This window comes from Mustela putorius, unplaced genomic scaffold (genome assembly GCF_011764305.1).
Source record: "Mustela putorius furo isolate JIRA1106 unplaced genomic scaffold, ASM1176430v1.1 tig00003983_pilon_pilon_pilon, whole genome shotgun sequence".
Lineage (NCBI taxonomy): Eukaryota > Metazoa > Chordata > Mammalia > Carnivora > Mustelidae > Mustela > Mustela putorius.
The window spans coordinates 11095001-12248433 of record NW_025422123.1 but is presented as its reverse complement, the minus strand read 5'-3'; the positions used below and the strand labels follow the sequence as shown (position 1 = coordinate 12248433).

At 40.7% G+C, this 1153433-nt stretch overlaps 3 protein-coding genes and 1 pseudogene across 14 annotated transcripts; 3 read left to right on the top strand and 1 right to left on the bottom strand.

The window, feature by feature from the left end:
- Positions 1-77034: 77034 nt before the first annotated feature.
- On the bottom strand, positions 77035-301208 carry RUNX2 (RUNX family transcription factor 2). Of its 7 annotated transcripts, none has more exons than XM_045071040.1 (7): positions 300495-301208; positions 291647-291803; positions 285633-285737; positions 234958-235131; positions 215091-215252; positions 185738-185803; positions 179850-184203 (listed from the first exon to the last, which is right to left on the bottom strand). In XM_045071040.1, exons 1-7 carry the CDS (start codon positions 300858-300860, stop codon positions 183725-183727), a joined length of 1509 nt encoding a protein of 502 aa, XP_044926975.1. In that variant the 5' UTR covers positions 300861-301208; the 3' UTR covers positions 179850-183724. The 7 variants fall into 7 exon arrangements, with proteins under 7 accessions (XP_044926977.1, XP_044926974.1, XP_044926981.1 ...); XM_045071044.1 differs by lacking the exon at positions 179850-184203 and adding an exon at positions 213974-214042 and having other exon boundaries at positions 185761-185803; XM_045071039.1 differs by lacking the exons at positions 179850-184203; positions 185738-185803 and adding an exon at positions 77040-78206.
- On the top strand, positions 172562-172683 carry LOC123389535 (annotated as a pseudogene).
- A 37403-nt stretch (positions 301209-338611) lies between the features above and the next one.
- On the top strand, positions 338612-898895 carry SUPT3H (SPT3 homolog, SAGA and STAGA complex component). Of its 6 annotated transcripts, XM_045071047.1 has the most exons (13): positions 338612-338891; positions 351751-351851; positions 607467-607551; positions 710323-710409; positions 713485-713575; positions 720985-721124; positions 766774-766849; positions 774344-774456; positions 775657-775764; positions 780187-780354; positions 788782-788892; positions 870436-870521; positions 898604-898895. In XM_045071047.1, exons 2-12 carry the CDS (start codon positions 351751-351753, stop codon positions 870475-870477), a joined length of 1122 nt encoding a protein of 373 aa, XP_044926982.1. In that variant the 5' UTR covers positions 338612-338891; the 3' UTR covers positions 870478-870521; positions 898604-898895. The 6 variants fall into 6 exon arrangements, with proteins under 6 accessions (XP_044926982.1, XP_004739834.1, XP_044926984.1 ...); XM_004739777.3 differs by lacking the exon at positions 898604-898895 and having other exon boundaries at positions 870436-870570; XM_045071049.1 differs by lacking the exons at positions 338612-338891; positions 898604-898895 and adding an exon at positions 396737-396819 and having other exon boundaries at positions 351749-351851; positions 870436-870570.
- On the top strand, positions 534451-536882 carry LOC101681091 (aldehyde dehydrogenase, dimeric NADP-preferring-like). Its single transcript, XM_013061747.2, is given in 2 exon segments — positions 534451-535188; positions 535191-536882. Coding segments are annotated over 2 exon segments (1500 nt in total). The 5' UTR covers positions 534451-534716; the 3' UTR covers positions 536219-536882.
- Positions 898896-1153433: the final 254538 nt, after the last annotated feature.

Here is a 1153433-nt window from a genome sequence, read left to right as displayed (position 1 = left end):
TGTCTCCTCCTCTCCAGGAAGGGGAAGACATACCATCTCCCTGGCCAGCTTTAGCAAGGGAAAACTTTTACTTCTCAATGTTCACACTTTTTCTGTATGCTTTGAGTCTCTGATTCTACTTTCTTCTTTCTGGCTCTTTTTTTTCATTGAGATTCTTCCATTCATTTTCCCCTTCACCTCTACCTAGAACATCCCATATCTTACAGAAATAATCTTTAAACTAAGTGTATGTGTGTGTTCCTCAGGGCCCAAAGACTCCTGGGGGCAGGAGGGTGAATAATATGAGAGAATCATTCTCCAGATTGTCAACAACCATAAACACTCTTTAACCGAGCACCTCCAAGCGACTATGTCTGCTCCTCATGTCCCTTTCACAGTTAGGTACCAGAAGAAATAGGGTCTATTTCCTGCCCATTCAAGTCTTGCTTTGGGCAATTACCAGAGTAGAAAGCTCTGGGATGCCAAACAAGAGGACAGTTCAATCATCCACTGTTCTAAAAGGAACTCCGAGACAGCAAAGCAATGAAGACATTAGTGAGATAACTAAAGGGGCAGAACCTTATTTCTTTCAGGAAACCATTGTTGACAGAGCTCTGTGACTTTATCTGTGTGACCATCTACCTATCTATGAATTAGAAATGAATGGTTCCCGTAGGAACTCATCAACAAATGTATTTGAACTGAAATTTAAGTCAGTTTTTCTAACAAAAGCAAGGTTGATCTGACTGAATATTGGAAATCCTCCCCTTTCCCAAAGGGGTTTTGTATAACAGAACATAGGTATTTCAAGCACATACACAATATGCCAAAATTATAACATTTTCAACTATAAAGCCTATGATTAAAACGTTTTATCAGTTGTGATTGATTTTATTTTTGCTTCAACTTATTTATTGCCTTATTCTCATAGGAGGAATATTCTTTAGTCAGGCAGAGCCATATAACCTGCTTTGGCATTGTATGTAGGAGAAGTGATGTGGGCCTTAGCAGCCCAGAAGCTTTAAATTTATCACATGGCTCTCCCAGAGCTCTTTTGTTCTTTAACAGGAATATCATGTCCCAAACTGCAGGTGTTGCTTCAGCCTGGATCCTGGAAAGAAGAAGACACAAGAAACAGAGCCATAAATGACCTACATCCAAGTATCACGTAAGCAAGACATAAAACTCTGTTACTATAAACCACAAGGATTTGGGGCACATTTGCTACAGCAGGATAACTTAATAAGAACTGATCAATTATTGGTATCCACTCAAAAACATCTGAAAGGGTAAGTAACTTTTCAGAATTTATCTTGGGAGTATGAGAGCAAAAGGGTTGCAGACCTTTCACTTTAGATTTATGACCATATCCCATTAAAGAAGCCACCTTTCGGGGCGCCTGGGTGGCTCAGTGGATTAAGCCACTGCCTTCGGCTCAGGTCATGATCTCAGTTTCCTGGGATCAAGCCCCCCATCGGGCTCTCTGCTCAGCAGGGAGCCTGCTTCTCTTCCTCTCTCTCTCTGCCTACTTATGATCTCTCTCTCTGTCTCTGTCAAATAAATAAATAAATAAAATCTTTAAAAAAAAAAAAAAAGAAGCCACCTTTCACACATCCTTCAGTTTTGTCAGTCACATACTAGATGCGATCACTGGGGACAGAGAAAAGAACACATACTTCCGAATATCAAAGAAACGACAGACTAATACTCTAGATATTGTATGGTTTCTATGCTCTGTTCTATAGTGTACTATGTTGTACAGAGATAGACAAATCGGGAGCATGACTGTAGATATTAGCCCAGAGAACAGAAGTGTTGCAGAGAAGGGTTTGATTAAATTTTTTTAGGATAAAGGATACTGGGGAAGAATTACTGGAGACATTAAGTAGGGAAGGACATTTCAGTCAGATACAAATGCATGTGTAAATTCCTCGAGATGTAAAAGGACGTGATATGTTTACAGAAATAGAAACATCTGGTGTTTCTGGAGTTTGCTTTCTAGAAGCAGTGAAGAGAGATACAACATGTGGCTAACAGACCCTAGATCCTCTCCCTCTGGTGTTCATACCCTCATATAATCCTCTCTTTGCGAATAGAAATGTCCTATGACTGACTTCTAACCAATAAAACATAGCAAAAGCCATGGTAGTATTCTATCCCATTATATAAGACTCCCGGAAGACTTGCAGGGAGTCTCTCCTTCCCTTGATGGTCATGAGAGAGCAAGTTGCCATGAAGTAAGTGGACAAGAAACTTGAGGAGGCATCTAGTAGCTGAGGGAGACCTCTGGCCTATAACCACAAGGAAATAATTTCTGCTAAGAATCAGCGTGAACTTAGAAGAGAATTTCTCCCTCAGTGGAGCCTCCGATGGGATGCCAGCCACAGCTGATAGCTTGATGGCAACTTGATTTAGACTGATGCAGAACACCATGCTAAGGCAGGCCCATGCTCCCAACATAGAAACCATGAGATAGTAAATGAGTTGTTTCAAGTTGCTGAGTTCACGTAAGTTCGTTACACAGCGGTGGTAAAAACTAAAATGCGTGCGTGCACACACATACGCATGCACAAAACTAAAACACAGCTAGAAATGCAGAAGGTGTTGTTCTAAGGAATTCAGATTTTATTATGTGGCCAATGAGGAGCCAGGCTGATGGCTCAAAGGAGGGGAGTGACATGGAAGGAAGTTTGGAGTTGATCATTCAGATCACAGAGTGGGAGAAAGACTTCAAGGGACAAGGTGACAAGCCTTTTGTCTCCCGGGAAGCCAGGCACACAAATGATCTTGTGACCTCAGACCAAGAACCACCAAGAAACGCGATTTATTGTACATCTACAGGGTTCTGCATCAGTGACAAAGAATAGAGGAAGAGTCACAAAGAACGGTCCCCATGCTTAAGAAACTTTATGATGGGTTAAGGAATATGATGGCTACCCAGACAAAAGTTTGTTTGTTTTGTTTCATTTTGTCTTCTTAACTAACAATAATCAGTAAGTGGATGGTACTTGAGAGGAGGTCTAGATCAAAGTCTCTTCCCACGGGAGCAGTCAGGGAGGTTTCATGTGAAGAGCGATTCTGAGGTCCATCTTGAGGGAACGAGCAAGGGTGGTATTTAATGGCCTGTAGATAATTTCTCAGTGAGAGAAAACCAGAATGGGGCTTTTGGAAAGAGCTTTAGGGGAAGAGATTAAAGTGAGAGATTGGGAAGACTTTGAACTATCCCCTTCTCGTTTGTCTATAGTGCTGACTACATCTTGGAATGTGATGAAGGGCCACCCAAGAAGGACTCATGGAGGAGGTGAGACATCAGCTCATTCTGAAGGAGGCCAGGCCCTACACCACGGAAATGAGATCACCTTCCTGCGGGAGCAGGGTGTTGCCTGGGGTGTGGCCACGGAGTTGGGGGTAAAGGGACCTAGAGAAGACCTGTATGTTAGAGAGAAGGGTTGAAATACAAATACGATATAAACATAAAGTGAATATATAAGTACTTTTATATAAATAATTTCATTTGTGTAAGTGAAATAGAAGTATAAGGAGATGTGGGGAAGAGAAGGATGAGAAAGCTGGTTGGGGCCAGATTTTTCCTCTCAAAAGCTTTAAGAACCATCAGTATCCTTTTGAGCCCCTATTTTCTTAGCCCATCCATATTCATCTTACCCCCTATCTATTACCTCTTGATCATTTCCTTTTATCTTTGAGATAAAATCAATCCCCCCATCACCTACAAGGCATCCCCTGATCTGGCCCCTACCTCATCTGTCTGGCTTCAGCGCCTATCCCCAAGACGGCCAGCACTCTGGTCTCACTTCTTCAGAGCACCCAGCTGCTTCTGTCCTCAGGTCCTTTGCACAGCCAGGGTTGTTGGATGCAGGAAAGGGAAGGCACATTCGAGGCAGGCTCTCCCTGGACCCTCCTCACGCCGGTCTGGGGTTCTTCTTTGTCATAAGTTCTCAAGGCCCTTTCTTGCCTCACACACTCATCACAGTGTCATCTCCACCCTGGGTGAGGAGCCATGGAGTGCCTGTGGGTCTAGCTGGAATATAGGAGACCTAGGGCGTGTTATTCCCCACCACACTCCCTGGGCTCAGGGTTGTGCCTGGCCCAGAGTTCGCTCACAATAAATGGCGGCCCCGATGAGTGGCGGATCCAGAGGTCCACCTTCGGGAGTTTTTCCCAGCACAGAAGATAAGGACTGGAGCTTGAAAGTGGTAACTTCTACCCCTCATGCTGAGCTCTGAACCCAGAGCACGAGACGAAGCCTCCCTGTGGCTTTTCACTCCTACCCACCTGGGACAGAGGGCCACCAGACCCAAGCACACATCACTAACTGACAGTGAGTAAAATACTTTTACGGCCATGACTCAAAACAAGGAAATGGAAAAGGACTGCTTGGCGTCCCTATGCTCTGTATCTCTATGGTTGCGTGAAACTTTTATTGGCAAGTCCTCACAACAAACTTACAGGTTGTTTTGTTGCTGTTATTGTTGTTTTTAACCATCATTGATAGATAAGGAACCAAGAGATTTTGATATGCCCAGGGTCACAAGACACGTTAAGAGTGGAACTAAAGGTTCAAACTCAAAACCACAGGATCTTCAACCTAGTTATTGAACAGGCATTGCTCGAATGTGAGCTCTTTGGTTTCCTCTGGTGATTTCATTCCAATTGTATGGGGACCGAGAGAAACCCCAGTCTGGCAGAGGACTTAATACTCAGAATATGAGAGAATTTAGGACTTGCTGGGCTTGATGCCAAACCCAGGGCTGAGGACAGATGGTACATTCACAGGAAATGAATGCCTGGAAACAGTGGCCTTTTTGAGAGAGGGGTTGAGGGAGAGGAAAGAATTGGTAGGACTCAGGCTGGGACACTGTGCAGGGACAAGTGTAGGGAAAAGTGGGCTTGGGGCTTTTAGAAACTCAGAAGGGTGATTTAAAAATAGGGCCACTCGACTGACTTTGAATCCTGGCTCTTCCTATCTTGGCAACCCCAGAAAAGTGACTTGCTGTAGTTCATTAGTACTCACCTTATAGATTGTTACACAGGTTTAATGGGGAAATTCATGTAAAGTAAGGGTGGCAAACTATAGTCTGTGGGCCAAATCAGGCCCCCAGCCTGCTTGCATCCATCAAGTTTTATTGAAACACAGCCATCTGTTTACATACTGTCTATGGCTGTTTTCACTACTACAATGGCACAATTAAGTGACTGCCACAGAGGGTATATGGCTTCTAAAGCTGAAAACATTTGCTTTATGAAAAGTGTTTGCGGATCCCTAATATAAACCATTTATTTCATATCCAGGGTACTAATTTGGTACTAAATGTAATGCATGTAATAAAATGCATTTAGTGGACAGACTGGCCCAAGTTATGTGCTCAGTAAATATCAGCTTTTGTTAGGTAATCCTCTCTTGTCAGAGGAAGGCCCAGAGAGGGTAAGTGATTTGCCCAGGACTGCTGAGCAAGATAATGGAAAAGAAACAGGACTCAGGAAAGAGGATTGGGTGCCAAACAGAGCTGTCAGAAAATCTGACCCCAGAGGAATGCACATCCAGGACACGAGAAGTTCCATTCAAGGCAATCTGCATGTCAGATCCATTGTCTTATTGGTTGAGCTAGATATAGAACCAAATCCACTGTAATCAAGAATGAAAGGCTGAGGATCGAACATTCCTCATGTGTGTTGTCTTATCAAGGAAATCCAGGAGGAGAGGTCTAGAGACAAGTTTTTCAGAAAGGATGCCATTGACTCTTGGGTGATGGTTGTAACAAATTACCCAAAAGTAATTAAAGCCAGTTAGTGGGGGCACCTGGGTGGCTCAGTGGGGTAAGCCTCTGCCTTCAGCTTAGGTCATGATCTCAGGGTCCTGGGATCAAGCCCCGCATCGGGCTCTCTGCTCAGAGGGGAGCCTGCTTCCCCCCCTCTCTCTGCCTGCCTCTCTGCCTACTTGTGATCTCTCTCCCTCTGTCAAATAAATAAATGAAATCTTAAAAAAAAAATTAAAACCAGTTAGCAAATCTTCATCTCAGTTAAGATGGGGGACTGTCTTGTCTCTGCAGCCTGCCATTTACATTTCAGGAAAGCAGAATAAAAAGCTTTCCATTTAATTTGTGTTTTGTCTGGAATGTCAATTAGGAAACTAGGCACTGGCAGGTCAATGATTCTTTTGTAAAATAAAATAATCATTTGGGTGTGTCTGAGAGGTGGTAGTTATCGTGTATCAGAAGCTCCAAACATGAAGGAGCAAAGCTGAAGGCAAAAATCACCTTGTTGCTAGGATTTTTTGTTGTTGTTGTTCACTCAGTGGCATCTAACCCAGGGATGGTAAATACTGGTCCTGTAAATATTGATCATATGTGCTTCCACTCCTTGATCTTGGCACAGTTTCCACTAATCCCAGAATTCAGAATTCTCTGCAATGCCATGCTGTACAAAATCTCCCAGGTGGCATGCAAGAGAAAATTAAAATTGCCATCTCAAGATGCATAGGGATGCTTATTAAATTTCTATAGAATGAATGAATAAAGAAATGAATTAAGGAATGGATGAACAAGTGATTCAATAATGGAACTTTCTAAAGGCAACAAACTACTTTGTTCATATCACCGGTCATGTAAAAAACCAAGTACGGATAGCGTGGGAGCAGACTGTGGATTTTTACTGGGGAAAAAACACTCCAGCACATCCTTAGAGCCTTGAACCCATGATGCCCTCTCCATCTCTAAGGAACGGAGTGTGGGATGAAATGATCCTGGAACCGACTTGTTGCAGCGATCCAGAGGCATGGCTCACTGTGGTGAAACTTCAGTCTATTTGGTCATTCAATAAATGTCCATTTCATCAATCAGGACCCCAGAAAGATCTACATACTGATAGGAACAGATAATGTCAAATGGGTGCTTTTATGAGAGCAATAAAGAGACTGTTACAAGGGCTAGTGCAGTGCCTTGGGACAAGAAGAAGGGGAGTCATTACCATCCCTGGTCCTGAGAGGTTCTGGCCAGCCTATATGCTGATGTACCTTGGTGTATCCAAAGGAAAGCCAGGGGGGCAGGGAGCCTGTGTGTGCCAGTTTTCGCCAAAGAAATACAACTGTGGGAAGAAATATGTATGGTAAGAATTGATTCATGTGGTTATGGAGTCGAGAAGTCCCACAGTCTGCCACCTACAAGCTGGAAAATGAGGACAGCTGGGAGGGGTAAGGCTTATGAACTAGGGGCTGTTGGTTCTGCCTAGAGTCAGAAGACCTGAGAACCAGAGGCTCTGATATCTGGGGGCAGAAAGAAATGGCCATCCCAGCTTGAGAAGAGAGAAATCACTGTTCTTTGGCCTTTTTGCTCCATCTGGGCCCCCAACAGATAGGACGACGGCTTCCCACATTATTTAATCCACTCAATCAAATGTTAACCACTTCTAGAAACACTTTCAGAGACACTCCCACAATTAATGTTTCACCAGCTCTCTGGGCATCTCTTGGCCCAGTCAAGTTGGAACGTGAACATCACCAAAGTCCACACAAGTCAGCTCCAGGCTGCCGAGGGTAGGGAAAGGTATGGAGCACGTGTGGAGGGGTAAACAGAGACACACAGCCCATGCTGAGCAGCAGTGTTGGTGAGACCTTGTTCCAGATCCGGAGGACTGAGCAGTGAGCAAGACAGACAAGGTCCTTGCTCCCACTAAGCCGACAGTCAGGGGTGCAAAGAGAAACACTAGACTTATAAGCACGTTAAAATAAAATGTTTTCACATACTTTAGAAAACCCAAAGCTGGTGATATTTTACCAATATTGTTTCTAGTTTTGCTTTTTTTTTTCCAAATGAAAAGACAAATCATCACCAACAGATAGTACAAATACCAAGAGAGAGCACTCTGTCTAACTGGCTGTTTATTCTTTAAAGAGAAAGAAGGCAGAGTTTGTTTTCTATCTTGTCTTTTCATCACATGCTCACTTCTAAAGTCATTCTGTCTTGGATCGTTTGAGAAAACAGATTTTTGGTTTTGGAATGGGTGCCTTGTTTAATCCTGGTTTCTGCAATCTTGGTAAATCAGAGAGAAAGATATGTCCAGCGGGCAACGCAAGAATGTTTTATTTGCGTAAGAAAAAGAAAAAAAATATATTTTTTTTTTTCTGAGTTGCTGGGATAGAGTCTTAACCATACTTTGGTGTTTAACATCCGTTCTTCTCAAGAAACATTTTCACTGTTTCATCTGTTCTGGATTCTTTCCAGAGAAAACAATGACATTTCTTTACCAATAATATTTTAAAGCTTACTACCCTATAGGATCTTCCTTAAAGAATGTAAAAAGAGACAGGCTTTGGCCAGGGGGAGAGCTAAAGGATTTCTTGGGGTGGGAGTGGGGTTTGAGGGAAAGGTTGGCAAGTGGGAAAGGGGAGAGTTTCTTCTTTTTATTCTAGAGTGGGTTTGTTGTTGTTGTTGTTGTTGTTTTACCATGATATGAAGCCTTGATCCCAAAAATCGACAAGCCATGCCCAAAGTTAGGAAAGTGGAGAAGGTCTGGCTGAACCTCAGAAAAACTTGCAAACAAATTCACGATATGATGGGTTCACAATATTAAATTAAAGCTTCAGCAATCACAAATCGTACAACACATTCCAGAACAATGAAAAAAGAGAGAGAAATAAAGACCCCCCCAAACCAGCTGAGCCAGTATTTAAAGCCTTTTTAATTTAACAGAACTCATTTTTTATGGTATCCAGGATATGTTTCTGGCTTTTCAGGCTGTCACATGATCTCTTGTCCAGATGTGCGGGTGTATATTGGGACAGGACCAGCCAAAAAACTGCAGGACTTTCCTTGGGCTCGTAGCTTGTTACTGTAACTCAACCGTGCTCCTCTGGGCTACAGAAGCACCACATTAATATGTGGTACAACAACAATAACACAGGAGGGGATAAAGTTAACCAAAACATTCACATGGATCTGGAAAAGAGGAGAGGCAGGAGGTGGGGCAGGAGAGGAAGGAGAGCCAACTCAGATAGGTTTATTTGTCAGCTCCACACAACACTGAAAATGAAACCTCCAAGTGTGTGGTGGTCTGAAAACTTCCCTTTTTCTCACCTACTGTGAACAGCTTTCACCAGAGGACAAGACTTCCTGGAGCTTTCTTCAGGAAATTAGCAAATGCCTCTGTTTGGAACGTCAGGTCGCAGGAACCCACACAGCAAGGCCAGAAAGTGCCTCAAGAACCACAAGAGGACAGGGCTTCTCCTTCAAAGAAATTTCTGGGAGCCCAGGCCTTCACCACAGAGTGGGTGGGAATGGGGAGTGAGAAGGTAACCGCCCACCTTGTGCGTCTTTGCCGGTGACCTTTGGGGGACTCACCCGTCAAGCCTCTAAGACAGCTTCTGGCAGTCAGTTAACTTCATTAAGACTTGGTTTCCTCATGTATGAAGTGGGGATAGTAATAGAACCTGCCTTGGGGGGTGGCGTTTTCAGGATTCAGTGGAACCACCAGGGCAGCACTTAGTACAGTGCCTATCACACAGTGAGGGCTTCGAGTCAATCTTCCAACTACAAGCGCTGTGTGGGGATGGGGAGCAGGGGAATCAGGTGATATTTAATAAGGTAGCAAGGGCAAGATCCATGGAGAAGGCAATTTCTAAGTTGATTAAATAAAATAAATGCTATTTACAGTCGTATCTTAACTCACAAAAGACATCTATCAACCAGCTGGCTCTTCTCCGGATTTCTGGCCCTACGAGTTGAGAACAAGGGGCTTCATCAGAAGGAACGTGAGCAGCCGGATAGTGAGAGGTGTCTCTGAGAACACCCTGCCCTGTCATTTGAAATCCTGCTTCCCCGTCTGCTGGGCCCACCATAGCGGCTCACGGGGCCTCAGGCTTGCCTGTGACCACTCCAGGAGCTGCTCTGGTTTGCCTGGGGGTTTCCTCTCAGCCAGAAAGCAGAGAGTTAGGACAAGTAGATCCCCACATCCCCTTTTATGCCATTACAATTCTCCACTAAAGGGGCATGAAAGGTAAGAACTGAAAATTTATTAAGGGAAGGCTTTATATTCTTTTTAGCCTAACTCACACCCTCCCAGTGCCACAGAATAGTCTCCACAAGGGAATTCTATGCTGGGGCCTCCCCCAACCTCTACCATTTTCAGGACACTCTCCCCTCTTCCTTTGAGTGTCAATCCTTCCAAAGCCTCTGTGCTCTATTCGGTTTGACTTCAGCGTGAGTGGTGAGAGGGAAGATTTATTTCCACAACTTTCTGTGGAGACCGTTTCACAGAAGACGTATTGTTCCAAGCAAGATTTTCACCAGGGCCGTGGGGGAGGCAAGAAATCTTCTCCCAGAAATAATGTCACCGTTCTTCAAAAGCATTGACTCCAAAAAATAAATGAAGAAAAAAAAAAACCCTCTAATCGTTTCAGTTAGGTAGTGTTCAGATATCTATATTTTATGTATAAATATATGTGGGTGTGTGACATAATACACATACACACGCTAAATCTTATAATCTCAAGGTCAGAAGGGCGCGTGTGGTCGAATTCCTTCCTTCTCCGTAATGCACTCTGAATTATGCCTGCATTAAGTGTAGCATGGGTCAGAGCCAAAGAGAAATACCGCCCATCTGCAGTCTGGCCTGTCTGCGAAATTCTGCAGATGACACCTGACAAAGTCAGAATCTCAACTCACAGCATAAATGATGGTAATTAAATTAATTGCGAAAGACTTTTATTCAGCTTAAGGTGAGTTTAAAGGCCACGGAGTTAGTGAAAAGACGTTTACTGAGTTTTACAATGGTTCTCATCTCTGGCTACACTTTCGAATCACCTGGACTGTGATATTTTTAGTCCATCCCTCCAGAGAATCTATTGATGAAGTATTCCAACATTCACGATGCTGGGTTCATGTTTGCAACAGAAAAGAATATTCTGCTTATAATAAAAACTTGTGGCTAAAAGGCTCATATATGTAATTTCCTCCTCATCATGGCTAAAATAGAAATCGCTCTCCCTGCCACTCCACAATCATAATCTGATATTTTTAATTGGCCTTTGCAAAGGGCCTTTTGATTTTCCTTGTTGCAACTGTGTGGTGTGGTTGAAAGAATCATGGTCTAGGAACCAAGAAACATGGTCTTCCCCTTCTCGGACCCAAACTAGCTATATGATTTTAAGTGAGGTTTTTGGGTTTTGTTCCATTTGGGGTTTTTGTTTTGTTTTGTTTTGTTTTGTTTTTAACCTTTCTAGCCTCAGCTTGCTCTTCAGTAAAAATGGGCAAATTATCCTAGGTGATCCTGAAAAATCCCTTCCCTTAGAGAAAAAGTGTTGAGATCATGAAGGAGTCAGAGAATCCCAGCTCAAGTACTTTCTAAGGAGTTGCCCTTGGGTTTGTCTCCGAATTTCAGAAAAGCCATTGGTAAACATATATCAAGAAAATGAATTGAGGTGACACACAGATAAACATGTTTAAAAAAATTAAATATTAATTTGCTCTCCCTCTGGCTCCCTTCATCAACTTATGGCCCCTTCCTAAGTTGACAGAAAATTCTAGTAAAGCACAAAGTGGTTAAGAAACCCACCCAAACAACAAAGGAATTTCTACCTAGCCCACTCTTCTGTCCAGTAAATCTATTCTTTCCTATTCAGGTAGCCCAAAGGGGGCCGAGTTGGTCATGCTGCCAGCAGAGTGTCAACTTTCTGGAGTAGATGATCCTTTTGGGACACTAATGGTGGGCATTTGGGGCTACATGAGAGACGTACTGGAACCAATCCCTCACAGAAACCTCCACATCCCATAGTCACCCCTAGTCTCTAGTATTAGACAAGCCCCATTTGTCTCAGCTGTTTCTCTCTTCATTTGCATCAGGGGAAGTCCTCTGAGTGGCCATCTTCAGGTAAACCTAATGTTCGGGTCTTTTCATAGGAGGGAAGAGACTATTGAGAGAGGACAGGAGGCAAGCAGACATTTTCTTGCCATCCCTTCCAGCACACCAGGTATCCTAGGAAATTGCCCAGTCCTCCAGGAGATGGGCTTTCTATAACAAATGGAATCATCCTTTTAATTAACCCAACATGTCAAACTCAGTGGTAGATACACCAGCCATAATTCCTTGCCACTGTTAGCCATTATACCCCTACAGTATATGTTTGGTGTATGGATGGTTTTGTGAGCCTGGCAATAGGAAAACATCTAAATCTAACCTATTTCCTGAATGAATGTGTGGGGGTGTGAGGGTGGCTGGGAAAAGAGAAAGATAAGCCGAAGCTGTGTGAAATTTGACAGTTTCAGTTCACAGGGCTTCTCATTAACTAATTTCAGTTTTAGTTCATGCAGGTTTCCCTCCTGTAGAGAGAAACTTTGACTTTCAGGTTGAAAGAAGCTAAACGGAGCTGAAACCAAATTATTTGACGTACTTTCAGATTGAGTTGTGGAGAAGACAGAGGTGGGAAGGTTGCCCCAGCCTCATTCCAATTTCTCCCACAAAAACTGGCTCACCTCCAGAGTTCTGTGATTCCTGGTCATCTTTCCTCCAAGCCAGACTCACGCTGAATTCTGAAGGCAAAGTCTCGTGTATTTAGCTAATTCCCTAAACCCGGGCTCAACCTGGGAGAGCAGAGCAAGTCTGTGAGGGAGGAGGGACAAAGTCTACCCTGAAAGACACATCCACCCCAAAGTGTCACCTTGTTGACCTTTCTGGAATCCGCCCTTGAGGCTGGGAAGAGTGGTCAGCAGAGAATCTGGGTCAGAACTCCACCTCCACAATTTCTCTCTGTATGAATTTGGGTGGGTTAATTACCAAACTCTTGACACAAACATTAATAATTTCAAAACAAATCCTAACACTTGCCTTAGTACCTCAAAATTACATTGTTGCTCCAAGTTTGATTAGTCAGCCAGCATGTTTAGTAGGGACATGTTCATCTATCTCTAGCCCAGTCCCCTAGAAGTGCTAAGCAATTTTTTAAAAATATTTTATTTATTTATTTATCAGATAGAGATTACAAGTAGGCAGAGAGGCAGGCAGGTGGGGTGGGGAGAGAAGCAGGCTCCCTACTGAGCAGAGAGCCCGATGTGGGACTCGATCCCTGGACCCTGGGATCATGACCTGAGCGGCTCATCCGACTGAGCCATCCAGGTGCCCAAAATGCTAAGCAATCTTTGAAGAAGTTAGTGATGATGTACCTAAGAATGTTTTGGCAGAATGGGAACTTAGCAGGCATGAAGATGGGCAGAGTATGAAGTAGGCAGAGCCTTGAGTTTGGAGAGCCCAGGAGGGAACAGGAGGTTTAGGAAGTGGAGCCCAAGGGTACTGAAGCCAACCACATCTATTCCACAATTTGGCCTCAGTCAGAAGACACCCTCCTTGTACAAATATGCTCATCTTTTTCAGAAAGTAGAACACCCCTCCCTGCTTACCTTTAAGTTTGTCAATGTGGTGTATCTCACTGATTGACCTGGAGAGGCTGAACAGTCCTTACATCCCCAGAGCAAAATTTACTTCATTGTGATATAAGATGCTTTTGATGTCTTGTGGAATTCAGTTTGCTAATATTTTGCTGAGGACTTTTGCATCCATGTTCATTGGGGAGAGTGGCCTGAAATTTTCTTTGTGTGTGTGTGTGGCATCCAGGTGGACCTACTTTAGATCATAATCACATTGGAACAAAAAGGAGAGATCAGATCCAGAATAAGAGGAGGAACTCTGATGAATACAGATAGGTTCCAATCAGTTAGAATGTGATTTACTAGATATTTCAAGAAACCAGAAGGTCTATATTACACGGTTAGAAGAGCCTTAGAGAGATCCTATCAAGGATGGTTTTCTCTCTAGGAGAAAAGCAGCTAAAATTTGTCAAGGTCTGACCTGCGCTGCATATTGAGTCAAGTTGATCTTGCGTGATTTAAGTCTCGTGAGCTGATTCCACAAACCACACGTGGTCCACAACTCTTTCTAGGCATGTCTCAAAGTCAACCCAAGGGCTAAACAACCAAAGCTTACACCCTTCCACCATGGGTATGGCCTGCTAGACCATGACTTGGAGAGGCCATGGTTTGGGGAAAAGGAGGTCGTTTTAGTGAAAATCCTTGGGGCGTGGATCAAACACTCTCAGCTTAGCCAAGACTCTCTCTTACCAAGGCAAAGTTTGTAGGACTGCCTTTCCCCAGATTTCACAAACTCCCTGAGGTGATGATTACTGATACCCACCCATACCTATTCTCTCCGTCTTCCACAGTACTTAGATGCGCAATGTTTTGTGAAGCACCTGGCTGCCAGATTAAAAACTACATTTCCCAGCCTTCCTTGCAATTGTGTGACCATGTAACTAGGTCCTGGCCAATGGGATGAAAGTGGTGTGTGTAATTTGCTGGAGGTGTTTTTTTTTGTTGTTTTTTTTTTTTTCGACATAAGAGTATTCATTATTTTTTCATCACACCCAGTGCTCCATGCAACCTGTGCCCTCTATAATACCCACCACCTGGTACCCCTACCTCCCACCCGCCCGCCAATTCAAACCCCTCAGATCTGGAGGTGGTTTTAAAAGCAAAGTTGTGCCCTTTGTCCCTGCTCCTCTCCCCAGCCTTTTCCCCTCCCACTGGCTGGACTGTGGAGAGCTGCAGCAGTAGTGGGGACAATGGGCTCCATGGGATAACCTACAGAGGTCACCCAAAGTGGAGGATTCAGATTAAAGAAGCCTTAATCCCTGATGACACAGAGGGACATTTAGCCCAGAACTGAGTGCCTACGAACTTCCTGAAAGGGACTTGTAAATCAACTTCTACCTTGTTTATGCTGCTGCTCATGGCTAAGCTCAATCATAACTAATATATTCCCCAACCAAGCTGGGTGATTTCTCACTTTGTTTCCTCTTCCCGTTACTCCAATAGTCCCTCCATCAGGAATTCCAACTATTCAAGAAACAGAAATCAGAATAACAATAGTTAATCTTCATGGAGTTCTTCTTATGGGCCAGGCACTCTTATAAGTGATTTATATGAATGTATTTGCCACAACAACCTATGAAGTTGGTGCTACTTTTTATTCTGATCAAGAGTACTTATTATAAGAATATTTGCAATAGCAAAAAATAGGAAATAAACTATGTTGAGAGTGGGCTGATTAAATAATTTGGTGTGTGTGCATGTGTGTGTCTGTGTGCATTAAAGAATTAGAGAGCTTTATCAGTATTGACAAGAAACAATCTCCCAGGTGTGTAGTTAAGTGGAAAAAAGGAGGGTGTTGAAGCGTGTGTTTACAAATCAGTAAACTGAGGCATAGGGTACTTGAAGAATTTTCACAATGTTGCATTTCTTATAAATGGTTTCATTCTTGAATCCAAACCTAATTTCAACTCTGAAAAGTGATAGGGGGAGGTTGGCTTGGCTCTTTAGCCACCAACTGAGGTTGCCAGTGATGGAGGAATCCTCCTACGGAGCAGGAGGTCAGATCAGATGCTTTCCGAGACACGTTCTAGTTCAAAAAGTTCCATAATCGCATGACTAGGAAATGTTGCCAGATCCTTGGGCAACCAGTGAGGTTTCACTTACGTATTACACTTCCCTTCCTGAAAGAAAGGCCGTGAACTGGAATGTGTCAGATATATTTTCAGTACCTTTGTTCCAGGACGATTCTAGATTCAGCAAAAACTCAATCATAAATAAAGGAGCTCGCATTTCCCCAAGTCTCTGGTTAACCAAGCCTCTTTTCTATCCAGTCATGATTCATTCAGTGAAGAACAAGCTAACTTAATCCTTTCCATGTGCAAGTCACTACACTACCTGATCAGAGAGATTAAAATAAAGTAAGATAAAATAAAATAAAATAAAATAAAGCAAACAAAGAACATGACATCCTCTACCCTCCCCCACCTCCACAAACCTGTAAACTCTTAGCATAAGTCATATAGAAGATTCTTAGGCTTGAATTCAGAAGATCTTGGTTTATGTCATGGACTATACCAAAGTCTCTTTTTCCCTTTTGGTATCCATTTCCTTATATTTGAGTTGGGAAGGATAAGACCCGGATCAAAGAGTTGGCACAAAGACTAAGTAACATGAGTAAATCTCAAAGCTATATAAACGTGTTTACATCTAAACTGCCCCTCAGAGCATGCATTTTCTATATCATTTCTTCCTCATTACAGTCCAACAGGATCTGTCACATGGATCACAGCACCCATTTCACAGAGGAGCAAACTGAGACCAGGAACATGAAGTCACTTCTCTTATGACATAGGAGAGTCCGTTCTTAGAGCAGACTCTCCAAGCTGACATCCTGACTGTGCCATCTCCAGACAGTGAAGCCCCAGAGAGGAAATCGAGCAATTTTGAATGTGGACTCCGGAGCCAGGCTTCCTCAGGGTGAACCCCAGATCCACCTTGGCAACCCGTGCCAATCTAGCAGCTGCTTTAACCTCTCTGGGTCTTGGGTTCCTCAGGTGTAAAATGAAGATATAGAAAAAAAAAACAAACCAAAACAAAACCCGGTGCTTGGTTTGAAGAGTTTTGCAAACCCTTCCTTCCTTCCTTCCTTCCTTCCTTCCTTCCTTCCTTCCTTCCTTCCTGTTGTGATGGCCCGAAACATCAAAGGAAGAGGACATCACAAGAGGTGCATTGTTTCCTCAGCTGGGGGACCAGAACCCCAGGCTGTGAGCTCACCCCGTGCAGAGAATTTCCACCTCGGAACAAGGAAGGCTAGGATCTGCTGCGCACCAGAGGCCAAGTGGGAAGAAGGGATCAAATCCTAAGTGTTCAGGCTCGCTTCTCACCATGGAAACATTTCCTGGCGGCACACAGACACCCAGGGCCACACTGGCGTGTACATTTACACTGGGAGAAGCTGATGAATTCACTCAATTCACCAACACTCTTGTTTAATTTGGAGCTTTGAGCTCCCAACTGCCAAGCGACATGGCTGTCTTAGAAAGCGCCTGTGTATTTTAAAGGAACATTGCAGGCATTTTAACCAGAGGTTTCCTCTGTGTGTTTATTTCCAATGGTGCAAGTGCCAAAGGGTGGTAAATTTGCTCCATCTCATCTGTGGTTGTTGGGACGAGATGACTGGCCCACCTGAGGACACTGAATGATGGGCTACAAGGAGTCAATTGGAAATCAGTGGGGTTCCTCTGTTCCCCTTGTTCAGCAAGCAGGTGGGGGTGGGGAGGAAGGTTTAGTTTTATGCAAGGGGGTTTGGGATATCTTCTAAAGTGCAGGGTACTTGGCTCGTGGCATTTTTTGCCACGCCATCTGGTTAATGCCTCCTGCTTGAATATCGCTTTGCGATATTCACTCCCATATACTCTATCAGTCACTAGGCAGCTGGGAAGTTCCTGGTCTTGTCATTGGGTCACGTTCTGGGACGTGGTAGAGTAAGCCTACGCTCAGGTTGTGTGCACAGCCTGACCTTGGTGGGGACCACCACCGTCTTTGATCGATGGCATGTCCTAAGAAAGTGTGTGATCTTGGAAGGATCACCTAAACTCTCAATGCCTTTCTAACATTTCCTTTCTCATGTCTCCTTTCTCATGTTTCTACTTTTAGGGGGTTGTGGGGATTAAATAAGATCACGCATGCCAGGACCTTAGGATGGTGCCTAAGCCCTAGGGAGCACAAATACTAGTGATAATGGTGATGATGAGAGAGGTAATGATATGGTGATGGGGTGGTGGTGAGGACAGGAGGATGCTTCTCTCTCCTTCTTTTTGGTCAAGTAACAATAATAATAGATTTCAGTCCCTTGAGGTCTACTGTAGGCCAGGAAACTGCCCTGATGGGCACAGTTATGCAGCTGGTGTCTAATCTGTGATAAGCCCTATGTGATAGTTGAGAAAATGAGAGCTCAGGCTAGGTACATAACTGCCTTAGGTCATAGTCCTCATCTGAGGCAGAGGATTTAGACCTGTGGATCTCCAGCCCACGCCTTTTTCTCCATCCACATCTGTGCTTTACCTCTTGGGCATTTTACTTCTCTTAAATACTTTCTGGAAAGGGGGGTGTATTCTACCAATAAATGAATGTACACATAGAACTTTACCAGTTGAGTTCTCAATTGTTTTTCCTTCTCTTCTGCATTTTGGTTCACTTTTATCTGTACTTTGAAACTGCCTCTGACCCTCTTCTGTTCCCAAGGTTTCCATTCACAACACCCCTCATTCTGTTTTGTGAAACTTCTGAGGACCCAGGCCATTTCAACACCAGCTGGGAATCCCTGGATGGAGTGGACGATACATGGATTAGAAATGACAAAGTTATAGGACTCGTTTCAGTGCAGGGATTGAGCTCCTGGTGTATGCCAGGAACAGTTCCATGAGTAAGAATGAAGCCCCCGTCCCCAACCGCAGAACCATGTCTGGGGTATGATGTGGATAGCTTCCATACACAAAAGAGAAATAATGATATCTTCCCGATTTCACTAAAGCTGATTCTTTATAGAGAAAGCCATACATTTCAAAATGTTCATGTTTTCAGCCCAGTCTGGAGTCAAAATTTCAGCATCCAGCTCCCAGCTGGAAGAGACAAAAAGTTGGGAGACCCAGTGCCCAGTCATGGTTCTACACTCCCCATCTGTGACCTTGAGCAAAGGTTAACCCCTCTGATCTTTGGGTTATTCCTTTTGGAGAGAGATGTTGTCTAATCCCTCCAGAGCAATACCTTGAGTTTGCCTGAAATATTCAACCATCTAAGAAGTTTTCCATTAGCATTTCATTTCACTGTGCCAAGCCTGGTCATCCAGGTCATGTGGAGCATTGGCCTTCTAGGTCTCTCTGGAATCCAGTGAACTAGTGGCCGACCACCACACAAAGACCATTCAGCCCATCGTGCAGATCAGGATAGAGAATTCTAAGAGGAACACCACCAGCAGCAGTTGCACTGGCTGAGAATGAGTGGTAGCCAAGGTCAGGAGAGGAGACTTGCTGGTCTCAGATAAAATATCTTGTGCCTCCCAGTGCCCCCTTGCTTGTCCACAGTTGCTGAGGATTTAGCTGATGGAAATACATAAGTGAGAACTATTTCAGCTAAATGGTGTTTATGTGCATTTTCTCTTGGCATATAGATCTACATATCCTGAACCTAGTTCCTAGTTTTCACCTTTTGGAGTGGTTCTTCAAAGGAAAACATTGGCCCTCCAAATACCACTGAAGGGTCTGTATGTGGGTCAGACCACTTCCTCACTCAGTCCTGCTCCTACGTAGAGTGGTTTAACTTAGTATTTGAGTATACACACCTTGGAAGCCTGAATTCAGATTCCACCTCTTTACTCACAAGCTATGTGACCTTGGGAAAGTTGCTTTACTTGCCTGTGCCTTGGTTTCCTTATCTCTAAAATGGAGATAATAATAATTGGGGTTGTTTTAAAGATCCAATCAAATAACATATGTAAAGAACTTAAGACAGCAAACACTTAGAAATTAGCCAAAAAATCCACAACAGCTAATTCTTACCAGGTAGAGTCAGGAGGGGAAAAGGGGAGGAGGATGCTCAAGGGATATAGCTGTGCCCAACGTACCTTGAGCCCTGGCCCTATGCAAAAAACATGGTGATTTAGCCTTGTCTCAAGTGCCCACTGAGAGCTAGGCATCTTCCAGATGTCTCAGAGTGGACATGAGTTTCCTGTTTTTACAGAAAAGCCAACTATGGTTCAGAAGCACTAAGATCCTGACATCACACAGGTAGCTAGTGACTTTCTTGATGATGGGGACCACTTAGGTCTTATTTGCCACCATGTCCCCTGCCCCATTATTACCTGGCATGTGTCCCTCCCAGATGTCCCATGTCCGGTGGCAGAAAGTGAGAGGATGTCCAGACAAGTGGGCATAGCAACTGAGGGAAAGGGAAGTTATTAGAAACCCTACTTCCAAATCCTCCTACCCTGTTGGTGGGAATGCAAGCTGGTGCAGCCACTCTGGAAAACAGCATGGAGTTTCCTCAAAGGGTTGAAAATAGAGCTACCCTATGACCTAGCAATCACACTACTGGGTAATTACCCTAAATATACAAAAGTAGTGATCTGAACGGGCACGTGCACCCAAATGTTTATAGCCCCAATGTCCATAATATGGAATGTTCCAAACTATGGAAAGAACCTAGATATCCATCAACAGATGAATGGATAAAGAAGATGTGGTATATATATACAATGGAATACTATGCAACCATCAAAAGAAATGAAATCTTGCCATTTGCAATGACATGGATGGAACTAGAGGGTATTATGCTGAACGAAATTAGTCAATCAAAGAAAGACAATTATCATATGACCTCTCTGATATGAGGAATCTGAGAGGCAGCCTGGGGGGTTGTGGGGGGTAGGGAAGGAAAATATGAAACAAGATGGGATTGGGAGGGAGACAAACCATACGAGACTCTTAATCTCAAAAAACAAACTGAGGGTTGCTGAGGGGTGATGGGGTAGGGAGAGGGTGGTGAGGTTATGGACATTGGGAAGGGTATGTGCTATGGTGAGTGCTGTGAAATGTGTAAGCCTGACGATTCATAGACTTGTATCCCTGGGGCAAATAATATATTATATGTTAAAAAAAATAATTTTTTTAAAAAAAGAGATATAATTGACACAGAAAGAAGGAAAGAAATCCTACTTCCCAGACTACTTCCTTGTCCTTCTGGCATTCTCTGGGATATGAAGCCCCTCAGGCTTTCTAAAGGCCACATGCCAGGTGGTCTGTGGGACCCTGGGGTCCAGACCACTAGGAAGAGAGCATCACCACCTTGCATTTGTCCAAACAGCTTCCCTCTCTGCACGTGGCCTCCTCCCTCACCCCTGAGCAGGAATGAGGCAGAGTGCTCGCCTCTAGTCTTCCGCCCCTGAATCACCTCTCAGCATCACCTCTGCTCCCACTCAGTGACACTCCTGTTGGGACTCTTTCTCTACCTGGGATGTCCACCTTTTCCTGTGTGTCCCAGGGTTGAGACCAGTGCCCCCACCTCCAAACACACACACCAGTTCTTGGCCAAATCCTGTTCTACCCCGGCATTACTCTCCTGTTCCCCAAGTGCCCTTCTGTCCTCAATTTGCCCTACAAACTCCACCCCTGGCCACTTTGAGAGAGGTGGGAGAAGCCTAGAGATGAGGCCTCTGAGGCATCTAAGTGGGAAGTTGCCCAGCCCAAGCCATGGTGGGGACCTTCAATCCAGCCACAAGGGACAGTAGAAGACAATGAGGGACCAGGAAACAAACAGGACAGAGCCAGCCCTTGCAGGGGGCGGGGCAGAAGTGGTCTGGAGAAGGTTTCCCAGTAGAGGTGTCACATAAGCTCAGTCTTGGAGGCAGGTAGGATTTTGACAGGCCCAGCGGGGTGTAGAGGGTGATACCCCACTAGGAAGCCTGGTGCACAATTGATGGGAATGTAAATTGATGCCCCCACTCTAGGGTGTCCTTAAAAGCTTGGAAACAGAACCACCATGTGATCTAACAATTCCACTTCTGAGTACTTGTCTGAAGGAAATGCAAATACTAAGTCAAAAAGGTATGTGCACCCCCAAGTTCAAAGCGGTGGCATTTATAACGGTCAGGCTATCGGAACAACCTAACCATCCTAGTGTCCATCAGCGGAAGTATGGATAAAGAAAATGCGAGATATAGATCTCTATATCTCTATCTATCCAACTATCTAGAGAAATAATGGAATATTATTCAGCCATAAAAAGAAGAAATATTGCCATTTGCACAACATGGATGGACCCCAAGGGCCTTAGGCTAACAGACGTGACAGACACGGAAAGACAAATACCATATGATCTCACTTACGTGTATAATTTAAAAAATAATGAAAAGCGCATAGATAGCCCACGTTGGTGGTTGCCAAAGGCAGCGGGGTTTGGGGGGGCACACAATGGATGAAGGGGGCCCAAAGGTACACATTTCCAGTTCCATGATTCAATCCTGAGGATGGAAGGAACAGCAAGGTGACTGGGCGTCACAATACTGCATATTTGTATATTCGGAAGCAGTTAAGAGAGATCTTTAAAGTTCACACCGCAAGAAAAACAATTTTGGAATTCGGTGTGGTGCTGAAAGTTAACTAGACTTGTGATGGGGATCATTTGACAGTATATAAACACAGACTCATAATGATGTCTGCCAGAAACTAATGGAGTGGTGTATGCCAATTACCCCTCCATTCACAACAAAAGGAGATGCCCCACTGAGAAGACCCAAGCGAACAGTTATATGTGAGCACTGCCCCTGCTGGGAATGGTGAGCCAGAGCCCTGGGGTGTGACAGCTCTCGGGCCACTTGGAGTCTTGGCAAACAAGAGGGTTTTGAAGCTCTATAGACATGAGTTCTAATGCTGCATCTGCCCTTCTCAACTCTGATGCCAGGAAAAAGTCATTCACCTTCCTAAGCTTCCTAAGTTGCCTCATCTGCAAAACAGGACTGTCAAAACCTACCTTGACTCAGCTGGTGAGAGGATTAAGTAGCCAAGTGTTCATACCTCACACTGAGCCTGGCTGTTATTCTGAGCTACTCTGAGCTATTCCCTATTCTGAGTGAAGGTTTCTTCGCCACGCTCGGGGTCAAACACAAACCCCTCAGTCCTTCCCTGCGAACTTTAATACAAACATATCCTTTGTTGTAATTTTATTTTGTATTCAGAAATGATTTTTAAAAATTATTTTCATAAAGCGCACCACAAGATACAAAGCTCAACAAAACCTTGGCTGGGAGGGACACAAACAAGAAAAGGTCCAGACCTGTGCATAGCAGGGTCACATGACATCAGCATAAAACTTAGGCTTGGGGTGTCTGAGTGGCTCAGTGGGCTAAGCTCCGCCTTCAGCTCAGGTCATGATCCTGGCATCCTGGAATTGAGCCCCACATCGGGCTCCCTGCTCAGTGGGGAGCCTTCTTCTCCCTCTCCCTTTGTCTGCTGTTTGTCTACTTGCAGTCTCTCTCATTCTCTGTTAAATAAATGAATAAAATCTTTAAAAACAAAAACAAAAACAAAAAACACTCAAATGTTTCAGGGAGGAAAAAAATGCTGCCATCTTTTGATTCCAGAGTACATGCCACAAATTTCGGAACCCATCTTCCACCCACTTTTCATCTCCCCTCACATGTTAGCCAAGCACACAGAAGATTCTGAGTGGCTTCTCCATCCCTCACACTAAGTTCTAGCCTTCTGGGCTGTAGAAGAAAATCTAGATTCCTTACAGATCAGCACCTGAGATTCCAGCTCACTCTGGTCCTGGCAATGACTAGACCCTGTTTGGGCATTGGTGATGCTGGCCCCGGAGCTCATCTGGCCTCCGATGAACTTTCCCCAGGGAAATCTGAGCTTCCGTCTCTTCAAAGCTGTGTTGACTCTGGGTGTACTTGCCTGTTCACATTTGTGCCTTGAGAGAAGCACATGGGGAAGAGACACCCAGATCAGTCTGGGGAGGAGCATGAAAAACTGTGCTAGTGTGTCCAAGACACAAGCCTAAGTGTGGGCAGATGGGGTAGCCCATGTAGGTCATAGCCTTGAGCCACAGCTTCGTCCTCCCACTACCCACGACCTGAGCCAGCTGGTTCGTAATACCCATGTGTAGACAATAAGGCAGCCAGGTGAGAGTGTGGAAGGCTCAGGGGACTTGTCCCTGCGACCACAAAAAGAACCCAAGCCAGCCCCAGGGTGGGGATAGACTAGCTTCATCTTGGGGAAAGGATCAGTCTTCTCAAGGAGCTCCATCACCATGGGTACGAAACGTATTCTCTGTCCACCCAAATAGTGGCCAAAATGGCAAAGGATTGCTCAGGACTGGAGAAAGCGTTTCAGCAGGAGTCCCGGTCTGAGACCTGAAGACGACACAAGGATTTCCCTGAGTCTGAGGCTCCCCACCCCAAAGCCCCGTCTCCAGGATGTCCCTTTGGTCCTGTGGTTCCTGATATGACCTCCCTACAGAATGTTCTGTGACAGGGCGGGATTCAGCAGAAGAGCCTTCCGTCGAGACTTGACCAGGCCCAGGTTCCACCTATCTTGTCGGTGAACTGACGGCCGGGAGAAGCGTGCGCTCTCAGGACCAGCTGGCAAAGGGTTAGTCCGAGTCTGGGATGGCCTAGGTGAAGAAAGAGCTTCCTCCCCTCCCCAAATCCAGCTCAATTACATGTTTTTATATAGTCTCGGCGATAACTTTTTATAACACAGTGCATTTTGCCCACAAATAGGAGCCGCATAGAAGACAGTGTAGTGACCCCCACCCCCGCCACCACCACCACATGTGGTCCCTACTTAAAAGAGCCTCAGGGCCTCCTCGGACCCCTCACCCAAAAACCTCTCTCCCCCAGGCTTATCATAACCAAGGAATTGCCATCTTTAGAGTTTCAGTCCTTTGGGTTAAGATAGTGTCCCCTGTCAAAATATAAAAATTCCTGAGAAGAATAACACACTGAGTATCAGTCTCCAGCATCTCAGAATCCACTTATCATGCTTTCATCACTGCCCCCTTACCCCGCAGCAGCCCCTCCCCAGTTGCCCTGCACTGTTTTCTCCTCCCCACCATTCAGCTTCTCTTCCGCCAGCGACTGCTTTAAAACAAACAACAAACAAACAAACAAACAAACAAAAAAACCCCACAGTCCTTGTCATTTCCCTGCCTAAAAGCCTTTGTCAGCTGCCCTTCTGCTACAGAATACAACTCAATCTCCTCAGGTTTGGGCGTTTGGGCTCCTGCATGGAGATGGAAGCCCTCACCTTCCTCACCCACACCCTGAGTGTTTCCCAAGTGAACCAGGCTCTTTACCCTACCTTCCCCATGCTGTTCTCATACCCTTCCTCCACTTCTCATGAAGAGCTCCATCTCAGCCTTGGAGACCCACCTGAGATTTTGTCTCCGGTGTGCTGGGTATCCACATGCCACACCACTCCCTCTGTGGACCCTGCTCCATCCAAAGGATTCTTTATGGACACCTCTGCAAAGACACTCATCCCATGGGCCATTGACTGTGTTATAACAATACTACAGACTCTTCTATACTAAGAGATCACAGATATAATAATATTCCTTCCACTCTTTCCCCTGTGGGCTGTTTATGGGCAACGGCTGTGTCTTAGTTGTCTGTAGGCCTCCAGCCCTAGCATGCGGGACACAGCCAGGCTTCAACAAGGATGGGCTCCCTTCTAGCCCGACGGTCAGGAAGAGGGAGTGACAGGGTGGCATGGCGTGCAGGCAGCAGCAAATACTTTGCACAGCAGTGTGAGGACAGCAGGCAATCACTCCCAAGTCTGGATTAAGGAGAAGAATCATGAAAGGCAAGGTTTCAGGGCAGGTATCACACATATTTGTCACATTCTCCAGGCCAGCCCAAGCCTAGTGAAGAGTGCTGGCCACTGCCAGCTTTGCAAACTCATTTGCCAGAGTTTCCATCATTGTATCTTGATCCCCAAATTATTTAGACGTTTGAATTCACAAATGCGTATACGTTACCTTCTGGCCATTAGCTTCTACCTACCTTAAGTGCCTTGTAGCTAGAAAACAGATTCTGTATGTTCCCGACTTTTGAAAATTTGGTAGCCTTTCTTTGTCGCCTAACATATGGCCAGTTTCTATAAACATTTATGCAAAAGAAAACATATTCTTCCCAACGGCGGGGTTCTGGCCTCCCTGTATGTCCACCAAATAGATCTTGTTCAACGAGTCATTCAGATCTTCCACAGCTGAGCTCACTGTGGTCGGCTCGATCTTAAGGGCCAAGTGTTGAACTTCTCCCATTGGGACGGTGGGTCTCAGTCTCTTCTAGCTGGCTCATCCTCTACAGACTTATCTGCTCTCGTTGGCCTCAGAGGGCTGTCAACTCCAACAAGGCAGTGTCTGCAAATGACAAAGCTTCGTGGGCAGGTTACTTATGACTGCTGCAAATGTTTGCAGTTGGGGCACCCGGGAGGGCTTAGTCGGCTAAGTGTCTGCCCTTGGCTGGGGTTTTGTTCCCAGGGTCCTGGGATTGAGTCTGGCATCGGGCTCCTTGCTCAGTGAGAGCCTGCTTCTCCCTCTGCCTGCTGCTCCTCCTAGTTGTGCTCTCTCTCTCTCTTTCTCACTGTGACAAATAAGTAAATCAAATCTTAAAGAAAAGAAAATGTTCACAATGCCTATCATCATCTTGAGAAAAAAAAAACACTTCAAACAGTTCTCTTATGGGCCTTCTCTCACTTCCTCCTCACGATTTCCCACCGCTGAACACCTACTGTGTGCAGGCCCTCCTTCTTTGCTCCCAGCTTTCCCTCAGGTGCCTGTGAGGAAATGGCATTAGTTGCAGAGGGACGTGTCTTGCTCAGACCCCAAAAGCAGAGCCCAGGCTGGCCTGCCTTTAACATTTCTGCTTTTATTATGCTTCCTTTCATGGTCTAAGTTGTTTTCCTAATGATGAAGAATTTATATATGTACTAATATACATAACACTATGTAGAAGGTAGAAAGAATAGCATAACAAAATCTATGTTCCCACCACCCAGCCTTAAATGATATATTCTAGATGCTTTCAAATTTACCTGTGTGCCCACCTAATTCTTTTTCTCCAGCCCCTTCTCTAGGGTAGTCATTCTTCTGAATGTTATGGGTATTTTTTGCCAGCTTGCTCTTTTCTCAATAGTTTCACTAGATAGATAGATAGATAGATAGATAGATAGATATAGATATACAGATGCACACCTATGTATATGTACATACATAGTCATAGATCTATAATGATAGATTACTGAGTTGTGCATAATACTGAACTTTACTTAAATAGGTTCATACACAAATAATCTGTAACTTCTGAGGGTTATCCACATAGATATGGCTAGAGGACTACATTCATTTTCTGTGCTGTATAGTATTCCATCATATGACTAGATTACCATTTATTGATCTCTTCTATTACTGGCAGACATATAGCTTATTCCTACTTATCTCTATAACAATGGTGCTGTTAATGCACTTATCTTTTGGCATCCACGTGCAAGAGTTTCTCTAGAGTGTAAATGCTGGAAAAGTCTCTGACTCAGCTTAGATGACCTAAGAAAATACCACTTGGTATCTTGAACAACAGAAATTCATTTCTCACAGTTCTAGAAACTAAAAGTCCCAAATCAAGGTGGCCACCGTATGGTCAGTTTCTGGCGAGAGTTCTCTTCCAGCTACTCCGTCTTCATGTGGCAGAGAAAGACAGCCAGCTCTCTGAAAAGGCCACTAACGCCATCATAAGAGCCATATGCTCATGACCTCAATCTAAACCCAAAGCCCCATATCTAACCACTATCACTCTGAGGATTAGGGTTTCGACATATGAATGAGGGGGGGGGGCACAGTTCACTCCATAACAGAACACAATTGCCGGGTCATAGGTTCTGAGTATCTTCAACTTTACTACATGTTGCCAAACTCTTGTCTAAGAAAAGTCCATTTAAAATCCACGCTCTGGGCCGGTTTCCTCATTCAGACCACTGGCTTCTTGACTAGGCACACCAGTCACCTCCTTCAATCAAATTCAACATTTTTCCTCTCTGAAAGTTTAAGAATCTTTTTTGTGTTGTGACCTATTCCCCTCCTCTGCTCTCCCTCTCCAACCACCTTGCCTTCTTTGTTTTCTCCCTCTGTCCCTTCTTTTACCTTGCTGCTGATGACATTGGCCAACGCCTCACCTGTGCTCTGGAGATCGGGAGCATTTCCATAGGCAGAGCATGAAAGAACATCTGTCTTTCAAAGTCCCTCAGAAAAATGGCACCCCGATCTCCTTGCTGTTAACCACCATGAATAAGCCAAACAGTTACAGAAATGGTGGGCATGGAACAATATTCTGGAAGTGGTCCAGAAAATCATCATCTCAAACCCCCTTCACATAGGAGGAAATGAAGACCCAGAGGGGAAGGTCGTTGGCCTGAGGTCACCAAGCCAGTGGGGGCAGCTGTGCCATTGCCCCCAGGCCTGTGTTATAAGCAGAAGTTACCATCCAATTGTGCAGGGACAGGGGAGATATCATTCCATCTTTGGGCTTTGGATGCCAACAGCTAGCTTTATCATAAGCTAAAGAAAAACAATTAAAATTTTCTAAAATGATTCACCTATTGAGGCAATTTATTGTAGAGGGCTAAGGTTATGTGCAGTGAAAGCTAATCACTGTCAGTGTGTTATAACAAGGGGTGTGTTTATAGCACATGACCATTAATACCTTTAATCCAGTTTTCCTTTGTTCATTCAGTAAGACTTACTGAGCAGCTGCTGTGTGCCATATTCCAGGCACTGGGATACACCAGAGGAGAAAAAATGCAGGTGAGAATCCCTGCCTTCTTGGAGTTTGATTTCTGGTGGATAATGATAGACAATTTTTTAAAAAAATAAAAAACACAACAAACACATGGAAATAGCAATGTGCACATGTTTCTGTGTGCTTGTTGAAGGGTCCCAAGCAAGATGAGGAACAAAGCCAGGTAAGAGAGAGGCTGGGAACAACAGCCAGCAGGGGGCGCTGTTTTCAATCAGAATGCAAGTGGAATGGGATGGGGAGAGAAGGCGGAGCGGTCATCAGGAAGAGCTCTCTGGACTGCGGAACCAGCACGTGTGGAGACTGTGTGGCTGGGGCAGGTGAACAGGAGTGGGGAGGAGAAGACTACGTCAGAAATGATGGGACCAGAGCACACAGGCCTTTGTGGTCAAACCTCTATGGTTGAATGCTATGGTCATGCTATGGTCAAACCTCTGGGTTTAACCCTAAATAGGATGAGAAACTCTTATGTTTCCAATGGTACTGTAACAAATTGCTGCAAACAAATCAACTTTGTGGCTTAAAACAACAACAATTTCTTATCTTGCGGTTGTAGACGCCAGAAGCCTGACATGGTTCTCACTGGGCAGACATCAAGATGTCAGCGGGGATGGGATCCTTTCTGGAGGCTCCGGGGAGAATCCCTTTCCTTGCTCACCTCTTCTGGTGTCCAGAGGCTGACCTCATCCTCTGACTCAATGTCCCCTTTCTCCATCTTCAGAGTGGGCCAGATTCTTCTCACATGACAGTCATGGAAGCCAGGGTACTTTCCCCATAGCAAGGCCCATACCCTTTCTGATATCTGCAAAGCTCCTTTTGCCCACATGTATCAACACATTCTCAGACTACAGGCATCAGGCTGTGGACATATTGGGGGACCATTAGTCTACCAACCACCGACACCACTGGGGGCTTTGTGTCAAAGAGTGAGCTTCTTTGTAAGCAGCTACTGGATGGGAACAGGCCATGGAAGGCAAAGCTGGAGGCAAGAAGACTTGGGAGTCTGCTCGTACAATGACCCAAGCGGGAGAGAAGGGGACGGGGCTGGGAACAGTGGAGGTTATGAAAGGTGGTCTTGTTATAAGTATATATTTTTTCTTTCTTTCTTTCTTTTTATTACATATAATGAATTATTTGCCCCAAGGGTATAGTCTGTGAATCATCGGGCTTACACATTTCACAGCACTCACCATAGCCCATACTCCACCCCCCAATGTCCATAACCCAACCAACCTCTCCCTACCCTCCCCACCCCCCAGCAACCCTCAGATTGTTTCATGAATTAAGTCTTTTATGGTTTGTCTCCCTCCCGATCCCATCTTGTTTCATTTTTTCCCTCCCTACCCCTCACAGCCCCCCGCCCCTGCCCTGCCTCTCAAAGCCCTCATATCATAGAGATCATATGATAATTGTCTTTCTCTGACTTATTTTGCTCAGCATAATACCCTCTGGCTCCATCACTGCATATGTCAAGTTTTGGGGGGGTTTGATGGCTGTGTAGTATTCCACTGCAGGTACGTCTTTAAAGGTAGAACCAATAGGATTTCCTGACAGACCGGATATGACTGGAAGAAAAAAGTCAAGGTGATTCAAGAGTATTCTTCAGAGTAGGGTGCCTGGGTGGCTCAGTGGGTTAAAGCCTCTGCCTTCGGCTCAGGTCATGATTCCAGGGTCCTGGGATCGAGCCCCGCATCAGGCTCTCTGCTCCGCAGGGAGCCTGCTTCCTCCTCTCTCTCTCTCTGCCTGCCTCTCTGCCTACTTGTGATCTCTGTCTGTCAAATAAATAAATAAAATAAAATAAAATTTCTTTTTAAAAAAAAGAGTATTGTTCAGAGCATCAGAGAATGGAGTCACTTGCGGGAAAGGAAGACTCACCGAATAAGGGATGGGGAGGGATGAAACCAAGTAGTAGCATTTCCACCAACACAAGCAAAGCTGTGCATCTCCTCTAGCCCCCAGCTTCTTGGATCTTCTGTTTCACTTGGGAGGTCAAGACCCACAAAGCAACGCAGCTGATTACTTCCTGACACATCAGACCTGATTCCTACCAACGAGCAGTATCCCCGGAGCTGTCACCCCACGAAACCATATGCATTTATTCCCAGGCTGCTGCCAAACAGTCTTGGAATTCCTTCCTAGAAATTGGATTGATTTACGGACCATACAAGAAAATTGGCCTCGCTGTTTCTCCCCTCATTTATTTTATTCACGAGACCTGATTCGACTTCCAAAAAATGGAAACTGTTCTTCCTAGTATGACAACCATTGAGGACATTCAGATTTCCAGCTATGGCTGTGTCCCTGGAAGAGTCAGCTACAAACTCCAGTGGTGATAAACTTCCTTCCACATGCCAGGACCCCCTCAATGGATAAGAGAGCCACCTTCCTCCTGGGGAGTATCTTGGGGCACCCAGGTGGTTCAGTCGGTTAAGGGTCCGACTCTTGATTTCGACTCAGGTCATGATCTCAGGGTTGTGGGATCGAGCCCTGTGTCGGGCTCCATACTCACTGTGGCATCTGCTTGTCCCTCTCCTTCTCCTCCCCCAACTCATGCTTGCTGTTTCTCTCTCAAATATATCCATAAAATCTTCTTTAAAATGTTGGGGTAAGTCTTCTTAATGTGGGTAAAAAATCGTATCTTCTCCATTAGGTCGTTTTGAAGAGGAAATCCGATTTTTTGTATTAAGCACTTCACACCAATGCCTAAGTAACTTAAGAAATCTTGGCTGAGATTGTTCCTTTCAATCGGTGTGTGTGATCAGATTTACTAGATCAGTGCTCACCTTTTGTTCTTTTCTGGAAGAATCTACTACTCTCAGGCTCCAGCTGATTCTGTTGCTTTCTTTTGATGCCTGTCCGGTTTTCCTAAAATTCCCTCTGAGTCGCGTGGCTGCCCAGTTGGTTGGGGAGACAAGGTATGTGAGCAATGGTTTTCTTCTCCTTCCTTTCCATCCCTTGCCCTCTGTCCTGTGACTGCCAGCCTACGCTGAGACAGGCAATTGCCCTGACATCCTGCAAATTCTTAGCCTCCCCAACATCCTTCATGACTGACAGCTGGACCTCATCTGCATGAAACTGTATAAAGATCACAGGTTGTGGGTGGAAAACTGTTTTTGGTGATACCTGGATGCTAAGGGAGAAAGGTGAAAATTATGTCTCTATATGGAGCTTTGAGTCTCCATCCCTCCCAACTCATCCAGCTCCCAAGTTTTCCATTAACCTGAGAAATAACTACTTGCCAATGCTGGGGGCAGGGATGGGGAAGCTTTCCTTCTCTCACAGGGAATTTCAGGGACGTTTAACAGGGGTTCCTGGAGTCTGTGGCTCATGCTTCAAATCTGATTCACCAGTGGATCAGTCGTTTAGAATTTTAATCTACTGGGGACTATAGTGTGGACCAGAATATCTTCTAGAAACATCCTCCTCACCCCCTCCCCCCGCCAACCGTCTCCTGTCCCAGAAATGACAGAGAATAATTCTCCATTTTCTCGGCTTGACCATGGGTATGGTGGGAAACTTGAAGGTCCTCTCCATCCCCTCCTGCCCCTTCTCCCCTTCCTCTCCTGATCCCACTCCATGCTTAAAGGAGAGTCATGTCCCATGGTTGAGGCCATCATCCATAGTAGAAGAGAAAATGGACTTAAAAGTCCCTTGTTCTGTGCCTGGCACAGAACAGGCGCTTTATCCACGAGCCAGCTTCATTGTTTTTCCCACCCTCCATGTTTGCTAACCAAAGCCATAAAGTTCAGATCTCAACACCAAACTGGCCGTGAAGGTCCCCATCCTTACAGAAGGTTCCCCAACCCATTCACGACATCGCTGTCTCCTAGAGCAGCTGGTCCGATGGACCAGCCATGCCTGTCTTTCTTCCTGAGGCCCTGGGACTTTGCAGAAACTTCCAGCCGCTTGATTTGACAAATGACTTTCTGAGTATAAGGGGGTTTTACATTTAATACATATCATAAGAGACATCAGAGCTATGCTCAGGAGATCAAATAGTTTCTTCAGCTAAGTATGTAAGCATTATCCCTATTAATATCTTTCCAACAAAGGCCCTGGGCTCCCCACCCCCGTTTCTCTGTGATCTCAGTTTATTAATGTTGCCGTCCCCTCCCCCTGGCTAAGCTACCCTCACCGCAGACTCTCATTCCAGCCTGATGTATACTCTCAATAGAACACACCTCCTTGGCAAGCATTAAATGTAAAAAAAAAAAAAAAAAAAAAAAAAAAAATCCATCATCATAAATCGTAAAATCAAACAACTGAACACCATCTCTTGGGAAATAAAATCTGAAGAGTTAAGAAGGGGAAAGAGAGGGCTATGATTATTTTAATCCTATTCCAGATGCTTAAGTGCTCTCCCCAAACAAAACCCAAATTAAACATGAGCCCGTTCAGAGGGATGAAGACTGTGTAAGTGTAGAAGACAATGTTTGGCCAATAATAGATGCTCAGTTAATATTCACTTAAAAATAAATAAGTACAGGGGGGTGCCTGGGTGGCTCAGTCAGTTAAACGTCTTCCTTCAGCTCAGGTCATGATCTCAGGGTCCTGGGACTGAACCCCACATTGGGTTCCCTGCTCAGAGGTATGTCTCTTTCTCCCTCTCCTCCAACATTGCCCCCAGCCCAGCTCATGCTCTGTCTCTCTCTCTCTCTCTCTCTCTCTCTAATAAAATCTTTAAAAATTTTTAATAAATGAGCATGTACACAACAAGTAGACCCCTGGACCGTGTTCAGTCAGGCTTCCAGCCCAAGCAGACAGAATATGCTGTCGTAATTGAAATTCCCACATAAACCCGGGGTGCTGGGATTTTCAAAAGCAACTTCATGCTTATTAGCTGGTCAGATTGATGTATTGTATTGAAGCTTGTACCTAACCTTGAGAGAAAGTAGCTCTCTGAGGTCCTTCAAAAAATGGATTAAGGCAGACACCATGCACAGACACACACAAACTATGAGAGAAAATACTGTTACCCCAACATCTGGGGGACCACTGAAAGATTTTAGAATCTCTCTCAGCACTAGAAAAAATGCTGAGATTGACAGCACTGGCTCTTTATCACAACTGAAGTGAGTAAATCTTTTCTTGACCACTGCCACCCACAAGAAAGTTCCAGAAGGATATTGACCTTGTAGGATGGATAAGAGAAGCTCAAGAGGGCAAATGTACCAGCCAGGAAAGTTCCCCTTTATTTAACAAACCCCACCCTGAAATCAATGGCAAGCCATGTAATGCCCTGGCCTCAGTTAATGCACCTTTAAAATGGGAACAAAGAGGTCCGAACCATCCACTTGCCAGGATTCTTGGGAGAATAAAATTAGATAGCATGAGGAAGCTTTCTAAAGAAATAGGAACTTAGATACACAAACCGGCAGTGATAAGAATAGGACAGATGGCGGGTGAACCAAGGAGGAGCACATTGAGCTAAAGGAGTTCCCTGCCCAAACGGTCCTAGGTACCAGGAGTAAGAACGAGCAGGTTGTGTCACAGGTTATGTCCTTTCATTAGAGAATACCGTCCTAGTACCTGAGTTCAGATCCTTGGCTGTCCTGGGTGTGAATCCCAGAGCTGCCATCTAAGCTCTGAACGACCTTGAGCTAGGTCCTTGGCCTCCTGGCGTGCTGGGTGGACTTCAGTGTCCTCCCTGATAAAGAAGCACTGTAGGAATCTAAGGGAGGTGGCCAACGCCAGAGCCCACAGAGGTGCTGCTCAGACGATAGCTCAGCCTGAGAGGGAGTTCTTCAGAAAGACCATTCCACTCTCCGAGACCCTCAAGTGGGGAAGGGACTTCATTACAGCTTCCTAAGATAGTTTGTCTCCAGTTCTGCCTCATTGCTCCTGGTTCCCTCCCACTACCCTCTCTGTGGCACTTCTAGGAGCCTTAGAGGGCCTCATACTGAGAGGCAAATGGCCCTTTGCCTTGTGCTCTGTCCCCTGCTGTTGGTGGTGGTGCCTGGAGGGAAGGGGGGGGCAGTCTGACTTGTTGCTGGTGGCAGCCCTGGATAGATGGCCCCAGCATCTCCCGGAGGGCCCGAGCAGTGCCCTTGGTAGGGGTGAAGCAGGCAAAAGCTCCTTCCTGGTTGTCCCATCGGCATTTCAGCACCTCCCTTCCCCACCCCTGCCAGCAAGACCCAGATCCCCCTAGGAGTGCCCTATCAGCTTGCCCATCTGACCTTCTGTCGAAGAGACACAGGCAGAACTTAGAGCTCTATCTCATCCAGATTCTAACTTGGGTCCTTGAGCTCCAAAATGTCCTAGCAGACAATAATGGGGGCACTACAGATATTCTCAGTATTTTTAAAAGCTGTTCATAAAGCATGCATGTGCCTCATATGAGACCGAGCAGGATAATTATGTCTCAGTATCTCTGGATGGAATCAATTCATTGGGCTTGCTCCAGTTAGCTGATGCTGTTGAAAGTTCTGAGAGGAGGGGCACCTGGGTGGCTCAGTGGATTAAGCCTCTGCCTTTGGCTTAGGTCTCGTGATCTCAGGGTCCTGGACCGAGCCCCACATCAGGCTCTCTGCGCAGCAGGGAGCCTGCTTCCCCCTCTCTCTCTGCCTGCCTCTCAGCCTACTTGTGATCTCTATGTCTCTGTCGAATAAATAAATAAAATCTTTAAAAAAAAAAAAGTTCCGAGAGGAGTTTGCAGTTTTAAAATGTCAGCAATTATTGCTGAATGACTGCTGTTTGTAAAATAGACAAACTTTTCTTTTCTAAAAAATTTTATTTATTTGAGAGAGAGCACAAGCAGGGGGGGCAGTGGAGGGAGAGGAAGAAGCAGACTCCCCACTGAGTAGGGAGTCCAATGCAGGACTGGATCCCAGGACCCTGGGAGTATGACCTGAGCTGAATGCAGATGCTTAACCAACTGAGCCACTCAGGAGTCCCTAAACATTTGTTTTGTTTTGTTTTTTCCTAAACAAGGAGTCCACAGGGGAAAAATAATGAGAGTTCTCTTTAGTGGCAAAGAGCCCAGAAACGACCAGCCTCCCCATTTTATAGGTGAGGAAACAGTGTCCCAGGAGTTAGGTTTCCCCAAAACCCACGTGGTTTTTCTGGGGCAGACGCAAGACTACAAATTATAACCCCGATGTTTTGCTTCCAGTGCTATTTGTACAGGCCGCTCTGCCACATCCTCTCCACCCAGCTCTGCACATTACCGGGTGACGCCCCATAAGGAAACCATAGTTGTTGGCCAAGTGATGAATGTATGTCAACAGGTCCTTCTAGAATGGTGCTGTCAGTTGGGCAAGATACATGTGGATATTTAATTTTAAATTAATTAACATTAAATAAAATGTATAATCCAGTGTCTCAGTCTCTCTAGCACATCTCAAATGCTAAGTAGTCATAAGTCATATGCTGTTAGTGGCTGCCATATGGACAGCGTAGATACAGACCATTTCCATCCTTGTAGAAAGTTCTGGGCAGTCCCACTCTAGAAGTAGTGGTAAGAGGAAGCAGAGGAAAGAGTCTGGGCCCCGTGACTGGGGAGATCATGGAGGTGCTTTGCATGTCACCCAAACTCTGCCTGGAATTACGTCTACGGGTCACCATCAAAGACCTGAGGACCCCAAGAGAGAAACAGACTAAAGGAACACCTTCTCCCTGGACTGGCCCTATGGCTTCCATGACAAAGGCGGCCTCTCAGGACTCAGCCACACTGAGTGTTTAAAAGTCACTCTGTTGCAGGAGGAAGAGCACAGAAGGGGGGAACGGGTCAGGAGAGGGCAGTTTCAGACCCAGCGTTGCCTTTTACCAGCTGCGTGTGTTCAGCAAGTGGCTCCCCCTCAGTCCACGGCTAGGGAACAGCCCCGTCTCCTGATGCTGGCCGGCCTGCTCTCATCTACATCATCTCGTTCATCTGTCTCCACATGTGGCTTACATTTCTTGGGTGTATATACATTCAGAGAATGTTTCATCCTAACCCAGGGAGCAGGAGGAGCATACGGGTGAAGTCACCTTGACCAACACCAAAATATGTCTTCCCACAGAGAAACCCTTCTGAAGAGATTCAAAGGCAGCTGAAGGCTTTCAGAGAGGTGTTTGCTACGTGAAAGTCCAGTAGAGGGGGATATTGCATAGAGACGGCTTCCTAACAGACTGCCTGAAGCTTGTCATCGTGAGTGCCCAAACTCAGAGGGTAGGAAATGCAGCTTCAATCCTTGCAGGACCCCAGATGTCCTCCCCAAACCCTGGGACCTGATGAGCCACAGCTAGAACCTTTGCACAGACTCGGGAAAGCCCCTTGAGTTCTTCCTGTGCTTTTAGTCCTGATGAATTTTCCCTTCCCATTTCCAAATTGCAAAATTGAAGCTATTTCCTCAGGTGCCTTATTTAGCAGCTGTCCAAAGCTGGAACCTGGCAGGATCGACGAGTGTTTAAAAGCTCAAACTTCACTAATGTCCCAGGTGAGTTTTCCCCTCCTGTGCCCTCCCTGGGCTTCCTCAGAATAGACTTTCCTCACCCAGCACGGCTGCCTGAGACCCTGGCAGTGGGCCTCTTTCGAAACAGAATGCTTCTAAGGGAATAAAAATGCAATCCCCATTCCCTCTGTCCTAACTGCCTCATTGTCCTTCCCTCTTTGATGACTGGATTCAAATCTTCCTCCCCAGATGAGGGCTGATCAGCCCCCACGGTCCACCATCTCTCACCATCTTCTGAGAAAGAGACTCACCCACCCTCAGAGCAGCAGCTGAGAGCGAAGGGTTCAGTGGGATTTCCAACTCCTGTGATTTCTCCATTCAGTTCTTCAGAGGTAAAGATGGGAGTAAAAGATGTCAAGAAGGCCTCTGGCTGTGAGCGCCCAAGGAGGGGGGTGGGGGGGCACGCATCCTTTGCAACTTCACAGTCACATTTCCACAGAAGGACTCTTTTCCCTCTGAAAGTCCCGTTTCAGTCTTAAGGTTCAAGATGGTGCCTGGATCCAGCCTCCTCAGCATCTGTCAGCTCCCAGGAGTTGGGGGAGGGGTGCTGAAGACAGAGACCTCGGGTCACAACACTTTCTGTTTAAAGCAGAGGCACCTGTCCTGCTAAGTGAAGTCAACTCAGCTGCTCTCTCAAAAAAAAAAAAAAAAAAAAAAAAATCAAAAGAGAACCTATGTCATAGTCGGAGGGACATTTCATTCCCCAACTTTGGTATCCATGCTGAGCAGACAAGGGAGCAAGAAACAGGGAAGTCCTCAAGCAAAATAAGGTGTATTTGCTGGGCTGGCTGAGCGAGAATTCTCAAAATATTTTCTGAAGCTCTAAACTGTTTGGGGAGCGTAGCCACAGCATGTACAGGAATAAATGCCTCGTGTTCTTTAGGAGAGCCTGTGTGTATAAGGGAAAGAAATGTCCAGGCTTTGGGGCCAGATGTCAGTTCAGAGCCCAGCCCTTCCACCTTCCCCTTGGATCGCCTTGGACAAGTCACCTAGACCTGCTGAATCTTCATGATTTTCCCATCTGTAAAATACAGTGGGACCTACTTTCATGGGCTTATTATTGCAAGGAATCAATGAGGTAATCGGTATAAAAACACCACGTCTGGCATATAGTTAGTTTATACCGATTATCTCATTGATTCCTTGCAATAATAAGCCTATGAAAGTAGGTCCCACCTACGTTCACCACGTCTGGCATATAGTTAGCACACTCCAGATGTTAGCTCCTAGTCCTCACTTTACAAATAAAATAATACCACAACCACCTTCTGAGTTTAGAGATAGAGATGTATGATAAAATCCTCTCTTCCTATAAGTTATGGGAACTTCTTTAGAATTAACATTCTGATACCTGTGTGACTTAAGTTGGACCCCAATTTTGATACTTACTCCCCTTCTTCCCCATAGCCTTTGTGTGTTTGGAGTTCCACGAGTGAAGCCACATGGTTCATATAAATGGGAGAGTATCAATCAACCGAAAAACAAGTATTTCTCAGATCCAAGGGCAATAACGCACTGTGAACGAGCTGGTGACTGGAAATCAGAAGCAGAGTTTGGATCCATCCTGATTTTAGCGCCATGAAGGTGTTTGCCAGCGTGTGCTTCGGTTCCCATCCCCCTCCTCAGCCGTGCTCTGGGTGGTAACTCAGTGGCAGCCTGACTCCCGTGGGCTCTCACCCCAGCCCTGCTGCTCCTACGAGTGAGAGTCATATTATCATGCAAGAAGAACCCCGTGATCACACAAATAAAAAAATAAAAAAGGAAGGAAGGAAGAGTGCTGTTGCCAAGTTTGAAGACCTCAAGCCTGGTTAGAAATTCACTATGACATGCCCCAAGTGACCAATAACATGTTGCCACCCCTAATTGAAAAGTGGGCTGGTTTATTCAGTCATTTCACCAAACTTTTATGAAGTACCTACCATATGTCAGACCCGGGAAAACTGAGAAAGAACTGGATGCGAACCCAGCCTTTAAAGACCTCACAAAGATGCAGGGGAGACCAATAGTGCATGGTGATAGGTAACACCCCGGACAATCATGGGGCACTGTGGAGCCCATGGGAGGGATAGAAGCCCCAGACTAGTCGTGATGAGCAATGCTGACAAGAACCAGGAGGCCACGGTCCTAAGGTAAGAGAATCAGTGTCGTGTGGGGCCCAGGAGGGCTCCTGGGGATATGAAGGAGGAAGCTGGCTCAAGTAAGAGCATTGGAGGCCAACAAAGGTCAGAGGGATCAGATGCACAGGCTCTGAGGTGGGAGCGGGGGATCCTAATTTCAAAACCTGCACTGTTCTCCCCACATCCACAACTCTCTGGGTAACACCCAGATTCACAAGGCACAGAATCGTAGCTCAGTCAGGACCAAATTCAAAAGAACATTTAGATGCTTATTCTGGAATCAGAAAAGACCTGCAGGTATCATATGATGCTTACCTCCCTGACCCTCAGACATTGAAATGAAGACCACATGTCAGGCTCTAAAGCTCAAGTTCTTTTTTTTTTTTAAGCTCCAGTTCTAATAGCCTCTGACCCCTGTCCTAGAAAATCAGGAAACATGTCTTCATGTGGCCCTTATTGCATTTGAGCCAATAGCCTCTTGCTCATGAAAAGAGCCTAATATTATTAGCTGAATAATAACAACTATTTAAAAAAAAAAAAAGGACCCCATAGAATAATAGGGGGAATGGAATGCCCCCAAACATTGCATTTAACCTCTGTCCCTAAGTCAGCAACTATGAAGGTAAGTGCTGGTTGGGAGTTGGCTGATCTAGTCTCCGTGCAGACCAAAGCCAACTCAGACCTACACTTAGGTAGGATTTGAGAGGCACCAAGAAACCTACCCTTGGTGGCAGAATTCGAGTAAGTTACTTATTTTTGAGTGAAGGTCGTAGGTCGTTTTATTTGTTTTGCCTTTTTTTTTCAAGCAGTGGAAAATTTCTCTCAAGTGAAAGCTTGCAGAGTACCCCACCCCGTACATATCACAACAGCAAATTCTTAAATAGAGTTTACTATGTGCTAGATGTTTTAACTCATACAATGTAGTTACTACTAATATTTCATGGATGACAAAACTGAGGCCCAGAGAGATTTAATGGCCTGCCCACCATCACAGAGTTGGCAGGTGGTAAAGCGGGTTCTAGACCCCACCCTCTTCCTGACCCCCCAGTGTGGCCCTAATGTGGAAGGCCTATCGAAACAGCACGGCCCTGGCTAGAGCCTGGGGAGAGGGCAAGGGGCTCCAGCCTCCATAGAGCAACCCTTGGGCACCTTCTTGAAAGCTTAGAACTCCATGAAACCCAGTTCTAAAGCCCCTGGATGGAAACATTACCTACCAAGGGTCACTTAAACAAACAGTTCCTTCCTGGAAGGAGTAACAGATTAGTGCATTAGTAGGAATCACTTTTCAAAAGCCAAATTCTTTATAAGAATGGGCCATAGGATAGATAAGCAATGACAGGAGAGAGTCCAGCTGCAGGACACAGATGCTGGGGGTTGGGGGGAAGAGGTGGGGGGAAGGAGGGTAGACCCCAGAGTCTGAAGCATAGGATGAGAGGGTGATCGGAGAGAATGGACCTTCCGGACGACAAGCTCCCTGCCTAGCTGGCCAGCTGGAGACCAGGCTAACAGCAGGGTGCCTGGGCCACCCCTTTAGAAGGGCCTCCAGGCAGACAATTTTGTGGGTGCCGAGGAGCTCAACAGCAGGTAATTCCCTGGCAGAAGCATAGCGTGACTCGAGCTGTGGGGAGTGGGTGAGAAGATCAGTCTGATGTGAGAGCACCAGGGCTCCCCAGGAGGCAACACTCAGGGTTTTCAGTTTCTATCTTGATAAAAATTTTGCAACTTTCACAACTGCAGAGCAAACAGAACCATGACTCACATTTCACAATTTGCCTGGCGAGTTTACTGTATTATCATGATTCTGACAATGGCACATTGCGGGGGGTGGGGGGTGATGGGATAGAATGCTTGGCACAGGGGGCCTGGTATGATGGGGATGGTGGGACACACACTGCTTCCATCCTGTTTCTTAGCTCAACACCAGAAGCCAGGGATTTACATAGATTATGGGTCTCTGCGGACTGGGAAGTATATGACACATTTTGACATTCTCCACGTGTCTATGTTCTGCTTGTTTTTTAGTGGTCTCTGAGACACGTATTCTTCTTCTGTAACTTCATAAGATGAATTACTTGGGGTTCATCTTCTTTTTTTTTTTTTTGAAGGCTTTGACATTTGAAAGTTTAAACAGTAGGAGCTTGAGTAGAAACTTTCATGATAATGTAATTTAAGAGCTGATGATACAGACAATTAAATCTTGGCACTTTAAAGGGACAGTTAAAACCTTAGTGAAACTGAAAACCAGAATTTTGCCCTTTGGTTTCTGAGGAATCAAGCCAGAAAATCTTAGTCTCCTGGGGAAGGGAAGACACCAGGTGGCCAGTCTTGTCCCTGATGGATGCCCCCTGGTATTGTAGCAGCAACGTAAGAGGTAATTATTATCTGTTGAATAAGTGAGTGAAGGATAAATACATATCCATGCAGACAAATAGTCCATACAAGTTGAAATACAGGGTCCAGTCTTCCCATATTTAGCAATCATTTCTCTAATTAAGATTTGGATGATATTTATTCCCTTTTTTTTTTTTAAGATTTTTATTTATTGATTTGACAGAGACAGAGAGACGGGGAACACAAGCACGGGGAGTGGGAGAGGGAGAAGCAGGCCTCCGGCTGAGCAGGGAGCCCGATGCAGGGCTCTATCCTGGGACTCTGGGATCATGACCTGACCCGAAGGCAGATGCTTAACGACTGAGCCACCCAGGAGCCCCAATTTGTTCCTTTTTAAATGTATATTCATGAATCCTTGAAATGAGTTGATGCAAGAAAGGAAAACTACTTTAAGCTTTCAGTGGTTGGATCTCCCATTTGCCCGGCACCCTTCACTCAGATCCCTTGACAACTGTTCACATTTTCAATTCTCAGAGCCCCAGTGGGCTGTGAAGACCCAGAGTAAGTGTCATGGCCTGCCGTATCTCATGCCATCACGTTTTTCACTCTCCCTCAGTGCTTTTGTGGAATAGAAACCTAATTTCAAGAGACTTGTTCTCATTAGAAGATGATTCATTTGGAGAGTCTGAAACTTGCATTTGTGGAGTTGCCTACCTACCCAGGCATGGAGACAGACACTTCATCACGGTTATTTCATGTAATCCTCTCAAGTGTAATTTTGCCCATTTTAGGAGATCAGGCATTGTGGTCAGGGAGAATCATCCAAGCCACAGAGACAAGAAGGAACAGAATTGGGATCCCAAATCAGGCTGAGCCCAATGCCCATGATCTTTATTTTGAGGGCTAGCAGCGGAGTTCAGATGGGGACGGACAGAAAGGGACAGCTTAACAGGACTAAAAGCCAGACAGGGAAAGCTAACCAGGAGAGCTTTCAGACTGATGAGTGGGGTGAAAATTGGAGGCATCCTCCTGTTCCACCACAATTTCCACATGTATCAACTTGACCAGTAGGACGCCGGAGGGGCCTTCCAATAGGACACGAGCTCATTCTGGTCCACCTGTGGGCCATTCTCCACATTCAGCCAGAGTGAGCAAATGCAAGTCTGATGAGGTCACTCTCTTGTCACAAGCCCCTCAGCCCTGCCCATGGCACTCGGAATAAAGGCCTCGATCCCCACACGCCAGAGGACCCACCTGACGCACCCTGCATACCTATCTACAGGCTCATCCCACCCTTCTTATTATGCTCTCACTTTCTCCTTCCTGCCACAGGGCCCTTGCATGTGTTGTCCCCTTTCCCTGAGAGCCTGAGCCCACCATGCCCTCCACCAAACCACCTTCTTCCTCTTTTTCCTGTTCAGCTTACCCAACTGAGTCACCCAGATGCTCCCCACTTCCTGTTCCAGCTTAAATATTCTTTCCTCAGAGAAGCCTCTTGTCATGACCAGGTTGGGCCCTCTGCCCTTAACTTTCATTTCACTCATCACTATGAAAATGGGATAATTATTGGCATAATTGTGTGCTGAATGTCATTGCACACACCCCTGCAGAGGAGGAGATTTGGAATAAGCAACACCATGAGGCAGGCACTCATCTGTCTTGCTCACTACTGTCCCCCCAGCATCTGCTTTAGCACCTCACAGATGGAACACGTTCAATACAGGCTTGTTCTACCCAGGAGACAATTAATCACAAAATCAGCAACTTGCTGTTCTAGTTTCAGGCCTAAAGCCTAGGACTCCCCAGTCGTGCTTACTATCTGATGGCCCCAAGTTTTATCAGAACGTCCGCGCGAGGAGCTCGTGGAGTAATGTGCAGCACACTTTACAGGAAACCTTTTACCACTTGGCGGCCCGCTCTCCCTACCACCTTCTAATCAGCTTCAGAGTAGCTACAGAGAACATTTTTTTTTTTTTTTAAGTGCTATGTTCTCACCAGTGTGTTCACGTGGGACAAACGAAGTCCACACAGTGTGATTCTGTTCAACTGAAATCAGTTCCTGTCCTTGCTCCGTTCCCCTCCAGAGGCCCCATCTCCCTTGTAGTCAAAACCTATATTCTAGGCAAGGCCTGTAAGGCCCAGAGGATTGGCTCCTCTCCGACCTCATCCCCAGCTTCAGCTTCCCCAAAGCTCCTAGAAACCACCTGGCACGCAGCCTCCCTGGTCAGTGCACCTGCTGTGCCCTCCCTGTGGACCCCTCCTCCCCAAGCGGCCGTACCTCTCATTCTAATGTCTGCTTCAGATGCCCCTTTCCCTGACCGCTGCCCCGTAACCCCTTGGCCCCTTTCTTGCTACATTTTTCACTATCACTTTACAACATTTAACATACTCCCACTCTTACTTATCTATGTGTTTGTCTACCTCGTCGCGTCAGAATGGAAGCGCCCTGAGCATGGGGTTTCTGCCTACGTTGTTCCTGCCGTGACTCCCCACCCGCACCAGGAGGAGCTCAGCAGATAGCTGTGCCACAGGCAGCTGTTCTTGTGTCATCCTTGCGTTAATCCCGAGGGAGGCACCCACCAGCCAAACCCCTCCCTCGCCACCTGTTTCTGCCCAGGCTATCCCCACGGCCCTCTGGTCGGGTGGTAGAGAAGAGAACCAGGCAACTGAGGCCCCTGGACATTCTGTGTTCACACCCTGTCCCCAAAGCCTGATGTGAAACAGGTGTCCTGGTTCCATTTCCCACTTCTTCAGTTGAGCCCAAAGTGGGTTTCTTTACACATCAGGGGTTTCTCTTCAGTCTTTCCCTTGTCGGGTGTGGTAGCCGAGGCTGCCATGGGCTCAAGATGGAGGCCCAAGGTGAGCAAGGAAGGCCCCTCCATCGGAGCTCTGTTAGAAAGCCACCCTGCAATGGCTGGGTTTGCTTCTTCTATTGAACACTTCTCTGGCTCGTTTATTTTTCTAGTCTCAAATATAGATTCTGTTACCTTTCAAAATATGGGGCATTTAAGAAAACAGTATTTTAAAAGAGTGCTCATGACTAGAACTGAGAGCGATTCTCTCATATCTGGCCGTCAGGGCCTCCGAGGGCGGATGGGATGCAGCTTAGTCCCAAGGGGGAATACCGCGCTTCTTAAAATCAGGCACACAGGACAGGTTCTGGGCCCTGGGATAGCAGGGAACATGGCCATTTTCATTTCAGGTGCCATTTCTCTGAATACTTTCCTCCCATTCCATGGCCACCCAGCACTGTTGTCCCTTGTTACATCTAGTGGCCTTGTCATTATTCACAATGAGGACCCAGAACATGCCCCGTGCCCCACCACCTGCCCAGGATCTGCTTTTTTTGGTCCCCTCCACTCGCATCATGGCTCTCTCATTTCCAAAACTGTCCCTTGGTATTCAGGATGACCAATTTCTCCAGCGCCATCAAACCACTCTGCTTCCCATTCCCCCCTCTTCTTAAATCCCTCTTCACTCACCAGTGACAACTTCTGCCTCCGTCTCTCAAAGAGGTCCCTTCCTCCTGCCACGCTGCCCAAGACTATAAAAAGGAAGGGGAGATAGCAGTACCGAGGTAACTGTCGGGTGCAGCTAACCTGAGCAAAGCACGCTGTCACCAGGTGTTTCCCATCCTGCCACCCGACAAAGACAAGATCGCAAAAGCAAAGACAAATACCGTATGATTTCATGGATGTGTGGTGGTTGCCAAAAGGAAGGGGACAAGGGGGTTGGTGAGACAGGTGAAGGGGGTCAAGAGGTACTCCCAGGGATAAAATAAATAAGTCCTGGGGATGTAATGTACAGTGCGGTGACTGTAGTCACTAATATGGTATTGCATATTTGACAGTTGCTAAGAAGTAAATCTTAAAGTTCATATTGCAAAAGGGGCACCTGGGTGGCTCAGTTGGTTAAGAGTTTCACCCTTGATCTTAACTCAGGTCTTGATCTTAGAGCTATGAGTTCAAACCCCGTGTTGGGCTCCACCCTGGGTGTGGAGTCTATCTGTACTTAAAGAAAAAAAAAAGTTCTCATCACAAGAAAAAATTTCGTAACATTGTAGGAAGAGGGATATCACTAGACTTACTGTGGTGGCCATCTTATAGCACATACAAATGTCAATTATGTTTTGTACTTCAAGCTAAAACAATACTATATGTCAATTCTACTTTAAAAAATACTTTTAAAAACTTGAAGAAAAAAAAAAGCAAAGGTTAAGAATTGTTTGTCCTCTATGCTTACAGGCTAAACTATCAGAGTCAGCACTTGTTTCTAAATAGACAAGATTTGGACATGTCTGCACAATCAGATTAGAAGAATTATCAGCGCTCTGTGTACCCATTAATTCCTTAATGCAGTCCTTCATTTCCGCAACAAATAGTGATGGAGAGATTACTTCTTTGACTGCTGAAGGTTTTACGATCTACTCCTTAAGAATACACTATTACATTGTCAATAGTCTTACAAGGTATTACATCTTATTGAATGGAGTTCAATTTGACAAAATTTAGTTCACTCATTTGAACACCTGTGGTATTTTCCAGCATAGTAAAGAGCACTAGATGAGGGATAAGGACAATCAGAGAGGAATCCTGTCTGTTCTACTTAATGGCTGATTAACCATAGGAAAGTCACCTGACTTCTTTAAGCCTCGGTCTTCTATGTTCATAAAATGGGTGATACTAACTGCCCAACCTACATCATAGGGGTTGCTATATCTTATTAATTTCAGTGTCCTCGCCAATCAACACAAGGCCTGATACATACTAGCCTTCCAAAAACAAAATGGAACAAAAAAGATTGTAGTCAAATTGAGTCAGTGTTAATAAAGGACCTTTTTGTTGAATCAAGCATTATAGACATGAAAGCCTTGTCACTACTTAACAAAGCTCCATGTGTCTTTCAAGCCCTAAGTCAAATGCAGTTTTATCTATGAAGTGGTCTATTCTCCCAACCCCAAGATAGAAAAGAGCCAATGAGTATCATCACCCTGTTGGTGTCTGAAACTCCAGGCCATAGCTGGAAGGTACAGTCCTCCAGAGCAGAGCTCACAAGAGCTGCCATAAGAAGACAGTGCAGGTACCCAAGTCTGGAAACCCAGGCCTCTCCAGGGAAAAGGAATAAACCAAGGACTCAGAGCTAGAAGGCCTCTGAGCTACAAAGATCAGGAATGGAGCAGATGGGATATCTGAGAACAAAGGTGGGAGTTTCTGTGGAGCAAGTAGGCATGGTGTCAAGGGCCAATTGGATAAGGATGGACTGCCATTCTGAGTGTCTGAAATGCTCTCATGCAGCTGAATCATGTTGGACAGAAACCATCCCACCCTTTCTCAAAATCCCAGAGCACTTTGCACCGCTCAGATCACTGCACACACTGCCTCTGTCTTTGTGGTTCCTTGAGGATGTGCATATCTTCCTTCCAAACCAGAATATAAAGTCTTTGAAGGCAAGTCCAGGTCTTAATTTTGTACCCCCTGTCCAGCCCATACACAGTGCCTAGTCCAGTGTCTTACATATGATCAGTATAATAAATATTTGTTTCTCAAATTAATAGAAACATTGGTCTTCAGTATCAAACATGACCAAATAAAACATGACCCCAAATATTGAAGGTTTAAACTAGTTTACTCATCATCTATTTTTATCATCTGGGTTTTGAATGTTTTCTCTTATCCTTCAGAATTCTACAGCATGTCAAGTTTTCTCATCTAACAAAACCACTGCTCATTTGACCATGTGTTCCTACCAATTATTGGACATGGTGGCAAAAAGGCTAGCTGTTGGTCAGAACATTTTGGCTCCCTTTTCAGACTATGGTCTTACTGGTAAGAGGGGGCTGCTAAGATGAAACTACATTTCCAGCTCTCCTTCCACCCAGGTGAGGCCACATGACCAGTTCTCATCGAAGCAATGGGAATGAAATTGGATGGGTCTCACCTCTGAGGCCAGGGCTTCTCCACTCTTACTTTCCCCTTTGCCACCTGGAAGCAGAAGACTTTGAGGTTCCAGGGTGTCATAGAGTCACAGGATGGGAGCCTGAATCCCTGAATGACCACATGGAGGAAAGCTTTCTGCTTTCCCCACTTAGATGAGGGAATATGGAAGTCTGGGTCCCTAAGTCACCACATGGAGGGGAACCTCCTGCTTTCTCTATGTAGTCTAGTACATGGGCAAGAAATAAATTTTAGTCGTGTTAAACCACTGGGTTTGGTATTTAAGTGTTGCAACAGCTAGCGTTACCTTATCTAATACAAGCACCTACTCTGTGCCAGGTGCTTCCCACAAATTATTGCACTGAACACTTGTAATAGCCCCATGTGTTAGACACTATCACTATCCTTCTTTTTATTTTCCAAACCAATAAACTAAGACACAGATGGGTTAAGTTACTTAGACAGGATGTCACAACTAATAAGTGTTGGAGCTGGAATTTGAGATTTGTCTGGCTCCAAATGCTCTGTTTCCACCCCTCTACTACATCACCCTGCCTCCCATCCATCAGTGATCTTGGACTGTCTTTGGCATCATTTTTAAATTAGAGGTTTCTGCCCTGATTCTGACCTATACTTTTTAAAAGCAGTTTAGAAATATGTCTCCCCTTTCCTTCACAGAACTCCTTCCCTCACCTGGAAGAATTATGTATTCCAAGGCCTGGAGTGTTCTACAAAGACCTTAATTTCTTCCTCACCTGTTTTGACATAATTTTTTTATTACTAGAATTGAAGTATTTCTCTAAGGAAATATTTAAGCTTATTACTGCATGGCTTCTGATTTTTCCACCAGTTATAAAGGGTAAGAAGAGAATTCACTATGGGTTTTAGGTGGGGGACAGGAAGGAGAGTGGGGGAAAAGAGAGATCATATGAAATGATCAAATCCCACCTGCTTCTTGCTTGCTCAAGAAACTCTCTCAAAACCTTTGTCCTAATTCTCAAGCACTTTGTTGATGAGATTTATGCCCCCCCACAGTTACAATTGTGTTAGTTCTCTTTCTTATTTACCTTTTGACTAAGGTGTAGAAAAATTCAAATGACTTATTCAGAGTCATATAGTATTAAGAGGTAGAACTAGAAAGCAAATTATATCAACTCAAAAAGGAATAGAAAGAAAGGTCAGTATAAACTCATTGGTAAAAAGGAGCTTATAAAATGACAGGGGATTTTTTTGTTTGTTTTCTTTTTCTCTTTACATATAAAAGAGGGTTATCCAACTCAGAAAGGAAAAGCAAAAATAAGGTAACCCTGGTCATTTTCGGTAACCTTTTTAAAATGTATGTACTTGGGGGCCTTCTTAACATATACTAACTTTTCTTGATGACTCAAGATAAACATCAATTATTGAACTGGATTCTTAACCAATGACGCCTCCAGAGAATATTGAAGAAAACAAGGCTATTGGTCTCTGTATTAAATGTCCTCAAAGTGGAGTGTTTTACTTGTTCTGTACCCTCCACGAGGGCAGAGATTTAGGTCTCTTTTGTTCAATAATGTGTAGGCCAAGCACCTAGACACCTAGACCTATACCTGGCATGTAGCAGCTCAGTAAACATTTGTTTAATGATCGAATAAATGAGTGAGTGTTTTGCTCCCTAATTATTCTATCTCCTCCTTTTATACTGGGTCATTTGTTGTCATCCTTCCCTTTGCCCTTAATTTGCTATTTCTAATCTGTTATGGCTTGAGAAACTTAAAAGAAAAGATATAGCTAGATAAGATAAATTATAATGTAACTCAATAAAACTTTTAGAACTTTCTGCAATGATGGAAACTTCTCTGTGCGCTATTTACCACTAGGAAGCTTAATTAACAGCTAGTTCAGCTAAGGAAGTTAATTTCAAGTTGTATCTCATTGTAATTAAATTAAATTAGACTTAAATAGCTCTGTGTGGCTAATGGCTACTGTACTGGATAGCACCAGTTTTAAACAATGTGCTAAATTAGAGTCAATGAGGACTTGTCTGAAGGCCAGGGGACAGATATTTTGAAAATGTGGCAGCCTTTATTTTTTGTTTTAATTTACTTCTGTCCTGCTCTGAATGAATAATGAAGCCAGCCAAAGGCTCTCAGCAGACCTAGATGTGGCAGTGGAGTCAGACAGTGATTTGGTTCAAAGGGGACATTTCAGCCTTAGTGATCATGTTAAGGGCAAGGATGGCCAACCATGAGATGCAGGAAAGTTCAGTCTGAGGTGTTCCTGGAGCCAGTTAGATCTGGAGAGAAAACCTGGTCTTGTCAGGAAGAAGTACTGCATGGTCTGAACCCTTCCATCTGGGTCACTCAGGACGGGGAGTTGGACAGCAGAAGGTCCTGAGACATTCAGACCAGCTCAACAAACAGTCTTCCTCAGGCGCATAGCACGTTGCTGGCACCAACATGGGCAACGGCAGCACATTGATGTGGGGTTTTGTTGGAGGTAGGTAGGAGTGGGGGTTGCTCTCCAGACTTGTACAGTTTTTTCCAACACAGAGCTTGAAGCAACCAGAATTAGCATAAAAACTCCTTTTTGTCCCTATCCAAGAGAGGCAAGTCTCATTCTAATTTATCAGGGAAGCTTAGGGTCTCTTACCCGACTGGAGCATGTGGATCCTGTAGGGGTGACTTAGTGGCTTTCTGAGTAAGGTCAGAGGCAGCTCTGCTGGAAGAAGTTTACCCCCAGCATCTTTGTTAGCTGGTGTTTGCGAGAGCTAGAATGAACTCAGCAACTTAGACCTCAAAGATCCCACACCAGATACATTTGTGTTCAGAAATGGCATCTGTCTGTCTCTATGCAGGGAGGCCAAGCCTCCCCACTGGATGTGGATATACATATATCTCTTTCCTGGTTAAGGATAACATTGCTTATATGTGGCCTGTAGGCACACACCACTTTCCAACACACCAGCTCTCTCCTTAGTGAAAGGGTCAGTCTAGCCTTGACTCCCCCACTATTCCACCAGCTCCTGTTTCATAATCAAATTAAAGCAATTCTTTTGTTTTTAATCTTTTAATATTTTTAAATTTTTATTTTCTAGAAAGAACACGGACGTGAGTGTGTAAGTAGTGGGGAGGGGGAGAGAGAGAGGGAGAGAGAGAATCTTAAGCAGACTCCAAGCTCAGCACAGAACCCCAAACACAGGGCTTGATCTCATGACCCTGAGATCATGACCTGAGCCAAAACCAAGAGTCAGATGTTTAACTGACTGAGCCACCCTGGTGCCTCTCTTTTGCTTTTAAAATAAAGATATACCTGTATCCGTGCATAAGTACAGATAGGTGTGTGTATGTGATGTAATACAAAACAATAACTGATCATTACAGAAAATGGCATAGAAAGAAAATTTAAAAATGCATATAAACAAAAGCATCCAAAGAATCCCATTCAGGGAGACCTGGCTGGCTCAGTGGGTTAAGCAGCTGCCTTTTGCTCAGGTCATGATCCCATGGTCCTGGGATCGAGTCCCACACTGGGCTCATAGCTCAGTGGGGAGCCTTCTTCTCCCTCTGCCTGCCGCTCCCCCTGCTTGTGCTCTATCTCTCTCTGACAAATAAATAAATAAAATCTCAAAAATAAGAACCCCCATCCAAATACAACCTCAATTAACATGTTGTTTATATTTCTACCTCCTATTTCTGCAGAGATTTCCCCTCTCAACCTAGTTCTAAGCTTTTTATCATCAGTGTCTTGTTCTCTGTTATATCATGAGCACTTCCCTTGTAATCCCACAGACTGAACAGGCTTCACTTGTAATGCCTGCAGAGTGTTCTGTTAAGAGCAGTTACCGTATTCACTTAATCTTTCCCTTTTGAAAGACCTCTGTTTCCCAGCACTGCCCTCTTCTAAATTAGGATAGCAAATAACTCTGCCTGCAAAGGCTTGCCCCCTGCCTCCAGTTTGGGGGCACCCTCCTTACATTAGAAGCATAGAAGAGAGATTTCTGAGTCCAGAGTCATGAAAGAAGGGAGGCATGGTTCAGGAGGGTGAACCAGCAGAGCCAAGTTCAGGGACTGATGATCTTGACCTTATTGGTGTGGCAGTTCCCAAACACAAGACCTGCTGGCACAAGAGTACCTAGACATCTATTTACACAGCAGATTCCTGGGACCCACCTCAGACTTACTGAACCAGGGCATCCTGGGTTAAGCTTGACCATCTGGATTTCTCAGTCTGTAGGTGACCGTTTGACAAGCACTGCTTCCGAGCACAAGACCTCCGGGTGGGAACACGTTGGCAAAACTGACTTTTTAGGTCTTTAGTGTTTATCCATCGCTTTCAAAACTGCGGACAACAGGCCCATTTCTTTTTTTTTTTCTTTTAAGATTTTTATTTATTTATTTGACAGACAGAGATCACAAGTAGGCAGAGAGGCAGGCAGAGAGAAAGGAGGAAGCAGGCTCCCCACCGAGCAGTAAGCCCGATTTGGGGCTCGATCCCAGGACCCTGGGATCATGACCTGAGCCGAAGGCAGAGGCTTAACCCACTGAGCCACCCAGGTGCCCCAACAGGCCTATTTCTAACCCTGCCACTTGGCAGGGGGAGAAGACATCTTAAGACTACAATCGGTTTGTTTCTTCGTTTCTTTTTGAAGGGTTAATTTATTAAAAAAATGTTCTTCATCACCCCACATGAAGATATGGAAGTTGAGATCCCACTGATTAAAAACCCTGCCTTTACCTTACATGATCTTTGAAAGTGAGCCCTTCCCCACGTGGACTGCGATTCTTTTTCTCAGTCTTTGCCTTGCTGAGCCCATTTCCAGTCCTGCCAGAACTCCAGAGTCTTGTTTTCTCTTTACCGGAGGATAGTGAGAGGGGCTCGTCGGTTCTAATTATAAGCCTCAAAGACTTCAGCCAGAATTTTAGCAATAGAAGATTGCACTTCTGCCAAAGGAGAAGTGTTTGGGAACCACTGATGGGGTCCTCCAAGGAGGAAAAGTGAACCTGGCTCAAACCCAGGATGGGCCAGAACACTCAAAACTCTTTCCGGCTCCCTGAGACTGAGCGTGCTCCCATGGTGTTCCTTTTTATGAGGAACAATGAATTCACACAAACCAAAATTGAGAAACGAAGATACAGAAACCAAGTCAAAGGCGGAGACAATTTTGGAGTGCACTGGACTGCAGGCCAAGCTGGGTATGATCCCAGAGGCTGCCATCCAATGAGATTCCAGAGAAACATCTTGCCTCCCACATCTTGGCGCCAGGTCAAAACCTCTTTCTCAAAGGAGGCGCTGAAAAGGCGTCTGAGTATTAATTTGTCTGTTGTGAGAGGTTTTAGTGCTGTCGTAAATCACTCCAGATCACAAACAGGGCTTCCGTGGCGGTGTCCCTAAGCTACTTGAACTTGGTAAGACCTGAAAAGAAGAAACTTCCACCGGAGCTGGGAGGGAGTTCTTTAATCACCTGAGGAGGATGAGAGACAATAGCTCTGTCCCACTGAGTCACCCGACAAAAAGGAAGCTGACGTGTGTGGGGTCCTGGCAGTTGAGAGATTTTTAAGAAAGCGTTTCTCTAAAGCAGGGTGGGTTGAGACACCCTGAGGCCATGGTTCAAGTTTGAAGGGTCCAGGTCGGGAAAAGACAATATTCAGTGGGCTGTAAGAGGCCTCCTTTTACTATTAGAGAGTCAGCTGGATCCAGATGAGAAAGGTCTAAAATTGAGTGTGAGTTGTGATCCAGCCAGGTCAAGGATGTGACTTCAAAGTAGTTTGAACTTGAACTTTGAAGTTGCTTCACCCACATCTCCAACAATACTCAGCCTGTGATGACTTGGTACACTGAACCCAACCCAGGATCCAAACTGTAAGTACCCGCAGATGAAGAGAACAAAAGCAAGGCGAAGCTCTTGTGATATTGTCCATTTTCTAACAGACTATATTATTATGCTGTGCCTCTCTCCAGCATACAGAATCACCGAGGATTCCTAAGGTAGTCCAGGAACCTCTCCCAACGGGCCCTGGCTCTGTTTGTGGGCCCCAAATATAAAACTTTTAGTCAAGTTTGAACAACTCTAAGATAAGCTCTATGCTCCTAGGGTGAAAAGGCCATGGTTTCTTGGCCCTTCTTTTGGAATGAATCACGGAAGGAGGACTGTGTGGTTGTTCTTTGTGCATACAAGCCAATGACTCAATTCTGGCACTGGTGTTCTTGTAAAATGGCCCATGCTGGGCCCCATAAGCAAAAGACTTAGTCAAATGTGCTAATTCAGCTAGCCGACTGTAGCTGACTCATCCTCAAAGTGCCCCTTACAGATTGCATTATTGTTCCCAAATATTCGTTCTCTCCTCCCCATTTCCCCAGAGCTTCAGCCAAGTAATATAAGTAAGTCATAGGCTATAAAGTAACATAAGCAAGAAATAAATGTTTATTGTCTTAAGCCAATAAACTACTGGGGTGGTGTTTGTTGCTGTAGCAAAAGCTGGCTAACACAGCCTGTTCCTTGACAGGTACAGGAATCTAAGCCATTCTTCTTCTATGCAACATAGCTCTTTTAAGCATACTATGTGCTAGGTGTTATTCAAGGATACACATGCAAACCTTACAAATACACAATCTGACCACACCCTACCATCCAGTCTTATCCCCTTTGGCTAGGGAAATAAATCATGTCACTCTTCTACTTTGAACCTTTCCATGGTGTTCCAGCTAACTCAGAATTAAAGCTCAAGTCCTTGGGGAGTCTGGGTGGCTCAGTCAGTTAAGCATCAGACTTTTGGTTTCAACTCAGGTCATGACCTTAGGGTCCTGGCATCCAACGTCTCATCTGACTCCACACTCAGCAGGGAGTTTGCTCGAGAATTCTCTCCCTCTGAACTTCCCCTGCACTCTCTCATTTTCTTTCTTTCTCTCTCTCTCTCTCTCTCAATCTCTCTCTTTCTGTCTCAAATAATTAAATAAATAGAATTTAAAACACACACACACACACACAAACTCAAATCCTTATGATGACCTGGAGGACCCTATGGAGTCCGGCTCTTATCTTCTCTCTGATCTCCATTTCCATTACACACTTTTGCCACCCACTCCTCAGCTGCCCTGGCTTCCTTGCTGTTCCTTGAATAAGCCAAGTATGCTTCTGCCTCAGAGCTTTTGCTCGTGCTGTTCTTTCTTCCTTAACTCCTACCCCCCAAGATACTCCAGGGCTTCACTCTCTCTGTTCCATAAGCCTTTGTCTAAATGCCACCTTCTCATTGAAGCCTGCCTTGACTACCCAGTTTGAACTGCAATCCTCCTGTTACACCCCCCACACCCTCTCCCTACTATAATTCTCTCCATTGCACTTCTCACCAGTCTATGTGGTAAATACACTACACACCAACAGTTCTCAGAACATAGTACACAGACCTCTGAAGGTCTCCAAGCCACATCTAGACGATTTTCCTAATAATACTAAGACATAGTGGCCCTTTTTGCCATGTTGGTGTTCGTGCAGAGAGTGAGTAAACAGTTGGGACCTTCACATGAATCAAGTCAGTGGCACCAAACCTCGTGGCTGGTCACTGGGTCCCTCACAACCACACACAATTAAAATGATTGATAGTTTCACAAAGAAGGTCCCTAAGGAAACTGCATAAATTATTCATTTGATTAAATCTTGACCCCTGAGTGCACGTCTTTTTCATAGTCTGAGAACTGGGCATAAAGCCTCTTGTCACCTACCAAAGTATGAGTTACCTGAAGGAAAAGTAGCTGTGTGATTGCTTGAGTTGCCCGTGAACTAGCTGCTTTTTTTCTAGCATACATTTTTACTTGAAGGAATGACTGGCTGATAAAATGATGGCCATTCAGACCTGGGTCATTGACAGACATTTTCTGGAAAACATCCAACTGGTAGTATTTGCTGTCAAAAATAAAATACAAGCTTTCAAACAAAAGCAAAATTTTTGCAAACTGCCACTTCCCAGCCCTTGAAGAGTTGTCTGATAAGATTGGTGATGCTATTCATGAATGTGATTTGGGGAACAGATAATGAAATGTATTAATATTGGGAAGATCTGCACAATTTGGCGAACCCATTCTTTCCAAGTGATGGATCCATGGTGCATGGGTAGAAACTCAGTTCAAAGGTACATTCACGACACATTCAAAATGGACCAGTGGATTTTAATGAAATGGAGTATTGATATGGTTTCAGATTTGACATAGCAACTGATCTTCAGAAAACTATGACGTATCGAGTTCTGGTGTAGAATCAAAGAAGAATATCCACAATTAAAGGGCTATTAAAATACTCTCCCCTTTTCAACTACATATCCACATGAAGCCAGATTGCCTTCATGAGCTTCAGCCAAAACACCATATCAACATAGGTCAAATGCAGATATGAGAATCCAGCTGTCTTCTACTTTGGTTGGAAAATAAAGAGATCTGCAAACATGTAAAAAAATACTACTCTCCTTTAAATTTTTGTTCATAGGGAAAAACAGTAATTTTCACTAACTCAATGTTATTCATACTAAAATATAATGCATCAATTGTTATTTTTAAATTTCCCTATATATTTTAAATTTCTCAGTTTTATTTCTAGTACTGTCATTACCAGCAGCTATAACCTGCCCAGACAAAAGTTCTCTGAGGTCTTCAATAATTTTTACGGACACATAGGGGTTTCTGAGACCAAACATTTGAGCACTGCTGCTATATATAACTTCTTGTTATTTTTTGTCTTCCTCTTTTAGAATGCAAACTATATAAGAAAGAGGTTGTTTTTTGTCTTGTTCACTGCTAAGTCCCCAGTTTAGAAGTGTCTAGCAGTAGTAGGCACTCGATAAAGATCCAGCGAATGAATGAGTAAATGAATGAATGCCACCAACCATTCCTTCCAATCACCAGGGCCCATCTGCTCACCTTCCCAAGAACATCCCCAAGACACAGCCCATGAGCCCTAGCTAAGGCCCCCATATCCATCCATCTGCTCTAGAGCATTTTCCAGCACCCTACCCTCTCCAACCAGACTGTTCACCAGCTCTGAACTCCCACTGCACTGACCTTCTGAGTCACTCATTCTGGCCCTTTAGGCTACCACTCACCTTGTTTACCTGAATGTTCTTGACTCCTCACCAGACTAGAGGACCCTTAGTCTCTCCTTCAGCTCTAAACACAGGGCCTCGCATAGAGTAAGTGTTTTTTAAATGAATACAGTAGGTGCCTGCTCAGCCGTGAGGGATATGTTTCAAGACCCCAGTGGATGCCTGAAACCACAGACAGTGCCCAGCTCCATCAATATAGATCTTTCCTATACATGTATACCTCTACTAAAGTTTACCTCCTACATTAGACACAGTAAAAGATTAACAATGATAACTAATAACAAAATAGAACAATTATAACAACATATTATAATAAAAATTACATCAGTGTGGCCTCTCTCTCTCTCTCTCAAAATATCTCACAGTATCTCACCTTTCTTCTTGTGATGATGTAAGAGTATAAATGCTCACACCATGAGATGAGTGAGGGGAAGAACACAGACATCCTGAAACATTGACCTTCTGACCATGAGGCAGAGGGAGGTTCGTCTGTCTTTAGACCTCTGGGGACCAACACCCTGGAGGGCAAAGCCATAGAAAAGGGGGACTATTTCACATGCTTTTAAAATAAGTGAATGATATACAAAATAAACCTCTGTTGGCATGAATAGCGTATATACACACATTCAGAAGAATTGTTTCCAGCAACCAATTAAAACCCTTGCCCAAGGACACCTTGAATCCCACACATTTTTTAGCCCATAGATTAGCTTTTTACTCACTCCTGAAGGTTCTCTAATCAAGCCTCAGTGGTCAGTGCACCTGACCTTGCATCTGGGTGTCTGCCTTGTGGCTGTAGGTACAGTAACGGGGCCCAGGAGTGCTTGCCTTGGTGACAACAGTAGTATTTCTGGAGCATCTATTACAGGTCAATCAGCCTGGCCATAGATATATATAAACCTTAGACCTTCCAGCAACCTTGGAGGGAAGACCCATGTGAAACGAGAGGTCATGCCTAATTAATCTGTTGTGTCTCCATTCCCTGGCACGGTACTTAGCACATGATATGTGCTAAGTCAATACTTAGAAAAGAAATGGATACATAAAAGAATCCCGTAACATGTGTGTTCCTACTCCATTTTACAGATGAGCAAACCGAACCTCCTATAAGTCAGGCAGCCCAACCATGATACACACAGTTTTGCCTCCACAAGCCTTTCCTCTCACTTGTAGGGAAAAAAAAAAAAAAAAAAAAAAAAAAAACAGTTTTCAGGTCACAAACTCTTCTGGTCTTGGTTCATCCTACTATTCATTCAACAACAATGAATGCAATAAGTCAGCTTGGTCCCTCCAACCTAGCCATCCTCCAAGGAACATCCAAGTGCATTTTCAAAGTATTTTAAACCTCTTGCATTAAACTTCTTTTCAGCTGGTTGGTCCAGACCCGAGACCAATACCACCGTAGGCAGCTAACGGCCCAGAAAACAGCACCACCAGCCCAAAGGAAGCCATCCTGCTTTCAAAGAGTGTGAGGCCAAGAGCACATGTTTCTGTCCTCCCCAGTTTCTGTTTCAGGGAGTTGTGGGGGGGGGGGGGAAGAAAAGTAAAGAAGAGAGTCGGGAAAAGACAGGCCACCTTACAGGCTCAAATTGCCCCCAACCTCTGCACCCTGTATTATAGTTTTTGCTGGAAAGTAGTAGACTGATGGCGTGGGTAAGTCTATGGTGACTAATGCTTGGTTTCCTGAATGCTTCTAAGAGTTGCACTTAACCAGAGGAAGCAGCTGCAAAAGAGCTAGGAAGGCCCAGCTTTGCTTTCTTCCCCAGTGCCCACACGCTCGAGGCCTGGCCAACCATCCTTGGCTCAGTTATAGCGAGTCATCTCTTATGCAGGCTAACCGTGGAGCAGAGAAGGAGCACCAGGGCCCCAGGCAGAATGGGAGGGCCCCAGGAACAGGCCTTCTCAAGCTTTCTGCAACCCATTGTCCTCAAGGCACAGCACTACTTGGCAATGGGAGAGGAGACCAGAAGGGACAGGCCCTCCCCTGCAGCGTCCATACAGAACAGAGTGCCCCCTCTGCCCCCAAATTCTTTTATTGCTTCAGGGTGTTTTCTACTTTAAAACATTTCCAAAGTAGAAAATGTGATGAACAAAAGGAATAAATCAAAAAAAAGGAAAATTAAAATGACCTGTGATCCCACCCATTCCCCAGAAATGATGTGGATATTTTGACATCCAGTCTTTCTTCTGCACATGTCTTTGGTCTGTGGCACATTGATCTGGACCTCATGATGTTCATACGGTTTTGTAAATGGGTTTTCCACCAATTACAACACGGTAAACATTTCCTTCATTACCGTAAACAAGATAGTGATTAATTTATTATTTTTTTAAATTATTTTTTTTAACAAGACAGTGATTATTTTAAAAGCATAAACAGGATCCCATCATCATCTGGAATTTATTTAAGCATTAATTTTTTTTAACTACATCCTCTCATAGAACTTTTTCACTCTTCTAAACACTGTGCTGAAGATCGTGAATGTAAATTGGGCACTTCAATTATTTCCTTAGCAGGGTGACGAGAAATGGAATTATTGGGTCAAAATGTACACATATTTAAAAATTGTTTAAACTGCCTTATTAAGGCATAATTGACATACGATAAATTGCACATACTTAAAGTGCTCAATTTCATAATTTTTGACATATGTACACACCCCTAAAACCACCGCCACAATCAAGATAATGAATGTATCCATCACCTTGTAACTTTCTCTGTGCCCCTTGTAATCTCTGCCTCCCTCTGCTCTCCCCATTTCTAGCAACCACGGCTCTGCTTTCTGTCACTATAGATTAGTTAGCATTTTCTAGGGTTTTCTATAAATGGAATCATACAAGGCTTAGTCTTTTTCTTCCTGCTCCTTTATGTAGCATAATTATTTTGAGTTTCATTCATGTTACTGCACTTTATAGAGCACTCACTGCTTCTCCCTAGAGAGGAGTATTCCACTGCATGGATAGGAAGGTGCACACATTTTTAACTCTTGGAGAACACTACCAAATTGTCTGTGGGGACTTCTGGAGATTCATTATTATATAATTGTGGTAATTTGGAGTTGACCACCCCTGAAAGGTGAGGATAGAAGTTCCATTTGTTCCAAGTGCACCATTCTGCTTCGATCATGGGTTACCAGGAAGAAATGAAGATTACCAAGAAGAAAGGCAGGAGAAGGGGGCCAGTGAGGACAGCATTAGGGTTTCGGGGGGTCTGGGGGTTCTTGTGTCAGCCCTCCAAGTCCAGAAGGGATCTGTTTCCTAGATGCTGTGCTCCTTCCCAGCAAAGGAGCCTACACCAAGCCAGTTTCACTCACAGGTAGCAACAGGTGTTGATGAGCAAGGTAATTGGGACAATACACGTCCTCAGACCACACAGACAAGTGTGTGTGAGGCTCATCTCCCCTATAGCCATGTGCGAACATTGCATCAATACAGACAAATATAACTGTAAATTAGGGAGAACAACAAAACAAAACAAAAAAACACAGCATTTGCTTTGCTATCAGACTGTAAAACCACTTGAGGATAGAATCTGGGGCTGACTCATCTTTCTACACAGCCTCTTGCTCTGGTAAATTCTTGATACATTTTTCTTGAATGCTGTTGACTACATTTTCTTTGAAATGTAACACATCACCTGCCCAGCACCAGGAAGACAGAAATCAGGTGACTGTAGGGAAAATGGGCTGGGGGCTGGGCCCCTTACAGCCAGGGAAGGATACGTCCTCTTGAGGAAGATGAATGTGAGAGTAGCTGGAGTGGATTCTTACATGTCACACACGAACACGTTTACAGACCAGCAAAATAAGGAGGGATTGTCATGAAAATTATAGTCCTCGTTTCTGCAGCTGGTCACATGGTTATAGCTGCTACTTATCACTACCTTCTTCTTTTTTTTTTTTTTAAGACTTTATGTATTTATTAGAGAGAGAGAGAGTGAGAGCACAAGTAGGGGGAGGCCCAGAAAGAGAGGGAGAAGCAGACTCCCCACCGAGCAAGGAGCCCCATATGGGGCTAAATCCCAAGACCCTGAGATCATAACCTGAGCTGTAATCAAGACACTCAACCGACTGAGCCACTCAGGCACCCCTATAAACTACCTTCTTCCACTGCTCATTCTGCATTTCCTTTGTCTTCAGCAAGCAGCTAGGCTGGTCAGGGCCCTTTACCTGATGGGCTGGTCCATACCTTCATACCTTCATTCCAGACCATTCTGTCTGGGCCATTCGTTGTCCCATCTAGATTGGGCCATTGTAGGTTTCCATTGACTACCACCAGTCCATAGGTTAGGAACAATGAGGGAGATGTGCAAGGGATACAGTGGCCCCACTGAGGAAAGGCACCCATAAAAGAGCAGTGAAAGAGGTAACATAGGTTTTCTGGAGGGGTTGGGCCTTAAAATAAGCCTTGGAAGAATGAATAGGACTCATCCTGATACAGGATGAGGAGGCAGGGATGAAGGAGCAAAGAGAGAGAAGCAGTGGGTGGGGGAAAAGATGTGCAAAAGGGAGAGTGAGCACACTCACCCCCAGAGGACGAGAAGACCACCAATACAACATGGCTGAAGAATGACTCAGATACTCAAGAGCCTCACTAAGGGGCGGAGCTGGAGAGGCAGGTACAAGCCAGGGCACCATGGACTTTGTACGCCATGTTGGGTGGGCCAAGGGGAGCCATTGAAAGTTTGAATGAGTGACTTCGCTAGCCATATATTTTAGGCAAGGCATTGTTTCTGCCATATAGAAGAGCAAATAAGGAGGATGAGACCAAATCAGACAGACTAGTTATGAGGGATCAGCAATGATCAATAAAAGAGATGTGAAAGACCTAAAAAAAAGGAATGTTGCTGGAAAGCAGAATTACAAATGAGTATGATGAATATTTCTAAGGCAGAATTGGGAAGGGCTGGTGTTTGATAGCAATGTGATAGCTAAGGGAGAAGAAGAGTCAACAGGGACTCTCAGATTTTCAAAGGTCACTAGGACAGACCAGGGTCATTCATCCCCTTCTCCATCCTCAGAGATCAACAGAGTTCCTAAGCTATAGCCAGTGCTTAATAATATTGCTGAATGGATGAATGAGTCAAAAATAGGGCCACAAAAAAAAAAAAAAATAGGGCCACAGTCTTGCTTAAATGCCCAGCACTTGTATCTACAAAGGGTACAAAATGAATGGTGTCCTGATATGAGGTAGGTGGAGGTCCTTCAGGAACACCTCCGTTTGAGGATGGGCTCCTGTTGAGGGAGGGTGCTAAATGAACCCTCAGCCACAGCAAGGAAGAGAGAATACCAAATAACCACAGGCAGAGGTGACTTGGATCCTTGTCACATTCAGGCTATCAATAGCTTGTCAGGTCTTGTGAGAGAGGAATCCCAGGAGCTTGACCTAGAAAGAGAAGAAGAGATTTGGAGACTTTGGTTAGCCAAAGAAACTGAACAGGGACAAGGTCAATGTTTACAGAGTCATGAAGTGAATACCAAAACAAAAAGATTCCAGCCCTCTTCTTAGTATAAGAATGTTATCAGAGGTCGACTGAATAGAGACTCTACTTCCTGGAGAAGGGATCACATTGAATTTGGATCCCTGTCTGTTGAGAGGAGGTAAGATCAAAGAACTACAACAGACTTTTAAGGTGTTAAACTGATTATGGCAAAGTTACTAGAAGTTACATGGGCATTTGTGGCACATCCCTTATATAGGATGGGATAATTAACTACTTTCTCCATCCCTCTCCTTTTTTGTCTTGATTGGGAACTCCTCCATGGGCTTTATAGATCTCCAGTGGGAGCCTTCTCAGCTGAGTGCCTTGAACAAGTTTTTAGACTTTCATTTTCATATTTGTCACCATAAAACAGGCAAAGTAGTTCCAAGGTCCAAGGGTCCATGGAAAGAGGATGGGGAAGATGGAGAAGATATTGTAAATAAGACCCCAGTTCTTCATCCCTGCTATATTCATACCCTTTGTCATGTAACTTCGTAACTTTGTATTATCATCCAAAGCTCTGTCTGGGCTTCGTTTTGGCCAAGAAGATAAAGTGGAATTGATGTGTATCAGTTTTGAACCCAGACCTTATGAGGCCTTGTACATTTCTTCCTGCTTTCTTTTGCATCTATCACCACCATGACCTTGGAGGGCTGTTGGGAGACTGAATGAGATACTACACATGTAGTACCCAATAAATGTCAGATTTTATTCTCAGGGACAAAATCCTGTCATTATCTTACAACCAATCAATCTTTCAGAGTTATCCACAGAAAAAGGATGACTCCCTATTGTGAGAATTAAATGAGATAAAGGATGGTGAAGTGTTTTTCATATGGTGAAGAATTCTCTACAGAATAAAATGATGATGGCTGTGTGGGATTGATGAAGGAGAATCAGGCCCCTTATTCTCTGGAGATACTGAGGATTTTCACCCAGAGTTTCACCCATTTTTTCTTTAATTCAAGGCCTGAACTGTGGTTCAGATTGGAGATCTGTGCACCAGATTGCTTAAGAAGGAGACTTGGGACTCCCCTCCAGGACCACCCAGGAGTCTGAGCAGCCACAGGACGCCTGCAGCTTGTTGACTTAAGAATATGAGCCACTGGAATGTACTACACCTGTCTTTACTGGCTACCTAGCCCTGTAGTCCTTCAAGGTGTTTAATTTAATCTGCAGAACTCTATACAGTGGGACCCTCATTCCCTCTGAGCTTATTGCTTGCTTTTATGACTTTGAGCTAAGGAAGCTGTAAAATTACAGAGTGTGGGAAAAAGACTGAGAGCCTAACCTTGGTTTGACCACCTACCAACTATGTGGTCTTGAGCAAATCATTTCACTTCTCTAGGCCTCAGTTTCCTGGCCTATAAAATGGGGCTTATAATTTGTACATATCTCTCAAGTTAATGAGAATCAAGAAAACAATTGTGCATTATGCACAGTTATATAAAATACAGAAAATTGTTCATACCATGTCTACTATATTAGATGAGTTAGGCTATCCTCTGCTCCAAGAACACAACAGAGAATCATTTCTTATTCACATAAAGCCAAATGTGGATTGGGTGGTTCTTGAGGGCAACTCTCCTCCACACAGTGATTCAGGGATCCAGGCTCTCTCTATTTGAGACCCTGACATCTCAACAACTGAGTTGCCCTGGATTATGGACAAAGAGAAGGAGAGTGATTTATCCAGGATCTTGTTAAAATCCATGCCTGGGGGTGGTCATCAATCACTTCTGCCTACATCCCACTGGCAGAACCCAATCATGTGGCCCAACCTAACTGCAAGTGAGAGTGAGAAGTTTAGGGGAGCCCATGGACCAATTGGTGAATACCACTGTCTCTGCTATACTCGCACTAATGGCAAGGGATTCACATGTTTGGGAAACTTCAGGACAAAGTAAAAAGACCTTAGAATCAGACAAGCTAAGGTTCAAATCCAAGCTTTGTTGCATACAAGCTATATGACATTGAGCAGTGCTTAACTTTTCAGAGCCTCAGTTTCTTCATCTTTAAAATGGGAGAGTTATGGGGTGCCTGGGTGGCTCAGTTGGTTGAACATCTGACTCTTGGTTTCACCTCAGGTCCTGACCTCAACGTCATGGGATTGGGCCCCAAGTTGGGCTCTGCGCTCAGTAGAGGAGTTTGCTTGAGATTCCCTCTCTCTCTCTTCCTGTCCCTCTGCCCCTCCTCCCCCTCATTCTAGAGTGAATAAATGAATCTTTACAAAGAAAAAAAATGAGAATGTTAATAGAACCTACCTCACAGTTTTGCTATAACTACTATATGAGGTAATGGATGTAAAGTGGTTTTTATCTGACACATAATAAATGTTTAATAAATGGTGGATGTTTATTTTTATTCTAATCTCTGAATCTTGAAACTGCTCCTTCATTTCTGTGACTATGAATGACAGCTTGAGAAGGAAAGATCTTAACACTGACCAACTCCCATCTTAGAGACACGGTATTGCTAGTAGAACATGACGAAAATGACATTCAGAAGGAAGAAATCATCTGAGGGTTATTCATTTTTCAAATAAGTAGTTTGTACTGTGGTCCAGGTGCCAATTACCAGAGTATCTATGTGCAAATTAGGAAAGAAGCACTTCTTGGTGTATCACAATCCAATGGGGCCCATTGCCTGATGAATGTGGATTTTACTCACTTCTCAAGCCAAGCACTCTTGTGCAGTGACCAACATGCACAACTGTACCCACAAGCCCTGTCCTACTCTTGAGGAGCTTACTGGGAAGCTCTGGGAAGATAAATCCACAGCAAATCAACTCCATTTCCCAGTGGAACATAGAAGAGAGAGCAAATACTTTTGTGGATACTCACTCCAGGGTCTGCTGGTAGAAGACTTATGTTCAAGCAGCATGATCACAGCTCGCTTAGGGAGTTGAATGTCTTCCCAGAAAGTAGAGAGATAATGTCAGGAATTTTAAACAGTGGAAGAGCCAAGACGACAAAGTTGCCCTTTCTTTCTTCTCTTTCTTCCTACAAACTAGCCTGTCTCAGAGTGCACTGCCTTTCAGACTTGGATGGTCTCTTCAGGGTTAAAAAGATTCGGTTGCCTTTGGTCTTCCTGACTGGGGTCAGTCACAGCCCAAGATACAGAAGTTAAATCACTTTAGCTTGGTCTAGTTGAGATGTGCATTACATCCTCCCTGAGGAAGCCTGGGAACCTGTTTTCCAGTCCCTCCTCAACTCTCTTACAGGTTATTTACTTTGGAGAACTCATTTAAACTCCCTATGCCTCAGTTTCCCCTACCATAGAATGAATATGGGATACTAGTCACAATTGTATGGAGGGGGACAAGTAAGAAAATTATTAACAGACGTTATATATAAACACAAATACATAGAGATTATTGTTATGTGTGTAAGTGGTAAAACTCTACAGTAATTAGCAGTCATATTTTCTATGAAATATCTTAAGAAAGTACTTTTACATATTTGTTCTAAGCACTTTCTCCAAGAGAGGACAAAGTAGCCCTTAGAATGTGATACTAAGAATTACCGTAAGCTACAAATAAGAGAAGCTAGAAAAAGGGTAGCACCAGTGATGAAGAAGTTTCATTTTTTTTCTCATATAACAAAATGTACAAGAAGGCTTCTAGTACTAGTACAGTACTAGCCCTACGGCCATACTCTCCAAGACCCAAGCTCTTTCTGTCTATCCTCTCAACCATTCTTAGCTTAGCTGTGCTCAGGGTCAGAATAACCTCCAGCATTACATTTTCATTTCAGGCAGGAAAAAGGATAGGGACAAAAGGAACCTCCATCCCCATTTGGGAGTTCTACTGGATTGGGCAAAGAAGTGTCACATGACAACTTTTTACAGAAAAGGAAGCTGGGAAATGTAGGTTTTTAGCTGGCCACATGGTTTGTTTTGTTTTGTTTTGTTTTTTAAGATTTTATTTATTTATTTGAGAGAAAAAAAGAGAGAGACCTTGAGCAGAGGGAGGGACAGAGGGAAAGAGAAAAGCAGACTCTCTGTCCTGCAGGGAGCCTGATGCAGGACTCCATCCCAGGACCCTGGGATCATGACCTGAACAGAAGGCAGATGCTTAACCTACTCAGCCACTCAGATTCCCCACAACCACATGGCTCTGATAGCTGTGAAGAAGAGAATTATGGGTATTAGGTAGACACCTATGGTGTAGACCAGATGATTTAGGTGACCATTTGATTGAAAGAAGGATTAAAATTTGATAATAAAAATATATGGGGTAATGGCCCATATCAATCAGCTACTTCCACAATGAAGCCTTACCATCGTAAACATCAAGGGACCACCACAGGTCAGCTAAGTGGCTCTGCCAATCTTGACTGGTCACATGTCTGGGGATTGGCTGGTACTTCGTCAATCTAGAGTGGCATTGGATGCGACAACTAGGGTGACTTGACTCTGCACCTCAGTGTAAACCCTTTATAACAGGCTAGCTTATGCCTGTTGTCATGGAGGTGATAGATGCAATAGAGAGCAAGAAGAAACATACAAGGCCTCATGAGGTCTAGGTTCAGAACCCATACATGTCAATTTCACTTTCTCCTGTTGGCCAAAACAAGTTCATGCCTAAGCCCAGCCTTGGAGAACGATACAAAGTTACATGACAAAACCCACGGATACAGCAGGGATGAAGAATTAGGCTCAGATTTATAATCTTCCCCCATCCACTTTCCATGGACCCTCCAACCTGGAAGCTAAAAGAGAGATTATCCAAAAAGGATTCTCCAGGCAGTAGGGTTCATCACATTCTCACTCACTCCCAGGTCTGCTGATTGAAGAGTTATGTCCAAGCAGTGTGATCACTTTATTTCTCACAGCTCGCTTTGGGAGTTGAATGTCTTCCCAGAAAGTAGAGAGATAACGTCGGGATTTTTAAACAGTGCAAGAGCCAAGATGACAAAGAACTGCATCAAGGTTAGCAGGGGGAATACAAATCCTTTAGCTGTAGAAATGGCCCTTCACCTGAACTTGGCTCTTCACCTAAACTTGGAACTAACATACAACTGAACCTGTTTCAAAGCTGCCTTTTCTGCACAGTACTGCTATTGTGCAGTGGGTGGTACGGATTTAGCTAACCCTACAAAATCCATTTCCCTGGACACATCCTGCAAGGTTTCTCTGACTGCTGGTGGTAAAACACCTAAATGGAGCTCATTCGTCAAATAGTGCTGTCATTCAGCCCCATTCCTCCTAGAGGCACAGACTGGAGGGGAGAATTTCTCCTCTGGGGTCTTGCGCTAGTCTGTTCATGGTCTTGTAAGTCCCAGCAAGGAGAGAGGGAAACACGGGGGCAAATAAAAGTGTCCAAAGGAAACAGCCAAATGTACAGAAATGGTGCTTTAAGACCAGCTTCAGGAGAACATGACAAGGACCTTCTTTCTCTACAGAGGAGAACAAGTATGCAGTCAGCATAGGATTTTGCACTAGGGTAAAATGGAATGAGTTGTAAGAGGACTGATTTTCACCTTAGATAAGTGAGAACCCCTCTCTAGGCCTCGGTTTCCCCAAATGAGCTTCTGGAACTGGGTGAAACGGAGGTCTCTTCCAGCCTTTTGAATCTGTGTCTGGGAAAAACCAGAAAGGCAGCAGCTCAAGGAATTTGTACAGGATCGTGCATGGGTCCTCCCCAAGGGGAAGAAGATGGCAGGCGAGCTTGGCATCCAGATGACGGGGAGAAAAGAGCTCCCAGCCCTGGGAAGCAGGTACTTAACAATAAGCCCTGAAGGGGCAGGGGGGGTGTGTCTGCTGCGTCCAAGAGAGAGGGAAGGGACCCAGGGAGGGTATATTTTGGAGAAGAGGGATTCGGAAAACAAGCTTTGCTTTAGAACTCCAGAGGAACTGGGACACGGAACGCTCTGTGATATGTGTGGGCAATGTCCCCTGCAGACAGGCTCCGCTCCCAGGCCAAAAGGGTGACCACGTCTGGCAGGGACAGCCACACGGCATTTTTGAACCTGACGTGCAGTTCCAAGAGGTGAATGGATTATTGTATTTAGTAATTCCATGTGGGAGTTCACAACCCTTAAATTAATTGGATCTAAATATCCACTCATTGATCAAACAGGAGCCAGTCACTCACCGTGGGCCACGGGGGTGTTTGGTTCCCTTCCTGGCTCCACGATGTGGATGACAAACGCCATCAGCTCTCTGCCGCAGGTGGAGCTCCCAGCCGGGGAGGCACAGCGGAGCCTCCGAGCAGTTCTGACCGGAAATGCAACAGGTCAACCTTCTGTTTCCCCACCCTCACTTCTAGACCAAATTTCCTGCCCTGAAACGCTGTCTGTGGCCAGACCCAGTAGCGAGGAGGAGGAGAAGAAAAAGAAAAAGAAGAAGCGGGGGGGGGGGGGCGGGGGGCAGAGCGGGGGGGGTGGGAAGGAGAAGGAGTGAAGAAAAAGAAAAAAAGAAAAAGGACTTTTAAAATTAGTGTAGTAGGATATGGGGCCGGTGGGAGGAGGGATGAGAAGGAGGATCTTGGAAGGGCTCCAGCCATTTTATTCCAACATTTTCATTCCGGTTTGGAGGTCTGGGACACATTGATTCACAACTTTATAGCTCTCATTCAGTGTTGATTTATGGGTTGACCAATCTGGGCCTAATCAGTTGGAGAAGGATTGGTTTTGGGGTCCAATAATGTTATATTTATGAGCCCGTGAAGTGCACCACGGCGGCGGCCCTGCTTGGATTCACTAGCACACAACTTCTAAGATCTCAAAGAGGGGAGTTCACAGACTATTTTCTGCTCCCAGATCAGGCTTAAAGCTCCTCTTTACATTAAAGGCTTCTGGTGTCATTTCGTATTTAAACTCCGAACTGCCTGCCCGTAAATCTTTCACAACCGTGAACAACTCTGACGGTTTTGAATGTTCCCGGTTCTGCCTGCCTGTCACTTTCCGCCTCCCCCACTTTCTTTCGACTCTGGCAATAAGGAGCCGGAGCCCAGAGCCTGGCTGGCTTCCCTGCCGTGGCGGAGAGGCGGCCCGTGGGCCGATGTGCTCAGGGAGAGGCCCGGCCAAGGCCACGCAGAGTTCAGCGGGTTATCGCGCTCTTCCGGCTTGAGTTGCGGTTACTCTGGTTCAGTAACTCTAAAGAAATGAGCGGCCCGAACAGACAGGAACTAGTTGAGAAGCCTGTCTTGGTGAGGAGGAAACAGAGGTAGTCAGTCATATCACAAGCAGCTCCGTGCTTCTCTTCGAGGGAAAAGACCTTTACCTTGTCGCTCATGGGAGTCTGTTCTCTGGCCGCCCCCTCAGTCAGTCCTCCTGGGGCCGCGCAGGAGCGACCCAGGCTGGGTACCAGCAGGAAAGGCCTTGACCCCCTAATTCACCTCTGGGTGTCTCCTGACAATAGGTTCGCCTCCTGGTTCATCCTGGGAAGACAGGAATCAAGCCACAGAAAGACCACTCGGAGAAGTCACAAGCATCTGATGGGGTAAAGGGAGAAAGCTGCAAATTCTCAATTTCACAGTTGGAACCCTATGGAGAGGACCTTGTAGGTGGGCCTCTAAAAGAGGAGTCTTCAGTCTCCTGGGCAGATTGTTTACTGTCATTGGGGGGGAAGGCCAATGTATTGTCCTGACTGGGGATCAGCAAACTGTCTGCAAAGGGTTAGACGGGAAATATTTTTGGCTTTGCAGGGCACATCCGGTCTCTGTCACCTAAGCTGCTGTCCCTGCTGTTGCTGCTTTCACAATGTAAAAATCACCCTTCGCTCCCAGACCGATGAGAACAGATCATGGGCTACAATTAGCTTGACCCCTGTTTACAAAAAAAAAAAAAAAAAAAAAAAAAATTGTTTTTTCATTTAAAATTCTGGATCCATCCTGCATGTGCATACGTGTATGTTAAGCGTGTAACCAGCCTCAGGGGCAAAGCAAAGGCGTTGGAGGAAGTGGACTGTTCTGGGCTGTCCCATCTCACCCCTGGGAAGAGTCACTCAGGAAGCCAGGAAGTGCTGTGGTTAGAAGGACACAGGACTCAGGAGACGGTAGCTGCCAGCCCAGCCCAGCTGCTCATCGCTGGGCAGCCCCGAGCCAAACACCAACAGGTGAAGGGGGTCAGACCAGATGCCGTCCAAGCGCTCCCCAACATGTGGTATTCCCTGCAGCTCGCTCAAACACTTTGGGGAACAAGGTGGGACGAAAGAGGAAGGAACAAGTAAAATCCGTTAGATCTGTTCACTGCAGCTCAAAGCACGGCCGAGTTTGAGGTGACGCCCCCCCGCCCCACCCCATCGGAAAGCCCACTTTGGGGAGCAGCTGCCTGGCACACTCCCTGCCTGGGGAGACCAAGAGGAAGGCCAGGCCTGGGAGCGCCGACCACCTCTGCCATGCTCACCACGGAAACGAGTTATGCGGCCCGCGCGCTGCGCCAAGAATCCGGGCAGCTGAATGAGCCATGCCATTGTGGGCAGACACCGAGGCTCCCAGAAAACAAGCAAAGGCGAGGCCTGGAAGCTACAGCGGAGGCAGGTCGTCATGACCTTCCCTCCTGGGCCAGCACCAGACTGGCTGACGGACAGGTCTTCCTCTCCATCCAGGCGGGGCGGGCAGTGCTCAGGAAGCGAGAGGTGGAGCCCCCACACTGCCGACTGGACCCCGGGGACTGCTCCCCCTCCCACAGCGGAGCTCTCCAGCAACATCTGCTGAGCACCAGCTCTGGGTCTGAAGGGTGCTGGGCGTAGTGGGGATGGGGTGGGGGGCAGGATACAGTGTCTGCTCCAGAAGGGACGGCCGGGCCAGCAGAGCGCCCTCCAGAGAGCACGTGGGTAGTAGAGACAACACTGGGTGCGTTCTGGAGGAAGATGGGAGCCAAGAGCCTTGGGAGATGCTCCTGGTGGCCTCTCAGCAGAGGCTTTGCACATTTGCTTTGTGGAAATGGTTTGAGCCCGCTGGGTACTGGCCAGCCTCATGCGTGGGTACTGGCCAGCCTCACAGTACTCGCTGGGTACTGGTCAGCCAAGGTTAGAGTCAGCCTGCCTGCTGCATGCTAGGGTCCTTGCTTTATAGGAGACTTAAAAATGTCCCTGAGACTTGAGATGCTAATACTGGCCCCTGAGAGGCTTGTGGAAATCCTTGCATTTTCTGGTCCTCCAAGCATATTGTTTGCTTCAGTCAGGTGGCCCAAGGGGGTAAGGAGCGGGGGAAACAAAATACAATTGAAGCTAAGTCACCTGTACATGCAATATAGTTAATGACATTGACCTTAAAGGTACTTCAGAGACACCACGTTGGCACAACCCTTCCGGCCTCTCTCCTCATCCACTCTTCCCTGTACCTAGTCTTGTCCTCCCACATCTCCTCTTCCTCCCAAGCCCAACATGTATGACAGCATTGGGGTTGTGGGGTGGGGGAAGGGAGAGCCCCTTGCTTTCCGGTTTATTATTCCAGTGATGGCATTTTCTCACTTGTCCAGGGACCTATAACTTCCGGAGAGCAACTCAGCTGTCACTCTGGGGGAGACTCACCAGCCAAAGGCCATTCAGCAACCCCGGGTTTTTAACATACTTCTGAAAGGAAGAGGTCCAATCAATGGGATAGGCAGCCCTAGGTGGCGGCAGGGCCGGGACCCCGGAGACAGACAGATCCTGGCTCTGTCAGTTACCAGCTGTGCGACCGTGGGCAAGTCACACAATCTCCTTGTACCACGATTTCCTGATCAATGAAATGAGTATTATAGGATCTTGCTCCCAACCTTGCCCACAGGGTTGCTATGAGACGTGAATAAGATCTGGCTTGTAGATAGAGTACCCAGCACAGAGCTGGTGCATGATAGGAGCCCAATAAGTGTTAGTGCCTATGTCCTTTAGATAAAGGAATACGTCCAAGGGCAAGTCCCAGGGCTGCTTCCTGTCTCCCAGAGTGGCAACGCTCATCGCTAAACTACTACTATCCAAGACCCAACGAAGGTTGCAAAACCCGTCCTATCTTTCGAGGACAGTCTGACAATTGTACCCCCATACTGGGAAGTAGTATCCAATGAGAGAGCCAGGTTGCGTGAGCCCACCTGGGGCTGGGTCCTGAGGGTCATCCATCCCTCTCTGGCTGGCATGGGCTCTGCCCATGTGGGCCTCCAGGGGGCCTGCTTCCCTGTGCTCCCAAGGCCAATGGAGCTGACTGTGCGACAACTGCTTTCTTTCGCTATACCACTGCTCTGACTCACATTGCTGCTAGCACTGTCTTTGGCCTATCTGGTGTCAGTTGTGCTCTGTCCTTTGTCATCGGGGCAAAGGGTCTACAGTCTGCATTTCCCAGACTCCCTCCAACGGGAGCTTCCAGCTAGGTTCTAGGAGAGGGAGGCACTGGCTGAGAGCCAGAAGGTAGGGGGAGGGGAGAAGCAACTCCCTCCCTTCCTCCTGCTGCTCTCTGGTGGAGGTCTCAGGTCCTGGTGACAGCACTAGTGATATTCACAGGGGACAGTGACAGTGGCAGGGCCTAAGGCCTGGCGGTGTCACTCCCAATCTCCTGCTAAGGCAGCTCAGCTCTATTGTCCCAACTTTGGGATCACTGGGGTCCTGCACTCCCTTGGCTGCCCCAGCCCAGGTCTGGTGGTGCTTTCCTGCACTTACTCATCTTGGGCCACCTGAACCTGCCCTCCATGCTCCTCCAGACCCTTCCAACATCCTTGTTTCCAATCCCCAAAAGAGCCCCTCGGTGGGCAAAACTTAGATGGCTTCTGTTTCCTGATCAGACCCAGACTTATGCACCATCTGAGGGACGGTCAAGATTCCTCCCTCCCAGGTGGCTTTGCACAACTCTGTTCTGGCCCACTGTGCTCCGATTTCAACTTTCAGAAGGCAGTCCCGTTTTCATTTCCTCCTTTCTCCAGGTTCTTGAATGGAACCACCCCGAGACCACTGAATTCCTCCTCTCATTCATTCACTTCCCCTTTTTGAACCTCGATGAAGCCACGATGGCAGCGGCAGCATAAAACAAGAAGTAGGAATGTATGCCCTTTGACCCAGAAATCACACCTCCAGGAAATTACCTTAACACACAGGAGAGCAAAAACAGGTCTGCCCCAGATATGGTCAAGACAGTACTGCTCACGACTGTGAAAAATTAGAAACCAAAACACAGGAATGGCTAAGTAAGTGTGGCTTCATAGATAACATGTATTTTTTTAAGGGAAAAATTTTCATCCATTGTCAAGTTAAAAAAATACAAAAAACAAAACCAGGCAGCAGAATAGCAGGACTAGGGTAATCACAGTTAAGTACAAGTACACACATACGTATGCATTTTGTATAGACACAGATGTTTCAAATAGTAGTTGCCAAAATACTGACAGTAGTTATCTCTTGGGGGTGGATTTTGGGGTGGCTTTTGTATTCTTCTTTGTTCCCCTCTGTATGGTCTGAACTATTACAATTGATGTATCCCTTTTACAAAACAAAAATCCCTGTTACAATTGATGTATCCCTTTTTCAAAGGCAGTATGCTGAGGTAACAGAGCAGGCAAAAAGTCCTTTCCTCATGGAGCTGACATTCCAATGACAAAAAATAAAGTAAGCATATAGTGTGTGGGGTGGTGGTTTTTTGCAAGGCAGAAAACAAGCAAACAAACAAAAACAACCACACACACACACACACATACAACAACAACAAGAAGACAACAAGAAAGGAGAATAAAAAATATATCTGGGGTATGGAGGGTTAAGGTTAGGGAGGGGGTTACAACTTTTCAAAGGGGGTTTGAGCAAAGACCTGAAGATATGAGGGAGCAAGCCATGTTACCTATCTGGGAGAAGAGTGGTCCAGACTGAATAAATAGCCAGTGCAAAGGCCCTGAGGTAGAACATGCCCAATGCATGGGAGAAGCAGCAAAGGCTGGTGGGATTAGAATAGAGGACAGTGATAAGGGATGAGATTGGGCAGATAATAGGAGACCAAATTATGTAAAACTTTGGCTCTTACTCTGAGTGAGATGAAAGCCACTGGAGAGTCTGTGCAGAGGAGTGACCTGATTAGAAATGTTTTTAAAAGACCACTCTGCTTTACCCCAAAGATACAGATGTAGTCAAAAGAAGGGGCACCTATACCCCAATGTTCACAGAAGCAATGTCCACCATAGCCAAACTGTGGAAAGAGTGGAGATGTCCATCAACAGATAAATGGATAAAGAAGATGTGGTCCATATATACAATGGATATTACTCAGCCATCAGAAAGGATGAATATCTACTATTTACATTAACAGGGATAGAACTGGAGGGTACTATGCCAAGTGAAATAAATCAGTCAGAGAAGGACAATTAACATAGGGTTTCACTCATAGGTGGAACATAAGAAATGGTGCAGAGGACAATAGGGGAAGGGAGAGAAAACTGAAAGAGAAGAAATCAGAGAGGGAGACAAACCATATGAAACTTTTGACTTTGAGAAACAAACAGAGTTGCAGAAGGGGAGGTGGGTGTGGAATGGGGTAACTGGGTGATGGGGCTTAAGGAGGGCATGTGATCTGATGAGCACTGGGTGTTATCAGCAACTAATGAATCACATTAAACATTAAAAAAGAAGAAGAAGAAAAAAGACCACTTTGGCTTCTCTGAGAGAATAGGGAGGGAGCGACAGGCCAGTTAGGAGGCTATTGTGGTAACCCAGGTGGGAGAGGACAGTGGCTTTGGCCAGGTGGTAGCAGTGAGAAGTGGTTGGATGATTGAACTCTTTAGAAGGTAGAATCCATGTGACTGGACATTGGATTGGGTTTGGGCTTGAGAGAGAGAGGAGCCAAGGCTTATGTCAATACTAGAGTGAGAGGATCATTAAATTACTGCTCTACCCACTGTAGAACCCCGTTTGTTTCAGCATCAGCAGCTCCTCATCTGGTCTCTGCTAGAATGCCCTCAAAAACAGGTCCCTCATTACCTCACAAAGACAAGCTACAGTAATGACTGTTACATCCGTCACTGGCTTAAGCCTTCTATTGCTACCGTAAGTCTTAGACCAATTTTCAGCTTGCCACCTTGAACTGTCATGCCCCCGTCTTATGTTGTACCAACCCTAAGGACACCTAAGCCTCAGGAGAAGAGGTATCAGGACAGTTTGGTGTCATTCAGGGGGAAATTCCAACCTACAATCTATAAGATGAGATTTCTTTTTCTCCGCCCAGCCCCTTCAGACTGTTATTTTGTCTGAACGCAATTCCATTGCCTTGGCTGTTCTTTCTGCAAATCCCGCCCCTCCTATCCCCCTTCAGCCCCATCTGCAAAAACTTTAGATGAGGCCCATTTTCTGAGACCCCATGCACCCAGGACAGGCGCTCAGACTTTCCTCTGCTCTCCCTAGATGGAACGAGTGTTACAGCAGCCGCTCTTTCTGATTTCCCCAACCTCAATTTCATGTGCGCATACGGGGCTCTGAGCAAAGGAGTCAGTCCTGTATCTGCATTTAGTCCCTGAATTTAGTCAGATACATTCCCTGTATCTGAATTTAGGATTTATATGTCAGTGCCTCTTTGTTCTCGAAAGGTTTCGTTTTTTGTTGTTTTTAATCTGGGTTAATGCCAGCTTAGCCGTTTCTTCAGCTAAAGAGCAGAACAAAGGACGGTCACTTTGGGCCATGGATTCTTTTCCTGAAAAAAGAAAAAAAAAAAAAAAAAAAGAAAAAGAAAGGGGAGCTTCTAGTCAGTCAGAGGTGGAGGGGCAGCTCGGATGTGAGTGTGTGACTCCCCCTCTCCAGGGTACCTCCAGCCACAGGACCCAGGAGAGAGGAGGTAATGATACTCACTCGCCATCTAAGGGCATCTGGACGGCACTTTCTGGAATGCAAAGCCCCCAGAACATCCAAGTCTGCTTCTGTTGGGCCATGACGGAGCAGATGCCATCATCCCCATCTGACACAGATTAAGACACTGAGGCAGGATAATCCTCCCAAAGTCAAAGCCAGAAGCCTGACCTCAATGACTGCCATTCTCACCACTCTCTGCTGCTTCTCCCATCTCCTCCTCAAGTTGTTTACTGGAGGGAACTGCTGATCCCTCCCTGTGTGGGACTCCAGGCTGGGAGCCCCTGGAGGGCAGGGCCCTTACTCTATTCATCTTTGTGTCCCCCAGGCACCAACATTGTAGACACCCAATAAATGTTGAATTGGTCTGAACTCCAGTAGAGCTTCTTTAGAAGTGGGTGGCTAGACCTAATATACCCTGGCTTTTATTTTAAAATGTCTGAAGCTTTTATTTATTTCACACACACACACACACACACACACACACAGAAAAGCAGGCTCCGACTGAGCAAGACAGCCTGACACGGGGCTCGATCCCAGTACCCCAGGATCATAACCTGAGCTGAAGGCAGCCCACACCCTGGCTCAGTCAGTTAGGTGTCTACCTTCAGCTCAGGTCATGATCCCAGGGTCCCTGGATCTAGTCCAGCATCCGGCTCCCTACTCAGTGGGGAGTCCACTTCTCCCTCTCCTTTTGCCCCTCCCCCTGCTCTCTCTCTCTTTCACTCTCTCTCTCGATTAAAAAAATTTAAAAATCTTTAAATATAAAAAAAATAAAACAAGAACTCCTCCAGAACAGCAGTGAACGTTTTGGTAAGAGCTTGGGGGCATCTAGGCCACGGGAGGATGCAAAGATAAGCAACCCAAACCAGCAGGAATCCCAAAGTAGAAAAAGCCCTTACTACTCCCTTAGTACTCAAGACGTGTCTTGTACCGGTAGTATCAACACCCTCCTGGAGCTTGTTAGAAATGCAGTGTCAGGCCCCACCCCAGAACCACTAAAGCAGAATGGGCACCTTCACAAGTTCTCCAGGTGGGTCGTGCATGCTGAAGTCAGACATGTGCCGGGTATGCCAAGGACTACAGCGCCCAGGCAGCCACTGGCCTCAGCCCATCACCTGCATGTCCTGCAAATGCCCAGAGACGGACGGCCTTTTACTCTGTGCAGTGTGGCTTCTGACTCTTGGTTTGTTTCCAGGAAAAGAGCAGTGTATCTGCTTCTGACAAATTAATTCTAACTCAAATAAGAGAGTGAGAAGAGCCCTGGCTTCTTATGGGAAGTCAGATCCTGGAGGGTAGAGATTATTCCAGATTTCTGAAATTCCATCTAGGTCTCAGTCAGGGGACATTGGCAGAGCCTGGAGATGTTTTTGGTTGTCACAGTGGGGAAAGGCAGTGTCCCTGGCACCTAAAAACTAGAGACCAAGGGTGCTGGCTTCCTCCATATTGTCCAGGCACTCTGAGACTCAGCTTCTGCTCCAATCCAGAGGAAAGGGGTGGATTTACAAATTTAGGGGAGTTTTAGAAAAAAATCATGAGAACTTTAGAAGCTTATTCTTCACAAGCATGAGAAGTGTTGAAATAAGATCCAAAGGAGTCCAGGAAGGTCGGGACAAGTAGCCAGGAACAGGGGCCCATGCAAAGGGAAAAAAGGGAGCGGAGCGAGGCCAACATCCAGAAAGTACACATAAAAGTTTTGTTTATTACACAGATACTTTCTTATTCATAAGAAAGACTTAAATACCTCCTTCTCCAAATACATCAGATTTTTTCACGTCTCTATTTTCTAAACTTCCTGTAATAGGGTTATAATGAGAAAAAATAAATTTAATTATGCAAAAAAAAATTTTTTTTAAGAAATATGTAAACATCACCAAAGATCAGATAGACCATGAACAAGTCAGAGAGAAAAGCTGGAGCGGGCTTGCCTTCTTGCCACGCTTCTCAGGAGTGACAACAGTGGGATGTGAAAGGGATGGTTCTCCTGAGCATCTCCTCGCCCAAAGTTCCACCAGCTAGCTTCTGAGGGCACTTCTCCTCCCCAGAGCTCAAGGCCTTTTCCAAAACAAGGAGGACATCTGAAGGTCCAGGAGAGCCCGGGGGAGTGGGGGCAGTGGTGACCACCGAGAAAGGACCTGGCCGGACAGTGTGAGAAGCGCGGTCATTTCAGACTGAGCGGCCAGGGAAGGTCCACTCCGGCAGGCCGAGCAGAGAAAAGCTCTCTTCTGCTGGTTTTGCTGGACCCCTGTGGGTGACAGGTGACAGGCGGGGACGCTCCAGCACACGAGGGATCCCTTGAAATTGCCCAACCCGGTGTCAGCTTCTGCGTCAGTTGGCATCCCGGGCCTCGGGCAGGGGCTGTGGCGGAGGCCCCAGGGACGAGGCGAGTTTGGTGAGGGCCCTCGCTATGATGTCCAGGTGGCCGTTCATGGTCCGCAGCTCCACCAGGATGTCCCCGACGCTGGCTTCCAGACTGGTGGGCGCGGCAGGCCGGGCGCAGAGCGGTGGGGAGGCTCCGGGGGCCTCGGCGCCCTCCTCCCTGCCTGCTGCTCCAGGATGCGGGGTGGGTGCGGGCCGCTTCCGCTCATCCCCACAGACGCCGGGAGGGGTGGCCACGCGGCCGCCGGGCAGCCAGTCGCCAAGGCGCGGGGCTCCGTCGGGGGAGGAGACGACGACAGAGTAGAGGCCTGCGCGTCCAGGGGCACCAGGGACGGTGGGCGTGGGGGCAGCAGCGGTGGTGGGGGGCGGCGGCAGCAGCGGGGGCAGGACTGAGGCCCCCGGGGAGAAGGCCTGGGGCTCACAGGAGGAAGAGGGAGAGGGCAGTGCAGCCGTGGAAGGGCCCGGCTCCTCGGAGGACAGGAACAGGGTGGTCGAAGACTGGGAATCCAAGGTACTGGGCTCGGAATCTGTCGAGGAAGAAAGGAGAAAGAGTCACTAGGGCACGCACGGAGTGCCAGCTGTATGCCCAGCTCCAGGCAAGGCCCTCTAGGAACTGAGACAGTGGACATTCATGTCCTACCCCAGAGTAGTAACGAAGAGTGGGTTGTAGGAGCAGTAAATGTCCCAAGAACCAAGTGGGAAGGGTGTGGGGCTGAGCGTAGGAATTCTGAGGTAGGAAGATAATGGAGTTCAACAAAGCATCCAGGTGGGGCAGGCTGTCCCCCCCCCCCCCCCCCCCCCCCCGCCCCGCAGTCTAGGGAGGTGGCCCTCCCGTGAAGACAGTGAGGGCATGGGGACAGAGTTGCAGCCTCGACTGACACTGTCCTGCCAAGGACAGTGGGTGAAGATGGAAAGGAGGGCCCTTCCCCACTGTTCTCAGAAGCAGAAGTGTGTTAAACAGATGGCCTCCTTCCCCGTCCCACCAAAGCCAGGCTCTCAGGGGGCAGTTGAAAGAATCTTGGGCCAGGAGCCAGATGACAGTAGCACTAATCGTCACAGAAAATGCCATGGAACTTTGGGCCAGTCCCATCCTCCCCTCCCCACTTAGGGACTTGATTTCACTTTCCCATCTGTATAAGTTGTACATGTTGGGTCCAGCGACACTCCCCACCCCTCCCCACCCCCCAGACCCTTCCAAGGCTGATCAGCCCACTTTCAAAAATCTTCAATTTGAAGCATTGATCTGGGTTCACAGTGGGCTTCACTCAAGGCCCTGGAGGCTCTTGACAAGCCTACCTTTGCTAGTCTGCCCCTAATCCCTTGAGCCTCCAGGTAAAAAGTGGGCGGCAGCTCTTTGTGACTGGGTCTGGTAAGGAGGTTTACCAAGTTCACATCAAAGGATCCACATCAGTGCAAAAGCCCTTAACTCAGCTGTCTCAGCCACCCTGTTTGCTGCCTTTGGGGAGATAGTCTGTGCTCACCCTGGAAGCAGTTCTGAGTTTTACTGGGACCAAGTCTCTGAGGCCTCGCCCCCAGTTCTAGCTGGAGTGTGTCTCTCTTGGCTTTCTGCGTTGTCTGTTTGAGGGCCCACCTTTACGCCCTGCCCTTCAGGACTTCCAAGCCTTTCAGAGGCAGAACTTGCTCGATTCCCTCAGCTTGTTATCTTGGGAAGGGCCCTATGATGAAAGCCCACGAGTAAACCTATACCCCTGGAAGGTGAACACGTGCACTCTCACGGGCTAGCTGTCCTTTCACCTGTGCCTGGCTGGGGCTCAAAGAAGCCCTGATCACCAGAAGAGAGCTTGTTCCCTCCTGCATCCTGACTCTGGTCCCCCACAGCGTTCTCATAGGGCCCTAGAGGCCTCAGATTTCCAGCGGGCCAGTTTGTGTAGTCGGGAATCCCCTCTGACAGGCCTAGAGGCTCTTGTTCCTCCAGAGAACACAATTTGCAGAGAAACCACCAGAATGCCTAAAAACTTCTCTGGTAGAAATTTCCTGGTCACCTTCTGCTATTGGTTTTCAAGGAACTGCCCCTCCTCTACCAAAACTTCATTTCTTCCGGTTTCCATGAGGATCTTCCCTTGAAAACTGAGAATCTGAGGACATATCTGAGCGCATAATTCCCATGAGCTGAAAATGGTAAGAACTCTACAAACTGATGTTGAGGAAGACATGACTGAGCCCCACACATCCAAATCTCATAGCAGATAAGAAGCCTGTATGTTAAATCAAATACAAGTCTAGTGTATGAAACGCAATGGACACAAGCACACAGAATGTTCTAGCACAGTCTTTCCTAAACTTTAACATTCATGCCATTCCGTGGGACACTCTTAAAGGACAGGCTGTGACTCAGCAGGTCAGGGGTGGGACCAGAGACTCTGCATTTATAGCCAGCTCCCAGATGATGGGCTGCTGCTGGCCTGGGAACCACACCTTGCCTAGCAAAGGTGTAGACCAAATACACAGCTTAGCAATAAAACGTAGGATTCATGACCATAGCAACTTGAGTAACCAGGGGTAGGGGAACCACCTGCAAGCATGATATGATCATGAAGATAGCAACAGTGCTGGTGCTAATGGTAGGAGAGTAAAACAGGTAGCCTCTCCAGCAATGAGTCTCACGGTCCTCAGCCCAGCCTTGAACCTCCAGGGAGCATAAAGACTTTTTTTTTTTTAGATTTTATTTATTTATTTGAGAGAGAGAGAGAGAGAGAGAGCATGAACAGGGAGGAGAGGGAAAAGCAGCCTCCCCACGATGGGCTCGATAGGCAGGCGCTTAACCAGCTGAGCCACCCAGGTACCCCAGCTTGAAGACTTCTTAAAAAGGAAAATACCTCCCTGCTGTTCCAGCTAAAACTTCAAAAACACATCAAGTTGTCAGGACTCAATCCACCCTGACCGCCACATAGAAATTGAAAACAGAAGCATCTTTTTAATAAGTACCTGACCTTCCTGAACTTTTTCCCAGCTGTCAGGGAACTTGGTTGCAGCCCCAGCCCCAGCTCAGCTAAAATCTGCACCAAATGATTTATAGGTCTCTTCCATCCCTGAAGCTGACCGTTTTATCCCTGATTTGGACAGGTGCCTTTGAATCAATGACATCATTTTCATGCAGCTTCATAATTGCTATAAAAATCACATCAGGGTCCTATTGTTACAAACACAACTCTTGATGGAGGTCAGAGGCTCTCAGGTGGAGAAGGTCAAGGTCATCAGACTGCTTGATTCCCTCCTCCCCCCCACCCCACAGGGTCTCTGATCTTTATCCTGCTTTATTAGTCTTCTGAGCTTTAGGACCACCTGATATTTTATGTACTTTTTCGTCTATAAGGACGTAAGTCATGTGAAAACAAAGACACTGCTTTATTTTATTCTCTGCTGTGTCACCAGGGCCTAAACGGTGTCTGGCATCTACTAGATGCTCAATAAATACTTGTTGAATGAATGCCAAGTAATCATCATCAGTCCAGAAACACAAGCCCAGGTGCAATACACTGATCCAGCTGGACGTTGTCTATCATTCAGTGCTTCCTTTATTTTCAGAGTCATGCACTCTTTGAGACATACTTACACTAAAAAAGTATCCCTTGTTTATCTGATATTCAGATGTAACTGAGTGTCCCATATTTTATCTGGCAACCCCATGGGAGGTCAACATTTTCATCTGGTTTCATAGATGAGGGCACTTTAAAAAAAGAAAAGCAAAACAGCTTAGGCGTTTTCATAGAACTTCAGAGTCAGAAGGAATATTTGCTACTATTTGGATTAACTTCCAAATGGAGATGGCGGTCTGTGCGAGACAGGGACTTGCTGTTTCCTGACCTAGCACGGAACAGAACTGAGAACACAGAGGGACAGGGTCTCCTTTCTCCTAGCAACTATTCATTCAGTCTTCCCATCATTCAGCCACAGAACATACCTGTACTGAGGAATGACCACATGCCAGGTGACCTACTGGGCTCTGGAGACATAGCCCCACCAGACACAGTCCCTCCCCTGCTCCATTGGCTCCCAGTTTGCCTCCCAGATATCAAAACCCCTCCAGTGGATCAGATTGGGGCAGCAATCCAAAAAAGCTGCACTGCAAACATCCGCCATCTATTTAGTGAGTGTTGGTTTGCTGAGAAAGCTTGGATCCTCATCCTTCCAAAGGCGTGCTGGAGACTGGCGTGGGAGCCAGGGTCACCCAAACTCGGAGTGGAAACTTTCTGCCACAGCACTCCTTCCTCTCCCCATCGCTACCCCCATCTTCCTCACACACACAACCATTTGGGACAGATGCTACTTCTAGAGGTGGGAAAGGTTCTATTTACCATCCTAGAAATAACTTTGCCAAAGTCAGTTTTGAAAAAATATGTATAAATCATAAGCATTTGGAAAATTTCTGGTTCCTATTTACCATCCTAGAAAAAATGGTGCAAAAGTCAGTTTTGAAAAACGTCAGTTTTGTACAACTAATAAGCACTTGAAAAGTTTTCATTCTCTCTAGAAATGAAAGAATTGCAAATTAAAAGAAGGAATTATGAACTAAAATACATGGATTGAAAAATATAGATTGAAAAATAAATATATTTAAATATATATTATCAAAAATATATATAACTAAGAAGCGTTTGAGAAGCATTCATTCTCTCTAGACATGAAAGAACCACAAATTAAAATAATAATAATGAACTGAAATAATTAGGAATTAGGAATGATAAACTGCAATGTTTAACTGGTAAAGTTTGCAAGGATTGTCAGGAGAGAGGCATTCTAGCACATTGTTTGTAGTAGAGTAGATCAGTACATCCTCTCCGGAAAGCCATTTAAAAACACGTGCTTAGTTTAGTGAGAAAGGAAATTGCCAAATCATGTTTTGTGAAGGAGTTCAACTGCTTATAGAAAAACGTGTAAAATAAGGACTGGGAGGAAGTACACAAAGATGCTAGGCATGTGAGGGGATTATTGTTTTCTGCGTTTGCCGAGATGTTGGCAGTGAGCGCGCATGGGTATGCTTTCCCTCTCACTGGTCACTGACCTTTAGCAGAAAGTGATGGCTTCCTACCCAGGCTACAGGGTCAAGGTCCTCTGACCACTTTCATTTCAATCTTATTGCTGAGTCAGACTGAGTCACTTTTTGGCTGGCAAATAGCCACCTTGAAAGACTGACCCTTTTTTAAATGTTTGACACTCATTTGGCATTCCCTGTCACCACCGGGTAGACCCACCAGCCTGAGGCTACCCTTGCTCTGGGGATGCCCCTGGGGGAGAGATGAAGCCTGAGGCTGCCTGTAAGAACCTGCCATTCATTTGCAAATAAACCCTTTAGATCATTTCCCTAAACCCTGCTCTTCTCTCTGACTTCCCCTCAGGGGAAGTCCTCAGTCAATTAGGAAGGTCCCCAGGCTCTACTGCCTCTCCCTAGTCCTCCTGGCCACCCACCACCACTCACCTAGGAAAATCTCTTGCTGAGTCTCAGCCTCTCTTACTTTGTATGAGATAAGAGCTAAATCTATTCATTAATTCATTCAAGAAATATTTATTGAGTACCTACAGTATGCCCCGCAGAATGCTCTTTCCTGTGCAAAGCTAGACCTAAACTCTGACCTCATTGTGGGGGCAGAAAATAATCAAATGACTGCATAAAATAAATGTGTAATTGCAAGAATGATACCATCGACATGCATGCGATAAGCATCTAAATGGGAGGGTTGACCTAATCAAGGATTAGGAAATGCTGCTTGAGCAGAGTTCTAGAGTCAAATCAGAATAGGGGAGAAAGCTGAATTCTGAGCAAGGGCCTGTGGCAGGAGGGAGTGTTGCAAATACAGGGGACTTCTAGAGAAAGCCAATGTTGACAGGAATGGAAATAGCTAGGGAAAGGAAGCAGGAGACCAGATGATGCTCAAGAAGAGAGTAGGGGTCAGGAAATGTAGTGTATGATATATACTCCCAGTGTTGCCCAACATCCGTTTTTCTCTTCCTGCTTTTTAGGCCCATGACCACTTAAAGAGTACATTTTCCAGCCTGTCTTCTAATTAGCTGTAGCTAGTAGAGAAATTCTGGGCAGAAAGATGCCAGTAAAGGTACTGTGTGCGATTCTTCCTTTCTCTGCCTGGGATTTGGTTGCAATGGCTGCTGCTCAAGCAGCCCTTTTGGACCATGACGTGGAAACCATCTGCTAAGGATGACAGAGCAGAGCACTGAGTCCTTGATAACTTTGGGGAATTGTTATGCCAATCCTAGCTGGTTCCACTGCAAACTTTTTGTGAGAAAATAAAATCTTATCTGTTAAAACCCCTTTAAACTGGGTTTTCTATCCTCACAACCTCACCAAATCCTGACACACAGGGTCTTGTTGAACTTGTTAAGGAGTTTTTCCCTTATCCTAAGAGCAATGGCAAGGTTTGGGAAAGTTTTAAGCATAAGGGTGTGTGTGTGTTTGATATAATTAGTTTTGTATTTTGAAAAGTTCACCCGGCTGTGTTGGGCAGGGAGTAGACAAAGTAGGAGCGGGACCACCAGTTAGGAGTTCTCAGCTGTGGGTGAGAAATTACAAAATGACAGTTGTTATTGCTAAAGTGACAGTTCTAGAGATGCGGAGAGGCAGTTTCTAGAGACAGCCGGAATGTGGAAATGTTAGGATTTAAGATCTTCAGAGATAAAGGAGGCATCGAAGAAATGGATGCCCTACCTGCTGTTGCTTAAGTGTAAGTTTGCAGAAATTCTCACTCCAGGAGAGCTTCCACTTTCTTGTTCTCTGGAGTCCAGATGGCCCTTCCCAGCCCACACCCAGCCCTCCAGCATAGCTCAGTTCTGACACACCTCACCAGAGGCAGCCCTTGGGAACACTTTCCCAGGAGCCTAGAGGGAGGAGAAACAGGGTAGCCCTGGGGAGCCAGAGGAGCAGAAGTCTGTGGGAAGAGGCTGAACCTGTCGGCAGAAGAAACAGCGTCTCTCAGGCCTGCAGCCGGGTGCTTTCCTTTGATGGCTTAGACTTGGCTGGCTTGCTGCTTGCTCCTTTCAGAAAGCCCGACACACAAAAGGGAGGGTGAGTGTCTGATGAACTCAACCCAATAATATTCACTTCTTTTATTTTCCAGGAACGTCATAAGACCCACAGGGCAGTCTTCTGGGTTTAAGACCTGGTGAGTCAAGTCTGCAAATACCTCTGACTCAGTCTGATCCCAAGTTCTCACCAGGCATCTCCCAGGAACATGGCTCAGCAGGGGAGCTGAAGCTGGACAGCCCGGGCAGGCAGGCGAGAGGATGGTCAGCTGCTCTGGGGGTGGTGGGGAGGGCTTGCCACAGTGCAGAGGACACGGTCATTCTCACCACGTTTGCCAGAAAAGCCAGCATTTACGGACTGTTTCCTAGCATCAGGCCACGTGCAAAGCTGGTATCGCTTTCCATGGTTGTAGAAAACCAGGGCAGACTCTGCTCTGAATCCCATTTTTCTGTGCTGGGAAACTAAGGCTCCGGTATGTTCGGAGAGCCTTAGGAGAGCTGAGAAGGAGGGCCGACATTCGCAGAGAGTCTCCTACATCCAAGGCCATTGATTGGCCAGCATGGCTGCATATTAGGGTTACCTGGGGAGCTTTGTAAAAATCACTGATGCTCCCAACCAATTAAATTTGGATCTCTGGGGAGGGCACCCAGGCAGCCTATGTTTTAAAAGCATCCCAGGTGAGGGGCACCTGGGTGGCACAGTTGGCTGAGTGTCCAATGTCCAATTCTTGGTTTCAGCTCCGGTCCTCTTCTCGGGGCCATGAGATCGAGTCCTGTGATGGGCTTCACGCTCAGCACACTTTTTTTTTTTTTTTAATATCAACGAATCCATTATTTTAGGCAAGGTCACCCGCCTTTTTTTTTTTTTTAAAGATTTTCTTTATTTATTTGACAGACAGAGATCACAAGTAGGCAGAGAGGCAGGCTGTGGAGGGGGGTGGGAGGGGGAAGCAGGCTCCCTGCTGAGCAGAGAGCTGCATGTGGGGCTTGCTCCCAGGACCTGAGCTGAAGGCAGAGGCTTAACCCACTGAGCTACTCAGGTACCCCTCAGCACACTCTTTTGTGACTCTTCTCCCTCTGCCTCTCCCCTCTGCACATGCTCTCCTGTTCCCCTCTTTCAAACAAATAAATAAATCTTAAAAAAAAAAAAAAAAGTATCTCAGGTGATTGTAATGCTAATCTGCAGATAGGGTTATTCATCCGTTTTCTCATTTAATCCCAACAATGAAGCTCTGCCCATTTGCCTATCATAGAGAAACTGAAGCTCACAGAATTTGGACAGGTTGGCCAAAGCCCACGGCTAACGAGACCCTCATCTTCACCTGTATCTGGCAGACTCCCACAGGAGTGCTCATTCCTATTGATTCCATTCTCCCTCTTATCTGTGCCTCCTCTCTTTTAGAAGCAAACTTTCAAAATGTACAATTTGTTTTGTAATTTGCATCTTTTTCGTTCAAAGTCAAGCGCTATTTAAGCCAGCGACCCAAAGTAATACTAACAGGTGCCACCTATAGCCACGGAATGAAATGCGCTGGCCCAAGGAGCCCCAAAACCATGGCCTTGCCTTCACCCAGGTTCTATTACAGCCAACACACGAAGTCCTCCCAAGAGATGTCCAGTGGCCCCAGCCAGGATGTGGCACTGACTCTCCAAGCAAGAACCCTGCCTAGTCCCTTATCATCCCCTGCCTCTAAGGATCAGAAGACCCAGGCCCGGGAACATGGTCTCTATTTCCGGCAGTGTTAGTAGCTTCCTGGAGAGTGATATGAGAAAAGTCGTCCCCTTTTACTTCTGTGTGACTTACTCAGCCTCTAATTCCCTTGTGGCTGAGGGCTGAGCTAAAGAGGAGTGCTCATCCTTAGTCAAGTTAATAAAGCAAAGTAGGTTGGAAGGGAGAAAGGCAGCCACAGAGACTGAATCGGGAAGCCAAGAGGTGTTCCTGTTCCAAAAAGTACCTTCAAGGAAGAGGGAACAAAGCAGTGAAAGCAGGTATCTACATGCCCATAATCTCAGCATCGTTATTCTCTCAAAGGTCCATAAATGAATGCACAGGAAAACAAAATGCAGGGTGTGTGTGTACGTACAGACATATATACGTATATGTTGTATATGATTATTATTCAGCCTTAAAAAGGAAGGAAATTTTGACACCTGCTGAATGGATGAACCTCGAAGACATTCCTTACACTAAGTGAAATGAGCCGGCCGCAGAAGCCCATCCACAAAGTCTTGTATGATTCCCCTTGTGCGAGGTCCCTGGGTAGTCAATAATCACAGAGGCAGAGAGGAGAATGGTGGCTGCCAGGGGCCGAGGAGGGAAGTGGGGACTGTCAGTGTTTAACCAGGCAGCCTTTTTTCGATTGGGGAGGATAAGGACACTCTGGAGATGGACGGTGGGAATGACTTAACCGACACCATAAAGGTACTTCATGCCCCAGAATGGTGAAAATGGTAAATGTTAATTATTTTGCCACAATAAAAACGGAGTGGGAACCAGGGAGGGGAGGTAGAGACTGTGACACCTTAATTCACAATTTTACCCAAAGGCTTGAGAGAAGATCCATATATGACATCTCGGACTGTTTGTAAAGGAAGAATGGGGAAGGACTGATAAAATAAAACAAATTGCGACTGGGAATAGTATAGGTAAGACATGGGTTAAACCCCCCACTGAGGGTCCACTGAGGACCAGGATCACTTATTCAGTCTGGGACATAAACAAGACTGCAGCATTTCGAAGGTGTATCCTTTCTCAAGCACCAGTGTGAACAATTCTAAAATGGTTTTGTGGAGACTGGGTGCACATAGGTTGGAAGAAAATCAAGTCCAGAGCCTGACACTTGCACCTACTTTTAGACCCATTCTGCTTCCATAAGCAAAGTGATTCAACCCTCCAAAGCACTTCCCAGCCAAGCCTCTGGCTTCTCAGGGTCATGCATTCTCACTAGTGCCACTGGCCACAGGAGAAAGGTGGGAATTGTTTCAGTTCAAGAGCCCCATGGGGGTGTCTTGGTGGCTCAGTCAGTTAAGTGTCTGACTCTTGGTTTCAACTCCTTGAGTTGAAATGGGATTGAGCCCCATGTTGGGCTCTGCAGTCAGCAGGAGTCTGCTTGAGATTCTCCCCTCTCCCTCTCCCTCTGCCCCTCCTGCTCATCTGCTCATGTTCTCTCTCTCTCTCTCCCCAAAATAAATAAATAAATCTTAAAAAAAAAAAAAAAAAGATCCCGACTTTCCTCAGCCAGGCTCCTAGCTGCCCCACACCTTCCTCATCCACCCTGCTCCAACTATTCCTTGAAGGTACTAGGCACATTCCCACCTCAGGGCCTTTGCACTTACTGTTCCCTCTGCCTGGAATGCTCCTTCTTTGGGTATCTGCATGACCCACTCCCTCATCTCCTTCTGCCTTTGCTCAGTCCCCTTCTCAAGAGGCCTTTTCCAAATACCCTAGTTGGAACTACAACTTGCATTCCCCCTGCCCCACATCAGCCTTCTGTGCCCCCCTGCCCTGTGCAGCATTTGCTCTCATGGATCCCAACTCACGTCCCCAGGCAGTCCCGATGGAGGAAATGATATGTGCAAATGTATGAGGCTTGGAGATTATGGCCTGTCGATTTGAAATAGCTGGAGTGTAGGGTGTGCAGCGATGGGAGACTCTGAGTGACATGGGTAGCACGGACAGATGGCTGAAGAGCTTGTCCACTAAGCTAAGGAATTTGAACTTTAGCAATGGGGAGCCACTGAAGGATTTTCAGTAGGAGAGTGATAGATTTGATTTGCATTTTTATAAAGATTACTCTGGCAGCCAGCCTTGTGGAGGCTGACCTGGAAGGGGTGAGGCTGCAAAAGACATTGCATCTTGAACCTTGAAGGCACTGAAATGATATCACAGCAGAAAGACGCACCAGAGTGAAGCCGAGCCAACTAGTACGAGAAGAATTTTTTTTTTTTTCTAGGAATAGATTGAATTTCAGCAAAAAAGAAACTTTGCTGCCACCCTTTATGGACAATACTGTGAATGTTGGCTCTTGTCCTTGTTCAAGTTGGCCACCCTCGGTCCTTCATGCATCACCATTCAATAAAAGCAAGTGTGGGTTTTATGGGATTGTTTGTTAAGCCCCAAGCCAAGCTTTTCTACTCGCTCAGGCCGGGCTGCTCTGCCAAATTCTAAATTGGCTATTTTTTCACATCCAGTGTGTGAAGGATATCTCTATGTGTCCCTGTGAACATCCCCATTTGGAGGAAGACACAAGTTGACTACACATAATCCCTTTATGTGCTTTTTTGAAGGGACGTTTACACAACCTGTATACTCCTTGCCATGAATATTTTTATAGCACAGAGAAAGGGAGGGACAAAATGAAAAAGTTATTCCCACACCATAACCAACTTAGGCTCGTGAAGAAAAATTCAAAATAGATTACGTTTCTTAGCCATGCCTCCAGGGTTGAACAGTTCCCAAATCAACCCATTTAATCTTTCCTCTTGGAGGGTCACTCACCTTCGAACTTCATTTTGTTTGTTTTGTTTTGTTTTGTTTTTTAACTGTCATTAAAGAATAGAGCCCAGGCCAGACCCGGCTGGAGCCTAGGCTCCCTGCCCACATCCGCCACCCCCTCCAGGAAGAGCTCACCAAAGGGGCCATCTCGCTTGTAAAAGAGCGGCTGCTTGATGAACTTGATGGAAAGAGCCGGGTTGTAAAAGACGGCATTTTGGTTTTAATAAGGCCAGGAAGCCCGGAGCGGAGCCAGCTGGGTAGTCTGAGCGAACCCAAGAATATTAGAACCCGAGGTCACGCAGAGCTGGGACGCCACCAGGAATGTGGGGTGCCGAGACAGTCTGGCGAGAGGCTGCCAAGGTACCCCCCATGTGAGTCCATAGGTTGAGCTGGAGGGGCCGGAAGAGTTGGACCAGAGCAGTGCCGGGCCCACTACCCGGGGTCCCCTGGGTCCTCTTCACACGACAGGGCCCCAGACCCCTGTGCGGGGGACACATGCATATCCACCCGCCAGCTTAGCGGCGACAGCATCTCCTTGACCGGCTTCATGGTGCCCCCTGGACCCACACTGAGTAAGGAAGGAAGCACTGGCTCCCCAGCTGGAGAGGAGGGAGCAGTAATGGTCCCATTTCCCAAGGCAACGAGCAGCCAGGCTCTAGACAAAGGTGTTCCCTAAGCCAATGGCTGAGCAAAGGGCTCAGGATCCCCCAGGACCCTCTATTGTCAATCAGTCCGAAGTGACGATGCCCAGCTCCAGAGATGCCTGGCAAACATCTATTAAGTGGATCTCCCTGTTTCTCCAATTGTTCTCTGCCGCCCAGGGAGCAGACCCTGGATCTTAACAATGGATGCTTCCGGTGTCTATTGCCACCTATCACGACAATCCCCCTGCACCTGCCGTACTTGGAAGCAAGTGATCCTAAGAGATGGCCATATTAGCTTCTCTAATTGCCCCATCTGGGCATTTTTTTTTTTTAAGATTTTATTTATTTTATTTGACAGAGCGAGAAATCAGAAGTAGGCAGAGCAGCAAGCAGAGAAAGGGGGGAAGCAGGCTCCCCGCTGAGCAGAGAGCCCGATGTGGGGCTCGAGCCCGATGTGGGGCTCAATCCCCGGACCCTGAGATCATGACCTGAGCCAAAGGCAGAGGCTTAAACCACTGAGCCACCCAGGTGCCCCCATCTGGGCATTTTTAATACTCTGTCCTTTCTCTTAAGGACTCCTCTGAGATTAGACCTTTCAGCCTTACCACTGTGTCTCTTCTCAGAAAATCTTTTCTAATTTGAGTACCAGCTTTCCCTTTTTTTTTTTTTTTTCTTCATTTCATGCCCTTCCTCCTAATGATAACCCTTTGTGCCAGGCCCAATTATATGCAAAGCTCAAATGAGCAGCCCCAACTCTAAATTTGGCTCTATCCATTGGAAGACGAGATCATGGGCATCCTGCTTTGTCCAGAGGGAATGATGCTGGTCCCCAAAGGGAAACAAAGCTGGGTGGGACAGGGATGGAGCTGTGCAAAAACAAAAGTCTAGAATGAAGGAACAGACCCAAGCAGGCTGCCCCCAGGTCACCAGGGCTCAAGGCTGATCCTGCATTTTTAGCCAGGCCCGTAAGGACTCTGCCCTGCCAGAGACATGCAGAAACAACAGAACTGCTTTGATTTTCCCTTTTTAAAAAACGTCCTCCAGCCTGACCCTACTACCTATGCTCTCACCGCAGGGTCAGCAGAGGGTGAAATGAGAGCATTCTCGGGGAATTTCCTGACTGCTGTGAATTTTTCTCAAGATCTGGCCGTGAGTCAATGTGATGCACTGTGACCCATGGTATGACTTGTCGTGACTACCCCTCCCTTCTGGAACACCATAAGAAGCATTTCCCTGCTGAGTAATGGAGGACCAACATCCATAAGGCTCCCGCCATCCGCAACTTTCCCTCCACGCTGGCTTTCAGTTAGAGCCGATGAGAGAATTATCTCTACATCATGTTTCGTTAGGTTATTAATATTCTCCAGAAAGATCTCGATGGAGGCAGTTCACCTCCTTTCAAAATTAAGCTCTCTTGTACAATTTTTGTCGGTTATGACATTTTGGGGATTTAGAGCTGGAAGTGGGCATGAGAGGGGGAAGGGAGAATTGAGAATTACTGAGATCTACAATGCCCTGACAAGATCTGAGAACCCAGAACTCCCTGTAAGGCCCAACGACACTGGACTAAGGAGGGAGGGAAGGAGAATTATTGGACCAAATTTACTCATGTTTACCTAATTATTGATGTTCAATCTGAAATAGTCAAACAAAGCAGACAAATTCCAGCTTCATGTGTGAATTTGTCTGACTCCCAGCACTGGGTATCACTTGTTCATGGGGACCAGCGAGAACCAGTCTCTGCTAGAAATGGTTTATAATTACCCCCCTGAGAGTCTGGGGGCAAGTGGCCAGTTCAATGACATCCTTCGAAAGATCCCGGAATTAAAGCAGAAGTGTTCGAATGAGACTGGTAACTATCCATGGAACACGGCCTGACACGAGGTTTTGGGGAGCATATATGTAAGCTCCCTAAGGCATTTTGCAAATTGCCAGACATTATGCAAACAGCAAGGAAGTGTCGCTATTACCATCATTGCGTGCATAACACACTACTGTGGAACCAAAGATGAAAACCACTTATAAATGCAGCATAGAGTAGCTATTATCCTTGGGAATCTCGGGGCAAACATCTTTATTCCTTGCCTTCAAATGGAGAGAATGAAGGGCGAGACACCAAGTGAGTTGGGCAGACATTGAGGAAACGGAGACACCTCTTGCCCTAAAGTCAGAGCCGCTCTGGCCCCTTGGCCCCATTCTAGCCCAGGTCCCTGAGTGAGAACAGAGCATCCTCAGTTGTAGGAAGCCTAAGCTGGGAAGGAAAATCCCAACTGTGAGCAAAGCTCGCAGAGCTCTTGCACGTCCTGCCCTTCTGAGGTAAACTAAGATAAATATTTTCTGGGGCACTTTCAACCAAGATGAACAAAGTTCTCACACCCCTCTTCTTCCCCTCCCCCAACCCTCATCCCATCATCTCACAGCATTTCATCTTAAAAAGCAACTCTTCCATTTCCTTCTCCTTCTGGAAAAGAAAACCTCTTTCCAAATTGCTGCCTTTCCACTGACTTGTGAGGGCAAAACAAAAGACTAAAAGGAGGCCACTGGGTAAAAAGGAACCCCATCTTGGCAAACTACAGCTTTTTAATTTTTGTTTGCAAATTTTTATTATACATTACATATTTTCCTATATATATTATTTTGAAGATATTTTTACTGTAACTTTTAAGTATAGACTTTTTTTTTTTTTTAAGTATAGACATATTTTCCAACAGGAAAGGAGGTGACAATAGAGGTCCAGGCCCCAGGGGCAGGCCTGTCAGGAGGAAGGGCTCTCCTCAGATCCTTGGGCAGGCTTCTCTTGCTGGAGGGCTCTGGAGACATTTTCTTTCAAGCTCTCCGTGTTGGAGTCCACCGATCTATAAAATGAGCAACACAACATTCTGCCCTCCTTCAGGTGGGCCATGAGGTTTGATCATTGTAAATTTGTGAACTGTTTTAAGGTCCTCGGGTTAAAGCGGTTAACGAGAAAACACACAAATGATTACAGTGTGGAATTCCGCTGAGTTGTCCTGTTTCCTGTCACTGCTCTCCCCTGTGTGTTACATTACTTGGAACAAGGACCATGAGCTATGAGGTCATCAGAAAGCCTTTAAGTAATTTCTTGGCCTACTTTTCTCTACCTAAAAAAAAAAAAAAAAGTCTTCTACTCTGTTTTGGTGGGGGTGCGGGGGGGTGGGGAGGGGTTCCTTGCAGCCAAAAGCTTTTTCCTCCTAGTGGATAACTATTAGCATAGGAGCCAGTTGGTTGGAAATGCACCAACCATTCCCATCTTGGTGTTTTCTACTGGTCTCTCATCTCTGGCTCTAGTTGTCTTTGCTCCCCACCTCCAGTTTTTAATAACTTGTACGTTTTAATGACTTAAAACAAACTTGACTCTGAGCCCTTGGCTGTGAAATCTGCTTCTGCTTCTCAGACTGGCGGCCAAGATAGGGGACTGGATCCGCCCGAGGTATGGGTGACTGCCGCGGTGATGGCACAGAGCCCTGCGGCCCGAGGAGGTCTTGCCCATTCGGGGCTTGGCAAGAGTGGCGTCACAGGTGCAGTGTGGAGCCACACCCGGGCAGCTGCCAAGGCGGTTGTGAGGCAGGGGCCAAGAACGCCCCTTACCCCGACTGCAGCTGGGTTTCTCAACAGGTGTTGCCTGGCGGCAGGGTGCGCCCACATCTGTCCCATCCTTCCCCAGGAAGGATGCATTTCTGCATGCATCCCAGATCAGGGGCATCCTTGTGGGCTCTCTCCTACTCCCCACCGCCAGGCACAAGGCCACAGAGATTTCTGAGCACAAGGCAGTCCATTGCAACCAAGAGCACTCAGAGTCACGTTTTCCCTGCCCACCCCCCTCAACCTGTGGCTAACTGAACAAGTTCGAGCTGCCCCTCAAATTACAGGCACCTCCCTGGCCACCCCGTGGGAAGAAAGTATCTCCAGAGAAGGCCACAGCGGACCTTTCCCTGACTGACTCTGTGTAGGGTACAAGTGAGCTGCCGCCGCCACCCCCACAAAGCTAGCTCACCCCACATAGTCGGTCAGGCCCCGACTTCTCTGCTCCCCTCAGACTGGAAGAACCACATGAGGGAGAGCAAAAGCAGGCCTGAGCTTGGGACAGGACAGAACCGGGTACCTTCCTCCTGGCCCTGCTTCACCAGCTCCTCCCCAGCGCGACCAAGATTCACTCCTTCCTCTTCTGCCGGGCACCATTTCCACTCCAGTCTACCCTCGCTTCCCTGCTCAGGGATAGGTAGTTATCTTGAGTGTATGTGTGTATGCGCGTTGCCTCCTCAACAAGATGAGAGTAGAAAGTCTGTCTTAAACGGCCAGACAGCAACCCCCAACAGTGTGTTACTCATCTCTGCAGACTTGAAAACCAAATCAGAAAAACATGGCATGTTAAATTCCCTCTGAGTCTGTGCATACAATCCAAAATCTCCTATCCCAATCCGTTGTGCATTGGGAAGAAACTTACTGTGTCCTCCTTACCTATATTTTAGTTTATTTTACTCTGTTTTACTTTTCCCATGGGCTACAAAATGGAGCTCCATGAAAATTCAGTTGCATTAGTTTCCAAGTAATGCCAACCCATTCTGAGCTGAACAAAGTTAAATGATTTCCTCACTGCAGGACTTCTCGGGACCTTAACATGATAACAGTCATGGTAATCATCCTTGAGGGGGATGTAGAATGCAGAATTTTCCATATTTACTCTACCTTAAAGTCCCCTTTATGGAGGAATATTCTGAAGGACTGATAACTCTGGTCAAGGCTGCAGGAAACATTGGCTCCTCTCTTGGATTATGTTCAGTGCCCAGCATAGGATCAGGAAAAGCCTGATACTTAAGACCAATATTGTTGCCTTGCTTCAAACCAGAGAACAGAATTGGCCTCATCTTCCAGAACCCTAGGCTGTCGCAGGTGGAAGAAGCCATTTGGCAAATGAGGGACTTGCTCAAATTTTTGCTCCAGGGTGTGTTTCAACCCAGGAAATAAGGCGATATCCAAAGTTGTTCTTTTCACAATAAGACCCTCAGAAAAAGCCATGACCCTCAGAAAAAGCCACACCCCTCAGTTGCTGACCACCATCAATATCCAGCATCAGGGCAACAAAAGCACTGCAAAGCCTAGAAAAGTAAAGATCTAGCACTGGGTTGTGTTGACTCCTAATTACAACTCTTAACTCTTCTGCTGCCAGCCTTCTGGGACCTGGCCTAACTTCCTTTGAAGCTCTCACTAATCAAATCTCACCTCCTGCCCCCACCCCCACCCCGGGGTGCTTACTTTGGTGATCCAGATGACAAGGAGGTGGGACTTGAGCCCTTGCTCTGGAAGCCTCTGACCTGCCCTATGGCCTAGACATACATCCAAAGACCCAATTTCATTTTCTCAGATCAGGGGGAAGAGAAGAGAGGAATGGTCTTCTAGCTTCCTGGGGATGTTGGGGATCTCAATCTTAGAGAGTGGTGGCCTGGGTGGGTAGGAGGCACTGTCAGGGCCAAGCCAAGGATAGGACCAGGGTGTGTGGAGAAGCCAGGAAGGTTTCCACAGTGCGCCATCAACAATGAAACGTGGAAAATCAGAGCGCACTTGGGGAAGGATCTTTATACCTCCAGCCATTCACAGCAGCATCCCTGGTGCCAGAGTTGATTCCTGTCATTTCCTCATTTCCCCCAGACATTGTCCCTACAGAGAGGGCTGGGGATTATAGGAGAAGCAGGCAGATGACATCCTCTGAGAGGCCATCAAGGCTTCTAAGAACCACAGCAAGCTTCTTCAGGCCAGCTCATGCTTCTTCCTCTTTCTCTCCATGGGCACGAGTACGGGGAGGCAGGGATGAAAGCAGCGTGTTCACCTGTAACAGGAGCATCACGGTTCCCTTCTGGTTCATCTCACAGGGGCTTCTGGGACTCAAGGCAGGGAGGGGGGCACCGAGAGAACCAAGGGTGAGTCTCTCATCCATTTTCCCACAGCTTGCCATTCCTGCAACTCAGCGTCTCTTCCCCAGGCAGATCAACTCCAGACTCCCTCTCTGCCAATACAGGAGACCTAAAAATCCCACCTTATTAGATTCTAATTAAAGAATTACATGGTGAGGGTCTCCTGAGCTGCCTCACCTGGGACAAGCTGTGTAATAGAAAAGACAGGTTCCAGCTCCCTTCGCTGACCACCTATACCCTGCTCTAACTACACCTGAGTGTCTCTTCACCTCTGCAAGGCCTTTCCTGGGAAGCTCTCAAAGATGGTGGCAGAGTAAGGATGACTTCAGCCAGGGTAGCCATATCTCCATCTTCCCGACAGATCCATATGGAGTGAGAGGACAGGACCAGAGGGGAGAAGGCCGGAGAGACTAGGATGGGTTCATTTCTGCCTCCTCCCCACAAGCCCAGACCAACTGCCAGGTCTGTGCTTCCAGTAACGGATCCCCCAAAGCTGCTTCCCAGCATTTTGCCCAACATGAGTCAAATGGAAGCCCAAGATTAGCAGATGACTTTTCCCAGACAGAAGAACCCTCAGAGCGCCAGCATGTTGACGAGGCTCAACGTGCTTCCTCTTGCTGTACCTTGATCCTCCGACTTTAACTCGAAGCTTTCATCAGCCCAATCTCAGACTTTAGGATTCATAGACAAAGCCCCAGCCCTTCGCACACCCTTGCTGTCTGCAGGGACCTGACCATGGTCACTGCTGCTTGTCCTGCTGCTTCGCCAAAGCCCCCGCAAACCCATCAGAGCTCCCAGCTTGAGGTGGCCACGGAAAGACTCCAGGAGCGCCCCCACCGGTCACGTGGGAGAATCAGGGCACACTATCCAAGGATAAGAGGGAAGGGGGCTACAGAAAAGGGGAGGAAAGAAGGGAAGAGGAGAGAAGGGGGAGCAATGGAAAGGAGAAGAGAAGCGAAAGAACATCAGGCCAGGAAACGTTTAGACAAGAGCTTTCTCTTCCCAAACAGAGGGATGTGACCAGGGGAGGAAGGCCACAAAAGGGAACACATACACATAATTATAAATACAGTTATTTTGGGACTCGATGGAGAATGGATGCTGGTGGTCTCCCCCTTCTTCCTGGTGGGTCGGTGTTCATTCCAGGGAGGAAAATGGGGCCATCACAAGCCTGGCCCTGTGGCCCAATGAGGCGGCCAGCGGGGAACCGCAGAGGGCAGCCACAGGGGCGGCGGCCCAGGGCCGCACCTTCGTGCGGTCAGCCCGTCTGTGTGAGCAGCACTTTGATATCTGGCCACGAAAGGGCCAGTTCTCAAAGCCCCCATTCATGGACCCTACACACAGGAGCAGCAAACAGAAAAAAAATGTTTCTCTGTCCGTCTAGAAAGGTGGGTTCCTGTTTATTAATCGAAGACCACATAAAGAATGCATGGTTACAAATGTTCTTTCTGAGGACCTCAGAAGCTGGTGGCTGGATGTCAAAAAAAAAATAAATAAGTAAGAATTCCATCCGGTCATTAGCTGGGACAAAAAGCTGCTGCGTGTGGCCCCCGTGTTAGTTTTAAAAGGAAAATTCTACAAAAGTACAGGGGTGGGAGACCTGTTTTCAGTAGGCCGCCCCTCACTTGAGGCAACCTGGCTTTTCCAGAGGCCCTGTGGCAAACAGGCCTGCTGCTAGGAGCTTTCGGGTGCCAGGGTCAGCAGCAGCTGGCCGCAGGCACTCCCCTCTTCCTGCTGGCACCCCCTTTCTCTTCCTTCTGGGTCTGGAGTAATGACAAACATTGGCAATTAGCTCCCTGGGCAAATTCCTACACCAGGGAGGCTAGCCCAGACCGTGAGGGTCGGGCCTCGGTCCGAGAGCATGGGCCGGACTTCCCGTCTTCAGCAGGGACTGTGGAAGAGGAAGGAAGAAGCAAACGGGAAATAAGTTGGAGGCTCGTACTGTCCTTTGAAGCTCCATTAAAGCAAACTGATGAGCTGTACACGGTGTACACCATAGATCTTCCCAAATTACGGCGGTAATCGTGAACAGGGAGCCATGTTTTTGCAGAGCAAGAGATGAAGAGGAAGCTGGTTCAGGCTTCCAATGCAGGACAGAAAAGTCTGGAGTGTGGTAATAAAGTACAAGTCACTGCTAGGGGTCACACCAACAGCAACAAATCCTTGCTCTTAGCGGAGAAGGGGGAAAGGGGACAGCCAGAGGAATGGGGGGACTCAGGGCCTTTTAGGTTATTTTATTTCTCTGGTAGATCCTAACTGATTTCTAGAGGCCGGGATTGAGCAGGCCTGTCACCCAATCACAAGGTCACCTCAAATATGTGCAGAGTGTGTACCCCACTCAGCTTCCAGACCACCAGCATGTTTTTTTAAATTTCTTTAGACTATAGATATTGCCCATGCTGGAATTGCCCCATGAAATCACCTCAGGACTTCGTCTGCAGTTCTGGGGTGTTCTTCAAGTGCCTGCTGGAGCCCAGCCCCCCAAAACCACTGCCAATCTTATTCTAATGTCACAGGCAAATACGTCGTCCTTCTCATGTCTGCCTACCACAGCTGTGAGCTAAGGGAAGGTCTCCATTTGGCTGAGGTGGCCTCTGTTGTTTTCCATATACCTAGACGCACATCTGGTTGGGATGAACTGGCCCCGCGTGACAGGTAGATCTCCTATCAGTGGACTACAACGCTGGTTCTGACCCTCAGTAGAAAAAGTAAGTCCAGGTCAGGCGCCGGGACAGAGGCCATGCCTGAACACTGGGCAGCCACAGGGCAACCCAATGAACTGAGTCAGAAGACCAAGATTCAGAGACCTTCCTCTTTGAACTCTTTGGCCTCAGGCCCTCCATCCTCTTACCTGGAGAAGGGGACTGGGGCTGAGTTCAGACAAGGAAGCCCCAGAAGCAGGGGAAAAGTCAGGTCTGAGACAGGGATGGAAGCCAAGACTTAGAGGGGGTCTTCTTGAAAGACACCATGCAGAGTGGACAAGGGAAGGGAAGGGGAGAAGGAGGCAACCACAATAAGAACTCATGAGGGTACCCAGGGCCAACAGGCAGGGATGCACCGTCCTTGGTGAGTGTACTGTTGGCTTCTGGTCACAGAAGAAGATCCGCTCTATGTTAAGATCTTGACATGTTTCTACGTCACCTTTTTCTTTGATGCCAGTTCTCAGAGAATACAGTGTGGGTTCCACTCAAAGTCACCCTAGCCTTACTCGGAGAAGTCAGTATGATTTTCCCCACTTTGCAAGTGAGAAAACAGACAATGAGATAAAGAAGTGAATCTGGAGGAATCCAGGCAGGGTTTCTCAGGCCAGGCCTAAAGCCCCACCACCCAGCATGGCCCAAGGCCTTTGCGTGGAGCTATCTGTACTTGCTTCTTAAGCATCTGTCTCCAAAAGCCTCCACATCAGGGGGTGAAGGACGTAACCCACAGACCTTGATGAGCAATCCCCTCCACTAACTTCCAAGGCCCACACAAACCATGGAGGATGAAGTCCTGGACAGCAGCTAAGGCACCATGTGGTCCATTCTCATTCACCTAAGCCAGGCCTGTGCACAGAGCTGGCTCCATCAGACTCCACCCCCAAGCACCCTCTCCAGGAATGACCGCTGACTCTGGGGCCCAGGGAGTAAGACCATGAAAACCAGCCCTGCACCTCATCTGATGAAGACAGGCCCCAACAAAAGGCCAACAAAATCAGTGCTTCCCCCAAGGCCACACCATGCTGCCACGCAACTATTTGGCAGCCTCCTCCTCATTTTTAGTTTTTGGTTTTGCCAATGCCTTCCCCAGCTCTGCTTCTTTCCTCCTGCCTATTGCTGAGATTCCCAATTTCTAAATGGCCCCTACTTCATGTTGGCATACAATCCAGAGGAGACCTCATTTTTCCAAGCCCCTCCTCATAATTATTCAGTAGGAGTCCAAATCATAAAAAGCCCTTCCCCATTCCTTCCATCTGAGATGCCCACTTTTGGGGTACATTCTCCCTTGCTGCAGCAAATTAATCAACCTGACTTTGTTTGACAATACCTGCATTCTTGATGATTGTAACCTGTTGGAAAGAGAAATATGGGGGGAACTAACTGAGGCTGAGCCTTGCTTCTGGAACCATAGGGGTCTCTGCAAACCCAGCCTCTACAGGCATGCTGCCGATGCTCTGCTGAGATATTCACCTTGGAATCAACACCTGATTTTCCAGAGACCAATCTGAGGCCCCAACCATAGAGTACATGACCTACATCCTGTAGCTTTTTTCCCATTTCTCCCAGAGGCCACATTTCAAAATGTAGTCAGGGTTCCATGGAGAGAAACAGAGGGACACTGAAATATATGCCTTTGTTGTTGTTATTGTCTTACTGGTGCTATTCTTAATTTTTACATTGAAAAAAGTCTGCTTTCTGATTTAAAAATAATAGTACAGAACATTGAAACTCTAGAAAAATATAAGCAACTAAAAATAACCTGAAATCCACTAGTCTATTGCTATTCCCATTTTGGTGACCCATCTCTTCATAGCTAGGTACACAAAGAGAGACATACTTTCTGTATAACTGGGATACCACGCATACTATGTTCTGTATGGTGTTTCCTCCCTCTCTTTCATGATCTTTGTTCTCATCTCCCACCTCCCCCTCCTCCACAGTCCCCCTGCCAGGAAACCAATGTTACCTCATGTGCCTCCTTCTACACTGCTCTTTACTCTTTGAGTTCTACAGCTGTGGATCATTAGAATAGCCCTGCTGCCCCAGAGGAAGGCCCAGATTTTGACAATGGCCCCTGGGGACAAAGAAGGAGGTCCGCACATGCAATTAAGGAAGCTCCGATTAGAAGTCAGAAGACCTCTGCCTCATAGATGCTGGATGTGATGTTATCATTTTAAGGACTGTTGGAGTCAGTTGCAGAGCCAAGTTCTACTGAAAAGATACCAGTAGGACCAACAGAACAGCCTCAAAGAGTTCTCCTCTTTCTCCTCCTCCTCCCAAAACTAAGTTGCATAAGGTAAAGGCGGTTCTGTATGGATTTCGACACACCCCCAAAGCCCCTTTAGGCAAGACTTCAGTTGGTCCTCCGGGTGTGGCAGTGATTTGGGCAGGACGGTACCCAACCAGGTTTTGTTGCCAGCCTTCTCAGAGCTGCACTCTCCTCCCAACAAACCCGTCCCTGGTTGGAAGGTCCTCCCCCATCCTGCTGAATAGGATCCCTCTCTGCTCCCACTGAGCAACTTCTTCCTTTCTCTCTTTCTCTCATGTGATTATTCAAGACCTTGGTTTTCCTGCCCTTCCCCTCATCGGATTCACCATATTCTGCACTGAGCTCTTCATGCCTGTTCATACATGACATTAGTTTACCATCTTGCGTGGTATCTTCGAAACCCCACACATGACAAATGACTGCTTCATAAGGGGCTGTATCCTACAGCCCGCGCTAAGAATGGACGTCGTTTTAACCAAACCTATCTTTTGAAAATTTAGGTGTACTCTAAAGATGAATTACATGGTAGTTATTAGATAAAAAAACAATTGGCTGCAGGGTCCCTGGGTGGCTCAATTGGGTAAGCATCTGCCTTCAGCTCAGGTCATGATCCCAGGACCCTGGGATCCCAGGGTGGAGCCCGGAGTCAGGCTCCCCGCACAGCAGGGAGTCTGCTTCTCCCTCTCTCTTTGCCTCTCCCCCAGCTCATGTGCTTCCTCTCTCTCTCTCTCAAATAAACAAATAAGGTCTTTAAAAACCAACTGGTTACATAGGAAAGGAAAATGCTATTTGGGACTACAATAATAAGTGACTTGTACCCAAAATTTCAGAAGCAGATTTACTGTGTTAAAAGGCAGGCAGCACATCTTCGTCCCTGTTTGTGGGTGGGTGTCTGCATCCCTATGCGTGGGCCTCTGGTATCTGGCTGTTGAAATCACGACCAGATCGCCTGCCACGTTCTGCCCCCCTTCCTGTCATTCACCAGAAGCAGCTTCTTGCAGCCACAGCTCTGCTGGGCAAACAGGTGCTACAGAGTTCACCCAAAATATTAAAAAAAAAAAAAAAGAAAAAAGAAAAAAAGAAATCCAAAAACAAAACTTTCCACTCAGAGCAGGCAAGGTTTACTTTTTTAAAGTAAGTGTTACTTAACAGAAGGCCTTGTAAAGCTCATAAAACTCTGGAACATCTGGTAAACGGTGTCAATTTTACACATTCTCCAGCACAGGGTACATGACTCTTGTTTCCACTGGCATAACTCAAGGTTGCTGGTGCGTTTCCGGGCACCCTGCCCACCCTGATTTTCATGGGACAATCCGCAGCCAACAGGTCTGTCTCTACCTTCCACCAGCCCAGCGACAGACAACAGACAACCTCATGGCCCCAGTCCCGGAGGCTACGAAGGTGGTAGGCAGAGTGGAATGGGCCAAGGACATCTCCCCTGCTGTGACCGGCACAGGGCGCACAGCATGCCGGGAGGCTGGGGGAGGGGTGTGGAGCAGGGAGGGCCACGTGACTAGCAGACCCATTTTTCAAGGTGCCTTTAAAATATCACAGGAAGCTGTGGTTTTAATCTTCCTTCATGTATCCTAGATCTTAAATACACCACCTTTTTGCCTGGGTTAGGTGCCAGGATTTGGGGAAGTTTACTCAAAAACATTTAAAAGTGATATTTCCAAAGTCTTCCAGAAAGGAGATCACAGTCCCATATGCAGATGCTATTTTCTATACCCGTTTTTATATCCTGGCAAGTCAGGATCCCAAAGGCTCCACAGTGAGATTCTGACTTTGCTAGCTGAAGGCTTCTTCCTTCCCAGTCAGCCTGCCCTCCCACTGTGTGACTTTCAATAGGGGGTTGGGGGGTGGTGGTGGTCATAATCACAGGAAAACATCAGAGGGATAATCTAAATTTTGAGCCCCCAAGCAAACATCTCAGAAAGCTAACCCTCACCCTTTTGCAAATTCTCGTGTGCCTGCCTGTCTCTTCAGGAAGCCCTGTGTTTTTAGGGCTCAGGAGATGACCCCAGTCTCCAAAACCTGGTAGACCCAGCACAGTGTCAGCCCCCAGGAAGGACCCAGGACCCCTGGCCAAAGGAGGTCTGACTATGAGTTCTTGGGCAAGCCCCTCACTTGAGCCTCAGTGTCTTCATCTGAGAAACCGATTATTGTCACAAAATTGATGGGAGAATCAAACAACTTAATACACAAGAATGTGGTCTGTACAACATGCCACAACTCTGACCTACAGTTATACATACATAATTGCTGACTATTTTGTCTTTTCTTTTGTCTTCACTAAAAACCCAGTTCGGGCTAATGAATTAGTAAAAAGTCTGCTGAAAGTTTTCCAAAAAAGAAATTTTGCTGCTGCTGAAATATATTTATGTTAGAGAAAAGAGCTCTCTGGTATAGCCTCTTCCTTGGATCCCATCTTTGAAATTAGAGCCACAGCAACCCTTCTGTCACCATGAGGATACAAGCACAAGATCGAAAAGCTCATATGTCAAAGATGGTGGGGGGGTAGGCATAGAAGAGCCTGGATCTTTGATGACATCAATGAATCAACACTAGAAAATGCTGGCTTTTGAACTCTTTGTCATGGGGGGTAAAATAAGGCCAATTTATGTGAGCCACTGTTGCATGGGTTTTCTGTTACTTAGAGCTGAATGCATTCTACTGGATTTAGTCCCTCTGTTACCAGTTTTTATAGGACTTTATATATTCCTCTGAATAACTTACAGTTGTAATGACTTAATAAATAGATTATTTAATTATTAGTGTAATTTTCTGTTTCATGTCTCTATCCCCCTAGATTTTAAGTTCTGTGAGGGCAGGAATGACATCTGTCTGGCTCACCATCAAATCACCAGCTCCTAGCTCAGTGCCCAGCAGATAGTAGATGCTCAGTAAATACTTGCTGGTTAAATAAATAGTTCTGGTTCCAAATGGACACTGGTCACTTTGCTTCTTGTTCCCAGGAGCACTGTTGCAGTGATTTCTCAAATTAGTACTTAGGCATGGACCACGTAGAGTGGCCTCCCTACCATTTCACTGCCAACACTAGCTGGAGTCAGATGTTCCATGCCAATCAAGCCACCTCCCTCTTGGAGAACAACACCCAACACCAACCCCTTAGAGGACCCTCAACAAATACTTATTGAACAGAATTTACAGTCTCTAAGAGTTGTTTCCAATAAGATACATGCATTCTGCTTTGTAATGGTAATTTGAATCCTTTCTTCGGAACTCTGAGGCTCAACCTCCACTTTGAGAGCAGAAGATCACCTCAATGAATAATAACCCCTATACAGTTTCCTGATTTTGCTTGCAGAAGAAGGAAGAACATACTCTTAATGAAAAACGTGCTTCCTTTTCTTGCTTCTCCCTGGGATGTGTATTACCACCTCTGGTCTCAGCTGGAACGAACAACCCGAAAGCAGTCCCAGAAAAGAGAAGGAAAAAGAATTAAATCACACCACCCACAAGGGATCAGGAGTTTACCAAATAGTTTCCCGGTGGTTGGCTGTGAACACAATGCGGAGGGTGGTCTTCCCTCCACTGCTTGCCCCTCGTCCCCCCTTTGTGAGTGGGGTGTATATTACCTTTCCCTCCTGTTAAATGCCAACACACAAACTGCTGGAAAGTGTCCATCAGCAATTCCAAGGCAGGCTTTCCCACGTAAGGCAAGAGAATCCTGAGTTTCAGCTTCCTGTCTTCAGCCAATGTACCTTCCAAAGGGAGGGAAACTGGTTCCCCTGAGGCCATAAAGCATCACAGTCAAGAACCAGGATTCCAGACCTGGGAACTCCGCCACTTCCTGGTTATATAATCCTGGCATTTTCTCCAGTCTCCATAAAGCTCACTCTCCGCATTGCTAAGCTTGGGAAATAAGGGAGATAACTCAGGTAGAGTGCAAGCTGGCCACACATGGAGCCTCCAAACACTCTTCAGATGGTTTTATCCAGGCTCAACCAGATGTACACTTACCTAGGAAACCATGCTCTGGGACTTGTTGAATGGGCTTCGAGACTCTGCTTCCCAACTGACGGGTCACTTCCCAACCTATGTGGTCTCTGAGACCACCCGCCACTCTGAGCCTCACTCTCTAAACTAAATGAGCTACTCCAATTTGAGAAATGCCTCCTACCTCACTTAGACTGTAGGACCCAGCAACGGACCCTCTCAACTCTGACCTTAGCTACCCTGAAATCTGCTTCCTGGTTCTCCGCCAGACCACCCCCACCCCTGCTGGTTTCCATGCTCTGAAAATCAGGGCTAATAATTTCTACACTGCAGGATGGCTGAAATTGTAAATGATATTCAGAAAGTGCCAGATACATCCCAGGCACTTAGGCTGTACTTCATATAGTTGTTAGAAATAATGATAATACCTCTATTATTATCATTAGTCAAGATCCAAATTAGCATATGCCTACGTTAACCAAAATAAACAAACACACCAGAAGCAAGAGGGAAAAAAAATGCTTTTCTTTTTGTAAAGCTGAGATGCAGCTTGGCAATCTGCTGGGGTCTGGAAAGGGAGCCGGCCAGCCACCCAACGCGCTAGCTGCTGCTTCCCGGGGAAGATCCTGCTTTACAGCCAAAGCCCCACTGGACGGGACCCAGAGATGCCTGGCACATTACTGGTACCACCACACAAATAAAGAAGAAAGTGTCGTTGCAGATACATACACAGATTTGGATTAAAAAGAAAATCCCCAGGTGGACCCACTAATCTTGGATTTTAGAAGGATTTCTTTCTCTCACTGTCCCTCTGTGTGTGTGTGTGTGTGTGTCTGGCAATATTCTGGACGCCTGAAAATAGAGGTTTATTATGGAAATGCTGACAGACCCTTAAATAGAGCACTGTATTTGCAACACTGTAATTATGCCTCCATTGAAAAGCTCCAAAGAAAACATGATTTCCTTGTGCAAATAAATCATGCATGACTTTAAAGACCCAGATTTAAATCATTCGAACCATAAAGAACCATCGTCTTCCATATAGAAATGGATTATAAATAATAATGACCTAAAAAAATACCACCAGGCCCAAACCAGGGAAACATAGATGGACTTTATGGTATTTGTAATATTGGACCTGTATCTCACGCCCATCCTCCTGTATAAGCAGGCACCAGACTAACCTCATTATGGTGCGGATTTGATCGGCTAGAAATTGCTCCTGGACAGAGAAGAGATGTGTATCATCTCCTATACATACCTAGCATAGGACTCAAATGTCTCTCTGTCTCTCTCTTTCCTTCTCTTCTCTCAGCCCTTCACCCACAGCTCCACTTTTAACATATTTGCTCTGGGGCATCATCCAGCCAGATGGTCTCAGGTTAGGTCCCCCAAACAACGTCTCAAGGTGACGCAGGACCTCAGATATGTCTGATGACCACAGACATGCTCTCACTCCCCATGGAACATGACTCGCATGCTTCTCCATGCTCTCAACACACATCTCCCTGAAGACAGGAGGCCACCAATCCTTTAGAACAGCACCTTGACAAGCATTGTGTATTTGACATAGAACATGTGTCTGCAGTCTCCGCAAAATTTGCTCCAGATTTCTCAGCCGCCGTACCGAGCCCTGGATAAGGGGCCTTCTATGTGCCTCAGCGGCTGCTCCCAGCAGAAATCAGAGAAGCAGAACATGGTATTGGAGGACAGGGTTTTTGGGGTTTTTTTTTCCATCCAGATTGTGGTTTGCTTATTTTCAAACAGTTATTGATAGTTCCAAATGGCAGTTGCTAAATGACAAGTTTTATTTAGATTGTCAAAATGAAACTAGCAGACTTGAGGCTATAACTCTTTTTCATAATAGCAAAAGAAAATCTGCATTGCAACTACAAAGACCTACATGTAGTTACAAATACTTATTTATACCTACCAAAGCTAAAAGTTTTATATGGCATTCATTCGTTCGACAGTACAAACATTTCTTGGCTTTTCACAGATGGTAATTATGTCCTTGCTGAGGGTAAGTTCACTCCAACAAAGACTTTGAACTTACAAATGAGAGATTTGATTAGGTGCCTTCCAATTTTCTTAGCAAGACTATTTTATTACATTATAGTTTCTTGAAAATTGGGTAACAGAGTGTTGTCTAAATCGATGTACAACCCCTATAAACCCAGAACACCTGGGACCCAGGCTTGTTGCATGTTGTATCAAAACGAATTCAACAGAAAATGTAAATATAATAGAAAACAATTTAAAAATTTCCGTATTTTTTTTGTTGTTGTTGTTTAGAAAATACCAATTTGGGCGTGCCAGGGGTGGGGAGACACATATTTAATACAATAAAAATAATCTTAAAACCCTTGTTATGGATGGAAAGGTGCGCCCCCCCAAATTCATATGTTGAAGTCCTACCCACAATGCGACTGCATTTGGAAGCAGGACCCTTAAAGAGGCAATGAAGGTCAATGAGGGAGGGCCCTGATCCAATAAGGCTGTGTCACTGTAAGAAGGGGAATAGTCACCAGGGATGCATGTGCACAGAGGACAGTCTGCATGACAACACAGGGAGAAGACAGCCATCAGCAGGCCAGGGAGACAGGCCTCAGGAGAAACCTAACCTGCCCACACCTTGATCTTGGACTTCCAGCCTCCAGAACTGGGAGAAAATCGATTTTGATTGTTTCAGTCATCATCCAGGCTGTGACATTAGATAGCGGCAGCCCGAGCAAACACAGACAAGCCTCTTTAGATGGTTTTCCCCTTTATTCTCTCTATATACCTTTCAGGGGTTCCCTCAAAACACCTATTTACCGCCCCCCCCCACACACACAGACGCTACCTAATGCCCCCAATCTGCCTGCTTCCTTTTTGCTCCCTGGATGGCTCTGGGCTCTGTTCTTTATTACATGTATCGACTGAGCCCCCAGGCCACTTGAGCCTTTCCTCATCTCCACAGGGATTCCTTCCTCCAAGAACTGGATGAGGGGAAAGGCCAAGAGCGTGATGATAACCTTTGTCCTTGTGACATACTTGAAGATTACAATGTCGAAGCAGCTGGGACAAGAAAGAAAGGGAGGAAGGTGAAAAGAACTGAAATCCAAATGGCAGCACGACCTCCATGATCTCAACAGTTGAGAAGAAAAGACCAATTATTTCTGGTCACGAAAAAAAAAAGGAATCCACGTGTCTAATATGTTTGCCACCTTGCTGAAATTGCTGAAAAGCTTTGACATACTGTCCATCTGGTCAGAAATGAGTGTGAAGGTAAACTGGGTGAAATGGTCTCATCACCAAGCTCTTCTCTAGGTAAAGGCAGAAGCGAAGTAGACCTCATTTGGCCATCTTTAACCAGAGAGAAATGAGAGAGAGAGAGAGAGAGAAAGAGAGAGATTAACCAGAAATGCTCAAAAGAACAGGGACAACTTTTAAAGCACCAACAGCAAACCTGGCTTTTGTTTCCAAATGGGCTTGTTTACAATTGACAGCCAAAATATTTAGATATGTAATGGGAAGAAAAGGTCACCACCAACTCCACTGAGTTCTATGATTAGTCAGCAAAGTGTCTGCAAGTTGGGATGCGGGCATCAAGCTGCCATTATAGCACCATTTATAATGTTGTCACCTTCACTCTTTCCCTGTCATTCATGAATAAACCTCAAAACACCCTTGTTGGGGAGATGTGACCATATCTGTGCTGGAGAGAGGGGATGGGATGGCCTGAAGAAGGCTCCACCTTTCCTAAGTCTGAGAGAGAGGCCTCCGGAGATACAAATCCTTGGCAGACTCTGGTCAGCCAGGGCTCCCCCAGCTCAACGACCACTTTGGACTTCCTGGTTTCCATCCCCTGGGTACAGGAGCTCTCCAGAAGTGGGGAGCACCAGCTTATGGCTACCACTCCCCGGAACTGAAAGACACAGTGTCTTTTTTTCAGGGGTGATAAAAGTTCATTTCTGTATCCAAACTAAGATCTCTTCTCCAAGCATCAGTCTTCAGTATCCTTGCAACATGCATTGGCTTTGTTCAGTGTCAACTTGCCCAAGCTGTAACTAGGATTCTCAGAATTCCCTTCCCTCTGTGGTTCCAGGTGAAGGTTGGCCATAAGAATGGGATTTAGGAGGTGGAAGTGAACCAGCCTCCATTGGGCTGGGAAGGTGGAAGCCTCTGGGAGTTGCACCTGTTGCCACCAGTCCACGAACCCACTTGTTGGAGGAGAGCAGAGCTGGGCCTGTAGCTCTCACGGATCCTGCAGGATCTCCTTCTTCAGTTTTTCTGAGGCTCAGGCCAGCCATGCATGTGGTTCCAAGGAGAAGAGCTTCCACCAGTCATCCATCTTGCTCAGGTTAGAGGTGACAATTTCCTCACCCAGGTTCCAACTTGTCTTCCTGGGCTTCTTGAAGGTGGTTCCAGTGTCACTTCACCTATCCAAGATTTTCCTCCCAGTCACCAGCACTGACCTGCAGTGATTTCAGGCTCACCACCAGACACAGAGGCAACAGCCTCTCATCAACTTCCTCACCAACAATTGTGCAAAGGATAATCCCTACAGAAGATCTCTTATTTCCCATTTTACTCACAGTGGTTTGACTTCCTTGATCAAACCCTCACTGACAGAGACCACCTGACTACATAAGGGATCATAGAGCCTCCAAACAAAATCGAGCCCCAGCCATGAGTCTCATTCCCTGGAAGCCTAAAAGGTATGTAGGATGACACCCACAGTCAGAATGGGCTTCCCAGTGTCCCCCGTTTCTCTCTTGTAGGTCTATTTGGCCTCCTTCCCTGGGAACCAGGACTCAGAGACCTGTACATGTGAATTCTAATCCAAGAGCACATTTCCAGTCCTCTCTTCTGCCTCCTACACACTCCAATGCCCCTGGTAGGGTAAACGAAGAAACAAAAACTGGGCAACACAGTGTGCTCAACGTGTGCTCTTCCGGGTCAAGTGCTTACATAACAAGGAGCTGCCTCTAAGGTACTCCATCCATGTAAATTTCAGTCTCAACTGCAGAGCTAGTTTGGGGAGTGCAGCAGCTTCACCGAACACTCTACATAATTCTCCTAAAAAGACTAAATATGGAGGAAAAAGAAATTGGTCAGTACAACCCTTTCAAGGGGCCACCATTTATCTAAGTTTAGTACAGCCATATTCCCTCAAACACCAGGAAGAGTTTTGGGGGACTATGGATGGATGGATGCTTTACTTGTCATTTGCCTGTTTTCCCTCAGATCCAGTCCCCATCACTTCCTTGCCCTTCTCTGTACTCAAAAGTGATGACCCCAGGAAACTACCAAGGCTCCCTTACCCACTTTTTCCCACTCAGTTTGGCCAGTGAGAAGCACAGGCAGGAAACTGAAGAATGAGTGAGAAAGAGAAGCCAGGTGTTCACCTCCACTCCACCCCACACTAAATGGGGCTGTGTCTTCCCCATTTAGCACAATACCAGTTGGGCATCCTCTAGAACCAGATTCCAACGGGTAACCCAGGTGCTTGCACTCAGGTAACATCCCTGTTCTTCCAGCCCTAGAGGAAGCAATGGCTTTCTGCAATTGCTAATCTTGGGGTTGCCTTGCTTTGCATGGCTGCTCTTTCGACTCTTCTGAAAATCTTTGTAACTAATTTCCGCATTAAATTTCTTCTATTAAATTGATCCATGTTGTTTTTGTTTTATTTTGTATGTTTATTTGTTTGTTAGTTTTACAGATGCTGGCTGATACAGATGCTTTCGACCCTGGGGCTTAGAATTTGTCAAAACTGACTTCCTGATTTCTAAACTTCCGGGCCTAGCATCGTTTTTTTTGTTTTTTTTTTTTTTTAATTACTTCTAAGCAACAATACACCAAGTGGTGCAGAGAAGGAAAATTTAATGGTAACCCTGCACCCAGCCTTTGGAGTGGAGATGGGGGGTAAAAAATTGATTCAAGTCTTCCTACTCATCTAGCAAGAGCAGATCTGTACTAGATGAGATTCTCAAGTGATGGCAGTGGATTTCTCCTCATGGTAATGGATTTTTACACTTAGCCAAATTTCACTTCGTTCATATATTCATTGGCATGGGACATGCTAGGCATTGGAGATATATAATGGACAAAAATGCTACCAACCTCAAGGAGCATTTGGTTTAGTAGACAATTGTGTGATCACATGCAAGCCCATAATAGGATAACCTCTTGCCATGAAAACAAAGGGAAATTAACTTGCCTCAGAGGACTGAGGCTGGGGTATTGGCTTAGCATGTCCTGCTCTAATCAAACCAGCCAGATGAATTCACCATAGACTAAAATCTTGGAAGTCACTTGCGTAGAGGTATTCCAACCAAAGGAAGGACTCTCCAAGCTCATCCTCACAGCCATACCCATCACTGAGGTCATTCAGATAAAGACAGTGGTGACATGCACGCCCAGGAAGGAAACCATGTCCTTCCTCTCAGAGTCTAGAGCCTAGTTTTTTCTGGGGTTGAACATTTTTGTGGTTCATTTCACTACCCTATGTGCTCTGACAGTGTATCAGTCTAATCTACTAAGCTTTCAAGGGTTGTCCAACCCTACCTATTCAAAAGATCTCCTTAGCTTCCCTCTTCCTCCTTCTCCAAGACAGAAGCTGACCCTGCCATCTTACAGTCCCTTCAGACCACACTTCCCCCTCTTCTGTCTTTAATCAGCTGTGTGTATCTTTCCTCAGCATGGGGCAGCTTCTGACAAATTTAAGGCCTTGAGTAAGTGTTTGCTGGTTGAATGCGTGATTACATGGGTGCATGGTTTAGTCTGGAGTGGGCAAGCAACCACCGATGTGTTAACTAGGAGTTGTCTACAAAGCATCTTGCTTTAAATGCAGTAACACATGCACTCTTGATCATCCCTGGAGTTGTATGCCTGAAATAAGACTTATAAGGAATAAGGTTGAATAAGGAATAAGGTCTGTGCCCATCCCCAGGCACAGAACGGAATCGGGATGTGCAAAGGCAGGATGGCTGCTGTGACCAGACCTGCAAAACGAGTTTTGTCCTAAGATTTGGGGTGTTCTAGAAAACCAAAATTTCTAAGGAAATGTTCGAAGCATTCATTTGGCGGAGTCTCCTCCACAACCCCCTACTCCCCAATAAACCTGGCTTGGTGTGGATCCAATGTTTTAAAATCTTCTGCTGGCATTTCCAGTTGCAGACAATGTGGATCACAGCAGGCCACAGGCAGGAGGCTCTGTTCTCCTTTACCAAAGCAACCTGCGCCCCCAAACGTTCTTTGAACAGTGTAAGTTAGAGACCACAGGAAGGTGTCTGTTAGTAGCTGTGAGACTCTCCCTTTTCCCAGACCTCAAAGTTGGTCTCTCGCTCATTAAAGGTAAAAGGTAGATTCCCTTGTGGCCCAGACTTGTACCCAGCCTACTAGAAATAATCAGGAAGCCAGCAGTGACTCAGCTTCTACTTGGGACCCAGAATAACTTTTCTACCAGCCGGTACTGCTTTTGTGAAGTACCTCACCATCTGGGTTCCTGACGCTGCCTGCCTTGACCTCCAAGACATGTTTTCCCTGCCCTGCCATGAATAATGCACTGGCTGGGCCTAAGGCTTGCTCCTGACCTCTGAGAGCATCAAGCTCATCATCACTCTTAGCCCGCAGACCCCTGGTCTCAATTCCTATTCCGTCTCTGCTTGTCCAGTCCTGACAGGAGCCACCCACACCCGAGCCTGAGAGTAGCTCTCCCCCAGGAGACAAATGAAACAAAATACAAACCAGTAAAAACACTGGCTGAAGACTAGATAGGCTTGTAGGGACTTGGGCGCCAAGCAGAAGTAACCCAGAAAGCCTTGTGCCATAAGATTAAATCACAGCACCCAAGGATGAACCAAAGGATGGCCTCCAACTGTCCCCCCACCTTGCTCAGACAGGGTGGCAAAGGTTTGCCCTTTCTCTGCCTCCTAGGCAGGAAGTCTTATATGGTTCTTACATTCCATCCAAAAGACAAAAGAGGGGGAGGATTTCTCTGAACCCTCGCCAGGTCGCATTGAGGTGGGTGTTGGGTCTTTTGAAACTGTCAGAATGAGTATGCTTCTGATTATGGGGTTCCCAAGACTCTGCGCCAGTTTTTGTGTGTGTTTTTTTTTCTTTTTTTCCTTGAGCCCATACATTTTCTTTCTGGACCAGAGCCACGTTGCTCTGGCTATGTTAATCCTCCCGGTAGTCACAGTGCTTCCCAGGGCATCCAGGGAGTTGCTTGTTTTAGGGAAATCCTGTTAGTTTGAACTCTGTTCAAGAATGTGCCCAGTGTGTTCCAGCCCAGGAGCAAAGTGAATTTCGCCTGGAGAGTTAAAAGCACTTGGGTAGTTGGGGGTGGGGGACAGAGTAGATGGTATGGGAATCTGATGGGTCGGTTACCTCACTCAGTTTTGCAACAATTTGAGCTATTATCTTGGCGCTGAACTGGCTACTGGAAGATGACCCAAATGGTGAAAGTGTCAGTTAATACTGATGGAGTGTGGGCAGCTGTGAAGTGGACTTTTCTTCAGCTCTTGTTCTAAGATCTTCCTTTCCCACGAGGTTCTCTGGACCCTCTCTGCATCTGAGAGACCCAGGCATTCCCAATGCATTGTCTTTGCTGATAGGGAACTATGTTGCCCATTTCCAGAATTTTACCTCTTATTTTTCTGACCCATCAAAATGTGCAAATTTTCCTGACCCATCTAGGAGATGATCATTAATCACTGTCAATGCGTTTTCCAGGGAAACCCTTAAAAATAACTGGAGTGAGTCACCTCCTGCACAATGGGGGTTGAAAAACCAACAGTTGCTGGCCCCGTCATTCTAAGAACCCTCCACCTCTGAGTCAAGGCTGCTTAGAGGTTCACTGTGATGTACATTAAACAGCAAATGGAAGAGGCAGTATAAGATAGTGGGAGGCCCATGCGCTGAGAATCAGGGCTTCTATCTCCCTCTTGACTCTGCCATCAGCTAGTTATGTGACCCTAGGAAGTTCCTTTACCTTTCTGGTTCCTCGTGGAGTCCATGAAGGCCCTGGGGAGTAACAACAATTTACTGAATCAATAACATTACCCAACCTGGAGGACTGCCTGTAGGGGGCGTCCTCCAAATATTTGATGAACAGATGTGTTTGCCACCCACCAGCCTGCTGGCCAGTTAAGACCTTAAGATAGCTTATCCTTCTACATTCATCAGATTCTTTCTCAAAATTGGGTTTTAGTCCATGGGGGGGAGGGAGAAAATGAGAGAAAGGAGAGAGGGGCATAAACCAATGAACTCAAACATGCCATCGTGAAAAGAAAAAAAAAAAAAGCAGAAAGGGAAAGGAAAGGTAGTGGGGCTGAGGTTACCTCTTTCACAATTTTGCTCAACTGGTCTTCCCTTTGTCATAACTCAGTTAAATATACCACAGGGCATGTGGCCCAGTAGTTAATCGAGCAGAAAGAGAATGTTCCAAACTTGAATCTAGACTCGACCTCTCAAAAAAGTGATTTAGCCTCTTGATGCCTTGATTTCCTCCTCTATAAAAGGCTAACATTAGTACCCACCTCCGTGGTTTGTTTTGAGGACTTAAAACAATAATGCATGTTGTTTTGAGGATTAAAAGCATGGATTCATGTTAATAGCGCATGTTAAACCTTCTTCACTAAATACTCATGGAGGTAGGCTCCTGTCCGTACTAGGGAGGAATTCAACCCGAACCAGAGAGGGGCAGGCATCTAGAGCAGGAAGTGTCCTTTCAATAGGACAAATTCATTAAGGCATCAAGGCCTCAGAGTCACACCACGTAAAATGCGAAAGCGAGTTCTGTTCAATGATCGACCTTAGAGACATGCCTGGATTCTATTTATAAACCCAAGTAAGCCACAGGTGCCAAATTACCAGTGCTCTGAATACCTCCCCTGCCTAATGCCAGGTTAAGACTTAAGCTAGCATGAGACTCTCCACTGCCTGTGAGACGTGATCCTCACACTGCTTTCTGAAAGCTGCTGGTTCTTGACCATTGAGTTATTTTTTAGCTAAGAATAAAAAGTTAGACCAAAGCTCTTCACAAGTTAAATCACCCCCAAGAGGAGAGGTCAGCTGAGGCCTGGGGATCCCACCCTGCTCAGAGGGAATGGGGATAGAATGGGTGGGGTGTTTTCTTCTCAAACTACAACTTGGGATTTTGTGGGCAATGACAACGATGTGGGCTCAGCCCAAGAGCAACTGGAGCGTAAAGACGTTTGAGTATGAAAGAAAAATTAACTAACAAGGTTTTTTGTTGTTGTTTTTTAATATTGCATACAGTTCTTTTCTAGAGAACTAGTTAAATAAAATTCAAAGGCCTTGTCATGGCTTCAGTGTTCTACACTATCACACCCCTTCTCTGACTTCCTCTTCCTCTTTCCCTGGTTCCTCCCCAGTCCTCAGCAAACCCAATCCCTCTTTAATTGACTCCACCCTGCTTTTAGAAAATTCTCCTCAGATACCCACTTAGCTTGCTCCCTCACTTCATTTAGGTCACAGCCCAAAGGTAACCTTACCCGCAAATCCTCCCTGATCGTGCTATTTGAAAAGGCCACCCCCAGCCATCTTTGCGTCTCACTCCACTCTATTTCTCCTTCATAGCACTTAGCACCACCTATGGGTTAATATAAGGGAGGGAACTTGAAAAATTTGTTATGCTCCATGTGGTATCCACATAGAGTGCCCAACACACAATAGGCACTCAATAACTATTCCTTGAATGAATATACAAATGAATTTGTTGAGTGGGCAGATGAATGAATGGAGGAAGGAATGAGCATACAGTAATGTGGCAGGGCCACTAAGTGACTCTCTTATGGAAAGTGCATAATCATCATCCTACACATTTTTTTTTTTTATGAAAGAGAGCATATAATAGAAGATTTGGCCATAACCATAATCCATTTGTGTTCTTACTTAGTCTTAAAAACTTGAATTCCTCTTTCAACCCATTGTGTGTAGAAAAGGACCTGGATGGGGTTGAAGAGACTGGGATTTGATCTTGATTCAGTCACTTCCAGGGACATGATCTTCAACATGGCCCGTGACCACCTGGAATCGGAATGTGCTCATTTTCGAAGTGAAGCTGAAGCTCGCATCTTCAGAGGGGGGTTGGTGGAGAAAATTAAGTGAGATCTATACACAGAAGTCTTGGAGCTATACAGTGTGATGTAAGTGGGGGCTGTGGGTACTGGTGTTACATTGTAAAACATAGAGAGTGGCCTCCCCTTGAGAATCTGATCGTCCCTGAGCTGGGGGTGGGGAGGAGACTTTAGTCAGGACTATTTATCTCTAGAGGAGTGTTTTTTAAAACAAGGGGTCTTCATTCATTGGTGGGCTGTAAAATCAATTTAATAAGATTAAAACAAAATTTAGTATGCATTGATGAGAAAAGAATTTTTTAAATAGCAAAATATTTTATAAAACTCTTATTTTCATTTTGTAGATGTGTTTGTGATGTCATGATATAAAATAAATTTTTCACTGTGGGTCAAAAATTACTGACTTAAAAGCATGTATTGAAGTTCTGATGTGAGGTGATCAAGGCCTGAACTGAAGTGGGAGCTCTGAGAAAAAGAACCATAGCAACAATAACTATTATTATCTTATATAATTTTTGGCAATATGCCTTTGGGGTAAGGTTTATTGCATTATCCTAAGTCTTCAGACACTGAACAACAGCTCTTAAGACACAGAGCAAATAAATAGAAGAGCTTGTTGCCAAGCAAGTTTGTGTTCTTGGTTTCCCTGCTGACTCCAGATCCCATGGTCCAACCGCTAGGCTACCTGTCTCATCAGTACGGGACTGAGGAACATGGAAAGCTTAGAAAATGAGAAGTTGGTATTGACACTAAGGACCCAGTCCCAAGAGGCTGAGAATGCTGGCACAAATGTCCAAAATGGACACATCAGCAGAGCAGATTGGTTTAGGCAAGGGAGTGGGGGAAAAACTTGAATTTGAAGCGATGGAGGGACACCCAACTGTGTCTAATTTTTAAGTCAGAAGAGAACTTCAAGCCCTTGGTAGAGATGCCTCACACTCGGGTTTGCACATCTCTGGGTCAGAGGCAGGACCTGTCCTTCCCATGGAAAGGAGCACTTCCTGTGCCCAAGCCGGGCTGGCTGGCACCTGTGAGTCTGCATGTGCCACATCATGGCGCCCATGTTCTCCGGACATGGGAGGACTGTGAGGGATCATCAGCCCTTCCTTGTGTATATACTGCCTCCCCAAATTGTAGTCTCCTACACAGAGGTCACAGAACATGCTAACGAGATCTTTCTTGTTCCACAGCCTCAGTCTCTGAAAGCCTCTCAAAGCTCCTTCAGCTGCACCCCCTTCAGGTTCAGAAGCATTCATTGGCCTCTCACTCGCTCCTGTAATCTGCTCGCCCTATGATTCTGCACACCTTCCCCACCCCTCTCAGCTTCAGTGTGAGCCTGGTACTTTCTGAAGGTGTGGGCACTGAGGAGGTTGCACCCTTTTGAAAACACCCCGACCTAGGGCAGCCATAGGTTAGGTATCGAATGCTGAAGATCAATGTCACGCCAAGAGCAAAAATGAAGGTTCGTATCAATTGCCGCAAAGAGAGGGCTGAGAGAAATTTGACACACAGAAGAGGAGAAGGCACAGATTAGAGGGATGTGGTTAAAGCCAAGGAATGTTGGCAGCTACCCGAGGCTGGAAGCAGCAAGAAACAAGTCCTTCTCCCTCCGGATACCTCACAAAGAGTGTGGCTCTGCTGACACCTTGACCTTGGCCCGGCTGAGGCTAACTTCAGACTTCTGGCCTCCGGAGCCATGAAGGACTAAATTCCTGCCATTTAAGCTACTACGTTTGTGATCATTCATGACAGCAGTGATGAGAAACTAACAGTCTAGAATGCCAAGGGATGTGAAAATGCCTACTGTAATAGATGGTACATAATAGACACATTTCTTGCTTGCAGGCTTTTCTCTGCTCCTTCCTTTCTTCACGCGTCTTCTATTTCTCTCACCCTCCTTTTGAAAAAAAAAAAAATCCAGTCTGAAAGGTATAGAAAAAGGAGCACAGGCTTTAGAGTCTTTCCTCAAATTCCACCACCAATTGTTAGCCGGGCGTGGGCTAGTCACATCACCTCCCTCAGTTTTCACAGCTTCAAAATGGGCTCTTGCCACTCACTTTGTCTGGGTTCTTGTGAAAAGCAAAGGAGATAAAACACATCAATCTTCCTATAGTTTGTTTGCATCGGGTACCCATTTATCCTGCAGATCCAAATTTCCTTATTAGGGGAAAGAAGAAAATGAAAGAAAAAAAATAATAATCACACACACACACACACACACACACACACACACAAACTACTTAAATTCTGTGGGGGAATTAAGCCTGATCTTTTTCTCCATAGGCATCTGCCACAGGGAGCATATGAGAAGGAAATAAATCTCCTCTTTCCTCTAGTCTTCAACCTCAGGTGCTTTGGGAAGTGTGTGTTTGCAAGTCCGACTTTTAAAGACATTTTTTTTTTTAAAATAGAACATGGTCCCTAAACACAAGCCCACCTCTTCATCCAGTGCCTCACACAAAAACAGCATTATGAGCCAACATAAAGGAAAAACCTTCTGAATTCCTGCCAGTCTCCAGTTGGATGGGATTTTCGCCAATTATGAAAGCATGTATGGTGTGCACCTTAGAGCCGACTTCAGGACATGGACCCAGGTGATGTGACTCCAGGGTACTGAAGGTCATTGTCCTCTCACACAGCTGTGCACTGGGCTTGTCAGCCCTTTCCTCCCATTGCTCCACTCAACCAACCCCCAGTGAGCTTGAATACATGCCAGAGGCTACTGGCCTCCGGCAACACTGTGTTCCGGATCCTACTTCTATCTTATCCACACTACCTAATTTTCATGCAGAGTTGCAAAGAAGCCGTCTAGAGGCATAAAGATTCTCAAAAATTGGGGAAATGTAGAAAGCACTAAAAATTCATGAGACTCACCAAATACCAAATTAGTGCTCCTTGCCCTCAGCAAATCTCTCAGCAAAGACATGCATATTTATAGAACACTGGTCTTCCTATAGCATCTCCCACTTCAAAAGTGATTCTGTTAAACTGTGGCAGAATTCCCTGCTAGACAACCATGTCTGCATTCAATAGCTTTTTTGGAGGGAGGTTATAAAACAGATAAGCAGCTCTACTGGAGTCATAACATAGCAAAAATCTAGTCAGACCGCTGTGGGGGTGGGGGGGTGAAAACCCTGAAATTTACCCTACCCACGTTAAAAAGGGAGACTCTCAGGGAAGGAAAAAAAAAAAAAAAGAAATAAAAGAAAAGAAAAAGAAAAAAGAGCAGTCTCTGGCTTCCTTAAATATCTCCCTGTATTTAATTTCACTGAAAACCACGCTTCTGGCCCCGCTGTGCCTGCAGCCCTTCTCATTACCTCCAGCAATTTACATTGCATCTTTTTTGAACTCTGGATTCCCGGACAGACTTGAGTGTGGTGCGGCAAATTAGTGAATCATAAAAATTAGAACTGGAAAAGGCCTCTGGGGTCACTGGGTTATCCTCTGCCAATTCGAGATGGTTCTCTGTGGTTTGTTCCTGAGTGCTTTGTTCAAACTGCTTTCAAGTCCACAATACATCCCACAGGGAGGGAGAGAAAGAACAACAACAACAAAAATGTCTCTTGCCCATCCATTTTCCTCGCCAGCCCAGCCCAGCAGAGAGAGAAGCCTGGGGCCACCGGGAAAGAGGGGGTGAATCATGGGATATGAGGGTGGAAGGCACTTCAGAGGACATCTAGGCCAACATCAAATTGCACAAATAAGGAAAATGGGGTTCAGGGAGTTTCATGCGCAAGCCTGCAGGGATTGCAGGAGACCCGCGACCAGGAAAGCAGGGCCTGGCCCATCGAAGGTGCTCAACAAATATTGGTTCCATTTCCTTCTTCAGATCATCTCCAGCCTTATATTAGAGTTTGTTGCAGACACACACTAAACTGTGCCTTGGGGGTGGGTCCTCCGTTTTATTTATTTTTATATCCCTACAGGGCCGAGATCAGGGCTTCATATGCAGAGGATGGCTCAGTTAGTGCTGGTCATATTGAATTAACTTACTACAGAAATGGTCTTTCTTCCTTATACAAATCTCATTAGCTTGTACCTGTGTGAGTCCCTGCCCGCACCTTCCAGTCCTTGGAATGGCAGGTGTGCACCACAGGAAGGTGGGTATAGGGTCAGTGTGAGCAGAGCTCTCTATGGATTGCACCAGAAATGGACAGAACTGCCCTGGGAGGCTGTTGGGCAAAGCTAGAAACCAGGCAGAGACATAAAGGAGGGGACTCAGGCATCTGATTGAGGATTAGAGTGCTGACCTCTGAGGTCCTGCCCCACCTTCAAGCTTTTAGACTCTATGATATGAAAGAGCTTTATTTCCAAATGCACATAAGGTTTCAACTAGTTGAATCCCTTAAAAGTCAAAACTCTCTCAAGACAGATCCCCACAGTCTCTCACCCTTATAAATCAAAGACATCAAAATATGGCTCCAACCGTGGACACGGCGAAAGAGTTGTCCCCAAAGTTTTCTCCCAAACGCACCCCTTGATCTAGCTCAGAGACTTCAAAAGTAATCCCCTAATACACTTTTTAAAACCTCATTTAACATAGTCTACGGTGGAATTAGTTCTCTGAGTTAGTTTGGCAGAGAGATGAAATCACATCAAATCCATATTCATTATAGACATCCCGTATGTCATCTACGAGGATGGATGGCAGCTCTGGTGTGGGAGAAAGGGTGCAGCAACAGAAAGACTCCAGGGTTTATGGAGACCTGTCTGCTGCCTTCCTGTTTCACCTCCTTTTAATTGATTCATCCCCAAATGCTGGGCAGCCAGGGAGATTCATCCATTCCAGCTGAAACCCTTCCATGCTTAATTCCACCCTGCCCACTCTTAGCATGAGCCTGTTATGCCCAGATAGGCCGTCCAAAACATTTTAAAATTTTTATGTGCTGCTTTGAAAATTCACTTATTTAAAACTGGTGATGCTACTATAGAAAAATTATGAAATGTAGATAAGCATCAGAAAAACTCCTAGCTCCTGGAGAGAATTGCTACGCATATCTAGCATATAAGCTTGAAAGCCTTTTTTTTTTCCCCCTCCCTCGCAGTCCTTCAGAGCAATGGGGAAGAGGGTACTCAGAGAATAACTGTGTTACCAAGACTCTACTGGGAGTCCTGGGAGTCAGCTGTACCTTCTAGGTCTTAACCACAATCTTGAACACATAGAAAAACCGAGAGTAAGAGTGTGTGGAAAAAACTTACAGAAATGATAGAGGCTGTTTCAGACAGAACATCCTCCCCTGTGCTGGGAGCAGGGGGTAGGAAGAAGGGACAGGGACAGCCTTCTAACCTAAATTGGTCAGACTTCCAATCACGATAATCACAGCTACCATTTACTGAACATTTACAACGTGCCAGGCATCCTTCATCTCATTAAGTTGAGGTCTTCTTTTTTTTTTTGAGACTTCATTTACTCATTTCACAGAAAGAGCATAAGCAAGGGGAACAGCAGAGGGAGAAGGAGAAATGGGCTCAATCGCCGCACCCTGGGATCATGACCCGTGCCAAAGGTAGACGTTTAAGTGACTGAGCCACTCAGGCACCTCAAGTTGGTATCTTCCAAGAGCCTTCTCAAGGGTGTTACTGAAAAGTCTAACAACTGGCTAGTTTGAGGGTAAAGCCCTGACTTGTATTATCTGCCATTTTTCTATGGTATAAATATTACCAATCCAAGCAATAACTCCGAGTTGGAAAGGGTCTCAGGAGCACAACATCACATAGTGTTTCTACCATTCAGACCTAATTGTCGCAAGTTACCTCAAGAACATGGATATAGTGAAATGCAGGGTCATAATTAGGAGTTGTAAGCTTTGTATATTTCTTACTTATTTTTTTTAAGATTTTATTTATTTATTTGACAGAGATCACAAGTAGGCAGAGAGGCAGGCAGAGAGAGAGAGAGAGGAGGAAGCAGGCTCCCTGCTGAGCAGAGAGCCCAATGCAGGGCTCGATCCCAGAACCCTGGGATCATGACCCAGGCTAAAGGCAGAGGCTTTAACCCACTGAGGCACCCAGGTGCCCCTCTTACTTATGTTTTAAATATGATTTATTCAATGCAAAGTTTGTAAGTTTAATTTTTATTCATGGTTGTGTTTAGCAATTAGCTTACAAAATTCCTGAAAAGTCATCAGTTGGTTCTTGTGAACCAGCATGAGTGAGCTAGCTCCCACACACCATAGGGTTTTCCTCAGCCACCCTTCCTCCAGTGCCATCTAAGCAGAATCTGATTCCTGAGCTTTTGTTTGACCTAGATTTCAGTTTTATTTTTATATCTTCCACCCTCAAGACATTCTTCCACTCCTCCTCTTCTGATCTTGGCTTCCCAGTGACAGGAAAGGCTGGGGTGGGGAAGGGAAGCTAGCGGTTTAAGGCAAGTTCAAAGGCCATGCTGTCAACATCATAGCTACTAGCCACATGTGGCTACTGAGCATTTGAACTCTGGGTAGTCTGAATTGAGATGTTCTAAAATCATAAAATATACACAGGATTTTGAAGACCTAGTTCAAAAAAATATGAAATATCTCATCAACACTTTCATCTTGACAACATGTTGATTATATTTTATGTTGAGTTTAAAAATACATTATAAAATTAATTACACCTGTTCTTTTTCTTTTTCTTTTTTTTTTAAAATTCACCTACTGGAAAATCTTAAAGTACAGATGTGGCTTGCCTTATCTCCCTATTGGACACCAGTGCTCTGGAGAATGACCCAGAATCAAGGATAATCTCAGGCTAACCCCAACTTACTTAGAGCTGATTATGAAGAACAGTATGAACAAGAGCCAGCATGTGCTAGGACAAAGCCAACAGCACATGGCTGTGACTTCACACCATCTGAACTTCTTACTGCATTACTGTCCCTAAGCCCAGCAACATTCAACTAGATCTAAGGAGAAAGCTCTGAGGACAGCTGGACTCAAGTTATATCCCTGAGTAGGTTTTAAACACTTGCTGTGTGTTAGCCCTGAGCAAAGTCCACAACAGACAGAGGCACAGGAGTACAAAAGAAACACACCCTAGGCTACATTGGCCAACTTGCTTTCTGATGTAGGAGAATTTCAGGGGAGAAAGGAAACTCTGTCCAACAACTGTTGCTTAAATAATTAAATAGTCATATGCCCCAAAATGAAACCTTATCCCTACCTTCACACCACAAACAAAAATTAACTCAACATGAGTCACAGACCTAAAACCTAAAATGACCAGACTTTTAAAGAAAACATGAGGAATGTATTTGTAACCTTGGGTTCGGCAGAGATTTCTTAAGTATGACACCAAAAGTACATCCACAAACAAACAAAAATTACAGATTGGACTTCATCAAAATGAAGAACTTCTGCTCTTCTAAAGGCATCATTCAGAAAGAAAGAAAGAAAAAGACAGGCTCCACACTGGGAAAAAATTTGTGAATCATATATCTGAGTAAGAACTTGTATCTATATTACATAAAGCACTCTCAAAACTTAATAGTAACAAAGGAAACGACCCTTGGGTTATGGACATTAGGGAGGGTATGTGCTATGGTGAGTGAAAAATTTGTGAATCATATATCTGAGTAAGAACTTGTATCTATATTACATAAAGCACTCTCAAAACTTAATAGTAACAAAGGAAACGACCCTTGGGTTATGGACATTAGGGAGGGTATGTGCTATGGTGAGTGCTGTGAAGTGTGTAAATCTGGTGATACACAGACTTGTACCTGGGGCTAATAATACATTATATGTTAATAAAATTTTTTTTAAAAAAAGGAAACGACCCAATACAAAAACGGGCAGGTGATTTAAACAGATACTTCACCAAAAAGGATAAATGAATGAAAAGGTGTTCAACATCATTAGTTATTCAGAAAATGTAAATTAAAACCATAATGAGATTCCACTAACTGCTACAAGCCTATTAGAATGTCTAAAATAAAAGGACTGACCATAGCAAGTGTTGTCAAGAATATGGAACAACTAGAACTCTCATGCAATGCTGATGGGAAAGCAAAATGATACAACCACTTTGGAAAACAATTTGGCACTCTCTCAAAAAGTCAAACATACACCTGCTGTATAATCCATCCCAATCATAGGCATTTACCCAAGAAAAATGAAAGTATATATCTGTACAAAGACTTATATAGGACTGTTCCTTGCAGCTTTATTTGTAATAGCCAAAAAATAAAGACAACCTAAGTGATCATCAATTGAATAAGGCAACAGATGTCTATATCCATATGATGGAATACTACTTAGCAATAAAAAGGAATTGACTAAATATATATAACTATATGTATATAAAACTAGATAAAGAGGTAACTGTACACACACACACACACGTCAATATGGTTGAATCTCTGAATAATTCACTAAATTAAAGAAGCCAGACAAGAAATAGAGTATATACTGTATGATTCCATTTATATAAAATTCTAGAAAATGCTAACTAATCTCTAGGGACAGAAGCAGATCGGCGATTGCTTGGGAATGAGGGGAATGGGGAGAGCCATGAGAAAGGAATGATAAAAGGGCACAAGGAAACCTTTTGGGGCAGTGGATATATTCATTAGCTAGATTGTGGTGATGTTTCCATCAATGTATACATACGTCAAAACTTATCAAATCATATATTAAACATGTGGTTTATTGTCAATTATATCTAAAAACAAGAAGTGGAGGTGGGGAAGGGAAAGAGAAGGAGGAGAGGAAGAATAGAAGGAGGAAGGAGGTACAAGGAATGGCACCTGACCTTAGGGAACTAGCAATAGAAATTGTGTAATCAAGATTCACTGTGGCTTTTCCTGTACACCAGTGAATGGACAGTGGCTCCAGAGTTTCTATAGAACAGGGGTTGAAGGAGCATACCAATGGATGAAAATAGTACAGGGTACTTCCTGACACTTATCTTGAAACTGAGTCTGTATAGAAAACTGTTAGGGCTTTTATGTTTGTTGAGTGGTTTGGGGGGGTTGTTTGTTGATTTTTTTGAGTGTTTTGTGGGTGCTTATGAGGATTATGGCGAGTATTTTGTGGGTGCTCTGGGAGGGAGGTTTATGGGGCTCTGTTGCTGTTGTTAACTCTGCTAAGAATCCTACCAAGTAAACAAGAAGGATTCCTTTTAGGATCTGGTCCCATACCACCCAAAACCATGGCCAACCCTCAGCAGGCTTCCCACCTCTGTCTAGCATTCTTCTGCCCTCTCCTATCTTCACTCCTCCTGGTCACCTTGTCTGAGTGCCCCGTGATGATCTCTGTTCTCATCTAGTCTCACTGAGGAATTAGTGCCTGGAAAATGCTTGTCGTTATTTCTCTCAACAAAAGAAATGACCTACAAATGTAGGTCAACAAGACCTACATTTTTAAAGATCGATAGAACAGAAAGACCCCAAAACATTCACGCCTAGAGAGGACAGTTCAGATTCTATTAGGGCTTGTGGAACCTTTCTACCACATGAAACAATTGCCTGCCATCACCTCTCACCTTCTGCAATTACGAGTCAGGGGACCTCTGCTCTCTGGTTATTGGTCTGCTGGTAGAAGGAAGCTGAGCTAATTTCTGACCTCCCCTCAACTTAAATACTCAAGAAAGAGCAGGTGGTGAGAAGGCCCTGGAATGCTGCTGCTTGTTGGAAACCCAGTCGTGCTGTCCACCACAAAGTTGCACCTGAAACGGTGAGTTCCAGGCTGAGAAGTGGGGAACACACCCAATGTCCTATGAAGGACACACTCCAGAGAGACCATGCCTGCCAAAGGATGACTTGGAGTCCCCCTGGAATGGGATCCTTCTTCCCTCTAGGGAATAATGCTGGGGACACATCAGCTCTACAGGGGCTAGAGCTAGAGGATGAGCCAGGACCTCAACTCAGAGCTCCCTGCGTTTTGAGATGGCACATGTTAGCCCCTCAAGAAACCCCTCTGGAGTTTGACTCTCCCAGGGCTGGCTGAGTCCCAAGTCAGAACCCGGTCAGAGACACAGAACAACAACGTTGTTGTCTAGAGTGATTTGACCAGTTCTTTAATTCTTTCAGAAAACTTAACACAGGATCTGGTAATCTCAGCTGGAGGAACACTAAAAGTATTCTTGCCCAACCACCTCCCCAGCACATCAGTCTCTGAGGCAACCTCCCTGAGAGGCGGCTGTCTGGTCTTCACCTGAATGCGCCCAGGGACAGATTTCTTTTCAAACAAGCTCTGATTGTTAGAAAGTCCTTCCTTATATGTGCAGCTGTGAAAAAGAATGAGGAAATTCTCTTTGTACTGATGTGGAAAAATCTCCAAGATACACCATCAAGTGAAAACAAAAAAACAAAACAAAACAAAACAAAAAAACAAACAAGAACTGGTGCTGAACCATGTGTACACTACACTAACTTGGGGATATTTTTAAACAAAAAAAAATAAGAATTGATATTTATGTCTGCTTGTATGTGTACTAAGAAACTCTGAAATAACACACAAGAAACCTGTTAAGATAATGGCTATTTATGGGGGAAAGGGGAGAATGAAGCAGAAGGTAATAAGAGCTAACATGTACATGAAGTCACTACATACCAGGGACTATTCTAAGTACTTTACATAGAGGAACTCATTGAATCCTCACAGCAGCCCTACATTGTTATCCTTATTTTTTCAGACGAAGCAGCTGAGGCTCAGAGAGGGTAAAGAACTTGTCTGAGGTCACACAGCTAGTAAACAGCAGGGCTGGGATACAAACCCAGGCCACCGCACAGTTTCAGATATTGTGTTCTTAAGGACCATGCTATACTATCCCTACCAGAGCACAGGGGTGGAAGGAAGGCTTTTGCCTGTATTCATATTTGTTTTTATACTTCATTGGTTGGTTGGTTGGTTGGTTGGTTGGTTGGTTGGTTGGATGGTTATTTATTTAATTATTTGGTTGTTTCGTTGGTTGGTTGGTTGGTTGGCTGGTTTGTTTCTAAACCATGTGAACACATTATATAATACACAGAGGTTTCTCTGGTTACTGTGAGGAGACAATGTTTGAAGCAGTGGGGAAGAGAAGGCAGTTTGAGATTAAAAAGGAATATAATTTCTTCCTTAAGCTGAGCAAAATCTCTGCTTCCTTAAAGATTTTTGCTTTTTGGTCCCAAGTCTCTAGGCAACTATCTATCAGGTCCTGCTAACTGGACCCTTTCTCAGAAATGGAAAAGGACATTTGCCATTCTTTCTGTTGATCCCTGGATGTCCTGGGATTCCATACCCTTTGCCATACTGGCCAGTCTTCTCCAAATATGTGCCAGGGTATCAGTCCTCTTAAGCATAAGGCCCTGAACAGAACACAGTTCTACAGCTCTGCTCTGGCCCATATGATTATCATCTCCCTTGTTTTGAGAACTGTATTTCTACCACCGCAGCCAATGTTTCCACTTGTCTTTTCAGAATCCTCATTTCTTCACTGTAGTTAACTTAAATGTTCCACATTTATTTCCGCCTATTCTGCTCTTCCTGATTCCTGAGTAGTATAGTTGTTTTCTGAGTCCATGTATGGAATGTTAAATCTCTTCCTATTAAACTTTATTTTGTTAGTTTGTTTGACCTATTGGTCCAGCCTGCCTCAATTGGATCCTGTCTCCATTTCCCAAAATAGTCAAGCTCCCTCCCAGCCTCACACATAAGACAAGTTTCCATCTGGCAGATATGGAAACTGATGCCCAGAGAGGGATCTTCCTCCCTATGATCTCACAAACATTGGTGCCAGGGAGATGACTGAATCAAGAGCTACTGTCCTCTCCTCAGTGCCCATTCCAGGAAGCCCTGGTGTCACAGCCCAGTGCCTTCCAGAACTCCAGCCTACAAGCATTACGTAGGCCCCTGGCTGGGTGCTGTCTCCCCAGCATTCAGCTCTAGCTCCTTCTACCAGAACAGGGAAAGAGTCCGCTCAGGTAGTCCCACAATTGGGTGTTGTCATTGAGAAGAGAAGGCCATCATGTGCACGGCACATGTTCAAAGTTTGGCTGGTGATTATAGCAGCTTAAAACATCATGTTCTAGATTAGCTGCTTGGGGTTTTCTGAAGCTTGTGCCGAAATCAGAGATGCCATGGGGATGACATCTTCTTTATCTGTGAAGTGATGTGATGTGAAGCTATTCAACAAGCAATCCCCAGAGACCACAAACCAAGGAAGCAATCCAGGAATTCCACTCTCACCCGCCCGCCTGCCCGCCTGCCTGCCAGATGTGCAGGTTGAAGTGTGTTTTGACGCTCCACATGTCTTCTCTCCAAGAGACGAGATCAGGCAACTATTTTAAAGATGAGTCAAAAAGTATGTGGTGTTGAGGGTGGGGGATGCCTACCCCTTATGCTGGTAGCATGTCTGATTGGGTGAGGTGGGTGGAAAAAGCGAAAACAGTGAAATTCTCAGGATTCATTAATCTGTGGTCATGAAGAACCCCCAAAAAACACAGCAGAGAAGACAGAAAGCACAATTGGGCATACCCAAGGTCTCTAGTACCCCAGGTCATGGGAGAAGTCAGGAAAGCACAAGCGGCAATGAGTGACACCTCAAGAACTGAAAATTGCCTTTGTGTTGGGGAGGTACCAATAAAACCTGAAGACCAGCCCTCTGTCAAGGACGTGGTGGGTTTGTTTGATGTGTGGGACACATCTCAGTATCTAAGTCTTAGATGTCACCAGGAACTTGGACTTTACTGGAGGGGGTAGAAGTTATAATGAAGCTCACTAATCTAGAGCCCAAGACGGTAGCCTCCAATTCTGAGCAAGGCTTATTGGAGGGGCTTCTGAGCATTACCTCTGAGCCAACCTCTGTTTCCCCATTTTGGTGGTGACTATCGGGAGGGCAGGAGGCAGTGTAGAAGAGATGATCAGTGATCTCCATCCTGCCTGCCTGCCTGAAGTCCTACAAATACAAAGACGATAACATCAGGACATTCTTCTGAATTACTTCAAAGAAAGACAGAGAATAAATAGGAAACTTTGTTATTATGATGAAATTTGTAAAACTGCCTATGATTTCTGAAATTCTAAAACACAATATTTTCTCAACTATGTAACAGTCTTCACCTTGTCAAAACACTCAACAGAAAGTCCCCACGATTCCATCATGGGAAACTAAATCATTCCTGGAAAAGTAGAAAGGCCTCTAATATATGCCCTTCTGACCCCAGACCAGGAGCAGGTTAGTGCGGGAAGTTATCTCAAGTATGTTCAGTTGTGAACTGGGTGCAGCTGGCATCTCTTAACGGATGAAACTGGTTCCAAGAATGAGTCATCCTGATTATACCCTTGGGACATCATTCATAAATATCATCTGTCCCCAAAGACTTCCAAAACACAGGAGTCATGGCAAAACACAGACACACACGCACACACATATACATGTAAGCAAGGTTTCTAACAATCAGGCCATTGTTCACAGCAGAAAAACCAGGCACACCCTTCATCTAAGATAAAAAGAAAATGCAAAAAGCAATCAAATGAAATCCATCTTGCCTAACCTGAAAAACGACAGTTGGACTAAAACATTGTCTATGATCCATTTTTGGCAAGCCACCTTTCCGGGGAACATTTCAGCAAGCAGAACAGCTTCTCAGGCCAGCCCTCACCTAGGTGAGAAGAAAGTGCTCCCTGCCACCTGACCCATGCCCCCTTTTGCCCCAGTCAGTCCCATCCTCTCTCAAGGAGCCCAGCATCTGGTTAATGAAACTGCCTTCTCTCCTATAAAACATATTCTTAGAAAAGTAGATCTCTTTTTGTTCTCCCTTTAAGTAACAGAACTTCAGAAATGTTCACTTCAGCATCTGGGGCACGTGCAAGCCCACAGAGACTGGGTAAGGTAAAGCAAAGGGGAGATGTATAATATTGTCTCCAACTCCCTGAGGAAGAGGCTGTGGTATACCCATTCAGGGTATACCCTCCCTCTGCCCCCCTCCATTGTAGCACAGAACAGAAAGTCTCTAAAGGCCTAGCCCCTCGCCATGGATACTTGGCCCCACTGTGGCCTTGTATGCCCCTAGAAAATTCCCCTAAGGTTGCCCTTCTATAGAAAGACTTGAGAAGAGTCAGCGGGCCACACAATGTGAGGCCAGATGCAGCATATACTCATCCTCACTGAGCCTGCAGCATGGGGTAGAAGTTGAGAGATTTCAGACTCGGTACTCAAACGCTGGGGTCCTTGGTAGGCTCAGGAACCATCTTGTGCATGTCCTAGAGAGATGCACATTAAGTTCTGATCGCACAGTCCCTCTGCACCTCTCTTCTCTCCACTGCATTTCAAGACTTAGGAGCTAACTGGAGCCGGAACTGCTCCTGTGAAAACCCAAGTGTGGCCATGCCCTACACCCTGCCAGAAGATGTCACCCCACATGAATTCTACCTTTGAATCTGCAAGTTCAAAACATTCTTGTGAACACAAAGATAGAGAAAAGAACATGGAGAGAAGCGGCAAGGAGAGGAGATGGAGGAGAAAAGAAAAAAGAGACAGAGACTGAGGTGGAGGAAGAGGGGAAAAGAGAGAAGGAAGGGAGGCCACCAGGGCTGGAAGTAACTTTCTAAAATGAGTCCAGCCAAGCCACTAATTTTTTTTTTTCTTAGCATCTTGTATTTATTCTGAGTCAATTTTGGTAATATGATAGAAAGTTGTCCATTTAAATTTTCAAATTTATGCCATAAAATTATTCAAGATAGACCTTATTTATAATTCTATCCCTTTTTCTTGATTTATTCATGCCTTCAGCTCTATCTTGCTTGAATTTGCCACAGAGTTGTCTTTCCAAAGGACAGGATTTTGACTCCAGCAATTCCCTCTTGAAACTTTGTTTCTATTTCTTGGAAGTCATGTGCATACTATTATCTTTCCCTTCCTTCTGCTTTTTTTTTAAAATTTTTTAATTTTTTATTTTTTCAGCATAACAGTATTAATTATTTTTGCGCCACACCCAGTGCTCCATGCAATCCATGCCTTCTCCAATACCCACCACCTGGTTCCCCCAACCTCTCACCCCTGCCCCTTCAAAACCCTCAGGTTGTTTTTCAGAGTCCATAGTCTCTCATGGTTCACCTCCCCTTCCAATTTCCCTCAACTCCCTTCTCCTCTCCATCTCCCCTTGTCCTCCATGTTATTTGTTATGCTCCACAAATAAGTGAAACCATATGGTAATTGACTCTCTCTGCTTGACTTATTTCACTCAGCATAATCTCTTCCAGTCCCATCCATGTTGCTACAAAAGTTGGGTATTCATCCTTTCTGATGGAGGCATAATAATCCATAGTGTGTATGGACCACATCTTCCTTATCCACTTGTCCTTTGAAGGGCATCTTGGTTCTTTCCACAGTTTGGCGACCATGGCCTTTGCTGCTATAAACATTGGGGTACAGATGGCCCTTCTTTTCACGACATCTGTATCTTTGGGGTAAATACCCAGTAGTGCAATGGCAGGGTCATAGGGAAGCTCTATTTTTAATTTCTTGAGGAATCTCCACACTGTTTTCCAAAGTGGCTGCACCAACTTGCATTCCCACCAACAGTGTAAGAGGGTTCCCCTTTCTCCACATCCCCTCCAACACATGTTGTTTCCTGTCTTGCTAATTTTGGCCATTCTAACTGGTGTAAGGTGGCATCTAAATGTGGTTTTAATTTGAATCTCCCTGAGGGCTAGTGATGATGAACATTTTTTCATGTGTCTGATAGCCATTTGTATGTCTTCATTGGAGAAGTGTCTGTTCATATCTTCTGCCTTCTGCTTTCTTTACATTTAATCTTGCATTTCTCCCAACTTCCTAGGATGAACACTTCCTTCTCTGAGGTAAAGATTTTTTTCTTCTCTAGTTGTAATGTCCACTCTCACCCAGATGATCACAGACCACATTAAGTCTCTCTTGGATCAGTTTCTCTTACAAGCATATAGGGAAACAGCATGCCAGCAGGCTGGGATCAGACACGTCTCTCCTGTGGGGGTCCTCATGATAATTCAAGGCCTAGTCTTTCATTTTTAAAATGAGGGTATTTAGGCCAAAGTGAGAAGTAGTTTGATAAATATCAATAGCAAGTCAGCAGCAGTGTCTGATCTAGACCCTAAGTCCTCTGTCTCCTTGCTATGCTGTCTTAAATGGAAAACCAAGTGGCAAGTGTTTAAGCATGAAGTTTACCTCCATAATATTATATGGTCTTTGACTCTACTTTGGTTTCTTCATCTATCAACTATAAATAAAACCCTGCTTTCGACCATCCCAGATTCCAGGCATAAGAAGAAAAGAGCCACTTATACTTAAGTTGTCTGTGTGTGCAAGATACTGTTGGTGATCATCATTAAAGACCATCCTTGCTCATGATGGGGTCTGACTGAGGTCAAGATGTCTTGGTTTGCCCCATCTGTGATCTCAGCATTTATTACCCCAAATGAATCCGAAGATGAGTTTCTCACTGATAACAGACTTCTAGATCTTCAAATCATGTCAGTGGATACAGCAGGTATCCATAAAATTTAATAGAAGAAAGAAGAAATTTTGCTATGTTTTGATACCTTTGTTGTTGGAAGGGCCAGAGGAAATGGACTCACATTTATTTGGGGCCAACTTCATGTCAAATACTTCCACATGACTTTTTTATAGTATATATCTTTATGGGAAGATTTTTACTTACCAATTTAAATTTCTTTACTTGTTATGGATTTATTCAGATTTTCTATTTCTTCTCCAGTTGGTTTTGATATTGATTCCTTCTAATAATTTATCAATTTCATTGGACTTGTCTAATTTGTTGGCACATTATTCATAGTATCCCCCCCAATTCTTCTAGTTTCTTCAAAGTCATTACTAATTTTGCTGATTTTTGTTTTTTCCCTTCATTCCTTGGTCAGTCTAGCTACAGGTTTGTCAATGTTATTGATCTTTTCAAAGAATCAACTTTGTTACATTGAATTTCTCTATTTTTCTTCTATTTTCTATTTTGATCATTAATATTCATTCTTTATTATTTCTTTCCTTCTGCTTATTTTGAGTTTAGTTTACTCCTCATTTTACAGTCTTTTAAACTCTAAGCTAAGGTTAGTATTTGAGATCTTTCATCTTTTCAAATATAGTACTTAAAGCTATAAATTTCCCTCTAGAAGCACTATAAGTCGGTGGAGTTAGGACCTGTGAAAATCAGCTTCTCCATAAAAGCAACAAGAACACTGGCAGAAATGACAAAATCAATTTTTTGGGAGGTGGAATTTGTTAACAATCTAAGGACTATTAATGACTTTTAGAATAAGCATTCACACATTTGCAAGAAAGGAAGTTAGAACTTCGAGAGGGATTGCACTGAATCTGTAGATCAGTAAGAGGAGTATTATCATCTTAACAATATTAAGCTTTCTGATCCATGAACACAGGCTATCTTTCCACTTATTTGGGATCTTCTTTAATTTCCCTAACAATTTTTTTTTTTTTTTTTTTTTAGTTTTCAATATATAAGTCTTTTATTTCCTTTGTTAAATTTATTCCTTGGTTTTATTAAATTTATTTCCTTGGTTAAATTTATTTCTTGGTTTTGATTTTATTATAAATGGAATTATTTTTCTAATTTCATTTTGGATTGTTTGTGGCTAGTAAATAGAAATACAACTGATTCTTATATATTGATATTGTATCCTGTAAACTTGCTGTATTTGTTTATTAATTTTAAAAAGTTTTTTTGTGGATTCCTTAAGATTTTATAAATACAACAGCATGTCATGTGAAAATAGGGAGAGTTCTATTTTTCTTCCCAACTGGGTGAACTTTTTTTTTTCCCCTTGCCTAATTGTCCTGGCTAGACTTCCTGGTACAATATTGAATAGAAGTGGTGAGAGCAGATAACCTTGTCTTGTTCCTGACTTGAGGGATAAAAATTTCAGTCTTTCACAACTAAGTTTTATTTTAGCTCTAGGTTTGCCTTAGATGCCCTTTATCACTGGTAGGGATATAAAATGGTGAAGCTGCTTTGTAAACTATTTGGTAGTTCTTTAAAAGTTAAACATAGAATTACTATATAACCCAGCAATTCCACTCTTAGGCATAACCCCAAATAATTGAAAACCTGTGTCCACACAAAAACCTGAATATTCATAGCAGCATTATTCATAATAGCCAAATAGTGGAAACATCCCAAATGTCCATGAATTGAGGACTAAACTAAATTGATGATGACATCAACTAAACTGATGAATAAACAAAATGTGGTGTATCCATACAATGCATTATCCAGTCACAAAAAGAAATGAAATACTAACACATGGTACAACATGGATGAATATTTAAGACACACAAAGTGAAAGAAGACAGACATGGAAGGTCACATGTCATATGATTGCATTTGACTGAAATCTGAAAAGCAAGCAGTTCATAGAGACAGAAATTACATCAGTGTTTTCAAGAGAATGGGGAAAGGGGACAATATGGAATAACTGGTAATGGGTATAAGGTTTCTCTCTGGAATGATGAAATGCTCTAAAATTAGTGGTGGGGTTTGCAAAACTATGATATATACTAAAAACCACTGAATTATACACTATAAAAGGGTAAATTTTATGGTATGTGAAGTACATCTCAATAAAGCTGTTTATAAACAAATTTCCTTCTAAGTACTTCAGCTGCATCATATAAATTTTAGTGATGTGGTTTTGTTTTCATTCAGTTAAAAATATTTTCTAGTTTCTCTTGGGATTTCTTATTGACCCATGGGTTATCTAGACATGCATTGTTTAATTTTCAAATATTTGGAGGTTACCCATACTTATTTATGTTGTTAATTTCTAATGTAACCTCATCACGTTCAGAGAAATGGCTTTATATTATTTAAATATTTTTTTCTTAAAATTTATTGGCACTTTGCTTTATGACCTTGCATATGGTCTGTCCTATAGAATGTTCTGTGTATGCTTAAAAAGAAGCATATTCTTCTAATATTGAGCAGAATGTTCTATAGAATGTGCCAAGTTGGCTGTTAGTGTTAATCAAGCCTTCCAATATCCTTGCCAATTTCCTGTCTGGTTATCTACCAGTTCTTAAGAGTGGGGTATTAAAACCTCCAACTATCTTTGTTAAATTTGTTGAACTATCTATTTCTCCCTTCAGTTCTATCAGTTTTTTCTTCATATATTTGGGATGCTGTTTTTAGGTGTGTATAAGTTTTTAACTTTTATATCTCCCTGGTAAACTGACCCAACAACTATCAGTATGAAATATTCCTCCATGTCTCTAATAATTGTTTTTTGTTTTAAAGTCTATTTTGTCTTTGAATATAGCTCTCTTATGGTTACTGTATCTAAGTCATATCTTTTTCCAATTCTCCACCTACATCTAAATCTCCCCTAATTGTTTAAAGACACAAGATGCCAGCAATTTAAAGAACCTCATACATCTCAAAAAATCAGATTAGGAGTCAGCACTATCCTCTGGATAGCTCAGGTGACGTTGTCTATTTTGGTCATGATACAGATACAAATTGCATCTATTACATACAACCCATGTTCCAGGAGCCAAGAAATTTTCTACCATCTTTCAAATTTAATTCTAATAGCACTGCTGGGAAGGAGTGAAGCCTAGACATGACCATTCTGAAGATGTGGAAGCTGAGACTCAGAAAGAAACATCTCAGTTTTTAAGGAGTAGAGGTAGGATTCAAACACAGACATCAGACACTCAAGTCCATATCAGACACAGTGCAATGTCCTCCTTCAATTGGGATATTATCTAGCTAAAATAAACTGGGAAATGTGGAAAGAGCCCTGAGAAAATTCATAAGAATAATGAAAGATTTTGAAATACAAATCGAAAGAGAGAAATTTAATATTTGGGATTTTTGATATAAAAAGAAAATAGAATAACAATATTTAATATAAAAAGTGATATCAGTGTTTGCTAGTAAGCACTAGACTGTTACTTTCACTTAAGGAAAAAAGCAAAACAAAACAATAGGAAGAGCACTTCTATTTCATCAGGAAAACCTTGCTTCTTTCAAGGATTCATGAGACGTTAAAGTTTGTTGTCTCCAAAAATTACACGATCTCATTCTGCAGTAATGAATTGTTTACCAAGCCTCCTTTCAAGTACCAGGGCAGGGGGTGACTTCCCAAGCCTCTTACAGCCCTGTGCGCACCTCCCAAATTAGAATGACAGGCTCTCCATGCAACCCCACCAGTGCTGGGGTTCCATATGCTGTTTGTCTTAGGTGCTTCTACATCTCTCTCCTGTAACTAGTTAAAGCAAGTCTCTTGCATGCTACATGCTCCCAGGCAGGACCAAATCCCTATCTGGAAAAAAGAGGTCACTAGCATGCAAGTTCTAACACAGACATATGTAGAAGGCCCACTTGCTCCAGCGTATCTTTCTGACCATCTGACATGAAAATCCTCCACTTGATTTAATACATTGAGGGAAGGCACAGTCTCCAGAATGGAACAGATAAAACACATGCATCATCTTGGACGCATCTACTTAAATGAATGTGCACATCCCATAGGCCAATCATTCCTGTAAAAGAATGACTCTGAGGCCTACCAACTTACATCAGGGAAAGCTCCATCTATGGACCAAAACGGGGAGAGGTTGAAATTTCTGCCTTGGGGGAGAAGTGAGAACTGAGTGGGGGAGAAGTGGGTCCTGAGAAAGGAAAAAGCCAGCGGGGAGGAGGGCGAGTTCACGTTCAGAGAACACTGGTGCAGGCCAGTGGCATGAAACAGTTGTCCTTTAAAACTGTCCTTCAACCCAGCCTTGACTCAGATCATCCATAATTTATTCCTGGGGGCCAAGAGCCTGGAGTGAGGACCTCACCCTTCTGCAACCTTGCCTGAACCATAAGCATATGTTTTTACGTTCACTGTTATATTAACTTCGTTTTGCTAGAAATTTCATTAAAACCCATTTCCAGTGTTGATATATGCATGCACAAAATCCTCCAGATGAATTGGTTCTGTAGACGGTGACAACACTCCCGCCACACTCCATGGATCAAATTGCTCTTTATCCACTTGACTTGGCCGGAATGTAGAGGCAAACGCTAAGCAAATGACATGAAATCAATAGCTATAAAGTGTTGGTTTTCTGTGTGTGTGTGTGTGTGTGTGTGTGTGTGTGTGTGTGTGTGTTTTCCCGCAGAGGCCCCAAAGGAAACTGACATGCAGATTAGACAAATCACTTTTCATAATCCCAGGGACTGCTGTATGATGTATCCAGCATATTAATCAAAGGCTAAGACTGGGTAAAATGTGAATTAAACTTCTTAATGGAGAGAGACATGAACCCTCTATCCTTAGATCTCTGGCTGTGGACGTCTCTAAGGCAATGAAAAATTCAGCTACCCAGTTTATAATATTCTGAGAGATATATCACCCAAGTGACACAACTTATCATGGTTACGTTTTCTCTTTTCAGAACTCAGCTTCCAATGTGGTTGAAAGCAGCTCAGCGAGCTGTTGGCAGACACTTGGAGAGAAGCCCATGAAACCCAAAGTCCTACAGGTTTGGGATCAGTTAGAGATTCCTTTCCACCAGTGTCTGGAGGCCTGATTGGAGTCTCAACCAGACTCTAGGGCCTAAGTCTTTTTTATTTAGCCCATGGAATTGCCATGAAGTGAAATTGTTTGCTTCCTATGCCAACAAAGCCAAGATGAGCCTAAAAGAAATTACGTTACAAGCAAAATGGGTTTTAATTGAAGATTAAAATTCAAAATAAACCCACACTGTGACCTTTAAAAAAAAAATTCCAACTCACAACATCTAAAATCCCTGCTATGACTGGTGAAGAGATGGATAAAGGATGCGAAAAACAGAAACAGAAAGGAAAAGTCAGTCAAAGTGTTTGTGAAACAGAAAAGTTTTTTTTCTTGGTCCCTGCGAAAATGTTTTGGGTGACATTGCAGTGCCCAGTCAACCCAGAGCAACTGTCTACCTCAGGAGGAGTGGATGCCACAGCAGTTGGGTGTTGGGGACACTTGGGTCCCTGGGGATGGATGAGGCGACCAACACACATGCAATTTTGATAGGACTCAGTGTCTGTGTGTGGACAACCTTCCCCTAAGGGATAAAAAGCCTTTTATGAGCATTATCTGACTTATCTCCCCAACTTTCTGGTAGCTGGAGGGAAGTGAGGGGAAGCCGGCAGAACAGATTGGAACACCAGTCAGAAAGCCACAATGCCAGTTTGAGGCTCGAGAAAGAGCAAGCTGGTGGCAAAGGAAATCAGAGGCATTGAGCTTTCCCAAAGAGTCAGGGCGATAGGATTGCATGCCTCCTCCCCTAACGCACCCACACACACACACACAGTCTGAGCCTCCCTGTGACTCTTCGCTTCACTTCCAAAATAGGGATTACAGTGTATACGTCACCAGATTTTAATGAGGATTCAGGAAGAGGTCATTAAAAAAAAAAAAATCCATAATAAAAGGCAATTCCCTCCCAAACCCATCCCTTTCCTCTCCCCACTGCCGTATCCACTCAGAAAATGGGCCAGCCACAGATGGAGGCAGAAAGTCCAAGGCAGCCAGGTGGGCAGTGGGTGGGGTGAAGCTGATTACACATACTATGTATTCCGGGCTACACTGCCCATGCACGTGAAAGCACCACTCCGAAATGCATTTGGCATCTCCTCAGGCTGTTAGGAGTGCGCTGAATCCCTAGTTAAATCTTCAGCAGCTCCTGCCATGCCCATCTGCTTCTCTTGAACGCTAAAGGTGTTCTCGGTAATTGGGAGGAAGCACGTGCACCCTACCCCCACTTTCCCCGCGCCCAGCTTAGAGACCCAATGAAACTATGGGCGTATGCGCAGTAAATCTTGAAGATCTATCCCCGCTGGAACACAGGGTGCTAGAGTACACCAGGTTACGAGATGCGTAATTAGAGCTCATTCAGCTGACAGATTAATGGGGGTGTAGCAGAGGCCAGATAGTAGTAAATTAGGCAGCTAACCCAGCAATCTCTGGTGTAACATCAGCACTCAGTTTGCCCATCTTTTGCAATGCCTCGGCCACTTCTCATAGCTTCTTGAAAGTGTGTCCGTATGAGGGCCTCTGTTTGTAAGGAACCTCAGCGTAAATACTTCTGTGGAGAGCTCAGCCTGCTAATATTCACCACGCCACTGCCCCAACTACTTCAGATTCACCTGCTTAATGATATGTTATATATTGTCATGGTCTGTTATTAGATGAATAGCCAGATGTATCTTTAAGAGCAAAGGCTTTTTAGTATGACTTAGAAAAACCCTTGCTAGGGATACCCAGGTGGCTCAGTCAGTGGAGCATCTGACTTTTGGTTTCTGCTCAGGTCATGATCTCAGGGTCTTGAGATGGAGCCCTGCAGTGGACCCCGAGCTCAGCGGGCATTTGCTTGGGATTTTCTCTCTCCCTCTCCTTTTCCCCCTCCTCTCTTGTGTTCTCTCTCTCTTTAAAAAATAAATAAATAAATAAATAAATAAATAAAAAGTAATTATATGTTGGGTAATTGAATCTAAATTAAAAAATAAAAATAATAAATAATAAAATAAAGTACTCTTACTAACTGGCTAAGAACAAATAAACAAACAAAACAAAAAAACAAGTAAGCTCACAATATTTGTACATGTGCTGTGATTGTCTGATTCTCTTAAAGTAAAACTTGGCAGGAAGGAAGTAAAATTCCAGAGTGTTCTGATGCATATAACAAACCTGAGTGGTATGGGTATGTGTCTCTCTAGAAAAAAACAGACAGCTCGCCAATATCACACAAATGTGAGACAAATTCATCCCTAAGCACACGTACCTCTCTCTTCTCTCCCATGGTTTCTTTATTCTTAATACCTCTCCTTCCACCTCTTCTTAGAGTTCTGCAATTTGGACAACATTTTTTTCTAACTTCAGACTCGTTTTTATTAATGAGTTTCCTCCTTGTCTATGTCTCCAACTTTCTCTAAACCAGGGGTCCTCAAGTAATTGTGTGTGTGTGTGTGTGTGTGTGTGTACTCCCACTAAGAGAATTTTTTAAACTGCATTTTAAGATGACATCTAAATAGCATCACATGTTTCGATGGTTATAAAGGTCATGTGTATTCTATTTACTCTTTAGCTATTTTTCGTCAAAATCCTTTTTGCAAAAGATTTCAGTCATTCCATTTATGGGAAATGTCTGCCTTAAAACCTAAATGACAATGCTGTTCTTATTGCCAATCTCCTGGGCCAAATCAGGATGACTTTCTCACAGAGAAATTCTAACTTCATTTTTCAATTCCAATAAGTTATATTAATATGTGTCCGTGTGGCAATTCATTCATTTCTGAATTGTCATTGTAGTAGATGAGTAAGCGGGTAGACAGGTAATCGTGGCAGATACATAAGTGCACAGACATTTGCCGTGAGTTTGTCTCGGGATGAAACAGAGCTCTGTCCCCTTCCAGGATTTCTCCCCAAAGCTCTCTTTCCTCTGTTCTCCTGGGACTCTTCTTTGGGCCAAATGCCTTCTCAAAGTATTTCATCACTCAGATATGCAGAGGATATTTAGACCTTGGGGCAATGCTCTACAGAGAGATTGGGGTGGGTGAGAGGATGCCTTTTAGTTTTAAAAGTGTAAGAGGGGCAACTAAAGTGATGATGGTAACGGAAAACCAGAAGTGTGTTCTCAGACTGGTGAGCTCTAGAAAAGAGGGCAGAGGAAGTCAAGAATCTAAACATCAATGCCGTGAAAGTCATATACATCTGCATGGCCCCTCAAAAATCTCCAGGTACCCCCAGAAGGATGCAAACCACAGTGGGAAGGTGGCACACAATCCAGGAAGCCTTCTAGGGCAAGCAGAAACACCTGCTGTACCACTGTCTGCCCTGCTACTCTAGCCGCCACAAGCAAGGGGTGCCCCCTCTTCCCTTCCTCATTTACTCATTCAACAAGCATCTTCTTTGTGTGAGGCATGGTGGGTGCTCTGTATGTCCTCTTGGCACCCTGTCCCAGGGAGCCTCTTAAATAATCACTACCAACGACATACAGAGATTCCTACCAGCCCACGACTGAGATAACTTTGTATCCTAACAAAACCAGGCTGTGTGTCGAGAGCAACGGGTTTCTTGGTTAGAAAAATCTGCCTATGGCATTTCCCGACACCCGAGCCCACTAGATTCCAGATTCAAAATAAAATAAAATAAAGAGAGGTGGCCTGAGGGAAGAAGTTCTGTTCTAAACTCATTGTTAACTTGCTGGGAAGTGTGAGTGATGAAAATGGCCAGAAAATATGATCCTTCCGTGAATTGGGAATCTCACTAATGTTTAATTGGGCCTCCTGTGAGACATTTAAATCTATGGCCAGCTATCAAGAGTGAGAATTCTACTCTAGTGGCCCCCAAAATGATTTCACCTTCACTTTCATTTTAGTGGTAGAGGGAAGCCAGGACATTTGCCAAAATATTTGAACTGTGGGTGCATGCGTCAGCCTGTGTGTGTGTGTATATGTGTGTGTATGGTAGTCACCAGTGGAGAAACTCGGGCTCCATCACCTCTTTCAGCGTGTCGCCTACCAAACACAGGGTGGCCACTCTGGAGGTCTGGTCGCCACGGACCGGGCCCTGGATTTCTCAGTTTCCCCTAACAGCATTTTGTTCAAGAAGTACGGCTTAAAAATGACCCTATTCCAATGTTCGCCAAGTATTTTCAAACCTCCTCAAGGCTGAAACCTAGCTGTTTCCAAATAAACAAAAATAGTTTGCAAAGCACTCCTTAGTTTCTTCACCCCAAACCCATTCAAAATAAACACAAAGGTGAAACGTTGGTGTGTGTGTTTTCGTTTAAAATTCGACCTCCGCCTCACAGGTATGGGGATTGGAGACAAGCGTGGGGGAAATGTGGACCAGGAGGCAGGAGAGAGGAGTTCCAGGCTCAGTTCTGTGGAGGGTCTATGAGGGCCTGTGAGTCCCGGCCCCATCCTTCCTTGCCACATGCTGCTGGCCTCTGACCTTAACCGCCAGCTCCCTTGGTTTCCTCCTCTGCAGGAGCCTCGCCAGGAGTGTCGAGGATGTAAGGAGATGGGCACAGGGAGTGCACGGCCCAGTGCCCAGCACAGAACAGAGCTCAACCATATTGGCAATTACTGTTGGTGGCACAGGGCAAGTCATTCCGTTTTAGGAGGCCCCCTTGCTCTCTTCTTCTGTCAACGTGGGGAAAAAAAAAAGCGCTTCTGATGGCCTTTCCTAAGGGTCAATTTTACTGAAAGGCAAATAGATCAAAGATGAGTTTCTCCCTCCATCCAACTGCAAATGTCTTACAGTGTAGGAGCAGGGTCTTGTTTTTACAGTCTACCCAAACTCCCAAGCCCCCTCGATTGCCCAACACGACCTTATACACGGGAGGCACCAATAAATGTTTATTGAGTGGAATTATCTGGAAGTTTAGCTTTATGATAAGGGAGTAAATGAGGGAGGCCGTTTTTGTGGGGGTGTTAAAGTGAGCCTGGGAGAGTCTGTCTGAGGGAGAGTAGGTGTGTTCGTTAGTGATTTAGAGAGGCAAGGGGACGACTACGCCTGAGCATAAACATTTCTGTAATTACCAAGCCTGCTTTAACCGACCCAGAGACTTTACCAGAATGTAAATCCCCATCTGGTGGTTAGAGATGCTGTTATTAAAAGTTAAAAATAATAAAGGGGTGCATTTTAGCTCTCAAATGAATCAGATTTCGCCAATGATCTTCTGAAGATAAGTTTGTGTGGGGAGAAAATGAAATGCATGTTTTCCATCTTTGCCCTTTCCTGCCTTTATCAAAAATACCACCTAAAAGAAAGGTTTTTCACTTAAGAAGACAATGAACATCAACTCCTGCTTCGCCAGGGGCTCCATCTATCTCTGCTGTAAATAATACCAGGTACAGAGGAAGCCCTTTGAGACAAGCCTGGGTATCCAGGACTCTTAAGAAACTTGAAATTAAAAATAGATCTAAACAGTGGATGTTAATTTTTTTTTAATTTTTAAATAAAAAGGGGGGAAAAAACCACGAAGCGTTTCATCACCTGGCATATGCACTTGTGATGACTCACTTCAAGAAAATACGGAGAGGGCTGGGGGCACCTGACTTTTACCTCTAGGAAATTCCCTTTTCATGGGAATGAAAATCCTGGCTCCCACGCCCTCAGATCCGGGGACCTTGGTGCTGGGAACTGGGTCTGTCTTCCTGCCCTGAAGCTCCAAGCCCAGGGCAAGACCGTGCTTTCTCTCTAACCAGATCATATTTTTCGAGCGGAACGATTTTATGGCGGGGTCTTAAGCAACTTCCTACATTGCCGTTGTTGCTCTTAATTTCTCCTACTTGGAGTGAAACCTCTACAGGGAAGCTATAAAGAAAATAAAACAAAGAATGAAGGAAGAAAATGTTTCTCTTCTTTCCTCCCTAAAACCCCCTCATAAACATCCCACCCCATGTGACAAAATGTATGGCGAGCGGTAAGCCTTGGCAGTATTTTGACACGGTGCGTGGTCCCCTTCTCCTCCCCTATTCCTTTGAGGTTCATCTTGCAGCCCGGGGCTCTGTTCCCCTGCCAACTTGGTGGGAGTGTTTAGTGACTGGAAGGCTGTGGCCTGCTCTCCCCAGAACTTCACACTTCATTTTTCCATATCCCTGGGAGCAGCAGCAAATATCTCACCAGCCTGCTTTGCTGGCTACTGCCATAAATCAGACTTAGGCCTCAAAAAAATAGCCAGGCCTGTCAAGGCATTAAGCTTTTATTTTCTGACTCGATCCAGTGGTAAATGAGAGCTTGTATTTTCCTTTAAAACTGTAAAGGGATTTTTAAGGATTGTCGCTGGATGACTGCCAGCTCCGAAAGATACAATGCAGAGGGTCACTGGTTACGAGAGATTTGGAAAGTCTTAAGTATGAAAAATGGCTTTTCTTAAAGGTTTTTCAATGAAATGAGAAACGGAGCTTACATTTCATAAAGGATTTTTTTTTCTTTTTTCTTTTTTCCTGAAAGACCTGAGCTATTCACGAGAAAAGCATTAGGAAATGAAGAGTTGCTCTCATAGAGAAATAGGAGTTCTATTTGTTATGCGTGCTCCCTGGCCTCCTCTCTCTTTCTCTGTGTACACAGATACGTGGGCCGGCTCATTAGTTAGCTCCTGCCATCATTACTGACGATATGACAGCGAGAACAAACAGACTGGACAGTTTTATGTGCTGTATATTAACTACTTCATCATTTAGGCCTGCAAACCAGGATAGTGAGGCAAGTCCATTGGAAAAAAAAAAAAAATCCTGCTCAGAATTCTGAGTAACTTTGCAAGGTGCAAATCTTGCCCATGAGATCACTTCTTAATGTCTCCCCTGGTTAGGCAATCCCATCTCAAACTCCAGACGCTGAAAGCCTTCTTGCGGTTGGGAGGGCAAAGAAGTGAAAAATGGACAGGTGTGGCCCCCCAGACACCACGTCCAGGAAATCTGGAAAAAGGTGTAAGGAATCGGGCTGAGATCGGGCACTCTGTAGAAAAACAATCTGCTTAGATTTTGTGATGTGTCGTGTTTCATTGAGGTACGCATTTAACTTCGGCAAAGTGTAATGAAATGAGAATAAACATAATCTTTCCTCTGCCCAGCACAGGTCACTGCATACATTCATAGCCCAGGGTCGTCAGGGAGTGTGGAAGGGCAGGAGGGAAATAACCAAGGGAGGAGGGAAGCTCTGTTTAGGAGGATTTCAAAGGAGCACTTAAATCAGGATGACACTGATCAAGAAGGGAACAAGAGGCCTACAGACAATGGGATCTGGTTTTATCATCAGGGAAGTTGGGGATGAGGTGGCTGGGACGGGTGGGAATGCAGCAGCATGGGCCTGCAGCGTGGAAATGACAGGTGTGTACCAAGGAGTGTCCAAATAAAAACAGCGAGGAGGACATACCCTGGGGCTGATTTTGCAAGGATCCTACAGACTGTCTGCCCCGCTTATGTAGTGATTTACGGACATCTCTCCCATCCAACTTCAGGGTCAGCAAGTTGCATTAAATCTTGGGTGTTCCCAAGGAGAGGCACTGTCTTCTTGGGTGTTGCTTTTTTTTTTTTTTCTTTTCTTCTTGAGAGCATGCAGAAAAACCTGGAAGCAGACTTTCTGGCCTTTGAGCAATGGTTCAAGTCTCCCTGCGATCCCTGAACAGGTCCTTCTTCTCAAGCTCTTTCCAGCTGATCTCCCTCCACCACCTGCAAGCCTTTGGGGCACACTGAACCCAGCTGTCTGTGGCTGAAGCTTCTGCAGGTGCATTCGTCCCCTCCAACCCCGATGGACGATCCCTACGAACCTTCTATGGGTTCTTTGGATTTGCCAAGTTTTCTCTTTTCCCTCTGAAAGCTGAGGAAGTTGTATGAAATTCAGATGTCAACACCCATAAATAAAGTTTTATTGGGACCCAGCCGCGTTCATCTGTGTACATACTGTCTATGGCTGCTTTCACGGTATAACAGCATCAGTGAGCAACTGGCATGGAGATCGTGTGACCCACAAATATTCACCATCTGGGCCTCGACAGAGAAGGTTGGCTGATCTCTGCACTCTTTGCCCTCATTGGCCACACACGCACCCACGCGGAGCCTGGCCAGCCCCTCCTCTTCCTTTAGATCATCCTAAGGACTAACGGTTCATTTCTTGTTCACTCCACACTTCTCCTTGCAAAGCACAGTTTGTACATTGAATTCATTTCTAAATACTTTCTCATTCCAACTACAAAATGGCAAAACTATTAGATGTAAAAACTAAAAAGCCATCGAGCAATCATAAAAAAAAAATACTCCAACTGAAATCTGGAATAATATACCCACAAGGTTTACATCATTTATCTCTAAGAATTACAGGTGAGTTTATGAGGTTTTGATTAGCTGCATTTTCTAAATTTTCAAAACAGAGATTTTTCTAGATTTCCTCTATAATGCACATGTTCTAAATGTCCAATGATGTATAAATGTTATTTTTCATGGATATTTTACAAAAATGTGTATTCAGCATCTTCTACACGGAAGGGCCTCCATTAAGCACCACGGAGGATATAAAGAAATACAGGAAATGATCCCTGCCCTCCAGGAAATCTAAAATTGGTAGTTTAAAAGTAAGGACATGCGTAATGACGGTGACAATATGCACATTTTGCCTATTGAGGTTGAGTATTCAAGAGAGCAGCTATTATTCACTATTATTCACTGAAATGTGTTGAAGTGTTGTTAGATAATATACATGTGTCTATGTCCGTGACCCCCTATCTCATGCCCCCCTCTATGGGCACCCACTTACTTAATATAAGACCTTGAATATGTCTATACGCTTTTAAAAAATAGAGTATGTGCGTTTCAGTTTACATTAAAGATATCCTGGTATCATATCCCTCTTTAATTTCCCTTCTTTCAAAGAGTAATTAACATTTCCTAAAGGTTTGGGGCAATCCTCTGTTGGGTTAATTCCCAGATGTGCTGTGGCCTTAGCTGGCGCGTTGAACAGGCTCTGGTTTTCTATCATCTTTTCTAGTTGGTTGTTGCTGGTGCATGATGAATCTTGACTGTGGCAATCTGGCTGGGGAAGGGGAAAGTAAGTGGAAGAACAGAGGACCCTCTTGCAGATCAGTGTGCCACCAAGCACAGAATTCAGGTCTGCACCTAAGGCTGAAAAGCCTGGGGCGGGGTGGGGCGGGGCTGAGGAGCCTTCTCATATCTGTGTGCCTGATCAGTGTGTTTCACGCTCTTCATCACCGAGACCCCCACAGGCCTGCTTCCCATGAGCCTCACATTTCCTGACCCATACCACTGCCACGCTCATGACCCTATCTTGCCACGTAATCCCACCCACCAAGGAAACCTTTCCTTCCTTAAATCTCCCCTGTAGAACCTCGCTGAGGCTCTAAGCCTATGATCTCTACTATAAATCTGTTGGAAACAGCAACAGGGGCAGTCTCCCCTCTCTCTGTGCCTGGGTGCCCTCCAGATTAACCTGGCAGGCTGAAGATAGCCTCCAGCACCCAGCAGATCAAATTGAATGGGGCTCGTTATTTTAGGGCACACCTACTGGTTCAGTCTGGAGGGATCTAGAATGACCTGAGCACCAGAGATTTCCGATCTTGGCTGGTCCCACTTACTATCACCACCGCCACCTGAGCTAAATCATGTCACTGATGCCATGATTCCCTCATTCTCTCAGAGGTTTGTGGGGAGGACCATTTTTTGGTGGGAGTCAAGCGAGCTGTTTGTCCACATGCACAAAATGTTGGGAATAAGCTTTTGAGAGGCATCTCAAAAGACTGTAGATAATTAAACCATCCTTAGCTAATGGTTATGCAGGAATCAGCAATACTACCTCTCACGATGGCCAGGCCCAACTCCTCTTCCGAGATTTGCCTTCTCAAGGACAGCTGTCATCTGGTTCTTTCCATGGCTAGACCAGTGGCTCTCAATTACAATCACCTGGGAGTCTTTAACAAATGCCCATCCCTGAGCCCCACCCCAGAGAAACTGACTCAGAACTTCCCCATCTGCTATGCCAAGAATACCAGGTTGGGTCTCTGAGACCAAGGAGGGCACCTCTGTGTGTGAGGGAGAGGTGAAGCGGTGGGGTGGAAACTTGTCCTCTGCCCCACCCCTTCCAACCACATCTAAGTCAAAACCACAAAACCAAGTAAACAGGCGAGTAAGGGTTGGTGCAGTGATTGGAAGGAAGGCGAGTGGTGGGGTAGGGAGGACGGATGAGGAAGAGAGGGCATGTTTTACTGACAGAGTCTTCCTCCAGTGCAGAACTCCGGGGCCGTGATGGATGGGACGCTTGAGGGCCCGGGAGAGGGATGGGCCCACCAGTGTCCCGACTGGAGAAGGAGCCCCAGCTCGGGCCAGGCCTTCGTCCCCCTCGCTCCCTGCAGCTTGAGCCTGCTCCTTCCTGAGGAGGCCTGGCTCACACTCACTTCATCATCACCGCTGCCCCTGCCCCTGCTTCTTGGGTGTTCTCCTGGCTCTGGCTGCCGTGTGAGGGAATTAATTTCCTAAAAGGCCACAGCCTCAGCAGGCCATTTCAGGACCAGGCGGCAGGGCAGTCCACGTGGCTCAGGACAATGTGTAGCCAACAGTGAACGGTGTGAAGACACATTCTAGGGGCGCTTGGGTGGGACCATTTGCTCACCTGGGGTGTTTCGAAGAAAAGGAGGAAATCGGCTCTCCGAGGCCTCCTCTAACACTCCCACCAAAGTCACAGAGAAACAGAAATAACTTTGCTTCCAACTCTCTTTTCCTCTTAAAATGACCTCTTTTCCCCAGCCCAGGCTCTCTTTGCTTCCTCTCTGTAGTAATAAATACCTTTCACTCAATGCTAGCTCGTACTAAAAGCACTGTGCTTGCTGAGTGCTCCCTTCTGCAGTGTTCTGTTCAGAGAAGAAGAAATCGGGGCCCGGGGACATTAGGTGGCTTGCCCCAAATCCCTTGGCCCATAGTGGGCAGAAGACAATTTGGACACGAGCCTGTCTGAGACCAAAGTCAGTGCCTCTGACCACACCCTCCTCCCCACATACACACACACTGAGAGCTCTATAGGCCAGGGTGGTCAGTAAAGTCAGAGTTGGTGCTCAAAGGCCTGGCCATCATCCACCAAATTCACCAGAACTCAGAGCCACTTGGCCAACTCTGGTGGGAGCAGTTTCTGCTCGAATTGGAAGTCCCCACAGGCTTTGCAATCAAACTAAGCTTCAGTGTCCTCATCTGTAAAACGGGATGATAGTATGTCCTTCCTAGGGTTATGGACGAAAAACCGAGTAACACAGGGAAGAAACCCTTACTATGGGGTCAGGCATAGTGTCAGAGCTCCGTAACATGGCCATTTCATCATTAATAGTATTAGCATCAGAAATATCAGCACCAGCCACTGCCTCACTCCTTCTGCAAATTCTCTCAGTGCCCTGTGCCAGTCACTGAGGTACACGAGTGAGCCAAAGCAAGAGCACTGCTGTCAGTTGATTGGTCCATTCTCTTCCCAGGTACAAGTTCTGCTGTGGAAAGCAAGTAGCCATTGGAAGGCTGCCTGAAGTTATGGCATCATCAGAGAGTGATATCCAAGTGCCTTTAAGATGTGACAGCTTAAAGTGGTCATTGCTCTTCAAGCAGCTTTGAATACTGGAACAGAGCTTAGGATCTCCTGTTGCATGGACGGGAGACGTGGTGAGAGAAGGGATCAAGCCTTACTGGGCTCTTTCTTGGTGTCAGGCACAGTGCTCTCAAGGTCTCCTCATGTATGAAATGCCTCTAACTCATGATGCAGGAAACGCCTTGAGGCAGCACCTAAGATGCTCTTGGACATCATGAAGCCATAGCAGTAAGCAACATTGACTCACCATGCCAGGGAAGAAACAGCCCTGTGGTGCCAGACTCTAGTTCTAGAGACAAATCACTAGGGCTCCCATCTTGTCTGTACCCCCAGCAAGCTGCGTGCTTTCAGCAAGTGATTTAGTATCTCTCAGCCCTGGTGCCTTCAGCTGGAAAAGGCATGTAAATAACAGGAGAACCTGTCTCATCTGATTGTGGAGGTGTTGGTGGCAATACACAGAAGAAGGGAATCAACAAATTATACCCATTACTGCTATCCTTTGGCAGTCTTCTTCATTACATCAAGAAGAAAGAAAGTCTTAGTAGAGTGTACTGGTAAACCTACTAATGGCTAGTCTGCCCTTTAGCAAAAGGAGAGAAACCTCAGGCCCAGAGAATTCCACAGGTAGTAGTACCGAGCTATGATTTAACAACACTGTTTTGTTTTCACTGTGGGGTGCGCATGTGTGATTGGCTTGCAGTTGTGACACATGATACTGGTTTTCCATCTCTGATAGTAACAGAAAGCTTCCCTGTAAAGCAAACACTTCAATAAGAAAGAAACTCAACTGCAGTTCAAATACGAGGAAGTAATAGGACAGGTGGCAGGTGAATACAGCAACCATCTTGATGTGGCCTTCCAATGACCGAAGTTTGGGAAATGATGACACAGTAGCACCCATGTCCTGGCTTCCAGCCTCCAGTCAGAGATGAGGCCCCCGAAGCTGAAGAGCAGGAGACCCAAGTTCTGAACATAGTTCTATCACTCCCCAGCACCTCTGCCTTCTCTCAGGACATACTATCCACACCTGCTCTAGCCACCCATTATTCAGATACTCCCAAGACACCACCATGCTTCAGCCATCCTCCTCCTAATAGGTGGTGCACTCCTGCTGTGGTGGTGACATCTAGGCTGAAGGAGAAACCCCCCTGCCGTGGGCAAGATCAGGCTGTTGCTTTAGTCTTCTTTTTTTTTTTTTTTAAGATTTTATTTATTTATTTGATAGAGATCACAAGTAGGCAAAGAGGCAGAGAGAGAGAGTGAGAGGGAAGCAGGCTCCATGCTGAGCAGAGAGCCTGACTTGGGACTCGATCCCAGGACCCTGGAATCATGACCTGAGCCAAAGGCAGTGGCTTAACCCGCTGAGCCACCCAGTCACCCAAGTCTTCTTAAAATACATCTACAGACTGTCTCTGGGTGTGGTCTGCTTTTGCACAGGGCTCACCTCACTCCCAGGCATCCGTTCCAACTACTTCCTTCCTTAGATGGCAGCTGGGGCACCTTGCTATAGCTCCTCCCATTCCAACCAGGGCTCAAGTCCTACAGGGAGATCTGTTATTAGCTACTTCAGGAAAGTGTTAAAAAAAAAAAAAAGCCCTCACACGTAATATATATGAGAAATATGTTTAGAAAACTTAATTTCTAACTGTTTTTAAAATCAACTATTTTCCTTTCAACCATCTAATTCTTTGTTTCTCCATGGAAGAACAGGCCCTTTTGTGTTTTTGGTAGTAATCGTTGTTGTACTCATAGTAGTAGTAACAGAAGAGTGGCAAGAACAGTAATGGCCATCATTTTGTAAGCTTCTGCATAGAAGTATACCCAGTATCTTATTTAATCCTCACAAAAATCTTAATGATGGAAGTATTACTACTTCACCAGTGAAACAAACTAAAACCCAAAGCCTTTTCTTTCTGACAATAGGACAAACTAGATTTTCATAGAATTCCGAAACAGATGAGCATCTCATGAAGGGGGAGAGGCCAAAGCCACACGAAGGATTCTGCTTCTACTGTGGCTCTGATTTCTGTGTCTCACATCAGAGAAAGGGGGGCTCCAGGCAGACACTGGATAAATGGTGTTCTTTAGCACAGCCATGGTGGTGGGTCTAAGAAGCTGGTGAAATAGGGATCCTGGGGGATATGAGTTGGGAAGAGATGAGAGTCACAGAATTTGAGATGTAGAAGCTTCCTAAAACCATACAGCTTCACTATTCTGCTTCACACCCAAGGGGGGATGGACGTGAAGAGGTTATTTCACTTGCCCAAGGTCCCGATCAGAGCACTACCATGTTTTCCTTTGGGCTTCTGAACCCAATTTGACCTTGGGCCTCATTAAAAATTCTTGCCATGTCTTCTTTCTCTGATGGATAATTTAAAATAGAAATAATAATAAATATAACACCTCGTTGTATATGTGTAGCACCTTTCTTCCAATAAATGGCGTTCTTTCAGCTTGCCCACCCACACTGCACAGAGCGGAAGTGTTTCCACTGTGGACTCTGACACTGGTTATTGACTGGAGCCTAGCCTCTAGCCCACACACGTACCCCTATCAAAGCTATAGCTCAGGGGACAGGGCTCAAGTCCTACAGGGAGATCTGTTATTAGCTACTTCAGGAAAGTGTTAAAAAAAAAAAAAAGCCCTCACACGTAATATATATGAGAAATATGTTTAGAAAACTTAATTTCTAACTGTTTTTAAAATCAACTATTTTCCTTTCAACCATCTAATTCTTTGTTTCTCCATGGAAGAACAGGCCCTTTTGTGTTTTTGGTAGTAATCGTTGTTGTACTCATAGTAGTAGTAACAGAAGAGTGGCAAGAACAGTAATGGCCATCATTTTGTAAGCTTCTGCATAGAAGTATACCCAGTATCTTATTTAATCCTCACAAAAATCTTAATGATGGAAGTATTACTACTTCACCAGTGAAACAAACTAAAACCCAAAGCCTTTTCTTTCTGACAATAGGACAAACTAGATTTTCATAGAATTCCTAAGTGAACTAGATAAAATATGAAAAACATTTTTCTAATGTGTAACAGATTTGGCTAGAAAGTGAAGTAATTACTTGGGCCCCAGAAATGATCAGAAAGCCCAAATCCAGAGCAGCCATTAAGTGTTTGAATCAGCATTTCCCACAAAAGGGACAAAACCCAAAGCCCACGGTGAATAAAAGGTCTAAGTGGGGACCCCATAAATGAAGCCAGGAATAATGAAGGTCAACACTCTCAGTGAGTGAACTAAAAAAAGGCTTATGCCACGAGAACAGTAAGATAAAGATACAAGCCCAGCTTGGCCTTGGCTCTGAGTGGAACAGCAAAAGAAAAAGAAAAAAATACTCACACTCCACTTCTAATTTCAGATCTGGACTTCCATGGGTTTGGAGTCTGAATATACACAACTGTTATGGCTGAAAGAAAACTCTGAAGATTTGGTTTAAATTGGTTCTACTTAATAATAGCATCAGGCACCTGGCAGAAGCAAATTCTAGTCTTCTCTGGCAGAAAATATATTTAAATGGGACCTCAAAATGAATTATTACACAATGAGTTACAAGGAAACTTGAACTTCTTTTTTTTTTTTTTTTGAATCACTAAATGCACAAGAAAATCAGCCACCCCGAGTGAGAGTCAACTGAAACAAGAAACTCTAGAATCAGATCTACAGAGACCACAGATACCAGAACTAATCAAACACAGAATATGAAATTAGTATAATTAATAGGTTTTTAAAAATCAGACAAGGTTGAAAGCATAGCAAAGAAGAAAAGAGATTATCATAACTGGCCAGATCTGAAAAATGACTAACTAGAAACTAGAAATGAAAAACATTGAAATTCGAATTTCAATGATGAGGCTAAAAGGGAAAACTGCTGAACTGGGATATTGAAGAGATTGCACAAACTTGTAGTAGAGAAGGAAATAGCAATGGACAATGTGAAAATATTCAACAAACCCAGAAAATAGGGTTAGAGGATTCTATAGGAAACAATAAAGAAAACAGAAGGTAGCAACATTAAAACTAATAATGGCTAAGCATTCTCCAGAATTAATGAAAGACATCAGTGCATGGATTAAAGAATGCCCAGAGAATCCCAAACAGAATGAGTAAAAAGAAAGCCATTCCTAAACATATCATAGTGAGACTGCAGAACAACAAAAACAAAGAGATCTTAAAAGCAATCAGAGAGAATGAGCAGACTGTCTGGAAAATGACAAGCTGACAGCTGAGTTCTCAAGAACGGCAAGGAAAATCAAATGCATTAATGTCAACCAACTGATATTAAATAGCTAGTAATCTAGAATTCTAAACAAGGAAAGCTATCTTTCAAAAATGGAGGGGGTGACAAATAAGGAATCTCAAACTATCACAGAGAATTTACTACCAGAACACTCTCATTGTAGGGACTTCTAAAGGACATGTATTTTAGGGGGAAAAAAAAAAAACGATTTCAGAAGGTAGGACTGAAAAAATGTAGGAGGATCAGTACACAAATATTTAATTTAAGGTAAACATGATTAAGTAGAAATGGAAATTGATAGTATAAAATGAAATCAAGAGAGTTTTGAAAAACCAAGGATTCTTTGGGTTTTAAAAAATCAATGGAAGGGGTGTCTAGGTGGTACACCTCAAAGGTCGGGCATCCAACTCTTGGCTTCTGCTCAGGTCATGATCTTGGGGTGCTAAGATCAAGCCCTGCATCATGCTCCACACTCAGTGTGGAGTCTGCTTGAGATTCTCACTCTCCCTCTGCCACTCTTTCCAACCCTGCATGCTCTCTTTCTCCTTCCCAAATAAATAAATAAATCTTTCTTAAAAATCAAGAGAATATTAAAATCTGGACCACTATATATAAAATTTGGCAGTGAATAATCATAATTTGAAAGTTCTTTGCTTTTTTATTGTTCAGAAAGAGCTTAAATACATTGATGAACTTTTAATTCTATTATGCTAAATATACATACAAAAATTTCCAGAGTGACCCCTAAAAGAACTGGAATGCAGAGAAAATACTGAAATTGGGGTTGGGGGGACAAAACCAAGCAATTCAAAACAAGGAAGCAAAGAAGAAAAAAAGCAAAGAATATGGAAAAATCTGGATGAATATTACTAGAAAGTGCAAAATAAGGTAGTAAGAAATGAATCCAAATAGTTCAGTTATTACAAATAGTGTAAATGGGTTAAAATCTCCAGTTAAAAGGCAGACTATCAGAGGAGAGCATGACCTGGAGGGAGTAGTTGGTCTGAATTGAAGAGGAGTAGAAATAAGGTTTGAAAGGTAACCCCAGCAGCACTGTGGCACATAGAATTTTGAAACGTTTGCTGAGGCATTTTATTTTGACTTGACAAGCTATGCTAGTGAAAAGTGTGGGGTAGAAGTCTGTTATTTTTCAATATGAATTCTATTATGATTTGAATGAATTTTTGCTTAGCATATGCATGGATTTTATTGAGAAACATTTTAAAGTTAAGAGGAATAAATTTCAAAATAAATAACAATCCTCTAGTTTGAAGATAAATAGAAAACAAAAAAGTTGGTTATCTTCCTTTATACACTCCTGTATTGTTTGAATTTGGAATCATAAGGGCAATTTTTGTGATTAAAAAAACTCAAAAATAGGCAATGGGGTACTGCAGAATTTTGCGTCAGTAGGGATCTCAGAACAGAACATTGTTTGGAAAGGAGACTTCAAGGTGAATTGAAGGATCAGGAGACAAAGACTAGAATCAGAAAAGTAAGTTGGAACAACTAAAATGATTGTCTGAGCCAATGTAATAAGTGTGGGATGGAAGGAAAGGACAAACCCAAAAGGAAAGAAGTGATAGAATTTGTTTACTGTTCTTGTTTCTGCAGGTCCAGAGAAGTAAGAGCAATTGAGTACTTAAAGATGAAGGAAGAGGCAAAAATTACTTAATGAATGGTGATGATAATGCCTATTCTAGTCTGTTCCTGCAGGAGGATTCATTTCCAGCCTGAGCCAGCTTCAGGGAATCTCTGATTGAGAAAGAAAAAGACTCAACTCATTGGACATTCAGAAAGGTTATACAGAATCGAGACCCTTCCTTGATAGCTTCCCTTGAAGGGAGTTGACATAGCAAAAGAGGAAATACCACTATGGCCTTCAGAGCCTCAAAAACACAAGCCAATTTGCTTAGAATGCAAAAAATAAACAAACCCCCTCATTTTCATGTTCTCCCAGGACCCTCCCTAATCCCAGTCCACAACACTAGATGATCTGTAATGACTGTGACATTTTAAATATGATGTTAGAAGGGAGAGGGCATATCAACCATACCATGGGCACTTGCATGGGGCTGGCAGGTGCACCCTCTGTGCCCTAGACCAGGATGCTTCTGCAGCCATGTTTCCAGTGCTTAGCCCCAAAAGGCACGGAACCAATTCCCTGGAAATGGAGGCACTTTCCTCATCAATGTTGGTGTCTCCAGATGGTTTCCAAGTTGGCCATTTCCCAGGCCTTCTAGAACTCCAACTGTGTGACCTGAGCACCTTAGCTCACCTCTCTGAGCCCTAACTTCCTCATTTATAAACTGGTGATGGTAACGACAGACTTCTAAAGGGTTGTTATGAGGGCTGAATGAGATGATGATACAGAAAATTACTTGACAGTAGGGATCTCAGTAGTGTGTGGCCCATGTACGTACTTAATACTTATTTTTTAAAATTAATTTTTTAAACAGAGGATACAGGGAGGGAGGAAGTAGGGAAGGAAGAAGAAAGGACAAACCATAATCATGCAAGACAGGTGCCCTCCTCCAAAGCTGGGACAGCAGAACTGGCATACCAAGCAGGGTACCACTGTGGCATCCCTGGCTAACATGTTAGATCCTGAGACTTGTGCCTTTTTGTACATGGCCCGGAATTCTTTCTGAGTAGCTAACCTTGCCCTTGAGCTTCATCCTCTGCTTCCTGTGAGCATTTCCTGAAGTCTGAGCTCTGAGAAGGGACAGTGGTGTGCACAAAGAAACGTGGCCTTCGTTGGCCTTGCTGGTAATAGGTATAATGGTGCGTCATAGACTGAAGCTTGGGTACCAGCCCTATCTTCCACCACAAAGCTCTTTCACTCCAGTGGTGTTAGCCCACTCCCACCTTGGCTCTCACCCCTGGTAAGTAAAGTCGTTTTAGAGAACATCATACATGGAGTCAAGACATGGAAGTAGTCCTTTATTTTCCCCGAAGATGGTTTGTTCTTTTGATAATCTACAGCTTTATTATACTATATTTTATTTTATTAATGCCAATAGTAGATTGTGTTTTCTCATGATGAAGTTTCTCCTCCCCACCACCTCTGCCACCTCCCACTTTAGACTTTGGCTATAAATAGGAGTTTCTTTGTTCTGTCTCCTCTGGGCAATAATTGGAAACATAAACTGGGAAACACCCTCATGTCTTTCCATGTCTCTTGGTTGTTTCTCCCCAAGCAGACAGTTGCACAAACAAACAGGCTGCTTTGTTTGTGTTTTCTCTGCAGTCACAATTTCTTCCACTAAATGTTTATGCATCCCAGCATCTCAAGAATTTCAGGACCAAGATGGATGGTATGTTAATATTCGTTTGAACATGTGCACTTAATGTGCTTGGTTAATTGGAGTAATTAGTAGTCTTTTCATTCCAAGGCCGTTGCTGAAATTAAAACAGGGCGGTTATTTCTTTTAATGGACTAACTGAAGAATTTTAATTTTGAAAGTGAATCACGACACACAGACATGAAATTCTGCTCTGGGACAGAGGAGGAAGGGACACACATTCTGAGGACCTGGGGGTCTTTAGAAAGTTCCCAGTCCCATTTAAACCCCCCATATTTCCATCTGTTGGTAATCACAATGCCCAAGGTGATACAATTTATCACCCAAACCATGGCACTTTCAAGAATGAAATGGGGTCCCATTACTGATGTCATAGGGACAACAGTTCTAAACAGGGACTGTCCCAGGCAAACCAGGAATATGGTCACTCAACCTCACATGTGTCCAGCTCCTTCCATGGGATATTCACTGTTTGATTATATCAGCTTCTCACCCTCAACCACAAGGCAATGGATCATTCCCACTGAAGAGATCAAGTGACTGAGGCTGAAAAGCTAAGTAACTCACGCCAGGCCTGCCGGGCAGTGAATAAAGCCGTGTTCAACCCCATCCACCACATGGACCCAACATTCTTCTGGCCAGCCAGGAATGACCACAGGGGTAAGTGGTAGCAAGTGAGCATGTGTGGCGGAACAAGAAGCTGGAACGGGAACAGAAGTGTGACAGAGGGAAAAATGGCATGAAGGAGCAGGCAGGATGTCCTGGCAGGAAAGGCTCAGAGGTAATGGCTTGGGCTTCTGAAAGCAGCTGACCTTCTCACGGGGCCTCAAAGAAGCTCTGATTATAAAGGCAACAGCTGTTGTGACCATATTTTCTAGAAGATAATTTTTGACAAATTCCTGGATTGAAAGTGTTAGCCACATGGCAGCGTGGTCTGTGGGCTGTCACGGTCACTCTGCATGTCCCCCTCATCTGCGACGCATCTACCAGGCAGTTCTGATTCTCTCCTTCCTCCCTGCTGCTTCTCCCCACCTCCCACCACTCCTTCTCCCCTCATCGTCCCTGCTCAGCGAAGGCAAACGTACCCTGCTCTGCTTAACCAATTCCCTCTGATACTGGCATTTCTATCTTTACAATTTGGCGGCCCTGTGAAGTTTCCCTTTGTATGCATGTTTCCCTGTTCCTGTGTTCCCAATATTCAGGTATCATCACTCAATAACCATTTGACAGCAGTAATGCTTTTCATATGGAAAGAATTGTTTTTTTATTGATGGCAAATGTTGTGATGAACTTTCATGCCCACTTGGAGCCAGAGGGGCTTTTTATTGGGTGAACCACACTAAGATGTGGTTCCAAGAAATGTCTTTGGAGTGTGGACTGAGATGTACTTTTGGGAACAGGTCTTATGGATGGGGGGAGGGCAGGGAGCCTTTCCCTTTATCAAAATCTCATCAATCAAAACATATAATAGCAACATTATTAATAATCGTACAGTTGCCTCGCACTTGGTATTTTTCCAAGCACTTCCCTGGAACTCTAAAATGAAGGCAAGGCGGCTATTATTATTTCCACGTTACAAGTTAAGCAACATTGTAACAGGACTGACTGGTCCCTTGAGCCAGGAGTCAGTTGATAAACAGCTAAGTGTCCCAGGATACTTTGAGCAGGTGGAAAATCTATCCTGAGCATCATAGATGCTCTCAGAAGATCAGGAGACCTTCCCAGGCTAAATTGTCAAAGTCCTCTATGCTTAGTCCAAATATAAGAGCACAGCCATGATGTCCAGGTAAGGTGCTCCTTGTCTCAATGGCACTTGCAATGCAGTTAAACATCCTGACATATAACCCAGAAGCAGTGGGAAACCATGGGTTATTTAACAACACATGCTGTTAGCTGCTGTTAGTATGATGTGGCAGACAGAATGTGAATGCCATGTATTTTTTTAAAATATTTTATTTGAGAGATCGAGAGAGAGAGAACAAGCCGGTGTTGGGACGGGGGAGGCAGAGGGAGAAGCAGAGTCCCTGCTGAGCAGAGAGCCCAATGCGGGACTCGATCCCAGGACCCTGGGCAGATGCCCAACAGACTGAGCCACCCAGGCGCCCCGTGAATGCCATGTATTGACCATTCCAGGCAAGAGCCAGTCTCCCCTGGACCTAACAAAAGAAGGGCAAACACTGAAACACGAAGGGTCCTGTCCACATTAGCCAATGGACCACAGCCCAAACCTGCACCCCTCAGAAGCCAGCCTTGACACTGGCCTTGATAAAAGAAGAGGATTAGGGGACTTGGAACCCATCTAGGGCTACCAGCATCGCCATTTTATTACTGTGGAAGCTGAAGCTGAAGGGACTGAAGGGACTTGCCCTCGTTAGCCTGGCTAGCCAGGGCAGAGCGGCGCGAAGAACCCAGGCCCTCACAGAGAATGTGGCTCTCCACTCCACCTCCTGCACAGACTCGGGGGATTTTGTAGCTCACCCTGCCTGATTTTTCCTCTTTTCTTCCTCCTTAACCTGTTGGCACTCCCTTATTCCTTGTCTGCAGCTGGTGCTCAGGGACTCACCCGGCTGAGTGAAGAGGAGAACAATTTCCTAGACATTTGGTTTCTCCGTGCCCACTTCACCCTCCTGGCCATTTCCTTCACTCTGAGAAAACAAAGCTCCCTGAGCCGCAGGGCGTGCAAGGAATACCAGAGGTGGTGTGAACCCTAGCAGGCTGCCGTAGTTCACTGCGGAGGCTCGTGCTCAGGGTCCAGCCAGCACAGCTTGAGGGGTATGCTATGAGACGGGTCCTGATAGCTCAGCTTCAAGTCTGTCCTGGTCCCAGACATGCTGGGTTCCCTAGGACTGCATTGGGAGGAAAGGTGTTATTCTGTCTCTAGACCACCACCTTCCATTATTCATGGATGTCCCTCCCCAGCCCCACAGCCTCCTTGCTTGTGTTGCTCCTCAGCTCTTAAGGCAACATTTGGATTCTTGGGAGCTCAGATCTTTTGTCCGTTATGATCTAATGCTCCCTGGCTCATGTTTCAAGGGATGTTTCCCCGCTCACCCTTTTTGTCTTTCTCTACTTCTTCGTCTGCTCTTTCTGCATTGCTTGGCTTATGAAATGTCGTATTTCATTCTAAGTCAAATGCAGCTCCTCTATCAATTCTACTACAGTCCCAGAATATCAAAGAGAGGCTCTAGACTATGATTAGCATCTATAGACTCTAGGATTATAGGAAATTCTGGCCAACGACCCTCTAGCGATTTACCGATGCTACAGGCAATGTTCTTAATGTATATTTCTTAGTTTATATTTCACTTTGCAAACAAAGCAACTCAGAGGGACTTTTCTTTCCCAACTTCCCCAGTATGACTGGAGAAATCAACCATCGGGCACTACCACTGTCACCATTCAATTAATGAGGAATCCAGAGCCACCAGCTGGCACAGTGATGGCAAATAAAGCCCCAGTTTCATAGTTGTTAGAGTCTCAGCTGTTGGACTGGAGGTACAGTTCCACCCACTCCTCTGTCCTTTCAGCACCTGTCACATGTGGGTCTTCCTCAATCCACCTTTTCCAGTCTGGATCCTCCCAGGTTCTCCCAAGGAGGATAGCTTTAGGGTTGTTTCCTTGTATACCCATGGCTGTTGCTCTTCCCGTGGGAGATTTCATGAATTAAGTACCTATCCTGCTCCGGAAACCATGCTAGACACTTTGCATGTATCTTCACACACTCTTGCACATTAGCTCACTTAATCTTCACCGTGACCTTACACAGGAGATAGGAACACTGAGCTCAAAGAGTGTCATGGTTACCCAAGGTCATCGAGGGATCCAAATCCCAATCCCCTCATTTCAACACCTCTCCACGATGCTATCAAGTTTTCTCGGGGAAATGATTTCGGCAAACGGCCTTGACCAAGCACAAGAACTTTTACCATAAGCCAGGTTTTCTCCTCTACCACTGCCTTAGCTCCTTCTTTTTCATCATACTGCGAAAGCTTACAATCAGGCCTCTCCTTTCAGGAACACAGACCTTGTGAACATTTGCAATGACAAGCCAGCACATGCACTCCAATGAACAGAGACAGGCTGGCGTGGAATTATCAGAAACCTGAAACAACAAAGCCTCCAACTCCGGCAAAATAGCCCCAAAGCACCAGCTGCTCCCAGGGCTAGCCGAGAAAAAAGCATTTGTGGTTTCTACTTGCCCTCAGAAAGTATGAGGGGACCAGGATCTCTAGAGATCCCATAGAAAAGGTGCCCAGGCACTTTGCAGAGATGGAAAGAAAATTCGTGGTGGAGACAGCCCACCCCAGCCCGTGAGAGCCCACTGTGGACACAACTCTCGTTTTAGTGATGTCATACTGGTAGCTTGAACTTGGCCATTGTGGAAGTGTTCATACTCAAACTAAAACAGTATCCCCACCCACTGCATCACTTTCTATCTCACCCCCCTTTTTCTTTTATTTACACAAAACTCTTGTCCTACCTGGTCTTAATGTTATCTATTTTATTTCAGGTTTGCTGGTCATCTGTCTTGGTTACTACCTCCAGCATCTAGAACAGTGGATGGTACATATTTTAAATTATATTTAAAAATGAGTGAAAAACTAACTGTTGTTCATATGCTAATCTGACACACATCATACTTGACCAGGTATTGTTGGTTACCTTGTTGGTTTTTTTTAAAGATTTTATTTATTTCAGAGAGGGAGAGCAGGGGTGGTGCGGGGGTGCAGAAGGAGAGAGAGAATCTCAAGCAGACTCCCCACTAAGCACGGAGCCCAACAAAGGGCTTGATCTCATAACCCTGAGACTGTAACCTGAGCCAAAACCAAGAGTCAGACATTCAACCAACTGAACCCCCAGCACCCCTGTTGGTTATCTTTCTATGTAGATCTATCTTCCATCTCACCTAGTTCTGGAAAGTTACTTTTTTAAATTGATTCTCTTTTATTTACCACTTGTCTAAGTGACAGTAAACATAATCATTCTCATTATGAACTAATTTAAAAAGGTAATTTTCCAATTAATAAATATGCACCAGTGTAAACTGTTCTCATGGTAAAATAATTATAGAAGCTGCCAACAACTTTGGAAAGAAAACAAAGGTATTTGTTAGTGGCAAGACCTAATGAAAAATCTGATGGTCCAAACAAGAAAAACTGACAAGCACCCTTCTCCCCACAAGAACCCTGGTAAATTAGTTTTGACTTAATAATTTTGCCTGAGGATAATTTCAGGCGTCATATGCCCAAATTCTCACTGTGGAAAGCATACAATGAGAAAACCTGTGTTGAAATTTTGGCTCTACTGTCTACTGTTTATAGAACCTTCGCCAAGTTGCTTGACCTTTCTGAACCTTTGTTACTTCACCTGTCACGTCATTATCTACCATACTTTGCAAGGCTGCTGCGTTAAATGAGAGTAAGAACAGGAGGGCAGTTTGTAAACTATAAAGTACCATAAAAATATGACCTATTATTTTACCTCTGAAAAAGATTTGGGATAAATCAATGCCTCGAGTACCACTGAAAGTATTAATAAAGCTGACAATGGTGCCAGGTATAAAAAAATGTGGCTCTTCCTCTACGTAGTCTCTCAAGCAGTACTGTGCAGAATTGTCCACAATGATTCAAATACCCTACCCCTCTGCCCTCTAACACAGAAGCCATTAGCCACCTGTGGTTATTGAGCGCTTGAAATATGGCTAGCATGTCTGGGGAACTGCATTTTACATTTATTTAATTTTGTTTCATTTTATTTAAACAGTCAAGTGTGGCTGGGGGCTACCCTATTGGACAGCACAGCTCTAAGGCATTTCTTCAAATCCGTTTTGCAGAACACTCCCTCTTGGCCCTAACTGTGAAGGGATTGGGTTTTGCAAGCATCAAGAAGCCTGGTGATAGAAACCTCATGGTTTCCAGCACAGGAGAAAGTGTGGAATGGAGTGAAGACTGGAGGACAACAACATGCTGATTTTGGAAAAGCAAACAGGCCCTGTCCTTTTGGGGATTCCAGTGCCCCTTTCTATTTGCTGTGTGACCTTAGAAAAGATATTTAACTTCTCTGAGCCTCAGTCTTTTAATTGTAAAGTAGGAACCATAATGCCTACTTCACAGGAGTATGGCAAGGATGAAATGAGAGAGGTTCGTCATCCAAAGTTGACTAACACTGTTGCCAGCCCAGAACAAAACTCTGAACTGTCGGGAGCACAAGCACATGGGGGAGAGGTGGGAAAGTGTGCTGATTCGCATTTCTGGCCTCAGACCATACCATGGCTGGGTTGCCAGGCGTGAGCGGGGCATCACTGGAGCTCTGCTCAGCCTCCAGCAGCCCCGGGCTGGCACGCACCCAGCCTCCCTCCCTTCATTCAGGCCTCCTGAATGCCCTGACCTCACCCAGCATTTTGCTCTGAAGATCTCTGAGGGCTTCAAAGACTCCTCTTTGGACTCAATACAAACGATGTTCCTTCTGGATATGTACACAGGTGGGGGGAAGGCTGGAGGGTGAGGCCCAAACACCTCTTAAAGGAGGGCTACAACTCCCTTTGCTCAGCTCGGGGGGGCAGATTTTCCCCGCACTGACGTTTCCTCTGCTGTCAGTGGGGAAAAAAATAAAAATGCAAAGTCTAGTTCATTGCCACACTGGCCCCCAGGTGAAGGCTTCAGTGTCCCCTGGGACAGTCCCCTCCTGTTAAAACGCAGGTGCTCTTGTCCCACGGCCCCGGTGTTGCAGAAGAAAATGTTAAGCAAACTGCTTAAAAAGCATACTTTCCCAGGATTAGGCAAGATGGTCCCATGTTTCATCAAGTGTCCCAATCTCACTTCTTAGACTGACTTTCTTTTCCAGAAATGGCACCCAATTCCTTTAGATGGTGGGAAGTCAGCCTCCAGAAAGCACGATCTCCAGATGGGAGGTCTTAACAACATGGCTGCCTATTCTTTGAGATTCATGCCCAAGAGTGGGGCCCCCTCCTTGAATCTGGGTGGGCTCCTGAACACTTGGACCAATAGAAGATGGTGAAGGTGACGCTATGTGACCTCTGAGGCTCTGTTGACAGAGGCCAGGCAGCCCCCACCAGGTCAGTGGGGACCCTTGTTCTCTGAGCCCAGCACCCAAGCTAGAAGCCTAACTACCCCAAGGCCAGCACGCTAGAGACCCACACAGATGTCCCCCAGGAGACAATCCCAGTGAAGGCCATCCAGGCATCTGGCCTGGATGACAGAGCAGAGACACCCCGGCCTTTCAAGCCTTCCCAGCAGAGGCCACACACATCTGCAGTGGAGACCTGCTGTGTCCGCTCTGCACAATCCGTGAGCATAATCAAATGTTGCTCCCTTGCACCGCTGGGTTTGGGGGTGATGTTGCTCGGTAATAGAGGATGGGGCTCCAGTTCTGTGTTCCCCAGAGCCCCAAGCCTCCTGACTGCCCAGCTCCAGGAAATTGAACTCCACAGACCGAAATGTCATGACTCTGATCTTTACAATAACTTTTTTAAGTGGAAAAAAATTGATAGAGGAGCAAGGACTTAATAATGTGATTTCAGGAGATGGTTTTATTCAAAGAATTTTGCGTAGAACTTGTGCGTGGTGCGTTAGGTTTTTTGGCGGCTTTGTTGTTTGTCCTGTTATGTTGTAATGTGCTGCTAGCATTTTCTGATCGCCCCTATGTTCTTCAAGGTCATGTGTACTCTACCCAAGAATAAAGGCAAAAGTGGCCATTTTTAGTTGCACTGTGGCTGTGAGGAAAAGTTCTCTATGTCCTTGGAGGGGCTTGAACGTTGATGGGGCAGAAGGGAGAGCTCTGAGCAGACAGGGGGACAGAGGGACTCACAGACATGTTGCTTACACTTAGACGAGTCACTTTAACATTTCCAGGCCTCAGCTGGGTCATGCACAAATGGGATTCAATGATGTCTAGGATTCATTTTCTAACATTTTATAGAGGAAGAAGTTCGTGCTTATTAAGTGTTTACCCTGTGGCAAGAAGCATGCTAGGCCTTCTATTTATTTTATTTAATCATCAAAAAAATTTTTTTCCTGAGAACCAGCGTCCCCATTTTGTACATGAGGAAACCATGTCCATGGAATTGTCAGAAGCTGGGAGGTGGAGGGGTGCAATTCCAGAATCCACAAGTCTCCCCCCCAGGGAATGCTCACACCCCTCTGTGCCCCCACAGTGCTTCCCACACCTTGTGCCCAGAGGCCGAGAGTCTGGTTCTTCAGTCTCTAATCCTCCCCAGTGCAGAGGGAGGGTCCCCACTGCATTCCTTTGTACTGTCATCAGCAGCTTCGAGTGGCAGGAAACAATACCCTCTTTCTCTGCTTTCCTGGAAGGGTGGCTCTTGGACCCTGCTGAGTCTCAGTGGCAACCAGGGCTGCCCTCCCAGCCCGACTGCCCCCAGGTACCCTGGGAAAGTCTGGAGGAATCCTGCCACCCAACTCTCCCATGCAGATCTCAAAACTTGAGCTGGTGTGAGCTTCTATTTTCCCTTTAACAAGAGTCCCTCAATTCCAGTATATTTGACATACACCTGACCCATCCCAGCACTAGAGAAGTGTGGATGAAGAGGGGTCTGCCTGTGTGGAGATGCCTCGTGCCCCCAAATCTCCTCTCAAACTCCTGGTACTGGTGCCTAAAATAACTGCCAAGGGTTGACAAAGGCCCACTGCCATTGGCCCTGTGAGGGACCATCAAGAACCGGGAAATCTAAGAGGGATGATTGCAGAGCAGATAGGATCACAAGCATCAAAGCCAGACGGGTTGTGCGTCAGCTACATGTGGTTGTTTGATGACAACTGAACATCTTTTGCCTCTTCTCCTCTTAAGAGCTGGGGGTCTATTTCCATTCCCCTTGACTCTGGGCTGGCCCCTGTGACTGGCTTTGACCAACAGAACACAATGGAAGCAACCCTGCCCATCCGCCCCTCTAAGGCAGACCCTCAGCGATGCGCGGTTTCCACTTGTGTGCTTCTTCTAAGAGCTCGGGGAAGACTCTGCCTACCCTTGGACTGCCATGCTGTGAGGAAGCCCAAGCTACCCTCCAGAGCCGCTCTGTGGAGCCCCACCTGCTTTCCTGACCCACAGAACCAGGAGCAATAAAATGGCTGTTGTCTAAATCACTAAGTTGTGGCGCAGTTTGTTAGGCAGAGACAGATAACCAAAAGAGTATGACAGTTAGAGCACTGACCTCGTGGTGCACACAACAGAAGCTAGCCCCACCTGCTGCCCTGCACAGCTGGGTCAGGACGAATGGTAAGGAGTCCTCGTAAGGGAGGGGGCTCTGGGGTTTCAGAGACTATGAGAGTTGCACGAGTGAAAGGGCAGGGTGTGGGCAGAGAAAATTCTATAAGATCCTTTTACTCCACAGGCCTCTGGAAAAATGCCCCAAACACTGACAGGACTTCTCAATTATTCTCACTCTAGTCACCTGACTATAGAAAGTAAACCCTAAATCTGGCCCAAAGTAACCTACTACAAGTAGAAGATTTCTCCAAAGTCTTGTTTTAGCTTTATAACTCTTTTGAATTTTGTATTGAATTCCATAATTTATTCATCTGCATTTTTATCTCAAAATATGTCAGAAAGCCTGGGTGGCTCAGTCAGGTAAGCATCTGTCTTTGGCTCAGGTCATGCCAGGTCCTGGGATTGAGCCCCATGTCCAGTTCCCCGCTCAGCAGGGAGTCTGCTTCTCCCTCTCTCTCTGCTCCTCCCCCTGCTCATGCTCTCTTTCTCTCTCTCTCTCTCAAATAAATAAATATGATATTTTTTTTAAATGGTTGAAATTACTTACCAGTTAAATGACTTCACTTCACCCCAAACTCTTCAAGAAAATGAGACCTGGGACTCTGTGCAGCCCCAGAATACACAGGCACCCTGAGGGAATATCAGGCTTACCCACCTGCTGAGGCTGAAGATTTGGGACTTTCCTTTCAAGATCTAGTCACACATCTTCAGTAGGCAGATCTGGCCCCTGCGTTCCCCCTCTTCTATCCCATTCTCTGCTATGAGCTGCCCCTATGGTCACAAGGGACCCAATCCTGGAGAGGATTGGCTTAAGTTTCAGTCTTCATTTGGAGGGAGACTTCAGGGTCTCCAAATGAAGGCTGAAAACTTAAGTCACATGACAATCTAGTTCTTCTATCTCTGACCCACGTTTCAGGTCGGCCTCTCACAGTATTTGGAAAGCCACCCAAAGCAATTCCAGCCTTGCCCAACATCCTCAAATGCTCCCCAAACTGCCTTTTTTTTTCTTAGACAGACAAGTCACACACGCGCGCACACACACACACACACACATACACACACACATCTACACAGCCTGTGTAGATACGTTGACGCTTGGAAGCAAAATAGAGGAAAGCTTTTATTATTGTTTGCCATTTGAAAATGATTATCCTGCAGGATGATGTGGATTGAAGGAGACAGCTTGCAGTTAGCATCCCGGCAAGAGCTCCCTTTCTAGACCTGGGTGAGCCTCCACCACCTCCCAGCTTCCCGAGTGGGGACTGCCTGGTGCCAGACTTGGATGCCTACCAACACAAATTAAAGGAAGAAAATGCCTCCTAGACGGAGGCGGGCCGGGGGAGTGAGAATGCTGAGAATTTTAAAGGGATCATCACCTCAGCAGGAGACCGACACTCAGCCTCAGAGAGAACAGCTCCCCTAACAGATGCTCCAGTTCAGAGAGTCTCCGGTTCTGGGGACCCTGTGCTCCCAGACGCCCCGTCTCTCCTGTTCCCCGCCCCTCCCCACCAGAAACACTCTCCATCCTCCTCGCCTTTCCAGAAACACAGCCGAACCTTATTTAAAATCATGAAGCCCTAAAATGACGCTCTGTGGGAACCGAGCTAACCAACTTGTACTCAAACATGAACCTGGAGGTGGGGACAGGGAGCCACCGCCTAACGGGTACAAGGCTTCCGTCTGGGGTGATGACATGTAGCATTGTACAACACTGAGCGTGTGCAGAGAGACCACGGATAGGGCCCTTTAAAATGGTTAATTTTATGTTATGTGAATTTCACCTCGATTCAAAGAAAAAAAAAAAGCTTTCCCAAAAAAGGGTCAACACTTCCAGAATCCTGTCGACCAAACTACATTTGACACTGGACATCAGTCTCCTCATTTGCTGGTGGGAGGCTGTGCAAAAAGAAGGGGTTCTGTCTTGCGACGATTGTTCCAGCTCCCAGCAGGACAAGGATCTCAGATGGTCTGAGGACAGAGAGAAAGTAAGATCAGCAAGCTGCCCTGTAGGCTAAAATTAAGTGACCTTCCATGATCTGGACTTGGCAAGCGACTGAACTTCTCTTATGTCCCTCCTTTGTGAGCTCAAAATTGTCTTATGAGACTCCTGAGTGGAGCTTATAAAAGGGATTCTAATACTCTGGCCAAATCCAGGGAGCCATACATTTGAATCCTATAACTTCATTTCTTTCTCAGCCACCAGCTGGCAGTCTCCAGCAAGTCCCGACGTCAGGCAATGCCGGGTTTTCCTAATATACGATTTTAATCTTCAACAGCCCTTGCCAATTCAAAATAAAGAGAAGAGAGAATTCTGGGAGCATATGCCCTACAAATTTAAAAAGAAAATGAAAGTGGTCTCATCTTGTACTTCAACAAGTTGATTTGATATTTAGAAAATGATCCTTTGGGCCAAAAAATATTTTTACGTTGTGTGTCTCTATAAATAACTCCCCCCCCCTTTTTAATAGAAAGCACATCGCTGGTATCTAAAACCAAACGTGGTTTTGATTGAACCAGACTTACATTTCTATCTGAAGTTCATTTGCTAACAATAGAACTGGCTTTCCCATTTGCCAACATCAATGTTGACCTGTTTTCACCTAAATTTTATAGATGTCAGAAAAAGAAACTGTTCACTGCTCAGTGGCCTACCCTGGCCTTTTTCAGCCACACTTGCTTGCATTTTTGCAGCTCCTTTAAATTCCCCTTGTCACAAAAACTAACAATAAGGTCAAGTATTTCAGTAAGAAATATTGAATTATTATCCAACTTTGTCAAACAGCCAAGAGCCTGCAAAAGCTAACCACGAACTGGAGAAGAGAGAGGCTTAACCTCAGGCCTCCCAGCCCTGCCTTCATTGCACGGGGAAGGATTTTTGGCACGGGGGGGCACCGGGAGGACTGGGAGGAAGGGGGGAGGGCGGGCGGGTGGAGTGGGAACTCGACAGCTCACAATCACGTCCAAGCTCCCGTCCCTCAGGAGGGTCTCGTTGCGCTTGTTTGCTGCTGCCGTGAGCCAGCTTTGATTTTTCTTGGAGAGGGCTCCAGGCACCCTAGTATCTCAGCCATGCCAACACCACGAGGCTGCTGACCTCTCCTGATCCCCCGGCCATATCCCTGTCCATCAAGGCTAATTTCTATGACAACATAAACTCCACTGTGTAGCCAATAAACCCAAACCCGATGGAAGCTGATGTGGCCAGGACGGAGAATGACAAACTGGAAAGATATCAGGGCTGGAAATAGAACTCATTTTGCCAGCCAGGGGCTTGGGAGGGGTAGAGATGGATTTATGTGCATGTGCGTGTGTTTTATGTGTCCTAATAACCCTAATAAAGATTCCATTAATCAATAAACCACCGCTTGCAGAGACGGAAATAAATGCTGGGCTCCTCAAGTGAGCTTCAGGTAGAACCAGAACTCTTCTACATTTCATTCTAACCTGTGGTGGTGGAGGACAGGAAGAACCCTCTGTTACCTCAAAGCGTCTGTCTGGAGAAGGTATTTGGCCAAGAGAAAGGGGGAGAGCAAGAGTGAGAGAGAGAGAGAAAGAGAGATTAAGAAAAGGAGGATTGGCTTTTAGCTCGACAAGGAAGAGCAGCCTACAAGAAGGCAGCAGTGGCCCCCAGGATGGGATGTGAGGGATCTCGAAAAAGCTTCCCAAGGAAGGTTTCTGCCCTTCGAGCAGAGTATGTGGCTTTGGAAGTGAGGTTCAAGGTTCCCTTGAAATGCAAATACACTGACTGCTCAAAGGTGAGGGTCAGGGCAAGTTCATTTATAAAAGGGGAGGTCCACAGTGCAGGGTTAGTTGGTGTGGCCTTGGGGAGAGAGACAGGGCCAAGGGCCGGCCTCCAAAGGAGATGGCTGGAGGTGTGGGTGGAGAAGACCACAAGATCCTGCTTTAAAGTTTAGCATAGGGTCAGTCACAGTCCTAGCTCTCACTCCTTTCTTTGAGTATGTGACCATCCAGAACATAAACTTAATCCCACCCATTTGTACTTGTCACCCTTCCCTATTGAATGCCAACAGGCCCTATGTACCAAAGTCACCCTCACTCATCCAGACTCCACTGCACATGGTCGTTGGTGGTGAATAAGCAGTTAGATAAAATGTACCTACACTCTGAAAGTTTGATATCTTATGCAGTCACTTCTCATCATTTTGTAAAGCTTTTTTAGTGGTGGACAGGCAAAGGGAGAGAGAGGGAGAGAATCCCAAGCAGACTCCACGTCCAACATGGAGCTCACGTAGGGCTCAATCTCACGACCTTGAGATCATGACCTGAGCAGAAACCAAGAGTCAGACGCTTAACCGAATGAGCCACATTGAGCCCTCTCAACATTTTTATGACTCATACCCCACAAAGGCTCCGACACCGCTCACCCCAAACCACGCCCCACCACCAAATCTAACCTCTTTGAGAATCCCTCTTGCTCATCGTCAGAGTAGAAGTGTGATAGGGCATGCTAAGGAACACCAGAGAGCCCAGGGGCACTATCTCATTCTTTGTCTCTCTGGAGAACTGTCAGCGGGATCTCCATGGTGGGAGGGGGTGGTCTGCCTACTTCCAGGGTGGATGTGGGGCCAAAACCCGCAAGGCTGCAGACCCAAAAAGACCAAGAATTACTCATCCTTCCAGATCAGCTCAAGTGTCATCTTCCTGCTTGGCCAGGAGTCACTACCTCCTTTTGGGGGGGCGGGGGAGAGGGTGGGAAGCCAGGCTTCCATTCACATCTCTACAGTGGCACCGCTCCATTCTACTGTCACTTAAGAGTTTATCTTTCTGTCTCTCTGAGAAGGTGGTGAGCTTCTTGAGGATAGGGATATGTCTCACTCATTTTCATTTCTATCATTTCCAATGGTTATTGCATGAATAAAAACGCAGCCCCTCCCTGAAGATCAGATGACAGTTGCCGATGGTGAGGCAAAGCAACGATGCTCTCTCACCATTCTCTCCAGCAAGGGATGGAGTGAGGCCACCAGTTCTCCCTCCTCTCAGCCCTCCGCCTCCTCCTGCCCTGCACATGGCTTGTGCTGCCATCGCCTAACACAATATGGTTATGTCTACCCTGAATCAGGGGTCAGATGGTGAACCACTCAGTTTTGTCCGCTAACATGATACCGAGACCTGTGTGCGCCATCATTTCCCCATTGGCATGGGATTTCCTTTTGTAGCTTGCAAAGAGGAGAGAGGTCGGTTGTAGGGAACTCAATAAGCAAATAAAAGGTAAAATTGAGATGAAAATTCTCTCTTTCTTCAAGATTAGCTGCCATGCTTTCATTTGTTGAGAGGCCTCGGATACCATGTTAAGGAAGTCAAGAGTGTGGCCCCATCCCTACAGTCAGACCATGAAACAGCAAAGAGAAAGACCCTGACCACAACAAGGCCAGGACCTCCTTCCTTTACTTGTCTACTTGTCCACTAAAGGGATAGGTCATCTTTGTCCAGGAAGGAACGGCATGGATGTTCTTAGCCTTAATGCTCCACTCACCAAGTCAGGCCTGGTGTACAAATTTATTGTTTTTTTGTTTTTGAAATAATATATAACAGGTGTCTTTCAATATGGTTAGCTGGAGCATGGTATGGAATCAGTATGCTGGAAGTTTATTTACATGAGTATACGAAGTTTTTAACAGAATCAGCTTGCCTGAGTTTCTATCAAGTGAAAATCGGTTCATAAAAACTAGAAAAGTAATGAAGCATTGGGGCTTCATGAAGGAATACACTGCCATCATAAAGGAGCAAAGATTCTTCAGAGAATGAGGATGGGAGCTGCTCAAAAGTAGAGGTTCAACACTTGGCTTCCCCTCTTCAATTTCAGGGTGACCTCGCGTAAGTGATCTGACCTCTCTGGGATTCCGTCTCTTCACCCTCTACAAAATGGTCAGTTTTGCCAATTCTGTGAGAAACAATGGACCTCATTCTCTCTTAATGCTAGGCAGACTCTAGCGGCACCTCTTAAAACTGCTCATAATTTCTGTGTTCTAGAAACCACTCCTCATCTACAGGTAAGAGTTACTACATACTCTCTTAACATGCCATCTAGCAGGTAATATATTATTGTCCACTATTAAGGAGGAGGTCAAGAGAGGTTAAGTGGCCTGTTCAAGGTCACATATTTAGTCCGTAGGGGTTAAGGATCTGGAACCCAGATCTTTTTGCCACTCTCTGCTTCCCCCTTTCAAAACATACCTCAATCCCTCCACGCATGGTTGGCCGCGCGGCTGTTACGGCGAGGAAGAGAAAATGGAAGAGCGGCCCCTCTCCCTTTGCCTGTATGAAAATCACCCACTCTTTAAACACCAAGCCTCCCATATATTGTGGTGGAAATGAAAGGCTTGTATGACTAAATATAGATGCCAAGTGCCTTATAAATACGTTGAGTATTTTCGGAAATGAGAAATGGGAAATGAAATTGGCTATAAGCAGAAATCAAAACCATCTAAATTCTCTCTAGAAACCAATTGCTAACTTTTTAATCTCTGTTGTTGGTAATCTGAAGCTCTCACGAATTTGCTTCCATAAAGAGGTCCTGACAAACACCTCTTATTGGGAGGCATTAAATTAAACAAAGATGTCTTCCTATATGCTTTTTTTTTTTAAATAAAGATTTTATTTATTTGACAGAGAGAGAGATCACAAGTAGGCAGAGAGGCAGGCAGAGAGAGAGCAGGGGAAGTAGGCTGCCTGCTGAACAGAGAGCCTGATGCGGGGCTCAATCCCAGGACCCTGAGATCATGACCTGAGCTGAAAGCAGAGGCTTAACCCACTGAGCCACCCAAGCACCCCGTTCTGATATGCTTTTTAGTGGAGGGGAGCCTGCCAGCCTATTGCTCTGCCCATTGTAGGGGTTCAATAAATATTTGCAAAAATGAAGCAGAGTGGCAACAGGGAGAGAGGTCACTTCTGTTCTCTGGGATTTCAATAAAATGGGATATCAATTTCACATCAGGTGGACTTAAGGAAATAGTCTGTAAAATGCTTTAAGAAAGTTGGAGAAGCTTTGCGCAGTGGCAGTATCGTAGCCAATGAGGTTTATCCGAGGCGCGATTATTGCTAAGAAAGTTGGAGAAGCCCCACCTATTCAGCAAAAGAGACTGAAGTAATGTAGGGCTGGGAGCAAGGATGCCCCCTTCCCAGGATCCTCCAGGCTGGACACATGTGTGCAAAGCTTGGCACACACCAGCATCCTATCTCAGGCTGCAGCTGGGTTTCCTCAAGCCTTGGGCCTCCGATCAGCTGTCTCCATTACACAGCATTGCCTCTTAATGATGCCAGTTCAGATATGGGAGCCCTCAGTGCTGCCCCTTTGTCAGGTGGTGAGACAGACGCCAAAGCCACTCCTGGAAAGGTAAGAGTTGATGCTGACAGAAATTTCTTGGCCTGGATCTTTCTCCCATTACGTGAAGCCAATACTGCCGATTTAAGTTCCATAATACCTTTTATCCGTAGCTCAGTTGGTTAAGTGTACACCTCTTGATTTTGGCTCAGGTCATGATCTCTGGGTTGTGAGACTGAGCCCCACACCAGGCTCCATGAGGTGTGTGGAACCTGCTTAAGATTCTCTCTCTCCCCTGTCCTCCCCCACTTACACTCTCCTGTGCTTTCTCTCTCTCTCTTAAAATTTACTCTCTCAAAGAGTGACATTTTTTAAACCGTTTAAATAATGGTTCTTTTAAAAAGACTTTTATTTATTTATTTGGGGGGGGTGGGCAGAGGGAGAGGGAGAAGCAGACTCCCTGCTGAGCAAGGAGCCTGAGGCGGAGCTTCGTCTCTGGACCCCAAGATTATGACCCAAGCCAAAGGCAGATGCTTAACTGACTGAGCCACCTAAAATAATAGTTTCTAAAAAGTTATTCCACTTGGTGCTCCAGCTCTTTGGTGATTCACCCGATCTGAAAATTTTATTTATGCTTTTTAATATAATTGTCTTAATTATGATGAGTAATAATAATGGGTACCGTCTATCTATTATGTGCTAGGCATTTTCTTATCTCGTTAACTCATTTAATTCTCATTATGTGGATGATAACTGAGATGGCATGTCAAGTTTTAGCTTAGGAACGTAGTCTTTGGAATTGGGCAGATGGAGGCTTGAGTTTTCATAGTTGTATAACCCTGGGACAGTCTGATTCTCGGTCTCCTCATCCAAAACAGAGGGATAAAAACAGTACTAACTTCTTCACAGGCTCCTGGGAAGTCTGACACAAGGCACGTGAAATACCAATCGAAGCACCAGGCTTATAGTCAAGTGTACAGTGTAAATTAAATATTGAGTCTTACTGTTATTACTTGATCCTGCCACCAGTACCAAATCCAACTTTTCCCCCAAACGGAAATTAAAAGAATGGCCTTCAGTGCCATCCTAAGGGGGAAGGAGGTAAATTATCTGCTTCCATTCCTTTCTCCCCAGGATGTTCATCTCAGGGAGGCTGGGGCCAAGTGAACCTCGAGGACAGTTAGGGAAGAAGAAATCAGTGAGGAAGGGGGAGCTAGCATGCCCCTTTGTGAATCACAGGGGAGGGCTCAGGAGGGTGGTGTCAAGAGGCCAGGGGAGCAAAGGGACTTTCTAGAACTACAATGTGCCTCTCCACCTGCTCCCCGCAGCCCTTCCTTCTCTCTCCCTCACTCTCCTGCAGGCCTGCAGGCAAGGCCCCAGAGAGAGATGGTCAGAGGGCGCTGTGTGGACCCCTCACTCAGGGCACCCCTGCTTTCTCACGGAAGCCACCTCAGGCCAGCAGCGCAAGGACTGGTCTCTGCCTGCTTTGGTCAGTGGGCCCCTCCACCAGCCCCCACAGCGCCTCTGGCTCTGGCAGCTCCCTGGGAGAGAAGAAAGCAGCATCTTACATGTGTGGCATATTCTAAAACAAAATAATAACCAAGAGGTTTTATAGACTCTGACAGGGGGAAGAAGGGAGTGAAAAAGATGGAACAAAGATGCCATTTTAAAGTTATTGGCTCATGTTCAGGATTTCACTATTTTCTATGGCAAGGAGCAAGTAAAAAATTCCTCCTATTGATGCGTATTTTTCTACAGTCATGAAAGCCAAAGGGCTCGGGGCTTCCGACTTCCCCTCTGGGGGAACCTGCGAGCCAGTCCTCTGGCTTGCTCAGGCGAGGGCCGGCTGGCGGAGGCAGGAGGCCCCGGAGGCCCCCAGCGAGCGGCTCCGATGAGGAACGGGTGCAGGAGGAACACACTGTGTTTTCAGCCTGGGTTCTGTGATCTTTCTGCCAAACAGGGGTTTACAAAGCAAAAACCTCCAGAGACTTCTCATACTTTCTGGCTTATTCTCCTGGTGTTCATCTTAACAGGAATCAGCTGTTTGCCTTCTCACTTATACAGCACGTTGCCGAGGAGAATTTAGCATCTGGTCTGGCTATTATTAAAAACAAGAACATCCTGCTCTGTTGGGAGAACAGCACCACTGGCAATAAAAGGACAGAGATCATTTGCATTCAGGATTCCAGAGATGTATCGCAGTTCAATATCTGCTCTCCCTCCTCCCCCCACCGCTTTTCCAAATTTCCCCGACGCATCCATCATTTGCCTTGAGGTTCCCTCCTCTTTTCCCTGAACCAGAGACCAAGAGTGGGCTTCTTCCTCACCCTGGGAGGCAGGGAGCCCGGGAGCAGTTCAAACACTGATCTGCTCCTGCCGTGTGATAAAACTGAACTACCAGAGGAGGTGTTTTTTTTTTTTTACAACTGCGGAAATGAAAAAGTAAACATGACTTGGACGGCCCTGGTAGTTAGGTTCCAGCTTTTTGTTGTTGTTTGCGCCTTTTTTCTTTTTTTAAGCATCGGGCTGGGAGCTGGGAGCCTGAAGGAACCATATAATATGAAAAAACCTGGGGAGGTTTTATTAGCCAATAAAAAAAACTGAGTTCCTATTAACCACTTAACTCCTTGAGAAAGTTCCACACTCGCCTCCCTCCCGGTCCTCCTCGCTCCCTCTCGTGCCCACAAGACAGGAAAGTGGGCCCCTCCATCTTGCCCGGCACAACCTAGGAGCACAGAGTAGGTTCCAGAAGCCATGGTGGAGGATCACGCTCAGTGATAATCTCTGCCCTTCTCATCTGTGAAAACCACTAATAAGAAGATCTTGATAAGGACTCACACTCCCTACGCTCCCCCCCCCCCCAAAAAAAATCCGCACACAAAAAAGCTCTTGAAGCACACATGGCTGAGGAGAAGAAAGGTCAGGGTGACTTTCAAGACTGAAATATGAAATGAGTGTTAGAGAAGACAGAATGGGGCTGAGGTGTCCCCACTACCCCCGCCCCGAAGATGTCAGGATGCCACAGAAGGCTCCTCTGCTTTGGGAGCGGGGGGAGCAAAAGAATTCAGGGAAACTCAGAAACAGAAACTGAAACTCGCCTGAGCTGTTGCTCTGTCAGAGGGGTGGATGGAATTCTAAAAAAAAAAATAAATAAATGACCTCATTTAGGAAGGAAATGATGTCGAAGGAGATTTAAACATAAAACCGTTGTATTAATTCTCCCACGATGATGCGTGTGGCGGGTTTCGTTGCTAGCTTTCTTGTTTCTTTTCGAGGAATCAATTCGCACGTTTACATCAGTCCATCATGCAGCTGGGAGTTCCCGGTACTCCTCTCCCTCAAAGCCACCGGATCCTGACTGCCTCACTCCACACAGCCTGCTGTATCCCGCTTCCGTTTTCCACATCCCAGCTCACTCTGATACTTCAGCTTCTCCAGGAGAAATGTCTCAGGCCTAAGGAGTACAGGCCACCTGAGACCCCATTACTAATTTTGGGTTCTGGTCTCATTTAATGTTGTGCAGACAAAACTACTTCTTGAGGGGCTTGTGTGGAAGAACCTTTTGCTTGCCCCCCAGATTTCCACCTCAGTTTTTTTTTTTTTCTTTTACCATTTTGCTGTATGGTCTTGGTTTCTTTATAAAAATGAAGGGGACAGGGTGGGTGAGCAATTCTTCCCTTTTCCTTACTGGCTACAGAGTGGCACAGAATGACCTTGGGTGGGGGTGGGGGGGAAGCCATCAAGTTGTGAGCTGTGTTGGCTAAAAACAGAAAGCAGGTTTTCCAGAAAACCTCACTAAGTGGCCAGACATCATTGCCACGAAATAAGAAAACAAAACAAAATAAGTTTTAGCAAAAGTTAAGTGGGCTTCCAGAAACTTGATCCTTCTGCTTTCCAACGAGTGATGCATGTCTCAACAGCAGGGCCAGTCGCGTCACAAAAAAAGCTCTTAAATAAAAGCTTCACAAAAATAACAACCCCTTCTTAAATGTCAGCTTCAGGGTACTCCCGACATTTCAGGGAACATCCGGTGTCCCTTGTTCTGTCTAAATAACCTATACGGAGAAGAATTGCTTCTTCACCACTTATGGAATGAGGTACTCTTTTGTAGGATTTGCAAGAAAAACACCTGAGACAAGTAAACGCTGTATGGAGTATATGTGCGTGTACGTGTGTGCGTGTGCGCGCTTCAGTTTTCCCTGAATGGTTGCTCAGTCATCCCTTTCCATCCCTCTACGTCCTCGCTACCTCCCTTGAGGGACACGCATGCGCACAGCCCTCAGTGTAGTTCCCTTTTCTTCTGTGGTGGACCCTGTTTTTTGTTACATTCATAACTGAATTCATAGCTTCTTAACATCTTCACTTCCAAGGCCTCCCAGCTGAGTACCATCTACTGGGAAGTCACCAAGAGACCGATCAGGGTACCCAGAAATGGAGACAAGGAGGAGAGAGATTCCCTTGCCTTTGCTCAGAGCTCAGAATTCAAATACAGAGCATCTGCTCTCCATGCATTGGTTCCTACCTGGCCTCCCTTAGCATCTTCTGCAGTCCTGAAGGGAGAACCAACGAAGGAAGAACAGAAGTGGGCGGAAAAGGAATTGGAGTAACCCAGTGCCCTGGCGGGCAGTCCAGCTGTCTCACCACCTGCACTTTCCCTATACCAAAACCCAGACAGCTCTGGCAAGAAGACATCCTTCCTGGGGCCCCTGAGGAGTTTGCCTGCCATCCCACAGGCGAGCTGGCCCGGGCTCACTAAAACCGGCAGGCAGTTGAGTTGTCCCCAGAAAAACTTAGAGACGGTAACATGATCATCTTCTCCTAAGCCTCCTACCTTTGTAGATACCCCCAAACCATTGTTTCCTAGAACTGGTCTCTAAAATGATTTCCAAATGATTGGGGCAGGGAAGTGACTAGATTGTCCAGTTTACCTGATACTTGCGGTAGGGTTGTTTGCTTGAATCAGTCAAGCTGTGGCTTTGGCTGTGACGTGATTGTCAGCCACCCATTTCCAGAGGAAGGAGAAACCGGCTTGTGAGGATCTGTACACCCTGCTCTCACTCACTGGTTGTGAACAAGGTCTTCCCCTACCTCCTCCCTTGCCTTTTCAGACTGTTCTCAAATTCCATAAATATAAACATGTGGCTCTTCAACCGCATCTGTAGATAATAACTTCAGGGGGTTTCCTGTTTACATGACAATACCCATTTCCCAGCCAAATAAACTCTGTAGCAGAGAGCTGAGGTGTTTATTGGGCCAGTGTTGGCTGGGATTGAGTTAACAGGAAATGCCCACTCTCAAAGCACAGCCTGATGATAAGGTATACGGGGGCAGGGGGCACAAGGGGTCAGGCACACTGGACAAACGGCTCTCTTTCTCCGCCTTTTGTTTCCAGTGAGAACTGAAGCAGCCATGATGAACATGGCCAAGCCATCAGGGCCTCACAAAGCTCCCCAGCTGAGCCGTCCCCTGGGACGTGAGGAGGAAGAGACATGCAGACAGGAAAGCCAGAAGCCCCACTCATGACACCTCCCAACCTCAGAGTGACAAGCAGGTGAAGGGCTGGAAAAGGCTGATGCACATCCACCTCTGGGGAGGGCCCTCCGTCTTCCCCCTGGCTATCCTGTTATAATGAGCAGTGTATTTTCACACCAGTTCTGTCAAGAAAGCCTGACCAAAGAATTGAGAGAGAGCCTCTAGCCCACTGGTTCTGGATTGGGGACGACTTTTCCTCCCAGGGAACATTCTGGAGACACACGTCATTGTCACAAGTGGTGCAGTGCTATCGGCATCTAGTGGGTAGAAGCCAGAGACAGGCTGCTAAACCTTCTATGATGTGTAGGACCACACACCCTACACACACACCACAAAGAACTTTCCAGCCTGAAATGTCAACAAAGCCAAGGTCTAGCCCGATGCCTCTCCATATGCCCAAAAACTGAGACCCAGAGGAGTGAAGCCATTTGCCCTGAACCATGCTGCTGGACAAAGATGGAGAGAAAGGAAAAGCCACTCTGCCCACCTCCCATGCAATGCCTTTGAAAGCCACACAGATGTCTAATAAAAAAGGAAAAATAAATATACATCTTCAAAGAGCTGCAAACAAGTTCACTGGCCTAGGTCTCACCCGCGTGCTTTCAGGGTGTCTCCTAATCTTAGAAATTAGCGGTCTCCAAGATTTCTCAGAACACAATGCCAAAGGGGTAAGAATGAGCAGATCTCAAAGGAGGCCTCTCTCTCTAGATCACGTGGTCCACTGGCCCGCGCCTGAGCATCTCCACCTCACGGTTTCTGGTCCTTCTTTTAGAACTGTGGTAAGCCAAAGAGGACAGATAGCACAGGCCAGAAAGAGAGCAGCCACTCTACCCAGGCCCTCAACCTTATCAAAGGGGAGGGACTTACCAAAAATACACAATAACCCGTTAAAAACAAACAGATCTCCAAACTATAGTCCTGCTCCCTAGTAGAATTTTTCTGAGGCTACAGCTCTCCAGGCCAAAGTCCATTTTTACTTACCCTTGAGCTTTGACTGATTTTGTTTTTAAGAACCCAAAAGAGATGTGGGAAGCAGCTAGATTATCTCCTATGGCAGGGCTGCCTGAGATCCTCTGACCCTAGCCAGGAAGAAATTCACTTGCTGGCTCCTGCTCAACTGCCCAGAGATTAGAACCCTCGGACTGCGGAGCCCACTGTCTTTTATATGCAGTCTGGTCCCTTCGTCAGCGTAAAGGGGCTTTACCCAAGGATGGGGAGGGCGCTCTCTCCTTCGGACACAGGCTGAGAAGGAAATGAGTTCACTGCTAGATCCTTTGCCCACGCCTCTGTAGTAGAGTAGGACGAACCAAGAAGGCAGCACTCAGCGAAATGTTTTAACCTCTCACCAGTCACAGAGAACCCCGCCCTCCTCTGGCCCTGGCAAGTCCTAGGGCCAAGAAGGGCCCAGGTGTAGGCAACAGTAAGCGTCAGACTAGAGAAGAAACCGCGGCTGAGAAAAGACCCAAAGTACACACGTAACAAAACCAAAAAAGCCATTTTATTGAAAATTAAATTCAAACTTCAAATTAATATTACAATCATGAGAAAAATGCCAAATAATTCCATTTACAGTTGCAACATACAATACAAATAGTCCCTTTGAAGTTGAAAGTAAACTCATCCACAATCATGGCCTGTGGCACAAAGCAGAATTTGTACAATATGTGCAGGGAAAGCAGATCTTGGGCAACAGCAATTGGAAAAATAAAAATGAAAAGCTTGTATTTACACAAAATGCTACAAACATTTTTTTGTTCCACAGAAATCTAAGAATGGTAAAGCATATCCAAAAAAAAAAAAATGGAATTTTATTCAGAATACCTAAGAAATTACTGTAAATTATGGTTTTGGCTGATATATTTCAAAGTACTGCATTAAAAAGCAAACAGTTATTTGTAAACATGAAGTAAACAAACATCTAAAAAATTCTCACACAGAAAATATTTTTTAAATGCATTCTCTTTTGAAGAACAACAAATTCAAGGTTTGCCAGAGTCCTCTTTATTTTATTTATGATTGTTCTTTCGAATGTCATAGAAGTCGTTATTGTCTTCACTCATGCTTTGTGTTTCCATGTATTAACCTAGACTCTGAGTCAGTCCCTTTCCTGGGAATGAAGGGAACTCTTAAGGAGCACACACATCTCCTCCCCTCTGGGTTTGCAATAGATGGTCCCTAACGGTGTGGATTTCTCTGCTCATTTTTAAAAGGCCCCGGGGGCAGGGTGGGGTTAGTGAGACTGTCTGAAGAGCAAACCGTAGTTCATTGGTCGAGTCTCTCAGTTCCAGGCTGGAAGTCATTTCACTCATCTAAAATCAACACTGTGGTATGTTCTGGAACCCTGACACTGGTCACACTTTGTGAGACAACTAAAATAAGACAGAAAGCGGCTGAGCTGGTCACGCCGAAAACTCCAGCAACGTCTGTGCTACAAAGAGAACCGTGCTCTTTGAACCTGAAGGAAATACAGAGTGTTGGCTAGTACGCAGTTCCGTGGTAGGAGGAATAGTCGGGCTTTGCTTTGGTCTTGAAATCACAGATCATATACATGACCCAGTGCAAATTAAGGGTTCGGTTAAAAAAAAAAAAAAAAAAAGAGGAGGAGGAGGGAATATTTAACCCCCAGGCTGAAAAAGGGCAGAATTCAATCCAAGAAATGTGACTTACCCCTTTGGAGTGGTTGGAGTGAGGGTGGAAGGAAGAAGTGCTTGAATTTTTCCCAAGGAAAAAAAAAAAAAACTTTTTAAAGTGTTTCTGGGTTGCTGCCTGCAGCCACTATAATAACATTTCAACACAAAAGCATCCCTAAAGTCACTTAGTATGTGTACTGTAAACTTAAAAAAGCCCTTTTAACATTAAAAAATAATGTACAAATATAGTACCTTTTTTATTAAATAGGGTACAGCTGGCACTGGCGGTAACATTTTTATGTCAATTAATTAAAATTGAAATGTGTAACCAGACACTGGCTTTTTTAAGTGCTGCTGAAACAAACACACATATTTTACACTTAACAAATAAATGGACAGTGGCGTGCTTCAAGCTACCACACACAAACAATAAATAGTATCAGTTACTACTTCCATCTTGGTTAAGTAATAGAAAAGTGGCTTATTTATCTAAGCATACTTGGTATACAACCTTTAGAAGGCAGTGTTTTGTATTGTTTTGTTTTGTTTTGCCCTCGATTTTTGTTAGGAGGAGTTGGGGTGGTCGCAAGGGAGGCCCCCACCCAGTAGCACAGGGCCAGATGCCCCCACAACACACACCGTCCCACCAGGCTTGACGGCCCATGAAGCGGGCCTGGGAATGACTACAGAGAAAGGGTCCCCAGAGGCTGGGGTTCTGCTCAGTGGGGGCACAGAACTGAAACAAAGGGGTCCCCCGGACCTGAGAGGGAGCCAGCAGGGATTTGCCCAGTGGTGTCATGGAGTGATCCTGGCTTGGAATAAGGATTCACGCTGAGAATTTGCCAGGTGGTCACCAGGAGTGGCCAAAGTGCATCCTTCAGGAGGGCTTCTGCTCAAATTCATACACAGTAGTAGACACCAAACTCCACATGGCCTTGCCTTCCTTTGACCCCCAAGGGGTTTGATATGGGTCCCCAAGGCCCTACATTAACTCAGCTCAGCTATCTGCTGGAAGTCTCCAACTCCTTCAGATGACATGGCTCCCATGAGACAATGGCTAAATCTGCTCCTTTAAATGCAGATTCCGTAGAGAGCTGCCAATGGGGCCTTAGGTGAGGCAGATCTGGGTTCTCCTTACTGTTTGGTAAGGCGGGTTAGTTAAGAATCCCTGGTGCAATTTGGCTTTACTGGCTACGTGTATCATGATCAGTCCTTAAGCTACATGGGTGGCTTTAAGCTGTGTCTTTACTATGAAGCCTGGCGATTTAGAGTTTTGCTTTTACTAGGAAACCACAGAACATTTTTCTGCAGTTCAATGATTCACTTGTGCTTGTCTTTTTAATATGACAAGAGTCACCATTATTCAAAAGAAACTGGGAAACCACATCACTCCAGCATTTCATGCTAATAAAGGGCAACATGAGTGATACAGGGCTAAGAGTTGGTTTTTCAATCCCTAATTATTGCTTTAGAAGGCAAAGCTGGGTTAGAGGCAATTCAAGGTCTGAAAGAACGAAGCATAACATTTCCTTCATACATCACAAAAAACAAGCTACATCTAAAATATTTGGAGATGGACGTATTTTTGAAAATCACATTGTGCCTGGATGAACTGAAATTGCTTAGCAATATTTCAGATATGGCTCTAGCCCACTGAAGAAATTTGTTATTTAATAAAGAGCACTTTTAGAGACCGAAGTCAATGTATCAGTACACTAAGAAAAGTTTCAAGGGTCCAAATGTCATTAAATAATTATAAATATATCTTTAAAGTTATATGACCATTCACGTTAGCAAGTTACCTCAGATTTTACACATATTCATAATTTAAAAAAAAAAAAGAAAACAACACACAGCCAAACGCAAACACTATCTATACCATTATGGCTATAATAAGGTATTGCCATTTTGAGTTTTGCATAAAAGGAGAAAGGTGCAGGGATGGGGCAGGGGTGGTGTTGAGGGCTGGGATTTCTTTTTGGTTAAATGGGAAAAGGAAACAAAGTATTAAAAAGTAAAATGAAATCATCTATTCCAATCAGTATTTTTTTGAAGTCACTTTCTTAAAGTATGAAAGAAAAAAAAAAAAAAAGAACAAAAACTGAACCAAACAGTTCAGATGAGAACTCACGGCAAGTCTGAAAGCAAAGTTTGGGACAGTGACTCAGAATGGATGGTACTGTGATGGAATCATCCATTCTCCCTCTTTGCCCTTTGTGCACCTTTGTGCATCTTTGCCCGATGTGCACCTCGACCGGTTTTGGAAGCTGGTCTGCAGAGTGCACGGGTCCAGACATAGCCGTCACCACGAGGGTGTGTGGTATCAAAGCACAGAGAGGAAGTGGCTTTGCTCTTCTTCCTCCTGAACCTGGAGTCCGCCTCTCTGACTTGCCATAGGAACAGATGATTTGTGGTAACAGGCCAAACAACAACACAACAAAAAAATACCTTTTTCCTTGGTTTGTAAAAGTACATCTTAAGTAGAAAACAACCTGGAACCTAGATAGGATGGTGTCTCTCGGGCCTTTTGCTTCTCAGTATCTGTACCCTCTTATGGTTGGAAGATCATGACTGAGTGAGGGAATGAAAAATCTTCTAAAAAATAGGCACTTTGTAGATAGCTCATTGATATACATATATATGCACTCTCTCTATATATGTATATATTGATACGTTTGGGATGCAGCTCCCAGATACCGCTGGGCCACTGCTGAGGAAATTTCAATATGGTCGCCAAACAGATTCATCCATTCTGCCACTAGAATTCAAAACAGTTGGGGAACTGCTGTGGCTTCCATCAGCGTCAACACCATCATTCTGGTTAGGCAAATTTGGATTTAATAGCGTGCTGCCATTCGAGGTGGTGGTGCATGGTGGAAGCATTCTGGAAGGAGACCGATCTCCCCCCGGCACCATGGGGAACTGATAGGATCCTGACGAAGTGCCATAGTAGAGATATGGAGTGCTGCTGGTCTGGAAGGGTCCACTCTGGCTTTGGGAAGAGCCGGGGTAGGGTGGTGGCAGGTAGGTGTGGTAGTGGGTGGTGGCGGACATACCGAGGGACATGCCTGAGGTGACTGGCGGGGTGTAAGTAAAGGTGGCTGGATAGTGCATTCGTGGGTTGGAGAAGCGGCTCTCAGTGAGGGATGAAATGCTTGGGAACTGCCTGGGGTCTGAAAAAGGGCCCAGTTCTGAAGCACCTAAAAATTATAACAGAAGATGGGGGGAAAAAATCTGTAAATATCAATTAAAATAATGAGAGAATTTTTACAAGAAAAAAACAAAAACAAAAAAACCTTTAGCTTCCCAAAAAGGAACAACAAGTCACAAATAGACCTTCAAATGCACTGGTCACTACACAGTTTTGTTTTGTTTTGTTTTTTCACTTGACAGTACTTAAGTCCTTCACCCACCCCCCAGAGAACCCCAAAGGGTTTTTAAAACTCCAATGTGTGCTAGGTCTTATGTGTAAACCAACCCAACACATAGATTCACTCACCAGACTTAAGACTGAATCCTCATTGATTTTTTTTTTCCTCTCTTTTTGTTTCTCGTTGCACCTCAGGTATTTGAAAGGGATGTTTTTACTAAGTAGGACAAGTTTCTTTTTCTCCACCCAATATAAAGAAATCCCAAAGATCAGTTTTGCTATTGGTACTCTTGGCAGGGCCCCTTCGTCAATGAAGGAACTCCAAAAAGAAACCCTAACATGTTCCTATCACTTCTCTTCAGTTCTTAAAATCACCTATAGTCTTTATTTTATTCGTCATCTTAGTAATGAATGCCAAAAAAATCATACCAGATTTCAATGTATTCTGGAACTATCTTATTTTTCTGGAGGCAAAGGGGAAGAGTCTAGCCCTTAGAAATTCTCCTGAGGGTCATAAACTAAATAAGTAGGTTGCATCTCGAGCCTTGATGGGTGACCTAGGGCTTATTTAGGCCAGGTGCCAACAGCCTCTTTTGTGAGAGGCTCCATGCCTGGCAGGCGGACAAGGAAGAGGCTGCCTCCCTCAGCATCCATTCACCAGGCCCCTGTGCCACATCCTATAGAATTAGCTTCAGGCTAACTCCAAGTGGTACCTGGAGGCAAAGCTTGTTTTGCTCTAAAATGTAAAGTCCCTTAACTTCTAAAGCCAACAGTGTGGCTCCTTTGTAGCTATTTCTGGTGCTTAAACTTATAAAACCATAGTCATAAAGCACTTCATGTGGAAATCAGTGTTCTGAAATGCCTAAAAACTTAAGAGTGGTGATCTTTAAAGACTGGGTTATGATTTTCAAAAATTGACAGAATTAGGACAAGGCCTTTTATGATCCCAGCGATCTTAAGATTTTGTCACATCTAAAACCTTCCAAGTCTTTGCGTCTGCCGTGTTTGCTTTTCCTACAGTTTTCATCCGTAAGGGAAAGCACTTAGTGCTCCATCAAGGCCTCCGTCAGGAGGTACATCCTCAGTCCCGTTTTTACTGAACTCTTGTTCTTGGATGCTACAGTGTTTATTAAAGAAATGATCCTAATGGTTTTCCTTAAAGGTGCTGACTAAGAGTTGTGGATCTTTGTTAAAATGCACACTGCCTGGGATCTTTGTAAGGGCCAGGATGTGCATTTGTCATCAAAAGCGACAATTTAAAAAGCCATACATAGTTTAAAAAAAAGTTGTTCTCAAAAATCGGACAGTACCAATCAGCCGGCCCCACCCAGCCCGACCCAGCAATTGTTAATAACAAGTCTCACCTGCCTGGCTCTTCTTACTGAGAGTGGAAGGCCAGAGGCAGAAGTCAGAGGTGGCAGTGTCATCATCTGTAAAATGAGGGGGGATGAACTCTAAGTTCCCTTCCAGCTCTAACCCCTCTATCACCACCGGGAACTCCGGGATAGGAGGAGAAGCAACAGTCTGAGGGGCAGGGGGAGGCAGAGAAGTTCCCACCCATCCTGAGTGCTTTCCCAGAATCTGCAGGCCCCTAAGCAGAGGGTAAAGAGCTAGTGAGCAGCTTCGGATACCAGAAGCAAACACTTTCAAGATGACGCACCAAAACTCACACACTCTGGGCAGTTTACTCTCTGCTCTCTACAAAGTCTTCTATCTTCCACCGGTCTCTACCTCACCCCTCCCGGATGCAAAATTTTAACCGGCTCCAGGGTTCAGATGTGGGCTGAGTGATTCTGACAGAGGGCAAACGGGAGCAGGCGTAGGGTCTCTGGAGCCCCGTGCTGGTGCCCTCTGCGGAAGGAGCCACACGCAGGACGTGAGGGCCCCAGATGTTCCTCGGCCGGCCTTTGCCTTGCAGAGCAGCTAGGTGAACTAGTGCTGGCGCCGCTAATTGTTCTAGGCAGGCCACTTCTGTACAGATTAAGTTCAATGTTCGGCTCTTGTGAGAGAAACCAGAATAATGTGGACAATCGCAAACAGAAAGAAGTCACACTGAAAACACCACCGTTTGCCCCCCACAGAAGCACGAAGCTCACACAGACAGGCTTGTCCATGTTAAAAAAGAAAAGAAAAGAAAAGAAATGCTTCTCGTGGGTATCTGTACTTAAAATATGCTGCAGTCATAATTAACATTCCATGTGGTTTCCCTTATTTTGATGCAGAAGCCTCATTAAAACCCTTGATGTGGGGCCCTGCCAGTAAACTCCAATATGGTTTTGAATTTATTCCTCTACTCCCTCACCTTCTCTATTTTACCTGAGACATTTTGCTGATGTTTTTATTACCCATCACATGCCAGGATCACTGTACCTTTCTGGTTTATAGATGCCAGCTAATGGAAATTGACATTCATTTTTCAATTAATGAGCTCTGGTTGTGGTTTATAGAAAACAATGCAACAAATTTCTGCTAGGCTGACAGAATGTGGACCAATGACTTTGAGTCATTTGAGACTGTAATGTCTTGAGGATTAACTCCTTCTGGGCAAAGACAGCTAATGTGGACTTTAAAGGGATTATACAGTCATTTTTATAACTAACAAAAAAATGGGATTTTCTGGAATTCCCTTAATCATGTTGTGTTACCAAGAAATGTTTCTGAAACATACTGCAGTGTGTTCTGCATGGAGAGACATTAACAACTCGTTACAGTTTCACAGGAGATCCCTTATGTAATAACCTAAGGTGAGGAGACGGAATTCTAAAAAGAAAAACATAAAGCCCTTCCTAATCTTTAGTTTATAATCATTTTTGCAGAAGCAAATAATATAAATAAATTTCCTTTCCCTGAATAAGGTGGCATCCATAATTTTAATCTCTGTTTTTTACGTGAACTCAGGTGTACTTATAGATGATCTTCTACTTCTTCTTCTACTACTTCTACTGAACTATGCTAGTTAGCCTCAATACAACTACAACAAACTTAAAAAAAAAAAAAAAGACCTGGATATTAATATCAAAAATGGTAAAGAAAATGTATTATCTACTTATTGAGGGGTCACAGATAAAAGCCTGGAGAGTTCTAAAAGTGCTAACACCTCAATCTAACTTTATAAATGTGAAAACAAAACTCAGTAACTGCCCCAGGGAGGTGCCTCGTCGCACAGAGCTCCCCCGAGCCAGTTTAAAACTCCTGCCTCCAACTGGCTGATTAAATAAAGCCAGTACTGCCAGGAGTTACTTGAAGCCCAAGATAAACATGGGGCATCTTCCCAACGGGCTGGTTTTACTCGGCTTGGAGACAGGGCATATGGACAGTAATAGGATATGTATGGAATAGAACACTTGGGTGAATTTTTAGGTAAACAAACTAAGACTTGAACAAACTTTTGTACTTACTAAGTTTTAGACTATGTCCTCCAGATTCCCTATAGCACCCATTTACCCTCCTCTGCTGCTTGGGATATCTGATGGAAATGTCCAAATTCCTCACCTACTGCTTGGATAATTAATTCTAAGCTAACCCATTAACAAACAGGCAAGCTGAGATCCAGAGAAGGGGATCTGTGTACACTACAGATCATGCAGCCTGAAAGATGCAGAGTCATGACCTCTTTGCAATCTTATTTACCCGTAAGGAATGTGGTTGTCACAATCACAGGTCCATGCATTTCTTGCCTTGAAAATCTAACTGTACCTGAGTATTTCCACAGGCTCTCTGGAGCCTCTGTGTTACCCCCGGGAGCATTACTATCTTTGGGATATCCTGACAGCTCTTTGAGGCCTTGTTGGAGCTAATCTGCTAAATCGTGGGCAATTAGTTCAGTTGCTTGTGGCATCATGTGAATGAGACCGAGGTCAAGGGTTTGATTCCCGTAGGACCTGCTGGTTTCCTACAGACGTGTTTCATTCCCGCTCTGCTATCTGCACCTCTGGCCACGGTCAGATAGCCTGTGAAGGAATGCAGCTCTCATAGAGAGTTGCAAGAACCTTGCTTGTTAACACAGTAGCAGCAAGACCTAATATACATGAGGAGACTATATTAATAAAATGCGCAGGAAGCTCAAATAGAAATAAAATCAATATTAAAATTTTCTAAAAAGTCTTGCCTCTTCCCCAGCCTTCTCAAGATCTACAGGGAACAAGGAAATTGCCTCTCTTTACCCACTGGGGTTTCCTGGGTCATCAGGGCAAGCAGAAAGCATAGTGGAAGGAGTAAAACCAAAAAGACAAGGGGGAATAAAAGAGAATCCCTCATCTTTGGGTCCCGTGGCCTGCGATCCCCCGCCAGCATCTTTCACACATTGCTTTCTAATGCCAGTGACCTTGGCTCATCCTTGACTCCTCACTCAACAGTGGGCTGCTGAGGGCAGGATTTGTCTAATCCTTGTTTGTCTCCCCCTCAGTGCTTAATCACAATACTACTGGACATTTCTAGGCCTTTACCTAGCACTCTGATATACACCTTCTCACTCACTAGATCCTCAGTAAATCAGGGTTGGTTGAGAATGGGCAAGGCGATCTCTAGAATGAAAGAAAACAGAGGAGTCTGGGAACAGTAACAGACAAGGCACTTGTCATTTGGGACTGTCAGCTGGGAGACACTGGGCACGCCCATCGTCCCCTCCCTGAAGCAGAACTGACGCACCCCAGCAGAGGCGACAGGTCAGGCACAGGAAAGGAAGAGGGGCCCTGAAGCCAGGGGAACCGAACTGGCACAGGCAGCGTCCCTTGCTCTCCTCTGTAACACGAAGGCATCCGTGTACAGAATGAAAAGCCATCATGCTTCCCCGCAATGAGGTGTTAACTTCAAAGCTTCATTGGGGCCTTTTAAATGGCAGGAGTTATTGCTTCGACAAATCTTGAATAAAGCCCAAGAACTTTTTATTGACCCCTTCGTGGCATTCCTCCTCTGGAAATGTATAGTCCTCAACTCGCCACAGAGCTGCTTTCTTGAAGAATCTTCTTCCCCTTCGACAATGTTTTTTGGCTGCCCTGCCCCACCTGCTCTATTCTATAATTCCTTTTTTCCCTCTGGTGTCAAGAGCAGTTCCTTCCCATATCTCTCTTTTGGGCCCTTAAGAGTTGCTACTTTACTGAATTATTAACTGTTTCTTAGCCTATTCTCTCCCAGCTATAAAGCACTGGGTGTAAAGGTCATGATTTCTTTTCCTCTCCTATTGCTTCTATACTCCAGGAGCTTAAGTGTTTTGGTTTTTGCTTTTTAGGGTATGTATATGGATGGATGGTGATAATGAGTGAATAAGTAAATCAGTCTGGGAGTCAGGAACTCTGTAAGATAGTTAATACATTTCTGACAAGTTAAAAAAACAGATATAAAAAGCATTGAAGCAATACTGATATCAGACCAACAGCATCCCAATATGACTCTGAAGAATCCATCCTTATAAAACTCTCTTTAAAGAGTGGTCGAAGCTCTTCCTGAGTGTCATGACATCACTGGACCTCACGTTTTGGACAGTCCATCCCCAGTAGTGAACAGATACTGCTGCCTGTCCGCTGGTGTCGTTCCCAGTACCATCAGAGCCAGAATCCAGGTACCAGTCCCTGCCGAGTGCCATGCGGAGAGGAGATGAGGGAACAAGAGGGCCAGGCCACAAATACGGGACCTGAGGGAGGGGAGCAAGCCCACTCTTCTGCCGCAGGACCCCAGGGCACCTGCTGTCACCGAGGTGGTGGTATTTATGTGGAGTAGGTAGAAAGGTGACAGAGGGTAAAACTCACACTCTGTCTGAATTTCTGGACCAGTAGACAGAGCAAGTACGTGAGAGGCATCAAGAATCAGAGGTGACTTATAGATGAAGAAACAGAAGCCTAGACACAAGGTAAATCTGAGGAGGTTCTTCTGGCTCTGCAGCTCTGACTCGGCCTGCCAGTGGGAAAATGGGGAGGATCGGTCTTGAGGGGTCTTAAATCTGCATTCTGTGGAAATGCACAGGGACAGGGAGAAACCTCCTGCTTACACATCACCTTCTCAGGCCAAACAGGTGGCAGAGCCTGACAACCAGGCAAAGGTCAGCCACCTTTCACAAAGCATGATGGGACACCTCGGCCATGGAGGGGAAGAAATGAGGAGGAGGCTACTGGCATATTTTCAGAGTCATCTGTTCTACTTTTCCAAGATCATGTCCCACTGCTCCTCAGTATGAACTGTCCTCTTCACAGCAGGACATACACTCAGGACCCTCATAGGCGCTTTGCTCATGCTCTCCCCAGACTCATGGCCCCCCACTCTTCTCTCTGCCAGACCAAGTCTGGGCAGGCACCATCTTTAAAGCTCACCCATACATTAAAACTTCCCAGGATACAAAGTCTCATCATCTTTTTTTAATCATATACCTCCTGAACTTTTTTTGCACATAAATTTTGCTCCGTGCATTTTAAGGTATTTATCATTGTTTTTAGAGAAATGTTTTCATTTTCCAGCTGAAGAAGAGTAAATTAAGGATAAGAACCATGTATTCTTATACCTACACAGTATGATGCTAAAATGGGTACTTCCAAAAAATGTGCCTCACAGATGAACGACTAACATAGTCTCAAACAGCAAATAGGACAGAAGAAGAAATGCTATGTAAATACTATCCAAAAATCAATTTTAGACTATATGCAGAAGAGTACTTTGCATTTTCCAAACTGAGGTTTTAAAGGATTTTTCCATCAATTTTCTCAATTTCCCTGAATTTGTCCCCACACTAAAATGACCCAGTATCTATCTCTAAATTAGTTTTACTTGTAATTTCATTAGATAATAATTGGAAAAATATACCCTATGTGGAAGAAGTGTAGTAGATCATACCGATGGAGAAGAAACCAGAAAAAAGGAGAATGTGAAACCAAATTTTTTAAGATAATGAAAGGTCAGACTAGCAAACTCCATAGTTTTGCAAAAGAGAGGAAAAGTGCCTCAACTATCCAGGATAAATATTTATTTTCCGTGTTGTAATGAATTGTACTTTTCCACTGCATGCTCACAAAATCTGGAAGACAAGCTGATCCCAAGGCTAAGAAAGTATGTTATGCTGAAGGAAAGAGAGAGGGAAAAAAACAAAGAAACAACAACCTGGCAGTTTCCAGAAACTTCAACCATTCCCTAAACCCACCCAAATTTTGAGGATATTGTTGGAATAACATATTTCCTCTTTTGAGGGGAGAGGAGGCCAGCGGTAGGAGATGTGGGAGTGTACATGCACACACATAGGGAGGGAGAGTAGGAGAGAAGGAAGGAACCGGAGGGTTGGGGGGGCAGAGAAACGGAGGAAAAATGAGAGAGATCTTCTTGCTGGGCCTTGATTAAGAACTTTTTAAAGGCTAGGAAGGGTGGGTAGTCTTTGAAACCAGATCCGCTGCAGGAAGGAGGCCAGCACCCAGGACACCGTGTCTTTCAGAAGAGGCCACCCACAGTGCCGTGGCGGTCATATGACTGCTCTGTCACATCCTGAAGCCATTTCCAGCCCATGCACACGTCTGTGCTCCCATTTAGAGAGGATGGGATATATTGGGAACACACATATGGAAACACTTTCAGAGAATCAGTTTCCATGAAATTCATAATGAGCCAAGTGGCTTCAGATGTGGTTGCGTTCCTCCGATTAGCCAGAAAAAAAAAGGGTGGGGGGAAGGGGAGGGAAAAGTAGGGGAAAAAAGGACAAATCCACCCTTTCAGACCTTATTTCAGTTTCAGAGAAATTAAAAACCACTAATGACTTATGGCTACCTGGAGCCACAATTAAGAGAGGACACACTAGGAAAAAGAGGGAAAGAGGTTTAAAAGCAGTAGTCTTCCCCTCCTAAAAATAACAGCTTCAGTATCGGTAATCTTATCTCCAATCACGGGGAGGCTTTCCTGTGATAGTATCTGCCTCCAGTGGCAGAATTCATTCTCCAGCGGGCAGGAGGCAGTGCGCATGCGCAAACGGGGCAAGGGGGGGGGCCGAGAAGGATGCGGAGGGAGGCGGAGGCTCCAAGACCCGCTCTTATTTGATAACATATGTAGCCAATTAAGATTATTTTAAAAATTGCAACTAAATGATAAATTGTTACTAAGTAAATCTTTTTTTTAAAAAAGCCTGAATGCAGAGGGGACGGCCTGGTATTTTCCTGTGGCCTGCGCGAGTGGTAACTCAGACTATATTAAAAGCAGAAATTTATGAACTGGTTGAGATGTTCTATATTAGACACCAAAGCCTGGCTGATAGGAGGGCATGAAATACAAGAAAGGAACAAATGGGGGAGGGTTTTTAAAGAGGGACCTATAACTGAGTATTATTAAGTTAAAACATTATTTTTGTATTGAAACAAAAAAAAAATAGGCATAGTATGGAGTAAAATTCACATGAGTTTTAAGATAAAATGAGAAACCTGAAAGTGCTCCCCTTGCAGGAGCTGGGGTTGTTTGGGGTTATGTCAATAGGTTGGGGAGAGCAGGAGCCATGAAGAAACCCTGGAGTTTCCTCTGCCCTTTGGGGTACTTCAGTGGAAACATTTGAGGAGAGCTTCTCTTGAGTTTGGTAGCAAGCCTAAGCCATCATGTAGGAGCGCTCTGACTCCAGGCTGCTTGATGATGGGCTGATAACGGCACTGGCTGTTGCTTCCCAGAGCAGTCTTCACTCCGCTCCAACCATAGGAATCCTATACGTGATTTAATAGTCGTGGTATCCCATGCTGTGGCCGGTTCTCCTGAGAGGAAGGACTGGCTAACCAGACAATTGAGAGTGGATGACTCTGACTGGCAGAGGATCTCTGCTGAAACACTCCTACCTGCGTGATGGCACTGAATCCTCCCCTGGCCCTGTGAGGTAGAACTTGTCACTGACCCTACACTGTGATGACCAACTGAAGTTCAGAGAAGTGAAGTGATTTCCTCAAAGTTGAAGACCATTTATGGGTGGCCAGGACCTGGCCCCAGACCTGTAGAGCTCAGCTACCCCATCTTGTCTTCCAAGCAGGGAATCAGTGTTATTTTCATGGCAATTCTAACTACCTGGCCATACCCACCTGAAGGGCAGTGATGGAAAGAGGCCTGATCAAAGGTCAAAGATAGCCCTAGGGATGGGGATGAGGATAGGGATGAGGATGGGGATGGGACAGAGATAGGGATGGGGATAGAGACAGGGATGATGAGGACGGGGACAGGGATGGGGGTAGAGATGGGCACGCAGTGCGAAATGGGGAGGCTAATACATGCCACCAATTTGCCACGCGTGACTCAGCCCCCAGATTCTCATGTAGTCTTTGCCACTAATGTTCTAAGAAATCTTGTTTTCTATTCGTCAGGTTCTCTCTTTGGATAACGCCCTTGTAAGTGTAACCTGGCAAAAGGACACAGCCAGTAGCAAATGTCTCCATCTCGAAAGGAAATCCCTTCCTACCAGTACCACTTAAACTAGTGGAGCCAGAGAAAAAGAAAACGGAAAAGATTGGGTCCAAACTAGAAAAGATTGGGTCTCAACATGAATCATTATCCCCAAAGTCCCCATTTACCTCGCCTAACACCCAGCTCCAGTCCCAACTGAACTATTCTGTAAAAAAGCACAGCAGATCAGCACCACAGAGGCCACATTCCACCAGCCCATGATGCACACACTGTGCTTTCAGCTTGAGCTTCAATCCTCCACCTCCTAAAATAGGAAGAGCTCTGCTCCTTTCAGTCCAGCACCAATCCAGTCTCAGACTCTGCCTCCAAGTCTGGCACAGAGCACGAGAGGCCCAGGGGAAGGAAGAGTCAGCTCCAGGCAGCAGAGCCACTCAAAAGTGAGGGAGCTCAGCTTTTTCAAATATCATTCCCCTCTAAAGACTTAGCACCCTGGTGTGTTCCGACAGCCCTGAGGCCATCCTGGACCTTAAAGGACCTGACTCAAACCACCCAAGGCCTCAAATTGAACCAGAACTTGAACCAGACCACCACAGTACTATTCAGTCTGTGTCAGCTACAAGGCGTACAGCTATGACAGACCTAACACCATCCATATTAATATTAGGATCAAAGCCACAGGCTCGAGCCTCCAGCTGTAGCCTGCCAGGACCCAGCCTATGTTTGCCATCTTTCCCTTGAGAGTCAGATGTACACGCTGACCTGCTTCCCAGAGCCAGGCCTGGGCTGCTCATGCTGTGGCATGGTTCCTGCCCTGGGAGAAAAATATAAGGGGCTTCCTGGTCAGGACAGAAGGTTGCCTTAGAATCAAGACCTATTTTTGTGTGTGTGTTGAAACTTCTGCCCACACGGCTTATCTAGGTTCCTGAATCCTTGTCTTGTGCAGCTTACTGGGTCCTCAGGATTTTCTTGTTCATTGTTGCCTACGTGTTCTGGGACTTCATGTCATGCTTTTTACTTAAGTATGTATACATTTCTAGATCTCTGTAGACACACGACAAACATCTGCTGCAATGACAGTCTTGTCCCAACTTACCTTTCCGGTCCTGTCTCTCAATGCACTTCATCAACTCACAATCCAGTCAGACTGGACCCTCTTCCATTTATTGTACTCCCTACGCTCCACTGTCACTTCCTGCCCTGGTTTACATGATTACCCCCCCACCCCAATCTCAGTCCCTTGGAATTCTAAGCAGTCTTTAAAGTCTACCTCACAGGGGTGCCTGGGGGGCTCAGTTGGTTAAGCGACTGCCTTTGGCTCAGGTTATGATCCCAGGGTTCTGGGATCAAGCCCCACATCGGGCTTCATGCTCAGTAGGGAGTCTGCTTCTCCCTCTCCCTCTATCTGCTGCTCCCTCTGCTTGTGTTCTGTGTCAAATAAATAAATAAAAATTCTTTGAAAAATAAAAAAATAAAGTCTACCTCACAATCCACTTCTGCTTCCAAGATTATGCTCATGTTCTTGCTTTAGCCCACAAGGACCTCTCCTTCTGCACTCAGTTCTCCATTTCTGTCTCTCCTTGGGTGCACACAGCAGTCCTACCATTACCTTCTCACTGCCTATAAATTCCTTGAGAACAGGCTCTGTCCAACTTATCTTTAAGTCACTGTGGCTCTTCTCAGAGTGACACACAGAAAATGTTTAAGTGTGGGGGTTGGGGGAGGAAGAGACAGTGACCAGTTCTCTGACTGTGGGGTTTGTGTCTGCTTTCTGATTTCTGCCTGCCCATTTTCAGTCAATTGCTTTTCCTGAACTACCATCACTATGCTTACCAGGACCTCAAGGGCTTATGTTAATTCCAGACCCGCAACTCTACTCTGACCACCAGTTTTGGGGTGCAGCTGTTGTTCTAGACCTTACTCCCCGGTTGTCTCCCTTATCCTAAAAATGAAAGCTTTTTCTCACTTTTTTTCAGCCCAAGCAAAGTATCTTGTGCCACATCAACACTTACCCTCAAAATAAATAAAAAAGAAATAATGTCTCAAATTCACACACCGCTTTTGAGTTGTCCCTGCTTTTATGTACATCTGGTTTTACCTTCACAAAATGGTCCTGTGAGATAGGCGTCATGGATACCAACTGATCACGAAGTTCCATCAAAGAAACAATGAATCATTTCACGAAGTCAAATAGCAGCAGAACCAAAATGAAGTTGTTGGGTCTCCTAATTTGTGCTTCTTTTCCCCACTGAGCTTGTCTTATTAACATCTACTACTTTTCATCCTAATAGGAATCCTAATAGGGGAAAGGATGGCATTTCTTTAACAACAGGGAACATTTCAGTTGGATTTTTTAATAAAGTGAGGACAGGCATGCCTCCTTACGTTGGAGGTTTAGATTCAGTAACACCAGAAAACAAACTACGGACTTTTTTTTAACTTAAAAACTGATTCACTTCACAGATCATTTCTTTGCTTTGTTTCTAGAGTTTAGCCTAAAACCATGTCCAAAAGTCTCCACGCTATCCCCAGACAATGCTCCTCATAGGACTTCCGAATCCAAAATTCAGTGTTACAGTAACTCATTCCTCTGACTGTCTCAGAGTTTTTCCACTCAAGCCTTGCACACGGAATTAACTCAAAACTTCTGCAAGAGAAACGTCCCTTTTAGAGTTTGATTTGGCATCAGTTTCAAAGAGCTGTTTGTATATTTTAGAATATGTAGAATTTTCCTTTGATTGAAACCTCTCTTTTAACAATGGACAAGAGATGATTTCTCTTCTGAGTGATTTAAACAAAAACAAACACATCTTAGTTACATAGAGCCTTGTTCTCAAAGTGGTTTTTTTGAGAGAAATCAAACCCTACAGATTGTTAAGCATTTGGCAAAAGCCTTCAAACAGCCAAAGCCAAAGAGTGAACTTTTCCTTATTGTAGGAGATAAACAAATACTAGAGCAAATCGGGGAAGAAAAAAGAAAGAAAGAAAGAAAACTAGGACCTCCTTTCACTTTCTCCTGTGCTCGATAACACTCCCCTCTCAGTCCACACACCCACCCCTTCAGAGGGGTTTCATCCTCAGTGTTTACTTCTGGTGCTATAGTAATAAACTCACCACAAATGGACATTTCCAACATCTGTTTGTGGCTGCTCCCAGATCCCCTGTATTGCTTTAGGACATGAAGCCCTCTGTCTCCCAAGTGTAAACAGACACACCTAATTATGTATTGAGGTGTCTGAGAAGAGCTACTTGTTTTGATGACCAAAAAAAAAGAGAGACAGAGAGAGCGCGCGCGCAAGCCAGCCTGGTCTGCGCGGTGTGCTGTGGGACAAACAGTAGTCCAGTGGGAACTCCTCCTCAAACAGTGGAAGTTCTCGGCCTGACACACACCAAACCCCAGCCCTATTTTTCCCAGCCTTAGCATACAGTGTACTGAGGCTGGTCCAGATGTGGACCAAAACAGCCAATGACTGGTCAAAAGAGACGGTGCTGTCCACATCCAGGGCAAAATCTATTCCGTTTCTTCATAAGGATTTAATTTTAGGATAAAAGAGGAAGAGCAAGGGAGGAGGAGATAATTTGAGGGTAGCGTTTTTCTTTTTCTTCAGATCACAGGGGCCATGTACAGCAATAACAGAAAAAATGTCAGCACCCTACTGGAAATGTAGCAGGAGAAAACAATTCTAGAGTGTTGACTATCAGCCAGGGATGTAGGTTCTGGTCACAGCGCTGTCCCCAGCAAGCAGGACAGCCACCTGGAGTCCCTTCCCCTCTCTGACCCCCTTGTTCCCTGTCAGCAAAATGACAGGATTTAACTAAGTCGTCCCCATGGATTTCCAGCTTCAAAAATCTGATTCCATTACATGTGAGTCAACCTTGAGAATTCCAAAAATTTCTTTAAAAATTCTATTAGAAATACTGTTCCTCCATGAAAGGTGTACCTTCATTAAAAAATAGTACTACAGTTTTTTTTTTTAATGAGGCATATATGCACTGTGCATGAAATACCCAGGTTTTCTCTCCAGATATGAATGCCAATTAGAAAATCTACAATATTTTTCCACAAACTGAAAAAATGTTATTGTTAATAACCATTTGCAACAGAAGCCAAAAGAAAATGGGAACGAAACGTACCTTATACGAAAGCTTTTTACCATTAAATTGAGCAGTAAAGAAGGTTAAAATTAGCTCTAGGCTCAGACTTTCAATGGGAAATAGAATGTGAGCTATTTCTCTTTCCTTCTTGTTCTGGGTTCCTCGAATTAAGTGGTATTGATCAAAACTAGCTGAAGCTACAATAAATAATTTTACACCAACCTTTCCAACTTTTGCAGGATAGGATGTACTGTTATGCCTCACTCCAGTAGCCTTAGTTTCCCTGTTCCACATATAAAAATATGAACTTTGAGGTTCTAAGCTTTCATTAATATGTACAATTTTAATCTCTAGAATAAAATTCAGATTTATGAAAGGAGGAGATAGATTGTTTCCACTATTATTTCTGGCAGGAACTCGGTGACTTTTACTTTATTTGGGGACTCTGACCTTAATAAAGCATGAACATTGGTTATTATTAAGGATTGCTGGTGTTCTGTCCCCCACGTGTCACCTGGAAAGACCAGTGCGGTAACACTCCCTCCAAGGATGCCACCCAGCAGGCTCTGTAGCAAAGTCTGGTTCTGACAGGAGGAGACCCCTATGACCAAAGTGTAGTGAGGAAAGCACATTTGGAACAAAAAGACTCGGGGTTGGGGGTTGACGCTCCTGCTCGTTCACTGTGCGACTTAGGCCAAGTCTCTAAATGTCTCCAAGCCCTAATTTCCTACTGGCAGAATAGAGGCTATAGTGGTACCTACACTCCAATGAGCTGTCATGGAGATTAAATGAGACAGTATCTGTGAGAGTGCTTTCTGTACATTTAATATTCTTCTAGGGGTGCCTGGGTGGCTCAGTCTGTTAAGCGTTCCACTCTTGATCTCAACTCAGGTCATGATCTCAGGCTTATTGGAATAAGCCACATGCTGGGCTCCACACTCAGTGCAGAGTCTGCTTGAGATTCTCTCTCCCTCTCCCTCCATCCTTCCCTCCACTCATGCCCTCATCTCTAAAATACATAAAACTTAAAAAAAAATACTATCTAAATATTATTATTATTAATGTTAAGTTTTTACCATCACCTTTGGATTTAGTTTTGCTTTAATTCTCCCCATTTTCCTCAGCACCTGATTTGTCCTGGAATACATGGTGTTGTTTATCCTGAAGCTTTCATTTCTGCCATCAGAAAAGCCACCATCACATATGACCTGGGTGTCCTGAATCTTTTCAACTTCCTTGCTCTCTGGAGTTCCCAAATTAGAGCAGAAGAAGAAATCAAGCTTCCCCATGAGGAGGCTTCTTCCTTCCTGATACTGCCCTCAGTTTTTCTTCACATGCCCCTTGGCACCTGCCCGAGTCTCCCATCTCCTGGCTGACCCAGCCTCCAGGTCAGCATCCTCTGAGACAGCAGCCTGACCAGTGGCTGGAATCTACCTGTCACCTAGTTGCACCAGGCTGTGGGCCTCCTCATGTCCCACATGATGCTGTGGGGGAATCCACGGTCCTAACTCTCAGGGCTGATTTGTACTGATCTCTTCATTCATCCCATGTCCCTCAACACTTGCCTGTTTATTATTTGTGTTAAAGCTCACCTGCCCCATCTGTGGGTCACTGAAGAGTTTTACCTCAAGGTGGACGGCTCCAATGGGCCTTCTATATACCCTCAGTGGTCCTGCTTATTGGATTTTTATAAACTTTCAGAAATATCTGTTTCAAGCATTTAACTAGAAGTTCTACTATATATATTTTGAGATGTTATTTTTTATTAAAATGCTGTCAGGCAGACCCTTGGGCGGGGTTCACTTTGGTGAAATAGTTGTTCTCTTTCAGGCATCAGGCAACATGGTGAAGGGGAGCATGGTAGATCCCAGGTTTCTAGTCCTAAGGTCCTACTTTTATCTGGTTACTGCTTCTATGGTGATTTTCAATATTATATTGCAGTGTGGCAGCGAAAAAGTAACAGTAGGCAAGCCTTAAGGATGAGCATGATCAAGACCATCCCTCCTCTGAAGAGGAAGGGAATTAACTGCACACATTTGTACCACTGAGATTTGGAACTCCTGGCTCCTAGGAAGAAAATACCCCTCTTCCTAGAAGAGCACACTGTCCTTTGATTTTACTACTTTCACAAGTAACTTCCCCCTGCCCCGCCCCTGTGAGTGGTGTTACCTGTTGCTCCTCAACAATCTAGATTTGTCTCCTCCTTACATTGTTTCTTTAACTTCTATTCCCCATTACTGTTCTATTCTAAAGGACAAAGCCAGGGAGAAAACTAGGTTTGACAGCCCAAGAAACAGCCAACCCATTACCCAGAGTTCTAATCTGTAAAGTTTTTAGAGCCCTGGGAATCATTCTACCTTTCCCATCCTAGGAGAGGATGATACCCTTTGAATTGTATCTCATTTTGAGTCCTTTGGGTTTCTAAAACTCCAAACAAATCCATCAAAAAAATTTTAAGTAGATTAGGTCACTGCTCCCAAGATACTGATTTTACTGTTTTCCTTCTTTTCTTTAAAAATGGTTAATACCGGTTTGTAGCATGCATACTTCTGCACCTTGGGATGCCAGAAAGAAGAGGAGCTTTTGCCCATGGAGAGTAGGACTTTTGTTACTTTTCAAATAGGAAATGTTAAGAACAACTCGTATCTTTACAAAGTCTTCAAGCTAATTTCAAGAGCCACTAACTGAAGGTTGGTGGGGGGAGGTGGTGGAGGAGGTCTCTTTAAGGTACAGGGTATGGAAAGAACCTGAGAAAGCAGTGATAGCTGACTACACACTTAGACTAATCATCTCAGCTGTTCAAACTTCCTCCTTGACCCTTAGTTTCTGCTTACGAAATCTGACTTAGAACAAGTTCTTCCTCCCTTATCAATTTAAGTTCTTTCCAATTTCAGATATGCCCCCATTTCTCAGTCCTCTGGGATGAAGCTGTTCTGGATGGTTCCTCCACTCACAGAGAGGACAAGTAACGGGGCCTCATCTAGCTTCACTTGGCTCAAATGCAAAATAGAGGCATGCAAGCCTGAGGCTAACCCCTTGCTCAGGGGTCTCCTCACCTCAGGGCTGTTGGACGTTCTTCCCCGGGTGAGCATATGCAGAGTCAGCCAGCTCACGCCAGTGTGGCCATGTTCATGTCACCCCAGCTTAAAAGCAGTAAACAGAATTAGAGTATCTAAAGGCTACAAGAGACCTAAAAATGTGCCACCAATAGTTGAAGAGGCTGAGGAGAACACGCAATGTGCGTCAGTCTCCCAAATTAATCTCCTCATTGTGCTTCACTGCCCTGAAATCTGTCTTTGCGCGGTGCCAAGGAAGGGGAGCTCCTGGAAATAATCAGATTAATGTGTCAATGAAAACTACCAAACTGAGCACTTCAGCTCTTACAATGGATTTCCGGCCTGAATTTTCCAGGTTGCTAGTTCCACATTCACCCAATCAATCAAGCGATTCCTGAATTACTGCTGCACTCTGGGATGTGTAAACAATGTCCAAAGGTTAACTAACATTTTAGAAGATGTACTATTATTCTTTTTCAAGTAGACTAACAACTGAGGGAAAGCACTGCTAAGACATTTTGACATCCAACTCCCGTCCCATGCATCTCCATCCCCATGACTTCCAGGCAAGCATGAGCCCCTGTCCTCTCAGACACACTCTCGCTTGCTCCCTCATCCTCTTCCACAATTCACCCTCGAACAGCCAGAGTGACCTTCTGAATTAGAAATCCATTTATGTCAGGACCCTGCTTGAAATCTGTCCATGGCTTCTCACTGTGAGGACCAGCAAACCCAAACTTTGGCTCCTGACAGGCAGAGGCTCCAGGGGACCTGAAGCTCTAGCCACCAGGCATTCTTCTTCCCACCCCAGGGCCCTTGCACCTGCCTTCCCCACTGCCTGCAATGAGCAGCACAGGGCTGACTCCTTCTTGTAAATGTAGAGCTCAGCTTCCTCATAACATTGCTCCATTTTGCTTTCTTCACAGTACATTCCCCTAGATAATACTTTCTCATTTTCACTTGCCGGCCCTTCCCCAGTAATCGCTACCATTTATTACTAGGCATTATTCTAAGAGCCTTACATACTTTATCCTTTCATTCTTATAACCACCTATTGAGGTTGGTGGTATTATTATTATTATTAACCCATTTCACAGATAAAAGAAATTGCTGTGCAGACAAGCTCAGTAATATTCCCAAGATCACACAGCAAGTAAGTAAAAAAGCCTGGATTTAAACCCAGGGAGTCTGGCTCCAAAGCCTAAGTGTTTAATCACCATATCACATGTCAGGGGAAAAAAGCCCCCTGAGTTTTTCTGTCTTACTCATCACTGTATCTCCAATGACTAGAACAGTCTCAATAAATAAGTAAATTTAATGTCCACAGTAATTTGTATTAATGAAGATTTTTATCATGTACTCATAAAATACTATGATTTGCAATGAGCTCCTCCTGGGTGGTTCAGTAGGTGAAGCACCTGCCTTCAGCTCAGGTCATGATCCGGGTCCTGGGACCCAGTCCCACATCGGGCTCCCTGCTCAGCGGGGAGTCTGCTTCTCCCTCTCCCTCTGCCCCTGCTTGTGCTCACTCTCAGTCTCTCTGACGAATAAATAAATAAAATCTCTTTAAAAAATACTATGATAGCAATGTTTCACACTAAAAGGAACTTTGTTATAATTCTAATAATATTTTCCCTAAATATATACTTTCTTTAATATAGGTAATCTGGTCCTCTGACCTCATTTATTCTATTATTAATAAAATTCACCTATTCTTTTGTTTTCATAATCTTTAACTTACAAGATTCTCTAGTAAGATAAATTACACTTCATTATAACCATTCTCAGGGAAAGAGAGTGTAAAATAGTTAAGTTACATAAAACCATGCAAAGTATGTAAAATATCAATAAAGTAAAGTTTTTTGATGTTAATAAAGCTGTGGTTTCAAAACCTGTCTACAGACTCAGACACACATGCACATATACAAGGCTTCACCTTGAACAGAAGTCAGTTATGGTCAAGGGTCAAGGTCTGAATATATAGTTCTTTGGCAGTAATTAACCTGATCCCAGACTGCTCCTCATCAGAATCAATGGAGGCACAAGACAAAGCTTTTCTTAGCATCTATGGTAGTTCTTCCTAAGAATTCAGTTCATAAGTCAAATACTACATTAGCCTTTATTGTTATTATGGGTGGTGGTATTTAGATTTCTGATGTGCTGACTGCTAAATGTTTCTGAGAGAAAACCTAACCATGCAGGTCTTATTTCAGAATCCTAGACATTCAGAATGATGGGCCTTGGGGAATATCTAGCCCAACTAACTTATTTTGTACATAAGGAAACTAAGGCCCATAGAGGTTAAGCAAGCTGCTCAAAAACTCGGAGGCTCATCTAAAAATAGATCTCAGGTTCCTCAATTCCCAGCCAAGTGCTATTTCCACACACTGCCAGGGAGGCTGGGAGTGTTAATCACCATGCTGCATGCCTGGACCTTGGAAGGAACACTTTTCTAATAAACCAACACAATACAATTTTATTGAGCAACTGCTATTTTATCGGGATTATGTTCAGTCCCCTTTGGGGATGCATGTCCCAATTTAAAAGCTTCAATCATTTGCTCAATTAAACGGATCATCTGAGGTTTTAATAACCCTTCAAAGGTCAACACAACTATATTAGTTAATCCAACAATCATCACTTGAACATCAATGATCTAAATGCACCATTTGGGACAGAGATTGCTAAAATGGATTAGAAAACAGGACCCAACTGTATGTTATATACAGGAAACCCACTTTAAATATAAATGTACACAGAGATCACATAAAGCAACAAGAACTCGCATTCACTGCTGGTTGGAATGCAACATGGTACAGCCACTTTGGGAAAACAGTTTGGCAGTTTCTCCCAAAAGTAAATATACTCTTACCATGTGATCCAGCAATTGCACTCTTTGGCATTTACTCAAAGAAACTGAAAAGTTATGTCCACATAAAACGTACACACAGCTGTGCATATGTTATAAGGTACTTACACTATCCATGAAGTGCTACGGTGTTATTGAAGTAGACTTGGGAGTAGTGGTAACTGTGTATTGCAAACTTGGGGTCACCATTAAAAGAGGGTAGAAAGAGAAGTATAACTGAAGAATGGATGGAAAATGGACCCATATGAAACATTCAACAAAAACCATGAAAGGCAGAAAAAGAGTGGAAGACAAAAAAAAAAAAAAAATGGAAGATCAAGAACACGGGCAATAAAAAAAAAAGTAACAAATATGGTAGACATTAATCCAACTAGATCAATAACCACTTTGAATGTCAATGGTCTAAATGTACCAGTTAAAAGACGGAGATCATCAGAGTGGACCAAAAACCAAGACCCAACAAATTCTTCAAAGGTACTGTACCTGTGACACCTGACCACTCTGAGGTCAAAAACAAAACAAAACAAAACAACCCCACAAAACCCTGAACTTTCTCTGTGAACTGTCCAGAGGGCCAAACTCTTTCCTTTTGGGGATCTTTAAGGTCAACTCACAACTATACCCTTAAGCAATACTGAGAATGTATCATTTTCCTCAGGTGTAGTTGGCGAGCTTCTGGGTTTGTTTTTTTCCTTTTTTAATGATGAGTACACCACATCACTATTCTCAGACTTTTTCCTCTTTTCCAAGCCTGTTTTTATTTCCTTGGCGGTTTTTATTTATAAAGGGTTCTTCTTAATTAGGTATGGATTTATGGTGACCACATCAATGGGTTTATTGATTTATCATGAGTCACTGCTCTCCTTGGCCCAGGGTGGAGTGTTTATAACCATCATTATATTTGTTATTATTATTCCATTAACTATAGTATTATTACTAATTACAACAGAAAGCTGGAACGGTGACCATTTTGATTAGCAAGAGAGTGATGAACTCTGGATATAGGAACATCAGTCTTATTCCAGTTTACCATGCTAGACTGCTTTTCTAAGTTTATCACTTAAGGCCAAAATCTCTCTGAAAAAGGTGACGACTTCCTGCTTAAGAAATCCTCTCAGATATTCAGGACACTGGTGCCTGAGCCGTATTTCATTTATGAGACTCATGAATTTGAGATGTGTGAATTTCTGGAGCATCACGTAAAAAAAAAAAAAAATTAGATGGTAGTGTAGTCAAATGGGGTCCTAGATTTGTCTCAAACCAAGTCTCTCAAATTCTCACCCAATTTAATAATATATGCCTTCGTGGTCATTTTTTAAGAAAACAAACAAAAAAGAAGTCTGAAAGGGCTTTGAACTGTTCGAAATAAAATATTGTCTAAAAATGACTTTGAATAATTCAAATTAAAGGGCTGTCATTTGCATTTTATCATATGGATTTTAGTTATATGGAAGTTTTTTATTTGTTTAATTACTTCTTTCAACTATATCTTTTTAAGTTTCCCCTTATAACTATTTCTACATGTTAACAAATCTAAAAACAAACTTAAAATAATCATGCAGTGTCTCCTTCCCTCTTTCTAGCAGCAGTGATCACTTAATATTTCCTGAGAAATCAATGCTCATTGAAGTAACAAAATAATACAAAGACATGAAGAGTTTCAATGGTTCCTATTTTTCCAGAAAAAAGTTCAAGTAGAAGCTTGGCTGATACTTACTATCATGACAAATAATAAACCTGTCAAGAATATTTATATGTATATTCATCCTAAGTATAGTGAACAGGTGAGTACATACATATGTGCATATGAATATGTAATGGAATAGAGTTAACAGTGTTGCTTGACTTCAAAAGAGAAAGTAAAAAATTCTATCATATAAACACACACTAGGACCGTATTTGTGGCTATGAATAAAACATTAAAGTAAATGACAATTGTCATTGGTCTCCTCCAGCCCCACTTCTAGATTTATTAGCAATTCCTAGCAACAGATACAGCATAAGGGATCTGTCCTATTGGACAAACCTTTCTGCATTGGGCAGGTACTTCCATGAGCATCTACACACAGAGCATAAAATAAGGACTCACAGAGAGACCTCAAAGCGTACTTAGCAGGCCATGTCCTTGACCTAAGGGAACTTTCAATCTAGCTGGGAAAAGACAAGATTTTCTCTATGTTCTTGTCCTGTCTTAAGCAACCACACAGGCCAACAAGTGGAATTTTTTTTTTCCAACTGAAAACGTAATTGACATTTTAGTACTCAGAGTAAAAGTATAATCTAGTAGAGTAGAAGTGATTTTTCTTTTTTTTAATTTCCTAAAGAGAAGGTTTTAAGTTGCTTGGGCACTGGGGCAAAGAAGTAACCTTCCACTAACATCCTGAGCATTTTTTGCGCATTCGGGTTTCTACCTGAGCCGGCGTCACGGTGTCACTAGGTCCTATTTGCATGTGTCAGCTCCTAAATAAGACTGAAAGCTTCCTGAAGGTTCAGATGATGTCTTTGATTTTGTTTTTTGTTTGTTGGCTGCCTAAGCATGTTACTATTATGTACAAAGGATTTGCTGAGCTGACTTGAGATGACTGAACTCAACTGAAGAAAGACATCCTAGGTAGGAAGGAATGCCAAGAGGCTACTACTACATTGGATGAAGTGATTAAAATAAAAAAATTCTTGACAGGCAGGAACTATTACTTGAATTAAATAAGATAAAAACCAAACAGGAATAACTGTAAATTATCCTATTGGATCTGAACAAATAACTGTCAAAGTTAAAAAAAAAAAAAAAAGAAAGAAAGAAAGAAAAGAGAGGGAGTAATGCGGCTTGCCGGAAAATGGCAAACATGAGGGGACAGAGTGTAGTATGGTCGCCAAAGCATGAAGGCCAAGTTAGCCTAGGCTAACAGAGGCCAAGAGTAAGGAAATTTGGTTCTGGGTGCCAGGCATGAAGTGGGACACTGACAAAGCCTGATGTGCCCAGAAACCACAGACCTGGACAGTAACAGGAAACCCCTATCATACCGCAAGGGCGGGGAAGAGTGGAAGAACAGGAGAAATCCGGTCTGGAGAAGGTAAGACTTTGTCAAAAATGTTGTCAAAACCAGATCTTTTGCCTTGTTTTAGAGAAGTAGTTTTGCTTCAATTTACAGCTTAGTTAATATAATTTCTATTATTTTCTCAAAAAAGACTTTGACACTTTATTACATGATGGCTATAATTAATGTCAGACTCTAAATTAGAAATCAAAAATTCTATTTGATCATTTGGTTTCAAGCTGGAACTAAAGTATGTTTTGGCATTATTACCAACTGTTAGCAGCAAGTTCTGGAAACAGATGCAGTCTTGCTATGTGTTCTAAATATGAAACACATTGCAGAAAGGCTTGGAGATAAAAATATATGCTGCTTATGCACACTCACACTGTGCTATTTCCTGTCCTTATCAGCAATAAAAAGTTCCTCTTGTTTTGTCCCTTCTTTGTTGTTCCAGGTGAACAAAATCTTCTTTCTTCTTTCCCCTGTCTTCTTCCCTTATGTCTTCTACATGCCTATCTTCCTGTACTTTTCTATCACCTTTGCCACTAATAATTTGTTTCCTTCAAGATTTACTGAGCACATACTATGTGCCCAAAACTGTGCTTTGTTGTAACGTTTCCAAGTATGTACAACACAGTCACCATGCTTGAGCGGCTCACCTCCTGTAGAAGGCGGAAGGCATGTGAGCAAACGATGATACTAAAGGAAGTTATGTATCACGTTATAAGTGTGTCCAAAGCCAGATATGAGAAATGGATGGGTGTAGGCAGAGGAATAAACTCTGAGGAAAGTGGTGGTTGGGGAAGGGATTCCTTTGGGGAAAGAGGTGGCTGAGAAAGATGAACAGGGCCCTGGCCAGCAGCGTGGAGGAGAGAGCTGGAGGCCTGCGTGGAAGTGGGAAACTGGCGCAGCTTACATAAGGAATGCCAGGCATTCTTAGAGGAAAGGACCATCCTTTACCTAGGAGAACAGCGAAGTCGCCAGATAAGTGGGTTGTTATTTTTATCTGGGTCTGTTCTGTACTTGAATTGATTAAGAATCATCACCACAATGTAAATTTAATACGCAGTCAATGGAAAAAGCTAAAGAAAAATCTTCATTAAGAAATGGACCAAAGGTACAGAAAATCATAATCTGGACCATTTGGGGACAACTGCTATGACAGCAGAAGTGTTTCCCCAGGAAGGAATGCAGCAACGCTTTCTGAAAAAGAAGCACCACTGACAAAGTCAATGACAAGAGGAAATGGGGTGGGGGTATTCCCAGGAGGAGGGAGAGCAGCCTTGATGTTTTAAAAAACAGACTTAACATCCTTACAATAGAATACTATCCAGTGGTAAATGAAAGCAAGCTCTCGAGTCATGGGAAGATAGAGAGAGAGGGGCCTTAAATGCACATGGCAAAGTAAGAGAAAGAAGCCAGTCTGAAAAGGCTACAGATTGTATGATTCCAATTATACAATGTTCTGAAAAAGACAGAACTATCAAGGCAGGTAAAAGATCACAGCCAGGGGCTGTGGGGGCTGGTGGGGAGGGATAGTCAGGTGGAGCCCAGGGTGATATTAGGGCAATGAAATTATTCTGAAGGACTCTGTGGTGGTAGATACATGGCGTTATATATTTGACAAAACCCAAAGAAGCACAACACTGAGAGCGAACTCGAACTCAACTCGCTAACATCAACTATGGTCTTTAGTTAAGAATAATGTATCAATATTGGCACATCATTCATAACAAACTCACCACACAAATGCAAGCTGTGAATAACAAGACAAAATGGCGGGAGTTGGGGGGGCAAATTGGGGTTAGGGGATAGATCTCAGCTCTACTTTATGCTCAATTTTTCTGTAAATCTAAAACTGCTCTAGAAAGTTTTAAATAAAACTGCTCTAAAAAATAAAGTATCAATTTAAATACATGTATACATAAAACAGTATGTTTCTACCATTTTGAAGCTCACAATACAACTTACTTTCTGCACTGGTTTTTATCAGGTAAGACAAGCTTTCTTTGCTAGAAGTCCTAAGAACAACAAATCCCTGGGAAGACATCATTCACTCCTTGCACAAAATTCTGAGACACATGGATGGGCAATTCTGAGTAATCTGTTCACCCAGGCCAGCAGAGGCCCAAGGAATTAACTGACATGTCTGAGAACAGCACAAAGAATCTTCAGTGACAATGAAACCAAAACTCAGGGGTTCCCTCAGTCACATTGCCTTTACCCTTTCCTCGAATCCCAGGGAACCCCAGAAGTCACCGTGTCATTAAAGAATTAACTTTAATACTTTAAGTGAAGTGAGGTTCAAGCTTGCAAGCTTTCTCCTATGAAGAGAAAGGGACTGCGGCAAATCTTTCAGTAAAATCCGTAGCCATGTCTTTGCCATCCCTGCATAGGCACGAGCCCCTTCATTTCTACATCTTTTCCTCATGTGTGTGTGGTTGCACATGGACCAAAAACCAGTCCTCACGAAAACAACTGACAAGAACCATGTGTGGAGTCAGAGTCAGGCCATGTACGCAGGCTTCATGGGGAACTTCCGTACCTCCGTCTAACTACAAGTAACAGCAAATACCATATAACCCAGTTCCCTCAGTTCTTTGAGCAGGCCCAACTAACCCGACTGATCGGGACGGAGTGGAAACCACTTCTTAGGTCCTCAGCACCCAGCGCTCAGAACTCTCTGTAAACTGAGGTCCCAGGATGCCCTGAACCTGCCCCTCCCCGCAGCAAGAAGATAAAAACCTCAACTGCCCGCGTCATTAAGAGAGTCTACCTTCAGAGAAAGCAAGATGAATTCCCACTTCTAGAAAGCAAAATAACCCAACCAATCGCTGTCGATAACACAGAGAAGAATACTGAACAACATTCCACTGGTAACACAGGGCTTGCCTTTGTTTAGGGTCTATTAAATTTAATAACTTCCCCCTCTGTGGCTTTAAACAGAGAACTTCTTCAAAATAAGAGTGGCTCCTATTAAACTTAATTACTTGCCCGTGGCTGCCGTGGCTGAGATGTGTCTACCCGACAGGTGGCTCTTAATAAAGAAATGGTTCTGTAGTAAAAAAAAAGTAGATGTTCTAGTGTTTTATTATCGTTGCTTTAACTTTCTGGTTTATTAGTATTAATTGCTGGAGTTTTCCTTTTAACCTCTCTTAAGGCGTCACTCCCTCCTGTGAGTTAAGAGTGGCCCAGTGAAAATAAATGTGCACATATACTTGGCACATTACTGAAGCTGTTGGTTTCAAAATCGGACTCGGGGGACTTGACAGAAACTCGGTTATAAGGGACATTTAAAGATGAAGTGAAGCAAACACTGCCCCATTTGAAATCACACAAAACATCCCCCCCTAATCGGCCCTGAATGATCAAATGGGGTTTTTCCACTGGCAATTTCTCGATTTTGTGGTAGTAATAAAATAATTTTTAGTAACTTTATTTACTAGACTAATGCCAATTCTGCTGACCTTTGGAAATATTATAGTTTAGCGACTAAGAGTCATAAAAACAGAGACATCTTGACTAGTCCTGCGCAGTTGATTAAGTGGAATTTTTTGATATTTAAATATTTTGAAAGAAGAAAATCAAGACCATTTGCTGAAACAAACAAACAAAAATAATATGTAACCTTCAAAAAGAGTACAGTTCCTAACTCTGTCTTGTGTAAGAAAAAAAAAAAATCATGCACACAACCTGCATGGGCCTCTCCCAGAGTAACAGAGGCGGACAACACGTATGATCCTACCCTGCGTCTCTAATTCACGTATCTTAACACTCTAAGAGACCCCTCGAAAGCATCAGAGAGGTCCATGGGCACAACAACCAAGACCACAGAAAAATGCTTGTATGAGTCCCTTCCACTTCACTTATGCCAAAGAGTGGGACAGACTTAGGTCAACCTAAGCTGCTTCACTCGGCTGGGTGGGGCAGGAGAGGAGTTATCAGCAGGGAGTAAACTTACAGAGGGTCTCCTTCCAGAGACCAGCGACAGATAGCTCCTACGCTACGCTAACCCACAAGTCAAAGAAACAGTTGTGTCTCTTTTCATATCGGATAATTACATAAAATACATTTTGAAAGTCTGTAATTATTTACTTACATAGTATTTTGTAATGGCCTGCAGAAAAGTAATTACCATCTTTGTGCCAAGCCTCACAAGTGCTTTGAACATCAAAGATGCCAGGGGTGATAAAATTATGACAATGATAAAGACACACAATGGTTTGGGTTGTTTGTGGGCTTACTGTCCTTGCCTTGCCACACCCTGCTCTTTGACAGAATCAGCGAGAAACAATTTTGGCAACCTCTGTAGAGTGAATATTCTTTTTATTAAATGAGATAATGAATAAATATCCCTCAAGGGTGGAGGATGCTGCTTCAATACTGATTGTAAGGTGATAAGGCCATGCTTGTCATTGTGAGTATGGGAGGGGAAGGGAACCAACCCGGTGGGCCTCCTCCTGCCCTCCAATGTCTCCATACTAGTTTCTGATAAGAAGCGTTTGAGTTTTCTCATTCTGCTGAATAGGAACTAAACTCATTACAATAAGGGAAGCCCTACTGATCAATTACACGACAGTAATTTATTGTTTGGTCATGAACCCATGACTGCTGCTATTGTTTTTGTTACAATATTGAAGGCTATTCAAGGTTAGGGAAATATTTCCTGAATTTTTGTTTTGTGCTCGTGGTGGTAAAGGAGGGACTGCAGGTAACGTACCTGTATCATCTTATTCTCTCTATACCTTGCCTTCATGAGGGCCACGGCAGGGACAACACAATATAGCATCCATCACTGTCATTATCGTAATTCATTAAGGTCTAGCATTTGTAGCTACACATGAAAAATTACTCGGGGCAGGGGTGGGGAGTGGGGGAGATACCCGAAAAGGAAGTTGTAAAATCAGAATCTCTGAAGATCTTCAAGTATATTAAATGATGCTCTTCCTTTGGAATGGTCTTTTAGGATGAAATGGAATTTCCTTAGGAACGGTACTTCCTGAAAGATCTTTCTGGTTGCTCTTATTTCTACGATCCCTTGGAAAAGAACATGATCATGCTATTCTTCCAACATTGTAATGAAATAGTTATTTTCTCCTAGTATGTTATTGACCATTTGTGAATGACTTCCACCTGCTTTTAGCACTGCACACATCATTTTGAGTCTGTACAGTAATGACAGCAAACACTGAGGACTTCCACGGGCTAGGCACTGTGCACATTGCCTTATGAATGCCATCTGAGGAGCCACTCACCTAAATATTTAAATTTTTGTTTGTTTGCTTTACCTCTGCTCTGTGGTGGATCCATTTTACAAAGCAAATAATCCCCTTTAAGAGTTCAGATTTTTATCTGCTTGGCTCATTTAAGCTAGTGCTTGCTTGCATATTATATACAGATAAGCAATTATTACAAAACAACTTGTGCTTCATACTATCAGCAGCACTCTGCGGAGCACATAGCGTGTGTGCAGTGTGTGGCAGTACTTTATATAAAGCATCCCACGGTCCCTCACAGTAACTCTAGGAGATTAATATTATGTCTCTATTTTACAAATAAGAGAGCTAAGTTTCGGAGAAGTAAGGAACTTGCCCACCAGGTACATGAGCTGGGACTCAAAACCTGGGTCTGAACCTTCAGTCCTACCATGCAAGTAAGGACTTCTTTCTCACCCATGAGCCTCTGTGGGTATTTCTGTGCTCCTTCATATAAGGAGATGAGAACTGAGCACGAACTGCTCTGAAAAGCATCTCAAAAAGGGAATACAGGACTGCCTAGAGATGGAGAAGAAGTTTAATATTTTAGCTGCCCATCTTATGGAGAGAAAGCATCCTAGACCTTAGGCTTTAGATCTCGGGGGGAATAAGACAGAAAATATGCAATGTGGCACCTTAAAACCCAGGAGACAAACTCTATTCTTGGGATGTTCCCTGGACCGGCCCCCAGGGAAGCAAAAGCGGCACTCCCTTGGGCCAAGGTGACTTGGTCCCCAAGCCCACCAGGCAGCACTCTGGGGTAAGGGCATAGCCCCATGCCCAAGAGCAAGGTCAGGTAAATCAGGGCTCCTCCAGTTCCCTGACAGTCCCCATCTAGTTCTTTCTTCCTGTTTCCCAACATGCTGACAAGAGGGATTTTCTGTTCTCCTCCCTCTAATGTTTACACAGAACCTCCCACCCTGGCACCATGTTTACTTGGCCAGGAATGACTCAGAGAAATGTTTGGGGTAGGAGGAAAAAACTGGACGAAACTCAGTTTTAAACTAGTTTAGAGCAGAGGCTCATTCGTACCCTTGGCTTCCGATCAATCTATGGCTGGGTAATTCACCTGCTTCTGCTCCTACTGCCTCTCCTGTGAAACGGAAAGAGTTGTGTGGTGCTGGCTTCTGGAAAGGTTTTAAATAAGCCTCAGTCAGTGGACTCAAAGCAATCTCGTGATCCCATATGACACATATAAATGGTGAACAACAGCGACTCCGCATTTACACGGCGTGTTTTCAGTGTTCTTTCCCCTGGTTTTCCCACTCAATCTTCTGAGAATGCACCTGGGTGAGGAACCTCTGTAGAACAGTGTCCCCTGAAGCTGCAATCACTTCCTGAGGTTCTGTCCTCTAGGTACAGCCAGAGGAAAACAGCCAAATCTGCTTCAGCCACAGAGGGTTGGACAGACAGAAGCCCCAGAGGACCCTAAACAGAAGCAAGTTTGCGCCAATCTGTCCTGGCCAAGCGTCGTTTTGGCCCTATGTGAAACAAAACAGACTCGGCAGAAAATACAGGAGCGACCAGAACTCATTGAACACCGTCCAGCCCCGTGCCTCGGATCCCACAGCGGCCCTCATTCTCCCCCTCTGCCTCACTCATCCCTTCCCATGTCTTTAACCGATGTTTGCCTAAAGGAGGCAGTAATTCCGTCAAGGGAAGTGATAACTAAAATTTAATACTCTGCGCAATTCCCCAAGAAATACCATGTGATTCATAAAAATCGTAATAGCCGTCATAATGAAAAGGGGTCAAAGGGGTAACATGGTTTTCCAAAGAATCTTGTGGTTCTCCCTCCACCCCTCTTCTTACCCTACTCACCCCTGCGGGAGTCCATCTGCTGTAGAAAATGTGAAGGCACTAGGACCAGAGAGCCCTTTCCTGCCATTCGCTTGAGAAACAAAGCCTTCCCTCCTCCCAAGTGGAAAGAAATAAAGGAGTCTGAGCTAATCAAAACCTGCAAGCCTCCTGGTGGAGTTTCAGCTTGTCAGTGATGCAACTCAGCGGAGTGAGTAGCGGCTTCGAGCTTTGCAGAAAATGACAGAGGGAGAGAAACAGAGACAGAAACACAAAGAGAAAGAAAGAGAGGCATTAAGCTGGCCAGGAGTCAAACAGGTGCACGGAGCGCGACCGCTGAGCAGAGTGTCTGACACGGAGGATCCAACTGTGTGTGCCTCAGTGGGTCTACTTTCTGTGTGGGGGACCGTGCTCGGGTCTGCGCGTCAGGGCTGTCCTGAGATGCACGGAGAGATTTTTTTTTCTTATTCACAGGACTCATACGGTTGGCCAAGAGCCTCTAACTCTTCTCTAATTGCCAGCGTGAAGGCTGTGTACACTTTCGGGCTCTCTACCATGAATTCTCTCGTGATAGCAAGAGAAGGCCAGAACGTGCGCCTCGTGTACTTCCACCATGAGCCACAGATCTCTGCGGTGCCTCTGGAATAATGGATGTGTGAGCTCTGCGGCTGCCAGGCTGAGAGAGTCTGCGGCTGCTGGATGGTTCGTGCACAGGCAGCGACGTCAGTCTGGGTCAGGCTCCGGGGCCACACATGGCCTCTTAAGACTCTTCCAGGCCTGGCCATACTTCAAATCACTAGCTTCTGCTAAGGATCTTAAGTTTGCTGGGGTCCTGTCTCAGAACAAGCCAGCTTGGACTTCAGGGGGTTAAGAGGCTCTAGAGATGGAAGGCTGAGCCATCGGTCTGTAAGCTGGCTTACAGGCGGATGTTGAGAAGGAAAGGAATGCAAGCAGAGGAAGGCCGGGCGTTAGACCTTCAGGAGAAGGCCCCAGTTGAGACGGTGCCCACCAAAGGGGCCACAAGTCAGCAGGGCTAATGCTGGGTGGCATTCAATGTCATTTTAAGAAAATGATGCCAGCTCTGGTTGGTGTTTAGTCTTTTAACTTAAAATGTTCAAGGACTTGATAACCCCGTTATTCAGAGGACCCGGTTTGCCAGCTGTCATACCGTGGCCCACACGCCTCTCATAGAGAGTTCCTGTGAGCCTCGGCCCGGCCTACAACCCCAGCCCCACCCCTGCACAGGAGTGGGTTTATAGTTAAAGTGTGGTCTTTACCTGAAATGCGCCTGGGCACGTCGGTGATGGCAGGAAGCCCCGTGCCCCGTGTAGAAGACAGCGGGGTGGTGGAGTGGATGGACGGGGACGTCATCTGGCTCAGGTAGGAGGGATAAGACTGGTCATAGGACCACGGCGGGGAAGACTGTGCCTGTCTGGGGTCTGGGAAAAGAAGAAACATCTTTAGTGTACTGGCCACTGTGGACTTCGAACATGCAACCCCAAAGTGAGAAAGGAGAAAGCAAGAGTAAAATGACACTCTATAAGGAAGTGTTTATTTCCTTTGACCCTAGCCTTTCAGGCCCTGTGTGGCACACAACTTTCTAGTTTCAGAGTGACAAAATGGATCATGCACAACGACTATTTCTCTCTCACACATTAAGTATTTCTATTTGGAAAGTCTAATGGACATTTAAAAAAACAACTTGCTTCAGTTACCTTTACAAAGTTGAATTTTACTTTATTTATTTTCTGTATCTTCTCATATTACTTCCATGAACACATACAACTCTCAACTTTTTTTTTTTTTAAGTCAGATTTTCTTTAATAGCCAATTTGGCTAAAGAACAGGTTCAGTGTACTTTTCCCGGCAGCATACCCAGCTGCTATCTTTCAGATGTGTTTTTTGGTTTTAAAGTGCAGAATTCCATGATTTCGCTTTCTCTCCAGGCAGGTCAATGGATGGCACTTTCTAGCAGGGAGGGTTAGGAGGTTGGGGGTCGGGAGGAGAACAGAGGGAGCAGCATGTGAGAAAACCCAGAGGAGGACAGTCAGTTACAGGATTCTCATGCTAGAACTACTCTAGAAAATGACCTTTAAGAAAGGGATATCTCAGATCATGATCTCAGGGTCCTGATCTCAGAGTTGTAAGATCAAGCCCTTTGTCAGGTTCTGTGCTGAGTGTCCAGCCTGCTTAAGATTCTCTCTTTCCCTCTCCCTCAGCTCTTCCCTCCACCTCCCACTTAAACAAACAAATAAACAAACAAACAAAAAAACTGGAAAGCTTCATCACCACCCAGTTTCAATGTTAAGCATATGAGTTTCTGACAGAAAATGACCCAAAAAGAGAAGAGCAAGGACACATCTTTAATCTTACTGGAATCTGTTTTAAAGATGCCACATGTTTGGAATATAGCCTAGTGTTACCTACTGTCACTGTAATAATAAAAATAACAGGCAGCCAACTTGTTAGGTTAACTGCTGAGCATTAACAATATCTTTTGATGTATCTCTATGGGGTTTCCTGGAGGCACAAGTTCAAGGCCAAGTACATTTATCAAAAGAGTTTCAGTCTACAGAGGAAAAAAAGGTAAATTTGTCATATATTTCCAGTGTGTATTTCAAATTAATTTTGTTCTTACTGGAAGACTAATCAAACAGATTCATAAGCAAATTTCTCTTAACTTTTTTTTTTTTTTTTGCTACTTCCAAAATGTTTTGCTAGTTTTAAAAATTCTAATACACCAGGCTGTTCACAAGACAGCATCGTATATTAGAATATTCAAGGACTTTGTGATGTGGAGAATGGGGTCAAGCTCTGAGACTTCTACTTTCTAGCTGTGTGAACTACTCAGCAACTCTGAGCCTTGTTTCCTCAGGTTATATCCGAATCACAGTTTGTAAGAATTACAAGAGAAAACCAGGGGAGCCTGGGTGGCTCAGTGGGTTACAGCCTCTGCCTTCGGCTCAGGTCATGATCTCAGGGTCCTGGGATCGAGCCCCTCATCGGGCTCTCTGCTCATCGGGGAGCCTGCTTCCTCCCTCTCTCTCTGCCTGCCTCTCTGCCTACTTGTGATCTCTGTTTGTCAAATAAATAAATAAAATATATTTTTTTAAAATGTCTTTACAAGAGAAAACCATATGGAGAGAACTAGCACAAGGAGGCACCCAGTAAGTATTGACTCTTATCTTAAAAAACAAAAACAAAACTCCTCCCAGTGACACAAGGATAGTCCCACAGTTAGAACACATCTGAATTGGCACTAATACATTTGGACCAGGCTTAAAACTATTCTCCTAATACCCATCAGCCTCTGAAAATGAAAAGCTTAAGTTTTTAAAACAATATGTTTAATAGTCAATGTAGGCTTATCTCTAAAAATAAAAATGAGTACAACAAGACATGGGTATTTCTGAAATGGTCCCTCTTTTAAAGCCTCTCGGTTTTTCCATACAATCAAAGCCAGTTAGTTTCAGCTATTTCTTGTTTATTTGTTCAATTCAGAAACAATTTATTTAAAGGCTGTCTAAATAGGACATACTGAGTCAAAATAATGAAATACATCTGGATATTTATCTGATGTTTACTGTATCAACAGATACATAGGAAAATTTCATCCAGCTCAATTTTAGGGAACATTTACTGGAGTTTGCAACTTGAAAAAAAGTATGGTACTGTAAATGGTTAACATAAACTTTTCCTTCAGAAATCTAAGGGGAACTAGGTCATTAAAGTAATGAACTTCTGTGCTTTAAAATGTTCAAGGCTGAGATTGTATAGATTGGCAACATTTCAAATCAGAGTGAGTAGTCCTTGTGATATATCTGATACTAACATACTTCCTTGTTTTAACCATTAATGTAATTCATTACATTTCAGACGTAAATACAAATGACCTTCAGATGGAAAAGGATGCATTCCTTACAGCACCCGAAGGCGATCTCATAAAGGCAAGGCCTTCTCTCAAGCCATGTTTTCAATAGACAAAAAGGACAAGAATCCCATAGATAACTGAGCTGCACACACAGGATTCCGATCTGGATTTGAGTTCTAATCTAACCTGACCAGGTTCTTCTGAACTTGCCTTCTGAAGCAAGCAGTTTAACCTGCATGTCCGTTCCTCTACTGTAACTCGCTGTTAGCAGTAGCACAGGACTCCCTGCCTAAAAATGGGTAAAAATACAAAGAAGTGTAAAGAATGAATAGAAGTATTAATGTTTAAAACATATCACTGAGGAATCGGGGAACTTAATGTGGGCAGCCTTTCAGTTCTCCTGGAGCAGGCGGGCAGCCCAGTCCAGGGGGAACAAGTGAGCTTTCTAGCAGAAGGATAGGAGTTGGAACCCTGGCTCTATGATTTATAAGCTGCATGGCTTCAGTGGTGGTAGGGAACTCTCTGAATTTTGGAGGGGAGACAAGCTCCTCTCGGTGCTGAGCAAGCCTCTGAAACTTTAGGGCCTCAACAGCTCATCTGTAAAATGGGAATAACGATGCTTCTTAGGGTTGCTGGGAGCATTCCATGAACACGGCCTTATCTGATGAGTCACCTGGCATTCCTGGTACATATTAAGTACATCATAAATATAAATGACTATTGCTAGCTGTGAAATGAGTACTGTAACAATAGCTACCTTTTTGTTACAAAAGTAAATGAGATAATGTAAGTAAAAGCATTCGGTAACTATCAAGTGCTATATTAAAATTATTACTGCTCTTCTTTAGGAGCTCACGTGGTCAAGGCCCTGCTGTGTGACAAGGATTATGTTTCTTAATGTTGCTGGGCTTCAATCGCTTCACCTGTAAATGGGTATGATACTATCACAGAGCTGTCGTAAGGACTAAATAATACACAGGGAGTGGCAAATCATCGTTATCATTCAAAAAAATTAAAAATCTGACTCTAAACCATCCAGGAGGGCTGGGTTGTCTCATGTTATTCTTGAAGGTTTCTAAGATCAGACCCAACACAAATAGTAAGTGCTTGATAAGCAAACATTCAAGGAACCTCCCAGGGTGGTTTGAGTGAATAATGAAATTTTATAACGAAGTAGTAATTAGTCATCCTCTAACTTCCCCTCAGGTGATAAAAGAAGTTGTATCAGTAAGATTTTAGTTTTTATATCATGTCCCTGACCTCCAGTTCCAGAATATACACCAGAACAGTCTATCAAAGGACAGTTTTGCTTTTACCAGAGGTCTTACCTGAAGATCTCCAAGATTAGTGAAAATCACTTCTTACTATCCTTAACAAGTGAGGTCTCTCTTTTTGTTTTTTTGTCCCAGAGGACAGACTGCTGAGCCAGAACTGCCACATGGGGGTTCACTAGATCTCATAAAAAATAATTTTAAAAAGACACAGTAATCTCTAAAAAAAAAAAAAAAAAAAGTAACAGTCTCCAATAGCCCAAGGCCTTCCAAACTCCACTGTTTCTGTCCTGTGTGATCTTGGACAAATCATATAATCTATCCAATCTTCAAGCTTCCTAGTCTGTAAAATGGGGATAAATAAGAAGACCTTCCTCCTCAGTTTGTTGGGAAGATCAATCGAGATAAAGTAGTAAAGAGTGAGCTCATGAGAAGAACCCAATACATGTTCACCACTGTTAAGACCTCTACCTTTCCTGAACCTTTATTCAGCGTTTGTATTTCCAGCCTGTATCTCTTATCCTAGCAGAGGGCAATTTTTAGAAAGCTTCATGTAAGTTCTGAAGTCCACTGTTTGGAGAATATACCCACGTGGGTCATGTCAATAACCGTTATGATCATTTACCTTTAACCCTCTACCTAATTCACTCATTATTCACTCATTTACCTTTAACTTCTTTCTTAGTCCTGGTTTCTCCCAGACCGAGAAATCCTAAGCAGTTTAGTGTATTTTTTAATACGTACACCTTAACTTTTTTCAAACCCGTAGTGAAAAAGAGCTATATTTAAAATATCTTGACTTCCTAAATGCCCCATCACCAAGAAAACATAATCCTATCTTAAATATACAATTATAGCATATTTGCTTTGTTATGGACAATTATTAATGCTTACAAGTAGAGAAAAGTCACCTTAACCTGATCTCATCAGCAGTTTTGGAACTCAACTTCCTGAAGAAACTTGAGACTTCTGGGATTCGCTCTGAACTTGGGTGAGTCAGAGCAGGTGACAGATAAGGTTTTCAGGTATCACTGTTCAATCCTAAGGTTGCTACTAGGGAAGGGTGTAGGGCCTTGCTCTGAGACAAACCTACTAATTAGCCATTCACACACAACAGACGGTCTGCACCCTGACTTCAGGTCCCATGGGGCTGACAGCACCTTCTCCTTCAGTCCATCCTGCCCAGAGTTAGAGAAAACTGCTTGTCTCTCTGACTCTGCAGGAACAGAGGGAGGTACTGTGTCCTCCACTCCAGCATAAATGAGAATATTCTTAATTTTTGTGTCTCAGAGGATAAAAGCAACTACCTATAAGCAACAACACATAAGCACCCATGAGCTTTCAGAGGATAAGTAAACTTCCTTTCTCAGAAATTTTTCGAAAGAAATGAAAACTGCTGTTGAGCTTTAAATATTTTATGGTGTTTTTAAAACCGTCTTTCACTACTTTCACATGAGAATCCTCAGGAACAGTATCGATATTTTTATGACCATATTATAGAAATTCAAAGGATCAGCATATGTTTTTATACAGATGGTACAATTTAAAAACAAAACGTTCAGGGCTGCTTTTTTTTTTTAATGTGCACATACTCCTTAGTGCCTGAGAAATCTGAAGTCCTAAACAGCACTTGAACATTTAAATAGGCCTCTACCCTATTTTTCCCCCAAACTTCTCTGCTCTTACCTAATATGGGGGTTTTAAAAGGGAACCTGTGATCAAATTTGACCTATAAGATAAACCGGATAGAAAATCAGGTCTTCCCTCTATGAGGGCTGCCGTACTCACGGCCAGGAAGTGACAAAGCAAAATGACTAAATGAGAGAGAGGAGAAAAAGCAGCAGAGGGACCTAGGAGCAAAAGAGGTCCTGGAGCCTAGATGAAACCAGCGAGAAGACGGGCACCAGGTTGAACCGTGCAATCATGCCAAGAACCATCACCAGGCACATAAGGTCAAGCTACTTAGAAGACACCTCAAATCTATAACTGCACCTTCCAGAAAAAACCGTGGTTTCCTTTGTGAGAACAGACCAATTCTAGCTACTAAGAGTTCATATTGAATAAAAAGGAACCAGTCATTCAACATAAAGAACCCTTCAAAACAGACAGAGAGGCAAACTGTAAGAGACTCTTAAAGGTAGAGAACAAACTGAGAGTTGCTAGAGGGATGTGGTGGGGGATGGGCTAGATGGGGAATGGGCATTAAGGAGGGCACCTGTTGTGATCAGCACTGGGTGTTGTATGTCAGTGATGAATCACTGAATTCAACTCCTGAAACCAATACTGTGTGATATGCTAACAACTTGAATTTAAATAAAAACTTGGGGGAAAAAAAAAGAATTCCTCAGTGTTGGTTTTTTTTTTTTTTTTTTTTTTTTTTTATAACAATTGAAAATTTTTATGTAAAACATGGGAGCACTCACATACATAAAATAATATACACATATTATATCACATACCAGTTAATGATAAACATAAGGGAAATAATCAATTATAATACAATACTAGTAAGGGGCTTTAACACCTCACATCAAAGAACAGATCATCCAAACAGAAAATCAAAAAGGAAACAGTGGCCTTGAATGACACACTGGATCAGATGGATTTAACAGATACATTCAGAACATTCCAGCCCTCCTCAGTGTTGGTTTTATCTGAGGCAGAGTCTGTCAGAGACATCACTACCATCAACAGTGTGCGGGGCTGCTCCTCCATATAGCTTATATTTTAAAAAGACACTAGAAGCCCAGAGGTCAGCGTACACTTCACTGTCTCTCTCCCAACTCACTAAGTCAAGGGCAAGGTTCTTCTTAGCCATCTCTTTTCCATCTGTGCGGTACAAATGGTCATTACTGCCACCTTAACAGGGTTTTTGAGGGGCAACAGGAGAGACGTTTTTGCATGGTGTTCCGATGAACCAAAAAATTATCAATTTTTATTGCGATAAACAGCTTCTGTATGCCCATGTGCCAGTGGGATGGTCTAAGGGGCAGGGCACAAAAGACCTTTCCTGCCTTGAAGAAGCTTATACATGCAATTGGGGAAGTTAAAATGGAAAGATGTAAACAATTAATTCAGAAATGTTCAGAGTATGTACTTGTGTCTTTTAAAAAAATGCTCTAAAGATAGAAATGAACCATAAGGCATCAATGTCAGAGCAGATATCCTAAGTTCTCTTCTCTTTCTAGAGGGCTGTTTCTTCTGCTTGGGCTACTTGGAGGTTGTTCCAGAAACTCCCAAAACAAAAAGTATAGAGGACGACATACCCCAGCAATGCTCCCAAATCCTAACTTGGGAAAAGTGGTTCAAGGTGTCTAAGCGCCAGGCAAAAATGGAGACAACCATTTATTTAAAGCTGTGGACATAAGAAGATCAAGCTCTCTTCTTTGAGTCGGATCACAGCTTCTGAAGTTCGATCACCGGTATGGGGGAAAGGAAGGAGTGGCCATTCATCTCCTAAAATGGTACTGAAAGAGTCATGGCTTCTAGAGGATCCATACTTTCAAATGACTAGAAAGCAAATTCCATGTCTGCATAATTGAACTCCAAACATGTGCGGACAAAAAAAAAGAGAGGAAGGAGGCAGAGCGTTAGAAAAAAGCCACCCTAGGAAAATGAACTGGCTTTAAGAAAATATGCAGACGTCTGGCTTCTCTTCAGTTTGAATGAGTTTGAGTCTGGGGGGAGCCAAGGGGGAACAGAGCTGCATGAAAGTCCAGTGAGAGGTAATGTGGAAAATCAATGGTTGCTCTCAGCGGGCCTCCTTTTGTAAACACTTCAGTTAAACGTGTAGGTGTGAAGAAGGGCCTGCTTTCCTAAGAATCACTCATAACAAGGCACACCGCGCACATGGCGTTGAACTTCGTGCAGAGATGGGAGGAAACAAGTTAGCAGGGGCAAAGCCCAAACCAGCGCACAAAAGGCTTCTTCCTGCTTCTGGTGCCAGCGGGTTTCTGTGTAATGTGACCCGACGGGAGCCCATGGTTTCTGCCAAAGCTCCGTGTGCCTGTGGCAGCACCTTCTCTATCTGGGGAGCAGGGTACGGTTAGAAAGCTCCATGTTCCCACCCTTATCCTCCACCCATTTTTTTTACCCTAATCAGCACTCACATCAGCCTGTGTAAACCTCAAATATTTCTTAAGAAAACTGGGGTTCTTAAAAGGAACTGTGTAGAGTCTAATAGTTTATGACTTGTGCCCTGTCAATTGCTACCAGGGTCAAATATAGCCAGTCATCTCAACAGAGAGAGGCAGGTTTACAATTTCCTACCCTAAACTATGTCTGTTGTACTACTATCATTCACAGTACAAATACACTCACGTTCATATGTACATTAATTCCCATTTCAAAACAATTTACACTAAATACTAAATGTTTAATTCTGTCTTCTCTAATAACCTTGTTAGCTAGACTGGATTTTCAGAATGAGCTCTCCCACTCACTTCTGGGTCTCTTGACTAGTAGGACACATGGTTCTTAGAACAAACAAGCTCCTCTTCCAGCATAGGAAGAGCCCTGGACTGGTTGCTCTGGCGCCAACCATGCAGCCGTGCACCACTGATTTACCTTCTCTGAGTCTCACCATTTGCACCTGGAAGAGGAGATGAGAACAGATGGGTTATCGCTAAGATGATTTTCAGTTTTGAACTCTATGATACTAACTACTCAGGAAAGCAAGCACCCTACCCTCAGTCCTTTCTGGAGACGGTAGTTGTCACTGAAATTACTGATGGTGTGTTGAGCAGGTTTGGGCTGGCTGTGAAAGGTCAGTGACAGGTGGCCCTCACAGAGCAGAGAAGACCCTAAGAGCAGGGTTCTTGAATCCCCCTTCTGTCCCTACCTGGGATTTCCCCAAACAGATCAAGATGGCTACCAGATTCATTTGGCAGAAGACCAACCCAACTGATTCACAGAACTGTGACTGAAATCTGAGGAGAAAAGAGCAGCACACTGTTTGGATAAAACTGGATCCTACGTAGGGTACACTGGGGATGATGAGTGAGGTCACAAAGCAAACAATGGGAGAAGAGGGACTTAGTCACTCTTAGGAGACAATAGCAGGGAAGAGAATGAGAAGTGATATGTATAGTCTGAGAGGTCATATGCCACAACAAAAGGTTAAGAAAAAAAAAACCAGAAAGTTGCATTAAGACAAGGTCATGAGAAGTGCCTTCAGAACATCACCAACTTCTGGATGAATGGGACTCTTAACTGTCTCATAAAAATATGAGCTACACACAGAACCAGAACTTGAGATATAACTGGGATGTGGGGCTGGCCAGGGAAAGTGAACTTCAGTTCAAATCATCATCCCAAAGTGGGTATAGTCAGTCAGGTCAACTCAGACTGATGTCAACATCCAGGAGGCAGCTACAGCAGCTAGGGCATCACAGAAGGTCCCCAGGCCTGGTGATTCCTGTTGTCAGATGGGTCATGGTATCCATGGTGCTAAGAATTATCTCCTGGTCATTCATTCATTCACGTAACCAACCATTCATTCATTCATGTATCCAACCATTCATTCATTCATTCATTCATTCATTTGAAAAATATGGACTGAGTGGCCTTCTCTGGTACTGGGCTAGGCACTAGAGATATTAATGGCAAATAAAGACAGACTGAATCCCTGCCCTCACAGGCTTTACAGTCTGGCCGGGGACACTGACATGAATCAACTCATCACATAACTGCGATAAGTACTAGAAAGGAGAGTCCTTGGCACCATGACAACACACAGTGGGCCACCCCAACCATGCCTGGGGGGTCTAATGATGTGACATGATAACTGAGTCAAGAACTCAATGGCAAGCAAGAGTCCAGTAGATCAGTAGGTGAGTGTAAAAGGGCTTTAGGCCAAGAGAACCGTGTGTATCAAGTTCCTGGGACAGAGGCAGTACCGTTTTTGAAGGAGTTGAGAGAGCCAGTGTGGGTGGATTACGGACAAAAGGCTCAAAATCATTGAGAGGAGAACGGGGGAGGAGTCCGAGCAAGCAGAACCTGCTAGGCCACACCAGAAATTCAGGGCTTTATCCTAAGTGCAACAGAAGGTCACTGAGGTGTTTTAAGTATGAGGTGACATAATCAGATATGCATTTTTAAAATCTCTGTCCGACAGCATCATAACAGAAACAGGGCACAAGTCCAGTCTAGAACTTGGCAAACAGAGAAGGGTGTATAGGACAAACAGCAGCTGAAATGGACAGAGGGGAGGAGCCCAGGAGAGCCAGCAAGCAGCCTTGGGCCCGTAGCTGCCTCCACACACCATCCCTGAGGTGCCCGAGGCTGGATCACATCAGCTTGGGCTGAGCAGGCTGACCTGCAGTCAGGGGCCTTGGGCCTGCCGCTGTGATTTGAGCAGGCCCCACCTCCCACTTTCTGGTTCAGGGGTAAAGCCTGGGCACCTGCCCGTTTAACAAGCTCCCCCAGGTGATGCCTAATCCACGCCACAGTTTGAAAACAATGGGCATAATTTTTACTGCTGACAGTCAGAAAGGAAAATTACCCAACGCCATTCTGATTTAATCTTCCCTATCAAGAAGAATGATCTCCAAATAGAAGGAGCAAAACAAACATGCTTCAGAGGACTTTGTGGCCCCAGAGAGGTAAGAAGACAGAGGAGAGAGACTTGTACTTTAAACGAATTCAAGGTTCTGTTCCTGGATGAGTTATACCGCACAATATTGCAAGAACTGTGAAGACCAATAGGCCAAAAGGGCATTTTTTTTTTTCCCTCTTTTGTCCTGTTTTGTCCTTTATTTGACAGAGCGGGGCTCCAAAGTTATATTAAGTGAAGCCTGTTTCCCCGTAACTCCACTCACTACTAACCTCAGCTTTGCTCTCCGGCATTCCTCTACCACGTGAGAGTCCTGAAGTTATTAGAAGCTAATGCCTTTACTAGATGATCACTGGACATTCGCTGACTCCATTCACCTTATTCTGAGAGAAGTACTACTACTGGTAAGATTTAAATGTCAACTAGTTTTTTGGAGCCTTTACTGGTGATGACTTGATTGCAGTCCACGGAAAACACTAAGTCACCTTCAGCAACCCATGGACAATGAGCTTTTCATGCCAGAGCTCCACAGTGACAACCAGAAAGCAGAAGAGGTTCACTAAAAACCTGTCTCCTGGGGTTACCACAGCACTGGATTAGAAGACAGCTCACCTGTCCATTGCACATCCTGACCTCAGCAAGATATACACCTTATCTCTAATGTGATTTAGAGCTACTTAAAAGGCCTATCCGAAAGTGGTTGTTGAGATGACTCATGGTCGGCTTGGAGAAAGACATGCAGTGGCAGGCTCAAGGATTATAGTCCTAGTTATGCCCAGCATGTTCATGAAGGTCTTTAAAGAATTAGAAACAACCTTTCTAAGCTGCAAGATGAGACACAGTTGTGAGGAACAGCCAACACACTGGGTGAAGCATCAGAACTATAAAATAACCCTCAAGGATGGGAAAAGGGAGTACAAGTGACATAATGGAACTGAATAAGAAAGAAAGCACATCCTTGTCTCAGTCAAATTTAAGACAGGATGGCGGAAGCCTGCCCTAAGAGCAGAGCTTTTCCTGGACTGCGAGACACAATGTGACGGGATGACAAAAAGTTAATACAACCTTGGGATGCATGAACAGAGTACCAGAAGACCCTTACTGCCCTGGTCACACATGGCTAAAGGACCGTGTCTTCTCAAGGCAGCATCAGATGGAACCTCCAGCCATCATGTGAGGAATGGTTGAAAGGAGAGGCCAAGAGCTCCCAACTACCTTCAATCTTTCCATAGGACACTCCTACCTCCTGCCTGACCTGAAACTTGGATTTCCCCAGATAACCTTTCCACTTAGCTCCTTCTCCAAGGTCACAAGATGAGCCAACTCCTCTTTAGAAGTTTTTCCATGTTTACCATGACCTACCGACCTCCAGAACCTTCCTCCATATTGGTAACTGGCTCAACATCTTCCTTCTTTCCCTGACTTGTACCAAGTCCTACCAAATCCTGGGACAGACTGTCATTCTCCCTGATGATCCACCACACCACAACCCATTCCTGTTACCAAACCACAAACAATGCAGGAGGGAAGCACATAAGTAGGCATAACTAGGCTGGTTGGCACTTCCAATTACCTCTATCCTCAGGCAGCTCCTTAGCGATGCTCACCCAAAGTCATTTTCCTCTCCCATTGCTCACTTGATGACTCTTCCAAACACTTACTATTCTTCTTAACCCTCTCCCCTCTCCCCTCACCTCCTCCCCACCTAAAACCACCTTGTCAGATTTCACCTTCCTGGGACACTGACTTTAGTTCTGAGAGTTTCCAAAATCTCCTGGTACCTAAGTTTTCTTCTTCCCTAAACAGGCTTCACAATATGGACTCTTCAATGATATTTGTCTTTCAAAGACTGCTATCACTAACATTTTTTAAATAGTCAAAAAGCGAGCCTTTATCCAAATAAACAAAGCCCTAGAAAAAGATCTGAAGGTCTTACATGGGAAAAGGGACATATAATTTTATTCCTGGAGTATTTCTGCACATATTAAAATGAAAAAATAGAATCAAAACACTTTCTCAGCTGATAATATTTGTAAGATACTGTTGTTACTTTAATACTGCACAGTACAATATACACCCATTCTCAGTGTGAAGCCCTGGGTTCCCATCAATGATTAAACATCAAATCCACCATCAGAGTATCCACTACATCAAATTTCACACCTGACATGCCCCTCTCCTGGACTGGCCCTGTAGGACAAATATGCCATTTAAAGCTAGATTCCTATTCTGATGATTTTGCCTACAGTCCATTGCAAAAGGTGAAAAGGGCCAAGAAGGGTCCCCAGGCAACTAGTGAAGAGGAAAGACATGTGTATGTCTGTGTACACACATACATATGTACATGTCTCTGTATGTCTGTATTACATATGCACATACATATATGTGCATAGGTAAAGACTAAAACCAGATATAAAACCAAACAGAGAAAGATAATGCTTTGGAAAAGAATGAAAGAAAGAAATCCAGACTTCCTCTGGGCAGAGACCCAAAGACAGGCCAGAAACAGAGCAGTCTTGGGGAAGGATAAAGCGAGGCATTATGTAGATGGATTCTTCTTATCACAATTAGATATTAACTATGCATCTTCTAGTCCAGATAGGAGGAAATTACAAAGGCAAGTTTTTGGAAATCAAGAAATTAATTTTTCTTGGAACACTGCCCCTCTTCATTTTTCTAAAAGCATAATAAAGCCCAAGCATCTTCAGTTCATAAGGGAATTCCTACTGACAAGTCCAGAACCCTTCATGAAGCTGATCTAAGGACACTGCTCACAGGCTAACAACAGCATGACATACTGACCACCAGCTTTCCATGGGGTCTTCCTGAGCCTTAGTCTTCAAAGCCAGCACAGGCTGAACCCAAATTCTGCTCTTCTTCATAAGGCAGCTGCCAGAGCTGAATGGATGGGCAATTACACATCATTTGTACTATTTTCTCATAAGGACTGTAACCAGTGACCTCCTCTGAAGAGATTTCCAGCTCACAGATGTGCACAGCAGCAGCACATTGACTTAGCTATCCTGCTCAAACTCTCTCACAGGAAGAAGATAGGACAGAACTTTCTGGAAACTTCAGAAATTAAACAACAGCACCACGAAAGTAAAAGAACAGTACTATCAACAGCCTGTCTTTGAATGCGGTGATTTCTGTTCCTCAGACATGAGATGCCTACAGGTGAGTAAGACTCTGGTGATCATAAAGCATGAGACCTCGCTTACCTCGCCCACCCTCTACAGCCCACCACCCTCCCACAGTGACACACCTGTGGTCACTCTTCCTGGTAATAGTCACTGGGCCTCTCTCAAGCCTCACTTTCCCTCACACTCACAGCCACCACCTGCTGCCCCCAGGCCCCATGCCCACACCAGATCCCACCTTGTTTGACATTAATAGGAAAGTATTATGCTAGTCAGTGTTGCAGTGTGAGCACAGTGGACTAAGGCCTAAGACAGCCAAACATACACGGCCCAAGCTCAGCAGGCCCAGGTGGCTGAGAGCCTCCTCACATTTAAAGGCATGTTGTTGGCCAAGGGAATAGGGAATCAGACCAAAGGTGGGTGGACACTACTGTACTTCAGTCACCGTAACTGATGAGAAGATGATTCTTCTACATGATGCCTGGTCATGTTGCTTTTTGAGATATTCCTAAAAGTGTTACCTTGAATACATACTCACATAGCTGTAATTTAATCATTAAAAATCATTTTATTGCACTTTAAAGCATAATTCAGATATTCCTAATGCATCTCTTTTAGGAAAACATCATTCTCTGAGGATTCTAAGTAATACCCAGTGGGGAGCAGAAAAAACAATTAGTCCCTTAAGACACATATCACTTAGAATGTCAGCAATATGGCCGACTTGGTAGGGCTGAGGGAGACCACCAACTAAAAATATGGAGCTCACAGTCGACTATAATGGCTGAAGAAGCTTTCAGTGAGTCATGTCTTGAAGAATCAATTTCTTCCACATGGAAGATATGTCCTTTACAGAATCGTTTTAAAGCTTTAAGAAGAACTTCATGCAAGACTAGTTCACCAGTGGAGAAGAGTGGCATAAATTAAAGTTGCGTAGGTAGAGAAATGGGGGGAATCGGCCACGACAGAAGCATGCTTTGGCCTCCCAAGAGTGCACAGTGGTTAAGGAGCATGGTTAAGATGCCCTGAGACAATGCACATCCAGCTTCTGTTCCTGTATTCACCACCGCCTAGTGGGTACTGGGACCTTGGGCAAGGTATCTAAGGCATCTGGCCTCTCAGAACCTCCGCTTTGCATAATAATGCCGCCTACCTCACCAGAGCTGTGGTAAGGAACATAAAGGACTAACTTCATTACAGCAATGCCAAATACACAATGTGCACTCAGTAAAGGACTGCTTAAAATAATTCAATCAAGTAGGTACTAGGGCAAGGATAATAATGGGTCACACTTCCTGAAGAAGTCAATAACCCATTCATTCATTCATCACCAAATCAAACTCACAAAGTAACAGACACTGTGTAAGACAATGAGGACACAAAGGTAAATAAAACATGGCGCTAAACTTTAAGAGCTCAAAGTCCGATGAAGACACAGATGTGTAAACAGAAAATTGTCACAAAGGGGATGAGTATGGGAGCCTTAGGCTCAGCGTGGGTAGGCTGGAAGAAGGCTAACAGAGATGCTGGCCTCAGATCTGAGTCTTGAAGAAAGAAGGCTCTCTCCTGGGCTATAGCAGCAGCTTCCCGAATGATGTCCCTGTTTCTACCATTGCCCCTTATGATCCATTCTTCACACAGTAAGAAAACTGACTTTTAAAAAGCATATGAATTAGATAACGCCCTTCTCTTGCTTCACATCCTTAAAGAGCACTCTACTGCAATCAGAACAAAACCCAAGCTCCTTACCGGGTCCTTGAATTAATCCATTCCCTGCCTGCCTTTCTGGATCATTTCCCATGTCCACCTACACAGACCTTCCTGCCCTCTGAGCCCACCACGGTCAGCCTTTGCATGACTTTTCCATTGCCTGAAATGCTGTTCCTCCTGGTCTTCCAAGTTCTTCAAAGAACCCCATATTTCAACTTTCTAATCAAAAGTACCTTCTTCCTTCCCTGAGTTGCTCTCTAATATATTACCCTATCCCATTTCTCAATGCATGGTGTTATTATCTGGAATTATCTTGTATGTATGTTTATTTATCCATTTACAGACTATATCTAGCACAAAACTGTAAGCTCCCTGTCAGTAGAAACTGGGTTCTGTCTTGCTCACTTAATGCCTGGCAGACAGTAAGCACTCAAACTTTTTTTGAATGAATGAATAACAGAAGAGCAGAATGCCCACCCAAAGGTTAGACAAATGTTTCAATCCACCAAACCCAAGGGCCTAAGTCTGCTTTTCATTGCTTGTTTCAGGTGTAGCTCCCCCACCCACAAAGTACTGAGTTTAAAATAGTGATTATCTTTAGTAATATCTCCTAACAGAATATGCCTATGCCCCTGCTATCACAACATTCTGATCCAAAGAAGTAGACATTTATGACAAGACTAGGTGTTTCCTAGCACCCAGAGATAGGCATCAGATGTCTGAAAGATTTAAAAAAAAAAAAAAGGTACAGAGGAAGGAAGCAACTTCCTCAGCAAAGCCATAGGAGGCCGTGGGCCTCAGAGAGAACATCAGCCATTCATGACTGTGACAGAATGACACCATGAGACCAGCACAGGAAAGAAGTCAGCCCACTGCACGACTGGGACCCTTAGCCATACGAACTCTGAGAGACACTGTAGAACATGAACATGAAACACTAAATGCCTATCACTTCCTCAGTTTATGACTTCTAACTTCATGTCACCCCTTTTCTGTTGGCAAGTGGGAGAACCAGTAGTGACCATACAACCATAATCGTCATCAACAGTCTTGAGCTAACAGCTTGAACTATCAAAGGGGCCAAGCCAATGAGAGGTGACAAATATCTTTATTGAAAAGATTCCATGAACTAAAATGCAGAGGTGACATCCTTCAAAGAAGTTATAAAATCCATTATAGGTAAGGCTCGTAAGTAGAATTTAAATTTAATCATGCAACTATGCAGATACTATACTGGAGGAAAGCAAATGGTTTAACTATGTATTATACTGACAGGTGATTTCTGCCATTCTTGTTCATCACCAGGGAACAAGGGCACTTTGGAACAGGAAATTAGAAACAGCTACTTCCAACAAGGCATGACATCCCAGCCCTTCTTGTATGGATAGCTTCTCATCTAAACTTTCATTCAGGGGCACCTGGGTGGCTCAGTCAGTGAAGCATCTGCCTTCGGCTCAGGTTCTGATCCCAGGGTCCTGGGATGGAGCCCACGTCAGGCTCCCTGCTCAGTGAGGAGTCCGTTTCTCCTTCTCCCTCTGCTCCTCCCTCCAACTCATATTTTCTCTCTCATACTCTCTCTCTCAAATAAATAAAATCTTTTTAAAAAATAAAATAAACTTTCATCCATTCAACATTGTACAAGATGCTACACTATCCTAGGCACAAACCAAAATAAATCCCTGTAATAAATCCTTCAAAGAATGTGCAATCTAGCAGGATAGAAAAAAACAAACAAACATGCAGAAGCTGTAAAATAAGGCAATCCCAGCTAAAGCTTAGAGGATAAATAGGCAGCCTGGAGACACAGAGGCCAGGACTCCCCTAAAGAAGCTAACAGTGAAGGATAGATGACACCTTCCAGCAGGTTCTAGGAGAGGTAGAACAGCCTAAGGAAGGAGGTACAGACAAGACAACGTGTCCTCTGGGAACAACGACATTATTGTCTGGGGACAGGATGTGGCAGTGCAAGGGCTGGAAAGGACGGCTAAATCTTTAATTAGACTTTAACTCAAGGACAGAGCACTTTGCTTCCCCCCCCGTCCCAACACACATTATCTAAGACCCAGTTCCCTACATGGGGTAGGCTTTAATTCATACTTATTAAATAAATAAGAAAAATAGCTCAGAGAGAAAAAAAAAAAACTGAAATCAGTCCAACTCACTTGGAAGTTGCTGCTGCAATGGATGTTCTTGGTTCTCCTACTCATCTAAGTCATGGTAGAACCGTGAATACCCTTGATTACCAGTAGAACCTTGTATGATGTCACTGACAATACAGGGGCACGGAAACAAAGTGCACATGGTTGGGAGTGGGTAGGTGTGGTGTGCGCATGCATGCATGCTTGTGTGGGACAACGTGCAAATCAGGAAGGCTGGGGAAATTTGTTGGGCCCAATACTTTGTGAATGTTAGAAAAACAAGACAACTGATCTTGAAATCAATTATACTGGTGCTGTCATCCCAAATGCAGAGCTAATAATGGCTTAATTCCAGAAAGCTATCGGTACCTGGAAATACAACTGTTTTATATTTTCATTTTTAAAAATACATCCAGTAAATAAGTATTAGAAAAAAACATACTGAACCAGGAACTTAAAGCAGAACTGCAGACAGGAAGTTTGACCTTCCTGAGTGACCCCACAGGGAGGACAGTGATAGGCAGCCCTGAGCCCCCCGCTCTGTGAAGATGATCACAACACTGACCTGCCCCAGCTCTCTCCATGTGTCTTACCCCTGCTCAGAGCATCACTCTGCATTTACACCTGCTGCTAAAAGGTAGATTTCCCTTCACCATGCTCGCCAGCCTTCTACTTCATAAGATCTAAGCTACCTTCGCTTTCTAAAATGTCCTCTGGTTCTTTTTGTAATGATGCCGTCTTTAAGTCTGGGGTCAAAGCCTTGAGAAAAGCATCTTCCTAAGTGGATCTAGCAACACCTGGTTTTCAAAGGCCATTCTAAGTGTTTGTCATTCACAAAACATAATTGGCAGTTAAGGGTGAGAATATAGGAATCAAACATTTAAAGAACCCAGGGATTGCCAAATCATAGAACATGTATTTCTCTCATATATATTTTATTAGCCACCATGCGTCCCTTACAAATCACATATAAACACTTTTATATATGTATCCAAATGCTTCCATACACACATATGGTCTAAAGATTACTATAAAGACAAAAGGAGAGCTATTTATGGACCATAATCAAAGATCTAAAGCCCACTACTTTAAATGCAGTAGCACCTATAGCTACAAGCTTCAAATTCACAAGTGAGTGTGAATTTCACCCCTGCATTTTTATCAAGGACACATGTCTAGTAAAGGCACTAACCTTTTGATTCCTACATATCAACATTTAGAGACTTATTTAGGCTAATACATGGCTATTCTTCACAGATCTCTAATGTTCTTCCCTGATGCAGGGCTCTGGATCTCTTTAGTGTTTACTTTATTTTTATAATTCTGCATTGTTTTTAACTATATATTCAGGCATACCCTTATATTCAGACTAATATACATATACCCACAGAATCCTACTCTAAGTAAACACCCAAGAAGACATATACCTAACATGATCAGGAGAGAAAGAGAGGGAATTCATTCCATTTATAAACAATTATGTTTATAAACCATTAAGGACACTCAGCATCTAACTACTATCGACCATAACCTAACCATTAGAATAGATCCATGTTAAGAGTTTACTGTACATTTTGAGTTATTTTCCCTCCATTGTAGTCTACCCCTGCCAACAACAGAAACTAGATGACATGACCAGGTGACATCAGCTCTCAATACTTGTGATGGACAAATTAAGGATCTATGATGACTGACATGCTCCTCTGTCACCATGACCTAAAAGCAACTGTGCTTAACACAAGATCTGCTTTTGTATGAGTGGGGCAGAAAAATAGAGAGAGAGAGAGAGAGTTGGGAGTCTCAGTGTACCAAATGCGAATGATTAGTCTGTAATGCAATGCTGGCATTAATTTTTAAGAAAGGTAGTAAGCAGCTCACTAGAATGTAGTATCAAGACAAATGTCACTTTAGGATCCAGAGCTAAATGTGAATCAGCAGCAAACTCTCTGTCTGTCTGATGAGCTGCTCATTGACCTTGCCTTATACCCACCAATTAAGGCTTCCTGTTAGCCCTGAGCAATCTTCAAACACACTTAATGAAACAGTTACACATGTAAGAAATTTAAGCCCAAATCTGAGATGGTAACACTAATTTTCTAATAGCGAGGGTGTGATGCTCTCCCCTGTGCCCCCGGGGGTTGGTCCAGAAACTCATAACAAACATTCTCCCGGAGAGCATAGTTATTACCACCCACCAGTGTGCAGAACGACTGTGCCCCAGGGCACAGCATTATCTGCAACTTCCCCCAAAGTTTATCCCAAAGTTACTGCATACCGGAATTTGTGTTTTATAAATAAATTTTTAAAAAGGGGGGGGCCCGTAAGATCTTCACGTCTTGATTTGTTCATAATAAAGCCATTTCACAGCCCAGGAGTATTGCCGTGAGGACGTATCGTGTGGTAGCCCCTCACCCCCAGCCTGCCGGAGCGTGTGCCGGTGAAACCTGGGAGTCTGTCTTACCTGTAATCTGACTCTGTCCTTGTGGATTAAAAGGACTTGGTGCAGAGTTCAGGGAGGGCCGTGGGTTCTGAGGCGGGACACCTACTCTCATACTGGGATGAGGAATGCGCCCTAAATCACTGAGGCGGTCAGAGAACAAACTAGGTTTAGAGTCATCAAGCTTCTGTCTGTGCCCTGGAAACAGCAAATCATAAAATAAAAGCATATTAATTAGCTGAACAATCGACCATACTAAATAGATATGTGAACATACATACTGGGGGTTTACAAGCCAAGGGATCATCAATACTGATATCTACAATGAAATGTCTCTATAATGCCTTCCGTTTCAAGCGGCTTTATAAGCATCATCTGGTGGCAAGCGTTCCTACTCCTGGTCTACAAATGGAGAGCTGAGGGTCCCAGAGGATGACCTGGATTCTAGCATCAGCAGCGAAGGCAGGACGCTGGAACTCAGGAGAGACTCTCTGCGAGCCTCCCCGACCCTCTTGGTGATGATGGGGAAAGTGGTTGTGGACTGGGGTGTGTTTGCTTGTTTCATGAAGGAACTTCCCCGTAGTTCAGAGAGTCTGTGCATGTCGCACATCCTCTCCCAAAACTGGGGCAGAAACAAAGGCAAACACATTTGTCAAAGGGCAATTTCCAAGATGACCATACGCGACTTTTCTTTTTTTATGTTACAACTATACCTCACCATGACTCTTCTCCAAAAAATTAAAACTCAAACCTAGAACTCCTTTAAGAGGATCAAATGGAAGTAGAGGCAAGGAAACTCAAATTCACAAGAGGAATCTGGATATTTTGTGAGATCCCAAAATGTAAAAGCATATGATAAGCTAGGCTAAATCACAGAATGCTTTTTGACTTCAAATTTAGTACTATGATTCTGTATAAGAAACTGAAAAATAGTCTTTGGGTTCCCATTTGAATGTGAAAAGCCATCATTTAAAAAAAAAAAAAAAAGCTTTGTCTCTCTTCTAGTTTGTTCAAGTCTAAAATCTAAGGAAATTCTAGATATTAAAGAAATACGCAAATTAATATAACTAAGGTTCTAAGGCTTCTTGAAAATCATGAACTCCTTCTCAGCAAGTCTTGGTGCAAGTATAACAGAAAACCTCAGAATCTTGGTGCTACGTAAGTTCAGTGCACATCTGTGGAGTGGCCCAGTAGTGGACGAGCACGATAATGCCTCATACGTGAATGGAAATACACTATAGATTCCTTCTTCCATATTCTGTGCCAGAAGGAGGCCCTAGTATGTTACCCCAGTATACTGTAATTGAAACCGGAGCTGATCCAAAGAAGAGCCATTAAGGGGCGGGTGGGTGGTCCAGTGAGTTAAGCCTCTGACTCCTGACTTTGGCTCAGGTCATTATCTCAGGGTCATGAGATGGAGCCCCACATTGGGTTCTGTGCTGGGCAGGGAGTCTACTTGAGACTCCCTCTTTCCCTCTCCCTCTACCCCCTCCCCCCACCTCTCACTCGTGCTCCTTCTCTCTCTCTCTCTAAAAAAAAAGGAAAAGGGGGGGGGGGAGCCATTAAGAGAATGACTGGAATCAGGGCGCCTGGGTGGCTCAGTGGGTTAAGCCGCTGCCTTCAGCTCGGGTCATGATCTCAGGGTCCTGGGATAGAGTCCCTCATCGGGCTCTCTGCTCAGCAGGGAGCCTGTTTCCTCCTCTCTCTCTCTCTCTCTCTCTGCCTGCCTCTCTGCCTACTTGTGATCTCTCTCTGTCAAATAAAAAAATAAAATCTTAAAAAAAAAAAAGATAATGACTGGAATCAGAATCTGCACTTTGAAGAAAAACCGAGGGAATCAGGATTATTATCCATAAAAGAAAAAAATACCCAAAAGGAGGATTGTTAAGAGCCTTCAAGACTGAGGGCAACAAGACCACCTCATCTTCCTCTTGATAGAGGACAAGAGGAATCTATGAGGAGAGGGTTAAGGTGAACATGAGAATTTCCCAGCTATAAGCTGTCTTCATAAGACAAATTCCTTATTTTATTTGCCCCAAAATGTATTTTCCTATCTCCTTTTTCATTGCCTACCCAGCCCAAAGAAAACAGACAGGAAGCCAAGGCCTGGTAATATGAGTGTAGCTGTCTCTGCAGCCAAACATGTTCCAAATAGGCCCATTAACTGAAATGCACCCACCACCCTATTTCCTGCCAGCGTCAGTTTGGGCATCTGCTGGAATGAGGGATGGAGGCCAGGAGAAAAAGTGATCAGGGAAAGTCATTGTTTTTTATGCTGTTTTCCCTGTTGTTTAGGACTCCTTATCCAGATTATGAATAGATTTTAGAACTCTACAGGGCCTTTAGAGATTACCCCAAACAGCCCCCACACCCCAGTGAGCAAGGCGCCCACAGAGTCACTACAGCCTGTGAAGGTCAAACAACTAGTCTGTGGTCTTCAGCCATTGGCCAGCCCAGACTGGATGGTATACGGTTCCTGTCCAATCTGACCAAGCTTCCCACTCATCACGAGGCACCATCAATGCTGGTGTTCTTGCTTTATCTTCCCTCCCTCTCACGGCTGCCATGGAAATCAGACAATCTCCCCCACCGACACACAGACCCACCTAAGAACTAAGCCCAGTGTGGTACCAAGGCCGGTATTTCAACACAAGCTGAAGCAGCAGTGAGAATTCCATGACAAAGCTAATAGCTCACCCATTACCCTACACAAACTCCCATCAATGCGTCTTGCTCGATCTAACCAGTTTCACAATTAAGGAATTATATAGTACTTCTCACAGTTAGATCCATGGATTCTGTTACACACACACACACACGAAAGTATTGGTGTGGTATTGCTACAACTATAAACGTTAACAAGAGAGCTTATGGAATTGTCCCTGGAAGTTATTTTTTTTAATAGGGCCGTATTTTTGGAATGGCAGATTCCCTGAGGGCTAAAGAGAGGGCTACAAGATCTTGCCTGGTTCCTTTAAACACTGGGACTTTATGTGGGCTACGGGTCACAAGAAAACTTCAGAAAGTCTCGCCTTTGCTCTCTACAGCCTTTTTCCTGGGTTTTCCTGGAGACCATATAAGATATGAGCTCGGTGTGTGGATGGGTGAGTCCACTTCTTATTTCCTCTGAGCCCAGGGCTTCAGGAATGCCACAAGAGGCTGTAGGTGAGGTTAAAGGACCTGAAGCAGCGCTGAGAAGTATGAAAAATGGAAAAGCAGGTGAAATTTTAAAAGTTTCAGTGACCTTATGGAAATTACCTTCAAACGCTAGCTACCGAGTATATCCAGACACCTGGCATAATCCAGGAGATATCATTCTGTGGCTGCATACACCAAACAAAAGTATGCATTTCTCCTTGTAGATGTCTGCCCCCTCAGAACTACCACCAGAACCACAACAAAATTCTTACAGCACAAGGAAGAACAAAAGCCAAACAGGCTCTTCATCTTTCAACCATGACAAACACCGCTACCACTAAACCACATCAGGGCTAGCACGAGAATGACGGGCTGGAAGAAGACGCCCTCCAATCCTCCACACTCAAGGAGTCCCGTAAGAAATCGAAAGCATGGAAGACTAGGGCACACTGAATTAAATCAAAGACAGGGGATTCTGCCGCGGTACAGGGAGAACTGAACATCAGCCAAAGGGCCAAAGAGGGCATCTTCCAAACAGGAGGAAGGTATAAAGAATGGGAAACTTTCTCCCTTGGGCAGTGGTTCTTCCACCCAAGCTGGGTAAGAAAATCCTCCAGCGAGCTTTGTTAAATATAATTTCCCCGAAGGACAATCATTTAAGCAAATGCTTAATTGCTCGCTTGCTTTCTAAAGAAGCCTCACTCTAACTCTTCAGCATTGTTGCAAGTCATTTAGAATCAGAGCACTGAAAAGGACAATAGAAATCATTTATACTGCACTTTGGACCACTGTACTTCTTTTATGAATAAGGACCCTAAATCCCTGAGAGAAGTGACTTGCCCGAAATCACACAGTTGGTGACAGGACTAGAACTCAAGGTTTCCAGTTCCTGGTCCCAGGCTCTTTTCCCTCCAACTGCCAACCAGCTTATTTCAGAGTATAACACTGCAGCACCACGAGAAATCATGGTCAAAAGTGAATTTAAAATGGAAGGAAAAAAAAGTAATTTTCAGAAACAATTTCTTTCAAAAAGGCTGAATATGCCTTTTGTTGCAATAAACTCAGGGGCAGGAGAACTCATGATCCAAAGGTCACAGCATTTGCACATCCTTAGAGCAAAGATGTTGAGGAACAGTTGGGTCCCCAAGCAAGAGTGCTGCTGATTGTCTCCTCCCTCCCCCAACCCCTGCAGCCCTGGTAGTGAAAGGGGCCCATACTCACAAAAGCTAGTTGGGAATACTGCCGTTAGGATTGCTGCTTAAAAGATCACACATCTGAAAGGGGTATGTGAAGACCTGGAAACTGTGCTGTATGAACTATGAAAACAAACTTGCTTCTGGGATGGGACTCATTTTGCCCATTTTTATAAAAGTCGACTGAGAACTGGAAATCTTTGAGGGCCCCCCAGGCAGACAGTCATACTTTATGCCCTGTACTCACAGCTGATCAGCTATCTTCCCCCAAAAGGAAAGATGGACTCCTGAAGGACACCCAAAAGTGCCTCCAAAAGACTGCGCCTTTCAAACACAAGGCCACCTCAACAAGGCACATCACACCAGGCCCACTCTTGTGGGGCGCAAGCGGGTCATTTCATGGATCACTAGGGCATGATGTTGGGCATCTCGCCTTTTTACACTGGTATTCTAAGTCAATTTTAAGTTCTAACTTCTCTTATTGGATATCTACTTTCATTCTGGGTATCATGATAACACCGTAAAAGAAATAAGTCAAGGGGTGCCTGGGTGGCTCAGTCAGTTAAACTGCTGCCTTCAGTTCAGGTGATGATCCCAGGGTGCTGAGATCGAGCCCCACATTGGGCTTCCTGCTCAGTGGGGAGCCTGCTTCTCCCTCTCCTTCTGCCTGCTGCTCCCCTACTTGTGTTCTCTATCTCTCTGTCAAATAAATAAATAAAATTTTAAAGAAAGAAAGAAAGAAAGAATGAAAGAAAAAGAGAGAAGGCAAAAAGGCAGATGTGCAAGGGACCCTCAATCAGGAACCAGGACCACATCTACATCTGGATCTGTTAGTCCAGCCCACGTGTGCCTGTGCGGGGCATCTGTCCATGTGTAAGTCTCCCCAGGCACTGCAAGGAGGAGAGAGACTTCTTTAAGAAAATATCCTTCTAGGGACAAACCATAAAAGACTCTTAATCTCACAAAACAAACTTGAGGGTTGCCGGGGGGAGACGGCAGGAGAAGGGGGTTATGGACATTGGGGAGGGTATGTGCTATGGTGAGTGCTGTGAAATGTGTAAGCCTGATGATTCACAGACTTGTACCCCTGGGGCTAATAATACATTATATGTTAATAAAAAATTAAAAATTAAAAAAAAAAAAGATAATGTCCTTCTCCGCCAGCAGTTCACTGCTTAGTAGGTAAGAAAGACAAACCATTAAGTATAACTTGAGAAGGTTGTGATGAGGGCAATCACTAAAATGCTTATGTTTGGGGATCCATTGAGGAAATACGAGTACAGACTACTTTAAAATATTAAGGAAGTGGTGCTTTTTGTGACTACATAAGAATATACCCTTATTTTTTAGAAAAACTAACCAATATATACAGGGGGTAAGTGTCTTGATGACTGCCATTTGCTTTAAAACCTTTCAGCAGAATATCAGATGAAGCAAATGTGGAAAAATGTTACTAGTTATAAAATAAGGTGATGGGTATATGGGATTTTATTAAATATAATCTCTTAATATATTTGAAATTTTTCATAATTAAAGAAAACTTTTTAAAAAATAAAACCAATAAATGGTTCTGGGAAGAACAGGAGAGTCAATGGTATTGACTAAAAGCAAAGAGGAAGCTCTCACTGATGAAATCATTGTGTCCTAGAAGGTCAAGTAGGATTTTCATAAGCCGAGAAGAAAGGAGGAAAGCTAGCTGGAGGACGAATGACAGAAATATGATAATAAAGATCTTGTGAGAGAAGATAGTGTGGAACATGTAGGTGATAACAATCTCAACAGAAGCCCGCTATTCTTCAAATAGTTTGACGCCTCTAGTTTCTCAACCGCGCTTTAGTTCTCTTCAACTCTGCAATCTGGATGGGAACCTGCCCTTTTAAGACAGATCTCTGTATCCTCTAACAAAACGGTCCTTTGGCAGGCCAAGAGCCTCCTCTGCCAGGCACTCAGGCTCCCCCCGGAAGGACGGGGCAACCGGGGAGGTATTAGCTAATTTTGCTGTCAGCAAGTGTGCGAGAGGAGGAGACCTGATCTTGTTACTCGAGGGCTCAAACCCCAGGAGATGCCCACTTCAGATGTTCTGACCATGATCCTTGGAGTAAAAAAAGCAAGAGAACAACAGAGCTGGGACTCCGCAGCAGGTCTGGAAAACCAACAAAAACAAAGCCGTGGTTCCAATCTCTCTACCCTGAAAGTGACCCATGAAGGAGAGTGTGCAGGGAGGGGCATAGGAACAGGGTGACGAATTTTCAAGTCCTAGTTCTATTCCAAATGAAATTACTTGGAATTCTACTACTAAGGAGGAGCCTTAGTTCTTCTCAGTGAACTCGGATTACATGGTTTCCAGCAAAAGCAACATGACAGGGTCGAGGTTACACAGACTCAAGAGAGGTCTTAGGGGAGCTGGGCGAAGTTGGGATCCAAATACTTTGTAACCATCGAGGCTCCAGATGGAAAACCCTGATTTTCTGCATTCCTATGTACATGTGAAAATGGAAATACTACTAAGAAAAGTGAAACTCCTCTCTGTTTACATTCAGATGACTACCTTTCACTGGTGGTTTGTCAAAGTCTAAAAAGCAAAGGCCTATACTCTTATGACACTTGTAATGTCTCATTAAGCCCTCTGCCCCTCCCTGACACACCCCTGCCCCCAGTACAAACAGTTCCAACCAGCTTCTCCTCAAATTTCCTTATTTGTGTTAATATCACTACTTTCTAATCTCCTTATTTGTTATTTCCTTATTTCTGTTAATATCACTACTTTCTAATCTCTGAGGCTCAAAATCCAGCCCAAGTATACCATTGCTGCCTCCCTTTCCTGGACCCCAGCATCTGGGTAAGGCCATTCCTAGTTTCTGCAAGAGGGGGCCCCCACTTTCCAGTCCCACCAGAACTTGTGGCTAATCCACCAGAGAAGCAAGCTGGAGTAAACAAAAGGACACCCACAAGTTGTATAGTCGACCACGGGAAGAGATTTAATGGAAATCTCTGGGCCTGCTGAAAATTTCCAAAATTTCTAACGTCTTTTCAATCCCTACATCCTAACATTATTCACCTGCTCAAAACCTCTCAACTGTCTAACACTGTCTATTGAATTAAACAGAGTTCCCTGAGCCCAGAAGGGAAAGCAAAGATTTGGAAAGACTCGGAAAATAGGTTCTGAACACATGTCACCACTCTCGTTTCCAGTGGCTACAACTGTACTTCTCCCCACCTAGGCTCTACTCACACTGGACTACCCATGGCTCTTCAAAGAGCCTTTCCCCAAACTGTCTCCCCCAGCTCAGAATAACCTCACCCCATCATCTCCATTTGGCCATCACACTGTTCTAGTCTTTTCTGTCTCTAGGGCCTCCATGATCCCTCTGGTTTCCATGTGAGCAAGCCGAAAACAGCTATGACTGTTTTTTGTCTACTACATGTGGTTATACTTAAGTGTAGTAGGCATTCAGTAAGCATTAACTGACTCTGAATTGATATAAAATATTTATACAAAATTTCAAACCCTATTATCTTGGAGTCTTCTGGACTTGACTAGGGACCCTTTGAGGATGGGTGTCATGTCTCATGTCTAGCACCTAACGTGGGGCCTCGGTACAAAGAAGGCCTGCAACAAATACTTACTGAATTAAAAAATAAGAACACTGGTAAATTTAGAATTACCTCTCCTTTTAGCCAGTAAAAGAAAGGAGAGGAGGAAAAAAAAAAAAAAAAAAAAAGAGAGAGAGCTAGTCATTGGGAAACATTTCCCACAGTAAAATTGATGAGTCTCTAATCTTTGCTGGGAAAGGCTGCTGAGTCATCTTTTTGCTAAGAGTATGCTGTCTGGTTCAGGTCAAAAACTATTTCTGGACTAGAACAGTAAAATGAACTAAGAAATTGCCTTCCTGCTTCAGAAGCCTCTAGCCCCTCTGAGCCACTAGGAGTGAGCAGCCAAGCGACAGGACATGTGTATGGGGGCCCCAGAGCTCACAAAAGACAGCTCGTGAGAGGAGACAGCCCTAGAGCCATGTTAGTGTGTGGCTTCAGACAGAGGACCACAGATCATAAACAAATCTCCTTCCAGGAGATTCTTCTCTGATGGCATTTCAAAAATGAACTAACAGAGCTTCTCTCTAAGGGCCCTTCTTAATATATAAACCAATTTCTGAAGGAAAAAAAAAAAAAAACCTCCTAATCACTTCCACATAGCTTCAAGAGCTCCCTTTCAGCCCTTGAACAGAGTCAGACATGTAAAATTCAAAGTTTAACAAGGAAGAGGAGAGGAAGAACAATTTCACCCAAGAGAGGACTGAAGCCTTCCAGTCTCTCGGGTAAAAACATAATTATGGGAAGAAAAAACATAATCTACTCAAGAGACATAATTACATAGTTAAGCCATAGACTCCATAGAAATATTCTAGGAACTCCAGTTCACAGAAAAAAAAAAATGTTAAAAACTGAATTTGCTTTCTTTTAATAATGAAAGGCGCCAGTTTAGGTCAGTGAGTAAAAAGTTCACTCTCCCAAACTTATTTTTTAAATGCAACTAGATGCATGAGAGAGATCACTGAAGGACAGCCTCTTTCAAAATCTAGGCTCCTAAAGGCTCAAGAATTCAAGATCTTTCAATAAATATACTAATGAAAGAACTGTGAAATATTAACATGCATGTATAGTAACTGTGAGTTCCTTTATAAAACTTTTGGATTTCAGGCTGTGGCAAATCATGACCATCAAAGACTGAAGGGGAGATCAGGCTCTGCCGGTATCAGTCACACATCAGGGGATAGCTTCTAAAAAACATATGCTTAGAGTGTAATCCTTTTTCTTGAAATAATGGACTCAAAAAGCTTGAGACATCTAAAGAAAAAGAAACTCACGGGAGGCAAGAAGGGGAAAAAAAAAAAGGCTTAAAAAACTTTAAAGAAAGACCAGATGAAAGTATAATGGAAACACACAAGGGGAGATGTACTAGTTTTTGCAAGCAGGGGGAAAAAGAGCTCCCAGAGAACCTGGCTGACTTTACCGTAGCCCCGCTTCCAGGTCCTAAAACATCCCTCATCTGCTTGGCCCCTCAACCTCCAGATTCTCTGGCCCAGAACAGTTCCCTTCCTGCTATCCCTGACTTCTTCCCCCCTGTCATTTCCAAGGGATGCTCTTTCCTCTTTATTCTCATTTCAAAGCAAGATTACATGAATGAGACTTTTTCAGAGCTGGGGGAGAATAGGGATTTCTAGACCATGTTCTTCATTCTAGAAAAGTAACCGATATCCAGAAAAAGTCCTGTGACTTGTTTGAAATCGTGGAGGTAGGCAGTGACACTGGAAGCCAGTCCCCTGACAGGCAGCAGCCCTCCTGTTCATACAAGGAAAGGAAAGGAGAGGCGGTAAAGGCTGAGAAAAAGGGGCCCAGAAAGAACAGAATAAGAAAAAGCAGAGAAGGAGCACCTGGGTGACTCAGTCGTTAAGCACCGGCCTTTGGTTCAGGTTCTGAACCCAGCGTCCTGGGATGGAGCCCTGTATCGGGCTCCCTGCTCAGCAGGAAGCCTGCTTCTCCCTCTCCCATTCCCCTTGCTTGTGTTCCCTCTCTCTCAAATAAATAAATAAAAATTTATAAAAGGAGACAGAAAGAAAGAAAAAGCTGAGAAGCTTACTTCTGAGAATTCATTACATTATACCTGATCTTTCCAACTCCGTTTTATCTCCATGCCTCCTGTCCTCCGACTAATCACAACCCAACATCCACAACCATCCTGGGCCATCTGAAACTGCATCTCTCCCTTCAGTTTCTGGGAAATGAACAAAAGATCTCTTTCTCTATGTTTACACTTACCCCCCCCACCCCAAACTCAATAAAACTTGTTTTACTTCTGAAAACATTTCCTTTGCCTTCTTTTACTCTAAGATACTTCACACACCCATCAGTTTTGCACCACTAGCATTTGTAGAGACCCCACTGAGAGATGCAAAGATTTTTTTAATGGTAACGTTTTAAGCAATGGAAATGGTAGTTTCCACAGCTGAACAAAAAGCATCACTGTTTATTTGCCAATAATCGGCTAAACATGGATGGCATTATTCTTCAAAGAGGCCAGTGACAACCAGCCTACAGACCATCACGCAATTCCTGGATCCTGACTGAATGTCCTTAGCATGCGATCATCCCTCTTTCTCTTTCATTATTATGGTACTGGATATACGTTATGTAACCTCATGTGTGTCTGAAGCAGAGAAAGAAAACGGTACATAAAAGTAACTGAAAAGTGTGAAGGGCTCGTCTCTCGACACACACCAAGACGGAAGGAGAACATCGTTTTCCATTTTCCCAGCTCCGGAACAGGAAGAAAATGTTAAAAAGTAATAACCCGGGAAAAATTCAGCCAGTTCCCGCAGCCCCGTCTTGCTGTGCTGAATGGCAGTGAAGATCATAGAGGAAATAAAAAGAAAAAGACAGAAAAAGAAAGGGCTGGGGGGGGCGGGATTTTCTTGCTTCAACTGGACCCAGTCCAGCTGGCAAAAAGAGGTGGTTTTCTTAACGCTTGCAAAACCTGATTACTTTTTTAAAGGAATGAAGAAGAAGGAGATGTAAACACAGCCATTAAACCAGATTTAAGGTACTTAGCTTTAATCTAGTCTAAGACCTCTCTGATTGTCTGCTGTTCTGCAGTTCTCGGCTCACTAGACATTAATATGGGCAAGTCAGGGTCTTCTGAGCAACGACGGCTGTCAGCGGAGCTCTGTGGTTACCCTCTCAGGTCAGGCATGGAAGGAACGGTGGCTTAAGCAATAATGGAAGGATGTCTGTTGTGTGCCGTGTCTGTCAGAAGTCTGTTTTACTACATTAAAGGGCTATTGTGTTTATATCTACACAACGGGACTTAAACAGATTGTTTAAACACGATTAAACAGGAGATGTCTTTGAAACAAGCCCCCTAACAAAATTCAGATGGGTAAGGAACTGAAAAATGCCATTGACTATATATATATATATATATATATATATATATATATTTTTTTTTTTTTTAAAGATTATTTCTAAGTTGCAAGGGAAACATGATATAAACTCCAAAAAGAAACAATTGACGAGTTAAATGCAAAGGACGCCCCTCCTACCCCAGCACCGTTTCCCAACGGCATAGCGTTCACCCACCTGTCCGCCCACCCCTCCTTAAGGCTCCCACACCACTTACTAGAGTCTTGATAGACAGATAATTGCTTTCCTCACCTGAGGGACATGAAAGGAGTCTATTGTGTTAATCCTGGTATTCTTCTCTTCTGTGAACTCTGAATAAGGAACTGAGAACTCTACCTCTTCATTCCAAAACTCCTGGAGTTCACTCACACTCAGGTCTGCTAAAGTGTTCTTACATTCCAGGCTGTCACAGAAGGTGCCAAGTATTTTGAGTAGGATCAAGTTATTGTTATATAAAAGGGAATCGAAAGGACTGCTAAATGGAGTTGAGAGATAGCAAGTTTTAACCTTTTTTCTCAGACACAGATGAGAAAAATGCATTCTTTTGAATCCAAAGGAAGTGGGTTGGTGCCCATTTCCAGGCTTTCTCACAACCCTCCCTCAAGGGAAGAACACTATGGAGACGCTAGCTCCAGAGTCCAGACTTCAGGGGATGAAAATAAAACGTTTTCTGTTTTTCAAAAGCAAGTGTGGTGTTAAGTTTGAAGGAGCTCTGTCTGGCAGCTTCATGCTGAATTATTTAATCAATGACAGTTTGGCGAATGCTCTTCTTTTGTCCGTGTGAGATATATGAAGTGTTGACTTTTCCTCATATACGTGTACACTGGTATCTCCATCATATATCTCCATCCATCTCTATCTAGCTATAACTGTGCAGAGAAGGAGAGGAGCACTGGTAGAAATAAAGGTAGAAGGTAGAAGTAGAAGTAAAGCACTGTAAAAATGCTTTACACTCTGTTTACACCATCACACCACTACGGAACACACCTTTCCTTGCAACCTGGTGTTCTTCCGAATCAGCCTAATGAGATGCCTTTGTTGCCGGTTGGTTATTTTGTTTTGTTTTGTATTCAAAATGGCACATGATCAGGAATCTAGGACACTCACTGGGAAAGAAGTAATGCACTCTGAAAGGGGACATAACCAATAAAAACACAGCATCTCTGATTCTTTCTCATCAGGGTTTTATCCCTTTCACGGACTTTTCACTGAGAATATTCACAGAAAGGATATCATTTCTGCTCCCAGGATAGGCTCTTCCCAAGAGTTAACTGGCCTAAATGGCTCAAAAAAAATCCTACTGACAACCAGGGACACTGAACACTAAAACACTGTCAGAGAGAACTGATGATTGCCCCACAGGGAGTAAGAAAAATACTGCATGTCTACATCAGGAGGCGTGGGTTCTGCCTCTGATGGTTAAGTTGTGAACTTCTCTGGTACAGAATCTTCTCGTCTGTGAAATAACAGACTACCTAACTTCCAGTTCCAAGAACCGATGATGCTATGGGTGTCTCACCTGTCACTATGGGCTACACACACACCTAGACACACACACAATTAGTGAACTTATTTAAAAAGTTCACTAAAAGATCCAGCCAGTATGTGACTAAATAGGAGAATCCTGTATCTAAATCCAGCCCTGACTACACAAGCAGAAAACCTGCAGTCTGTTCCCAGCTTTGCTGCTAATTTGGTTGCGGAGCTGTGGGCAAATAATCTATCATCTCTGTAACTCAACTTCCTCATCTGTCAAATGAGGATCAAAGTATGTGCATCACAGGAATATCACCCCGACAGAATTTAACTGATAGAGGTGAGAACATCCCACACAGGTAAAACCACTACACAAATATGCCATCTATGTATCAATTAAAATTTTCTGTGTGCCCTGAACTGTGCTACACTGGGGGGCTCACGACATACTGGGAGAGGCATCGTGTAAGCAAATCACTGCAGCAACGTGATAAACACCATAATCAAAGTCTAACAGGCAAAGGGGAACCAAAGAATAAATGCTTAACTTCCAAGGGTGGTCAGAAAGGGCTAATAGAAGAGATGGCATTCAAGGATAAGTAGAACTCAATCAAGCAAATGTGGAAGAAAAAGACATTCCAAGCAGAAGGAACAGGAAGTGCAAAGACAAAAAGATTAAAAAAGTGTGGAGTGAAACAGTTTGGCTGGAGCTCAGCCACGACGGCATGGGTGGGAGGTAGGTGGGCAGATCAGATGCCAAAAGGTCTTGTCCACCATACCACACGGTCTGAACTTCACCCCGGAAGTCCCGGGGGACCTCGGTGGTATTTGCAGCACCCTGTGCCATGAGCTGATTTACAGTTTAGGAGGACCACTCTACTTGAATGGGAAAACAGATCGAGAAGGGAGTACCATTAGAGACATGGAGCTGGAGAAGAAATGGCTTTTGTGTTACAGGCCAGGAGATGACACGGAGAGGGGCAACCAAGAGAAAGCGGTGCTAATGGGTACAAGAGAATGCGGGTGAGACGCACGGCACAGACACAGAGGACAGTATAACAGAACGATCGGATGGAGAGAGGAGGAGTCTCAGGTCTCTGGTTCGGCCACCTAGGTATACTGTGGGGCCCTCAAAACTGGTAAAACCCAAGGGGATCCCTATCTGAGGAGAGAAGTTTGGTGGAAGTGGAGGTGGGGAACCCCAGATATTGTGAGTATGATCCACGGGCGCTTCAGTTTGAAGCGCCCGTGGGCCATACTCAGCCCTTTCTAGGCCAAGTCCCCAGTAGGACTGTGGCTCTGTACTTAAACTTGCACACATCAGCAAATAAGCAAAATCTGCTGTGGTCTAAATATGACACTGGAGTTGCCAAAATTAGAGCCAACCTGAAAGATGCAGGAGAGCAGAGGAAAACAGGGATCAAGAGCAAAACTCTCTACCATTAACGGCCTTTCCCAGCATATCTTCTGAGAAAGGCTCCTTCCTGATCCCCAGGGAGCCGCATATGAGAGTGCTTCTTGTCGTGCCATTGGCGCTCCAGAGAGATAGGGAGATAAAATAAAACAAACACAGTCCCTCATCTCCGCCCTCCTCCTTTCTGTGCTCACTCCCATTGTCCATCAGAAAGTAACAAGCCCTGAAAGAATCCATACAGAGATAGAAAAAAAAGAATCCATCTGTTATGGATGGAGATATGGCAAGGGTCCAAGGCAAACAGCGTGAGTGATATCACTTATAAAACAGCAACCTGACTAATAAACGCCCATAAATGGACTTTGGGGGTGGGGGGAAGGAAAGTCTCAGCCACCACATTGGCCTGAAGGTTTTTAGACCTCTTCCTTTTCCCTCCATGAAAGCTGCACTCCAGAAGTTGCTAAAATCTAACACAATTTAGAATTATGATTAAAGAAATACGAACGTCACCTCTACTGGTTTGATTTCTCCACTTAACTTGTATTCATTCAAAATTAGGCCCTTAGCTATTCTTTTCATTTTACATAACAGTTTACAGTATAAATTTTTATTCCTTAATCCTAACCTGAACACAAACTTCAATATACATTTAAGAAGTTAATTCAATTATCTGATCTACTTTATTCTACTGAATTACATGCAACTCAGTATCTACAACATGCAAAAATATTATCCCATTGGTACTAGTACAGGTTCAGCAGAAGTCGTCAACAACTATAGAACTAAATTAAATACAAAATCTAAAAAAAAAAAAAAAAAGGAAAGACAGGATTGTTAGTGTACTAGAGAAGCAGCACTGGAACTTAGCCCCTACTGCGGCAAAGGCTCCAGATTAATAGAGAACAGAGCAGACAACAGTTAAAGCTGAAGGAGAAAGCTGAAGAAAGCTGCCAAATATGAAGACATCAAGAAGGTGGTGAAGCAGGCATCAGAGGGCCCCCTTAAGGGCATCCTGGGGTATACTGAGGACCAGGTTGTCTCCTGCGACTTCAACAGTGACACCCACTCCTCTACCTTCGATGCTGGGGCTGGCATTGCTCTCAATGACCACTTTGTCAAGCTCATTTCCTGGTATGACAATGAATTTGGCTACAGCAACCGGGTGGTGGACCTTATGGTCCACATGGCCTCCAAGGAATAAGAGCCCCCTGAACCACCAGCCCCAGCCAGAGCAAGAGGAAGAAAGAGGCCCTCAGCTGCTGGGGAATCCCTGCCCCAACTTATCCCCTAAAACACTGAAAATCTCCCAACCTCCACTGTTTCCATCCCAGACCCCCTGAAGAAGGGGAGGGGCTTGGGGAGCCCTACCTTGTCATGTACCATCAATAAAGTTTTGACTAACACTTCCATCAGCTGACCTGCAAAGAGGCCAAGGTCAAGGAGGAGGGCTGGGAGGTCTTTTTATGACAAAAATAAAAGAAACTCAGCATTAGTCTCCTGGAAGTCACCATCTGTCCACCTAGAACTTAATATTCAAGAATTTCCGCCAGTAAGTTGAATTACTGATAACTCAAGGTTCAGCTCAAGTACTTTCACTTCAATAAAATCTTCCTTCCAAACCCCTAGACAGAAGTAAAACTGCTTCTGAACTTCCATGTTACTTTGGCTCTGCCACCTTCTTGGGCCCTTTCTCATTTTCTATCACGTCTGTCACATGGTCCTAGTCATTGAGAGGCAAGACTGGGCCTCTCCCTGAGCCATTCATGTGACTAAGTCCAGCTAAATTCCTACGGCCCTTTGAACGCACAATCGGTAGGTGCCCAGTACGAGTTCATGGGATAAATATGAGTGAGTCCAGAATGCAGGTCAGTGGTTGACAGAATCCATACACCAGCAGCCTGTCCACCTAGTAAAAACCAGTTCTCATGATAAAAACACCTAAGGCAACCGAAAAACCTTCTAACCTTTCAGTCACAGCTCTCTTGCCCTCTTGTTCTCCAGTCTGAAATGAACTGCAAGACTTAATACCTAGTAAGTTCTCGCTAGGACTATGGCACTCAAGGAGACACTTGAACTTCCTAGCTTTAGGCACAGTCAGAGTAAGCGCTACAGAGCCTGATCCTTTTCAAAGCTGATTTAAAAAAATGAACAAAATCAACTTCTGCTTAGAGTCCCTCTACAAAAAAGATTAATAAACCAGACCGCAAACCGCCCCCCAAAAAGTGAGATGCGTAATGAATCATCACAATGTACACACCGTATTGTCTTCTTAAGTATTTAAACACACAGAAAAACTTAAATATATATAGAAATGTATATATTATATATGAACATAAAACTATTGTGGGTGTTACTTAATATATTTACCTAGTTTAGCTCTTCCCAAAATGTTCCCTAGCCGCTGGTGTGCACACTGCATTCCCTCACTTTACCTCTCACTCTGACACAGCTCTCTCTGGGCCACACGAGTACCATGACAAGCAGGTACAAAAATTTTCTAGCCACTGAATCTGCAAGGAGGTCCTGGGAAGACAAAATATAATTATCCTAACCTCAAGATGTGTTTCCAGTGTTGACAAATCACATGTTTCACTGAATTAAAAGTCCTTTTTCTCTTAAGAACCAAATCCCTTGGCCCAGCTAATAATTCACTGCGTGTACACCTGAGGTGGCCCGCCTCTTCCCAAGCACCTTGTACCTGTTGACCACGGTGGCATTCATGAAAAAGGCAAGAAAACATCTGACTTTCATAACAACATTGGAAGAAGAAAACTTGCCATTCATTCTTAAACATATGTGACTCCTTTCAAGAACTCCTGACTCAAAATTTCAGAGGGAAGTGGCCCTGTAATAACGTCTCTTCTGAGAATAGTGCCATATGGTTTTAACAGAGGTTTATTTCCTGAACCCAACGAGGGCTGCTGATTCTCAATCCAACGAAAATAATTATGCAGACAATTTCACTCTATTACTTGCAGTGAAACCCATTCTGTGTGGTCCACACATGCCCACTGACACCTTCAAAGAGACATTAAGCCATTTTTATGTACCATACCCTTAATGGGTGGAATGCAAGGTAAATTTCCTTGAAGATTAGCACCTGTCGTCATGTATAAGGCACCCCTACTTTGACTACCACATGTTAATTCTCAGAGTGGGTCAAGAGGAGAGAGATGAACAGACTTCCACGTTGAGTAACAACTAATTACCAGCCAGATATTAGGGAAAACACACACATACACACACACATACGCACACCAAGAACCAGAAATACTGCATCTCCCAAAGTCAACAGCACTGCTGGGAAATTATTTCAGACACAATTGGCAGGTAGGAGGACTGGGGGAGGGGAGGATGGCGGGGGGGAGGGTAACGAGAACCACTCCCTTGCGTAATTTTAACAACATTCAACTGCTAACCTTAAAATAATCAGGAGAATAGGAAAATAAAATCCCTTCAGTGCAAAAGCTGAACACAAATACTGTAAAAATAAAGATTTAAACCAAAGAATACAACCATTAAATAGTGCTTTCAAAGAAGACCACCCTTTAAGTCTAAGAATATTCCCTATGAACAGAGTACGCCAACCCACACCAGGTTGCCCCTAAACCTGAATTTTATTATAGCAGTTGGCTACGAATTGAACTAACTCTCCCTTTTCAGACTTTGAAAGATTGCGGAGTTTGAAAATAAACCCAATGAAAATGACTTTTTAATTTTGCCAGCGCACTTGGCATGTTGCAGAAGGATCCTTGCCCTCCCGTAAGATCTGTGCCTTCCAATGCCTACCCACGTCTCTTAGAATCAGTGAGAGAAGCAACCCCCCAGAAAAGAGCCAAGCCTCTCTAGATGGACATCTAGAGGAATTGCACAAAATCAAAGTAAATCCACAGATATTCTTTAAGAGAGACAGACAGACTTCAGGGAAAGCAGCGTCCAGGCCCCCAAGGTCAGAGCAGGAACCAGATACACAGCAGCTCAGCATTAGCCACAAGGCAGGCCCAAAGGCTGTTCCAGGACTGTTTTCTTTAGACTGCCTGAAAGTCTTGCCAAGAAACAGACGGATGCTGCTGAAACAATCTCTTCCCCAGCCGGGCATCTGGGTTCTATGACAGGCAGTCCTGCTCCCGTGTGTGTGGCCCATAGAACATAGCAAAACCTTGGGAGGGAGTACTTGGCAGAATAGGAGAAAACCCAAGGATGGTCTTTTTGTGTGTGTGTGGGGGGGGGGGGTTGGAGAATCTAATTCCAACATCATGCACATTGGATTAAAACCTTGCCTCTCTTGCTGATACCTTGGACCTGAATTCGGTTTCTCACTTTCCCTCTTTGTTTCTGTGTATGTACTTACTGATTGGCCAGAGAAATGTCTCTGCTCACTTTCGTTCCCAGGAACACTTTTACATCTCATTTTTTGCACCAGCCAACACTAAGGCATTTTTGTTTCTAACAATCCAGGGGAATGTTTGAATAAAAAACAAACTGGAAATCTTGAAATTTCTTAAAAACAGAAACAACTGGAAACTGCTTAGCCATGCATGAGAACTATGTTGCCAAGCAGGTTCTGGTTGAACTTTGTTTGATTAAAAAAATAATTCTACTTCCCATCATTTATCAGATTGATTCTCTTAAAACATTAGCAAGTACCAGAGTTTTACTTCGACAGTGTACTGCTAAAACAGTAAAATGGGAAGAGAGCTCTATTAAATAAAGAAAAACAGCCGCTACTCTGTGCCCTTCAAAGGAAAAAGTCAGCTCAATGAGAAAAGGAGGGTTAACCTGAAAAATTAACTGTCAACAGACCTAGCTTCCAATCTCAACAGAATAATAGGATATCATCTTCTCAACAATTCTATTCAATTTAAATAGCTTTGAAGATGCCTGGGGTGAGGAGTATGGGTATTGCTTGAGTTCTGCAGAGGGGAAAAAAAAAGGGCACAAAACATAAGCTCTGCGTTTTAGGAATTTAAAAACAGAACAATTCCGATTTATATCCTTAAACATCACCTGAACACTTAGCATTTTGAACCAAAGCTATCCATACCCTTTACGGCCAGGAATTCCTCTGGTGTGGAACTGCTTTTTGATGTTACAAACCTGGTGAAGCCCATGAGTGAGAATTACTCCACCACGTTTTTTTAAAAGTTGAGACATTTTTGTTCAAAAGAATCGGAAGACCCGGTCATCTCCTTCCCGACTCTCCACCCTACAGTGTCCCTGCATGTTAACATGGCTCCTGGTTAGATTTTCTATTATCCTTGGCTTCAATGGGCAAAACTAAATAGCCATACCATTTTAATGACCACAATACCATTATTATGGGGTTTTTTGGGTTACAGCTCAATTTGTGGAACCTGAATTCACAAAGTCTATAAAAATAACCCTAGGACAAGGTGGTAGAAGGAGTGAGTTAAAATGAATCTGTTTACTTTTTTATGGAAACATTTTGCCTTCCCCAATGCCACAGTACCTGCCAGAGTCTCATGCTAACAGGGTTGGAAGCGTGTCTTCAAAGAGGTGAATTACAGGGGCGCCTGGGTGGCTCAGTGGGTTAAGCAACTGCCTCCGGCTCAGGTCATGATCCCAAGGTCCTGGGATCGAGTCCCACATCGGGCTCCCTGCTCAGTAAGGAGCCTGCTCCCCCCTCTCCCTCTGCTGCTCTGCCTGCTTGTGTTCTCCTGCTCTCTCTGTCAAATAAATAATAAAAATCTTTAAAAACAAAACCAAACAAAAGGCAGTGAACTATAAAAGGAATCTGGCCTGCAAGTGGGACGTTAAAATGCCCAACCTCCGTGCTACTGAAGGCACGGTTTCTGAGCCTCAAGGTAAACTCACAGTGATCAAGAAGAGTTTGGGGTACCAAAGAAGGACATTCTGATCAAAGGGCAATCTTGGACTCAGAAGGAGGGCCGGGGTCCACAGTGACCTCATCCCCCAAACCCGTGGTCCTCTGTCCGTATCACTCACCTGACACTTATCATACACTTTTCTGTCGCCTCTGGAAGGTATTTCTAAACTCCCCAGCTCTAGTAAAATCTCTGAAGGCAGAGCACATCTTTGTACCCCATTATCTGTCTCTCAAACTACAAGAAAAGCTGGTTTTTAATTGACGGATTTGTCCCAAAGTCTGGGCTTTTTTCTATCAAGTTGGGGTCTGGGCAAGGCTCAAATGCATCTGAGGAAAGAGATGGAAAGAAAAGGAATGAAAATTAATAGTGTCATTTGGCCATATCGCTTTCCTGGATCACTTTACACGGTCTCCACATTCAAAGACAAATACTTCCTACTTGAAAAAAGTCCAGAAGCCCAGAGCCGTTAAGCATCCCATCATCCTAAACAGTAACAATACTTTGTCGATGAGCACCCACAACTTGACTAATTATCGGATGCATGAAAACGCGACCATCCAAACTACACATCGCCACTGTGCTGCGGTTGGATTGACAGAAAGAGTAATACCTACTTCTCCAGTGGCAATGGCTGTACGCAGTAGCTTCAATGTGTTTTTCATTGTGGAAGGGGTCTGATTTCTTTCATACGGATGTCGTTAGGAGGCTGAGGACTGGTGATGGAGTTAAGATGACAGAAAATGAAGCCATGGAAGAGGAGACGGCACAAACGCTTCATGCTACTCTAGTTAGAGATGAAAGGTGGGTGGAGGGATCCCTGGGCTTTCCTACAGCTCGTGTCACTGGGGAGAGATGCTCTCGAATGGAGTATAAAGAGTAAACGTTGCAAGCCCTCAGTTCTTGGAAACTGTGCTCACTCTTCAGACTGGATGTGTTAGAAACCAATCTTGAGGGAATTACCCAGAGCGGTTTTGAGGTTTTCGCATAAAGGAGGAAAACAGGAAAATTGCGAAGGCATCCTGATTAACTTCAAAAGGTGATTTTATCTCTACGTTACAGAACTGAATGAAAAAAGAGGCATTTTAACCACATTTATCCACATGTCCTCTACAGTGTTTGAAGGCTAGCTTAATTTTGTTCCAAACTTCTGTTACGGGTAGAGAATACACAAAATAAATATATAGAGACCAAGCCTAGAGACCCATAGACTTTTTAATGTGCTTTTCTGATATGAATTTGTATTATCAGAAGTATACAACTAGAAGATAAACTATAAATATCACTTTACATGTTAAAATCAAGCTTCCCCCTTGTTTTTCTCTACAAATATTCTTTAAAAGCTACCCATTTGTTCACAAATAAACATCCAATAGGCACTTTGCTAGAAACACTGAGGAAGGAATAGAACCTCCCATTATATATGGGCTGTATTCTCAAGGATCTTACAAGGTGATAACTACCGTAAAACGATGTGTCTCCAGAACTTTCAAGTAGAACAACCAGAGTGCTGCAAGATTTTAGACTGGCAGACACCCCTCCTGATGGAAATCATCATGAAGTAGGTACCACTTGAGCTTCAGAGGTGGCTAAGATTTCCAGAGATGGAAATGGAAGACACAATTTGCAAGCAAAAGCACAGCGTGAAAACATCTATGGGATTCAGCAAGAACGATGAGAACAGTTTGGCTTGAGCCGTGGTTCTCAAGACAGATGACACCAGCGGCGGAGGAGGTTTCAGAAACTCCTGGAGGTGGTTTTGACTGTCCCATGACTGTAGGTACAGAGGGTGAGCAGAGGCTAAGGATGCTAGGTGCCCTGCAATGCCTGGGACAGTCCCACAAAGTTTCTCCACGTCCAGAAAAGTTTCTCCACGTCCCTCATGACTTTTGGCTTGCGAGAATTCTACCACTCAACCACCCATGCTCCTTATGACTTTTGGAAAACCCACTGGACACTCAAGTAGATGAAAAAAATCTGGTTATAATTATTGGAGCCTAGAACCAAAGCTCTATTATTTGTTAAATATAAACAAAGGTTTCTCTCTATGGTTTTAAAATGATGGATCTTAGGCTGCCTGGGTGGCTCAGTCGGTTAAACAACTGCCTTCAGCTCAGGTCATGATCCCAGGGTCCTGGGATGGAATCCCACATCCAGCTCCCTGGTCAGTGGGGAGCCTGCTTCTCTCTCTGCCTCTGCTCCTCTCCCTGCTTGGGCTCTCTCTCTGCTGAATATATAAATAAAATCTTTAAAAAATAATAATAATAAAAATAAAATGTTGAATCTTCTAGGAATAAAACTACCTAGAAATCAAAAAAGCCTACTTTGTTCTGCTAGGAATTTTTGCAAGAGTTTTTCGAGAATTCAGAAAATTTTCACCAACACTAATGTCACTTTTGGTATCAAGCCACTAACACACGTCCGCATCAAGCCCGATTTATCACCATCACATTCAAGATGATTCTGCACTGTCCACGCAGCTGGCTAGTTCATTAAGTTTTCTAGGACATTCTTCTCTGAGTATTTAGACATTAAAATAAATTAACACAACAATATTATTTGTAATTAAGTTCCTTTATTTTCCTTTATGCTACTTCATGGCAATATACTGATCTTTTGGAAGTTATACAGACAAATAGAGAAAACCAATGATTTCACTTCAGGGTCATAAGGGACAATTATTGGGTATTTGTTATTAAAGGTGAGGTTGGCTCCAACACATCTGTGACATTACTAGAATGTGTGTAGAAAAGCAGTTGGAGATGTAAAGATAAGATGGAGCCAAGGGATGGTGGGCTTACAGAAGCCACCTGAAAAGCCCGCAAGGGGCTGGGAGGCACATAGGGATATAGTACCCTGCGATATGAGGTCTGCATGTTAACCTGATCAAAGCTCAGCCTCAGGAAGACGGAACAGCAGCTGTGTAAAGAGAACTTTAAGGAGGAAGGTATTGCTGGCTGGAAGAAGAGTTAGTAATCCCCGCTCGTGGCTAGATCCCTATATACTAAGGTGAGGAAGGGATAGCTTTTATAGAGATTAAAGATCAAAGATCAAAAGTGTTTTGTGCTACTAGTTTTAGGGTTAAGGAAGATGAGGAAATTGAAGATGGTGGGGCTTAAAGATAACGATCTGGGAGCTATTCATTAAACCAGGGCGATTGTCCATGCGATGGTGCCTTGCACAAGCAAGCAAGGACACAGAGAGAGAGGAAATCCAAGTTCAGAACTTATGGTGATGTCCACTTGTAGGAAGCAAGTGGAGGTTTAGAAGATAAAGCAAAAGAGAAAGAGGAGCAGTCAGACAGGCAGAAGGAGATCAGACTATGATACGGCAGAAGCCAGGGACAGAGGGAGAGGAGAGTGTCTACAGGCTTATTGCTGCTGAGGGGTCGAGGGCACCCAAGGGAGATGACGAGCGAACTTCAAGACAGCAGACTCGGTCAGGCTGGGGAGCGGAAGCCAGACTGCGAGGAGTTGGGAGTGAGTGGGTGTGAGGAAGTGGAGATGACACGTCTACACGACTCTTTCAAGAAGTTTGGTGGTTAGGAAGAAGAGAAATAAGATATCAGCTCAAAGGAGTAGTAAAGAAAAAAGAACATCTTAGGACAGCAAGTCTGTCGAAATAAACAACAAAACTTGCCAGGGACTGTTGGCCAATAGTCTATCTCATAAATGAATGGAGCCCCAGGGGTCTCTGTGACAATGTGAAGATTCTGTGATGAGCCACTCAGATGTACAAATTATATTGGTAGGGAAATAAAGCACCCTAAAGCACCTGTTTCATGAAAACAGGCTTTAATGAGGGAAAACAATAAACTGCCCAGTCCTACCAGGCTCCTATTATAAACTACAAGGTTTCACCTGGGGGACTCACCAAGCCCTTCCATTAAGAGGTATCAGAGCCAGACCAGTCCCCCTACCTGGGGCACAGATGACCATGCTACACAACCACCCAGGAGATACTACAGACTGGCAAGGGCTCGGCTCCAGCATCAGTGTCTTTGTCCTTTGCATTTAAATTGGGAGCATCCCAGCATCTATATCACAGGGCTGTCATGCATATTCTAAATGCAAGGTATTAGTATCCATATTCTTGGGATCTCCACATTATAGTTATTGCTGCAATTTCCCAGGTAAGGACCTGAGGCCTAGGGAAATGGCAGGGCTTTCCTATATTGCTACAGACACAGAAAAGAAGGCAAATTTGACAGCTAACAAAACCGTGACCACATCAACTAGGCCAGGCTGATTCTTTATGGACTAAGTAGTCTGTACCAGCTCAGATTAAGTAAGTACTGATGCTCGTTGTACAAGGTTAAGTGTGGTTCTAAAATTAGAGTCCTTTAAGAATAAGAGTCAGGTGCCTGGGTGGCTCAGTGGTTTAAGCCTCTACCTTCGGCTCAGGTCATGGTCTCAGGGTCCTGGGTTCAAGCCCAGCATTGGACTCTTTGCTCAGCAGAGAGCCTGCTTCCCCTTCTCTCCCTGCCTGCTTCTCTGCCTACTTGTGATCGATCTCTCTCTCTCCCTCTCAAAATCTTAAAAAAAAAAAAAAAAAAGAATAAGACTCTTGTGACCAGTAATATTTATCTGTTGCTGAGTATGTCATGTAAAACCTGAAAATATATAATTAACCACGAAAAGCTACTATTTCAGAAGAATGGATTAAACGCTGTCCTGTTTCCACTCCACTACCTTCTTTGGGTCCCTGAACTCTTGCCCTCCTGACCCACCAGGCTGTGGGCAGAGAAGGGCATCTGGGATCTGGTGCCAGGGAGGAGCCCAATGGGCTGGGCAGTGGGCCCACCAGAAGGTGTCACAGACATCTGACCTGTGTGTTTGTCTCAGGGCCGGGGAACACTGCTGAAGAGTGTTTCTGAAAGAGCCCCTGAGAGTGTCATAGGCTCTTGGGGTCTTCAGAGTATCTACGGAATGCCCACAAGCAATGGCTTGGCCAAAGCTTATAAATATGTCACAACACAGGCGATCGTATCGCAAAAGCATACTACTCTCCCCAGAGTCCCTGAGAGAATTAGAAGGAACTACAGTAGAGACAAAAGAAAGAGACACAGAAGTTCTGAAACACTGTGTCCAATGTATAAATGTTTCCCTTACGCAGCACAAGAAGATGGAAAATCCTATACACTCAGGTACCAAAGGGCCCTCCCCTCAGAGCTCTCCTGTGTTTGAAAGCAGTGATGTAGTCGAGTCATGGACCAAGGTCCCACATACTGAAGAGGCTGCCACGGTGCCACTGAGCAATGAAACATACTGTGATTCACACAGAGTGGAGGCTTTGTCCAGACAACTTAAAGAACCACAAACATGAATGGGACACAGTTAGGGGCCTCTAGCTATCTCTGGATATGTCTTCTGACATAACCGGTGATATGAGGATATTCATTAGGCTCAAATGAGAGAAGTTGGTGAGCAGGCTATCTATGTGCTCAATCATATCCAGATTCTGAAGGAGGAAGCCCTGCAGGATGGTAAGTATTGGATCAGGCTCTGACGCTGGTCTTGGCTGTTTTTTTCCAGCTCTGTAGAGAACAAAGTAAAAGAGGCGATGATCTGGTTTGAAGCAGCTGATGCCATTCAAGGGCCAGTGGAGATACAGCCTTCAAATGCTGACACTTCCCAAAATGAAACAAAGGTTCATATTTCATTTTGTATTATTCTCACATCATCATCCTAGACCATGAAAGCGGGGAAAATTCTATTTAGGGCACTTCTCGGATTTAACAATCACTTAGCAGCGCATGTACTCATTCTAAGATTTTACTGTTCACTAGGACCTGACAGGTAGTAAGCTGGAAACTTGAACTTGGTGGGGAAAGACGTAAGCCCTGATAGAGAATCTGGGGACGTTCGTCCAGGAGCCCAGCTATCTTCATTGCTGCAACCATTTTTAAAATTTCGAACACAGTCGACAATGAGTTCAACTCATTGTCTAATTGGTCTTGTCTCACCAATTAATAAAAGTAGAAACATTCCCATTAATGTGCTTATTTCTAGGATAGAGCAGTCTGGATGCAAAAATTTCCCTGTATTGTCTCAAAGCAATATGATCCAGTTAAAAAAAAAAATAACGAATGAACTGAGCTACCACCATTCTTGCCAAAAAGCTAAACTGAAGGGAAAAAAGAACAAAACTCAGAGGAGGAAAAATTAATGTTTTCAAAAAGAGCATTTACAAAAATGTGAGCATCGCTGTATGAATGTCTTTGGTTGACTACCATGACACTTAAGGGCTGAGGGAATCCATCAGTTTTAACTCTACTGACAAGATAAAAGAGAAAAAATAAAACCACTTACCAAATGAAATAAAGATTAATATGGAAAAGGTTTGTTGTTGCTTTTTGTTCCCTCCCCAGCTAGAAAGGGGAGAGATGGAGGTGGAGAGATTTCTCCATCCTTTTGGAAAAATAAGGGAACTAACAATGCCTTCATGTCAGTGCATTTACCACGCCGCCCACCTTACCACCTTACTTCACTGGTTTATGTCTTTGTCAATTCACTCATTTTTTAATATGCCTGAGGATGATATAAATGCTTCCTTGTCCAGACTCCTCCTCTTATTTCTCTATGGAAAGGTTTTATTTCTATTGGAAAGCAACGATGAACCTTTCATTTCCTTGAGAAACTATCAGCATGCTTTTTGCTTCCCGTGCTCCTAAGACCAGAGAGAAAGACAACAAACTGACCCAGGAACTAAGCCATCTGGTGAAGACACCTTCCGTTTCAGAGACCCTGATGGAGATTTGGTGAAAAGATACTGGCCGCAGCGGGGGCCTGTTTCAATTCAGACACGAATGGCTGCCTGTACCAACGCCTGCATCCCTCACCCAGGTCCAGAAGGGGATGACTTCAGCCTCAGGTTCTGGCCAGCCAGTACAAGTCCGGGCTTCAAAAAGCAACGTGTTTCCTTCCTTCCACGAGCACAGAGAGACAATAATATGTTGTGGCTCTGATGAAAAGTACGCTAATTGCTGATGCTTTCCCAACATCTGTGTCAAAATTAACTTGTAGCTGGTGCCTACTTGCTGATGTTTCATTCAAATTATTTGCTCTGCAAGAAATATGTTTGCTCTTGGACACAATCTTGGTTTCAACCTCCAAAACCATTGCGAGAAATTAATCTGAACCACTGAACATCTGCTTTAGGACTCAAACCCAAGTCTACCCTTCTAAAGCCATCAATTACAAAGACACCATTTTGGGGAAAATTCTGTCGTGACTAGCTCACTGCACAGACCACTAAAACCAAAGTCCTAGTCCTGATGAATTTCATAAAGCTATAGTTCAAAATTAGTTAGCACTCATGATTTTATGCTTCAGAGTAGTTTTGAGCCAAATGGAGAGCTCATTTACTCATGCATCTGTCTACTCTCACCAAAATGTCCAGCCCCACAGTTCATGGATCCTAAACCCTTAAATACGCTAACCAATTTCCTTCATATAGTCAGAAATGAAGTTCTTTTCCCCCTTATTTTAAATCATTGTTTCTTTGTAAGCTTGCTCTTATTTATCTTAGTATATATTCTATTTTGATTATTTATTTATATGAGTATCACATGAATGGCTGGGGGAACGGAATTTGATGGTGCTCTGCAGTTGGACAAGCCAAATCTGGTCATGAGTTCTAACCACAGCTGCCTGGGAACATTTTTAAGGCTAGTAATGTGTAGAGACAAATCACTTTTTTTTTTTTAAATTGCAGCAACAGATTAATATGGCTAACACAAAATATTACAAATTCACTTAGCAAACTACGCAATAGACACCAGATGATGTAGAAAATGCTGCAAGATGTAATCTCTCACAAAACAAAAAGAAAAAAAGAAAAGAAAATGAAATGTAAGCCTAGTTTTGTCACAGTTTGGCTTCCTCCCACACACTTCCTGCCATTAAGGGTATTGTAGTCCACGCTTAGAACAGAGCCTGAAAGAGTGCCCAGAAGGTGGCCAAGAACAGCAATGTCACATAGTAGGTACTCAGTAAATACCTGATGACTGACTGACCTAAGACTCATTTCATCAATGTTTCCCTCTCGAGACGCTCCTTCCTTTTGCACTTTTTTTCTCCAGGAAGTTAACACTGACTTTCATGCCACATAATCCCCCAAACAATAAGGTTCAGTTCTGATTCTCACCATACTTGGGTTGGAGAAGACCCTTTCCAGCTGGCTTCCTTGCCTTCATGTTTCTCCCTCCTATTTCTTCTTGTATTTGATTCCTCCTGCTTCCTCCACCAAACTAAAATATCCCAGTTGCATTACAACACTGGAGGTCTTCTATAGACAAAGTAGAATTTTCTCTAATCCATGTAATTCCATGCTATATAGAAATGCAACACCTTCCACTTCCAATTATCCTGCTGGAGAACCCAAAGGGCCACCCCAACATCTGTCCCATCAACTCAAACTCTTCTGAATGGCCCTACAGTCCTATATCCATAGCCCAGTTCCCCCTATCCAACCTGATTTTTCTCTTCTCTTCAACATTCATCTTCTGTTCCAATCTGGCCTTTCCCTACACATCCTATGGTTTTCCTCTTCCTGAGCTTTTAATAAAGGTCTTGAGTTCATCCAGTCATTCATCTTTATTTTCTTCCAGACTCAGCTTCCTCCACGTGATCATATGTTTCTTTGAGAATATCGATTACATGCTAAAAAGGATGAGATTCTTACATTTATTTGCCACTTACAAGTGAAAAACTATTATTATACATACCCTTCTAAAATCACCATTATAGATAGTTTTCATTATACCCATTTTTCTACTGAAGATGCCAAGGTCCTGAGAAACAAAGTGATTTGTCAAGGATGCTCATTCGTGAAAGGTCAGCACTTCAGCCTTCAGTTTTGTATCTCAAAGCCCCAGTGGTCTTCCCACTCTGCCATACCCCCTTCCAGTTACCCACCCTTGTCTCTAATGACTTTTCAGATAACACACTAAAAGTGTGTTCAGTTTCTAAATTCCTTTTCCCTACTTCCTCTATTTTCTCTTTAACTTTCACCAAATGACCTCTTGAACCTATCCTTCTGTTGACATTTCTTTTTGCCAAGATCGCCAATGGCTTCCACCATGCCAAATCCAATGGCAGTTATCACATTTGGCTCCTTAAAAACTCAGTATTTCCTTCTGATTTTTCAATGTCACAACAGTGAAATGTGAACTCTAGGTAGTTTCATCAAGACCTTTAAGGTGCTCAACAAATACTCCGCATTGCCTGTAAGTTCACACTGTTACCATTTTTAATTTCCTACCCAGAATGCACCATTGCATTTGTTTATCTCCACAAAGATGCTCCACCAGAGCATCCCCACTCATCCCAGTCTATGCCTACATGCCTCCCTGCCTTATTAACAGGGAAAAATGCACTTCAGAACCACCTCGGCCAATCTGCTGCAGAGCTTCTGACCTTGAGAGTCGACTGAGCCTCTGATTGTTCCCCTCGGTCACAAACCCTCTTCAGCCCAGTCACCACTGGCCGGGCTTAGTTCTTCTGCCCCGTTCTGTGGGGCAGACTCTTCCACGGAGCTGCTGCTGCTTTCCTCTACTTCACTTAGCCCCCTGGATATCAGAAGTCAGACACTAGAAAAGCTGGTTTCATTTTTGCAAGTTTTGAATAAAAAATAATAATATTCAAATTACATTTCCTGGTAGACTAAACGGCTTAAAATAAAGTATCTGCCAAATAGGATGCTTCTGTTTTTCCAGATATCCTCATGAATCGAGGATGTTTTACGTTTAAGGGTTCCCTAAGAATCTTGAATCTTTATTCTATTATCTTTCATGTCACTAGACCTCCAGAAATTGGAAAAGCCATTGTCTGGCATTGGGTCTTCCTTCCACTGGCCCTTCACCAGACACCCTATCCTCTATGGATCAGGAGAGAATTAGTCTACCCCTTGATTTAGCTATCTCTGAGCCACTGCCTTTTTCTGTTGGGAGAAGTGAAGCCCTATTTTCCCCTCCCCAGTAATCAGTGAGCAGCTACACTGAAGAGACAATCTTTTTTTCCTATATACATTTCTTTGCTCAATTAATTAATTTAACTTGTTTTTTTTTTTTTCTTCACTTGTACTTGATCCCTACTTACTTGGTTTCTGTCTCTCTTTCTTTCTAAGCAAGCTCTATGTCCAATGTGAGGCTTGAACTCACGACTCTGAGATCAAGGGTCACAAGTTCTACCAATTGAGCCAGCCAGGTGCTCCTGCTACTTACTTTTGCAAAACAAAAAACAAACAAACAGAAAGCACATAAAAATCGGTAAGTTTCCAGTTAGAGTAAATTGAAATAATTTTGGCTGAGGTAATAATATTTTCTGTACTTTCTTTAAATTCTCAGCTGGAACCTCTTCTCTTCTTGAATTTGGTTAGAGTCATATAAAACCATTGTTAAACCTGAAATGTTTAATAGAGATGTGTGACCCTGGGTGAGTCCTTAACTTCTCAAGGCTTCTTCCTTGCTTGTAAAAGTCTCTTCTCTGACTACTTCACAGAGTTACTCTGAAGTCCAAAGAATAACATAAACTTTGTAAACTATACCAATACAGAATGTTCTCCAAGGCAGCTCTGAGAATGCTAAGGGAAGGCACACAGCACCATTACAAAGCGGGGAATATGTATATGGAGCCTCAAAGGGGTGTGAAAGAGGGCCACAGAGCTCCTCAAAGCATGATTACGGCCCCTAGCACAGCACACACTTGGCCGTTTCACATGCCAGACATCAGGTGAGCACCTGTCAAATAGAATAAAGTGAAAGGAAAAAAGAGACAAGAAGAATAGCAAGGAGGAGGATTACAATTGATGTAAGCTATATTGTGAGGCAGGCAACTATATCAGGAAGTAAATAACCCCACATGCTAGAGTAATCTTAAAGGAACTAGAATAAGAAATTTCATACCAATTTTTATAAACTAATTTAAAAAGTTTATCTTTCCCTAATAGAAAATTTACCATCTGAGATTTGTCCACTTCCTTCTAATAATTAAAAAAAAAAAAGAGGGAGATGGCTCAGTTGGTTGGGCATCCAACTCTTGATTTCAGCTCAGTTCATGATCTCAGGGTTATGAGATTGAGCCCTGTGTTGGGCTCTGCATTGGGCATAGAGCCTGCTTGAGATTCTCTCTCTCCCTTTTCCTCTGCCCCTCCCCCCCACAAAGAAATGAAATCAGCTTAGAAGATATAGGCAAAATTGGATAAGATAAAAAGGAAGTGTTAATATTTATGCATACACACAAATATACACCCGGGAAAAATACTGAAAGAAAATGCAACAAAATACTAGCTAGGATTATCTTTGGTGTTGAGCTTCAAGTGACTTTTACTTTCTTCTTTATTTATGCTTTCTGAGTTTTCTGAACTTTTTTTTTAAGTTTTTTTTAAAGATTATATTTATTTATTTGACAGTAAGAGATCACAAGTAGGCAGAGAGGCAGGCAGAGAGTGAGAGGGGGAAGCAGGCTCCCCACTGAGCAGAGAGCCCAATGTGGGGCTCAATCCTAGGACCCTGGGATCATGACCTGAGCCAAAGGCAGAGGCTTAACCCACTAAGCCACCCAGGTGCCCCTTTTTTTAAAGATTTTATTTATTTAACAGAGAAGGACACAGTGAGAGAGGGAACACAAGCAGGGGGAGTGGGAGAGGGAGAAGCAGGCTTCCCACTGAGCAGGATGAGGGGCTTGACGCGGGGCTTGATGCCAGGACCCTGGGATCACGAGCTGAGCTGAAGGCAGATGCTTAATGACTGAGCCACCGAGGGTCCCCGAGTTTCCTGAACTTTTTGCAACCCATGTCTTTCTTATGTAGTAATTAAATGAAAACAAATGTTCTTGTGAATGGAAAAACTATGGTATATCTAAACAGAATATTATTCAGTATTAAAAAGAAATGAGCTCTCAAACCATGAAAAGACATAGAGGAAACTTAGATGCACATTACTAAGCAAAAGCAGCCAATCTGGAAAGGCTGCATACTGTATGATTCCAACTCTATGAATACGATATTCTACAAAAGTGAATACGATGGAGACATTAAAAATATCACAGATTTTCAGGGGCTTGGTTGGGGGAGGGGTAAACGGGTAGAGCTGGAATCTTTAGGGCACTGAAACCATCTGTATGTTACATGTCATTATACATTTGTCCAAACCCATATTATGTGTAACAAATAGAGTGAACTCCCATATAAAATAAGGACTTTGGTTGATCGTGATGTGTTAAAGTGGATTCATTGGTTGTAACCAACGTACCACTCTTGTGGGAGCTGCTGATGATTGGTGGGGGGGGGGGGCAGGGAACCCGCACCGTGGGGGGACAAGGGACACAGGAGATGTCCATACCTTCCTTTCGATTATGCTGTATACCTCACTGCTCTAAAAAAATTACATCTTGAAAATGAGTGGTATTCAAAATGTAAGAAGAAAAATTGGGTAGCACTGAATGAACATGTGTTTTCTTACTAGTCCCACCAATGTAACATGTTCACCAACACAGTGTATTTTCTGAATAGTCTAAACTACCAAAAAAGAGAAGTAGTGCTACTTCTCAACAATGACAGTGCTCGGTACACAGTGGCATTAAAGGTTAACAGGAAAAAGCAAATCCCAGACAGTAAGTGAATGTTAATAATTTCAATTTCTCGAAGAAGAAAAGGTGGCCCAGAAAAGAAATGCCAGAGTCAGAGGGGTCCAGGTTGTATTGCAGATTGTCAGATGAGACCCTCTCTCTAAACGGGTTCTTCACTTTGTGCCCTAGACCTTCCCACTGCACCCAGGACAAATAAGGAACTACAAATAATATTTGAGACTTAAGTTAATTTAGATTTGCCTTAACCTCTGATATAAAATTCTTTAAAGTTTCGCCCTACAAATTACTCACATGAATTCAAAGCCCGTGGTATCAAACAGCAGCAAAAGTGGGCACTTGAAGCCAGAAAATGGAGTTGACTTTGCTATGGCAAAGGAACTAGGTTGGCAAACACAACTTCTTGAGGCCTCAGTTTCCTCATTTGTAAAAGAGGAGAAAATGGCTGGAAAGCGTGATGTTAGCTTTTTGTGCTCCTCCCGGCCATGCAAACATACTCTTTAAACTGGTTGAGTTTCGTTACACTCTCCTTAGCTTTGGACACCCTTCCTCGAATCAGAAGGTATCTGGAAGCCCATTCTGTAAGGCAAAGAGGTGCCCCCCTACTCTGGGCAAAGGGAGTAGTGAGAGAGCAAGAGAGCTTGCAGGCGCAGGCAAGGAAGGAGACCTGGTTGGTGACGGACAGATGAAGAAGAGGAGAGAACCAACCGCACCACGATCAGTGGATGGGACAGAACCCTGAGTGAGGGCACAGAGCAGGTGCGGCAGGGACGGGGGACCGAAATCTGTCAGGAGATGTGGTTGTGGCCAGAGACAACTCCCAGTAAAGTAGGACTGACTAGTCGTAAACTTTCAGAAGTTGTTAAAATAAAAGCAGGGACCCTGCTCACGTTCCCTACAGATTAAGCCCTCTGTGTCCTGCTAGGCTCAGCACAATACTGATGACTAAACTTGGCTTTATTCTCGATTTTGTTATGTCTCTTCTGAATTCGCTTCACAAAGTTCACCAGCATCCAACATTCAGAGGCTCCGACACAAAGCAGGCCTCCTAGATCCATGTGCCCAATTAATGAAGAAAGAGGGGACACAGATATCATATTAAAGCTAACTTTTCTTCCTGACATTAAACTCTTTTACCGACCAAAGTCACCCAGCCCAAAAGGACCTGAGTATCAACAGCAGAATTACTTACTTACAGGTACTTTGTAAGTGTGTAGAGGTCTTGGGATTTAATATCCTAATGCATAAATAATCACCTTTTTAAAACAATTATCTTAAATAATTTACAACCATGAGTCTTCCAACTGCCTGACAGTTGCGACCAAAATGAAAAGATAATAGATTGATGTGACCATATTTTCTTGATGTGAAAACTGCCAAAATCCATGCCAAGAATTAGCCAAATAGCACCAGGGCTAGAACAAGGAATACAATTCAGCCGTGGTTCAGTTTCAGGAGCTCTTTGCAGTAGCAGGAAAATAATAAAATGAAATAAAATAATTAAAACAATTAAAAACGGTTTTCTTCCAGTAGACTTTTAGTGCAACTTATTCCAGCTTTGAAGAGAATGAAAGGAGACATTTATGAAAGCCACCTACTCCTTCAAACACTTGGATCTTCCGTTCCCCGTGAAGTTTTTATTTACAGTGAATATTTGACTCATCCTTTTGAGGTCCTAGCACAGGGCCACACAGCAAAAGTGGTAATTACCAGAAGCATCTATCTAGATCATCAGATTTCCTTCCTCTGGTCAGTTTGTGCCACAAATCTCGTGCTGCAAAAGCTACATTTCATCTTTCCGTGTCAGATTTTTTCCAACTTCCTTGCAAATTCTCATTAGACTTCTGTTTTCCTAACAAAAGAGAATGAAGTGGTCACTCTTCTTCCTCAGGATTTCTCCTGAGCTGTAACTGATGATGGAAAGTCAGCCCTTAGCAAAAATGGGTGTTCGGTGCAGTTAAATCCCATCAAGTCCCTTTTCTAGGGACTAACTTCTATTCCTACATCCACCGCTGGGCTAGGATGAGACAAGTTAACTACAATCAAACCACATCCTCAGCACAGCACCTAGACAGCCTGGATGACAGCAAAGAGAAAAGACACCTCTCCTGCTTAGCTCTACCAAGAAAATGCGGCATCAGGTCTCACAATATATAGAATCAATATATAATATATTAAAGGAAGGCAAAAACATGCTCTGTAAATAATAAAATAGACACGTATCCTATGTTTTGGTCCATCATGGTTTCCTAATTATGGAATCTATAAATTCCTACAGCCCCAGCCCCAGCATACTTTCTTGCTCCATCTGATGTGTGCCATCAAATGTGGACTTCTAAAAATACCCAGGGGAGTCCATGTGGGAATCCCCTTAGAAGTGATCAAGGCACAGGGCCTTCCACTAGCATGCTACCTGAATCATATACTCTTGCTCCCTTTAAACTTCAAGACCTTTAGGAAAACCTTTGTCCTTCTGGACTCCCCGGTAGACATTCTCGCAGCCACGTGTCCCACCTATCCATAAACCCTGGTTGTCGACCACTCTCACTTGATCCCTATCACAGTTTCTCTAAAGGAAAGAGAGGCTAGTTTTCAAGTCTTAAGTAAAGTCCTCAAGATTAAAAAAAAAAAAAAAAAAAAGGAGCTCAGGAGACAACAAAACCATCTGAGGGGTTGGGGGGAATCATGAAGAGACATTTCCTGTAGTGAAAGCCTCAGAAGAGAGCTCCATTTTATAATAGGAGTAAACCTCTTGTTTTTCCTTCCCTCTCTCAATCTTTTGACCTCAAGAGCAGAAGAGAGGGAGCCACTGATCCCCTTCAGGCTAACTTTTGCTACAGAAAAGGTAGCTGTCATTTTTAAGAATCCTTTGGAGGGGTCTTAAAAATAAATCTTCTGAGGGTGGGAGAGACCCGAACGTTGACATCACAAAAATAAATAAATGATGTCCCAAAGTGCCAAGGCCACAAAGAAAATAAAAGAGACGAGAAAGAAAGGAGGCCAGTAAGAAGAAGTGGGCTGTGACTTCTGAGCCCACGATGGGCTGCCGGTGGCTCGGCAGCAGCGACGATGCTCTGGAAAGGTCAAGTATGGTGGCTTCAGGGTCTAAGTGTGCTTAATGGACCAACGAGCCCAAGGTATTTTGGAAGGAAAGAAAAACATGTTTTCTGAGTATTTTTCCTTTCCCCTTGCTTAGCACCACACCCGCCTAGTTTTCTTCCCAGTCGGGTCACCTGTTTCAAAGTCTGCTTATATTGAGTCGCTTTGATTATTTCTTTCCTTTAAAGAAAATTGTATCCACTTAGCCGAAAACAAAGAACTCGTCTGAGAATGCTACATACGTGTGCTTTGTTTTCCACAGTCTGGGCAGAGAGCTATCAGGAGCGCTCCGCGCAGCCCATCAGCAGGCGTGCTCGTCTGCTATTATACCAGCTGCACAGACAGGTATTTAAGCAGCAGAAGAGTGGACTCAAGAATAAATCTAAAATAAAAACGACGCTGGGCTCCACTGAGAGAAGTGAACCCCAGAAACAAGGCTCTTTGCTTCCCTGCGCTCCAGCTCCAAAGTGGACAAGGAGGGCACATTTGGTTCTTCCTCGGGTTCACCTCTGCTCCAACAGCTCTCACATGCATGAAAGTTTCTGTTTTCAGAAATAAATCCTGCCTCTTTCCTCTCTCCTTCCTCCTCTGTGCCGATACATTCCTTGAGGGTGACCTGCCGATCGCATCTCTCAGGCTCCAGGAGACGTGAACTTTGACCTGGAAGTGCTTTTAATTTCTCCCAGGAGGAAGGGACCAGAGAGAAAAAAAGCAGTCAACTCCATAAAACCCCACCTTCTGGCATCTATGTCAAACACACCTGAGTTTTTCCAAAAACAAAGCCTCACTCAGTCCCCATGTTCTTGATAATCTATCTTCTCTTCTAATCATCAATAATAATTTTTGATCACGCGGCAGAGCTGTTCCTCTATTTGGTCGTGTTTTTCTCAATTAAAGATTCTAATGGCCATTGAAGCAAGACAAATTGCCCTCCTCATTTGTGTCTACAAACCTCTGCAACTCTTAAGCTTCAAAATTATAATGGGAAACAGAAACCATGCCTTTGACTTTACAAGCAGAACGGTGGCGCTTTGTTACACTTCATAAACACACAGAAAATCACCAACGAGGCAGGGATTTGAATGGAAAGCCATCAGGTCCAAACTTCAGCCTTGGGCAACTCGTCCCCTGTGACAATTCACACAGTCCAGAAGTTCTTCCTTAAATCTAACCTGAATCTCTCCTGCTTCAGTTAAAACTTGTTCTTTCTCTGACCGTGCCAGGAACAGAACAGCTGGTCACCATACACAGCTTCATAACTCCTCATAATTTTGAAGTCTGTTATTAAGTCATTTTTCAGTCTCCTCTTCTTGAAGCTAAATAATCCCACGTCTTTCAACTTATCCTTCTAGGTTCAATTTTACAATCCTTTAATCATCATCAATGCTCTGCACTAAACATTCTGAAGTTTTCCATGTTGCTCTTAGGCTTTGAAACCCAGCTCACCTTTGCAATTGCTTCTCCCTGTTCACAAAGAGAGCCCAAAGACTCTCTTTGAGTGGGTAACCTGCTGCTTTGTTTGGGTTATTTTGGGTACAAACCTGTTCCCGGGGCTCCTTCCAGCAGAAAAAAACACGGTGTTCTTACTGGGCGCTGGCCATGGAGAAGCTGTTCCCCTCGCCCGACTCCCACTCAGTCTCCCTCGCCAGACAGAGCTCTTTCTCAACTTACTCTCCCTAAATGATCCCATTATAAAATGAGTATCTAGCTAATCTGATCTGATCCACTTATGTAAACCAAGTTATTAACCAAAAATGTCTTCAAATGTGTTCTCCATTGCAGATAACATCTCTGAGGGTCTTGTCCTCAAAGCCTTAACTCAAAGAAGAATGTCAGGCAGCTGGACTAGAGTCCCATGAGAGAGGTTTCGGGCCTGTGGGGGTGGACATGGAGAATCCTTCTGCACTCCTCAAATTATGCTACAGAGGCCATGGGTAGAATTATAAAACAAGCCGCTCTGAGGTGTGTGAGGCTGGTCACCTCTTTTTGCATACCTTTTCCCGATTACACAGGCATTCTCCTAGTGCTCTCTCCTATCAAAATCAGACAGTAGATTCTGACACTGACCGTGTTCAGGGCTTGATACATGATATGCCCTATACCATGAAGCCTCTTTCCCGCCCTTCCCAGATTTGGCTCCTTCTCACCCTTCAGGTCTCAGCTCTAATGTGATGTCTTCAAAGAGGCCTTCCCTGCACACTCTAGAATACGTTCCTATCCCTCCCCTGATGCCCCATCATTCTTTATTGCTACATCAGTTCCCTTTACAACCCTTAGCACAATTTACAGTTAGATGCAATTAAACATGAATGTTTGTTTACTCATTTCTCGTCCATCTTCCCCTCAGAAAGCAGGCTCTTCAAAGGCAGGGATCCTAACTGCTATGCTTCGTGAGCCTGGCACGTGGCTAACAGTATCCGCTCAAAAATAATTTTTGAATGAATACATGCCCCCGCTACCAGAGATATTTACATTTTAAAGCATATCTTTAATTATCATTAAAAGGGGGCTCTGTTAGCTATTATAAAGGGGGCAGGAGCTTTTAGTGGTGGGATAGAGTAGTGGGAGGAGGGGTAGGGGTCCTCCTCCTCAGACCCACCCAGTCTTGTTCAGGAGAAGCCAGCCCACCGAATCCAGAGACAGCTGTTGCCTCTTCCAAGACCTTAACTAGAAACTGCTGTCTGTCCCCTTGTCCCGCTCCTGCTCCTTCAAGCAACTGATCTCCTTTCTAGTTATTCTCTGTTCAGCTTCAACAAAGGCATGCCACTTAACAGCATTCCATCATTGTCCCGATGCTGTTTCCTCCCTGCTGTCCCCTCCTGAAAGGACCAGCATTACCACAAGAAAACATTCAGGTGATGAGGATGATCAGAACATGAGCAGTGGCAATCTTTTGAGACGTGATTACGGACATGTTTTATTCTCTTAACTAATTTTTACTTTCTACTCTTTCTACCATGCACTTGCCTCCATTTTCTTCTCATGCAACTTTTTTAAAGATTTTTTCATTTTATTTGAGAGAAAGAGCACCCGCACTTGCCAGCGTGAGTGGGGCGAAGGGCAGAGGGAGAGAATCCCCAGGCAGGCTCTCTGAGGAGAGCAGAACCCCACCCTGGGCTTGATCCCAGGACCCATGAGATCAGAACCTGAGCTGAAACCCAAGAGTCCTGTGTTCAACAGACTGAACCACCCAGGTGCCCTTCATGTAACTTTTTTAAAGTTAACTTTTTGGAGGGCGCCTGGGTGGCTCAATCAGTTAGACATTGGACTTGTGGCTTCAGTTCAGGTCATGATCTCAGGGTTGTGGATCCACAGTCAGTTAGACATTGGACTTGTGGTTTCAGTTCAGGTCATGATCTCAGGGTTGTGGATCCACATCGGGTTCCTTGCTCAGCATGGAGTATGCCTGTCCCTCTCCCACTGTTCCTCCTCCCCGCCTCAAATAAATAAATAAATAAAATCTAAAAATTAACTTTTTGTTCAAGTGCTCACTCTTATCTCACTGGTATTTGAAGAGAGATTCTACTGAGGGTTAACTCGCACACCTTATTTTCGTCTCGCAAAATCCAGTGTTCTCAGTTAAACTTTCATCTGAGTGAATTCAATTCAGTCAACAAACACACATACACATACATACATATATGCCTTTCCTGTGTGAGGCCTTACACCTTGCGATTTCTTTACTACAGAACAACGCAACTACATCAACAGGCTTTCTTTGTAAAGAACGTTATTTCATAACATCAGCCCTGGGGCCAACACCAGGAGCTTCCACAACTTTAATGACAAAGCATCAGGGAGTCTTGGGAGTAACTGAGCAGGACCAGACCTGGGCTCCTCGCCCACCTCCACAAATCATAATCATCCACTGACTTGCAGAGTGACACGAAGCAAAGGAGTCTTCAAATGGCCATGCCTCAGTTTACCCACCTATAAAAGGTACAATACATCCCTCAAAGGGGTGTAAAGAGAATCCAGTGAGGTAATGTCTAAGTGTTTGGAACTCCTTGGCAGAAAGGCGCTACATAATTACTATTTGGTATTTAAGTTGCCCTTCATGTGCGCCAAGTACTTTATGATCATTCCTTAGGAGTTACTCCCAATGACTGTGAAGTTGTCTTCACGCCTATTTCTGCTTTCAGGATGAAGAAACTGAGCTGGACAAAAGTTTGAGCGATTTGCCGAGGGTCACCAACATCGCGCTGTGGTCTCACCAAAGGAATTTCCAGGTCCTCCCCCTCTTTTAACTATAACTGAAGCCACATCTTAAATCCAAACTGCCCGTACGGACCAACTCTCCATTAAGCTATTCTGAAAGAGCCCTCACAGGATGGAAAACGTTGCAACTTGTTTTTGCAGGGTTGCGTGAATGGTGAGAGGTTGAAACAGAAACCAAAGTTCTAGAATTAGTAACCTTGACTTCACAGTCACACACCCCCCCTTTGACACATCCATGTTTCTCTTCACTTCCGGTAAGTACAACAAACTGTTTGGGTACCTTCCTCATCTACTTGAAGAGCCTGTATTTTTCTACTAATAATTTCCAGAGACAAACCTAAAGGAGCACAGAGGCCTGGTTAAATCACCCTGAATACTGCCCAGCCAAAAGGCATAGTAGCATTTTTTACCCAAGTTACAGATCATGAAAATCAGCGTCAAGAAGGTGACGTGCAGGCTGAGAGCTAATGGAAAGACAGAAGGTACCAGCTTGCCTTGGTGTGAGCTGACCTCTTCCCCAGGAGCCACTTCCTGCACAACGCCAGTGAGAGGTGCACAGAGCGAACCCCGGAGTCACCCTATATTGACTGTGCCTAGAGAAGTCCCACCACAGGTTATGGTCCCCGGCTCTCTTAAAACATGCTCCTCCACCCACTCGCCTATTTTCCTCCCTCTGCTTTATTCAACGGTTCAATTACTGTATAAAAGAAGCCTCTTTTGGTTTGGAGATATGTACTCTCACAAAATGACAGGAAATGTGTGGACAACATCATCTAGAAAATGTTGCCTGGTTTTGTAATGAGCGACAGTCAAATGACCTCTGAGGACCAGGTAGAACAGCGGAGCTCTTTAACATAAATTTGGGTCAAGAGTTCCAAAGCAACTTAGGCCCTGCCCAAGCCAAAACGGTGAAGTAAGGGATTTAATTTCCTCTCCCTACATGCCTCTTTCTTCAACTTCTCCCCCTCTGCCAGAACATTCCCTCCCACCTCCTTTCCACCATTGGCTCGGGACTCTTCACAACTCCCCATGGTGAAAGGCACCAGATCCATTTCCCTTCATCCATCTTCCATTAAAATCTAGCTGTACTGTATTTTAGTCCCTTAAATCCTATTCTAACAAGCCTGGTAACAAGGGCGTGAAAGTCTTAGCACCAAGCAAGATGAGTACAGCAGCCCCCACTCGTTCAGTTTCACATTGTATGGTTTCAGTTATCAGCCATCAACTATGGTCCAGAAGCAGATGATCCTCAAAAGGTCAAGACAGCAGCCTAATGCTGCGTCACCATGCCTATGTCATTCCCCTCACCTCACCAGGTGGGCATGTTATCCACTCACATCATCACGCGGAGAAGATGCGTGAGTACAGAAGGGCAAGAGAGCTTGAGAGAGAGAGGATGGGACCACACTCACATAACTTTTATTAGGGCATACTATTATGATGGTTTTATTTATTACTAATCATTGTTAATCTATTGCTGTACCCAATTTATAAATTAAACTTTATCCTAGGTAGATACATATAGGAAAAAAATTTAAAACAAAAAAAGGTACCTATAGTGTTCCGTACCTTTCATGATTCCGGGCAGCCACCAGGGGTCTTGGAATATATCCTCCATGGGTAAGAGGGGGCACCAAGGGAAGACAGACTCTCAGTGGGGTGCCCTGCATATCACAGTAGCCAGTCTGCATAAATGTTGTCATTTTCAAAAACAAACACTGAGTTTACCACTAACAGGTTCTCATGAAGGAACCACGAAGGGCTCTGTATCATGAAAAAGGAAACTGAATCCAGAAGGAAGAACTGAAGTGCAGGAAGGAACGGTGAGCAAACAAACTGATAAACGTACAGCTTAAACACTGAGGACGACTAATCTGGGGAGGATGAAACGAGGATAAAAAATATCAGACAACTGAGGAGAAGAGAGGAAGTGACGGCAGTTTAAAGTATGCCAAAGTTCTTATTATATTATCCGAGAGGCAGACAGAGATCATGATTAATTTTATTAAGACAAACATATGGGTTAAAACAGTGAGGATAACTACCAAAAGAAACAGAGAAATTAAATGGTAAATGGTAAATTTCGAACCAATAGAGGAGGAAAGCCAGCACCTACCTAGAACAAAACTGAATGAGGAAACATTTTGTAAATGGGAAATACTTGCAAGAGGAGGAAATACGGAAATATAAAAACCAAAACTCACACCTTAAAATAGTAGAATCCTATTGTTAAGAGTAGCCAGAGCTGAAAAGCGTCAGAAATCCACACTGCAAGTGCAGACCTGCAGCAAGTTTGCAAGGGTTCAAGTTGGCAGTAACCACCTGTGAGGCTGGTGGAGACCCTGCCTGTCCCCTTGAGTCACTGTTTACTTTCTGGGGCCCACGACTTCATGAACCACTCTCCCTTTACTTCCCAAAACCTGCTCCCAAAACAGGATTCCAGATCACTTCTACTTACTTACTATGAATTTAAGTCCAAGTTACCATCTCTGGACATGAACTTGAACACGAACTTGAGCCTTAGACATGAACTTGAAAAAGTGCTCTAATCTATTAGCAGATAGATTTTAGTCACCAGGACATAATGGCAGAGACATTGGGGGAGAAACAGGGGGCCCTTCCTTTGCTACTAAAGAACAAAACCCCAAGTACAGTCTCCTACTTGAACTGTTGTGTATGACCTTGAATTTAGACCTAACTAGATTTTATGCCCTCTCAATTTCCCAAAGTTACTTGAAAAACATGAGCAATGATTTTCCATACCCGCCTAGATTAAGGCTTTGGAAATTTTACCTCTGGACTATGGGTGGGCTTTCACGGACATAATCCACACATCCTACAAATATGCTAAGTAGGCATGAGTATGAACTGAAACACTCTAAACAGCAACACAGTCTTTTTCCTCTGTTCTCTTTAAGTACACTATTCTCCTCTGGTCCAGTCCTCCTTGAAGAAAATGTTACAGCACAAACAAAACAGAAGTAAGGTAGTTCACTGATCTATCGGGCATTTGCTTCCTTGAGAAAGAAAAAAAGTTTTTTTTTTTTTTATCAATTACTAATTGATTACTCAATATAGCCAAAAATATATTTGTTTCTCTCTCTCTCTCTCTTTCTCTCTCTCTCTCTCTCTCTCACACACACACACACATCCCTAACACTGTTTTAAGAATGAATGATTTCTGACTTGCACCAAAACACTAAGTCCGGACACATTGGATGGAGGATAGGTGTGTTTCTCGGACACCTATCACTTGAAAACCTGCCAGACTATTTAGTAAATCTATCAACTGGAACACATGCATGTGGAAGACGTGATCTTGCTGTGAGAGCCTCAGCTCCTTGTGAACACAAGTCCTGTACAAGGAGGAAGCCCGTGAGAGCTGGGAAGCCGGGGGAAAGTGCAGAAGAGGGACATGAGCACGTTTAATGGCTGTGATAATTTGCCATGAAAGGACGCGAGGGCCAGAGCTCCTTGCTGCAGCCGTGTGCTGCTGAAGTCAATTACTGCCATGCAGTCTGCTCGCGAAGGAATGTGTAAACAGGCCATATATCCTTGCATCAGTTCCACAGAACGTTGCACAACACAAAATGCCTCTCGATGTGTCATTTCCTTCTTGGCCATCTTCCCAGCTCCTGACAGTCAGTCAACAAAAAAAAAGGACTGAAAGAGATTTAAAATTGCTCTTCTCAAGAGCACATTCCACCCACCACCAGACATGACCTCTACCAGCCCTTCTGACTGCCCCCCTGCCCCATCCTTCTTCAAGAAAGGGAAAAAGGGAACACTTTTTTGAGTATTTTTACCTGTTATTATTCCCTACAGCCAAAGATTTTTCAACAATGTTTTATACACTCGTGATGGGACTGATTAATATTAATGACAACCCAACCACACTTACGGTTGCTGACTTGTCAATATCAAAGTATGGCATTTATGTGTAATTTCCATTATTTGGGCACTTCAGAGACAATGAAGAACCAGGGAAATTCTGCAAGGCAAGAAGTAACCAGCTTTTCTACTAACGCTTTGCACTGAGGACTAAAATCCAGGCCTGTGGCATCAGGGGTTTGGTACAGAAACTAGCAAGATTTTCCCAAATTATCTGCACAGGGAGGAAGATGATGAATCCAAGAACTGAAGTCCAGAGGTGTCCGATGGCCTTAAAAAAATTCTTCTGCTAGCCCTCCATCCAACACATTTTACATTCTCCCCGACTTTCCCATGTGGCCAAGCTCTACATAAGCATCCACCATCTATAAATAAGCAGAGGGCATGGGCCAACCACCATTAAAAAAAAAAAAAAAAAATTTAAAAAAAAAGTCTACTCTTTCACCCAACTAGGATGAAGAGTAGCAGAGGTGAGCTGCCACTGACATCAACTGGAATGAGGAAGAGAAAAGGCCAAGCCCTCCACACCCTCACCCTTCCCGGGGCTGGCAAACAGGCCCAGGTAGAACAGAATTAGAGAAAAATGAAATGACGGCAGTCCCAGACCACCCTGATATGTTTCAGCCTGTTACCTTAAGTTCCTAAGGTAAAATTTCTGCAGCTGGAAGTGCCTTAAGAAGGTGGAATAATAGAACAGTGTCTGAAGATTTATAAATGTGTGATGCCCAGGTGAGAAGCCGCACGCAGGAAAAGAAACCGGTTTGGCCTCAGCTGAGCGAGCCCAGGGGGGTTCAGGCAGTCTGAGGAATACAAACATCACCTTGCACTTCCAGACTGCCTCTTCCCTCCCCTAAGGGCCAGTCCCTACTCCCATCAAAATGCGGCCAAACAGGGGCACTCCTCAGTGGCTCAGCTAAGCATCTGACTCTTGATCTTGGCTGAGGTCATGATCTCAGGTCATGATCTCAGGGTCCTGGTTTGAGCCTCGAGATGAGCACTGCACTCAAGGCCGAGTCCACCTGGGACCCTCTCCCTTCCCCTCTGCCCCTCCCACTGCTGATACGTATGTTCCTGCACGCCCTCTCGCGCTCATGCTCTCTCTCTCTCAAATAAGCAAATAAATATTTTTTCTTAAAAATACAGCCAAGCAGGGCAGTGTTGCAGGAAAGGAGTTCAGTCAACACGAAAGAAGAGGCTGAGCTTCTTCCTTCTCCTACAGAGTCAGGACAGGTAGCTAGCTGGTCCACAATGAACAGCAGTGTCCCAGCCATAAGTACACAGATGACAGCTTTGGTCATCTGTGACCAGAGCAGCTGTGATTTACTTCCCTAGGGCACAGCACGCAAAAACTCTTAGACACCCACTCATGTGTGTTAGGTTATCAGGTTCACAGATGTGCTGGCAAGTGAAACCTTCCAAAGCTGGGCGATAGAAACTATAAAACCTCCAGGCTCATCCAACTGAGGAGTCATAAAATACTTCCGCCTCAGACTGGCCATGTTGCCAGGCCAGGCTAATAACCTCCTTCTGTTCAAACAGCAAATGTTCTTCTCTCATTCAAGTATTGATCTGGTGCACCTTGATTTGACCTGCTAATACCAAGCACCCCAAGGTAACACTCACCCTTAATTCACCGGATAATTACCAAATATCTTCAATTCGAAAGGAAGTTACTATAATTAAAACTTGGGAGTCACCTTGCAGAATTTTTTTTTTTTTTTTTGAAGAAAATGGGGTAGGTGGGAAAGTAGTTTAAAGCCTTTGTGATTTTGATGGTTGGGTTCTTAAATGGAACTTGGCAGGAAAGAACGTCTCTGCGATTGTGAATTAATATAACTAGAGGGCCTGGGTTGGAGACTCAGTTCTCTCCTTAAAACTGGTAAGAAGAGGACAGGACTTGAACTACTTCCTCCCTTGATAAAAAGACATCACAGAACCATGCCCAAGCCTGATGCCTAGCCTGGTTTTTCCTGCCCCGCTGTGAGTGCTGCACACATCCTATAAACTTTGGACAGAAAACCTTGCAGAACTTTAAACATCCTCCAGATTAGAAAGTTGAGAGATCTTTCAGAAGAGGATACCTCAAAAATATCATTGTGTCCCATGGCAACAATGACACTTGCCATCTAAACACTTATGGAGGTTGATGTAATTGCTGAGTCGATGAACCAGTGTCACCATCACCCATGTCTTTATGGGTTTTCTCCCCTTCAATTGAGACTGAACTGTATCTTGCTTTAACCAACAGTATATGAAGGAAGTAACTCCATGACAGTTCGGAGTCTTAAAAGCCAGAAGAAGGCTTAAAAGCTCCCACTCTTGCACCTTTGGGAGTCTTGACCTGCCATGGAGGAAGTCAGACTATGCTGGAGAGACTGGATGGAGAGACCATGTGGAGGGGGAAAGGCTCTAGAACCACAGAGAGAGGGAGGAAGGCCCAGTTGTCCCATTGTTCCAGCCAGGCCCAGCCTTGTCGCCATCCCACCAAGGCAGCAGACGTAAGAACCCACCCATCATGGATGTTCCAGCACCAGCCGCCATCTTCCTGCAGTCAATGAAAGACCCCAGGCAAACCTGCAGAAAACCCATCCAGATGAACCCCGGGCAGCCCACCAAATCCTGAAGAATTATAAACTGGTTGCTGTTTGAAGCCATGATGTTTTGGGATGGTATGTTATTCAGCAATAGATAACTGAAAAAATAGCAAGAGAATTAAAAGGATCCTAACTATGTAGGGCAATTTATTTTTTCCATCCTCTGCATGGCCGGTAATACCTTTACCATCAGCCGGCCTCCCTAACTCAGAACCACAACTCCGACTTTGGGAAGTTTTCACCTTCCTGTAGAAATTCTCTCACTCGGACGGCAGTGGGAACCAAGGGCACATACGGAACAAAGAATCCTAATAGAAACTGATGTTTGAAAGAGTCAGGCATCTGAACACATTACCGTAGCTGCCGCTGCTCCACTGACTTCTTCTGCTGGCGAACATACGGCAGTCGTTCTAGCTCACTTGCCAACAGAAGGTCAAAACGCCTTGCCTAAACACGGGACTTACAAATTTGGGATCTTAGGTATGATGTCATGTCTTAAAATGATAAGCTGGCAGAGAAAACAAATGCCATTTTGTAAAGATGTGCACCGTTTTCATGTTTACGCTACTTAAGATGAAGGTTCTAATAAGTCATCGGCTATGTTCCTTTCAAGGGAAGTTTTATAACTGAGATGAATCACAACTGCAGAAGATCAAAGTGAAAAAACATCAATGATGCCATGGGGTACTTTTTAATCTTGTAATGAGTGATGATCATGTGTTCTTATGAAGTTCGTCCAACTGCCAACGCCAGATGTGTATATTAAGGACAGAAATTGTTTGTGATCTGACAGCACCGGTTCAGCTGCCAGAGACAGAGAACACACAAGGATGAAACCTCTCTGATTTTTGAGTGAAAAGCAAGTCTTGGCAGATGTGCTGATAAGCAGAGCCTCAGAGGGGGGCACTAGAGCCATTGTATCCTCTTTCGGACTTCTCTTGGCTGCCAACAAACTGTGTGTATCATTGTCTCTGCAAAGCCGTCCCCAGGCAGCAGGACTACCTGCTCAAGGCACAGTTTATAACACTTATTAGTGTCATTTACTAATGAGCAGAAATTAGTAAAACCGTCTGCAAGAAAAAAAAATAAGTAACACGCAAGGGAGCAGAGTCTAGATGGTATCTATTTCCTGGAAGCATACGAGAAGCAAAACTCTACAGCAAACTCCTCTGATGCTGAAGGGAACTGATGCAGAAACAACTTAGACTTAATGAGCACTTACTACATGACAATCACTGTGGTACATATTTTATGGACGTTACATCATTTAACATATTGGCAGCAACCAATGAAGAAAATACCATCGTTAGTCTCACTCTAACAGATGAGGAAGTTGAGGAAACAAAAGTCAGGTGACTGGTCTACCACCATACAACTAACGGGTCAGTCAGCGGTGGAGCTGGGATTTCAATCCAGACAGTCAGACACCAAAGCCACACCCTTAATCACTATGTGAGACTGAATAAAGACCCAGCCAGTTGACCCAGAACTTGTCCTTGTCCAAATAGCTAATCTACCAAAAGTAGCTTTTTCAATATATATTCTGATCTCTGGAGGAAGCAGTAAAATTCCATTAATGGGAATCAATGGTATAATATCCTCAACTCCATCAAACCATTACAATAATAAACAGATGGATACTATTTCTAGGACAACCACCATTTGAGGAATTATAATTTCACTGGAGGGACGGCTCAGACAATTGCATTGTCTTTTTCTCTCTCCCATCAGGAAAGCCTTTTTCTAAAGCCCTACTCTGTCAAGGGTTAATAACATAAGCCAGTTTGAAATCTAAAGCAAGGGTTAGTAAATTGCAACTTGTATGCCAGACCAGACCCACCATCTGTTCTTGCAAATAAAGATTTATTGAAATACAAACCCTAACCATTCATTTATGTATTGGCCGAGGTCAGTTGAGCTATGTTGTCAGAGTTGAGTCCTTGTGACAGAGAAGATATAGCCCACAAAGCAGAAGTTATTTCCTATTTGGCACTTCACAGAAAAAGTCTGCCAATCCACATTCTGGAGGAATCTCCATTTAACATTATATATGCACCAGTCATTCCAAATCCTATTAGAGTTGAAGAAAATGGAAAATGCTGGGCATTTTTCACACCTGGGATGTGAAAATTTAAAGAACAATACTGGGAAGAGTGTTATGCTCTCCACGCCCAGGATGGCCACGAGCAGAGCAGAAGGCAATAATCCCATATAGAAACTCAAGGTTATAGGATTAAGATGTTGCTGATACCATATCCATCCTTGTGTGCAGGCACTGAGTTTGGTACACCCCCTCATGATGCCATCATGACAACACATTGTCACATATATTTCTGGTCCTTGAAAAATGTCATTACTCAGTGGTCTGCCACTCATGATCTGCATCTGCTCCCCCTCCCACCCTCGGCACCCAGAGCCCAAACTCAGGTCACATATACACCATCTGCCCCTCTATCCTGGACCCTCCTTGCTTTCAGAGCACTTCTCTGCCTTTACAGGACAGCAAGCCTATCAGCCAATTAATTCTGCCAATAACCTCTTGGGAATTAGGAAATGGTATCCTCACCTGAGAGAAGTGACTTTCCCAAAGCTACCCCGTTTCCTCACCTTCTGTCGCCCCTTTCAGAACAGGGCTGCACCCACCCACCTTTCCCTATTTCCTCTCACAACTATCACTCTTGAGTGTATGGACACATACACAAACAGAGGTGCGCACATACACACACACACACAATAATGGTTTTTCCAAGAAGTGAGAAGAGCTGCTGAGATCAGCAGGAAACATCTTTAAAAGATAAGTATTAGAAGTGTTAAAAGACTACTGTCCTGCTTTACACAAGACTGAAATGGATGTCCCTGCCTTTTCAGGAACTCAAGGGCTAATTAGATAACATGTGGCTTCCATCACAAGGCATATTCCCCTGAATATGGCAGTTCAGGAACTTCAGCCAAAGCTCCACACCAGACCAGACAGTCCTGCTCTGTCCTAGTCACCTGCACTGCATAACCACTGGCTCTTATGACCAGAGACTCAGGGTGACCAGAGACACACTGCCTAACAGAACATTCTCAACCTGAATGGAGCCTGCACTGACCCAAAACTGTGAGCCTAGAAGAAGCCATACACATGAAAGAAGGAGAAAAGAAAAACTTCAAAGACTGGCTTTTGAGGCAGGAAACCTCCCTAGTTCAGACAAGCAGTGAGCCTTGGTGAAGAGAGAGCGGCAAGAGGAACTGAAGGCACCCTATGCTCCTGCATGATATGCTACTTGAGGAGGGGGAAAAAATCAGGCCTTTTCTCTCACTTTTAGGGGAAGATAGGTCATTCTCACTGTCCAAGCAGGTGTATCCTTGTGTAACAAATATTTCTGCCAGCTGTACCTCCACCACAAACCAAATTAAACTCTCTAAACCCAATGGCTGGGACTCCCATGTACTCACTCATCAAAGGCAGAGTTCAATGTTTCCATTGGCACATTAGTTTTCATGTCATATATATCAAATAATCTTTAATCCCTAAATGCAGTTAAATGCTGCTGTACCAAGTTTGATCAAATCAGTTTTGGGGGTGGGACTGGGGAGAAAACCTGTCTCTATTTAGATTTGGGAGGAAAATGCATATTGGCCCAAATGGGTTATGTGTTCTTCTTAAATGAATGCCCGATCAACCTTCTGGATGTCCAGACAGACAAACACACCAAGGCGGATTTAGACGTGGTTTGACTCTATCTGTTAAAAGAAACTATCTATAACAATTACCAGAACATGACCAAACAACAGTGTTGTAACAATCAAGCAAGTTATCATTTGCAAATAAATTCTTTGTAATTAAGCAGTGTGCTCTTTATAAAGGGAATTGTGTGGGCGAGCTAAAAAGTTAAAACACATTCTTAGACCATGGGAAACACACACAAATGCTTTTTGACTAAGCTCAAGATTTTTCAGTCTGTTGTTTTTCTCCTCAGATCTCATGGGTCTGCTGTCTAGTGTGTACAGCACATGAGAAGAATGTCTTAGCCCGCACCTACAGTGACTGAGTAATTCTCCACTCATGTCCCCCAAGTTAGGTAAGCCTTAGCAATTCTGTGGCAAGGTTGACCAGTGTAATTTGATCTTCTACTAACTGTGAACTTCTGCTAACTGCCCCTCAGTCCAAACACATGCAGAGAGCATACTTGGCAAAGAAACCGTTTACATGAAAGTAGTCCTAATGCTCAGGGACACATTCCTCATAGGGTCCCCCACACACCCTGTTTACCGTTTCCAACAGCAAGGCGAGTACTTACTTCTGGGTTCCCGGGGTCCATCCACTGTAACTTTAATAGCTCTGTGATAGGTGGCTACTTGGGGAGGATTTGTGAAGACAGTTATGGTCAAGGTGAAACTCTTGCCTGCAGATGTAAAAGGGGAAAATCCACAGTGAATATAAAAAGACAGCACCAGGGATAACAGAACAGCATGGACGTCCAGATTGCACTCGAGCATGTCTGAGGAGGTAATGAAACAAAAGCAAGAGACGGGGCTCTTTATTCTCAATGAGAAAGCCTCCGATGGCCACTTTGGGGAAGGATTAAACTGAGTATCCAGACCATCTTCACTGCAGTGCTCTACAAGAGGGCTCCAACTCCCAAAAAAAAAAAAAAAAAAAAAAAAAAAAAAAAAAAAAAACTGCAGCTCAGTAGCAAGGAGTGGTAATGAAAACAAAAACGCTGGCCCACTTGAGGAAGATTCTCTTCCTTCCAGTCCTCTCCAACAACATCAGGAACACATCCAAACACAGACAATTTTAGAAGTCTTTATTTAGGATTAGGTCATGACCCCATGAGAGAACAATAGTAAATCACTGTTGATTATGTTATTTACTTCACATGGCTTTAGCATTTCATTTATTTAACTGCACTACAATAAGAAGATGAAAGAGGAAGGTTCTTATGGGAATCATTTTAACAGGAGCCGGTGTCTCCTGTCCTGCCTTAATGTGCCTGTGGTATGATGATTTCATCATTACTGGAACAGAGCTTTTCTCCTCCCTGCCCACCCCTGCCCGAACATACAACCTTGCTGTTAAATCCTGAACTAACTCCCTGACAGTGACTTCTTCGCTCCATGTACACAACGTCTCCCAACGTAAGTGAGAATTGCTGCTTTTAGCTGAGGGTGTGCTTCATTGAAACACGATATCTGATGTTTCAAATTAATGAGGAAAGGTGATGAATAGAGGTGGGGGAAAGAAGACAGGGAGAAGCTGGGAGCAGACTCGGATGTCTGCCTTCTCCAGAAGAAGATCCCAGACCCTGCTACCCAGACTCACTGACAGTTGTAATCAGTTAGATTTGCAACGGTTAGTCATGTCAGATAGTCAAAACTGCAAACTGTTACAAGACAGGAAAAGGTGGGCGTGAAACAGTGACTCAATAAAACCTTCGTGGCAATCGCGGGCCAGAGTGTGCTCTTGGCCTGCTCCTGTACCAGACCTTGAAACAGCTCGTATTGTTTTGCTTTGTTTTTTTGGTCAGAGACTGTTTTTTCCCTTTACTGAAAGCTTGAGGGTATTAAATCAAAACGCAAATCTTAAACATTATGTAGCAATGCAGAATTTAAGGCAATCTTCTCAAAGCTTAATGTGGAACAGGTTCTACACGAGGCTTAATGTAGAACAGGTCTTTGGCTGTCAAATCTAGTGAATGGGTTTTCTTTTCAACCCTGACCATAGAAGTTCCTAAAATATGTTTAAGACACACATCATTTGTTACTCAGTATATTTAGCTTTAAGTCTCTTTGGCTATACTTTTCCATGGCCAGTATCAAAAAAAAAAAAAAAAAAGAAAGAAAGAAAAAAAGAAAAAAAAAAGACAAGATGCAAATGGGGGGAGGGGAGCAGACAGGGAGAGATGAATACTGATTAGAAAACTACTAACTGTCAACCACCTCATACATATCTCCTCTAGTCCTCTCCAGTTAGCTTCATCCCCTGCAGTTCACAAATGAGGAAACTAAAGCCCAGAGAGGCTTAGCAAGTCAACCACACAACTAATAAGAGGAAAAAATCAGGGTCTAAACCCAGGTCTTCCAGGCCTTAAAGAGAGTGCTCTTCTTTTAAACTCTGTCAGAGAAAATTTTTAAAAATTAACAGATCATTTATTTCTACACGCGTCCCCATCAGCTCTATAAGACCAAGAAACAGTAGATATAAATCCACTAGCATAATATCTCGCCAGGAGGAGGAAAGCATCTATTTTTAAAGTGTCACTGATAGATCATATTTCATCCATTATAGACTGAATGCTACATGGGTTTAAAGAAATGCAATTGTCTGGTTAGGAACCAGAGGATTTATTATAAACATTAGGGCTAACTGGAAGAAAAAGGCAGCTGGCAATCTGAACTAGTTACAGAAAACTCCCAAGTGTACAGAATGGGAGATCAGAAAGCTGAAGAGATCTGATAGAGATCCAGATAGAGAACTCAAAACAATGTAGAGAGCTCAGGGAGTGAATGGGCTGAACCCCTACATTGAAAGGTAAGTGAGATTAAACCATACAAGACGCCATTCTGGGTCAGATCAGTGGTCTGTGAGCCAGGACTGCACTTCTACAAGGCTGGTTAGCAAGGCAGCTGTCATCCTTGGCACAGATCTTAACAAAGCAAGGATGTATATATCTCACTTGTCCTTAAATAAGTCTAAATGACCTGCTAGTGTTATTCAGACTCGTGAACTTATCGAAACCGGTTCTGAGAATATTTCTACTTGAGGCTTTCATATCTTCGTTCAGATATTAAAAGTCATCAATGCTTCTCCCAAATTCAAACACCTTGTGTAAGAACAAAAGCCAATATAAAATTTACCCTGTAAGCATAAAGCACCTACATGTTCAAAGCAGAACCAGTAAAAATTCCTTTTTAAAAGAGGTGGGTTTGGGGGAGAGGAAACCAGTCCTTGAAGTATCACTACAATCTTCTAAAATCAAATCCTGAAGATCAAAATGTACTTTGACAACTAAAATAAAAATTAAGGAGGTTCTCTCTACCTCTTACTGCCCCTTCAGGAGGAACATGAACATAGTGTTCAAGAAACTTCCAGAAACTACTACCCAACTGAGTAATTGGTTTTTCACCTCACAAATAACAATGCATCTCCTAAGTCAAATGTTTATTTGAGTACTCATGATTTACTTAAATTTTGCTTAAAAATTAAAAAAAAAAAAAACCTTTTTCTAAATTCCATTGTTTACTACTTTGCAGAAGTGATAAAAATGCTGACTTCTACCGAGGGAGCTAGCTAGCTAGCACTAATGACAACTAATTATATCATCCTTGGCTTCAGCTAGGAACTAGTTCCAAAATATGTCCTGGAGTCATATATTCTCCAAGATAAATACAGGCACGGTCACTGAAAGACAATTCTAACCTAACTCGAGAGGCTATCAGGGACAGTCGATAGGATAAAACTATAAGCAAGGATTGTATCTTGGAGTGATACAGTACTGAGCTCTGTACACTGTAGGTGCTTCAAACTGCTTGTAGACCACAAGCAGCATGTTTGATGTAGAAGTGTGCACACATAGCAAGAAAACTTAAGGACCAAATATTTCTGCTGAAATAGCAAACAAATACTTTTGTTTAAAATGCAAAGGAGGAAAAAAAAGGGGGGGGGACAATAAAAAAAAGATAAGCCACTCCTAACTTGATGCAAGTTTCACAGATGCTCTGTGAATTTTAATTCAAAGCATTTTCAAAAGTCATCAGTTAACCCATAATGACAAAGTAAGTAGTGAAATAACTCCTTTATATATCTAAAACTGTTTTTCTATTTCTGAGAATTTATCTCTCTACCACTGAAAAGAAAAAGTGTTAACATTTAAGAAATTTTGTATTATTTTTTCATGCTACTCAAAATAGAAAATTGTAAATAGCTGGGGGGGCGGGGATACAATGGTAGCAACATGATGATCCAGACTTCATCATTTAAGAGAAATGTAGAAATGTAAAAATCAGAGATGAAGCTGGAAGGAGTTTGTTTTGTTTTGTTTTGTTTTTAGAAAGCAGGTCAGGTACACAGGCAGGTTAAAGGGTTTCCTGCCACTGAAAAACTGACCTTTTTTCTTTTTTTTTTCCCCCAAAGAATGGTATCTCTTATCAGTGTTCTCTCTCCTTTCGTCCTCTTCATTTCAGCTTGATATTACTGATTCCTTTCATATAACATTAATGTCATGATATAAAAATCTATTATTAGCGATAAATCAATTTTTCTTTCTCTCTGCACCCACTCCCCCGCCCCCCTCCCGCCCCCAATCTAAGTCTCGAAGACAAGTCTGGACCAATTTCTCCATCCTGCCTCTGGCAGCAGACTGTAGCATTTCAGATCCTCCACCAAGTCCCGGCTGCTTCAAAGGAAAAATCCTACTTTCTTCAGTTAAGATCATAAGAAATATAGGGGGAGGGGGTCAGCTCTGTTTGGACATAATTACACTTCATCAAAAGAAGCTTTCTTCATCTTCCATGCGTGAAAAGTCTGCAAGCAGTTAAGTCTGTCTTTTTTTTTTTTTTAAATATAAAAATTGCTATTTGGGAAACCAGCCAAAACTCAGAAAGCCAATATAGTAAAACAGTGCACACCCTTTGTTTCTCTTTGAAGTTTCTTAAATAAATATGTTGAGGGTTTACAAAGTACACTATCACTTTGCCATAGTTTCTACTCAAATTGATCAGAGAAAAGTTATGCAGCATCTATATAATACAAAAGCAAGGTAAATGGAAACACTAGCTTGACTCTGTAAGGTAGTATCCAGTCTTCTAAATACTGAAATTCATTACTCCAATTAAAAACAAAATTAATGTCACATAAGGAGAAAGATACAGTTCAGAGCATGCAGGTAAATCATCCTGTTCAAATGTTTCTTGATTTCTACTAGAAAAGAGAGAAACTTTCATTGTACTGTGGACCTGCACCAATAACAGAAAAAAAAAAAAAAAAGAATGCACACACTTCACACCTAATCAGTCAACAGTGAGATAGGATGTGTCTTTTTTCCTTTTAATGAAAGTAAACTAAATCTGATGCAGAGATAACCCCTTTAGTTTTGAGTCTACCAGAGGCTCTGAGCCTCATTTTATTTCAAACAACCTTTCAGTGACAGTATCTCATTAGCATGCATCATTTTTTTTAAGTTAAAAAGTACAGCTTCTTGGCCCTGTTCCTAGAAAGTAAACTAAAACTACTCATCGGAAACAGCCTTGCTTGAATTTCCCTTATCAAGTTTTTACAATGGTAATAATATGACATCTGATCCAAACTAAAGAGCAATTATGGGACATGGTTTAAAAATTGATGCTTCTCATTTCCTAATTCGAACCTGGGTAGAAGTCATTCCATAGGTCATTCTAATTTATTTCACCTCCATCCTAAAGTGGTCTATTTTCTCTCTTCTTATCGAGACACTTAAAATGAAAATAGTAGATTCAATAAATGCATAAATGAGCATCATACTTCTTGTGAAGGACCATTACAAGTCTCTCTACAGGAAAGTAAATAAAAGCCAAAATATTGGTTTCCTTGGAGACTTTTTTTAAAAAACATTAATCCCCTTTATGAAACAGCTATGAGAACCTAAAAGAAATTATTTTCTATTTTATGATCTTTTTAAGGACTCCCAATATTTGAAGATAGATGCAGGAGGGGGAGACCCTCAAATAATGTGGAAATTATTTAGAATCTTAATCACTCATCTGTCTAGACCACTCTATATAGTCACTGTAACACAGGGAACACATCATTCCCCAATTCAAATAAGAAGCCTTCTGTAAAAAACTATGACTTTTTAAAATAGATTCTTATTATAAGAGTAAGTTAAATCATACTGAGGTAACCTATGTGCTAAGTGAAGAACGTTATACTGGCTGTCCTTGCAGCAACTTAGAACAAAATTGATATTATCAGGAAATTGATCCAATGCTTTCCTTTTTCTTTCCTCGTTGCCACTCAATTTACTCAGTTATTTGGCTCCTCATAATTCAGAACTTGAACCTCCAACTGTTCTCTCCACCTTATGTGCTCACGCCCAGTGAAATTAGGGACTAGTTCTTCTGAAAACACTGTTTGAATTTTCAGTATCATAAAACAAATGAAAAAAGCCTGAGCACTCAGAAAAACACTCAACTTCATCTGGACATATTTAAATAAAAGCTTAAGCAATTCTGTTCAGCGCAAGAAGGTGCTGATTTGTATACAGACTAGCCTACATTTCAACAGGAGATCCTGATGTGTTTATTCCACTATCAATATTAAAAACCAGAGACCTACCTCTTCCACTTCGGCCCACAAATCTCAAATCGTTGAACCTTGCTACTTGGTTTTTCATAACAGCAGAGGCATTTCGGAGCTCAGCAGAATAATTTTCATCGTTACCCGCCATGACAGTAACCACAGTCCCATCTGGTACCTCTCCGAGGGCTACCACCTACATAAAACAGGAAACACAGCAGCAATAAGGGCACATCAGAAAAGCTTAGACACTGAGAACATATTCCCATTGCAAATGATATGTCTTATCAGGATTTAGTGCTCTAGCCCAGTCATGGCAGATAGGAAGGAAGCATCTGCATATGGGTCAGGATGCCACTTCAAACAGACCCATGTTTCAAGGTCCACCCATTTCAAAGGCAGGCAAGAGTTTCCTTCATTCGTTGTTGGACTCCTCGCAGAATACATGTACATTTTTATTAAATCCCCATGTTAGGCTGTCCATGGGAATTATGCCACAGAAGGAAAGCTGATGCCCCATCTGCAGATTGCATCGTACATATGAAGGCACCGCCTGTCTGCAGCCTGGAGAGCCCCTGAGGTGTGGTCTCATCCAGATCACAGGCTGAAAAAAGAAAGTCTGGTCAGCTGCTCTATGGGAGAAGACATTGAGGTGAAATCTTAGAGTTCCTGATGATATGGAAGCTTCAATAGGCTGTAGTATCCAACACTACATTTCATCTCCTAACTTCGGGCTACATATTCAGCTTTTAATCACACTGCAAATAATTTCTGAAGGTCCACCCTACTGTGGAATATAGACAAAGCTCTCGAGAAACTTAAAGTCTAGGTGCCGAATCAAGGATTAGAATGGGCTGAAAATGGTCATTGACCAATGAGTGGTAGGGATAAAAAAAAAAAAAAAACGTGCCCTTGGACAAATTGATTCTGTCTTGTCCCGTCCGCCATTTTGAAATGACACCACTGCCTCCTGAGTCTTCAACAGCTAACCGGCAGCAGATTAACTCAGTCAAGTAAGGATCCTGAGAATCTCAGGTCCACAAACATTTTCACTGCTCCAAGGCTAGGGGTCACACTTTTAACCGAGGTCAGCTGACCTGCAAATTGGTACCTCTCTTTCACAGGAAGGCTGGTGAGGGAATGTTGGTGTAGAGGCCACATGGTCACAGAGACACACTATTCTTGATCCATTCTTGATTATATCATTTTTCTCAACTAACTTCCAGGGTCTTCTTTTCAGATTTTTTCCATCTCTTCCTCATTCCACTTCCAGATGCCCTTGTGGTGACTAAGCAATAGTTCCACTGAGAGTAGCCCACTGCTCTCTGATAATGACGCCCACGAGCTCTTGCCTCTCTGGCCAATAGCCCTCTGATCTTTCTTCTTCTATGCCTAGGGCTGCTCTCCCCTCTGTCGAGATTTCCACAAGGCAGACCTAAGCATCTGATTCCAGACTCCCAATACAATTTGTACATACTCTCATTAAAGCAAGTTTTTATAGTGTGATAAAACCGACCTGTAACTATGCTTGAGGGCTGAGTTTTCCCCACTCATGACCCCCACCCCAGCCCTCCTCTACCACATACCCTCTGTTCCATGCAAGCAAACCACCAACCACACTAAAAAAAAACTCGTCAAAAAAAAAAAAAATTTTTTTTTTTGCCCTGGCTTTTCTCTTAGGCTGTTTCTCAATGCCATGCCTGCCTTAGCACTTTGTTGTTCAGCTCAAAATCCTATAGCCTTCCTTACAGAACACACTTCCCCAGAACCCCACTGTTCTCAAATGATCCTCATTTCCATGTACATATTTTAGTGATCCATCTACTGCTTTTGACACACTAGTCCAAAGTTCTGAGACTTACTCCCAGGAGACTAGATTATATTAGATTGGCCTTCACTGACTTTGCTCACCACCACATGCCCATAGCCCAAACAGTACCTAGCACATAGTAAGTGTTGATAAATAATTTTGAAATAAGTACAGAAGTGCTCCATAAAGAGCAACGCCTCCCACGGCCAAGAGTCTGCAAGGGTACCAGCTAAAAGTCCAAGGAAGAGAACCTGTTAAAGGCTGAGTCAGCATCCCTCCATAAGCAACATGTTCTTGCACCAAACTAGGTTTCTGACAACTTTTTCGAAGAGGGAATTGCCGACTACCCTTTGGGTGACTCTATTCAACCTGAGAAGTCTCCCAGGTCAAGGGCAAATTCCAGGAGAACATGATTTCCTCCCTGCATACTTCATCTAGTGCTTCAAGGGGCTCCTGAATAGAGGTAATGTCCTACTCCTACTGGAGACAATATGCTTTTCAATTTTTCAAATTCACAAGGCTAAAAATGGGAACATCTGAAAACACTGAAAAAATTCACGTTTGGCTAGTCTGCATCTGAAAGTCTGACCTCTTTTATATTCAGCATATTGTGTTTTAGCACCTGCCATGCAGTTTTTGATGTCAAAGTAAAGATGGAACCAGTAAGCATATTAATGAAGGCAGAGAAGTTTGTACTGCTCAGAAGAAAAGGAATGTACCAAAAATTAAGAGGCCCTTCTTTTTTCCCACCTCTTTTTTACATCTGCTATGATGTCACACAAATAACTTCATCTCCAGGAACCACAGTTTTCCAATATAAATTGGAAATAATTTTTTTAAGTCTGTATAATGTAGAAGATACTCTAGAAGTAGAGTGTAATTACAATGATGTATTTTTTGTAAGATGAGGAGGCTAATTCTGGTTCTAAGTCCGCTGTGTGCTAAACACAGGCTTTAACTTATAAGCATCCTGAACGGGTTCAATTGAACATGTAATTCTTTACTTCATGTCTTGAGATGTTTTTTGGTGTTTCTCAGAGATAAAGGTTGACTGCTGATGGGTTTCGCTTCTGTCTGGCTAAATTTAAAAAACAATGAAGAAATCTGTCCCAATATAAAGATTTTCAAGAGTTCTGGGACATTATTATTTTACTGCATATTTTTAACATAATGGATTTTTTTTAGTTAGAAGAAAAAGGAAAATTGATTCAATATGGGAAAATATGAAAGAAAAGATCCCTAAGAGTGAAACACACAAATCCACTTTTCTTTGCTTAAGCAACAGAATAATCACCATGTTAAATATTGGTATGCTTTACGTATTACACTTAATAACCAAACAAATAGGTAATCACAAATTGTGTGAGTCTTCTAGGAGGCTTAGAACTTGGCCTAAAAACGAAATGCTCACAGAATGTAGTGACAACTTTTCCTGTTATGGCTGAACTCTATTTTAATGGCTAAATATATTGGGGTTTTTTTCTACTATTCACTCTACCAAATCAAATGCCCAATGTTTTTCTGAGGAAAAGAAAAGAGAGAGAGTACTGTATTCGATTTTATATCAATCAAAAGTATAATTATATGTCAGAGTGTTTTAAAGAAAATAGATCTCTGAAGCTAAAAAGTCTCCCTTGGAGATTCTCAACTGTGTTTATCTAAAAGAAAACCAAAAGAATCAAGAAATTTTTACACATTTCATCTGTACCAAACCCAAGCAATGGAAAACAATTTAAGGGGTAGAGAGCACTCAAAAATCGTTCTTTTAACTAGTTAGGAGCAAGCACACTTTAAAAGTTGTTTCCATACTACCCAACACAAAAGTTCCGTTCTGCAAAGAACAGTTTGTGATGAAACCTGAACAATTACATTTCTAAGTGTTTTTAAAATATACAGTTTACTAATTCAAGAAACTTAAGGGAGAAGACGGAAGTAATTTTGTGTCCTAACATTTCAGAACAGAGAAAGAAGTTCCTTTATTTAGCACACCTCAACAGAACTAGCATTTAAATCACATGATACATAGCTTGTACGGAATAAGGTAAAAGGATACTTAACCCTAGAAACTACTGAAATTTTGTATGAGACTCCTTATGACTAAATCTGTGAATTATTCTAAAAGAGCAGCAATACAGAATTAGCTCAGACCCTTAAAACTGTTTTTGTGGTCTTATTGTATGGAAATTAAAATTGCCTTTGACATTTCCGTGGACAGAAGTCTAATTTTAACCAGCCAATTACTCTTGCAGACCAATATCATTTAGCACATTGTACTTGCAGCAAAATTGAAATATAATTCTTTCTCAAGATAAAATCTGATCAAATCTTTATTTGGAATAAAAAGATGTAAGGGAGCAATTGTAAAAAGGGAAAATTGTATTCCTATGGTAGTTATCTAGAGATAACATCAAATAAACAATTAAAAAGTTTCACAAATGCTACAGTTAATTTTTAGCATTTATCCTCGAATTTAGGAAAACTTAACTGAATTGTAGAGAAAAAAATAAATGCAATATAAAATACCATTTTAAATTTTTAAAAATATATATCAAAGAATAAGTTGATGGAAATTATTTCAGTGTAAGCCAGGAATTTACGTGCCCTATATCAAGCTGGCTTAGATCATCTAACAACAGATGTTCTGAAATTTTGAAAAGAGACAAACAACAATGCCAAATGGGAGAATATAATGAAAGATATCTTAACCATATCTTTTTCCAAATAGAAGTTTTTCTTAAAATTTTTTAAATATTTATTTTCCACCTAAAATTGTGTGTTTCAATTACCTTTTAAATATTCAGTTCTAAAATTTTTAACTTTTTTATTGCACTTACAGGCACAACACAAAAATGTATCTGTCCTCACACAACCTGAAATCTACTGTGATTTACATAATTTTGCATAACAATTCACAGTAGATTCAATAAGGTTTTAATAGGTTCAATAATGTTTTTCTTTGTTGGGGTATAATTACACTCAAAAAGACAAAAACATAAAAACCTGATCATTACATACGTTAGGAAAACACAGCTCACTAATGTCAAATATTTATTAGCTGCATACTTGTTTTGGAAGAGGAAAATGGCCAGTGATGTCGAAAAAATTATTTTCGAATAGAAATTGCTCCATCATTTTGAAACCCTACTCATGAGAAATACTGAAAGGTATCATCAAACATGCAGAATTAACTATGAGTAATAGATCATATGTCTAAAAATGTGTTTTCTTTCTTTAACATTGCCAGAAAAACATTTGATACTGGCAAATATACAGTCCAGTGTTCTCTAACTTAAAACAGCACAATAGCCTTGCGCCACTTTTAGTTTTAAAATATACATCTGGACTTAAAATTTCTGCATAGTGTCTCAGCTCGAAGCTATTTAAAGCAACTGAGTTATAAGCCCTGAACACCAGGATTCATGGTGGAAAGGCTGACAGACCTCTGACTCTAAGGGTGCTACTGGATGCCAGGCTGACATGTGCTCTCCCTATTTCTACCAGACCCTTAACAAATGTAATGAATTTGCAAATTGCTTTTTGCTTTCTTTGTCACAAGAATTATCTAAGACAGAAAGGGCATGGGGATCCTCTAATAGTATCCCTTAACTATTTTAAGCTATCAGTAAGATACACCTGAAAGAAATGTTAAAAATATTTATTTCCATTTCCTTGACACCTGGAAGGATGGAACACTACAAACCTGCAGAACTTTGTTAAAAATATAATACCAATAAACAACTTGGCATGTTTTAAAACATACTAGTTGATTTTGTGTTTTTACATGCCGAGTATAAACAAATTATAAGTATTCTTGTATAATCCCAAAACAAGATCAGATGAACAACACTAATACATTGCTTATGTCTTAAATATAATACACTGTCAATATCATCATGAAGCATTATTTTAAATTAACACATCAAAACACTACATATTAAACTCAATATGTTGTTCTTCAATTCTGAGTTTAGGGTCACAGACATAAAATATGGGTTCAATAAATACTGTATTGATTTGAATCCCAGATTTCTCAACAATTAAGTTCTGTGTGTTTGTGTTTTTAAATATATTTACCCACATATTATCTACCCAACAACACTGTAACTTACTTTGTACATGGCTCTAAATATGATAGCCAAATTGTGGTCACCACTTCTAAAACTGAGACTTCTTCATATTATTTCTCTGCTGCATATGTATTTGATTATGTTACAAGGGTGTAGAAAGTCTACTGATCTCAGGCTTTTATCTCAAAAGAAAGGTAAAGAGAGATTGTTTTTACTAACATTCAGATGAAAACAATAAAAAATGTTGTCAAAATCTAGATGTTCCACACCTCTACACATCTTTTTCAGCAGAGACAAAACTTAAATCCTGAGGGGATCTCAGCTATCACCATCTGTCTGAATTTTCTTAAATACAGGTATGGGAGTGGGAGGACACAGTGAATCAAGTCTTAAATTAACTCAATTTCTTTTTTAATTAATATGAATTAAAATACTTAATCTAATATGGCTATGTATAATCTATGGTTTTGTTCACTGGTTAAAAATAAAACTGCTCTGTAATTAACAATAAGGATGGTAAATAGCAAAGAAAACAATTTATTTTCAAAATAATTTTAAAAGGGTGGTAATAAGAAAACCTAAAGATAACCAAAATATCTGAGAACAGCTCAAACACACTGCATTCTATCTTTGCACCAAAAAGTTCATTTCTATCCAAAGTACCAAGACTCAAAATCAATTCAGCACCATAAATGAGGAGAATAGTTCAAGACAGTTATACCTTAAACACGTCTAGCAGAGCAAACAGAATGTAGAACACCAAACATCTAAATGATATCTTTTAAAACGTAGGTACCTACCATTTTATTTTCATATATCCTGACTTGGAATGCCTGACATGGCATTTTATTGACAAAATATCTATTTGTATTTGCTGTTTTAATCCAGGCTTTTTTGTTTGTTTGTTTGTGTTTTGAGGGTTGGGGGGGTACAAATTTCCACTCTTCGCTTAAGGCCAATTAGAACATTCTGGGCCCAGGGACGATGAACGTTGTAAAAGATAGCTCTTGTGTGGAAATTCTAATTTCTAGAATTCACATCCATTCTAAGCTTTTCGTATTTCAAGGAGGAAAACGTTAATCTACAAAATAGGTGGTTTATAAAAGGAGAAATGTGACGGTTAAAACACACACACACACACACTTCTTGAACCAACTGCAAAATGAAACCTGCCCCAGAATGCAACATCCCCTTTCCTGAACAATTCATTCTGATTTTTGTTCTGATACAAGACCCAGCTAGATAACCAGCTCTAATTGACCTGGACTCCTCTTTCTTTCCACCCCACCCACACACGGAATCTGAATTGATGCGTGGGGTGGTGATGGGGCGGGGGGGGGTGTTGTGATGCACAACTGGGAACTGCCAGTGGCCTGTAGGAGCTTGGCCCCGGGGTCCACAGTACAGGAACTGGCAGGATTCCTCCCTCCTCCTCCGACTTCGCCAGGCCTCGCTTAGCCTGCTCTCCACAGATCCCAGAACCCAGAGGACCCAGGCCCACCTTTACCAGTTCAGAGGCCAGACAGGGCCGGAAGCGTCTTCCCGGGAATGCTCTTCTCCCTGTCTGGCTCACCGCCCCCTCCATCCCTGGAGTCTGGTCCCGGGAGTGTGGACTGCCCGGGAACCGGTTTCCCCATCAGCCCAGTGCCTGCCAGGCCCTGGGGGCTCCCGGGCTACCCCTGACGAGGTCCGCCCGGGGAAATCTAGACCGCGCTGTGGAGACGCATCCAGCTACTGCGAGAGGCTCCAGACCCTGGACCCGCAACCTGCCGGGCCGCTGCTGCGGCTCCCGCCGACGACACCCGCCCTCCAACTAACGGGCCCGGCGGGCGAGCGGAGGAGGCCGCGGTGCGCGGGGAGCGCTCCCAGGACTCGGGGGTTGCTCCTCCGCGCCCAGACCTCCGGCCGGAGCCTCCCATGACCTTTCAGAAGCAGGAGGGCCCTTAGGGACTCAAGTCCTTCACAAGTACCAATAAGAGAAATCCTCAAACTTTCACCTCCTTTTTCAAGGCGGGCGAGCCAAAGGCATTTCACAGGTTTCCCCTGTCCCTCCCAGGTGGGGTGAGGCGGGGAGCTGGGTCCCGGCTCCAAGAGGCGGCCCGAGCCCCCGCCCCCTCCACTAGCCACCTCCCGGCACTCGAGGGTCCAGCGCCCCGGGATCCGGGGCTCCCCCGCCTCCGGGCGCGCAGCGACCCTGGCGGCCCCGCCTTCCTCCCGGTAACGGCAACAGGCGCAGGTCTGCGAGCCAAGCCGACGCCCCCGTGCTGTCTCCCGCTCACTCGCTCCCAGAGTCCCTAGGTTTGCCCGAGACCCTCGTGGACACGGGTCATGCGGCCCACGCTCCGCAGCCGGCACCCCGCGCCCCGCCCCGGACGCTAACGCCCGGCGCCGGCACCCCACGAACACTGGCCCCCGAGCCCGAGCCCGGGAGCGGCCGGGGCCGCCGAGGTTCAGGCGGGTTAGAGAAGGGGGCGCCAAGCCGGGCAGAGGGGGGTCCGACTGGAGCGGAGAGAGTAGAAGCGCGCGCGGGACTCGGGGGAGGGGAGGCGCCGGCAGCCCGCGCTGCTGGGCGGGTGGGTATGCCCAGCCGGGCGAACGCGGGAGTCCCGGGGGAGAAGGCCGGGGGCTCCTCACCCCGGGGGAATGTGGGGGGGGGGGGTGGAATAAGCCGGGGTGGTGGCGCCCAGAGTGGGCACCGAGGGGCTTCTAGGGGGAGGGGAGACCTCTCAGAGGAGTGGGTTAGAACGCTGGTCGGGAGGCTTGAGGGGTAATGAAAGGATAAAGGGGTCAGGGACTGAGGCGGTTGGCTGCAGGCACAGGTGGGAGAGGGGATCTTCGCGGGGTCACCGCGTCCCGAGCCCGCCGAGGGATCCGGAGGAAGAGGGTCACTCGGGGAGGGGGGGTGCTCGGGTCAGAGCCACCAAGGTAGGAGGCCCCAGAGCCCGTCGGGGCCCCGGCCCCCGCGGGCATGGAGACGCCGGCGGGCGGGGGAGCGGCCGCAGCTTCTTACCTTGAAGGCCACGGGCAGGGTCTTGTTGCAGCGCCAGTGCGAGGGCAGCACAGAGCACAGGAAGTTGGGGCTGTCGGTGCGGACCAGCTCGGCCGGGTGGTCAGCGATGATCTCCACCATGGTGCGGTTGTCGTGGGGCGGCCGCAACCGGGGCACCGCGGCCGCCGCTGCCGCCGCCGCCGCCGCTGCCGCCGCCGCCGCCTCCTGCTGCTGTTGCTGCTGCTGCTGCTGCTGCTGTTGCTGTTGCTGCTGCTGCTGCTGTTGCGCAGCCACCACCGGGCTCACGTCGCTCATCTTGCCGGGCTGCAGGCTGCTGGAGGGAGGGCTGAAGCGCCGGCTGGTGCTCGGATCTACGGGAATACGCATCACAACAGCCACAAGTTAGCGAAGTGGCCGGGGGAGGGGGAGGAGGGTGGAAATGAGGGGCGAGGAGGAGGAAATTGGGGGGGTGGAGGCGAGACGGGGGGAAAGGGGATGGAGGTGATGGGGCCGAGGAGGTGAGAAATCAAGTTCGGTGAAGCCGACTGCCGGGAGGAGTCTGACGGGGACGGCGGTGACGATGCGGAGCAGTCGGGTTGGCGGGTTGGGAGACCCGAGAGGCACAGATCTTGCCGGAGCCTTTGGAACGCTGGCGGTGGCAGCGGAGAACCGGCGCGGAGATGTGTGTGTCCTGGGGTGGCAGGGGGCTTCAGTTCGCAGCTTGAAGTGGGGTCCCTTGGGGCACCGCGTCCTGGGTGCGCTGGCGCCCCCTCCCAGGTCGAGTCCCGCGATGGCTCCGAGTGGGTTCAGCAGTCCAGCCCCGCGGCCAGCATAGCCGCGCACTGCCCGCCACCGCCGCGCCGCGCGCTCAGCTAGCTACCCAGCTGCAGGCGTCCGCGCAGCCGCCCGCCCTCCCCGCGCTGCTGCTGCCGCCGCCGCCGCCTCCTCCTCCGCGGCGGCCTCCGCTCCCCCCGCGCCAGCCGCACGCTCAGATTCCTCCCGCGGCGGCTGCCAGCCCGGCTCCCCGGCTCCGCTCCTTCCTTTCCTTTCTCCTCTTCTGGCCTTCTCAGGGCCACCTCCTTGCATCCAGTCCCTCCTGCTTTTTGCAAAGCTTCCCTGACCCTCGCGCGTCGAGGTGCCAGGAGGTAAGTCGCGGGCAGCGGATCTCGGGGCAACGGCTCTCGAGCCTGCGAATCGCAGCCGCTGCCGCCGCCCGCCGGCCAAGAGCAGGAGCCCCAGGACGCAGCGCGCAGCTTCCGAAGCCGGAGAGGCGGCCCGGGTCGAGGGGAATCTCGCCTGATCGCGTCCTCTCGCTTCTCCCCCGACCCAGGACAAGGAACCCCCTCTTGGTCGCACGAGGTTGAAGCTGAGACGCCAGAGAGCCGCGCGCTGAACTGACTGTCGTTATTTTTCGTTGTAACTTCAGGAGAGGAGGAAGGAAAATTCTTGAGCGTCTGTGCTGACTTCTCGGCACTCTTCCCCCTTCCCCCACCCCACCCCCCACCTCTGCCGGAGCGGCTCCCAGGGAAAAAATGATTTTGCAGGGTTTGGGTGCTTTTTTGTCTCAAGGAACACAAAAAAATGGGGTGAAGGGGACACTTGCTAAATAGTTTTTAGAACCTCAAGTGGGTGGCTGGACACTTTTTCTATACTCAAACTTGTTCCTAGAGAACAAGGATGAGCTGCTGCTTTTTTTTTTTTTTTTTTTTTTTTTTTTTTTAAGGACTGGTAAACTGTCAGTTGGATGATTAAAATAAATTGCAAAAAACTTGCTGAGGAAAAACTCCAGCAGTTTTCCATGACTTTAAATATTTTATTAAGTGTATTCTGCATCTAAAATTAAGTCTAATATCTTAACTTTCTTCCCCACCACTCCCAGGGGAAAAAATAAAAGTACAAAATAAAATATCCAAAATGCTTCATTGGCTATTTATGTATTTATTTCCCAATGTGGGTTAAGAAAGCAACTTTGGATCCCCAAAAAAGTTGTGGTCGAGAGGATGAAGGAGCGCGGGAAAAAAGCGGCAGTTTTACCTAAAATGTGGTTTTTGGAGGCTGGGATTTCTAATGATTAGGTTTTTGTGGTTTATATAGACACGACTCTGGCTAAGGCGATCATTACGCTGATGAGAGTCAGAAGCACGTGGGTGTCTCCGACCAGCCTCAAACTCGGAACCTTCAAAACAAATAAAACAATGTGCGGCGCCCGCAGAAGCCGGGAAATCCGCTTGAGGCTTTGCACCCCCCAAAAGAGGACACAGGGCCCTTTCCCCTCCTTATTGTGTACTGCTACGTTCCTTGCTTACCGTCAAACTCCTTTAAACCTCTCAAAGCTTGAAAACGTGTTTGCAAAAACAGAGTTGCCAAAGCTTCAAAGATTCATAATACGGTAGCTGACACCATAATAAGTGATTTTATAAAATAAATGAAAAAATTATAACGCTTTGCCCTCGGAGTATTAAGGAATAAAGATAGTTGAGTCATCACTCATTCCCCCGCCCCCTATCTCATTTAAAGCAATTCACGTGCCCATTATTTGGAGTTTTTACTGCTCACTCAGCGCAAATGCCTCTGTCACCCTGGTAGCGACCTGCCACGACCCTCCCTGCGGGTTTTTAAAGCCTCGTTTCCACTCGCTGAGTCGGCGCACGGGGCCTGCGCCTTTGAAGGGGTCTGGAAGGGCTTCGAGGGCTTGGGGGCGCGGAAGAAGGGACCCGGTGCCAGTTACGGACTCTGGAGCCCATTTCCAGTGCACGGTGAACGTGGAGGGCTGTCGTAATGTGACTGTGACACGAGGATTGCCTCTTAAAGAGAGGCGCGGGTGGCAGAGGGGCCTCCAACTGCTGGAGCGGACGTGAGGGGCCAAGGTGCTTAAGTGTGCGCCCTCGTGAGGGTCACGACGGGCACGGGGGACCTTGCTCCGTCCTTCCCCTCTGGGGCTTCGTTTTCACCTTCTCCTCCATTCGCTCCTCCCCGTCTCCCTCGTGCGTCTTACCCTTTCCCAGTTTTCTTTCCACGTTCCCGCCTTTCCCCAAAATCCCCCCACAGACGCGCGCCTCCTCGCCGCGCCCTTCCCGCCTCCCCGACCTCCCCACCGCAGCTTGCCACTCTGGGTGTCCCATTCTGCCTCATCCGCGACGAAACCCCCTCCCCAGCCTGCTCTTCGCCCCGGGCCTACTGGCCTCCGGACCCCGGCGCCCAGAAGTTGTTGGGGAGCCCACTTATCGCAACGAACTGGCTGCGCAGCGAGGAACTGAGCCATCTCCGGCGCGTGCGATTTTTAATTATCTTTTCGGTCACAGGGGAGAGCTCTAACCCCGGGCACGGGCTCGCAGCCTGCGCGCACAGGGTCGAGTCTTCCCCAGCCGCTAGCGGCCGTAAGCCCTCCAAAAAAAAGAGAGAGAGAGACCACACTGCATTCATTACTCTCCTACCTTACACACCCACTCAGATACACTCGGATACACGCTCTCTCGGGAACACACACACACGCACGCACGCACACACACACAACCAGGCTTGCTTGCTTTATTTTGGTTTGGTTTGGTTTGGTTTGGTTTGGTTGCCTTTTCGCGGAGCCGTTTTATTTGGGGTATGTTGTACCACTGTCCAGCAAAGATCTCTCACTTGTTTCTTGTTTGGGTTTTAAACGTGTAGGGGCTACAAAGGAAGGAAAACGTTATAGGAACGGGATCTTTTCTGTGTTCGAAGGGAGACAACGGTTCTGTGACCGTAATAGGTGATATGCTGTCTTCTCTGGGGCTGTCCTCCTTCTCCCAGGAAGTCCACCAAACAAGGAACTCTCAGAAAATTTGAAGACGCTAAGTCAATATTTCAAATATAGGCGACCAGATGGGCTTTTTCAAAGAAGAAATTCTAGGGCACTTTAAATTTAAGTAATCTTGTTGGAGAATTTTTCCTTTCTTTCTCCATCTCTGTTCTGTCCTGTCTTTGTTTTCCTCGGAGGCTAGTGAAGTACGCAGGCCTCAGTGGTTGGGTGCCTTGACTGGGGATTTTAAGGGCGATTTAATCAATGGTGAATTCTTTATTTTAATTAATCACATCCAGTGATTTAGCTTTTATAGCCTTCCTTGGGCATCTTCCCTTCATTTTACATTTCAGTTGAACTAATATAAGCAGCTCTTGGAAGTTCCTGGTCTTGGATCCCTTAAAATATCCTACAGTTATTTATAATGTGGAAATGAAATTTTCCACTGAATACCCTAACATCGGTTCAGGTATCTGGCACAGCAGATTTTCAGTCTCCTTTCAAAAATACCCTCTTGCTGAACATTCACACTTTCAGCTGGAAGGCACTGAGCCTGGAACTGATGATGTCTTGGCTCAGAGCATTTTATTTAAAGGAAGAAAACATTTTTACAGACCCCTAAACCAAACCACTCCTGGTAATAGTAGGCACATAGGAAAACCAGGAGATTTTTCATCTGTGTATTTTCTGCTATAGTTTGCATGATCTCACCCTTGGGTTTAGATTTTCTTCTACCCCCAAAATGTTCAGAAAAAAATCACTCACTCACTAGATTTCCATTCTTGTTCAGAAATATTCATCTTTTTTGCTGTATGTTATAACATATAAAAGAACATACTATTTTTTCTTTCTGAACACGTGGCTACTCCGGAAGATATAGGCATATTTTTCCCCTTCATCTCCTTTAATATTTAATATAACTCTTTAGTAACAAGACCCACCAATTCTGACTTTCCAGACACAGAAAATGAGATATAAAACAGTCAAGTTACTTATCTAGTCAAAGAACTGAATGCCCCAAACCAGGAACATAACCCATACTTCTTTCATTCAGGTTTTATCTTATAAGCCCTATTTGTTATTTTATACATACTTTTTCTTGATGAAAAGTAAAAAAGTCACTGTAAAACCTTAAAATGGTTTTCAATGGACCATCTAATAAAGTGGGACAAACTTTCAGATGTGTATTAGAAAATCACGGACATAGTGTTCATCCATAAATTTTTAACTGCATTCTGTGGGAAAACTTTATAAACAGAACCATCTTTAGGGAGTTTTCCTTTAGACCCTGATTGAGTGAACGCTCCCTGGCCCTTGAAGAAGCACTACTGGGCTAGACCAGGAATGGCCATACTGCAGCCCATGGGTCAAATCTGGCCTGATGCCTAGTTTTGTATAACCCACAGTTATGACCAATTTTTGCATTTTTAAATAGTTGGAAAAAACTAAAGGAAGAATTAACATTGCATGAAAATGATATAAAATTCAAGTTTCAGGGTCCACAGATAAAGTTGTATTGGGACACAGGTATATTCATCTGGTTTTATGTTTGACTGTAGTTGCCCTCACCGAAAACAGCAGAGTTATATAGCTGTGACGAAGATTGTAAGGCCGGCAAAGCCTAAAATGTTTAATATTTGGTTTTTTGCAGAGAAAGTTCACCAATCCTAAAATGAAAGGGATGCAGTACCCTGGTGGGAAGGACAGCAGAAGGGAGCAGACATTAAAGAAGGCATTGATAAAAACAAACAAACAAATAAATAAGTAAAAAAAAGGGCATCAGGGTGGAACATGTGTAAGGTCCAGATTAGTTTCTTTTTTTAAGTGAAAAAAATTCTTTTCTGTATAAAATACTATCAATTAGACTATTTTTCCACTTAATAATTTTGCCTGTACCAACACAGAGAAAAGAATGAGGAGTTGGTGCCTTTCCATGAGCCCCTTAAGAACCATTGTTTCTACCTGTCTCTATACCAGTATCTTCTATTGCCCTTCAGTGTGGGAGCCCATTAACTGAATAGATGAGAAAAGAGTAAAGGAACTTTCATGGAATGTGAACTTGAAAAAAAATCAGTGAAGACTTTAATAGGTTTATTCCATCCATTTTACACAAGAAACATAAACGAGCTTACCAAGAATTTTCTGGTATATAATATTTACCCAAATCCTATATATACTTTTAAAATAGTTAACTTAATAATTTAAGTGATCCCAAAGCTTTTGGACATATTTTTCCATTCCAATTTTTTATAGTTAAATTCTATATGATCTCTCCTAAGCTCCCTAAAATTTTCCCTTTGTCAGTGGACCTCTAATAATTTGAATGACTATACCAACAGATGAAATGTTTGTAGTGGAGATCTTAGCATCAGAAGTCTTTCCTGGTTGTTCTAGTTAGCCCTCCCACAGGTCATTTTCAGGTGTTGTCGCAAAAAAGGCTGACACTCGCCACATGATCTTTCAGAAACACTTTTGTGGAGCATCTGTCTAATTGCTTTTCAGGAACCTGACTAGAGCATATACTTTGTTTGAATAAGATACCAACCTATTGGGGTACCTGGGTGGCTCAGTGGGTTAAAGCCTCTGCCTTCAGCTCAGGTCATGATCCCAGGGATCTGGGATCTGGGATTGAGCCAGGCATCACGATCTCTGCTCAGCGGGGAGTCTGCTTCCTCCTCTCTCTCTGCCTGCCTTTCTGCCTACTTGTGAGCTCACTCTGTTAAAAAAAAAAAAAAAAAAAAAAAAACTTTAAAAAAATATTTTAAAAATACCAACCTACTAAATGGTACCCTATTTACTTGAAGAGACCAACATAATTTCTAAAAAGTGTCTAACTTATTACCCCAGAGTCAAGAAAAATAAAACTAATTTTCCCAAGTCTGCCCTTTGGTATTTTGGAGTTGGCGATTGCCCTGTGGCAGCAGCAGAAGTAATGGAATAGTCTATGTGAAAGTTTACAGCAGTCTGTGATGAAACACCTAAGAACACCCTAAAATTAATGGTTCTGTAGTAATGTAGCCATTCTTTTTTGATATGCATGTGTATTACCTCGAGGCACCAAGGAATATTGCTGTCCAGTTTTATTCCCACTGCCCAGATTCCTAAAATTTCACTTTATGCTTTGGGATGGTCTGAACCATCTGTTCCCTTACCATACCCTGCCATCGGTGTGAGAAATGCACATTGTAACATTCCCAGTCCATCTTAACAAAGTACAAGAATCATTTCTGCAATGTGAGAAATTCAAATTAAAAACTAGAGAGGTACAGGGGCACCTGGGTGGCTCAGTCGGTTAAGCATCTGACTTTTAATTTCAGCTTAGCTCATGATCTCAGGGTCATGCAATCGAGCCCTTCATCGGGCTCTGTGCTGGGTGTGGAGCCTGCTTAAGAGCCTCTTTCTGCCCATCCCCAACCCCACCTTGAACTTTCTCCCTCTTTCTTTCTGTCTCCTTAAAAAACAAAACAAAACCAAAAAACTAGAAAGGTAGGAAAAATAGAAGAAGAAGAAAAAAAAAAAAAAAAAACAAGAGTCCAGCTTGGTTCCATTAGCTGCAGTCCTTAGGTGAGATTGGGTTTAAGTTATTATCCCAAGTTTGTTGCTCCTCAGGATTTCATAGTCAGAAAGTACTTTCTTCTTACCCTCTAGCCATGATCAAGTTCTATGTATAATGATTCTTTTATCTTTTTTGACATCAAATGATTCCCCTGAATTATCTTTTTTGGGGGGAGAGATCTGTTCTTCAATCACATTCCTGTATGTCACGATTTTTCTTAAGGATGATTTTTCTTCCCTTGATGTGCCTTTATCAACTTATTGCCTCTCAGATCCAAATTCATCCTTTTTTACCTGCTCTGTGAAAATGGATCTGGGCCTTTTAACTGTCTCTCTTACCCGCTTCCAATTCTACTTTAGAAGAACCATCTCCAACTTTATTTAAATAAAATATGCTGTGAACTTAATGCACTTAGGGCCTTATTATCTTTCATTTCTGTATGTGTATCTCTGGTGGTAAGTTACTTACATTCTTGTAATAAATCTTGTAATAAATCAAATGGATTCCATTATCTAATCTTTATAGGAATTATATGAGACAATCTCTATTTTTTTGGTGAAATAAATTTTCACCAAAGTAAAAAAAACACACCCCCAGTCCCAATAAAAAAGCTTCTTTGGCCAGTGTTCTTTCCTCTGTTGATACAGTTCTTTTTCTGATACTTCACATCTTTACCCAGAGAATATATTTTTTTTCACACACTAAGTAAAACCTCTACAGTTTTCAATTACCAGGCATGAGAGTTAACCATGACATGTTGATTCCCAGGTGTTCTGAAATAGGGATTTTTCACGTGCCTTAAAATTAAATGCCTCCCTTAACTCTTCTTAGCAATTCTTAATTGGGATTTTGACCTCAACATTTAGTCCAGGTTTATATGTACATGGCTAATCAACAAATATAAAATCCTATTGGGTAACACTATTCTCATTATCATCAAGTAAGAAAGAAACTGATTAAATGTTCCAGGTCTTCATCTGATTTGCTTAGTTTATTTTATTTGTTTATTTATTTATTTATTTATTTGAGAGACAGCACAGAGGGAGAGGGAGAAGCAGACTCCTCGCTGAGCAGAGAGCCTGATGTGGGACTCAACCCCAGGACCCTGAGATCATGATCTGAGCCAAAGGCAGACACTTCACCAATAGAGCCACCCAGGCACTCTGATTTGCTTAGTTTAAAGCTTAGTCTTCTCCAAGATTGCCGGAAATGTGGGTTGCATCTATTTTTTTTTCATTGACTATAGACTTTTTTCCATTTTGAATTTCCTTTGCTGCTATTTATCCTTATTGAATGATATTATTATGGTAGGTTCATAACCGCAGAAATGGAAACTACTAGAGGTGTTACAATTTATTATATATCATCATTCAAGATTTAATCATGGCTTCGTTTATGCTGATAGTATTGGTTCATACAAAAATGAATGTCTCTTCACATGAAAAGATGCTCAACATCCCTCATCATCAGGGGAATACAAATCAAAACCATGATGAAATACTACCCCACACCTGTCAGAATGGCTAAAATCCACAACAGAAGAAACAACTGATGTTCGCAAGGATGCAGAGAAAGAGGAACCTTATTACACTGACTGGGAATGCAAGCTGGTGCAGCCACTCTGGAAAACAGTATGGAGGTTCCTCAGAAAGTTAAAAATAGAGCTACCTTATGACCCAGCAATTGCAAAACTGAGTATTTACCCAAAGATACAAAACTACTGATTTGAAGGGACATGTACACCCCAGTGTTTATAGCAACACTATCAACAAAAGCCAAATTATTGAAAGAGCCCAAATGTCCATCGACTGATGAATGGATAAGGAAGATGTGGTATATACATACAATGGAATATTACTCAGCCATAAAAAAGAACGAAATTTTGCCCTTTGAAACAATGTGGATGGAACTAGAGTATATATGCTAAATAAAGTAAGTCTGAGAAAGACAAATACCGTATGATTTCATTCATATGTGGAATTTAAGAAACAGAACAGGTGAACATAGGGAAAGAGAGAGTAAGAGAGAGGCAAACCATAAAACTCTTAACTATGGAGAATAAACTGAAGATTGCTGGAGGAAAGGTGGGTGGGTGGATGGGCTAAATAGGTCATGGGTATTGTATATGATGAACACTGGGTGTCATATGTAAGTGCTGAATCACTAAATTCTGCTCTTGAAACTAATATTACATTATATGTTCACTGAATGGAATTTAAATTTGTTTATTTAAAATAAATAAATAAATAAATTCCCTTTCCCAACATATCTGTGATAAAACTTGAACTGTGAAAACTAGAGTAATAAGGAGAGAATTACTAGAAGTATGATCCATAGGAACCACAACTCATAGTTAACCTTGAAAATTGAAAGTCTTAAGTGTTTCAATTTTTAACTTTGTTTTGCAAGCATCTACAAACTCAATCACAATTCCTTCTAGGCAGAGATCTGGCAAAAGCATTTAAGTTCAAAGCCAAACATTCTAAAGAATATTTCTTACTGTCGGTGTTGAAAATTATAAAACTAGAAGAAAAGTAGTTGGAAAGTAGTATTGCACTTATCACTGAAGAAAGGGGGAGGCATATATCTAAATAAAGTCTAAACAACTTATGAGTATTTGCCATTAGACATGTATGAAAAGAAAAATTCGTTTTAATTCATTCACTTTATCCTTGAAATTGTTGTATTATTTGAAAAACCTACATGGCCTTGATCGTTTTAATGAAGTGCTCAATTTTCTGAACTTCTCAGTTGGAGAGTTTGCAATTTGGAGCTACTGAAAGAAAAAACTTTCAGAAGGTTTATATTGGATTGGAGATTGGTTTCTTCCCTTTGAACTTCTTTCCAGGAGCAGAGCAACAGGACCATATTTGAACTATATTTCTTCTCAGCACATCTTAGAAGAAAGGGTAGACCTGCAAAATGGAAGTGCACTGGGACATCTTTTAAACTAACACCCTATAAAACTTTGAACAAGGGCTCCAGACCAACATGTCCTACAGCCTTGAAATATCCACCTGAAGATTTATTCCGTAAATCCCTCAAGGTCAAAATATCCAGTATACTCAGGTCATTGTTTCAAACAGAAAAGGAGGCAAAGGACAACATTTACTTTTCCAAGGCCCACAGTCCACAGCACTTATTTTTTCTCTGTCCTAGGCAATAGTATCACTGTACACAGGATTGTGAGTTCCGTAATGGTAGGTACTATGTCTGTCGGGTTCACGATTAAGGTGGAGCCACACTACTGAAGAAATCCAGGAAACACCGTCCCTACTATATACCTTGTGTACATGATGCAAACAGAGCCCCTTGGAGTGGTATGATATGGTAGGCCTAGCTAGCCCCCACAGTTAGCATAAGGTCTAACATATGATATGTGATATATATTTATCACATGGATGATAAAATAATACACACATACACACACACAAACACACATATGTATGTTGCTTGAATGAATTTATATAGTCATTGGTTGCTTGAATGAATGAATACATATATATGTATATATATATATATACATATATATGTATTCATTCAAGCCATATATATATATATATATATGGCTTGAATGAATGACTATTCCCCCTGAAGCAGAAACCCGAGTATTATGATAAATTAATCATCCCCATCATTTTCCTCTCTTAGTCTATCACCTAATTCTATTAATGCTCTTTCCTGAATATCACTGCTACCTATTTTTTTTTCTTCTCCAGCACTGCCTTCATCCCGGGCTCTACCATCTTAAATCTCAACTGCAATAGCTTTCTCCTTCTTCCTCTTCTCCTTCTTCTTCTTCTTTTTCTTCTTCTTCTTCTTCTTCTTCTTCTTCTTCTTCTTCTTCTTCTCCTCCTCCTCCTCCTCCTCCTTCTCCTCCTCCTCCTCCTCTTCCTTCTTCTTCTTCTCCTTCTACTTCTTCTTCTTCTTCTTCTTCTTCAAACAAATTTATTTGAGAGAGAATGCTCAGGAACATGAGAGGGGAGAGGGTGAGAGACAGAAGCAGACTCCCCACGTGTAGGGAGCCCAACATGGGACTTGATACCAAGATTCTGGGATCATGACCCACGCCAACAGCCGTCACGTAACCAACAGACCCACCTAGGTGCCCTCAACTGCAATAGCTTTCTAGCTCGTCTCCTTGCCTCCATTCATGCACATTTCAACCCTAGTCCATCCAAGTTCTTTCTTTAGAATGTGACTTCAATCATGGCATTGCAATGCTTACAGCTCTTCAGTGGTTTGTATCTTCTCTCATACAAGACAAACCCCTTCATGATCTGCCTTCTCAAATTGCCATCCCTGAACCGCAAACACAGGGCTTAATGGTGAAACCAAATTTGAAAAAAAATGTATCTTATGAAAAAACCCAATCCACACATCTCCTAATATCTGTCCTCTTGAACTCAGCCATATTTTCCTCTCTCTTCCTCATGAGTACTATAGCAATTTGCATTTCCCTCCATTATTGCACTCATCACCTGAATTCTCTACTCACATCAACGTCTCCCAAACAGAGTGTAAGTACCTTCAGGGCAGAAATTGGTTTTATTCATTTTTTATCCTTAGCACTTAGCACAATGCCTAGAAGACAGTAAGTTGACTATAACTATTTATTAAAGTGACTTAATGAATACTTACTTAAAATTCCATTTAGACCTGAATTTTATGCCCTTTAAAATAAGAACTTTCCAAGTTATTAAATTCTATGGTTCTGCCTGAAACTGTCAACTATCGACAAGAATGTGGAGCTCTGGGAACTTTTTTGTTTTCTTAAGAATGCGAACTGGGAGAAAAGACTTGGGATAATAGTTTAGCAATATCTCGTAACGTTGACTGCATATGTTTTGTGACTTAACAGTTCTACACCCAAGTATCTACCCTAGCTGTAAAACACATAACAAGAGATAATATTATGTATGTTATAGTGGAATAAAGTAGTGAGAGACTTGTGCTTGGAGGCAAGGGAGAGTAGCTCCAGTCACCGGAACCCACACTGTGTCATGAATGCTCAAGGATCAAAATCTCTGCACTTGTGCTGTAGTGGTGGCCTTCAAACCTTGTGTGATGTGGTCTGCTGTATTATTTAAGAATATTTATTAAGGAGGGCACATGTTGTGATGAGCACTGGGTATTATATGCAGCTAATGAATCACTGAACACTACATCAAAACTTAGTGAGGTATGATACAGTGGCTAACTGACCTAGTTAAAAAAAAGAATATTTATTATGTCCTAGAAAATAAGAGAAACAAATAAGGATGATAAATGATACTAAATATAGAAAAGCTAGTAGCTTATAAGACATGTTAGACGTGTGCTTAACATCCATTGGAAGGAATAGAAGGATGAAGAGCATCAAATATTCATGATGTACTAAATATACATGAGGTACTCAATATTTATCAGATCTTAAATTGGTATCCCATTATTGACAGCATTTCTGACCCATGTGTCCTCTGCCCAGTAAACTCTATGGCTGCTCTTCAATCTAACAGGCAAGCTACAGTTATGGCCAGATGCATCCTAAAACAGATGTGTATTGGTTCTAAGCACCTTCCTTCTGCAGAGCACTTTTGCACAAACCTCAGTGTGGGCTTATATCCACATCAACATTAGGGCAAGTTTGATACATCAGAGAAAGAAGACAAGACCTATGAACTTTGCATAATTCAGAATCTAAGTAGTATACTCCTTCAACTCTGTTTGTACTCTGTTCTAAGTGTATTAATCTATACCATCTCTATTCCCTTGCTTCCTCCTCTGTTTTCAATTAATTCAATAAATTGCATGATTCAAGAATCTCAGTGTGGTCTGTAAGCCTTTGTTTAGTGGCAAATAGCTTGTCTTAGTGTTCTTAGAGGCTACTCTGACATCAAGATAATTTCCCACATAATGCTGAGTTACATGTCGTACATGTAAGTTACGTGTAAGTCATATCCTTACAGAATAAGAAAACTTTCCAAGGACACATGCAGTTTTAAGAATTTCCAAACCCTCAAAGTCATATACACTCCTTGCTAAAAGTGATCTCCGTGGTATTCCATTTCCTATCCTTTCCCTTTTCCCCTTCACAAAAGAAAGGATACCTCCTGGCCACCTCCCCTTCCTATTGTGCTTTGCCCCATGGCATAAAAAAAATCTTGCTGTGGGGCTTGTGGGTGGCTCAGTCGATAAGTGGCTGCCTTTAGCTCAAGTCATGATCTCAAGGTCCTGGGATGGAGCCCGGCATTGGGGTCCCTGCTCAGTGGGAAGCCTACTTCTCTCTCTCTCCCCCACTCCCTCTACTTGTGGTTCCCTCTCTTGCATTCTCTTTCTGTGTCAAATAAATAAAACCTTAAAAAAAAAAATCTGGCTACAACAGAGAACCTCCATTATCAAGATGCCAAACGCATCACTTCACTCAACACCTTAAGAGATAGATTTCCCAAAAAAAGTTTAACTCTCATGTTCAACAACTATTTATAAAAAAATTATAGTGTATTTATATTGTTTTCAGCAAGTATATGCTATGGTGGTAATGTTACAATAACTCAAACTAGAAGAAGTATTTTAACAGAAATTGTGGACCCAGAAAGCTTAACAATTTGCAATTTCATTTAATGTACCTATTTTTGCTTCCAAGAAATAGCTTAGCATGACTAATAGAAGAATTTAAAGCATAAAAATATATTATATTAAGACACTTTCTGTAGAGGAAGTGGAATAGAACTGAAATGAATGGAAATAATGTAAAACTTTTGACTGATGAGGCCTTACTCATGTATTTTATAATGGATGTAGGTGGTCTCAAATCACTATGGTTTTAGCTTCCACTAAATACATCTGAAAGAGTGATATATAGGTTTTATTTTTACAAGCCAATAATTACAATATGCTGAAAATGGCATCTTTGGCAACTATTTAAAGATAGAATAAAAAATGTTAGATATTTTATTAATTAAGTCCAATGAAAGAAAATAGAAACATTTCCAGGTACTGTTTTTTTTAACACAAGGAATTTAATAAACGTATTTTTAGCTATGGAAGAGTTAAGAAATCAACAGGGAATACAAAAGTATCCAGAGGTTAGCAACAAGTGGAATAGCACTCATCCCAGGATCATAGAAACAAAAGAAGTGGTTTTTAGTACCAGAATTCAGAAAGCAGGACCATTTAGGAGCCAGAAGCATGATGGGACCACCCTGCAGATCTAGGAACTGTGGAGGGAAGAGTCATTTAGTGTAATATGGAGCCACAGAGGCCATACAGCAACTGCTGGAGAGAATGTCTGTGGCTGAAGGAGGGAAGAAATTCCATGGCTTCTCTTCTCCATCTGTCCTCTGATCTTCTACTAGTGTCTCCATTGACTGACCCCTACCTGAGAGTCAATTGGTAAGGGAGACTAGAAAAACATTTCCCTGAAATATACAGCAGAAATGGTGGCAAGGGGTGGAGGTGGGGCGGGTAGAAGTGGGGAGGGAAGGAGACAAGTGACTAGCATACATGTGAACCTAAAATTGGGTGAGCAGCAGACAAAAGAATGAAGTTAGATCCCTCCCTTATATTATATACAAAAAATAACTCAAAATGGATCAAAAGCCTAACTGTAAAAGCTAAAATGATAAATTTCTTAGAAGAAAACACAGATATAAATCTTTGTGACCTTTTCGATTCCAGTGGTTTCTTAGGCAGTGTTTGTTGTTTTTTTTTTTTTAATATAACACCGAAAAGACAAACAACCGAAGAAAAAATAATAAATTCGACTTAACCAACACAAAAAACACTTTTGTGCTTCAAACAACACTATCAAGAAAATGGAAAGAGAACTCAAAAATGGGAGCAAGTATTTGCAAATCCTATATCTGTTAAGGGTCTAGAATCCAAAATGTATAAAGAACCCCTATAATTTAAAAAATGAGCAAAGATCTGCAGTTTAAAAAATGGGCAAAGATCTGTATAGGCATTTCTCCAAAAAAGAAATGCAAATGGCCAAAAAGTCCGTGAAAAAGATGCTCAACGTCACTGGTCGTTAGAGAAATGCAAATCAAAATTAAGAGATAACCACTTTCTACCCAATGGGATGGTTGGCTATCATTTTTAAAAATGGACAATAACAAGTGCTGGAGATGATATGGAAAGATTGGAACTTTCATACCTTAGTGATGGGAATGTAAAATGGCATAGTTACCATGGAAAACAATTTGGCAGTTTCTTTAAAAAGTTAAACATAATACCATAGAGCACAGTAATGACACCCAAGGGAAAAGAACACCTATGTTCACATAATGACCTGTATACAGATATCTGTATCATTCTTTATAGGAAATAATGTTGTATAAATCAAGCATGGTCATATTGCGGACTTCTGTGAAAACTTCACAGAGCAGTTGAGAATATATGAAATAAGTAGAGGGATAATTTAATAAAAATTAAACTCTCAGTTATTTAAGATTTACTACACACCAAGAATTTTTCTAAATAGTTCACATGCATAAATGCATCTACTCCAAACAACGCTTTTATGAAGTAGATAATTTAATATCTATGTTTTCAGATGAAGAAATTTTGAGGCATAGTATCTCACCAAATTTTGCACAGCAAGTAGATGGTCAAGCCAGATATAAACCCAGGCTACTGATTTGTAGCCTCTGCCAATTTCTATGGTGAAGACATTCCCATCACAGTTGACTTCAAGCTACCAACATGATGTCACCAAACACTGGACTGAAAGAAGATATGTATGGTTGGCTCTAGCAAGCTGATAGGAGTCAACTCTAGTGCAAAACTGAACGAAGATTTATCTAGTGCTAATTGTATACAAGCAGTACTATGCTAAAACAAAACAAAACAAAAGTTCAAGCTTGTCCTTATGATAGTGACAATATGAGTGGAGAGACAATATTTACAGTCATGAAATATTGAATAACACATATATGTAACTCCATAAGAGGAATGATAGTTCACGTTTAAGTACCAAAGAAGTGTTCCACGTATTTGTTTAGAGGTGGAAAAAATAGCACTGACCTCAATGGACAGGTAAGATTTTATGGAGAAGTAGTAAGTTATTAAATCATTGAAGATGATTAAATCATTGAAGAATTTGCATAGGTAGAGAGGAAACAAGAGCAAGAACATGAACAAAAAATAATTTACATGAGTTAACATTCTTTAAAATCAATTCAGTTCACTAAGTCAGACTACAAAGAAAAACTATAGAACCTTTCTCATCAAAGATTTTTTCAGCAACCTGGATCAGTTTCAACATTGATCTGCTGAGTGGCAGGAGGGTGAACCAGATGGCCTTTTAAAATCTTTTCCCAATTCTCTAGTTCTTATAGTTATAAATCATTAGCCTTTTTGATTCTGTATTTCTATCACTGCCTTTCTAGAAATGCGTTAGTTGAAGACAGCATTGAACTCTAATCTTTCAAAATGTGATGGTCTGGTTCTGGAATGCTTAGAATCTTCCTCTGTCTAAAATAGGAATTTCGTATCCCTTTTTTGCTATCCCTTTCGTGAGTAATCAATCAGCTTGGTCTGTTCTATTGATGTCTAATCTGTCATCGGCAGACATTCTGAGAATTGTAAAGTCTGTTCAATCGCATGGATACTTTCAAGAATCAATGAATAAAGTCAATTGACAACAACATCATCAAAAATCATCAAGGAATAATTAGAAGGAGGGTAGCAGAAAGAAGTTTCCATGCAGGTTTTTCTCTAACTAAGCAGGAGGAGGAGAAAGCCAATGAGGGATACACAGAAGGCAGTAGTGAGAAGCAGGGATTGAGGATAGAGACATCTTCAAGGGGAAGAGAGTTTCAGGAAGGTGAGTACTTTGTGTACTTGCAGTTTCTTGTGCCTGAAACACTGTCCTCCTTCATAACTACAAGGTTCACCCCTTATCCTTTCAGGTGTCACCTTCTTAGTGAGGCCTTCCCAGACTGTGTATATGAAATAGCAATTCTTCCCCCAACTGCTCTTCCCCCAAATGCCCCTTACCCTGCCTTATTCTTCTCCATTTTTCTAACAGTTCATCATTTTGTATATATTGACCTGTTTATTTGCTTCAATCTGTTTTCTCTTCCCCCCAATTCACATGTAAGTATGTCAGTACTGTGAAAGTTTGTTTTGCTTATGGCTAAATCCCCAATACCTAGAACAGTGCCTTATACACCATAGGAATTTGATGAATACTAGTTTGAATACAAAAAAAATGAAGAAGGTGATCAAATGTAGCAGAGATATTCCATTACCTTGAATAGACTATATCTCCAGCACCCACTGGCTACATTAAACATGCCTCTATTGATTATAAGGAAAATCAAAATGATTAAGTAGGAACAAAACAGCTTAAGCCACTGCTTAAGAAGAACAAAAGAAATCCTCAAACCCTTTTTATGTTAATGTCACAGTTAACACAATGAACGTGGGTCCTTGCTACAAGGTTCTTGTGATTATATCCTTGCAAGTGTTTTACAGTCCTAAGAAGAAAAAGGTCCTGGGAGCGTAGGTTACTTTTTCAAACTGCAAAGGTCTGCCAAAACGTTTTTCAGACATTGTGGTAAAGGTATGTTAAAAAATAATCTACATTTGGGGGTGCCTGCATGGCTCAGTGAGTTAAGCCTCTGCCTTCGGCTTAGGTCATGATCCCAGGATCCGGGGACAGAGCCCCATATCGGGCTCTCTGCTCAGCGGGAAGTCTGCTTCCCCCTCTCTCTCTCTGCCTGCCTCTCTGCCTACTTGTGATCTCTCTCTCTGTGTCAAATAAACAAATAAAATCTTAAAAAAAAAAATCTACATTCGTGCCTTTCCCCAAAAAAGGACTATTAAATAGATATTTAAGTATTGATTGTTATATCCAAGACTTTTAATACTTGCTTTAAATAACAGATTGTTATCTTTTGGCATTTTCTAAGAAGACCTATAAAAATTCCCAAAATATTCACTTGGAAACATGTAAAGTATTATTATGTATTTAATAAACTTCAGTGAAATCATCTCAGAGCTCTTTAAAATCTTTTGTATTCTTCTGTTTAAATGTTGGTTTCAAAATAACAGGAAGACATCTCGACGTCAACTGATCTTTCATAATTCAGCCTGTGGCATCTGACTTTTGCAACTCCAAGCTCAGTAGGAGCCAAACTACAAAATTTGCCAGTTGCTAAGGGACCAATTCCTTCTAAATTCCCATTTATATTAGCTTCAGCTAAGGAAGTAGACAAGTTAAAAGAGGATAAGGAATGCTGAAACTGTTTTCAAGAAAGTGAAGCAGTAAAGAAACTTCTAAATGGTTAAAGAAAATTTATGGAGAAGAAGGTGAGCGAACATTCACAGTGAGATACTATTCTGTGTCCTACAAGCATAATTAACTAACAATTAACTAACCACTTGCATGATCTAATCTATGCTTTCTCATAGTCGACAGAACACTGAACAGGACATTTCTTGATGTTCCAGAAGAAACTACTGAACCCAAGACACCAGGACCCAAAGCTGAAGACAAAGAGAAGTTGAGTACGCACAATACCACTGTTCGGATTGACAAGGAGGCAGAGGTTTGTTTGGGATCAAATGGGTATTGCAGAAAGTTGCAGTAGTGGGACCATCCGGACAGCGGCTTATTTAAGAAGGCTGCCACTAGGGTTGGAACTGGGAGTGGAAGGACGGAGACCGTTGGAAGATGTTGAGCTTCCCCATTAGGAGAAGGTACTGCCTTTTAAATGCCTGTTGCTCATTAGCCAGAAAGGCAGGGACCCCCAACAGTCAATCACATAAACAGGTTTTGCCCTCTTTTCATTATCCAACTGTTCAATCACTGATTAGAGTTTTTAAAAGCCCGCATTATCCAATTTAAAACTCATGATCATCCTGTGAGGTGGCCGTTTTTAAAAATCCATACCTTTTTTCAGATTAGAAAACTTGGAAATTGACTCCAAGAAGTCAGTCAGTAAGTCCAAGGTCACACAGTTACTAGGAGATCCAGGACTCAAATCAATTTTTTTCAGTAATGTATGCCCTTAAATATGTATATCATTAATTAATTGTTATTAAGTATCATGAATTATACATATGTGATATATGTATAATTATATAGAAAGTATATATAGTTATTTATATATATAAATTGTCTCTCTTATGGACAAGACATTGTTAAGTGCATTAAGAAACATAGAAATAGGAGCACCTGGGTGGCTCAGTGGGTTAAACCTTTGCCTTCAGCTAAGGTCATGATCTCAAGGTCCTGGGATGGAGCCCCGAATCGGGCTCTCTGCTCAGCAGGGAGCCTGCTTCCCCCTCTCTCTCTGCCTGCCTCTCGGCTTACATGTGATCTTTCTCTGTCAAATAAATAAATAAAATCTTAAAAAAAAACATAGAAATATGTATAAGGTGGTTCTTGCTCTTGAATTCTTAAGGAGGTCATTGCAGAAGATCTTAAGCAGCTTGGATGTGAAGACAACAAAGGTATGATCAGTAGGAGATAATGGAACAAAGAAAGCTAGACTATGTTCATTAGAAATGAAAGGAAGTTTTGTCAGGGTTTTCCCACAGTAGAGGATCCAGAATCTCAGAGAGAGTCAGAGAGATGGCTGAGAATTAATGCATTTCTCAGAGAGAGGGACAGAAGGGATTTTGTTTTTGTTTTTGTTTTTCCCAATATTTTATTATGAAAAACATGAAATAGTTAAAATAATATTTACAATGAACATCCATTACCACCTAGATTCTACATGGTTATTTATTATACTTGCTTTATTACACATATCTGTACATCTATCATCCCTCTATCTCTCCAGCAATTCATCTTTCTAAAAAATTAATTTCTAAGTAAATTGCAGGCATAAGTACCAGTGCAGGAGTTTTAAAACAACGATGTGTTCTATTCCATCTTAGGTTGTTTCTGTTTGCACTGTAAATTTTCATTTCCCCTTACCTTCAGTAAAGCTCACCATACATAAGGAAGCTTTTTGAGAATGGTGTTTTTAAATAATGAAAATGAAGTGGGGGGGAATAGGGGTCACCTGGGTGATCTGTCAGTTAAGCTTCTGACTCTTGATTTTTGCTTAGGCCATGATCTTAGGGCTGTAAGATCAAGGGCCGGATTGGATTCTGCCCTCAGCAGAGTCCGCTTGTCCCTCCCCAACTCCCAAATAAATAAATAAAATTTTAAAAATAATAGAAATCAAGACAAATGACTGAGTTCCAAGTGTAAATAGACTCAGAAATTGAGATAAAAGAATGTATAAGACAGAGTGAAGAATCCAAACTTAGTGGAATCAGGAAGTCAGAACTAGAGGTGACCACAAAACTATAAACTCCCTAAAATTTGGAGAAGTCGTGGGAAGAGCATTGGATTTCACACAAGGTGGGAGTAGGGATTTGAGCCCTTCTTACTTAGATCATTTAAGGACCAGGCAAACACCAGTTGACAAGCAGATTCCCACCTCTTTCTCAGATTTCATTTATGGGAGCTAAAGATGTTCTAACCCTGGAGGCAACACCTATGATGGGAAAGAGGCATGCAAGAGAGGAAAAAAAACCCCAAGACTCAGCCATTGCCAATGGCTCCCTCTTTTCTCCAATCCTCATGCCTCTAAAATTATTCTTCCTTTCCTCCTTCCCTCCCTCTCTTTTTCTTCCTTCCCTCTCTTCCTCTCTCCCTTCCTTCCTTCCTTCCTTCCCCCCCCCTCTCCTTTCCTTCATTCTTTGGAGGGTAAAAGAAAGAGAGAAACAGAAGACAGGAAGAAAAAAGGAAAAATAGAAAGAAAACAAGGGAAAAGGAGAAAAGAGAAAAACAGAAGACAGGAAAAAAAAAAAGGAAAAATAAAAAGAAAACAAGGGAAAAGGAGAAAAGGGATCTGGGCACTTCTCTCTGCCTCCAGTGCTGATCTTGCTAAATAAAGATATAGACAAAGAGTGGGAGAAATAAATGGTGGCGGGGGGTCAGTAGAAAAATGGGATAAAGATTTAAGATGAGTTAGAAAAAATGATTTGTACAAGCCTGGGGATGATGCTAGAATGTGATAAAGTAATTATTGTTAATATTTAAGGATGAATAATAAAGATACCATATTATATCTAGTTGCCAATCTGTTTAAAACCTTGCTCTTAACATATCATCTTTTGAATATTTAAAATGTTTAAAATATTTTAAATGTCTCTTTCGAAAGAAAGAGATACACATATAAACATTTTGGGTAAAATTGAGGGAAAAAAGCAACTAACCTATTTCTCTGTTAATCAAGTCTATAGCTGAAGTCTGGCTTTTCAGACTCTAACAACCATAATGAGAATAGCTAAAGTGTATGGGGCAGGGATTGTGACCAAGCACCAGGCTAAGAGCTTTGCATGGATTGCCTTACCTACTCTTCAGTACAATGCTGTGTGGCAAGTATGGCTCGTAGATAAGGAATCTAGGACCTTGTAAAAGGTGCTAAGTAAGGTTCTCCGAGTGCTCACAGTTAGAAAAGAGTGAGGCTAGGCGATCTGACTCGTCAGCTTGCACCATTAGCTGCTGCAGATGGTTCCTGACAGGATTTTTTGACTTCAGGATGGTATGGATTCGATATGCACTCAGTAGAAACCTTACCTCAAATTTTGCATTTGGGTCTTTCCCCAAGCTAGCAATATGCTGCGTGATACTCTCCCGTGATGCTGGGCAGAGGCAGCAAGCCATAGCTCCCAGTCAGCCACGCCATCACAAGGGTAAATAGTTGATACACTTAATGGTCATTTGTCCCCACACAACCATTCTGTTTTACACTTTCAGTACAGCACTGTATTCAATAAATTACATGAGAGATTCAACAGTTTAGTAGAAGGTAGGCTTCATGTTACGGTTTTGCCAACGGTAAGCTAAAGTAAGGGTTGTTAGCTTGATTAAGGCAGGCTAGGCTAAGCTAGATGTTCTGAAGTTTAGGGTTTTAAATGCATTTTGAACTAAACATATTTTCAACTTACAATGGACTTATTGGGATATAACCCCATCATAAGTAGAAGAAGACCTATACATTATATATTAAGCTCTGTGGGGCACCCATCATTTGAAGGGGCGGGGGGTGGGAGGTTGGGGGAACCAGGTGGTGGGTATTAGAGAGGGCATGGATTGCATGGAGCACTGGGTGTGGTGCAAAAACAATGAATACTGTTACGCTGAAAAGAAATAAAAAAATTTTTTTAAAAAAGTTCTAAGGAGAGAAATAACATCACACGGTCTGGATTTCCAACCCTGATCCCGTTTAAATAACAATCCATTGAACTCTCAAATGTTTTAGGCACAATGTTAGATGCAGGGAATTAGGCTTCACTGTGAGATGCAGGGAATGCTAAGGTGAGATGGGATCCCTGCCTTTGAGGGCTTCAACAGGTCAACACTGAAAGTCTTTTAGAATTTAAAAAATCATTTTATTAAAAATAGAATTTAAAAAATTCTATTTTTTAAAAGGTTTTATTTATTTATTTGAGAGAGAGGGAGATAGAAAAAGCATGATTGGAGGGGAGTGGCAGAGAGACAGGATAAAGCAGGTTCCCCACTGAGCAGGGAGCTGGACGCACTGGTGGTTCAATCACAGGACCCTGAGATCTTGACCAGAGTTGAAGGTCAGACACTTAACTGACTGAGCCACCCAGGTGCCCCGGATTCTCTTCACTTAATGTTATAAGTTTAAAGATAATTAATTGCACTACACCTATATTTAATGTATATGCCCAATTCTTGAATAAAAAAAAATCAGGTTGAACATAACTATATAAGTAATTCTTTTTTTTTTAATTTTTAAAAAAGATTTTATTTATTTATTTGACAGACGGAGATCACAAGTAGGCAGAGAAACAGGCAGAAAGAGAGGAGGAAACAGGCTCCCTGCTGAGCGGAGAGCCCGACATGGGTCTCCATCCGAGGACCCTGGGATCATAACCTGAGCTGAAGGCAGAGGCCCTAACCCACTGAGCCACCCAGGCGCCCCACAAGTAATTCTTTAATTTTGATTCCTTAGAATATTATATGACTAGAAAAATAATCGAATACACATTTCACCAAAAAAGGTATACAAACGGCTAATATGCTATTCTTAAAATGTTAACAAGTGTCACAAGTCTGGCATCATTAGTCATTGGGGAAATGCAAATTAAAACCACTATGAGATACCATTTCGCATCTATTAGAATGGCTATAATCAGACAGACAGTAATGAATGTTGGCAAGGATATGGACAAACCACAAGCCTCAAACACCTGCTGGTAGAAATCTTAAATGGTACGGCCACTTAGGAAAACAGTTTGATCATTTCTTAAAAGTTAAATACAAATTTACTGTATGACCCAGAAATTCTACTCCTAGGTTTACCCTAGGAGAAATGAAAACATACATCTACACACACACACACACACACACACACACACAAATGGTACATAAGTATGTATAAGTATGAGTCATAGTATCATTATTCATAATAGCCCAAAAGTGAAAATGTCCCAAGTGACCATCAGCTGGTGCATGGTTAAACGAAATGTGGTATATTCATTCAGTGGATACTGTTACTTACTCAACAATAAAAAGGAATGAAATACTGCAACATGCTAAAAGATAAATGAACCTCTGAAAACCTTATGCTAAATGAAGAAAGCCAGAAACAAATAGCCACATATCTGATTCTATATGTATGAAATGTCCAAGATAAGCACATCCACAGAGACAGTAAATAAATTAGTGGCCATTTAGGGCTGGGAATGGGAGCAGCATTTAATAGTAAATGTACATAAAAGATTTTACTGGGGTGATAAAAATGTTCTAAAACTAGATTATGATAGTTGTACAACTCTGTACACTTACTAAAACCATTGACTTATGTAATAAAAATAAGTGAATTTTATGACATGTAAATTATAACCTTCTTAAAGCTTTAAAAAAATCCTAGACAATTGTGTGACCAAAAAATCTCAGATATTTTTGTTATTATTATTAATGTGGAATTAATTTCTGTTCTATATAATATTTATTTTAACAAATGTATTCTCTAGTATCTAGTAGGGGAGTTTCTATAATAAAGCTTTATAATTGCCTGTCACTAGTGCATACCTACTCAGATTTAAACCATCTCAATTTTAAAACAATTAATTAAGGAATATTTTCATAGAGCAAAGAATCTTTTGTAATTAATATGGTGATTTGAAAATATCTTGGTTATATAATGCACAACTCATTTGAAATGTTTACTTTTATACACCATAGTATAAGGTAAAGAATCACAGAAATTGTCTTCTTTCTCAGTGAATTTTTGTGACACTTCTTGTTCAAGAAGTTCTTTTTCTTTGTTCAAATGTTTTCTCATATATTCTTAGTTTACTCTCTCCATAAGCCTAAAATTTAGAAAGAAAGGGTATTACCCTCATTTTACAAATAAGTAAACAAGCTTAGTTGGGTTGGATGATGGAACTGAAATAAACTGACACCCAAGGTTTTAGCAGCTAAATCTGAGCATAAAACAGTGTAGTCCTATCACTGAAGACTAGAGTAGCCTCAACTGATAGATATTAGGATTCTAATATTTATAGATTATTTTTCCATAAGAATTTGGAATGGACTGCCAATTTTCAGTAAGACACTTAAAGAGCTAAAAAGTCACCACTTCCATCCTCACACAAGAAAAGAGCTGAATGAATTGAAAATCAACCATTTTAAAAATCCATCAGAGAATCAAGTTTATAGGGCAAACCACTGCCCCGACAGTGGAGAGACAGAGGAATACGGACAATCACAGCTTCCTAGGAGGAGAAGCCATTGTTGGAACCTGTAGGAACACTTCAAAGGGAATTGACTAACTCCTGGAGACTAAGCTTGTGGACCAGCTTGAGAGAGAAAAATTCCTGGGGGCCCAACCATAAGCGGGCCTCCTACATTCCTGAGTTTTATCTCCAGGAACTCCACTAAGTTTTCAGGTTGCAGAGCAGAAGAAGATACCCTGGAACATCTCAGGGGGATGGGAACAATAGTTATTTTGAATATACCCAGAGTTCTCTGTTGTGTCTTTGTCTGCCCTCAAGAAATTATTTTACCAGAGCCTAACTAACCTGGGGCACGGTACATATCCAATTCCAATCTGCTCTAGCCTTCCATGTGGGTGAAGAAAAATATCCCTCTAACCTTCCTATCCAAACTAATAGAGAGTGGAGGGGAGTAGGGAGGAAAAGACGAGAAGTACTTGTGAAGGTCGCAGGCCAGGGACACAGGCTCACCAAAAAAAAAAAAATCAAGACTTAATCCTAGGATTCCCCTGGCCCATAGTTCACTGCCACATCAATCTGGCAGTTGTATAATAACCATACAGCTGAAAGACTTATCAGTCTCAAACCCCACTCAAGAAGAAATCTCAAGCGGAGACAAAAAACAAGGGCATCGGAGGAAATTTTCACTTCTGGAACTATGGCTACAGCGACAGTAAACAGTCTAAACTCCTAGCCAGAAAAACATAAAACCTCACACTGGAAGTCTGTCTTCCTCGGTTATTTTTACCCAGTACATGATGTCCAACTTTCAACAAAAATTACAAGGTATGTTAAAAGGCAAAAAACATAATCCAAAGAAACAAAGCAAGCACCAGAAACAGACTTATTAATATATGGCAGAATTTGGGGAATGATCAGACTGAGAATTTAAATAACTGCACTTATTATGTTAAGGGCTCTCATGGAAAAAGTGGACCACAAGGCAAGAAAGATGGATAATGTAAGCAGAGAAGTGGAAATGCCACGAGAGAATCCAAAAGAAATCTTAGACATAAAAAACACTGTGACAGAAATTAAAAATGCCTTTGATGGGCTCATCAGTAAAAGGACACAGGCAAACTTGAAAACATGTCAATAGAAACCTCTAAAGCCAAAAATAACAAAGAGAAAAGTAAAAAAATTAGGACAGAATAACTAAGAACTGTGGGACAATTAGAAAAGGTGTAACATAAATGTAATGGGAACACCAGCAGGAGGAGAAAGAGAGAGAGAGAGTAGAAGTATTTGAAGTAATGATGCAGAGACTTCTAAAATTAACTGCAGAACTCAAACCACAGATCAGAAAGCTCAGAGATCACCAAATGGAAAAATTACCCCCCAAATCTACACCCTAAGCATATCGTAGAACATCCAAAATCAGAAAATCAAGGCGATAATGGAGCATGCGTCCAAAGTGTAAAGGGGTTTCTGTGTTTTGGCTTTTTTTCCAAACTAATACTACAACTTCTTGGTCTACCTTCTTTCTCTTCTGACTCTCCCAACCTAAAGTCTCTCCTCTCTGGGACTTATTAGAATTGTTCCATGGAGTTGTACACCTAATTATTCCCCCCCTTTAACAAGGAAAATATATTTTAAAATATAAATAAAAAAAATAAGATGTACTATTAGCTTTATGTACCCAAATGGACTGCAAATTTCTTGAAGGCAGGGATAATATATTATATGATTCTGAATTCAAAATTCCCTGGAGTGTCTAGTACTGTTTATACTGTATAATCCAATGAAATGCATGTTGTTTTAACTGATTGGAAGCAAGTGTAAAAAGCCTGACTATACCAGAATTTGCCGGTTAGAACTAGGACCTGGTGAAGAGATAAGCCACCAATCAAATGGATTAAGCAGTTTTAAAGTATCGTTTTAATACTTTAAAAAGTTAAATTAAAAAGAATAAAAATAAATAAATACTTAAAAAAGCAAAACTCATCCCTTTTATATCCTCACAGTATGTGGTGCACAGACCCACAGTGATTTGTTTACAGGTCCATTTTTCCCATCAGACCATAAGCCATGGATCACATCTTTCTTCCTATTTTAATTGTGAGAGGCACTTAATTTATATTTGGTAAATACAAGATGAGAGATAACTGATCAGAAGAAAGAGAGTCTGAAGGATTTCTGCAGTAATAAAGCTATGCATTTGAGAGAAGGGCCAAAATGTTGTGTTTCAGAGTTATCTTTAACCTACTGAGCCACCCAGGTGCCCCATTGTGTCTCAGAGTTATCTTTAAAGGAGTTTTCCCTAGAAGGAGAGATGCACTCTCTTGCCCCACAAACCCAATCTTTTTGGGGAGGATCCCCACCCAAATCCCTTCTACCCAAGGACTTTCATATCTGTTTCCATTGGTTCCTTCTCCCCGCCCCCCCCCCCCCCCGTAGACTGGTGTCCTTTTCTGATGTATAGGGGTTACTCAACAACAAACAACTGGACGTCTTTCCCTTTACCCAACCACCCTTTTCCCTTCTGCCTCTTTCCTTCCTCCCTTCAACAGCTAAGCTTCTCAAACACATGATTGTTCAATACATTTCCATTCACAGCCCTGCCACCACCATCAAGATGTGTTGGACTAAGCTTAAAGAATTTCTCACTGAGGGTCCCTGCGAGGCTCAGCCATTAAGTGGCTGCCTTTGGCTCAGGTCATGATCCCAGGGTCCTGGGATCAAGGCCCACATAGGGCTCCCTCCTCCACAGGAAGCCAGCTTCTCCCTCTCCCGCTCCCCATGCTTGTGTTCCCTCTCTCTCTGTGTCTCTCTCTGTCAAATACATAAAATAAATGAAAATCTTTAAAAAAAAGAATTTCTGACTGAATTAAAAAGTCATTTCTCAGTTTCTCATCCACTCTAAGTTCCCTGTATTTGAAAATCTTTTCATAAAGCAAATGATTCTTTTATGAAATGAATAAGTACATGTTAATTGATCTGTTTCCTATAGTTGTTCAGAAAAAAAGGGCAAGTTTTTAGGTTGAGGGGCTGCCAAGGAGAGCGGTCTAAGCTTCCTCAGAGTTGGAGTTGAAAAGTGGGGTTTGGCTTTTTGACCCTCAATAGGCAACATTATCACTGTTTCAGATCTAACTCACTCTAATTCAGAAGAGACCAGCATAAAAACCAAAATGCTGAGTATTGATTGGCAATGAGGAAAATATAACTAACCGTTGGGTGGAATGAACCTCCCATCAGCCTGATCATCATACTTTTTGGGAAGCTTCATGGAAGCCAAAATATGTAAAGTTTGCCCGTCACAATAGAATTGGGATAAGGGGAGTTACCTACCTAATTTGAATTCCTGAGTGATATTAGGATACTGTATCTTGACCCATCTATCTTTTCTCTACTCAGTAACACAGCATAGGAATGTACTATGCTAATTTGTTCTAATTTTGCTATTTCTATGCTTTGTGATTAACCAACCTCTCTTCTTATTTATACAGTATTTTAAGCAGGTTATAATTAAGGTTTGTTGGCTTGGATCTATATCCCTTCTGTGATTCATCATTTGCTTATTGCACAATTAGCTTTCAGAGGTTAGTCTTATCTGTAAATAATTGGGGGGTATCTCATGTGCACTTATGGATTGTAAATATGCAAGGCACACCTGGATAAATCGACCTGATGACACACTCACCTATTCGGCTGTAAAATAAATCTTTGCGATCCTTCTCGACCATGATTGTTGGCTTTTCCATTGTTTAGGGTTTTCAAAATAGTTCCAAATTATTTGAGCAAAGGCAACATTGTTGGAACAATGGTAGTAGAAAATAGATGTACTATTGGTCTGTAATATAGAAATCAGTCATGAACATGTATCCAATTACAGAGAAACTGCTGAACGAACCATGTCTAGATAACTTAAAGTTTCATTAATATTCATTGACTATTTGGTCACTTATTTTGTAATCTATTAGCATTTGTTGCAAAATTAGTTGTTGTGAGGGCCAAAGATTTAGGAAAAATTTATTGGAGGATAGTTTAAAAAAAAAAGATTTTAGTTATTTATTTGAGAGAGAGAGTATGGGCAAGAGCACAAGCTGGGGGAGAGGCAGAAGAAGAGGGAGAAGCAGACTCCCTGCTGACACAGGGCTTGATCCCAGCACCCTGGGATCATGACCTGAGCTGAAGGCAGATGCTTGCTTAAAAGACTGAGCTACCCAGGTATCACCTTAATAAAGAATAACTTAAAATTAAAAAAATTTAAGGGGTGCCTGGGTGGCTCAGTTGGTTAAGCGTCTGCCTTCAGCTTGGGTCATGATCCCAGGGTTCCGGAATTGAACCCCACATAGGGCTCCCCGCTTAGTAGGGAGTCTGCTTTTCCCTCTGGCCCTTCCCTTGCTTGTAGTCTCTTCTCTCTTTTCCTTGCAAAAAAAAAATAATAATAATAAAAAATAAATAAATAAAATTTTTTTAAAAATTAAGGATTTAAGTCATTAAGTTTCTTCACATGAACTGAGAAATGATTACCATTATTTAGTTAGAATGGGGTGATACTAGTGCAGGAGGATAATTTGAGAACTGCTGTTATACAGCGAGTTAGTGAGTATTTTTGATGCAGTAAACAGCCATTTTACTATTTCTCTATTATAAATATGGAAGTAGAGTACAGAGGCAAAAATGTTTTACAGTATTCACTCTGCAAAACTTGAAACAAAAGTTTATCTTTGTTCAGATTTTTAAATCTTATAAGGCACCCATTTCAGAAGAGAAACCAGCAGAATTTTTTAATCCCTAAGGATATTGTTTTGTATATATTTTACCATAATATACAATATGACCAAAGATAACGAGAATGTGGTCAAATAGTGTAATTTGTGCCTTATCATTTGCTTATTGGGGGAAGTCACAAGTTCTATAGAAGTTGTTCTCAAATGTTAGGGAACCTCAAAATCACTGGGAGGTGATTATGTGGAGGACCTGTTAAAAACGCTTTTTCTAGCAAAAAGTAGATACTGCAACCATGCTTTGAGGACCCTCTGTATAGACAAGGTATACCTTGGTCTATTTTCAATTTAATAGGCCTTTGGCTATTTCTCTATTCCCCAGAGTGGTCCAACAAAACTTTATCACCTCACACCTATCTTACAGCATCATCCCCACTTTTACAGGGAAAATTTGGGTCATTGCATATGAACTGCCTCAGGTTCTTATTTCTTTCTTCCATTCTCTTTTCCATTTTCACCTCTATTTCCCGAACTCTTGATCAAAAACCATCCTGTCTCCTTCAGGATAAAATTCCATCTTTGCTTCTTAGAGATTTTATAATTGGCCCTCTTCTATATCAAGTTTTCAACCTCTCCCTCCTTACCAACTTCTTCTCCAAAGCTTGTAAATAAGCCCAAGTCCTTGATTTTTGAAAATCTATCCTGTGACCCTAAATATTTCTCTAGCCAATCTCTTTTTTCTTCACAGGACACATTCTTGGGAAGAATAACACACTTGAGTTCTCAACTTCCTTTTTATTCTTCTCAAGTCACTACAACCAACTTTCTAATCCTAGCACTCTATTGAGGCTGACTTTGAACTAGCTGAGCACAGTTAACACCAATTCTCATTTTAGTGCCTTTCGTGTCTCTCTTTGAAGCTCTCTGCTCTCCTGGTTTCTGTGACACCCCTGCCTTCTCAGTGTTCTTTGTAGGTTCTTACTCTCCCTTTCCCATTGAATGTGGGTGTCTGGAATCCAATCTTTGACTCACTTCTCTTTGCTCCATGCAAGCTCTCTTGGGTATTTCACTGTCTTCCTCAGCTTCAGTTGTGCCCACAGAGATGCTTATGAAAATGTTCTTTGGCCAAATCTAGGAAAAGGGCTAAATTCCACATCTAAGTGATGTGTCTGGAATGCTGTATGCTGTAGGCTACTAGTTCCCAAGTCTAAAAGATCATTTACTCTCTTGAGTTCCAGACTTTAGTCTAGCTTCTATCTTTGCTATGCATCTGAATAGTCTAGTTTAGTGTTGATGGTTGCCACCAGAAACTTTATATGATCACTTTAAACTCAAAATGTTCAACCTGCCACTTAGTAAGATGAGAAAACTTGGAATCATCTTTGAGTTCCCGCTCTTTGCCTTACTTCCATCCTCATATGTTACTGATCACTAAGTCCTATAAATTCTACTCCTTTACTATTTCACCTACCTGTCATCTTCTGTCTGCTGTCCCCACACAAGCATTTGTGAAAATGCTTTTGGGTGAAATCTAGGAAGAGGGCTAAGTTCTATATCTGAGTGGTTGTTTGTGGAATAAGGACAGTTGGAAACTCTTCCATGAACTTCAGTAATTTAGCATAAATGCACATTTAGAGCAAGAGAGGACTATGAGAACATTAGATCTCCAAAAATATGAAGAGACTATGAGTTGGCTACTGGGCTTGCAAATCAGGAGAAATTGTTGCTCAATCCAGTCAGGGAGATCTCAGCTAATATTTGTGTTACATATTATCACCGTGACTTTGCTCTTATTCATACAACTTTGTTTCTCCTAAATTCATTAGGTCAGAAACTCTGTGTTATTTGTCATTATATAGCCAAGAACTAACAATGGCCATGTACTTATGGGTCCTCAATAAATGTTTGTTAAAAAAATAGTTGTCATACTAAGATGTATTTATTGAATTCAGAAAAAATAAACCACTAATACTTGAGATAGGATCTCCTGTTTAATTTATTTCCATGTCTAATATATAAAAAATATAAACATCATAAAAATTACTCAATAGCTCATTAAAAACTAGAAAACAACAATAACTATAAATTACTGAATATTTTCAAAGTGTCTAGAACTTTTCATTTAAATCCTGATAACAACCTTATAACATAGATATCCTTATTACTCTTTTATAGTGGAGGACACTTATTTTTTGGAAAGCTGAGAAATTTGTCCAGGGCATCATAACTGGTAAGTGGCGTCAAAGCCCACATATTTTGTACTGCACTGACTGAGTTATTGAAGTTGTCTGAAATATATTCTAGAAAGAGAAAATATGGCCCAACCTTCAGCTATAAAAAACTAAAACAACTTGATTCAATCTGCTGGTATATTCCTGGCCACTAAGAATTGTTCTGAGCATTCCTAAATCAAAATAGGTTTTTGCATCCAGCTTTAGAGTGTGAACCAGGAATAGCAGGTTGCATTAGCCATACTATGGTATATTTCACTCATGGCACTGATTAAGTTTTGGCACTGCTTTGATGCATAATAAAATAAAAGAAAAATAAATGTATATGTGTAATAGTAAATGGAGGCAGTTATTCAAATAATTCACTGAGATATATCCATTTTAAATCTGAATATTTCAATGAAAATACTTTGGGGAACTGGATGTTCTGTATATTTGTGTTGACTGAATTTCCCACCTTGCAGTCAGGTACTGATAAGACAACAGCAAAAGAAAGGGTTTTTTGTTTTTGTTTTTGTTTTTGTTTTTTTAAACAGGGAATGTTGAGCTGGCTTTGCAAAAAAAAAAAAAAAAAGTAAGATATTCCTTGAGACATGTTATACCAGTCTAGATGGGTCTCTATTATCTGGGCAGGATTTGAAATTAACTAAAAAATTATTTTTTTCAAGATTTTATTTATTTATTTGACACAAAGAGAGAGACACAGAGAGAGAAGGAATACAAGCAGCAAGAGTAGAAGAGGGAGAAGCAGACTTTTTGTTGAGCAGGGAGCCTGATGCGGGACTCAATTCCAGGACACTGGGATCATGACCGGAGCCCAAAGCAGATGCTTAATGACTGAGCCACCCAGGCGCTCCTAATTAAAAAATTATTAAAGAAGTTAACAGATGGGGGGATGCCCAGGTGGCTTAGTTGTTAAGCATCTGCCTTCAGCTTGGGTCATGATCCCAGGGTCCTGGGATCAAGTCCCACATTGGGTTCTCTGCTCAGTGGGGAGTCTGCTTCTACCTCTCCCACTCCCCTTGCTTGTGTTTCCTCTCTGGCTGTGTCTCCTCTCTCTGTCAAATAAATAAATAAAATCTTAAAAAAAAAAAAGAAGTTTACAGATGAAACTTTTCTTCATTTCCGTAAGAATTTACTTATTCTCTACTTATTGATGGCAAAACAATAGATAATACGAACTTTGTACCTAATTACTTATTTATACCTAAAAGTGAATTCTTCTTTTTTTTTTTTTAAAGATTTTATTTATTTATTTGAGAGAGAATGAGGGAGACAGAGCATGAGCGAGGAGAAGGTCAGAGGGAGAAGCAGACTCCCCGAGGAGCTGGGAGCCCGATGCGGAACTCGATCCTGAAAGTCTGGGATCATGATCTGAGCCGAAGGCAGTCGCTCAACCAACTGAGCCACCCAGGCGCCCCTCAAAGTGAATTCTTGATCTCTTACACCTACTCAACATATCCATCCCCCCCTTTTCCCATTTCAGTTATGGCAAATTCATTTTCCAGTTTCCCAGAACACTTCAGTCATTCTTTATGCCTCCCTTTCTCTAGAACCCCCGATCCAAAATCTGTCAGGAAATATTGATTTTGAAATTACATCCAGAATTTAACCATGTCTTTCGGAGTCTACTGTAATGACCCTAGTGTAAGCTACCATCACCTCTCGCTTGGGATATTGCAAAAAGACCTGTGCTCTATAGACTATTTTGAACCTGGCAGCCAGAGTAATTATTTTAAAACCTAAACCATATCATGTCAATCCTCTACTAATAGCCTTCCAGCCCTAGGCATGTAGGCCTTCTAGCATCTGGCCTAGAAACTGTGACCTCACATTATACCATTTCTTTTGTTCTTTCTTTCTTTTCTTTTTCCTGGACCACTGTTTTTCAGGTAAAAGGCCTCTGGCCATTCCTGCAACTTACTGGGCTTGCTCCCAATTCAGGGGACCTTAGCGTGGATTGTTCTCACTGTCTGGAAATATCTGCAGATATCTCTTTCTTTAGATATTTGCAGCTACCTCCCTCACCTCATCAAGCCATTATTCAAATACCACTTTCTCAGTGAGACCTACCCTACTTGCCTAATTAAAAAATGAACAATTATCCTGTTCCTCCTATGCTTTGTCTCATTTCTTATCCCCTCCCTGGTGTATAAAAATTTCCCCCTGTTCTGTTACACCCATGGCTTTCTAACACATTTTTTATTTAAATATTCATTTATTGTTCAACTACTACTATGTTTGATAATGGCATAGATTTTTGTCTGTTTTGTTCATTGCTATATCTGCAGCTTCTTGAATAATGTCAGGCACAGGGTAGGCCTACAATAATTATTTGTTGAATGAATGAACTAATAAGCACCCATCACTTAAACTCAGCAAATAGATTTTATCTTCAAGGGGAGAAGTGTAGAAGTTATTTCCAGAACAAGAGGATTATATGTTGGATTCCATGGTAATAAAAGCAGCGAAGTTTCCATGTATCTAGAGAGTTGGGGGGCTCTTTGAAGAGCTTGATAAGTATGATTCCTTTCCCATTCCCATTCTAAATCTCAAAATATGATCACTTTCTCAGCAGCAAAGGACTAATTTTAAAAGAATCTGGAGTGTTAAATTTGCAATGAGAGGTTCCTAAAAGGAGGGATCATGATGAGAGTTTTACAAAGCTGCTCGGAATTCTTAACATTTCTTCTCTCATAACAGTATTGCTCTTTTTTTAAAAAAATATTTTATTTTATTTGACAGAAAGAGATCACAAATAGGCAGAGAGGCAGGCAGAGAGAGACAGAGAGAGAGAAGGAAGCAGGTTCCTTGTGGGACTCAATCCCAGGACCCCAAGATCATGACCTGAGCGGAAGGTAAAGGCCCAACCACTGAGCCACCCAGGTACCCACAGAATAGCCCTTTTTAATTTGAAATCTCTAAATGTAATTTGGAAGGTATGGGAAGTCACTTTGATTACACCTTGAAAAATTATGTGATGCATCCTCCTCTCCTGTATTTCAGCAGATATAATTCATGTATGTTTTTCATGTCGGTCTTTTTTTTGAAGTGTGTACTATCAGTGGAATATCCATGTCAGCCTACAGCCAAGAGCCTTGAATATTCCGTATTTTTGGGTAGCACAAATATATTGAATGCTGAAATTATTTTCTATCACTTTAACATCCATTCTTTGGTCATTCCTTTTTTTTTTTTTTTTTTGGCCATTCCTTTTAAAGGAGCATAGAATTTTAGAGCTACAAGGTTTCCATTCATTTGGTTTGATCATCTTATTTTATAGACATGAAAATGGAGGCCGAACAATGCTAAGTAACTTGCCCAGGTACCAGAGGGCTGAGTAGTCCTTTTGGTCAGAACAACTTGTTCTAAAATAAAGCAAGTGGGAATTGAAAAATAGTTCTTAATATCAGCAAATTAATTGAATATAGCAACAATCGCAATCTGTGGTTCTAAACAATATGCAGTTCTGCCCCGTTTATTTCCATGGTGACTTTATAAGCCACTATTTGGAAATCTAAGAGAGAGCAAAGAACAAAATAATTGATAAATAAGAAAGAGCTTCCTTCAGGCATTCTAGTAAGTAAGAGTCATGGATCACAAAAGAGTAAGAATTTGCAGGTCACCTGCAGAGAACTGTCCTTATGACATCCACATGAGAAGAGACCTCTTCATCACGGAGATGTTTCCATATTTGGCATAGCATCTGTTATCTGGAGAATTAGGGTTTCTTTCATTATCTAACCTAATCATTTTTAGGTATTTTTACTTAGATATCTGCACTTTCTTTTTTGCACTATCTATATGAAGGTTATTATGCAGAGGAATGTGAAACTCGATGGTAACAATGCTTCATTTTCCTTTCACAGCTCTGTTTAAGGGATAGAGACATTTTTTTGGTGTGGTGCATTCACTTGGTCTCCTGGTGTTTTCTCCACATGCTTTGGAAATCATGTATTTTTCTGAGAGGTGGTAGTTGTGAATGTCTTAATTACAGCAACAGCTTCATTGTTTTAACTTTGTTTTAATTAAGGTACCCTAGTAGCTTCCATAGTTTAAAATATTTGATATTAATCCAAGGGAAGATATTTTGACCCTTTGTGTACAGCAGTGCTCTCAAACTACAAACAAAATTATGGCTAAATCAAATTTTTAAAATAGATTTTAATAGATTCCAGGAGGTAGGAACACTAGGATAGCTCATGTGACTTCAAAGCTAAGATCTCTGCCAACAGCACAATTCGCAATTTCCTAAGAGTGAATTTTTGAGTTCTGTCTACCAGTGCCTGGTTTAATTCAGTTTCCGTTTTCTATGGCTCACTTTCATTAACTCCTGTTGTGTGTGATTATATGTAGGTTAGACACCAGTAGCCTGAGAGTAAGAAGATCTGGGTTCTACTCTGAAAAGCTAGGTCAAATCTGGCCTCCACGTGATGCAGGTAAAACTCCCATACAAGTACTAGGGCAACATTAACTGAATGTAATTTTAATTGAAACGATCTGCTTGGGGTTATATTTCCTTAGATGTAATATCAATTTTTCTCTTCATTTTCTCCTAATTATTTTTCTTGGTAGCATACTTGAAAGGGCTTTTCAACTACTGTATAAATCAGTTTTCTTTTGTAAGATATACGACAATTCTGTTACTTTCCTTTCCGTATTCTCTAAACTTTGCCTAGCATTGCATTAAGCCCTGACTCACACATTATGATGAGCTTTTACATCTTAAATATATTTATCATTTAGGAACTGTAAGTATTTGGCAAATAGTGAAGTGTTGGGGAAGATTAAAGAGAACTAAGTACAAAATTAACAGTAGACTCAACTATGACCCAGAGAAAATGTTCAAATAAGTTGCTACTTTATTTTTTTATTTTTTATTTTTTTTTAAGTTGCTACTTTAAAAAACGTAAGCAGTTAAGAAGAAAAGATTATGTCAGAACACAAATATTCATAGGCAAGAAAATAACTGAAGCTATAATGCTTTAAAACTTGATCAAGGGGCACTTGATGAAGGGGCACCTGAAGGATGGCTCTGATGGTTAAGCATCTGCCTTTTGCTCAGGTCATGATCCCAGTGTCCAGGGATGAAGCCCTGCATCAGGCTCCCTGCTGGGTGGGAAGCCAGCTTCTCCCTCACCCACTTCCCCTGCCCGTGCTCCTGCTCTTGCTGTCTCTCCCTCTGTCAAATAAATAAATAAAATCTTCAAAAAAAAAAAAAAACCCAAAACAAACAAAGTTGATGAAGGTTAGTAGTTGAATTTCTGTGAAATACTTTATGATATTTGATGTCACAGGACTGGATGTAAGCATGGATGATAACGCAGTTTTCTTTCCTAAACAGCTGAAAATAATGTTAAAAATATACATAGCAAGACTTCGTATACTTAAGTAATTGACTATCGTATTAAAGAAGTCCATCTTTATCACTCAAACTGAGAGCACAAGACAGGCAGTTCAACAGTGGGGGTGCAAGCTTTAAAAATTAATTCTAAGGAAAAATAAATAAAAATAAAATCACCCAACAACAACCATAACAACAAACCAACCAACCCTTGATACAGAAAAAGGTTTCAATCATAAAAAATTGAAATCGTTAAATGCCTGAACTTGGTAAAATGAGTCTGGCGTTGGGAGTGAGGGATATTCACTGGAGACCATCATCTCCCACCGCCTCTCCAATGACTTTGCTGCAAGAGGCAGGGCGGGGACTGGTGGTGTTAGGGAGCCTGCGGAAGAGGTGGTCTCAAGGTCCCAGAAACACCTTGCGGGAGCGGGTCTTTTTGCTCTCTCCGTTTCCCTTCCCCATCCTAAAAGCACAATCCAGTGAAGACCCCGCTTCACCCCAGTTCGTAGGCAGACGCTTACACAGGCCAATCTCTGCCCTGAAGCTGAAAACAAACTTCCAGTGTAGGTCACCCAACCGCTCGAACACCCCAGCTCTCTCAGCCCACGCTTTAAAGAACGGCCCGGCCCTCCAGCACCCTTCGATTCCCGGCTCAACTCCACTCCTCTGCCTGCAGGCCCCGCTTGGAGGCCCGCCGCCCGGACCAGGGTGGCCCCGGGCTACGAAAGCCGCAGCCGGAGCGCTCCACGACGCCCCGCCCCCGGCGAGCGTGGCGGAAGTGGCTTGCTCGGGAAAGGAGACCACGGCCACCTGGCCGAGCGCGCATGCGCCAGCGTCCGCGCAGCTAATGGTGGGGGCGTCTACTGCGCTCCCTCCTCCGTCTCCGCAACCCCCGCCCCACGGAGAGTCGGGCTCACGCCATTTTGTGCCCCCCCCCCACCCCTGCCCCGGCCGAGCCACCTTCTCCCTTTCTACACTCTGAGCCCTCCACCCCGCCCCTTTCCAAGCGTGTCCCGGGCCGCCGCAGCAGAAACCGCACCATCTCTCCCCACATTCTCCACGCGGGACGCGCAGCCGTGCCTACAAGTGTTCTTAAAGCAGAGGTTGTAGGGGGTGCGGGGGGCGGTGCGGGGCGGGCGGGAGAAGTCTGCGTAGCGGGAGGGACGGCGCGTGGCGAGCCCCGCGTCTCTGGGCCCCGGCCCCGCCCTGGCCCTTGTCCAAGGGCGGCCGCGGGGGAGGAATGGGCGTTTGCGCTTTAGGGCTGAAGGGAGGACGGTCGTGTGAGGCACCGTCCGGGTTCGGCACCCGGTCCTCCCGCCGAGCGTGGAGCTAGCCGGCTCTTGACTCCTCCCCGTCGGCGGGTGGGCGTGGGGCGAGGGGAGCTGGCGTGGCTGGGGTGTGTTAGGCACCTTTTGCGCGTCATGTAGCTAGTGTTTTGCTGGGAAAAATCTTTACAGAAGGAAATTGCTTTACGGGCAGGGTGGAAGAAGCGCTGGGAAAAGGGTAGCATCCGGAAACACGAAAAGCGCCACTCTGTTCTCTGGGGGCTGGGCCCACATCTGTGACCCCTGGGGAAATCATTTAGCCTGCAGTTGGCTGGTAGTTGCGCTCTGTAGATGGGGGAAGTAATAGCCTAGCTCAGAATTGCCAGGGTTATATAAGGTCATACAGCACCAGGCACCGATCGATTACATGTTAAGTGTAATTAATTTGAGTCTCCATGTTTTGAGAAGTTCAGAGTGACTGTTTTCCAAATTAAAATTCAAGACCCTTGAAGGTCCGATAAGCGAGAGTAGATTTATAGGAACAGCAGAATGTGATATCTGAAGCTCGGAGACGACATTAACACGTGTTATTAATGTCCACTGGATAAATTAGCATACCTTCGTGAGGCTGATACAAACTTGAAACTGTTTCGTTTGAAAGAAATTATGTATTTATCTGGGAGGAAGGGACCTAGGGTTTTAGTGTATGTCGAGAGTCGGAACTTTGGAAATGGAATGGAGTTAGCCGTGCAGAGATTTCTTGAAGACCGAACTGAGGACGGAACTCCCGGGATTTCTGGTGGATGTTTCAGAGAGACTGGATTTGACTGAATATGAGAACAGTTTTTTGATGGTACTTTGCAAAAGGAGAATGCACTTCATTGCACTTCTTTTTTATCTCTGGGAATATTCAAGCAAAGATCTAAAGCAGCCTAAATCTAGAGCAACAATTCCCAACATTGTAGAACTTTCTGCCGTGTGGAAATATTCTGTAATCTCTGCTGTACTAATATGGTATCCACTAGTCTTAGGTGACTCTTGAACACTTGAAATATGGGTAGTGCACTGAGGAACTTAATTTTAAATTTTATTTTAATTAATTTAAGTATAAATAACCACAAGTGGCTGGTCACTGCCTTATTGGACAGCATAAGCTTAGAATTTAGACTCTGAGATCCCTCCCAGTTCTGGATTTGGTTGAGTTTTAAGACAAGACAACTCTTGGAGCATTTATTGCCTTTGGGAATCATAATTATATTCAAATAAGGCCTTTTGCTCAAATATATGATTCAGTGCATAGTTCTGTTAGTACTTACTTAGGCCTTGACAAATTAAAGCAGATCATTCTTTTGACTCCTTAAGTTGTACAGCTAATGCCAGATTTATCCGGAGAGCCATACTATGCTATCCGGATAGCGATACTATCTTTAATCATATTGTACCGTATTGTGACCGTGGATTTTCACTATTCTTTCATCATTTCAACGTTTTTATTTCTGAAGGGTTTTTTTTTCCATTTGAAACATGGTATTTTTTTGTTTTATAATTTTTGTATAATAAAGTGAGTTGATAGTTTCTAATAGTTTTTGAGAATTGGGCCATTTTATTTTATTTTATTTTTTGAACATTTTATATGAGAGAGAGCTCTAAGGGGCTGGGGGAGAGGAGCAGAGGGAGAGGGGAAGCAGTCTTCCTACTGGGCAGGGAGCCTGATCCTGGGCTTGATTCCAGAACCCTGAGATCATGCCCTGAGTGGAAGGCTACACTTAACTGTCTGAGCTGCCCAGGTGCCCCAGCACTGGGCCATTTTAGAAGTAGTTTTGCGGTTATTGGTATTCAAAACTTTTGAAGAGATAGTCTGGAACTTGGTGATATTTGTAAGATTTTTTTCTTTGAAATATGTAGATTTTTTTCTTTTTTAAGCAGATGTTCATAAAGTTAAGTTTGAGAATAAAACTTAAAAAGCATTTTTTATAGATAGCACCCTTAACTCTGGCCTGGTGTTTGTAAAATGATGTTCTTGATCTCAAGGCTGAAGATAATCGATAATGGGCCAGAAACTTAAAGCTCATGGATTTAGCATATATAGAGAATAGCCTATAACATACGAGTCAAAATGGGTTGCTTCATATAAGTGATTGTATACCCCATCTTCTCTGTGACAGTCATTGTTTAGGGCCTGTTTTTCGTGGCATAAGTATTAATAGAGGCCCTCTCATATAAAAAATATCCCAGTTGGTACTACATAAAAATATCACCCTACTTTTATTCTTGTTGAGATTTGTAATATGTAATTTTAGGAGGATTAACCATGTTGCAGTCTTACAAATGTACTGAAGTATTGAGAGCTTGTGTGCTTAAATAATAGATTATCTGGAATAAGACCAGAAAGTGACCTGTCCATTTAAGCCACTGGGAATTACACATTTTTGCTTCTCTCCTTATATTGAATGTAATTCTTGGGCAGGTTGATTTTTGTTTTTTCTACCTAAAAGATCTTGTGGTATAAGAGGCTTCAGAGAAAGTCAGATCATGCCAATCAAATCAGAAGACTGAGTATTCTTGTTGAAAATAATATCCATTTTATTTTATGGTGAAGTTGAATAGTGAAGTTGGTCAGAAATCTGTTTCTTACGTATTTAGGATGTTCAAGAAGGAGTTTGTTTATAGTTCACTTAAATAGTAAAGAAAAATACTTCAGCCAAATGCACTATTGTATTAATTTATACTGTGGTAGATAAATGTTTTATTGAGAGTCAAACACACTTGGTTTGAGTCCTTACTCTGCTGAGGTTTAAAAGATGTAATCCATGTGATACATTGTGTACAGCAAAGCACTTAAAAAGTAAGTGCTCAATAAATATAAGCTGTTTTAGCCTTAAGTTTATTGATTTTTTAAAAGGTTTTATTTATTTGAGAGAGAAAGAGAGAGAACACAAACAAGGGGAGTGGCAGGCAGAGGGAGAGGGAGAAGCGGACTCCCTACACAGCAGGGGGAGCCCGATTTGGGACTGGATCCCAGGACTCTGGGATCATGACCTGAGCCAAAGGCAGTTGCTTAACCAACTGAGCCACCCAGGCACCCCTTAAGTTTATTGAATAAAGGATCTGGAGGAGATATTGATGTTCTGAGATACATTGTGGATAACTGCCAAGAAGTACTTAAATCTAATTCTGAAAACCTAAGTTTAGTCCTTCCCTACCATATTCTGTCTTTGTGACTTCAGTTAAAGTATTTAACTTCTCTCAACCTCAATTTCTTCTTCTGTAAAATGGAATTAGTATCTCAGCTCGTCCTAGACTTTTCACAGGATTGTTGAAGACTTCAGAAGAGACTGGCATAAATTGCTTTGTGCAATTTTATGGGTGAAACACATTAAATGCTTTACAGACATTTCATTATTTAATTGGTTTTGTCTCAACTTGTCAACCTGCTACCTCTAGTAGAGACTGACTTTAAATCTGCAAAAATTGTTGTATATTTTTATTTGTGAAACTGTGTAAAGTATACCAGGCACTACCCGAGGTTGCTCTTTTTAACAATACTGTAAATCATGGTATTGGTACTTTGCTGATCTGGTTGCAATATATTTTCTCTTCCCAAGATTGATTTATTTGGGGGGGGGGTGGTTAGGGAGGGAGAGAGAATCCTAAGCAGACTCCACAATGCACACAGAGTCTGACTTGATCCCAGGACCCTGAGATTGTGACCTGAGGCGAAACCAGGAGTGGGTGCTTAACCGGCTGAGCCACCCAGGCACCTGTGACATATTTTCTACACAAAACAACTCCGTATTACCACTAAGGGAGACCCAATGTTTTAATGGGCCTTTGATGTATTCCATCTACTATGCAAAATGCTGTATCTCATTTATTTATCCAAACATGTCATTCCCACTTAATAGGTGATACCGAAGAGGCTGTTACTTTCTGGAATGGATCTCTCAGTTTTTTGGCATTATACTACTGCCTCTGATAAGATCTGGTGGATAGTTAGTGGATATTGAAGGTTAAATAAGGTACTGAATATGAAAAAAGCATGCTGTCTGGCATATGGTATGTAGTAGCTGCTGAAAAAATGGTTGTTCATGAAATTCATAGGGCAATAAAATTGAAATAATTTATGTGAGTGTACTTTATAAATGGAAAATACTATACAAATATAAATTATTTTAAAATCTCCGAGTACACTCTTGCTGTTTTAAATGCCATAGAGGTTCTATGACTGAAGATTGTATGTTTCACTTCATTCATATTATTTGCTTCTGGATCTTTAAAGGACTACTCCTAATCATAACATTCCTTCTTTGAGAATATGTATGTTTAATGGTAATTCTTTGTGAAATATTTTTAAGAAACTGTAATTTTGCTTGGATTCTTCTTTCTTCTTCTTCATCATCATGATAATGAACTGAGTGCTTTCTATGTACCAGGCACTGTCCCAGGTGCTTTAAAAATATTGCTTCATGTAATCTACAAGGGGAGTACACTTTTAACCTGCATTTTATTTTATTTTTTAAATATTTTATTTATTTATTTGACAGATCACAAGTAGGCAGAGAGGCAGAGTGAGAGAGGAGGAAGCAGGCTCCCTGCTGAGCAGAGAGCCCGGGGTGGGGCTCGATCCCAGGATCCTGGGATCATGACCTGAGCCTAAGGCAGAGGCTTTAAACCACTGAGCCACCCAGGCGCCCCTTAACCTGCATTTTAAAGATGAGGGAACTAAGGCAGGGAAGTGATGTGACTTGCCCAAGAGCACGTCGTAAGTGTGCCTGTATTTGAACTCCAGAGCCCAGCTATTTACTGCTAAACTGACTCAGCATAGGCAGATATTTTGCAACAAAGTTCACTATGACAAACACATTATGGAGGTCTTGTGAGTTAATTATGATCAACTTTTATTTGTATGTTCCTCGTGGGATAGTAGAGAGAACTCTGTGGACCAGAAGTCGGGACTTCAGTTTTAGTCCCAGCTGTATCACTAAATAGTGAAGTGTCCTTGGGCAGTTCAAGAAACCCCTCTGGACTTCAGTTTCCTCACCTGAAAAATGAGGGATTTGGATGAAATTAGTTTTTCTCAAACTGTAGTTCTGAACCTCAGATGTCTTTGGTTCCCCTCCCACCAGTTTGTATAGTTATAGTTTTGTCTGTTATAATGGTTTATCCGTTTGCCTAAGATTTAATTTTAAGCAAAGAATTTCTGAAGTCAGCAGTCTCTGAAATAACTTAATGACAAGTCCTCGACTGCTTACTATGTGTACAGCTTCTCAGTAATTTCACATTATTTTAGTATGTTAAAGGAGATTGGCATTGTTTACAGATGAAAAAAACTAAGGCACTAAAATGGGACATCCGTGAATTTTTGTAAAAATACGTATGTACATGGACAGAATATTTCAGGTTATCAGCTACCTGGGATCAAAGCCTGATTTTTTTGTTAGACTTACGTTCTTTACCCAGTTTTTATTCCCCCCTTTCTCATTGGTAGGGGGATAATACATGATCTCAGGGTCATGAGATCGAGCCTCCTATTGGGCTCTGCACTCAGTCAGGAGTCCCCTTGGGGTCTTGTGTGTGTGTGTGTGTGTGTGTCCGTCCGTCCACACCTCTCCCTATGTCCCGCCCACTTGCTGTGCTTGTGCATACACATGCTATCTTATTCTCTCTCCAAAATAATTAAACCTTAAGACCTAAAATATTTCAAGTCTCTTCCTTTTTTACAGTTCTCTAGTAGTTTTACATTATATCTAACTGAAATTTAACTTCTATGGCCTAGAAGGCTTTATATCATCTGACGTCTTGCTACCTCTCAGACCTTTTTATTTTCTACTGCTTATCTGCTTTGTTCTCTTCACTTGAACCACATTGGCCTCAGGATCTTGGTACTTTGCTATTCTTTTTGCCTGGAAGTTCTCCAAAGCTCCCTCCTGGGCTTCATTCATATCTTCTATTAAGTGTCACCTCCTGGCTGAAAACAACTTGTTTAATTTGTTTTCATAGCATTTGTCACTACCTGGCATTGTATTTATATGCTCATCTCCTGCATTGTAACATCGTTTTTTTTTTCTCGCTCAGTCATGACCGTATCCAGAGCTCCTTACAACAGTGTTTGGCCTGGAGTAGGTGCTCACTAAATAGTTAGGAATGGATAAAGCCAACGAACAGGTGGGGCATTGGCTTTAACTAAGGAGGTGCCTTGAATGTAAGAAGAGGGAATTAGGAGAAGGTATGGTGATTTTGAAAGAGGGGAGTGGAGGGAGTTAGAAAATAAAGGCTTTTCATTTCTCTGTGAAGGGGGAGGTACAGGTGTAGTCAACTGCCAACAGTTGGGAAGTTTATTTTATTAATAAAACTAAAGTAATGTGTGTGCATTGAAATATTTAAAATTCAACAAAAGAATTCAAAATGAAAACATTAGATGACAGGGAAAGGAGGATTCCTGATGATCATGAGTCTGGAAAGTCTTCTTGGAGATAAATGAGCTTAGGTTGGGCTTCTCTAGGCAGCTAGGATGTGGAGAGGAAGCAAAAGGTATTGCAAGGAGGAAGAACTGTAGGCTAAAGGTTCAGAAGAACCTGAGATGGTCTGGGAGATAACTGGGTATTTGCTTTGACTGCTGTGGGAAAGGAGGCTGCAGAGGTCCTGTGGGACTGATTTTAGATAAGTTTTATCCTCCAGGTGAAGGAGAAATACTGGATGCCTTGAGTAGAGGAGTAACAAATAATTCTAAATAAGAATGAGTACTTTGGAGATGGTATACGGAATTAATTAGAAAGGTGGGAGGGCGCCTGGGTGGCTCAGTCATTAAGCGTCTGCCTTCGGTTCAGTTCCTGATTCCAGGGTCCTGGGATTGAGGCCCACATTGGGCTCCCTGCTCAGTGGAAAGCCTGCTTCTCCTTGTCCCACTACTTGTGCTTGTTTTCCCTCTTTCTCTGTGCCTCTCTCTGTCAAATAAATAGATAAAATCTTTTAAAAAGATTAAAAAAAAAAAAAAGAAAGGTGAGAGATGTGTTTAAAAGGTACTGTAGTAAGTGTATTTGTTAAGGTGAGATTGGAAAGGAAGAGACTGCATTAGAATTGCTTTATTAAAACAAAAGATGCCAGGAGCAGATTGCATGGATGTTGTCAGGAGAAGTGCTGGTCAATCAAAAACGCCATGGACTTTATGAACTTCTGTGACTGAAGAGTAGTGTTGCTCTTAATAGAACTGGGAATGTTGAACAGGGAAGCAGGTTTGGTGGGGGAAAATATACCAGGAAATAGTATATTACAGAGGAGAGTTTTTCTGTCTGTAAATATGAAGCCTTTGATAATTATATTAAAATGGTGATTCTCTATTTATAGTGTAGTTAATAACTTGTCATTTTGATAATTGGTTGTTCCTAATGAAAATTTGTAGCTTCTTACCCATACTAATTAGAATCAAACTAATTTTGGTTAGGAAGTACTTATTCCTGTTCTAGTAGTTTTTAAGAAAAATGATTGCTCAGTGAATGGTAAGGAAAAATATTTGCTATCATTTTGCTTTTTATGGTGCTTCATAATTTTCAATGTACTTTCACTTCTGCACTTTGATTTTATAGTAATCCAGTGACATGGATAGTTCAGATGTGCTGTTCACTTACCTGGTTTTGTTTGTAATGCAGTTAAATATGCTTTATTTTCAGATTGTTACAAGTATTAAATCTCAGGACGGTTTTCCCATAATAATTGAATGGGTCTTAGCTGCTCCTCTTGTCTAAGAGGATCTTGTGTTTTATCTAAACTCATTCCATTGAGTATATCTGATCTGTTCACTTCAGTAGGCTATAAGCTACTAAATGACACAGATACATCTTTCTTATCTTTCTATCCCTTATTACACCACTTAGTAATTTGATCATTCATGCAACGTTTACTGAGTATCAGCAGTGGTAGGCAGCATATTAAGTATTAAAATTACAGAATAAGCAGTGTCCTGTCATTAAGGAGTTAGCTAGGTTGATGACAAGGAAATAATTAACATTGTAGTGTCTAGTGTGAGAAATGCTGTGACTGATGCATTTTATTTTAGGTCCTGAACTCATTTGATATGGGGTAAGTGAATACAAATGATCTTTAGTTATGAAAATACAATTAGCATTTTCCAAAAAATTGCAGTTGGTTTTGAAACAGTTAAAAATTATATGTGAATCATCTGTTCTTTCAGTTTTTCATGGTATGTTGCTTCTCTTTTAGCAGGTAATTGTATGCACTCTTGAGCTTTATACTTTCTGAAGTCCACTTGAAATGGGGCATATATAAATATATTGGAGTTACCATTGTGGTATCCCAAATACTAGGTATAGAAGTTTTGACACTTTGTACACTTAACTTTTTTTTATTTTTTACATTCTCGGTCATTGAATGATCATTTGGTATTATTTTTCACAGCAGGAAAAATTTGTATCATGATGTAATTTGAGGTTTTTTTTAAACAACAGAACCAGAATGAAGTGTATAATAGTGTTGGCTTAACCATAATTGCTTCCTGCCTTTGGAGTTCTATGAAGATGAGAATGTTCTGATTGTAACAGTTTTCTATTAATTTATATTATGCAGGATGTTCAGCTTATGGGTGATTGGAATTAGAACTGTTATGCTCAGAATCAGTATATAGGTCTGCTGACTTAATTTTCTTCAGCAGTGATGTAATAGAAGAAATGATAAAACATTCCACTGTCTTAATGGGTAAACTGATGGATTTCACAATCCAGATATTTATGTTGTTTTGATGGTGCTATAACTAGTAATAAAGTTTTCAACTCTTGGAGGTACTTTAAGCCAAAGATGTTTCATGGTATTTCATCTTTGGTCATTTAGCACCAAAAATATGAGCTATAATTAGAAACCCAGTAGCATGTTCATTACATTTTTGTTTAATTCACATTTTAATGTATAAGTTTACTACAATTAAAAAAAAATTGTTGTGACAGTATGAGAAAAGGTATATCCTTAAATTCCATCATTTTGAAATAAAAGATTTCAATTTTTCTACTCCAGAATAAGAGCTTACAGGTGTGACATAGTATTGGCTCTTGGCTTAACGATCAGGTTTAAATATAAGTATTAATCAGAGATGAACTTACTCTTCGGGTTCACATTTAAACTGTTGCATGTTGAAATAATCTAGGTCTCCATCTGCACATCTGAATTCATTTTGTAAAATATGGCAAACAGCTGCATTTCGATTGAAAGCTAAAACAACTGCAGGACATTAACCCATTGAGAAGATTACAGTAGGTTTTCAGTTCCATGTTAACTGTATTTATTAGAGAAAATTGACTTGAGTGCTTCTGCTTTTAACTGACTTTTTTTTTTAATGTCTAGGAGAAAGGAAATAAAGCATTGGGATGATAGGACTTTGATGTGTAAAGAAGTTATGTCTAAAGAAGTTAATTATCTAAATCAAATGAAATGTGGGTATGGGAAATAATTTTTTAAAGGTTCTAATGAGCTATCAGCTCATCATGTCAGAAAAATGTTATACACCTGTTTGATTTAAAAATTAAATAACTTGACTGTGAAAGGATGATCGCGGTTATAATAAACTACGATTGGGACCTTTTACCTCTTACCAATAAATACCCTTGATGTGAAACATTTGCAGTAGGGGGACAACTGAAGAGAGCTGTGGTTTTAATACAAATTTACTTTCTGAAGTGTCTCCTCTTCAGAGTGTTAAAGTAGGGTGACTGGATTTGCAAAATGAAAAAGGGGCAGATTGCTCCCACAGTGTCATGGGACATTAGGCCACAGGATCGTGCCACACACTGGCATGTCTTCCAGTCTGATATGAGTCACCTTAAATCATAACTGTTTTTGGAAATTGGGGTTAATAAACTTTGAGTTTAACGTTTTCTCTGGGACATCGTATCTTTGCCAGGGTTCTGGTGGGATGAGGGAAACCATTTCTAAGGTCCTTGAGAGAGCCAGGTTCCTTTTTTATCACTGTCCTGATTCTGTAGGACTGTTCCTAGTCATTTCCTGTTTGTCTTCCCCCAATCTTGGATTTGGCAATGTGATTTTTCTTTTTAACCTGAGTTCTAATGGTGATGCTTCTTTTCCTATATTGTCTGTAGAAAAAAGTACTTATTGTAAAAGCCTGTGGGGAAAAAAAATGAGGCTTAAAAACAGTCAGTGGTCTTTCATAGCGTTAGCTTCTTTATGTGTTTTAGAATTTTGGTTTTCAGGCTCAATTTGAGTAAAAGGTTTTGCCTTTTCTGCTCTTTCATTTGCTCTCGCCCTTAGGGACCTCATACTAGACCAGGACTTATGCGGGCAGATAGTTGGCCTTGCCACAGGAGGATATTGGGATATTCCAGATCTAGCCAACCTGCTAGTATGCTGCTCATCTTAGGCCTCTGTCCCGTTGCCTTCTCTCAAACGCTTCATACATGGCCTGTCTCAGGCGGTAGTTTATAGTAGTTTTGTTATTGTTGTTGTTTTTGGTGGCTTTTTTTTTTTTTTTTCATCCCTTCAGTCATCTTCATGGAGCCCAGTCCTTCCATCTCAGAGCTTGGTAAATACCCGGGTTTGGGTTTCCTATATCAGTTTTAGCCTCCATTGCCCGCAGGAGCTGTCAGGTTAGAGGATGTATTAAGAAGATAAATTTCGGGGGCACCTGGGTGGCTCAGTGGGTTAAGCCGCTGCCTTCGGCTCGGCTCATGATCTCAGGGTCCTGGGATCGAGTCCCACATCGGGCTCTCTGCTCAGCCGGGGGCCTGCTTCCCTTCCTCTCTCTGCCTGCCTCTCTGCCTACTTGTTCTCTCTCTCTGTCAAATAAATAAATAAAATCTTAAAAAAAAAAAAAGAAGATAAATTTCGCAGCAAGGTGAAGAATGAATTGAGATGGAAAGAGAAAAGCTATAAATAGTGCTTATAGAGAGGGCCATACAGTAGAACAAGATGGGGAGGATGTAAGAACATAAGTAGAATTTTTTTTATTTGTTTTTGTTTTGTTTTGTTTTGTTTTTGCAAATGATAGGGTGCAGGAGGAGTCAACGACAGATTTTTGAGCTAGGATGACTGCTAGCTGTAGTGATGATGTCAGTACTGAAAAATATTTTACAAGGAAACCAAGTACTTAATATTTATTGAATCGTGTTAAGGCTGTTCAGTGAAAATATTCAAGTTTCTGAGACTTGCAATTCTGAAAAAATAGTAACCTCAATTTGTCATATAAAAGCTTTTAGCTGACCAGTAAAAGAATTCTTTCTCTGTACAATACTAAGTTAACGTTGTACGCTTACTGTGTGCTAAGAGCTGTTCTGAATGCTTTGTACAGATTAGTTCATTGAATGCTCACAACAACCCTAAGAATGTGGGATTATCATTCCCATTTTAAAGATGAAGGAACTGGAGTACAAAGAAGTTAAGTAATTTGCCCAAAGTCCTAGTAAGGTAGCAGAACTGGGATTTGAACCTAGACAGTCTGACTTCTGGTTTACATTAAACTTTACATTAAAGTGAAGAAATTCATTTTCCTGTAGAGCTGGTTCATTGATTTACTTTGTATTTTTAAAAGCTTTTAATTTCAAACTCATGAAATTACAGAGAATAGGATTATATATATATATATATATATATCTCATATCATATATTCAAATCTGCAGATCATTTTTAAGGAAAATTATATTGCAAAATTTATATGGACAGATGAAATAATAGCTAACATTTATTGAGCACTTACTGCGTAATTGAGGTTTTTATCTACTTTCATTATTTTAACATTATTTTCACTAATTCTTGTTTATGGGAATACCACGTGCATTAAATAAAATAGCATATATTAGGATTGGTATCTACTTTTCCCCTTATGCATCAACTTAATTTTATTGGGAAAAAGTCACATTTTAAATTGATGATTTACTTAACCATGAGATTTTAAAATATCACAATGCTTATTTACGATCTACTGATTGACTTTATTATTTATATTTTAGGTTTTGGTTCAAATAGCAATTAGATTATGCAGTGGTTTTCTAATTTTGTATTTTACAGCTGCCCAATTCTTTATATTAACTCTTACTTGGAACCCCAATACATGAAATAGAAAAATCAGGGTTGTTCTCTGATTCTGGATGGAACTGGGAGGGTGTGCTTTGGGACAATTGGAAGCTCCTTTAAGTATTGCCTGTGAACGTTAGGGCTCCCTGGAACACATTTTGAAAATCATGGGGTTCTAGTAAAGTATTTTAATGAATCTTTTTCTTCCATAAAATGTTAATCGCCTAAATGAATACTTTTTTGATATTGTATTTGACTAAGCAGTTTTTTCTTCTTTACTGTTTCATTTTAAAGATTTATTTATTTGTGAGAGAGAGTGAGCACACATGCGAGTGTGATGGGTAGGGGGAGGGGCAGAGAGAGAGAAAGAGAATCTCAAGCCTACTAATGCTGAGAGTAGAGCCCTAGGCGGGACTTGATCCCAGGACCCAGAGATCATGACCTGAATGGAAATCAAAAGTTGGATGCTAAATTGACTACTCCACGTAGGTGCCCCTATTTTACTATTTCATTTTAATAAAGAACATTAAGTATGGACAAGCAGATTTATGAAGAAACTAGAAATTTAAAGTTTTCTATACTTTTTGAAGTAATTTATAATTGCTTCCATTTTTGATGCATTTACTTATAGTTAAATACATTTTGTAAGCTTTATTTCTTTTTTATTTAGATGAATAATACTGCAGCCAGCCCCATGTCTACTGCTACTTCAAGTAGTGGAAGAAGTACAGGGAAGTCTGTAAGCTTTGCAGCAGAGTTACAGAGTATGATGTAAGTATGTCTCTGTATCACACATTACTATTTTAAGTTTATTCAGGTTGATAAAAGACAACAAAAACAATAAAGTTTCTAAAACTTAACTTGGAAATGCATACTTAAGTAACAATGAAGTAGTCTGATAATAGATTAAATAGCCATATACAAAAGGGGCAAAAGTCATTAAAAATAGTAGGTGGTATTGTATTTGAAAAATAAATATTGGTTTATCTTTATAAAAGAATGGACATTCACAGGAATATTTTTGCTCTGGTTTTATCTGTTCAAATCTGTGTTACAGATTGTTTATTCCTATTTTAGTTTTAGATTTAGAGAATTTTGAGATTGATTATATTCTTGGATAGTTCAGATGTTTTCACAGAGGTTCTCAGTTTTTCACAAATATCATAATAATTCCATGAGCCTAATTTAAATTTCTTTTTAGTTTTGATAATATCTGAAATCACTATATTGCTAAATGTTGAGAAAAAATCTAGAACATTTAAAAAACACATTTATTGTTTTTGAGAAATTATACAGTCATTAAGATTTCTTTCCTAAGGCCCTGTTTAGCTTGAGTTCTAGCTTTTTGCATTGAGTGACGTGGCTTAGCTTGATTTGGTAGGAGATAGCGCTCTTATTAGAGATGTCTGCTAGCATATATTTTTCTTTATTATTGGTTCAGGAGACAATTATCTGCATAAGTGGGACAACACATTAGAGCTCTTCTTTTCCTGTGTGTACAACATTCTTTTCAACTTGCCCTGTATGTCATATTTATATTTATATTGACAGTCCTCTTAGTGGATTAACTTTACTATGTGACTGTTCAAATACATATGCTGTTCATATGCTTGGTAAACATACTTTAGACAACAATGAGAACATTTAAGCCATAGGTTCTCAAGCTTTTTGGTCGGAGGATCCTTTTACATTCTTAGTTGTTGAAGACCTAAAGCGTTTGTTTATGTAGGTTGTATCCATGAATACTTATTTCTTAGAGTTTAGGACTCTAAATTTAAATAATATAAAAATATTAATTTATTTGGAAAATAATAAACCCATTACACGTTAACATAAATAACATGTGCCCTATAAAAATAATTATATTCTTAAACCAAAAATTAGTAATATTTTGTTAGATAAGATGAGAATAAATTTAATATATTTAGGAGCTGTATGGGGGAGCCTGTGTTTTAAATTATGGAAAATGTTAAGGGTTTATGCTGGTATACTCTTCCATATGATAAGCCTTTTCATTTTAGTTTTGTTGCTTTACATTAAGAATTTTTTATGTGGCATAATGTTAATTATATTTCAAAATAATAAATGTGCTTTAGAAGGTTTACATTAAAGTGAAGAAATTCATTTTCCTGCAGAGCTGGTTCATTGATTTACTTTGTATTTTTAAAAGCTTTTAATTTCAAACTCATGAAATTACAGAGAATAGGATAATGAACTCCATGCATCCATCATTCAACCTTAACAATAATTGTGTTTTGCTAGTCTCATTTAACCTACTCTCCACTTTTCTTTTATGAAATATTTTAAAGCAAATCACAGACATCATATTTCAAAGTTGGTGGTGTTTATTAAAACAATATATTTGTCGTAGGTAAAAAAAAAAAAACAAGGTCTATAGCATAGGTCAGCAAACTATGGTCATGGTCCCATGGACCGGCTGCCTGTTGTTGAAAATGAGGTTTTATTGGACCCCATCCATACTCATTTATCTGTTACCTGTCGCTACTTTCATGCTACATGACAGAGCTGAGTTTTTGTGACAGAGACCATATGGCCTGTAAAGCTGAAAATATTTATTCTGTGGCCCTTTACAGAAAAGGTTTACCTGATCTATAGAAACAGTTTCTATAAGGGGAAAGCTTTATTTCCTTTTGGTCATTTACACTTAGGGGAGGTTCTTAGTGCATTTGATAGACTGCAGGCCACTTAAGAAAACAGAAAAAAATAAAAGCTAAATTCAGCACTTTCTTATTAAATACTTTTGCAAACATCTTCTCAACTAATATGCTTAAGCTGGATTCAGAATGCAAAAGTTATTGTTGGCTACAGCTTTGGAAGAAATGTACATTTTCCTTCTATTTCAGACCTCTTAGAGAGGCTACTCCTAATAGTTACATTCATCATTTATAGTCTGAAGTTATTTTTTTCCCCTTATGAATTGCTTCATAGAACAGGAAAAAAGGGCCCAAATTGAGGGAATCCTTTTAAATTTACCAATATCAGTATAAGGTTTTCAGGCTTTTGATTATATGAGAAGCAGTATATATTTATTCTTGCTTACTTCTGATGAGAAGTGCAGGATTAAATCTTCGTGTTTATTTTGTGTTGTAGAAATTCCATTCTGTGTATCCCCATTCACAGTTCTGTTAAGCCTGTTTATATTGTATTACCATTTTTTAATCCTCTACTGTTACTGTCTTTCACACCCATTCACCATAAATGGCTTTTTTTCTCCTGGCTCCCTGCCCTCTACATAAGTAACAATGTTGTAGTGTCATTTCCAGGGAATAGTTTCAATGAAAGGTGTCCAGTTGTCAAGCACAGATGAAATTGTCATATTCTGCTATTAAATACAGAGCTGGCGGCTAGCAGGTCTGTACTACTGTTAGAGCCTTGATAGAATGGATCGTATTTTAAGTTTGGCTTCTAAATAGTACAGTGAAGCATTCTTTAGGAGGTGTTTCTGTAGATTTTAAACTAAAGGATTAGCAGACAGTTGCTGGTGCATGGGGGATGATAGCAGCTTTCCCTTACCTAGAGCAAATAACTCAGCACATTTGCTACATGCTTCTTATCACAGCTCTTTGAATAATATGTGCTGGGAGGGTCCAGAGGCTTTTCATTTTTAAGTTACTGAACTCAAGTAATTTACTTAACTCCGTAAATTACAAAGTGAAATCTTTTCAAATCCCTATTGTAGGTACTTTATTTTGTAAGAATTCTTCAAAATGAAAATTTCATCCTTATTTAAAATTCACAGATTGAAAAAAAATTGTTTTAGCTTTTTTAGTATATGATAAAATTTACTCTCTTAACTGTATATATAGTTCTGCAAGTTTTTTGTTTTTAAAGAAATCAACATTTATTGATCCCTTACATGGCAGGACCTAGATGCTTTCCACTTAGTGTAGCAATAGAGGTTTGTGGAGACACATAACTATTAGGTAATAGGATATGAAAAATTAATTTCATGGTAGTACAAAGAGTGATGAACTTCTGAGAATAAGCTTCCTGAGGTCTCTACTTCTGACTTTTTCCCGGAATGCCCTGCAGTATTCTATGAGCACCTCAAACTTAGTATGTCCAAAACTGAACTAATAGTTTTTTCAGTCAGATTTGCTTCTTTTCCTATGAGTTTTTGGGGGCATGTAGCAACAACTATTCATTCATTGCTGCCTTAGGTGAGGGCATAGATGTCTATGTGAAATGGCATCATTTGGCTATAATTTAGCATTTTGAAGTTAGGAGCTGTGAAAGAGTCATGTTCCCAGTTCTAGCCTCATGTTAATCTGACTTTAAAGAGACCTGATATGTAAACATATGTGTAAATATTAGATATATATTCAACTCACATAGCATTCCTTCAAATATTGTTTTCTTGGTGCATTTAAGTTTTTTAGGAAATTGGATAAGAATTCTTAAAAGGTAAATAGTGCTAACAATTCATTCCAAGTTCAGAGGTGCTTTAATACTACTGACAATAGTGAATGCTGGCACTGCCTAACTACTTCATGTACCGTTTCATTTAACCTTCACACAACCTGGTGAGGTAGATCCTACTATTCCCCTTTTAAAAATTAGATGAGGAAATTGAGACACAAAAGTAAGTAACTTACAAAAACTTGCCATTAGAGTAAGTGGCAAAACCTTATATTTAAGCCAGGAAGTCTAACTCCCTCAAGAGTCCGTACTTCTGACATATTATGCTAAACTACATTTCAGCCAATCAAGCTTTGATTTTGATTTAGAAAATTTAGTTTATGAATCAGTGTTTACTAATTTATGTGTGAGTAGTATACTCTAATGAAATAATGTGAAAGCTAAATAATTATTGTTAATTAGTATTGTTAATAATGAGGTCTAATTTTTTATAAGTATTGGATGAAGTTATTTTCATATTATCATAGCATTTATTTTAATTGCCTATGCCTAATCACCAAATATTTTTAAGTAAGGTCATGTCAATAACGAAGAGAAAGTGTAATTTTTTGTTGAAATTGTGTATTTGTTATACTTAATAGGCTCCTTATTGGATGCTCATATTTCTGATATGTCATAATTTTGGATATAAACATAGCTACATTGTTGAATATTTAAATGTTATATTTTATTGCCATTAGTATTTTCTTTTAATTCTTGATAAATTTACACTAAAATATGTGGATAAACTTATCCTTGTACTTTTTGTGGAATGCATCTATTTGGAATATTTTAAGATATACATTGGTTTATAAATACAATAATGTGGAAGATTTTAAAATTATTTAAAATTGGTCACAGTCTTTCCTGAAAGTGAGAAAATCTGTGAAAGCTGATTGAGAACCTAAAAAGTGGTATGTAACTGAAAGTTGGTTTTACCTAGTTTCCTTTCAGAAATGAAATAAGGAAATGTTTAAGTTGCTAGATCCCAACTGAATTAAGTGCTTGACCAAAAAAAAGTGTCGTCTTATAAATAGTACAAAATATAATTTTGAATTTGTACTGAAATATCTCTATCAGTTATCTCATGAAAAGAAAGTAAACAAGGCTTTCAAGTTTAGGATAGTATGTCTGTAATTACCAGGGAGAAAAATATGTTGTTCAGTCTTAGAATGAATCCCTCAAGTCCAGGGGGATGGTCATTTTGGTAATTCTCTAATGAAATTGTATCGGTAAATACTACTGACAGTAGTATCGGGAAAAATAGGTGACAGTTCATAGATCCGTCATTCAAAAGTACTATATGGTTGCAAAGTATTTCACTGGAGAATGGGAATACCCATTCTCAACCAGTTTGTTGGCAGAACCAGGATGTAGCTGGTTCACGGGTACTTCTAGAATTCACTTAACTCTCGTACGTACATTCCATTGTGTTCCTGACTGCTTACCTAGACTGCCTGTGGTGGTACGTAGTATATATATATATGCTTCATGTTCAGTATTAACTTTCTAAAACCTGAAAACCCGGGAATTCTGAAGAACGTTTCTCAGAGAAAGGACTGTAGACCTGCATCTACGTCATAGGGTTTATATGAAGATGAAATGAGATTCTGAGTCAAGGCAGATAGTTGCTATTTCCAGTGCATAGTAGGCACTGTCCTGTTAGTTGTTGCCATCATCTTTTAAAAAAAATGGTTCTCATCAATGTCTGGTTAGGAAGCTTATAAAAATGTTTCAAGTGCAGGGGGAAATGTTTGCAGTTTCATGGGAAGAATTTTTATAATTACAGAGAAAAAATGAATTGTCTGCCTTGTAGCCTGCAGTCTGGTAGAACTTTCAGCATTGATGGAAATTTCTATTTCTGTGTTCTCCAGTATGATAGCCACTAACTATGTGTGCTGACTGAGTACGTTAAGTGAGCTAGGCAACTGAACAACTGAATTTTACATTTATCTTAATTAACTTTAAATAGTCACATATTGCAAGTAGCTACATGTTTGACAACACAGAAGAAATATGGAAAATATAAATTATACATGGAGCGGTGCCTGGATGGCTCAGTGGGTTAAGCCGCTGCCTTCCGCTCAGGTCATGATCTTAGGGTCCTGGGATCGAGTCCCGCATCAGGCTCTCTGCTCAGCAGGGAGCCTGCTTCCCTTCCTCTCTCTCTCTGCCTGCCTCTCCATCTACTTGTGATTTCTTTCTGTCAAATAAATAAATAAAATCTTAAAAAAAATGGTTTAAATTATACATGGACTACTACTTTTCTCAGTTTCTTATATATCTTTTTTTAATTTTTAATTTTTAATTTTTTATAAACATATATTTTTATCCCCAGGGGTACAGGTCTGTGAATTGGCAGGTTTACACACTTCACAACACTCACCATAGCATATACCCTCCCCAATGTCCATAACCCCACCCGGTTTCTTATATTTTTATTGAAATTGGGAAAATACATATACATGTTATATCACTTTTTAAAATTTACTATTTACTTTTAAGTAAATAAATAAGTGCTGTCACCAATTTACTTTCTGCTGCTTCCTTTCTTTTGGCTGTCATTGTTGCACAGTTCTTTAAAGAGTTGGGGATATTAATTTTTGGTTACTTTGGCAGGTTAGAAATGATTGGGAGGATTAATATTATATTTCATGTTCCATTTTTTGGAAAGCACAGATAATACTGAAGTGTGTTTCTTAAAAATGTTCCTTTGTAAATTTACATAATATATTTGTGTTTAGTCTTACTAAAAGTCCCACCACTATAGCTCTGAGCATATTGTATTGTACTTGATTATTCTGCCAGGGTAATTGAATATGTAATAGAATATGTAACAGCATTGTGAGTTTTGGGTCCTCATTTTCATTTAGCTGGTTTTGTAGAATTTCTGGTAGCTAGAGAGTTAGCAATATGTTATGCAGTATTTTGTTAATTTGTTGTTTTTAACATGCTAGGATTTCAAAAACTTGTTATTTTTAAATATGCCAAATTCAAAATTAATCTTTAAAAATGGTAGTGGATGGGGACACCTGGCGGGCTCAGTTGGTAGAGTGTGTGACTCGATCTCAGGGTTGTGGGTTTGAGCCCGTGTTGTGTAAAGACCACTTAAAAAAAAAAAATCTCAAAACTGTAGTGGGTAAAAATGGATTCTTCAAGGGGCACCTGGGTGACGTAGTCATTAAGCATCTGCCTTTGGCTTAGGTTATGATCCCAGGATCCTGGGATCAAACCCTGCATCGGCCTCCCTGCTTGGCGGGAAGCCTGCTTTCTCCCTCTCCCACTTCCTCAGCTTGTGTCCCCTCTCTTGTTGTGTCTCAATCTGTCAAATAAATAAACAGAATCTTAGAAAAAAATGGATTCCTTAATACCGAAATATATCAAAAAGTGGTTAGTAATTTTGGATTGGAGATTAAAATTTAATATTACCATTATATATTGATTGCCTCCTAACAGTGAACGCTATCAATAAAGAATGTAAATGACTCTTTACACAACCTCAAGATCAAGAGACCATGCTTTACAGACTGAGCCCGGAAGGTACCCCAATAGTAGATTTTTAATAGAGGGCAATGAATCTTTTTTTATTTTGACAAATTGTGGGTCCAAGCTTCATGACCATTTTTAAGTTAGCTGAGGACAGTTCTGATTCTCTGTAGGTATGAGACCAATATGCATTTTGTATTACATCCAAAGAAATGAGAATTGATTTATTCTGTGATGTACTTTTAACATGTTAACATATATATTAATATGTGTGTATATGTTTTTGATGTACTAAAATATGTCACAAAAATATATATTTTTGTGAATGTGCTACTTTTGCAGATGTATCTTTTTTGACATCTCTGCATAAATATTTAAAAAAATCTTCAAGTATCATATGCCTTTTAAAAATTAGGTTTTTCTAACTGGCATAACATTTTTTCATGGGACAGAGCACATAGAATTCACAAACTACTGTTCTAAGGAAGAGAAGTGAGAAATAATCCTTCATCTGTTATCTTTGACTGATTGCTTTCTTCCTCTTTTTTTCCATGGATTTCTGTCTTGAAAGAACCATGCTTTTCCATGGCTGGTAGGGTGTTCCTAGCCTTTTGGGGTTTCTCCCTTATTTCTGTTTTATGTAGGTTGGTAATGTATGTTTAATAGGGATAACAGTACAGTAGTAGTATATTTCTGCCAAGTTTAAATTAATCTTTTTGGGCTGAACTGGCAATCAGTTGATGCTTATTTCTACAATAAAAATAACATTCTTTTTGTGTGGAATTACTCCCAGTCAAACTTGGAGTCAAGTACTTTATTTTTTTATTCTGTCTCTTCCAACCTAGAATTTGGGTTTGATGGTATCTTCTGATCCTTTGGAAGGATGTGAACAGAGATAATACTTGTTTTTAATATACAGTAAAACTTTACTTTTCTTAAAATTTATAATATAATATGAATATTTTAAAGGGTAAGTTAATATAAAGGACAATAATGCCACATATGAATGATTTAGATAGCATGATACAGTGGAAAGGATTGTAGATTTGCAACCGGAAGATCTTGGTTCACTTCTGCATTGGTGAATTTTATGTTAAGAACAAAATAACTCCCTCCCCCCCCAAAAAAAACCCCTAAAACCAAGAAAATGTTATGGATAGGGGAACTGTTACATTAACATTTTTTTTCAAAATTAAATGTCTTTCAGTTCATGTTATTTTCTGAAAAAGAAATCAGGAGATGAAAGATCATAAAGAACACTTTAAACTCATTGACTTAAAGCAATATTAATGCTTTGGTATTTATCTTTCTAGTTTCCAATGCATATAAAAAATAAATATCAAAAGCCCATATTATAACTGCTATTGTATAACTTGGGCTTTTACTTGTATAATATGATAAGCCCTTTCCATTTTGATAAATATATGGTATTATCTTTAAGGCTATGATTTTTTATATTCCATTATCTTGTCTTTAAGCAGTCTTGTTAAATATATGTTTCTAATATTTCAGTGTTACAGATAGGATTGTAATGAACTTCCTTTATATATAGATTTATTCCTCTCCTCCTCTCTTTTCTCTCACTTCCCCCTGCTTTCTCTCTCTCTACTGTGTGTGTATGGGTGTGTATGTATATGTATCTTTGAGCACATGACTGGATATTTCATTAGGATTAGTTCTTTTAAGGTTTTTGTTGACCTTTCATCAAGGCTTTAATGAATTGCAGTCTCACCAGTAGTGCATATATGTGTATATACCTTGCCAGTATTGAGTAATGTGACATGTATTATTTATTTATACATAAATTACAAATGTTTTCATTTATTTATATGTAAATAAATATATAATTGAAGTAAATTGACAATGTTATATTAATTTCAGGTGTACAGCTTAATAATTTAACAATTGTACTACCCAGTGCTCATCAAGATAAGTGTAGGTATCATCCATCACCACACAATATTACATTATTACTGGCTATAATTCCTATGCTGTACTCTTTTTTTTTTTAAAAGATTTTATTTATTTTTTATTTATTTGACAGAGAGAAAGATCACAAGTAGGCAGAGAGGCAGGCAGAGAGAGAGAGGGGGAAGCAGGCTCTCTGCTCAGCAGGACCCTGAGATCATGACCCGAGCCGAAGGCAGAGGCTTAACCCACTGAGCCACCCAGGTGCCCCCTATGCTGTACTCTTATCTCCATGACCCTTTTATAACTGGAAATTTGTACCTCTTGATCCCCTCCATCTATTTGCCCATCCCCCAGACCACCTCCCCTCTGGCAACCACCAGTTTGTCCTCTGTATTTAAAAGTCTATTTTTTTGCTTGCTCTTTCGTTTTGTTTTTTAGATTCTATATATAAGTGAAATCATATAGTCTTTGATTTATTTCACTTAGCATAATACCATCTAGGTCCATCCATCTTGTTGCACGTGGCAAGATCACATTCATTCCTGTGACTGAGTACTCTTCTACTGTATGTGTGTGCCATATCTTTATCCATTCATCTGTTGGTGGACACTGGGTTGCTTCCATACCTTAGCTATTGTAAATAATGCTGCAGTAAACATTGGGGTGCATGTATCTTTTCAAGGAAACTGAGACAACTTCTAAATGACGTCCTTAACTCAGAAGAGGCAATAAGATCTTCATACAGATAAGCAGAAAGAAGAAAATAAAAGCAATCTGTAATCTTTTACCAACACAGAGTCTCATACTTTGTGGTGTGTGTTTGTGTGTCTGATATTTTGATTTCCTTAAGGTTTGTTTATAGTGCATGATTTCTTTTCAATATGCAAGTTTTCATTTTTTTTTTCTTCTTAAGATTCTATTTATTTATTTGACAGAGAGAGATCACAAGTGGGCAGAGAGGCAGACAGAGAGAGAGAGAGGAGGAAGCAGGATCCCTGCTGAGCAGAGAGCCCGATGCGGGACTCGATCCCAGGACCCTGGGATCATGACCTGAGCCGAAGGTAGCGGCTTAACCCACTGAGCCACCCAGGCGCCTGCAAGTGTTCATTTTTAATGTGGTTAAAATCAGTCTTATTTATTTATTTATTTATTATTGCTTCTGCCTTTGACTGAAAGCCCCTCCCATCAAGTTTTTTTATATATCGTCTGATATGTACATTTCAAGTTTCTAGTTTCTCAAGTTTAATATTTAATCCATTATTTTATTGTATAGTGTCAAGAAGGGTTCCAAGTTAAAACAGTTTTTAAATTGGTTTGCCAGTGGTCTAGCCACCACAAATTATATAAGCCTTCCTTTCCCTCAGAATGGAAATGCTACCTTTATCAGATAATAAATTATTATATTTGAGTTTTCTGCTTTGTTCCATTGAATTGTCTTTTCCTTTGCCAGTACTGCATTAATTTAGTTATTATAGCTTCTTAATATGTTTTAAAATTTGGTATTGTAGTTCAGGGTCATCAGCATAACTTTTCCTTTTAAAATATTTCTTGTCTCTTTTCCTATTTTTATTCTTCCAGATGAATTTTTAGGAATCATTTTATCATGTTCCAAAACAAATTCTAAGTGCAAATTTTAAGCAGTTTCATTTTTCTTCTTTTTATGCTTTTTGCTGTATACTCAGATTTCAGACATTGGTCTTTGCAGTTCATTTTACTTTTAAAGTTGATTAATGAAAAAATTTTACAGTTAGAAAGTTTATTTGAAACAACACTGGGTAGAAACTGGCTAATGAATGAGTTGGTTACTAGTGCAGGATTAGAGACTCTGAAGAACGTCTCCATTTTCTTTAATATGTGTTTTTCTTGCTTGAATGTAGAATTGTGCTGTGCCTGCAGTATATAAAAATAAGCCAAACTATCCCCTTGGTTTTAAGTTATGCAGTTATTGTCTTATTTTTGAATGATGAGCATGATTAGAAATAAAAGACTAGCTTAATTTTTTATAGGTATGTGAAACTGTATTCGTTTTTTTTACTTTGTTATATTAGTCACCATATTTGATTCCATTCCATGATTCATTGTTTGCTTATAACACCCAGTGCTCCATGCAATCCATGCCCTCCTTAATACCTACCACCTGGCTCACCCATCCCACCACCTCCCTCCTTTCTAAAAGTCTTAGTTTGTTTCCTGGAGTCCACAGACTCTCGTGGTTCTCTCCCCCTCCAATTTCACCCCTTTAGTTCTCCCCTCCTTCTCCAAATGTCCTCCGTGTTATTCCTTATGCTCCACAAGTAAGTGAAACCATATGATAATTGACTCTGCTTGACTTACTTCATTCAGCATAATCTGCTCCAGTCCCATCCATGATGATGAAAAAGTTGGGTATTCATCCTTTCTGATGGCTGTGTAATATTCCATTGTATATATGGACCACATCTTCTTCATCCATTCATCTGTTGAAGGGCATCTTAGCCCATTCCACAGTTTGGCTATTGTGGACATTGCTGCTATGAACATTGGGGTGCAGGTGCCCCTTTCTTTCACTACATCTCTATCTTTGGGGTAAATACCCAGTAGTTCAATAGGGAAGTTCGATTTTTAATTTCTTGAGGTACCCCCACATTGTATTCTAACAGAATTACTTATATATAAGGGTGTCTATGCAATATAAATTATAGAAAATGAGATATTTAATATATTCATCATATAAATATATGAGCTAATTTAAGCCATCAGATGGGTTTTATTTGACCATTTTAATGAACATTTTATAGTTTATTTATGACATTTATTACTGTGTATAAGCAGGATACCAAATATAATTACTCTTTTTTACTCTGAAATTTCATTGTTAGTATCATCTGTTGCGATCCATTTGTACTGTAGTGATGCCCTCGGGTATGACAGAGGTACTTTGCTCCTATGATAAATGGCCCTACTTCATGCTGTTTAATTTTATTTATTTTTATAGAGTTTTATGCCCTGCCACCCCTCAACCCCCCCGGCTGCTAATTTTGCTGCTATCAATGTGCCACACTCTGGTAATGTTTCACTCCCCCCCTTTTTTTGAATACTGCTTCCAGTCTGTGATAGACTAGTAGTCAAATTTAAGCCAATATTTAAAATAAGAGTTCATAAGCTAGGAAGGCCTGAGGCACTACTTCTGAGAAAAATCATATGACCACTGGTGCATAAACTTAGTATCAATTTTGAGAGTTGAGTTTACTTACTTCTTAGTTCTGGTTTTGGCTGTATTTTTAATAGCTGAAATTGTCAGATGGCAGGTCAAAGTTTATTTGTAAGTCCTATGTTTGGGACTAAATCTGTTTTCTCAATGAAACCATTTGAGGAACTTTAGTTACATTGCTGGGTTAGTTCAGTACACACAACTTTTTTTTTTTTTAATCCATAAAAAATGTCTAAAGTAATCATCTATGTCTAATTATTGTTCATATCATTTTGAAGAAGTAGGCAAGGCCACTGGCTGAGGACGGGAGGTAGGGAAACTAGAGGGGAGGGGTGAATGTTTGTAATGGTAAGGGGAGTTAGGGAGTGAAAAATTAAGAGTATGCTTAGTCATGCCTAAGTTGTCCCAGACTCAGCTGAGCTTAGTCAGCAGTTATGGGGGCTCTAACAGTGAGGTTGTATAATTTCTATAGCAGTGCTTAGCTGCTGGGCATAGGACTGGAAAAGAGGCTTGATTGGACTGCTTTAGAGTTGTGAAGGGCAGATGTAGCAGAAGAATATTGTAGTTTAAGATGTTAGAGATTTTGATCCCTGAGTCTTGGCTGGTAGGCAGGATGGAACAGAAAATAGGAAGGAACTGATCAATTTGTAGAAAAATGGGAGAAAAAGAAGGGTTTGGAGATTTCAGTGAGGTTTTAAAATAAGTAGGTTAAAAGTAGTAATTATGAGAACTGAAGGAATAGAAAATGTAACAAAATAGAAGTATCAGCTTGGACATCTCATCCTCTAGGAAGGCTTTCCTTGCCTGTTGGGTTTTGTTAATTGCCTTCTTGTGTGCTGTGGCCTCTCCTACTATACTCTTACCAAACTCCTCATTGTATGGTAGGGATCTTATCCATTTCTGTTCCCCACTGTAAGCTTTATGACTGCAAAGATTGCTTTAATTTGCCTGTATTACAGTGCCCTGGTACCTATGAGGAACCTAGTAGGTGTTAAATAGAATAAACAGGAATAAATAGAATAAACAGAATAAACAGGAAGTCCTGTTCATAGTGGGTAGTTTAGAAGGACAGTGTTCAATGGGAGTTGCTAATGTTAAGAAGAGGTTGGAAGTCTTCAAAATAGACCAGACAGGAAATGGGGGTATGGGTAGTCTATCGTCATACTGTAAATTCATATTAGAAATTCAAATTCGTGCTTTATTTTGGTTTTCCCCTGATTTTTTAAGGGTTTGAACATTTGTATATCATGCACCAGGTATTTATTTTGCTTCCTTACTAATTTTGGAATTGAAGTTTTACCATTCCCATTATTTTCTTAGTACACTAACTTTAGTTTCTTCTTCATCTTTACCTCATGAAACACATTTTTAGGTATAACATTCTGTATTTAGAAAATCTCTTATTTACTTGAAATCTCTACTGTGTCCTTAGAAAATTGTAAGATCAATGTAGTGTTTGGTTTGTAGAAGGAAGTATGGTCTGGTGGAGTCATACAGATATGAGTGAATGCCTTTTAATTTTTTTTTTTCTCTCCTTTTTTTTTTTTTTGTATTGCTGTGAAATTTTTACTATTTATAAAATTTGTATGATAATATCCAATCTCTCAGATTTCTCATGTGAATTAAATCATATATGTAAGTCATTTATATAGGAGATGGACAGGTGTTCAGTGCAAATCTCTCTATAAATGTCTGCTTTTTCAATCAGTTTGACTGTAGGATTACAGATAACATTTAACGTCGGCAAATCTCTGTAGAACCACCTGTCTGCCTTCATTCAGAAACAAATCAATCTGGTAATGTCAGTTACTTAGACTGTAGGGATAATTTGAGAGTTTTTAGAAATTGTTTAAGGCGGTCTTGATTGGTAAAGAAGCTGAAGAGCAGAGAGGGATGAGGTGATTTGGCTTAGGATGTGTAGTTGGTTAGTTTCGGGTTTCAGGGTCATCTACTATTAATGGCTCAGAAAGTGTAAGGCTTCATTCATTTAGATACTCCTGGGATGTCTAAATTTCCTGATTAGAACCTGACTTTTAACTGACAAAAAGAGCTTATCCTTGTTGCTTTCATATGTGTTTTAAGTTTCCTTTAAAAGATCCAGTGGTGGGCACCTGGGTGGCTCAGTAGGTTGAAGGTCTGCCTTTGGCTCAAGTCATGATCTCAGGAGTCCTGGGCTGCTCAGTGGGGAGTCTGCTTCTCCCTCTCCCCTGACCCCTCTCACCACTCCTCTCTCTCTCAAATAAATGAATAAAATCTTTAAAAAAAAAATGCACTGACCTAAATATCACCACATTTCAAAAGCCAGATGTTACTTTTACAAATTATTCTTTGGTTTAAAGCTAGTTTTTTTTCCCCTCTCATCAACTCCCAACATTTAGTTTAAAGCAGTGCCATCCATTGTAGCCAGTATGTGAACTCTGTATCATTGGTTTTTTATGAGGTAAGTAGCTTGAGCCAGATTGTTAACCAGTCCCCTGTGGCCTTCACTGAGTTCATTTTCCTGTGAAAAAAGCTGAGTTAAATAGTGTGCATTGGATGCTATTGGTTTTCATTCTGGTGCAGACTCCTCTCATTGTGGACTTGTAATAAACCATTCTTAGACTATCACCTGTTGGCAGACCACATTTGATCTGAAGGATTATTATATGCCAGTGCATTTAATTTATTCATTCAGCTAATGCCTGTTGAGTGCCTACTGTGTGCTAGACACTGTTCTAGGTTTTGGGAATATATCAGTGAATAAAACAAAACAGTCTGTCATCTCATGGGGCTTGCAGTCTAGTTCTGTTAGAAATAACGTTACTGTTTCTCATTTCTCTGAAGTTCTGTTGTTTTCGTAATGAACTATTTTTGTAGTTCAGTTCTTTGCTCTTTAACCTTTGACTTAATTGTTTATATTTACATGTAGTTAGTGTAAGATGTAAGAACATTTTAAATTTAATCATCTTTATTTTTAAGTTGATTCTCCTCAATCTAGTTATAGAATTTTATCACCCATAAATAATGGTTCTCTCTTAAATCAGAACTTCTGAAATATTAATAGTGAACAGTGAAGATAGTAGAATTTTTTATCCCTGATTTAATGGAAATGCTTTTCATATTCACTAGAAAGTATGATGTTGGCTTTTGGTTTAAAATAGTTTAAATCATTTTGAGGAAGTAGTATTATATATAGTTCAATATTCTTGAATTTAAAAAAGAAAATGAAAGGGAGTTGAATTTTATCAAATGCTAAAAAAGGTAGTAGATAGCAGAGACTCCCTGATTTATCAGTAAACCGCTGATTTAATCACAGTTGTAGCAGACAGTGCTTAAAAGAAAACTCAGCAGGTAAACTAAAAGCCAAAAAACTTAACATTTTTTCTTAATGCTTGTTTTTAGTAGACTCAGTCATGGAAGAATGAGGGATGAGATGTAGAGAATTACTGTGCTTCTATCATTCTGACTAATATAGGTCCTTTTTTTTTTCCCTGAGTGTACTTGTCCCCAGAAGTACTAAATTCAAATTTAGAAACCCCATTTATATTACAGTCAGTAACATTTATAATCAAGATCACACTGATTAGAGACATAATTTTATGGTATCAGTGGAAAGATAATAAATATAAACATCTTTATAAATTCATTAAGTGATAATTTACTAAGTACATATGGTATGCTATGCCCTGTACATACATTTGCCTAAGTAAATACTTATAAATTGTGATAAGGATTGTGAAAGAAAATGTAAAAGGTACTAGGAAATGGGAATGTGAGAACTTAATTTAGGGAAAGCATCTCTTAGGAAATTCATTTAAGCTGAAACCTGAAGGATCATTAGGCTACACAAGGAATTACGGGAAGAGGAAGTATACTACCATCACTAAATACGCATTGTGCACTGACATCTTTCCATATATTACTCCACTTACTAGCCCTGTTAGTTGGATAATATTATTCCCAAATTTAAGATGAAGGAAACTGAGGATTGAAGAAATTCATTAACTTTTTTTCACAGCTACCCTGCTGTTAAATAGTCCTGCTGGGATTTCATCAGGTCTTTCCAACTCCACAGCCAAAGCTTTAACTGCCATGTTATGTTAGGGAGATTTGAGAATATTTTCTTAATTATTAAATAACACAAGTTATATCTTCCTATTTTACTTTTTCTCATTTTTACACCAGAGCCCTGTGTTCTGTTTCTATAATTAGAATTAAGTAGGCCGCTTAGGGTATGTACACATAAATATTAAAGATACATAAATGTGTGCACACTTGCATATATATCTATATATTTATGTTTATATAACTTTAACTTTCTGATTTTAAAAGTAACAAATTTGAGAGATTTTGGAATTTTCAGAAGGACAAAAGAAGGAAATAATCTCATGATTCACAGATAACCACACTGACATTTTTTATGCTTATTTCAGTATTTAGGCATTTATTATTTTTTAAATTGTAATCAGCCTGCGTATACAAAATTATTTACTGATAGGCATACAGTGTCCAAATGAAATATACATCTCTCTGGTTTTGGAATCTAGTAGTTTTTTTTTTTTAGATTTTATTTATTTATTTGACAGAGATCACAGGTAGGCAGAGAGGCAGGCAAAGGTGGGGTGCGGGAAGCAGGCTCCCTGCTGAGCAGAGAGCCCAATGCGGGGCTCGATCCCAGGACCCTGGGATCATGACCTGAGCTGAAGGTAGAGACTTTAACCCACTGAGCCACCCAGGTGCCCCTAGTAAATTTTTTAAAAATAGTTTCATAAAATACTGATTTTGGCCTTCATATAGTAGTGAGAAGGAAGAGGTTTCACACTTTTCATGAAGTCAAATAAAAGGTATTCTGTTATAGTAGTCCTCTTTGGGAGTCAAATTTGGGAAAATAATTCTTTAACTTTGTTGATCTGATGGAGTGACGTTTTTATAAGAGATATTTATTATCTAATTTCTGTTCTGTTTTTCTCATTTCTAAGGACTATAAATAACTTGAAAGAGTAAGACCTAATCTTGACTTGTAGTTTACCATTCAAGAATATTGTACTAATTGTGTAACTATTTTTTTTCTGCCATTACTTTTCATTAACTGATTTTCATCTGTTGCATGAAGTCAGTTTTGTGTGTACAGAAAAATAAGCCATTTGGATTTCAGCCTTCTATTTAAATGACAGTCCCACAGGATTTTGTTTCTTTCATTTGCATTTTTTAGTTTCTACCATGTACCTATGCCTTTGCTTTTGTAGACAGACCCCAAGGATGCCAGAAGAGTTTAAAAATATGTGGGATATAAGCCTTGCCACATTTTATGTTTATTAACCAATTTTAAAAAATATTAAAGGTCAGATTTTGTTTTTATCAAACTTAACATCTTGCCTTAAATGATATATGCCTATTCCTTTTGGGTTCATTATCTGTCACAGTGATTTGTGTTGAGGTATTTCTTTTGTGCACATCTACCTCCAAAAGATTTTAAATACAATTGCAGAACTTTACATTTGTAACTTGAGAAACAAGGAAACACATTTTAAGAAGAAAATCAGAATGCCATTCCATAACAGTCATACATAAATCAGTGAAATAAAATTCATTTTAAAAAGCATGATAATTGGGGCGCCTGGGTGGCTCAGTGGGCTAAGCCGCTGCCTTTGGCTCAGGTCATAATCTCGGGGTCCCGGGATCGAGTCCCACATCAGGCTCTCTGCTCAGCAGGGAGCCTGCTTCTTCCCCTCTCTCTCTCTCTCTGCCTGCCTCTCTGCTTACTTGTGATCTCTGTCAAATAAATAAATAAAATCTTAAAAAAAAAGTATGATAATTGTTCACTGTAGTTTACTTTAACTCTTATTTTAAAGCTGGTGAATATAAATTGAGTTTAGATTTTAGCCAGGTATCATATTATTCACATGTAAGCCCTAAAATGATGTGTGTAAATAATTATTTTGTCTTAGCTTCTTTCTATGGTAGTAAATTTTTATTGAAAATGTCTCCAGTTTTTAAATATATAAAGTGCAACCTTTTTTTCTTTTCCAGCCATAAAAGTTATTTTAAAATAGTTTCCTTTTTCTTCATATAGTATTTCTTTAGTATGTCTTTTTTCTATACCTGTTACCAAATCCCTTTTCTGTCCTTTTATTTTTTGTTTAGATGATTGTTCATTCATCTCTCCATCTAGTCATTCAATAATTCGTTCAAGAAGTGTTTATTTAATTCTTATTATATGCTAGGTATTTAGCTAGGTGATGTGGAGAGGGAGGAAAGAAGGAATGGGAATTCCTTTTTATCTATGCTAGCAACATTATGAAGTATGACTTATGTACCTTTTCTTGTGGGGTTGTCACATGGAAATAGATTTTACCATTTCCATTTTACAAATGAAGACTTGGGTTCAGAGAGATTTAAGGATTTGCATAGAGAACATAGTTTATAACTGACAGAACTATGATTTGACTCCAAGAATATCTGATTTTGCAGTGTTGTTTGCTTTCCTTTATGGGAGACAGGTAAATAAAGTACACTTCTTGTCTTCATGGGTTGTATGGTTTAGTGTTCTCTGTGCTTTGTGAAGATGCTGCTGGGCTGCTCGGGAGAGGGGGTGAGATTCGAGCTATCTTCTCAGTCTGTCTCCCATGCAACAAGAGAATCTCCTTTAAAAATCCATTTCGCTTACTGGGCTTTCTCTAGCATTTCAAGTGAAAATGGATTTTGCAGCTAGAAAGAAAAAAGCTTCAACAAAAGGAAAAAAAGAAAAAAAAAACTTAAGATTCACCGGTTTGAAATTTTTTATACATTTAACCTATGTTTGTAAGGAGAGAGGTGATGTCATATACAGAAAGCAAAATAGGATGCCAGGAGATGAATATGAGGAAATGATGAAGATAAATATGTGAAAGGAGTTATAAATATACTACTCTGGGAATACAGAGGTGGGTAAGGGCATTTTCAATTTGGAGGATGAAAGCTTGTGAAAATAGTGCCATTTGAGTCAGGGCTAAGGTAATATTTGGCACAGTAGAAGGTAAGGGGAGGGTAGCAGTGAGGATAAGTAGGGAACATTGCAGGTAATGGGAACAGTATGTTCAGAGACTTAGAGGCAAAGATGAGGCATATCTGCAAATAGTTTAATGTGTCTGGAGAGAACTGGATTATAGGAAATACAAAACAGTTGATAGATGTCAGAATATGGGAAGCATTAAATGCCTGACTAAGGAGTTACTTTGCCGTAGGTTGTGGGAAACCTTTAAAAGGTGTTTGGAAAAATAAAGGTATGAAATGTGTTGATACTGATTAAGGAGGATTGATTATAAGCAGCACGTAAGATGGACTGGCTGAGGGAAGATCTTCTGTAGCAGTCCAGGTACTGGCAGTGGGAATGAAGGCTAGGAACCAAGTATAAGTGATCATGTGAAGTTGTATTGTTAGGTGTGAATTAGTTATCAGAGGTGATTCCAAGGTTTCTATCCTGGAGGAAAGGGAAACTGGTATGCCAAGTAGGGATTCTGAGTGTTGAGTTTTATCATTTGTATCTTAGGTGATTCCAAAAAGATATGAGGAGGTTATCACAAGTATTTATAGTAGCATAGAAAAGACAAGAAATCAGAATGAAGCCTAAAAGGAGTAGGGATACAAAATTAACCCAGAAGGTAAAAATGCAGAGATGCACTGAATAAAGGTACTCTCTGGTTGCTGAGGTAGGGCAAGAGTGTAACTGTTTAGCTTCTTAGCAACTAGGAAAGCGTTAACACTGTGTATTATATTGTCTTGAAGCAAAGCAGAGTCACAGTCTGTGCATAGCAGTTAGGAGTATAACATTTTTTGGTGCTAAGGCCTGTGAGAATTTTCCTTCATAAAAGCCTGTTGGGCCGCTTAATTTTGTAGTCAGCAGTTATCTCTAGTAAAAATAACATCAAGTATTCAGTTAAATTTTGCAACATCTTTGGCCTCAGGCTTAGGAAGCAGCACTCTGAAGTAAAAGTACGCTTTATTTATTTATTTATTTATTTATTTATAAAGAGACTAACGGAAAGTCTGATCTCAAGATCAGTAGATTTAAGTTGTGCGTTCTGGGGCCAGTTTCATGGAACTCCAGGTTCCTGTTCTCCAATTCCCATTTAATCAGAGCAGCTCTACATTTATTTCTTTTATAGAGTGGGTTTGCATTTTAAAATTCGGTGTTTGAGCAGCGTTTGAACAAAGTTTTAAAAAGTTGGAAACCATTGACTGATAGCAGTGGTCCCCAAAGTGGAGTCTAGGAAACAGTATGAAGACTTTTACTTATACATTTTTGTTCCTTAAAATTTCAACTTTCATAAATAATTTATAAAATGAATAATATGTTAGAAAGATAACAGATATATATATATATATATATATACATATATAATTTATAAACAAATAACAGTTGTGGTTATCACATGTGTATTTTACTGATGGGTTATATTAAAAAGTGAGCTGAGCTAGAGGAATGAGAAGACTAACTTTTGAGATAATATTTAATGAATATTATTTCACAGAATTTAGCCTTCAAAACTCCTTGGTTTGCTGAAGATTTTAAAGTTTTATTCTCTGGTAAGAAACCTGGCTCGTTCCTATTTTATGTTGCCATCTAAAGGCACAAGCATGTTCTTATAGTCAAGTGAATGGAAGTTTAAACTTTGTTTTTGTAGTACTAAATTGTAATAACATATATTGGGTGTGCTTGAGATTTTTCATAGTGTCTTGACAAACTTTATCTCCTTTAAATCTCAAAACTTCCTTGTGAGGCAGGGCAAGCAGGTGCATAGTTTTTCTCTTATTTCATAGATCAGAAAAGCCATGCGGGAGAATAAAAGGGCTCTAGAACAAAGTTCTTCCACTTCTCTGCCTTTTTTGTTACCTTTTGTGCTTCTTATCACTGTGCTGTGAACGCATTCTTAAAACATGGATCTAGGGCTGCAGATGCAAAGACCCAAAGTAGAAGATGGATGTCAAAGATTCAGTGGAAATAAGCATGGTTAGAAGAAAGTCAGGAAGAAGACATTGAATTTTGAATGAAAATGCTAAATATTCAGCAATCAGATGGTAAAAATTTTTCTTCTCGTTAGTAAGTTTCCTGTTGGTAGTCAGTGGCTCCCTGCAGACCTGAGCTGAGAATGATAATTGTTATACAGAGTCTCGGTGGGAAAAAAAATGCCTTCAGGTCTGCTCTGGGTGACCTTAGGCTGACCAGCAAACACTATTGAAAATAATCTTCTACCTGCAATAGTAAATATGGCAGAATCATAGTATTTGAAAAGCCTTAGCATTATATAGTTCAGTACTGGTAAATTGAAACTCAGAAAAGTGTTTTGTCTTTTTGTAACGTGATAACTGCAAATAGATCTTAGTTTCCTGACTTGAAAGCTCAGTCCTTTGAAAGTCCAATATGATAATACTAGAAGGAATTGGGGTGAGGTGGGAAGCTTGGAGAAAACCCAGCAAACCAAGTGTGAAGAAAATCCAGAGGAATAATTTATTAAGACTATGTTCTGTGAGTAGAACTAATCTTTCTTCCCCCCCTTCTTACCATGTAGGCAAGGATTTATTAAACAGGAAACCATTAAAAATCAGTAGTTAAAAGGTTAACAACTTTAAAAATAAAAAATATTGTTCATCAAACTCGATCTTTATTTTTTGACGCTCAAGGAAGGAGGTTTTATTTTTGTTTGATGAGACAGCACATCTCTCTCAGAATGTACTGAGGCCTCAATAAATGCACATTCATATGGTACACCGAGAGAACAAGGAGAAAATAAGACTTGTATTCAACTCTAGGAATTGAAATAGCGATTTGAGGATTGAACATTCTTCATAGCATCAGTCTTTCATTTAGAAAATTTTCTGATTTCCTGGCTATCATACTTTTTCTTTTTAAATTTGTTTCTGTCATAGATCTACCTATTAAATACTAAGATACTGTGAGCAAGTAGATAGTGGTCATGAGGTACATTTTAACATTAGTACAACCCCTTTGTTCACATACATGTTTGCCAGATTTTGATTTCATTATGTGTGGTAGAGACATTCCTAAACTCATAAGAATGAAGCCTGCTTTGAAGAATAGTAGATGGCAACTCTTAAACCAGTCTTCTCACACGTAGTCCCTTATACCAAAGAGATTTAAAAATTCTGTACCTGCCACTTGTTTTATTGTCTCCCTGTCCTAATCCTGAGTTTTGGCCTATCACATTTTTTTTAAATGGCCTCCCTTTCTCCATCCATTAGGTATATTCCTCTGTTTGTCTTTAAGGCCAATTTTCCTTTCATAGTCATGTGTTTTTTTCTCCAAGTCTTTCCAACTAAGAATAAAGTGCTGGTTCATGTACAACATTTTGCAGAAAAAAAGTTGTTATGCTTTTCTCTGTTCCTAATCTTTGATGGATTTAAAATTTGTGATAAGCATATCTCTCTGTAGGCTCTTAATTATTGATGTGCTCATCATAAAGCAATTACAGCTTAATTGATCATGTTACTATTCTAGATGATGTTCAGATCTACAGCTGGGGGCCCTCCACTGGAAGTTTGGAATCTAAGGCAGTGCTCATATGGATATGAGTGGAAAGATGGGAATAGTGCCTGCATGGGCAAGTAAGGGCATGTCCTTAGTATATATGGGTAAGAGGAAAATAGACTAGATAAATGAGGGACTTCTCAACTGTGTAACAACTAAGAGGAAGTTGAAAGTTCTGCAGTCTAAGAAATCCCTACAGTGGAGATAAACTTACTGGAGCTCTGATAATCAAACTCTTAGTATACTGTGAAGTCTAGCAGATTTTTTTTTCTATGTTGTATCTACTTCATACCATCTTTTATTTCTCTAAATTAGGAAATTTGAATGTTTGTTTGGCCTGACAGTTTTTCATATAGACAGTTGTCTTCTGTATTTCCTATTTATTCAGTACAGTCATCATGGAATAGAAAAGAGACAGGACTAGGCATCTGTGATAATACAGTACTTAAGAGTAAAAAATTAGTATAAAAATCTCAAAGAGGGGAATTAGTTAGAAAATGAAAGTCTGAAGTCCTGTCTGCTTGAGGCCTGTGCTGGAGGCCTGTGCTGGCTAAGATTCCAGAATGGGTTATTAAAGGCAGGTTTTGTGAGACACCTAGAAGGTGAGCACCAGAAGCCCTATAGTTTCACTCAGTCTTAACCATGCCTTGCAAACTCTCTGGTCTGTCAGGGCTCTACTAGATTTCTGTCTCAAGAACATAGGACAAATATAGCGTTTTAAAATTTCAGTAAAGCATTTGACAAGTTCGTGGTAAGACATCATTGACAACATGGGTAAACAGACTGGTGCCTAGTTAATACAGTTGTACAGTTTAATGATTTACAAAATATCTCAAATTATCGAAGACCTTGTTTTATAAAAGAGAGTTAGGCACCACAGGGCCCTGTTTCTTGTTCAAAGTGGATGGACTGAGGGGTGAACATGGGAGTTCTCTTAGTTTTTTGAAATGTCGTCTTTTGGAAGTGGTAGTAGATTAGAATTTGTGTCATTTTCCTGAAAGTGTCTCGCAATTATGAATTAGGAGTAAACTACTAGCTGCTCTTCACTCAGCATCAGAGAGAGCTCTGAAACAGAGATGAAGTGGATGATTTCAGGGAGCTGGTAATATGTGGACAAGCTGGACATTCCCTTACTTCAGTGTTGTTTTGAACAGGGCATCTCAAACTTTGTTCTTCCTGGGGATCTTTTGAAAATGCAGATTCTGATTCTCAAAGTCTGGGATTTTTGTGCAAGCTTTCAGGTGCTGCTGGTGCTGCTAGTCTGTGGACCACATTATGAATAGACAGATTTAGACTCTTAGGAGAATTTCAGGATTGGAAGTTGATAATAATAACTGCAGTGATTTTTCCTGATTGGGTTGTAGACACTTTACATGCTTAGTTTTCACAGAAAATTTTCAAGGTGGGGCGTACATATCTTTACAGATGAGGAAATTGAGACACAGGGAGCTTAAATAGCTTGCTCAAGGTTTTAAAATTGATGTAACTGGGATTTATTTTTTAATTTTATTTTTTATACACATTTTAAGTTTTTATTTTAATTCCACTTACTTAACAGCCAGTATTATATTAGTTTTAGGTGTAGGAATATAGTGATTGAACACTTCTATACATCATCTGGCCTCTCACAACAAGAATTAATGGTATAAGTGGGATTTCAGCTTAACACTAAAACCCTTGTGGGTCTATCATATTTATGAGATTCTATGATTTTTGTGAAACTGATTTTCCCCCATAAAAATAGTTTCTAATTGTAAGAATTTGCACCATTCAACTTGAGAGTGGGATTAAAAACAGCAACATCATTATCAGTACCAAACTTGTTGTATGGGATGTTAAACATTAAAACATATTGTCCACTAAATTTTTAAAACTGTTATATATATATGATACATATATAATATATAAAGCATTTGTTATATATATCATATATTTTATATATATAATAATTTATATTATATATATTTATATAAATACAAATATATTTTAGTTGAAAAATACTGGCAAGTATAAAAAAATCCTTTATAATTCTACTGTTATCCAAACATAGTGATTATTACCATTTTGAGTTTCTCTGATAACATGCTCACCCCTATACAACTAAACAAAAAGTTGAGATTGTGTTGTTTATAATTAGAGTCTTTTTTTCTTCCGCTCAACACAGCTTTAATAATGAAAGACTAAACTCTTCCTACGTTACCCTCCCCTGATTTTCTCCTGACCACCATCAACACCACCATCTTCCCCTAGGCTGCAATCTCCTTTTCCTTTTCTTGCTTCTCCCAAGGATGGCTGCCAAATTCTGCTGCTGGTTTCTTTGTAATCTCTCTTCAGTTTAGCTATGTTTTTTCACGTTTGGGCCCAGCTTTTTCTTACTAAATTAGCAACTAGTAAATCACTATGTCATTCTTTTTTTTTTTTAAAGACTTCATTTATTTATTTGACAGACAGAGATCACAAGTAGGCAGAGAGGCAGGCAGAGAGAGAGGAAGGGAGGCGGGCAGGGAGAGAGGCGGATGTGGGGCTCGATCCTAGGACCCCGGGATCATGACCTGAGCTGAAGGCAGAGGCTTTACCACTTAGCCACCCAGGTACCCCCACTATGTCATTCTTAAATTTATTCCTGGTTTCACTGGTTGATTGTTCTGGCTGTACATAAAATCTTTTGTCTTTCTCTTCTCAAATCTTTTCAGTGACTTCTAATGAAATAAGCGTGAACACTTGGGGAGTTGAAGCTAATGCCCATGAAGCATCTTCCTCTATCGGCTTTTATATCTAACCAGATCTTTTTCTGTCTTCTTGTCCATTGCCAGACAGGGTGCGAGTTTGCATACTTTTCTAAAATGTGGTATCTAGGATTTCATACCTGCATATGTACTTACTTCATTTTAATGAATGATTCTTTCTCTACCTTATTGAAATTGTTGGTGTGATCATTAAAACATTACGTACCAAATTAAAAATTATTGGCGAGGTTTGTTGACATTTGTGATGTTTAAACAGCTTTCTCTTCTCTCCAGTTTTTTTTTTTAAAGATATTTTATTTATTTATTTGATAGAGAGAAATCACAAGTAGATGGAGAGGCAGACAGAGAGAGAGAGGGGAAGCAGGCTCCCTGCTGAGCAGAGAGCCCGATGCGGGACTCGACCCCAGGACCCTGAGATCATGACCTGAGCCGAAGGCAGCGGCTTAACCCACTGAGCCACCCAGGTGCCCCCAGTTTTTTTATTCTTTGATGACGTGTCTCATCTACCTGCCATTACCTGTGGCTCCTGGCCAGGGCATCTTTTCTCGGTGGATCCAAACAGATTGAGTAATATAATCTCACAGCTTTATTCATATCCTTTGCCAGAAAAAAGGAGCTAGAACTCTTTTGTGGCTTCTCTAAGAATTTTTGTTTTTAATAATAGTGGAGAAAATGGTTGTAGATGAAATTGGTAGAAATAGTACATGTCAAAGAGTTACTTTCTAGAATTAGGTACATAATTTCTTTGGTAGGCAAAGAAAATATACCTTTATCAGTGGATCTTTGGGACTAGCAAAGATTTAATTAAGAATTTGAGCAATTATAATTAGAAAATAAAATTTAGGAATTAAGGCCACCTTGTTCACTTAGCATGAGTGTGGGTGTATAACCCTTTTTAGGTAGGACAGTGAGACCATGGTAAAAGGAGTGTTATAGATTATTACAGAAACTAGGATTTGACTCCAGATCTGACTGACATAAAGGTCATGACTGAAATCATTATTGTTTTAAAAATTTTACAAATACAGAGGATTATAAATTCCTTTTTAATGTAATGGTAATTTTTAGCTCCTAAATGGTATTTTCATGTCACATGAAGTATATATACTGTGTGGTGTGGACATTGAATAATATTATTGGTTATGATGATTGGCTAAGAATTATTTAATTCCTTGGAATCTTCATTTTCTGATCAAACCTGACCTAAATCTTATCCCTTGGTATACTCTACAGTTTTATTTTTCCTTAATTTCTTTGGTTCTCACTGACCAGTATTACTTAAAGATACATACTTCGGGAGAATTTCGAGTCTCAGAGATTTTCTCTCTTTTTGTATTTTGTTGGTTTAATAACTTTACATTAATGATGTTTCTGAGAATTGATACCTTTATTGATGAAATTGGGGATTAGAAGGTAACTTCAAGAAGGTTGTGTATACCACTGTAAGGTGGTGATTTGAGAGTGAGAAAGCTTGGGTTTGAATCTTTGTTTTTCAACTGTGTGACCTTGGGCACGTTTTATTACCTCATTTTCAGTGTTCTCATCTGTATATAATTATAACTCCGATTCCATAAAAGGGAGTTCTGAGAATTAAAGGAAATAACGTTTATAGAGGGTTTAGCACAGTGCCTGGCACAATAAACAGTCAGCAAAGAAAAGCTAACAAAAACAAAATATAGCTTCAATTAAGATATACTCTAAAAATCTTGGGAAGTATGTTAGGCACATATATTTTCTTTAAAATACATTAAGATGAGCTTAATTAAATATATTTAAAGTTTAAAGTATTAAGTTTTTAGTATAGATTGATTATATACTTGGAATAGCTATTTGAACCTAAAAGAAAGATATTAGTATTTTTGGCTGTATTCATCTTACTTAACTATGCTTCTGACCTTCTTTATTGGTATTACTTGTTGGACACATCCTCGCTGACTAACATGTCTGCTAGAAGGAAGGGAAGTAAAGTAAAAAACTGAAATTTTAGTGTTTGCTTTCTTGTGAATAGCTTTAAAAATGTTTAGTGGAGAAACAATTTGGAAATGTACATATTTTATGTATCTGTCTTGTCTTTGGTTTATTTCTGAATGTAAAAGTTGTCTCTCTGTTGGGCCCCAAACTTGGTTAATTTACTTATAGAGCTTTGTTTAAAAAAAAAAAAAATTCCCTCTCATTTCCCCTTCCTCCTCAAGACCTTTTCCTCAGGTGATTCTGTTAATCAGTCTGATGTCAATGCCACTGGGCTGTAGCAAGTCCTGTGTTGTCCTGTGAGCCCATTAATGGAACATACTTGCTCAATCCTTTTTTTTTTTTAAAAAAAAACATATGGTCAGATAATAAAGATAGATATGGCAAATAAAAGGCTCCTTTAAAAAAATATGTCAACTGTGACATCTCTGAACTCAAATTGCTCATTATAATATGATTTTTTTTAATGTTTATTTGCATATAAGTCCGAGTGGGTTCTTTTTTTAAAGAAAAGTACAAATCAGATAGGCTGATAAACATGTAAATATTCTTATTTTTCATTTTCTTATTCTTATATTACCATATATATGTATTTTATGATATCCTCCTTAGGATATGTCTCATGAAATGGTTGTTCTAGTGTACCTTCAGAGCAGGACCTGGGCCTAGGGTGAGGCAAACAGTGTCTAGGGCACAACGTTTTAAGGAGGTGCTCATTTTTAGGGTTGGGCACAAGTAAGTACCTCCTTAAATGTTGTGCCCTAGACGCCTGCTTGCCTCACTCTAGTCCCAGCCCTGCTCCAGAGAGTAGGCTGCATATAAATTATTTTAATTTTGGTTTAGCATAATCACATGCATGCTTGGATGTTTTATAAAAAATTAATGACAAAATGAAAATAATGTAGCCAAACCCAAATTTATATTACCCAGAAGAAAAGTTAGCTGTTTGAAAAAGATAACATTATCATTTTATTCTTGCATGTTCAGTGATTGTCAGAGCTTCGGAACTTCCAGTTCAGTAGAATCTTGTCTCACCCTGAAATGTGCTTGGTTGTTTTATCTACTGGCAGCTACCTGAAATCTATCATAAGCTTCTTAATTTGATATATAGTACATTCAGCTCTTAAACTTATGGATATCATTGAAGTAGTAGTGACTCAAGTTTTACTACATTTTTATTAATAATTTTCGAATTCTTTGAGAATTTGCCTATGGTTTTTCTTTTCTTTTTTTTTTTTTTTTTTGAGTGCTACATCTGGAAATGCTCAGAAGTTGTTTGCCTTTTTAAGAGAACAGTTTGCAGTGAAAGTATAACTTCTTTAGAGGTGAGGTTCAAGTTAACGAATGATGAACCATAATATGAGGAAGCATAATATTGTGAATTATTATTTGGAAAACATAACTAATGCAGGCATTAGCTGCTGAAGCCATTAATAAAGTACCACTTGTAGAAAGCTGGAGAGATAGGTAACACAGAACTCTCTCTGTAAACTCTCAGAATGTAAACTAGAGAACAACTTAGTTTATTCAATAAGGACTGAATTCTTTAAGTTTGATATGTTTTGTAGGTTCCATGATTAATATGTAATTAGAATATGAAAATGAGTGTTTAGAGTCCGCTAAAATTTGTAGATGTGACATCACTGGGAAGTCAGGCATTTTGTTTCTTAAAGTTCAAATTTATTTAAATGCACCTTTTTTTTTCCAAAATAAATTTTTATTTCTACTTACAGTGGTGCCAAAGTAAGTTTTTCCTACATAGAATTATTTAATATTTAGGTCTGTGGATAGTGTTTAAAAAAAAAAATAAACCCATAACAACCAAGAGTGGAGGAGTATCTAGATTTGTTTTTAGCTTTCTTTTTCATGGTTTCTCAGAAGTGTGTCATATTATAAATACGTTCAAAATGTTTTGCTCTGAGGATATGTAGCATTCCTATAAAGGTTAAATCAATAAAAATGATTTGGACACATTCCTAAGCATGGCTAGAACAGGTAGTTCGTTGTTTTAGGTACCCTTGAGTTCCTGGAGCAGATCATTATGGCGTAGCAAAAGAACTTACTAAAAGTTGCTTTCTATGTGTAGATGCATCAGCTTAAAAAAAGTAAGATTTTCTGGCCTTCTAGAAATGAATATTTTTAAAGTAGCCCCGTGTATATTGGTTTAACGATGTGTTTTAAACTCAAAGTTTTGAAGCCTTTTTTTTTTTCCTCTTCTCCGAATGCTGAAGATACACCATAATTGATAAGGAAGAGGTACGTACAGGAAAAATGTAATGGGCAAGCTTTCCAGCCGGTTTAGAATGAATGGTACTCTTAAGATTAAAGAAAGTGTCACACATTATAATTGCAAAATTAAGAATTAGGTTTTTTTTTTTTGGTTTTGCCGGTTTAGAGGAAAGTTCTGTAGTCATTGGGATCTTATCTGTTCATTTGAGCAGTTCGAAAGACGAGCATGTATTTAAAAGCATTTAACTTAGGCATGTGTTTTAAAAAGCATATATATTTCTCTTGTGATTAGGGTTGGCTTTTTACTATTATACTGTTGCTTGGTAGAGTTTTATTTCATCCATGTGTTTGCTGTCTTCTTGTTCATTTAATATGTTTGAGTATGTAAGTTTATTTAAGTTTATATGTAAGTCTTCAGATCACATTATTTTCACATTATATTCACATTATATTTCAAAAAATATCTGTCAGCTTATAATAGTAATATGATTTTTCTTAAAGTTTGCTTTAAAACGGCTTTGGGGTATTAGAATTTTTTGGATAATGTAAGCACAATGAATTGATCATGTTCTTGGCTGATTAAGGTTTAAATCAAGGTGGCAAATTTGAGTTATGTATATTAATGTAATTTCATTATAGAAAATCTCATCATTTTGTACATGTAGTATATAATAACTTTTTAAATAAATACTTTATGAAAAATATTTTGTTATTTGTTGGAGCACATGATCTTGTTTTGTAGCCAAGAAAATGGTTTGAATATGCCTCAGTGGAATTTTTTTACATATATAAATGTATAAATATAGAGTGGTTTAGTCATTTAGTAATTAAATAATTTGGCAATATAAGCCAGATATTTTACTCTTGTAAAAAAGTTATCTAAGTGTTCCTTGATATATTCTGATTTATCATTATATTTTTAAAAATAAGAATATTTATGAAAATAAAAATAAGCCTAAAAAAATAAAATAAAATAAAAATAAGCCTAATCTGCATATGGATCTGTTTTCTTTCTGGATCCTGTGAATGGTAATTTAAAAAAAATCTATATGTTTTCTCTGGTCTTGCTCGTTCACTAAAACATTCTGCAATATGCTTATGCATATTATAAAGGAAATGTATTGTTAAACTTCTAGTGCTAAATCACGAATAGTGTTCTGACAGTACCAGTTGTCACTATCTAGCTTAGATATGACATTTTTGAATTGAGGTAGATACTAGTGGTAAGATGTTTTGAAAATGTTATAAGAGTGGGATTATGGACATTGGGGAGGGTATGTGCTTTGGTGAGTGCTGTGAAGTGTGTAAACCTGGTGATTCACAGACCTGTACCCCTGGGGATAAAAATATATGTTTATAAAAAATTAAAAAAAAATGTTATAAGATTTCCTCCTAAGATAAAGGTACTCAAAGAGGAAGGGAGGGAAGTGGGGTATGGAGAGAGAGAGAGTGAGTGAGAACATACTGTATGTGTTTAGTTTTAACAACTTGGGGAATGTAAAGAATTCTGTGTGAACATTCAGGTTTTAATAATACAAAAAATAAGAGTTTCTATTATGGAGAGGAGGTTGAATTAATGATCAAAAGTTTGAATTACATTAACTTTTCTCTTTATATTGTTTTACAAAGGTACTATAGTACATTGTTTTTGTAAGTACTATCTGCTTTATGGATTATCTTCTTAAATATTTTCATTTTGTGTTGAATTATTTGAAAGAGCAATAGCAATATTTTCTGCATTTTGTCAGAAGTCGAATAACTTTAAAAGCTTTACCAATTTCATGAGAGGTTAATTAATAAAAATTAATCTCACTAGATTACCTTTTATAACCAATTATGCCTGATATTAGGATGTTACTGTCTTAATGGAAGTTTTCTCAGATATTTTCTTATATTGTCCTGATATTTCAAATTGGGTATCCTTAGTATGAAATGCTTACATACTTTTATAGTTACTCATGTTATGGAAAATATACTGATTGATATAATGTAAGTTATTGAAGATTTTCTGTGCTATATGTAATACAGTATATATATCTAATATTGCAGATTTCTGTAAGGTGGTAAAATTTTATGAAATTGAGAATTCATTTAAGTTATCTTTGAGCTATATTTACAAACAAGTCTTATAATATTATTGATTAAAGGGAACTTGCACCCTGTATCTTTTGGATACATTTTTATGTCTATTTTCTAGGACCATGTTACAGCAATACATTAAAAATAGTGGTTTAAAATATTGATTATAAAACATAGCACTTTATTATCTTTTAGCTTCACAGTGAATTCACTTTGCTTAGATTCATTTAAATAATTTTTAATCATTTGATAGAAATAATACCTTTTCATGTAAAGATTATCTGGGAAATTTGAAGTTTAAATTGAGATGTTCAGTGGAGAAATTAAAAGTAGAATTATAATTATTATGGCTAAAGCAAAATAAGCAAATTAAAAATCACAATACCTAACTTAAATTGTTTCACAAGTTATATAGGCAGTAAGTATATATATAGAAAATATACCTGTTTACCTCCAAGCCAGAATTCTTGTTTGAGAGAATGTCTCTAAATAGGTGTCTGTTAACACAATGGTTACACTCATATTTACCTTTGTGAACTAATAATTTGTTTAACTGATAATCATTGTTTAATTATTTTAAGTTTATAACTGGAAAATAATGTCCTTAGATATTACAGGTGTAGTTTTTCATTATTTTTATCTTGAGTTTCCCAGTAGACTGGGTTGTCTGCTTGATGTCTGTTAATGGTTTTAGAGTCGACATTTCTTTGTTAGTATACATGCAAAAAGGAATTGGTTATCTCTCACAAAAGAACTATAAGCAATACCTCAGTTACATTATTTATAATTGTTTTTCTCTTTGTTTACAATTATTATTGTAAGTTCTGTAGTCACTCATTTGTGTGATTTTGTATGCACATGCAAATGCAGAGACTGTATTAAGATTTTGAGCGGACTAATAGTTGAAAGAGATTTAAGTTATATTTTGTTATATATTTTGTTTTTGTATAAAAATATGTCCACCTTCATATAATGTTCTGTGGAATAGCGCAACATCATTATTCTCATTTTTTCAGAGTTTGTACGTGTATAGGTTTTAAAACCTTACTGATGGCCATTAATTGTGCTTTGGCTAGCATTTGTTCTTTATTATTATTACTACTATTTTTTGCTTATACTGAACCACCAAAATGGATTTAATTGTAAGACATCTGCCTATAAGGAATATGTAAACAATGGCGGGCACACTCAAGGTCCATATAAATTTTAGAGGAACCTATAAATGCATAAATTTTAGAGTTTTAAACTTAGGCTTTTATGTAATTCTAGTTGATGGCATAATGATTTTTAGTGGCTACTATAGATGTAAAAAAATAAAAAGCCAGTTTTAAATGAAAGGTAAAATAAAATTTATTTGATTTTGTGGTAAAAATTGTTTGCCTTGTTTGCCTTGTTGTACCTTGTTAAGAATGTCACTTCTCTAATGTAACTTGTGTGTGATTTCTTAAGGGATGGCAATAGAAATAATGCAGATAATAGAACATTTAAGCTAATTTCCACAATAATCTTAAATACATGTCTGAGAATAATGTTAACGATGCAAATTTTCTGTCATCAATAAAATAATTTTAAAATATCTTAAGTATTATGAAAAGTTGGATTCACTTAATATGTCTATATGGTACAGAATTCCTTGTGGGCAATTAATTTGAAAAATGGAAAGCACTTAAGATGAAATAACATTTTTCCTTTTTTTAATAGACTCAAAATCACATTTGGTATGATTTTTGGTCCTAGAATATATATTTGATGTTACATTTATGAATATTAATGAGAATATAGGGTATTTATAGTAGATGTATTAATAAATGAATTTTTTTCAGTGCAAATATTAAATGCTTATGTAGCAATTAGCTTTTGAAGGACTCTTAGTTCTACACCTAATTTTATTTGGAAATTGTTTTGTATATCCTGGTAAATAATGGGATTTTTATTTTCTAGTCAAAAGAAAGCACATTTATGAAAAAAATGTTTTAGAGTTAACATCCTGTTCAGTAATCACAACAAACACCTGAAATGTTGATACGGTGTTAATTACATTCATCTAATACTGTCCCAAACCTTGAGTCCATGTTCTTAAAAAAATAGTATAAAGGGGGGAAAATGCCTAAGAATTCAATGTAAGATGAAGATATTACATACATTGTAGTAAAAGAACATTTAAGCTCAGTTTTTGTACAAATCTTTTAAAAAAGTTATGTAGGAATGTATAGCTTGTTTTATAGGTTTGCTATTGAATGGACAAAAGCTTGTGGTCAGCTGTGGTGACAATTGTGAGGAAATTCCCTTTGAATAAGGTATAGAATATCCCCGTTACTTTTTTGAATTGTAACACATTAATCAAAACACGTAGTCACTGAACTCCATAATCTTTGAAATGGCAGTATATTGTATTAAGGTGTATATTTTCATGATGTGAGACTTCCTTTTCTAAATATTTGTTTTAAAATAGTAAACATTTTAGATTTCATGAAGAATTACCTAATACTTGAGACAGCTTTGATTATTTTGCTCTTTAGAAAATACTGACTATTGGAGTTTATTGCTATCCTTATTACTGGAGTTCAGGGACAGAGTTTTTTTTTGGGGGGGGGTAGTTTTTTTCAGTGGGATTCATTGGTATAAGAGAAAAAAAATAGTGCATTCAGGTAGCCTATTGGGGTTTTTCTGCCTAAATTATGTTTGGTTTTACTAGCTCCCATTTAATAAGTCTTGAATAGTAAATGACTAGAAAAAATGGTCATACTTTGTCACATTTATAATTTTATTATTTGCAGGAAGGATTTTTTCATATTGAAAGTATTTGTCTATTTGACCAAATGTGTAATGTCTTTAAAGAGACACTGTAGAAGTAGGCTGTCTCAGTGAACCCTTTATGTTAAAGTCTTTTGTTAGGTAATAGCATTTGTGATCTTAATGCTTTTGAGGAGCTTTTGCATGACTTCACTATCAGGATTGTCACATTTTAGTCTCTTGGAACAAGGGCTAGAACAGTATGGGAGGTTGATATTTGTATGCTTTGGACAGGAATTTGGGATGTTACCCTGTTTTGCCATCAGTTTTCAAGTAGGTACGGGTGCATCATTAATCATAGGAAATGCAAAAATAAATAATCCAGTCCCATTGGATTTTTTTATATGAATACTTACCTTTTCCCTTTTTTGTATATACAGTTGAGGTATTTAGGTAACCCCTAACCTTTAGTTTCAACAAAGAAGTACAGTATAAAAATATTACCACAGTTTTCATTTGAGCAGCTCTAGAGAGGAAAAAAAAAAGCCCTCTAGAAGGATATTTGTTGAAAAAAAAGTTGTGATACAGAATGTCTTAACTCAGCCCCAATACAGTACTTGAAGACCACCAGTGTATAAAATTGAAAGCACATGAGTTTTGAAGCACTAGAAAAGGTTTGTAATTGATTAGCGCTGCTTGAAAGTATTGAAGTACAGTGAGTTTTGATTTGTGAATGGTTCTATTCAATAAAGATTAATTCTGTGTGTTTGATAAAATCTTAGTGCCTTCAATGAGTTAGTTTTTTCCTCCCTCTGCAGTTTATTTAACCATCAAATATTTCAGTGTTCTTTTAACAAACTGGAACATTTCTATCTTACTGAATTTAATTTTAGCATGACTGATTTAAACAAGTCAAACTATCAGTGATTAGTTTGAAGGGTGTAATTGAATAGATTAATTTTTTGTTCTTTTAAAATAACTAAAATGTATCATAATGTTATCATGTATATTTTATGCCTTTCTTGTGATTTGGAGACTATCCAGAGGTTCATACAGACTAACAAAAATATTTTTCTGTGATTTCTTTTAAATTTTTGCATTTTAAAATGTTTTTAAAATTTTAAAAGTGAGATCTTTAACAGCTATTCATGTAAAATTGGGATTATTTATTATAATTCAGAATAATTTGTATTATGAGTCTTTTGGGAATTGCATCGACATTTTTAACTTTTAATATATGTTGGAATGGTCTTCTGTGTATGTTCTTGACTTTTTAAATTGTCTCCCTGGCTTTTGGAAGTTAGCTGTTAAAAGCAAGTTGTAACACTTCAACATTATTAGATCTTGAAACTATGAAGTTATTGATATGGACCATAGCTATTATTTTGGAAGTTAATGTTTACACATCATGTTCAGTTACTATGGTCAGTTACAAAGGCTTTATTTAGAAATTTAATCAGCTGATATATTGTCATAATTAACTTCTTAATTGTAAGAAACTCCATGAGTCAGATCTGTCATTTTCAATAAACTTTATCATAAATAATGGGTAGAGTTTGAATAATGCAGATTGAAAATTCTTGTTCAATTCAAGGTAAATGGTGTGCTGAGAGAACAGACACTGAAAGATCTTCCTGTCTCTGTCTCTTTCTCTCTCTCCCTCACACACACACTTTTCACTCATACTGAGGCGAGCCAATTTTGTCCTTCACCTAGGGAAAGCTTAAACTTCAAAAAACTTATTTTACAACATTAGAGCACATACCTTTGATTTTTAATTAGGTTGTTTTGATAATCATTTATGAGAATTTAAGGCCTGAAGTGAGGTTTTAGACTTCAGATAGATTATGGGCTGAGGAAATGTTTGCAGTGTGATGACAACCTATACATAATGTTCACTACACACCTATAATTAGTTTGGTGTAGTGGGTTCATCTTAAATTGTCCTCCAGGTGCTAAAGTACTATTTGGGGGTGGGAGACACTAAATCCCACTTTTTAGAAGAGGAAGAATTAGTTACAATGTCTAAAAATATATGACATGCGATAGATGATCTTTATCTATTTCGCTTACTCTTCTGCCTTGTTTAGAAACTTGGTCCGGTTTTAGAAATTTTGTTGTAGAAATAGTTATTAAGGTTGTCACAGGAAATATAAGACCCTTCATAAGACAGGATAAAGAGCATTTTAACATATTATTTGTGAGAGTGTTAATGTCTTTGCTTCTAATGCTGAAGTAGTCTTTGATACTTGTATGGTTCCCCATCTGGTTAGAAAAATGTATTGCTTTTTAAACAGTAAGATTGTGAAAGAATAAGTTAACTGCTTGAGATGCCTGTTTCAAGTTATTCCTTCATATAACAAGAGTTTTAACCATTTTTTCCCTTATCTCTTACGTAGGAACTGCAAAAGTTACCATGTATAAGCTGTAATTATAGTGGGGGCTGTAATGTAGCCTAATTGTTTGTATGTTTTGCTTCCTTAATGCAGAAATTTTTAGAGTAATGTTTATTACCTATCATTACATTTCAAAAAAACAATCAGTGATTATTTTATGTGTTATAACTGGGGGGGGGGGGACCATGTTCAACTACTGAGGGAGTCACTACAGCAGTTTTATATTTTTTTGGTAAAATACAAACTGCATTTCCTCACCTTTTTAAGAGAAACCTTTTTTCTCCTTCAGGTTTAATTATTTCTCTTTGACCTAAACTAAGACTGATCCTCTGGTAGCCAGTTAAAATGTGTGAAGTAGGAGGAGTAAAGGAAACTCCAATCGTTAGTTGTAAGTTATAAAGCAAAGTTAATACAGGTATACAGAGCAAAAAGATTTATTTTAAAGGATAAAGGAAAATTTTATAAACTTGCCTTGTAGTTGGAACATGTTGGACCTCATAAAGAAAATCTTGTAAGTGTTTAGATATTTTACTATAATACTGTGTCAGCTGATGAATATTGAAGTAGTTTACTTTTGTATATCAACACTAATTTGAAATTGAATATTAAGGGACTATATTATGCCTGTTTTCTTTCAAAGTTCAGCATGATTTAATAGGTATGGCTTTTTAAAATCATGCAGGGTATCCTTACGGAGTTTTATTTTTCATGAGACTAAACGCTATTCATTTTGGTAGGTCCGAGAATATGATTAAAAGAATCCTAGACATTTCAGTGTTTGCTGTGTGTTTATAACAAGTTTTCCATGTGGATAATAGTATATACATGTAAAATTAAAATCACATAGAAAAATGTAATTGTGTGTAGGTTTTCAAAGACTTCTGTGGACTTTTTAATATCCTGGATGTCCTGGATAACTATAAAGATCTTTTAAAAATGTCTATCACATGCTTATAAGTTTATATATGAATATATGCTTCAGTTATATAAAGTTGTTTAGAAACAAGCTTGTGCATCTATCTTATGATGCAGTTTAAAATTACAAATAGATTTCTTTTAGTCAAGCTGGATAAAATGTTAACTGTACTTCAGGTTTATTTCTGCACTAGAGCATAATGGTAGAGCATAATGTCGAGATAATTCTGTGGTCTGTTATTTTGTAAAATTGCTTCCTTTTTGAAGTTTGCTCAAATATTGGGAGCTGCCAGGGTGAATACTTCATAATACTTTGATTAATTTAGTGTCTCATTTTATTGCAGTGAGGGTTAATGAGAATATTAAAACTTTCTTTTACTGTTTCTAACTACCTCATTTCTACAGCTCTAGAAAACATTTTGACTACTGTAAGATACTGTCATTTTTCTATTTCAAGTCATTACTCCGAGAAGCAGATAAATTACAGATTCCAAATGCAAATATGTACAGCATTTTCATTTTCCATTTTTCAGTGCAACAAAATAGCATTATCATCATAATACTTAATATACTACAACATTACCCGGAAAAGTTAGCAATTTATCCAAAAAACATACCTTTTTGTTTAACAGGTTCATCTCTTATAGGATTTTTAAAATATGATAACACTTACCCCAAAAGAAGTTTTGCTGACATGGTGTCACTGTGCTGAAGAGGCTGTTTGATGCCATAGTCCCTCCTTTTTTTTTCAGATAGAACTTGTACACTCTGTTGTAAATTCTGCTTGTAGCCTTAAACTGAAAATACAAACCATACCCAAACCTTGTTTTAGTTTTACAGTATGCCTGGAGTACATAGACTTTATATTTATTTTTTTCTGTCAAGAAATTATGTAGCTGGTAACATGTGAAAAGCAAGGAAACAAAACAAAAAGAAAATGAGCAAATATTTGAAGGACCTACTATTACTGCATAGACTGTGGTTAGAGAGCACTCACTGACTCTGTTGGTCTCGGTGGCTGGTAGTGACCTGCGGAGATTAACCATTTAAAAACCAGAGACTTCTTGCTGTCCTCCTGGAGAAAGTTTGCACCGCACTTGTGGTTCTGTGGTTGTTTGTGAGGCGAATGAAGCATTCACACAATCCAAAAAAGCAAAAGCTTTAAAACTCCTTTTTTTTGCAAGCACTATTACTGGAGAGACAGAATCATGTGGTTTGTGACCTCACAGTACTCAAAGTAAAGTGGGACTGCCTACCACTGTGGCTTTTCCCCCCTTGCTCTTGCTCTCTCTCTTTCACTGTCTCTCTCTCTCTCTCTCTGACAAAAGGCTTGTGGTAAGGCCCTTCCTGGCATCCAGAAGGATATAGCTTTTTAATTTTTGTGACTCATGAGGATTTGGATAGAATACAAATGCTGAAGGAACCAAACTCCTGTAAGGTTACACATTTGTACAGCAGAACTCTGCAGTTAAGGTTTTCCTTTCTGTTCCCCGACCCCCACATTTTTTTTCTTTTTTTTTTTCCTCCTCCCTTTTATTTGGTTCATTATTGTGTCTGTGGAAAAGAACAAAATTGGCTCAAGAGGCTGTGTGAAATTCTGAACAACAGTGATGATTTACAATAATTTACATCTTTGGATTGTATCACATTCTGGGGTCTGCTTCATATTTGCTGGGTGATTGGAGTCCTTCTGTTTTTCTTTTTCTTGTCTCCTTAAACTTGTGAATCTGTAACTCATTGTAAAAAAGTTTACCTTCCTTAAGGTCTGGTTGCAAACTGCTTGCTGGGCTCGACTGTAATTGGCTGTCATGAAAGTGTTAGTCTGGAGATTCCTTTACAAATACTAAATCATGTCTGTCTAGTTAATGTATGATCAATATTAGATGCCGGCTCTTACAATGAAGATTAAATGTAATTAGTAGCTTTTGTATTATGTATATGTTTACCTCATGACCAGTTTGAGGATCTTATAAAAGTGAATGGCAAGAACTGTGACATAATTTATTGGATGAATCTTAGGGTTTTTTTTTATGCTTGTAATTTTTTATTTTTCAAGGGAATGTATTCATTTTATATAGTTCTTTAAATACTTTATTTGGATATTAACTTTAACAGAGCCTTTGATAGCAAATCTTATACATCTATAAAGTAAAATTCTTATGTTGTAACTTATATTGTTCAATGTTATTGACTTTATAAGCTCAGAATGGAGTGGGTTAACAGAAGCTGTATTTTTTGTTTATAATGGAAGCTTTGAAATAAATTACAAAATGCTGTGTGTAGTAAGGAATAATCCACACAGACAGAGTATGTTAGTCGTCTCGATTTGCTAATTCTGATTCAGAAGAAAATTGGAAACATCTTTGTGAAACTATCTCCTTTTTTGCCCCTTTGGACATGTATGTATAGAACTCATTTTCTTATTAGGATGATTATATATCATAGGCAGAGAATTTCATATTTATGAATAGAGCTTCCTGTTTTCATCAGTTGAGAGTGATGGGGTGTTTTTCAACAAAAATTATAAAGCCGAACAGACCAATTTTCTAGACTTTTTTTTTTTTTCCATTTATCCACGCCACTCTGAATTTGCATGTTAGACTCCTTCCTAGTGTGATAGTAACTAGGAGTGGCGTGAAGTAAATGACTGGGAGGGTGGGCGGAGACAGAGAATTACAAAACATTATTTGGGGGGTATAACGAGTTTGGGGTTGGAAAACACTAAGGATGGTGTTATAGCCAAAATATTCCCGCTTCTGATCTTCCTAGCAGAGTTCATTATCTGTTTTTGTTTTTTACTAGATAAAGATAAATGTACAAACACATTCATAACTTTCTTTACAAAAAATTCTTGTGCCCAGAATATACTGGGAAGACAAGAGATGACTTCAGTCCTTTATTGTTCAAATGCCCAGAACTTTTTCATAATAAACTCTTAGTGATAGAAAATGAGAAATACATTTTAGTGTATTTTAAAACAGATTTATTATGCCTCATGGTGTGTATAAACAGGTTTTACATTGGAAAGTAAAAACTTTCATTTAATGTGTAAGCTACTCAGTTATTCTCTTTCATAAATAAGGTGTACCAGTGTGATCTATGAATTAATTTCCAGAGAATGTTAAAGGAGGGATATGTCTATATAATTTGTGGAATTTCCAAACATAGTGCCATATGCACATAAACAATAGCAGAATCAGGTAATTGAAAAAAATTTAGGTAGCTGTTACAGTGTGTGTGGTAAGTAAATGCTTTTCCTCTTTTAGAATGAACTTTTAGTTTTTGCAGAAGGATTCTTTGACATCTTATAACCCCAATTTTTTGCTAAGTATTTGCCCCTTATTTTTTTTTTTAAATTAAGCAAACTTTGGCCCTCCAAATTGACTTCTATGTATTTGAACAGTTTTTAACATCTGTGTGTTTTTTAACTGCTTGTTCTCTTTTTGCAGGTAACTGTCCTGTATGTAATTTTTTGGTCTGGATGATTACTCTTATTGCATAAGAGCTTAATAGATATTGTTGATTATGCCCTTTCTTTTCCCGTGAGGTCCATCAAATTCTGGCAGGAGAAAGAGAAGTCATGTGCTTTAAAGTTGGTATACTTATTATCCACATGCTTTTTTCCCTAAATTTAAAATATATCCTCATTAGAGCAAATGTTACTTTGTGGTAAACATTTTAAAACAACCGTGGTAATTGGTGCACATTTGATAACTGACAGTTTGTTTCATTAGAAATAATACTACATGTGATGAAGAGACTGACTCATAGGTTACTGAAAGTAAAGCTCTTGATTATGGATTTATACTATGCTTAAAATTAGAAATGGAAACCGTAGATCTTCAAAATTCCATCCTTTTTGGGGTTATGTTAGTATTTGCTGTGTTGAAGTAAGTAACAAGTTTAGGTTGGCTGTATAAATTACATACGTTAATGCCATGGAAATGAAATACAGCTTTGAACTTGAAATCTCAGTTTCAGAAAGTAAAGCAATTATCTTGCTTCCCTATTACCTTGTATTTAATAAATTTGTCAACATAAGTTGAACTTTTTATATTACATACCGTAAAAGTGTTTTAAATGTTACATATATCTTCATTGATACTTTTTTTTTTTTTTTTAAAGATTTTATTTATTTATTTGACAGACAGAGATGACAAGTAGGCAGAGAGGCAGGCAGAGAGAGAGAGAAAGGGAAGCAGGCTCCCTGTGGAGCAGAGAGCCCGATGAGGGGCTCGATCCCAGGACGCTGAGATCATGACCTGAGCCGAAGGCAGCGGCTTAACCCACTGAGCCACCCAGGCGCCCCTTCATTGATACTTTTGAATTACTTTTTATTTTCTGAACTAACTATCCTATTTGAATAGAGTAGTTTTATTAATATCAATCTTGTGCTCATTTCTATGTGTGTGTGTGTGTGTGTGTGTCTGTTTTTTTTGGGGGGGGGATTGTTTTAGACCTATTTACTATTCCTCTATTTTTCTTTTAATTGAAAACAATAGAAGCAAATGGTTTGGTGTAGGAATTTTGCAAATTGTAGAAATCCTGATTTGGCTTAAAATGTTCTCACTGATTGTGTGGTTTTAGTAAGGAACTTTCTTAATCTCTTGTTTCAACTTGGTTTGTGATCATTTTTTTCTGACAGTTTTTTTTGGATCTGATGTATAGCTGTTTAACTTTATGTAACATTTATTGGGCCTTATGTTGATAGTTTGAAAAATTTTTGTATTAGTAAGGTATGTATAATTTTACTAATGCTTTAAATTATGATTATGAGAGATTAATTTCACTTCCTCATTTTAATGGAAGTATATGTTCATGTATACAACTTCATGCACGTGTATGGTTTTTGTGTGTTTGTATAGGGTGTTATTTTGTGGTACTTTTTGAGAGTATTTTTTTCTGTTGTTTTTTTTCCTCCCTCCTCAGTTTGTCTTAATTAAATTATGTAAAAACCCAGAGCAATACCATGTCCATAATTGTTTGAACACCTTCATTTGCTTAGTATTAGCAACTATCTGTCTAAAGTGAAATTATGTGGAAATTGGATGCCAAAACAGAAAATATTTAACTTTCTCTCTCCTCCTCATTTCTCTCTTCTTTCCCCTTTCTTTCCTCCCTTTCTCCTCCAGGCCTTTCTTTCTTTCTTTTTCTTTTTTTTCTTTTTTCTTTCTCTTTCTCTGTTTTGATAGTTCTACAAAGTCTCAAAGTAGATTCTTAAGGTTCTAGTAGGGAATACTGACATTAATCTAAACTAATGAAGACCTGGTGGCTTTGAAGCCTCTAGCATTCAAGGCAAATTATTGTTCTATACTGATATAGTACACCTCACTTGTTGGATGGTATTGGCATCTGATTAGAGATTTTCTTTCTTTTAATAGTTTTTAATTCCTTCCTCTGTGTTAATTTACTTGTGACTCATTGTTTCACATGAGTTTAACACTTTAATTATGAGTATTCCTTGTCCCCCCTTTGTTCTTTGAAGTATAGAGTGGTCCATACTACATTTAATATAGTTGTATAAATAATTCATATTTCTTATAATTATTAGAACAATTCATCTTCTAATGCTGTCATTTTTCTAAGAAGAAAAAAAAGGCGAGAACTTGCAGAAAATATGGGAAATATGCTCATATGACAGCTGAGGATGTGGCTAGGCCAAAGCAGGAAACTACTACCCACAATGCAATGTTACATATACTACCACTTAATAAAATTTATATCAAACATGCTACTGACAAAACCAAGGAAAAATAATATCCCAACTGTACTAGTTAATGCACTAAATATATCTAGGGAAAAGTGAAACTAATCTCTTTGGAACCTTTGTACTTGGAGAATATAGTAAGTGAAACCGTGGGACATCATATAATACATTGGAGCCCTGTGGTAACCTGGCCTTTGTGCAGTGAGACTTGGTTGTAGGTGAAACTGTCTTATAATGAGAACCTTTTGGGTATTAACTTTCCTAAAAAGGCACAAAACGACACCTGCTTTCTTTTTCAGTTGAGTTGTTGCCGTATTAAAAAGGGTTAAAAGGACATTATCTGGTAGGAAAAATAAGTTAATTATGAGATATATTTGTCATGATTATTTAAACTTTTTACCTAACCAGGTGTATTTCTTTACATTTTGTTTTAAGTTGTTTTTTATTGCCAGGTTTGAACTGGGACTTAGGTTGGGACGTCATTTGTCCACTGAGGCATATTTCTTTTCTTTTTTTTCTTTTTTTTATTTTTTTAAAGATTTTATTTATTTATTTGACAGAGAGATCACAAGTAGGCAGAGAGGCAGGCAGAGAGAGAGAGAGGAGGAAGCAGGCTCCCTGCTGAGCAGAGAGCCCGATGCGGGACTTGATCCCAGGACCCTGAGATCATGACCTGAGACGAAGGCAGCGGCTTAACCCACTGAGCCACCCAGGCGCCCAAGGCATATTTCTTTTCAAAGTACTTGTTTTTCTTGTTGTTTCTTTTTACTAACCTACCTATAGATTACCTGATCAGTCCAAATGCTTTACCATAGAGAGGTTAGTTTAAAGCAAAAATGTAAACTGCTTTTATAATGTGGTTGATAAAGATATTAGGATATCTTCTTAAAAAATCAGGTTTCAATATACTTAGGGTTTCTGTTTATAAATCTTAATCATCTCTGCTCTTAGCTGTCAGACGTTAGCAATTTGAATGGATTTAGAACCTTAGAAATTTAGATGAATTTGGAGGTTTTATAAGGGAGGTTTTGTAAGATTTAAATACGGGAACATAATAGGGTTTTGAATTGATAATGTATAGAAATTTTATCAGAGAGATAATAGACTATCAAGCTAATGTTACTTATGAAAGATCCCCTCTTAGTATTCCAGTGTATGAAATTGTCTCTGTTTTATACCGGGCTTGGTATTTGTCATTTCATCATTTGAACATTAATAAATTGTTTGTCTGCATCTCTGTTAAGGATGATTTGCTTAATTGTTTGAAGGTATTTCTCCTTTAGAGAGGGCTTATCAATAACAGCTGTAGTACTGTGGCTTTTCTCCATGGACGCATGGTGGTCTTTAGAACAACGTTCTTCAACTTTGACAGGTGAGACAGAGGCTCTCCAGTGCCACTGCTTTTGGATGAATCTAGCTGCGGTTGGAGAAAGTGCATCTTGCCAAAATATATGGGTGAGACCACACACAGTCTTTAAAATAGTTATTGTAGGCTTATTTTTAGGGATACTTGTCTTGACAGTTCTTTTATTTGCATGCCAATTTCATTGCTGTGTATAGATTTTTCATTGGTTTCAGTAAAGGCGATTGTAGATTTAGATCTATCTTTGTTAAGCTTTGTGTGTAATTTACACTGGAAAATACTCTGTGTTCAGCCATAATTAACAGTGTAGAAAATATATTGAAAATGGATCACTTAGAATATTGATTTTTTTTTGTTTTTATAAATTTGACAGTATTCCCATTGGAAATCTCTATTTCTCAGAAAGTTTGGTAATCAAAAATTGCTCTACTTTGAACTTTAAGATTAAATAAATTATGGAAAAAATGTTAAATTATTCATATACCTTAATTACGTTAGTAGTAAGAAAAAATTTGTGGTTCTAGTTGTTCAGAAGTACATAGTTTTATAATATTGATATAATAAGGCATTGTTCAAATGTTTTACACTTTAGTAAAAGCTTGAAAGCATTGAAACAAATTGCCAAAAGTCAGCTTCTAAATGCATAGGCATAATATGTAAGCTATCCAGTTTTATGGAATGATTAAAACTTTATTCATTTTAGTAAACTATATAAAATTGACTATACATTTACAAAAGAGTATGTTTAGTCTTCTGAAACTGGCAACAAAGTGACCAGTTAAAGCACTCTTTTAGACTTTTATAAAATGTTGTTTCTTTTTATAAAATGGCAATTTGGATATTACTCATAATTCTTATTATTAGAGACAATATTAAAAATTCTTGAGTCCTAGCAGGTAATTGGTCATAAGATTTTTGACTTGATGATCACTGAATGTTGGTTAGGTATATTCAAAAATTGTAACCAACTATAAGGTAAGATTACTGTTTCATTCTAGATATTTTCATAGGGAAAATAGCATCTATCAAGATAATTGGAAATTTAATTTCCTCCCCAATATTATCATGATACCCTTTCACTGCTGAATGGTTCTGCCAGGAAAGCACTGGGGAAATTGTTCCTACAGCTTTTCCAGAGAACAAGTTTATAGAACGAAGAGAGAACATAGTATACACAAAAAGATTGTTTAAAGAAAACTTTGGCCCTTTCCTCTCAGCAATTGGTTATGTTTGTGGATCCTGATTGGATGCTGGGTTTTAAAAAAGAGCTTTATAAATCATTTGTAGGATATTTGTGGAAACTTCAGTATGGCCTGGATATTGATGATACTATGGAATATTTATTAAGTGTGATAATGCTATTGCATGTATATAGGAAAATACCCTTATTCTTAATAGAGGTGCATAATGAGTTATTTTCATGAAGTCAAACATGAATAAATACACAAAACAAATGTGGCAAAATGTTAACAATTGGTGAATCTAGGCAAAGGGTATACTGGCATTCATTTTACTATCTTCCACCTTAAATAGTGAGTTCTGAAAGGTGAAACATTTTGTGGAAAAGTTGTATAGGGACTTGATTTCAAGTTGAAATCAAATAGCGGGGGAAATTTTATTTATTTGTATAGTCAGTTTTAAAAAAATGAGTCAGTATGAATAGCCTGGGCTCTACATAGCAATTTTAAGATTTTAGTTTATAGTTTTATATTTTACATTTAAATGCTATTCACAGTAAAACAACTGGTTTTCACAAGTTTATACATGGAAAACATAAATTGGAAAATGGTATTTTGAAAGTACTGACTTATTAACTTGTTTATGCTATTAAATTATACTCTGTCAAGAAGTATTTTAATGAGCAGAAGCCTGTTATCTCTATATGCAAATTACTTATCCGGAGTCTGTGTCATACTAGTTAATACCCTGTCAGGCGTCTGTTAGTTTTTTCTGTAGAGGGCCAGATAGAATATATTTTTGACTTTGTAGGCCATAGGGTTTTTGTCTACTACTGAACTCTGCATTGTAGTGTGAAAGCAGGTAAGTAAATTAGACAGTAAGTGAATGAATGGGCATGGCTGTGCTCTAGTACAGCTTTGTATATAAGCAGGCACTGGCGTGCCAGATTTGCTCACTCCTGCCGCCTATGCTTTGTAGACATGCATCTGTGGCCAGTGAAGAGCCTCTTGCAAAACAGGCAAGAAAAGTTTGAAATAATGATCAGACTTTTTTTTTCATTTATTTATTTTCAGCATAACAGTATCATTATTTTTTCACTACACCCAGTGTTTCATGCAATCCATGCCCTCTATAATACCCACCACACGATCAGACTTTTAATTTACATGTTATGATGGAATTCCTTCTTAAACTGTTTATAAAAATTTGTTTTTGTGTTCTATTTTTAGTTTATTATGTTAAAGATCACAGGTATGGGTCTTAGGAACTGTGTTGAACTGAGCATTGCATTTTCATCTTGGTCATGTAATCATTATGTATTGTAAATAGTTTTATAAGGCACCCTGAGATCTTTTTAGGGATAAGGTTGGAATCCAAATAAGTCTTGATTGTAGACTATTTCCAAATTATCATAAATCTTAATTTTTAATTTATCTAGTTCATTATTAATAAGAAAAATGCGAAGTAATTTTATTAGTGATTGTGATGCACTATTTACCCTGTTTTCCATTTATATTTGAATTTAAATCTGAGTAGAAAAAGGACTTAATTATTTTTGGCATTAATCTCCAGAACATTCATTGCACCCATCATTGGACATAATATCCAAAGTAAATTAGTTTTCTGAAGATTCATGTACGTTAGGTAGACTGAGTATTATTTATTGGCTGCTGCTGCTGATTACGACAATTGAACAGGAAAAGTACCTTTTTAAAAAACGGATAAGGAGCAAACGAATCCGTGTTCTGATCTGAATTTGAGACCTGTAGTATATTAATATTTTAAGTTTTAAATAATGAGCTGTATAGGAATGAGATAGCTTTAAGCAAAAGTTTACAATTCAGTTGTTGGACACCTTATTTTATCCATTAGCATTTTAAGCAATTCCAGTTATTACACACATAGCTAAGGATTAGACAGTTGAAAAATTATTATTACATAGACCTCATATAATTTCATCACAAAGGAGCAACCTTCCACCAATCTTTCTTCCTTAAAAGAAGCTCTGAATCTATGCTATCCTAGTTAATAAACAGGGATTCTGCCTCTTTGCCCTCATTTTTGATAAAGTTTTAACATGAATGCTTTTATACTTTTCCCCTTTCTCCAATACTTAATTATAAAAAAGACACACAAATCATTATAAGTAATAAGAATAGCCTATCTGGCAATGAGCATAAAAATTCAATATTTAGAGACTCAAAAAGCATCATCCAGGGTCATTAATGTGAGTTCATACTGTCCTAGCTACCTTAATATATTTTATTTATTTATTATTATTTTTTTAATGAAGTTTACCTTAATGGATTTTAAAAGGTAATACTGTTTTTACAGCAATTTAATAAACTAATAGGACAGGAGGAACATTTTATTAAGTATACTTTATTTAAAAAGACAGGAGGAACAGGAGGATCATTTTATTAGACAGGAGGAATAGACAGGAGGAACATTTTATTAAGTATACTTTATTTAAAAAGATAAATATTTAAAATTTATATAGGGAAGATTTTCATCTAAAGTTAAGAAAAAATAGTTTGGCATTTAAAATCATAATATGCATTTATTAGGAAAATTAACCTTTGAAGAATAAAACCTGACCTAAAGATTAGTGGTTAAATGAAGAATTACTTATTATATTTTATCTTTTGCACTATTTTAAATATCTAGGACTTTTGTTTGTTTTTAGCTATCTTTTTTTTCCCCAAATTAAGTATCCTAAAGATTGCATATTTCTGAATTATTCAGTATTACTGATACATGTAGCAGCATTTCTTTGTAGTCATTTATTACATGAAATCTTTATCAAGTTTAATACTGAAAAGTGTCAAAAAACTTTTTAAAAAATTAATAGCTTTTTTTAGAGCAGTTTCAATTCCACAGAAAAATTGAGTAGTAAGCACAGAGTTTCCATATACCCCCTTTCCTTCCCCAAGCCCCATTTCCCCCACTATCAACATCTTACATTGGTATTCTGTGTTTGTTACAGTTAATGAACTGATACTGATATATTTTTTTTAAAGATTTTATTTATTTATTTATTTGATAGAGATCACAAGTAGGCAGAGAGGCAGGCAGAGAGAGAGGAAGGGAAGCAGGCCCCCTGCTGAGCAGAGAGCGTGATGTGGGACTAGATACCAGGATCCTGAGATCATGACCTGAGTCGAAGGCAGCAGCTTAACCCACTGAGCCACCCAGGCACCCACATTTTTGTTAATTCAGTAGTTTACATTAGGGGTTATTCTTTATGTTGTGCAGTTCCATAGGTTTTATTAAATGGGTAATTTTGTGTATATTACATTATATATATATATTATAGTATCCAACAGAATAGTTTTTCCTAAAAAATCTCCATAAAATTTTGATTAAATACGCATAACATAAAATTTAGCATCTTATCCATTTTAGATACTGGCCTTTCTACTGTCTCTACAGTGTGTGTGTTCTTTTCAAAGTATTGTATAGTTGGGGGCCGCCTCAGTGGCTCAGTGGATTAAAGCCTTTGCCTTCAGCTCAGGTCATGGTCCCGGGGTCCTGGGATTGAGTCCCACATCGGGCTCTCTGCTTAGTGGGGAGCCTGCTTCCCTTTCTCTCTCTCTGTCTGTCTCCCTGCCTACTTGTGATCTCTGTCTGTCAAATAAATAAATAAAATCTTTAAAAAATATTATATAGTTGGAATCATACAGAATACAGTCTTTTCAGACAGGATTGTTTCACTTAGCAATATGTATTTAAGATGCCATGTCTTTTTTGTGGTTTCATCACTGATTTCTTTTTACTGCTGAGTAATACTTCATTGTATGAATGTACCACAGTTTATCTGTTCAACTATAGAAGGACATCTTGTTTGCTTCTAGTTTCTGTCATTTATGAATAAAGAGTACAGGTTTGTGTGTAGACAAAAGTTTTCAGCTCATTTGGATAAATACTTAGGAATGTGATTGCTAGATTGTTTGGTAAGACCTAACCAAACCAAAGGTTTAACCTTGTAAGAAATTGTCAAATTGTCCAAAGTGGCTGTGTCATTTTGCAGTCCTACTTGTAATGAGTGAGAGCTCCTGTTCCACATTGTTGTCAGCGTTGACTGTTTTGTTTTGAGTTTAGCCATTCTAATAGATGTATAATGGTACCACCTCGTTGTTTAATTTTGCAGTTCCTCAATGACAAATGATATTCAACGTCTTTTCATATGCTTATTTGCATGTATATATCTTCTTTGGGAGGAATCTGTTAAGTATTTTTTCTATTTTTAATTTATTATTTTGTATTCAGTTCTTTAAGAGTTCTTTGTGTATGCCATATTTTGTTTATACAGATACTGGTTGATGGACACTTGAGTTGTTAATTTTTCTGGTCAATCATTCCAGCAGTTGTTCAAGCTTTTGACAAAGATCAGTTGACTGTATTTATGTGATCTTTTTCTGGACTCTCTGTTCTGTTCCATTGACTTAGATGTCTGCTCTTTTGCCAAAACCACACTGACTTGAATAATATAGCTTTATTATGTTACAGTGATAGAATATTGGTTCTCCATAAAGTAACTTGTTGGGATTTTCATAGGGATTGCTTTGAATCTGTAGATCCAGTTACAGAAAACTGACATCTTAGCAATGTTTTCTTCTGGTCACTAAAAACATTTATCTAGATCTAGGTCTAATTTGATCACACTCATCAGTTTTCTAGTTTACCTCCTTGAATCTTCTATGTATTTTTCTTAGATTAATAACTAAATATTTATTTATTATGCCAGTATAGTTTTTACTTTTTTTTTTTAGTTTCAAATTTCAGTTATTGATTGCTGGTATTTAGGAAAGTTATTGGTTTTCATATATTGATCTTGTATTCATTCTAAAGCCTTGCTATTAATTACCTATTATTTCTGGGAGTGTTTTGTTGTTTTTTTATGATTTTCTGCATAGATATTCATGTAATGTGTGAGGAGACAGTTTTATTTCTTTCCAATCTTCATTCCCTTTATTTTCTTTCCTTGGCTTATTGTATCAGCCAGAACTTCCAGTATGATGTTTAATAAGAATGGTGAAAGAGATATTCTTGCCTTTTTACTGATCTTACTAAGAAAGCATCTAGTTTGTCACCATTAGGTATGACATTAGCTATAGGTTTTTTGCCAATGTTCCTTATCGTGAATGGTGTTTAATTTTGTCAGATGCTTTTTCCTTATCTATTGAAAGGAACATATGCTCTTTCTTCATTAGCCTGTTGATGTGATGGATTTTATCACTTGAGTTTCAAATGTTGAATGAGCCTTTCATGCCTAGAAAAAAATCCTGTTTCATCATAGCATATAATTATTTTTTATACATTATTGGATTGGACTTGCTAATATTTTTTTGAGGATTTTTTTCCCCCCTGTTCATGGAAGATAGTTTTTGTATTTTTCCTTACTTGTAATGTTGTTGTCTGCTTTTGGTATAAGGGTGATGCTAGCCTCAGAGAATGAATAAGAAGTGTTCTCTCTGGATGAGACTGTAGAGAGTTGTAGAGAATTGTTTGCCGGTGAAGCTGTTGTGGCCTGTGCTTTCTGTTTTGGAAGGTTATTACTTATTCAATTCTGAATCATATCAATTAAACTTTACTTTTTGTAAAAACTTTTTTTAGTGGTTGCTCTAATATACACTTAAAACTAATCCAACTCCAGTTTGAAATAACAATATGTGGCTTTACACGTAGTGCAAGTACCTTATGAAAGATTATTCCCTCCTTTATAAAGCTTTGTTGTCAGTCACTTCACTTATCTAAAAGCTATAATCATTGAGTATATTGTTGTTATTATTTTGACCGAGTTGTTACTTGTTAGATCAGTAAATAATTAATAATTATTCCTTGCCCGATACTGTTTCTTTATATAGATACGTGTTTCTGACATATCATTTTCGTTTTCTTTGAAGAATTTCTTTTAACATTTTTTCAAGGCAGGTTTACTGGTAATGAATTGCCTCGTGTGTGTGTGTGTGTGTGTGTGAGAGAGAGAGAGAGAGAGAGAGAGAGTGTATTTAGTTTGCCACTTGGGAAAAATAATTTTGCTGGACACAGAATTCTAAGTTTTGTTTTTTTTTTCTTTCAACACTTTAAATATTTCATTCATCTCTTCTTGCTTGCTTAGTTTCTGAAGAGAAGTCCAGTGTGATTCTTATTTTGACCTATAGGTAAGATTTTTGTGTTTGTGTGTGTGTGTGTGTGTTTATTTTTCTGGCTTCTTTCAAGAATTTCTACTTGATTTCCTACAGTGTGAATATGGTATGCCTCAGTGTCAGTATTTCAGTATTTATCCTGCTTGGTGTTCTCTGAACTTTGATGATTTGTGGTTTGGTGTTTGTCCTCCTCATTTTTTGAAAACTCCCAGCCATTTTTACTTCAACTGTTTCTTTACTTTTCCTCTCCTTTTGGTAGTACCATTACATGTATGTTACTTTTTGGGCAATTTTCCCACAGTTCTTGAATATTCTTTTCTGTCTTTTTTATTCTTTTACCTTTTTACCTTTAAAATTTTTAAGTTTATTGACATATCTTCAAGCTTTGTGATTGTTTCCTCTACCATGTTTAATCTACTGGTGAGCCCATTCATTTTATTTTTACAGTGTTTTGATTTTATGGTTTTAGCCTTTCTTTTAAAATTATTTATTTATTTAGTGTTTTCTTCTCTTTGCTTACATTACCCATGTTCTCACATGATGTCCATTTGTTCCATTACAGCCTTTAGCATACTAGTCGTTGTTAATGTAAATTTCATTATGATTTTTAAATTTCCATCATATCTGAGTCTAGGTCTGATTCTTGCTTTAACTCTTCAGATTGGTGTGTTGTCTAATTAGAATGTCTTGTAATTTTCTTGTTGAAAGTCAGATGTGATATATCTGATAAAAGAAATGGGTAGGTAGGCCTTCAGTGTGAAGTTTCTGTGTTTATCTGGCTAGGAGTTAGGCTGTGTTTGCTGTTGCTCTGGCCATAGTGTCAAAGACAAAAGTTTTCTCAAGTGTCCCTGTTTTTCTTTTTCCTATGGTTGTTGGGGTTCCCTCAAGACTCCTTCTTAAGTAGCGTCTGAGAGTTTTGGGTCTTTCAGCTCTACTCTTATTGTGGGAGAAGCTGATTGATGTGGTAGAAGGGGTGGCAGAAGGGAAGTCTATAATCCTGTGCTTAGGTTTTAGTCTTTAGTGAGCTTGTGACTTTCATAAGTGCTTCTCTAATTCTCATCCCCTCTCTCCTCACATCACACTGGGTTAAATCAGAAGGCTAGAGGAATAGGGGTTGAGTATTTTTTCCCCCATATGTAAGGCTAGATGAGGCTGGAGTTGGATATTTCCCTTCTCCCATTCCAAAAACTCTAGTGGATGCTGATGTTGAGTGTTTTCCTTTCTCTAGGGGCGGTTGGTTTTTTGGTGTAATGCAGGTTGGTTAGATTTTGGTAAATAGTTCTCTCCAAGGGCTTTTGTTCAGTAGAACAACGTACCCTGGAACTTTTTCAAAAACAATTACTTTCTTCTTTCCTCTACTGGAGAGGATTTTTCCTTGGTATTCACCATGAGAACATGGTGGGTTTGTGGAAGGTAAAACACAGCAGTCTAGCCAATGCCCCCTCCCCCCCGCCCGGAGGCTGTACTGCTTGGAGTTTCTGTCTTTCTTGCTAATCTTTAGCAATTAATTAATACTTACCCTTTAAGTGTTCCTACCTGGTTCCAGTTATGGGTTCTGCTTCTTGGAAGCTGTAACTCTTTGTATTCATATGTCTGTCTCCTCTGGTGTTTACCACATTGGTTTGCCCTGTGACCTCAATTCTCTGATGGATTTAAGAAGAGTGGTTGATTTTCAGTTTGTTTAGCTTTTTTCTTATCTTGAGGAAGGGAGTGATGCCTTCCAACCTGTTTATATGTCAGCCTGAAAACCAGAAGTCAGAACCTTTTTTTACAACAATTTTATAGAGAGCATTATCTTAAAATGTGAAATTTAAAAGTTTAGTATCATTCATCATTTGTTCATTCTGTCGGCATTTATTAAACACTAAATATGTATTAGGTATTAAGCTCTGTGTTAGTGCTGGGACTACAGAGTTAAAGCATAGTTTGCAAGTGAAACAAATTTATATTGAAGGAACTATTTGGAGCACACAAAGAAGTTTTTGAATGTAATACTGTGTGTTGAATACTGTGACACATAAACATGGTGCTAGGTAGTGGTGGAAAAGTAATTTCAGTCAGACTGCAGGATTCAGTGAAAGTTACTCAGAATGGGTGAAAATTAGCTGAATTTGAAGGACTGTTAGGAGTTGACTCAACACCTGTAGGTAGGAAAGGCAAGAGGAGGGAAATACAAAGTGGAATGTTAAGGACCAAGATCACATGGAACAACATGCAGCATTTTGTGAGTTGCACTCAATTTTAAGATGTTGGGGCAAAAGTTGGGTGCAAAATGGCTAGAGAAGAGTCTGGAAAGGTAGACAGGTAGACAGGTTAATCAGGAAGGACCTTACTTGTTAAACTATTTAAGTTGATTGAACACTATGTTCAAAACTTAGGGGAGCCATTATTAGATTTTCTTGAGGAGGGAAGTGACATGATAAAGGTGTAGATGATCTGGTAGCAGTGTGGAGGATGTATTATTAGGGGAGACCAGGAGGATTTTGTAGTTGAAAGAGAGCCCGAATCAGTCAAAATGATAGAAGGAAAGTGAACTCTAAAAACCATTGATGGAAGTTGATAGTTTATGTAGCATGCAGTTCTGTTCATAAACTAATGGACAGAGTGCACATTTTGTTAAGCATTGTGATAATAGACTTATCTAACTGAATTTAGGTGAATATATTTGTGAAAAGGTTTTTTGTTACTCTATAAATTCAAAATGACAAATTAGATATACTTCTGACTGTCATAACACTAAATCATGAAGCACAGTAAATAATGCATGGAAACAACAAATATTGCAGTTATATTGGAGCTGGTATGAAAAGACCCTGATATTTTGTGTTTTTTAAAAAGATTATTTAGAAATGCAAGTGGTGAGATAAAATGAATTATGTTCCATTAATGCAATTGCTTTTGTTCTTATTTATAGTTAAAAGCTGGTATTTCTTACTTTAAATAATGGAGGTAGCCTTGAATCTTAGTTTGGAAATATCTATGAGCCATGATTAGCCACATTGCTGTTGAGAGTCGAAAAATCGGACCATGGATTTAGTAGTAATAGAACCCACACTGCCTTTGCTCTCAGTGTTTCAGTTGGGTTTCTTAAATGTTTCTAGGAATAAGAATTTCAGCTTGTTGACTTCCTCTGCCATTTGTGTTCTTTGAGCACTCACGTGCATTTTAATGGTAAGTATGTTATAGATTGGTAATGATTTTGTACCATTGGTTGCATTAAAAAAATAAGTAAAAAGAAAACTAGGTGTAGTGGCTTTGTTCATTTGCTTTCTAAGATCTTTTTGACATTCTTACCATTAAAATGATTCTGTTAGTAGACTCAACAACTGAAAACAAACATCTGGGAAGCTTTTCTATTTATGTTTTTCTGCTCTTAGTTTGGATGTTGTTTCTTTTATTTTCTCACTGCTAATTACCTTCCTCCTTGGCCTTTCCTGTTAGGAAATTAAAAAAAAAAAAAACGTTTTGAGGTCTGTTGGTATGGCTTTGAAATAGTTCTTGCTAATAGTCTATTTAGTTTTAGGAAAATGATACTATCCTTTTAAAGCAATGGTATACTCGCAATAGCAAATGTTACCATTAATGCCAAACATAATGATAAAATAGTGGAAAAACTGAATATAAGTTTAGTTTTTTTGGATGTAATTACAATGAAATGTATCTCTTTTTCAGCATAATTACTGACTAATTATTGTGGTAATTTATCTTTCCTTTAAATTATTTAAAATAAATTCCTCACAGTGCTAAACTCTTTTTCAGAATTAGAGCTCTTTAATTTGGATGGGTGGGTAGAGAGAAGTTACTTTTATCTGTAACATTTTCCTGTAGAAAACAGTATTAAATGTCTTTTAATCTATAATGAAAGAAATGTAATGATTAGATGCTCATATTTATTCATTTAAATGGATAAAAGTATATATTATTTTCCATTTACATCTCATCCAATTCATGTGAGTGACTCTAGTTTGTCATTGATCCTGACCTGTGGTGTATGGGCAGTCAGTTGCCTTGTAGCAGATTTATGCAACTTTTCTACAGTAAATAATGAAATCCACATGAATAAAGGGCATTTAAAATACGGAGTTAAAGGAAACTGTCTATACTTGAGGTTCCTTTTTAGTTATATTAACACAAAGTACAGGTGTAACGGAGACACAGTGGTTTGGTTCCAGACCACTGCAGTGAAGTTATTATCACAATAAAGTAGATCAAGTGGTTATTTTGGTTTCCCAGTCCTTATAAAAGTTGTGTTTACATGATACTATTGTCTTTAAGTGTGCGGTAGCATTATGTCTAAAATACATACCATGGGGCACCTATGTAGCTCAGTCAGTTAAGTGTCTGCCTTTGGCTCAGGTCATGATCCCAGGGTCCTGGGATCAAACTCCGCATGAGGCTTCCTGCTTAGTGGGGAGCTTGCTTCTCCCTCTGTCTCTTCCCCCACTCATGTGCTCTCACACTCTCCCTCTCTTGCTCTCTCTCTCAAATAAATAAAATCTTCAAAAAAAAAGTGATAAGGAAATGGAAGCACACAAAGCTTAAATGACTTATCCTCAGTCTTGTGATTACTACTAATGGCAGTAAAAGCACCTACCCTCTCACTGCCCTCTGTGACTTTGTGGTTTCTGGTCTCACCAAAATTTTGACACTGTTGTTTTTAATGCACATCTTTGTTGCACATGGGAATAAGCAAGGGGAGAGAGTCACAGTGGATTTTCCCTGGCTGTTATGGTGGATGAGAAGTTGTGTATCAGTGGTATTTGTGGATGGCCTAGACAATCTGGAGCAATGTTGCTTGTCTAGAATTGCTGTTAGATTGCTAAAAGGTCAGGTGAATGGATAATCTCATTGTAATTCATATTAACTTTTAAGAGAGTAAGTACAAGTTTTGAGAACTCTTTATTACATTTGGTAATACCATTGGTATAAGAGTAGGATGCATTATCTTTGAATTTTGAAGGGCATAATTTAAATTTTTGTTCTCTCACTTAGTAGTTGTGGCTTTGAGTAAACCATATAACCTTGAGAAGCTATCCTGAAACATTAAAAGTGATGATAATATATCTTAAAAGATTATCATAAGACTAAAATGATATAAGTTTAATTCTGTCATGCTTAGCTCAAAGTAGGTAAGACATTCATGTATTATCTCACTAACTCATCAGCTGTTGAGGTTTTGTTTTTATCTCCATTTTGCAAATGCAAAAACAGCTCAGAGAAAGCTTACTTGAATTGACCAACTTCACACAGCTAAGAAGTAGTATATTTAAGTTTTGAACCTGTGTGTATTTGTCCCTCGCTGCTGACCACAATTCTGTATAGTAATGTCTTCGGTGGGGGTGTAGCCTGGAAAACAGTTGTTATATCTCTGTTGGATGTTATCTTCTCAAGGTCAGCCTTCTTGCTTTCTCTGTTTTGCTTGTAGTGTAATAGTTGAATCAGACTTCGTGGGTTTGAAATTTGGCTTCACCATTTATTTGCTGTGTGACTGGTGGCCAAGTACTTTACTTTTTGGCCTTCAGATTCCTCATTTGCAAAATGGAAGTAGCAAGGCATCTATCTGAACAGGACTTTGTAATACAGTACTCTGGGTTGCTGTAGTCTATATAGTAAGAACTTGATTGGTGTTTGCTGCTGTTTTTATGTGATATTAGAAACAGTAAGTAGTATGAAAAGAGTTTGGAATTGCATGGACCTGGCACATGGTCTAGCTCTTTGTACTTTTTAGGTTTGAGTGAGACTTTGTTGAACAGTTTAACTTTTTAGAAGCTTAAGTTTTCTTTCTTATCTTTAAAAAAGAGATCATAAGACCTACCTTCCAGGACTTTTGCTGTTTGAAGGAGAGCATACTTAAAACTGCACAGAAGAGTAAATATGAAATGAATGTTAGCATTCTCTCCCATTCTATTCCTCCTTCCAGCCTTTTACTTGAAGTCTTCACTGCCTTCTTTTATTTGAAGAGATTCATTTGATCCTATGGTAGTACAGTTCAGAACTCACTCCAGTGCTGCAAATGTATAGGCTGGCCTGGGAGACAATCCCAGTCTCACTTCTTCCCAGGTAGTTCTATGTCATATTAGCTCAGTAGTTATCTTCCTTTTGCCCACAAGTGAAAGCAAGAGCCTTTTGACTTCCCCCCAAATTTGCAAGTTTAGATTGAATTTGTCCAAAGGAAGACAACAGTATTTTAATATTCACATAAGAAATTGTAGCGGTTAAAAAAAATTACACTTTAGTTTACTCTGTACTGGTGCTAACAGCTAACTTAGATAAGATTTTTCTTTAAAATCTTTCATTCAGCAAGAATATTTAGTAACTATCTCACCCTTAATGATGAGACTTACCGCATGTGACATACTATAGGTATGACTGATGACTGATTCTTATATTTACCTGTTTCAGGAACTGAGAAGATAGGTAATTATGCTTATGTGTTTTCTAAGAAGTCTGTTAAGTATTAGCTGACTTCTCAATAAATTATTGTTCTGCTGATATCTTTTAAATATAATACCACCCAAGGATCATATAGTATTCATAATTCACTTTTTTAGAAAGATTATTTATTTATTTGACAGAGAGAGATCACAAGTAGGCAGAGAGGCAGGCAGAGAGAGGGGAGGAAGCAGGCTCCCTGCTGAGCAGAGAGCCTGATGTGGAACTCAATCCCAGGACCATGAGATCATGACCTGAGCTGAAGGCAGAGGCTTAACCCACTGAGCCACCCAGGGGCCCCATAATTCACTTTCTTAAAATTTCCATGATAGTTGTGAAAGCAAAATATTATACACCCCTCTCCTCCATTTTATGAGGTCCTTGAGGCTCACTAAGACACCATGATTGATTGATTTTTCAGGTCCCATTGTGTATGTAATTCCCAGATGTAGAACTGGATCAAGATTTTGGTTGATATTTTCATGAGAAACACATTATTTGTTTATACCCTTCCTTGTTCCACAAAGAACTTAAAATAACTTTTAAAAGTAGAAATAGTCCTGCAAGATGTAATAAATTAAGAATGGGTAATAAAAGGAGGCAAATGGAATATAAAGTTAGGAAAACAGGATAGTGTTTAGGAGTCAGGTTTGTATGTAAAATGTACTGTTGTGTTTACTACTCTCAGTAAAGCTTGAATGCAAATTTGGGTTGTCAGTTTCTAAATCCTCCACTCCACCCCAAAATAATTAATATATCTAAGAACCTCTCACATAGGACAAGGAAACTGAGCCCAAAGAAATATGCCTAAAGCACTGCAGCATTGCTTATACCTAAAATGAAAAACAATCCAAATAACAAAGAGGGGAATGGATAGTAGAAACAAATACATAGAATAGTAGCTATTGGGCAGTTAAAATGAACAAAGTCAGTGTTCAAGAATATGAATGGGTACATTGTGAGAACAAAGTTGAGCACGAAACAAACAGTATAGCAGTGACATTACTGATGCAGATTCTTAAAAACAAAACTATGCTATTTACTATACATAACAAAAGTATTCCAGAACACAAATGGGAAGGATACACACCAATTATAGAACAGTGGTTATTTCTGAGAAGGGAAGGACAGAGCATGAGGGAAGTTAGTGGAAAAGGGATTTCAGCTGTATCGCATAATGTATTTGAAAAAAAAAAGTGATGGTGACTTTATATTACATTCTCAGTAATAACATACCAGCTTTAAAAGTAATTTGTAATTAAAACTACATGAAAAGTTTTAACAAAAAGCAAGTAGCAGTATAGCACTAAAATTGAATACGGTTTTCATTTTTATTTTCAGTTCTCTTCTATATAGTAAATGATTCTGGATTTTTATTTAGAATAATAATTAAAAGATTCCCTTTAAAATTTGTTTAAGTAAAACAAGGGTTGATATTTTAAGAAAATATTCAGTATATAGGAGTGTGATAGTATGTTGATATGCAGAATTGTTGGAGGTGGGATATGGAAAAGAGATTAATTAAGAAGCACCAACTTTTAAGATTCACTTTCCTGTAAGCCTAACAGAAGTGTGTCAGTCATTCTTTCTTAATGGTGCTAAGATTTAATATATAAGTCATTCTTTCTTAATGGTGCTTTAGATTTAAATATATAAGATATAAATATCCTATAGTAGTTTTTCCTGTTCATCCTGTGTATTGTCTATATCACATATACGGAGTACAGGCATAGGCTTGTCTCTTACTTTGCTTTGAAATTGATTGATATTGTCACACCAAAGTGCAGTTGAGTGGAAGAGAGGAATGGTAGGCAGAAATAGGATTGATGAACAGATAGACAAAAAGTTGTGCTCTGTCTAATAATTGGTCTTTATCAAGAGGGGTTCTTAAGAGTAGCATAAAGGATCTAGTAGCTTGATGATTGCAAGGAATCTATGGATTTATAAATAGCACTCAGAAAATACTGACTGTAGACCTTAAAATGTTTTGTTAAGCTCACATCCTACTATGTCTCTGGTATCCGCACATATTTTTGTGGCTAATAAAGCACAAGTACATTTTAAAACACTACCGAATGCCTAATGGCTTTGGTCATCTATATTCTTCATTAATGTAGCATGGTTATTATATTTGTATGAGTTATTAATATAATAAAAAGCAATATCCTGACCAAAAGTAGATACCACTTTTATTGAATTGACAAATTATATATGCTTAAGTATCTTCTTAAAAAATATTGTTACTGTCTGCTCTCAGTGATAATTCTTGAAAGAGACATAGATTTCAGCTCTTGTTGGTTGCCAATTAAGTGGTGACTTATGCTTTCAGGTTGAGTTGGAATAGATTTTTTAAAGATTTATTTATTTTAGAGAGCGAGCGAGCGAGCAGGGGGAAGGGCAGAGGGAGAGGAGAGAAAGAATCTCTTAACAGACTCCCTGATCAGTGCGGAGCCCCTCTTGGGGCTTGATCTCACAACCCTGAGATGAAGACCTGAGCCAAAACCAAGCTTTGGACTCTTAACCAACTGAGCCATGCAGGTGCACCTGACTTGGAATAGATTTGACATCATATTGTGAAAGTTGAGATCTGGAAGTGAGATAAACCACATAGGGGAGATGAGCTCAGAAATTACCTGATGGCAGCATCAGTATTCTCTTTAGAAAATTTTATTAGGTAAATTCGAGTAGGGAAAGGGTACACGAGGCCCCATAATATTGTATAATAAAAGCATAACCAGAGTCCTGTTACTTTTTAAAGCAGATTAATTATTAGTTATTCTCAGCCATAAAAAAATGTTGAAGTTTTAGGAAAGTAGTGTACAGCATGTCTAACTGAATAATGTGTTATTTTAGTATAAAAAAGTAATGTTTAACATTTTTTAAAAAGTGTACAAGGTACACAAGTGTGATAACTTGCCACAAGTAATTATTAGAGGAATCGTGTAAAGTTGGGAAGCTGCATTTGCTTTTGGAAATAAGAAAAAATTGATCTAAATTTGTTTGTAGGTAGAAAATTTGCCATTCTAACCATTTTTAAAGGTACAGTTCGGCGGTATTAAGTACTTTCATATTGTTTTCTAAGCATCTGTACCATCCATCTTTAGAACTTCTTCATCTTCTCAAATCAAAACTTAGCATGCATTAAATGACAACTCCTCATTCCTCCCTCTCCCTGGCCCCTGGGAGCTACCATTCTATTTTCTCTCTCTCTTGAGTTTGTTTTAGCTACCAGTACAATTATAAAATATTTGTTCTTTTCACTTAACATAATGTCTTCAGGATTTATCCATTTTGTAGTGTGTTTCTGAATTTTCCCTTCCAGTTTAAGGCTGAATTCCATTGTATGCATGTACTACATTTTGTAGTATGTATATACTACATTTGATTCATTCTTTCTGGGGAGATTAATTAGAAAAAGGCTCCCTCAGGGGCACCTGAGTGGCATAGTGGGTGGAACTTCCAACTCTTGGTTTCAGCTCCGTTTGTGATCTCAGGGTTGTGAGATCAAGCCCTGCATCAGTCCCTGCGCTGAGCGTGGAGTCAGAGATTCTCTCTTTCCTCTCCTCTGCTCCTAACCTCTACGTGCGCTCCTGCACACACATTTGCTCTCACACACACACACGCTCTCTCAAGTAAATTTTCTTTCTTTCTTTCTTTCTTTTTTTTTTAAGATTTTATTTATTTATTTGACAGAGATCACAAGTAGGCAGAGAGACAGGCAGGGAGAGAGGAGGAAGCAGGCTCCCTGCTGAGCAGAGAGTCTGATGCGGGGCTCCATCCCAGGACCCTGGGATCACAGTCTGAGCTGAAGGCAGAGGCTTTAACCCACTGAGCCACCCAGGTGCCCCTCAAATAAATTAATCTTAAAAAAAATAAATAAGGAAAGAAGACTCCCTCTCTGGGCTAAAACACCTTTCCTGTATATTTGGTGAGAAGATGGCATCTTTGGATTGAAAAAGCAAAAACAGCCACTTCCTTTTTCTGGTATACTTGGCCTTGTACCAGGATGCATCACTGGGCAGTTCAGTCTTGACCTGCTTTTTCAGCCAGGTGTTTTTATGCAGTGTATGAATCCCCTAACCATGTTTGATAGTCCTGCTTGTTTATATCCTATAGTGAAAATCATGTGCCTTGTAATCATTGTATCCTGTATTACTTTCACTTTATTTTTTTCATTCTTTCATGGTATTAAGTGTTCTGGGTTTGCAGTATGTGGTGCTAATTGTGCTTAGTGCTGGGGATAGAGAACGGATAAAGAACAGGAGAGCATATTAGGTGATAATTGGATGAACAAAACATTACAAGGATGACCGAGGATGTATACCTAACAATTTGAGGGGATGATAGTTGGGCTGGATATGATACTTAAGATAGTAGTTACAGTTAACTTTTAAAATATATCTTGTATGGGTGATACTCTTTTAAGGCTTTCCATACATTAACTCATTTACATCCCAACAATCTTGTGTAGTAACTATGATTACTGTCACGGCTTATAGATAAAGAGGCTGTGGCACAGAGAGTTAAGGACTTTACAAAGATGATACAGAATTTAGTTCAGCTTGGAATAAGATTGAAATTTAATCAGTTTGGCCCCAAATCTATGCTTTTAACCATTTGGTACATTATATCTCAGGACTCATGGAGTCCCACAGTTGGAATAGTAAAGAAGATTGTGGCACAGGTGCTGGTAGTTGTGGGGACACTAAAGGAAGTAAGTTTGGGAATTCCAAAAAAAATGGAACATCTTATGCAACATTGTAGACTTGTGAGAGATTGGAGCCCCCTGAGGGAACTGCAGGCTTTATACTTAGCACTTGGCTGGCAAATGTGAAAGATCCGTGGGCAATGAGGCTAAGAATGCATTTAGAGAATCAAAGATTTTGTGTACCATGCATATATTATCCCCAAATCCTCCACCTCTTTGAGCATGATAGTTTGTGTATCAGCTTTCTTTATCTGCCTTGAAATCTGAATTAGTCCCCACTCCATCTGTCTTTGTTTACATCTGTTTAAATGAACTGAGTAGTGGTGGGGCATGGAATATAGTAGAAGGTGGAGTTGGGGACAAAGTAGGTACTCTATCACACAGGGTGTTTTAATCATGAAAATGGTAATAAACTGCAGAAACAGAATTCCACAAGAATTTTAATGGTGACAGTTTTTCCATTGTACTTGGGATCTGAAAGTTTTAAATTTCATGAATTATTTGAATATTTTTTTCCAGAAAGATTATTCATATATTTATCTGTTTTTTTTAAAGAAACTAGTTATCAAACATTTATATCATACCTTCTCTATCAAATGATTCTTATATTGCTTAAAGGTCAAAGTAAGCACTTTATGTATTCATTGTCTTATTCATGAATGATTAACAGTTCTCCTAAATATGTCTGCTTTTTGTTCAAGAATGCCACAATGAAGTGTTTTTTAACTGTTTGTTCTGTCATTCTTTATAATCATCTTTATTGAATATAAGTCACAGACTTATCATTGTGCTCTACTCAATATAATTCTTGCTCATAAGTTGTAGTACTTTGAAGAAATCATTTAGTTCTTTGGAAATGACATTTAACATGAAATCAACTTTCAGTTGTTAGAAAAAGTAACAGCTGTGACTTTGTAAGCTACTGTTAGTGGCTTTGGAAGCTTGTTGGTTAGCTAGCTGTCATAATGAGGTCATTTTCCAAAAGACGATGAAGTCATTTGCCATCTTGTTTTAGTCATAGTGGGCTTTTTCTTTGGCCAAATATTTTCAAATTACACATTCAGACTCACTTATTTTCATAGTTGGTAATATTTTCATGGAATAAGATAATGATGGAACTTTTGAAAGGCAACAGTTTATATTTAACATGACCAATATGTGATTTGTATCTTATGTTATAGTTAGGAAAAGACCTCTGTAGATTTGAAATATCATTAATTTATATTTCATAGTAAGGGAGCCAAGTAGTGTGTAGTATTTAGTGTGTAAATCTAGCACATACAGTATGAATTCTGCTGAGTTGTGTCTCCTTAGTCCCTGTAGGTGGATGTTCTAATCAGAGCCATCTGATCTGTACCTGCTTGAATTCTTCTTGTTTCGTCATATATCACTCTTTCTTATGGTGTCTGGCCCATCAGATCCACCTGTGATGGAAAATTGTGGGTAGTAGAAATAAGGAATAATTATCCTAATCAATTTTGTCCATTTTTACTGCTACCTGAATTTTATTTTCCTCTGGCTTGTAGACCATATAAACCTGTTTGTTTCTGTTTTTTTATTTTAGCCTTAGGATTCCATATGTATTAGAAGGGCTGATTTTAATTTAGAATACTTAATGATGATCTGATCTAGTGTCTTTTTCTTTGTAAAGGAAAAATTATTATAGTATAATACAGAAATAGTTATATATTATTTAAAAAGGAACTTCTGATAGTGAAAACTATTCAAGGCATACTAAAAAATTGGATAAGGCATTTGAATATATCTTAAAAATAATTAATTTGAGGGGCTCCTTGGGGGCTCAGTTGGTTTAGCGTCTGCCTTTGGCTCAGATCAAGATCCCACAGTCCTGGGATTGAGCCCCTCATTGGGAAGAGCTCATGCTCTCTCTTGTTATCTGTCTTTCTCTTTCAAAGAAATAAAATCTTAAAAAAAAAAGAATGAATTTGACGTGAGTGGGTTAAAATGGAGAGCCTCAAACTAGATTCAGTTTCGCACTTAAGAATTTAATATAAGAATCACAAAACAAGCATAAGCAGTTATTAAATAATGTCACGTTGGATTAAAGAGTTTAATATAAAGTTGTAAGAAACTCTTATGGGAAACAGAAATGTGTTTTATCTTCAGATGTATTGTAATTAAAATACAGTTTTCTGGCACCCAAAGTACTGATGTTAAAGTAGTAAACAGTTAAGTATCTTGTATAAATTATCTGTTGCCACAGTAACTATGTATCACAGACACCCCCCAGATTTCTGTGGTATAGGACAGTAAATGTTGCTCCCGTGTTTGGGATGGCCACTTAAGCAGCCCTGCTGCTCTAGGGTGGCCTTGGCGCTCAGTGACTCCATTAGTTTTATTACAGCATTCAACAGGCTAGCCCTAGGTACGTTCTCATGATGGTGGCGGAAGTGTAATAAAGAAGAACAACTGCAGTACATTCAGAAGCCTGATACTATTGTGGGTGTATCTTCACTTCCATTTTAATCTATTGGCCAAAGGAATTCACAAGAGCAGCAAAGTTCAAGGGATGGGAAATAGATGTAATCTCTTCAGTGGGAGGAACAGCAAACTCACAAGGGAAAAGGTCCAGATATGGGGAGGAGTAAGTAATTGGGGCCCTCTTTGCAATCTACTTCACATACCCTTAAACATCAAAAACCGAAACAAATGAATAGTTGTTTCAGTGAACAGCTTTCTTCTCTAGATATTGGTTATATTATATATGCTTTTATAGTTTTTGTACTTACTTGAATTTATTTTCAGTTTGAGGAAAGTGGAATTTTTGGTGCTTAACAGCCAATGGACTGTATTAAGGCTCAGGGTAGTTCCATGATAGAGACTGATTTTGTATAACCCTTGGTTTCTCAAAGCTAGTGATCCAACATGTTTTTGTTGTCAGTATAACGGTTAACAGGTTTTGCAGTTCATGTTTCCTGAAACACATATCCATACCGCTCTGATTTCTGCATCTTTTTACCAGCTGTTTTGAATGAAGATGGCACGATATACCCGACTTTACTTATCTGGGTCTGTAGAGGAGTGACTTTGTAGAACGGTACCTTCAGTCACAGTGCTCACTTTTCTCTTTCAAAAAGCCCAGCAGGACACTCTACTTTTGAAGATAGAAAAAAAGTTACATTTTCCTCACAAATTGTTGTTTGTGTCTCATTTTATGAAGATAGTGGGAATATAAATATAAAATATATAAAATATAAACCAGTATTCTTTTCTTTTAATTTTGGTTGACATGAAGTTCAAAACAGATATGTGTTCAATGAATCAATCCAGCCTAGGTTATTTGAAGCAATTTTCTTTTTGAAACTGTCATAACTAACTTCTTAATTATTTAATAACCTTTTTAATTTTTGAATAATTCTGGTTTTTTTATCTGCACCCTTCTTGTAGTTTAAGTCCTTTTTTGAAAGTAGATGAACTATACATTTGTAGAATTGCTTAGAGTGAGAAAAAATTTGTGTACGTCAATTGACTTACGTAAGACTATGTTATCATTATGTTTGGGTGATTGTATTTTAAATCACCCCCAGTTTAACCTTAATTATTCATTTAAAGGTATTCTAAAGATTTTCTCTTGTGCTTTTACATTGGATATGTATTTTTTCTTTACTTTGTTAGCCAGATTTACAAACCATGTGTTTAAATGCCAAACAATGGGGAAAAACATCATTTATCCTTAAAATTTGATTGAATCGTTATATTCTGAATGATTTACAATATCCTCATGCTTCTCTTTTATTTCTTAAAGTACTCACTGCAAGTTCTAAAATAGAAAATATTGGGGTCACTGAGTCTGTCATTGGTCACAGTAGCAGGATTATGTGCATATAATTATAAGAAATAGTCAAAGGAAAAGTCTAATTTTTAAATGGCATGTTAAATAGTTTTATTCTTTGTTTATAAGTTTGGAGATCATGGCATTTCACTATGTAAAGAGAATTATTTTTATATTGTTGCTATTTCAAAACTGGTGCCAAGAAGAATAATCAGCAAAACTCATTTTGCTTCTGTGACAGTGCTTCAAAACTCAGGGACAGTAATTATGTATTGCCTATTTATTAGTTGGCTGGGCTTTCCTGGGCAGCTCTGTTTCTCACTGCAGATGTGTGGGTAGGCTGGGTGGCTCTGTTCCACTTGACTTTTCTCTCTATTTTGTGGGACTACCTAGGGAATGTTCTTTTTTGGTGATGGCAGAGTCTTGAGAAAGCCTCTGCCATTCATTGTTGGCGAAAAAATGTTTCTGTGGCCAATTTGCAGTCAAGAGGCAGAGGAGTACAAATACATACAGTGGGACCATGGCAGTGTCATGGATGAAGACATGGAGCCAGTTTTATAACCTACCACTATCTAAGAGGTCAAAGAGATAGATACTAGACACTTCAGTTACACTGAGTGATTAAATACTAAGTAAATTCTCAAATCATCATCCTCTAATCTCTCATTTTTTTAAATTAATTTTTTAATTGAAAAGTGTCAGTTATTTACAACAAACAACAAATTAATGTTAGAATTGTTTTAAAGCTTGAAATAAAAACACTGCTCTTATAATCATGTGTGCATACATGTTTGCATATGTATTTGTGCATGAAGGTTGTTGGAAAGTTAAAAAAATACTTTGTTTTCACTCTATGTACCTAAAAGGAATAGATCGAAGAAATAAGGTATTTTAGATATCAATTTTAGTTCTTTAATAAGGGCTTGAATTTTAAGTCTTAAAATGCATATTCTCTAGGGCTTTTATAAATTAGAATCTGAGATTTGTGTGGCATGGTCAGCCTTTTCATTAGTACTGGTGTATCAAGTATGTCAGCAGTTTTAGTAAAGAAGGTTTCTCATTATAGCTACTTTCTTAATATTTTTCTCTCATGCTCTCAAGTTGCTGTGTATGCCTGATTATAGTGCCCCTGAATATAAGGCAGATTCCCAGATGCTGAATGAGAAGACTGAAAAAACTTTATACCTACTTGAACATGAGAACTGCTAGGGAGGTAAATATCATAAAACGTCTATGCACAATAGTTAACTAACTTCATTACACTTAAATCATTACATAAAAAATATTAGTAATCTGTTTTGCCCATTTACATTTCATGGATCTTTCGAATTGTTCACATGAACCTGACCTGAGTGTCTTTGTCCATGCTGGAGCTGTTTTGAAGATAACAGTTTTCTAGGGTGTATGAGCTTTATTCATTCTTGATTGTTTGAGGTACATCATAATTTAATAAAGTAATTAGAAAATTACCTATTTATTTTTTATGATATCTACATGATAAGTATTTCGACCCGCTGTGTTTCCCTCTTATCTGTAGTTTTTCTCTCCATGGTTTTGCTTTCCATGTTTTCAGTTCCCCTTGGTCAGCGATGGTCTAGAAGCAGGTGGTCCTCCTTCCAACCTATCAGAAGGTGTTTAGTAGCCTAATGCTATGTCAAAATGCCTACCTTGTTTACCTCACTTCACATCATGTAGGCATTTTGTCATCTCACATCATCACAAGAAGAAGGGTGAATACAGTACAGTAATATACTTGGAGGGCGAGAGAGTACATTCATGACTTTTATTACAGTATATTTTTGTAATTGTTCTTTTTCAAGATTTTACTTATTTATTTGACAGAGCATGCACACAAGCGGGGGATTGGGAAAAGGAGAAGCAGCCTACCTGCTGAGCAGGGAGCCCAACATGGGGCTCAATCCTGGAACCCCAGGATCATGACCTGAGCTGAAGGCAGATGCTTAAGTAACTGAGCCACCCAGGTGCCCCAGTTGTTCTATTTTATTATTGTTGTTCTTAATCTCTTACTATGCCTAATTCATAAATTTATCACAGGTTTATAAACTTTATTATAGGTACGTACATGTAGGAAAAAATACAGTGGTTCAGTACTGTCTGGTTTCGGCATCCACCGGGAGTGTTGGAATGTGTACCCCATAGATAAAGAGGGTAATAAAGTAATTCTTTTTTAACATTAACATTTTTTTCTTACAGTAACCTCTAGCATTTCCAATTGTAAAGTAATTCCCCCAGGAATAACTACTAAGTCTGTATTGTATGTATTATAATCATTTAAAATAAACTGATAATGTTAGGTGTTCTCATGAGCTCTTTTGTATCATATGTATTTAATTGGCTTCAACAAATATTGCATTAATCAGAAGAATGCAGATTCTCTTGAGGAAATGTTCTGGTCTTGAAGTAATTATGTGTATGCCAAGGAAAACTTTAATTATAGCTGATGTCTTCTCAGTCAAACACTTCTTAGGGGAAATTCAATCGAATCTAATTAAAGTGATTTTTTCCTTTCAGTAGACAAATTTATCCTATTTACATTTATTGTTTTGATATGTACCATCTTTTTCCACAGTTGTTTCTTCTTCCTTCTTCTCTTCCTCCTCCCCCCTTTCCTTTTTCCTTCTTCCTTTTTTTTCTTTCTTCTTCCTTCTTTCTGCTTCTTTCTTCCTTTCTTTTTCTTCTTCTTTTTCCCTATGTTACCTAAAGTTTTCCCTTTCTTCTTTCCTTTTTTAAAATATTGCCTGAAGAAATTTTTTTGCAGGGTAAATCTGCTAGTGATGAATTTCCTTATTTTTTGTTTGTCTGAGAAGAGTCTATTTCTTTTTTACTTTGGGGGATAATTTCTTTGGATATAGAATCTGGTTGTGGATTTTATTTTTCTTTAGACACTTTAAATATTACACTTTTTTCTTCTTGTTTGCTCAGTTTCTGAAGGAAAACTATAATTCTTATTCTTGTACCTCTGTGGGTAAGATATTTTTTTCCTCTTGCTTCTTTCATGATTTTACCTTTTTTTGTTTGTTTTTGATTTTTGTTTTCTAGTTTCAGTATGATATGCCTGGTTTTGTGTGTGTGTGTTATTTTTCTTGGTAGTCTCTGAGCTTTCTGGATTTATGGCTGTTGTCTGTCATACATTTTGGAACATTTTGACTATAATCAATTATTTCTCTGTTGTTTCTCCACCTCTGGTGTTCAGATTATGTACATGTTCTCCCATTTGGTATTATTTCACATTTCTTGGGTGTACTGTTTTGTTCTTATTTTCATGCTTCCCCCTGCACCTCACCCCTTTGAATACTAGTTTGGGAAGTTTCTATAGACCAGTGTTCAAGTTCCTGGATTTTTTTTTTTTGGCTCTGTTGAATCTACTGCCAGTTCTCTCACAGGATTCTTCATTACCTTTACAATTATTTCAACTTCCTTTTTTATCCTTTCATTGTTCTTGCAAGTTGTCATTTTTCCATTAGAGTCTTTAACATTAGTTACAGTTATTTTGAATTCCCTGTCTGGTAATTCCAAAATCTGTCATATTCTAGTGTGTTTCTGATGATTACTTTGTTTCTTCTGTATTCCTTTTTGTCTTCTGGCATGCCTTGTAATTTTTTTGCTGACAGCCAGACTTGTCGTATTTGGTAATGGTTACTGAGATAATTAGATGTTTACTGTAAGGATTTGTATCAATCTGGTTGAGAGCTGGCCTTTATTTAATGTTTGCTTTATCAATTGGTACCAGAGAGTTCAAGTTCTTCTGCTGTTCTTGTTTTTGTATTATTTTGAATTTGGGCTTCATTATTACTCCTAAAGTATAAGTCTGTATCTTAGAGCTCTCTCAGCTGTAATCCACTGTTGTGATACTGGTTATTTATTTGAGATCTTCTTTTTAAATGTAAGTATTTATAGTAGTAAATTTCTGAGTATTGCTTTTGCTCCATTCCATAACTCTTGTTACTGAGTTTTCATTTTTATTCATCTCAGAGTATGTTTAAATGTACTATAGTTTATTTTTTTCCTTTATGTTTGCAAGGATTCTTGGTTGCTTCCTAGTTTTAACAGTTAGGAATAAAGCTGTTATAAACATTCCTTTGCAGGGTTTTGAATGAACATAAATCTTCAACTTCTTTGGGCACATACAAAGGTAAACAGTAGCTGGATCTTATGGTAAGAATATATTAGGGGGTGCCTGGGTGGCTCAGTTGGTAAAGCCTCTGCCTTCAGCTCAGGCATGATCTCAGGGTTCTGGGATCGAGCCCTGCGTCAGGCTCTCTGCTCAGCAGGGAGCCTGCTTCCCCCTCTCTCTCTGCCTGCCTCTCTGCCTACTTGTGATCTCTCTCTCTGTGTCAAATAAGTAAATAAAATCTTTAAGAAAAAAAAAAGAATGTATTTAGTTTTGTGAGGGGCCACCAAACTGTCTTCCGAAATCATCTCCCCTGTTTTGCTTTCCTAACAGCAATGAATGTGAGTTTGTAGCTCCATATCCTTGTCAGCATTTGGGGGTGTCAGTGTTCTGGATTTTGGCCATTTTGTCTTTTAGGCGTGTAGCAATATTTCATTGTTCTAATTTGCATTTCTGTGGTGCTGTATGATGTGGAACAGGTTTTCAGATGCTTATTTGCCATTTGTGTATTTTCTTTGGTGAGGTGTCTCTTAAGATCTTTTGCCCACTTTTAAGTTAGATGGTTTACTTTCTTATTATTGTGTTTTAAGAGTTCTTTGTGTATTTTGAATAATGGTCTTTTATCAAATGTGACTTGTAAATAGTTTCTCCCACTCTGTGGCTTGTTTTTTTCATTCTCTTGACATTGTCTTTCCCAGAGCAGAAAATTTTAATTTTAATGAAGTATAGTTTTCAGTTATTTCCTTTATGGATTATGCTTTCAGTGTTTTTCCTAAAAGATCATCACCATACCCAAGGTCATCTGGTGTTTTATTAATTTTTACAGTTCTGCGTTTTACACTTAGGTGTGTGATCCCTTTTGAGTTCATTTTGTGAAGTCTGTGTTTAGATTCATTTATTTTGCTATGTGAATATTCATTTGTTCCAGTGCCATGTGTTCCATTGTATTGCTTTTGCTTTTTTACCAAAGGTCAGTTGGCTATATTTATGTGGGTCTGTTTCTGAATTCTTGTTCTGAACCATTAATCTCTTTATTATTTCACAGTACCACACTGTCTTGATTAATGTAGATTTATACTGGTTGTCTTTATTTTTTCATTTGGATTCCAGTTACCATCTTCTGTTTTTTCATTTCAGCATGAAGGATCCCCTTTAGTATTTTTTTGGAGGGTAGGTCTACTATCAACAAAGGTTTTGTTTTCCTAGAAATATCTTGATTTCTCCTTCAGTTTAGAGGATAGTTTGCCAGATACAGAATTCTTAATTATAGTTTTATCTTTTAGCAGTTTTATCGTTATCCCATTGCCTTTTCTTTCCATGGTTTCTGATGAGAAATCTCTTTGAAGATCTTTATACATCATGATTTGATTCTGTGTTGCTGTTCTCAGGATTCTTTCTTAGTCTTGTAACAGTCCGATTACAGTATGTGTATGTGTATGTGTGGATCTTTTTAGGTTTATCTTTCTAGAAGTTTGTTGAGATTCCTGGATGTGTAATTTATTACATCAAATTTGTTGCCATCCATTATTTCTTGAGATTTTTTTTGTCTCCTTTGTTTCTTTTTTCCTTTTGGCATTCCTATTAATGTTGGTATATGTATCTGAGCCTCTGATTTCTTCATTTTCTTCTGTTATTCATGATGGATAATCTCATGCTGGATAAATTGATCTGTTTTCAAGTATGCTGATTTTGTCTCCTGTTCAGATATCCTTTGAGCCCTTCTGGTGAATTTTTTACTTTATTTCTTAAACTTTCCAACTCCTGAATTTACATTTGTATGTTTTTTATAACTTCTTTCTCTTTACTGATCTTTCCTATTTGTTGAGATATAGTTCTCATAGTTCTATCCTTTTATTCCTTAGACTTTTTTTTAAGGCTTTTGAACATATCTAAACTATCTTATTTAAGGTCTTTGTCACATAAGTCAGTTATCTGACTGAGGGCAGTTTCTGTTCTTTGCTTTTTTTCTTTTGCATGGGTCTTATTTCTTTGAATTCATCACCTTTTTTTTTTTTTAAGGTTTTGAAAAATGTGTATTTTAATATTGTGGCAAGTATGGAAATCAGCCTACTACTTTCTCTCCCTGGAGTTTATTGGTGTTATCTTATTGTTTGCTTTGTGACTTTAATGAGCTAAACAAAAGTCTGTATTTGTCATGTGTGGTCACAGAATTCTCAGTTATAAGCTTAATGCTCAGCTAATGATTGGGCAGAGATTTTCTTAAATGTCCAAAACAAAAAAATCTCTAAAGACTGTATGTGCTGCGATGCCTTCAATACTAAGCAAGATAGGTTACAACTAAGCCTTAACATTTACTTCCCACTTATACAGACACTCAGGTTTGGCTAGAGGTGAGAGCTTTAGGCCATAAGTTTTTCCTGAGCGTGTGCATAGCCCCTCACGTTATGTATGAGTTTTTAGATTACCAGGAATAACGGAGTTTTTCAAAGTCCCTATAGACAATCTCATTCCTCAAGTTTCCTTTCAATCTTTTTGGTTAGTTTATGGTTTGCCCCAGCTGTTACTATCTCACTAGTGGTGTTAAAAACATTTGCTTGTAAAATATGTTTTCTACAAATACCTACTCTTGCTGGGAGAGGCTTTTGTTCTATATGAATTTTGAGTCATGTGGTGTAAACATAAGCCTTTCGAATGAAGGCCTTCTGGAACGCTACTAGATAGGTCAAATAGTTACTAGTCCTAGGATTGAGGTTGGAATGAATTTAAGCTTTATTTTGCTCTTTTCATTACTAGAAACATTTTCTAATGTTATCTCTGAGTTTGGGTGAGGCACATGGTACTAGTCTAAGTTAAAATACTGTAAAGATCCCAATTATTACTGAGATACAGTCATTTTTCTTATATAGATGCTCCCCCATTGCTCATTTAGTTAATCTCCAGAATTATAAAAAAAATTGACCATGACATTGTTTTCTTTCATTGCTTTTATGGAAGGTCAGAATTTTGAAGATACTGTCTATTTTTTCACTGATGTCACTCCAGTTTGTTAATTTTTTTTTTTTAAGGAATTACTTTCAGTAGATATATGGGTTAATTTTCATTTCTAATATATCTTTGTCTTTCTCTGCCATCAACGTAACTGTGACCTCAGATAATGAATTCTTTTTTTTTTTTTTTAAAGATTTTATTTATTTATTTGAGAGAGAGAGACAGTGAGAGAGAGCATGAGCAAGGAGAAGGTCAGAGGGAGAAGCAGACTCCCCATGGAGCTGGGAGCCTGATGTGGGATTTGATCCTGCGATTCCGGGATCATGACCTGAGCCGAAGGCAGTCGTCCAACCAACTGAGCCACCCAGGCATCCCTCAGATAATGAATTCTTAAATATTCTTTCTTTCTCTATATTCTGAGTTTGTGAAATAATATTAATTTTATAAATGAATTTATATTTATATAAAAGTTTATAAATTTATAAATTATATAAAATTTATATTATAAATTTATAAATATAATTTATAAATTATATAAATTTATAAATTATATAAAATTTTATAAATTTTATAAATGAATTTAAATGAATTTTAAACTTGTCCATATTTTTACTATATTTTAACAGTTTTTTCCCCTGCATATTTGAATTATTATCTCCAGTTAGATGGAACTACTTCCTTAGCATTTCTTTCAAGATTGATCTACTAGCAAGGAATTTTCTGTTTGTTGGTTTTTTTAAAAAATATTTTATTTATTTATTTGACAGAGAGAGATCACAAGTAGGCAGAGAGGCAGGCAGAGAGAGAGGAGGAAGCAGGCTCCCTGCTGAGCAGAGAGCCCGATGCAGGGCTCGATCCCAGGACCCTGAGATCATGACCTGAGCCGAAGGCAGCGGCTTAACCCACTGAGCCACCCAGGCGCCCTGAATTTTCTGTTTTTTAACTTCATTTTGAATGCATAGTTTTGTTGGATATAGAATTCTTGATCAACAGTTTTTTTGTTTTGTTTTGTTTTTTGAGCATTTTGAATGTTATCCCACTGCCTTCTGGCCTGTGTTCGTTTCATTGATAAGTTAGCTTTTAATCTTCTTGATGTTCCCATATAATGTGGAAATTCACTTTTCTCTTAGTGATTTTAAGAATTCTTAGTGACTTTAAGAATTCATCTGCCTTTCTTTGTCCTTATTTTTGGGGGGGGTCCTACAGCAGCTTGGCTATGATGTAGCCTACATGTGCGTGTCTTTTTATATATCCTACTTTGCATTCATTAATATTCTTGTCCTAAGAAGTTTTAGCCATTCTTTTGATCATCTGTTCTTCCCTTTTTTTTTCTTCATTCTTATCACTGCACTTTTATACATTTGATTTTGTCCCAAGGATCTATAGGGCTATGTTCACTGTTCTTTTTTCTCTTCTTTAGAGTGAGTATTCCTCATTTCCATTATCTTCAACTTTGGTAATTTGCAGTCTCAAATTAGCTTTTGATTTCCTTTAGTGAATTTTTTCATTAGTCAAGTATTTATATTTTCCCTTTTTGTTTAATTTTTGTCTATTAAGATTCTGTTTTCTTTGAATTATTGATATCATACCTTTCTATAATTCTTTAAATATGGTTTCCTTTGCTTTTTTTTGAACATATTTAAAATTGATGCTTTGAAGTTATTTGCTGCTAAGTCTAATATTGACAATCTGAGAGATAATCTATCAAATTTTTTTTTTTTTTTTTGTATTGAGAAGTCTGTTTCCTTCACAATGTGAGAATGCTTATTATCTTTACCTATCTTTTTTTCTTGTTTATCTGTGACAGCCTAGGGGTGATTCCTTTATCTACATTGATGATTGCTCATTCATTGTTTTGTTAAAGGTCATGATGGGATATTTTAAGGAGGATTGCTGTGGATTTGTTTGTGGGCTGGCTCTTTTAAAGTCTGCCCCCTTTTTACTCCTTTATTCATATCTAGTGTCTCTGCTATGCATTTATGTGGATACTGTAAGTCATGACAGTGTGGGTGACTTGGGTTTCCTCTATTCTCTCCTATGTAGCCCCTGTTTGCCTGTCTTTAACTTTCTGTTATCTTCTGGAAAGCCCCTCTGCCTGTGCTGGTTTTAAACACAGTCATAACCTGAGGTGTGCTGAGCTTTTGGTCATCCCTGTTCTAGTTACACTGGGATCACCACTTTACTTCATAGTGCTCCCCATTAGGTGAACCGACTTCAGCTCAGCAACAGCAGAGAAGCTGGTGGTTTTTGTAACCTCTTTTCCCCTGCTTGAGCTACTATGTTCATAGGGCTTTGGTGGATGGATATTTTCCACTGAAATTCTGTATTTTTCACAAATACATGCTTATCAGTTTGTTGTATCCTTTCCTTTCCACAATGCGGATACCATTTTTGACAGTTTTGTGTAGTTTGTAAGAGGATTTTGTGACCTCCTCACTCTTCTGCTGATGTGAATTTCTGATCTCATTATCTCCTGCTTTGTTATTTTTTAAATGGATCTTCTAACTTTCCCCACAGTTTTTATCTTTGCTGTTCCTGTGTTCTTAACCCACTGAGCCACCCAGGCGCCCCTGCTGTTCCTGTGTTCTTGCGTGCAAGCAGCAGCCATGCTTTAAATGTTCTCAATGTTTTAAATGTTTTAAAACAAGGTGAGCCCATGAAGTTTTGCTTAAAAGCCTTCGGTGTCTTCATATTCTCACAGTAGGAAGTAAAAAATATCACGTGATATTTCTTCTGTTACCCTTTCTACTTTTTCTCCCCGCATGCAGCTGTTCTCATGATAGTTTCTTGATAGTTACTCTAAAATGCCAGGTTTATTCCTATGCCAGACCCCTTGCATTTACTCTGCTTTTTCTAGAGGAATGCTTTTCCTTTAGATTCTCATAGTTCACAGCTGTCACTGGAATGTTACCTTCTTAGTCAAGCTTTCCCTCACCATAAGATCACAAGTTCCCAACCAACATTTTCGTTCTTGTACACCAAATATCACTATGTAATTTTTCTCCGTAGCACTTTATACTATGTTATATGATAAATCAGGTCACTTATTCAATGCCTATCTACTCCACTATAATGAAAGCTTCAGTAATGTAGAGATTTTGTTTATTTTGTTCTCTGTATTTCCGGAGTCAGAACTGTTTAGGCAGTCATTAAGAATTTATTAAATGAATGGGCACAGTGTGTCTGTATTAGAGCTTTTCAGTCCAGGTAGAAATATCTGAAAAGATAATGTATAAGACCTGACTTTTTTGTAGTTTATATACAGACTCAGTGAGAGATAACTATAATGTGGCAAGTACAGTATTTGAAGTGCACGCCTAATGTGTTTTCAAGATGGATTTGGCATAATTTTGCATATAGAAATCTAGAAATGTTTCATTCATAAAGAGACCTTTGATCTAGGCAAAGGGAAGAGGAAAAATCTGGTGAGGGGTTAAGGGAGACAAGGAAAGAACTGTGAAAGTGTCCATGTCCAAGAAATGTTGATTTTATTGTGGGCATTTTTGAGTGTGACATGGAGGGGTATAAGAAGATCTAGATGGCAGAGTAGATTGAGGTCATGGAGTTCAGGATTGTGGGTATCATATTGAAGACCTTAGGCTCAAGACCTTAGGCTTAGGTGAGCCAATATGGGTCTTAAGCAGGTGACTGACTTTTTTATGTTTTTGGAAGGAAACTATCTGGACAGATGGAGGTTGAACTAGACTAAGGATAGCTGCATGGCAATGCATTTTAGAAGACTCCTTTAAGAGTATTTGAGAGATGATGTCGTTTTGATCTTCCACCAAAGGCAGTGTGGATGAAAAAGAGGTAAAACATTGATGAAAAAGAGAGGAAGGTACATGTTATACATGCAAGTGTAAAACTGAGATGAAACCAATAGGATTTGGAGGTTAAAGAGAAGAGAGAGCGAAGGATTTAGTTATTAATTCAACAAAACACACATACCATGTATTTTGGGTTCTAGGTATGTATGAGTGAAGGAAACCTTCATTCCTGCCTTCTTGGACCTTATATCTTAGGAGAGACAAGCCAATTATGATTTGCAAATAATTGTACAATATGTTGGGTTTTAGTAAGTTTTATAAAGAAAAATAGGATAATAGATAAAAATATTTTGTTGAAGGGTTTGCTAGTTGTGATAGGCTGACCATGAGGGCCTCACTGATAAGGAGACATTTGCACAGAGGCCTGGAGGAAGAATGGGAGTGAATGTTGTGGAGTCTTGAGATTTTATAATGACAAAGTAAGAAAATAAGGTGGAAAGAGAGCCAAATGAGATGATGGCTCTATCATGGCAGAACAAAAATCTGCTTGGGAAGATTCAACTGTTAAAGACATTTTCTACCCAAGACCATCAAATGCTAGCCTTTGAGAGAAGAAAAGTTGGGAATGTGCTTGAAGGTCTTAGAACTTCTGCCTTTGAAAATGACATGAGTTATAGTACCATTAACGGACAGGAAAGCCTCAAGAAGATGCATGTTTTTGGAAGTCGAATCTTCTCGGTTATCTCATTCTTGGGGTAAAGTTTATAGAAGGCTTCTCCAGCTTTGTTTGACATTGCTCATCTTTCCTTCCTCCTCCCCCCTTCACATTTTTTGTTAGGATGGTGACCTTATTTCTCTGTGATGTTAAACATCCAGCAGAGCTTCTTTACTGTTTCTGGCAGTTTCCAGTGCAGTGGTTGGCACATCCAAAAGTGTGACTGTGAGTTTTACTCACTCATGCAAAGCAGAAACTCCAACATGATTTGTGTGTGAGTGTGTGTGTGTGTGTGTGTGTGTTTTGAAACTGAGTGAGGATATTAAGATAACTAGAGTCCCGGATGTTACAAAAGACTTTGAACTTTGTACTCCCAATAGAGCCCTGATTGTCACCTATTTTGCCACACTCATACCGTTTTTCATTTCACTAGGGAGAATAGGATTAGTTGACAGAGGGTAATAAATTGGTTATTTTGTTTAATCTGGAGTGTGGAAGAGCAGGAACCTCCCAGAGGTATCATTCTGGAGAATTATATTTTATATTTGCAAAGTCTATTACAGTTCATGAACTAACTGTTAATGTACATGTCTAACTTGATTCCTCATTTAAATCTTATCAAAACCCCATGAGACTCACATTAGATAATAATAAATACATTTTGTAAAATAAACAAAACTGAAGTTCAAAAGAGATTTAGTATTTTGTCCAGTGTGTTTCTGCTATTAAGTAAGAAACCCTGAATCCACACATAGGTCTTATGATTCTCAGGTTTAGGAGAGAACAGTTAGAGTTGTTTCAGATCCAATCTCAAAAGCAAGAATGGAAAGAACAAATAAGTGATAAGTATACTGCTCAGTAAGTTTCCTTTTGGTTACTTTTCAGTGAAAAGTATTACTGCTAGGTTTTATTTTAATAAATTTTTTAAATAAAAAATGGGGCTTCTTTGAGGGCAGGAAAGGATCAGAGAGGTACAAAGATCAATGCTGCATGGATCTCCTTACTACGAATTACACTTTTTAACTCACTGTCTAGTTCAGGGAGCAGATATGTAAGTGTATCTTTATAATACGTGTGGGTCCTGATTTAGTTGAGATATAGTAATACTGTCTATCTGTATAAGATACTTTTTGTGATAGCTTGCAGAGCATGTTCGTGGTTTTCTTCCCTCACACTCCCTTTGGCTTTATCTACTGCTGCTCCTCACTGTATTCTTTGGTCAGGCTATCAAAGTTATTTTGCTCTTTTAAGTATTAACCTCCTCTTTACTTTCAAAATGTTAGTCAGTCACCATCTCTTTGCAGATGCCTTCGCATACCTTCAATTCTGGGGCTTTGTTGTTCTCCTTGTAATTCTGTCCCTCAGTTATAGGTGTGGTTTCTGCTCCACTGTATCCTAACAGTTCTGAAGCCCAAGAAGGTGTCTTTTGTGATGTTTAGTCCCGGGTGGCTAGTTCAGTGCTTGGAAAGTGGTATCATTAGTAAATTCACTGAATGAATTGAATTATTTAACTGTGGCTTTACCATATTCCTGTGAGGTTCTGTCTCTGTCCCTGTTTTATAGATAAGGCAACAGCTCTGGTATGGAGTTACGTATTCCAAGTCTCACAGTGGTATGCATTAGAGCTTGGATACCCAAATGAACTCTGTGCTCTACCTAAGATGGTGGTCTCTACAAGAGTATACAGTCAGCTGGAGGTGACAGGGAGGACTTCCCCACCACACTGTTCTGGGTTAGCCTACCCTTTGAATACTTTAGACGTACCTGGGAGAGTAATGGAAAAAACAGAAATGTTTTGGTATCATTACAAGTTTGCAGCAGTTAGGTTTAATTTTTTTCCATTTGAAATTTAGCCATTTCCAGGCCTCTAATTTAGACTTAATAACATCTTAATAATTTGAGCTTCATAGTAAAATTTTAGTTGTCAAACATAGCAGTACTGTAGTGGGAAAGTTTTCCAGTAAAAGGATCAGTTCAAGAATTCTGAAAGGACTGTTTAGCTCCACTTGTTACTCTTCTTTTATCATTTAGTGAAATGGTAATTTATTTTTCTTTCTTCAACACGTGCTTAATTTTCTTGGGAAAGCTAGCAAAGGAGAAGAAAAAGCTGGTGAACTTTTTCCTATTTTCCTTTACCACAACAGTTGAAAAATGTATATAAGAACACTTTTCATAAAGGCTGGCTCATGCAGTGATGCAGGTAATATGCTCATCTGTTGAGATGGGGAATTATTGCAAGGAACAGAACTAGGACTGTGACACAGCTTGATCAAGTCCTTGACATTAATTCTCCTCTTGACACTTTGATGTAGCTCAGTTAAGGCTTTCATGTGTTTCTTACTGCAAAAGTAGATATTTGAGTGTGGTATTTTATTTGGCTGTCTAGTCACCTTGGTAAAAAATTCCTCTGTTGTTTAGGTGACTTTTAAGTAGGTAATTCTTGTAAGGATTTTCAGGAGTTTTTTTCATTAAGTAGTGAGGATTCTATGAATATCTTTGAATCCCTGCTCCCCAAGAAGTTGGCAGAAGCTACTAAATATTCTTGGAGCACCTGGTTGGTTTAGTTGGTTGTATCCAACTCTTGATTTCAGCCCAGGTCATGATCTGGGGGTTGTGGGATCATGCATCTTGTGGGGCTTCACACTGTGATGCCTGCTTAAGATTCTGTTCCCCTCCCTCCCCACTATGTGCTCGCTTTCCCTTTCTCTCTCTCAAGTAAATAACTAAATATTTTTTAAAAACTATCAAATATCCTAATGCAGTTAATGTTATTTTGTTGTTTCATCGGTCCATTTAAAATGTAGGCATAAATTATAATGATCTGCATTAGGAAAGACCTAACTATTAAAAATAATTGACAAATCATTAAATATTCTTATATGTTTTAAAGTGATATTATTGCCACTCAATCATTAATGCTACTAGAAAGCTGTCACTTAGCTCACTTGGCTTGATTTTTTTCTAAATCTGTTAAAAAAAATTTTAAGGCACATTGATTTCTGATAGGAATAAATTGAGCATGCAGTGACCATAGCTGCTTTGGCCATTATTTTTTAGGTAAACCACAACTAATTCATAAAGTCCTGTGGATCCTTTAATACTTACCAGAAATGGGCAGACTGTCAGTTTGGAAGATTCTGTCTAAAACATATTCCTTCACTTGGTCCTTGAAAAACTCTACCACTGTACCCTGCATAGAATTTGCTTTATTTGCTGTGAAGAAGGAACAGTTGAGTCAACTCGCGGGAGATAAATCTATGCTAGGTGTCACAGGGCTGATTTTTACATCACATGCCATCTCTCTCTTTTAGTTTATTTATAAACTTGCTAACAGGCAAATTTTATTAATGAAACCAGGAGGGCTCATTCAGAGATATTTTAGACTTGTGCTTAGATAGGAGACAAATTAGTTTTGTCATTGAGTAAGCTCAGAGCTTTTAGAGAATGAGTAAATTCTTTATTTCATCTGTATTAAGACATGAGAAAAGTAGCTATTCATTATTAATTCATATTTTAGAGATCAATTTACAATGCTAAACCCTAATATCCAATGTTACTTTTAACTGGATTAACTGATAGAAATGAACATCACTTTTGAACATCAACATTATGCTGACTTTGATGGAGGGGATCAGTGTTCATAACACCCAGTTTGTAACCAAGGTCCAGGCTGGGCATGGGAGTTACTAGTTTTTACATGGCTTGATTAACAGAGAGGAGGCTTCTATGCACTGAAATTTTCCTTCTAAAATGGGCACATTTCCCAGCATAAATATGATACTTCTTTACTAATCAGGATGGAGTCTTATCCTGCAATGGGACTTACATTTCGGGCTTTCCACCACATCATTGCTGTTTTCTACGTGGTCAAAAATAGATACAGAGTAAACCAACCCCAAAAGTCAATTATAGGGTTTATAGTGATGTACTGTGAAAAATTTGGTTGTGTTTTTCATTATACAGAATGTTCTTTCCAAAGACATAAACAGAAAAAGCACATATGTTTGATTTTAAAAATAACTCTGCATAGCTCTTTAAAATGCTGGAGACATTTGGATACTTTGAAATGATCAGCATTATAATTACATGATAAACCCTCTATCTAAAGTCAGGCCTGGTTTGTAATTATTTATTCAGTTGCCTCCCCATCTTAATATATATTTATATTTATATGTGTGTGTGTATAAAATACATATTTAAAATTTTGACATTTTTATTTTAATGAGAGACCAAAGTAGATACTTTGAAAGCATTTCAAATGCATGTTTGATTGATTGGTAAACTTATTTTCTAATCTCTTCCCATGAAGCAAATGCTAATATGCGTTATATCACTTTTGGAGCACATATGTTAATTTACAAGTAATATATTATAAAAAGTGTGGAAAATAAAAACCATTTGTCCATTATGAATTATTTAAGCTGTGCTTACAATATGGTTTGTGAAATCTGATTGCTCGTATACTTTCTAAAGTAGTATAATCTAGCACTTAGAGTGATTTTACAGTAAACTTTACATTCCTAAGGAGAGCTTATCTAAGTCCCACAAAACTTTAAAGTGGATAAAAAATTTTGTTATAATGATGTTATATTGAATGAGAATCTTTAAAGCCTTATAACTCAAAATGCTGTTTTTTTTGATGCTTTCTTTGGTCATTTTCCAGCTTTAAATAAACTGCAGTTAATTTATACTTTTGCTGTTTGAAAATGTACAAATAAATGTTCCTTTTTAAAGCTTTTCTCCTATAGTCAAGGCTTAATTTTCCTTAGCCAGATTTCAGCCTAATGCAAGTCTTGTTTTTTTTTGCCTTACTGAAATGGTTGTTTTCTTAAAAAAATTTTTTACTGTCTGATTGACCTTATAATTACTCATTTACTCATACAGACAACACTAGCACAGTAGTAGTACCTGCATAACACTTTTTAACTTTTCTCATTTCTGAGATGGTAGAAGCAAGAAAATCAGTTTTATTTTCTTCCCAAATACACCTGTAGCAAAAATTTTTGATTTGACCAGTTACAAGCCAGCCATTCTTACTTACCTTCTTTCTATCAGAGCCCTGAATATGCATAGAAATCCTGCATAATATTAGCCCATTGTGGTGACCCTATTCTTCTCAGTAATTGGCTTAGGAAGAGTCTCCTGATTCAGATCTAGTCTGTGAGTTGTGAGAAGTCTGAATGGCCTCTGGGAAGGTTCCCTCACTGATAAATCAAATTACCTAAAGAAGGCTGCCTCTCTTGTGGGTGAAATGCTTGGAAGTGCTGCAACTTTATAATACAAGCTTTTGGACTAGGTTGCCTATGTTAGAATCCCAGTGCTTCCCGTACTAGCTTTGTAACCATGGCAGTTTATTTAATTTCTCTGTGCCTCAGTTTTCCTGATTGTACAAATGGGGCTAATATACACATTTGAGAAAATGTGTAAGTATAAATCAAAGCCACTAGAATGACTAGAATAAAAAAGTCAGATAACAACAAATATTGGTGAAGATTTGGAGGAATCAGAATCCTCATATAATCCTGGGGGGAACATAAAATAGTCCAGCTGCTTTGTGATATAGTAGTATATTCCAAGTAGTATAGTAGTTCCTCAGATGATTAAGTATGACCCAGTAATTCCACTTCTGGGTGGGTGTTGGGTATGTATATCCAAGAGAACTGAAAACGTACCTCTTAACACAGGGATTTGTACACAAATGTTTATATCTGCATTATTCATAATAGCCAAAAGGTGGAAACAACTTGAATGTCCATCAATGCAGAAATAGATAAGCAAAATATAATTTATTGGTATGAGGTATTATTTGGCCACAAAAAGGAATGAAATGAGCTGATACATGCACAATGTGGATGAACCTTTAACACATCAGTAGGTGAAAGAAGCCAGTCATGAAAGACCACATGTACATATATTCTTCCACTCCTATGAAACTCTAGAATAAGGAAATTTATAGGCAGAAGATATATTACAAGGTTGCTTACAGTTGTGGCTGGTAGTTGGGTGGTATATGGGGAGCGACAGCTAAAGCTTACTGTTTCTTTTTCATGCAACAAAAATATTCTAAAATTGACTAATTATGGGCATACGTATCTGGGAATATACTATAAATCATTGAACTGTACACTTTAAATGAGTGAATTATGTGGTATGTGAGTTATATTCCAATAAAGCTGTTAAAAAATGGGGCTAAGAATATCTTTCTTATAGACTATTGTAAAAAATTAATTAATGAGCATAAAGTTCTTAGAACAGTGTTTGGCTTATAGCAAGCACTCAAAAAATGATAAATATGCTAAAAATTAATTAGGGCCTTGAGGGTAGCTAATGAGGAAACAGTATGCAGGAGAAGGAAGGTCCTAGCATGTGAAGGACTCCAACAGACTGCCTTGCTTTGGGACTACCATGTGATTTGGGAGTCTGTTTCTTACAGCTGAAGGCACCTTGCTGATAGGCACCTTTCTTCTGGGGTTTCATTGATTCTTTTTCAGTGCATATAAGGTGTCACCTTCTCCTAACTTTTTTATTCTATCACCTCTGTTCTTTGTATATATTAATGCATATATGTTTATTTTTAGTATGTTATCACTGGATTAAAACTTCTGAAGGGCTTGGGCTCTGTTTTAAATTTGAAGGCCCTTTATCTTGCTGAGCACAGGACTGGGCCTGCTAATCTTAGCTGGTTAATCATTTGTTAATAAGAAGGGAAAGGTTGTGACTTAGGTTTTGTTGGCATAATCTAAAATTTGCTTGCTGTTTAATACTCCTCTCTTCTGGTTCTGGTCTTGTGCATCTCAGTGCTTTATGACTGGAGACTCTCTCTCTAAAACTGTCATCTTGGGCAAATTACAACCTGGGTTCCTATTTCAGTTTTGGTCAGAGTAGAACAATGTTTAAAATGCTAGTAGCTACCCGCTTAGGCCTTCACCTCAGTTGCTAAAAAGTGGGACTCACTGTTTTCGCCTTCCTGATGATAAATGTAGTACATGCTGACTTAGTGAAAAAAAGCAGTTGTCAAACATTTTTTAAAAGTATGAAATACCAGGAAACCCAACATTTCAAAAAAAAAATTCCTATTGTTTGATGTATATTGCTTTAAATATTGACATAAGTATAGATATAAATGTGTGCGTATGTGTATATTTTTTGTTTTCAGTGCGTATACTTAGTTTTGGTTGTGAGTTGGGGATGGCATGGGGTAGATGGATAAATAGATTAAATAAAATTTAAAAATTGTTCACTTTGTTTTCTGGGAGTGCATGTCAAATTCCCAGTAGATCTAGGTGATCAGGTGATCAGCACATTATCTCTGAGCACAGAATATGTTGTGACTTCTAGAGCCCCACTTGTGCTACAAACAGACTAGTTCTTGGTGAATTATCCATTATTTCTTACTCATTTTAAGAGATAGAGATATTTATATTTGTATAAAAACTCTATATATTAAGGCCAGGTCTTTAAATCTTTGTTTTTTGTATTGCAAGATTTTCTTAGTTTACTATTTGAAATGAATTTATGTATTTATCATATATATATATTTTTAAAGATTTTATTTATTTATTTCACAGAGAAAGATCACAAGTAGGCAGAGAAGCAGGAAGAGAGAGAGAGAGGAGGAAGCAGACTCCCTGCAGAGCAGAGAGCCCCATGCGGGACTCGATCTCAGAACCCTGAGATCATGACCTGAGCCGAAGGCAGCGGCTTAACCCACTGAGCCACCCAGCCGCCCTGTATTTATCATATTATTTTCATCCAGAAGTTTTAAAATCTATATAAGTCACATATAACAAACAGTCTCAGTTGTGGTTTTCTAGCTTTGGTGTCATGTTTGGTAGATACTTTTGGTAGAAGTGGTATTAAATCATCCTGTCTTAGCTAGTAAGAAGAGCTCATTGAGATGGCGGGCTCAATGTTGCGTTTTTGGTCTGCTTTAATCTTAATAGACCTTGAACCCAGTTCTCTTAGGAATAATCCATAGGAATTAGGATGTTTTCTTTTTGCCTTTTTTCCTATGCTCTAATTTTCTTTTTCACATCTCTAACCATATCATGTCCGTCTTATTACTTACCACTAAATATGACTGGAATATGTATATATAGGGAGGACTGTAGAAAATATTTTTGAATGAATAAACTTCATGAACTGTAGGAGTCTCCTCTTCTGTTATATCTTTTTTGTGATAGCATCCTTTTCTTTTTTGCACACCTATTTGTATTACACCTTATAACTTTTAGTCCTTTCTAACTTATGTGTTTCTTTAATCCACTGTTTCTGGGTGTGAATTTCTATTGGTGAGAAATATGAGCACTGGAACAGTGCTTTTCATATAGTAGGAAATGAGTAAATATTGAACAAACTTGATAAGCAGATTGAGCAAAAGGACAGTATTGGCGGATACTTTTTTCCTTGAATCTGTACTTTTTCATTATTTTGGTAGAATTTTTATGGCCTTCACATCATGAGAAATGTACATTCAAGTTAATGTATAAAATTTCTTTTTATAATTGTGAAAAATCAGTCTTGACTAGAGCAGCATTAACTACGGAATTAAATCAGCCTTCCTCTCCATATTAACTGTCATCTTGGGCAAATTACTTAACCTTTCTCAGCACAATTTCCTGTTTATAAAATGGAACTAATAATTTTTATTGATGATGATTGAAGGAAATGCCTGTAGTACAATATATGGTAAATAGTTGAGAATCAATAAATGTTTACATGTTTTCAGTCTCTTTTTAATTTGGGACATAGAGCTAGCTTTGAGCATGCTTTTTCATTTTCCAGTTGGCTCGGTTTCCTTCTTTCCACTTCCTGCCCTTTACCCTTTTATAACCTTTTCTTTATTTAACATAATTTATAAAATTGAATATTTGATATAGTGGCCTGATTATGTTTTTTTCTAGATGATCTTTATTATCTCGGGACCCTGTTCTTTTTTTTTAAATATAACTTTTTTAAATTAAGTATTAAAATTTTAATTTCAGCATAGTTAACATACAGTGTTATATTTGGGTTTCAGGTATACAATATAGCGATTCAACACTTCCATACACTACTCAGTGCTTATCAAGATAAGTGTACTCCTGGGGCCCTGTTCTTTTATATGGGAGAATAGTTATGTCTAAACTTTTGAAGACCATATAACCTAGTTGAAGAAACATAAAAGTTTGTCATCAGGACAACTCGTGCAATTAACAGGGCTTTTGTCAATGGTAAAATGGAGCTAGAATTCATTTTAGCAATGAACTGGCTTCATTTTACCAGTATGTGAGGTATGATCTTTTTAGAGAAATAATTAAGTTTTGCAAATACCAGGTAGTGGTATTTTATTGAGGCATATCCTTTGAAAAATTCATCTTTTCTGTCACATCTATCTTTTCAATTTCCCAATTTTAGCTTACTCTTTATTAAAAGAGGTTTGTTTTGTTTTGTTTTAGGACTTCAAAATTCTGTCGCTAGCCTGTTCTCATTGAAACTGACAGCATAAGCCTCTTTATAGTGAACTCTACATGGGGATTACCCACAGCAAATTATTAATCTTACTCAGGCTTTCTGTTGGCATTGAACATTTCTCCAGGAAGCTTTTTTTCAGTCATTTAGTGAATGCACTTAATGAAGAGATTATTTTCAGCATTGATTTTAGAAAAACATAATTTAAATGTTTATTTATTGTTGAAAGATAAACATGAATTCTAAAGATACGCATAATGAATGGAATTACATACATATACATTTCAGATCATTTGTATATAAATTTCATATCATTTGACAATAGATTTGGGTTGCAAATCATTTTCCCTTAACATTCTGAAGCCTTTTTCCTACCATTTTGTAGCAACCATTGTTTCTGTTAACAAGTTCTTTGCCATCTGATCAGTGACCCTTTATATGTGACCATTTCCTCCCCTTTACTCTTGACATTTCTAGCATCATTTATTTATCAGTTGTGTTCTCATATTTTATGGTATCATTGTCTGGGTCTTTTTCCATCTCCTTTGCTGGGGACTTTTATCTTTCAGCTCTTAGCAATTTTCTTGAATTATTTCTTTGATAATTTCTTTTCTTTCTGCCCCTCCCTCTCCTTCTCTCTCCCTTTGTCTCTCTGTCTCTTTCTTCTTCCTTCCCTCCATCCATCTATACTTGTCTATCTCCCCTTCCCCCCTTTTCTCTTGAATTGACGTTATTCAGTTGTTAGTTCCCTTAAACTGGTCTTACAACTTTCTTATTCTTTCTATCCATTTACCATATTTTTATTCTTTCGGTCTTTTTCCTAGGAGATTATCCTTAACTTTCTGTTCCAAACTTTTCATTTTAATTTTTCAAATCGTGATTTTATTTTCCAAGAGCGCTTTTTTTGTTGTTTTCTAAATGTTTCTTTTACTTATTCGTTAAAAAAAAAAAAAAAAAAAAAAGCCCTCTGTGTCTTTTTGTGGATGTAATATCTTCGCAAGAATGTTTGTGATTGGGCACCTGGGTGTCTGAGTCTGTTAAGCGTCTGCCTTCTGCTCAGGTCATGATCCCAGCCAGGGTCCTGGGATTGAGCTCCATATCAATAGGCTCCCTGCTCAGCAGGGTGTCTGCCTCTCCCTCTGCCCCTCCCCACACTCATGTGTGGGCGCCAGTGCTCACTCCTGTGTGCACACCCATGCTCATTTGCTCGCAAAAATAAAATCTTAAAAAAAAAAAAAAAAGATTTGTGATTGTGTGAAGCTTTTTTTTTTTTTAAACTCCCTTTATTTTCTTTGTTTCATTTATTTCCTTTTTATTCCCTTTGTTCTGTTTAACATTTTTTATGTTAGAGTCTTTTCTTACCATCTGGTGATTTTTAGCTGCTTAAAAATTTAAGACCGAGACACCAAATGTATGTGAAGTAGAACTTTATTGTAGGGTGATTAGATATTCGTCTGGCCATTTTTGTGGACCATCCCTCAAGAATACTATCAACTATTGATTTCTATTTTCTTAGACTACAAATTTCTCCAAGGAGGAACCTGTCAGTCCTTTGCCTAGGGTTTCTAAGTCTGATTATGAGGATTTCGGTATCTCATCCGAAGAAGGAGCCTGGGGTGGGGTGAGACTGTGTGTCTCTTCTAATTGAATAATGTAGAATTTGCCTTAGTCTTTCTTTTTTCACTGTCATGTATCAGACACTTCCCCCCACTCTCCTTCCTCAACATGCCTGGTGTTCACAAGCACAGAATTTTGCTGGTATAGTCTTCCCAAAGATGAAAACTTCATTCTTTGAAAGAGTGGTGATCGAAATTGTGGCATCACTTGTATGAGGTTAGAAAAGAGATTTGGGGTTCTAAGTGTCCTGTGGAAACTACAGCACATTTTGGTTTTCAGTCCCACCATGCATTCCTTCAGTTCTCAAACTTCATCTTACTTCTGTAGCTGAAAACCCCTTGATTTTTGCTGATTTACTCACCCTAGGTTTAGGATTCCACTTCATTGTCTCCTTTGTAGCCTCCATTGTGTTATGATTATTCTGGTCTGTTGTCATCTCCTTTCCCTTTTCCGTTTTTTATTACTTTAGTAAAAATGCTAAGGTAAAGAGACTAAAATTTCTACCTCTTTTGTTTTCAGGATAGAGCAGAGGTAAATGTCGTATTTAAATAGAAATGCCACTTCCTCCTTATGATGGAGCATGTAATATTTGTATAGTTTCATTTACATGGTACAGAAACATGAAATATGAAGAGACTTACAAGCAAAATGAGAGAACAATAATGAGTAAAGATGAATATCTCTCAAGGTTGAGTTAGTAAAATCAGAGAATGAGGAAAGAATATTTGAATGTTAGTCAACACACCAGTTACTTAAATAAAATACCCGACACCTGAGAAAGAATAACTACTGTTCAATTCCTTTCTTGTTGCTATGGAATATTAGAAAGGATAGTGTATGAATTCGAAGTGGCAAATACCTGAGTAGAAATGCCAGATCATATGGTAAGTGTATGCTTAGTATTATTAAAACTGCCAAGTTGTTTTCTAGAATGGCTGTCTGCTATTTAAATTCACATCAGCAGTGTCTGAGAGTTCTAGTTCCTATACATCCTTCTTAGTACTTGGCATTGCCTGGTTTTTGTTTTATTTTAATTTTGTCATTCTCATAGGTGTGAAGTGGGATTTACTTTGTGATTTACATTGTGATTTACTTTGCATTTCCCTAATGATTAGCAATGTTGGGCATCTTTTCATTTATTCGCCATCTGTAAAAGTTACATCTCCCCAACGTCTCTCCTCTTTGTTTACTGTATTATTTTTTTCTTACTGTATTAATTTGTTTTCTTATTTTCTTATTTTTTGGGTTAATTATATATTTTGGATACCAGTCCTTCAGAAGTCTTTTGTCTGATATATGATTTGAAGTGCATGTCTCCACAAATATAACTTGTCTTTTTATTCTTTCAACAGCATCTTTTGTAGAGCAAAAGTTTTCAATTTTCATAAAGTCCAACTTATAAATTTTTTCCTTTTATGTATTATTCTTTTGGTATTATGTCTAAGGACTCTTTGCCTATCTGAAGGTCACAAGGATTTTTTTTTTTCTTTTCTAAGGGTTTGATAGTTTTCTTGTTTTACAGTTGTCTATCTTGAATTTTATATAAGTTGCAAAGTATGTATTAAGATACACTTTTTTCTGTATATGTATGTCCAGTTGTTCTAATGCTATTTGTTGACAAGTCTGTCATTTCTCCATTGAATTGTCTTTGCATGTTTGTGGATAGTCAGTTGACTATTCTTCTGTGGTTCTATTTCTGGACCCATTTTTCTGTTCCAGTGATCTTTGAGTCTGGTCTTCATTACTATACTGTCTTAATTACTATGGCTTTATAATAAGTCTGAAAATCTCTTAAAATGAGTTGTTTAACTTTGTTTCTCTTTTACAGAATTGCTTTGGCTATTGTAGTTCTTAACCTTTCTCTGTGCAATTTAGAATTGTCTTGTTTACAAGAAATCCTGCTGAGATTTTAATTCAATTTGCCTTCAATCTATAGATCAATTTGAAGAGAACTAACACTTAACTATTTTGAGTTTTCCAACCCATGAAAATGGTCTTTTTATATTTTTAGTTTTTTTTTTTTTTTTTTTTTTTTTTAGCCATCAGAATTTTGTAGTTCTCAGTGCACTGAGTGGTCATATACTTAGATTTACTCCCATGTATTTAATTTTTTGTGGGGATACTACAGATAGTACTGTTTTAAAAGTTTCAGTTTCCAGCTCTTCAGTGCTACTACATAGAAATCTGATTTATATTTGTATGGTAAGCTGTATCCTGTGACTTTGGTAAACAACGTATTTCTAGGAGCTTTATTATAGATACTTTGGGCTTTTCTTTATAGACAATTGTCTGCATATCAGAACAGCTTTAATTCTTCTTTTTCAATTGTATGCCCTCCTCTCTCTCTCTCCACCCTCCCTCTTAGTCTTATTGCATTGGCTAGGATTTCTTGTACAGTGTTGAAAATGAGTGGTGAGAAGAGACATTTTGCCTTGTTTGAGTATTGTGTGGAAAGCATTTTCTTTTGCCATTAAATATGATGGCAGCTATGTCTTTTGTAGATCTGGTTCATTGCATTGATGATTTCCTTTTTCATTTCTAGGTTGCTGAGAGTTTTTATCATGAAATAGTGTTGAATTTTGCTGTTCTTTTTCTTTACCAGTTGATAAAGACCATGTGGTAATTGTCTCAGTTAGTTAATATGGTGTATTATATCAACTGATATTTAAATATTGAACTAGCCTTGCATTCCTCAGATAAATTGTGCTTGGTTGTTATGTACTATTCTTTTTATGTATTGCTGAGTTCAATTTGCTCATATTTTGTTGAGAATTTTTCATCTATGTTCATGAGGGATATTGATTTGTGATTTTCATTTTTGTACTATTCTTTTCTGGTTTTATTATCAGTGTAATGCTGGCCACATAAACGAATTTAGGCAGTGTTTCTCCTCTTCTTACTTGGGATAAATTGTGTAGATTTGGTGTTATATGTAGGATATAGTTGGTTAGAGTTGCCCAGTGAAACCATCTGAGCCCTGGAATTTCCTTTTTTTTTTTTCCCAGAAAGATTTTAAAGTACATATGTAATTTATTTAATTGCTATGTATTCCAGGGTTTCAATGACCATGTGCACATTCAGTGAATTGCTAGGACTTACAGCACTCATCATATTTTTACTCATAAGTATGATTTATTATAGATCAGCAAGGGAAAATGACTCAAGGAGAGTCTGGAGGCATCCAAACTCAACCTTTAAAGTTCTCCCTTCTGAGAGCACAAGGCATAAGAAACATATTCTTCTAGCAGTAAATTGCAGTGACACATAGGCTGTGTTTCTGCCTAGGGAAGCCTGCTTAAAACTCAAAATCTAGGATTTTTACTGAGAACTGTTCATGTAGCCATACCAGATGTGGTCATGGCCACAGCTTCCCAATTTCCAGACTCTAAGAAGGAAAACAGATATTTACCCTAACTCATGATATTTGTACAGTCTATGCAAGCTGGTACCACAGGGCTCAATGCCTCAAGCAGATAAAACAGGTTTGCTATATAGAGAATATCCCTAAACCAAAAGTTTGATATGCTAGCCAAACACCAGTTCTGCAGTCAGACCCGTCTCATGATAGCAGCATCAGGCCTGCAATGTTAACTCTTTTCTGCACACTATAGGACTATTCTGTTGTGTGTTTCTGTTGAATGAGTTTATTTATTTTAAGGATATGGTCCATTTCTTCTAATTTGTCAGAATTACATTCATAGATAAGATTGTAGTATTCTCTTACTATCCTTTTATTATCTATGAGTTCTATTATGATAGTTCTTCCTGTATTTCTTGTTTAAACTGGCAAGAGCATTATCAATTTCATTGATGTTTCCAAAGAAACAGTTTTTGGTTTCATTGATTTTTCTCTGTTGCTGTTTTGTTCTCAGTTTCATTGATTTCTACTCCTTATAGTATTTTTTATTTTGCTTGCTTTCAGTTTACTTCTCATTTCTTCTGATGGAATCTTTAGATTATTGACTTAAGACCTTCTTTTCAAATATATACATCTAATGCTATACATTTCCCACTTAAAAAAAGTTATTTATTTAACCGAGAGAGAGAGAGAGAGAGAATAAGCAGGGGGAGCAGCAGAGGGAGAGGGAGAAGAAGGCTCCGCAATGAGTAGGCAGCCCAATATGGGACTCGATCCTGGGACCCCGGGATCATGACCTGAGCCCAAGGCAGACACTTAACTGACTGAGCCAACCAGGCACCCTATACATTTCCCACTTAGCACTGCTTTAGGTATATCCCACAAATTTTGGTTTGTTATATTTACATTTTCATTTAGTTAAAAATATTTCTTGGGATTGGGAGGGAGACAAACCATAAGAGACTCTTAATTTCACAAAACAAACTGAGGATTGCTGGGGAGAGGGGGATTGTGGAGAGGGTGGTTGGGTTATAGACATTAGGGAGGGTATGTGATATGGTGGGTGCTGTGAAGTGTGTAAGCCTGGCAACTCACAAACCTATACCCCTGGGACAAATAATACATTATATGTGTTTTTTTTTTTTAAAGATTTTATTAATTTATTTGACAGAGATACAAGTAGGCAGAGAGGCAGGCAGAGAGAGAGAGAGAGGGAAACAGGCTCCCTGCTGAGCAGAGAGCCTGATGTGGGGCTCGATTCCAGGACCCTGGGATCATGACCTGAGCCGAAGACAGAGGCTTTAACCCACTCAACCACCCAGGCGCTCATACATTATATGTTAATAAAAATAATTTTAAAAGTATTTCTTAATTTCCTTAAGGCATCGTTTTTAACTTATGGTAGTTTAGAAATTTGTTTTATTTCTCATTATTTGAGAATATTTTCTAGTTATGTTTCTTTTATTTTCTACTTTAATTTACTTACAGAGAAAATATTTTGTAAGATTTCAATATGTTCTAAAATTTGTTTTATGGCCTTGAATGTGGTTTGTATGTGTGAATTTCCATTTGTTCTTGAAAAAATGTTATTTTGTTTTTGAGTATATATTACAAATGTCTTTTAGGTCAAGTTGTTTTATGGTGTTCAGGTCTTACATATCCCGCTGATTTTCTTAACTTTTTCTTTTATTTTGTCCACATTTATTTCTTTCTCCTGTTCGTTCAGTCAGTATTTGCTTTATGTGTTTTGATGCTCTGTTATTAGTTGCATACACATTTAAGATTGTTATATCTTCATGATGAAGTAATGTTTTTCTTCATTCCTTGTGATTTTCCTTGTTTTGATATTCATTTACTCCTTTCTTCTGATTAGTGTTTGAATGTTATATCTTTTTTTTTTTTGTCTATTTACTTTTAATCTATCACTTGAGTTAAAGTAGGTTGTCTTTCTTTTTGATGCCCTTATCTACTTAAATGGACTATGAAGGAACTTGTATTTTTGTATTCATAATTGAAGTAAAAAGAAATGTTTTGGGATTAACCAGGAATTGAGATTGTCACTGGATTTTTATTTTAAGATGTGGTTGTAATTGGATTATACCACGGGACCACAGTGTCGAGGAAAATAATAAAAAGATCAGAAAACTCCTCTGAGAGCAGTTACCAGGTTGTCTCTTCTGAGGCTTCGTTACAGACTTTGGGTAAAACTTCTTTAGCACATTCTATCTCTGGGGTTCCTAATCACAGTAAGCATTGTCACTGTTCAAGTTCAGGACTGTTTCGTTCGCTGACAATTTGAATTTCAGCAGGAAGGCTAACATCATTAATGGATAATATGTAGATATTTGGGGAGATATGATTGTTTTAGTAGCAAATAAAAGTCATGTGAAACCCACAACTTTTTCTTTTTCTATTAGTGCACTGTAACCTCTTTTATGTTACCATTAAAATAATCACATTAGGTCCAGCTCAGAGCCCATGTCTGCCTTTATATCCCTTTTCTTTAATTTGCACTCACATACATTCCTTACAGTTTTGGGGAACTAATTTTTCTGGGAATATGCACATGATCACAAATATTCACCTGTGTGTTTGTGGAAATGGAACTTTAGATTTCAAATGCAAATCTCAGGGTTGTGCACTAATTGTTTAGGGAAATAATTATGCAATTCTTTGTCTAGAATTTTTATCAAGGCTGTGCATAAGTAAATTATCTGTAATATCTTTCTTTAGATTATTTCATTCTTTCAAATGGCTTTAAATATGCTTGATACACTGAAGACAAATTATACTTTTAGACCACACTTCTTTCCCATTATGCTGTGATATGGGTTGGCTGCCTACTTGATATCTTCATTTCGATGTTTAGTAATTTAAAATAACATCCATGATTCCATCTATTAAACATTCTTCTTTCCTACTTTTTTCATCTCTGTTTGATATCAGACTCCTTAGCATAATTCTTAATTGTTTTCTTTCCCTTATATTCTATACCTACTTTATCAGCAAGTCCTTTCACCCGTATTTTCATGATATGTTTAAATCACGGTAATGTTTTCTAATTTAAGAGGTTTCTATTTATAAATATTTGCTTCTTGTAAGATTCAACAGAAAAGAATGGTTAAGATCACTGACAAAGTAGTCAGACTACATGGGTTAAAATTATAGTTTTGCAGTATTCTGGTTTGTGTGATCTTTGCCATGTGTGTGATCTTTTTGACTTCTGTGTGTCTCAATTTCCCACCTCAAAATAGTGATGCAATACATATCTTAAGCAATTGCAATGGAATTAAAGAATATTTATAATATTCTTAGAAGAGTGCTACTTATTTGTTAGTTAAGAACATACTTACTCCCTTCAGTCTCTTTTCCAAGGAGCAACCATGTTTTACCTTAAAAATATAAACTATATGTTTTTTCATTTCTATACTCGGAAACATTTTAGTGGCTTCCTATTCTACATGTAAAAATTAAACTTCTTATAGTACCCTCATGAGCTGGTCCTGTTTACTTCTCAGATCTACCTCCTGCCTGTCTTCCCTTTGCTCATACCATTTTAGGCACACTGTCCTTTTTACTGTTTTTTAAACATAGCGATCATTATTTCTACCTCAGACTATCTAAAACATTCTCCCCTCTTCTCACAACTCTTCATTCTCATGCCCCTTTATTTTCCTTTATAGCAGTTATCATTATATGGAATGATATTTGGCAATGTTTTTTGTCCTTTGGTTTTTTCCTCGTCTTCTCCACTAGCGTGTAAGCTTCCTGAAAGCAGAGACTTTGTATATGTTTGTATGTAATTCCTAGTGCTTCAAACAGTGCTTGGCATATGCTTGTAGTTTCTTGTTTATTGAATGATGGACTCAATGCGTGAGTGAAATAAAATTATATTGTCTACATTCATTCCCTGGAGAGTGCAACCTTGGATATCTGGAAGTTTTTGCCCATTTGCTGTTTAAAATAATCATAGATGTTTAGAGTTGGGGGGACATTGAGATAATCACATTTCATTACTTTTTTTTTTTTTAAAGATTTTATTTATTTATTTGACAGAGATCACAAGTAGGCAGAGAGGCAGGCAGAGAGAGAGGAGGAAGCAAGCTTCTGGCTGAGCAGAGCGCCCGATGCAGGGTTTGATCCCAGAACCCTGAGATCATGACCTGAGCCGAAGGCAGAGGTTTTAACCCACTGAGCCACCCAGGTGCCCCCACATTTCATTACTTTTTAAAAAATTAAAGACAATGAGTAGAGGCAGAGTTAGGAGAAGTATCCTTATCTTATGACTCTTTATCTTTTTGCTATAACACATTTCCTTTCTAAACTATGTGATGGTAGTGGTGGTCCAGGCTCAGATCTAAATTCAGTGTTGGGAGGAGGAGTCAAGATGGCAGAGAAGTAGCAAGCTGAGACTGCTTCAGCTAGCCGGAGATCAGCTAGATAGCTTATCTAAAGATTGCAAACACCTGAAAATCCATCGGCAGATCAAAGAGAAGAAGAACAGCAATTCTGGAAACAGAAAAACAACCACTTTCTGAAAGGTAGGACCGGCGGAGAAGTGAATCCAAAGCGACGGGAAGATAGACCCCGGGGGGAGGGGCCGGCTCCCGGCAAGCGGCGGAGCAACCGCGCACAAAATCAGGACTTTTAAAAGTCTGTTCCGCTGAGGGACATCGCTCCAGAGGCTAAACCGGGGCGAAGCCCACGCGGGGTCAGCGTGGCCTCAGGTCCTGCAGGGTCACAGAAGGATCGGGGGTGTCTGAGTGTCGCAGAGCTTGCGGGTATTGGAACGGGAAAGCCGGCTACAGAGACAGAGCCGACAGTAAGCTCGCAGCTCCGTGTTACCTTGAACCGGTCGCAGGCTCGGTGAGCTCGGAGCGCAGCCAGAGGTCAGGCAGACGGGAGTAACTGGGCGCTGTTCTCTGAGGGCGCACTGAGGAGTGGGGCCCTGGGCTCTCGGCTCCTCCGGGCCGGAGACCAGGAGGCCGCCATTTGTATTCCCGTCCTCTGGAACTCTATGTACGGAAAGCGCTCAGGGAACAAAAGCTCCTGAAAGCAAACCCGAGCGGATTACTCACCCCGGCCCCTTGTAAGGGCGGTGTAATTCGGCCTGGGGCAAAGACACTTGAGAATCACTACAACAGGCCCCTCCCCCAGAAGATCAACAAGAAATCCAGCCAAGACCAAGTTCACCTACCAAGGAGTGCGGTTTCAATACCAAGGAGAGCAGCAGAATTCCAGAGGAGGAGAAAGCCAAGCACGGAACTCATGGCTTTTTTCCTGTGATTTTTTTTAGTCTTGCAGTTAATTTAATTTTTTCTTTTTCATTTTTTTTTTTTTCTCGCCTTCGGGTAAAATTTTTTTTTAACTGTTAGCTTTTTCTTTTTTAACGATTTTTTACTAGTTTATCTAATATATATATATTTTTTTACATTTTTCTTAGGTGTTTTCTTTTTTTAAAAATATTCTTTTCTTTTCTTTTTTTTTTTTTTCTTTTTTCTTTCTTCCTTTTTGAACCTCTTTTTATCCCCTTTCTCCCCACTCACGATTTTGGATCTCTTCTAATTTGGTTAAAGCATATTTTCCTGGGGTTGTTGCCACCCTTTTAGTATTTTACTTGCCCCTTCATTTACTCTTATCTGGACAAAATGACAAGACGTAAAAATTCAACACAAAAAAAAGAACAAGAGGCAGTACCGAAGGCTAGGGACCTAATCAATACAGACATCGGTAATATGTCAGATCTAGAGTTCAGAATGACAATTCTCAAGGTTCTAGCCGGGCTCAAAAAAGGCATGGAAGATATTAGAGAAACCCTCTCGAGAGATATAAAAGCCCTTCCTGGAGAAATAAAAGAACTAAAATCTAACCAAGGTGAAATCAAAAAAGCTATTAATGAGGTGCAATCAAAAATGGAGGCTCTAACTGCTAGGATAAATGAGGCAGAAGAAAAGAATTAGTGATATAGAAGACCAAATGACAGAGAATAAAGAAGCTGAGCAAAAGAGGGACAAACAGCTACTGGACCACGAGGGGAGAATTCGAGAGATAAGTGACACCATAAGACGAAACAACATTAGAATAATTGGGATTCCAGAAGAAGAAGAAAGTGAGAGGGGAGCAGAAGGTATATACTGGAGAGAATTATTGGGGAGAATTTCCCCAATATGGCAAAGGGAACGAGCATCAAAATTCAGGAGGTTCAGAGAATGCCCCTCAAAATCAATAAGAATAGGCCCACACCCCGTCACCTAATAGTAAAATTTACAAGTCTCAATGACAAAGAGAAAATCCTGAAAGCAGCCCGGGAAAAGAAGTCTGTAACATACAATGGTAAAAATATTAGATTGGCAGCTGACTTATCCACAGAGACCTGGCAGGCCAGAAAGAGCTGGCATGATATTTTCAGAGCACTAAACGAGAAAAACATGCAGCCAAGAATACTATATCCAGCTAGGCTATCATTGAAAATAGAAGGAGAGATTAAAAGCTTCCAGGACAAACAACAACTGAAAGAATTTGCAAATACCAAACCAGCTCTACAGGAAATATTGAAAGGGGTCCTCTAAGCAAAGAGAGAGCCTACAAGTGGTAGATCAGAAAGGAACAGAGACCATATACAGTAACAGTCACCTTACAGGCAATACAATGGCACTAAATTCATATCTCTCAATAGTTACCCTGAATGTGAATGGGCTAAATGCCCCTGTCAAAAGACACAGGGTATCAGAATGGATAAAAAAACAAAACCCATCTATATGTTGCCTCCAAGAAACACATTTTAAGCCCGAAGACACCTCCAGATTTAAAGTGAGGGGGTGGAAAAGAATTTACCATGCTAATGGACATCAGAAGAAAGCAGGAGTGGCAATCCTTATATCAGATCAATTAGATTTTAAGCCAAAGACTATAATAAGAGATGAGGAAGGACACTATATCATACTCAAAGGGTCTGTCCAACAAGAAGATTTAACAATTTTAAATATCTATGCCCCCAATGTGGGAGCAGCCAACTATATAAACCAATTAATAACAAAATCAAAGAAACACATCAACAATAATACAATAATAGTAGGGGACTTTAACACTCCCCTCACTGAAATGGACAGGTCATCCAAGCAAAAGATCAGCAAGGAAATAAAGGCCTTAAATGACACACTGGACCAGATGGACATCACAGATATATTCAGAATATTTCATCCCAAAGCAACAGAATACACATTCTTCTCTAGTGCACATGGAACATTCTCCAGAATAGATCACATCCTCGGTCCTAAATCAGGACTCAACCGGTATCAAAAGATTGGGATCATTCCCTGCATATTTTCAGACCACAATGCTCTAAAGCTAGAACTCAACCACAAAAGGAAGTTTGGAAAGAACCCAAATACATGGAGACTAAACAGTATCCTTCTAAAGAATGAATGGGTCAACCGGGAAATTAAAGAAGAATTGAAAAAAATCATGGAAACAAATGATATGAAAATACAACGGTTCAAAATCTGTGGGACACAACAAAGGCAGTCCTGAGAGGAAAATATATAGCGGTACAAGCCTTTCTCAAGAAACAAGAAAGGTCTCAGGTACACAACCTAACCCTACACCTAAAGGAGCTGGAGAAAGAACAAGAAAACCCTAAGCCCAGCAGGAGAAGAGAAATCATAAAGATCAGAGCAGAAATCAATGAAATAGAAACCAAAAAAACAATAGAACAAATCAACGAAAGTAGGAGCTGGTTCTTTGAAAGAATTAATAAAATTGATAAACCCCTGGCCCGACTTATCAAAAAGAAAAGAGAAAGGACCCAAATAAATAAAATCATGAATGAAAGAGGAGAGATCACAACTAACACCAAAGAAATACAAACTATTATAAGAACATACTATGAGCAACTCTACGGCAATAAATTTGACAATCTGGAAGAAATGGATGCATTCCTAGAAACATATAAACTATCACAACTGAACCAGGAAGAAATAGAAAGCCTGAACAGACCCATAACCAGTAAGGAGATTGAAACAGTCATTAAAAATCTCCAAACAAACAAAAGCCCAGGGCCAGACGGCTTCCCGGGGGAATTCTACCAAACATTTAAAGAAGAACTAATTCCTATTCTCCTGAAACTGTTCCAAAAAATAGAAATGGAAGGAAAACTTCCAAACTCATTTTATGAGGCCAGCATCACCTTGATCCCAAAACCAGACAAGGATCCCACCAAAAAAGAGAGCTATAGACCGATATCCTTGATGAACACAGATGCGAAAATACTCAACAAATACTAGCCAATAGGATTCAACAGTACATTAAAAAGATTATTCACCACGACCAAGTGGGATTTATTCCAGGGCTGCAAGGTTGGTTCAACATCCGCAAATCAGTCAATGTGATACAACACATCAATAAAAGAAAGAACAAGAACCATATGATACTCTCAATAGATGCTGAAAAAGCATTTGACAAAGTACAACATCCCTTCCTGATCAAAACTCTTCAAAGTGTAGGGATAGAGGGCACATACCTCAATATCATCAAAGCCATCTATGAAAAACCCACCGCAAATATCATTCTCAATGGAGAAAAACTGAAAGCTTTTCTGCTAAGGTCAGGAACACGGCAGGGATGTCCATTGTCACCACTGCTATTCAACATCGTACTAGAGGTCCTAGCCTCAGCAATCAGACAACAAAAGGAAATTAAAGGCATCCAAATCGGCAAAGAAGAAGTCAAATTATCACTCTTCGCAGATGATATGATACTATATGTGGAAAACCCAAAAGACTCCACTCCAAAACTGCTAGAACTTATACAGGAATTCAGTAAAGTGTCAGGATATAAAATCAATGCACAGAAATCAGTTGCATTTCTCTACACCAACAGCAAGACAGAAGAAAGAGATATTAAGGAGTCAATCCCATTTACAATTGCATCCAAAACCATAAGATACCTAGGAATAAACCTAACCAAAGAGACACAGAATCTATACTCAGAAAACTATAAAGTACTCATGAAAGAAATTGAGGAAGACACAAAGAAATGGAAAAATGTTCCATGCTCCTGGATTGGAAGAATAAATATTGTGAAAATGTCTATGCTACCTAAAGCAATCTACACATTTAATGCAATTCCTATCAAAGTACCATCCATCTTTTTCAAAGAAATGGAACAAATAATTCTAAAATTTATATGGAACCAGAAAAGACCTCGAATAGCCAAAGGGATATTGAAAAAGAAAGCCAAAGTTGGTGGCATCACAATTCCGGACTTCAAGCTCTATTACAAAGCTGTCATCATCAAGACAGCATGGTACTGGCACAAAAACAGACACATAGATCAATGGAACAGAATAGAGAGCCCAGAAATAGACCCTCAACTCTATGGTCAACTAATCTTCGACAAAGCAGGAAAGAATGTCCAGTGGAAAAAAGACAGCCTCTTCAATAAATGGTGCTGGGAAAATTGGACAGCCACATGCAGAAAAATGAAATTGGACCATTTCCTTACACCACACACAAAAATAGACTCAAAATGGATGAAGGACCTCAATGTACGAAAGGAATCCATCAAAATCCTTGAGGAGAACACGGGCAGCAACCTCTTCGACCTCTGCCGCAGCCACATCTTCCTAGGAACAACGCAAAAGGCAAGGGAAGCAAGGGCAAAAATGAACTACTGGGATTTCATCAAGATCAAAAGCTTTTGCACAGCAAAAGAAACAGTTAACAAAATCAAAAGACAACTGACAGAATGGGAGAAGATATTTGCAAACGACATATCAGATAAAGGACTAGTGTCCAGAATCTATAAAGAACTTAGCAAACTCAACACCCAAAGAACAAATAATCCAATCAAGAAATGGGCAGAAGACATGAACAGACATTTCTGCAAAGAAGACATCCAGATGGCCAACAGACACATGAAAAAGTGCTCCATATCACTCGGCATCAGGGAAATACAAATCAAAACCACAATGAGATATCACCTCACACCAGTCAGAATGGCTAAAATCAACAAGTCAGGAAATGACAGATGCTGGCGAGGATGCGGAGAAAGGGGAACCTTCCTACACTGTTGGTGGGAATGCAAGCTGGTGCAGCAACTCTGGAAAACAGCATGGAGGTTCCTCAAAATGTTGAAAATAGAACTGCCCTATGACCCAGCAATTGCACTATTGGGTATTTACCCTAAAGATACAAATGTAGTGATCCAAAGGGACACATGCACCCGAATGTTTATAGCAGCAATGTCCACAATAGCCAAACTATGGAAAGACCCTAGATGTCCATCAACAGATGAATGGATCAAGAAGATGTGGTATATATACACAATGGAATACTATGCAGCCATCAAAAGAAATGAAATCTTGCCATTTGCAACAACATGGATGGAACTAGAGCGTATCATGCTTAGCGAAATAAGTCAAGCAGAGAAAGACAACTATCATATGATCTCCCTGATATGAGGAAGTGGTGATGCAACATGGGGGCTTAAGTGGGTAGGAGAAGAATCAATGAAACAAGATGGGATTGGGAGGGAGACAAACCATAAGTGACTCTTAATCTCACAAAACAAACTGAGGGTTGCCGGGGGGAGGGGGTTTGGGAGAAGGGGGTGGGATTATGGACATTGGGGAGGGTATGTGATTTGGTGAGTGCTGTGAAGTGTGTAAACCTGGTGATTCACAGACCTGTACCCCTGGGGATAAAAATATATGTTTATAAAAAATAAAAAATTAAAAAAAAAATAAATTCAGTGTTGGGTTTCATAGCAAATAATAGCATCACATTTTTCTATTTTAAATCCACATTACTTTTGGGATGCCTGGGTAGGTTAGTGGGTGAAGTGTTTGCCTTGGGTCCTGGGATTGAGTCCCGCATTGGGCTCCTTGCGTGGTGGGGAGCCTGCTTCTCTCTCTGTCTGCTGCTCCTCCTTCTTGTGCACTCTCTCTCTCTGATAAATAAATAAATAAATTTAAAAAAATCCATATTACTTTTTATATCCTGGTAGAAGTAAATATGTTTTCTTTATTCTTGAGAGTAAATGCATTTCATAATTTGGAGAAAATTAACTGTAGCAAGTTAACTTAGTTGCAAGGCTACACTTTATTTCCTGTTCTGATCTTCGATATGTTTGAGAAAAAAATTTTTTAGATAATATTTTCATGTCAATTTATCACTTTAACACTTTTCCCTTTGGTGATGAAATAGTCTTTTGGAGAAAATTATTTGAAATTTGTCAAATAGAAAAGTTTACATTTTTGCTGAATATTACATCTTGAATATATGTTTTACCCTTAGTTGTCATGCTTTATAACCAAAAGGAGTCACAATGGGAGTACCATGCTTCCAGACCTTCCACATAGGAAGGTGATTTGGAGCCATTGTACTATATGGACTGACCGTTGATGAGCATTGTAAATCTTGTTGTTATCTGTATTCTTCTCCAGAACTTTCCTTATCTTTATTGTGTTTGGAAAGACTAGTATCTTTTTTCCAGCCTTGACCTTACAGTGAAATATTTTATACTATAGCAAAGTTAGTTATAATGGTGTTCTGGTATAAATCACTTTATAGTTTATATTAATATAATATTGGTTTGGAAGTTAATGATGGTTTCCTATGTTTATGTTTATTATGTTTCAGAAGTTCACTTGTATTGATCAAAAAACCTTAATGTAAGAGCTAAAACTATGTAACTCTTAGAAGAAAACTAGGAAAAAATGATTATGACATTGAATTTGGCAGTGATTTCTTGCATATGACACCAAAAGCAGAGAAACAAAAGCAAAATAGATAAATTGGACTTTGTAAAATTTTAAATCTTATGCATGCCAAGGAACACTATCAAAAGAATGTGAATATACCCCACAGAGTAGAAGAAAATATTTGCAAGTCATATATATGATAAGGAGTTAATATCCAAACTATATTGGGAGTTCCTGCAACTCAACAACACAAAAGAAAGTAATCCATTTGAAATATGGACAAAGGACTTGAGTAGACCTTTCTCCTAAGAAGATGTACAAATGGCCAATAAGAGTATGAAAAGATGATTAACATCATTACTCATCAGAGAAATGCAAGTCAAAACCACAATTAGGTATCATTTTGTACCCATTAGGATGGCTGTTACCCAAACAACAACAACACAGCAACCCCCCAGAACAGAAAATAAAAAGCCGTGACCAGTATGTGGAGAAATTTGGAATGTTTGTGCATTGCTGGTAGGAATGTAAAATGGTACAGTTGCTGTGGAAAATGGTGTGGTGGTTCCTCAAAAAATAAAAATAAATTACTATTTCTAAGAAGTTTCTCCTTTCCCCTAATAATATTTGGATTAGTATCTACCACTTTGTTTCTTAGCAGTGCTACTTGAACATTCAAAATTTCATAAGACAATTTATTCTGGTTTTTGATACTTTTGGTGGAATGGAAGACATTTATAGAGAATGTAATACAGCCTGTTCTTCAACAATAATTTAAATTCCAAGATATTACAACTATTCATAATTATTTTTAAAAGGAGTTTTTAGTTTTCAGCTATTTAGTTTAAAATATTGGCTCATTAAAATTCCTTTATTGACTGAGGAAAATCTGTTTCAGATATATGTGTGTGTGTGTATGTGTATGAAATTTTATCTCTTTAACAGCAATATAAAATATTTTATTCATAATTCTATATAAAACCTTTGATGATCTTTGTTACAGGTTTTCTTCCTTGTGTTAATTTTAATTTCTTTTTCTTCTCTTTTTCTAATCTAAGATAATTTCTGTGTTTTTTTTTTTAAATCTGAAAAAAAATTCCAAAGAGAGCTATTTTCCCACTGGGGTAGTTAGGGCAAATTTTGCATGATGTCTGGTTTATTTGGCTGTCTCATTTTATTAAGAAAGGCTTTGTATCATACTGAAGTATTTCTAGGGGTTTTAAGAGCACGGGACTATTTAGTTCTCTACAAATCCATTGTACCCTAGAGGAGCCTCCAATCAGCAGAGATCTCCTTGGAGTACTTGTCATTTAACTGAAGAAAATTATAAATTGGATATAAAGGTATAGTAACTTGATATCTAGCTATAATTTGTTTACACTTTCAAAGTCTTCAAGTATAATAATTTTAAATTGTAATGCTATAGGGATAGTGATTAAATTAGGTAAAGAAAGAAAACATATATTGTATTTCCACCAAAGACTTAAAAAAACTCAGTATTTGTTTAACTTGAAAATAAGTGTTCAGCCTGGTAAAACATTAGAAATTGAAGTCTTCTGCTTTTCTTCAACAACGTTGATGTGGCTTACCAAGGGATTAAATAATTTTAAATAACTGAATAAGTAATCATTATTCACTCACAAATGTATTTTATCCAAGAGTTGAAAATATGTAGGTAATAGTTTAAAAGAAGGTATTTGGGATTTTTAATAGCTTTAAAAGAGAATATGTGTTACAGCATCATAGCTGATTCAGAATTGGGTACATATGTAGTGAATATCTTCTAAGACTCAGTCAACAATTTTTTTTTGAATATTAAGACTTTGAGATTGAATCCACTTATTTTATTTTTTTAGGAACATGTCTGAGTCTGACAATTAAGGGAAGCTATTTGGAATGTAATTTATAGTTTTAGCCATTTAATTCTAAAAGATGTACCGGAAGGTAAACCATTTTCATATAGGGTGGCTATTGGTACAGTGCAGTGGTTCAGATGGAGAGTAAGCCATTTACTGGTCAGGTGTTCCTGGAATAGTGGAGGCCTCAGCGCCTCTGTTTTCTCATATTCAACATGTGGCTGATAATTCTATCAGTGATAAAGGCTGTTTGGAAGGAGTAAATGACATAATGCCTGAAAAGTATTTAGAGTGCCATTTCTGGAGCATGGTACTCAATACGTGTCCAGTATTATTTTTGGTGTGGTATTTTGTTGTTGCAGAAAGCATGGCTCATATTCTGTGTATTACATGCTAAGGAGGCAGTTTTCCCTCTCAGAATGGGAAAACCCAGCTAAATCAGAACACTGCTCTCCTAGTGTAAGCTGACTTATACTTCTCCTGGGAAAAATAATGAGTTTAAAGGCTCTTAGCTGCTGCATTGATACACAGAGTCCCAAGAAGTTCATTAAAAAAAAAAAAAGGCTACTTCAGTGAAAATGATCATTGCAATAATACATAAAAGTAATAAAAAACTGTAGCCAGAATTACTTTTAAAAGCTTATTCCTTTAAAAAATTCACAACTTATATAACAGGAGGCCATGGATTTGATTTTCTGTATGGTTTTTTAAAATGTTAATATTCAGGGGCACCTGGGTGGCTCAGAGGGTTAAGCCTTTGCCTTCAGGTCTCAGGGTTCTAGGATCGAGCCCCGCATCGGGCTCTCTGCTCAGCAGGGAACCTGCTTCCCCTCTCTCTCTGCCTGCCTCTCTGCCTACATGTGATCTCTCTCTCTGTGTCAAATAAATAAAATCTTAAAAAAATAAAAGAAAATGTTTTAAACAAATGTTAGTATTCATCATAGCACGTTTTAGAGGTTTAATTCATTAATGTAAATGTATTTGTGCAGGAATAGTCTCATCACAGTGTTATAATCTTAATAAACCTGATGGTAAATTGATTATAAATAATCTGTTTTTGGGAGATGTATTAGAGTTCTCCAGAGAAATAGTAGGATAGTAGGATATATGGGTGAAGAGATGTATTGTGAGGAATTGACTCCTGATTATGGAGGTTGGCAAGTAAGGCTGGAAGGGGCTGTAGAACCAGGGACAGATGATATTTCAGTTTGACAGCTGTTAGGCACGAAGGGTCTACAATCCAGTCAAAGTCCATCAGGATTACTTGCAGGAAGGTCAGCATTTTGGGGCTTCACCTGATTTTATGAGACCCACCACATTGTAGAGGGCCATGTGCTTTTTTAAGTCTAGCAATTTAAATGTTGTTATCCAACCATACCTTCAGAGAAACATCCAGAATTATGTTTAAATATCGGGCATTTCCTGGCACAGTCAAGGTGACACATAAAATTAACCATCATGGAAGTTGAGCAGAAAATGAAATCAAACTTTTTCCATTTATGCTTTCACTCAAATCCAGCTGTGAGCTGATTTAATTGTAGAGGTTACTCCATATATGCTGTTGCCATCGCACTGTTGTTTGCTTTCAAATTGTCAGAAGTTATTATGTACTTTGAGTGTATAGATATTTTGTTTTGCTTTAGTTTTATTTATTTATTTTTTATTTTTTGGACTACTGTCCTCACTCCTACCAACTGCCACCATCGCATTTGTAAATGTTAGCTCTATTACCCTCAGTGCTTTATAACTTTGCTGTGTTTTCTTTCTTCCCTGGGCAGACAGAATGTTACATTGAAGAATATTTAGTGTTGAGTTGCTCAGTGACATAGCTAGTACCCATGTTTTTGTCCTTTTTAAATTTCCTACCTTTGTCTCCATTGCTCAGAGCATACAGCTGCCAAGTGGCTCTGAGTATCCTATCTCTCTGGAAAACCATTATGTTTGGGAATGCAGTGAGTGTCCAGTTCATCTGTCTCTTACTTCACATGTAAGTCTCACATCTGAAACATAAAATGGAAAATGAAACTGAAGTATAAATAATTTTTTTTGGTGGGGGGAAGCTTGGAACCTAAAACTAGCAGGAAAAACTTATTGACAATGCATGAATTTTATTTTTTAATGAGTACTATCTTGTTTTATTATAATCATTTATGTATGTTTAAGGCTGAGATATAGAATTGAAGTAAAGAAGGTAAACACAGTCATGAAGGGATAAGCACAGAAACATCCTAAGGTTAAGGAATTCATCAGATTAATTAATATATTACAAATACTGAGTTTCTGAGAGGAGAGTTTTTTTTACATCTGATAACTAATATAAATTTTTCATAATTATTTTAATTCTAGAAATTCTTTTATAAAGATATCATTGTTGTCCCCTTTAATTATTGAACTGCCTTCTTGATCTAATTATAGTATGAGCCTATGCAACTGTGGCTTCTGGGAGTAACTATGGATGGAAAAAGTTGAACTGTCCTTGGTTCTCAGATTGCTCTATTTTAATTTTAATCTTATTTTTATTTTTATAAAGATTTTATTTTATTTATTTGACGGAGAGATAGATCACAAGTAGGCAGAGAGGCAGGCAGGGGTGGGGATGTGGGAAGCAGATTCCCTGCTGAGCAGAGACCAACGGGGCGCAATCCCAGAACCCTGAGATCATGACCTGAGCGGAAGGCAGAGGCTTAACCCACTGAACCATGAAGGCACCCCAGATTGCTCTATTTTTAATGGGAATTTTCTTTCATGTTTCCTTTTCAGTTAATTAAATCGGCTTGAAGAGTAGTGTAAGTGGAGAGAGTATTTGCAGTAGTCTTTCATTTCATAAAGTAAAAGTCACTAAAGAACTTAGTGATCTGTATCTGAGTCTGAAAATTTAGTGAGCCTGTTTTACCAATATATTCAGTTATTATGCAGACTTACAATTTAATTTTTTTCCGTGTGTGTGTATGTATATATACATACATATATATATATATATATATATATATGTATGTATATATACATACATATATATATATATATATATTCATAGTGTATAACCAAAGGTGGCAGAAAATTATTTAAAACCATTTAGCTGCATTAAAATAGAAATATTTTTCTGAAATAAAACTTACTGTTCTAGCACATTGAAAGATACTGTTATTTGCTGGCTATGTTTTGTCTGTTGTAAATTGTAGAAATAATATGTAGGATTATTGAGAGGATAAATTTAATTAATACATGGAAGGGGTATAATGCCTATAAATACTCAATAAATCTGATACTTACTCTTACATATCTGAAGATCACCTTGGTATATTGAAGTCTTGTAAAGATGACCATGTTTAGATTAATTATTTTATCCTTAATGAATTTATGTTTTTTTCCCAATTGTCCTAAACAATTTGCTTTATGCTGGTCACCTGTTATGTAAACTAGGGAATGGTTTAATTTTGTATTTTAGTTTTACTGATAAACCACCATGGGCACTGGAAAAGAGGGAGGGCGATGGCTGTATGTCTGTTTGTCTTTTGGGGATGTGTCTGACATGTGGGTATAGTGAACTTTCCATACATATATAAAAATATGGTGAAAATGAAATTTACTGGAATTGCTATCTTTAATTCCAATGTGATTTCTGGTAAAAAGAGGATTTTTATTATGTATTCTTAAAGAAGGACCTGAGACAAAATTTGAAGACATTTTCAGGTTTGAAAAAAATTACACCATTTAACCACCTATTTAGTGATGAGGAAGATAGAAGAAGAAAGAGAGCAGTAAATTCCAACTAGCCAATTTCTCTATATGTGGAATAGAAACATTTCTAAGTCTGAAATTTAATTAGTGGTAAGAAATTTAGTAGAGGTCACAGCTGGGGTCAGTTCTGACAGTATGATGTAATAGCTATCTATATGCTTTGGTGTTAAACCTGAACCTTGAAAATAAAGACATATAAGAAATTACATAAAGTGTAGATTAAATGGGATGGCTATTTTTGCCTGAATGTTATTTGGGCCTTGATAGTAAAGAAAGTAAAAATCCCATTTCACAGTGTAAATTGGTAAAAAGTGTTTAATAATAAACTAGGTAGGAAGTTGTATATGTTCAAAAAGGTGTATAATTATAAGAATTTTTTTGCTATTTTCTCATTTAAAATTTATTGTTAATAACGATAATGTAATAAATTTTGTAGCCTTTATTAATGCTCTAAAAAATCTGGTATAATTTTAAATCAACTGCTGCATCCCTATGTGTCCTTTTATCAAAAGGTGGTAACATATAAGAAACAATTTTTTTGAGATTATTTGGTACTAAGATGATGTATAGTGTCAAGTGCCAGTCCTTTTTTTTTTTTTTTTTAATAATAAACTGTGTGTGGGTGGTGGCAGAACCACACAGAGAGAAACATTCTTTTAGCATGTCATAGTTTGTTCTGCTCAAACCATGAAGTACTGTAGATCCTTTAATAATCCCATTGAGAGAATTTCATGGTACTTACGAGGAATACTTACATATGGGTAATGACATCTTTAAGTAGACTGCACAATGGAGACAGGAAGCTTCAGGAATAGTGGATGGTAAGAATGATGTTGATTATTTTTAGGATGACATGTTTACATTTTACGGGCATACCTCAGAGATACTGGTGGTTTCTTTCCATACCACCACAATAAAACAAATATCACAGTAAAGCGAAGCAAATGAATTTTTTTGGTTTTCCAGTGCATATAAAAGTTATGTTTTGTTTCCATTACACTGTAGCATATTAAAGGTGCAATAGCATTATATCTAAAAAGTACATACCTTAATGAAAAAATACTTTATTGCTAAGAACTGTTCTATTTCTTACTTTATTGCTAAAATCAGTTGAGTTTTTAGTGAGTTATAATCATTGATCACAGATCGCCATAACAAATATAATAATGAAAAAGTTTGAGATATTGTTAGAATTACCAAAATGTGACACAGAGACACAAATTCAGCAAATGCTTTAAGAAAAATGGTACCAATAGACTTGTGTGATGCAATCTTGCAGCAGATCTTCAGTTTGTGGGAAATGTGGTATCTGTGAAGTGTAGTAAAGCTACGTGCAGTAGAATGAGATATGCCCGTATATGGCAGTGCATTATGTTTGGTTTTGGATTCCATAAATGAATTCTAACTGAAAAAAAAAAATACCACCTTTGCTTCTTCATGGAACTGAATTCAGTAAATTTGTTTTTGTCAGCTTATCAGTTATAAAACCTAAATTTAAAATGTTTATATAATATATATTTCAACTCAGATACTTAGGCACATTTTATTATGATTTATGTAATTTAATCTAGCTAAGTGTGTCATGTATAGGATTATAACTTGTAATTTAACATCATTAAATTAATGTTCTAGTCATGTTTTTGAATAAAAATTTTAAACTTGAATTTTGAGCTTTATAGGAAGTTCTTAATTAGAATTCGGATTTTGATTACATTAATATACTTGTGCAATAATTCCAACAAATACATCCTTAAAGATCATTTAAAATATTTGTTAGACTCCACTTATTCAGAATTTGCTGGAATTTGAGATAACCTACAACTTAGCTTTATGTTTTAAGAGGGAAAGAAATTGAAGAGATATATCAAATTAAGAAAAAGTTTGATTATTATAAATTATTTACTGTAAAATGTAGATTAATACAGGACACCTGGGGGGCTGTCAGTTAAATGTCTGTCTTTGGCTCGGGTCATGTTCCCAGGGTTCGGGGATGGAGTCCCAGGTCTGGCTCCTTACTCAGTGGAGAGCCTGCTTCTCCTGCCTGCCATTCCACACACTCTCTCTCTTTTGACAAATATACAAATAAAATCCTTTTAAAAAAATTATAGCTTTATAAGGCCATGATTTATCTAACTAAGAAAAAAGTAAGTATGATAAATAATTGATATTCTAATTCTAAGATTCTGATATTCTGATTAGAATTGTTATATATGAATTCAGGAATCATTAGACTTTTATAATACTGTATTATATCATTTCTGGTGTGTTGTTTCTTTAAAATTGAACTTCTTATTTTGATATATTGCAGATTCATTATCAGTTATAAAAAATAGTACAGAGAGATACTGTTTATACTTTACTCAGTTTCCTTCAGTGTTACATCTTAGAAAATTGTAGTATACAAAGAAGTGTAGTACACAATCATGATCAGGATATTGACATTGATAAAATCTATTGATCTTGTTTAGATTTCTACAGTTTTACTTGTACCCACTTGTATGGGTGTGTTTGTATTTTTATCACAAGTACTACACTTGTGTGTGCATTTATATAACATGTAGTTCCATGCATCTGTTACTATAGTCAAGGCACAGAATGGTTCCACTACCACATAATTGCTTGTATTGCCTTTTTGTAGCCTCCTCCCATGCTTTCCACCTCCATCCTTATCTGGCAACAGCAAATCTCTTTTTTATTTCTATAATTCTTCCATTTTAAGGAAGTTAAGTGGATTTTTATAGTCTACAATCTTTTTGGTTTTGGCTTTTTTATGTAGCATATTCCATGGAAAGTCATTCAAGTTGTTGTGTGTATATTAATAATTAATTGCTGCTCGGATACCTGAGTGGCTCAGTCAGTTAAGCATCTGCCTTTGGCTGCTTAGGTCATGGTCCCAGGGTCCTGGGATTGAGTCCTACATCGGGGGGAGGGGGGGGGCCTTGCTCAGCGGGGAGCCTGCTTCTCCCTCTGCCTGCTGCTCCCCCTGCTTGTGCTCTCTGTCTCTCTCTTTCTCTCTCTCTTTGGCAAATAAATAAGTAAAAGCTTTAAGTGATAATTCATTACTCCTTATAGCAGAATAGTATTGATTGGTGTGGCTGTACCATGGTTGTTTAATATTCACTATCAAAAGACCTCTTTAGTTTTAGTTTTAGTTTTTAGTTTTTGCCTCTTTTGAATAAAGCTTCTGCGACTGTTTGTATACAGGATTTTGTGTGTACTTTAGTTTTTAATTTCTCTGAAATAAATGCCAAACAGCATGATTCCTAGGTCATATGGTAATTGTATGTTAATTTTTAAAGAAGTTTGTAAATATTTTCAGAGTTATCTGTACTGTTTTAAATTGTCACCAGTAATACATGAGAGTCTTATTTTCTCTGTATTCTTGCCAACCTTTGTATTGCCAATGTTTTTATTTTAGACATTCTGATAGGTGTGTAGTGGTAGTCTTATTATGGTGCTTGATAGCTAATGTGTTGAATGTCTTTTCATGTGTTGATTTGCCATATATATATCCTCTTTTGTGAAGTGTTGGTTAATGCCTTTTACTATTTTCTAGTTGGGTTATTGTATTACTCTTTGAGCTTTGAGAGTTCTTTATAGATGTACATACTAGTCCTTTGTCACGTGGTTTACATATATTTTTCTTCCACTTTTTTTTGCTTGTCCTTTCATCCTCTTAGAGTATTTTCAGAGCAAAAAATAATTTTCATGATGTCAAGTTTATCAGTGTTTCCTTTTGTGAATTAAGCTTTTGGTGTCAGTCCTAGCCCAAAATCCTTAAGATTTTCTCCTATATTTTCTGAAAATGTTTGTGTTTTACATTTAGCCATCTGATCCATTTCGAGTTAGTTTTTATGTAAGGTGTGAGGTTTCTGTTGAGGTATATTCTTTTGCTCTTCATGTCCAAATACTCCGTTGCCATTTGTAGAAAGACTATACTTCTGCCATTGTTTTTTTTTTTTTTTTAACCATTGTATTGAATTACATTTGTAACTGTATCAAAAATCAGTAGGCCTTATTTGTTTGTGTTGATATCTTGGTTCTTTATAACATCCGATTGATCTGTGTGTCTTTCCATTTACTAGTATCACACTTTCTTGATTGCTATAGCTGTATATAGTCCTTAATATCATGAAGAGTTAGCTTCCTACCAATTTTATTCTTTTTAAAGATGGTATTATCTGTTGTAGTGCTACACTGTACGTTATGATTCCCTAGGTCTACAAACAACTTACGTTGATTTTGAGATAATTGACATTTTTATTTTGCTGTCTTTCAATTTATGAAGAAAAATTGTCTCTCCATTTATTTAAGTCTTCCTTGGTTTCATTTATTAACATTTTATATTTTCTAGTATACAGCTCTTGTTCATGTTTTAAGTTTATATCTAAGCATTTAAGTTTCTTTGGAGTGATTATAATTTATTTCTATTTCCACATGTTCATTTTTCCCATTTAGAAGTAGCTTGATTTTTTATTTTTATGTGTTGACTTTGTATTCTCCAATTTTAATGAACTAAGTCCTGGGAGGTTGTTTTGGAGATTCCTTGGGATTTTTTAGTAAAAAAAAAATATTATTAACAGAGATACTTATTTTTTCCTTTCCAATTTATATGCATTTTGTTTCTTTTTCTTGCCTTATTGCAGTAGTCAGAACTCCCAGTAGTATGGTGAGTTATGAGAGTGGACCTTTTTGTCTTGTTCCAAATCTTAGGGAAAAATAATTCTTTGTGTACAGACTATAGAAATAATTCTATCTTTGTGTACAATGTTAGCTCTAAGTTTTTTGTAGATACTCTCTATCATGCTGAGGAAGTTTTCCTTTATTCCTAATTCTTAATAATGAAATTATATTGAATTTTGTCAAATTTATTGTACCTTGATTGATATATTTTTCTTCTTTATCCTGTTGATATGATGGATTTATGATGGATTACATTGATTTTTTTTTTTTACATGTTGAACTAGCTTTTCAACCCTATAATAAATCCCACTTCATCATGATATTTGTTTATATACATAGCTGAATTTGATTCACTAATACTGTATTGAGGGTTTTTGTTTGGTTTATCTGTTCATATCTATATTCATGCGAGAAAATGATCTACATTTTTAGGGTATTATTTTTTCTTGTTTTAGTATCAAGATAAAATTAGTCTTATAAGACTCATTCTCTTGAACAGGTTGTGAAAATTGACATTACTTATTTTCATATTTGCTCAAAAATTCTTTATTGAAAATAATTAGGCTTGGAGACTTTTAGAAGGGGAGCAGCTTTTGAATTCATTTTCTTTGTTATAGGACATATCTGTTTCATCTTGATTATGTTTTATTAGTGTTGATTTTTAAGGAATTTTTTTTTTCTGCTAAATTGTCAAATTTGCAAGAATAAAATTGTTTGTAATATTTATTTATTACTCTTTTACTGGCTTTAAGGTTTGTAGTGATGACCTCTTTTTTATTCCAGATGTTTGTGATTTGTCTTTTATTTTGTCAGTATTCCTAGAGGTTTATCAATTTTATGGATTCCCCCCCCAAGAACCAGTTCTTTTTTATTGATTTTTCTCTATTATTTTCAGTTTTATGTCTTTATTTATTATGTCTTTTTTCTTCTTAGGTTTATTTCCTCATTTTTATCTAGTTTTTTGAGGTAAGAAGTTAGACTATTTATTTACATGAGATCACTCTTTTCTAATAATACAAGCATTTACTTTCTTTCTCTGCACTACTTTAGCTACATCATACTTATTTTTGATGTCTTGTTTTTATTTTCTTTCAGTATTATGTATTTGAAACTTTTCTTTGTGACATCGTTGATCTTTCAATTATTTAGAAGTATCCTGTTTTGTTTGCCAGTATTTAGACATTTTCTTTCTTTTTTTTTTTTTAAGGTTTTATTTATTTTTTTGACAGAAAGAAAGACAGCGAGAGGGGGAACACAAGCAGAAAAGTGGGAGACAGAGAAGTAGGCTTCCTGCTGGGCAGGAAGCCTGATGTGGGGCTTGATCCCAGGACCCTGGGATCATGACCTGGGCCAAAGGCAGAGGTTTAACGACTGAGCCACTCAGGTGCCCAGAGACATTTTCTTATTGTCTTTGTGCTTTTGGTTTTTGTTTGTTTCTTTTTCTTTTTTAAGATTTTATTTATTATTTGACAAAGAGAGAGAGACAGCTAGAGAGGGAACAGAAGCAGGGGGACTGGGAGAGGGAGAGAGAAACAGGCTTCCTGCTGAGCAGGGAGCCCCATATTGGGCTCCATCCCAGGATGCTGGGATCATGAACTGAGCTGAAGGCAGATGCTTAATGACTGAACCACCCAGGCGCTCCTGTCTTTGTATTTTTGAATGCTCGTTTGATTCCATTTTGGTTAGGTGACATGATATGTACGTAGTATGACTTCAGTTCTTTTAAATATATTGATATATTGATATTAAATATATTGATATATTGATATTAAATATATTGATATTGAATATATTTAAATATATTGATATTTGTTTTATGGCCTAGGATTTATATAGTTTGTCTTGATGTATGGTGCCATGGGCATTATTGTTGGGGGGAGTATTCTGTATATTTCAGTTGAATCCTGTTGTTTGTGTTCAGATTTTCTATTTCCTTGACAGTTTTCTGACAGATATTTTATTAGTTGCTGGGAATGACTTATTGAGTCCTCAGTTATAATTGTGGATTTGTCTGTTTTTCTTTCCAGCTCTGTTTCTGCCTTACATATTTTGAGACTCTTATTCTTTGGTTGTGAACATTGGTAGTGTTGTTATGGCTGATTACTCTGAGTATTACAATATACATATGTGAGCTATCTTAAAATAATATCAATCTTTTTTCACTTCAAGTGATGTATAAAAGGCTTATTTCTATATAGGTCCCTTTACGTTTCTCTTTTTAAAATATCATTAACTTTAGTACCAGATAGCTTTATAGGTTTTGTTTTAGCTATCAAATATGATTTATAAAACTTGGGGAAGTGATAGTCTGTTGTATATACCCATATTTCTACTTTTTCTGTTTCTTCCTTGTGCTATTTAAAAACTTTTTTTTCTTTTGTTTTTAAATTATTTTATTTGTTTTATTTTTAGAGAGTGGGGAAGGGGGACAGGGGCAGAAAGAGAGGGAGAGATAATCTTAAGCACTCTCCACACGCCAGACATAGAGCTCGATTTCAGAACCCAGAGATCATGCCCTGGGCTGAAATCGAGAGTTGGACTTCTAAGTGACTAAGCCACCCGGGTACCCCTTCATTATATTTATTTATTTATTTATTTTTAAAGATTTTATTTATTTATTTGACAGACAGAGATCATAGTAGGTGTAGAGGCAGGCAGAGAGAGGGGGAAGCAGGCTCCCTGCTGAGCAGAGAGCTGGATTCAGGGCTGAGCCGAAGGCAGAGGCTTTAACCCACTGAGCAACCCAGGCGCCCCCATTATATTTATTTTTGACAAAATTTCTTTAGCCAGTTTTCAAGGACAAATTCATTTATTCACAAGATTAAATTTCTGGAGTAAATGTTAAATGTACTAAAGACAGGGCGCCTGGGTGGCTCAGTGGGTTAAGCCGCTGCCTTCAGCTCAGGTCATGATTTCAGGGTCCTGGGATCGAGTCCCGCATCGGGCTCTCTGCTCAGCAGGGAGCCTGCTTCCCTCGCTCTCTCTCTCTGCCTGCTTCTCCATCTACTTGTGATTTCTCTCTGTCAAATAAATAAATAAAATCTTTTAAAAAAATGTACTAAAGACATTATATATTTTAGGGTATAAGGAACATTAAGACATTTTCTTTACAAAAGGGATATTTTGTGCTTTGTGAGAATAAACAAAATATTTTGGACTATAAAAATATGTTTTAAGAACATATCTGATTAGGCTTTCCATGCTTTGAAATAATAACAGTGAATAGGAGATGTTTGCTATACGTTTTTTTAACCTTAAGGGAATATCAAACTGCTATAATTAACCCTCAGATTTGTATAGTTATCTCTGCTGAGATCTGTATTAGTAATAGTATCTTAATAACAATACAGACATTTCCTACTCAACCTATAACGTCCTACACTGATTCATATTGTAAAGGAAGGAAAGTGGTATTTTCGATGTCAAAAAGTTGTTCTTAGGGCTGTCTGGGTGGCTCAGTGGGTTAAGCCTCTGCCTTTGGCTCAGGTCATGATCTCGGGGTCCTGGGACTGAGTCCCTCATTGGGCTCTCTGCTAGGCAGGGAGCCTGCTTCCTCCTCTCTCTCTCTCTCTCTGTTTGCCTCTCTGCCTACTTGTGATCTCTCTATGTCAAATAAATTAAATTAAAAAAAAAAAAAGTTGTTCTTAGATTAACTGGAGCTCTGTTACTTTGACAATATACCTGTTTAAGTTATTGGCTGTTAACTTTTTAAATAGTTACATATGAATTTTGGTACCTTGAAATAAATTCAGAATATATAAGTTGTTGATACTCAACTTTTATGTGGAAGCATTTGACTTCTGTTCAATTTTATAAACAGCTATTATTGGCTACCACTCATGTTCTTAGGAATGTGTTTTTCTGTATATTTGCAAACGTCTGGAATGGAATAACATTTAACCTTTATTTTGAAATAGTGCTTATGATCCAGATTTAAATGCTTATCCATTTTTAGTGTTTTAATAATAGGGTAAATTAATCATTAGACAGAACTTTTTGTATTTCTTTCAGGTAATGCTGATTTCTTTTCACTAGCTTTTGCTATTGTCATTTCTTTGAATGCTGTCAATCAAATCACTTTCCCATATGGTACAATTTATACCTTCTCTTCATTTTTATATTATTTTTCCTGTTACTCCGATCCTCTGTAACTACATGGATTGGGAATGTGTGTGGTCAGATATTTGATTTTGTTTCATAAGGTGTCGTAGAAAACCCATTTCTTCCTTCTGAGCTGTTATGTACTTGGGTGGTCACTGAATCATTTGATAACTGTAGCTGTGAGCTATACTTGTTTAATTTATACATTGCTTTATTGTTTATAATCTCTTCCTGGAGTTAATTGCTTTCAGTCTATTGACTTTTTTTTTTTTAAGATTTTTTTTAATTTATTTGACAGAGATTACAAGTAGGCAGAGAGGCAGTCAGAGAGAGGTGGAAGCAGGCTCCCTGCTGAGCAGAGAGCCCGACATGGGGCTTGGGGCTCGATCCCAGGGTCCTGGGATCATGACCTGAGCCGAAAGCAGAGGCTTTAACCCACTGAGCCACCCAGGCGCCCCAGTCTATCGACTTTTTTTTTCTTTTTCCTAGTTTTATAATCTGAGAAGGCTTCTGAATGCTATTGTATGGGCATAGTTGTGTACTTAGTTGTCTTGAATTTTAAACTTGAGTAGTAAATTATGTGAATTTAAGTACATTTGAGGATGTTGAAATAAATCCTCTTTAAATAGACTTTGAACCATATAGAACAAACTGATGGTTACCAGAGGGAAGGTGAGTAGGGACATGAAGGACTGTATTTAGTGGGTCTTCTATGGAAATGTTGAATTACTATATTATACACCAGAAACTAATATTAACATTTTATGTTATTATCTGGAATTTAAATAAAAACTTAAAAAATAATTTAGAGAGGGGCGCCTGGGTGGCTCAGTGGTTTGGACTGCTGCCTTCGGCTCGGGTCATGATCTCAGGGGCCTGGGATCGAGCCCCGCATCGGGCTCCCTGCTCCGCAGGAAGCCTGCTTCCCTCTCTCTCTTTCTCTCTGCCTGCCTCTCTGCCTACTTGTGATCTCTGTCTGTCAAATAAATAAATAAAATCTTTAAAAAAAAATAATTTAGAGAATGATAATAAAATTAATATTTGAAAAAATAAACCAACTTAGAACTAAACCAAACAAACAAACAAAAGGAACCAACTTAGAATAAAACCAAACCAATAAAATAGAACTTCTGGTGTTTTCCATAGTATATTGGTTACCGTATGAGCGCTTAAAAGATCTATAGATTATGATGATAGGGATTTTGTACTAAAGACTATTGTCTTAATTCTGAATTTGGAGTAAATTCTATATGATTCTTAAAAATCCTACTGGTCTGGGAGGATTATTTGCTAAAAGGATTGAGGGTACTTTTCTTTTTCTTTTTTAATCTCTTTAATATACCCATATTCAGTATGAGTTCAGAATTATTTTTGTAATAACAAAGGTGATTAAAACTTTTTAATTATTTTATTTTATTTTTTTTTAACTTTTTTTATTTTGAAAATGAAGGCATAAAACCTTTTTAAACCGTGTTATATGTTGTAGATATATTTCTGTGTCAGTACATTTAAGTCTCCTTTGTTGTTCTTTTTTTTTTTTTTAATCTTTAAGAGAGTGTGTCTGCCTGATGTGGGAGGGGCAGAAGGAAAAGGAAGAGAATTCCAAGCAGTCTCCATTCCCAGTGTGGAGCCCCACATAGAGCTCAATCTCATGACTCCAAGATCATGACCTTGAGCTAAAATCAAGTATCATACACTTGACTGCCTGAGCCACCCAAGCACCCCTCCTTTGTTATTCTTATATAAGTATACTTCTTTTATTTATTATAGACAGTCTCTGTTGGTAGGCATTTGGATTGTTTTTAGCTTATAAATATTTAGCCAACTGTTGTACATCTTTGTTCCTAATAAGTTTTTAAATTTATTATCATAGGATGTATGCCTAAAAGTGAAACCACTTTTTCAACAGGGTTGGTCATTTAAAGTTGTGAGTAATATTACTAAATTGTTTTATGAATGTATTAGTTTATATTCTTATTAAAACAATGGCTATGAATATTTGTTTTCCAACAGTTTCACCAACACTTGTATTGGCTGGTTTGTTCATTACCAGGGTAGAATGTTGGTTTATTTAATATTTACATTTATCTTAGTGAATTTGAACATTTTTTCAAAGGTTTTGGCCATTTATATTTATTGTCCTATGAATTACAAACATTTCATTATTTGGAGGCACTGATTTTTTCAAATAAAATTTTTTTGAAATATTTATTCGACAGAGAAAGAGAGTATAAGCAGAGGGAGAAGCAGGCTCCCTGCTGAGCAGAGGGCCTGACACAGGGCTCTATCTCAGGAGGCTGGAATCATGACCTGAGCCAAAGACTGATCTACCCAGGTGCTCCTTTCATCCTAAATTTAAGTAGCTTTTTATATGTTATAGATACTAACCCACTTTTTATATGTTATAGATACTAACCCATTTTCTTATATATGTTGTATTCTTTATAGACCTGAATGCTTATTTTGGGGGTCCCTCTTGTTTGAAAAATGATATCAAAGTGTCCAACCATTGAGTGTGATGAGATTGCTCAAGCTAAATGAAACTTGGGGGAACTGAGTCATGCTGCAACAACAGTCAATTTGTTTCTCTCTTCAGGGCATGTCCTGACTGAGTTGTATGGCAAGCATAATTGTTTTCTCTTTGACTCTTATTTTGCAGAACTGGGGGGAGTGATTTGTATGGCTAGGCTAAGCTGGCATACGTATATATTTTAATTGTCTTCCTCCCCCCCCCTTTTTTTTTTGCTGTGATAAAATCCACATAGCATAAAATTCACCATCTTAATTATTTTTAAGTGTACAGTTTAGTGGTACTAAATGGCATTCATAATGTTGTATAATGATCATCATCTATTTTCATAATTCTTAGTCTTACAAATCTAAAATTCTATACCTGTTAAATTATAATTCCCAATTCCCCTCTCCTTTTAGCAGATGGCAACCACCATTCTTTTTTCTGTGTCTTTGATTTTAACTCCTTTATGTAACTTCACCTAAGTGAGTTATAACACTATTTGTCTTCTTGTGACTGGCTTATTTCACGTAGCACGATGGCTTCAAAGTTCATTCATGTTCTAGCATATGTCAGAATTTCCTTCCTTTTTAAGATTGACTAATATTCAAGTATATGTATATTCCACATTTTGCTTATCTGTTTATCTGTAGATGGATACTTGGGTTGCTTCCCCATTTTAGCTGTTATGAAAAATGCAGCTATGAACATTGATGTACAAATATATCTTTGAGACCCCGCTTTCAATTATTATGGGCATATGCCCACAAATAGAATTGTTGGGTTCATATGATAATTGTTTTAAATTTTTTGATGAGCTCACATATACTGTTTTTTACAACACTGTACCATAGGCAGCTTTAGAATCTGTAGAAGGCAACTTGACCTTCTTAGAAGGACTGCATTCCTTTGACACCTTGATTTTAGCCCAGTGAAACCAATTTCAAACTTCTGTCCTCTGGAGCTATAAGATAATACAGTTTTGTTGTTTTAAGCTGCTTAGTTTGTGGTAATTGTTTTAGTAGCAACAGAAAGCTAATACAGCCGTTAAAGCCAATACCAGCAAATACCTGCCTCTTATATGAAAGCAAACCAATCAAAACCCTTATGTATTTAAATTTCTCTTGTTGGGTCTCTATTATAAACAGCCATTTGCAATTCTTACCAGATAAGGGTAATTTCCCCCTTATTTCCTCTCTAGAACCATTGATATTAGGTCAGGATTATCTGATTGTGGATGGTATTATATAACATAGCTGTATAACTCTGTGTGTGTGTGTGTATCAGGGAGTGAGAAAGTTTTTTTAAACTACAAAATTATTTTTTAAATAGGTGTATTTAGGGTTATTATTTCTTTTTGACTAATTTTTACTAAGTTACAAGTTTTTAGGAAATTAACCAGTTCATCTTTTCAGATTTATCCCAGTGAAGGTATTTATAGTATTTTCTCTCTATACAGTTATGTTGTCCTTTTCATTCCCATATTGTGTCTTTCTTCCTTGATTCATCTTGGATAAACTCTTTTAAAAGAGGTAGCATTTAGTTTCGTTGATACTGGTTTTTGTTTTTTTTTTTTTCAGTGTTTTCTATTTCATTGTTTTCTGGCCTTATAAGTATGGTTTCTTTTCCTTGCTTTTCTTTGGACTTATTCTACCTCTGCAACATTAAACAAACACATTGATTATTTTGTCTTCTAAGTACAGTTTTTTGTTTGTTTGTTTTGTTTTTGTTTTTGTTCTGCTACAGCTTTAGCTGTATCTTGCATGTCTTGGTATTCTGACAGCTGTTCCAGTGTTTGATTTTTTTTTTTTCACACCAGCAAACCAGATACCACAGATTAAAGGCTCAGGCCTATGAGATTTGCAACCAGCACGCACTTCATGTGCCAATGGCAAATCTGGGTTGTTACCTATAGTCTTGACTAACTGCCTGTAGATGGTTCCTACAGTCCCCCATCTTTGGTTCAATTAATTTGCTAGAATAGCTCACAGAATTCTGAGAAGCCATTTACTTAATAGATTACTAGATTGTTATGAAAGTTTATAACACAAGATCAGCTAGGCACATGGGGCACAGTATATGGGAGGGGTGCAATCTTCCAAGTTCTTTGAGTGCACCACTTGCCCTGAATCTCTGTTTCTTTACCAGACTAGAAGCACTCTGAATCTGGTCCTTTGAGTTTTTATGGAGTCTCTGCTTCATAGTTATGATTGATTAAATCATTAGCTTTTAGTGATTGAGCTCAATCTCTAAGCTCTCTTCTTACGGAGAGGAGGTGGGGGAATTAAGGGAGTGGGAGTGAAAGTTCCAACCCTCTAATTCTGTGGTTAGTTCCCCTGGCAAAAGCCCCTAAATAGGTTACCTATGGGCGGTCCAAATGTCATCTCATTAACATAACAAATGACATCTTTATTGCCTTAATCGCGTCAGATATTCCATGATTTTTAGGAATTTTTTGCTGGGAACTGGGCTGAAGATCAAATATGTGTATATCTTATTGTAAATAACTGTCACATTTGGTATATCAGTTTTCAGTGTTCCTCTAGTTCTAAATATTTTCTGATAACTTTTGTGATTTCTTCTTTGAAAAATTTATTTGGCATTGTATTTTTAAATTTCCCAAGATTTGAAAATTTGGGTTGCATTTTTATTTCAAATTTAATCACATTGTAACTGAAGAATGAGGTTGTTATGTTATCCACTTACTCATATTAGTGAACTTGTCAAATCTCCTACCTTTCCTTAATTTTAGTGTCCCCAATCATAAAATAATAATTACTCTCTTTGTTTTTTAAAGTCTTGTGAGGTTATAGGGTACCTGGGTGGCTTAGTTGGTTAAGCGTCTGCCTTGGGCTCAGGTCATGATCCCAGGGTTCTGGGATCAAGCACTGTGATGGCTTCCTGCTCAGTGGGGAGTCTGCTTCTCCCTCCCTGTCTACCCACTCCCCTCTATTCTCATTCCCAATCATGAGGACCTTGTTTGCACAGATATGGATATTCCAGCTCACATGTTCAAACTCTGCCTACCCTTGTATCTCCTCTTGGGTTTCCCTCAGATTTAAGGGTGCTTAAAGTCGCTATACATCAGTCCTGAGGAGGAAGTTCACATTGGTTTGAACCTGGAGTTTGGACATTGGAGGAGGGAGTTCTAAGGTCGTGGGACCTGGAACACAGTTTTTCTAAGGAGAGGAGTTTGCAGGCTTGGATCAAGCAAGTCCCCTTTGCTCCCAAGGACTTCTTCCCCAGCAGGCTGGGCATGGCTAGAAGAGGGCCATAGTGGGACTTTTAAAAACACCTGGCCCAGGCCAAATTCCTGGTTGTGAAGGTTTAAGAGGGCATTGTTAGGTGTGAAGATTTGTTTAGAAATTTGAGATTGCAAATGAGTACTTGTTGGATCTAAATATCTTGTCCCTTACCTTACCTTAGCTACTGATTAGTAACCACTACATTAGTAGCCACTAATGACTGAGCCATCCAGGCACCCTTTCTGGGCCATTTTTTTTATCCTCTTGCCATTCTTGAATTCTTTTTTTTTTTTTTAAAGATTTTATTTATTTATTTGACAGAGATCACAAGTAGGCAGAGAGGCAGGCAGAGAGAGAGAGAGGAGGAAGCAAGCTCCCTGATGAGCAGAGAGCCTGATGCAGGGCTCGATCCCAGGACCCTGAGACCATGACCTGAGCCGAAAGCAGAGGCTTTAACCCACTGAGCCACCCACGCACCCCACCATTCTTGAATTCTTACCTCCTCCTTTTACACACCTATAGTCTAGAGTTTGTCAGTATAATCGTCACAATGCAAATACAATAAAAGAGCTTCTTTTTCTCTTTCTTCCTCCTCTGTTCTTTTGGTTCTCTCTCCTTCCTTCCCTGAATTAACTTTCCCTCTACTCTTGTGGCAGAGCACAAGTCAGTGTTTCTGAAGAAACACTCAGCACCAATTTGAACCATGATCACTACCTGCAAATTTTACTACTACTACTACTACTACTACTACTACTACTACTTCTTTTTGCCTTCCTCAGTCTTTTTTTAAAATTAAATTAAATTAAAATTTTTTCTGTGTTCCAAAATTCATTGTTTATGCACCACATTCTGTGTTCCATGCAATATGTGCCTCCATAATACCCACCACCAGGCTTTCCCCATCCCCACATCCCCCTGATGACAGGGGGGGTCCGTTCACTCATTGTGTTGGACAGCCATTTCATACATTTTCCTTTCCCATTAAACCTTCAGCACCTTCTCCCTTATATTCACTCTCAGTTGCTGACTTTGTTTCCTATTTCATTTAGAGGATGTAACGAGTCAGTCGAAAATTTACAGACGTTCCCTGCATCTATCTGTACCCACTTCTTGACTGTTCCTTTAGTTGAAATATCTTCCTCCCACCTCCTCAAGGACATTACCCCAGAGTTTCTTTGCATTTTATGTTACTGGATTAATAGCACATAGAGTTGCACTAATTTCTCCCATCATAAGCAACAAATAGCAGCAACAACCACATGTTGATCCCACATCACTCTCCATTTACCATTCATTACTCCCCTTTTTAGCAGAACTCCAAGAGTTGTGTGTTCTGTCTCTATTTGTCTTTCCATTATCTCTAATGATTCAGATTTGTGCTTCCATAACTCACCCAAAGCTTTTTCTCAGGGTCACTGGTGACATCTGTATTCCTAAATCTAGTGGTCATTTTTTGGTGCTCATCTTCCTTGATCTATCAGTAGGATTTGACACAATTTCTCACCTTCGTTCTTCTTCTTTTTTTTTTAACACTTTATTAATTATTTTTATCAACATATAATGTATTATTCGCCCAGGGGTATCTTGCCCAACTGTGAATCATCAGACTTGCACATTTCACAGCACTCACCATATCACATACCCTTCCCAGTGTCCATAACCCAGCCACTCTGTCCCTACCCACCCAAACCCCAGCAACCCTCAGTTTGTTTTGTGAGATTAAGAGTCTCTTATGGTTTGTGTCCCTCCCAATCCCATCTTGTTTCATTTTTTCCTTCCCTACCCCCCAAACCCTCCATCCTGCCTCTCAAATTCCTCATATCATAGAGATTTTATAATAATTATCTTTCTCTGATTGACTTATTTCACTCAGCGTAATACCCTCTAGTTCCATCCATGTTGCAAATGTCAAGATTTCATTTCCTTTGATGGCTGTGTAGTATTCCATTGTGTATATGTACCCCATCTTCTTTATCCATTCATCTGTTGATGGACAGCAATCACCCTACTGGGTATTTACCCTAAAGATTCAAATGTAGTGATCCGAAGGGGCACATCCCCTCGAATGTGCTGTTTATAGCAGCTCACTTTCCTTCTTAAAACACTTTATTCACTTGCCTTTCCGAACCTCACGCTTCTGTTTTTTTTCTCTTTTCTCACCTCTTGGACATGAGCTGCTTCTCATCCCCTGGATCACTAAACAATGGGGTATACCATGCCTTACCTTAACTTTCTCTAAAGACCTTATGGCTGCCCAACACTGTAAATATTTAACTTATTTATTCATTCAATCATTGGAATAAATGATTCATAATATTCATAATACTTTTTCAGAGAGTTCGTTTATTTATTTGACAGAGATTACAAGTAGACAGAGAGGCAGGCAGAGAGAGGGAGGGGGAAACAGGCTCCCCACTGAGCAGAGCGCCCGATGTGGAGCTCAATCCCAGGACCCTGAGATCATGACCTGAGCTAAAGGCAGAAGCTTTAATCCACTGAGCCACCCAGGTGCCCTCATAATAATTATATATTAGCAGTTTCCTCTAAACTACTATGTATTCTTCCTAAAGATGGATATTTTAGTCAGTTTTCTTCACCGCTATATTCCCAGCACATGGTAGGTGTTCAAAGAGTATTTGTTAAATGAATGAGTCTTAGCATCTTGCCCAACTGGAAAAACAAGTAGCTAAAAATTAATATTATGGAGAATCACAATTTTTTTCAGGTACACATTGTGACCTTTACTCAAACTCTAGCATCCTGAGTCTAGTCCTATCTCATGATTATTAATAAGAAAATTGGAATAGAGCTGGACTATCAGAATCAGAGGAGCTGAGCTAGACTAGTAGTCTAGTTCCTGGCCTACCATTAACTTAGCTGTGTGACCTTGAACAAGGAGTTTCACTTCCTCATCTATAAAATGCAGGTTGTGGGCTATATTATCTAAGGTCTTTCATAACCTCAGTAATTTAATATAGTGTAATTGTGGGAGTTGATGCCAATGCACTGAAGGAGGACAGAGAGTGCAGCAGATATAAAGATGGTTCTTGAAGTTTAAACTTGTCAAACGGGGAACACGGAGTTCTATTTTACCATATCTGATATGCCTCGGTAACTTAGGCCACTCAGCTTTGGATTTGTGGTCTGGATAGACACAGAGGAGAGGTGTAGAGATCCTGCTTGAATGATTATGATGTAGTTTGGAGAAAACTGATCAAAGAAGGAAGCCTAATAGGCTGAATAGGTGGTTTGGGCAGGTTGTTGAAGGAGCGTTTTAAAAGCCAGAGAGGGGCAGTTGTTTTTTTTATGATATTAAACTGGAATCTGCCCAAGATTTTTATTAGGGATACAAGGAAGGCACTGTATGAGAAAGAATACGAGAAAGATAGGTCCAACATGGATGTTATTAAGGAAGGGGAGATTGGAGTTAAGTAAGCCACATAAGAAGCTGCCATAGTAATTCCAAGAACCAAAAGGATTTGAATCTGTTTTTGCCTGGCAGCAGAGGAAATGGGGAAAGGGGAAGAATACCAGGATCTGGTAACTGATTAGATGTGGAGGAGTCAAGGGATCAGAAAATTAAGATGATTTTGGGTGTAGCAGAGTCACTAGGGTGGTTTCTATCACTATGTTAGGAATGATAGCAGGAGGAAAGGATCTTACATGAACAGATGGACTGCAGGTCAGGATTTAGAAATATTTCAGCATGGAGGTTTTCAAACTTCTTTCATTTTTTAAAATGAAATGTTATGTAAAGTGCCAGTATGTAAAAATACCCCCCCAAAATGAAGCTGATTCAGTTGGAGCAAGGGCAGAGGTGCATAGTAGATGCATAGTAGATGGGTCTGACATCTTGCTTTTATGGTCCATTCTCCAAGGGCTCTGATGAATATAGTCAGAAACCACTGAAGTTGATCATCGATGAGTGCTCTCTTAGATTGAATATTTGGTGATTTGAGAGTCTTTTGTATCCTGTGAATCTTCTGGGTGGCAACGTGTTCCTGTGTCTTCTTGCTTCCGTCGGCAAATATTTATTATTTCAGACTCTTGCCTAGGTTCTGGGGAATGATTCTAAAGAATGGAATACAAAAAAGCTATAGTCCTTCCTCTTTGGAACTTGTAAGTTTATAATAGAAAGCCATCATTTAAAAGATAATAAAAGATTGTCAAATAATTTTAAGTATATATAAAAGTGCTGCCGTAGAGAAGTACCTGTTGAGTTTCTAAGCTCTAGCCTAGTCACAGGGGTTTGGGGAGAGAGAGAGGGTCAAAGAGGACTTCCTTGGGGAAGCTGTAGTTGAGATTACCTAGAGATAAAGACAGAGAGGAGGTTGTATCTGAGGAAGAGAGAGAAGTTCTTTATGGGCAGGGCAGAAGGCTCCACGTGAGGTTAGAGGAGTGCAAGGTGAAACTGGAAATAAAGGTAAGTACCAAATCAATAATGTCATGCTAAAGATTCTAGGCTTTATTTTGAGAACTTTGGCGATCCTCTGAAAAGTTTTTTAGTGAGGGGTAACCTGACCTGATATACATTTCAAACAGACCAACCTGGCAGAGAATTGGTGTCACATTAGGGTGAGATGGAAATGGGAGTGAGGGGATTCACAGAAACTACCTTTGATACCGCAAGATGAGGTTCAGGTGCGATATGGTTAGTATGAATTCTGGGGGCTTTACTAGGGAACTGGAGATGACAACTGATTCCAGCTGTGTTCAGGAGGCCGACTTAAGAGGAATTGGTGATTAAACAAGCTACAGAATATAAAGGAGAGAACCTATATCAGAGATGACACCTCAGATTTTGATCTCAATAGTTGGTAAATGTAACTGCCACTTATTAACTTCATGGCCTGTATTTCCCTTTTTTTTTTTAACTTGTTTTTATTTTACCTTTACTTGTCAGTTTCTGTTCTGCGCCCTTCATGCCTCTGTTCATCACCGTCTATTCCACGACTTAAAATAACTATCTATTTTTGTATTTTAAATGAAACTGAAACCTTCTTCCAAAACCATGGTACAAAATCTCCTTCTTGGAGTCGGCCATCAGTAATCTCACACTTGATTAGCGTTACCTTTATAGTTTTTTGGTATTTTTGTATAATCTGTATCTTAACCATCATGTATTTGATGTTGCTTTGTAATTGTTCTCTAGCTGTTTTTATATGCAGGTACGTGTGCTCGCTTCGGCAGCACATATACTATATGCAGGTACGTGCATGAATAGAATGAACCCAATTTATGTTGTAATACCCTTCTGTGTTTTGAGTGTTTGCACGGGAAAATCAGAGTAAAAAGTTAAAATACCCGTTTGTTGTATTAATTCATTCTTCGGTACATCGGTACATTAAATGGAATTTTATATTTACAAATATTGCATTCTTTTGTTGAGAACCATTGATTGCCTGTTCTAGGTAAATACTCTAAATTTAATAGCAAAGATATTTTAAAATAGGGATTTTGACGGGAAGAGTGACGATAGTATGCGAGATTTTTTGAAGTTACCAATATATTAAGAAAGGCTTGTGGATAAAATTATTTAGGCAGTCTTCCTAAACTGGATTTCATTTGACTACTCATGAAAAAGATCATTGGTAGAAACCAATCCAATTAAGTTTCCATGGGCTTTATAAATGCTTCTGAATTTATTGTTAGGTAAATACTAATCCTTAATTTTTGCTATTATAGATTTTTGCATTTTAAATATATTTCATTGAAAAGTGCATAAGGCCTTTACTAATTTCCTTTCTTCTTTTTTCCTTTCTTTATCATTTTTGCTTAGAGTTATTTTTAATATACTCTAGATCTGAAATTTCTTTTAACTCATTTCCTCATTATATGAAATCTCAAGGAATATCATCAAGTCAGAGATTTCTATAATTTGTCATATTTTAATATTTCATATTTATTTTTAATTTATTATTATTGAGTAGGTCAAAAGTAAAGTGCAGTATTGAAAATTAATAGTATACATTTTGATGTCTGGTCTTGGAAACGTTGACTCTTTATTTTGGAAGATATATCCAAAGTGAAATTAAAAATTCACAATAAAAACTTGAGTTCACATTAATCTTAAAATGACAGAATATTTTCTTTATCCCATTTTAAGGAGTTGCATGAAGGTCAGTTAAAAGTAAGTGAAGTTTCAGAAACTTTGGAAATCACTGATGTACAATGTTGATTAGTTATGCATACTATACAGTTTTTCTAACATGTTAGCATAATTTGAAAATTTAAATGATTTTATGAGCATAACTAGTTGTAAATTGAATAAAACAAAAATAAAACTACAATATTTTAAAAACTAAGCACAAGACAGTTTGGTGAAGTTTAAGAACATGAATGTTTTAGTTGGAACAGATGTCAAAGACATATGATTTTAAAGGAAAATGAGGTCCACAGCTATCTGTTTGGAAATGTCTTTCAATTAGAGTGGCGTCCATGAAGGTTGGATTTGAATGAAGATTTGGCTAGAACTGTTTTATATCCTATTCTGTATTTCCTTTTGAATAAGAAATAGCATGTGTGAAATACATTTACTATAATCCATTCCATACTGCATAATAAAAATGCTGTGAGGAATGATTATGCACGGTATGAAATTATCCGGATTGTATGTTCTGTTCACTTTCAGCTAGCTGTTATTTTAAAGTTTATATAAATGTTATATTATAGGGTATGTTGATATATTCATTTATTTTTCAGAATGGGAATATGGAATAACTTACTTTCATTATAGATAATCACATTCCATTGATGGTATAACTCTTTCTGCATTTAACCAAACATTATTCACTGGAATAGAAATAAAATTACCTGGGTGAACAACACCCCAAGCAATTAGAAGTGAGTTCTTACTTTTTAAGTTGGAAAGTTGCTAAATGAGATTATTTACATTTATCAGTTCTTATATTAAACTCTAGACTGGCCTTTAGTTTTTTATGTTATTTATTGGTTTATTTTTTATGGAGGTGTAAATGACATACAGCATTAGTTTCAGCTGTATAACATAGTGATTTGAGGTCTTTGGTTTTTTAAAATGAGAATAATTAAAATTAAAAGTCTAACAGTTCACAGTAAAAGTAAAATAAGTGACATATTACCTATCTAAACTTAAATATTAAATTTCAATAAGTAAAATACAGTTTAATGTGTGTTTATATTACTTTTTAGGTTACTAATTATCAGAAAATATTTTTGTGCTTCATTTTAATATTAATTGTATTGAAATTCTCATATTGTTCCCATAAGGAAGTAGTATACATGTGACAAGTGTCACTGTGCACGTGTGATTATTTAATTCACATCAAGACTGTTCATACTTTAGGTAACCACTAACTTGATTCATTCCTTTCATTGTAGAAGATAACAAGATACAAACAGAACAGTCATTTGTTACAAGTAAAAAAATTTTACATAAGGCTTAAGATATTTATGTATGCTCATATAATAATCTTTTACATATTTGATCCAGACATTAAGTCTGTGAATGTCACTTTTTTTTTCAGATATAAAAAGTAACATTTCACTATAGTGCTTATAAGGGTAGACAGGAGCATGGACTTTAGAGACAAATTGTTTACCACTTAGTAACTGCATGACTTCAGGTGAGTTACTTAACCCTCTGAGCATTGTTTTCATCATCTATAAAGTTGAAGGTATTTTGAGCAATAGGTAAGTTAAATAAAATAAAGTACTTACTAATAGTAGCTTTCATATAATGAGTGATATTAGCATATAGTACGTGTGAGATTATTATACTAGTTGCCCTTCAGTATGCGATTTTAGAATCTTGGAAGTTTGTTAAGTTAAAAAAACAGTAAAAAAAAAAAACAGTCAATTTTGCCCGAAAAAAAAAGTCTGTTTTGCCAGACACTTTGATTGTGGGTTCATTTTTCATTAATGCATTAATTCATACTAATTTTCATGTAACATTGGCAGTTTGTCATTTAATATTGGTAATTTTTAGAAATTGACAATAAAATATACATAGTGATTACACAGACAATATTTTGTACAATAATACGATTAGAGAACAAATTTCTAGGGGCTCATATGGAGGCTTGTGACATCTGATTAAAACAGCACTCACTATGTTCACACGATGGGGTTTTATTAAATATTTGAATTGAATAGAAAGTATTATATAAATGTACTGCTACATAAATGATAAATGTGTTGTTGCTTATTAATTTTTAAAATTACAAATGTTTTATTTCCTCCCATCATTCTGTGTTCTGGTTTTCTCTTGCCTGTTATGTAGAGAAATTATTCTTATAGTCTGTGATTTGGTTTGCTGGAGTATATAGCGTTTGACTGAGTGCCTTCCCTTGCAGATGTCTATATGAATTGAAACTAGATTATGGTATTTAAGATACAAACTGACTGACTTTCCCTGGAACAGAAAAATTCTTGTTAGTTAAGCCACAGACTCACATAAATAAGGCTCTGGTCTTAAAGAAACATAATGTTTAACTGATCTTTGAAAAATCTTGAGTTCAAAGTCATGCATTGCAAAAAAGGAAAACATTTCTGAATTATGAATGCTTTTTGTACTGCAAACAGATAAAAGATATTCCTTTTAGGGTTAAAGACAGAAAAAATACCCATGGCAAAGCAGAAAATGTGTTATAGGTTTAACAGTGGTTTCAAGTAATGTGAAAAATTGTGCCACTGTGAAACTACTGAAGAATCATCATCTAACTATTGAATTACCTACAAATGTCAATCTTCAGTATTTGGTAGGGTCTGTTGCCTGACCATAATGTAGGAAAAATAGTCTATTGGATTACCAAGTATTTTGATATATACTGTGCTCCAAAACAAGTGACTTTTTTCACTGTAAGAAGCCCAGGAAATGATTTTCATGTGGTGAGGGAATAAATGTGCAAAAAATAATTTTTTTCATTAGATTATTTTAAGTGGTGCTGGACTCTGAAGATTCATGCTTTAATTCGTAATTCCTCAGATGACCAGAGTAGGTCTCAGGTTACGTTATTTGTACGTAACATATGTTTGTAATGGTATTGATGAAATAGTCTACAATTAAGCTGTTTTTGTTTTTTGGATTTTGTTTTCTGGAAAGGAAAATTAGACTTAACTCTGTATTAGAGGTATTTGTGAACTGTGGACACAATTTAATCCAACATAACAGCAGCATTCAAAATAGTTCTTTTTTTTTTAAACAGATATATTTTCCTATTTTTGGGTTAATAAATTTTAAAATATAAAATTGTATGTACTTCTAATTTTAAGGATCCTATATCTCTAGAGATGATAACAGAGTAGAGGTATAATTATTTTTTTTTTCTTAAGAGTTTAAAATGTTATAAAATAACACAAGTATTTGTAAAGGAAGTAACAGTACAGGAAATGAAGTGTTATAATCGGTCTGTTTGTAGCTATTTTCTTAAATTTTTCTATACCCTAAATCACATGATTTAGTCCCATGTTATTCAGAGCTTAAAATAGCAGATATGATTAGAAGTTAATGTGTCTACTACAAAGAATAGGTAACTGTTTAAATAACTGACATTAGTGTTCCAAATGGTGCACTTTCAGGTAGTGTGACTTAACCCACAGGAACTCAAGGACTGTGTATCGAATTAAAAAGTTATAGCTCTTCACATGGTCAAAAAATAGTCATGGTAGCTATAACAATTAGCTTAGAATCAAACTAAGTTTCCTCAGAATTTTAGTTATTTTGTAACTTAACCAAATAGAAATTCTTTTAAGTATCTCAGTGTTATTATAAATGACATATTGATTCATTGTTGTGGTGATTCCCAAATTCTGAAACTTGAATTTGTTTTCAGATGTGAAAATTTCAGCAAATGATCATAATATATTAGAGATGGATATTTTTTCTCTCCATATTTTATAGCTAATTATTTTTTAAAAAGTGCTTGAACCAGAAGCTATTTTAAATTATTAAGAGGAAACATTCTAGTTTTAAATTGCAAGCTTCGTATGTTCCAAAACCTGCTAATGTTTAATTCTTCTTTCCATCTTAGAACTTATGATTCTAGCAAATGAGATAAACATTTATACCTTTATTCTCTTTTTTCTATTGTTGAATACAGAAAGCCCACTCAATTTTGTGAAAGTGATCCTCTTTCAAATCAGAAAATTGCATCACTAAAATATATATTCCTAATTTGAAAAGCTGTTTTAAAAATGCTACTTTGTTTCTAGCTTTCATATTGATTAGACTACCTCTTATTTTAGGAAAATATGATTCAGTATCATTTTTATAATGGGCAGTTCAAAGCAGTGGAACTTTCAAATGATTTCTTGTTCAGACAAGATAAAAGTTGAGAACTTTGAGGAATTTTTATATAATTTCTAGAAATGTAGTAGTGCATTGGTATCAAGTTTGTATTATTTAAAAAGGTGTCAAAGTAGGAAGAAATTAAATCTGAATGCATATATAAGTTCACATTCTGATTAGATGCTAACTGTAGATAAGAAAAATATCTTTGTTTCTTAACTTATGATATGTAATTGGTGTTCTTGAGATTTTGCTTAGAAGTTAGATTCTCTTTCTTGTTTGTAAATTCAGAGGAAAGCAGTTATTTGACAAAAATCAGGTGCCTGTTATAAGACATGGGAAAAGACAACTGTTTACATTACATAAATAGGGCCTTAAAAATACAAAGCATAATAGTTTGATAGTCTTGACTCTCTTATTCTTTTCAGTAAACTAAAAAATACAACATAGCCAGTTAATTTTTCTGCAGGTACCCCAGAACTTTTGTTTCATTTAGTTTACCTACATTTTGTTACACTGGTTATTTTAATCTGAATTCTTCCTTAAATTATTTTTATTATTTATGAAAGCATATGTTATACTTATAAACTTTTCACCCAATCCAATAAGTGTATATTTAGTGAGTCTTTGAAAATGTTTATTAGTTAAGCATGCTTGGTAAAAATGCGTGTTAAGAAGAACCACCATGAAAAGCAGTAGCCGTTGAAAGTTCCTTAATAGTTTTATTCTCTTTTCCATTCATTTAAGTATTTAGGACATAATATGAAATAATAGTTCTTCAACTTTTGATTCATTCAGTTAAAAAAATCTCATTAAAAGCATCTGAAATGATTAAGTTTTCTTCTCTCCTTATCTAATCACTTGTTCAGTGTAGATTCGAGAACTTCATTGATTACAGCAGAAGATTAACAAGTAATCTTTGAGTCTTGCTAGCCCTAATACTTAAAAACCAGTTATAACATATAGCGGTAGTAATTTTAATGCAATCATAAGAAATAGAGTATTGAAGAATTATTCCTAATGATAAAACTTGTTTCTCCATTGTTGAGTTTATTGGTAAAAATTATTTCAACCTCTGTACCAGGATGTTTTTTCTTCTGCTTAGAAGCTGAGAATGTGTTATTTTAGAGAAACTGCATCAGGAAAGGGACACTAAATCCATGTTGTTCCTTTTTACATATTTTAGAAAACAGGGCTTTTTCTCTTTAAGTTTATAGCATCGCAGTAAATCAGTCTTCTCTGTGTTTCCCTGAGTCACTTTTCTATTCTCATCTTTTAGCAGTAGTTTTCACAATATTTTTATGGAACCAAATGCCTAATAATTGTAACACACACGTAACCTTTTGAGAAGTTATGAAAATACAATTCTTGTGCTTAATGATATCCAGAAAGCACAATCTGTAAAAAGATATTCTCTTTAGTCAATTTAAAATTAAACACTCTAATGCAAAAGGATATCTAAGGTGAAAGATGTTTGTGTAATGCTAAACATAACCAAAGAAACTGTGGTTTTAGCAAAGGTACTATTGCTCTATTTTATCAAGTGCCAGAAGTTGCATAATAAAAGTCTTTCAGTTAGTGAAAATATAAGTAAAAAAACATAAAAATACCACCCAGCTGGTAGAGATCTTCCTAATTTTTACCTGATTGTATTTCTGAAGAAATATGGCAGGGCTGTCATAAATTTTCAACATGAACTGCATTTTTGTTGCCAATTTCCATATCCTTTAAAAAGTGCTGAAGCGTGCATTTGCTATTTATGTTTGCAGTAGACTGAGTACACTTTTACTATTTGTGGTTTAGAAATTGGAAACAACCAAACAGTGGTGCTATGGTCTAAAAAAAATAAATTTTAAACAGCTGCGGGACAGTATTTTTAGAATGGTAGGAGCCCTCCTAAAGCAATATAACTACCCTCCACCCCCTTTAAAGATGGATTATGGTCACATATATAAAGTCAGGTTCCCAGTGTCTTTTATCTAAGATGGATTAAATAAGCAAAGTTACAAGTATGCTTTTGTTAGATGTGAGATATGCTTTTAGCCTCCCAAGCCTCCTATAGTAACCTCCCTTTGCTTATCTGCACATGTTACTATATGCCGGCTAGTGGGCATAATCGCTTGGTAGACTCTTTCATGGATCACAACTGTCATTATCCTTATTTTACAATTGAGGAAGTGGAGTCTTAAAGAGAAAAGAAGTAACTAAACCAGGGTCACAAAGTTTCTAAGGAGGAGACCTGAGCTTCAAATGAATACTCTAACCCTACACCCACCAATGAATTCAGGTGTTTTTCAGCATTTGCACAGGTCCCATTAAAAGGGGAAGGAATTCCTCATAGATGCCATTCTAACCTACAGCGTTTTGTGTTAAGGTTACTGAATTATTAATAAACATAATTATCTAGATAGCAACTTACTACTTGTTTAATCTGATGAATTTAAATCTAATGAAACTATGAAATCAAACAAATTTAAAAATTACAGACAAATGCATAATACCTATAGCAATTGAATTAATAATCTTAATTTAATGTGACAGACTTTATACACCTGAAAATAAATCCCCTTCCCCAGTGTGACTGTTATGGTGTAAGAGTTTGTTATGTCTTTCCAGTGGTTTGCAATCTTTTGTCACATCATGGTACAAGTACAAATGATAGTATTCAGTAGGCCATGGGATATAAAAGCACAAGTTGCTCCTGACAGGAGACAACAGGTCACAGAGACCCTGAATTCCCCCAAGCCCAGCTCGCCCCTTCACAGGCTGAGGGGACCGATATCTCTTCACCTGTACCCAGTTGGTGGCTTTTTCAAAGGGACTCAGGTTGGAAAGCTCTCATCATAGCTAATTTTTCCTTGTGATAACTCAGTTTCCCGTGACTTCATTCTAGTTATTAGGAAATCCGTGTATGGCATAGTTTGGCATTATTCGGCCATTTATTTGTGTATTCAGTTAGTATCACTCCTTGTTCCCTCTCCCTGACTTTCCATTATCCTGCCAGTGAATAGGCGCTGGCTGCCGATTCATTATTTTTTATTGACACAAAAATTTAATGCCAGAAATATTACAGAAAACTTGCGAATTCCCAGGAACTAGGTCCACAGTCTTTAATTTAGAGAAACTACTCTGGTATTTACAGGTCTTTTTACAGTAGTTTAAACATTTTAATACTCTATGTCCTTTATGACTTGGTGTCCTGGAAATATACATTTGCTAAATGAGTAGCCACCCTATTTTGGAGTAAAAATTGTTAAACAGCATGAGATTAGATGACTACTACTCAGGATGAGATTATGCTTAAATTTGTTTGATACAAGTCACTGGAGTAAAAAAAAAAATCACAGCAGATGCAATTTAACAAGTTTTCTACTGCAGCTGCTTTCTTTTTGTTGCTTACAACCATAGTATATTTTCTCTAGAACCAAAATATGTGTTCATAATAGCTTTGATGCCAGTTTGGCAAACAGATTTTAATTGTGTATATATGTGTGTATTTAAATAAAGTGTTTTTTGCTATTTTTTAAGCAAATGTATTGATAAAGACATTAGAAGATAAACATTTCACTTTAATAATTTAGTTACAGAGTTATGCATGACAGTTTTACTCTGCATTCTTTTTTTTTTGATGAAAAATAATTATTACCAATACAACAAGTAGTTGAGTAATTTACTTTAAAGTTGTAACTTTGTGATTTCATTTTAAATAAACAATTGGTTTATTAAAATAGGATATACATGTATACATAAAGACAAACAAATGATAGAGGTGTTTTCTTTCCCCCATACTGCTGACAGGACTTCGAAATACCATTCAGAGTGCTGATTTTTTTTTTCCTTGTCAAATAAGGGCTGTAAAACATGATTCTCCTGGAGAGAAGGGGCATGTGTGTAGTGGATACAGTGGAAAATATGGCTAATATCAGAATGTGGTTTACTTATTTAGAAGATGGAAGAATTGTGTTTATTATGTTTGTAATAAAAGCTACCAAATAAAAAAAAAAAAGCTACCAAATGTAAACTTCGACAGAATCTTTTTGGTTGTCAGGTCATGTCAGCGGTCAAATAGCAACACAGGCTGTATAAAGACCTGCTAATAATCACCAGGGATTGATTCTCCGTATGTAATTCATGGGTAAACTGATAAAGGAAGGTGAAAACCCTGATGGATAACCTGATATTTTAAAATTCCTGATGTGGAACTGTTATATGATCTATTCAATGTTTGTTTAAACAAAGATAATGTATATATATATATATATAGATAAAATAATTAGAATTTCTAAAGCTATGTGTTAGCTTAAGGAACTAAAAATAATTTGATGTTTGTCAGGGTCTTTTAGTTTGTCTGAGGGCTCATGTCAAGAATTCTGTGTGATAATCTGTGGGTTGAATTCCACATACAGGTTATGACATCCCGTGACCTACTGATAACAGCCTTTCTATGACAGCTTAATAGAAAGGCACTGTCTTACTCAGTTTTGTTCAATAAGCAAGAGCTCTTACTCTTTGCCAGGCCCTGGAACTATAAAGATGAATTTGATGCAGTGTCTTAATATTTAATTTGATATTAAGCTCTTGTTTTCCATGACATAATCTTGAAATATTAAGATATCTTTGATAAGAATGCTGAAGGTTCTTAGAGAAAAAAATCCATCTTAAACTTTAGAATTGCATTTTAAAACATCTTTATTTAGGACTTCAGGTTTTTCTGGTCATGGCCTATTTACAAACAATATATTTTATATTGAGGGCTAATGTGTATGCTTGTATGTAGTTCATGTGAATCCCAATAATTTACTCAGTTAAAAAGTCTGATTTCTGTTTGTTACAAAATGATGAGGTTTTTATCTCATTTGCAAATATTATAAATTGTAATTTAGACATTAGCTTCTTAATGTCCTTCTTGGTAAATAGTATGCTGTGTGTGTGTGTGTGTGTGTGTGTGTGTGTGTGTATTTAGAAAAAGGCAGGGACAGAAGAGAAGGAAAAGAAAGAATCCAGCAACCATGCTGTCACAGTTCCTTCTGGTCTTCATAAAGTACAAGATACTTCATTTGTACTCTTCAAGAAACAGCCTGTAATTTTGCTTTAGGAATGCTTCATAAAACACTTCTTAAATAAAACTTTCCCATTGTAATACTGTCATCAGTAGCTTGCACTGTTTTTTATACCATATATACCCGAACAATCTCTCTATAGGGAAAATTAAGACTTTTTAAGAAAATTTTAAAAAATTTTAAAGATTTTATTAGAGAGAGCACACAAGGCAGGGTACGGGCTGGGGGTGGGGCAGAGGGAGAGGGAGAAGCAGACTCGCTGCTCAGCAGGGAACCCTATGTGGGGCTCAGTTCCAGGATCATGACCTGAGCCAAAGACAGACGCTTAATTGACTGAGCCAGCCATTCAGGCACCCATAAATTAAGGCATTTACTGGGAAATAAGAATTTTGAATGGTGAAGGATTTCTCCCATTTTTCAACTAAAGACCACTTCATTGCATTTTTTAACCTACTTAATTACTTATTACCCTTTGACCCCTTCACCCTTCCACCTCCTGCCTTGGCAACCAGCAGTCTGTTCTCTAAATCTAGGAGCTTGTTTGTTGTTGTTGTTAGATAGATTTTTTAAAAGATTCTACATGTAAGAGCATGTTTTCTTTGTCTGACATTTAATATAATGCCTTCATGGTCCATCCATATCATTGTAGATGGCAGGATTTCATTTTTTTATTATGACTGAATAAGATTCCATCAAATATATATAGCACATATTCTTTAGCCATTCATTTATTGATGGCCACTTAGGATTTTTCCTTATATAGGCTATTGTAAATAGTACTACACAGTGACAGGGGAGTATACACACACACACACACACACACACACAGACACACACACACACATATTTTTATAAAGTCCTTTCACTTTCTTCAGATAACTATCCAGAAATGAAATAGTTGAATCGTATTTCTATTTTTTATTTCTTGAAGTACATCCATACTGTTTTTCATGGTAGTCATACCAGAATACATTCCTATCAGCAGTGCATAAGGATTTTCTTTTCTCCACATCCTTGCCATCGTTTGCTATTTCTTATCTTTTTGATACTAGCTATTCTGACTGATGCCGTTCACATTTACCTGGTGGTTAATGATGTTGAATGTTTTTAGTGTACCTGTTGACCATCTGTATGTTTTTGAAAAAATGCCTATTCAGATCTGTCCCTTTTTTAATTAGATTACTTTGCTATTGAGAATATAAATACACACACACACACACACACACACACACATATATAAGTTCTTTATATATGTTGGATATTAACCCTCTAACAGATATATGATTTGCAAATATTTTCTCCCTTTTGGAAGGTTACCTTTTCATTTTGTTGAAGGTTTCCTTTGCTGTGTGGAAGTTTTATAGTTTGATATAGTCCTACTTGTTTATTTTTGCTTTTGGCGTTTTTGCTTTTGGTGTCCTATATGGCCTATGTCAAAGAATTTACTGCTTTTGTTTTTATCCAGGAGTTTTATGATTTCAGGTTTTATATTCAGGTCTTTAATCTATTTTGATTTCATGTTTGTGTATGGTGTACCACAGTGGTCCAGTTTCATTCTTTTGCATGTAACTGTCCAGTTTTCCTAACACCATTTATTGAAGAGATTGGAATTTCCTCATTGTATATTCTTGGCTCCTTTTTGTTCATTGACCATGTATGCATGGGTTTCTTTCTGGGCTGTTTTGTTCCACTGATCTCTGTGTCTGTTTTTGTGCTAATATCATACTGTTTTAATTATTTTAGCTTTATAATATAATTGGAAGTCAGGGAGCATGATGCTTCCAGCTTTGTTCTTCTTTTTCAAGATTGCTTTGGCTATTTGGGGTCTTTTTTAGTTCCATACAAATTTCAGGATTGCTTGTTCTCTTTCTGTGAAAAATGGCATTGGAATTTTGGTAGGGATTGTACTGAATCTACAGATTGCTTTAGGTGATATGGACATATTAACAGTATTTTTCAGTCCCTGAGCATGGAATAGCTCTTTATTTATTTGTGTTTTCTTCCATTTCTTTCCTTAATGTCTTGCAGTTTTCATTATATATATATCTTTAATTTCCTTGGTTAAATTTATTTCTAGGTATTTTGCTTTATTCAATTGTAAATGAGATTCTTCTTAATTTCTCTAATAGTTTGTTATTAGTTCATAGAACAGATTTTTGTGTATTGATTTTGTATTCTACAACATTACTGAGTTTGTTTATTCTAATAGTGTTTTGATTGAGTCATTTTAGGGTTTTTATCCTAAATCACATGCAAATGGTGGAAGTTTTACTTCCTCCTTTCCAATTTGGATGCATTTTATTTCTTTAATTCTGCTTGGTCTGGCTAAAACTTCCAATACTATGTTGAATAAAAGTGACAAGAGTGGGCATCCTTGTCTCATTCCTGATCTTCGAGGAAAAGCTTTCAGCTTTTCACAATTGAGTATGATATTATCTGTGGGCTTGTCCTATATGGCTTTTATTATGTTGAGGTGATTCTCTCCATATAGCTTTGTTGAGAGTTTTTATCATAAATCAGTGTTGAATTTTGTGAAATGCTTTTTCTGCATCTTCTGAGATGATTATATGCTTTTTAATCCTTCATTTATTAGTGGGGTATATCACATTGATTTACTGATGTTGAACTATCCTTGCATCCCTGGAGAAAAATTCCATTGATCCAGGTATATAATTCTTTTAATGTACTGTTGAATTCAGTTTGCTCTTGTTTGGTTGGATTTTTTTTTTTTTTTTGCATCTATGTTTATTAGGGTTAGTGACCTGTTATTTTCCTTTCTTGTAGTGTCCTTGTCTGGTTTTGGAATTGGTAATGCTGTTTTGTATAATGATTTTGGAAGATTTTCTCCTATTTTTTTGGAAGACTTGGTGAAAGACTGGTATTAATTCTTTGAATTTTTGGTAGAATTCACCAGTGAAACCATGTGGTCTAGGGCTTTTGTGTGTTTGGAGTTTTTTATTACTGATTAGACCTCCTAACTAATTTTTGGTTTGTTTAGATTTTCCATTTCTTCATGATTTAATCCTGGTAAGATATATGTTTCTATGAATTTATTTATTTCTCTGTATTGTCCAATTTGTTGTCATATCATTGTTCTTAGCTGTCTTTTATGATGTTTTGTATTTCTGATTAGTTGTAACATTTCTTTCATTTTTTATTTTATTTATTTTAGTACTTTTTAAAGGGTGGATCTAGCTAAGGTTTTTCAATTTTGTGTATCTTTTCAAAGAACTGTCTTTTAGTTGCATTGATCTTTTGTATTGTCTTTTTAAACTTTTAATTTCTTTCTGCTCCAAATTTTATTTCCTTCCTCTTACTATGATTTTGTTTGTTCCCTTTTAGATCCTTGAGTTGTAGAGTTGGCTTGTTTATTTGAGACTTTTCTTGTTTGTTGAAATAGGTACTTATTGCTGTGAACTTCCTTCCTAGGCTTGCTTTTGTTGACTTGCATAAATGTGGTATGTTCCATTTCCGTTTTCATATGTCTCAGGATACTTTTAAAATTTCTCTCATAATTTCTTTTCAGACCCACTGATTTTTCAGTAGCATGTTTAATCTCCATACATTTGTGAATTTTTCAGTTTTCTTCATGTAATTGATTTCTGGTTTTATACCACTGTGGCCTGAAATGATGCTTGATAATATTTCAGTCCTCTTAAATTTATTAAACCTTGTTTTGTGTCCTAATGTATGATTTATCCTGAGAATGTTCCATGTGCAATTGAGAGTATGTATTATGTTGCTTTTGGATAGAATGTTCTGCAGAAATCTGTTAAGCCCTTCTGGTCTAATGTGTCATTTAAGGTTGCCGTTCCCTTATTGATTTTCTTTCTGGATGATCTATTCATTAATTATGTGGGGTATTAAAGTTCTCTACTATTATTATATTGGTATCAATTTCTTTCTTGAGGCTTGTTAATATTTGATTTATATATTTAGGTGCATAATTATTTATAATTGGTATATCCTTCTGTGGGGTTGACCCCTTTATCTTTATGTAGTGCCCTTCTTTATTTCTAACTACAATATTTGTTTTTAAAGTCAGTTTTATCTGATAGAAGTATAGCTTGCTTTTGTTTCCATTTGCATGGGACATTTTTTCCCATCCCTTCACTTTCAGTCTGTATGTCTTTATATCTAAAGTAAGTCTCTTGTGAGAAGTGTACAGATGGGTCTTACTATTTTACCCACTCAGCCATATTAGGGACCAATGTAAAATATTTTTATATGGAAATGTATGTATGTTATTTGGAGGGGGGTGTCTCTGAATTGACATAAGAACTTTAAAAGAGCAATACTTGTTTCTAGCTACACACATACCTAAAATGATATTTCATTGTTTTAAATTGATAATTATAGTACCTTAATGAATTATAACATGCAGTGTTTGAAAACACCATCAAAGCAGTTTTTATGGAATCCTATCAGCATTATTTTTGTTCTGGTTTCTATAGTAAGTACTGCCATCAGGTCTAGAATGTTTGAGCTGATCACAACAAAAAGTTTTTATTATAGTTTAAAGAATGAAAGAATGGGATACATGTTCTTAAATACCTACATTACTTGTCTCTGCATATATTTTTGGATACTAAAAGTCTGAGGGTTTTGTTTTTTTTTTAAACCTTAAACCTTAAGGGATTTTGTATTTCTGACTTAATATGTTGTCACTAAGTTTCTGCAGTAGAGATCTAACTTATGTGATGTGATGGGTCATAACAACTTATTAAGTTATATCTTTTATTCTCAGGGATCACCATTTTGCTCTGATTAGAAATTTTAAGTCACAAAACTAATGAATGAGTTTTGCATTTTTGTGTGATAAAAGCTCATAAAATGTGCAAAAATATTTCTTTCCTGAGACCTAAGATTAAGAACACTTATTTGAAGAGTTGTAGTTTAATAAACTAAATGAGAAACTAAAGAAATTACCTAATTTTCACTATTGTTAGATTGACTTATTTGAAATACAGTTAAAAATACCCCTTTAAAAAATAAAATTAATTCTCAAATAAATTTTTTAAAAAAGATTTTATTTATTTATTTATTTGACAGACAGAGATCACAAGTAGGCAGAGAGGCAGGCAGAGAGAGAGGAGGAAGCAGGCTCCCTGCTGAGCAGAGAGTCTGATGTGGGGCTCCATCCCAGAACCCTGAGATCATGACCTGAGCTGAAGGCAGAGGCTTAACCCACTGAGCCACCCAGGCGCCCCAATTCTCAAATAAATTTAAAATTATTCTTTAAATAACTGAAGCTCATAGGATCTCAACTCTGTTTTCTCAAAGTACATAATTCTTATGTTTAGCCAGATTTTTGCTTTTCAATTTTGTTTTGTTATGTGAGAGATATTTTTCATTTTGTTATTTTATTTTCTATTTGTTATAAACCTTGATTGTTTTTCCCCACAAAGTTAGTATCAGAGTGAGAATCTATAATGCCAGAATGAGAGTCTTGACTTCTCCTTTCATCAGAAGACTAATAGAATTTAAATAAACTGAGAGTTCCAATGAAATATCTACAAACATTATTAGAAATATCTTGGGAAGAGCAATTACTAAGAAATATACAGGTATATAGAGACTGGGAGTATGCAGTAAGAGTGAACTTACTTCTGTGTAATAGATTTCCTGTGAATTAATGCCGCTCTTGGACATAATAGTCTCTCTATCAGGTTTCTCAGTAAAATAAGTGAATATGAGGTAAATTTGGTGCCATAAATTAATACAGTAGGTGTATTAATATTTTTTACTGTCATGACCTGAACTATTTCAGGCAGGGACACTGGAAGTTCTGAGATAATATCCTCTTTGTTTCTTCTGGAGTACATGACATACCTATTTAAAAATTGTTCTTACTATGCAATTTGTGATACAGTAAAAATAATACATTCATAAAATTTGAATGTAGATTACATTTTCCTCTTAAGATGCCAAATTTTTTTTTTTTAAGATTTTATTTATTTGACAGACAGAGATCACAAGTAGGCAGAGAGGCAGGCAGAGAGAGGGAAGCAGCCTCACTGCTGAGCAGAGAGCCCGTTATGGGGCTCGATCCTAGGACCTTGGGAGCCTGGGACCGTGACCTGAGCTGAAAGCAGAGGCTTTAACCCACTGAGCCACCCAGGTGCCCCAAGATGCCTAATTTTTAAAAAGATTTTGTTCATTTATTTGACAAAGAAAGAGAGCTTGAGCATGCACATGAGTGAGGTGAGGGGAGGGGTATAGTGTCATGATGGGATTCAAGCAGATTCCCAGCTGAGCCTGGAGCCAGAGCCCCACTCGGTACTTTATCTCTGGACCCTGAGATTATGACCTGAACCAAAATCAAGAGTCAGATGCTTAACCAATTGAGCCATGCAGATGCCCCTTCCTAATTTTTAAATTTAATTCTGTTGTTAGAAAATGTATAGTTTTTAGGGGTACCTGGTTGCTTAGTTGGTTAATCATCTGACTGTTGATTTTGGCACAGGTCACAATCTCAGGCTCCTGGGACTGAGCCCTGAGTCTGGCTCTGCACTCAGTGGGGCATCTGTTTAGGATTCTTTCTTTTCCTCTCCCTCTGGCCCTCCCATTTGCTCACTTTATCTTTCTTTCTAAAATAAATAGACCTTTTAATAAAATAAAATTTATAGTTTTTATTTTTTAATTTAAATTCAATTAGCCTTGGATCATGGATATTGGGGAAGGTATGTGATATGATGAGTGTTGTGAAGTGTAAACCTGGCGACTCTCAGACCTGTACCCCTGGGGCTAATAATACATTATATGTTAATAAAAATAAATAAATTCAATTAGCCAACACATTATTTGTTTTTGATGTAGTGTTCAGTGATTTATTAGTTGTGTAGAATAGTCTTTATTTTTAAGAGCAGTTTTAGGCTTAATCAAAAGTGGAGCTGAAAGTGTAGAGGGTTCTTCTGTACGCCTTCTACCACTACTGCTTCACCTTCCTTTTCAGTTATTTTATTTATTTATTTTTTAAAGATTTTATTTATTTATTTGACTGAGAGAGAGAGAGATCACAAGTAGGTGGAGAGGCAGACAGAGAGAGAGAGAGGAGGAAGCAGTCTCCCCACTGAGCAGAGAGCCTGATGCAGGGCTCCATCCCAGGACCCTGGGATCATGACCTGAGCCGAAGGCAGAGGCTCTAACCCACTGAGCCACCCAGGCATCCCTTCCTTTTCAGTTATAATTGATGAGTTAGTATTGATAAAATATTTATTATTGACATTGTACATTGGGGGTTCACTGTTGGTCTTGTAAATTGTTTGGATTTGGATAAATGTGTAATGACACATATCTACCATTTTGTTATCCTACAGAGTAGTTTCACTGCCCTAACAATCTTCTCTGCCTTCATACCTTCTCTCCCTGTGATCCCCTGGCAATCACTGACCTTTTAACTATTTCCATAGTTTTATCTTTTCCAAAATGTCACGTAGTTGGAATTCTCTAATGTGTGGTCATTTCAGACTGGCTTTGTTTTTTACTTAATAAGATGCATCAAAGTTTCTTCCATGTCTTTTTATGGCTTGATAGCTCATGGGGTTAATAAAACAATAAGTTGAATCATATTCCATTATCTGGTTAGACCAGTTTGTTTAATCACTTATTGAACTTCGTTGCTTTCAAGTTTTGGCAGTTAGTGAATAAAGCTTCTGTAAACATTTGTGTGCAGCTTTTTGTGTATGTATAGCTATTCAGCTCACTGGTTTAAATAGCAAGAAATGTGATTGCTAGATCATATGGTAAGAGTATGTTTAGTTTTGTGAGAAAATGGTCAGTTGTTTTCCAGGGTGGCATCATTTTGCATCTCCACCATCATGATTGAGAATTTTCATTGCTCTATATCTGCACCAGCATTTGGCATTGTCAGGTATACTGTATTTTGGCCATTCTAATGGGTGTATAGTGGTATCCTGTTCTTTTAATTTGTAGTTACTTGATGAAATACAGTGTGGAGCATCTTCTCATATGCTTACTTGCCATCTGAATGTCTTCTTTGGTGAGATTTCTGTTCAGACTGTTTTTGCATAGTTTTTAATTGAGTTTATTTTCTTACTGTTGAGTTTTGGGAGTTCTTTGTATATTTTATTTTATTTAGCAGTCCTTTATCAGGTATGTGTTTCGCAGAGATTTTCATCCAGTCTGTGGCTTGTTTCTTCATTGTCTTAGAACATTCATTTAAAAAAAGAATTTTCCCTCAAAAATAAAACCAAAACAAAAATCCTACCCTTATAGACTATACAAATTTTTCAAATCTCTGTTTCATTTTGACCTAAAGGATCTACTCTTAATTTACTGAGAATGACCCAAGAAAGTCTTCCACTACCTAGTTAAGTAGTGGAGTATTATTTCACAAAGGTCAGCACAAAGAATTGTCCTGTGTAAGGATTTTAAATATGTAAAATCATTCATCAAAGTTTAATGTCAGGTTTGAAAGTACAGGGCTTTTGCTGTGTCTTGCCTTGCATTGAACCCATTGATTTCTGTGAGCTGATTAGAATCGCTCATCATAATTTGCACTTCTAATAGTGTCTTTCAAACTATATTTCATGGAATCTAAATATTTTTTAAGATGTATACTGATTTTTATGCACTGATTTTAATTTCTCTGTCACTTAGTCACAAGAGTTTGGAAATATTTCATACTTTTTTCCCCACCCCTTGGAGATTTGCAATGTATATTAAAGCTTTCAAAACACATTTTTATTATAAAGAAACATATTACTTGTTTATTGCAGTGGTCCCAGAAAACTTTAACGATGGAACCTTTTCTTTTAGAACATCTATTACAAGTTTTACAATGCCATGGTGTAGAATAGTAGTGGAGAAAATGATGCCTTAAATCTGCATGCCCTGGGGAATTCCCTTGGCCAACTGACACAGGGAAGATACGAAGCTAAATGTTTAATTTTCACTATGACTATAAAGGGATTTTTCTGTGATAACTTTTTAAATATGTTTCCAATTCTCTACTTATTAAAAGTGGCCAGTTGTGTTACATAGAGCTTGTGACATCAAGGACCAAGGTTATTACTTAATGGCTTTCCAATCAAAATAAAACCATTTGCTCTTGTGTATAAAAAGAGTCCCAATCTTGAGGGTTTTGATTTGTCTTACAAATAAATTCTTCTGGAAGGAGTATTGTTTTCTTTGGTGGTGAGGACTTCCTCTTTGAGTTTTATAAGATTTGACCAGTGAAAATGTCTTTGGGTGGTCTTTTGGCCTGGGGATTGATATAGAAATCTTGGTTACCTTTTCTGATAAATAGCGACTGTAGTTCTCTTATTCAAATCTCATCCTGTGATTTCCTCTGTGATCTGACCAAACGATTAGGATTGGCATATGAACTTTTCTGAGGCTTGCTTTTTTAAAAGGGAAACATGTTTCCTTGAAATCTTGGATTATGAGAACCGTAACATTTTTCATTAGTTGAACTGAAATGAACCTGAAATATATTCACATAATTTTTTTTTTAATTTTAGAGACTGATATTTCAAAGATTTTGTTTCTCATTGAAGAACCTGAACCCTTAATGCCAAGTTATGATATATGACTTGCATTTCACGTATGAAATCTTTTGTTTTTCTCAGTTTACTAATTTGAGTATGTTAATATTGTGGTACTAAGCAGTATTTTATTGTAGTCATGTTTGCATGTATTTTGCACTAACACTGTAAGCTGCTCTAGTGTGTCTTCTCATTTTATTCTCTTTGGCTTCTAATATCCAACCTTTCATATTGTGTACACATTTTGTATCTTATGGATCTGATAAGATAAATATTCTGGTTAATAAAGACTTATGTATTGAATATCAAACGTTCAAAGAACTGCAGTACAGTATTTTTTGCAGTACAGGACATTTTTTGTTAACCTTTAAACACACTCTGTCATCCACAATATTTTTTTAAGAAAGCATTTTAGAAGGCTTGCTTTTCTTTATTGTTTTGGTTTAGAACGTCAAAGGTGTTTTCTAGGTGTTCACTTCATGGATAAAGCAAGAACTTTGGTGTCAGATATACCTGGCTTTAAATCTTGGTGTTTATTCATTCTGTGATTGTGGACAGATTGCTTTTCTTTTCTGGACTCTTAGTTTCCTCCATTTATCAATTTATCTATAAATTGGGGAAAATACTTAAGCATCATCATTTTATTGACAGTTATTAAATATTTCCATGTATGAAGATATATTCTAAGTACTTTATATTAATCCACTTAATTTTCATAATAATCTTCTGAGGCATAGTGGTATTACATTTCATTAAACAAATGAGGAAATTGACACATTAGGAGGTAAGACATTTTTGAACTACTGAGTTTCATGATTAGCACTTTATAGTATCTCAAAACATGTTAATGCCCTTTCTTCTCTTTCTCTTATAGGGTTTTTGTGTTTGAATTATATATATATATATAATATATATGAAATGGCAAGGAATAAAAGAAGAGTATCTTCCTTTGTCTTAACAACAATTAAAATGTTTATGCTTTTGAAACTTTCAGATTAAGTTTCTACCTAGTGTTCTTTGCATTCCCTTAATATACTTACTCTCTTTCTTTGAATATTTGTTTTGGCTGTGTAGTTTTTCAGTATATATTAATTATTTGCTTCATTATTTTCAAATTATAGGAGATAGTTAAGGATGGTTTATAACTGATTGGCTTTTTAAAATTGTTATTTCTTAAAATTAATGGAGGAAATGGAGCAAACTATTTATTTCAAACTCTTATAACGAAGAATGGGTATTACCGTGTAAGAGTTTTCAGTGATAGAGTAATTATCTGGAGGATTTTATTTTCCATCTCAATGTATTTAACATTCTATTTTATAACTTTGTAATTCCCTATTTCTGAGACTACTGTTACTACAGATTTAAATCTTTCATTTGATAAAGAAAAACTGGGACATGGGCTGCAAACATGGCAGCACTGAAGGATTCTGAAATACCTCCCTCTCACAGACTCAGTAAATATACAGCTATACACAGAGCAATTACCTTTCTGAAAGAAATCCAGAAACTAGCTTCATAACTCTTGTATTTTAGATGAATGAGGAAATACCCATGCTGAAATGGTACTCATCTAAAGGATGACTGTGATCATCCCAAGGGAACAAGGTAGGCGGCAGACACCTCCCTTGCCCTCTCCCTGTAGTCTGCTCTAAGTCACTGGCATCTTTCTGGAAGGATCTTATAGACACACTTGACACTCAAGCTTTTGCCATGATGCCAGAGGGCTGTGTCTCCAGATTACCTGGATCTGATATCCAGTGGGGCATGCATTCAGGCCCTACAGACTGTAGCAACAAAATTTTTTTTTTTTAAGATTTTATTTATTTGAGAGAGAAAGAGAGAGAGAGAGAGCACAAGCTGGTGGGAGGGGCAGAGGGAGAAGCAGACTCCCTGCTGATTGGGGAGCCTGACATAGGGCTGGATCAATCCCAGGACCCTGAATTCATGATTTGGGCTAAAGGCAGCCAGTTAACTGACTGAGGCACTAGGTGTTGGGGGAAAAAACAAACAAACAAAAAACTGGCAATAAAGAATAATCTACCCATCCAAGTTATCCTTCACAATTGAAGGAGAAATGGAGTTTTTCAGACTAGCAAAAGCTGAAGGAGTGCATCATTACTAAACTGACCTTATAAGAAATGTTGAAGAGTGGTCTTCAGTCTGGAATGAAAGAATGCTAATTAGTAACAGGAAAACATATGAAACTATAAAAGTACTAGTAAAGGTAAATATTTAATTTAATTCAGAATATTTTAATGTTGTAATGGTGGTAATAAAGTACTCTATCCCTAGCTTGAAGGTTAAGACAGTATAAAATATAAAATATAACCATAATGACAATATTTTGTTACTGGATACACCAAGTAAATTGTGACATCAAAAATACAAATTATGATGGAGAGAGTATAAAAATGTAGAGATTTTGTATGCATTTGAAATTAAGTAGTTATGAGCTTAAAATAATACTCTTAGAACTGTGTTTTATGTACCTTATGACAACTACAAGCAAAAACCTGAAGTAAGTTTGGAAAAGATAGAGAAATATATTTATGAATACCACAAAAGTCATAAAATTACAAAGAAAAAGGGAAAGTTAGGAAGAAAAAAATTATAAAGCAGAAAACAGGAAAATGACATGAGTAAACCCAGATCAATAAGTACTTTAAATGTAAATGGACTAAAATCTTCAATCAAAAGCCACAGAGTGGCTGAATACATTAAGAAAATAAGACCCAACTGTATGTTACCTATAACAGACACATAAAATGAAAGGATGCAAAAAGATATTGCGTGCAAATGGAAATGAAAAGAAAGCTGTGTAGTTACATTAGTAAAATAGGTACAGAACCAAAGATTATAACAAGAGACAAAGAAGTTTGTTATATAATGATAAAAGGATTAATTTATGGAAAAGGTATAACAGTTTTATATATTTATGCAACTAACATAAGATCACCTAAATATATGAGGCAAATATTTAAAGATCTGATCAGAGAAATAAACAATACAAGTTTAGGGGAATTTAGTATGCCACTTCAACAATTGAACATCCAGATCTGTAAGGAAACTCTGGGTATAAAATATACATTAGACCAGATGGAATTAAACACTTATAGCACATTCCACTCAACAGCTGAATATACATTCTTCTCATTCTCAGTGGAACATTCTCCTGGATCATGTGTTTGGCCACAACATGTTTTTATAAATTTAAAAAGATTGATAGTCTATGAAGTATTTTCTGACCATGATAGTATGAGACTAGTAATCAGCTGCAAGAAGAATACTGGAGAATTAAAAAATATGTGAACACTATCATTCTTGTGATGAATGAGTTGGTCATAAAAGAAATCAAAAGAGAAATAAGAATGTATCTTGAGACAAAGGAAGATGGAAATACAACATACCACAATTTGTGGGATGCTACAAAAGCAGTTTTAGTAGTGGGATAATATTTGGCAATGATATATTTGATGGTGGATTAATATCCAAAATATAAAAAGAACTTAAGAACAAAAAATTCAATTAAAAATAAGCAGAGGAGTTGAATAGACCATCTTTTCACAGAAGACATTTATGGCTAATATGTACGTAAAAAGGTGCTTAGCATCAAAATCACAGTGAAGTATCCCCTTAAACCTGTTAAAATTGTTATCATTGAAAAGACAAGATGTAACAAGTGTTGGCAAGGAGGTAGAGAAGTGGGAACCCTAGAATACTGTTGATGGGAATGTGAATGGTGTAGCCACATTGAAAAACTTTAGAAGTTCCTTAAAAAATTAAAAATAGAGCCACCATATGATCAAGTGTTTTCACTTCTGGACATATATCTAAAGGAAATGAAAACAGGATCTTGAAGAGATTATTTACACTTTCATGTTCATTACCTTATTCACAGTAGCCAAGACACTATAAAGACCTTGGTGTCTGTCAATAGATGAATGGATAAAAATGTGTTACATGTACATTTGTATATATATTATATTTATATACATATATAAAAATACATATATTTTTTGCTGCAATGGATTGTTATACAACCACGAGGAAGATGTTTATCCTGTCGTTTTTGACAGAATGGATTGACCTTGAGGGTATTATGCTACATGAAATTAGTTAGATAAAGATGGATACCATATATCACTTAAATGTGGAATCTAAAATAGCTAACGTAATTGAAACAGACAGAAATGGTGGTTTTCAGGGACTGAGGAGTAGAGGGAAATGGGGAGGTATTTGTAACAGTATGTTTCAGTTTTAAGATAAATAAGTAATATTAGCATATTGATAATAGTTAATATATAACAAATATAATAATAATATTTGGAAGTGCCCCTGAGAGTAGATGATAAGTGTTCTTACCACAATAAAAAAAGTGATAATTGTGTGAAATGGAGGTTTTAGTTAATACAATGGTGGTAACAATTACGCAGTATATAAGTCTATAAAATCACATGTTATACAACTTAAATATACATAGCATTATATGTCAGTTATTTTTCAATAAAGGTGGGGAAAAATCTCTCATATGAAAACAGTTTTTAAAAAGCCCAAAACAACAATCTTCAAGCCTGGGCTGAACTGTGGACTTAAGCAGTCTGTTAAAAAGAACAAGAGAAAATACCTTAGGGTGTTTAATATAACTTAGTCACTACAAATATAGTCTGGGAAGTACTTCAAGATCACATGTTCTACTGTTTTAAAGATATACCTTCGTGAGTATTTGTTTCATACAAAAATTTTTCTATTGGACTCTGGGAGCCAAGAGGCTTTGGTTATGATTTTTATTTTTTCATTTTTGGTTTTATTTTAATTTGAAGTACATTTGACATATAATATTATATTAGTTTTAGGTATACAATGTAGTGATTTAAAAATTATATAAATTATAAAATGCTTACCACAATAAGTATAGTTACCATCTGTCATCATACAAAGCAATTATATTATTATTGACTATATTCCCTATGTTATAATTTCCATCTCCGTGATATTTATTTTGCAACTGGAAATTTGTACCTCAGAATCCCCTTCACCTGTTTTGTCCAACCTTCTCCCCTATGTCAACCACCTGTTTGCTATCTGTATTTTTGAGTCTGCTTTCATTTTTTTTTTTTTATTCCATGTAAAAGTAAAATCATATGTTATTTATCTTTCTTTGACTTATTTCACTGAGCCTAGTACCCTGAGGTCTGTACATGTTGTTGTGAATAGCAACATACCCTTTTTTATTGCTGAATAATATTTCATTGTGTATATGTAACACATCTTTAAAATTTTTTATTGTTGAATTATAGTTGACATAAATTAGTTTCAGGTGTAGAGCATACTGATTTGACTATTCTATACATTATGCAGTGCTTACATCACAGTAAGTTTAGTCACCATCTCTCATCATACAACATTATTAAATGTTATTGACTATATCCCCTAGGGTTTGCTTTTCATCTCAGTGAGTTATTTATTTTATAACTAGAAACTTGTATCTCTTAATCCCCTTTGCATACTTTGCTTGTCCCCACCACCACCCCCGCTTTGGTAACCACCAGATGGTTCTCTGTGTTTAAAAGATTGTTTTCTTTTTATATTCCACATATAAGTGAAAACATGTGGTATTTGTTTTTCTTTTACTTATTTCACTTAGCATAATGCCCTCTAGGTCCATCCATTTTATTGCAGATGGCAAGGTCTTTTTCTTTTCTATACCTGAGTAATATTCATATATATATATATATATATATATATATATATATACATACATATATATATGTATACACACACACACACACACACACACACACATACCATATCGTCATTATCTATTCACTTAATGATGATATTTGGGTTACTTCCTATCTTGGCTGTTGTAAACAATGTTGCAGTAAATCTAGGGGTGCATGTATCTTTTCAAATTAGTATTTTCATTTTTAAGTACCCAATAGTGGAATTGCTGGATCATATGGTATTTCTATGTTTAATTTTTCAAGAAACTTCCATACCATTTTCCACCATGGTAGCACCAGATTACCTTCCCACCAACAGTTCACAAGGGTTCCCTTTGGTCCACATTCTTGACAACACTAGATATTTCGTCTTTTTTATTTTAGGCATTGTGACTGGTATGATGTGTTATTATCTCATTGTGAGTTTGGTTTGCATTTCCCTGATGACTAGTGATATTAAGTGTCTTTTCATTTGTTAGCCATCTGTATGCCTTCTTTGTAAAATGTCCATTCAGGTTTTCTTATTTTTGATCAGATTACTTATTGCTGTTGAGTTACATGAGTTCTTTATATATTTTGGAAATTAACCCTTTATTGAACATATCACTTGGAACTATCTCCCATTCAGTATGTTGCCCTTTCATTTTGTTGATGTTTTTCTTCTAAGTGCAAAGCTTTTTCGTTTGATGCAGTTCCAGTTGTTTATTTTTGCTTTTGCTGTTCTTGCCCTAGCACACAGATCAGAAAAATGTTGCTAAGACTGATATCCAAGAGTTTACTGCACATGTTTTCTTTTAAGAGTTTCATGGTTTCAGGTTTTGCATTTAGGTTTTTAATCTATTCTGAGTTTATTTTTGTGTATGGTTTAAGAAAACTAGTTCAGTCTCATATTTTTGCATGTGACTGTCCAGTTTTCCCAGTACTATGTATGGAAGAGACTGTCTTTTTCCCATTGTATATTCTTTTCTCCTCTGTCATAGATTTATTTGACCATATAAGTATGGGTTTATTTCTGGACTTCATTCTATTCTGTTGATCTGTTTGTCTTTTTATTTTTATTTTTTTGCCACTACCATACTGTTTAAACTACTATAGCTTTGTAGTAGTAGGAATCTAGGAATGTAATACTTCCACTTTTTTCTTTTTTCTCAAGATTGCTTTGGCTTTTTGGAATCCTTTCTGGTTCCATACAAATTTTAGGATAATTCTAGTTTTATAAAAAATACTACTTGTGTTTTTCTAGGGATCATATCGAATCTTTAGCTTGCGTTTCATACTGTAGACATGTTAATGATATTTTTGTCTCCAGAATTTGTGAGGATGGAGTATCTTTACATTTATTTGTGTTGTCTTCAATTTCATTGGTCAGTGTCTTACAGTTTTCAGAGTATATGTGTTTCACCCCCTTGCTTAAATTTATTCCTAGTCATTAATTAATTTATTTTGATGCATTTGTAAATAGGCTTGTTTCTTTAATTTCTTTTTCTGATAGTTGTGGCTCTACCATAACAGATTTATACATATTCATTTTATATCCAGCAATTTTACTGATTTATTAGTTCTAATATTTTCTTGGTAGAGTCTTAGAGTTTTCTATATATAATATTATCTCATCTGTATATAGTGATAATTTTACTTCTTCCTTGCTGCTCTGGATGCATTTTACTTTTCTTCTTGACTGCTTGCTGTGACTAGGACTTCCAAAGCTATGTCAAGAGTGGGCATCCTTTTCTTATTACTGATCATAGAAGAAATAGTTCCAGCTTTTCACTATTGAGTATGATGTCAGCTATGGGTTTAATCATACATGGCCTTTATGATATTGAGATATCTTTCCTTTATACCATTTGTAGATAGTTTTTATAATGAATGGATGTTGAATTTTGTCATATGCTTTTCCTGCATCCGTTGAGATGATTATATGGTTTTATCTTTCATTTTGTTATGTGATACATCACACTGAACCATTGTCATATCCCTTAAACCAGTCTCACTTGTTTGTGGTGAATGATCCTTCTACTGTCATTTTGGTTTGCTAATATTTTGTTGAGGATTTTTGCATCTGTTGATTAGGGATGTTTGTCATTTTATGTTTTGTAGTATTTTCATCATGTTTTGTTGTCAGGATAATTCTAGCCTCATATTGAATTTGGAAGCAGTTGTTCCTCTCCAATTTTTTGGAATAGTTTGAGAGGATGGGTATTAACTTTATTTTTAACATTTTCTAGAATTTTCCTGTGAAGCTCTCAGGTCTTGGAGTTTTGTTTTTTTGGGGAGTGTTTGACTTCTGATTCAGCTTTGTTACTATTAATTGATCTGTTCAGATTTTCTATTCCTCATTCAGTCTTAGAAGAATGTATGTTTATAGGAATTAATCCATTTCCTCTTGATTTTACAGTTTGTTGGCATATACTCTTTCATAGTAATCTGTTATAGTCTCTTTGTATTTTCCTGGTGTCAGTTATAATCTCTTCACTTTCATTTCTGATTATATTTGAGTCCTCTAATCTTTATTATTTCTTTCTTTCTACTAACTTTAGGCTTTGTTCTTCTTTTTCTAGTTCTTTTAAGTATAAGGTTTGGCTGATTACTTGAGAATTTTTGTTTGTTTATTGAGGTGGGCTTATATTGCTATAAACATCTTTCTTACACTTGTTTTGGTGTTTTTCAAACATTTTGAACCATTGTATTTTCATTTTCTTATGTCTCTGGGTATTTTTTGATTTGCTCTTTCACTTTTTTCATTGTTCCATTAGTTTGTTAGTAGCATGTTGAGTGGTCCCCACGTTTGGTGTTTTTTTTCCCCAGAATTTTTCTTGTAACTGATTTCTAGAAATAAGAAAAGATATTTGATATGATTTCCATTTTTAAAAATTTATTAAGACTTGTTTTGTGGTCTAACATGTAATTTGTCCTATAAAATATTTGATAGGCACTTGAAAGGAATGTGTATTCTACTGATTCTGATGGAAAGTTTCAAATATGTATTTTATATATATATGTATAATTTTTCTGGTCTAATGTGTTGTTCAAAGCCACTTTTTTTTTCTTACTGCTTTTCTGTCTGAATGATTTATCTGTTGATGGTAAGTTCACTACTTGTATTACTGTTTATTTCTTTATGTCTGTTAATATTTGCTTTACATATTTAGGTGCTCCTTTATAGGGTGCATAGACAGTTACAGATCTTACATCTTTTTGCTATACTGATCCCTTTATTGTTATTTCCTACATTGTTTCATGTTACAATCTTTTTTTAAAAGTCTATTTTGTCTGATATAAATATTGTTAGCTATTTTTTATTTCCATATTTATGGAATGTGGTTTTTCATCTCTTTTGGTTCTATGTGTCTTTAGGTCTGAGGTGAGTCTTTTTTGGCAGCATATGGATAGCCCTTGTGTTTTTATCCATCCAATCACTCTGTGTCTTTTGATTGGAGTATTTATTTTATTTATAATTAATTACTGATAAGCATGTAGTTAATGTCACTTTGTTAATTATTGTCTTATTGTTTTTGTACCACAAAACAAAGTTATCTGTTTCTTATTCTCTTGCTTTTTTGCCTTGTGATTTGATGACTTTATTTTATGTCATTTTTGGATTCCTTTCTCTTTGTTTTTTGTGTTCATATTCTAGGTTTTTGGTTTTGGGTTATGATGAGGTTCATATATATCATCTGTTGTAGATATCAGTTTATATTAAGTTGTTGTTTGCTTAATTTCAAACATATTTGTAAAGTGCTATATCATTGCTGCCCCTTCACATTTTATACATGTGATATCTTTTATATATTTATATTTTGTGTGCTCCTTGAATAGTTATTTTATTTTATTTTTAAAGAATTTATTTATTTGACAGACAGAGATCACAAGTAGGCAGAGAGGCAGGCAGAGAGAGAGGAGGAAGCAGGCTCCCTGCTGAGCAGAGAGCCTGATGTGGGGCTCGATCCCAGGACCCTGGGATCATGACCTGAGCCGAAGGCAGAGGCTTTAACCCACTGAGCCACCCAGGCGCCCCGAATAATTATTTTAGGTGTAATTTATTTTACTACTTTTGTTTTTTAATCTTTGTATTAGCTTTCTGAGTAATCAATAAGATTTGTTGCTTTTCATATTCTGTGTTTGAGATTGCTAATCCGTTCTTCTCTATCCTCTAATCAACTGTTTATTTCCTCTAGTATATTTTTCATTTATTTATTGTATTCTTTTACACTGACTTTCTTTTTTCTGTCTTTTGTTGATATTTTCACGGGGTTCATGCACTGTTCTCTTAAGTCTGTTGGGTGCCTTTATGACCATTAATTTGAACCCTATCAGGTAGGTTGTTTACTGTATTTCATGTAGCTATTATTCTGAGGTTTTGTCTTGTTCATTCATTTGGAACTTACTCCTCTTTTTATTATGTCTTGCTCTCTGTGTTTGTTACTGTGTATTAGGTTGGTCACCTGTCTTTCTAGGTTTTGAAAGTAGTGGCTTTATGTAGAAGGCATCCTTTGGTTCCCTGTTGCTCAGTCTTTCCTGGACACCAGGACAGGAGCTCTAGGGGTGCTACCTATATGGGCTATGTGCCACTTACTATTTCAGCTGGACTGTTACTGCTGCCTACAGGCTGATGGTCAGGGATGGCCATTAACCCAACAGTCTACAATGACTGGCTGTGACTGCTGTGGACACACTGGTGGGCAGGGGTTGTCCCTCATGTTCTGGTTGTGAGGTGGGGCTGCAGTTGCTATGTACAGACTAGTAGGTGGGACTGACTGCTTTCTCTCCCCCAGACAGGAATCAGTCTGGAGGGTGCTGCTCTGGCTGGGGCTGCCCACTAGGTGTGGTGAAACTGGTGGTCACTTTAGAGGGACACTGGTTCCTACTAAGGATGCTTGTTCAGTGTGGTCATGTTGGGGGGCTGCTTTGGAGAGGCACCTGCTGGGGCAGGAATGTTGGGTGGGGCAGATCTGCAGGGGAGCACTGGTGTGCTAGCAAGGCAGATGGAAGGTTTCAAAACTGGCTCCCCTAGAACTATTGCCAGCTAAGCTAAAGGAATGCAACACAAGTGGTGACAAAATCCTTGTCTCCCTGGCACATATCTTAAAATTACATATAAATCTCCTTTATATATATCCCCAGTGTTTTTAAACCGAAGCTGTTGTGCTGCATCTCTGATCAAAGTGATAAAGTGAACTGGCCCATTAAAACCATAGACTCAGTTTCCTATATCCCTCATCTGTCCTGGAGTTAAACCTTGTTAATTTTCAAAGTTCCTGGAGTGAAGCCCCACTGATTGTCAAAGCCACACCTCACTGGGGCTGAGCTCCCCAGTGCTGATACCTAGGGCAGGGGGGCTTGATCTTCTTCCCTCCTCTGAGCCTGTGATATCCATCTTTCTTGTTGGTAACACAGTAGGGGTTTAATTTCCTACTATGTTTCTGCTCTTCCTACCCTTCTTGATGTGATTTTCTTGCTATGTCTTCAGCTGCGTAAGATTGATTCTTCTACTCTTCATTGTTGTAGAGTTGCAATGCATGTGTCTTTTGCCTTGGTATGTCTGTGGGAGGAGATGAACTCAGGACCTCCTAATCCACTATCTTCCTCTGCTCCCTCTAATTGATTTTTGGTTGTTACTGAGCAGGTGGCTTAACCTACTTGAATTTCAAGTTTGGCTGGAGTAGAGAATAGCATAGTTTTTTTCAGTCCCATGATTATAGCATTTTGTGAAATAGCAGATATCCTTGATTCTAATATATGTGTTTTACCTTTCTGAGGGTAAGATACCTCTTAAGTTGATATTTATTAATATTTTATTTATTGATAGTTATTATTACTATCAATATTATTAATTATAGTCATAATAATTACTATATTTTATTATATATTAATATTATCAATATATTAGTATATTGAAAATTTTACTCTTTCTTGTTTTTCTTGTTTTTTTTTTTAAGGTTTTATTTATTTGAGAGAGTGAGTAGGAGAGAGAGAGCACAAGCAGGGAGAGCAACAGGCAGAAGGAGAGGGAGAAGCAGACTCTTCTGCTGAGCAGGGAGCCCAATGTAGGGCTCGATCCCAGGAATCTGGGATCATGACCCGAGCCAAGGCAGACGCTTAACCTACTAAGTCACACAGGTGACCCTTTCTTGTTTTTCTTTAGTCATTTTTACTAATCTGATTTCTTAAAATCAGTAGTGTCTCAGATAAAAGGAGAAATGGCCATTATCGGATGCCTGGGTGGCTCAGTCCATTAAGCATCTGCCTTCGGCTCCGGTCATGATCCTGAGGTCCTAGGATAGAGTGGCACATGACCAGCTCCGGTCATGATCCTGAGGTCCTAGGATAAAGTCCCACAAGCTATTTTTGGCTTGTCTCTTTTTTCTTTGTTCATTTATTTTGTTTCTTAAATGCCATATATGAGTGAAATCATGGTCTTTGTTTTTCTTAGACTGACTTCTTTCCATCAGCATTATACTCTGTAGTTCCATCCATGTTCTTTTAAATCGTAAGATTTCATTCATTTTTATGGCTGAGTAATATTCTACCATATGTATATGGTAGAATATTATGCATATATTGGAATATATATATATATACACACACACACACATACAAAGTGGAATACACACACACACACACACACACACCCCACATCATCTTTATTCATTTATCTATCAGTGGATACTTGGATTGCTTCCATAAGTTGCCTATTAAAAATAATGTTGAAATACATATAGGGATTCATATATCCCTTTGAATTAGTATTTTTATTACTGTTTGGACAAATAGTAGTGCAGTTGCTGGATCATATGGTTATTCTGTTTTTAGTTTTTGAGGAGCCTCCATACTGTTTTCCACAATGGCTGTAACAGTTGGAGCTCCCTCCAGCAGTACACAAGAGTTCTTTTTCTCCACATCCTTGCCGGTATTGTTTCTTATGTTTTTGATTTTAGGCATTTTGACATTGTGAGGTGACATGGTGGTTTTGATTTGCATTTCCCTGATGGTGAGTGATGTAGAGCATCTTTTCTTGTGTCTGTTGGCCATATGTATGTCTTCTTTGTAGAAAAGTCAGTTCATATCTTCTGCCCACTTTCTAACTGGAATATTTGTTTTTTGGGTATTCAGTTATATCAGTTCTTTATATATTTTGGATATTAACCCTTTATTGGACATGTCATTTGCAGATATCTTCTTTTATTCAGTAGTTTGCCTTTTCATTTCGTTCTTTCCTTCTGTTCAGAAGCTTTTTATTTTGATGTAATCCCAGGAGACATACCTAGAAAAATATTTCTATGGCCAGTGTCAGAGAAATTACCGTCTGTGCCCTCTTCTAGGATTTTTCTGATTTGGGGTCTCACATTTAAATCCTTATTAATCCATTTTGAGTTTATTTTTATAGGTGGTTTGAAAGTGGTTCAGTTCCTTTTTTTTGCACATTGCTGTCCAGTTTTCCCAACACCATTTTTTGAAGAGACTTTTTCCCAGTGCATATCCTTGACTTTGTCAAAGATTAATTGGCAGCATTATTGTGGGTTTATGTCTGGGATCTCTATTCAGTTCATCTACATGACCATTTTTGTGCTAATATTATACTGTTTGATTGCTAGAACTTTGTAGTATATCTTGAAATATGGGATTGATTAATTTGAGTAAACAACCCTGACCTCCTGAGAGTAAATCACACATGATGGTGGTGAATGATTTTTTAATATATTGTTTGATTCTGTTTAAGCTTTTGTTTTCTTTTTCCTTTCTTTCTTTCTTTCCTTTTTTTTTTTTTTTTGAGAATTTCTATGTCTGTGTTCATTAGATAGTTCTTTTTTGTAGTGTCTTCATCTGGTTTTAGTATCAGAGTAATGCTGACCTCATAAAATGAGTTTGGAAGCTTTCCTTTTCTTATATATATTTTTTGGATTGGTTTGAAAAAAAGTACTAACTTTTCCTTCAATGTTTGGTGAAATTCACCTGTTAAGCCATCTGGTCCTGGACTTTCATTTGTTAAGAGTTTAAAATTACTGATTTGATTTTTGTTTGTCTTGGAAACTCTATATCTCTCCTTCTATTCTGAATGACATTCTTGCCGGGGGGAGTATTCTTGGCTGTAGTTCTTTCTCTTTCAGCAATTTGAATATATCATGGCACTCCCTTCTAGCTTGTCAAGTTTCTTCTGAAAAATCAGTTGATAGTGTTACAGGGTTTCTCATGTATGTAACTGTTTTCTTTTCTCTTGGTGCTTTAACATTTTTCTTTCTCACTACTTTTATCATTTTAATTACTATGTGTCATGTAGTGGACCTCCTTGAGTTGATTTTGTTGGAATATTGCTGTGCCTCCTAGATCTGGAGTTTCGTTTTCTTCTCCACATTTGGAAGCTTTCAGCTGATATTCTTCAAATATCAGCTGAAATATCTTTCCCCCTTTTTGCCCTCTTCTCCCTCTGGGACCCCTATAATGCAAATGTTATGCTTGATGGTGTTGCTGAATTCTTAAATTCTATTTTAGTTTTTTATTTTTTTTACTCCTCTTCAGCTTGTTTGCTTTCCATTACTTTGTCCTGCTTGATTGTTTTCCACTACTTTGTCCTCTTGGTTGCTGATCTTGTCTTGTGCTTTTTCTAACCCATTTATTCTATCTTCTGTGTTGTTAGTTACATTTATTGTGTTCTTCATCTTGGACTGGTTCTTTTTATGTTTTCCATGTCTTTTTTAAGGATCTCAATGAGGTCCTCCTCTCTTCTCAAGTCCAGTTAGTATCTTTTTGACCATTACTTCAAGGAGGCTCCAAACACAGTGTGGAGCTCAGTGAGAGGCTTGAATGCTTGACCCTGAGATCAAGCCCTGAGCTGTGATCAAGTGTCAGATGATTAACTGACTGAGCCACCTAGGTGCCCTTTGACCATTACTTTAAATTCTCTATCAGACCTATTACTTACCTCTGTTTAGCTCTCTTGCTAAAGAGAGCTCTGATTTTGTCCTGTTCTTTCATCTGGGACATACCCCTCTCTCTCCTCATTTTTTTTTTTTTAATTCTGTATCTGTTTCTATGTGTTGGAAAAGTTAACTACATCTTCTGCTCTTGAAAGGAGTTGGCTTATAAAGAAGTCCAGTAGTGTTCTGTAATGCAGTGTCGTGTCCCCTGTTCACTAGAAGCTGGCACTTCGTGTGTGTTTCTTATGTATGTTGGGTGTTCCTTAAATATTGTGGCTCAGCCACTTTTGCCTGTAGTCTAATCACTTGTAATGGCTATCTTTGCCTCTTATGGGCAAGCTTCGCCCCCTGTGTCATTAATGTGCCAATATGATGCGGCTTTGAGCTTGAGTTGAGTCAGACCAGGTGTTTGCCAGAGTTGCAGTAGCACCAAAGTTCAGGGTGCTTTCCCTGTGCTGTCACCTGTGAGAAGCTTTTGTTGTTGGGGAGGGCCTGCTATCAGACCAGATGTGTGCCCCCGCCCACTGCTGGGGCTGCAGTGGGCCTGGTTTGTTTGGTTATTTTCTCTTCTCCTCAGGAGTCACTTTGGAGTAGAGCTGCTCCCTGCCAGGGCTGCTTTTGTCCTTCTGGGCCTGTGGCACTGCTTTGAAGGGCTCCCGCCAAGGACTTATTGGAAGGGCACGGTCCATAGGACAGTGGGGTTGGGGAACACAGTTTTAGCAAGGATTTCCCTGATGTGCTATGGAAAAGGACCTGGAGCCAGTCCTTGGAGGAGGACCCGGAGGAAATGTGTCCACAGGAGAATGCAGGCTGGGTGTGGCTGTTAGCAAATTAGGTAGTGATTGCTGGTGCTGTGCAGGTTCCTTCACATATACCTGTGTACAGGCTGGGGGTGGGGGAGGGAAATGGCGCCCACTGGCTCTTTTGTTCTTGGGGAAGTCTCACAGGGATCCCTGTTCCTCTGGCACATGATCTGAGAGTAGTAAATTAATCTCCCTTCCTTATACCCTAGAGGTTTTTCAAACTGTTGCATCTATGCTATATCTTTGTGAAGCTGTTCATGTGCTGTGTCTTGAAGGATGAGGACTCAGTTTCCTCTCATCCTCCCTGCTCTCTCAGAGCAGAGGCTCCTGATTTTTAAACTTTTAGGTGTTAAGCCCCACTGATTGTAAGAACTTGCAAAATGTTGTTCCTCTGGTTTTCAGAGCCAAATGTTTTGGGGATTCTTCTTATCTGTGGTAAGGACGCCTGTTGAGATGGTCTGTTTCCCCTTTTCACTCCTGTGGTGTCCCTTCCTTCCATGGACAGTCCTCTGAGTCTGTTTAGCTCCCACCCCATTCCCATCCTACCTACCGTTTTTAATGTGACCTCACTCTATATTTAGCTGTAGTATAGTTTGCTCTTTCAGTGTTTGAGTTGTCTTCTAGGTTATTTACACGGTTGTGGGTGTTATCTAGCTATATCCTTGGCAGGATGTGAGCTTAGGGTCTTCCTACTCTGCTATCTTTCCTGGAACTTAGGTACCTGAATAGTTAGTTAGGTACCAATAGTAGTTAGGTACCAAACTGCTTTCCAGAATGGCTGTACCTTTGTACAATCCAATCAGCAACGTGCAAGCTATCCAATTCCTTTGCATCCTTGCCCTTGCCTGCATTTGGTGCTATCGTGTTTTTTTGTTTGTTTTTTCTTTTAGGCATTTTGCTAGGTATAAGATGATTTATTTGCATTTCACTAATGATATAGGACATTTTTTCATGTGCTTCTTTCCCATGTATTTTCTCTTTTGTAAAATGGTGGTTCATGTCCTTTTCCATTTGTAATTAGATTGTTTACTGTTCAGTTTTAGAGAGTTCTTTATGGATACTTGTCCTTAAGTGATTCACAAATATTTTTGTCACAGTTCTATAGAGTCTTTTCATTCTCTTAACGGGGTCATTTGCAGAGAAAAGTTCTGAATTTTGAATAAGGTTCAGTTTATCAATTTTTACTTTTATGAATTAGTTATGCTTTTGGTGTGAAATCTGAAAATTCTTTGGCAGCCCTAGTTTCTTCTATACCTATTTTTCTAAATGTTTAATGGTTTTAGTTTGACATTAAGATCCATGACCCATTTTGAGTTAATTTTTGTGTAGGTTTGAGCTTTAGTTTTAAGGTGGTTTACTTGTTAGTTTGTTTTGCCAATAGACCCCCACTTGCTCTAGCATTATTTGTTGGAAAAGCTGCTCCTCCATTGGATTATGTTTACAAATGTCAAAAATTTGTTAGGCATATTTTTGTGTGTATGCTTCTGGGTTTATTTTCTGTTCCATTGATTGATATGTATATTTCTTTGCCAAAATCCTATTGTTTTGATTAATATAGATCTTAAGATTAGTGAAGTTGATTTTTTTTCTGCTTTACTACTTTTTAATATTATTTTGGGCCTTGTTCCTTTCTATATGAATTTGAGAATTAGTTTGTATGTCTACAAATAACATTGGTGGGAGTTTGATAGAAATTGCACCAAACCTATAGATGATTTGGGGATAATTGAAATCCTTTGGTTTCTTCATGTACCTTTTTGGCATATAGAAATATACTTATTGTGTGTTTGTCTTGTATTCTGTGACCTTGCTGAACTGACTGAATAGTTCCAGTTTTTTATTTTTTAAAAATTTTTTTTTTTTTTTTGTAGATTTGTTTGGGATTTTCTTTGTAGAGAATCATCTATATGCAAAGATGGGATACTTTTTATTTCTTCCTTTCCTGTTTGTGTTTTATTGCAGTGGCTAGAACTTTTAGTACCCTGTAAAGTAGGAGTGGTGAGAGTAGACGTCTTCGTGATCTTAGGAGAGTAGACCAGTTCGTGATCTTGCATTGGGAATTTTGTCATGAAATGATGTTGGGTTATGTCAAATGCTTTGTCTACATCAAATTACATGATCATATGATTTCTGTAGTTTATTGATATATTGGGTTACATTTACAAATATTGGACCAGCTTTGTGTACATGGAATTAATTCTAGTGGTTATTGTGTATAATTCTATATATTTCTGGATTTAATCTGCTAATATAGAAGAATTTTACATTTGAATTTATGAGAGATATTAGTTTATAATTATTTCCCCATCCCCTTTTTTTGAACTGTACTTTCGTTTTGTTATACTCTGTTCTCCTTGTACTATTCTATGTTTTGATATCAGGTAAACACTAGTCATAAAATCAGTTGGCAAGTTTTCCCTTCTCTTCAGCTTGCTGGAACAGATTGTATAAAATTGGTGTTCATTCTGTAGTAAATGTTTGGTAGAAATCTCCTGTGAAACCATCTGGGCCTGATGATTTCCTCTATCATTTTCATTCTAGCATTGAGTTCATCTAGGTGAGTTTATTTTGGTTGTTGTATTTTTTAGTTATACAGTTTATGTTTGGTTGTTTTAAAACTTATTTGTTTGTTTTTAAAAGAATTGTAATAGCTGGGACGCCTGGGTGGCTCAGTTGGTTAAGCCGCTGCCTTCGGCTCAGGTCATGATCCCAGCGTCCTGGGATCGAGTCCCACATCGGGCTCCTTGCTCAGCAGGGAGCCTGCTTCTCCCTCTGCCTCTGCCTGCCATTCTGTCTGCCTGTGCTCGCTCTCTTCCCCTCTCTCTGTCTGATAAATAAATAAAATTAAAAAAAATTATAATAGCTTGTGGAAGCATGTGTGATGGATGCTTTAAAATCCTTGTTGGACAGTTCTAACACCTGATTCATCTTAGATTTGACCTTTGGTGGCTGTTATTTCTCATGCATATTCTGATTTCTTCATTCTTGGTATGGCTGTATTTTTTAATTATTATTTTCTGGGTATTATGAGACTCTAGATCCTATTAAAGACTTTTTTAAGTCAGCCAGGCCCCCACATTGAAATGTAACATGAGGCTTGGATGAGTATGTTTGCTTAGAAACCCACTAGGTCCCCTTCCTATCTCCAGTATTACTCCAGAACAATTACAGCAAAAGAAGGACACTCCTACTGCTTTGCTGCAGATGGGAAGGTTGGATATTCACCATCCTGTCTTGGGGATTTGGGTTGTAGTTTCAATTTCCTGCTGAACCTTTTGCTACCAGGGAGCGATAATGGGAAGGGAGTGATATTCAGCTCTGTATCACATCACCTCCTTTGGCCTCATTAAGGAAGACTGGTAGTCTACTTCCCCCTGGGCCCTGCTGACACCAGGGATGTGGGGAATTGGGAGTGTTGATTAGCCCCGGTTGGCACTGCTGTGTAGGTACCTGGAGATTCAGGTTCCTGTTTGGCCCCAGTGATGTTCAAATAAGGGGGACGGTGGAGTGGGGACTAGTTCCCACTTCTATTATCTTGGTCAGTCTCATTGGTTTTGCATGAGTGGTGACTAGCTCTCTTTCAGACTACTTTTTAAAATTTAAATTCAGTTTATTCATTAGTATATTACTAGTTTAAGAGGTAGATTTCAGTGATTCATCAGTTGCATATAACACTCAATGCTTATTCCATCAAGTGCCCTCCAGTTACCTTATTCCCTCACCCACCTCCCCTCCAGCAACCCCCAGTTTGTTTCCTATATTTAAGAGTCTATTATGGTTTGTCTCCTTCTCTGTTTTTATCTTATTTTTCTTTCCCTTCCCCTATGTTCATGTGTTTTATTCCTTAAATTCCACATATGAGTGCAATCATAAGGTATTTGTCTTTCTCTGACTGACTTATTTAGCTTAGCATTACCTTCTAGTTTCATCCAGGCCATTGCAAATGCAAGATTTCATTCTTTTTGATGGGTGAGTAATATTCCATTATGTGTATGTGTATGTATGTGTGTGTGTGTGTGTGTGTGTGTGTGTGTATACACACCACAAGGGGCACATGCACTCCAATATTTATAGTAAGCAATCTCCACAGTAGCTGAAACATGGTAAGAGCCCAGATGTCCATCAACAGATGAATAGACTGCTTAAGATTCTTAATAAATCTTATTACTATTGAGTAGAGGTGGTGGCTCAACTTTTTGCCATACTCTGCAGATGCTACTTTGGTGGGGGAATTGGAGCAGTGAAGGAGAATGAGCAACATAGGGGAATGTAAAATGATCTCTTTTTGCCCACTGACAATAATCCCATCAGAGGAATTCTTTTAGTTCTCTCTGGTGGGAAATGGAAAATCAGCCTGCCAAACTGTCTGATTTGCTAACTGTGGGGGAATTAGATTGTCTTTTTATGTGTGTGCAGGGATAAAGTAGGGTGGAGATTTGGGGGTAGAAATGTAACTTCTTATTTGACCTGTGTGAAGGGGACAATGAAGTTTTTCTACAGATGATTGCCTGGAGTGGGACGATTATTGCCAAAAAATGTCTTCTTCACTCTTTTCCTTGCCTGTGATTAGTAGGGAACAAGGTTTTCTTGGAGCTTTTTTTGGTTTCTGCCTATTGGTGGTTTCACAGAGTCTTCTGCAGTATGCTGGCTGGTGTCTATAGGAGGCAGTAAGGAGGTAGGAGGTCCTGGGTGCTCTCTGTCATGCTGTTCCCCAGGCTGTGAGTTTCATAGGTATCCAGTCTTTGTCCTTCTTTTAGAAACTTCCTGTGTTTCTTTGTCACGTCATAGCTAGGGATTTTTTTTTTCTTCCTTTTTTTAAAAAAAAAAATTATTTATTTATTTTCAGCATAACAGTATTCATTATTTTTTCACCACACCCAGTGCTCCATGCAATCCGTGCCCTCTATAATACCCACCACCTGGTACCCCAACCTCCCACCCCTGCCCTCCACTTCAAACCTCTCAGATTGTTTTTCAGAGTCCATAGTCTCTCATGATTCACCTCCCCTTCCAATTTCCCCCAACTCCCTTCTACTCTCTAACTCCCCATGTCCTCCATGCTATTTGTTATGCTCCACAAATAAGTGAAACCATATGATAATTGACTCTCTCTGCTTGACCTATTTCACTCAGCATAATCTCTTTGAGTCCCGTCCATGTTGCTACAAAAGTTGAATATTCATCCTTTCTGATGGAGGCATAATACTCCATAGTGTATATGGCCCACATCTTCCTTATCCATTCGTCCATTGAAGGGCATCTTGGTTCTTTCCACAGTTTGGCGACCGTGGCCATTGCTGCTATAAACATTGGGGGTACAGATGGCCCTTCTTTTCATGACCTCTGTATCTTTGGGGTAAATACCCAGGAGTGCAATTGCAGGATCATAGGGAAGTTCTATTTTTAATTTCTTGAGGAATCTCCACACTATTCTCCAAAGAGGCTGCACCAACTTGCATTCCCACCAACAGTGTAAGAGGGCTCCCCTTTCTCCACATCCCCTCCAACACATGTTGTTTCCTGTCTTGTTAATTTTGGCCATTCTAACTGGTATAAGGTGATATCTCAATGTGGTTTTAATTTGAATCTCCCTGAGGGCTAGTGATGATGAACATTTTTTCATGTGTCTGATAGCCATTTGTATGTCTTGATTGGAGAAGTGCCTGTTCATATCTTCTGCCCATTTTTTTATATGATTGCCTGTTTTGTGTGTGTTGAGTTTGAGGAGTTCATTATAGATCCTCAATATCAACCTTTTGTCTGTACTGTCATTTGCAAATAACTTCTCCCATTCCGTGGGTTGCCTCTTTGTTTTTTTGACTGTTTCGTTGGCTGTGCAGAAGGTTTTGATTTTGATGAAGTCCCAAAAGTTTACTTTCACTTTTGTTTCCTTTGCCTTTGGAGACATATCTTGAAAGAAGTTGCTGTGGCTGATATCGAAGAGATTACTGCCTATGTTCTCCTCTAGGATTCTGATGGATTCTTGTCTCACGTTGAGGTCTTTTATCCATTTTGAGTTTATCTTTGTGTACGGTGGAAGTGAATGGTCGAGTTTCATTCTTATACATATAGCTGTCCAGTTTTCCCAGCACCATTTATTGGAGACTGTCTTTTTTCCACTGGATATGTTTTCCTATTTTTCGAAGATTAATTGACCAGAGAGTTGAGGTTCCATATCTGGGCTCTCTATTCTGTTCCACTGGTCTATGTGTCTGGTCTGTGTGTCTGTTTTTATGTCTGTTCCACTGGTCTATGATCACAGCTTTGTAATAAATTTTGAAATCAGGTAACGTGATGCCCCCAGTTTTATTTTTGTTTTTCAACATTTCCTTAGCGATTCGGGGTCTCTCCTGATTCCATACAAATTTTTGCTAGAGATTTTTAGTTGTGAGAGAAGAAGACCTAAGAGCTGCGGGGCTTTCCATCTTGCCAAAACCACGTCTCTCAAGGTACTGTTTTTTTTTTTTTTAACATGAAAGCACTTATAAATAAAATTAAATGTTCTTGCTACAATGGAGTATTTTTTAGTGAAAACTTCTTCCATGAAGATTTTCATTGATTTCTACATTGGATTGATTGATTATCAGTCAGCCTTTTTTGTTTCTAGAACCACAGAATTATTTTCTTATAAAACAAGGAGCATCTACGACCCTTTTTATTGGAGTAAAATATATAGAAGATAAAATTTGCCATTTTAACCACTTTTAAGTATACAGTTTGGTGGCATTGATTATGTTTACAGTCTTGTAAACTATCATTTCCAAAACTTTTTATTGTTGTTGTTAATTAATGGACTTTATTTTTTTGAGCTGTTTTACGTTTACAGAAAAATGAGTGGGAAGTACAGAAAGTTCACATGTACCTCTTCCTTTCCTTTCTCCTTTTGTTAGCATTTTATATCACTCTGTTACACTTGTTACATTGATGAGCAGTACACATTTTATGGGTTTTGACAAACAGACAACATGAGTCCACCATTAAAGTGTTATTTGGAATAGTTTCGCAGTCCAAAATATCCCCTGTGCTCTACCTATTCATCCTTCACCCTTCCTCCTTCCCTTTTTCACAGTTCCTAGCAACCACTTATCCTTATACTGTGCCTAACTCAGTATTCTAAAATATCCATATTTTCAAAACTTAGTTCATCAAAACATTTGGAAAATGTAATTGTTTCAGAACACAAGAAAGGTAAAATATAATGTAAAAACCATTTTTGTATATGTTCATTTTAGATAGAGCCTGATATTATAAACTATTCATATGTTGTTCTTTTATTTTGCAAAGGTACTGTTTTGATTTATAGCTCCTAAAAGTGAAAGCCAATTTAAGGAGTTATTTCACACTGTTCTGGAAGTTGATGTTCATGATTTCTCAGTTTTCTGCTTATTTGTCTCCCTTTATATGCCAGGTGATTAATCTTAAAATGCTAATGGTCTATATCTTCTTAGATTTTGAGCATACATTATAGATTAGCAAGAAAAGGGTCCAACTTTTTGAAATAATATACTTGTATGCCCTTATTATGTAGGAGGAACTAAGTACCAGAGATGTAAAAAATTTAATTTCTTATTCTATTTGTTTAGAGAAAAGCAAAATCTAACATACATTAAACTCTTACTTTGTAACTATAATAGGTCCTCATATACTTACTGTGTATTGATAAACCTGCAGATAGAGAAATGGGTAATCTTGCCCAGAGTCACTCACTAGAAAGTTCATGGTGGAACCCAGATTAAAACTCTGAATCTCTATCCAGTACCTGAGCAAGGAAGGACTGTGCCTAGAAGCTCTTCCAGACTTATTCATTCCCTTTTGACACTGAAACCAAGTTGCTGATCTAGAATAAAATCTAATGGACCCAATTTATCCCTTGATACAGGAATTATCCAGTCCCATCCCCATTCTAACCATTGGAGTCATAATATGATAAACGTGTTCTAAATTGTATGGGTATGCAGGGCACAAAGATAAAAGGGTGGAAGGCAGTGCGGGAAGTAAAACAAAGTAGATAGTGACAGTGCAACATGATTAAGGCTGTGATTGAAGTAATTTTGGGTATGCAAGTAGTATATCAGAGATGTTGTCCTCCAAAAAGGAGACGGCTAAGCTGCATTTTACTCAGGACCATCAATGTCTTGAAAATATCTACCTCTAGGACTTCTGAATTACATTTGTAATCTTTTTTTGTTCTGTGCTGACAAAGGTTTTTTCCAGCCTACTACGATTCCAAGCCCAGTTGAGGAAGTATGTTTTACAGTTGTTGGAACCATTAAAAATAATAAAAAATCTGGGGCGCCTGGGTGGCTCAGTGGATTAAGCCGCTGCCTTTGGCTCAGGTCATGATCTCAGTGTCCTGGGATCGAGCCCCGCATCGGGCTCTTTGCTCAGCGGGAGCCTGCTTCTCTCTCTCTCTCTCTGCCTGACTCTCTGCCGACTTGTGATCTCTCTGTCAAATAAATAAATAAAATCTTTAAAAAAAAAAAAATCTATGTGTACCACAGGCGACAGATACCCATGATAGTGATATAATGAAAAATAGCCTCTTTTTTTTTTTTTTTATTTTTTAAATAGTGGTAAGAGCTCAGCTCTGAAATCAGGTAGGACTGATTTGATTGAATCTGGATCCTACAGTTATGTGGTGATGAAAAAAGTAGATAATTTCTATAGAATAGGGTACTTACTATACTGTTTTGTATATTAAATGAGATTATATTTATAAAGATCTTAGCGTAGTGCCTGGGTAAGTACTGAATACTGCATTATCTGCTTTATTAGTTGGTGAGTCTTACCTTAACTGTGTTTATAATTGTGAAAATATAATGTTAATACATCTGACTTTGGTACTCAATTTGTGCTGAAAATAGTTGAAAAATGTTTTATTTAAGTTTATGTAGAGTTACAATAATATTTCCAGTAGTAACCATAAATTTAAACATATGTGAAAAAATGAGAATTAAGAGCAGTTCTATTTTTGTAAATAGGTATTAAACAATGTTTTTCTAAGAAAACCACAAAGAATTTACCCATAGAATTCTTCATTATGTGGCCTCAGGATGTCTTAGTATTTGTTTATGTTTACTGGATATCTGTATGCTTTGTGTATATCTTTCTCCCATCACATCATTGGGCCAAGAAGTTTTTGATAAAGAAATTTTTTGTTTCATTTATAATTTTAGATTGCTTCTATCTTTGTTGAAGGATTGCCAGTATATTTGCTTCACTGCTAAATGTTCTTTTATGTAAAGACTTTTTTCCTTCTTGAAATATGTTGGATCTATTGCTAATCATAAGAAAGTTGTGACCCCCAGCTTCAAGGAGTTTAAAATATGAGATGAAGAAGAATGGTACAAATATATACAGGGTAACTTAAGGATAATATCTTGAGCGTAACAGAAATAAGAAAATAAATAAACCATTTCTGTTGGAATCTCATCTTAACACTTTAAAAAGCAAGTGGAATTTTTGTGAATGCCTTACCCTGGAGGCGTTGATTTCAAAGAGTTGTCTACATTTTTAGCAGCTAGGTATTGGTCTTACATTAGATTGTGATCTTACTTTTATCAATCTTGAAGTGATTCACTGTTCAAGTTGGGGGCATTGGTTTGAAAGGTCCTCTTCAGTTATAAGCTGTAAAAATGCCATGGTGGTTTGGGGTTTTGATTAAAAATAGAGTGTGCTGATTTCTGTGTAGGCGTGCTTACCATATTTGTTTACATTTATTCAATGTTGGTATTGCTTTTATTTCTAGCAAATATTTCTTAAGTGTATTTTTGTCCTGTTTGTGTTATAAAACAGAAAAAGCAAAATTAAAGGTGTAAATACATACACATTTTATAACATGTTAAATAAGGTATTCATTTTAGCAAAGAACATCAGAGAAGTGTTTTTTTCCTTTGCCTCTCTCTGTACATTTCTCCTAATAAATTAGAGCCCTAAGATTAATTACAATTTCTTAGTTTTCGTTATCTTAAAGCTGATGTTTAAAACTAATATAGGTACAGAAAATGAATACTTTTTAGAAATTTAAATGGTTTTTATAGACATAAACTGTTCTGCTGGAGTAGTCAGGATTCATAATCAGTCCATTCACATGTGACCCGGGTGGGCTTATTTGGGTACCTTTGAGATTTGAAGCAAATCTGTAAGAGCCTATTATTGATAATCTTTATTGGCCAGAGACAGAGGCTCTTATAGATTTACTTTGAAACATAAGTTTAAAGATACCAGCAGTTAACTGGTGTAATATTAAACTATTTATATAGCTATGTAGGTACAGAATGTCCTCTTGATCCTATCATCAACTTGTTGAACAGCTGTTACTATCTTGGAGGGCTTCATTGACTTGCCCATGATCCTGGCACTTAGTAAGTCACACCAAGATGTAAGATTCTAGATTCCATATTCTTTTCCAGATTCCTCAAAGAAATGTCTTAACTTTAAAATTAATCTTAATGACTATTGGACTCATGAGATCTTAGAATTATTTCACATGATCGTCTATTGCATTTTGGAGAAAAAAAAATTTAGCAGAAGTTAAGGCAGCATTCTTATGTTACCAGTCAGAGATGACAACTATAGAGATGCTGTGAATTGTTAGGCCGTATGAAAATGAAAGTAATTATAGGATCCAAGTTAAGTGAAAGAAAATCATATTCACATTCTGAATGCAGAACCAACTGAGAACTATAGATCATTATTTTAAAGGAAAACAAAATGAAAACTTACCAAGATACCAGTTTTCCTTGTAGTGATGCTGTTTAAATACACCTTTTATAAGGTAGTGATGATGTAATAAAATCTATAGTAAAGATTATGATAAACTGTACAGATGTATTTTAGATCCCTTAAACACAGTTTCCCTGAACTCATTTTGCCTACAAGGGATTTGTGGACTTAGTCAACAGTCAACGAACATAAACATTTCATTTGGCTGGAAAGGGCAGAAAGGTTTTCCTGTAGAAAAGAGAAGGGAAATGCTCTACATAGGGAGACTGAGGAAATTTTCATATACTACGATCTTGTTCTAATCCAGAAAAATTCAAGGAAACACAAAGTACCACCTAAAGTCCTCCATTGCCCTTAATTCAGCTAGGCTCACATTTGTACCCAGGGTAGGATTACTTTTAAAAATGCTATTTTCCTTCTTCCATCAATCCCAGGAACAATAATTATATCTCTGTAACTAATGGAAGTATTGCTGGTATATCCTTTAAAAAAGTAAATTTCCTACCTAAAAGCCTATCATGAGTTGCTTTTCAAACCGTAGCCTTTCCTAAGTGAAAGTGAAGCAACTGTTAATTTCCCATGCTGAAAGATAGGAGGGAGAAAGCAAGCTGCAGGGTCTGGTTTCCTATTCCCACCTCCTGGGGCTGTGCATTGTGGGTCTATTTTGAGTCGCCAGACTCAAAGTCAGTAATTTCGTTTCACATCTTCTTTGTATACTGGCTTGTAGTTTAACTTTGTAAATTAAAAATAAATTCCATTGCAAGCAGCTTATCCTTTTTAACTGATTTTTGTTACTTTTCATGTACTTTGCAGTTCTTTCTTCTTTCCTATAAAAGTCTTTCCTATTAAAGGGAGAAAGAGATTTTAGATATATTCTTGTTCTGACTAGAAAGTATTTTTTTTTTAAGATTTTTATTTATTTATTTGACAGTCAGAGATCACAAGTAGGCAGAGAGGCAGGCAGAGAGAGAGAGGAAGGGAAGCAGGCTCCGTGGTGAGCAGAGAGCCAGATGCGGGACTCGATCCCAGGACCCTGGGACCATGACCTGAGCCGAAGGCAGAGGCTTTAACCCACTGAGCCACCCAGGCGCCCCCAACTAGAAAGTATTAACACTGCATTTCACAGAATGAGCTTGTTAGAAACAACCTTAGATCACTGAGATCACTGATGAGGGAATCATAGCAGAACAATCTGAAGAACTTGTCCACACATTTCCTTGGATCATTTGTTTGGGTAGTTTTGAATTGGTTTCCATGCATGGCACAGTTTTATAAAGTTTCTGATCAACATTCAGAGTGAAGAACTACTGAAATCCAACATCTTACTGTTTCAAGGAGGGTTTGCCCAGAGATTGCTGATAGAACAGATTCTGGTCTCTTTCCTCAAATCCCATGGTTTTTTCCCCCCACTTTATCTAAAGCACCTTCTAATTTGGATATTTATACTACTAGTGGAAAACCCTCTTTTCTCACTTCTTTCAGACATGTGAGATTGTGGTTATGTGAAATGTTTAAAGACTCTGGCTCCAATATTAAATTATAAGTGATTTCAAGACAGGGACAGAATACAGTAATTTTTTTTTTTAACCTCTGAACCCTGTTTGACATAGTTCTTTTGGTATAAACACTCAAAAAGTGTTTGTTTATTTGTTTTTAAAGATTTTATTTATTTGAGAGAAAGAGAGCATGAATGGGGGGCAGAGGGACAACCTGACCCCATGCTTTGCGTGGAGCCTAAGGTGAGACTTGATCCCAGGATCCTGAGATCATGACCTTATCGGAAGTCAGAGGCTTAACCAACTGAGCCACCCAGGTGCCCCAATAAATGTTTATTTAACAAGTAGCTCTGATTTGGAATAAGGTAGCATTTAGTGCCACCTATATTTGGTTCATGGCCAATATTGTTGGTTCAACAATATTTATTGAATAAGTCAGTCTTCAGGGAGTCTTTTCAGCAGTTTAATTATAAATTCCATTTTCCATATAATTTCACATAATTTAAAATAAATCTTATAATTTGAAATGTTTTTTATTTTTCTAGAAATAATTGTTTTGCTTGCTTTATGTATAATAGTAGCATAGTAGTTATTTCTAGAATTAGATCACATTTGAGTAATAAAAAGAGTAATGGGCTTTAATATGAGACCAAATTACATTACTGTCTTGGCTTTAATTTTCCTCCATCTATAAATGAATGAGTTTAGATTTCAGCTCTAAAATTATGTAAATATATCCTATTCACTCTTAAAGATATATCTTATTGTCTCTCTGGAGAATGCTAATACAATCTCTATATATCTTTCTTATAAAATGTGTAATGTAAATGAAGGTAATACTAATAAGCACTTTGAAGAAATGAAACAGGAATTGGGGGCCTGGAGAGTGGTGGAAAGTGCCTGGTCAAATGCAGTAGGCAGAGAAGGGCTTTCTGATTAGATGACATTTAGAACAGAGTCCCAAAGAACATTAAGCAAGTGAGACATGTGGATAGCATAGCAGCAGAGGGAAGTGTTTAGAACAGTTTCGTCACAGTGACTCAAAACTGAAAATAATCTGAATGTTCATCAGCTGGTAAATGAATAAACAGCTTATGGCACATGTATACAGTGGAATCCTAGCCAGTAGTAAATAGCAACAAATTATTGATAAACATAGCAGCATGAATATATCTCAAAGAATTATGCCACATGAGAAAACTCAGCCATAAAAGAATACACAGAGCAGGAATCCATTATTATGATGGCATTCTGGAAAAGGCAAAACCAGGAATAGAGAACAGATCAGTAGTTGGCAGAGTTGAGGGGCAGGAGTGTCTGTAAAGGGCTCAAAGAGGGGTGCTTGGGTAGGTAGCTCAGTTGGTTAAGCGACTAACCCTTGGTTTCGACTCAGGTCATGATCTCAGAGTTGTGGGACTGAACCCATGTCAGGCTCTGCCCTCAGTGGGGTGTGTGCTTGAGATTCTCATTCCCTTTGCCCCTCCCCTCCTCTTATGTTTTCTCTCTCTCTCTCAAATAAATCAATCTTTTTAAAAAAGATTTTATTTATTTGGCAGAGCACAAGTGGGGGAATGGCAGGCAGTGGGAGAAGCAGGCTCCCCTGCTCAGCTTGATGCAGGACTCCATCCCAGGATCCTGGGATCATGACTTAAGCTGAAGGCAGCCACTTAACTGACTGAGGCACCCAGTTGCCCCAATAAATAAATCTTTAAAGAAAAAAGGGCTCGGAGAAACTCTGAGAGTGATGGAGATGATCTCTATCTTGATCGTGGTTCTATTTACACATCTGTATTCATTTGTCCAAACTCAATACATTCAGGGGCATCTGGGTGGCTCAGTGGGTTAAGCCTCTGCCTTCGGCTCAGGTCATGATCTCTCAGGGTCCTGGGATCTAGCCTCACATCGGGCTCTCTGCTCAGCAGGGAGCCTGCTTCCTCCTCTCTCTTTCTGCCTGCCTTTCTGCCTGCTTGTGATCTCTGTCTGTCAAATAAATAAATATTTTAAAATTAAAACAAAAAAACTCAATACGTTCAAAAAGAGTGAATTTTACTGTATAGGAATTATACCTCACTAAATCTGGCTTAAAACAGTTCTTTGTAAATAATGTAATATGAAGTAAACCTGATGCCCATTGAAATATGCTATTTTTATCTTATGGCTTTCTGTCATCTTTGGGGATAGAAGTGCCTCTGTTGCAGTTTGAGAAACAAGGGGCTAAAATTTTTCAGGTCGTTAATTATGCTGATTATGATTATGATAATAATTATGGTCAATTATGATTATGATTAATAATTTCAGCTGTAAATAAATATTCCCTGGCATAAATTATAGAAACTTTAGAAAGCAATAGTTTCTTTATTTTTTTTTTTTTAAAGATTTTATTTATTTATTTGACAGAGAGAGATCACAAGTAGGCAGAGAGGCAGGCAGAGAGAGAGGAGGAAGCAGACTTCCTGCTGAGCAGAGAGCCTGATGCGGGACTCGATCCCAGGACCCTGAGATCATGACCTGAGCCGAAGGCAGTGGCTTAACCCACTGAGCCACCCAGGCGCCCCAGAAAGCAATAGTTTCTTGAGGAGCACAAGTAAGTACTCTAATTGCACACTGAAATCAAAAGATGTTGTTAATACTGTGATCACAGATACGGTTTCATATGATGTGAGAAGTGAACTTTAACAGCCAGTGTCAGAGTCAAGACCTGAGTCAGACTATTGCCATGTTTCATCAAAAGTTCAGTAAATATTTCTTTCAGTGTTTTCATCATCATCTTCGTTTTCCTTATTCCAGCCAGAAAGCGAAAAAATCAGCCAAAATCACCATTCTCTTCCTTCTTTGGATTTTTAATTGAATGCCCAAATCCCTCAAGTCATAAATGTTGAGTCTGACCAAAAGATGCAGATGGATCAAGACTTTAAAAATATAAAGCAGCTAATTTAGCACATGATCAAAGACAGAAAAGGTCAGGAAAAAAAAAAAATCCACTAGGCCTTCCCTCCACCCCTTTTGTTGGCCACAATACTAACACTGACCCTTAAATAGTTTCTTAACTGACTGTATCCCAGTCACTTCAATGGAGTAAAAGGATTCTAGCAGCTTCACAGGAAAGATAGATCTTTTGTTACCATTTAGTGAGCTCATTGAGAACACTGAAGCGAGAATTAAAGTTCTAAGAGAAATTCCAGGAGAGTGTCAGACTTTGGAATACACTTTTGTTGTCGTCCTTCCTTGATCTTGCCATAGCATTGAGTTCTGATAAAAGGGAAGTAATGGCTTTGGCTAGCTAGGTTTTCTATTGCCTACAGTGCCTACCCATTCAAGGCTTTTAACCGTTTTTGGAGAATCCTGTCCAAGAGTAATCTTAAACTACATGGTTGTCTCCTTTTAGGGATCCTGATGTGAAATTTAAGACTTTTTTTTTTTTTTTTTTTTTAATGATTTGGCTACCCTATTGGGTAAATACCTAAGAGTGGAATTGCTTGGTGCATTTAACTGTATAAAAAAATGGCCAACGTGTTTTCCAAAGTGCTTATACAACTTTATGTCTTCACCAGCACTTAGTAAGTTCTGGTTACTTCACATCTTTGGCAGTGGTTGTTATTTTGCCTTTTAGATTTTAGCTCTTCTAGTAGGATGTAACAGTACATAAGTGTGGTTTTAATTTGTTTTTCCCTGATGGCAAATGAAGATGTGTATCATTTCATGGGCTTTTAGCCTTTTGATAGGTTCTTAGGTGAAGTACCTATTCAAATCCTTTGCTCAGTTTTTAATTGCTTTTTGTTTTATTTTGGTTTTTGCTTTTTTGGTCTTTTTATCATTGAGTTATGAAATTCCTTTATATATTTCAAATATAAGTCTTTAGTAGGTATGCTATAAGTATTTTCCCTCAGTATGTGACTTATTTCTTCTCCTTCTGGCATTCCAATTTTATATGTTAGGCCACATTTTTCAATTGAGGTAAATTGGTATTTAACACTATGTTAGTTTCAGGTATAAGTATTGTAATTATTATGTATTTTACAGATATTCATATACACAACAAAACGATCACCTTGGTAAGTCTAATTACCCTCTGTCCAAGGTGTTCAGCCTTTTTCCACCCCTCAATGCCTTTCCCTTATGATAACCACTGTTCTCCAAATCTGTAAGTTTTGTTTGTTTTTTTAGGTTTCACATATAAGTGAAATCACATGGTATTTGTCTTTCTGTCTCTGATTTATTTCACTTAACATAATGCCCTCAGTGTCCATCCATGCCATCACAAATGGCAAGATTTCCTTTATTTTTGTGGCTGAATAGTACTCTTTATCTGTTCATCCATTGATGGACACTTACGTTGTTTCCACATCTTGGCTAGTGTAAATAATGCTACAGTTCATATAGGGGAGCATGTTTCTTTTCAAATTAGTGTTTTCATTTTCTTTGGGTAAATACCCAGAAGTGGAATAGCTGGATCATATGGTAGATCTATTTTTAATTTTTTTGAAGAACCTCCATACTGTTTTCCATAGTGACTACACCAATTTACATTCCTACCAATGCTATAATAGAGTCCTACCCTTTTTTCTGCATCCTCTCCAACATTTGGTACTTTTTGTCTTTTTGATACTAACCATCCTAACTGATGTGATCTGATATATCATTGTGATTTGATTGCATTTCCCTGGTAATTCATGATGTTGCATATCTTTACATGTACCTGTTGGCCATCTCTATGTCTTCTTTGGAAAAATATCTCTTTATTTTTTAAAAAGATTTATTTATTTAATTTAGACAAGAGAGAAAAAGAGAGCACAAACAGGAGAGGTGGAGGGAGAAGGAGAGAGAATCTCAAGCAGACCCCATGCTGAGTGTGGAGGCTCATGTGGGACTTGATCTCATAACCCTGATCCCAACCTGAGTCAAAACCGAGAGACACTTAACCAACTGTACCACATAGGTGCCCCCCAAAATGCCTCTTTAGATCCTTTACCCATATTTTTACTAGATTGCTTGGTTTTTTGCTCTTGAGTTGTTGGAGTTCTTTATATATTTTGGATATTAACTCCTTATCAAATATATGATTTGCAAGTATTTTCTCAATAGGTTTTTCATTAGGTTTCCTTTTTATTTTTTTGTTGACTTCCTTTGCTCTGCTGAAGCTTTTTAGTTTGATGTCGACCCAGTTGTTTATGCTTGCTTTTGTTGTCTTTGCAACATCAGAGTTGAGATTCAAACCGCATACAGCTAGCCCTAGAGTAGGAACTTCTTGCCCTACATTGCTGTGCTCCCTACAGTCTTCATCTTCTGGTCACCTCTGTAGGAGAGTTGAATCAAGAAGGCAGATTGTCCCTTAAATGCTTCCCCTCTCAGCGGTGGCTCATTCCAGAGTCTCAAGACACTAGGAAAGGCTGTGTCAGAGGCACCATGAGCAAAATAAGCGAGGTCGAGCAGCGGGCCAGAGCCGCCTTCAACTTGGGCAAGACCCGCCCGCTGCAGTTCTGGATCCAGCAGCTGGAGGCGCTGCGGCGCATGATCAAGGAGCACGAGAAGGACATCGTGGGCGCGCTGACTGTAGACCTCCAGAAGAATGAATGGAATGCCTACTACGAGGAGATGGTTTATGTCCTAGAAGAGATCGAGTACATGATCAAGAAGCTCCCCGAGTGGGCTGCAGATGAGCCCGTGGAAAAGAGTCTCCAGACCCAGCAGGACGAGTGTTACATCCACTCCGAGCCCCTGGGCGTGGTCCTCGTCATCGGCACCTGGAACTACCCCTTCACCGTCACCATCCAGCCCATGGTGGGCGCCATTGCTGCAGGGAATGCAGTGGTCACCAAGCCCTCGGAGCTGAGTGAGAACATGGCGAACCTGCTGGCCACCATCGTCCCTCAGTACCTGGCAGGGACCTGTACCCGGTGATCACTGGGGGCATTCCCGAGACCACAGAGGTGCTCAAGGAAAGATTTGACCATATTCTGTACACTGGGAACACCGCCGTGGGGAAGAACATCATGATGGCAGCGGCCAAGCACTTGACCCCCGTCATGCTGGAGCTGGGGGGGAAGAACCCCTGCTATGTAGACAAGGACTGTGACCTGGACATTGCCTGCAGACGCATCGCCTGGGGGAAATTCATGAACAGCGGCCAGACCTGTGTGGGCCCCGACTACATCCTCTGTGACCCCTCCATCCAGAATCAAATTGTGGAGAAGCTGAAAAAGTCCCTGAAAGAGTTCTATGGGGAGGACGCCAAGAAGTCCCGTGACTACGGAAGGATCATCAACTCCCGGCATTTCCAGAGGGTGATGGGCTTGATGGAGGGCCAGAAAGTCGCCTATGGAGGCACGGGGGACACGGCCACCCGATACATAGCCCCCACCATCCTCATAGATGTGGACCCCCAGTCTCCAGTGATGCAGGAGGAGATCTTTGGGCCGGTGATGCCCATCATGTGTGTGCGCAGCCTGGAGGAGGCCATGCAGTTCATCAACCAACGCGAGAAACCCCTGGCACTCTACGTGTTCTCTCTAAACGACAAGGTGGTTAAGAAGGTGATTGCAGAGACATCAAGTGGTGGGGTGACGGCCAATGACGTCATCGTCCACATCTCTGTGCACTCCCTGCCTTACGGGGGTGTGGGGAATAGTGGCATGGGGTCCTACCATGGCAAGAAGAGCTTTGAGACCTTCTCCCACCACCGCTCCTGCCTGGTGAGGCCTCTACTGAATGATGAGTCCCTCAAAGCCAGGTACCCCCCGAGCATGGCCAAGATGGGCATGGCTACACCGCTGCCCCTCTGTCCAGCCCTAGGAGGATTGCTCCTGGAGCCCCCCCCCACTTGCTCCTCTGTGATCAGTGCATGTCCCCATTTCCTTCTGGGCCCCGGGCTTCCCTTCCCTAGGTCCCTGCCCCTTTGCTGGACATAGAGAGACCAATAAAAGTTCACCAGCCAGAAAAAAAAAAAAAAAAGGCAGATTGTCACCCTGTTATACCTTAGCTGAGAATTCATGTATCTCCAGCTCTTATTTTTTGCCCCTCTGCACACATTTATGAATAATTATGAAAATACTGCAAATATTGCCTTTGGTATTACAAATAAATTTTAATGAGTAGATAAATTCAGAAATACGAAAATCATGAATTATGAGGATCAACTCTATTTACTTTTTCAATCTCCCTAGTAGTTAGAGGTAGGTAGGTAATTGCCTTCTAGCTAATGAAAAGTAAGTAGAAGTGTGCTATAGGGCTTTGCTTATCTTGATAAGAGTCACAAAGTGACTGGTGCTACATCACCCTTTTCTTTGATTTGAATGTTGATCTAATTGGGAAAATGTGGCAGTTATCCTCTGACTCCTAGGTAACAAGCATGAGGATGAAAAATAGCACTGTGAAGGCCAAAAGATCATGTTCCTTGGTTGTGGCTGATTAGCAGCTAAACCCATCCTAACGGCTGCCTATCTACAGTCCTTTTAAGTGAGAAAAATTACCCTGCACATATTTAAACCACTGTTAGTTAAGCTTTTTGTTACTTGGAACCAAATGCAGTCTTAATTGATAGCCAATAATTTAGTTTTTTCGTTTTTATATTCAGTAGGGCTTTTTTTTTTTTGAAACATAGGAACTTAACATAGTTACTGGTGGTTGATAATGCTTATCGCTTTATCTATGTGACATTTATGTACTATATTAGATAAAAGTTTATTTTAAATGGCTCTATTCATGGCTAGGTTTAGGTAACACATGCTAAGTAAGGTGCGGTATTTTAGTGCATGTTCTTTGACAATTACCAACAACAAAGCAATAAGGAGTGAAATGAATTGTACTAACTTGAGCTTTGGCTTTGGTGACATTATTACTTTGAATCACTAGTAATGCAACACAGAGCTTATTGTTTTCACTTACGTCCGTAGTTCACCCAGAAGGATTGGAAATACAGGCGCTAGTGCTCAAAAGTTCTGTGTTGATTATTATCTGTAAGATATATAATCACCTCATCTCTCCCACTTCTCTTCCAGCATAATTCTGTAATTTCATAGGTCAGCGAAAAACCTTGAGCATCACTAGTCCTATAGTCTACTTTCAGTTAAGTATCAAAATAAGAGGGGCGCCTGGGTGGCTCAGTGGGTTAAGGCCTCTGCCTTCAGCTTGGGTTGTGATCTCAGGGCCCTGGAATCAAGACCCGTATCGGGCTCTCTGCTCAGCGGTGAGCCTGCTTCCTCCTCTCTCCCTCTCTGCCTGCCTCTCTGCCTACTTGTGATCTGTCTGTCAAATAAATTTTTTAAAAAAGTATCAAAATAAGAGTGGAATTTTCAGTTTACAACCTAAAGATCTTGAATGAAGATAATCTTTTGAAAACTCCCTACCCTTTTACTGCCTAGGTTGTCAGGTTAATCTTACAGTTAAGGGAAATCTCCTCTTCTGCCCACAGTTTCCTCTTATTTGATCATGATAAGCAGATCATTATTCTTGTAATAAAAATAATTCATATATCATTTCCTGCTATGAACAAGTCTCCTGATTCTCAGAGAATGAGCATCCAGGGACTGGGCTTGGGCTTGCTAGATTTATCCTTTGAACTGCCTGGGCAACTCCTCATGTAGATCCTCATGTAGTTTGTGAACACCTTCAGGTTGGGAACCGTATCTTACTGATCTTTATATCCACAGCCTCCAGCACAGGGCTTTATAATAGGTAGTTCTTTTCCCACTTGCTTTGTTGAATTGTCTTTTATTTAGATAAAATGTTTCATTTAAAAAATGGGTCTCATTAAATTATAGGCAAGTCACATAATATAGAGTTATTTTGGTGGATTACGTGATCATTTCTAAGTCTGTAGAACAAAGATCCTGCCTATTTTTGTATTGTTGAGAAAAGTAACGTGTCTATCCCCTTTAAAAGCAAACTGTACCATTCCCTTCGTAGTTTCATGTTTTTAACACATTCTGAAGAGTTACATGCAGTCTGGTCATACTTGAAACTAATAATATAATATTGTGTGTAAACTATACTTGAATTAAAAAAAACAGAAATAAATAAGCAAATAAATAAATAAATAAATCAGATAGAAATAAAACTATCTGACAGACAAAAGAAAAGACATAATCCTTAACCTCCCTGGTCTTACAGTCTTACTGAGTAATAAAGGCATTTGAATTAAATTGTTCAAAAACACTGCTAGAATAAAGTAACATAAAATAAAGTGTTTACTTGTGTGATGCTGGAAAGAAAGAAAAACCCGAGTTTGATAGTGTAGTAAGTCTTCATAAATTGCTTATTGATTGCCAACTGTAATCAAGGTACCAAGACAGGCTTTGTGTGTGTTGAGGGTTAGTAGCTTTTAGGCGGAGAGGGAACCAGCCGCAATTCTAGCCTTCATGGAGCTCAGTGGTACTTCCAAATGCGCTTTAAAAAATTGTGGCTTGGTTCACCTGTATTTCATTGTAGAGAATGGAAAACGTAATAAGAGTTCAGACAATGGAGGAGAGATTTCTCTGGTGTCTGTCCTTTTAGAGACTTTTGTTCTTAAAAAATATTGCCTTGCATAGAGGTCCGGGCTCCTGAAGTAGGAAGAGTCAACCCAGAATTTAAAACATGGCTGTGAACTAGAGTTCCTATTTTCTGTGGCCCAAGAGTGGCTTTTATAGCCAGCTCCAGGTAATGCTTCCTTCTGGTCACTATCATTTGTCAGTTAAACATTACCCTATTTCAGAGACAGGAAAATTTGTGGATTGGTTTAAAGATTTCATAGAAGGAGCTTCTGTCAAGACCTAGAATAGACCTTTTGGGTATCCAGATTTTTCTCTGTATAACAGAGGCGTTATTCTCTTACAAATTATACTTCCTTTGCTTCTATGAGTAGTTTTACTATATTCATTAATTTTTTTTATTGTACTTTTCTTATTCTACTCTTCTCATTTAAACATACAAATTTTATAGATTTTTTTTTTTGTTTCAATTCAGTATTCATTTCAGGCAGTTAGGAAACTCACCATAATTCACTTACATATAAAAAATGTTTTTACCAGCTAAAACAATATTTTTAGTTTCAGATTTTGCTATGCTTGCAGAATCTATGTGTGTTGTGATTCATTTTTATGGAAAATCTTTACATCTCTAGACTGTAGACATAGTACTTATACTTTGGTCATCTAATTTTAGACAAATTTTCAAGAAAAAATTTGGTCATGCATTTAAAATGTTTTCTCTTCTACTCCGAAGCCCTACTGTTTTGCTACTCCTTTGAGTACTTGTCATAGACCTATCTTTTTGTAAAGTTCCTTTTAACATTCCAGAAACTTTTAACTACTCTGTTTGGAGACGAGCCTCATTCTAACAGTTTTTCAAAATAAATGATATAGTGGGGTACCTGGGTGGCTCAGTGGGTTAAAGCCTCTGCCTTCAGCTCAGGTCATGATCCCAGGGTCCTGGGATCGAGCCCCTCATCAGGCTCTCTGCTCAGTAGGGAGGCTGCTTCCTCCTCTCTCTGTGCCTGTGTCTCTGCTTACTTGTGATCTCTGTCTGTCAAATAAATAAATAAAATCTTTTTATAAATAAATAAATAAATAAATAAATAAATGAATAAATGAATGATATAGTGAGTTTGTATCTTGATTGTAAAGAACATAAATGACTTATATCTCGTGTAAATGGCTGTTTAAGAAAAACACATTGTTGATATGTTGATGATCTTGGTTTTAACCATTTGAGAAGTTAAATGGTAGGCTTTATGATAGCCCTTAGATACCTACATTTCAAATGATATTTTCCAGATCTCTTTCATTTCTCTGGTGATTACAACATAAGCTAATCATTTGGACTCAACATTATTTTATAACATAGAATTAATTTTTAAGATGTTGGACAAACCATCTTGGTGGTGGTGATGGTGGAATGTGTGTGGGATGTGTGTTTGTGTGTGTGTATGTGTGTGTTTGTGTTTAAACTATGGCTTCTAATTTCTGCTTTCCAGAAAGAATCTGAGACTAATAATTGTCTTTTGAAAATTGCTGACATAACTGAACTGATTATTTTTATTAGTATTTTACTCTTATATTTCTGAAACAACAGAACATGAAATAATTCAAGTGCAAGACTAATGAACAAAATAAATAATAGCAACTAAGTAAATATGAATTTTACTGTTAATAGCTAAACAAATAAAAGAATTAAAATACTTTAAAAATTATCAAAATCTAGGGCACCTGGGTGGCTCAGTCAGTTGAGTGACTCTTGATTTTGGCTCAGGTTGTGATCTCTGGGTCATGGGATTGGGCCCCACTTGGGCTCCATGCTCAGTGTGAAGTCAGCTTGGAATTCTCTTTCCTTCTGCAACCCCCTGCCCCCATTCATGCACGCATGCACTCTCTCTCGCTCTAAAATAAGTAATATCTTTTTAAAAAATGAAAAAATACAAATTCTAAAATTTATGATAGAGTTGTGTAGAAACTAAAAATTTATAGTCTATTTAAAATGCAGTAGTGTTGACTGTTCAGAAACTAGGTAGATAAATTGTGGGTTATGGTTAAATCTGCATGTTTCTAGCTAGTCTCCCTGACACTCCTTTCTGAAGAAAGTTAGTTGAGGCTAATGATGCCAGCCAATTTAGTAATGGTGACCTCTAGCACAGGGCTTTATGAGAGGTCTGTTCCTTACCAGTTGGATTTGATCCCCTTTGATCATCTTGTTTCTTTGATCTTCTAACTGCTTTCCCAGTGAGAGAGCCCCACTTACTAGTAGGGGCCATCTGCCTCAGGGTACCCAGTAGTGGTAGGGTATGTATTGATGTTTTCTCATTATCTACGTATTTTTGGTGCCAGGACCTGTACAATGTGTTTATATCAGGATAAGACCTTCGTCTCTGCATCTTCATAGCATAAAACGTGTAAGTCAATACAGGGGAAATTAGGAATATTTTTGGAAGCCATTCCTATACCACGACAGCTAGCAATAACCATACAAGGAAGTGACTGTTAACAACTAAATGTGTCACATGCGCCCCAAACAAGATGTATCTCCAGCTCTTCCTTCCCTTAGCAGGGTTCTTCAGAGTTATTTGGGCAGTAACTCCAAAGTTACTCAATAAGAGGGAACTATGATAGAAGAAAATCCATATGGAGGGAAGACAGCTTTCTTAACTGACTAATGAAGATGCTTTATTTTTGTTGATTTTTTAAATAGAACCATATGACCCTGTATCTTAGACCTCTCCAGGGCCAGGGCAAGATCTGATACAAGTGAGGAGACCTGAAGCTTAACTTCATTAACTTCATGGTAAATCCACTTGTGTATCTGTTCAGTGTGTATGTTGTTTAAAATGAACTTGGAAGTTACTACAGGATCGAGAAAATACAATACAAATAGACAAAACAATATGGGTCTATCAATATAGTGTTGTAAAATAGTAGGAGCTGCTTCCCACTATAGATAGATAAATAGAGAGTTAGGTGTAGTTTGCTGGATAAGCTATATGTAAAAGCTGTGAATTGATTTTTAATTTAAATCAAATATTTTGTGTCTAATCTTTCCTTAGCCTTATTATGGGTTCTGTGGGGATTACAAATGTAATTCTTTAGATAGTTTATAAGTATTAGGATAATATATGGAATAAGAGTGATTTACAACATTATGATAATTATATCTAATAACTTTGTGGATGGTGTATAAGAATCTTGCTATCTTCACAACAACTCTGAATTACCCAGAGAGAAGTCACTTTATAACAACAGAAACACAATCAGCAAGTATATCTTATAGCTGGGACCAGGATCCAGGTCACTTACCTCTTTATCTTTTTATCCTTAAGTTTTTAAAAATCGTTTCCTTCTTTTATAAATAATGAACACTTTCTGTTGTTTCACAAACTATATTTAGACTGTATTAGTTTTGTAGGCTGGCAACAAAGTGCCACAAAACCCCAGTAGCTTAAAACAAATGTATTATATTGTCTCACAGTTCTGGAGGCTAGAAGTTCTAAATCAAGGTGTCAGCAGGCTTGGTTCCTTCCGAGGGCTCTGAGGAGGATTCTCTTCCCTTTTCCCCTCATAACTTGTGGTAGTTACTGGCAGCCTTTGGGATTAGTGAGTATAGATGGATCCTATCACATCTGCTTCCATCTTTACGTGGCATTCTCCCTGTATCTTTGTGTCCTAATCTTTTTATTAGGATTCTGGTTACATCGGATTTGGGGTTCACCCTACTGCAATATGGCCTCATCTTAACTAATTACATCTACAGGGACCTTGTTTGCAGATAAGATTACGTTCTGAGTTAGTGGGGTTTAGGACTTCATATCTTTTTTGGGGGGAGACACATAGTTCCATCCATAACATATACTTAGGCAAATTATTATTGTTTGGTAAATCTCATTTTTCTCTTTGAAATTCTGTCAATAGAGAGTTTAAAGGAAAACGGTTCCTAATTTGGCCACAGAAACCACATTATTTTAAGCGAGCCATTTAACCTCTTACAATAAAGAAAAGATAACCACATCTTGTCTAATTTATAGTGTGCCTTCAAGGATTGAGTAAAGTGATACTTTAAAAATGCTACTGCTTTTTTTCTTTTCTGGTGAAACATTAATTTCAGATAATTGCATTTTCATTGAAAATTTACATATTAATGTTCTCTCGTCAGATCAGTAGAGGTCAATATAAGTGGTGGTGTCTGTTAAATTTTATACACATGTATCTCGTTTAACTAGATTATCAGAATCCCACATCCTTTTTCACTAGTAACGTAAAACTTGTGGTATTAAAAAGTCCTAGGATTAATTCTCAGGTTTTTTAACTACAAATATTATAAATTACCCTTCAAGTTAGTTATTCAAAAAATCTTCATGATAAAATCTGAAAGAACAGTTTTTTATTATTATAAGATATATGTATTTTAAGAGAAGGCCTATGTACTTTTCTATGTGACAGGTTTTTTTTTTTCTCATACTTGTCTGTAATTACTGTCATGGAATTTTGGAGCATTAAAAAAATTTGTTTCTTATTGTGCTCATGAAGTTGTTCACATTTTCTCTAGATTGAGAGATGAATAGTGCAAAGCTGGCATTGATTTAAACATTTTTAGAAGGAAAGATCCCAGAAACTTCTGAAATCATATTTAATTATGTAAATAGCAAACAGAACAGGGAAAGAAAAAGGATGAAAGCATTTGAAATTTATGTCAATCAGTCTCTGTGCCTTTAAATGTGGCAGCAAAGGTTATCTGAAGAAATGTTTACATTGAACCTTGTGACCATTCTACAGCTCAGGAAGGATGCAACAGTTTTGTTAGTTAAAAAACACTATACAAATGTTGAGGATCTCTGCATAACATTAGGGGATTGAAATAATTTTGTCATCCTGTGATAAGAACAAGGCCAGGTGGCTCCATTCTGTGGCTTAGGATGTGGGTTCCTTTGGTTTTGCTAGTCTCCAGGCTGAGGGAAACAAGTTATGTATGCAAAATGAGCCTTTTTTTTTTTTTAAGGGGCATGTAGCGTGATAGCATCATTATTGGCCACAGAATGTGTTCTGTTGGGCATTTTGCGACTTTTTTTGTTTGTTTGTTTTTGTTTTTGTTTTTTTTTCCTAGAATGTATGTGGGTTATGCTAAGCAATTACAAATACATTGCTTACTGTAAGATCAAAATGCTGTGTTTGGCGTCAGTTTTACAGTATTTGACGATCAGATGATTATTTGTTATAATGTATATTTCAAAAATAAAAATTGACAATTGCTGGGAAGAATGGCCTATGAATGTATAAAGGAACTTTTTCCTTCCTCAGCAGAATGCCTTACACTAGCATCTAGCACCTTTGCCCTAATCCATGGGGTTCATGTCCTTAACACAGTCACCCTTAAATCTCAGTCTTACCCCTTAGTCTTTTGATTTTTTTCCTTCCTTTGCTTTTATTCATTAAAAAAACAACGTTCTCATTCACTTAAGAAATTCATAACTTACATGAGAATTCATGAACTTACAGTTCAACCTATATATTATAGGAAATTCCAACTTAGTCAAAATTCTTATCACCCCAGTAAGTTTAGTTTCCACTTGTTTCACACTTATTTTAATGTGCCATCCTTCCCAGACCTGTCTTCCTTTTTTCTAAGATGGTCAAGATTACACGCCCAAAACTACAGATCAGAAACTGCCTCCTTCATGGAAGTCATATATTCAGCATCCTTGTACAGGTATTTTGGCACAAGTTATCCTTAATCCTGATGACAGTTTTGTAAACTTTCTTTTTTATTTTTCCATTGTTTTGACATTCCCTCATTGGTCATCCTCCAGTCTTTTTTTAATACTAGCTTCACACATACAGTAAGGGGAGTTTGCGCAATATAGGCTGTCAAGTAGTCACATAGTTAAGATGGGATTTTGCTTGTAGTGAAAAGGTTGTCTTCCCAGTGCTCCTCACTTTGGGTGTCAGTTGTCTGTTTGCAAATGGCAAGGTGGGATGTGCCCAAATGCAGGAGAAAATGAACTTCAAAATCGTTTTTACTGTGAGCTCATTATAATCTTTGTGTAGGCAGAGACCATGTTTACTTTGTTTCTAACCATTCCAGAATCATAACTCCATATAATGGATGTGAGGTAAATAATCTTTGAATGAATGAATGAATCAGATATAAAGCTACCTGTCATTTGTAACCAAGAAGGCAACATACAAGGTATTAACCTTTAGGATTCTTATGCATCTGAAATTAGGAAGGAAGCTGCTTCCTCAGGTTAGACTCCATCTCTCTCAGAATTTTGTAGGCTGTAATTCTTTCTGTTTTCGCTTGTGTCTTTACATGGTTTACATCCCAGAAAGAATAGATTGTCAACAATATTATTATTCTGATGTAAATATAGCTATTCCATTGATGCAAGCATTGATGATTAAGAATTTTAAAAACACTTTAGGACTTTTGCTTTTAGACATGCTATTAAATTACTAAACATATGTGTTTTATGTTTAGTAATTTAACACCTTTTGGAACAAATTATTGTGAAAAACACAGCACTTCTCTCAACTTTAAGACATTTAATGGTAAACTTCAGCTAACGCCTTTACTTAAAAAATAAATTGAGATAAAGTTCCTAAGGCCATATGTGCCCAAAATTATTAGAAGAAAAGGTTTATCTTTTTATTTAAAGATTTTATTTATTTGAGATAGAGAGTGATTACAAGCAAGGGGAGCAGCGGGGGCAGAGGGAGATGCAGACTCCCCACTGAGCAGGTAGCCTGATGCGAGACTCCATCTCAAGCCCCTGGAATCATGACCTGAGCCAAAGGCAGACACTTAACTGACTAAGCCACATAGGTGCCCCAAAAGAAAAGGTTTGTTTAAGTGAAAACATTAGATGTGTGTCTAAAAACTGATCTTGGGACGCCTGGGTGGCTCAGTTTGTTAAGCCGCTGCCTTCAGCTCAGGTCATGATCCCAAGGTCCTGGGATTGAGTCCCACATTGGGCTCCTTGCTCGGCAGGGAGCCTGCTTCTCTCACTGCCTCCGCCTGCCTCTCTGCCTGCTTGTGTGTACTCTCTCTCTCTATCTCTGGCAAATTAAAAAAAAAAAAAAAATCTTTAAAAACTGATCTTGCCATGGCAAAATTATTTGTTTTATAGTGATCACATTTGTGATTATTTGAAACAAGTTTTTTCTTTTAAAATCATGTATAGCTCAATTAAATTTAAGTGAGTTCTTGATAAAGCTAGTAAACATAATCTGTAATCTTTTGTATTTCCTTCTCCATTACTCATGTATTTATACATAATGTCTGCCCTAATTTGATTTCTCTGTATGGTTTGCACTTTGTTTTGTGTTTGGGTAGAGAGGCATATCACATAGAGATTTCCCATATAATATGTTATGACCAGAAAAACTGTCTGTGAGGTTAATTGATTTAAGTTTATTTAAAACTAATTTCTTAGAACTAGAAGAGGGTTGGATAACACATGAGGTATCATTTTCAAACATGTTACAAATGAAGTGATCCTTTTTACAGAACAAGTGCCAGGACATAATTGACAAGTACAAAAGTACATAGAGAAAGTAGGATATCTTGTCACTAGAATATATTACCATGGTGAATTTGTCTCCAGCAACAAAAATTAAAACCTCATATTTAATTTTTCTATAAATAAGGAAACAAAAATTACTTCTCATCCCAGAAAATGGCTTTGTTCAAGAAGTAGGATTTGTTTTGTGAACTGAATTTCATCTTCACTATTAACTGAAGACCATCTCAACTCCCACAGTCATATTTGAACTTCCATTCTCTTGCTTTATTGTAGAGTAGCACTTTGACTAGAATGGACATTTTCCTTTTTGGAGTTTCCTAGAGACAGTCATAGTAAATGGGAGGGATTTTGAAGTCCTAGAGGAATAAACCGTGAAGATTTCAGGATCTTTCTTCTTTGTAGACCCACCTTTTTTTTCCTCCCCACCCCCATGCCTAAAATAGATCAATTTAAGTTTTACTTAATGGGCTTTCATATAAGATTTTAAGGACAAAATTCTAGCTGCTTAAACAAAGAAAAGAACACAGTGTTAAATCACTTCTCTGGATCATCTTTGAAGTCTCTTTTTTCTCCTTCTTCACTGATTCTCAAAAAGTCAGTTTTCCTGAGATGATTCTAAATATGAAGATGTCTAAGTGAATTTTTCTAGAAATTTAAATTATATGACAGATACACTCATCCATATTTTGTCAACAGAGAACAAATAGATGAACTATATAAAGGATTTTTATGTTTATAAGTAATTGTATGAGTACATTTTGTATGCTAGAGGGTGATTCATGGAAATAATGGTTAGACAGGGTGGGGTTGTAGAAAAATCCCCATCTTACATTAGTAAGAAATAAACTAAACCTAATGGGGTGAGTGAACTTTTAAAATCTATTTTAATTATGGAACTATTGACTTGGCAACTCTAACAATATAGTACTTTGTGAATGTTGAGCAGTAACTTTAGACCTGTCTTTAGTGACACAAATATGCACAGTCATTTTCCATTTAATATTTAATAATATAGTTTCTATGTAGGTTTAGTCACCAGTTTTTTTTTTCATTCTCTCATTATCCATTTTACTTTACTATTGAAAGTTATTTAATGAACATGAGAAATATGGCCTAATGTCTGTTGTCTTTACTAATTGACTAATTCCTATTTTTTCATTGATGTTTCTGTTAAGAACTAGTGGCTACTGGGAGAGCAATAGTGAACAAGAGGAAATTTCTGTCTTCATGGAGCTTACATTCTAATGGCAGAGGCAGACAGTAAACAAACAGATACACAATATGTCTGATAGTGTTAAGTCCTAGGATGAAAAGTAAAGTAAGTTTAGGGGATACAATATGATGGAAGCTGACATTTTCAGTATGGTGGCCAAAGAAAGCCAATGTGACAGGTGATGTTTGGGCAGAGATTTGAGTGAAATTATGTCAGTGTCTGGGAGAGAATTTCCCATCTGAGGGAACAGGGAATGTTAAAACCTTTAGTTTGGAAGTATTAGGTGTGTTCAAGGAAGAGTGCAAAAGCTGTTTGGTAAGGGTAGTAGATAAGGGCAGAGAAGTGAGACCTTTCAGGCTATGGTCAAAAGTTAGGTTTTTATTTGAATATATGTATATGTTTTAATTGGGGACTTTGATTACAGGAGGGACACGATTAGATTTGAAAGGCTTACTGTAGCTGCCATATAGAGAAAGGACATTCCATGAGACAAAGGTGTAAGATTTAAGCAGAAAGATCAGCTTGGAGGCTACTGTCATAGCATGCTAGAGACGATGGCAACTTGGATTAGGGCAGTGGCAGTTGGAGAGGTACAAAGTTATCAAATTGTAGAAATATTTTGAAGGTAGTTAGCAAGATTTTCTAATAGATCAGACTTGGAATATAAGAAAAGGAAAGAAGTCAGAGTTGATTCTAAGGCCTTTGGGTTGAAGAATTGGGTGAATGAATATATATAGCCGTATAAATTATGTAAAAGAGAACTGGAAGTTTAAGATGTTCAGAAAATACATTGTGTGCAAACAGTTTGTAATGAGTACATACATGAAAGTGGGAGACCCTGTAACTTATTGGCTCTGAAATGAGCAAGCTCATGTATCACTCCACAACTGAGCTCTGCTATTAATTTAAGCATTTGTTGCTAAAAAATCACCATGCTATGCAAAAATACACAATGAAAACCATAGGGCTTATGGAAAAATGATATTCCAGCATAATACTCAAAAACTTGTTAGTGACATATTTTTTAAAAAGATCATAAATGTTAAGTGGTTAACAAATAAATACTGCAATATATTTGGTACTTTATATTTCAAAATGTATTATTCCCTTGTGGAAGTGGGTATGGAAAGCATTGCAAGATTGTGAGTTTCTGTGGAGTGATGCAAGTAGGCTTACTGAAATCTGAAGGAAAATTTTAACACCAGATGTGAATGGATGTGAGTCACACCTCAAACAGTGAGGTAGCTGGTAGATTTTTGTTTTGAAGTGTGTGCTTTTCATGCATTCCTACTTCAGCTAGGCACAGTTGTTTTTTTGCATTCACCTTGTTTCTTGTGGATGAAATTTCTCGTAAATGAGCAATGTAAAACTTGAGTTATACCATTATTCCCTAATTTTATCAATTGCACTGGAATAAATCTACATTTTCAAAAGATGTTGTATAGCAGAACTAACATCTAGTGACTTTGGGCCCATTATTTACCCTCTCAGGGCCTTGATTTTCTCCTATGTGAAATAGGGATAATAGTATTCACCTTATCGGGATTGGGGGAGGGGTAAGTTAATGGATTCATGCTCATTGGGGAAAGAATATTTATTAAAAATTGAAGACTTTCCTATAACTTCTGTTTAGAAATATCTTTTATCTAGAATAATTAAAAATGTAAAAATATATGTTTTTATGATTTATTTCTCTAGTTTGGTATAGATGTAGATATACAGATTTAGCTTTTTATAGATGATTTAAGTCTATATCTATAATTCAGTTGTTATAAGCAATAATGCCTTGCTTTCCTGTGGAGTACATGGTAGAAAGATAACATGAGATTATTGCTTAATTTTCTCTATAATGATAAATTCCTTTATTAAAACAGCATAATTATGTAACTGCTAGCTAATACACATTGTATCTTTCATCTTCTTTCCTTTTTCCTTTACTCCCTTTGTTTCAGTTGAGGCCTTAATTTTTTATCTTTTGTATTGCCATAGTAAAATTGAATTTCCTCTGTTTTCTGCCTCTTTCTCTGTTCCTGGTACTAAGATATACCTTCTTTCTTCGTGGCCCCAATTCATCCGTCCTCCCTACTGTTGCCAAAATGACAAACTGATCCTCCCCTTTGCTTGCTCAGAACTCTCCTCACTCCCCAGCCATCTCCTCCTACAACATTGCACACTGCAGCCATCCTGAATGATCTGATTCTTGCCCAAGTTGCTAGAGATGCCTGGAGTGTATCTGTCTGTGGCAGTCCTATCCACTCTTTTTTTTTTTTTTTAAGATTTTATTTATTTATTTGACACTCAGAGATCACAAGTAGGCAGAGAGGCAGGCAGAGAGAGAGGAGAAAGCAGGCTCCCCGCTGAGCAGAGAGCATGATGCGGGGTTTGATCCCAGGACCCTGGAATCATGACCTGAGCCGAAGGCAGAGGCTTTAACCCACTGAGCCACTCAGGCACCCCAGTCCTATCCACTCTTTATGTATATTCCTTCCACAACAATTAAACTGGATGATAATTCTTTCCTAATTATGGCCTCATTGACGTCTAAACCTTTTATGCTTGGAGATTTTTCATTTCTTTTTACCCTTTGGAGTCTAGCACATACCAGATGTTCAATAAAATATTAGGGAAATAAACAAAGGAAAGAAAGTCTGAACATTGAGCTATATGTAGATCAGGATTGTTACAGAATTGAACAGCTGGGTTCAGTGTTAATGAGTTGTTTACTTCAGCTTTCATCATTCGTTGTTTCATTTAACTTCACATTCCTTTATTTTCTACAGCCAGGATAAAATTTTTTTTTAAATACCTTGGCCATGTATTGTAATGGTTAAGAACACAGTCTCTGGAGCCAGGCATACTTGGTTCTACTCTTGGCCCTGCTACCTCCCAGTCTTAACTTGCTGTTAGGTTTCAGGGATTTTTTTCCCCTTCCTTCACTCTAGATCATCCTTCCTCCTACCTTTCAAAAGTAGGAATAAAGGTCCTGTAGGTTTTCATTCACAGATTCTATAAAGTCCTTTTTCTGACTATTTTCTCCCCCCCGAATGGAAACATAGTTGATTAATAACTGAGTGTCCCTCCCTGATAAGTTGTTTCAGCAACTGCTGAACACATTCCCTTGCATAAAACGGATGCCCCTTCAGTAGATCACTGTTGAGCCATTGCATCTAACTGTATTCTTTTTGTGGTCATTTTATAGTGGTTCAGACTTCTCAGGTAGTATCCATACCTTCATTTTTTTCTTGGACTTTTTAAAAGATTTTATTTATTTATTTGGCAGAGAGAGAGAGAGAGAGAGAGCTTAAGCAGGAGTAGCAGGAGACAGAGGGAGGCTCCCCACTGAGCAGAGTGCCCAGAATGGGGCTGCATCACAGGACCCTGGGATCATGACCCAAGCTGAAGGCAGATGCCTAACTGACTGAGCCACCTAAGTGCCCCTGAAGTATATTCTGCATAGTATAAAAGTCACTATTTTAAGTGTCCAGTGCCTTTTTTCATTAATTGATAGGCATATATAACCATTACTGTACTTGAGTTTTAAATATTTTCATTTCCCCTAAACTTGTTTTGATTTTGCTTGCAGCCTAACTCCCAGGCCCATTGATCTCCTTCCTATCTCTGTAATTTTTCCTTTTCTTGGTACTTCATGTAATAGAATCACATACATGGAGTATTTTCCATGTGGCTGCTTTCATATAGCATGTATTTGAAGTTCATTCACATCATAGCATGGATCAGTATTTCCTTCATTTTTATTGCTAAACAATATTTCCCTGTATGGACATACCACATTTCCCCCCATTTACTAACTGATGCACATTTGGATTATGTTTATATTTGGCTTTTAAGAACAGTGTGATGTGAACATATACATGCAGTTCCTTGAATGGACATGTGTCTTCTACTCTCCTGGATGGATTCCTTGGAGGGGAATTGCTGGGTTGTATGGTAAGATCATGTTTAAATTCTTAATAAAATGTCAAACTTTTTTTTTTTTAAAGATTTTATTTATTTATTTGACAGAGAGAAATCACAAATAGGAAATGGAAAGGCAGGCAGAGAGAGAGAGGGAAGCAGGCTCCCCGCTGAGCAGAGAGCCCAATGCGGGACTCGATCCCAGGACCCTGAGATCATGACCTGAGCTGAAGGCAGCGGCTTAACCCACTGAGCCACCCAGGCGCCCCATCAAACTGTTTTTCTAAAGTGACTGTATTGTTTTACATTCTTACCAGCATCATATAAGGATTCCATTTTTTCCACATCCTTACCTACACTTGTCATTGTCTGTCTTTTTGTTTATGGCTATGCTAGAGTAGGTATAAAGTGATCTCTCCTTATGGGTTTGTTTTGGATTTCTTTAATGACTAATGTTATAGAACATCATTTCATTATCTTGGTGTCCAGTAGTATATCTTCTTTGGAGAAATATCTACTTAGATCCTGTGTCCATTTTTTAATTGGATTGTTCATCATCTTATTCAGTTTTAAGAATACATCTTTAGGTATGCTGAACTCAAGTCCATCAGATATATTTTTGTAGATATTTCCCATTGTGAATTGTCTTTTCATTTCCCTAATGTTGTCTTTTTTGAAATGCAAAGGTTTTCCATTTTAATCTAGTCTAAGTTATCCATTTTGGCTTTTATTGCTGGTGTCCTGTGAGTTGAATGTTTAATATTTTCACATTTAATGTAAATATGTGGGTTATGGTGGGATTTATCCCTGCTATTTTGTGGTTTTTCTCTGTCTCGTGTCTTTTTTTCTGGGTCCTTGCCTACTTACTGTCTCCTTTTCTGTGAAATATTTTTTAGTTCACCATTTCAGTTTCTCTCTTCATTTTGTAGGCTGTTTTTTAAAAATATTTTTTGTGGTGGTTCCAGGAACTATAATACGCAAACTAAGTGTAAACGGAGTCCCAGAAAAAGTGAGGGTAAAGAAGAAAACAATATTTAAAGTAATTATGGCTGAAAACCAAATTTAATTTAAAATCAAAAAGCAACATTAATCAACATATCTATCTCAACAAACCCCAAGTAGAATAAACTCAGACGTTTATACCTAGACATGTTATATGCACCCCCAAAAGAGAGAAAATTATAAAAGCACCAGAAGAAAAATGACTGATCCCATATAAAGAATCACAATAACACTAACAGATAACTTTATATTTTTTTTAAAAAGTAAAAGTAAGAAGAATGGAATACCATGTCCAAAGTGCTGATGGAAAAAAAAATTGCCAACCAAGAAATCTATATCCAGCAAAACCACTTTTCATAAAGATGTGCCAGACAAACAAAGATTGAGAGGAGATGCTGCTAGCAGCATCTATGAGAAATACTAAAGCACATCTTTCAGATTGAAAGGGAGGGGCTTACATCAAATTTAAAAACTTCCACACAAGAAAAGAAACAATCAACACAATGAAAAGGCAACCTATGGAGTAAGAGAAGATATTTGCAAACCATATATCAGATAAAGGGTTAATATCCAAAATGTATAAAGAACTCATAAAGTCAGTAGCAATGTGATTAAAATGGAAAACTAGTAAATCATTAATTTAGGTTATTATAGTTTTCAACTTCAGAATTTTGATTGTTTTTAATAATATTTCTGTATGTTATGCCATTCAGTAGATCATGCTTGAGTTCTCTGAACATGGTGGGACATGTTTAGTTCTTTGAATGAATTTATAATAGGTGTTTTATAGTCTTTATCTATTAAATCCAACACAAAAAGACATTCAGAAGTTGTTTCAATTTTTCAACTTTTTTCCTGAGTCAGTAGGTTACACTTTTGCATTTCTTTTTATGTTTCATAATTTGTTGAGCACTGGATATTTTAGATAATATTTTATAGCAATTCTAGATTCTGATTTTTTCCCCCTAAGGGTTGCTGTGGTTCTTTTTGTATGGTTAGTAATTATTTAGACTAAACACCAAACTGTGTGGCCCCTGCTGTCTCTGTTGAGTGTTTTTTGTTTTTGCTTTTGTTTTTTCTTTCTTTCTCTCTCTCTCTCTTTCTTTTTTTTTTTTAAGATTTTATTTATTTATTTGACAGACAGAGATCACAAGTAGGTAGAGAAGCGGGCAGAGAGGAAGAGGGTGAAGCAGAGAGCCTGATGCAGGGCTCGATCCCAGGACCCTGGATCATGACCTGAGCTGAAGGCAGAGGCTTTAACCCACTGAGCCACCCAGGCGCCCCTTTGCTTTTGTTTTCTTAACTGTCTTTATTTTTAAGCCTCAGTTCTTAGGTATTTTCCTCTGTTTCTGCTTAACTTCATCTTTAATCATTATTGGTCAGAAATTGTGCTGAAGTAGTTGGAGCCAGTACGGCTTCCTCTCTCTGTACTGATTTGGGAAGCATATTCTGTGTTTAGGCTATTTGAAGTTTTTCCTGGCTCTTATTTTCCACTGGGCTCTGTTGTAGCTCCTCTGTGTGTTAGCTCAGATTCTGTTTTCCAAGAATGTATGAGTGGCTTGCACCCGCTCCAGTCTCTTGCTGCACATATACCAACCTCAGTCAATGCAGGATAGTTGGCGATCTCATCTGGCTCCATGTGGCTGTCTCACCTCCCAGAATTACCTATTAAGTTTCTCACTTGCCTGCCAGGCTGTTGGTTGCCTGAGAAAGACCCAATATTTGAAAAAGATGGAAGCTGTGCCCCCTGTGCCATGTGCCACTAAAATCACCATTTTAACTGACATGACAATACTTCAAATTAAATGACAGCAGCAAAACGTGCAGTTATCACATTATGCCTTGCCCTAGTTGAACTGCATATGTAGAGCTGGGTTTGTCAGAAGCCCCAGGAAAAGTCACCATCAACTGATGCTGTTTTCACTCAGAGTTTAATAGTCTTTATTAGTAACTATTTCTCAGTTTGCTGTAAGCCTCTGGTTGATTTTCTGAGTGCCGAAATGGTTGTTTGTGACACTTGTGTTGAGCTTTATGGTGTTTTGGGGGAGTGGCAGGGGACTTGTTGCCCTCCTATTATGCAGGAGTACATCTGCATTTGTGTTTAAGTATGTGGTGCAGTTTATTTTCTAAACTAACATGGTTCAAATATGACAGATAATCAGAAATTCATGTTTTGGGGCGCCTGGGTGGCTCAGTGGGTTAAGCCGCTGCCTTCGGCTCAGGTCATGATCTCAGAGTCCTGGGATCGAGTCCCGCATCAGGCTCTCTGCTCAGCAGGGAGCCTGCTTCCCTATCTCTCTCTCTCTCTCTCTGGCTGCCTCTTCGTCTACTTGTGATTTCTCTCTGTCCAATTAATAAATAAAAGCTTAAAAAAAAAAAGAAATTCATGTTTTCATGGTTATCTTCTCCCCTTTTCTGAATATTCTGTATTTGAGAAAAAAAAATTCCCACTGTGGAAGAAAAGGACTCCCTCAATTCACATTTCAAAACTTTTTTTTGAGGTTAGGACTGCAGGAGACTAAATATGCAGGTTGCATATCTGAACAAATGGTATAGAGAGTATTAACAAGCAGAAAAGCACTTTGTGTCAAATCATTCATTGTTCAAGTTCATGACTTTGATATTGCTGCCTCAAGCTGAGCCTATGTGAACCAGGCTGAGCAGTTAAGCAGAACTGAGCTGAAAGTAAGCAGGTGAAAATTACAACTGTTCAGTGTATGTATTTGTATTTACTCTCAAGAGATTACTCTTCTATCTCACTCCTTTATTACCTGTGGGATGTGATGCTTGCACTGGTTAAGAGCCCCTCAGAATGTGGAGTCAGATACAGATTCTAACACTTACCACCTTTGTGTCCTTGTATAATTACATAACTAGTGTAAGTCTCAATTTTCCTTGTGTAAAGGAATAAGAGTAATATTGTTTTTATGTTTTCTGTAGGAATTGTATTCTATCATTTCTATCATTGTTAGAGTTCTATTAATGTCTACATCAGCATTTCTCTAATTAGCAGTGTTGAATCATTTTGCAAAGTAGATTTCTGTAAGAAAAGAGTCATGTGTCTGTTGGCCACGTGTATTTTTTCTTTGCAAAAATGTCTATTTGGGTCTTCTGCCCCCCCTCTTTTTTTTGGTGTTGAGTTGAGAACTTCTTTTTATATTTTGGATATTAACCCTTTATCAGATATATCATTCGCTAATATCTTCTCCCATTCAGTAGGTTGCTCTGTTGTTTTGTTGATGGTTTCCTTTGTTTCGTAAAATCTTTCTGTTTTGATGTAGTCCCCTTAGTTTATTTTTGCTTTTGTTTTCCTTGCCATAGGAGATATATTTAGAAAAATGTTTCAATGGCCAATGTCAGAGAAATTACTGTCTGTGCTCTCTTTTAAGATTGTTACAGTTTTAGGTCTCACATTTAGGTCTTTAATCTATTTTGAGTTAATTTTTGTGTGTGGTGTTAGACGGTGATCCAGTTTCATTCTTTTGCTTGTAGCTGACCTGTTTTCCCACACCATTTATTGAAGAGATGATCTTTTCCCCATTGTATATTCTTGCCTTCTTTGTCATAGATTACTTGACCATATAAGCATGTGTTTATTTCTGGGCTCTTTATTCTGTTCTATTGATCTGTGTTTGGTTTTTGTACTAGTACCATACTATTTTGATTACTACAGCTTTATGATATATCTTGAAATCTAGGATTGTGATGCCTCTAGCTTTTACTTTCTTAACAGACACATAAAAAGATGGTTCAACCTCACTAATCAGGGAAATGCAGATCAACACTTCAATGAGAATCACCTTCACCTTATACCTGTCAGATTGGCTTGTATGAAAAAGATGAGAAATTACAAGTGTTGACAAGGATATGAAGAAAGAGGAATCCTTATGAACTGTTGGCAGGAATGTAAATTGGTGCAGCCACCTTAGAACACAGTATGGAGATTTCTCAAAAAATTAAAAATAGAAACACCCTATGATCCAGTAATTCTACCATTGGATATTTACCCAAAGAAAACTTTTGAGAAGATATATTGCAGCCCTATGTTTATTGCAACATTATTTATCATAGCCAAGATAGGAAACAACCCAAGTGCCCATCCGTAGAGATGAATGGATAAGAAGATCTGATACACACACTTACACACACACACACACCCCACATACATACATATATAAAACGGAATATTACTCAGCCATAAAAAGAATGAGATCTTGCCATTTGCAACGTGGATGGACCTAGAGGGCAATATATTATGGGAAGTAAGACTGAGAAAGATGAATACCGTATTTCACTCATATGTGGAATTAAAAAATAAATAAACAAACAAATGGAGAAGCTGTTCCATAAGTACAGAGAACAAACTGACCATTGCCAGAAGACAGGGAAATTGGCAGGGTGGGAGGGTACGCAAAATCGGTAAAGGGGATTGGGACATCAGGTCTCCAATTGTGAAATAAATAAGTCATGGAAATAAAAGGCACAGCATAAGGAATATAGTCAGTAATATTACAGTAGTGTTGTATGGTGACGGTAGCTATACTTGTGGTGAGCATAGCATATTGTATAAACTTATCCAGTCAGTGTACACCTAAAACTAATGTAACATTGTGTGTCAACTATACTCAAATAAAACAAATTTACAAAACTAATCAATGATAATTTAAATCAGTTTGCAGTAATATATAATAATAAAACAAGGCATATAATCATTTGAAAAATAAAATCACTGTATTTACTTTTATGAATTAGGGTGAACTATTTTACATATTATCTGAAGATTTGTTTTTATGAATTTAGGGGTCATTTTCCATCAGGTTGTTCTAAAAATAGCATACTGGAATATTTGGATTTGTTTTTTTTTCCCTCCATGATCAATCACTAATTTAAAAAAATGCATATCTGCTAAGTCTTTTGTAGAATTATTAGTGAAAGTTTCAATTAAAATTTAACACACTGTATTTCAAATAATTTAATATGTAAGCTGATTGGTCTCAGGAAAGTTCCAATAGTCAAAGAAAAATGTAAGAAATGAAGAATGAAGAAATGAAGAAATGTAAGAAAAAAAATGTAAGAAATGAAAAATTTTCTTTGCTATGCTGTCATTCATTTCCTTGACTGAGTTTTGGAATAGGCTATCAGGTATTATGTAAAACATATAAAGTAGGTTAAGTCCCTGACTTTCTTATGCTTTTGTTACAGTGTAATAGATTTAGATGTGGAGACATTTGAAGTCTCCTTTTACAACAAATTTAAGTAGGAAAATGGAATTGAAAAAAGCCTTACTATTTCAATCTGTGTATCAGAGTTAATGAGAGGTTTGCAAATAATCTAAAGAGGCAAAACTTCCACCTCTCCATTTAGACTGCTTCCATAGAATAGAGAGAGCCAATTTTATAGGATATTTGGAATTGCTACTATCTGGGATGGAAAACATAAAGACAACATTGTTCCCACCATCCTAAAATGTCTGGTCACATAATTACAATGAAATAATACTTAACTAAAGCTGTAATTTACTTGTTCTTCTCTATTTCACATTACTTCTTGGGAATAATATTCTTTATGTTTAGCTAGATTACAGTAGTGAAGAATGAAGAGTTAAGAAGAGTATTAGATTTTGTTCTTTGTTCTTTACCCATAATTTTACATTGACATTATCTTCCAGCAATCTGAAGATGTTTTTATATATGATGTAAGATTGGGGGCTAACATTTGTATCCCAGATTGCTATTTAGTTTTTTAGTATCACTAATGGAATAATCCATTCTTTCCTCATTGATGTGAGAACATATGTATTATTCTTATATAAAAATGAAGATGTTGCTGTATTCTGTTTCATTTCATTTGTTCATTCATTGAGCATATTGGTCTTGAATACCTACTTTGTATTAGGCATTATCTTAAAGTCGGAATACCTTAGTAGTTGAAACAGCCATTAAATAAATGTTTTACGTATCATATAAAATTACTAGTATTATAAGTGCCACAGAGGAAAGGTGTTTAATTCTATAAAAACTCAGTACAAAATATTTATCTTTTCCTGAATGTATTTTTTTAAGTATAGCATAAGATAGTGCCTTCTTTATTATTCTGTTACAAAGTTTCTTAGCTAGTTTTACTTTCTTTTGCAGATTAGTTAAAAAATTTATATTAGTTTCTGTTGAAATTGTGTTGAATTTTTGGATTAACTTTCTGACAATCAACATCTTTGTAATAATAAAGCTTTGTATCCAAAAACATATGTTTTTCATTTCTTATATTTTTCCTCTGTTCTTTAAAATAATTTTTATTGTTGTAAAATACATATAATGTAAAACCATCTTAACTATTTTTAACTGTGCATTTTGGTAGTATTAAATACATTCACATTGTTCTCAACTATTTGCCTCATCTATCCACATAGCTCTTCATTTCGTAAGTCTGTACATGTTAACCATAAGTTTTCATTTTCTATTCCCCCACCCCCAGGTCCCAGAATCACTTTTACCTTTTCTGTCATTTTGATTTTGATGACTCTCGGTTCCTCATAATCAGTAGAATCATACAGTATATGTCTTTTTATGACTGTCTAGTTTCATTAGCTTAATGTCTCCAAGCTTCTTCCATGTTGTAGCATATATTGTAGAATTTCCCACCTTGTTTTTGTTTTAAGATTTTTATTTATTTATTTGAGAGAGAGAATGAGAGAGGGAGAGAGAGAGAGCATGAGGGGGAGAGTGTCAGAGGGAGAAGCAAACTTCCCCATGAGCAGGGAGCCTGATGCAGGACTCAATCCTGTGACTCCAGGAACATGACTAAGCTAAAGGCAGTTGCTTAATCAACTGAGCCACCCAGGTGCCCCGATTTCCCACCGTTTTAAAGCTGAATAATAATAATAATAATCTATTGTATATCTACAGGCACACCTCAGAGATATTGCAGGTTTGGTTCCATAATAAAGTGACTCCCATAATAGAATTTTGCAATAAAGTTGAGTCAAATGAATTTTTTGGATTCCCAGTGTATATAAAAGTTATATTCACACTATAATGTCTATTAAGTGTGAATAGCACTATGTCTAAAAATGTAATGTGTAATAACTTAAGTAATTTATTGCTAAAAATTGCTAACCATCATTTGTGCTAATCACAGATCACCATAAATATAATAATAATAAAAAGTTTGAAATATTGTGAGAATTACCAGAATGTGATACAGAGATAGGAAACAGATTCTTTTTTTTTTTTTTAATTTTATTTATTTATCAGAGAGAGAGGGGGGTAGAGAGCGAGCACAGGCAGACAGAATGGCAGGCAGAGGCAGAGGGAGAAGCAGGCTCCCCGCTGAGCAAGGAGCCCGATGTGGGACTCGATCCCAGGACGCTGGGATCATGACCTGAGCCGAAGGCAGCTGCTTAACCAACTGAGCCACCCAGGCGTCCCGATACAGAGATAGGAAGTAAGCAAATGCTGTTGGGAAACTGGTAGACTTTTGATTGACACGGAGTTGCCATAGACCTTAATTTTTAAAAAACTCAGTATCCGTGAAGCACAATGAAGCAAAGCATAATAAAATGAAGTATGCCTGTGTACTACATTTTGTTTATGCTTTCATGTATAGATGGACACTTGAGTTCTTCCAAATTTTAGCTGTGGTGAATAATGCTACTGTGAATATGGGTATACAAATATTTGAGACCTTGCTTTCAATTCTTTTGGGTTTATACTAAAAGTAGAATTTATGGATTAGATAGCAGTTCTATTTTTAATATTTTGGGGAGCACAATACTATTTTCCATAGCATATCTTAAAATTTTTTTTCACCAGCAATGCACATGGGTACCATTCTTTTAAATTCTTTCCAACACTTATTGTTTGTGTGCATGTATGTGTGTATATATGTGTTTTGCTTTCTTTTCTTTTTAAGATTTCATTTTTTTATTTGACAGAGAGGCTGATCACAAGTAGGCAGAGAGGCAGGCAGAGAGAGAGAGGGAGAGAAGCAGGCTCCCTGCTGAGCAGAGAGCCGGATGCGGGGCTCGATCCCAGGACCCTGAGATCATGACCTGAGCCAAAGGCAGAGGCTTAACCTACTGAGTCACCCAGGGGCCCCTGTTTTCATTTTTTAATATTAGCTCTCTTAATGACTGTGAGGTGGTATCATAATTTTGATTTGGATTTCCCTAGTGCTAAATGTATTGAGCATTTTTTCATGTGCTTACTGGGCATTCCATCTTCTTTGGAAAAATGTCCATTCAGGTCCTTCCCTATAACTGAGTCAGTTTGTTTGCTTTTGTTTTTTCAGTTTTAGGAGTTCTCTATACGTTCTGGATGTTAATCCTTTTTCAAGTAAATGCCTTGAAAATATTTTATTTCATTCTGTGAGTGGCTTTAGTAAAAAAAAAATACTGTCCTATTGATATTGTCCTCTGATGCACAAGATTTTTAATTTTCCTGGAGTAATTTTTCTTCATTTTTTGTTACTTGTGCTTTTGCTGGCTATGTCTAAGAAACCATTGCCAAATCCAATGTTGTGAATCTTTTGTCCCAAGTCTTAAGAGTATAATTGTTAATTATATCCTTGATCCATTTTGAGTTAATTTTTTAAAAAGATATTTATTTATTTATTTAACAGAGAGATAGTGAGAGAGGGAACACAAGCAAGGGGAGTGGGAGAGGGAGAAGCAGGCTTCCCGCTGAGCAGGGAGCCTGATGTGGGGCTCCATCCCAGAACCCTGGGATCATGACCTGAGCCAAAGGCAGACACTTAATGACTGAGCCACCCAGATGCTCCTTGAGTTAATTTTTGTATAAGATTTGTTGTTTGGGTCCAACCTCATGCTTTTGCATGTAGGTATCCCATTTTTCCAGCATCAGTTGTTGAAAAGACTTTTCTTTCCATCGAATGGTCTTGGCATCCTTGTCAAATTAACCATATATGTGAGGATTTGTTTCCAGGCTTTCTTTTCTAATCCTTTGGTCTATGTGTTTGTCCTTACGCCAGGTCCATACTGTTCAATTACTGTAGCTTTGTAGTAAGTTTTTGAAATCAGGAGTGTGAGTCCTTCAGTTTTCGTTCTTTTTCAAGTTTGTTTTGACTGTTCACTGTCCCTTTAAATTGCTTATGGTTATTAGAATGGGTTTTCCTATTTCTGCAGAAAACAATATTGGGATTTATAGCAATTGCTTTGAACACATATTGCTTTAGTTAGTACTGACATTTTAACAACATTAAGTCTTCCTATGCTTGAATATGGGATATATTTCCATTTATTTATATTTTTAAAAATTTCTTTCAGCAGTATTTTAGTTTGTGTTTTAATACATGTCTTTCACTTGCTTAATATAATTCTGAAATATTTTATTCTTTCTGATGCTATTGTGAATGGAATTGTTTTGTTTCAGCTTTTTGTTCAAGTGTAGAGGTGTGATTTGTGTGTCTGTGTGTATGTGCACATGCATTGACTTTGTGTCCCGCTATTTTGCCAAATTCATTCATTACTTCTAAGAGGTATTTGTGTGTGTGTGTGTGTGTGTGTGTGTGTGTGTGTTATCTTTAGGATTTTCTACAGATAGATCATATTTGCAAACAGAAATCATCTCCTTGCTTTCCGGTTTGGATGCTTATCATGTCTTTTTCTTGCACAGTAGCTGTGGCTAGAACTTCAGTTTCTGTGTTGAATAGAAGTGTTGAAAGTGGGCATTTTTGTCTTAAACTCAAACTTGGAAGAGAAGTTTTCAAACTTTCAACATTGAGTATGATGCTTGCTCTGTTTCTTCTGTTGGGTAGGTTTTTTTGTTTGTTTGCTTTGTTTTTTTCCAATTTGGTGGGTAGTTTCTTTCTATTTTTATTTTATAGAGTGTTTTTATCATAAAAATGTTGAATTTGGGGTGCCTGGGTGGCTCAGTGGGTTAAAGCCTCTGCCTTCAGCCTGGGTCATGATCCCAGGGTCCCAAGATCAAGCCCCTCATCAGGCTCTCTGCTCAGTGGGGAGTCTGCTTCCCTTCCACTTTCTTTGCCTGCCTCTCTGCCTACTTGTGATCTCTGTCTGTTAAATAAATAAATAAAATCTTAAAAAATTAAAAAAAAATCTTTTTTGAATTTTATCAGATGGGTTTTTCTACATCAATTGAGATGGTCCAGTGGATTTTTTCCTTTCATTCTGTTAATGTAGCATATCACACTGATTTATTTTTGTTTGTTAAATCGTCCTTGCATTCCAAGAATAAATCCCATTGCATCATGATATATAATCCTTCCATATATTGCTGAAATCTGTTTGCTACCATTTTGAGGATTTTTGCATCAGTGTTCATAAGATCTTTAGGTATGTAGTTTCTTTCTTTTGTAGTGTCTTTGACTGGCTTTGGTATCAAGGTAATGCTGACATCATAAAACAAGATAGGATATATTTCTCCTTTTCAAATTTTTGGAGAAGTTTGGGAAATATTGGAAATAATTATTCTTTACATAAAATGGGTAGAATTCACCAGGAAACTCATCAGGTCTAGTGCTTTTCTTTGTTGGGAAATTTTTTGATTATTGATTTAAATATCTTTACTAGTTAGTGGTCTATTCTGATTTTTTTTTCATGATTTCATTTTAGTAAGTTTCTAGGATTTTAAAATTTCATCTAGGTTATCTAATCTTTGGTGTACTATTGTTCATAGTACTGTGTTAGAAAAGAACATAAAAAGACATAAAAAGAATTCTCTTTATGTCTGTAAAATCAGTAGCAGTGTTCCACTTTCATTCTTCATTTTACTAATTTCAGTCTTTTTATAAGTCTGTCTAGCTAATGTTTTTTCAGTTTTCTTGATTTTTTTTTTAAGAATCAACCTTGGTTTCATTGACTTTTCTCTGTTTGCCTTTTCTGTTTCATTTATTTCTGACTTAATTTTTATTATTTTCTTTCCTTCTGCTAGCTTTGCATTTAGTTTGTACTTTTTATAGTTGCTTAAGTTGTAAAAGAAGATTGTTCATTTGAGATATTTCTTGTTTTTAATAATGTCTACATCATAACTATAAATCTTCCTCTTGGTATTGCTTTTGCTGCATCTCCCAAGTTTTGCTATGTTGTATTTTCATTATATTCCTCTCTAATTATTTTCTCATTTCCCTTGTGATTTCTTTTTTGATCCATTGGTTATTTAAGATTATACTGTTACATTTGCATTATTTTGTGAATTTTCCAATTTTTCTTTCATTTTTGATTTTCAACTTTACCCTTTTAAAATCTATTGAGAGATAATTCATGTTTTAACATATAGTCTCTCCTGGAAAATGTCCTTGTGTGCACTTGAGAGGTATGTGTATTCTGTATTTGATTATTTGATTGATAGAGTATTCTGCAAATATCTTTTTGACCTGTTTCCTTTATTATGACAGGTCAAAATATACAATACATCGTTAATTTTTTAGGTAGTGTTCAATGATTCATTAGTTATGTATAACATGGAGTGCTCAGTGCCAGTGCTCAAATTTTTGATAAGAAATTTGTTGATTATTGTCACCCTTCTCTGTTTTGGTTACTATTTGCGTAGAATATCTTTTTCACTTCCAACCTGTTTGTCTCTCTAGATCTCCTGCTGGTCTCTTACAGAAAACAAATAGTTGAGTCATGTGTTTTTATCCATTTTGCCAATTTCTGTCTTTTGATTGGACACTAAAATAAACTTACATGTTAAGTGATTACTGTTAAGTATGGATTTTTGTCATATTGCTGTTTGCTTTCTAAATGTTTTTCAGTTTCTTTAGGCCCTTGTTTTTGTCATTATATCTTCTTTTGTGTTTCGTAGATTTTTTTGTAGTGAAATTTATAAATCTGTTTGTATGTTCTATACCTATTTTCTTCATGGTGTCCCTGGGGAATGTAAAATCCTGAAGTAATAACATTCATAATTGAATTTATACAGCCTTAACTTCAGTAACTTACAAAAACTCTGTCTCTTTACAGCTGCACCATACCCCCTTTAGTTGTTCATGTCTTGAAATTACATTTTTATACATTGTGTGCACAACACCATAAACTAATAATTTTTAAAAATGCATTAGTCTCAAGTTATATGGAAAAGAATATTTTGAGTTAAAATCTAAAGTTACAGTAGTATTGAGTTCACACTAATTGTTTCTTTAACTTAGTCTCTTAAATCATGTAGGTAACAAAAAAGTGTAGCTACAATGATGCTAGTTTCATGATTTTCCCTGTATCAACCATTATTGGGATCTGTATTTCTCCATACGGTTGTGAGTTACTGTCCATTGTCCTTTTAAACTTAAAGGACTCCCTTGGGCATTTATTGCAGGGCAAGCCTTTTGGTCATGAATTGCCTCAACCTTTGTTTATGTGGGAATATATTAATTTCTTTCTCACTTTTACAGATAGTTTAGCAGGATAATGGTTTCCTGGTTAATAATTCTTTTTTCCCTTTTAGCATTTTGAACATATTGGCCCACTCTGTTTTGGCCTCCAGTGTTTTTTCTTTTTTGTTTGTTTTGTTTTTGTTTTTGTTTTTTATGTTCAATTAGCCAGCATACAATACATCGTTAATTTTTTAGGTAGTGTTCAATGATTCATTAGTTATGTATAACATGGAGTGCTCAGTGCCAGTGCTCAAATTTTTGATAAGAAATTTGTTGATAATCTTATTGAAGATCCCTTGTATATCATGATTTCCTTCTTTAATGCTGCTGTTAAGATTCTCTTTTTGTCTCTCAAAGTTTTATTGTAACGGTGTGGGTCTGTGAAGTCATTTTACTTGGAGTTTGTTGAGCTTATTGGATGTCTATATTTGTATCTGTCATCAAATTTGGGAAAATTTCAACCATTATTTCTTCAAATATTCCCTCTGTTCCTTTCTGTCACTGTTCTTCTTGGACTCTCTCAATATGTATGTTATTGACTCTGTGATGTCCCTTCAGTTCTTTAGATTCTGTTCATTTTTCTTCTGACGTCTTTTCTAAAACTTTCCTTAGCCATTCAGTCACTTTAAATTTTCCTCTACATACAGAATTATTTTTGGATTTCCTAGTCCTTAAAAGTTGGCTCTTGAAAGGGGAAAAAGGTGAAAAATGAAGTGTGGAGGAGAAGGAAAGAACCCCAGCTCTTTAAATCCCCTGGAAGTCACTTTAGCCAGAGGGAGAGGTGCTTGCAACAATGGGAAAATAAGCTTTTTTCCCCCTTTTTGGGTAAAATATTTATTCAGTATTGTTTATCCTCAAACAATGAATGTTTCATTATGATGAAAGAAGTTAATGTTTGTAGAACACCTTGCAGATTATGTAGCAGTTCAAACTTTATATATAGAGTTCTGTAGGATAGGTAGGTATTTGGTTTGTTTTTTTAAATGAGAAATCAAGGCTGAAGTAATATTTTTATTCACTTATTAGTGGAATACACCTGAAATTAGTGATTGAAAGACCAGCATTTTTATTTTATCTCTCATGAGGCAAATGATCTTGGCTAAGTCACTCTTTATGACATTGTGAAATTAACATTTTTAAAGTGGAGCACAGGATTCTAGATCGTGAGCTGAGGTTCAATAACACAACAAGAAAAACTGAAATAAAGGCATTTATCACAGGTCTTGGAGGAAGTACCTGGCATACCTCAAGGTCCTACATGGGCAGGTAAAGGCAGAGTGCCTAACAAAGAGAGAACGTCAGGATCTGGAGCCCATGCTTTCATTAGGGTCCAAGAGTAGACTGCTTTGTGTTTCCTGCATTATGGCCAAATAGATCATTTCAAACCAAAAGAATGGGGTTTTGGCTACTTTCATAGGGATCTTCCTAAGGGGTGCAAAAGGATACAGGTGCTGGGAGGCAGGGGAGACTCTTGATCACAAGGGTTGTTTGGGGGAATTTGTATCAGGAATTTATATTTGCTTATGATCTGAAGCTGCTGTGTAGAACATGTGCTTGCATAAAGGGGCTTATGTTAGTTGAAAGTCTCTGTAGGCTACACAACATGGGTGCTGAGGCAGCAGCATCATGAAGTAGCTTAGTTAACTTCTGAAATCATTTATACTTTCTGAGATTTAATGACTTCATCTGAAAAATTAAAAGACAGTATATAAGCTCTCCCTCATAAAAATTATTGATGAAAACCACCAGCAGTCACAAACTGTTTTATAAGACTTAGTAATAAATGAAATATATTATGAAAAAGTGAAATATAAAATCAATAGAAAGACAAAAGAAATACATATTTAAGAAACCATGGAAATAATATCTGTTGATTACTTCATGCAGGATCATAATAAGCATTTTATATTTCAGTGCAATTGAAATTTAGTATATTCATTAAGGAACTGCTTTATCTTAAAATTTTTTGTGTGTGTTAAACTAATTCTTGTGACCAGTGTGTTGGTAATTTTATTACCTATTCATTTTTTCTTATTTTATGTCTTGAATGTCTAGGTTGTTACTAGCTTTCAAGGATGACTTTTTGAAAAAAACAAAAAGACTGCGAAATTTAATAGAACTATTTGTGGGTTTGGCTTACATGTTTGTGGCTTATATGTATGTGTATGTGTATTACTTTAATGGATTCCTTTATCAGAACTGATGTGTAGGATATTAATGTGTGTTTTTATTTTGACCATATTATTAAAAGCCCTCATGTACTTGAGGTGCAGTACATATAAGCTTGAAAATATATTAAGTTATGCTGATTTCTAGATAATAAGATATGTTATTAGAGAAAGAATAGATTCCTATTTTATTGTAGGCTTTGTGCCATAAATCTGACAGAATATTGAGGGGAAAAACTATATAAACTTTTTCTTTCTGTTACTTTAGTTCACTGTATCTGGAAGGATGAGACATTTAACCTTAAATCATAATATATTAAAACATAATACAACTTTAAATATTTACTCAACGACTCTTATTCACAGATGAGGAAACTGAGATCCTTAGAGGGAGAGTAATTTAATCAGGATTATGGAGCTGATAACAATAGATAGCATTGCAGAGACAACTCAGATTCTTTGGACTTTTAGTCCACTGCTCTTTCTTGGTACTTAAACTATTTTTTTTAGCTTTCTTTTTCCTCACGTAATGTATATTCCCACTATTGAGGTTCTTTTGAGTTGAAAGGATAAGGGATTCCTTCAGATGATATGAATTTACAGTAAAAATCAAATAGGAAGTACAGACAAATAGACCACTATCCCAGCAGCTACAGAGTAAGTTCTTTAAACTTGTACCCAAGCATTCATAACCACATTATTTATAATGGCCAAAACATGGAGAAAAATGTATATCAGTTGAGTTTTGTTATAGATAAAATGGTATAATTTGATCTTAGGGAAATGTTGGCAGAGTAGAAGAATCCTAGGATCATTGTATTGTCCAGTGAATAGAACTAAATAATTATCAAGTCATCTCAGATACCCCAGAAATTGACCTGAAGACTGTCAGAACAAACTCCACGACTAAAGATAGAGAAGAGGATATGTTGAAGAAGTTATGACATGCAGAGATGAGGTTTAGGAGTGAAACAGATTGTGGCCACTGTAGTGGAGAGGTTATCTATTGTAGAGGAGAAGAGTGAGAGACAGACTTGTACAAAGGGGAGTACACAGGGAAAACAAACCCCTATAGCAATTGGCTTGGAAAATGAGAGGTCCCAAATTTTGTGAATTCTTGAAATCAGTAGGGCAAAAAGCCTAGAGTTCTAAAAGTCAGCAGGCTTGGCTTGGGGAGATCCTGAAGGACATTGGGGCTGCTCTTGCACAAAAGGCAGGCAAACAGCTCATGGACGTACAGTTGCTTCTCTTAGAATGTGTTTCAGATAGACCACATTAATAGAGAGAACTCTGGGAACAAAGGAATTGGCTGGTGCCATTTCCCTCTTCTGCCCTTCAGCATAAGCACAGGTTGCCTACAGGAACCAGTGCAGTACTGACATTCATAACCTATCTTGCCTACACCAACCCACCCACCACCCCACTAAAATGAAACTACCCCTCTCATTCATGCATGCCTCAGTCCCAGCTTGGTGGGATTCCTCCCCCAAAGGTTACCCACACCCCTTCTCACACCTCATCTCCTGATGTGGGAGTTTTGTGGAGCCTTGGTTCTGGAGGTGGTGGCAACAGGTCTCATTTCACAAACAGAGCACACTTAGTTAAAATGTGCCACGTTCAGGCCAGGGACCAAATACTTCCCACAACAGGCAAGGAGAGCTTCTGCAGAGGACTAGCTTTAAGGATAAATCAGCCAGGATATAATAGTTGAGCACAAGCAGCACACCTTAGAGAGACTTCCAGAAGCCCCAGGCCCTGGGGAATAGGGGACACAACACATCAGAGCACTACAGGACCTCTTCTTCATAAGTCTGCTACTCTCAAGAGTAGGAGACAGCTGAATTTTCTTCTTTCTTTTTTTTTTTTTAAGATTTATTTTCTTTATTTGAGTGAGAGAAAGAACTGAGTGGGAAGAGGAGCAGAGGGAGAGAAAAAGAATTCTCAAGCACACTCCCTTCTGAGCACAGAGCCCAACATGGGGCTCAATCTCAGGACCCTGAGGTCATGACCTAAGCTGAAATCAAGAGTAAAACTCTTAACTGACTGTGCCGACCAGGCATCCCTGAATTTTCTAACACTGAAAAACAGGCACAGAGACTTAGACAAACTGAGAAGACTGAGAAATTTATCCCAAATGGAAGGACAAAAGGACAAAGCCACAGCCAGGGACCTAAGCAAAACAGATAAAAGCAACATACCTAATAGAGAATTTAAAGTAATGGCCTTAAGGATAATCACTGGACTTGAGAAAAGAGTGGAAGACATGATGAGACATGTGACACAGAGATAAAGAATAATATAAGAGAAATATAAAGGGATTGGTAAAATGAAAAACACACTTCATGGAATAAACAGGCTGGAAGAAGCAGAGGAATGAAGTAATGATATAGAAGACAGAGTAATGGGAAGTAATCAGGCTGTACAAATGAGAGAAAAAAGAATCATACAAAACAAGGAAAGATTTAGGGAAGTTCTGACTCCATCATAAGTATTAACATTTGTATTATAGGAGTCCCAGAAAAAGAGAATGATAAGGGGTAGAAAATGTTTTTGAAGAAATAATAGCTGTAAACTTCCATAATCTGGAAGGAAACAGGTATTCAGATCTAGAAGACACAGAGAATGCTCATCAAAGTGAACAAAAACAGATCTACACCAAGATATTTCATCATTAAACTGGCAGAATGTAGTGATAAAAAAAAATTTTAAAGCAACAAAAGAAGAACAGTAACTTATAAGGGAAAACCCATAAGGCTAGAAGGGAATTTCTCAGCTATAACTTGCCAAGCCAGGAGGAAATGGCATGATATCTTTAAAATGCTGAATGGGAAAAATCTGCAGCCAAGGCTCTGCTATGCAGTATGGGTTTCCTTCAGAATAGGAGAGATAAAGAGTTAACCAAACAAAAATGAAGGGAGTTTATGACCACTGAACCAGCCTTGCAAGAAATACTAAAGGGGACTAGTTGATTGGAAAAGAGAGGCCAGAAGTGAAAGTATAAAGGTAGTAAACACAAAGCAGTAAAAATGAATGTTTCTGTAAAAATCAGGGAACTCAAAAAATAAAACAATGTGAAATATGATACCATAAGTCTTAAATGTGGGAATAGAGGAGTAAAGAATTGGTTCCAGCTTGTACAACCATCAACTTAACAGAGAATGCTATATAGAGAAGAGGTTATATACAAACCCAATGGTAACCATATATCAAAAGCCACTAATAGATATGCAGAGAATAAAGAGAAAAAATCCAAATATATTCCTAAAGAAAATTAAGAAACCATGACAGAGAGAAAGACATGAAAGGATCAAAGAATGTCTTTGGAAACAAACATAAAATGTCCAGAATTAGTAAATCCATAGAGACAGAAGTTGATTGGTGTAGCCTGGGGTAGAGTAAAGGCTAGGAGAGGACACAGAAATGGAGAATGGCTCTTAGTAAATAAGAGAGGGGGTCTTTTTTAGGTGATGAAAATGTTTTAAAATTAGATTGTGGTGATGGTTTCACAGCTGTGAATATACTGAAAACCACTTAAGTATACACTTTAATTAGGTGAATTTTATGGTAATGTTATTTATATCTCAATACTGTTAAAAATAATTTTTGGAATAATCTGAAGACTGAGTTGTCTTGTGGTATGACACATTACTCATTATTCTAATCTTAACACTGTCAGTTTTGTGACTTGACTCCCTTCTGCTTGTTTCTCATTTGTTTCCTACATTTCTCTCCATTTCTTCCTCACTTCCCCATTCAATTTTTCCCCAAAAGGGGTGACCAGACAGTTTTATTAATTGCCATCAAGAGTAGGAACCTTTTCTTTCTGTCATATGACACTGATTTGCTGTGATAGGAAGTTTCTTTTTAAATAAATCTATGAAGTAGAAATATATATTAACTTAAAGAAAGTAATAGATGACAGCTTAACCAGAACAAAAAACAACACAACTTGGGAAGATAGTAGTTAAGTGGGTAACATTTGGTCCACACTGGTCTAGGACAGAATAAGCTTTCAATAAGATTTGTTTAGTGTCACACTTCCCCTATTTTAAAGATGAAATTGGTGCTTGAATATCTACACAAGGAAACCACAGATTTGAATTTGAGGGTCACATAAATAGGATTTGCAGACAAGGACTTGATTCCAGATCTTTATTATCCTATACTAAGCCTTGTTTATTATTGAGTACCATTGTCCAAATGGCCACACTAAAACATCATTTTGCCCCACAAAACCTGTTTAAAACATTTGTCTGTAGCAAGTTACTCTGTTGTCTTTTACATAGCAGTTTTCATAACAGTGTAAAGAGAATGAATTTGAAGGGTTCTGCCTACTAGAATACTAGATTACAGTGTTTGAGCAGAGGATTCCCCACATTCCAGTTTTGTGGATATACTTTACATACAGAATTGCATTCATTTAAAGTATACAGTGTAATGTTTTGACTTAAACTTACTGAGAAATAATGACCTTAAGTTTAGTTAACATCTATCATTTCATATAGAGTTGAAAAAAAAAAAGAAATAGAAAAAAATGTTTTTCTCTTACAAAGAAAATTTTTAGGACTTACTGCTTTAACAACTTTCAGACATTCTCTATGTTAATATTAATTATGTTCATCCTATTGCACATTATATCCCTAGTTGTTTTAAATTTATAATTGGAAGGGTATACCTTTTGACTACCTTTATTTGGTTTATCTTTTCCTCATCTCTTGCATTTGGTAACCATAAATTGGATATCTTTTTCTAGGACTTTGTTTTTTTAAATTTCAGATTCAACTTTTAAGTGATATCACTTTGTCTTTCTCTGACTCATTTCACTTAGCATTATGCAGTCAAGGTATATCCATGTTGTGTCAAATGGCAGAATTTCCCTTGTTATGGCTGAATAATATTCCAGTGTATGTATATGTGTGTGTGTATGTATTCTACAGCTTATTTACCCATTCATCCATTTATGGACACTTAGATTGTTCCTATGTCTTGGCTATTGTAAATAAAATTGCTGTCAACCTGGAGGCACAGTTATGTCTTTGACACAGTGTTTTTGTTTCCTTAACTTATATTTCCAGAATTGGAATTGCTGGGTCATATACTAGTTCAGTTTTTAATTTTCTGAGGAACCTCCATAATGTTTTTTTTAGTAGCTATTCCAATTTACAATCCCACCAGCAGTTCACAAAGGTTCATTCTGTCTGCATCCTCTCCAGCATTTGTTATCTCTTCTCTTTTTGATGAGAGCCAACTTAGTGGGCTTGAGGTGATATCCTTTTATGGTTTTGATTTACTATTCCCTAATTATTACTGATATTGAGACATTTTCATGTGTCTGTTTGGACATTCATATCTCTTCTTTATTAAAATATCTATTTAGTTTCTTTGCCCATTTTTTAATTGGATTCTTTTTTTATTTTTTACTACTGAATTGTATAAGTTCTTAATATATTTTGGATGTTAACCCCTTATCTAAATTATGGTTTGGAAATATTATTTTCTGTTATATAGGTTGTCTTTCTATTTGTTGATAATTTCTTCTGCTCTGCAGAAGCCTTTTATTTAGATGTAGTCCCACTCATTTATTTTTTATTTTGTTGCTTGTATCCCTAAAATCAACATCCAAAAAATCTGTCAAGCTTCCTTTTTTATTTTCTTCTAGCAGTTTTATGCTTTCTGATCTTATATTTAAGCCTGTAATTCATTCCAGCTTCATTTTTTTTGAGTGATGTAAGATGAAGGTTTAATTTCATTCTTCCACATGTGAATGTCCAATTTTTCCAGGACAATTTATTGAGGAGACGTTTTCTCCACTGACTATTTTTGGCTCCTTTGTCAAGTATGAATTAACTGTATATGCATATTTTTATTTTTTCAGCTCTTTGTTCTGTTTGTGTATCTGTTTTTATGTCAATATTGTGTGTTTTCATTCTTACAGCTTTCTAATATAGCTTGAAAGCAGGAAGTGTAATGTCTCTTGCTTTGTTTTTCTTTAGATTACTTTGCTTATTTGGTGGCATCTTTTGTGATTCCATAAAAATTTTAGGATTGTTTTTTCTGTTCTCAAAAATGCCATTAGAATCTTGATAGGATTGCATTAAATTTGTAGACATCCTTAGGTAGTACAGACATTTTAACAATAGTAATTCTCTTAATCCATGAACATGGGATACTTTTATGTTTATTATGTCTTTTTAAAATTTCTTTAATCAATGTCTTTTAGTTTGCAGTGTAGAGATCTTTCATTTCCTTTTAAATTTATTGCTACATATTTTATTTTTTTATTCTATTGTAAATAGAATCATTTCCTTTATTTCTTTTTTCCTTTTTTTTTAAAGATTTTATTTATTTATTTGACAGAAATCACAAGTAGGCAGAGAGGCAGGCAGAGAGAGAGAGGAGAAAGCAGGCTTCCTGCTGAGCAGAGAGTCCGATGTGGGGCTCGATCCCAGGACCCTAGGATCACGACCTGAGTCAAAGGCAGAGGCTTAATCCACTGAGCCACCCAGATGCCCCTCATTTCCTTTATTTCTTTATCAAATTGTTGTTATTGTGTAGAAACACTCCTCATTTTTTTTGTGTTAATTTTTTATCTAGAAACTTTATTAAATTTGCTGATTAGATATAGCAGATTTTTGGTGGGTTCTTTAGGATTTTCTATACATAAAATCATGTCACCTAGAAATAGGACTAATTCTGCTGCTTTTCCAGTTCTGATGGTTTTTATTTTTTTTTTTTCCCTGATTATTTTCTCTTTGCAGGATTACATTGAATAGGAGTTGAATGAGAGCAGGTACTTTGGTCTTGTTCTTGATTTTAGAGGAAAAGCTTTCAACTTTTTACCATTAAATATGAAGTTAGTTGTAGACTTATCATTTATATTTTTTATTATGTTGAAGTATATTCTTTCTACATCTTATTTGGTAAGGGCTTTATCATGAAATGTTGAATTTTATCAAATGATTTTTCTATATCTTTGTTGAGAGGATCATATGACTTTTCCCTTTCATTCTTTTAATGTGATGGATCACATTTAATTTACATATGTTGAAATATCCTTGTATCTCAGGGATAAATCCCACTTGATTATAGTGAGTGATCCTTTTAATGTGTTGCTCAATTTAGTTTGCTACTATTTTATTAAGAATCTTTCTGTCTGGGGTACCTGGGTGGCTCAGTTCACTAAGTTTGGCTCATGTCCTGATCTCAGGATCCTCATTGGGTTCCCTGCTCAGCTGGGGGTCTGCTTCTCTGTCTGCCATTCCCCCTGCTTGTGCTTGCTCCCTTGCTCTCTACCTCTCCCTCTCTCTCAAATAAAGTCTTAAAAAAAAAAAAGAATCTTCATATTCATTTGTGATTGGCCTGTAGTTATTTTTTAGTGTCCTTTCTTGTTTTTGGTATCAGCATCATACTGGCCCAATAAAATAAGTTTGGGATGTTATCTCCTCTTTGACTTTTTGTAAGAGTTTTAGAAAATCTCATGTTAATTCTTCTTTAAATGTTTGTAAAATTTACTAGTGAAGCTCTCTGGCTTTATTATGGGCTTTTCTGCATGTGCTTTTCTTCATGGAGAGATTTTTGTTTACTGATTCAGTCTCTTTACTAGTAATACTTTTATTACAGATTTTCTAGTTTTTCCTAATTATCTTAGCACATTATATGTTTCTAAGAATTTTTCCATTTTTTCCTAGATTTATTTTTTGTTTATTTTTGTTTAGTTGTTTATTTTTGTTTAGTTGTGCATAGTAACTTCTTAAAATCATTTGTATTTCTCTGATATCAGTTGTAATTTCTTCTTTTTCATTTATAATTTTGTTAATTTGTTTCCTGATTTGTGGTTTTGTTTTGTTTTGTTTTGTTTTTTGCCTTGATTAGTCTATCTAAAAATGTGTCAATTTTGTTTATCCTTTTAGAGATCCATCTAAAGAAACTCTAAAGGATCCATCTCTAAAATTTTGTTAATCCTTTCAGTTATTTTTCTATTCTGTATTCCATTTATTTTAAGCAGAATATTATTTAAGTTCTGCCTGTAAATATTTTTTGCTCTTTTAAAATATATAATGCAACTTATACATGAATATATAAACATGTTCTATCTTTTAAAAAATCTTTTGCTTACTGAAGAAATCAGTGAAATGATAAATTGGTAAGTTTGTTGCAAATCTATGGTTAAAAGTGGCAAAGAATCTTTCAATAGAAAGCAATTATTAGTTCTAGAGACTGAACTCATGATTTTCTAAGACTCTCATATTTTGTCACAGTTCATGAGATCATGAGATATTTTCATTTATTTATTCCTTAAGAAAGGTTATTTGCTTTTCTTAAACATGGAAGGTCCAGTTGCAGTGATTGTGCGAACTAATATGGCTATAGAGTATCAGACAATGTAGATTTTAGGATAAAAAAGTGTCTAGAGATAAAAAAGGAGTATAATGATAAAAGTATGAGTTTTTCAAGATGCCTGGGGGTGGCTCAGTGGGTTGAGGCCTCTGCCGTCAGCTCGGGTCATGGTCTTGGGGTGCTGGGATCGAGCCCTGCATTGGGCTTTCTGCTAGGCGGGGAACCTGCTTCACCCCCACCCTGCCTACTTGTGATCTTTGTCAAATAAGTAGATAAAATCTTTAAAAAAAAAAAGTATGAGTTTTTTATGAAAAGAGGATAATCCTAAATATGTATGTACCTAACAAGAGGGCTTCAAAATATACACAATAAAACTGAAAAAACAGAAGGAATAAATAAAATTCATATAATGATAAAAAACACAACATGTCAGGATTCTTAAAGCAATACCTCCAGGGAAAGTTGTAGCTCTAAATGCTTATATTAGAAAAGAAAAGAAAATGGTTGAAAATCAATATTCTAAGCTTCCACATTAATATAGAAAAAGAAATGCATATGGAACCAAAGTAATAGAAAAAGTTAATGAAGATGAGTAGAAATCAGTAAACTAGAAAATAGACAATAGAGAAAAATCAATGAAAATAAAAGCCAGTTCTCTATAAACATCAAGATATTGATTAGCAAGACAGGAAACAACATGTGTTGGAGGGGATGTGGAGAAAGGGGAACCCTCTTCCACTGTTGGTGGGAATGCAAGTTGGTGCAGCCTCTTTGGAGAACAGTGTGGAGATTCCTCAAGAAATTAACTACATCTGTATCTTTCGGGTAAATACCCATTAGTGCAATGGCAGGGTCATAGGGAAGTTCTATTTTTAATTTCTTGAGGAATCTCCACACTGTTTTCCAAAGTGGCTGCACCAACTTGGATTCCCACCAACAATGGAAGAGGGTTCCCCTTTCTTCACATCCTCTCCAACACATGAAAACATTATTTAGTATCAAGAATGAAAGAGAAAATATCATTGTAGCTTCCACTGTTATTAAAAGGATAATAAAGGAATCTTGTTAACTTAGATGAAATGGACAAATTCCCTAAAAATGCAAATCACGAAAATTTAGACAAGAATAAATTTAAAAATCTCAGTAGTTTTGTAATCAGATAAATAAATTATTTTTAAGATTTAATTTATTTATTTGACAGAGATCACAAGTAGGCAGAGAGGCAAGCAGAGAGAGGAGGAAGCAGGCTCCCTGCTGAGCAGAGAGCCTGATGCAGGGCTTGATCCTAGGACCCTGGGATCATGACCTGAGCTGAAGGCAGAGGCTTTAACCCACTGAGCCAACTAAGTGCCCCCAGATAAATAAATTCAATTACTAATTAAAAACCTTCATAACAAATAAATTCCAGTCAGCTTTATTAGACCACCATTATCCCGATACCCAAACCAAAATATTACAGGAAAACTTCAAATCACTATCTCATGAACATAAAGTGTGAAAATTTTTAGGTAAATATCAGCAAACCTAACCCAGCAGTATATATAAAGGATAATACATGAAGACTAAGAAGAATTTATTCAGCAATATGTATTTATTTTAGCATTTTAAAAAACCCATCAATATATTTCTTCACATTAACATGATAAAGGTAAAATTCATAATCATCTTAGAGATATGTGATAAAAAGCATGTGATAAAATTAAATATCTATTCATAATAAAATTTCTCAGAATACTATCAATGGAAATATGCCTAAACTGATTAAGATCACTTATGCAAACCTACATATAATATCATAATTAATGGAAAGACAACATTTTCCACCTGAAGATCAAGAACAAGGCTTGGTGTTTACTCTTACCATTTCCCTTTTGCATAGTACTGTAAGTCCTAAACAGTGCAGGAAAGCAAGCTGAATAGATGCAAAACATTCCAGTTGAAAAGAAAGAAGTAAAATTGTCTTTATTCATAAATTACAGAATCTTGTATAGGCAAAATGCCCAAAATGATTATAATACTACCAGACCCAGTAAAAGAATCTGTCAAGGTCATAGGATACAAAGTTAATAAACAAATTAATGTATTTCTGTATCTCAGCAGTGAAAAATTAGTAACTGAAATTTATTATTCACTATTATCAAGACACGGAAGCAACTTAAATATCCATTTATGGGTGTATGGGTGTATGGATATACATACAGTGATATATTTTTTTTTAATTAAGGTTTTTGTTTTTATCTGTTTTAGAGAGGGCATGTGTGAACAGGGGGAGGGGAAGAGAGAGAGGGAGAGAAATCTCAAGGAGACAGCACATAGCCTTGATCAATGCAGGGCTTGAGCTTATGATCCTGAGATCATAACCCAAGCTGAAACTAAGACTTGGATGCTAACCAGCTGAGCCACCCAGGTGCCCCTACAATGATATATTTTTCAGCTTTAAAAATGAAAGAAATCCTGCCATTTGTGGCAACATAAATGAACCTGGAAGACATTATCCTAAGTGAAATAAGCAAGACACAAAGGAAAAATACATGATACCTTTTATATGAGAAATCTAACATAGTCAGACTCCTAGAAGTAGAGAACAGAATGGTGATTGTAAGGGTCTAGGTGGAAGGAAAAACAGGGAAGTATTAGTCAAAGGGTACAGAATTTCAGTTATCCAAAACAAATAATTTTATAGAACTACTATAGAGCATAATGCCCACAGTTAATTCTGTATTATATACTTTAGAGTTTGCTGAGAGGCTCGATCTTATGTTAAATAATTCGATCACAAAAAATAATAAAAGAGGGCCAGAGGAAATGTTTGGAGGTGATGGCTATATTTATGGCACCAGTTGTGATGATGATTTCATGGAGATGGATAAGTACGGGTTTCCAATTTCATCAAATTGTATGCATTAAGTATGTGTAGCTTTTTGTATATCAGTCATACCTCATAAAATCATTTAAAAATGAAATTAAAAGCAAGACCATTTATAATATGATTTAAAAACATACAGTAGGCATAAACTGAAAATATAACAACTTTGTACAGTGAAAATTACAAAATGCTTCTGAGAGAAAATATCAAAATATAAAGAGATATATGCTACTGTAATTTATTGTAATCTCTCTCCAAATTGATTTGTAGTTGAATGCAATCCCAATGAAAATCACAGCAATTGTCTTTTAAAAATAGAAACTGGCATGCCTATTCTGAAAATTTTATGTGGACAGAAAATAGATTTTAAAAAGAATAAAGTTGGAACCTTTACACTATCTGAATTCTAGACTTCTTATAAAAAGTGAAACGCTACGTTATTCAAAACAGTGTGGTAGTGGCAGAAGGATAGACCTACCTCAGTGGAATAGAATAGAGTCTACAAATAGACCCACAGAAATGGCCAACTTATTATCTGCACGGATGCCAGGTAATTCAGTGATGAATGGATACCATTTTGACTATGCTGGATCTACTGAAAATTTATATTGAAGAAAATGACTGGGTAGGCCACAGACTAGTAGAATATGTTTGTAGAACCTATGCCTGAGAAAGGAATTGTAAAAGAATATCTATATAGCTATTAGGCTGCAATTATATAAAGTTAAGCCAACTAATAAAAAATTGGCAAAACCCTGGGCATTTTACAAAGGAAGGCATCTGAAATGACTGATTAGCACACGAAAACTGCTGAATGTCATTAGCCTTGAGGAAGTATATAGGTAACTCTAATGAGATACAGTTACACTCAGTAACAACTGCCTGTTCTTGAGATTCTTATCTCTTTGATTCTCCCTGCATTTGCTGTGGCCTTATTCCTCTTCTCACTCCCTTTTTTTCTGTCTTGCAGTTTCTGATTACTTGGGCTTCTCTTCCTCCATTGCTTGAGTTTATTGTCTTCCTTCTACGTTTCTTTACTTCCACCTGTCCTCCTTCCTCTTGACTTTTTTGGTTTTCTGGGAGAATAAATACAATTACTACTTTATTATAGAGAAGAGCTATTTTGTTGTTCTACCTCATTGTCTGCAGGCTTGTCCATAAATACATCCCTCTAGGTTAGGCATTGTACCCAATTAGTTAGGACCCGAGTTTTGAGACTGTTAGGGTAAAGTAAAATGCCTGTTTCGTTGCTTTATGACCAGTGCCTAGACCAATACTTGTCACAGTCAGGTGTTCAGTAAATACCTGTTGAATGAATGAGCTACTTTGGAGAATGAAGTTGAATGTGCCTGCTTCACTTGTAAGAGTGCACGTGGCGCGTTCAGCATATGATCCTTACAAAATGAGAGTTTCAGGGAATTTTGTGATTTCTTCTTCTTCATAAACATCTAGAATAGCCCAATACTTCAGTGCACTGACCCTGAAATCTTAGCTTAAATCTCAGTAGGCAGTTTTACTATGTCTGTGACCTTGAGCACATTACTTTATTCATCTCTTAGGATTTCATTTTCCTTACCTGTAAATGGAAATAAAATTGCCAAACTCATAGTATTATTGTAGGGATTAAATAATTTACTGATGCCAAGTTCCCTGGAGAGTAGATGTCATCAGTATGATTGGGGGGGGGTGTTCATAGTCGTTACTGTTATGATTAGGATTATTATCATTATTATTACTACTACCATTGTGTTTAGAGGGAAACAGCATTACTCATGTCAGGAACACAATGGAAGTCAGAATCTTCAGAGCCCATAATGTCTTTAACCGTGCAGTTTTTTAGGCAAGGCTTTTTCCCTTTTTTCTCTCACCCTGTTACTTTTTTTACAGAAAGAACTCAATTACAGAGGTATTTAAACACTAGAAATCGCTTTGGAATCTTACAAAAAGACTTTGAAGTCTATAACTTTGCTCCATGTCTGCTTCATCCAAATTTCCCTTTGTTGTAACCTCTGTGTATTTTTCATTCTAAATTCTAGGCCCCTCCCTTAGAGGACAGGCATGCTCAGTGCCCTTAACCCTCACATCTCTGATGCTGTCATTCATATCTTTTTTGGGGAACCTTTAATTATCAATCCCAGAACATCCTATAAATCTTCATTAGGAAATTCCTTCTGAACTTTTGCTGAAAAGTAGTTACTGTGCACTGTGTGTGTAGCAGCTGTTTGCCTAAGTTAAAAAAAGTTGACCGTTTTAATTTGCTTTAAAAATATCCACTGGCACTGGTTCTCATTACAGATGTGTGGTTGTAACATTTCATTTTTAAAATGTGTATCCATCTTTTTTCAGTTCTAAAGGAGTCCAAAGAAACCATCTAAAACCTTAAAAATAACCACTAAACCTACAGTGTTTTTGGTTTTTAAAAATTCTCAAGGGAGGACATTTTTTATCTTGGACTTAAGCTTCATACAGGGTGGCCCATTTAAAAGAGGCCCTGTACACAGCCACATTATTAAATGGGAACTGTTTTAAATGGGCCACCCTGTAAATCAGGGTTTTTTTTTTTTTTCCAATGGATATTTACTTCTTTGCACACTTGTGAGTTTAGTTCAAGTTTTCAGTTACTGTGCTTGATAAGCGGTGATGAAATTTAAATTTGGGCACCCAGATGACATCGAAATGCACAAATCTGAGTTCAGAGACATTAAGAAATTTGTAGGTTCATATTCTGAGAGAGCATGTTTGGAACTCTTTGAAAATTTGGCCAACATTCTATGCGAATCTCAGTTTTCAAAACATTTTTTTAATGGATGAAATACAAATAAACTGAAAATGGAAACTTTAACATAAACAGTTGAATGCAGCTTTGGACTTTATTTTACTGGAAATCTTTAAAAACAGGAAAGATGTCCACTTTTTTTGGAGTAGGTTAGGGTCAATAGTTCTTAGTATTTTTAATTCAAAAATTCCAAACACATGCAGTTTTTTTCAACTACTAAAATATAAATCTGTGCTAAAAATGAGATAGAAATGATATTTTATTTGAGTTATAATATGTCTGATTCAGGTTTTATTCAAGCTCACCCCCAAAACTTGTAGGGCAAAGAGCAAGAATTTAAATGATGACCGGTGTACCATATGTCATCATAAATACCCCTGAAATCACACATCAGAAGGAGGGAAGCAAGAAAATGGATCTTGGCACTATTTGAAAATGGTACTTTGAAATGCAGTAATCTTGTGCATTCATGCTGTCTGAGGAAGATTTGAGGCCCTCAGCATTTCTACCACTTAATTTTCCCAACTCCCCAGAACAGTGTGCATTTCCCATGTCTGTCGTAACATAACCCACAAACCTTCATGGCATTCTGATGCAGTACCCTTCTGTTTTGAGAAATGTAGAGAATTTTCCCCCTAAGGGCCTGAATGATGTTGATAACAAGAATGAAAGATTTGGGTTATGTGTCAGTGATGAGTATTGATGTTGTTGTGTTTGTGACATTTAGGTTCTGAGTAGAGTTCTCTCTTGCCACATCTTAAGGTAATATTGTTAAACCCAAGTATAAGTTTAATTGGTTGATTGTAGAAATCTCAATTTCTACTTTAAATATAAATGGAATCTGTGTCTGTACCTAGTATATGTCTACTAATTTACTACCAAAAGGGTCTTTTAATACATTTCTCCAACTCTAAGTAATTTTTGCCCATAGAAGTTGTTGTTATCTTAGTACATTATAGTTCATTATAATCTTGGGACTATGGTTAATGTCTTGGATTAGAATCTACGACCTTGTTTTAATTCTACACATTATAGAAAATAGTACATTGAAAAAAAAGATTAGAAAAGATTCCAAATAAAGTGTTTGTATAAATTGGAGGCCTGAGAAGAAAAAACAAAATAAGGAGTTATAGCAGCTAAATATGGCCTAGATCAGTCAGCTTCCTCTAGGCAAATGTAAAGATCTTCAAATTAAGGGTAAATTCTCTTTAACATTCTTAGTAGACTCATATTTTCAGAGATATCTTACCATTTGAGGCTTTCTTAATACACATCAATATCCTATATTGTAGAAATTAAAATAAGTGATATATACTCTTAAAATTAAAAAAAAAAAAAGCAATATAACAACTCTGTTGTCGCCTTAATGTTGATGACTCTACTTTTTCTGAGTGGCCTCCATCCAAAACAATGCCCCAATTCTGTTCCACCTCTAAAGAATTGAGGTTGTGATCACATTTAAACCATTAACAGACCATTTAATGGCAATGTTAGAGCATAACCTCTGTCAGAAAGGACTCTTGTGAAAGGTAGATATGCTTTTATTTGCTTTAATAAAATATGGTTTCTTTTATTCTTTAATATGAGGCACCATCTTAAAAAAAATTGACATAAATCCAAAGGAATTTCCCTGGATACTTACGTTACCACCATTTGGAAAGAAGGTAGCTTTAGTGATCTTTTCTTGGTTACTCAGGAACACAGACTTCATGAGCAGAGATGTCAGTCATATTGAATTAGGCCTTATGACCTTATTTTAATGTCTTTACCCCTGATGACCTTATTTTAGCGTCTTTACCCCTCTAAAGACCCGATTTCCAAAGGTCATTTTTTTGAGGTATGATGAGTTAGAACTTCGACTTAATCTTTTTCCATATCCCATGACTTGTCATTTTAAATGCAAATATACAATATTTCGGAAATTGGTAAGCTGTACAGGACAGCTTAAATAACAGCATGATGCTTCATTGCTCATTGTTTGCTACATGTTTCAACAAAATAACATTTTTGTTTTCTTTTCAGCTGGTAGAACGATTTTTTTTTGCATGTGCTAACTAACTAGGGAGTAGCTTCCATGACTGAGTTCTCATTATCCATAGATCAACTCAAGCCCTGGCTCAAGTACTTTTCATTCAAAGTCTTTCTTGATTATTCTAACATATTCTCCCCTCTTCTCTCTGAATACCAGTAGCAGTCATGGGGGGTACATACTACAGTCACTCTCAATACATGTAACATTTGGAACTGGTGTTTGATTATAACAGGGGTTGGCTACCTATGGCCTGAGGGTCAAATCCTGACAGCCAACTGTTTCTATACATCATGTACTAAGAATGGTTTTTACTTTTTTAAATGATTGAAAAAAAAACAAAAGAATATTTTGTGCCATTTAAGAGTTATGTGAATTCCAAATTTTAGTAACCACTAATAAAGTTGCACTATCCATATTCATTCATTTATGAATTGTCAGTGGCTGCATTGGGGCCACATAGCAGTTGCATAATTGAATGGCACACAAGGGTGAAAATATTTACTGTCTGACCTTTTACAGAAAGCTTCCTGATCCTGGATTATACCAGTAGTTCATTTCCAACCTGTTAGGCTACCTCACCTATATAATATTTTTCAAAAGGTAGATAATCAATATAACTTTATGTTTGACTAATAGGGACAGTTTTACTCATTTCATTGTATGCACATCTTTCACTATGCTATACATTATTTTTGGCATTCTCAAGGACTTGGTCATTCTCATGTTTGTGTTCCTCAGCCTTTAATAGAGGCCTTCATTTTGGTTGATGTTAAATGAATATGGTTGGGGTGAATTAAATTTATATCTAAAAAAGTGTGTGTTTTGGATAGACAAGAGTAACCTCTATTACTAATAGCATACTTAGAATATTTAGCTGTTATAAAGAGATACACCCCAGGTCCTCCAACATATTAATAATAAAGCTGAAAATAGAACATATATGACTCTCAATTTTCACTTCTCATCTTCAATATACTATATAGCCCAAAATAAAAAAAAAAATTAGCAGTTTGCAAGTGATTTTTATTTATGTTGATTGGATCTGAGAGTTCAGTATTCTGTGTGACTTAAACTTAGAAAATACATGTGAGGTACTCCTTGTTTAATGTGAAAATATCTCCTGATGTGACTCCTCTTCAGTGATACTCCCAATTGTTTCCTTTTCACAAAAATTAGAAACAACTATTTTCTGGGGGTAAGAGTAACGTTCTTTTTTATCTTCACTGTTTTAATGAACTATGTGGCCATTTAGCCTTAAGGCTTAGCTTTGTTATGAAGACATTAGTATAAAAGTTAGTTACCAAAATAAAAGTAATGATAGTAGATTTAGCACCCTTTCAAAGTCCATTGTTTTGTTTTCTTGCAAACAGATTAAAAAGAGATGTTTTAAATATCAATACTTATAAATGTTTAAAATAAAAATATAAATATTTTTAGAAATAGAAGTAAATATACTTTTCTTATTCCAAAGATGCTACCAAATTGTTCTTAAATTAAGTTTTTTGGAGAAGAAATCTATAAGTACTTTAACCACAAAGGTGTGTGATTTTAAGAAATTGAGGCCTGGTAGTGGGTATTATTGAGGGCATGAATTCCATGGAGCACTGGGTGTGGTGCATAAACAATGAATGCTGGAACACTGAAAAGAAATAAAATGAAAAAAAAAAAAAAGAAAGAAAGAAAATTGAGATAGTCATACTGATTGAACCAAGGTTTTTCTGTTATGTGTTACTGTTAAACCATGTGTGGAAAGTGCTACAAACTTGTTTTCTACTCCCTCACTAATGCCTCATTCCACCCCCACCCTCCTCCATGTCTGGAATAGATTGTTGTAGACTTTGCATTGTAACAGTATAAGAAAGATGACACCTATATGAAGGGTAAAGAGAGTAATTTGGCATCTTCTTTTTTAAAGTCAAAGCTTATATAGAGAGAAAATAGTATTTCCTCACTCTGGCACTCTTTTATTTTCCTCTTTCTGTTTTGAAAATGAACTCTTTCACTTAACTTTCTTCACTTAGGGTTTTTTAAGAACACATTCCTAAGTAAAAACAAGCTCTCTGCATTTAATGAAGAATAGTACCATAGGAACAATTTAATTTAAAATGTTAAATATTACTTGAGTCATCCATCTTTGTGAAAGGTATATTTTAACTATCATCTAAACATAATTTCATAGCTTTTTGAATTTTTGAAGTGAGGGGAATGGGGAGGCTCCTTAAATTTGAGACAGCTCAGATTGTGGATGTAAAACATAGTACTTAACAATATGAAGAGAGTTGAATTGTTTACACTTATTTGAATGTTGTAAACCTCTGGAAAAAAAAAAAAAGCTGTTCATAATTTATCCAAGTGCCCACCAATACTCAACTGTACTCACTCTATAGTTGGATACATGCTTGTATGGTCCGAAAATTTTTCTTTTATTTTTTTAACTTAGTGGAAGTTGAAATAAATTCTATCTGAGGTTCCTTCAGCTTCTATGAAAGACAAGATTATTGTGTAGTCAGGGGGTTGGTTTTTAGAATTGGCAGTTAGATTGGTTGAGAATTGAAATTCCACTTCTGTCACTCTTTGAATATGAGATCTTGGAAAATGGAAATAATAGCAGTACCTACCTCAGAGGGTTGTCTCAACATTTAAATCAGTTCAGTAGTATCTAACAAATAGTCACCCTGTAGTATACATTAAAAATATCATTCTCTGTCATTTTCTCATAACTTATTATACTGATTTAAATCTTAGGTCCTTGGGGCACCTGGGTGGCTCAGTGGGTTAAAGCCTCTGCCTTCGGCTCAGGTCATGATCCCAGGGTCCTGGGATCAAGCCCCACATCGGGCTCTCTGCTCAGCGGGGAGCCTGCTTCCTCCTCTCTCTGCCTGCCTCTCTGCCTACTTGTGATCTCTGTCTGTCCAATGAATCAATAAAATATTTTAAAAAAATAAAAAATAAAATAAATCTTAGGTCCTTTAAGATTCATGGATTTTTTTTTCTTTATTAAATATCTGCTGCTGTTAAAAAAAAAATTCATCTGGTACCTTTTTGAATAATTTTACCTGTCCCCAAAAACATACCAACTATAATAAAATTTAGAGTGTTTTTTTCCCCTAAGTTTTTGTTTCATTCAGTAAAAATCTGTTAGTTCCTACTATGTGCTGTTTCATTTTGTAGAGATGAAAACGATTGGGTCTTTACTATCATTCAGTTACTGCTAATAAATATGCATGTATTTCCAAGGCTATAATTAGTTGTTCTTGGGTAGATTGGGATAGATACTAGAGATGATTTCATAGAAGGGGAAACATTTGATCAAGACCTTAAAAGATATACTGGTATTAAACAGGTAATGGAAGGGGGTAGCAGACTGAGGGAGTACAGCAAAACCCAGGTAGAGGCAAAGGTAGAGAAGCAGTGAGGTATGGGAAATGTGTATGGAATTATAGCAGAAATGGGGGCCCTTTCCCTTTGCATCTTTGACGTTTTGCCTATTCTTCTGTATATTAAAATGTTAAGATTTCTAACAATACATCTTTTGATGCTCTGCCCTGGTATCTACTACATAGCCTAATGCCACCCAGTGTTGTTGGCCAAAGTCTTACAGTTATTGGCTCTTTCTTGCTAATACTATATTGACAAGTCCTATGAATTGATTTTTTTCCCCCATTGAGCAGTCTTAGGGTTTTAATCTGCAGTACCAGTATTTACTGTGAGTGCCCACTGAAATTGTACACCGTGGGAAAGCCTCCTTAGAATCTGAGATCCCGGGGTCCCTGGGTGGCTCAGTGGGCTCTGCCTTCAACTCAGGTCATGATCTCAGCGTCCTGGGATGGAGCCCCTCACTGGGCTCTCTGCTCAGCAGGGAGCCTGCTTCCCGCCCCCCCCCCCCGCCTGCCTCTCTGCCTGTTTGTGATCTGTCACATAAATAAATAAAATCTTAAAAAAAAAAAAGAATCTGAGATCCTAGTGAAATCAGATGGGAGGTGAATCCTATCCAAATACAGCCCTTCTTCATCACCTCTATGTTTTTTCTTAAGTGTTTTTCTTTTTAATGTGATTCTTTTTTTTTCCTGAGATTTTATTTATTTATTTGACAGAGAGATCACAAGTATAACGTGATTCCCCTTTTGACCCTTGCCTGCCTCTCTCCCACCTTTTTTCCTTCCATCTTCCCTCCTTTTCGTTGTTCTTCCCTCCCCTGCTTTCTTTTCTCCACAGTCATGGATTTCGTGCCCACAGGCAACTGGCATTGTGTTAGGTGCTGAGAATACAAATTTTAATAAGACATGCTTTCTCCTCTAAAATCCAGAGGAAGGAGAAATAAGTGAGTCACTAGAAAAGTATGATGTGGCATATGTGATGATAGATAAGTGCTATGGAAGCATCTAGGACGGTGGGTATGTTATTTATTGCCACAATAATACTACATAACAAAAAGTCATAAAACCTCAATAGTAAAACCGTGTATGTGTCTAGGATAGTATATTAGGCAGCTCTACCATCTTGACAGGGTTTGTCAACTGAGTATCAGCTGATTCAGCTGATCTAGGATACCTCAACTGGGAGAAACTGGGTGACACAGCTCTGCTCCCCCTGTCTTTAGTTTCCAGCAGATTAGCCTGGGCGCACTTCTTCGTGGCAATGGCAGGATACAAGAGCAAAATGGAAATGCTTCAGTGTACCTTATCCTCTTCCTGCTAACATGTGCCAACACCTATTGGTCAAAGCATATGACATGATTGCTGTCAGTTATAGTGTGAAGGCACTCAAAATTACTTGGCAGTGGGAGTCGATCCTGTGTGTGTGATAAAGAGTATTAGGGCCATCAGTGTGATATACCACAGGGGCACATCTACATTAAACTGGGGATTAGGGAACAGTTCTTAAACATGTACCCTTGAACTAAATTTTGAAGGAATTCATTAAATGGAAGGAAAAACAAAGGCCATATTTGTTAGAGAGAACCTCACATACAGAGGCCAGAAGATGGGAAACCTGTGTCATCAGCTAATTACAGGAACAGGAACAGAGGATGCATGGCAGGGAATAAGGTTAGAATTAAAGGCAAAAGCCAGATTTCAAAAGGAGTTTGGAAGTTGTAGAATTCTGTCATGGTTTTAAGCCTAGGTGTTAACCACTATTTTATTGATGTTAATTATTATTAGTGTTTTTATTTGCTACCACAACTAGTCCTTGTGAAGATACATAATAATATACAGACAGATAGTTGGTAGGTGCATAGATGGTAGGTACATAATTTATAGACTTACTTAGTGTTTATATTAATATTTTTGGTACACTTAGAAGACTGCGCATGCTATTCATTGCAGTCACTAGAAATACAGACTAAGCTTTTCATAGTATAAAGATTAACATATGAGTTTCAGCGATAGTGTGGATAAACATCTAGAAAAGATTCTTATTTATACATGCCAAAATTTTGAAGTTGTAGAGTATAATCTATAGTAAAACCAAGAGATCATTCATTATAACCTGTGTGTTTATTCTCAGTAGAATTGTTATATGTAATTAAGTCTTAACATCTTTCTCATGTTATCACTTTTTTATCCATGTTCTTGAGAACAGACTTAAAATGCATTTCTTCTGGGCATACTGAATTCCATTTTGATTTGAGGAACATTGTGGAGACTGGAGATAAACTTTTTCTTCATTTTCTCAGAACAAAAGTGACTGATCATTGTCCAGTTTACATATTCTAGAAAGACAATTGTCTTGTACACTTCCTGATTGAAACTGAAGCCCTTTGTGAAAGAGCAAATGGAATGTATTATGTACTACAACTGGAATATATTATGTATTTTTCTGTTGGCAGTCATGAATATTTGCACAATTAATTTCCTAGTTTCTTAATTGGTAATATAACAACTTTGTACTGTTTTTCATATTTTTTAATTTATAGGCTTAGTCAGTCAATAGTATAATATATGAGACTAAAACTATTGTTTGGGGTGACAAATTAAATTCTGGAAATACAAATACGTTAGGAGAGAGAATATTTATAACAGTGGTATTAATTACTCCCAGGTGGTTTTTCTAGAATGCTATTTAAGGAAGCATAATTAAGTTATAACTTTGGTATGAGTTTGCTTCATTTAAAAAATGATGGTGGGGGAAGGGAGATTCTAGTCATTATACCCTGGTGAACTTGACATCAATCTCAACAAAAATTCTGGGATCTGTAATTAGTAGGAACAAACCTCAATTCTCAATTTATATCAGAGTATAATAATTTCCCTTTCTGAAGAGTAGTGCCATGGCAGTAGAATATAAAGTGGCAGCAAAATGTTCTTTTGGATGAGATGGAGAATTTAAGTTCTAACAGAGGCAGCGTGATAGTTGGTTCACCCATTCTGAGCCCATAAGTATTGGTTAGTGGATCTGTTATCTCAAGGGTGTCTCTTAGCTACAGGGCTTTGTATCTGCTACAGGACTTGTTCAACACTTAAGTTAGAGGTTTTTATTTTATTTTTTTTTTAACTTAAAAGTTTTAGAATCTTTCTCTTCAAATGAGATCTTGGGCAGGACCTCAATATAAAATATTCACCAAATAAATGCTGAACTACTCTCATTCAAGTGACGACTGAAAGTGGTAATACTTGGAGAAAGGTCTTTCCAGGGATATGCTGTTCAAGTAGAGACCTAAATGATAAGAAGTGGCGAGTTTTTAACTTGTAAGAAGACTAGAGAGGGTACCTGGTCTCTTCAGGTAGATTAATGGTCGCCCTGAGCTGGGGATCGGAATAGGCATGAAGCATCTTTTTGGGATAATGGAACTATTCCAAAACTCAATTGTGGTAACGATGGCACAACTCTTTAAATTTACTAAAAATCATTGAATTGTGTACTTAAACATGTGAATTTTATGGCATATAAATAATACCTCAGTGAAATTGTTTAAAAAGTTTTTAAGCAAGCGTTCTTCCTATTTTTGAAGACCTATCATGTAAAATGTAAATTTATTATTTCACCTAGGTCTATGTGGCAAAATTAGACCCAATGTGTGGAAATTAACAAGCAGAATTTCACTCACTTTAATGGAATAGCTCTCTCTAAGACGGGGAGGAACAAGCATAGTGATAGTGAGTTACCAGGGTTTTAGGAAGTTTAAATGATATAATTCATCTAAGTACACCAGGCACATGTGAGACACTCAAAAAAAATGTTTGCTGTTCAAGGGAAAATATAGATAAACCAACAAGTATGTACGTATATGTTTATATGTATATAAATTTTGTGTGCATGTATAATTTTGAAAGAAAGCAAATGTGCCAAAATGTTAACAGTTGGTGATTCTAAGTGAAAGCTATATAGTGTCCTTTGTACTGTTAATTTCAGGATTTCTGTTGATTTTGAAATCTTCTGGAGTAAGTTAAGAGGAAAAAAAGACAGGAGGAGGTTCAGACTCACAGGCTTATGAGAGCAGACTTCCTCAGATGCATGTAAAAGCATAGTAGGTCCATCATTCCATGCCTGAAGTAGAGATAACTGTTTGTTTCTTATCCTAAAAGAAAGGCACAGTCTCTCAGCAGGGGGGACAGCTGATCTTACGTAGAGTATTCAGGAAGCAGTGGTGTTCTGGAGCTTGACATCATCTGTAGAAGACAGGTTACTCGGATGGGACTGTTGTGGATTAGTTGGCACTCAAGAGGCAAATGTATTGGAGTAAGTCTCTTCTTCATTTGGCTTTCAGAGTGGGGAGCTGCCATTGTCACATGTTCCCCTGACAAGCTTTAATACTTCTGGTGGCTGATTACCATGGCTACAGAACAATCCTTAATTTGTGGGAACTTTAGAAATTCTTGGCTACTGGGGCACCTGGGTGGCTCAGTGGGTTAAGCCTCTGCCTTCAGCTCGGGTCATGATCCCAGGGTCCTGGGATCGAGCCCCGAATCTGGCTCTCCGCTTAGCGGGAAGCCTGCTTCCTCCTCTCTCTCTGCCTCTCTGCCTACTTGTGATCTCTGCCTGTCAAATAAATATATAAATCTTAAAAAAGAAATTCTTGGCTACTGTAAAATTCAGTGCCTGACATGATAAAGACAAACAGTAAATACCTGGTGAGTAAGTAAACAATTTTTTAAAAAATGATTTATCTGTACCAGCATCATCTCATTGTTTAAAACTGGAAAACTTTTAAGTTCCTAACACTTTAGGCTGCATGCAGCTCATTTGGAATCCCATCACTAAAGTTCTTCAGTTACATTGGAGATTTTTGTTTGTTTTGCTTATGTCAGCGTTTCTTGAAATGATTTTCAGAGGTGTATAACTAAGTGGGCTTAGAAAAATGATTGCGTACACAGTAAGTACGTGGAAAACCAAAAGTTTCTTTCCTGCAGAATTTCTCAGTATTTCATGTAATGTGTTGGAAATCTAGAGAAGAATAAGTCATCAGGCATTTCTGGAATGCCTATAACTACAGAATACTTTTTTTCCTGGCCAACATCAATTTGGGAAGTGCTGATACACGTTTTTCCCTTTTGCCAATTTGCTAAATACCTGTGTAGTGCAAATTCACCTATCTCTAAGTGACTGTCTCACGTCATAGCATGTAATTCTGAAGCTTACCATTTGCTAATGCCATGGGAAAATCTCTCAACTTTCTTGAATCTCTGATTCCCAGTCTATGAAATGTGCTTAAAAATTTGGGTGAAATTCGTGATTATAGTGTGTCTATATCCAATGTTATAGAATGTTAATTTTTGACTTAAATTTCAGCAATAATGAGATAAAGTCCTTGTATTATTAAATATTTTCAGGGCCTCAGGGACCAAAAGAACTTTCTTGATGCTATGATGTATCTCTCTAAAAGCCTTAAAAAATTTAGTTATACAAAGTAATTGCTCCAGGTTCCCTTTTTAAAATTATTTTGTTAATCTAAATCTTTGATAAATGGGCATTTAAGGGTAATTTGTCTAGTTTGTTACAGTTTTTGCACATTTAACATGGTATTGTGGAAAAAGAGTTCTGGACAAAACAAAAGACCTAGCTTTTGCCTGTGAGTGGTTTGTGATGGTTATTTAGCCTCTCTGACCTCTATTTTCCTTCTTTTTAAAACAGGAAAATGGGTTAAATAATCTTTTGGGTCCTGCCCTGACCTAAAATTCAGTGATTGATACACTTCTCATTTACTGTCTTTCCTGTTCCTCAAGTCAGGAGTGCTTATCAACATTGGCTTTATGCATTAGGGTTTGAACTTGGGATATTTCCTTTTCAATAATATAAGATATATCAGTGGAAGGTACAGGCTTCCAGTTCTGGAATGGATAAGCGTGGGAATAAAAGATACAGCATGGGAAATACAGTCAATGGGATTATAATAGGTGTCATGGTGACAAGTGTGGTGAACATTGCATAATGTATATAGAGATATTGAATCACTGTGTTGTACTCCTGAAACTAATGTAACATTGTGTGTCAGGTGTAGTCAGATAAAAGAATTTTTTAAAAACATATAAGATATATAAGAGAAATGACACTATGAATTTTTAGAAGAAATTTATAGGGATATTTTGCTGCTTTTGTGAACTTCTCAGATTTACATTCCATGCTTTGTGCTCTGGTAATTCTATATTAGCTTTCGTAGGTGAGTCTTTGATTTTTACAAAGTTTTCTAACTTATCTTTTCACTCTCCCATTTCTTAAGGCCATTTCTTTCAGTAAAAAACTAAAAATCAATGAAATGTCCATTTTAATGTTTCACACTGCCTCCCTTCCCTTTTCCCTCACTTTCCATTTCCTGATTCGATGTTTTCTTTTTTCCTACATGGTCTTTTTAATGTACAGATCTTTTATTTGGAAACTTGTTATATATAGTGTTTCTTGCATCCTTTCCTCATTGGAATATAAACCCCACTTTTTAAAAATCTATTTTATTCATTTTTGTATTCTAAGCAATTGGAAACAGTGCCTGACACGTAATAGGCACTTGATAAAAATTTGTGGATTGATTAATTCATATAGATTATTTAAATATTTGCTTTTTCTAAGTTTTAACTCTTGTTTTATTCTAAACAAAGATAGTTAACATTCCCATATTTTTTTACATTGGTATTGTAAATTTTACATCATAAAGAATTTTATAATCTTGCTTTTCTTATATCTCCAAATATTTATAGTTATTTCATGCAGTATTATAAAATTCTAATAATAGTCTCAAGTTTCATTTAAATGATATATGAATGTATGCTAGTAAAGGGAGTGGAGAAATAGATGAAAATTCAAGCAAGCAATGAGAAAAACCACTGCTAAAAAAACTATCATCTTGGGTATTCATTTGATGTTTTAATTTACTTCATTAGTTTGGATTTCTCAGAGCTGTTGTTAAGTGAATTCATTTCTTTCTTTGAAAAACAGGTAGATAAAATTATAGAGTTCAGAAAGGTTAGATGTATTAAAAATTGAAGAGTAAGGATAATTTGCATGTGTTTATGATTGTCTGATTGCCTTAAATGACTGCTCGTGGTCAAACATCTGCACTCCCCCCCCCTTTGGACAGTGGGTAAATCAGTCTCAACAAATATTGGGTAAGAATGACATAAACAGTATGATGTCTGTGTTTGCATGTGCTGTCTAGTGCCAGGTTAGCTGACTAGAGTGTATGTTAGGGTTGTAGCCTGCTATTCACTCTAATTCCAGTTAGGAGAAATTCCTGGGTATTATAGTAATACCTACCCTATAAAAGTATAATCAAATAAGTGGTTTGAAGGGAAAAGGGAAACTTTCTTTTGGGGACAGAAAGTCACCCAGGGCCTTCTTACACCAAGCAGTAGTCACACAGTGTCCATTCCAAAGTAACGTTAATTACCTGAGTTAGAAAAACGTCCAAAAACCCAGAAGTAATAAAAAAAAAAAAAAAAAAAAAACCTAGCTCCCAAGACCACAGCAATTACTTAACCACAGCATCCAGAATAATTTAACCACATTAGAGTTTGTAGCCAGTGGTAAGTACTGAAAGCAACTCAGCATCCAAGAAGAAGCACACAGGGCTGTTAAGAAACGTCTCTTTGTCCTTTTCTTTTATATTTGATTCTGGATACTTAATGAGCTGATCTGCTTATGGGTCTCATGTTCTCCGGCACTGGCCAGCAGTCTCTCTGTCACAGATTTTCACCAGAAATTACCTCCTTGATTTCTTTTACACAATCTCTTCCCTACCACCCTGCCCCAGCTTTATTGAGGCATAATTGACAAGTAAAGTTATAAGATCTTTAAAATGCACAGTATGATGACTTGATACACGTATACATTGTGAAACGATCTTTTTAATTAAACAGTCCCTTTAATTTATTCAGTTGTGCCACTCTATTCTTAATCAGGGCTTGAAAATTTGAATATATATATTTTAGACTCAAAAGTGAATCTCATTAAATATACTGAAGAATAATAATACGTCTTAAATACGAAGACTACTTAGCATTTTGGGGTTTGTTTTTGTTGTTATTGTTCTCCAGTTTCTTTAGGAGGCAGTGGAACGTTTCTTGGGAACTATTTCCACATTCAGAACAAGGAATAAGTTGTAGCCTTATTGCCCTTCCTCCAGTTGGCTTTCTTCTTTTAATTTTTTCTGTGCTACCCATTTAAAAAATGTATTTCTTCTTTCTTCATATCATGATTTTTATCTAATTTACTCAATTTAGTAAGATATCATTTTCTTATAAAATAGAACATAATTTTTAATAATTCTTAAAGAAATAAGTTATAATGGGAGGGTTACAGCTACTTTCATACACCAAAATCTAATCTGAAAAGGCACCTTTATAATGAATCTAATCTTTCATTGTCAAGGAAGTGAGGCATCCAGAAAAGTTACTTGCCCAAGGTTACAGTCCTTAGTGGCAGAGTGTCAACTAGAACCAGGCCGTCAGACTCCTGGCCTGATTTTTTCATTGTAACTGACTTCCTCTTCTTTGCAGCTGATGGCCAGGATGCAGTGGGACTTCTGCAATTACTGTAATCTTCTTAGTGTGATAATGGACACTGAACTCTGTTTTTCTGGGCTCACATCTCTGGCCCCTTATTCAGTAGATGCTGTTCATTTTCTTGCATGTAGGCAAGGACTACAGTGAGATTTAGCTGGGGAACTGTGCCTCATCCTCTGTCATGAACTTTGTCCTCAGCTTCATGAATGGAAAATCATGATCTCCAAATGGAGGGATAGATTCCCATGTGCTATTTGTTTCTTTATTTTGGGACCCAAGTACTGAAATAATTAGGGTAATTGAAAGTAAATATACAAGTCTTATTCATTATTCATTCGCTTAAAAAAAAGGAACTTCTGGCTTGTCTTTTTTTGTAAGAAGCGTGTCATGACCTTTTAGTATTAATTAAGCTAATTTATTTGGTAGCGAATAACTTGGAGAACCTCTTAGTCCTAAGCAAATTGCAAGTGCTTGTGGTGCTTATAATACATATTTTGGGGCACCTGGGTGGCTGCCTTTGGCTCAGGTCATGATCCCAGGGTCCTGTGATCAAGCCCAAGGTCAGGCTCTCTGCTCAGCAAGGAGCCTGCTTCTCCCTCCCCCTCTGCCTGCTTCTCCTCCTGCTTGTGATCTCTCTCTCTTTCTCTCCCCTACCCTGTCAAATAAATAAATAAAATCTTTAAAAATATACATATATTTTTTAATCAAGGCTAAAAGCTTTCCCATGCCAATAAATAATACTTTAAAAATACCTTTTGTTTTATTTTTACCTTCTTTGAAATGCTTGTGTGTGTGTTAAGTTCTTCTTCCTTTTGGAATAATATCCCATGGTTTTATTCAGCATACACCCTCCTGTATCTGAGTATAAATGTACATAATAAGGAGTGCAACTTTACATCATAAATAATTTGCTTATTTCGTACTTTCATCATGCACTCAAATGAGGGAATTATAGAGCTAGCTGCCTGAGCTAGTGCTCGCTGAAGCATCTGATCCTGGAATTGAATCAAACCAGTCTTGTTTGGGTGAGAAAGTAGGCTGTGGGTGACTCTGCCACTATCATCATTAGGTAGAGTCCCGCAGGATTGCTTTGGACTTAAACTGCTTGCTGTGACCATGGTTCTTAAAGTTCTGTCCTTCCTAAAATGGAGGCTCGTGTGTTATAGCAGTGAAGTTACTGCAGGAGACCAGGGCAGGGATAGCCTTTTTAGGACAGTTTCCTGAAAGATGTTTAGTGGAGGCTGGTCTAGAGTACTGGTATTATTAGAGGCATCTAGGCAGTATATGAAGGAATGGATTATCAGGCTCTAGTTGTTGGAACCAGACCCAGGACAAGTCAGTCACGGCATCAGGAAATAGTAAGGTAGGTCTTTAATGGAAAAAAAAAAAAATTAAAAGATTTTTATAAGTGTCAGTTACTTGGATTTTGTCCTTAAGTGACTTTAAAATATCATATACATTACAGAGCAAAAAGGAAGTGACTGTGGCTAGGTATGGTGGTTTTCATTTCTGTTTTCCAAAAATCACTAGGACAATATCTAGCTTTCTGTGTGTGGGAAAAAAATTGGCAGAAGTAATGTGAGAAAAACTGTGGAATTAAAGCTGAGATACTAACAACCTTGAAAATTAAAATAGAGTGCTTATCAAATCTCATCCTTAGTTTTAGACACTTGACATGTTTTAGGTAGCTTACATGTTTATGCTAATGATGATTTCAAGTAGAAAAATTTTAACTTTTTATTAGGTAAAATTTGATAATTATTTGTACATTTAATACAAGAAGTATTTTTAAAGTGTTCTTTTTACTAGAGATGTGAATTGAATTTGTTATCTTTGAGTCAGTAATTTCACTTAGGTAGCTTTGTACTTTTTGTCTAGTGAGATACTAAATAATTTAAATAATGGAAGGGAAACTTTGTTCAGCATTTCAAAGAATTAATTACTGAATATATATCAATGAAAACAAGATTTTTGCCTCTGTGGAGCTTACTTTCTAATGTGGGCTTTTTACTTCCTTTCTGTTTTTGTTGGTTTATTGTTTGTCCTTGTACTAGTTACACACTGTCTTAATTCTATATCTTTATAATGAGTCTGGTAGGACATATCCTTCTACTTCAAAAGTGTCTTGACTATTCTTGGCTCTTAGCTCTTTGATAAAAAGTTTAGAACCAATTTATATTTCTTTTTAACTGCATTTCCTGTCTTTGCATTTTGAAAAAATGCTTTATTGAGATATAATTGACATATAATATTGAGTAAGTTTGAGGGACAGAACATGTTGATTTGATATGCAAATAATTGCAAAATGGTTACATAGCTTTAGCTAACACCTTCCTTCATTCCGTCACATAATAACCATTGCTTTTATGCAGTGAGAACATTTAAAAATTACTCTCTTAGCAACTTTGGAGTGTAAAATATAATATTATTAACTATAATCACCATGGTGTATGTTACGTCCTTAGAACTTACTCAGCTTATATAAGTTTGTACCCATTAAGCAACATCTCCCCATTTCCCTCACCCTTGACTCCTATAAACACCACTCTGCTGTCTGTTTTAATGAGTTTATTCTGCCTTTGTGTTGATGATGATATTTGTGAATTGATCTTGTATTTGAAAAAACATACCAATAACTTACTTTATTCAATCAAATAGTTTGTTTTCCAATTATTTTTTTATTTTCTGTGTAGATACCCAGATTATATGTAAATAAGAGTGCTTTCGTTTATTCTTTTTTAAATCTTTATGTAGTTTAAACGTTTTCTTCTCTTAATATTCTGGCTACAGTCTTAAATATTATAAGTTCCCCTCAACCCCCCAATCCAAAAGTAGAGTGTTCCTTTGAAACCTTTCTAAGCCAAAATGGTGTAAAGTAAGACATAATTACCATTAACTTATATGGAAGACTTTTTAAGTTTTCCCAGACCTGAAAAAATAATCTCACTTAGGCTTTTCTAATACCTTTGAATACATCTTACTAGTGAATATACAAAATAAGTCGAGATAAAGAACATATGCTCGTAGACACAGTTCCAATCTATGGCAGCCTGATGCTGAGATGCTGAGTATAGTCTCTGGGAAAGGAACTTCATGGTGTAACTCTCACTGTTTGGGATGTGGCCTGCATTTATAACAGTCTATTGTAAACCAGATGCTGAACATGAATTTTGCTTTGTCATAAACTCAAATTTCTTCTTTGGATTTCTCTAAATTAGCAAAAAAAAAAAAAAGGTACTAATATAGATCTTTTGTATAAGCAAAATGGTGTAATGTAAACCTTTGAGAAGCATGTGATACCTGTATGAAAGTAGGGTAGTAGGAGTCCTGATACTGGTATGAATTTCAAAGAGTATGAATGTGTCTGAGTATATGAGTTTCCTATATAGTTTTTGGTAGATTGTCTTAATCAGATGAAAAAAAATGCCTTTTAGTCCAAGTTTGCTAAAATTTTCATCATGAATAGTTGTTGAGTGATTTTCCTGTATATGTTGAGATGATCAGATAATTTTTTTCTTCTCATATTTTAGTTAATTATTATCATTAGTAGATATGTGTTCCACTCTTGTTTTCCTGGGCATATATTCCTGTTTGCAGAGAAACAGAAACAGTAGGGTTCGTACATGTGTGTTTGTATATATGTGTATTAAAGTGATTTATTAGAATGAATTTGCTGTACACTTATGGCAGCTAGAAGTCCTAAGATCTGTAGTCACCAAGCTGGAGACAAAGGAGTGCCAATGGCATTTCTAGTCCAAGGAGCAGGAGAGCTGATGATGTCAGTTACAATCTGAATCCAGAGGCATGAGATCCAGGAAAACAAGTGGTATAAATTTTAGTGTCAGTAGAAAGCCTAAGAATTCCAAGACTCCAGTCTAGGGTGGTGGCATAGGAGCCTCTTGAACTTACCTCCTTCCATGAACACTCCAAATCTGCAACTATACACACAAAAATTCCCATTGAACAAAATTCAGAAACCAGCTGAGCAACTCCCGTATGCTAAGCAAATGAGATTTTTTTAAAAAAATCTATTTTAAACAGGAAGGAATGGGTGAGACATACTAGCTATAAACCCCGTCTTGGCACTGTGACACATAATTAGGTAGGAATTCAGAACTAGCTTGTCCCTGAGGAGCAAAAGATTTGGATCCAGTATCCAGTGCCCCAAGTTTTAATACTTCCACCTGAAGGATGGGCTCCCATAGCAACTAACTCTGAAAACCAGTGGGGTTTTGTCCACAAGATGATAGCAAAAAAGGAACAGTTCATAACAGGGTTGCCAGGACTCCCAAGGACTCACCTTGGCTCTTCCTCCAGGGCTCAGCTCAGTGGCAGCAGACAGAAAGGCCTTTCTCCCAGCCTTTCCCAGAAAGGTGACTATTTGCATTCTTTTGGGGAGAGGTTTCCATTTTTTTAAGTTTAAATTCAATTAATTAACAGTGTATTACTTTTTGCAGAGGTAGAGTTTAGTGATTAATCAGTTGCATATAACACCCAGTGCTCATTCCATCATGTGCCCTCCTTAATGCCCATCACTCAGTTACCCCATCCCCCACCCACCTCTCCTCCAGCAACCCTCAGTTTGTTTCCTGGATTAAGAGTCTCTTATGGTTTTCTCCCTCTCCGATTTTGCCTCATTTTATTTTTCCTGGGTTTGTTTCTTTTAGGAACCAGAAGCATGCTGTATGTATTGTCCTTTGATGTGCTTGTTGGAAATGTTCTCAGCCTAGCATACTTATTTTCTCCATTATATATTCCATAGAATTAGTGTCACTGGGTTGCTTCATTCTGCTATTATAATTGTGCCCGTTTTTGTGCACAAATGAGCTCAAGGGGTGGAATTTGAGGGAAAGAGTGTCAGTTTGAGTTCTCATCAATCTGAAGTGAAGGCATGTTGACTTGGCATTGAGCAGGTGACAGGCCTTGCATGCTCACTAGGGCAGGAGGGCAGCTGGACAGTGAATTTGGGACCCATAGGCTGATGGCATGTGTGACAGGGGCATGGCTAGTTTGCTTTTAACTTTTGTTTTTCTGGGAACCTCTATCTCTCCTATTCTGAATGAAAGCCTTGCTGGATAGAGTATTCTTAGCTGTAGATTGTTTCCTTTTAGCCCTTGGAATTTATCATGCTCCTCCCTTCTGCCTTGCAAAGTTTTTGCTGAAAAACCTGCTGATAACCTTATGGGGTTTCCCTTGTATGTCACTTCTTTCCTTTCTCTTGCTGCTTTTAAAATTCTTCCTTTATCACTACTTTCGGCCATCTTATTTACCTTGTGTCTTGGTGCAGACCTCTTTGGGTTGGTTTTTTTGCATGTGTGTCCTCTAGATGGCAGTCACAAAAGCTGGATGATTAGATATGTGCTTATGCTCCTTTCATGGAGATACTGGTGAACCACAGTGGGGCAGAGGGAATACTGCAGGCATGTGCTAAATGAGAAGCCTGATCTTCAGGCTGCAGGTTTTGTTCCCCATTTTTATTGAGAAATAATTGACATACATCACTGTACAAGTTTAAGGTTGTATTTACATGTATTGTGAAATAATTACCACAATAGGGACTGCCATCTAAAGGACATGCTGGCTGTGACAGCCATTGGGGCTTGCATTTCTGGGTCCCCCAAAATAAAGTTTTTAACTGACTTTTTCCCCCAAGGGTCAGCACAGAGACAGCAGTTAGAAATGCCCATTTCTCATCTTTCCTGGAAAGAGGCCTTATTTGCATATCTCAAAAACTACTGATTAAGGGTCAGGTTTCTAATTTGGTACATATCTAGGGGCTGGTTGTGAACCTCCCCACATACTGGGGAGCTCTCTGCATTCTCCCTCTGGCCAGATCTAATTCAAGAGTATCAACCTGCAAAGAGCTCTTGCACACATTTGGTGACTTGGATTTTGTGGCTGTTACCTAAGGGAGGCATCTCTTGATCTGGCAGTGGTGGCCAACAAATCTTGAGTTGCCGTTTCCATGGGACCTTAGCAAGCAAGGAAATACTTCTCAACCAGCTATCACCCCAGGGTTCAGCACAGAGGGAACAGAGAGAAACATGCATCTACTAGTCATTTCCTAAGGGAAGCCTCTTTGAATACTTTAAAATATATGGCCTCGGGGTCCAGCTTCCAATCAGCCTAAATCAGTGTGCTGACTGAGATCTTCTTCTATGGGACACTGATAGTTCTTGGCCTACCTAAGTGACTAGGAGTCTCTAAGAACGAAGAAGGTTATATTTAGGGAGACAGTCAAGAACTAGAGCTGAATAATAAGGTTCATTCCCTACAGAAGACTATTCTGTCCAGACTGGGAGAGGTGGCTATTTTATCTAATGCATAGAAATCAAAACAGAGAATGAAGGGAAATGGAGAAAGAGAAAGAAATGTTCTAACCAAAATTATAAGATAAAATCCAAGAATCTGAGATAAGTGATTTACCTGATAAAGAATTCAAAATAATGGTCATAAAGGTGCTCACTGAAATCAAGAGGACAATGCATTAATAAAATGAGAATTTTAACAAAGAGATAGAAAATATTAAAAAATACAAAGCAGAGATCATAGAGTTAAAGAATATAATAACTGAACTGAAAATTTCAGTAGAGGTGTTTAATAGCAGACTAGATGAACCCTAAGAAAGGATCAGTGAACTTGAAGACAGAGCAGTGGAATTCATCTAATCAGAGGGCAAAAAGAAAAAAGAGTAAAAAAGAATAAAGATACTTTAACTGAAGATGCCATCAATCAGGCCAATATTTGTATTATAAGGGTACCAGAGGAGAAGAGAGAGAGAAAGGGGGTAAAAAGCTTATTTGAAGAAATAATGGCTGAAAAATTTTATAACCAAGGGAAAGAAACAGATATTCAGATTCAGGATGCCCACAGAATTCCTAATCAGATGAATCCAGAAACCCAAACTGAGACACATTATAATTAAATTGTCAATGGTTAAAGACAAAGGAAGAATCTTAAAACCCACAGATCAACTTGTTATATATGAAGGAACCCCCACAAGGCTGTTAGCAAATTTTTTTCACAGAAACTTTGCAGACCCAAAGGAAGTGGCATGATATAATCAAAGTGCTGAAAGAAAGCATTTGGCAACCAAGAATAGTTGACCTGGCAACATTGACCTTAGGAACTGCAGGAGAAATAGAGTTTTCCAGAGAAGCAAGAGTTGAAGGAGTTCATGACCATTAGACTAGCTTTGAAAGAAATGTTCAAGAGACTCCTTCAAGTAGAAATGAAAGAATAATAATTAGTAACTGGAAAACATACAAAAGTACAAATTCCACCAGTTAAATTTATAGTACTCAAATGTTTCAGTGGTGGTAAGTAAATCATTCATACATCTAGTACGAAGGCTAAAAGACAAAAGTAGTAGAAATAGTGACTCACCATAATAATTTGTTAATAATACATAAAGTAAAAAGATGTACATTGTGAAATTCATAAACCAAAATGGAGCAGAGGAACAAACAGTATGAAAACCTGAGAAGCAAAGAGCTGATGGTATAAGTCCCAGTCTGAGTTCAAAGACAGTGGAAGACTGATGGTCCAATTTGAAGATAGGCAGAGGGAGTGTTTCTCCCTTACTCTGCCTTTTGTTCTTTTCAGGCCTTCAACAGATTGGATGAAGCCCACCCATGTTGGAGAGGGCAGTTTGCCTCAAGCAACTAATCTCCTTCAGAAATACTTTCACAGACATGTCCAGATAAATGTTTAACCAAATATTTAGGTACTCTTAGCCCAGTCAGGTTAAGATATAAAATTAAGCATTACCCCATGTCACCTTGACACTCATATACATCTCCTTAAACTATTCTTTTTTTTTTTTTTTTAAGATTTTATTTATTTGACAGAGAGAAATCACAAGTAGGCAGAGAGGCAGGCAAAGAGAGAGGAGGAAGCAGGCTCCCAGCGGAGCAGAGAGCCCGACATGGGGCTCGATCCCAGGACCCTGGGATCAAGACCTGAGCTGAAGGCAGAGGCTTTAACCCACTGAGCCACCCAGGCACCCCTCCTTAAACTATTCTTGATCTCCAAATAAAGACAATAACGAGGTCATAATTTTGCCAAACTTGATACAGTTATCCACTGTACAACTGAAAATATGTTAACACATTTCCCAGAAGATGAGATTAATTCTTAAATTTAAACTTAAATTTAAGTTTTTACATTTACTATGATGTAAAATTAATAATATTTAAATATTATGTTATTAATCCAGTACATTTTATGTTATATGATAAGGGAAAAAGGAAAGGAAGGAAACAATAATATTTGCCCAGTAGTCACACACACAAACACACACGTTTTTATAACAAAATGAGGAAATAATGATTGCAGTCCTTGTTTTTATTACTTGTAATGTGACTAGGTGGTATACGTAACTACTCTTTTCTACTACCCATTCTATATTTTTTTTGCCTTCAGCAAACACCTCAGCTGGTTGTGGCTTCTCACTTGGTGGAATGACCCAAACCTTCATTCCTAAAGGATCTGGGTCATTAATAGCCTTTCCTGGTTTGGGCTGTTGTAATTTTCCATTGGTTTTAATAACAGGGCATGGTAATACTAAGAGATCTCCTCAGAGATCTCCTGTATTCCAGACATACTCTTCCTTACCTCCACTGTGGCAAACCAGTCCAGTCCCCACTTGGTAGTCAACATCACTCATCCCAGCTAGCACAGTAACTCCCTCTTTGCTTGTTGACTCAGAAGCATGAAGAATCCAAAGTGACTGAGCTACAGTCTTAAAGTTTCATTTCAATGGAATAATTGTTGTGTCAGTGGAATAAATGTGAAAGGATTCCTCCCTCTGGAAAAGACTTCAAGGCCAGCAAATCATAAGGTCATGGGAACTGGAAGCAAAAATTTTGCTGGTGGGTCTTTCGGATAATAATGTATGCTGCCGCTACTGTTCCACTCCTTGATTTCTGGATTTGTGAATCCTATTTGTGGGAGAAACAGCACATATACTGGATGTTGATTCACAGGATGTGTAAGTGTTCTGGAAAACTTTGTCCCAATTCTACAAGGTAATATTTCCACCTAGTTGGCATTGTAACTGGATTTTCAAAAGCCATTCCCACCATTCTGTCAAACCAGCTACTTCATAATGGTGGGGAACACGTTAAGACTAGTGCTCATGAATTCTTTGAGCATAGACCCAGTACACCACATCCTTTGCTGAAAAGTGTTTTTTGATCACAAACATTGCTGTATGGAGTACCATGACACCAAATAGGCATTTTGTAAGTCCACAGATAGTAGTTTCGGCAGTGGCATTGCATGTGGGGACAGCAAATCCATATCCAGAGTAAATGTCTATTCTAGTAAGAATCATACCCTTTCATTTTCAGGATGGGAGTGGTCTTAATGTAATCAGCTTGTTGCAAGGAGGATAGCTGATCACCCTGGGGAATGGAGCAATTTCAGAAACTCAGTGTTGATCTTTGCTGTTGACAGATGGGCACTCAGCAGGGGCTATAACAATGATGGCATTGATTAGTGGAAGTCCATATCACTGGGTACTGCATATCCTCCATCCCTCCCACCATGACCACTTTGTTCATGAGCCCCATTGAATGATGACAGGGTTCTATTCTTCCCATTGGGAGTTCTTCCCATTGGGAGAATTTCCCTTCGCTGCTATCTTTAAGTGATGTTCCAGAAGGGGACTGAAGTGCTCCAGGCTGTTAACTTTTGGGTGGTGCCTGCATATCATGCAGATGGTATGTAAACCAGGGCCTGAGTCTTCTCTTTTTCTGTTAATTAATCATGAAGAGCTCCCGAGAGGTCATAGGTGCAGAGTAGGAGGGAAAATAAATTCTCCCTCATTCTACCTTTTGTTTTATTCAAGCCCTTTAATTATGATTTTTTTCTGTTTATGTACATGAGTAAAATATATGTGTAATTTTACTTTCTTTCTTGCTTTTTTACTTCTGAAACCCAGGTTATACTAGCCTAAATATATGAATTAGGGAGTATCTATCTTTTTGTATTCTTTTTAAAAGTTGTATCAAATTAGAATAAAATATTCTTTGCATGTTGGGTACAAAATTACAGATGAGGTAAGGTGGTTTGTTTTTGTTTGCTTTGGTTTTGATTTTTTACTACTGATTTAATTTCTTTAAAATTTATAAAACTATTCAGGTTTTTTATTTCTTCTTGAGTTAGCTTTGACCATTTGTATTTTTCTTTTAGAAATTTATCCATTTCACCACAGTATCATCATATTTGGCACAACATTGATCGTGGTATTTTGTTATTACCCACGATGTGTTATGGGTAATTTCCTAAGATATGCTATTCTGAATCCTAATTATCTTTATAGCTGAATCTAGTCTGGTTAATTTTTTTCATCCGTATCAATTATTGTGGTAAAACATATATAACTTAAAATTTACCTCTTTACTTACTTTTAACCCTATAGTTCTCTGACATTAAATACATTCAAAATGTGCTGTCATCATCACTGTTTATTATTTAGAAGTTCTTTCATCCCAGGCAAACTCTCTACACATTAAGCAAAAACTCTCCAATCCCTTTGTGTTCCTCTAGTCTACTTTCTATCTCTACAAATTTTCTTATTCCAGATAAGTCATATAAGTCGCAGCATATAACAGCTGTCACTTTTGTCTATTTTAGTTAGTATACTGTTTTTAAAGTTCATTCATACAGGAATATGTATCAGAACCTCTTTCCTTTTTATTGCTGAATAATACTCCATTGTATGTATATATTTTATTTGTTCATTGGTTAATGGAGATTTTGGTTATTTCTACCTTTTGACAATTCTGAATAATGTAGCTACTATGATCATTGGTGTATACATACCTGTTTGAATCCTTGTTTTCAATTTTAATTTGGAGGTATATACTCAGGAGTGGAATTGCTAGGTCAAAAACTCATTTTGTGTTTACCATTTTCCAGAACCACCCAACTATTTTCCACTGTGGCTGTACCATTTTGCATTTTCTCCAGCAATGTACAGTGTTTCCAGTTTCTCTGTATCCTAGCTAGTATTTTCCATTTTGTTGGTAATAGCCATTCTTCTGGGTTTGAAGTAGCAACTCAATGTGGTTTTGATTTGCATTTCTCTAATGACTGATTATATGAGGATCTTTTCATTTGCTGTTGGCTATTTGTATATTTTCATTGGAGACGTATCTGTTCAAGTCTACTACCCATTTTAAAATTGGGATTGTTTTCTTTATTGTTGTGTTATAAGAGTTTTATAAATATATTCTGGTTATTCATCTATGATTTTCAAATATTTTCCTATTATGTGGGTTGTCTTTTCACCGTCTTGTCCTTTGATGTATAAAAGGTTTGTAATTGTGATGAATTCCAATTTATTTATATTTTCTTTTGTTGTCTGTTATTTTGGTGTCCTAGTTAAGGAACCTTTGCCAAATCCAAGGTCATGAAGATTTCCCAGTTTTATTTTAAGAGTTTTATAGTTTAGCTTTTTAATTTAGGTCTTTGATCTGTTTTCAGTTTATTTTCATATATGGTACAAGGTTAGAATCCAACTTCATTCTTTTGCATGTGGATATCTTGTTTCCCTGCATCAGTTGTTGAAAAGACTATCTCTTACAGCTTGGTTGTTCCCTTATCAAAAATCAGTTGTACATAATGTAAAGTTTTATTTCTGTGCTCTCTATTCTGTTCTATTTGTCTGTCCTCAGACCAGCATTACATTTTTTGTTCTTTCACCTGTAGCCTCAGGCAAGAAAGGCAAAGTGCTTTCACACATACCAGATATCACTGTGCATTTGGTTCCTCAAACTGATTTTCTGCCTTGTTTGTGGTCCCAGCGTTCTTTGCTATATCTTGAATACAACACTTGACAAAATCCAGATTATTGACTACTATGAATAATTAGATGCCTTCAGAATAAATTTTGGTTCCAGGGAAACCGATTTTCTCATCTTATCAGCCTTCTGTTTTATCTCCCACACTACTGGTTAAAGCAAACTGATTAAAGCAAACTAATTTGTTAATATAGTATTGTGCATTTTCAAATGTCATTTACCAGGAAAGGATTCTCTGCACATCTGGTCTACATATGAAACTTGAGAAAAGCACTTTTAAGATCAATAATCCATTCTTGACATTCTGCTTGTATATAATTAGAAATGATAAATTATGGCATTTATATACATTTTTCTAAGAAGCTTTTCATTTTAATTACATTACTGGTTTAATTACATTGCTTGCTTTTATAATTTTCAAAATGGCTATTAGTATGTTACTTTATTAGTACTTTAGATACAGTAACATGGTTTTCTAGTGGCCAATATTATGAGGTAGTTGTTAATATTTTCCATTTAAAAGAGTAAGTGCCCTTAAAAATGACTACAGAGATCAAGAAATAGCATAGCTAACACTGTATTCTCTTTGGAAGTTGTAGCTTGTTTGGGAAAGATGTAATTCTTTGTCCATAGAGAATTGTACATCCACTCCGTTATTTGAGAGAAAAATCTGTACTTTATTAACAGATTATGATAATCAATATCTTTCACTTTTTGCCTTTCTTAGTTTTACAGTCTTTAATATTGGTATGCTTAATTTTTTTTTTTTTTTTGACAGGTTTTCTTTAGGTGATGCTAGGAGGCCTCTTCATGAAACGGCACTTTTGGTAGAAGATGTGGTACACACGCAGTTAATTAATCTGGTAAGAGCATGTATAATCTTATTTGATGTTTCTCCATTCTGCTTATATTGCAATTGCAACCCAACACGTGTTTTTAAAGATTGCATTTATATGCGAAATTTTTTATTTTGTCTGGTGGATTGAGGTGTAATTTACATAAAACAAAATTTTACCACTGTAAGTATGCAATTCAGTGAGTTTCGGCAACTGAATACTGTCCTGTGACTATGAACACAATTGTGATATAGAATATTTTCAACATCCAAAACAGTTCTCTTGTGCCCCTGGGTATTTAGTCCTTTCCCTGCTTCCCTGACCCTCTGGTAACACTGAATTGCTTTCTGTCACGATTAGGACAGTTTTTGTAAAACGCTTTTCAAAACTTTCCTGTATTGCACTTTAGACTTATAAAAGAACTGCACAAATAGTACATAGAATTCTCAGATACCTTTCATCTTTCTCTGTTAACATCTTATGTAACCACAGTACAATTATCAAAAACAGGCAACAATGTTGGTATAATATTTTTAAAGAAAATACTGACCTTATTCAGTTTCCATCAGCTTTCTTTTTAATATTCCTTTCCTGTCTCAGGATCCAGTCTGGGGTAACACATGTAGTTAGCTCCCTTGTCTTTGTAGTCAGCCCTTTCCTAGGATACTTCCTCCATCTTTCCTTGTTTTATGGCCTTGACACCTTTTTAAACATGCCAGAGTGTTGTTTTATAAGACATTCTTCTTTTTTCAGTCTGATGTTTTCTTATGATTAGAACGTGGCTCTACATTTTTGCCAAGAACACTGTGGAAGTGATGGGTCCTTTTCAGTGTGTCACATCAACATGGTCATGTTCTTGATATTTTATTTATGATTTTAACCTTGATAAATTAGTTAAGGTTGAATATATGCTGAATTTTTTTACTATAATGAAATTACAAGTTTTTTCATTTTGTAATAAATATCTTGGGGGAGTATTTTATGGGGGGGAGGTATTTTGTGACTCTGCAAATATTTTCCGTCTCTAAAAATTTTTGCCTATTTATTTTACCATTCATCATTGCATCTTGTCTGAGACCATTATGACTGTTGGTATTTGCCTAATAGTGGTTTTCTATTTTCTTCTTTCCTTTTTATATTTTTTAATTGCAATTATTCTTAAAGGAGTATCTATCCTTTATCACCATTTATTTATTCAGTTTTTAATATGTATTTGTATGTACTAATGTATATTTAAATTTAATCTTAAGATCATTCAGCAGTTATATCATTATTTATTTGTATTGCTTAAGTTGTTATAATGTTGGCCATTAGTTACGTTGTCATGTCCTTTTTCCATTTGTCCATTAGGGTGTTGATCCTATGTCCCATATATATTAAAGATATCAATCCATGTAGTATATGATACAAATATATTCTTTCAGTGTGTATGTTACCTCTTGACTTTGTTTTTATGATTTTTTAAGGCATACAAATATTTTAATTTCAACAAAGCCAAATATATCAACCTTTTATTGTCTTAGAATTTTGAAACATAGTTAGAAAGACTTACTTTATACCAAATTTAAAGAGGAATTCACCCATGTTGCCTTCTGAGACTTGTATAGTTTCCTTAATCCTTTTGCAGTTTACTCTTGTTATCATGTGAGATGTGGATCTAATTTTATCTTTATCCAAATGACAACCCAGTTATACCATCATCATTTATTAAAAAGCCTATGCTTTTCCTAATGATTGGAGATGCCTCCTTTATCATATACTGAATAAGTATATTTGGGATCTATTTATGGTTTTATATTTATTGCCAATGTTTTATTTTTCTATGCATATGATAATACATTTTAAATTATGTAAGTTTTAATGGTATATTTTAAAGATTGTTACAGCTAGACTCCCCAATTTTTCTTTCTGTGTGGTCCTGGTTATTTCTGTATGTTTATTTTTTTATATGAATGTTAGTATTAGATTTTTCTAGCTTCATAAAATACCTTTTTGGTGTCTTTATTGAAATTTTATGAATTTATAAATCAATTTAGAGAAAACTGCATCTTAAGAATGTTGACTCCATCTAAGAAAAGAGAATTGTCTTTACCTTTTTTGAAAACCACTTTTCTGTCTTTCATGGGTGTTTTAACATTTATCTTCTATAGGCTTCACATATTTATTTCATTTATTCCTTTGTATTTGATCTTTTTCATTGCAGTATATGAAGAAGAATTTGCTTAGGACTTATTATTACATATATATGTAATAATCTGTGTATTATTTGGATAATAATTTTGATCTATGCTTTGTAAGATTGACCCTGTCCAAATCTCACTAAAAGTAAAATGGAATGAGACACCTTACTAGAGGAAGATCTTGCTTTTTTCTCCCGTATCAAGGCATGTATTAGAATGAGTTCTTCGGATGAAAAGAGTAATAGAGAAATGTTTTTAAAGTTAGTCCTTTCTTAGCATTGTATATTTGTAGCCATGACAAAATATGTAGGTCTATGTGTTTTCCGCCATCTGATAATTCTCTATACATCTTAACTCGTAAAAAAAAAAAAATTATTTATTTGAGAGAGAGAGAGAGAGAGAGCGTGCGCGAGCACAAGCGGGGGAGGGGGGAGCAGAGGGAGCAGGAGAAGCAGACTGCTCGCTAACCAGGGAGCCCTATGTGGGACTCAGTCCCAGGACCCTGAGATCATAACCTGAGCCAAGGGCAGCCACTTAACCAACTGAGCCAACCAGGTACCTGCATTTTAACTCTTTAAGACTAGTTTTTTGCTTTAATTCTTTTATTCCATGTTTACTGAGATACAATTAACATGTAACATTTGTAAATTTAAAGTGTACGATAACACGATTTTCTGTGAAATGATGACCATGTTAGCGTTAGTTAACACATCCATCACCTCACATATTTAACATTTTTTGGCATGAGTGATGAAAACATTTAATATCTATACTCTTAACAGTTTTCATGTATACAGTACAGTTTCATTAGCTGTAGTCATCATGCTGTGCATTAGGTCCTCAGAACTGATCCATTATATATTTGGAAATTCATACACTCTAAACCACATTGTCCCATTTCTTCCACCCCTAAGCCCCTGGCAGCCCCCAGTCTACTCTCTGTTTCTGTGAGTTTGGTGTGTTTTTAGATTCTACGTATAATGAGATCTTCTCTTTCTCACTTATTTGACTTAGCATAATGCTTTCAAGGTTTATTTTATGTTACTACAAAGGGCAGGGATTGCAAGAGTTTTTTCAGTGGCCAGTAGTCCATTACACATACACAGACACATACACGTGCATGTGTACTACATTTTCTTTATCCATTTATCCATGACCCACATTTGGTTGGTTTCTGTGTCTTGACAATGGTAAATAATGCTGCAGTATATATTGTGGTGCAGATATCTTTTCAAAGATTTTATTTCTTTTGGATATACATCCAGAAGTAGAATTGATGGCTCTTATGGCAGGTTTTTTTGTTTGTTGGTTTGTTTTTTTAAATTTTGTGTTCTTAAGAACTTTCCTACTGTTTTTCATTGTGGCTTTCTCAATTTACTTTTCTACTAACAGTGCACAAGGGGTTGCTTTTCTGCATATCCTTGCCAGCACTTGTAGTTTCCCGTCTTTTTGATAATAGTCCTTCTAGCATGGATAATATCTTCTTGTGGTTTTGATTTGAATTTCTCTGATGATAAGTGATATTGAGCACTTTTCATCTACCTTTTGGCCATTTGTGTATCTTCTTTGGAAAAATGTCTATTCAGATCCTTCCCCAATTTTAAGTTTTCCAACCATCTTTTATGTTCATGTTTTATTTGACAAGCATTAAATCTCAAGGGGGAAAACAGAGAGGAGGATGTGTTCCAATTTGAATGTCCATGTATAGAGAAATAGCTCGTCCAAGACACAGGCTTATTAAGTGCTGGGATTGAAACTAGGATTGAGGCTTCCTGTCCCTCATTCTATGCAGTTTTTTAAAAAAAAATACTCTTTTCTTGCTAATATCCCTGAATATTTTGGATATTAACTTCATATCAGATATATGGTTTGCAAATATATTCTCCCATTTTATAGGATGCTTTTTCATTTTACTGATTGTGATTTTCACTCTGCAGCTTTTTAATTTGTTGTACTCTTCAGTTGTTTGTTTTTTGCTATGCTTTTTAAAATGTCCTATCCAAAATACCATTGCGCAGACCAATATCAGGGAGTTTTTCATTTAAGTTTTCTTCTAAGAGTTTTATGGTTTCAGTTCTTACATTTGAGTATTCCATTTGGAGTAGTGTGAGATAGAGATCCAATTTCATTCTTTCACATGTGGTATCCAGTTTTCCAATACCATTATTAAAGAGACTATTTTCTCCATTGAATATTCTCGGCTCCCTTATGAAATATTAGTTCACTGTGTGTACATAGGTATTTTTCTGGGATCTTAATTCTATATCATCCATCTTTGTGTGCATTTTTATGCTAGTATCATGTTTTTAATTACTATAGTTTTGTAGTATATTTCAAAATCAGACTGTGATGTTTTCTTCTTTTTCTCAAGATTGCTTCAGTTATTCAGAGTCTTTTGCAGTTCCATATAAATTTTAGCATTGTCTTTTCTATCTGTGAAAAATACCATTGAAATTTTAATAAGGATGGCATTGAGTTTATAGATGGCTTTGACTAATACGGACATTTAAGTAATACTAATATTTCAATCTGTGAGCACAAGATATCTTTCCATTTTTTGTGTTGCCTTTAATAAAATTGTACAGTTTTCAGTGTAGTGACATTTCACCTCATTAGTTAAATTTAAATATTTTATTTTTTTATGCTAGTGTAAATGTGATTCTTTTCTTTATTTTTCTTTCAGATAGCTCATTGCTGGTGTATAGAAATGCAACTGACTTTTGTATTTTGACTTTGTATTTTGTAACTTTACTGAATTTATTGGCTTTAATTTTTTTTTTTGGTGGATTCTTTATATTTCCTACATGTGACATCATGTCATCTGAAAAACAGAGTTTTATATCTTCCTTTCAAATTGGAATACTTTTTATTTCTTACTATTTCTTGCCTAATTTTTCTGGGTAGGGCTTCCAATAGTATGTTGAATAAGAGTGGTGAGAAAGGGCATCCTGTCTTGTTCCTGATTTTAAAAGAAAAACTTTTTTTTTTTGAAGATTTTATTTATTTATTTGACAGAGAGAGATCACAGGTAGGTAGAGAGGCTGGCAGAGAGAGAGAAAGAGAGAGAGAAGCAGGCTCCCCGCCGAGCAGAGAGCCCGATGCGGGACTTGATCCCAGGACCCTGAGATCATGACCTGAGCCGAAGGCAGCGGCTTAACCCACTGAGCCACCCAGGCGCCCCTTAAAAGAAAAACTTTTAATCTTTCACTTGATACTAGCTATTGACTTGTCATATATGGCCTTTATTATATTGAGTTATATTCCTTCTTTACATAATATGTTCAGAATTATTATCATAAAAGGGTGTTGAATTTTGTGAAATGTTTTTTCTGTATCTATTATGAGAGTCATAAGCTTCATTCTATTTAAGTAACATATCATCCTTATTGATTTGTGTATATTGAACCAACCTTGGATCCCAGGGAAAAATTCCACTTGATTATAGTGTATGATCGTTTTAATGTACTTTTGAATTTGGTTTGCTAGAATTTTATTGAGAATTTCTGAATCTGTATTCATCAGATACATTATCCTGTGGTTTTCTTGTAGTGTCCTTATCTGACTTTGGCGTCAGTTTAATGCTGTCCTCATGAAATGAGTTTGGAAGTGTTCCTTCTTCTTCAGTTTTTGGAAGAGTTTGGGGATTGTCATCTTTAAATACTTGGTAGAATTTACCAGTGAAACTTCTGATCCTGGGCTTTTCTTTTTTGGAAGATTTTGATTTACTGCTTCAGTTTCTTAGTATTGTTCTGTTCAGGTTTTCCATTTCTTTATGGTTCAGTCTTGGTAAACTCTATATTTCTGTATATTTCTAGAAATTTATCCATTTCATCTAGATTATCCATTTTGTTTTCATGTAATGCTCACAGCATCCTTTTATGAACTGCATTTCTGTGATACCAGTTATAATTCTCCTGTTTATTTTATAATTTTGTTTTACTTGGTCCTCTTTTTCTTTCCTCATTAGTTGAGCTACAGATTTGTCAGTCTGTTTATATTTTCCAAAAAAATTCCTCATTTCTTTTCTTTTTTTTTTCTATCATGTCGCTAGTTTCTATTTCATTTATTTTTGCCTGATCTATATTATTTCCTTCTGCTCTCTTTGGACTTAGTTTGTTCTTTTTTTTTTTTTTTTTTTAATACTTGTGGTATAAAGTTAGGTTGTGTATTTGGGATCTTTCTTTATTTTTAATGTAGGCATTTATTGCTATAAACTTCCCTCTTAAACTGGTTTTGCTGCATCCCAAAATTTTGGTATGTTCTGCTTTTGTTTTTGTTTCAAGCTATTTTCTCTCTTCCCTTTTGATTTCTTCTTTGATCTATTGGTTATTCAGAAGAGTGTGTTTAATTTCTGCATATTTGAGAATTTTCCTGTTTTCCTTCTATTATTGATTTCTGGTTCCTTACTGTTGGGGTCAGAAAAAAAAAACACTTGATTTATGATTTCAGTCTGTAGACAGAAATGTTTCCTCCCTGGTTCTTGTGCCAGCAGGACTCCTTGAGACAACAGCCAGGAAGGACTGGAGCCCAGTTATAGGGCCCTTTCAGAATCTACTGAAAGACCAAGTTTGGTGGGCTTACCTGTGGGGGCTTCTGGACAGTGGCCAATGGGGTTGGAATCAGTGCACAGACCATTTCAAGGTCCACAGCTGGGACTAAGCTGTGTCTCTACTATCTGAGCCACAGTTGGGCATGACTCCTTCTAGATCCTTTGGTGTGTGGGGCTGGTAATGGAATGGTGGCCACACAGGGCTGTAACCTAACCTTCAGGGGTACAGGATTGTTTCTGGGTGTGTAGCCAGTACCATGTTCACTGCATCAGTTGCAAAACAACTCTTGTCAGCCTCAGACTGCACTGGACTTTCACAGTCTCCTACCTGGATCCTAAAGCACACACATGGCCCTTTTGTCTGTGGGTGATGGCCACATTATTGTTGCTGAGGGTGAATGCAAGCATGGGAGCTCTTAATTGGCATCTCCTCTTCTTTAATTCTTTGAATATATTTATAATAACTCCTTGAAAGTCTTTATCTTCTATACTCAATATTTGGATCACACTGGAACCCATTACCATTGACACCTATTTATTCAGTTTTCCTTTTGTTTCTTTGCATCCCTAGTAATTTTTGTTTGAAAAGTGGATATTGTAGATGACATACCCTTATGACACCTCTGAAAGTTTTGGCCGTTTTTCTTTTAGCTGGCCGGTAACTTGCCTGGACATAAAATATAAACTCTGCCATGTTATGAGCCACCTCACATATCTTCTAAGTTCTTAAAACTTCCTGCTACGGCTTTTTTGGCTTCATCTCTTCTGCATCTCATGAGAGCTTGTGCATTTCAACACATTTCTGCTCTTCAAAGGAAAAGAAAACATAATGGGAAAAAGTTGTTTAAATATTGATACTTCCTTAACTTAGAATACAATGCAGCAACTACACACTGTGCTGTATTATGTTTTCTTACTACTTTGACTTTTTGTATTTGAAGTGTGTTGTTTATATTACATATGGCAAAATCCATGTTTTGTTCTTGTTGTTTTTCAGCTCTGTGACAGATGTACAGAATCTTATAAATACCACAGTAGTCAAGATTCAATACTGTTACATCATGCCCCCCTACCAAATTCCCTTGTTTTACCCATTTGTATTCAAACTCCTCTTCCTTCTCCTAAGCTCCCATCTCCTTGAGGTTTCCATTCACCTTTGTTGAAGTAGAATGAGAGAGTGTCTCATAACTTTTTGTATGTACCTAGTAATCAGACCTAAATTTACATGGTTTTTGTGTCCAGGGTAGGAGTTACTAGTGCAAAATAAAACCCATGAAACTCACTGCCAGATTTTTGTATTTCAGGTTCTCATTTCCTTCTCGAATGGCCTCCTACCATTTATTATTCAGAATTCTCAGATAGTTGTTGCATGCCCTGTATCCAGGGTTTTTATTGTATTCATTGGGAGAAGCAGTGGAGAGTGTGCTTACTCCAACTAAACCTACTGGATATTTGAATTAAATCATTTTTTTAAAAAGATTTATTTATTTGACAGACAGAGATCATAAGTAGGCAGAGAGGCCATGTAACTCCTAGAAGAAAAACATAGGTAATAATCTTCTTGACATAGGTCTTCATCATTATTTTTTTAATCTGATACCAAAAGCAAAAGCAAAATTAGTGGGACTATTTCAACTATACAAAATGTCCACACAACAAAGGAGACCATCAACAAACTGAAAAGATGGTCTACTGACTGGGAGAAAATATTTGGAGATCATATAGTTGCTAAGTCATTAATATCCCAAATACATTAAGAATTCACATAGTTCATAGGAAAAAAAATGTGATTAAAAAATAGGCAGAACATTTGGATAGACATTTTTCCACAGAAGACGTGCAGATGGCCAACAGGTACATGAAAAGGTGTTATACATCACTAATCATCAGGAAAATACAGATCAGAACCACAATGAGATACTCGTTCACACCTGTTAGAATGGCTGTTATCAAAAAGATGAGAACACATGTTGGCAAGGATGTGAAAAAGGGAACGCTTGTGCACTGTTAGTGGAATTACAAATTGGTATAGCCACTGTGGAAAACAGTATGGACATTTCTCACAAAAAATTAAAACTAGAACTACTGTATGATCCAGCAGTTCCACTTCTTGGTATTATTATAAGATAACAAATACTAATCCAAAAAGGTGGATGTGCCTGTGTTTGTTGTAGCCCCATTTACAATAGCCGAGATACAACCTAAGTGTCTGTCGATGGATGGCTGGATTAACAAATTGTGATACAGATCCACAGTGTCATATGATTCAGCCACAGAAAAGAATGGGATCTTGCCACTTGCAGTTACATGGGTGGATCTAGAAGGCATTATGTTAGTTAAGTAAGTCAGACAGAGAAAGACCAATTCCGTATGATCTCTCTTACATATGTAATCTACAAACAAAAACATAGAAAGCCAACTCATACATATTGAAAACAGGATAGTGGTTGCTAGTAGTGTGGTGGAGGGTGTACTGCTGTGGAGAAACTGGTATGCTATTTTTTGTTTTTGTTTTTCATCTGAGTAAATTGAGTACGAAAATAATTTTAAAAAGTGAGGGCTGGTAATGCTAATATGCATAAAGAGTGATAGGGGTTTTGACAAATGGTATCCAACCTGGAGTTCATCATGCATTGGTATATACTTGTCTATATAAAAATTCATGTTAAATCTTTTATAGGAATCTACATATTTACAGTATTAAATTGAGGAAAGTAAGCATCAGAATAGACATTATAAACGGTTACCTCTGCATAGATGTAGCATGAAAGCATATTTTATTTTTCTTGGCCTATATTTTTAAAGATGTGAATTTAATTGCCAGCATTTAAAAATTGGACTTGTTTTACATAAAAACAGGATTTGGGGGTTCTCTTGAAACATTAAAATTGAAATGTTAGACAACATAGGCCTGAATTTAGCATGGAAATCTTTGCTCAGTGGCTACTTCTACCTGTGGGAGGTAAACCAGACCAGCTTCCTTGTCTTAACCAGGAAAGTACTGAGTATTGATGGAGTTATGCAGCATATGGTACTCATTTTGGCCATAGTCCTCCCCAGTTTCACTTTTCAAGAAACCGAATTTTGGAAGAAAATTTCGTTACTTTAAAAGAAATTTTACTTCCCCTAAAAGCTATCGGAACAGTTGTTACGTAGGTTGCAGAAATTCAGAAAGATAGTAAAGAAGGTTGTTTCCTGTGGATTTACTTTTTTTTTTTTTTAAACCCATGCAACTTGGCTCTGTTAATGGAAGAGTGATCTGTCAAAGGTAATACAAAAATCATCAAAACAACAGGAAGCTAGGTTCTTGCTACTGCTTGTGTAGAAGTGAGAAGGGCATTCCGCCATCACAGCTTCTGTGGTGCTGTGTCTCCTGTCAGAAAGCACCTTTACCTACTGGGACAGTGAGCTAGGACTTCAGCAACTCAATTGTTCTTCCTTCTGCAGCTGAAAGCTAAAATTTAATAAAACGTAATCTAAAACTTAAAGGGAAAGAAAAACATAGAAGTTCAATACTATTGCCAGTATCCCTTGACTTTTTAAAATATCTGTTCTGAACTCTTACACATGAAAGAGTAGGCACGCAGCTGATACTTATTCAGGCTACCTAGCAATTCTTCAGTTAAACAAATATTCTGAGTCATTACAGGGGACTATAAAAACCCAGAGTCTCAAAAAAAAGCAAAACCCAGAGTCTCCTTAAGTATAGAATCAGTGTCAGTTGTTAGATTGTCTAAGAATTATTTGCATAACATAAGCAAGTTCAGATTATTCATCTGTACTCTCCAAAGGATTCTTTTTCAGGAGGGCTCGGGTGGAGCTGAAGAATTGGTATTATTTTTTTTTAAAGATTTTATTTATTTATTTGACAGAGAAAGAGAGATCACAAGTAGGCAGAGCAGCAGGCAGAGAGAGGGGGGAGCAGGCTCCCTGCTGAGCAGAGAGCCCAATGGGGGGCTCCATCCCAGGACCCTGAGATGATGACCTGAGCCGAAGGCAGAGGCTTAACCCACTGAGACATGCAGGCACCCCAAGAATTTGTATTTTTAATAAAATCCCAAGATCTTTGTAATCTAAGTAGTCCAAGAATCAGACTTGAGAAACCAGTTTATAGGCTGGTGGTTTGTAACCAGAGCTGGGCAACAAAATTGCCAGTATTTTTGAAAAAGTAAAAACATGATCTTGAACTTTCAGACAACTTTCAGGTGAACAGGCGAGGCTACTCCTTGAAACTGTGAAGTATATCTAACTGTAACTTAATGAATTTGTTTTTGCTTTACACCCTAATGCACCTAAATGCTTTCTCTTTCAAAACAGATCTCCTTAAGATGCCATAAAATTGTTTCCATAACCCTAGACATTACTCAAAGCATCACGTTTGTTTACCCAATTTTGGTTGATCTTGATTATTAAAAAGTCAGTAAAACCATTCAGAAACAAGTCTGATGAATAGGGTAGTTGATTATATCATCTATCCCAAGGCAGATAGCAGTAGTTCTCAACTTGGAGTTCACATTAAAGCCATCTTCTTTAAAAAAACAACAACATCAAAACCCCACAAGTACCACACCCTACTCCTTATCTGCCCAATCAAAAATTCTGGGGGAAGAATTATTCTGGGTGTGAGTGCCCCTTAAAAAAAGCATTCCTGCTGACTCTGTTGAGGAGCTGTGGGTATGAGGCACTGTACTTTCGGGTATTTGTGCGTGAGTTGGCCTCTTTGATGGAGTTTCTTAAAGATGTGTCTTTGTAGGCATATGCCTCTTAAGGCTTGAAATGCTTGGTGACAATTAAATGGAAAAATACAGACTTTGTATTTAAAAAAAGTGATTGGAATAGTTTAAATGATTAACACATATGTAAGTACACGCACACAATGCCATTTTCTTCATTTTAGAGACAGAGAAAAAACAGAGGGCGATGATAGATATAAATACAATTTTAATCACAAAGTTTATACTTAGATAATAATATAGCATGAAGAATATAAGCAAAGGAAAATATTCATTTAATTCAATGTGTAATTTCTGTGAACAAAATATCTACCTCAAAATACTGACAGCTTCTTCAAAAAGAAGCTTGTTTCAGTCAGAAATTTCTGAAATCAGTCTTGAATCTATTTTCGGCATTTTACTTTGTGTGAGGTAACAAGTTACACAAGTTGATACCTGGTGTGTATTGCATATTAGCCCTTGTATTAGCAGTTTTTTTAAATGTCGATTTGCATTCTGTCATAGGCCATACAGAATTTTGTGTTGTCCACTATTTCAAGGTATTCTCTCTTGACATACCGATAGCCGCACGGAATATAGTGTCCTAAAGCAGGTCAGCTGTGTTTTTGACAAGTTTATGTGGTATACTTTGATTTTTCTTTTAAATGTGTTTCTTGGGCGCCTGGGTGGCTCAGTGGGTTAAGCCGCTGCCTTCGGCTCAGGTCATGATCTCAGGGTCCTGGGATTGAGTCCCGCGTCGGGCTCTCTGCTCAGCAGGGAGCCTGCTTCCTCCTCCTCTCTCTCTCTCTCTGCCTGCCTCTCTGCCTACTTGTGATCTCTCTCTGTCAAATAAATAAATAAAATCTTTAAAAAAAAATAAAAAATAAATGTGTTTCTTGTTCAGTCAGTCAATGCAGATTTTTGTTTCCAGTGCAGATTTTTGTTGAACATCATCTGCGTATCTAATACTAATAATGGTGGGCAATTTGGGGATTATTTTGGCAGCATCTGCTTATTGTTTCATTTGGGAAATGCTATAGTAAGATAAGCAAATTAGGAAGTTTTCCTTAAATCTCTTCTTTTGTGCCAGTTTCTTCAACCTGTTAGCCTTTACCCTCTCATCCTTTACCCCAAATCCTACCCTTGATTCTTAATCAGTAGTATTTCAGCCAGACCCACCTTCCTTCTGCATGATCTTCCTCTGCGTTGTTCTACTTGTTAGGTTGTATCTGGCTTAGGCCCCACTTGACTCTTTTTCACTGGAGTTCTGTAGGATTACATGATATGTTAAATAATGAAAATACATAGTTTAAAATCTACATAAGGCTTTCAGTGTTATTAAAGAACAAGTGATGATATTAAAATCATAGGATTTTAAAGTTGAATTACACTTCAGAAATTATTTTAAGTTTGTCTAGTTTTGAATCAAAGTAGAATTGTCATTTTTATAGATCACAAATGGTTGAATATTGCCAATTTTACATGGTTCAGTCCAATACAAATTAGAAGTTGCCACTAGAGAGAGAGGGTATTCAAAAGTCTTAATGTCCTTATTTTGTAAAATGACAGTGCTAATAGTTACAGTGGTTATAGAGGGTCATAAAAATTAGGTAAAATGTATTTAAAGGTAGTAGTGAATGAAATTCTTGGGACATAGCATCCTTTCTCCCAAGTTATAGTAATGCTAATGTTAAGTGGTTAATGTTGTGACTAATCCTGATAAGAGGACTATTTGATGGTATGATTTAGATTAGAAATGGATTGGAAAATGAAATGCTCTTTCACATTTACCAAAGAGATGCCAGTCTTTTCATGTGCTAAGCTTCCCTCTCCCTCAACTCCCCAGGTTGAGCTGCATCTCCAGTATGAGGACAGCTAGTGGTTTGTGCCAATGTGAAATGGTGTGATGAGTTGCTATTAAATGATGTTCTCAATAATAATGGTACTCTCCTTAAGATTAAAACTATTACAACTTCTGCTAGCTATATAGCTGCTTTCATTTTTCTTTTCATTCAAGCTTAGTGACCAGAAGAATCTCTTCACTTCATGCATAGAATATAATTATCATTCCACTTCAAAATCATATTGGACTTTCTCAGTATTTCATCTACTAGGCAACTAGTAAGCTGTTCAATCTGTCCTACTGCTTTCACACAGAACCAGTACAGGGTTAGTCAAACAGTCTTTAATATGAAAACTGATAGAGGTGCTTGGGTGACTCAGTGGGTTACATGTCCGATTCTTGGTTTCTGCTCAGGTCATAATCTCATGGGTCATGAAACTGAGCCCATGTCCAGGTCCATGCTCAGCAGGGAGTCTGCTTGAGATTCTCTCCCTCTGCCTCCCCCCCCCAAATAAATAAGTCTTTCTAAAAATATATGAAAACTGGTAAATTTATGTGTGCAAAGAGCGATTGCTTAACTCTCTCACAGTGCACTCAGATGCAGAATCGTCCATCTCCTCACCACCCCTCTACTGGCCTTCTTACTTATAATGCTTTCTAATTTGGCAGTCAATCTCCTTGATAGAAGGAGCTCATGTAAGGCATTGTTTGAGCCTCATTTCCATTTCTGTGAGGCTGTCACTTATGCCACCACAGGAATGGTTTATGAGTATGTTTTTATTTTTATTTTTTCATTTTATTTTACTTATTTTCGCTGTTCCAGAATTCATTGTTTATTCTCCAGAATAAATGCCCTCCATAATACCCACCACCAGGCTCACCCAAACCCCCACCCACTCCCCTCCAAAGCCCTCAGTTTGTTTCTCAGAGTCCACAGTCTCTCATGGTTTGTCTCCTCCTCCGATTTCCTCCAACTCACTTTTCCTCTCCATCTCCCAATGTCCTCTGTGTTACTCCTTATGCTCCACAAAAAGGGGAGTATGTTTTTAAAAAGAGAGAGAGGCACACCAAGAAACTCAACTATAGAGAACAAACTGATGGTTACTAGAAGAGCGGTGAGTGGGAGGGAGGAGTTAAATAGGAGAAGGGGATTAAGGAGAGCACTTTTCATGATGAGCACTGGGTGTTGTATGGAAGTGTAGAATCACTGTATTGTACACCTGAAACTAGTATTACATTCTATGTTAACTAACTGGAATTTAAATAAAAACTTAAAGCAGTAATAAAGTTTGCTGTGCAGAACTTCAGTTGTAAGGGGTTATTAAAATAGGACAAACTAATATAATTTGTGATTGCATAAAATAGAGGAAGTAGAGGTACCACGGGGACCTAATGAATCACGGAATGGAAACAGTCTTCTAGCTAACTAAACATTGAGACTTTGTACTAAGTCAAAGCGCATATATGTAACTCAGCAAACCGGAACACACTCTGTGTTTACATGAATGGGATAAAGGAGTTCACAGATAACATCTGGGAAAAAAACTCTTGGCATATTTTGTCTGTTCCTACTGTGGAGTAAATCAAGTACCACGTATTTATTATAAACAGCTTAAAAACACACCTGCTTTGTGGAAAATACAAGTGCACACATATACATATGGATTAAGATACAGAACACTGTATGTTACTAAAAAACAGTTACTTTTTTTGACTTTTACTTAATAACTTTATTTTCTTACGAATGTGCTGTGGAAATTTGATAAGTTTTGAATAGCACTTGTTTCTAATTGATCTTAATATTTTCTATTTAATTAGTCTTATTTTCTCTCAGATATTACTACCTTATGTATCAAGAAATACTATTTAAAATCCTCTTTTTAAGAAATAGTAAGTTTGGGGTGCCTGGGTGCCTCAGTTGATTAAGCACCTGCCTTCGGCTTAGGTCATGATGCCAGGGTCCTGGGATTGAGCCCCACATCAGGCTCTCTGCTCAGTGGGGAGCCTGCTTCTCCCTCTGCCTGCCTCTCTCTCTCTCTCGCCTTCTCTCTCTCTCTCTCTGACAAATAAATAAAATCTTTTAAAAAAATAGTAAGTTTATATTGTAGTTGACACTTGCTTAATTTCTAATCTGTGACACAAAATGGTCATATTTAGGCAAAATGCCTCTTCAGCTGCATTTTCCCCACCAACTCTTCTAGGTAGTTTGCTACAGCCATAACCTAAAGGGCCAACCAGGAAGGAATTTCCAGGCTTTCCCCCTCTCTTAGCATTTTTTTTTCCTGCTGCGCTACATCCTACTCATAGTCACTCAACTTTACAAGGTAAGATAGTCTCAATATAAAGTGTTTACAGTTCCAGTAAGTTTAAGTAGGGTCTCAGGTTCCTTGTCTTTCTTAGCATAGATGTAAAACACCAACTCCCCACCTTTCCACGTGTGTCAAGGATTTTCCTTTAGGGTTCTTCACTTTCTTCCTGTTGGTCTACTAGAATCCTGTCACTTGACCTAAGCTAAGCTCTATTAACGACTTGTGCCGAGCTTGTATTTCTGACGTATGCTGCAAGTTTGAGTTGTGGCTTAAACTTCTTAAAAATGCTTAATGCACTCTTTCCAGGAATTTCAGGTTTACCAAAGAGACGCAGACTTTCCATAGATTTCTCACTCTCCCCATTGAGTTGCATCATTTAATGAAAATAGGTAGAGATTTGTAACTGGAAATTGTATGGGTGAATTGATAATGCTATCAATAACATTCTTTTGATAATAACCATTTTGAGTGAAGCTTTAAAAACCATCATGATCTGTGATGACTGTATGACTACTTCTGTTTCTCCATTCTCTGAAACTTATCAAACAAAACTTACCAGAACAATGTTTGTTTTATTATCGAATATAATTATCTATCATTCCATTTGAAAATCATACTGGATTTTCTGTGAATTTGTCAGGCAACTAGGAAGCCAATCTGCTGAATTATGTTTTCATTATGTGAATCTACTTTTAGATTTATTCTAATAATTTCTAATTATTTTAATTAACAAATAAACATATGCAGGGGTGCCTGGGTGGCTCAGTTTGTTGGGCATTTGATTCATGGTCTCATCTGGAGTCTTGATCTTAGGGTTGTGAGTTTGGGCCGCATATTGGGCTCCACGCTTGGCATGGAGCTTACTTAAATTAGTTAATTAATTAATTAATTAAAATAAAATATAAACATATGTGAAAGAGGGATTATCCAGTCTCCTATCTGGATTAGCAGGTGTTGGGTTCTGTCTCCCTTTCTCTTTGTTCTTACCTTTAATGCTTTTAATCTGGCAAATGTCTCCCAGGTTCTCATTCATCAAAATTTTTCTTCACTGTATCTGAACCAAGAGATTGTTTTTAAATTCCTATTCTTCAGTACCTTTCTAAGATCTCTAACACGCTTTTATATATACATAGCTCTGTATCTCCTTTCCCCAGTGTTGCTATTACTCCTGATTCATGTGCAGATTATACAGAAAAGAAGACAATAAAAGTTAGTAAATGTTTACTATGTGCCAGTCTGCTAAAGACTTTATATATATTGTTTTATTGTACACATATAGACCATTTTCCAGGTTTAAAAAGATAACTATTATTTCTATATAGCATTTAAATGTATAAAAATTTAACCCAGTTTAACGTTGCTTTGTTTTACATATATATAATATATATGTTAATATTTTATATATGTATTATATATATAGTTAGAAACCTTTATTTCTCAGATCTCAGCATATATTATCCTATACTTGAAGAATATATAATAAGTCTTTTTAAAAATGTGTTTCAGCCTTTAAATATTTACTTCCATCCTATTGTTTTATTAGAAGTGTTATTTTACTGATTGCGATAGGGAGAATTTGCTTATGCTGATGATTTCAAATATTTCTAGTAATTTTCCTGTCTCTTATTGAATGAATTTATGATCACATTGTTAGTTTACCAAGTATGTGTTACCTACCCTTAAATCCTTCTCTAGAATAAATTTTTTGAAGTTCTAATTGATGTATATAATCTGAAATTCAAGTTATTATTTATATTTGAAGCAATGATATAAATTTGATTTCAGATTTTTAAAGGGAATGGAAAGAGAAATAAAATCTCTTTAAAAATTTGTGAATTAGAAAAGGATTTAAAAAAAATCTTAAAACATTTTAAATATTGGTCTCAAAACATTATCAGTAAAATGTTACAGACTTTGTACTTTCAATCCAGCTGAGAATCTGGCAGAGAGTAATAAAAGGCAGTAGATAGTGTAAAAGTCATGCTTGTCACCGGGAGTGTGTTTAATCTTAAAGTTTATTTATCTGTTTTTCTTTTTTGCAATAGAATAGAAGCAGCAGAGTAGTGAGGACAAGACAGTTAGTTAACAAAGGCAGGCACTGATAAGAAGCAGCAAGAGGTTGTCAGAGTGAAGGAGCCAAGAGAAAAATAATTGCTTATGAAAACACAGACACCCCAAATTAAAAGTATCTAGTTGATCCAGCAGTAAAATTTACAAAGTATGTTCCAGAAAGTGTGTATGGTAATATCTGAAACCTGTTAATAAAATTCTCTGGTTGAAGAGACCGTCATATGTACATTAACAAAATATGATGAATGATATTCACAGTGAAGGCTTAAAACAATTAGAAAAGTTGTTAAATTCAGGTTGCTCTTTAGAAGATGAAGAGAGTGTGTGACACATTTAGTAAGATATCTCTCAATAATAAATTTTAATGTTTTTTAATCTGGAAATTTAGTTATACTCTATATACAATATAGCATACTGTATATAAAAGACCAAAAACTTTATGTAAAGTTATCTTGATTGGGCAGATGTCCTTAAGAAAATTAAAATATTTTCTTTTTCAAACTTCCAATATGTGGACTCTGATAGAATGAGCATCTCTAATAACAGTCACTTTACTTAATATTTATAATGAATCTAGAGAGTTAGAATATACTGTCTTCATTTTTTAGGCTTGGAAACTGAAGAACAGAAAGATTAAGCAAGTTGCCTAAGTCACATACCTTATAAGTAGTAGATGTGGAATTTAAGTAATTTCTTCTCTAGAGAGTTTAGGGAATCTTTAGAATGAAAAATGCTGACTTATGGGTATGAATGGATACTTGTCTGGCTGAATTTATTCTGTATCTCTAAGGTCTCTCCTAATTCTGAGTATTCTGGGGTTTTCTGAAGTGAGGAGTAATGTTTTCAAAATAGGATTTGTATTTTACAGATGGTTTGTTAACAAAAAGAGATTATTTGAAAAAGAGAAGCCCCAGGAAAATCTTCTTTTGGTATGGAACATACAAATTCAATATCAAGTCTCTGATAAGGGCTTCATCACACTTTAAGTTTGTAAAGAGAAAACCATCCTTCAACATGAGAAACCATTAACAACCTTAATGGTTGTTAACAACCATTTAGCATCTTAACAACCATTTAGCATCAAGAAACAAAACATTTAGGCACAGTGGATAATTTTATAAAATTAAAGTGGGTATCATTTGATAGCTCTCTGGACAAAGTAATTAAATGTAAACAAAAGAACTTCAAGCATACTTGAAATAAGATATGTAAAGCATGAATTCTTCTAGAAAGTTACATTCTTGCTGCTTACATTTGTAATAGGCTTCAAGAAGGAAAGTTCTAGTGAAGTTTTTGCCATTGAGACTAAGTTGCTTCTTGGTTTCCCCCTGAAGTCTGATTTGTGAAGAAGATCACTAGACTTCAAGTATGATTTATGATAATATGAAAATTAAAATGCCTCATAGTATTCCTAACAAATTCTTGTGGTCCACATGTTATTAAAAAAAGTAATAAATTTATTTAGTGTTTTCTTATATTAATCTTTACTCCCCTCTTAAAAGCTTCAGCTTTAAAATTCTGTGCAATCATGGTGTCTATGGCAGGGTGAAAGAAGTCAAACATTTTTCTTTTCCTAAATAGACATGCATTTAATTTCATTGGTAAGAATAAGATTGTTGTGGGTGCCTTATGTTTACTAGGCACTTGGTATTTTTATTTTTGTTTGTTTTTCCATTTAGAAGCAGAAGTATTAGCTCTTTAAAAAAAAAGTTTTATATTTTCTAACATGATGAGTATAAAATAAAGCCACTGCATTTTCATATAAATGAGAGCTCAGGTGGTGATATAGTTAATGTTTGCAAATGTCTCTCTTGTGGAACTAAAATACTGGAATTTAGAAGCTTTTTTCCCCCCTAACACATCTATCTATATTTGTTCTCTTTTTATGCTAGCCAGGGAATGAATTTGTCACTTAAGCAAGAAAAAAAGTTATTTATCTCTGTCAGTACTAAAGACCGTATGGTTACTCTCTAAAAGAGGAAATTAATAATAATAATAATAAATGATAATTAATAAATCAACCTCTTATTTACACTTGAGTTTCAAAACCAATTGTTTCTGTTTTAGCTAAGTCTTTATGCTTGGATAATAAGCTACTTAGTAACCATTAGTAATGAAAACTATGTATAGATTGCAGAATGGGTTTGAATGATGTTGTCAGAAGTAGAAGTCCTGTTTTTTTTTTTTTTTTTAAAGATTTGATTTATTTATTTGACAGAGAGAGATCACAAACAGGCAGAGAGGCAGGCAGAGAGAGAGGAGGAAGCAGGCTCCCTGCTGAGCAGAGAGCCTGATGTGGGGCTCGATCCCAGGACCCTGAGATCATGACCTGAGCCGAAGGCAGCGGCTTAACACTCTGAGCCACCCAGGTGCCCAGAAGTCCTGTTTTTAAATGTCAGATAAATTACATAAAGTTTGCATTTTATGCCAAGAAACCAAATTTAGACAATTGGTTTATATGAAATCACCTCTGATCAAGCCATGTAGATTTTCAATTGTAGTATCAACAACCTTTCCTAAATTTATATTACAGAAAGGGATGAGAAAGCAGCTTTGGACTAGATTTTCAAGGTCATTGAATTTCAAACTGAGGAGTTTATTTGTTGTTCTGTAGATTGCTGGGGGGGCAAAGACAAAAAATGACAACTGAGGAAGGTGGATAGAATAACCTGGCTATTTTTAAAATGTTATTGAAGGTCTCAAGATGCCATTACTGAAGAGAACTACTAGAGGAAGAATACTGAAGTATTTAGGGCAAGAGATATTACCAGCTTCAAGTTAGATGGTAACAAGTTCTGAACTTTATTTGCTGTCCAAGAGCAGTAGTCCGTGATAGTAAATCCTGGATTAGCAAGAATAAATGATTCAAAATGATGCAATCGTCATACCCACCATGGCTGCTATTAGTGTTTACCTGCTTGCAGAACTGCTGGAAATACTAAGTTGTTATTAGTACATTTTTAGATCTACCAGTTTGACATATTCTCACTTATTAATCGTTGTTCTAAAAGTGACTCTCCTGGTTACTTTTGCAAAACACACAAGAGCTTATTTTAGAAAACAGCAGTATAGTAGAAGGTGTTTGCAGAAAAGATTCCCAGCTTTGAATCTCGGCTTCCTAACTTGCCAGTTATGCAACCTGGAGCATATTTCTTCATCTCTCTGAATCTTGGTTTATTCCTCTGCAGGAATTTACCTGCCTCACATATAAGATAATGTGTATAAATGACCTAGCTCTGATCCACACTATTTGTCAATGAAAATGTGATTTGATTAATAATACCACAAATTTTATGCATTAATCTATATGTTTGGAGTATCACAATGTCAAGGGCAATGACACCAAAGAGCCAGAAAGAAAACTTGGAGAGACATATACTCTATATATTTCTGGGGCACTTTCCTGCCTTTGAACGTCATATCATATATAGTGCTAACTCAGTTTCAGTTCTGTTTCTCATTCCTGATATGCTAAGATATCTTAAAATTCACAGATACTAGTTTAGATAATGTATTATATGTGAACTTCCCTATTCCATCCTTGTCTGTCACCATCTGACTTTATGTGCCTGGTAAGAAACCTACACAGAGTGGTCTAAATTGCCTCTGTTAATTTGCTTCAATCCTCAAGCTTGGAAACCTTTTCCATAAACTTCATACTTTCTCATTTTACAATTAGAATTTGAATAGAAGTTAACTATCAGTGAAACAAGAGTACAACATTAACTAAAAGCACTTATTTCTCTCCAGCAAATCCTTAAATATTTTCCTAAAAGAATTTTGAGTCACAGCACTTCATACCCTAGTGATGACTACTGTATTTAGTTTTGTTCCATTTCTATAAATGAGTAACTTCCAGAATATTATACGAAAAGTTTCCCAACATGCTTGAAAAACATATGGAAAGATGAAATAAGTAAATAATGATGTGGAGTTTGAGAGATGGAACATGAAAATGGCCAAGTGGGTATGTGAGAGAGTTTAGTAGATAGAAGAGTTAAAGCTCCCCAAATGATGCTGTGCTAAAAAGAATATAGATTTATTACATTAGTATTATTGGACTTAAATTGGGTATTTCCTTTGAATGCACTTTGTAAAATATGAGGCACTACTTTAGCTTTTAGTGTTACTGCTAATGTCTTTTTAAAACTAAAACCTGTTTTAAAAGTCTTTACAGAAAGCTTTTTTTATCAGATAGTTAATAGGTGCTATTTTTAGTATTAGTTTTAGCATTCATAGTTTAGAAATAACCTCTAGGTACCAGAATTTGAGGGAAATCAGTCATCCTTCTCAAGGTCATATATTCATTTGTGAATTGACATTTTAAGCATTGTAATTTCTGATGCCTTCATGTTTCATATTTCTGTTCAGGGCAAATCTGAAAATTCAGTAACACTTATTAATCATCCAACACTATTACTGTGAAAATAATTCTTTTCCACCAACTAAAAATATGCAACATAATACTTCCAGATTTATACCTGTATTTAACACCATCCTTCGAAACATCTATTCTTAAAAGTAAAATTAATTTGCTGTGTTTTATGTAGCTGAAGTTACAAAAGACTTGTAACTTCTAATAATCAGCTTAATCTGATTTTAAGCTCTTGATGGTTTTGGAACAGGAATTTTTGTTTGAGAGAAAGATTGGCTTGTTAACTGAATTATGCAATTATAAGTAAATGTGGTCACAGCTGCTTTTGATTTCTTTGTTATACACCTGATTGGAAACAAGTTTTTAAAAATATTTTTCCACTTCTTACACTGACACCTAGTGTTCACTATTCCTGATATCTTACATATTGAAATTTAGTTATTAATAGCTATGGAACTAGAATTTCATTAAACTTTTTTTTTTTAGCAGTGCACCTGTTCACAAACCAATTACTCCTATTTTCAACACCAAGTAAGACACACTTTTTCTAGTTACATAATAACACCATTGTAAATCAATTGTTGAGGCTATTTTGGACACAGCAAAACTCAAAGAAGCATAGAGTTTTGGAGATGGAAGGACCTCAAGGGGGACTGTAAAGCCAAGAGTCTTAAGATCCCAGTGCTGTATTATGTATGCACATAGTTCCTTCAACTCACAAGTCCAAGTGGGTGTTTTGTTTATGTAAGTGTGGTTCCTGGTGATAGAAGTAACACGTCACATATAGTCATGTAAGCATTGAAGATTTGATATTGCTAGTTGGTGGGGAATGAAGCAAGATTGAGTTGTTTCTCATTTTTTGTTACTGAGGTATAATTGACCTAAGACATTGTATTAGTTTCAGTGTATAGCATAGCATTTGGTATTTGTATATATTGCAAAATGATCACCACAATAAGTCTAGTTAATATCCATCACCATACATAATTTCAATTTTTTTTCATGTGATGAAGACTTTCAAGATCTACTCCCTTAACAAATTTCAAATATGCAATACAGTATTATTAACTATAGTTACCACACTGAGAATTTCTTATTTTTTAAAAGAGTGCCCTTATGATATTGTATGTTTCCTATTTCTTGTGAACTCTTAAGTATGATTAAAGTGCTTCAGTTTTTTCTGGTAATAAAGTTTAAAGATCTAGATTAATAATCAGATTACCTACAATTAAGTGAAAATGTATATATAAATTAGAGAAAATTTATTTATAAAGTAAGCAGTTATTAAACCAGAAATCCAGGTGGCCAGTGCACAGAATGAAATTTATTCATTTCATTGTTTCTGTCTTTCATTAAAGTGGGGAAAGATTTTAGTAAGGTGAAAATTTTTAACCTAGGTAGAACATTTGAGGATTTGAGGATTTACAAAGTCGATAACAAAGACTAATTTCCAAGTCATCTCTAATAAAATTGCTGCAAACTTCAGAGTATTTGAATATCGAAATATGTCTTTCAGTGGAGTATGAGTTTTTCACACCTAAAAATTAAACATTTTAGATACAGGAGATAATCATTATTGAATTATATTTAATATTAATGGTGTTAATAGTGTTTTTAGGTAATCTATGAAATTTGAAAGGGGAACTTTATGTCATAAGCTATTGTTTTATAATTTATGTAATATCTTTTCCCAAGTCAAGGAAAAATATTTGGTCATCCTTCCTTTAATACATTCATTATTTATTTATCATCTGCTATTTGATAAGCACTATTCTAGATGCAAAAGATAGATGTCTACTGAAGTCTTCATGCTGCTGTTTTGGTTAACAGAAAAGATAAGACTAAAGAAATGTAAAAAATTAAAGGAGAATTTTGTTTTGGGTTTTTTTTTTTTTTAAGATTTTATTTATTTATCAGAGAGAAAGGGGGAGCGGCAGGCAGAGCAGGCAAGGTAGAAGCAGGCTGCAGGCTGAGCAAAGAGCCCAATGCGAGGCTCTATCCCAGGACCCTGGGATCATGACCTGAGCTAAAGGCAGATGCTTAACCGACTGAGCCACCCAAACATCCCTAGAGAAGAATTTTGATTACCATTTCTTCATTCTTAATTTCTAGTATATTTCTCACATGATTCTTTTCTCGGTTGGATCTCAGTGTATCTCTGAATTAATGTTTTCAAGATTCTTTTGTTCTCTTTAGTTACACTGTAGCACATTTGACATAATAGATCTGAAAAGAATTTATCAAAAATGAGTAATAAAGTAGGTAACAGTTATGGAGCACATAGGTTTTTTTTGGCCTAAATGGGTTAAAACTTTTAATTTGGAATGTCAGCATACATTTATATTCAATAAAAATCAGAGCAGTAGTAAATAATGTACATAAATATTATGGTTCTATGTGTATAGATGCTTCAAAATAATTATCAAATATTTAAGGCTTCTTATTATAAGGCAGAACAGGAAACTTTCGGATTGCATTGTTTTCCCAGGCATTTAATGAAAATGCCTTGATAATGCACCTTCTTTTATTTGTAAGTTCACTAGCTTCCATTTTGTTCAAATTCCTTTTCTTGTTTAGAAGCCCAAATAAAATTAAAGGCATCACACTTACACATAACTGAGTGAAAGTTTTCCTGACTGTTTTACTTTTCTGTTACAGGTGTAAGAATGGGCCGAGACAGGCAGTTACTTTAGAATAGTGTCTGGTTTAATGTTTTATCAGGCCCAAGAGTGAAATATTCTGCAACTACTGTAATTTTGTATTGCTACCCTCAAGGCAGAATCCTGCTAAGAATAGTATTTAGGTGTGTGAATTCTGATAAAATAAAATCCTGTCTCCTAAATTAGACTGTATATACAAGAGGTAGAGTTAGGTCAGATGGGATTGTTAACCACCCAGGAGTTCCATCATCTGGTTCCATCCAGGAACTGTGTTTATTGATACAGGTGTTGAGAATTGTTTTAGGAATTGGGGATATAATGGTACATAAAGTACCTGTCCTTGTGGAGCTTATATTTTGGTAAATAAATGAATAATGCTAGATAAGGAAAGGGAAAGGTATATAATTAGATCACTTCATTTGAGATGATATTTGAGCAAAATATTAAAGAATGAATTACCATGCATTGATCTAGGGGAAGAGCATTCCAGACTGAGTGAACAGGAAGTATAAAGGCCTCCAGACTGGAATGAGCTTCAGAAACAGTGAGAAGTAACAGTGTTTGGAGCGGAATGAGTGAGGGGTCAAATGGTAGGAGGTGAGGTATAAAAGGTACACAAGAGCTGGATTATGTGGGGACTGTATCTCTTCTCTCTGTCACTTTCACTCTGTACGGGTAAGAAGTTTTTCAATGGTTTGATTTACACTGACAGATAAGTCATGTTAAGGAGTTGAATTTTGTTCTAAGTCTGATAAAACTACTAAAATTTTTAATAGGAGCCTGATTTGTGCTCTGATACAAGGTTTATTTTAAATTTAATTTTTTAGCGTTTGACTTAAGACAAAAGCACACAAGTGTCAGAAGTATCTTTATCCAAGCAAAGGAAATGTACCAATTTTTTTTAACCATTCCAACAATTTCTAAGTGTACAGTATCATATTTTTCAACTATGTGCATGTTGTGGAACAGATCCCCAGAACCCCCTGTATGAATTAAAGCTTTTAAAAAATGACTCAGGCTGCTCTTGGTGATGAGGCCGAAGGAGTTTGAGAATGGAAGCATGGAAACTAGTTAAGAGGCTTCTGTCATGGTTTGTGGAAAGCTTGCACTGGTGTGGTGCTGGTGGCCAGATGCTCTAGCATTATTTTGAAGGTGGCACCAAACAGGACTTCTGATAGAGTTGATATTAGATGTGAAGGTATGGAAGAAATCAAGGGTGACCTTTAGAATTTTCATCTGAACAACTAGATGATAGTAGTTATAGAGCAAAAAAATTAGCATTTATTAGTGTTAAAGTTGAGATGTCCATAAATCTAAGTGGGGGAGTCAAGTCAGCAGTTTAATATGTGACTTAAATTCATGAAAGAGATTTGTGCTAAAGATAAAAATTTTGGAGTCATTGCCATATAAATGGGGTTTAAAGTCATAAGATAGTCTGAATTCACTGAGGAGGAGGAAAGGGGAAGACTGGAAAGTGGCCCCTGGAGGTATTCTAACATTCACAGTTTGGAGAAAAGACATAAGCCCTTGCCATGGGTGTTACTAGCAGAGTGTGGTATCCTGGTAGCCGGGTAAAGAGTGTGTTTCACATCCTGTTGGGAAGTGCAAATGAGGACAAGGAGTTGATTATTGAATTTGATAGTATTTGGCAAGAGTAGTTCCAATTCAGTGATAGAGACACAAAAAAAAATCTTTCTAGAATTAATCACAAAGAGAACTGGAGATAAGAAGGTGAAGGCAAAAATGACAGTCAATCTGCTAAAGAATTTTTGCTCTAAAAATCGTGTGTACATATGCCCCAGCTTGCTCAAGAAGTTCTGGTTTATGGCCATGATCCCAGCATGATCCCAGCATTACGTCCATTTCTACAGTCAAAAATGTAGGAGAGGATGTGGCATTACTGAACCTGTAAGTGTTATTCTAATGAATTAACAATATAGTTGTTATGCTGTAGACTTTAAATTCTGACTAAAAGGACAAAGCAACTGTGCCCCACTTAGTCATTTTTGTTGTGTATTTCCCATGCCTAAACATGGTTTACTCATTGTACTGTTTCAAGTGTTTATTTTTAGTGCAACTGTCCTAGGAAGTCTATAGGTTAATAAAGATTATGCTTACTTTTTCTTTAGTAAACTTCTCTAGTGTAACACAACACAGAGACACAGAGGAGTACATAAATCGGAAGCATTAGCAACTTGATGAGTTTCCACGGAGTGAGTGCACTCATTGAACAGCATACAGCTCATTAAGCACTACATGGCCAGCACCCAGGGACCTCCCTCATGACACCTTCTAGATACTAATTCCCTTCCAAGGACAACCACTTTTATTACTTCTTTTCGTTGTTTACTATTTAATTTGAAATAACTGTAGACACAAAACATTGCAGAAGTAACACAGAGCTTCCTAGGAGCCCTTCACCCAGCTGCTTTTGATGGTAACATCTTACCCAAAACCAGGAAATTGATATTAGTATAACACTATCAACTAGATTTCTCCAGTTTTTACATACAGACATGCATGTGTACATGCAGCTCTATGTCATTGTGTCTTATCTGAACATTTGTATAACCATCACCAAGGTCAAGATACGCACTTCCTCTGTCACCCCACAAAAAGACTCTTTCCTGCTACTCCTTGATATCTGAGCAGCTGTTCCCCCAACTCTGTTCTTTCCTTACCCTGGCAGTCGATAATCAGTTATTCACCTCTGCAGTTTTCCAAACAACATCATAAAGTGACTAATATTCTGAGATTGCCTTTTAAAATAAATTCAGCATAAATATTTTGAGATCATTCCAGGTTGTTGCATGCAGGAGTCAACAGTATGGTCTTTTTATAGCTTAGTAGTATCTCCCTTTTCTGGATGTACCTCAGGTTTGTTTTTTTTTTTTAAATGTATTCATCCATTGAAGGACATTTGAAATATTTCTAGTTTTGAGCTAAACCCAATAAAACCACTAACATATGCATTCAAGTTTTTGTGTGGACATAGTTTTCATTTCTCTAGTATAAATGCCATGGACTTGTGATTGCTGGTTATATGGGAAAGTTTTAGATTCAAAGTTAAAATCAAAAGTTAAATTTTTTAAAAGAAACTACCAAGCTGTTCCCAGAGACACTCTTTGACTTTGCATTCCCATTAGCAGTGTATGAAAGATCCGGTTTTTCTGTATACTAACCAGCATTTGATATTGCCAGTGGTTTTTAGTCCTACTTATCAGTGTATAGAAGTATCTCTTTGGGTATTCATCTGCCCTTTCCAAGTAGCTGATGATGTTAAATATATTTTTGTCCCTTATTTACCATAGGTCTATCCTGTCTGATGGGGTGTTCAAGTCTTTTAACCATTTTTTAATTGGAGTGTTTGTTTTCTTACTGCTGTGTTGAGAGAGTTCCTTTTTTGTTCTGGATACAAGTCCTTTGTTGGATTTGTCCTCTGCAAATATTTTATCCCAGTCTGTGTCTGTTTTGTTTTGTTTTGTTTTGTTTTTTTCTTAACAGAATATTCTGACTTCTAACACCATAAATATAGTTTTGCTCACTTTGAACTTTATATAAGTAAAATCTTACAGTGTATATTCTTCTGAGTCTAGCTTCTTTGACTCAACATCATGTTTGGGTGATTCATTTTGTTGTTATGTGTAACAATAGTTTATACTCGTGCAGGGTAGTGTTTCATTGTGTACGTTTGTAACAGTTGATCAGATTTACTTTTATGTACATTTGACTTATTCTGATTTAGAGCTATCATCTAATAATGCTTTCATGAATATTCTTGAACAAGTTATTTTGATTTTTGTTGGGTGACTTAGGGGCAGAATTTCTGTCATGTAGTATGCAAAAGTTCAACTTTAATAAATAATGACAAATAGTTTACCAGAGTGGTTATATCAGTTTATGCTCCTGCCAACAGTGTATGAGACTTTCAGTTACTTCACATCCTTGCCATCATTGGTATTGCCTTTCTTCTTTATTTTAGTTGTTCTGGTGGGTATGTATATTGTAATATATATTTTTTATTGTGGTAAAATATATGTAACACAAAATTTATCCTCTCAACTATTTCTCAATGTACAATTTAGTGTATTAGTATTATTTAACTCCATTAACATTATTTAATATAGTGGCGTTTGCATTTCTAATACTCTTAATGTGAGGTAGGTAGTTTTCTACAAAATGATTTTGAGATCATTAGGTGCCCTCTAATTCTGCTGTTAAACAGGTGACTCCACTATAATTAAAGTGTTTAAAATGCAAATGTAAAATTAGAGTTATGCCTTTTTACAATCCTGTCCATATATTGGAAATAATGGGTCTTCATAGGCAGTTGGAAGTGTTACCATCTGCATTACACTCAGATCTGATCTCTCCTTTGCCAGAATAATGACTGTATTAAAATGGAAACCAGTAGTTCATTTAGGTAATTGATAATTCTTTATAGAGGAGGGACTTGTTACATCAGCTGTGAGCCTAAGTGAAACAAAAATTCTCATGTCATTTTTTTTTTTTATGAAAATGCGGAACATGGTGTGATTTTCTTTCTAAAACCATATCTACTCCAGGATTACAATGAAGGGTGGATTTCAGAGATCCAGACTCACAGTTCTTGACATACCTCTTTAGCCTCCTCAACTAGAGACTTCAGGGGCAGGAGGATAAACTTTGGAGGATTTAGAGGTGGTATTACAATGTGGAAGAGCAATTTACTTTACAGCACATGTTATAGGTAACTTTCCTGGCCTTATATTGAACAAGACCATAAATTTCTACTACCTGTGAGAGAGTCTGTGACTTAGTTTCTTCTTTTGTGAGCTTAGTTAGATAAATGAAGTCGAAAACGTCAATTTCTTCCCTTAGAGGTATTTTCTTTTCTTTTTGCTATTTTTTTTTAAGATTTTATTTATTTATTTGAGAAAGAGAGACAGTGAGAGAGAGAGCATGAGCGAGGAGGTCAGAGGGAAAAGCAGACTCCCCATGGAGCTGGGAGCCCGATGCGGGACTCGATCCCGGGACTATGGGATCACGACCTGAGCCTAAGGCAGTCGTGATCTGGGATCACGACCTGAGCCACCCAGGTGTCCCTCTTTTTTGTTTTTAATGACCTGTATTTCCACTTAAAAAAGTTTATGTCAAATTAGATTCATCTTTTGTAAAATCTTAATTGAAGGATAAAAGAGAGGGAGAAATGCCAGAAGTTGGTAGATCATAGTATCTATATGCCATGTATAAAGTATTCAATTTATGTTTTTACCGTTTTAAGTATACAGTATTGTTGCAAAGAATATTTTTAAAGTAGCAGCTCACTTTATTTTATATCTGAAATTTAATAACAATTCTTGTTCTCTAGAAATAGGACTTATCCAAAATGGCAGGCAACTCAAAAATCATTTGTACTTAATTTAAGAATGCAGTTGTAGCTATCTGTGACAATATGGATGCATCTGATGTTTTCTGCTATTCTTCTGAGAATAAAGTTATGAAAATAATAGTAAGGACTGACCCAGTCCAGGAAAAGCTAAAAAGCTATTTCATTCTGTTCCTCCAGACCATAACTTCATCCGCCCAAGTCTTGTCTGTAAATGCATGAGCTAGAACTTAAAAAATATATAAAAACATAAAAAAACCCATAAAAACATAAATGTTAAAAAGCCTAAAAACCTAAGCATTATGGGACAACAAAGTCACTGTATTGAAAACCTGAAATCAAACCATTTGAATTTTATTTAATATATATTAGCCAATCAAATTTGAACTTGTTGAGCAATTTTTTTCTCAGTCACTTCTCTCATTGACTGATTTTTTTCTCACTCTTTCTTCTGAACTCCCTTAGCACCTATTCTTTGTTTTATTTTTTGCACATGTTCACTGTAATAGTATATGAAAAACTGAGAAAGGAAAGCTCATTTGACTTCAAATTGGTTCCCATTCTGAGATAATTATTACCGTTTTGTTCACCATCCTGTTGTACTTCTCTTTTCCTATATGTACACACATAAATATGTGTAATTTAAAAGAAATAAATTATATGAACAAATTCTGAACAATCTTTTTTTTTTAACTTTCTTAATCTCTTCCTATCAAGTACCTACTATAAATGACTTGGTATATAGCTTTCTATACTTTCTCCATAAATATTTAGAGAGAAGTTACAACTATAGTAGTGGTCTTTTGTCATTATTTCACAAAACTGAGATCATAAATTACTTAAACTGCATCTAGTTTTCTGCTTGCTTTTCATACTTACCATGTTACTCCCTCATTCCCTTTCAAGGTTTTATAATATTCTTAGAGTGTGAGATCATCCCATATTTTGTTCAGCTGTTGCATTGCTGATGGACATTCACTTATAATTTTTGCTACTCCTACATGTTATCTTTGTAATATATCCTTTTGTGTCATCATCCCCACAGTGGAATTGCTGAACAAAAGTACATGTTACCTGGTATTACTAGATATCTCTTCAGAAATACTCTTGGGGCACATGGGTGGCTCAGTGGGTTAAAGCCTCTGCCTTCAGCTCAGGTCATGATTCCAGGGTCCTGGGATCGAGCCCCACTTTGGGCTCTCTGCTCAGCAGGGAGCTGCTTCCTCCTCTCTCTCTCTGCCTGCCTCTCTGCCTATTTATGATCTCTGTCAAAGAAATAAATAAAATCTTAAAAAAAAGAAAGAACACTGTTAACCATTTTTATTTGCACTGGTATTATTTACCCTTAGAAGTTGTGACCACAGTGTAATTTGCATGTCTGATGATTTACAGTGCTGCCGCACTGCAGCATTTGATTTGCATTTTCCTTTCTACAGACACAGCACAAGAACATTCTACTCATCTTCATCACTTTCATTTGTTGCTCTGTGCATAGCCTCTTTGTAGCCCTCATCCATTTTTCTATTAAATTTTTTTAATATTTTTGTTACCTGCTTGAATGATGATTCATTTTCAAATGGCTTTACCACATCTCTGTTTGGAATGGTGTTCCCTATAATTTTCACTAACCAGAATTTATTATATTTAGGTAGTTTGCATATATATATATATATATATATGACTTAGAGGTTTTATTAGCAAAGACTCCTGAATATTATCAAATTCTGTTTTATTATTTATACATATGATTCTTTTCCCCCTCTAATCTTGTGTTTCAGAATGTCAAATTTTCTGAAATTTTCTTGAAATGTTTGAAGTTTTTTATTTTGAAAATTGGAATTTTCTTGCATTCATAGAACTACTTGATCACAGCATGTAATTCTTTCGGCCTATTCCCAGATTCTGTTTGTACTAGTTTATAGTAGTTTTGTAATTTTCCCCCACTTAATATCTTTATCAGGTATTAATTTTTAAGGTTTTTCTGATTTCACAAAATGAACCATTATATCCTTGAGTCTGGAATAGTTTAAAATTGAAAATATTTGTTCTTTTTAAAGTTTAGATCAAAATAAGGTGGAAGATTTTTTTACACTGGGGTCTTTTGAAATCGTTGATCTTTATTAAAGTTCACAGATTCTTCTCAGGTAATTGCTCTGGTTATGATTTTTACTTCTGAGGTTAAATTTCTATTTTATGTTTTGCTAGGAAACTTTTATTTTTCTTTAGGTTTTCAAATTTTTATATTATCACCAATTATATGTTGCTTAAGCACATGTCCATTCTTACTTTGTTTCCTAGTAACAGCTCCTGTGTTTTTGGCACAGTGTTGTCTGGAACAAAAGACTCCAGCTGCTAGCCAGACCTATGGTTCATATTATGGTGGGACAAGTCTTTTAGATTTGGGGGCAAGCTGCTGAACTCAGAAGTGGCGGCTGGACTTGGAGCAGCTACCCTATGTTCAAAACGACTTGTGCACACATCCACACACCAAGACAGGGGAGCAGGATAGAGGTTGTAGATAACATTGTGCTACTATAGCCACACTGGCCTACCTTCTTTGGTACTTCTGTTTTCTTTTTTCCCTTTATAGAAAATAATAAGCTTCCATTTTCTTAAAAATATATTATTTTGGGGTTTCCTTTGATGTGCAATTGAATCTAGTCCTGACTAACACAATAGCCACAAATTTGCATTTAGTACAAGAACATCCCTTGATGCTTACATCTATTCAGTTTCTGAATTTGGATTGTGTTCATATAGAGTTCATATAGGAAGTTCATATAGCAACGGTACCATGCTATTGGAATCTGCTTTTTTCTGAGTTTCTGATAGAGATTTATTAGAAAATTTATCCCTATTGATTTTTTTCCTCCATTCAGATAATGAAGGTTTAAAGAAATAATTGTTTTCCTTCCATATCTGTGGAATAGTCCTTTCTTAAATTGCCTGTTTATTTTCTTTCATTCCTTCATTAATCTCCAAGGGGGTTTATCAGTTTTAGCAGTCTTCTGAAAGAATTAGCACTTAGATGGGTTTGTTATGTCTACACTATTTTTTCTGTTTTCCTTTTGATTAATTTCTTCTTTTATCTTTGTTCCTCTTTTTGGTTCATTATTATTTTTTAATTGTTCTTTGTTCCCTAATTTCTTAAATTTAGGACTAAGTTTACTAGGTTTTTTTTTTTTTAATGAGTAACTAGATTTATGGCCATTAATTTTCTTGTAATTACAGTTTTAACTCTGACCCATAGCTTCCTGTTTTCATTTGCTATCCATGTAATTTTCAGTAAGAGGTTTGACTTCTTCTCTGCTCCATGGAGAGCGTCCCAGTTATTTGAGTACTTTAACAATCCTTTTTTATTTTTAATTTTGTTGCAATATGAACAGAGAATATGTGCTTTATGTTTTATATATTTATGTTTTGTATATTTGTTCAAATTGTGTGGACATATAGCCAAATATGTGGTCATTTTGTATTTGTTTTGGGGGCATAAAAAATTGGAATTGTTTTTTTTTTAACTCAAGGGATTTAAGAACAAATGGAGGGATGTGTGTGTGTGTGTGTGTGTGCAAGCACTTACATATCCATATACATAAAATACACACATGATTGCAATATTCCGTTCACCTGTATCTTTAGTAGATCTGGCCAATTCTGAGAGAGATTATGGAAAACTTAATTTAAAAAGAAACATTTTTTTTATTAAGCCTTGAATCTCTAATATTTTATATTTTATGGTTAACTTCTACCTTATTTGAATATACAGTTTTATATATCTGTTTTATCTTCATAAATTGTGGCTTATAATGTTGTATAACTCTTTTTTTTTTAAAGATTTTATTTATTTATTTGACAGAGAGAGATCACAAGTAGACGGAGAGGCAGGGAGAGAGAGAGAGAGGGAAGCAGGCTCCCTGTCCGGCAGAGAGCCCAATGCGGAACTCGATCCCAGTACCCTGAGATCATGACCCGAGCCGAAGGCAGCTGCCCAACCCACTGAGCCACACAGGCGCCCCTGTTATATAACTCTTATATTTCCTATGCTAACATTGAAATCTTCTATCTTTTTATTTAAATATTTTATTTAAGAGAGAGAGCAAGATAGAGCACAAAAAGGGGGAGGAGCAGAGGGAGAGATGCAGACTCTCCACTGAACAAGAAGCCGGATGCAGGACTTCATCCCAGGTCCCTGGGACTATGACCTGAGCCAAAGGCAGACACTTAATCAACTGCACCACCCAAACACCCTCTGCTATCTTTTTTTTTTTTTAAGGATTTTATTTATTTATTTGACAGAGATCACAAGTAGGCAGAAAGGCAGGCAGAGAGAGAGAAGGGGGGGGAAGCGGGCTCCCTGCTGAGCAGAGAGCCCAATGTGGGACTCAATCCCAGGACCCTGAGGCTCAACCCACTGAGCCACCCAGGTGCCCTGCTATCTTTTTTATTTATGATTTCCTTATATTCCTTATTCATCTCTTAGTTTTCATAATATTTGTTTGTTTTGTTTTAGGGGGAACTTTTTTGGTTTTTTTAATGGAGAGAGCATGTACATGAGCTGAGAGGGAGGGGCAGAGAGAGAGGGAAAGAGAATCTTAGGCAGGCTCCACACTCAGCATGGAACCCACTGCAAGGCTTGATCTCAAGACCCTAAGATCAAGACCTGAGCTGATCTCAGGTCTAACTCTCTCAAATGCTTAACAGATGAGAGTCAGATGCTTAACAGACTGAACTACCCAAGCTCCCCAAGAATACTTGTTTTGAATAACATAATACATTTATTTTTTAAGGCAAAACTGACAGTCTGTTTTTTAGCAAAAGTAGTCACCTATTTCAAAATCTTAACCTATTTTTTCAAAATCTTATGATTATTGATTTTTCATGTTTTCTCTATGTTAACCTTAGTTGTTAATTTTATCAGGTTACCATTTATAGCTTTCTTCTTACTATTTCTTGAGTTTTCCTTTATTTTACATTCCAGTAATAGTTATCTTTCCCTTTTTGTCAGTTGCCATTTCATTGTCCTGCCACCCCTTAAAAACAAAATACCCACAATTGCTCCCATTAAAATAGTTTGTTCCTCTGCCATTCCCCATATTTAAGAATGGTTTTATTTTAGTGTTCTACCTTGTCCCAAGTAACATTTAGAACACTGTTATTTCTCTGTTTCTCTGAGCTCCTACATTTTACTGAGAGAGTTAAGTATTTTTAATTCTACATTATTCCTGGCAGTGTGTTTCTTCCATTTCAAGAATCTATTATAGTTTCTTTATCAATATCTCATTAGCTTGAATCATATTTAATGTATTATAACAAAGCTCTTTTTTATTGATTCTTTTTAATAACATATAATAATTATTTGCCCCAGGGATACAGGTCTGAATCGTCAGGCTTACACATTTTACAGCACTCATCATATCACATACCCTTCCCATTGTCCATAACTCAACCACCCTCTCCATACCTCACCTCTCCCAGCAACCTTCAGTTTGTTTTATGATATTAAGAGTCTCTAATGGTTTGTCTCCCTCCTGATACCATCTTGTTTCATTTTTTCCTTCCCTACCCCCCAAACCCCCCATTTTGCCTCTCAAATTCCTCCTATCAGAGAGATCATAATTGTCTTTCTCTGTTTGACTTATTTCACTCAGCATAATACCCTGTAGTTCCATCCATGTCATTGCAAATGTCAAGATTTCATTTGTTTTGATGGCTTCACAGTATTCTATTGTACATATATACCACATATTCTTTAGGCATTCATCTGTTAATGGACATCTAGGTTCTTTCTTTTATATATAGTTTATTTATTGTTTATAGCAGCAATGTCCACAACAGACAAACTGCTTTGTTAAAGATTAGTTGACCATAGAGGTGAGGGTCTATTTCTGGGCTGTTCTGTTCCATTGATCTATGTGTCTGTTTTTGTGCCAGTACCTTACTGTCTTGATGATTACAGTTTTGTTATAGAGCTTGAAGTCTGGAATTGTGATGCTACCAACTTTCGCTTTCTTTTTCAACATTCTGTATAAATTTTAGGATTATTTGTTCCATTTCTTTGAAAAAAATTGATGGTATTTTGATAAGGATTGCATTAAATATGTAGATTGCTCCAGGTAGTATAGACATTTTCACAATATTTGTTCTTTCCATCCAGGAGCATGGAACATTTTTCCATTTCTTTGTATCTTTCTCAATTTCTTTCATGAGTACTTTATAGTTTTCTGAGTACAGATTCTTTGCATCTTTGGTTAGGTTTATTCCTAGGTATTTTATGGTTTTGGGTGTAGTTGTAAAGGGAATCAACTCCTTAATTTCTCTTTCTTTTGTTTTACTGTTGGTGTATAGCAATGCAACTGATTTGTGTACATTGATTTTATATCCTGACACTTTACTGAATTCCTGTATGAGTTCTAGCAGTTTTGGAGTGGAGTCTTTTGGGTTTTCCACATTAAGTATCATATCATCTGTAAAGAGTGAGAGTTTGACTTCTTCTTTGCCAATTCGGATGCCTTTTATTTCTTTCTATTGTCTGATTGCTGAGGCTAGGACTTCTAGTACTATGTTGAATAGCAGTGGTGATAATGGACATCCCTGCTGTGTTCCTGAACTTAGGGGAAAAATCTATCAGTTTTTCCCCATTCAGAATGATATTTGCTGTAGGTTTTGCATAGATGGCTTTGATGATATTGAGGTATGTACCTTCTATCCCTACACTGTGAAGAGTTTTGATCAAGAAAGGCTGCTGTACTTTGTCAAATGCCTTTTCAGCATCTATTGAGAGTATCATATGATTTTTGTTCTTTCTTTTATTAATGCATTGTATCACATTGATTGATTTGTGGATGTTGAACCAACCTTGCAGCGCTGGAATAAATCCCACTTGGTTGTGGTGAATAATCATTTTACTGTCCTTTTAAATAATTGTTTTAATGTAGGTGGGATTCTTTTAGCTAGTATTTTGATGAGAATTTCCCCATCTGTGCTCATCAAGCATATTGGTCTGTAATTCTCCTTTTTGATGGGGTCTTAGTCTGGTTTTGGGATCAAGGTAATGTTGGCCTCATGAAATGAGTTTGACAGTTTTCCTTCCATTTCTATTGTTTGGAACAATTTCAGGAGAATAAGAATTAATTTTTCTTTAAATGTTTGGTAGAATTCCCCTGGGAAGCTGCCTGGCCCTGGGCTTGTTGGGAGATTTCTGATGACTGCTTCAATCTCCTTACTGGTTATGGTCTGTTCAGGTTTTCTGTTTCTTGCTGGTTCAGTTTTGATAGTTTATAAGTCTCTAGGAATGTATCCATATCTTCCACATGTTCAAATTTGGTAGTGTATAGTTGCTCATAATATGTTTTTATAATTGTTTGTATTTCACAAAGTTCTTTTTTTAATTAATTGTTTCCTTTTTCAGTTTTATTAAGATATAGTAGACATACAGCACTGTGGAAGTTCAAGGTGTACATATTCTGTGAAACGATTACCACAGTAAGTTTAGTTAACCTTCATCATCTCATAAATACAAAAAAAAAAGGAAGAAAAGTATTTGTTAAATCTATTTTTGAATAGACTTTATTATATAGAGCAGTTTTAGGTTCATTGCAAAATTGAGCAGAAAGTACAGCTTCCCATATATCCCTTGCCCTCACACATTTATAAACTTTCCCATTATCAGCATCACCTCTCACAGTGGTACATTTGTTGAAACTACTGAACCTGCATTGACACGTCATTAACACCTAGACCCCAACTTTAGGGTTTATCCCTGGTGTTTGTATATTCTATGGATTTGGAAAAATGTATAATGACATGTGTCTGTCATTTATATACTTCTATCTTGGGTTCATAAATATTTATAAATGTTATGTTTTCTTGTTGAATTGATCCCTGATTATATGATGATCTTTTTATGTCTCATTACATTTTGGTTTAAAGTCTGTTGTCTGCATAAACAAAGCTGCCCTAACTTTCTTTTGATTTTCATTTGTGTAGAGTATCTTTTCCCATCCCTTCACTTTCATTCTGTGTGTGTCCTTACTTCTGAATCAAGTCTCTTATAGACAACAGTATAGTTGGGTCTTGTGTTTTTTGGTTTGGTTTTGTTTTTTGTTTTTTGTTTTGTAAATCTGTTCAGCCCCTCTGTATCTTTTGATAGGAGAATATAGTCCACTTTAAAGTTATTGATTAGTATGAATTCACTGTTGACATTTTGTTCATTGTTTTCTGGCTGTTTTTTAGTTCCTTTGTTCCTTTGTTTTACTCCCTTCCTTTGTGATATGCTTAGATTTCTTTCTTGTTATCTTTTATATATCTACTACAGGTTTTTTCTTTGTGGGTACCATGAGACTTAAATAAAATCTTAGAAAAGTTTATTGTAAGCTGATAACAACTTAACTTCAAATGCATACTAAAGCCCTACATTATTATACTCCCCCACCAACATTTTATATTTCTAATGTCCTAATTTGCATTTATTTACTTTGTATATCCATTAATAGGATATTGTAGTTATAGCTGTCCCTTAGCCTTTATACTAGATTTACAAGTGATTCACCCACCACCATTAAAACATTTGAGAATTAAGAATTTTTTTGAGAATTATGAATTTAACTGTATATTAACTTTGCTGGTAAGATTTATGTTTTTCTCTTTTTTTTTTTTTTCTTGTTACTATTTAGAAGCCTTTTCTTTCACCTTAAGGAAGTCTCTTGAACATTTCTTACAGGGCCATTCTTGTGGTTATGTATTCGTTAGGCTTTCCTTGTCTGGAAAATTGTTCTTCTCTCCTTCAATACTAAAGGACAGTTTTGCCAGGTAGACTGTTCTTGAATGCCAATTTTTTTTTTTTCAGCACTTTGATTATATTGTGCCATCTTCTTCTGGCCTGTAAAGTTTCTGCTGCAAAATCTGCTGACAGTCTTATGGGGGTTCATTTGTACATAAAAAGTTGATTTTCCCTTGTTGCTTTTAAGATTCTCTCTTTAACTTTTGACAGTTTAATTATGTGTTACAGTGTAGGTCTCTTTGGAATCATCTTCTCTGAAATTTGTGCATGTCATGGATTTGGATGTCTTATTTCCCCAGGTTAGAGAATTTTTTAACCATTATTTCTTCAAATAAGCTTCTGCTCCCTTTGCCTTTCTCTTCTACTGAGACCCTTATTGGTCCACTTGATGGTGTCCCATAAGTCCTCTTTTACTCTTTTTCATCCTTTTTCTTTTTACCCATTGTATTGAACAAATTTTACTACCTTGTATTCAAGTTCACGAATCCTTTCTTCCATTTCATTTTGACTGCTGGTAATTCTATTAAAATATTTCAGTTCAGTTATTGTTTTCTTCAACTCTGATTTCTCTCTTGTACTTTTTAGTATTTTCTATCTCTTTGTTGAAAGTCTCAGTTTGTTCATGCATTGTTTTCCTGACCTTGATGAACAGCTTTATGACTGTTAAAGTGAACTCTTTATCAGGTTAATCATTTATCTCTATTTCCTTAAGATCAGTTTCTAGAGTTTTCTTCTTGTGTTCCAAACATTATCTTCTTTTTCTTATTTTCCTTGACTCTTTTGATTTCTGAGCATTAGAAAAAGGAGCCACCTTTCCCAGTCTTGATGGAATAGCCTTAACAAGATATGAATTTTGTCATTCAGCCTGGCGCTACATCTTGGTTGTGTATCATACCTTTTTGGTTCCCTAATCTGCCTTCTTTGTTCTTAGTAGCTCCTAGTAGTTGTGCCATTAACTTGTTTTGATATATTTTATTTTTTCACCCAGTGTGTAGGAGTCCTTCAGCTAGTTTCTAGATTTCCTTCAGAGGGACTTGCTCCATGTGTAGCTATAGATTCTGTGTGTTCATAGAAGAAACTGAATTCAGGAGTGCCCTGTGCTGCTATTTTTCACTAGAACTCCCTGTATATGATCTTTGGTGAGGTATCTGTTAAGGTCTTTGACCCATTTTTTAATCAGATTGTTTGTTTTCTTACTTTTGAGTTTTTGTTATTGTTGTTGTTTGGTTGGGTTTTTTTTGTTTTGTTTTTTGAGTTTTTTTTTTTTAAGGATTTTATTTATTTATTTGACAGAGAGAGAGAGAGAGCACAAGTAGGCAAAGCGGCAGGGCTGGGGGACAGGCTCCCTGCTGTCCCTGTTTGGCTCTATCTAGGACCCTGAGATCATGACCTGAGCCAAAGGCAGAGATTTAACCCACAGAGCCACCCAGGAGCCTCTTACTGTTGAGTTTTAGGAGTTCTTTGTATATTTTGTATAATAGTCCTTTATGTTATGTTTATAGTTATGTTTTTTGCTAGTATTTTCTCCTACTCTGTGACTTGTCTTTAAATTTTAATTGTCTTTCACTGGGCAGAAATTTTTAATTTCAGTGAAGTTTAGCTTATCATTTCTTTAATGTATCATGCCTTTGTTGTTACATCTAAAAAGTTATTGCCAATCCCAGTGTTTTCTAGATTTTCTCCTATGTTATCTTTATAATTTACATTAATGTCTAAGATCCATTGAGTTGGGATGCCTGGGTGGCTCAGTTGGTTAAGCAGCTGCCTTCAGCTCAGGGCATGATCCCAGCATCCTGGGATCGAGTCCCACATCAGCTCCTTGCTCGGCAGGGAGCCTGCTTCTCTCTCTGCCTCTGCCTGCCATTCTGTCTGCCTGTGCTCGCTCGCGCTCTCTCTCTCTCTCTGACAAATAAATAAATAAAATCTTTAAAAAAAAAGAAAGATCCATTTTGAGTTAATTTTTGAAAGGTGTAAGATCTGTGTATAAATTCACTCTCATTTTTGAGAAGACTGTCTTTGTCCCATTTTATTACCTTTGCTATATATTTTGTGACCTTCACTATTATATTTGTCAAATATCAGATGAGTATATTTTGAGTCATTTTTTTTATTTCTCTATTCTCTTTTGTTGATCTATGTATTCTTTTGCCAGTACTACACTATCTTGATTACTGAAGATTTATAGTAGGCCATGAGGTCAGACAATGTCAGTTCTGACATTCTTTCTCAATATTGTATTGATATATTCAGGGTCTTTTTCCATATTAACTTAGGAATTGGTTTGTTTGATATCCACAAAATAACTTTCTGGGATTTTGGTTGGAATTACATTGAGATTATAAGTGAAGTTGGAAGAACTAAAATCTTGATAATAATAATTCTTCCTAATCATGAACATGGAATATTTCTCCATTTGTTTGGTTCTCACATGGTTTTGTTCATCAGAGTTTTGTGGGTTTTCTCATATAGAAATTGTACATACTTTGTTAGCTTTATACTTGAGGGTTTTATTTTGGGGGGTGATAAAGTAAGTGGTATTGTGTTTTTAATTTCATATTTCGCTCATTCATTGTTGGTCTATAGAAAAGCAACTGACTTTATATATTAATCTTGTATCTTAAATCTTTGCTATCATTGGTTTTTAATGTCAGGAGACTTTTTGTTGATTCTTTAGGATTTTCTACATAGGTGATTATTTCATCTGTGAACAATAATTGTTTTATGTCTTCCTTCCTGATATTTATCCCCTTTCTTTTTCCTGTCTTATTGCATTAGCAGGATTTCCAATAGGATCTTGACAAGCAGTGGTAAGAGGTTACATCTGGGCCTTGTTCCTGATTTTGAAGAGAAATCTTTTAGTTTCTCACCATTAAGTGTGCTGTTAGCTGTGTGTATTTTGTAGATATTTTTATCAGGTGGTGGAGTCTACTTTTGTTTCTCATTTACTGACATTTTTGGGGGTCATGAATGAGTGTTAGATTTTGGCAAATCCTTGTTTCATCTATTTTTTCTTTTTCTATCTACTGAAATGATCATATGATTTTTTTTTTCCTTTGTCAATGTGTGGATTACATTATTTGGTGTTTTGGGTTTTGTGGGTTTTTTTTTTTTTTAGTGTAATTTCTTTATTTCAATTTTTTATTTAAGTTCCAGATAGTTAACATACAGTGCAATATGAGTTTCAGGAGTAGAATTCATTACTTACATACAACACCCATTGCTCATCACAGTAAATGCCTTCCTCATACCCATCACCCATCTAACCCGTCCCTCTGCCCCCCTCCTCCAGCAACCCTCATTCTGCTCTCTATAGTTAAGAGACTGTTTAAGGCTTGCCTCTCTCTTCTCCCCACCATGTTCATCCGTTTGTTTTTTAAATTATGAATCAGTCTAACGAATTTTTATATGAAATATGTATCCCTAACTTGACAGATATTTTTCTAACGACCTGGACTGTCACATTCAAATTTAGAATTATCTGACTACATAGAGTTTCATAGTGGATAGTTGTGGCACCCTGCAGTGTAGCCCCTCTCTTTTGAACTCTGGCTCCGTGTTGCAGGTCTCTTATACATATATAGGGTTACCTCAGCCCTCACATTCAGCCATAAGCTTAGAGATGCACATAGTCACAGAACGATCTGACCTTAAGAAGACATACCTTGGGAAGAGCCCTGGCATGTCTTGGAAGTAGTCAGTGTGAATTGAATAGAAAATTGTAAGGTTCTAGGGTGTGGAACACAGGGTGTGTGTATATTTGTCTGCCTGGATTCTACTCTTCATGGAATTCATCTTAACTCAGCTAATGAAAATCCTCATTCTTTTTTTCTTGATTAGTCTCTTGTTGCTCCTCCATTAATCACCCAGATTATTGTCTAAGGATTCCCTCTTGCTTGTTTCTCTTGAGTTTGGAGTTTCCCAGGGATCATTCCTACCTTCTGAAAAGTCCTCTCTTTCTTCTGTTTTGATTTTGTTTTTTTCTCAACCAATCTTCCATCTCATTTTGTTGAATTTTTATGTCTTGGAAATTTCTCAAAGTTTTGGCCCTCTGATGCCATTCTTTTTTTTTTTTCCAGTGTTGTTTTTGATGTATTCTTCCTCCCCCCATATACATTTTTTTTTTAAAGATTTTATTTATTTATTTGACAGAGAGAGATCACAAGTAGGTAGAGAGGCAGGCAGAGAGAGAGAGAGGAGGAAGCAGGCTCCCTGCCAAGCAGAGAGCCCGATGCGGGACTCGATCCCGGGACGCGAGATCATGACCTGAGCCGAAGGCAGCGGCTTAACCCACTGAGCCACCCAGGTGCCCCCCCCCATATACATTTTTAAAATTTCATGAAGTTGTATGCAAAAGGAAAATTTGAAACATGCATATTTTTATTATAATCTGTCTTTTTTTTACATTTCTGTCCTTTGTGGTTTTTGGTATTAGTATATTTGATGACATAAATGATTTTTTTAAGTATCTTCCATACCACCACTGTATTTGGCCCTGCAGAAATCCGGAGTTCATTTATTTATTCTCTGAACATTTCTTACATCATAACCATAAGCAAAATTCTACTCTAGGTATCAGATAGGCTGATTTCTACCTTATGAGAAAGGTTATAGTTTTGTTTTTTTTTTTTAATTTTCAGACAGAGATCACAAGTAGGCAGAGAGGCAGGCAGAGAGAGAGGAGGGAAGCAGGCTCCCTGCTGAGCAGAGAGCCCGATATGGGGCTCGATCCCAGGACCCTGGGATCATGACCCGAGGCGAAGGCAGAGGCTTTAACCCACTGAGCCACCCAGGCGAGAAAGGTTATAGTTTATTAAGGTTATAGATAAATTCTGAAATGAATATACCGCTAATGAAGATGTAATGCTGTATGAGATATTACAGTGGTTCCATAAGAGAAAAATTTGTTTTTCCTCAAAGAATCAAGGAAAGCCCCATGAAGAAAATAATTTTTATCTGGGCAAGGAAGAGATCTCTAATCTCATCGATTATAACTCATTTTGCAGTTACATAATGGAAGGTAAACATAGAAGAACAGTTTGAGAAAAACAGTTTATTTTGAGGGGAATATAGCATACATGAAGAGGAACAAAAGGTCATAAAAATTTAATAATGCTAGACCACATTAATAGAAATTAAGAGTCTTGTAAACTTTTAAGCTTATTTTGCACTTGCTATTCTAGATGATAACCTAATACAAGTACATGTAATAGTTTGGGGCAGAGACAGTATAGCTGGGGGCCCTGCTAGGAAACTGGGCATCTTGACTCTCCCTGGGCTTATCGGTAAGTTGGACAGTTATCGGACATAGAGTAGAAGGGGTAGCATATGTAATGGGGAGCAAACACTTTATTCTGAGCTGATTATGAATAATAAGAAGACATTTATATTACTAGGATGTAGCTTAATCATTTTGATTAAAGGAACTGATAATTTAAAATGTTGGTTTAAGGTTTTATTGTTATTGTTCTTCGTTTAAGTTTTTTAAATGTTAGGCCACGTATGCTAAATATAACCCTATTTTAACTATTACGGAAGTGCAGAAGCATTTTGATACTATAGAGTTTTTGACTTTGCTCACCCACATAAGTTAGGAAGAGTCTGTTTGTATGACAGAAAACATCTGAATCACTGCCCAAGTTATTTTTCCCTTCTTGCAGCATATTCTTTATATCAGACAGAATAACAGTAAGGACATCTCCATCTGGTAACCATTACCTGTAGCTTGTATGTGTCTTCTGGAAGTTAACTTTTAATGTTAAACAAAGGAAGCTGATCAAAACCAGCTGTAAAACCTTTGCATAGTTCATATTTTATACAGTCAGCATTAGGTTACCATTCACATAACTGCATGTCTGAAGTTAAAAAAAAATAAGGTAAATATTTTCCTTTTATTAAAATTAATGTAATCCTGATTTTATAGTTAACACAACTTTAAATGTTTCCCTGTTTGGCAGGAAAATTTAATGCAATTGGCATAACTATGTATGTATTTTACACACCTTGGAGAAATAATGGCTCATTTATTGACTGTATGTGCCACAATTAATATATTTTGGATGCAGTCAAAATAAAAACAGTAGGTTGAAATATAATTTTCTAATTTAAAGTTATGGGGTTAGTAAATGTAGAAACTTGCCAGCTAAACATGTAACAGACCATTAACTATGTTATATGAACTAATTCTATAGAAATTGAAAATTACTCTAGTAATACTCTCTTTGACACATGGCATTTGTTATAATCCTTGGTACATGCAAACATAGTAATTTTAGATCATTATTATTTATGATAAGAAATGACTCAGTTTTAAATCAGGAAGACTTTTTTTTTCTTTCCTTAATTGAATTTAGAAGAAGTATGAAATTTGGAAGAATCAGAACATTCTGGGCAGTGTTTTGCATACTGTTGGTACATTGTATATGTGAAATCATGATAGTTTCTTCTGTCTGGAACTTGCCATTGTTACATAAATAACAATTTTGAAGTCACAAAGAAACATGTGAATTCATAAGAGCACATACTTTTGAACGATCTGTAACAACAATATCGAGGATTTGCTATCATGAGATGGAATTTCATAATGAGAAATTGTACCAGATAATGTAATGATTCAGGCATAACAATCTGGAAGACAGTCAGCATTTCTCTCCCAAAGAAATATTTTGAAATTCGGTGGTTGTTTTGCAAGTGATTAACACTGTTGGTTGGAAATGTTCTAGATTAGAGAAGCCTGATTGTTGCTCACAAATACCATGTAGGCGAAAGAGCCAAGGACAGTTCTGACCCTCCAAGTATAGCAAAACATCAATGTAACCGTGTCTGGTATTAGTGCCCACTGTTATACAGGTGCTTTTCTTAGGCTTAACTACAAGCTTTAGGAAGGTATTCAAAAATATACAAGCACATACAAGGAAATTTGTTGATAACAAATGTTAATAATTTTTCAAATACCATAATTATAGTTTTTATTTCTGCAAACAGTGGCATATTCTGTTTTTAAAAAGATAAGCGATAACTTTATTTGCCAAAAAAGCACTGAATTATATTGTTGTCTGGGAATTGACAAGTTATCATTCCTTGGGAGGGAAATTAAAGTGTGTGTTTTATTTTAATTGTAATATTTGTACTGGAACATATAAGTCAATTTAAGCTATATTAATTTTTAACAGAAAAACAAATGACTTAGAGTGCCAGCACATGCTAAGTATATGTATGTTTATTAAATTACTCGTTGTACAAAGAGAGCTTAATTCGATAAGTTTAATACTTCTTCTACACCCAATATGTATATGTAAATATACATAGTCATGTATACAAAGGTAGCATAAGAAGTGCACAGATTTCAGTTGCTCAGTTCAGGGAGCTTTGACAATTCTGCACTCCCAGGTGACCACCACCCCAAAGAATGATATTTCCATTCCTTTAGAAAATTCCAGTCACAACCTCCCCCACGGCTCCCCAAGTGATTTCTCTCACCATAGATTAGCTTGTCTGTTCTTGGATTTCATATAAATGGAATCATATAGAGTGTACTCTTTTGTGTCCAGTTTCCTTGGGTTTGTTAATCTTTTTATTTTGTGCACTTCTAAACATGTGTGGTACTATCTCCCGGGAATTTTTATTTCTATTTAATTAAACATGAATAATAATCAGCACCTCTTTTTTTTTTTTAAGATTTTATTTATTTTATTTGACAGAGATCACAAGTAGGCAGAGAGGCAGACAGAGAGATAGAGAGAGGAAGAAGCAGGCTCGCCACTGAGCAGAGAGCCCGATATGGGGCTCGATCCCAGCACCCTGGGATCATGACCTGAGCTGGAGGCAGAGGCTTTAACCCACTGAGCCACCCAGGTGCCCCTAATCAGCACCTCTTAATGTGTTTATTATCCAGTTATATATCTCACTTTGTAATGTACCTGTTCAATGTTTTGCCTATTTTTACTGGGTTGTTTGTCCAGTAAATCTTTGTGTACGCCAAGATCATAAAGATTCTCTTATAGGTTTCTTTCTGGTATTTCTATCGTTATGGATTTTGTCCTCAAGTCTGTGATCCACATTGAATTAATTTGTATGTATGAATTGAGATAAATATTGGAGCTTATTTTCTCTATTCAGTTGATATAACATTTGTTACTCATGTTTCAGCCTTGTTTTTGGGTCTGGATAAAGGACCTTGTGACTTTAAATAATTGGGACAGTTCATCTACTTTTCTCTTCTCTTAGCTCCTTTGGACTTATTGCAGTTTGTCCACTAGAGAATTCACAAAACTCTATCTACCATAGCTTTTCAACAAATTGGTATCATCATGCATTCTGGTTTTCTGTTCTCTTCCATAGGTATGCTCACAGATGAATTACTTCTATTTGTCAAAGTGGAGTAACCCTTGTGAATTTGTATCCAACCTCTATCTTACACCCTTCCTCAGTATCTTACCTCATCTATTTTTCCTGGTCTTCCCAAAGCTAAAAGTAAAGACGTGAGCCCCAGTACTTCATAAAACAAGCCGTAAGATGTTAAGTATTTTTTAAAAAAGCTGTTTGGCTGAGTGTTCAGAATGTGATGCCCCTACAATGTTATATGTGTGGAAGTGCAATGTAGGGGCTGAAGTCCAGTGCCTCTCCCATGTAAGATTTCTTAGGGTTCTTTGTTCATCTTAGGACCACATTTTAATGACCTGATCAGTGAAGTCATGAAAACATTAATTTGTAGTTTTTCAGATTAAATAATCCTTTTTATTTAGTAGATACACTTATAAACTTATAAACTGGAAGTCCCATTTACTAATTTGGTTTTTGGATTATAAGTTGACTTTTATTTTCATTATCCTTTTTAATATTTTCCAAGGTTCCCATGGTAGACATATATGCATTGCTTTTATAACCAGGAAAGAAAGAGGAGCCACTAAAGATGCCCCAAAGTAGAATACATTTTCTAAACTCTTGGCAAAGCCTAATTAATTAACATCACAAATTTAGATATCAGGGTGTTTTGGTTAAGGAATTTTCAAGCTCGTATAAATAGAAGATGGGAAAATTGAGTTTCTAGAATGTTTTCAGGTTGGTGTCTTTAGTTAAATTGTTTGGGTTATATAGATCTGTATATTTAATACTGCTTGTGGACTAACCACATATCTTCTGTATAATTAATGAAGACTGTCTGCTAAAATATCAGCCAAAATGTTGTGTATGAGTATAGGTACAAGACAAAAAACAGACTATATGGGGAAAAGTAGCACCTTTTAGGTTTGTGTTTTGGGTAAATAGTAGAGAGCATCAAGAAATTTTAGAAGTGACAGGGAAACAAATGATACCATTGTTTTATGGAATCTAACATGATTTTTTGGAACTTTTTAACTTTCTGATATTTGAATGTGTTGTGACATAGCTGTCATTCCCTGAGTTCTTCTGGTAATATAGAGAGAGAGTCAGTATCCTCAGAGTTTGAAAATGCTTGTCCATGTCTCAGATTAAAACCCAGGAGCTGATTGTGGAGCAGCAGTAAGAACATGGAGAAACAGGAATAATACTGATGACTTCAAGTCAAGAAATTCAGAAGGGTCAAAATTCCAATTCAGTTGTTCTCAAACTATTTGAAGTAAAGGTCCAGTTTTGAGTTTTTGCTTTGTTAGAACTCCACCACTTTTATGAAATACAATTTAAAACATCATAGCATTATCAAAATGTCATAAAAATTTCTAAACACTCTATTATCTTTTCTTATCTTGTTGACTGACAACAGTTTGTGGTCTGGCACACATTTTGAGCACCGCTGATAAGAAAGCATTTTATCAGTTTAATTGGCAGGTATTGCGGGTTTTTTTAGTGCTAAAATAATGGTATTGATGGTATTGGAGGTTTGATGAAGTACTTGTTGTATATTGCTTAATTTCTCTAAAAGCAGAGTTTCTGGAGTCAGACGGCCAGTTAACTTTGGGTGCAAGTCCCATATCCTTTGCAATCCTCAGTCTCCTCCTTTTAAAATGGAGATAATATTAGTTTCTACCTCATAGCATTGTTCTGATGACTGTGAAAATGCACAGAAGTTGCTTGTCATGACATAATAATAGGAGTGTCATATATGTTAAAGCATATTGTCATTCTCACCCAGACTCTTTATCCTAGGAACTCAATGACAAGCCACTGTAGAGAGGTGATTAGCATGGCAGGTCTGGTTGGGGAAGGATTACCTCTCCTTCAGGGCTGGCTGTTAAGGACCAATAAACTCAGATTTAACAAAGGGAATACCTGTGTGTTTCTTTTGGTAAGTCTGGGTATCAGGTATCTGTCAGGTTGAAGGAGGGATTCTCCATGGGTCAAAGTTGGTCTTTAGTAAGCAGTTGATAAAAAGTCAAGATCTACCTTCCCAGGGAAAGGGATCCAATAAAAGCTAAGTTGGAACATGAGGACTCAAATTCGAAGAGACTGACAGGACTCTAGCCCCTGAAGAAAACTGGAGCGCAAGCTGATAACTGGGAGAGATGCCCAGTCGGAAGGTATGGTGTACATGTTGGAGTTCTGGGAAACCTCTGTCTTGGTTGACACGTAAACATTTAAGAACCTCCTGTGCACCTTGGACATCAGACTAAAACTGCAGACTCTTCTTTTACCCTTTCTGGCTGCTGCCTCATTCTTATTGGCTGCACGCCTAGGAAGGACTGAGTTTGCCCCTTAATCATCTTTCATGGATAAAGGCAGCAAAGCAAAGACGGAAAATAATGAAGAGTGATTTGATTGGGTTGGTTCCTCACCTGTGACTTTTGCAGCTTTCTAAAAATGTTTCTGAGAAATGATTTTAAAATATAGATTTGATCTTCTTTACGTTTTCCTAGGAAATCCTTGATTCACCATCTTAAGGAATGAATAAAAATTTGGGTTTCCCAGATGTCTCTTAACCATGGCCTCATTGTTCCTATCTCTCAACAAACTTGAAACTCCTGCCAAACAGGAACTTGCCTGAAATTGAGATACATATATTTCTACTACTGTATCCATTTTTTTTCATGTTACGTTTGCTAAAGGGGAGACAGAGACAAAATACTGAGAAACTTCTTCTTTGGTCTAGGGCTTATTATTCTTTATCATATTTATTTTCATTTAAGGAGAATGAGATATTGATTATGATGGGACTAAATGGCAGAAGACTTACAAGGAATAGGAATTTGGTTTGTGTCTTAGATGTTTGTTGCTTATATATCTGCTTTATTTCCTGTGATTTCATTGGTGGTTTAAAACCCAGTGATTCAAAGAAATGGAACAAATAATGCTAAAATTTATATGGAACCAGAAAAGACCTTGAATAGCCAAAGGGATATTGAAAAAGAAAGCCAACGTTGGTGGCATCACAATTCCGGACTTCAAGCTCTATTACAAAGCTGTCATCAACCAGACAGCATGGTACTGGCACAAAAACAGACACATAGATCAATGGAACAGAATAGAGAGCCCAGAAATAGACCCTCAACTCTATGGTCAACTAATCTTCGACAAAGCAGGAAAGAATGTCCAGTGGAAAAAAGACAGCCTCTTCAATAAATGGTGCTGGGAAAATTGGACAGCCACATGCAGAAGAATGAAATTGGACCATTTCCTTACACCACACACAAAAATAGACTCAAAATGGATGAAGGACCTCAATGTGCGAAAGGAATCCATCAAAATCCTTGAGGAGAACACAGGCAGCAACCTCTTCGACCTCAGCCGCAGCAACATCTTCCTAGGAACAACGCCAAAGGCAAGGGAAGCAAGGGCAAAAATGAACTATTGGGATTTCATCAAGATCAAAAGCTTTTGCACAGCAAAGGAAACAGTTAACAAAATCAAAAGACAACTGACAGAATGGGAGAAGATATTTGCAAACGACATATCAGATAAAGGACTAGTGTCCAGAATCTATAAAGAACTTAGCAAACTCAACACCCAAAGAACAAATAACCCAATCAAGAAATGGGAAGAGGACATGAACAGACATTTCTGCAAAGAAGACATCCAGATGGCCAACAGACACATGAAAAAGTGCTCCATATCACTCGGCATCAGGGAAATACAAATCAAAACCACAATGAGATATCACCTCACACCAGTCAGAATGGCTAAAATCAACAAGTCAGGAAATGACAGATGCTGGCGAGGATGCGGAGAAAGGGGAACCCTCCTACACTGTTGGTGGGAATGCAAGCTGGTGCAGCCACTCTGGAAAACAGCATGGAGATTCCTCAAAATGTTGAAAGTAGAACTGCCCTATGACCCAGCAATTGCACTACTGGGTATTTACCCTAAAGATACAAACGTAGTGATCCAAAGGGGCACGTGCACCCGAATGTTTATAGCAGCAATGTCCACAATAGCCAAACTATGGAAAGAATCTAGATGTCCATCAACAGACGAATGGATCAAGAAGATGTGGTATATATACACAATGGAATACTATGCAGCCATCAAAAGAAATGAAATCTTGCCATTTGTGACAACATGGATGGAACTAGAGCGTATCATGCTTAGCGAAATAAGTCAAGCAGAGAAAGACAACTATCATATGATCTCCCTGATATGAGGAAGTGGTGATGCAACATGGGGGCTTAAGTGGGTAGGAGAAGAATAAATGAAACAAGATGGGATTGGGAGGGAGACAAACCATAAGTGACTCTTAATCTCACAAAACAAACTGAGGGTTGCTGGGGGGAGGGGGTTTGGGAGAAGGGGGTAGGATTATGGACATTGGGGAGGGTATGTGCTTTGGTGAGTGCTGTGAAGTGTGTAAACCTGGTGATTCACAGACCTGTACCCCTGGGGATAAAAATAAATGTTTATAAAAAATAAAAAAATAAATAAAATAAAATAAAACCCAGTGATATGGGCTACTTACTTTATACTCGTAGTGAGAATTGCTTCCAGTTCAGCACTCCAGTTTGTTAAAGGAAATTCCTTCCACTTTCAGATGAAACAATTTCATTTTCCCAGCTGTTTTCCATGGTTACAACCCCTTTAGCAGAAACTTGTATCTCTGAACACTGAATAAGAATAGATTGAATTCTATAGTTTATAGACTGGCTTTGGGGTGATCTGAAAAAATTGGAAATCTACTTTTTTATCTGAAAGCTCTGTAACTTATCATGAATTTCAGTGTGTTTTAACTCCAGTCTGATTAGAGAATGTTCTTTGGATAACATGGGTTTATTGGGTAGCAGTGGCCTTTTCCCCTTACATTTCCAGATTATATGAAAGTAATAATGATATGCTATTGGATTCACAGCCAGTTAAAATGTCCAGAGTTTCTTCTCTGCACTGGGAAACTTTTTTTGTTAGAAATCCTTTTTGGAAACTACCAATAAATCATGATGTATTGACACATGGCATTAATCTAATGGGTTTGCCACATACGGCCACTTTGCTGCTGAAGTGAGCAGAGTCATTTTCCTCTCCCAGCAGTTACAAATGCTCTGACCAATAGCTTCTGGTCGTTTCCTCTCTAGGTTTAGTTATACCAGTGGAATGGTGTTAATGTGTTTTCTTTCATGTCAGAGGAGAAGGTAGCTCAAAATTGCCATTCAATATTTTTCAAAATATAAAACTAATTCAGTGACCTTTAAAAAATAAAACAACTAAGGGTTCTCTGCAAAATATAATTTTGTTAAACATGGATTTTTTTGGTGGTTTCCTCCTACTCTTCTCATATATCTGAGATACTTTCAGTCATGTGCTGAGCAGCTAATCTTTAAAACTCTTAATTGGAACTTTCTAGGAAATATGGAGGCATCTACCAATACCGTTTCCTTCCATTAGTTTACATATACTTCTATGAATCATACTTATATTTTTTTCTCTCTAGAACTTTCTAAACCAAGCCAAATGTGCTGTGCCAATTTATAGGGGCCTATAAATCTGAGTAGTATTAGGACCACATATCCATCCTTTTTTCTCACTCTCTTTCTATAACTATAAAATTAATCCATATGGTGGTATCTGGATTTCAGTACTAGTTCCTCCTGTCTCCTCCCTTTCTAGCACATACTAATAATACCTAAAGTCAACTTTTATCATGTTACTCCTCCCTCAACCCCAACTCAGAATCCTAGAATGCTGTTTAACACCTCTCTGCTTGGGATCTTCTAGTACCTTTTCTTTGAACTGTCATTGTTCCATTCCTATTTGTTACCTTGTTTTACTGCCTTTATAATTTTTTGGTGGCAGGATCCATATTTCTCTTTATCCCCCATCTTCTAATTCAGTGTTTTATATTTACATATTCTACCTTTACTGACCCTCTGCTATGCTCCAGATACTATAAAATGTGTGGAGGAATTACAGATGGAAGTAATAAGATACACTCCTGAGAAGCTAAAGCTGCTTTGAAGCTCTATTTAATAATTTCTGGCTATAATTTTGCCTTGTATCTCATATTATACTGTTGAGGAATTTGTCTAAGTGTTATAATCTTACTGTATTTACCATCATGCTCTGATTTATGCTCTTAAAAATAGAATTTATTGGGGCACCTGGGTGACTCAGTCGGTTAAGCATCTACCTCTTGGTTTTAGCTCTGATTGTGATTTCTGGGTCATAAGATCAAGTCCTGTGTCAGGGCTGCTTGAGATCCTCTGCCTCTCTCTTTTTCTCTCTCCCTCTGCCCTTCCCCCCACTCGCTAGTGTTTTCTCTCTCTCACTATCTCTCTCAAATAAATACATAAATAAAATCTTTGAAGAAATAGAATTTATTGCAGTGCAGAATCCATAGTTCTATTTTAGTGTTGTACAATGTTGTGTGTGTTATTTTACTTTGTATTTTGAGAGTTATTTTGCAAGTATATTCTTCAAGTTTTCACCAAAGTGCTACAACCACTTTGAGTTTATCAGGAGTTGCATTGAATGATTAGCTTAAAAGAGGTATTTGTATCATTTACCCTCTCAGATTCCAATATAAATGGTAGGTAAGATGCAAATTCATATAGAAAATTGCTTAGTTTGTATTTACAAGTGAATCGATTTTGGGTACTGTCCAAATTGTTTAAGATAATTTGGATATGTTAATTTTAACAGTGTATGGATGTCCATACAACAAGTTATTACCCAGCTGAATCCCCTTTAATTTGAATTTGAGTCTTTGCCGAAAAAACACCTTTTGGATAAAAAAAATTACTATACTACAATTGATTTTGGAACCTAACTCTGAATTTAGCAACTCAGAACATTGGTGCCCTTTTCAAAGATATCATGACTAAAATTCTTTTAGGCATGAATACCATTTAACATATTAACCTACTGTTGATTTATATACTCATATAGAATGGATTATTTTAATTGCTGTACACATAACATTGCAGAAGCTCAAAAGAATAAAAATTATGGATCTCTATTGTTATAAATTCTGGTTTTAAAAGTAGAAACACTTATTCATTTCTGAATAAGGTATGTTCAGATGCAGTATACTGAATAATTAATTCTGTATTGTGTAAAGAGCACTAGCCAAATGCTGAAGGGGAAGCAAAGCAAGATGAACAAAACACAGATCCTGCCCTCCTGGTGCTTCCTGTCTCATATCTGTGACATATCATTAATATAAGTGCCATTAAAATAATAAGGTGCTTAGATATTCAACTAAGGGAGAAATCAGATCTACTTAATAGATCAGAAAAGGCTTTAGAAAGCACTTGGACTTTTGGAATGAGTCTCCAAGGATAAATAGGATTTCAGGTGGGAAGATGGACAAGCGCAGAGGACAGTCATTCAAGGCCAAGGAGAACAGATAATTGAATGTGTGCATATGGGTAACTTTATAAACTAGTGAACAGTGAATAATGAGTTTGGGTAGAGCTAAGAATGTTGAGGAACAAAAAGGTAATGAAACTTGAAAGGTAGCTGAAGTAATACTGTAAAGCAGTATTTCTCAATGATAGTTATGCCCTCCTTTTAGTGGGAAAAGGGAGAAAATAAAGGTATATGTATGTGCGAGGTTTCAAAAGCCCCACAGGTACTTCTAATATAACCTTTCTAAGATGGAAAATCACACTGTAGAGTACTTCATTCCAGACACTGTACTAAGTACTTTGCACCCATTATTCTAACCCTTACAAGTTTGTGCATAGCATATTCCCTAGAATGCAGAAGAATTTCAGTAATTATTTATTGAATGAATAAAGGACTTTAAAAAGTGAGTGTGGATGGGGCACCTGAGTGGCGCGGTTAGTTAAGTGTCCAACTCTTGACTGGGCTCCGGTCCTGATCATAGAGCCCTGGGTTGGAACCCTGTATCCAGCTCTGCGCTCAGCATGGGGTCAGCTTGAGATTCTCTCTCTCTCCCTCTCCACCTCCTGCTGTTCTTTCTGTGTCTCTCTCTCATGCTAATTTTAATTTAGATAACTAACTTAGATTACTTTCTAACTGGCATTATTTCACATAGTAACTAAAGTTAAGGACATGTCAGGCTTTTCAGGCTATATTCAAGTGAAATATTTTTAGGAAGGAGCTATCATAATGATACGTAACTTCTATCTAGAACTGCCTATCAGTTTATTTAAACAAATTTTCCTAGATTTTTCATTTTCTTTCTTTTTTTTTATTTGATTCTATTGATTAGCTAAATTCACATTTCTCTTTTCCACCGTGGCTTTCCTAGTAGTTTGGGAGTCGTTCACAAAGCAGGCCTTTAAAAGTATTAACTCTGTCTCTGTTCACAGATTTAATAATTGAACTTTGTATTCTAAGCCTTGCTAGTTCTTTGATATCAGTTATCTGAATATTCTTTTTTTATCTCCAAATATGAAATGCATGATTATTGAAGAAACAAATGAGTTATACTGAGAAGCAAAATAAATACTGCCATGCCTCCCTCCCATCTCATCCCTCTCTCCCTTTAGCCACACCCATCTCTTCCTTCCCTCAGTCCCCACTCCCTCAGATAGAAGTTTAAAGCTTAAAGTTTTGGCATTTATTTTATTATCTCCCACTTTGGAAGGTTAGTTTTGTGGTATCACAAGACCTTTTATGATTCAATTTTTTTTTTAGAAAAAATTCTGATTTTTCTAAATGAACATTCCTAAAAAATTTAGCTTCATTTAATTTACTATAGTTTTAAATATGTGTAGAGAGTACTTGAAAGACTACTATTAACATTGTCTTCAACTTATGCAATATGGTGCAAATACCTGGTCGTTAGGAGGAAATGGTCAAAGGTTGGGTCTGTAGTAAGAAGGATTTTACATGGGAAAAGCTTCTCAAAGGAAATGAACTAAACTTTGTTGTTTCTTCTTATTTTCAATGCTAAGAAGCACTTTCAGGCATTCCCATTTAATAATTTAAATAAAATAGCCTTTTGAGGGCTAAATTCAGTGTCTCCCTAAGATGTCTCTTTTAAATCATTAAAAAGTACTTCTTTGGGTTCTAGAAAGAAGAGAGTTCTTATTTTGCAGCTTTGTAGAATACTTACAAGTGCCTCATTCAGTTCTGTGTTTATAATAGTTTATCTAAAGCTGTTTATCTTTGCCTACTAAGTCCAACATCTGAGCCCTCTCAAGGACACTTTCTATTGACTGTTCTTTTTTTCTTCTTCTTTTTTTACTGTGTGTGGCCACACTTTCTTCTTAATTGTCAGCCAGCGACTGGTCCATTTCTCTTTAAAAGCTATGAGTCAGTATGACTTCATCTTTGCTGAGAGAGGTGTGTATAGTAATACACATTCAAAGGGTGGATGGTTTACAAGTAGCTCCAGACACAGAGGGCTTCATTGTGTGCAGTGGATAAGGAGATAACTGGAATCCTTCCTGGGCTTACTAAGTGTGCCTGGATAAACTTTCCAAATCCCCAGGAATGTGTACATGCTTTTCAAAACCCCTTATGGCTGTCTTGTTCTTCTTGTTCTTCAGGATTCCTTTTTAAATTTTTGGTTGAATTTTGCTTGCCACATTTGCTGCATTAGACAGCTCTGATGGTGGTATTCCTGATTACTTGCCACCGATTACTACTGTTTTTACTGTGCCCTAGGAGCCAAGCTTTTTCACAGAACTCCTAGTCATGTGATGCTTAGGAGACTGCTTCACCTGCCTTGGAAGTGTTAGGAGTGTGGAGAAGGAACGGTGTTGACCCTCACATTAGTGCACCACACACCCCAATGTGTTTACTACAGTTCAGTCATCTTTCTTGGAGAAATGCTTTTCAGCTTGTTATATATGTTTGGCTATTTTCCAGAGTTCAGAACTGTTTGCAATGATATGACCAGTTTTTCTTCTTTTTTTTTTTTTCCTTTTTTTTTTGGCTTTAGGGACCGTGTGTGTCATGATTCTCCCATCATTCCTCAGATCCTATGGGTTATTTCTGATATTAGGAAATACCGATGTCCCTTAACATGACCTTGAAAAAGAGTATTACTAGGCCCCAGTTTCACTTTGTATTATAAAGGCTTAATGAGGAAAACATCTTTAGTAAAATAAATAGCAAGGAAGTTAGTTTGCAATACAAATTCTTATGAAAAATTGCAGCCAGAGATAGATGTGAGAGTGGCAGATTATTCTTCATGGATTTTTTTTATAGTGAAGCTCTCATCAAGAATATCATTATAATCTATAGAGGAATAATTAGGGACACCTGGGTACCTCCATTGGTTATGCATCTATCTTCAGCTCAGGTCATGATCCCAGAGCCCTTGCACAGTGGGGAGCTTGCTTCTCTCTCTTTCTGCTGCTCCCCGCTGCTTGTGTGCACGCACGCACTCACTCTCTCACTCTCTTTCTGTCTCTGACAAATAAAATTTCAAAAAAAGAAAGAGAGAGAGAGAGAGAGCTAGTAGAATTGATTGTTGCATGCCGATTGCAGAAGTTTGCTCAGATGTATTTCCCAGTACTTTCTCAAGAAATGTATGAAGGGATAACAAACTACATCAGAAACTACCCTGTAATCTGTATATATAATGTGTTTTCTCTCAAAGAATGAAATATATGATCTCTGAAATACTAAATAATGCACACCTAAATTTTTGAGATTCTGAGCTATATACATATCTCTGGGTATCCAAGTGTAATATAAGGAAGATTGGTTACTTTGATATCAATAGTGAGAGTAATTGCTTTTCATTTATTTATTCACCTATCCATTCACCAAATATTTATTGAGAACTACTGTATGCCAAACACTGTTCCAGGGCTTGAGATATTTCACTGAAAGAAAAAGGAATAAAAATTCTCACCTTCATGGAGTTTACATTCTAGTGGAACAGTAAGCATTTTGAGTGCTTACTTTGTGCTAGTGTCTTAGGCATTTTACATCTGTTAATTCATTAATCCTCAGCTGGGTTTTTTTGTTTGTTTGTTTTGTTGTTTCAAGAGAAGTCAGGAAGTATGGATCTTTATGTGGGATCTGATGTTTAAATAATTTAAAATTTCAGTAACTCAGTGCAAGTCATATAGAACATTATTCAGAGGCTGGGCTTCCATTTTGCGTACCATGCTTGCATTTTTTTTTTTTTAAATACCATCTGTATTATGGTGGGTCTGAGCCTGTCCACTTAGTCTTGACACTTAGGGGCAGGCACCTTGTATGTGTATAAGAAACTAAACAACTCTACTTATCCCTCCAATTATTGTTTTCCTGCAAATGTTATATTTCTCATGTACGGATACTGCCTTCTACTCAGTTAGTGAAACTAAAACCCCATAGAGTCATCCTTGACTTCTTAATTTCTCCGTCTCTCTCTCTCTTTTCTTTCCCTTCTCTCCCCCCCACTCTGTCTGCCCCTACCTTGCTCACTCAACCAAATACACACATAGATCTTTTTCTTGCCTTCTGCCCTGCTTAGGCTTTCTTCTTCCTGGAATGCTTTTTTCCTCTTTCATACTCTTTCCCCAAACCCTGCTTTCGTGGTCTGAGTTCTCCGTTAAAATACAACCTTCATACAGGGAAGGACTTCATTTTAGTTATCTTTGCATTCCCAGCCTCTAGTGCAGTGCCCAGTGCACTAGAGATCCTCTTGGGAGTTTGAAGTAAGGTATAGCGTATGAGATTCTTTTCTCCTGACAGCAGAACCAAGGTAATGTCTGTTAGTAATAATGGGGCATTTTATAAGAGCTGTATTTATGTGTATGTTTTGTTTTGCTATTGGCTTTAAATTTGGTTAAATAAGAGCATCTGCACATCAAAAATGTTTAATTATACTGACAGTTATCATCTACAGAGAAATGCAGTCTATACAAAATTCTGCCATTTGTATAATTGGTTTTTTTGCAAAGCTGTTGAACGGCATTCATGCCATAATCTGGAAATTACATTCAGCACATTCCTAGAGAAACTTTTCAGTGAAACTTGATACGATTGTGTATCTGTTCAACCATCTTTCTTTCTTTTTTTTTTTTTTTTAAGATTTTATTTATTTATTTGACACACAGAGAGAGATCACAAGTAGGCAGAGAGGTAGGCAGAGAGAGGGGAAAGCAGGCTCCCTGCTGAGCAGAGAGCCCATTGTGTGGCTCAATCCCAGAACCCTGAGATGATGACCTGAGCTGAAGGCAGAGGCTTAACTCACAGAGCCACCCAGGCACCCCTCCACCATCTTTCTTAGCTCTTATCACGTCTGATAAACAAAAGTCTCATGCCCTTTAATATTAAATTTCAGAATTAAATATGACAATAGCAAATTTTAACAGTATTACTAAAATATCCTTTTTCAAACTCATAACACCACCATGGCATAGTTCTCCCACCCCATTAACTATACCATTTCAGAAAATATGTTTTAAATCTTCTATCAGTGACTCATCTCAAAAAAGCTTTTTGTTTACTTCCCTATTATAACTAAAACTGTCATTCCATCAGACAATACTGCCAAATACATAGGTCATTCCCTTTGATTTCTCAAAAGATCTTATTGTTTTATTGTCTTTGTGGTCATCCTACTCCTTCTATAATTTTTGGTCAGTTCAGTAGCTACATACATGATCCTTCCAATAACCTGGTCTTTCACGTTCTTCATTTTCTCTCTTCCAGTGATGCTGTCCTTTAGCTTGCTTCAGCCATTAATTCCCATGGTCACACCCAAGACCTCATTGCTAACAGTAACTGCACCTCTCTAGAACTTCAATTAAAACAGTCAACACCTTCCCTAATCCCTCCCCTAACAGCCAATAACTATAATGATTTTCTTGCATATTGTGTTTAATTCTTGGCCTTTTCCTTCCTAGTCTAATTCACCTGGAAAACTCAGTGATGGTTAAATTCTGAACAGCAGTCATCCTGTACCTGCACAGCTATCAATGGAGAAATATGTACTGTTATGCTGATTGGTCTCACATTAAGTACATGACCAGTAACTTCAAATAAAGTATTTGCTGATGCCGTGTGAGATATTTATAATGTATAATGTTATATGTACTTATATATATCTATATCTATATATGTCATATAGAAAATACAATACATAATATGTATTCCCCCATTTTGTTCAGTCTCCCAGTCTCGTGGATGACATATTCTACCTTTTTCTTTTCCTTTAAATCTCTGACAACTTCTTTCCCATCCTCATTCTCAACTTACAGCGTGCTTCTTACTTCTCTGAGAAAGTTGGGATAAAGAGATTAGGACTCCCACATCTGTTCTTCTTCCTGCATGGATGCCCACATACGTGCCTTCCATCCTGTAACTATGACTTTATCCATTCTCAGTCTAAAGCCAACCTGACCACTTGTCCTTTAGATTCCATCCCTTCTCACTCACCCAAAGACACCAGCATGCCTTTCTTCTGCATCATCACTTAGCCACTCTCCACTAGATCATTCTTATCAACATAAAAATATGTTCTTATTTCTTCTGTCTGAAATCCACCCCCCCCTTTTCTTTTGGACCTTCTTTTTCTAGCTGCTTTTCTTAACAGCAAAATTCTTCAAAAAAGTTGTTGATAGGGGTCATCTCTAGTTCCTACTTCCTTGTTTTCTTTTCCTAACAATCAAATTCTTGCTTCTTAGTCACCTTTCCTTCATAAAAAGAACTGGCTTATCAACAGCCTCAATATATGTACTTATTTGGTCGATCCTCTAATACATAAGATATGCATGGCAGGATTGCTATAGCAGGATCTCTACTGAAACAAACCTGCTTAGTAAAGTTCAAGACCAAATGCTTTTTCCTGAAGAATGAGGCCAAGGCAAGGATGCTCTTTGTATCATGTATTTTGATCATGTAATAGTGGATACCCTAACTATGCCATAAAATGAGATAAAAATCAAAAAGCTTAGCAAATGAAAAAAAAATGTAAAATTCAGGTTTCTAGAATTAATAACCAAATTTAGCAAGGTCAAGGACACAATGTCAGTCCTTAAAAGCCAATTGTATGTTTTTATACTAATTATAAAATTAGAATTTTAAAACCACCCTTTGAAATAGCCTCAAAAACATAAAGTACCCAAGGATAAATTGAACAGATTCTATGTAAGAACTCTACACCCCAAACTACAAAACATTGTTTCGTTAAAAGACTGAAATGTATTAAGAGAGAAAATTTGTAGATTGGAAAAATCAATCTTGTTGGGTTTCCTTGACCTATAGATTTATTGCAACCCCAATTAAAAGCCCAGTAGGCTATTTTAGAGACTTTGGTAAGCTGATTATAAAATTTATATGGAAATGCACTGGATGTAGAATAGCCAAAACACTTCTGAGAAGGAACAAATGAGATGATTTACTTTGTCTCGGGGTTACAGTAATCAAAGCAGTGGTATTGGCACAAGGATAGACCTAGAGAGCAACAGAAGAGAGTAAGAAATGCAGGTATAGAGCCACAAAAATATTCAGTTGCATTTCAGTTAAGTTGACAGAGTGAGTAATTTAAGGTAGAAAGGGTAGTATTTTCACAGATAGCGCTGAAACAACTGGATATCCACATAGAACAATAATGAACTTCAACCCCTCTTTCATGCTTTATGTAAACATTATCATGAAAGCTAAAGGTGTAAAAATTCTTAAAAAACCATCAGAGAAAACCTTTGTAACCTCAGCGTAGATAGAAACAAAATATGTATCAGACAAAGGATTTGTATTTAGAATATATAAGGTACTGATCAATCCATAATTATGTGACAAACAATCCAATGAAAGGTGGACAAAAAGTTTTATAAAAACACATCATTAAAGAACATTTGTGAATGACCAATAAACACATGCAAAGATGCTCAACATCATTAGTCAGTGGGGAATGCAAATTAAAACCATAATGTGATATTTCTATATTTCCATTACAATGGATAAAAATGAAAAGGTTGAAAATGTTTATTGTTGGTGAGGATGAGGAACTGACAGGAATGTAAAATAGCACACTTTGAAAATGAATTTTGCATTTTCTTATAAGCATATTCTTACCATAGGTCTCTGCAGTTTTGTGTATTTATCTAAAAGAAATGAATCAAGAGAAAAGAAAATGCATATGCAATTACTTTTACATGATGGTTTTAAACAGCTTTATTCATCATAGCCCCAAACTGGAAACAATTCAAATATCTGCCAAAAGTTCAATGAATAAACAAATTGTGGAGTAGTCATAAAATACTACTCAAGAACTTTAAAAATGAACTAAGGATACCACAAACAACACAGATGAATGAAAGACTTCAAACTAGAATATATGGTGTACAATTCCATTCATACGTAGCTCTAAAACAGAAATCTAATCCATAGTAACAGAAGACCTATTGTTGGTTGACTAGGGGCTTGGGGGTTATAGAAATGTCCTACACATCTTGAGGCATCTGGGTGGCTTAGCTGGTTAAGCATCAGACTTGTGATTTTGGCTCAGGTCATGAGATACAGCCCCATGCTGGGCTCTGCACTGGGCATAGAGCCTGCTTAAAATTCTCTCTCTCTGTCCCTCTGCCCTTACCCACCCCACCCCACTTACGTGTACGCTTGCTCACTCGCTTTCTCTCTCAAAAAAAGAGAAAGAAAGAAATGTCCTACAGATCTTGATTGTGGGGGTTAGTGCAGGAATGTATACGTTTGTCAACACTCACCAGATTTTATACTTCTGACCCTACAATTGCACTCCTGGGTATTTACCCCAAAGATACAGATGTCGTGAAAAGAAGGGCCATCGGTACCCCAATGTTTATAGCAGCAATGGCCACGGTCGCCAAACTATGGAAAGAACCAAGATGCCCTTCAACGGACGAATGGATAAGGAAGATGTGGTCCATATACACTATGGAGTATTATGCCTCCATCAGAAAGGATGAATACCCAACTTTTGTAGCAACATGGACGGGACTGGAAGAGAGTATGCTGAGTGAAATAAGTCAAGCAGAGAGAGTCAATTATCATATGGTTTCACTTATTTTTGGAGCATAACAAATATCATGGAGGACAAGGGGTGTTAGAGAGGAGAAGGGAGTTGTGGTAAATTGGAAGGGGAAGTGAATAATGAGAGACTATGGACTCTGAAAAACGATCTGAGGGGTTTGAAGTGGCGGGGGGGTGGCAGGTTGGGGTACCAGGTGGTGGGTATTATAGAGGGCACGGATTACATGGAGCACTGGGTGTGGTGAAAAAATAATGAATACTGTTTTTCTGAAAATAAATAAATAAATTTAATTAAAAAAAAGTTAAAAAAAACAGATATTTTTATTATGTATAAATTATATCTTAGTAAAATTGTTTCTTTAAAAATGCATTTGGGTACTTTTTCCTTCTGAGTATTTTGTTATCGATTAATATGTGGTTTGGTTCATTTCTGCCCCAACTAGCCACATACATACTCTTTAATTCAGTGTGATTGCTTGAATGTATAAAACATTAAAATGATTCAGAAGTCAGCAATATATTAAAGAATTTTCTCAGGAAAATCCATTTCTTTTAGGTGTATGTATGTATGTATGTATACATATACACATATTTACAAACATACATCTCTATCTACATGCACAGATATAATAACAGATTTCTTCACAAAGATAGTATATTTGGTATACTTTTTTGCCCCTTGATTTTGGGGGATTTAAAGTCAAGCTTCTGAATTTTTGTTAATCTTATAGGTAAGAAGTGATATCTCTGTGCAGTTTTATTTTGTTTTTCTCTGATCTTGAGCAAGGTTGAAATAATATTCTATATCTCTTTTCATGAGTTATCAGTATATTTTGTGTATTTTTTCAGTAACCTTTTTCCCCTTGATTTTTGATAGTTCTTCATAAATTAGGGATATTAACCCCTTTTTTGTATTGCATGTTTGCCAAGTATTTTTCCCAGTTTTTCATTTCTTTTGGATTTGCTAATAGTGAATTTTGCATGCAGAAGATTCTTATTTCTGTAGAGTCAAATATAGCCATCTTTTCCTTATTTGTAGCTGTATTTTAAAATCACACTTTGGAAACATTTTTCTGTACCTAGGTTGTATGAAAAACACTCATATTTTCTTAAAGTATAGTATAGTTTTATGTTTTTACATTTGTATCTCTGATCCATTTGGAATTTATTCTTTTTTTTTTAATATAATTTTTTATTTTTTATAAACATATATTTTTATTCCCAGGGGTAAGGTCTGTGAATGGCCAGGTTTACACACTTCACAGCACTCACCAAAACACATACCCTCCCCAATGTCCATAATACCACCCCCTTCTCCCAAACCCCCTCCCCCCAGCAACCCTCAGTTTGTTTTGTGAGATTAAGAGTCACTTATGGTTTGTCTCCCTCCCAATCCCATCTTGTTTCATTTATTCTTCTCCTACCCACTTAAGCCCCCATGTTGCATCACCACTTCCTCATATCAGGGAGATCATATGATAGTTGTCTTTCTCTGCTTGACTTATTTTGCTAAGCATGATACGCTCTAGTTCCATCCATGTTGTCGCAAATGGCAAGATTTCATTTCTTTTGATGGCTGCATAGTATTCTATTGTGTATATATACCACATCTTCTTGATCCATTCATCTGTTGATGGACATCTAGGTTCTTTCCATAGTTTGGCTATTGTGGACATTGCTGCTATAAACATTTGGGTGCAAGTGCCCCTTTGGATCACTACGTTTGTATCTTTAGGGTAAATACCCAATAGTGCAATTGCTGGGTCATAGGGCAGTTCTATTTTCAACATTTTGAGGAACCTCCATGCTGTTTTCCAGAGTGGCTGCACCAGCTTGCATTCCCACCAACAGTGTAGGAGGGTTCCCCTTTCTCCGCATCCTCGCCAGCATCTGTCATTTCCTGACTTGTTGATTTTAGCCATTCTGACTGGTGTGAGGTGATATCTCATTGTGGTTTTGATTTGTATTTCCCTGATGCCGAGTGATATGGAGCACTTTTTCATGTGTCTGTTGGCCATCTGGATGTCTTCTTTGCAGAAATGTCTGTTCATGTCCTCTTCCCATTTCTTGATTGGGTTATTTGTTCTTTGGGTGTTGAGTTTGCTAAGTTCTTTATAGATTCTGGACACTAGTCCTTTATCTGATATGTCGTTTGCAAATATCTTCTCCCATTCTGTCAGTTGTCTTTTGATTTTGTTAACTGTTTCCTTTGCTGTGCAAAAGCTTTTGATCTTGATGAAATCCCAATAGTTCATTTTTGCCCTTGCTTCCCTTGCCTTTGGCGTTGTTCCTAGGAAGATGTTGCTGCGGCTGAGGTCGAAGAGGTTGCTGCCTGTGTTCTCCTCAAGGATTTTGATGGATTCCTTTCGCACATTGAGGTCCTTCATCCATTTTGAGTCTATTTTTGTGTGTGGTGTAAGGAAATGGTCCAATTTCATTCTTCTGCATGTGGCTGTCCAATTTTCCCAGCACCATTTATTGAAGAGGCTGTCTTTTTTCCACTGGACATTCTTTCCTGCTTTGTCGAAGATTAGTTGACCATAGAGTTGAGGGTCTATTTCTGGGCTCTCTATTCTGTTCCATTGATCTATGTGTCTGTTTTTGTGCCAGTACCATGCTGTCTTGATGATGACAGCTTTGTAATAGAGCTTGAAGTCCGGAATTGTGATGCCACCAACGTTGGCTTTCTTTTTCAATATCCGTTTAGCTATTCGAGGTCTTTTCTGGTTCCATATAAATTTTAGCATTATTGGTTCCATTTCTTTGAAAAAGATGGATGGTACTTTGATAGGAATTGCATTAAATGTGTAGATTGCTTTAGGTACCATAGACATTTTCACAATATTTATTCTTCCAATCCAGGAGCATGGAACATTTTTCCATTTCTTTGTGTCTTCCTCAATTTCTTTCATGAGTACTTTATAGTTTTCTGAGTATAGATTCTGTGTCTCTTTGGTTAGGTTTATTCCTAGGTATCTTATGGTTTTGGGTGCAATTGTAAATGGGATTGACTCCTTAATTTCCCTTTCTTCTGTTTTGCTGTTGGTGTAGAGAAATACAACTGATTTCTGTGCATTGATTTTATATCCTGACACTTTACTGAATTCCAGTATAAGTTCTAGCAGTTTTGGAGTGGAGTCTTTTGGGTTTTCCACATATAGTATCATATCATCTGCGAAGAGTGATAATTTGACTTCTTCTTTGCCAATTTGGATGCCTTTAATTTCCTTTTGTTGTCTGATTGCTGAGGCTAGGACCTCTAGTACTATGTTGAATAGCAGTGGTGATAATGGACATCCCTGCCGTGTTCCTTACCTTAGCGGAAAAGCTTTCAGTTTTTCTCCATTGAGAATGATATTTGCGGTGGGTTTTTCATAGATGGCTTTGATGATATTGAGGTATGTGCCCTCTATCCCTACACTTTGAAGAGTTTTGATCAGGAAGGGATGCTGTACTTTGTCAAATGCTTTTTCAGCATCTATTGAGAGTATCATATGGTTCTTGTTCTTACTTTTATTGATGTGTTGTATCATATTGACTGATTTGCGGATGTTGAACCAACCGTGCAGCCCTGGAATGAATCCCACTTGGTCGTGTTGAATAATCTTTTTAATGTACTGTTGAATCCTATTGGCTAGTATTTTGTTGAGTATTTTCGCATCTGTGTTCATCAAGGATATTGGTCTATAGCTCTCTTTTTTGGTGGGATCCTTGTCTGGTTTTTGGATCAAGGTGATGCTGGCCTCATAAAATGAGTTTGGAAGTTTTCCTTCCATTTCTATTTTTTGGAACAGTTTTAGGAGAATAGGAATTAGTTCTTCTTTAAATGTTTGGTAGAATTCCCCCGGGAAGCCGTCTGGCCCTGGGCTTTTGTTTGTTTGGAGATTTTTAATGACTGTTTCAATCTCCTTACTGGTTATGGGTCTGTTCAGGCTTTCTATTTCTTCCTGGTTCAGTTTTGGTAGTTTATATGTTTCTAGGAATGCATCCATTTCTTCCAGATTGTCAAATTTGTTGGCGTAGAGTTGCTCATAGTATGTTCTTATAATAGTTTGTATTTCTTTGGTGTTAGTTGTGATCTCTCCTCTTTCATTCATGATTTTATTTATTTGGGTCCTTTCTCTTTTCTTTTTGATAAGTTGGGCCAGGGGTTTATCAATTTTATTAATTCTTTCAAAGAACCAGCTCCTACTTTCGTTGATTTGTTCTACTGTTTTTTTGGTTTCTATTTCATTGATTTCTGCTCTGATCTTTATGTTTTCTCTTCTCCTGCTAGGCTTAGGGTTACTTTCTTGTTCTTTCTCCAGCTCCTTTAGGTGTAGGGTTAGATTGTGTACCTGAGACCTTTCTTGTTTCTTGAGAAAGGCTTGTACCGCTATATATGGCATGATATTTTCAGAGCACTAAATGAGAAAAGCATGCAGCCCAGAATACTATATCCAGCTAGGCTATCATTGAAAATAGAAGGAGAGATTAAAAGCTTTCAGGACAAACAACAACTGAAAGAATTTGCAAACACCAAACCAGCTCTACAGGAAATCTTGAAAGGGGTCCTCTAAGCAAAGAGAGAGCCTACAAGTGGTAGATCAGAAAGGAACAGAGACCATATACAGCAACAGTCACCTTACAGGCAAAACAATGGCACTAAACTCATATCTCTCAATAGTTACCCTGAATGTGAATGGGCTAAATGCCCCTGTCAAAAGACACAGGGTATCAGAATGGATAAAAAAACAAAACCCATCTATATGTTGCCTCCAAGAAACTCATTTTAAGCCCGAAGACACCTCCAGATTTAAAGTGAGGGGGTGGAAAAGAATTTACCATGCTAATGGACATCAGAAGAAAGCAGGAGTGGCAATCCTTATATCAGATCAATTAGATTTTAAGCCAAAGACTATAATAAGAGATGAGGAAGGACACTATATCATACTCAAAGGGTCTGTCCAACAAGAAGATCTAACAATTTTAAATATCTATGCCCCCAACGTGGGAGCAGCCAACTATATAAACCAATTAATAACAAAATCAAAGAAACACATCAACAATAATACAATAATAGTAGGGGACTTTAACACTCCCCTCACTGAAATGGACAGATCATCCAAGCAAAAGATCAGCAAGGAAATAAAGGCCTTAAACCACACACTGGACCAGATGGACATCACAGATATATTCAGAACATTTCATCCCAAAGCAACAGAATACACATTCTTCTCTAGTGCACATGGAACATTCTCCAGAATAGATCACATCCTCGGTCCTAAATCAGGACTCAACCGGTATCAAAAGATTCAGATCATTCCCTGCATATTTTCAGACCACAATGCTCTAAAGCTAGAACTCAACCACAAAAGGAAGTTTGAAAAGAACCAAAATACATGGAGACTAAACAGCATCCTTCTAAAGAATGAATGGGTCAACCAGGAAATTAAAGAAGAATTGAAAAAAATCATGGAAACAAATGATAATGAAAATACAACGGTTCAAAATCTGTGGGACACAACAAAGGCAGTCCTGAGAGGAAAATATATAGCGGTACAAGCCTTTCTCATGGATATTATTTTTTTTTTAATTGAAAGAAGGTTTATTCACAGTTTGCTTTCAATGAGGAAAGCATATAGCTATTCCCATATGTTTGTACCCATAGGTTTCCAAACACTTATTTCTCTTTTTTTCTGTTTTCTTTTAAATCCCAGTTGGGGGGCACCTGGGTGGCTCAGTGGTTTAGGCTGCTGCCTTTGGCTCGGGTCATGATCTCAGGGTGCTGGGATCGAGCCCCGCATCGGGCTCCCTGCTCCGCAGGAAGCCTGCTTCCCTCTCTCTCTCTGCCTGCCACTCTGCCTGCTTGTGATCTCTGTCTGTCAAATAAATAAATAAAAAATAATAAAAATAAATCCCAGTTGGTTAACACACAGTATAATATTAGTTTCAGGTGTATATTACAGTTATTCAACAGTACCATACATGACCTAGTGCTCATCACCACAAGTCTCTTCAGGAAATGGTGTTGGGAAGACTGGACAGCCACATGCAGAAGAATGAAATTGGACCACTTACACCATTCACAAAAATAGATTTAAAAATTGATTAAAGACCTAAGTGTGAGAAAACCATCAAAATCCTTGAGGAGAACACAGGCAGTAACCTCTTTGACATCAGCCATAGCAACTTTTTACTAGATATATCTCCTGAGGCAAAGGAAACAAAAGCAAAAATTAATTATCTGGACATTATCAAAATAAAACCTTCTGTACAGCATAGGAGACAGTCAATAAAACTGAAAGCAATCTACCAAATGGTAGAAGATACTTGCAAGTCACATATATGATAAAGGGTTAGTATCCAAAATCTATAAAGAACTTATAAAATTCAATACCCCCAAAAAAACAATTGAGGTAAAAAAATTGATTCTATTCTTGTATATGAGAGGAAATATAGATTCAATTTTTTTTTTCTAGATGACTGTCTTTTTGTCCCAACTCCATTTATTAAATGGAGGTAATAATTTTCAACTTTATCCCCAGTGGTTTAAGAATGCCATTTAAAAAAAATAACCTGAGTTTTAGAATAAACTTTCTGGCTCTAGAGAAACACATACTGGTGTTTTTAGAGGGATCTTCTTGACTTGACAAATTATGTAAAGTAAACTGGCATCTATATGCTATTGAGTCATTCTGTTTACAAATAAGGGATGTGTTTTTTCATATGTTCAAGTCTATAATGGTTTTCAGCAGTTTTTTTATTTACAAGTTTTCCTCATAGAAGCTTTGCACATTTTTGTGATGTTTATTCCTGAAGTATTTTCTTCTAGTATCATTTTCATTTATTGTGTGTAGAGACAAGATGATGGTATTTTAATCTTATATATTTGTGCTGCCTAATTAAATTTTTGCTTGAGGTCCAATTTTCATTAGCCTCTTTCAGTCAGATCTCACCCTCCCCACTTCTCTGAAACTGCTCTTACTGAGAGGTACAAGAGACCTCCGCGTTGCTGAGGCTGGTCTGATTTTCAGTCTTCACCTTACTTGACTGCTCAGCAGTATTTGACAGTCACACATTCTCTCTTCGATGAAATGTTTTCATTTGGCTTCTGGGGCACTAAACTCTCTTACTGTCCTTTGCCTCACTTTCCTGAGCCTCCTTTGCTGACTGTTGTTCTCAATCTGGAATTAATCAGACATCAGTCTCTGGCACTCTTTGGCTTTGTCTCCACTCCTTCCAGGGATCTTTTCTCGGAGCTGGCTTCAAGTAGCAGATACACACCGATAAGTCCCAAATTTATAGCTCTAACCCAGACCTCTTAACTGATCTCCAGACTTGTATCTCCAATGTACAGTAGCGCTTGTATCTAGGTTCTCTGCTGTTGATGTATCCTGATGTGATGAGTTTAATCACAACAGAGCAGAGTGGTCATTTTAGATACAAGTCAGATAATGTCACTGTTCTCCTCAAAACCCCTCACTGTCGTCTCATCTTACTCAGTGTAAAAGCCAGAATTTTCAGTCCCCTGCCAGGCCCTGCAAGATCTAGTCTCCCACCACATTTCTTCATCTGTGTTTCTGCTTCCTGGCCCTCTTTGCTGTGCCTTGGCTCTGGGCCTTTGAGTTTGCCACTTCCTTTGCTTAGAACAATTTTTTCCCTAGATACCTGCCTGTCTTGCTCCCCTTCTTCCTACAAATCACACTCTCTGAATACTCTATTAATAAAGTACCGATGCTTTTCCTCCCTCCCACTGACAGCTCTTCTGATTACCTATCATATTTCTGTCCTTTCCTTATTTCTGTCCTTCTCCTTAGTAGAATAAAAATGCTAAGGTGATAAAGATGATTTTAGAGTTTTCCTCTCCTTTCTCTTCCACTGTTGTATCCTCAGCTCTTCAGATATTTCCTGGCACAAAGACAGTGACCAATAAATGTGTTTTCACTGCAAAGTATCAAGACTGCTCTCTTTTGTGGCTCATAAACTGATTGAGAAGGCAGCTGCAAACTACTCTTGAGTGATGAGAGCATTATAGACCCAGACTCCAGCTACGTAGACAGACTGATGGTGCTTGAAATGACATAGTGGTCTGGTTTGGTTTAGATACTGGTATTAGGTATGTCTGATAATATTCATTCACTTAATGTAAAATCCTAAAGAAGAAAAACAGCAAGTTCTATTTTTCCAGAATGACTAGTGATTCCACAGTTAAAAAAGAAGAAATTTAAAAAGCTAAATAAAAGTTGTGTTTATATGTATTTAGTCTTTTATATATATATATACTGACACAAATAGAGAAGTTCACTGCCTACATGACTACATCCCATAAACAAGGTAGTTTGGGGTTATGACAGTGTTTTAGAAGAATTTAGAGGTCTTACTGCTTTGATTTTTTTGGGGGGGGGGCTTACAAGGGCAGTGTGTTCCCCTAGAAAAAAACAAAAACTATGAGTTCCTGAATTACTGAGGAGGAAACCGTATCATTTCTTTTAACAGTGATTCTCAAAGTGTGGTCTCCACAGACCACTGATGGGCTCCTAGGAGTCTCTGGGTGGTCTGCCAGCTGGTTTCTTATAAAGTTTATAATATGACAGTGTCTGTAGTCTGTTTTATGGCATGGATTAATAATTTATTTAATGACATTGCTAAAGTATTTTCTCAGATGCCATTCTTCCCACGAGTAATGGTGAGGTTTCTTTTCAGTGGCAACTGGGTAAGACGGAGTTGGTGGTTCCTCATTCTTTTTTCCTCTCATGAAATAATCCACTGTATGAAACTGAGAACCGCTACCTTAGAGATGTCTGTTCACATGACTGTGAAGGCTTTGAGAAGTCCTTCAGTGGCGATTTGAAACACTGAATTTTTTCATTGAAATCCCAGTTTGCATGCTTTAAAATGAGTCTTCATTTGGCCAGAGGGTGATAGCTCAAGTTTCAGTATGAGAAGAAATCACATCCAGGAACCAAAGACCTGGGAACTTAAGACAATATTTTGAGTTGACAGCATGGAGTTACCTGGGCTGCAACCCAACAGGCCTGGAATTATTCCTGACTCCATCACTTGGTAATTCTGAGAGCTTCATCAAGTTCTTTCCCAAATCTGAAGCTAGTATTATTGAAGTAGTTCTCAGACCTGAATAATTCCTATGTAGAAATATAAATTCCTAGAATAGTGCCCAACACATTCATTCACTTAATGGAATATATTTTCAGTGTCTGTAATACTGGGTGCTCTAGATCTATAATAAGGAAAGATGTGATTTCAGACTTGAAGTGAATTCTCCAGATATGTGGTAGAGATAGAAAAGGAAATCTGCCCTTCTGGTGCCAGGTATACCAGATATACCAGATATATGCCAGCACTTACTCAGTAGTACTCTGGGTATTTTGGGATCAGGGTATTATTGGGCACAGTTTCCTAGAGGATATGAGGTCAAGCTGAGTTTTAAAAATCGAGTAGGAGTTAGAAACAAGGGGTGCGTAGGTGGCTCAATTGGTTAAAGGTCAGGCTCTTAATTTCGGCTCAGGACATGATCTCCGGATCGTGAGATCAAGTCTCCTCCCTCAGTATAGAGTCTGTCTGAGATCCTCTGTCTCCCTGTCCCTCTGCCCCTCCCTGTGCTCACTCGCTTTCTCAAAATGAATAAATAAAATCTTTTTAAAAAATTGAGTAAGAGTTAGAATTCAAAAGATTATTGCAGCCTACTAGAACAACAGATTCAGACACATTACAATGGGACTAGTGTGGAGAGCTTTTGGCTGGCAGCAATTGGGGATGGGTGGGAAAAGATAGAGGTTTGATTCAGACAGGGCCTTAAGTAATTAATCAATGAGTATTACCACTGCCATTACCACTGCTGTTAGTATTAGTATTATCATTTTAGATGGCTAGGTGAATTAAGAGGCAACTGTAATAGCTCTACTTGAATAAAATAATTTAGCTCGCTTGGTTGCAAAGACAAATAAAGGGAAACCTATCTTTCTTGACTCACAGACCTGAAACGAAGAAATTGTTTCTAAGTTGCATATTTCTGAGTTTCTCCTTTTTTTAGAAAGGGAGTGAATAGTTCTTGAAAGCCCTTCTATTTGGATTGTTTGCAGCTTCAATGCATTTTGTCAGTTTTCATGAGTCAAAGCTGAATTCCCATGTCCGCTATAGCCTAACAATTACAAATTTGCAGTTAGTGAAAGCTGAAGCGATGTGATTTTATCCAATAGTAGTTATGCACAGCTTAAACTGGGTCATATTTATTTATGAGTTTATGTTTGTTTTCAGCGTTTGAGATCTGTGTATGGTCTCCCACACTGGGATAGGCTCTTTAAATGCAGGGTGGGACTTTCTGCTCTCCATTTTTCTACTCTTTTTTTCTTGTTTTACTTGCAACTCTAAATAGCACGTAATATAGTGTTCTGCACAGAGAACAGAGCAGAGTTGTGAGAAAGGGATTTTTACCTTACATGTACGTCTGATTATTGTTCCGTGTGGGAGTATAGTCTGAGGCAAAGGACTGGGGTAAAGAACTGACAACATCTAAGTCCTTATCTCTGTCTGTGTGTGTGCATTGTTGCCTCTCTCATTTATGGAGAATAAAAGGAAATTCAGTCAGAATTAATTGAGTAAAATTTTTTACATTCTCTTTGTAATCTGCCTTGATTTTGTTTGTTTTTAGCTGTAAGGCTCTCAGAAGAGTGTGTGTTTTACCGGATAGTGCAAATCACCAGGGAGACCAAAAAGAGTCCTTTTACATGGGCTGAATGCCACACTGTTTTATTAAATATTTGGAAAAGAAGGACCATTTTACCTTTTGTTTTTTTTGAACAAAATGTTGAGAAAGAGATAATTCTTTCATAAAAATAATTATATACCAGTCATTTCATAAGCACTAAAGCTAGTTTTCCCTACAAATGCCATATATGGAGTGCCTACCCTGTTCCAGGAGTACTGTAAGTAGCCCTACCATGTTCTGGGTAGTTGTGTACATTCACCCCTCTAAGGAGAAGTTAGACTAAATGGATTTTTGAAGATGACTTTTAAGAAATTTTTTTTAATGAAATTTAATTCAAATTTTGTATTCTATGTCATAATATATCTATGTCTATTTCAACATAAATGCACTATTTTAATTACTGTCTAATTCAGTCAACACTTCCGGAAGATGTGCTGTATGTTTCTTCTTCAGCATATCTTACCTTAAGACACAGGCTTGCATACAGTAGTGTCTGTGTATCCTTTTAGAAGAAGCCATATTCATCTTAATAATCCTAAGATATTCTTACTATCTCCCATTTTACATGAGGAAAGTGGGGCCCAGAAGGACAAAATCACTGCATCCTGAGAATGTACAAACATATTTATAATGTTCTGTTGGCACAAGACAATTTTACCTCATTTGAGGACTTATGATTAGGAAGGAGGAAATTATTTTTTATAAGATGATAGGTGAGAATGAACGTGTTTTCTCTGTATGTTGTGTTCTGCTTAGGAATGTCCATTTCCTAAAGATTTCTCACTTGGCAAGTTTTACATTAACTATTCATTAATTTTGAAGGATTTTAAAGAAATGCATGTGAGTTGAACTTCGAGACTTGTAAAACAATGAAATATTGAAAATCTATTAAAGCCTTATCTGTTATTGATTATATAGGTCTGTGTAAACTAAGGAACTATAAATATCCCAGAAACCTGAGTTTAACTTTACATAAGAATATCACTTTTCTTTAAAATAGTTTTTTAAAATCAACATTTACTAGCATTTTTCATAAATGTTCATTACTTTTGATGAGTATAGAAGGGATTACATAAAATTGTTGAAGATGGTATGCATGTATTTTTTATGGGTTTTTTTAAACTTTTTTTTTAACTTAATTTTTTTTCTTGAGAGAGAGAAAGAGAAGAGGAAGATCAGAAGGAGAGAAAGAGAATCTTAAGCAGGCTCCATGCTGGGCATGACCTGCGCCAAAACAAAGAATTGAACATTCAACTAAGTGAGCCATCCAGGCACCTGTTTATGGTTCTGTAGTATTCTGTGGAGTCATAATCTTTTCTTTTTTCTTTCTTTCTTTCTTTCTTTCTTTTTTTTTTTTTTTTTTTTTAGTATAGTTGACACAGGGTTACATAAGTTCCAGGTGTACAGCCTAGTATCTTAAGTATTGTATAGTAAGTCAATATATCCCATACATTACTTCATTAATAGTACCTTACTTGCCAATATACCAATCTTATCCTTGAATAAACTTGTAGATGAGAGCGCCGAATCCTAACCACTAGACCACCAGGGAAGTTTAAACTTGTAGATGAGTGCCAAGGAGTTCTGTTGAGTCTACCTCCAAAGTATATCTCCATTTCATCCACTGCCTCCCATTACCAAAGCCATCAAGCACTACCCATTTCTCTTTTAGAGAACCGCGGTAGTAAACTCACTGGTCTTCCTGCATCTAGTCTTGCCCTAATTCAGTCCATTCTCCTCACAACAGCAGAAGGTTCTCAGAATGCAGTCAGACCTTACTCTTCTGTATAGGTCTCCATTTATCCAGGGCATTCTGGTTTTAGCCAGTTATCCACGTGCGATTACTGACAATGCACTCTTTCACACTCAGAGTCCTAATCTAGATAAATCGTGGTCCACCAGCTTAAAGCTCTTCAGTGGCTTCCCCTGCACTTAGAGTAAATTCAGACTTACAGTGGTCAACACTGCACTGAATGAACTGATTGCTGCCCTTGCCTCTGTCCTCATTTGTTCATTGTTATTTCTTTAACTCACTATTGTCATCTCTCAGTTTCTCATTCAAGCAAAGTTCTTTGCTATCCTAGAGTCTTTGCATGTTCTTCCTTCTACCTGGTGTGCAGCTCTCTACTACTTTCTCCCCACCAGTGAGTGCACTTTGAATGACTAAAGCCCTATATTCCTTGTGGTCTTAAATCTCAACTAAAATGTCACCGGTTTGAAAGGCATTCCTTGACATCCTGCCTAATGTAGATGCCTTCTCTATTATAGGTTATTTCAGCAACCTGGGATTTTTTTTATATCACTTATTATGTCTTGTAAAACTTTCATTTATTGATGTATTTCTTTGCTGTCATATGGAAGATTATTGCAGGCATGGCTTTCTGGTTTTGTTTTGTTTTTTTCAATACAGTATCCTAACTCGTAGCATTGTGCATAGTACATAGTAGGTACTTAGTAAACATTTGTTGAATACATAAATGAAGACAAATTAAAAGCCAAAACTTGCTTTAGCCTTGCTTCTGTAGAATAAGACAAAAAATAGTGACTGATTCTCTGTCATCTTTGCTAAAATCAATACTAACTCACTCTTGAAAGGGAAGAAATTAATTGCATAACAAGAATTTGAGGCCCAGTTATTTGACCACACATATATAAAGGGAAAGATCTCCTAAGAGAGAGGGAATAATTAAGTGTAACAAGTTTGGGGCTTGTGGTGGGTTTGTAGTCTATATTTCCTTATCACTGTCAACATTTAATTATATCTTAAAGTTATGGTTCTTCTCTGTCATTCAACAAAATTATCAGTAATCAGTATCATCTAGTTCACTATTTGAGAGTAAATGAGAACACAGTAGAAATATAATATTTAGTGTATTGTTAAAAGTATGAATTTCTATTTGAAAAAGTTTTGTTTAGTTTTGGTTTTTTTGAGGAGACTATTGTCTGGTCATAAGGGTAAAAGTCTAGGGAGAAAGTAGGACTTTGCAAGGATATACCTTACAGATAAATGTCAAAAGTTCAAAATGTTATTTTCACAAAGAAATTTAAAAGGTCAGAGCAAAACTTGTGACCAGCTAATATAACTAATCCTATGTTTGTCCAGCTATCCTTTAGCTACAGGTACATAATGGCTGAACATTTCAACTCTTCAGTTTATGTTGTTTTGAGTGCTGTTTTTTTGTTTTGTTTTGCTTCACTTTATACCATAACGTTTTCTTCTGACACAATATAGTTTTCATATTTTCTCCACAATACTTGAGACCAGGGATTAGCAAATGATGGCCCGTGGGCCAAATCTGGTCCATTGCCTATTTTTGTAAATAGAATCTTACTGGAACACAGCCACACTCATCCATTGTTATATTGTGTATGGCTCTTTTCACACTATGATGGTAGAGTTGAATAGAGGTGACAGAAAGTGTATGGCCTGCAATGCTAAAAATATTTACTATTTGGCACATTATATAAAAAGTTTGTTAACCTTTACTGCAGAGCATACGAAGGCAGTGTTCCCCTCTTAGTGCTCTGCTAGAGTTTGACCAACTCCGGAATCCTGCCGCAGGTTAAAAGAACTGAAAACCTTTATTCTTATTTCTATAAGCATTGTACTCAATTTGGAACATCTTGGAAATTTTATTCAAGCATGGCAAAGAGAAATCCTACTTGTCTAATACAACTTTCTTAACTGTGCCTATCAAAATTGTATGTGTATATATGATATTTAATAAACTGATAAAAGTAGACTTCAGAGCAAAAACTAAGTTTAATATTACAGAAACACCCATAAATTAGTCCTAACAAATAGGTTTTCTGTTCCTTCAATTTTGACATTTGCCATTTTATTGCTGATTTTTATTTGAAACCTTTTACACCTTAGCAAAGTAGATTTGAAATGTTTAGACAATGCCCATCCACATATTAAAACACTTTTCTTCCAAGAGGAAGCATAATAATTTATTCTTTTATGGGTGTTGCAACTTAAATGCATCTTTTTCTTCCTGTTTCTTTAGCCAATGTAGTTAAATAGATTTTTTCCTAACCTTTTCCTAACTTTTCATATTTTGTATTTCATATTTATTTCATAACTTTTCAAAAGGAATAAATGGGAAATTATGTTCGGCCAACTTGTTTATTTCTTCCATGCCTTCCTAAGTTTAAATGGGATCCTTTCTCTCTTCACTAAAATAAAGTGAAATAGCCCTTTCAAATCAGTGTTCCTCAGAAACGAATGTTAATTAAAAAATACAGAAACATTTTTCCCTAAAAAAAATCTGATGGTTAAATCTAAGTTAGATCATCCTCTAGAAATAATACTGAGATTTTTAAATAATGATTCTATCATTTAAAAACCAGTGATGATGAATATTTTTTCATTTGTCTGTTAGCCATTTGTATGTCTTCTTTGGAGAAGTATCTGCTCATGTATGTCTTCTGCCCATTTTTTGATGCTATTATCTGTTTTTTCTGTGTTGAGTTTGAGGAGTTCTTTATAGATCTTGGATATCAGCCCTTTGTCTGTAATGTCATTTGCGAATATGTTCTCCCATTCTGTGGGTTGTCTCCTTGCTTTGTTGACTATTTCCTCATCATTAGCCATCAGGGAGATTAAAATAAAAAACCACATTGAGATACCACCTTACACCATTTAGAATGGCCAAAATTAACAAGACAGTAAACAACATGCATTGGAGAGGTTTTGGAGAAAGGGGAACCCTCTTCCACTGTTGGTGGGAATGCAAGTTGGTACAGCCTCTTTGGAAAACAGTGTGGAGATTCCTGAAAAAATTAAAAATAGAGCTACCCTATGACCCAACAATTGCACACTGGATATTTATCCCAAAGATACAGATGTAGTGAAAAGAAGGGCCATCTGTACCCCAATGTTTATAGCAGCAATGGCCACGGTCACTAAACTGTGGAAAGAACCGAGATGCCCTTTAATGGACGAATGGATAAAGATATGGCCCATATATACAATGGAGTATTATGCCTCCATCAGAAAGGATGAATACCCAATTTTTGTAGCAACATGGACGGGACTGGAAGAGATTATGCTGACTGAAATAAGTCAAGCAGAGAGAGTCAAGTATTGTATGGTTTCACTTACTTGTGGAGCATAAGGAATAACACGGAGGACATTGGGAGATGGAGAGAAGTAAGTTGGGGGAAATTGGAGGGGGAGATGAACCATGAGAGACTGCGGACTCTGAGAAACAAACTGAGGTTTTGGAAGGGGGGCGGTGAGAGGTTGGGTGAGCCTGGTGGTGAGTATTAAAGAGGGCACGTATTGCATGGAGCACTGGGTCTGGTGCATAAACAATGAATTTTGGAACACTGAAAAGAAATAAAATAAAATAAAATAAAATAAAATGGAAATAAAAAGAAAATATCGAAATATTAAAAAATAAAAAAATAAAAACCAGTGCCATAAAATAGATACACAGAGTAAAGTATAATTAAATTCATTGCCAACTCAGTCCTTATCAAATAAGTTTTACTTTTTATACCAAGAGAACCCTTTTAAAAAATCATACCTTCTCTTCAAATATTTGTGTGTTACATGCTATATTCGTTTATCTTGTTTATGTTGAGAAATAGTTTTCTGTTAGCTTTATAAAACATTATGGCAAATTGGGAGTAAAGAAGTCCTGGTGCCTCAGATGAAATACAACTAGAGGAGTCTTTCATATTTGTGTAGACTGTGATAGCTGTTTTGTGTATATTTAAAGCCAAAAGTAAACTCAGGCACTTCTCACCGGTGCAGTGTCATTCAGTGTTTTTAAATACAGTGAGGTAGAAATTATTAACTGGTTTGACTGTTTTTATCCTGGTGAAATAGTCATTCCTGACTATTATGGAAAGTGACATAAAAACAAAAACAAAGCAGTTTTACAATATAAATAGCTCCTCTAATCACTGGGCATTTCATTTTCTTTAATGTTTTCTATACCTATATATGAGCTATTGGTGGATATTAAACATTCAGCCCTTTTCATTTTAGTTTTACAACCTGTCATACATGTTTTTTAATGCTAGTAAAACCTGTATATACAAGAAAATATTTGGATTAGGGCGTGAGGGGAGGGGAAGCAGAGAAAGGAGAGGGTGGGGTAGGGCTGGCTTGAAGAATTAATTTGAATATTGGAACAAGCCAGCTAGCTGCTTCTCTGTTAGGCCCAGGAAGACAAGTTTTAGACTATAAGTAAAAACTCGGGTAATTTTGGAAAATGACTTTTGGATATTTTTATCAGGATACTTATCTATGAATTTTTTAAGATGCTGTCGTTTAGTGGTTTGTCCTGGTTGTCTTTGGGAATCTGATGAAATTATAGATAGCCTCCCATCTAAACATTTTATACAGTTTCAGAAAGTTCATAAGCCCCAAGATAAATTTCCTCAGCCACAGAATATTTACCTGATTAAACAGTCCCTTACCTTTTAAATCTAAAGATGCAATCTGAATATATTAACTGTATCATTTTAAAAGGGATAAAGTTAATTGTAACAAATTTGAAAAATACTGAAATAGAAACTAAAATAAAAATCACAGGATTTTACTGTATATATAAAACTACTTAGTGTCTTCATGTATGTATTATTGTCTCTATTAATAAAATTTTACTTTGAAAAAATTGTTATCATTACTGGACTTCCGATTTGCATTCTGCTATTTAAATTTAACATCTTATCATTAGGCTCTTTCCTGCTAGTGAGTATCCGTAAAAACATTTCCTATGGCAGAGTCTCATGGCATTGTGAGGAAGCTGTCTCCTATCAGTAGAAGCCTGTGCCTTTCCAGTGTTTTGCTGTTTTAAATAATATGCCAAATAGCATCCATATTCATAAATTCTTGTATCTGATTATTTTCTAAGATAAATATCTAGAAATAAAATTACAGGATCAGAGGGGATTAACTTTATTAGCATGCAAGTTGAAACTGTCCTCTAGAACATTCTGTCTCTCTAGCAGTGAATTAGCTTGTTTTCTGAATTCTGTCCTCAAAAAGCATTAGCATTTTTAAAAATCTGCTAATTTTAGAGATGCAAAATAATAATTTATAGTTGTTTTAATTTGTATTTATGATCACATTAGCCTCCTGTATTCTAATCTGGATTTTTTATTCACATCATTTGCTCGTTTTTTCTTTAGGGTTTGAATGTTTTCCATGAGCTTTTTATGTATTTAGGATAGTAACATTTTATGAACTCCTTTAGAAACATTTTTCCAGCTTGTATCTTTTCATGATGTCTTTTTTTTTTTTTAATGCCAGAAGTTTTTATTGTAAATGTAATCCAGTTCATTGATTTTTTTCCCCTTTCAGCAGTAGTGCTTTTATGATTAGAAAGTTCTTGAGAACTGATTAATATCCCCATGCATTATCTTAAAATATATTTATTTATTACATTTAAAATTGCACAGTTGTAATTTATTTGGATATACAGAATGAGACAAAGATCTAACTTTGTTATATCTCAGTATACAGGTATACCTATAAATAATTTTAATTGAATGTGCCACTGTGTTCATAACATAAGTACCTTTTTTAGGAGATTTTTTTTTTTTCTGTTTGGCTGGTCTTTATGCATACCTAAACCCATGAAGCCCTTTTAGTTCCCCTTTTTCTCCATGCCTTAATATTCGTATATAAATAAAAGTGTACATACATATAGAAACATCAACATGCATAGGGTTTTTTTCCCCATTGTTACTTATTTTATAAAACTGGGATTATATTATCCATACTTTCCTCCATCTTGTTTTTCTTGCTAAAAGATACGTCATTGAATTCTCTTTAAGTATGTCATTTAAATATGTCATTGAATTCTCCTGAATTCTCTTTAAGTCAATCAGTGAAACTCTGTTATGTTGCTTTCTGGAGTTTCATCTGATTTTGTGGTTTTTTGTTTTTGTTTGTTTTTAGTTTTTGACAATTTTTAGACCTAATGTGTTACTTATTTTTATTTTTTAAAATTTTTATTGAAATTCCAGTTAGTTAACTTACAGTGTAATATTAGTTTCAGGTATACAATATAGTGATTCCATACAATACCCAGTGCTCATCACTACAGGTGCCCTCTTACATCCCCATCACTTATTTCCCCATCCCCCACCCGCCTCCCTTCTGGTGACCATCTGTTTGTTCTCTATATTTAAGAGTTTAGGGGCACCTGGGTGGCTCAGTGGGTTAAGCCTCTGCCTTGGGCTCAGGGGCTCAGGTCATGATCTCAGGGTCCTGGGATTGAGCCCCGCATCGGGCTCTCTGCTCAGCGGAGAGCCTGCTTCCCCCTCTCTCTCTCTGCCTGCCTCTCTGCCTACTTGTGATCTCTGTCTGTCAAATAAATAAAATCTTAACCAAAAAAAAAAAAAAGTGTTTCTTAGTTTGTCTTCTTTTTATTTTCCTTTGCTTGTTTGTTTTGTTTCTTAAATTACACATGAGTGTAAAATCATGGTATTTGTCTTTTCTGATTGAGTTACTTTGCTTAGCATAATACCGTCTAGCTCCATCCATCTCCATGTCATTGTAAATGGCAAGACTTCATTGTTTTTATGGCTGAGTAATATTCCATTTTATGTATATATATATATATATATATATATATATATATCCTCTTCTTTATCCATTCAACAGTTAATGGGCATTTGTGGCTGTGGAATATAATTTATAATTTACCTTTTCTCTATCTATAGCATTCTTTTTTCATCATAATTGATCAATCTTAATATATATTGTCAGATGCATTTCCTCCAATGCCTGCTAACAATAAAAGTTGTAGCTCCTTCCAGTTTTTGTTCAAATACTGAATGTGAAGAAATATCTCATTTTAATTTGCCATCCAACTACTAGAGACTTTGAACGTCTTTATGTTGGGTGACATTTGGATTTGCTCCTCTATGAATTGCATGTTCCTACATTTTTCTAATGGATTTCTTTCTTATAAATTTCTAAAAACATTTAAGTCATTACATGTCTTAAAATTGCATTGCAGAATTTTTTCAAATAAACCATGAAAATGTTTTAAGATATTATATAATCATAAGTGTTTATACTTTTCATTTTTGAACTTCCAGCATTGAATAAGGATGTCTCTCTAATACGTGATTGTATGTATTGTGTCTTAGATCATCTTGTAAGTTTTTTATGTTTTTGTTTCTTAATATTTAATAAATCACCTCAAACCATAGTAGGACTAAAAGCAAAAACCACTTGGGGCTCCTGAGTGACTCAGTTGGTTGAGTGTCCCACCTGTTGATTTCAACTCAGGTCATGATCTCAGGATTGTGAGATCGAGCCCCACTTTGGGATCCACACTTAGCGAAGAGCCTGTTCAGTATTTTCTTTTCTTTCTTTTCACTTTATTATTTCTTGTGGTCCAGTGATTTGGCTCAGCTAGGTGTTTTGGGAGTTTTTTTGTTTGTTTTGTTTTGTTTTGTTTTTTGCTTGTAGTCTTTCACTTGATTGCAGTCAGATACTGTCTAGAGCTATGTCATCTGGAATCTTTACCAGGATTCTTAGGAAGGCTGGACTTCCCTCCCTCCCTATGTAGACTCAGTGCCTCTCCTCTCCATCTAGTCCCTTTATATGGTCTGTCCAGCAGAGTCTTACTTGGTGGCACCATATTCTAAAAATTTCAAAAGTAGGAGGTGCAACAACTTTTATTGTCAAGGCAGAAAAGTCCTGGAACATCACCTGCTCTATAACTGTTGAGTAGAACAAGTCACAGCCCAGTCTAGATTCACGGTGGGAGAGAACTAGCTAAGGGCATGAATACAAGGAACCATTCGCCAGGGTCTTCTTCAGAGACTAGCTCCCTCCCACAAGGCCTACGTTTTCTTTGCAGACATCTAGCCATACATGAGAAGGTCTCCTGCATCCTTGGATTGTAGATATAGGCCTTGGATCTTTTTTCATGATTTGTATCATTTCATGTTTTACATTTTAAGTTTTTTACTTATCTGGAATTTATTTTTACATATGGCAGAAGATGAAATCTTACTTTTTTTCTCTTCAGTTAGCTGTTTGTCAAACCATTGATTGAATAATTCTGTTTTCCCACTGGAATAAACTGCCCATTTCTTCTGTCAAATTTTTACCTATTTCTCATCCTATTCATCTACTATCCCACATAATTTTTCTTCCTTTTTATTCCTCAATCCTTCATTTTCTCTCTTCCCCCACCATCCCTTTCCACTGCAGCCACTCCTGCTCTAACATCCTAATACAGTTATATCCTAATTTTCACTTAATTCATTAATTATTGTTTACACTGTTTTGACTCTGAGATCACCTGAACCCATAGCCGAGTTCTGCAGTATCGTATTTGCACTTTCTTGTAATTTTTATTGTATTTTCCTTGCAGCAATTGTCTTGCCCTTTTGCTTAGTTCTCTATTTATCTGCCAGTAATTCATACCCAGCTCTCAATTAAATGTGAATCTTCTCTGGATATAAATAAAAAAAGATATTTCCTGTAAATCTCATCTTTTTTAAGAACACCTTTCCTAGACCCCTCTGTCTGCTTGTTCAAGTCCGGAGAGAGTGCTCTTTACCATGCTGGGTATCTGCCTTCATGTCTTGGGATTTTATTTCATTCTCTGTAGCATACTTATGTCTTACACTACTTCCTACAAGGAAGTAAGCCAAGGAAAATTCACCCTTTTTCCTTATTCTATTATTTTGCTGAATACCTTGTTCATTAAGCTTTCTTTTTTTTTTAATTTTTTATTTTTTATAAACATATATTTTTATCCCCAGGGGTACAGGTCTGTGAATCACCAGGTTTACACACTTCACAGCACTCACCAAATCACATACCCTCCCCAATGTCCATAATCCCACCCCCTTCTCCCAAACCCCCTCCCCTGAGCAATCCTCAGTTTGTTTTGTGAGATTAAGAGTCACTTATGGTTTGTCTCCCTCCCAATCCCATCTTGTTTCATTGATTCTTCTTCTTCATTAAGCTTTCTGAGGAAGAATTTGTGATTGTGTGTCAACCATGCTCAAAAATAGGTAAGTCAGAAAAAAAAAAGAAAAAGAAAGCATCCATGGAGGTGAATTTTTATATAATTTGCCTGTCTTAAATTTGTTTACTCTACCTTTAGAGACTTCTGGCAATTTGCCTGTATGCAAAAACTTTTAGGTTAGAAATTATTTACCTCGGGGTTTTGAAGCCATTTCTCTATTACTTTCTGATGTTAAAGGTCATTGTAGAGATGACATTCTAATTATTTAACCTTTACATGTGAACTGTTTTCTTCCTTTATTTCTGTAAGTTCCTAGTACTTTCTGTTGGTCTTCAGAATTCCAAAATTTCACAATAATATATCTAGAATGTTTTACATGATATGCACCCCACCCCACCTTGGCTGCCTTTCTGATTTAATCTATAACCACTGTCTTTTCTATAGCCAGATTAACCTCCTTTCTTTTCCTCTATCTTGTCCAAAAATGGTCTCTCCTCGGAGCCTTCATTCTTATTATTACCCCTGTGTGAAGTATTCTCCCAAATATCCATGTGGCTCACCCCCTTCTTGTAGGTTTTTGCTCAGTGTTACTTTAATGAGTACTTCCCTGATTACCCTTATAAAATAACACCCCACACATATCTCTCCAGCACACCTAATCCTGCTTACTCTTTTTTCCCTCCTTAAACTTTTTTTTTTTTTTTACTCTTTTTGGGGTAGCATAGGGATTAGGATAACATATTAAATAGTTTATTATGTGTCTCTGACCCCTCAAATATAAGTTCCATGACAGGGTGGACTTTGACTATTTTTTTAATGTTCTATCCCTGCCATCAAGAGTTGTGCCAGGTTCTCAGTAAATACTTGTGGATGAATGAGTGTGAAGTGACTTGGTATGCACTTTTTCATGCATTGTGTTGAACAATTGATCGATTTAGTCTGGAATCTTATGTTTTTCAGTGCTGGGAAGTTTTCTTGAATTATTTCTTCAAATGTTCCTTTCACTCCGTATTCTGTTCTAGAACTTCCGTTAATTAACCATCCAAATTACATATCCTTTTAATTTCTTGTCTTAATTACTTGTGTTATATACTAGGTTAGATGCTTTAGAGAAGTAAAAATGCAAAGTGAGTTTTCTACCTACAGTTATTTATGTATTTATAGTACTTATTTACATTTATTCACTAACTGCCATTATCACAAAAGTAAATCATTTCGGGGAGTTTTTCCCTTCTAATTAATTCATAGCTATGACTGTAATGATTCATAACTAAATAATTTAAACAGTACAGAGCACAAATACTGATGGGGATTGGACAACACTGGAATTTATAAATATATGACACTTGAATAAAATTAGTTGGTGAAAATTCCCTTTCCCTTCTCTACCCTTCCCTATAAGAAGGCAGAGAGAAGCACTTTTTGTCAGGCTCTGTGCTCACACTTTCCACATGAACTCCAACACACATCCTTTGGGACAGAAAATGATGAGGGCACAACAGGAATGAATATTTCTTGAGAATCTGTGCCAGACACTTTGCACGTATAATTTAACGTGGTCCATACACAACCCCAAGGTGCAAGTATCATTAGATCCATATTAAAAATAGGGACTTGAAGATAAGACACATTAATCATTTGGCACAAGATCATACACCCAGGGTTGGAGCTGACTACATTAGCTGCTAACTTTGAATTTAATTAAAGTGTTCTTTTAAAAAATATTTCATTTGTTTATTTGAGAGAGGGAGAGAGAGCATGAGCAGAGAGAGGGGTAGAGGCAGAAGGAGAAGCAGGCTCCCCACTCAGCATGGAGCCTGACTCGAGGTTCAGGAATCATGGACCCAGGGATCATGATCTGAGGCTCAAGCAGACGCTTAACCAACTGAGCCACTCAGGCGCCCCTTAATTAAAGTCTTATAAACTAATTGCTATGTGTCTAAGAGTAGATCTGTTATGGACCATATGATGAATTTTTTTCAACTCTAAAAACCAAACTATGTTTACACAAGAGTATTTCCAGAAATTTGAATCAGAGACTTTTAAAACCCCATGAAAATTATCTTAAACTGTTAATGCTGTCTAAATTCTGTAAAGTGTTGAATGCTGGTCGGTCAAGTCACTAATTTTACATACTTAAATATTAGTTTATATGAGGAAACTATTAACTATTAGTTTACATGAGAAAAATGGAAAAGTTAGCTGCCATGGAAAAGATACTAGCCATGGGATACAATGGAAACAGGGAGTTATTGTCTGAAAGACTTGTTCTAGTCACATATTTGTCATGTAAATGCTCTGAGCTGCTCTTCCCTTATCTGTGGAAAAAAATTAAAATATTAATATCCGTTAACTCACAGGATTTTTGCAAAAATTAGAAAAACTAACAATTTTTAAAATATGTCAAATACATTAGTCATCTTGTAGTGTATATACTACATGCTAGTTTATGTTCTTGTTCTGTGTATTATTGGTGCTACCGTTCCTTAAATTAAGTCTTAGAATCTAGGATTATAATCTCCATCACCAGATCACATTGTATATTTGGAGGAAGACACTTGTCACCCAGTTCTGTTTTTAAATTGTTTGAACAGAAGATTTTAAAAGGAAATGAAAACCATTCTACTTCTGGTATTTGAGGGGGAGAGTAGCCTTAGTAAGACTGAAGACTCAGGTGAAAATGGACATCTAATGTTCGTCCTTCTAGACTTACTTTTCAACCTTTCACCTTTTCTGTACCCTGGGAGTCTCTTCTCTTTAGATCTCTCTTGCTGTCTGACTTCTGGTTGAGTTTGGCCAGTGAGAGGCACCAGCAGGATTGCTGAGAGTGGGATGAATAAAGCTAAGGCCAAAGATAGCTGTATCCCTGGCAGGGTGGGCTTCGCCAGCTTCTGGGCTCAGGTGGTGGCTGCCTTCCCCTTCCCCCTCTAAGCCTAGGGTTCATAATGGCCTCTGTTGCTCTTAGAGCAAGGAGGATGCCACACTACCCCTTGCGGTTTCCCTAAACCTTCCCCACATCTTCATAAATAGTTTCTGGGTAAACTCCCTCCAAATTCCCAGTTTAACTATGCTGTCTTTTTTATTTCCAAGCCCCTGACCAGTAAACTGACTGGTATATTCAGGTAAATATCAGTGCTCCTGTATGGGTCATCCCCAGAGGTAGCCCAGACACACATATGTTAGCTGAGATTCAGCCAGATAAATTATATAAATTGAGGTTTTCCACAAATCCTGATTAGAGTTGGAGGCACAACTTGATTTGCCTTTTGGCTGGGAATTCATCATGGCTAGTATCTAACTGAGCTAACTCCAGATGAGTCAGATTTTCTTTAGACGTTTCAGATAATCTGTAGCAATGTCTTTGAGTCTCTCTTAAGATTCATAGCCTTTATGTGGTCTGTGGAGACTACATTAATGGAGTTTGCATTCTGGAAGGGAAGCCTTTTTATAAAGAGATCTTTACAAAGTAGGGTGATTAAGTGGTAAGCTGTCTGAAGTCTTACGATGTCCCCAGAAACAATGGAAAGAGGGTGAGTAGGTCTGTGCTGGAGTTCAAGGAGACCTCAGAGAGGCTGTGGCACGTCACTTGCATTTGTTGAAGAACGTGGGACTCTGTCTTTTCTATGTTGTCTGCTTTCTCAGAATGTGACCGTGGCAGTGTTGCAGGATGGTGGTACCATTTTTGCTTGATGTCAAGGAATCTCTTAAGAATATCCTGGTTTGGGTTTAAATAACAAATCTAAAACATTTTCTCTGCTAATCAAATTATCAGTAGACTTTTTTCCCCCTTCCTTATATAGATTACTTTTTTCATCTTCTAACCAAGAATGGGTCATTCCTAAGCAATACATTATGCTTCTATGGTACTTAAAAGTCCAGGTGCCTATACAACATTATTTCATTTGATCTTCACAATGACCTGTGAGTGTAACAAGATCTGTACTATATCACCTTTTGAGCCCTTTTAAATAACCTTTTTAATTCTTGAGTAGAATATGGGACTGACATCCGAGCCCAGGAAACCTGACTTTTCATTTAGTTTTACATATACATCTTCTAATTTGATAAATACTATATACAACATTGATTGGTTTTCCTATCCAAGCAAAGTTTGAATACAAAATTTGAATAGGGCTACTTTCTCTGACAGACTGAGGGGGAAGTATATACAAATTGTCTCTGTTCATCTTATGATAAAAGCAAAGAATGGATTAGAATCAGGTACAGACCAATCTTAATTATGTATTGGTAATTGCATTGCTTTAATCCCATTTTGCAACTGACTTTGGCTTTCAAATGTATCTGGAACTACTGGGTAGGGTACTGGAATAATTAACTCTCTCACCTGCTGATTTGTGTACCATGGGGAACATTGTTGTAAAATAAGTCATTAATACTAAATAATGATCCAACCTCATACTTCATCCACTGCCATGATTAATTGGATTGGTTGCTATTTCTACTGGTTTAACCAAGTAGATTTTTTTTTTTTTTTTTGGAAAACTGACTCCCTCCTACACCTCACTTCTTTGAGCTTTTCTTTTTTATTTATTTCTTCTCTCAGTGATACAAGCATTTAATTATGAAGCTGAAAGTAAACTATTCCTAAGGTTAAAAACTAGAACCAGAAAGTAAAAGCAAAAGCATCTTGGGAGCTCATTTGGTGTCTACCTTTCTTTTGTTCCCATTTGAAGAAACTGAGGACCAGAAAGAGCCACTCTTCTGTTTAAAACTATAGCTTTAAGAATGTATGCACCTTAAGGCATGCATTATATTTCATGTTAGGGTGATTCAACATGAGAAGTTATTACAGAAGCCATTAGCTCTCTAACTGAAGAACTCTATAACCTTTAACCTCAGATAAGAGTTATTTTTTTAAGACTTGTTAAGAGAGGGATTTTAGTGATATATACTCTATATACATAGAAATACATATGTATGTGTGTATGTATACACTTACATGTATGTGCACATATGTATATACATGGTATATATGTATTGTGTGTATATATGTATATGTCCAAACAAATTTTTTATATCCTAAATTTGTTTATGTTAAAATAAGTCGTTAGTGCTAATCAGTAGTCCAATAATAGCCTTTAATCTTTGTGAATACTGGAAATGATAACTGGAAATAATAATCTTTTTTATGATGATCCTGAAATTTAAATTTTCATTTCTGAATAAATGTAGGTAGCAATTTTTCAGGGCTTACTGTATGCTGCATGACAATGCCTCATGTAAACATCAAACCAGAGGCATTTTTAAAATTTCATGAAAGGGAAAACAATCTGTGGTTTTGGAAACGTTTTTGAAGTTAATGATTTTTTAAAGCTTCTCGATTAAACTGTTTGTGAAATCAGTGGTCCACATGGAGAAAACTGCTGAGTTAGACAATAAAAGGAGGTAATCATCTAAATGGTCTGGAACACTCTTCACGATCACAGTACTGACAGGAAGCCACACCTTAACTGAGTTTCATAGCAGACAATTGCCCCCCATGCATTGAACAGGTTCTAAGACCCAGCATCAGAAGCTAGAACTCTAAAATTCTAAAGTTGGCACTTTTTCCTTGTATTTTCTCAACAAAAGGACCAAATTATAAAATTGCTTTTGGGGTAAAACAGGGGTAATAAAATTAGAAATCCATTTCTTTTTCATTCCATGTGATTATTCTTTAGGATTACCGTATTCTTTCCATTTGGTGATTTTTTCCAATCATTACATTGGTCTGTGTGTGGTCTTGTATTTCAGCGCTTTTAATAACCCGATCTAATCATAAAGACTTAGTACAAGACCTTTGTTTATTCCTAAACATTCTGGGGCAAAATGAAATCAGGTTATCATGTGAAAAATTAAGCAGGTTTCAAAGAAAAGCAGTTAACTCAGTCTTTTACCTGTTAGATTTTTGTCCTTTGAAGAAATAACTAATGGCCACAACTCGTTGAGTGGACACCTTTATGGAAGTCTGGGAACAGAAGGAAATATGGAGGGAAGCACAAACATTGAAATAAGCAGAGAAAAAAAGAGTCATTATTAATTGTAGACAATAAAAGTACACATTTTGTAATCTACCAAAATGTTTACACTTTTAAAATGTTAAGAAATGCAAATAAGATGTACAACCTTAGATCTTTACACTATATCATTTTAATTATTGTACTGAATTGTAACTGAAAATTGCTATGTAGATGTTGAGCAAAGTCAAGATCTACCATCTTTCTACAATTTTAATGTATTTTAGTTTACTTTTTAAATTTTTATATTTAATTTAAATTCAAGTTAGTTAGCATATAGTATATTATTAGTTTCAGGGGTAGAATTTGGTGATTCATCAGTTGCATGTTAATACCTAGCTCTCATTCCATCAAGTGCCCTCCTTGATGCCCATCACCCAGTTATCCCATCTCCCCACCCACCTCCCCTCCAGCCTTCCTCAGCTTGTTCCATATAATTTCGAATCTATTATGGTTTACCTCCTTCTCTGTTTATGTGTACTGGTTGAAGCAGTTACATGGTATTCTAGTTTTAATAATTAAATAGTAAATAATTAAATTTTAAATAGTACTAACTATAGTTAGTTAAGTATAATATTTAAACTGTAACCCCATGTGGAGTTGAGTCCCACATGGGGCTCTCTGCTCAACAGGAGCCCGCTTCTGCCTCTCCCTGCCACTCTCCCTGATTGTACTCTGTCCCTCTCTGTCAAATAAGTAAATAAATAAAATATTTAAAAATAAAAAGATAATAAACTATAATCCAGTTTAGTGTGGTAGTTAAGGTATAATCCAGAATAGTGTATTATTTAAACTATAACGTAGTTTATTTTTTAAAAAATTTAATGTGTGTGTGTGTGTGTGTGTTCCAAAATTCATTCCTTATGCAGCATACCCAGTGCTCCATGCAATACTTACCCTCCATAATACCCACCGCCAGGCTCATCCATCCCCCAATGCCCCTCCTCTCCAAAACCCTCAGTTTGTTTCTCAGAGTCCATTGCCTCTCATGGTTTGTCTCCCTCCAGTTTCCCCCAACTCACTTCTCCTCTCCCTCTCCCAGTGTCCTCCGTGTTATGACCTAGTTTATTACTTTAATTTCAACTTTAAAATTTTTCCAACATACACTTTTGTGTACTTGCAAACCTTGATGTGTTTAGACTTAAAAGTTTCTTATGAATAACTTCTATGTAAAATAGTTTAAAAGAAAACTTACAAATGGTTGTTTTACTCCTAATTTCATATTTTAAATAAGAGTAACCAAAGAACTAGTTCCTTGTCAAGTTTGCTGTTCTTGTACAATAAATGCAGCCATTGTTCAATGGACATTTTTAAAACTTCGCAGGCTTATATTGATTGTGACTTGGTAATTCTTTAAAATATGTATATAAATAAAACTGAATTTTTTGAGTCATGAGATACTGATAATTATAACTTCATCATATTTTTTTTAATTTTCCTTAATGGCCTTTGACTTACTATTCTAAAAAGAAAAGTTAAAATGAAACTCTAAGAAGTTAGGCACATCTTTTATCAATTTATATACTTGTTTATATTTCGGATGTCTAAGACAGTGGAAGACTATTCACTAACAAAGAATAAGGAGATCATATGATAGGAAAATACAAAGTCATATATCTTACATTTATAGTATCCTGAATGTTAGCTGTATTTAGTTACAAATCCATTTCCTTTCAAACACTTGCTTAGTCCTCAGTCCTTAAACTATGTCTGCATGAAGCAGCTGGCTTGGATGTTTTGATCCAAACAATTTTTTTTTTAAGATTTTATTTATTCCTTTGACAGAGACAGATCAGAAGTAGGCAGAGAGGAAGGCAGAGAGAGGAGGAAGCAGGCTCCCTGCCAAACAGAGAGCCTGATGCAGGACTCGATCCCAGGACCCTGAGATCACAACCCGAGCCGAAGGCAGAGGCTTTAACCCACTGAGCCACCCAGGCGCCCCAAGATCCAAACCATTTTTATTTTGGCAATCATTTCATTGCCAGCAATGAAAATGTTTTGAAAGGCCAATAAATGTTTTTGTGGGTAGACTTCTATACAATGTAAGGCTTGATTTAATGATCATAACGTCCTGTATTCTGAATAAGAAATTAATAATCTTGGAGAGAAAGATAAATGGCTTGATGTTAAGCATCTATTATTTAGTACCAGTTTTTTGTACCTGAACATCTCTCAGGTTTTCCATATGAGTTAAAAGAGGTAATATATAGAAGACAAGAAGCACAAGATAGTACATTCAGTAAATGTTAACATTTTAAAAAAGAAGTATCAGTTTCTGCTTAAATATGGGTGATAACATGTGCTTATCTTCAACCATTCTGAAACCACACTAAAGGACAGCAAAATAATTTAAAGAGACATAAACCTACAAAGACAAAATGGGTGAAGATTAAATAACAGATGAAATTTGTCAAAAAAAATTGTGGAAGCTTAAAGGTGGATATAAATGCCAGAAGTTTAAAGATTCTAAGAAAAATGAAACCTTGGAACCTGGAAAAATTAGAGAGGGCACGTATTACGTGGAGCACTGGGTGTGGTGTAAAAACAATGAATACTGTTACACTGAAAAGAAATAATAATTTTTAAAAAATCAGGATTGAAAGTACCTCTGAAAAAAGAAATCTTGGGATGGGTGAAAAGCAAGAGGATTTTTTGAAAGTATAAAGATCCCAGTCCCTGTCAAAGTCATATAGGCAGTCAACTATCCTTTATCCACTTGGCAAAAATAACATAGGTTTACACTCTGGAGAGGTTGAATAAAACAAACTCTGGTATTAGAGATAGGCACAAAGACCACAGATGTTCTAAAAAGAACACAGAAAAACAGAAGGAAAAAAAATTCAGAGTGATGCAAGAAAACTTACCAGACATGAAGGACAAAATATATGAGTTATAGTATCCTTGTGAGTACTAAGAAAAGAAATGTAGAGAGACCCTCACCAAGGCACTGCACCATGAAATTTCAGAATTTTAGGTATGAAAAGAAAAACATTAAAAGTTTCTCAGAGGAGGAAAAAAGGTCACAAAGCCTTAAGAATAGAAACAACAACAATAGCTAACTTCTCAACAATAATATTTTAAGCAGAAGACAGTGGAGCAATGCCTTTAAAATTCTGAAGGAAATGGGGGCACCTGGGTGGCTCAGTGGGTTAAAGCCTCTGTCTTTGGCTCAGGTCATGATCCCAGGGTCCTGGGTTCGAGCCCCACTTCGGACTCTCTGCTCAGCCAGGAGCCTGCTTCCTCCTCTCTCTCTCTGCCTGCCTCTCTGCCTACTTGTGATCTGTCAAATAAATAAATAAAAATCTTAAAAAAAAATTCTGAATGAAATGATTTTTAAGCTCAAATTCCATACCCCATTTGTTAACTGAATTTGAGGCTGGCTTAAATGAATTTTCAGAATACTAGATCTTTAAAATTTTATTTCCCATAAACCCCTTCTCAGCAAACTACCAGATGTATTTTTCAACTATAGCCTTACCACAGGGTGAAGAAGAAAGGTATTGAAGTTTGAACTCATTCTAGTTTTCTAGTTTTCATTCTGCCTTTAAAAAAGTAAAATCAATATTCTTTAGAGGAACATAACAGAATCCAGAGTCCTTGTAAGGTATCAATCACAGTATCTCAGCTAAAATTCCAGATTCCTTAAAATATGAAGTTACAGGCAAATATGACTCATACCCCAGAGAAAAGACAAATGAAAACTGACTCCAAAATGACCAGGTGTTGATATTAGCAGATGGGGTTTTTAAGGCAGCTGTTAAATTTATGCTCAAGAAAAGAAAAAAAAATCTACCAAAATAAGGATGTAAACTAAGATAGAGCAAGAAATGGGATCAAGAAATGAAGAATCGAAAAGGAATAGCTGAAGAGTTGGGAGAACTCCAGATGAGATGTCTCTGAAGCAAAATAAAAACAATGAAACTGAATGAAATCCTTATATGTTTCAAATCTCTCAGAGAGTTTGGGATGAAACAGTTTTAGGCTCACAGAAAAAGAAGCAAAGAAACAAATCAAGGAAATTATTAACTATAAGAAAATTCTTTTTATAAATTGTAAAAAAAAAAAATCATTCATAACAGCCAAGCTATAATGATGTTTACACAATCTAAAAATATAAACCCTGGATATTAATTTTTAAATTAAATTTTGTAGATCAAGAGGGGAAGAAGGGGATGGTTAAATAAGAGGCAGCTGAGAATACTGTGTCTTCTTTATCTTCAGTTGTAGAATTGACAGTATTTATAGGTGAAAAATAAAGAAAAGAAGCATATTATAAGCATATCTCAGATATGGAGGTGAATAACAGCAAAACAAGCTAAACAAGTTGAAAGTGGTTGCCTCTTGAAGCAGAACCACTAGAAAGAAGTTTGGTAAGGTAGTCATGTCTGTCATTAAAAACTTAGAGTATAGTTTGACTTTTAATGTTATTTACATTTTAACTTAAATTTTAAAAATGTTTAAGCAAATTGAATATAACACACAGTACAGTACCTGGTGCAAATTAGGTATTCAATAAATGATAACTGTTGTTACTGCTAAGATTATTAATTCCCCTAGTAATCATTAAAACCATTGGTTACCCATTTCAAATGGAAAAAAATATATTTATAAACTGAAAAATCTAGGGAAATAATTGATATATCTGATCTCACAGTTATGTGAATATGTGAGTAGTAGAGCTAGACCTGGAATCCAGATTTCCGAACTCCTGCTGCTTTCAGTCACAACATGGAGACTCAGAGAGAATTGGTGGCTGAGAAGTACAGTTGTAAGCAGAGCTTCCTTTCATCGTCTGACCTAGAATCTGGCCTGGTAAATAGTGAGTGGTCAACCAATGGATAGAAAGACAGACAAATAAATCTTGGGCCAGGGGACAGCCTAGCTTTTCATAACATGGCTTTTACTATTTATTTATTTACTATGTAGCCTCAAAAAGGTAAGATCCAGGGATTTAGTTAAAACCCAAAGGAAAAAGGTACAACAGAAGTGTGGTTAAAATGGAATATTTTCAGGATGTTAATAATTGTGAAACTTGCTATACTTTTAAGACCTTTTGGAACTTTAGAGAAAACTTATCTGCCGAATTTATGTGGGTCCCAGACAGATGCAGAGTTCATTGACTTCATCTAGCCCAATTCATTTATATCAAAGATGAGAAAACTGACAGTTGTCAAGGGGAAATGGGGTGCCAACATTTGACAAACATTTAAAAACTGCCTGTTAGGGAATGGTGGTCCTGGACCTGGAGATTTTATTCAAAGTGTAGTTGGGAAGTGAAAGTATTGAGTAACTGGGTGAGAAAGATAAAGTAGAAACTCATTGACAAGTATAATCAACATATTATAAACTGGGTATATGAGTTTCACACCTAGGTTAGGTAACAAACACTATTGTATGAAGATAATCACAGATTTTTTTTATAAAATTATTTTAAAACATATTTTATTTTATTTTTTTTAAAGATTTTATTTATTTATTTGACAGAGAGAGATCACAAGTAAGCAGAGAGGCAGGCAGAGAGAGAGAGGGGAGGAAGCAGGCTCCCTGCTGAGCAGAGAGCCCGATGCGGGACTCGATCCCAGGACCCTGAGATCATGACCTGAGCCGAAGGCAGCGGCTTAACCCACTGAGCCACCCAGGCGCCCCAGCACTTTATTCTTTAAAATATAGGTTTTAGGGGCGCCTGGGTGGCTCAGTGGGTTAAGCCGCTGCCTTCGGCTCAGGTCATGATCTCAGGGTCCTGGGATCGAGTCCCGCATCTGGCTCTCTGCTCAGCAGGGAGCCTGCTTCCCTCTCACTCTCTGCCTGCCTCTCTGCCTACTTGTGATTTCTCTCTGTCAAATAAATAAATGGAAAATCTTAAAAAAAAAAAAAGAATAAAGTGCTGTATCCCATAAGGAATCAAGAATTTCTCATAATTTGACTATAATTCTGTATTAAGGCTCTCCAGAAAAAACAGAACCAATAAGGGGTGTGTGTGTGTGTGTGTGTGTGTGTGTGGAGGGGGTGTATATGGTTGGATAGATGGATAGTAGGTAGGTAGTAAGGAATTGGATTCCATGATTATGGAGGCTAAGGCGTCCCAAGTTCTGTAGTTAGCAAGCTGGAGACACAGGAGAGGTGAAATATAATTCCAGCCTGAGTTCAGCCTGAAAAACAGGAGATGTTCCATTTTAAGGTAGGCAGAAAGCATTCCATTCCCTTTTATTTGGCACTTATGGGTTACGTTTTTATTTAAGTTAAAGTTAGTTAACATACAGTGTAGTATTACTTTCAGGTGTAAAATATAGTGATTCAGCACTTCCATACAACACCCAGTGCTCATCACAACAAGTGCCCTCCTTAATCCCAACTCCTATTTCATCCATCCCCCCACCCACCTCCCCAGAAAACCATCAGTTTTCTTCTCTATAGTTAAGAGTCTATTTCCTGGTTTGCCTCTCTCTCTCTTTTTTTTCCCTTTGCTTGTTTGCTTTCTTTAGTAAGTTCAGCATATGAGTGAAATCATGTGGTATTTGTCTTTCTCTGACTGACTCATTTTGCTTAGTGTAATACTCTTTAGCTCTATCCATGCCATTGCACATGGCAAAGTTTCATTCTTATTTATGGCTGAGTAATGTTCCATTCTATGTATGTGCATGTATGTGTATAAGATTTTATATATATATTTATACTATCTTTTTATCCATTCATCAGTTGAAGGACACCTGGGCTCTTTCCATAATTTGGCTATTGTTGATAATGCTGCTGTAAACTTCGGGGTGCATGTGTCCCTTTGAATTAGTATTTTGTATCCTTTGGTTAAATACCTAGTAGTGCAGTCGGATCATAGGGTAGTTCTATTTTTAACTTGTTGAAGAACCTCCGTATTGTTATCCAGAGTAACCAAACCAATTTGCATTCCCACCAACAGTGCAGGAAGATTCCCCTTTCTCCACATCCTGGACAACACCTGTTGTTTCTTGTGTTGCTGATTTTAGCTATTCTGATAGTTGTGAGGTGATAATGTTCTATTCAGTTCTTCAACTGATAGGTTGAGGTCCACCCACATTTGGGAGGGCAGTCTACTTACTTTACCTATTCACATATTAATTTCATCCCAGAAATACCCTCATAATCACACCCAGAATAATGTTCAACCAAATGTCTGAGCACTTCATGGCCCAGTCAAGTTGACACATAAAATTAATCATTACATAGGATGCCTGGGTGGCTCGGTGGGTTAGGTGTCTGCCTTCAACTCAAGTCATGATCCTGGGGTCCTGGGATCAAGTCCCACATCAGGATCCTTGCTCAGTAGGGAGCAAGCTGCTCCTGCTGCTCAAGCTGCTCCCCCTGCTTGCTGCTCTCCCTGCTTGTGGTTCTCTCTCTCTCTTTGTCTAACAAGTGAATAAGTAAAATATTTTTTTAAAAAATTAATCATTAAAAATGCACAGAAGTATGAAAATATAATTGGAATTATTAGAGTTTAACTGTAGAATAATATGAGGGGAAAAAATGAAATATAATGAGAATGAAGGTGTAGTGAAAATCTGTGAGTCAGTCAGGCTTTAAAGACCACACTGAAGTTAGATAATCATGACTTGTATAGATCCTGGAAAAAGAATTACGGGCATTATATTTGAGCAAGATCGTTTTAGCACTTAAATCTAGTTGCATCACAATTTGGAGACATTGAAATTTTGAAACCAGTATGCAAATAGCCCCACAAGCCTAGATTAGGGTGAATACTAAGTAGAGAGCAAATTCAAGACCATGAACAGAGTAAAACAAAACAACCAGATCAACAGAGGTTAGTGGAAAGGTAGCAAAGGGAGGAAAATAAAATGAGTTTGAATGTTAGTGTCATTAACAGCAATGAGAAATTAAAGAGATTTGCGGGATCAAAGATGAGGCATTTAAGATGACATGTAAATTTTTTTTTTTAAGATTTTATTTATTTATTTGACAGACAGAAATCACAAGTAGGCAGAGAGAGAGAGGAAGAGAAGCAGGCTTCCCACTGAGCAGAGTGCCCGATGCGGGGCTCGATACCAGGACCCTGGGATCATGACTTGAGCCAAAGGCAGAGGCTTAAACCCACTGAGCCATCCAGGCGCCCCGACATGTAAATTTTTAAGGACTTTATATCTAACTTCCAAATAAAGTGTCATAAAATATTTTAAAATGCAAACATGATGAGTTATGCAAAGGAAACTTTTGTCTTTTAAAGACTTTTATTTATTCATTTGACAAACAAGAGATCACAAGTAGGCAGAGAGGCAGGCAGAGAGAGAGGAAGGGAAGCAGGCTCCCTGCTGAGCAGAGAGCCCTATGCAGGGCTCGATCCCAGGACCCTGGGATCATGACCTGCGCCAAAGGCAGAGGCTTTAACCCACTGAGCCACCCAGGTGCCCCACTTTTGTCTTTTAAACAATTGTTATAAATTATATTATTTTTTGTTTACTTTGAAGAACAGTTATAAATTATATTATTTTTTGTTTACTTTGAAGAACAAATAATATTTATCAGAAAAAACATTCTGTACATGAGTTGGTGTTGTGGTAAAATAATAATGTCTTGTAGCACAATATTTTACTAAGTTGCTAATAAATAACTCAAGGTTACATTACCATACCTTTATCCGTATAGTTAAGAAAATGAAGTTTGCACATTGAGATACCACCTTACACCAGTTAGAATGGCCAAAATTAGCAAGACAGGAAACAACGTGTGTTGGAGAGGGTGTGGAGAAAGGGGAACCCTCTTACACTGTTGGTCGGAATGTAAGTTGGTGCAGCCACTTTGCAGAACAGTGTGGAAATTCCTCAAGAAATTAAAAATTAAGCTTCCCTATGACCCTGCAATTGCACTACTGGGTATTTACCCCAAAGATACAGATGTAGTAAAAAGAAGGGCCATCTGTACCCCAATGTTTATGGCAGCAATGGCCACGGCTGCCAAACTGTGGAAAGAACCAAGATGTCCTTCAGTGGACGAATGGATAAGGAAGATGTGGTCCATATACACTATGGAGTATTATGTCTCCATCAGAAAGGATGAATACCCAACTTTTGTAGCAACATGGACAGGACTGGAAGAGATTATGCTGAGTGAAATAAGTCAAGCAGAGAGAGTCAATTATCATATGGTTTCACTTATTTGTGGAGCATAACAAATAAGATGGAGGACATGGGGAGATGCAGAGGAGAAGGGAGTTGAGGGAAATTGGAAGGGGAGGTGAACCATGAGAGACTATGGACTCTGAAAAACAACCTGAGGGTTTTGAAGGGGCGGGGGGTGGGAGGTTGGGGGAGCCAGGTGGTGGATATTATTGAGGGCACACATTGCATGGAGCACTGGGTGTGGTGCAAAAACAATGAATACTGTTACGCTGAAAAGAATTAAAAAAAAAAATGAAGTTTGTATTCTCATTCTACTAGTGATTTGTCTTAAAATATTTTTGTGCCCCATTATTTCTTGCATATTTTATATCACAATTCAATGTATATTATTTTCATTATAAATAAAAAATTGTGAAGTATACCATTATTTCATGTTATTCTACTTACTACCAGAAATATTGAGTAACAATTACAACAATGAGTAATGAAGTAAGTACAACTTCCATTTAGTTTCAAAGATTGAGAAGTTGAGGGATTGCATAAAATATAGAATCAATTTTTTTTAACGCTGAAGTTATTAGGAATATTTTATGATTTTGGTTTCCTGACACGAGAATTGCTTTCACATGAAAGACACCAAATCTGAGCTCAGCTTTCTGTGGAACTGGACTGACAAGCTGCTAATCTGTTTTTTAAGCTTTTTAAGCTTTATATTGTTAAAGAGGAGTTTCTTTATTTTCGGGTAGACATGGACAAAAATTTCTAGAAGGAAGCCAGTGCAGAATACACACGTTTACAGTGTGATCACTGCAATTAGCTGATAAAATTGCTCGCCTCACTCTATAGAGAAGAGGTCAGAGTTCGGGAGGGCTAATTTTAGAGCATGAGGCACATTGAGGCAGGTAGCCTTGGTGAAGTAACACAGTGATCGCATTCAGTCCTAAGGAATCACTTCTTGAAAGTCCAGGGCATATTAGGAGAATTCCAGCAGTGCCAGTGCTAGTAAGGGCACGAAGTTAGGTGAAGGAAATTAGTGCATCAGATAGATGAAAACTAAAGTTAAATTTTCCTGAAAATTATGACCACATTTAAATGTCTAACTCTCCTATGTCTTTATTTTCCATTTTCTGTTTTTTCCTGGTCAATGTGTTTGTAAACTGACATTTTGAAGAGGATTATAAATACAGATGATTTATGGATATGTAGTATTTGTAAACGATTAGTTGGGAAAACTCTTCTGGGATATATACTTCTGATCCTTTCTTAACATAGTGAAATTACTTCTGTCTGTATAGTACTTTACAGTTGTCAAATCCTCACCATCCCTCATGAAAGAAAATACAAAGTTACTTGACAAGGCTGCCCCCTGGTTCCCTGTATACATCCACACATTTAAATGGATACTGGGCCCATGTTCTTCTCCACATTGATTGTGTGTATTTTATACTGTGATAGAAATGTTTTTATTTGAAAAAAAAAAAAAGTATTTGCCCGACACTATTCCAGTTTTTAGAAAAATATGTTCACATTTTTCCTGCTGAAAACTTTTAGTTTCTGAGTAGATACATCATCTTTTTAAAACCTTTCCCCCAAGATTTCTTTTTAAATGGCTCACAGTTAAATTTAAATTTCTATATTTAGGTAGAATTATGTTTATATACCAACCACCAGTATCCAGGAAATTCAGTGGTAAGGCTGACACATAGGGAGTTTATAGTCTATTTTGTAGTCTGTGTATTTAGACAAGGTTTGAAGCTTACTTAGCAAAATCGCTTAAACATTTGAGCAGAATTTCTTAAGAACAAATGCACTATTTGATTCCTTATAATTGTTAAGATAACAGTATGTCACTTTTTAAAGATTAGTTTTCAGGAATATGTTAGATTTATTCCTTTCAAAGAAGAATGCATTTAGGAACCTTTATATGTAAATATTACCTTTATATGTAAATATTTTTATAATATTGGACAGAGATGGTGTGGTGCAATCACCACGGTTTGATCAAATTTGGAAGAAGTTACAGGCACATATTTGTAGTGTTTTCTCCAGCATCTTTATTTTTTTCATCTGGACGTATTTTATGTTCCTTCCAACTAATCAAAATAAGAAACCGATTTTGCCTTTGCCAAAAAAATAGAACTATCATTTTTCACATTCTTTTATTTTCCAGGTCATTTTCAAGTAAGATTGTGTTTCTAGGACTTCTGAATTCCAGAAAAATCTCAACTTTGTAGATATAAGGGCCCAGATGAACATTGCAGGGGGAATCTAACTTTTCATGCAGTATGTTTTGTGTTGTGCATTCCAGATACAGTTAACTTTTTGTGTGCATGTGATTAGTGTGGAAAGAAATTAATGCAGTCCAGTATTATGATTTATGGACTGAATCCTTTGCCCACTGAAGACTTGCCAAAACTAAAACTATTTTTTTTCCTTTGGATATTAGAAACAGCTACTGTTTTTGTTGATCTTTTAAAGTTCTGAATGGGCCTATTTCAAATCATACCAGCATGGGAGCTCAGATTAATAATATACTTATTCAACTAGTGATACTGAGTGAAACCATTGCTCACATGGATATGAGGATAAAATTTCATAAGATTATTTTCAGGTGCATTAATGCATTTCTGGAAGCTGCACATGATTTTTCCTTTGCATGAAAGAAATCAAGGATTTCTGTTTATTGTATCAGTTACAGGTGGGCTTATTTAATTGCTCTTTTTTTTTTTTTTTAACTTTCAAACATAAGACATTTCACTTTTTAAAGCAGTAATGTGATTGCCAGATTATTCCCAAAGGTTTTTAACGCTTAGTATATTTATCTCTCTTGAGACATCATGACTGTAGTATATTTAATTTAGATTATGGAGGAAAAAAAATTCTAAATTCTCTTTGTTGTTAGTTACAGCAAGCTGCTGAAGTTTCTCAGCTCCGGGGAGCAAGGGTAATCTCTGCCGAAGACCTTCTGTTTTTGATGCGCAAGGATAAGGTAATATACAGCATTTTCATTGTATTAACATGCCATGTTTGGTATTCAGTTATGCTTATTTAAGGAACTGTATCCTTGTTATATGGCTTTCAAATTGGAATGCAACTATTAAACTGATGTTTTATTCTTCATAGTTTGCATAGAATGATTTGCTCTAAGAGAATAGATTCTTGTTCAAACAGCACCAGAGCACTGACCTAGAACTATGCTACCAACTAATTCTCACTTACCATTCTGTATCTCTTTCAACATTTTCATAGCTACATAATATTCACTGAGTATCAATCGTATGCTTTGTTCAGATAAGTGAGATAGAACTGAATGGCATATTTATTTTTCTTCTAATTCTATACAAGATTACAAGCTTTCCCAGGGTTTGTTTCAAGGTTTATTCTGTGATATACCATTTATAGGAAGAGTCTATAGAGATGAGTCTTTCAGAGGCATCAATATAATAATGTCCAGAGTTTTTATGGTAAAGTTTTACCTTTCTTACTCTTTGAACTCTGGTAATTAAAATATTTAGGGTGGTATTTACCTGTCTAATTTTGTCCTATCTCCCATGAGTAGCTAGTTGAAAATAGGAAAATTTTTTGAGCTCTATGCTCATGGTGTCTGCGTTTTCTGTAGTACATTGTACTTTAATAAAATAATTTCCTATAAATCTGAACAAATATATTTTATAATGTTTTACATGTTTTTAGTAGTGTCATCTAAATGTTACATGTACAAAAACTAGCAGAGTTAACTGGTAGCTATTGTCCCCAATGAGCAGGGCTTGGTTTCTGATGGTCCATTTTTCTCTTCTTGATTGTTTTTCCCTGGCCTCTTCATTATAAATATACCCATTCCTCTTCTACCAATTTAGTATGCTTGTGGCTGGTTTTTTTGGTTTTTTGTTTTGTTTTTTTTTTGGGGGGGGGGTTGGGTGTTTTTTCAATCAGAAGACATCTCATCCACCTGTTGGATAGCCTTGTTAACATCCTTTCCAATATCCAATTCCTTTATATTTGTGAAATATTTTAATTCTAATTGATTGAAGGTCAACTTAAACTTAGATATAGTATTTTCCCTTCTTTAGACAGTAAGATTCAGAGACCTACAAACCACACCATGACCAATCTAATATTAAATTGTATAAATTCTTACTTCATTAACTCTTTGTATGAGGAATATAAAGGAAGAGAAGAGAAATGTCTTCACTATTGAGAAGCTATAATTTGGTTTAGGAAACCTGTCTGATTTAGTTGAAGAAGCAGAATTTCAAAGTTGTGTCATTAGTCGAGAGGCTGAAGGATTTGTTGAAGTAGAGGTGTCTGAGACTCATGCAGTTGTATGTAGAATGGACCAAATGCAAAGGAATTCGCCAAGAAGCTGGTTCAGTAACCAATGCAAAATATGATGGGCACTGGAAGTGGATAGGAAGGTGGATTTCAGAGAGATAGTAAGGAGTACAAATATGCAGGATTTGGTGACTTCATTATACTTGGAGGGACCAAGCAGTAATAGGCACAGGGCAGCAGTGGTGCTGTGAGGAAGGAGCTAGCACTGATAGAAAATGAGGAACTGGAGCCAAGGTCCTTCATGAAGGCCCCTAGAGAACAGCGGAGTTAGTATTAGTACTTTACAGAGTATGTCCAGTCTTTCGTGACAGAGTTAAAGAGGCTAGCACAAAAAATAGTCCACATTGACACTTTCTCCTGCCTTTTGGGAAAGTCTGCATTTAAAATCATAGTGAAACTATGGGAATATACACTAACTGACAGGGCCCCTCTACTGTCCAGTAGGACTCTTAACCAGAATCCTTTCATCAGTTGAGAACATAGATGTAATATGAGAGCTGTCAGAGTTCTCCTTTTCTCTTGAAAATAATAATTGTATTTGTATGCCGACATCTTCTAAACAAAATTAAAGTAGTTTATAGAGATGTAATATAAGACAAAATAAAATCTGAAGTATTGAATGCAATCAGAGCAACAAAAAAAAGAAGGGTAGCAGAAGAACTGTTTACAGGTGTGTTGTTTTTCTCTCCTAATTCTAGTTTATATTCATGCAGTATTTATTGACTGTCTAGGCACCTTCACTCTTTCTTTCATTTATTCATCCCAGTGGTACTATATGGTAGGCACTTTACTTAAAATCATAAATAAAGAAACTGAATTCCAATGCTAATGTTCTACCTCTGGCCCGGCTAAGCTCTAGTTGTAAAGCTATTTTTAACCTGTTTACCTGTATATAAAAAGGAGATGATTTTATTTGTCTGTATTTCAGGGTTGATCAAATAAGGTGCTTGTAAAAGAGCTTTGTAAAATGTACTATGTTTCAGCCGTAATTAGGAATATCAAACCTGAAGGTCAGGAACCAAGTTATAATACATCCCAAGTGTAAGCGCACAACAAATTACAGAGTATTATCAGTTACGTTTAAAGTTAAGCAGTATTAAGGTCTTCTAATAAACCTAAGGAAAACTAAAGAAAAAAATAAAATAAATAAATAAAAACAAAGAAAAAAATGTCAAAAAAAAAAAAAAACAAACCCTAAAGAAAACCATCAGGACCCATCTATCATTCATCAGCTTTGAGTCCCATTGAAACATATTTCTCAGATTATAGAATGTTTTTCAGAAATATAAAACATAAACCAACTCCTCTAAAAAAAATTAAAACATTTCCAGAGATTAAAAAATAATAAAAAGGAAAGTTGTTTGGCTTTTTTAAAGCAGTTGTTATAAAATCCTTGTCTAGATGTTTATAAATCACTATAGTTATTTTAGTTTGGAGAGTGTGATATCACAGTCTTCAGGAAGAATTTAAACTTTTTGTAAGAAAAAAAAAAAGCAATCATTGTAATTCTGGAACATTTGGATACTTACAAATGAAAAGTGCCTTCAAAAATGTTTTTTAGCTTTTATATTTAATATGATGACATCTGTTACTCCATAGTTTTATGGTAAGAATTGCTGTATTTTTCCCAGTGATCCTAGAATATAAGTTTATTAAATTTAATTATCATAGTATTCTGCAAACAGTAAAGTGAATGTAATGTATACGATTTCTTATTTCATATTTTCAACAGAAAAAGCTTAGAAGACTGCTAAAGTACATGTTTTTCCGAGACTACAAATCCAAGATTGTCAAGGGTATAGATGAGGATGACCTTCTGGAAGGTAACCCAAAAAACACTGAAAGCAATGTGACATGCGTGATGGATGACACACTGATAAATTGTTAGTGTGGACTTTTCCATCACAGTGAAATATATGTGTTTCTGTTAAATAATGTAGCTTAGAAATTATCCAAGTAGCTATTTAGTTGGCAGCTAAATCTTGTGATTTTCTATTTACATGGCTTCATAGTAATCTGCTATGTCAGTTCTTTTAATCATATGGCCTGTTTTTTATCAGAATGTCATGAAACTGAGAAAATCATGTTGATTCAAAACATAATTGATCTTAGCAAGCAAAGTTTTTCTGTTGTGGGTATAGGAAGCCAGAACTGTTATTATAGATCTCTGAAATTCACATATGGGTTTTTCTTAATTTATTATAGAAAGTATCTGATATGCAGTATGATGTAAAGTCACCTCATTTTGGTGTGTTATTACTGTGCTATTTGAAATCTTACCAACAGCCCAACACGGGGTAAAAAATTTTCCTTATCTGATTTTCCAACTCAATTCCATTTCAGAATATTTAGAAAAAGATATTAATGTTGTAGAATCAAGCAGTGCTAAGCTGAAAACAGAAATGTACTAAACGATACTTACTGAGTCAAAATAAATACACGCTATAAAATAACTCATATATTTGTGTTGAATGTAGTCACTACATAGTGGTTATCCCATTGCTAATAAATACATTGATAAATAAACAAACTCTTTTAGATTGAGAACTTCAGAAAACTGCTCAAAACCCACTGAAGAGTTAATAAATCTTGGAAGTAAATTTAGATTTACATAACTTCAATAAATAAGTAAGTGTAATTACCATGCAAAGAACAAACAAATTCATATCAAATGTTTCATCAGTGTTGCCTATTTAATATTCCTGCAATTCTCAGAGAATTTAATTTCTGATAAGTAGTTCTCCAGTTGAATTTACATGCTTCCTTTTTTGAAGAGCATAAAGAATACAGACTTGAATTCCTGTCTTTCCTAGTTCTCTGCTTTCTCTCTATGTGAACTTGAGTATCATTTTTCTCATAAGTCAAAAATTATACCACTCACCATAGTGGAGTTCTTATGAGAGTTTAACATAATGTATGAAAATCACCTGATACATCCCTGAGATTGAATAAATGATAGCTTTTAATACCAAACTCAGAACATAAGAAGCTCAGAGTGGTGAGACTCTAGTATTCAGTTGTACTAGCAATATCATATGTGTCTGATGCCCTCTCCTCCTTATTTATTTCAGATCTCATCTCTTTAATTTCATTTAAATTTTCTAGTTTTTTGTATCACATAAAGTTTTAAAATAGTTGATATAACTTAATAAGATAAACTACTCCAGTAAAATGTATCTAATACTGAGGTAGGACTTTGAGAATGGCCATATGAGGATAGATTTTTTTTCCCAGTAAAACACATTTTACTGGTGAAAGCTTTAAAAAGTAATGGCATGAAGTCTCTATAAGTTGTCGTTAAGGGAATACAGCAAATGAAGAAGTACATATTTAAGGAAATCCAAATCTCATTAAGAACAGTGAGAGTCTGTTTTATTTGAGCCATGACCTGCTCCCATTACCCCTCCTCTTTCCTCCTGGAACCTCAGCTCAGAATGGTGGAAGCATTACTCTGAGCAAGTGTTTCCAAGAACACTGGACACATGATTCTTTCAGCTACCAGTCTAGGACAAGAGTTTCCCCCCAGGAGGTTGGCATCTCTCATCTCCTCTGGCTCCATGTTGCAGAAGCTTTATTCCATGCAGGCACAGTTAAAAGGACCAGAGTTTCCACCCATTCTCTCTTCATAGGAAAGCTCTAACCCAGACATGAAAGGCTAAGAATACTGGGTCCTGATTGCCCCAACCTAGCTTGAAGTAAAGCTCCACACCAGAAGGGAGAAGCCCAGAAGACAGTGGACTGCCATCCCTGCCTAGCTTTCCACATATAGATCTAGGAATCTTTTTAGTAAAAGCCAGTACAGTGATACAGAGGTTCAGCCCCAAGGGAGAGATAGGCTTTGATAAGAGAGAGCTTGGCAGCTTTCTCTATGAGGACTGACATTTTAGAACAGAGCATGTGGAATTTCATACCTAAGGGTGCTATAAAAATACTATGGAAATCCTGATTGTGAGTAATTAAGGGGAAGCTGGAAGCTACGTTATACTAGGACAACAAATAAAACAGGATGTCAGCTAAAGGTTTGACAGAGGAAACAAATGGAAGAGACAGCTAAGAAGAATCTTTCTGGGGTCAGAGCAAAATGTAAAGGCTGGTAATATCTGGACTCTGCAAAGGGGCCTGACGTCATTCAGACCAATCTGTGGAACATGCCCAAGAGTATTATCAAAAACAATAGAGCAATCAGCCAGAAGTCAGTGGAAGCTAACAGCTGTGTGTGATACCCCATGTGGAATCAAACCAACCAGAAACTTAATGGAGAGATCAGGAAAAATGACAGTCAAAGAGAAACTGACTAACACTACGGTATCCCTGGTGACTGAGGAGACCAATTGCATGCTCACATTTGTGCTCTCTGGGAAACAACTTCAGAGGCCATGTGCTATGAGGTAAAAAGATTTTATTGAACCAGTCTATCCAAATCACTAATCAAATAAACAACCAAACAAGCAAATAATGACAACAGGCCCCAGGAAGAAAAGGGAATTACTATTCAGAGTTACTACAAAATAAAATACCCATTTTCACCAACGATAACCACCAAATACTAGACAGGCAAAAAAAAAAAAAAAAAAAAAATGTGTGAGCCATTAAAAATGAACAAAAAGCAGACAACACAAACTGCCTTTGAGGGGGCCAAGATGTTGGACTTACAACACAAAAACTTCACAGTAGCAGTCAGAATAAAGGAAACCATTTTTTTTTTTTTTTTTAAAGGAAACCATTTTTAAGGAACAAAAGGAAGGTATGATTATAATGTCTCACAAAATAGAAAATATCAATTAAGAGATATTAAGGATTAAGAGAAATTAAGAAATTGTTCTGATGAACACTGTGTATTGTGTGGAAGTGTTGAATCACTATATTGTATACCTGACACTAATATTATACTGAATGTTAACTAAGTTTTAATAAATAATAAAATAAAACTTTAAAAAAGTTTAATAACTTTTACAAACTTAAAGAATAAAATATAGAGACCAATCATAAAAAAGAAACAATTGAGAATTCTGGGGTTGGAATGCACAATGACTAAAATGAAAAATTCAGTAAAGAGTCTCAGTAGTACCTTTGAAGTGAGAAGAAAGAATCTGATCTTGAAGACAGATTGTTAAAGATTATGCCATCTGAAAAACAAAAAAACAGAATGAAGATAAATTAACAGAGAAATCTGAGGCATCATTATATAAGCCAACATATACATAATGGGACTACCAGAAGGAAAGAAAATGATACAAAGGAGCAGAAAAAAATCTTCAAAGAGATAATGATTGAAACTTCTCTACTTTGATCAAAATCATTATATCCAAGCAGGTCAGCCAGCTCCAATTAGGATAATCACATAGAGATCCACATTCACACATATTCTTCTAAAAATGTAAGAAGACTAAGACAAAGAGAAAATCACAAAAGCCACAAGAGAAATGCACCTCTTCACATCCAGTCAAGCTCCAGCAATATTAACAGCTGATTTCTCATTAACAATATAGATTTAAAAAACAATGTATATTTATGTGTGTATATATATATATATATATATATATATATGTCAGAATAGCCATAGAATGACATATTCAAATTGCTTAAAAACAAAAACAAACAAACAAAAAAAAACTGTTAACCAAGAAACATATCCAGCAAAACTATCTTTTAAAAGTGAAGACAAAATGAAATATATTCCCACATAAATAAGAACTGGGTGAATTTCTTGGTAGCAAATCCATATTAAGAAATATGAAAGTGGGGCACCTGAATGGCTCAGTTGTTAAGCATCTGCTTTCATCTCAGGTCATGGTCCCAGAGTCCTGGGACCAAGCCCCACACTGGGCTCCTAGCTCAGCAGGAAGCCTGCTTCTCCTTCTCCCACTCCCCCAATTTGTGTTCCCTCTCTTGCTGTGCCTCTCTCTGTCAATAAATAAAATGAAATCTTACACACACACACACACACACACACACACAAATAGGAAAGTTAGTTCTTATGGCTCAAGTAACTGGCACCAAACAATAATTTCATTCCATACACATACACATACCCACACATACATACAGACACACACACAAAAGTACCTGTAAAGGTAATCATGTAAGTAAAATAGACAATATAATTGCATCTTTTTCCCTTTCTTCTCTTAACTGATTTAAAAAACCATGTATGAAACAATATAATAATTGTAATGTTAAGTCTATAACAGGTAGATATACACATGTAGATACATGTAGTTATATATTACAGTATATTTGACAGTAACAACATAAGTTAGGTGGGTGGAAACAAGGTGTGTTGGAGGAAGAAGTGGCACAAGATGGCTTCTCCAATTACAGAAAGAAATGAAAAGAAACAAATGGTAAATACAATAGTTAATATAACCAATTCTATAAATACCTGATTTTTATCCTTTGAAAACACAAACTACTGAAACTGAATCAAGAAGAAATAGAAAATGTGTGTACACCTATGGCAAGTAAATTCTTTGAATTAATAATATTAAGACTTCCCCAAAGAAAAACCCAGGGCTAAATGACCTCATGATGGATTCTACTACATGTTTAAAGCACAATTAACACCAATCTTTTCCAGCTCATTTTACAAGGCCAGTATTATGCTAATATGAAAACCAGACAAAGACAAAAAGAAAACTAAAGACTAATACATTGCTTCTCTGTATTCCTGATGCTGTACTTTCCATCTCTGTGACTTACTTGTTTTGTAACTGGAAGTTTCTCTTATGCTCCTTTATGTATTTCACCAGTTTCCTCACCCCACCTCCGCTTTGGCAACCATCTGTTCGTTCTCTGAATTTAAGAGTCTGTTTTTTCATTTGTCCTTTTTTTTCTTTGGTTGTTTCTTAAATTCTACATATGAGTGAAATCATGAGATACATGCCTTTCTCTTTCTGAAGTACTTCAGTTAGCATTATATACTCTGGGTCCATACATTTTGTTGCAAATGGCAAGATCTTGTTTTGTGTCTGTGTGTGTGGCTAAGTAATATTCCATTGTGTTTGTGTATGTGTGTGTGTGTGTCCATCTTCTTTATCCATTCATCTATTGACGGACACTTTGGTTGTTTCCATAATTTGGTTATTATAAATAATACTGTAAAAAAACATCTAGATGCATTTATCATTTTGAATTAGTGTTTTTATTTTCTTTGGGTAAATACCCAGTAGTGGAATTACTGGATCATATGATAATTCTACTTTCAATTTTTTGAGAAACCTCCATACCTTCTTCCATACTGGCTGCACCAGTTTCCATTCCTACCAACAATGCACAAGGGATTTTTGTTTTTGTTTCTTTTTTTCTCCACATCTCACAGATCTCACCAACACTTGTTACTTCTCGCCTTTTTTTTAATCTGGCCATTCTCACAGGAGTAAGGTGATATCTCAATGTGGTTTTGCTTTGCATTTTCCTGATTTGTGATGTTGAGCATCATTTCACATGTCTATTGGCCATCTGTATATCTTCTTTAAAAAATATCTATTCGAGTCCTCTGGCTATTTTTGATCAGATTATTTGGGGGGTTTTGTTATTGAATTATGTAAGTTCTTCATATATTTTAGATATTAAGCTCTTAGCAGATATATCATTTACAAATATCTTTTGCCATTCAGGAGGATGCTATAACATCTTCTTTAATATAGATGTGAAAATCCCTAACAGAATATTCAGTAAACCAAATCCAGCAACATCTAAAAAGTGTTAGGGTTAGGGTTAGGGTAAACCCCATGACCAAATGGGGTTTATCCCACGAATGGAAGATTGGTTTAAATTTAGAAAATACTTTGTATAATACATCATAAAGGTCATAAATCACATGATCATCTCAGTAAATGTAGAAAAATTATTTGAAAAAAATTCAAAAGTCTTTAATGAGAAAAATGCTAAAAAAACCGAGATGGGAACTTTCTCAACTTGGTAAAGGTCATTGCTATGAATGGAATGTTTGTATCTTCCCAGAATTGGTATTTTGCAGCCCAGTCACCAACATGATGGTATTTTGAGGTAGAGCCTTTGGAAAGCAATTAAGTCATGAGGGAGGGGCCTTCATGAATGGGATTTGTGCCCTTCTAAGAAGAGACACAGGAGAGTTTGCTTTTGCTTTCTGCCATATGAGGATAGGAGAAGACAGTCCATCTGCAAATCAGGAAGCAGGCTCTCATCAGATACCAAGTGTGCCAGCACCTAATCTTGAATTTTCCAGCCTCTAGAATTGTGAGAAATAAGTATTTGTTTTAAGCCATCCCATCTGTGATATATTTAAATATTTATTATTGTCTGTGCTGTAAATAGACCAGGACAGCCATTTATGGAAAACCCATAGTTCATATCATACTTAATTGTGAAAAATTGGATGCTTTCACCCTAAGATATTTGGATTTTCTTTACCTGGTATCTGCACATGTATTTTATCACTTAAAAAAAATAATTTATTTCTTTCTCCCTAACCCACACTGATATTAATGCATTAAACTATTAATTGCCTTTTATAATATTATACTCCTTCTTGATCTTTTGCAATAATTTTTTAAAGTTATGTTTTGCTTCTAGATAAGTATGGTAGTTTTACCCCTTAAGAGAAAAGGTGTAAGATCTTGTCCTTTTATGCTTCAAATACATTGCCACAATAAAATACATAATATTCTCTCCTTTTAATTTCAGATCTCAGTCTTGATGTTTTTTATCTAAGTGTTTTTATTTATTTTCTGAATTAGGCTTGCTATAGCAGGATTCTTTTTCTTTTCTTTTTTCTTGTTTTTTATTATGTTAAGTTAGTCACCATACAGTACGTCATTAGTTTTTGATGTCGTGTTCCAAGGGTCATTGTTTGCGTATAACACCCAGTGCTCCATGCAATTCATGCCCTCCTTAAGAGCAGAGATGCCCTTCAACAGAAGAATGGGTAAAGAAGATGTGCTCCATATATAAGCATGCTTTTTCTAAATATGCGAGGACTCTTTTTTTTTTTTTAAGGAATTTTAACAGTCCCTTTGCAGTTACTATGTTGATTGACAATTTGGTGTTTTATTGTCTCAACTTTACTCATGACATGAGTAAATGATTTAATTCTGCTTATGCTTTTGTTTCAGATGCAAAGATTCTCCCTTTAAAGACTATTTTGAGAGAACTCCCAATTCTGAATTTCACATGTAGTATTCGATACATGTAGTGATTAGTGTTGATATAAACCTGTTAAGCACATTTTGTTCCTTCCCTTATGTTTATGAAGACAAACTGAGTGGTAGCAATAATGCGAACAAAAGACAGAAGATCGCCCAAGACTTTCTCAACTCTATTGACCAAACAGGAGAACTCCTGGCAATGTTTGAAGATGATGAGATCGATGAAGTTAAGCAAGAAAGAATGGAGGTATGGTACACTCTTCTCCTTCTTATGTAATAGAAAACCTACTGCAGTGCTTATGCTATGTGGTTCTATTATGTTCTTTAATTGTTACCTGAATTGCCCAGAACAGGGTTTGCATGTCTGAAGGCGCCCAGATTCACCCTGTACAGGTGTCCATTTCTGCCTTCAGCCAAGACTTTGGGAGTCTGTTTCTCTCTTTCCTCCTCTAAATACAAGTAGATTTCCCTAAGCTTCCTGCTAGGCCTAACTTTTACTGATACTGTTTTATTCCAAACTTATTTTTTGTTCCAAATCATCCATTTATCTTTGTGGGCAAAGGTAATTTCCCCACTTTCGTGTTGGCACGTGGCATGAAGAGCTATCTTTCAGGCTCTGAATGGACTAACTAGCTGAGGTAGTATCCAGGGCAAGTACGTGCTTTCCAGCCCCGTAACACAAAGTTAGTGCCATGGGTTTGGGTTCCCTGGACATGTTTTCACAATACATGTGAAAATTGTGTGCTTTCTGTTTGCCTAAGCTATCTATTCATAAAATTACTGATTCCTTAAATACTTATTCAGAAATAAAAATGACTGATTTTATTTGAGTGCCTTCCAAAATAAAAAGCATTATTCTTATTGTCCTTATTATAATACTTTTACAGTTAAAAAAAAAAATCTCCATTATCCCCTTCTCTTTAAATGGGGCAAGAGAGGTAATTCCAGAACTCCAAAAAGACCATGCTAATAATCTCTATGCATGCTAAAAATATAATTATTTCATGTTAAATTCTGGAGGAAGTCCAATAGACATGCATGCTTTGTAAACTTTAACAACCTTCTTTAAAGAATTAGTATGGTTAGATCATGAACTGTGATCTAAAGGCAATGGTCTCTTTAGGTATCAATTACCTTAAAAATGTGTGGTTATCTTGGTTTGGGGCAACTGCAAATGGTTTTAGTTGAACTTCGCCGTGGGCCAAAATCATGCTAAGTTGTCCAAAGCAGATGATAAACATATATTTCTGATGTCATTATGGCCTAAACAGGATATGATCGTTTAGTGGCATGGTTTATACAGAGAGCAAATATTATTTATGCTTTTTTAAAAAAACATTTTTATATTAAACTAATGGGCATTAAGAAAGATTCATGAAGGAAGGACTATATGTGAATCATTAATGAAATAGAACAAGTAGCTTTTCAATGTTAATGGTAAAATCTCTGTCAACCAAGCCCGCTGCCTAGAAGGGCATTCCACAATCAGGAAGAAGAGAAGAAATGGAGCATGCTGTAGCACTAAGCTAATAATAACAGGCTACCATAGGCTTGGAAAAATGATGAGTCAGGAAGGTACAAGTTAAAGTCAATAAAGTATCCGGAAAGGCAGGAGAGGAAAAGCATGGGAACTGATGCAGTTTATATACCTCCTCCCTGCAGTTATATATTACACAGTGGTCACCAGGATAATAAAATAGCAATAGTTGGTGAAAATGGTTACAACGCAGTAAGCTTCATCTATGTAATAAAAATCAGATTGGCAGGTCTTTAAGCTTTATATCATAACTAAAATCTTCTCCAAGCAAGAGAACAGAGAACAGTTTTGAGATTCTACTCATCCAAATAACAGAGTTTAACTGAATAAAAAGTGCTGAACTTAGACGTAACTGTAGACAGTAGAAAGTGGGACTGTTAAGAGCATCGGCCTTGCCTGCTTCTAATTTGACAGGTTATAGTTTCAAGCGTAAACCACAACGGCAGCAGTCCATATGAAACCACTTTGGACTTGCAGACTGCAATCTCTGCTTTTCAAGTGCAGGGGGGTAATCAGTCCTGGCATCACTCCGTGATTTCATTTTTCTCTAAGCATCACTTACTGTTGCAGAAATTTTGTTTGCTACCTCCTTCCCAAGAATGTATGAAAATGGTATAGGCCTACCAACAAAGCTTATTATTGTTTTGCTTTCTTCCTTTTTTTCTTAAATGTGATTTAGAAGAGAAAAAAGTTTCATAGACATAAAAACCCACTTGGGATCCTAGCTTTTTCTCAAAACGTTGAGCAAGCATACAAGAAAAAATGAGTTCTTTCCTGTTGTTTTTAGGTGATTTCTGTGTGTTCCTGGCTTTTTTTTTTTTTTTTTTTTGAGCTCATAATTTGCTTCATCATTATTAAAGATTATATGACTTGAGATATAAAAAGTCTAGATTTTTACTTCCATTTCTACTTGCCTATCCTTCATCATGACAGTTAGCTAACTCTTACCCTATTTTAGTTTTCCTCCAGCACCAAATTTTTAACACTTGGGTATATATGTATTGTAGAGATCTATGATCCATTGCCTCTGAAGATACTTACAAATTATCAAATAAAGATTAGAATAATGTTCAAAATTACCTTTGAGGGTTAGGAAAGAGCAGATTTGGTAAACATAATAAAAAGCATTTGAATGCTCACAACTTCTCTTGTGTTCCTCCACTTAACCCCCATGCCAGAATGACACAGGTGTGTTTTACTGTTAATCCTGTTTCTTACATTCTAATTTTTTGAGCATCAAACAATTAAATGTGACTGTGTCAACCAAAGGCCAAGAGGGTGGCACAAAAACTGCAAATAGCTTTGGTTTTTCTGTTTTTTTAAAGATTTTATTTGTTTACTTAAGAGAGAGCATGAGCAGGGGCAGAAGCAGAGGGAGAGGGAGAAGCAGACTCATCACTGAGCACAGAGCTCAAAGTGGGGCTTGATCCCAGGACCCTGAGGTTATGACCTGAGCCAAAGTCAGACACTTACCCTACTGAGCCACCCAGTTGCCCCATCTTTGGGTTTTCTTAACAGAGTGACTATGGTAACTCAGAGCTCTACTGTGAAGGAACCTGAGAAGCTCAAGTTTATCATCAATCAAGTAAAATACCTAGTCTAATAAACTACTAGGTGAGGGGGATGTAAAGAATAAATGTATAAAAAGTTGGGTGAACTCTACCTTCTGACTAATCCTCAACCTGAGGATTAAACTTTCTTGTTTAAAAGTAAACAAGAAAGCAAAATTAGAGCCTACCAGAGAGACAAGCCTTTAAATAAAATAGGGTACTAAAACCTCAAAGGCCTGTTACTGTAATCTAGAAATAAAGCAGAGTAGAATACATAAAGTTTAAGATCTCTTAAAAATGTTTGTAATTGGCTTACAATTGAATAACATTCCAGGTGGCCATCTGAATTTAACTTAAAGTGATTGGCCATAGATTTAAAACACAAAGTTTCTCATAAAAGCTGAATGATTGGAGAAATCAGGTTCACATTCAGTTGTGCGCCGAGCATAATGAGGTTATGATCCCTAGGGAAGTTGAAACTCAGTGTTATTGTTTGTGGAGCTAAGTATACTGGAAAACTCACTGAAGAAGCCAGAGACGTGGATTGCTATAGACGTTCTTCATCTTCTCATTTTGAAGTCTGTTCTTTCTACCATTCCCCTTCTCTATTATTATTATTTTTTAATTATAATAGTAAAATAAAATGCCTCTAAGACTAAGTTTTCAAAAATATCTTAGATAAGATTCATCATAAAAGGGGGCGCCTGGGTGACTCAGTGGGTTAAAGCCTCTGCCTTCGGCTCAGGTCATGGTCCCAGGGTCCTGGGATTGAGTCCCTCATCAGGCTCTCTGCTCAGCAGTGAGCCTGCTTCCCTCTCTCTCTGCCTGCCTCTCTGCCTATTTGTGATCTCTGTCTGTCAAATAAATAAATAAAATCTTTAAAAAAAAAAAAAGATAAAAAAGGCTAACCCTAGTAAGATAAATGTTTACAAATATGAAAAAAAAATACAAACATTGAGTTTAAAAATGAGGCCCAGAGAAAATTTTAAAATTTAAGTGTACATGAGATTAAGATGCAGAGTTTATGTACTGGAAAGATATAGTTTATGTATGTACATACAGATGGTATATATAGAAATGCATATATCTTTACATGCATACTATTATGTATATTCTGTAAGAATAGAAATATAGTGATAGTCAATTTTTTTCATATAAAAGTAAAAGAACAATCAGAGGTATATCCAACAAACTCAGATGCTAATAATAGCAATTACTACTTCAGAAAAAAGAATATTAGAGAGAAAAGGCTTTAAAAGACAACAATGTCAGTAATTTTGTGTTACTAAGTGATGCTGCCTGTGGTGAAGAGAGTAAGTACAAAATGTTAATCATCAAATTCCAGAGAGGTGAAATACACAAACTAAAAGCTTCCAGTAATGGGGGAGATGTCAGAGAAATGCATTTGTTGAGCCTGAGACACACTATTCTCAGTCCTTAGCAGATTGACTTGGGGAAAAAATTTTAATAATAAAAATTTAAGTTTATCTATAGATGTATATAAACATTTTTAAACAAGCAGCGGTTTTAAAATCTTATTCAGCTAACTCTAAGGATTCCACAGTGCTCTTTAGGGAAAGTGAGGAGAAGTTTGTTGAGTCTCTAGCCTCCCTTCTCTGCCCACACTTCCCTCAGTCAGAAGAACTTCTCTGACTTATTGAATCTGCATATCATTGGTAAAGAAGGGGTTTCATTATTTTTTTTCCATCAAAAATCATTATAAAACATCACTGGAGTTTTTCTGTCTCTCAGGGTCAACAGATTTCAAAAACGTACAAATCGATAGAGCCCATTACCTTACCAGAGCAAAAAAAGAAAACCTACAAGTAGTAAGAAAAGTTAAATATAAAAAACCCTAATTGACTGAAAATTTAAAAAGAAGAAACCAACAACTAATAGGAGCAGCTAATGGACCCACAACAGATTAAAAATTACTACCATTGACTCTTTGGGTAATAAGAACACTAAGAATAGTCCATGTAAAAATTAAAAAATTCGGACAAAACTTTACTTAAAACATAGGCAACTTTTTAGCTTTTAAGCCTTTGTTAAATTAGGAAAAATGAAAATAAATGATTCAACTAAAATTAGAAATTTTACATTAAGGGGCTTGTGGGTGGCTCAGTCAGTTACAGGTCCAACTCTTGATTTCAGCTCAGATCATGATCTCAGGGTCATGAGATAGAGCCCCGCGTGGGGCTCCATGCTGACTGTAGAGTCTGCTTAAAATTTTCTCTCTCCCTCTCCCTTGGCCCTTACCCCACCACTCCTGAATGCATTCTCTCTCTCTTTCTTAAAAAAAAAAAAAAAAAAAAATTTCACTTCAGGAGTACATATAATAAAAAGAAAAAAATTTTACATCAAAGAGAAAACAGGAAAAATGAAAATACAAAAATAAACATATAAACTTAGAAAACAAATAATTACAATCTAAGAACCCTTTGCAAAAATAAGAACAAAATGGTGGAATGAATCTAAGTCTCAATAAGTAAAATGAAAAGATAGCTTCTAAAATTAGCAAGGCATGGGGATCTAGCCATAGACTGGAGAAATCAATTCATATATAATTATGTTACTAACATATTTGAAAAGCCTGATGGAATGAGTATCTTCCTAAGAAAACATAAATGATTAGTTTTACTCAACAGATCGTAGAAAACTTGGATAGATCAGTAAACTTGGAAAACATGCTAAATGTTTTTAAAGAATTATGTCCTAAAAAGTCTATGAATCCAAAATGGCTTATGGAAAAGCTCTTTCAAACATTCATAAAACAGTTTATTACCATTGCTTTATAAGCTCTGTCAGAGTAAAGAAAGTAAGGAAAACTCATTAAGTTTTACAAAGTATCATAATATAATCTTATTTATGAAAATGGATGCAGGGGTGCCTTAGTGACTCAGATGTTAAGTCCAGTCGTTAAGTCCAGTCATTAAGTCCCAGGGTCCTGGGATCGAGGCCCATGTTGGGCTCCTTGCTCAGCAGGAAGCCTATTTCTCCCTCTACCACTCTCCCTGCTTGTGTTCCCTTTCTCACTGTCTCTCTTTCTCTGTCAAATAAATAAATAAAATCTTCAAAGAAAGGAAGAAAGGAATGAAGGAAATGGATGCAGGAATCTTATATAATATTAGCAATTTTGATTAGCAGTATCTGTAATAAGAAATGTGCCATGACTGAATAAGATTTTTTTCGTGAATTTAAGCATGCTTAATATTGGAAAATACATTAATGTTATATACCCAATAACTAAGTCAGAGGAAAGCAACCATATAGTTTAGGAGGTATTAGACAGGAGCGCGTGGGTGGCTCAGTCAGTTAAGTGTTTGCCTTTGGCTCAAATCATGATCTCAGAGTCCTGGGATCAAGCCACACATCAGGAGGCTCCCTGCTCAGTGGGGAGCCTTCCTCTGCTTCTCCCTCTCCCTCTGCCCCTCCACCTACTTGTGCACTATTTTTCTGTCTCTATCAAATAAATAAATAAAATCTTAAAATTAAGTTTTAAAAAGACATTGGACAAAATTAACTTCCTATTCTTTTTAGAAATTCTCAATGAACTAGAAATAAAAAAGTACCTCCATATCAATATAAAGACTACCTCACTCCACTGAATAGACATCATTATAGTTTGAAAAATATAAACAGAGTTCCATTAAATTCTAAAATGCCCATACTATCATTTTTACTTGCCAGAGTTCAGAAAACATTAGCCAGTGCAATAAAAGGCATAGCTATTGGTAAGAGACAAAATTTATCATTATGTATAGATAATATAATTTTTATTATTCATCCTTGAGAATCAATACAAAAGCTATTAGAACCAGTTACTGCCTTCATTAAATCATATAGATACTTTAAAAATCAATAGTTTCCCCCATACTTCAATAAGAGTTGATAAAAATGAGAAAGACAATCTCAATCAAAATAACACAAGGATGAAGTTTATTTGGAGTGGAACTTTATATTAACAAGAAATTTAAGAGAATATGAAAGTAATATTTAATAAAATATTGAAATATGAGGAGTGCATAAGTGAAGAAATACTGTGTTCCTAGATACAAGCATGGAATATTATAAATATATACATTGTACCCAAATTAGTTTATTAGCTTAATGTAACCTCAACAAAAATCTGAGCAGAATTTTTTTAAAAACTCTCAAATGATATTAAGGGTTATTTTAAGTGATAAAAAAAAGAGAAGCAAAGAAATTTTCATTAAAGAAGTGTAGGGGCTGGGGCACCTGGGTAGCTCAGTCAGTTAAGCATCTGCCTTTGGCTCAGGTCAAGATCTCAGGGTCCTGGGATCAAGTCCCACACAGGCTCCCTGCTCAGTGGGAAGTCTGCTTTTCCCTTTCTCTCTCTCTCTCTCAAATAAATAAAATGTAAAAGAAAAAAGAAAAAAGAGTAGAGGGCAGGGTTCAGTTTATCCTACCAGATATAACATTTCATAAAACTACTGTCATCAAAATAGTGTGGTCCTGGTGTAAAACCCAATAAGCATACCAACAAATAGAATATATGACGTAAATATAGAGAGCATAATTTAGTGATGATAAAGGTAACTTTAGAAATTAATGGGAGAAAGACGCCAAACAGTTGGATAACATTTGGGGAAAAAAAATAGTTAATTCCTAACCTTATACTTACATGAGAATAAACTCAGGTGGGTTGAAACAATAGGTATGAAAAGTAAAAATAGAAACAAACACTGGTAAATATCCATTTGGGGATGTGGAAGGATTTTCCAGCCTTTTGTTTTCTAAACAAGCTTTTAAAGACCTGCTCCTCAAGATGTTAACAGGTGCACTGTTGGGAATGGGGATGGGGAAGTGGTCTATTTTCAAACTAGTTTGTGAAATCCTAAACTAAGAAATTGAAGAGATTCCTTTTAAGACCTTCCAGAGGTTTCTGTATGCAAATATATATTGTGAATTTTTCAGCAATGGAAATAGAATCTATTAAACTTTTCTGGAAAGAAGGGGGGAGGAGTCAAGATGGCAGAGAAGTAGCAGGCTGAGACTACATCAGCTAGCAGGAGATCAGCTAGATAGCTTATCTAAAGATTGCAAACACCTGCAAATCCATCGGCAGATCAAAGAGAAGAAGAACAGCAATTCTGGAAACAGAAAAACAACCACTTTCTGAAACATAGGACCGGCGGAGAAGTGAATCAAAAGCGACGGGAAGATAGACCCCGGGGGGAGGGGATGGCTCCCGGCAAGCGGCGGAGTAACGGTGCACAAAATCAGGACTTTTAAAAGTCTGTTCCGCTGAGGGACATTGCTCCAGAGGCTAAACCGGGGCGAAGCCCACGCGGGGTCTGCGTGGCCGCAGGTCCCACAGGGTCACAGAAGGATCGGGGGTGTCTGAGTGTCGCAGGGCTTGTGGGTATTGGAACAGGAAAGCCGGCTACAGAGACAGAGCCGACAGTAAGTTCGCAGCTCGGGGTTACCTTGAACCGGTCACAGGCTCGGTGAGCTCGGAGCATGGCCGGAGGTCAGGCAGACGGGAGTAACTGGGCGCTGTTCTCTGAGGGTGCACTGAGGAGTCGGGTCCCAGGCTCTGGCTCCTCCGGGCTGGAGACCAGGAGGCCGCCATTTGTATTCCCTTCCTCCGGAACTCTACGGAAAGCGCTCAGGGAACAAAAGCTCCTGAAAGCAAACCTGATTGGATTACTCAGCCCGGCCCCTGGTAAGGTGGGTGCAATTCCACCTGGGGCAAAGACACTTGAGAATCACTACACCAGGCCCTTCCCCCAGAAGATCAACAAGAAATCCAGCCAAGACCAAGTTCACCTACCAAGGAGTGCAGTTTCAATACCAAGGAGAGCAGCAGAATTCCAGAGGAGGAGAAAGCAAAGCAAGGAACTCATGGCTTTCTCCCTGTGGTTTTTTGTGTTTTTTTTTTCCCCTGTGATTTTTTTAGTCTTGCAGTTAATTTAATTATTTTCTTTTTCATTTTTTTTTCTCTTCTGCTAAAATTTTTTTTAACTTTTACCCTTTTCTTTTTTAACATTTTTTAACTAGTTTATCTAATATATATATATTTTTCCTTTTATATTTTTCTTTATTCGTTTTCTTTTTTTAAATTCTTTTCTTTTATTTTTTTTTCATTATTTTTTTTTTCTTTCTTTTTGAACCTCTTTTTATCACCTTTCGCCCCCCCTCATGATTTGGGATCTCTTCTAATTTGGTTAAAGCATATTTTCCTGGGGTTGTTGCCACCTTTTTAGTATTTTACTTGCTCCTTCATATACTCTTATCTGGACAAAATGACAAGGCGGAAAAATTCACGACAAAAAAAAAGAACAAGAAGCATTACCAAACGCTAGGGACCTAATCCATACAGACATTGGTAATATGTCAGATCTAGAGTTCAGAATGACAATTCTCAAGGTTCTAGGCGGGCTTGAAAAAGGCATGGAAGATATTAGAGAAACCCTCTCGGGAGATATAAAAGCCCTTTCTGGAGAAATAAAAGAACTAAAATCTAACCAAGCTGAAATCAAAAAAGGTATTAATGAGGTGCAATCAAAAATGGAGGCTCTCACTGCTAGGATAAATGAGGCAGAAGAAAGAATTAGTGATATAGAAGACCAAATGGCAGAGAATAAAGAAGCTGAGCTATAGAAGGACAAACAGATACTGGACCACGAGGGGAGAATTCGAGAGAGAAGTGACACCATAAGACGAAACAACATTAGATAATTGGGATTCCAGAAGAAGAAGAAAGAGAGAGGGGAGCAGAAGGTATACTGGAGAGAAATTATTGGGGAGAATTTCCCCAATATGGCAGAGGGAACAAGCATCAAAATTCAGGAGGTTCAGAGAACGCCCCTCAAAATCAATAAGAATAGGCCCACACCCCGTCACCTAATAGTAAAATTTACAAGTCTTAGTGACAAAGAGAAAATCGTGAGAGCAGCCCGGGAAAAGAAGTCTGTAACCTAAAATGGTAAAAATATTAGATCGGCAGCTGATTTATCCACAGAGACCTGGCAGGCCAGAAAGAGCTGGCATGATATTTTCAGAGTACTAAACGAGAAAAACATGCAGCCAAAAATACTATATCCAGCTAGGGTATCATTGAAAATAGAAGGAGAGATTAATAGCTTCCAGGACAAACAAAAACTGAAAGAATTTGCAAACACCAAACCAAATCTACAGGAAATATTGAAAGGGGTCCTCTAAGCAAAGAGAGAGCCTACAAGTGGCAGATCAGTAAGGAACAGAGACCATATACAGTAACAGTCACCTTACAGGCAATACAATGGCACTTAATTGATATCTCTCAGTAGTTACCCTGAATGTTAATGGGCTAAATGTCCCAATCAAAAGACACAGGGTATCAGAATGGATAAAAAAACAAAACCCATCTATATGTTGCCTCCAAGAAACTCATTTTAAGCCCGAAGACACCTCCAGATTTAAAGTGAGGGGGTGGAAAAGAATTTACCATGCTAATGGACATCAGAAGAAAGCAGGAGTGGCAATCCTTATATCAGATCAATTAGATTTTAAGCCAAAGACTATAATAAGAGATGAGGAAGGACACTATATCATACTCAAAGGGTCTGTCCAACAAGAAGATCTAACAATTTTAAATATCTATGCCCCCAACATGGGAGCAGCCAACTATATAAACCAATTAATAACAAAATCAAAGAAACACATCAACAATAATACAATAATAGTAGGGGACTTTAACACTCCCCTCACTGAAATGGACAGATCATCCAAGCAAAAGATCAGCAAGGAAATAAAGGCCTTAAACGACACACTGGACCAGATGGACATCACAGATATATTCAGAACATTTCATCCCAAAGCAACAGAATACACATTCTTCTCTAGTGCACATGGAACATTCTCCAGAATAGATAACATCCTCGGTCCCAAATCAGGACTCAACCAGTATCAAAAGATTGGGATCATTCCCTGCATATTTTCAGACCACAGTGCTCTGAAGCTAGAACTCAACCACAAGAGGAAGTTTGGAAAGAACCCAAATAGTTGGAGACTAAACAGCATCCTTCTAAAGAATGAATGAGTCAACCGGGAAATTAAAGAAGAAAACAATCATGGAAACATATGATAATGAAAATACAATGGTTCAAAATCTGTGGGACACAACAAAGGCAGTCCTGAGAGGAAAATATATAGCGGTACAAGTCTTTCTCAGGAAACAAGAAACGTCTCAGGTACACAACCTAACCCTACACCTAATGGAGCTGGATAAAGAACAAGAAAGAAACCCTAAGCCCAGCAGGAGAAGAGAAATCATAAAGATCAGAGCAGAAATCAATGAAATAGAAACCCAAAAGACAATAGAGCAAATCAACGAAACTAGGAACTAGTTCTTGGAAAGAATTAATAAAATTGGTAAGCCCCTGACCAGACTTATCAAAAAGAAAAGAGGAAGGACCCAAATAAATAAAATCATGAATGAAAGAGAAGAGATCACAACTAACACCAAAGAAATACAAACTATTATAAGAACATACTATGAGCAACTCTACGCCAACAAATTTGACAATCTGGAAGAAGTGGATGCATTCCTAGAAACATATAAACTACCAAAACTGAACCAGGAAGAAGTAGAAAACCTGAACAGACCCATAACCAGTAAGGAGATTGAAACAGTCATTAAAAATCTCCAAACAAACAAAAGCCCAGGGCCAGACGGCTTCTTGGGGGAATTCTACCAAACATTTAAAGAAGAACTAATTCCTATTTTACTGAAACTGTTCCAAAAAATAGAAATGGAAGGAAAACTTCCAAACTCATTTTATGAGGCCAGCATCACCTTGATCCCAAAACCAGACAAGGATCCCATCAAAAAAGAGAGCTATAGACCAATATCCTTGATGAACACAGATACGAAAATTCTCAACAAAATACTAGCCAATAGGATTCAACAGTACATTAAAAGGATTATTCACCACGACCAAGTGGGATTTATTCCAGGGCTGCACAGTTGGTTCAACATCCGCAAATCAGTCAATGTGATACAACACATCAATAAAGAAAGAACAAGAGCCATATGATACTCTCAATAGATGCTGAAAAAGCATTTGACAAATGCTCCCTTCCTGATCAAAACTCTTCAAAGTGTAGGGATAGAGGGCACATACCTCAATATCATCAAAGCCATCTATGAAAAACCCACCGCAAATATCATTCTCAATGGAGAAAAACTGAAAGCTTTTCCGCTAAGGTAAGGAACACGGCAGGGATGTCCATTATCACCACTGCTATTCAACATAGTACTAGAGGTCCTAGCCTCAGCAGTCAGACAACAAAAGGAAATTAAAGGCATCCAAATTGGCAAAGAAGAAGTCAAACTATCACTCTCCGCAGATGATATGATACTATATGTGGAAAACCCAAAAGACTCCACTCCAAAACTGCTAGAACTTGTACAGGAATTCAGTAAAGTGTCAGGATATAAAATCAATGCACAGAAATCAGTTGCATTTCTCTACACCAACAGCAAGACAGAAGAAAGAGATATTAAGGAGTCAATCCCATTTACAATTGCATCCAAAACCATAAAATACCTAGGAATAAACCTAACCAAAGAGGCACAGAATCTATACTCAGAAAACTATAAAGTACTCATGAAAGAAATTGAGGAAGACACAAAGAAATGGAAAAATGTTCCATGCTCCTGGATTGGAAGAATAAATATTGTGAAAATGTCTATGCTACCTAAAGCAATCTACACATTTAATGCAATTCCAAAGTACCATCCATCTTTTTCAAAGAAATGGAACAAATAATTCTAAAATTTATGGAACCAGAAAAGACCTCGAATAGCCAAAGGGATATTGAAAAAGAAAGCCAACGTTGGTGGCATCACAATTCCGGACTTCAAGCTCTATTACAAAGCTGTCATCATCAAGACAGCATGGTACTGGCACAAAAACAGACACATAGATCAATGGAACAGAATAGAGAGCCCAGAAATAGACCCTCAACTCTGTGCTCAACTAATCTTCGACAAAGCAGGAAAGAATGTCCAATGGAAAAAAGACAGCTTCTTCAATAAATGTTGTTGGGAAAATTGGACAGCCACATGCAGAAAAATGAAATTGGACCATTCCTTACACCACACACGATAATAGACTCAAAATGGATGAAGGACCTCAGTGTGAGAAAGGAATCCATCAAAATCCTTGAGGAGAACACAGGCAGCAACCTCTTCAACCTCAGCCGCAGCAACATCTTCCTAGGAACAACGCCATAGGCAAGGGAAGCAAGGGCAAAAATGAACTATTGGGATTTCATCAAGATCAAAAGCTTTTGTACAGCAAAGGAAACAGTTAACAAAATCAAAAGACAACTGACAGAATGGGAGAAGATATTTGCAAACGACATATCAGATAAAGGACTAGTGTCCAAAATCTATAAAGAACTTAGCAAACTCAACACCCAAAGAACAAGTAATCCAATCAAGAAATGGGCAGAGGACATGAACAGAGATTTCTGCAAAGAAGACATCCAGATGCCAACAGACCCATGAAAAAGTGCTCCATATCACTCAGCATCAGGGAAATACAAATCAAAACCACAATGTGATATCACCTCACACCAGTCAGAATGGCTAAAATCAACAAGTCAGGAAATGACAGATGCTGGCGAGGATGCGGAGAAAGGGGAACCCTCCTACACTGTTGGTGGGAATGCAAGCTGGTGCAGCCACTCTGGAAAACAGCATGGAGGTTCCTCAAAATGTTGAAAGTAGAACTGCCCTATGACCCAGCAATTGCACTACTGGGTATTTACCCTAAAGATACAAACGTAGTGGTCCAAAGGGGCACGTGCACCCGAATGTTTATAGCAGCAATGTCCACAATAGCCAAACTATGGAAAGAACCTAGATGTCCATCAACAGATGAATGGGTAAAGAAGATGTGGTATATATACACAATGGAATACTATGTAGCCATAAAAAGAAATGAAATCTTGCCATTTGTGACAACATGGATGGAACTAGAGCGTATCATGCTTAGCGAAATAAGTCAAGCAGAGAAAGACAACTATCATATGATCTCCCTGATATGAGGAAGTGGTGATGCAACATGGGGGCTTAAGTGGGTAGGAGAAGAATCAATGAAACAAGATGGGATTGGGAGGAAGACAAACCATAAGTGACTCTTAATCTTACAAAACAAACTGAGGATTGCTGGGGGGAGGGGCGTTGGGAGAAGGGGGGTTGGGGTTATGGACATTGGGGAGGGTATGTGCTTTGGTGAGTGCTGTAAAGTGTGTAAACCTGGCGATTCACAGACCTTTACCCCTGGGGATAAAAATACATGTTTATAAAAAATAAAAAATTTAAAAAAAAAAGTTTTCTGGAAAGAAATCCCAGTTTGGAGACAAACCACAAAGGAAATGACTGTTAAATTTGATGATAAAAATTATATAACTTGTAGATGTCAGAAAAAGGCAAAATTGAAAAACAAATTAATGTAAAAAAGTGATAAAATGTTAATATCGTTTATTTATGTAGATCTTTTAGTCAATAAGAAAACATTCCAGTAGAAAAATTGGCAAAAGATAATAATATATTAATCATAGGAAGAGAAATAAAAATAACTAGTAAGCATGCAAAATATCTGCTAACTTGTAATGAACCAATGCCATTTTTGCTTATAGAAATGGTCAGGAGTAAGATGGAATTGGGTACACATTAACTGCTGGTGGAAAAGAAGTTTGAGAGAAATCAGAAACTATTTAAAAATATCATTAGAGGCATTTATCTACTTCAACCCAGTAAACCCACAGTTGGTAATTTCTCTTTAAGATATAATCTGAAATTTTGATCATATGCATATTCTTATATACAAGGCTGTTCATCCACTGTTTATAACAGTGGAAATGGGACAAGAGAATACTACTATCCAATGATAAGGAAATGTGTATATTCCCTCACACACATAAGTTAAGACTGGAAGGATATATACCCATAGGCTAACTTAACATTGGCTCTCATCAGGTGATGAGATTATAAGTGAATTGTATGTGTAAATATATGCTGTTTTGACTTTACATATTTATCATCTATGTTGTTTCTTTTAATCTCCAGTTAAGATTCCACAGTTCACCTTTTCATGGTTTTCCCCCATCAGAAGTATTAGTCTATACATGGTGCTGCCAGGATATGCTTTGTGAGCAAATTAAGTAGGTTCATATTATATAATTGAGGAGTAGGAGAATATAACCATACAGCATGGCACAGACTACATTCAGAGCGGTATTAATGATCTAAGAAGTTTAAAACAGTTAACATTTCGCATGATTCTGATGAACAGAAAGCCCATTTCAAATGAATTAAGCAGTTAGGGAAATGGTTCAGGTAAACAACCAGAGGTGGATTTGGCTTCTAGCAACGTTTGTTATTGAGGTTTACAATATGTCCCTGGATTTGTAGCTCCATTTACCTATAATTCACTCTTTCCTGCCCTTTTCTGTTTTTTTGGCCTAATCTTTTGGTTGACTGACCTCACAGGAGCACTAATTCTCCAGTTCATAATAGAGAGAATACCTTTGTCCAAGATTAACTCTGAAAATGCTTATATCACAGGATCTTCTGAAAGCCCTAGCACCCTCAGTAGCTAGTAGGATGACGTGTTCTTACTGGCTTGGCCTAAGTCATGGGCTACCATCCCTAAAGATGCATTCAGCCCCTCACAAAGGCATGGTTCCCTGGAGCTTTAGGAAGACTGTACGAGGGGCGCCTGGGTGGTTCAGTGGGTTAAGCCGCTGCCTTGGGCTCAGGTCATGATCTCAGAGTCCTGGGATCGAGTCCCGCATCAGACTCTCTTCTCAGCAGAGAGCCTACTTCCCTCTCTCTCTCTCTCTGCCTGCCTCTCCATCTACTTGTGATTTCTCTCTGCCAAATAAACAAATAAAATCTTTAAAAAAAAAAAAAAAGGAAGACTGTACAAATGCTGGACAGGCAGCTGCAAAGGTCTGTAAGTGCAGAGTATCATACATTATGACAGCAAGATGGATAGAGTGATGCATGACAGCCTGGAGTTGCCTCAGATCTCTAAGTTTTCCCTAAGAGACAGCATGTATAGTGAGTAGAAATCATTTTCTTTGGGTTCAGCCAACGTATACATCCTTCCTTCCACTCTTGAACTCATTCGGCATTTATTCTTGGAGACTCTTGTGTAAGTCATCGTACTACCTACCTGTGAGGTTATGTCTATAAAAAAAGACAGAATATGGCTTCTGCCTTCACAGTCCTATAGTAATAAGTGGCAGATCAAGAGAAAACAATGTGCCTTGTTAAGGGGAATACAGGCTCAATAAATGGTTGTTATTACCACTCTGTTATTTGGTCTTGAATTTTGAGCCTTCTTGTTGGATTATTGATTGTGTGATGGAACCGTGTATTTTCTGTTTTGCTTGCTCTTTTATTTAAAATTGAGTTTATTCTGAGGTAAAGCACATTACTTTTTCAAGAAATTATTATGGCTAGCCTCAGGGCCATAGAATAGGGTCACTATGGTTTGCCAAGGAGGGCACAAAATAGAACAGAACTAGGGTACATTTTAAAACATGAAATATATGTTTCATGTATGCTAGGGCTAGTATGTTAGGGCTAGACTCTGAAGAGACTCATCAGAAGAACACATTAGTATGTCTGTTTATTCTTTTGAAGGTAATTTTTGATCAAATAATTGAAAAATGCTCTATGAAATCATTCTTCAGGAAATATTAATATAACTACCTCCAAAAAGAAAAAAGAAAAGCCTTTGGTAATTCCAGCTACACAGAGCAGAATTAATGTAATTTAGTACATGTTTTTCTGGCCTAGAAACAGCAGAACAGAGAATATTACATGACTTCAGGAGAACCCAAAGGTAGGAATAATGCATCGCTCTGAAACTATTTCCATTTGCATCTTTATAGACTCTGTCAGATTGTTCTGTAGCCACAGCTAGATCTATCTTCCGATTACATAATGGTAAATATTTGTATATTCATTGCCATAAAAGCTTGTCTAAACCTGAGAAAGGTATCTTCTGGAGAAGAGATTTTCCCATTAATAACATGAAAAGTTACAGAGCTTATAAAAATAGAACATTCCCTAACTTACCCAGGTCCTTATCATTCTGTGGCTTAATATATCATGTTTGACTGATAGTTCTTCAGGGATTCTTCTAGGCTTTCCTTAACCAGGTGTGAACTGTGGGCTCCAACTGAGGGTAGAGACAGACTTCTGCTTTTTTTTTTTTTTTTTTTTAAAGATTTTATCCATTTATTTGACAGAGAAAGAGAGAGCACAAGGAGGGGGAAAGGCTGAGGGAGAAGGAGAAGCAGGCTCCCCGCAGAGCAGAGGAAGCCCCATGTGGGACTCTATCCCAGGACTCTGGGACCATGACCTGAGCCAAAGGCAGTGGCTTAACCAGCTGAGCCACACAGGTGCCCCCAGACTTCTGCTTTGATGAAAGCACTCCACGTATCTGGTGTAAAACTAGAGGTAGTTGGGTTGTGTTGTTGTTTTAATTGTTCTCTAACAGAATGTTTCATCTCTTGGTTTATTTTTTGCTGTAGAAAAAATTTAGAGCAAAATTAGCCAAATGACTACTGTCTTTATGGTAAAAATTTTAGTATCCTTCCCATTTTGTCAGACCTAGTTAGAATTTTTAACTATTAGTCCCTGGGTGAAATTGAAGATTTCTTCTCACTGACCTTTCCCTAGACTACTAGGGAGCTAAACACATGGTGACAGCATTGAAACAATCCTCATAATAATCATGCTTTCCCTGATCCAAACCAAGATTTCTGATTTAATGTCCACAAGTATCTTTTGTTACAGGGCTAGAATATTTTAAATCAGAACTTGGTAGTAAAATATAGGAACAATGATTGCCATTCACTTCCACCTTCCCCACATCAAGGAGTTTCAATTTTAGTAAAACAGAGAACCATTTTTGAGGGTAAAGATACACACCAGCCCTGCAAACTAAACATTTGTGTCTACCAGTGGTAATGCATGTGTGCAGGGCCTCGCTGGGCTGCTGTGTTTAGTCTTACATAAATGGGTATTTGACTAACACATCTGATTATACTGTTCAATTAGGTTTTTATGGAATCAATCAATATTTTCTTTCTCAAATAATTTCAGTTTGTTCTTTTTAAAATGATATCCTTCTCTTTTAAAAGATACATTACAAGGGTTTTCTTAGAGATCAGTCCACCAACTTGTTTATAAAACACCTTGGCAGAGAAGAGTTTTAAAATATCATCAAATTTAAGAACACCACAAGATTTACCACTAATTTACATTTAATGTTTATAGTTCTCAAATTGTGGTTGTTGTAATAACCAAAATATTTTTGCCCTGAATATTTTGTGGATTATATTTCCCTATTCTTTTTCCTTCACCCACATTCCCCACAGTAGGTGGGCAGATTGTTGTTACATAGTCTGGCTTTTATTTATCTGTATTGGTTTAATCTCAACAAGTTAGTCATTCTGAATATGAAAATAAATGTATTCTGTGGCAAGATTTTTGTCTTTTTAATGCTGTAGTTTATTTAGTGGAATTAACAGATCATTGCTTGTTTGGTATAGATGATTTCCCTCTGTTCCTTTTTCGCATCCGTGCTGAGGAGCTGTCTTCAGTTTGGTTCTTACTGGTGCTGCCACTTCATGACATCATGCCTGTCAGACTGTTTAAGGCAATTAGACTTGGTCCCTGATACTGCATTCCTCATTTAGACATAAGAGTTCTGGACAAAACTATAACTATTTAGGGATCACTGTAACCTATGGTGTTTGGATGTGTGCTGAGAACTCTCCTTTTCATAAAGGGCTGGTCCCAAAGGCAAATTGGATCTTTCCAGCCTTCTGCTTTTCTTGACTTTCCATTTTCTCCCCAAGAGTCTTAATTTCTAAGCATGATATGAATTTACATTTTTTAAATTTTGCCTCAGATAGCCTTTTCATCTTCATCTCTCACCATTCCCGATCCTCCTCTTTTCTACTATTCCCTCCGAGCATATGTGTGTGGACACTCATAACACACGTACACAGACACACACACACACACACAGACATGCTGCTTAAGGAACCCCCTTGAACTTGTAGTTCCCCTAAACCAGTTGTTTACTTTTCTTCCCTTTGCTGAGTCTTCTCCATCTGGCAACATCTATGTTCAGGTATTTTAGTATGTGATAGATTATAACTCATTGTTTCCTTAGTTTAACTTACTAAATAAGGTCCTTGAGAGCATGGACTTATTTTACTTTCAGATCTTTGGTACCTAGCACAGTGCTATGTACATTATAAACTTTCAGTAAATATTTGCCCAAGTAAGGTAACTAAAATAGGTGTGATCTTGTAGCCAGTATATGTGAATATTATTAATCTCTCCTTTGGATGATCTGAACACTTTTCTGTTTTATTTAAATAATGCAGTTTCCGGGTATATAAAACCAGTCTTTTTTTCTGACTTATATAGGATTGCAAAAAGGATATTATGTACCTGTATGAACTTCTCCTATCAGTTCTCCAACAAATCTTTTTCAGGTGCTTTTCAGTTGCTAATAGTTTTCATTGCTCAAATAACTTCCTGTTCAAATTATAATAAAAGTGACTTTTCCAGTTTTAGCTATAGAAGTTCTTCTAACCCTACTGCTTCAGTCTTGACCTTTACTGTGTCCCAGATATGTATAAAACTGCCACTGAGCATCATTTACAGCTTCAGTCAGCAGATTTTGTTTCAAAAAGACTAGTACTATCTGTGACTATTCGTCTGTTCTACCTAGCTGGCCAGTTCACATTTGGCAACACAGATTATGTGCCTTTTCTCCTTTATTTGCTATTATAAGATTTTATAATTTAGCATCTTCAAATAATAACATTACTCACTTCTCTGATCCATTAAATACCTCTTCTGGAAAATCTTTATTTAATGACTGACGTATAGTTAGAAAATAGTTGGAATTTGCAGGTGCTTTGGGTAACTGTTGAATTTTTTGTGGCATAAAAATTTTCCTCTCCATTCATTGTGCTTCCTACACTTGGAAAGTGTTGTTTCACTCAGTCCTTCTAATACTAAGGAACGATTTATCATCAAATCACCAGACTCACAAAAGTTACTTTTGAATTTATCTGCCTCATGCACTATATTGATAAACTATGGGATTTTTTATTTAATAATTCATTAATTATTACCACCACTATTCTGGCTTTTATACTTAATTACAAAAGACAGTGTTTAGCCATTCCCCCTTAATATAGCCAGGTAGTAAACTATTTGAAGCATGATGTTTAATTTTTAAAATAAGAAATAAATATTAACAGTTTGGACATTTTATCTTTTTCTTTTAAAGTGTTTATTAAATCTTACTTTTAAAAGTCCTTGAAGAAAAGACATTTGGTTTTTGTAGTTACTCTGTACCTCAAATAGAAGACAGTCATTGATAATGGGTCTCTTGATCTGTTCTCAGATAGGGAAAAGCTGTAAGTACAGAAGTGACCATCTTTGGGAAAACACACTACAGAAAAATCTAAAATCTCTGAAGCTACTGTTTTTATTTTGAAAAAATGCCTTATTATATAAAAACTCCAGGAGAGCTTTTTTTTGTAAGTTTTATAATTAAAAAAAAAATTTTTTTTCAGTGTTCCAAAATTCATTGTTTATGCACCACACCCAGTGCTCCATGCAGTATGTGCCCTCAGGTCTAGTGAATTTTTTTTCAACTAACTTCTTTTTTTATTTTAATTCAGTTAGCCAACATATAGTACATCGTTAGTTTCTGACGTAGAGTTCAATAATTCATCAGTTGTGTTGCTCTTCAGAGCTTTTAAATAATTTGAATTTAGACCCTATTTACCAAAATTCAGTACATACACAACTATCTCCAAAAAATACTACTTTATTCCTTTGCTGTATCCATGGAAATTATCCCAGTGAAAGACTGGAAGGGAAAGAGGGAGGTGGAGAGAGAGGGAAGAAGAAAGAAAGAGATGAGGGAAAAGAGAAAAAAAAAGAAAAACCTGCGATCCTTTTTCCTAGGGAGTAGCTCTGTGTAGAGTTCCTGTTACCCATCTAGGTTTAGTGGCCCTTGTTCCTTGTGGCCCTACAATGAATTCATTACAATGAATAGAATAAAATAAAATAGCCTAATAATAGCAGTTATCACTCTCTGTTAAAACAGAAATGCTTCAAGTGAAATTCAGGAGAATTTTTCTCATTGTCTTAAGCGATTCTTATTGATAACCCACTACGTGGTTTTGAAGTAGAAAAATGCAGTACATTATTTGTATAATTAAATATTGCTTAAACTTTTCCTGTGACTCATAGAAACTCCTAGTGAAGGTTTTTTAATTTATTGTAACCAAAGAGTGATCTTGGTTGCCTGGATATTATTGCTTTGGGATATCAGTCATCTCAAATTCATAAATTCTTACAAAAAATTCTCTTCTTGGAATTCTTTTAAATCATTCCATACATTTGTGTGGGACTTGGGTACTTTCAAATATGATGACTACAGGCCAGCTGGTTATATTGGGGAGTTATTCAAAGAACTCTGGATTCTCTGGGGCAAGAGATAGCTATGAGAAAATTTATAAATCATTTGTAATAATAATTTTAGTAATTTAAATTTTAATAATTTTAATAATATTGAATCTCATCTCCATACCTCCTCCTCCTTCCACTGCCCCCAACCCCAAGGGGAAAAAAAAAAAAAGCTAGGGGGAAAAATCACATTTCATTTCAACTTGAAAATGTATTTTGTTTTAATTGTACCAGGAATTATTCAGTGTTTACTTGGTCGTGGAGAAACTGACTATCTCATATATTAATGGGCACATAAGTTGATAAAACTTTTGGAGAAAAGTGTGGCACTATCTGTCAAACACATGAAAAGAAAAAATAAACCTTTATGTCCTTCGATCCAGAAATTGCATTTCTAGGTACCCTAATAATTGAAATAATTGAACAAAGACTTTAAAAATTCAAACATGTTCACTGCTATTTGTATTAGTAAAATCTTTGTTTAACAATAGAAATATTACATTTGTAATGTTTCCTAGCATAGCTTTTGATATAACCCATAGAGTTTAAAAATATCTATTACTTCTTTTATTTAAATTTATCTTTAAATATTTTAATACTAATATTTATTAATAATATAATATATTATTGTGGTATATTTATATAATTAATACTTAATTTTGCACTTTCAAATCACTTTTTTGGCCCAATTAATATAGAAGAATATTAAAAATATATGTATTCCAAGTGGCTGGATCTTTTGTTTGTTTTGACCCTCTTAAGTGTTTTAGTTGCTTTATTACATAGTTGTCAGATGTATTTAGATATATACTTTATTTAGATATATTTAGATATATTATTTAGATTTATATTTAGATATATTGCTTTAATCTTGGGAATTTACTAGAATTTACTTGGTATTTTGATATGTGATGAGTTTTTATAAGTGATCCATAGACAAGGTAGGGAGATTTTTATGTATCTGTTACATCATCATTATTAATAATATTCACTTCCTGTTTATCATTAGTCTACAATCTCTTTTTGTTCCCAGAACCCTGGTCAGCAAAAATTTGAGATTTACTTAGATATATTGGTAGATTATTTTTAGCACTAAGAATTTATTCACACTTGAAGCTCATACGTACACGTGCCTTTAGCAAAACCCAATCCTGGTTAAATCCAATTCTTTGTTTATTTTATACCTACATTATGCCTCAGTCCTAGCAGCAGAACATGAGTGGAGAAAAACCCAATCAAGTTAACTAGTCTCACTTCCAGTTTATAACTAAGAGCCTCAACTTGGCCTTAGTGCTGCCCAGCAATTTTAGAATATTGCTAGTGTACTCATTCTCCCACTACTTTTAATAACTGTTTAAACTTGTCTCATCGGACCTCTAGCCCCTGACTTCCTTGCTCAGCTGATACCTGGCTTCCAGTTTCACTAAGGAAAGAGGAGCAATGAGAGCAGTATTTCCAAAGTTCCCACCACAACACCAGTACACTTTATTAATTCCTATCTGCATGGAAAAGTGCTGTAATTTCTCTGCCTTCCCACTAAATCACTTGCAGTTACTCTCTCTGCTCACTCTGCTCCCCTTTAGAGTAGGACTTCTCAAAAGAGTTTTCATTTGTTCTCCTTCATTCTCTTTAGAACCCACTTGAATCCCATTTGTATCCCCACCATCCTATAGAAATTGCTCTTGTTAAGGTCGCAATAACCTCCATTGTTGCGGGGTACTTTGGTCAATTGTCCATCTTCCTCCAGATGTCCACTCTCAGTGGCTTTCAACCAGACAGACACATTGCCACTTGCAGATTTTGTCACGTACTCTCCTCTAGCCCTCTCATTTCCCTCAGAACCCTGCTCCAATAGCGTCACCACAGAGACCTGCCCTAGACTTCCAATAGGAAGGTGCTATAGAGTGAATCATGTCCCCTCATAAATACATATGTTGAAGCCCTCTAATGTGATGGTATTTGGAAATAGGGCCTTTGGGAAATAATTAGGTTTGGTGAGGTCAATGGTAAGACTCTCATGATAGGAGTAGTGCACTTTCAAGAAGAGGAATGGACTCTGTCTATCATGTGAGGACACAGGAGGCAGTTAGCTGTCTGCAAGCCAGGAAGAGTTCTCACCAGAATGTAACCATGCCAGCACCTTGACCTCGGACTTAAAGCTTCCAAAACTGTGAGAAGTAAGTTTCTGTTGTTTAAGCCACCATACATTTGTTATGGCAGCCCAAGCAATTAAGACAAAAATAATACCTCTCCTACCCAGTCATTCTCTGTCTACTTATCCTACTACATTTTGTTCATAGCACTTATCTTCACTCTTTTATATACTTGTTTACTGTCTTCCCCCAAGAGAATGTAAGCTCCAGAAGGTCAAGAGCTTTGTTTGTTGTGTCCACTACAATATCTACAGTGCCCACAATAGCATATAATTATAGTAGGTGCTCACATATAAATATATGTTGTATAAACAAGCAATAATAATGAAAATTTTCTAAACATCCATAAATCATAGATGTCCATCATTTGGAACAGCCATATGAAAGCATTTATAGTTTACTGCTTTGACCTTGAAAGGGACACTTAAGTTGTGTTTATTCACTTAAATATCTATTGGTAGCATCCAATGGTCATCAGAAAAGTTCAGCAAATTTATAACACTTGTATTCTTTTTTTTTTAATTCATTTGTCTTCAAGTTCTTTTTTTTTTCTTTTAAGATTTTATTTATTTGATAGCGATCACCAGTAGGCAGAGAGGCAGTCAGAGAGAGAGGAAGGGAAGCAGGCTCCCTGCCAAGCAGAGAGCCTGATGTGGGGCTCAATCCCAGGACCCTGGGATCGTGACCTGAGCCAAAGGCAGAGACTTTAACCCACTGAGCCGCCCAGGTGCCCCTTGTCTTCAAGTTCTATAACACTTTTACTTACTTAGCTCGGATTAACCTGTGAGACTTTGGGTGGGTGATACAAAAGACCTTTATGTTCATGTTGCATCTTAATTCAAAATGCTACGGAGATTCTACTACTGGTGGTCTTTTTTTTTTTTTTAATTGACACAGTGAAGACACCCGCCTGTTCCAAGTAAGGTGAAACAAACTGTACTGTCCTCACGCTGTACAGACTCCTGATTGCACCGCAGTTAGTCCGTCCATGTGTGAGCACTGCCATCTTTCAGGATGTTTTAACCACCTCACACAATTCTTGGGCCTGTGGACTGACTGAAGGTAGAAATGTCAGTCCATGTAAAATGTGTTCAATTTTTTTAAATTAAAAATAAGTATATATTTGTACTTAAATATAAATGATAAATATAAATATAGATTATTTCTTTCACATCCCAGTTGGTCATTGTGGGCACCCTTATTTTTTTTTTTCACTGCTTAATCAAATAGAAACCAAGAGATATAGTAAAAGTAAGTGTTTCACTGCCATGATAAATATCTCTTTTAATTTCCAGCTATTTTTGCTGTATACAGTCCAGTTTTCCTATATTAGGAGGGAGAAGTTCTAGCATTTTTTGTCATTATTGGTGGACCTTTCATTAGTAGAAACTGGCCCTCTTGTTTAGATTAATACCTACACTTGTTAGAGCTTTGCCTATCCTTATTTTCAGTCTTTCTGAGCCAGTTGGTTTGGATGTAACTATTATTAGCAGCATATATAGTGGGATTTTGACTTTTGCCCCAAATCTTAAGATTTTTTTCTTTAATTTCTTTCAATTGCTTATTGACATAAAATATGTTCTTATCTTATTATCCTGTCTTTTATGTTTCTCTCCCTGTTTTCTTTGTCTTTTATTTGTAACTTCAGAGTCTCCTTGCGTTTAAATTTTTTGGTGGTTATTTTTAAATTCTGAGGAAACTTAAACCTATGTGTCTCAACTTATCAGTCTTAAAATTTAATTAGTATTTCTCATTTGATAAATATGCTTTGATTACCCACTTAGTGCCTACTACCACTCGATCCTGGGGATATAGAGTAGTAGTCATAAAATAGCTATATCCTTGACAGAATGTGTAGCATAACATAGAGATAACCATAGTAGTAATGACAGCAGAGTCCTGTATAGGACTTACTACCTGCCGGACACTGTTCTAAACGCTAGTCTATGTATTAGCTAGTATCACAGTGTACTCATGTGGTACAGTCTATTCTTATTAGGACCCTGATGTACAGAGATTATGCCTTGTGTAGGATCACAGTTAAAAACTGTAAGTGCTTGGAAGGAAAACCAGTGTGTGGATTATCTGGAAAAGGAAAGTAGAAGAAAAGTAGTGATTTTTATCTGGAAGAAATTTCTTGGGTTTGATTGTATATAGTTACTAGCCTCCCTAATGTCAAGGCTGAGTAAAGAAATTTTGCTTTATTTTTGCTTTTCTTTGGCATTTCAGGTAATTTCTGAGCAGAATCACAGATTTGAAAAGATAATGGATTTATCATACTTGTTTTTCAAATGTGAATCATTGTTATCTTAAATCCACAAATTTTCAAAATAGTCGGTAAGAGATTACTGTGTCTTCTTTCACAATTTTTGAAAATACATGAAGGTCCAAGGACATTTGGTTATTTATATATTGATGTGAATCACATTGCTTACATCTCAGTCACTAGCTGAAAGGGATTTGGTCTAAACTATTCTGGTCAGTAAGGAGAAAGGCAGTTTTGAACCATAGGGCAATTTAAAGAGTAAAGAACGTTAAGCAGTATGCTATATTGTGTGCTTGTGGGGAAGAAAATTCAAAAGAAGGATGCTAGGAAGTTGAGATTTAAAAAATAATGTGAAAAGGTTTCAAATACCAACTTCATGTTTTCAGAATTTTGAACAGCATTCATCCATATGGGAAGGGGACAGAATTCTCTTAATTATGCCCCCTTCAGATCCCTACATAAACTGAGTATAGATGCATAAGGATTAGAGAGTTTTTTAAAGATTATGTGGAAATTAACCACCATTTAAGACAGTTTTTTGTGAGAAGATACATTTTTAACTTTTAAGATATATTTATGAGTTGGAGGATTCTATAATTTAGTTTTAATTATGAACCTTTACATGTTCATTAATTTTCAGTGACACAGAACTGCTTGTCATATCTAGAAATTCTCTTACCAAGCTTGTTTTCTCTGGAAACAGAAAACTACTAGTTTTAGAAACCAGTATTGAATAGAAATTTGGTACCTCAGCCTGCTTTCTTGCAACGTTATTTAGGAAGACATTTCTACCTGAGTAAAGGACTTGATGATTGTGTTTAAGCCTTTATGTAATGTATGTCCAAGCTACTGGCAATGTCCTAATAGTGAATTCATAATGTAGATATAATTCAGTGTGCTATCGAATAAAAGAAAGCTTGGTTACATATAGGAAAGATATCAGCTTTTTCAGGATGATGAGGGAAAGGTGCCATGGGAGGTATACTTCAACTCTTCTTTCTGTGATTGTACAGACAGTACAAAGATCATGGATTCATGGGCCATCTGGGTGGCTCAGTCAGTTAAGCATCTGCCTTTGGCTCAGGCCATGATCCCAGGGTCCTGGGATTGAGTGCTATGTCGGGCTCCCTGCTCAGGGGGTAGTCTGCTTCTCCCTCTCCCCGCTGCTTGTGCTCACTTTTTCTCTCTCTCAAATAAATAAATAAAATCTTTTTTAAAAAGGATCACAGATTCATGTAGAGACTAGGAAGGATAAATTTATAAAATACTAACTTATAATTTGTTTGATAGGTTGCTTAGGAAAATAGTGAACTCTACAAATAGACAAATTTCTCATGTTGTAAGGCTGTATGTCTTCTAAGCAACCCAAGGATAGACATACAGCTGGATTGCAGGAACTACAACCCAGACACCAGTGAAATCAAATTTTTCTTCTCTCTGTGTGTGTGGCAGGTAACATTATGCCAGGTGCTCCCAAATTAGCTTCATCACCTAGAGAGAGCCAGACCCAGTTCTCTGGATTACCAATTTCAAGTGTCAAGGAAGTGACCTCTGTTTGACCCACCTTGTGCTGGGTGTCCAGGCCTAGACCTGGCAATGTGGCTGAAAAGCAGGGCCCTCCTGCCCCACTCTCATGAGGAGGCTTGGAAGGTTAGACTTACAGCGATGGGGGCAGCAAAAGTAGGCAGACCACGCCCAAGCCACTTCCTGCCCCAGACCATTTATCTGTTCGTCCCCTCATCCATCGTGTATAGCATGCCCACAAACACTGGAGTTGGCTCTTGAGCCCATCAGTATCTCACTTCAAGATTCATTTTTGTAATCTAAATCTAGTTTCTTTTTAAAAGCTACAGGGGATATTACATAGTTATCTGAGACTTAAAGGAAAATGGCTCATATAGAAATCCCACAGAAGTTCACAGAATGACAAAGAGAGAAAGTAAAATATGCTCCAGTCAAGCTTTTTCTCAAAAAACATCCTCACTAAAAGTGTAAAACCTTTCAACAAATCATGTCTTCAAATATGTTATTTTAAATACTGTATTACTTAAGCAAATATTTAAATACTATATTAGTTTCTCTGCATACTTGACTTGAATTTAATTCTACCTGTCTGCCAAATATGTTGAAACTCCAAATCCATTTTCATTTGCCAGGTCAAATGTTTATTTTGTTTTCCTACATAATATGCTCTTTAAAGTGTCACAAGCATACCAAATCTGATTTCTTTTTCATAGGGACATGGTAGGTTTTTTTTTCCCCCCTCTTCAGTTAATGGCCCAGGAGATGCTTCTCTTAAGGAATATGCAAAGGTATGTTCTTATTCCTGCCTACTAAAGGAACCCTCCACCTTTGTTATTGGAAAATAGACATTAACTTTCTTAAAGGAAGTAAGGAAGTTTAAAATGTGTCTCCTGGATTTACCTTCATTTTTGAAGCCTTACTATTAATTTCTTATGATCAAAATACCAAAGACTAGTTTTACTAGTTTTACTTAAGTTTACTTAAGTGACTCTGTGTATAGACTAGTACAATGAACAGGTATTGGGCTTTGATGATTTATAAATAACCATATTCGATTACAAAGTTTCTCTTTTCTTGGGCGCATCTATGTTTATCCAAGTCAGACAATCATTTGAAAATGTGCTCTTCATTTCAGAGAGCATTTACGTGCCTTTGAATATTTCTCTAAGAAAAAAAAACAGATTGCTAAAAACTTTCAGCATATTTCAGACAGGCATATTACTATGCAACTTATACGGAAGCTGAATATCTCTTTTAAGAATAAGTAAGATATATACTGAAAGTTTTTAGCAGAGTTCATCAGTGTGTCTAGTTAAGTTTGTTGTATCAGACCTAATTCTCTCCAGAAAGGAGCATTTGAGGGGGAGGTGTTGGGAAGCCACAGGGATAGTGATCTTCCTGTCCTTTAACTTCCTGGGAGTGCGGTGGGGAGTGGGGGGAGGGGGCAGTACCCGGAATTCTTCTTTCTCTCTCCCTCTGTTACGAAAGTGCAGATTCTTATATAGGCCACAGTATCTGTTCCGTTCAGCATCGCAGCACCTTCTGATTTTCTAAATCCAGTGCCCTTCTGTGTGAGCAATGGGAGTCCTGTGGGAAGTTCATGCAGCGGGTGACAGGGCTGTGTCATTGCTGTGGGCGATATGGTACACACACTCTTCTAGGGTTTTGAAATACCTGGCTGTTTCCCAGAGGTTAGGAACCCGTTGGTTTCTCCCAGTGATTTCTCTTCTAAATCAGAATCACTGCACACCAACTGAGACTGTTTTCCATCATCGACTTGAACAGGTTGTCTGGTCTCTTAAATCTTAGGGCCCACAGTTCTAAAGTATTTCTAAACATTTCAAGACCTCCCTAGGATAGGGAACCACAGAACCACAGATCATCAGAGCTGTATTCAAGAAGAGAGAATTCAGCCACCAAGGAAGCAACCAGCCTAATGGTTCCCTTCCTGTGTTAGAGGCAAAACCATGACCTAAAGTACAGGTCTTCTGAGTCCCAGGTCTGCATCGTCTTCACTGGGCACTCCAGCCCTCACCTGATGATGTAGAATGGCCCTCAGAATTATGTAAGAATATTTTACAGCTTTAGATTAAGATTAGGACTCCACCGTTACTCTTTAGCACTGTAGATTTTGAATATAGAGAGAGGTGAAGTTGTATGAATCCTGTGATGTACCCCCTTCTTTCCTTTTCAGATACATCTTGAAAGGCATCTCATTCGCTTGTTGTTTGTTCTCTTTCTCACCAAAATAAAACTGCATAAATGTAGGACCTCTTGAAAAGTTTGCAGTATTTGCCTTTTTTGCAATTTTAAGTTTTTCATTAAAAAATGAAGAAGTGTTTTTCAGATATTATGGCCTGCCTCTTTATTAAAATTCACCCTGCACTGATTTATATCCAGTGCTGAAGATCTTCTCTATCGCATTCGAGTTCATTGTTCTTAGGATCACTTCAGCCCTTCCCATTCCAGTCTACTTCAATCATCTTTTCTTTCTTTGATGAAGTTTGAGATTGGTAGCTTTTCATTGACTCTATCTAGGATTCCACTAAAAGGTAAGAAGAGAACAGGTCAAGAGCGATGTCCCCACCCTGCCAGCCAGCATTTATGCAAAGTGCATAGACTAAAAATGGCAGGGCGTTTAGCCCCCATTGGAGTGAATCATTTGCCAAGCCCATTTTCATATCACTCACCCTCATTGAGTAGTTGTTGTGCCGCCCCTGACTGAGGAAGAGATTAAATGCAGCTAAATCGATTTCTTCTAGACAGAGCATCTCAGTCACTTTGGAATAGGCTTGTTCCTGGTTATTTGTTTGACTTAGTGTTGTCGTTTCCTTATCTTCTGAGAACACTCCATGAAGTTAAAAAATATATAAAATGCATTTTTTTAAGTTGGTGAGTGATGTGTTGGGAGAGAATCTCTTTAGCCTTAGCTCTTATAACTGGTACAGATCAGGCCTAGAAATAGGTATGCTAAATCACATAAATGTGATGACTCCTACCTCAGTCCTATGCCAACATGATAGAGGCAGCTACTTACCACCCAATAGCCATTCGCTTCTTCTTTTGTAACAAAACTGATTTGTGGCTGGTGATACTGCCCTCCTGACACAATATGGCCTTCCTCTTCCTACCTGGCCACTAGGTCTGATCATACTACGGAGATCTGGCCAGTAGAATATAAGCCTGAATACTCTATCTAACCACCCTGTTAGTTTTCTTAAAACAGGAGTGCATTTTTTTCCTCACCTTCCTACATCTGATGGCTTTGTGCAGATGTACCATCTGGAGCTCTAAAAGCCGTTCTGAATCGTGAAGACAAAGTCACGGCCTATACATTATTAGATGTCATTTATATCTCAATAAAAGGGATAACTGACTTTTTAAATGGGAAAGAAAAAAAAAAAGCCACATCTTAGGAAAATGTCAGATCTAATGCTGGAAGATACTGAGGTCCTCATGACTTCAGCAAGGGGTATGTCAAGTCTGAACTTATCATCTCCAGAATCTTGCTTATTGTCTTGCTGGAGACAATCTCCAGTGTCTTGCTTAAGTAACTATAATTCTGAATCAAATTGCATGCAACCAAAAATATTTTAACTAGGAAAACCTGGGGATGAGCCCAGGTTGATAAAATTGAGAATAAACTTCAAGAAAGTCATTAATGTCCTAGAATAGGCCTGGTCTGGTATAAAAATAGTTTTATTCACAAGTCATAAATGGAAGGCATTTGACAGTTGCATTCCATTTGGCAGCAGTTGGACTCTGTATTGCCTGATGCTAGTAGAAATCCGGGTTCTCTCAGACAGGGCCTAGCTTATGCCAGCAAAATGAACTCATAAGTTGTGAAACAAAATTTCTTCCTGCTTCATGATGAGAGCAGATAATTCTCAGCTGTCCTGTGAACTCATCACTTTTGATGTGTCAAGGAGGGTATAAAATGGTGGCTTGTTCTGGCCCCTCTCCCACAGGCTTCTGTATGGGCTCTCATAGTCCGCTCCAAAGCGGACACTATTTTTTTCCTTCTTGTTAATTCTTAGATTATTGACAAATTAAGTCTGATTTTTTTATATCAAAGGAATATTTGTCATGTGGCTACAATAGTCAAGGAACTATCCTACTTACAGGACAAGTGTTAATGTCTGAATGAGTTTCAGACTAAGTCTTGTATTATTTAAAGGGTTGCGTTTATTCAGACTTCCCTACCCTGAAAGATTGAAGAAATCATTCAGCATTTATTAGATTTACTTTCTCTTACATTCCAGAGGAAAACAGGAAAAAAGACTTGATGTTAGGTTTTGTTGTTGTTGTGGTCAAAATACCCATGCTGATACTTAAGAAATTAAAATGCTGTGCCATAGAAAATAAGTCTCATCTGGGCTGTATGTTTTTCTACCCTCTAAAGAATACTATGCAAAGGAGGGTCTATAAAGTACTGCTTCATTTCACTGTACTTATAGGATACCCAATGTGGTACAGAAGGAGTTTCACTTAAAAGGTGTGTAGAAATCAAATTTTAGTTCATTTCATCATATTGTAAATGTACCAGGAAAGCACCAGTATTAAAGAATTCTAAGAAGTTGACTTTTATGCTATGAAGAATTTTAATTTGTTATTTTAGCAAGATCACATGTTCACCATTCATTTCAGTGTTGCCTACATGGTGTGTTTTTGTATTGTTTTGTTTTGTTTTGTTTTGTTTAATGCCCCTACCTGCAGTCAATCTGGTTACAAAGGCTGTTGCTTCAGTGACCATCAGGGTTATTGGACAGCTGTGACCAGCCAACTAAACTCTGTTCTCCCCACTCTCACCTCACGCTGCCCCCCCTTCTTATTTCTTACTTCTTCAAAGAGGATGACCTTTCCAGACAGATGAGACCATGTTTATGTCACAGTAATGCACTCCCTCCTAAAAGCTACAAACTGACAACACATATGTGCGTGCTTGCGTGTATGCGTGCGCACACACACATGCATGCACACACCATATTATACATCCACTCTCCAGTGCTGAGTATATTTTTTCTCCGGCTTCATTTTCCTAATCAAGGTTGGGTACAGTCATCACAAAAGGTGATAAAGCCTTTATTATGGAATGACAGAATTATTTTTCTCTTTCAGGAAACTATGGCATGTCTGTCTTCCTTCTAATGTTCTCTTTAAACTGCGTGGTATTCTAACCAGAGCACTAGCTTTGGTTAGACAGATTTCGGTGTTCAAATCACAGTTGAAACCTTTTCCTGTACCAGGGTAGCCTTGTTACCCTAGACTAATATTTCCAAGTCTCAGATTCTTCCACAGAACCTGCCTCTTGGAACTGGTGGGAAGGATTTGTGGTAACAAATATAATGTACCTAGCCCAGTACCCAGCACCCCCAAGTAGTAGCTATTTTCTTACACCACATCTTCTCTATAAAAATGTGCAATATGGTGAAATTTCCAGGGTACACATACAAATGGAATTGAGTTTAGATACAACCTTCCTCTCATAACGAGTACAACCAGAATCAGTGAAGGAATTTACAGCATCTATGAAAGATCAAATTATTGGGGCTATCTATTTAACACTGCCTGCTCTCCTCCAGCAAAATGACTGAAAATTCAGTGTGCTTCTTCAGAAGTAACTCTGTAGTTTTGTGACATTTGTTCACTTATATCTTACTAAATATTCATGTTAGAATGCATTTCTAGATCTTGTCAAAACTGCACATAGTTCAAGTTTTAGGGTTTTCAGTTCCATAAAAACTAAACCAGTTTCTTACTAGAGCCACTAAAGAACATTTCAGTTAGAGTGTTCTAGATTACTGCACACTTTATAGGTATGTAAAATGGTAACATATAGTAGTAAAGTATAGTTGTACCCTTTGAGTAATTTCACTTGGGTCAAACTTACTTGGATAGTCCTGTCTATATTCAGAAAGAAAATTCTATATTTAAAGGAGCTTTGTTAAAGGAGTCAGTGATACAGTGAAAAGAGCATAGGTTTGGAGTAGGAATCATAAGTCTTTCTAGCAATATGTCCTGCCTTTATGAAAAGCCACAGAAACTCTAATCCCAGTACTGAACACATGACTCAGCTTGGCTTCTCAGATCAGAAGGTTTAAGGAGAGATTGGGGTGGTAAGGCTGACTGAAGTAGATACAGAATTGTCTATACTAAATTTCGCAGATTTTCTGTAAATTAAAATTATTTCAAAACAAGTTTTTTTAAAAAGCCACAGAGAGTAAGCAAGCTTTAGTTTCTTTGTCTCTAAAATGGAGACGTCGCTAGCAGCAGATCTTCCTACCTCTCACAGTTGTTGAGAGGACCAGAAAGTGAGACAATATACACGAAACTCAGAAATGCTGCTGTTCTGTGCTCTGATTCCTCCTCACTTGACTTCACCCATTTTCCCACCTCTGAGTTTCCCTTGTGCCGGCTGCCAAAGTTGCCCTCTGCTTCTTTCAAGTTTTTGTGGTTGCTTTAAGGTGAAACTGTGCCTCACATCACCAAGTTACTAAAACAATTCTCCTTTCTTCATCTTTCTTCATAATCCATTCCACACCCTCACTGTGGCATGCCTGCTGTAAGCCTTCTTACTTAAGAACTGGGCCTAATGGCCACTGACATTTAATCAAATAACAGTTAGAACACATTTACTTATGAGTAAAGGCTGATTAAAATTTGGGCACTGACATCTGAGGATGGGAATTTCATCATCAAATATCTTAACAGAAACCATTTTGTTAAATAACCATAATTATAGGTTTTACATTTATGATTCCAGGGGATTTTGCTGCTCTGCATTCTTTGAAGCCCACGAGGCTGTCATAGTGTTCGGGCTGCTGGAAACACCGAATCTGAGTGCATCCAGGGCTTCTTGAGGAGATAAATCCCTCCAGTGCTTAATCTTTCAGAGATCTTGAAAACACAGTGATTATAAAGATGGTGTCTGGTTTCGTTTATTTTCTGAGTTCAGTAGGTAGAATTTTTTAAAGATAAGAGTTGGAAATAGACATTCCTTTTCTGAATGTGTAGACATTTCTGCTTTTTTTTCCTGTTAAATATATAGGAATTTTCATGTATTACATTGGAAACAAAAGCAATTTCGATAGCTATGATGATGACTGTTGTATTCACATTATAGCCATATTTGGTCAAGTCTGTTGCTGGTGCTTTTCAGTGATTAAAACTTGGCATACCCTGGAAATCATTTTCTTCCTTTGTTTTATGTTAACTCGTGCTTTCAGCTACATCAGTGTCTGTGGCCTATTTCTGTTGATGAACTTGTTCACTTCTGACTCATGAAAACAACTCAGCCAGTTATGAGAAAAGAAACTTCAGCTGTAAAATGATGAAGCACGTTCTTGGTAGGGAATAAACAATTTAATTTGGTTTGTTTTGTTGCTAATCTTACCTCACATGGTACCCAGTTGTAAAAGCCCATTTTTTTCCTCTATAATACATGCCCTTGAGAATTTTCCAGAGACTGGTGACTTCATTTCTTCACTGGGGCATAATCATTATTCATCTTCTCATCACTTCGTCTTCCTTCTTTATGAATTTTTAAAGTGTGTGTGATTCAGATTTACTGTTAAAGCATGTTTTTTGATAGCCCCATTCATATCAAAGTTGGTCTACAGTAATATTTTCCTTCAGTTGAAAATTCCTAAATGAATCATTTGACCATCGTACTAAGCTATCTTCCTAGTTAGAATACTTAAGTTTACTCTAGGAATAGCCAGTTTTTTAAATGTTGTATATACAACTATAAACATAAATTCTGAACAGGAAAACTTTAAAATGATCGTTCTGATCCATTACTGAGCCAGCTAATTGCGCTGCTGCTGGGCATTTCTGGTAGCAATAGTGCGGCTTGTGGACAGGGAGGAGAGTTCTAATGCAAGGTGAGCACGGGCTCTGTCACATTGACTCAGGAGCGTTCCAAGTAACAGCATGTGTTTTGGTCCTAATTTTAGAAGCACTCTTTTGTATGTGCCCCATAGATAAACCTGTCATTTTTGCAATAGACCGTGGTGTCAGAACCAAGGAGGGATTTAACTGAAATGACACAACATGATTACATTTTTAAAGATGACCCAGACTGACACATGGGGGTTAATTGTTCCCTCAGTATCGTGGACATCTTGTGAATCTCATGTCTAAAATGGCCTCAGTTCTGAAACCAGATACAGAAGCATAATGCTTGTTCCTTGAAGGGCAGACAGCGTAGGAGAGTGAATGGTTTTCAAATTCTGTCTTACGATTTTTGGTGTTTCACTGGGGAATACCTTTCAGAGGAGGAGGAAAATTGGAGGACTCTTAAGTCCACTTCTCTTGCCTCTATCAAAGGATCTCTGTTTTTGGCCATTTCATTTATGAGGGTTCATAGCAAAAATAAAGAACATAAACTTTGGATAAGACAGACTTGGTTTGAGATGGCAGCAACCTTATTTGTTTAGCAGCCTTAGACAAGTCACCTAACATCTGAGCTATAGCTTCTTCATTTTAAAAATAAGAACCACATGTGCCCCTTAAGATTATTAGAAGACTTAAAAGAGATAATGGAAAGGACCACCATGGCACCTGACACATAGTACTGAGTCAACTAGGGGTCGTCCCCTTCCCCTGAGAGCAGTGGTTCTCAGTTGGGTATGATTTTGCCCTCTAGGGGACATCTGGCAATACTTGGGGACATTTTGGTGTTCACAACCCAGGAAGAAATAGGTAGAAGCTGTTAGTATCTAGTCAGTCAAGGTCAGGAATTCAGTGAACATCCTACAATGCACAGGACAGTCCCCACAACAAAGATGTCAGTAGTGCCAAGGCTGAGAAACCTGCCTTCGAGGTTTTAGCTTTTCCACATACAGAATGTAGAATGAATATAAATATAAATATAAATATGTATTTAATTCTGCTAATGTTTATGAAACACCTACTGTGTGTCCAGCTCTTTGGGGATTTAGCAGTGAATAAAATAGACATGGTCACTACCTTCAAGTAGCTTTGCATTCTAGTTCAGAGGAAAGGGACAATAAACAAATAAATATGTTAGTGTGACAGATGATAGCCAGAGCTTTGAAGAAAAAGGAGGCAGCGTAATAGAGAATGACCAGCAAGAAACTGCTGTTTTATATGAAGTTGGTCATACACAGCTTCTCTGATAAGGTGACATGGCTTTAGAGTCTAGCAAATATAGGAGGATGTAATTAAATATTTTAGTTATTTGGGATAAAATTTTAAAAACCTGCCTAGAAAACATGCATATAAAGCCACTCCTGCACAAAATGTAGTCCACATCAGCTTCTCTGATAAGGTGATCTTTGAACAGAGACCTGAAGGAAATGAGTGAGCAAGCCAGACAAGTGATGCGGCAGGAAGATCACTGGGACAGGGCTGTAGCAAATGCAGAGGCTCTGGGATGGGAGTGTGTTTGGCATTCTTGAGAAACCTCAGGATAGACCAGTGTGGCTGGGATACAGAGTAAGGAGGAGAGAGAGTACTAGGAAATGAGACAAGAGAGTTAACAGGGAACAAGACTGTGTAGCGATTTCTAGGCCATCCTGAGAATTTTGACTTTTATCCTATGCATGATGAGACACCATTGGAAGTTTTGATCATAAATGACATGCCCCAGTTTTCATCTTTTAAAGGTTCCCTCTGGCTGTTGTTGTGGTGAATGGACTGGCAGGGGTGGGGGGAGGAAGAGTGGAAGCTGGAAGACCCATTAGGAGGTTGTTGCCGTAATCTAGGAGAGAGGATCATGATGGCTTGAACCAAAGTAGTAGCAGCGAAGGTGGAAGGTGATAAAGAATGGTTTATTCTAGATATATTTTTAAAGGTAGGGCTGAGGGGCCTTAGAGGGAATTAATTGATGAAGTAATATAAGATAAAAATTTTATTTTTACATGCAAAAATAAAATCCTTAAAAAAAAAATTAAATGTATCCCAAGGTAGCAACAAAGGGAGATTCCAAGCAGGAACTCCCTTGTTCTGTTAGAGTTCCATCTATATCCTTGAAGAGGATAATGAGAGCCACGTTGCACTGACAAGCTTCCTCCTCCATAGGATTTTATTTTAAAGGTGCCAGATTTTCCCACTATGTAAGTGAAGCCAGCCTCCATTCAATATGTGTGTTAAACTGCTTGAGAATTTGATCTTTCTAAATGAAAATGGAAAGGTCCACAGCTCTAATTCAAGGTTAAAGAGAAAATGTGGACTACATTTTGTGCAGGAGTGGCTTTATATGCATGTTTTCTAGGCAGGTTTGTAAAATTTTATCCCAAATAACTAAAATATTTAATTATATCCTCCTATATTTGCTAGACTCTAAAGCCATGTCAACTCATCTGGATATTACATAAACCAATGAGAATGCTTAGGAATGTTATTCAGAATACCTAAAGAGCTTACATTTATTAATTCAGTATGTGCACTTTTGAATATGCAGCCAAATAAAAGACACAAAAAAGGGTTACAGCATCCTCAATCAGAAAAATAAAAAAGAGGTCAGTTTTCTTCTATTACTTTAAAGAACTAGTTTGGGTAGAAGCTCACATAGCTTCTTACATTACTTGCCAACCTAGTTATTCCAGAGCATGTTTACAGTTTCAGGGAAACGTTAGTAAAAATTAGTACTAACACTGTATGAGGATTTACAACTAAACATGGAATTGTGTGGTTGCGTGGTACTAGATTACAAGGAAAAAAATTATACTTTTCTTAGAGAGCACACATTTTATTCCAGAATAGGAAATAATTTGTTGTGTGTAATCCTCCCCACTACTAGCTTAATAAATTCATATTTTAAAAATAATAGATATTGAAACAATTTTAAGTATACTATTTAAGTAACAATTGTATTTTCCTTATGTGACCAATTCATGCTTGTTCTTGATAGTTTAGAATATAATAGAAAAAACTCCTGTATTCATATTAATTAATATATCTAGACCCATTATAGACCCCCCAAAATTCAATATTTTGAAACAACTTTATTATGAACCACTATCACAAATACCCTTTTGTGTATTTCTCAATCACTGTTGCTTTGTACTTTCTGGGAATTACTCACTTATTTTTAGCACAAAATTCCCTTTAAACCCCTTCAATGTTCTCCTAGATTCTATAACTACTTCTTTAGGGAACTTCCTATGATTACTGTAATACATTCTTAATACCTTGGACCCACAAAATTGATTATTTTGAAAAATCATGTGGCGAGAACAAATAAGCACCTATGGAAAGCTTTATTTTTTTAGACAGTGATATAGAAAATTTATTTTCTTTTTATTCAGTTGTATGATTCAGAAACAGTGAGGATTGCATTGGCTCCCTAAATAATACAGTAACATTCTCTTTTCCCCCTCTCTCGCCTGCACTCTCTCACTCTGTGAGGATGTATATCCAAACCTGTGCTGTTTCTCTGAGATTTTCTGCCTCTTGATAAAAGCTTTGCTTATTTGTGTGTGTGGACATTTATTTAATGACCTCCTGTAGGTCAAGCAAAGTTAATTCAAAAGGAGTTTCTTTACTTTCGAATTCTCTCTCTCTCCTTTTTTAAAGATTTTATTTATTTATTTGAGAGAGAGAACTTGAGGGGATGGTCTGGGAGAGGGGCAGACTCCCTGCTGAGTGGGGAGCCAGACACGGGCTGCACTCGATCCCAGAACCCCGAGATCACGACCTGAGCTGAAGGCAGCCACTTAAGCAACTGAGCCACCCAGGCGCCCCCAGATTCTTTTTATTTTTAAAAATATTTTTTCTTAATGTAATTCACCTAAGAACAAGTTAAAACATCACTGAAATGTGAAAGTGAAAAACTAAAACCTCCCTGTGATCCTAACCCCAGAGATATGTACTATTAAAATATACCATGCATGCTTCTGGACATTTACACAGACACACACACACACATGTGTGTATGTTTTAATCATAAATCAAGACACAAAGACACCAGTTCTCAACTGCCATTTTCAATCAATAATCTTAGAACTACAACTTTTAAGGGGATATAAGTGTAGGACACATGGAAAAGTACAGGGGTGTAATCTATCTAGAAAAACAAACGTTCCAGAAGAGAAATCAGGGTGCCCTGGGAACTTCAGAGAAAACTTCCTAAAGGAGGTGGTACCTATGCTGAAGGGGAAGGAGTTCAATACAGTGTGGAGGAGAGGGAGATGGCCAGCACAGTCATGGGGGGGGCGGACACAGGGCAGCAACATGGCAGATGTGACAAAGGGTGATCTGAGTAAAGCACAGAAGATATTAGGTTTGGTGAGAACACTGCTTGCCTATAGAGAATGAGCCAGATTATGCCTGCATTTGGAAGCCAAGCATTTGAGCTTGAATTTGATGCAGTGATCAGCTGAGAGCCATTTGTTTAAGTTTATGAGGCAGAGGAATGGAAGTGGGGTGGGGGGTTCCAGGAGGCCCCGATATGGTAAGGTCTTGCTATATGCCATAGCCTTTTCTCTCTATTTTTATTTAAAGTTGTCATACCCAGATGGGTTGGGAGAGTTAAAATATTTGGAAGGAACCAGCCAGGAACTGGTTGCAGGACTCCAGGCCCAAACTGATGAGCCCTGTAGTTGGGTGTAGAAGCAAAGAAAACATACCAGATGGTTGGAGGGAGACTAACTTGACTCTTGGGTAGGAGAATCCACTTAATTACAGACCCATCCCCAAGCAGAATGAGCACACACCTGGGTACCAAGATGACCCTGCAACAATCCAGGTAAACCCTTTAACCTCAGCTTCTTTATCTGCAGGGAGCTGGGGATATGGTTTCTAAGTTTCTTGAGCAGTCTGTGGTGTTTACTGATCTATTTAGTATCATTCTGCAGATGAACCACAACATAGATGAACATGTATACACATTCCGTAATTTGCATGCCTTCACATTGCTGGATGCTGCCGCCAACCACTCCATCAGAGGTTTTCGACTTCAGCAGCCGATTCCTGTTTAACATGAGGTCGTTGGCAGATTACTGTTGGCATTTTGCCTTTTCCATGCAGAAGGGACTTCACATTTCAATCATGGGACTTCTAAGAGTAATCAAAGTAAGATTTTTTTTTTAAAATCCAAGGTGGAAGTGAGACAGACAAACTTTCATTTTGGTTTACAAGTTATGTTCTGTGATTCCGTATTGCTGGAGAAAGATAAATGTCATGTGTCTTGAGAAGCCGCCAAGAGATAATGCCAGCACATAGTTTCTCTAACCTTTACATATGCTTCAGTGAAAGCATGTGGAGAATTTAAATGAAACTGTATGCTGCATAAGTAATCTGGCCTTAGACTGGAAGGGATAGAGGCAAATGGTGACTGTCACTGCTGAAAGTATTTTTCCAAGACACAAGCAGTTTCATGTTAATTGAAATGAAAACATGGTACTGAACATTTAAATTAACAAATCCATACTAGGAGTCTGTTGTGTTCAAGATATCAAACAAACAAACGGATTACACTAGGTAATGCATCTGTTGGGACATTTCCTTCCCTGTTTTCATTTAGGTAGGACCCCCCAAAAAAGGAGTTCATCTGGCATGGAATTCTGCCTTCTGAGTTTGTTTTACAATAACCAGAAAAAGCTGTAACTTGTTGGTAGTGAGATGAATGACTATTAGCATAACTATTCTCTCTTACCTTTTTAGAAAGCTATTCGAATGAAATTTTGATAATATCGTTGGGTGCTTGGAAAATCTTAGGAATAATTCTTCCAAAAATGAGTTTTCCTTGCCCCTAGATGGTAATACTTTGTTATGTTGTAATACTAGTAAGGTTTAATTTTTTAAAAAGCCTCTGGGTGTGCACCATGAGTTTCCAAGAGCAGTACTAATACCTAATGAAACCAAAGAGTGGGTAGAATTACCAGATAAGAAGAAAACAAACTGGTCTTGCAGATACAAAAGCATGACTAGTCCAGAGATGACCTTTCATTCCTGTGGCAATCCATTGTGTAATTTGAGAACATTCAGTATGAACAGAAGCTGTGGTTAATTTGCCCTGATTATTCAGTGATATACCTCGGAGAAGTCATTTAGATCCAAGTTTTATTTATTAGCTTGGCCTCTTTATCAACTATATGTCTTAAAAAAAATTTTTTTTTTACTTCTCTGAAATCTCAGTGTCCTCAACTGTAAAACGGAGCTGTTAAAACAGTTCATTTTAAAGGTTATTGTGGGGCACTGGGTGGCTCAGTCATTAAGCTTCTGCCTTTGGCTCAGGTCATGATCCCGGGGTTCTGGGATTGAGCCCCACATCGGGCTCCCTGCTCCGTGAGTCGCTTCCTCTGCTGTATTCCCTCTCTCACTGTCTCTCTCTCTGTGTCAAATAAATAATATCTTTAAAAAAAAAAAAGGTTATTATGCTGCTCTCTGAAAAGAATCGATAGGCATTGTCAGCCTTGTCATTGTGACCATGCTGTCCTATGAGGCTTATGATTTTCCCCCTTACATCTTTTCCAGAGATTTCCTATAGTACCGGGAATAGAAAAGGACTGTCAGTGAGCACTTCCATGTGGACTGGAATGGGTGATCTGAATCGAGGCGGAAGGGAAAGTGGAATCGGGATAGTACAGGAAATAGGAACCAAGCTTTTTAAAAGACTTTTGTCTTTAAAAAGCTGCCTGCCATCCGTGGAATTTGGACAACTTAATTACAAATATTACAGTTCCTGATTTTAGATCAGACAACAAAGATTTATACTAATTTCTTTTGCCTCCATCCATCTACCCATCTGCTCATTCAGTGGGCCAGCAACATTTACTGGGGCCCCGGTAAATCCAAGCCAAAAATTGGCCTGAGATTAGAGAAGGAAAACATAGTTACTATCTTTAAAGAACACAGAGCCTATGATGGTTAGATATTTCCTGCCTTTCCCAACTTTGAGGTGATATTGTACAGACTAGAGATAATATAATCAGATGCTGAGTGATTTGGATCCTTTTGCAAGGCCACTTTTGTCCCTTTCCTTTGGTCATTTGAAATAATTCATGGGGAAGAGAGAGAAGTAAACAGAAATTAGCATGATGACCATATCTGTATTGTTCTCAGCATCCTTGACTGCCAGTCCGTGTCTCTAATCTCATTTTGAGTGCATTTGACCATGCTGTGATTAGCACACGTGCGCTGTGTCATGTACTAATCAAGGTTGCTGGTGTTCATAGAACTGCTGCCCAACCTCGCTTACGTCAGAGCACACACAGAAAATGAAATTGTGTATGCCACACTGAGGTAAATGAACAAGGCAGCTTATCATGAGGTACCAGCCCAGGGGTTTTGCTGCCCCAATCTTGTGCAGCACTGAAAGGTGGTTGGGGCTACACACCTGTGATGTGTTTGCAGCACACCTGTGCACTGTCAGCTACGTTACATTTGGAGCACCCTGCATTTAATTACCCCCAGGTTTTGCCTTCTTCGCTGACCCAGGGCCTTACTTAATTTTGTTTGGCCATGAACACTTTGAGCACATTAACTATGGTGGCCGTGTGTTACGGTTTAGTAGGGAATGTATAGACTTTAGAGGATTCCAAAGAAAAATATTGGAGTAAAAACATTACTGTAGGTTGAAGACAGCTTCTCATAATGAAAATAAGCTGACTTGGGAACTGAGAGTCCTGGACTTCCATGCTAACTTGGATCACCTTTGGCAAATCACTTCTCTCTGAACCTCAATTTCCTTATCTTTAAAATGAGGTGGTTTGAACAAGATGAACCCTCCGGCTCTGTAGTTTTGATTTATTTCTTGTTTATTTTTTTTAGAGTATGCACATACACATGCAGGGGGAGGGGCAGTGGGAGAGGGAATCTTAAGCTGGCTCCACACTCAGCACAGAGCCCAACGCAGGACTTGATCTCACAACCCTGAGAGCCAGATGACGGAGCCACCTGGGTGCCCGGACATGCCTGGTTCTGTAGATGCCTGTGCATCTTTGCTGTCAAGTCAGCTGCTCTTCCCTGAGCATTTGCTGTTTGGACGCTTAGTCACTGGCTTCCTGCATGTGCCCTAGGGCCAGCTTCATGGGGCTCCACTATTTGGATGCTAGAGGAATTGAAACCTAAGTACAATGCTTGATGAAGAAAAGATGATAGACACTCAGTCGGGCATCTGAAAGGAATGAAGCTAGCTGGGATCACTGAAAGTCCTTCAGTGTCTTTTAAGTGTGGTTCAGGATTCCCATCTAGCTAAATGCCTCACTTGATTAAACCTGGCAACCCTGACAGCCTGAACCTCTTGGGATGAGTTTTCCTAACTTTCATTTCCAGAAATACTACTCAGATACATGAACCATGTAACCATGTATGCAGAAACCAAGTATCAGTTGTCCAACTTGTGGAAGAAGAGTCCCATTATGAATTTTCTTTTTCTGTATTTATCTAAGTCCTTTCTGTTTCGCATGTGTTGGATGGGATGAGGCTGCCTGGCCGGAGAGCAGCAGAGAAGACTTATAGGAATGCATAGATAATCAAGAACTAGCCACATTATGGTGATGTTAGTGATGGTAGTCCGCCCTGATTGCAGACTAAAATGGTAGCATTTGTTCATTCCACGGAGGTTTCATTGTTCATTTGCCATGTGTCAGAAATTCTCTAGGAACTAGAAAAAAAATCTGAGAGATCCCTGATATAGTCAGACAAAGCCACATTAATGATACATTGTTAACCTTGGACCTTTTTTTAATAAACACATCAGTAACTGATTCCTGATGTTCAAAATTCTCTCTTGCTGCTGTCCATTAGCATACACTTACTGAGTTATGTATCAAATACACTTAAAAGGGCAAAACTAAATAATGCATTCACGTATCAAAAAATACTTCTAAGTAGGAGTGCCTGGGTGATGTAGTCATTTAAGCATCTGACTTGTTTTCGGCTCAGGTCTTGATCTTGGGGTTGTGAGGTTGAGCCCCACATGAGGCTCTGTGCTCACTGGGGAGTCTGCTTGGGATTCTCTCTCCCTCTCCTTCTGCCCCTCCCCACTAAAATAAATAAATCCTTTTAAAAAATATTTCAAAGTATATAAAAATTCACCCAATAATATACCCTTTAGGAAACATAATGTTTCAGATATACTGCAGAGAGGATCCTCATGCACATATGTGTGTATTATGTAGTGTATGTATGTATATTATGTAATTACGTAGATGATACATGTTCAAAAAGGATACTCGAACCTAGAGGGTAAATAAGTCTGGGTTTATGTCAGCACACATGCATGTTTGTATCTATGGGGTGAGGAGGAGATTAGGAAGGAAAGAAGGGGGGGACAGAGTAGAAGAAGAGAAGCAAGGGAAAAATAGTCAATGGTCTTAGAAGAAACCACAGGAGTTAGTAAATTTTACCTTAACTCCCACCACCCCATCTATCTTTCCTGTACTGAGCAGCAGCTAGTGTACCATTATTCATTCTATCAACAGATATATCATCGGAATTAAGTTGACTACTACCCAAATCAAACAAAATGAAGAAAGAATAATTTCAGTTTAAAAAAATGTAAAAATATCCAGACGTTAGTTGTACTTATGTAATCCACAACTATGATAAAGAAAACTTACCGAAAGTCCTTCAAAGCAGAAAAAAAATTAAAATCTCAGGGAATTTTTTCCGTTCCTGGCCAGAACCTCATTCCAAGAAGTACCAGCCTGTCTCATTTCAAAATGTTTCCCTTGCCAAGGAAGCGGAAGCGGTCATATTCTTTCCCACCGAACTATGGGTGAATTATAATTATCCTACCTCCTGTGGGACAATGAAGCAGCAAACATCTGCTATACTGAATCAGAAACCCACGAGTGAAACTATACTAAACTGTGAATCATACGTGGACTCAGATGAAAGGTTTTGTGTTGTGTTTACCTTTTTCTTTATTTTCTTTCCATTTAAAATATGGACTTGTTAGCTCTGGCTCCATGTTCTGAGGGAAAGTAGATAGATTCCATTCATTGACTCTGACTTTAACAATGAAAATCCCCAGCTTTAAGTTAGTACCTGGGCAATAATGATAAACGGTTTTCTCTGTTTGATTTGTTATTATCCCCTAAAAGGATGGTACAATTAAGAATATTTGGCACACAGTCTAAGAAGTAAGATCCTTTCGTTTTTTTCACTGTAATGACAATAACAGAGAAGAAAATGGCATTCTAAACTTCTCTTCCAAAAGACTCAAGTTGCAAAACTACTGTTACTTATCATAATTTCAAGTTTCATGATTTTTATGGTAGTACGAAACTGTTTACTTAGTAAAGTCAGGAAAGGAAAATGGAATTTCAATTCTGCATTTTAGTCACAAAGACATAGATAATGGTCTACTTGCTCTGAAATATTGTTTGTGTATCTTTTTATCTATCAGAGAGCAGAAAGACAAACTCGAATTATGGATTCAGCCCAATATGCAGAATTCTGTGAAAGTCGACAATTAAGTTTCTGTAAGTAAATGTTTAATTTTGCTTCATTATATTTAAGAGATCATGTGTTACAGATATACAAAAGTATGGTACAATCTCCGTTCCTTAGAAATGGGTGAATTTAACATATGCATAGCTATAACTGTTAGAAACAGCCCCTACATTGTAGGGAACTCTACAAAAGATTTTACCCAACTCTACTATTTTGTAATGAATAGTCTAAAGAAGTTTTAAAGTAAGACACAGAGAGCCATGTTAATTATTTGCATTACTTTTAGTCCAAATACTTCCATTTTCTTTAACATTCTCATTTTATTTTCCAGTTTCTTCATCCTGTTGACACTAGTATGGCTGATCATTCTTGACCCCTAATGGACTTTAGTAGCACAGTCATGACATTTAGAAACCCCCAATATTAATAAATACCAAGCTTTCCATGTATTTATGCATACTCATATTACCACAAGGAAACGTATCAATAGTCTCTTCCATTTTTGTCTGTAACCCCCTACTGTGACAAGCTTTCAGTGTTAGCCAAATTCATCAGTCTGTAATATTCATCAGCTCTTGTAACACTAATAACCTAATGATAAAATTAGGACTGTCCCATCACTGCACAGAGGCTTACTGAAAGTGCATAAAGGCTCATGGTAAATAGTGGGCTCAATTGTGTAGCGAACATCCTTACCACAACAGTTCAATGGTGACTAAGCCTCTGAGGGGAAAGGTCAAAGAGCAAGTGTGGTGAAAAGTCCAGTGAAAAATCTGACAGAAAAGCACATGACCCTAGTCTGAGGGATGAGAGACACAATGGTATCTTTAAATGGAAAACTGTTCTGTGGTCATAATCACAATGTATTTGATTTGAAAAAAGAAAAGGAGAGCTTCATTTATAGATCATAAAGTGCAAATAAATGACACATTTCAAATAGTGCCCCATGTAAATGTCAGTAAAATATAGGAAAACATGTTTTGGAAGCCTTTTTTCCTAACTAAATATACTTTGCAGTCTGACTAACAATTTGGCATCATACATCTGTGAAGCATTAAGTAAATGACACTTCAGATCATGGCAATTTCAGCAAATGAGAGGTTTTTGTATTGTAATTTTTAGGTTTAAAGATGGCATTCAAGTCTTTTATAAGTATAAATCTCCAGTTTATAAAGTAACATTTAGTGCTATTCAACTATTTTTTAGAATCATATTTTAAATGTAATTCACTTAAAGGAACAGAAGTGCTGTTTTCACACTAAAATGTGTAGTCACTGAAAGGTCCTAATATATCTTGTGTTCGAAAATCACATTTTTAACAACTAATTTTTTGTTTATAACTCAGTAATAAAATGTAATAAATTAAAAATTAATACTTTCCCTTTCTATATAAAATAGTTATAGTTTAAACAGTATATTATGCTTACTTTTTTTTTTAAAGAAGAGAGATTTGGGCATTTAAAAATATTTTTGTCTGACGCCCATACATGCTTCATTATGAAACCCGAGTGGCAGAATCTGTTTTATATGCCAAAATGTTGTGGTTGGGAATGCTTAATCCAAGTAGGTCAGCAAATTCAGAACTAATACCCATAACTGGTCAGAATATTAGGCTCTTTTCATTTCTCCCCTTCTGATAAATTACCAGGGTATAGGAATGACGATCCAGCTGTATATATCTTCTTAAATATTTGATCATAGCATTCACTGATTGGGACTACTGATGCATTTTAAAATTTATGAGTGTGTGAATTTATAGACTGAAGGTAAGTTGTAGAATTGGGATACTGATCAAACTTACCAGACTTTTGTTTTTATATTTATGTAAGTTAGTCATTTCCCATAAAGTTTTTTAAAATCTGATATTCATGTTAATTCACAAAGATTAAATTTAGTTATAAATTGCTAAATCTTTTTCCAAGCCTTTTCCTTCAGCCTTTTGTTTTTATGTGGATTTTTTAAACAAATACATAGATTTTCTTTTTTAGTTAATCTGAGAGTCTTTTTGTATTTTAATTGATGATTTTAATTTATGTCTGTTCAGTTATTTATACATTGGGTTTAAATGTGCTGTCTTTTGGGGGCTTTTTGTTGTTGTTGTTGTTTTTAGCTTTTGGTCTTGGTGTTTTAAATTTACTGTGCCTTTTTTATTTGCTTTTCCTCCTCCTCTTCATTGTTCTGTTGGATTAATTGGATTTTCTTCATTCCATTTTTCCTCAACCAGTTTGTATAGTGTATATTTTAGTTCTATTATTTTAGTTGCTATCCTTAATTTTTTTAATATGTGTCTTTGACTTTAATTTTTTTTTATTTAAATATTTTTATTAATTTTTTATTTTTTATAAACATATATTTTTCTCCCCAGGGGTACAGGTCTGTGAATCACCAGGTTTACACACTTCACAGCACTCACCAAAGCACATACCCTCCCCAATGTCCATAATACCACCCCCTTCTCCCAAACCCCCTCCCCCCAGCAACCCTCAGTTTGTTTTGTGAGATTAAGAGTCACTTATGGTTTGTCTCCCTCCCAATCCCATCTTGTTTCATTTATTCTTCTCCTACCCACTTAAGCCCCCATGTTGCATCACCACTTCCTCATATCAGGGAGATCATATGATAGTTGTCTTTCTCCGCTTGACTTATTTCGCTAAGCATGATACGCTCTAGTTCCATCCATGTTGTCGCAAATGGCAAGATTTCATTTCTTTTGATGGCTGCATAGTATTCCATTGTGTATATATACCACATCTTCTTGATCCATTCATCTGTTGATGGACATCTAGGTTCTTTCCATAGTTTGGCTATTGTGGACATTGCTGCTATAAACATTCGGGTGCACGTGCCCCTTTGGACCACTACGTTTGTATATTTAGGGTAAATACCCAATAGTGCAATTGCTGGGTCATAGGGACTCCACTCCAAAACTGCTAGAACTTATACAGGAATTCAGTAAAGTGTCAGGATATAAAATCAATGCACAGAAATCAGTTGCATTTCTCTACACCAACAGCAAGACAGAAGAAAGAGAAATTAAGGAGTCAATCCCATTTACAATTGCATCCAAAACCATAAGATACCTAGGAATAAACCTAACCAAAGAGGCACAGAATCTATACTCAGAAAACTATAAAGTACTCATGAAAGAAATTGAGGAAGACACAAAGAAATGGAAAAATGTTCCATGCTCCTGGATTGGAAGAATAAATATTGTGAAAATGTCTATGCTACCTAAAGCAATCTACACATTTAATGCAATTCCTATCAAAGTACCATCCATCTTTTTCAAAGAAATGGAACCAATAATGCTAAAATTTATATGGAACCAGAAAAGACCTCGAATAGCTAAAGGGATATTGAAAAAGAAAGCCAACGTTGGTGGCATCACAATTCCGGACTTCAAGCTCTATTACAAAGCTGTCATCATCAAGACAGCATGGTACTGGCACAAAAACAGACACATAGATCAATGGAACAGAATAGAGAGCCCAGAAATAGACCCTCAACTCTATGGTCAACTAATCTTCGACAAAGCAGGAAAGAATGTCCAGTGGAAAAAAGACAGCCTCTTCAATAAATGGTGCTGGGAAAATTGGACAGCCACATGCAGAAGAATGAAATTGGACCATTTCCTTACACCACACACAAAAATAGACTCAAAATGGATGAAGGACCTCAATGTGCAAAAGGAATCTATCAAAATCCTTGAGGAGAACACAGGCAGCAACCTCTTCGACCTCTGCCGCAGCAACATCTTCCTAGGAACAACGCCAAAGGCAAGGGAAGCAAGGGCAAAAATGAACTATTGGGATTTCATCAAGATCAAAAGCTTTTGCACAGCAAAGGAAACAGTTAACAAAATCAAAAGACAACTGACAGAATGGGAGAAGATATTTGCAAATGACATATCAGATAAAGGACTAGTGTCCAGAATCTATAAAGAACTTAGCAATTGTAAATGGGATTGACTCCTTAATTTCTCTTTCTTCTGTCTTGCTGTTGGTGTAGAGAAATGCAACTGATTTCTGTGCATTGATTTTATATCCTGACACTTTACTGAATTCCTGTATAAGTTCTAGCAGTTTTGGAGTGGAGTCCCTATGACCCAGCAATTGCACTATTGGGTATTTACCCTAAATATACAAACGTAGTGGTCCAAAGGGGCACGTGCACCCGAATGTTTATAGCAGCAATGTCCACAATAGCCAAACTATGGAAAGAACCTAGATGTCCATCAACAGATGAATGGATCAAGAAGATGTGGTATATATACACAATGGAATACTATGCAGCCATCAAAAGAAATGAAATCTTGCCATTTGCGACAACATGGATGGAACTAGAGCGTATCATGCTTAGCGAAATAAGTCAAGCGGAGAAAGACAACTATCATATGATCTCCCTGATATGAGGAAGTGGTGATGCAACATGGGGGCTTAAGTGGGTAGGAGAAGAATAAATGAAACAAGATGGGATTGGGAGGGAGACAAACCATAAGTGACTCTTAATCTCACAAAACAAACTGAGGGTTGCTGGGGGGAGGGGGTTTGGGAGAAGGGGGTGGTATTATGGACATTGGGGAGGGTATGTGCTTTGGTGAGTGCTGTGAAGTGTGTAAACCTGGTGATTCACAGACCTGTACCCCTGGGGAGAAAAATATATGTTTATAAAAAATAAAAAATTTTATTAAAAAAAAAAAGAACTTAGCAAACTCAACACCCAAAGACTTTAATTTTTTTTAACTTGGTAATTAGTAAACATGCCTTGTCAGCCTAATTTTGTTTTTTCTAAGGCTCTGTAAGTGCTTAAAGCATTCATTTTTGTCTTAAAAATGCTTTATTTTGCCCTCATACTGAAATAGTAGTTCAGTTGGGTAGGAAATTGTGGGCTAGTAGTTATTTGTTAAAACAGGATATCATTGTTTTTTAGCCTCTGTTGTCTCTGTCCACATGTCCTGTATGTTCCTTGTGGGAAAAACTAAGAGAAGAAGATGTGACCCCCAAGCCCTCTGGTATATGGGGAAATAAACAGGTTGGCAGTCAATGACTGGTCAATAAATACGTACTGAAGGAAAGAAATAAGGAACCTCTACCATAAAAGACTCCAGGGAAAACCATGCCCTCTGAGAAAGAGTGTTTGTGATTAATCCAAATAGCAGTAATTTTGAAGAGATTGAAGTCATAGAAGAATTTCTTCAGAGTAGAATGAGCATTACGGAGGGCCTGAGGGAAGGATCAGGAATAGAAAGACGGGTGAGAGGGATGAAGTAGAAATAGTGAGATAGTATCCAGAGATGTGAGAATTGGATATTGAGAGAAACTTAGATTTTACTAACGGTCAATGATGAGAAAAAAAAATGTGTATGAGAATTAAGTAACCTGAAATTTCCCATATGAAGTTACTATACAAAATTGTTTTAATCCCAGCACAAGCTGAAAAACCAGATAATGTCAGAAGGCTGATAATCTTAGGAACTTCTGACCTTTGTTAAGGATTCTGTTTTAATTGTTGATCTATTTCCCTGATTATCCTTCCTCCTGATAAATTGAGAAGAGCGGTAAAGATGAAGGAACTCATTCATTCTGGTGCCCCTACATCTCTATGGAAACCTACTGTCGTGACTAGGAGCGCCTGTGCCTTATTTGCTGAAACGAGCAATACTGTGGGAAGGTCTGTCTCTGAAGCCAGCTTTCTGCAGGTGACAGGGAATTATCTCAGGGAATGTTCACCTGTTGCTGGAATAGCAGTAACTCACAGTGGTTTTATGGGACCCTCTGTATAACTTTCCTGCTACTGAATAGTTGAGACCCTACCCTTTTATTAAAGAAGTAGCTTTCATTCATCTATTCATTCTTTTTTTTTTCCTGGAAATATTTATTGAGAGGCTGCTGATGCCAGGCAGTATTCTAGGTGCTGAGGATACAGTGGTGGACACCTGGTCCTATCCTGTATTCTCAGTGCTTAACATCTCATGAGGGAGCTACCAGTTCTATTGTTTGGGTGGACAGATCCTACAGAATACTAAGAACTATCCTTTCCCTCTCTTTTCAATAAATCGTTTAGTGCATAGTTACAAAATACCTTGTTTCTGTGTTCTTAACAACCTGTCAAAGGGAGAAGTGAATAAGGTACATTTTATTGATCTTGCCAAATTGCTGCCTATTAACTTTGACTTCAGAAGTATTCCACAGATGTTGAACAAGTGTTTGTGAGCTAATGCAGCTGACTAGTTAGATGGAATGTTGCCTGTCAGAGAGTATGTGGAAGATTGGTTACTTTAGGGAGATAGCTTTAAGAGGATTATCATAATTCTGCCACAGTTGACAGCTTGGACATGCACTTCCATAGCAAGACTTCAAGTCTTCTGTGATTTATTGGGAGAAAAAAAAAAACAAACAAACTCTTCTGTACATGAAATCCATGAAGACCACATCTATAAGGATCAAAATATCATGCTTTGAGTGACCGTGAAGTCTTTTAATAGACCCGTGGGACTGGATTAACCAAAAGAATAATCAGTGGATTTTTTAAAAGATTATTATGTTTTAGATCTGACAAAATCTTTACCATCAACCTCTTCCCTGTGGATTACTAGTTAGATTATTAGTATCTAATAAAGGCCCTCCATGCAGTTAGACTCTGTTTAGCACTGTGGCATTTTGGAAAGATATACCGGAAGATTCCACCTGCGCTTGGTACTGTTAGAGACATAATGCATGGTGTTTCTAACATGGTTCGAGAAATTATAAGCAGACATGAAAGGCTATCTGATGATACAAGAGTTCAGTGAATGCCTAGTGTGGGGAAGTACATGGGACAGGCAGGATTCCTGTGAATGAGGAAGAGAGGTAGGATGGCATTCTCTGGAGGGCAAGGAGCAGGGCTGAACTAAGAGAGAACTAGACTCAAAGCCAGGTAGCATTTCAGGAGGCAGTAATAGGAATACAGGTTGAAATCAGTCTGGAGGGTTCTGAGAGTCTGGCTTAGGAATTTGGACATCTTTGTAGTCAGGAAAACGTAACTGCAGGACTAGGTTCTTCTTATCGTATTCTAAATATGTGATTTTGAACCTATTCTGGCAATAGACACATTGGACAATGTATTGCAAATACAATTTCTGTATGTTCTTTCTCCACCATAGGTTCTTTCTTGCAGGAATTCCTTCCCACCAGAATAAATTAAAGTTATATCAACCAACCCTCTGACTATTGTTAAAACCTAAGCTATGGCCAATGGTAACTTACTCAGATACAGTGAGAAGTGCTGAATATTAAGTCATTTAGTATAGACCGTGTTATGTAGCACAGATACAAAATCAAAGACCCAAATGCATAAGAAATTTCTTGGGGCTTGAATATCTCGACACTAATAAAACTCAAAAACATGGCATTTTATATGCATTATTTTTCAAATGCAATTTTCAAAAGACTTATTTTTCATTTTGTGATGGTAATATGCAGTATTAAAACACTCCAAAAACTAAATTTTCCATATTTGGGTTTTGTTTTGTTTTTGACGGCTAGCCAAAAAGGCCTCCAAATTTCGAGACTGGTTGGACTGCAGCAGTATGGAGATAAAACCCAATGTTGTCGCAATGGAAATTTTAGCATATTTAGCGTATGAAACTGTGGCACAGGTAAGAATGATAATATGTGTTATAGCAGGCCATACATGACCACTTTCTTTCCCTTTTTTTGAAAGATTTTATTTATTTATTTGTCAGAGAGCGAGCAGGGGACAGAGAGCATAAGCAGGGGGAGCAGCAGGCAGAAGGAAAAACAGGCTCCCCACTGAGCAAGGAGCCCAATGCGGGACTCGATCCCAGAACCCTGGCATCATGACCTGAGCTGAAAGCAAACACTTACCTCCTGAGCCACCCAGGCGTCCCTTTCTTCTTACCCCTGTCCATGATCAAAATTCTCCCACCTGCTACTCTACCAGGAATGAGGACAGCCATGAGTTTTATCCAATGACAATCTTAAGTTTTCCGGAATTTAATTCAGTTATGTTTCCTTGTATCCTCAGCCCTGGCGGGTGTTAGCGTGAAAGTGACTGTTGCTTGCAACTCAATCCTAACCAGAAATGGAATCCCCACATACTTTTTCTCAACATTGACTTCTCAGTACCCCTCTGCCTTGCTTAGAGTTTGTTTTTGAACTTTGAAAAATACCTTTCTTGCTATGTACAACCTACTGAGTGCTTACCAAAACCCGAGTCTAGAATCACTGCTCTCTGACAGCGTCTCAAAGCACAGTCCTCTGACCACAAGCGTCAGCTTCTCCTTGCTTCTTGTTGAAAATGTAACCCAGAGCATACCTATCGAATTAGAATCTTGGGGTCTAGAGCACTAAAACCTATATATATATTTTTTAAAGATTTTATTTATTTATTTGACAGACAGAGATCACAGAGATCACAAGTAGGCAGAGAGGCAGGCAGAGGGAGAAAGAGGGAAGCAGGCTCCCTGCTGAGCAGAGAGCCCGATGCGGGGCTTGATCCCAGGACCCTGAGATCATGACCTGAGCCGAAGGCAGCAGCTTAACCCACTGTGCCACCCAGGCGCCCTAAAACCTATATTTTAAAACACTTCACTAGTGGTTATTAATTAAACTTTGAGAATCCCTCCCCTAGAAAGTCAGAATATATTGTTTATATTCATGGGAAGGTCTGCTTACCAACAAAAGCATATGCTCGTGTCCACAAAACAGATTTTCAGATGGGCTGTATCATCAATAACATTTGGAATGTCTTGCTTCTAGTTCTGCCATTTCAGTAACATTGCTAATTGATTATTTCCAGCTCTGTTGACTTTATTTCCATTACTCTGATCTTCTAGTTAGTGGACCTGGCTCTTCTTGTAAGGCAGGATATGGTAACCAAGGCAGGAGACCCCTTCAGCCATGCCATTGCAGCAACGTTCATTCAGTATCACAACTCTGCTGAGGTGAGTAGCAGAAAATCTGTCTTTGATGCCTCCATGGATTTTTCTTGGGTCTGGTGTTTACATTAGTAGTTCTTTGGAAAAGGCGATGTAGGAATGTATAGCCTTCAATCAGGAGTCTTAACATGCTCAACATCCAAACAAATACTTCCTGAGCACCGACTATGTTCCTCACCTTAACAATCCACTTAATACAGTTATTTTTTTTTCACCTATTTCTTACCTTATTTAGCTTCCCTAGCCCTTCAGTAAAAAAGGAATAGTTGGAGAGCATGCCTCATTTCCATGGGAGGTGAAAAACTGATTCAGACAGCTGAACAGTGTTGATAATAGGTCTTTATTTCTTTGTACCTCAAAGACAAGAGAATCATTATTATTCATGCCCTAATAACTCCTGACAATTACTCATCATTTTATTTCCCAGTTATTGATCCATCTCCAAACATGGTTTAAAAAAGCATGGCTCCATTTATTCTCTGTGCCCATACTGGCCCTATCATGTGAGGGTCACATTCTTTCTGATCGCTTTTATGTTATTGGGACCTCCACCAGGGGGTGGGGGGCAATAAAGTCATCTTGCCAACTTGAAGGGATTATGCAATAACTGTGTACCACTTGTAGTATGAGCTTGTCTGTGAGCTGCATGTACCTACAAACTAGAAATGTAGTATCACCTATTGAATGAATTTGCTGATATTTGACTTTTTTTCCTGGCTTAAACACCAATTTCATCTAAGAACCAGCGAGAAGGCAGCAAGGAGGTTAGCTTAACATCTCCATGTGTAATTGTCAGGTGAGCTTTAGATCAAGCTGGGTAAAATGTATAACCTGAAAATGTCCAAGCCCCTTTGAGAAGCTGACCAAAACTATAAATCCTCTCTCATAAACACATTCACAAATTTTGCATACAATTTCAGGATGTTGGGCTACCTGGGTGGCTCAGTGGGTTAAAGCCTCTGCCTTTGGCTCATGTCATAATCCCAGGGTCCTGGGATCAAGCCCCGTATCGGGCTCTCTGCTCAGCGGGGAGCCTGCTTCCCCTTCTCTCTTTGCCTGCCTCTCTGCCTACTTGTGATCTCTCTGTGTCAAATAAATAAATAAAATCTTTAAGAAAAAAATTACAGGATGTTCGGAGACCCTCTGAAATCATTCTCTGGATCTAAACAGTCTGGGATGGACCCCAAATTTAAGTACAGATACTTAGAAAATATATAAAGATATAAACAATATATTTTATTTCCAAAAGTTTGACATCTTTTTGTGCCCCTTGGAGAATCAGATTGGCTTGGAACCCAAGTAGAAATTAAAATGTTTATGCCCATTAAAATCCATTTTTTTTTCCTAGAAAAGATCATACATCATTATCAGTCATCATGCTTTATAAGTCCCTAAAGCTTTACCCAGTTGATTAAACACTTTGTTTTCTTTATGTTACAAACCCAAATTACGATGTCAAAGAACACCCTTTAAAAATATCTTTGGTACATGTTCACCCTATGAATATGTGTATAAGTATGCTTTTCATTAACATCAGACAAATTTGTTGTAACATTTCTAATTGAAGAAATTTACAGTGAACATAACAAGCCTAGTTTTCCTTTAACATTCAAGGAATTGCTTGCATGGCTAGGAAAACTCTTTATTCCCCTCCTTTCTTGGTTCTCCAGGGTGGCCAAGCTGCCCTGGGCAACTGCTCAGCAACCACAGCTGCAGCTCCCAGCTCCCCAGCAGTTAAGAAAAATGGCCTGTGTGTGCTGGGTTTCCCGGGCTCTCTGGGAGGCGGGACAGGAGTGTCGGAAAGCATCCCAACTAAATATGTTAGCAAAGCCGCAAGCGTTTCCCTGGCCTTCCAGACACCCCTCCTCCTATGCGACTGGTGGTCAAAATGAACATTCAGAGGGACTGGAAATCTTCCTGCCCTTTACTACCTGACAAAACATGGAATGGCCACTGTAAAGTAGGATTCTTACTAATTGACATTACAAACCAGCAACCAATGTCAAGGGCCCTTTTTAAGGGCCTTACCAAATTGGGCACAAATGGGGGACTCCAAAGACTGGTGTGATCTATATTCAGGGAGATAGAACATTCTGGAAAACAAGGAAATAACAAGCAAAAAACTGACAATTCAAGATTATTTATATGCTAATTTCCAAATGAGTGGTATAGACCAGAAGTGCAGAGGTAAAAACAAGCCCCAACAACAAAGAACTTGAGTAAGGACACTGGCATTGAAGGAAGCCGGGACTTTGATGAGATGGTAAAAGTGGAGAGAATGCTCTAGGCTTCAGAGGCAGCATAGGCATAGCTGTGCAAAGGAGAAGCAAAACTCTGATTTAAATATTCAATCAAAGGTTTTGTTGAGGAGGAAGAGGCAGTCAGATTAGAAAATTGAGTCTTAGGCTCTTAAGGAGCCTAAGGAAGAGTTGAAGATTTCTTGGCTTCTAAAGGTTGATGAGTTCAAATGTTTTAGAAGATCTAAAGGAAGGGGCTATGTACAATGGATCTGGAATCAGGAGCTCTCAAGACATGGAGCTAATACACAATACATTCTCTTTCAATGACTGTCGTTTTTGAGAGCTAAACTTATGAGAAACCAAGCTAGTTAAGTTTGGGTTCTCAGATTAGCAGGTATAATATTAATTAAAGGTAATTTTTGTTAAAGATTTATATGTTTATTTGAGAGAGAGAAAGAGTGAGAATGTTTGGTGGTAAGGGTGCAGATGAAAAGGGAAAGAGAGAATCCCAAGCAGACTCCACACTAGACATGGAGCCTGACACAGGGCTTGATCCCAGGATTCTGAGATTACTATGTGAGCCAAAACCAGGAGTCAGATGCTTAATCAACTACCATCACCCAGGCGCCCCAACTGGAGTTAATTAAAAAAAGTTTTTTTCTAATATATGGTTTATGCATAGGAAGCATGATCTCTAGGAATTATCTTGTTTTTTTTCTAAAAATAATCCATGCCAAATTAGGGTTATTTCTTATTTTTAATAATGTTCCTAGACAGGACAATCAAAGCAATACTTTTTTCCTTTAAAAAACATTTTATTTTAAAATAATTTTTAGATTTACAGAGCCATTGCAGAGATATTACAGAGCTCCAATATGTTCTTTACCAGCTTTCCTTAAACATGTTCACTTTTAACTTTAAATAAATAATACATTTCCCAAAAGAACAACATACAGATATACTTTTGAAACCAATATGTGCATTTCAGCCAAATATTTTACAAAGTTTAGCACAGTTTTTTTTTTTTAAATACAAATACATCATAGAGAAGTGTAGGCCAGCAGGTAGTATGGTTTAGTATAGTTGGTAGGATAAGGAAAATGTCGATTAATAATACCATGTATGAAAAGATTGACAGACTTTTATTGGCCTGTAAATTTCTTAGGAGCCAATATTGTGATGTTACTAATAAGAAAAAGGTTGTTGTTGTTATTGTTGTTTGTCTTATTTAGTGTTTAGGCACCATCCTAGAGGATGGACTTTGACACAGTAGAGAATGTCTGAAGGAGAGTGATTAGAGGGTGAAGAAACCTGAAAACATGTCTTATAAGAAGTGGTTGAAGGAATTTGAGGCAGCTTGACCTATAAAAGAATCATGAGAGACTATGGACTCTGAAAAACAGTCTTAGGGGCTTGAAGTGGTGGGGGGTGGGAGGTTGGGGTACCAGGTGGTGGGTATTATAGAGGGGCACAGATTGCATGGAGCACTGGGTATGGTGAAAAAATAATGAATACTGTTTTTCTGAAAATAAATTAATTAATTAAAAAAAAAGAAGAAATGTTACTGGAAGCAAATAAACTACATTGCAGTTCTCTCAAAAAAAAAAAAAGAAAGAAAGAAATGGGGCTGAGAAAGATCACAGTCCTCAAATATTTGAAGTACATCCACATGGAGGAGAACAGACTTGTAGTCATAGGCAAAGAAACCAGGTAGAAATGAGGGCTGTTATGAAAGAAGGAAGGAACTAGAAATGGAAGGAGCTGGAGGTATCCACAGTGACCCCCAGGCATTGAGTTGGAGTCACTACGGAAGGCTGGTCACACTGATGCAAATACTTTCTGGACGGCATCCAGTCTGGCAGGGAATGCAGAGGCGCCTTTTGAGACATGTAAATCTGACGTGCTAACAAAACTTGCAAGTAGAAATCTCTGTATCTGACAAAATTGGCAGAAATTTTGGAGTCTGCCTCTGAGAAATCCTGATTTTATCTTAATGACAGCCAGATTAAAAATTAACATATCTAAACCAATAGGGGTAAGATGAGGCATCATTTCTGTGGACTGGATAATGAATTGAGTTTTGATATTTGTAAGCTTCAAGAACTATTGAATTCAAGAGATCTCAAAAATTGAATGTTAGTAGAAGTCCCGGTCCTTTGATTTCTCAAAGGCATGTCTCTTTGGGCAGGGGTCTTGCATGAAGTCCTACCCAGAGTCTCCTGAGAACACACCTCCTCCCACACCGACTGCCCCCTCGTCTGGATCACAGCACTCAGGGAAAACCACATCGGGATCCCTAGGGAATGGGAGTGCTGGGCAAGACTCAACTAAAACCAAGCAAAGGAAAAGAAAAAAGGTCAGTGATAAGTTTTATCTTTTTTTGGTTTTCTTTTTTTTTGTTTTCCCGGTGCAGAATGGATGAAGTTTGGTGTGCTTCAGAGATATGGAAAGTCTGCTCCATTTTTCTCATAATTCAAGTTTTTAGAAACAGCCAGTTTGTGCTTAACCATACTTAATGAGTTCTACTCCAGCTCTTTTAACAGCTTTCTTCTGGATAAAGCAAGATTCCGATTTTTTTCTAACATTTTACTATAAAAATTTTCAAACATACAAAAATAATAAGAGAATTATAGACAACACCATAGATCTTCTATTTAGATTCTACAGTGAACATTGTACTATATTTGCTGTATTATCTACATATTTATGTATTTACATTCATTATATCGGCACATCTAATTATTCTTTTGTCCATCTGTCAATTCATCCTTTTTTTTTTTTTTTACTATATTGCAAAGTAAGCTACAGATATTAGTACACTTCTTGGCTTAATAATTCACTATGTATAATTTTTATGGTTTTTTTAAAGGTAAAGTTTATACAAGGTGAACCATTCAGTTACCATTTGATGAGTATTGACAGGCCTATAAACCTATTGTTTTCTCAGTCTTTGAGACGTAAAACATTATCATCAGTTTAGAAAGTTCCTGCCACCACAGAGAGGCAATCATTGTCCTAATTTTTTTTCATCATAGATTGTTTTTTTCTGTCCTAGAAATCATATAAAGAAGATGCTGTATATACTCTTTTGAGTGAAATTTCTTTTACTCCTAGGATGTTTTTCTGAAATTTGTTTTTCTGTAGAAGTGTAATTTATTCCTCTTTATGGCTGAGTAATGTGCCATTGTATGAATACCTCAAAGTATTTATTCTCATTTTGGTGGACACCTAGGCTGTTTCCAGTTTGTGAGGTATTAGGAGTAAATCTGTTATGAGCATTATTGTACAAGTCTTCAGGGGCAAATGCCTTCATTTTTCTTAGGTAAATAGCTAGGAATGAAATTACTGACCATGCTATCCACAGTCATAGAGTGTATATGTGTTTGTATTTAAAGAAACTCTAATACCTTATTTTTCCCCCCAAAAATGGATGTGTCATTTTATACTTCCACTCATTGTACGTGAGGTTCCAGTTGTTTCACATGTTCGTCAACTCCTGGTGTTATCATTGTTTTTATTTTTAACCATTCTAATGGATATTTAATGGTGACTCATTATACTTTGAGTTTGCATTTCCTTGAAATTCAATGAATTTACTGACATGGCTAGATATAGTTCAACTATTTTTCTGTTTGTTTTCTGCTTAGTCTATTTTTTTTTTTTTTAAATTTTTTATTTATTTGTCAGAGAGAGAGTGAGTGCGAGCACAGGCAGACAGCGTGGAAGGAAGAGTCAGAGGGAGAAGCAGGCTCCCTGCAGAGCAAGGAGCCCGATGTGGGACTCGATCCCAGGACGCTGGGATCATGACCTGAGCCGAAGGCAGCTGCTTAACCAACTGAGCCACCCAGGCGTCCCTGCTTAGTCTATTTTTGATCCTCAGTTTGTCTTTCTTGTCTTAATTTTGGATTGTTTACTATTCAAAAAATTCATTTTAATTCATCTACTCAATTCTTAGTGATACCCCTTTGTATCATTTTTTCAGTGGTTATGCTAAGGATTATAATATATCCTTAAATTTTCAGTGTACTTGAGGTTACTGCACTACTTACATAAAATGTGAGACACTTACATTTATAAGACTGATGTACTTTACTCTTGAGACTTCCTTTATGCTATAGTCATTATACATCTTACATTTTCGTATGTTATAAACCATAATATTATTTGTGTTTTAAGGAATCAAATGTATCTCAATGAAATTAAGAATAAAAATAGACTAACTTTACCATCCCCACTGTTCCTCATTTCTCTCTCTCTCTGGTTCTCTCTCTCTCTCTCTTTCTCTCTTTTTTTATGCTCAGACTGCCTTCTGGTATTACTTTCCTATTTTGCTCTACTATATTTTATTTTAGGATTTGTTATGGTGCATGTTGGCTGGTAATGGTTTCTCTTAGTTTTCATATTTCTGAAAATACCCTTTTCTTTCATTTTTAGAAGATATTTTCACAGGACATAGAATTCTGGGTTGGTAGTTTTAATTTTAGTACTTTAATGATATCATTCTACTGTTTTCTGGCATCCATTGTTTTAATCATATGTCAGTAGTTTGTATTATTGTTTCTGTGTTTGTAATGTGTTATTTTTCTCTAGATGCTTTCAGGATTGTAACTTTATTTTTGGTTTTCAGCAGTTTGACCATGCTATCCACAGACATGAATTTCTTTGTATTTGTCCTACTTAGGGTTCATTGAGCTTCTTGAATATTGGTTTATGACTTTAACTGTTTGGGGGAAATATTCAACAATTACTTCTTCAGATATTTTTTTCTGCTTCTTTCACTGTCTCTCCTCCACTTCAGAGACTCCAAGGCTTATTTGTTATTTACTTTGATATTGTCCCACAGGTACTTATTTAATTTCTCTTTCAATCTTTTCTCTCTGTTCTTTAGGTTGGATAAATTCTATTAATATTTCTTTATGTTCCAGACTCCTCTGTTAGCTTCAGTCTGTTTCATGTCCAGTGATTTTTTCCCTTGTGATATTTTATTTTATACTTTCATAATTTCCACTTGAATTCTTTTTAGTTTTTATTTATCTAGTTTTTTTATTTCTCATTTATTACAGGTTTATTTTCCTTGATCTTCTTGAGCACAGTTATAATAGCTACTTTAAAATCCTTCTTTGTGGCTCAGTCAGTTGAATGTCTGTCTTCAGCTCAGTCATGATCCCAGGGTTCCAGGATGGAGTCCATATCAGGCTCCCCACTCAGCGGGGAGTCTGTTTCTCCCTCCGACCCTCCCCCTTCTCGTGCTCACTGTCTCTTTCTCTCTCAAATAAATAAATGAAAATCCTGAAATAAAATAAAACCCTTCTTTGATCAATTAATATGTGGATTATTTTAGTCTCCATTGAGTATAAGTCACGGTTTCTTTGAGACTTCTTTAGGCTCAGTGGAGACCAAAATAATGCCTCCTCTTTTGGTCAGTTCTTGCGTGTCTAGTAGTTTTGAATTATATCTTGGACATCACAGATAATATATGGTAGAGATTTTTTTGTTCTGTTATATTCCTTTGAAGAATTGTTGGTGTTAATAGTGGTGGCGATGTGGGCATGTGTGTTAAGCATGCAGTTTGCTATTCTACAATCAACTCTAAATTTCAAACCCAAATTCCTCTTCATTGACAGCAGCTTAGAATCTCTCCTCAGTTCATTTAGCTTTAACTGGTTCTTGAATTCAGTACCACAGAAAAATAGATTTGGGTAAAGTTTGTATGGTGAATTTGGAGTTCTCCTTCTTTGATTTTGCCTTTTTTGGGTATTTTCTTCCTCACTTTATACCTACTGTGCATGCCCTGACCTCTGGCCTATACTTCTTAGAGTCTCTAAGGTTGTGTGCCTCCTATCCTGACTGGGGCCTGCCCTTATCCTAAAAGAGTAAAAACAGGAAACTCAAGCCACTGCCTTTCTCTTCTTGTAAATTTGGCATTCCCCTTTCCAGTTTCCGCCTGGTTTTGATCAATCTCTATCACTTTCATGTTCTTGTTTTTTATAATTTGTCTAACGTGATACTTTTTATCTAAAACTCGGTTGCTACAGTAAGAATCATTTGCCATTACAAGTAGTGGAGTCATACCAAGATATAATTTTAAAATGATAGTAAGCACATTTAAGTTTAGCCACATATCTGGTTTCCTCTTCCATTTACAAAACAACAGAGCTCAGTGCTTATTTACTAAGGGGAAATTTGAACTATAAGGAACTTATGCATATTGTAAAGTAGCTTTAGAGAATGTTGGCTATAATGCTTCAGCTCACTTAATAACTAAAACTAGGTTAACAAAGTGTTACCTAAAAGACCTCTTAAGTGGACTGAAGTTGTATGTAAGAAGTAAGAAGAAGTTGTAATTAACCTGATATAATCGTGCATTTGTATATAAAAATTTCAAGAATTCTCAAAGACATATAAAGAAGTATTTTTTCTCCTACATATTTAAACATTTCTCTCCTAATCTTGTTGAAAGCTATTGCATTAATCCGTGACATCAGAATAATGTCCCACTTTAAAGCTATTAATTATTTCTCCATTCATCCACATCTTTCTACATTCAGATTCTTGCTGTGTTTTCATTTTTACTCCTTGGAAACTTCCACTATGGTGGTAACATGGTATGATTCATTCCACATGAAATAAGAAAGCCTCTTAGAAGCTTTCTTGTCCTAGAAGATGAGAAATCTGATGTATAGCCATATTCTGATAGTTTCACTATAATCTTGAGCAAGTCCTTTATCTTCACTTTCTCATCTATAAAATGGGGTGGGACTTGGAAATGTTTAGAATAGTTGATACCTTGCATTCCTTCCAGATTTAGTAATGTACGAATCCTTAAAATTATTGATTCTCTTGTCTTCTCCTTAAGTACTTTTTGTTTTAATTTCCTTAAAGGAAAGAGTTTTCTACTTATATAGAACTAGAGTTTTAACAATTAACATCTCAATTAAACTTTGAAATGAGAAAATTAACTGTTAAAACTAAATTAAATTAAATTAAAATTAAAATTAACTATACTAAATATTGTAATCTTTGGCCAAAGAATGGCCCATCTTCATCCAAAAAGACATCCTCCATAAACATAAAACTCTGGGAAAGCTATGTGTACAACATTGAATAGAAGGAAGACACTTGCCTTGCCAGTCAGATTATATATCAACCTTTTTGGTCAGTGAGTAATAAAATTATTAGTAATAGTAGTCTAACCTTTCATTTGCTCTAATCCGAGATACGTGTTACTCTGTAAGAACGAATGTTTCAAGTTTAACAAAAGATCTAGTCCACCGTTATGTGGAAAGACTAAGTGGCAATAATCGAGATTCCAAGTTCTTCTTAAATTTGGATTTTCCTGGCAAGGGAAAGCTGAGAAAGTACAGGATGATTTAACTTGGCAACAATTTTTTTAAAAAGTCAGGACAGGTACAGACATGTGTAAGAGATCCAGCAGCGACAGAAGTTTCAATATAGCTTCCTTGGACCACATTTGATTTACCAATTCATCTTTCCCATTCTGAGTGTGCCAACACTTTATGATATCCTTTATGTTTAAATTTTCAAAAATGAAACATATTTAACAAAATACTGAGTCCTGATGTCTAAAGAGTGCTGAAATCTCTGCCAAAATAGACTGTTTCCTTGAGCAAAGTACAGGCTGCCTGGTAAAGTTCTCCCTCAGATGTCAGGTCCACTTCCTCTCACCTGCATTCATACTCTGTTCTTGCTTTCTTCCACTTTATGTATGTCTCTTGGTCCAAAAGCTGATGCTTGGTACAGGAAGGTGAAGTATCTTATGGAATCCTCCGTATTCCTGGATTTGAGTACCATGGCTCTACTTATCCTTGCTGGCTGATGCCAAGTAAAATGTCTCATTAGTTTGAACTCTCAGCTGTGGCCCAAGAAAGCTCTATTGAAACTTCTGTATAAAATTCTAGAGTCACTGCTAAGTTAAAATTCTCAACCTGGTATGAATTTTGGATTTGAATGGATTAAAAGTACCTTGGTGAAGGCCTGAATGTTGGCAGAAATATGAAGAGATCAATTGAGGTGGCAACAACACTGGAAATACATCATTTCGGATTTAAGGGTTCCCTTCAAAGAACTCAGTGGGCAAATCAAGAAAGTGTAGGAGTGTGTATGGTAACTGCATGTTATTTACAGTTACTTAATTCTAGCAAATAAACCTGAAGTTAGCATAATAGAAAATCTAATGTTTTCCACAAAATTGGATATTTCCATTTTTATGTTAGCTTCACCTTTTTGTCAAAGAGCACGATTCAGCTATAAATTTCTAGCTTATGCTTCCTTCCACATTCTGAAATCCTATTTGATTACCATGCCAGAGCCTCTGAGAGATTTTGACCTAAATGTTCTATGGTTTTGACAAAAACCAGCTTCATCGGGGAAAGTAAGGAAGAGTAGAATCTTACATTGGCCATGGAGGAAAGAAATAAAAAACAAACCTAAGTTGCAAGGATAAAGGAGATGCCATAGAGGAACTTCCCACCCAACATAATATGCAGGATACTGACCCTCTTGACACCTCTCTTCTGTATTTCCATTGGGAAACTTAACTCTAGATCCAGCTAAATATTTGCATTCATTTCCATAAATGGGTAGACTGCCTCAACCGTTAATGAGTCTCTGTTAGTCCTATTCATCTTTTGGGGTCAAATGAACATAGAGAAGAGCCTGTGCCTTTATCAGGTACCTGGTAATTACATTTCCAACTGACACAAAGTACTTGGAATAAGAACCAAGAAAGCACTCAAAAAAAAAAAAAAAATCCTGTGTACTTTTTTATCAGTGCCAAATGAAGGGTTAAGTTAACAATTTGTGTTATTTGGGGCATTGCAGATCTGTTATTAGGGTATTGTTGGAATGAAATTGAGAAAGATATTCTAAAGTAAATTCCTATTTGACTTCTTTCAATATCTTGGTAAAATAATAAAAATAATCAAGATCTGCTTTGTTTTACATTTCATATCTTATTTCAGGTTCAGCTTGGATAATTAGCCAATGCTCTCATTTAATCGGAATTTTCAAATTTTAGTACTAGTTATAGGAAAAGCATGCACAAGGTAAAGAAAACACATTTGAAAAGTACAGAAGGATATACAGTGAAAAATGTCTCTTCTGATCCATGTCCTTTAAACACACAGTTAGACTCCAAAAGATAAGGTATTACTATTCCTGATTTTTGGTATACCCTTACAAAAAAATGGTCTGTTTGAATAATTATGTAGTGTTCAGTCTTTTTAAAAAATCAGTGGTAACATAGTACCACCCAGTAGGACACCTTGCATTTTTTCACACCATACATCGTAGAGATAGTTACATTGGAGTATATATGGAACTCCCTTGTTCTTTTTGGTACTTACTATAGTTTCTGTTTCATTAAATGGATATACTATAATTTATTTTAGTGTTCTCTCATTGATGAACATTTAGTTCATCAATCCTAAGTGTATATATACAGTGAGTTCTGCAGTGAGTGAGTGTGTGTGTGTGACTCTGATAGATATATAGATATAGACCTATATAAAATTTTATAACTGTGTAATATATCTGTAGGATAAATTCTTAGATGTGAAATTGGGTCCAAATGGTTGTACACTTTCACTTGATAAGATTTTGCCAAATTACTATCCATAAAGGTCATATTAGTTATACTCCTACAAGGAATTATGAAATTGGTAATTGTAGTAATTATCAGAAAAACAAGTAATGATTATGTGACCATGACTGACTTATAGAATACAGTTAGAGTTATACACATACTACTATTTCTTTCTCTTGATTCTGTAATGTTAATGACTGACATCTGCTATCCACTGCAGTAGAAAGCAATTATAATTATTAGCCCTGTTTTACAGTTGAGGAAGCCAAAGTGCAGAGATATTATATAACCTGACAGAACTGGTAACGGATAGGCTTTGGATCAGGTATTTGGGAAACCAGAGCCTGCAAGTGAGCCATGAAACTATCTTCTTCCTATTGAAGTTTTAAATTTTTTTAAATTTAAATTCAATTAGCCAAGGTATAGTACACCATAAGTTTTTGGTACAATGTTGAGCGATTCGTTAGTCCAGTATAACACCCAGTCTCATCATATTTAAATAGTATTACATACATTTCTTAAGCTGGTATCCATACTTTCTTTGCAAATAGTCCTTTTCTTCCATGTGTCTTTTTATACTTTCAAACTTGCCTTTTACACGTGAGGCAGATTAAAATAGAAAGGTTTTGTTTTATTTTATTTTTGCCCTGAGGACACCTAGAAAATTAGAAACCAAGTTAAAATGATTGTCTGTGACAGCTCCAGTATTATAAATAAATATATAGCAATTTCATATTTTTCATTTTAAAATTGATGACCCTCAAGTTATTTCAGAAATATGCCCAACAAGCTCCCAAGAAACATTTACAATAATAAATGTTTAAGTGTTTGTTTTTTTTTTAAAAAAACAGCTTCCTGCAGTTCTGTTAGCAATCCCCCATGAAAATTCTCATCTGCGCACGAGTGGTTCTATTCTCCTGGACCTTGACGTGAGGGCCTAGGTGAAATATTGTGGGCATAAAAATTGCATTTGGTAGGTCTGCTAGGAAGGGGTCACGTCAAAGTCATCTTTGACTTGTTAACACAATCTTTTTTTAAACGTTTTGTATAGCAGCAGGAACGTGCATCCTGAAGGGGGGGGAGCATCCATTTTATAAAAGTTTATTTTCATATTTTACACACTGTAGTTCTGTTATGTGTTTTTGATTTAGTAACAATTTATGTGTTTTTCTGTCGCAGAGCACCGCGGCCTGTGGTGTTGAGGCTCACAGCGATGCCATCCAGCCCTGCCACATCAGAGAGGCCGTTCGACGCTATGGCCACAAGATTGGCCCCCTTTCCCCATTCACAGTACGTAATAACAGAGTTATAAAAAGTTATATTTATAATCTGAAAGAATTTTGATTTTCAAGTGGTCAAATGAAGAAGCAATGGAATTGTTGAAAGCAATTTGTGGTGGCTGTAATTTTGTTGTATAAAAGTGGCATAATTCTCTTGGGAAATAAAAGTTAGTCATTTTTGTCTCTTTTTGGAAGGACGAATTTTTTTTCTACAAAATATTATTTTCTTTCAATTACAAATTATGCTTTTTTTTGCTGGGGCTTATATTTTCTGTTTTTCAAAGCTTAGGTTTATAAAACCTTTTTGTCAAATTATATGTCTCCAAATATTGCTAGAAGCACTTTATATTTTAAAATCGGTTAGATTGGCAATACCACTTCTATCAGATGTCCTGCTCCTAAACCTACTCTGAGTTGGAAGAAGTGATTTCGTCACTGGCTTTGAAGTAGGCTGAAATGCAGATACTCTCACATCTTCAGATGGTTTTAAAGCTTATAATCAGGGTTCATTGTTGTTGTTGTTCTTGTTGTTGTTTTAATGGAGAATTAAAGACTTTATTTTTTAATAGCCTAAGGAAATTGTGTGTGTGTGTGTGTGTGTGTTGTGTTTTAATTAGGTGCTCATCTTGTGGCCCTTTTTAAAAATCCTTTATTCATGTTAATAGAACTTTCTCCAAGTCTTTGTTTATGAGGCATTGGTTTGATTTTCAGAAAGTGAGGTTGGATTTAAGACTGAGTAACAGCAGAATTTATTGTCTGTTTGCTTTCTTTTTATTCACTTCTGCTTTACTATACCAAAGCAGAGTATATACATATAACAATATGTATGTATATATATACATACATGCATACATAAGTGTAACAGAGTGTATGTTTTCTTCTGAGAGAGAAATTTTCTCCTGGATTTTACTGTGACCTGTTGATAGAAATCATGATTTCTTCTTCATTAGATCATCTGTTTTTCCCATTTTTTAGTTAAAGGGAATGCTTTCTTTCCATTCTTTATTGTCATTAGTTAATTGTATGGATTCTCACTGTTACAGCAAGCATTTATCAGAAGCCTTTTATGTAGGTCTTCAGAAGCTTTTTGTAATGATAAGTATTATTTTCACTTTTGTTTAGTATTTAGAATCTGTCTTCTATCTTATGAGAACATGATTTCAGTACTGCTGATGAAAGCACTATATCCTTCTACATGCGTATTTTTAGATGATTACAATTGAAAGGGCAGAATGAAATCAAACATCTCTTGTTTTATTTTTTCTATTTTTCTATTTTTCTATTTTTTCTATTTTCTATATTTCTATTTTTTCTATTATTTTTCATGATAGGTGAGACTACTTTTAGTGATGAGTCAAAAGAAAGATGAAATTTACAAAATAGGAGATGACTGATAGAATTTAAAAACAGCTGTCTTTTGACAAAGGATTAAACATACCAAGTCCACATTTAAGAGCCAACTAATAACTAATAACTAAAAGGTTGAGGCATTGGAGTGGAGAGAGAAGGAAAAGAAGGTAGTTTTGATAATAATGTAGAAGTAGTTAGAGAGTAGCAAGGGGAAGCTGGTGTTTTGAGAAAAAAACCTAAAATGGTAACTAAAATAATGAATTAAAATTATATAACAGAACATGTATCTAATATAAGGAGAAAATCTTCCATTCATAATGTCTTTGGTATTTCCTCAAAAGGAGGTGGTGGTGGCTCCTTCATTCTTCCACCTTTTTTATACTTAACTACACTGGATGGATCACTTAACCATCTTGGTTGATGCCATTGTGTGTGTGTGTCTATGTGTGTCTGTGTGTGTGTGTATGTGTGTATTCATTCCCTCATGTCTAACTGGTATCCTGTTACCCGTGCAAGGTTGCTTTGATAATCTAAAATTGTGGCATATGGTCAGAAAATGTACTTTAAACTTAGTTCAGATACAATTTAAGCTAATTTTTATCTAATAAACATATAACCAATATGATTTTTAAGTTAATGATACAAGTTTTAAATGCTTAATTTAAATAGATCTGGAAAAATAGAACCATTACCAGAACACAGCAAGTGGTTAAAAAAAATCATCAGAGAGGGGCACCTGCATGTTTATCATCCCCTAGAAAGGACCCAGCTTGAGAGGTCTGCTTCATTACCTTGGGCCATACTAATTTGTCCAGGCTGCAGGACTGAATGTGCTTACTCTATTTTATATCATGATTAATATAATCAGGGAAATACAGTTTCATGGTATACATTACAGTACATAAATCTGCCCTTTATTTTTATTGAAGTATCGTTGACACACATAAGCTTAAGGCGTACAGCATAGTGATTCCACCTCCCTATGTATCACGCTCTGCTCACCACAAGTGTAGCTACCATCTGTCACTGTGTGACACTATTATAATATCATTGACTATATTCCTCATGGTGTACCTCTCATAAATCTGCCTTTTAAATTAGTTAAAAATTCACTTTAAAGTGGGAGAGATTTTATTATACCTAGACTGTGTATCTGTATCTGCCATAGCTCCCACATACCTTCAACTTTCTCAAAGGAGTTGCTTCTGATGTTGGGGAATCCTGTTGTCCCATTCCCTGATGCCCACTCCCAGAGATATACTTCATGCTGCACTAGGGACTCTTTGCTACCTGGGCTTTGAGCTGCAGCTTGTAAGAAGAGAGAAGGCATGTTGACTGCCTCTATAGTAAGCCTAGGTTGAGACCTAAATTTTCATACGGCAAGGCTGAGCTCAGTCACCTCCAGCATAACACCTCCTGTGTAAACTAAAATGCTCATGAACAACTCGTTTATGTATATGAAACATAGAAATTGTCTATGCTCCTTGTCATTCCAAATCTGAAGTGCTTGTCTGGTGTAGATATATATGTGATATCTAATTTAGAATATCCAAACTTGATTCGTATGTAGGAATTCCCAGTAATTGGAAATTGATTTAGAGAATTAAAGAAACAATCAATAGGTTACACAGAAATTTAATTCCAATTTCAACAATAGAGCAGTAAAAATCTGCTTTTAGTGAGTCATCCTCCTGTCTTCCACCATATTATGACTGTTGATATAATTTTGTACAAAATCCCAGCTTGATCTATTTCAGAACTGCAGTTCACTGCATAAAGAATTATGAGTTCTTCACCTTGGTTATTAGTTGGAATGATAGAAGAAAAGAATGATTGAAGCCCTCTTAGGTGGAGGTGAGGAAGAAGAGCACAGGTGCTGGCACGGAGAGGAAGGGGGTGGAGAGCTGAAACAGCCTGGCTGTGAGGACGTGCGAGTCGTGGAGACACTTGTAAACCACCATCTCCACTCACCCTGTTAGAGCAGTACTATGTTTAGCTTATTGGTTTTAGTTGGTGATTGCTTTCTTTTTTTAAAAAAAATAATTAATTAATTTTTTTACTAACATATAATGTATTATTTGTTTTGGGGGTAGAGGTCTGTGATTCATCAGTCTTCCACAATTCACAGTGCTGGTGACTGCTTTCTTTTCCCTGTTCTCATTCATTCTCAGTCCTATGCAGAAGGTCAGAGAAAATATCATACCTAAAGGATTGAATTATTTCAATAATTATTTTTCTGACATTAAATTATTAATTAGACTAATTGATGGAACCAAGGCTAAAACTCCCAGCTCCAGAATCTGCTCCCTCAATACATTTTTCCAGCTGTCCCCACCCCAATATACCTGACTTTCTGTGTACACATAGTAAAGAACAGTTTTAAAAACTAATCTTAGTTTTTGCCTATTTTTCCTATAACTCTGAAAATCATGTCAGAAAGTGTGATTTGTAGTCATTACTTTACAGTATGTATGCATCCTCAGATGTCCTAAGTGACTTTGATGCTCGTCATCTTACGTTGTCCTTGCACTCAGAGTAGCTCGTATTTACAGAAGTTATATCGGGTAGTGATTGGCTGCTGTTCCTAGAGCCGTGGTTTAGATCCCACCTCTGCCACCTGCTAGCTAAGTAGCATTAAGGAAGTTTCTTACGCTCTCTATGGTTCAGTTTCATCTGTAAAACATGTAATAATAGAACATATGATAGAATTTAAGGAGTACTGTGAACTTGATGTGCGATAAGCTCTTTTTGCTTGTTTTTGTTTCAAACTTTTATTTAAATTCTAGTTAGTTAACACAGAGTGTAATACTGGTATTAGGAATAGAATTTAGTGATTTATCACTTACATACAACACCCAGTGCTCATCCCAACAAGTGCCCTCCTTAATTCCCATCACCCACGTAACCCATCACCCATTTAACCCAGCCCCCCGCCCTCCAGCAGCCGTGTTTGTTCTCTATCGTTAACAGTCTATTTCCTGGTTTGCCTCTCCTTTTCTTCCCCCTCCCCCCCGCCGCCATGTTCATCTGTTTTGTTTCTTAAATTCTATCTGAATGGAATTACATGATAATTGTCCTATTTGTCTTTCTCTGACTGACTTGGTTCACTTAGGATAATTCACTCTAGTGCTATGCAAGTTGTTGCAAATGGTCAGATTCAGAGGGGTTTTGATGGCTGCATAATACTCCAGTGTGTGTGTGTGTGTGTGCGCGCGCGCGCACGCCTGCACCACATCTTTATCCATTTATCAGTTGATGAATATTTGGGCTTTTTTCATAATTTGGCTGTTACTGGTGATGTAAACATCATGGTGCATGTGTCCATTGGAATCAGTATTTTTGTATTTTGGGTAAAGACCTAGTAGTACAACTGCTGTGTCATAGGGTAGCTCTGTTTTTAACTTTTTGAGGAATCTCCATAATGTTTTCCAGAGTAGCTGCACCGTTTGCATTCCCACCATCAGTGTTAGAAGGTTCCTGTTTCTCTGCATCCTTACCAACATCTGCTGTTTCCTGTGGTGTCAATTTCCTCATTTTTTTTCTCTCATCCTTTGAAAAAACGCTTTCTTTTTCATAAAGGAAGACAGTGGGGGAAAGTTGCTTTCTACCTAGACATGTTTCTCAGAGTTCAGTATCTGGTAATTCCCTTATGGATCCATGCATCCATTGGAAAGCAGTTCTATCTTCATGAAGAAAGATCTTGCTTGATAGAAGCTTTCTTTTTTTTTTTTTTATTATGATCAGTTAGCTAACATATAGTAGTACATCATTAGTTTTTTATTATGATCAGTTAGCTAACATATAGTAGTACCTCATTAGTTTTTGGTGTAGTGTTCAGTGTTTCATTAGTTGAATATAATACCCAGTGCTCCTCACCACACATGCCCTCCTTAATACCCATCACCCATTTACCCCATTCCCCGACCCCTTCCCTCTGTAACCCTCAGTTTCTTTCCTGAAGTCCAGAGTCTCTCATGGTTTGTCTCCCTCTCTGATTTCTTTCCATTCAGTTTTCCCTCCCTTCCCCTGTAGTCTTCCACACTATTCCTATGTTACACATATGAATGAAACCATATGATAATTACCTTTCTCTGCTTAACTTATTTTACTAACTATAATACCTTCCAGTTCCATCTATATTGATGCAAATGGTGAGTATTCATCCTTTTTGATGGCTGAGTAATAGTCCATTGTATATATAAACCACATCTTCTTTATCCATTCATCTGTTGAAGGACATCTTGGCCCTTCTACAGTTTGGCTATTGTGGACAATGCTGCCATGAACACTGGGGTGCACATGCCCCTTCCTTTCACTACATCTGTATCTTTGGGGTAAATACCTAGTAGTACAGTTGGCTGGGTTGTAGGGTAGTTCTATTTTTAACTTCTTGAGGAACTTCCAGAGTGGTTGAACCAGCTTGCATTCCCACCAACAGTGTAAGAGAGTTCCCTTTTCTCCACAGCCTCACCAATACTTGTTTCCTATCTTGTTAATTTTTGCCATTCTGACTGCTGTAATGAGATATTGGTGGTATCTCATTGTGGTTTTGATTTGTATTTCCCTGATGGGAAATAGTGACGTTGAATTAGTGATGTTCCTAGTGATGTTGAACATTTTTTCATGTGTCTATTAGCCATTTGTTTGTCTTCTTTGGAGACGTGTCTGTTCATCCCTCAGTTTTTAAATTTTTTTTCATGGTGCCAATTTCTTCATTTCTTTAGTAATTTTTTTCATTTACTGAAATTAGTGCTGGTATGTTAGAAAATTAAGAAAATATACAATAGTGAAGGGCAAATAAAACTTACTTTAAGAAGGATATCAGCACATCCCAATAAAAGGTATAGCAAAAGATTTAAATGAATTGTCCTATCAGAAATTGATATTTAATTGTTTGAAGAATACTTTCTTTTCTCAGCCTAAAAATTAAAATGCTTTTGGTAATGGTTTTTTTAAAATCTTCTTAGAATTTCCTTGTGCATGTTTAGAAGGAAAAAGCATTTAAAATTTGTGTGAATGAAGTGTTTTTTAGGGAAAATAATACTCCAAAGAGTTACCCAGTATACTGATTGTTTATCATGCAGAAGAAGGTCAGACATGTGTTTTATCCAGATCCTTGCTTTTCACAAGCAGTGAGCGGTGCCCATCGTCTACTTACTCTGAAGCATAATCCAGCTCTCTATGGCAAGTGCTCTAAATGGCTGATATAAAATCAGGTGTATAATTTTGAAAGCCAGAAAAAGGAAACTGTGTTCATTGGGTGAGATGACATAATCCAGCGTGTAATGCCCAAATCTATTTTAGCTCCTCCTGAATAATATTCACCTAGAAAAACATGTTAACCCTCTGAGGTTGCTTGTTATCAGGTGATTTTCTATTGCACTAGAATAGGGAGACAGTAAAGTTGGTTTTTTTTTTAAGCATGGTCATTAACCTATAAAATACCTTCAGCAAATCCTTAGAAGCGAGTCATGCTTTAGTGTCCATTAGCTGCCTTAAATTCTCAGACAGAATCACAGTATTTTAAATCCAGCTGAGATTTGCAAAAGCCAGTGAGCCTCAGCATCAGAGAAACTTCACAGTGTACCCAGAGGCCCCTTGCGAGGGAGCAACAGGGCTGACCCTGGAATCTGGCCTCCCTACTCTCCATTGACTGCTCTTCCACTCTGGCCATTGACTTTGATGCAGGGAGATCTGTTATGGATGCTAAGGATCCTCTCATATCTTTGGTTCTTGAGGACTGTTGAAAGTAGACACAGAGGTATCGAAAATGTGATATTTCCTTTAGGAATGCCTCACATTAAGCTTTTAAAAACAAAAGCAGTATAGCGGATTGCTTTGACTATTTTGATCTAGACTTTCACATTCATCAAAAATTCTTATGTCATAATTACGTTAGATTTGCTGGCATTTTATTTGTTCAACCTGGAAAATGAAATGTCACAAAATATTAGAATAATTTTCTAAAATAAATACCAAAGATAAATCGGGTAAGAATTCTTAAATATTTGTGTTTTTGACTGGAAGCAAAAATCTTCTCAATAAATTTTTTGGAAGTACTAAATCTATCCTTCTAGATTGGAGGCACATACCATTTTATGGTTGTGGGCTACAGATTCTCAGAAATAAATTAACATATGTTGTATTTATCATATAAGAATAATGTTAAAGTCAGTGTTCTCTAGGAAAATTCTGTGAAACTTTTAATGTAGTTGTTTTTAATTTTGAAATAGGGTGGGGGGATTGCAGTGATGAAATTCATTATGTCAAATTTCATGAAATTACAGTTTCTCTAGGTGAGAAACAGTTGAATATCAGGAATTTCATATGGTTCAACTAACACAGTGTTCACTTTAGAATTAGGGAGAGAATGTTTGAAATCTAGAAATAAAGAAGTTGAAAGAGTTTGGCAGAGAAGATCATTAAAATCTGAAATGAGTGTTGGTTGATCAAATAATAATTTAAGTACTATTTTAGAAGAAACTTTTCACTTCCATTATGTTATTTATCCTCACAACACAGCAAGATGAGTATTAATTATCCCCACTTTCTAAGTATGAAAACTGAGATTTAGAGAAAAATTAAGTGGCTAATTTAAAGTTACATAGTAAGTCCCAGAGCTCTATCTGTGGACAGGAATATTTTGTGGTTCCCTGGGACCATGAGCTTCAGTGAAGTCTCACTCATCCTACTCATTAAACTTCCTCTTTGCAGAATGGTCTCTGTTCTTAACTCTTTAAGTAGTCTTGGCCTGGAAACACGAGATCATATTTTCTAAACTGCATGTGTCGAAGGCAAGTGTTCCAAGAAGTGTTAAAACGTGTTCCACTAGAAAAGGGTTTCTTCGTAAGATAGTTCAAAAAATTTGTGTGTTATATCTAGAAGATCCACTCAAAATCTCATTCATTAAGAAAAGTCAAGGTATGGCGTGCCTGGGTGGCTCAGTGGATTAAAGCCTCTGCATTCGGCTTAGGCCATGGTCTCAGGGTCCTGGGCTCGAACCTCACATCGGGCTCTCTGCTCAGCAGGGAGCCTGCTTTCCCCTCTCTCTCTGTCTGCTGCTCCACTTGTGATCTATGTCAAATAAATAAATAAAAATCTTAAAAAAAAAAAAAAAGAAAAGTCAAGCTGTTTCAAAAATGAAGTTGCAGGTGACATTGTAATATATCCATCACAGTGTCTATATTTTCTTTTATTTATTCAGTATTGATTCACAAATATATAGCAGTTTTACTAATGTTCTTTTTTTTTTTTTACTAATGTTCTAAGCAGACCTGCAATAGTCTTGGCCCAAAAGAAAAATAGTTAGAACTTTTTGTTTAAAAGTTGTTTCACTAATAATACCTAACAAATGCTCACATTTTTAAACTGGTAATGTTAAAAATTAAAATATGGATTTCTAATCCAGGGTACTTCCTCATGGATTTCTGGAAAATATTTTTTAAGGTTTCTTAAAATATGATAAGCAAGTCAATGTCATAAAGAAAATCTCAGTCACCTGACATCCCTTCTCTGACAGATATTTACTGAATAAGTTTCAAGGTCCAATTTATTTTGCTTTGCCCATTGAATCCAAATTTGGTGAACTTCATTAATGAAACTGTCTCTGCTATATAAGCATAGCATCATAATTTTGTATTGCCAGATAGAGGCAGCACCGCCCCATTATACTGTAAAAGCTGTTCAGTTAATTTTTCTTAATTATCAGACAGAAAGGGGGGAGAAAGAAAGCAAGATCTTCTCTCATTTGAACCCCTCCATCTACAACAATATCTTAAGTTGGGGCAGCCAGCGAATTTGTTTGTAAGAACTTATCCAGTTCCAATTTGAAAATTCTGCTGTCAGTAACAACTAGGTTGGCTCTAGTAAATAGTTATTATTCAAACACATTTTGCTTTTTTCTGCCTTCACTTCTATGTTAGTAGTAAAGACCTCAAATTTGGGTTGGCATGTAGTATAGATCCTAAAGTGATGTACTCAAACTTCCACAGCTGTATAGAGAATATTTATCTGGTCTACTTTAAATATCAAAAAATAAAGTAACAAAACACAAACTTGAAGACATAACTTGCTAATCAACAAAACATTTATAAGAAGTTTAAATATAAAACATGAGATGACAGAACCTTTATTCTGAATAGCACAGAAATTGTAAATGGATGTTCAAATCAAACATCAGGAGGCCCCTGAAAATCCTTCAAAAATTCCTAGAGTTTTCAGGAACACAGCGTGAAAAGGCGAAAACCTGTATTCCCTAATGGAGGCCATATTCAAAATAGAAATGAAAGGTGAGAGCCCTAACCAGCCCTGTGTATTTTCTCCAACTTTGTGTCCTTCAAAGATTTTTAAATATTGAAGTAGTTCAAGATGTTAACATATTTCTACTTATTGTAAAAGGCAGGCTGTATTTTGAATAATAGAGGAAAAATTCAAACATGACTGCACGGAAAGAGCAGTGATTTACAACAAAGAGAAACTTCTTGAGTAGAATATTCTAAAAGGATGAGATCTTGAGATTTGACTGTGTTACTGTAGTTTTTAAGGTTTTGCAGTCTTCTGAATGGAGAAAGTGTGGGAAAATATTTAGAGTGACTCCCAGAAGGAAATTATTCTTTCTTTAAAAAAAAAAAAAATCATGGATTCTTTTAACTCATATATTCATGAAAGCAGCAAAAGGATTAGTTGGGAGGAAAGAACCTCAGCTGACATATTTCTAAACTTAAAAATTATACTCTAAAAATGGCGAGAATCTTAAGTCTGTGAATAAATATGAAAATTATATATATTGAGTTAGACATACAGCTCCAGTAAATTAAGTTGTTTACATTCACCTAGCAAAAATACTATTTAAATTTTCAGTGAATATTTTATATCTGACTGGATGAATATTAGAAAGGGCACACTGGTTTTATTAAAATATATTGCTTATTGACCATTGCCAGAAACATCTAACATTCATAAGTGTGTTTTGTTTAAGTAAAACATTTGTGTACTGTTTTATTGATAGTGTGACAAAAATCTCCTCCCACAGCCATGATGAGAGCCTGTTGAACTGGAGATGATTTACTTTTTGATGATTTCTTAAATAGTGTTACGTACTTTAGTCTTACAAATATAATCATTGAACTGTCACTTAATTTACTGATGCAGTTGCCGAGTTAATCCCACAACATAATAAGTGGATTGTTTTAAGTGGAAAATTTACACCTTCCCAAAATGAAATGGATACCTAGCTTTTATTGTACCCAACGTGTATTTAAGGCTATATCCAAGGTAGGAAAAATATGCAGGAAAAAAAAATAATTACGCCTTGTTTTCCTGACTGGTGTTTTAATTATGATTTGATTTAAACCAAATCCCCTAGGCTATGTATGCACAGATCAAATATTCCACCCCCACACACTGCCTCTGCATGACCCCAAGCTGTGAGAAGAGAAAATTCACGGCCCATATGTCAGTCAGATGTTAATTCTTGCCCTGGCACCTGGATAGGCTCTCCCACCTGACTGGAGTGCACTTGCAGTTCTGGGCATATACCCAAAATGTGGAGTAGGCTCTCCAGATCTGGAAATATTTTGGCTGATTAGTTGGCAGAGGTCACGAGGGCAGAGTCCAGTGTCGGGCTCTGAATTTGCCCAGGTGCATTCAAGGTGACAGTTGGGCAGCTGTGCCCCTGATGGAAATACCAGGGAGGGAGGATTTTAGTTGACTCTCCGGCTCCAGAAGTTCACAGCCTGGCCTACAGGTTCCTGTCAATTCCAATTCAAACACTTATGCAGATTTTATAGTTTCCAGTAGAGAAGTTAGAAACTACATTTCTGGCTCTGATTTAATTCTTCATTCCTGATCTAACCTAAAACACCTATTCCTATATTTTAGACTAATTAGGTAAGAGCCCAATATGTAAGTTATAGCTGACAAGCACTTCTCATCCAAGCAAGCCTACAGTGTACGAGAGAGAGAGAGAGAGGAGTCTTCTCTTGAAAGTCTTTCTCTTGAAAGGAAAACTAGCCTGGGCTCTACCATGTTTTTGTGTTTTCTCTGAGTCACTGTCTGAAGAAAACAGTAATAGGGGTTGATCCTCATGTGGGTAAACTGCCCTCAGTTTTCAATGGCAAGCAATATCTTTCACACACACAACCAGCTCACAAATGGTTGAAGTTTAAAAAAAAAAAGAATAAGGAGGTAAGGCAAGACTCTGTACCACTACAAGTCCATCTGTCACCCACCATTGCTGGAAAACCAGTTCAGAGCACGTGCCTTGCTGCCAGGGTGACCACACACTTCACATACAAAGGAGAGCACTTGCCCTCTGAGTTTGGACTAAGTTGAACAGTCTGTTTGGCAAAATTTGTATTTGTACAGTTGAACTCCTCACCACTGAAAGTAGAAGGACCAGTATTAACATCCTTACATGTCCTCAGACCCCTACAGATCTGATATCTCTGTTTATTCATTCAATAAACACTTCCCAAGTATTGTGTCAGCAATCTGTTGAAGTGGGGGTACGGAACTCGGAGATAACTAGCTGTCTCAACACAGGTGTTGGATGTGATGAAGGCAAAGGAGATGTGCATGTGACTGGTGTTGCAACCGAAGTTTGGGTAAATGTTTCAAGTATAGAGGAGGAGGGCACTATCTGCCTGAGGAAGTCAGGGAAGCTGTGGGGGGCCATTAACATTTGAACTGAGCTTATGAAGCAGAGCTAAGGGAAATAACTAAGAATTCTAGGGGAAACTGGAAGGGGAGGTGAACCATGAGAGACTATGGACTCTGAAAAACAATCTGAGGGTTTTGAAGGGGGGTGGGTGGGAGGTTGGGGTACCAGGTGGTGGATATTATAGAGGGCACAGATTGCATGGAGCACTGGGGTGGTGCAAAAATAATGAATACTGTTATGCTGAAAATAAACTAAAAAAAAAAAAAGAATTCTGAAAAGATAATTCAGGTAGAAGAAGAGCAGGGGGACTCTTGGGGTGGCTCAGTAGTTAAGCCTCTGTCTTCGACTCAGGTCATGATCTCAGGGGCCTGGGATCGAGTTCTGCATTGGACTCTCTGCTCAGCGGAGAGTCTGCTTCTCCCTCAACCCTGCTCATGCTCTGTCTCTTACTCTCTCTCAAATATATAAGTAAAATCTTTTTAGAAAGAGAGAGAGAAAGAAAGAACAGAACAGGAATAAAATGGGATGTGAGGGGAGGCTAGGTGTATGAAAGCAGTCTGTTAAGGCAGAGGTAAGGAACCGAGTCTGGAGTACCTTGAGGGGAGATGAAGCCTCAAAGGCAGAGTGATGACAGTTTGAGGACTTTGAATTCCAAGCCAGTTTAGCTAGACTTTATGATGTAGGCCAACACTTACCTAACCATGCTCTGCAGAAACCCCAGGTTATCATGCAGGCGTCGTGCAAGGAAGAAAGCATTTTCTCTAAATAATGCAGATGAGTTTTTATCTCTGATAAAAATATACACTGGGTTCTCAGGAAGATTTTGTTTGGAAGATTTCTTTTTAACAACTAATACGATCACCAAGGGGCTGTTTGAAAGTTTGGGAGCAAGGGGTTGATATGCACAAATCCATAAAGTAGAAAAATAACTCACATGATGATGTAGAGGAGGGACTAGGGTTGGGGAATAGAATAGGCACAGAGGCCAACTAGGTGTTATAAGCCAGAATCCAGAAAAATCTCCACTAAGGCAATGACATTAACACTAGAGAAGATAGACTCAAGAGATATTTGGAATCAAGAATAAATAGAACATGACCCTGAATGAAAGAATAAAAGATGACATACTGATAACTTAGGTCAGTGCAAAAAACAGACAAAAATATTCTCAGGAATATTGGTGGGGAGCTCAATGCTTGGATCACCTGAACTTAAAAAAATATATATTTAAAAATTAAAAAACAAAATAATAAAAAAACTCTAGCTTTCTGTTTGAACTTCTGGGAGTGTTTTATATATGAGTATGACCAGGAAGTCCCACATATTATTATGCCTTTTTGATGAACAAATTGACTCTCTAAGCATTCATGAATTTGGTCACGCATTCCTGAAGGATGACTGTAACCAGATTTCAAAAATGTTTTCGTCATGAAAGCCATTCCCGCAGCAGCTTTGCACTAGTGTGAGATGCAAAGCATCATTTTTCTAAACTTTGATGAGCAGTTTCATCTCCATGTGAAACCTGTCTCTACCACCACACACACATACCCCCAAAAGAAATTGTAAGGAAGGAGCACAACACTGACTCAGACACCAGATTTTGGAGGACTGATGGAGGGGGACGCTGTTGGCGTGTTTTCCGCACACTCGCCGAAGGCACGAGAATGCTTCTCCATGGAGACCGGTCGTGTGCAGCCCAGCCTTGCCCATACCACTTCTCCACCTCGGCAAGCACTTCCAGGCTGTAAGCAGCCCAGTCTCAAATTCAGACTTTCAGCCCTTCCTCGCTAAGAGCCCCTCCTTCAGATTTATGAAAGAAAACATTTCTTTCTCTGAAAGGTTTTTGTACACCGCATCTGGAAGTGTTTATTTCAGTGGCATGTAAGCTATCTGTGGATTTAGTTAGCACCAGACCCCCTTTTGTGTACTCCTGCCTTGAAAATGTTATAAATGATCTTATTGAATCTGTGCCAGTGTGCACATGGTTTGGCTGAAGGCTGCATATATCCCTTACCTGCCAGTCACCTTTGATTTATGTTCCTTCTGCTAAGCTTTTACCTTCCAAAAATGGTGCCACTGCACTGTCCTCTAAATCATCCTATTGGTTAAATTACTCCAAGATGAGTTGGTATGTTTTGGGTTGCCTATGGACAGATGAATTTATATCTGTCCGCCCTTACCCACTTTGAGTAAAGCCACTTAGAGGGGAAGATTGGACATGTTATGTCATCGATCTCTCTGTTCCAAATGAATACCACCTGAAACACGATGCCAAGTCAAGACCAAAGTGACAAAGAAGTGTTCTTTGGCATCCACTTCTGCTACGAGACTTTTTTTTGTCTTGCAAATAAGTCTGTGTCTTGAGCAGAGTCTGTGGTGGGGACTTTTCATTTCTCAGAAAAGGGGAAATAGAGTCTCAAACAAAACAAGCAAACCTCATCACAAAGATAGAGGCTTGGTAGGTTTTCCATAGTTGTACTAATTTGTGAGGTTTATGGTGTTTTCTGGAGAAAAGCAGGTGGCTTGGTAGTTATTTCAAATGTGGGCTATTTGTGGTAGTGGTTTTGAGGGGTTTCATATTTCTGAAGAGCTGTTTTAAGAGCATTGGACAAAATGATGCATCGTTTTGAACTCTTTTTCTAGGAGTGCACTGGCCGTGGAACAGGCTATCAGTTATCGCCACCGAGGGTAACCTTAATACTCAGAGTGAATTTGCTAATGAGGAAGTCAATGTTGTGCTCAGAGAGCATGACATGATTGATACAGTTTTTAAAGTAGGTTTTTAAACACTCTAAATATCTCACTTCAGCTTTGCAAAGATCTGCTCTTCTTCTATTCTATACGGTGGTAGAGGAACATTTTTCTGTTTCGTGATTGTGCTTGCAATGGTGTGGAAGCCTTTAAAACAACTTATGATCATACAGATCTCAGTATCATAGTTCACACACTATTATAAGCAAAGGAAAGAACTTCTGGACTGCTTGGCTGGGGTCCCACTAAGCCTGAAGGTATATACCCCAACAGACTTCATTGATACTCCTCAAAATTGATTTGGAACTCCCTGTGTTCCATCAAGGTGGAAGGTGTCTCAGGAATGTGTCAGTCATATTCGAATGGTTGACAGTCATGGTACTGACGTGCTTTTCAGGGAAGCATTAAAGGTAAGACTGCTGTTGTTAGAGAAAGTCAGCATCAGAGATGTGGGCACAGTATTTGCATTAAGTAGGCACTTTTATTAAAAAGAGAAAATAATACACACACACATATAGAATCTTTTAGATAGTTATAACGTGTGTGTGTATTGTATGTGTGTGTACATGCAAACACACCCATATATAGGGTCCCTTTTAAAAAGATTTCTAAGGGTTTTAAATGTGTATCATTTCATCATTACAGCACCCCAGAAGGTGGTACCATTGTTAGCATCCTGAATAAATAATAATTTATTTATTATTAATATATTGATAATATCCTGAATAAATAAAAGATTGTCTTTAATGAACCAAAAATTTCACTGATACTGTTTGCTGTAGAGCATCATTTAACATTCTACCATCTTTGATGGCTTTTCAAAAGTTTTAAGTCCGATGACTTGTCTGAGCTACATTTTAATCACTTCTAAAAATTAACGATTTTTAGTAAATATTTATTAAAAACACTTGAAAGCTCCTAGCACAGTGCTAAAATATAAAGATACTCCAAAAAATGCAAAGAATGCTTTCTTTTAAAATCATTACTATCCTAGTAGAATTCAAAAGTAAAGTAGGCGGCCAGTTTACTAAGACTCCTTGGAAAAGGAGTCTCAACCTGACCTCTCAGTGTGAGATGGAAACCCAAACACTGATTGACCATCTTTGTAGCCCTCAGAGAATCCCTTAATGTCTCTTTTTCCACTTCCACATGTATAAAATGCGTAACTTTATAGTTTCGCAGTATCTTGAGATTTATGAATGATAGACTTCTTTCCTGCCACACATTTCTGCCCTTGTGTGGGCAAACAGGCCCAAGCTGAGGACTGCTTTACTTCCGGTGGTGGTGGCATTACTGACCACATATGGGCAGTGAGGCTTAGATGCCAAAAGAGTATAGGGTGAAAAGATGAAAAGCCACAGAAATTGTCAGTTGCAAAAGTAACTGCCAAAAGCTTTTCCAGGAATGGGAGTTAAGAGAAGTTGGAAGCTTTAGGTTGAAAGGAAAGAATGAAAGATGTAGTACATTGCAGATGGACTTTAATTATAAGTGCCCAACTCATGGGTCAGGGAAGGACCCTTCCCCACAAACATTTCCTACTCCAACTTTTAACGATTCCTAAACTTCTGTTAGTGGACAGTCATTGTCCTTTTATTTTATACACATGAGAAAATGTAATATTTCAAATATCTAGGTAAAAGGATCCATAATTCAACAAAATTGTTTGGTAATGATACCTTAAAGTGCTCAAAGTATGAACTTTGGTCTATTCTCTTAGTCCATTTGAGCAGGATCTTACTTCAGTTATTCAAGGCAAATGAGAATTTATTGTTTCCAAAAATCTCCTAAGAATTTAACTTGACATCTCTAGTCTCAGGTTATTCCACCATCCCATAGTTAAACATTTTTCTTCCAACCCAAATTGAATGCTTTTCTTTATTTCTCCTCAGTGGAAAGAAAAATATTACAATGTCATATGAATGAAGTCTCTGAGGCCTTTCCTAATTTTAGTAACAGTATTTCTTACATACTTCTTGGGAAAATTTTGTCACTGTCTCCACTTGAATCTTGAGATAGCTTCGGAACGCCCATACTTCTTTTGAGGAAAAGTCTAGAGGAAAAATTCCTTTTTTTCTAAGAAAGAAACAGGTAAATGTAGGCCCAAGGAGTTCCTGGAGATGTAGGGCATTGTGGGAGTCCAGATCCCATCTTTTCTTACTTCCTTGACTTTTCTCAGAACTGTGTTTTCATTTTGAATCAAGTCCTGAACTTTGACCCACTTCCTCTAAGATACTTTGTATTTCCTGGTCTGATCCAAACCTAATGAGGGCCTATCATCAGGTAGAGCAGTGAGAACCATGTTTAACCATCTTAGCATCTCCCTCGGCAAAGTACAGTGTTTTTTGTTTGTTTTGGTTTGTTTTGTGTTTTGTTTGTTTGTTTCACTTATTTTAAGGAGTTCAACATAAAAGTGGATGAATGGTTGATCAGATGGACAGGATGATGATCTTTAAGAGAGAACAACTTAACAATGGACAAAGTTTCCACTTTTAATCTCCTTGATCAGTTTTAGGTCCCCTAAACTTGGTGTGCCCTATGTAAATGGACCCTCCACTCCTGTGATTAAACAACTTATAGATCACTGCAGGGCGGCAAAAAGGAATGATGGGCTGGTTAAGTATTACCAACCAGCATTTATCATTGATTCCTCTATAATCTAAGGCTGAATAATGCCCACGCCACCTCATGAGCAGTATCTGTTCTAAAGTGAGTATGTTCAGTGTGGAGTTCTGTACCAAACATACTGTAGAATCTTAGCATATTGGGAAAAGTATGAATTTCCACTCCCAGCATCATACTGAAACCCTAATTGGAGCTAACATGATTGACCTTTGTTTACACTCAGCATTTCAGCACCGAGAACGAAGCTCCACATACTCACTCGGTAGAAGGAACTCTGCTATCAGCTGCAGGCTCCAGAGCTGATCTGTCTCGATCACTCTTGGATCATTTTGCAGAGTGGTATTTAGGAAATTAGACAGTATTTACAAAACACTGAATCCACACAGTTTTACTTTATCACAGAAACAATCGTGTTTTCATAATTCCTCTTGATAGCAAGTTATTATTGCGTATGTTTTTGTTCTTGTTTTTATTTTATCCAGGAGAGCAATATCCAACTCTTGGGCTCTGGAAGTAGCCTTGTTATAGAAAATTATTGTTTGTGACGGTACCCGATGAAGTCAGGTTCCAGTCAGTGTGGCTGTTTTACGAGCTATCAAACTGAAAACGTTCAGTGAGGACCAAAGTTGATAGTTAATAGGTGTTTTGAAATGATAGCAGTTATAAATATGGAACCACACTGTGGCAGAGGTGGCACCGAATCACCACAATCCACTCTGAAACTTTTGTCAGGAAGACTTTTAGGCACCAGAAATAACCACTTGGAAAACAAGATCTGAGGAACCCAGAATAACAAAATTATTTAGATATCGAGACACGTCTATCTGTTAGATGTTTATGTGTTCTCATAAACACAAAAGAGTTTTTCTGACAGAAGTCTCTTTCTTAGTGGTGTGCTCCTGTGCCGTTTCAGACACGTTTTTATGCCTGGCCATCAGTGAGGAAGAGTTTAGATGTCTTGTTTTCAAATTTAGAAGACCTGTTTTCTTCTTAGCTGACAGCTTTCACACACTGCCATGAAATACGTATATCAGGTCCCCACACTTATGGTAGTTGTCCTCATTCTTAATGAGGAGCTCCCCTCTCGCTTCATTAAAGAAGTACCTTCCCAACATAGGGTATTCTGTGCTATATGCCCAAGTAAAGTCACTGGACAGCTACAGTTTGAAGATTGGGCTTTACATGTTTTCTAGCTGTAAGAGAAGTCAAGCAGACATCATAGAGATGCTGATTCTGCTTTCCTTGGGAAAACACAGAAGAATTCTCAGAAGGGTGACAAAGGGAAGTTAGTGCCCAGACATGTGTCCTGATGTACAGTGTCAGCTGGAAGGATGGTGATTCTGCTCCGTAGGGAGATGGAAATAAGGAAAGGGAAAGAAAAAGAGAAGAAAGCTCCTGCCCCATGTATCTTCAGGAAACCAAATTCTCTGAGGCCTCTCTCTTGTTCCTGAGGGCTGGTATGGTTCACTTCTTCTCATTGGCCAAGGAAGTCCATTCCCCTGATAGGCAAGGAAGAACAAAGGTCCTGAGCATTTCATTTATTTTGTTGAGATGAAGTCATTTTCCAAATAATTAATCAGCAGTCATTTTGAATTCCTGGCATGTGGTTAGTGCCAGGTGAGACACTGGAAAGGAGAGAAAGGAAAACTGTGAATGTTCCTGAGCACCCCACCACCTGGCACAGTCACCACTCCTTGTTTCCTTCCCTGGAACCACCAACACGACACCTGAAGACAGAAAGGGAACTCGGAGTTTAATTGTGGGGAGGGCAACAGGAGCTCACCAGAGGTAAATGTCACCGACTGTGCGTGCTTCAGGAATTCAGAGACAGAGGGAAACACAACGGCTGGAGTAATGGAGAATCTCCAGCAGTGAATTCTGTGAGGCAGCAGCACTCTCCTAGACCTCGTAGGAAGGACTCCTGTCCTACACCCCATGTTGTGCAGGGACCCTATTATAACAAACACCACTCAGACCCCACTTCTCCACACTGTGCCTTCACCAAAAGTCAAGGGCTAATGAACTGATAAATAAAATGTGGTCTACACATACAGCGGACGGTTATTCAGCTAAATAAAGGAATGAAGTTCCACCACGCTGCAGTGCGAATGAACCTTGAAGACAACATGCTACGTGAAATGAACCAGTCACAAAAGGACAAATACCGTATGGCTTCACTTATGTGAAATATCGGGAACAGCCAAATTCAGAGAGACAGCAAGTAAGAAGTTTCCAGGGGCAGGGAAGAGGGAGAATTATTGTTTAACAGGTACAGAGCATTTGTTCAAAAAGCTTAAAATTTTTTTGGAAAGATAGTGGCACAATATTGTGAATGTAATTAATGCCTCTGGATTATACATTTAAAAATGGTTAAAATTGCAAAATTTTGTAGACATTTTGTATATAAATTTCATCTATATTCTACACTCCCCCAACCCCCAAGGAAGGCATTTGCTATTGAATGCCATAAAGGGGCACGGGCTGTGCTGCAACCAGAGTCTTAGGTGGATGCTGCCTGAGTAGAAGGAGGGGGAAGGTTTGAGCAAGAGAAGCTTTAAAGTAAAACAAAAGGCAGTGTAACTCATCCAGCCCTTTTTCTCAGGTTCCAAGTGAAGGTTCCAGATACACTCAAAAATTAACCCAGGACCCACAACGGTTGCACATGGGAGCTGAAATAGGAGTATCCACCTGCAGTGACGCATCATGTTGTGTATGTTTAGGTCTAGATGAAAAGTTCACAAATTGGCAACTAGACGGGGATTAGACATTATCATTGTGAATATTTATTTTTTATAAAAATATTTAATGAGAGTACATTAAATTTTCAGTGAAATTAAAATAAAATTTTAGCCTCATTGAAATCATTTATAAAGTATCTCAAGGGCAAAACCATCATCGTAGTACTCACACAGTTGGCCATGGAAAAGGTATACATGCTAGAATTTTGGCAAAAATTCCAAGAGGTACTTTTTGTGCTTTGAGCAATGCATCATCTTTTGAGTTTGTTACTAGAAGTTGTGGTCACAACTCTGCCAATAGTGATGACATCCTTTGGAACAATTTGAAGGTTATTTATGATATTTTCTGGATTGCCCAAAGAAGGAACATCTTGCTGAAATAGATAGCAAGTTTGCCCTTGCAACCACTGTCACACACATGGTGGGAATGCTAGCTAGACACAGTTAAAGTGATTAGATTTAATTTTGAGAAGATACAAGATGAACTAAAAAAAAATAGAACAACAGAAATTTCTGTTGTTTCTGAGCTTGGAAATTTTGAGAAGATACAAGATGAACTAAAAAAAATAGGAACAACAGAAATTTCTGTTGGAAAATGAGATCAATTTTTTTTAATTTTTTATTTTTTATAAACATATATTTTTATCCCCAGGGGTACAGGTCTGTGAATCACCAGGTTTATTTTAAATTGTGCTCCCCACAGTTACTTGATATGAAGTATTGTTCGTTACAATAATGTTAGCAAAAACTTACCAAAAAAACTATAGCTAAGCTTGGCTATTTTGCCAATGAAAGAAGTTAACATTTTCTTTCAGTTTAAGAGAAAATAGTCTTTCTAAATCAAAGGAAGAATCAAACAAGAAATGAGAGCATTTGCCTAATTATGGAGAAGTTTCACAGTCTTCAAACTAATCTCTATAGGGTATATTTTCTGGTCATTCTAAATCAAGGTGTATTATTCTAAGAGAACTATTTCTAAGAATCTCTTATTGCTTTCATTGTTGTTTCTGGAAAAGTCACTTAAATTCCATGGGGTGAGGGAGGAGATATGATTTGTTCAAGAAAGTTTCAATTTTTAGCAATATTTATTAATTTTGAAATGTAACCTATAAGAAGTAAACCTTGTCTCCAGCAGGGTGTGTGGCCGAGAGGGTGGGAGAAGCTACCAGACTGTGAGGGGAAGAGTGGCATGTGGGGATTGGAAGCTGATGCAGAAATGGGAGAAGAGGGTGGGGGCACCTTCAGTGAGGTCTCTGGGTTCAGAGTCTAGAGGCGGATGGAGGAGGGAGGTGCGGACAGGCACTCAGAAGACAGTGAGAAAACCAGCCCAACCCGGGCAAAGGATGGAAGTTCATGAGCGGAGGGAAGTGAAGGCTTTCCAGAAATCCCAGCAGCAATTTTCTTCTTCCTCTAAAACAGACCCTTGGTATGTGTTGCCCAAATGCTTTCTAAAGGGGCTGTGCCAGTTTACTCCCCTCCCCGCCCCAGTAATTTGTGGGAGTTCAGATTTCACTGTATCTTTGCCACTGTTGCTGTAAGTTTTGAAATTCATTAAAAGTATCATAATTTGATAGTTTACCAGCATTTCTAAAAGGTACATTGCAAAAAAAATGAAAACAATCTTTGTTTTTAAAATATTTCTTAGAGATTCACAGTGCTTTTTGCCTTTGGTATGGAGCGGGGAGCCCTGAGCCAAGTGTCCGAGCCCTTGTCTCCTGGTGCCAGTCTCGAGGACACATCCATGAGCCTCTCAGTCTCTCCATCTGAAATGTGAGAGCCCTGATGACATTTCCTGCTCGGCCCCGAGGTGGTCAGGAATATTAAAGGATGTGATAAAAGTGAACATTCATATGTAATAAAAATTCTAGATAAACGTAAAGTTTAAACTAATTGGAGTATATCCTATTAGTGTAGTTTATGGGAAGACTGAGCCTGCGTACCACTGTGCGGGGTTTGTGAGACTAAAGCCAAGGTGCATCACTTCTGACTCCAGTTTTTAAAAGTTGTAATTTGAGGCAGGGGTAAGGACTTCAATAGGCAATTCTTATGTTCATGTAGAAAATCAAATATGTAAGAAGAGCCAGGAAAATTCTCAAAAAGTATAAACAGGGAGAGGGAATATTAAGTAGCCAGGCCAGATAGTAAAACATGTTACAGAGCTATAGTAATTCAAAGTTTGATGTTGCTATGTAATTAGATTAATTGAGCAGCCTAGAAAGACCAGAATTACACCCAAATATAGATAGTGAATGTAATATATGATAAAGATAAAAAAATAATCTCCGAAATATATTGGTGATCAAAACACACAAAAAACACTAAGATACAGAACAACAGAAAGTTATATTATGTTGTCATTTATATTAAGAGGGGTCATCAATACATGTCTATCAATACTATGAGACTATCAGTACATGTGTATCTGAACACATGCGTGCATATGGTTGCATATGCTTGTATGCATGTAGAGTTATCTGGCAGGACCCGTATGAAACTGGTAAAAGTGTTTGTTGATGCATGAGTTCAGCCATGAGAGGGAGCTTTACTGGTTAATACTTTCTCTGCTATCTCTCTGCTATAGTTTGGGGATTTTAAACCCATTTCAGATACCACCTATTTCTATGCTTTTTAAAAAAATATTAGCTCCAAGTAAGCGAGAATCAAGGGAAGTTCCGTTAACCAAATATCTGAGTGATGGCTTTAACTTTTCACTCAGGTATTGTAGTGTCTTGGTATCTAGTACATTGGGAGTTAGAGAAATACACCTTCCTGCAAGTCCTTGCATGTCCTAGGCACAGAGCTGGCTTGTCGTAAAAACTTTCCAGAGCATGAGGTAACTTTCCATTTCTATAAAATGGGTCTAATTCAGGAAGCAGGATCGCATGCTTGGCAGTCCCCTTAAATATTTTCCCCCATAGTACCAGCATGGGTAAATCGAACTTTGGGCAGCAGGCAAATTCCATGAATTCATGTGTAGCATTTCTTCTCTGTTTAGAATTGAGATCCAGTTCCCTAGCTTTAAAAATTATCTCCCTGAAAATCTTGCTACATTTTTGCACTGGTTGAAATGAAGCCTTTTGGACCCATGGGGAGTTGTTAAAATGCCTTCCTTTGGAAAGCCACTGCAGTGGATGTCATCGGAGAGATTTGTGTCTTGCAGCTTTTTCTGATTCTCCTTGTTCTTTGGGTCCCCCACAGTTCCTTTCTCCACCACAGACAGAGCCACATCAAAATGCGCCTTCCAAAAGTAAACTAAGCAAGTATTTGTATTTAACTTAACATTGGAGAAATGTATTAAACATATATTGCCAACAATTTCATCAAATTGGAAATTTTGCAAGTCCATAAAATCAGCATAAAGAAACAGAGACAGCCTTGATGTATTTATCATCAGCTTGGAAAAATCAGCTCTCAAAACAATGCGTGCCATAACAACAAAATGTAAGGCAGGATACAGTGATTTAGCTGCTGGCCTTTGGGCCAACTGTGATCATTAGTAACAGTACATACTCTGTAATAAGTGATGGAATGATGATGGCTTATGGGTTATAAGACAATCACAGTAGGCTGTTTCATGCTCTTGAGGTTGGCAGCAGTATTCTTGATCTGTGGTATCATATCTGTAACAAATAACCCCAGAATATAGTATCTTTTTTTTTTTAATATTTTATTTCTTTATTTGACAGAGATCACAAGTAGGCAGAGAGGCAGGCAGAAAGAGAGGAGGAGGCAGGCTCCCCAGGGAGCAGAGAGCCCGATGTGGGACTCAATCCCAGGACCCTGGGATCATAACTTGAGCCGAAGGCAGAGGCTTTAACCCACTGAGCCACCCAGGTGCCCCTGTCTTTTTTTTTTTTTTTTTTTTGAACAGATTTTTTATTTATTTGACAGAGATCACAAGTAGGCAGGGAGGCAGGCAGAGGAAAAGAGGAAAGCCGGCCCCCCACTGAGCAGAGAGCCTGATGTGGGCCTCGATCCCAGGATCCTGAGACCATGATCCAAGCCAAAGGCAGAGGCTTAACCCACTGAGCCACCCAGGCACCCTCAGAACGTAGTGTCTTAAAACAACCATAATCACGTAGTACCTCACGACTGCAGTGAACCAGGAATTTTCGAGCAACATGGTTGACCAGTTTGGGCTTATGCTTTCCCAAGAGGGTTGCAGTCAGTTACGTGTCAGTCAGGTGTTCGCTGAGGCTGAACGATGCGCTTCTTAGGTGGTTTACTTCCATGGCTGGCAGGTCAGTGTGAGCGGTTGGCTGGGGATCCCTGTTCTCCATGGGGCTACACATGTGTTCTCACAGCACAGCAACTGGCTTATTCCAGAGCAAGCCATCCGAGAGAGTAAGATAGGAACCACAGTGTCTTCTGTACCCTACCCCCAAAGGTCACCTACTGTCAACTTTCACCAGCCCTGATTCAGTGTGGGAAGGAGCTGCACAGGGCATGAGTACTAGGAGGCAAGAATTATCAAGGACCAGCTTGGAAACTGGCTACCACAGCAGCTCAAGCAGGATATAGTCTTTAGGGAAAGATCAGTTTGGGCTTAGTTAGAAAACATAGTGCGAAGTCAAGAGTTTCATCTCTTCTCCATAAGTACGAACGCTGAAGATTAAACTGTATTACATTCAGTAACTAATAATTTTGAAGGAAGAAATTTCTGTTGAGTAAAGGACCACAGCCAAGAACTGCTGAACATAGTTCAGTCTTTTCCTGCCACTAAATCTTAAGCGAACATTTTTCTAACAATAGATTTCTGTAGGATGACTAATGGATTGTAGGGTAATTCAGCCATTGTTTTTAAAAATCCATTTTGGCAAATAAACCCGAGACTCTGCTGAAAGAGCTGAGGTTAACCCCTACTCTTTCAGAAAGTACTGAGGGACCTGAGTGTGTCCTGTTGGTAGAGGGATGGCCTTCCTTGTCGATGTCTAGCCCAACCCCACACTCACTAATCTACCTGGCCTTCACTTTATCCTCTTAGTAGGACCTAAGGCTGACTCAACACAACAGGGATTTGGAATCTTGACTCCAGAAAGTCTGCATTTTTTAAACCTCAGACTCAGCCATTCTCTGATTTTAAAACTAGTAACATTTTAAGTTATACACTCAAAGGTAGATTTAGCATTAAGTGCGATATTGTCCATAATATGCTTTTGCAGAGCAGCATCTGGGTGGTTAAACTCAGACTCTTGATTCTGGCTCAGGTCATGATCTCAGGGTCATGAGATTGCGACACATATCGGGCTCCACACTCAGTGCAGAGTCTGCTTGAGATTTTCTCTCTCCTTCTGCCTCTCGCCTTCCTTATGCACACACATATGCACGAGCTCTCCCTCATAAATTAAGTCAGTAAGTAAGAAAAGAAAAGAAGAGCAAAGAAAATCTTGGGGGGAAGAAAAGAAAAGATGCTTTGGCACCGTGCTTGAGAAAGAGAATCAGGATGCAATGAAACAGTTTTATAGCCATCCTAATTGTGCTGTCACTACCACCGTCGTGCAGTTGACTTTGAGTTTCTGTTCAGCTGTACCACATGCTGATTCTGAGGTTTCCTGTGTTTTCTAACCTTTTTTTTTTTTTCAAAAGTGGACAAGACCACTCTTTCCCACTTTTCTACCCTACAGGAATTTTATACACATAAGTGAAAGAATATATGAAACTTAATTAAAGAAAAGCAGAATAGGAAAGAGTTTCTTTTAATAGACCCCTAGAATAAGATCTAGAAGAGGTTCAGTGTCTTCAGGTAACCAGCTCCTTCACAAACCCTGGATGCCTCATACTTGCAGTCAGAGTTTAAGACTAGATGATCTTAAAGATCCCTTCCATCGCTAGTCATCCCATGGATTTTGTATTTGATCTCATAACAGCCCTGAGTAAGGTTTATCGTCGGGTGAGTTACTTAACCTCTCTGGGATTCAGCTTCCTTAGGTAGAAAATGTGACTAAGCATAGTGCCTTCTCATGAGCTTGTTAAAGATTAAATGAGCTCAAGTACATCTAGTCCTTTGAACAGTGCCTGGAACATGGTAAACAGTGGCAGTGTCAGCAATGCAAACTCAGATGACTCTGCAGACGAGAAGGCTGAGACTCATGAGAGCTGATTGTATTTTCTGAAGTCATAGAGCTGGACTTGAGTTCCTTTCTTCTAGTAAACCACCTTATTGGCACGTACACCTTTCAAACCTTGAAATACACAGTTGATTATCACAGCATCTAAACAGCTAGCCCCCCAACCCACCCAGTCACTTTCTGCCAAGGTTGTTTTACAGAAAAGGAGAGAAAGAAGATGGGGTGTTACTTGTCCCCAGGATTCTGACGGTTGGTGGGACATATGGCAGTGCTTCCTTCAAAACCAAGTTCCACCAGGGCATCACCCCCCAGGAGGGTGGAAGAGAATTCTACTTAGTTCCCAAGCTCTCGTGTAGCTGCCTTAGTTCTGCTGGTAATCACTCATTTTACCCTGCCTTAGTCATATCTCGATGCTTCTCACTTATTCAGAGAACGAGAACAAATTTCATTGTACACAGTTCAGCCTATTAAAGCAGTAGATTATAGTATGAATTTAAAATAGATTCTCTGGAGGCGCCTGGGTGGCTCAGTTGGTTGAGCCTCTTGATTTTGGCTCAGGTCATGCTCTCGGGGTTCTGAGATTGAGCTCTGCACGTGGCTCGGCGCTCAGCAGGGATTCTGCTTCAGATTCTCTCTCTCTCTCCCTCTGCCCCCCCAACCCGCACTCTGTCTCTTTCTCTCTCTCAAATAAATACATCTTTAACAACTAAATAAAATAAAATGAAGTAAAATAGATTTTCTGTTCTCCAGCTCTCCAGTCTTCTCCACTCGTCCTGATTCCGCTTCAGGTGACCGCACGACAAGCAAAATCGCATTGTCGCCCGTGCAGTTACTACACTGGGGTGCTCCATGGCCACAGACAGTGCAAACATCATTGTAGCCATTTTTAAAAGCGAGGTGACCCTGGAAAGTGATCTGATTACTTTTACTGTTCTTATTGTTTGTTTTGTTTTCAAATATAACCAGACATCATTTCTCAGAGGTTGTGTATTTCAAAACAAAATGTCCTTGAATGTCTATACAATTCCAAACAGTGCTGCCTTTACCCAAAATATTTTTAAAATTACTCTCTAGCAATTATCTTTAGAGCTTGCAACACATTCTTTTGAAAAGCCTCAGTGGTGACACACCAATCACATTATTTTACTAACACACTTTATGGTTGTAGATTCAAACTACTACTGACAGAAAAAGAAAAATTATGGCAGAGATTGTCTTGTGGCTCCTCAGTGTCTAGTATAGTGAAGCTAAACTGATGCAGAAAATTAAAGAAACGATAAAGAAAAATGTCTAAGTATTGACTGGTAATAATAGATTATTGCCATTTCTGGATGTCACTGGCACATTTCCACTGTATCAACATCATTAAGAATATTTACCTTCATATACTCTAAGTTTACCTAGTGGAAAAGTTAAATAAAACATTCTTTAAGAACACTTTTTAACAAAATAATTTTCAATAATTATATTCAATTTTTATATTTTATATTATTTTTAAATGTTATGAAAGTATATTATTTTATTGCCCTATAAAACACACAAGCTTATTAACCTGGTTTTCTTGGTCTATTTATGAGAATGTTTTATCAAAATGGATATTTTAAATGTTATAAAGATGTAATACTGTGCTAAATTAGACTATAAATGATTAATTTGGAAAACAAATACATTTTTATTATTTTTCTAGAATGCCTTTATTTGTTTTAATAGGCAACTATTAGGAAGAAAGATGCCTTCTATGTGCACATATGCTGTCTTTAGGCGTGCACGCCAAAATGAATATCAAGTTAACCTTTGTCTAAATTTAAGTGTAAGTTTTGTGTTTATACTTAACCCTTTTGTATATTTACACACAATGTGTATTTGTTCAGAACACTCTGATTTGGTTTTTATCCTGTATGGGTAAATTGATTTGTGACTTAAAAAAAAAAAAAATTGAGTAGAGAGAAAAGTACAGAGTCAGAAAAACTTGGAGCTGAATTCTTCAAAGAGATTTCAGTAAAGGGAAAGAAATTAGATTTTTGGCTGCTAACCCTTGGCTCAAGCGGTTTGATTTAATGAAGCTGCGTGGTGTGGCTTTGAAAAGAGCAGAAATCAAGAGACTCGGGCTTAAAAGTCCTTGGCTCTGCCACTAATCTCTCTGAAGGACCTCAGACAAATCACTTGACCCCCATGAGCTTCTGTTTGCTCATCTGTAAAATGAGAGTTTTGATGACAACCCCTTTGAGCTATAACATCCCTCATTATTCTAACTCTGAATGTACTGATTCGCATCTTCTTTTCCCTGTGTGTTATTTGCATGTAGACTACCTAAATACTGAGAGGTGTTTAACTTCCAGGTTTTATGTTCGCTTGGGCTGCCATCACAAAATGCCATAGACGGGGTGGCCTAAACAACAGACATTTATTTTCTCATAGTTCTGGAGGCTGGGAAATCCCCCATCAAGGTGCTGGCCAACTCAGCTCCTGATGAGAGTACTCTTCCTGGCTTGCAGATGGCCACTGTCTTGCTCTCTCCTCATGTGGTCTTTTCTCATTGGGAGAACATGGAGAGAGAGACAGAGAGAAGTCATTATCTCCCTCTTGTAAAGCTGCCAAGTCCTATCACATTAGGACCCTACCCTTGTGATCTCATTTAAGTTTAATTACTTCCTAAAAACTCTGTCTTCAAATACAGTCACATTGGGCATTGGGGCTTCAACAGTTGAAGTTTGGGAGAACAGAGCAGCTCTCCTAGATATTTTGTTCTAGAAATATCTAGAAATCTCTTCATTCCGGTGGCTGGTACTGACTTTCCTCTTTTTTAGATGAAGAAACCTGAAGTTTCTTGAGCTTCTAAAATCAGAGAAATAAATAATAAATACATTATCAACAAATGTATAAAAGGATTAGAAATGGAAATGGTAGCTTGATGAAACTTTTCCACAATATTTTATTATGGAAACTTTTAACATAAAGCCCACAAACATATATCCTCACTGTATCCTCACTTAATATTTTACTCTTGTTTTCTTTCACATCTATCCATCTTCCGTTCATCTGTCAACTATCTTTTTTTAGGCCTTTCAAAGTAGATTGCAGACATCACTACTTAAGCATTGAGCTAAAGTCCAGTCTTCCTTCTTTTAAGATAAAATTTTTGTACAATGAAATGCACAATTCTTAAGTGTAGCATTCTGATAAAATTCCTTTGGATCACTATTTTAAATCTTACTGTTCTATATACGTAGTAAAGGAAAGAGTATTGAGAAAAGGACACAGTTCCATTAGTAGAAGCTATTTATGACTTAATACTAGTTGTTAAAATCACCATTGTTTCAATCACTAAAAAGGAGAAGGCTGGGGAGTAGGAGGGGGAGATGAAGAGAAATACTGGAATTTTTAAAAAGAAGGAGGAGGAGGGAGGAAGAAAGAAGAGGAGAAGGAGAAAAGAAGAAGGGACGCCTCGGTGGCTCTGCTGGTTGAGCATTTGATTCTTGATTTCGGCTCAGGTCATGATCTGAGTGAGGGTCATGAGATCCAGCCCTGCGTTGGGGCTCCCCACTGCTGAGCATGGAGCCCGCTTGAGTTTCTCTCTCTTCCTCTGCCCCCACCCCTGCGCTCTCTCACTCTCTCTCTCAAAAAAAATAAATAAAAATTTTTAAAAAAGGCAAATTTGAAAAAAACTAAATAAAGAAGGTAAATATAGCAGAAGATCAGGAAAGACTTGTGATAGGCCTCTGGGTACTTTGTATGAACACACATAAATGATTGGCTTTCTACTTTTGCCTTGCAAGTTTGAGGGCGGGCAAATGGAAAAAAAAAGATGTTTCTGCTTTCCGCTGTCATCCCCAGAAATCCTTTCTCACTAACTGGAGAGAATCTCATGTGGCTCCTGACACATGCTTGTTCCCTTGTTAAACATTCCTAGGTGAGTGCAGATGAATGAATTACTATCCTTAGCAGTCAGTGGTCCTTTAATAGGGAGGGACACCTTAAGTGGTGGTTATGAGATAATTATACTAGATCTTCTAATGGATCGTGTGCAGCTCTCTCTAAAGGTGTTAGAAAATTCCAGGCAGGTCAGAAAAGGGCTTTCTCATGCATAGGTGTGCATAACTGGTTTAGATTTATTTGTCTTTGTATACGTAATATATAAAAATATAATTATATAATATAGCTGTGTGTGTGTGTGTGTGTGTCTGTGTGTGTACTGTATTTATATATACAGACATATCAACATTGTCTGAGCCTACTAGGGGTACTGGTCACTGTGCCTCTTTTGCTCGTCCCTGAATTAGTCGTAGATTTCTCGAGTAGTTGTAGTTTAAAGTTGGTCTGCATCCACTGGAGCCTTAGCTGCTCTTAGTGGTTTCTTCTCCACCCTTTGTCCTCCGCTCAGAGTTCACCACTGTCTTCATGAGTCATGCCAGCGTTCAGAGCATCCATGGCTGTTTCCCTCCCAAGCACTGGAAGGCATTGTTTGTGTAGGCTGCAGTTGGTAAAGAGGGCTTTTTTGGTATGGCCGCAGTCCTTGGGGTGTGATATACTATCTGTCTTTCCAGGCAGGCGTTCTGGGAGGGGGAAGAAAGACAAAGCAATGTATTCTCAGCGCTGAGAATTGCTTACTTTACTTACTATGGCAGTGGGTAATAGAACATCAGTGAGATTGACCTCTTTGACTCAGAGCAATCCAAAGTGAGAGAGGGCAGCCAGAATCAGCAGTGGGTCCTCACCTGGGCCAGCAGAGGTTCCCATGAAGTTATCATCACAGAAGCACAGCCTGGAGGAAGATGCATGAGGGTCAGAGATTGCATTGGTGTGCAGCTGGGGTCTCCACTAGAAAGTAGCACTGGGCATCTGTGGCGAGGTGACAAAGAATCCATCTTATCAGGAGGTTGGAGCAAACATCTGGCCACACCAGAAGTGGTTACCATGGTGAAGTCAGGCCTACCGAGCTCCAAAGAAGGGGAGATGGGCACAAATCAGTTTGAGACCAGCCACGGACAGAAATGACACCTGAAAGAATCCCAACAGTGGGGCCCTGGCAGGAATGGTGGGTGGCCCAGCAGCTGAACAGAGTGGAATGACCAAGTGGACACTCCAAGTGCAGGAGCCCAGCACACAAAGCCTGCTCTCACAGATGATTTTCTTGTCACCCTGCAAGACAAAAGTGTTAAGAGACATGGCCTCATGTAGGCAGGGCGGGTGGGTGACATCATCCTTAAAAGGCTGAAGTGGATGGTTCCATGGTTGGAGTTTTTTCTTTAAAAGGTATAATTGTGGGGGCAAGGAAAACTGTTTTGAACTTGGTTTTTAAATTTTACTTTACATTTTCCTGGGGTTTAGTTCTATTTGCTTCCAGCACGGTCCAAATACCTACTTCAAAGCAAACATTCTAACAAGAACTTGTTAAAAGGAAGGGAAACCAGCTCCTGTGGCTTCTTGTACACCAGCTATGGAGGCACTCACAGAACCACGTTTGTGAGTTGAGTGTAAATGAATCCGAAACCTACAAATTAGATTTCCCTTGAAATACACATGGGTTTAAAACCTTAACGGGAAAAGAACTTGGCAAATCAAATCTGACCATATTCAGTAAAACCTCACTAATTTGCACTAATGACCAAGAGACCCATTGAGAATTACTGAATTTTTGTGAATATGTTAGCATGGGAACAAATACCAAAACAGGGGTGAGGGGATGAGGGGGTATGGAGGGAGAATGGGAGTGGGGGGGGAATCAAAGTTCCAGCATCAAACAAACATACTTTCTGGTACAATGAAGAATGTACTTGAACGGTTACTGGAATGAAACTCTATAGCTTAATGAGTGCCTTGCTGTGGTGTGCCTGCCCACTGGGGAGGCCGCCATGTCACACAGCCCAGCTAAGCCAGCAGCTAATGTGCACTTAGGTAAAGAGGCCTTCGCTTTATTGAAAGCTGGGGGTCGGGAGGGGTTGTGGTTTTTGCAGGGGTGTGAACCAGTGAGATTCTACCATGTGTCAGGCACGTTTGTTATGGGCTTACACATGCAGGCTGTGATTGTAAATCAGCATTTTGGGTGCGATTGCTTATTACTGCTTTAGAAAAAAAAAAAAAAAGGGAGAACTTGCTGGAAGAGACAGCAAGGGAAGTTGGGATTCCAACTAACTGATTCTTCCTTAGACGTTAGCCAATCATATTTGTAGTAGAAGGTCTTTCCGTTATTCTGAATTGAAGGTCGACAATTTAGTAGGCCTCTATATGACATGAATTTCATTAATAAGTCGTATCTTCCTGTACAAGCAACTATATGAAACGTGCTTTGAAGATTGGATTATCCATTCCTGAAACCCAAATTTCAGGAATTACAGTGCTTTTTTTTAGTTCATTTCATTGGAGAAATGGGATTTTTTTTCTAGTTGTTACTAATTTAACAACTGCAGTTAAAGTAGTGCTGAGGCTTCCTTTCACTTTTCTCTCCCTTGTATCTAAGACTATCTAGGGTTTGGGTATTCTTTATAATTCAGGAATGGCTCTTAACTAAGTGTGCTGTTCCTCTGACTTAAGAACAGCCCCTAGTAATGATTTGTGTTTATACTGCTTTTGGTCACTCCTTCCTGCTTGTCTTACTGCGAGCCAGTGTTCTACCAGCTGAAGAATAATTTAGAACTTCCACTTAAGCAGCCACTGAAAGCAATGGGGAATAATAAATACGTGTAGCCAGAGCTTTCTCTAGGACATGAGTCGAGTGAATGGTTTCAGGTCTTAACAGTGCAGGCCCTGGACCAGAAAAGGAGTTGTCACCCCGGCTGGTGCAGAAAAGGACTGAGCCTCACTCGACGTCTACAAGAGCCTTCTGCTTTCATCATTTTTAATCTCTACATTCTTCCCAACTCCCCAGTTGAACAATAAAATACAATTCATGCAGACCTTTTTTTGTCATCTCCCCTTCAAGCCAGGGAGTGGGGAGGTTCATTAGTATCCCTGTAGGAACTAGAGCAAAACAGTTAACTCTTCCCAAGCCCCACATTTTGCTCCATGACTCTCAGCTAGATGGTCTACTTTGCTTAAAAAAAAAAAAAAAAAAAAAAATCCAAGGCCAGTGTAAGCTTTCTGAATTCTTTTCTTATTGACCCCAAAATGCCTGAAATCATCTCTCTTGGACCTGTTTCTGAAGACGTCTTCGTGGCTTTGTTGGGCAGGTGCCTGACCCCCCCCCTTCTCCCTCTGATCTCCCCCTCCTTTCTGTATGTGAACAGATTCAGGCCCCCCCCCCATCCTGAGTCCTGTCCTTGATGGTTCAGCTTACTATTACTATTACTGCCCTTTGACAGCAGAATTTCTCAGAATGTTGGAGAACGTACTACTACTTCGCATGGATGAGGTATTGCATGTCTTTACGTTGTCTAACGTTCTGCTTGTTCCTGCCCCTGACAACCTTTCCAGACTCATCCCTCTACCTTGTCCTGCTGCAGCCAGGATGGCCTTTCTCCTGTGCTTCAAATACTCCACTTAGGCTCCTCCCTTGGGGAATTTCTACTTGCTTGCTTTTTTTTTTTTTTTTTGCAAAAATCTGCATGGCTTACTCCCTCATTTCCTAGAGGTCTTCCTGATCCAATGTTAGCTCTATGCACAGGCCTTCTCTGACAGCTTACCTGTACCGCTAACTCCATCCCTCCTCCACAGTCCCTATTGTCTTTTCCCAAGAACACTTGTCACCCCTGCCACACTGTGTATTTATTTGTGTGGTATATTTGTGTAAGATACTGCCTGAGGGCACCAACTTTGCCTCTTGCTCACAGGTGCATTCCCAGCACCTCTGCGAGTGGCTGGTAAGTAAGTAGTGGGCACTTGATCAATAACTAGTGAATGGATGAAAGATATAGATATATATCTGCAAATATATACTAACCCTTTCTCTGGTTAACTTTGTTCTTTTGTTGCTTTGGGGTATTTTTTTTTTAAGATTTTTTTTTTTTAATTTATATGACAGACAGAGATCACAAGTAGGCAGAGAGGCAGGCAGAGAGGGGGGAGGAAGCAGGCTCCCCACCGAGCAGAGAGCCCTACGCGGGGCTCCATCCCAGGACCCTGGGATCATGACCCGAGCCAAAGGCAGAGGCTTTAACCCACTAAGCCACCCAGGTGCCCCTGGGGTATTTTTTTTAATCAGTGAATTTTCAGGGTTTTTTTCCTGTGCAGGTATTTTTAAAAACAGTGCTTAAATGGAGCATTGCTCTTTCTGGCTACACCTTCCTTTTGCTTCATAATAAATAGATATCAAATGATACAAGCAAATCCTTGCTGAGAAGAATCATTTCTTAATCCAGCTTGGAATTAAGGTTTGGACAATAAGAGAAAAAAGCTTCAAATAAATAAGTCGTACATCATCAAGGGCTTTTTGAGAATTTTTTAAAATCAATTTTTTAGGTCAAGTTTTGCTTGACCTAATTCTGATTTAATCCTAATTCTGATTGACTGATTGATTGATTGATTCTGATTTATTGATTCTAATTTATTCTAATTCTGATCCTAATTCTGATTGATTTATTCCCTCTTCCAATACATGTTTATTGAACTTTCAGAAACTAGTATTTTAACAAATATGGAAGAGAAAGGCATTGCCCACAAGACACTTAAAGCCCAGTTGAAAGAGATAATCAAGAACTATATAATCTCATTATACTCTTTAACTACTTTGGTAGTCCTTCACAGGAGGAAGTGGGAGCATGGGAAGGCTACTTCACCTACTCCAGGGTCCTGAGGGCTTCATGGAGAAGGATTGCTTGAGCTGAATTGCGAAGGATAAGAAGTTAGCCAAGCAGGGAAGGAAGAGCTGCGGAGGGAACATGAGCAGAAGTAGAGTTGCAGGGAGGGACAGCATTGCCAACAGTTGGAGATTAGTAAAGCATGAAGTACATGGTGCAGAATTCCCGGAGATGTGGGGGCTAAGGCATGGAGAACACCGTGTTTAGGAGCTTATTCTTTGACAGGCTGTTGACCAAGGGCCTAAAAGCTGGCAAGTGAGTATCAGACGTAGAAGGAATAATCTATCACTTTCAACTTTTTGGTGGTTTTGAAACTTTACCACATAGCTGTTGTTCACACAAAATCTTACATATTAGCTTGATATCAAAATCAAGTCAAAGCAGAACTGCCCAGTTGAGGTTGGGGTAGAAAACTCAGAACTTCCTGCATGGCCTCCCCTGCCCTTCTCCTGGCCCTTTAGTCAGCTCCTGGGACACCGTCACAAAACCTCTTTGGCTTTTCTGAGCAGCCTTTTAAAAAATAAACCTTTCATCTTATGAACTAGACAACTGGCTAAGAAAGCTCGAGTATCCCAATGAATTAATGGCAAAGCCCAGAATAGAACCAGGCCTCTTGATTCCCAATTTAGTGCTTCCCCCCGCCAGAGTGTAACATTCTGTCATTGGAGTAAAAATTGGCTATTTCACACAACAGAAATTCTTCATTCTTATTACAGGTACAATATGAAATGAAGAAATGAAGAAAGAAAATGCCCAAGTTAGAGTAAATTTTCTACATTTAATATATGCTAACTCTTTATGCAGGTCTTATTTTCTTTTAACAGACTCATTAGAATTGGATCCTAGTTCATATAGTTCCCTTTGACTTTTCATGCTGAGAGAGTACCAAGTTTTCCTTCAACTTGAATTTTTAGGAATTAGATACAGGGAGTTTTCTGTTAAGGCCTCTTGTTAATGGACTCCCTCCCCATCAAGTCTTGATAGAGCCTGAGTTTACTGACCTTGTCTAAATAGTATATCATGGCTGACGCCTGTTATAATGGCAAAAGCAGTGGAATAAAAGTCAGGAGACCAGGTTCTACTCCCAGGCCAGCAATTAGCTGGCTGAATAACATTCGGAAAAGTCACTTGGGCTCAACTGTACAATGAGAAGTTTGAACTAAATTACCTCAAAGGCCCATTCCAGCCCCTACAGTCTGTGATTCTAATTACAGCACATGTGGTATCTTATCTTTGAGAGTGTTGATGTTTTAAAGACTGCTGAGAGTTCTCAGTTCTGGTGGTCCTCCCTCAAGATAGTTGGTTACGGGAAGCAGTTGTTTGGGAATCTCTCAAAAAGAGAAGTGGGCATTTGTTCATTTACTCATTGAGGCAAAGGGTGTATGCTAATAAAATGTAGCATATTAATTAGCATATGCTAGTGAAATTTATTTGCACCTAAACTCCCAGTCTGGGAGTTTGAATGGATTGGCTGAAATTCTGGTAGTACATTCCCTGTGACCTTGTCAGTGGACAGTCCAGTCTTGGACAGCCTGCGTCAGGAACAGGAGGATGTTTATGAAGAGCACTGCTGACTTAGCTCAGTGAATATCATGGTATAGAAACTCTTTAAGGACTCTCAGAACTAGAGAAGCCCTTCAGAGTCCTTTTCTGAACTCCCCGTTCTGCACTTGATTCCTCCATCTCCTGTTGGTGCAGAAGCCCTTCCTCACTCTGCTATGTAAAGTCCTTCACATCAAGCCCTATTACTTTAAGAATAAGTGTGATACAACAAACAATGACATTATTATATTGTAAGGACCAGAAATAGGGGGTGAGTTATAAAGCAGAACATTTGTATTTACACAGCAGTGTTTTAATAACCAGTAAAATTTTGGAAGAGAGCTAGAAAAATAGTTAAAAGATAAATGGACTTATGTTTCAATGTTATGATTTTTCACATACACTAAAGTTCATTTTTACCTTTTTTTTTTTTTTTTTTTTTTTTTTGTAAATCCTTGAATTTCGGACAGGACCCTGGGAGAGTTGTTGGCATCCTTTGGTCAACACATTTGTCAGGGTATTTTCTTTTTTCAGTGCCCTTCTATGGTTCTAGTAAGCTATAACCTCATTAGCAACACATTCTGAGGGTTATAGTATGATAGCTTGACTACAAAGGGCTTCTGTATTTCAGTTGCCAGGATATAACACTCTTATGACAGGGGAGAAAAAGAAAACTTGCTGGGAAGGGGAAGCTTAGACATTATTTACTCTAAATATTGGAGCTTTCCATCTGAAAGTTTACAGAGGCTGAAGAATTGTTGAATTTGGAGATTTTGAAATAAAAATCTCCAGCGAATGCTAAAAATGTTTCCAGCCTGCAAACAAGTCCTGTTCCCTCCTGTGAGCATTTGCCTTCCGTAGCTTTGGATGAGCCTATAAGTTATTCTCATCACAAATACCTTTCAATAAGAGACACAGTATCACCCTCTTCTGGAATGAAATAAATAGAACATTCTGGTGCGGGACTAGGCAGCCTGAGAACAGACTGTCAGTTGTGTTGAGTTAGGTGGACTTTTTTTTTTTTTTAACCTCTTTATATCAAGTAGGTTTTTTAGGCTACATCAGGTTAGAGCAGTGCAGACTCTGAAAGGCCCAATCCAAATTAACCCTGGCAGTGTTCCAGAAGTGCTGGGAACTGGCAAATTTAAATCATTTTCAACTCCAAATTCTTTTTTCCTTTTACCTTTGGCTTTATGTCATCATATATGAGTTAAAACTATGGAAAAACATGTTATTACTGATTTTACCTCTTCTGGGGCCCTAGACGTGGTCTACATAGGCAGAACACATTACAATCAATGTCATTGTTCACAAAAGGGTTATATATGGCAAAGAGATCATTAAGTCTTAGCCAACCATAGAAACAAGGCTCTGTTGACACAGTTAAAAAGAATTCTATGCATAAATGCTTTCTCTGGTCCCTATCCATGTACCTGTCACTCGTTAGCATGACAATATGTAGGTTTGTGGTATGTTTTCCAGCTGTGGGTGAATGGGGTAGGCAACAAGGGGGAAGACTGAGCTGTGACTGAGCTCAGTATACAAGATCGAAACGGATGAAATTGCCATATTTTTAAGTCAAAACCAATCGAATATCAGCAGTCTCGTATGATTCAACCTGGTAATTACTTGGATCTGTTATCAATTAGTAGTTACCCTTCAATTCACTTTAGTTCCTGGCATATAAACTAAGTTCACCTAAATTGACAAGCCGTTTTCAAAACGAAGCAACTCAAAAAGGTACTGAAGGTTGTCTGTGCCTCATTTTCTTCATCTATAAAATGCGAATGGGAATGGCACCTGCCTTATAGGGCTGTTGTGCAGGTTAAATGTAAAGGCTTAGGACGGTGCTTGGTGCACAATAAGCACTGAGTAAATTTAGGCATCATTAGCATTGTCATCACTTTTTTTTTTTTAAGATTTTTGTTTATTTATGACAAGAGAGATAACAAGAAAGGAAACACAAGCAGGAGGGAATTAGACAGAAGAAGCAGGCTCCCCACTGAGCAGGGAGGCCAGTATGAGACTCAGTCCCAGGATGTCAGGATCGTGACCGGAGCCGAAGGCCGACTCTTAATGACTGAGCCAGCCAGGCACCCCCAGCATTTTCATCATTATCAACACCTTACTAATCTGTTCAACAGATAATTGTGGGCATGTGACTGTATGGCAGGCTGAGTGCCAGGTGCTAGCACCAAATTTCTGAATAAGCTATATTCTCTACCCTAAGGAGCTTACAAGGAAGTGTATGGAAATTATAATGTAGTATAGTCATTGCTGGTGTGAGTTCAACAGATACCGTGGACACACATAGGTGAAGCCTTACTTTATCTTAACCATAGAAGCAAGGCTTCTTAGAGGAAGTATTATCTAAACTGAAACTAAAGGGGGCATTTGGGTGGCTCAGTTAGTTAGTTGTCTGCTTTCAGCTCAGGTCATGGTCCCAGTGTCCTGGGATCAAGTTCCATATTGGGCTCCCTGCTCAACAGGGAGTCTGCTTCTCCCTCTACCTCTCATTCTGTGTGCTCCCTCTCTCTCTTCCTTTCTCTCTCAAATAAATAAATCTTTAAAAATAAACAGAGACCTAAAGGACTAATGAAATCAGTCAAGGAGAAAGGACCAGAAAAGTCAATCTCATTGGCATGAATGTGAAGTATAGAGGCCCGAGGGAGGGAGAGCATGGTGTGTTCCAGGACCTGCAAGTGGCTAAGTGTGGCGGGAGCAGGGAATGAAACGCAAAGTCATTACTTCCCTCCTACTCTGCACTTGTTACCCCATAATATCCGCAGGTTTCATCTGTTGCCACTAAAGCAGAAATGTACGTGATTTCCACCAATATAATCAAGTGAGTATTGCCAGTTGCCAATTCGGATAACTTGGTAGCTGCTGACCAAGGGGTTCTAACTATAATGGTTCTGTCCTGTGCAGAAGTAGCTACTCTATAAAGGGATTTTTATATGGCAAATGTTCTAGATAGGAAAAAAGGGATTCCCAAAATCTGGACTCTGAAATTAAAAAAGGACTTAAAGGAAATCTGTTCATAATGCCACATAATAGTATCAATAGTAATATGACAGTAGAAGCTGATGACCTGTGTATCAGAATTTATCTCAAAAACAAAGCCAGTTAGTGCTGAGCTAACCATGAACATTAGAAACCAACCTGATTGATGAGGATTGTTTTGCTCCAGAGCCAAGTAAACCAGGAAATACAAAGGAATGCAGCACACATTCCTTCCGGTGAGGCTGACCCCCCCCCCCCAAACAGAGCAGCCCCTTCCTTCACCAAAACCCTGTACAGAGGATATGTTTTTCTTTCTGCTTTTGTCCTTTTACTACAGTGGAACCCGAACATCCTTTACAGGACTTTATGAGTGATAAGGGGGTTATAAGGGATGGCTTACATTTCTATTGTGTCTTCAGAATATCTTGCCCCCCCCCCAAAAAACAGGTTGAAAGGGTAAACCTGTGAAAGAAGCAAAACATAGACAATAATGTGAAACAGAAATGAAAAAGATAATTTATCACTTAATATCCAATTCAGAATCTGCATATTTAATGAAAGGATGTATTTTCTTCTAATTTCTAAAAAGCCTGCTTACTGTTCAACCTAAATGTCTTGGGTTAGTTTATGACAAAGAAAATTGATTGGATTGAAATGTATATCTTTCTCCCATATAATAACATACCTAATTCTATACTCATAAATGCTAAAGTCCCCATGATTTCTTTATTACAGACTTTATTCCCATTTATGAGTTCCATGTTAAACTGTTAAATCAACAGAATCATCACCTTAGCCTTAAATTAGCATAGCACATCATTAGAGAAAGCAGTGCTCTACATTTAATTGCTGTTTTTAAAAGTTATGTCATGTTGTCATGCCCTACCTTTGTGTTCATATGTTACCATGTTTAATTTACAAGGAGTTTGTTTAATTTACAACAAGCTTCTGGGCTGCTTCCTGTGGGTCATGAGCTCCCTGAAAGCCCAACTATTTGGGAATCACTGTGGCTACTGCTCTGCGGAAGTTTGAAATACAGTAAAATTAAAGTGAGATAGGGTAAGAGGACACATGTTAGAGAATTGGGAAGATAGAAAAACAGTGCAGCATGAAACATCAAACCACATTTTAGGGCACTTCTACTGTATTTCCATAAATACGTGCAGGCATTATGTTGCAAATACTTGAAACTGTTTGTTTTCTTTTTTTCTTCTTCTTTTTTTTTTTTTGTTCTGATTTTTTAGCATTGAGGAAACCATGTCTAATAATCTTGAGTCTTCCTAAAGACAAAGAAATTACATTTTCCGTAATAGGTTGCATGTGTGAGTTCTCTCTGGCAGAAGCACTATAATTAGTGTGTGCGTGGTCTCTCCCAGAGGAACTATCTGTCTTAGAGATGCAGGGGTCACATCAGACTGCTGGAGCTGAGTGCAGAATGTTGTGATTTTGTGCAGAGATAAACACCATCTCTTTTCGCTTATTCCTTCCCTCTCCTTCCTGCTTCTTTGGCTCATGCAGAAGCAGCAAAGGACAGCTGAGTACAAAGAGTTTTCTCCCTTCCTCAAGCCAGCAAACCATGGAGAAAGATCTTGGCTTCTTGACGTTAATAACTTTGCTTCAATTCTACTTGGAACTATTTGAGAGGCTTTTCAGAAATGAGAAAGGTACAATAAAAGAGGCCCAAGCTTCCTGTTTTACTTCTAAAGCAGCAGATTCAGCAAAGGCCCCCTCTCCTCGGGATTGACTGTATCCTTCCCTGGAGACCCGAGATCCTACAGTATCATTTCCTTGCACAACTTTCACTGAAACTGTTAAAAGACAGTCAGTAGCTTGAGTAGGCATGGTGGCTTTTTGGGCTTCCTGCTATTTAATAAGAGTAATGGTAGCGTAAATACTGGGCCACCTCTGAGACAGTCAGAAATGTCCCTGCTCAGAGGAGGACAGGGGAAACCCAGCGGCTGCCCTTGAACCAAAAAACTTGTGAACCCATACCTACCAGGTGTGTTCAGATGTGCATCATGCATGAATGCATTACACACACATACTCAGAAAACCATGCACATGCCACCTCTGTTACAGTGGCCTTGGCTGTATCCTAACTTGTGATTCCCTGCAGTAGTCAAGAAACTGGAATTGACCAGGGGGGAAACACACAGTGCATCACAGGTTGGTACCTGTGTCAGCACAGCAGGAGCAGCGGCGAGATAGGAATGGAGGGCTCTGGGACTGAAGGTGACCCTTTCATTAGGCGAGCAAAATAAGAAAAACCGCACCTTCTGATTCTGTTTTGCATTAGTTTGCATTTGTTTCTGGTGGCATGAGAGGTGGGATGTCTGCTACCCCTTATCTGTTGCAGTGCAGGCCAGAAAGCTGAGGGGGATGAGAACCTGCTGCCGCAGTAGAAGCATCTGCCCATCAGAGCCGCCAGCCTGAGAGATGGGCTCAAGCCCCTCCGCGCCTCCTTCTTCAGGGCTGAGACCTTGACAGACGGGGGCAGAGTCTCTAGAAAGTGCAACATGTTTATGTACAGTTCCGTGTGACGGAATTTCTTTCTCTCTGGAAGGAGCCTGACAAGCTTTGAAATCAGAAAACATGGGCTCCTCTTGGAAGCCTGACTGGTGTTTGATAACCAAGGAGTTTAACTTTCCAGCATGGAATGGAAAAGAATGAACTCTGCAATGGTGTCCATTCTCACAGGGACGCCATCAGAACACACATGGTGCTTCCTCCTTTTCGTTTTATTAGATAAGGAAATACTATGTCTTATCTCGGGTTGGGGGGATTGGTTCTTGGAACTTCAGGCATAGAGCTAATCCTGTTTCATGAGATAGACCTCCTCATACTTGAAGACGGCTATCGTGTTTCCAGATTTCATTAGAAAATCTTTAGAAGGTAAAAATTATCTAAATGATAGTTTCTATTTATCTGTTATATGAGTATTTTTATAAAGATTTTATTTATGTATCAGAGAGAGTTCACAAGTGGGAGGGGGAGTGGCAGGCAGAGCGAGAAGGAGAAGCACGCTCCCTGCTGAGCAAGGGGCCCGGTGCAGGATTCAATCCCAGGACCCTGGGATCGATCATGACCCGAGCCCAGATCGAGAGGCAGACATTCCACCATCTGAGCCACCCAGGCTCTCCACCTTTGTACTTTGTTCAACGTGCATCTCCAAGACCCAAACAAAATACAACTATTCATTTGTCTAAAATACAGCAAGCCATTATGGTGATGTCTGTGTGTCGTTCCGTCTCCAGGGCACAGCACAGTTAGGTAGAGAGTAAGCACCTAGCATGCATTTATTACATGCATGCTTTTACTGAGTGCTTGTTTCCGGTGATGATTTTTAGAGCGTCCCAAAGGGATCAGAGATTCCAAGGCCAGGATGATATACAGCTTGAGAACATGGGCTCTAGAGCAACTGCCTCAATTCCCATCACGACTGCACCACTTAGTAGTTATGTGACCGTGTGCAAATTACACAGCCTTCCTAACGGCACCCACCGCATAGATTGTTGTAAGAATCAAAGGTGTCCATGTATGTAAGGTGTTTAGAACAGTGCCCGGCAGAGTCAATACCATCTGTTAGCCTTTATAGTTATAAAGAAACAAAACCTTATTTCTCTTAATCTCCAAAAGAACAAGGCACTCTTTAGGTAAAATACTTTCTACAGCCACTAGGACATCATTTAGAAATGCATCCATTTTAAAGGTTCAGTTTGTAATTGTTTTTTTTTTTTTTTTAGAGATTTTATTTATTTATTTATTTTTTTTAATTTTTTATTTTTTATAAACATATATTTTTATCCCCAGGGGTACAGGTCTGTGAATCACCAGGTTTACACACTTCACAGCACTTGTTTTGAAGCAGGTGGTGGAAGGGAACCTCCTGAAGACAGAGTGTGGAAGCAGATAGTTGCCTAGTTACTGCTTTAGTACATCTTCCTTCCGCCTTTGCTGAACGGTTAGCTCACAAAGACAAGTATGTAAGAGGTAGCGTTCATTATTTGCAAATTCACTGCTAATTTTATGGGGAGAACAAGACTGTGTCCAGTTAGTCTTTTGTTTAAAAAAAAAATAAAAAGAAAAACCACTAAAATGTACAAAACATAGATAATTTACCGTAGCTATTGGACTATGAAAATAGTCTCTTCTCCAAAGTGAAGAATGGACAAATAGAGCATAAATTTTTTAAACATTGCCACTCCCTTCTAATGTCTGTGAATATTCTTTCTTGTGTGTGGGGTTGGAAGGGGAGTAGGAAAAGGAAGCAGAGGCATGGGAGAACAGATCACTCCTTCTGCACTGGGTTTTCCAAAGGACAAAATCCTTCAATGGCCTTATAATCACACAGTTTAAAGAAGATGAAGAAGACATAAAATGGAAGACTTGCTGAAATTTGCCGTTGCCCGTTTTTAGGTCAGTGCCGCAATAAATGTCCACAGGTCCATGATGTAGCTTTTCAGCAAAGTTAATGAAGTTGGGCAAGGTGTAAGCCTGTCACAGCCCTGCACAGTACATAATTAGGGGGAAAACAGAAAAGTGGAATTAGTTGAAAGGTGGGAGAAAGCAAAATGGAAAAGGCGACTAGAATGAGGAGTTTTTTTACTGTCACCAATAATGACTTGATCTTAGGTGTCCCTTTTCCTAATTCTGCCATAAATATTTCTAAGTACCTGATTCAAAGCCTCTTCCATCCTTACTTACTAGAATACAATAAAAATTAAGAGCACAATTCTTTTAGGTTTCCCAAAGCTGGAAAATGGAAACTGTGGTATCATTCCCATGAATGGGTCTTCGAATGTCTGAAGATCCTGGGTTTTCCATTTCCCTTGGCACCCAAATATATAGGAAGCACCTTTGGGGCTCCTCATCTTTAAACGAGGAGTCAATCTTCATCCCTTTGGCAGGTTAAGTTCCTGGGAAAGGCCTAACAAGTAAAAATGATGTGAGTCAATTGTGACGTTTCCCATAAAAACCATGTTAAGGAGTTGATATTCATGACCAAGGGTTTGATGCTCAGCTTTTTATAGAACTAACTCAGTACCAAGATTTCATCAATGAAATCAGTGAATGAAGGTACACTAGTATTTCATAACTTAAGACACGTTTGTGTATTTTTACTGTAAGGCCATAGTTAACCCTATGGAACCATCTTAAATTTTTTTCTCTATCACATTTTAATCTGAAGAAACTAGAAGGTAACCATTTGTCTACATTAGTGTGGAAATTTACAAGGCTTCTTGGGGAACATTTTGACCCATTTTTTTCAAGGAGGCATAGGGTCACTCAATGATGACTCTTTGATAAAGAAATCATGCTTTTTCTCATTGCTAATACCACCATAGCCAACACAGCTTTAGAGAATGAGTATTTTGGTAGATCAGTTTGTGGCTGGATTCCTTTCCTCATAATTACCTTATAAGTCTATCTGTGCTGCCCGTCATAACTTCATTGGTTACCAACCCAGGCATGCTCACTGCTGTGAGTCACATCTGTGTCTTTTCCAAGGCTGTCTGTTTACCATTGAAAAAGAATCTTTTGTATACCCACGTTCTATTCATCCCAGCCAGTTTGGAAAACTCCTTTTATTCCTTCCATGCTGATGTGGCTTTATCCTATGCCTGTACTTAGGTAAATTTTATATACTAATAATTCAAGAAATATACTAAAAAATGTCATGGAAAGGTATTGTTCAAAATTATTGAAACCATTCCAGTGAGGAAAGCTAAAAGCTATTCACTTTCTCTGGTCTCTGCACACAAAAATTCCTCAAGTTCTTAATGCTTCTATCGAGAATTCCATCCCATGAACTTAATTCATTGTCCACATACACCATCTCTCAGTGGTTACAGAGTCATTATTACATCTTGAGCTCCCAGAAAAGAGACTTGGTCTCTGAATGTGATTCCTACACTGGCAAATCTTGAATATAATCTAAATCTGTGCTTCTAGATGAATCGGGAGCTTCTCATGAATATGAATGTGACTATGCAGAAGGTGACTGCAAGCCACAATAAGTGGCCTCACAGCATCCATCTGTGTTTGGTGCACACGCAAATACAGGTACATTTAGAAAGATAGATACATACACATATACATACCATATATAGAAACTATTGCCAAGTAAGCCCAACATCCCCAGACCCTGACTGACAAAGAGCCAAATATCTGAAAAAAAGAGAGAGTTCAGCATTTCAGTCATAAATTTCCAAGACTCATTTCTGTTTGAGAGTGTTTTTGTCTTGCTAACCACAGAGAACAGTTGGAGCAAGTGGATCATTTTATTTCGATTGCTTCTCCGGCACTGGCCCTGAGGGACAGACTTGATGATCTAATAGGCCTTTTCCATCCTTAATATCTGTAATTTTGGCTACTCTGTGGCAGCTTCTTATTGCTTTAAATAAGCCATCTTAATTCAAAAAACATACATCTGGATTTGACCTGCATAATATATGTCAAGAAGTGTGTGTCCCTTGAGAGCCCCCCCAGGGAATCATCAAGAGACTCGGGAACCTGAAGGGAAGTGGGGAAAAAAGAGTATGGAGCCTGTGAGTCCATTTTTTTTTTTATTTGGTTCAAGTTTTTATTTTTCAACCATGAGATCATCCCTTTGGCCTCTTTAAATCTTGTTTAGTTTTGTCTCATTAAAATATAATCTGAACATTAGTACCTTCTTTCAGAATTTTTGGAACTTGCTGATGCGGTTTCTTGGAAGTCATCCTACCATTAACTAGCATTTTTGTTTCTCAGAATCTGGTCATCGTGTCTGACCAATTCTTGGCCTCGGAACCACTTTGCAACTACTCAGACTTGAACGTCTAAAGAGGAAGTGGTGTCTGTGTTTTGCTCCCAATGTCAGCCAGTGGTGGTCCTCAGACCAGGTGTGTTGGGAGCATGATTACAAATACATAGTAACTGGCTTCTTCCCAGCTAAATACATCACCAACACTATGAATTCACTTTTCTAAATGTATAAATTTACAGCCTCGATAGTTGGAGTTCAAGTCATACATCTGGTTCATCTCCTGGAAGTGCTCTCCTGTATTTTTCCTGCTCAGTGATTTTCATCTAACATGTAGGTCTTATAAGCTACACATGTCCTGCACACATTTAGTGACTTCCTGAGATTATTCTTCCAGACAGGAAGAATTGACGACTATGTTTTGTGTCTTATTGCCCGTCTGCCTCTATGCTTTTCCAAGACTCATTTAGCCTCAATACTGAATTACTTTTTTTGACCCTTTTCCAGGCCCTTATCATTATAAGCAGATCAAACCAGGATAGAAATTGGGGTTCATTTGAAGTGTTAGTCACTCCTGCTCTCCTCCATAGAAGGGTCATATATATTGCCACAAGAAAATAGGATTTTGCATACTCATTCATTCCACAGATAATTGTGGACTACATATCATTTTCCAGGAACATCATTAAATTATATTAATCTGATTCCATATAGGGTACCTAAGGCTTCAGCTATAGGTTAGCCTTTAACATCACATTTGAATTGAAATTGTCACAAGGTAACAAGAACCATGTCTCACCTCTCTTTTCCTTCAGAGGAAAGTTAGATAGAAAGGAGTGGAGAGTGTGCCGGGTGTTGGATGTTCTGGCTCCCCGTCCGGCCTCTATCACTGCATTCCGAGAGATGTTGACAAGTCATTTAACCTCCCTGTACCACATTTGTCTCCTCTAAAGTGGGCGTAATAACCCCACACCTGCCTTCGAGAACTATGGTGAGGTTCACATGAGAGAGTGCTTCTAGAGGTCCTTGTCAACCATAAGCTACCATGCAAACATGCGCACAAAATAGATTGTTACTAATGCCAGCCAACAGAAGCAAAATGATGACAGTAAATCAAGAGAACTGTCTCAAGAGCAAGCAGTTTGGACTTCTGTAATATCTCTGTCTCTGCTAGGAAGGGTTCACGTCTAAGCTGGCTGACCAGAAAGCCCTGAGTAGGAAGGCCAGTTGCAGACACCCCCATAGCATATGTACGCAGAACAAAACTGTAATATGTTTCCTAGCACAGGGGAGAAAGGCACTGGGGACTTAAAACTCAGAATAACCCCAAAAAACAAATGAGGGATTGATGCCCAGGCCCCACTTTCAGAAATTAATTACCTGGGAGTGCCTTCTGGGTGTAGGGATCTTTTAGATTCCCAAGTAGTTCTAATGGACAGTCAGCCACTGTTGAGAAAAATCACTGTGCTAGAAAAATCAAAAAAGGGACGTTTGGGTGGCCCAGGTTGGTTAAGCATCTGCCTTTGGCTCAAGCCTTAATCTCAGGGTCCTGGGATCAAGTCTCCTGTGGAGCTCTCTGCTCAGTGGGGAGTCTGCTTCTCTCTCTGCACCCCCCACCCCCACTCATGTTCTCTGTTGCTTATGTGCTCTCTCTCTCTGGAATAAATAAATAAAACCTTTAGAAAAATAAAAAGATCAAAAAAGACCTCCAAAAGTCTAATGATAAAGATAGAACTTATGGACACAAAGAGATAACTGGCAACAGTAGAAGGATGTATGTGGGTCATAAATGTAGAGAAGATTGGTGGCACCCACAGGGCTCGGACAGTGTTACAGTAGCTTGGGCTGACATCCCACCAGGTGAAAAAGAAAAGCAAAAGAAAAGACAGAGGGGGTTACAAAAACCTTCCCATAATTGTTAGAGTTTACATTTGAAAATGAGTTTCCACCCAGTAATCTGAGAGCTGTAGGGTGAGTCAAGTGGCAATAGGTATACATAAACATGAGCATTAAGTGTTATTTTCACAATTCTCATTCCCTGCAGTAAATATTTATGTAACGGCTAATCTGAGTTGTTATAACTAATCATGGCTGGTTCCCTTTAATGTGCAGACACTTTGATTGTCACCAGACTTGTGGTTCATTTACAGAAATGCCTCCCACCCCCCGCCAAAAAAATCTTTCCGCAAGAAAGACAGTGGCATTTTATGCTTGGCGAAATAACTGTATCAGCAATTGGAAAAGTATATAGTACTTAGCACAGTCCCAAAATAAAATGCAGGAAACAGAATATTAGCCTTTCATTGTGGTACTCAGGGTCCAGCTGCCAGAGCATTGTCCTGATTTATGCCCAAGTGTTCAAGCCGATCCTTAATGTCCGTTACCAAGAAAAAGTCACATTTTTGTGTTTTCAAGTTCTGTTTTTAAACACAGAAAAAAAAAACCGAGAAAGTCATATGAACTCTAATGCTAAAAACTCCATTCCTGGTGTGGAAAGTTATTCTTAATCTTCAAAAAATATTTTCAGTTGGGAAAAAGACAAAAATGTTCAGAAACGTCAGGCCTCCTATGTTCTCTCCAAAGACCCTTCTCAGTTTCCCGGCAATATACATGTCTGTCTCTGTCTTACCTCCTTTCCCCGCATTTTCCCTTCTAAAAGCTCTCTTTGTTTCTTTTATCGTCTGCTGCATGTGGTTTAGTGAAGGGCTCTGAAGTTGCCCTGCAAGGCTTTCTGGTGTCTGTACTACTCTTGAACTTCTTGTCACTACCTCTGTGGCTAGCTTGTTGGAGTATTTAGAAATCCAGCTCTTAAAAAGATGAGTGAATCCTCCACTTCTGTCCTTAATGAGACTTACACATGAAGTTGAAGAGAAGTTCATGATTGTCAAGTCTAAAGTTACAGTGCGAAAGGGTAGCAACGTTGGAAAGCCAAGGGATGAAAGGCACCAAGGGTCAGAGATGGTCCCAAAACAGTTCTCAAAGTCTGCTACTGCATGCACTCTTATCAAAGGACAGTTCTCCAGAATTAGATTTCAGGCATTCACAGGGAAGAGCTACTTCAAATTCTTTTACTGATTCCTCATCATTTCCAGCAATGGTATGTGAAAAGGTGGCCTAGATCCACTACATCGGGAGTTCCTGGAGATGCTGTTGCATGCCTCAGGGATCTATCTGTATTCTTCCCTTGAGGTGCCTTGTCCAGTGCCTGGCACATAATGAGTATTCAATAAATGTCTGACAAGTTGAATTGATTTTATAAATATATACACTTCTAACTTTAGTTTAATAAAATCTTCCTAGCCAAAAAAAATTTTTTTTCCCCTAGCCATATAGTTTTTCTATTCAACTGGCTCTTTCTTATGAAAACATAGTATGCTGCCATGTGAAAAACCAACAACTTGGGAACTAAGTGTTGTTTTTCATTTCCTAGCACTGTTCATGTACAGATATTTTTTCTGTCTGTGATATACAAATCCTAACTATCCCCAGAAAAGCATTTAACTATTTTTTGTTTTGTTTTACTGAAGTTTAATTTATATATGATAAAATTCACTCTTTTTGTGTGTAGTTTGATGCGTTTTGACAAATACGAAGAGTTCTATAACCACCATTACAATTTAGATACAATTTAGAGCATTTCTACTACTGAAAAAAAAAAGTCTTCATGCCCCTTTATAGTCTTCTTTCCCCAACCGCAACCCTGTTAACCACTGATCTGTTTTCTGACCTCATCGTTTTGCCTTTAGAATATCATATAACCAGAATCATACACATGTACGCCTTTGAGTCTGATTTCTTCTTTTAGCATAATGCATTTGAGATTCATCTGTGTTGTTAAATGTATCAGTAGTTCATTCTCTATGTATGTTAATGGACATTTCAGGTTATTTCCTGTTTGAGGCAATTATGAGTAAAGTTGAAGATATATAAACATTGACATAGTAGTCTTTGTGAGGCATGTTTTCATTTCTCTTCAGTTTGTTACTTTGAAGAAGTCTAATTACTCAGTTTTTTTCTTTGGGTATAAGTGTGTTAGCTCAGAAACCTTTGTTTATCATAAGGTCGCAAAGGTTTTCTCCTGTTTGTTCTGTAGAAGTATTATAGTTTCTAATGTTTCAGTCTGTGATTCATTTCTGCTTAATATTTGTATAAGGTGTGAGGTAAGGATTGAGGGTGTTTCCTTTTTATCTCTTTCTTTTTGCATATGAGTATTCAGTTGTTCCAGCTTCATCTGTTGAAAAGACTGTCTTTTCCTCCACTGAATTATCTTGGCACCTTTGCTGAAAATAAATGTACCCCATACATGTGAGTCTGTCTTGGTGCTTTGGCATCCATTCTATTGACCTCCATCTCTGACTGTATGCTATCACCATACTGATTTGATTACTTTAGCTTTCTACTCAATTTTGAAATCAGGTAATACATATCCTCCAAATTCATTCTTTTTCATAGTTTTTTGGCTATTCAAGCCCTTTGCATTTTCATCTAGAATCCATCTGTTGCTTTTTACAGAAAAGCTTGGTGGGATTTAGAAAGGAATTGCAGTGAATTTATTGATGAGTTTATGGAGAATATCTTAATATTTTCTTTGGATCCATTAACACAAGTATACCTACCCATTCACTTAGATTTTTTTTTTGAAGATTTTATTTATTTATTTGACAGGCAGAGATCACAAGTAGGTAGAGAGACAGGTCGGGGAGGGGAGCAGGCTCCCCACGGAGCAGAGAGCCCGATGTGGGGCTCGATCCCAGGACCCTGGGGTCGTGACCTGAGCCGAAGGCAGGGGCTTTAACCCACTGAGCCACCCAGGCGCCCTCACTTAGATCTTTTTAAATTTTTCTCATCAACATTTGGTAGTTTTCATTGTATAGGTCTTACATATATTTTGTTAAAATTGTCCCTAAGTATATCATGTTTTTTTCATGTTTCTATAATTTCTTAATTTCAGCTGCTACTTGTTCATTACTAGAATATATAAATAAAATTGATTTTTATGTTGTCCTCATATTCTGAAACCTTGATAAAGTCATTAGTTCTATTAACTATTTTAGATTTCTTTGTTGTTTTCTAGGTGGACAAATGTCTGTGAATCAAGGCAGCTCTATTTCAACATTTCCAGTTTGTTGTATGCCTTTTATTTCTGTTTTCTTGATTTCACTGGTATTAATGGTGAATAGACATGGTGAGAGTTGGTATCTTGCTTTATTTGTGATCATATGGGGCAAGTCTTGAGCCTTTCACAATTAAGATTCATATTAGCTGTGGGTTTTTCATACATGTCTCTTATCAGATTAAGGAACACCATTGTCTTTAGCCTATCTTTATCTGTATATGTGTATGCCTCGTTTTGGAATTAATGCTTTTTCACATATACCATTCTATACACTTAAAGTAATTTCTGCCACCAAGAAGGTCTTCTGTTAGCACACCAAAGTGTATCTGTCCTGAAACTAGACTTTCATGTTTTAATACTTCTAAAATTTCTAGCAATATTGGAAACTTTCTTACCTAATCCACCTTGTCATCCAGGTGGCCACTGTGCCCAGGTTAACAGTTCCCTTCCACATAACAATACATTTCTTTTCAAAAGTCAGTGGACTTGAGTCTTTTTCATTGAGCACTATGTCTTGGTGCCCACCAAAAGCAAGTGACATCACTGAACATTTGACATGATTCATTCTGATGTAAGCTTTCATGCTCGTGACTATCACCACCTTGCTGTACTGTCATGTGATAAATGACCCCTCTGGTCTTACAGGAGACTGGCAAAACAGCCTGGCTGTCACCACACAGCAACCATATTCCCCTTATGTCAAAGCACAGACCATCAAGCTGCCCTTATCCCTGGCATTTAAAAAAAATTTTTTTCTTATCCTTATAGATCATCCAAATGTTGTTAATATGTATTTAATAAATCCATGAATGCATGAAAAACATTTGAATGATTTGTGGCTGGTAATGTCTCTCTCTCCCTCTCTCTGTTCATTCTCTTATACTGAAATAATCCCAAAGCAATTGGGCAGCCCTGACCGGCCTCATGATCTCATGCCCTGGTAGGTTTGTTATTAAACTGGTACTATTTTTAGAGAGAAAGCAGAACTTTTCCATTTATTTCTCAACCCAGGCTACTGTAGATAGGCCTTTATCCATGGCCTAGCATTCTCAGCAGCTACTAAAACCTCCCAGTGTCTCTTGAAAGAGTTGGGGTTGGTGGCAATGGGTAAATGAGCTCTCTGTAAGACCTTGGAACTAAAGAAGTGGCAGGTCACATGTCATGTGTGATGTACTTTGAGATCCTCATCAGAGTTATGTTTGTATGCTGCTGTATTTAAGTTCATATGCTACTGTGTTGCAATTATGTGCCCCACATACACACCATCTCTTCCTCCCAGATGACTTCAAAGTAGGGCTGGCTCAGTGCACTTTCTCCCTTTTGGCACACAGATATTCATAGACTGCAGAGCACTGCTTGCTTTAGGGGACTTTGTAAGGGAAACTCTCACTAAGATCTAACCTTCTCTGAGGAAACTTATTTTAACTGCTTGAACTGAATTTAGAGATGAAAAAAGAAAACTGAAAAATTGATTAGGAGATGATTTGTGGGTTTTTTGCAAATATTTTAGTAAAGAGCTCACACTCCACGCTTGCCAGTGAGTGGTAGAATGGACTTTTGAAGATCAGATAATTTTCCTTTTTTGAATTGAAACTATGGCTCTGTCACTCCCATGGGACTGAGCAGGGCTATGACCATCATTCTTGGAAAGGTTCTTTGATAGCTTTCTGTATACATGTGTGTATGGGCGCGCACACACATACAAATCACTTCCTCCCTCTCCCTACCCCCTGACCCTTATGTAAGATTCCTAGTAGCAAGAGCCCAATAACCGTTTTACTGCTCCTTGGAATGCACTGTGCACCTTTCACACAGTGTACACGCAAGAAAAGGTTGGGAGGAAGATAGGTTGTTTTCGGTATTCCCCTGAGCTCACCAGGGTTTTCCTCTAAGTGTGATTCCATTTATGCCCCACACTCTGCTGTTGGGTTCAGAGGCCATCCACACGTGGGTGTCTGCAGTGCTCTCTCCCTCACTTTATTCAGGCCTCTGAATGTCACCTTGACAGAGAGACAGCAGTCCCACCCCGCCTCTCTCTGTTCCATCACGCAGGCTTATTAGTGTCTGTACCACTTATCGCCACTGTCATCTTGTAGACTGTGTACTTATTTCTTTAGTGACTCTCCCACTCCACTAGAAAGTCAGAGCCAGTGTATCCGTGATGCATTCCCAGCACTTAGTACAGAGCATGACCCATCATAAGCATTCAGTAAATACTGGGGAATGAATGAATAAATAAATGCAGGCCAGAGGGCCATTTTCACATCTGTGAGCCTGCATTCTCCAAGAGCCTTAGAGTTAGCTGGGACATCCCCAGACCCAACAGCACATTGAATATTGTGTGTAGAGAGGATAACTGATGCATGTTGGTATGTAGATACTGTTGTGATTAGTAGAATTCATTTAAAAGCATCATCAAAGGATTTAGATCATTAACATTTTCTCAGTCGGTGGCTACCAGAAATACCACTTCCATGTGAGCATTCTTAAACTTTTCTATTTCCCTGTACACAGATTTTTTCACCATACTATATTTTTTAATATTCCCTTATACATTAAAAAGATGGGAATTACTGATCCTAAGGTTTGCTAGGTCAAAAATAAAGTAACTTGATCTTAATTACTTAGGTTAGCTTTAAAGCAAGGGACTGTGGTGTGATGGTCATTAGCAACAACTTGACTTTTAAAATATCTCAGATTTGTTCCTTTCGAGGCCAGTCCTTAATAGTCCTTTTATTCTTATGTTTTTACACAGCACTTACAATGAAAATGCCAGTCTTGAGAATATTACCCTAAGTTTCCCACCTTCTAGATTTATCATTTAGGAAGAAGCTTTGCTTAAAATACATTTTGGGGCCAGTCTTTGTTTCAGCCAACGGTAACTCCCCTGTACCTGCTATAAAACCCAGAAAGAAGAATTTCCTGAGCAGGTAGAAGCAGAACTAATCTCATTTGACCCCTTTGCCTCAGAAAATGAGTGATTACAGAAGTTTCCCTTTCTACTTCCTAGACTGCTTAGGTTTGCAAGGACTTGAGCAGTGGCCTTGTCTGTTTAGAGCCTGGCTTCTTCCACACCATACAGATCTACAGAGAGGTGGGTTACCAACCTTCTAGTTTCCTAAGACTGCTATAACAAAAGTCCTGCAAATTGGATGGCGTAAAACAGCAGAATGTGTTATCTCACAGTATTAGAGGATAGAAATCCGAAATTAAGGTGTCGGCAGGGCTGGGTCCCTCTGAGGGCTCTGAACTTTTGGTGATGACCAGTGTTCTCTGGTTTGTAGATACGTCACTGCAATCTCTTGCTTCTGTCTTCATGTGGTTTTCTCCCTGTGTGTCTCTTTCTCTTCTTTTTCAAAGAGCTTCAGTCATATTGGATTAGGGCCCATCTTAATGACCTCATCTTAACCTGATTTTATCTGCAAAAGCCCTATTTCCAATTAAGGTCACAGTCACAGATGCCAGGAGTTAGGACTTCAGCTTATCTTTTCAGAGGACACAGTTTAACCAGTAACGCCATCCAATTGCCATTATATCAAGATGGTAATTGTAAATAAAATTAGCTCCAGTGTAAGACCCATAGCAATGATATTGCTGACTTTATTGTGGCAAAACAAATGACCAAAGAAAGAAAGGAAGGAACAAAAGAAATTCAACATGGCACTTTAAGGAGTACAAATATAAAAAATAAAAATTACCATCATTACTTTTCCATTATTAATAAGGATTTTTAACATTTTTTATAAGTATAATTACAACCTAACTTTGGGAAAATAAGGTAATAGAATTCCTTTCTGTACCCAGCACAGAGAGCTCTCAGGTAGCCTAGTGATCTGAGACTCCATATTGGAGATTTTAGTAGCTTGTCACTTAGACTACTCAAGGGACCAACCCTCCCAAGTCTCCTTTACCTTGAATGCCAAGACCCCACTATACCTCTGGATAGACCACCCTTGCCCTGGAACAAGGCCAGTGATTCCCAGTCATCGTGGATGCTATTTCATATAAATATATATTTTTTTCATATAAATATATTTTATGGACAATTACCCCCTTCCCATGATAGTACTTCTACAATCCTTTAAGAAAAGGTACTCTGCATTTTGTTTCCTTAATTAAAAAATGTAATTGAAGGGTGCCTGGGTGGCTCAATTGGTTAGGCAACTGCCTTTGGCTCAGGTCACAGTCCTGGAGTCCCGGGATCGAGTTCCGCATCAGGCTCCCGGCTCCATGGGGAGTCTGCTTCTCCCTCTGACCTTCTCACCTCTCATGCTCTCTCTCAAATAAATAAATAAAATCTTTAAAAAATAATATATATATATATATGTAATTGAAAATAATATGTTTGATAAATATATCAAAATATGTTTGATAAATTCTCAATTTGTGAAATAAATTATTTTGCAAACATAAGTATTCATCCATATTGGTTTTCTTCCATGAGGACTAGCCAAACTTTGAATAGTCTTTACTCATTTACCAAATATTTATTGAGCATATAATTGTAAGGCATGGAAGCACTAATAATGGCTGAAACAGAGTTTAAAAAGTAGAAATTTAATTAGTTAATATAATGAGTTATACCAACATATAAAATAGAAATATGTATTACTAGATAATTATAATCAAAGTGCTTCCAGAGTTGAGAATATGCAATTTAACGAACATATATTTGTTAAAGTTAAAATTCTAAAAGCATATGATTTGACCGTATGTTATTATGACTGGAGGAAACAAACTGAGGGTTACTGGAGGAGAGGTGTGTAGGGGGATGGGGTAGCTGTGTGATGGGAACTAAGAAGAACGCATGATGTGATGAGCACTGGGTGTTATATGCAACTGATGAATTACTGAACTCTACATCTGATACTATTAATGTACTGTATGTTGGCTAATTGAATTCCAATTAAAAAAATACATACTGAATACAGATCCAAACACCTTACCCTCAGACATGGGTTTGCCTTTTATTGAATACTTCTGTGTACATTATCATAGCCAAACCTCAAAAATCGCTCTTCTCTCAAGTTAGACTACAGCATCATGTTTTAAGGTATTACAACCTTACTTGACTTTCTTTCATTAATGTTTGGCTCTTTAATATCTCCATATAATTATATTTACATGAAGAATCGAAAAGAAGGCAGAGTCTCTATATGTTTCATTTCAGCCTGGGTGGCTACGTGGCTTATAGCAGTTAATGCATGAAAATGGCCTAGATTGAATAAATTAGCAAAATCACAAAAGGAAACCACTGGAGGAAATAGTTTTACACATATAATTGCTGAAATCCTCTAGTGACTGTGTCAATCTGTACTAACTAAATAAATTTGTTTATAGACATGTTCTGTATTAGCTCCCACTCTTTCACAGCCCTTTGCCAAACAAAATCCCACTAGAAGTAGGATGTTCACACCCGAGTAGGAGTTTCTTGGATAAATATTTTTACTATATGGAGACCAAAACCACTTCTACAAATTTCAGACTTTGATTGAAATACTATATTTCTTTAGCTTGTCTTCCCCCTCCCATCTTTTCTCCTGGTAGCTACTCACGCATTACATTACCTCCTGTCACCTCCTGTGGCTATGGGAAGCAAGAGGCTGGCTACACGCTTGGGCGGCCAGCAGTCCGGAGAGTGATGGGACCTGCCTGCTTAAATCTCAACCACCCCCACATGGAGTACACAGGCAAAGAGAGGTTCATTTGCAAAATAGCTTTTCTTTCTTTCTCCTAAAGCCTACGTGAAGCGATTCACTGAATTAATTTCAGTGCAGAAATTATACATCCTGAAGCTATACTTTTAGATTGCCTTGCTTGCATTTCATTTGAGTGTTACGTGAATAGCATACATAAAGGTAGACTTCATTCAGCCCTTCCTCAAGAAGTCATGGGAGGAGTTACTGAAATACAACATTCTTTCCTCAGGATGACTCTGATCTCAACTTTTGCCAACCAGTTTGGCACAAGAATGTCACTTGCTTTCTTAATTCTCTAGGCCAGAATTGGTGCTGAATTCTTCACAGGCCTTCAAAAAATCTATTTTTTAAATTTGGCTGTGACTGATAAAACAAAGTATTTTTTTAATATTTTAATAGTAATGACTTCTGCTAAACATGAAACTAAGAACTTTTTTAATTGGAGTGCAGTTGACACACAGTGTTACATTGGTTTGGGGTAATAACAGATTCATTACTCTTTGTTACTGTGCTTGTGAGTGTAGCTCCCACCTATAACCATGCAACACTGTTACAACACCATTGACTATATTCCCTATGCTGTACCTTTTATTCCTGTGACTTTTTTACTGTGTGAAATTTAAACCTTCTCACTGGTTTTGAGAGACAATATCACCAGGAAATGGTAGATTTGAACGATAGCGTGTGATAGGGGTGGTCTGAGCAAGTGGGGCATCCTAGTTACTGTGACCCAAATAGTCTGCCTTTTAGGCTTGATTAGAATAATATGCAATAAAATGAAACTTTCACTACTGTACCAATAATATACCTGACTTGGGGTAGTCCCATACCTTCAGGAGTTTAGTCATTTAATACAATATCTGTATTCAATTTAATCTTTCACATTGGAGGACAAACTTTGGTAATTGGGGATATTTTGGAGGTAAATTTTTGAAATGGCTCAGGCAAACCATAAATATCTGTGGCAGATTCCATTAATAGAACACTGGTAGAGAGAGAGGGGTGTATAATATGTAGGAGGTAAAAGAATATGTCCATAGCACCTCAAGAACACCCAATTAGGGAAAAGCGTGGAGGCATGCCTGTCATTGTCAGAGTACAGCAGTTCGGTTTTGAAATAAATGTCAAGAGAAAGTATCCCCATTTTTAAAAATACTTATTTTAAAGAACAGGTTTAGTTTCACAGCAAAACTGAGCAGAAGGTACAGAGAGTTCCCATTGCTCCACACATGCATAAGCCTCCCCCTTGATCCACATCCCCAACTAGAATGGGGCATTAGTTCCATTCCATGAGCCTTCAGTGACACATCATTGTCACCCAAAGTCCACAGTGTGCATTAGGTTTCACTCTAATGTTCTAGTGGGAAAGCTTCCATTGAACATTCTAGGGGTTTGGACAAATGTCTAGTGACATGTATCTATCACTGCACTATCATACAGAATAGTTTCACTACCCTAAAAATCCTGTCTTCTGCTGATTCATTCTCCCTTCAGCCCTGTCACCTGGCAGCCACCGATCTTTTACTGGCTCCATAGTTTTGCCATCTATTTGGAATCCTGCAGCATGGAACCTTTGCAGATTGTCTTCTTTTCCTCAGTAGTACGGATTTAAGCCTCCTCCATGAATTTTTATGGCTTAATTTCTCATTTCTTTTTGTACTGATTAATAATCCATGGTCTGAAAGTACCACAGTTTATTTATCTATTTATTTATTTATCTATTCACCTACCAAATGACATCTTCATTGCTTCTAAGTTTGGGCAAGTATGAATAAATATCCATGTGTAGGTTTTGTATAGACCTAAGTGTTCGACTCCTAGTGCAGTTGCTGGATCATATGGTAAGAGTACGTTTAGTTCTGTAAGAAACTGCCAAACTGCCTTCCAAAGGGGCTGTACCATTTTGCATTCCCACCAGCAATGAATGAGAGTTTCTGTTGCTCCACATCTTCCCTAGCATGTATCATTTTCTGGGTTTGGAACCATGGCCATTGTAATGGATGTATAGTGATATCTCTTTGCTGTTTTAATTTACATTTCCCTGAGGACATATAATGTGGAGCATCTTTTCAGATGCTTATTTGCCATCCATAGATCCTCTTTGGTGATCTCCCTCTTGAGGTCATTTGCCCCTTTTTTAGTCGGATTGTTTTCTTACTGTTGAATTTTAAGAGTTCTTTGTATGTTTTGGATAATAGTCGTAATATCTTACAAATATTTTCTCCCAGTCTGTAGCTTGTCTTCTCATTCTCTTGACAGTATCTCTTGCAGAGCAGAAATTTTTAATTTCAATGAAATCCAGCTTCCTAAGTTTTCCTTTCATGGTTCATGAACTTTGGTGTTGTATCTAAAAAGTCATCACCAAACCCAAGGTTGTCAAGATTTTCTCCTGTTATCTTATTGGAGTTTGGCATTTTACATTTAGGTCTATGATCCATTTTCAGTTAGTTCTTGTGAATGGTTAAAGATCTATGACTAGATTCATTTTTTGCACATGTATGTCTAGTCATTCCAGCACCAAGTGTTCAAAAGACTCTCTTTGTTCCATTTTATTGCCTTTGCTTCTTTGTCTAGGATCTTCTTTGTCTATATTTATGTGGATTTATTTCTGGGATCTCTGTTCCATTCCATTGATCTATTTGTGTCTTCTTTTGCCAATACCACACTGTCTTGATTACTATAACTTCGTAAGTCTTTGGGTTGTGTAGTGACCATGATCCAAATTTGTTTTCATCCTTCTTTATTATACTGGCTCTTCTGAGTCTCTTACCTCTCCATATAAACTTTAGAATCAGTTTGTTGATATCCACAGAATAACTTCCTGGGATTTTCATTGAAATTGCTTTGAAACTGTATATCAGGTTAGAAAGAACTGACATCTTGACAATATTGAGTCTTCCTATCCATGAACATGGATTATCTCTCCATTTATTTAGTTCTTGTTTGGTTTCTTTCATCAGAGGTTTGTAGTTTTCCTCACATAGATCTTGTACATATTTTATTAGTTTATGCTTAAGCGTTTCATTTTGGGGTGGGGGTGCTATTGTAAATGGCAGTGTGTTTTTAATTTTCAAATTCCACTTGTTCATTGCTGGCGTATAAGAAAATGGTTTATTTCTGTATATTAACCTTGTACCCTACAACTCTGCTATATTCACTTATTAGTTCAAGGAATGCTTTTGTTGATTCTTTTCAGATTTTATTTATAGATGATCATGTCATCTGCAAACAAAAAGTTTGATTTCTTCCTTCCCAATTTATGACCCTTTTATCTCCTTTTCTTGTCTTATTGAATTAGTTAGTACTATCAGTACAATGTTGAAAAACAGTGGTGAGAGGGAACATTCTTGCCGTCTTGCTAATAGGACCTCTGTAGATATTCTTGGCCAAGTTGAAGAAACTCCCCTCTATTTCTAGTTTACTGAGAGTTTTTATTATGAATGGGTTTTGGGTTTTGTCAAATGTTCTTTCTGCACCCATTGATATGATCATGTGACTTTTCTTCTTTAGCCTGTTGATGTGATAGATTACATTAATTGATTTCCAAATATTCAACCAGCCTTGTGTACCTGGACTATATCCTACTTGATCATGGAATATAATTTTTTTATACATTTCCAGATTCAACTTACTAATATTTTGTTGAGGATTTTTGCACCTGTGTTTATGAGAGATATTGGTCTATAGTTTTCTTATAATGTCTCTGTTTCCTTTTGGTATTAGGGCAATGCTGACCTCATAGAATAAATTAAGACCTAACTGCCTCTGCTTGTATCTTCTGAAAGAGACTGTAGAGAAGTGATATAATTTCTTTCATAAATGTTTGTTAAAATTCACCAGTGAACCCACCTGGACATAATGCTTTCTGCTTTAGGTTATTAACTATTAATTCAACTTCGTTAATAGATACAGGTTTCTTCAGATTGTTTGTTCCTTCTTTTTTTTTCCTTCTCCTATATCCTCCACCCTCACCTTTTTTAATTTATTAATTATTAATATATAATATATTTTTTGTCCCGGGGTAAAGGTCTGTGAATCGTCAGGCTTACACACTTCCCAGCACTCACCATATCACATACCCTCCGCAAATGTCCATAACGCAACCCTCCTCTCCATACTCCCCCTCCTCCCAGCAACCCTCAGTTTGTTTTGTGAGATTAAGAGTCTCTTATGGTTTGTCTCCCTCCCGATCCTATCTTGTTTGTTCCTTCTTGTTTGAGTTTTTAGCAGATTGTATCTTTCAAGGAACTGGTCCATTTACATAGGTTATCAGATTTCTGAGTTTAAGTTTTTCATAATATTCCTTTATTGTCCAATTAATGTCCAAAGGATAGTGATGTCTACTCTTTCATTTCTGGTATTAGTAATATGAGTCCTCCTTTTTTTCTTAGCCTGGTTAGAGGTTTATCGATCATATTGATCTTTCTAAAGAACTGGTTTTTTGGGGGGGGGTTCCTATTGATTTCCTGTTTTCAATTTGATTTCTGCTCTAATTTTTTATTATTTCTATTCCTTTGCTTATTTTCAATGTTAATTTGCTCTTCTTTTTTAGTTTCCTAGCATGGAAGCTTAGATGAATGATTTTGCATCTGTCTTCTTTTCTAATATAGACACTCAATGTTATGTATTTACTTCTAATCTGCTTTTATCACATCCCATAATTTTTTTAAGGCATATTCTTTTTTTTTCAGATTTTATTTATTTATTTGTCAGATAGAGTGAGCACAGGCAGACAGAGTGGCAGGCAGAGGCAGAGGGAGAAGAAGGCTCCCTGTTGAGCAAGGAGCCTGATGTGGAACTCAATCCCAGGACACCGGGACCATGACCTGAGCAAAGGCAGCCACTCAACCAACTGAGCCACCCAGGCATCCCACTGAATGCATCATACCAATTTATCAGCAGTACTAAGTAGAGGATAGAGTAGGGAAATGACAGAAAATCCTTTTGACAGAGAAAAGAGGCTCTCTTCCATATGTACATCCCACAATTTTTGATAAGTTGTGTTTTCATTTCTGTTTAGTTCAAAATATGTTTAACTTCTCTGAGATTTCTTCTTTAGTCCATATATTACTTAGAAATATGCTGTTTAATTTACAAGTGTTTTAGAGTTTTCCAACTATCTGGTTTAATTTTGTTGTGGTCTGAGAGCAGACATTGTATAATTCCTATTCTCTTAAGTTTATTGGAGTATGTTTTGTGGCCCCAAATGTGGTCTATTTTGTTGAATGTTCCATGTGAGCATAGAAAGAGTTTGTAATCTGTTGTTGGATGAAGTAATCTGTAGATGCTTGTTATGTCCAGTTGTTTGATGGTGCTATTGAATTCTACCATGTGCTCTGATTTTCTGAGTGCTGAATCCCTGCATTTCTGATGGAGAGGTGTTGAAGTCTCCAACTGTAAAAGTCGATACATCTGTTTCGCCTTTCAGTCCTATCAGTTTCTGCCGCTTGTATTTTGATGCTCTGTTGTTAGGTGTATACCTGTTAAGGATTATTGTAACTTTCTTGCTGTAAAGTTTTCCATGTCTGAAAGCAAAGTAGCTACCCCTCGTTCTTTTGATTACTCTTAGCATGGTATATATATCTCCATCCAGTTACTTCTAATCTACATGTGTTTTTATATTTCAAGTCAGTTTCTTATAGACAATAAATAGTTAGGTCTTGTTTTTTGATCTACCCTGAAAATCTCTGACTTTTGATTGGTACATTTAGGCCATTGGCATTTAAAGTGACCATTGATATAGTTGGACTAATATCTACCATATTACTTACTCTGTTAGTTGCCCTCATTCTTTGTCCCCATTTTGTCCTTCAATCTTTTTCTGCCTTTGTTATATTAATGGAGCATCTTACGTGATTACACCTTCTTTTCTTTCTTCGCATATTCCTTTTTTTAAACTTGTTTTAGTTGTTGGTCTAGAATTCATGATACACATTTAGAGCTAATCAAACTCCACTTTCCAGTGGAGTTTCTTTCTTTCTCAAGCTCAGAGTTTCTTTCTTTAGCTGTATTCTGTCTACTAATAAGCCCATCAAAGGCATTCTTCATTTCTTTTATGTGGGTTTTTATCTCTAGCATTTATTTTTTTATTCTCTTTGCTTACATTCCTGATCTGCTCTTGCATGCTATCTACTTTGTCCACTAAAGCCCTTAGCATATTAATCATAGTTGCTTTAAACTTCATGGTCTCTTCATTCCAGCTTGTCGGTCACAGATGGGTCTGGTTCTGATGCTTGTTCTGTCCCTTCAAACTGTTTCTTTGCTTTTCAGTATATTTTGCCATTTTGTCTTAATAGTCAGGCATGATGCACAGGGTAAAAGGAACTGTAATAAAAAGGCATTTATTAATGTGGTTGTTAGATGTTGAGGGGGTAGGCAGTGGCAGGGAAGCATTCTATACTAGTGTGATTAGGTGTTAGTCTTTCAGCAAGTGTGTGCCTCTGGACTATGAACTTTACAAGTACTCCTTAGTCTTCCCCTTTCCAACCACTCCTCTTTTAGGTGAATAGGATGGCCACAGTGGGTATAAGTTGGGTATTTCCCTTTTCCCAGGTCAGTTAGACTGTGATAAAATCCCAGCAGTTAGGCTGTGGCTAAATTGTTTCCCTCAGGGTAGATCTTGTTGAGAAGAACTGAATGCTCTGGCATATTTCAAAATGTTTTCCCCTCTCTCTGCCCAAAACATGGGAGATTTTTCAGTGATATTCACTGTGAGAACCTGGTAGGGCTCCAGAGGTAAAACTCATAAAAGTGCGGGCCCTCTTCCCTGTCCCCACATGACTGAGTCCACCTAGAGTGTTATCTCCCAGATTTGTCTGCACAGTTCTAGCAATTTGTGCATTACATACAGTTCAGGTTTCTCTACCTGGCACAGGTTCCTGTGGATGTTTGTGATTCAATCTGTATTCTCATTAAGTTCTGAATCCTGTATCCTCCTATCTGTCTTTCTGAATGTAGGAGAAGTGGTTTGCCCTGTGACCCCACTTCTCTTTTGGATCTAAGAAGAGTTATTGATTTTCCAATTTGTTCAGCTTTTAGTTATTGTTAGGACAGAGTGGCAACTTCCAAGCTTCTGATTACATGCCAGACCAGAACTGGAAGTCCTCAGATTATTCCAATTTAATATGAAGAGTTTATATCAGGCCCTAATGCAGAGATTCAGGGGAAAAAAAAAAAAAACTGGTTACATGCTTATTTAACATAAGCATTTCTTACCAGAATTTTGAGAAATGTCAGTGGTAGGTAGTGTGGATCAGATTTAATATTTATTGTGACAAGCCTAGCTTAAGATTGCCATTTGGGAATAAATTAAGTCAAGCTCTCTCTCCTCTGGGTCTTACCCACTTACTACCTGTTCCCCTCTCATCTCCAGTTCAGGTCTCATTTGAATATCTTTTCCTTCAAGAAGTCTCCTTGATCCCCACCACCCACCCCTACCACCTTGTCATATGGTCCTATTACACCCTATTCTCATTCTGTAACTCCCATCACTTCTTTCATTTCTCATTCAGTACATGTCCCCCATTAAACTGTTCAGCATGAAGGGGAGGAACCACATCTGTGATCACTGTTGTATCCATTGCACTTTGCACTCTGTATTGCTGAATAAATAAATAAATGATGGAAGGGCTATATAGAAATATGCCATCTCAGGTGGCTACCATACGTGGTGGATATTATTAACTGTTGTGTCCTGATTATTCTGTCATAATTTTATTACTCATTAGCTTCAAAAAATACTTAAGAACCTTAATTATAATGTACTTACTGTTCTAAATTGGTGTCTTGATTATTGGTAAACTGTTCTTGCCATCCTTGCTCTTACTCCTTGTGTTGTATTTTTTTGATGTGGTAAAGGCCATTGAGGCGGTATTTTCTTTTTATTTTTAGCTTGCATCATTGTTGAAAACTTGGAAAAGGCAATTAAGTAACACTGCCACACAACCAAGATTGTAAAAAAAAGAAATTATTTTCTGCTATCTACTATAAACTCTCTCTTAATTATAATTTTCAGTAACAGAATATTTGGACTTGAAATGTTTAGACACAACAAAACAATTTAGCAGTATTGTTTTAGATGACTTGGATTCTTTTTTCTGGCAAACGAGGCAGTTGGCTTCATCAGTGCAAAAGATTTTACTCCTGGCAGATAACAATAATAAGAAGACCAGAAATGCTCCTGTGGGAGCTGAGAACTAATATCAGAATAACAATTTGCTTTGCAGTATGGCTTATGGTTGAATTCTTAAGGTCACTAATTTCTTTTTTTCTAACAACTGCTGATGATGGTTATCTTGTGAAATAATAAATGTGTGGTTTGAGCCTAATTTTTAGGAGCTGAGCATAGCCCAGCCCCTGCTCTGATGGTCAACACATGTTACCACTTTTCATTGTTATCCAGAGCAAAGCTATTTGCTAGTCAAATGCATTCATTCAATAGGTGATTATTTATTGAGCATCTATTTATTAGGCTCTTCACTGGATTATACCCTAGACATATAAAGATAAATAAAATAGCAAGTTCCCTGCCTTCCTGCCTTCGTCAATCAAGAGAAATGAGAATTAAATGTTATCAGATCTGAGCACCCCCACCATAATGGAGATTTTGATTACTAGCTCCTGCCAATGTGACACTGTTTACACATATTCTTAAGTGTGTTTGCAACTTGGAATAATTTCAGACATCTGTGTTTTGATTGTTTGCAATATAAAGTAGCTGAAGAAGAACTTATTATTAACCAGGCTCACCGAACCTCCCACCCGCCCTGTGGTGGGTATTAAGGAGGGCATATATTGCATGGAGCACTGGGTGTGGTGCATAAACAATGAATTTTGGAACACTGAAAAAAAAATTAAATTTAATTTAAAAAAATTTTTAAAGATTTTATTTATCTATTTGACGGACAGAGATCACAAATAGGCAGAGAGACAGAAAGAGAGAGAGAGAGGCTCCCTGCTGAGCGGAGAGCCCAATTCAGGGCTCGATCCCAGGACCCCAGGATCATGACCTGAGTGGAAGACAGAAGCTTTAACCCACTGAGCCACCCAGGTGCCCCCAAATTAAATTTTTTAAAAAGTTACTATTAATCATAGATATACTTGAGTACACACAATATCATGGAGAGAATAATTTATATGTGGAAATGGCATACTTTTAGTCTCATAAAATTGCTAAAAATGACATTCACGAGAAACCTTTTCTCTGAAATACATTGTTGTATGTATCAGTCACTTAATTATTTTGCTTAACAACATCAAAAATTAACACATCACTCATATACTTTGATTGGGATGACTTAGTTGGAAATTATAATATTTTTAAAGATTTTATTTATTTGACAGACATCACAAGTAGACAGAGAGGAAGGGAAGCAGGCTTACCTGCTTGAGCAGAGACCCTGATGCGGGGCTCGATCCCAGAACCCTGGGATCATGACCTGAACCGAAGGCAGAGGCTTTAACCCACTGAGGCACCCAGGCACCTCTGAAAATGATCATTTTTAATAACTAAATTTTAATCTAGAGATGTTTGTGTTCAGAATGCTGAAATGACTTGGTAATAAGAAGAGTATGACACACACTTAGAGAAAACCATGCATAAAATGACAAGTTCCTCAAGATTTATAGGCTCCCAGTTACTGGGAATAGAATGAGAGTTAATGTTATGTCTTTTTTCCCATTCTGCCAGCCAGACAAGACCTCTTATTTGAAGGGCAGGGCTCCCTCCACTGTTCTTTAAATCAGGGCTCTGCTGTCTGACAAACTGCCCTCCATGATTTTCATAGGATATTTATAACATTGGGAAGTGTACAAAAAAGGAAAATGTTTAATGAAGAGCTTTGCATGTTACAGCACTATACATCATATGGTTCAATTTAGATTCTCTTAAATATCAGAGTTAGAATGAAATTATCAAAAGGGGAAAAGTCACATGGCATTGGTACAAACAAGATGTGCCTATTTGTATTTATGTTTGCTAATGAAATTCAGTCATGGTTACCACTTTGATTTTAAGAGTCTTGGACCACCATTCAGTTTTATTCATTGTAATTAAATCTCTTGCCCACACGCAGACACAAGGGGAGCAAGAAAAGGGGGGCATATTTTATCTCTTAAAAAACTACTACATAGCTTTGATATGGAGTTCCAGAGCTTCAAAGATTTGTAGCATTAAAACAAAACAGCATGTCTCTTGGGGTACAGTCACCTCCTAAGGGAAATGGAGGGTTCGGGAGAGGGCTTGGACTCTGAATCCAGAGACCCCACCACAGACAGGGTTGAATTGGGGCACCTGGGGCCAGTAGAATTGGCGGCAACTTGATACCGTCTCCAGTGTCGCTGCCAGTAAAGAGGTAGAAAAAGGCGAGGTGGAAGCAAACTGGTTTTTACTGGTAAAACTTGGGAGTGGGATGGGGCAGAAAGGAGGGCTAACTTAGCAGTCTTGTGAAATAGCATTCATACAAGAAATTCGGAAAAATACCTACTTTCCTGCCCCAACTCTACTGGCTCTTTTAATAAAGCATACACTCAGGTTAGCCTGTTACTTCTTGTTTGCTCCACTCCCTTTCTACATTTTCCCTCCAGCAGGGCCAAGCTAGTGGCTGTAGGACCCCTGTCCCTTCTGTGCCTCTTTGTCCCTGTGGTGTAGAGAACACACAGGAAACCACCAGGACCATGATAACCAGGGCAACTCCTGGGGCCTACAGATCACCTAAAATGCAGAGTCTCCCCTACGCTTAGTTAATTGGGAGTTAGGAAGAGCTTGGGAAAGGGGCAAATATACACTCCAAATCTTCTGATTGTCCTCTTTACTACTGGATGTTAACTCCAACTGGCCCACTCCAAACAGATCCAGGCGGTCCGCATTATTGCTCAGCCTTAAATCAGACACTGAGCAGAGCCTTAGTAAAATTTCTATGGGAACACATCGTCTGTCACCCCCGAAGGTCCCAAAGATGCATACTTTGGCCATGGAACCTCTCAGTCACGTTTTTCTTACTGATTTTGATATTTCCCCATTTATCAAAATTATTCTTTGGGGCACTTAGGGAAATTAAGTGATTCTCCAGGGAGGAGCTAATCATATAGCAGAAGAGCCAGAAGTAGAGTAAAAAGCTCATAATGACCTGCCTTGTTCTAACTACTCAGCTGTCCTGTTTTAGACATCATTAAGCACCCCCACCACACACACACACTTCAATCCCTTCACTTTTGTTCTGATCCCAAGGGCTCTTAATCCAGAAAAACAATATCTTTCCCTACATCTGTTTTCCCCATCAGGGTCAGAGAAGCTAAACACATAGCTTTGGGCAGAATGAGAACCATCCATAAAGAGCCCTAGACTGAGTCCAGAATCCTGCGCTGACCAGTGATGAGTCTGTCTCTCTTTCTCTCTCTCTCTCTGGGTATTGGTTTTTTTCATCTATTAAATTAGGAATTGGAAGAGATCCCAAAATTCTATTGTTCTTTGATTCTAGATAAAAGCAGAGGGTTTTGTTCTTCAGTTTCCAAACATCCATGTTTGCAGATATGGTAGGATTTCCTTCTATTTTATGACTAAATAACATTCTGTTGTATGTGTATGTATATACATATATTTTTATATAAAGAATTTATATTTTTTAAATATATCTGTATATATAATATATATTCTTTATATATACACATATATGTGTATGTATGTATATATATACCATATATATATATTCTTGAAGCATTCATCCATCAGAGAACATTTAAGTTGTTTCCGTAGCTTAGCTATTGTCAAGAATGCTGCAGTAAACATAGAGGTACAGATATCTCTTTAAGATACTGATTTCAGGGGCACCTGGGTGGCTCAGTGGGTTAAGCTGTTGCCTTCGGCTCAGGTCATGATCTCAGGGTCCTGGGATCGAGTCCCACATCAGGCTCTCTGCTCAGCAGGGGGCCTTCTTCCGTTCCTCTCTTTCTGCCTGCCTTTCTGCCTACTTGTGATCTCTCTCTGTCAAATAAATAAATAAAATCTTAAAAAAAAAAAGATACTGATTTCATTTCCCTTAGGATATGGGAAATGAAATCCTATCCTATCATATCCTATCAAAATTGGGATAGGGAAAAAATGGGATTGCTGAGTCATGACTATCATAATTTTATTTTTAATATTTTGAACAACTGTCACACTGATTTCTATGACTGTAGTGTATTATATACACACCAACAGTGTGTAAGGGTTCCCTTTTCTCCACATCCTCACCAGTGTTAATTATCTCTTATCTTTTTGTTAATAGCCATCCTAAATGGTAAAAGGGGATATTTCATTGTATCTATGATTTTCATTTTCCTGATGATTAGTGACGTTGGGTACCTTTTCATGTACCCCTTAGCTATTTGTATGTTTTCCTTGAACAATGTCTATTCAGGTCCTTTGCCTATTTTTAATTAGATTATTTGCTATTTTGCTGTTAAATTATATGAGTTCTTTTTATATTTTGGGTATGAACTCCTAAAATATATGATTTGCAAATATTTCCTTCCATTCTGTAGGTTGCCTTTACAATTTATTGTTTCCTTTGTTATGCGGAAACTCATCCTTTTAATGTAGTCTGCTTGTTTATTTTAGTTTTTGTTGTCTTTGCTTTTGGTGTCTGATTCAAGAAATTATTTCCAATACCAGTGTCAAGGATCTTACTCCCTGTGTTTACTTCTAGGACCTTTGCAGTTTCAGGTCTTACATTCACGCTTTTAATCCAGGTTGAATTGGTTTTTGTGTCTGATTTTGTATAAGGTCTAAAATACGGGTCTAGTTTTATTCTTTTGCATGTGGCTGTCCATTTATTTGAAAAAATGTCCTTTCCCCTAGTATATCCCTGGCTCCTTTGTCAAAAATTAATTGACCATATACATGTAGGTTTATTTCAGGGTTCTCTGTTCTGTTCCATTTATCTGTATCTGTTTTTATGCCAGTACCATACTGTTCTGATTACTATAGCTTTGAACATAGTTTGAAATCAGAAAATGTGATACATACAGTTTTGTTCTTTTGTCTCAAGATAGCTTTTGTTATTCAGGGTTTTTTGTGTTCCATCCTTGGGTTTGTATTTTCTATTTCTGTAAAAAAAAAAAAAAAAAAAAAAAAAAAGGCGGCAGCATTGGAATTTTGAATAGGATATGATAGGATAGGATTGAATCTGTAGCTTGCTTGGGGTAGTAACAGACATTTTAACAATACTAATTCTCCCAGCCCACAGATTCAGGATATCTTTCCATTTATTTGTGTCTTCCTCAACTTCTTTACCAGTGTTTTATGGTTTTGAGGGTAGAGATCTTTCATCTCCTTGGTTAATTTTTTTCCCAATGACTTTATTGTGTTTGATCCTATTGTAGATGGGATTGCTTTCTCAGTTTCCCTTTGAGATAGTTTATGGTTTGTGTACAGAAACACAACTGATTTTTGCAGTTGATATTATATCCTGTGTTAGTGAATTAATATATAGTTCTACTTTTTTTTTTTTTTTTTTGCTGACATCTTTAGGGCTTCCTATGTATAAGATTATACCATCTGCAGAATATTATGCAGCCATCAAAAAAAACCAAATCTTGCCATTTACAAGGACATGCATGGAGCTAGAGGGTATTATGCTAAGCAAAGTAAGTAAATCAGAGAAAGACAATTATCATATGATCTCACTGATATGAGGAATTTGAGAAACAAGACAGAGGATCATAGGCGAAGGGAGGAAAAAATGAAACAAGATGAAACCAGAGAGGGAGACAAACCATAAGAGACTCTTAATCTCAGAAAACAAACTGAGGGTTGCTGGAGTGGAAGGGGGTGTGAGGGATGGGGCAGCTGGGTGGTGGACATTGGGAGGGTATGTGCTATGGTGAATGCTGTGAATTGTGTAAGACATGAATCACAGACTGTACCCCTGAAGCAAATAATATACTATATGTTAATTTTTTTAAGTTTATGCCATCTGCAAACAGAGATAATTTTACTTTTTCCTCTCTGAATTAAGTGTCATTTTTTTTTCTTGTCTAAATGCTATGGCTAGGACTTCTACTACTTGCACTACTGTCTTGTTCCCAATCTTAGAGGAAAGGCTTTTAACTTTTCACCATAAAGCATGATGTTAGCTTTGGGTTTGTCATAAATGGCCTTTATTATGTTGAAGCATGTTCTTAATACATATAATGTGTTGAGAGTTTTTATTATGAAAGGATGTTGACTTTGGTCAAATGCTTTTTTCTGTACCTACTGAAACGGTCATATGGTTTTTACTGTTTATTCTATTAATTTAGTATGCCATGTTTACTGATTTATGTATGTTTAATCACCTTTGTATCTCAGAGATAAAACTTCACTTGATCATGATGTATAATCCTTCTAGTGTGCTACTGAATTTGATTTGCTAGTAGGTTGCTCAGGATTTTTGCATCTGTGTTTAGCAGGGACATGGCCCGTGTGATACTGTGATTTATGAGAGACTATGGACTCTGAAAAACAATCTGAGGGGTTTGCAGTGGCAGGGGGGTGGAAGGTTGGGGTACCAGGTGGTGGGTATTATAGAGGGCACGGATTGCATGGAGCACTGGGTGTGGTGAAAAAATAATGAATACTATTATGCTGAAAATAAATAAATTTAATTTAAAAAAAAAGAAATATGTATTTGATCTTCATCCCTGTTTTTGGGACAGAGCTCCTAAAGCCTTTGGAATTTCTCATGGGCTGTACAGGTATCTCTTGTTATGTCAGTGAGGTGACCTCTAGAATGCACCTAAGGATGGAGGCTGGTTACCAGTGGAGCCAATCATGTGATTAGGGGTTTGATCTTTCCATCCTACTCCCCAACCTCCTGAGAGGGAGGAGAGCCTGGAGATTAAGTTTGGTTACCAGTGGCCATAGAGTTAATCAATCTTGTTTCTGTAACAAAGTCCATTTAAAAAAAAGTTGGGGTTCAGAGAGCTTCCATGTTGGTGAACAGATGGAGATTCAGGGTGAGTGGCACACTCAGAGAAGGCATGGAAACTCCAAACCCTAACCTCGTACCTTGTCCTATGCATCTGTTTCATCTGACTGTTCCGAATTATATACTTTTGTAATAAACCAGTAATCTTATGAGTAAAATGTTCCTCTAAGTTCTGTGAGCCACTTGGGCAAATTAATCAGACCCTCAAGTCTACAGCTGGTCAGTCAGAAACACAGATGGTAACCTGGACTTGTGATTGGCATCTACCACATGGGGGGCAGGGAAGCAGCAGTTTTGTAGGACTGAGTCCTTAACCTGTGGGGTCTGATGCTCTCTGTAGATAGATTTGTCAGAATTAAGTTGAATTATAGGACACTGAACTGGTGTCCAAGAATTGCTTGTTGGTGTGGAAGAAAAACCACATTGGAATTGGTGACCAAAGTCTTAGACTGTAATTTTCTTTTCTTATAGTGCCCTTGTTTGGCTTTCGTATCAAGATAAGGCTTGCCTGTAAAGTGAGTTTTAAGGTGTTTCCTCCTCTTCAATTTTTGGGTGTTTGAGAAGGATTGGTATTAATTCTTTTTTAAACATTTGGTAGAATTCATCAATGAAGTCTTCTGAAGGTCCTGGGATTTTATTTGTTGGAAGATTTTCTATAACTGATTCAGTCTCTCTGCTTGTTATTGGTCTGTTCAGATTTTATATGCATCTTTTTTGTATTTTTTAATTTTTACTTAAATTCAATTAATTAACATATAATGTACTATTACTTTCAGAGGTAGAGTTAAGTGATTTAGCAGTCTTACATAACACCCAATGTTCATTACGTTATGTGTCGTCATTAATGTCCATCACCTAGTTACCCCATCCCTCTCTACCTACCTTCCCTCCAGCAACCCTCAGTTTGTTTCCTATGTTTAAGAGTCCCTTATGTTTTGTCTCCTCTCTGATTTCATCTTGTTTTATTGTTTTCCTCTCTTCCCCTATGGTCCTCTGTTTTGTTTCTTTAATTCCACAAGTCAGTGAGATCGTATGATAATTGTCTGTCTCTGATTGAATTTTTTGCTTAGCATAATACCCTCTAGTTCCATCCACGTTATTGCAAATGGCAAGAGTCAAGCAGAGAGAGTCAATTATCATATGGTTTCACTTATTTGTGGAGCATAACAAATAACACTGAGGACAGGGGGAGATGGAGAGAAGGGAGTTGAGGGAAATTGGAGGGGGAGATGAACCATGAGAGACTATGGAATCTGAAAAACAATCTGAGGGTTTAGAAGGGGAAGGTGGTGGGAGGTTGGGGGAGCCTGGTGGTGGGTATTATGGAGGGCACGTATTGCATGGAGCACTGGGTGTGGTACATAAACAATGAATTCTGTTACACTGAAAAGAAATTAAATTTTAAAAAATTTTGTCACTTATACCTAAATAAATCTGAAGAACAAATAAATTTAAAAAAAATTTTTTTAAAGATTTTATTTATTTATTTGATAGAGTTTACAAGCAGGCAGAGAGGCAGGCAGAGAGAGAGGAGGAAGCAGGCTCCCTGCTGAGAAGAGAGTCCAATGTGGGGCTCGATACCAGGACCCCAGAATCATGACCTGAGTTGAAGGAGAGGCCTTAACCCACTGAGCCTTCCCAGGTGCCCCAAGATTTCTTATTTTTGATGACTGAATAATATTCCATTGTGTATGTGTGTGAGAGAGAGAGAGAGAGAGAGAGTGTGTGTGTGTGTGTGTGTAATCTTCTTTGTCCATTCATCTGTCAGTGGATGTCTAGCCTTTCCATAGTTTGGCTATTGTGGGCATTGCTGCTTTTCAGTCTTGGTAAGTGTTTTAGCAGTTTTCTAAGTTTTCTTAGCAGTTTTCTAAGAATTTATTCATGTCTTCTGAGTTACTGGATTTGTTTGCATATTTTCATAGTGGCACTGATGATCCTTTGAATGTCTGTGAGATATGTTATAATGTCACTTCTTTTATCTGTAATTTTATTTGAGTCATCTCACTTTTTTTTTTTAGTCTAGCTGAAGGTTTGTCGGTTTTTTCTTCAGAAAACCATCTATTAGTTGTTGATCTTATCTACTGTTTTCCTATTCATTTATTTCTGCTGTTATTTTTATTATTTCCTTCCTTCTGCTAACTTTGGGCTCAGTTTGTTCTTCTCTCTCTAGTTCTAAGAAGTATAAGGTTATATATTTTTTTAAAGATTTATTTATTTGAGGGGCACCTGGGTGGTTCAGTGGGTTAAGCCACTGCCTTCGGCTTGGGTCATGATCCCATGATTCTGGGATCGAGTCCCACGTCGGGCTCTCTGCTCAGCGGGGAGCCTGCTTCCTCCCCTCTCTCTCTGCCTGCCTTTCTGCATACTTGTGGTCTCTCTCTGTCAAATAAATAAATAAATGCTTTAAAAATCGAACAAACAAACAAACAAAAACGGATGCAAAAAATCCTGCAACGCAAGATTAGGAGTCATGTTTAAAAAAAAAAAAAAGATCTCAGACCCTGAGATCCTGACCTGAGCTGAAGGCATAGGCTTAACCTACTGAGCCACCCCGGTGTCCCTATATTTTTTATTTTGAATCTTTCTTTTTTTCTGAGTACAAACATTTACTGCTATGAACTTCTCTATCAGATCTGCATTTGCTACATTCCATAAGTTTTGGTATGTTATGTTTCCTTTTTGGTTTGTCTCAAGATACTTTATTTCCCTTTGATTTCTTCTTTGACCCATTGACTATTCAGAAATGCATTGTTTATTTTCTATTTATTTGTGAGTTTTCCAAATTTCCTTCTGTTACTGATTTCTGGTTTCATACCATTGTGCCCAGAAAAGATACTCGATAAGATTTCAATCTTCTTAAATTTTTTAAGCTTAGTTTATAACATAACATATGATCTGTCCTGGAGAATGTTCTGTGTGCACTTGAGAATATTTTGTATTGTTCTGCTGTTGGATGAACTGTTCTATATATGTCTGTTAAGTCCATCTGTTCTAAAGTGTAGGTCAAGTCCACTCTTTGTTAATGATATTAGGTGTGGATGATCTGCCCATTGTGAAAGTGGGATATTGAAGTCCATTTCCTCCTATTTTTGCATCAGTGTGTTTTTGCCTCCAGATCTGTTAATAATCATTTAATATGTTTAGGTGTTCTGATATTGGGTGCATATACATTTATGATTATTACAGCCTCTTGATTAATTGCCCCCACTACCGAACAACCTTCCTTATCTCTTGTTACAGCCTTTGACCTAAAGTTCATTTTTTTCTGTTATAAGAATAGTTACCACTATCCTTTTTTCTTTCCATTTGCATTTCTTTCATTTTCAGCCCATGAATGTCTTTAAAGCTTAAGTGAGTCTCTTATAGGCACCATATAGTTGGATCTTTTTTTTAAAATCCGTTCAAGCACTCTGTGTCTTTTGATTGAAAAATTTAAACCATTTACATTTAAATTAATTATTGAAAGGTAAGGACTTACTGTTGTCATTTTGTTAAATGTTTTCTGATTGTTTTGTAGTCTTTGGTTCTTCCTCTCTTGCGGTCTTTCTTTGAAAACTGATTATTTTTTTAAGATGGTATGCTTTGATTCTTTTCTCATCATTTGTGTATTTTGTATAGGTTTTTCTTCATGATCATCATGAGGCTTTCATAGTAAATCTTGTAACAGTCTGTTTTAAGTTGAAAACAACCTAACTCCCATTGCCTGAAAAAATTGTACACATTTACTTGTCTCCCAGTTGTATGTTGATGTTACAATTTACATTTCTTCATATTGTAAAACCATTAACAAATTATTGTAGCTATAGTTATATTTAACACTTTTATCTTTTAATTTATATACTAGTGTCTAGTGATTTCCATGCCAGCATTGTAATATTGAGTATATTGAATTTGTCTATATATTCACCTACATCAGTGATTTTAATACTTCCATGTTTCCATGTTACTAATTAGCACTCATTTGTTCATCTTAAGGAACTCTCTTTAGCATTTCTTGTAAAGTAGGTCTAGTGTTGACCAATTCCTTTAGCTTTTATTTGTCTAGAAAAGTCTTAACTCTACCCAGGAACTACTTTCCTGGGTTAAGTATTCTTGATCGGCATTTTATTTTCTTTGACTACTTGAGTATATTATCCCAGTGTATCCTGGTCTGAATAATTTCTTCTGAGAAATCTGCTGATAGCCTTACCAGGGTTCCCTTGTATGTGATGATTCTTTTTTAAACTCTTGCTGCTTTCTGAATTCTCTCTTTATCTTTGATATTCAAGAGTTTGATTATGTTTTCTCAGTAAAGATCTCTTTGGGTTGAATCTGGGGATCTTTAAGTTTCATGTATCTGGCTAGCCATCTCTCCCCAGAGTTTGGAAGTTATCAGCCATTATTTCTTTACATTTTCTGATCCCTTCCCCCTCTCTTCTCTATCTAGGACTCCTATAACATGAATATTGTTTTATTTAATGGGGTTCCATAATTCACACAGGCTTTCTTTATTTTTTTTTTCATTTTTTATTTATTTTTCTGCTCCATATGGATAATATTAAGAGACCTGTCTTCAAGTTCACAAATTCTTTCTTCTGCTTGTTTGAGCCTGTTAATGAAACTCTCTGTTGCATTTTTTTTTTCATTTCATTGACTGTATACTTCACCTCCAAAATGTTTTTATGATTTCTCTTGTTTGAACCGCTCATTTTATTCTTGCATTATTTTCCTAAGTTCATATTGTTCTCTGTGTACTCTCAAATCTCACTGCCCTTCCTTAAAATAATTGTTTTGAAATCTTTTTCAGGTAACTCACAGATCTCCATTTCTTTGGGGTTAATAACTTGAAAACTATCAAGCACCTTTGGTAGTGTTGTGTTTCCTTATTTCACATCTCTGTGCCTTTGCATTAATGTTTGCTCATTTGAGAGAGGAGTCACCTCCTCAAGCCTTTTAGATTGATTTTGGTGGGGAAAGACTCAACAGAAAGTGGCTCTGAGGGTTCTGGCTGAATAGGGTACTGTGTCTCTGGGTCTGGAGAGGGCACACAACATAATCTGTACACCTACATCAACTGAGATCAACATTGACAAAGACTATGGGGTTCTTCTTTGACCAAGACTGCGGAGATCCTATAAGCAGCAACAGTGACTAGGGCTGTTGGGGTTCTAGGTGGAAGAGACTGATGGGGTCTTCCTATTCTCTTTTTTTCCCCCTGTGGCAGGGAGTTCTATCCAAGGGGAATGCCTCTTGGTACCAGGTCTGGTGAACTGGCACCCAGTACAGCAGTGAAACCAGGGGTCCTGGGGCCCAGATGCACTTGTTTTGGTGGTAGTTCAAATGTCTGATGAGCATGCATGGGCAGATCTCCAAGGAACCAGAATCAGAGACTCTGGGGATCACCACAGTGATTTGGACCCCACGATGGGGGCACACAACAGTGGCACAGGTTCTGGGATGACAAGGTACAGCAGTGACTTGGGCCCAGGATGAGGGGTGTAGCAGCAGCATGCCCTGGGGATGGTGGGTCAAAGCTGTGACTCAAGGCACAAGGGGCATGGCACAGAGCTGTAGCATTACAACCCACCCATGGCAAGTCAGTGCCATGGCTTAGGACCCAGAGGGTGTAACAGAGAGCAACAACAGCAGCATCACAACCTAGTAATGGCAGGTCAAAGCCACAGCTTGTGACTCCAGGGATCAGTCACAGAAAGCAGCAGGTCAGCCCCAGTGATGGCTGATCAAAGCCATGACTTAGAACCCTGAAGGCAGGGCATAGAAAGCAATGGCACTTCTAGTTTCACAAATGGCAAGGTGCTGTGGCATTCCAGTCCCAGAGAGTGGGGCACAGCAATAACCACAGCAGTCTCACTACAACAGTAACTCCAGGAAGTCCCTGGTGAGGAGACACAGCAGTGAGGAGACACTCGGTGTTGGTGCAGACTGGGAGTGCTCAGTGGCAAAGTCTACAGATGGCCATGGCAGTGATGCTCCTCTCCTTTTCCCATCAGGTCTAATCCCTCCAAAGGGGTTCCTCTTTGCACTGAGCTTCTCTGGGCTGGGAGATGGAATGAAGCAGGTTAAATGCTTCTTAGACTTTTCTATGAGGCTGTGCTCAGTATTTGAGCCCTGCAGGGCTTCTGCTGCTTCTTAGTTATAGTCTCAAGCTTTCCCAGAGCTGGTTTGTCTGTTTATAGTTGTTTATTTACCGTTTTTGTGGGGAGACAAGCTTTGGGACCTCCTAGCCAGCCATCTTGCCAATATCAGTCCCTACAGTGAAATTTTTGTTATATTTCATTTGTTTGAGAAAGTGGAAAAGAATCAGGAAAGCTCGTAGTGGAGAATAAGTATAAATCCAAACTGATGGAAGGGGTAGTTTTATCTATAGTTAAACCTTTAGTAATCAAGCTAATGGTACAAATAACAGAGGTCGTGTTTTGTAGTGTGTTTACCTTTTGTTTAAATATTAATCTTCTGTTTTTTAATATTGATTTTTATTCCTTAAAATCTACGATTTATCGTGGCCCACAAAAAAGAAGCAACAAACCCATTTAGGATTTAAATTTTTTCTCTAGCTTGTCTATATGCAGATAAGAAAAAAAAAAAACATTTCAAAAGTGAAAACTTATGAGTTAATTTCTACCCATCAGTGCCTATAATGCCATAGGGAGAATATGTGTCAGCTCATCCAGTTAGATCAACATTCTGGTAGTAGGCTGTAATTTGGAACTGAATGAATATATGAATGTGTAAAATTGGGAGCTAATTTGATCCTCAATTTAAGAGAAACAAAAAGCCTATGAACTGCAGTTGGTCTTTGAAAGAAAAAAAAAAGTATCTTTGCTGGTAACTTTAGAGATCCTAGCATGTCTAAGGATTTCAACAAATTCACAGAGGAGCAACTCATAGTTGAGAACAGAGCTTTTTTAAATAAGAAAGTTTAAGTGGTATATATCACATAGAAGCTGGGTTGTTGGGTTGAAGATAACTGCGTTATTGATTAATTTTTAGTAGTGGCGGAGGTGGTCCCAGCTTTTCCCTGCCAAGGCCTGGCTTTTACTAAGTAGGAGTATCTGTAAAGATATAGAAGCAGGGAGTCACTCATAGAATCTGACAGTAGACAGTAAGCAGGATACAAAGTGTTCATGAGAATGTGGCCTCTGGAAGGCCCTCACACCAAGCAGTGTTTAAATTTAGTTTCAGCATTCACAACACAAACAGAGAGAAATTCATAGTTGACACAAAGATGAGCTGTCCTCATCCATCTTCCTTTAAAGTTGCTTACTCGGGAAAGGATGCCAAATTTGGGATGTTCCCATAATCACCCTCCACAGACAACATACATCCTTTGTACATCAAAAGGAAAAAGCTGTGACTCAGGCTGGAGGACCCCAGGGGATTGGTTTGCCGAAATTGCTCTTCACTAATCACATGCTTGTTTGTCCCTTCTCTATTTTAGAATTGGAATTGGAAGCACTTATTCCAGAAATCTGGGGCAGGTCTAAACTCTGGCTTTCTTGTTAAATGTGGCTACCCGAAGTCTCTCTAGTCTTGTAGTCATTTGCAAACAATAGTGACAAATCATCTGTGAAGGTGAATTGATCTTTGAAAAGTAACCTCTTCAATACTCGACAGAACCATTTCACATGCCCACCCTGGAAAAATGAAACTTCGTAATTTCTCAGGTGTGCTTAGCCAAAACTCCATCTTCCCTTGAGCCAAAACTGCTTTTTCAAGCAGGACTCACTTCAACCATTTACCTTTACAAGGAATCCAGCTCAACTCCCAGGTCCATTTATCTCCATGTAAACCATCCCCCGGCTTTCAATATTATGTTAACGGCTGTCACTGTGGTTGTAAAATTTCAAACATCAAGGTCAAGAACCTGAAAGTATGACTTTGGCATAAGCCTTTCTAAGGCAACTGTGGTGAGGGGATGGCGGGGGGGGGGGGGGACGGGGGGGGTGCTGTTTCGAGACCTGAGGCTCCCCTGCCTGTGATTGTGGGAAGACACTATCCATTCCTGCAATTTATTTGCAGCTCTCTGAGGAGCTCATCTAATGCTGTTCTCCAGTGCACACTTGTAGGAGGTAAAGCTGGACTTTTCTAGTCCTTCTTAGAATGTTTGCTTCCATCCAAGCATCCGGTAGCACAAAAAGTCTGACGGTAATGAGCGAGCTCCCAGACAGAGCTCTGAGGGAGGAAACGTGGAAAGTGCCACTGTTTTTCTCATCCTTGAAATGCTGATCTGGAATGAGTTGAAGAGCGACAGGACCAGCCTCTGAAATGTCAGCCTGCGTCCCAAAGCCTGACAACAATAGTACATCCTGAATAAGCTGAATGTTTGGAGGAGAGGTTTTGAAGGGAATTGAATTTTATGACGAACAGGAAGTTATGCAGAAAACCGTTTTTGTTTCGCCTCATGTAGGTAGAGGGCTTTCAGAAAAGCTTGCTTCCACTTTTCTCTCTTTGGGTGTCATTTTAAATGTAATTTAACCATTTTTAGATGTAAACTCTTCGGCCCCTCCACAGCATTATCTTACTCATAAAAACTTACTCTGTATTTCCTATAATGTGGCTGTTGAAGGTAAATATATTGGACTGGAAGTATGCAAACTCTAGCATCAAAGTTATTAGCCTAAAGGGAAAAAAAATCCTTAATAGGAGATTTTGTCATTTTTCTGCTTTTCTGAAAACAGATTGTAGAAAAAAATCCATCTAATTGAGGGTTATGAATTCTCTGGGTATGACTAGTCCTAGTTTAAATAATGAAAAATGTGGTGAAAAGGGTAATTTTCTTCCTAAGTCCTGGATTTTAGTTCTGTTTCATTCTGGGTTTCATTATGAGACTCAAGGCAAGTCACAAGAGGCCCTGTGTCGTCTAGCTCTTCTAGTGCTGAGCTGTAGAGTGTATCTTACGGGAAGAAAAAATCATGCAGTTTTACTTGATTTACTGGAGTACATCATATTATTGCCATTAGTATCCATTTTCCCATTTTCTTTTATGGTAGTATTTTATCCCACTATGACTATTCATACGCATTCTATATTTACATGTGTATGTACATAAAATTATGTAAGATTCAAGCTTTCTGTAACGTCCGCAATGTACAGAACTCCTTAGAGATCACTGTATTTTAGCAAGGAGGAAAGGCCTCTGCTAGTGTCTGTTTCCAAGCTTTTCACGGAGACTATAAATGAGGCCTGGGAAGGCTCTAACGAGTCAGTAATTTATAGACTATTAAGATAATTAATTAGCAGTGATTCTTGAGCATATCCAATCAAGAACACATGTTTATAAAGGACAAACAGATTCAACACAACATGTCTCTGACCTAACCAAACCCAATCAATTAACAAAATGGGATCTCTTAGTTTGCATATCTCCCACTCCCCCCAAAATAGAATCGCTAACCACTTGTTAACCACACTGACTTTCTACCAGACAGAGTGATGGCCCCAGAAATGTTCAGATCCAGCACCCAGTTACAGTGTAGGCAGCAGAGTCTACAAAACAGGAAGAAAGCCCTGCTTGCTTTTTTGCCTCCTTTCCTGGTTTGACTTGATGTGATAATTCATTGCAGATTTCTTTTTCTTTGACAGAGTGCCTACCGCAGGAATGGGATGGCTTTTCTGGCCTGCTGATGGGACTGTGACTGTAACAACAGGAAAGGCAATGTTATATTAAGGTGATTTCTGTTCCCCTCTTTGGACAAAATAAAATACAAGTTTACCTTCTCTGTGTCCTCAGGAGTGGGTTGGTTTGTTGTGACTATCAACTGGCTGACTGCAGCTCTTTTTTCCAGCCCTCTCAATGCTTCGTCTTGTTTACTGGCTGGGCCGTTTAGCTAATTAATGGCAGGATGTTTGGGATAGTGTGTAGGTGGACAAGAATGCAGATCACACAATTTTGAAATTTTAATTTGGAATGGATTTACTGCCCTCAGCTCACAGATCTTAAAAGCAGTGTCTTGTCCCCACCACCGTCTCCTGCCCCACCCCCCGCAGTGTTTAGTCTGTGTTTTATTTGATGCATTTTGTAATCCAGGTTTGGGACAAAGGAAACAAAATTAAAAGGACAGTCACTTCTCCCCTGGCACCGTCTCACCAACTTCACTTTGCAACATCTGCTGATCACATATATCCTACTCGTATTTTAGAGACCAGCAGTCATTTTATAAACTCACACTAATCAGAGACATAATCGATCTGATGAACTGTTTGTTCCCGTCTTCGCATCCCTTGTCCGCACTTGCAGCGTACGTGTTATCTGTCATGCCTTCTTCCCAAACTTCCTGAGGATCTGCCTGTTGTGCGTGTTCTCCCTCCTCTAGGCCCTCTTCCCTGTCTTCACGTCTCTCCATCCCCTGTCCCTCCAGTCCCCAGGCCCATCACACACACACACACACACACACAGAGCCTTTTAGAAACAAAATAATCAGAATCCGTTGATTAAGAGTAGTTGAGTGATTTGCTTTCTCCCTCTGAAGCATTCCCACAGCTACACTGGGATTGTGGACTGGGTAATTTCTTGCTAGTAGCAGCTGAGTTACCCTTCTGTACTTTTCTCCATTAAATGAGGAACTCAAACTTTTGAGAACAAATCAAAATGTAGCAGATATAATTGTACAGTTCCTGCTTCAACTTGAATTACAAAAAAGGAAGTTATTTCTTTAATTTGGTAGGACTTCTGTGCAATTTTATTTTTATCGTGGTTTTTGCACAAACCGAAAGAGCCTTTTGTAAAGCATTAATAAAAACAGAAATAAGAAGCATGAAAGATTTTCCTCCTATGACCAAATGATCGTGAGTCTCCATTAATATGATTGTGCCATACTGTTGACATTTGTTAACTATCATTTACCTGTTCTGTGTTAGTCCTTCTGGAAAAAATCTTCATGTCAAGAACAAAAAAACGCAGATATATAATACCAAAAAATTGCCAAGGGGTTTTGATGTTCCATCTGTGCTTGTTGAAATGTATGATTAAACTTTTCTTTTTATCATCATTCTTATTTTTCTTGGCATCCCTAATCATGGAAAATTATAAGCTTGCAGTAAACAGCCTAACTTTTAAAACGACAGCATTTATTGTATTTGGTTTCGATCTGCCAGGCTTATAGATGTATAAAATTTTCAGGGGCTAATTTTTCACATCAAAATTCCTGCTCTCCCACATTATACATTTTAAAGTATGCACAGGCAAAAAAACACAGGGTTTAGGTTTTTTTCCCCTTCATTTTATTCTACCTGATCTCCTTATAGTCCCAGAGAAGGAAGACTCAACGTACATTTCTCTCAGAAATATGACAGGTCTGTGTTTTTGTTGGTCTGGCGTATGTTTGTCTATCTTGAACAGTCTGACAGGTAATTATTTATAAAATCTGGTTTTACCCAGTAAGTCCATATAATAACCTTTCACTTTTCATCATAAGCCAGTGAGCTGAATTTAGAATAAAACAAGGTCATTTATGTCTGTCCCAAACCAGCCTAGATGTCCCCATAATTGCTCAATATTAATATTTTTAATTCTTTTTTTCTTTTCTACACTTAGTTTCTTTCTCTGACTCTTTCAGCAAACTGAATTTGAAATAAAACTCAGTGAAATAAAGTTTTCTTAAGCAGCGGGTATACAAAAAAATGTATAGAAGGAAAATTTCAGAAAATGTGACTTCAATAAATTGCTCTCTCAAGATTAAAATGTTCGGTAAAATCATAAAATGTTAGAGCAGAAGAGAGTCTTGGAAATCATTGCAAACAACCATTCGTTTTCCCAATGAAAGTATGTAGCCTGGAGAGGGAAGTTAACTTTCCCAAGGTCACTCAGCGGTGGCAGTGACGGCCCAGAGACCACACCCATGGCCCTTAATTCTCAGGCTACCATTTTGCTTCACCATATTGAAACATTGGGATTTTATGGCATGTTTATCCTAGATGATAACCTACATTTATTTTTTTTAAAAGATTTTATTTATTTATTTATTTGACAGACAGAGATTACAAGTAGGCAGAGAGGCAGGTAGAAAGAGAGAGAGGAGGAAGCAGGTTATCCAAGGAGCGGACAGCCCGATGCGGGGCTCCATCCCAGGACCCTGGGATCATGACCTGAGCTGAAGGCAGAGGCTTTAACCCACTGAGCCACCCAGGCGCCCCAACCTACATTTATTTTTAAATTTATTTTTAAATGATACTAGTTTGGGCATATTATAAAGCATAAGTGTTACATTAAAATCTTCAAAGGGACATGGTATAATTAAATAATCTGTATTATATGTCAGTTATCATCAGTTTTTGGGGTTGTTTTGTTGTTGTTTTTTAAAGATTTTATTTGTCAAAGAGAAAGCAAGGGCAGGGGGAGCAGCAGAGGGAGAAGGAGAAGCAGGCTCCCAGCTGAGCAAGAAACCCAATGCGGGACTTAATCCTAGGACCCTGGCATCATGACCTGAGCCAAAGGGAGACGCTTAACTGACTGAGCCACCCAGGAGCCCCTATATATCAGTTTAAAAAAAAAAAAAAAAGGAGGTCTGCAAGCAGGGGAGATGGAACTAATATACTTTGAGCACCAACTCTCTGTCAGGAACCTCACCTCTGGGATTTCACTGATCTTCACAATGATTTCATGAGATAGAGGCTATCAGAAACAAAAACAACCACATCAGGCTCATTTCTAAATCAAATGTGAATACACAAAATAATCTGTATTTTTGTAGCCTTGTGTTTTGGAGATCAAATCTGAAAAAAATAAGTAAAACCCAACAAATCAGTAAAAATAGCCCCTCTTATGGGAAATTGACAGGGCCTCGTAGATTTGAGGGTAAAGGAAATAGAAATATTTCTCCCTTCACCTAAATTGGGAATGTGACGTTCCGAACATGGCATTTGAGGCCATGTCATTAACCTTCCTGCCTTCACATATTGCAATAGTTAAGATTCAGAAATAATGTTCCAATTTTAGAACCAAGAGTTTTTATTTAAAAACCATCAGAAGCACAAATATTTTTTAAACGGTGTATATAATTCCTGTACCTGGGGAAAATTCTTCATTTATCGCTGTTTGTCCTTTGTTTCTATAAAATAATAAACAATCCACATGTAATGTTTTTACCACATAGAAGACAAATACACATAAGTGGCGATTCTTGGTCTGAAAGAAGACAAGTTTGCTTGTCTAGAAATTAGAAGGTTTAATTTTATGAAAAAATGTTATATAGTTCCCAAATCAGGTATTTCTTTCCAGTTCATATAACCCCTTGTGTAAAACTGAATCACTACAGAGAAATATTCCCTCCTCTACCCTCCTGGAATTTAGATAGAACCTTCCCAGGTTGCATTTAAAATTCTACCTTCAACCATGTATACATCTCATAAAATATTTTATGGTTTCCGGTACGCTCTGGCTGAACATTTCATAGTACATAAACATTTCTGCAAATAATAGGAGGGCATCAAGCTGAATGACTGTGTCACGGCAGTGGCTCCCACAGAAAGCTGATTCTCCAGCAATGTATTTTTCTTATTTTTATCTCCTTATTCGAAATCCAAGATGAAACTTTCCATGCTTTTAGAGTAAAGGGGAGAGGGGTGAAGGAAGGCGCGGGACTCTAACAGTGTTCCAGGAGCTGTGTTCATTAAAGCAGAGGCTTTCCACAGAAGGCATCAAGCCAAACTTAAACAACAAAACCATGCCTGCAGGAATTAGATATGAATGTGATGGCCAAATAAGGGCCAGATGCCTTTCAAAACTCAAATATTAAAAAAAAGTCCTATCTCTTAAAGTAAGTCTCCAGTGTTGGGAATGATACTGTAGCACTTCAAAAAAAAAAAAAAAAAAAAAGCCAACACAAGGAATGAGACTTGCATTTGTTTTCTGGAACAAAATATCAGATATTCAAGCCATCATAAGTCATCGGAGCTTTGGCAATTGAAGCATTTTGCAAAACAATCAATTCCTAGAAAGTCACAAAAAACCTACATACAATATTTCATTGTTGGAAACCACTATAACTCTGTATAGAGCATTATATTCATGTTCCTCCTTCTGCTCATCGCCACCTAATATTCACTATTCCATTTTTTTAAAGGAAAAAAATTACTGGCAATTCTTTATTGGGATATTGGGACAATCAAAAAATACTGGGAAAAATCAAGAATCAAGATGATCGCTTAATTAATTTTACTCAAACCAGGTTAACGCTTTGCTTGCTCTCAAAATGAGGCTATGTTGTACCAGCGTTTTAAGAATAAGTTTGACATAATAATTACAGCACTCCATGTGCCATCCAGTGTACCACATACTTTGTCCGAATTGTTCCATTAGATACTCACAACCCCTTCACAGGATGCGCACTGTTACCCCCCACCCCACCCTCCATTGCCCACAGGTAGCAGAGGGGAAGCCAGTGGAGCTGGCATTTGTACCCAACGCATTGACCCCCAAGCCCATATCCTTCGCCACTGTTCCACCGCATGGAGCATGCTCGAGTATAGGTTTCCAATAATGTATTAAAGAGAATTGTTGCTCTGAACCTAGAAGCACTTCTCAGTGCCAGAAAACTGGTTACAAGAAAATTTCATTTTAACTGAATATTCTTTCTCTAAGGCCAAGTACTAGGTATATAATGGGATATCATATCACGTGCCATAGACTATAGTTACGTTGAATGATGCCAAGTCCTCTATAATGTTTTAAATCTAAAGATAAATACATATGATCAATGCACATACTCAGAATCCCTATACAAATTATAAGAAAATCTTCCTCAAAGATCCAAGATTCATGTTTATAAAGCCTCCTTTATGAAGATCAAATTTCTCCAGAAAGCTCTAACTACTTATGCTACTGTTTTATGCTTTCATGTATGCTTGTCCTGTTATAAAATAATCCCCATCTTGTGTACTTTGTGTTTGCAGTGGCAGATACAGAGGTACATATGACAACCCCTGAAACTTTGTAAAAATGCCCTTTTTAGTTGTTTGCTTGTAAATGATGACATAGTCATTCTTTCTCCTGGCCAGGGATTTCTGTGTGTGTGCTTGGGGGGAATGGCAGACAGGGAGAGAGAAGAAAGTGGAAAGAAACTTGCTGAGCATGATATGTAGTCAGCAGCTTCCCTAATTCAACCCCAGGTCTCCTCTGCCTCAGTTCAAGTTACTTGCTGACTTAGGTCCCTTAGGATTCCCAGCTAGGAACGGACCAGCCTACCTGCAGCGTTGTTTTCTGAATGGCATGGATTGACTTCTTCACTTCATTCAGACCACTTCAAGAAGTTAGTTCACCAGCCAGCACATTGGCCACTTCTTGTCACTTAGCCAAGGTGTCCCTAAGCAGTGGGGAGTGTGTGGCTGGTGGGTTGGCTGGCCACACTTCCATAGATCTGACCTGAGAAGAGACAGTGAGCACAGACGGACTTAGGCAGTTTGTTAGTTATGCAGCAACACAGGAAAGATCAGCATGGTGTCAACATCCTGTGTTCCAGGGAGGGGGGCCCAGATGACACCAGACATGAGGGTTGGGGTACTCTACCATGGTCTACCATGCAGCACCAAGCCTAAAGGACAAGCAAGCCGTCCCTTAGCTGACGCTCGTTTCCGAAAAAAGCTGTTTCCCCCGCGGTATGTAGGACATGCTGTTCCCAACATGAAAAATAAATCTGCCTCCCCTCTCCTAGGTTTTCATGGTGGCCTCCTTCCCCAGCTCTTTCCCGTAAAGGTTGCCTCCATGCATGCTACCTTCTGCTTCCTCTGAGCTAATTATGGCCCTCTTGTTCTTTATACTTCCTGTTTGGTGTCGCTAATTGTCTCTCTGTGTGTCTCGTAGCCTGCGCCAGATTAAGAATTTCTTGAGGGCAAAGTCTTGAGCATGTACCCCCTTGAAATCCCCACATGCACATATTAGGTATTCAGTAAACATGTGTTGGTTGGTTGGTGGAAACAAAATTATTCATTTAAACATAAGCACAGAATTTTTTTTTTTTTGTTTGGTTAAATGTGTTTAATCTAGTATTGATGCATGTTTGGCTCAAATCTCATGAACTGTAGATGATCACAGCTTTTTTCTTAAAGACAAATGCAGTGTCTCAGAGAAACCAGAGCCCTCTGGGCATGGGGCTTCTTGGAGCCTGTATGAGTAGGTCACTGTCACTTCAGTCTTATTGGAAGGGGTTAGTGACCTCAGAAAGAGAGGTTGCCTCACTCACAGTTGTACTACTAAACCTAGGAACGTTTTTGTTCCATCTGCATCTGTACAAACCTGGGAAGGAGTTAGAGACATACTTGCTATTTTTACATATAGCAACATCTTTGAAAATGTGCCAGTTCTCCTGCTGGTTTATTTAAAGACAGCGAGCCATTCTACAATCACATTTCCCTAAAGGTAACAGCAGTAATATGTCCACTGAACATAAAGCAAATATGAAGATCTATTTAGCTTGAAAATAATGAGATTTTTGTGAATTGGAAGCAACAGTTTATCACCCAAGAGTAGCTTACAATGAAAAAATCTGGGGTTTTTGTCTCTGTTATTCATTCATTCAGTCAGTCAGTCCTTCAGTCATTCCATCATGTAAAAAAAAGAAAAAAAATAGCACCCTTGAAAGTTGAAAAATCAACATGAAGTCTGTAATTCCCAAGCAGTGAGCCAGGGACCTGTGCGAGAGTGCAATTCTTGAAAGAGAGTGCAATTCTTGAAAGGGGCCTAGGAGGCCACCTACATTAAATTACCTGTAGATTAAATAAACATGTTTTGCCCATGTAGGTGCCACTCTAGGTTTAAATATATACATATGTGCTCATGTGTTTTCTAAAATTCGATTCATTTAAAAGGGATCCTGAAATCCTGGTAGCTTTTTGACATGACATATGATTTTTCATTCAAGAGTTAACAAAAGTACAAGTTATAGAATGTGTGGGTCCGTGAATTTCTTTGTGTTAAAAAGTGATTCTCAAGCTCAAAAAAAAAAAAAAAGCTGTTGCTTTCTGTGCTCTCACGGTAACTTTCGTCGGGCTCTTCCATCCCGTGGTGAATGGATTGGGCCTTCTGAAGATTTTGAGCTGCTGTAACTTAGATTTAAGTGTGTATTTTTCCTGTGACATAAAGTATCACCTGAACTTTTTTTTTAGTATGTCTTATTTTGGGGAAAATTTATGATCTTTTTAACATTAGGAAGTTTCGCTTTTCCTGACATTTTATTGCTTTGCGTATTTGAAACATTTCAATCCCAGACAATAAATACTATGTGATTATTGTTTTCATATGGATAGGCTATTTCCTCCTGGTTTTTCCCAACCCCTTTTCCCAGTTAATAATACTCAGAAATTTATTAATACTTAACTGTGCCATTCAGCTTTTCCAGAATCGTGTATAATGAATGTTAAAAGAGAGACAGGTCTCAAAGAGGGGTAGTAGCGCTTAAAAAGAAATTGAGGCGTGTTTTATTTTAGTTAGATTTCAAATGTTTCCTGTTCAGGTGAAATGAAGATTATATGTATTCCATAAATCATTTTTGTAAATTATCCTAACCAGTGATTGCATTAAATGGTATCTTTTTATATCCTTGTTATGGAAGCGAAACAGATCTCAGCAAAGTAGGCGGATGTGAGCCAAGTAGGGCCATGAGGCCTCAGTGTGGGAAAGCATCCACTTTTAGACCTCTCCTCACGGCTCCCTCCCCTTCTTCAGGTCTTTTGTCAGATACCACTTTCCCATACGCCTTCTCTGCCCACCCTTTCACATACTGAAACCCCAACCTCTGCCCTAGCACCCCATACCCCTGTTCCCTGCCTCCTTTTGTCACCCTAACACCTGCTTACCATTTCATATATTCACGTGGTTTGTTCATTCCCTCCTCCTTCTAGAACAGATTGTCTCTGCTGCCATTGCCTCCAGCACTTAGACCAGGCCCAGTATCTACTACATGCCAGTCAATGCTTTCCTAGATGGACAAATCATCGTTCAGTCTTTAATTCTGCAAAGTCTTGCAACGCCATACCCATGGGATTGCCTTCCAGCCTTGCACTGTTCCTTCTCACTTCTGGCCTGGCCTGTCCTTTTCTCCCCTCCTTCCCCCTGACTTTCCCAAGTCCTCTGAACCTCCTCAGCTGTATTCGTCAGCACAACTTTCTAAAAAAGGTCTTTACATTTTAGGACTTCCAAATCCCAGTGCATTTTCAATGGAACGAGAAGTTTGGCCACCACAAGCAAGAGTTGAGTTATGACATAGTTAGGTTTTCATTTAATATCTTGTAAAACTTTTTGATATATTTATTTCACTACTTATTCAAATTTTCTTTTTCCCAAAACTCCAGGTTAGCAAATGGTTTTGGTGTATTTATTTATGACCTCATAGAGTCACAGAGTTTTTTTAGACAGGACACATAGAATATATTTCTTTTTTAAAAAATTAGTTGAATGTAGTATCATTTACATACAGTAATAACCCCTTTTTAGATATACAGTACAAGTCAATGACTTTTGACAAATAAACACAGTCATATAACTGCCAACACAATCAAGATGCATTAATGCCAAAAAGTTTTCTCATGTTCCTTCGTAATCGTTCCGCACCCACCACTCCTGGCAACCGCTGATCTGACTTCTTTTTTTTTTTTTTTATCTTTTCCATAATAGCAAATAAATTTAAATAGTTCTAAACAAGTTTGGATTTAAGGGTTTTTTGTGTCTAACTTCTCTCACTTAGCATAATGCTTTTGAGATTCACCCATGTCATCGTGTATCAGTAGTTCACTTCCTTTTATTGCTCAGTAATATTCCATTGTGGATGCCCACAGTTTGCTTATCTGTGTAACTGAGTGGACATTATTATTGTTTCCAATTTCTGGCTATTGAGAATAAATCTGCTATGAACATGGATGGATTTCTGGCTATTGAGAATAAATCTGCTATGAACATGGATAGACAGAGCTTTTTGTGGACTTACATGTTCATTTCTATTAGGTAAATACCTAGGTGTGGGATAACTGGGTCATATGGAAAGTAAATATTTAATTTTCTAAGAAAGTGTTTTCCAAAGCATCTGAACCTATGGGCCCGCCCTCCAGAAATGTGAGATTTCTAGTTACTCCATAACTTTGCCAGTATTTGAATATGATTCATTCTGTTGTTTGTTTTGATTTGATTTTAGCCATTCTAATAAGTAATAATATCTCACTGTGCTTTTACTTTGCTTTTCTCTGTTGACTAATGATACTAAGCATTTTTCATGTTCATTTACCATCTGTAGCTTTTCTTTATTGAAGTGTTCAAATCTTTGGTCAACTTAAAAAAATTAGTTGTTTTCTCTTATTAAAATATAAAAGACTTCTTTTTATAGTCTTTATACAGAAATATGTTTTCCACGTATTTTCTCTGAGTCTGGGGCTTGACTTAAGGTATATTTGGAAGAGCTGAATTTTTTTATTTTGAAGGGGTCCAATTTTGGGTTTTTATTCTTTTATGGCTTATACTTTTTGTCTTATCTAATCCTGATTTAAGACCAACAAAGGATTTCTCCTATGTTTTAATCTTCATATTTTAAATTTTGACTTTTACATTTAGGTGTTCGATTCATTTTGAGTTTATTTTTGTATATGATGCAAAGTGAGGGTTGAAGTTCTTTCTTTTTCCTTTTTCTATAAGGATGTCTGATTGTTCCGAAACTATTTGGTGAAAAGATTTGTCCTTTCTTCATTTATTTATCTTGACATATTTATCTAAAACCATATGTACATGAGTCTATTTTGGATTCTCTTTTGTTCCATTGATGTGTATGCTTATCCTTAGGCCGGTACCCAACTGTCTTTATTCCTAAATCATGAAATCAGGCCTTATGAATCCTTCAGCTTTTTCTTTTTCAAACCTTTTTTTTTTCTTTTTAATGCTAGGTTCTTTGCTTTTCAATAGTTCTACAAAACATTTACTGGGATTTTTTTTTTTTTTTTAAGGGGAGAAGGGGCAAAGAGAGAGGAGGAGAGAGAGAATCTTAAGCAGGCCCATGCCCAGCACGTGAGCCCTACACAGGGCTTGATCTCGTGTTTCTGAGATCATGACCCAAGCCAAAATCAAGAGTCAGACGCTCAACCAACTGAGCCATCCAGGTGCCCTCATGTGCTGAGATTTTGATTGGAACTCCTTTGAATCTATAACTCAGTTTGGGGGAAATTGACAGTGGTGTTAAGCCTTCTAATCAGCGCATATGGTATAGCTCTTCATTTACTTAGTTCTTTTGTAGTTTCCCTCATCAGTGTTTTGTAATTTTAAGAATATAGATCTAGTATATATTTTGTTAGATTTATTTGTGGATTTTCATGTTTGATCGTTTAAGATTTTTTTTAAATTTTAATTTCTGGTTCATTGCCAGTATATACCAATAAAATCTGTTTCTATATATGAAAAAGAAAAAGATATATATATATGAACACAGATACAAAAATACTTAACCAAATACCATGAAATCAAGTCCAGTAATCTTGCTGGACTTGATTTCATGGTATTTGGTTAAGTATTTTTGTATCTGTGTTCATGAAAGAGATTGATCTGGAATTTTCCTGTAATGATTAATACATCAAGACCAAGTGGCATTCGTCGTAGTAATGAATTGAAAAGTTCATTAGTAATGAATTAAAATGAATGAATGAAATGAATAAATTGAAAAATCAATCCATGTAATGTACCATTGTAAAAAGAAAAACTGTAAGATATCCAAGGATGTAGAAAAATAATACAAAATTCAAAATCCGCTCACTAAGCTCAGCAAACTAGGAACAGAGAAAGAAGTTTCCCTCAATGTGATAAAGAATATCTAAGAAAATCTTACAGATGTTTTAAGGGTGAAAGACTGAATACCCATAAAATCAGGAAAAAAGAAAGGAAACTGCCCAAGTTTTTCCCAGAGGTTGGCATTATATTAATTGTGAAAAACTGAATGTTTCCCCCATAAAATCAGGAAAAAGGCAAGGATATTTTTACCACTTGTACACAACACTGTACCTAAGATCCTAGTCACTGCAGTAAGACAAGAAGAAATAAAAAGCATACAGATTAGAAAGAAGTAAAACTTTGTTTGTAAATAACATGATTATCTATGTAGAAAGCTCCAAAGAATATACAGTACAAAACAACAACCCATTATAGATAATAAGTGAGATCACCAATATTGTAGGATAAAAAGTATAGGATATAAAATAAGTTAGAGGAAAGACAAATAACCTGGAAAGACATAAACTACCAAAATTTTTCAAAAAGAAAAGGATAATCCCAATAGCTTTACATATAAGATTACTCATAGCTGAAGACTTTCCTACAAAGAAAACTTCAGTTCCCAGTAGCCTCACTGGTGAGTTCCTCTGAACTTAAAAAAAAAAAAAAAAAGAAAGAAAGAAAGAAAGGAAAAGAAAATAATACTAATTCTACAGAAACTTTTCCAGAAAATAAAAAAGTAAAGTAATTCCCTACTCATTTTATGAGGACAGCATCATCTGATCTAACAACCAGAAAAAAAGACATTACAAGAAAAGATAAATAAATAAATGTAAACTTTGGTAGTTATATCTTTCCAGGTTATTTGTCTTTCCACTAACTTAACAAATTTATTGGCAAAAAGTTATTTATGAAATTCCCTTATTCTTTATAAACCTATGGAATCTGTAGTGATGCTTCTATTTTTAACTCCTGATATTGGCAATTTGTTTCTCCTTCCTTTCTCAACCAATCTGAATAGAGTTATTCATTGTACTTATTTTTCAAAACAGCCTTTGGTTTCATTGATTATTCCCTTTTTTTTCCTGTTCTCAATATCAGTCTGCTTTTATCTTGCTTTTATTTTCTTCCCTCTGCTGCTTTGAATTTAATTCACTCTTCTTTTTTTTTTTTCATTTGAGATCTTTCTTTTCTATAAACATTTTGATGCTATGTGCTTCCCCCTAAGCACTGCTTTAGCTGTATCTCAGAAGCTTTGATGTGTTTTGTTTTCATTTTCATCCAACTCAGAATATTTCCTAATTTCCTTTCTGTTTGTGTCTTTGACCTGTGGCTTATTTAGAAATGTGTTCTTTAGTTTTCAAATTTTTGAGAATATTTCAGGTATCTTTCTGTTTTTAAATTTTAGTTTAATTTTATAATGAAGAACATACTTTATATGATTACAGTTCTTTTAGTTTGTGTTTGTTTTATGGCCCAGAATATGTACATATGCACTTGAAAACGTATTGGCTGTTGTTGGGTGTTCTATAAATGTCAATTAGGTCAAGTTGATTGATAGTGTCCACTTTCTCTGGCTTTTTGCTTTTTAAAAAATCAATGACTGAGAAAGGAATGTTGAGGCTTTGTCTATTTCTTTTTTAAGTCTTCTTAGTTTTAGTTCACTATATGCTAAAGTTCTGTTTTTAGTTGCATGTACAGTTTGGAATGACATGTCTTGATTAATTGTTTCCTTTAGCATCAAATAATGTCCACTTTATCCCTAGCAATTTTTCATCTTCCAAACTGTACTAGGTCTGATATTAGTAAATTTACTTCACTGTATTAGTGTTTATATGGAGTATATTCTAACATTCTCTTACTTTTAACTTATCTATTTCTCTATATTTAAAGTGTCTTTCTCATTGACAGTCTATAATTAAGTTGGTCTTTCACCCAGTTTTATAATCTTTACCATTTCACTGAGGTGTTCAGACTGCTTACATTTAATTATTGATATGCTTGCATTTAAATTTACAGTCTTGTCCTCATCATAACTGTTTAACTTACTAATTTGTGTTCCTTGATTTTAACTTATTTTTACCATTTTAACTCTTTAATTTGTTCATTATAATTCTCTTTAATTACCTAAAGAATACACATTTTGCAAACAAACAAAAATCTTAAAGACTCAGGAAAGCATAAAGAATACAAGGAGAATTATCTACAGCCCTTTAACATTGAGATTAAACATTCTTGACATTTTATTATACCCACTCACAAATTACATTCATATAGTACATACTTCTTTGTAGCCTGTTATAATGCTTTCCTATACCAATTATTTTACTTCTGAATATTTCATACTATGGCTGATTTACTATTAATTAATTGTATCTTATTGTTGGATGTATTTATGTTCCCAAAGTTTTACCATTATAAAATGTACATTATTTTCTGTACATATAATTTTTCCTTTGTCTTTGGCTTCTGTCATTTTCATTGTCAGCATTTTTGTTGCCCCCTGTGAAAGTAATTTGAACTTTTTCTCTGGATACTTTTGAGATTTTATTTTATTTTTCTCTAGTACTTTTGAGATTTTGTTTTATTTTTCAGCCCTTGCAGTATGACTAGCTTACGTGTAGTTTTCTTGTAAGTATCTTTTTTGGAGTTTGTATAATTTCTTGAATCTGTGGTTTGATATCTTTCATCAATTTTTTAACATTCCCAGTGACTTTTCTTCAGATATTTCTTCTTGTCTTCTAGGAATTTAATTACATGTATGTCAGACTTTACATGATATACAATATGTCTCCTATGGTCTTTTTGTACTTCCCATGTTATTTTATCTGTGCTTCAATTTGGATGCTTCCTGATCCATTTTATCTCTATTAACCTTCTCTTTTGCTGCATCTGAAATTCTGTTAAACAAACAAAAACTCTTAAATACAAGGAACAAAACTGGTGTTTGCCAGGAGGGAAGTAGATGGGGAAATGAATAAAACAGATAAAGGGCATTAAGGAGTATAGAGTTGTAGTTATAAAATAAATAAGTCATGGAGATGATAAGCCCATGTATTGAATTTTCAACTTTAGTTCTTTATTATTTTTTAGTTATATAATCACCGTTTGATTCTTGAAAAGAAAAGAAAAAGTTCAAATCCCTTTCTCATTATACCCATGTTTGGGTTGTTTGTGGATCTACTTCTGTTGTCTGCATTTTTTTCCTCTTGGTTTTCAGTCATTTAGTTCTGTATCCTCTGCTATGACTAGGATTTTTTTATTGAGTGGCAGACGTTGTATATGAAAAAGTACAGAAGCTCTGGATGATGATTTCTTCCCAAAAGGATTTCATTTCTGATAGATAGAAGGGGGTGTAGTCAAATCAAGGTTGATCTATGTCTGCTTTGCCCCTATTCATGGAAAGTATCTCTAGGGCCTCAGCTAAAGTTTTGTGTTGTTTGCCAAGCCCTTCAACCACGGTAAGCTCTGAAATCAGCTTCTGGCTCCAGTCACCCACAGGATGGATGAAATTTCTGCTTACCTCCTTAGCCTCCCAGCTCCTGCTCTCAACCTACCCACATGCAACTTTGGGGTTAACATGTATTTCAAGGAGAAACTTCATGTAGAATTATAGGTTTACTTCTCTGAGTTTCCTCTTCTCTGAGATCTTGGTCCCTCGGCTATTGGCAGCCTCATGTTCCATCCTCTGGCTCAATGAAACTATGAAAAGCCCTAAACCTTTGCTTCCTCCATGGCTCTTTTTCCTCTCACATTTAAGTGGCAAATGTCCTGAGAGGGGGAAATTTCACATCCTTTTAAATCCTGGTGAGTTTGATCTTTTTCTGATGCCACAAATAGAGTGTGGCCTGTCAAAGGTATCCAGACCCAAATCCCCAGAACCTATGAATGCATTATATTACGTAACAAAAGCGAATTAAAGTTGGAGATAGAATTAAGGTTTCTAATCAACAGATTTTAACATAGAAAATTTATCATATATTATCCAGGTAGGCCCAAACTAATCACATGAGCTTTTAAAAACAGATGAGAGAGGTACCTGGGTGGTGCAGTTGGTTGAGGGTCCAATGCTTGGTTTCGGCTTAGTTCATGATCTCAGGGTGGTAAGATCAAGCCCCAGGTAGGGCTCCACGCTCAGCAGGGAGTCTGCTTGGGATCTCTCTCCCTCTCTCCCTCTGCCCCTACCACTAATACTCTCTCTCTCTCTCTGTCTCTCTTTGAAATAAATCAATCTTTTGAAAAATAAATAAAAATAGAAACAGAAGAGGGAGGCAGAAAAGTGGGTGAGACATGACAAAGACTTGACATGGCTGGCTTTGAAGATGAAGTAAGGCTGCTGTGAGCCAGGACAGGTGGTAGTCTGGGAAACGCCTCTTTGTTTATAGTCAGCAGGAAAACTGGCACCTCAGTCCTACAGCCCAGGAATTGAATACTCCCACCAAACTGAATGAGCAGGAAACTGCTTCTCTCCTACAACCTCCAGAAAAGAGCACAGCCTTCCAACATCTTGATGTCATTCTTTTAAAGATTTATTTATTTTAGAGAGAGAGGAAGAGAGGGTGGGGGATGGGGAGGGGCAGAGAGAGGCTTAAGCAGACCCCACTCTGAGCACGGAGCACAGTGCAGGGCCCAATCCCATGACCCTGAGATCACGACCTGAGCCAAAACCAAGAATCAGTCGCCCAACCGACAGTACCACTCAGGCATCCTAACACCTTGATTTTAATCTGTGAGGCCCATACCAGACTTCTGACCTGGAGAACTGCAACAGAATACATTTGTGTTGTTTAAGCCACTAACTTTGTGGCAGTTTGTAATGGTAGCATATAAGACTCTTACACAATTGTTTTCTAATTTTTTGCTAGCTTTTATAATTGTTCTCAGGTCAAGGATTAGTTTCCCATAGCTTGATGTATCCGTCTGAGTTCAGTCACAGAATGAGAACTAATGTACATTATGGGGTAAAGATTTTATTATAGGAATCAGATATGACATAGTTGTGGAAGGAGCTGGGAAAATATAAGCCTAGGAAGGAAGTTGGAGGATCAGAGAAAAAGTCACCAACCCCTGAATTGGGGAAGCAAAGCACAACCACCTGCCAAAAGTGGCTGCAGAGTGATGTCTTCTGGGAAGGTGTGGAGGAAGCCAGGCTTCTGTATAACTACCACCCCTGTTGGTTCACCACTAAGTGTCTGGTAGGAACTTTGGAGCTACGTTGGTCAACAGTCAAGAAGAGCTGCATCCAGAATGGAGGAAAGGGAGAACATGCTAGAGCTATCAGTACTTCTGCATCTCTAACTGTATCCGACCACAAGAAACTTCAAAGGTTAGAAACTGCTTCACTTCCATATTCCAAATCTTGCATAAGTTTCTTTTTTGTCCAATTCTAACTCAGAACCATAGAGGGAAAGGGATTCTGGAAAAAGGGTTTCTGTTTCACCAAGTTGACGTCGTACTGGTGACCACAGTCTACGCTTTGTCAATTTGGCACCCATACATATCGCTTTTAACCATATTTTTAAAATCCTCCAAATAAAAACAGCAAAATACTTCCACGTAACATGCTGCATGCTAACCTTTGTGGGCTTCCTCCCCAAAACCCAGGAGCTCAATCTAATTATGAGAAAAGCATCAAATGACTCTCAGTTGACAGGCATTCTACAAAAGACCTGACTAGTATTCCTCCAAACTGTCAAGGCCATCAAAAACAAGGAAAGCCTGAGGAATTATCAGAGCCAAGAGGAATCTAAGAAGACGCGACATATACTTATGGTTTCCTAGATGCAATTCTGATAGAGAAAAGGACATTAAGTAAAAACGAAGGAACTTTGAATGAAGTATGGGCATTGGTGAATGGTAATGTATCAAAACTGGTTCATTCATTCATTCTGATAAATATACAATGCCAATGTAAAATAATAATAGGAGAAACTCCCTGTGGAATATGGCATTCTTCAGAGATACTATGGGTTGTGTTCCAGGCCACCACAATAAAGTGAATTATCACAATGAAGCAAGTTGAATGATTTCTTTGGTTTCACAGTGCATATAAAAGTTATGTGTGTACTATTCTTTAGTCTACTAAATGTATAATCATGTTTTGTCTAAAAAGCAATATACATACATTAACTTAAAAATACTTTATTACTAAAAAAAATTCTAATTATCATCTGAGCTTTCAGTGAGTAGCTGTATTTTTGCTGGTGGGGGGTCTAGACTCCATGTTGATGGCCACTGACTGATCAGGGCGGTGCTGGCTGAGGGCTGGGGTGGCTGTGGCAGTTTCTTAAAAGAAGATGACAATAAGGTTTGCCACATTGAGTGACCCTTCCTGTCATGAATGCTTTCTCTGGAGCAGGTGATGTTGTTTGATGGCATTTTACCCACAGTAGAACTTCTTTCAAAATTGGAGTGAGTCCCTCCAAAACCTGTCACTGCTTTATCAACTAAGTTTATGTAATATTCTAAATCCTTTGTGTCATTTCAACAGTGTTCACAGCATCTTCACCAGGTGTAGATTCCATCTCAAGAAACCACCTTCTTTGTTCATCCGTAAGAAACAACTCCTCAGCAAAGTTTTTCATGAGATCACAACAATGCAGTCCCATCTTCAGGCTCCACTTCTGATTCTAGTTCTCTTGCTGTTTCTATCACATCTGCTATTATTTCCTCCACTCAAGTCTTGATCCCTTCAAAGTCCTCCACAAGTACTTCTTCCAAACTCCTGTTAATGTTGATATTCTGACCTCTAACCATGAATCATGAATGTTCTTAATGGCCTCTAGAAGGGTGAATTTTTTGAGAATGGTTTCCATTTACTTTGCCCAGATCCATCAGAGGAATCACTGTCTGTGGCAGCTCTAGCCTTATGAAATGTGTTTCTTAGATAATAAGATTTGAAAGTCTTAATTGCTCCTTGATCAATGGGCTGCAGAATGGATGTTGTGTTAGCAGTCATGAGAACAACATTAATCTTGTACGTCTCCATCAGAACTCCTGGGTGCATTGTTAATGAGCAGTACTATTTTGAAAGGAATGTTTTTCTCTGAGAAGTAAGTTGCAGCAGTGGGCTCAAAATATTCGGTAAACCATGTTGTAAACAGATGTGCTGTCATCCAGGCTTTATTCCATTTAGAGAACACAGGTGAGTAGATTTAGCATTTCTGAAGGGTCCTAGAATTTTCAGAATGGTAGATGATCATTGGCTTCAACTTAAGGTCACCAGCTGTATTAGCCCCTAATAAGAGAGTCAGCCTGTCCTCAGAAGCCTTGAAACCACGCACTGACTCTTCTCTCTGTCTGTTAAAGTACTAGATGGCATCTTCCAACAGAAGACTGTTTTGTTTACACAGAAAATCTGTTGTTTACTGTAGCTGCCATCTTGGATGATCTTAGCTAGATCTTCAGGAGAACATGCTGCAGCTCTTACACCAGCACTGGCTGCTTAACCCTTGCACTTTGATGTTATGGAGATGACTTCTTTCCTTAGATTTCATGAACCTACCTCTGCTAGCTTCAGATTTTTCTTCTGCAGCTTCCCCTCCTCTCTCAGCCTTCACAGAATTGAGGAGAGTTATGGCCTTGCTCTGGATCAAGCTTTGGCTTAAGGGAATGTTGTGACTGGTTTGATCTTCTATCCAGACCACTCAGACTTGCTCCATCTCGGCAGTATGGCTCTTTCATTTTTTTACCAAGCTTGTGTTCGCTGGAGCAGCACTGAATTTCCTTCATGAACTTTTTCTTTGTATTCACAACTTGGCTAACTGGTTGGACAAGAGTTATAGCTTTCTACCAATCTGGGCTTTGAACAGGTCTTCCTCACTAAGTGTATCATTTCTAACTTTTGACTTGAAGTTGACCATGCAACTCCTCCCTTTCACTTGAACACTCTGAGGCCATCATAGAATTTAGTGGCCTAATTTCAGTATCACTGTGTCCCAAGGAACAGGAAGACCCAAGGAAAAGGAGACAGATGGGGGAACAGCTGCTCAGTGGAGTGTTCAACATCAGAACACACGCAACCTTTACAGATTAAGTTTGTCATCTTATATGAATAGGGTTCATGATGTCCCAAAACAATTACAATAGTAACATCAAAGATCAGTGATCACATATCACCATCACCAATATAATAATAATGAAAAAGCTTGAAATATTGCAAGAATTGCCAAAATGTGACATGGAGATATATGATAAGTGAGCATATGCTGTTGGAAAAGTAGCGTGGGTAGACTTCCTCGATAAAAAGTTGCCACAAACCAGCAATTTGTAAAATCTGCAATATCTGCAAATCTCAATAAAACGAAATGCAATCAAATGAGGTAGGCCCATATGTGGGAACTTTGTATTGTCGTTGCTATTTTTCCATAAATGTAAAATTATTCTAAAATAAAACTTTATTTTAAAAAATAGAATATGAAGATTTATTCATTTGGGGGCAATGTTCTTTTCTCTAAATTATAATTCCCTTTGATATCCTGTAACTTAAATACAAAGATCCATGACTAACCACTATTAATACCTCTTATGTTAGCTAACAGGGGAATGGGAAGGTGAGCACGGGGTGGAGATAAAGAAAAAGAGGTCTTTAATACCTAAGCAAATATGCTGTATTTATACAAAAGATTTTTGGTTTTTTTGTTTGGTTTTGTTTTGTTTTGTTTTCTGTTTTTTTGCTTTGAGAGAGACAGAGGGAGGGGCAGAGGGAGAGAGAATCTTTTTTTTTTTTTTTTAAGATTTTATTTATTTATTTATTTGTAAGCGAGAGAGAGCACAAGCAGGGAAAGCAGCAGGCAGAGAGAGAAGCAGGCTCCCCACTGAGCAAGGAGCTCAATGTGGGACTCAATCCCAGGACCCTGGAATCCATGACCTGAGCTGAAGGCAGACACTTAATGAACCCAGCCGCAGATGCATCCCAGAAGACAGAGAATTTTAAGCAGGCTTCCATGAACAGGGCTCCATCTCATGGCCCTGAGATCATGACTTGAGCTGAAATCAAGAGTCAGACGCTCAGCTAACTGAGCCGCCCAGGCATCCTTGTATTATACTAAAGCAAGAAAGAAACACTTCTAATGGTCCAGTAGTCGTACCTGGTATTTATGACTTCCTTCTTCCGCTGGCCAATCTCCATTCCTGTTGCTCTCATCAATAGACACTTAAGCTGGAATGCTTTGCCTGATGGGGTGATCCTTCCTATTTCTGTTTCAGTGCTCTTTTGCTGCGCAATGAACTACCCCAAAACTCAGTGGCTTAAAACAGCAGTGATTATTACTTTTCATGATTTGAGGGACCAAGGGTTCATGTAGGCCTTCACTAGGTGGTCCTACTACTGCACATGGCATTGTCTGGAGGCGACTGAGCTGGACCAGAAGGATCAAAAAGGCTTTGCTGGTAGATTTGGAGATTTTGAGCCTCAGTGATCTCTCCTTTCCCTTGTGACGAGCTTTGGCTTCCTCACAACATGGTAGTTTTCAGGGTAATTGAACTTCAAAGGCAACTGGCATTTAACAGAGATCAAATAGAAACCACCAGACCTCTTAAGGCAAGGCTCAGAAGTCCCACAATACCACCTCTGCTATATTTGGCACCCAAAGCTAGCCACAGGGCCAGTCCAGATGAAAGGGGAAAGGAAATACCCTCTCCCTCTTGCTGAGAGGAGCAGCAAAGAATTTGTGCCCATCAGCAATCCACTAAACCGGTCGTGGAAATTTCCTCTAAGGTAAATTTCCAGAATCGGCACTGCTGCATCGAGGGTATTCATGTTAAAAACTTGACACGTGTCCAAAAGTCCCTCCATTCAGTTTTGCCAGATTGCACTCTCATTGGTGGTGCTCACCAATCAATTTCTCTGTGCCTTCACCAACACTGGGTGTCATTACCCTTTTTAGCCTTTAGCGGTTTAAAGACAGGGAAAGTCTGATTGTTGAAGGGGGTTTTTTCCCCTGCATGTGTGAATACCATTGAGACCAAACATTTTTTATGTGTTTATTGGCCATGTCTACATGTTCTTTTTTTGAATTGCCTGATCTTGCACTTTGCCCATTCTTTTCTTCGGCTATTCTTGGTTTGAGTGTTGACGTTGGTCTGAAATCTGGGTTATTAAAGTTTAACCGACCTCAGACAACCCTACCGGGTTTTTAAATATTATTACTTACTCTTGCCCAAAATAATCTATCTTCATTTCCATTCGTTTATTCTTTATTTCCCTGGATCGTCACCTTTTTCAGTCCTTTTCTTTTCTTAGATTCACAACATTAGAACTGCAAATCCCCTTTTGGTTTTCCGTTGAGGCTATTAACACAAAAGAAGAAAGGGTCTTGTCCAGAGATTCTGAGAGGGTCTTGGGGCGGGGGAGCGGTGTCTCCCCTGTTTGGACCCATAGGACCAGCCTTTCAGCTTCTGGTCAAAATAACACCAACAATGCATTTAGCCCATTTCCCACAAGGTTTGTGTCCTTAGGTCTGGCACTAAGAAATTCAGTCTATCTCTAACTTTTGCCTGGATCCTAAATTCTTCCTGCTTCTAAGTGGCTCTACCTCTTGCTACATGGTATTTGATAAATTCACTTTGGGGCCTTGGATTCCTTAATTAGTTGGGAGCATTGACCTTTTTTTTTTTTTAAGATTTTATTTATTTTGAGAAAAAGAGAGCACAAGCTGTGACAGAGGGAGAAAATCTCAAGCAGTCTCCATGCCCCGCTCAGAGACTGACATGGGGCTCGATCTCACAACCCTGAGATCATGGCCTGAGCCAAAACCGAGAGTTGGATGCTTTACCGAACTGAGCCACCCAAATGCCCCAGGAGCTCTGGACTTCTGCTAGATGACTCTAAGACATGCTTTTTCCATTGAAGTCTGTTATTTAAGAGGGACATTTATAGAGTATGGATTAGGGGAAAGCAGCATAGATGGGAGGCAGACCCTTTAAGAAATAGGCTTTAGCCTAAGAGGTCTATTTTTGAAGGGAATTTAATCAAAGCTTTTTTAAAATAGTTTTTAATTATAGGTTTGAAACTTTGTGTTATTTGTAATACCTTTTTAGAAGCATGAAAATAGCATTGCTCTCTGTACCAACTTTGTGCTTTTCCATTTGGTAAACACTGATTTTATTTCTCTCCGTGCCTGTAGGAGTAAACCAAGCCCACTCAGCACTTCCTGTTTACCTCCTGGTTTCACCTATGGTAGGTGGGACAAACCTGATCCCCAAAATAAGCTCCCTTGGATGACTTCTGCATTTTCTGGCTAGGCGACTGGCCCGTCAATACTTGAACAATGAGTTTGGTTATTGAAGGCTTGTTCTGACATTACCCCTTCAAACTGGGTGTAGAGAGGAAAGTCACTTAATGTAATGGTAGGGATAATATAATCGTGGGATTTATATTTAAGTGGGGGCTTCACACAGTCCCTTTCACTAGGGAAAATCAAAACATTTTCAACTTTAAGCTTGGAACATGTGACGCGAGTGAACACAAAGATAGCAAATAAGCGGATTTCCTCTGGAAAGTCTCTGTGCTCGAAATATCTATTTCTTAAGGAAGAAAATTGAGTTATATGTGTATTGAGTGACTAAAGTGTAAGCTTAGAAATATTTTATGTTTCCATCATAGTTTATTCTGCTTCGCACAAATCATCAGAGCCAACCATAATTTACCATTTACTCGGGCTTTTTCGGTTGTGTTATGCTCATGTCAGACACACCTTCTTACAAGTCCCTCCGGGTCAATAGTTTAGAAATTCTGCCTCTTCCATCCCCTTCTCCTCTCAACACTTATGGAAATCTATGCTAATTGGAGCAGAAGCAGGCTGCCCAACTAATAGGGTTAGACCACTCTTAACACAAGATTAATGAGATAGAAGCTGAAGGAAAAAATAACATTTCTCAAGCAGTAAGGGTGTGGATGCCAAGTAAAAGCCAACACCCCTCCTGGATCAGTCAGACCCCACACTTTGTTTTCCCTTGACTTCAGTGGGAGGAGCTGAAGAGGAACTTGTCCATCCGGCCCTGCCGCCCTCGGGCTCAGCACAGCTGACTCTCCTGCCTTCCTGAGGCCTCCACTCAGCACTCACCATTGTGGAAATCCAGACCACAGACTCAAGATGTGTAAAAGTGCATAAAAGAGGGCATTAGGAGACAGCGAATATTTAAAGTCACAGATACCAACAAGAAGATCGGTTTGTAAAACATTCTACATTCCCTCTGTGTGACTGAACCACAGTTCAGCAGACATCGAAAGGTATCAGGGGCTTAGAGACCGGTATTTGCCAAGAGGAAGAAAAGTCTAAGTAGCTTAACAATTTGCCCAGACTGTAACTGACATGGTGTGTGATGTATCCATATTACTGGGAATGAGGGGCTGGTTTCCTCTTAGATTTCTGCCCAATTGCAGATACTGTTAATTAAAATGTGTTTTTAGGGGCACATGGGTGGCTCAGTCAGGTAAGGTCTGTCTTTGGCTCAGGTCATAATCCCGGGGTCCTGGGATCAAGCCCCACATCATGCTCCCCACTCAGCAGGGAGTCTGCTTTTCCCTCTGTCCCTTCTCCCTGCTCCTTTCTCTCTCTCTCTCTCTTGCTTTTAAGTAAATATATAAATAATGTTTTTAAAAATATATTAAAATAAAATGTGTTTTTATTGGAGCACCAGGATGGCTCAGTCGGTTGGGCATCCAACTCTTGATTCCCTATCAGGTTGTGATGTCAGGATCCTGGGATTGAGTGAGCTCCACAGGCCTCCTGCTTAGCACGGAGCCTGCTTGAGAATTCTCTCTCTCACCCTCTCCCTCTGCCCCTCCCCCTGCTCATGTTCACTCTCTCTTCCTCTCTCTAATAATTTTAGAGAGAGAGTAAATGTAATGAGTAATGAGTAAATCTTAAAAAAAAAAAAAAAAGAAAAGAAAATATGGTTGTATTGTTTTGGTTCGCAAATGGTTAAGGGCTTCTTTTGCCTTAATTCTGTCATCAGGCCATGCCATTAAATAAGAAACACAGACAGAAATTAATTTATAACTGTTCAAAGAATATGTCCAATGATGACAAATCCTTTGATAAAACATACTTTGGGTAAATGCCCAATTCAGCTCTTTCTGTTTAGACTCAATCTGGAACTCGTTCTCCCCTCCAAAAGCGAAAAGAGGCTAGTTCTGCAGCCGGCACAGTGTAGATGGACAGAAGCAGAACTCCAAGCCCTGGGAGCAGAGGGAGACTGGGAGCTACCAGGCTGTGGGGGCAGAGAGCGGCCTATTCCCGGATGGCACCTGACCTCCATCTGCTCCCCTAGTGAGGAGTCTGGACCTCTTTATTTCCCCTTTTGTGGTCTCTGGGAAAACAGAACACTGTTTTCAGTTACAGTGATGGTTAGGGATCTGCAGCAGGCGGGATGCTGGAGTCCAGAGAGGGCAGCCGGGGGAAGCAGGCCGCCTAGATAATGCTGGTCCAGCTGGGCTCGTGGCCACCTGGTTATGTGATGGAAGGTTCTTGCATTCCAGGGGGACGGGAGCAGCACCTCCGAGACTGCTTTCAGACATTAAAATACCCACAAAACAGCCATCCCAGACCCCTAATCTTACTTTATGACCAAACTATAATTACATTACAGCAATTACTTGAATATTACATTTTTATTACTGTTATGTCATTATGTCTACTAGGGAAAAAATATGCCTACTTTAACCAATAAAATTCTTAATGACTCATTTAAGCTGTGTCTACATGAAACCCCTGACTTAAACATTTTGGTCAAAATAATTTTGGGGGCCTCGGGGCAGAAGAGGATTGACCCCATGATTGACCAAAAAGCAAGAAAACATCCATTTGTAGATATACTGCTGGAGATGGAGAAGTCCTAGCCCAGCCCAGTCCGAAAGTTATGATGGTTACACCTAAAAGCTGTATTTATAAAACCATCGATTCCTTATCATCTGTTGATCGGTTTTAACTACTAACAAAAAGTAGAGCTGAGACCTCAGGAGACATCCTCCTCCTTCCTTAAACGCTTGGAGGCACATTTGATATACTTCCAAAATGCTGAGTCGGTTCAGCTGCGGAAGGACTCGTTACAGGGGGACTGGGCCAGTTTTGCAGCCCTTCCTCTCTGGGAGCCAGTGATTTATTTAGAACTCACTCAGGTCACTCCCCAAATAAAGTTACTCATGCGTGGTACTTACTTTTATAATCATTATAATTATATTTTACTCCATTACCTCTTTTTAGGTAGCGTCTCATTTTCTGTATGCCTTATCTTGCTTAACATTTCAGGCTGTCAAACTGAGTATGTTTTCGCAGCAGAGAGACCCTCTGACCCTAACCCCTTCCGGCTGAACCCAAACTGTGTCCTTTCCTAAGCAGTGCAGGCCCAGACAAGCATAGGGTGCTGTCTGTCTCGGAAATAATTGTATACCTTGAGAGCCAGCACTGAAGCCCTTGAATTTGAAGAATTGACCATATGAGCTGATGAAGTCAAAATATCCAGATTTAACTTCTTTTGACTTTTATTCACATATATTTTACCCCCAAATAGCCTACATATTGAACAAACACCCTCCTTCGAGAAAATGAAGTTGAGTACGGGTTTTGCTTCCCCTCAGTAAACCAAACCCAAGGTTTGTTCTTTGCTTCATTTTTCTTAATCCTTTTGGCAAATATATGTCCTATATAATTCAGTGCCTAATTCTAAAGTTATGTGCGTCTGCTGGACATATACACTGTTAAACATTCATGACTGCCTACAAATGTGAAAAGTCTTACCGGGCCTATTTTTAACATTGTTTTGGCAAGGCTGTTGCTGGGCGGGGGGTTGGGGAGGAGATCCTATAGATTCCTAATGAGAAAACTGAATGATTCTTCGAAATGTGGCTGTGATTCCCTCTCTTATGGAGTGGTGATGTCATTGGTGCTGAGAAGCAAGGAATTATAGAATCCCGCATTTGCCGGCAGGGTCTAGAGCTACAGGACCACATACGTCCCTGCGTGGGACCCGTCTCACACACTTGGTTTGTCATCTCTGCGAGCCTGCATCATGGAAGGGTGCATTATTTGCACGTGGGGGTTTGTTGTTGTTGTGTTGCTGTTTTGTTACTGTTGTTGTTTTATGGAACTTGATCTGCCTGCTGGCTCTTTCTCTGTTCATTACCTGCATTTGTGTGATAGAAAATAACCACCTTGTTCCAGCTGTTGGAGCAAGACAGGAGTTCCCTCTAACTCACCTGAATTCCCTGGGTCACTTAATTAGCAAGTGGCAAGAAATTCACAGAAGTCTGGCAGGGCAGGAGAATGTGAGTCTTTGAAGGTGGCCTTTCCTTCTGTCCTCACTCACACCCCCGCCTCTCCCCAGACTTCCTTGCCCTACTCAACATTTGACTCCTACCTCTCCAGACCCAAGGGGGCACTAGACCTAGCGGAACAAGGTGTCAGGAAGTTTGGTTCTGGGCAGCAAGTGGGCTGAATGGGGTACCAGGTCAGGGGGTTCATGGGGGCACGTGCTTCCAGCTCAGGCTTCACTTGCCAAGCCTTGTGTCCTGGTACAGCAGCTGTGTCGGCCAAGAGCGAGGTCCCTTCACTCAGAGGGAACATTATTTCTCATTTCTTTACCTGGAGGAGGCACTTCTTGTACCCGGACAGGATACGTTTTTCTGGTTTGTATCAAGTTTCTGTGAATGCTCGCAGGAGCCCCGGAACTGGACCTGGAGGAATGAGGCCACAACATACAGAGGAGGCAGAGTTCTGCTGCTTACATGTTGGCTGGGTCAGCCATCAGTAGTAATGGTGTCATCATTTCTAGGGACAAAGTGCTACAGAAGAAGTTACTTTGTCCCAGACAGCAAGTCTGAAACCTCTCAAAGTTCCAGGATCACCCGTAGCTTCAGGAGGAGGCTGTTTTCATTGTCATTCAGCCTAAAGCCTGCCGAATCGTCTCTACAGAGAGAACTGGTTCTATTTAGATTCGAGACTAGTTTGTTGGCCTAGCTGTTCTCTCAATCTGCCATAAAACCATGGGATCACTGGGGCCTAGAGAAGAAAGAAGCCTTGAGCCCTATAAGGTCCAGGGGCCACTTTCCAAGATGGGCCCACAAACTTGAGGCACGGTCCCTCACAGGCCTCAGCCCCCTTCTCCCCCTACATCCATTCTTCCCCACTTCTGGTGCACTAGATCTTCATGGGGGGAGAGGATTCTGATTCTTGGGCACAGACCCACTTGTGTTCCACTTCCTTCCACAAGTCCTTTGGAGAAAGCTTTTCTACCATCAATGACCCAGTGATGTCCAGCATTCACAGAGAAGGATTTGATGCCTCAGATCCTCTCCACTGGCCATCCATGATTTCCAGAGGCTTCCAAAGGAACTAGTCCAGTCCTTGACCCAGGCCCAACCAAGCCAGCACATGACACCCATTCTCACCAGTGCTAAAGGACTCTGCATTTTTGCCTTGGCTTCCAGGGATCCCTTCTATTTCACTGAGATGATACAAGAACCATTCTATCAATCCTTACTCCCTCTCCCCAGGACACTCTTGTTTCCACCCTCTTCACCCTCTGATTGAGATCCATCTTCAGCGTGGTGGAAGAAGTACCCTGGAGCCAACCTCCTGATTGTTTCCTCTGCAGAGAGGCTCCTGGTAGGGCCCTCCAGCAGCTCAGACTTGTGCACAGATACCCCAGCCCAGAGCTCTGTTTGGATGGTGATTTGGACTAGTGCCCATCTCCTGTGGAGACAGCCCTACCCTCCTTTCAGCTTTGCTAACACCAGCACCAGGCATCTGTTGATTCCTTTTTTCTGCCCTTCAGCCCCCACCGAAGTCCCAGGTGCCTCCCAGCAAGGGCTGCACTAGAAATGACACATGGCATTTGAACCCACCCTTTGTCTTTGCAAGAAGGATATTAATTTGGCAGGTTAATTTGGTAAATCTATAAATCACGAATGGGGATTCTGACTTCACACTATTAATTTATGATGCTGCATATTAGTTTAACAGATTCCACAGAAAGAATTCATTTGTTACAATAATGTTTTTATAAACCTCAAATAAATATTGGTTTTCCTTTTGGAGACTGCCTCTCACACACTAATATATTATTCTTATATTACAGACTCACCTAAGATCTGAACAAGACACCATTTGATGTGACATTCCATCTTCCCGCCCAAGAGTGTGGCCTGGAGAAGAGCCCCTCAGGGCTGGCCACCATATTGCTCTTCTCGGTGACCAGTTGCATGTGCCCCTGCCATTGACTGAGATATTGAGCTTACCCTTGATCATTAGTTCCAACCAATTAATTTTTGGCTAAGTCATCTCCAAGTTCTGTATCTACTAGCTACTGTCACATAACAAACACTCCCAAACTCAGCTTAACCCAGTAAAGCACTTTGTTGATGAGTCCAGAGGTTGTCTACTCTTGGCTGACTCCCTCATGCATCTCTGGTTTGCTGTGGGTTGGTAAGCAGCTGTGTTCTTCTTGGCTGGGCACTTGGGAGTCAAGTGACTACATCTGATGTAGGATGGCCATGGTTGAGACCTCTTCTCCATGGTCTCGCCCTCCAACCTTAGGCTGATCATAGAAAGTTGGCAGGAATCTCTGAGAGAGAGGAAGCACACCAGATCTCTTGAGTCCTAGGCTCAGAACCGGTACCATGTCACTTCTGCCATTTTCTACTGGCCATAACAAATCACAAGACCTGCCCAGATTCAAAGGGTTGGGGGGCGGGAGGAGTTCTATTTCTTTAACTACAAAGTGACTTTGGTGTGGACAGGGAGTTCTATTTCTTTAACTACAAAGTGACTTTGGTGTGGACAGGGAAGAGTGACATATTATGCATATTTTGTGCAATCAATCGACCAAAGATTTGTAAATAGCTTTTCTTGATTCTAAATGTAGGTCTTTATAATGCTAAATCTCTTTCAGGTTTTTTGTTTGTTTGTTTGTTTTACATAACGCAGAGGCTCTTGCAGGTTCAGTTCCTTGCCTGGAGCTAGTAAGTGGCAGCAGAGGACTAGAATCTAGGTTTTCGGCTGGCAAGTTCAGAGCCATTTCCAATATTCCACTCAGAAGATCCCCTTTGGCCTGGTGGCATGCATTTATACAAGTAGTTTCCTGCACAGTGTGGGAAGAAATGTGTGGACATGTAGTGAGTTGGGGGTGAGGCTCATTGTTCCAAATCAAGCCTGACCCCAAGGTCCTGGTCTCTGTGTCCCCTTAGCACAGTGTTGGAAACCCCAGGCCAAATAATCCCGGAAAGATACTGTACTCTACACACCACTCTTGGACACTTCATTAAAGACTGATTCTAATACTCTTGCTCACTCAAATTCTCTGATTTCTTGCTAAATCTGGGTCTTCCAGCTAAGAGCCATCTTAGCCCTTTTGTCTATTTTCTGCTGTCATGCTTCAACTTCTGGCTGCATATCCCAATCTGGCTGCATATCCCAACCTCAGACCTGCTGCTTGCACCCTGAATCCCTTCTCTCCCTTTTCTGGATGTCTTCTTGACATCTAAGGCTTGTTGACTTCTTTCCCAAGACACTGGCCCTCTTCCAGTTTTTATAGAATAAGCCGGTGACCTCCCACACTCCTCAAGTGTGCTGAAAACCATTTAAAATGCAATCACTGGCCTTGGAGTTTTAATAAGAAACTTGACCCGGAGCTCCTGGTTCTGGAACAACTTGGTGGCAGCTCAGTGCCTGCTGGGGTGTCACCTCCCCCTGGTCCCACAGAAGGATTGTAGCAGGTCGGGATTCTGAGGGTTTGGACACAGACTGTGGCACAGCAGCTCCTGGGCCTGGAGAGGACAGTCTTCCTCAAGCCAGCCTCCCCCCACTTCCTCCCTGGCATGTTCCTGTTCTCTTGACAGCCTATCCTCTTCACTAGGTACTATATGCTCAAGACACAGCAGGGCAGGCCAGGTCTGGGGTGAAGAGAAGAGGTTGCAAGGCACTTAGAGGTCACTCTAGACACTGCCCTTGGCCTCACACACACACTACCTGCCGCCGGCCCGACTGCCCATAAGACCGGAATGGGTGGGGTGTCTATGGGAATTGCTCTGTCTTCTGTTTTTAACAGCTGAGTGAAAGGGTGTCCCCTTATAAAAGGAAAAAAAAAAAAGTCTCTTCAAGGTTTGCTCAAGAATGATGAGACTTGGCAGGTCTGAAAGAAGAATTCTTATCCTCTCACTCACCACTCCCAGATTTCCTGATAGCAAAGCGATGGTGTGGGCAGGACGAGGGGGTGAGACCCCTTTGCTTATTTGCAGCATTCTTGGTGGTGGTAGGGGTGGGGTGGGGTGTTTCTAAAAAACAAACAAAACGTACAAAAAAGCTGACACTTGATAAATAAACCATTTCCAGTAACCAAAGACGAGACGTTCCTGGGAGCTCCCAAGCCCCTTCTGTTTGTTGCTGTTCTCCAATTAGCCGAGAATGCCCACAGATTGTGCTAACGCAGCACTAAGCCCCCGTGCCAAACACCTTCTCAGGTTTTTTTCCCCTCTGCATTCTGCTAATCCCTGGATGAAACATAATCGCTGAGAAATGTTCAAGGTTGGATACAACGGAGAGGAACTCAGCATTGGCTCCCACCCAGTGGAAATAACATGCCACTGGACTCGACAAGGCCGGAATAAGGATGTTGAACAAATACGCTCTCTTCAGCCCTCCTTAGCAACCGCTTGTTGCTTCCCACAGGAGCCCTCGCTCTCCTCGAGTTGTGCCTTCTGCTCCCAGCTTGCAGCACCTGAGAGACATTCTAGAAGCAGTAAACAGGCAGGGAAGTCAATGAGCACCAAAGGCCAATCAGGAAAAGAACGGAAAGAGAATGAAGTCCTTTGCTCCCCTCTAGGGCAAAATGAAAGTAATAAAAACATGTACATGTAATAAATACATAATTCTATTTAATAATTAAACTCCAGCAACCTGCAGGCATGATTCTTGTTTGCTGTCTCTGGACCTAGAGGAAAATGTCTCTCCCTATTGTGGTTTCGAGGTGGGATTTCTGAACGAGAAGTTCCAGGTCTTGACTGATCCCTGTCATCTGTGTTCTGATGATAGTAAGAGAAAGGAAATCAGAGAATGGGACAGAACTTTATGTAGTGAAGAATGAGGGAGAAAAAGTCAACTAAAAGGACTCATGAAATTACACATGCCATTATCTAAAATATACACACATATGCATATGTTTCTCTCTCCTTCAATCCTTACAGCCAATCAAATCCTTCTTTTTTACAGTTGATAATCTGATGTGTAGAGGGGTTTGAGGGCACACAGATTGAACCAAGGAGAGGATTGGAGATCCTTATGTGGTTCTAGACAGAAAACAGGGCTCCGAACAGTTATGGAGGCAAAAACTCAAAGTTAAAACAACTAATCACAGCAAGTCTGTCTACTTTCAGATGGCCAAAAGACAATGAAATAATAAGACGTGGGCAAGGTTCTAGACCTTTCCCCAAGGGTCTTAGAAATGCTCAGCTGAGAGCTTGTATCTCTATCAGTTATGGTGACGAAAATCGAGGCCTTACATTTGTGCTGAAACTGAACCTAGAGAGGTTTCCCCTCTATTACGGGTCCAGCTCTCATGAAATCAGACATGATGACACCAGGAGGCACATTAACGTTTTTACCTGCCCTGCATGGAGAAAGGAAGAGGGTGACCTGTGTTACCACACCTCCCAGGGTGGATCTAAGTGGCCTCCAGGTGACTCGCTCTGGACCTCTCCCCTTTCCTCTGAAACGATGAATTGCTCTCTGGCCACCAGGCCATAAAGCCAACAAGGCCGCTGGGGTCCCAGCCCTGGCTCCCAGGGCTGTGTGCGCAAACATGACACCCTCTCCAGCTTCCGGCAGATCATCCAGGACCCTCTGAAACAGCCTTGCTTCATTCATTCACTGAGCCCTCAACTCGCCAAGCCCAGGGCCACACAGCAGCCCATGGAGGTTGCAACTTCTACAGTGTTTCCTTGGTCAAGAGGAGAGAAGCTCAGCTCAGGGCAGATTTCCAGCCAGCTGTGGGAGTGTCCCACCCCTCCGCCTAACACAGCTCGCCGAACTTTCCTGGACCTGAAGGCACTGTGAACTTGTAAGAACCTCCCGGGCTTTGAGTTCTGGTTCTGGTCCTGGTCCACTGTCTGCTCTGGGGCACGACAATGACCTCTTTGGGCTTCAGTCTCTCATCCACGGAAAATGGAGGTGAGAATTCCTCCCCAGCCAGGATCTGAGGCAGTGCCAAGAGCGCACCCGGCAAGTGGGTCCCCATAGGACAGCACTTTCATTGTCATCATCATTATCTCAAACTCTCTCATGGATTCAGAGGATTTCTTTTTCCTACCATAGTCAGTAATTACCAAAAGCCAAATGCTCCATCCCCTCTCTGTCTTTCGGTTCTTTTTCGTTTTTCCCCCGAAGATTTCCTCCAGAAAAGTATTTCGCCTGTCTCCTGGGTGAGTCTATTCCTGGCCAGATTTTTTTTTCATAACCTTTGGCAGAGGGGAGCACACTTCCGCTGAAACGCCATCAGAGAAGAGAAAGAGGAAGCAATCAGCCAGATAAAAAACGTGGGATCTCTTACAGGTCAAACACCTTGATTTCTCCACCAAAGCAATGGCATTTAAAAGACAGGGGGTGGTGGATGGGAGAGTTTTTAAAGAATAAGAATACGGAATCCAACAACCAAATGCAATGTATAAACATGCCAGGATTTGAACAAACAAATGTAGCAAATCAGGAAGACAAAATCAGAAAGCTTTGAATAGGGACTGGCTATTGCTGATATTAAAGAATTAATTTTAAAATTTTAAGATAGGGCAATGTCATAGAGATACACTTAAATAGTTAGAGATGCACACTAATTATGATGGGTAAAATTATTGTTTTAAATGTTAATTCCAATGTAGCTAACATACAGAGTTATATTCATTTCAGTGTACAATACAGTGATTCAACACTTCCATACAACACCCAAGGCTCATCACAAGTGCACTTTTTAATCCCCATCTCCTAGTTCAACCATCCCCCACCCCTCACCTCCCTCTGGTAACCATCAGTTTGTTCTCTGTAGGTAAAAGTCTGCTTCTTGGTTTCTCTCTCTCCTCTCCTCGCTCCTCCTCCTTCTCCTTCTTCCTTTTGTTTGTTTCTTAAATGCCACACAAGTGAAATGATACAGTAATTGTCTTTCTCTGACCGCCTTATTTCACCTAGCATTATGCTCTCTAGCTCTGTTCATGTCATTGTAAATGGCAAGACTTCCTTCTTTTTATGGATGAACAATATTCCATTGGATACATACACCACATCTTCATCCCTTCATCTATCAGTGGACCCTTGGGTTGCTTCTGTAATTTGGCTATGGTAAATACTGCTGCAATACACATAGGGGTGCATGTATCCCTTTGAATTGGTGTTTTTGTATTTTGGGGGTACCCAGTGGTGTCCTTAGGATAGTTCTATTTTTAATTTTTTGAGGAACCTCCATACTGTTTTCCACAGTGGCTGCACCTGCTTGCGTTCCCACCAGCAGTGCAAAAGGGTTCCTTTTTCTTTACATCCTCACTAACACTTCTTGTTTCTTGTGTTTTTTATTTTAGCCATTCTGATGGGTGTGAGGTGTTATCCCATTATGGTTTGGATTGCATTTCCCTGATGATGAGTGATGCTGAGCATCTTCTCATGTGTCTGTTGGCCATCTGAAAGTCTTCTTTGGAGAAGTGTCTGTTCATGTCTTCTGCCCATTTTTAATCAGATTATTTGTTTTCTGGGTGTTGAGATTGATAAATTCTTTATCATTTATATTTTGGCTACTAACTCTTTATCAGATATATCATTTGCAAATATCTTTTCCCATTCTGTTGGTTGCTTTTTGGTTTTGTTGACCATTTCCTTCAGTGTGCAGGTTTTTATTTTGATGTAATCCCCATAGTTTATTTTTGCTTTTGTTTCCCTTGCCTCAGGAGATGCATCTAGCAAGAAGTTGCTACAGCTGATGTCAGAGATACCACTACCTGTGCTCTCTTCTAGGATTTTTATCATTTCAGTTCTCCCATTTGGGTATTTTAATCCATTTTTAGTTTATTTTGTGTATGGTGCAAGAAAGTGGTCCAGTTTCATTCTTTTGCTTGTAACTGGCCAGTTTTCCCCAATACCATTTATTAAAGAGACTATCTTTTTCCCATTGGATATTTCTCCCTGCATTGTCAAAGGTTAATTGAAAGGTTAATCATGGGTTTATTTCTGGGCTTTCTATTTCATTCCATTGATCTATGTTTATTTTCGTACAGATACGATACTTTCTTGATCACTATGGCTTTGTAATAGAACTTGAAGTCTGAAATTGTGATACCTCCAGCTTCTCTTCTCTTTTTCAAGATTGTTTTGGCTCTTTGGGGTCTTTTGTGGTTCCATATAAATTTTAGGGCTGTTTGTTCTAGTTCAGTGAAAAATGCTGTTAGTAATTTGATAGGGATTGTGTTAAATCTGTAGAGTGCTTTGGGTAGTATAGACATTTTAGAAATATTTGTCCTTTGAATCCATGAACATGAAAAGCCCATTTTTTGTGTCAACTTCAATTTCTTATATCCATGTTTTATAGTTTTTAGAATAAAAGTCTTTCACCTCTTTAGTTAGGTTTATTCTTAGGTATCTCATTATTTGGGGTGCAATTATAAGTGGGATTGATTTCTCTTCCTGCTGCTTCATTATTAGTGTATAGAAATGCAACAAATTTCTGCACATTGATTTTGTGTCCTGTAACTTACTGAATTCTTTATCAGTTCTAGTACCTCTTTTTTTTTTTTTTTTGGTGGTGGAATCTTTAGGGTTTTCTATATGTAATATCATGTCATCCACAAATAGTGAAAGTTTTACTTTACTTTTTCCTTACCAATTTGGATGACTTTTATTTCTTTTTGTTGTCTGATTGCTGTGGCTAGAACTTTAGTATTATATTGAATAAAAGTGGTAAGAGTGGATATTCTTGTCTTCTTCCTGACCTTAGACCCCATTGAGTATCATGTTCATTGTAGGTTTTTCATATACGGCCTTCATTCTGTTGAGATAGATTCCCTCTAAACCTACTCTGTTGAGGTATTTAGGGTAAAATTAAATGATATCCCTTTGTGATGGGCAAAATAATGACCTCCAAAGATGTCTACATCCCTGGAACCTGTGAATACATTACTTGACATGCAAAAAGGACCTTGCAAATGTGGTTACATTAGGATCCTCAGCTGGAGGGATAGCCTGGAATATCTGGGTGAGCCAATCTAATCACATAAGAGATAGAGGAAGAAGGCCAGACCCCAAAGAAGTTGGGGAGCCTCTTGGAGCTGGAAAAGGCAAGGAAATGGATGCTCCCCTAGAGCCTCCAAAAAGGAGTCCAGCCCTGCAGACACCTAAAAAATAACCAATTTCTGTTGTTTTAAGTCACAGGTTTTGGTAATTTTCTATAGCAATAAGAGAAAACTAATACATATGGCATCTGTTTTAAAATTCTTCAGGGAAAGAAAAAAACCCCAGTGGAGAATGGATGAAATATTGGGAAAATACCAGTAACAACTGAAATTAAGAGATGGGCACTTTGAGATTCATCACACTATTCTGTCTACTTTTATGTTTGAGATTTTCCACAATAAAAGGATTTTTTAAAAACAAATGGGGGGAGTGGGGAGCAGACAAGGGGAGAAAGAGAGGGTTTGAAGGACAGGGTGGGAGGGCGGTTTGTGATACGGCATGAGACTGCAGGTCTCAGACCAGAGACCAGCAAAAGTGACACGTCATATGAGTTAGTGAGATGACTTCTACTCACCAATCAGATGCTGAATGATCTTTGTGGGGACTGACCAGAAGTAAAGGACTCTCTCTAGGAAAACAAGACCAAACAAACAAACAAACAAACAAATAAAAATCCACTTAACTGAACATTTCTTGAGTGTCTACTGTGGCACTGATCACTCACTCTAGTCCCATGCTCTAAAGGCTTGGCACTGATGAAAGAAACAGAAACAAAAACCAGAAAGATGGCAGAACTCAAGGCTATTCCCTGAAACTTCAGTGAAATCCCACTCATTTGGTGGCAGAAGTGACTGTGAGGTCTGACTTACCTCGGAAAGCAAGGATAATTTGTGTCCATCCAACATTTGCCTCACCCACACCCCCATGAAAAGTACTTGTGAGCTCCCAGATGAGCCCCAGGGACCCTTCCCACTGCCTTAGGTGGAAAAAAATAGACATCCTCTCAAATGGGCTCAAGGACAGGGGCTTTGGAGTAAGGAGTCAAGGCACTAAGTGGGGCAAGTCTAATAAGGGACAAGAACTGGAACCTAGCTACCTAGAGGAAACACAGCCACTTCTCTGTCACTTCTGCCCACCAGCGTCGTCTCACTTACGCTGTGGGATAACATCTTGAACACTTTGCTTGCCTTGGGCTGATCTTGGCGAGTGGCATCCATTCTTTCAGGGAGTCTGGGGCTATTCATCTGAAAGGAAGGGAAACAGACTATTGGGTTCTAAAAAACAGATTATGGAAACCCAAAAGGCAAAATCCCAAAGAGCTCTAATGCCCTAATCCATGATTGATGGCCTTGATGATTACGAGGGAAAGACATCATCAGATCCCAGCCTGGGAAGTAGATGGGACAAACAGAGGGGATGTCACAAAGCGAGGCTGGCAGGGTCCAGGGTGGCGAGAGAGAAGTAGGCTCACTCTCTAGAGACTGCCAGATCAGCACCCTCAGACTCTTGGGTTACCCACCACTCACAGCTCTAGCCAGAAGCCGGTGAGGGGGGTCTCACAGTGAACCAACAAATATCTCTCTCTGGTAGTAGTCTGCATGGGGCCTGGTGATTGTTCTGGGATCAGTGCTGCCCTGAGACACTGCTCAGACCCATCCTGAATGCATCTATAATAACAACACAACCTCCCCAAACACCAGTGACACGCCAAAGGGGGTAGAGTATGGAGCACCCTCCTCTGCATGGGACTGAATGGCCTAGTATCTTTCCTGAAGCAAGGAGACTGGTGAAACCCTGCCCACTTATACTTACTCAAGAAAAGCCCCTCCAGAGCCAGAGGCACTGGTCACTCAATGGGAGTCACTGCATCTCGAGTCCCCAGTCCAGGGAGAAACGATCTGATCGGCTCAGCTTGGGGAAAGGGTCTCCTCTTGTGTCTCCTGTCTGTGGCCACAAGGCTGGAATCACATGGCTTGCAGCTTCCTCCCTAAAGGTTATGGGACATGTGTTCTGATTCCCACTCAAACCTGTTCTTCAAGTCTTCCCCTTCTGGCTGAGGCCATTTGTGTGACCCCCACACTGCCAAATCTGGTTGTCAGTCCTCTCCTTTTTTACTGAGCTTTTCAGCAGCATTTGGCACAGAAAACCACTCTGTCCCTTTTCATCCTCTTCTTGGGACATCAGTGGCACTGTCCTTGCCTGGTTTCCCCTTCCCTCAGTGACCATTTCTTCCTGTTCTTCTTTGCTGGCTTTTCCTCCTCCGTGGAAGATCACATCTAGTCTGATGACTCTGAACACCATCTCTTCGCCAGGGAATCCTATACTCCTATCCCTAGCCTTGACTCCTCCAAGGAGCCTTACCCTGATAGATCCAGATGCTTATAGGATGTCTTTATTTTGGTATCTAATTCAAGCTCCCCAATAATATCTGTCCACAAGCTTACATGTAGCTGGGGCTGTCTTTCTGCTCCAGAAGAAAGTGTGGCTTATACGTAGAACACGAGAGTGAGTGGAGCACAGAGAAAATCCTTAGTCTAGGCTGGGTGTTTATGGAAGAAGAAGCAGATCTGAGCATCAGGGAGCGATGACAAAGTAACAGAGCTTCTGTTCCATAGCCCTGTCTTGGGCATTGTCCTATTTGGTCAACACAAACACCCTCCTTAGGGGGAACAAGGGTGATCCCTCATATTTCTCATGTTCTCACCCATGAGTGTGCCAGGAGTGGGAACCTGAGTTCCCAAAATCACACAGCCAGTTAATAGGATTTGGGTCTCTCGGGGTCCAGATCTCCAGACTCCTAGTTCAGTGCTCCTTCATGACCACATACTACACACTGTCCTACTCCTGGTCTCAGGAAAGTGGAGCAATAAATCCTCTGAATGGCAACACTTCTCCTTCCATACTTGGGTTGCAAAGCAGTTTGAGGACTCAGGCAGCCTATGAAGGTGCCACTCGGCCCCCTCCCACAGGAGACCCTGGGTACTGACTTTCCTTCCCTTGATCCCACAGCATCTCAATGCATAATTATGCCTCAACTTCCTACCAGACCTTTGAGCCATGAAAGAGATGTTAGAAGTGGTGAATTCATGGCAGAGCTGGGGTACAACCAAGCCCCCTGCAAGCCAAAAAGCACAGTGAATATACTCACACCACAACACTGCTGAATTTTTACAATTTGCAAAGATGGGACAGTTTTTATTTCTTTCTTTTTTTAAAGATTTTATTTATTTTGGACACAGAAGGAGACAGCAAGAGAGAGAACACAAGCAGGGGGCGTGGGAGAGGGAGAAGCAGGCCTCCCGCAGAGCAGGCAGCCCGAAGTGGGGCTCAATCCTCAGGACCCCAGGATTGTGACCTGAGCCGAAGGCGGGTGCTTAATGACTGAGCCACCCAGGTGCCCCCAGTTTTCATTTCTAAATAAAACATTATGACCCGTGGAAAGTCGCTCGACCAATTCCATTCACCTCCTCTCCTCCTCCCCAGAGGTTGTGCCCATCCTGACATTGGCATTCACCATTCCCACTTGTTTCTATACTTACACAGCAGATGTATGTATCTATAAACAGTACACAGGATCGGTTTGTATATTTTTAAACTTGATATAAACAGCATTACACACTAGAAGCCTTTCTGCAACTTCCTATTAGGTTCTTGAGCCTTAACCGTGATGGTAAGCGCAGGGCTTGTTCATCCTTTTAGTTACTCGGATACCTTCATTTCTTTCTTTATCATCATTTCTTTACGTTCATCTTGATGACTGGCTCAGCTCTGTCTGGGGAAGCAACTTTTCCACCGTCCTGTTGGGACACTCCTTCTCCCCAGCGTGTCCCTGTCCCGGCCCAAGCTGCCGGATCTCCGAGACACGTGGCTGAGGGTTTCTCTAGGGACTTCCCAGGAGAGGGATCGCCAGGCCGCGGGACAGGCACGGCTCCAGTTTTACTAGATATTTGCCAATTTGCTCTCCAAAAGTGGTTGTACCAATTTACACCCCCACCCAGTTCAGTAATCTTTCCATTATGCCAAGCTGCTGCCTTATTCTGCTTTCAATTCCTTATAATTTATGAAAGGAAAATATAAAAGAGGTGCTATTACCTTATTAAAAAATCCAGCTTCCTTTCCCTGCAGAAAGGAGAGGAGAAAGAAGGGCAATTGCATATTGGATTAGGGCCTGGCATGCATTCATCAACTTTATAGAAGCGCAGGCTTGGAATTCAGGTCTCCTGAGGGGGGAGAGTGGGGCCACTGGAAACAAGAGACACTTTCACCACGGCCTTCTCCAGGAACGCAGATATAATTTACTCTAAGGTACAAAAACGTTTGCACTTACAGCCTCCCTGGTTCCAATCAGGACATGAAGGGAAAGTGCCAAGACACCAGAGAATAAGCCAGTTCTCATAAACTTTCCAGCCAAACTCTGCAAACTCTGGAAGGAGGAATCAAGACTGGTAATGAACTTGAGCACTCAGGCCAGGTCAGCTCTGAGCTCTTTTGAACAGTGACTGGCAGCCTGCCCCCCAACTCAGGAGGGGAGAGGGGAGAGGCCTCACTGCTCCCTACCAGCGCACCCCTGCTGTGCACCCTGAGGCTCTGAGCCAACCTCACTCATCTGTGCTGTGTCCTCCCCAGGCCCACACTCTCTTGCCCTTGGGCTTGCTTCAGGAGGAATACATTGTCCCCCCCCCCCCTCCAAGGCCTGTGGGATTCCCAGCTTCTAGTCTCCTCTGAATCCTTCCCTTCCCTGGTCAAGACTCCTCTCTCCCTCTCCTCAGCCTCCGTGACACTGTGCTCAGCACCGTTGTGGTACCGGGTACTTAGTCTTGGTCGACCTGCCTCGGTCCAGACAGGTGAGTGAATCTGTTGTCCAAGCCTGTGGTTTCTGGAAGACGGGGCTGAAGTCTTCTTTATCCTAGTGCCCTGTGGGTGCCCACCCCCCTGGTTCACTCTAGAAGGGGCTGAGAACAAGAGAAACAAAGGAGAATTGCTCTGGCCCTTCTTTGTGCCCCTCTGTTCCTTTCCATCATGAGCTGTCCCTCTTATCACTGCATGCTGTGATTATCACAGCCCCCCTAGCAGAGGAGAAAAGCTGAGCCTGTGTTCTTGGCCATCTTCCCTCCAGGCTCCCGGGGAGCAGGGTCCAGTCTCCATCAGACCCTGGGCCGTGGCCTGGAGACTGGACAGTACCAGGTAGGTGTGTACCCAAGTGTAAGGCTCACTCCCCATTGGAACCAGTGCCTCCCGTCTCCTTAGCTGCACATAGCTCTTTAGACTTGGGGTAGAATGCAAAAACGAGAGCCCCTCTGCGGCTCTGAATGAAGCCGGAGACAAGAGAACGCCCCAGGGAAGGAAGAGAGAGACCATTTTAATTGGAAGACTTTTTGTATTTTCCTTTTCTTCTTGTTTTTAAGTCCCAGTCTTGGATCCTAGAAATTACAGGCTCCTTCAGCATTGCCCCTGCGGTTGGAAAAAATGCTCATTTCACTTTTAAAACAAACAATGGAAAGTTCCTTTTAAAGGAAAAATCTTATTAGCCCAAGTCCAAGCAAATCTGCCCAGAGTTTCAGTCCGCTCTTCAGGCTCTGCCCATAGGGCAGAGGCGGCCCCCCAGGAGGCAGCCCCGAGGGAGGCTCCGTCTGCCCTCACTGCCCCAAAGGCTTCCCTTCTCAGGAGAAGCACCCGGCCCTCCCTGTGGGGCCGAGGCGCGCAGAAGACCTCACAGTGAACACACACAGGAGGAAACCGCTCAGACATGAAAGGGAGGAGAATATCCTTTACCCAAATAAACAGCCAGAGGAAGATGCAGAAGGAAGCGAATCCCATCAGACAAAGCCACAAATTAAGATCACAAGAGGCTGGGGTTGGGAGTCAGGCTCTGTCTTTAAAATGTCTTCCAGGAAGCTGTCCCTGGTGCAACCCTGTCATCTCAGCCGTCCCCTACCCCCGCTGGGCCTCCAGCAGCCCTACCGTGGGCACCCGGGCAAGTGCCAAATCATGGGTGACATGGCAGAGTGGGAAGGAGGCTGACGGGGGAAGGGGTGGGGTCGAGATGGGCCATAGTTCAGGGTCCCAGATGTGTAAGGAGGACCATGAGCCCTTCACAGAACCCTGGGAGGCACCCGGCGAGGGAAAAGGGGCCTCTTGCTGGGGCTGCCTCTCTACCCCTGACAGAGCCCTCTCCACCCACAAGCAGGGCTCTAGGCCTTTCACAAAGCATCACCTCAAGCTATACCCCAGGGATTCAAAGGTTGTTCTTCCCTTCCCCCCTCACGTGTGGCTCCACTCAGGAGGAGACCATTTCCTCTGAGACGCCAACTCAGCCTGCGTAGTGACTACAGCACACAGCAATCTGACGCCGCCTGAGGCTCACCTAGTCTCGCTTGAATGTCCCAGGGCTAAGATATGAGGACACATGACCTGCTGGAGAGACACAAACGGGTACGGCCTTCTGGGACAGCCAGCTGGCGCCATGGAAGACAATTCAGTATGCGTTTCCCCAAGTTCTGGCAATCGTTTAGTAAAGGGGTGTTTATGAGGAGGTTCGTGTGGCCTAACTTTGGTGTTGGAGAGTTAAGGAAAATCTTAAATGTTTATCCCTAGGGGCACAGACAAGTAAAATGAGGTGGATGGATCCTCAGACAACGTGTGGATACTCTCTCAAGAAGCCTGGCCGCTCAGTCAGTCAAGCGTCCAACTCTTCATTTTGGCCCAGGTCATGACCTCAGAGTTGTGAGATGGAGCCCCATATCGGCCTCCACACTGGGCGTGGAGTCTGCTTAAGGTTCTCTCTCGCCCTCGGCCCCTCCCCCACTCTCTCTCTCTCTGTCTCCAAAAAAAAAAAAAAGAAGAAGTTGGTAGCTGCAGCCCAAGAGCAATTAGAAGGCCATTAAAGCTTTCTACGTTCACATCAGAAGACAAGAAAACATCATGATTAGGGAGATATCCAGGAAATTTGAGAAATTAGAAAAAGAACATAATAACCCAAAGAAAGTAGAAGGAAGGAAATAATAAAACTTAAGGCAGAAATTTATGAAACAGAAAATAATAGAATCAGCAACGTCAAAAGTTGTTTCTTGGAAAAGACAACCCTCTTACAAGATTAATCCAGAAAGAAAGAGGCTAATGAAAACACACCATTTTAGGAATGAAAAGGAACACATCTACACATAGTGTAGAGATTCCACAGAACACAAGAGGACATTATGAAGTCTAGAATCTCATCATCTCAGTCAGATCTAGGCGCAAACAAGGCTCAGGCAGTGTAGCTCCTGAGGGAAGCTCTTTGAATGTGGTAGCTTTCTAGTTTAAGAACTTCAAGCGAGACAGACGTGTTAGCCCCCAACATCCGGTGTTGGGACATGGCTAGGATAACTGCTGTAGTCATTCCTGTTCAAAAAGGGGAAAATGGAAGACACACAGGAGCCACTGGCCCACAAGATTTCTGAAATCCAGTGGGGAAAATGGTGGAAGTTCGGTGATAAGGACTCAGTCTTATTTCTGCCGAGAAATAATTCTCCATGGCTCTTAAAGCTACCTTCTAGGCTCTTCGTGCTCCCCTCTGTGGCTCTTGCTTTCATCTCCCGAGTCGTCCTTCACATTTTTTTTCTCACTCGGCTTCCTGCCGGTTGAGTTTTAGAGGTCCCAATGTCTGTTTATCCTGTTCTGTCTCTGCGCCTTTTAGTACAGGCTGGAGATTTTGTGTGCATGTGTATAATTATCTTTAACATTTTTTGGTTCTCCTTTGAAATTCATTGGGGTTTTCTCCATGAGACATAGGCCACACATACACGTCTGTTTGAGATAAGCTCTTCTCCACATTGGGCTTCTACTGCAATGCCTACATTAAATGCTAAGCTTCTCAGAAGCCGTACTGTTTACGACTGTGGGACACATCCTTAAAGTCTTTAGTTTATAATTTATAATTTATTTATTTATTTATGAGTGAGTGAGTGAGTGCGCACTGGGAGAGAGAAGCAGAGGGAGAGGGACAAGCAGACTCCCTACTGTGCAGGGAGACAGATGCAGGGCTCAATGTTATGACCGTGAGATCACGACCTGAGCCGAAATCAAGAGTCAGACCTTTAACCAACTAAGCCACCCAAACGCCCCCATCCCTCGGCACTGTAGAGTGCATTTCATCTGGCTGACTGGAACCCTGAGGCACCCACTATGATCTTTCTGAGGTCTTAAACAAAGAATTTTGACAGCCACCATCAGCTTTATTTGGGGACTATTCTTTCCTGGCAGTGCCCTTGATTTGAACTTCAGTTGAAAGATATTTCTTAATTTTATCATCATTTGGCATCTGAAGTGGCTGGGAAATTCTAAATCGGCAAAATCTTGTTTCCCTTTTGTTTGGCAGCAGCTTCTCTACCTTATCTCCCTCCTGGTGCATTTTAGTTCAAGCAGCACGACGTTTAGCACTCTGGCTGAAAACAACCTTAGCTAACTCACTGCCTTCACTGGGGGCACCTCCTATTTCCATTAACTATAGATGACACTATTGCTAGGCTGGCTGCCACGGCATACCAGGGATTCCCCTTCCTTCAGTTTCTAACAACAGGCTCCTTAGTTCCCTTAAACCCATGCCAGCTGCCTCCTCCGCATCCAGACTATTCAAGGCACTCTGGGCTCTCATTGACACTCTTGTCAATGTCCTTCAAGCTTTTGCTCGCTTCTTGGAAACCAACAGTAGAAGTGGGAAACCTACTAAGAAGCTCATAAAATGATATGAGCAAGAGATGACATGGCTTGCACCAGCAAGCAAGCAGTGGAGGTTGTGAGAAAGGCTCAGATCCTGCATATCTTTTGATATTTTGCAGGCAGAGCTAAGACTTGCTGAGTGGTTGGATAAGGAGTCTGAGAGAGGGATCAAGAAGACCATTGGAGTTTTGATCTAAGCAAACTAGAGGCATGGAATTGTCACTCACTGAGATGACCAACTTCCATATGATTCAGAAATTGTGATTATTCATATTTTACAAGTGAGCAACGTGGGAATTTGAATGTGTAATAACTTGAGATTTCCCAGAGAGTAGGTGAGGTAGCGGGTTCTTAACTACTGTACGCTGTTGTTCACTGAGCCAGGAATATTACTGGATAGAATCATTTGTCAACTAACTGCACTAAAAGCAACTGTCAGCTCCTGTATTGCTTCAGACGGCTGGCTTAGTAGTGGGGCAGGTGCCTAGAGAGGGATTCACCCCAACATTAACATGCATGAAGCCGTGGAGTTCACTGCCCTCACCCCTGCTTCCCTGGGACCCTGGCCAGGATCTGGTGCTGGATATGAATCATGCTGGTGTGGAAGCTTCCAACCACGCACTGAACACTCCAGGGTGAAGTCAGAGGTCAGGGGGAAACCTGTCCCCAGAGTGCCATCGGGCTTCCTGCTTTCCAGCTGGAAGATATTAACACCACTTTAGGAATTTACCACCAGAGCCAGCTCTGTCATGCAAACCTGCCTCTGGCATCACCCTGGATGATGCCAAGGGCGGGAACCTGAAACATCTGGGCAGTACCCAAGGAACGGTCGTCTCTGTAGCTGTCCACATCTGGACTGCCAGGGGAGGCAGAGTTCAGCCTTTCCTATAGACTGGATACCTTTAGAGACAACTTGGCTTTTCTCTTCCTTCTCTGACTCCATCTAGACCCTCACCTCCTAAGCTCTGTTCCCGCCCCCACAGAAGAGGGGGAAATTTTTGACTGGCTCTCCCGGGGATGAGGGGGCCCTATTTCCAAACTGGTTCGCATGCATTCTGTCCTGGCTTGAGAACCCCCTTCAAGTTTGGGGGAGAGAGAGTGCTTTCCTCTTTCTCTTTCTTTTTCTTCTTCTTTCCTGCAGCAAAGTGTATAATGGATGCTGTCTACACTGGGTGAAACTTGTGGTTAAGTCCCAAAAGAAACAGTGAATGTGTTTCATCTTGCATTAAAGGGAAAAAAAAAAAATCCTCCAAGGTGAGAAAGAAAAAAAGGTCCAATCGTTTCATTTGGAGCCTAAATGGAGAGAGTTTTCTTGGGGAGAGGTGGAGACAGGGGGCCTCGGAGTCTCCTGCTGATCCAGGAAGGGATCTGGTGTCATCACCTTTTCATCATAAATGGAAAACACAGAGACCCAAAGGGAGTTTCAAAGTGAGGACCACATGTCTATGGGACACCGAGGGGCAAATCCAGCCTCACTTGGAATAGAAAAAAAAAAGTACAAATTAAAACAAGTCCTCACTTTTCATCAGATCAGAAAAGATGTTTTGAAATGATAAATCCAGCATCACTACATAGTAACACATTGTCCTTATGGCGGGTGGGAAGATAAATTGTCGCAAGCACTTGGTGGGCACTTGGGCAGTTTGTATCAAAAGCAGTTAAAACACCACCACTGTTCAATGTTTACAATTCGTAAACTAGGAAAGAGATAGTCCTAGATGGGCACAGGGATTTGGCTGAAAGAATGCTCGTGGCACCTTTGCTTACTTAAAAAAAATGAAAAACAAATACAGGACGTTAGTTAATAAATTCTGCATCCACATGCTGACCTTAAAACTGGTGTGATAGAAGAATATTTACTGATCTAGGAAATCGGAAGTCTTATATTGCCAAATGAGAAGGTGAGTTAGGACAAAGGGGGATACATGAGATGACAGCCTAGCAAAATGACTAAGAACTCAGCCTCCCTATTCATATACCCTGGACAACCTTACTCCATTTCCCCACCAAGGACATGGGGATAAAAGGCCCTTGCTCCTGCTGCATGGCCAGAAGACTGCCCTCCAGAAGGCTTTGGGCCAGTCCTGCGCGTAGTTGTAGCTCTGGTCAGCACTGGGTCGGGGAGGGTGGGTGGGGTCTCATACCCTCTCAGTTCTTATTCTGATTCCCACACCGTCGAGGCCCAGCCCCTTCCACACAGCATTAATTCGGGCAATACAGGAACACGTCCAGCCCGAGTTCCCGTGGGCAGGTGCCTTGCCTGTCACTGCAGAGGGAGAGATGGTGAGCCCCCGCCTGAGCCAGAAGGATCCCACTGTGCCAGGACCACCACATTCCTATGCCCCGGCCGGGCCCTACTGCCCTGACCCTTCCCAGCAGTCCAGGCCCAGCTCCAGCCTCGCCTCCTTTCTTAGGAGGTCTGCCTGGGCTGCCTTGGTTGGAGTCTCTGCCTCCACCATATCCTCTGGAGCTGGCTAAGGGCACCTGCACCCTATTTTGGGACTCTCTTCAATGGCTTCACCGTCACGACAAAAAATAAACTTGGCTCCAGACCAGTGCCCCACAACAAGTGACCTACTCGGTTTCTCCTCTGTAAAATGGGGATCATGACCCTGAGTTGCCAATGGTTGTAGGCATTAGAAAGAAAACCTGCCAAGTCAGTGCCACTCAAGGGCATGATGCATGGTAGCTATCACAATCAAAGCCAAATGCCTCTCTCCCCCATTGCTAGCTGAGGGGGCAGGCTGCAGATGGAGGCCTGAGGGGCTCAACCTGGTCAGGAAAGCACAAGGTCTTTGGTACAGGGACCTCTGGGATGTTCGAGGATTTTCCGCTTCCTTCCTGGTTCTCAGCTGAAAGCAGCTGAGGGGTTTCCCAACTTGTTGCATGATTTAACCATTTTATGCAGGTTTCTGTTCCCCTTTGGAAAGTGTGTTTCACATCCAAAGCCGCATACCCTGAATCTGAGTAAAACTCTCCTGTACTTTCCAGGTTTTGAAAAAAAAAATGCCCTATGACAGAATTTCCCACCTTGCATGAGTCAGTTGAGGAAGTGGCCTTGGCAAAGACCACCTGGATTTCGGGCACCAATAAGGATCTGGCATGGGTCTCCGGAAGGGCTCACCATGGAGACCACAGATGTGCAAACAGCATCCAAGCCACAGTCTGAGGTGGCCAGAGGTGGCTTCCAAGGTCAGGGCCTGAGTGACATAAGGAATACAGGCTTTAGCTAAGAGGATGTGCTGTGAGGGTCCCTGGAAGCCCCATGATCTCCCAGGCTGGGTTTTGCCATGTCTGAAACTACCCCACGTGAGCTTCATTCCACTGGGTTCTCCACCCCCCTCTCCACTGAACATGAACATTCTCTGTGTAGGGGAATCATTCAGCTAAGTGTGCTTCCTTGGACTAAGATGTTACCAAGAAAGACCAACAGCTCAACTGAAAAACGGCCAAAGGGTAGGAGCGGTGAGCTCACAGCAAGAGCACATAAATGGCGCCACACACATGCAGAAATGACAGAAACACTCTTCTAATTAAAGAAACTCACGTGGAAACTCCAGCGGGATGCCACTTCTCACCTGGCGGCATGGAGAGAAAGCAAACATTTGACAGCATCCCTTGAGGTGTGCCTGCTATTAAGTAACCTGGGTTCCCTACTCACCCCTGTCCCTCCTGAGCTGTGCCTCAGGGGCTGGGACTCTGCAAGAGCGCCTCTGCTTTACCAGGGGCTCCCTCTGAGACTCTGCTGTTAGGGGGCGCTAGCAGGGGTCTGCAAGGTCGGAAGCAGCAGAAGGAGCAAGCTCCTGCGTCTTTTGCCTCTTGTGGACGTCCTGCCTGTTCCCTGTTCTTGAGAGGATCTCCCTGGCCCTTGACTGATAGAATGGTTGAAGTTGGTAAAAGCCCCCAGACTGTGGTTCTATCTTATGGAGAACAATTTAACAATGTCTAACTAAACTGTAAATTCCACCACCCTCCGGCCTGGTGCCCAATCCCTCTTTGTTCCAATTTGGCACACCCTCAAGGTCCAGATCATTTACTGCAACACTGTTTGAAAGAGCAGAAAGTGTCCATTTTCTGTAGGGGACTATCTAAAGAAACCAGCTTATCCATTCAATGGAAACTCTGAAAGAGAAAAAAAAAAAGCGAGAAACTTACATTGTCAAATTAAAAAAGGGAAGTGCATTATGATGAAAATAGTGCTTTGCATTTGTGCAACTTACACAGTAAAGTTAGAAAATGTGTGTGTATCTGCTTCCAGCAGCACGTGAAAAGTCTGAGCGGTTACCTACCCAACAGTGCAGCAGCTAGCTACCTGGATGCTTGCAGCTGGGAGGCAATTTTCTGCACAGAGGCCTGACTATGTTTGCTGTAGACCATCCTTCTCCAGGGGACTTTACAGCAATACCCCTAGAAGATAGTGACAGTGGGTCCCTCCAGTGCAGAAAACAAGCTTGTTTACTTGTTTGCTATCCCTTCAGGACAGTTTGGGGAGGTTTATTCTCAGCCCCATAGAAAAGATTGCAAGTTGCTAAGCTCCTGGTTCCTCTGAGGTGAGGCAACCGGCCCCCCACTCTGCATGCTCCTCACCCGCCTGGGCCACCGCACAGGGCCCCCTTCCCCATGGGAGTCGGGGATATGGAGAACCCATGAGAGCAGCAAGCTCGTGCTGCTTGCCAGTGTCTCTGTCACCTGTCTTCTGCCCGTATCCATGACAATGTGGCAGACTTCATTTTTAGCTTGCAGGTGGGATAAAATCTTAGAGCCTTCACAGTTCTTGATGGGGAAGACATACAAAGAGGTGGGCTAGGATGAGACTTCTTATTATGCATTTGTTCATAGTATTATGTTCTCAACCACAGGGTTGTTTTACTTATTCAACCATACATAATATTTCATTTGAAATAAAAATGTTGGGGCACCTGGGTGGCTCAGTGGGTTAAGCCGCTGCCTCCGGCTCAGGTCATGATCTCGGGGTCCTGGGATCGAGCCCCGCATCGGGCTCTCTGCTCAGCAGGGAGCCTGCTTCCCTCTCTCTCTCTGCCTGCCTCTCCATCTACTTGTGATCTCTGTCAAATAAATACATAAAATCTTTAAAAAAAAAATGTTACTCTTGTGTTTGAGTCATAAAACTTGAGTGCTCTGGACATGGCTGGGGCATCGGAGGGCACCAGGTGTGACCCTGGACTCTTACAGAGGAGACCAAGGCCAAGGGACATGAAATGACATGCCCAGCTGGTTCCTGGTCGATCCTGGATGAGCTCAGACATTCTGGCCTCCAGTCTGGTGTTCTTTCCAGGGCCCAGGCTGGGTTTGAGGAGACCAGAAGACATAAGTGAGATAAGGATGTCAGAAACAGAGATGAAGACCATGATTTTGACTTCACAATTTAGCCACGAACCAGCTCTCTCTGACCTTTTGCCACCAGGGTCCCCAAGAGCTCTCAGCATTTTGTTCTTAGTCTGACGTCTATTGCAGAACAATACTCTTCAGGTAAACTGCCTCAAATTATGTTCAGAAGCAAATGAAAGATTTAAAAATGCATGGGGACAAGCTAATCCAACCTAAAAGACTTACCCATCCTATTCTAAGCAACCGTGGAGAGAAGACCGATTTAAGGCTTCCTGGAATTGCCTTGAATTTCTAATAAATCAGTGGCAGCAGGAAATGGAAAAGAGAAATATGGGATACAGGGGTTTGGCTGGTGGGGGTTCTTGCAGGAAGATGTTCAAAGGCCAAAACTGAGGTCTGTGTGTTTGAGAATTACTTCTGGCCCTTCAAAAGCACAGTGGCTATAGAATGTGTCTGATAAAGGTGCATCCAAGAGATGTAAGTATTCTTATCACTCAGCTAAGTTTTTAGAATCAACAGTATCAGTCTTGGTAATAAAGGAGAGCCAGGGAAGGACCATACCTTGTTCCTTTTGCTGTGAGCTTCCTATGGTGTGGGGAAAGGGTACAGGATGGGCCCTGGAAGGTGTCTCTTCAATCAGACCAGCTCCACCTGACTCCATCTACCTGTCCATCCATCCATTCATTCTTCTCTCCATGTTTCCATCCATCCATCCATCCATCCATCCACCCATCATCTATCTCTCCATCCTCTAACCAACCCTTCAAACCAGGGACTTTGAGCCTGGCTGGAGGGGAGACAGGCAGAAACTACTAGAATACAGTAAAAAAAAAAAGTGCCAAAGAGTGCTAACATCTAACACAGATATGTATATGAGGTAAAGGAAAATGTCGTTTGAATCTTGCCCTGTTCATCTCCTTCACTGAATGGTAAGTTCCTTAAGGCAGTGCCCTGAGCTGTATTAATTTCTGTATCCTTGGGGCTCAGGATGGCACACAGTAAGTAAATATTTGTTCAACAAACAAAGGAGTGTACGTGGTAGAGAGGACCCGTCAGAGTGAATTGGATTATGCTGTGATGATCGATAAAACCAAAACCTCGGTGGCCCACCACAAAAAACAAAAGGTCGATTCCTTAATTATGAAACATGTCCTTCAGCTGGCCCAGAGTTCTGTATTGTCATTGCTCTGGCCATCAGCTCCTGGAGCAGCCAGCGTCTGGAACAGTGCCTGTCACAGATGGAGACAGGAAAACTGTGTGCGGCCCACAAGTACCCCATCGTAAGTCTGCAGAGGTGAGTTCTGCGAAAGAAAAGGAAGGTGGCTTCCTCTGTGAGGAAGTGTGGCCCATGTTCCCCTAGTCGAGGAGCTCCTGGAAGACCCACGCCACTTCTGGAGGCCCCTGAGTCAGGAATCCAGAGATGCTCAGAAGTGTCCCCAACCTCTTGAGGGTCATGTCACCACGTCTCCCAGCCCTGTTGCCCCTCAGCCTGCCCCTGGTGCTGGAAATCAGGAGGGACCTGGAGGGATCGGGACGGCAATTCATATGGGCCTACTGTGTGTGAGCTAACTGGAAATAATGCAGTGTATAAAAACTCTTGATTACAGACTATTCCTAAAGAAATTAAATAAAGCCTGAAGAAATACAGTTTGTTCCTTCTGAGGACCGAGAGTAACCCGCCCTGGGCTGCTGGCAGGAAGAATGCCTCAGTGCTTTCTTCATTGGTGCAACAGGGAAGAATGGAGTGGAATTAGCACATCATTTGGTTACATGTAAACCATGTAAATACTTCATGTCTGAAGTATTTAAAAGCTATTTGTTCTCTTAAGTAGCTTAAACACTCTCCCGTCCTTTTTTCCACCCTCTGCTTCTGTGCGCAGGGAGTGAAACAGGTGAGCTCTGGGCTGGCCGCAGGCCCGACTATGGCCACTTCCAACCTCCATCTTTCACACCGGCCCACCGGCTGTGGGTTCTCACCAGCCGTGGTGCTACCCGGCTAACAAGCATCATTGTCTGTAGGCTGGCTTTTGCCCCTTGCCCTGGAACGTTTTTAAATCGTGGCCTCTTTCTGTGACCAGGAGCCAATGTAGGAGTCTGAGGCTCCTGGTCTTGATTTTCGGAAAACTGAAAGTATCATGTCCATTGGGAGGAAACTGCCCGCCGGGAACGAGTGGAAGCCTTTCTGGAGTGAGCAAGCACCATTTGCAGGGGGGAAAGCCGAGGGTGGAGGTGGGGAGGCCCGCTGGGATTACCCGTTTATAGTCTAAGCCCTGGATTCAAGGAACCGTGCTCCTGAAGGTCCCAGGAAAAGCCTTCTTGTGGCAGCACAGGCTTGCCCTGACTCCCCGACGTGTGAACCGCACGAAGTGATTTACACAGACTGGTGCAGGGAAGTCACCGAGATACGCAGGTGTGCTGAGCTTGTCCCTCTGTTGCAGGTCCAAAGCCTCTGCGGAGGACAGGCCGCTCTGACCAATCCACCGTCCGGGCCTCCGTCTTCCCGAAGCTAGAGAAGCCGAAGGCGGTCCCCCGGTGGGAGGGAGGGCCACGAGAGGGTGGGGGGACCCTATACAGAGGAGCTTCTGACTTCCCCAAGTCAGTAGGGCCTGCAGCACCCCCACCCATGGAGGGGACAGGACCTCTCAGGAAAATGGCCACCAAGGCACCTGAGTGATGGGAAGTGGGAAGAGCTACTGTAAGCCACTATCCAAGTTTGCCCAGAACCAAAGGGGTTCCCAGAAAAAAGGGTTTTCAGTGCTTAGCCTGGGAAAACCTTGGGGCAGACTGGGGCAAGCTGGTCACTGAATGTGGGGCAGAGGTTCGGCTGACCCCAGGGTGAAAGCCTCTTGCTCTGAGCCACCACCAAGAGGAGCTGAAGGTGAGCTTCCCCCTGTTTTCTGGCTCTTGTGTTATCCCAGGAGAGGGTCCCCACAAGCGGCCATGGCAGCTCAGGGCCAGACTTAATTTGATTGAAAGCAAACAATGTGGTTTGATGTCTCTTCTATGCCAAGAGCGGTCTGCTTATCTCTTTCTGTCTCTGGGTCAAGATTTTCTCTCCTCTCTGCCCCCTAAACCCGGGTTAGATCACACAGGAGCTCTCACCAAATGAGACCTCCCGGGAGGTCAGTGGCCCCCAGGGTGACCAAGGATAGGCCTGAGCATCTGGCTTCCCTCTTAGCCCCAAGCCTAGAACCTGGATTTTTGTGTTAAGAAGGTTCTGAACTCCCACCTTCCCACCTCGAGGTGGAGGGGGAGCCCCACACAAGCAGGAGTGGGTGTGGTGACTCGACTAGCTCTCAGAAGTTGGATTCCTACCCCCCCCCACCTCCCCTCCCAAGGACTCGGCCTCACAAACCCTCGGACAGGAGGGAATTCCTTGGCAGCCCTTCCTCGCTCAGATAACTGGCCAATCCGCCGAGCGTGCCAGCACTCAGAGCAGAAACGAGCAGAGATCTCTTCCGTGTGTGCTGTTTGTTTTCTGAGGGTTGCTCTGACCGTCAGTCATAGGCTGCCGTGGGGGCACGGGGCTGTAGGAAGCCATCAAGGCACCAGCCAATTCCCCCCACACTCTGAGGAAGCTGCCCCCACAGCTCCCCGTTGCAGAAATCACCAGAACCCCACGGTCTGGCCTGGGCTATTGAGGGAGAGCATGGTGGAGGGTTGCTTCTGCCTAGTCATAGCTCCAGCAGGAGGTGGCTGGAGCCCCAGGAAGACAGATGAGCAGGCTAACAGGCTTGACCCCCTCCCATGGCATGTCTCATGCCCGCCCCAGGACTTCTGGGAAATCTTTGAGATTTACATCCTTTCCGACTTTCTCTGGCCCTGATTCCAGGTTTCTGCTCAGTTATCCTCCTCTCTGTATTTTTGTTCTTTTTTATGATGCCTCCTTAGCGCTGATGCAGAAGTGAGATGACCCTTTTTCCTGACTCCCCAAGGCTCTGCATACAATCAGACATAGAAGTTGGGTGTCGAGAATTCTCTGAAGATTCAGGGCAATAGCAGGAGGCATCCATCTCACTCCATGCTGCTGAGAAAATAAACAGTGGACTTTGAAGTTCTGAAAGGTCCTTGAGCTGTTTCCTCCCACTCAGCTTCAGGTCCCCATTGCTCCAGCCCTCTCTCTGCTAATCCCCCTGCCCTACCCCCACAGCCAACTCCAGGTCCCTTATTATGCGGACTACTGAGATGGTTCTCTATTCCTCCTCTTCCTCCTGCCTCCCCAAGGGCCCCCTCCCCTCTCCAAGTGTCCTTCCTGGATTTTCCTAAAATAAGGTTGTTCCTTTCCTAAGTGAAATGGATAAGGTTGTGATGATAGTATCTTCCTCTTAAAGTACGATCCTAAAGGGATGAGAACTTCTGAGCACAGATGGGCTAAGTAGCTTGGTTAATGTCTCACAGCTGGGAAGAAGTAGGATCTCACTCAGATCTGTCTTCAGATCTTCATCTCCTTCTGGGATGACTCCAGCCTTGGCTGAGAACTTGACCTTCAGGAGAGGTCACAGCCAGAGGAACAGGTGATTCTGAGAGAGGGTCTACATGAGAGGGCGTCTGGAAAGCATGCCTCTGCTTAGTCATAGTTCTAGAAGCAACAGTGCCTGCAGTCTGAAGAAAACAGGCAATCTTGAGATCTCAAGAATTATGGCCGGTAGCTGGGACAAGACCACCAGGCCAGGGTGTGGGATGAGGGGCTGGTACAGAAGGCAGGGCCTTGGCTCCCAAGCAACAGGTCTCAGGGTAGAGGGAGAACAAAAAGGAGGAAGGTCTGGAAGGGTTGGGGAGGCTCTGAAACAGCTACCAATCCTCAGGCACCAGGACCTGTGCTAAAGCATGTATAGATGTCATTTCTAATCCACACAGCAAGTCTGAGAGAAGTTATCCCCCCAGATTTACAGATAAGGTAGATGATTTTGCTCAGTGCCCCAGGCAGCCAGGACTCAAATTAGTCATGGCTACCTCCAAGTTCTATGATTGTTCTTCTTCTCCATATTGCTTGAGCCAAACAAAGATGAGGGGCCCTGGGGTCTGTTCTGGGCCCCTGGTTCCTCAGGCAGGTAAACCCAAGTTAGGTCTTGGTTGCTGACTCCCAGCCTGAGGTAAACATCTTTGGCTGACTAGGGTCCAGGTTCTGCCATGTTAACTCTGGGAAAGTACTCAGCTGCTGGGGTTGTTGGTAAATTGGGTCTTCCGTTCCCACCTTGGGGACCATGCTCTGCTCTGGAGTACTGTCCTTCAGATTTCCATATGACAAGTCCCATCTCATCTGTGGGACCCAGTTCAAGTGACTCTTCTATCTTGGAGAGGCTTCCCTGACCCCCCAATCCAAAGAAGCCCCCTGGGAGCCTCTCCATCACCTTTTCTTCTAGGCTTACCATCCATTTATTCATTTATCATTTGCCGTCTGCCCCTCCCCCAGCATGAGAGAGTGGTCCCTATCTGTCCTGTCCTTCCCAAATCCCCAGGGCCCACATCCATAGGCCACAGTTAAATTCATCTTCTGTCCAACAGATCAGCCACTCGTTGCCTTGAACCGCGTGGCAGGGAAGCTGGGGCAGCCATGAAATATGAAATCGGAAGGACGTTGAGCTTCTCAGACAAGAAGGGCCATAGTCAGAGGGAGATCCTCAGCCATCTTGCTCACCCATTAAGGTCATATGGCTTTGTCTGGGAGATTTTTATGCGGGCGTGAGGTTTAGGGTCTGAAGAAAAAAATGGCTCATTTCATAAAGCTATTGTGGGATTTTCTCTGTAGAAGTAGACAGTCTCTGCACAGCCCTGAAATGTTTTGACAGCTCAGGCAAATCCTCAGGAAAACCTGAGGCCAGAGCCTGCCAAGGAGCCGCTTATCGCTCTCCACACCCCCACCGGTCTTTCTGGGAGCTTCCCGGGTCGGTTCCTCAGCAGGCCCAGCCACCACCCTGCCCACGGGGACCAGCCACACATGGCCCAGTTATGAATCAAGCCTGTCCTCCTGCTCAATGCGGGGAAAATGGGATGATGAATTCATTTCCATCACCACACTGCCCATAAGTCATGGCTTGAAGGGCCTTTTTTTTTCTTTTGGAGTTTCCAATGACAAAGATTTCATTATCCGAAGCAATAATTTTTACCCAGAGCGATGCAAGATTTCACTCTACCTGAATTAGGCCCATATGTGAGAGGGAAGCCCGGAGAACGTCAGTGTCTGGAAGGGGAGAGGAAGGGGGAGGGAGAGCATGAGGCCTCCTTCTGGGGTCTACCCCCATCACCCCTCCCCATCCTTTTGCTTTTTCTCCCCATGTGGGTATTCATTTTCTTTGTTCTCAGTCTCCCTCCTCTTGAGCCAACCCATGTCCTGTGCTCCCTCATGGTCTTCTCCCCACGGGTGCCTAGTGATGGCCGCCAGGCCTGGGCTGAGAGTCTGTCCCTTCCGCCTTCCTCTTCTCCCCTCTCCTGCTGCAAACGCCCCTTTCCCCAACAGTGGAGCCCAAGAGGGCTAAGAGAGTTGCCTCTCTTAACCCTTCTCCTGATGAGATGAATCCTCAATGTTATTTTTCAAATGGAAACAAAGACTTTCCTTCTAAATAGAAAAACCATTTCAAAACCACTGCAAGAGACAGTGGGATTATCTTATTTTAATATTCTGGGTATGCCATCTTTTGCTGGGTCCCACCTGCCTCCCTGCTTGATGTCTATGCTAGGGCCTTATTTCTGCCAACCTGAAGCCTAAAGTCACGGGAAGCAAAAAATAAGAATCTGAAGAGAGAAATGTGGGGACTTTCCACAGCAGCTGAGAAGAAACCAGGACTGTGCCCTCTGCTCTCAGCCCTCCTGGAAAGCAATTTTTCTTCAAGGGTTTCTTTTGGGAGTGGGTCTGGCCCGGAAGACTGGGAGCTCTGCCCAGAAGGGCTTATCCCAGGCTAGGATTGGGGTGCCGCTGCCATGCCTCCAGTATCCACTTCCCCAACACAGGGAGCATCCCTGCTCCACCTTTTTTGTCATCACAACCCTGTAGGCAAATGCTTTCCTACTGAAGACCCTGCCTCCATCGGTCCCGGGGCAGACCCAGGTCCCATCACCCATCGGACAAGTCCACAGGGAAGCCGTTGTGTCAGATTGGAGGGAGTTATGCGGCAGTCTGTATTCAAATGGCAACTGTAATTTATGAAATACTGACCTAGCACGAAAGATAAAACAGTTGCACAGGATGCCGTGAATTTTCTCAAAAAGCAGAGGCAAAGTATGGCTCGTACCGAAGTGTGGGAACTGCCAAACGGCTGTGCCATGGGATCGACCCACAGCCGCGCCCGGATAGAATGAACACGAAGTAAGAGGCCCGGACGGCAACTTCAGGAGTTTGGGGAGGGGCTGCTCCTGGAGGCCAGAGTCGTGGGGTGGTCTTTGAGGAAGACACGGTGCCCCATAAAGGAGAGCAGAGGAAAGGACCCTGCTGGGGGGCCACATGGTGTGGAAGTAGGAGTGACTCTGGGGCGGGGGGGTTAAGAGTGACTAACCAAGGGCTGGCAGTGATGCTCAGGGGGTTATGAGGCCCAAGAGTTGAGCCGAGAAGCCCACCCCAAAGATCCAGACCTCACAACAATCCCCAGCATGCCAGAAAGGATTCTCAGCCGCCATTATCATGCATTGTGACTCCCTCCCCGGGAAGGCAATCACTGCGCACCTGGGGACCGGGAGCAAGAGGAGAGCCTGGAACGGCTGGCGCCTGCCCTGGACAGCCTCTAGTGCAGCCCCGGCCAAGAGCCTGTCCTTGTGGCCCCATCCCCGGCCCCACAAGAGGCCAAACCCAAATTTCCTGCCTTGACAACCTCACCAACCACCTCACGTCCTGCATCTGGAGTCCTGGGCAAGCAATGGAGAGGATGAACGCCGTAGGCATGTGCTAGGGTGCTGGCAGAATTTTAGGCAGTGGAAAAAATATTTTATTTAAAAAATTTTTATCTGAATTTTTAAATTTTATTTTATTTTAATTTAATTTTTGAATTAAAAATAAACGTTCAAAGGTACGATTCCATAACACAAACTGAACCATTTGGAAGTATACAGGTGAATGTCGTGTACTACATTCATGGGGTTGTGCATCTGCGACTTCTATGTCACCCCAAAGTGAAACCCTGTGCCCACTAAGCAGGCCCTCCTTATTCCTCTTGCCCCCAGCAATCACTCATCTACTGTCTATGGATTTATCTATCCTGACATTTCATATCCATGTCATACATGTAGGGCCTGGCCTCCTTCACTCAGCACAACAATTTCCACGGTCAGCCATGTGGTAGCACCTAGCGGTACTTCACTCCTTTTCATGGCTGTATAATACTCCACTGTGTGGACATTTGTTTCTCCATTCCTCTGTCAATGCACGCTTTTCTCCTCCCTTGGCTATTGTAAATCATGCTGCTGTGAAGATGAGTACACGAGTGTTTGTTGAGTCCCTGCTTTCAATTCTTGTACACCTAGGAGTGGAATTCCTGGGCCATGTAACAGAAATATGTTTAACTTTTTGAGGATCCCCAGAACAGTCTTCCACGGGGGCCATGTCCTTGACATTCCTGCCAGTGGAAAGGTTCTGGGAATCCTCAGACAGACAGTAGGTGGTAGAGGATTCGTCTGGGGGCTTTGTGTGATGTGCGGGAGGCTGAGAAGGGAAATCCCACCTGGGGCTCCTGGGGCATCCAAGTTCCCCAACCCTCAGCCCAGAACAGTGTGGTTGCAGACAGCACTCTAAGAGGCTGGGGGTTGCAGGAGTGGGAAGGGAGAGAGGGAGGACTACCAAGGGGGTCATGACAAAGGTTCTGGGATACAGAGTTTGGAGACGTGACAGAGCCACGGTGAAAATCAAGGCCAAGTGGCCAGGACTGGGCTGCCTGCCCCACTCGGGCCCCTCCTCCAGGAAGCTGTTGGGGGAGTCGTTGCCTCTGCAGATCCTATTACTGGAGATTGGACTGCGACATGACAAGAGGAAAAGGTAACACAGGAGGGAACACACTGTAAATCACTTATCGGCAGCCACGCACGTCCCAGCCATACCCAATCCAAGCACAGCAAAGCTACAGCCACCGAGGCTTTCCCCGGGGCCTGGACCAAACTTTCTCCGTGGGCGCCAAGATCCTGACCTGAGAACCGAAACCATGTGAAGAAAACACCTCAGGGCCTGACTCATCCTGTCCTCCCGCCAGAAGCCTCTCCGGGAGTCTCCTCCTGGCCAGGCTCCTCCAGCCCCTGGCCTTGAGAAACCCCTGACCCCGAGAGCCTGCATTGCTGCTTTGTGCAGTGATGCCTCCTGGGCTGGGCTAGCCTCCCCGGCTCTCCCTTGTATTCCAGATGTATCTCTGAGTCACAGAACTGTGCGTAGTCCTGGCTCTCCTCGCTTGGTCCCAGGGAGAAATTAGGAAGCAAAGGAAGAAGTGACCCCCTTTCAGTCCAGGTGGGGCAAATGGAACACCTGGGAACATGTAGGACTCCAAGCTCTGCTGGCATTCCTTCCAGCGTGCAAGGCACACTGTGGCTCCCAGCAAGCAGCACCCAGAAAAAAAAATCACACTAAGAAAGAGAGCAAAGCGATGGGCTGTCTACTTCCTAAAGGAGTCGCTTCAGAATACCTTTAAAGGATTTGTTTTAAGCAGGATATTCTCTCCACACATGTGCAGTTTCTTGTGTATTGTCTGAAAGTGGGGGTTAATGTGTTTGGCTTTGCTTCAGTTGGGTGGACTTTCTCGGACCCTGTTTGAAGCTGTTTCCTGCAGCCCAGCTCGGCTTGGCCACCAAAGCCAGTCCTGGGTGGGGATAGGATGGCGTGTGGGGAGCGGGGCAGGAAGAGGGAACGTGCAGGAGGTGGGAAGTTAAGCTCTGGTTACCAGGAAGGCCAGTGATGAAGGAGCTAAGAAACACTGTGTGCCTTCCAGTGAGCACTACCCATCTCTGGGCCTGCGTTTCTTCCTGTCTACAGTGAGGACATTGAGGACATCAGGTCAGGTGATGTCCGAGTCTCGCCAGCTCCCATGTAATCGGCTGTGGGTCCCTCTGGAGCAGGCCAGTCACAGCCAGAGCTCAGAAGAAGCACAAACATATTCCCCTCGAGTCCCCTGAAGAGCACTGATGGGCCCATGGTACACACACAAATGAGCACACCACTCAGTTCCCCATCTCATCTCTCCTCTTTGTTCCCAGGGCCCATGCAAATGGTTCACAGGGAATCACTTGATCTGTGACCAGAATGTCATGCAGCAACACAGAGATCCAGAGGACTTAAAAGATGGTTTTATAATGAAGTAAGTGGTCAACATATCCCGCTTACCAAATAGATCAGCTTCGGCCAGTTCCCTGCTGCTGAACCAGTGGGGAAGTCAGCTGTCTTCCCTCTTCATGCAGCAAGTTTAGCCCTGGATGCTCCTTCAGTCTGACTGCATGCGACAGTCTCATCTCCCCAGGTCCACAACTCTTAATCAGGGACCTTTCATTATCAGCCCATAGTGCCAGGCACATAGCAAGGGCTTAATAAGGGTGTGCGGATTTGTTTCCAAGAGCCATCCAGTAAGTAAGTAATGCCACTATTTCAGTTACCAATGGCTGCAAAACACAAAACTTAGTGGCTTAAAACAACGACCATGGATTCTTTCTCCTGAATCTCCTGGTTGACTGTTCTCAGACGGGAGTTTGGCTGGGCTCAGTCAGAAGCTGCATTTACCTGGGAGCTTGGTTGGGGCTGGAATGTCCAAGATGGCCTCTTCCCCACAGAGCCTCTCTCCCATGGCCTCTGGACTGGACTTCCTTACAGTGTGGTGGCTGGGCTCCAAGAGAGGCCATGCTGAGAAGACAAGCCTGATGTGCGAACACTTACTAAGACTTGGCTTGCTTCACACTTGTTAATGTCTCAGCGTCCAAAGCAGGCCACTCGGACAACACAAGTCAATTTGGGAGGAACTCATGAAAGCGTGAATTCTGGGAGACACGGTCCACTGGAGACTACCAAGGCAATAATCTACGATAGCTGGTGAATGCCCTTGGTGGGGACAGAGACATGAAGCCATAAGCCACACTTCATTCTCCCAGGATGCTGGAAGTCAGGGATGTCTCAGCAATCAGAGACATTTCCTAGAAGTAAGAAGTTAAGCTACTTGCTCTCAGGCGGGGGGAAAGGTTCCTTGAGTCCCATTATAGTAATGCTCAAATCTAGCAAAAAGCATGTGAGAACTTATTTTCATATTCTGGAGAATAAGTGGGGCCTGTCATTTGCATGTGTGCATTCATTCTTTTTTCATTCATTCATTCATTCATTCACTGAACATGGCACCTAAGCGTTGTCATTAAAGGGCACTCAGGGGATCGAGGTGTATCAAGGACCGTTGCTACCAACAGCAGCATGTGCATATCCTCCACATCCTTGTGGGCCATGGGGACCCCGTTTGCCTCACTGGGGAGTGATAGTGTCAGGCAGCGGTTAGAGAATGGGGTCAGAGCACGGACCCTGCTGACTGATGATTTGGCTTCAGGTCCCAGCCCTGCCACACACCAGCTCTGTGATCCTGGGCAACTAGCCCAATCTTCCTGTGTGATTTTTTTTTCTGGGTGCTGCTTGCTGGGAGCCACAGTGTGCCTTGCACGCTGGAAGGAATGCCAGCAGAGCTTGGAGTCCTACATGTTCCTTCACCTGAATTCTCTTGGGAGTTCAATTCTGGAATCCCTGCAAAGTACTTAGCACAGTGCCTGACATGAAATAAGTACCAGGCAAGTTTTGCTAATATTACTTTTTTTAAAAGATTTTATTTATTTATTTGAGAAAGAGAGAGTTAGCGAGAGACACAGCATGAGTGGGGAGGAGGGGCAGAGAGAGAAGCAGACTCCCTGCTGAGCAGGGAGTCCTATGCTCGGAGCTTGATCCCAGGACCTTGGGATCATGACCTGAGCCAAAGGCAGACTCTTAACTGACTGAGCTACCAGGTGCCCTGCTAATATTACTTATTATGAATCCTTACAGTAAGAACTTCTTTCAAAATACAAAAAAATATATACTCCAATTAAAAAACAAAACAACCTTGCAATATCTGAGAAAGAGAGAACTCACCCACAATCTCACCATCCAAAGAAAAGCCAACAAACCACATGGCATGGGCACTGAAATCTGTATATGCTTCCATTCTTTACAAGAAATTATCTTGTGGCTCAGCCATTAAGCCTCTGCCTTCGGCTCGGGTCATGATCCCAGAGTCCTGAGATCCAGTTCCCCACACTAGCTCAGCGGGAGAGCTTTCCCTCTCCCATTCCTCCTGCTGTGTTCCCTCTCTCGCTGTGCTCTGTCAAATAAATAAATAAAATCTTTTAAAAAAGAAGAAATTATCTCGAGCTACTTATACTGTTCATGGCCTGTCACTTAAAATTTAACAATATGTCCAAATTGTTGGTTATAAATATTATTTGATGATTTGATCTTATTGACTACATGTATTTCATTGTTTGGTCTCTTATAGTGAGACATTTATATGATTTGTGACTTTTTCACAAATAAGAATAAGGCTGTGATGCCGATCTTCATGCATGTCCCTGATTATGTCCTCAGAATCAGTTCCTAAAAGAGGATATTCTGGACCCAGAAACATGCTGCATTTTAGGATGCTTTGATTCAGATACTGTTGGACTGGTCTGGAAAGAATAAGTCCCTCCAGAAGCACAGTGGCAGAGGGACATGTGCATGCCCTCCTGTGTCCTTGTTGGTCATGTGAGAGCCTTTCTCTCACTGGAGAGCAAGGGCTCTCATCACTTAAGCACCATGACCCTCTGAGCAGTGACAGCCTGCTGTGGTATGTCCTCCAGTTGGCAGAAGCCAGGCCAGAGCCACCGTCAGTGTCCTGGGAGCTCCTGTCTGTCATAGTGTGTTCCAGCTTTTCACCCAACTCTCCAGCACCCCTCTGGCTTTAGAATCTACCCTCCAGCACATGATGCCCAAATCCACAGGCCACCCTCGGACGCCCATCTCCTGCTTGACAGTTCTGTGGGGTCCTCAAACTCACCTGAACTACATCTGTTCTTGCCTTTCCCATGACCTGCTGCTGCAGGCTGTCTGAGCAGGTGTATGGTGTCCGGGGCCTTGGTTAGGGGAGCTTAGGCGGGGGAGGTGTGACACAGTCTGGGTCTGACTCCCAGCTCTGCCAGGCGACTGGGGGAAAGTGGCATGCAATGTTCCTCGGCTGCAGAATAGGGATGGTGGTTCTGGTCTCTCCAAGCTAGAAGGATTCAGTGGGTTGACTTCCATCTTGGCACAGAGTAAATGCTTCATAAACGGTAGCAAGAGCGATGCTTATTATCATTTTTATTGTTACTACCCAGTGCTCCAGCTGGAAACCTTCTAGTCACTCACCCTCCTCCCAGAGTCTCTGCTCCTCCACAAACCCAGGAAGTAAACCTCAGAAATGGCCCTTAAAAGCCTTCCCCTCTGCCTGCGTCATGCAGCACATGCCGCCGCCCACCGCGTATGCTCTCTGCTTCCCCCCATCTCCCCGGCAAGGGCACAGCGGACACCTGAGAGCCATTTAAATGAAAAGCACCCTGGCCCCCAACTCTAATGAGCTGTGTGACCCGGCATCACTTTCCCCACTTTCTCTGGACCCTGCTTCCTCATCTGGAAACCGATCTCCAAGGGCCCTCCAGCAGCAGGGAAATGCCTATCCCCGCCCCCCACCCTGGGGAACTCAGGAGGCTGGCTGCATCACACAGGCGGGTCCATTCTGAGCAGCATGGCAGCTGGAAAGGTAACTCCTCTTTTTATCTCCCAAACCATCAAAGCTGCCCTGAGATTTCTAGAAGACTGTCCCTTGGCTGGCTCAGAAATTTATTAGCTCTACCAATATTTTCTTTCATCGTTCTGTAAAGCAAGCTCACACTCTGTGAGCACTGCATATGCAAAGACCTTAAACCACATGTTTATTTTCCTAAGCTATAAAAAGTTTATAGGGGGAGCTGGACTCCTTGTCCAACACCACGCTCAGGATTGCTACTGCATTCCACAGGAAGACAGAGGGCTCTGTGTCAGCCAGGGATGGTGGGCAGGCGGGAAGTAGGTGGAGTAAGGCTGTCCAGCCCCCAGCGGAAAGGGCATAGAGCATAAGACAGGACAAGGGAGTTGCAAGCTCATGAGGTGGAGGGGGCAGTGGGAAGGATGGAGTGTGGTAGCAGCGTGCGGCAAAGCAACCGGGTTAAAATGCCAAAGCTGGAGTTCATCCCAGTGTTTTGGACTTCCTGTCTCTCTCTGTCAAGGCAGCTTTGAGGACACTCAGTGGAAATATGGGCCAACCCTGGCTAAAGCAACCTTCTGACAATCCCTTTATCCTAGAATATGGAGCCAGAGACCCTGGACTCTGAAAGAAACCACCAAGTATAGACATTTTCGCTTAGGTGCTCTCGAGTTCCATGCTGACCTCAATGCCTCTATGTACTGATTTCCACCTAGCCCCCTGCTTCATGACAATCAGATGCCCACAGAGTCATTCAGAACTCCAACACCAGGACATGTTCTGAGATGCGGTATGTTTGTTTAGTAGTTGGTGGAGCCCAGATTTCTGGGATCCCTGATACAGACTGAGCCTTTGCTAGGAGAGTATTTCTACTTGGAATGCAGGTCCAAGTTTTGCCACCGAGCTAGTGCCCAGAGCTTTAAGGGGTCATATGAAGTGCCTCTTGGACCCAAGCATCTACAATGCCTCATGCCAACATCCATAAGGCTCACTAGGTCCTTCGTCCTCCAGGCCCATCTTCTGCTCTGCCCCATCCCGGAACTCCACAGGGGTCACACTACAGAAGTGAGAAAGGAAGCAGAGGTGTGTGAAAGTCCTGAGCTCTTACTCCAACTACACAGATTTGAGCACTGGTTGGAGGCAGGGATGGGGCTAGGTGACCGTCAAGGTCTCTGAACCTGAAATACTGATTCTCAGCAAAAGAAGCAAACTGCCATTTGCTCAGAGCAGGGATTCTCAACCTTCTCCAATGCAATGCCTCCTCTGTATTTCAAATATTTCATAATGCTCCTTTACTATCCTGAAATGAAAGGAAAAGGTACTATGTATGTACACACAAAATTTTTAAAGGTCAGCAACTCAACTCCAACAAAAAGGAAGTGACTGATGATAATTTAGTGGGTATTGCCATAGACAAATCCCCAGGCATGACTCTCCTGAAAACCCCGAGGGAGCACAGCTGCACCTGTGAATGGACCCCTGCGTCAGTTACGCCAGTAACACAGAGGGATGCAGGTGAGTGGTACTAGGATTCCAAAACCACCGGCAGCATTTCTAGTGGGGACAAATTTTAACTAAATCATGAACTTTGTTGAAGTACCATCTTAATTTATGTATTGGTTGCATTCTTGGGAAAATTTAATGTACTATAAAACCATGCAAAAATAATTTTATTAGGTTCTAGTAAAAGCAGGCTTTTCACCTCTAGGAACTACTGTAAAAGCTGGACATTTGACAATTGTGTGGGCTGTGGGACAACTCATTTTATAAGACCATCTCCTACAATCTCCTGAAGAATGACAAGGTGTCGGGCATCCGTTGGCTCACTTACTAAATACCAGCTGTAGTCCTCAACGCATCCCTGTACCACCCTATTCAGAATGGCTGAACTGGAGTCTCCTCTCTTCCCAGGGCTCTAGGAGGCAGGGAGTAGGGGATATGGGGTATCACAGGGTCAAAAACACCAATGAAGGGTTTGCTGGGACATCACGCTGGTTTGCTGACAGAACGGTACATGTGTGGGGCCACTGAGGACTTCCTCTGAGCACGCCCCCGGCGCCCAGCCTCGTCTCTCACATGGTCCTTGGTCTCCACACCAGCCCCAGCAACTCAGGTATCATTAAGTTTAGACCCACTTATCAACCAGGGAAGCTTTCAGAAGAAACTGAACACCCTCACTTTTGGACCAGACACTATCTATGGTGATATTCTCAGTTGTTATTCTTTTACTGCCTACCCCTATCCAACTACAGAGGCTCTTACAATCAGGAATATGAACAGGGAAAAAAAAAATCCAGTGACCCAGGTAAGTTGCTTAACCTTTCTGTGCCTCAGTTTCTACATCAGTAAATGGGAATATTATTATAGGGATAATATTAGCCCCATAATGTTGCTGTAAGAATTAAATAATACTGATGAAAAGGCTTTTCAAACTTGGAAGCACAAATATAGGGCTTATACTCTTACTCTGCACTATTAATAACACTAGGTCACTGAGCCTGTTTGAGAAACATCCAACATGTGTTGATTACAGCCCATCCTTTGACCTCAGTGAGGAAGAGCCTGAGCCTCCCCCTTTCTGGACTGGTGTGCTGAACACTGTGCTCCCCATCTCCCCATCTGTGGGGGGACTGCCAACAGAAGGCCCAAGGCAGTCAGCAAAGCCACTGTGGGGAACTGGCTGTTCTAGATTATGAAAGCTCCCCAGAAGGTGGCATGGTGGCAATGGCAACAAAATAGCAAATGACAATGGCTTTTACACAGCTTTGCAGGGTCCAAAGACTTGGATTCTATTTCCTCTTTCAATTCTCACTACCACCAGGCAGACATAAAATCAGACCTATTTTCCTGGGCAGGAAACTGAGGAATCAATGATCTATTGCCGCCCAGGATGGGACAAAGCCAGGAGAGGACCCATTCCAAGGGAGAATGTCTAGGGCTGAGAGTATGATAGGGAAACAGTGAGAAGCAAGAAGATGTGCCCTGGGACCACATTAATGCAGACTTTGAGAGGTCTGAAGAGAAAAAGAGAGGAGATGGGGCTCTTCCATTTGCTCTACTGTCCTCCAGTGCTCCTACCTGGCCCAATTCCCTGGCCTGACCTGACCACTGCCCCAGGCACGCAGCGGATTCCAGACCCGTTCAGGCTGCTGGCTTCCCTTCCACCACCCGAACCTTCCTCCCGGGACCTGTCAAAAATGTCCTGGGTCCTCCCGCCTCTCCTGGATCCTCGACCACCCCGCGGTCCCCGAGCAAGCCTCCTGGAAGGCCAGGAGTAGGAGGAAAGCCTGCCGGGTGCCTGTCCCCATGCCTCAGGCATGCGCTGTGTGTCTATTTGCCTGTGCGTGCCCCCTGCGTGCCTCGGGCATGCGCTCTGAGTGCCACACTGCGTGCCTTACGCATGCGCCATGCGTGCCTCATGTGCACCAGGTGGGAACAGGTTTGCATGCTCTTCTGGGCATCTGCGGCATCCTCCTCTTTGGCCGTGTGTTGCCTCGGGACCAGGGCCGCGGACTTAGGGTGCTGGGATTCCGGCGTGCGGGTGGAAGCCAGGGGATTGCAGGCCTCTCTGAGGTGCCGATGGGATAACCCAGCTTCAACTCAGCGACCCTACACGAGCTCGCCAAGCTGTTATCAGTCCGCTCAGATTTGTGGACAAAGTGGAAGCATTTGAGACAGCCAGAAAGACTGGAGACCCCCAGGGGCCGACTGAGAAAGAGGAAGAAGGTTTGGTTCACCTAAGCCTGTCTTCTAGATCCATCCCTCCAGACTGGACTGGGGTGCTGGAGGTGAGATGAAAATTGGGGCCCGGGGCCACGAAATCCTTAGGAGAGTGGGTCCACAGACTGAAAAGAACTTGGATGCCCTTTTTTGAAACTCGATGGTATTGAGCCCCTTGTAGGGACCGGATGTTTTATATATGTGGTGGAGTAGGTATATATGTGGTGGGATGGGTATTGCTGTTTTAGTTTTACAGGTAGAGAAATGAAGAGCCAGGGTACTGTGCCCAGAGCCACACAGCTAATAAGTGGCAGAGCTCATATCTGAGCCCAAGTTTACCTCCTGTGAAAATGTCTGTTCTTTGAACCATTCTGTGCATCCTCCCTAATTTAAAGTGACCTGAGCCAGAGAGGGACCAGAGGCCTTCCTCCTTTGCGGTACTCAAGCACCTATCAAATTTGTAAAGGACGTATCTAACACGGGGGAGGACACTGTGAACCCCAGAATTGCTGAAGTCCTATCTTAACAACCAGCCACACATACACAAAATGCATTCAGCATTTCATATTTTGGCCCAAAACATCCTGGAAAGTTTGCTTTCTACTCCATAATACTTCCATGTTTTGCTTTGTATAAAAATGTTTGAAAGGTGTGACCCTTGAGTAAAACTGATTTTCAGGGGCCATCCTTATTTATCTAGGAATCAGTGCTGTTCCCTCAAGCAGGTTTGTTATTGTTGTTGTTTGTTTGTTTTTGATAGGAGCCATCCTAGTGTGTATGAGGATGTGATATAGTTTTATATGTGTTCCTTTAAGATCTTAAATAACAAGCTTTAGTAGTAGATATGAGGACTGTGATAATAATTAGTGATGAGCTTAAGTAATATTTTCTTACGTATGCAACTATAAATGGGAAAATAACTGATTTTGAGGGGGGCTTGGGTGGCTCAATAGGTAAAGAATCTGCCGTTGATTCAGGTCGTGATCCCAGGGTTCTGAGATTCAGCCTCTCAGCAGGGAGCCTGCTTCTCCCTCTCCTTCTGTTCTCCTCCCTCAACCCCCATGCTCACTCTCTCTCTCAAATAAATAAAAAATATTTATATATCTGAGTTCTACTGATGATAAAGCTTTTGTTTAAAGAGGAAGGAGGGGTCATGAAATGGGTGACGGTGGTCAAAAGGTACAAACCTCCAGTTGTAAAATCTGTAAGTCATGGGAATACAATGTATAGCATGGTTACTATAGTTACTAATATACTGTATTGTCTCTTGAAAGTTGCTAAAGTTGCTAAAAGAGCAGATCTTAAAAGTTTTCATTAGAGGGGCACCTGTGTGGCTCAGTTGGTTAAGCATCTGACTCTTGGTTTTGGCTCAGGTCATAATCTCAGGGTCATGGGATCAAGCCCCACATGGGGCTCTACACTCTGCAGGAGTCTGTTGGAGATTCTCTTTCCCTGTCCCTCTCCCTCTGCCCTTCCCCCAACCCCTCCCCCTGCTTGTTCTTGCCCTCTCTTGCTCTTTCTCAAATGACTAAACAAATCTTTAAAATAAATCAAAGTTCTTATCATAAAAAAAAAGATTCTGTAAACTAGCTGTGGTAATGGATACTAGCTAGCTAGACTCACTATGGCAATCACTTCGCCATATGTACAAATAGGAAATTATGTTGTACACCAGAAACTGGTATGTTAAGTGCCAATTATATCTCAATAAAAAACGAATGCTAAATTTCAGCTTGAGGTGGATAAAAATAGAAATGTACTTTTTTCCCTCACCCTAACTAACAGACAGCTTGAAATATCACTCCAGGTTAAGCAAACCTGGTGTTAGAGCGACATGTCTGGTGGAAGAATCCTAGAAACCTGTCAAGCTGAAGTTAAAGGAAAAGGTCTGACAGATTTGCACACCCAGCTTCCAACCATCCCAGTGACCTGGTGGGTGAACTTTCTTCTTTTCACCCCAAGTCCAGTCTTGGACATTAGATGAACTCAAGCCATGATGAGAGTCACTGAACAGGATTTGCAAAACTATCGTGTTCACACACTGGCTTCTGCAATGTCTTACTGCCCGTCCCCACCTCTGTGAGACTTGACCTCCAAATGCTCTGAAGAACGTCACTCTCTGGGTCACATGGTCTTCCCTGGGAACCCCTTGCTGCAGAGGAGGTGAGGGGTCCCTCTGTCTGGAGCGCTGTCAGTACACTCCAGCATGAGAAATAGGCTGAGGCCAGGAAGGGCTTTTCAAAACCCAGAAGTCAACCACCCAGCCCTCCCAGCCACATCTTGAAGCATTTTTATCAAGAAGGATCTGCATGCAAATTTCAGAATCTGTCTGCCGGCTCTCTTTGCAAAGAGTGTTAGAACCGTGGCGTGAAAGGAAATCCAGAGAGACAGGGTAATGGGGGTGGACGACTGCTAATGGGACCCTCAAGTCCCTGGGCTGTCAGTCCTGTCTCCCTTAAGCACATGTTTAGAGTTCAAGTTCAGCAAGGTGGAGGTATATTCTGATTTGTTGATTTCGGGGGGAAAAAAACCCAAAAAGCCAAATACCTTACCTTTTAGAGCCTTTGTTTGAAAAAAGAAATCAATATTTTAACCATTAGTATCTTTGGTGAAAGCAAGAACATATTTTCAAACACTAGGTTGTAGGAATGTTATGAACAATTTTCCTCATATGCTAAAAATTATTTCTTTGTGTTTTCCCTCACACAATGTGTATTTGGAAGGAAAGACCGACACTGCTTGTGAATGGGAGGGTATTTCTTTATGACTTCTGTTACTGTTTTTTTTTTTTCCCAACAATTTTTCCTCCTCAGAATCTTAAGATGGGAAATTAAGCAAGATGGGAAATTATAATAGTAGTACACCTGGAATGTCAATCTTCACAGTCTGGGAGTCAAAATATAACCTCTCCTTCAGTATCGTCTTAGAGGATAATGCTTGAGGCCCCTCATTTCCTTCACCCGCCCCCTCCTTAAGGGTCAAGGAAACTCCAGTAAGTCCTTCTGGCTGTTCTCAGTGGAAACAAGCTATCTAGAGTATTAGAGTCCCTTTGCCTCAGGCTACTGTCTTAGTACAAGAAGCACCATGGCTGCTAATGAGTATGCTGAGCTCCGATCACAGCCACTCTGCTGGGTTTTTTCCAGGAGGCTATTGTACTGTCATATTACTGGATTATAGTCTTTACAGACTTTAGATCCACCCTGGCTAATGTCCACAACTTGAAATCTCTGGGAAGAAAAAAAGAGGTTTTATTCTATTTTCTCCCAGAAGACCTCTGAATTCCTTATGCAGATTTGCGCACATCTTCCCTGTAAGTTTCAAGTCAATCATATGCAGACTTCCAGAGTAATCAATCAGCTTGTTGCGGAGGGTGTACCAGTTATCTTTTGCTATATAATGGGCCACCCCATAACTTAGTGGCTTAAAACAAGAACCATTTATTTGCTTCTGGTTCTGCAGTCTGGAGACTACACCGAGGCTGGATGGCCTTTCAGTTGCTGTTGCTGGAACAGCCCAGAGCTGATGCAGCCTCTCACCCTGGAGGAGAGTCTGACTTACATGGGGTAGCTGATGAGTTTCAGGATAGCAGAAGCTGCAAGCTGTCTTAATGCCTGAGCTCAGAAGTTCCAGAATGTCCTGATGACTTCCACAAAATCCCGATTCAAGTGGCGGGAGAATAGAGTCCACCTTTGGTGCTGTGAAAAATTATTGGTCGACTTTGCAGACAGCCTACCCCAGTTAGAATAAATCTTATCCCTGGAACTTTCCAGAAATGAGAGCTGCACTCCAAGCTGGCAGATTCCATGATGGTGTGAGAGGATGTGTTGAGGATTTGCTCCCAGGGGTTTTTGAGGACAGGACACAGGGCAATTGTGGGACAAGATGAAGGGCAGGGGAGGATACCACTGTTGTTCTGAAAGCAGGATCTCTGGAACCCCATAAGCCAGCTCAAGGATTGGCTTTAGAAAGCCTCAGCAAACCTAGAACTGAAAACAAGAAAAATACTCTCAAAGGCTGTGGAAACCATTTCATGCAGTGTGAATTATTGTCAGCATTATAAGTAGTTAATAGAAACACGATTTGGGTTGGTAGGTAATCCAACCTGATCAAAGGCAGGAGTGGGCCACAGATCCTCCAACCCCTTCCAAATAAGGACTGCAGTGAAATGGGAAACACCAGCAAGCAGATTATGTGGCAAACTGATTTTTGGCAAATCAGTCTGTTATCTGCAGAGCACTTAGAGTTTACAGTGTACTTTCTCATTACTTATTTAATGTGGCTGATTTAACTCTATCTCATAAACTGATAGCTTAAGCTCTAAGTTCATGATAGCTTCGTTTACCCACAGCCACCATTTATCTTAATCAAGACAAGCAGAGGAGGCCTCAACTGGAATTCACACTCCTTGGGATGTGTTTGGAAAGCTTGCAGACAGGGTTGCCAGAAACATGCAACCAAAGGAGCAAGGAACACCTGGAAGAGCACAGCTTCATAGACAAGAAAGTCCCATGGGACCAGCTTGGCTCAGTTTAGGGGAGGAGGGGATCTTTCCTCCCGGGTCAGAGGGAATCCATGGTTCTGAAGAGGGTCTGAGCTCGAAAGCTATGACTCTGATTTCAGCCGCCTCTGAAATGCACAAGGTTTCCTATGTGGTGGGACCTAGAAAGGTAGAAGGCTGAGGGCAAACAGAAGATGCCTTGCTAACAAAATCTAGAGGCAGCACAGCAGTAGGAGCCTTTTATAGCCCCAAACAAGAGGGAGCTCTTTCTCCACAGACCATGGGCTGTGTCTCTGGGGATGACCCCCAGAAACTTGGGGGACCAAGCTCTTCCCTGAACAGGCAGAAGCAAGAACCACCGAGTTGTGGGTTCTTAACTGGTAATGGGCCTCCCTCTGTATGTGGAGCTTGGGGAAACTTGGCTCCCAGGGGGAAATAATTATCCCTGAAGAAGCTATGTAAATGAAATCACAGCGCATTCATTTATGAACTGCTGCTCTGTGTCATGGACCTGAATCTCTGTTCAGTTATTGAGACACCCAAAACAAAATGAGAAAACACTATCCACTCGAGTGTTGGATTACCATGGACTTACCAGGGAACCGAAGGATCCCATTCAGATACATAGACACCCTCTTGAAGATAAGGAAATTCTGGAGGCTAAAGCAGGACACCAGACATCGGGAGTCTCACTGGTATTTCTTGTTCCCTCATGTGCTATCAGGTGACTTGGAAATTCACTTAACCTCTCTGGTTCAAAGTAATTGGGAAAATAGATCTAAAAGAAATTTTTCAGGGGATGACTTCAACATCTTCTACAAGTTCGGTGATGCTCGAACACTGTGAGGCCGGAAGCTAGCATTCGTTAGTGGACGTGAACTTAACGTGAAATCTGCTGAACTTTGAGGTTGAAACCTGATTCTGCTGCTGTCACTTCCAAGTGCCTCTGGGTTCTTTGGATAAAGCACTTACATAGTGCCTATGAAACAAAACAAAACTGTCTCTGTCAGGGTTCTGCGATGTGAGGTGCTTGGTTTTGAGACCTCTAAAATGGTCACCTTGCAAAATGCTCGTGTGCCCCTCTTTTCAAATAGCTTTTTGATGCAGAGCCAAAGACACAGCAGCTTGCAGGATATGCAGATGTGCTGGTCCCCAGGGCACCACTGTCCTCCCTGGTGCATGCTCTGGCGAGCAGCAGAGAGAGAATCAGAATTCCATGGGCAGGCTTTGAACTGAGCCGAACTGTGCACCCAAATCAGCCCAAGCTGCTCTCTCCAACTAAAAGCCTAAACCAAACCCAAATGCTAGTTTTCAAAGTTTGTCGTGAACCAAACCAGAGATTTTTCCCAAAGCCCAGGAAAAAAAGAAAAAAAAAAAGGTCCTAGTTTGAAAAAAATAATTGGGCCTGTATAAATTTTTTAATGAAAATAAAAACCCTGAAATGGAATAAAAATAAAGCATAAAAGTGCTCTTCAAATTGGACAGTTGCTGTACTTGGTTCAGGTGTCTGGTAAATATAAGATCAAAGTCTATGTATGTGGCACTGCAGAATTCAGCCAGAGAAAGCCTGCATCTTACAAGAATAGCTATCTTCCAGCATATGTAACTGAGGCGGTAATCCATTCAGTCCTCCCAGTACCTCTAAGACAGTTTCCACTTTTGTCCCCATGACAGAGCAGAACTCGAGGGCCCAGGAAGGTGAGGAATTAGCCCTGGATTGGCTGCGCTGCTGGAGCTGGGATGTGCCCGCTTCCCTGTACCTCCACTTGTGCCAGAGGCAGACTGGAGCTATCCAGGTGGGACCATCACAGAGCAAGAGGCTCCTTAACAAGAACAGTGGCACAGAGGAAGCTTTTTTATGACCCAGTCATTGATGTGGGGTTTTTTTCCCCCCTTAATTAGGCAGCTCAGGAAATAGGCCTTATAATTTTGTAGCACATATTTAAACAGATTTGGCACATTGCAAGACCCCATGAGCAGGACCACAGGCCCTATTCTCGAGCTCCTAGAAATTCAAAATGTGCCATTCCACCTTTGCTTCACCCTGCTCCTCTGCCAGCTATCTCTGGCTGTCATTGCTCTCCATACCACGTCTCTCCATAAGGAGGCTTAAGGAGATCTCTCCTTTGATTATCCTTGCATTTACCTTGGCTAGTGCTCTTCAGAACTTTCTGGCTCCATCTAGCTGCCTGTGGGCTCTACCTGAGCCCAGGACCCCCTCCCAGAGGACAGCTCAGGTGACGTGCCTCAACCCTACGGCCAGGTGGAGCCTTTGATAGTACCTAGCTTTGAGGAACTCAGAGAACTTCCCCAACTGTGAGCTCCAAGGCCACACCCCTTGGGGGGGCCAATAACTCTTGTACTTTATTCACCATGCAAAAGGAGAGAGGATTCTTTGGTGAGGCTGGTGGATGGGGTGAGCAGAACTGTTCCTGTGCACACATAAGCCCAGCACCTCCAGAAATACCTGGGCGAGGGGGATGAGGTCTTACACTCATACTGTTAGGGACTTGGAACAAAGTGAGATATTAATGTCGGTGGAGCTGTATTTGCACCTTGTATTTGTGGGTATGGAGTAAACTGTTGTAAAAAATAGACCCAATACAAGTTTATTTCTTACCCACATAAATAATTCTGGGCAGCTGTTCAGAAAGGCAGGGTGATTCTCTTCTCCTACTCTCTCATGGCTCTGTCAACCTCTAGAGCCTGTTCATCCAGTTGCTGGAAGGACAAAAATGTGATGGATCATACATGGGAGACTATGACCAGGCCTGGAAGCAGGGTGGCTCACTTCATCTCATATTCCAATGGATAAAACTCAACCATGACACATCTTCCCAGCAAGGGAAACCAGGAAATGGATTTGGTTGTGTGCCTAGGAAGAATGGGAGAAAGGATTTATTTTGCTGTACGTGTGATAGGAATTGCACTTATAGACTGATGAAAACTCCTGCAACTATTTGAAGTTACTTGATAGAGAATCTGAGAGAAAACAAAAGGAGGTCAAGAGAGATTTAAAAAATATTACAGACCACAATGAACTAAATAAATGTGAAGTTGTAGGTTAAAGTAGCTAGCCCTTCTTACAGAATCCATCTAATCCTGAAAAGTTGTCCTAAATCTTTCATACAAAAGTTGTGAGTCATTGCTTTATATGTAATAACTATTACAGATAAATTCCCATCCATAGGGGAAAGACAGACTAAATCTTGGGTATATCCATTCCTCTAGCAACAATTTTCTCAGTGAGTAGGTAATATAACCTGAAAATGTTTAGATTAAATAGAAAAAGCAGGACAGAAAACTATAGATAACAGTATGATGACTGCTGTGTAAGAGTATACTATCACCACCACCAAAAACCTGCACAGAGAAAAGGCCAGAATAAAAACATCAAAATAGCAGTAGTTGGGGTGTCTGAGTAGCTCAGTCAGTTGAATGTCCAGCTCTTGATTTCAGCCCAGGACATGACCTCAGGGTCATGAGACCTAGCCCTGCCTCAGGCTCCATGCTCAGTGGGGAGGCTGCTTGAGATTTTCTCTCTGTCCTCTCCCTCTGCCTCTCCCCCGCTCATGTGCGCACACAATCTCTCTCTCTCCAAAATAAATCAGTCTTTAAAGAATACAGCAATAGTTGTCTTTACATTAGTGTACTCTAGATTTGTTCTTCCTAGATCTAAATTTTCTATAATGTCTAAAAGTTTCCAGGAGAGCTTGCATTGTTGTGTAATGGGGATAAGTAATGGAAGAGAGACCCAAATGCCCTAAGAGCCCCCCTCTGCCCTCCTGTGTCCTAAATAAGACCTTCCTCTTGGTGTGCTTTTACTCCTCTTCATGCTCCAGAGAATCAGTCTGGATTGGTTGTCACTGTGCTGCCTACCCGGTGCATGCTCACCAATTTACATATCACCAGCCCAGTAGGTGTCCCAGGGTCCTCATCTTCCTGTCCGGAAAGAGGGGAGAGGCCCTTGCTCACAGGACCACTATGGCAGGGTTTCCTGGGCCAGTAGGATCCAGAGTTATAGTTCGTTTTTTCATTGTAGGTTTTGTTCATGAACTCCAGCCCTGTTCCTATCAGCCCTTCTTCATCAGCAAAGTCCTTGCCAGGATCAGGTGTTAATTCATGTGTTGTGTGTTAATGTATGTGCTCACACATGCCAGTCTTCATCCTTGTGTTAACAAGGGTCAGAGACTGAATATCTGATCTAGAGCCAGAAAACTTTTCTATTTGCTACTTTAATTGACGGCTAACTTACATTAAGCTCTTGGGGTTTTGGATCATTATCTATGAACAAATAGGAGAAGAGGTTTAAGCTGAGAGATTCAAAGGCAGCAGTAGAAAGGGCCAGTGATATGTGTCTGTGAGGGACTTGAAATGGGGGCAGGGGTCTGAGAGGGGATGTCCAGGGAAGACGGAGCAGAGAGCAGAGGGGAACAGAGAAGGTAGCTGAGGGAGGCAAAGTTTGGCTCGTGCGGGGTCTTAAAGGTCATGGTGAGAAGTTTGGATTTAATTTTAACTACAGTAGGAAGCCACTAAGTTTTATGCAGAGAAATGCATAAAATGCATCATGATCTGAATTCCATTTTGAGAAGAAAGTGGTCCCTGGGACACCTGTCTGGAGGATGGAGGAGTGAAAGGACAGGAGGGACAGTGAGTGGACAGTGAGTGACAGTGACAAGATGAAGATCATCTTGGAGGTGATTAAAGTTGTCCACACAGAAGATGTTGGTGGCCTGGAGGCGGACAGTGGCAGTATATGGATTCTACTTAAACCTCCAGGGCTCCTATTGGACCAGATTTAAGGAACGAGAAAGAAGGAACGTTCAAGGAGGAACCTGAGATATCCTGCTTGAGTAGATGCCACTGCCCCTTGCCAAACTAAGGATATCAAGATAAAAACAGAGTCCCATTTCAGAAGTGTTAAGGGTGAACTAATAAATTAATTAATGCCTTTTATTTTCTGGGAAGTACCACAGTTGGGTCTGTGATTGAATATTAGAAATTTTGGGTCGAATAGTAAATTCAAGACAAACTGATCCCCAATCACTTTTCATGTTGGTGTCATTTTCAGAACACCATGTCCTAAACTGGAAACTAGGTTCCTCCTTAGAATGATGAAGATAGCTACATGGCAGTGGTATTCACATGTTCAGATTGGTTATGGAAAGACTAACAACCCCACAGGGCAGACTGGGGAACAGGGGACAGTGGTCTCTCTTGAGAATCCTGCAAAGCCACCCTGCAGACATGCGACCTAGCATGGCCGTGCATGTAGGAAGGGTGAGGACTGGCCCGGGGGCCACTGCTGGGACCAGTCATTGTCTCCAGCTCCATGCCCGTTTTTGAGCTCAGGAAAACCCCAAATGCCTTTGGTCCCCAAACTCCCTTTCTTCTGCATGGAAGTCCCAACATATTTCAGGGAAATCTGTAACCGATTTGTGAACAATCTGCTTTCCCTGGAGCAACTTTGTCACAAAATATAGTATTTTTGCATTCTTGTTGAAACCACTTATGTGTGCCCCTGCCCCACTCCCCCCTCAACCCCCTACCCAGCACACGCCCACCCCACCAATCAGGGCCTCTTTCCACACATGTAACTGTTGCAGAATGGATGCCAAACCCAGCAACTGGTTATCTCCAAAATAATTTCCATCTTCCATGGGGCCATGTGCTCCAGGGGAGTAGTTAGGAGAAGATATACTGTAAATTAGAACAGCTTATTTTCAGAAGCCACGTTTTAGAAACTCGATAGCAGCTCTGTGTTCTTGATAACCATGCTCCTTGGAGAGCTGCACACACGTCTCTGTTGATGCTGGACTGGGTGCCCCAAGATTAGCTAGTTGGATCAGTCAAGTGGCTCAAGCCCCATTCCTTGTATTTGGGATCATGGAAACCCCAAAGGCTACCCTCCCCACCCCTTCCCTCTGGGTTGGAATTCTGTGTATTGCAGATAAATTTTATCCATCTGTTTCTGATTCATTTACCCCAACTCATCATGATATTTGTTTTGCAAGAGAGATTCAGCAATGAAAAGTTATTTTCAAATTCTTCATAGAGAAAGGCTTATGTCTTCTCATGTACAAATAGAATGTCTGCTCTTGCAAAAAAAAAAAAAAAGAAAGAAAGAAAGAAAGAAAGAAAGAAAAAAGAAAGAAAGAAAATACCAGAGTCCCTAAAATATAGTCAGAAGAGAAGCCAAGATGGTGAGAACAGAGGTTTAGAATCTAGCTACATGTCCAGCCCCCATTTTTGCTAAATTCTAGTTGTCGAGGAGTCTGGAGGGGACCCACTCCCATGGCATTCTGGGCTTCATTCCAGGGCTGAGGGTGGGGGAGGGGAATGGAGAGGGAAGACACTTCCAGAGCCACTGCCCTGGTCACATGCTCCGGGAAGCCAGAGGCAGCAGAGGGGTGTCGTGCCGGCTGAGACAGCAATGCCAGCTGAAGGCAGTCCGTGCCGACCTCATCCCCAATCCCACAGAAACAGAGATGTCACAAGATGGTTGCTGTAACTGTGACAACCTCCCATGTCATTTCAAAAAGGGTGGGAGCCCGCTCCCAGTAGCTGCACAATACCGGTGGGGCATCGGCAGGACCAGCCCTCCCTGCCCACCCAGGCCTTCTCCTTGGCAGTGGGACCTCCAGAGAAAGGCGTGCCTGTCCTAGGGCCAGACGCAGGCACCGGCTCCGGCAGCCTGTCATTTCCACGGTGGTAACGAGGTTTCTGTGACCCTGACTTTCTATGGCCCATCTCCCTCTGGCCGCAGCCACCGCTGGGGGATGAGGGTCCAGCTCCCGTTACCACCAGCATGTCTGGCAAGCCTGGACTGAGGCACAGGGAAACACTGAAGCAGGGGCAGAGGCGGGCGCCATCTGGGACCAATTAGAGGCTGACTTTTATCCTGAGGCCTCTATAAACCATCCATCAGGGAGGCAAAAAGAAAAAAGCACAACCTTCTTTTCCTTTTTATTTATTTATTCTCTGCTTTGTTTATAGTGACAGTGGTCAGTTTCCCTGAAAGGAAATCACTGAAAATTACAGGGTGTTTGGTTGGGCTTTTTAAAAATTAATTTCCTCTATTTTTGTATGAATTTGATTTGCTCTCATTCCCTTCCACTAACTCATGCTCAGTGAAAAAATCTCTTTTGATTTGTTCTTAATGTGGAAAATGTTGGCAGTTCCACATGGCAATTGGAAACAATCCGAGGAGCACAGACCAGGTAGAGCTTTCTGCTGGCTTCCCAGAGTGAGGAGATAGACTCTCAGAGCAGGGGCTGAGCACAGAGCCCCTTACCCGGCCTCTGCCCCAGGGCCAAGAAGCCTCCTCCAGCTCCTCCTCAAGCCGCCCCCCACCCCACACCAGTCTGCACCTTGCCCAGAGGCTTGCTCTGTTTCTCCCCATCACAGCTCCCTTCTCTTTCTAGTCACATTATCCTTTCAAGAGAATATTCCCCGTTAAAGACCCACTTCTCTTGCAAGGTATCTTCCCCCAACTGGAAGTTCACTCTTCGGAAACGACCTCAAGATGCTGCCTCCTGGGTGCAGATGGGTTCTACAGGCTCAGAGTAAGAGGTCTTCAGGATGCCAGGCAGGTCCTTGCATCTTATCCTCACAAAGACCAAGCTCTCAGGCATTGGGCATGGGAGGAGGTAGGGGTTTCTAAGGTCCGGGCCAGGAGCTGGGCAAGAGCTCCTAAGGGAGAGCCAGGAAACCTGGTTCCAGTCCCAGTTCTGCCATTTACTGGCCAGGTGACCTTGGACAGGTTACTTTACCTCCCAAAGCTTCAGTTTCCTCAAGGAACGTGATCACCGTTGTCACTGTACCCTCTATGTGCCGAGGCTGTCCTGTGCCACCTTGGTACTAAGCTCTTTACTCACCTTGCCTTACTTCATCCTCATAACAAACTCAGGGAGTAGGCATTTTTTTTTTTATCCCTCTTTGACAGATGAGGAAACTGAGGCACTGGGAGATTCTATATTTTTTTTTTTTTTTGAGAATTAAAAAACTGGGATTCAAACCCAGACTGCCCAACTCTAAAGACAGGCTCATAACCACCACTGCTTTATTCTGCCCATCTCCCAATAATAAGAGCTGTTAGTTCTGGGACACCTGCACGTTTCTATGTGTTTGATCCCTCACAAAGCCCTTTGAGACAGTCTACCAGGAAGATGGGAGGAGGAGGACTTGAGTGTAGTCAGTGAGCCCAGAGTGGCAAGTGGTGAGGCGTGAATGAAGAATGTTTCACACAGAGTGTTACTTGTAAACCAAGAGTGTTACTTGTACAACCAATAGATGCTTGTAAACCAAGCTACCCTGAGTAGCGCCTAAAGAGGCCAGGGTTCAATCCTAGAGGCCCCAGAGGCCCTTGTGGAAGGCTCTCCTGCAGAGGGTAATTTAAACAAACCCTGCCTTCGACTCCCAGGCCTCAAAGCATGTCTGAGGAGTACCTTCATGCACCTTGCTCATTTGCTCAAGCTGCTTCTTTAGTAGTAGTCAAGTTCCTATGGAGATGAGCCAGGGGGTGAGGAGGGGGCTCCTACGGGCTGAGGGGAGATCCCTAGCTGGTGCTTCCAGGCCCCAGGGGATGCTCAGGGTGGCGGACACTACCCCTTCTCCAGGTGGGCAGCCTGCTTCAGGACTCCAGCCAAACCAATGACCTCATTGCTAGACTGGCTGCTGCCTGTCACAGGGCACCCACCCACCCGCCCGCCCACCGAATCTTAAATTCATGTAGACATCCCCCTCCTCCCACTTCTCAGAGAGAGCATTCCAGTCTGGTAGGAGCACTTTGTCTGTTTTTTCTGCCATTTCATTGTGGTGGCTCAGCCCACACTTGTTCCCAAAACCAAACATGGTCAGTTACGGGGACATGATATAGAAAACTCCAAAAAACTCTGGGACCTGGGACAAGACCCCCTCCTAGGCTGGCACAATGCTGTGTTTTGGAGTCACTGCCCCATTTGTGAGTGCTGGAGTCTGCACTGGCCTCATTGATCACGATAACGTTTGGGTATAGGGAGCCCCGGACACTGTGCTCATCACTGCAGAAGAAGAGGGATGTGCACAGGCCTTAGCCACTAAGAGTGCCAGGCCCACCCCACTCACTGTGTGGCCTCAGGCAAGTTACTGAGCCTCTCTAGGCCTTGGTTCCCCACCTTGTAACATGGGGCTAAGAAGAACTAAATCTTGTTAATACTTTTGAATGGCACAAGTCAGAAGAAATTGGTAATATCCCCCATAACAATAAGTGGTTTTTTACTATTGCAAAATTTCTCAGAACATTTCTTGAAAATGTGAAATCAAAAGTGAAATATCAAAATAAAAGGATGAAAAAAAAGAACTAAGTCTTGTTTAACCAATACTTATGTTGTGCATGCTTTGTGCTAGGCACTGTTGTATGTGCTGTACATAGAGTAACTCATTGAGCCCCAGGTCAGCACTAGAAATTTGGTACTATTGTTAGCCCCATTTATAGCTAAGAATACTAAAGTCCAAGAGGTTCAGCAATTTTCCCAAAGATGTCTAACATGAGGATGATTCACAGATGCTCCATAAGTGGTAGTTCTTGCCATGTGAAGATATTGTCTGGACACAGCAGGACATAGCATGTGGCCTGTGGTAAGGCAGGGGCAGGTCTTGCTCCCAGAGCTGAACAGGAGGCAGGGACAAGTCAAAGTTCTGGGACTGCAAAAGGTCCCAGCAAGAGCAAGGCAGAGCCAGAGCTGGGATGCAGATGGGCAGGCAGTGTGACAGCCCCAGCCCCAGCTCAGAGAGCTGACGGAGGCTAGAGCTAAGTTGGCAGCCAGGGCCCAGAGGAGGAAGGCTGTGGAGGTAGCCACAGGCCAGGCAGAGGGCTGAGTTCAGGGCTCTACCTGCTCTGTGACTCTTTCAACCTGCTGAGTGACACATTGAACAAAGGTTTTCCTGTGTACCATTTTTTCTTGTGTCTCCTCCTCTCCTTAATAGATTCAGTTTCCTGCTTCCTAGAGTCTGTCCTTTAAATCTTTGAGTGAGGCTCTGTGAGTTTTAAATTCTCTTAGTCTTAGTGCATTAATGGAAAAATCTATGGATTTCTTCCTTAAATGATAATTTATAATAGAATTTTAGGTGGGGCTTTTTCCCTTCAACACATTTAGACTATTAATGCATGTTTTTCTGACCTTCATTGTTGTTGATGAGAAGTCTACCATCAGTCCGTTACTCCTTTAAAAGTGATTTATCTTTCCTTTCCAGTTATTTTTGTTATATTGTCTTTGTCTTTGGTGTCCTGGGGAATGGATTTATTTTTAGCTAGCTTACTTGGACATGTATATCTTTAACAAATTCTAGAAATAACTTAGCAATTATCTCCAAATATTTTTCCCCATCCTCTGAGTTGACTTTCTATGCAGCTCCTACATGTGGCATCTAGCTTCCATGACCTTTCATCTCTTTTTCATGTTTTCCAACTCCATGTGTCTCTGGACTCCAATCTGAGTAATTTCTTCAACCTGTTTCCCATGCACCAATTCTTTCTTCAACTGTATCTAATCTGAAGTCTAACCAATCATTGAGGTTCTAGATTTTTGGTTCTTTTTTTTTTTTTTTTTTCCCTAATGACTGTACTTCTGTACTTTTTATTTCTAGAGGTTCCACTTGGATCAACACTGAGGATGACTTTTTCTTACTGTTTTATTTTATTTGATAAAGTCTATTTTATTTGATATGTTGCTAGCAGGTGATATAGATGATGATGGTTTTACAGGATTCAGGCAGGGAGTACATTCTTGAGTTTAAGAAGTTAGTTCATTGACTTTCTTACTTCTAGTGGCATGACCTCTGAGTTTCAAATAAATATTATGCCTTTGCTGGACTCACCATCCATAACAAAAGTCTCTTTACAAGCAATGTCAACTTTCTAGTGGATGTCCCATACTACAAAGTCTGGGGGACCAAAAACTTCATTTCCAAGACTCCCTTTCAGGCAGAGTTTTAGATGACAGTTAAGCTCTATCATTGGGTGCAGAAATGAGATAGATGCCTCCTTCCAGAAGCTTTTGGCTGTTTTCTGCTAGTAAGGAAGATTATAAAGATACAGGGTCCAATTCCATTTACATGGTTTTGGAAAACCATTTGAAGAACTTCACTGGCTGCAACCAGCTTTCCATTGTCTGATAACTAGATTCTTGGGTGTTTACAAGCAATATTGGTGATGATAACAGCTTCCTGATATGGCTTCCTGATTTCTGGTTCCCTTATTGACATGGTTTCTGACCTTCTGATCTACCTTCTCCCATCTTCCTGACTGGCAATTCATTTCTACAGTGTTCTGGGAATCCTTTCTGGTCGTGCAGCTGTGAGCTTGCCCCTCCAACACTTACAAAGATTTCCTAAGCAACAACTTCATGGTATTAAATCCCATTCCACTTAAAAATACAGAGTAGTTTCTGTCTTCCTGCACTGAATCCTGCATACCATACTATAATGTCAAAAGTCTCTTTACAAGCATAGTTAATCTCAAATACCTTCTGGTATATAGCATTGGAAAGAGCCAACCATGTCTGGATTGAGTCCTTCTCTATTTTCTGCCTTCATGGCTCAGGGAAAGTAACTGAACCTCTCTGTGCTTCAGGTTTTTTTCTTCTGTAAAGTTTACAATATCTCATTCATAGGGTTGTTAGAGAATGAAATGAATTAGTGTAAGGATAATTCCTTTTATAGGAAAGGAACTTAACAAGATGTAGAAAGAAATGTTGAAATAGTATTTCTCCAGGGCAAAATTTTAAGATCAGTAAAACTTGAACAATATAAATTTCTGTCCGTCCCAGTGTTATATCTCTTATTATTGTTCTTTTATCTCTTTTTCCTTGGTAGCAGTCTTCAAGTGAGGACTTCTACTTCTTTCTCCAATTTACCTGTTTGGTGTTAAACCCTCTCAAAATGACCAACATTTGCTATAAATTTTATGCTTAACAAAGCATTGTTTTCCAACTACCAACTCTCAAACTACCTTAGGCCTCAGTTCTCCCTAAAACATAATGTAAACAGGCAAAGTGCTGGAGACATAGTTAATCATAGCCAGAATCTGTCAGATCTAATGTGTCAAATCCTCCTAGATGCACCAACATCTCTTTGGGAGAATAAATCACTCCCAAATTTGCATGTGTATAATGTCAAAATAGATGGGAGGCATAGAACTTTCTTTTACAGGTGGCGAATTCTCTTGCTCTTATACCTTTACATGGACTACAGCTGCAGAGCACAATGTTCTGCTCACAGCACTTGGTCACTGGTCAGTCTGCAGGGCCTAGCCCTGGTTCTGCTGATTCCCCACTTCTTGCCCCCATTCTTCTCTCCCTTTTGGCAAGCACTCTAATGTGTTTTATTTGTATATATACTTCTAAGTATCAGTGTGATATTTAAGGGTGCAAATATTTGTATAAATGACATGGCTCTATGAACCTTATTCTATTTCTTATTCCACCCCGTCCCCTGACTAATCACCATATTCTTAAGATATATCACAACACACCATGCTTCTCAGCGACGCAGCACTCCATAGCGAGATTTCCTCTCCTTGTCTACACAAGGATTTCCTCTTCCTTCCAGTCCCACAAACCATGTATGGTGAGCATGCTCCTACCTACTCCCTTATGGGCCTAGAGGATGAATTCACTGGGCTACAGGTGAAAGAGCGGAGAGCTGGGACATGAGGCAGAAACACCTTTCATTGACTGAGTATTCCCAGCTAGCTTTTCAGCATGAGTGCACCCAACTGCACTTCCACCAGTGGGACACTAATTCCCTATTTCCCCAGACCCATGTGACTTTGGCATTATCCAGCTCTTCAATGTTGGCATCCCAGTGAAGTGAAGAGATACATTACTGTTGATTTGATTTGGAATCCTCTGGTTTCTGCTGAGTTTGAGTATATTTCCAGATGGACCAATGGCTTCCTCAGCCATTTGAGTCCCCTTTTTTGTAAGTTGTCCATTCACATCCTTTGCCCCTTTTTTTCCTATCTGGGTTTCCTTTGTAAAGTTTACTGATATATATTAATGTTTGGTAAGATAGATTTCTCCTTTTTGCTTGTGTTTTGTTAACAAAATTATTTGTTGACCTCTGTGTTTCCATAAAAATTTTAAAATAAATATATTGAGTTTCTCAAAATATTCAATGAGTTTTTATAGTAGGATTGTACTGAATTCACAGATTATATAGGAAAGATATTTCAACCTTATAATGTTTTGCAATCCCATCTAAATGTATGGACTGTCTTTTCCAGTTATTTAAATTTTCTTTTCTTTTAAATTTAAATTTTCTCTTAGATGAACTTCCATTTTCTTCCATGGTGTATTCCCTTTTTAAAAAAATTTAAAAAGATTTTATTTTATTTATTTGAGAGAACTAGCGGGAGGAAAGGCAGAGGGAGAACCAGACTCCCTGCTGAGCAGGGAGCCCTACAGGGGACTAGATCCCAAAGCTGAAGGCAGACACTTAACTGACTGAGCCACATAGTTGCCCTCATTTTTTCTTTTTCAGGTTTTATTTATTTAGAGAGAGAGTATGCATGCACATGCACACTTGTGGAAGCAGGAGGAGGGGCAGAGAGAAATCCAAGTAACTCAGTGCTCAGTTTGATCTCATGACCCTGAGATCATGACCTGAGCCAAAATCAAGAGTCAGAAGCTTAAGTGACTGAGCCACCCAGGTGCCTCTTCCATGGTGTATTTTTTAAATTAAATTCTGGATACTTCTGTTTTTTGGTTAATAATTATAATATTTTGTTTTTTCTTATATCCTTAGTTGCCTATTGCCAGCCTAGAAATAATGTTATTAGTTGATATTTTTATAAGTTAAACTTGTCTCTAGCAACCTTACCAGATATCCTTATCAGTTCTATGAGTTTGCTGATTTTTTTTTCTTATTTGCATGTAAGAACAGCTATTTCTTCTCTGCTAATTTTCATGCCTTTTCTTATTGCTGTCTTATTCCATTGTGGATTTGGGGAGGTGGGGGAAGGAAAGCCTACTTATAGTTTTTGCCCGGACCAATTCTTTGCAAAGTAATAGCAGCAATAGTGAGATCCTTGTTTTGTTCCAGTATTAAAGGGGATCCCCAAAGTTTAAACATGATGTTTACTATAGTTTTTGATGTAGCTGACCTTTACTAAGTGGACTAAATACCCATCTCTTTGTTCTTTGTAATGAGGTTGTCTTAGTTCTTTTAATCCGTTCTAACAAATTACCATTGACTAGATAGCTAATGAACAACAGGAATTTACTTCTCATAGTTTTGGAGAGTGGAAGTCCAAGATCAGGATGCCAGTGTGGTCAGGTTCTGGCGAAAGCCTTCTTCAGATTGCAGACTACCAACTTCTCACTTTGTCCTCTAGTGGTGAAAGGGGCAAGGGACAACTCTGGAGCCTTTCCATAAAGGCATTAATTCTAATAAGGATGGAGCCGTGTGGCCTAATCACCTCCCAAAGACCCCTCCCCCTAATGCCATCCCCTTGGGGTTTAGAATTTTAAAATATGAATTTGGGGCTTGAGGAGGTGCACTCAATTCAGCCTATAGCATAGATTTTATTTTATGAACACATGTAAGTGTTGACATTTAGAAAGTGCTTCTTTTGCAACTAGGACGAGGTGATAATGCGATTCCTTTCGTCCTTTATCCATGAATATGAGCAGTTATATTGATGGATTTTCTGGTTTTGAACCATCCTTTCCTTCATGAGTTACTTCATAATAGGGATTATGTGATGTCATTTTTAAAGTTAGATGTTGAATTGGGTTGACTAATATTTAGAATTTTTTAAAAATTTAACTTCTATGCTGACCATATTCTTTGAGAATTGATAGTGGAAGTGGAGTTTCAAGTCACAAAACATGTCATGGTTCATGTTCAGCTTTAAGAAATCAGAGATGAGGATCTGGCAGAGAATTAAGACTAGTAAAGGACATTAGTATTATAGTAAAATAAAGACATTTACTGTATTAACTGGACTTAATGTTCTCTTTGAGAGAGAAACCCTGCCATGGTCTGATTGTTCACGGCCCCCCTCTACTCTGAATTCACATGTTGAAATCTTAATCGCTGATAGTGTTAGGAGGTGGGGCTTTTGGGGGTGATTAGGTCATGAGGGCAGAGCCCTCATAAATGCGATTAGTGCTCTTATAAAGGAAGCCCAAGAGATATGAGGTTAGAACAAAAAGATGACCATCTGTGACCCAGGAAGTGGGGCCTCACCAGACAACAAACCTGCCAGCGCCTTGGTCTTGGACTTCCCAGACTCCAGAACTGTGAGAAATAAATATGTGATGTTTATGAAGTATCCAAACTATGGTATTTTTGTTAGAGCTGACTGAATGGACTAAGACAAAAGTTAAAGAGAGAAAAAGGGAGAAAAATCTTTTAAGTCACCAAATTTTCTTTTTTCCAACTCTGACTCTAAATAATCAGTCTCGTGATTTTCTGTCAGTTGTCATTTCTTTTCATGTAGTGCTTCGTTTGTTTTTTCTTTTTTAAAGATTTTATTTATTTATTTGACAGAGATCACAAGTAGGCAGAGAAGCAGGCAGAGAGAGAGAGAGGAGGAAGCAGGCTCCCCGCTGAGCAGAGAGCTCGATCAGGGGCTTGATCCCAGAACCCTGGGATCATGACCAGATCCGAAGGCAGAGGCTTTTTAACCCACTGAGCCACCCAGGTGCCCCATGCTTCATTCTTTTAATCTTCCTCAAAGATCTGGCAAAATGGCCACAAAGTTCCAACTTTCCCCACGTATTTTAGAAGGCCGTTTTTGCTTGGGCAAAGGGATAAACTTTCCATCCCAACATCTCCAGGTCAGTGGGAGAGGCTAGAGCAAGCAAGGGAGGAGCCTGTCCTTTCTCTCACGAAAGCAACACTTTTCCCTCCAGGAAGGAAGAAAGACCTTCACAAGCCCTTGCTGGCTGCTCTGGGCAGCATACCTTCAGAGTCGGGGATAGAGACACGCAAGGCACTTTAGGCAAGCGTGATAACTTGCACATCCACTCTGTTCTAAAGAAAAGGGAGAAGCATAATTCAAAGTTCTTATTTTCATTGTAATATAAGATCTTTATAGTCTTCTGATGAAAAATAACAGATCTCTGTCTCCTGAATTTCTCTGATCCCTATGTCCCCAGCTTTCTCCGGACTGTGTCCCACTAACCCTAGGGAGACTGCTTCTCAGAAATGCCAGGAAGTACTTAGGAAGCTGGAGGTAGTCACTGCATGAAAATCTGCTTCCGGTGCAGTTCCTCCCAGGGGGACAGTCTGCAGAACCTCCCTCAGTGGAAGGAGCTGCATGTTGTTAATTAGGAACAGGCCCATCAAGCAGTGTCAAGGGGACACTTGCAAAGTGTCAGGAGCTATGCAGGTGTAATTACTTGACCGATCTGATAGGCAGGCCTTATGTGTCGGAAAGCTGGGGAAGGGAGCTGGATTTAAACCTGGCCTTAGGCCTCTTTTAGTGCCTCCTTTAAGCTTAAACAACACGATGGAGTTGTGCAGACATCTCAGAACGCAGAGCACCAGGAAGGAAGTCTGGACGCCCTGAGTCTCATCCCACCTCTGCCTCTGTGGCCATGGGACTTCATCTGTTCGGCAAGCAGGCCAACTCGATGACTTTTAAACGCCCTTCTAGCCATGCGTTTAGGGCCAAGAAAACATCACATGCTTTTTCACACTAAATTCCACCAAATCCCTCACCCCCAGAACCAAGCGGCCTACATGGAAGAGCCTCCAATTAACAGCTTTGTGGGTCCGGGGTGTGGATGAGCCACTTCACAGGGCAAACAAGCCAAAACCATCCCCACAAGCAGAGACCACCAACGTGCTCTCCAAACCTGTGTTCGGAGTGGCTGGCCTTGATGGAAATCTGCAATTAGCTGTTTGAATCCCTAAAATAGCTTTGCTACTGTTGTATGGAGTCACATAGGAAAAGAAAAACCAGGGGCCACCGCAGTAAGGTCAGGGAGGAGTCGGAGACTCAGGGCTCCAAGTGCCAACCTTCTATTTGAGTTGTGTGTGGTTGCAGATACTGTTCTGATTTCCAGAGAGCTGACAGCTGGGATGAACGGCTGCTTAACCTGATTAGATATGCCCCGGCCACAGACTCTGGGGCCACAGACAACTGCTCATTTGAAATGCATGCCACTGGCACCCGACTGAAAGAATAAAGGCCAGCCTCAAACAGACAGCACATTCTTGGATGCAAACCTTATGGTTTCTACACAGGGAAAAAAAAAAAAAAAAAAAAAAAAAAAGGTTTATAACCGCCTGGGGTTCCTTTTCACAGAATAGTCTTTGTTGAAGAGTGTTTAGAACAACTTGTAACTTTAGCACTTTACTTAATTGCAGCTTGTCATCTAGGACCAAGTGGTATGTGAGGAGCCCGGGGCGGGGGTGGAGGGGGGACCCGAGAGCTACCGCGGTCCTGTGTTCAGCCTGCTCTGTGCTCCCTTGGATCCTGCAGCCAGCTCCCCACCTTTCCCTTCAGGATCCCCACGTAGCCAACGAGCCGTGCTGTCTCCTGCTGGTCATCAGGACTGTACAGCCTCGATTTCACCCCCGAAGGATGGCTCCCTGCTTGATCATGCGGCCCTCTGCCCTCCTGCGGTCTGAGCCACACTTCTCCGTAGCACCCGGCCTCAGGAGGCATCTCTAGGAGCCGGAGCAGTGGCTGGCATGGGAGGATGGTAGGAGGGCCCAGAAGGGCTTCTCTGAGTATTATTATGGCTCTTTTTACTTTTTTAAAGATTTTATTTATTTATTTGACAGACAGAGATCACAAGTAGGCAGAGAGGCAGGCAGAGAGAGAGAGAGAGAGAGGGAAGCAGGCTCCCTGCTGAGCAGAGAGCCTGATGTGGGACTCGATCCCAGGACCCTGAGATCATGACCTGAGCCAATGGCAGCGGCTTAACCCACTGAGCCACCCAGGCGCCCTATTATGGCTCATTTAAATGGCAGTACAAAATACTATGGTGTGGTAAAACAAACATTATTGGCCTGGTATTGAGAACAACACCTCTTTAGAGTTCTCTCCTAGATAGACAAGCTTTTGCTCTCTGCCCATCTCTCGGGAAGCACAAATGGCCCACGGTCCATTTGTGAAACGGAGGTAGAGGTCATTGCTTCACAAGCCACACGTCAGAGCCAAGTACAGATCCTGAGGCTTATCAGTTATCCTTCTACGCTTGGAAATTTTTTAAAAAATTAGAACCAACTCAAATACTAACCTGTAAATCATGAATCCCGAATCTTGCTGTTTGCTTCTGTCCAGATGATAGACTTTTGCAAATATCTTTTGATAGGCCTCCCTGCCTCCCCTCTCAGCAGAGCAGTAAAGAACAGGCTGGGGGACTCTAACTTGGATCTGTAGAGTATGGAGACTCTAATTTGGATGTACAGAGTACGGGAGAATCTAACTTAGGTTTGAACCCTGCTCAGACTTAGCCTCCCTTTCCTTATCAGTTAAGTGGGAATAATAGGTGTATCTCCTTCCAGGATTGTTATGGGATTAAATGAGATGCAATGTGTGTGACGCACCTAGCCTAGGACCTGACTCGCATCACAGCCTGAGTGAATCTGAACTATCATTATTAGCAGTACTCCATCCTCCACCCATTTGTCAGTGTTGACTTTGCTTGAATCTCTCTTTGATCACTGTTCTGGTTTAAGTTTCCCCCGGGGAAGCATTATTCTGCCCTGAAAAGTAATTGTTTGAATTGTTTGGGTACTTGTCTCATTCCCTTGAATAAACTCATAGGTTCCTTGATGGCAGGAATTGGGTCTGACTCATCTGTGCGTTCCATGTAGTGCCTCTCACATAGAATGTGCTAATTATGTGTCACCTCCTCGCAAAAGCCCTCCAAGATGCTCCAGAGTCCTCTGACTGAGGTCCAGGCTCTTATCTTGACGTCTGAGGGCCTTCACTTAGAGCCCCAACTGTGTCTTTAATTCCTACCACCTCACACGTCTGCTCATGCTGTTGATGTTACTTAGAACCCACTTCCACCTCCTGAACTCTTATTTACCCCTCAAAGGCCAGCTAAAATCACGCATGCTCAGTGACTCATCCCAGAAGATAACAGTCAGATGGGGTTCTTCCTGCCTCTCATCTCGTAAAAAATTTGACTTTACTTTAGGGGTCAGTGAATTTTTTCTGTAAAGGGTCAGATAGATGGTAAACATCTTTGGCTTTGAGGGCTATATGATCTATGTCACAACTCTGTAAAAGCAGACATAAATAGTACATTAGTAAATGACATTCTGTGTTTCAATAAAACTTTATGAAAACAGGTTGTGGCCTTGGGCTGTGGGCCTAACCTCTGCTTTTGTCTTCTATGGGGTTTACCACAGTCCGCCTTTACATGTAGTTATTTGAGATCAGATCTCTTCTGAACTTCTAGAATAAAAGTGCCTTAAGGACAGGGACAGCCTTTTTCTGTTGCCATCATTTATAGCAGGCACATAGAAATTACTTATTAGGTATTTGGAGAAAGACCAGAAGAATGGAGTGGGTGAGAGGGCTAGGAGTGAGGGTGGGAGACAGATACCCAGACTGGGATGCACAGAGGAACTGTGGATACAGAGGGTCAGAAAGACAGAGAGGTACCGGGGTGGAAGCAAAGACAGACTGAGCTAAAAACAAAAGAGCCCACAGCAGAATCTTCCCAGGACAAAGGTATGGAAAGCTTAAGAACAATATTATGGGCTGAATTGTGGCCACACCCCCCTTCACCCAAATTCCTATGTTGAAGTCTTAACTCCCAGTACTTCAGAATGGGACTGTATTGGGGGCCTTTAGGGAAGTAATTAAGTTAAAATGGGGCTGATAGGGTGGGCCCCAATCTAATCCGACTGGTGTCATTATGCAAAGAGGAGATTTGGACACAAAGAGCAACACCAGGGATGTGTACCCACAGAAAGGCGACCATGTTCAGACACAGAAGGTGGCCATCCTCAAGCCAAGGAGAGAGATCTCAGGAAAAACCAGGTCTGCCAGCACCTTGATCTTGGACTTCCAGCCTCCAGAACTGTGAGGAAATAAATTTCTGTTGTTTCAGCCACCCAGTTGGTCATATTTTGCTATGACAGCCCTAGCAACCTACGCAGAGAAAAGCCAATTAGAAAAGCAGAAGGAAGGCCCCCGTAAACGTTAATGATTTCAAATATTTTGCCTGTTATTCCTCCACAACTATAGCTTGTAGAAGACATTGAGGTTTTATTCTACTGGGAGGTGAGCTTGGGGGGCGAGGGGGAAGTTAAGTATGGATTCAGTTTCCAAGTCCCAGGTATCGAGTTTGTAGCTCCAGGCTTGCATTTCTAATACGGTCAAATCCTGATGATTCTGACAAGCACTGCCCCGACCAGTTGCCCCACACTGTTCCAGAAACATTTCTTGCATATCCACTCAAAGTTAATCACCTAAATACCTCCATTTCTCATGGACTTTTGAAGGGTTTTGTTTGCTTTGTAGAGTTTAAGGAAAGCATTTGATTTTTCTCCTCTTGTAAAAACTCCAGTTGGAAGAAATACTTTTATTTTCCCCTCCAGGTTTATTTTGTTTAGCAAAAGCCATTAGAACTAGCTTGAGTTTTACATTTTTCTTGTCTGCTTGCAAAGTGTTTTGGTTGACATGGTGCTTAAATTTCAATGGTTTGGATTGTTTTGAATGACTCCTGGTGTTTTTGTTCCCGGTTCCTCAAATACTAGTTGTTATCTAGGTGACCAGGTGAATGAGTCTATTAATAGGTATTTTCACTAAGCTTAATTATGCGCACTGAAGTTGAAAACCTGATGCTCCCACAGATACAAGACAGCTTGTGTACTGGGAGACCTAGAGGCTCCAATTTCCTCTGTGAGCGTTGACTCTGAGACCTCACGAGGCCAAGTCTTTGGGGTAAATGCCGCGGCCTCCATCCCTGGAGAGCATGTCCTCTGCTGGGTCATAAGCAAAACTACCTGGAAGGATCTAAGAGAGTTGCACTTCCCTAGTTCCCATCTTCTGGCAAATAGCACAATGGGAAGCTTTCACGTGACTGGTATAATCTTAAGGTGCTCATACAGGCTCCTGGACGTCATTACATTTTCTTAACAATCCTCTGGAGTCAGGGGCTGTTTCTACCATCACTCCCATTATTTACACAGATTGAGAAACAGGATCAAAGAGGCTGTCCGGAGCTGCCTCCCGTCATTTCTTTATTGTGCCTCTGCCTTGCCATTCACGAGTGTGCTGGTCGAGTCACTGGGGACAGGACCTGTGGTCTTTCACTTCTTGATGTTTCCTCTTGATACTTTTTGATACAGGAAACAACATTATGCATTACGACTCTCATCAGTCCTTGTAATTTAACAAGATGTTTACTAAAATTAGCAAATTCCTCCGCTGAGGGGTTTCAGGGATCAGTAACAGAAAGGCAGTATGGGAGAAATGTTTTGACCTCAGACTTTCCCAAAAGCACTCCTAAAACCCCACTACAATGGCGGCTGTTAATCCTGCCCCGGCCCACACCCGTTCCTCTGTCAGACACATGCCCTGCGATGCCCTCACCTCCCCAGTGGAAGAGGAGGGACAGTTCCCCAGGGGGAGGCCCCCCTCCCCACAGAGAGCCACACTCCATGACCAAACTGGGGAAGCCCAGTATGGCGGCGCTGTGGGGTCACGTGGCGTGCCGCAGCTGCAGAGGAGGGCTGTCTCCTGCAGTCCGTGTGCAGGAAATAGCAGTTAGGATGGATGCCTAAAAGGAAGATCGTTTTTGAGGGACAAGAGTCAGGACCGGGACAGGGATGAACTCCGGAACCACCGGGAGATTCAACCCCTTTAGCCGGTTTTGAGCTCTCTAGAGCTCCATCTTGTTGGAGAAACCAGGCATTTATAAACACGCTTCAAATGAAGAGAACAGCCTCTGACTTCTTGCCATGAAAAGAGACTTCTGCGTTAAGCATTCATTCTGAGTTGGCACTGTTCCCTTATCAACTTGGAAAGCTGCCCTGCCCTGACAAGGTCCCACAACCGACAGAGCTCCGGTCCCCTGGCCCGGATCACAGCCCCCACCCCCAGCCGCCTTCACACCTGCAGCGCCCTGATTTAATGAGGGCTGTCAGGGATTATCAAGTCATGAACTCGCTTGCATCCGCCAGACTCTCATGAATGGGGCATTTTGTTCAGCTACCTCTTGCTTCGTGTTTCTTGGAGCCAACACAAAGGGAAAAGGCAGTAAGTGAGCAGCTATTTGGGGCCAGGGTCTAATATTTGAATATCGCATGATGAAATTGTAGGCCTAGCAAGTCCATCATTTTGTAATTTTCTTTTCTCTCCCTCTGCCCTCCCCCCTCCAAAGCTCTCCTTCCTCCGCACCCCCACCCTCAGCCTGGCCTTCTAAGCCGGGTGGTGCCCTTGCCGGTGGGCTTACAACTCTGCAGCTGTTGAGTCACAGCCCTATAACTGAGATGGGAAATCGCTGGGGCCGCAAATCCCCTGCCGGGCGGTCACCGGAAGCCGGGACCTGTGAAGGAGGGGCGGGGAGCCGACATCTGAGCTCCCTGAGCTGCGCAGATTTAGAGGCCAACCCACACTGAATCCTTCTTGATCCAAGTTAATTTTCTGAGGGAAATCCGATGGGAAAAGACTTCAATAATTCAGTGTTTAGAGGTCTAAAAAACTGGTCAGTAAAAGGAGAAAATGGTAGTTTGGACATTTGGTTGCTTTTAGTTGACATTTGGATCACAAGGACTTAGAAATCCTCAGCGTGAAGTTCCCCTTCCAGAAGAAGGCTGAGGGGCATTTGGCCTGCAGACAGCATTCTCTTCATTGCAGCAATGATAATTGCCATTATTAACAAGAATTTTTAAGTTGTTTGTCATTGCCCATTTTCTAGCTGTCACCCCAGAGAAACCCAAGGCCCTTAGCTGCCGCTGGAGGAGAGAACACAGTGGTCATTTTCACTATCTTTCAACAGCCTCCTCACACAGGCGCACCTGAGCAAGCCTGGAGTGGGGCTTCACAGTTCACAGGCTTTGTTCACACGGTTCTGGGCACAAGAAGATCCTATCTTGGTGTAGAATACTTCTCCAGCATTGACATTATTTATTTATCTATACGATGAAGAAGTATTTCCTTCTTAAAATACACCAGTATCCAAGCCCCTGAGAGAAGGCTATAGACTGAAAGACACATGGAAGATAGCAAGCAAAATGTAAGCCTGCCTAGAGGCTCACAGGTAAGGGGTTCCGAGGGAGAGAAGAGAGACGGTGGTCAAGTTGGTGACTGTTAACACAGGGTCAGAGCAAGACGGCTCTCCACATGGTAGCTCTCTGCGGCTCTAAAGAGCTATTCTGGCCTATGTCCACCACAAACCACAGGAACAGTCAACTTTGAGGCCCTTCGAAGGATTAAAACACAAACTGTGAACTTGGGTGCCCTCCTCCAGTGGGCCAGAGACTGCTGGCCACAACGTGCATCACCTCACGTCTGATCCTTGGATAGCCGGTGGGAGCTGTCCCCTTGCTGTCCAGCATGGGCCCTGGCATTTGGCTCTGGTTTTAGGGCCCATGTCTCTGGGGGATGGATGAGTGTGGCTGTGCACAGCTGGGCATTGTGGCTTAGACTTCTTGTGACTGCTGTGGACAGAGCTGAGTTTACTGTGGTGACCTCTAACCAGGATCGGTAGGCAGTTCCGGAAATCTGAGGGTAAAAATAGCTGCAGAGCCGCCAGCCCCTGGCCGGTGCCACCACGGTGGAGAGGAATGGCAAGCTGGAAAGTGCTGAGTTTCATGATCTTTTCTTCCTTCCGGTGGTGGGAGGTTCTCAGAATAAGATCTGGGCTTTGGATTTCCCCCAAAGGGTTTCTCGGTGCTTCCCGGGCCTGCTGAGTCAGTGTAGTCGGACTTGGGTGAGTTTTCAAGGAGGGCAGTTGGGTTTTGAGAGAGAGGGCGTGCGACTGAGCCAGCTCAGGCTCTGCAACCACTGAGAGTGCCCACTGTTTGTTGTCGACCTCCCATGGCTCGGACTTCCTGTCAGGGAGGGTCACAGCCTCCCAACCACCTTCCAAAGCAGACGGCTCAGGCCCAAAGTCTCTCACTCCATTGTTCTTGCCTCGTGCCGGTTCTGCCTCTGAACGTTGCCATTTCTTGACTAACACCTTCCCCACTTTCTTCCTCTTATGTCTCCCCAAGAAATCTGTTGAAATACCAAGTCTGTGGTCCAGGTCCCATCCCTTTGGTACCATCCTTTGTGCTCTCCATTTATCTTGGCTCTGAATCCCACTCTGCCTTATTCTGCACATTTTTCTGGAAAATGCTCATTGCAAAAACACTCTGAGGCCCCCTAAGAAATGGAAAACAATCTGCCCACACATGGCCCACTGGACCAAGAAGCTGGACTGAGAGGAACACACACTTGAATTAAATGTACAACTAAATTCTAGAATGTCTCTAGAAGGGGAGAAATCTTATTATTTGAAAACTCATACAGTGGTTTCAATTAGACTTACCAAAGTTGAGGTGATATCAGCCCTTTGATATCCTGCTTTAATACTTGATGGGATTGACTAATTACTAAATTAATCTTTCCAACTACAGGTATTTCTGAAGGGAGTAGGTTTCCAAAATAGTTGATTGAGTCTTAAACTTTCTTAGACCTTGGCAAACCCAGTTCCTCCCTCTTATCATTGTGCTCATGCTGAACTTTCTTTTTTTTTTTTTTTCCATTTTTAAATTTTATTGTTTGTTGTATAAGCACTTAGATGCTTGTTTCTGGGCTAGCCTAGGAGCTTCTTCTGAAAGGGAAGAGTCATTCAGTTCTGTATCTTCAGCACCCTTAGGAAGTGTTTATTGGATTAGACAGGATTACATGGATTAAAGATTCTTCTGGGAAATCCTGTTTACATTATTAATTTGCTTGACAAGTTCTTTCTTCCTAGATAACAATGAGACACAATCATTGCCAGCTCTTGTCCAATGTAAAATTCGACCTCAAGGCACCTAGATGGCTCAGACAGTTGAGGTCTGACTTCTAATTTTGGCTCAGGTCATGATCTCAAGGTCGTGAGATCAAGCACTATGTTGGGCTCACCCTCAGTGGGGAATCTGCTTGGGATTCTCTCTCCCCTCACACCCTGCCACTTGTGTGTGTGTGCATACTCATTCTCTCTCTCAAATAAATCTTTTAATGAAAATAAAATAAAATTCTGCCTCAGTGGGGTTCCATTATCTTTCTGTGAGTCTATGGCTGGATATCTTCAACCAGAACTTTCTTTCTTTCACAAGTGTTCCCTGGGAGGGGAGCTCCAGCCTGCAGTCTGGCTTCATTGGCTGGAGTGTGATGCTCTAGCTGCCAGAATCAGGTGTTTGGCCTACTGTGTACACTTAAACCCTCAGCCCCTTTCCTGATCACTTGGCCCAAGTCAGCCTCATAAGAAGACAAGGTGAAGTTGGAAAGGCCCATCTGGTACCCACGGCAGGGATGGTGTTTCGTGGGCTTTGGCACCAGACCCAACTGGTACAATCCTGGCTCCAGCACTTTCTAAGTGTGTGACTGTGGTCAATTCACTTACTTTCCCTGAGACTCAGTCTCTTCTGTAAAATGAAGAAAACCAAAGAACGCTGAAAGAATCGGAAATGAGTATACAAAACGTGTATTGAGGTGCCTGGTAGCTGTTGATTGGAGGAAAATCTTTTAAGGATGTGCTTCTCTCACCATGGGTGAGTCACACCGTCTTTACCCAGGTCAGGATTCTGCGTTTCAGAGTCTGAGGCCAAGGAGATACTGAAGAATTCGAGGTCAAGTCTAGTTTGCGGCAAGAAGGTCCTGCCCCAAGGAGAAGTCAGAAAATAATAGTAGTAGCAGTAAATACGAAGTGTGCACTCACTTTGAACCCAGCGCTATGCAGAGCGTTTTACGTGGAACATTGGATTTAGCCCCCACAGCTCTCTTTTTGGCTCAGGTTTATTGAGGTTTAACTGACAAATAACATTGTAAGCTATTTATAATGTACATCACGGTAACTTAGTATATGCGTACATTATGAAAGGGTTCCTCCCGTGTAGTTAATTAGCACACCCATCACCTTATATATGTGTGTGTGTGTGTGTGTGTGTGTATCTGCATATATTTTGTGAGAACATTTAGGTTCTACTCCTTTAGCAAATTTCAAGTCTACAATGCAGCAGCATCAACTATCGTCACCACGTTATTCATTAGCTCCTCAGAGCTTGCTCCTCCTACAGTTGGGAGTTTGTCCCTGTTTACCAACCTCTCTCTGTCTCCCCCAGCCCTTGCCCCTAGTGACCACTTTTTTACTCTCCATTTCTGGGAGTTTGATCTCTTCTTTTGTTACTATTCCACATGTAAGTGATACCATGCAGTATTTGTCTTTGTCTAGCTTATCTACCTAGCACAATGTCTACCACAAGCTCAGTAACAAGTCCAAGTTCATCCAGCTAGCTGAAGCCAGGCCAGCTCCAGAGAAGTGAACTCCTGCAACTTTCAGCCTCATAGCCTCAGCAGGAAGCTTGGCCTTTTGAGGTACCCCCTTCCCTGCGCCCCATAGCTGCGGACCAGCACAAGAAATGGATACACAGGTAAAGGAAAGCACAGGCTGACAGAGGTGGTGAGAGGTGCATGGAGCCACACCTCCAGTGAGGAGACAGAGGCCTAGAGAAGTGAAAGACAATTTTGTCCCTTCATGTGACTGGTTAGGGTAGAGCTGGGGCCAATCGAGCCCTTCCAAGTGGAGATCCACTAAACCAGAGGGAACCATCCACTTCCCTAGATCCTCGGCATCCTTTTCCTGACTCATGCCTAACAAGTCCGCCGGGTGGAGAAAGGAGGAGGAAAACTGACAAAACCAGTGATAGAAAAAACCCAGATTGGAACATTTAGCTTCATTCAGGACCAACGCTAAACCGCACCTCTGCCTGCCAAGCCCTAATCGCCATCCCATGGTGGAGTCCCTTCTTAGTCACTGTCTGCCCCTCCAGAGGGGCTTGTAAGACAATTACAAGAATTCAGCGATAATCTCTCCCTATTTACATCTTTCAGTTTTTATTTCCCGGGTTTCCCAGAATTTGCTCTCATTAAACATCCAAGCCCAAAGCCAGCCGAAAAGGCTTTGCAGCATATGCTGCTGTCTCTCCCTCTGCCTGATTCCATTACTTGGATCAAAGTCCTATTGCAGTCCTAGGGTTTTGTGTCAGCTTCCGAATGATCAAAAGAGACAAAGACGAGGCCCTTGGAAATGAACAGCCACAAGCAACTGTGAGTGAGACAAGCTACTAGCTCCTTGCATTTTCTATAGTCAGAGATGGAAGGCCTAGGCTGAGGAGGGGCTGTTTCCTGGGCTGGGGGACCCACACCCCACAGGGCATAAGCCAGCGATGGTTGTACTGTAAGGTCTAGAGAAAAGGCCAAGCCTGGCACAAGAGTCACGATCCATCCCAGTTGGACAGTTGGCACAACACACAGGACGGAAGTTAGAGCGGGCTTTCTAGATGGGGACCTTATTTAAATTCTCAGCTCCAACACTCTCTAGCCCTCACGATTCAAATGCATGTGTACGTGCGTGTGCACACACACAGACTCCACATAAAAAGGGAAAAGTTGGTCAGATAGGAGCCCTGAGATGATAAGGACTTAAAGACTGCTTCTTTGAAAGGCTGTTCTTACTCTTCTGAGGTTAAAACTTGGTTGGGACTGAGGAGGAGTGGTCAGAGCTAGAGGGTATGGAAGACCGCCTTGGTGTCTTGCCTCAACATCTCTAAGAACCTCTCCCTCTTTTGCTGCTGTCTCACCACATTGGTCCCTTTACACATGTCCCTGAAGAGGTGAGTGCTGGGGGAGAGGATTCTCATACATAAAACATGCTGACCTTGGACTTTTTATAGTTTCAGCCAAATACACCCTCTGCAAAAAGTGATTATAATTAAGGAGGAAATCCCAGACTGGTGTAGTGGTTAGGATGTAGACTGTATAAGTGGCTGGAATGGAGACCCCAATCAGGCTGAAGGATATTTCTCTGTCACATGATAGCCTGGAGGTAAGTGTCCCCAGTCTGCAGGGAAGTTCTGCTTCACTTGGCACCTGAGATCCTTCCATTTTGTTTCTCTGTTGGCCTCTAGAGAGTTGTGTTCTCTAGAGAGCTGGGTCACTACCATATCAGCATCCCTACTCATAGAGAGCAAGGTAGAGGAGAAATGGAGGCAGTCTATTTTCATGTATTTTCTGTAAGTGATGCAGAAATCACAGACTTCGACTCTGCTTACGTTCCACCAATGAGAACTTAATTATGTAGCTGTCCCCACCTGCTAGGGGAGGCTGAGCAATGTGGTTATTAGCAAGGTGAATGTCTGCCACTATAGGAATTAAGGTTTTTGTATGAAAGTGTAAATGTGGGGGGTGCCTGAGTGGCTCAGTTGGTTAAGTATCCCACTCTTGATCTCAGTTCAAATCTTGATATCAGGTTGTAAGTTCAAGCCCATGTTGGGCTCCATGCTGGACATGGAGCCTTCTTTTTAAAAAGATAGATATAGATAGATACAGATAGATACAGATATAGGTATAGGTATATCGGCCATCCATCCAGAGAACTGTACGATGAGAATTCATTCTTCTTATGATGACTCTGAGACACTCCTAGATCCCCATCTATCTACCTATCCATCCATCCATCCATCCATCCATCTTCATTGAGAATACAGTAGAGGGTTGGCAGGAAGACAGACTCAAGATTAAAATATCAAGTAAACTGACCATTTGTTCATTTATTCAACAAACACTTTTCAAGTTCTTATTATGAGCCAAAGTTTGTGCCGGGCACTGAGGTGCACAGATGGGGAAGTCATGTTCCGTGACACTGACTAACCTTGTCTGTGGTTTCTAAACTTGCTAATACACCCTAACTCCCAGAGAAAGGGGCAGGTGAGCTTGTTTTTAACCAGACCTCAAATGATGTTTCTTAGCCATCTCTATTTAATTAAAACATTTCCAAGATTGCAAGCTAGTTAAAAAGGATTACCATTTGCAGCTATTCATTTTCTTAATGACCCACAACAGCAACAAAAGCAGAAATAAATTGCCGATATTAATGTGATTATAACTGTCATTCCTAATTCTGAATTTTCCAATTTTGAGGTCCAACTAAACTAGCATCTCTGTGCTCATTTACTGGCTCTATCATAAGACAATGTTTTAAAACTGAACTTTAGGGACACCTGGGTGGCTCAGTGGGTTAAGCCTCTGTCTTCAGCTCCGGTCATGATCCCAGGGTCCTGGGATCGAGCCCCACATCGGGCTCTCTGCTCAACAGGGAGCCTGCTTCCCCCCTACCCACTCTCTCTGCCTGCCTCTCTGTCTGCCTGTGATCTGTGTCCATCAAATAAATAAATACAATTATTTTTTTAAACTGACCTTTAAAAAGCACCACTTTGGGTGATTTCATTTTCTCTTGACAAAACTACTGAAAAGATTTGAGGACCATCAAGTGGTTTCAAGTTTTCTTGAAGTTCTTCCAATACAGAGGCTCTGTGGTTCCCCTTTTCTTCCCTCCGGGGTTGGAATATTATGTGGGACTACTGAGAGGAGAGACCAAACAGCACAAAACAGTGGAAAGAGGTCTGAAAGATGGGCTCAGCTTGGCTGTGTGTCAAGAGCCCTGTTACAGAGAAATGCTGGGTCTGGGAGTAGATGAATCCAACGGTTTCCCTCCCCGCATCTTTCAGGTGAAAGCCCACTTGGTGGGAGTCAGAAGTCTGACAGGGCTTGGAAAACCCCAGTGCCGGGGAGCCACACCTCCTGCAGCTGCCCAATTTATTGTTGAAGGAAAATTATTTTCCTCTCAAATATGTGCTTGCAACCTCACAGCTGCCTTACACGTGGGCTGCGGCGATGGTCCGGGCCGCCCTGTACTGCTTCCCAGGATGCCCGCCAAGACAGTCTGGCCTCAAGCAGCCAACTAGTGCATTGTCAACAGATCGTCACTCTCCAAAGCACCGAGAACTGGAGGGGGCTTGCTACTTTTCAAAGTCATTAGTGTCTGATCATGGTATTCAACCTTCAAATCCTGGAGGGAAGTAACAGATGACCTCACACAGACTCTGGATGTGCCAAGTGGGCAACGAGATGCTCAGGGTCACACAACAAGTTAGCAGCTAAGTCCAAATTTGAAACCTAAATTCCAACAATCCCATCACCTGTTCTTTCCAGCATGACAGTAATTTCACTTAGCACAAATGTATATGTGGTTTAATGAGCAGTAACAGTGAGAGCTCCCATTGCCCAATTTCTGTTCATCCTCCATATCCTTTTAATCATGCCTATGTGAGGCCCTAGTCCCTGCCAGCAACCTTACAGAGTAGATGGGGCAGGGATGAGCCACATGACTTTGGAGGAGGCAGAGTTGAACATTACGAATGTAAGAGCCTTAACAGCAGCACACATGTGGTTCATGACATAGCTCTGATTTGAACCAGATCTCTTGGCCCCATGCAGCATGCTCCTCCATTCCAGGCTCAGCTTCCCTATTGGCAAGGTGCCACCTCTCATGTCTTCGTTCACTCATTTGCTAACAAAAGAGAGAAAAAAAAATAAATGAAACCGTCGGGATAGGAATAGTGTCTTTAAGACAACTACAGCCATAAGGCTTGTAAACCAGAGCTGAAGGGCATAGCAGGATCGTCCAGCGCGAGGCACATGGACGATTCTCCTGTTCCGGCTTACCCCCAGACAGCACGTGGAGTCTCCCAACCAGTCTTTCTGGAGTGCTCACTGTGTGCTAGGTGCTACTGGGCATTTGGGGAAGTACCGAGCAAGACCTCTACCTTCAAGGAAGGGAAGCAGAACTAAGAAGAAGAGTTAGGGTACTTGCTACTGTGCTCAGCACCTTACAGGTATCATCTCATTTAAATCTGGCCAGTTGCATTCTAAGGCATGTGAAATTGTCCCCCTTTTACAAGATCTGAGGCTCAGGAAGTTTAAGTGACACCTGACGTCATGCAACTAGTAAGTGGCCAAACCGGAATTCGGACCTACATCTTTCTGAATTCATGAGCTTTCCAGGTTTAGCACTGGGGGTGGTATATAGTGGAAGCTCGTAAAGGTGTTGAGTAAATAGAATGGGCAGAGTGAGAATAGACCGGGCAGAGGAGAAAAACACGAACTGGTGGTTCACGGTGTGGTTGCTGGAAATTGTGATCATCACTAAGATGGTGGCTTATACTGTGGGGAAGGATGTGATGGTCCTGGGAGAACATACAGATGACTTATCACAGCCACCAGGAGGAAAGCCAGCTTTCCTGGCTGGTGAGGACACAGCTAGAGAAGGTGTTTCTATTTGCTCCATGCTTGTCCTCTACATGCACTAGACAAGGCAGCTGTGTTCATTTTCTTCATTGTCCCCCAGAAGTGGAGGTGTCTGTCTGCCTTGCCCACCACCCAGCTCCCTGCCCTGCGGAGGTGGAGTCCCCGAGTGGCCAGGAGAGCCACACCCACGAAGCTGCAGCTTGCACCTCGGGCTGCCCCCACCTGACTCTCTTTCCAGAAATTAGCAACCTGAGAAGAGCATCCCAAGTGGCCCCAGTCCCACCTTCGAGGCGGTTCGAGGCTCAGGGCTGGGTGCCGACAGCTGGCTTAGCTGAGACACATCTCCAAACCGCGGGCTTCAGCCGCCATGGTGTGAACTGTCTCAGAGCCTCCTCTTGGGGCAGCCACAGTCTGACACTGTGCTTCCTAAATGGCTGACAGATTCTTCTGTGCACTCTGGAGAGTCACAGGAGGATTATAACCATCTGCCCCCATCCTGTTACCGCCTCCCGCTGCCTCTGCCCCCGGAGAATCCCTTCCCAGTGTGTAAGGATGTCATCATCGCAGCCGCATTAAAAAAAATTGTGACATTTTCAAAACTGGAGCGTGACTGATGTGTGTGTGTGTGTGCGTGTGTGTGTGTGTGTGCATGTGTGTGTGTGACTCTAAGCCAAGAATATACCAAATATATCTCTCCTGCCTCCCAGAGTGGGTTTTCAGGAAGTGGGAGAAAGGGTTGAGGCACGGAGTGCAATCTCCTTAGGCTCCTGCCCACTTCTTGGGCCTGGCCAGGGTGCACTTTTTCTCTTTCTCAAAATCTCCTGTCCATAATCCCCCAGCATGAAGGAATCCATAGTCCAATAGAGGCCATTAGCAAAGGCACATCTGGAGACAAGCCTCGAAGGCCCACCATGGCCTGAAGGCCAGCACAGCTGGGACGAGCCGGCAGGGGTGTACCTACCTCCCCTCTTAGCCCACTGGCCAGAGTCCTCCTTTCTGGCTCTGGTCCTCCCACGCCTCACCTCCACCCCTGTTGTGCTCCTCCCATGCTGGACATGTGTTAGGAGCTTCCGGGTGTCAGAACCCCTCTCTTGCTCTGGAACTCCCTTAGCTCCAGCAGGTGTAGCCAAGCCTCCAGAGATCACTGCAGACACATTTCCCTGTCTCCAGGGAGAGGGGGGCAGACCTTCGTTCCTGCTGGTCTCACTCCAGGCTGACAAGGCCCCCTGGCAAGTCTGATGGGGCTGTGGACAAGAGCTTGGGAGCTGGAGACAAACAGCCGCCTCCAGAGAGGTGGCCACCTCCCCACAGCTGGAGGACGGCCTGCCTCGGACTGAGCACAGCCCCCATCCCCAGAGACAGGTCCCCTCAGGAAAAACCTGCACTCCCAGCCCTGCAGCCTGGGTCGCTTGGGGGAAGTGAGGTGGGGAGGCAGATTCATACTGATTGTGGAGCAGTTTTCTCTCCCAGAGGCCCAGGGAATAGGCCATAAATGTTCTCCCTGGGGTCGTCTCTCTGCCACCCAGGGACACCTGCTGTCATTACCGCAGCGCACCAGTCTGGAAGTCAGGGTCTGCCTCCGCTCCCGGCTGAGGTGTGGAGCCCACTTCTGTCTCCCCTGGCCTCTGCCCAGGAAAGTTGGCAAAAAATCAGGGGTCCTGTTCCTTCGACTCTTTTCTAAGTTTTATGAAAAACTGTGGTTATGATTCAACCTCAAACAATGACCAAAAGAAATCTGAGTGTTGCTTTGTTAAAAAAAATTATAATAAAGTCTGGATTGTGTTATTTTAATTTAAGCTCTCCTTAGTTTAATGGGTTTCTACCATCTATTGTTCATTATTCCCATTAGGAGCACCCTCTGTTATGCTAGAGGTCATGGCCACCATTAAAAATACGCACCCATTTGTTATATATTACAAATTAAAATACTGTCTTTTATATATCCCACATCTCCATCATTGAAGAAGTCATACAAAATCATTTGTTCAAATGTCATATTTAATTAATTGGCTCAACTTTATTAATTTTGTTTACCTTTAACCCAAATGTTGTTTGTCTTACTAAAGGATTCAATAAATTAAAAGAACATAAACATTTATTATATTTTTCATTTTAGCATTGTCAATAAACATTTTTGTTTAATGCTAGTAGGGTTTTTGGTTTTGGGTTTTTTTTGTTTTTTGTTTTTTGTTTTGGAGTAGATCCTATTTTTTGTTCTTTCAAATGGTATATGAATCAGTCAAGGTCTCAGCAGGAGATAGATGGCACACTCAAATTAGGTAATTTGACGAGAGGAAGGTTGGCCAGCGACAGCGCAGCACCCAAGGGCTAGGAACAGTAGGGAGTCCACACTCAGCCTAGCCGAGAAGGAGCAAGTTCTACCAAATCTGGAGAGAGAGCTGTGGGCAGGCAGCCTCGCAGGCCCTAGGTCACAAGGCAGGTGGGCAGTAACTCCCAGCAGGGACTTATAGCCTGGCTATAATCACTTTGAACTCAGAGTCCTTCCTTTCTGGGACATTTTGCTGATCCTCCTAGTCGCTAAAACCACTTGGCAGGCCAAGTACAGGGAGTCCTTTGATGAGCCCACACAAGCCAGCCTCGACAGGACAGAGAGTAGAATGGAGAAGAGGACAGAGGGTCCCCCAGGGGCCAACAGAAGATACGAAGATACATTTCATTTCTTTGTCTCTATAACATCTCTTGCTTCTCTTCCGTAGTTTCCCAGACTTAGTCTTGTACATCGTCCCCCAAATTAACTCTCACAGAATGTTTTTTCTTACAAGAAAAACTGATATTTTTGTTAGGATATCATTTATTAAAGCCTAACCTCTAAAAAAAAAAAAAAGAGTTATTTTTCAAACTGTTCCACTATTACTATTCATTATTTCTGTTAAAACAAATATCCAAACCTTGACACAATTTCCAGCCTGCTTTTGTAGCTGTTACACTGAAGGCTGCCTCGTGAGGTCTCAATATTCTTCCAGGTGTTATTTAAATTCTGATCTCTTCAAATGTATTATTTAATCCCCAAGACTGTTTTATTTGAAGAATGGTGGTAAATACAAAATTTTTGGAAGAAAGATTTAAAGTGATTTTCTTTGTTTACATTTTCTATTGCATCTTTCAAAGACAGCTGAGCACAACGGCTTAGACTACATCAAATTAAAACAGCTGGAGGGTTTTCTAAAATTTTGGTTGAAATCTCCGATATTGTCCATAGCATTATCCTGGTACTCTGTGCAATGAGATTTTCATGTAAACATTTCTCAGTGAAAAATTATTTTTCTTAAGCATTGATGATAAACTAAAATAGATTACATCAAATGTTACTACTTCATTCCACTAGGTAAACAAAAATCTATTAAATTATCTTCAAAGTCTTGAATTTTACATACAGGTAAATTATTAACAATACTTCAATATGAAATAGTTCAAGCTTTGTTATTAATGGTTCACATTTTATAGCCCAGATGTATGTTTTCCAGAAAGCAATTTTCACATTGTAATAGATAAATGCTTTATAACAAAATCTAGACTATAATAATATGCCCATATGGAAATTATTGTTTTTTGAAATTTACTAAATATTTCGTATCTGAAAATACTGTTTTTTTAACTAACCACTTGATATTGTTACAAATCTAATAGTACTCTGATTGTTTTTAATTTCTTTATTGACATTAATAAACAATATTTTCAGAAATTCTGATGATTTCATCTTTTTAAAAAGATTTTATTTATTTGACAGAGAGAGACACAGTGAGAGCTGGAACACAAGCAGGAGGAGTTGGAGAGGGAGAAGCAGGCTTCTTGCTGAGCAAGCACCCTGATACGGGGCTTGATCCCAGAACGCTGGGATCATGACCTGAACTGAAGGCAGACGCTTAACGACTGAGCCACCCAGGTGCCCCATAAATTCCAATGATTTCAAATGCTGCTTTATATGTAAACTTAACTCCTGATAATCTTTTAGTCACTGACGATAGCAAACTTTCTTTATCTAGACCATGCACTTCACCAAAACAGGCTTGCCTTTTAGATAACATATTTAAGTACTTGGCACTTCGAATTTCAATGACAGAGTTTTTAAACGCTGTTGGCATCCCAACGTCCATGTTTTTGTCGAAATTATCAATCTGTAAATTGTTTTCCTTTCCAGAAATAGACATTTTGGGCTTTGTTTTGTACCATTACTTCCCCCGAGTCATAAGACATTTTGTCTGGGTTTGTTGCATATGGTGTTGGAAGATGTTGCATGCTACGGCTGATGATTAATATCATATCTCTTCTTTGTTTTTCTGCAAAGTCAGAAGATTAACATTCATGATATTTTAAAAGGAACATTAAGAAACTGATCTCAACGACGATGTTCTTTTCATTCTGAGTGTTCAGGGCTTTGTTTGTTTTTAAGTGAGCACGTATCAGTGGTGGAAGGAGCATACTGATAAGGCTGATTCAAAGGAATTTGGAATGCGTCAACTATACTGATTAAATAAATAGCGAACTATTTATAGGATTGTTAATTTACATATAGAACCAGTTAATATTCCAGCGAGTGATAACACTGTAACCTTTGGAGTTATCTTTTCTTTTAGACAAATATAGTTAACCCTTGAACAACATGGGTTAGAATGGCACAGATCCACTTAGATGCAGACTTTTTCCAGTAAATCCAGGAGAATACTATAAAAGTATTTTCTTGGGGCACCTGGGTAGTTCAGGGGGTTAAAGCCTCTGCCTTCGCCTCAGGTCATGATCCCAGGGTCCTGGGATCAAGCCCTGCATGGGGCTCTCTGCTCAGCAGGGAGCCTGCGTCTTCCTCTCTCTCTCTCTCTCTCTGCCTGCCTCTCTGCCTACTTGTGATCTCTGTCTGTCAAATAAATAAACAAAATCTTTTTTCAAAAAAAAGAATTTTCTTTATGATTTTCTTGATATTTTCTTCTTGCAGTCCTACTTTATTGTCAGAATACAGTATAAAACACACATAACATTCAAAAATGTATATCCATGTACACTGTTTATATTATGTGAGGATTCCCATCAACAGTAGGCTATGAGTAGTTAAGTTTGGGGGGAGTCACAAGTTATATGCAGATTTTCTATTATATAGCGTGAGGGTAGGGAGGTCAGCACCCTGAACCCCCTTGTTCAAGGGTCAATGGTAATTGTATCTCCTCTGAACAAAATGTATTTACATTATTACTGGACAAAAGTCATTACCCTGTTTTCTACATGTTATGCCTATCTTTATGGATCCATAAAATATCTTAAATTTATAATAATAATCCTTTTCCTGCTGTCTTGCTCTATACTCTTTTTCTGGTATAAACCTTGGCTGCAATTACAACCCACTTTAGGTTTTGTTGCAAACTCAAAGATGGTCTCAAGACCGTGGAAAAAACTCCCTTATAGAATCATAGCCTTTTTAAAAGTAAGAAAGTTTTGTAGTTTTCTATGTTAAAAATAATTTTTTTAAAAATGGCACAAAGCACAAAAAGACATTCTGAAATATAGAATCTCTGTGATCTAATAAAGAAAAATCTTTTACTACCATTTGTTAAGAGCAGACTGAATAATTTGTTCCTTCAGTAGAAAGAAAACAAATTCTGACTTTTGCATTAACATAATATTTGGCAGTAAATGTTAAATAGGTTTCTTTTTTAAAAGTCTTATTAATAAAACCATAAAACCTTAGCCAGCTTTGGGAAAACTTTACATCTGACATTTCACTGCCTTTTTGAGACTCATTATTTGCGAGTGTTATAATTTAAGGCAAATAAAAGTCTTTCCACAAAGCTTCTACTGCTTCCTATCTTCATGGAGATTGTAACACTCACTGTCTTCTTTCAAGATCTGAAACAATCAACCTCTTTACTTTAGGACAAAATTCACTTTTTTTTCCTCCTTAATAAGCAAAACCACCACCCACTAACTTCACCTAAGCAGACACCCTTCTCTGTCACTGTTACTCCTAGCATGGCCTCAGTCACTTACAACTTTTTCCAGTGAAGCCCAGTTGTGAGACCTGAGAGGTTTTTTGTTTTTTGTTTTTTTGTTTTTTGAGGGAATAGGGCCTATTTGTGTGAATTTGTGACCCTCATTACATATAACATTGTGATTGCTAGGGAGGCTTTATAGAGATGAGAGAGATAATTTATGTTTTAGAACTGAGTTTGTTTGATTAAGAGATTCTAGATAAATTCCATACATGCTTTAATGCTGGAAAGTTTGCCTAAGATGTTTAAATCTTGTTGAAATCTTGTGGATGCAGACATGCCTGGACATGTTTGGGAGCTATTGAAGCAGCTGGAGTGGACTGTATTCTCATGAGAGGCCTAGGAGCCTCGGGAGGGAATCCTTCATGCAGAAGTCTGCAACCAGTTTTCTATCTTAACACACCTGCAGTAATGTAGCTCGGTAGGACAGTGATTCCCCAAAAAGGTGAGGCGGATGGGCACCTATACTGAATTAGTTAGGACTGCTCCTGGCTGAAAGTAACATAAATCATAACTAAATGGTACTTAACATAAATTAAGAATGTTTTCCCTTATAAACGAAGAAGTCCAGGAGAGGAAGTTCCTATTATTACTTCAGGGGTTTAAGAATTCCAAGGTCAAAGTCTCTGCAATTTCCTTGGCCTTTCCCTCATGGTCACAATATGACTGCTGCATTTCCAGCCACTACATCCAAATTCCAGCCAGAAAGTAGAAAAGAGGAATTAAGAGCAAGAAAGAAGGGGCCATGCTGCTATCAGAAAAGCAAAATGTTTCCTCCAAGTCCCTGGCAGACTTCTGCGGTGGTTTGTCAGTCCCTGTGACAACATCTGGACGTTTTAGCTGGGCCAATGGCTGGCCTTCTGAAACCAAGATTCTATTCATAAGGAAGAAAGAATGAAGGGTAGTCCGTGTGTATCTGTCAGAAAAACAGAACCCAATTCATGTAGTTTCAGTGGGAAGGGTCTCGGAGGAGGGACTTCAGTCTTGCTAGACCGTAGAAAGCACTAAGGGAGGCAACAGAAGGGAAGGCTGGTGCTAGCTCTGAGATTCACTGCGAGATTTCAGGGCATCGGGAACTCACTATTGCAGGAAACCACCATTGTTTCCAGAGCTGCTAGTCCTAGAACCACTGACAGTCCTGAGGCAGGTTATTCACAGAGGGAAAAATCAGAGGTGACTGCAAAATCCCACATCGGCCAAAAGCAATGTGTCTGCCCACCATGGCTGGAGGAAAGATTCGGCCTGTGGTTCCCTTCTTCCTCCCTGTTCTCACTGGGGAGTCTAAATCAGAGCCTGCTGGCAATGGATTCTGGGAAATGTAGTTCCCAGGCTTTCATCCCCTATATTACAGAAGAGATGTGGGCCTGACTGGGGGCAAGGAGCTACTGTCAGTACGGCACAGGAGGCAACCAGCAGTGTTTACTCCACCCATGGCAGTGTGGAGGCGTCAGAATCTGTGTGTGTGTAGAAGGGTTGGAAATCCCCCCAGGTGCTCCTACTACCTGACCACCTTTGAGAGCCACCTCTTGAAGGCAAGAGAGGTTAAAGATGCTTCTGCTTGATGAGGGACAATGGGTTATCTCTAGATGGGCAGGGATTGTCTCCAAATAACTTGAATGTGTACAACACAGATCACCCTCTCCTTCTGCACAGTCCTTTAGCCAAAGCACTCTGACACAGGTTACCTGGGCCTGGGCTAGAGTTCCAAAGAAGGGAGACTGGGAGAGAATGATGACTGTGTCATGGGATCAAGGCTGGTCACCTTGGGACTGTCGAAGGTGGGTGGTGAGGGTGTTTCACTGGCTCTCTGGTCCATGAGCACTCAGAGACAGGGCTGGGAGTGTGCTGGAAACTGAGGCAATCTGGGAATGACTGGCCAATGTCAGGAGGAGAAGCCTCAGGGAAAGTACCACTGAGTCACCACCAGTCTCCCTCTGGAGCAGCAGTCTTGGAGCCAGAGACCCACGTGGCCACGACACAAGAAGATGTCACAGGGTGTCCAGGGTGATGAGGGACAATGCGTGATGCAGAAGCTGGGAGAGGGGTCTGGGGCAGTGTTGTCCCAGTTCTGAGCTGCAGGAATGCTGTTTTGTTCCTATTCCTGTGGCCTTACTGGCCCCTTCCCTGAAGACAAGGATCAAACTTCAGCATCCAAGAATCCGATAGCATGAACCTTATTACTTAAAGAATGATGAGCTTCTTCTGGCAGAAAACCAGGTCCCATTGACAGGAGGGATGTAAGTGGCACGGCATGAGTTCTGCCTCTTTCCTCCCAACGTGGCGCGAGAGCAGCCGAAGGTCACTGTTGCTTTCTACATTTTGAAAATATGAACATGTTTAGAAGGGATTTGAGAAACACTCAGGGGCTGCAGGGATTTCCGCAGAGGGGCGCTAAGGAGCCAAAAGCATCACGAGCCCCTGTCCTTTCCCCCAGAACAGTGGGATGGTCGTGTTACCCAAACCCCCATCAACCTCAGCAGCTGAGGAGCACTGGGGAGCATGAAAGGGTCTTCCTCGGTAATACGGAGTAAGGAAGACCGGTGGCTTTGGAGCCAAACATTGAAGTGGATGTGAATTTGTCAGAGGAGCCAAAGAGAGGATTTTAGAACAAGGGTGGTGTCACAACTGCCCGGAGTTGACCTCAGTTACGTGGTCATCAGGTCCCCACACAGACGTATGGCTGTAGGACAGCCTCGAAGCCAGAGAGCAGGAAGGAGTGAGGGAGGCAAGAGAGAGAAAGGGAAGGAACAACAAAAAAGCAAAGGAGGTGTCGGCAGTGACACTCGGGAACCTGGGTGGAGCCTGGGATCGGTGCCCCGGCTTCTCTCCCTGGAGCTGGCTATTTAGGGCTAGAGAAGGGTGACCACTGTCCCGTGGACAGGGAAGCCGAGATCCACAGTGAATCCTGAGGCTGGGGATGGGAGGTCACTGGCTTCTGGCCAAGGAGCTCCCGGCAGGCGTATCCTCAGGGTGGGCAGAGCTGCGCACACCACCGAGGACGTTGTCCCAGAGTTTGTGAGGAAGGGATCCCCCTCTGCTAGTGGCTCCCCTTTCCCTTCTGGGGAAACGAGGGATGCAAATGGATCCAGGTCTGCTGGCCCAAACCGGCCTTCCCCAATCTAGATACGGGCTGATACACACCTGAGCTGAAGCAAAAAATAAAAGGAGAGGGGGTCCCTCAACCCCACGTGCCTACGAGTCCATCTGTGGGGTGGGGGTGAGCCCCAGCTGGAGCAAGGAGCCAGAGCTCTGAGTGCAATCCACCGGCCACTGTCTTCATGACCCCTTCAGCTGATGACTTTTGGGTTCCGCTTGAGAAAATCTAGAGTTATCAGGGCTGACCCTCAGCAAACCACAGGGTGACTCTGCAGGCACAGGGCTGGGTTAGAGAGCAGGGTCGAGAATCTGCATAGCCTTAGAAGAGCGGCCTGTCACAGTGGGGTTGCGCAAGGAGTCAGCGGGGCTGGGGTGTGATTGCACTCTTGGCTAGTGGGGAGACAGAGTGAACGGGGAGGACGGACGATGGGACCCGGCTGGATGGACTACCGCAGGCAGAGGGAGGGCGTGGGGACAGCTACCAGAAAACCCCCCCAGGCATGTGAAAATAGATAACGGATCCCCGACAGCTACTGGGGATATGCCACGAATGGCCTCTCTATTTAACAGATCTTGTGAGCAAACGTACAGAGTCTGGTCTAGAGGCTGGGAAAATAACAATGAGCAAAACAGATGGAAGGCCAAGAAGAAACAACCAGGCATCCTATGGCTTCAAAGAAACAGACTCCTTCTGACCCATCTATCAGGGACAAAGTCACAGCCAGTCTGCCACGCTGTGTGCCTGGCCACGTGCGGCTCCTGTGTGCTTCCTGACTGAACTGTCAAACCCCGCCCAGAGGTGGGCACGCTGTCCTCGGTTTGGGGATGAAGAAAGCAAGGCTCAGAGGGAGATGGGAATAATATGCCCAAGGTCACACAGCTGTCATTGGAGGTGCTGGAAAGCCTGTACTTGACCTTAGTTTAACAGCCCTGTCCCCGGTGTCTTGTCTCACTCTGGACAAGGTAACAAGCAAGCTCTCACCACCCGCCCTCCTACGTCCTTTCTAGAACTCACTGTTACCTCTTTACAGTAATTGACCACGCAGTTGGGTCATTTCTCCAAGGGCCAAGCCTCTTTTTAGTCTTTTTTAGGAGTTACAAATTAAATAATAATAATAATAATAATAACAACAGCAACACTGAGACCTTGATGAGTTTATTCTCTATTGGCAAGTCTGATGGCACATCTACGAGTCTGCTAGAGGCTGGTTACAGAACAAACAACCCCACAGATAGAAAATGAAAGCCCAGCTGCTAAGGTACACCAAACAATAGGGCATCCAGATGGAGCTGGGGCAATCAGGGAAGGCTTCCCGGAGGAGGTAGGTTTTCAAGGAACTATTAGAGGATGCAATATACCCAGTTGTCGGAGATATGAGAAGTCTATATTCTGGGAAGATGTGAACCAGTCTCAAAAGGAGGAAGCAGAGGAACAGGAATGGGGGTGAGGGTCGAGCAGGGAAGGAATTGGGTTTGCTTTTCTTCGAGCAGATGGCCTAAAGAAAAGAATGGCCTGAGATGTGCTTGGAGAGACTATGTGATGGGATTTGGACGAGAGTTGTGGGGAGACCAGCAAGGTGCCTTGTCGGTCCAAGACCCTCCCGGGAGGGTTGTTACCATCATCATGCCTATCAGTATTAAATGCTGACTCACTCTTTCTCAGCCCCACAGCCCTAAATGTGGTGGGACCCAGAATGGTTCAGTGGTGCATCCACTAGGAGAGAATGTGTACCTTGCTGGCACAAGCATACGGGAGCGTGGGAAAAATGGCTCTAGATGATGACTGTGGGCACCTGATCTCTGCGGATTCTCAGAAGTTACCCTTCTTCCCAGTGGCATGCTGGCGAATGTCCCTGGCTCTCCAGGGAAGGAAGCCCTAATTTGTAGTGCTTGCCAATTTCTACACTGTAAATATACCCACTATGGCTTGTTTAAAGCCACCGATATGCAACCACTGAGCAGAGCTGGAACAAGACGAGCACAAGAGGCTCTAGTGGGTCAGATGCAGCACGCCGCTGCCTGTGGCCTTCCCATTTGCCTGTCTCACTCCTACCTCTGTTCCAACCCTGGCCTGTTTCCACCACTCCCCCGTCCCACCCCAGACCAGGTCAGAGGCTCTCAGAGCCCCCGCAACTCTGGGACTGTCCTGCAGAGCATCTATCACGAAGCAGGATGATACACTGGTGGTGTTTTGTTACCGTCGGCCTCCCTGCCAGATGATAAGCTTCAGGAAGACAGGATTGTGTCTGTTACAAAGGCAGTGCCACTGTGTAACTACTGAATAAAGGCACAAGTGAATGAAGAAACAGAGGAACCACAAATATCCTTTTTATATTCAACAGGGTCACTTTGACTCCCACCTCTGTCCTGTGTGGCTCTGGGACTGCTGACCCATTGCATGACATTAGTAGACTTTCAGGAGTGCCAAATAGAGATGTGCGCAGAGAGGAATCATGGGAATAGGCATGTGAGAGGCAAAGGGACAGGAGTGGCTGATGAGAACAGATAGGAAAGAGAACACTGATGTTCCTTGGCAGATAAGTTGGGCTTATCCAAACTTGGCTCTGAACCTCTTTACATAGGAACAAAGAGCCCAAGGAATTGTAGGCTGTGTACTGTAGCAAACAGTTTTGGTTGTTTGGGCTTGATAGGAGATCTTAGACTGAAGCAGACTCAGATCTGAAACAGAATCCATGTGAAAAGAAGGTCCATATATCACATCCTCCTATCTGGCTTGAATGCTTTGTGTGAAGATGTGATGTCTGGAGCTATGGCTGCCATCCTGTGACAAGGTGGAGGAAACCTAGTGCAGTCAGCGTCAGAAGGACAGAATGCCATGCTGGGAAAAGCAGCAGTCTCAAGGACATCACTGGGCCACTATGCCCTCGGACTGCCTATCTGGGCTTCTTGTTCTATAAGCTAATTTTCTTTATGAGTAAAGCTTTTTAAAATTCAGATGAACTTATAATGTATAGCCATGACCATGTCATAACCAACACATCCCATTAAGTGGAATCAAATGACTTCATTGCTTAGAATAGCCTTCATCTTGATGCCTGGTTTGCATGAAGGGCCACTCTGGATAGGTAGGGGCTGGAACTGGATGGAGCCTTCACCTCTGCTTGCCTGAATGGAGGCAAGAGAAGAAGCCAGGAGGAGGCTGGGCCAGGGGAACTCTGCCAGCTCACAGGAGACTGAGGGTATCTGTCTTACCCCGTCTCTCTGAAACAGTGAGTCATGTGTAGTACAGACGAGGGGTGGCTGGGGTCGGCTCTGGTTTGTTACAGCAGCAATGGGAACTGATGCATTCTCCCTCCTGGCTTTGCAGGGCCCTGCGTGGCATCTTAGGTCCCAGCTCATTCCTTATCCTCTCCCGCATAGGAAGAAAATGCTATCTGATCTCTGTTCTATTCCTCTTGGTCCTTGGCTTGGAAACCAAGGAACTAATCCCCACTCCTGTGTGAGTGGCAGTGATGGGGATGTCTTCTAGCTGAGGTCCTGGGAAGGACTGAATAGGAGACCCCAGACACTCACAGTATCCTGGGGTGACAGTGCAGGCCAGGCCAAGAGACCTGACTCCTGTCCCTTCCTCTGCCTCTGCTTGCACCTTTCACAAATGATGTCACTTCTGAGGGATCCAGTCCCAGGAAATTGCCAGCAGCCTGAGTGAGGGACCCCTTTGTGCTGACTCAGCCAGGGGCTTATGGGATTTGAACCCAGGGATCCAGGGTGTGTAGAACTGGGACAGGAGACCTCAAACCAACATCTCCACCCGATCCAGTCTGGGCTGTCCTGCCAGCAAGCTCCTCCTTCTGCTAAGTAGTGATTGATTTTGTTTCCTAGAAGTCATCTCGTCAGAGCTCTAACTACCTCCTCTCCTCCTTCTCCAGGGAGACCACCACCTTAAAAGACAGAGCTCTGCATGCCCCCAATGGCCTGCCAGCCCACCTCTGCCAGCAAGCTGCTCACCATCCATCCAAGTCACCCACAAAAACGCTCAACAGGACAAGCTCAAGGGCAACTTTGCCAGAATGTTTGATTCCAACATTCTGAAAATGTGGTTCTCCTCTAGAAAGTGCCCTCCAGGATGATACCCACCCAGCCAGTCACGGCACCCCTTGGATACAGTTGTTTATTCAGTCAGCCTCCTGCCCGATTGTGCCGGCCCGTGGGCAGAGAGTCCTCAGTCCTGGCCAAACAGTTTCCCCGTCTTTCCTTCGTGTACCCATCCTAGAACCCCTTCAGGGAAGGTAACACGGACAGAGCAACATACAGGCTCCTCTCCAAGAGGCTCTCCCTGGAGAAGACTTGTGGCGTGGGGGGGTCAGGGCATGGACTCTGGAGCTGGGCCCTCAGGAACCGCTGGCTGTGTGGCTCTCGGGAGGCAAGCCACCCACTTTCTGTTTCAACACCCTCATCTGTAGAGCAGTTGTAGAGTTGGACTCATCATGGCGCCCATTTCATGCAATGGTTATGAGACTGAAGGAACCAGTGAAGCTCGGCTGCTGGCTATTTTCATTATGACTTGCTTCTCCAGGCATTGGCAAAGCCCTCACCTTAAGAATGCTTCTAGAATCCTGGCCATGGGAGCTTGAGATCATGGTTGTTCTCTTCTTTGCCTGGGATGATGAGAATATCTCATGTTCCTGCTGGGTGGCTGTCATGTCAGGGTGAGTATGTCAGGGTGCCCCTGTCATACTCAGGGGCAGTGCTGGTTATTTAAAACAGAAAAATACACCTTTTCTCATGGATGGGAACAGCATCAGGGACATAGCCAGACAGCGGGCACATGTTCTCAGATCTTGGTCAGAGACGGACTGCTTGGTCCCAGCGTACTAGACCGTAAACTCCCTGTGGGTGTCGCTCATGCTCTCTTAGACCACCCCCCTCCACCCCTGCACACGTCTCCTCCCCCAGGTCCAATACAGCACCTGGCACAGACTTGGTGCCCAACCCACACTTTCTGGATGAGCATGCTGTGAAGCTGCACACAATGAAAGACAAGTCCTTTGGAATCTTTAAGTGGAAAGCCTCCATCTCACTGTCATTCTGTCTGAGAGCCCGAACTTGATCAAACTGGCTTTTACCTATTGGAGCTGTTTGTGGTTTGTTTTTCCAGAGGTGTCAGAGGGCAGGCCCTTTTGGAAATATCATCCTTTGAGTTATCTAGCCCTCAGTGTGTCCCCCACCCCTCAGCCCAACTCTTAGGCTTGGGTCTAGGTTTTCATAATGAAACTTGGAAAGACAGGGACTCTGGGGCCTAGCAGTCCTCCAGAAGAAGGAGGTCCAGGGCAGTGGCCACCGTCAAATCTTGTCGTAAAAAAGCAAAACAGTTGGGGTTGTGTGGGACTTTTGCCCATGGAGGTGCCAAGCCTGCCCTGGTAATTTCCATGCAGCAGACTACGACTGGAGACATGGGTCTCCAGGGCCAGGAGACAAGGGTGACTAAGGGTGGAAAGAAGGTTCACATACAGGTAGGGCACACCTCTGTGGGTTGGATTAAGGCAGTTGAGAAGTCTAATGATAGGTGTTCCAACAGGTACACTTCTGAGGCTGGTTCAATCCGTCCAGACTTCTGGTGCCTGAGATTGACTCATCATTCCAGTGTCTCTGGCAGGTTTCCATAAAGGCTCATTCCTTTGGGGAATTCAAATGCTGGGTTTGCTGTCCCCTGCGGGTGAGGCTCACTGCTCTGTTTTGAGGCTCCCAGCACAGCTCGCAACAAAAACATGGCTTTCATCTCACTGAGATTGTAGCATCTTTCCAAGCAGGACTGTTGAGTTGGGGTTCTGCACCCGAACCTTTTTCTCCACCTCGACTTGTCTGCTTGCCCTTTAGAACTCAACTCTTGGGGCTGCTGTGGAAACTCTAAGAGTCCAAATGCATGGAAATGGAAGAATCACCACAAAGGCCTTACAGATTTTGTTACAAAGTCTGAGCAAACAGGAGCTTCCTCTCCTCCGAAAACTCACCAGTGGCCATTCAGTCCTTCCTCTCCTCACCTCAGCCCTTGTTAACTCTTGAATTTGTTCCTCCTTTGGTTCTTCCTGCCACCCTAGTCCAAGCCATGACCATTCCTTTCCCATAAAAGCCACATGGAGGATGCCCTGCTTCCACACTTCCCCCTATAATCTATTCTCTACAGAGAAGTCAGAGGATATATTTTAAAAATGCAAACCTGACTGTGTTGCTCCCCTTTGAAAGTCCTCCAATGGCTTCTCATTGCTTCAAGAATAAAAATCCAAATCTTCAACCCAGCCAAGAAGGTCCTGCATGGTTTGGCCCTTGCTTCAACCTCTCCTTTGATAAAAATCTCACCATGCTACATTCCACATTACACAAATCCAAGTTTTCAATTATGTAACAGTGGGATGGTTTGAGTAGAGAGCAGGTAGAGCACTTTGTGTGGTCATGCAGGAGCTGCACTGTATAATTCCAGGGCATGGGGTTCATTTTCAAAGGTTAGGATGTTACGGGACACCTGGAATTGTGCAGTGCACAACCTATACAATCACACACGGCAGCCCATTTGCAGCTCCTGGCACTTAAGTGCTCAGTAAATATTGGCTGAAGTAGGTTGATGCAACTTTAACTGAGAGGATAACATGAGCATCCTATTAATCTTAGTAAAGCCCTGGGCCAATCAAAGAATCCCAGAATATTAGAAATGAAATAAAAAGATTCTTCAAATACAAATATTTTGTTGACATTTGATCATAATGGCAATAACATTTATTGATAAGTCTCTTCTCTGAAACAGTCTTAGGTTGAGTACAGGGTTTGTTATACTCAATCCTCACAACAAACTCTTGAAGTTAGTCCCATTATCATTTTCTTATTACCAGTGAGGAAATCATTCCTCAGAGGGGCAAACCACACAGCTCCTAAGTGGGAGCACTCTGAACCAGAGCTGTCTGACTCCAAAGCCCTTCTCACTCCTTAAAGCTCCACACCGATGACCAGGGTCAGTCAACACTGTCGTATTGTCCCCAGAATCTTGCTTGGTACTCTGGAAGCAAACAAGGTTTTCAAAGCCTGGTGCCTGCCAGTCCTTAGTATATCATCTGGAATAATCTCTCCCTGGGGCAGTGGATGAGGCGATAAGCAGCATCTCCATGGCCCCTGACTCACCTACTGCCACAGAGTCCAGGAAGAGGCTCCTCCAGTCACCTGAGACCTTTGTATTGTCCTCGGCTCAGATGCAGTGCAAAGGGTTTCCTCCTCCCAGTAGGGGGCACCGGTGGGTGGATGGGGGACAGAGAGCCTGCTCCTGCGCTAGTGGGTTAAAACTTCTCACATCACAGCTCTTGCTACCATCCATCAGCTGTCTGCGGTGTCCAGACATCATGCAGACTCTTCTGCATATATTACTCCTCTGAAAGACCCGTAGAATTATGCTAAGTTTACAGCTGAGAAAACTGAGCCTCATTGAGGTTAAGTAATCTGTTACAGCTTCCGACCTGAGAGTGGCTAACCACAGGTCCAAACTGCGTCTCTCAGGACCTGAAGCCCATCCTCCTGCTAAGATGACCCAGAGCTCAGACTGTATCCAAGACCAAAGACCGGCTCCCTGGGGAAGCGGACAACGCGACAGCCTTCCAGCCTCCCTTCCAGTCCCATCCCACAGTGAGGCACCAGGGCTGGTTTAGGGAAATTAATCCCTCCCCCAGATCCAATCAACACAGTCTGATTTTTTTCTCGCCACAGTGATTTTTTTCTGGGATAGGAACGAGCCCAGTCAGCCAATCAGTGAGCAGTCTTCTCCTGACCATGGTGATTGGCTCAGGCTAGCCCAATCAGAATGAAGCAGAGAGCTCCTGTAGAACACAGTAGTGGTGGGAGAGAGACAGGAGAGCTCTCTCACTCTTGCTCTCGGAGGCACGGTATGTTGATGTGAAGCCTGAAACTGTTGCTGCTGTTCTGCAGCAGATTACTCTCTGGGACTGCAGGCTGCAAGGAAGCCAGGCCACCAACCCAAACTGGGCAGAGCTGAGAACATCACAAAGAAATGAAGATATAGCTCTGATCAAACCACTCCTGAAGGTTGAAGCAGTCCTAGATTTCCAATTCCATTTCCTAACGTAGTACTTCCTTTTTGAGCTGGATTTTCTATGAATTGCCTTAGAAACTATCTTCACCCAGAATCTCCTATGAAGTTGGCCTGGGTTTGTTTTCTCCAAATCCAACTGCTTCTAATAGAAGATTGTAGCTGGAATAGAGAAGGAGCTGTATGGGGGCCCAAGGTTTAGGGTAGCATAGGGAGCAGGCTGTGAACAGGTGAAGAGTGAGGGGTGAGGGGGGGTGAATAAGTGAATGGTCCTAAGAGTGAGGGGATAGGAGACATAAGGAGAGTAGGGATGTGGAGGCGGGGGAGGAGGAGGATGAAAGAAAAGTAAAGCAATGAAGAAGGGGACGAGAGAGGGCAGGGTTAGGGAGGTGAGGGGGCAGGGGAGGGAAGGGGCTGAGGAACCGAAGCAGGTAAGGAAGGGAGGGAGCGGAGGAATGAGGGAGGCACCCTCCTAAGGGCTGTCCAAGGCCAGCTGGCTGCCGGAAGTGCCCCTCTGGCTGCTGGCCAACCCCTTGCCTGCTCTGGGGCAGGGGTCCCTGGCTGAGAACACTGCTCCTGTTGACGTAAATCTTTGCCTTCCATGTTTTCACTTCCTTGTCGTTTAATTAGAGGAAGCAAGCCCTGGGTTTTCTAGATCCTGGTTCCAGAGAACTACACCGCAGAATTCACCTGCTTCAAGGAGAAGGAAAATTGGAGGATTAAAATGCTCCCACTTCTCTTGCCTCAGCCTCTTGTCCAAAGAGTGCTGGGAAGAGATTTGGTGAGGGTCCAGGGGAGGGACGTGGCCCCACCTTCCCCAAACTCCATCTATAAAAATCTGGAATTCCCAAGAGTGGGGGAATGGTGCAATTGCAAAAGGCTTTTTCCATGACAAAAAAGAAGTTCCAAACCAGGGGTCAGTTGACAGGACTCTGGTCCCCATGTTACAAAAACCATCACTGCTGGAAAGCAAGGCACAGCCAAGGACAGGAAATCTTCAGAGGATTTCCCTGGGAGAATGAACTGAATCAGCCTGTCTCCAGGGCCTCCCTTAGTGCCTTGGCATCTAATCCTTCTAAAAGTTAGGGAGCCAGGGCCCCTCAAAATACCCCCAGACCAGCATGCTGAGCTTCCTCTCTCTAGAAGACCCACATGCCCTTTGTCCCTTCTTCAGGTCATCTTCCTTGCAGAAATGTCCTGAAAGTGTTAGGTCAGGGAGTGGTGGGAAAATTAAAAATGTTCCCAAATTCTAAATGTGTGGCATGAGTTGTTTCTTAACCTCTCACTAAGTGGGTATAATTCTGTCACAAGGCAGTTGTCATAGGACATAAGAAAAATGCACATCACAGCACAAATTCTGACACGTTCTGACACCGAATACACTGTTTGAAGAAAGTGTCCGTGCAACAGATGGGAGGAGAGTTGACCAGAGTGTGTAGTTGGACTTAGTTGCAGACAACAGAATCCACTTTAACTAACTTACATGAAAAGGGATTATTAGAGACTACTGAGGAGTTTGTAAAATTTCTTGGAAGGCCAGGGAACCACGCCAGGAACAATGCAGCTTGGAGAAACTCCCATCCAAGCCACAAGACAATTTCAGCAGCGACTCCACAGCTGTGATCTTGGGGACCAGTCAGGATGGTTGCAGAGTCAACAAATGCCTCCCACAGGGGATCTGACGTCCCCCCATACCTGGTCATCACCTCACATTGCTCACTCATATTCCACACATCACATAGGATCACCACTTGGTATAGCCAAGCCATCATCAGGTCTCCAGGTACCAGTGGTCAGCCCTCAGAAAGGAGGGTTGGGGCATGGGTTTAGCAAGCCATCAAGCAGCTGAGGTGCTGGTTCAGGTGACAGAGTATGGCCAGTAGCCCCAGCATCATCTCCTCCATACTCCTTTATCTGTTCCAAAGGTCTCCCAGAAGCCAACCCACCTACTCACTCAGCCTGGCTTTCACCTCTCCTGTATAGGAATCCTCTCCTCCAGGCAGCCCAGTGACTGGCTTCTACCTTCTGAAATACTATGGGACATAGGAGGAGGACAGTGGGCACTGTGCACACAGGGGTACAATGCCTTGACTTTGAGTCCTCACACTGTTACCTATTTGCTAGCTGTGTGACAAGGACATCATGATTTTCTCCTGGGCTTCAGATTCCATTGTGCCTGCCCTGTTGGGAGACTCCAAAGACAGACTAGGTGGGAGAAGCCGTGGTCAGTGTGTAGGTTGTTCGATATCATCACTCTGAGCTTTCCTGTCCTTCAAGGCTCCGTTTCACACACCTCACCCACCAACCCCCCTGGATCTCAGTTCTTTTGGAATTGCTCCCAGAGCCTGCTCAGCATTCTTGGAAATGTTCTTCAGAGGTTTCTAGTTCTCATCATTGGAGGTTGATCTGATATTTAGAAGCATTTGAAAGCCATTTGAGGCCAATCCCAAGGAATTAGGTGAGTAATCAAACTGGGTAATAGGATTTTTCGGTCAATAACGAGTTGGGGTGGAGTGGTTTATTTAGTTTCCATGTGGCCCACACAAACGGACTCTGAAGGCAATTCAAAAGAGAAGCCACAGGTCCTTGAGCAACAGCAGCTTCCCTGGAAGAGGACGGAGCTTTCCAGTGGAATGTCTTTGGAGTCCTAGTCTGTTTGCTGAAAAAACACAGTCATTATTTTATAATCACATCGTGCATAAACATCAGCTTTTCTCTCCTGGCTCTGAAACTGGCATATATAAACAGTGTTCCCTCAATTTATTTTGAGCAAATGACCATACTCAATAAGCAAAAACCTATAAAAACAGAACATATGTATGTAGAATTTTAGCGTTGTAATTAAATCAAACTTAGAGCGAAGTGAATCTGATACATATTTAATCATTTATATAGTTGTTGCCATGTGGCTTGGTAATAAGGCACGCGTGTTCCTCACCTAATTTTGGCAAGACAACGTCAAACATGTTGGGCATCGGCTGGGATGGAGAGAGAGGGAGGAATGGGTGCGGGTTTGGGGCCCCAATCCTCCCCACTCCAACATCCCTCCCCAATAGGTCTGGGCACAGGAGGCTGCCCGGCCTTCAGCCAAGAGGCACTCTTGATGCCAAGCTGGGGATCTGAAGACAGTGGGCCATGGACGCTGCCAGATCTGTCGTCTGGGGGAAGAAAAATGAGCCCAGGCTTGGGAAGATGCTTCTGGGGCCCCAGGAGGCAGGTGGCCTCTGCCCTGTAGGCTGACAAGTCGAGGTGCTGACATGGCCTGGGGCCTTGGGCCAGTTATGAACCTCCTGCAATCTCAGCGGCCTCCATGAGGCTGTCACAGGGTCTGTGGGGCAGAGGTGTACCACTCCTGGCGCATGGTAGTTACTCAGTGAAACAAGTCTGGGGTCCCCTGTCTCCTCTCTACCCCTGGGAAGCTAGGAAGCCATCCAAGTCCATAAGCAAGGTCAGGGGCACCAGACAGGGTGGCAGGTGCAGGCTATCATTTCTCCGTCAGGCAGTGGTGACTGCCCAGGGCTTTGGGAAAGCGCCATTGGAGCGTCCTCTGTGGAGTTGTTCAAATGTCAGACTCTCCTCCTTCCCCTCCTTCTGCTACCAGAGTAATTCCTCATAACAGGACTAAGGGAAGAGGTGATTTGTCCGGGTAGAGGAAAGAAAGGGTTCCCTCAAGAAATATTATGGAATATGGGTCACTTCTGGAATTCCTGGTGGCAAGGTGATGCCCGCGAGCCAGGGGTCAGACTTGGAGAAGGGACTAGACAATGACTCCAGATTGAGTCCATTGAGTACTGGAGGGAAGGCACCAGAAACAAAATGGGGGTCTTCTATGCTTTCTGGAAGCGAAAGGATTATTCTTTAACCCTCTGATGGTTGGGCTTATTTTCCTCGAGCCGAGGGTGTGCCCGTGGGCTGGGAGCTGACCCAAGGCAGACACTGGGGTGTGCATCTGAAATGAGAAGGCAGAGCCCCTACTTGACCTGCTCCAGGCACTGCTGGAGAAGGTCTGGGGGAAACTGGCCTGCACATCCCCCTAATTGGGCTGGATTTTATTCAAGGTGGGCGGTCTCTGCCTTTGGGTGGGAGGAGGGAAGAAAGAGAAAGGGACTCAAGTTGTGGTCCTTATTGATGCGAAAGAGCCTTTCTCTGGAGACAGAAAGAGGACGAGAAAAACACCAACAAGTCTGAACAGTCCAAAAAGCCAGAGAAAATGAGATTGTCAGATTCCCCGGCCTTCCCCGCCTCCCCTTCTGGAGCACTGTACAGGCCTAAAGACGACCGTGACTCATTCATTAATTTGAAGAGAAAACAGGGGACGAAAACAACAGAATCGTCCAGACATGAACATTCTTCTAATGCCTTCCATTCCCCAAACACACATTTTCAACCAGATTCCTTTGGCTTCCCAGAATATCTTAATTTTATGCTTTCATGAGTCATTAGAGAGGAGAATTCTGAACCCTATGGAAGGGGCAGAGGTCAAGACAGCTGTTGATTCTTTGGGACAGGAGACCCACGCGAGGCAACACCAGTGGGGCCCTGAGCCCCCCCGGCCAGAGCCGGAATGAGGAGCCCTGCCCCAAGCTAGACTTCCCCCTCCTTCTTTATCTTCCCCTCCCTCCCCTTCCTTCCCATACTCCCCTCACATCTTTTCTTGTCGTTTCTGCTCTTCCCTGGTGTCCCTTAAGGGACAGGTCACTTTGGGTCACCGGACACAGCCCCTTCCCTCACCTCACCAAGCTCTGTTCCCCCAAAATCCCACCTGCGTCAAGAATGGCCTCTGCCCAGGCTCCTTTGCAATGCAGAACAGACTTACCTGGCTTGACGCACGGGTTTTTAACCAATTATTTGAAAAAGAAACAGCCAACTTGGAACACCATGTGAAGGAACTTTTCTTACTGCTTCTGTTTTGCCGTTTTTAACCAGCATCTTCTCGGACCGTCCCTCGCCCCTTCTGGACCTCTCCTCCCCCTCCCCTTCCCCAAATGCTTGCTTTGGCTCTGGGGAGAGGTTTTCGATATCTGACACCTCTTGAAAGTGTAGTTTGGCAGAGGAGAATTGAAATCCACTCCAGCAGGCCAGGCCCTGCACTAGGGGCTACAGAAAAACACCTGGGTATCTCCTCACGCCCGACAAAAACCAGGCCTCCTGTCTACAAAAACAACACCCTGGTCTTTCTACCATTCCCTGCCCTGCCCCCTGCTCCATGGCAACGGAAAGGGATTGAAAGGCCTGGTACTCAAAACAGGTGGAAGCAGCAGACAGAAGCAGCCCTGGGCAGACCACGGGCATCTTGCAAAAGGGAGCTTTGCAGCCGGGGCTCTGGGCCTTGTTCCCCACCTCTCTCCCTCCTCGTCCCCTCCTTTACCTCCAACAGGCTCTCTCAGACCCTGCCTTGACAGTCCTCAGAGCCCAACAGATGTTCAATCTGATGTAAGACATTCCTGGCAATGATGGTGCGGGTGCTGGTGGACTGCCTTTAAAGGTGCTTCAGCTGGCCTCACAGGAGACCCCCCTCTGCCCCAGCCACTGGGAGAGCAATTGCAGTTGAACCACCTCCCTGTCCCCGGGAACCAAAATTATTTTCTGAGGCCTAGATGCAGGCTGATGTCCATTGTCCGAAACAGAACAGCAAGCACCTTTTCTAAAGAAAGCTGCTGTGCAATGTGGCGGGGCCTCACAACAGAGAGAGGACAGCCGTGGATGGCAGCCTTGGTGGGGCAGATGGAGTGCTCCCAGTGTGGCTGTTGAGTCACCAGAATGGTTAACACATTATTGTGCTGCGCCAGAGAGGGACACCTCCCCACTCCCAGAGCTGGTCCCCATCACACTCCCGTGTGAGCGCGCGCACACACACACACACACACACGAATGCATGCCCACGTGTGCACCCCCACACTGGCAACAAAGGAATTTTGCATCACACGATCTCTGCTTTCATTGCACACATTATAGACCTCATATTTTAAAGGTGTTTTTTTTCCCCCTCAAGGTATAAACTCCAAGGGAAAAAAAGAAAATGAATTCCAGTTTCTCTTTTAAAACTGTATTCTCAGAGGGGCGCCTGGGTGGTTCAGTGGGTTAATCCTCTGCCTTCGGCTCAGGTCATGATCAGAGGGTCCTGGGATTGAACACTTCATCAGGCTCTCTGCTCAGCGGGGAGCCTGCTTCTCCCCCCCCCCCCCTCTGCTTGACTCTCTGTCTGCTTGTGATCTCTGTCTGTCAAATAAATAAATAAAGTGTTTTTTTTTTTTTTTAAAAAAAACTGTATTCTTAAAGAAGAGTCCTGTGGCCAAGAATCGTTTCCTTCACCAGCCTGGTTATGAGTATAGCGCTGGCCTTTCAGAGGGGCTTGGGCCAGGAGCTAGGGCACCTGGAGTCTGTCTTAGCTTTCCCCACTAGCCAGCAGGGTGGCCTTAGCAAGTCCCTTCTCCCTGGGCCTCAGTTTCCTCCTCTGCTGTAAAGTGAACCAGCCCTGTCAGCATTGGGTGGTTTAGAATCATAAAATGCAAGCTTTGGTCCTTTGGTCATTTCCTGTTGTGCCCTCTTGTCCTCCCTGCCCAGCCTCCTGCCTTGCTGATGAGGCTTGAAGCAGTTTGGGCCAACCTGTGAGCATTCTTCCAGAGAGCTCAATCCTTGCTGTTTTGGGAGGGAGTAGGAGGAGGGTGGCCGCCCATGCCCCTAGGGGACGGCAGTCGCATGAGGCCCACCCTCGCCCAACCAGGCAGAGCCTCCTCAGTGTCCCCTGGGTCACTGGGCAAGCACAGACCCTAGATGGGCACAGTCCCAGTTCCACGCCCTCCATCTGGATAGCTGCATAGCAGGACCATCTAGTCCGTACCTGGGATTTCTTATTTATTTAACTCAAGAATCTCCAAGCACAGGGCTAGGGAAAAAAAAGAAAAGAAAAGAAAAGAAAAGAGCTGTGAGCTCAGTCCCTCTCTGGCGAAGCGCTTAACTTTCTTTGGCTCCAGATGCATGTTCCAAATACAAGGGTTTACATATAGACATATCTGTTTGCAGATAATTTGTCTGAGCCCCTATTATCCTGTAATTGGGTTAAATACTGCTGTGTAGGCAGCAGCATACCGGAGTCGTGGCCGAAGCCTTGCAAGGTATCCAAACTGCATCACCCCCCCACACACACCCATCCCCCATTTCCTTCTGCAGGCTTATTGGAAGAAAAAGGTAGAAACATAAATTAAGGCAAGGAGAACATATTTCTTTCTTGGAATGAGCTATTTAAAGAACAAGCCAGATGGTGCAAATAGACATTTTTCCCCTCACTCTTTACATTTTAAAAAATTGTGTGTGTGAGTGCTAGCAAGCAAAAGGGAGAGAGAGAGAGAGAGAAAGAGAGGGGGCCTGAAATAGTCCATTCTTCTCTTCCCCTGGAGACTGTAGGTGGGTCTGATGTGAGTAGGTGCCCTTTGCCCAAGGGAGCAGTTCTGGGTCTGTGCTCTCCACAAAGGCCACCCACACCATCCTCGCTCAAAGGCTCTTCACCTTTCTATGAGTCTCTAAGTCAGCCGTGACCTTGTGGGGGGCCACCCCATTGCCCTGGACTCCCCCCAGGAAGGAGGGGGCCTCTCTGGGAACCTATGTTCCCAGTGTCTAACCCTGGGCTTTTTGCAGTCTCCACTTAGCATAGGAACACCGGCTTCTTGAGCTACTAGGTTCTCCCCAGACAACGCACTCTTTGATGTTTTCATTGTTCTATGGAAATCCTTCCAAAGCATATTGGGCTTTCCCGCCCTATTTCCTGCATATTGTGTTGAACGTCATTTAATTTGAAGACAGAAACTAAAGGATGACTCTGGTGGCCTGGAACAGGCTGGGAGCTGGAAGTCAGAGCGGGGTTCAGATCCAGACGCATTACTTACTGTGACCTTGACAGTGCCAGGAGTCGGCCGCCTCGCAAAGAGAGATGATTCTGACCTCAGGGGGTGTGGGGAAGATTAAATGAGATAATCCTGTCATCCCCTTCCATCTCCACTGCCTTCAGGCACACGCTCCCTCGCTTGCCTGGGTCAGTGCCAACCACTAAGGAAACCTGGTTTTGCCTCTCTCTTTTCCTCTTCCTGACGTTTTTGGCCAGAACAACCTTTCCAAAATTTACATCACACTATGTCTCTCCCCGGCTTGCTCTAGAACAGTTGTGAACACACAGAGCCTCTGGGCTAGCCCTGCCTCCAACGTCCACCCCTGACCGGCCCTGGGTTCCCTCATTCGTGGAATCCACCTCACACCCCCAAACCCCATCTGTGTGCCCCGTGAACCTCTGGAGCTCTGGGTGCCTTTTCCCTCTTGCTCCCTGGCACCCAGAGCACCCACCAATGAGCAGTCAGCCCCGCATCACGGGGGCTCCACCTTCCTTCCTTTCTTGAAATGATGCCTTCCTATCCGCAAGACAGGATGGCAGCAGTAACTAAAACCCTAGAGCTACATGAGTAAAGCTATTTCTCTCCACCTTATTTTAAATAGTTCTTCTGTTTGTTCTTTTGCTAGTCTCACCTCTCGTTGTTGACTGCGTGTTTCAGTTTATGAACAATTATTGGGCAAGGGTTCACCTGTCCTACAAATTAAATTGCAGAGCCCTGAGCTGTTTTCCTCACCACGCAGGAGTCCTGTGCCCTACCTTTGCCTGTGGCTTCATCCTGAACCACTGGGGAGGCAGGAATCTGGCTTTTGGGTAAGTGATGGGGGACACTATGTGGAGTGTGTGTGAAATACCTTGTGCAAATTTGGGAATGTGGACAGACCACATGCCAGCTGCTCGAAACCAGAGCTTCCGGATCCTTTTAAGGGCTAATTTGATTAAGAATAACTTTAATTCCTGGAACCTGCTTTGAAAGCTCACATCTGTGTAAATGTCGAGTTTCTTAGCATCAGCTTCAAAACCACGGAAGGATAGCTATTTTTCCTGAGTTGGAGGATGACTAGCCCTCTTGGGGGAAGGTTGCTCAGGGAGGCCAACTGGGGCCCCCAGGAGAGTCCCTGCCTTCCAGAAACACCTCTCCTGTGACAGCAGGGCTCCCGCTGCATTTCCCGCAGGCACACACTGTCTGCGAGGCAGGTGGGCCGGCGACATGAGGACCCAGCTAAAGGCAGAGGGTGTGCCCACTGAGGAAAATGCCCGTACATGTGGGACAGCCAGGCATCGGAGAGATCTCAGGGAAATGTGGGCAAATGGAAGCTTCACACTGCAGGAAGCCCAGCATGCAGAGGGCCATGCTGAACGCACCATAAAGGTACAAAGAGCAAAATCCAGAGCTGGGGATTTCTGCAGTGACATTGTCACTCTGATATCTTTGACACAAAACATGCAAGAACAACAGAGAGGGGGGCACCTCCAGGTCTCGGTCTCTCAAGGTCAATCTTTTGATATGAAGGGTAGATTAGTCTTTGTCATGGGGACAGCCCTGGGCACTGTGGGATGTTCCGCAGTGTCCCTGGCCTCAGCCCCCTCGATGCCAGCAGCACCCATCCCACGTGCAACAATCCCCAAAATGTCTCCAGACCTTGCCGAGTGCCCCTGGGAAGCAAAACTACCCCACTGGGGTGCCTGGGTTGCTCAGTCTTTAAGCGTCAGCCTTTGGCTCAGGTCATAATCCCAGGGTCCTGGGATCAAGCCCCACATTAGGCTCCCTGCTTGGCGAGAAGCCTGGTTCTCATTCTCCCACTCCCCCTGCTTGTGTTCCTGTCCTCACTGTCTTCTCTCAGTCAAATAAATAAATAAAATCTTTAAAAACACACACACACACACACAAACACAACTGCCCTATAGATGAGAATTTCCGCTGGAAATTAACAGAGGCTTGGGAAGCAAGCAGGCATAACACACGGACTTTATTTGGCTACTGAATCAGACAAGTAAATTTGTAACCATTTAAAAACAAAAAAGGAACACGGATGAGATAGTTCCAGAGCTGTATATTGGATGTTATTAAGGAGTTGTTCTCATTTTTAGAGGTGTGATGGCATTATGAGTATCTTTTGAAAAATTCCTTATCTTTGGGCCATACGTGTTGTGACATATGAATGAAACATAGGATTCTGGGCTTCGCTTCAAAGTAATCAGGGACAGGGAAGAAACAAAGATGGAACAAGACTGGGCCTGAGTTAAAGGTCACACAGTTCATTATGCCCTTCTGCCTATGCTTGAAATTTTTCACATAAAAAATATGTAAAAGGAAAGAGAAGGAATAGAAGAAGAGAAATAGTAAGATTCTGAAGCTGGAGATATTTTTTTTCCTCCTGGGGGGACTGCTGTCAACTTTTCCCGAGCCCCCTCAAGCATGCCCTTTCATCAGACCCTTCTGGAACCCTGTGTCAGTGTGTTCACCACCCTAGAAGGCAAAGAAAAGTCATATTGGGATGAGTCCTTGCTCCATGAGAGTTTTAATACTCAAGACTGCATGACCCAGCTTGCCCAAGCAGTGCCTTCCATAATGAGTTCTGGGAAGACAAATGATTTTTGTGGGTGGGCATACAGGAATGGAGGAACTAACGAGTAGGCCATGTTCAAGGTAGTCTGCTAGGCTGGAGGCGGGTGGGCTGTGGTGATATTAAGTCATGGTCCTTGCCCTTGTGAAGTTCACTGTCTACAAGGGCAAGAGACGTTCAACAGCTGATGGGAAACTAATTCAGAATGAAGTCAATGCTAACTTGACTCTAAGCGACGCGACAGGGCATGGCCAATTTTGAGGAAAGAAGAGAGCAAAGTCCCCGCGGAAATCTTGGGGACTGATCTCAGAAAAAGCAGCACAAATTCTTATGACATCCAGTTGCTTTTTTCAACTCTCTCCATCGTGAAGTCATAAAAGTCACCATACTCTAACAGATGCACCAGGGGGGACTTGGCTGGCTCCAGAGGGGAAAGTCTGTTTACATTAAAAAGAAAAAAAAAATCAGTTCCACTACTGTAAGAAACCGAAAATCAGAAAAAGCTGTCGATGGCTTAATATGCTCTTTAGCGGCTTCAGAAGATCTGACTCATGCCTTTCCCTAATATGTCTTCCCGTGTCAGACTCCACCACCTCAAAGGAAGCGGAAGATGGTCTTATGGAGACCATGTTCAAGACAGCCGCATGCTAACCGTGCCAACGTGTTAGCTCATCGCCCGGAGCGCAGAGTCCTTTTAGGAAATTGATTTTCCTTGGATACAGTCACTTCCCCTCTCCGCACCTCAGTCTCCTCCACTGTAAGACGAAGCAGTTGGAGGAGATCAAGCATGGCAAATCTGTGGCCCACTTGCTACTCCTTGCCACTCTCTGCCCACAACAGACACTGCTAATTGATCCGAGCACCCAGCCCCTCCTGGTACACTCCGCAGGGGATCCCGGGCACCCACAGTCCATCAGAGGGAGCGGATGCTTGCCTCAAACATACTTATCACCTCTCATCTTCCATTTCCCAGAATTCTGAGTTTAAAAAAAAAAAAAAAAAAAGGCCTGCTCAAGAATACATCAACAGAGAAAGACAAAGGTAAAGAAAGTACTTCGTACCATTGTTATTAGCAACCAAACGTTATGGAGACCCTGCTAATGGCTGAGGGCTGGTGGTGGCTGGGGTAAAGGCAGAAGGCGTGGGCCATGAAACCCTCTCCTCCCATGGTTTAGGTGCTTATGGTTTGGTAGGGAGGGGAAGTTACAGAGGAAGGACCAACTACAGAGCAACACCAAGGGCCAGGTCGGTGATGGCAGACAGCGGGGCTTCAGGAGCTGGAGGTAGGGGTGACATGGAGGAAGGGGGCTGGTCGGAACAGGTTTCCACAGCAAGGGGAGACTTGAGTTGAACCTTGGAGGATGAGTAGAGTAAACAAAACAGCAAGAAGAGAAAAGCACACCCAGCAACCAGGGCCCTGCTCTGGACTCTCTCTCTCTCTGCTCACGGAGTTGATAAGTGAACCCTTTATTCCTCCCCACCATTTTCTTTGCCAAGCACATCCCTATTCCTAAACCAGCTCCCCAGTGATGGAATGTCCACAGGGAGGTTAGACAGCGAGGGTTCTCACAGCATCCACGATGGGAAAGGAAATGAAGCTGGAGAAATCTACATTCAAAGACATCTTTTCTCCTCACCAAAGGGATATCTGGAAGTTTCCTGGTGAGGGAGTGGTTTGATCCATTCCCCAACACAGGTTGTACTTAACACAGAGGATGGAAGTGAAAACATCAGGAATGCCCTGAGCTTAGCTGTGTGAAAGCAGGAGGTAAGATGTCTGGATGCCCGCATGATTGCATTTCTTTTACCTGAATCTTTTGTTTTCAAAGTGGTCACCCCAGACTTTCATTCCAGAAATACATGTGACCACCCAAGGCCAATTCTCCAGGTGACGAAGCCTGCCTTGGCTATGTGAAAAGGGGGATAGACAGTGTAACAGGAAAAGGTACATTTCAACATTTGGAAGGGGAAATACATTTTAATGTGTTACTGACTTCTTAAGAGGCGTAATTAGAGAATTGGCCTCAGCCAAACCATAAAGCAGTGTATTGGAGGTTTCCTGTATCTTTTTCCTAGGTCTGGCCCAGGTCAGTAGGACACTGGGACTCAAGATGTATCATCTCTCCACAGTGGCCAGGTTTTGGGGCAAGCTGGAGCTTACCAGGTTCCTGAATTGTGAGCCCTGGGCGAGCCTGGATTCCTAGCAAACCGGCTGGGGCAGCCGCCAGATGGCCGACTCTCCAGACAGAACTTCTCCCTTTGCACAACACAAATTCCAGAGGAAGGGACAGTCAGGTTGGCCTTGAGGCATGTCCTTGTGTGCAGAGGGAGCAGCTCTTCATCTGGGGTCCAACATGGGGAACGAAGAACAGGTGACTCTGAATCTTAAAAACTGGCCAGAGCTTTTCTGAATCCATGACCCTTCACCCCGAAAGGGCCCCACGTTATTCAGGAAGAGTACATGTTAGCTTCTGCTCTGCCCTCCCTTACTGTGCCTAAAGTCACAGGATGTCTGAGCCACGAAAACCTTGGTAGCTGTTCATTCTGACCCCCCTCTACCCAATAGGACTCATTTCTTCTATTTTGATGTTCTTAATCTGCTCTTGTCTAAGAAACCCACACAACATGTGTGTTGAACTTGAATGTTCTCGTCTGAACTTGAATCTGCTCTCGTCTAAGAAACCCACACAACACGTGTGTAACCTGAATGTTAATTCAAACTACATAACTTGGGAGCCAGCAACTTTTCAAAAGTCCCTCAACAGCTGAGTGGACACATAAGTTGTGGTAGAGTCACACAAGGGAGTACGACACAGCAATGAAGACGGACAAACTACAACCCCACACAACAGGATGAAAACAAGTAAAAGGCATTCAGGACCCCAAAGTCAGGAGAGTGGCTTTCTGTGAGGAGCCGGACTGGGAGGTGGTATGGGGGCTTGCAGGAGTCAGCCATGTTCTGGGGCTTCATTTGGCCGGTGGTTACTGATGTGGTCTGCTTGTGAAAGCTGGTCAAGCTATACAGTTCAAATGCATATTGATATGAACAGTTTAAAAATCTCTGTCTTACATAAAAAGCTGCTTAGTCTATGATTCTGTTTGTATGAAACATCCAGAATGGGTACATCCAAAGAGACGGAAAACGGACTGGAAGTGGCCAGGAGCTGGGGGTGGTGGGGCAGGGCTGGTGAAGTGCAGAGAGTGACCACTTAATGGCAAAGAAGGCTCCTTTCCGGGTGATGAAAATGTTTTAGAACCAGCCGGAGGTGGTGGTTGCCCAACATTGTGGATGTGTTAATTGCCTCGGAATTGTACACTTCAAAATGGTTAATGGTTCATTTTACTCGGTGTGAATTTTACCTCGAAAAGAAAAATTTATCTAGGATGAGCCACTCCTCCTGGTTCTTGCTGTGGCCCCCACTGGCCGCGTTTGAGGGGGCTCTAGTCTGAGCTCCAGAGAGGTGGGGGTTTTGGGGTGAGGCCAGTCAGCGGTTCCAGCGAAGGGAGTCCTTCCGTGGCTCTACCCCACTGCTGCGTCCAAACTTCCTGGGCCTTCAGCTGCATCCAGGACCTGGGCAGAGCAGGATCTGGGGGAGACTCACTCACAGCAGTGGGTGAGCCCGGGCTGGAGGGCCATGGCCGCTCGCACGGTTATCCCTTCCTTAGCAATAATGTTTAGGTTTGGGAAAGTGTTCCAAGATATATATAATTCCTCATGCTGAGTCAGGGCCCCAGCCTTGACTCTGCTGCTGCTCGGGCTACTGGTCTCTCCAGGAATGTTATTACACCAGCGCTGGCCCGGCGCTATGGATGGGTGTCTCTCAATGTCCTCATTATGTACTCTGTATTTTTCAGGTCATGTAATTCAGCTGTAAAAATTTGCCCCTGGCTGCACCTGGCATAAGAGTGGCACGGAGGGGTGTGTTTATTTTTTTTAAGGTGCTGTTAAAAATAAATTTAATAAGAGGAAGAGAGAGAGCAAGAGACTGAGACTGTGTTTAATTTGAACTAGGGAGGAAAAGACACGAACAGAAGGTCTGAGATCCTGATGCTTTGGGTGCATGTGTGTGTGTAGGCGTACGTGTGTGTGGGCTCATGCACGCCTGCAAGTGCGTGTGTGCACGGGCACACGCACTTTTGTGTGCGTGCATGGGTCAGGGGGCACAGGCGGATGTACATTTCTCCTGAGTAACTCAAAGCCAGCTTTGTTTATTACACCAAGATTTTCCAGATCGTTAGGTTGGGATGTGGCTTAGTTTACACTGTGCAATATCCCATTTTAAACACAACACAGGTACAAAAGGGCAAACCAACTGAGCTACTTCAATTAGGAAGACTACGGGCCGCAATTAACTTTGAATGAACATTTTGTCAGCTTTTTCTTCCTTTCCTTCCCTTGGCACGTAATTAATGAATTGCTGAGTGAGCTCAGTCTCTATGGAACTAGCAGATTTGGACTTTGGAATCCAACACAGAGATGGAGAAGAATACAGGGGTCTCCAGGCTGGAAGCCTGCATGGCAGGGGGCCTGTCCGTGTGGGCACTCCAAGAGCAGAAGAGAACCATCTCTCCTTCCCAACAGCCCCCAGCCCTTAGGGAGATAAGATGCACATGGGTGACCTTATCTTCCAAACCAATCCCCAAAACACGTAGCCTGACAGAGTTCTGACCCACATCTGGCTTAGATAAGCTATTTGGGTAATACCGTGTTGAATATTGGGTTTTCTAAGCCATTTTCAATGATTTATGAGAAAACTGGGTTGTCTAGAAGGACTGAGAGCGTCTCAGTAGCTTTAGGAAGGTTTGTGGAGTGACATTGACATACCAAGTCATCCTTTGTCCACTTGGCCACACTGCTAAGGTTTCTGGCTTATTCATGTTCCCTGGACTTCGAATGTCCATATTTCTACTCTAGCATTGTACCACCCTGAAATCATATATCAAGGCTCTGTGGGCAATGATAGAGGGGACAAGGTCATGGATAGAAGGACCTGTTTTTTTTGGTTTTTGTTTTTAAGATTTTATTTATTTATGTGACAGAGAAAAAGAGAGAGGGAACACAAGCAGGGGGAGCAGCCAGCAGAGGGAGAGGGAGAAGTAGACTCCCCGCTGAGCAGGGAGCCCTTAGCGGGGCTCAATCCCAGGATCCTGAGATCATGACCCTAGTGGAAGGGAGATGCTTAACAAAATGAGCCACCCAGATGCTCCAGAAGCGCCTCGCATCTGAGGGGAAGCTGCTGCCTCAGAGAGTTCTCCTTTCCTCTCTCAACGGCGACTAGAAGCTTGGGGTCTGTGGAGGATTTCTTCAATGCAACTCCTGACATCAGCTGTTGTCCACCTAGGGTACCCACGGTGTACCCCGCAGAGCTGGGCAGGGGCAGGGGACGTCTCTTTGAGAGGACACTGGGAGGAGGACCTCTCTGATAAACAGGAGTCCTCCCACCCACACCTTCCAAGTCCTGTCCCTCTAGCCTTCCTGGCGGGCCCTGCAGCCAGTCTGCTCATCACTGCCTGGACCACAGCAGGAGCTCCGCCAGGGTGGCTCAGCGTTGAGACAGGGCGTCCTCATGTAGTCTCTCACCAGAATGCTACCCTGCCAGAGCTGGAGCCGGGACACCTCTCTTTTCTCTGGCAGTCCCCTTTAGCTACTCTCTTTGACAGTTTGTGGACTCCGTTCCTCTCCGAAATCCGCCCAGCCTGACAATCTCCATTTGGCCTTACTCGGGCGCCACCTGGTGTCCAAGAGGGTCACTGCCAGTGGAAGAGGGTCTGGCCTAATGGAAAGAGCGCAGGTTTTCTTTCGCTTTTGCCTTTGTTTTTCCTGATCTTTTTTAGGCCCAGAAAGGCTCAGTGGTGAAAGGAGGGGTCTGTGTCCATTACAGCAACTGGGCGGACACAAGCTAACTCGGGACGGTCCCTGGTCTGAGGGACATGCTGTGCTCTGGGCTGGTTTTCACAGGTCCCAAGGAGCACTCAGAGACACTCAGTCAGTATTTTGTTTTGTTTTCAATAGAGAGAGAGAGAAAGAAAGATTTGGAGATAATGGATAGTTTAGGAGTCTTAGCTACTTACTTGGTGTGATCATGAGTGACTTACTGTCACCTCTCTGAACCTCAGTTTATCTGTAAAAGAGAGAACAACCCCCACCGCAGCAGGTGGTGTGAGATGAGCAGGGAGAGGCGTCCTGCCGCGATCGTGACAACTCAAAGTGTTCAATACCTGTTAGTGCCTTGTTTTCTTAGCAGACTAGGAAGACGTACATAATGATACAGGTAGTAATTAAGGTGTAACGACGCAGGGAGACTGGTATTTGTTTTTCCTGGCATGTGTAAGGATGGGCAAAGCAGTGGAGGGGCAGAGGGACCTCCTGTGTTCTCACTCTCCTCCCAACCCCCCCAGAGTCTTTGCGTGGCTGGGAGGAGGTGCGCAGAGACCCGGGTCACACCATCCTTGAAGAGACTGGTGACAGACTTCCCTCCAAACTTTCTGCCAAACGGGTTCATATGTAATAAGGCAAGTCACTGCTGACTAAACTTCATCTGGAAGGTTCTCCAGATCCCAGTGTGCCCCCAAACCAATCTGTTTATATATCATAATCCCTATCGCCGAGGCATAGCCAGGTACAGTGACAAGTGTTACTTCATGCACTCTTGAACCAATACTTTGAGGTCAGTATTACTGTCCCCATTGCATAGATGAGGAAACTGGGGCTCAGGGAGATCAATCACTTGCCTAAGGTCACGCATCTAGAAAGTGGAGAGGTCCACACAGCCCTCAATCCACTGTATCTTCCTCCTCCTTCTTCAAACTGCCCCTCACAGCCTAGCTGGCCTCTTGGGGCTCGTTGGGAGCAACGGCCCATCCCCGAACCAATCAGCAGGGCTTTTCTCCACCAGCCCCAGTCTTCGGCATAAATCAAGTCTCAGCTCCTGCCCATGGGTCATTGGTTGGGCTCCCAGCTGTCTTCCGCATCGTTCCTGGCGTGTGGCTATATTAAGAATGTGAACCATAACATTAACACTTTTTTTTAAAAAATCCCAAAAAGAAAGGAAGAAAGAAAGAAATGCCCCTAAAGAGTTTAAAGTCGGGTCCAGCCAAGGGTCATAAATCAACGTCGGTAAATTTATAAACAGTTCATAAATGTAAGTGCTTTTTACAGGGCTGTTTGTTATTGTGTCGGCTGAGATGGGGGCGGGGCTGGGGGCAGAGAGGAGCGCGGCATCCATCTGTCTTCTGTCAGGAGCGGCTCAGATGGCTCCTGCAGTAACAGCAACACAAGGAACAAGGACAGAACCAACGTGGCCTTACTATTGACATGCAGGTGGTCTGGCATGCTGGAACCTTGTGGGAGAACCAGCCTGGATGACAAGTGGGCGGATCCCTGAACTTGACCTGAGCCTTGAGGACATTTATAGCAGCAACATCTACAAGGATGGATTTTTCTCCAGGTTCTCTTTGTGGATTTTCTCCGTGTTCTCTTGGGACCTCTTCTGTGCCGGGCTGAGGTCAGTGGCTGAAAGGGAATACTAGAAAGCCAAGAACAGAACTGGGCAAACACAGTGCCCCCTGCCGGCACACCAGCCAGTCCACACGCCCACTGGGCCCCTTCTAGGACCTCAAACCCCAAGGCTGGGTGTAAAGACAGTCTGTGCCTTAACATACTTTCTGCAACAGCAGGATGAAAACTGGCAGGAAGGTCGGGTTTTATAAATGAAAGGAGAGAATGGCTGACCCTGCCCCCACCATCCTGTCCCCGTGTTGAAAAGCAGCAGTGCTTGGACCCTGCACGCTTCCAGAACAGGTCTGGAACAGAGCTTCTCATCTTCTCTCCATCAAGACTAGGAAAAACACAACATCCCCTTCATTCTCTTATTTTTCTCTCCACTTGGATCACCCTTGACTGGTACACATGCCACTTTCCCCATCAGCCCCTAACCAAGAGATCCCATGCAAATGAACTCTTACCACGGGGTCTTTGCTGGGGAGGGGGCGTGGGCAGAGAATGGGGCTGCCTTACTCTTCTCTCCAGAAGCTCCAGTTTCTGGAGCACCAGCAGGGGCCCAGCCCAGATCCCCTGTGGTATGTCAGCCTCGACGCCCTTGATGCTGGCCAGGCAGCCAGTTGGTAAGGGCGGAGTGTAGGTGGGTGCTGACCTCTAGCCTCGGCGGCCCACTTCCCAGTCCCCTGACCTAAGTCACTCATGGTCAGCTCAGAACATTCGTGAAAAATCAGTCAAAACTGGGCCAACTTGTGACCCCACTATCACACTTCACAAACTCAGGACCCGTGAACCTCTCTGGAATGGTACACAATAAAAGTAGGTGCATAGATCTGGTGCCTTTTGGAGGCTTGTCTCATCCCAATTCTGAGGCATGCATTTATAAGTGTAAGTGATTGTAATTCTGACATAAAGCAGCTCTTCTTTTAGAGAGACTTGTAAAAAACACATTTGCATATCTCTTACAAATGTTGTTTCATTATTTTATAACTCTGTCCCCCAATTTCTGGGAGACCCTGGGTACACTCTTCAAGAGGCTGCTGGGTCCAACAGAACCACCTCATACAGACAGAACTGCCCCTGAGAAACCCCTCAGCCAGCTAATCCTTTCCCAGCCAGCACTAAACAGGGATTTCATTTATTTGAAAAGTAGGTATTAAATATGTCAGATATAGGAAGTTAAATGTAATGGGCCCAATTCCACACTCGGTTCCATATGCGTAAATCCCACTGATGGAGAACAGAGTGCAGCTAGAACAGCAAAAAGCAAGGTCCCTGGTCTGCGGGAGGAAATTGCACTCCTGATGGATCTTAGCTGACATTCTAATGGACGCTGGTCAGGACTGTTAAAGCAAGAAGAGGCCCGACGTTTCTGGTGGAGTTGCTCTGAGTGTGGGTTGGGGCTTTTTGTTTGTTTTTGTTTTTGTTTTTTTAAGCTTTGGAAGTTGCCACATTCCCACTTTCTCCTTGCTTTTATTTTCTAACTCCCAGTAAACATTTGCCACTCCTCCTCAGAGTTTTTGTCTCCATTCCACCGGAGTTTTCTGAAAGGGCAACTGGGTGATTGACCCAGGAACAAGCAAAGATTTCAGAGCCTAAATCTGGGAGGGAGAGGGGCAGCCTGAAGACCCCTAGCTGCTGAAACTACATGTGAAGCCTCACTACTTCAAGTGTGGTCCTTGGATTAGTGGCATCAGCATCCCTGGGAACTTGCTAGAAACGTACCCCAGACCTACAGAATCCAAGGCTGCCCTTCACCCGATCCCAGGTGATTCATGGGCACAAAACTGTTTGCAAAGCCCTGGATTAGAGAACAGAAACTTGACGTGACCCCTTCTTTGACACGAATTTATCACCAGGCGTTATCTTAAGGACTGTAAGAAGCCGGCTCAGATGTTGGTGATAAGTCAGTCCCCAGGGCTCCCTCGCCAGCCCAGGGGCTCTCTTCCTGGGCTGTGCATTAGAATCGCCGAGGAAACTTTTCAAAAATGCAGATGTGGGGGGACCATCCAAGACCCTGTGATTCAGCTGGCATCTGGGAAGGGGCTCGAACATTAGTATTGACTTAGAGCTCCCAGCTAGTTCTACTGTATGGTCGGGGCTAGGAGGTCGTGGGATGAGATATTGCCTTGAAGAGTTAGACTTCCCTGGGAACGGGAGAGACACAATTGTCTGACCTTCCCTTCTAGACATTGAGCGCAGGGCTCCATGGACCCCGTTACTGCTCTGTCAGAGCGGGCAATTCCATGGAGGAAAAAGTGAGGTGTCTCGCGGGAGCAGCCACACAGTGTGGTTTGGGGACATGTCCCCGTTCTGTGAGGAGAGCCGAGGGGGGACCCCAGGCAGGAAGGGATGGTCCAGGAGCGAACAGAGAGAGCTGGGAAGTGCCGGACTGGACAGCAGTTCCATCCATCAGGCATATGGGAGCTGGGGGGCCCCTGAGGATCTTCTGGCTTTGCCACAGAAAGCCATACAGCCCGGTTTGTCAAACTCAGTACCCTGGATATTTGGGGCCAGACAATTCTGGGCCAGAGTAATTATAATTTGGGGGCTGTCTTAGGTAATGCAGGATATTTAGCAGCCTCCCTGGCCTCCACCCACTATTGGCCAGCAGCACCACGTCTATTTGCAACAACTTGCAATGTCTGCAGACTTTGCCAGATGCCCCCCAGGGACAAAACTGCCCTGATAGAAAACCAGCAGCACAGAGCAATTAGGGAAGGGGGTGATAGGCCTACAACTGACTCAGAAGCCACACTGAGTTTGTGTAGAATAAAAAAGTAAGTTTCCAACAGCATGGGTGTTAGTCCCAACAAACAGGGGTGTGCGTGTGTGTGCGCGCATATGAGGGTTGTGTGCGAACAGTGGGAGTGACGTCACCTTTCTAAGCGGCTGCAGCGTGGGTGCTGGTACTGGCTTGGTACTGGCTTACCTGGCTCCAGCCATTCCCCTACCCTGGCCCAGCAACTTTCATTTCCATGTGCCTCAGTTTCTCTGTCTTTAAAGCAGGACTGGCAGGGCCTGACTCAATGGATTGCTAGGGAGATTAAGTTCGATGGCTCAGTGGAGAGAGTAGATTTGGGCAGGGGCTGTAAAGCAGTTCCCAGTCTTGAGCCATCACTTGACACTATGGGCTGGGAGAGGGCGATCGAAGGCTGCGATAGGGGCCAGAACAGAGACTTTCAGGTTTTGTTTTGTAAGCTTCTGCCTGTAAGAATTCTGTATAAGGAGATTGTACTTATATATTAACTGTGAATTAAAACAAAGAGATACAAAGAAAGAACGCTCTGGTTTAGCCCACCTCCTCTTTTTAAAGAAGCTTTTTCTTTTGGAATAATTACAGATTCACCCAAAAAAGTTACAAAACAGTCCAGAGTGTTCCCTTACACCCCCCACCCAGCGTGTTTCCCCAAATGTTATCATCTTACATTTCCATGGGACGATGGTCAAGACCAAGAAACACTGGTTCATTCAGATTAACTAAACTCCACACTTCATGGAGATTTCACCAGATATTTTTTTCCCTAAAGTCCTTTATTCTGTTCCAAGATGCCAGCCAAGAGACTGAAGCACATTTACTTAGTCCTCCTGTCTCCGTAGACTCCTCCTGGCTGTGACAGTCCCTCAGTCCTTTGTTCTATGACCTTCACACTTGTGAAGGGTGCTGGCCAGGTATTTTGCAAAATGCCGCTTAATTCGAGTCTGACATTTTCACATGGCTAGACTGGGGCTCTGGGCTTGGAAGGAATCCACAAAGGTCAAATCCTCCATGTGCCATGCTGGGGGCATGTGCTGCCAACACGAGCCATCGCTAGTGGCCAACTTTGATCACCTGGCCAAGGTTTCTCCATGGTCAAGTGCTGCCCCATTCCATGCCCTACTCCCTGGAAGCAAGTTGCCATGTGTAGTCCTGACCCCTGGAGGGGAGAGCCTGAGCTCCTCCTCCCAGAGGACCGAGTACCTACATATAATTTGGAGTCTTTCTGTAGGAATATTTGTCTCTTCTCCTTCTTGGATTTATTTATTCGGTCATTTATTTAGACAAGTATGGACTCATGGATATTTATTTTAGAGTTTGGTTTATAATTCAATACCATGTTATTTATTTTGTTGCTCAAATACTCGGTTCATTTTCCTCAGTGGAGGCACCCTGGACTGGGGAGGTGGGGGAGGGGGCGGGTGGGTGCTGATTGTGGATCCTGGGCATCAACAGGAAGGTGAACCATGAGTTACAGAGCCAGCTTGGGGTCTTGGGTTTGTTTGGTCTGCACAAAGGCCATGGCTCATGGGAAGCAGAAAGAACAGAGGCCATGTGATTGTGTCAAAGGCTGCTTCCCATGCAGAAGGTGGGGGTTGGGGGTGTACTTCTAGGGTGAAGGAGGCAGACAAGGAGACCTAGATGCATGTATCTTGGGGAGAGCAAGACTGTGATGTGGTTGAAAGAATGACGCTGTGGAGACCCAGGACTTTCTCTAAGGTAGTTGAACGAAGACTGTTGGGACTATAGACTTTGTGTAGTATGGGGGAAGGTGGACACGGGCATGCTAAAATCCCCCGTGTGAGGGATAGAGAACAAAATGTGTTGTGAGAAGATATAATCACAAACTCTGACGTAAAGTAGGTGTGTATCAGCCTTGTTCCTGTTAGTAAGCTGGAGCAGGGAGTCCCAAACGTACCCAAGTCCTGACATCAAGCTTGAGCCTTATCCTCTTTCCCAGGAGTCCACAGGGCTATGGGAGGCCCTCTTTTCTCCCTCTGCGGCTTCCTGCTGCCATTAGCCTTTAGCTCTCTCACCCAGGGTCCCGGACGCCTCTTTCTTCTCTTGGCCTCCCACACGACACGAGGCTCAGGCCCTCCTCTGCTCATTCTGACCCTATTAGTCCCAGAATGGGAGCGGGGAAAAGAGGCTAACAGGCCTCAGAGCCTATGAGCTGACCTCCTGGGACAGCCAGATTTTTCACCATCAAGCTGGCCTCTGCCAGCATACCTCCTGGAGGCATAAGCTTCTCTTATGGAGCTCTTCTCTGCCCAGAGTCACATTTCCCAGTTCCCTTCCATTCCCCTGGCCTCCTTCTGAGTGTTTCTCCAGGAAGCTGGGCTCCAGGGGGAGGAAGGGGCAGCTGTCCTTTCACCCATACTCATTAGATATCTTACTGGAAGAATGAAACATTATCTATTGTTTTCACAAATTAGGGGACAGAAAGACCAGCTCTCCAAAATCTTCTTGGGTAGTGGTCCTGGTGCCTAGATAGACCCTACCTACAGAGTTAAAAGAATGTAAGATAAGTATCATTCTTAAGTGAAGCCATTCAGAGTATCCTTTGATGGCAGAAGTCATGGAATTTCAATACTTATCAGAAGGCAAAATGGTTTACAAACCCAACGTGGAAGCTCGGACCTCATCCAACCCTCAGGTTTGGGTAGGTGAGGGGACAGACCTGGTATGGAGGGAATCTTAGCCAAGGTCACATCCAAGTCCTCTTGAGGATCCATTCCAGCCAAATGGAAGCCGTGGGCTTCTCCAGGACTTCTACCCATGTGATCTGGCTGGTCAAGGCAAGGATAAGTCACAATGGAAGAAGAGGTGAGTCAAAGAGAAACAGCCTCCAGGAGGAGGGAGTGCAGACAGCCTGACCACAGCCAGGCCCCCTGGGTCAGCTTCCGACTCCCACACGCTATGGGAGAGCCTTCCTGGAAGCCAGAACCCTCCGGCCAGGAAATTTTTTTTAAATACCAAAATGAACCATATGTGGATCCTGGGACTCAGCCCATCAAAGAGGAAGACGAGGAGGGATGAGAAAGGCCAGGAAGAGGCCATGATGCAAACACACTGTCCATAGATCAGCTCCTGGAAACCACCAAGGTGCTGACATGGAAATAGGAAGATGCTTCTGAGTGTGGGGGTGGGGGGCGGGGGTCGTGGAGAGTTGAGCTTAACTCCGCCAGGTAAGGCTCCCTTTCTTGAGTAGTGCTCCACAGAAGGAACCCAATCTGGTCACCCCCAGCCCAAGGGGCTTCCTCTGCCCAGCAAAAATCTTATTGTGAGAAGGGGCAGGAGGAGTCTTGGGTTTCAGTGAAGGTGGGAAGGGCCGAATGCCGTCTTGGCATCCTGCCAAGAGCAGGCTAGTAGGAAATATCTGTGGCTGATTCTGTTTCCAACAGGAGACTGTCCCAGAACTGCACAGGATACGGGCAACACAGTCTCTGCCCTCAAGGATCTGACCGTCTTTTTGAAGAGAAAGGTCTGGCCTGGGTAGAACATGGTCGCAGGGTCCATCAGTGTGGACTGGAGTCCCAGCTGGGCGATTAATGGGGTGTGCGTTAGCATCTGCATAGGGGTGGTCTTCCTCCCATTACAGATTAAGCAGCAGACCAAGGGATAGGTAAAGGATGTATCAGGAGGATAACTGAGGGTCTTGGAGATTGGAGGGACATGAAAGATGGAAGAAGGACAAAAACAACCCATGAATAACTTTCTCAATGGGCTGCACTGAAACCAATCTGATTGTGATGGGAGAGAGTCCTTCTGCAGACATCGCTCTCTTGGGACACAACAATCTAGTCCCTTCATGCTCAGGCCAGGAGTCCTGGTGTTCACGCTCACCTCGACTTTTCAGGCTATCGTCACCCTGAGGACACTTGGGTCAGCGTCAGGGTGGGAGACCTGCTTGCCAGGGAAGTCTGCAGGCCCTCTGCTGTCATTCCTCAGGAAGTCACCCTGAGGCTCAGTCTGTCAGTAGGCCTGGAGCAGGGGCTGTGCTGTGTCTCTTTCCTTCTGTCATGTTCGGGGGAGGAGAAGCAAGCCCTGTTCAAGGTCTGCAGCTCCTGCCCAGTTTCTCGTGCATTCTCTCCTGACCCCGAGAAGCCTGGCCTGGAAGACCCAAGGTGACTCTAGGACAGGCCCAGACTCAGCCCAGAGATTCCTCCAGTGTCTTGGAAACAGGAACATGCAGGAGTCTTAGAGGCCCCAGGAAGAGCAGGGAGCAACAGGTGTGGGCAGAAATGTCTCCACCAACACTTCCCAGTGGGGTTGATTGGATGTTGCTGCATCAGTCTTGGAACCCACAAAGGCCCTCAAGAGAGACACATGAGACAATCTAAGACTGAGACCTTAGGGGACCATATCCCATGTTTCTGCTCAATTCCATCTTTTTCTCTTTCTGTCTTAATTTTTTGGCTCTGGGCCTGGGGGCTATTTGGGCAGAACTCTCTAACAATGGTAACCGCATCAATGATCATGGTCACTACTTATTAAACACCTGCCTGTAGGAACTGACTCCAGGTCTAAGTGCTTTACAGGCATTATGTCTAATCCACATAAGAACCAGGAAAAGTAGTTGGTATTTCCACTTTACACATGTGAAAAGTTAAGTCAAAAGAGGCTGAATAACTTGTTGAGGCTCACACGGTAAGTCCGTGGCCAAGCCGGGATACGAACCTCAGTTTATCTGACCCTGAATCCTTGATTTTTTTTTTTTTTAACTAAATCACACTGCCAATTCCCTCCAAATCCTATGGTGCAGATATTCCAATTCAGGATCTCCCACATAATGGCACACATGGTAAGTAGCATGTTCGTATGGCCCAAGCAGCAGACAGACGAGGCTGCTTGTCAGGGTAGGGACAGGCCCTGGCACCCTGCCTGCCTCCTACACCTGCGCAGCAGGGAGTGATGGGTGGACCAAGACCTCTGCACTGTGTGACCCAGCCTGAGAACACCTTTTTGGAAATTCCATCCCAAATTATTGATTAGAGCAGTAGTTTCCCATTTTGGCTAGTCATTAGAATCACCTGGGAGCTTTAAAAGAAAAACAGACATGGGGCACCCAGGTGATTCAGTCCATTAAGCATCTGCCTTTGGCTCGGGTCATGATCCCCACATTGGGCTCCCATAGAAAGGATGGGATTTGGATTCTTCGCCTGCTTGTGCTCACCACTCTACCCTATCAAATAAATAAATAAAATCTAAAAAAATAAAAAATGAGACAAACCAACCAACCAACCAGACAATCTCTTCACGGGCCATCCAACCTGTCTGGGCGTGGAGCTTGGTGTAGGTTTCTTTCTTTTCTTTTTTTTTTTTTTTTTAAGATTGTATTTATTTATTTGACAGACAGATCACAAGTAGGCAGAGAGGCAGGCAGAGAGAGAGAGGGGGAAGCAGGCTCCCTACGGAGCAGAGAGCCCAACAACACAGGGCTCAATTCCAGGACCTTGGGATCGTGATCTGAGCCGAAGGCAGAGGCTTTAACCCACTGAACCACCCAGGTGCCCCTTGATGTAGGTTTCTGAGAAAGCATTAGCTGCCCACTTCTCTTGCTGATGGCTCAGCTACAGTGCACTCCACCTCACCACCTGCCCAACCATCCAGGTCCAGCCTTATGCCCCAACTCCCATGCTCTGAGTACCCTACAAATGTGAAGACCTTGCCTGTCTCGCTCACCACTGGACGCTGTGTCTCACATAGGGTCTGGCCTGTAGTAGCTGCGTGATGGATTTTTTTTTTAATGAATAAATGTTAACCATCTTGAAAAGATCTTAGGCAAGGCTATTACATTTTCCTAATTCAATGACAACTTTTTACATAGACAGTGATTCATGTCACATAGACTAGTATTTGTCAAAGTAACTATTCTTTCTTTGCATTTACAACTTGAAACATCCATTGTACCTTAACGCAGAGGTCTCCACACTGATCTGTGTTATAATCGTGTGAGTATCTAAATATACTCCCGGAGACTGTTCCCTGCAGTTAAGAAAAATGAGCTTCTGCTCTCCTCAGGCTCATATTTCATTGAGACCCAAATAGAGTAGAGGGGTTGATGTTAGCCTGCCGACAGTCATTGTGTTGGTCACTCACTTAAGAGGAAAGCAAACAGGGAGGAACCACAGGGGCAGGGAATTGTAAAATATAGCACACAGGAAACAAAAAGGAGAGCGAGAGGCCTACCATCGCTCAGAGCTGGTCAGCTCTGAGTTGCCAATGAGCTAGAAAGTGGAAAGAATCCAAGCTCTGATGGGCTCCCGGTTTTTGATGGGGAGCCATCAAAATGTCTCCAATGCTGAATGACTGACTTGGTTACATTGTGTTGAGGCTCTAAGAAGGAAGAATCTCTGTCAGCTGCAGAGGCTGTGGAAAAGTTAGGATTTAAACTGAGGTGTCTGCTTCTAGCAATGTGGTAAACTAGATGTCCACACCTGCCAGCCTGCTCAAAACAACTAAAAATGCAAGGGAAATATTTTTATCATCTTTAAATATTTCCATGAGTTAGCAAGAAAATTAGGGAATATACCGGCCAAAAAAATAAATGAAAGCAGAACTCAAGTGAGAAGAGAACTCAAGCCGGCATTTGAAAGAATTCCTTCAAGGAATTTTCTGGATCTTGTGAACTTGAGAATGGACATGTTTAGAGCCTTATGAGGGTTTGTGGGCAGCAGACCGAACCCAGGTCTGTCCAAGGTGCACAGTCCCACAGGAGATGTCCCATAAAATTAGAACCTCCAAGGGTCACACCCTCAGTGTAAGGAAGGACTGAAAATAAAGCCAACCCTCCTTCCCAGATTTGGGGAGCCAGTAACATTTGCAAGGAAAATTGCTTACTTTGAATCTTGGCACTGGAGACAAGAGGGGAATATCTCTCCTAAGAATTGTAAGCCTGACATCTTGTGTGTTTATAGCCTAAATTCAGTCTACATGGGTCATCTGAAAAAACCAGACAGGAAGATTAAAGTGATCCCAGACTAGAGGACTTAACAGGGACCCAAAGAAGCAAAAATTCTCTGAAAGAATTCACCTTTCCCAAGGCCTTGAAGAATTTCCAGCAATTTCTAAGAAAAATGAGAAGCTCACAGCTGGAAATCCCCACAGATCTAAGGAAACAAGGCACCAAGAGTAAGAGCCAGCAGAAATGACAGCAGAATCAATGAACGGAAAAGGATCTTTAAAATATGAGTAGAGGATAAGCAGGGTTGTAAAGGAATAAAACAGAACTTCTAGAAAATAAGGAAATAAAACAGAAATTTAAAAACTCAGTGGATACATTTGATAGAAGCCACATACCACGGAAAGAGATACTTTGGGAATTGAAGGCTAGAACTGGAGAAATTATCCAGGATGTAGCCCTGAGAGCTAAAAAGGTAGAAAATATAAAATAGATTAAAAGTCATACAGGATAGAACGAAAGGGTCCAAGAGCTGTCTAATCTGAGTTTCAAAAGCTGAGGGAAGAGGAAATGGAGCAGAAGCAATCTGAAGGTATCACAGAAACTTTTGAGAATAACCCAGAAACTTTTGACTGACGCCAAGCCATGGATTCAGAATTTGAGCTGAGTCATAACCATAGAAAAGATGGAATTTGGATGCTCAGAGATGAGGCATATGAGAAGCACTGAGCTATGCCTGTCCTCCTGGTCAAGGTCAATGGAACACATTCCTTGTTTGTGGATGAAGTAACAAGAACAGCAGGATAGTTCTGCTTTGACATTTGGGAGCAATATCCTTCTGAGAAAGGGAGAGAAGAGATAGTATGTGCCCATTATATGGATTAGAGAATCAAGGCACAGAGAACAGTTCTAAAAGAAATTAAGTGGCAGCACTGGGATTGGAGCTCTTGCTGTTGATCCCGTGGGGTAAGGGAAGGAGGCAGGTGTCTCTGGGTAACTGACACAGATCCTCTGGTTCCCCTGGTGTTTCGCATATCTGCCTTGGCAATGGTTGGAACCTTGGGCATCACTGTCAGCTGTGAGGAGACTTTCAAAAGTAAAAGCAAACCACAGAAGGACATTGTTGTGCAATAGCCTCTCCTGGGCCTCAATGCCTTGCCCTCAAGCAAGGTCCTAATCACCCATGACCATCTATATCTGATAACTTAGACCTGGCTGAGGCTGCGCCATGACATCGGTGGGAGTGACACACAGAAGAGTGGATAGGGACATAACAGCTGTCACTGGGAACTGCAAATGGGTCTGACTCATCATGTTCTACATGGGATGAGGAACAGCAGGCAGAAGCCTTTGTTGCCAAATGGAGGGTGTGTGTGTCCGGTTCCCACCCCCTCTACCTCTGCCTCCTCCTCAGTAATTCCAAGATGAGTACGTTTGGCAAGTGGAAGGCAGTATGGAAAGTGGGTCTGTGATCCTACTCCTCCGAGCTCCGATTCCAGGCCTGTGACTGACACAAGTTAATTAAAATCTCTATGCCTCTGTTTTCTCACCCAAAAGATGGGCTCTGTGCCACCTCGTGGACTGTAAGGAGAAGGTCTCTGTTTGGGTACACTTATCAATAATGGTTATTATTATTATCAAACTTATTTCTGGTATTCCCATATTATGACTGAATTAAACAGCCAAAGGATTCTATTTGCCTGTAATCAGACACGGCTACTTTTGGCTTAACGCTTTGAAAAAGGATTTTGGAAACTGTAGAAATTCACATTAAAGTAGTAAGAATGTCATAAGAAAGAGTAAAAATGCCTAAGGCAGAAAGGAAAGTGGGTTAGAGTTTCATTTTCTTTAGATTTCTATTTGACAGGGATCCTCATCTGGGCCAGGCTAACCTTCTTCTGGGTCTCAAAGATACTTTCCCTCTTTTGCCACATCCTGGATTTTCTTGCTGCCTTGTGCTAAATTTGACTCAGGAGGTTGAGCGCAGGGATGATGGGACCCTGGCACAAAGAGGTGATGCTTGTATGTGTACAAAAGAGAGAATCAACAGTGTGGTTAGCCCAGAGGCTAGACCCACAGCGTGTCCGAATCTAAGAGACGGGACCCCAGTGCCACAGCCATGACTGCTGACAATTCAAAAATGTGTCATAGAGCAAATAACGATGGGAAATTCCAGTCCACACGTTTGAAGAGCAGGCACCGTGGGTGGTCCAAAGGGATCCAGCAAGAACATGACAGTAGGAAAACAAGGGAAGGAAAAATTAGAGCCAATAAAAGGGGAAAAATTCCAAATGGTGAATTCGTTCTATTTGGCTGTAGTATCGCCCCTCCAGGGAACATGGTGGAACTTGAGTCATTGAAGCCTTGGCTGGGAAAAGTCGTGGAGGACATACAAAAGACAAAGCTGGAATTTGGATTAGTCTGGTGGTGGGAGCGGGAGACCCAGTAGGTGATTTCAATCGGCATTTCTCTGATTCACCGGGCATGCCCCCTGCAGTCCAAGCCTGCCGAGGGGTTGTGTGTAAAGGAAGGTGCCTTCCAAGTCACCGCTGCCTTGTTTCCTCAGACTGACTGGGATGTTTGGAAAGTGAGCATGTTCCCTCTCATAATAAATTTCACATTGCTCGCAGAGAGTTTGTTTTATGGAAAAAAAATAGAAGCAGGGGAAGGTTATTCCATCTGAGTTTGCAGGAAATAATCTTTTTAATTAGAAGGCTGCCACACATCTCAGATTTTCCAATAGTGCTTAAGTTCTCTGCCGTCATATGTATGTGCGTTTTTTTTTTTAATAAAATCACACTACTATTAATTATTTGTTTTTCCTAGAAAGTACGGGTTAAGGTGCAATTTCTGTGAATTCATACTTTTTTGTGTTGTCTAGGTGATCGATACTTGGTTAAATAGCGTGTCCTGTGGGGGTTTGGCTCATAAAGTTATTTGATGCCAGGAACCACCCCTGTAAACTTGGTAAATAATCACCGAGATTTTACATTGAGTGACATCCCAGCACAATGATGGGTAAACAGAGTCCTTGATAATTGCACATTAAATCGGTAAGCTTCCTGAAGTATCTGGGTATCTGTAAGGAGCACACCAATGGGTAATTAATCCCAAGCAACTTTTTCAAAACCAGTTTTCTTTTCATTTCAGAAACACACAGGAACCCAAGGTTGGGGTTTGGGAACAAACTTGATTTTACATTAAGAGACCTGGACGTTGGGGCGCCTGGGTGGCTCAGTGGGTTAAAGCCTCTGCCTTCAGCTCGGGTCCTGATCCCAGGGTCCTGGGATCGAGCCCCATGTCGGGCTCTCTGCTCACCAGAGAGCCTGCTTCCCTTCCTCTCTCTCTGCCTGCCTCTCTGCCTGCTTGTGATCTCTGTCTGCCAAATAAATAAATAAATAATCCAAAAAAAAAAAAGAGAGAGAGAGAGACCTGGACGTAAATGGCAGCCTTGTCATGAGTCGTCAAAGAGCCCAAGCAATATCCCACCCACCTGCCCGTGTCAGTTTCTGGGTCTGTGAGATCAGGGACTATCCCCATAGTCCTCTGCACTTTGGCTAACTGTGCAAAGCCTTGCCCTGCCCAGTGACAGCCAGAGCCACGCTGCCCCGTAGTTAGCCTGTCCACGAGTCAGTAATGGATATAGTCGCTGCTACTTTGAGGAGAGATGAAATGAGAATATTCTCCTAAAGTGGTAGACAGGTTATCCAGGGAGTTCTGCCAATGAGGCGGAGCAGAGGGAAAACAAGAATATGGACACCTGGGTTCTGCTTCTGCTTCTGATCTCACCTGTTACTTGATCTTCGACAAGTCATTCAGTGTGGATCTGGACCAAGTATTGTGCAAACAGAAGGGGCGTCATGAATTATTACTAGTAGTGATTCAGTAAGGGTGGGTTTGTCTGTCTTCTTGTTTCTTTGTTTAGCTACTCTCAGGTATCTCATTTCCCCAAGGATTTACAACAGCTTAAAAATGAGGTAGCATCCTGAGGAAAACCCCCCAAATCAGACCCCCTAAACTGGCTCTTCCTTAATATTTGAGTGTTGGTTGTTAAGAAGACAATGAGTTATTGGAGGTCTTCTTCCAATCCTGGTGATGCTAAGCCATTAGCCATATAACCTGGGGCATTTTTTAACATGTGTGCAAATTCTTTACATTCTTCCTGTGAAGAGGCGATGCCCAGTTCTGCTCTGTTTGAACACAGCCAGCTCAATGACCCACTTCTAACTCACTGAAGCACGAAGCGTGGTGGAGGTGATGTTGCATGGCTTCTGAGACTAAGCCTGCTTCTCTCTCAAGACACACACTTTGGAAGCGCTGAGCTACCCTGAGGCCACCTTACTGGAGAGACCACAAAGAGACAGAGAAATAGAGAGCTGCCTGTCATTCCAGTTTTCCAGCCCAGTACCAGACAGGTCAGTGAGGAGCCTTCAAGAGGACCCTGGTCACAGACATCCCATGATGGCCACATTATGGGGGGGCACGGAGCCATAACCGCCCAGCTGAGCCCCTCCCACATTCCTGATGCACAGAAACTGTGAAAGATAATAAATGACCTGTATCATTTTAAGCCACTACGATTTGGGTCAAAATGTTAAGAGCAATAGATTCCTCATCCAGGCACTTTCCATCCCCTCCCCTCCAAGGAACCCCTGAAGACTCAGCGTCAGTCAAGGGGCAGCCCCAAATACATTTTGGGAAGTGGTTCCATTACCAGAACCATGTGCTATGGTTTTTCTGAAAACAGACTCTTGAATCCAAGGAGCTTGAGGCTTCAAACTTGGATGCTGATCCTGGGCAAGTCACTTCAGCTCCTCGCGACCCCAGTGTCACCTCCTATAAATAGAAAAGCCTTCCTTCTATCTGTGGACTTCCCAGAAGTATAAATGATACAAGCTGGAGGTTGGTGAAGGCGTTTTTTTTTTTTTTTTAATATTTTATTTATTTATTTATTTGAGAGAGAGAGAGAGAGAGAATGAGACAGAACGAGCATGAGAGGGGGGAGGTCAGAGGGAGAAACCTACCCCCCAGTGAGCATGGAGTCTGATGTGGGACTCCATCCGGGGACTCCAGGATCATGGCCCAAGCCAAAGGCAGCCGCTCAACCAACTGAGCCATCCAGGCACCCTGGTGAAGCCTTTTGAACTCCTCAGAAGGCCCTATTTAAATTCACTGTTGTCCTGATGCATCTGCCACATAAACAGCCCACATGGTGGGAGGTGACATGGGCCTCCTGTTCCTGCCCCCTCCAGTACTTGGGTGGTCACATGACCAGCCTCTGACATGAGCACCACCTTATGTGGAAAATGGGCTTGGCCAAAATGCTCCCTATCCTTTTCCAGCTGTGGGATGCAGCAAGCAAGACAAAAAAAAGAAAGAAAAGGTAGGCTCACTGCCTACTGATGTTTCCAACTCAGTGAAGAAGCAGACCCCACCACGGCAAATGCTAGAGGACGACCGGCAATTCAGGGCTAAAGGGGGTGATGCAATAAAGACAGGCACAGAATCCAAGGGCCCAGAGAGGGTGGTAGAGAAGTCATTTCTTCAGCTGCTCTTGAAAGACAATGCTATGGACTGAATGCTTGTGTGCACCACAAAGTTGTATGTTGAAGCCTAATCCCCATTGTCATGGTGTTAGGAGGTGAGGTCGCTGGCAGGTGATTATGTCATGGGGATGGAACCATCACAAATGGCATTGGTACTCTGGTAAGAACAGAGGTGATCTCTCTCCCCCGGGGAGGATATAAGAAGATGGTCATCTGCAAACCAGGATGAGGGTGCTTCCCAAGACTGGACCTACAGGCACCCGCTCTTAGACTTCCCAGCCTCCAGAACTAAGAAGTAAGGACCTGTTGGTTAAGCCACTCAGCTGATAGCATCCTCTTAGAGCAGCCTCAGACGACTAAGATAGATAGTGTGACAGTCACAATTCTTCTTTTTTATTATTTAAATTCAATTAGCCAACATAGAGTAGTACATCTTTGGTTTTTGATGTAGTGTCCCATGATTCATTAGTTGCATGTAACACCCAGTGCTCATCACATCACATGCCTTCCTTAATCCCTATCACCTAGTTTCAATTCTTAGTTGCAAACAACAGAACCCATTCTTGTTCATTCAAGGCACGGGGAAGGGAGTTTAGTCAAGAATATTGGAGAGTACACAAATGTCCAGGAGAGCCAGACTCTGAAGCCATTAACCATAAAGGGCCCAACCACACAAAGGAGTTTCCTAGAGAACACCCCATAGCCACTAGGCACATAGGATCCTCTGTACTGGAAGCCAGAAGCTCCACCCCTTCTATAACCTCAGGAATCAAGTCTCTGTGACTCCCTTGTTGTTCCTCCGGTGGGTGTGCTGCCTCCAACCACGTCTTCTGCAAACACTTCACATACAGAACACCCCACGGGAGCTGGAGATGTGAGCTTCCTAGCATCACCCTTCATGACGCAGAATTTCTCATGCGGGACTCACGGCGGACGTAGGGAGAGTGTGCGGAGATGTGCCCCGAGGTGACAACTGCCCCCCACCCCCCCGCCAAAGATGGGAAGAGTGTGAATAAGCAGAAGATGGAGGAGGGAGCAGTCTGAGGGAGGGACCAGGGCAAGAACCAGGACCAGGGCAAGAAAGAATGTGGGGATGGGATGCTTCCCGCTGGTGCGGAAAGGCAGGCTGAGTGGCCCAGGGCATTGCTCAGGGGGAGCCAGGCTGACGAGCCATGAACCCTGCTTCTCCAGATGCCTGTCGCCTGGCTGTCTGCGCCCCTTTCCCCTGGCTTGCTCCAATCCTGCTTGGTCGTTTGGAAGCCGCCGTTCTTCCCTGAGCTGGAGTTTTGCAGTTGGCAAGGAGCACCTGCTTTCTCTCAACAGCCGTCCGTCTTCTTGTCTTCCCCTTTCCAACAGAGTGAATACATTTCTCTTCTGCTGCGTGTGCCAACATACCTCGAATTTGCTGGCAGCGGGGGCTTCTTGTGTGTTGGTTTTGGCACCTTTTGCAGTTTGTCCTATTTCTCTTCCATCTGGAGTAGAAACATGCCAACCAGGATTTCTCCAGATTTTTTTAACCCTGGGCTGTGACCCAAGGCAGTATGTACCCAGATCCCCTGGGTCTCAAACGCCATCACCACCTCATGCCTGCCTCCCCTTCCCCCAACACGCACATACCTCTCACTGGGCAGCATTGGTCCCAGAGGCATAGTCCCAGCTTGTATGACCCTCAAACTTAGTGCTCAGAGACCAGGTTATTACAAAGGGACGTTTGAGCTTCCACTGAAAAATTGGTAATATATATTCTTGGCAGCAATAAGGACAGGCTGTGAAAATTCTTTCAGTCGGACTTTTTCTTTTAAGAAGGGTTCGGGTTTAGCACACAGACAGCGGAAGTCAGGAGAGGGGGACGCTGTGAAATGGGAAAGCCAGGCTGGAGCTGGAGATGTGGGAGTGTGGCAGGTGGAACCCACAGCCATGTGTCCAGAGGACATCAGTGACCAGTTCCTGGTAGGTGCTCCCTGATTCCCTGCTGCGTAGGCGACTGGGTAATTGTAGGAGCAAGCAATACCTAGTACCATTCCACTTCCCTCTCTTAGAGGGATTCTTTAGCAAATGTGAATCCCAAGTCCCACTGAGTCTACGCCATTAAACTTCAAGGACCTAGCCACCCCCTCCACCTGCCACAGCTGGAATTCCTGACCTCAGCACCTGCCACCGGGCTCCCTCAGATCCCCTGGGCTCCAGACCCTGCCTCTCCAGTCCACTCTGCATACCACAGCCATGTTCTAGCTTTCTGAACACAAAGCTGCTAAATGTGGGGTCCCAGATAGACCCTGGGACAGAGAAAGGATATGAGTAGGAAACCTGCGGAAATCCAAAGAGAGTCTTAAATCCAGTGAATAGTAATGTATCAATGTTAATCTCGCAGTGTCGACAAATGTTACCATATGTATGTAAAGATATTAGCACCAAGGGAAGCTGGGTGAAGGGTATACTGCACTCACTCTATGATCTCGACAATTTTTCTCTGAATCTGAAATTATTCTTACAACAAAAAGGGTATGAATATTTTTCAAAGCAGATCTGACCATGTCACTCTCCTGCTCAAAACTAGGGTGACCAGCTATCCTAGTCTGCCCAGGATGGGGGCAGTTTCTGGGATGCAGGATTTCACTGTTGCGAGAAAGACCCCAGGCAAGCCAGGACTGTTGGTTACCCTGAATCCTTCAATGCCTCCTCATGGGGTAAAGATAGAGTCCAAATCCCTTACTGGTTAAACAAGGCCTTCCATGGCCTGCGGCCCACCTGCACCTCTAACGACAGAGTTCCCCGTAACCCTGCACTCCGTTATGCATGCTGGTCACAGGCGCCCAGCTGCCTGCCACCCATGCCTTGGCTCACACTGTCTCCTTGGCCTGTAGGGCTTTCCCATCCCCCTCATCCCAGTGGCCAAGAGACAGTGATCCTTTCAGGTGCAGCTCCTGATAAAACCTTTTTCTCTCTCCAAAGGACTTGAACACTTATGTCCACACACAAAACACACTGAAAAAGCTACTTACGGCAACTTTATTCATAATTGTTAAAACTTGGAAGCAAGCAAGATGTCCTTCAAGAGATGAATGAATAAATTGTGATACATCCAGACAATGGAAAATATTACTCAGGACTTTAAAAATGAGATATCAAGGGATGCCTGGGTGGCTCAGTCAGTTAAGCATCTGCCTTTGGCTCAGGTCATAATCCCAGGGTCCTGGGATGGAGCCCCATGTCCATGGTCGGGCTCCCCGCTCAGTGAGGAGTCTGCTTTTCCCTCTCCCTCTGCCCCTTCTCCTGCTCATGCTCTCTCGCTGGCACTCTCTCTCCCTCATATAAATAAATAAATAAATAAATAAATCTTTGGATATAAATAAATAAATAATCTTTTAAGAATAAAATAAAATAAATGAAATAAAAATGACCTATCAAGCCATGAAAAGATAGGGAGGAAACCTAACTGCATGTTACTAAGTGAAGGAAACCAATCTGGAAAAGGCCACAGACTGTAAGATTCCAACTGTTATGACATTCTGGAAAAGGCAAAACGGTAGAGTCAGTAAAAAGATCAGTGGTTCTGATATTCTTTTGGGCAAAATTATATGTCATAATATTAATTCTCAGCATAACTGGTGAAAGGTCAATTTCCCACAGTAGTTAATTGGCCAGCTACACAACTGCCTTTGAAAGTGTTGTAACTTTAACAGCAGTAGTGTGCTGCAATAAAAGACAATATCTTAACCTTGCAACCTTGATGGTAATGGGATTTGTTAAAAGTTCCAAATTTTTATTTTGTTTTTGTATATTCTTTAGTAACCTAACAACTTATTATGCCTCCTCATTTAAAACCAAGGCAAGGCAGGTAATATGATACTTTTATTCATCTAAGATGGTCCTTTGGTGATTTTATTTCCTACTTAAAATGATCATGCTGGGGGCACCTGGGTGGCTCAGTGGGTTAAGCCTCTGCCTTCAGCTCAAGTCATGATCTCAGGGTCCTGGGATCGAGCCCCGCATCGGGCTCTCTGCTCAGCAGAGAGCCTGCTTCGTCCTCTCTCATTCTCTCTCTCTCTGCCTGCCTGTCTGCCTACTTGTGATCTCTGACAAATAAATAAATAAATAATCTTTAAAAAAAAAAAAGGAGAAGAAAAAGAAGATCAGTGGTTGTCAGGGGTTGCAGGGAGGAGAGGGCTGAACAGATGGAGCACAGAGGGGTTTCAGGGCAGCCATGCTATCATGCATGGCACACTGTAATGGCAGAAATGTGTCATTGCACATTTGTCAAAACCTGTAGAAGGCACAACACTGAAAGTGACCCCACTCATGTGAACTCAGGTCTCTGGGTGCTACTTGATGTGTCAATGCAGCTTCATTCATTGTAACCACCGTGTCCCTCTGGTGCAGGAAGATTGAAGAGGCTGTGCGTGTGTGGGGCTGGGGATCTATGGAAAACCTCTGTACCTTCCTTTCAGTTTTGTTGTGAACTAAACACTGGTCTAGAAGAGTCTATCAAAAAAGAAAGAAAGAAAGAAAGAAAGAAAGAAAGAAAGAAAGAAAAAGAAAGAAAGAAAGACAAGGCTTTCTCCACACATCTGTTCCACTTCCTCCCAGAGAGCTTGCCCTTATATTATCTGCTTCCCCAGCCCCTCCCCTTGTCTGTGGGAGAAAGAAAGAAAGAAAGAAAGAAAGAAAGAAAGAAAGAAAGACAAGGCTTTCTCCACACATCTGTTCCACTTCCTCCCAGAGAGCTTGCCCTTATATTATCTGCTTCCCCAGCCCCTCCCCTTGTCTGTGGAGCCTCTGGTTCCCATGCCCAGCTGCTCCCACTCCACGAGAGGCCCAGACACCGGGGATCACATCTCATTCACTCCTGTGTTCGCAGAGCCCAGTGCACTTTTTGGCTCCTTGTACCTTCATACATTAGTTGGATGACTCAGTACTATTGATGATCTCCTTCCTGGAAGTTTCCGTTCTCCATCTCTGATGCTCTGGTCCCTTCATCCCATACACAGTCAAAAGAGATCTCTTGCTCTGGTGTCCTATGTATTTATTGCCGAATTTCCTTGCCATCACACAGGTGACGATCTCAGGGGGTTATCCCTGTATTGTGTGCTTTCCGTCATGATCCATTCATGACTGTCTGCCCTCTGTCTTGTGTTCAGCTGAAGCCCTGTTGGGCATGGCTTACAACATCCTCCCTTGGTCCCCAGCCTCGGTCCTGACATCCTACTTTACTTCCCATCTCCTCAGCTTCGCTGGCTGAGCTTTCTTGCCACTTGGGACCTCACCTTACTCTTGAACCTGGGCAAGAATTCCTGATACAGTCTTCCTCTGCCTTCCAGGGTCCTGTAGCAAACACCACCACCACCACCACCCTCCCCAGGAGGCTGACAGTTGGTGCAGCCCTGGAAGCAGGCTCCTCCGGGCTGCTCAACCCTGAGAGTGGGCCCCGTGACTTCTCCCACCAAGGACTCCTCAGATCCCAATTTAGCAAAGCAGACCCATTTCCATTCTTCTAACTCATCTCCATCAGACTAGATGCTGTGGCTGCTCTTCTGGCTTTGCTCTGTGATGAGGGAACCATGGAGCAATATGTGAGAGGGACTTCTTTGAGTGGTATTTAGGAGTATCTGGGACACAGTAAGGACTGCTTCCTTTTTCCAAGGCACCCCAGCTCTATGGACAGAGAGTAGAATGAGAAAAAAGGTCCCAGCCTGCCCCAGAAATCCTCCCTCATTATTCATTTGCCTTGTCAGAATGCATCAACATTCAAAGCGCACATAGCCTTGAATCCTTTGACCCAGCAATTCCAGTTCTAGAAATCTACTCCCTAGAAATATTCATGCGTGTGCATGATTTATGTACAAGGATATTCTATGATATGTATATTATTATATTGGGAATAATCTTCAAGTCCATCAATAAAGAAATAGTTCTATAAGTTGAGGTAAATTCATGTAACAGAATACTGAGCAGCCATTAAAACAATGAGGTAGATCTCATGTATTAAGGAAGAGACCTCCAACATATAATCTATGTCAGGCTTTGGCAAACTGAATCCCATAAGCCAAAACAACCTCCTGTCTGTGTTTGTCATGCCTCCAAGCTAAGAATGTTTTTTACATTTTTAAATGGTTGAAATAAAATCAAAAGAAGAGTAATATTTGGGGATGCATGAAAATTAGAGAAAATTCAAATTTCAGTGTTTACAAATAAAATTTGATCGGAACATAGCCACGCCCACTCATTTATGTATCTCTTGTGGCTTCTTTCTTGATAGAATGGTCGCAGAGACCATATGGTTCACAGAACCAAAACTATTATCTGGCCTTTGACAGGCAAAGTTTGCTGACCCTAAGCAAGAGGAGCAGGACTGGAGAAAGAAGAATGGATAAAGAGAGATTATAAGATTTATTACTCATTCTGTATTTAATTTTTTACTGAATATATGTATATATCCATATAAGGCATATTCTTGTTATTTGCAGCAGTTATGTTCTATAAAGTCACCACCATCACTGAATTACAGTGATGTAATTGCTTCTAGCAGAAACACAAAGTTAGGTTCCTTTGAGCCTTTGGTCATATTTTCATCAAGCCATCGATATCTAGACTTGGTTTATATGTGTTTCTGTTTAAAGACACCTCATTTAATATGTATCATTGATTCATAACATTGGCCTCACAGCCAACAGCCCCACAACTCATACCCAGTGAATCTCATCTAACACAAGTACTTTTTCTGCAAGGCACAGCACAGCCTTCTTTGGCTTAGGCACACACACAGCTTTTCAGCACTACACCTGGGGAACATTTTAAACAATAAAATCACCACCAACAACAAAAAAAGCAAAACATGGTGCTAAATAGATCGGGACAAGGATTCTTGTTTATAGTCCGAGAGCTGAAAAAAGCATTGACCTTGAGGGGGAATATGCCCTTTGGGTGATCCCAAATTTTTGCCCCCCTGCCCATGTCCACAAATGGCTGTGAAAGCACCAGCTATATTGATTTGTGGACTACAAATAAAGGTTCATGAGCAGACAAATTCACAAATATGGAATTGGTGAATAATGATGATCAAAGATATATACACAAATATATTATTTTGGTACTTAATAAAAAACATGTTTGATAATGATGTACTGTATAGTGACTAACATAACATTAAAAAAATACATATGTTTGATGTTTGCCCTTGACCACAGAGTTGCCCCCAAGTCTATCTTTCAGGCAGCAAGCAGACAGTCTCTAACCATGCCTGCGATGGGTAGAGATGTTCATTTTTACATAAGTAAGCCAAGCTTTCACCCCCAACTTTCACCCCCAACTCAGCAGAGGCAGCACAAAGCAGAGAATAAGTTTGCTGTTTTATAGCTATTTCCTTTTGTTAAAGAACTGACTTCTTAGGGATCCACGAACAGCTTTTTGGGGACCACAAGGCCATCGTCAATGTTCAGGAACAGTGGCAGCACAGTCAGGCTGCCAGAGGCCTGTGGTAAAGAGTTTGCCTCTCCTCACCTTGACTTCCATGTCGCCATTCATTCATTTACTCACCCCATTCTTGCATAAAGTAGACACATTTCTGCCCTCCTAGCATTCACTCCATGCACCTTTATCCAGGGCAGAGCTGAAAGGCACAGCTTCTCGCTGTGTTTTGTTCTTTCCTCGCTTGGCATCCCAGCTTTCCAGGACCCAGCTGGAGTGTTAAAAACCACTATTTAACCAGCATGTCAGGAATGAGCTCCTCCACAGACATCCCGGTTGGCTACCTCATGAGAGTCCCCTTGTAGTGAAGGGAGCATGAACAGGATCCCGGGTGGGGGGTGTTGTGAGCTCCCCACTCTCCCACACCAGCCTCCCAACCTCCTCCAGAGCAGCCACCCCAGTAGACCCACTGCAGCCAGACACTGCTCCAGCCCCATGGGAAGGAGCAGTAAGGAGCACAGAGGCAAAAGGGAGTCTGCCGGCACTACTGGAAAGTGGGTGCATGATTCAAACATCATTGCTTCCAGGTGGAAGAGCCACTTGAAATGTTTCTCCTACAATGAAAAAATGTAAATTCAGCACAACACACGGTACTAAATGATGCATATTTGCGTATTGTTTAATGGGTTTTCAACCTTTGACTGGTCTTCCCACTAGCCTTAGAGTCCTGTGAGTAGAACTGTGTCCTGCCCCCCACACTGCCACAGAGCTTACAGAAGGGCTGAAAGGGACGGGGATCAGAGCTCGTCAAAGGATGCCAGCCACAACGGAGTTCAAGGCAATAAAACAACAAATTCTCAGCCTGCCCTGAAGATACTGAAGGAATACTCAGACCATCGGGGTTAGAAATGAGAGGTCCAGTCCTCAGAGAGTGCTGGACACCACCCCAACGCTAGAGCTGGCACAAAGCTCTGTTGCCATCTTGTGGTGAGCAGAGGTGGGCCTCAAAGCCTCCCGGACTTCGCCAGGCGTTTCACAACTTACAAGCTCCTAGGGGAGCTCCCACGTGTTTCTGGAAAGGCAGTCCCTCCCTCAGGCTTCAGCTGCCCAACACAGCCTGTGGAGTGAGGGCCCTGGACTGGGTTCCCCTGGAGACCGGCAGTGCAGCTGGAGGAAGCTCCTTTCTGGGCCCGAGACTCCCCTCCGTGAAATCTCAGCTTGTCCTGGAGCACAAGCCCCTGTGGGGCCACTGAGGCAGTCGCTGTTTGCGCAAGGCACTGTGGGAAACCCGGAAAGCTATGCGAGCGGCTCCTCCCCTCAAATCACCACATGAGGGCTGCGGAGACTGCACCCCTCAGGGGCCTGAGGCGGTCAGGGCCCCGCCGCTCTTCCTTTGAGATGTTCCCACAGGCTGTTTCTCTCAGTAAGGAAGGGTCTGTCCTGCGCCTGCCCTCCATGCCCAAAGGTGGAATACAATCTCTCAATTACAGTGGCCTAAGAGAACAGAAGAGGACGGAGAGGCCATGGAGGGAATGTGCGCATCCGTGCATGTCCGTGCTTGTCTGTGTGAGCATGCGTGCACCTCCGTGCATGTCTGTGCACGCATGCGTGCATGTGTGCGTGCATGCCTACGTGTCTACTTACGCTTGTGATCCGCTTTTCAGTGTCTGTCTCCTGTGAGAAGATACGACCTGGAGGAAGAGGGAGAGGCACAGAGAAGCATCCTGATCTGCTGACATATGGGGGTTGAGAAATGCTGGCTTCTGTTCCATGAAAATCAAGGCTGGGCGCGCAGGAAGGATCCAATCCAATTTCCCAGGGGCTGCCCTAAGACTAGGCGCCACAGCCTTTGCTCCTGTGACTTCAGCTCTCCATGAGACTTGAACCACCTATGACAGCGGTGGCAGAGGGTCGTAGTCTGAGCATGGAAGACCACCTGTGTCTTCAGGAACCCCACAACAGACCCCGCTCCTTACTTCCCTGGAATACCCCTCTTCAATCCCTGTCTCCAGTGTCGCTGTATGTGGGGCCCAGCCAGCAGGCTCCATCCCCATCCCTGTCCACACCCACAGGCGCACAGCGAGCCTTAATCCCTGGGACTGGCTCTGACCAGCCATGCCTAGGTTACTAGAAAGAGGAGGACTCCCACTTGCGATCAGATAGCATCAAACTTTTTTTTTTTTTTTTTTTAATTTTTTATTTTTTATAAACATATATTTTTATCCCCAGGGGTACAGGTCTGTGAATCACCAGGTTTACACACTTCACAGCACTCACCAAATCACATACCCTCCCCAATGTCCATAATCCCACCCCCTTCTCCCAAACCCCCTCCCCCCGGCAACCCTCAGTTTGTTGTGAGATTAAGAGTCACTTATGGTTTGTCTCCCTCCCAATCCCATCTTGTTTCATTTATTCTTCTACCCACTTAAGCCTCCATGTTGCATCACCACTTCCTCATATCAGGGAGATCATATGATAGTTGTCTTTCTCTGCTTGACTTATTTCGCTAAGCATGATACGCTCTAGTTCCATCCATGTTGTTGCAAATGGCAAGATTTCATTTCTTTTGATGGCTGCATAGTATTCCATTGTGTATATATACCACATCTTCTTGATCCATTCATCTGTTGATGGACATCTAGGTTCTTTCCATAGTTTGGCTATTGTGGACATTGCTGCTATAAACATTCGGGTGCATATGTCCCTTTGGATCACTACATTTGTATCTTTAGGGTAAATACCCAATAGTGCAATTGCTGGGTCATAGGGCAGTTCTATTTTCAACATTTTGAGGAACCTCCATGCTGTTTTCCAGAGTGGCTGCACCAGCTTGCATTCCCACCAACAGTGTAGGAGGGTTCCCCTTTCTCCGCATCCTCGCCAGCATCTGTCATTTCCTGACTTGTTGATTTTAGCCATTCTGACTGGTGTGAGGTGATATCTCATTGTGGTTTTGATTTGTATTTCCCTGATGCCGAGTGATATGGAGCACTTTTTCATGTGTCTGTTGGCCATCTGGATGTCTTCTTTGCAGAAATGTCTGTTCATGTCTTCTGCCCATTTCTTGATTGGATTATTTGTTCTTTGGGTGTTGAGTTTGCTAAGTTCTTTATAGATTCTGGACACTAGTCCTTTATCTGATATGTCGTTTGCAAATATCTTCTCCCATTCTGTCAGTTGTCTTTTGATTTTGTTAACTGTTTCCTTTGCTGTGCAAAAGCTTTTGATCTTGATGAAATCCCAATAGTTCATTTTTGCCCTTGCTTCCCTTGCCTTGCCTTTGCGTTGTTCCTAGGAAGATGTTGCTGCGGCAGAGGTCGAAGAGGTTGCTGCCCGTGTTCTCCTCAAGGATTTTGATGGATTCCTTTCGTACATTGAGGTCCTTCATCCATTTTGAGTCTATTTTTGTGTGTGGTGTAAGGAAATGGTCCAATTTCATTTTTCTGCATGTGGCTGTCCAATTTTCCCAGCACCATTTATTGAAAAGGCTGTCTTTTTTTTTCCATTGGACATTCTTTCCTGCTTTGTCGAAGATTAGTTGACCATAGATTTGAGGGTCTATTTCTGGGCTCTCTATTCTGTTCCATTGATCTATGTGTCTGTTTTTGTGCCAGTACCATGCTGTCTTGATGATGACAGCTTTGTAATAGAGCCTGAAGTCCGGAATTGTGATGCCACCAACGTTGGCTTTCTTTTTCAATATCCCTTTGGCTATTCGAGGTCTTTTCTGGTTCCATATAAATTTTAGAATTATTTGTTCCATTTCTTTGAAAAAGATGGATGGTACTTTGATAGGAATTGCATTAAATGTGTAGATTGCTTTAGGTAGCATAGACATTTTCACAATATTTATTCTTCCAATCCAGGAGCATGGAACATTTTTCCATTTCTTTGTGTCATCCTCAATTTCTTTCATGAGTACTTTATAGTTTTCTGAGTATAGATTCTGTGTCTCTTTGGTTAGGTTTATTCCTAGGTATCTTATGGTTTTGGATGCAATTGTAAATGGGATTGACTCCTTAATATCTCTTTCTTCTGTCTTGCTGTTGGTGTAGAGAAATGCAACTGATTTCTGTGCATTGATTTTATATCCTGACACTTTACTGAATTCCTGTATAAGTTCTAGCAGTTTTGGAGTGCAGTCTTTTGGGTTTTCCACGTATAGTATCATATCATCTGCGAAGAGTGATAATTTGACTTCTTCTTTGCCGATTTGGATGCCTTTAATTTCCTTTTGTTGTCTGATTGCTGAGGCTAGGACCTCTAGTACGATGTTGAATAACAGTGGTGATAATGGACATCCCTGCCGTGTTCCTGACCTTAGCGGAAAAGCTTTCAGTTTTTCTCCATTGAGAATGATATTTGCGGTGGGTTTTTCATAGATGGCTTTGATGATATTGAGGTATGTGCCCTCTATCCCTACACTTTGAAGAGTTTTGATCAGGAAGGGATGTTGTACTTTGTCAAATGCTTTTTCAGCATCTATTGAGAGTATCATATGGTTCTTGTTCTTACTTTTATTGATGTGTTGTATCACATTGACTGATTTGCGGATGTTGAACCAACCTTGCAGCCCTGGAATAAATCCCACTTGGTCGTGGTGAATAATCTTTTTAATGTACTGTTGAATCCTATTGGCTAGTATTTTGTTGAGTATTTTCGCATCTGTGTTCATCAAGGATATCGGTCTATAGCTCTCTTTTTTGGTGGGATCCTTGTCTGGTTTTGGGATCAAGGTGATGCTGGCCTCATAAAATGAGTTTGGAAGTTTTCCTTCCATTTCTATTTTTTGGAACAGTTTCAGGAGAATAGGAATTAGTTCTTCTTTAAATGTTTGGTAGAATTCCCCCGGGAAGCCGTCTGGCCCTGGGCTTTTGTTTGTTTGGAGATTTTTAATGACTGTTTCAATCTCCTTACTGGTTATGGGTCTGTTCAGGCTTTCTATTTCTTCCTGGTTCAGTTGTGGTAGTTTATATGTTTCTAGGAATGCATCCATTTCTTCCAGATTGTCAAATTTATTGCCGTAGAGTTGCTCATAGTATGTTCTTATAATAGTTTGTATTTCTTTGGTGTTAGTTGTGATCTCTCCTCTTTCATTCATGATTTTATTTATTTGGGTCCTTTCTCTTTTCTTTTTGATAAGTCAAACTTTTGATCGAGGAGGGCCTGTCGCCAGTGTGGTAAGCAGGGCAGTGACTGACAACTCTGGGGAAGTTTGTTTTTTTATGCTTTCCAGAGGGAATGTTGCCAAGACCAGCCAGGACTGGGGTGGATGGGGTAACAGGGAGAGACTACCAGGGGGCTGGGTTGTCACTATTCCACTCTGGGGGAAATCAAGCCCCAATATGGTCCACCGAACAGATCTCTTAGAGCACTGGAATTAATACTTGAAACTTAGGTACACTTTGCAAAGGATGATAAGGCAGTATTATTGTGTCCATTTTACAGGAGAGGAAACTGAGCCATAAGGTTGTTCATCTGTGAAGTTCGTGGTTCCAGTAGGAATAGCACTCATATACATATATTTTATACTTTACATTGTATACTATATATTGATATACTTCTGATACTTATTTCACAATTTTATTTTCCTGTTATTTTTCTTGTACCCAAAAGGCTCTTTGAGACAGAGAGAACAGAGTGATGGTTTCTCAGCCCATAGCAGAGCTCTGCTAAAACAGGGCTCCTGCATTTCTGGCTGGGAACACTGTTGGTTGCTGAACTGCTTTTATTTCTAACCCTCCCTTGCCTTCCTTGCAAAGTCTGCCCCCCACTCTGTAATACCTGTGTCTCAGGGGAACCTGATCCCAACAGGGTGACTTAAATCTCCTTGCTTTTGTTGAGTTCAGAACTCTAGTGTAGACCCATCATCCCAGGATGTCAGCCTCGTGACTGCTATTAATCCATGTGGTGGCTTAAGTTGACCAGTTCAGACCAAAGGGCAAAAACATCCCCTCACTTTCTCCCTGGACATGACCAAAGAAGCAAGTGACAGAGATGCTGGTGGCAGCCACCTTTTAGCCACAAAGAAGTCAGCCTAAGGAAAAGAAAGAAGAGGGCAGAGAGACAGAATTACAGGAAAACAGAGTTATCACCCTGATCATACCCTACCTGAATCCCCTGATTCTCGACTCTTGTTAGTTCATATAGTAAACTTCCTATTGTTGTAGTCAGTTTGCATTAACTTTTCTCTTTCTTATATCCAGAAGCATCCTACTGGGCAGGTCTGGACAGACACACTTTCCCCCACTTTAGCTGTTAGACTTCTCCTTGCCTTCCTCTTGTGCCTGTCAGAGCCAAGTCAGCACACACTGAAAGGGCCCGGGCAGACTAAATGCATCTTCTGGACACCACAAATGTCTTTGTGGTATCTTGAGACTCTAAAAACTGTGCCGGGTGCGGTGGCCTAGCTCGGTCCTGCTTCCCATTAGGATAAACACATCCCTCATTGTAACAACTCATGCACAGCTCCAGAAATAGCCTTCCCACCAGAGAAAATACACTTTATTTGACAGGATTCCACAGCCATATCATTATCGTCTAATCTCTTTTATCCACCCCTCTCCCCCGCCTGGAACTCAAATTGCATCTTTAAAATGTCTAAACAGCAGTTTGGTGATCTTCAGTGATGCCATACTTGATACTGAGCTGGGAAAATCAATGTCCAAGGCCCAACTTCAGAGAAGTCTGGGGGAAGTGTGGGATGGATGATTTATATTCAATTATTTTTCTGTGGAAAAAGATGAACTTTTTAAAACTGACAACAGATTAAATGTCTGTGTCTGAAAGTCCAGTTTTCTGCTTCCAAATCAATGACCTCAACCCCACAGACCTCACCTGAATACCTGTGTGTAACTTTCCTCCCTGCTTACGGGGTGGTGACTCTTACTGCTGGCTTCCATCTCACAGGGCTGCCACAACCGTGTATGGGTGTGGATCCCCCAGGGGCTCCAGGAGAAATCAGGCAAGATGCTAAGAGACCCCGGCAACAAATGACCCCATCTGAAAATGCCAACTGGTGGGGCGCCTGGGTGGTTCAGGCAGTTAAGTGTCTGACTCTTGATTTCGGCTCAGGACATGATCTCAGGGTCGTGGGGCCAAGCCCCATGTCAGGTTCCACTACTCAGTGCGGAGTCTGCTTGAGATTTTCTCGCCTTCTCCCTCTGCCCCTCCTCCCTGTGTGTTCTCTCTCTCTCTCTCAAAATAAATAAATAAATTTTAAAAAGAAAAAACGCCAACTGGTAAGGGACAGCATCAAAACCATTCCCATGGTGACTGCTTAGTGTTGTCAAAGATAGTCTCAGAGTTAACCAGAGGAAGCTTTCCAGAAGAATGTGGAGACATCTGGGCCAGCTGTTTTGGAGACGGGCAAAACTGGGAGCAGGCGAGAGTTTGTCTCCTGAGCCAGGTCCACCTCCTCCGGTCTCTGTGCCCTGCCTGGATGGAGCTATCGCTCCTCCTCCTTCCCCTTTCAGAAAACCTTCTCCAGATCCTTCCTGGAGCCGAGTGATAGGCTCCAGCTCCAAGTGCTGAGGGAAAGGCCAGGGAGGCAGTCAAGGTGTAGGAGTGGGGGGCAGCTTCCTAAAAGGAAGTACAGCCTTCATTCGGCCAAGTCCATTACAAGAGAAGCCTGGAGGACTCGGTGGGAGAGGGCAGCATGGGCCTCTCAGCCCTGAACCCCTACCTCTGACCAGCCACTGTGCTCACGTAATCTCACAGCCTCACAAGAACTGCACATCATGGAGACCGTCAGCCCCAATGTGTAGATGTGGAAACTGAGAGAGGTCAAGGAACGGTCTCAGAATCACACTTCTCTTAAACTGGCCAGTAGGACTTGCCACTTCTTTTTGCCACTAAAGGCCTGGCTTGTTTCCTACCCTGCTTGGCTGCTTATGCGAGGGGGGCTCTGACTTCTTCCTTCACTGCCTCTTAAACTGACCTGGGGAAGCACAGAACCACTCCCTTTGCTGGAGCCCACACTCTGCAGGCTTGGGCAGGAGCTGGTAGTTGCAGGACTAAACATCAGTCTTTTCTCTTCCTGCACAATGCTCCCAATCAGTGCTGGGCAGCATTGGCCATCCCAGAAGATAGGTAATATGGAACTTTCAGGAAGTCCACAAAGTGGTCAGTTCACAGGGCTTGCTTGTTAGAGCCCACCAGATTTTCACATTTCTCCTTCCATGCCTCCTTCAGGGATGGCAACCAACACTTCCTCATACCTTCCGCCAGACCCGCCATGCTTCTCCTTGTCTCTGCAGAGCTCTTCCTGCCCTTTTCTTCCCTGGACCTCCACCCTCCCAAGACAGACACATGCACACATACACACATATGCACACTTATGCACATATACAACAACCACTTTCTCTCAAGATCAAAATATATGCATTTATATAATCATGTTATCTTCTAGATTTCTGGAGTATTGCAAAAAAAAAAAGTTGGGGCACGTGGGGGGCTCAGTTAAGCATCGACTCTTGGTTTCAGCTCAGATCATGGTCTCAGGGTGGTAAGATCAAGCCCCAGGCTCTGCTCAGCAGGGAGTCTGTTTGGGACTCTCTCTCTCTCTCTCTCTCTCTCCCTCTCCCTCTCCCTCTCCCTCTCCCTCTGCCCCACCCCTGCACTTACTCTCTCTCTTTCTCTCTCTCTCAAATAAGTAATCTTTCTTTTTTTAAAGGGTCATTATCCCTACACTTTGGAGGAAAATGCCAATTATCAAGATGAAGCAACAGAGAGCGAGCAGATCTGTTTCTAATGAAGAAGTTTTGGGGAAAGGCAGCTTTTCCCCCCGGGGAAGTATGCGTCGGGGCGGCTTCCATCTGTGCGAGTGGAGGGTGGGGCAATGTCCTGCTTGAGCGTGTGCCCTCATGCAGCTCCGTGTGCCTGAGCGTGTGTGCTGAGATCCAGAAGCATCAGAGCCCCTCGGCCAGTCAGGTTCAGGCAGCAGAAAATCTGCACTTAATTGCAGATGTTGTAAAAATCATCCCACAGAAAAGCAGGCTAGCGTGGCATCCATGTGCCCTTGACTTAGTGCCTGAGTGTGAGACATCTTCCAACAGAAATACTTACAAAGCTGTAACATGTAAGTTAAAATTTCTTCAAGAACATGTCTTCTCTCGTTAGGATGATTTTGTTTTTCCCCCTGAGGGTGTTCCCAGGCTTTTCCGGGAAAAGGAGACGGTGGGGGTGGACATGGGGGATTTGTAGGGTGAGGGAGCCGACCAGGGAGGCCGACTTAGATCTATCTTAAGGATGTCTTTGTTTTTAATTATGCGTGTCTTGAGCAGCAGTGAAATCAGCTTCTCTCCTTTTCTCTACCTCCCAGACGGTGGCCTTTCCTCATTTGAAGATTATTTATTGCTTCTCAACCACCTTTCATGCTGTTAAATGATTCTCCATGCTCCGTGAGGAACATAGCCCAGCGGGGTTTTATTTTATGTCCCTGAATGCCGACCTGTCCTCCCGCCTGGTCCCAGAGAGCGTTTGGGGCTGGATGTCTGCACCATCCTTTCCTCTCCTGGGGCAGCTCCGTGTCTCAGCCTGGCCGGGGACAGGCCCCCAAGTCCACTAGTCACAGGGCTGCCTCTGGGCCTGCCCGGCTATATCTTCAAAAGATGGAAGAAAGCAAACTGCTTCTAGAAGCTTGCTGAGAAGGAGCTCAGTCTGAAATGCTTTTCGTCCAACTCCTCCACCCCCTCCCCCCGGGACATCCAGTATGTGGGCACCTCTCCTGGACTTTAAAACACAGATTTAGCCTAAGTGGATTAATGCCAACCCCCCTGGCTCCCCACCTGGGTCCAAAATAAATTCACACCTCCTCATTTCTGTCCTATTAATCAGTCAGTCTGAGGGAAAACAAGCCAGCCACGCTCAGCCAGTTGGACGAGTCACAGAATACATGTTTTCAGATATTTTAAAATTAATTTTATTTCCTGCTCATATTTTTAATTTCACTTCCGTTACCAGAATACAACTGCGTTGTAGCCCTTGTAAGGAAAACTGCAGATTCTATAGTTAGATTCTCCCCCCTCCCGCCAGACTCCAGACTCTGTCTGCAGACTCTGCATTGCCCTGCCTCCAAGGCTGTGGCCCCGGGGAAGGCAAACCCCAGTCCCTCTCCTCCTTTAGGTTCTGACTTTCAGCTCCTGCCACGTCCCTTGCTGGGCCCTAACTCTCACTTCCTGGCCCAGTTTGAGCAACACCCCAGGGGCCCTGAGACTGGGGAACACTCCCCAGCTCTAGGGGCAGAGGCACCCAGATGTCAGCCTGGTTCCCCTGTACCCCAGGCCTCCTCCTCCTCCTTGTTCTTCCTCTGTCCACACCCTGCCCTCCGATCTGCCTCCTCCTTCCACTCCTGAACCTCTTTAGAAAAACAAAAAGCCTCCCTGCTTAAGTGAAATCATATGATACTTGTCTTTATCGAACTCTTTTCATTTAGTATAATACCCTCCGGGTCCATCCATGTTATGGAAAAAAAAAAAAAAAAGATCTCGCTCTTTTTATGGCTGCGTAATAGTCCACAGTGTATGTGTTCTCACATCTTCTTTATCCATTCATCACAAACAAACAAACAGAAACAGACTCTTACATACATAGAGCAAATTGACGGTTGCCAGAGGGAAGATGTGTGAGGGGATGGATGAAATAGGTGAAAGAGATTAAAAGGTACAAACTGCCAGTTTAAAATAAATAGAGCACAGAGATGGAAAGTACAGCATAGGGAATATAGTCAGTAATATTCTAACAGTGGATGGTAACAGGCGGTAACTACATGATGAACACTGAGTAACATGTATAATTGTCAAATCAGTGTGTTGTACTCCTGAAACTAATCCAACATTTTATCTTGTGATCCAGTTGGGGGCGGGGGAAGCCTAGGGTGCCTCAGTGGCTCAGTCAGTTAAGCTTCTATCTTCCCCTCAGGTCATGATCCCAAGCATCCTGGGATCAAGTCCCACATGGGGCTCCCTGCTCGGGGGAGTCTGCTTCTCCCTCTCCCTCTGCCATTCCCCTCATTTGTGTTTTCTGGCTCTCTCTACCTCTCTGTCAAATAGATAAATTTTAAAAATCTAAAAAAAAAAAAAAAAAAAGCCTAAAGAGTAATCAAAATGCTTAAGAGAAATTTTTAAATGTACATACATAGACCACAACAACAGCAAACAACAGCAAACTCTCACTAGAGCTTACCAAATGCCGGCCACTATCCTAAGCCCCTTGCATGGATTCATTCATTTACGGTTCACAACAACCCTGTGAGGTGGGTACCATCATCACCCCATTATGTGGGGGACTGAAGCACAGAGAGACTGCCTGGTGTCACCCAGCAAGGATGGGGGAGGGCTGGGATTCGAACACAGGCAGCTCCTAACAATTGCATTATTCTACCTTTTTAATATGAAATTGTCTCTAATGGGCGAAGAGTAGAGTAAAATTACTAATGTACTAGTAAAAGTATATGTAAAAGTCAGGGGCGCCTCGTGGCTCAATCAGTTAAGCATCCCAACTCTTGATTTTGGCTCAGGTCCTGGGATCAAACCCAGCATCAGGCTCCAGGCTCAGCACAGAACCTGCTTAAGATTCTCTCTCTGTCCTTCTCCCTTTCCCACCCACACACATGCTCCCTCCTTCTCTCTCTCAAAATAATAATAATAAATAAAAAATAAAGAGGTCAATATTTTACAATCTCAACCATTCAGGCCTCAATTGAGAACTGAAAACATAAGTAAAGGAGGTCTTTGAGGGACTAAAGAATATGTTACAAAATTCAAACCCAAAGTCTCCTGAGGAAAGTTCGTCATGCCTTGCTGTAAGATCACAGGACCAAGTAATTTCTACTTTATTCACAGTTCTAACAGGCTTGGTGGGTGTTTTTCCAGCCACAATGTATTAGGAACAATTAATTGGAAAGAAGGGAATATCAGCCCTATAGGGAGCATCCCACACCAGCATATTACAGCGGACGGTGTAGAGGAGGTTGGCGATGAATTTAAAATTAACATCAGAAAAATAAATAAATAAAATTAACATAGGGAAATGCTTATGTTATAATGACAGCTAAAAACAAGCAAGGCACAAAACTCTATCTATGGTATGACTTACATGTAAAATAAGCAAACAGGACTCAAAACTATGAAAAAAAGAGATAAAGTAGGAAGAGACCAAAACGCGGTTTTTCTCTGATCCCGGGGACATGCTCTTTCTTACTACATTTGTGGGGTTTCTTGCCTTTTTCCAATTTTTCTGTAATGAGAGTGCAGTCCTCCAATAATGACCAACTCCCGATGAACTTTGAGAGAGAGAAACAAGAAAAGAGGAAGGGAGAGAGAAAGAAAAGGAAGGTTGGGGGGCAGGGAGAGAAGGCGCCCCCAGGCAGGTGCAAGCCACAGGACTGGAAATGAGGGAGAGGAAGAGAAACCATGTCATTCACATGCAAGAATTGGAAGCGCCTGCCAGTTTAGGAGCCACTTCCTGGAAGGGCAAACTGCTCTGCAGAAATCCATCTCCTTGACTCTATCACCACCTAATCATTGGCCGCTACAATAATAGTTACTCTGAGCTAAAGCATTTACCCGTCTCCGGGCGAGCACTTTACTTCCAAACTCACTGGGTCTCAAATGGGCCATGGGAGAGAGCATCTTTTGCTCATTCCTACAGAGTATCCAACACGAATGAGAGTCTTTGACTATTTAAAGGTGATTTTCAAGCGTAGAAAATGCCCACATGGACACCTTGTAGTGCTGGATGGCGAGGATCTGAGGAATTACATGTTCGGTGTGCTAGGAGTGCCCCAAGCACCCCAAAGAGGTGTGTTCCCGACTGCGTGGAGGGTGCCCCAAATTGCCCCAACACGGGGTTTGGTGCAGGAGAAGCACTCCACACCAGGTCTACCGCAAGTCAAGAAGGGGCGAGGTGGGGAGGGAAGTCCTGGACCTGCGGGCCCCAAGGGCTGCCACCCAGATCCAGCTACCAGGGGAGCCTCCTGCAATGATGTCAAAGGCCTCTGTGAGCCCGTTAATGGGGTCAGGAAGGCTGCTAATGCCCTTAAGTGAGCTCTGTCCCAAGCATAGTGTTAAGGAAGTGGAATCCGGGAGGGAAAGGTTGTGATGAGGGCAGAAGTGGGCGGGTCACAGAGGAAGGGACATATCACATCTTTTCCTCTGAGACGCAGTTAATTTAAAATCAAGGTGTTTTTATAGCATCCTAACATTGGAGCTCTGAAAGGTACTTTATCCCTCATCTAGTTTCTAGTCCGATTTCCTTATTTTACCCATAAGGAAAGCAGGTGCCAGAGAGGGGAATTAATTGACCTGGGATCACATTGCAAGTTTGTGCCCACGCCTGAACCAGAAATCACTTTCCCAACTTCTTGCTACCCCAGACACAGTCTGATGGCGGGAAACTAAAGCTTCTCTTCAAAGCCGGCACTCAGCCAGGAGCATGCTGTGTTCTCAGGGCAGTTCGTGAACCTTCTGTCAGAAGTAGGTTTCCAGCCCACTCCAGCTGGGAAAGCTTGAGGTAAGGGTCTCTCGCAAACGACCACCCCACAAAACCCCAACCGGAATGAGCCTCAGCCCTGGCCTAGCCCTATGCTGCACCCAACCCAAACACCAGTCTTTTCACTGAACCACAAAAGGAACTGAAGTCTTGCAGAAAAATTCCTAGTGAAGCGTTATGAACCAGAACCAAACGGATATGCTTTCAAAGCAGCCGAGGCAGAACAGAACCTGGCATCTCACAATGTTCTCTGACCTCTAGAAGTTTCAGCTCTTGGCCATTAGTGCGGTGTGGACAAAGAAGAGAGGGAGTATGGGTAGAAAGAAACTCTCTCCTGGTAGAGAGAAAGTAGAAGTTAGCGGTCAATTACCCCTGGATGGGCCCTTCCCTGTTGGAAGCCCCATCAGGGCATTTAAGACTCATGTGTATGGGGTTGGACAGAAACCTGAGCCATGTCCTCCCCGCCTCAACGACAATGACCCCCTTGAGGCCCAGAGACCCCCTGACAAAGGTGAAGATTGAAGAAGGCAGAATGTCGACGTCTTATGTGTTTTGTACAAGTACTTGTGTTATGGAGGTGGTATTGAGTTAGGAAGACTGTAAATGATGAGCACAATGTGAATTCTATGGGGCTTCTTAGCAGAGGGTTGCCTTTTAGGAATCTACCCATGGGCTCCACTCAGAACAAGGCAAGTGCCCACAGACTGACATCTCCACACCTGTATGGACTGGCAGGGAGGGCCCCTGCGGCAACGTATCATGTGAAGCCAGACTTCCATTCATCCTTCATTTTCCAACTCCCATGTCCTGCCCTCCACCAAACCACATGATTTCGGAGTAGAAACAATATCCCTCCTCTAAACTCTCACGTAAGTATTGCTCCACTTCTCCTATGAGATTGAATCATTTCTGCTTCTGATTATGGTTCTCTGTGGTTGTGAGCACCTAGGGCAAGTTCTCCCGTCTTACCTTCCCTTACTGCTTGGCCCCCTCTCGCAGCACCCAGAGGTAGAGCCACACAGTCAGCGTCTCTGAATGAACAGATGAATTTCTAAGGCTGCTGTCCTACGGGAAGGTTCTTAGCCTCCGTGGGTGGGCTGGAGAGGAGCCCTATGCTATCTGAAATCACAAGCACACTTTCTACACGATCTGTGTAGAAAGCCCACATACACCTGCTCTGTGGGGGAGAGAGTGCCCAAGTCTCAGAGGGATCCAGGTCTCAAAATAGATAAGAACCACAGCTCTGGGATTGTTGTAAGGACAAACCAGACAAGGGGGTATCTGTTACAGAGCCCTGGGAATCCATCTGGGGAATGTCTTATGCTGAGCTCCTGGAAAATGGGGGGCCATGCTTCCACTCTCTCTCCACACAGAAGTAATAATGTTAATGGCCACCAAGATTTTTCCAGGATCTATGGGGCAGCAGGCTCTGCTCCAGTGGTTGTTGCCTTACAAATGAAGAACCCAAGGCTCAAAGAGGAAGAAGTCACTGAGATCACAGAACTGGTAAGTACAGGGCTGGTTCTGAACCCAGGCCTTCCTCCTCTGAGGTAGCTCATAGGACAGATGCAAATAGGACTCCAAGTACCGCCCCTGGTGTGGCAGGGATCTTCAATTACAAAATTCCAAAGTCCTTTCTCTATAAAGTGTGTGTGTGTGTGTGTGTGTGTGTGTGTGAACAACGGATGGATAAAAGGATGTATCACCGTATAGAGACAGAAAAAACCATTCACTAACTTCTTCCAGATGTTTTTCACCCAAACTCACAAGGGTGGCACAGACTGAATCAAATTGGTACACCCAGATTTCGAGAACAATAAGTTCAAACAAGAAGAATATGTTCTCTGAGTTGAATCGTGTCCCCTGCCCCCTCAACAAAAAAATGACAGTGAAGTCCAAACCTCCAGTACCTCAGAATACAACCTTATTTGGAAATAAGGTTGCTACAGATGTAACAGTGAGCACGATGTGAGGACGAGGGCAGGAAAACACCAACGATGACAGAGCACCAGAAGCTGGGAGAGAGGCCCGGGATAGGTTTCCCCTCACACCCTTCGGAAGGAAACAACACTGCCAACACCTTGATCAGACTTCTGGCCTCCAGACCTGGGAGACAATAAATTTCTGTGGTTGAAGCCACCCAGTTTGTGGTATTTCATTGGCAGCCCTTGGAAACTAATAATGCCTCTTTCTGCAAAAAGAAGAGAGAAGGTGTGAAAAGATGCATGTACTCTGAACTCTAGTTCTGCCCCATGTGCCAAGTTCTAACCTCTTACTCCTTTATTCCCCCAACAAAATGGAGACAAACAAGTCAGGCAGTAGCCACATGGAGGGAATGAGGGAAAGCTATTCACAATTGATTGAATTCTGCCAGGTAATGTGGCTTGGTTTTCTCCAGACTTTTCTTTAATTGTGCAGGCTTCTGAATTCAAAGCACTGTTCTCCAGAAACATGCCTGTTAATTTACTTGTTCACTTGCAAAGAATAATTAACCAAATCAGAAAGCCAAGGCTCTGAAAAATCTGGTTGGAACTCACCTTTGCCCAGTTTCTGTCTTTACAACCGAGCAAACCTCAGGCTTCAGCTGGGACTGGTGACAGGCTGGACCCTGTGCAAAGTCGCCCCAAGCCACAGGGGGGCTACAGTCTGACCTAGGAGAGAAGATGGCACCAAGATGCATGGTAAGGTCTGAGTCATGTTGACAGACAACCGTGCAGGAGAAGCCATCCAATGGTCAAAGGAAAGATAGGACCACCAGATGAGTTGGGGGAAAGAGAGGAAGTTTGTGGAAATTGATATGAGAATGGATACATTCAAATGCCTAGTAGTTTGAAATTCAGGCTTTGTCCAAGTCAAGGGGAACTCGAAACTCAAGTTTCCAGATCACATCTAAATTTAGAGCTGGAGCTTTCAGTGGGTTTGAAACCAGGCCAAATTGCCTATCTTTCAGGTTCAATTCTCTTGATGTATCTGAAGCCACAAACATGGCATTTCTAAACTGAGGAACCAAAAGTCAAGGGAAGTCAGCTGGGTTGGGTCCCTTAATTATGGCTGGCATCCCGAAGTCCCAAAGGAACATGTCCGTCCCATATTATAAGTGCAGGAGCGGCCTATTGTCTTCATGTGGGTTTTCCACTCTGTTGTTACTACCCCGGGCTGGGGGTTATTGAGCACTTACTGCATGCCTCATGCATTCAGGAGAGCTTCCTGCCAGGCCTGCCTTGGTAACCTGCCCCAGCCTCCCCTCGGGGACTTAGCCCAGGGACTCAGTCATGCACAGCTTCAAAGTAAACGAGCCCACCCTGCAAAGAAGAGTGACGGATAAGTCACACGGATGCAGAGACAGAAGGTACCAAAGGCAACAATTTCCACACATCGTCTTCATTCCTGTCGATTTACCCCCAAAATGCTTAAAACAAGCACTTGAGAGTGAAATCTGGCAATGGAGGACGTGCTCTTTGAAGGCTTCTCTACCTCTGACATTCTAATTCTCAGTCCCGGTGAGACTGAAATGTCATCGAGGAACCCGCAGGCAAGCCAACTAAATTGTGGTGCTGGTGTGGGGAGGGGAGGACCAGGATTACAGCACTGGCTCTGGGGACACCATCAGACATTTCAGAGGGTGGTTGTTCCTGCGGGTGCTTGTGTGTGGTGGCAGAAATCTTCCAACAGGTCCTCCCTGACCCACAGACGTTGATGTCTCTGCCATATGAGATCTGGGCGGGGTCCTCCAGAAAAATCCACCTAGGCTGGCCTGGGTCTCAGCACTGCTTCTCCCATGCCAGCATCCTTATGGGAAGCACAGCAAGCATTCTAGGGAAGTAAAACAGAGAAGCTGGAAGACTGACATAATGGAGCCAAACGGATTAAGGACCGTAACCCATTCCTCCGGGTATGTTGCCAGCTGCTTCCTGGGGGAGCCTCAAGCTAAGGGTGCAGTCAGGGTCATACCTCGATTTTGTCAGGACACTCGGGGCACACAGAACCTGGGGAATCAAGGCATAGTCACTAACTTACAGGAAGGGTGAAAGGGAATGCCGTGTGCCCTTTACATGACAAGGGAACTGGTGTAGTCATCTAGAGGTCCACTCTAGAAAGTAAAACCCCTATTGTCTAAGTGAGCAGAGGATAAAGAAAAGGAAACAGTGCTTCTCTCTAGAACCAGATACCTGTTCCTGGGTACCACAGCTGCCTCAGATTCTGTCAGGACGGAGATCCATATAAAATAAAGTAGCAGACTTACAAAATGGGTCAACCTTGTCAGGGTGCCAACAGGCAAGAGCTCCATTCCAGTCACCACTGTTGCCTTCGATCACAGGCTCTTGGGTCTGACTTCTCCAAGACTGGATGACAGCTTTCTTTACCCCCTTTAGCAAGTGTAACAGCCTCGTTTTCTTTTTCTTTCATTGAAGAATACGCGACATACAATATTGTCTTAGTTTCAGGTGTACAACATAGTCACGTGGTATTTATATGCATTATGAAATGGTCACCACAATGAGTCTAGTTACCATCTGTCACCGTACGAAGTTGCTCCATGCTTGGTCACATTCCCCACTTAAAACATCCCCGTGTCTTAAGTGAGTGCCTCTTAATCCCCTTTACCTATTTGGTCCATCCCTGTACCCTCTCAGTCTCATTTGAAAATGACTCAATTGAAATGGTTAGGAAGTCCAGCGAATATAAGTCAAAATTTCAGTGTTTTGTTAGTTCAAACTTCCATTCCTCCTCTCTGCTTTAGGGTCCCAGCAGAAACTCAGACAACAGGGACAGCACCATCTAGCACCCTCTCACATGTACAGAAAACACAGCTGGTTTAGCATTACATTTTGTCATTTTTCACTGAGGTATGTGTAGTTGAAACAACCCCAAATCTCAGTGGCTTAAAGCAACAAGGGTTACTTCTCACTCACATATTATGCACCTGCAGGTGTGACTCTGATCCATGTGTCTTTATTCTGGGCCCAGAGTGAAGGGGAACCCGCCCCCAATCTGGAACATGCCATTCTTGTGGCAGAAGGAAAGTCACCAGGGCAGAAGGAAAGCTTCCAAGCAGATATGGTATACCCTCCTTCCTAATCACATTCCATTGACCAAAGCAAGTTGCCTGGCCATGCCCAGCAGGAGCAAAAAGTATGTTCTTGGGGACACTGTGAATCCCATGGCAAAAGGCAGGGATATATGGTCCTCTTATAGGCAAGGAGTAGATAAGGGGAAACGAAAAGATCATCTAGTGCGAGTAATTTTTCATCATTTCATTTGAGTCTATTTAGTATGCAATCAATTATGGTTTATCTTATAATAGTCATATTTTAGATTGTGTCTTCCTTCAAGATTTGCAGGTTGTCCCAATGTTCAATTTATATCTAATGGTAGGCTGTTTTCAAAATAGACAATTGCATACATTATATTGTAGTTTCTATTGTCATAAGAAGATACATTTTCTCATCTCGTCCCCAAATTCTTTGACCTCAGTTCTAACCAACATTTAGTTTAGGAAAGAAGAAGGAGTTAAAGCATGTTCTCAACTAGTTGTGGAGTGAGGGGATGAGCAAATGAATGGGCTATGGTGACTATTGATTGTGTCCTTGGGGGGCCTGATGATTTCAGCAGGAAGAAAGGGTGTTCAGTGTTTGAACAAACTTCTTGGTTTGAAGCGGATTAGAAGCTCTGGCACAGAGGCTTTCAAGGCATCCTTTGTGATTCTGGCTTTCTGGTGTTCATGTCCTTGTGTGAGCCCCAGTCCTTGAGCTTGAGACCTGTGACTTGCTTCTAACCAGTGGGATATGAAAAATGTCACAGATTTTGTGAAATTACATGTATGTGATAATAGGATTCTATACAATCATAACATCTACCTTGATGGAATATCTCACTCCCTTGCTGGCTTGGAAGAAGCAAGGTGCCATGTCAGGGGTTGCCTTTGTTGGAAGGCCCATGTGGCAAATAACTCAAGGATAGACTCCAGGAGGAAAGTGACACCTTCAGTCCTAAAGCTGCAAGGACCTGAATTCTGCTAACAAAAGCAATCCTTCCTCAGACGAACCTCTCATGAGACTAAGCCCCAACTGACACCTTCATCGCAAACTTGCGAGACCCGAAGCAGAGGATCCAGCTAAGACATGCCCAGACTCCTGGCCCACAGAAATGGAGATAAGGAGAAGATTTTTCTAAGCTACTGAGTATGTGGTGACTTGTTGTGCAGTAATAGAAAACTTAACGCTTTAGTTCTATGAGATCCTCCCCACAAGTTGTAAGGAAAATGCAATCCACGTTGTACACCAGAAAACTGGGCTTGTGAGGCACATCGACTTGTCTGAGAGAGACCACAGGGATTTTCTGATCCCATACTGGTCAGCCTGCAGGCAGCATTCTAAGCTGTAGTGCAGCTGACTGCACCCTAGAACAGAAGAGTTCGCCTAAACTACCTCTGTCCAAGGCCCGCCCTTTCTCGGGCCCAGAAGATTAAGAGGGAAACTACTAATTAACCATTCCCCAGAGCACAGGCTAATTGCCTAGTAGGGTTCAAAAGTCAGCAGCTAAGGAGTTTTGCTCTACCACAATCTTCTAAATCACCCCAACAGATGAACCACAAATCACTCAGGATGACCCAATCCCTTCACTCAAAGTTCCCTTCTAGAAAATTGTGAGATGGTGTTCATATCAAAAGGGCCTCTGACAAAGTCCACCTGCCACAGAGGGAAGCACCCAGGAGAACAAGAACAAATTTGCTGCACAGCTACTGACTGTGGTGGGGAGAGATGAGTTTCCATGACCCCCTTTCAAGTAGGAGGGCCCCTTTTTAATGTAGAAGTTGTTGATAGGAGTGATGTCTTTAACATCTGTGATAGAGAACATTCCCAAAGATAAAAAAAAAAAAAAACTATTAAAAATTCAGTAGCACTTTTCAATTGATTTTCATTCATTCCCTTCACAACATGACCTACATCCATTGTGTACATAGGAGCACTATCAATATTTTTCTTGTCTAGATTAAAACATGGGCTTGCTTATTTCATGGGCTCATTTGATGAACTCACTGGCACTGCTCTATAGCTTTTGTCAACTTGAAATTCTGTTGAGACAATAAATTTCTACCTTAAGACTGTAGATTGTAGAAACAATAAATTTCTACCTTAAACTTATTTCAGAATTTAAATTTTGGTGCCCTCGTGTTCAAAACCAGGGCGTCATTTTATAATGGGAAGCCCAGCAGAAGTTTTGACAGACCCGAGACTGCTTCGGGCCTCGCAAGTTTGCGATGAAGGTGTCTATTCTATTCAGAATAGAATAGAACAGGTAAGGTACCTCATTGCAGATAAGAGAAAAGCCATAAGTTCATTTCCCAAAACTAGAAAGGAAATTGTTTTCCAACCAGACACAAATGAAGTACTAACAATTAAAAAATAACACCAAATCCGTTATGCGTGTTTGTCAGTTGGGAAGCAGTAGTGGTTAAAATTTCAGATTTGGAGCTAGACCTTAGTTTGAATCTCAGCTCTGCCACTTACTAGCTCTCTGACCTTGGCAGTTTTCTTAGATTTTCTGAGCTCTAGTCTCTCACATTGAGATGTATTTGTTTTCTGTTGCTGCCTAACAAATTACAACAAACAGAGTTCTTAACAAACCCAGACATTGTCTCACAGTTTCTGTAGGTCGGAATCTAGGCAGGCCTTCTCTTTAGGGTTTCCCAAGGTGTCAGCCCAGTCTGCCTTCTCATCTGAAGGCTCTGGGGAACATTCTGCTTCCAAGCTCGTCCAAGTGTTGGCAGAATTCAGCTCCTAGCAGCTGTATGATTGAGGTCTTCATTTTTTTGCTGGCTGTTGGACAGGACTGCTCTTGGCCCCTTGGGGCTGCCCTCGGCTCCTTGCCATGTGGCCCCCTCCATTGGCAGTTCACAACATGGCAGCTCACTTCATCAAGGCCAGCAGGAGAATCTCTCTCTCTCTCCCTGTCTGCTAAAATGAAATCTTATATAACCTAATTATGTGATTAATGATTTCATAATCTTTCCCGTATTATGTAACCTAATCACAGGAGTGACATTCATCATATTCACAGGTCCTGCCCACACTCATGAGGAGGGGATTATATAGGACATGTACACAGGGGCAGAACTCTTAGGAGCGATCTTAGAATTTTGCCACCAAAATTTAATATGGGATTAAATAAGACACTGTCTATGAAGTACTTACTTCAACAGCTGGCATACAGGAAGCATCAATCAGTGGTAGTCACAGTTTCCACCATCAATATGTGTGGTAGGCAGAATAACGGCTCCCTCAAGATGTCCATGGAACCTGTGAACACGTTATGGTGCCTGGCAAAAAGAAGATTGCAGATGGAATCAAAGTTGTTAATCAGCTGACCTTACAACAGGGAGATTATCCTGGATCAGCTCCTTATGTAATTCCAAGTGTCCTTCAAGGTAGAGGAGGAAGGCAGAAGAAGAGTCAGAACCAGAGAGACAGCAGCATGAAAAGACTTGGCTCCATACTGCTGGCCTTTGAAGACAGAAGAAGAGGACCATGAGCCAAGGGAAGTGGACAGCGGGGAATGTGGCCAAGCCAGAGGGGCAAGGAATAGATTTTCCCCCAGAGCCTCCAGAAGGGAACACAGCCCCGCATCACCTTGTTTGTAGCCCAGGGAAACCCATCCCAAACTTCAGACCTTCAGAAATTTAAGATAATAAATGTGTGTTCTTTTAAATTTGTCTTTGTGGCAGTTTGTTACAGCAGCCACAACAGACTAATACAATATGTTATATAACTCACTGGGGCTAAATAAAAAGATTAAAATGACAGCATTCAGAGTATATATTGATTCATTGGCCATTTATAAAAGCTGGTTGAGAAACTGTGGCATGGAGAATCTGAAAATGGAGTCTGAAAGACAGTCTTCCTGAGTCTACCTTCTTGGCCTGAGCATTTATGGTGTGAGGTGTATTGAATACAGAAAAGCAGGACACTTCCAAAGGAGACTGACATGTCCCACAGAGAACAGGGCAGAAACTAGAGCTGAAAAGACAGTGGTTATGTGGAGATTGGGTGGGGTTAGGGGAAATATTTGATGGACTGCCTGTTGGATGAGACCTCAGAAATGTTATATACAGTTCCAAGAGGAGATCTGCTGGGTGGAAGCTACTGGAACTCAACACTCAACTTAGTATGAGTAATTGCTTCCTGGAAGGTGGTGACTATATCAGTTAGGAATAACAGAGACCAAAACAGTGGGTTAAATAAGAGAGAAGTGTCTTTTATGTCTTGGTAAATACACTGAGGAGGGGAACCATCCAGCACTAATCCGACTACTCCATGATGTCCTGGATCCAAGCTCCCTCTCCCTTGAGGTACTGCTTGCTCTAGGTTGGTACTCTCACTCATATGGTCCAAGATAGAGAAACACCATATCCACATCCCAGAGCAGGAAGGGGTAGGGGCACAGCCTATAAGTTCACATCCCAGAGATTACATACATCACTTCTTTTCCCACCTCAATGACAAGAACATGATGATATGCCCTCACTTGGCTGCGAAGGACACTGGGAAACTCATTGATATTCTGGCTGGATTTGCAACCTGTTAAAAAAAAAAAAAATTGGAGGTTCTATTACCAGGGTGGAGGAGGGGAGAACTGATACTGGGCACGGGCAACCAGCACACTCTGCACAGTGATGACTGGGTTCTTTTAAAAAGATAGGTAGGAATTCTCCCTCAGAGATGGACCCTTACCATTTTTTTAAAATATTTTATTTATTTATTTGAAAGACAAAGATCACAAGTAAGCAAAGAAGCAGGCAGAGAGGAGGAAGCAGGCTCCCTGCTGAGCAGAGAGCCTGATGCAGGGCTCGATCCCAGGACCCTGGGAACATGACCTGAGCCGAAGACAGAGGCTTTAACCCACTGAGCCACCCAGATGCCTGGACCCTTACCATTTTGACTCCAATAGTTCCCTGATCCTTTTTGGGAATGAACATCTATCCCACAGGGCTGTCTGAAGGAGCTATTCATCGAGGTGCTGCTCTCCCATAGCCAAGAGCTCCATCTGGGAAAGACTGAGTTTTGATGCTCCTCAAACTGCCTAGTACCTCAGATCACTTCTCAAACCTTTCATGGTCTATCCAAAACTTTCCTTTCTCCTTTGATCACTTTGAGGGAGTTTCTGTTGCTTGCAGCCTATGACCCCTCACAGATACACCCTTCCCTGAGTCTTCCAGCAGAAGTTTGCAACATCTTGGCAGAACCAATAATGTTGTAGGGCAATACATGTTTCAGTATTGCATTAGAGAGTCAGAAAGCAAAACACCCACAGAATTAAATGATTTACACATTTATGCTACCATTGCTAAGACATTTGGGGATAAGCACTGCAGAGTAGGTATAGGACACACTGATCCCATTAAGCAGGAGTTGTCAGATTTCTTCTGCAAAAGCCAGACCAGAAATAGTTTAGGCTTTGAGGGACACAGTCTCTGTCACAACTACTCCATTCTTCCACTGTAGTATTAAAACAGCCACAGGTAATGCATAAAGGAATGGACATGGTTGTGCCCCAATAAAGCTTTATTGACAAAAACAGATGGCAGGCTGTGTTTAACCAATGGCTCCTACTTTGCTGACCATGCTATTGAGGACTTAATTCCTTATCTCTCTTGCTGCCCTGCTCTATCTAGCATGTGACTTTTGTCATCATGCTTGCCCCAATACTGTCATGACGACTACTCCACATCTAGCTTCATCTCCATTTAAAGAACCTTCTGGATTCCACCAATGACTCTCACCTACAATTCTTTGGCTCAGATCATATCACATGACCACCTCTATCAGCCAAAAGAAAAAAAAAATTGGGACACGGTATTTTTTAGAGAGACACTTTGTCACCCTGAATAAGCCAAGGTTCATCATGGAAGGAAGGGAGGGAGGGACAGAAGAAGAACGGAAGAAGGAAGGGAGAGAGGTAGGGAGGAAAGGAGACTGACTGCATGAAGAGCAGGCAACGAGCAGTGTCTACCTCAGGCTGGACCTACAACTTGTTCACCCTGGTGTCCCCACGCCTAGCACATTGCCAGACACATGGTGAGGAGGACTGGGAGAATGATGACCACAATAGAGCCAGTGTGGACTAATTAGTTTCCATTCATTTGTTTACTTAATTCTAAAAACAACCTGGGGACACAAGTACCATTATTCTTCCAGGTTTACAAACTAGAGATTGAAGTTAAGCCAAAGGTTACAACTGGGAAGTGGCACAGCCAGGATTCAAACTTGCATCGATCTGATTTTGAGCCAGCCCTCAACACTGCCAGGCCATGTTCATGGAAAGACTGAGGCTGAACCAGACAACCTTGACATTGAGGGCCCCTCCAACCTGATAGGCTGTGATAGCTACTGTTACTTCTGCAAACTGAAATGGAGCCTTTCTGTGGTTTCCATCTCGTGCCCAGGACAAGGCTCCAATTACCGTCCTTTCCAATTTCTCTTTCCCCACTTACGCTGACCATATTTTCTGAAACAAAAATCAGGACACATTCATCTGGCACTGGCCTGACATGTGGTCTTCCAACATGGCAGGCTGTTGGAAATCAAGACTTTCTTAGAAATTCTGGGATACAGAATGCCAGGGTCTCTTTGAATTGAGAACACAGACCTCATCCAACTGAGATACAAGGACCGGAGTCACAGCCTCTGGCTCTCATGTCCACTCAGGACTTGGAAGATGGAGGGTGGCTGCGGACATCTTGGAAAAGTGTGAAACCTATAGATTTTTCTGCCTCAGAGCAAAGGATTGGCAATCAGAAATCTCCTGGAAAATTCAGGTCTATGAACCACAACTCTAGAGTATGGTACTGACCCTGCTTCACTAAGGCAAAAATTCTCAGAGAATCAGAAGGTAAGGGTATTCACCATAACCACACAGGTTCTCACTGGAGAGGCAGGAAGAAAAAGTTCAGAAAAGTTAGAAAAGAAAAGCCAGAGACAAGTTCAGGCAGAAGCTAAGTGGGATGAACCGGCTGGTTTGGATTCACTCAGTGTGTTGACCCAGGAGTAGAAGTGAGGAGGGCATTATGACCACCCCATTTTCTCTGCCAGAGTCCTACCCCTCCCCCCCAGAAACAAAACTTCTTTTTCCCCAGTGTATCTCTGGGAGCCCCCAAGTTGCCCCCAAGGTAGCCCAGCCTCTTCCTGGAAGCTACTTGGACACACACCCCCATCCTGAGAAGCCTCTTCCCATTATCTCAGCTGCCCTCCTCACCAGAGTAACATCCACCCTTGCACCTACACTGATTTGATAGCTGAGGACACAGGGTCACTTGAAGTTGAGAGATCCCACTTAGCCCATAGGAGGGGCTGGAAAACAAGGCTTAGGCTCTCCTATCACCACTCATGGGATCGCTGGTATCCCCGAGCCTGCTTTCAATACAGACCCAGAGGTAAATGGGAAGACTTTGTAATCAGGGCAGGAGCATGAGGTGCCATTGGGAGGATGGTATGAGGACTAAATGGGTCATTACAGCCCTCCAGGCTCAGGCTGAGCAAAGAGAGCACAGCCCAAGCCTTCTCTCTTCACTGGTCCTCCTCTTACCATGCCCCAACCACACAGATGTGAGCAGACTCCCTAAAGGGCCATGGTGCCTCAGAGCTCATGCCATTCCCATCCTAGAACACTCCCCCCTGGGAAACAGGACCCTTGAGGAAGGGAGTATCACTATTGGGTGACCCAAGGAGCACCATTTCCCATCCGTAAATTAGGATCTTCTTAGAGCTTCCAGAAGGAGTTGATAAGAAGATGTAATCAGAGTGCCTCAAACTACGTCGGGCACACAAAAGCCTAGAAGTGGAAACATGGAAAACTTGAAGGTCTCTAAGTCTCTGGGCCATCACAAAAGGGAAGGGACAGTCCAGGGAGAGAGGAAAGGGACTCCACGGTGAACTGTGTCAATGTCACGAGTTTTCTGGGGCAAGGAAGATAAGGGTTTCTCTCTGGCCTTGATATGGACCACGGCAGTAGAACAAGCCTGAACTCTGAAGCCTGCCTGCCTGGGTTCAAACCCCAGCTCTACCATACTAGCCAGAGATCAAACCTCAGTGTATCCTAGTGGAGCCCCTCTATATGCAGTTTCCTCATCTAGGAAGTGGGCCAAAGGGATACATGGACTGGGGTGTGCAAAGTGCTTAGTGGGACTCTTGACACACTGGGTAAGGCACTGGGTAAGAGCTTCTGTCGTTACACAGACAGACCAGCACTAGCAGCCACTAGTTCTTGAGCACTGGTGATGTGGAAGCACCCAGCCCATACCTACATCATCTTGACCTCACACAGCTCATCGTGCTAAGAAGAGCAAGGCTCAGGGAGGTGAGGCCATCCAGGTAAAAAATGACTGGATTGGAATCAAACTGTTCATTATTTGGCTCAAGAGCAGAAGCCAGGCCACAAGCCTTTAAGGGTCACTTTTGTGGGTCAGGTTACAGGGAACCGAAATCCCTCTGTCCAAGTTCATCTGTTTCCACTGTCTTTTTCTTGTCTCCTCAACTGAAAAAAGATACAGCGCAAATAGAAACAACTCCCGGAGCACGTTGGGAATCAAAACAATCAGTTTTTTAAAAATTGATTGAAACATCAGAGCTGGCTCCGGAAGTCTCCCTCTTGCCCCACCCATCATGCCTCCCTGGGGCTCCCCGTGAGCTATGTGCACACAGCTGGCTGGGGAGAACTCTGGTGTCCTAGACATACCTCTGCCATCAGCGGGAGTCTGGGCCTGCAACCAGGCACCTTTGTGCTGTCCCCTGCCTGCTCTCTGCCCTGCCCACCCCTGCCTGGTGAACCCTGTCACCTTGGGCAGAAGCTGGGGATCATGAGGCCACTGTATCAAATTCCACTTGTCCTTAAACGAGGAACCTCCCTTTATTCATGTCCCCAAGACCTTTTGTAGGATCAGATATCTTATCTTTATCTCCCCTTCTTTCTTTTCTTACCACCCCTGCCCCAGCTAACTGATCAGAGACCCCTGCCAGTCATGAAGTTAGGCTGCTGCAAACAAGCCCCAGGACGTCCCGTATGAGGCAATGTCTAGGGACCCGGACTCCCTGACCTCTTCCCTCTGGCCTTCCCTTGGTAGCCTTTGTGGTAGCCCTCTCTGTTGGAGAGGTCCAAGGTGGGGACATTTTAATCAGATGATGGTGGCCTTCAGTGGGCATTACAACCACGCCCTGCCCCCTTCCTGCTCCCAGCCACCCCTTCTCCTAATTAGAGATCAGACCCTTTTCCCTCTCATTAACAGCTCCCAGAATTGTAACCTGCCTCCAGAAGAAGGCTCTTAGCCTGGATTAATTGTCTATACCAGAGTCGTCAGCACCTCTGAAGGGAACCCAGAACATGGGCATCATGAAATCACAGGCTGTGAGAATCACCCAATGTGGAAATAGACCTTTAGGAGGTTCTGCCCTCCTGTCACCACCCAGACTCCAGATCCAAGAGAGGAGAGTCCAGAAATTCTAATCCCAGCCCCCATAGCAGAACCCCACAAATGTCAAGCCCCACCACTCAGATGCCAAGGCCATACACCTATGAGGGGGTCAGGTGCACAAGTCATCTGAGTGTCTCCTCAGTCATGGCTGAGGACCACTGTGTCAGACCATCTTTGTGGAGGTCTTTGAAGAGCTTGTGTTAGGTGTCAATGGCTAAATCTAACTCCATTCAGCCCACATGTATTAGAGAACTACTCTGTTGCACAAATCTGTGCCAAGGCATGAGGAGACAAACAAGACAGGACCATTGGCCTCAGGGTGCTGGCAAGCTCCCTGTGAATGCCTGGAATAAAACATTAATCCCTTGGCCCTTTCCAAATCCAAGACCCACAGAGCTAGGACACACAACTCTAAGGGGAACCCTTCACACTGTAGACCTTAAGGATGTCTCCAGAAGGTGCTACTGACATGGGATGGGTGCACTGATGCCCCACAGCCAAGCCATCTGGAGCTACTACAAGAACCAAACTAGCAAATGGAAGTGAACTTGGGGCTCCCCTTTGACCATGCATGGACTCCCATAAGCTGATCCCTAATACTATCTAGTCTTATCTCATGTTGCTCATTCCAAAAAACATGAGCTGCTTGATTTTTCTACCTCAACTGTAAGCTCCCTGGCAGCATTTTTTTTTTTAAGATTTATTTATTTATTTGCTAGAGAGAGAACGAGTGAAGTACAAGCAGGGGGAGCAGCAGGCAGAGGAAGAAGCAGACTCCCTGCTGAGCAAAGAGCCCAGTGTGGGGCTCCATCCCAGGACCCAGGGATCATGATCTGAGCTGAAGGCAGACGCTTAACCTACTTAGCCACCCAGGCTTCCCACTGGCCACATTTTTATACCAAAAATAAATCTATAATGTATTGTCCATATCAGGGCAATCCTGAGATTAAAAGGGGGGAGCTGATAAGAATTCAATCAGAATGAGCCAAGACTGCCCTAGAAAATAGGAAGTGTGGTTCCCCAATTTATATTCCTGCTGTCTCCCCCTCAGGAGCTAGCACAGAACTTGGCACATCAGAAATGTTGAAAACATTAAATATTTTCTTGTTTGATTGATTTACTTCTCTTTTATCAGCTGAACCAAGTACAGAAACAACCTTCATTTTTAGCCTGTCCTACTTTATTGCACCTAAACTGCATTCAGTTCTCTGCACTGAGTTAATTTTCCTGGTAGACCCAACAAAACCAGGTTGCAAGTTCCTTCATCAATCACAGAGCTTAACAAAAGGGCATGCCTCTGACTCACCCCCACCCCTGAAGGTGCATTCAAGTATCAAAACCATGGCCCTGTCCTCCAGCTTGGAGATTTCTAGAAGACTGTTAGGGCTTTCTTTGATGTTCCGGTTGAACTGGGTGAGGTGGGAGTAGGATCTCCACTTCCCTTGTGGAACATAGTAGAATAAAAGGAGAGCGCTGGCAGACTCATGAATGAACTGTTAGTTCCATGAACTTTTGGACTTAGAGCATGTCCCTGAATCCAGTCAGTCATCCAAGACAGTGAAGTCAGTAAAATCAGGGCTGATGGCCTCTGCTCTTCTCACTACACTTTCCCTGGATGCCAGGTCCCCAAACTGTTCCTCCCACTACAGACTTCCTGCCCTGGCCACAGATATTTTCTGGTACTTGCCTCCATATCAAAGGTGCTTGTCCTATGTTATGTTCCCTTCACCATGGACCCTCCCTCTCCAAAATGCCAGGAGCCTGCTCTCATATAGATGCCTGCTAATGGGTAAATGAGGCTCCCCCTCTCGGGTTAGCTATTTCTTTTTGACAGGAGCCTTCTTGACCTGAAGGCATACTCCTAGGAGGAACATTTCTATTTCAGGCCAAAAGGGAATTGAGCATCTTGGAGCTCTTAAAATTACATACTATGTAAGTGGACACTTCTCGACTTACCCACAAAAACAGGGAGGACAGAGGCCAGACCCATTGGGAGCTGAAAAGTGGTGCTCTGGGGCAATGGGTTGTGTTCTTCGGTTTTGTCTGTGAGTTGCTCACAGCCCCGTCTCTTGAAAATAGACCCACTGGCATCCTTGTGGCTTGCATCTGTGTGATTGGTCCTGCCACAGAGCCCAGTTGAAATGACAGACACCCATGCAGAGACAGGGCCGGCCCTCATCAGGAACCCAGGCAGTTTCTCCGGGGACCAGCGGATGGAAGAATATGCCGGTTGGCAGGTATCATGTTCCCTGAAAGTCTAAAAGGGAAGGGGGAGAAGAAAAGCAATTGAAATGGCCAAGTATACCCCAAAGCTGGAGGGCTGGACGGCAAGGATGAGGACCCTAGTCTTTTTCATTGGCTCTCTTCACAGTTGTTTTTATTTTGCCAAATGTACTGGAATTAAAAGGTTGATTAGAATTAGAGTCTCAGTTTGAGGCTCAAGCAGGACTCTCTTTAATTAGGGGACGTAGCTCATCAGCTGCTCAGCAAGGAACACATGGTTTCCACTTGCGGGGATGGCAGTGCCCCTCACCCGCTACAAAGACCCAGGGCCTCCACCTCTCCACCCAAAGGGGATGCTTGCAGGGACCAAGCAATAACTGTCCACCGGCAGCCCCCCTAGAGCCCTAACTCCCTGACACAGGAGATCACCCTGCCGCCCCGACCCTGTATTCCGACTTTGGTGTCCTTGCCTCAAATGCCAGGAGCCTTTTGGACATGGCTCCCAAGACAGTGCCCTCTACCGCAGAACTTTAGGGGGAAGAAGCATTTGCTGAGTACCCAGATGCTCCAGGTACACTACTAAGTACCGGGCATCGCCATTCCATTTCCTCTCCATGGCCCAAATGCAATGAGAAAAGTAACTTTCAGGTCACCCAGATGTTCTTGGGCAGAGCACAAACTGGAAATCAACTCTGTAGCTCCAAAGCTCATGCTCATCTTAAGTCCCTTCTTTCCTATTCTGCCTGATGCAAAACTTAGCTGTCAGCCTTTCCAAATCTTTTGAGTCTAGCTCTCTGATAACTAAAAAGCCAATAAACTAGTAAGTGCTCAATATTCCATAGTTGCAAATGGTATTAAATGGTTTAAATGCCTGCCCCTTTCTATCTTTGTCCAAGACTGCTGACTTTCAGTTCTGGATACCCAGATGATGTCTCCCTCCCAGCCCCTCTGTCCCCTCCCTTGTCTCTCTTTCTATCTATTGGTGACAAATCCTCCCCTCCCCCTAAATCCCAACTAGCACAAGGGTGAGGGTGGGATGAGTGATCTCTGGCCCAGAGGGAGACGTATGGAGACCAGCGGGGCCCTTAGTTGTTGCTGTCACTATTCAAACACTTTCCATCTGTAAACAGGAGTCTGACCTGTGGGCTACAGGCCCTCGTGTCCTTGGAGTTACTGCAAGCAGTTTGTGAATCCATATGTGTGTCAGGCACTCCTGGGATAGTGCATAAATGGATAAAAATAGAGAACATTACATACTGTTTCTCAAAAGTATATAGATTAATAAAGTTCAAATTCACTTTCAAGGACAAATTCAAAACACTTCATACTCTCCAAGTATAGCAATTATCATATATATCTCCATGAAATGCTTGAGCTTAAAAGAGGACCTCTCACTGAAAAAGGTTGGGAATCCTAGAATAAAATATTATATAGCCTCCCATCCCCATCTTAGCATCCTGGGGTTATAGATATACAGTTCATTCAACAGGTGTGTGCTGGGTGTCCACTGTATGCCAGAACATTTTCTAGCAGTGGAGTTGTATCCATGAACACAACAGACAAAAACCTTTGCCCTCCTGGAGGATACATCCTGGTAGAAAGAAACAGAGAATAATAAGAAGTGTGTTATATGTTAGGTAAAAAGTGCCATAAAAATAAAATACTGCAGGTTAAGGAAATCTGGAAGATTCTGGTGGTAGGAATGTGATTTTAAATATGGTGGTGAAACAGAATAGAGAATCCAGAAATGAACCCACAACTATATGGTCAACCCATCTTCAACAAAGCAGGAAAGAATATCCAATGGAGAAAAGTCAGTCTCTTCAACAAATATTGCTGGCAAAACTGGAAGCAAAATGTAGAAGAATGAAACTGAACCACTTTCTTAAACCAGACACAAAATAAATTCAAAATGGATGAAAGACCTAAATGTGTGATAAGAAACCATCAAAACACAGGAGAACACAGGCGGAAACATCTTTGACCTCGGCCATAGCAACTTCTTATTAGACCCACCGCTAGAGACAAGGGAAACAAAAGCAAAAATGAACTATTGGGATTTCATCAAGATAAAAATTTCTGCACAGCAAAGGAAATGATCAACAAAACTAAAAGGAACCCTGTGGAATGGGAGAAGATATTTGCAAACAACATATCAGATAAAGGGTTAGTATCCAAAATCTATAAAGAACTTATCAAATTCAATACCCCAAAACCAAATAATCCAATTAGAAATGGGCAGAAGACACAAATAGATGCTTTTCCAAAAAAGATATCCAGATGGCTAATAGACACATGAAAAGATACTCAACATCACTCATCATCAGGGAAATACAAATCAAAACCACAATGATCTACCACCTCACACCTGCTGGAATGTCTCAAATTAACAACACAGGAAACAACAGATATTGGCAAGGATGTAGAGAAACAACAGATATTGGCAAGGATGTAGAGAAAGAGGAACCCTCTTGCACTGTTGGTAGGAATGCAAACTGGTGCAGCCACTCTGGAAAACAGTATGGAGTTTCCTCAAGAAGTTAAAAATAGAGCTACCCTACAAACCAGCATTTGCACTACTAGGTACTTGCCCAAAGGATACAAAAATACAGATTTGAAGGGGTACATGCACCCCAATGTTTATAGCAGCATTACCAACACTAGTCAAACTATAGAGAGAACCCAGATGTCTGCTGACTGAGTGAATGGATAAAGAAGATGTGGTATATATAGACAATGGAATATTACTCAGCCATCAAAAAGAATGACATTTTTGCCATTTGCAACAATGTGGATGGAACTAGAATGTATTATGCTAAGTAAAACAAGTAGGCCAATGAAAGACATACACTGTATGATTTCACTCATATGTGGAATGTAAGAAAACAGATGAACATATGGGAAGAGGGAGAAGGAGAGAGTGAATAAAGCATAAGAGACTCTTAACAATAGAGAACAAACTGAGAGCTAATGGAGGGAGGTGGGCTAGTTGGGGGATGAACATTAAGGAGGGCACTTGTTGGATGAGCACTGGGTGTTGTAAGTGATGAACCACTGAATTCTACTCCAGAAGCTAATATTGTCCTGTATGTTAACTAAGTAAAATTTAAATAAATAAATAAATAGGTCATCAAGATGGACCTCACCGAGGTGTGCTTTGAACACAGGCATGATTTGTTATGGACTTTCTAGCAATGTTCTCAAGCCAAAGACTTCCCTTTGGGTAGGCTTCTCCAGATCTTAAAAAGGCAAGGGAGAGATGTTAGGGGGCCTAAGGGGCCCCAAAAAGATTTCTCAAAGGCCCTGTCTGCTCATAGTGCTTCGTCTGTTTGGAAACATGAAGGGACTGAATGACTTTGATGCTTCCCTTTTCTAAAAGTACGCAACAGGGGCTCCTGGGTGGCTCGGTGGGTTAACCTCTGCCTTCGGCTCGGGTCATGATCTCAGGGTCCTGGGATGGAGCCCCGCATCGGGCTTTCTGCTCAGTGGAGAGCCTGCTTCCTCCTCTCTCTCTCTGCCTGCCTCTCTGTCTACTTGTGATCTATGCCTGTCAAATAAATAAATAAAATATTAAAAAAAAAAAAGTACGCAACAGAGTTCCTAAATGCCCATCTGTGGGAGAGCATAGGCTCCTATTTTGTCCTTCCAGGTGTCTTTAGTCTTAGTGGCCAGACCCTGTAGCATGGAGCTAGCCACACACAAGCAGGTGGTCCACCCCAGGCACACACTTTTTCCAGAACTTCCTGCTGTCTGTGTTACATCGACCTTTGACCTGGCCTGGCACACTTCCAAGTTCATGCTCCCTGATGATAGAAACTAGTGTGGGCCATGCCCTTTTTTGCTCCTGACTAGTCAAGCCCAGACACGCTTCACATTCACCAATATTCCAATTTCAAAAAACAAAAGTGTCTGTATAGGCCCAAGACATTGAGAATCCTGAGTTTTCTGAATCTATCTTTCCACTCTAAGAAAACCAGCTTCTAGATCACCAGGAATTTTCTCTTGCGAAAGTCTCCTGTCACCAAGAAACAAAGTCCTGAGGTGCACCCCTGATGGGTGAAGGAGGTTCTGGCTGCTCACGTGACTCTCATCCCCATGCCACCCTATGGCAGGGTCTAATGAGACTCAAGTCTCAGCAACTTGCCTGATAACCTTTCAGGGATGAATCAAACCTCAGAACTACAGGTGTTCTATCCATGAACAACAAGGACGAGCCACACAGAGCCACATAGACAATTTGCACAAAGCCCTACTCATGGTGCCCTCCCTAGAAATGAGGTGGACTGCCTGGGCCCAGGGCACCACGCAGGGTGGGACCCACGTATGGGGAGCAGTTATACTTCTTCCTTTGGGTCAGGGAGCTAGGCATGGGAAGCAAAAACTGGAGAATATCTTGGTACAGAAAGAAAGGTTCTCTTGGGCCTTGGACAAGAGGAGACAGTGCCCTGAGAAACCAAGGTGGGAGTAGGGGCTGGGGAGAAGAAGCCAAGAGAAGCAGGGAACAGGGAGATCAGTAGCCCACAGAGAGTTCAAGAAATCAGCATTCTTCATTTCCCTAATGGAGTCTTGGGAGGAGCTGGCCTCAATGCTGGGAGGTGCCCAAGCTCCCCACTGCTTACCTGGGTTAGTTAAAGTCAGCTCCTACTCCTTAACATCAAGATAATCTTGGGGCGGGACGCCTGGGTGGCTCAGTTGGTTGGACAACTGCTTTCAGCTCGGGTCATGTTCCCAGAGTCCTGGGATCAAGTCCCGCATCGGGCTCCCAGCTCCGCGGGGAGTCTGCTTCTCCCTCTGACCTTCTCCTCACTCATGCTCTCCTTCACTGCCTCTCTCTTAAATAAATAAATAAATAAATAAATAAATAAATAAATAAATAAAAATCTAAAAAGAAAAAGATAATCTTGGGGCTTCTGGGTGGCTCAGCTGGCTAAGCATCCAACTCTTGATTTTGGCTCAGGTCATGGTCTTAGGGGTCATGGGATCGAGCCCTGCATCCAACTCAGTGCAAGTCTGCTTGAGATTCTCTCTCTCCCTGCCCCTCCCTCCTGATCTCTCTCTCTCAAATAAATAAATAAATAAAAATTTTACAACTAAGAGAATCTTGAGCTGTCCCACTCCCCAGGCCTTGAATGTATGTGCCCTTAGCTGCTGGCCCAGCTCCTGGGCCGACCCAAGCAGCACACTTTGAGCCAAGCAGCTCGGGGGCCACGCAGATGCCAGGGGTCCACATCCCCACTGAGTGGTGGCCTTGCTCCCAGACCTCTGCTCTGGGGCTGCACTGTCTCCTCAGTTTCCTGATTTACTCTTTAGGTCTCTCTGCTTAGCCTAGGTTCTAATCCCCTTTCTAGCTCATTTCAGCCCTGTTCTTGAATTTGCCAAAATTTTTTTCTTTATTATAATAGCTATTGTCTTCTGGATCATAAACTATTGGGAAAATAGTCAGCTCCAGGAGACACATGATGGCGAGCTTCTGGAGTTCGATAAACAATCTGTTTTGTGACCTGGTGGTGGTAGAAAGGGAGATGACTTCATAGCCATTCAGTAAGAAGGGGACCTATGTTTTATTCACTTATATATGTATATTATTTGTTACATATTTTAAAAGATGTTAACACTGAAGACATTGTCCCAGCCCCTAAAGAGGTCACAATCTCTTCAGGGCCTCTCTAGAACCATGCTCCTGCCCAGATGCCGCCCCCACCCTCCTCTTCTTGCCCCCACCTTCTCTTCCCTTCCTCCCACTCCTCCTTATCCTCCCTCACCTCCTCCTCCCCCACACTTTGCTCTTGCCCACCCTCTGGTTTCTCTTCCTCCCCACCTTCCTGCAGACCTACCGGTAACCCGCAGTCCTCCAGGCCTGCCCCTTTCTATCTTTGTCCAAGATTGCTAACTTTCAGTTCTGGATACCCAGATGGTGTCTCCCTCCCCAGCTCCAATGCCCCCTCCCTGTCTCTCTTTCTATCTGTTGGTGGCAGATCCTCCCCTCTCCCCCAAAACCCCAATCCAAACACCAGGGTGACGGCAGGGTGAGTGAGCTTGGGCCCAGAGGGAGATACAAGGAGACCAAGCAGGGCGCTTGGTTGTTGCTGTATTATGGACAGCTAATGCTTGTGGATTTGGAAATGTTTGCATCTCCCCAAGGTCTCCCATCTGGGAACAGGACTAGAACTGACGGAGAGGCAAAAAGATTCAAACAAACAAAAGCTCCATCAGAGTCTTGGATAAGAAGACTCAATGTCCAAGTAAACCATCAACCATTCTTCAGTTATTCTTTTGATTTAACAAAATTCCAATAAAAATACTAACACATATTTTTTAACCAGGTTATATGATTTTAAATTTTGTATGGAAAAGAACAAACAAACAAACAAAAAAATAGCCCAGACAACTCTGAAAAAGAAGAGAAATAAGAAGGTCATATTCTACCAGATATAAACATGTTTAATATTTTTTTAAAGGGTAATATTGGCACAGACATAGATAAACTGATGAAACATAATAGAAAGACCAGAAATGAGTCCAAATAATATAGGATTTTGTTATGATAAAGGTGTTATTTCAAACCATTGGTGAAAAACATTGATTGCTAAATAAGCAGTATTAGAGTATCTTGGTAATAAGCTAGATAAAAATAGGCTTGGACTCAACCAGAAAACTCAAAATTGGGGCACCCAGGGTGGCTCAGTCAGTTAAGCCTCTGAGTCTTGATGTTGGCTCATGTCATGATCTCAGGGTCATGAGATCAAACCCCCCCTTCTATCCCCACACTGGATGTGGAGCCTGCTTAAGATTCTTTCTTTCTCGGGGCACCTGGGTGGCTCAGTGGATTAAGCTGCTGCCTTCAGCTCAGGTCATGATTTCAAGTGTCCTGGGATCGAGCCCTGCATCAGGCTCTTTGCTCAGCGGGGAGCCTGCTTCTCTCTCTCTCTGCCTGACTCTCTGCCTACTTGTGATCTCTCTCTCGGTCAAATAAATAAATAAATAAACTCTTTAAAAAAAATTATTTCTCTCTCCCTCTCCCTTTGCCTCCCTGTCACCTCATTGCGCCTTCCCCGCACACAGTCAGGTGCACGTGTGCACGTGCAATCTCTCTAAAAAAAAAAAAACAACAAAACTCAAAATTTATCAAAGATGTAGACAAGAGGTAAATATAAAGATAAAAGTACTAGAAAAAAACTTGGAAGATTTCCCTAAAGACCTGTGGTAGAGAAGGGATGCCTAACTATTACAGATTATCTATATTATATAATAAAAGGCTGATGTGATCACATGAAAATCAAAAACTTCTGCATGGCAAAACACAAAAACAACAAATATCCTACGCAAAAAAAAAAAAAATCCTTTAGGAGACAAACTAGGAAGAAACATTTGCAACTTATTCTTGGTAAGGAACAGCTGATCTCTATAATAAATAAAAAACTCCTACAAATTAATAAGAAAAAGACCAACAACACAGCACACAAATAGTCAAGGGGTAGGAACAAATAATTTCTAAAAAAGAACTACAACGATCTCTTAAGCACTTGAAAATATATACAACTTCACCCCTGATACTATAACACAAAACTATTCCACTTTTCTTTTATCAAAATGATTAAATTCCAAAAGTGTGAACACACATTCTGCTGGTGAAATTGTTCAAAATATGGTGCTCCTGTACATTCCCAAGAGGAATAAATATTGGCACGACCAGCACCCACAGAGGGCAATTTGACATCTTCTATCAAAATGTAAAATACACCTTATCTTTGACCCAGCAGTTCCACTTCTAAGAACTCATCCTTCAGGTAAACTGGAATATCAGCAAAATGACATGTGAAGGATGTTGCCTTATTATCTATCACTGCAATGAGGGAACTGGTTAAATCATTCATAGCCTCTCCTGGAACACTACATAGCTGTTGAAAAAAGAAGATTCTTTGTGCTCTTTATTATGGTATGGAAATACTTCCAGGATGTATTAAGAAAAGCAAAATGCAGTATAATGTGACATCATTCATGAGAAAAGCAAGGACAAAAATAATATAATTATTGGAGCACCCGGGTGGCTAAGCATCTGCCTTTGGCTTAGGTCATGATCCCAGGATCCTGGAATTGAGCCCGGAGTTGGGAATCCCTGCTCAGCGGGGAGTCTGCTTCTCCCTCTGCCTGCCACTCCCCCTGCTCATTCTCTCTCTCTCTCTGTCTCAAATAAATAAATAAATAAATAAAATCTTTTTTAAAAAATAAAATACAGGGGTGCCCAGGTGGCTCAGTGTGTTAAGCCTCTGCCTTTGGCTCAGGTCATGATCTCCTGGGATCAAGTCCCACATTGGGCTCTCTCCTCAGCAGGAAGACTGCTTCCTCCTCTCTCTCTCTCTCTCTCTGCCTGCCGCTCTGCCTAACTTGTGATCTCTGTCAAATAAATAAATTTTTTAAAGTCTTTTTAAAAATATTAAAATAAAATACAATAAAATTATCTTGCAAATTTACAAAACAAAGTCTGAATGGAAACAATGAACCAGCTACAATGAGTCCCTGTCAGATAGCCTGGGAACTGGGCATAGTGGGGACCAAGGTGGGAGTTCATCTTTTTACTCTAGACCTTTAAACGTTTCCAAGGGTTTGAACCCTATAGACATTATCTATTCAAAAAATAAATTTAAAATGATCCAGAAAGAGAAAAACAGAACCAGCACTTTGGTGGCTTAGTTATAAAGGATGTGGCTAGGAGAGAGGCACACCCCAAAGAGGGGCCCAAAAGTGCATTGAGCAATGATAGCCTGTTCAGAGCGAGGGGCGGCTTTGGGGCAGAGCGCTCCTCGGACATCTCCATCCTGTTCATTTCGTTCTTGCCAAGTCTCCGCGGCCTCACCGCCACTCACGCCCCCATACAGAGCATACCTGCATCCAGGCAGCGGAGTCCCCAGAGACACAACTCCATGATTCTGCCTCTCTGGCCCTGAGGGCCAAGGCACCACCTTGCTGGCAACCGTACCAGCCATTAGGCTAAGGGGTGTGTGCTCTCCTGGAAGCTTTCCCTCTTTCCTTCCTTCGACCTTCTTCTCGCCCTGGCCTCCTGCCTGGTTCTGTAAACCAAGGAAGGGGCAGCCCCTTCTTTTCACTCTTACGGCCCTCTTTATACTTGGCTTAACTACCAACATACCCATCGGCTTCTTTTCTAGCTGCGTGACCTTGGGCAAGTCCCTGCTCCAGTTCGCTCATAAGAAGAGACACTGTTTCCGGGGAAAAGCCTGTGGTATTTAACTGAAGGGGCTCTGTTGACATAAGGGGTTGTATTCATCAAAGTAATGAATGCAAGCCATCCCACAGTAAGCCCCCAGAGCTCAGTGTCTTAGCATACTAGAAGCTTATTTCCCTTTCCAGAAGATTCCCCGGGCAGGTTGGGAAGCCTCGCTCCATCCAGCAGTTGAGGCCTCAAGACCATGTGGTCTCCAGGGTTGCTGCAACAGGGGAAGCGGGGGTGGGGAGGGGGTTGTGGAAGAGGTGCACCAGGTTTAACCACCTCAGCCCCATCATTCTGCACACTGTCCCCGCCACCCTCCAGAACGAGCCCCATGACTCCACCTCGGCCGCACAAGAGGTTGAGAGGAATACACAGGAACACCTCGAATTTTTGCTTTCCCTTGTGCTTTGCCACCTTTTCTGTCCTGAGCCCTAAGCAGCAGTCATGAGAACATGCAATGTCGATAATGAATAAGTCCAAAGTAATCTCCAGTTTGCCCTGTTCACTAACCCTTCTGATGACATGAGCTCCTCGCCTTCAGCCAGGGCAGCCTTGCTGAGGTGTGGATGGAAAGGGCAGTGGCAGAGACTCGTGCCTTAGTGTAGGGCCTGGATGAGCCCCTTAATTTGCCCCGGTTGGGGTAACGCCCCACCGGGGAGGCATTTGGCCCCAAGAACCAGCTCAGCAGGGACAACACCATGGGGACCAGAACGAGAAAAAGCAGCTGTGTCTCTCTGACCTCTGACTTCTGATGACCTCAGCCCCCATCTATGCTAGCTTCCTGGGTGATGGTCCTGTGGATCCAGCTGTTGGAGGTGCCTCGACACTTGCCATTCATGTGGGGCCATGTGTTCCCCAAGGGGCGGTCATACATGTCGTCTCATTTTCTCTTCCCCACAAAATTCCAAGGGACTCACAAAAGGGACAGCCTCCGGCAGCCTTCAGGGAGGACCCAGCCAGGAGAGCCAGAAGAGATTTGGGAGGAGGAGGTCCTTCACTAGGGGATCCCCGCCTTGCTCTGTGAAGGTCACTTGTCCATGTTGAGGCCACCATGGCAGTGAGGTCAAAAAACAGGAAAACAGCAAGTCAGAGAGCTGCGGGGTGGAAAAACAAGGCAAATTCTGCCCTCCCAATTCTAGTCCTCACATCCCCTCCCTCCCAGAATAGCACGGGGGAGGAAGAAAAAATGGGTGGAGAGGGGCATCTTTCTGTCCTCCGCGGAGCTCCCTGCAGCTGCTTGCTGCCCCAGCATGGCCAGCTGTGAGGGACTGCTTCCTCTCCTGTGGGCACATCCTCCCCATGCTTCCGGGGGTGGGCGGCACCTTCTCCTAGCCACGGAGGGGAAATGTGCCCTCCCTCCATGCCCCAGGTGACCCTCTCCAACCTCCTGGGGTGCAGACCATCCTGGGCCTCCTCTAACAGCCAAGTAGTTGCAGACTCATACCACACAAATGTGGGTAAGCATCTTTGACCCCAAGATCCAGAGATTCCTGGGACTTGTCCATCCTCCAGGTCTCTGCTTCTGTGGTTGCTGTCCATTCTCCCCAATCCTGTGTGATCCCATAGCTCCTCTTCCCTTCCCCAAGCTTCCATGAATCCATGCCTGCTATATTTGGCAGATGAAGGGGAGACAGTCTAACCCAGGAACCCACAAAACCCCTCACGGCTCCAGAGGACCATCCAGCCACCACACACACACACGCACACGGAGTCCTGTGGGCTGTCCTCCTCCTTCTCCACTTGGCTGCATCTGTTCTACCTGTCAGAGCCCTGTCTCAGTTGCCACATATTACCTTCTCTCCCTTTAAATATCGTTTACCCACCTTCCTCTTTCCTGCCACGGAAGGGTTCCAAATTCCTGGAAACGTGGAGCCATAGAAGCTGGAAGAAGGGGGCACCTGGGTGGCTCAGTGGATTAAGCGTCTGCCTTCGGCTCAGGTCATGATCCCAGCGTCCTGGGATCGAGGACCGCATTCGGATCTCTGCTCAGTGGGGATACTGCTTCCCCCTCTCTCTCTGCCTGACTCTCTGCCTTCTTGTGACCTCTCTCTCTCTCTGTCAAATAAATCAATAAAATCTTAAAAAAAAAAAAAAAAGAAATTGGAAGAAGCAGAAGAGGATTCTTCTCTAGAGCCTTCCAAGGGAGTAGGGCCCTGCCAACACCTCGAGTTTGGATTTCTAGCCTCCAGAACTATGAGAGAATAAACTTCTCTTGTTTTTAAGTCCTTACTTGGTGGTCCTTGCTATGGTAGCCCTAGGAAATTAATACAACTACTCAAACCAGACCTGGCACATGGGAAATGTTCTATAAATATTAGCAACCAATATTACTATATCTGACTATCGTTGGACATAATTATTATTGAACCTTACCACCAATGGTAATGATTAATGATTAATACCCATCACAAGGCTCACGCATCCCCCACCCCCTCCCCTCTAAAACCTTCAGTTTGATTCCCGGTGATGGGTATGAAGGAGGATACATACTGCATGGAGCATGGGGTGTTATACACAAATAATGAATCATGGAACATGACACCAAAAACTAATGATGTGCTACATGGCGACTAACACAAACAATAAAAAATTATTTAAAAAAAGTAATGATTATATGGGAAAACCCACCCACCTGTTTTGTTAAACCAGATGAATGTCTTCCCAGTTTTCACCCTTAGCAGAGATGCCTTCTAAAGCTCTGATCTGGGCTTCCGTCCCACACCCCCAAGGAATTGAGTGGAATTTTTCTTCCTATCACATGCCAGAACCTTCTAGTCCATTCTCTTGGTGGTCTAGAGGCTCGACTCTTGGTATGGGCATTTTCTGATCACTTCCATTTTCCCCAGTCCTTTGCTCCTGCCAAATGAAGGGACTTACTCTGTCCTGCATCGGCCTTGACTTCCCATCTCCCTTCTATACCCAAATGGTGTACTGGAGTCTGATAGTGCCTTCTGCTATTTCCATGTTCCCCAGTCTTAGCCACCTGTCCCAACCCAACACAGATTTTGCCCTTCTGTGAGCCCTTTCTGACACGGAGAATACGAAGTATCTTGCCTCCCTGTGCCTCTCTTTGGGCACTTATTTATGATGCCAGGCTCCCATGTCCAAATCCATTTCCACATTCTGTGCTGATACCAGCAAATCCTTCCTCAGTGACTCTGCCTACAAAACAGGGCTAATCATACCCTGTGGTTTTGAGAAAGGCATGAGCAGAAACCAATGGGTACCTAGATCCTACTTGTAAAGGGATGTCAACAACTTCCACACAGTTATAACTAATAACATTCTTAAAATTACAACAGTGTTTAACATTATTTCTGAAAGTTTTCTTATATCCACAATCTCATCTGGACATTCCATGACCTTATGAAGAAGGCAAGCAAAGATTATTATCCCTCTTTTACTGATAAGAAAACTAAATCCTAGAAGAATTCCAATTAAGCTAATATCTTATTGCTGATCACATTTTAAGTGTCAAACATTGAACTTGGTATACATTATATTTTCTCAGAAATTCTTTGAAGTGGGTACTGTTTCCCCCTATTTTACAAATGAGAACTTAAGTGGCTTAGAGGAAAGAAAGTAGCTTGACCAAGGTCCCTTGGCTAACTAGCATCAACAGCAGGACTTAACCCATGTCTCTTGCATCCCAAAGCAAGAAACTTTTCATCAACTATGTTTCTACTAGGGGAGTCGAGTGGCACAATTTGTGGGTGATTTAGAGTGACAAGTGTGCAACTCTACTTCTGGGTCAAGTTTTCTGTGACTCCATTTCTCCACTCATGAAATGAGAGAGCTTGTAGAAATGCCCAGAGAACACCAGCTTCCACGGAGATGGGCAACGTCCTAGTTAATTGCCATGCTTGACACTGGGGTTTCTAGACCAAATAAGACAGAGGATGTGAAAGTACTTTATGGAATGGAGAAAGTTCAGTGACTGAAAGCTCTAGTTTCACTAGAGCTTGTTGACCCTGGAACAACACATGGGCTAGGGACACCAACCCCCAACACAGTTGAAAATTCACATATAACTTGTGACTCCCCAAAAATTTAACTACTGAAAGCCTACTGTTGAAACCTTACTGATAACAGAAACAGTTGATTAACACAAATATTGGATGTTATATGTATTATATGTTGTATTCTTACAATAAGCTAGAGAATAAGAAATGTTATTAAGAAACCCGTAAGGAAAAATATATATTTAGAGTATCATACTGTAAAAAATCCACATCTAAGTAGACCCATGCTGTTCAAACACATGTGGTTCAAGGGTCAACTGTAATTCCTCTAGCTAACATAAACAGGAAAAATAGATATCCACTTTTTAAAAGAATCAGAATCCATAACACTAAATCCATTTTGAGTGTGGAATAAAATTCACAAAACCCAGGTTTGAAATGCACCCCTCTGTGTAGGCTCATGGGTAGGTGGCCCTTAGTATTCTCGTTGATGAAATGGGATTTACAGCTGGCTTCTCTAACGGGCATTTTATTTTTTTTAACTGCTGGCAAGCCCCTGATCCTGGGATCATTTCTAATGTGTGGTGGTGCTGTCACTAGCCCAACCCCACACAGTCCTAGAAGAATAATAGAGGCCTGGGTTGTTATACCGTATCAGCCATTTAAAAGCCCTGTGACTTGGAGCAAGTCTCAGTTTTCTCATCTATTAGATGTGAATTTGGTCTCTCCTATTCATCTCACAGAGCACTGGGTGGTTGAAAAGAAATGATCCATGTTTGTAACTTGTCTTTTTCATTTAAAAAACAAGGAGGAGGAAGAGGGGAAGGAGAAAGAGAAGAAGAAGAAGAAGAAGAAGAAGAAGAAGAAGAAGAAGAAGAAGAAGAAGAAGAAGGAGGAGGAGGAGGAGGAGGAGGAGGAGGAGGAGGAGGAGGAGGAGGAGGAGGAGGAGGAGGAAGGGGGGGAGGAGGGGGGGGAGGGGGGGGAGAAGGAGAAGAAGGGAGAAGGAGAAAGAAGAAAAAGAAGAACAAGAAGAAAAAGAAGAAAGTAGGGGAGGGGGAGAAGGGGAAGGAGAAAGAGAAGAAGGAGGAGGAGGAGGAGAAGGAGAAGAAGGTGGAGGAGGAGGTGGTGGAGGAGGAAGATGCGGAGACTAAGAAGGAGAAGAAGGAGGAGGAGAAGAAGAACAAGAAGAAAAAGAAGAAGGGGGGGAGGGGGAGGAGGAGAAGGAGAAGACAACGAAGAAGAAAACGACAAGGGACTCTGTAGTGACATCCCTCTCTCTCTGCTGCCACAAGAGTGTCCAAGGATGAAGTTGCTTCTTACAAAATCTTCAAGATTCCAGGGTCCCTGGGTCCCAGAGAGGGCAGGAACTGGCGTGCAGAGCTGGAGGGAGGAGTGTAAGGCTCACATGTGGCTTTGATTTCCAGTGGTTTGCAGCAGACAAGAGGATCCTTGCAAATCAGTGGCCTCTCCAAAGCCTTACGGGGCAGGATGCTGGGATGAGATGGGATTCAGCATTCTTAAAGTTCTGAAGCCTGACACTTTTTATGTTTTAAATCCTGTCCTTTATTTCCTGTTCCTATTCTTCCTGGCTGTAATCTTACCTATTAACTCAGGAGCAATGTGATTTAAAGGGGACACAAGGTTTCAAATAGGTTCAAGATGCTCAGAGTTTTAAATAAACCACTCAATTCTCTTTTTTTAATAATTTTTTATTTTGCAGTCCAGAAAAAAATCTGGATTTCCACCCCCACCCCTTCAGCACTTTCTCATTGAAGTCAGATTGGTAGAGTTCTTTTTTTTAATCTTTTCAAAGAATAATAGAGTTTAACTTTATTTTTCCAAAACAAATACATAGATTTTTTTTTCTGTTTCCTGTATCTTATGGTCACAGCCATCATTTGATATTGTTTTGCAGACAATAACTATGCCCACCATTTGGAAAGCACTTTCACATTCATTATCTCAAATTATTTTACCACACCATTCCTATTTTATAGGTAAAGAAACTAAAGCTCAGAACCCAGGCCCACACAAACAGTGGAGGTAGATACTAAATTGCTGTTTAGTAACAACACTCATTCCCAAGTATTTTCAAGGCCTGCCCTTGAAATTGCATTTCTAGACTGTGGGTGACAGACAAACAGGAATGGTGTGAAAAGACCAGATAGAGAAGAAAGACAAGAATTGAGTTCCAATGATGCAGGTGAGTCCCCTGGACTGATAGAGGTAACAGGTACAATCCAAGGAAGTCAGCTGAGGCCAGTGGAACAGAGCACTAGGCCCTGCAAGGGCGTATAGAGGAAGACTAGGTGTGCTCCCGGTCCAGGGAACCCATGAGTCTCCTAAGAGTTCACATGTGTGATCCTCAGGGTACGTTGTAGTTGGGGACCATGAAATAATGGGTCTGTATGATGAAATATTCATTGAGCACTTATTATATCAAGCACTGAGCCAACCGTCATGGGACTACAAGTAGCACATGAAACATGAGCACAGTCCTCAAGGGGCTTCCTGTCTCATTAGGGAGACAGAACTAAAACAAGGAATGGCAGAAGAAATAATGTCTGCATTCAGTGTCACAGCATAAACTAGAAGTTGCATAGGCGTGTAGAGCAAAGGAAGACCAGTGGAGACCAGAGGCATTTAGAGATGTGGAAGATAGAAGGAGAAGGGCTAACATTTCTAATCAGAGTTCCAGAAGGAAAGAGAAAAGGCGATGGAGAAGAGGCAATTGTCAAAGAGAAAGTGGCATCTCTTTCTCTAGAAATGGTGGAGGATCAGGTAGAAGCACAAAATATATCAAAAGTATTTAAATACATACATATGCCTGGATATGTGATAGTAAACTACAGGATACCAACAATAAGAGAAGATATTAAAGCAACCTGAGAAAAGAACAATCATCCAAAAAAGCACATAAAAATTAGAAAATATAATTCTCAAGGGCAAATATGGAAATCATCTTCAAAATGCTTGGAGACATTGGGGAGGGTATGTGTTATAGTGAGTGCTAGAATTGTGTAAGACTGATGATTCACAGACCTGCACCCCTGAAACAAATAATACATTATATTTTAATAAAAACATTTTTTTAAATGCTTGGAGCAAATCTTTGTATATCTACATTTGTGTACCTGCAAAAAAAAAAATTATTATTTAGAACTTGGGTGAAATAAAGACAATTTCTAAAATAAAAATAAAAGGCATCCAAATAAGCCAGTAGTAAAAAATAATAATAATAACAACTTCAAAAGAATATAACTGAAGAAGAAAAATGATTCCAGGTGGAAGGTCCAAAATGCAGGAAGGATTGAGGAATAAAGAGATTAGTAAGTATTTATATAAATCTAACCAAACATTTTATATACAGAAATTATGATAATATCTATTTGGGGCTTTAAAAAACTAAAAACTAAACATAAAAGCATATAAGTCTGGAAGGTGTGCACAAAAAGTTAATGTCTTGCAAGTTTCTTGTCTGGGAAGAGGTTTAAAATATTAACTTTGAATTTGTTTAATATGCATCATGAAATTTCAATGAAAGAATAGAAGATATGTATCACATACAAATTAATGAGAAGATGGGGAGAATAAAATAAGAAAATAAACTTAATCAAAAAAGAAGAAGTAAGAAAGGAGAGAAAAGAAGAAGCAAAATGAATAAAAGTACAAAGTAAAATGACAGAAATAAACCCAAATATGTCTGCAACCACAATAAGTGTAAAAAAACTAAATCACTTAAAAAACAGGGATATCAGATATGAATTTTTAAAATATCAACAATAGGCTGCTTATAAAAATACATCTAAAATATGAAGGCATGGAAAGTTTGAAAGTAAAAAAATATAGAAAAAGATACATCAATCAAATACTAACCAGAAGAATCTGGAAGTACAAACAGTATCAGACAAAACAGATATAGGAGCTGAGGAGTCCCAGAAAGCTCCATGGTGGAGCCTTAGTATTGATAATGTTCTGCTTAGTATTCTGATGAACAGAGAGGAGGCCAGTCTGAATGGGAAGAATTCAATAGGTCTGTGTAATGGGAAGACATCTGGACGGGGGGGTGGCACAATAGAAGTCCTCATGCTATGACCATGCATGGTAGCCCTCTCCTCCAAAACAGAACAGCAAATTAATGTACCACAAAACACATGGAGCTGAGTTTATCTACATGAGGTCATCTCCCCTCTGCCTGATGGAGAAATGAAAGCCAGCTTTGTAGATGTCTGGTCCTGGTGCAACAAGTTCCTCCTGATTCATGACAGTGCTGTGTCTAGGGCCTACATGGCCTTGAGTGAGTGTGAGGATTTGTGTATTTGATTTTTCTAAAGGAAGTTCTTTTCCATGGGTATTTGAGGTTCAGATGGATAGTGTAGTGTATTCAGCTGGTGAATTGTGAAATGCAACATCCCCCAAGGCAACCAAGGTTAGGTTGTCAGCAGAAGGCCATGCCCAAGGAGTCTGAGATTGTCAAGACTAAGTCTGGTCTTAGTCATGTCTACACTTGCTTGTGCCTATGCATCTAGCTCTACAACAATGCACTCCAAATTCTCTCCTCCCCCATTCATTCCAACGTTTCAATATAGGAAAACCACAGGTAACCAGAACTTGAGATCATACAATGTCTACACTCTCAGAAAGAAATCATCTGTACTTTCTTTAAAAGCTCAGCTTCCAGAATAAACCCTGGGATCAGCTCACATTCAGCCCAAATTCAACAATTCCTTTTAAGTGATTATTTATGTTCATAATTCTATCTCTGAGTAACTCTTTTTAAACAAAGAATTGATTGTGCTCACTATCAGAGGCCACACCTTCTGCAACGTGAATGAGACAAATGTATGAGCAGAGACTCCCCCTCCCCCAAAACTCCAACCTCCATAAACCCAGTCCCAGGTCTCCCAGAATGGGGACGGGGACCACCCAGCCATCACACCCAGCATCCTCCACATCATTCATGAAGGATGGTTTGCATGGCCCACACCGTATAGATATCCTTTACATTTCTGTCTTCTCTCAAGGAGATATGTTGTGTTTGGGGGAAGGTCCAAGTGCAAAATCTATTGAAACAGACATTTTTTGGTTATTTGAGGAGAACAATGAAAAACTTCTCTATACTGTGGAAAAGATAAACTAAACACAATTCTGCTTCCTTTCTGGGGCCATTGCCCCACAATGCACTGTCTTGAATGTGTGAGGATGACTAACTGACATGAAATCGGGTCACAGCCAGACTTCAGCAAGATGGAATTCAGCAGAGTCCTGCCTTTGGCTCTTCACAGGCAGGGACAGTTGCTCCTCTGTTAGTCAGCCATAGAAACAGATCCAGAACAAAGCTAGAGTGGCTGCAGGTACCACACTGTAGAAGCAACATAGAGCCACCAAAAGAGAAAACTCCTCATGGCCAGTGATTCATAAAATAATAAAGTTTTACCTTTTATAAAAAAGTCAAGAAGTTATAGAGGAGATTTCAAAGGCAGAGTTGGATCAGATTATAAAGAAAATAGACAAAAGATGAATTTCAGAACGAGCCAATGGCTTTATACCTGACTTCTGATTTGCAGCTTTTAGAACTGCCTCCCTTCATAGGGACAAGGGCTAATATCTTCTAGTGGGATTTTCATCCTAAAATTTCAAAATTTCAAACAAAAATGTTGGCTTGTAAATCAGCTATTCAGAAGATTCAATCAAACAAAGCCCTTTCCTTAAACCAGAAAGGTAATCAGGGATTAGGGATTATGCAGCAAAACCACTTTGGGCCCCTGAAGCTATGTTTTCATTACCAAGCTTTAAATAACAATGACAACAAGACTCTTGGGCCAAAAGTCTGATGCTTGAGCCAAAAAGCCAAAAGTCTGATGCTGTTATTTCCTTAAAGAGACCGTCATCAAGCCAGAATGTATGATTTAATGAGTTTAAACTTCAAGGACCAGGAGGTGGATTTAGGTTTGGGTATAGTGCTGGCAGGAGAAAATACAGACTTGTGCCCCCACTACTCCACCTCACCCAAAGACAACCACTCCAATTTCTTATCCTACCATGAAAATGACCAGTCCTGTGTCTCATTCCCTCAGAATCTTGCTCTTACAGGTGACAAGTATGAATGGGCTTGTTTCCATCGGACAACTGGGCATTAAATGTTCTTCTTCCTAGGAAATGTGTGTAAGGGAATCTCTCTTCAAGCACCTCTTCATTCCACTTTATACCTATTTTCCTTCCATAGTACCATACAGAGGGATTAGAAGAGCAAATGTAGAGAGAGAAAGTGGAGACCACACAAATCACAGTGCTGGATGGCTCGCAGTGAGGGTCCATAGTCATGTCTGTGCACTCCATCAACTTCTTCAGAGGACCTGCATCTCCTTCCTCTCCCTTCACATCTGTGTGACTCCATGGTCATGGCTATTGTCAAACTCAGCCAATCACAATTGGCTGGATTCTATGATTGGTCCAAAGGGTGGACCACATGAGCAAAGATCTTTCCTGAGATTTTATGAGCTAGGGCTTAAGAGAGAAGTCCTTTCCTTTTCAGTGATAAATCTGGGAAATGTGAGTTAAGAGCAGCCTGCGGCCAAGACTCCAATGCCTATAGAAATCCCACCTGAGGTAGGAGAAAGTAGAGAAAAGCCACAGAGCAACAGGGAGTGACTCCAAGTCCCAACCTACCCCTGCATTTCCAGAGTGCATGAACAATTAAAGTCCCTTTTTGCTAAGGTTGGTTCCAGTTGAGTTTCTGTTACTTACAGCCTGAAGTCCTGACTAACACAAGAAGTGAACGGTCAATGGTTCATTCACCTTGTGTTAGTGGTTGGGCTGAAATAAGAATCCAAGCCCCTGATTCTACTTCCTCAGGTCACAAGGGGCATCAGCTAGATCTCAGATGAGACACAACCCCACTCTGGGCTATATATGGGGTTGGACTCCATAATCTCAAAGGTTTCTTAAAAATATAAGTGTGATTTTGTTTGGTTTTAAAGCAATGAAGAAGAAGACAGAAAAACAAAGAGTGAGAAACAGAAGACGTGGGGAGAGGCAGGTGGAGAGAGCTGTTGCTTGGAGGGGAAAAAAGCCCAAATGGAATCATCTTTGTTCCCTGCTAGAGGCTAGAAAAAGTAAGAAGATTATTAGGATTTCTGAGACAGACTGACATCAATCAGTTGTACAGAAAAATAAATTTTTTTGGTCAGAAAATGTACCAACCCACACTAAGCTTGTGGAGAATCAGATGACCCAGCTTGGAAAGAGAAAACAGCGGTAACTCAAGTTTGTGTGGCTAGAAACAGCAGGGGTTCTCTAGGCCTTTCTTGCTGGGTGAACAGAATAAACGGGTCACCAGGAAAATGCCAGAAACTCCAGTGGCTTGGGGATTTCCATTCTCACCAGTACGGGTGATGGCAGACATGGAGTGATTCTAGGTCATCTGTGAGGGAAGAAGCTTCCAGATAGGGTTCGTTCTGGAGTGTGGTCTGGGAGTGTCCTGGAACTTTGGTCCTGAGTGTGTTCCTGCAATTCTTCCAACAAACCTGGGAGTTAGTCACTATCTCTTAGTACAATCCTTTGTTGCCTCAGCTAGCCAGAGTAGATTCTGTTGCTTGGAGCTGAGACCCATAATACGTAGTTGTGTATATGGTAGAATGGAGCTTGGTGGAGAAGGGAGTAGCAAGTATGTGCCAGGAACTGTAAATAGTGCAGGCATGACATTATCTATTATTTCCTGTGAAGACCATGGGGTAGATACTGCTGCCTTCATTAAGAGAAACCCAAGTCAAAGAAGTTAGATAGCTCGCCCTGGGTCAACCAGCAATCATCAGAGCCGAGAATCAAATTCAGGTCTGAAACTAAAGCCTATACTCTCTTTTCTTCTCCAGGAATTTCTCATGTATGCTCAATAATTCACTTCTTTAAAAAGCTAATTTTCATTGTGTTTAAAAATAACCTAAGAATTCAATCTGATAGATCTGAGAAATGTCATGGGTTACACCAATTCCACATGGCCTCCCTTAACTATGTCTCTCTGTGTGCCACCTCCCTCAGGGCTGTGGATGAACAAATTGATCTCTCAAGTCACCTAGGTCCTGCATGACCTAATATCCACCTGCCTTTCTTGTTCTGTCCTACATCATTCTCCCCACTCACTTACCTTGCTCCATGCTGTGATTTGACTGTTGTCCCCCAATTCATGTGCTGAAGTCCAAATGCCCAACAAGATGGTGGTATTCAGAGGTGGAGCCTTCAGAGGTGCTTGGGGCATGAGGGTGAGCCCTCAGGAATGGGATTAATGCTCTTACAGAAGAAATTTCACAGAGCTCCCTAGTTTTCCAACATGTGAGGACAGAACAAAAAGTCTGTGACCCCCAAAGGACCCTGACCCAATCATGCTGACACCCTAATCTTGGGCTTCAGCCTCTAGAATTCAGAGAAATAAGTGTTTGTTGTTTATAAGCCACCCAGTCTATGGTGTTTCATCACAGCAGCTTGAATGAGTGGACCAAAGTCCTCCTCACATAGACCTTCTTTCATCTCTTAGAACATCCTAAGCTCTCTCCTCTCTTGGTTCAGCACTGTATCTCCAGAGTTAGTGCCAAAATTGACCCTGAATCAGTAAGTTCTCAATAAATATTTATTGAATAAATGCATACATGATTCTTTAAGGAGTTTCTTGTGTTGAGTCTTATAATACGGCAGGAAAATCTTGGAATAATTCAAGTTCTATTCTGGACCAATTCTCTCTGAGGACGGGGTGGGGGAAGCAAAGACCATCTGGGAAATTTCTAAAGGACCTCAATGGTACCTTTCCAATCTCCAGTGATCTCACACTGTGAGCAAATTTGAAGAGTTTGGAATGGATGGAGAAGGGACCCCAAGACAACTGTCATTGGGGTTCATTAGAATACCACTCAACTCCACCCAACGATTATATACACACACGTGTACATGTGCATATATGTAAGTGTATATGTTGAATAGTTGATTCACAAATCTCATGAATAGAAGACAAACCTTCAGAAAAGGAAGGAGAGATGAACAGGTGAAGAACTTCACTCCTAGAAAGATGAGCAAAAGCTGCAAAGCATTTCCCATGGGGGACTATGATGGAGTCTTGTCCTCAACCAGCCAACATTTATGTCTAGTCCTGGTGATGTAGTTTGTTTCTCAGGGATGGCATCTCTGGATCCAGCCTCATGCCTTTTCACTCCTGTACTCTGAGGTGGTAGTGATGTAAAACAAGCATCACTATAATTGGATAATGTATCGTGGTTCTCTTTTGTTTGTTTCACCTAAAAATCACAGATTCTTTGGAGGTTAGCAAATGATGTATCTGCATTCTTCTCAAGTAATAGAACAAATCAGTCTAAAAATCACAAAATACCTTAGAGACCACTGACTGTGGTCCCTCCTTATTCTAAAGGATGGGGAAACTGTATCCCAGAGAAAGGAAAGAGCTTGCCCTGAGTCACACTGTGGGCAGAAACAAGCCCCGAGCCCCAGTCTCCCAACACCCAAGATCCAACACCAGGCTGGGTCTCTTGTCACAGCACCACATGTCCAGCCACACAGCACTACAGACTTGATTTACATCACAACACGTGGGCTCTTGCTGTCTCCAGCCGGGGCTCCCCACCATGCCGTGGGGCTCTGGATGTGCCCTTTACCTCACACGTTGACTTCAGCAACGCCCTCCGATTGGTTGCTCTGCCATGGAGCCAAGTCTCCCATTGTTAATCATCTTTTAAAAGAGTTTAACATCTGCTGCAGGGAAATTTACTGGCCTCAGGTTACCAGCTATAATTTTGGTCATTTGGGGGAAATAATGATGCTATAGTCGTCACTTTCCAAATGTTGCAGGAACCTGACCCAAATCAAGAAACCTCTCAATAAATCAGCTCAAAAACGGCATCAATTTCTAGCCTCACTATTTAGAAGTTGCAGCTCTGAATCAGTGTCTGGGCTAGAGAAAGCATCCAACTCAAAGTCTCAAGATTTTAATAATAGCTGCCATTGTTCAAAGAGGGATTCATAACTCTCAATGGACTCTGGCCAAAAATCTTGAGCCAGATTCTGTATTTATGTATGTTTGGATGTACTAAGGGCTCTGCAAGTTTTGTGAGTGGTTCTTTCAATGTTGGAGCTACCTAGTTCTCCAAGCCATGGTCCTGCTTGTAGCCATCAACCTGGACCAGGCCTTCCCTGCTGAGAAGCCTTCTTTAGCCCTTGATTTATGTACAGATGGCTGCATCATTGTACATGATGACATAGGTCACCAGTAATTTTTTTCAGAAAAGGGTAACTCTTATGGAGTCCTTGCTCTGTGCCAGAAGCCATTCTCTTAATTCATGTAATCCTCACAACCCCTATGAGACAGGTACTACAATTATCTTCATTTTACAGATGGGGAAACTGAGACACAGAGTGGGTAAATGAATAGCCTAAGATCACACATGTAATCAGAAGAGCTGGGATTTGACTCAGTCTGGCTCCAGACACTGACCTCCCTCTCTTCTTTAAACAGCTTTATTGAAATACAGCTCTCATATCATACAACTAACTCTCTTAAAGCATATAGTCTAGTGGGTTTTAGTGTATTCACAGAGTTCTGCAATTATCGTCACTAATTTCAAAACATTTTAATCACCTCAGAAAGAAGCCCTATTGTGGCACCTGGCTGGCTAAATCGGTAGGGCATCCAATTCTTGATTTTGGTTCAGGTCATCATCTCAGAGTTGTGGAATCAAGCCTCACATCAGGCTCTGCATTGGGGATGGAGACTGCTTAAGACTCTTCCTCCCTCTCTCTCCGTCCCTCTCCCCACCCCACTTGCACTCTCTTGTACTCCCTCTCTGAAACAAAAACAAAAACAAAAACAAAAACAAAACCCTATATTTGTCAGTAGACATTCCCAATTCCCTCCTTCTTCCAGCCCCACTCTTCCAGCAATCACTAATCTATTTTCTGTCTCTATAGATTAACTTGTTTGGGACATTTCATGTAAGTGGAAGCATACAATATATGTGACTGGCTTTTTTTCACTTAGCATAATGTTTTCAAGATCCACCCATGTTGTACCATGTATCCAGGGATGGCATCTCGTGTCTTTTTCACCTTCATGTCTTTTTCACAACCAAATAACATCTCATTGTATAGATATACCACTTTTTATTTATCCATTCATCCATTGACTGGGAATTTGAATTGTTTCTACTTTTTTGGCTACTATGAATAATGTTGCTATGAACATTTGTGTACAGGTTTTTGTACATCTCTACATTTTCTTTTCTCTTGGGTATACCTAGGAGTGGAATTGCTGAGTCACATGCTAACTCTATGTTGAACTCTTTGAAGAACTGCCAGACTATGGCTGCACCATTTTACATTCCCATCAGCAATGTATGGAGAATCCAGTTTCTCTGCATCCTCACCAACACTTACATTTCCCACTGTTCTGGTTACAGCCACCGTAGGGAGTGTGAAGTGATATCTCACTGTGGTTTCAATTTGCATTTCCCTAATGACTAATGAAGCTGAGCATCTTTGCTTGTGCCTTTTGGTCATTGGTGTATTTCCTTTGAGAAATGTCTATTCAAGTGTTTTGCCTATTAAGAAAAATGATTGTCTTGTCATTGTTGAGTTGTAGGGATTCTTTATATCTCCTGGATACAAGTCTCTTAGTAAGTGTATTTCTCCCATTCTGTGGGTCATCTTTTCCCTTTTTTGATGGTATCCTTCAAAGCACAAAGGTTTTCATTTTCATGATTTCCAAGTTATCTATTGTTTGCTTCTATTGCTTGTGCACTTGATGGAGTATCTAAGAAGGACTTTCCCATGTCAATGTCACAAAGATTTGCTCCTACATTTTGTTCTGAGAGCTTTAAAGTTTTAGGTTTTATACTTGGGTTTTGATGTGCTATGAGGTAGAAGTCCACCTTTATTCTTTTGCATTGGATGCCAGTTGTTCCAGCATTATTTGTTGAAAAGATTATTCCCCCTCCCACTGAATAATCTTGGCACCCCTGAGGCCTCTCTTGACTACCACAGTCAATTTCTTGTCCTGAAAACTTTGGGAAGATGAATGCTTCTGTGTATGTGTCATAAAAAGCAGCTGAAACTAACCAAAACAAGGACCCACAATGCCAACCTCTGGTGAACTTAAGTTATCAGATGTGTGAAAGTCTAAAGAGTAATGATGATGAAGTAAGACCGAGGCCAGAATATCTATCTGATCTCCAAAGACTGAAAGGCCATTGGAAAGGAGATGGGCTCTTAATAAAGTTCTGAAAAACAAAAGTCTCCTAAGTAAAAAGGAAAAAAGAAAACTCCATGAAGAGAAAATGCTGCCTAAACTAGCAGACATCTTCTGGTCAACTCTGAGATGTTACTAGTGTTCTCTGCCCAAGACACATCCAAATGAACATATAGAGTCAGATGTAGTCAGCCAACATTAAGATTAGGGTTTCAGATCTGTGATGATTTCTATCAGTCCTTCCTCTAAAATCTTAAGGTTATTCCTTTCATTGTCACAACTGTTAATACAATAATTTCTTGCCATTATTTAGCCCAGAGTCTGCCCCATTGGTGGCTCAAGGTCCCTATCAACTTTCTGCTCCTAGAGTGGAGAGGCCATAATTTTATCGCCCTTCCCTTTCCACAAACATCTCTCCAACCTCAGAAGGAGGTCTAGCGTTACTCAATTACTGATTCATTGCCTCTTCTACAATTGCTGATTCATTGCCTCTTCATTGTCTTCTACAAAGACAGCACCCCACACCTGAAGGATACTCAGGTAACTCAGACAGCCACGACTTTAAAAAATAATTTCTTTAGAGTAGAGGTAATACCACATTGAGTAAGACATCATACTACATGGAACTTACTTAGATGTGATCAAGCCCCAATATTTTGCCTTAACTTCTTCAGGTTTGCTTTCATTTCCTCTACTTTCATCATGAGCCACTTCCTCACTCTCCAAAGAGTTTGTATAAGCCAGGGCAAATAACACTAGTTGCTATATCAACCCCACAAATTAAAACAGTTTAATTCAATAAAAATTCATTACTGTCTCCCACAAAGTCCAACGCACATATTCCAAGCCAGTGGGCAGACTCCCATGTGGTCTTTCAGTGCCCTAGGGTTTTTCCATCTTGTTTGTCTGCCATACTCTTAAGACTCTCAGTCCTCTGCTGGACCCTATCCATCCAACGTGGAGATGATAAGGAAAGGATATGGAATCACTCAGTTTTTGTTAATGGGATAGGCCTGAGTGACATATTTAGCTACATTTTATTGGCCAGAACTCAGTCACATGGACACATCTTACTCAAAAAGGGGACAAAAGCCTCCTGTGGCCAGGAGACAGGAAATGTTTTTTTTTTTTTTTTGTCAAAGAACTTGGCAGTCTTTTCAGAAACTATGAAGATGCAGAATTCAGCTTCCATGATGACAAAATCTTTATGATGCTTCCAAGCTGTCCTGTTGTCATCCTTCCTCCAAGCTCAGAAAGGTCTCCCTGGCTGTTTATTACAAGTATATCTGTATGAAAGGGGCCCATAGGCAGATCTGAAAGCCAAGCAGTCAGATGAGTCTGAACAGGATCCTTCCTTTCATAACAGCAGCATAACAGCTCAAAATGGTCCCACCAGAATTCTGCAAATACCCAATTTTTTTTAATAAATAAATAACACAAAGAAACAAAACAACAACAACAAGATGTTCTGAGAGCCTGAGCTGGTACAGGAGACAGAGTGTGATGTGTCGGTTGAAAGGGCAGGGCCCTGGGAAACTGGAAAAACAGTCATGTCTCTCCAGAGGCTGGAGCAAAGTGAGATGCAAGTCATTGAAGCAGAAACTGGAGATATCAGAACAAAGCATGGATTAATTAATCAATCTAGGCATTGAGAATCAACAGCTACTAACATCACAAGAAAGGAGATAAGCAGAACTTATGTGACTCCTAATGAAAAAGCACACTACTACCTATCACCTAGGGAGAAAAATGAAACCTGAATGTGATCAAGCCTCAAGGTCCAACTATTAATTTATTAAAAATGCACAAGATTGAAGAATATGCTAAACAACACCATGAGGATGCAATTGGCAAGATCTAATCTGTGCAAAGCCCTATAGGTCAAATGACCCTGGCTTTTCAACAAATACGTAGCAGGGAACAAAAAGGGGAAAGGAAGTTTTATATAAAAAGAGACTTAAAAAGATGTATCAAAGATGTGGGCAAAACTAAAGTGCAGTGCTTAGGAATGTATATTTATAAACTACTAAAAATGTCTTGAAATGAAAAATGTCTTCAATGTCTTGAAATGAAAATGAACTTTTGGGACTTCACCAAAATAAAAAGCTTCTGCACAGCAAAGGGACCAGTCAACAAAACAGAAAGGCAACCCACGGAATGGGAAAAGATATTTGCAGATGACCCTACAGACAAAAACTTCTCAAGAACTTCTCAAACTCAGTACCCTAGAAACAAATAATCAAGTCAAAAAATAGGCAGAGGACATGAGCAGTCACTTCTCCAAAGAAGACATACAAATGGCTAACAGATGAAAAAATGTTCATCATCATTAGCCATCAGGGAAATTCAAATAAAAACCACATTGAAATACCAACTTATACCAGTTAGAATAGCAAAAATTGACAAGACAAGAAACAACAAATGTTGGAGAGGTTATGGAGAAAGGGGAACTTATTCCTCTTACACTGTTGGTGGGAATGGAAGTTGGTGCAGCCACTTTGAAAAACAGTGTGGAGTTTCCTCAAAAATTTAAAAATAGAGCTACCCTATGAGCCAGCAATTGCACTACTGGTTATTTACCCCAAAGATACAGATGTAGTGAAAAGAAGGGCCACATGCACCCCGATATTCATAGCAGCAATGTCCACAACAGCCAAACTGTGGAAAGAGCCAAGATGCTCTTCAACAGACAAATGGATAAAAAAGATGAGGTCCATATACACAATGGAATATTACTCAGCCATCAGAAAGGATGAATACCTAACTCTTGCATCAACACAGATGGAAATGGAGGAGATTTTGCTAAATGAAATAAATCAAGCAGAGAAAGTCAATTATCATATGGTTTCATTTATTTGTGAAACATAAGGAATAGTATGGAGGACATTAGGAGAAGTAAGGGAAAAATGAAGGGGGGTGGAATCAGAGGGGGAGATGAACCATGAGAAACTATGGACTCCAGGAAATAAACTGAAGGTTTCAGAGGGGAGGGGGAGTGGGGAGTGGGTTAGCCCAGTGATGGATATTAAGGAAGGCATGTATTGCATAGAGAACTGGATGTTATGTGTAAGCAATGTATAATGGAACTTTACATCAAAAACTAATAATGTACTGTATGGTGACTTACAAAAGAATTTTAGATTAAAGTACTAAATAAAAGAAGTTTAAAAAAATGTCTACCACAAAAGTCAGCCATCTTCACATAGGAGGACAGCCCTGATGTCCCAAGTAGCTAAGGAAGAGACATGAGCTCAGGAGAGTTGAGTTCAGTTTCCTGTCCTGTTTCTGGTTTTCAAAATGAATTTAGGCAAGTCTCTGCCTCTCTCTGGGACTCACCTCTTTGGTGGAAAAATAAGGTTAATTGTGCCAATTCTGCCAAACTTCTAGGATTGTCCTGAGAACTAAATGAGCCTGGGCCCCCCCGGTGAGCCAATCACCTTCTGCATTGAACATTACCTGATCCAAGAGAGGCAAATCCTCCTTTCCTGCTGACCCCACAGTCAGGAACACAACACTATGATGTTCCAGCTAGTTTCTTATGACTCTTCTCAACCTTCAGTGTTACCAGTACCCAGTAAAGAACGTGGGCACAATTGATGAAGTCTGTCATAGATGCTCAATGAAGTCCACTGAATGAATAATATGTAGAAGAATCTATAATGATTAAGGTGTGGCTTGTGAGTGTAAATTATGATAATTATTTGTTAACTTCACTGAGCTATAGGATTAGGACAGTAGGGGGGAAATGTCATATTATTAAGACTGGATGATTTGACAATCGGTTGCCTTTCAGGTAGAGGGGACATTTTGATGAAAGAAGGGGAAACGAAGTCCATTAACCAGACCATTGCTTTGTCTTGGCAGGGTAGGCAGATCACAGCACCAGAGAAGGTGACCAGAGGAAGTGGTAAAAAGAGGAGGAGGGAGGGGATGTCTAAAGCCAAAGCTATATATAATTTTAAACTGAAGGATTGGTAGAAACACTCCACCATCTGAAAACAGCCTGGAGAAGAGGCTTAACTGTCCATACTCCAGGGCTCTGCTGCTGAACCTAATAGTGAGCTCAAACTATCCTGTGCTCTCCTAACAGTCCAGGAGGCCTCACTGGGAGACTGTAGGGACATAAAAGAAAATCCCATGGGACCCTGGACCGAATGATGTCAAGTAGGTCCAGCCAAACCTTAGTATTTCTAGAAGCTCATCGTCAAGATCTGTTTCCCAGTAGACTATATGTGCCAGGCTTCATATGCCAGGGAGTGGTTTTCACAAAAGGCTGCTCTGAACAGATGCTAGAGGGGAGACTGAACGTCACTGAGCCTTAACTCTGGTCTTGGAGGGGAAAACTGCATCCAGGTATTAGACTGATAATGACATGAGCTTTGTTCTCTGAGGCTGGTGCCTACTCACCTTCACTTCCTTGCCTAGTGCCTTGGGTAGACACTCAGGCTGGAGAAGCTGGGCTCTCAGTTCTGGCTTTACCTCCAGGTATCCTGGGGAGGATCTTTGAGAGACAGGTTCCAGGACATCAGTTCTTTCCTCTTCCTAAATAAGGAACAGGAGTATACACAATAGCTCAGAGACTCCCAAACTGCCACTCATTGAAGTTAGGCCTGCCTACTCCAAGGCCAGAACTCAGGGCTATCTCAGATCTGCTTGGTGCAAAGGTTTATCATCCCACACACGTGGCAGAATTCCCAGCTCCAGAGCAGTGAGAACACTTTTGTACAAGTTCTCAACCTGATGTCCTATCTTTCCAAAAAGCCAGAAGGTACAAATAACAGAAGTAACATTTCAAATGCATCTCAAGCAGCAAGGTCTCTTGTCTGGGATGCAGACTATCTATGGAAGGGTCTACAAGATGGTATCACCTGAGAATTTTTCTCAGGTTTTCTACCTGAGAATTTTCTACTGTGTCCATATGGCTTAAGAATAACATCCTGGCCCTCTTTCTGTGACAAGCTTTGGAAAAACTGAACTGAGACTGGGCTGGAAGTAGGTCCATGAGCCACGTTCCAAGTCCAGGTCTATAAGGAAGTGAGAGAGAGAACAGCCAGTACCAGCTCTTCCTCCTCCCGCTGCTGCTGGGCTCCTGTTTTCTCAGCCCCCTCCAGAAGCTCCTCCTTTCACCGGCAGCTCTGATGAGAATTATGGAATTGCTATTATTACCCCAGCCCAGTGTCCAGGGCTTGATGGCTGCAACCCTGGCAGCTCCCGTCTACAGGAGAGCCAACTGCAGTGACAATAAAACAAAGTCCTTGGCAGCTGAAGGCCTCTCTTCTGTGTGCTGGGGCTGACGAACAGGATGTCAAGCCAGCCCTGACTCTGGCTCCTTGGGAAGTCTTGGAGTTGGCCTACTGCCTCCCTGGCATCTGATTCCAAAGACATTTTTCAGCCCAGCTGGGAAGGTCCTGACAGCCTCAACAAGGCTCATTCTATCAACCTCAAGAAATGAGAGTCCCCCCGCCTGGGCTGTCTGACCAAGGCCTTTTCTAGAAGAGAAGGTGTTTGGTTTTCCCCAGTTTGGCTGGCTTTCCCAAGCAACCAAACAAACAAATAGCATTTAGAGAGCACCACTGAATGCAAAAGCATTACTCAAGATTCATGCAGCCAACACATATTTCTGTAGCACTTACTTTGTGTGAGGTACTGTGTTAGGTTCTGAGGATCTACCCATGCACAGAGGAGGGAAAAGACCCATTCTCCTGGAATCCATATTCTATTGTCAGGAAAGTGAGGAGAAAAAAGAATAAATAAATAATTTAGTGAATTAGAAGGCAACAGATGCTATGGGGGGATTTGAGCAGTCAGGGAGATTGGGTGTGTAAGAAGCAGGACTCAGGTTTCAGTGGGTGGTCAAGAAGGCCTCACTAAGAAGGTAACATCTGACCAAGTCTTGAAGGAGATAAAGGGTCAAAACCTAAACGCCACACTGATGGCCTTCCAGGAGTTTAGAGGCCTGTTTACAGATGGCTATGACAGGATGTGTCTTGTGAAGTGCCAGAGTAGAGGGTGTTGGGAATTCAGAAGAGGAAGCTACTACAGCCCACTGTGGCCCAGCAGGAGAGCACGCCATCTTGGAACTGTTCCCAGAGAACACTTTATTACCTGAAACTTGGACAAGATGCCTAAGTCAGGTGGGCTTTTGGCTGAGGTGTGACCAGAAATATGAGGAAAGGGTGTGACTGGGGCTCAGGGGAGCAAAGTAGGGACCATGCAGGGGAAAGGCATGGCCAGAAGCCCATTCCAAGGTGGGGTTGTCCAAGAAAGAGAAATACCTCTGGAGCTCTCATGGGCTGAGCTAGTGGGAAATTCCCCTTCTTCCAACTTTGATACTTCCAGATCTGATTGTTCTCCTAAGACCAAGCCCACTATGCTCAGAGGGGATCACACCTGCCTGCCCATCAGTATCACCTGGTTTTTTAATAACACGGTTTCCTGGGTCCCATCTGGGACCTATAAATCAGAGTCTGTTTTTTAAAAGCTCTCTAGATGGTTCCACAGACCAATCAGGTTTTGGGTCCACTGTTCTGACCTTACACTGTCATATTTTTACTACCTGAATCATTTAAGAGGCAATTTATGTGGTAGGAAATTCATATTAGGGGCTCTCCCCACTGAGTGGGAATGGTCTGTTAAATGTAAGTCTCCATGATGAGCCTGTGAGCTCCTTGAGGGCCGTGACTATATCTTACTTTTCCATATGAAAATTTTGGCATTTTCTCTATGAAACATAATAGATATTGATAAATATGTTCTGAACTGAACCGAACCAGGGACTAGCCATCCAGCTGTGGTCATGACACTTAGCATCCCTGATCCTCTATTGGCATCTATAAAATGGGTCCAATGATTGCTGGCCTTCCTGTCTCACATTTGTGAGAGGCCCAAAGTGAGGGAACTTGAATATTTGCAGGAACAATGGAATAGTTTCTTTTTAGGAATTCCCACTGGAGAGAGGAAACTAGGTATGGATGATCCAAAACAGGTCATCATATTATAGCCTTTTTAAACCTTTGAATTCACCCTATGCATAAACTTACCTTCCTGAATTTTCTTCTCTTGCTTTAACTAAAAAATCACTCATACTGAACAAAGAGTTGAATAAGTATCTACTGTGTGCTATATATACCGTATTTGGCAATTGGAACCCACAAATAATAAGACACAGTCCTGTCACAGAGCCCAAATATGAACATGGACTATGATAGCAGGTATAAACAAGTTGTGGAGAGGGGTTATGGCCCAAAGTATTACTTCTAGGCCTGAAATAATGAGCAAAACAAAATCTATAAGAGTTCAAGCCAAAAAGTGCACCATGGCCAGAAAAAGGCAATGGCACAGAAAATGGAGAAAAACAGACAGGTCTTTCAGGACCAGCAAGTCAGGTGACATAACCAAAGTGAGGGGTGGATGCAGAAGATGTAGGAGAGGGGCGAGGGGTAGTAAGCAGCCTCAAACATGGCACCCAAAGATCCCTGCCTCCTGGCATTCCTGTCTTCGTATGATCTCCTCCCTTTGAGTGTGGACTAGACCTAGAAGCCCACTTCTAACAAGGAGAGTATGGCAAAAGTGATGAGATGTCTCTTCCAAAATCATTTGCAAGAAAGACTACAGGGGGGATGCCTGGGTAGCTCAGTTGGTTAAGCGTCTGTCTGAATCAGGTCATGATCCCAGGATCCTGGGACTGAGTTCCACATCAGGCTCCTTGCTCATCGGGAAACCTGCTTCACCCTCTGCCTGCCTCTCCCTCTGCTTGCGCTGCCTCCCCTCACCAAAAAAGAAATAAAATCTTTAAAAAAAAAAAAAAAACTGGGGCACCTGGGTGGCTCAGTAGGTTAAAGCCTCTGCCTTCCGCTCAGGTCATGATCCCAGGGTCCTGGGATTGAGCCCCACATCAGGCTCCCGGCTCCTTGGGGAGCCTGCTTCCCTTCCTCTCTCTCTCTGCCTGCCTCTCTGCCTGCTTGTGATCTCTGTCTGTCAAATAAATAAATAAAATCTTTAAAAAAAAAAACTACAGCTTTCATCTTGGGTTCCCTCCCTTGCTCTCCCACTGACTCTCTCTGAGGAAGTCAGTGTCATGTTGGGACTTGCCCTGGGGAGAGACCCATATGTCGAGAAACTGATGTCTCTGGCCAATAGCCAGCAAGGACCTGACACACTCAGTCCAACGGCCTGTGAGGAACAGAATCCTGCCAATAGGCACATGAGTGAACTTAGAAGTGTGTCCTCCTCCAGCTGAACATTCAGACGAGACCACAGCCTGGCTGCCATCTTGACTGTGGCTTTGAGTGACCCTAAGGTGGAGGACCCAGCTAAGATACACCTAGATTCCTGTGAGATAATAAATACTTGTTTTAAGCTGCCAGGCAACTCGTTACTCAGTAATCAATCCAGGTGGCCCTCACAGTTTTCAGGCATGAAAGTGAAATAATTAAACTTAATCAACCATTTGTTGATTAGCAGTGAGGGGTTACCACAGGAAGCCCCGTGAGGAGTGATGGGAGTTTGAACAAGGTAACAGGAGAGGAAACAGAAAGGAATGAACAAGAGATTCTGCGAAATGTAGTGGTTGGGACATGGCTTCCAAGAGGACAAATTGCCCATTCATCTGGTTACTCAGACCAAAAACCTTGAAGTTGTCATTGATTGCTCCTTTACGCACACCCACACTCAATCTGCCAGTAAATTCCATCTTGACCTTTCCCTCCTTCCCAGATCATGCCACTTCCCTGCTCAAAACCTACCAATGACTTCTAATCGCACTTAGAACAAAATCCCAAGTCCTCCTCAGGGTCTGCAAGACTCAATGCACCCTGGCTTCTGGCCACTATCTGAGCTGTCTCCCTGCCTGCCCTGCTCATGCAGCCCAGCCAAACTGTCCCTTGCTAGCCCCTCTGCCTGGAATTCTCTTCCTATAGACACTATTTGCTCCATTCACCCCTTCAGTCTTTTCGGAAAAGGATTCTGATGATTCTGATTCAGAAAATGATGGGGAGGCATTTAAGCAAAGGTCCTGAAGAAAACCCAAGGAAATCGCCATCTTGGATGGCTTAGGGAAACTGGCCTCATTCGTTCAGCATCACATCATCTGTGGCAAGATCAGTAGTATTAGGTAGGGTGAAAGCCTTCCCAGATGATGCCAGGAATGTGGAGTCTGGGACCCAGTGATCAGAGAGAATGAGAGACATTCTTCTTAGGGGTTATTGTACATGTGAAACAGCTCAGGGACAGCTCTTCCCACCTGTCATGGCCCCTGGTACCTGCCCCAGATTCTTCCCCTCCACCAGTGGGTTTGATCCACCAGTGAGGCTACAGATGCTGTTTTCACCACTGTCTGGGCAGTCTGATGATGGAGGCACAGGGAGGTGGAGGATTTATCCAGGCTTTCTTGTTCCCAGTTCAAATGTACCTCATTGTCCTTGGGTCTTCAAAACTATGAGTGCTGGACAGGAAAATCTAATTAAATCCTAATAAGAAAATAGGTGACATGTAAAAAGTCCTTTGTCTATTGTGTAACTATTTTAGCTTAATATGGTGTGGGTGTGAAGCAGTCAGTCATTAAGCTGACCTCAACTGGCCACCTACCAGCCAGGCGGTCAGGCGCCATGCTAAGCAGCAGCCGCTCACTCTGCATACCCAGTACATGCCAGGATGGGACATGGGTTTGAGTCTGCAGGGCCAGGTGGAGTGAGAGGAGGGGAAGGAGGGCTCTCTGGGCCACTTTCCTGCAGCTTGGGGAGAGCCACAGCCCTCAGGGGGCTCTCTACCCCATGAAGGGTCTTCACATCTCTTGGCCAAGTGGCTGTCTCCACTCACCCTGGGCTCCTCGGAGGCCTCCCAATGGCCCTGGACCACTCAGCTGGCAGCGAACTCACCACAAGCATGGTGATGGTCTCTTGGAAGTGAGCAGGTTCATGATGATGGGAACTGGCTCCTCAGGGTGATTTGGTGAGTCAACTGTGTGCCCCTCCCCCCAGTCCTCTACTTCATCATCCCCCCCTATAGGCCACCCACAATGTCCTAGAAATGCCAGCTCTCCTATTTTCACTTTTTCCTTCAAGATGGAAGAAAAAAAGACAAGGAGTCGGAAAAGCAAAGGAGCCAGGTAGTGAGCAGGGAAGCGCCTTGGAGAGCAGTCAGACAGGGCGGGACCAGAGGATTTCGGGGACAGGGGACCTTCAGATCATGAGGGCAATGGGCCTCACTCCGGTGGTGACAGGAGTTCCCCAGACCCTGGGCAGACCAGGAAAGGGGTCTAAACACCATCTCACTCAACATTGGTTTCAAGTCAACTGATGTTCAAAGAGGTTAGAGGAATTGCCCGAGTTGGTAATTAGGCCAGATTTGTTCTGGCCTTAGAGAATGGAAGAGAATGTTGGAAAAATAGTTACCTTGGACAGAAAGCCTGAGTTTTAAGGCACTCAACCATAGACACCTAATCATTTACCTACAACGGGTCTCCATCTGGTTTCCTGTAGGCCAGCCTAAGCTCCTTCAGGGTGGGGAGGGTGGTGTTTCTGAGCGTCTCTCATGTCGTGTGGACACCCAAGAAATGCAGGCTCAAAAAGCGATGAACAGAGGAAAAAACAGCCACGGGTGAGCCTGAAGCCATGAAAAAAATAAATGATGAGCAAAGAGATACCCTCTAAGTTGCCCATGGCTCACTCCTGCTGAGAAGGTGAAGCCAAAATGAAAAGGCCACGTGGTACAGTGGAAAAGCTCAGAATCATAAATAATCATAGGCACATCATTAATGACAGCAAGAATGTACATTGCATAGCACTCTATTTTGTCACGGAGCCTTGCCACCTTGGTCAAGGACTGCTGGCCAGGGCTGGTCAAGGCCACGCTCACAGTCCCCAGTCCTGCAAACCCCACAGTGAGAGGAGGAGCAGCAAAGAGAGGAGTGTTCTTTCTGACCTCAAACCTGGGCAGCGCTTGATAAATTCAATTTCCACACCCACCTGGAGTGAAAAATGGCCTATATCAGTGCCTGCCTCATGTTCATCAGACTCTCCAAGGGACATGAGACTTTGGGGGGAAAAAGCGTGCTCTGAATCTGTCATTGATCTTCTTCTAAAGTCACTATTTCGTTTATTTTAAAATTTCAAAAAAGCATCAAGAGAGGGGATGAGATTCTTTAATGCTCATCAGAAGGCAGTCCAGGTTTGAAAGGCTGAGAAATCCCACAAATGTGTCTGTTTCTGCAGGGGGCATGCTGCCCACTCCTGTGTGTCCTCGCAAAGAGCGTAGAAAAGGGGGTGAGCCCCTCTCCGGGGTCCTCACCATTCTCCTTCTGAGGGAGACGAATAGCCCTCCCACTGTATTCAGGAATCGCTTTCATCCTCCCCAGTTTATCTGATCGGACGGGTGATCCAGCCAGTGTAACATCTCCAGGAGCCCAGCAGGAGCCCACCTCAATTCAACAAATACTCACTGAAGCCTGCAGTGAACAAGGCCCGGCACTCGCACCGAGGCCCCCCAAAACTTCACAATCCAGCGTTCCATCACCCCACCATGTAGCCCCTCTGGTTGTCCCCTGCCCTAGAGAAGGAGAAACAGGGAGGGGACTGACACAGATTGGACACACAGGTCTGCCCTCAGCGTGCTAGACCACTTAGTGGAGACAGTTTATAGCTGCAGTCTTCTGCACTACTTTACTTTCCTGTCTGTGTCATTTCACACCTACCCCCCAAGCACTGAGAGTCTCCGAGACCCTCGGTGTCTGGCTGGTTCATCTTTAAACGGCCATAAACACATGTACTGCCAGGGATGCCATGAGGATCAGGGATAATGGGGCCGTGCCATACCCACCTCCCCCTGTACTTTGCAGGATGGGTCCCTGCCCTTATTTTGCATCCAAATCACTCACAGAGACATGAGGAACCGCTGCTGGCTGGTGACACTGACCCCCAGCTGATGGCCCTTCCCCAGTCCTGCTATGAAACCAGCCTGCAATTTTTTTAAAGGTTTTATTTATTTGAGAGAGAGCACAGAGGGAGAGGGAGAAGGAAACTCCCCGCTGAGCAGGAAGCCAGATGTGGGTCTCAATCCCAGGACTCAGGGATCATGACCTGAGCCACAGATGCTTAACTGCCTGAGCCACCTAGGTGCCCCTGCAATGTTTTTTGGAGAGTGAATTGGAATGCTTGATTTTCTGAGCGACACTGGGCTACAAATGACATACAGCCTACTCTGGGCTCCTCTTAAAGTATAATCCATCTTCAATGGAGAATCACAGAATGGTGGGTCAGAACTTAAAGGGATATTCACAGTGATGCCCTGGTTGCAAATGAGGTGGCTGAAGCAACCACCACCACCACGACCAACAGAGACAGAGACATAACCCAGAGCAGTGAAAGACTGCAGTTCACACCCAGTTCTACTTTTCCCCAAATCCAGTGCGTCCAAACGGAGATTTTACCCATAAGGTTTGCTTTGCCATAAAGGTCTGTCTCAGGCACTTGGCAATTGCTGGTAGGGTTGGGAGTTCCTGCAGGGGCACCAGAATCATCTCATGATCGAGTCTCCGATGTACCCGGCCATTCAGGCTCTGATACCCAGCCAACCACTCCCAGGCCATTTCTCCCTTATGCACCAGCATCTGCCTGTTCTGAATGTTTACATGGGGCACCCTAGTCCAGGCGATCATGCCACGGACTGCAAGTCTTCGTGGGAGAATTGGTAAATATCATATGGGAAGTTTCTACACATGGGCAATATGTCACTAAAACATCAGTTTTTAACTTTCAAAACTCATTCACCACCCCAGTGATACCAGAATGTTCCCCAGCCTGTGGGTTTGGAGTTCCTAACCTTTCTTTAACCAGCCTTCCTCATGATTCCTTCCAGGTCCATTGGGTGGGTCTTCAGAGTAGTTCACTGCAAACAGAAAGTTTCCAGACTTCAGAAAAGCATTCGCACTTCACTGTCTTCTCAGAATATGCATGAGGGAGATCAAATGGCTAAAGGCCAGCAGGCAGGACAAGTGGCAAGAGCTCCAGCCATGGGGTCCTGCTGTAGGACTCTCAGCCCCGTCTTGCCACCTTGCTGTGTGACCTTGGGCAAGTTACTTCTCCTCTCTGGGCCTCAGGGTCCTACTTTGTAGAATAACCTGCTTATTGGGGAGAAAGTCTAGGTGGCCTGCCAGCTCGGTGCTCATGATTCCAGGGGTTCCTGAGATCCTGGACTCAGAAACCAGAGAGATCTCGGGAGAGCCGCTCAACCCTAAGTAACACAGAAGTGATGATAATTAAATGCCTACAACTTTGGATTTTGTGAGGAGTAAATGAATTGATACATACATGTAAAGGGCTTGGAACAGTGCCTAGTACACAGTAAGCACTCACCAAGTACGAGCTCTGACTCCCGTTACCTTCACAAGGGTTGTATCTACCCATCTTTGTGTCCCTGGCCACCACCACCCCCCACCCCCCACCCATCATGTGGGACCAGGCGGGCTCTGCCTGAATGGAAAGTTGAATTCAAATAATGAGTAAGAAAAACATCCATACCAAATATACGGGAGGGGAGGCACAAGGGGGCAGCTATTCTATGAAGAGACAAATATTTTTTCTGTCTTAGCCCTTTTAAGTGTCTGTGTTGGGTGGGGGTGGGGCGTCAGTACCGTCAGCCCCTCCCAGGCCCCCCACACCTCCCCCACCCGACTTCTGAGCCCTACTTCTGCCCACATCCCCCAGTCCTCCTTCTGTGATAACCCTGCAAAGCCCCACCCCCACTCAGCCCATCTCAATGGCCTCTCCGCCTTCTTTCATCCCATAGTTCATCTTCCAACTCAAGGGAAACAGTAGTCAAAAAAGAAACAGTCCTCCGCCGCCCCTCAGCCCCTGGCCAGTAATCTGAGCTGCAGAAGGAAAGGAGCAATTATGGTTTGGGGTTTCTCCTCCTCCTCTTGCAGCTCCTTGACTCACTTTTCATCTTTCTCCTGCCTTTTGAGCGCTCTGCATTTTAGGGGTGGCTGGAGGTGGGGGGGTGCAGCGAAGCAGTGAGATTGGGGGGACAATAGCAGCCCTGGGGCAAGGGGCTGCTAATCCACAGCCCCAAAGACTCTGCCAAGTGCCTAGCAGGCTCACCCCTCTCCCAGAAGGAAATTTATTAGCAGAGGCTGCGGGGAGGGCTGGGGTTACTGAGACTTCATTACTCTTACAAAATACACTATGGGACGTTTACTAGTGTCCCGTGAAGTGTGGCCATAAATCAGGAGCTCTGCAGCACTTGTCAGAAGAAATGAGGAAAGTGCGTTTGCTCGCACCCACCGTGGCCTTGCAGTTGACCTCATCCCCAAAGCGAGGCCACGAACCTTGACAAAGCTGCACCACTAGCAGCCCTCGGGGCACCCTCCCGGCCCCATGGCTGGGCACAGGTTGGGCCCAGCCTCCACAGTCTGAAGGAACATGTGTCCAGGTTCAAAACTACACATATCACACGTTGAATCTCTCCTGGAAATAATATTTCCTCTGACAATTTTATTCTCCCGGCCCCAGGGACCTACAAAACTTCTGTGCAGCACGATCCTGTTTCTAATATATGTGTGTGTGTGTGTGTGTGTATACACATATATATATGTGTGTGTGTGTGTGAAGGAAATACACTCAAAAGTTAACAGCAATTCTCTCTGGGCACAACAATTATGGGTGATTTTTATTATCTTCTTCATACTTTCCCAGATTTTCCACACTTTAAAAAAAATAAATATGGGTGAGGTTTATAATCAGAAAAATGTTACTTAAAAAAAAAAAAAAGAAATTCAAGACTCAATCCCGGGGGAAATATGCCGATGTTCGTGTTATTTATAAAAATGTAAAACTATAAACAACCTCAACATATAATAATTATTCCACATTCCAGAACAGAATATCACCCAGCCACTTAAAATACTGGCTTCGAAGAGGTGGGGGGAAATGTTTATGATTTAATGCTTAGAGGAAAGAAAAAGGGCAAAAAAAAAAAAAAAACACCCCAGGCCATTTTATATGCATATGCTGACTTGTACTGTATAAAAATTATACATACGAAAAATGCCTCGAAGAAATATTATTATTGTATTAAGGGGTGGGCTTCTGGAATATTTTCTTTTCCTCTTCTCCATTTTCCAAATCTTAGGTAATGAGGTTATAGTTCTTTTGTAATTTTTAAGTGTTTGAAAGGAGAAAAAAATGCAAGCTGGGCTGGGGGTTCCTACTCTCCTCCCCCTCCCCGCCATAGCCCAGTACCACACACATGTTCTCACCCCACATTAAAACATGAGGCCTGGGGTGTTGTGGTGGGTTCAGTTCCGTTGGGACAATCTGGAACAATCAGCTCCACCAATGAAATTTTATGGAGTTTCTTACTTTGAAGCCAAGTAATGAGACTTGGCCCCTGACCAGGCCTTGAAATGTTCAAAGCACCCCCCCACACCCCATCAATTAGCTAATCCAAGGCATCCGAAGTAGGTAGGCGGGCAGGCGGGCATCGAGGCCCTGGTTTCTAGAAGAGAAGAGGGGAGGGAGGTGTCCCTGTCTGAGGCTAAACTGGGACCCAGCTTAATTTAAGGCCAGACCCAGGGAGCTGGGGATCCTTCTGGAGAAACGCCCTCCTCCAGCTCAGCAGCCAGCGCACACAGGTCCCTTCCTTCTGTCTTTTTTTTTTTTTTTTAAGATTTTATTTATTTATTTGACAGACAGAGATCACAAGTAGGCAGAGAGGCAGGCAGAGAAAGAGAGAGAGAGAGGGAAGCAGGCTTCCTGCTGAGCAGGGAGCCCGATGCGGGGCTCGATCCCAGGACCCTGAGATCATGACCTGAGCCGAAGGCAGCAGCCCAAACCACTGGGCCACCCAGGCGTCCCCCTTCCTTCTGTCTTAACTGAGGGACACTCCAGAAAGAGAGATGGCTGGAGGTCTCTGAGCTGCTCTCTGTGGGGTGGAGGAATACATCATCTGGAAATGAGATGTCTGTTTGAAGAAAACAGGCTGGTCTGGAGCACCCCCTGGCTGACCAGCGTGTCCACTGCTGCAAATCAACACCCCATGCCTCAGCACAGATAAGAGGTGCTACTGGTCTCTCTTCAAAAAATAGTCCCTGAGAGTTTTCTAGATGCTGGGTAAAAAGGAACAATCCCTCACTCCCTCTGTCCCTCCATTTATTTATGTATTTATTTATTTATAAATATTTTATTTATTCATTTGACAGACAGAGATCACAAGTAGGCAGAGAGGCAGGCAGAGAGAGAGGAGGAAGCAGGCTCCCTGCTGAGCAGAGAGCCAGACCTCAGGACCCTGAGATTATGACCTGAGCTGAAGGCAGAGGCTTTAACCCACTGAGTCACCCAGGCGCCCCTCTCCATTTATTTATTTTAAAAACAAATCAACCTTCCTTATGAAGGGATTCCGCAAACCTAGGAGAGGGGTACATTTTGTGAGGCTTAGCTTGGGTTGGAGGCCGGGGAGAGATGGGGGTTGGGCGTTGGCAGGCTGCTTGCCCTGCCTTTATTGACGTGGGGGCAGGCGAACCTCTGGCCTACCTCAAATCTTCACCCTTCAGTCCACATTTTGAATGCGTCTCCCAGCATTTGGAATTTTAGTGGCATTTGCTTTGATTTTTAAAAAGGTTAGGGGGGTGCAGTCCAGGACCTTTGCCTTGAAGCACTGAGTTCTCTTGGCAGCTCTAGGGAGTCTGGCAATGTTGAGACCTTTCCTGGCAGGGCTAAGAAGATGAGCTCGTTGGTTGTGGTGTGTTTAGAAGTTTAAAACAGCAAAAAGAGAGATGGTTTGTGGGAGGGGGGCTTGGGCCTGGGAAGGGAAGGGGGGGAGGGGAACAAGACCTCCAGATCGGCTCTCCTCTCTACTGTAAATTACAAGCCTGCTTTTTTAAATTTCCTTTCCCAGAACAATGTTATTCATTCAATTCCAAAGTAAACATTGGGCTTAGATACTCAACAGTTTGGGAGAACAAACTGTCCTCGTTGTTAGGGTCTTTACCTGTCAGGGGCCTGATTAAACCCATATATCTTCATGGCGGCCATCAGCAGGCGTAGTGGGCTATGAGGAAGAACCAGGCACCAGCTACCCACCCCCTCTTTGCCCCCTCCCCACACAGATTAGGGCAGCCCACAGCCACCCCCCGTCCACCCTGTGCCAGCCCTGGACTTGGTGCTTTCCCCTCTCTCCCAGGGCTGGTGACCCAGGGTGTCTGATCGGGACTCCAGCCTAACGCTGAAGGTTTGGGGTGAAGGGGCAGATAAGAGGAAATGCTGAGGCCTGGAGGGTACTAGGGAAGGGGGAGGGCGAGAGGAAGGTGGCACCTGAACCGCCTTCAAAGTGATAGATGTTTGTAGTACAGAGTTGATTTGGGGAGAAGCACAAGCCATGGGTAATAAATCATGCAATCCGATGTCAGTGCTAAGAATATGGAAGCCCATTTCCTTTCTCCTATGGGAAGGCCGCTTAATTAAGAGATCTCTGGGTACTCAACTTTCCTCATAAATTTTAGAGAGCCGTAAAACTCAGCGTGTGTGTGTGTGTGTGTGTGTGTGTGTGTGTGTGTAAGTGCACCCGCAGGGTGGATGTGGGAGAGCACATTCGGAGCTCTGGTCAGAGGGTCACTCACACTTCAGCTCTTTTGTTCTTTGGGCTCCTGCTCAACCTTTTGTGCCTCAGTTTCTCCACATAGGGAATGGCGGTAACAGGCTGCTTCTCACATCCTTGCTTCAAGTGAGCATCAAGAAACTGAAACTGGAAAGCACAAGGCGTAATGTTGAGTGAGCGAAGCGGGGCCGGGCTCCAGCAGGGGTAGGTGAGGAGGGGGGTAGGGGCCCATTGCCTGGGCTGCGTGGGGGCGGATGCCAAGCCCAGTCCCTGGCCCCAGATGACAGTTGCAGATGTGGGGAGCAAAGCTTCCACCCCTCTCAACCCTCGCCCCAGGGAGGGAGCAGTCGTTCTGCTGAGCTGTCCTCAGAAACCTGGGGCTGGAATCTTAAGTTTCCTGTGCTCCTCTAAGGAATATTTAATTTCCAAAGTACAGTCTGCTTCTCTTCCCGAAGAACTCGTTTCCCCTCCTGGCTTATCTGATTGTGGGTATCTCAGGGAGCAACCTGTCACCTATCATTTTCCGCAGAAGTGAACATTAGCAGTTGGGGAGCCGCAAAGGGGGCGCCGGGGTGGGGAGAAACACAAGCAAGTTGCAGAAGGCCAAGGATGGAAAGAAAAAGCCCGAGCTAAGTCAAGTTCTCACTCACATGGAAAGGAAATGTTCTTGCATGCTGTTTTCCCTGCATAGCTCACTCATTTCTCCTTCCCTTGGGTTGCACAGTGTCCCAGAGAACAAACAGGTAAGGCCAGAGGGCGATCCTGAGTTGCTGAGGGAGAGCTCGGCGAGGAGAGGAGAAGCAGTTTCATGATAGGTCACACTGCTGGAAATGGGTAAATCCAGTCCTCCAACCCAATCCTGCCAGGCTCTGCACGGCACATAGAGCTAAGCTTCCAAGTATTGGGTGATGCTTTGTTTGATGTTTTGTTTTGTTTTGTTTGTTTTGTTTTGTTTCATTTCGTTTCATTTCAGGGCTGTTCATTCATGGTGTTGCAAGACAACCGGGGACAAATGTATGGAAGTTGCTCTGAGCCAGTGGCTCAAGGCCCTTGATGTAGGATAGATCGGAGGTGGTGTCTGGGATGGCTTGGGCATACTCCCGACTCACAGCCAACTTGCTTGGTTCTTTCAAGCCCCAGATTCCACTGGGTAGGGAGCGCTGGTGAGGACTGAATCAGACAATGACTGTGAGCATGCCAGGCATGAAGGGGTCTCCCATGACACGTTAGTTTCACTCTTCCAGAAAATAGGAAGATGCGTTTGAGCTAAACAGCTGGCATTCAGCACCCCCATCCTGAGCTGTGCTTGAAATAATAAGATTAAATGCTGGGAACTGTTCTCCTGGCGCTCCCTCCTTCAGAGATGATGATGCCAACAACCAGGGAATGGGAATCAGAATACAGAAGTGAGGCCTGATGCTAGAGGAAGAGAGCTGAGAGCTCCAGAACATTCCAGATCTGCTTAGACCCAGGGTTCCATCACGTCCTTGTTGAAATGTTCTTTTATTTTTCTTATTTGTCTTTTTCTACAGTAAATACTCATCACTTATATAATGCATGAAATAATAAAATGTTTTTAGAAGAGGATTCACACTTAAGATACATAAGACTCCTTTCTATTCCTTTCCTGCTGTCAGGTACATTATAAGGTAGGTTGAAGTTATGAACATGTCATTAAGACAATCTCTTTGGAAGCGTCACTGTTCCATGGTTCAGCTAACAAACACGTGGTTGTGCTGACTGCCTCACAGGTGTCAGGCACCGTGGCACCCCATGGTGACACAGATGACAAAATCACTCACTCTGACCAGCACCACACAGCTGAAAACAGAGCCATGTAGAGTCCTTACGCCCTCTATCTGTAGAATGTGTAGAAGACCCGGAAACCCACCCCAAATTCCCATCAGGCCACAGACACGAGGCCTCAGGGCCAGACAGGACATGAAGGAAGTCCCTGGCCCTGGCCATGTAGACTGGGGCAAGAAGACCCAAAGACCCCGGCATGTCCCAGGCATCCTTCCTAAAGGGGGATGCCTCTACTCAGCTCCAGATGGTTGTTCCCCCTGGGAATATGAACATAAGGCTGGCATGGCTTCCACTTATTTATGAAAAACTGAAAATCTGTCTTTTTATGTGAAATCGCCAGATTTTCAAAAATAGCCTTTTGATTTGAAACTCTTGGTAGAAGGGACCCTAAAATAACTCAATAACTAAATATCCACTCACACAATCCTGTGAAATGCATACTGTAGCTATCCCAATTCCATATTGAGGAAATTGAGGCCCAGAAAAAGTAAATAATGGGCCCAAGGTGACACGGTTAAAGTGGGTCGGGGGAGAGCCTGGCACAGGAGGAGTTAAGGGAGGGACTATAGACCCCTGTGTTGAATCAAAGGAGACAGGGCCCATTTTTCTACCATAACGGTAAATTGGCCCCAAATTAAGCCAATACCCAGTTCTTATTGCTTCTGCAAGGAATTAATAAACCATGACATCTTCTGAAATGAGGGAAGGCCAGCTGCTCAGAGAGATGTCAGAAAGTCCTTTATAGGGCTGGAGTTGTTCTGCCTTAGCAAGTAAAATTATTATGCCACAAACACGCAGAGAGGGAAAACAGCAGGAGCTGCCAACACCCGTGCCCGCTCCTGGCTCAGCTCACAAGTGTGCCCACCACTGGGAGACAAGGCCCTGCAGTAACCAGCTTGCAGGCATTAATGGCTGTGGCCTCTCAGAGAACATTCTGGAATATTTTAGGTTTATATTTTGCAGATGGCATGCCAAGTTATTCCCTCATTCTGCCTATTAGATGGTTAGTTTCCTTTTCCTAGTTAAAGGATTAACTAGAATTATCAGTAATCATGAGCTTCCCCCAAGGACAGGTCAAAGGAAATTAATGGAAACTGCAGCAATAGGGACATGAGTTAGCTCCACAAGAGGAGTTCCTGACTGGGAGAATTAGTCCTGGCGTGGGTAACTAGAGGGTGGAATTAGAACCCATCAGGGAATCCAGGCAAAGCTGGAAATCCCTTCAGGCTCTGGCTCAAAGAGAAGGTTATAGGCAAACAAGAAGGAGAAGGAAGCCTGGTTAAATACTTCACTGTGGAAAGTTCTAGAAACTCAAAGCTGAAGGGAGACCTTCGAAAGACTCCAGCCTGACTCTTTAAGAGGAGAAAACTGGTCCAGAGTTGGACAGAAACTTGGTAAGGATCACACAGCTAAGTAACAGGAAGTTGGAGCTCAAGGTCCCAGTCTGGCCACCGCTTCCCCCCTTTGAGCTAGTGAGGTTCACTAGAGATGAAACTGCAGAGTTCTTGGGTTCTCAGTTTGTCATTCTCTAAAATGGAGCATTAGACTTAGCATGTCATCGTGCAATATCTATTTACATGTCTATGCCCTCTCTAGACTCTGGTGAATGTCTCAAGCCTGGGAACCATGCTTCCTCATTAAGAAGTTGAGGTCGGGTGCCTGGGTGGCTCAGTGGGTTAAGCCGCTGCCTTCAGCTCAGGTCATGATCTCAGGGTCCTGGGATCGAGTCCCGCATCGGGCTCTCTGCTCGGCAGGGAGCCTGCTTCTTCCTCTCTCTCTCTGCCTGCCTTTCTGCCTACTTGTGATCTCTCTCTGTCAAGTAAATAAATAAAATCTTTAAAAAAAAAAAAAAAGAAGAAGTAGTTGAGGTCACTGTGTGCCCTCCACATGGCCTGACCCATGGTGGCCTCTCAGTAACTAGTGTGGAATTGGGTAAAGAGTCAACTTGGATGGTGCTGAGGCTTAGTTCCTGTGTGTGCACTCTATGAAGCGCTGGACAAGATGTCTTTGTGCAAGATAGGGTCATTATCACCATTGAAGCAGATAAGAGACCTGGCCTCCTGGGAGCTACATCAGATATGGCAAATGCTACTTGTTACATCTTGTTGATGTTCATAAAGGCATCATTACACTATTAATTATGTTCAAAAATACTCATTACACGGTTCTGATAGTTTGACTATTTTCATTTAAAAATAGTCAACAAAATTTAAGAGCAATCAAAAACTCAGTCTTTAAAGGCACATGCTCATGAAGCCTGGTTCTAGAAAACAGCCATGCCATTCATTCAGATGTCTATTGTCGCTAATGGAATGTTCCAGATACTTTGATGGCATAAAAGTGAAGTAGACTTAGCTCCTGTCCCCCAGGAACTGGAGGGGAAATGAGACTCAGGTGACAGTGCCTAAAACAAGGTAGAAGTGATGGCAGGGGAGACGTGTGGCGAGCTGGCTTGGCCAAGGTACAGCCATTGAGCCCACCTCCTGACCAGCACAACCAACATTAACCCACTGCATGTCCACAGACCACACTGCAGGCACAGCTAGAGGCAACTAAAGGCTGGCTAATGACCAAGGCCCCCCTGCCGAGAGCTTAGGATTCCTCACCTCCAGCCCTCCTCATTTCCTGCTGTGGAATATCTGCACACAGGATCCATGAGGTTTAATTGAAACAGAGAGGAAAATGGAGCCCCAGAAGGGCAGCCTGGGATATGTGTACATGGAAGAGAGAGTGCAGGGTCACTGCTGTGGGGGCTTGTCTTGGAATGGGGAGAGGAACAGTGTTTATGGGCTGAGGATATGGTTAAGAATTCCACTGCCAGCAGCAGGGCATCCCAAGTCCAGGGTCATGGCTGCTGGGCATATTTGTAAGCTCTAGGCTGCAGCATGAGAGCTTGGAAAAAGCACCATATTTAGAGTTTTAGAGTCAGATAGCACTAGATTCAAATGTGAGCTCTACCATTTAGTGACTGCCCAGCAAATTGCTTGACTTCCCTTTTCCCATCTGTAAAATTGAATTAAATGTGCACCCACCTCACAGGGCTCATGCATATGGCGGCCTAATATAGCCTGGCATACAATGTGTGCTTAGTAAATGCTTCCTTACTCACCCACTCCTGCCCCCTTGCAAGACAAAGTCATTTATACACAGGAGTGTGGGCACATGCCCAGTTTCTTTTGGCTCAGAGTAGATACATAAACTATCATGCATAGGTTTTCACTTTGAGTTCTGTGTGTTAACAACCATTTTTCCGTGGAGGCACAGTCTTGGGCAAACGCTCAGTGAGGCTGTGGGTGATGATAACTCCTGAGTTAGTTTGGGTTCCCTAAGAAGCTGACCCAGAGCAAGGTTGAAGTGTGAAGAGTTTATTTGGGGGGTCATCCCAGTAAACACTGATGAGGGAGTGGGGAAGTGAAACAGAGAAGGGAATAATGCCAATGAAGGGAGTGTGAATGTACATGTTATAATAGGAGGCAACTGGTAACAACTGAGGGGTGTGATCCCACCAGGAAATTTGGGGAAACTATAGAATGCACCTCAATCACCCACATTAGGAGGGAGGGAGCTGGGGTATTTATTCTCCAGCTCCCATCTATCATTGGCTAAAGGATATTCCTGGGTATGTGATCTCCTAGAAATTTCCAATCCTCTGCACAGGCAGGTTAAGAAAAAGCCTTCAGCCCCTCAGGTGCACGTGCTTGTAGAAGAAAGTGATAGCATCCTCCTGGTGCAGACTGAAATGAGGACCAAAGGTCCTGAATGAGGTACTGCTAGCAAGTGTATATCTCCATAAATGTATATCTTTCTCATCACAGAATTGTGTGGGTTTGGGCCTCTATTTACATGATGTTCCTACCTACACTTCCTTGTAGGCTTCTAAAATCTTCCAGCTCCCAATAAATATGCAGTATAACCTACTGAGACATGCATAATATATATTCAGGTGGCAAAATCTCTTAGGGCAGTAACTTTTCTTATATTTTTTTTACTGTGACTTCTAGCTAGTGATGTACCCTCTCTGGCCTTGGCTTCTTTATCTATAATATCAAGAAGGCTGTTACAATAGCCTTAGAGTCCCCTACTTGGTCCCCTGGAGCCATGTAGAGCACATGGCAGGCATTCCCAAAGGTTGGTGGACTAAACAGACACGCACTGCTCCGAGTCAGATGCTCGATTCACTCCACCAGCTGGTGGAGAAAGACATTAAGCCCTCCTGCCGAGAGCTGGCAAGGACAAGCGGGCAAGATGGTAGCCAGCAGAAGGTGAACAGAAGATAGCTGAATTCTGGGAAGGGAAGCTGATGGCAGACACGGCAAAGTCAGATCTCTGTGAACAGAACACCCACGGGTCACAAAATCCCCCCCCACTTTAGACTCTAGATGACAACACAGGCTTCTTTGAAAGAACTGGACAACCGCAGCCCTCCCACAACAAACCACCAACCATGATGTCCTGAAAAGTCAGAAAGATATAGAAAGAGCAAGTAATTGTTCTATACTTTCAAGCCCAAATATCCAAGTCCCAGTAGCTGGGCACTTCAGGAGACACAGGGACTAAATAGGGTTTGGCCCGGACCCACCAGGAACTAACTTTTGCCCTTCCCTTGTTGGGCCAGAAGTTGCCCAGAGCCCCAACCTTTCAGTCTCCTTCTTCTGGCTCCAGGCTCACCGGAGACGGTGAACAGCTGTTTGCTATTCTGAGTGGAGGATTTTATACACTTGACGACATATTAAATCATATCTTAATGATGATGGGAAGACTTCTTGTTACAGCTACCGCGTGGGTAAAAAGAGGTGGACCATACGGCACTGGTGTTAATTTCATCTGGGTTATGACTGTGCAGGTGCACGGTAGAAATGGGACCAATAGAATAGTTGTAGTTTAACACTTCGTCTTCAGGCAGAAAGACTGTTAAAAAGTACATTGCTTTAAAAGACTTAAACACTAGCAGCAATCTAGTTCTGGGTGGTGGAAAGACCGGTGGGTTTTATGTCCATGTATTTTCTAGGTTATCTACCATGAACATGAATAACTTTTATAACCAGGAAAAAACAAAAGAGGTATGCTTCCAAACATATGTGGGTTTGGGTTTTGTTGTTGTTGTTGTTGTTTGGTTTGTTTTTTTGTTTTTTTGTTTTTGGTTTTGGTTTTGGTTTTTTGTCGTTTTGAGGATGTTATAAGTTTTTAACCCATGGAGACTTTAATTCAGTTGCTGTTTTGAGAGGGTGGTGGAGCAGAAGTAGCAGAAGCTAAAAGAGGGAAGTCCAGAAGGAAAGGTAACAGATTTCTCCAGCCAGCGCCTAACACATAGTAGGCCTGTCACAATGAACTGAGGAAATGCTATTACTAGGCCCATGTGTCTTAATCTCAAACAGTTTCCCTTCATCTTGAGAAAACAGCAGTTGGCATATAGATACAGCATCACCTAAGGCAACTTCAGACAAAGTAGCATATGTTTGAGCTCTAATTATTCCTACCACTACTTTAAAAACTATCTTTGGCTTTTGGAGTGTGATGGGGGTCTGAAAGGGATACCTGCAGTTGTGTGGGATAGAAGGAATTCCCCCAAATATGCATGTACTCACTAAAACACGTGAATTCCAGAGAAATGTTGATAATAAACTATTAAATAAAAAAGCAAGCTATAAAATACTACATCCATTACAACCACATCTAGGAAAACACTATGCATAGTTACAAGAGCTGAAAAAAATCAAAATATTGTTGTGTTGGGGTAGCTTTTTGCAAAAATTCTTAATGTAACTGTTGGCCAGTCAGGGCTTTTATCCAACATTTTATTATGAAAAATTTCAAAGAGAACAGCAAATTGAGAGAATTTCAGGGTAATCCCCTATTTACCTGCCACATTGATTCTGCCTTTAATGCTGCTGAGTTTCTAAACTATTTTAGAGTGCTTTAAACTTTTCTATTATATCATATTTGGCATTGACATGAACATGTATAAATTCTAAAGCCTAAAGAACATCACTTTCACAAGTTCATCTCCCTGTGTGCTCTATCTTGTTCCCAACCCATTTGCTTCCCCCAGAAGCAGCCACACCCTGAGCTGTGTGTTGGTCATCATCCGCCTCACCTATCACACAGCTTTCATGTGTGTCTGCAGGCGCCAGGGCCAGCTAAGTCACACTGCGGTCACAAAGCAGTCTAAAATCCCAGCTGCTTAGCACGTCATCAGAGGTTTTCTTCCTGCTCAAGCAACACCCATGTCAGGTCCCTCCGTCCCTCCAGGACACCTTATGGCGCAACTCCAGTCCAGGATGCTTTGACTTTTGGGGTACCACTATCTCGATATGAGGCCTCCCCCAAGTCACCTCCATAGCAATGAAATGCTTCTATCCAAGAGCAGCACAAGCCCCTTTCAGTCCTCTGCAGCCTGCTTTCCTCATTCCCTGCCATGTCTGTACGATTTCTCCATGCTGTGGCAGCCAACGGTGTTTTCATTCATTTTCATGATTGTGTCATCCTCTGTCACGTAAATGGTAGGGCTCAATGTTTTGTCCATTTTCCCATCGCGGGACATTGGTGTTTCCAGTCTTGCAATTACTAACAGTGCCACCAGGTACGGGCTTCCAGGAGGACATGTTCAGGAGTTTCTCTGGGACACCAGTTGTTGGGAGGTTCTTACAGCTAAATTTTTTAGGAAGAGGGAAAAGGGAAAAAAAGGAGCAGAAGGTAGAAGGTGTTAGGTTGACATTTTTCCATTTTGCAAAGGAAGGTTGGGGACACAGGATTTTTTTTTTAAGATTATTTATTTATGGAGTGGGTGGGAGAGGAAGAGTGGGGGCGGGGAGAGGGAAAGGGACACGCAGACTCCCCGCTGAGCAGGGACCTGCCGCAGGGCTCTGTCTCAGGACCCCAAGATCAGAACCTGAGCCAAAACCAAAAGCCGGATGCTTAAGTGACTGAGCCATCCAGGTGCCCTGGGGCTACAGGACTTAAAAAAAAAAAAAAAAAAAAAGGAAAGGCAAATGAAAGCAAGCAGATGGCAAGGGGCAGAAAGATCGCAGCTTTTTATGCTGTCTTCTGCAAGGCACAGGTTTGAGGAAGAAAAAGTCAGAGATTAAATCAACATTTTGGTTTTTTGCTGTTATTTTCTTATTTCTTTTTTTTAATTTAATTCTATTTTTTTTCAGTGTGCCCAGATTCACTGTTTATGCCCCACACCCCATGCTCCATGCAATACGTGCCCTCCTTAATACCCACCACCAGGCAAATTAATCAATCAATCAATTAATTAACATTTTGTACAAAACTGCCAATTTACCAAGAAGAAACAAATGATGGACCTAAGCAGCTGTTTCTCTCACATAATCTGGAGTTTCTAAAGCAGTGCTTCTCAATGTCAAGTTGTCATCCTTTCAAGAGACAACCTGACATCTCAGAAGATTCCAATGCAAAGTTAATTTTCATTTGCTTCCTTTTTAAAAATAAATAAATGGCACGCCGTGATCTTTTTTTCCTTTTTTGCTAGAGGGACGCATGCCTTGGAATCAAAGAAATAATGACAAGGTATTTCAGCTCCCCAAAAAGACTGGTAATCACCATCACATGGCCCTGGAAAGAAATAAATGGCACAGGGGAAATAAGGTTATTCGTGACAGATTTTGACATGAGCTACCCAGGAATAATGCTAATCACATAACTTATCCAACTAGTTTCCTAAGAGGACCCCCTCATGTTATCTTTGACCATAAGCAAGGAACTGTGGCTTTGATGAATTCATTTGTTTTACATTCAATCTGGGGGAATAATAGAGGGAATCTGGGAACCCACCTCTTGAGAGATCAAGAAAGAAATTGAGACAGTCCTAAACAGCTTCGGGGTCAATAGCCAATGGGCAAATTGGATAAAACCTTGGGAGAAGTCTGAGAACCTGTCCCCTTTGGTTTTGCTAGTAAGAAAGAGCTGGATCTTAGCTCTGACCTTAGCGGATGAGGACACGTGGTTAGCCTCTGACCAAGGGCAGAGGAAGAGCATTGAGGGAACAGGGCTCCTTTCCGTGGAAAGGTAAAGATGACCAGCTCCCCATGAATTAGGAGCCACAGCTTATAATTCACTGATCCAAGAACAGGGCTCTATCAAGTTGAAACAAAAGTAGATGCACTGTTTATTCTTGGTGCCACCGACGGGGCAATTCTTTTCTTTTCTTTTCTTTTTTAAGATTTTATTTCTTTATTCGATAGACAGAGATCACAAGCAGGCAGAAAGGCAGGCAGATAGAGAGAGGAGGAAGCAGGCTCCCTGCCAAGCAGGAACCCTGGGATCATGACCTGAGCCGAAGGCAGAGGCTTTAACCCCCTGAGCCACCCACGCGCCCCCAACGGGGCATTTCTAAGTGCCATCTGCTATGTATTGTCTCCTTATTTCTCAGCAAGCCAGTAAGATGTGTGGCGCTATCACTCAGGCTTTTAGGTGGCTGGTGACAGAAACCAACTAGGGTGATTTCATCAGAACAGTTTATCAAGAAGACATTGAGCGTCTCGGCAAATTACAGGTAACATTCAGAAACCAAGGCTCATATGGGAGGAAATGCCCCAGTTGTGGGAAGGACTTTCAGATGCTAGTCAAAGGCAAAAAACTGGCAGGTGTCCCCTAGGCAGGAGCTACTGGTGCCCACTTATGGTGCTTGACAAAATGCAGACCCATTGGTCTTGCTTAATCTTTACCCCAAAACTCCTTACACCAACCCTGATAGGTGCAGAGGGCCGGCAGGTGTTCTTGTCATCTCATGCGGCACATCAAAGACGGAGGCCAGGTCAGCTCAGTGGCTTCTCTGTGAGCAGAGGCTGAAAGGAGGTACTTTGGCCATGGCCACTATATCATGTGATTGTTTAAGTACTTGGTTGGTTTTGTTCAGTAAAATGGGCCATTTAATGTTTCTAAAGATTATTAAAGCAGGAGTTTTTGAATGCTAATGTGTCCAGGAATCACCTGGGGATCTTTTTAAAATACAGATTCTGAACAGTGACTGAGTGGCTTAGTCGATTGAATCAAGGGACTCTTGATTTCATGATCTCAGGATCCCAGGATGGAGTACTATGTCAGGCTCCATCCATGCTTGGTGTGGAGTCTACTTGGGATTCTCTCTCGGTCCCTCCCTCTGCCCCTTCCCCCACTTGCATGTCCTCTCTCTCTCTCTCTCTTTCTCAAATAAATAATTTTTTTAAAAAAATCAGACTCTCGTTCAGTAAGACTGGAGTGAGACTGGCATCTTCCCTCCACCAGCTCCCTAGAGACACTGATGCTGCTGGTCCAGGAACCACGTTGTGCAAGCAAAGATTTAGAGGGTTAGTAATAAGTTTTAAGAGCAATACATGTTTTTAATCTGTGTCACACAACTGCAATATTTTAATCACTTGGTGAAGAATTGTCTGTGACACAGCTGGGAATATTTATTTCTTCCATGTTCTGATCATTTGTGGTATCTCTTTATTAAGTTTAAGGAAGGAGGTTTGGGGGCACCTGGCTGGCTTGGCTGGTAGAACATGTGACTCTCGATCTCAGAGTTGTCGGTTCGAGACCCACATTGGACACAGAGATTACTTAAAAATAAAAAAATTTAAAAAGAAGGAGGTTTGAGGGAGTAAGTTTGCACAGATAAAACAGTTGTTGAATTTGCTTTCTTCTCCAGGAGACCTGTGTGGAGGGTGACCCAACAAGGCAAGGAGGGAGAGGAAATGTAGCCTACTGCTCATGGGAACAGGCCTTTCAAGACAGTTCTATCTCAGCATGCAGCCCCCAAAATTCCACAGCCACCCTCTCATTTCAAAAGTAAGCTCTCTGGAGAAGTTTATGAACACCTGATATCCTGCACAGAGAAACACAAATGGAAAAAAGAAAAAATAACACAAAACAAATTAAAAACCTCCCCCAAGAGAAATGGCAGCTACACATCTCTGAGGGCCCAAGTCGAGCTTGAAGGAGCAGCTGGTCCTACTGGGAGCAGGTCCTGGGGAGCCCAGTGGAACTAAGGTAAGTGAAAGGCTGAGGTCAGCTGAATCAGAGCAGAAAACAATTGCAGGAGGGAGCAGGAAAGGGGGGGTCATAAAAACCACCATCTCCTCCCAAAAGCAAAGAAAGACAAAGGGAGAAAGAAGCAAAGAGAAACCAGATGCAAGGTTGGCCTGAAAGCCCAGCTTCAGAGGCAGAGCCAGGGCAGCGTGAGGATGGTGGAACAGATGAGGGGTTCAGGGGTGCAGGGTTGGGGAGCAAATGCAGCACCTATGGGGAAGGGCAGTCAGCGGGGTGGGTGGGCAGGTACCAGCACCAGAGCGGTGATTAGTAAGCAAAGGGGAGCGGGCACGAACCAGCCCTGGACAGTGATTGGGGACAATTACTAGAAAGAAGGCCATTTGGGGGTTTCCTTTGTCTCCCTAAGTCACCAGGTGAAGCTACGCATATGCTCAATTGTTCTGGAGCCTGAGACAAAGGTTTCACCAAAACCCTTGCTTGGGCTTTGAAAAATAAGGAAATAAAAGAGGTGCCTGCCTGGCTCCTTCGGTAGAGCATCCAACTCCTGATCCCAGGGCCGTGAGTTCAAGCCCCATGTTGTGGATGGGGCCTGCTTTAAAAATAAAAAGAAATACGGGGGCGCCTGGGTGGCTCAGTGGGTTAAGCCGCTGCCTTCGGCTCGGGTCATGATCTCGGGGTCCTGGGATTGAGCCCCACATTGGACTCCCTGCTCAGCGGGAAGCCTGCTACTCCCTCTCACACTCCCCTGGCTTGTCTCTCTCTCTCTGTCAAATACATAAATAAAATCTTAAAAAAAAAAAAAAGAAGAAATATTTCAAAGCAAAAGCCAAATTGGAACTCAGTCACTCAGAATGGTTGTGTATTTTGTGAGTCACCTGTTCCTTACAGCATCATTGAAACCATAGCAAGCGTCCCCTTAGCACTGCAATTCCAAATATACACAAGTTCTGACCCCAAAACATATTCTCCATATATTATATATTTATATTCCAAACCAAAAATATCAAATTCTAGTGTGTTCTAGAACTTTTAATTTGCTAAACCACAGACATTTCCCCTCTCAAGACCTTCTTTTCTAGAATGCCAAAACAGAAGCTTCTTCTCCAACCCCCACACCCCAGCTAATTGGAATTCTAACCATTAAAGGTCATAGGAAAATATCTGATATCTCTACAAATGAAATGTTCAGCCTGCTTTAACACTGCTAACCAGCTCAGAGGTTTTCCAGAGCTGGCTGAAATGTTATTTCATGCCTAGAGGAAAAAAAGAAAAGGAACAAAAATAAATATGTAAAATAAAATAAAACGAATATTTCCTTCCAGAAAAGAGCCAAAGGGCAACCCCACTGTCAATTCTCCCCATTGCATAATGACGTGAAGGAACAAGGGGAAATGGCTTCCATTGAATCATTCCCATGACTTCAGACACGTGCCAGGAAAATGGTGGAGGGCTGTGAAATCTCTAGCCACCCAGAGGCAGGCAAGGCCTTGACCAAGAGCTCCCCTCAGGGAACAGCAAGGCCCCACAGAGAGCAAGCCTGAGGTAAATCAATGGGCAGCCCTTGCCAGGATGTGTCATGTGGGTGCAAAACATCTACCTCCAGGCAGCTGTGACCCATCTCACCTCCTCTGAGATAGGGGGCCACCCTGACACAGGCTCCGGCAGAGCCGTATTTCCTCCTTAAAATCAGGTGCAGTGGGCATGTGCAAGAAGAGGGGAGCAGAGCTGTGCTCTGGTTACATAGAGTAACACGACGTCAGCAGTCGGGCTGGGTGAATTATAGGCTGGGGACTCAACAGTGGTCTTCTCATAAAGAAAGGGCATGAGCTTGCCTCTGAGTCATTCCCCCTTCTCCCAGGGATGCTATATGTCTACCACCCCCTGGGAGGCCCCACTCCAATGAGGGAGAAGTGCGCTATTAAATGTCACTTTGATATAAGGGCCTCTGTCTAGAAATTCAGTGTTGAATCATAGTGTGCTTGGTTTGAACAATATTGAGGGGGGCCGCCTGTGTCCCCTGGGTAGGTCAGCCTGGATCTGGACCCTATGCAATGATGACATTACTGCTGACATGAATCATAAGTGTGATTTATTTGTTCAAGCTCTGTATCCCAGGCAGGAGTGGGTTGTGGGGTTGACAACCTGCAAATTGCAAAGTGGAAAGTTTATGAGGCTGATTTATGGACAAAGTGAAGGGCCACTTTCCACACGGAAGACAACGGAATGCCTCCTGAAGCAAGGTCTTGTTCTTCTCAGACTGGGTGGCATCTCACAAAGTCTGACCTACCCATAAGGAAATGAGGCAGGAGGACCCAGAGTCACTTAGAGTCTAACTGTTGCATGGTGTTTACCATGATTCCCCCAACACTCATGAATATCACAACTCAGGATATCCCTATCATAGCCTCCACCACCTACTATAGCCCTACCATCATGGCCTCTGTCATGCCCATGACCACTCTCCTCATCATCAGCATGGTCCTCACCTTCACCATGACTTTGCCACCACCATTATCATTCCTACCATCAGCCCATCACTCCCATTGTCAATAACCCCACTGCCACAGTCAAAAACTCCTGCAGCCACTTCACTGCTGCCTTCAAAATTCCCTCAGCCCCTTTGGAGGGTCATAAGTCATCTTATAGTTTCCAGCAGGATTGAGCTATGAATGGGCCATCCAAAGAGACAGAGCCTGCAAGAAGCAAACACACTTTTCAGCATCATTGCTTAGTGGGTTCACAAGTCTTCACAGGTCTCCCCACCCACTCACCACCCTAAGAATCCTGTGGTCACACAAATCATGTTCTTCTTATTCATTCATGTCAGTAGAGGCTCCAGGAACAAAGGTATATACCCTCAGTGGGCTTCCCATGTTGCTAAGTGCTTTATTAGCTCTGGCCCCTTTGACTCCCCCTGGGCTGCACATTCCTCGTCTTCTGGGGCACCATCTCCTTGCTACTAGCCTGAGTCATTAACTCTGTAAAGCCAAATAGTGTCATCAATATATAGAAGGTCTGAGTTGGGAGTTCCTTCTCCTTTAGAGGATTACTAAAGTTATACCAAACTATCCACCCGCATTACCAATGTCCTAAACAGGAATGTCACCACCAGAACCATGACCACTATCCTCATCTTTACCATCATCACCATCATTGACATCACCTGACCACTAGCATAGTTTCTAGAAGAACAAACCCCAAGGAGTACTCTTCAGAAAATAGTCCCAAGGGATATACCATGTATAAGAGGAAGAAAATTCCACTACCAGTTGAATTTGGGAAACACATGCACAATATTTCTCAGGATTATATTACCATTTCTAACCTCTATGAACATCACAATGAGCCCATGTTCCACACAACACACTCTGAGAAGCACAGTTCTAGAAGCTTAAAATTGCACAGGTCACAGTGACATCAGCACAGATGCACTGTGGGCCACCTGTCTGAATGCTTCGCATGCCCACACACTTGAGCACTGTCACAAAGCCAAAATGGTAACCTTTCCTGGGCCCTAGAAGACAGGGTAGTCATTGTCTCAGCCTGTACAGTACTCACTGTGTCCTCTGAGTGTCCTACAAAGATGAGCATCATTCGTGCTGTCCTCAATGCATCCAGTCTTCGCGTCCCAGGCCTGGGAACATCTCATAGCTTTGGATGTACATTTCCCAAGCCATTAAGTAATTAAGAAACATTTTACAGACACCTGAGCCTCTGGACAGCCATCCCTAAGGGCTGATCACCCAGCCTTAATGGCAGGAAGGACTAAACCCCAAGGTCATGGAGGCTGGAGGAGGGGTGAAGACCCCCCGGGACCACAGTGGCTGCAGCCTAACCCATTTCCTCACATAGCAGCAGCGCATAAGCACCAGTTCCGGATAGGAGCTAGTCTAAGTCCATCATTGGTCCAAGATAAAAGGGAAGAACTATATCCCCAGAGTAGATCTTGCATAAAGCTAAATGCATTCAACTCAGAACTCAGAACTGAAATTGTCAGTTCCGCTCTGGGAGTTAGAATATCCAAAACACGGGTGATGTTAGATGGTGGGTGTGTTTGTTTCCCCGGGACCATAATGAAGGACCACAAACTGTGTGGCTTAAAACTACGGAAATTGATCATCTCGCAGTTCTGGAGGCTCAGGGTCCAAAATCAAGGTGCCCGCAGGACCCCACTCCCTGTGAGACTCTGCATAGAACCCTTCCTCACCTCTTTCCAGCTTCCGGTGGGGGCCGGCAATCCTTGGCCTTCCTCAGCTTAAACCCCAACTCTGCCCCTGCCTTCACAGGTCCTTTCCCCTGTGTCTTCCCCTTCACCTTTCCTCTGGGTCCAAATTTCATCTTTTTATAAGAGTACCAGTCACCTGGGATGAGGGGCCCATTCTACTCCAGCCTGACCTTATCTCCTACATTCTGACCCGTACTTTAACCCTCACCCTAAGGGCACCTCGCAGGAGGGAAGGCTGGTGTTGGCCTCACTGTTGTCCTCCCTGGGGACCTGAAGGACATGAATAGCCCCTCAAACTCCCATGGCAGGTAAAGAGGGGAGAGAAGGTCTCCTCCATCACCTCCTCCATGGGCTTCTCACCTGAAGGGGAAGAAGGCTCGGCTATCTGGCCCCAGGACGAGGGGGTTCCCTCGGGCCGGACTGACCTGACCAGCCTTCCGGCAGTGGGCCCACAGGCAGGGCATGTACACCACCGGCTTGGCCTCTCGGCTCCTATTGCAAAACACAGCACACAGGCTGATGCTTGAGGCCTTGTCAGCCAGATGAGGGGGAGAGGCCTCCTGTTCCCTCCAGGCCTATCTGGCCTGAGAGCTGCTTTGGCATATCGTGGGTACTCAAAAGAAGCCTGTGGAATGGAAGAGAATGAAGCTGAATTTCATATTCCCCATTTCCATTTCATTTCTTTGGCTCCTTCTGTTCCCCACAGACCCGGCCAGTTGGCTCACGCTCCCTACACAGGCCCTGTCAATTCTGACTTCCATCTCCTTTTATACCCCGCTATACCTGCTCCCTAGAATACCTTTCCCTCCCCTCCATTTAGACAAATTCCAAGATCACTGGAGTCCCTGTGCCTCCATGACCGTGCCAGCCTCCAGAATGGTGAAGCTCTGTGCCAGGCATTTGGGATCTAGACCTTGTCCGAGGTTGCCTGTTACCTGCTTATCAAAAACAGATTTTCTCTCTCTTGTCGTCTAGGAAACACGTTGAAGTGTCACTCTAGCAACAAATGTTATACATCACTGTACTCTCCTAACTTGCATCCTGCCTCCTCCCCAAACCCTTCCCAAGGTGTTCACCCCTAATAAACATCTTACACACCAAACCCCATCTCAGCATCTGCTTCTGACAAACCAACCTGTTACGGAGATGGTGACAACTTTAAATGACGATCTAAAAGCACTGAGCACCGTGCATGACACACAGTAGGCTTAAGGGGAAGGCGGCGTGCAGGCAGGTGTGAGTTAAATTCCTCCAAGCGGGTAGGGGAGCCCCAAGAACACCCCACGCCTAGTTCCCAGAAAGGCCAGGCAGGAGGGCCCAAAGACTCGCAGGGACCTGTGATTAAAGAGCCAGAAGTGGATTCAGATGGCCAGGAAATATCGAGACTCAGCACGGCGAGCCGGAGCGAGGGATGGGTGGAAATCTATATGCAGAGGTAATGTCTTCCAGCTCCTTAGGCCCCCGCCGCCCTGCCGACTTCTGCCGTCTGCCCAGGAGTGGAAGCTGCTCAGCTTTGAGTTTTTCCTATAGAAAGAGCCCCCTGGCTATTATTCTTTGCAGTGTGAAGTGGAAAATTACCTGGATGGGGTTTCACGTGAAGCAGCAAGTTGTTAGAAACGGCTGGAGGGACTTCTGAGCTGAGCTTCTGAGATATGAAGCCGGTTCTTGGAGGGTGCCAGGTTAACGGGAAGAAAGAAAAGAAAAGAAAAAAGAGAGTATGAGGTCTGACCTCAGGGGCCTGGTGCCCAAGCACCTTGGCGTGAGAAACTGAGGTTTGACCCATAACAAGCCACTCTGCCCACCTTTTAAGACTCCTTCAGTCCCCTTCACGAAAACTCCCCAAACTTAGCAACCCACAGGGTGCTTTCTGCTAAGGGCACCATGAGGCCAAGGCCCAGGAAGAAAGCAGAGCGGTGCGCCTGCAGTCTTCAGAGTCAGGCAGCTCAACCTCTGCCTCAGCTCTGTCTGTCACTTTGTGGCTGTGTGACTTCTGGCAAGTTGTGTAGCGTCTCTGGGCCTCCTTTAGCTGTTATTGTCTCTATTATGATGCTCTTCCTGCCAACAAGAGTTACAGTCTCCAGAGAAACAGATGAACATGCCTTGAAACAAAAGCAAATTGTGTGTTCCTCCTTGCTGGAATTCACCAGAACCAGTACAAGCTGAACTTCAGCTTCAAGGGGCACTTCATGCATTTGAGAGGGGCCTTGAAGGGCAGACTTCAGATAGGCCTGGGAAGGAGAGCGGAATGGGGAGCATAAAATGTTGAGATGATGCATCACCACTTCCTCATATCAGGGAGATCATATGACAGTTGTCTTTCTCTGCTTGACTTATTTCACTAAGCATGATACGCTCTAGTTCCATCCATGTTGTTGCAAATGGCAAGATTTCATTTCTTTTGATGGCTGCATAGTATTCCATTGTGTAAGGCAGGAACGGGCGTGCGGTGCTTGTGGGACAGAGAAGAGGCTGGGGGCCTCCTGCGGATTTGGCCTCCGCTGGCTGATACTGAGGATTCCGAGGTTAGGGATACACAGTCTGGAGAGGGCAAGAGAAGTGAACATTCCAGGTGAATCAGGGTCTGGTCAGGGAAACAGAGACCCCAGAGGATAGCAAGGCATCCCAGTTAGCAATAGCCAAGAACCAGAGCCAGCCAGGGTGAGCTGAGGCCATGGGACCCTGCCAAAGGCTCTACCAGAAGCTGAGAGATACCTTGACTGCTCCCGACCTCCTGTCCTTGCTTCCCATCGATGGGACCTAACCAGAAGCCAGAACTGGCAAGGAACCTGGGAAATGTGGTTTGCAGCCATCAGCACCCACCCCTACCCCACAGTAGGAGGCAGAGCAGAGGAAGGCACACATGTAGCAGTGACCATTTTACCGACATACTCGCAGATGCCACAAGAGGCCTTGGCAGGATGACTCCCCAGAAGTCAGGGCCGGTGAGGGCTTCCCCAGAGGGGCCAACACCTGAGACGAAGCCGGAGGAGGGTTAATGAGGAGAAGGGAGGTCGGCTCCATGCTGAGGCAGGGAGCAGCGAGCGGCTGTCCTGGAGGTGAGGGGGCACGGTGCCATTGGACCCAAGAGGACAGGCAGGGGCGGCCAACAGGGGGCAGGGAGGCAGGTGGAGGCCAGACCCCAGAGAACCTTCCCGTGGCATCTGGGCCCAACCCCAAAACCTCCTGGGAGCCCAGGAGGGTCTGAAGCGAGAGTGACCCAGTGTGAGCATCCTGAGGGCCTGTTGTTGCATGGAGCTGCTGCCGTGGGAATAGAAAGGGAGTTGGCGGAGACAGTGCTGAAGTGGAAGTAACAGGGTTTGGGGCGCCCTGGGGAGGCCCGGGGAGGGGGAGCCCAGGGTGACAGTCGGTTTCTGGCCTGAGCATCCAGAAGCTTGTGCCTCCTCACACGGCATCTCATTTGGCCTTCACGGAAGTCTGAATTTGTCAGTGTGGCCATCCCCACATTACGGGTGAGAAAAAAGGCTCTGAAAGGTGACTTACACCTGTTCAGTCCCCAGCTAGCAACAAGTACACGAGGCACTAGGCAGAGGCTCTCAACCTGGGCTTGGCGTATGGCCGAAAGCAGGCTTCCTCCTCCCTGACCTGTGCCTGAAGTCTAGCGTTTCCTTCCATTGTGGGCCCTAAGCCCTGCAGCCAGCACCCGGGGCTCTGCGTGCTGTAGCAAGATTTCCACAGGAGGGTTCTGAACATTAACCTGGAAATACTGCCCACACGCCTCACAGCTTCAAAATGACGTCGCCAGGACCTGCGGCTAGATCTCCCTGCCTCGTGTGTGAGTAATCACACACACACATACAGCCCCAGTACGGTTTTTAGGACTAGGTCAATGCAATTGCTTTACTTGGTAATCCTTGGTTTTTTTAACTTAGGCTTTTGAAAACATTGCTCTGAAAAGGGTCCATAGGCTTGACCTTGCCCAGAAAATTTTCAAAGAGAAACCCCGTCTAAAAAAGAATTCTCGTTCCCCCCCCTCCCCTCTTACACCACGATTCTTAGCTCACCTGGCCCATCCATGTCCCTGGGGGCTCAGTGAAGCGGGCACCCTCCTGCCTGGAAGGCTCTCAGAAAGGAATGGAGGACCTCATGGTTCTCCTCAGTTGACACCACATGGATACATCAGCTTCAGCCCCTGGTTTTTCAGCATGGCTCCTAAAAAGCATGTTTGTCTCTGTCAGGCCATGGGTCCCAGGACTGGGGCTCAGACACCGCAGTCACAGAACACAGGAATCCCTCGAGTGCGTGACTGACCCTCGCGCAGCCGGGTGGTCAGGGAAGGCAGAGGAAACGGAAGGCTGGAGAGGCTCGGAGGCTTGGGCCGGGGACTCCCACCCCACCTGGGGCTCTGCCGGGATGTGAGGAGCACTCAGTCTGGGTTTCTTCTGACTTGGGCACCCCAAGAGCCTGGCACCCCAAGAGCTTCCACAGCTTCTCCTACAAGAACCAGGGTCTCTCCGGACGCTGGCCCTGAATGACCCGCACTGCGATGGCTCCTACCATGTCTTCTCAGGACTAAATGCATTCTACATGGCTGCCAACCCCAACTCCCCCTGGCAGAGGCCAAGGGACCCTCTGGCTTGCCTCTGCCCCCTGCCAACCCCAGCCAAGACGATGTTGCTTCGTGTGCAGCCTATTAACTGCAGAGGAAAACTCTGATGAAGGCCAAGCCTCCCACCCCCTCACTACTGTCCAGCGCCTGTCGCCCGGTGCCACCCAGCCCAAGTGCCCATAGCAACCCCTCCCTCCCCTCTTTATATCATTCCTAGAACCCAGGAGGGGTTCCCTGGGATCCAAGACCCAGCAGAAGGGCCCAGAAAAGATGATAAATCTGGAAATTGCAGGGTCAGAAGCTAACACATAAGCAGGCAAAATGTGAGTGCTCCACAGGCTGAGTGCTGAGTGGCCCACAGGACACTGGGCAGGACTGGGGAAGGAGCTGTGCACATCGGTAGAATGATGCAGCTCAGGGGCTCCACAAGGGCAGGGCTCTGCCCACACTGCAGGGCTGAAGGCACCTGGATAGACCACGACACACCTAGTAACCCTCTTCTGGGCTCTGTGCTGGAGATAAGCCTGTCTCCACATCCTCGCACTCTCTGTCCTAGCGATGGCTGGTGGGTCCAACCCCATGCCATATACCCTTCAATCCGAGCCAGTACAGAGCATGGAGGAACAGAGGAGATGTAGTTCATGCCCCTAGGGGTGCTGGGGTCCCTCTTTGGAGGACATTGTCAGATACCACCCCGACTCCCCTTCAAGGAAGGACTTGCTCCCACAGCTGCTGGGAGAGGTCAGCTGTCAGCCCCTCAGGCCTCAGCTGCCAAGAGCTGCCCTCTCCCAGCCGCCCACCTCCAGTTCCAGCCATCAACCTCAGGTCCTGGGGAGACCTACCGTGACCAAAGGCAGCTGGACTCTAACTGGGCCCCACTTGCCGCAGAGCCCTGCAGAGTCCGCCAAGGCTATCATGGGCCAGCAAGGCAGCCCGCCCTCCGCCTCTGCTCACACCAGCTCCCTCGCTCCCACCCCAACCCCGGAGGCCCTCCCCACTAGACACTCCGCGCCCAAACCCCGTCTTGGAGTCTGCTCTCCATGGAGCCCTTCCACAGGAGCGGATATGGCACTGAACGTGGAAGGAGAAGAAAGAGTCCACAGAGGAGAGAGAGCTATGGGGTGGGGGTCCTCACCCCGAGTTATAGGGTCCTCCCAGATGTGCGGAGAAAGGAGACCTGGTGGAAACCTGTAGAGGGGATCATGAGGTGACTGAGGAGATGTTTCCAGTAAGGCAGGCAGAGGGGCAGACCACAAGAGCCCTCTCTGGACTTCAGTTCTCGGACAATAGAGAGGTTTTAAGGGGATTTGGACAAAGGAGCATCCACACAGGGGTGTTGTCTGGGGAAGGAATGCAGGTGGCAGAGAAGGGTGAGGGAGACCTGAAGTGGGTTGAAGAGAGGCAGCTGGGGAGCGGGGCTGCGGTATTTCAGGGTTTCTACTCCAGGGCAGATTTTAGAGACAGGACCCCAGGGTGGTTTATGAACTCCCACATCCGCTGATCTCTTTGGTCTACATTCCTTCCCCCTTCAGCCGGTGCTTACCAGGCAGCCCTGTGATGAGAAGCACAACACCCAGCAATAGGTGCAGAGTCTGGCGTGCAGGAAAGGCACACTATCTTTCATTGCTGATTTCTGTGCTCTCCACACACGGGCTGTTTGTCGTCCCAGGCTCCTGACCAAGAAACTGAGACCGTGTGAAACAAGGGTGATGTTGACAGTGTAGAGACTGAGGAAACAGGCTCCTGGCCTACCCACTCTGCCCACAGGATGGCCCCCCACACAACACACCATTCACTGCCTGGGCTGGGGGCCAGGGTCTGGAAGGTTCTGAAGACAGTTTGGTTGGGGAAATTTCACATTTCAGGAGTTGCCTTCGGACGGCTCTGTAGCCCCAAAGGGAGCAAAGGTAGGAAAAGGAGCGGCTGTGGGTATTCGGGGCACAGAAAAAGCCAAACCAGAGCCGGGGCTAAGGGGGCCTGGGGGGATTAATGGGGGGAAGGAGGGTGGGTGTAAGAGGGGTGAAGGGCCAGCCGGAGGGCGGCTCCTGCCACTGCCTATCACCACGTCTGGGAGTCAAGGAACTCAAGGGGTCCAGGATGAGACAGAACAGGGGGACATTAGAGGCAAAATGTGAAGTTAATAAAAATACTTTATTCAATCCAACTCCAAAAGCAGTTGCACCCCTGCATGGCGTCCCAAGCTGGCTTTCTGATTTTTCACTTCGGTTAATTATCTAATGACTTGCAGGGCTCCCCACGGCTTGATGACTTGCACATTTTTCGGTTTCTTCTCTCGCCCACCCCGCCTTCCTGCGCAACTCTGGTCTTCATTCTCTGGAGTCTACCTCTCCTTGAAATCAGTCTCCTCTTTGTTAAGAGGTTGCTGAATCACAGACAGGAATTTTCTGAACCTTGATCTACCCAGAATGAGCAGGTGCTTCCAACGAGCACAAAGAATTGGGGATCTAGACCCTGTCTCTCAAAAGCTCATGGTCAAGGTGAGGCAAATATTTTTGCGTTCACACACCAGGTACAGAGCAAGTGGGAGAAAGCACCAATTATCAGGCTGGAGGCCAGGGCAAAACGATTTTTAGCCAGTTTGCCCTTTTGCAGAAGGACTAAACTATCAGGCTGGAATTGAGATGTGACAGGTGAAGGATTTGGGTTTTGATCTATGGGCAGTGAGAAAAAGATATTTGTTGGGCCAGATTCTCCTACAAACAGAGCCTGAGACAAGGACTTTGTCCAAGTGGTTTTCTTGCTTCCCAGGAACCATCAGTAAGAGAGTAGGGACGGGAGACAGGGAAGAGAAGGAGGCCAATCTGGGGTGTAGTAATGAGCAGGTTGTCACTGAGGGCATCTGAGGGTCAGTGCCACTGGGACTTCTGAGAGTCTAAGTAGAATATGCCTCAAAATTGTCCCAGCAGAGGAGCGAGGGAGCTGGGGGATTTATACCCCACTGGCATCAATGGAGGGCTGTTCACTGGAGTGTAAAAGCCCCAGTGTTTCTAGCCAAACTGTCAGACACAAGCCACAGGGGCTGTATCAGGTCAGCACCGGTATATAAGAATGGTTGGTGCCAGGGGCTGTGGGCAAGACATCAGCCATATCCCCTACAGGTACAACCAAATAGAAATTCAGCTCATTAGAATTCGAGATGCAGGACCGAAGACCAGAAATTCTAGACAAGAGTGAAAGCCATTTGCATAGAAGGCCTGGACTAGTGGAGGAAGGTGCAAGACTATCATGGAAAAGACCATGATCCGTGCTCCATTCAAGGAGCCTGGTAAGAGCACAGTGGGAGTAGAGGTTGGCGAGAGGGACGTGACTAAGGTGAGCTCAGGCTCTGCTCTCCCGAACCAGGCTTAGAGCCCCAGGACACCATCCCCCTCGTGGAGCACCCAGTCCTGCCCACTCTGGGTTGTCTCCAGAACCAACAAACTGGGGACAAGGGCTTTCTTTCTCCCATCCAGCCAGGTCCTTCGGTGAGGACTGTACTCAATAACCCCTGCACAAGCCTTAAAGTAAGATGGTCCAGAGGTGCCTGGGTAGCTCAGTAGGTTGGGCATCTGCCCTTGGTTCAGGTCATGATATCAGGGTCCTGGGATAGAGCCCCACATTGGGCTCCCTGCTCAGCAGAGAGCCTGCTTCTCCCTCTCCCTCTTCACTTCCCACCTGCTTGTGCTCTTTCTCTCTCTCAAATAAATAAATTAATTAATTAAATCCTTTAAAAAAAAATTAAGACAGTCCAAGGAACAATATCTTAGTTGCTTAAATTGTAGGATTCATAATCTCTCCTAACAAAATATCTAGAGGTGGGTGGCTCTTGTCTGGGTTCTTTCAGCCCCCCCCAGTGAGCTCCAGGCCTTTCTGTGTAAGTCTCTTGGCTTTTCTTGGTGGTCACAGATGGCCATCACTATCCAAACATTACACCTTCACATGATGATGTGTGATGCAGGCTGGAAGGAAAAAGGAAGTCTTTCCTCTCTTCTCATCAGGGAAAAATGGGGTGTGAGCTCGGCCAGAGCTAGCTTCCACACCCACACCCCATTCTTGAGTAAAATGGGGTTCTATAGTAGGAAAGGAAGATGGCTGCTGGGTTTGACCAACAGAGTCTGCCAATCTCTGACTTCAGAATCCTGTGTTTGAGTGTGTGGACCCAGTCAAGGCCAGTTAGGGGTACAAGGAAAGATCTCTAAAACTTATCTTCCTGGGCTGCCCAGTCTCCCCACATTGTCCCTACATTGTCCCTGAGGGCGCACGTGCACACACACACACACACACACACACATTTCCCTTATCAAAACCTTCTCTTGAAGTTGCCTGGGTGGCTCAATCAGTTAAGGGTCAGACTCTTGACTTCAGCTCAGGTCGTGACCTCGGGGTCATGAGATCAACCCCACATCAGACTCCATGCTCAGTGGGAGTCTGCTTGAGATTCTCTCCTTATGACCCTCCGCCTGCTCTCTCTCTCTCTAAAAATAAATAAATAAATCTTAAACACACACACACACACACACACACACAAAACCTGCTCTTGGTAAGACCTGAGAAACCCATTCACTAAGGTGCACGTAAGAACCAATGCTAAGTCATTACTCCAACCAGGGGATTTTCATTGTAATAGAAAACAAGGAAATTTACGCCAGACATTTCCAAATAAGCTTTCAGGAAGGCAGTGAAGGGGCTCTTCATGTCATTATTTCTGGAACTCGGAAGACAGTCTGTGTTTGACCCTTCTTGGCTGGGAGGGTGGCCGCTCAGACAGCGGGAGTGATGGGAAGGCCAGCCTGGGGCAGGGGTGCAGGCACGCTGAGGGTTCTGTGGGTGTCTCAAAGCAAAGTGGTGGTAGAGGAGGGAAGAGGCTGGCAGAGTAGATTGGGACCAGATTGCAAAGGGTCTGGAATTTGAAACTGAGAGGTGTGCATTTAATTCATTAGAAAACGGGGAGATGGTGAGGGACTATTTCTGGAGGTTTTGATTAAACAGAGGAGAAACAGGCTCTGAGCCACGGATCTGTGCCTTTGCTGTGAAAGGTGCCTTAGCGCTTGAGATCCCAGATGGCTTCACCTCAAGCTTGTCCATCCATGTGATTTAGGAAACAGGAGGCACACCATGACCCTGTGGTTTTCTTTCCCACAGAAGTTGGGCCAGGGCACTGAAGGAGGGGCCAAGCAGAGCCGGCGATGGCCACACTCTGCGGCCACAGACCAAGGAGGGTGGTCAGCCACTGAGGGGAGGTGGGACAGGACACAGCGATGCCAGTGAAGGTGGGCGTGGCCCGGAGGGGAGAGCTCATCATGTCCACGACATAAGAAAGCCAAACCGTGCAAGACCCAGCCAAGGTCTCCAGAATGGGCAAGAAGGAGGGACTGAACCATCTGTGAGAGATGAGAGAGCGGCACCCCCCTTTGGAGAGAACCATGTCTCCAAATCCAGCCAGGAGCCCAAGTAAAAGCCCCTTGCAGACCCTCCCCACTGTGCACCTCTGGGCAGGGCCTGCCCCCAGGGGCTCTGGCTGGGCCAACAGCCAGGCTCCAACCAACACATCAAAAACCCACCAGAGATGATTAGAATCTCGATTTCAAATGACATTCCTCCCCTTTTACTCCTTCAGGTAACCCTAAACCTTATGATGTCTAAATTATTATGCTGAAAGCGAAATCGAGTCTTTCCTAGCAGCAGGCAGAGGCTTCCCCGGGAGCGCGTAGCCCCGAGAGCTGAGGTAATGGTTACCAGATGCAGACAGAAACCTGGGGCCTGCCCAGGTCAACGCATCCGGGGCCTCTTGGCGCTAATGCCCACCTGCCCTCCCACGGGGGCACCCCAATTTAGGACAGGATGAAGTCACGTAGCTCTTGCCACAGTCCCTCGAGGCCCAGACACGGTCAGAGAATCCACAAATGTGAGCGCTGGAAGAACTTTGAAGTATGTCGTCTCCTCCTCTGGTTTAAAGAAACTTGTTTTTTTAAAAAAAGAAGAAAAGAAAGAAAGAAATGTTATTTCCAGACCTTGGGGTATCAGACAGAGGGGAAAGCCTATGGCAGAGGGGGAAGGGAGGGCCCCAGGCCCACTCAGCAGGCCTGTGGCAGCACCAGGAAGCGGGGAAGCTGCTATCGCACAGGCCAGGGGGAAGCAAGGGGCTGCTTGCGCTCACACAGCCGACTCCTAGAGCCTCTGGAACACGGACCTAGGACTCGGCTCTCCTGCTACCAGTCTCCCCTGTTCCTACCTCCCAGCCCTTCCTTGGTGTCTGCAGGGAAGGCAGAGCAGCTGGAGAGAACCGGCTGTGGGTGCAGGTGATGTGACAAACGGCGGGTAGGAGATGGGACGTAGCCCATGCCTCCAAAGTCCGAAAGGACGACCATTTCCTACCCATGCCGGTAACTGATATTTTGTTTTGACAATTTTTTTCTTTCTTTCTTTTCTTTCTTTCTTCCCTTTTAACAGTAGGAAAATTCAGTAATCTTCCTCGGTCTTTCAGGGAAACTACCTCATCTCGAGGCTGAGGTAAGCCCACTGACTCTCACTGTCTTTCACCTCCGGTGTCCAGTTGGTCACCAAGCCCAGACAGATCTTTAAAAGAGCTCTCATCCCACCCCCTGTCACCATGCCGGGGGCTAGCCCAGTTCAGCGCCTCATCTTCCCTAGGAACTTGCTCCAGCCTCCTCCCTGGTTCCCCACGCCGCCTGTCCTGGGCCCAAGCTCAGTGACTGTCGCTTGAGGGCTAAGGCAGCCTTAAGCACCAGGGGAAACTGAATGGAGGTCCTTCCCTCCCTCCCGCTGTGGGCAGGCCTCCCAAAAACCTGCCGTGCTCCACAGGGAGAGCTAAGGATTCCATCCGCTGAGGGAAAGGGTCTCCTCCAGGTTGTTAAAGCTTGAAAGGCATGGGCCCTGCATGCCCCAGCTCTCCTGTTCATGGCTACCTCAGCCAAGCCTTCTTGAAACATCTCTGCTTCCAGTCTACACCTCTCGTCAAGGTAGTAAATTCTAAACGCTTGCCCTCACCCCCATATTTCAATGGTCCAAATCCACCCGCTCTGAGATTTAAAAAATGCAGGGCTGCCTGGGGCTGGAGGGCCTTACCTCCAGTGAACAACGGATTTATTGTTCCAGATCCATTCCCTTCACCATTGTTTCCTCATCTGGAAGATGGAGATAAACAGTAGCTACCTTTTGGGATCATTGTGGAGGCTAACGAAGATTATCCTTCTACGCACCAGGTACACCGTTCGGCTCAGAGTGCTCGCTTCGGCAGCACATATACACCGTTCGGCTCAGAGTAAGGGCTCCATAAAAGTTAGCTTAAAAAAAAATAGCACCCTACCTGCCGGTGAGGCCAAAGAGGAGAGAAATAACATTTATTGAGTTCCCCCACTGGCAAGGCCTGGCACCCGGTGCTCTCCTAAATTATGTCCGTTAAACTGCGTGGCTAGCCCTGCAGCTCTACTGTATATCTTGTCCCAGTGGTTGCCATTTTATAAATCAGGACGCTGAGGAAACGTGAGGTCACTTGCATAGGATTCCTACATGAGTCAGACATCTTTTGGTTGCAACGGATCCAAGCCAACTTAGCCAATCTTACCCAAGAAGAGACTCTGGGGTTCCCAAGATGCAGCAGTGTTTAAGAAGACAAGCATGCTGGAGGGGGGCGGGGGAGGAAAGGGTGGCTGGGTGATGGACCTTGGGGAGGGTACGTGCTATTTTGAGCACTGTGCATTGTGTAAGACTGACGATTCACAGATCTGGACCCCGGAAGCAAACAATACATGTTAATAAAAATAAAAATAAAATAAAATAAGCCAAAGCATGCATAGGAAAGCAAGCAGCAACCAGGCCTCAGAGCAACCAGCAGGAGGGACTCGAATCCTGCCAGACTTCTCTCTCTGTCCCTCCACTGGCACTGCAGACCAGCTACCTGCACATGGCAGGCAGTGAGTCTGCCTGAGTTCCCACTGGGACAGCATCTACAGCCTCCCTGGGGCAGAGGAGGACTGACACCATTCCTCAGTTCCAGTTTCAGAAATCCCAGGGAAAGACTCTGATTGGCTCAGCTTGGGCTAGACACCCACCCCTTAACCAATCAACTGTGGCAGAAGACGGAATTCTATGAGTTGTGCCACTTGGGCAGAACCACGTGGATAGAGCTGGGATATGGGCCATCTTACAGAAAGTGGGTGTGCAGTTCCCAAAAGACAGGGGTGTGGGTGGGCCACAAAATAGTAGCACACTCTGGTTTCATGCCAGTAAGTGGAAGAGGCTGGATTAGTGCCTGGGTCTGTTGGGCTCCAAAGCCCACATTCATTCTCTGACGCATACTGCCTCTCTGAGGCTCTAAATGTCTAGGCCTGCATTAGGAAATCAGAGTTGGTCAGTCAGCCTCTCCAGAAAGTTCAAACAAATTGACTGCCTTAGGCAATGTAATATCCATGGATTCTTCTGGCATCCAAAGCCAGGTAAAGCACATCACTAGTCTGGAGACGACGTCTTCCATCTTTTAGTCCATGGTCATTGTCATCACCACCTTTATCACCACATGCTTTTTTTTTTTTTTTTTAATCTTTTTTTTTTTTTAACCAAACTCTGTCCCCAGCCTGGCTGGAAAGTAGGGTTTTCCAGTGATTTGAGAATTTCTTTAAGGGTGATATTATTTGGGTTCCCAATTTTCACAGTATGGAAATCATAGATTGTTAGAGCTAAAAAGGGATCTCCAAACTATTAAATAGCTCGTTTTTTTCTCAGTTTGCAGATGAGGAAATGTTGACCAGGAAGGGAAATGTTCCCATGGGGCCATCCACATGTCCTCATTCCTGGTCCAGTGCCCACCCCTCCCCCAGAGAAACTTTTCTGGATCACACTGCAAAACAATGTTGTATTACGTTATGATATACCACTCATAATTCCGGTACAAAATTTGATTTCATTTTTTTTCAAAATTTTAGTTTTAATGATCCAATAAGCAGTTCTTTTTTTTACTGGGTAAGAAGAAATGCCATAAATCCCTAGTTTCCTCAAAGAAGTTCATAACATGCTTCATCTCCTAGCCCTAGCTAAAATCCTTCTAGCCACTGAAAACACTTTCTTGGAGACTTCTTAAGTAAAAACTATTCATCCTCACATCCAGTGGACCTGTAGCTTGATGGTGTTGACAGATCTCCAAGGGTCTTTCACATTTCAATATATCTTGCCAGCAGATGCATTGACTACTTTAATTCTGGACTTTCTGTTCAAAGTGTTTGTAGAGCAACTGGGCTACATATATCACCGGAACCTCTTTGCATCACTCTGTAGGAATTGAAGCTCAAAGAATCAATGCAAGTGCTGTAAGTAATAAACTGTCCCTTGCCTCTGACTCAGGGCTTTCTTCTGCCAGCATACATGAGACTGTGTCAGGTTGACTGGTAAATTATCAGATCCTGCACAGTTCCTGCACAGTTCTTGAAAGAGAGGTGACCTCCACCTCTGCACTCCTGGATGCCAATTCCAGATCACTTCTTCTAACTCCTGTTAGAATCCCTTGTACCATGATGCTTCAATCTCATCTGGCAAGACCATTCTAACTCTCTTCATCTCTGTCATCTCCTAACCTTCTTCTTATCCTGTAATATCTTTGGCACTTAACCTTCCTCCACCCCAAGTCCTGTCATAATTTTGGATGACTTCACAGGTCACATGAACGACCCACCCAATTCCCTGCCTCTCAGACCCTCAATCACATCAACTCCTCTGAAGAACTCCTCCCCTCTTAGCCTCAGGCTCCTCAGGGCCACCCTCTGGACAATGTCAACACAAGTAACTGCTCTACCTCAGAAAGTAAAACATTCTCTATTTTGATTATTATATTTTTCAGTTTTAAGAATTCTGTTTGATTTTCCAATCTATGTCATTGTTTGTAGTTTCCTATTCCCTGCAGATATTTTTAGGCTAATTTGTATTTCTTTAAACAGAAAAAAAACATAGCTTTTTCATAACATGTGTCTAATAATAAAGGTATCTGAAGTCAATGGGTCTGTTACACCTACAGGTTACACATGTTCTATTATTTCCATGCTATAGTTATCTTCGACACTGTACTAGTCATCATATTTGAAAAATTATTTATAGAGATATGTGTCTGTTAACCTTAGTCTAGAACCAACATTTAATCCAAAATTGAGGCTTGAGTTTTCCTGAATCACCCAGATGGTACAAATCCACTATAAGACCATGTCACAGTTGGTTTAACTCAGCTCATCCTACTTAGCCAAGAGCATGCTTCTCCCTCTCTCTCTTTCTCTCTCTTTCTCTGGCAGCCACTCCCCCTGCTTATGTTCTCTCTCTCTCTCTCACTTTTTCAAATAAATAAATAAAGTCTTTTAAAAACAATAATAATAATAATTTAGCTCATCCTGCTTTAAGGTTTCTTAGGAAGCCCAGTTTATAGTGAGGAAAGATTCCTATTCAACATTGCACTTTGTGCTGGTCTTTGACTTCAATTTTGGTAGACAAAACAAAAGATCAGATTTGTTAAAATGTGAAATTCCCTCAAAACAAAAACAATTCTTGTGCTCACTTACCTCTCTGACTTCTTTTTCCCCTTAAATGCTGGCCTTATAATTCCTTACAATCTAGTCAGCTCTTGTCACTTTTAAGACTTTTTGTATTTTATCCAGAGTTCTTGGTTGTTTCCAGCATGCAGGATAGTCTAATTAAACTAACTCACCATTACCTGGAAGCAGAGTTCTCATAGTCCATTCTCCATCACAATCACCTGTATCTTTCAGCACTTTTCCTCTACTCACCTCACAGCATCTCTTTTTAAGCTTTTGAGACCTCCAGACCTTTGACTTCTTCATTTCTTGCAATATATGAACTCCTTCTGTCTCCACTCCCTTCTCTAGTCCCATGATCAATTATTTCATCCTGTCTTACGAAAACTCTTAATCCCTTTGCCCCATTTTCCTTCCCTTAGATCTACCTGGAAAAAAACTAAACCTAGACTGAGCTCCACCTTCGATGTTCCTATATTCATAATGCTAAGTACTTCTGGGGCAATCTAACCAACCACTCATTTTGGTACTATTCTTCTCCATGGTCTTTGACAACTGCTGGCCCCCATCACCACCTATTAGACATCTTCTACAACACAATCAGCCATGCTGGTGTTCTACCCAGCAGCTTTGTTAAACTTCCCACTCTTGTGGAGCCATTTACCTTCCCACCAACCCTCATGTACTCATAAGGTGTTCAGTCAAGGCAGCTGCATCTTCCTATTTCCCCCACACTCTTGTCTGCATCTGTGTCCACCCTTGTCCCTTCCTCATCTGCTTCACAAAGAGGATTCTCCTTTCTCCAAAGGTCCATCTTCCCACCTGCCTCCATCCCTTTCCACCTTCTTAGGAATGTCAGGCCAATAACTGAGCTCAATCCTTTCTCTTTCCAGTGGCTCCTTCCCATAATCTTATAAACACACCCAATTTCTTCATATTTTATAAAGGAGCTCTTTCCTTCAACACTCCAGTCTGTCCAAGGAAGTGATATGGCTCTGCTCCCCCAATATGGAGTAGTTACTCCTTCTGCAAGTTCCCATTGCACCCCAGGACTATAGTCTGTTTCCTTGTACTGCAATTCCTCCCAAAAAACAATGAGTTCCTTGAGGGCTGAGACTTTGTCTTAATCACTATTGAATCCCCAACATCTAGCATAGAATTTGCAAGAGGAATGAAAGAGTAAGGCCTGGGGTCATTGTTAGGCCCAGCAGCCCCCATTAATCTCTGTGTACTGGTTAGTTACCAAGGAATTCTGCTTTGATGGGAGGCCAGTTGGCAGAGTGCTAACTTTACAGTATTACTGATGCTATGCAATTCTTTTCAGTCTATGGAAATTCTGGTTTTATTTAGTTAGTATCTAATTTGAGGGTTAATAAGTCTTTGTCTGAAGGTCTTGGTGCACAGTGCAGGGCTAGGATCACCTTTCTCAGACTCCCCTGGGGCGTGGGGTGGGGAGATGAGTGTGTTTTGAGGCACTGGTTCTTTGTACAGCTTACAGGATCTCAGACTGGGTGTATTACTCATTAGGGTTTATTTACATTTTGTGGTGGCCTAGAAAAAGCCAAGTTTAATGAAGTGGTTACCAAAAGACTTTAACATCATATTTTCCACAGAGTTCATAAAAATGTTGACAGTGGACATTATTGCCACATTGCATTTTTCAAGGAGATGAACAAAAGTGATATTAAGCATATTGATTTGGAAAGCCTTCCCAGCAAGAAGTCTAGTGTGTTCTCATTCTCCATGGTAGCAAATAGGAACTTCCAATGGTTAATGAGTAAGTTGACCACATGGCTTTGGGCATGCCGCATGGCCTTGGGCATGCTGCTATCCTTCTCTGGGTCTTGGTTTCAACACCATAAAATAAGAATTTTGGATGAAATGAGCTTGAAGGTCGTGTCTGTTTCTGAATAGAATGATACTATTCTTTCTAAATTCACTCCCAAACTAATACACTGGGATTTAAAGAAAAGGATGCCTTTTCTTTAAAGAGAAAGACAAGGGGTGCCTGGGTGGCTCAGTCAGTTAAGGATCTGCCTTCACCTCAGGTCATGATCCCAAGGTCCTGGGATCCAGTCCTGCTTCAGGCTCCCTGCTTGGCGGGAGTCTGCTTCTCCCTCTCTCTCTACCCCTTCCACCTTCCCTGTGCTCTCTCTCTTTCACTCTCTCTTGCTCTCTCTAATAAATAAATAAAATCTTTTTAATTTTTTTTAAATAAAAGGAAAGACAACAAGGAATTTTATTTTTCTCATGATAGAAAACTGGGGATGGGGGCGCCTGGGTGGCTCAGTGGGTTAAGCCGCTGCCTTCGGCTCAGGTCATGATCTCAGGGTCCTGGGATCGAGGCCCGCATCGGGCTCTCTGCTCGGCAGGGAGCCTGCTTCCCTCCCTCTCTCTCTGCCTGCCTCTCTGTCTACTTGTGATCTCTCTCTGTCAAATAAATAAATAAAATCTTTAAAAAAAAAAAAAAGAAAGAAAACTGGGGATGATAATAACAGCATTGATCTCATAGAGCAGTAGTGAAGATTAACTGAGATATGGGTACAAGTGACACACAACAAGGACACAATAGGCATTCTCAGGTCACCCAAGCAGGTACTAAGGGCCTGAGTTAGGCAGAAAGATGCTGGCCCTACCATGTCCCACTCATTATATATATATATATATACTGTCTGTCAGTGAAGTCTGAAATCCCAGGATGGCATATCCAGCAAGGCCAGAGGAGAAGGAAGAAGAACACGCTGGGCTCCTTCTCCACCACCAACCATGGTTCCCTGCCTGGGCCCTGGACCCCCTTGCGTGTATACACACATACCCACAAACACATGCACACATCTCTGGAATAACACTGGGCTTGCTTGAGGATTAAGATTCAAAGGAAATTGGCATCCTTGGATGTCACCCAAGCCCTGCCTCTGGCAAGGATGGGTTCCTGATCCTGAATACCTTTCCCAACTCCCTCAATAAAGCACACATGCTGGGCTAGGCTTTGTGGGGGTCTACCCACCATCCATTCCCCTATTTCTTCCAGCTCACAGAACCAATTTTATTCAGGTGGCAGCATATTTAGTCCTCAGAAATGAAAACTCAGTCAACTGAAGCCAGCCATTCATGCCCCCCCCCATTTCCTTTTGCCAGGGTTGGTGTGGGGAGTCCATGAGATTCTGTCCTGGCTAATGAGATGCAAATGGAACTCTCTAATCACTTCTGAAAGAGACTTTCCTCCCTGGCAACAGGTGAGGGTAGCATGAGAAAGAGTGCTTGTGTCCACTACCCCCAGCTTCCTGCTCTAGACACTGTTGTCTAGTAGAGAGAGGCACAGAGCTGTAGTAACCATGACAGAAAGGCCAAGGGAATCACAGAGACACCGACTCAGCACGCTGATGTCCCTAGCTCCTACATAACACCTCAAGACCTCAAGACCTGCCAAGACAAAGCAGAAAAATGTCAACCCCGGGGCCATAGCGACTTAGAAACAGTCAAGTTCTTGCTCTATCACTCACTTGAACTTGGACCAGGTGCTTAATTTTTCTGAGGCTCAATTGCCTCACCTATAATATGAATACCATGTAGCATTTCCCTCTTAGGAAGGATATTAGGACTTAGCATATAAAGAAAGCATATGGTGCAAAGGCTGGCAGGCAGTAAGACATAAGGGTTTGCTATGATCATGTGAGATTATTGAGTATCTTTATTATTTAAACCACCAAAAGTTAAGACTTCTATTACTTGCAGCCAAATGTATCCTAATCAATCTACATCTCTAAACGATGACTTTTTACTTCATTTCACAGTGGTTAGCTTGGCAGAAGCAGATGACTCTTGCTTGGAAAGAGAGTTCTTTTAATTAATCAATCAATAACTCTTTATTAAGTTGATGGTAGAGGCAGGAAGCATGGAGGAGTATAAAGACATATCAAACCTGGTCACTGGCTCCAAGGACCTCAGGGATCAGTCCGGGCAAGGAGCCATTCCTGCAAAAGGGGCAACCTCAGATGAGTGCCCCCAGGAAAGCTGCCCAGGCCAGCAGGATTTCACTCACTGACCAACCACCTCTGACCCAGAGCCCACAGAGCTCTGTTCTGCAGGTAGAATGGTGAACATGCTGCTGAGATCTTGCCCTTAGTCAAGTACACCCAGAAATAGGCACAGTAATGGCAAACTCATTAGTGCTGTGGAAGACCCAAACAGGATGGTGTGGTCCGTACTTAAAGGAGAGGTTTCGTTTGGAAAAGTCAAGGAAGGCCACTGTGAGCAGGTTATATTTAAACCAAGACCTGGAAGGTAAAAGGGAATTGTCCCATGATCAAGGGGCAAGCACGTTCCATACACAAGGGACAGCATGTGTGAAGGTTCTGAAGCAGAAAAAAAAGATTTACTTATTTAAGGAATCCAGAGAAAGCCAGTGTGCCTGGGATAAAGGGAGGAAGGGAGAGGCTGAGGGTAGAGCTGGCCCGCCCTATGAGCCATGGTGAAGAGTTCAGCTTTTATCCCCAGAGAAACAGGGATCTACTAATGGGCTTATGAGGTAGTGATAGTCCCTGGCTAGAAAGGAGAAGAAGTAGCCTTTCAGGAGAAGTCAACGGTGTCATGGAAAAAAATAAAGGCTGAAAGCTAACCAAAGAATTATCCATAAAGTTCGTAAACCTTCCAAAATACACAGAAACTGTAACAATGGGGCTATTTTAAAGTTCTCAGTTCTGAAAAATCCTTGAGAATTTTAAGCACTAATTTAAAAAAAAGGATGCTGAGGAATTTTAGGCGATTTTAAACAGCTTGTACAATTAAAAACCACCCCCAGATCCAACGCCCACATGCCTTCTGATAAATGTCAGCTGGAAAGCATTTCACATTGAAGTCATACAAGGTAGGAATGGGAAGGGGTCGGTCTAGTTTGGGATGGCCATCCACAGATATCCCAACATGGCAAGTGACAGGGGTTGGACTCCCAGAGAGTGTTCCAGGAAGGCAAATACCTCTCCCCATCAAACAAGAACACAAAACCCTCCACCCCATTGCACATGAAAAGTTCAGTGAGAGTTTGAAGATTTTCAGCCAGGATTTCCGGAAGCTGAGTAAAAATGACCTTGAAAATAAACCACATGCTGCTGCTAATTAATCTTAGTTCCTAGTTCTTTCCAATCAGACTCTGAACTATAATCCATCTTCATTACACTTCTTTTAAAGCAAAATGGTGCATTTCCGCAAGTTTAATTAAGGAAGGAACATTATAAGGCCCTGGGTCATAACTCTCTTTCTGTCACATACATGTGCATAAGTGTGCTACACACACACACATACACACACACACACACAGAGAGAGAGAGAGAGAGAGAGAGAGGAAATATTTTTAAAAACCCTCCATTATTGATTTACCTGCAATTACAGGCAGGTCACTCAAGAACCCAAATATAGATGAGATGGCCAAGCTGGGTGCCACCAGAGTCCTGTCCCCACTCCAGTGTCCCCACCTTGCACACCTCTACCTACTATATTACTGTACACACACCTAGTGAGCAGCCATGGGCTTAGAGAAGGGCTGCCTGCACCCCAACCTCTGGCCCCAGGGGACGAATCAGGGTAAGTCTGAACTGGTAATGGCAATTGAATGGCTCTTTGATAATGATTGAATCTAGAGTGACATTTGACCCACTTCTTCTGATCAACTGAACAAAAAGAAAGTTCTGCTGGGGACTTCTGGAAAAGATTCTCTTCCATGATAAAAGTGATGAGCCCTGAATGCGACTGGGCGTGTGAGAGTGAGATGCTTGTCTCCTCAGCAGCTAACATAGTGGAAAAACTAGTGACCCCAGAGAGGAAACTTACCTACCAGTGTAGACCTGCCAAAGACATGACTTCGGGGGTTTGGGAGAACTTGAAAAGAAAGTACTGGGATCAAGCTATTATCTCTGAAGCCTTGTTTGGTCACCATTGTGTAACTCCAAGATTTTGACTTGGGATGCCAAGGAAAGGTTGGAAATGGTTCAGGACCCATCTTTGAGTTGGACTTCACGTTATGGGTGGGGACAAAGTGGGGGTTGTGGGGTCTGGTGATAGGGTTTTTCCTGCTGGAGATCCTTTACATTGACACATTCCTCACCCCCATTTCCATCACTGCCCCCACAACCCTGGATGAACCATAAGGTAGATTTGAGTTTTCTCAGTTGTCGAAGATTGGAGGGTTCCTATAAGCTTGTCAAAGATTATTCATTAAAGTCCAAGAACTTGCAAACACTTAAGTGGCCTCTGAAACTTACTGAAATCTCTCTCTCTCTCTCTCTCTCTCTCTCTCTCCACAGCCTCTACCCCTCTTCCCATCTCTCACTTATTGCTGCAGTTCTCATCAGTCAAACCCTGGACAAACTTCTAATTCCAGTTCTAGCCAAAATTACACCAACAATTATAGATTGTAAAGAGGGATACATGAGCCCTTGAATTTCTTGCTTGGAAAATGTAACAATCCATCCAGATAATTCCCCCTTGTCACATGATTATCTCAACCCAGAGCTGATCCATTCTCATTAAGAGAATATACTCCAGGGTAGTTTAGAGAGTACCTGATTCCACAGTTGTGGGTGACACCCTCTTAGAGACCTAATTCACACACATAGATCTGTGCGTATTCACATGCACAGTGTGAAGCCTAACCAGGGAATCTCCAACAGCAGGGCAGAAGAAAAGGGCTGCTGAGTGGTACAGCCAGCAGGTTGTACTAGAATTTGCAGGGACAAACCCCTCACTACAGATGAAAAGCTAACTCCTAAGAAGGAAAGGGTATTGGCCTGAGTCCCAAAGCTCTGAGCTTAAAATAAGTGAAAACAAGTGAGTTAATAGTGGTGTTAAGGATGCTGGTTTCCTGCCTAGTAAAGTGGTAGGAATGACTTTGTATACTATTCAAGGTTAAGCCCTGTGGCATGGTGGAATTTCACAGAGTACCTTAGACACCTCTTTGGTAGCCTCTGGAACTCCCCCTTCAGGAGTGGACACAGACAGACATTTCAAGGTGGGCCCCAAAGGCCATGTCTACTTTACCTGATCCTGGCCACCAGCCACAGCTTATTGATCCTCAAGGACGCATGACCCAAAGGCAGTCAGAGATATTCTGATTCCCAGGACTTTGACATCCATATCAACACACAGGGGCTGGAAATCTCTGGGGCTGGATTTTGTCAGTGGGAAGCAACCAAGAAGACGATCTGGCTCCTGCTACAGAGCCATTCAGGGCTGCCTCATTTTATTCCCAATCTTACTTGTTCAAGCCTTCCTTTGATTTATGAGGTATTCCCTAGTCTCTTGAAACAAATTAGCTTTTTTCCTTGACTTAAGCTAGTCAGTGAGGTTTCTGTTGCATGCAACTAAAAAACAAAAGGAAAGTGTAAGAAAACCACAAATCTGGGGTTCCACAGGTGCCCCAAGTTTGCTGCTTCATGGACAGCATGTCTGAGAGGTCCAGGTAGCTGACTAAATAAAGTTATATGGCTTTAAATCCCCCAACACTGGGCGCCTGGGTGGCTCAGTGGGTTAAGCCGCTGCCTTCGGCTCAGGTCATGATCTCAGGGTCCTGGGATCGAGTCCCGCATCGGGCTCTATGTTCAGCAGGGGCCTGCTTCCTTCCCTTCCCCTCCCTCTGCCTGCCTCTCTGCCTGCTGTGATCTCTCTCTGTCAAATAAATAAATAAAATCTTTAAAAAAAAAAATCCCCCAACACCATTGACTGGGGCAAAATAAATTAAAAGAATAGGGCTATACAAAACATCAACCAACCCAATGTTTTAAAGGGCATGCTGAGTTTTATTGAGAATATTTGACACTGTCCCTAAACATTGTCCCAAAAGGATGACATTTTTGTTTAGACAATGACCAAGCTCAGGGGCAGAGGCTGGGCAAGTGGTCACCCATGTGGAGACCTTGGGCCAGACCTCTGGACTCCAAATGTAAAGGTTCCTTAACTATCCCAAGCACTGAAGGTCCAGGAGTTAACAGCTTGGATCTTTTCATCTTTATCCAACCATAATCTAGCCTGAAACAAGCTGTTTTGTCTCTCTGGAAATAATTTCCTCCTCTGTAAAATGGGAGGGTAGAAATACATCACTTCTAAGTTCCCTCTTAACTAGAAAATACCCCTATTCTATTCAGCTAGTCATCAGAAATCTTTCTGTTTATTCATATCTAGGCACTGATTCCAAAACTGGTCCTTCTAGGGCTCACTGAAAGGGTTATGTCTTCAAGAGATCATTGGAAAGAACTTAACTTAGGCCTCAGTGGTCACCAGCGACCAAGATGGCCTGCAGTGGTCCTTGCCTCCTACTCTGCACACCCCCCCCTATATTTCCCCCTTCACCAGGTGATTCATGTGAGTCCAGCATACCACGAAAGGGTGGTGTGGACCTTCTGAAGCTAGGTTACAAAAGGCCTTATGGTTTTCTCCTTGACCTCATGGACCACTCACTCTGAAGAAAGCCGGCTGCCACCTTGTGAAGGTGCTTAAGTAGCTCTAGGGAAAGTCTTGTGTGAAGAATTCAGACCTACTGCCAACAGCCAGCACCAGCTTGTCAGCTGTGTGTGGGAGACATCTAGGAGCAGGTTTTTCATCGGACTGTAGCCCTCATCTGCATCTCGAAAGCATGCTCATAAGAGACCCCAAATCAGAGCCACCCAGCCCAGCCACTCCTGTATTCTTGACCACAGAAACTCTGAAAGATAATAAATGTCTATGGTCAGTTTAAGCCACTCACTTTGAGGTAATTTGTGGCACGGTAAAGATAGGTAATTCTACCTTTAAAAATTTATACCTGATTTGTTGATATTAAAAATTAGAGGGGTGCCTGGGTGGCTCAGTGGGTTAAGCCTCTGCCTTCGGCACGGGTCATGATCTCAGGGTCCTGGGATCGAGCCCCACATCGGGCTCTCTGCTCAGGGGGGAGCCTCCTTCTCCCTCTGCCTCTGTGATCTCTCTTCCTCTCACTCTCTCTCAAATAAATAAATAAAAATGTTTTTAAAAAATAGAAATTCTGATAAAGATAACAATAATGATTGGATCATTATCATATTTTTTTTTCTTCTTAAGATCCAAATTGCTTCTAAATATCTGTCAGAATTTGCCCTGAGAGATTGTGTGAGGTAAATAGAGGACTGTGAGAGACTTGTCCCCTCTTCTTGCCGCCTGAGTAATTTGTATGTTGTTTTTAAATTATAGTGGGTTTGGCCAAACACTGATAAGCTGATGAGTACCTGGGGGTCTACTATGTGATTCTCTTTACTTCTGTGTACATTGGAACAATGCTATGCTCAAAAAGACTGTCATTTTTAAAGCTTCACTATAGTGAGCAGGAGAGGGAGAACACCTTGGCAGTAGGCCTTGCCTGCGTCTCCACTGCTATCTGCTCTCCCCCTCCTCCCACCTCATTACTCCAGCTACACGGACTTCCTTGCTGTTCCCTGAATTTGCCAAACTCACTCCCTGATCTGAGCCTTTGCACTTGCCATTCCCCTTGCCTCTGGCAGAGACCACTGGCTTCTCCCAAAATCCATCTTCTCCTGGTTCCCGAGCACATGACCTTACTACATTTCCTAGGCTCCCTTGCAGTGGGGATGACCACGTGACCGGCTTTGTACCTGTCGTACATGAGCCTAAGTAATGTTGGTTCCTATTCAGACTGACCCATAGAAAACTCCCAACACACTTCCCCAAGCTCTTTGACCTTTTATCCAAATGGGAAGGTGATACCAGGAAGACCTTGAAAGTCAAAATTTGAGGTTAATAGAGCAGTCCCCAAATGACTATATAAAGGAATACCATCCCACCAGCCTGAATACCAACACTGAAAGATTATGTGAGAAACAAGAAATATCCAACTCTTTAAATTGCTTGACTTTGGAAGTCTATCTGTTATGCCAGCTCAGCTTATAACTAACATTATATAACTATAATTATATAGTTACAATTATAACATTATATAACTAACATTATAACTGTCCATATTGTTCACCCCTTCCTGCTGCTCAGGCAGGTCTGAATGGCGCTTGGTCAGAGAAGCCTTCCCTCTCAACCAATCTAAATCATCCTAATTACCCTGTCTTCTTTTGTTTCAAAGCAGGTAGCCCTACGTGAAATTACCTGTGAGTGTGTTTAGCTGTTCTTTGTCTGTCTCTCATACTAGAAGGTGAGCTCCATGATAGTGCCCAGCATATTATAGGAATGTGTTCTGTAAATACTCGTTGAATAAATACAGTGGGCCAGGCCATGTTAGGAACCCTGGCTAGGAGGTCCTGAAGCAAAATAAATGTAACCAATCAGTTTCCAAATCTTGAAGCCATTGTCACCTTGGGGAGCTTATTAAAATGCAGTTTCTGGGTCTCATGCCCTAAAATCCTACCTGTCCAGTTTGGATGTGGAGTAGGAACCAAACCTCTGTATGTTGAAGCATGCCTCGGTTTGAAAATCACTGCTCTGGCTCTGCTCAGGACCTGGACGTGCCCCTCAGATCCATACTCAGAGTGTCCACACAGTGGAAAGGAGGAGGACTTCATCTAACCTCCGGTGCTCCAATGGCTTGGGGAGATTGAAGAAGAATGACTCTCAGGGAAAGGCAGTGCTCCTTGTGAGCAAGTGGCCTATTATTTAAGATATAGACTTGGCTGCAATGAACAGAGACCACACCAAGAGTGGCCTAAACATCAGGGTAGACGTGTTTCTCTCTGAAGTAGAAATCTGAGCTGGGGTGGCACCTGTGCTCACCAGGACTCAGCCCCTGCCATCCGCTGTTCTGCCATCTGTAGAGTGTGGCCACCGCTCACATGGTCGAGAAGGCCTCCCATCAGGTCCATGATGCAGCCAGCAAGGAGGAGGAGGTGTGTGCCTTCCATTCCCTCTAAGGGAATGATACTAATTAGCCCACAGAGCAAACAAATCCCCACCCATCGCCATCGAGTGCCAGCTCCAGCACTCGATGAAGGACTCCAGAAGGACCTCCTGCTTGCTCCAGGGTGGGCAAGGGCGCAGCCCCCTGAATAACTCATAACCACCCTGTTGCACTCCATTACCAAGTTTTATGGCAAACCGGGGAACAGGCCTTCCACGTGTACGCTCTCCCCACTGGGCAATAAAAAACGCCCAAACACAAATTCAGATGTGCTGTATGTTAGGAGTTTTCTGTCCTCCCTCAGCCTCTGAGTGTCTGCCAAGTCCCATAAATTAGGCAAACATGTCAGAGCTCTGGAGCTGCAGGAGAATGACCAGCAGCCAGAGCAGCAAATCCAGAGAACAGGAAGACTAGATCAACACGGCGAGGAAAGTGGCTCATCCCTGAATTTTCCATGCAGCCTCGAGAGAGTTTGGTGCCACTTTGCAATTCTGGAGATTCTCCAAGTGTGGTCCCTGGACCAGCAACCTCAGTGTCACCTGGGAACTTGCCAGAAATGCACATTCTGGGGCCTCACTACAGACCTCTTGCATCAGTAATTCTGAGGCTCAGGCTGGCAATTTATGCCTTAACAAAACCCCTTTAACCAGCCCTCCAGGTGCTTGACCACTGAAGTTTGAGCACCCTTGCATTAGAGGCTTTCTTGTCTACCCCAGACCAGCCACACATTGGCTGGACAAGCCAGGTGGAGGGTGAGGCCAAAGGGACACAACATGTAAAGAGGTGCTCCTTTTTTCAGGCTGTGCACTTGCGTGACCCTGAAAGCAAGCACCTCATAGTCCCAGTGGGTGTGGTAATGATATATGGATGGTGAAGGCTTGTAGGGAGTGGTAGCTGGAACCAAAGTGGGATATTTGGGGCCTGGGAGAACTGGTGATCTACAGGAACCAAATTCCATGGAGGCCGCCCTGGGGCAGGGCAGGTACTGGGCAGGGTCTGGACTTGTTGCTGGTGAGTGCCCACAGTGGACTATGCCTGGGCCAAGTACTTTGTGCCCATTCCCCACTTGATGCCCTGGGCCAGCGGGGAGTAAGTTACCATGGCCCCATTTAGCCAAGAAGAAATCTGAGGCCCTCTGAACCCATCATTTACTCAAACTCATCTGGCAAGTAAGTGGTGGGGATGGTTTGGAGAAGGGAAGTGGGGACAATGCCTGTGCAGGGCAAAAAGGAGGTAAAAGAAGGAAAGAGAGAGCTTCTCTACTTGTCATTCAGGACTTCCCCTTGAGGATTTTCAAGAGCCTTTCCTTCTCTCCTCAAAGCTTGGCCAGCAAATCCCTAGTTATAGCTTTTACAACCATTATTTTGGAAGTCAACAGCCTGAACAGCAAGTATTTCCTTCCCTTTGCATCCTGTTCCATCAGTCTTCATCCCCATGAGGCAACGTGGACCCTGCTGACACACAAGGGGATAGTCCCGAGCCAGTTGGAGGGAGGAAGCACAGGCCAGGATGTCAGGAAATTGACTCACTAGATCTGTTCCAAAACACAGAATTTTGAGCAGTAATGAACCGTAGGGATGATCCTGTCTGACCCCAGCATTGTATACACAAGGCACAGAGAGGGAAAGCAGTACACTCCAGGTCATGGAGCAGACTGGCGGTTGAGCTAGGGCTGTAGTCCAGACCGAGCACTGTCCTGCTCATGAGAAACACATCTGACTTGGCCTTGCTGCCCAGGGCTACTCTGTGGACTGTGTGGGGTCCATCACTCCTGCCTCCATGTTATCATTATTCTACCATCCCATAATTCTATCCCATTATTAGAAATGTCTTTCTCTCCTCTTCCAAACACGAGCTGTGTATCAGTTGACATGGCTTATTCTGTGGTACCAAGCAGCCCCCCATTCTCAGCCTTAACACATACAAGCTTGCTCCTCCCTTCTGGATACCTCCTCGGTGGGAAGTGAGTCTTCCATGAGCCCAGAAGGAGAAAAGAACTGGCTATTTTGGGTACTAGTAATGTTGCCATAATCCCTAACTGAACCAGCGTGTGACACACACCAATCACCCACGAGGTCCTAGGAAGTGTGACTGGATGAACAAATGAGACAAAGCAAGGAAGGAACAGAGAGGACAAGGGAAAGATGGCCCTGGCTGTCCTCTGTCTATCTAATAGCATTCTATCCCCACACAACCGGGCAAAGTAGAAAGAGTCAGAGACATGGAGGAGGGCTGCAGTAAAGTCCCAGCTCTGCCACCAGCCTGGCTGCGTGGCTTTGTACAGGTGTGCCTTCATAGCAAAAATATAACTGGTCTCTCCTCCCAGTTTCTGGCACAGAGCTCCTATAACCCTTGTGATTCCCCGAGTGATAGGAGCGTCTTTTGTTCTTGCTGGGCTCCTGGGTAGGGGGCTGGTCACCAGAAGGCCAAACCATGATCCCAAGGTTGAAACTTCCAGACCTGCTCCTCATTCTCTGAGATGAAGAGGGGCTAGAAATGGGGTCAATGATCAATCACATCTACATGATAAAGCTTCCATAAACACCCCAAAAGAATAGGGTTCACAATGCTTCCGGGTTGCTGTATGCATGGAGGTGCTGGGAGAGTGGTGCCCCCGGAGAGGGCACAGGAGCTCTGCACCCCCTCACTGGAGCTCACACTTCATGTCTCTTCCTCTGGCTGTTCCTCTGGATCAGCGTTTAGCACATCCTTTATTACATAATAAACTGACAAACAGAAGAGTTTCCCTGAGTCCCTTGAGCTGTTGGGGCAAAGGATTGAACCCAAGGATGGGATGATGGGATCCCTGATATAAAGCCAGTCACTCAGAAGCATAGATGACAGCCTGGGGCTTGGGATGGGCTTCTGCAGTGGGGGCAGTCTTGTGGGACAGAGCTTTTGTGGGACCTGATGCTGACTCCAGGGAGACAGCGTCAGAACTGACTGGAATTGTCACACACCTATCTGGTGTCCAAAAATCAGTGGGTGTGGGGAAACATCCACACATTTGGTGACCAGCAGTGTGAGTGCAGTAAGTAGTTTTTCCTGATAGCAGGCCACTTCCCTTCTCTGGGCTCTGGTTTTCTTACCAGGAGAATGATACCTTTGGGCTATCAGGAAATCAGCTCCAAGGTCTCTGCTGGCAACAACATTCTGTCCGCCTACAACCTCCCAGGACTGGGACAACACCACAGAAGGGGTCCCACAGCACATGTGTGTAGCTGGAGTTTTAGTGGAATAAGTATAAGCATATGCTTAGGGAAGAATGACCCAAACTCTATGCTTTGCATAACAAATTAATCATCAGTTATGACTCAAGAATTCCTAAAGATAACGGTGAGAGTATTCTCTGCCCCAAAGGGTGAACATTATCTGAGTATTGCAATACTCAGTACGGGGAAGGACTCACACTTGGAGACAGCCAGAGAAAGTACAGAGGGAAGTGGCTGGGCCTTCCTTTATGACAACCCATCTAACCTGCACCCTTCCCCCTGCTCTAGGAACCCCCCAGGAACCCCCCAGGGACTACGTCAATGACCCACTTGTCCTCGGGCTTCAACCAATGAGGGGCCCTGGCAGGAGCCAGAGGACAGGAGAGAGTGAGGCTGGGGTGACCATGCACCTCTTTCCCTCCCTGCATCCCCACCTTGGGCTGGTTGCAACCCTCTGCTTCTCTAGATGGCTGTCCTTTCAAGTACCAGTAACCAACCCTCCTGCCTCCCTTGGATATAACAGCTCAGCCTATGCCATCTGTGGGGATGGCACAATCCCTTATGGGTCCCCTAAACCCCCCCTTTACCCATAAATTGCCTTTTCTAAATGTCCTGCTCTTAGTGAGCAGCCAGTCTCCAGCAGAAATGTAGGGAAAGGCCTCCAATGGGAAAGGCAGACCAAAGAGATGAGCCTCCCAGACTGGAGGGAGAAGGGGAAAGGAGACAGGAAGTGGCCTACAAAGGGCAGATCTTGGGGGACACCAAACTTGTTCCCAGACCTTAGAATATGAGATTGGGGGAAATGCCCCCATCAGCAGGACCCAGGCCTGTGACAATTATGAGGAAGCACTGTGCAGATGACACATCATAAGGTCTCTGCCCTACCCAAACCCTGTTCTCTGGGCACTGCCCCGCCCATAACATCGCTGAAGGTGGCTTAAATGGGACCTGCTCTGTGTGTAATCCTGCTTCCCTGCCCCCAACTGCCCTTGATTGGACCAGGCACAAACAACTGACACAAGCTGGACCAATCATATTTGCTCCAGCCAGAACCACAGACAAAAGACCCAGCCAGAGTCACTGACAAGTCAGTGACTGACAGATCCCAGAGAACACATTCTATCACATAGTTGCTAACTTACAGAAGAGATCGTTCTAGAAGGTAGTAAAGACCAAAAACATAATGCTAGACAAAGCAAGTTAAATATACTATAAATAGATTTGGATTTTACCCATATCTTTTTACAAATATAATATGTATCTTAAATATACTTTAGTATAATAATATTTTACAAATTAATATGTTTTTATTAATGGATACAAGTTTACACACATATAATTTCTTCCCAGCCTTTCTAGAATAGAACAGTAAAGCAGTTAGCTATTGGGATAAGTAGGAATGTGGGTAAAAGGACCTGAGGTTTACTGAGTACTGTTCTGCCCCAGCCTCAATGCCATGCACTGTGCTTAACCTCCTCACTTGTCCTCAAAATCTTCTAAAAGCACCTATAATTTTCCTCATTTTGGAGTTAAGAAGCTCAGGCTCACAGAAGTTCAACTCATGCATTGGGCAAATGGTTTTTGAGCTCCTACAATGTGCCCAGCAGTGTTCTAGGCTCTAGGGAATATCTGTGAACAAACAAACCAAAAATCTGCCCCCATGGGGGAACACCTCACACCCCATGGAGAAGAGAGACAGAACTGAACAGCTGGAGTGCTGCGGCCATCAGGTGACAAATGTCATAGAGTAAAGAGCAGCAGGGAAGGAGTAGCGGTGGGTATATGGACGGATGGGGGGCAGAGAGGAGCATCCCTAAGTGCCAACCAGTGCAGGGTTTTATAGAGGGGGCAGGCGAGTCACACAGCCATCTGGACTAGAGTGTTCCAGTAAAAAGGAACAACAAATGAAGGCTTGATGCTGAATGGAGGAACAACAAGGAAGCCAGTGCTTCTAGAACAGAGCGAGCAATGGGGAGGGAAATAGGAAATGATGATAGAGAGGTAGCCAGAGGGAGCAGAGCCCAAGTACAATGGGGACCTTGGGAATCCTGAGCAGAGGAGAGACATAGTCTAAGTTGGACTTCATGGGCTCCTTCCAGGCCACGGTGCACAAAGGATATTGAAGAGGGGTGACCGGAGGCTGCTGTAATCATTGGGGGAGGGGGGATGAGGTGACAGTGTGGCCTGGAGACACAGCAAAGGAGTCATGAAAAGTAGCCAGATTCTGGATATAGTCTGAAAATGAACCCCTCAGAATTTGCATCCAGGTGGGATATGCGTCTGAGAGAGAGAGAAAAGTCAAGAACAGCTCTGGGAAGTTTTTGGTCTGGCAACCGGGAAGATGGTGTTTCAGTTACCCACCGCTGTGGAACAAGCCACCCCAGAACTTAGTGGTTTGAAACAGCCATCTGTTTTGCCCATGTTTTTATGGGTCAGGACTTAGGAAAAAGCTGGCTGGGTAGTTTGTTTCTGCTCCATGTGGCTCCTGTGGCAGCAGCTGGGGAGACCAGGCCTGCAGATCTATCCCCAAAATGGCGACAGCTCCTCCTTCTCCTCCTCCTCTTCTCCCCTACTCCTCCTCCACCTCCTTCACCTCTTCCTCCTCCTCCTTCTTCTCCTGCTCCTCCTCCTCCTCATTCTCCTTCTTCTTCTCTCTCCCCTTCTCTTCTCACAGCATGGCAGTCCCTGGGTAGCCACTCCTCTTACATGGTGGCTGTCTCCTGCAAGGCAGGAAGGAGACGCTTCCAGGCTACTTAAGGTCCAGGCTCCAACCTGGCCCAGCGTCACTTCTACCATACTCTATTATTCAAAACAGTGGCAGAACCTCACTGATTTCAAGGGGGTGATAAATGAACTCTATCTCTTGATGAAAGAGCAGCAATGTCACATCACGGAAGAGCATGGTGGGCACATCGGGGACATTTTCAAAGCCACCTTTGGCAAATGTGGTCTGACCCAGAGGAAGCGAGCATTTTTTTTAAGATAGGGAGGACAGCATGGGTTGGGGGGAGATCAGAACTCTGTTTCAGGCAGGTTAAGTTTGAGTAACCCATTGATCATCGAGGCAGAAATGAAGGAGAAGGTCCCCAGATCTGCCCTCATCCAGCCAGCCACCCGCCTATCCATCTGCCCAGCCCTCGGGGTTGGCCTTTCAGTGTCTGATGCTTTTGAGAGAACTTTTATAGCTTTCTGCTGGGGAGGACAGGAGAGTGGAGATAAGATGAGAGCTCAACACAGCCTCCTTCCAGGCAATGCCAGGCCATTTGTAGTTATAATAAACCCTCCTCCTGGCTCCATCCAAGTCCCCAGCACCAAGGTGTTGTAAAAAAGGCTCTGAGTCAATGAGAGGCAGCTGGTTGAAGCCTTTCCCAGTTTTTCATATGACTCATAAATTTGTAACACGGTGAGGAAATTCCCTGAAAGCTTTTTGGCAGTCTCATCCAGTCTGACCAGTAGCTAAGAAACACATAACCTTCCAGTTAAGAAAAGGAAAGAAAACACACAAGGCTTTGACTCCAGGCTTAAATGGTGGGTCACTATGAAAGCTTTCCTTACACGGAGTTCACAACCGCTTTCCGGGGGAGATCAAACATTTATCAGGAAGGTTTGCAGTTGCAAGCGGACTTCACTACAGAGATCACCAGGAATTGTGTGTGTGTGTGTGTGTGTGTGTGTGCACGCACGTGTGCATATACGTGCATGCACATGCTGAAAAGACAAGCCCCGGGATGGAGCAGATGAAAAGAGACTTGCTCCCCTGACAGGCCCTTCTTCTCCCCGGACACACTGATGCCTGCGCCTCCATCCAGCAAATTCAAGGCCAGGGCGGGGCAGAGCTGTGAGTCAGGCCTCTCCCCGCTGTCACCAATCTCATGGAAATGCTGTGTGCTTTGAGGGCTCATGTTATATAGGCAGTAGGAAGACACCGGTCCCTTCATTCAGGGAGCAACCACCTCACCTGTGCGGTAGAAGTCAGATGATGGTTATCTTTGGGAAGAAGAGCAGGGGAGAAAGGGGAAGCTTTCTACGGCACTGGCAGTGTTCTGTGTCTTGTTCTGGGTGGTGGTCAGTGGATGTGTTTATTTTGCACTATGCTGTCAAGGTGTTCAATCACCAGATCTAATTCTTCTTCTTCTTTCTTATTTTTTCTAGAACAGAGCGAGCAGTGCTACCTGCTGCTCGACGTCTTGGCGGCATATGATTCCTCAACCAATCTCTTCTCTTGTGACAGCTTTCTCTCTAGACTATGTGTGCACTTCTCCATATGTATATTTCCATAAAGTGTTTATTTTCCAAAATTACCTTTTCAGATCATTCTACTGAACACCTTAAACTTCTACAGT

Coding starts and splice junctions, on each gene's coding strand:
- RUNX2 (XM_045071039.1), bottom strand. CDS start 300,860: ATGCGTATTCCCGTAGATCCGAGCACCAGCCGGCGCTTCAGCCCTCCC. Junction 285,738..291,646: donor TGTGGGCCGAAGTGGAAGAG/GTAGGTCTCTGG, acceptor TTACATCTGCAG/GCAAGAGTTTCACCTTGACC. Junction 235,132..285,632: donor TGGACCCCGGGAACCCAGAA/GTAAGTACTCGC, acceptor TGCTGTTTCCAG/GGCACAGACAGAAGCTTGAT.
- SUPT3H (XM_045071047.1), top strand. CDS start 351,751: ATGAATAATACTGCAGCCAGCCCCATGTCTACTGCTACTTCAAGTAGT. Junction 351,852..607,466: donor GCAGAGTTACAGAGTATGAT/GTAAGTATGTCT, acceptor TTTTTTTGACAG/GTTTTCTTTAGGTGATGCTA. Junction 788,893..870,435: donor GCCCCCTTTCCCCATTCACA/GTACGTAATAAC, acceptor TTTCTTTGACAG/AGTGCCTACCGCAGGAATGG.